Here is a 932,285-nt window from a genome sequence, read left to right on the forward strand (position 1 = left end):
GAGCTTGATCCCAGTCCAACGCCTCGTCATCGTCGTCTTCCTCAAGTGGCCTGATGACATCCTCGTTCCCAGCTCCAAGACCCCATCCACCCCCACGCTGGTGGTACGGCCGCGTTGGCCCCTTATCAATCCCCCCAATTTTCGGAGTCTCTCCACCCTCTTCCTCGTCCTCTTCCTGAAGTTCATCTGTCCGCGTAGGCATCGTTGCCCACCCGCCGACGATCCCAAGCACACTCGCCGCTCCACAAGAGCCAATACGCCCCCGTCGGTCACGGGGGCGCCCGGCAGACAGGAAACTGGGCGTTGCTGCCCGAGGTGCTAGACCATGACCATGTGAAAGCCGCTGGGGGTTCGAGACTAGGCGGAGGAGAGACTCGATTGCTGCTTCGCCTGCTGAGGGCTGGATAATAGGTGAGTGCAATGAGAGCGGTGGAGAGGGAGAGCGGACGCGCCGCTCAGACGTAAGAACTAGCAACCTAGCGAAGGAGTCAGTAGTATTTAGATTTCAAGGTGATAAGGCACACACATCTGCTGCAATCTCGGTTGACGGAAGGGACTCAGCCGAGCGAGCATATCTTTCCCAAAAGGAAGCGACAGCAGATTCTGTAGACGGCCGTAGATAGGAAGTACGACGCGATCGCGGAACGCACATAGGGCAACGCTCCGAACGTCAATCGTCGGAGATAGCGAAGTCAGCGTTGATGAGCCATTCAATTTACTGCCTTGTCGCGTGGGTGAAGAGGTCCGATGTTGTTTTTGCGTACGATGCAACGAGGTCAATAAAGGATCCGTTTGCAATGGTAATAGGACCTAAAAGGTGATGGTCTTAGAATGTAAACATAAGCCATTATTGTACAAGACAACTAACCCCCTCGATATACGGGAGTATTTGGTCCCAGAAAAAGCCCCAGATCTCAATGACACGGCCCAATAATGCTTCGTCTGAAATATTAGAGAGCTTGGCGTTGAGAGTGACCATGCCTGCTGCAATGAGCTCGCGCGCGTCTGTTTCGAGAGTTGCAAGGGTTTTCGAAGGGGACACAGCTAGCACCGTTTGTATGTGCCGCCGGACAAGGGCGTTAAGGTCTTCTCTGTGTATCATTAGACCCTATAGATCAGGACAATTCGTGCAACGAACGTACATAGGTACGCGTAATGGCTCCTCATTGAAGAGGGGGAGGACATGTACATGTAGTGTGCGCCAGGGATTATCCTTGTCTGTTATACCCACGCTTGATGCACTGGTATGAAGTGTGGGAGCACTTGCGATACCGCTGCTGGATGGCGAGGTTGAGGGCGTGAGTACGAGAGGAGGTGCAACAGGACAAGTAGATAAGGAGGGGGCAATGCTGGGATTGAGACCTGCGAGGGTCCCGAGGCGGTGCATTTCTCGTGAAACGAGCTTCGCATCGTAAGTACGGGTGGAGGAGGGCTAAGATGGTGAACGTCAATGCTGTGATTGTGTGATGAACGGGAGGCATACCTTCGAGGGAGATGTGTGTGATTTGAGGGTATTCGAAGATGCGACAGAAGCCATTATCGAGGATTGGGAGGCTGCAGCTTCAGCACGAGAATACAAATGTGACCTGTCGCTGTGGTTGAGGTGTTTCGAAGGAGATGGACTCGTATTCTTGGAGTTGCTGGTACTGCTCGAAGTAAAGAAGCCTAATCTTCTCGAGGATTGTTGCAGTGGCGCGGCAAGGAACGGATCGGAACTAAGGATATTAATGTTCAGATCGTGACGTGCGTGCGGTGCAGAACCATCAAAATCAGAGTGATCTTCAACGTCAAGTGATGCTTCCTGCTGCTGCCGGCGGCGATCATGCTCGTGGTGAAAAGTGGGCAGGGCTAAGAAGGGACCCGAGCGGAAAACGTATGGTTTTGGACGCGGTGTTACATCACTGGAGGATGCAGACCTGCGATGATCACCATGCTTACGCTTGGGATGACTGCTGTCGCTCTGCTCGTCATCACCGTCATCAATGACAAAAGTCGGCGACGGTGGTGTCGGGGGCCCACTGTCATATGACCGCCTGGCGCGGCTGAGCAGCATTTTGGAGGCAGGTAGTACTTGACTCTGGGGTGCAATTGAAGAGAAAACATATTGGTGACGGACCTTATACTTCAAATAGGCACAATAGCAACTGTGGGATCGTTGACGACGATTATAGTTTGCACTAGCGAGCGGAACTTGGTGGCTGTGTAATTGAGTGAACCCTTGGTTATGAGGGAGTCGCTTAGTCAGCGCGGTACCGACAAGGCGGCTGTGTCGCGATTCAGGAGAGCGCCCGCTCGCTGTCAGTGGCGACGAGCGGGTGTTTACTTGCATTTAATAATATTTATATTGACACACACATCACGTGAACATGATATCATACCGACGTCAGCCCATGCAGCCCCTAGTACTCGAAATCAGTATAAAAGACGGGGAATGACATCCGAATTCCCTAATTTCATTAATAATTACAATCATGTCTGGTTCGTCCCGCATCTTCAGCCGTCTCCTCATGACACACTCACGTGCTCGTCATGTCTCAGGAACCAAAGAACACACCAAAGACACAGCGCGTGTTGTTGCTGGCCTGAAAGCGGCTGTCCACAACCCTAATGTGTCGGATGAGGCCAAGGACAATGCCTTGAAACGCCTTGAAGAGATGGGCCAGTCAGCGGACCCCATTACTCCAGCGCAAGCGAAAGCTACCCAAACGGCGGCAGCTGAGGCGCACGAGAAGAATGTTCTACGAGGCTATAAGGCAGCGACATCCAGTACGCCGGTTGCTTGCTAGAGCGCACCGTCTTGTTGATTCGTGCAGATCCCAATGTTTCAGAGGAAGCCAAGCAACACGCCAGAGAAGTGTTGGAGGCTGCTGGCATCCAGCATAAACTTGATACACATTCAGATGAGGAACACCAACACCGAGTCCTTGCTGGATACAAGGCGGCCATCCATAGTAAGATTATCCCCGTACCGCATAGGATCTCTAACCATCGTTTCCGTCTCCAGATCCGAACGTTTCAGCCGCGGCCAAGCAACATGCTAGAGAGTATCTGGCAGACAGTGGGTTTACCGATGTGATTTGATTGAAAAGAAGCTGTATGGGATGCTCGTATTTGAATCGCATGTTTCGTCATTGCATTAAAGGTATCATTATAAATGCCTGCTGTTACTTACTTTGAGAGCTCCTCGAGTCGAATCAAAACTCTATCTACTCTGTCCTCCAGACCCTGAACATTCCCAGCGACTGTCCCCTTGTTAGCTTCTAAGCTGGTCTCCACGTCCCCGACGGCATTTTTGAGAGCTTCCAGAGCCTCCCTTGTCTTGCGTTGCTCTTCCTCGAGCGCCGCCATCGTTCCTTGAAACTCACCAGCAGACGCATGTAGTGCAGAGAGGGTACGCAAACGAGTTAATATATGTGGGATGTGCGGAAGTGAAGGAGCCAGACGTGATAACAGGGGAAGGAGTGCATCCTGGGTCATTGTACTCCCAGGCTGCTGTGAGTGTTGTTTTTGCGACTGCGCGGTAACACGCTCAAGATCGGACAACAGAAGTTTCAATCGACGAGAGATGGAATCGATATGCCGCGGTTGAGTCAAAAGCATCAATTGTGAGTTCAAGCGCGTGAGCATAGGAAGAAGAGGTGGGGTCATTGGCGTGGACTGAAACTTGAGGTTAACACTATGTGTGCATTGGCACAGAGAACCACACACCTCATCCAAAGTCGCGCTTACGGAGCCTACTAGCTTCTCTAGTTCTCCCACTCGCTTGTCCATTTCAGCGACGCCTCGAACTTCCGGTACTCCCTCCCCTTTCGTTTCATTCGCCTTGCCATCGGTACTGTGAGGCCGTTCCGCGTCTTCTTCACTGTCTTCCCTGCCATCATCACCGAGCACTACACCAACCAATCTCCCTCGTCCCTCACGGCCCATGCGGACTTTCTCTAACCGTCTCCGCACATCTACTAACCCTCTTATCATCTCACCAGCATCAACACCCTCAGCTTTAAGTGCAGGATTCGACGGATCCGCAACCTCACCCTCCAAAGCAGCAAGCTCAGCTTGTAGGGCTCGCAGGCGCGCCGGGAGAGGCCGTCTACTCGGTGATGGTGAACGTGACCGTGAGGATGTCGATGATGGGGGGTATGCAAAGCGTGATTCCTGGCCTGATGTACGGTCAGCTGTGAGTTAGAAGATACACTTATAAAGGAATACAACGCACGACGCCGTTCGGCTCTTCGAAAGTGTCTGCTCGCATCTTCGGCACTGATCAAGTTGCTGTTGTCGAGTTCTTCTTTCGAGGTATCTGCACCTCGCTGGGCGCGTATCCGTGGACCTGAGGGTTCATCAGAATCAGAATCCCCTCTCTGAAAGAGATCAGTTGTTTGTGGGCAGCATCTTAGGAACAAGAGAAGTATTTACGTTGATATCAGAAGACGGAAAGACGTCCTCCGTTTCATAGACATCTGGTGCAGTGTCCTATCACCAAGCAATAAGTGAAGCTACCACACAAACAGTAGCAGTATTACGCACGATGTCGGGAAGATTGGCATATTTGTTCGCGCTCATCGTAAGCTCGAGCGTTCAAAGGTTCACAACGTTTAAACTTTACAGTGCACTTTGTCCGATAGACTGGTCGCGTCCATGTTAGACCCCGTGGGAACCCTCAATTGCAAAATGTACCAAAAAAGCGTCACCTGAGCGATTCGAACACTCGCGGGCAAAGCCCAACCGCTTAGCTGTATATAGCAGGCGATCCCGTTAACCACTCCGGCAAAGTGACTTGTTTGATTGGCAGAATAAAGGATATATCACCACATGTCGTGCCCAATATCAATGACAGTTCCGCGAGATCTTGTTCTTACAGATTTTACGAGCTCGCGAACAGGCTCGACGGTCCTGCCGATGTCGTAGATCCCATTTCTCCAAAGAAACATATTCTGCTCAGTGTTAGCGTCAATCTCATTGCGATATCACTTTTCCTGTATTCTTCCATAGTCCCCACGGCAAGGACTCTCATTTCTTCTCCGGGTGTCAGTGCTCGAATTTCTATTTCTGTGCGTATTGCAATTCAAACATATCCACCTAGATTTTATACTCATGATTCATGAAAGGCACAGGGTCGTCTTCGCCCAATTGCCACGGCGCTCTTCAGCTTCATCCTCACTGTGTTCTTGACCAATGACAAGTCCTCGTGCAACTGATTATGATAGCATAGCAGACAGGGTGCAAAAGTGTCGAGCGGACTTGCAGAGCTGTCCCCCCGGTCATCCTTTTCGATCACGGTGTCTCAACAATCTTGCCCAGAGCCTTCAAAACAGATTCGAGCAGCGGAGCGTCCAGTCCGACCTTGATGAGGCCATAGAGCTATATCGGGCTGCACTACTCCTTTGTCCCTCCGGTCATTCTCATCGATCAACGGTTCTCAGCGGTCTTGCCGCCGGCCTTCAAGACAGATTTAAGCAGCGGGGCATCCAGTCTGACCTTGATGAGGCCATAGAGCTCCAACGGGCTGCACTACTCCTTTGTCCCCCCGGTCATTCTCATCGATCAACGTTTCTCAACAATCTTGCCGCCGGCCTTCAAGACAGATTCGAGCAGCGGGGCGTCCCGTCTGACCTTGATGAGGCCATAGAGCTCCAACGGGCTGCACTACTCCTTTGTCCCCCCGGTCATTCTCATCGATCAATGTTCCTCAACAATCTTGCCATCAGCCTTAAAAACAGATTCGAGCAGCGGGGCATCCCGTCTGACCTTGATGAGGCCATAGAGCTCCATCGGGCTGCACTACTCCTTTGTCTCTCCGGTCATTCTGATCGATCAACGTCTCTCAACAATCTTGCCAACAGCCTTCATGACAGATTCGAGCAGCGGGGCATCCAGTCTGACCTTGATGAGTCCATAGAGCTCCATCGGGCTGCACTACTTCTTTGTCCCTCCGGTCATTCTAATCGATCAACGTCTCTCAACAATCTTGCCCAGAGCCTTCGAGACAGATTCGAGCAGCGGGGCGTCCCGTCTGACCTTGATGAGGCCATAGAGCTTCATCGAGCTGCACTACTCCTTTGTCCCCCCGGTCATTTTGATCGATCACGGTCTCTCAGCAATCTTGCCCAGAGCCTTCGAAAGAGATTCGAGCAGCGGGGCGTCTCGTCTGACCTTGATGAGGCCATAGAGCTCCAACGGGCTGCACTACTCCTTTGTCCCTCCGGTCATTCTGATCAATCAACGTCTATCAACAATCTTGCCATCAGCCTTCGAAACAGATTCAAGCATCTGGGCGTCCCGTCTGACCTTGATGAGGCCATAGAGCTCCATCGGGCTGCACTACTCCTTCGTCCCCCCGGTCATTCTAATCGATCAACGTCTCTCAGCAATCTTGCCGCCAGCCTTCGAGACAGATTCGAGCAGCGGGGCGTCCCGTCTGACCTTGATGGGGCCATAGAGCTCCATCGGGCTGCACTACTCCTTTGTCCCCCCGGTCATTCTGATCGATCAACGTCTCTCAACAATCTTGCCATCAGCCTTAAAAACAGATTCAAGCAGCGGGGCATCCAGTCTGACCTTGATGAGGCCATAGAGCTCCAACGGGCTGCACTACTCCTTCGTCCCCCCGGTCATTCCAATCGATCAACGTTTATCAACAATCTTGCCCAGAGCCTTCGAAACAGATTCGAGCAGCGGGGCATCCCATCTGACCTCGATGAGGCCATAGAGCTCAACCGGGCTGCACTACTCCTTTGTCCCCCTGTTCATTCTCATCGATCAACATCTCTCGACAATCTTGCCATCAGCCTTCTGAACAGATTCGAGCAGCGGGGCGTCCCGTCTGACCGTGATGAAGCATTTAGGCTGTATGTGCAACTCTCCTATCTATCTCATGCAGTCTCCCGTAGGGATCTTACTGTTGCCAAGTCATGGGCCACCTCTGCCGAAAAGACGAACCATGACTCTGCATTATTTGCCTATAAAACTGCGTTGAAATTCCTAGATCAGCATGTTGCGATGTTGCCGTCTTCTCCACATCTATTTGATGTCGTCAGGATGGCCACAGCTTCGCTTGCCATGGACGCTTTCTCGTGCAGTGTTCGTCATGGTGCACTGACAACCGCTATGGAACTGGTGGAGCAAGGTCGTGCCGTATTCTGGACCAAGTTGGCACGCTTACGCTCACCGCTCGATGAACTTTCCCTGTCCGGTGACACCGGCGCAGCCTTGGAGAATGAGTTCAAGCAGCTGAGCTTTGGCCTTCGTAGCGCGCTTGATCAGTCTACTGAAGAGCAGTCCCCACAAATCCGACAACTGACCATGCAATGGAATGATGTCGTCTCCCGCATCCGCATGCTGCCTGACTTTTCTCGGTTTCTCCTGCCCCCCCTTTTCTCCAACCTACAGAAGGCTGCTGAAGAAGGCCCTGTCATCATCGTCAATGCAAGCCAATATGGCTGTGACGCCTTGATTGTCTTCAGTGCACAAGATCCTGTCCACGTTCCACTCGATATCCCGCAGACTGAAGTCTCCGAGTTGTCTTCGGAATTTCAGTCCCTCGCAGAGGAATTTGGTGCTTCTGATTGTCAATACAGACTTGTCAGCATCCTCCGCAAGCTTTGGGGTTGTGTTGTTGATCCTGTGGTCCAAGCTCTTAGGGCGTCTAAAATTCACCATGGCTCGCGTATCTGGTGGTGCCCCACTGCTGAGTTCACGCTTCTTCCTCTACATGCAGCAGGACCGTACGAGAAGAACAAAAACAACTTGTCTGATATTTATATCTCCTCTTACACCCCCACTTTGGTGACACTCATTCGGGCGAGACAGCGAGTTTCTCAAGAGGTGTCCACACAACATTTTGTTGCTATCGGTCAAGCGAATCCGGACAGAGGGAAGGAACTCCGTCATGTCGCTCCCGAGTTAGCCATCGTCGCTCGGCATCTCGGGCCCGTCGTCTCCTTCACATCACTCGAGGATAACGACGCAACAATCCAGGGTGCACTTGATGCGCTAAATCATAATCAGTGGCTCCATCTAGCTTGCCATGGAATGCCACATCGGACGCAATCGTTCGACTCTTCCTTCGCAATGCGCGATGGGCCGTTGATGATCAAGGAAATCATCCGGTCCAACTGGCAGAACCTGGAGTTTGCATTCTTATCGGCTTGCCACACTACCGTGGGCCATGAGAAGAGTCCCGACGAGGCGATACATCTCGCTGCGGCGATGCAATTTTCTGGATTTCGCAGTGTGATAGGTTCCATGTGGTCTGTCGACGATGAGGTTGCACGACAGGTTGTGTCCGTTTTTTACCGCAAACTGGTCGATGGCTCAGGGAGATTGGACTGCACGCGGGCTGCGGTAGCGTTGCACAAGGCTGTGAAATCGTTGCGCAAGAAGATTCCACTAGAACAACAGATCGTGTTTGTTCACATAGGTGTCTAGTTTGATTGATTCGTCATGTTATTGCATTTTATGTTATCCTGATTGCTTTCATTATCCTGTTGTCCCACCTAGATCCCAGTTATTCAAATCATGTCTGCACGATACTCTGTTTTTTTTTCCCGTTGTGTACTAGTACTGCAACCACCGATCCATTGAATGATTGTATATTTTGTCAAACATACAATATGCATTGTAGCCTGAGTCAGAGGAGTCGACGCGGATTAGTTCCGCGGGATCAGACGCTTCGTCCTTACATATGGTAGATGATGAGAATTTGACTGATGCGAATTCTAAATTCACTAGCTATGTCTACATTCCGAGTGAAATGATTATCAACCATCTGTTACCAAGTCCCATCAAAACACCGGCCGATCGAGAACAATTTACGCTCAGACGCAGTTGGTTCTAGAGCTCAGTAAGTTGTTCGTCAAAGAAAATAGCCGTGAGCGGCACGCCATCAGGACGAATGACGCCGCGATACATGCCACTGCAGTTCATTGGAAGAGCCACTGAACCCAAAGTTCGAGTCAGTGTACAGTCTCGCATGACGACGGAAACGCACCGTTTCCATCTCTGTCCAGTGCAATGACACCACCCATTCCCCCTTCATTAAACAGGTCATCGATGACGTTCTGAGTCGCCTCGTCCAGGGACTCGCCAAGGTATTGCATCCGCCGAGCAATGTTGGAAGCTGCAGCACGGCGAATGTAGTACTAAAGTGGATGGTTAGCACTTGCAAGCTCAACATCTGCTCAACTGCTTCTCACGTCTCCGTCACCAGTACCAGACACGCCCACACCCTCATATTTTGATTTGCCTCTTAGGTTGTCCCAAGTGCGCTTGACAATTCCACCCTTCCTCTCCCATTCTTCAGCCCAAAAACCACATCCCATTACAGGGGTATCTCCAACCCGACCGACAAGCTTGTTCGTACGTCCCCCAGTGGAGGTTACTGCTGCGATGCAGCCCCGGATATCAAGTGCGACCGCACCAACAGTACCCGTTGGCATCAAATCAAGAGGCTCCCAGGTCTCTTTAGCTTTCTCGTCAGAAAGGCTGGCAACATCCGTAACCTCTGAATCTGTGTCGCCGGGTATTTCAGGTCTGGGGTATTCAACAGGATCTTCGGGTAATCCAAGACCACGTCTGTGTTCCCTCCATCGCGCCTCAGTCCAAAAGTAGGATGGATCAGCCTGAGGTACGCCAAGTGAAGCACCTGTGGATTCTGCTGCTGCACCAGACAGCATTGGGTGAGGGGCAAGCTGGGGTGCGAGGTAGAGCGCGCGCGCGAGGTGAGAAGGATTTCTGGTGTGAGTAACCAACGTAACCGAGGATCCACGTCGGGAGGAGGGCATTGCAGGGTGTGATGCAGGAGGTTTAGAGACCATGAGGGAAGTCTCAAGCTCAATCTAGATAGCATGATATTTATGAAGGCCGAACAAGAAATCACAACGCACCTTGCCTGCAACATTAAAGACGGCACCATGCCCAGAGTTAAACAACGGGCAGTCTATAAATCAGAATCAGTTATCTATTGATTGCCCAGACATCTGTTTGGCCCACCTTCCATGACCGATACAGCGGCGACTGCAGCATCCATAGCTTCTCCATCGCTCTTGAGTACCTCGTAGCCCGCTTTCAATGCCCGTGAGAGTGCAGCCCTGTACATAGCGCGTTGTTCAGGCGTTGAGCCCTCCCGTATCATGGTACCAGCACCGCCGTGGATGACAAGCACATAGTTGGGTTCCGCAGACTTCTTGCCGGGCTTGAGCGCAGGGTTGGCGTTCTTCGAGGCGGGCATTGTAAGCAAGTTTCTATCAAGGAGATCCTGCAGGTAAAACGAAAACAAGAATGGCTTCCTGAATCCCTGGGAAGCGTAGTTGCCCACACAAAGATAAGATAGGTGCGCACTTATGACATTGATAGAACACTGGCAACGATATAATTATCATCCATGCGCAGTACGTACTGTTTGGTATGAGGCTGAACCAGTTCCAGCGGAGTTTAAATCCGTAAACCCTCGCACACGCTCAAATCGCGCTCACACATCGGGGATCCGAATATTTATGTAAGACTGGTTTGAATGTCGTGCGAAATGTCAAGATAATACGCCATATTTAGCCATGTCAGAGTTTTGTTATTTTGGTGATGATGCCGACACCTTGTCTCCGACGCCCATGACAAAGCAATCAAGTACTTCTCACATGTGCTGGTGGTGGTGGGCGCAAAGGAAATTTGCCAAAGAACTTCATCAAAATTCAGTTCACTTCTCGTATTTTGCTACGAATCATCATAACTTCGCACACCAAGGCAATGGTCAAGACCTCAAGGAGGCGATCCCACTTAACGAAGCAGCGTTTAAACAGGCCAGGTCATTGAATTGAACCTGGCGTTTGTGCTCTCCGCCCGCTTTCAGAATCGAGGTAATGACCAAGACCTCCACCAACCCAACACGTTTCATAGGGAGGCGCAGAAACCATCTTAATCCTCTTCGAGCAACAAGGCAATCACCAAGATGTCGATGACGCGATGGCTTCGCAAGAAGTTGATCAACGTGATTGACCTAATGTGTTGAATAATCTTGCGACTGTACTCGCCTGGCACCACCCACTTTGATCACCGATGCGAAGAACAAGACCTATCCGACGCAATCGCGTTTTTCAAGAAAGCGCTGTTCTTCGCCCGGTCGGTCACAGAGATCAGTTCACATCATTGAATAGCCTTGCAACCGCCTCTCTGCCCACCTTCAGTCACCAAGGCAATGTCCGAGACTTCCACGACGCAAGCGTACTAAATCAGGAAGCGCTGGCTTTGTGGCCCAGCCAGAAAAGAATTACATGTTCGTACCTCACGACTGTATATCTTGACTTCTGATTTCTAATTGTATATCCCTATCAGATCTGCTGCCTGAGAGCCCAAGGAACCAGTGATCGCGCCTAACGTAGACATAATTGCGATGAACGTGTTTCTGAATGGCACTTATGGTTAGCCTGTGTGATAAAAGTACAGTGATTATTTGTACATTGCTATACAGTTGGTGATTGAAGCGATGTCCGGCTAATTCATTCGACATGCTCCCAATGAGTACAGCGAACGGTTCAATCTAGCTTCTACGAAGTTTGTTAGTTGCCAGGCTAATGAAACGTACCTCAACCTCAACAACCCTGGCTTTGTTTTTTTAACACACCTTTGATTTACGTCCTACTGACCCATCACCCAGCCCCATCTTGCCATTGCTCTGCTATCTCGTTTCGCAAACGAAGTGTTCACTTCACAAGGTTGCACTGGTATTCTATGTGCAATCTCCTCACCAAATACTCCTCCATCCGAGTGCTACCAAAGCAGCTACGCCCATCAAGCAGCCTAAATTCCACCAGGGACACATCCCTTCCCTGTCCGTCTCCTTTGACAAAGAGGAGAACGCACATTCTCAACGTGCGAAGAGACGCCCCGTACGAGGGAACCTTCGTGATAGCTCCTCGCGTCCCAGATGCTCTTGCACAGCAGCCCCTTTCCCTATTGGCAGCATCGCAAATTACAACCGCAAGTTCCGTGCACAAGGATAATACGAGTCAGGGCTTCTGAATGAAATAAACGTCGTCCCCGTCTCGCTTAATTCTGCCTGGGGACTTGAGTCTGAAAGCGTAGATGCAAAAGATGTGGTAAGGGCTTAGGGTTGATCTAACGCGACTGACGAAAACTGATTACAGAATGCAGCATACTAATTTCATTATGCAGCCCGCAGTTGACGTACGCATCGATGTTTTGAATGGGCGGCGGGGGAGATGTATAGCCTGCGAGGTGCTCGCCTACGTTATCATCGCATGAATGGGTACGATTTTGGAGTCGATGTCTTGATCTATTATGACGTTATTAGCTTTTTGTAGGGTAGGGGCGTGATCTGAATGAGAACGCAAATAACTGAACAAGCCAAATGGCGTGACTCGCCTCTCTCAAATTTGGCTGTCAATTGTGGTCTGCGGAACAAATAACTTGAATACATATTACGACGAAATATTTGCAAAGACCTATGTCTGGATCTCTTTGAAATCCGCTCTGCAACACCAAATAATTAAGTACCACGACGAAACTTGTAAATAAAGAAGGAAAAAGCCAAATTCTCCTGCTCCAGATTACCATTAACTTCATAAATCATCTCCCGAGCTATATCCCACTGCCAGTTGATATTTGCACGCGCTCCTGGAAAGCGATTGAGGTCATACCGGTTGCTGCATCAGAGTCAGCCACGAGCTGAGCGTGATATTCTCGAACGCTTAGGATGAGGCGTGGTCCTAGCACAAAGGATTGTATGACTGTCAAAATCTGACCAATACCAATTAAAATCTGTGTTTCGAGGGAAAACGTGTCCTATAAAAATAATGAACCGCAGTCGCATGCAGAGGTCAGTGAAAGATTCACATACCGATATCAGCGTTGGAGTCAAATCAACAATGAGGTTGAAGCAAGACACGGCAACATAACTAGTACATTCAATCATTCAGCGGAAAAGGGAACCACATTCACAACATGAACTCACCTCGCAAAGTAAAGCACGTGAGATTTTATCAACACCGTGAAACAGTCGCCGATAATCCCTCCTGCCGAATGTTGTCGCAGTTCACGGAAGTGTTTTACAGCAATCCAGACTGCGAGACACAGCGCGAGGACCTCCCAGACAGTGCCAAGTATCCAAGTAATGGAAGCCAGAAGTTGGTAATTGTCCGCATAGCCAATCATGCACGCATAGGTGCCAGAGAGAATGAGTTCCTCTTGTATTCATCAATGAGCGCCATGCAAGGTTCCCATTCACAATTAAGCGTACCCCCTGAAATACGCCTGATTGACACTACGGCGACCACTACGTCGACAATGTTGACAGCCAAGCACACGACGACAAGAAATATCAGGATTCTTCTGGATTGTTGATACATGGCATGTAACCGAGTGATCATGATGACTGCGACGTGTTTCGGTCAAGTCAATATCATAGGTCTTGTAACTGCACAACTCACCGCACAGCATAGTAAATGCCACAACATCCGTCCAATCCCACAAAAAGTACACTATCCGGCCTGAGAAATCCGGTGAGTGATGGGCCTTGGGTGGATCACACACTACAAACAGACTCACATCTGTAGCAGTCATGATAGTAAACGAAGAAGCTGGTCAAGAATGACACTCACCCCTACAGGGTGTCGCGATTAATTGAATGGGAATAGCAGGCATCTGTGCAGAAGACTCACTGCATCTGTCAACAAAATCGTCGGAACACCGCCTGTATGCCACTGGTCAGAAAAACAAACACGGTGAATGCGAGAAGACATACCCAGTATGTCCAGACTGATTGTGAGAGATAGCAGATTAGCACGACACCAATTGTCAAGCCTTCTGAACATACATGACAAAGAAAAATCCAAGATAGCGCACCTAGGATATTGTCAAGTCAGCACAAATTCACAACAGGCAAGCTACGTACACTCAGATAGATAACGGTCATAAGGGACCAGCGTTGTCTCTGTCACAAATCAATATTGTTCTTCTGGCGTGGAACTGTGCTCACCCAGACCAGTTCGACCTATAAACAAATCTTAGCGAGATGGCTGCCCCGGTCATAGTATCAACATACCTCTTGTCCGAATGTAAGGACTGGAATACTTATGAGAAATCAGCCATTCTCTAATGTTATTATGCTCACCCCAATCATACACCACTCCAACACCAGCGGCAACTGGGAAACCGCAGTCAAGGTTAAATTGAGACATCAGTATCATCATCTGACTGCTCTTCACGAACCTGTAAAATAGCTGCTAATACGCCAAGCGTTGATGAGTGGCCAATAACTAGGGTCGTCTGAGATTAGTGTCATACTGTCAGAGGATGGATGTGAGGGAGCGGGAAACTTGGTGGACATACAATGATGATATTTGTACTAGATATACTACATCTGCCTGGATGACCGAAATGAGATCGAGGGATGATCAATCAATCTCCGCTCCTGACATCATGAAGTGATGGCATCGGGCGAATAAAATGCCGGTGATGGGCGCTTGGTTCTAGTACTAATCAAGTTGGTCATGAAACATAGGTGGAACGTTCAGAACACTTGATACTGGTTTACATAAAGATATGGGGCTCAGTGTACATGAGTACATGAATCAAGTTGGGGAAACATTTGCACGGGCGGAACACTTGAACACAGCAAAAGATGAAAGAACGTATTTTAAGACTCGACTGTTCGTAATGCCGACACCTTGTTTCCGACGCCGCATCAGGATAAGTACTTCTCACACGTGCTGGTAGTGGTGGGCGCAAAGGAAATTTGCCAAAGAACTTCATCAGGATTCAGTTTACTTCTCGTATTTTGCTACGAAACATCATAACTTCGCGCACCAAGGCAATGGTCAAGACCTCAAGGAGGCGATCCCACTTAACGAAGAAGCGTTAGCTGTGCACCCCCATATCAGGCTAGGTCATTGAATTGAACCTGGTGTTAGTACTCTCCGCCCGCTTTCAGAACCGAGGCAATAACCAAGATCTCCATCAACCCACCACGCTTCACAAAGAGGCGCAGAAACCATTTTAATCCTCTTCGAGCAACAAGGCAATCACCGAGATGTCGATGAAACGGTGGCTTCGCAAGAAGTTGATCACCGTGATTGACCTGATGTGTTGAATAATCTTGCGACTGTACTCGCCTGGCGCCACCCGCTTTAATCACCGAGGCGATGAACAAGACCTCGCCGATGTAATCGCGTTTTTCAAGAAAGCGCTGTTCTTCGCCCAGTCGGTCACAGGGATCGGTTCACAACCTTGCAACCGCACTCTCTGCCCACCCTCAGTCACCAAGGAAATGACCGAGACTTCCACGACGCAAGCGCACTTCATCAAGAGACGCTGGCTTTGTGGCCCAGCCAGAAAAGAATAACATGTTCGTACCTCACGACTGCATATCTCGACTTATAATTTCTGATTGTATATCCCTATCTACTGCCTGAGAGCCCAAGGAACTAGTGATTGCGCCTAACGTAGACATAATTGCGGTGAACGTGTTTCGAATGAATTGCTTTTGTAGTAAGCCTGTGTGATAAAGGTGCAGTCACGGTGATTCTTTGTACATTGCTATACAGTTAACGTGATTGAAGCGATGTCCTAGTGAACCAGCCAAGTTATTCAACATGCTCCCATGGCCAATGAGTACTACGAACGGTTCAATCTAGCTTCTACGAAGTTTGTTGGTCGCCAGGCTAATGAAATGTACCTATGATCAACCTCAAAAACCCTGGCTTTGTCTTTGTAACACGCCCTTGATTTGCGTCCCACTGACCATGCCGATTGACCCATCACCCAGCCCCATCTTTCCATTGCTCTGCTATCTCGTTTCGCGAACGGAGTGTTCACTTCACAAGGTTGCACTGGGTTTCTGTGTGCAATCTCCCCACCAAATACTCCTCCATCCGAGTGCTACCAAAGCAGCCACGCCCATCAAGCAGCCTAAATTCCACCAGGGACACATCCCTTCCCTGTCCGTCTCCTTTGACAAAGAGGAGAACGCACATTCTCAACGTGCGAAGAGACGCCCCGTACGAGGGAACCTTCGTGGTCGCTCCTCGCGTCCTAGATGCTCATGCCCGACAGCCCCTTTCCCTATTGGCAGCATCGCAAATTACAACTGCAAGTTCTGTGCACAAGGATAATCCGAGTCAGGGCTTCCGAATGGAATGAACAGCATCCCCATCTCGTTAACTCTACCTGGGGACTTGAGTCTGAAAGCGTAGATGCAAAAGATGTGGTAAGGGCTTAGGGTTGATCTAACGCGACTGACGAAAACTGATTACAGAATGCACCACCTAATTTCATCATGGAGCCCGCAGTTGACGCATCGATGTTTTGAATGGGCAGCGGGGGAGATGTATAGCCTGCGAGGTACTCGCCTACGTTATCATCGCCATCGCATGAATGGGTACGATTTTGGAAGCGATGTCTTGATCTAAGTATTATGGTGTTGTTAGCTTTTTGTAGGGTAGGAGCGTGATCTGAATGAGAACGCAAATAACTGAACAAGCCAAAAGGCATAACTCGCCTCTCTCGAGTCCGGACTGTCAATTATGGTCTGCGGAACATATAACTTGAATAAATATTACGACGAAATATTTGCAAAGACCTATGTCTAGATCTCCTTTGAATCCGCTCTGCAACACCAAATAAATAAGTACCACGACGAAACTTGAAAATCAAGAAAAAAAGCCAGATTCCCCTGCTCCCTGCATAGCACCAGACTACCGTTAACTCCATTGAGCATCTCCCATGCTACACGCCACTGCCTGTCGATATTTGCACGCGCTCCTGGAAAGCGATTGAGGTCATGCCGGTTGCTGCATCAGAGTCAGCCACGAGCCGAGCGTGATATTCTCAAACGCTAAGGATGAGGCGTGGTCCTAGCACAAAGGCCGGTATGACTTGCGAAATCTGAAGAAAACCAAAAACAATCAGAGTTTCGAGGGAAAATTGGTCCTATAGAAATGATGAACCGCGGTCGCATGCAGAGGTCAGCGAAAGATGGACATACCGCTAAGATCGTTGGAGATAAATCAACAATGAGGTTGAAGCAAGACATGGCAACAAAACTAGCACGTTCAATCATTCAGCGGAAAAGGGAGCCATATTCACAATATGAACTCACCTCGCAAAGTAAAGCACGTGAGATTTTATCAACACCGTGAAACAGTCGCCGATAATCCCTCCTGCCGAATGTTGTCGCAGTTCATGGAAGTGTTTTACAGCAATCCAGACTGCGAGACACAGCGCGAGGACCTCCCAGACAGTGCCAAGTATCCAAGTAATGCAAGCCAGAAGTGGGAGATTGTCCACAGAGCCAATCGTGCACGCATAGGTGCCAGAGAGAATGAGTTCCACTTGTATTCATCAATGAGCTCCATGCACAGTTTTCATTCACAACTAAGTGTACCTCCTGAAGCATTCCTCGTTTCCATTGAAATGACCACTGCGTCGAATATGTTGATGGCTAAACACACGATGACGAGAGATATCAGGATCCTTCTGGATTGTTGATACATGGCATGTAACCGAGTGATCGTGATGACTGCGACATGTTTCGGTCAATTCAATATCATAGGTCTTGTAACTGTACAACTCACTGCACAGCACTGCAAATGCCACAACAGTCGTCCAATTCTGTACGAGGTACAGAATCCGGCCTGAGAAATACGGTTAGTGATGGGCCTTCGGTGGATCACACACTACAAACAGACTCACATCTGTAGCAGTCATGATAGTAAACGAAGAAGCTGGTCAAGAATGACACTCACCCCTACAGGGTGTCGCGGTTAATTGAATGGGAATAGCAGGTGTCGGTGCGGAAGACTCACTGCATCTGTCAACAAAATCGTCGGAACACTGCCTGTATGCCACTGGTCAGAAAATACAAACACGGTGAATGCGAGAAGACATACCCAGTATGCCCAGACTGATTGTGAGAGATAGCAGATTAGCACGACACCAATTGTCAAGCCTTCTGAACATACATGACAAAGAAAAATCCAAGATAGCGCACCTAGGATATTGTCAAGTCAGCACAAATTCACAACAGGCAAGCTACGTACACTCAGATAGAGAACAGTCATAAGGGACCAGCGTTGTCTCTGTCACAAATCAATATCGTTCTTCTGACGTGGAACTGTGCTCACCCAGATCAGTTCGACCTAGAAATAAATCTTAGCAAGATGGCTGCTCTGGTCATGGCATCAAAATACCTCTTGTCCGAACGTAAGGGCTGGAAATACGTGTAGGAAATCAGCCATTCTCTAATATTATCATGCTCACCCCAATCATATACCACTGCAACAGCAGCGGCAACTGGAAAACCACAATCAAGGTCAGATTGAGACATGAGCACCGCACTCTAACTGCTCTTCACAAACCTATAAAATAGCTGTCAATACGCCAAGAGTTGATGGCTGGCCAATAACTAGGGTCGTCTGAGACTAGTGTCATAGTGTTAGAGGATGGATGTGAGGGAGCGGGGAACTTGGTGGACATACAACAATGATATTCGTGCTAGATATACCACCACCATGCAGTGCTTGGATGACCAAAATGAGATCGAGGGATGGGTTCCTGTCAATGGATATGCTGTTCGAAGTGCTGTAGCGGGCCTTGAATAAAATGCTAGTGATGCGAAAGTGATCGTACAGGTTCTAGTACTAATAGTATGACGGACCGTGGCGGACAAAAATGTAACTCGAAATTCCCAACTCAACTTGAACTCGACAACTCAGTGAGTCAACTAATCCACGTGTCAACTCAACTTGCTCGTAACTCAGTTTGCACGTTACTCAACAAGTCAACTTGCCAATGCCAACCTCTCTTTGCATGCAATCCACATTCGCACAGCGCGCGCTAGTCGGCCGATTCGGCCCGGGAGTGGCACTACCTACCCTCGACACAGGTTCCATTATAACTTCCATATAATAGATCTCCTCATGTCCACCTACCCAGGCTAGCAATACCTCCCTTGAACAAGATAACACACTTACCATACAGCTGCCAACGCACACCCTCAACGTTCAACGCTTAATCAAAAGAAAACTGCAAAACATGCCACCATAAATGCACCATGCAGTCGATGCGAATGCAGGAGTCGAGCTCTACTCGCGTTATTCGTAGGGTAGGGACGTGGATTGGATTGAAACAACGCCTGTGCTTAATCAGATTTACATAAAGATGTGGGGAAGCGTACATGGGCGGAACACTTGAACACCGCAAAAGATGAAAGAACATATTTTTAAGAACTGTTCGTGATTCCTCATGACAAAGCAATCAAGTACTTCCCACCTTCAGTCACCAAGGTAATGACCGAGAGTCCGAGACCCCCAGCGCTGGCTCTGTGTCCAGTCAGAAAGAATTACATGCTCGTACCTCACGTCGACTGTATATCTCGACTTCTAATTTCTAATTGTATATCCCTCCTGAGAACCCAAGGAACTAGTGATCGCGCCTAACGAGTGCAGTGATTCTTAGTACATTGCTATACAGTTGGTGATTGAAGCGATGTCCGAGTGAAACAGCAAATTCCACATGCTCCCAATATTACAGCTGTTTGCAAAAAGGTTGACAGTAGCGCCATTTTGAGAAAGAATAAAACAAATAAATAATAGCCATGTACATACACTCAAGCTCTGGCGCAAAACAGGTCTCCAGATGTTGTTAGGCATACATTTGGCATTCATGGTCGTCCTCGTACCCTTCGTTGTGATCATGTACTCTATCTTGTCCGTCTCGTTCATCATCACCCCGAATTTCGACTTCTCGATACCATTGTTGTGAGTATATGCACACGTCAAGCATTTGCAAGTATATGCGCGTGTTATTTGACCCTATGTACATGGCTATTATTTATTTGTTTTATTCTTTCTCAAAATGGCGCTACTGTCAACCTTTTTGCAAACAGCTGTAATGACTTCCCCATTGCGGATGAACGAACATCGTTCCGATGAAATCGACTGTGCGAAAAGATATATGATCCAAGTCAGTGCAATCAAGGGTCTATCAGACGGGGCACAACGTATCATGCAGCGCTATAATACAATACATAGATGTAGCATAACCTAAGCTAATGAAGAATGATCATCAGTCCTAGTGCTTTAGAAAATCCGCGATGGTACCCATACCAGCATGATTAATTTCGCTTGTCCCTTCCTCCTCGTCTGCTCTCCCCAACTCTATCCCTGTCTCTACGTCGGTCGCGGTCGTCGTAGTCCCGGACCCTGTCACGATGTTTATTGGCATCGCGATCTTGGTCCTGTCTGTTCACATCCCTGTCTCTGTCCCTGTCCCTGTCACTGTCCCTCCTACTATCGTCTCTTTTTCTTCTGTCATCTCTGTCTCTTGCTCCCCGATCGTCACGGTCGTCGTCTCGTCGCCTATCGCGATCATTTGCTCTCCTAGACCCGTCATGATCATTGTCCCTTCTTCTATCATGGTCGTCATCCTTTCTTCTCTCATAATCATCCCTCCTACTGCTCTCCCCTCCGCTCCTTCTCTCAGGTGACCACAAAACCCTCTGCGAAACAGTCGCACTCCCATTCCTACTTTCTTCCCTACTACTCTCCTGCCTCACGAGCGGGATATACCGCTTCTCGTCTCCTCTCCGTTTCTTCTTCTTACTACCATCATCCAACACCTCCTGTTCCTTTGCTCCAATTCCCAAGAGTGCAAACCGTGATTTTGGCAGGTAAGGCTCCACCAGCGCATTCTTTTTGGCTCGTTCTGAGCTTGTGACAGCCCCACCGTCCACCCAGCCCATGCCACCATACAGCACCTGCGGCGTCGCATGCATCGGTGAGAACAGAATACACAATCTGACTAGTGTCAAATCCGAGTAGACTGAGGCTATTGAGAAGGTCGCCTTCCGCGGGCGTGGAGAAAATGATGGGAGCTGGAATGCTGAGCAGTGATGCAAAATCTTGGGGCGGGAGAGGGGCCAGTGGCTTGTCCAGTGTTGGTAAGCCAGAATCAGAAAGGATAGAAGACACAGAGCGACATTTTGTATGTGCAGGTGTACGTGTTGGATACGGGGGGGCCTTAGGAGTCTGATCGAGGTTTGTAGTCGACCCTGCAGAGGATGGTACAACGTCCTCTGATTCAGGCTCCTCTTCGATGACGGTGTCAGGCTGCCGAGTCATACTATCTTTGCTGAGATGCTGAGAACGCCGAGCAGCGGCCGTGATTGTGGTTTGGCTACCGTTTCCCAGAGAATAGAAAGGGTCCTTAGGAGTGTCATCAGAAGTTGTAGGGACCGGTGGAGATAAATGAGATGATGCAGAAACAAAGGATTCAGATGTAGTCGATGTCGCCAGAGAAATAGAAAGTTCGTTCACCTGTGTTTGGGTGTTCACGACAGATTTTACAGGGAGAATAAAGGTACCGCGGGCAGGTGATGGGGATGCAGGAACATTATTGACACCAAGGAGGACTTGGTCAGAGGCGGGGGCGGGAGGGGCGGATGTAAACCACGGAAGAGGCCAGAATTTGTGGGATCGTCAGACGCTTGGCAGGGCCAACCTCGAGAATGCTACGGATCAGATCACGGGCGTCTATGTCCACTGTTGGTAAATCACGTCCGAAGAGCGCGAAACTAATATATACCTGTAGAGAGCCATTCAGGGTCTTCAGATTTGCCTTGAATGACCTTGTCTTTCATGACCGCTTCGTCATCATCATGGACCAAACGTCAACCTCTAAGATGACATTGAAATTTAGCAATTGCAATAAAAGAAAGCAAGGTAAGCGAGCTCACCTGGGCCGAGGTAACGCTTGCCTTGAAGCATCTCAGGGGCCGCATATCCAGTAGTACCGCAAAAAGTCTCCATATAGACGCCACGATCATACTCGGGAGTAAAGCAAAGTCGCCAAGTTTGACGCGACAGCGCTCATCAAGTAAGACATTTTCAAGCTTTAGATCTCGGTGGACGATGCCCTTCTCGTGGAGATATGCAACTGCAAGCGCGAGCTGACCGAAAATGATACTGGATTCGTGTTCGGACAAGCGACCTTTCTCAGCAAGATAATCAAATAGCTCGCCACCACAACAAAGTTCTGTGACGATCCAGATGTGAGATTCGGTGGCAATGACTCCATACATCTGAGTGACACGAGGGTGGCGAAGTCGGCGGTGGTGGTGTATTTCGCGGGTGAGGGAGGCGGACGTTGCCTTTGGTATTTGTTTTATGGCGACTCTGGTAGAGGTGAGACGGTGAGTGCCCAAGCGAACCTTGCCGTACGCCAGTGTGTCAGGGAGAGGAAAACAGGAGTGAGAGCCAGAAGACATACCCTCACCGATGATCTTTCCAAGGGTGTAGTTTCCTACAACTCTGATCTTGCTCGAGGAGAGCTCCTTCCCAAGTTATAGGCATTAGCAAGTTGTGCTTTGTGATTCTGGTTCACGAAACCCGTATGTTTGTGGCCCGTGTGCAGACATGTACAAGTTGAGAATTCATCAGGAAAACCTTCCGCTACAAATTTAGGCTAAGTATGTCAAATTTTCTCTAATTCGTGATAATTTCCATAAGATAGACAACTTATTCATAATATGGCTAATGTATTGTGCATTGCCGTAGAATTATCTAAGTGTTACAAAGGTATGCCTATCAATATAACAATTAACAAAGAACATATCACTAGTGCTGCCGTGGTCCGGTCCCGAACCATGGTTCGAACCGAACTTTGGTTCGGTTCTTGTGTGGTTCGGTCCACGGTCCAGGTGTCAGCCAGAACCGGACCATAGTACGGTTCTCGGTTCTGCATTGGCCGAACGGTTCTATGTTGGTTCGGACACGTCCCGAACCGTCCCGAACCCCGAACCGATTTTATTTTCGAACTTCAGAGATTTACGGTTGACTATGGTTTTTCAGGTTCCGAAAACGGAAATGCATACACATGGGACATTCACGCCATCATCAAAGAAGCTGGCCTTGAAGATCGACTGTCCACTGGTACCAATATTGTGAGTGTCAACATCTCACCCACCCTCTCCGAGTCTCTCACTGACAACGCTCTTTGCTGAGTGTCAAGTCGTTTTTGGAAGTACGTGGAGTGTTTGTGAACCTGCTCAGTGGTTATGAATGTTGCGCTCTCAGTCCTCCCAAATGGGTGGTGCCCACCCTCATTCCTCCGCAAGTAAACTCCTCGCTCACCTACTATGACACTCTCATGTGACGTCATGTGTATTGGGTGTGTGGAGAGTTGTCCCACCTTATCTTGTGATTTTTATATCTGTCTGCAGTGTTCACAGACGACAGGAAACTCAGTGGTCTTCCGCATACTAGGATCGTCATGAGCCAAACAGCACAGATGGAGCGAGAGCCTTTTGCTGACGAGAAGGCACCTTTCCTTGTCCAAAACACAGATTGTAACGATGCGGATTCAGAACTTATATGGCATACGACTCAAAACTACAAGCGCCAGTGCAGTGCTTTGCGCTCAAAGATCCTTGGTTTCACATGTATTTTCGGGCCCCAGTGGACGCATCAACTGGAGTGTGTGTTGAATTCTGGGAGTCGTCTCCGGATAGCGGAAACTCCAAAGAGTTGAGGGCCAATATCACCTCGAGGGGGGCACGGTCAAGGAAAGCATATGGATCAAAAGCGGATGGGTCGGCATCCAAGAGTTCGTCAGAAGGGACTGGGTGGGAATATCCAAACACCTGCGGTAAATTACTAACAGGTGATGTATCAGCGATGGGGGGGAAATCAGCCTGTAAATCAAGTGATGCATGACCCGATGCATCACACATGGCTGGTAATGCATCACCCATGGTGGGTAATGCATCACTGTCGTTCAAAATGTAACCCTGTAAAGCGAGAACTGCGTCCCTAGTTTGCTGTCCATATCCAGAAAGCTCCGCATTATCACCCGGGCTGTTGACGCAGATGGGTGATGCAGCAGTGGAGTCCTGCAGCAGCCAGATCAGTTGTGCCAGCATTGCATTACCAATGCATCACATACCAACATGGCATCAGTGAGAGAACTGTCTGATGCAGGCATCCTATATAAGCCTCTGGAACTTTCATGCACACCACCATCGTCGCCGTCCTCTGAGCCCGATGAAGTCTCTCCATCGTCTTCATCATCCGAATCTGAGTCTATGGCACTATCTGCCTCGTGGGATAATGCTGATTCGAATGCTATGCCAACATGGTGAGCACTGAGTAGCATAAAACACCTCAAACATACCAGTGGCATCCTTGACAAAGCTCAGGAAAGCGCTCTGCATCAAATCAAAGTTACTGTAAGCCTGGTTGAACTGCGCGCCACTCTCGAGTTCCCCAACATGGTAGCTTAATAATATGGGTGAGTGCCGTCATTGTTTACTATCAATTATCACTTACTTGAATACAGACACTTCGCCTGTGCTTGGATCATGCCCCCCCATCAACACGGTGAACTTCCAACCACCCGTAATATGCCTGAGGTACTGAAGAATACGATCCAGCATGGGCCCCAGTTCACGAATTGCCCTGGTTTGTTCCATCAAGAATGATATATATACATGTGGGTGGTACGCACTTTGTTTTAGTACTGTCGTCGACTTTTGGCGCCTTCCCCTTTTTCAGATTTGCACGAGTTTTCGCATACCTTGCCTTTGTTTTAGAATACTTCCTCTCGATCTTGGCTTTGACTTCTTCGCTCCCCTCCACATACATCTGGCGAATGATATCACGACGCTTATTCAACTTCGGGCCCCGCTCGGTAATGTTCTGCTCATGAATGGCCTTGTCTGCTACGTGTTTGATCTTTTTTTCATAGAACTTGTGGGAGTATAGGTCTATTTTCTGGGGAGCACGAGTACCTCTCATCTCGACACCACCAGCTAACACGGTGTCAAACCTCAGCACCCCCCTAATACCGCTTGTACGGCCCAGACGCGATGGATTTGTCTGCCACCTATACCAGGTGATTAACCGCTACAATCCAATTAGTATATCTCTGACGCAATGTGTAGATGACACTTACCTTTTTCCTCTCTGCAACGGCTTGTGCTAGAGCTACAGTTTGTTCTGGTGTAAGAACCTCGTCATCTGGCAGGTCACCGAAGAGAGCCTTCCGCTCAGGCCAACGCTCGAAGAACTTCATGCCAATCTCGGCACTAAAATTTGCGTACTTCCTGGACACGGTACATGCCCGATATTGCATCAAGTAACTCGCAAGGAACTCCTCTTGGTCCTTGGTCCATTTTTTCTGTGGCATCCTTTAGAGCAGGTGAGTTTTCAAGGCGAGTAGGCGCGACAACACGACTATGTGGGATGGCAGACGTGACGACGCGACTATGTGGGACGTGGATAAGTAAGGCAACTAGGAAGAGAATCTGTGTGTTTAGTTCTCAATTTTGATGCGCGAATCAGGTATTCGATCCAATCTTTCTGTCTTGGTCCTTTGGACTCTTTCCCTTCTGACAGCAACACTTCTCAAGATCCACGGTGCACTAGTTACAATCATGGCTACAAGACTAATACAACATAACAAATGGTATGTTCAGTTTTGCACACTCTCCGCGCAATGAACCTCTATGTTCTGATGTACCAAATTTAGTGCCAACATCACAATGCAGTATTACGAGGTCTAACCCACCTTTTATTTTTTTTGACCACAAAATATCCTGTCAGGGTACTTGGTCATTTAGACGACTCTCTGTACAAATGGTTCATGTGGATGAACCATCGTATACACTATGACAAACAATGTTAGAATACTTTTGTCACAAAGGTGAGAACGTACGTGATGCCTGAGTATGATCGCATTATTGACTATTGCCTGCCCCAGGCTACTCAACTCTTCAGTCAGCGGTACCTCTGGATAGTGGACAGCGCGTTCCGGCACTTCAGTCACCCCCAAAAAGATACCTACTGTAGAGATACGACACTAGCTTCGTCACGTGCAGCACGTGACAAAGTCACGCTTAGTGTCACAGCTTCGAATTACCCTGTCACCTGTGACCACATAAAAAATAGCTTTGGAAATTGTGATTTTGTCAAGGCTTCTTGTCTGATTCATATCTTATTATAAAGTTGAGAAGTAACAGGTAGAATCTAGCTGGACATTGTTGTTTTTTATATGTTTTTTGTATGTTTTTTATATGTTTTTCTGTATGTTTTTACCACATGTCACAAATTAGCTTCGGCCCCCAAAAAATTGGTGTGACAGTCACACCAAATAGGTTCGATTCGTTGATGGCTGTGACCTGTGACGAACCTAGTGTCGTATCTCTACAGTATTAGGTTGATAGTCCTCTACACAAGTATCAACCTAAGAGGTGTGATTCCTCTGGTTTTCCCATTATACTGTAGGAGTGGGATAAGTCCTGTGGGATAACACCAATGCTTTCCCAGCCCACCTGGGACATACTTGTGTGACAATTCCCATGGGTTTTCCCGTATTGTGGGTGGTGTCAGGGGTCCTTTGCGCCGATTTTTTTACCATATTAGGGGGTGGTATAGGGATCATTAGGGGGTGGTATAGGGGTCATTAGGGGGTGGTATAGGGACCATCGGAGGGTGGTATAGGGACCATCGGAGGGTGGTATAAGGACCATCGGAGGGTGGTATAGGGATCATTAGGGGGTGGTATAGGGACCATCGGAGGGTGGTATAGGGATCATTAGGGGGTGGTATAGGGATCATTAGGGGGTGGTATAGGGATCATTAAGAGGCGGTACGGGGACCATCAGAGGGTGGTACGGGGATCATTAAGGGGTGGTACGGGGACCATCAGAGGGTGGTACGGGGATCATTAAGGGGTGGTACGGGGACCATCAGAGGGTGGTATAGGGATCATTAGGGGGTGGTATTGGGGTCATGAGGGGGTGGTACGGGGACCATCGGAGGGTGGTATAGGCATCATGAAGGGGTGGTATGAAAACCATGGGAGGGTGGCATAGTGGTCATGAAGGGGTGGTATGGAGACCATGAGTATATGTTCAAGTGATGGTTTCCAAGCCACTTATATGATCATTGTGGGGATTCCCAGACCACATATAATGTCACGATAATGGCATGATGGTATTTCCCCGGCCACATATGATCATGTTTTGAATTCCCTAGCCACATATATGCTCCAGCGGGGACTTCCCATCCACATATAATGATGTATCGGGGTTTCCCAGACCACCCATAGTCTTCGGGTGGGAATATCCAGACCCCCATATTCTCATCTCGGGGATTCCCAGACCACACATATCAAGTGTTCAGGAATATCCAGACCACATATATTCTTCTGCCGGAGATTCCCAGACCACATATATTCTTCAGTTGGGAATATCCTGACCCCAATATTGTCATGTCGGAGATTCTCAGACCACATATATTCTGGAGTCGGAGATTCCCAGACACCCCTAATCTCATGTTGGGGATTCACAGATTACCAATATTCTTTGGTGGGGAATATCCAGACCTCATATTCTCTTGGTGGGGATTCCCAGACCACATATATTCTTGAGCTGGAGATTCCCAGACCACCTATTCTCATGTTGGGGAATATCCCGACCCCCGTATTCTCATGACGGGGATTCCCAGACCACACATATTAATTGGTCGGGAATATCCAGACCACATATATTCCTCAGCTGGAGATTCCCAGACCACATATAATCTACTGTCGGAGATTCCCAGACCACCCATTTTCTTTGGTTGGGAATATCCAGACCACATATCTTCTGCTGTCGGAGATTCCCAGACCACCCATTTTCTTTGGTTGGGAATATCCAGACCACATATCTTCTGCTGTCGGAGATTCCCAGACCACCCATTTTCTTTGGTTGGGAATATCCAGATCACATATCTTCTGCTGTCGGAGATTCCCAGACCACATATAATCTACTGTCGGAGATTCCCAGACCACCCATTTTCTTCGGTTGGGAATATCCAGACCACATATCTTCTGCTGTCGGAGATTCCCAGACCACATATAATCTACTGTCGGAGATTCCCAGACCACCCATATTATTTGGATGGGAATATCCAGACCGCATATATTCTGCTGTCGCAGATTCCCAGACCCCCTTATTCTGCCGTCGGAGATTTCCCAGACCACCCATATTATTTGGTGGGGAATATCCAGACCCCCTTATTCTGCCGTCGGAGATTCACAGACCACCCATATTATTTGGTGGGGAATATCCAGACCCCCTTATTCTGCCGTCGGAGATTCACAGACCACCTACATTATTTGGTTGGGAATATCCAGACCACATATATTCTACTGTCGGAGATTCCCAGACCACCCATATTATTTGGTTGGGAATTCCCAAACCACATATATTCTACTGTCGGAGATTCCCAGACCACCCATATTATTTGGTTGGGAATATCCAGACCCCCTTATTCTGCCGTCGGAGATTCCCAGACCACCCATATTATTTGGTTGGGGATTCCCAAACCACATATATTCTACTGTCGGAGATTCCCAGACCACATATAATCTACTGTCGGAGATTCCCAGACCACCCATATTATTTAGTTGGGAATATCCAGACCCCCTATTCTACTGTCGGAGATTCCCAGACCACCCATATTATTTGGTTGGGGATTCCCAGACCTCCATATTCTCAAGTCGGAGAATCCCAGGCCCCTATATTCTGCAGTTGGGAATATCAACCACATATTCTGAAGTCGGGAATTCCCAGTGTACAATAGTAACTTGCAAAGTCAAGTGCAATAGAATTCCCAATGCTTACATTTGACAAGTTATGCTTAATATTTGTTACTGTCCTCACATCAGAGTGTGTATAATGAAATTTATTCACACCATACTAGATGACAAATTAATACAAGGTCGGAGAAGATGGCACATGTACTTCATCCCAGTCCTCTACTTCGGAATCTGAATCCACAATGTGATATTCATTTGCATAAGCAACTTCCTCCACTGCTGCCATCAACTCATCATCAACTCCTCCCTCATCTATGTCATCGTCATTGTTCTCATCCTCTGACAATTCCCACGAGTCAGCATGCGCAGCCTGCGCAGTTTTCGCGTGGTAAAGTGAATGCCCAGCATGGGCAATATCAGTGGAGGACGGTCCCCAGCTATCAGGCATTTCCCATGCAGTGGGTATGGGACGTACTCTCGATTGCCACTCAAAGCACATGAGGGATAGCTGCGCAGCACGTTTCTCGAGGTGCCATGCCACATCAACATCTAATTCCATATTTTAGGACATAACTGAGATAAAGATTGAGTAGGCAACTCACCTGCGACTTCTCGAGCCTCCTGAAGTGCAGTCCACTCCAAGATCATACACTCTTGCATTACACAGTGTTCGCGTCTTAACCTGTCTTCTTCTTCCAAACAGCGGTCAAGATCAAGTAAGAGACGAATACCCTGGCGAACATTGTCATCGGCAAGCCATCGAGGTGGGTCCGCAGTCTCATCCTCCAGACCTACATCTTGCCATATGTCATCATCGACATCCAGCTGAAAGATCCCATCACGTGAGATAGGTATGGGTGGAACGGCATTAGCAGGGGCCTTGTGTTGATGTATTAGTACGTGTAGTTGGTCACACAAGTTGTTGTATGTTGAGACGATCTTGAGGATTGTTGGTTCTCGGCGCTTGATGGAGGCCTCTGTGTGATTGCGCATGTTCAGTTCTACAACTCAATGTGAATCAATAAGATCAATGAATAAAGATAATTAAATATACCATTGACTGTGTTTCGATAGGACCGTTCCAATTTTTCAAGCTCGAATTTTCGTTGTCGAAGTCGCTCTCAAAGTCGCATTTTCAGAGCGCGGGCATTCATATGAACTTGAAGATAAACATTCTTCTTCAACTTTTGCAGATCGGCATACTCCGAAACACCTAATGCGGCGTGTCTCCGCCCAAGGGTCTCGATGACCTTAGCACATCGGGCACGCGCATCATGAAGCTGAAGATTGAAAGTCGTGATGTCGTCAACATTGTTGCTAATGAGCCGATGTTCGAGTTCATGAACGATGCTCTGGTGGCTTTCAAGGGTCTTTTCTAATGCAAGAACGCCCACAATAGCCTCTGCGCCTTTATGTTTAGATCGGCCTGTCCACAAAAATAAACATGACAGCCGGTCAAATTAAATCCAGAAAATTACTTACGAGCTATCGGCTTAGTCTGATGAGCTACCTGGGCTGCCCACTCCTCTCGGAGGATGTCCTCATCAGACCTAAGATCCCTGAGGCCATCGAGAGCCGCCTGTTTCTTCTTCTGGCAAAGCATCCATTTCCGCGCTAGCCATTGCCCCGATGCATCGAAAGACTTGAGAGCCAAGTAGCGCACTTGCACATCCAGTACGAATAACCGCTGGTGATACTAAAGAGAAGACAGTCAGTACTAGCCAGCATGAAACATAGAGTAGCGTGTAACGTACACCAGAAACTCGAAGCACTGGAATGAGGTGTTTCAAGGCACTCCATAGACGCTCGCAGCCCTCTCCATCAGATATCCCAAACCCAACACGCTTTCGAGGGTGGTAGACGATTTGGCAAGGCCACTGGTGACCGTATGCGTGAAACACGGATATTCCGAAGCTGATACGGGATATAATAGAGTCATCAAGCAAGCCCCACTTCCGACAACTACGCTCAAGTTGACATCCTATGTCGTATAGCAACCCGACCAGCATATTAGGCGGTAGATGCTCGAAGAGCCGCTTCACTAATGCAAGGGAGTAATATTGCTTCTCGCCAGCAGAGGTCATGTTGACGAGCCACAGCACTCGATCATGTCGACAAAGTAATGCCATGAGTCCAGTGTCTGCAAAAAAGCGCGTACTTGCTTTTTCACACTTTTCGTCTGCCGCCACAAAGGACTCGCTGCACCCATCCAAGACAGACACTGGAATCCTCATCCCGTCCTCATACCCGTCGGGGACCTCTTCAACCGGTTGCCTTGGTCGTTTGCGTGTCCCAGTTCCACCCCCACGGCAGTCATTGACGTGGTCTTCCATAACCTTGACATCGCGTTCAGGGATGAAGACAGTTGCTGTTGGGTTAGGTGGATCTTGCATGATACCATTTCGCGGGTTGTTGGAGCGCTTTTGAGTGAAGCAAGTATCAATACAAACGATGCAGTCGACCCTAATAAAATAATGAGCTGAGATATTGAGTCGAATTTAAGTATCTTACGTGGTGTCGGGATCACGATGTTGCTGCCAGTTACTCCCACCGAAGCACAGAGGACAACGCGAAGAAAGGTAAGCACTTGGCTGACTGAGAACTTGTGGTATGCCAGGTGTTTCATGAGAAGCCACACTGTCTGCACCAGTGCGCCGAGAATTCGAGATAAATGTGGTGAAGTAGTCCGATGTAGGAGATGATCTGGCTGCAGCCCCGTACAGCACCATTTCCCCTTACTGGACGAAGTCACGCATACCTTCCACAGGCCGTTGCGGACCATCACACGAGGTTGCGGAATCCATGCACTCATCGCATCGCATCGCAACGCACTATCCATCCATGTCCTGTCTGCATCCGTCCGTCCTCACTGGACCAGTTACATATCAGTTCCCATGCACGAGGTCGCATAGTGCTACTTACATATTATCTCCCTCCGACTTCGCGTACATATGCGCCCGCTTATACGGTTCCGGTTTCTTACGGACTCTGTTATATACTATGTTGCGGACTCGTATCGAGCACTTTTTCTACATTCCCTCTCTCGTGGTGTGTTGCGGAGTCGCTAGCTTAGTCTTACCTTGTCTTTCTTTGCTTGAGCAATTATCTGTTTGCCCTCTCATCCCGTGCGAACGCTCGCATCGTCATCGACAGTTGGCTATTGCTAGACTCAGTTGAGTTCACTCGCAAGACAGTCCCGTTGCGTCCTGCATATACCTGGTACCTTACTCGTTTTACCTGTTTACCTGTCCTGATACCTGGTACCTTCCCTGTCTCGCATACCTGGTATTCCCTAGACTTCGCATCCGCATACTCCGCATCCCCGCGCATCCGCACCCTTCTACGCATCCTCCCGCAAGCAGCTGTTCCGTCTCCAGCGCATCACTTCCCTCCTCACTGTTCCCCTCGCTCATACTTGAGGAACTGCTCTCAGAGCTATCCCCTTGGGTCGACTACTATTCTCGCACCCAGCAGGATCGGTACACTATCACTATAGCGGACTTCTACGATTTCTCCCACACCGATGACATTATTGTCAGAACAGTATACCAATGATACGCATTGCTAAACCGGCGTCTAAGACTGTCCTATCGGCTGGAGTCAACACGACGAGACAATGAAAACAGTGAGTGATAATCTGACCTTGGTATTCAATTTATAACCTCGCTCGTTCAGAAAATTTTCTAGCGCATCGCACCACGCAGTTGAGTTGGGAGTCATCCGTACAAACAGATTTTTCACTAGCTCTAAAACCCGGATGTCTACTGCAAGAGACGGGGTAACGGGAGCGCATGCAAATAACCCACGCGTCATGAGTTGGAGTGGTGCCGGGCAACACTCACAGCAGGAAATGGTGATGACTTGCAAACCTAATATTTATGGCGAATATAAGTGAAGACCCTTGGGCCACAAAACACAGAACGCACGGTCAAAGAGTACACAGGTGACTGCCAGTGATCGCAGGCGACAAAACGCACTGCAACGTAAATTGTCTCCGGTGAGGAGACCAAGGTCAGGGTTGGATTGCAAGGATTCTGATCGCCGGCGGTAGGCAAGGTAAGGTTTGATGAGGGAAGGGACGACTTCTTGAGACCATCTCCGCCATTGATTTTGCTTTTTCTGGAGGCCAGACAGATGTGGGCGTGGAAGGTTGATAGGACCATCGGGCTCATAGAGGAAGTCGCTGAAAAGAGGTTCGTCGGTGACGAAAGGATCAATATCTGGAGGATCAGTGCCGCTAGAAGAATGCGGGTGACTTTGATCCTGAACAAGTGAGCGTCTAGATGAAGATCCAATATGTTGGGTAAAACGCTGCCGGCCAGGTAGAACAAGAAGGGGGGGTGCAAGCGAGTGGTACGACCGAGAAGCTCGGTGTTTGCGAAAATGATAGTCATCGGCTGCGAGTCTGTAGGAGTAAGAGGTGGCGGGTGATCAGAGTGGAAATGCGACGAGGGACCCGCATGACGGGGTCGTTTGGGATGCCGCACAGCCATGAGACACGTAGTCTCGATGTCTAAGTGCTGTAGGACGCGAAGTCACTGAAAGTGTGCGTAGTCGACACGTAGTCAGACTGCAGAGGGTAAAACAGATGTTGATAAATCGGCTAATGAGGACAAAGAGAATGACGACAAGAAAAAGAACAGAAAGCGACGATCAATATATGTATTAAAAGCAGGAAAAAGATTGTGACATGTAAGTAAACGGGCAAGACTGTGTTATATGGCAGGCAAAATTTGGCAAGGTTGTGTAAGTAAGGGCGCATCAGAATAGGGTAGATAAAATTTTAAATAAAATTTCAAAAATCGTATCTATCGGGAAGCCCGGCACAAATAATCGGGCTGGAGTCAATTGGGAATTATATGGGCAATTTAGAAGACTTACCCGTGAGACTGGATTAGAGCGTTTTGTGCCAAGTGTGGCGTATATGACTGAATGATACTCATGTGAACAGTAAACTCGGTCAGACGTAGGAGATAAAATACTCACCGATACGGTCGCTACCCTGGTGTGATTGAACTGATGATTACAGTGAGATCTCGCGGATGCAGTGGAAAAATGACTTACCCATTTTAAAACAAGTCAAGTAAGACTGGTTATCGGAGAAGGCAAGCGGTACTCCCAAGAGAGTCTTCAACCCCACTGGTGCAACAACGAGAGAGCAGCCGGGGCGACTCTCCAGACGCGAAGTCTAGGAGATTGCTTTAAGTGACGCGAAGTCAACTGCAAGCGATGTGAACGGCACGTAGCCAGTTCGATGGGTCCAGGCGCGAATTTTGAGACGGAGAACGTAGCCAAGTAAAATCCACGGCGGGGGAAAGGTGATTGATAGATGTAGGAGGTAGAGGTGAAGGTGAGAGATCGATGATGAGTAAACGAGACGAAGTTTGTGTGCAGTGCAACAACTGCAACAACAAGACCAAACAAATGGATATCAATATGATAAGATAATATCCTCTGATAAGATCTCGATTCGGGCTGGGAACTCCCACTGGGAATTCCCAGGAATTCCCAACATACATCAGTTTCCCCACCTCAAATTCCTCTCACACTCCCTCGAGCTCCTCACCCATCGTATTCGTCGCCCCTTCAAGCCGTCTCCCTCTCAAAATTCACACCTGGACCCATTGAACTGGCTACGTGCCGTTCACATCGCTTGCAGTTGACTTCGTGTCACTTAAAGCAATCTCCTAGACTTCGCGTCTGGAGAGTCGCCCCGGCTGCTCTCTCGTTGTTGCACCAGTGGGGTTGAAGACTCTCTTGGGAGTACCATTTGCCTTCTCCTACGCTAGTTTCTGCACTCGCTGCCTGCCTTACAATTTCCCAACACATTTTCTCAAGGTCTGTTCTCTTTAATTGATTTTAATACTCATGTCTTTGCAGGCTCACAAACTTCATTTGGAATACACTACGCTTACTTTTCTACCGCGCTCCCTGCGTTGCAATCACGCAGGCCTGTTCATAGTTCGTCTTTGTGATGTGCATTCACTTTAACCAATTTCAACACCAAACTTATACAATCTTACAGATACCAACCATAACTATGCCCACTGCGTTAACCAAGTTCACTCCTTACAGCCGTCCAGATGGTGAGATTATCATTTCTATGCCATCTTTCATCTTCTGACAAGATGTTTACAGCGGCTATCAGTGCCCTGGACGCCAGAGCCATTGGCTATCAAGCACCGCTTGTCATCACCACTCCGAATATGGATTGGGTACTGGAACTCCACAATGACAATATAGAAGAACTCACGGCTCGGGCAGATGGACGTTTTGGAGCGGCTGATTGTTTTCAATGGCCACAGATGTATTGTAAGGAGTTCGAATACACTGTCTGCATCCCTCGCAAGGATACCTCATCGATTGACCTGCAATTCGCCTGGTTCACTCCCACTACAGCCGACTTCGCCATTCAACCTGGGACTGCATTTGCCGTCGGTACTCTACACTCACATATCGTCGACGGTATTGACAACTTGCTTACCATTGCTCGCAAGCGAGTTCAACCATGGCAGGCAAATCGTGCAGGCAAGAAGGACATCGTCACCAACATGCTCGCATCCCTCAAGCACGACATCAATGTGCTCCGCCGACATCCCTTGACGTACCGCGATATCATCATCTTTGTTGCTCAAGCGCAGCGCTCATTCCTCGACATCATAGCTTTCATGGATTACATTGAAATAGTCCAACCTCGTCTCACCTCAGGCTGGTCCTCTTGGGGTCCACTTGAAGGGAACTCGAGATGGATGGGTTGCTTTACTACTGATTCAAAGATCTGCGACATATATCTCAATGCCGGCGTGCCCGTGTGGCTTGTTCGCGCAGAGGTGTATATTTCTCCCCAGATGAACATCATCAAACCTGTCGTACTGACATTCCCGGACGATCTGACAAAGAACGTCTATTGTGAAGGCAACATCGCGCGACCATTCCCCCTCCTGTATCGTGGCCCTGGTGGCTTCAACCGTCACTTTCATACCCGTCGGGCCTACACTGGCACTTTCGCTGTGAACCCTGGTGCCCCATTGCCTTCGACACTGCCTCAAAACCCAGCTAGTGGTAAAGCCCCCTCTCGGGGACAAAAAAATAAGAAGGCACAAAAGATTACTTCCTCTCAATTGATGAAGCTGAGTGCGTGTACATCTATTGTAATTGACCCTAGAACCTTACCGACTTTTTTTCTTTAGAAGATTCTAAGATTGCTGACGCTCAACCTAACCATGACAAATGGGAGGACCTCCGCCGCCCAGAAAACCCCGAAGCCATCGGCTTTTGGACTTCCGCCTTCCAGAAAGCGAACAAGGACAAAAATCGTGTGAAAAAGGGTCTCGTTGACCAAGGGTATCGGTTCCCTGAGCCTGCGCTTCTCATCACTCCCAGTTCACCGGAGCGGAAGAAATTGTTTGTTGCAAACTGGCTTGCTGCACGACCGCTGTGGATCAGCCGTGTCGATCACAACCCTCCAGAGCGCTTTCCCTCGCCACAACTTTGGTGAGATTTTCTTAACAGCAGCCCCTCTGGCGAGCCCTCCACAATAGCTTCATCATCGTCTGCAGGTCCTACTGCTGCAGCTACGCAGAAGCAAGCAGCCACACAAATATTTGGCGAAGATCTTCGGGACGCCCAGGGTACCACATGGGCCATTGGCGAGAACGTGCAGTGGCGCAATATGACGATATCAATAATATCTCTTTGCGACCCTCCTTCGCGCTTGATGCGCCTTATCCTGTGGGAGTTGTACGAGCTCAATTTCCGTTATGAGCTTCTAGCTCTAGATCGAGTCATGGCCCGCGCATCGTGGGAGGAGTCACAACATAATCGCCGGGATCTCCTTTATAGTATTTTCCCTGAAGAGGGCGGCTTTGTGATGTGGTCATCCTCTTTACCCGATGACGATAGTGGGTTGTGGGGTCGTCGGATAATTGACGCTTTCCCCTACGTCAACAATTTCCGCAAGTTGTTGTCCTGCTGGGAGGATTCCCCACCACGCCTCAATGCACCATTGGATGCAAGTGCGTTCGATGCTACCACGTACTTCCAGGTCATGCAACAGGCTTGCGATTTTTACGTGCAATGTTTCTTCGACCACTTTGGCAGGCCCCCCGTCATCCCGCACCGCTTTCCTGTGCAATATTTCTGCAAGTTTCATTCCGCGATCTGAGTTACGGTAAGCCTGTTTATACTATACATTCTGTAGCCCTAAACTCAACACAGCCGATTTAGTTCTGCGATTATGCTGTGTCTGTTCAACGTGTCTGTTCAAGACACATGTTTCTTCCATACGTCGTCCAACCGTGGCCGTTAGTGCCGAGAATTTGTATATTTGTTAGCGGATCTAATACATCGACTGTCAACTGTTATTCGGGCAAAGCTATGTTACTGATCATATTTCGCTGACCCGAATACGCTGATCACAATGTGTCTGGTTTTCCATTCCTTAGTATCGACTGGCCCTGATCCCTCAGCCAACCAATCTTACATACTTAGCTCCGATTGTTTGGCCAGTTTTAACCTAATACGGACCCTCGAAACCTAATATGTAAGTCTTGCGGTGGACATAAAAGCGCATTCTTGACTCATTCCATGCAAATTTCCCTTTTTTGAACAATGACCAAGCCATCAACATCTCGCAAAGTCGGCCCTCCTCGCAAGGCCGCCCCTCCTCGCAAGGTCGGCCCTGCCCGCGCAGCAAAGACGAATCACAAATTTGGAAAATCTAAGGCGAGCGGTCTTTTTACTAATGGCGACAAGTCCCTAACCCTTAACTGCTGCAGCTCCCAGATACCTTGCCTGTCGCCGACGGTTCTGTTGGAGATGGAAGCCCTGAACCATCCCCTACCAATAAGGATTCTGGCGCACTTGCAGTAAGCATAACTGTGTTCATCATTCTGCCAACTTACTGACAGAACTTCTTCAGGATGATACCACTGTGGTTGACTTGTGCCTTCCGACCGATGACGAACTTGTTGTACCAGGTATTGTCTTGATTATTTTGTTGCATGTTTTTACTGAGACATTGATCATCCAGATAGTCCTGATGTCCCAGTACTCCTCAAGAAGCGCAAGCTACGTCAGCGCAGGAAAATATCTTCTGCAGCGCGTGAAGTTGATGAACATTCAAGTGGTATGTTACACAAGTGTTACTGTATTATAGTACTCTAATGCCGTGCCGCCAGAGGCCTCTCCTGAGGGCAGCGACTATGAACAGAGCGAGCCGGGCTCCAACGATGACGATGCCGACAAGTCACCTGTGCCTTCTCGTACACAGCCTGATCAAGAAGTAGACGAGGATCGCGTCTCACCTGCACCTCCTGCTCGAAGGGCCAAGGGTAAGGGGAGGGAGCAGCCTCCCCCTGCGGATGATGAAGACCTACACGACGTTCAGCATCAGGTTGACCTTGACGACGGTCAGCAGCAGGTCGACCTTGACGACGGTCAGCAGGAAGTTGACCTTGACGAAAATTCTGGTGATTCCCTTCTGTCTGGCCGACTCCCGCAGGAAGCCATCGATAAGGCTGTCGCCCTGGGTGACAAAACAGTTGCAGAGGCGGAGAATATTGCCAAGGAGTATGGCAAATCAACACGCACGATCTTGATTCAAGCCGGGTTAGCGGTGAAAACTACTCGGGCTGACAATAGTTGGAACATGTACCAAGCGTGGTACAAGATGAAGTACCCCAAGTCTTCTGACAGTGAGTAGTGTCCAGTACCCATCAAATCTCTTTCTTACGCTATTTTTCAAGTGTCTACAAATGACTGGAAGCAGATGCAACGCGACCGTTGGCTCAAAGACTCCGACCAGCGTGAAAACCCCGAATTATGGAAGGAGGTCCGCGAGTTCTGGGACGGGAGCTCCAGGATCGCAGAGGAGTCCTCGAAAGCGTTATACAACCGTGTCATGGCTGTGTGCGATGCCTTTGCCCTCAGTGTAAGTTTGTATCGTCGATATGTTTGTATGTTGTCTTAAGTCATTTGCAGTGCCAAGCTTATTCGCGCCTGGAGGATATTTATGTGGGGGGATTCGTATTATACACAGGTACTGCCGAAGCGGGTCGACGAGCGGCGGGGGTGTTCGCTGGGTCACCACTTATCCTGGACCTTGTCAATAAGAAGCAAGCAGACATCAAAGAACTTTTTGATTACTTGACGACTGTCATCAAGTAATTATCTTTTCCTTCTACATGTTTTGCGATATTAACTTGTGTTCTAGGTACAATCGCATTGACGATACGGCCTCCTTGCCGTCCTTTACTCGTTTTACGGCTCCGAAATTCAATCCTGAGCTCTCTTGCGAGAAAGGGGAGGGAACTCGTGACCGTAATCGTTGTGTAGCTCCCATCATGATGGTAGAAAAATTTGGTAAGTTCTATGGTATTAATATCTATCATTGTATTCATGCTAGCTACAGAAAGTGTTGGTATTCCGCACGAGGCGAAAAATATTCCCTGGAAAACCATGCTCAACTCGCTATACCTTCACCAAGCACAGGTTGTCGACTGGCCTGCAGGTGTCCCTCCTGTGGGCTCCGATTTCGTATTCAAGGACTTGAAGACCGACGAGCTGAAGGCACTAGTTGGTCCCTACCTAAAGCACTGCATGGGCTCTGACTACAATGCGGAACTTGCTCGTGTCGAACACCCGGAGCTGAAGAAGAAAAGGAAAGATCAGTTAAGTGGGGTGAAGGTTCCTGAGCAAGAATTGATGTTCGTACCTTGGTCGGATGGTAAGATTGAACTTTCTTGTATCATGGCGCGACTCACTCAAATCCTGACAGAGTCTAAAGACTTGATGAGCAACGAAGATTCCGACATGTTGAACATCCCCCTCATCACCGACACGGATGGTAAAGTCCAATGCACTCTCATGGATTGCGTTCTGTTTATGAAGAATCTGCTGCCTAATATCGAGGTTCCGGACCCTGCCGCTTCCCCTCGCGATTCTCCAACTCCTCAGCCCTCCTCACCACTTGCCTGGTCCCCTTCTCCACCACGTAGGGATCACCGCAAGGTCTTGCCACTTCCCCGTTCCAAAGTTGCTCCTCGTCAACCTTCGTCGCAGCAAGGTGTTGTCATGCATACTTCGAACCCTCAACTTACGTCTCGAACGACTCGGCCTGCACCTAGCGTACCTGTGAAATCTCGCAAGGCTCCAGAATTCCCACCTGTTCGGAAGCGCCGACGAGATGAGAGTGATGATGAGGATAACAAGGTGCTAAGACGCATCAAGAGCAGCGCTACACAGTATGTCTTCTGCTTTTCACACAGATCCTATACTTATTATCATAACTAGCCATTATAATCCCTGTGACCATCAGCAGCAGCGTCGTTCGCAGCACCATCCCACTCATCTACCTCGTCATTGTAGCCGATCACCACCTATGCGCCATTCTCGTCAATATACCTATGCGCAGTCCAGATCTCCCGTCCGACACCAGTATGCTTATACCCGAGAGTCTGCCCCCATTGCTGGTCCATCGAGGCATGGGACCAAGGCTTGGGTGTCTCCAACGGAAGAGAAGAAGAGCAGGAGGAGGAGGATGGTGGCTACGATCATGATTACTACGAAGATTATTAATGAACTTCGTTAACTATTTAGTCATGTTGTCCATCTCCCTGTGCCGTCTTCTTGGACCTTATATTCATTTGTCTCGTAGTGCAGTTTGAATGAATGTCTTGATTGATACACATCACACTGATATAAGGACAGTGACATATATTTAGCATGACTTGTCAATGTAAGACATTAGGATTTAAGACATTAAGACTTATGACATTAGGATTTCCTGATCATTGAGTGTTGGTGCAAATTCCTAGTGTGATCTTGACTTGGAAGGTTACTGTTGCACACTGGGAATTCCCGACTTCGGAATATGGGGGTCTGGATATTCCCAACCAAATAATATGGGTGGTCTGGGAATCTCCGACAGTAGAATATATGTGGTCTGGATATTCCCAACCAAATAATATGGGTGGTCTGGGAATCTCCGACAGCAGAATAAGGGGGTCTGGATATTCCCCACCAAATAATATGGGTGGTCTGGGAATCTCCGACCAAGGGGGTCTGGGAATCTGCGACAGCAGAATATGTGGTCTGGATATTCCCATCCAAATAATATAGGTGGTCTGGGAATCTCCGACAGCAGAAGATATGTGGTCTGGATATTCCCAACCAAATAATATGGGTGGTCTGGGAATCTCCGACGGCAGAATAAGGGGGTCTGGATATTCCCCACCAAATAATATGGGTGGTCTGGGAATCTCCAACAGTAGAATATATGTGGTCTGGATATTCCCAACCAAATAATATGGGTGGCCTGGGAATCTCCGACAGCAGAATATAGGTGGTCTGGATATTCCCAACCGAAGAAAATGGGTGGTCTGGGAATCTCCAGCTGAGGAATATATGTGGTCTGGATATTCCCAACCAATTAATATGTGTGGTCTGGGAATCCCCGTCATGAGAATACGGGGGTCGGGATATTCCCCAACATGAGAATAGGTGGTCTGGGAATCTCCAGCTCAAGAATATATGTGGTCTGGGAATCCCCACCAAGAGAATATGAGGTCTGGATATTCCCCACCAAAGAATATTGGTAATCTGTGAATCCCCAACATGAGATTAGGGGTGTCTGGGAATCTCCGACATGACAATATTGGGGTCAGGATATTCCCAACTGAAGAATATATGTGGTCTGGGAATCTCCGGCAGAAGAATATATGTGGTCTGGATATTCCTGAACACTTGATATGTGTGGTCTGGGAATCCCCGAGATGAGAATATGGGGGTCTGGATATTCCCACCCGAAGACTATGGGTGGTCTGGGAAACCCCGATACATCATTATATGTGGATGGGAAGTCCCCGCTGGAGCATATATGTGGCTAGGGAATTCAAAACATGATCATATGTGGCCGGGGAAATACCATCATGCCATTATCGTGACATTATATGTGGTCTGGGAATCCCCACAATGATCATATAAGTGGCTTGGAAACCATCACTTGAACATATACTCATGGTCTCCATACCACCCCTTCATGACCACTATGCCACCCTCCCATGGTTTTCATACCACCCCTTCATGATGCCTATACCACCCTCCGATGGTCCCCGTACCACCCCCTCATGACCCCAATACCACCCCCTAATGATCCCTATACCACCCTCTGATGGTCCCCGTACCACCCCTTAATGATCCCCGTACCACCCCTTAATAATCCCCGTACCACCCCTTAATGATCCCCGTACCACCCTCTGATGGTCCCCGTACCACCCCTTAATGATCCCCGTACCACCCCCTAATGATCCCTATACCACCTCTTAATGATCCCTATACCACCCCCTAATGGTCCCTATACCACCCCCTAATGATCCCTATACCACCCTCCGATGGTCCCTATACCACCCTCCGATAGTCCCTATACCACCCCCTAATGACCCCTATACCACCCCCTAATGATCCCTATACCACCCCCTAATATGGTACAAAAATCGGCGCAAAGGACCCCTGACACCACCCACAATACGGGAAAGCCCATGGGAATTGTCACACAAGTATGTCCCAGGTGGGCTGGGACAGCATTGGTGTTATCCCACAGGACTTATCCCACTCCTACAGTATAATGGGAAAACCAGAGGAATCACACCTCTTAGGTTGATACTTGTGTAGAGGACTATCAACCTAATAGGTATCTTTTTGGGGGTGACTGAAGTGGTTCCGGCCATGTTGAAAAAAATTGGGAGTCGACACTATTCCAGAGCGTCTCCAATTCGTCTACTGACCCGTTATTTGCAATCTTAAAGGCAGGTATAAATGACTTGAGCATCTGACACTGCTCGTGCGACAGAATCCTGGTCTGCGACATCGACATGGGGTTGTTCTGGTTGAAGGTGCGTGTCTCCTCTAAATCACACAGTATATATTTTAAGATCTTCCACAAGGGATTTGCATACCACAACCAATTATAGGTACACGAATCAATATATCTATTAACGATGACTACATGATTGCTAGGTGACCAATCCCAAAGCTCAAGACAGAATTCCGGACAGATTTACATGTGCGTGTTGTGGCGCACCTCAGCCCACCGAAAGTATCGAACAATCCACTAAATTTTGAATCAGCGAACGACATTGGATTGAAGTGTGCCCTACTTACCAGCTTAGTCCTCCGCACAGCGCCCATTACTGCAAGTGCTTGGTCTGCTGACAATGTTGAATTGGTGGGTATGCCAGGGAACAAAGCTCGCTCCGGTGGCCAAAGTCTGAACCACCGGTAAAAAATATCATTGAAGAATTCGCTAAAATCTCTTTGACTTGCGCGAGCGTTGAAGAGCTCAAAGTATTCATCCGAGTTGGCTTGGAGAAACTCATCCTGAGCATTCCATACATGACGTCGGTAAGGGGGACACCCTGACATCTGTATCGCTGACATGTCAGTTAAGATGGATATGAAAAAAACGGGGCTCGTACAATGGCTCAAGGTGGACGGTAATGATAAGGATCAATTTTGGTAAGGACGATTTTTATTTATGGGCCACCAAAGAAGCTCACCCATAATCATGTGATCATACTATAGAACTACATAGGCAATTTTACAATAATGTCTGACATAACAGAGCTCGACGGCTGTACTTTGATACCAAGTCCTCGTCTACCTCACTCACAGCTGCATAGCACCATAGTTCTTCAGTAGCCGCAACAATGAGTGTACACCGGCACACGAAGCCATCAATGCGATCGTGATGAACTGAGGTTGTGTAACATAGATACTCTTCAATGTGGCCCAATGTCTCAAGCCGTTCAGACAGGGTATCCAAAACCGCTTGTCGGCCATGTTCAAAGTTATTCACCAATTCATCGGACAGTTTGTCCAGCTGAATGCATGCCCTGAGCTTGGACTCGACATCTTCGACACCAATTCTTTAGCGGGGGCCATAAGTCAGTAAGGTCTAAATATGTTCATCGAAACAAATTCATACATAGCTGCACCATTGGCTAGCTGGACAGGTTCAGACTGGATACTCTGCTTAGCACCAATAATTCGTTCCTTATTCCTGTATGAGGTCTGTTACTACCGTAAATTCAGACCAATTGAATATATACGCACCTGTGATAGTATTGCCGTCTGGATGCGCGTGCAGCTTCAGTACGCTCTTCTTGAGTTTTATGCAATTGAGGACGGCCCATGACTACTCTACAGTAAGACATAAGTCAGTGATCAGTGAGGTCTGAATACATTCATTGAAGAAATTTGTACGGACTCATCTGTGTTGCTCTTCTTGAGTGAATTGCGTAAACTCTGCTTAGCAGCATTACATCGTTCCTTATTCCTGTATGAGGTTTGTTACTACAATTCAGACCAAGTGGATATTTACGCACCTCTGATAGTATTTCCGTCTGGAAATGCGTGCAGCTTCAGTACTCTCTTCTTGAGTTTTGTGCAATCGAGGACGGCCCATGACTACTCTACGAGTTCACTGTGAGTTGGAGATTTAGTACTGGGTTGGAGATTTATGATAGATTTACAATACCCTAGGACATCAACTAGGCCGCGGATTTAGCAAAACCGGCACTTCTCGCTGAGTCTAGTCTATACAGTCTTGTTCTCAATGAGATTCGCACTGAAACTAAACACCCCCTCGAGCACTTCTGGTACCATTCATACATGGTATTGTGTGCCTTCTCTAGTGACTCCCAGTCCGCGTCATATCTAGTGACTCCCAGTCCGCGTATCTCGCCTCCCAAGGCAGCGGGACATGATTCATCGAACGGGCTCTAGTGAAGAACTTGACACTGGTGGCACCCATTATTTCCGCGGAGCGTAGGAAGATGGTCGCAATGGAAGGTAGGTTGAGGCTGGTATGAGTAGCGTCGAACGCGCGGATCTGAGCTTACATAGAACCTCTAAGTGTGTCAAAACGCCGTTCAACGATGCCACTCATTGTCACTCCTTATTTCTCATCAAAATTCACACTGAAATTCATGGCAGCCAAGCGCGATCATATTGCACACAGTAGAAACAACTTGGAAGGCTTCAAGAAACATGTTACATACAATGCATACATTAGGGCAATATCTCCGTTTCACCGCGGTCGATTGCCGCTTCCATCAACTGGATGCCTTCGGCTACTGAGCGCACCTTAGAAAACGAGGCCCTGCTCACACCAATAACATGGGAAGAAGTCTGCTGCCTGTTGGTGAATCACTAGTCAGTAAGTGTTAATTTGAAAATAAAACGATGCAAATTAATTACCAAGTGGAGAAGATGCCAATGCGGCGTCCACGAGTCACCCAATAGAAGGGTCCCATAGCATCGTTTGGAGGTATATCATAGGTCACATTGACCTGAGGCTGGGTGATGCCTGACGTCGCAGGAGAGACGGTGACAGCTGGGGCAGGCACTGGAACTGGAGTTGGTGCTGGTGTGAGTGGAGCTGAGGCTGTAGGTGGTATGGGCGCTGACACAGGTGGCACAGTGACACCTGACGTTGCAGGAGAGATGGTGACAGATGGGGCAGACACCGGAACTGGAGTTGGCGCTGGTGTGAGTGGAACTGAGGCGGTAGTGGTGGAAACAGTGCTGATGGCAGAAACAGCAGCGACCAATGCGTTCTGCACCACGCCGTGGATCGTGGAGGTCACATCGGATGCCTGCTTCCCAGTGATGTTCAATTGCGCCAAGAGCGCAGCAAGACTATCTGTAGAATATATGGTCAGGATTAGAGCGCACTTGAGGACACTTTTGCTTACCAGTACAATTGCCAGTACCATTACCACCAGCAATGGGCGCCACAGGCACAGCATCTATCGTGCTTGTGGAGGTCATCGTTGGGTGTAAATAGTGGGCGGAGAATTAATATGGAAAATTGGGACTCACCTGTATACACAATTATGGCTTTTGTACTGGGAATGCCGTCTATATCGAGTCATGGAAAAGCCACCCAGTGCGTTGCAGTTCATTCGTTGCAGTTCGATCTGAGTTTACCGGCTCTTCCCATGCATGCAGATCACATCACGCAAGCCAGCATGTACATTACACATGCATTTCACATGCATTACACTTTGCATTACATGTGCATTACCTTACACGTGCATTACACGTGCATTACAGGTGCATTACTCTTTGCATTACGCGCTTCACCCCCAGTGAAAACCGGTTATGTTGGGATGAGCCTCGATAGGTTGAGATGTGTCGTTCAGGCGGGACACATATAGGAACACATACGAGTCCACAGCGCCCCGTCCTCGGACAGTGTTAATAAGACGGGGCAATGTCCTATATGTTACCATGTGTGTACTTTCGCATCGAGCACATATAAGCACATCCGCTAGCAGTCCTGCTACCTTTGCACATATGCTCAAATAGTATCACATATGTCTCGAAGTTGTCATGCAGTAACTGGTATTATTTGCAGCCGCTACAGGAATAGGGTATAGAAAAGTGCAAAAACACATTGAAAAGCACCTTTAGTCCATTTATCGGTAGCGACCTAGTAGATGATGGATTAGAAGTCCATCGAGAGAATCAAGGACTTACGAGTGCAGCTGGTTCCTCGTCATATCCATATCAGTCAGTGTCATGGATATATGCGCATGAAAATGACAGCCTCGCACTATCCAAGGACAGTACTAGTATGATTCCCATGATACAGACTCAACATCATGGCGGTCATCCGCTGTTCTAAACTTGTATGGTCAGCATGGTCACACCTTCAGATAAACGACACACAAGAAACTCGCAAGGTGGAACTAGCGGAGGCGAGCGGCGGGACCTTCAACATGGGGGTGGGAAGATGGTGGGGAGGAAGAAAGGTGGGGCAGCAGAAATTCGGCCCCAACAATTTATATATGGCTTTGGGGTGCTACGAGCTCGAGGCAGGTAACATATTGCAATGTTAGCGATACAATGTCGAAGCGAAGTGATACGATGTTTGTGCGTATGATGCGATGTCGATGCGAAGCAATGCAATGTGCGCGCGTGCATGCAATGCAATGTCGATGCGAAGCAATGCAATGTTAGTGCGTGTGATGCGATACAACGTCGTTTTGCAAAATGTAACTAAACTTCTCATGATTCAGCAGATTCTGACATAGTACAAATAAGGTAACTAACTTCTCAGCACCTGTGGTCCCCTCCCGTCACAACCAGTTCTTACTGGGCTTCACCTGTTCCTCCCATTACCTTTGCAAAGTTTGCATCACTCCGCATTCTTGTCTGTATGGGTTGATTTTGTTTGTTGTTCTCCCTAATAAGACTATTCTACAGATTATCAAGCTCACCCTCCTGCGTGTGTTCACTGTTGGCAGCGTCCACATAACATCCTAGATGGCCTCTGCCCAAGGTAAGCACATGTTGGCTGCTCATGAACTATATCTGACGCTATTCACTAGATGACACCTCTCAGTGCCAATCTCCCAGAGCAATCCAGGCAGTTACTTTGCCTTGGACCTTTTCACAAGTCAACAGCCGTAAATGTCCCAGATTAAACGTGTATACACCGACGTCCACCTTGGAGCCCCAGAAGCCTGTGCATGCCTCGGTCACATTTGCTGCACGTCGAGATGGAACGATGCATGTGTCGGGCTGGCATGTCATTGGACAGAGTTCGGCTGCTGCTGTCCTGAGCACCTCACCTGCAGAGCATGAGGATACGTCCTTAAACTTTTTGGAGCCCAATGATTTCTTCACCATGGATGCCATGGATGGAGTCGTCACCAACAATATGGATTATGGAGTCGTCACCAACGATATGGATTTGCTGCAGACGCGGAAGCGCACAGCTGGTGTAAGTCTTATCACCGTCACATTTGTTAACATTTCGCTGATTTCGGCATAGGACCACCCCCTTCTCACTTGGTTAGACGAGCGCGAAAGCTATCTTGCGGAGATGATCCGGCTTGATGGTCGTGGGGATGCTGGCAATATGTGTGCAGGCTGTGGTACTGCTCCTGCATTGGTTCGATGCGAGAGCTGTGATGATTCACAAATGTACTGTCACGGCTGCACTGTCACTAACCTTGCCCACCCATCGCATCGACGAGTGGACTGGTGTGTGTTTCCAGAGGACGTCACTCAAGAAGCTAGGCCTTCGTATTCAACTCGGACATCCTATTGGCCAGCGCTGTATCCTTCCCCATAAAGCCTTCAATGATGACTTCGTTATCATGGATACGGACGGTATACACCAGGTTGGACTCGACTTTTGTGGTTGCGAGACTGCGCAAACACATACGAAGCAACTACTCCGAAATTGATGGTTCCCGTCCACCTCAACTGACCCCAGGACCGCAGCGACCTTTCGAGTACTATGACAGTATCATATCCTTTCATTTGAGTCGAAGGCATCTGCATACGAGTTCTATCATACACTCGTTCGCTTGACAGATAATACGGGCTTGTCAAATCGTAAGGCAGTGGGTGGTCTTTATTATCTCAGATGTTCTACAATGCTGACCTTCAGATTTAGGACCGCTATGAAGCATTTATGAGAACGGTGCGCGAATGGCGCCACCTGAAGATGGTGAAGCGCTTTGGTCGTGGTCACGACCCAGCCGGTGTTAAAGCTACATCGCCCGGAGAGTGTGCTATTCTATGTCCAGCATGCCCACAGCCGGGCAAGAATCTGCCTGACGGTTGGCAAGATGTCGGGAAAGCCAAACGGTATGTGGCGGGAACTCAATGGTTTCAATTAAAGGCTAACGTGTTAAGGTGGCTATATGCAATTTTTGTTGCAATAGACGCGAATTTTCGATTGAAGAGACGCGATGTTTCGAATGAAGATGTAGACCCCAGCCTTTCAAAGGCTGGGCGTATTTCGTGGAAGAAAAAGGATACAAGACCTTCCTGGCCCAACACCTCGGAGATGAGCAGGAGGTATGTGGTTGATGATATTAACCCGAGCCCATGCTTATTCACACCACCCTGCAGAAAAGCTCATGTTCAAATCACAATGCCGTCAACATGGCTGATACGAAGCTGTCACAAGGGCTCGCAGCTACAGGTGTGGGCACAATCAATTGCGCCCGTCATAACATGAAACGACCAAACGGAGTCGGAGATTTACAGAAAGGTGAAAAGTATGTTATTGTCTTTGCTTGTCGGTGTCGTGTCTCATCATGCATTCACACAGATACCTCAACATGGACTATCTGTTTTTTTCGACCTTACGCAGTACACAACTCCAAATGTTGAATGTTTCATACGACATCACGTGCCAATGGCACAAGAACCTCTGGGCGCGGATGAAATCATTTCCTCAATCCCACAGTTTGGACTACCTCACAAAGGTGATTCGATTTTTCGTGCCAAAGTTTCATCTCCCCGCACATATCACAAAGTGTCAAACACTTTTCTCATTCAACTTTACGTGTTTCGTCGGCCGCACAGATGGTGAGGCCCCAGAGAGAGGGTGGTCAAATATTAACCCCGTGGCCTCGAGTACGAAGGCTATGGGCCCTGGCTGCCATCGTGACACTCTGGACGACCATTTTGGGGATTGGAACTGGAAGAAAACAGTTGGGTTGGGCGCCTCTCTCCTCCTCAAGATCAAGGACACCCTTGCTGAGAGGGCTGAACACAAAATGGCATTCGAAGAATTCGACACCACTATCACTCCCGACCACCGTTCTGCGTGGTTGGCAGAAATGGAGGTTTGGGAGGTCAATCCCAATGACACAACTGTTTTTAATCTGCTCGAGGCTAAAGCTACATGTGAGTGCGGTATTTTATTCTACGAGCCTCGTACTAACAATCATTTAGCCATCACGCAAGCAAGTGCATGGCTTAAGCTTGCTGAGTTGGAGGCCGAGGAACTTCAGCGGGGCATCGACACGTCTTTACATCCGGAAATATCACGTAGTGTGCTCATCGCCACTGGCATCGACCTCGAAGAGGAGCAGTATGTAATGTCCCTCGTATTGTCATGAATGTGCTAATGATTTTCAGGCGTTGTTTGACCATTGCTGTGGAATCCTTAGGTATCCATGCTACTGATACACAAAAAAGCAGCATCGTGCGAATGCGGAACTCGCTACGGCGCAAAATCGACACGTGGAGACGCGCCCAAGTCCTCTACCTCCCCGCTGTCCAAAGCATTATCAATCATGCAGCGCGTGAAGTTCAAGAGAATGCCGAATGCATGAAGCTTTGGCTACCTTCCCAGCTGAGAGACAAACCATGTGATCCACGCCTGCAAAATGATGAGTGGGAGTTGCGCTACGCTCAAGCTCACGACACACTCGAAGAGATCCGTCAGTGCTTGCGGATTCATTGCTCTCTGCTGTCATTCAAACCAGAATGGATCCGGGGTCAAGGCGCGAACACGCGAGCTCAGAATGCTCTCGCTCGGGTCCATGGAAGGCGCACTGCGTGCATGAAGCGATACCGGTCGACATGGGTGGCGCTCAAGGCCCTAGCTACAGCAATGGGGAAGAAAGACTGGCAGGGGAGGTTGCAGGAGCTGGCGGATGGATCTGGATGATGGATGGCGTTGATTGCAGTGACAAAGGTGATAATGATGGTCAGTGTTTTTATTTAATCCATATTTGCGCAAGCTGATGTGCTGCAAGGTGTCTGCATCAAGTGGTGTAAAAGCCGTGCGAGGGCACTGCGCTGGTCAGAAGAGGTGGAGTTGTTGAGGGAAGAGATGCGCAGAGTGCTTAAGTTTTTTGCCTGGCAGGCAGCGTGGTGGGAAGATCAAGGAAAGCGGCGTGTTGGAGAGTGTGCCGCGCACGCTGAAGGGGTGTATGCATATGCTGTCCGACAGGCTAACCTCCGTCGCAGGATGGCAGACGATTTTCGCATACTGTGGTCACCTTATCTTTCACCGCATGCCCTCCCACAAGCCCTCCCCATCAACCCGCCATCTCAGCTGTCTGAACTGTCGTTACCTGACCTCACCATACCTGATATTCCCTAGCCCCTAGCTTCTGCGTTGTGCCTGCCAATCTATGGTTTGTGATGGATCGGGTCTTCTGGAGCTTCTGCGTAGTGTACCTTACATACATCATTGTCCCTTACATACATTATTGATCAATGTCACCGGCTTTCATTGAATGTTGAAGCCCTTAAGTGGCTGAAGACTGCACTGGAAATCTAACCGGCTACTATACAATATGCTAGGCTAACTACTGTAGGTCTGCTAGTTAACGTGATCTGATGCATCACTCAACATGCCAACGAGCATAGTTAATGCAATACTCATGTCTTGTGATAAGCAGACTTAATGCATTATACCTACAGGGACTTGTGGTCACTGGGGGGCACTGTAAGGATTCTGCGAGTATTCTGGTCTCAGGGATTGCTTCGCCTTTGTAAATGATAAGTATAGGACTGTGCTATGACAATCTTGGCACTCCGGAGCGACCCGCGGTGGGAGATATTCAATGACTTCCATACTTACATCGAACAGTGTTTCCCAAAGGTGTAAGTGGCATATACCTGTTATACCAAAGCATCACTCATAGCAAAACAAGCCATGCCACTCTACAGAAAACCAAGGTTGCGACCTACGCACTTGTCTATCATTGGCAAGGAACGGACACGTCTTTGAAGCCCCTTCTCTTGGCCGCGCATATGGATGTGGTTCCCATAAATGCTGCGACTGAATCGGACTGGACATCTTGGCTTATGGCATCGACAAGGAGCGCAGCAGGCCTACTGTAAGTGCGCTTTTGATTTGACCAGTCAGCATTGACATCTTATTGTAGGGCGCTGCTGCAATTGGAGAATATCTTGTAAAGACCTATGGAGAAGATTCCATCTCAATGATCGTCGATGAAGGAGGTAAGATAGCTCATTGACTTAGTTGCACGCGAACTCTAAAGTCCACTGCGGTTGCTGAGAAAGGGTACTCGGACATTCGCGTGGACGTTCTCACACCTGGAGGACACTCGAGCAGACCCCCCAAACATACTGTAAGGATACCTTTGTACACACAATGAGATGCCTCATAGTACACAGGGCATTGGTATCCTCGCCAGCGTTGTCACCGAGCTGGAGGCGAGCCCTCTCAGCACCTGACCACAGGCTCTCGCCACGAATAGTCCGTAACCACGCCCGCATTGGAATTTTTTTGGGTTCGGTTTGAGTTTGAACCCCAGAAAAACTGAACCTGACTGTTCCGAACCGTTCGCAAGGGTCTGGTTCTGGGTTCGACGATTTTGCAGAACCGGACCATGGTTCGGTTCTTGGTTCTCGTCCTCGACCCTCTGAACCGGACCGAACCGGACCACGGCAGCACTACGTATCACATTCATCGAGGACATTGTCGCTTGTCCAGTGCCGTGGTGCAACGGCTCCAAACTTTGGGATGAGATGGACGCTGCGGGTGATATTCAAAACAGGGATGATACTTGTGACTCTCTCACCAGACTTGATGAACCGACTAATTTTGTACATGCCGTGCCTCGGATCCGGTGTTGCAGGAAAGGGGGTAAACCACTCGACATATGTGAGGTGCTTGGGAGGTTGGTTTTCTGGAGGGAACAAAGACTGTATTGCCAATGCTGGCATTGAAAACACAACACGAATTTGACCTACACGGAAGCCTGCAATAAGATTATTACCCAGGCCACAACAACATGAATTTAAGGCATCAAACCATACCTTTGACCCCGACAAGACCGCCGGTACCATCATTGATAAGTGCAGTATCAAAACGTGCTGGTACCACATCATTTACTCGGAGGGCGGTGTAATGGGATCTAGAATGTATGCTATCCACTGTGACAAGCGGATTGCCGTGTCCCCGAGCGTCGGTCGACAACCACTTTATCTTGTGATATACAGGGACGGCGTGGAATGGCAGATGGATACCGGCAGCAAGGTTTTCTAGGCACTGACGAGTGATCACCTCGTTTGGATTCTGCTGTCGTGCAATGTAATGAGCGAGGGCCTCTCGGAAATAGGTTGCACCATAGTCGGAGATCAATTTTGGAATAGTCACGGCTTTAATACTTGGATGCTTCATCAATTTTTGGGTGCAGTCAAAGCGCAAGTCAGGCGGATGTGGATGACGAGGAGCATGATCTCCCTCAAGACACCATTTGACAAACTTCTCGTGACGAATGATCTTCTCCTTCCGCTCCAGCCATTGTGTCATCTGCGTGAATTCACCCTTATGATTAGTTGCACGGTAGGCGTCCTTGGCAAGATCAATATGTAGTCGTTCTGTGTACTCCGTGTTGTAATTATCTGTTGTTCCGAACGTTCGGATCATAGATGGATAGTGACGTCCTGCATGGAGCTTTGGGAGGTTGAAGTTGTTTCGGATTCCGAGGTTGACAAAAATCTCCTTGTTGTCGTGAAAGAGAGCACGAGCTTCATCCAGTAAAAGTAGTGTTTCAGAGCTATGACATGGGTACTGCGCGAGGTAAAGGAAGTTGAGAAGACCGCGTACAGCCTTAAGGAGGCGAGACGAAGCAAGATTTCCAGGAAGTCGGATGTCGATAATGATACCAAGAAGGAATCGGCATATTTGACCATGCTCAGTACCGCTGAGACGTGAGAGACTTGTAATACCCTTCATGAATAATTGAATGTGGTGATTGGGAGGTAAGCGACGGCATCGTGCATCAATCTCCGCTGCACCACATGCTTGTGCCAGCCATCCAAGCAAATGTTTGATGAGACCTTGATATAACTGGTGCAATACATCAGGAGTGATCACCTGGAAGATGTTCACATAAGGCAGGTCCTCCCAGAATGGGTGGATGATGGGTTTGATTCCAGCCACACGACATGCCTGTACAAACACCAGGTCACCGTCATCAAGGCTGACAAGAGCATCCAAGACAGCGTGAAGGTCGTGTAGCTCGAACGGTGCCGTGTTACTCTGGAGTTCCGCAGTGGGAATATCACATTTTGGACATTCCATTGCCTTCACTCCAGTCGCAAGTAGTTGTTCAGGATAGTCGCCAGCAAAGCATGCGAATAAAGGATGACAATGACGCTGTGCGCCATCACCACTACTCATCACCAGCCCATCAATACCCACAGTCTTAAGTGGAGCCAGTACACGGCTCACACACGCATGGTAGAGGTTTGCCATGGTACGGCGTCTTGAAGCTTTATTTGTGATGTGCTCAAGGCGGGTAGTGGACAAATATGCCAGGAGGATATGGGCGTGACAGGATGGCTTTCGGCGGATTTCTTTTGGAATGTTACCGATGGTAAGATAAACGGGGTAGGCACTTTTGTTCCTGAACATTGTCACCTGGGTTTTGTCGCTTGATATAATAATGGGGATGACTGTGGCTCCTGGACGTCGCTGATCAAGCAACATCTAAAAAGCATCCTATCAGTAAAACAGGCGGATGCTAAGTTTATGATAGTTTGCTTACCTGTGTATCCCACCACCACTTGCCGGTGTGCATATCATGGAACAGCCATACAGTGTGATCTTCATCGGCATAGTGACGCTCAGGTGCGAATATGAGAAAATCAGCAAAGTCGGGGTCACCGTACAAAGCTTTGATACATTCAATGATGTCTCTATAGAAGACATCAAATGCTTCACCTGCGATGACGATTTGTTCGCACTTGAACTTTGGTTGTCCAGGAAGGTCCTTGTCAATGATCTTATTTAGCTCTTTTGAGTTCTGGTATGAAAGACCGAGGCGATCACTGAGCTACATGGATATCAGCTCGGCAGTCAAGAACATACAATACCTATGCACTGGTACGTACCCCATCAATTGCAAGCAAGTCAGTAAATGCTGTTGATCCTGTCCCATGTAGCTTCGCCCATTTGGCAATGTCCCAGTCCATCTGGGAAGTAAAGGGAGCATAAACATTCACAGTGTTGCCAGCATTGAGACCATATGTGGCATTTGCACTGCGAGTCGGTCGTCCAGTCATTGGTTTGCCTGCATGTGCATCCGGATATGGTACGATAACAATGTCATCTCGCCCTGCGATACGTTGCTCGATCTGCTGACGAGCTTCTTGATTTTCTAACTCTTCTGCACCTAAGTCATTTGTCAGATCACCTTCATCTACAGGAGGCTCCCATTCATTATCCTGTATGGGGGGTTCCCACTCTGCTGCACTGTATGGATCATCTTCATCATCACCAGATTCACTCTTGTCATCACCAGCTTCTATTTCATCTTCCCCATAAGTACCGAAATTGTCAGGCTCAACAGAGGGTTGGTCATCTGTGGAATGTAATGGTGAGGGAGGAGTTGGACTCCTTGACCCAGACTGGGAGTTGGCAGTGCGAGAAGCAGCAAGAACGGCCATGCAAGGTGCTAGTCTGGTTTTGGCTAAATGTTGACTATAGCCCATCACTGAAAAAGATTCTTGACATCCAGGGCAGCTGACCATTTTGTCGTATCATATAGTGCAAGTGAGGTGTGCCAATCTTTTTGCTTCCAATCATGAATGTTCTTTTAGACTCCGCTGATATGAATATTCCAATACATAAGCCATGCTCCTACTTGGTACACTAGTAAGCGATTCCCTCTGCATAACATGGTTACGGTCTCTGAGCGCTCATTCCCTTCAGAACCTTCCTCTCCTCAGGAAAGCAGCCCATCCTCAGACCCTCCTCAATCAAACAGTTCTTCTCTCTCAAATAAGTCGGAAACATTATTTAATTATAGTCTGGTATCCTACCACCTCTTTCCGGGCATTATGAAGTCAGATGTATGTTTACCAACTGTAAGCATATGATCTATCTCAGGGGATGCAAATACTGAGCCTCTTGATTTGAAGGAGGACATAATTTTTATGCCTGGGAAACCACTCCCACCCACAAGTATTGCTCACCCGCGGTTCACAGGCAATCAAATGTCCAGGAAGCACATTCCATACGATTCTGATCCACCTCCACTGGAGGTTCGTTATGCCGCCCGATTCATGGGGTGAGGATATCGACCAGATTTCTCACCTGAAGCAATCAGCAAGGTAAAATACATTGAACCCCTCCCATTCTCCGCTCCTACTAATAAAGGTTTCCAAAGTTTGAAGACCAGCTGGAGAACGGTCTGTCACGAATGAAAACTACAACTTTGTACAAAGGGTACAAAGCGAAACTTGTAACTCGTGAGGTTGCACGGCAACGTATGTTTCTGTCAACTTTGGAAGCCGAAGAAGCCGACCTTGCTGCAACCTTTGCTGATGCCATCTGTGCTGAATATGCAGAACACTTTGGAGACGCGGAAGAAGAGTTACAGTGCTATAGGAAGCATTTTTCTCAGTGTGGTCGCCTGGAAGCCGATGTAGGAGACGCCCAGGCTGCAGCCCCGTACAGCACCATTTCCCCTTACTGGACGAAGTCATGCCTACCTTCCACAGGCCGTTGCGGACCATCACACGAGGTTGCGGAATCCGCGCACTCATCGCATCGCAACGCACTATCTGTCCATGTCCTGTCTGTATCCGTCCGTCCTCACTGGTGCGTTCTCATCCTTAGTTAGTCATTCCTAACCGTTCGCAGGGCCAGTTACATATCAGTTCCCATGCACGAGGTCGCATAGTGCTACTTACATATTATCCCCCTCCGACTTCGCGTACATATGCATTCGCTTATACAGTTCCGGTTTCTTACGGACTCTGTTATATACTACGTGCGGACTGGTATCCATCACTTTCCTACATTCCCTCTCTGGTTGTGTGTTGCGGAGTCACTAGCTTAGTCTTACCTTGTCTTTTCTTGCTTGAGCAATCATCTGTTTGCCCTCTCTTCTCGCGCGAACGCTCGCATCACCATCGACAGTTGGCTATTGCTAGACCTAGTTGAGTTCACTCGCGAGACAGTCCCGTCGCGTCCTGCATATACCTGGTACCTTACCCGTTTTACCTGTTTTCCCGTCCTGATACCTGGTACCTTCCCTGTCTCGCATACCTGGTATTCCCTAGACTTCGCATCCGCATACTCCGTATCCCTGCGCATCCTCGCACCTCTACGCATTCTCCCGCAAGCAGCTGTTCCGTCTCCAGCACATCACTTCCCTATTCACTGTTCCCCTCGCTCATACTTGAGGAACTGCTCTCAGAGCTATCCCCTTGGGTCGACTACTATTCTCGCACCCAGCAGGATCGGTACGCTATCACTATAGCGGACTTCTACGATTTCTCCCACAACTGGAGCCCACCGCGAGGGGATTATAGCCGAGAAAGTCGGAAGATCGCTAAGACAAACACCGGCCCGCATTGCGAAACAGAAGCTAGCATCTATTAGCCTCGACCAAGAAAGCTTCTTCGCACCAATCCCAGAGGAAGAGGATCATCCCGAACCCGGACCATCAAGATCACATCCGCAATCCCAATCCTCAGACGACGAACCCCTGCGTCTCACCCCGGATTCTCCGCTTTCCGAAGAAGAGAGAGATACTGTAGACGAGCTACCTCCGTTTTTCCCCGGATCATTTGACTTCCCCACAGACAAACCATCCCACGCATTAGACACTCCCTCTACCGCTACCTCCCTGACCTCATCTAGTAATCCTACCCGTGCTCATACACCCGAATTTCCGCGCTTAACACTACCCGTTATCTCCTTACCTCTTTCATCTCCTTGTAACCGCTTAGAATCCCTTCCCCATTTCGCACCTTCTCCGCAGAAGCTACCCACGATATCCCTTCTGATTCCGTCTGTTCCGCGTATCCCTATTCCTCCCGTAGTACCTATTACCATCGCCCCAGTACCTTCCGCTCCTACCGCAACCATGTCGACTAACACTTTCAGGATGCCTCTCAGGGGTACGGACAAAGCACCAAAGTTCGAAGGCGCTCCAGACAAGCTTCTGGAATTCATCGAAGATGTCAATGAGATCGCGGATATGGCCCAGGTAGTCGATGCCGCACGCATCAAAGCAGCTATGCGATATGCATCCTCAGAAGAATCGGAGACTTGGGCACTACTCGACGAGGCCGCAGGTAATGATTGGGACAAGTTTGTCAAAGCTGTCAAAGCATTGTATCCGGGTTGCGAAGGCGATAGACGCTTCACCCGCGCTGACCTTACACAGTTATCCGCAGAGCAATCCCGTCTGCCTATCAATTCGCAAGCGGAACTCGGGGTATACTACCGGAAGTTCTTCAAGATATCCAAGTTCCTACTCACGAACAAGAAGCTGTCGGAACTCGAACGCGACCAACTCTTTCAAGACGGATTCCATGCAGACATAGGCGCCCACCTCAGACATCGACTCAGTATACTGCACACCAACCTCCACCCCGGAGAACCATACCCAATTGACAAAGTCTACGAGGCCGCAGTATTTCTGCTACCAGGAACATCCGCAGTATTGATTCCAGCACCAGCGCAACCATCCGCTCGTACTTCATATGCACCTCAACCACAGCAATATGTTCTGTCCCCGCAACCACGCCCGCAACCAAGCCCAGGAGTGGTAGTCAAACAGGAGTATACGATGCAGAGAGCCCAAGGCCCATGCCATTTCTGCGGAGGAGCTGACCACTACCAACGATGGTGTAGGACACGCGACCAGTATATTCGCGATGGCAAGTGTGTAGAAGATGAAGGAGGACGACTTGTGATGTCCGATGGTAGAGGTATCCCAGGACATCGGGATAGCGGCACTTACCAGGAGCGCATCGACCGCTTCCTATCACAGACCCCCGCAACCGGTGCCAATGCGACTGTGATTGCAGGGTTATACTGTCGCGCTCAACCAAGGATACAAGTAGAGACCGACATCGACGCATCAGCATATTCGCTCACTCACGCCACGGAAGATGCGGAGCCTGATGAGGAGCTCAAGAAGTTAGAGGATGCAGCTATCGCAGCCTGTACGGCATATGCTAACACCCGGGCACGCAAATCAGACCTGAAGGGTAAGAATGTTCGCTTTGAAAGAGTAGAGTCATCCACGCGTCCCAAGCCTGGGCCCTCATCCAGAATAGCGCCGACCGAAGAAATCATATCGCCCCAGGTCCAGGAAGCTACCACCAGACCAGCATCTGATCCTGCGACAGTTCCGAAAGCCACTGCCACTACGGGAAACGCTGCTGCTTCATCATCTACGCCCGCAACTAACACTAACCCCTCTGCGAAGTTTAGATATGGATTCCCGTTGGAAGACAAGCATGCAGAAAAGCGAGTCGTGGACCGCATGCTAGACTCAAATGTCAATGTACCCATACGGGAGCTCATGGCAGTCTCACCCGACATCCGCAAGGTATATCGGGAGCTCATCACCCCGAAGCGAGTCATGGAAGGTATGGTATCAGTCAATGAGTTAACCTCGCGTTCCGAGATCGAAGCATTCGTACAAAAGTATGATCACTGTCTCCCGCGAGCAGACGATGGGCGCATCGTATCTGAACACTTCGAAGCATTGAGATGTATCAAAGCAACCTTGAAGGGAGGGCGGGTTCTTTCTTGCATCCTAGACCAGGGCGCTGAATGCATCGTGATGCCAAGGAGAGTATGGAAAAGCCTCGGATCGGAAGTACTGCGTTCGGATCACAAGCTAACCATGGAATCGGTCAATACTTCCACAGATTGCACGCTCGGTGTCATCGAAAACCTTGCGCTAGATTTCGGTACAGGAGAAATGTGGTTCCAAGTACAGGTAATCGAATCCGCACACTTCGACATACTCCTCGGTCGACCATTCTTCACACTTACGAGCTGCCGTACTGAAGACCTTCCCAACAGAGAACAAGACATCACGCTTACGGATCCTAATAGTCGCAAGGAAATCCGCATCGCTACGGAATCTTGGGTCAAGTTCTGCCCCGGATGCAAACAAGATGAGGCCTGCTCAGACCATCCGCGACGCCAATCTGGATGACCTTGCAGACATTCCTTTCACTCGACACTCGTTACGCACACTCGTTTCCACCCCCGCAACCTTCAAATTTCATCACTCAACACACACGCTCGCTTCATCTCAGAATATATCAAGTAATACAGTATGCATTTCTACCCCGGGTTTCGTCCGGCGCTCTTTTTCTTACCCTATAAACCACACCGCAACTAATTCAGAAAACACCGTACTCCATACACGCAGACGTATATACATACAAGGACAGAAAGGACTAGACCCGATGCACAACCAACTGATACTCTTCTCATTCGCACGCGGCTATCGCATCACGCACATTTGACTCGTATAAAGTTCGCATCATATACTCACCACACCCAGGGCACAGGATTGATACAGAGGAAGGCAGTTGCACGATGAAGATAAGACGGACGGTACTCCGCATGCACAAGACACGTCCTCAATTTCTATTTTCTTCTAATAGATAGTACCGCATCCACTTACTCGCATCAATTCTCTGTTTAGGCACTCAGTGGGGACACGGATTGGACATGGATATGGATTGGACCGGGCACCAGGACCACCTCTAGTAGAAGGAACGGAATACAGGAAGAAAGAGATGGATAGGATGGTAATTACTTGCGGGCAGCACGCCTCTTGAGGATGTTCTGCTCCTGCTTGTCAAGCGCAAGGGAGGCCTCAAAGATCATGCTATATGCTTGCATGAGCTTTGCGCGCACCTGGCGCATCTCATGCAACTCCTCCAGATCCTCTGCATCACCAGCGTCATCCTCAACAGCTATCTTCTTCCCCTTCCCAGTCGCAACTGGACGACGCTTAGCAGAACCAACCAGCTCACCATCAGATACCTCAATTGGATCCCACGCTTGATGTTCTGGAGAGGAGACGGTGCGACGAATGGAACCAGGCGCAGATAGGCGAGATCCACCAGCAACTGGAGTTGCGGATGCAATCGAAGGGGCCTTCTTGGTGGATGCCTTCCCGAAGGATGAGTACTCGCATTTGGTCCTCGCAACCTTGCAGGGATCGCATTGCTGACCCCGCGAACCACTGCAAGGCTGGTCACGCCTCTTGCAATTGCCACAAGGAAGAACATGATCAACCTTAGGGCCTGGGACGATCGCACGACCACCAGATTTCTGCGCAACCGCATCCTTAGCCAAACGATTCCTGACACGCAACAAACAGGACATCAACGCACCAACTCGCGTGACTCATCAGCCCCAGCAGATTTCTTCGCCTTACCCGCTGCCTTACGCGGACGTTTGGAGGAAGTCACCGCCCTGGTACTCGCAACCTCAGGCTCCCCATCCGCATCCTCCTCCCCACCACTAGCGCCGCCCAGAATCACGTCCATTTTCTCCGTATCGTCCTGCATCTTCTCGACGAATTGACACTCATGCGTTGCGTAGGTCATATTGCCGCTCTTAACTAAGGCAGTATCAGCTGCGGACAAAGACAGCTGCAACCCTCGCTTCTGCGCAGCAGCAAAAGAGGTGTCGAACGCAGCCTACATACCGGTCAGCACAACATGAGGAAAAGAACAGGAGACACTCACGGATAATGCGTCCCATTCCGCATTCCAGTCCCGCTTCTCCTGCATCAACTCTGGCCTGTCGTCCGGAACGGCCATCATCGTTGCGCCCAGCTTGTCGACAAGGGTCGCAAACTCCTTGCGAAGGCGCACAGACTCGTCCTCTACAGGTGACTTGTTGATGAAGACGAAGGGAGGCATAGTAGTTGAGGAAGAGAATGAGAAAGAAGGAGGAAAGAAAGACGATTATATGGAAGGAAAATTGCGCACGCAACGTGTTAACACGCAACCCTTGTTCCGGGTCCACAGAAGCATCAAAGTCCGCAACTCCGATCACCGGCATCCGCATCCTTTTCATTACTGTTCCGATATGCCCGGTCACATGACTTATCCTTGGACGTCCCTTGCTAAGTCCACATTCCACGCGTGCTGCTGACCAGGGATGGTCAGTGTTTGAGTCCCCCGCAGGTGTAGGAGACGCCCAGGCTGCAGCCCCGTACAGCACCATTTCCCCTTACTGGACGAAGTCATGCCTACCTTCCACAGGCCGTTGCGGACCATCACACGAGGTTGCGGAATCCGCGCACTCATCGCATCGCAACGCACTATCTGTCCATGTCCTGTCTGTATCCGTCCGTCCTCACTGGTGCGTTCTCATCCTTAGTTAGTCATTCCTAACCGTTCGCAGGGCCAGTTACATATCAGTTCCCATGCACGAGGTCGCATAGTGCTACTTACATATTATCCCCCTCCGACTTCGCGTACATATGCATTCGCTTATACAGTTCCGGTTTCTTACGGACTCTGTTATATACTACGTGCGGACTGGTATCCATCACTTTCCTACATTCCCTCTCTGGTTGTGTGTTGCGGAGTCACTAGCTTAGTCTTACCTTGTCTTTTCTTGCTTGAGCAATCATCTGTTTGCCCTCTCTTCTCGCGCGAACGCTCGCATCACCATCGACAGTTGGCTATTGCTAGACCTAGTTGAGTTCACTCGCGAGACAGTCCCGTCGCGTCCTGCATATACCTGGTACCTTACCCGTTTTACCTGTTTTCCCGTCCTGATACCTGGTACCTTCCCTGTCTCGCATACCTGGTATTCCCTAGACTTCGCATCCGCATACTCCGTATCCCTGCGCATCCTCGCACCTCTACGCATTCTCCCGCAAGCAGCTGTTCCGTCTCCAGCACATCACTTCCCTATTCACTGTTCCCCTCGCTCATACTTGAGGAACTGCTCTCAGAGCTATCCCCTTGGGTCGACTACTATTCTCGCACCCAGCAGGATCGGTACGCTATCACTATAGCGGACTTCTACGATTTCTCCCACACCGATGATGACAAAGATTACCTTCAAGCCGTCTATGAAGATGAATGCAAGATCCTCCGCACCATCAGCGCCCAGACTGACCAAGTCGCAAAGATTTTGGATAGACGTATTGCACAATCTCTCTCACAATCTACCGGATGCTTCCCCTTGTGTCGCCGCTTTCTCAGTGGGGTTCAGACTACTGAACCCTTCTCCCTCGAGGACTCAGATGTCACATCTGATGAATCAGATGAAATGAGGGGTGGGAACCTGGGTACGTCGGACTTTGCCTTCAATGAGTCAGGCTCAGAAGGCTTAGATGACTAAGTATTATCAACATATGTGAAACCCTCGTTTTGTGTATGACTTCCACACTGACATGGTTTCTCATCCCACTTTTTGTGTCCACTTTTGGACATTTTTCATTCACCAGCGTAGTTTCTCATCCCCTACTTTTCGTGCCTGCTTTTGGACATGTCTTGTTCGCTATTCTTGGAATCCTTGTGTCAGCTATATTAGTGACTATTACCACACCATCGCTTCTTCCCCCACTTCCAGACTTCTCTGGTCCCAGCTTCTCGAATTGTTGTGTCCATTAGGATCACCGCAGTCATCAGATATTTGTGATTGCCCTGTATGAAGGTATTGTCACTTCGGTGATCTGATACAAATTTTTTCTCCTATTCAACCCAGAACGTCTTATAACTTTGCATGTTTGTATTAGATAACATTTTGCGATGTACTTTTCGATATGATACTCAATGTGACCCCCAAATCTGTGCGTGACAAATCTTCAAATTGAGGTGTTACCCATTGATCGGTCAATTCATTTAGCTACGATTCAGTGGACTCAATTCAATCGTTATTTGTCAATCAACACGCGTTTGTAGGCACCGGTATGCACGAGAGAGAAGTCTTCAGGTTCCTCCCTCCCCTTCCCTCAGTGACTCCCACCATCCCTAGCGCGGTGCGTTGTCCCTCCTCGACATGGAGCCGCATTCTGGTCCAGTTTCATTCAATTTCGACGATATCCCAGATCAAGGCCTATCGAACGTTCCCAATCGACCTTAGGATGAAGCCGCATACTCACAAGATGACTCGTTTGGCCTTGGCCAAGCTAGTCAGTCGCATCCCGATCCATTGTCGGGCAGAATCCCTGCGAATTTTGGTGAAGTCTCAGCAGATGAGGATGGCTTTAATCTGGATAGGAATGCATTTGGCGGTGAGTATCATCTTGCTGCTGGTTTTCAATTCACTGATCTCGCATTTGAAGCTTTCTTTGATTTCACAGCTTATGCCAGCACCAGTGGACCATCAACTAGTCACGCTGGTGCTAGTGTCCCTGCTCTGATCCCGCGTTCAGAAGAGATTGACGCGCTCTATCCATTACCACCTCCCTGTGCACTGCAGGGGACCGTCGAGAGAACGCAGCGCTCACGACACATCTCAGCGCCATATCCTACACCGGAACACAATTCACGGCACAGCAGAGCTCAATCGCTACAATCGACCCGCAAATGCTGCAGCTCCGTGCAAATCCACCCACTGCCCCTGCAACATCCGCCCACGCTGAACAGGTCACCCACACCACTTCTGCCGACTCTGTTGCCCCCGCCATCTCTGTTACCCCCGCCGTCTCCGTTGCCCCCATTGACCCCTTCTCCCCCGTTGTCTCCATTGCCCCCATCATGATCTCCATAGAGCCTGCCCCTCAGCAGCCCGTCGCACCTGTCACCATCCGGGTGTCATCTGACGTGCAGAAGCAGATCACAGTTCGCGCAAAAACCAAGCTCGTCCAATATTGGTTGACATTGCATGCGATGGCAGGCAGCGATGCTCAGAAGCGAGCAGTCGTCAATCTTGCAATCGCAGATGCGATTCCTGGCATCATTGGCATGCATGGTAAGTTTTCCAATATCTAATTCCGAGTTTGGAACTCACACTTTTATTTTTTTAGTCCATGTTTCCAATCCGACAATGGCGAATCAGCGTCAACAGCTGATGGGGGCATGGACCACCATGTTCACCAATCTGGTGAAGCTTGTGTGGGTCTGTGCCCCGTTCAGCTTCGACATATACCCCCCTCAAGGTTCTAATGTCGTCCCTGACGAATTACGGAGGCGTGTCATAGATGCGGTGATCAACGATCAACGTCACCCTCTTGCATTCATGCATCAATTCACTGTGAATAGTGTACGTTGTAATCCTTCCTTCCTCATTTTGTAATTTAATGTTAGTTCAGGCCGGGGATGTAACGATCTTGGACGGCGTGCTCAACAATTCGTTCATATTACGCATGGTCATCTGTTTTGTGTGGTGCAGCAACACCGGCATTTTGGATTGCATCACCGACCCGCTGAAAGATTTCAACTCGATATTTGCTGCTATTGGGGCCGTCACGAAGCTGATATTGTTTGAGCAAATGTTACATCCGCCCGTTACTATCGCACACTCACAGCTCGACACCAGCAACATGTTCCTTGCAATTCTTCAGTACATTCAAGGTCTTCATGGTGTGCAGAAGGTTACATTTGACAATTACAAATCTTACACTTTTAGGATTGGGAGCTATCAGCGATGGTCCACAAACGTATTGGCACCGCTTGACGTATTGTTGACATTGTAGTAGCTTCTAGGATTATCACACTGTACTGGACCTTCAAAGGAATTTCATCTGACAGTATGTGCGCATCCTTCGTGCAGTCCTCATGCGCAGACTATATTTTATGTCATGAGCCTCACGGAATTAATATACAGGATCTGGCTCCCATATTTGACCCGAAGAATGTACGTACCTGACCCAGTCTAAAAGAGACACTCAAAAGTAGGGTTCGGCACTAGCTACTACTATAAATCAGCTCGGCCCACAGATAGCTATGTATCCCCCACACATTCTTTTAAATCTATACACTCATTGGTTTTGTTTTAGCATGACGAGCGAAAGCACATCTGGTCGGGGTAAGTTCTCACTACACTCGCACCACCATTCACGAATCTAGGAAATCAATATTACTATGACAGGCATTCTAGCCGCGAAGCAAAAGGCGATGGACAACGCAGGTAAGTTCTCTCTACATTATTGGACTCAGAATGAACCAGGGCTTATTGTCTGTTGTGCTAGTCTGGAGGATTGGCATAAGCCAAAAGCGACAGCACCCCAGCGTGCCCGAAGAGCCCAAGAAACACCGCAATCCACCTGCACAAAAGAAACCTTGCACGGACACCACCACTGGGGGTATCACTCGTCCAGCAATCCCACAGGCTTCTACTAGAAAGTGTCGAGGTAAGTGTGACTGTTACTGCACACTAACTTAGTATGCAGTGAAGTGACCACCCACAGAGTTCAACATTGATGAAGGCAGCACGAGCATTACCAAGCACAGGCCGCCACCAAAGAAAGGTCAGCGTTTTATACTGTCAAATTGATTCAGCGGTCATCTGTATCTTCAGCATGAAAAGAAACCAAATGGAAGCCAACTTCACGTCACGCCTCCAAAGATGTGCCTTGTAGCATCGACAATGCATTTTTAGGTGATGAACCTGAGGAGATATCTGACTTTCAACCTGGCTGCGACGAGGAAGAAGCTGATGACTCAGATGAGGCCAAATCCATCGTGAAGTTCCTGTCAGCAGAAGTAAGTACAGTTACTGTTTACATTACCGCTAACCACAACTTTAATTGATACCCCTCAGGTACCAAATTTTGTCTCAGAGGCCGAAAAGCTCGATTTCCCACTGACAAAACCAACCTGGCCTCCGAGTCAAGCAGCTACATCAAAATTGACGAGCGCTCCTGTGGCTACCAAGGTCAGTTGAGTCTTCATCCTGGAAGTACAGCGCCATCTATGCTGAACAACTTGCGCCTCATAGGTGAGGCAAACTGCTGAACCATTCCCCTTCTCGTCGGCCCAACCACGGGCTCCTGTGGCTTCCAGGGTAAGTTTATTCCTCAATGCCATCCGTGCTGAAAATGCTTGACTGATTCCTTCAGCAGGCAAAATCCCAGTCCACGCATGATCAAACCAGGGTCAGTTGTTCCCTCAATTGTCATCTATGCTGAAAATCATAAACAATGCTTTACTGATGCCCCTCAACAGGCAAAAACTCAGTTTAATGCACATGGCCATATCAAGGTAATTTGATGTTTGATGCCATCCATGCTGAAAATGATAATCATTGACTGATGCGCTCAACAGGCAAAGACTCATTCCACGCGTGATCATAAATGAGCGAATGAGGTGAGTTCGCTTTTCTCATGCTTCTTGCTGTGATTGAAGTCACACAATGCAGACTCCAACCTGGGTGGATGATTCCAATGATGGAGTCATCACATCAGAGAACTCGGAGGGACTCGAGGCCATGCCAGACGACCACAGTGAACACAAGTCTCCAAAGGACGACTTTATCATAGTAGATGACGACGACGATAGCGGCCATCGTGAAGAGCCCCAACTTGTACGGAGTGCAAATGCAGGAAAGTTAAAGCTGATGGACCAAACTAGCGACACCCATCGTGTCGTCCAATGAGTGATACTCGAGGCAAAGGTTCATATGACCTTTGTCAATGGTTATCCAGAGCTAACCGAAAAAAATCGATTCACACGAGACACGCTCTCCACAGCAGCTCGCACATGTGGTGTTCTACCCATTCACCATCGCCTCAAGACTGATGACTCGTACGCATCTGTGCTTTCAACTCTGGTACGTCATTATTTTTAAAAGAGTACTATTATAACAATGATCACATGCAGGTTGAGGCTCAAGTGCCGCTTTTTCATACCGAATTGAAGGATGACGCTTATGCACATGTGACAGCCTATTACCATCTTGGTCCCGACTGTATTGATACTTCCAAGGCTTTGCTGGCGAGCCATGTATATCATTTTGCGCAGCATTTTGATGTAGGTTTCTATATTTCATATTTCATGTTTTATGTTACTTATTCAGTGTCACACGTGGTTTCCTTCTCCAGGAGAAAAATGTCCCTATTCCGCAGGGAGCAAAACCGTACTCTGCAGATATATTGCCTTACTTAATGAAGGGGCGCTACTTCAATGGGCCGAAGTTGGTTGGCGCGAAATTCACAGACCGTTTCAAGGAGATTGCAGGCAACAAGGCCCAGCGGCCTGAGGTGACGATTCCAATGGTCGCGTTGACCAGTACTTCAGTATATTTTCGGTTCTCAATCTAGTGATGTGCATGGCCCGGCTTCAAGCCGTGGGCCGAGCCAAGCCAGACCAAATTAGGCTGGGCCAAGCCGGGCCAAACTGACGGCCTGACCAGGGCTTTGGCCCGGCCTGGAATTCTGAAAAGCTGAAGCCAACGGCCTGAGCCGCGGCTTTTAGCCACCTCGACCATCGACAATGACAATGAACATTAATTGGTATGTCTTTCTCCACTGTGTCAATTTCTGGTGTTTGATGATCTTCATGCAGGTATTGTTTGTTGCTCTGCGGTCGCCAGCTGATCGTCCACACACTCAGCCTAATACCATGAATGGGTGGCTGTGCTTATTTTTCTTTCTCTTGTTGCGCATTCACTTCACTGTAATTGTAAAGACTGATCTACCACAGCTGATTGTCTTCCAGGTCGCATTCACGCTCTGTATCGTCTGCTGCATTCAGCGAATCCAACTCATACTCTCGCAACCCGTTTCTGGTGTTTCCATCATGTGCTCCATCATCCTTTAGCTTTCCCCCATGGCACTATCAGCTCATACATAATCGTTCAGTTTTCTCTGTGCGCATTATTTTCACTGTTTTGCATTACATTGGGAAATAAATGTGATTCTACGTTTTGCCATGGTGTGCTAAATGAGTCGTACCACTCAGTCCAGGAGAAGCAAACATCACAGGACGCTTAGTCTCGCATAACGTTGGCGTGCCACTTTCGCTGATGTGTTTGACCTACCTTGGCATTACCCACCCACAGGTTCTCCCGCTTTGGTCTCAGCGCTTAGTCTAATCATACCAACGTCTATCGTGCCGAACAGTCCTCAACAACATGGAAATACACGTGCAGTCATCACCTAAACCCTCAATTGCACCATCATGCCCGGAAGCTGGGAAGGCCAATATATCAGACTGGAAGGTAGGTCACTCCGTATCACTTTCGTATCTCTTTGAGATCCTCACACTCTATCTACAGTCAGAAGCGCAAAAAATGTTCAAGTCCCTTCTGAGCGCACTTTCGCAGGGATTTACATATCCATCAATGTCGACTCGAGGACACACCGGAAATCATCTGTCTTCTCATCCGATGAATTTGTATTGTGGGGAGATTCCATGACCCTGTAAAGTCCCTCAAAACTTTCGGATGCGATTCAAGAACTCACCCTCAGTTTATAGAACACAGGCATCACCTTCATTATCAGTGTAGATTAGAGCGTCCTACGAGGTCGACCGAATGCTTGGCAATGGCGAAGTCATCAGAAAACTTCAAACATTGTGGGATGACCTGCTCAATTATGGAGATGAGCCATTTGGTGAGTAACCTACTTCTCATTCATGTGTATCTACTCACATCCCGTAGAACTGTCCTTCCCACCCATCCGTGGTGTCACTCCTTCGCTCATGCTGATGGCAAATGTGAGCTCATCTGATCCAGATGACTGAAAACCTCGTCCATCAGCATTTTGCACCCGAAGTGTCAGTGAATCGTCGCGATTTGCGTTCTGAGGCGCGCACTGGCAGGTGAGTCTTGTCAGAATCATAAATTCCCTATTCGAGCTGCGGCTCAGGCCAGAGCCAGGCCAAAGCCAGCCGTCATTTGCGGCTTTGGCCCGGCTTTGATTTTTTGCAGGCCAGAGCCGTCTGAAGCCAGGCCAAAGCTGTGGCTTTTGGGCCAAGCCGGGCCGGAACATCACTATCTCAATCTACTCACAGTCCGTGTATTAATGAGTGCATAGGTGTATGCCGCGCTCTTGTGGAAGGCCAGCAAGTCTCCCTCAAAGTTCAATTTCACCGGCAACCAGTTCAGCGAGGTCTATTTTTTCCACATGAAATTTCTCAATGGAATGAAGGAGACTGCGCCAGGCAAGTTTCACAGGTTGATGGCTGATATTTTTGAGGCAGTCCAGTAAGTTCTTCGAGGTCCAAGTGTGCCATGGCTAATTCTTAATTCATCGAAAGGAAACTCTGCACCAATGGCGCTGCCACCTTATCCTCACACAATGATGCGATGGCATTCCTCGATCTTGACGGCATGGATGATGACGAGTAGTTCTAGATGTCTGTCGTCTCGCGCCGCAATACCCATCTATCACTATCGCTATAAATACCCTCATTTCTCGTTTATTGGTTTCTATAAATACGTATACCCTCGTTTAATCAAACTCTAATTTGTTTTTGTAAACCGGATGATCCAGTGAAAAACTAAGCACATATTATTGATTGTAAGTTTGCCTGAAGCTTAACAAAATTATCACTAATTTAGCTTGCACGAGCAATTCCTTGTGGGGCAGTATTAACAAATTATCACTAACTTAGCATGCATGAGCAATTCCTTGTGGGGCAGTAAAAAAGTCACTCTAATCCACTAAGTTGTCTATATTATGGAAATTGTCACGAATTAGAGAAAATTTGACATACTTAGCCTAAATTGTAGCGGAAGGTTTTCCTGATGTTAACGTAAAGCTGAAATGAGAAGCGCGGGCACAAAGGCCACAGATCTAGTAGTTCACAGATTGGCTAGCAGTCAGACTAGTCAGTCGTCCTCAACAACAGCTCAGCAACCTCAACAACCCTGGCTTTGTTTTTAACACACCCTTGATTTATGTCACACTGACCCATCACCCAGCCCCATCTTGCCATTGCTCTGCTATCTTGTCCTGCGAACAGAGTGTTCACTTCATAAGGTTGCACTGGCTTTCTATTTGCGATCTCCCCACCAAAGATTTGTCCATCCAAACCTCAAGTGCTTTTTTTTTTTTTTAATCATATTATTGTCTGTTTGGGGTGTAATACCCTATGTAGGACATTTCTAACTAGGAGAGGAGAACACCTGTGTCCTCCACCGTGTCTCTGACTTGTTGCAAATGCCCCAGATGGGGTATGACCCCACAGGTCCGCCATTCCTGCTGGCCGTTTTAGATGCCTAAGTCCATTACTCCACGGGGCTGTGATGATACTGTATGGTTGTGGTTTATGGCTTGTCGTGTGTTGGGGATGATACATGTACTCGGAACGCCTAAGCGCTCGTGTACGAGGGAAATGATGGGTGGCGGGGAGAAGAATTAGATTTGAGGAGTGGCTATTGCGAGGGTCCTATGGCGAAGTTTTTAGGGTGTGTATGTGTTTTGCGTTTTGACATTGTAAACAGTCTTGTTCTCTCATAAGGGCCAAGTGCACCCTCTAGTTTCTCAACTTCAGACTTCCTTCCGACTTATATCCATTTGGTCCAGCTGTTTTCCCTTCGTTGACGGGTTGAATTGAGATGTTGCGCACTGCGCGGGTATAATAAGTGATGATGACAATGTTGATGATGGTGTGTGGGGCGATGAGATAAGGGTGTTATTCTGCAAACTATTATCTTGTTATTCACTTATCTTTGCGAGCAGGAGGAGGAACTTCACTGAATGTTGATTTCAGTCAGCCCGTGCTGTTTACGAAGTGGATAAGTGGAGCGATGGCTTTGGCGTTGGTGAGGAGATATGAAATGGAAGATGCTTGTCATTTGAGTATGGAAGTGAGCGTGTGACGTTCTCACACGTATTGTGGGCAGATGAGAAGGTAGTGTTGGACCATTTCCAGGGTGTTTACACAGTGAGGGCAACTGGGTGTGATGCTCTTTCCGATCCTATATAGGTGCTGGTTGAGGGATATATGTCTTGTACGCAGCCATAGCAAGAGGCTGATGTGTCGCTTTGGTAGGTGTTGGACTAGAGATGTGAATGATTTCCTGGCTGCTGTGAGATGGGGGTCCAATCTGATGGTGCGTGCATAGCGTGGGGACTTCATCCATTGTCTAGCCCAGCGAGCGCATGATTCCTGCCTTTGCGCTTCAGTGCTGATAGGCTGCTGGGCAACACTCCCTTGCATAGGTATTTCGGTAGCCGGTTCCTGGTGCTGTTTTCATTACTGTCCTTGGCAACTTTCTTCGCCTCCTCATCAGCTTTCTCATTTCCCGCTACGCTGTCGTGTCCCGAGATCCAGTGAATGGTGATCTTGAAGTTGTGGTCTTTGCTATCTTTCTTCAATTGCTTGATTGAACTGCGGAAATTATCTATTAAGTAGTGACCGGATTTTGTTGAGAGCATATCACCTGATTTGATGGTTGCTTGGTTGTCAACGTATATGGATATGGGGTATGTGAGGTCGTCTTCTAATGCTAGGAGTCTTGCTGCCAGTGTTAAACCTACTGCTTCTGCCTCGTAGACAGTGTGAGCGTCCGCAGATCCAAGATGATAGTGTAAGATGCATGGTTGTGGGCGTCCTCTCCGATATAAGACTGCTGTGGCTCCTATCATGTCGTCTATACCAGAACCATCGCAATAAACTTTGTACTTGTCTTCATTAAGATCGTGGTTGACGACTGCTTGTTCACGGGAATTTGCGATGTTGATGGAATAGGGGGAAATTGCACTGGGTGGGCGTCTACTGTGTGTTATGGTTTCTACTGATTCCATGTCGAGTTCCGAGGCATGGAAAAGGTGGTGAAGGGATGATTTGTGTCGCATAACGAATCGTTTTGCCGCGCGTTGGACCGGAGCGTGTAGTGGGTGTGAAGTGGGGTGCGAAGCGAGACATAATGCAGCTTGATAGGATAAGTTTTGTATCTGGTGTTCCAATGGCAGTAACTTGGCGTGGATCTCCAGTGTATCTGTCGTGGTGGTACACATGGCTCCCGTTATGCTGAGTGCGGCTAAACGCTGTACCCGTCCTAAGCATCTGGCTACTCCTATAGAGCCCCATTTCTGGGTATCTCCTCCACCAACATATAGAGGTCTAAACCATAAGTCTACGGCATATAGCATTTTTGGCACCGCTACTGCCAGGTAGTGTTGCTGTGGCTCCAGCTTCAAGCCCAGCTGCAGCCAAAATTGAAGTGTGGCTGGCCAGGCCGTTACAAATGCACAGCTTACATACTCGAGGGCTCGGCTCGGCCAATTTAGCCTTGGCTGGCAGGTCAAGCCAGCTCGCAGCCGCTATATTTAGATATTTTATAAGTGAAAACATATACACTTGAACAATGTTGGAGACTCAACCCCAGTGAAAATAAGCAACTAGCGCTGTCCGCCCAGCTCGTGCCCACCATCCGCTACTCGTCTCCATCGGATCCAGTGAACCCCTCCTCCGTGTTGCCTCGAGGCCCACTGCCAGTGGTAGCGACTGACACCAATACGTTCATAGCCAGCTGTAGAAGAAGGTAGTACTATAGTTAGCTCGTGTATACTACTTAGTAGAAAAAGAACGCACCAGTGTTTGAGTTGAGTGCTTTCCTACGATAGGAGGATGGCTCATGGGACGCGCCTTAAAAAATGAACGACTCCAACTTCTTCTAATCCCATTCAGCCTGTCCACACTCGATGCGCTTGGACTTCCCCCTCCCCGTCCCACTCTCCGCTTTCATGACCAGCATCTCTAGCTGCTTCAGCTCCCGCATCAAGAACTCCCCGCGTAGCGACTCGCGCTCGGTTTGCTCTGGTGTAAGAAGAGATGGCCCGATAGGTGTCTCAACCTCCTTGAAGGGCGGTGGTGGCGAACTGGGGTTGCCAGCAAGAAGCAGAGAGGTTGCTGAGAAAAGAGAAACAAAAAGGCGAGGAGCAAAAGAACGCAAGAGTGAGAGAAGAGCAAAGAGAGAAGCAATGGCAGAGTAGCTAGAAAAGAGACAAAGGTGGGTTTGAGCCCTGGTCTTCTGGAGAACAGGACCTGGATGATTCTAACTCTTACTATGTGCCGTTCTTCGCTAGTATAGCTGTAATGCCCTCTTCGGACTACCCGAACTGAATGCAATTCAGTGCCCATCTCGATAGCACAAGAGAACTTCTTGAGGTGGCGTTGCACCAAAAAACACAATGTTCAATGTCTGCTGGAGAAGACGACGTTCTCTGCGTATGAATGGTATCACAGGCGTAAGATCTACATGCAGGGCCATCAATAATTCACTCAGAAGTTTCAATGTCCCTGGCTGGTAGTGACGAACCATAGGCAGAGGTTTCCCCCGATCGATGACTTCAAGAAGTTGAAGAGTTCCAGAGAGCATGGCTAGATCGTGCATTCAGCGAGATCATCGGTGATATGACAAGTGCATGCATGACAAACCATGATTCCAGCACTACGCTGTCCGACACGAGGGTTTGGGTCTTTGTTGATGATGCGAACTGGAATGCCAACAGACCTGCTGGCCCAGTGCCTACCCAGTAAAGGATAGCCACCGCCCCGTGGAATTGATAATTAGATCTGTGATGGAGATTTGACGAGTAGAAGTGCACTCAACCAGTAACACCTTGGCCTCTACATTCAAGGGGTAATCTCCTGGCGTGCGAAATCCACCAGTACGATCCATCAGGACATTCCAGGTCTCCTTAATTGCTCGAGGGTAAAGCAGTTGATAGGCAACTGGCAACTGCCCATAAGACCGCCCGCAGCACTGGGCCAAATGTTGCATGAGGGCAAGTTGGGAGTGTGTTGAGGATGGGAAGGCTCAGGAGCATTATTGCTCCCTCATGCTCTCCTTTATCATGCATGTCTTGCTTCCACCTCGTCCCCCTCATGTACATGGGACCAGCTCCTGTCTGCACCTTTGACTCGTGTCTGATCTTGCTGAGAATGTGTTGAATAACAAATTGCTGCACTCGTCATCGGTCCTGTGTCTACTGGAGTAGGCCGAAATAGAGTTGATCACTGGGATATTGAAGAAGGTGGGGGCGTTGGTGTCGGTGTTGGGGAATATCGACTCATCTGTGAATCGTTAGAGTTGGACCTAGTGGGATGAATTAGGGTGGTAGGACATTGTGTTTTGCGTACGTACCTGTACAGAGGTCCAAAAGAATTTAGCATGGATAAGTAGTTGCAGCAGAGATTGTGCGTGGCTTGGTCTACTGGTGAGGAATCTGTTGCAACGTGGATTTTACTGGATGTATCGAATAGGAAAGCCTTTGCGGATGCTGTATTCTGCGAGCAATTAGAATGACCCGTGGAGACAAGGGGCAGAGAAGGCACATACAGAGCAAAATACATTTAATAGTTCTTCGAGATACGATAGGGAGTAGATCAATTTATGAAGCACGCGAGAGAACGCCTCTCAGAGAGAATGGTCATATATGGAGGTGAGATGGAAATTGAGAGGGAATTGCTCAAATTCAGGGGATTCGTCTACGAGGCGGTCCATGACATGTTCGTGTATCTGGCAGAAGTTTTCTGCATGCTGGTTCAGTCACATGAGCAAAGAATGGATGCGGGATTGGCGTACCAATCTTGTCGTCCTCTTGAAGCCTTTCTGCTTTATGCACAAATACTTCAAAATTTATGTCTGGGTTGACCTGGCATGCTGCGACGATTAATTCTATGAGCTTTGAGACGGGATGTTGGTACAGATCCTGTACATCTAGATGAAAATAGCAATCAACGGCTAAATGCAGCGCACGTACTCAAATGTCTATGATGAAGACTATAGTAGAAAAATCAATGAGAGATGCGCCGAGTGTGTCGACAGTGATGTTTCCTGGACAGTCCCATATCTCAAATGGGATGATGGTACTGAGAAATGGTGGTCAGTGTGCTGGGCGCAAGCAGAAGTGAGGGAATGAGTACACACTCAATGAAATGCTTTGCGACGCGCATGGTGGGCTCGAGGTAAAAAGTTTGTTTGACAGGGAGATCGTCAAAGAGGACTTGGAGTATCAAGGTCTTTCCGCTCCTGGGATAGGTGAGAAGCAGCAAAGGGAGAAAACATAGAAATTCACCTTCTCATGCCCAGAAAGAGTCTTTTTGTCCTATGTATGGTTCCATTGGATTTTGCACTTGAGGAAGAGCTCATTGCTAATGCAGAGGCTGCTGGTGCAAACATAAGTATACTAAATTGGAGCACTGTCAGGAAGGTGTTCATGTGCATCAAAGAGAGAGGAAAAGAAGAGAACAGAAAGCACGGCGGGCAGGGGCGCTCAAGGCATGCTCACTCAGCTTGGGGCGGGGGACGGGCCATACCAAGCATCATTGGTGCTCAAGGTCACAGCGCAGTGGGAGCGCGAGGCGCAAAGAAGAAAAAAAAAGAAGGGGGCTCACTGCTGTGACCTGTGCGCTGCACGTGGGTGTATGAGCGCGGAAGCTCAGGTTTTATGACCTTCGGTTGGGAGTGGAATGCTCTACGGATTGAGTTGGAAAGCATTCATCGCACCGAAGTTCAAAGTCTTTCAAACTCCGAAATGATATTGTGCATGTACACAGGTTATGTGGGACACAGGAATGATGTGCAGGGGCCGTGAAAAATACCCAACAGCTGCGTGCAGGAATTGCAGGAAGGTGCAAAAATGCAGGAATGTGAAGGTTGCATTGCGCTGTGTTAGAAAGACATGTTCAAGAATCATGCAGAGAAATGAGTCAATTCAAGCTAGTCTAGAAAAACAGAACAAGGAGGAGCAAGACAGTAGGACGAGTATGCGTAGTAGTACACGAGAAGCAAACATGAGCAAGAATCGAGTGATAAAGTAAGCATCAACAATCATACAACAGCAGGAACATCCGGAACATCATCACATTCTTGCTCCGCGATGATTCTGAGAAGGGCCTTGTATTCGGGCGTTTCGGGAGTGAATCCACTGATGGCAGAGGTCAAAAGATCACTGGAGCTAGATGTCGGGGAATCACCAGTGCTTAGAGCACACATCAAGTTATACTCCATACCCTTCTGCGAGGCTTGCCAACCTGCGGTAAAGTTAAGTCGCTCTTTCTTCAGTGAAAACTTGACCATCTGTAAGGCCTCCATCAGAGGTGGGCTGATGCGATTTCTTCTCTTCGTGTATGTCTCACTGCTGGATGAAAAAATGTGTTCACAGGGAACAGCAGACGCCTGAATGGGAAGATAGTCCATTGCGATTGAATAGATGGTCGGAAATATGGGCTGTGCGGTCTAGTCGATGCATTGTGATCAGCGAAACGTAATAGAGACATAGGACACTTACCGTCCAAAATGCAAGTAGATTTGTTCCCCGTGGGCTGTGAATAGCCGTGCTGTAAGTGCTAAATTCCTGTTCTATCGTTTGGGTGCCACCCTCGTTATGCGGCAGTAAATCGATGTCAGAAAGTCCATATATCATTGAGCCTAGTGTTGCAGCAGCGTGTGTCTGGTGATCTGACTGTTCCAAGGACAGAGAGAGTGCAGAGTCAGAGGCATCTCTCATTCTCTTCTTCCGCATCTACAGCATATCAGATCAAAGTTGCACTTTTGTGCGGGTAAATAAATGTACCAGTTCGAGAACATAATCCCTGGCCTTGTTGACTTGGACCATGTCCCAATTATCATTCATCCATGACATGCGAATCGCAGGATCAACGACTGTACAAACACACATGAGAATCAGCATTGGTTAAAAGAAACATGTGGGACTGACAGATAGCGACTCCATATGCTCCCGTGTGGCCCATCCGTTCATGGTATTTATCAGTCCAAGTTAAACCGATGGCAACAAAAGGTGCCAAGTGCGCAAAGCGCTGCACCAAGTCCTTCCACTTTTTGATCAACCTTTCAAAAGCCGGGATGGCACAACTAAGCATGGGAGTGCTTTCGCTGGACATGCTTTGCTGGACAGCATGCGGTGCCTAATATAAGATGGTAAGTACATCTCAATTTCAGACAAATTAAGGCTGACCTCTAGGACGACCTCAAGATCTTGCAAAATTTGCCATTCCACTGGCTCTAACTTTAGATGGGATATAGCCCTTTGATCATGATCATCAAGGAAGTCGTCAATGGCCTGGGCTGCTGTTTAGCTGATGCCAAGGATTATGAAATGAGACCTTACCTGCTGAAGTGTTCTTAAGCGATTAAGCATGATGTAGGTCGAGTCCCAACGTGTGGGCTCATCGTACAGCAGTTCAACAACCGGGAGCAATATCTCCTCATTATTGTCGTTTTGGAAAATCTTCGCATCATTGCCCAAGCGAATGACATCTCTGAAGTTATCACGTCGTTTGTTTGACACGCGGATCGCACGCACAACGGCCCTGGCCCAACAGATAACATCACCTTGCAGAGCCGCGATATACACTGCCTTGTCAAAAGAGACATTGCCAACTATGAAAGGACCAGCCACGTTTGAAAGGTCCACAGTAGCATGCTCGTCCATGACATGCTGCACAAATATATTGATTATGTGTGGGAAGCATGGGATCCTGCAATCAACGGCGTCAAATTCAATCCCTTGTCGCAGCAATTGGCGAGAGAGTTCTTCCATTGCAGTCTGGTTATTGGCAGCATTGTCAAGTGTCATGTGTCCCATCTAAACCGAGTCAGAGCACGTCAAACAGCACAAATAAACACTGACATTATGTGTCACACCAGCACACTTGATCAGATTGAAGATCGTTGACCCGAGTGCCTTCCCCGTGTGACTACCCGGCGTGTAATGAAAAGCAATTAGAGCGCCCTTCAAGATGAGTGCCAAATTAACATTTTCCCTTGCAAGCCAATGGGCAGTAAGTGCAAGGAAGGGGCAGAGCTTGGGATCTGACCAGAGGTCAGACGTGAACGAGATTTTTCCTTGGGTGTTCTGCAGGACATAAGATACTGTGTGTTATCAGTAGCTAAACACTTACTGCAAGGTCATGTTTCATGACCTGGAAGTAGTCACGCCACGCATCTATGATCAACGAGCGAAATTTCGTGCAGCAAGGAATATCTGACTCCTTTAGATCTTGACGCAGGAGAAGGAGCAGCTGGCGAAACTCCAGGCACTCGACAACGTTAATGGGCTGGAGATGACTGTTAATAATGTTGCATGGAAAATAGATACTACTCACCTGGTCGTTGGCTATGATGAATCTAACAATTTGTTGGTGCATCTCATTGACTGAAAAGTCCGGCAAAGCAGCTTGTGATTGTGCAGGCAGCGAATTGTTGCATATGGGATTGGGGGGAATACTGAGTGTCTGGATGGTACAATCTGGGTCCTGGCTAAGCCTTTCACGCATCTGCGAGATGGTCCAGCCCTCGTCAAGTCGGAATTGGACCTCATTGATCAAAATTGGCCAGGCCACTGTGCCCCGGTGCTCACATTCTGGTAGGTAAAGGTCCATATGATAGACATGCACGTGGGTGCAAAGAGTGCCTGTGGTTGAACTAGCAGCATATGTCTGGATTTTCCATGAAGAGTCTTTCTTATGCATATCCCTGTTCGAGGTGTGAGATTGACAAAACACTCCCAGACATGATACTTACTCGCAGGGGACACAGGTACGTTTGAGTGACACCTCTGTCCTATAGAAGTGGGGGATGTCGACAACCGCCCCCCCCTTTCGTTTTCTTTTCCTGTCCTGGGTGGCCAAAGGATTGGATGGAGTCGTAGCAAAGGGATTGACTAAGGTCGTGGCCAAGGGATTGGTTGGGGTGGTGGCCAAGGGATTAGCTGGGGCGGTGGCCAATGGATTAGCTGGGGCAGTGGCCAATGGATTAGCTGGGGTGGTGGCCAAGGGATTGATTGGAGTAGAATTGAGGGCACTGTCACCTGTCTGAAGTGGATTAGGTCCAACTATTATGGGAGCACCGTCCTCCTCATCATCGGCGCTGATCTCATTGATGTTGAAGAATTCGGTATCACCATCTTGATATCTTCGAGGACACTGACACTCTCATTGAGGGCGTCGGAGGGCAGTGGAAGTTGCTGCGGTAGTATTGATGGTTGCAGCAGCAGCAGCAGCGGTAGTGGTGGGATTGGGAGTAGCAGCTGGGGCATCAACCTGAGTAGCATTGGCATTTTTTCGATTTTTGCCGCGACAGTTGTTCATGTTAGAATATTGGAGATGGTAGTGCTATAGATACAACAAGAAAATCACCTGTATATATAGGAAAACTTCGACCTGGGGAGACCCAGGAAAATCCCAATGTGCGTGGTGGGGAAAACCCAGTTACATCTGGACACTGGCCAGGCTGGACTTGCAGGATATTTAGGGTTGTGCAGGGTCTGATCACTGAAGCATTAATGGACATACACAAACAGGACAATGGAACGCACACTGGTACATAATATCAGCTGTCCTCGACAGGCTGCATGACATAGTCTTGAATGTAGGGTAGAGGAAATGAGTCCGTGAGTAGATAAGCCTGTTGCTGGGGCTGTTATTGTGAGGCTCGAGCCTGATTGAATCCAATAATGATCAAGATTTGAGATCATTGTGATGATTCGGAGGCTGCAGAAGGGCCTGCAGGCTGCAGCAAGTTGGCAGTGAGTGGAAGATAAGAGACACATGTTATGGAGTCGCTCAGAGGAGTCAGGATGTACAAATTACATGATATGATATACAAACAATCAGGTGCCAGCACGATATTGTTAGACAACCGAAAGCTCATCTACAAATGTACAAGTAATGCCTTGGAATGAAACCTACTATGAATCTTAACCAGTCGCCATACCCCAAATCTTGTCGAACTCTCCATGTTGGCAACCTGATGGTATCCTGCATTTTCTTGATAGTTTCACAAACAAATCAAAATATATACATCCATCATACTAAGCAACAAGTTTCTTTTTCTGACGTGGGGTGGAAGTAGTTGGGGGCGGTAGGGGGCCATTACGAGGACATAAACTAGGTTCATGAATTCATAAGTGTGTGAAGATTAAAAAATCATGTACTCACATACAAGTCGATTTGCTAACAGGTGTTGCCTTTGGCAGGCACAGCAACACCGCCTCAGCCACTGAGTGAATGTTGGAGTTTGGAGAATGTATGACAGGGTCATTGGGCTGGATGAAATCTAGCAAGCTGGTTTCTGTGGTGCGAAGACCGCGAAGCAATGAGCGAAGATAATCGTAGTCGGGATCTTCTGAGAACGAAAGAGACCACGAGTAGACAAGAAGGTTTGCGAATTCAGAAGGAATACCATCACATAAATCTGCAATGGTGGTGTCCACTTTGCGCTCGAGTATGTCAGAGGTGGAGAGCTTGTCGTGGTTGCTAGTGAGCCATGGAAGGGAGCCAAGCAAGAAATAGATTAGCATATATGAAAATGACTTGAGGTCGTCACGACGACCTGGCTCCAAGCCCAAGTGGTTGTTGATTGAAGCGAATGCGGGAGTGCCTGTGAGAGGTTGGCCCCTGCGAAATGGTATATGTGTTTCGGTTGCAGCATTCCAGTACATCTTTGTGATACCAAAATCGACGACAAAGAGAGTTTGCCTTGAATCGCCAAGACCCACTAAAATGTTCTGTGGTTTGATATCACCGTGAATGTAGCCGTATGAGTGGATGTACTTGAGGCGTGAAAGCTGGGAAATAGGTTAGCATCTGAAATGACCCACTCAAAGTGATGTACCAGCTGGTCTCCTAAGTTCACAACAGTGTGAAGGCTGAATTTTTGGTTGCGTGCCTTGAAGATATCATGCAATGATGGCCCAAGGAGTTCGAGCGCCAAAGCGTAATATGTCGACTCCTGACTGAACCAAATGACATGGGGGATCCCAACTCCATTTCCAAGTCGTTTCAGAATGTCGTATTCGCGCTCCACAGAAGATGGGTGAGAGGTGAGAGGCTCAAGTTTGATGGCAACTACATCATCATTGAGGAAGTTCTGTGTGCGGTATACAACAGCTAGGAAGTGAGGCTTAGCGAGTCTATGCGTTGAATATCAATGTCAGGTAACAACATACCATATGACCCAGATCCCAGAATGTTTCCCAGCCGAAATCTTCCATCAACTCGAGCTGGGACTTTATTCATGCTGCAAAGCCTGTGATAGGTAAGGACAAATACAATATATTCAACAACAGATGCGTTGAATGATAGGATATGCACGTGCAGTGTGTAGGGAATGAGACGAAGTGAATCCAAACACCATCAGCAATGAGATTATTGGTAATAAAAACACACACTGGCTTGAGCTGGCTCATGTGGCTAGCCAGCTGAACCGAGCTGGATATAGGTAGCTTAACTCGCCAGGAGAGCCAAACTACTGACAAACTGGCAAAAGCCGAGCCCGAACCGGCCCGAGTCGAGCCATGGCATCACTACTGCCAGGTATAACTGCCGCATCAATGAGAGTGGGATACCGGTTGAAGTGGATGAAAGTCTATGCAGCTGGAAGACATATGCTGTGCCCTTCACGATCGCATAGGCTATATGAGCTTGCCAACGGAGTGCCTGGTCTAGGATGACCCCCAGAAATTTGTGCGTGGCTGATGGAGAGATGGTGGTGCCATGGGTGACAAGTGGCGGTCTTTCCTTCTGTGAGTTCATCGAAAAGTCGACAAGGGCAAATTTGGATGTTTCGAACTTGGAATTATGAGCGAGGGCCCACTTGAATCTGCCTTCTGGGTATTCCAACATATCCTTGAGGGTATCGTGAGTTTCATGGAATGATTTACCTATTGCAATGAATGCAGTATCATCGACGAACACCAATGTTCGTTCGGTCTTCTCGTGTCCTATGGCAATGTCTACAAGGTCAGCGTCATAAATGATATATAAGATCATTGAGAGTGGGTCGCCCTGGCCAATGCCATTAGTAATAGGGATCCACTCCGATAAATTTCCATCAAATTTAAGTTGAGTGCGGCGATCTGATAAGAGGTGTTTGGTGAAACTGATTAGTGACTCTGGTATTCTTCTGGATCACATATTATGAAGCAAACGGTCAGTGACTGCGTTTGGGAAGGCTCCCTCAATGTCTAAAAATAATGCTGAGACTACTTTACCTTGACGCCATGCGTCCTTGATTGTTGCTTCGAGGAGATGAAGGGAATCTGTGGTGGACTGACCTGGACGTCCACCGAAATGAGTCCTGGGTAGTAGTTTGTGATGCTCTAGTAAGTATGTCAATTGGTCCGCTACCACCGCTGTCAGTAGCTTGCATGTCGTGTTCAGCAGTGCAATTGGCCTGTATGCCTTCATTATTGCATAGTCTGGTTTGCCGGGCTTTCGGAGGACGACTGTTGTAAAGTCCTTCCATGGGCGGTAGTATGTCTTGAGGGTAAAGACAGCTCTGTAGAGATGTAAGAGATATGGGAGCAATATTTTAGCACAGCGGATGAATATGACATTACAAATCCCGTCAGGGCCCAGGGCCTTGTACGGGCTTAACTTTGCTATACTGCATTTGAGCTGGTCTGCTGATATTGGTGCTGGGGTGGGTACTGCTTCTGGATAGACGAACTCATCTGGTACTGAAGATGCAGCCGGCGGTGGTGGGAAAAAGGCTTGTGCTAAGGCGGCACTCTTCTCCTCATTAGTTTCCGCTGGATTGCCTGCTGTGCTTTCAGCGTCGGGATTCTCGACAGACCTCCATCCCCAGCTGCTGATGTTAGATAGCTATTGGCCATCCAGATCTCGCTGCCCGATATGTCCTCAAGCCATTCGAGCCAGTGTTCCTTCTTCATTTGCTTGATCTTCTCGGTGTACTGGTTACATTTAATTTGGTGCTCCTCGTGGCTTTGGTGAGCGGCGATGTTGCGGTTACGGTATGAGAGATGACTTAGCTTCGCTACGTCTTGGCGCATATTGGTTAGGTCTTTCGTCCACCACCGTTTGGAATGTGGGTTTGGCTTGGTGCGCAGGATCAGTAATTCCACTGTTCGTTGGATGGTGGTTGTTAGATTGCGTGCAGCTTGCTGAAATTCTTCATCAGTGACGAGCGGTTGGGCAGGAGGAAGCTTAGCCATTTCAAGTTCCAAATGTTCGTTAAACGTTTCCCAATCAACATCTCTGTAATTGTGTTTTGTTTCCGTCGTGGCATGCAGTACTTCGAACTCTAGAATGCTCAATATTGGAACGTGGTCTGTTGCTGGACCACGTAATGCTGGATTCGTTGTACAGCTAATGAACGATGTCCCTGTGTGATCAGTACAAAATACATTGTCCAGTCTCGTCCAGTTCTTTGAACTAGAAGATTGGAGAGTCGGTAGTCCTTTGGGAAGGGTCATAATCATTCCATAGTCAGCTATTAAGTTCAAGAGAGGTTGTGCGGCGTCCAAATATTGGTTGGTGAATAGTTGCGTGTTACGGTTGAAGTCCCCAAGCCAAATCATGTGATCGTCTGCTGAAGGTCGTAAATATGCGATTTCCCATTCAAGAAATGTGGCCATTGCTTCTTGAGTTTTCGTTTGGACGCAATCATTGTAGATGTTAAGAATGGTACAGCGACCAAAGGGTCTGCGTAACTGGATAACAACCATGTCGGGGGATGGAAAAGGTATTTGCTGCCACGAGTTTGTGTCGAAGGATTTGGATACTAAAGTTATAGCACGTGATTTTAAATCCGGGGAGGAGAATCTAGTGGTCGGGTATATAGCGTGATATTGTGGGGATGATATGGTGTTCTTCATTTGGTTGATGTGCGGTTCTTGCAGAGCTAAAATATCCCAGTCTCGGGCTATTGGACTGTTGAGAAGAGAATGTTGCACGATCAGTGAGGCATTGAGGTTTTGCTGCCAAATATGTAAGCATGTCGTTGTTTCATTATTTTGTTCAGACATTAAGGGGGGTAGTGATGCGTTGGTTCGATTGACTTGAGGGGGATGTAACAGTTTTTGGGGTCATGGGAGTTGCTGGAGTTGCGGGAGTTGCGGGGATTGCATGAGGTGTGTCTGCTGGGGTCGGGAATGGTGATGATGGGGGTCTGTTGGGTCCCCAGTTCGACAAGGATGGAATGGAATTAGGGCCTGAGGGTGTAAACGCACGTGGGCTGTTACGTCTGAAGTGCGGGGCATGTGGGGCACCTCAGGGATTATATGTGCCGCGACTGTGTCGGTTGGCCTCGAAGGGGAGATTCGTCTGACGTAGTGTGGGTCTTGGAGGGTTTTTCGATGGTGGTGCCGCTGGTTTACGGTATGGTGCAGGTTTGGGTGGTAGCATGACTTGGGTCCATTCCTTGTGAGTCGGGAAATAGGGCATGGAATTCTCAGGAAGGTTGGCGTTGATTCCTGCGCATCGGCTTTCGAACTCTGGACAATTTCTGTTCCAGCTGGTATGGTTCTGGGAGTCGCAGCTGACGCAATATAGTGTTCTGTATGAGTTGCATTCGTTAGTGCGATGGTTGTTACCACATGTACCAAACACATCTAATGGGCTCCCTCTCATCTTTTCTTGGGTGTAGTTTTTCTTTACCAATATAGATACCATCCCTAAGTGAGAGGTTAGCTGCTGATGGGTTAGCGAAGTGGATGATTGCATGAGCCACTCGTTGATCTGGCACTCTCCGTTGCCTGGGTTTGATCCAGTTTGCAGATTCTATAGCTCCTAACGGCATGTCGTTCTCCTCCTCCACCGTGCGTAGCCAGTTAGTTTCTTCAATGTTCGAGCTGACAGGGAGGAATGGGACAATCACTGAAAAGCGATGTTCCTTGATGGTGGCTGGGATTCCTAGGGCTTCCGTGATCTTTATTCTGTTCTCTGGTATATGCACCCATTTCGCTGCTTCAGTTGATGTTAGTTCAATGATGAGGCCTCCATTACGGAGGCGGGTAGTAGCTTTGATTTGAATGTCTGGGGAATCTTCTGTTTGTGCCGCTAGGAATGCCTGTCTGAATTTGGTTGCTATTTCTATTGGGTTGTCTTCTGGGGCGAATATGACTTGACCTGGTGTCGGATTGAACAGGATCTGTTGGTCCTTGGTTGCCGCCCATATAAGGGCTGCTGATACTGGAGCTGATGTCTGAGTTCGGACATGATGACGGCCCTGTCGTACATGCAGTGTGGCAAGTACATGATAACGGCTCCGTCGTACATGCAGAAAGGCCGATCACTCGAGGGAGGATGGTAAGGGATGACCGCTTGAGGGAGGAGGGTAAGGGATGACCGCTTGAGGGAGGAGGGTAAGGGATGACCGCTTGAGGGAGGAGGGTAAGGCTGACTGCTGGAGGGAAGAGGGTAAGGGATGACCACTTGAGGGAGGATGGTAAGGCTGACCACTGGAGGGAAGAGGGTAAGGCTGACTCAGGCTGCTGGATGGAAGCTTGCGGTAAGTACATGATGACGGCTCCGTTGTACATGCAGTGCAGAAAGTACATGATAACGGCTCCGTCGTACATGCAACGCAGCAAGTACATGATGACGGCCCCGTCGTACATGCAGAAGGTTGACCACTCGAGGGAGGGTAGGGATGACCGCTTGAGGGAGGAGGGTAAGGCTGACTGCAGGAGGGAGGGGGGGGGCTGAGACCGAGGGGGGGCTGAGACTGCTGGGCATTAAATTGAGCACACCCAGAGTGCAAGGTTTCACTTGAGGGAGGAAGGTGAGGGGGACCGCTAGGATTAGCACTGATGGGAGTGGGGAAGGTAGACTCCTTCTGGATGTTGTAGTTGGAATGGGTATGACCAGCCTCGAGCTGCCTGCTGGCGAAGTTAGAATACCGCAGGTCAGGTGGGACGATCAGGCGCACAAGATGAAACATCGGAACATTCCGAATTTTCAAACTCCGCTAAAAGTGCGCTCACATATACCAGCCAGATAGGAGTTTCGATCCCCTTGATCCCCATCATGCCTCGTCAATCCATACGTGCACAGATGCTGAATGAAATCGACCAGGATGCCCTTGTGGTAGCCAGGGCGAGGCACCAGCTCATCACGGAAGACGATGACTCTACAGACTCTATCTCAAGCGTTGACTCCTTCGACCTTACCCGCAGCTCGGATCTTGATATTTTCTTGAATATTATGCTTTCCCCCCCTTCGCCTCTGTCTCCGGTCTTCTCTGGCTTATCTGATTTTTCTGATGGCGACACCTCTTCGGATGATGATGATCGTATTTTTGCCCTCTATAATCGCCTCCAAGACTCCATTGCAGCTCTCCAGGATGAAGTTCTGAGGGCCCGTGTACTCCACAGGCCTGAGGTACCTCTCCCACGAGCCCCACAGCTCCACCTTCTAGTTCATTTCGGTGAACATCGCCCTCTCTTATTTCGTCACAAATTGCGGGTCGACCCAGACATCTTCGACAACACCCTTGATCTAATCTCTGGCCATCACATTTTCCACAACAACTCGAACAACCCCCAGCTTCCTGTCGCCATTCAACTTGCTATTGTTCTCAACCGTGCTGGCCACTATGGGAACACCATCTCTCTAGTGGATGTGTCTCAATGGGCAGGCATTAGTGTCGGCTCTGTTGTTAACTGCACTAATCGTGTAATGGTCGCCCTCCTTGACCAGCATGATGCTTTCATGAGCTTCCCTCCACATGATTCAAAGGATTTCAAGCTCGCTCGGAGGTATAGTGCAAAGGCTAGCACTTGCCCTGAGTGGCAGAATGGAGTCCTAGCTGTTGATGGGACAACAGTTGATTTGTATGCAACACCAGGCTTTTTCCACCAGGTGTTTTATGATAGGAAATCAAAGTATTCCCTTGGCTGTCAAGTGAGTTTGCTTTTTATTTATTTTTTTACCATTGAAAATTAAAATAAATTCAAGGCAGTCATTATGCCCCACAACCTTCTCATAGTCGATTATTCTCTCAGTCACCCCAGAAGCATCCATGATGCATATGCATTCAGATCCACTCGTATCTATCAAGAGCATGACACCCTTCTGCCAGCTGATCACTGAGTCTGGGCGGACAGTGCTTATCCACTGAACACCTGGTGTATTCCCCCTTTCAAGAAGCCCTGTAATGGTCGTCTGACAGCAAATCAGAGGACATTTAATTATCATCTTTCTACAGTTTGTACCTTTTTTCCTGATTGTTTTAAATTTATAATTTCTTTAGGTCCGTGTACATGTCGAACATGTGTTTGCTGCATTGAAAGGGCGGTTTCAATCCCTTCAAGATCTCCGACAGAATATCAATTCAGCCGACGACTTGCGGGCCGCTGTCCATTGGATCCAGTGTTGTCTCATACTCCACAATATGATTATCTGGTTTGAAGAAAATCAAGCTCTTACAGAAGCCAGTGGCTCAGTGACATGGGCTCATCAGGAGGACAGTAACATTCATGGAGCAGAGAATGAAGGACCCGATGGTGATGAGCAAGTGGGTGATAGGTTGTATGAAGGGACTCCGGGTCATGCATGTTGTGAGAGGTTGAAGGATCTCTTACTTGACAGTCCCCACTCAAGAGCATTGCGAAGAGAAGGCTGAGGAATAGTTACAAACTTTATTGGCAAGCTACTAGTACAGAAGAACATCAGTGTATAGTAAGAACAGTACAACAGGACATGAGTAATGTTTGCACGACATGAACAACAGCACAACAGCATGAAAACAGCATGAAACAAGAACAAACGAGACACCGGAAGCATCACACTCAAGACCCAGAATTAGAACTAGTGAGATGAGCAAGCTCGATCTTGAGGCGTAGCATTGCCGCCTCCTCCGCATGCGCATTTGCCAATGTGTCATGCACTTTGATCTCGGCTTCACAAAGTCTTATCTCAGCATCTTTGGCCTCCTGGGAACGTTGATGCGCGACGGCAGCTTCGGCATAACCACCTGTGCATTCAGCTTCGAGGTACTTGTGCTCGTTGAGCTGACGAGCAAGATTGTACTTGACCATATACTGTTCATTCTTCAGCTCGTCTCGAGAAACCCTGTCCGACAGCGCTTTCTCGATCTCGTCATTGTAAGTGTCAACTTGACTCTGAATGTCGAACTGCTGCTTCTTCACCCGCCTCTGTTTTCCCGCGGACGCGGAATTAGCTGGGGACATCATGGATGTTGACGCGAGTCCCGACGACGACACTGATGCAGGCTTGGACTGCGAAGATCCTGAAGAACGGCGAGAGACTGGTTTGGGTGACCCAGCGCTAGTGCGCCTCTTCGGATCAGCCATATTGAAGGAGGCGTGACCATTGCGATGAGACGTTTGCGACGGGCGTGGTAGCACAAATTCGGATTGAGGCAGGGGGGGTGATGGGAGGGGAAGGGGAAGGAGTTGGTCATTTCAATGCAGCACGTGCAGACCTCGGCGGACTGTCGAGGCTGATAGGGTTAGGGTCGTTGTGGTAATCCCGTCGCAGGGGGGAGGAGGCCTTGGTGTATTGTTGAAGGAGAAGTCCATCGGCTCGTCATCATCATAATCAGGCATGTTGATGTCGGCATCGTCGAGAGGTGAACTGAAAGCACTGTGAGAGGGGGCGGGGGGCAGGCCAGAATAAGGTTGATGCGGTTGTTGGCCATACTGCTGATGGCGCTCAGCCCCAGTTGCATAGTCCTGAGGGGCACGGTCAAAATGGTACTGATTGTGGGGATGCTGACCGTCGGAAGAAGAGGAATAAGAAGTACCGCTTGAGGGAGGGTAACCACTTGAGGGAGGGTAAGGATGACCGCTCGAGGGATGGGAGGGCTGACTGCTGGAGGGAGGGTAAGGATGGCTGCTTGAGGGATGGTAAGGGTGGCCGCTTGAGGGAGGAGGGTAAGGCTGACCACCTGCAGGGGGGTAAGGCTGACTGCTGGAGGGATGCGGGGGCTGATTGCTAGGAGGGGGGCTGAGATTGAGGGGGAGGCTGAAACTGTTGAGCGTTAAATTGAGCGCTCCCAGAGCGCAGGGTGTCAGAATAGGAGCTGCCCACCATACGCGAGATAGAAAAAAAGTTTGCCAAATGGTCGACCCCCGGGCATGATGAGATGGTCTTGAGTGATAATGCCGGATTCCCCCCCATGATGCCAGCAAGTTCATCATACCAGGGGAATTCCTTTGAGATTTGCGCTGTGAATTTAATCAATTAGACTATCATAAATAGAAAGAAATACTCACCACGTAAATTCTGGGCGGTGGTTTCATCCTGTGGCATGATACCGGCACCAGTCGCGTTCAACTTGTCATGGCCTTGACGATACCTTTTCACAAGGCTTTAAACAAATATTATTAATGTACATGACAAGAACGGACAGGAAAAAACATACCCAATGATGTGATTGCTCGTTGAGTCTCTGAACTTGTCTGGCCCAGCTGCATAGTAGCCCGCTGTGGGAGAAATCGTAGAAGTCCGCTATAGTGATAGCGTACCGATCCTGCTGGGTGCGAGAATAGTAGTCGACCCAAGGGGATAGCTCTGAGAGCAGTTCCTCAAGTATGAGCGAGGGGAACAGTGAAGAAGGAAGTGATGCGCTGAAGACAGAACAGCTGTGTATGCGAGGAGATGCGAAGATGCGAGAATGCGCGGAGATGCGAGGTATGTGGAGATGCGAGGTATGCAGATGCGGAGATGCGAGGTATGCGGATGCGGAGAAACGAGTGAATGTCTAGAGGGTACCAGGTATGCGAAACGGGTAGGGTACCAGGTATCGGAACAGGTAATCGGGTAGAGCGAACTAGGTACCAGGTATATGTGAAGACGTGCAGAAACCGCCTTGCAAAGGAACTCAACTAGGACTAGCAATAGTCAACTGTCAATGGTGATGTGAGCGTTCGCGCGGGATGAGAAGGCAAACAAGTGATTGCTCAAGCAAGGAAAGACAAGGTAAGACTAAGCTAGTGACTCCACAACACACAACCAGAGAGGGAATGTAGGAAAGTGCTGGATACGAGTCCGCAACATAGTATATAACAGAGTCCGTAAGAAACCGGAACCGTATAAGCGGGCGCATATGTACGCGAAGTCGGAGGGAGATAATATGTAAGTAGCACTATGCGACCTCGTGCATGGGAACTGATATGTAACTGGTCCAGTGAGGACGGACGGATGCAGACAGGACATGGATGGATAGTGCATTGCGATGCGATGCGATGAGTGCATGGATTCCGCAACCTCGTGTGATGGTCCGCAACAGCCTGTGGAAGGTATGCGTGACTTCGTCCAGTAAGGGGAAATGGTGCTGTACGGGGCTGCAGCCAGATCGTCTCCTACACCGCATATTCTTCATCACGCTCAAAGACATGCTTTGCGATAACGGTGCACACAGAAACCTTATCCTTGCCCGAGGGGCGGTCACCATCATCCTGTGATTGCTTCCCATCCGAGTAAAATAGGATCCAGCAGTCAGCTGGGTGTTTGTGGAGGTGGTCGATAATCTTTTGGGTGCGGAAAGGCGCAGACTGCCATTGGATTGTGAATCTGGGCTGATCAGAGCCACTACCGGCAGCAGTACTTCGTGTGCCTCGACTTTTGCCACCTTTTCCGCGAGTGACGGGCCCCTGCATTTGCTCCATGGGCTTTTTGCTCCCTCGAACAGGCTTCTGTAAAGCTTGCAGTCGCACAGAGCGACGACGAGGTGATGGTCGAACAACAGGCATATGTTTCGAAGTCCGCTAGGGTGCCGAAGTCTGCCGCATGTCAGGTGCGTGTTTAGCCCGAGTTTGGTGGGTTTCTAACCGCACTCTACCGGAGCCTTACCGAGCTTTACCGAAAATTACAAAACTACTCTGAGTACCACTAATTAAAGTGAAGTATGTGGTTGAAGATCAGCATTTCATAAATACAGTACATATATACGTTCTTGATATTTGACGGATCGGTGGTAACGGCATCAGTTGTTTGGGCGAGAATGCAAAGAGGTACTGTCTAAAACAGAATGTAATTGAGAGCTAGAGCTGAAGGGAAGACACAAAAGACGCTTAAGCTGAGGTCTCATCAAACAATTGATAGGCTTACCTCGGCCTGGCATCTGATACTTGTTCCTCTCGAATACTAGCGCTATTCTCTGATGATGGCAACTCGCGAGTTATAGCTGCAATCCCCGGTTAGTCAATGTGACGTTATAGGACTAGGAAAACTGACAACTACCGCGTGCATAGGGTGCTCTATAAAGTCGACTTGAAGGCGACTGGAGTTCTAGGGCTTCGAGCAATTGCTCGGCTACCTTCGGCTCCATCTCGCAACGTTGCGTGAGGAGCGTAGATACTTTTTTTCGTGTGAGGGATTGGTCTGCCCCAACGAATTTTTGGACTAGCCGCCGTAGCTGTTGCAGAGTGGACCTAGAATTCGGCCCTGCGTCGCAACATTTCACTAGTAGTTCCTTGATCGCCTTCTGCGATTCGGTGTCCACAGCTGAACTACCAGACCAAGGCGTAGCTACGTCTGCGCAGACGTAGCTGACACAATCGATTTTGTGTGAGCGGAAAATCGCCTTGTAGTCTATGCCGCTCGTGCCACGGTTTGTGACGACGAGAGCAACTGGAACTTCTTCATCACAAAATACTTCATGGAGCAACCTATAATAACCCTTCATCTTCGGGATCTCTTCGTTGCGTACGCAATAGAGGAGTAGATCAATTCCGCCTCTTTTCCTCAAGGCATCGATCGCAAAGTATGTATCAGCGATAGCATTCGTGTACTCCTCTGTACCCAGCGTGGGATCGAGAAAACCAATGGTATCGAATACCTGGAAAGAACGACCATCGACCGGAATTGCATACTCAGCCCAGTGTTTCGTGCAGTTACTGGCGTCGTCTGACGTGGGTGCTCGGCTTTCTCCAGCGAGTATGTTCACGATCGAGCTTTTCCCACATCCAGTGTGGCCAACGACGAGTACGTTAAACACCTACTATACCATGAGCACCCCAAATTACGTGTTGAGCTCAAGACACGCACCGACATATGGGCGGCCCTCTTGCGTTTGGTACTAATTTTGACACTGGGCTCAAGTTGCTGAATTATGCTGTCGACAGTTAGATGATTTCGAAAAAAATCTGTAACGGCAGCCACATACCAAGATTCTTATTCAGCACGACGGGAGGAGAGACAAGTGGAGGTCGGGTTATTTGAAGGTTAAACAAACACTCAACAGTCTGTATCCACACGTTGCTGCCTCATGCAGTGCGCGAGGGCTTCGCATGTTCATAAGATTGAATCCCTAGAGAGCGCATGGCATACCATTTATATCGGCGCAGTTGTATAACGGCTTTGAGACTCATGCCACTGATAGCCACCCTTGTCGAGTGGTGAATGAATTTTCGACCCGGAACAGGACAATGTTTTCTCCACGAGTGGTAATGTGATTCCCGAGGTGTGATTGATATGCGACCCGTCTCTACGAACACGCTGCAGTCTAGTCGCAGCTGCCGTCAGGTGGACCATCCTTCCATCTCTCATCAACCTTTGCGCAATCAAACATTTCTTTGCCCAACTTTTTGTTCACTTCGTTATGTCGCTCACACAACCACCTGCTCAACCTCTCCTGACTGCTCACATCTGGGGGATGCTCCTTCATTTTGTCGCCAAAGTCCGCCGCGCAATGTGTGCATGGATACAGGACTGGTAGCGCGTGGATGAGATTTAGCATATTTGCACGTTGGTGGGGAGTGGGCCGAGCCGGGAAGTATGCTGCGGTCGCATGCAAAAATGACCATGTGGCACGTCCAAGGGCTTCGACATCCGGCGGACAGTGTGGGGGCAGGGTTGCATTTTCTGGCTTGGGAGATTGGAAGCCTGTGCCAGACGCGAAAGCAGCCATCATTGCGGCAGTGGATTTCTTGCTCGAATTGGCAGTGCCTGAAGCGGTAGGCCTCCAGTTACGAAACGCGGTACATATTTTGCAGGGCTTTCCGTCCGGACCAAGGACCATACCGGGTGGTAATGAAGGCTTGGGTGTCGTTGGGCCTGGTAACATCGGACGTTCAGATGATTGAGATCGGTCCCCCATCGGAATGAGACAAAGTGTCTGCAGGTGCATGGTGGTACATGAGGTTGTCAGCACCAACCACGCTGCTCTTGAAATCAAATATTACCTTGAAACGCGCAGGGCAAGGAACTCGTTGGATTTGCGTTGGGTCAATTCATAATGCCATCAGCCGGAACGCGTCGTACAGAAAATCCCACGTTTCACGTGAGCTGATTAATATCTCTCACGTGCTTCTACAACGGTGCGGAACCCAAGCTGACCTAATATAGCCACACGTTAGTTGTGCGCGATGGCGCCAGAATTCCGTGCACTGCACCAGAGTGACAAAAATAAAATGGCCTCAGTATGCTATTTCGGACTTCTCCTTCACGCTCCATCGTGTGCACGAGCATTGAGCGCCCTGGTCTATGAGTCGTTCATTATCTCGCTCTTCATCGCGGGCCAAATCCTCCAAGAGTCTCGGAGACGATTCTGGACGCGAACCGCCTGTCAACATCAATGATGCGGAAGCGCCATTCCCTCAGTCGAGCGGAGGTCTACATCGTGGCCTGTCGGCGCGCCAAGTACAAATGATCGCAATCGCTGGCACTATTGGAACTGGACTCTTCCTAGGAACCGGGAGATCTCTTGCCCAAGGTGGTCCTGCGAGCATGCTGATTTGCTATGGCATAGTGGGATTCATTGTATACGTGACGTTGTTGCTACTAGGGGAGATGGCTACACAGTACCCGGTGGCCGGTAAGTGGCCTCCGTTTTTCATATTTATGCAACGCGCTAACCATTTCCAACTTTCCAAGGGTCATTTAACGCCTATGCGACGCGCTTTTTCTCGCCGTCTTACGGTTTTGCGCTATCGTGGAATTACTGGTTCAATGATGCAGTGTCTGTCGCCTCCGATCTCACTGCTGCCCAGCTGGTGTTACAATTCTGGACGACATCGCATCCTTGGGTGGTCAGCCTGCTCTTTTGGGTGTTCCTTGTATCAATCAATGCCTCTCATGTCAAGGCTTACGGAGAATTGGGTTAGTAACTAAGACGTCCTTTCTCTTTCCAATATGGGACTGACTCTACGCGGTAGAGTACTGGCTTTCATTCCTCAAGGTCGCCACGATTGTGGTCTTCATTATCGTTGGCATCCTCGTCAATATCGGCGTCAACGAGTCACACACCTACATCGGAACCCAAAACTGGCGTATTCCTGGCGCTCCATTTGTTGGCGGCTTTGGCGGTTTCGCCAAGGTTTTCGTAACAGCTAGTTTCGCATGTGAGTTGTGTTCTTAATTGCGAACCTAATTACCTTATCAGTCTGCAGACGGCGGAACAGAAAGTCTAGGTATTACCGCAGGAGAAACGAAGAATCCCTCGAAAAACATGCCAAAGGTTGTTAAATTTGTGTTCTGGAGGCAAGCAAATATGTGTATCTTATATATCATTGACGTGCGAGCGATGTTAATTAGAATTCTGTTGTTCTATGTTCTGAGCATCCTGCTTATCGGCCTGAACGGTGGGTTGCTTTTCGCTGATACTGTTACACACCTGATTGTTTTCCTTAGTGCCATGGGATTACCCAAATCTGTCGAATAAATCGACCACTACATCTCCTTTTACGATTGTATTTACCCAAGCTGGTTCAAGTGAGCATATCTTCCCCGCCCCTCGTCCAAGTGCTAACGCCATTTCAAACAGCTGTGGCTGCATCATCTATGAACACTGTCATCCTGACCTCTGTTTTATCCGCCGGTAACCACGCCCTTTTCGCGGGGACTAGAGTTCTGTATGGTCTATCAGTTGTTCACCCCATCCCCCACGCACCCCGTATATTTTCTCGGACCACTCGAGCAGGTGTTCCCTTGTACGCACTACTTGCAACAAGTAGCATTAGCGTGCTCTGTTTAGCCAGCAGTTATATTGGCAGCGGCCAGCTGTGGGGATGGCTGCAAAACATTGTTGGAGTCTCAAACCAGGTTTGTATCGATGAACGATGCGTCATGACCCAGGACTAAGGAAAATTTCAGATTGCCTGGTTATCAATCGGATTGGCCAGTTGGAGGTTCAGGAAAGCCTGGATCAGACAGGGTCGATCTTTAGATGAAATGAAGTTTCGAGCATCGTGGACCTGGCCATGGGGTCCTTACTTTGTTGTACGTGTGTTAATACTGTCAGTCACTTCTTCCCTAACACATGCGACCTCCCAGATTATCACAGTGATCGCCCTCATTTTGAGTGCGTGCTTTGTTTATTACATTGTTAACTTTGCATACTGACGAGCTGAGCAGTCCAAGGATGGTCCTCCGTATTCCCCACATTCTCACCAGTAGATTTTGTCTCATACTACATCGAGATACCCATAATGATCGTCATGGGCCTCTCCTGGGTCATTGCTAAGAATGCTTTCGTAGACTCCATACCAGTCCCGGGCAACGTCTCCCTGGATCCCCCTAATGAGACGACATCTCTGATATCCCATGACGCTGGGACCCGAGGAACCCATCACAAATGGACGTCCGACATTGTGGACATCCAAACGATTGACCTGTATCGTGACGAATATGCCGACGAACCCTTGGATGAAGTGGAGGATGAAACAAAGGGCAGGAGACTCCAGCTTTTCTGGAGATTGTATGGTATGCTGGCTTAGATCTTGTATATGTATTACTGATATCACTTCGCGTTGTGTATACCATGTACATTCAGCACTGTATTCTATAATTGTATTCAACTAGTAACATCTTATTCTATGGGCCCGATCGCACCGCAGATAGAACACGCGAGAACGCTCAAAACAATTCTGCCGATCTTTGACAGAACTTGCTCCCAGATGCAGTCTGCCCCCTACCGTACCCGTAAGGTAGGGTACAGTGTTACCCGCGGGTACACCAGAATTAGTGAGTGCTGAATGACGTCTAGAAGTTGTATCTGTTGCATCGGGCAGCAACAACGAAACATGCTGCTGCGTCGGGGCAAATTGCTGTCTCGATTCTGGGTGGTAATCGGCACGTCTGCAGTATGTAGGCTCACTCACTCTGACGTGGTTGTCCCTGTAGCTAGCCTATAGGAATATGCAGAATTTTTATTTGCGTTGGACGTGCTTTTGGAATGGGATAGGTTTGGGATTGGTTGAAAGTGGATCTTTGGCTTTGAACCATGCCGATGATCAAATCTAGAGGGTAACACATTTTTTGAAAGTTCCATCATGGAGACTGTGGTAGCAAAATGAAGGATCCACTAGCTTACGCCCACTGCGTACTGCTCAGTGCCGACCAAAGGGGATGACTTGTATGCACTAAACACCCAAATACAAATTCCCTCGCAATTTTGGATTCAAGCAGGGGGGAGAAATACTGCCCATAGCACACAGCTCAACGCACCCCACAGAACACTCCACGTGACCCATGCTTTTCCCCACTTCGGAAGATCGAGCATGAGGCGAGCAGCAGCCCAGTATGTGAGCGGAACAGACGGGAGAAGCCTGAGCGATATCTGAACGTGAGCGTTAAACGTCAAGATCAACGTGAGCGCCAAGGCGTGGAGTACGTGGGGCAGGAGCGACGGAGCGAGGAATGGAGAGTCGAGCCGAGGAGGGGGAGTTACGTCAGTGTTTTTTGACGGGATCTGAGGTACGATGTGGGGAACAATGGCAGGCAAGTTCGAAAGATAAAACCAGCAGAATGCGAAAATATGAACCAAGGCAGGGAGCGCGAGGATGAAGTTTGGTGTATTGGAGACTGTCCAATATCGCAAGAAGCCAACGTTCCAGTATTCAGATTGCACGTGAGAGTATATCAAAGGAATCAGGCTGCTCGTACACCAATTCGGGATGTGTGATGTTGGTGGCATGCAAAATTGAAGATATCCGATGATGTTATGGTGGATAAAGGGAATGAGAGGCAACGCAGTCAATAACACGCATTTAAGTATATGCCTAGGAGTAAGCTGGTATAATCGCATGAATTCGAATACCATAGCCGGGATGCGCATACTCACCAGATCCTTCCGTCCTGCCAGAAAGGGCGTGACCAGCATACCCCAGGGTATGAACCCGGACAGGAATATTCCATTGGACCTGAATATGCTTGCCAAAGCGAAGCATATAGATGCTGCAGCCCACTTGGAGCGAGCACACGCCAGCATACCCCGATACGAGAAATATGTGAAGAACGGTTCGTTGTAGGATGCCAATCTAAGTGCAGTGGGGCTACTCGAGAAGATGGAGAGTGCGGCAGACAAAAATGCCAGGGAAGGTGAGCGGAGATGATGCAATGAGAGGTGATAGAGCACGTGTGTTGAATCACAAAGTACGGCCATACCTGCCCCACCGCGAAGAAGCGTCGTCCAATCGTTTGAACCAAATCCTACTAGAGCCTGCATGTGGGCCGAGACACGCATGAGCAGTGGCAATCCGTTGAAGAATGCCCATTCGTGTTCATACACGTATCCCTCTCTTGCTATGTGCGCAAAGTGGAAAGCGTCCCAACGAAGGAGGATGGACGAAGGGGATGTCCCGCCGATACAAATGCTTGGCGATGCATCGAACAGCGGAAGCACATATGCAGAAATCGAAACTAACGCCCAGGCTGCAAGTCGCGCAGTCACAGAAAGAATCAGTAAGGTTCGGATGTGCCCCGTCGCTGCTGATTGCATTACGCTGATCTAGTCTCGAACCCAGAACGTTCGGCTCGGGGCCATGAGGAGGACGTGATGTTTGTTCCTATTTGTAATGCAATTTATTTACGTGTAAAACTTATGTAATCTGATCCACTTTTAGATGTGAAATTGTACTTTGCACATCAATAAGCATGACCTTGCTGCCACTGGCAGCCGAACGCCGGGCTACGTTTCACTTCCCTCGAGCGTTAGGCTTCAGCGCACCAGTGAGTTCTGTGGTTTACCGTATGTTCCTAATTTTTTGTTCGACACATACGACTGACCAGCATTAACAGGATATTTGTAAACGTGCTTTCTCACTGGGAACACAGTGACCGCAGCTGTCGTGTGAAGTGTATTTCTACCAAATCACCTGCTAATTGATGTCGTTCAAGTCCAAGGATTTCAATCTCAAGCCAAAGATATTGCAGATCCCCCTGACGGCACCTGTGAGCTCAGCGACTACCATGAGCCCTGTCGTGCAGTCACCTCCTCCGACGCTCATTGAATTCGTGACCACCGTTCCGATACCACTTGCTTCAGAGCTAGTCGCCCTCGCGCCATATATTCAGGCCATAAGGCACTTTGCACAGATTATCAGTTGGGAGTCTTCATGGGAGGAAAGCTGGCTTGCTCTAGCTGCATGGTGGGCGTTCTGCTTGCTCTCCGAACCGACCCTGAGGTATGTGTGTTTAACTATCTATGAATTCTCACTGATTCGAACATCTTTGCTCACCAGGTTCTTCTTACCGCTTGCAGTTTCATTCGTTCTCACACTGAGACGGTGGACATCATCCACTCACACACCTTCGGCAACCTCACCGCCGGTGATAACCGACAGCACCCTTCACGCCCTCGTATCCGATTTAACGACCATCCACGCACTGCTTCCCGTATCACCTCTCGTCGAGTCCCCCCTCCCTCCGTCGTTCATTGTTCTCCGAGTACTCGCATTCATCTATCTACCCTACCTCGTCCTCACATCTTTCGTTGGTCTCCGTGTGTGTATTGCGATATGCGGCACCCTATTCATGGTTCATAGAGCGCATTGGGCCAAACATGCTCGAGCATCCATTACACGCAGCGCACATATCCGATGGGCATTTTACAGGTTATGCGCACTTGTTTCAGGGGTGTCGCTCCCACCGCCAGCATCGCCCTCTCCCTTGGAAGCTTCTACCAAGATACGCCCGGCTTCTGTATTATCGGATCATACGCCCAAGCCTTCTCCACCTATTCGCTTCCTCTTTACAGTCTACGAGAATCAGCGTTGGTGGATGGGTCTCGATTGGACAGCTGCCCTACTTCCTAATGAGCGCCCATCATGGTGCAGCTCCTCCCTAGTTCCGTTATCCCCACCCTCAGTATTCCCTCTTCCCGCCTCCACAACAGCGTACGTCGCTGTCGGCAAGAATGGCCGTGCGAAGCGTGTAGCGCGCTGGACATGGGAAGAGCCTGAATGGCGTGTTATCGTGCGTAAAGAGGGTCAGGGGGGTGTCTGGCGTGTGGAGAAAACACCCCCAAGGGATAAAGACGGACCTGACGAATCTACTGGAACTGCAGCACGGATGCTACGCGCCGCACGCGGCCGGGACAACTCTAACGCGAGCTCCAGTGGCCCTGCCGAGTCGCCCGAGCGGACTGGAGAGCAACATTCCAGCGATCCGTTCCTCGATCCCGCATCTGAAGACGAAGCCGTTACAGATCCCGAGGGTTGGTTGTACGGTGACAACAAATGGGAAGGCGCAAGCTCGAAGGGTGGGATGGGAAAGTACACGCGCTTTCGGCGATGGACTCGCATTGCTGTTCTCTCTGAGATCGTCGAACTTGTGGGTCCAGGTGATTTGGGCGTTGTGCGCGATTCTGGGGAGCTCGGCGGATATGCGACTGCCGCGAGCTCTATTTTTGGCAGTACTGGTACCCCGTCCATAAGTGCCAACTCGCCAACATTAAGCTCGTTCTCGGATTTAGAAATGCAGAGTACCGTGACAGCGCCAGAGCCGTCGAAGGATGGAAAAGATGTAAAGGATGGAGGCAGCGCAAGGAACATGCTGAGACAGCGGCTGAAGGCTGTCGTGGAAGGAACGACGCATTGATAATGATCTTGTGTGTAATATTAATTGTTTTCGTAGGAGTGTATACATTTATGAGCGCTGTCCGCTAATGGAATATTTCGTTTCACTATCTGTATCCCGCCTTCGATAGCACAATGATATTGAAAGATAAATCATTGTAACAAAGGAGTCTAGCTCGAGTGTCGCCAAACCTTCACAGTACCATCTGCACTACCCGTAATCATCTCCCCGGGGTCTATTGGGTGATGTTCTGTCCAGGTGATCACCTTATCATGGACTTTTGGTGGGGGATTGGGTTGCAATACTGTAGCCTAGAACGAACGTCAGCACGAGGAGTGATATCTATGAATTCGAATGCTCACATCAACCAAGTCCCAAGCCCAAACAGCACCATCTTCATCTCCACAAACAACCGTCGCTTCCTCATGTCCGAAGCATGCTCGACAGCGATACGATGTGTGGTTGTGGCCGGTGAAGGCATTAAGAAGTTTACCGCTGGTCGTATCGAACAGCCTGACATGCGAATCAAGCGTGGCTACGAGAAGCGTGGTGCCATCAGCTGAGGGGACAGCGGAGGTGACAGGCTCTGAGACGTAATCAACATCCTGTGTGCAATCAATATCCGCAGGACTTACGGCCTATGAAGTCTGACCGCAGTTCACCCTTACGAAGGTCATACGTTCGGACATGTCCGTCTACAGAGCCTGCAATTATGGTTGTCGCATCCACGTGTAAGGTCTGCACGGCGTCGCGAGCTTCTTCGAGTACTTGAATCGGCGCACGCGCTGGTGCCCTGTGCAGAACAAGTTTGATATAATCCCTGTGCCTAAACCATTCTGCTTACCGCAAGTCCCATAATCTAACTGTGGAATCATACGAGCCTATGATAAAGCACTGTAAATCTCTGCTATTCACATTCAGTGAAGGATATCATCTCACCGCTCGCAAGCACAGTCGCATCCGCATTAAGCTCCACAACATGCACCTTGCCCATATGGCCTGCCATCCTGCGCGTCGTCACACCCGCCGTAACATCCCACACAAAGACAGAGCGGTCCCCTCCAGAAGACGCAAACTTCGTATTGTCATGACTCCTACACAATAAGTATACGGTCTTATTCGTCAACTCCAAGAAAGGCCAATGAACTACGAATGCGACTGACACAGATATAGAGAGGACCTCATATCCGTGCGCTTCGAACTTCTTGATCTCGGTACCAAGTTCTGGATTCCACAAGCGTATAGTGCGATCCTGTCCTCCACTTAGGACGTATTTTGCGTTTCCTTTTGCATATCGAACGACATGGACAGGTCCTCGGTGGTTCGAGAGCGTTTGATGGAGCGTTCGAGCTAATGCTTGGGGACCTCGTGAAGGGGCCATTTTGGTTAACGTTCAGTTAAGTCCACTGGGAGCCCGGAGGACAATGAGCCAGCAACGGGAGACAGTTCAAATATGGAAGGTTCTCGGCCTCACCCGATGGATGACTTACCGGCGGGCCGGTGCAATGATTGGTGATATGCCTATCCCACATTTCTCCCTCGTACTGCCATGTCCAAGCACCGGCTGTCGCAAGCGCCATTGCCGCCCGCGAAGAGGCTGCATAATACTCGACTTTCGTCGCAGGAGCATCGGCTAATCACAACATTTGACAATGCACTCTATGACGAGCTCATTCTGTTTATCTTCACGTTCCTGAACTCCCGAGATCTATGTGCCATGCAAGGAACGAACAGAAACTGTGCGAGGCTTGCGAGAGACAACCAGGTATATATTTGATTCAATTGGACAACAAGAGAATGAATGTTGAACACGCTCGGATCGCCTACTTGCTTCGGTCATGCTTGTAGCTCTGGAAAGCCTTGTTTGTCAGAGAGTATGGCAAAACACGGCTGAGGGGAGGCAAGGGGTTTTATGGTAGAACTGATGGAAGATCGGTTAAACCGCTTCCCTCGAGAGCTTCTGTATCTACGTCGTCAGCTGATGACACTCTGGACTGGAAGTGGATGTATCGTATCAGCTCGAACTGGAAGAGCGGTATGTGTTGCAATTAATATCTTCTTGTTTTCACTGTCTCATACCTGTCTAGGACGTTGTGCTGTCGAGAATTTCACTGATGCCGAGAGAGTAACTCTAGTACCACCGCCGACCTTTCCTCGTCAGCACGTTATATTGGCAGGCGGGTTTACCATATCGTCGACCAAACCCCGCGGATCCTCCCTGCTAGTAAGGGACAACAATGGCGTATCGCGGACCCTGCTCTGCAGGTCTACTCTAGCTACTTCTATAGCAGAAATATCTGCTATAGCGCTCGATCAATCACCACCTTCCTTATCTTCCTCTCATATCATACGCCTGGCTGCCTTCCTGACAACAGGAGAATTCAGTATATTCGAACATGATCACTCTTCTGTGTCCTTAGCCACCACTCCAAAGCAAACTTACGTCCCTTCGTTCGCGCACCGTGCTTCCCCAGTAACTTGCGCAGCCTACAATCATCCATTGCTGGTCACATTGTCTCGCTCATTTACGCTCATGATATACGACCTGAGCAATGATTGTATCACCCACACTCAGACACTCACGTCTTTCACCAGTCATCCGCCCACGTCGCTCGTACTCTCTGCCATGCCTTCGGCATCATTGTACAAACTTATCATGGCCTACGCCATTCCTGTTTACCCTGTTCACTGGAGTGTGGGTGCTACAGAACTCGTGATATCTCCGTCGGGCATTTTACCTCGTAAACGAACATTCGCTACTTCCTCTAGCGAGTCATCACCACAAGGGGCCTTTGAAGTGAGCATCACCAGGTCTACCCGTGCTTTTGACGTCCCCCAAGGGTGGATAGACGAGAAAAATCTGCAGGTCATGCGTGATCAATGGGGTCGGAAAGTGAAACAAGTCGCAGATATACAAACGGACGGGAAATGGGTCGTGCTAGCCCCTGGAGACGTGACTGACGCCTCCTCTCCGATATCCCAGGAGTCTTCAGAAGGTACAACGTCCCAGGAGGCACACCCACAATCACTCCCATACATCTCACCTCCGAGCCACTCATCGAGCCACCTTCAATTATATCGTCTTCACGTACCCCCAATCTCGAGTTCATCGGTCCATACACCGAGATTGACGTTTGTGCGGACTCTGCATGGACCTTTGGGTTCTGTCTCTGCGCTTTCTCTCGCAGACGGGCGGTGTGTCAGTTTGAATGCAAACGGGGCGATTTGGGTATGGGACCTCGAGGGTGGAGATGGAACTGAGGTCGCTGGGCCTGTCGAGGGCAGCTTTGCAGGAACAAACGGTGTAAGTAATTATGGTACCGTTGCATTTGACGAGCGAAGGATCGTCAGTGCTGGTGTACGGGGAATCGAGGAACGAAGGTTTGATATCTAATTGTAGTGATAGATTGTTGCATTTTTATTGCTTTATTGCTTAGCGTTTGACTCTTGCAAGAACACCGTTCGGCAGTTTGCGGAGTTGTCACGAGAACTCGTGTACTTGCTCCAACCTACACTGTTAGAGTGATCACTGATGATAACGGCATTCAGTTAATGCAGGCAAGCCAACGGCGAGGGTAAGTGCCCCGTGGTGTCGTACTGCAGCAAAAGCCTGAGGGTGCTGATATTTGTGGTGCAGGGACACTCTGCTACAACTTTTCTGCTACTCGCAGTGCACATGCGCAACACCGCCGACCACACCTATGCACTTATGCCCCAGGCCAACAGGTCATGTTATTGTTTTATAGAACGAACTGATCATGACCTACAGTAAAATCCCTCCTCTGGAGAGTCAGGGATTTAGTATTTATTTTTTGTGAGTTCAATATTAGGTAATGTGCAAACTACGTTTCAGGTCGGGTGTGTTGTGTGGGACCCAACTTTGAGCGTCCCTATCGTCTTTCCATCAGAATTGTTACATACACCCACTGATAGATCAGGCTGTGCCAAGGGCTATTATATACTACTCGGTCTTCAAGTATATGATGTGCTCCCCCATCCATTCTCCACCTCCCGCATGGCAACTGCTCCCAAACCGAGGGAAAGAACCTGGGATCCATCTAGTCTTCTTGCATATGATGCGCTCCCGAATCACCTGGATGACTCTGACTCGGTCACATCTGACCTAAAGTCTGCGACCAATTTCTACGACCGCAGTCTGACAAGTCGTAGGTATGCCCTCGCTGGTGTGGCATGCTCAAGTATTGTCAGCTGCTGTTGCATCATTGCAGGCGCCGTCATTACGGCCGCTCCTGGAGGTGCGACTACTTTGGTATTAGTAGGACGGGGCAGCACTGCACTGCAGAAAGAGATGGTGGTCATATCACTAAACTTGATCGTCACATCATGCACCGAAGCCATAGGTTTTGTACACGACATCTCATTGCGCTCTGCGCTGGCTTCAGAGTCTCGGCTTCGTTTCAACTCTAATCTACGCCTTCTGACTGCAGCTCGTGGATGGAGCAACCCCAATGGTGGCCTGCTCAATGGTATCATGGCTGTCCTCCTCGTCGTGTCCTACAGCTCAGCTTCACTGGTCGCATTATCTTCCTACGACACTTTTTTATACACACCTGCCAGCCGCATCGACGTGTTTGATGTTGATATCATAGGGATACCTCTTCTGATTTTGGGACTCGCACTTCTTCTCCAGGTGGTGATCGCATTGTCAGGGATGCGAGCTATCAAGATATTAACGTGGAGTTCCTCACCTTTCGATTTGACCGCTGCCCTGGTGCACCACGCGCAATTGACCCCAGTTCCTTTCCGGTGCATGCGTGGCGTGTCCGACTTGGATGTGGATGGAGGTCCAGCGAAGCCATCAGAGAAACAGCCTTCTGTATGGCATGCGCACCCTAGCATCCGGAAAGTTATCATTTCCCTTTGGTGTCTTGTCGTAGCATGCGCTGGATGGGGTGTCCTCATTCTGCACATCTACGATACGTATGAAGACTATACCAGTCAGATAACATGGAAATCGTGGACGTTCTTCCCCGACGATCAGAATTTCTTATACGGCTTTGGGTACTCGATGGCAGGGGGTGGCGGGGCAGGCGTTGCATGGTGGATTCTGACTTATGTCAACCTGGCTGTTATCCAGGGACCGTTGACACTTTGTCTGCACTGCTCTGAGCTCATCGCAAACGTCATTCGGGACGAAGGGCATTGGAGATGCGCTACTGGACGAATAGGGATTGCATCGGTGAACCCACTGAAGTCGGTTTTCGCCAATCCGCTCTGTCTTGCACTTTTTGTCGCGAAGCCTATCCTGCGTAAGTCACTCGTACCTAGCTTTAGATGTGTGTTCTTGAACAAATATTATTAACGATATAGACTGGATATTCGGGCTTTGTTTTGTGCTCTTCGCCGCCGTCGACCCTACATATGGAGTGAATATCGTGATATATATGTATTCAATGCAGGTTCGTATTCACTATCTAAATACAGCCACTACAGCATCCTTATATACTCGCGCAGATCTTGAACTTATGCATAGTGCTGTTTGTATTCGCTTGTTTCTTCACTCTCGTGGCATTACGCCAACGGCGCGGGCCCCAGCCAGCTGCATATGGTCACCTTCAGACACTGGCCAACCTCGTGGATGAGTGGTCGCCTGTGATGTGGTGGGGCCACAAGGAAGATGGAATCCCGTATTGTCATGCTGGTAGGTACTTGGAATGGTCACGAGGACGGTGCATTGAAGCTTTTAAACAGGAATGAGTGGTCAGCCGCTACCGGCTGTGAAGATGGACTGTGTTTATGCTGGCACCAGCGTCGGGTCTCATCCTTCCGTCTCGTGAGAAGTCCTTGCTTTGCACAGATATTCCTTAACTTACTCTTTTCAAACACAGGACTTAGGTTCGTGTCAGGCGGGCTGGCGATGCATTGACGGTGCTCATAGTCAGCTATGCCGTGGGACGGGACATATTTGCGATGAGTTTACGATGTTTGCCGCGTTCAAGTTGGAGATGGATCAGGATGTTGTCATATGGACCCACTTCTTCGTGCGCCACGTTCAATAGAATTCTGATTTCAGCGAATGCACAATTGGGACACATTGGTGATAGAGGATATGATTTACACGGCCATGCATGAAGACGCACGATCCATGCAGTAACTTTTTTTTAGGGCAAACCACGCACTGTGTTGTACAAGACACATGTAACTTAACTCTGGTGTCTGATTGTATCAATTGACATGCTTGTTCGTATATACGTCCGTGCGCATTATACACTCGTCTCCCTTCCGCAAAATCCGGACCCGGGATATGCAAACACCGTGATAATGAAGAGATTAATAAAATGTTTCACGGTGGATGACTATTGACTGAACTTCTGAAGCATGTCGCGGGCTTCAGTCCCTAACTCCTTCACATCGTCAATCCACTCTAATCCTCGCCGCTCTCCTACGCTGAAAACACGATCCACATCTTCGATGAGCCGCTAAAGATCATATTTGGAAGCGATCTGCATATACTTCCTTGTGGGTTCCACGAGGACGGGAAGCAACTCATCCGCGTCCTTGCCCTTTACCCCCCTGTAGGAATAGATAGTCATCCATGCACGTCTTATCATGTCCCACCACTGCTCTGTGATAGACTCGAGCGATGTAATGGACACCTCTTCAGGTACGGTTCAGAGGAGGACACCAACTACGCTGTAGTTATCGTGCCCCACAGCGGAGTGTTTGCACATACTGAGAGAGAAGAAGTACGAATCATCTTCCACCACGGTCTCACCCTCGTCGAATCTCCCCAGTTGCACTAGGCACTGAAGGAAATCGGCTTCTTACATCCAAGTTCAGCCATCGAGTGCTGTATGAAGTGTATTTGCACTCGCCTTCGTATAGGGCGACGCTGAGACAAGAAGCATGGAGTACCGGAAATGAGTGGAGCAAGTCCCTCTATCGTGCATGACGAGTGGAGGGCTCAGAAGTTCGGATAGGATAACTGCTCGTTTCTGGTGTCGATGCGCATGCAAGGTCGGATACGCAGCTATCTCGGAATTTTTGTCCAGCGGGACAAATAATGCTGATAAGGTTGATTTGCACATGATGAGATTCGAGCAGCTATGAAACCGTGCAAGACATCGTGATCGTTACGAGGGCTTGATCCAGAAGTTGAATATTTGAACGTTGAATATCGAATCACTGTGCGGGCTGTGACGTCGATCAGGCAAAATCAGATCGTTGAAGTCATCAGTACGTAAGCGTTCTGGCCTTCAATGACTCGGATGCTGTAGAATATAATGTTGCTGTAGCTGACTTGAAAATGATAAATACTCACATTCAAAGGTCAAAGATTGTGGATACGACGTCCGGGTGGTGAAGACTTTGCAATGATTCGGACACAATGTGATGAGCGGGGTGTATGGGTGATACGATCAAGACTGAGATCAACCGACTGTTGACTGCGAAGCTTCAAGCTTCGCTTAGCTCAATGGATGTTAGTATTGTTGCAGCGTCCAGGTGATGGGAATTCTACAGGGAAGACAAGAGGCAACAATTCAGACACAAGATGGCAAACGGGATGTGTGGCCAGGTGTTATACCTGTCAAGACAAACACGAGGCCAGTACGACCTCGTGTCCTGGGCGTCTATGGAAACGAGGTAGCTTAATGTAGTGAAGTATGTAAAAACGCACAATACACGCACCACCTCTGCAGCTGAGACACAGACGCTCACAAACCTTCTAAAGTTCACCTCGACCGTACTCAACAATACCAACCCGCAGTAAAATGTCGAACCTCATTCCAAGCACCACACCCCTTCGAACTTTTAAAAGTCATGAAGGAAACGTAACGGCAGTCGCAGTTTTCCCCGATAGACGAAGAATGATTATGGGCTCAGAAGACAAGACCCTTTGTCTTTGGGACTTGAAGACAGGTGTTGTGTTGAAGAGGATGGAGGGGCATCGCAGTAACGTGTCGGCATTGGCGGTATCACGAGATGGGCAAATAATAGCAAGCGGTGATGGATATGGAGAGGTCATTGCTTGGAACGGAGAAACAGGAGAATCTCTCACCCAACCCATCAAAGCCCACTCCGCTTGGATCAACTCGCTGGACTTTTCCGCAGATGGTACGATGTTGGCCACTGGTTCAGGGGACAACACAGTCAAGCTGTGGTGCACCAAAACATGGCAGCAACAAGGAAATCAAATTGAATTTGAATATCAGGTCCGCCAGGTTCGATATTCGCCGTCTGGTGAACTTCTTGCCATCGCAACAATAGGCAAAATCAATATTTATAATTCAGGCACAAGCTTGGAACAAGTCGCAACCTTGCAAATAACAACTTACACATACACACTCGCGTGGACGCCCGATGGCACACGCTTTCTTTCTGCCGCGGATGACGCCATAGAAGAGTGGGATACATCAGACTGGGAGAAGGTCGGTCATCCCTGGAAGGGCCATACTGAGAGCATCACCGCCATCGCTGTCAATCCTGCTGGCACGCTCGTTGCTTCCGCATCTCGTGACGGCCATGTCCGTCTCTGGCGGCTCTCAGATCGACGAAACATTGCCATCTTCGAACACTCATCCACACCTACATGTATCACGTTCTCCATGGATGGCAAACACATCTTCAGCGGAGGTGATGATAATCAGATCTCAGAGTGGGACGCACGCAAGATTTTTCATTCAAACGTGAGTTTCCATCCTTGACTCGTGTCACGCAACTTGAGCATGCTTCATACAGATCCTCACTGCTATCACGGCAGCCCATGATTCATCTATAACTGGGGACTTGTCGACCGCTGAACAGCTACTCACGCAAGAGATTGACGTCGACGCCAATAACTATGCCTCCTATGCCAATCGCTCTTTCGTTATGGCACGAAAACAAATCTGGGACCACGCCCTTGAAGATGGAATCAAGGTCAGTCATACCGTCCAATTATGGCCCTCTTACGAAAGGCTAACTTTCATCCGCGACATAGTCCATTAGCATTCAGCCCTCATTGATAGGCTACATCTCCAAGGGCATTGCCCTCTGTGGAAAAGGCAATGTCAGGGACGCGAGGGTAGCATTCGACGTCGCATCCATATTCACGAACCAAGACCCAGAAACTATTCATTTTCTTCTCTTGATCAAGGTAGGTCACGTTCCTCTCAAATGCTCTCTTCCTCATTCCGTATTTCAGGCCATTGCCCTCTTCAATGCAGATCAACATGATGAGGCAATGTTGCTCATCAAAGAGCTAGCTGCCGCTCGTCCGAATGCTGATACCCTCGCGTGTCGCGTCGTCGAAGTAAGTATCATGCGGCTATGCTCGGTTATCGCTACTGATCTTTGCAACTCGCACATTAGGCATATCTACGCGTTCAGCTTGGAACCGAGGCCTTGGATGGCGCACATCATGACGAAGCCGCTGACCACTTCGCCGCCGCCATCAACTCCAACACTTTTCCATCAGAAATCATCCCTGAACTATGCGAGGACTTTGTCGTGGTACGTTGACATTATACATCCGAAAATACTATGACTGAGTGCTTTATCCAGCTTTTCGGCTGGGATCTCGAGTCCTTCTGGCTCACTACACACCAGAAACGCTGTCAGGCTTTGCTTTCGGCAGGTAAAGTTGAAGAAGCCCTTGAATCACACCAGCACATGATGGATGCCATTGACGAAACTGAGAAGGCCAACTGCCTCGATTGGTCCAACGGCAAGTTTTCAGTGATGATACTCGACGCTGTCATACTCACCCGCATTTGACTCAGACTTCAAGGAACAATGTACCGCGCTCGCTCCTCATGATGACCGTATTCTTGGCGCATGTACTCCCTTTCTCATCCCTGTTGCTACTGACCTAAGTTATGCAGGCGGAAATTCCGGGGCAAGATGGCTATGATGTAGGACCTGATTTCTTCCGGGGGATGCATGGCGTGGGTGCTTCAGTGTATCCTTAATTTTTCTCTCTCACGTCATTCATTACAGCATTCTCAGATTTCCAGACCACAACATCAGCAGCGCCCGGGGCGCTTCAAGAAACTCTGGTTCGCTATGATGAGGAATCCTCATCTAGTTCCACCACCTGCATCTGCACCTGCATCTGCACCTGCATCTGCACCTGCACCTACATCTGCACCCATACCCACATCTGCACCGCCCACCGCGCTACCACCTGCCGCTACTCCCACGACCTTCATAGCCCACATACGACACCTATTCACCCGGCGACCCGACCATGCAGCACCACCCGTCGTCGAAGTTCCTTTCGCGAAGGGTAAGGAGGTGCGTCCTGTCGATTTTTAGCACTGCGTCTCTAATGTCTCATGCATGAATCTACAGCGTAATGCTGCAGCAGATGACCCTGGCCCGGACAAGGACATGGTACCTGACGAATTTCTTGATGATCTTCCACAGAGCTCCAATACACAACAGCCGAATACACAACAGCCCAATACGCAACAGCAACATGTAGTAGTACAGGTAGACACTGGGGACCATGGAGGCGGCAAGTCATGTTTCTGCTGCTAGCAGTTTTCGCGGATGTCCTCGAGTATTTCAGTTCTATCATTCTTCGTATTGTGATGTCTACATTGACCGGAAGGAGGTCATGACCACATCATTCAGGTTATTTCGCATCATCATCCATATCTACCTTAATTATGAACCTCGCGTCTTCCATATGTAACGTTTGGCTTGCGCATAGCAAATGATACCTTTTGAACGTTGCTCGAGGAGAATTGATCCGCCCCACCCAATTCTAATGCGAATCTTTGCCAATGACAGGCGCTGGGCCACATCGGACAGCGGGTGTCCCAGAATATTGGCTTGTCGTCACACCACTTCTCTGATGCCCCGCGCTCTCATTAATGCATTATTTAGCCACACTTCCCCGAACTCTTCAACTTCTTAGCCGCACTGAAGGTCACAAAAGTGTTGTGCAATCATCAGTCGTTTTCGCGTCTTCATATCCCGCAGATTCTGACATATATATATAGTCATTGGCAGAGGAGAGCGAGAGCTTCAAACGCGTTGTGGGGATCGGGCGAACTGGTATCCGTCGTTGGCAAGCAGTTAGGGGCAAGCAAGATCTCCTTGCTACATGTTTAGTGCTAAACATGTTTCTATTTAGTACAGACTCAGTCGAAGCAAAACAGAGCAACTCAATGAATCATGCGATAGGACAGCGAGGGGATGAAAGCAAGCAGACAGAACTACTGAAGTAAATGCGAGAATACGGCCCATCAAACTAGACACCTATGCGAACGAACACGATCTGCCGTTCTAGTGGATTCTTCTTTCGCAACGACTTGCGAAGTGGGTTACCTATGGATCATGGTGAGCGTGTTTGGTATTCATCCCCTTTGATACCAGCGGTCGCAGATGTTCCCGGATCCTAATGCTGAAAATCATTACCATGCCCACGAGTGCTTGAATGCGACTGTGCAACCGTAGCCTATTTGAATCTCGCCGAACGAGGTGTATGGGATGCGTGTGCTGCTCTCGCAATATTAAGACAAGCTGGTGGGTGCATTCGATCAGCGAGCGTGCATTGAGACTGAATAATACCTGCAAGTCTCCTGATCGACACCGCGCGTTGCGTGTTATTCTGTACGCGCTAGATGGTGTATCTCATCTTGATAAAGCTGAGCTCAAGGATGCCAGGGATCGTGTGGTTACCCTGGAGCTGCCAAAGTCCGCGACCAAAGTTGCTCGTTGTAGGCATGCACAAACAGTGCGGGTCAAGAGTTGGCACCATGCAACTCGTTACCACAAGACGTAGAAGTGCTATGATAACCTTACCGGCACAAATGAGCATCTAGAGTTAGAACTTGAGAGGGTTGCACTTTCCAGTCCCAGAGAACGCCGGGAGGATGATGACAAGGACCTGAAACGATGGATAGTAGAGGCACAAGAGCTCGGCAATAGAATACCTCAGCCGAGGAAATTGACGTTTCTCGGACGGACACCAAGTGTCAGTTGCATTAAGGTAACGTTAGGCCGTTCCGAAGAGTTGATTCGACTCTTGTCAAAATTTAAAGGATGACGAGTTTACTCTGAGCTAAGCGTGGATGGGGTGGACTGCGTCGGATTAATCAGTTCCGAAGACTAGATAGTACTCAAGCTTACTTGCGCATCAATGCCTGTCGTCATGCATCAGCAGCTGACAGTAAGTGGTACGGGACGTACTGTTTGTGTAGGAATCGGTGTTCTCTAATTCCTCGATCGTTTAGCGTAGTCGAAGACGTCTACAGACTCGCACAGCATTTTCATCCAGGACATTATGAGGCCACACACGTCAAGCTATGAATAGGAACAAGAAGAAACCTGAATAACATGGGAATAAAACACTACAAATCAACATAGATAGAGCAGCAAAACAAGAGCAACGATAGAACAGAAATACCACGAAAGCCGCCAGCAGCAGAAACACGACTTACTACCTCCATGTACCCCAGTATCTACCTGCATTGCAACTGGTTGTAGTTGCTGTTGCGTATTGGGTGGTTGTGTATTAGGCTGTGTATTGGGGTCATGTGGATCATTATCGGAATATTCAGCACGTATAATGTCTGAATCGTCATCGGCAGGAGCACCCGCTGCAGCATTACGCTGTAGATATATGCATGAGACACCCAAGACAGTGATGGAAATAGATCGAGCGCACCTTTCGACCCTGCGCAAAAGGAACTTCGACGACGGGTGGTGCTGCATGGTCGAGTCGCCAGGTGAATAGGTGTCGTACGTGGGCTGTGAAGGTCGTCGGAATAGCGGCAGGTGGTAGGGCGGTGGCCGGTGCTGGTGTGGGTGCAGGTGGAGGTGGTGGAACTGGATGAAGATTCCTTGTCATAGTGAGCCTGAGTTTCTTGAACCGCCCCGGGCGCTGCTGAGGTCGTGGTCTGGAAGTTTGAGAATGCTGTAATGAATGACGTGAGAGAGAGAAATGAAGGATACACTGAATCACCCACGCCATACATCCCCCGGAAGAAATCAGACTCTACATCATAGACATCTTGATCTTGCCCCAGAATTTCCGCCTGCAAAACTTAGGTCAGTAGCAACAGGGATGAGAAAGGGAGCACATGCGCCAAGGATACGGTCATCGCGAGCAGCGAGCGCGCTACATTGTTCCTTGAAGTCTGAGTCACATGCGGGTGAATATGATAGCCTCGAGTGGCATAACTGAAAACTTGCCGTTGGACCAATTGAGGCAGCTGGCCTTCTCAGTTTCGTCAATGGCATCCATCATGTGCTGGTGCGATTCGAGGGCTTCTTCAACTTTACCTGCCGAAAGCAAAGCCTGACAGCGTTTCTGGTGTGTAGTGAGCCAGAAGGACTCGAGATCCCAGCCGAAAAGCTGGATAAAGCACTCAGTTATAATATGTTCGGATGCATGATATCAACGTACCACGACAAAGCCCTCGCATAGTTCAAGGATGATGTCTGATGGAAAAGTGTTGGAGTTGATGGCAGCGGCGAAGTGGTCAGCGGCTTCGTCATGATGTGCGCCATCCAAGGCCTTGCTTCCGAGCTGAACGCGTAGATATGCCTAATGTGCGAGTTGCAAAGATCAGTAGCGATAACCGAGCATAGCCGCATGATACTTACTTCTACGACGCGACACAAGAGGGTATCAACATTCGGATGAGCGGCAAATAGCTCTTTGATGAGCAACATTGCCTCGTCATGTTGATCTGCATTGAAGAGGGCAATGGCCTGAAATACGGGATGAAGAAGAGAGCATGTGAGAGGAACTTGACCTACCTTGATCAAGAGAAGAAAATGAATGGTTTCTGAGTCTTGGTTCGTGAATATGGATGCGACGTCGAATGCTACCCTCGCGTCCCGGACATTGCATTTTCCACAGAGGGCAATGCCCTTGGAGATGTAGCCTACCAATGAAGGCTGAATGCTGATGGACTATGTCACGGATAAAAGTTAGGCTTTCGTAAGAGGGCCATAAGTGGTTGGTACGACTGACCTTGATTGCATCATCAAGGGCGTGGTCCCAGTTTTGTTTTCGCGTCATAACGAAAGAGCGGTTGGCATAAGAGATATAGTTATTGGCGTCGGCGTCAATCTCTTGCGTGAGTATCTGTTCAGCGGTAGACAAGTCTCCAGTGATGGATGAACCACGGGCTGCCGTGATAGTAGTGGGGATCTGTATGAAGCATGCTCAAATTGCGTGACACAAGTCAAGGATGGAAACTCACGTTTGAATGAAAACCCTTGCGTACTTGCCACTCTGAGATCTCATCTCCGGCTCCGCTGAGGATGCTATTGCCATCTGCTGAGAATGTGATACATCTCGGCAAGGATGAGTGTTCGAAGATGGCAATGTTTTGTCGATCTGAGAGCCGCCAGAGACGGACATGGCCGTCACGAGCTGCGGAAGCAACGAGCGTGCCAGCAGGATTTGTGGTGATGGCGATGATCCTCTGAGTATGGCCCTTCCAGGGATGACCGACCTTCTGCCAGGTTGATGTATCCCACTCTTGTATGGCGTCTTCCGCGGCAGAAAGAAGGCGTGTGCCATCGGGCGTCCACGCGAGTGGGTATGTGTCAGCTTTCAAGGTTGCGACGTGTTCCCTTGTGCCTGGATTATATATTTCGATATTGTATCTTGTTACAGTGCGTTGCATAAAAACGTTCAGTCCTTGATTTGTCCAGCTTCGTCTAACGCAGAAAACGATGTCGGACAATCAGTGGTTGGGCTGGGACCGAGCGTTAGCTCGGTTCGGACGCTGGCGAGATTGCCGCTGGGTGGGCGGGAAACTCGACATGCGGGCTGATTGAACGACTATATAATATGACGCTTCATTGATATACGAAGCTGATAGTGGGTATTTATGTACGGTAGTTAATTATATATAAGCTAATGCACGATGGCAAATATTATGGCGTGACTGCATTAAACTTGGGAGTGGCGGGCGGGTAAAAATATGTCGGTGAGCGAGGAGAGAGTAAACGAGCGAGCGGGATGTTGGATGTAACGACGAAGAAAAAACGAGAAGGAGACTAGACAGCTTGCCGCTCAGCTGGACGTGTGGTGCCGGTTCCTTCCGTGCGTCAGGAACCGGCACCTTTCACATTCCAGCTTCGTCTAACGCAGAAAACGATGATGTCGGACAATCAGTGGTTGGGCTGGGACCGAGCGTTAGCTCGGTTCGGACGCTGGCGAGATTGCCGCTTACCCGTAGGCTGATGAACCCAAACTGCGGCGATATAAGCCAGCTAACCCAACCAGTGAGGCAGCCCTATGATGCCAGGTCACCCAGGTGCTGGGTGGCCACCTGCTCGAAGGCCCGAATGTATGTTTCGTAGGCCAACGAGCGCCAGCGGCCGGCTAGGCGTACGATCTCTGGATCCACCTTTTTGGCTAGGTAGAAGGATGCCCCTCCTATGCGGAACGAGTGTCCAAAGGCTGTGCCCCAACCCCATGCTGTGGTGATGCAGTTGATGCGTGCAAGCGCACGCTGCTTTACCATGGGACGAACGGTACCTGCGCGATCACGCCAAGAAAATAACGGGTCGTGTGGGAGCGCGGGCACAACAGAAGCCAGGTTCTGGAGTGCAGCTAGTGGGCAGAGTGGGCCTTGAGCCACGAGGAAGACGGACTGGGTGTCACCTGGACGGGCAGTCTTGGCTGAGGGTAGGTCCAGACGGGCATAAGCCTTCCCGACGAGGTCAGTTCCTAAAAAGACATCCTTGCGAGTTAGGTGCTTCGAGGGCTTGAAAGCTGCCCTCGATTCCACTGATACCTCACCGAAGCGCATCATGCCGAAGAAGGCACAACTCGCCATCGCCCAAATGCAAGCGTCGAAGGGCTCCGTGAGGGATAAGGTGGCCTTGAGTGCATGCAGCATGTTAAGGGTAACGGGCGGGCGGAGGGGACGGCGACGAGAGCTGAGTAGGTTGTCTAAACCTCGGAGTGACCAATTGATCCTCGCGTGGTTGTCCTCTGACAACGGGGGGTGCCAGCCATGCACAATGTGCCAGGCACGAACTGCAGCAAGGTACTTTCTCGCGACGCCAACTGAAACAGGTTCGAAAGAGATTGATGTTAGTGTACCGAGGGCAAGATCGTTTGATGAGGGATCAGATACTGCCCACAGCGCGAATGAATGCAGAAGTTCGAAAGAGGCTGGGAGGCGATCATGTTCTGGCACCGAAAATATATCACAAAATAAATGGAACTTGCGGAGGCCAGCACCATAGCTAGCAGTATCACGAAGAGAGGCTCTAGAAGCCAAGCTCGCTATATGCTCGATGATTGGATGGGCAATCGTAGCGAGTGGTGGAGTGTTTGGCCCCCGCCATAGGAACAAGCGTTCCTCTGCACGGCAGTGGGGACGGAAAGGGGAAGGGTTGAGGCTTAGGGTCCGAGACGACACAGGTGGCACTGGAGGAAGGGCACTAGCGATGGGAAAGGAAGGTATGCGAGCAGATGCTACAATGATGTCAGTTTGTCTGCTAGGTGCTCCGGTAAGGGGAAAGAGGCTTTCTGGGCCACAAGAGGGAAACCTGCTAAAAATGTTGTGATGTCGCCACGGGAAAGAGCGTCCGCAATGTTTTCTCGACTGGGTACGTACTCCGTGCGAATGCGGATATCGTGTTGCGTTTGCAGCGCGAAGATGTGCTTGAGGATGATGTTGGTAGCGTTGCTCCGCGATCGACCTTTGTTGGTTACGGCGACGATTCCCGCGTTGTCTGAACGAACCAGGAATACATGTTTGTGGGGGCCCACATGATTCAACAAGTCTGCAGCTAGAGATGAGCGAGGGAATGGGCCAGAAAATACCAGCAACTAACTGAGGTGCAACGCGAGACGCAGTCCTAATTCCACAGCGACGGCCTCCGCCCATCCGATGTCGAAGGCAAGACCTGGGCCTACTCGAAAACCTGGTGCCCAGCGCCAAGCTGCCCAAAACTGGCCGACGACCACGCCGACACCAAACGAAGTGCTGGCATCTCCCCACCAGCCAATATCCAGGGGGGACGAGGAACGAAGGTGGGTCTCGTTCGGCAGAAGCTGTAATAGATCGGCAACCCACCGAAGGTCCTTGACTAGACCTGGCGAGGGAAATAGACGAGCCCGTGGAGAGCGGAAGGATGCTGCGAACACGGATAATGCCCGCAAGAAAGGGCGGATCATGGGGAAGACACAAGAGATGTGGACGAGTTTGCCATGTAGGCTGTTTGCATTCTCCATGGAGAATTTTGCACCGTGCTCGAGCCAAGAGGCTACCAGAGCTTGAGTTTTGGCGAGCTTCTCGGCTGGGATGGCAACCGTTTTCTTGTCGAGGTTCCAATCGAACCCGATGTAACGCTGTATGGCTGCCAGCCGGCGAAGCTTCTCGAGACTCCACGGAATGCCACAGAAGGCAGTGAGGGCCATAAAGTCGGCCTCCGACCAAGTCTGGTTTGGGAGACGGATGACTAGAAAGTCGTCCACCCATTTGCGAATGAGGTCGAAGCCAGCACAGCTGTATATAGCAATTAACATGTCGGCAACGGATCCAAAGACCCCCGCGCTTGATGTCAAACCGAACATGAGGGCTCTGTCCACATACACCACTCCTCGCCAAAACACACACAAGGAGTTCTGCTGGCAAGGTCGAACGGGGGTGATGCGGTATGCTGCCGATATGTCGAACGTCGCTGCTAAGCAGCCAGGTGGTAAGGAAAGAATTAGCTCTGCTGTGCTGTCGAACGAACCCCATATTGTGGGGAAATCGTCGGCTCTGATCCCAGCATTGACGGAAGCCAGCAAAGGATCGTTTCGGGGATACGATAAATCCTGGACCAGGCGAAACTTGTTGGAGTGAGGTTTCGGTACTAGGCCTAGAGGCGAGGATAGAAATGGCCCGATTAGAAGCTCGAGTTCGTCTGGAGAGTATCCACGCGAGTAACGACCAGCGTCTTGCTCGCCAGCTATGTAAGAGTCGATGAAGGAAGGATGTAGTTGGGAAGAGGTATGATTCTCGAAATAAACGAGTCACCAGCGGTTTGTTGCGAATTCCAACATCAAAACCGCATCGGATCCCGGAGAGTATGTGCATCCAGTCATTCAATATTCCATATTTACAAAGAAGATCCTCAACACGATCTGCTAATAGCGGGGTGATTACTGTGCGAGGGTCAGGCTCGCTGGTTGCAGGTACCGGCTCCATGTCCTGGATCACCACAGATACTACACCCATGGAAGTTGGTGCAGTTGGTGCCAAAGGAACAGGCAGCGGACTTGGCCCAGTTGAAGCAGAAGTGTTTTCCATTGGGCGCTGTGAGAGCGTGACGGCTCTTCGCTGATGTTGCGAGCGGCGCAAGTGATTTGCCTGCGGAGGTGGATTCGGCACTGCAGTCTCCAGGCAGGTGACCGGAGTGCCCACATCGAAAGCAATGAAGACGAGCTCTCTTGCGAGGAGTTTGTGACACTGCGGATGAAAATTCCGGCGGCGCTGAGCGCTTGGATGGCGACGAAGGGTGCACAATGGAGGCCTGAGGTGCTGCTAAGGACATGCGGGCTGCAGCTTGCGTCGCGACCAAGGTGAGGGCACTCAGATCTAAACCCGTCAGGTCGTGTGCAGGGTTCTGCGCCGCGAGTTCCCTCTGCGAAATGTCGTATTCCTGTGCTATATCCCAACCATGGGACGATGCGAGATCTGATACGACCCTATGGTGCGAGGTAAATGCAGCACTCCTGCTGGTACCGTGATGAAATGCGACACGCTCCTCCACGATTCTGGAAGCTGTTAACCACTCATGGAATCTGATAGTTCGTTCCCTACTGCGGTCTAAACCTTTGGCCATAAGAATGCCTTGGGGGTTAAACGAAAAGGCTTCTTCGCTGTTGCGAAAGGCATGAAGACGGGCTGCCGGTGTGACCGAAATGTAAGGGACGTATTTGTATTGTCGCACAGCTTCATCTACCTTGGGGGGAATGACTGCGGGCATGACAATGAGCATGAAAGCTTCGACAATGTAAATTTCATTGAAAGACACAAGTATAACGAACTTCGCTGGGATCAACGAGGATCCAACGAATCGAAGTTCACGACGATGAGCTACCTGCGATAGGTGCACGACGGTGTATATACGACGAAGTGAGATACCATATACTCACTGGCATCAAGAGGGTTGACTTTAAAACCAGGAATCAGCTCTGGTAAAGGTACTTTCTTTGCGTCTGACTGCAAGGCTGCTGCTGCCGCACGTGCTCGGTCGACCGTTGCTGGGTCAGCGAACAGGGCTGGCAGTGGATCGAGAGGAGCCTGGGCAGGATGGTGTGCACCATTGGCTTCCTCAGCGTCCAACTCGCGTAGCCTGGCTTGAATAGCCGCCCGTTCAGCCAAGCGGTTAAGTGCATCTGGGTTTGGTTGAGCAGCAATTTGAGCAGCTGGTTGAGCTGCAACAGGTTGGATGTGGCCGGTAGCAGCGAGAGGTTGCTGCTGGCCACCAATCGGCGGTTCAGCAACCGGTTGAGGAGCATTGGGCCGAATAGCGCTTGAGGGGCGTGATCCAGGAGCAACGGCTGGGGCAATTCGGTTTGGTGCGGTGATGGAGGGAGCTCCAGGCGCATTAGAGGTAGGCGTCACGGAAGAAGATGGTTGAGAGCGAGAAGACGAAGCAACTGGCTGCTGGACTGTAGGAGGTTGCGAGCGTTGACGATCAGTTGGAGGCTCTGGCAGCTGGGTTTGAGGAGGGGATGGTAATGGCTGAGAGAGCTGAGGACGAGCAGGATGCCCACCAAGGCTGCTATGTGGAGCTGCGCTGGAGGGCGGTGCTGCTGAACTGCCTGTCCCTGATGGTGGCAGGGCGAGACCCAGATGGCTGTGGGTCATGATTAGTAATAGCAATTTAAAATGAAAAACAAAAATATGTCGGTGAGCGAGGAGAGAGTAAACGAGCGAGCGGGATGTTGGATGTAACGACGAAGAAAAAACGAGAAGGAGACTAGACAGCTTGCCGCTCAGCTGGACGTGTGGTGCCGGTTCCTTCCGTGCGTCAGGAACCGGCACCTTTCACATGATACGACATGTTTGTATGTATTTTTACATACCAAAAATCTCTGAATATTCTCAAATATATGTTTGACGTGTGACCTGTCACTCTGGAATCTGCCAGATCATGTCTGCACACCTCACGGAACAACTACGGGAGAGGATTGTCGTCTGGCGTTTTCAGCAGCGGAAGACAGTCGCCGAAATAGCTCATCTTGCTGGGTGCAGTCAACGAAATATCTACAAAGTTTTGAAGCTCCACCGAGATTTTGGACAGACTAGGAACCCATTTGCCCATCGTCGTGGCAGGCCTCGTATTCTTGACCAGCATGATCTCTCGTTTATCACATCCATTCTCGATGCCAACCCATCCCTATTTCTCGACGAAATTCAAGAGCAACTCCTTGAAGCACGGAATGTGGAAGTCTCGATTGCCACACTCTCGCGCAGCCTTCGTCGGCTTGCAATCATGCACAAACAGACATCGAAGGCAGCAGCAGAGCGAAACGAGTTGCTCCATGCAACCTGGCTGGCGGAATATGGGCACTTGCCAAAGGAGTATTTTGTGTGGATTGATGAGTCTGGGGTCGACAACCGAACAAACCAGAGACCAGACGGCTGGGCACCATCTGGAAGGGCATGCGTGCGACGGATGTCATTCGTATGTGGTCAGAAATTTTCCGTCCTCCCAGCACTTTCTGTAGATAGTGTCATAGCTCTAGACATTTTCGAAGGTGCAGTCAATAAAGAAAAGTTCATAGGATTTCTGCGCGAGCAAGTTGTAAGTCCAATTGTTCTTCCGAGTCTTTATCTCTCGCTCAATAGCTTCACAGGCCCCCAAACTCACACCATTCCCAGGTCCTCGTAGTGCTGTCGTGATTGATAATTGTGCCATTCACCATGACGAAGATGTCCGGCACATAATCGAAGGACTCTGTGGTATGTGTTCTGTAAAATGATCTTCGCTGTGAAAATTAACTGTTGTTCGCAGGAGCCAAACTCATATATTTACCCCCATACTCCCCCGATCTTAATCCAATTGAGCAGACATTTCACTCAATAAAATCTTGGCTGCATCGTCACGAGGCCAAGGCCACTTCCATAGATGCTCGACCTTGGCTTATCCACCAGGCAGCTATGTCTGTTTCATCTGAGGATGCAGCTGCCTGGATACGAAACTGTGGTTACGAGTGATGTGACATTAGACAGATCTTTTCAGTATCATATAGGATAACTATTCTGACACCGAAAGCAAGAAAAGTATTAAAGAGTGTAAATAAATGAATGTTATTGAAGGATGATTGGCCTACTGCAGACGACGCCTCTTAACTTGAAGACGGTCATTCCACTCTCTCGCAAACATCTGGAATTTCAGCACTCGACCCTCAACAACATCCATTACATCAGAGAGATGAGCCACTGGCACTTCGCCAACGATATCAGGAGTTAAGTCAAGGTCGAAAAGAATACTTCCTGAATCGAGGATATCGATCCCTTTAGCCTTGAGGAAATCACCTAGACATGTTTGTATTTCCGTGCCGGCAGCAGGAGTTGGGGAGAATGGAGAAGCATCACGAGGACGAACCGGAGTGGAAGGCACTGGCAGATTAAGAGGTACAGCCTCAGGAACTCTTGGGGGTGCGAGTCGTTCCGTAATGAGTGGGATCATGGCAGCAAGAAGCATTGTCGTGGCATCCTGAGAGCCAGTTGAACTCAGTGAAGAACGTGGACCCGTACGACCACGTGGCTTGACAGCATCAAGCCGACCATCACGTAGAACATCAAAGTCAACCGTGTTTGGTGGCTCATGCTTGGTGGCATCGGCAGCAGCCTGAATGTGACATCAGTAATGAGAAAGTTGTGAGGGGAATCAAATTACAATGGCAGCAGCCCATAGCTTCAATTTACGACTGTTTAATCCCAAATGCTCGCCAGTCGAGGCGATGTAGCAGTGGCCAGGTTCGCCATGCTCGCCGAGATGTTTCTCGCACGACCACTTGTTCTTCAGCTGCATGATAATAGCACCATGGATCTGAGACTCCTCTGAAAATGAGTCAACACGAGGCACCTAGGACGGGTAAGAATGTGTGTCAATGACCATGACTTGGACTACCTTGGTTCCATATAGAAGTTCTTCGTCCTGACGAGTGACTGTATCACCATGAGGAAGAGCCTATACAGCGAAATAGTCAGAGTTATCCCAGCTCGTTCGTTACAACATACCTGTTTTCGGATTCTGAAGCCGTCCATGGTATCCACGTCGAATTCTACATTCACAACACAACTGTCCTTCTTTTTCTTCAAAAGAGCAGTGCGAGCAACATCAAAATCGTGATCATTCTCGATAGTCAAAGCACCTGTCTTTCCGCCGCTGTGAAATTTTTGTTCAATTTACAACACAGCTACTATAGAACAATTTACCTCGATCCTGTCCACCAGAATCGGAATGCTGGGCCAAAATGAACGCCAGGGCTATACTGATCATCGAGATCATGGACACGAAGGAATGCTGTAATAAACTCGACACGAGACATGGTCTCGATGCGGACGTGATCAGACTTGATGGTCTTCGTCTTCTTGGAGGACAACTTTCCACGACCATTGCTCGATGAACTCCTCTCGACGACCAAAACGAGCATAGTGACTGATACCAGGTGACCGGCACTATCTAATGAAGCCAAAATATAGTCAGTGAACCACATGGTGCAAATAAAAAATATTATACCTTGAGATACACTGATCTGCTCGCCTGATACTGCAGACGGAAGGACCTGAGAGGCGGCCAGAGGTGTGCGATTACCATTTTCAATAGCGAAGTCACTGTCATCAGCTTGAAGATAAGTGTTACGACGAACCTCCTCAATTTCCGCATGTGAATGGTAGAAACGAGGAGGGTTAACACCTCCATCTATACAACAATCAGCAATGAAACTAACATTGCAATATACCTTACCAATCCATGCAGGATTCCTAAGCCAACCATCTGACGGACGAGGCTCACGAGGCAATGGGACATTTTCCTTGTCAGACAAGAAAGCCCCATGGCGACGAGGAGTTGGTGACACCTCGGTCCATGATTCTGCTGTCTCAGCACGCTGCATTGTCCGAGACGAGAGCAGGAGTTGATAAATGAGTGTGAGGATTGAGGGTAGTTTATTCACAAAGATTGTACCCACCTTTTATGCAGACGGTGAGACGACAAGATCCGTTCAAGCCAGAACTATTCAAGACAAATTAGTTAGATATGCCTCGTCAGCTGGTCAAACATGAATCAAACTATACCTTGTAGAGAAAGTTCACGTCTGTCAAAAACGGGCATAGTTTGCCTGAATACAACAAAAAAACCTGCAGGGAAGACGGGAAATTCAGGCAGTGAGTTTGTGCACATATTGACCCTGCCAAAGAGGCCGGAGCTACACTCCAATTGGGAGCCTCATGCTCAACATTGACTGCATTTGGATGTCATAAGACCTAAGAATGAAGATCGTTAGCTCGAAGGGGGACAAGCAGAGTACATACAGTATTGCTGTGCGAAGCTTCGCGTCTGCGCAGCGTGACAGTGGTTGCTGTGGTTAGGGTTAGAGGTTTGGCGGAAGTATGTTCAAAATTTACACCCGCCAAATACATACAAACATATCGTATCCAAATCAAGGACTGAACGTTTTTATGCAACGCACTGTACGATGGCAAGAAGTTCACCAGACGGCGAATATCGAACCCAGAGGACAGAACCACTTGTTGCAATTTGATTTCCTTGCTGCTGCCATGTTTTGGTGCACCACAGCTTGACCGTTTTGTCCTGTGAACCAGTGGCCAACACCGTACCATCCGGGGAAAAGTCCAGTGAGTAGATCCAGTTGAAGTGGGTTTTGATGGGTTGGGTGAGAGATTCTCCAGTTTCTCCGTTCCAAGCAATGACCACTCCATTTTCATCACGGCTTGCTATTATTTGCCCATCTCGTGATACCGCCAATGCCCGCATCTCACTGCGATGCCCCTCCATCTTCTTCAACACAAAACCTGTCTTCAAGTCCCAAAGGCAAATCGTCTTGTCGACTGAGGCCGTAATTATTCTTCGTCTATCGGGGAAAACTGCGACTGCCCTTACGTCTCCTTTATGACTTTTAAAAGTTCGAAGGGGTGTGGTGCTTGGAACGAGCTTCGACATTTAACTGGAGGTTGGTAGTGTTGAGCACGGTCGAGGTCGACTTTGGAGGGTTTGTGAGCGTCTTTGTCTCAGCTGCATAGGTGTGTGTATTGTGCGTTTTACCTTACTTCACTACATTAGCCTGCCTCGTTTCCATAGACCCCCAAGACACGAGGTCGTTTACTGCCATACTTCCATCACTGTTGCAACAAGAATACTTCCTATTGTCACACTTGCCTTCCTCGACAGTATACCCTCCCGCCGCCTCGGCACTGTATACATTCGTCTGACGCCTGTCTCCACACCTTTCAGCATGTATGCCCTCGCATCATAGCGCAGTTGCTACTTCCCGGCCCTTGTATCAGGCTGACAACCATCTATCCTAGAGGACTGCATGAATATTGTTGTTTCCGTTGTCGAGAAATTTCTCCAACACATCACCGTGTAACTGCCCGAATACATGCATACATCTTACTGCAATACAACCTCTTCATTTCATTGATTCGCGTGTGCACCAGATGCAGCCAACTTTTTTTCCCTTCGCGCCTCAAACAGAGCCACCAAGTGTGTAGCGGAGTTTCCGTCCCAAATCAAAGCTACTTGATATGTCCATCGCCTCAGAATCTACCAAGGCTGATACCTTGGAGTATGTTATCACCCACATCTTTTGTCCTATCAAACCACCGCAGCACACTGATTATACTCTTGAAAAGGATCACTCCCTCCTTGACGTCGTGCTAGGCTCGGCTCACAAATTTGCGAGTTCTTTCCCTGGTGACGAGGAGGAGCAGTGGAGTCCTTTGTTGAAGATGCTGGAAAGTCTTGCCGTTTCAATTACTTCTTCTTCCATGGCCAAGGACGTCTTTGAGTCACAAATTAGGTCCATGCAAGCACACCAGCAAAACGTACATATAGTAGTGATGACGTCATTTGGAGTTGTGGTTAATTCCACTGTCTGTTGCCGTTTCGCTCACATTGAACTGTTAGAGTGATCACTGATGATAACGGCATTCAGTTAATGCAGGCAAGCCAACAGCGAGGGTAAGTGCCCCGTGGTGTCGTACTGCAGCAAAAGCCTGAGGGTGCTGATATTTGTGGTGCAGGGACACTCTGCTACAACTTTTCTGCTACTCGCAGTGCACATGCGCAACACCGCCGACCACACCTATGCACTTATGCCCCAGGCCAACAGGTCATGTTATTGTTTTATAGAACGAACTGATCATGACCTACAGTAAAATCCCTCCTCTGGAGAGTTCGAATTCTAAGTTAGCCGAGGCACGAGGCTATCATAGAATATAGTCTACGCGTGAGTAAGCAATGTGGCGGAGCAGCTTTCTTCTCGACCACATCAGCTTCCGAACCTCGTAGACGGTCTCTAGTCATAGCTCACTCATTTTCTGCTCACTCTTTTGAAATAAATGGCTCCCCTACTTAACGACCCCAATATCGCTATTTTACCAGACTTCAGAGCAGAAGAGCACGAAGCGGCCAGGAATCAACTCTTAGCCAACGCGAAGCACAAGCAGCAGAGCTTCTAGCTACACTCTGGACTATAAACAACACTGCAGCTCGAGAATGCTGGGCAGACCAACTCGAAGAAGCCGCTAGAGATGCCGAGGAACTGCGGCGTTTAGCGACCGAAGAAGAACGAGATTGACAACAGGCTATAGCGGAAGAACAAGAAGCAGCCCGTAAAGAGGAACAGAAGAAGAACAAGTCCAAATTTGTTCCCGTAGGCAATGCCAAAGTTCCCTCCGTCCCAGTCGTCATCCCTTCCCATTACGCTGTGTGCAAACTGAAAGCAGGAGAGTATTGTGAGCTCTATTATTTCACTAACAAAGGCTTGAAAGAGGCCAAGAAGAACCTACTCTCTACCGAAGCACCAAGGTTAACGCTAATGACGAACGCTGAAGGTCAACAAACGTGGGTCAACGCCGACGAGACCCGCGATCCCAAAGCAGTTTTCACCAAGGATGAAAACCTATCATGGGAACACTTCAACGAAGCCGCCCCGCGCATGATAACCGCCATGAAGCAACACGAATGGCCAGAAGATAGGGTAACACAGGCTATAGTGTTATATAGATGTATCTATACTGGACTATGTTGGAGCTTGGATGCCGACGCGAACGCGGGAGTTGAATGTTTGGAATACGAGATAGTATATAGTATCGTCGGATTCCCAATACCCTCTTTTCCCAGTCCGTTATCTGGGATCTGAGGGTATGTTCATCATCGTCTTCCCACCCGCGCTACAACTAACTTCGTACCTTAGTCTGATACGACGTTTAGGTACACTAATGTTCAGTCCGTTATCTGGGATCTGAGGTCTGATACGACGTTTAGATTTAACAGGTTATGAGCCCTGACTCCATATAAGGAGTCAGAACCTCTAAACGCATCAGGCTACCGGAACTCATCTGATCGCTTTGAAGCCTCTCAGATTATATCCAACGCGTCGTTCCAGCGAGTGCTGAACGCGTGTTCTTATTGGCGGGACACGAGTATTACTGATACCGTACTCTCGATCCATCAACCTTCTTCCCTTATTGGGAGAGCTTCCTCGAGGGATCCTCGAGGCGTACACACGCATATATATACCCTGCCTGTACGAGAAAGCCCCTTCTTTTCTCCCCACCACCATGGCGCCTCACACTCGGTCGAAAACCGAGTTAGACGAAGACTGCCCAAAGCCCATCCCAAGCATCGTACAACCAAGCACCCCCCTAGCCCCACCTACAATAACTCCCATGCCGACCACGCCATACATGTATTATCCCGCGCCGACCTCATCTGCGGTATCCATTTCCGCGTGCCGGATCTCGAAGACCGATCTTGACAAGATCGAGTTACTTGATCGGGTCAAGAACAACTGGACCTCGTGGTCCGAACTCATGATGGAAGTCTTTCATATGAACCTTCTCGAAGGTTATACCACGGGTACCGTTCTTCGCCCGGATGCTACACGGGAACCTTTGGCAGCCAGAAACTGGGACTTGAATAACGCTGGCATCGTTGCCGCGTTGCGCAATCGCGTTTCACCAGACGACAAGAGAGTCCTCGACGGAGTCACCAGCGCACATCGCGCCTGGATCACTCTGCGCTCGCGCCATCAGAAACTCGGGCCGATCGCCCAAATTCTGAAAATCCAGGAGCTACTCAACGTTCGCTACTCCAAGGACACCAACCTCGCCGAAACCAGTCACCATCTTACGGAGGGCGTTCGCTCCATCTTCGATATGGGCATCCCAACCCAACAAGTTTTCCTCTCTATCATCATGCTGAACGCCCTTACGGGAGACTTGTCCCACGTCCGCGACCAGGTAGCTGGCTCACTTGCCGCCAGCACCGCTTCCAACCCTTTTACTCCAGACGACATACACGTCCGCCTGGATATGGAACAACAGCTGGTCAATGCTGACAAGAACCGCAGCTCCTCCGATGTAGTCCTCGTCGCGCAAGGGGGTAGGTCCAAGTCTTGCTCTACGTGCAAGGGCCCTGGTCATAAGGGCACCTGCTGCTCCCATTGCTCGCGTCGCGGTCATGTTGCAGCTGAGTGCTTTGCTGAAGGTGGCGCTGCTCACGGTCGTCGAGATGAAATTCTCGCAGCAAAACGCGCTGCTCGCGAGAAACGCGACACCTCCACCCCCAAACCAGGAGTGTCTGCTAAGGCACCTGCAGGCACCGCACCCCGCCCATATTCCAATCACCGCACTGACTCCTCTGGTCGCGCTTACTTGTTGGATAGTTCCACTGGCGAGGCGTTCTACCTCGCAGCACCCAGCCCACCCGCCCCTCCCTCTGAGGAATTCGCGGGACTTGCTCGTGAGGCCGTCATTCACGAACTCTCTGACACCGACCTCGCCGAATGGGATGCGATGTTCATCGACTGGGAGAATCTCCAGGCTAACGTCGATTGGCAGTCCAACACACGTGAGTTTGCCTTCACTGGCATCGCCGCGGACGCTTTACAACTACCACGTTACACTCCCATTGACCTCGACACCACTCCATTCTTCCTCGATAGTGGTGCGTCCGTGCATATCTCTCACGAGATTGCCGATTTCTTCGAGCTTCGTCGCATGCCTGCTCGCTCTATCCGCGGTATCGGGAACTCTAGTATCAACGCTGTCGGAATCGGCTCTGTCAAACTTCGCGTTGGCAAGGGCTTACATGTCACCCTTCTCCACGTCTTATATGTTCCCTCAGCGGCCGTTCGCCTCGTCTCTGTCTCCAGCCTCTGCCGGGACGCATCATTCGTCGCGCATTTCGATGCTACCTCTTGTTGGGTCACTGCTCCTAACGGCGCACGTGCACTCACTGGCACCCTCACGTCCCGCAGGCTCTATCGCGTGGCTAGTGCCCGTATTCGCGCTACTCATCAACGCGCATCATCCGCACACGAAGCCATCCCCTTTGGCTCAGGTGATGCCCTATACTCCACCCCCATCCCTTCCCTCAGTGTGTGGCACCGCCGCCTTGCCCATGCGAACATCCGCTCAGTGTTCGATATGGCACACGGCAACCATGTCACTGGTATGCACGCTGACCTCTCTGCCTTGCCACCCAAATGTGACCATTGCATTCTTGGGAAACAGACTAGATCGTCCGTCCCCAAGGTTAGAGAGGGATCACGCGCCACCCGGAAGTTGGGCGTTGTACATGTAGACTTAATGGAGCACCCTGACGTTGTGTTTGCCACGGGTAATCGTTACATTATGGACATAATCGATGATTTTTCATCCTACGTTTGGTCGATTCCCCTGGCATCCAAGGACGCAGCCTTCACCGCGCTCCAGCACTGGGAACGTGCTCGCGAAGTTGAAACCGGCCTTCGCGTCGGCATATATTGTTCCGATAATGGTGAGTTGAAGTCGTCCGCGATGAGGGAGTGGCTCCTCTCTCGTGGGACGCAACATCAATTCACCGCCCCCCACACTTCCGCCCAGAACGGGCGTGTCGAGCGCGTGCATCGCACCCTTATGAGTCGTGCACGCACCATGCGGCTTGCCAGTGACCTCCCACCCAACAGATGGGACGAATTCGTGGTTACCTCCTGCTACTTATCGAATCGGGTCTCCGTCAAGTCTCAACAAGGCCTTGCTCCCTTCGAACGCTGGTTCGGCCACCCACCCAACGTATCACACCTCCGTGAAATCGGGTGTCGCGCCTTTGTTCTGATCCAGAACACGCACAACCCCAAAATACACGCACGTTCTATTGAGTGTGTGCTAGTTGGCTATTCTACTGACTCTAAAGCATACCGCTGCCTTCATCGACAATCAGGAAAATTTTTCGTTAGCTTTCATGTCTCATTCATTGAGTCTCACCAAACCGTTCCTCACCCGTTCCGAGCTACCACTCACCCACCACTTCCCTCTGTTACAGATGAGCCACCTCCATCTCCACCTCCGGTACCACCTACCACAATAATAACACCTTCACCCCCTCCACCAGTCCCTCCGCGTCGATCAACTCGCACCTCGCCACCATCCGAACGACTATGTGAAGCCAACAACCTTCCCTACGTCAACGCCGCCGATCGACGATGGGCCATGCAACCCTCTGTGACAGACGAACCTGAAGACACAACCCCCAACACACACACCATCTCCGAGGACGAATTAGCCTCTCTGGTCGATGTATTCGCCGCCACTGTACCTGAGGACTTCGAACGTGAGTGCTCTGATGACCCCGCTACTTACGCCGAAGCCATGGCTTCCCCTCATGCGGCACAATGGCATGCTGCCCTCAAAGACGAATTCGACTCCCTCAGAGAAACCGGAACATACACTCTCGTTCCCCGATCCGCTGTCCCACGAGGTCGTCGCATCATGAAGGGTCGTCCCGTCTTCAAGCTCAAACGCGACGAGAAAGGCACCCCCGTTCGGTTCAAGGCACGATATGTCTGTCGAGGTTTTACCGCCGTCTACGGCCAAGATTACACCAAAACCTCCTCGCCTACAGCACGCCTGGAGTCATTCCGGGTACTCGCACACCTGGGCGCATCTCTGGACTGGGAAGTCGAACAACTCGACGTCAAAACTGCTTTCCTCAACGGTCTTCTCGATCCCGACGAAATTTGCTACATGGAACAACCCGAGGGGTTCACGGAGCCAGGCAAAGAAGACTGGGTTTGGCAATTGGAATGTGGCCTCTATGGGATGAAACAGGGTGGTCGCGTTTGGAACCGCACCCTCCATAACGCTCTCATTTCCTGGGGCTTCAAGCGACTCGAGTGCGAGCACTGCGTGTACTTCCGCCGTGACGAACTGGGCACCATTCTTACAGCAATACACGTCGACGATTTCTTTAACGTCGGAAGCAACAAGGCAGCTCTCGCCCGTTTCAAAGCTCAACTTCGCAGCCGCTGGCAAATCTCTGACCTCGGTGATGCCAGATTCTGCGTCGGGATAGCTATCGAACGTGATCGCACCAAACGCACCATCTCCCTGTCCCAAACCGCCCTCATCGATCAGGTCGTCGACCAATTTGGCCTTAAAGACGCATACCCCGTGTCAACACCAATGGAGCCTGGTTTGCACCTATCGCGTAAAGACCATTCCCCATGCACTGACGACGTACGCGCACAAATGACCAAAACCCCGTATCGATCCCTCGTTGGCAAACTAATGTATGTTGCAATCGGTACACGACCTGACATCACCTTCGCGGTACAGCAACTATGCAAGTTTCTAGACGACTACGGCCCAGTCCAATGGGAAGCAGCCAAGCGCGTCGTTCGATACCTCAAAGGCACCCGAGACCTCAAACTATCACTTGGTGGTCAACATCCCGCACGCCTCTCAGGCCATACCGATAGCGACTTTGCAAACTGTGTCGATACACGATGCTCAGTCGGCGGGTACTGTTTCACACTCGGTAGCAGGGTCATCTCATGGTGCATGTGACAACAAAAAACCGTTTCGTTATCAACTAGCGAGGCCGAGTTTATAGCAGCATGCGAAGCCACACAAGAGGTCGTTTGGTTACGCGCACTCCTGCTCGGCCTGGGCTACCCACAAAACATACCATCCCCACTTCTCTGTGACAACAACGGGAGCATCGTTTTATCCGAGGACCCCTCATTTCACGCACGCGTAAAGCATATCGACATCAAGTATCATTATATTCAAGATCGTGTCCACGACAAACAACTCAAACTTCATTACGTCCAATCAAAAAGCAACATCGCCGATATATTTACAAAAGCTCTACCAAAAAAGGACTTCCATCGCCTACGAGATGCCCTTGGGTTAACATGACTCCAGTCGAGGAGGAGTGATTGAGTTCGCGTCGAGGAGGAGTGTTGGAGCTTGGATGCCGACGCGAACGCGGGAGTTGAATGTTTGGAATACGAGATAGTATATAGTATCGTCGGATTCCCAATACCCTCTTTTCCCAGTCCGTTATCTGGGATCTGAGGGTATGTTCATCATCGTCTTCCCGCCCGCGCTACAACTAACTTCGTACCTTAGTCTGATACGACGTTTAGGTACACTAATGTTCAGTCCGTTATCTGGGATCTGAGGTCTGATACGACGTTTAGATTTAACAGACTATTAGCCAGAAACTCCGATACATCTTTCAGTTTAATCATCCACTATCCAAACAGGATGTATCCCAAGGGCAGCTGCTTTACGGGCTTACTAATCATAAAAATGGAGGTTGAATGCCATATATGGATGTTGACCACCTGTTACCCTTGCCTCCTGTAGGACCCAATATTTGGTCCATTTGACCGTTGCACCACATGATTGATACTTGGTTGTTCTGCATTGAGGGCAGATCTCTCTTGAATCTGAGGTGAGTGCCTTATTTGCCTGTACCTGCTTATGATCTTGTCTTTGTAGTATTTTCATCTCTCTTTTTGACTCCTCTCAGTGCCTATGAAGAACTTCCCGTGCTTGGTATGTTTTTCTTTGTGTATTTTCATCTATCTTTTTGACTTCTCTCAGTGCCTATGAGGAACTTCCCATGCTTGGTATGTTTTTCTTTGCACATCCACTTGTTTTGTTGAATTTCTCCAAGTTGTTAGTTCACATCCTTTTTCTTTCTTTCTCCTAGACGCACCGTCCTCATGTGCTTGCATTTTGCCAGGTTAAGCTTCATCCTATCCGTCATTCTCGCCATTTACCTCACCACTTCAACTTCATCTACAAAATGTTCAACTCAATCCGGCTCGTTAAAACAAAAGTATGTTCTGCTTTATTCCATGTATCATCCTCACTATTGTAACTGACCACGTCAACTTCATCTAGAGCTGCAAATTCGGCCACAACATCGTCAGGCAGGCGGACAAGGTCATCTCAGTACGAGATTCGGTCGAGAGTGGAGGTATGCACATGAAGGATAATTAAGTTCGTTGTTTTATACATCATAGGGACATGTACTATTAGCTACATCAACCAATGACTATTTTCTTTTCCTCCTTCGGTGCTTTCCTTCGAATGAGTCAGTTCCTCGATGGCGGAGCGCAAAATTGAGACGTTTGAGGTGTTGCTAGCATCCTCATCGTTGATATCAGCTTTACGGCGACATGCAAGGATATCATCTGATGAGGCATGGGCTATCGTTGATGTGGCATGAAGTAGTACAGAGACTGAAGACAAGAAAACAATATATTGCGTCTTTTTGGAGGACATGTCTTTATTAAAAGTACTATACTACTATGCTTGCATTACCAAAAATTAAAACGGTGCGGCCAAATGATGATAACAGAATGAGCAAGATATGTTGAACAAGTGACTCAGGACCCATCACACTTTTGCCCTCCTGTTCATTGTATTTAATCTCAAGTTGAGAACAAATATTAGATATAACTCACTTGGATCCGTGGTATGAAGACATCTCAGCCCGGGGACACTTGTTTTCCTTCCGAGAAGCGCCGATCACATTTGCAGCGTCGTTGCGTGTTGATGGCTTGGGGATGCGCTTGGTCCTGCGTGTTTCAAGCGCTGTTCCATCATTGGTCTCTATTTCATCAAGATGGTCGCTTCCTGGGGTAGGTGTTAATGGATCCACGTCAAAGGAAGGAGTTGTCGAAGTGAGAGGAAGTTCGCTAGTGAGTGACTCGGCGCTCAAGCTGGTATCTGGAGGGTGACCGGAAGTAGTGACCGGTTGAGGGATGTGAGAGATGGCGGGCAGTATGTTCAAGCTGGTGTCTGGAGGGGGAGTGGAAGTAGTGTCCAGTTGAGGTGTGTGAGAGACGGCGGGCAGTATGCTTGAGCTGGTGTCTGGATCTGGAGGCAGGGAGATGGCGGGCAGCATGCTTGAGCTGGTGTCTGGAGGCAGGGTGACAGTACCAGCAGTGAACGGTGATGCAGGGGGAAGTCGGACCATGGTAAGAGTAGCGATTTCTGATGCACCAGCTAGCGGCTCCAAACCCATCTGAACATCCAGATTGGAGAGAAATATATCTAAGTCTGGGGTCGTCCAGTCATCGCAGGTGCCGTGCGAAGGGGGCAAAGGCGCCGTTGGAAGGATGGGAGATTGTGTGAGGAGTCCATCAAGGGATGTATCCTGTTGCATTGAAGGCCCGCTACCGCTGGTACCTGACAGTGATACATCAATCATGGATAAGTAATGAACAATGCTGCCGGTACCTGATGATGTATCCCAAAAGGATAGAAGCTCATTGCCCGAGTTATATATATCCAAGTAGGTGTCGCCACCAGTTGCACTACTACCCTCTTGCTGTTGTGGGCTCGATACGCCAGCCTCAGCTATTAAATTTAACGCCCAGTCAGTTCAATGAATCCAACTGCTCAGCAAAACTCACGGTATACTCGATGTAAAAAGTCTCGAAAGGGCTCCATGACACCGGCGTCAAACCCAGGGTATGCAGTGCTAAAGTTGTTACCTAGCTTTGTTTGACCGACATGAAAACTGGACAAGTAAGATATGGTTTTATTTTTCTATTAAAATGCAAGCTTACCTATAGATATCAATTGCCCCAAGTGCTTCTGGAGACGGACCCCCAGCAAGGAGGGAGAATGACATCCCAGTTGCTTCTGCCAGCCCTTTCAAGAATGAGTTGGCGACTGCCGCAAGTTTGTCGAGGTTTCTTTTCGGGGCGGAGGTAAGTTGGTGATATGGTGCCATTGAACGTAATTTACACGAGCTCACCATGAGTAATCACCACACGTTTGCCTCCGTCCGATTTGCTTATCTTGGATTCTCTGCTGCTTCTGGTCTTCGAGATATTGCTTCACTTGGTCCTTGATATCAGGCGACTCCTGGGCATATAACATCGCAGTCTCCTTCTTCACAAGAGCGACACGTTCGCCGTTGGTAAGTGTCCTATGTTCTTGAGCAGCTTTCTCCAGGGATCCTTTTACAGTTGGCTGAACACGAGTTGTGTAGAAAAGTTTTGAGTATGCCTCCTGTTCCTGGAGCATGTGCGTGGGCTTTTCGCACTCAGTAATGCTTCGAACCATGGCATCGATCACACTCGTTGTATTTGCCTTCGCCTTTCTGCCCGATCTTGAACCTCCTAGGCTATTTTTGAATCGCGTAAATAATTTCTTTGTCGTATGTATTTAGTCACATCATTATCCATAGCCTAATGGGTGAATACTCACCGTCTTACGTGCGTCATAAGCCGCACCCATCTCCATTGACGTCAGGGTCCTATCTCTGTGATGTGACCCGGCCTTGGTTCTGGGAACTCCTCGAACCATTGTTCACAAAGGTCGGCAAAGAAATTCTTGTAGTTCTTGCTTTTTTCACCCTGCTTTGCCTTGAATTTTTCATACCAAGGCTGCAACCATGCCTCTTGTTCAACTGACGTCCACCTAGGAGGGGCCATGCTGTTTTTGGATTTAGTAATATTCACATGACAGTGACGTGTTTCACGTACATTTACACTGACTTGATATGTTTTGCCGGGGCAACCGAAATGAAACCGAAATGAAAATTTTTAGTAAGGAGCTCACAGGTGTGTTCCCATCATTATCCCACGCATAAATCTCCCTTGGGCACCACCAACCAGGGCCTCACGTGTAGTATTAGTAAATTTCCCTCGCACAACCAGGCCTCACGTGTAAATCTCTCACTCCAACCAGGTGTAAATATCCTTCACACACCAACCAGGGTGCATACACAGACTCAGGTATTTTCTATTATATTTGAATGGATAGCGGTGTTCATCTATTATATTTGAATAGATAGCGGTGTTCAACCTGGGCATTCAGAACACGCAGTAAATCTCCCTTGCAAATCTCCCTTGCATACCAACCAACGTGTATAACTCCCTGGCGCACTCACTATGGGCCGACCTCAGTTGTACAACTCATCTGAAGAAAAGGCAAGAGCTGCTCGTAAATATAGACAGGCGTATAAAGAAAGGTATTTCATCGGCTAGCTACTGTAACTCCACTCATGAAATTTCTGTCTAGCAATGCGAAATCTATAAACCAACAGCTATTCACAGTGATCAGAAACTCATCCCGCGATTTCGCAGAAACTTTATGCTGCGCACTGATTCAGTGCGAGCAGTCTGAAGTGACGAACGGCCTCATCAATATCCTCGCAGCGCTCGACATAATTGAGGATCTAGAACTTGAGGCACGCAAGGTAGGAAGCGCAGTACTTACACGTGTGCAAGAGGTCAGGGTGTCACTACAGGATATAATTGCATGGGTTAGGATCGATATGGACGCCTTGGATGAGGCGTACGAAAAGGGGGAGATTTATCACCAGTATGCTAACAGTATCTGCATGATTGATGTATGTTCGCAGTCCTACTAGAACAAGTCAATGAAGTCGCTATTGGTGGCTGATGCATGTTCTATTACAGTTGATCCTCCATTCTCTCTCAGCACAGAAACTTCTATCCCTTTCTGGGTCTCGTATCCGGGCCCTCAGGCTGCCATTTAATGGATCCGCGATGGACCATCCACTGGTATACATCCCTCTGCCGGTCTCTCACATATCCTTGCTCACTCGTCTATTTTCCCAGTCTGCACGATCATCATGCTGCGTCCCCCCCTTCATAAAACAGAGCAAGAAAAACTTGAAGCGAGTCAAGAGAGACGCCAACATCGTTACGCAAAGTAAGTTTGAGTTTTATTTATTGTCTTTGACAGACGGCAGTTCAACTGACGTACAAAGACACAGAGACGGTATATTGAGTAGGTGACGAGGGCTTCGCCTCACAAAGCCATCACAGGAGGTGCAGGAGATTCAAAGAGCACTGGCTGTAGCCTTTGGCTATGATGAAGATCTATCTGAGCCGGAGACGAGTGATGACAAGAATGACGCACTGTATGTCATGACTTTTTTTATTTTATAAATAGTGAAACATAATTTAAATATCTACAGGTCACTAGATCTCCCATCGTGCCTGCTCGCTTTCAAAAACATCAAGGACGAGATGTTGGTGCTAATTGGAGAACCCTGTGCATTTACAGAGAGTCTCCTCCTTCAATATATCAAAAGCTTTCCGGATGAAATGCATGGCGAGGGCGACACCTCAATCATTCAAAATGCGAAAACCGAGGTCGAACACTTACTCCGCCGTGCAACTCGAGTGCAGGATCAAATCGTAATTATCTGTGGAGTCTCGACCGAGTCTTGTGCTACTGAATCGGTCTCCTGGTTCTTAAGCACTACACTTGCTTATATAGATGATGTCCAGTATTATTTGGACATTGAAGGAATCACTGAGTTGACGGTTGCTCACTCGATGGGAGATCTTATGTACCAGAAGGGTATCCGTATCTAAGGCTTACATTTACGCATTTCATCGTCGACTTTTCGATACATTCATGTACTGTTTCTACTAGCTCAGTTAGCTTTGAATGAGTAGTGGCATCATCATCGACAATAGCTTCTACCACCTCTGGTACTACAGCGGCCAAGTCCCGCACACAATCACACAACTTCTTGAGAGACTTGTCGAACATCGAGTCGGCCAAAACAGTGCGTGTGCGTTCCTCCGCAAGACCTTTCGACAATGACAGGTTGGTAGCTGTAATAGGGCGCGAATATCACATAATCGGACACGTGCCTGATGCATCGTTTGGTGAGCCCACTTCCTTTGAAGCTCTAGTATGGCAGATTCACCAATGTCATCATACTATCAGCCATGGGGATACATCCCTGCAACTTCCAGCCCCTTGTCACACCAGCATGTCGTTCAACACTATTTTTCTTCAGGCTACAGTCTCTTAGTCATGTCAGCTGGAGGTCGCCCATCCAAGCGCCCAAAATTCATCCACCATATCCATAGCGAAACTGTTGGCCAGGCCAGCACTAGGCACCGCAACTTCAGTTTGCAGGCAAGCGGAAACTTCAATCTCCGGACATCATACTTGTCTGCTTCCAGACCTGCAATAGAAGAGGAGGAGCAAGCGCTATCTCAACAAGCTGTTGGCGTGGACTCAGACCCTTGGAATGAGACTGAGTTCTACCAGGCAGTAGAAGATTCGCAGTCTCATTCAGATGGGCCATCTCAAGCAGGGCATGGGAGAACACCAGGTGTGAGTCCTTATGTAGTTTTATTGTCATACTTTTTTGATTATCTTTTAGGATGATCCCCTCGCCCTTTGGCTGCATGAACGCGAAATATACTTAGACAAACTCATTTGTCTTGAAGGGCGAGGCAAAAGCGCCAGTGAACAATGCTCGTGCGGGGAATTATCACCGTCTTTCAGATGTCAAGACTGTTTCCCCCCTCTGCTAACTCGTCACGCATGCCTCTTACAGTCGCACCTCAGAATGCCGTTCCATAGAATCGAGGTGGAGTAATTCTCATTCGTAATGTATCTGTATTGAATTTTGTCGTACTTTAGGAATGGCAAGATGGGTTTTTCCATGCTGTAACCCTCAAATCTTTAGGGCTACGTATTCAGCTCGGTCATAAGGCAGGAGAAGCTTGTCGTCGTCCGAGCCCCGCGTTCGATGACGACTTCATTGTTATCAACACTCACGGAATTCATGAAGTCAGCCTAGACTTCTGTGGTTGCGAGCACAAAGCTTCTCACTATAAACAATTGCTTTCGGGCACGTCTATTCCCCGCAACAGCGACTGACCCCAGAACCGCCGCAACATTTGTGGTGTTGAAGTTCTTTCACCTGCTTTCCTTCGAATCCAAAGTATCCGCATACGAGTTCTACCACAGTTTGGCGCGCCAGAGCGACAACACCGGAATCACGCCAATACGGGTGCGTCACATTATCTATGTTTTTATGCAGCTAGACTCATACTTTATCTAGGATCGCTACTCAACATTTCTTAGGATCATATGTAAGTGGAGGAACCTCCATTCCTTGAAACGCGCTGGCCGTGGCCATGATCCAGCTGGTGTCAATGCAACTAAGGAAGGAGAACTTGCTCTTCTGTGCCCAGCATGCCCGCACCCTGGAAAGAATTTACCTGATGGGTAGGAAGCTTCAACTCAACAGTGCGTATTTCTATTGTCGGTGGTAGGATTGATGCTAACATATTTCAGGTGGATGTATAGTGTATTTCTTGCAATCGATGCAAACTTCCGTCTCAAGCGCCAAGCCATCTCCTCCGACACCAAAGATCCGGGTCTCAGCGGTGGCTGGGGCTATTTCGTCAATGAGAAGCATTACAAGGCCTACATAGGTAATAATTCTGCTGTCATACAAGAGGTGCGTGCTATTCATCATTTTTCATTCTCACAAATTAAAGTAGTGTCAACAGAGGAGCGCTTGCGTCAACCACAACACAGTGAACATGGCGGATGTGAAAATGTCGGGGGGACTTGCGGCTACAGGTGTCGGCACTGTTGACTGTGCCCGCCATGACATGAAGTTGGCGAATGGTGTCAGGGACTTGCAAAAAGGTGAAAGGTACGTGTACTGTATTCAGTCTGCATCTTTTGCGCACTCATGACATCATGCTTTAGATATGTTAATATGGACTATCTCGTTTTTTCAGCATTGTCGACATTTTCGAGCCTCAAAGTCATCAACTTTTCTTATGATATCGCATGCCAATGGCATAAGAAACTCTGGGGCCGTGTCCCTTCGCTTCCTCTTCGCCTTCAACCAGATCCTGTTGGAAAGACTTTCCGGTATTTTGTACCGAAGTTTCATATTGCAGCGCACGTGGAAGCTTGTCAAATGATGTTCTCACTTAACTGGTCACCTGGCATTGGTCGAACAGATGGAGAAGCCCCCGAGCATGGCTGGGCAAACATTAATCATGTTGCTACGAGCACCAAAGAGATGGGTCCTGGAGCTCGTCAAGACACACTGGACGACCACTTTGGCGAATGGAATTGGAAGAAGATCACATCACTAGGTATTTATCTGGTCTTCGCTGCTGATGTGGTAGACTCACATCTCGTCTTCAGGTCGAGTGTTGTTACGGAAGGTCATCGAAGCCGTCAGAGCGGAGCAAGAGCATCATATTGCACTTTCCGAACTTGAAGACTCTATCCGAGAGTCTGAACTAGGTGCCTCCTCGCTTCAAAAATGGAGAGAAGAGATAGAGAGTTGGGAGGTTGACCATACAAAACCTAATCCTTTTGAGAGACGTGTTGATAGTATGTATTTCTTTCTTACAAGGATTGGCGCACTAACCAATACTCTTCTAGCTATGACACAGGCAGCCGTTCGGCTGGAGCTCGCCAAACAAGATACCAAGGAGTTGGAGGATGGCACTGCTGTGTCTCTTCACTCCGAGGTATCTTGCAGTATCCTCATCAGCACCGGCATTGATCTTGAACATGCCCAGTGAGTGTCCCAAGTGGATGATGCGATGAATATGCACTTATTTTTTTTTCTTCAGACGTCGACTTCGCGCAGATGCAGGATTACTCGGTCAACATCCAACTGACACTCAATGGACGAGCATTCTGACCCGTAGCAACACCCTCCTCCGCCGCATAGACGCTTGGACAACGATCCAGACTTTGTACATGCCGTCAGTCGCGAACCTACGTGCCAATAGGTTGATTGATTTGTCGAGTGACGATGACGACAGTGGCTGTCCCAAGCCAAATCCCAACTCCGGAAAGGCTGAAGACTTGCAACTTCTCCTGCCCTCTGAGATCTGTGATCATGTACCATGTGATCGCAAACTCCTCGAAATCGAATGGTCTCTTCGGCTCGCACAAGCTCACGATGCTCTTAATGAGTGTCGCACACATATTCGCCTTCGTCGGCAGCTAGCACAATTCAAGAAACAGCACATACATGGTCAGAATCCCAACACCCGTGCAAGGAGGACGCTCGACGCCGTGGAAGAACGTCTGGTTATGAGCCACGCAAAATACTCATGTGCACGAAAGGCACTCGTCGCTCTATCCAATCACCTCGACCACATTGGTTGGGAGCGAAAACTACAGCCGCTCACGAGATCTCACCTCCGTCCTATGGGCGACTTCGCAGGGCAAACACAAGGCAGGACCATCATGTCCTGGATCTGGCTGATGCACGGAATATCTAACGATGACGCTGAGAGTTTGCAAGACGGTAAGTTTGCTGTCATTTAAATATGCTCATATCTAATTTGGGACTACAGCGCTTCGTGTTGAGTGGTGCAAGACTAGGGCACGTCAAAACCGTTGGTCCGAGGAAGTTCGACTTTTGTTGGAAGAGATGCGGCGAGTTCTTGCTTTTTTCAACTGGCAGGTGCAATGGTGGGAGGACCGTATCAGTCTGCGAACACTGACTAGGTTGGAGGTGACCGAGGGCTTAATTGCATACGCGAAGCGGCAGGCATTTATTCGACGCAGGCTGTCGGCATCATTCAGAGAGAAGTGGAAGGATGTTCCAGCGTTGGTGGCCTCTGGGATGGGTATTGATTTGATGGGCAACGACGAGGATGAACATCCGTGCCTTGACATCCCTCAAGAAGATTTAGTACACGATGATCATTATTAATTTTGTTGGTAGACTACTAATACAACTTCTTTCGTTGGTACCTGAGTTATCTTGACCTTTGTTTGACGCAGTGCCGAGTACCTTAGATCTACTCGGTGATTTATGGTGATTATTGATGGGGCAGACAAATACTTACCTCGCCCGGTGCTGCCTCCGATAGAGAAATGTTCACCGGGCACAGCCTCCAATGGATAATTGCACAGGAATGATGTATCTATGCATAGATAGCTAAACAGAAAGATGTATGGGGGTTTTTGGGTAATAAGCCAGTTAGATACATCCTGCCCCCACTAACAGGTGGGTAACAATGCACATCCAGTTCTGGACAGCGCTCCAAAATCACCGCTGGAGACATGCCTTCAACACCTTGAAACAATGTGCACTGCTGCTATACCAAAGCCAGCAACGTCGGCTCTGGCATCTCACAGCGGGCGGACCCCACGGCTGGAGTATAGCCGAGTTCAACCAAGATCTCATCTTGGAAGCCAGGGAAGAGCTCTTCAACGAAGAGCGCGATAACGCACTCGCAGCTCTCAGACAGGTAGGTACCCTCGCCAGCCTTCGTTGCAATGCTAACCAATTCTGTTCATTGAAATCAATCAATAACACGAACCACGCGCATCACGCACATTAAATACTCCCATTCCCCCCGTTTTTCGACATCACGCTCGATCAACCAATTACACCCCCCCAACCATCACGCGTCAAATGGCCATCAAACGCCGCCACCAATCTTTGCACACCACACGCTTCCCTTCCCCTACCTCTTTCGTGTCTTGCCGAAACCAACCACCACCCACCCCCACTCGTTCACACGCACATTAGGCCACCACTGCCCCCAGTGTTAGTGTCACACGAAACCAACAGCCCATCAACAACAGACCTCCAACCAACCTAAAGAGGCCCATCTCCCCTAGCGCGGAAAACGGTGACCACAAGAAGAAAGCGCGCCCCTTTCGAGACACCACCAACTCATCCTCCCCTTTCCCATGTTGCGCTGTGTGCCTCGGCCGCAATTCCCACCGCACAGTCGAGTAGCGAGTATCGCACAGAATTTAATACCATCATTCAGAAAGAACTTAGCAAAGGAAGATACATAGGACCATTCACCCCCTCAGACCTAGAACTTGCTATAGGTCCCTTCCAATCCTCCCCTTTATCCATTATACCCAAGCCCGGGAAACCCGGCAAATTCAGACTAGTACAGAATTTTTCGTTCCCTCACTCAATGTCCCCCGCATATCCCAATCCCTCCATCAATTCTTATATCGACGCTAATCACTTCCCCACAACCTGGGGCAAGTTCTTGGTTATTTATCTACTAATCTCAAGGCTACCGCCAGGATCCAAACTCGCGACACGAGACATCGCAGAACCCTACAGAACCCTACCCCTCCACGATTCACAGTGGCCCGCCGCTGTGATCCGCTTATCGGACACCGAAGTATGTGTCAATACTTGCGTAGCCTTCGGAGCCACCCCATCAGCGGGTGCGTACGGTCACGTAGCTGACGCGGGTGCCGAGATTATGAGACACAATGGCATCGGCCCACTTGACAAGTGGGTCGATGATCATTTATTTATTCATATTAGAAAAGAATACTTAGCTAACTACAACAGACAACGCGCACTGTGGCATAGCGACCTTAGCGGACGAGGAATGCATCAATCGGGCAGTAGGATCTGGTTTGGAGGACGTACCTTCGACGATGGTTCAACGGAAGAGTTCAGTGAGGACTGTTCCTGGCCCCTCAAGGACCTATCAAAACAATCACCCAGGTCCGACCACGACAATGTGTTCGCGTATTGCCTCGAGGATGTCGACACGCTATCCGAGAACCTTGGCATCGTGTGGGAGAAGGATAAGGACCAACCGTTCGCGTCCTCAACGGTTTGCATCGGTTTCCTATGGAGCGCGAGCAGCAGGACCGTCTCCCTGAGCCCCAAAAAAGTGGCCAAATACCTTCTGGCCATCGACAAATGGCGAAAGAGGGTGGTCCACATCCTGCAGGACGTACGCGAGCTGTACGGCAAGTTGTTACACGTGTGTCAAGCCGCACGAAGGGGGCGTGCCTACCTCACGTCATTGGAGAGCATGCTGAGCATCTGTGGTAAGAAGCCGCAGCTCCCACACCGCCCCGTCAAAGAGATCGAGGAAGATCTGATCTGGTGGACGGACTTACTTCAAAACAACGGTGTCTCAAGGCCTATATACCCCCCACCCGTCTACGCAAACCCCAAGCTTTCTCGGACGCAAGTTTGAGTATCGGTATCGGCATCGTCATAGGTAATCGCTGGTGAGCGTGGAGACTCGTTCCCGGCTGGCAGACCCTCAATGGCAAACACGACATCAGCTGGGCAGAGGCCGTTGGGTTTGAACTACTCGTCAGAACTCTCCTTGCTATCCCCAGCATGGGCGATGCACTCACCGTATACGGCGACAACACCGGAGTCATCGAAGGCTGGTGGAAAGGACAACATAGAAACCGAGAAGTCAACACTGTTTTCCGGCGCTTGCACAAGCTCATCCTTTGCTCACCTCAGCGTCGCGCAATCCGCACTGTCTACGTCGCCAGTGAGCAGAACCCAGCTGACGGCCCCTCCAGGGGAATCTACCCCCCAAGAGAGTTTCTACTCCCTCCAATCAACATTCCCTCCACTCTTCGACAATTCATTGTCGACGCCACCGAACCCCCAACAGACGCAGAACTTCGTCTCCTGCACAACAGGCGTTACCCCCCTCCAGCTGCCAAAGTCCTCAACCGAGCCTGGATCAGACAGCAGAGCGTTGAGCACTGGAGGAAATCCCGGGAAGAAGAAGACCAGCTCATCATCGAGCAACTTCAAAATCACACGAACTCCCCAAACCACAGTTGAGAGGCAGAAATCTTCGAGCGGCTTCAAAATCACATGAACTCCCCAGACTACAGTAGAACGGCAGCGCTTCGACACCACCCTCCCTACCTTAGACCCCACCATAATCTCTGCCCCGCAGCCGTACAAACCCAGCCTCACACCCTCCCCCTCCCCTCTTTGTCCGCACTGCTTGGCCAGGGACAGACTCACCTCATGGATACCTGCAGGCGAAGACACGCGCAAAACAGCAATCAGCAGTGACCCGAACGAGTTCTCCATATCGGACTCTCAGCTAGACAGAGTACTAGAGGTCATGGGCAGCTTGTGGGCAACCGCCACCAAAGAAACATATGGCGCCGGGCTCTTGGTACTGCGACGCTCAGCAGATTGCGGAAAGCCAAAGGTGTCCCATCTCCAGGCCCTTACTCCTCTCATTTCTACCCAGTTGTGCGGGAGCCTACTCAGGATCAGCACTAGGTAACTATGCAGCAGGCCTCAAGGCCTGGCACATTCTGCATGGTCGCCCATGGCTCATACCGCCTAACGAACTGAAATCAATCCTAGACAGCGCAGCTGTTAAGACCGTGCTCAAAGGGCGGATCCGAAGGGCTTGGCTTCAGCTCGTGCGCTGCGCCCCTTACCCAAGTACGTGCCCTTAATTTCCGAAGGCTAGAAACAAAGTCCGAGGGAGGATGATGAATCCCGGTGGACTTCAAGGGGACAAGTCTGGTAGGCTTTTCGAGGAAGAGTCAGGCCGATGTTCAGGGGGTTAGTCCGGCCGACGTAAGGAGGGTTCGTCCGGCCGACATAAGAGGATTGGTCCGGCCGACATAAGAGGATTGGTCCGGCCGATCATAGGGTTAGTCCGGCTGACATAAGAGGATTAGTCCGGCCGACACAAAGGGGGTTCGTCGGCCGACGTAAGGAGGGTTAGTCCGGCCGACATAAGAGGATTAGTCCGGCCGACATAAGAGGATTAGTCCGGCCGACATAAAGGATTAGTCCGCTGGACAATAGGGGCTTAGTACACCCAGAGAATAGGGGCTTTAGTCCGCCAGACGTGGGGGACAGAAACAGACAGGTGTAAGGACGGAAAGACAGGAAGTCCGAGGGGACAGAAGGACAGGAAGTCCGAGGGGACAGGATGTCCGAAAGGACAGAAGGACAGGATGTCCGAAAGGACAGGAAGTCCGAAAGGACAGGAAGTCCGAGGTAAGACTACACTAGACAATGTCCAGAGTAGAAACTGACAGATGTAGACTACCCGAAGGTAGAGGCGGAGTATAGCCCGAGGAATCAATCCCAGGACACAGAGGTTGGACAGGGAAGTGGACCCGGGCCCATGGAAATGGATCCGGGTCCGAGGAAACAAGAATGAGGATAATCTAAGGTGATATTCGAACTAAGGAAACTACTACGAGTTTACAAGGTATTATATACTATGGACATGTGCGACGGGGACGGAGTCGGCGGAGATCCGGGTCAACAAGGGGGACATACGGAAAGGTTTAACTGACAGGCGCAAGGAAAATAATACAGGAACAGAGACGGAGATGAAGTATCGAATGGATCCGGGCATAGGAGGTATGATCGAGAATGAAGTCGGATATTAACTGTCAAACAGATCCGGGGGGCATATAGGGGTTAGGACAAGGGGACTATACAAATGGGGTAACAGAATAGGAGCAGGACCGGAAATGAACTGTCAAGCGGATCATGGGAAATGGGGACGGAGATGAACTGTGAAGTGGATCCGATGTTTTAGGGGTTAAGTGGACCTGGGTCCGAAGCTCAGGATCTGAGTAGGTCCGATGTTTTTAGGGTCCGATGCTTAGGGGTTAAGTGGACCCGAGCAGGTCCGACGTATAGGATGTCCGACGAATACAGGGGGAGTGGACGAGTGGACGAGCAGACGAGTGGACGAGCAGACGAGTGGACGAGCAGACGAGTGGACGAGCAGACGAGTGGACGAGTGGATGAGCGGACGAGTGGACGAGCAGACGAGTGGATGAGCAGACGAGTGGACGAGCAGACGAGTGGACGAGCAGACGAGTGGACGAGCAGACGAGTGGACGAGCAGACGAGTGGACGAGCAGACAAGCGGATGAGTGGACAAGCGGACGACATGAGTGGGATCCGACGAATAGGACGTCCGACGAAAAGGAGATCCGAGGTATACAGGAGGAGGACCGATGAATAGGACGTCTGATGTATATGGGAAACAGGGCAGATCCTGCTGAGGGGTATGTCCGGTGGAGACTGGGATGCGGAGTTATCCTGCTGAGGGTTAAGGTATAGCTTGGCTACATTTCGGAGGTCCGGACATTGTTTGTCGGGAGAGATGGGATATGATTCAGGGGCTCAGTGTACAGTATATGACAGCAGCCAAACTTGCCCCCCCCCCTCCTCCAAACGTGCTAAGCGTACTCCGTTCACCCCCGACATCATCATCAGCATACACAACAAACTCAACCTCGAGGATCCTAAGGATGCTGCTATATTCGCCTGCATAACGACTTCGTTCTACTCAATAGCTCGGCTAGGAGAGTTCACGGTCTCAGCGGTCAAGGACTTCGATTCACACAGACACGTCACCCGAGGAGATGTATCAGAAGGAACAGACAGGAACGGCTTAGCCATAACCAAATTCCACATCCCATCCACGAAATCTTCCCCAAAGGAAGGAGAAGACGCTTATTGGGCAGAACAGCAGGGACTGTCAGACCCAAAAGCGGCGCTAGAGAACCATTTCCACATCAATCAAGGAGAGAAGTCAGATCACCTTTCGGTTGGAGACCCGCAGGGAAAGGCATACGCGCTTTGTCCAAAACCGAGCTCATCAAGCGCATATCCAGTATTTCAGCCGTATCAAGTCTCCCCAACCTCAAAGGCCATAGCATCCACATTGGCGGTACCTTGGAATACCTCCTTCACGGTGTCCCTTTTGATGTAGTCAAGTCAATGGGACGCTGGTCCAGTGACGCATTCACGCGCTACCTACGAGAACACGCCAGAATCCTTGCGCCATACATCCAAGCGAACCCCTCCCTCGAGACGTTCACCCGCATCACGATGCCCCCAGTGAGTTAGCGCAGTCTCAGGAATTAAGGGTTAGTCCACCTCCTTATACCCTGGGAAACAAGCTTCGCTGCTCGCGTCGTCGAACTCCTAATTCATTGGGATTCACAGCTCACCTTTTTCGTCACAGGTCCGGGCTGGAGTTTCTGACCGCATCAGTAAATTCACACATTTATTGGCGGCTCTTTTTTTGGAACTTGAATTTTATTTATAACTTATTTACGACTTATTTACATTTATTTACTTGTTGAGTTGTGTTGCCAAGATGGAAAAGAAGCGCGCGACAAACAAGCGCGATAAAGTGTGTTACAAGTCATATTCATAGCCGACAAGCAAAAAAGCAAAGTAAGTACTAAAAATACATATCAAGTACTTAATCGATTAACGAGGCGTTAGTACTAGTACAGAATTCATGGCTTCAAAAATGCCGGTGCATTGCGAACGAGGGAGGAAGTGGTGGACTGATATAGAGATGAGGGCCGATCTAGCAATAAGGGCCGCGGTGGATGCAGAGGAGGCGGAGGCGAATGAGGAAGGGACAGAGGCGTCACTGGGGTTCTGGAGAAGGGTGAAGGGGTGGCTCTGGGACAAGGATCGACACGGAACGTGTCGTTCAAGCATAGTGTGACTGCAGACTTTGGTGAGTACTGTGATGTCTTGTAATCAACAAAAACTTACCGATCGTCGTCGTCGTCGTCTTCGTCCCCGATCCGTAAACACAGCAAGGGGATATCAATCAAGAAGCGACGGTTGACTCAGGACGTTTTTTTCACGTTTTCCTTGACGAGCGCTTGACATGGAGATCGGGGATGTTGACTGATTTGCAACCTATACCTGAGACTGTTAGCGTGTTAACGTAGTTCCACGCAGCGTGCAATAACATGATTAACGGCAACACAGGCAGTATACTGAGCTTCGTTGCAGTCGCCGTTTCAGCATCACAGTGCGCTCACCTGGTGTGGGCGCTTCTCCGATCAAGTCGTCCTCCACAGCCTAAAGTCACAATCAGCATCCATACATCGCGACATCATACAAGACGTACCATCGCCCACTGCTCATTGCTAAGACCGTCGTTATAATTGACGACATTACGACGACGCTGACCACAGCCCTCAATAGCATCATCGATCTCCTTCGGCTCGAACGGTTCATCCGTTTGATAGCACTCAGGCAGCTCTTCAAGCTGCATGAGTGGCAACGGCGGTTTCCCCCTGTTGCCGACCGCACGCCATGCATCCAACGCATCCCGTTCCCGCTGAATATCCATTGAACGAAAAATCTCAACCTCCTGGTCATTTCTTGCTAGCATCTCGTTAAGCTCATCGTCGTTCATGTCACCAGCTTCTTCGTTCTCCTCCTCCTCTTGGTCTGCTTCGAGGATGGACCGCTGTATACCACTCATTTAGCTATCCGTTGTTTGGGAGAGAGCTGCTGTAACACCCACCAAAAATTCTTCTTGCTCTTCCTGCGTCGACTTGTTGTCGAAACGACCGGCTTGGATGACCTTGTCGTCGATATCAAGCTTGTACCGCGCATGAGCATACATGGCTTCTTCGACGCTCTTCTCCGTGATGAAACGGAGAATGCGAACAGCCTTGGTCTGGCCGATACGATGAGCACGATCTTGAGCCTGAAGATCAGCGTGGGGATTCCTGCAATATCATCAGCACATCTATCAAAACAATAGCCAGAAGTTTATTCACCAGTCACTATCGAAGCTGCAAACCTACGTGTCAGCATAGAGAACGACACCACCGCAAGAGACAACGCACATGATAACAGTATCTGCAGTCTGCAAGTTGAGACCCAAACCACCAGCTCGTGTCGACAGGATGAAGACTTGAATCTCAGAATGCTTCGCATTGAACTGCAACATGCAAGGCACGCTCCTCCATCTTCGTACCACCGTCAAGGCGAAGATACTTCCAGTTCATCATCTTCAAGAAATGTTCCATGATATCCATGACCTTCGTCATTTGGAAGAAAATAAGGACCTGATAGAAACAATGATCAGCACAGCTCGGGCAATCACAGAAAGCGACGCACCCTGTGACCGGTTGAAAAGAACTTGGGAAGGATACGTGACAAGAGCTCGAGTTTGCCAGCTGACCTGACCAATTTATCGTCGATGAGGCCAGTGGGGTTCGTTCAACAGCTCAATCTCGTCGATGGCTCGCGTTTTCTTTCCGAGCGCGTCTTGAGTTTGCGTCTTTTGATAATTTCATCTGTGTGAGGAAGGAAGGTAGAGACACTTACACAGCTCATCTGCCTGGGACGAGTACTTGTTTGTCGTAGTGAACAGTACTCGCCCCTCTTGTGCGCCAATGCCGTCCAATGCGTTGAGCAGGCCACTGAGCAAAACCTTGCTAGATATGGGAGTGAGCGGGGTGCGGGAGCAGGTTTGATAGGTCCTGAGTTCGCCAGGTTGATCTAATGGACCTACTTGGATACCCCTGGACTGGTGGGCGGCCAACACAGCACGGGGAGACTGTGGATGTTGGTCACGGGCATTGAGAGCGCTCCTTTCATCAGTGGCAGCGTCAAGGAGGAGGTCCTCGATGTCCTGTGAAGTAGCACGGACACTGGATCGGCTGCTGGATCGGGAGTGAGATTTATGAGTAGGCCGAATGGTAAGGTGGTGGTTGTGGTGTTGAATTTGAGGAAGTTGTTGGGGGAGGGGGTCGATATCAGGAATGCGACCACGTGACATGGATGTAGCCTGGAGGATGTGAGGAGATAAAAAGGTAGTATGAGAGGGAACTTACGGAGAGTGGAGGCCTGTGGTCATATTCGCCACGGTCATTGCGAGGTCGTTTGGAAGGTGGCTGGAGGGGTGCAATGAGATAAGATGTGTCATCGAAGCTGCCTGAGCGAGGACGGACACCACAAGTGGATGGGAGAGGAGGGAGGGGGCCTGGGGGGAGAGCAGCAGAACTGAGGGACGATGAAGTGTAGCGATGGTGAGATCGATGGTATGGGCGTGGTGGAGGTTCTACAGTGATACTAGGATTCGCAGAGTAGGGGTTGTGATCGTGCTGGATTTGATTTGGGATGGGTGTCAAGACTTGATGGGAGCGGGCGGGGGTGTGGGGATGAGCTCGATTATGGGAGCGGGGATGAGCTCGGTTATGGGAGCGGGCGGGGGGGGGCGGGGATGAGCTCGGTTTGGCTCTCCAAGAGTTCGAGCGAGGGGCTTGTCCTTGAAGTCGACAGGGGCGGCAAAAGGTGCAGAGATAGTGTGGTGAGCTGCCTTGGACTTGGCAACGAGGCCCTTATCACCCTCAATGAGGATCGTCTCGGGTTCCTCCACCTGAGAGCTAAGCTCCTTGAATGTGATTATATTAGCAACGGACTGAGGATTGGATTGAGGACTCACCTATGGTCAGAACGCTATCTCAAAGGCATGGTGATCGGCATACTTATTGACATAAAATGAGCGGAAAACGTCAAGAGATTGGCAAAACTTGAGGGAGTGAGGAATGTATTCAGAACCGTAGATAGGTATCAGGTGCGCTGCACGGAAGACCGTCTCGACATGAATAACGGCAAGGTCCCTGGAGCCATCCTCGTGAAAACTTGGAGCAACCATCCACATGCCAGTATTTTCATTGGGGCAATCACCGATCTTCTCAAACCATTGTATGAGAGCGCATGGATACACTTCCCAATTGTGGCTGAAAGAAAAGAAACAGACGACTCTCGCAACTTCGAGTCCTCGCATCCCTTCGATATCTGAATCCGAGTCGGTGTTGATGAACACGCAATCATAGCGCGGGTACTCGTTCCGCCAGAGTGGACATGCACGGATGTGTTCGCGTCGCATGCCACCAATACCACTTGGATCACTGGGAGCATAAAACGTTGCGGCAGCAGAATTGAAGACCTGAAGCTTGCCTTCGTGTCGAGGCAAGCTAGCAGCTGGGACATCTTCGGGGTTGCGGGCATCATTCGGGTTGAGCTGAGAGAACAGAAAGTACCTGATGAGGTACCGCAGATCAGGAACAGCGACTTCATGTGCCAATGCTGCTACTGTCCGTGCCCGTTTTCGTTCTGTGTGACACAGCGGTGAGCATCAAGATAAGACATTGCATGAGATTACTTACGAGGAGTTTTGGCGAGCGCTACATAAGCAAGCACCATCGGACCGTCAACTATTTCACTGTCATCGATATCGATTACCAGTTGGGGTTCAGTGGCGAGGGCATCTGGTTGCGGCTCGATGATGGGGGCATCTGGTTGCGGTGCAATAGCAACAACTTGTTCATTTTCATCTCCTATTGTATATTGCCGTTGAGTATGCGAGAAAACGATCAGAGTAAAAAACCTTAAACAGACTTACCAAGAGCAGCTAAAGTACTTGACAAAATAGTGCCGGTGAGCATCCCTCGCGCATCAAAGTCCACACGGGATGCTGCGAGCTTATCAAGGCGCTGATTGGTCACAAGCATCTGACCAAGAGCATTGTGCCTGCTCGACCACCGCCAAGGCTCCTTTACCGCTTTGATATGTTTTGATTCTGTAATTGATGAGCAGAGTCCGTTCGGGGCACCGAAGAGTCGGATCATGTCCGCGTAATGAGTCATTGAGTGCTGACGGGGGAGTGAGAAGGTAGGAATGACGATATCGAATACCTTGCGATATTGATGAAAACGACGAAGGGCAGCTTGAACCTGATTCAAGGTATCTTCGGTAATGATGTTGCACCGGACAAGATAGCAGAATTCTAACAATGCGCGAAACGTGCACACCATGTCTTCAGGTACATGACCCTCGATGGCCGGAAGAAATACCTTCATGAGCGCTTTAGAATCGTCGCCCGTCCACTGTTTAAAGTCGCGGCCTTGAGGAAATCGTCGTAGACCAGAGAATGATGCTACAGCTGCAACTCTGACTTATTATCAGATAATGTCATTGAGCAAACGAGTGAGATGACATACCTGCGATCTATGTCACTCATGATCTCCTCTGACCGTCTGGTTCCGTGCACGGCCTTGAGGTACTTTGGTACCCAGTCGACGAGATGGTCTTTGAAGGCCCCTTTGATAAGCTGGTGGAGGAGATCAAACGACAGCAAACTCATGAATGTCGGCTCGGGGGAAGTCGTTAGTGAATGGCTATACAAAACAGATTAGTCTGGTATTGAAGAGCGGCCCGTTCCACTCACAATGAGATCAGCAATGAGACCATATTCATCCCACAATATATCCCCGTGGAGTTCTTCGATCAAGAAATCAGTATGCTCGCGACAGCGGTTCACGCCACCACCATCAAGGTCTGTGCGAATTGCAATGCATCTACATGGTGTGTTAGCACCAATGGATACTGCAAGTGCTAATACTCACTTCGGGCACCAATGTTTAACAATACAGGATAGTACGAGTTGTTCCTCGTAATCCGCTATGTAGGGTCCTAGACTATATATCACGCGCCGGAAATGATCGTCTCCACAGCGCACGACCTCATACTCGGTCATAACAGGTTTTAGGCTGGAGAGAATCGTAGATAGCGAGCTGTGGAATAGCTGGCGGCGAAATATACGAAATGTGTCGTCTTTAGAATGCTTCCTGTCAGCTGTAACACAGCTCAGATGAGGCGTAAAAATTGAAATGTGAACATACATACTTTTGGGTATGGCAAGGAAACCAATAATGACAAGAGCATTGCGGTGCGCACGTCGCACATTGTTGCGTACGTTACCGATTGAGGCATAGAGGGGATAATATTCGTTGTTCCCAGTGCCCACAGAGACGGTAGTCTTGTCACTACCGAGAATGATTGGGACCAAAGCAGATCCGTGCGTTTCTGGATCTTTCGATATGATGTCCTTGATAGAAATTAGCTATATCCTGTATGATTCCAGAAAGAGATAGAAAATTTACTGCCTGTTGCCATACCCAGTCTCCAGACATGAAGTCTTTCCATCGGCGCGTATCGTCCGATACATCATATTCACGAAATGGTACATAGTCGATCTCGTCCTTGAAGGAAGGGTTAGCAAGTATGTTGCGCGCCATTGCACGGGGGTCCCTATACCAGACCTCGAATTCATCGTCCATCCACGGTGGGACAACCTCGGGCCGTTCTCCCGAGTATTGAACGGAGAAACATTGCCAGGGGACATCACCAAGTTCTGTCGCATCTATGACACTGTGCAGATCTTTGTGATCAGCGAATGGAGGGGTGTCACCGTGTTTCGCAAGAGTCGCGGCCATTAAGTCGCACAAGAAATCCAAATTTCTCGTAGACATGTGACATTTTTTGAATACGAACTCTGCCGTCTCGAATTCTATTCGATTGCGATACGGGCTCCAATCGCCAGGAGGCCTCGGTGGCACAGGAGTTGGGGGGGTGCCATGCAGCAGAAATGTTCCATCAGCTGCGCATGGTCGTCCTAAGCATATATATATGTGAGTCAAAAACAAAGTACTGACGCCTGGAGGGAACTTACCGTTTAACATTGAATGGTACGTATGATAGTAACGCTCGTTCACGTCAGTGAATTCTGCATCAGGGCCGTTTGGATCTTCGTGAATTGGACCAGGGAGTGTGGGAGGTGATAACTGGGGCTGTTGTGAAAAATCTGGAGGGGGCAGTGAGAATTCTCGGGGGCGGGAGGGCGACCGGGATGGCTGGGGTGGTAATGGGAGGTCCTGAGGGGGCGGTCCTGAAGCAGGTAAAGTTGGGTGAAGCGAGCGCCTGTGTTGGGTAAGACCCGACTGGTTTCGAAACCAGCGTGAGCATCCTGGAACTAGGCATGGAAGCTGAAGCAGGTGGTGGGCACGACGGGGAGGCATATGCACTACACCGGGATGACAATCGAAGCGCAACTTGTAAATCACCGGCACCAATGTGACCAAACCAGCACAAACGAATTAAAGTTTAATATTAAATTAGAACAGCGCTGTGCCAAAAGGCTTTGGTGAATATTGATGTAGAGAAAGTATTGTCTCCTCACCGGAAAGGTTTTAGTAAATATTGATGAAGAGAAAGCGTTGTCTCCTCGCCGGAAAGGTTTTAGTAAATATTGATATAGAGAAAGCGTTGTCTCCTCGCCGGAAACGTTTTAGTAAATATTGATAAAGTGTTGTCTCCTCGCCGGAAACGTTTTAGTGAATATTGATGTAGAGAAAGCGTTGTAGTGACTATCAGGCGGAAAAACGTTGGTGAAACTTGTGAAACCTAATATCAACGGCGATATTAGTGGTACGTCAGGGCATAAGTAGGGTCATGAAATGTATTTATTCAGAATCAGCTTAGGCTACAATTTTTGGAGGATTGTGGAAAAACTTGCCGTGTTGACAACCACCACCGGTTCAATTTTCCCTTTCTTCAGCCTTCCCAAACACTCCATCGACACCATGTCTCAGCCTGCCAGCGCAGTTCCGAAGCGCATGACGACTCGACCTAAAAATGCGACTCAGCATCCAGGACATATCCTGACCGGGGGCGAAGGCCGAGTAAAGAGACGCACCAAAGCTCAAAAGGCTGCTGACGACCAGCGTGAAAAAGAGGAAAAGCAGGCAAGTGAGATGGCTTTACAGGAAGGACATAAGCGCGTTGCTGCATTTCAGAAAAAAATGCAGACAGACCAAGCTGCTGCACGCGCTGATGCGCCAAAGCCTACTCGTCCCCGCCCACGCCCCGTAAAAAAGGTCGCAAAAGTCGCGGAGACCTCCAACTTGACGATGACCGACGATAAGGCCGTTAGTGCTAATGGCAAGGGTGGTAGGGCTGGAGGTAAATTAGCAGCCAGGGCTAACGTCGAACATTCTGAGAGTGATGCGGAGGAGGAGGAAGAGGAAAAGGTGCCAGTGCCAGTGGCACGCAAAAAGAAGGGGAAGAGGATAGTTGTACCAGTGAAGACGCCAGTGAGAGATGCAATCGAAGCAATGGATGTTGATATCGTTATCAGCGAATCAACGATGGCACGTGACGACGATAGGAAGTCTGACGATGTGTAAGTTTATTCTTCTAATAGAACTATGATGCACCATCTGACCGAAACGGCTCTTTTCTTTTTCAATTTGATGGTTACTGACGATGATAGCTCTATCACAGGTCCTAAAAAATTTGGTTTTGCTGCCGGGCGTATCCCGGGTTGGAGGTCAGGTATTCCTGCCGGTGGTTCGAAGCCGTCATCCGACGCAAAGAACACACCAAGATCTACGGCGCCTTCCGACTTCTCTAGTACCGCTCCCTCCTCTAAACTCACTAGGGGGAGTACTATTAGTAGCGGCAGTGTCCCACTCACGCCCGTCAACACTATCACCGATGCTGGGGCTAACAACGTGGCAGATCGTTTTACTACCCTGTTTGCAGACGATGGGTTGGCCGAATCAGTCGAGCGCTCTCAAGCCCTTGCCCGTATGTCCAAACCAAAGGCCGCCCAGGTGAGCTCAACTACCTAGTAGTCCCTTTTTTGATGTGTTAACCGCATTATCAGGGCGTCAAGATTTCTTTCCCCAATACTTCAGTACAAATGAACTTAGCCAATCGCAACACCAGTCTGGCTCCCAAACAACTCGACGCAATTCAAGGCGACGTCGTTACTGATGACGATGGTGATAGTGAGATGAATCTCGAGGCGACTGCCCCAGCAGTAGCATCCCTCGTTAACTACGCATCCGACACTGATATGGAATCTGATCTCGAACCTCCACCTTCTACGCAGGTCCCCAAAGGATACTATGATGCTGACATCCGTCAAGCTGCAGCTCGAGCTCAAACTCAAACATCCCCCTCTACCATTACGACGACGAGTGTCAAACGCAAACTCGCAGATATCGAGGATGGCTCGAGTGACGATGACGTGATTGAGGATGCCCTGCTCGAGGACGACCCCATGGTCGATCATGACTTCGAGGACGATCGTGACTTCGAGGACGATCATGACTCTGTGATCGAGGAAGATTCACTCTCGTCCGAGGTTGAATTTGTGGGTCACATCAAGCCCGTGGTCACCGTAGTCAAGACCGAATCCGAACCAGTATCCTTGCGGGTCACTTCAGCGGTAGTATACTTCGGTCATTAATTTGTAAATTATGCTGACTACGAATTATATAGACCAACGTTGGCGTCAAACACAAAGCTCCCGTGGCAAAGCGGACAAAGTCTTCTATCGCCCACACTCGCAGTCTTTCCAGCATCTCGAGCGCTACTTCTGGCGTCATGTCGAACCCTGTAGAGGTGGAGATTCTCCCCCGTTCCGCTTACAGGATCAAAAACCTTCCTGGCGGTTCTCTTGCAGTCACCAGATGGAGCTCCGTGTTCCTCCCTACTCTCATTTCCGCGCTTGGAGATCAAGATGAAGTCTGGAGTCGTCTCGAGGCAACTCTCTGCATTATGCAAGACACCTGGAATGCGGTATACAAGGATATACCGCACACGGTCACCGTTGATGGACCTGTTGTAGCTTTAGTAAGTCATTTTTGACACGATTCGTACTATCTGATCGTCTTTGTTTTTTCTTATGCCACCCAGCAGGTATCGGAGTGGCGCCATGGCATTGGCCAGACTGCCGTCACAGTACTTACGCATTTCATGTCATTACAGGATGATGTAAAGACGGACAGAGACCGCAAGGATTTCGCGAACAACTTGCTGTTCAAGCTAGGATTCTTATATGGGAGCATCACCGAGGATGGGCAATTCAAAAAGCCCTTCCAGTCTGACCTCCTTATTCAGGTCCTCGTACAGCACGGGGTTGCTACTGGGGGCACTCTTGATAGCCACAGGAAGATCACGCACGCGAAGGGAGCTCTTAGTCTCGTGACGGCGGCGGCATGTACATTCACGCTCTCGTCATATCACGACTAATTTATTTCTCGAGTGACAGATGGAACGCGCCCTCAAGCTTTTCGGGCTTGACGACACGCTCGTCAGCGAACTGAAAACCAACAGCAAAGGCAAGGCTGTCAAGATCCCTCGCAGCCTGAACAAAGCCTCGGGCAAGACCAGCACTGCTCGAGGGGCCTTTTCGGACACTAATTATGGTGTGGCGACAAGAAGTTACATGAAGTCTATCAATCGTCTCGACGAATCGGTCCTCCAGGACATCTGGGAACGTGCTAAGGGAATTGCTGCGAAGAGGCGCCGCGCAGCCCCCACTCTGGATTCTGATGATGAGCGCGCGCTTATCTTCGATAGCTGGTACTGTCCTTTTCTGTTGTTAGTGTCTCTCAACTGATGATTTTTGATGCTATTTTCTGTTTTGTAGAGTCAGGCACTACTACTACTACTAGCCTTACTGCTGCTCCCTCTCGTTATGCAAGTTCATACTGTCGTCGCTGCTCCCCACTCATTCGTTCGCTGTTGCCCACTGGCATCTCCGGTTATTGCCGCTGCTGACAAACTACTCGTAATGGTTCTCTTTTTCGCTACTTATCAGTACTTCCATCCTGCTTTCTCGCCCTTTTATCTAGCTTAATATACTTGTCGCTCGAAATGCAATGTGGTTTTGTGGTCATTTATCTTAATAAGCGTGAAATAAGTGTTGAACAAGTATACAATAAGGGGAATAAGTATCCCCGATTTCAGCAATTGCACTCCTTGCAATGTAGGAATAAGTGCCAGAAAAACTAAAATAAGGTTGGAAAAAGTCGTGGTCAATAGCTGGCACCTGCTTTTTCGACTTATATTGCCTTGTGGCAAGCTGACGAAAAGTAGATTTTACCATTCTTGCGAGTGGCTTTTCCGTTCCTTTTCGGGAAATTACCGGCGGCAAGTTGCAAAAAAGGAGCGCCAATAAATGTGAGAATTTACTGATGCGGAAAGCTCTGCGAGCTTTCGCCCAAAAACACTCTACCAGCATATAGTCTTCATTAGCGGCACACTCAGTATTCAAATGATAGTGTAGCTAATCCTCTTCTTTCTTGAGTCGCTCACATAAGTCTTCGATACGCATAGACGGGGATTTAGTATTTATTTTTTGTGAGTTCAATATTAGGTAATGTGCAAACTACGTTTTAGGTCGGGTGTGTTGTGTGGGACCCAACTTTGAGCGTCCCTATCGTCTTTCCATCAGAATTGTTACATACACCCACTGATAGATCAGGCTGTGCCAAGGGCTATTATATACTACTCGGTCTTCAAGTATATGATGTGCTCCCCCATCCATTCTCCACCTCCCGCATGGCAACTGCTCCCAAACCGAGGGAAAGAACCTGGGATCCATCTAGTCTTCTTGCATATGATGCGCTCCCGAATCACCTGGATGACTCTGACTCGGTCACATCTGACCTAAAGTCTGCGACCAATTTCTACGACCGCAGTCTGACAAGTCGTAGGTATGCCCTCGCTGGTGTGGCATGCTCAAGTATTGTCAGCTGCTGTTGCATCATTGCAGGCGCCGTCATTACGGCCGCTCCTGGAGGTGCGACTACTTTGGTATTAGTAGGACGGGGCAGCACTGCACTGCAGAAAGAGATGGTGGTCATATCACTAAACTTGATCGTCACATCATGCACCGAAGCCATAGGTTTTGTACACGGCATCTCATTGCGCTCTGCGCTGGCTTCAGAGTCTCGGCTTCGTTTCAACTCTAATCTACGCCTTCTGACTGCAGCTCGTGGATGGACTTCTTCTCCAGGTGGTGATCGCATTGTCAGGGATGCGAGCTATCAAGATATTGACGTGGAGTTCCTCACCTTTCGATTTGACCGCTGCCCTGGTCCACCACGCGCAATTGACCCCAGTTCTTTTCCGGTGCATGCGTGGTGTGTCCGACTTGGATGTGGATGGAGGTCCAGCAAGGCCATCAGAGACACAGCCTTCTGTATGGCATGCGCACCCTAGCATCCGGAAAGTTATCATCTCCCTTTGGTGCCTTGTCGTAGCATGCGCTGGATGGGGTGTCCTCATTCTGCACATCTACGATACGTATGAAGGCTATACCAGTCAGATAACATGGAAATCGTGGACGTTCTTCCCCGACGATCAGAATTTCTCATACGGCTTTGGGTACTCGATGGAAGGGGCGGGCGGCGGGGGCGTTGAATGGTGGATTCTGACTTATGTCAACCTGGCTGTTATCCAGGGACCGTTGACACTTTGTCTGCACTGCTCTGAGCTCATCGCAAACGTCATTCGAGACGAAGGGCATTGGAGATGCGCTACTGGACGAAAAGGGATTACATCGGTGAACCCACTGAAGTCGATTTTCGCCAATCCGCTCTGTCTTGCGCTTTTTGTCGCGAAACCTATCCTGCGTAAGTCACTCGCACCTAGCTTTAGATGTGTGTTCTTGAACAAATTTTATTAACGATATAGACTGGATATTTGGGCTTTGTTTTGTGCTCATCGCCGGCGTCGACCCTACATATGGAGTGAATATCGTGATATATATGTACTCAATGCAGGTTCGTATTCACATCTAAGTACAGGCACTACAGCATCCTTTTATACTCGCGCAGATCTTGAACTTATGCATAGTGCTGTTTGTATTCGCTTGTTTCTTCACTCTTGTGGCACTACGCCAACGGCGCGGGCCCCAGCCAGCTACATATGGTCACCTTCAAACACTGGCCAACCTCGTGGATGAGTGGTCGCCTGTGATGTGGTGGGGCCACAAGGAAGATGGAATCCCGTATTGTCATGCTGGTAGGGTACTTGAATGGTCACGAGGACGGTGCATTGAAGCTTTTGAACAGGAATGAGTGGTCAGCCGCTGCCGGCTGTGAAGATGGACTGTGTTTATGCTGGCACCAGCGTCGGGTCTCATCCTTCCGTCTCGTGAGAAGTCCTTGCTTTGCACGGACATTCCTTAACTTACCCATTTCAAACATAGGACTTAAATGTATGTCAGGATGGCTGGCGATGCATTGACGGCGCTCATAGTCAGCTATGCCATGGGACGGGTCATATTTGCGATGTTTACAATGGTTGCCGCGTTCAAGTTGGAGATGGATCAGGATGTTGTCATATGGACCCAGTGACTTCTTCGCGCGCCACGTTCAATAGAATTCTGCTTTCAGCGAATGCACAATTGGGACACATTAGTGATAGAGGATATGATTTACAAGGCTATGTATGCTTGGATTGTTCTGTGTCAGTAGTACTAAGTCACAGCGATGCAATATATACCAGCTATTTATTGCCAGTGTCCGCTTGCTGTTCTAATCAAAAGTCATTATGCTTCAATTCTAACTCGTCGCTTGCATCCGATAATTTACAATAGATGGCGGGTGACACTGAACCCACCATTCTTCCTCGGGATACTGAACTGCGCTGTCTAGGATTTACAGATCAATCGTGCAGGAGCAAGACTCGAGCAGATGAACAACATTACACCGTCTTGGTGTCACTTTGATCACACTCGCCGTAGTTTGCGCATGCACATGATGAGAAAATCTGATCGTATAGTGGGGCACCTCCGTGTGCTCACCCAGCCCGGCAAGAGCATCTCTTTCGTTGTGGCTTTGGAAGGCATTCATCTAATATCGCAGAAGAGTTGCGCTTCCATATGTTTGGTTTTCTTCCATAATGAAATCATACGCTGTGCATTGGCGAGTTTCCCCTATTTTTATCAACCAACATACACATACTACTACGTTAAAGAGTTGCCGGACGATGCACACGACAGTCAAAAACTCTGGAGCTGCAATACGCCATTGAACTTGGTGCCCAAAGGTTGGTGCCGGTTCATCCACAGCCACCTACTGTTTCCACAGCGGAGTGTTTGCAAATACGTACTGAGAGAGAAGAATTACGAATCACCTTCCACCACGGTCTCACCCTCGTCGAATCTCCCCAGTTGTACTAGGCACTGAAGGAAATCGGCTTCTTACATCCAAGTTCAGCCATCGAGTGCTGTATGAAGTGTATTTGCACTCGCCTTCGTATAGGGCGACGCTGAGACAAGAAGCATGGAGTACCGGAAATGAGTGGAGCAAGTCCCTCTTTCGTGCGTGAGGAGTGGAGGGTTCAGAAGTTCGGATAGGATAACTGCTCGTTTCTGATGTCGATGCGCATGACAGGTAGGCAACGCAACTATTTCGGAATTTTTGTCCAGCGGGACAAATAATGCTCATAAGGTTGATTTGCACATGATGAGATTCGAGCGGCTATGAAACCGCGCAAGACATCGTGATCGTTACAAGGGCTTGATCCAGAAGTTGAATCACTGTGCAGGCTCTGACGTTGATCAGGCAAAATCAGATCATTGAAGTCATCAGGACGTCGGCGTTCTGGCCTTTGATGCTGTAGAATATGATGTTGCTGTAGCTGACTTGAAAATGATAAACACTCACATTGCAAAGGTCAAAGATTGTGCATGCGAAGTCCGGGTGGTGAAGATTTTGCAATGATTCGGACACAATGTGATACGCGGGGTGTATGGGTGATACGATCAAGACTGAGATCAACCGACTGTTGACTGGGAAGCTTCAAATTTCGCTTAGCTCAAAGGATTTCAGTATTGTTGCAGCGTCCAGATGATGGGAATTCTACAGGGAAGACAAGAGGCAACAATTCAGACACAAGATGGCAAACGGGATATGTGGGTGTTATACCTGTCAAGACAAACACGAGGCCAGTATGACCTCGTGTCCTGGGCGTCTAGGGAAACGAGGTAGCTTAATTTAGTGAAGCAACGTAAAAACGCACAATACACGCACTTCTGCAGCTGATAGACAGACGCTCACAAACCTTTCAAAGTCCACCTCGACCGTGCTCAACAATACCAACCTGCAGTAAAATGTCGAAGCTCGTTCCAAGCACCACACCCCTTCGAACTTTTAAAGGTCATGAAGGAAACGTAACCGCAGTCGCAGTTTTCCCCGATAGACGAAGAATAGTTACGGCCTCCAACGACCAGACCCTTTGTCTTTGGGACTTGAAGACAGGTGTTGTGTTGAAGAAGATGAAGGGGCATCGCAGTTGGGTGTATTCATTGGCGGTATCACGAGATGGGCAAATAATAGCAAGCGGTGATGATTCTGGAGAGGTCATTGCTTGGAACGGAGAAACAGGAGAATCCCTCACCCAACCCATCAAAGCTGACTTCAATTATATCAACTCGCTGGACTTTTCCGCGGATGGTATGTTGTTGGCCACTGCAAGTTCATTGGACAACACGGTCAAGCTGTGGTGCACCAAAACATGGCAGCAACAAGGAAATCAAATTGAATTGGATGATAATACCTACCGGGTTCGATATTCGCCGTCTGGTGAACTTCTTGCCATCACAACAACACTCGATGTCCAAATTTATAATCCAGGCACAAGGGAACACGTCGCAACCTTGGAGACTGACACTGACTCACCACTCGCGTGGACGCCCGATGGCACACGCCTTCTTTTTACTCGCAATGACGCCATAGAAGAGTGGGATACATCAACCTGGGAGAAGGTCGGTCATCCCTGGAAGGGCCATACTAAGGGTATCAACGCCATCGCCGTCAATCCTGCTGGCACGCTCGTTGCTTCCGCATCTAAAGACGACCATGTCCGTCTCTGGCGGCTCTCAGATCGACAAACTATTGCCATCTTCGAACACTTATCCACACCGAATTATATCACGTTCTCCGTAGATGGCAATAGCATCCTCAGCGGAGGTGATGATAATCAGATCTCCGAGTGGCAAGTACGCAAGGGTTTTCATTCAAACGTGAGTTTCCATCCTTGACTTGTATCATGCAATTTGAGCATGCTTCATGCAGATCCTCACTGCTATCACGGCAGCCCATGATTCATCTACAACTGGGGACTTGTCGACCGCTGAACAGATACTCACGCAAGAGATTGACGCCGACGCCAATAACTATACCTCCTATGCCAATCGCTCTTTCGTTATGGCGCGAAAACAAAACTGGGACCACGCCCTTGAGGATGCAATCAAGGTCAGTCATACCAACCACTTATGGCCCTCTTACGAAACGCTAACTTTCATCCGCGACATAGTCCATCAGCATTCAGCCCTCATTGACAGGCTACATCTCCAAGGGCATTGCCCTCTGTGGAAAATGCAATGTCCGGGACGCGAGGGTAGCATTCGACGTCGCATCCATATTCACGAACCAAGACTCAGAAACCATTCATTTTCTTCTCTTGATCAAGGTAGGTCAAGTTCCTCTCACCTGCTCTCTTCTTCATTCCGTATTTCAGGCCATTGCTCTCTTCAATGCGGATCAACATGACGAAGCGATGCTGCTCATCAAAGAGCTAGCTGCCGCTCGTCCGAATGCTGATACCCTCGCGTGTCGCGTCGTAGAAGTAAGTATCATGCGGCTATGTTCGGTTATCGCCACTGATCTTTGCAACTCGCACATTAGGCATATCTACGCGTTCAGCTTGGAACCAAGGCCTTGGATGGTGCGCGCCACGACGAAGCTGCTGACCACTTCGCCGCCGCCATCAACTCCAACACTTTCCCATCAGAAATCATCCTTGAACTATGCGAGGACTTTGTCGTGGTACGTTGACATCATGCATCCGAAAATAATATCACTGAGTGCTTTATCCAGCTTTTCGGCTGGGATCTTGAGTCCTTCTGGCTCACTACACACCAGAAACGCTGTCAGGCTTTCCTTTCGGCAGGTAAAGTTGAAGAAGCCCTCGAATCACACCAGCACATGATGGATGCCATTGACGAAACTGAGAAGGCCCACTGCCTTAATTGGTCCAATGGCAAGTTCTCAGTGATGTCACTCGACGCTGTCATACTCACCCGCATTTGACTCAGACTTCAAGGAACGATGTAGCGCGCTCGCTCCTCATGATGACCGTATTCTTGGCGCATGTACTCCCTTTCTCATCCCTGTTGCTACTGACCTAAGTTATGCAGGCGGAAATTCCGGGGCAAGATCAAGATGGCTATGATGTGGAACCTGATTTCTTCCGGGGGATGCATGGCGTGGGTGCTTCAGCGTGTCCTTCATTTTTCTCTCTCACGTCAGTCATTACAGCATTCTCAGATTTCCAGACCACAACATCAGCAGCGCCCGGGGCGCTTCAAGAAACTCAGGCTCGCTATGACGAGGAATCCTCATCTAGTTCCACCACCTGCATCTGTATCTGCACCTGTACCCATACCCACATCTGCACCGCCCACCACCCTACCACCTGCCGCTACTCCCACGACCTTCACAGCCCACGTACGACACCTATTCACCTGGCGACCCGACCATGCAGCACCACCCGTCGTCGAAGTTCCTTTCGCGAAGGGTAAGGAGGTGCGTCCTGTCGATTTTCAGCACTGCGTCTCTAATGTCTCATGCATGAATCTACAGCGTAATGCTGCAGCAGATGACCCTGGCCCGGACAAGGACATGGTACCTGACGAATATTTTGATGATCTTCCACAGAGCTCCAATACACAACAGCCGAATACGCAACAGCAACAAGTAGTAGTACAGGTAGACACTGGGGACCATGGAGGCGGCAAGTCATGTTTCTGCTGCTAGCAGTTTTCGCGGCTATCCTCCGGTATTTCAGTTCTATCATTCCTCGTATTGTGATGTCTACATTGACTTGAAGGAGGTCATGACTACATCATTCAGGTCATTTCGCGTCATCATCCATATCTATCTTCATTATGAACCTCACGTCTTCCATATGTAACGTTTGGCTTGCGCATAGCAAATGATACCTTTTGAACGTTGCTCGAGGAGAATTGGTCCGTTCTATCCAAATTAATGCAAATCTTTGCCAACGACAGGCACTGGGCCACATCGGACAGCGTGGGTCCCAGAATATCATAGGGCTTGTCGTCACACCACTTCTCTGATGCCCCGCACTCTCATTAATATTAATGCATCATTTAGCCACGCTTCCTCGAACTCTTCAACTTCCTAGCCACACTGAAGGTCACAAAAGTGTTGTGCGATCATCAGTCGTTTTCGCGTATTCATATTCCGAAGATTCTGACATATATATATAGTCATTGGCAGAGGAGAGCGAGAGCTTCAAAAGCGTTGTGGGGATCGGGCGAACTGGTATCCGTCGTTGGCGAGCAGTTAGGGGCAGGCAAGATCTCCTTCCTACATGTTTAGTGCTAAACAAGCTTCTATCTAGTACATACTCAGTCGAAGCAAAACAGAGCAACCCAATAAATCATGCGATAGGACAGCGAGGGGATGAAAGCAAGCAGACAGAACTACTGAAGTAAATGCGAGAATACGGCCCATCAAACTAGACACCTATGTGAACGAACACGATCTGCTGTTCTAGTGGATTCTTCTTGCGCAACGACTTGCGAAGTGGGTTACCTATGGATCATGGTGAGCGTGTTTGGTATTCATCCCCATTGATACCAGCGGTCGCATATGTTCCCGAATCCTAATGCTGAAAATCATTACCATGCCCACGAGTCTTGAATGCGACTGTGCAACCGTAGCCTATTTGAATCTCGCCGAACGAGGTGTATGGAATGCGTGTGCTGCTCTCGCAATATCAAGACAAGCCGGTGGGTGCATTCTATTAGCGAGCATGCGTTGAGACTGAATAATACCTGCAAGTCTCCTGATCGACACCGCGCGTTGCGTGTTATTCTGTACGCGCTGGATGGTGTATCTCATATTGATAAAGCTCAAGGATGCCAAGGATCGTGTGGTTACCCTGGAGCTGCCAAAGTCCGCGACCAAAGTTCTCGGACGGACACCAATTGTCAGTTGCATCAAGTTAACGTTGGGTCGTTCCGAAGAGTTGATTTGACTCTTGTCAAAATTTGAAGGATGACGAGTTTACTCTGAGCTAAGCTTGGATGGGGTGCACTGCGTCGTATTAATCAGTTCAGAAGACTAAATAGTACTCAAGCTTACTTGCGCGTTAATGCCTGTCGTGATGCATCAGCAACTGACAGTGAGTGGTACGGGACGTACCGTCTGTGTAGGAATCGGCGTTGTCTAATTCATCGATCGTTTAGCGTATTCGAAGACGTCGACGGACTCGCACAGCATTTTCATCCAGGACATTATGAGGCCACACACGCCAAGCTATGAATAGGGACGAGGAGAGATCTGAAGGATATGGTAATAAAAGACTGCTTCAAGTCAAACGTAGATATCGCAACAAACAAAGAGCAACGACAGAACAGAAATACCACGAAAGCCGCTAGCAGCAGAAACACGACTTGCTACCTCCATGTACCCCAGTATCTGCCTGCATTGCTACTGGTTGTAGTTGCTGTTGCGTATTGGGTGGTTGTGTATTAGGTTGTGTATTGGGCTGTTGTGTATTGGGTTGTTGTGTATTGGAGCTCTGTGGGAGATCATCAAGAAATTCGTCAGGTACCATGTCCTTGTCCGGGCCAGGGTCATCTGCTGCAGCATTACGCTGTAGATTCATGCACGAGACATTAAAGACGCAGTGCTAAAAATCGACAGGACGCACCTCCTTACCCTTCGCGAAAGGAACTTCGACGACGGGTGGTGCTGCATGGTCGGGTCGCCAAGTGAATAGGTGTCGTACGTGTGCTGTCAAGGTCGTGGGGGCAGTGGCAGGTGGTAGGGCGGTGGGCGGTGCTGGTGTGGGTGCAGGTGGTGGTGGTGGAACTGGATGAGGATTCCTTGTCATAGCGAGCCTGAGTTTCTTGAAGCGCCCTGGGCGCTGCTGATGTTGTGGTCTGGAAATTTGAGAATGCTGTAATGAATGACGTGAGAGAGAGAAATGAAGGATACACTGAAGCACCCACGCCATGCACCCCCCGGAAGAAATCAGGTTCTACATCATAGCCATCTTGATCTTGCCCCGGAATTTCCGCCTGCAAAACTTAGGTCAGTAGCAAAAAGGTCGAGGAAAGGAGTACATGCGCCAAGAATACGGTCATCGCGAGCAACGAGCGCGCTACATTGTTCCTTGAAGTCTGAGTGAAACGTGTGTGAGTATGATAGCCTCGAGTGACACAACTAAAAACTTGCCATTGGACCAAATAAGGCAGTGGGCCTTCTCAGTTTCGTCAATGGCATCCATCATGTGCTGGTGTGATTCGAGGGCTTCTTCAACTTTACCTGCCGAAAGCAAAGCCTGACAGCGTTTCTGGTGTGTAGTGAGCCAGAAGGACTCAAGATCCCAGCCGAAAAACTGGATAAAGCACTCAGTTATAGTATGTTCGGATGCATGATGTCAACGTACTACGACAAAGTCCTCGCATAGTTCAAGGATGATTTCTGATGGGAAAGTGTTGGAATTGATGGCGGCGGCAAAGTGGTCAGCGGCTTCGTCATGGCGCGCACCATCCAAGGCCTTGGTTCCGAGCTGAACGCTTAGATATGCCTAATATGTGAGTTGCAAAGATCAGTAGCGATAACGGAGCATAGCCGCATGATACTTACTTCTACGACGCGACACGCGAGGGTATCAGCATTCGGACGAGCGGCAGCTAGCTCTTTGATGAGCAACATTGCCTCATCATGTTGATCTGCATTGAAGAGAGCAATGGCCTGGAATACGGAATGAAGAAGAGAGCATTTGAGAGGAACTTCACCTACCTTGATCAAGAGAAGAAAATGAATAGTTTCTGAGTCTTGGTTAGTGAATATGGATGCGACGTCAAATGCTACCCTCGCGTCCCTGACATTGCCTTTTCCACAGAGGGCAATGCCCTTGGAGATGTAGCCTATCAATGAGGGCTGAATGCTGATGGACTATGTCGCGGATGAAAGTTAGCGTTTCGTAAGAGGGCCATAAGTGGTTGGTATGACTGACCTTGATTGCATCCTCAAGGGCGTGGTCCCAGTTTTGTTTTCGCGCCATAACGAAAGAGCGATTGGCATATGAGGTATAGTTATTGGCGTGGGCGTCAATCTCTTGCGTGAGTATCTGTTCAGCGGTAGACAAGTCTCCAGTGATGGATGAATCTCGGGCTGCCGTGATGATAGTGGGGATCTGTATGAAGCATACTCAAATTGCGTGACACAAGTCAAGGATTGAAACTCACGTTTGAATGAATACCCTTGCGTACTTGCCACTCTGAGATCTCATGTCGGGCTCCGCTGAGGATGCTATTGCCATCTACGGAGAACGCGATACATGTCGGTGTGGGGATGAGTGTTCGAAGATGGCAATGTTTCGTCGATCTGAGAGCTGCCAGAGACTGACATGGTTCGAGTTTTCAGATGCGAAAGCCACGAGCGTCCCAGTAGGATTGACTGCGATAGCGGTGATCTCCGCAGTATTGCCCTTCCAGGGATGACCGAGCTTCTTCCAGGTTGATGTATCCCACTCGTCTATGGCGTCATCCGCGGCAGAAAGAAGGCGTGTGCCATCGGGCGTCCACGCGAGTGAGAAGGTGGGCGTCCACGCGATTGCGATGGTGTTAGTATGCAAGTTTGCGACGCATTCCCTTGTGCCTGCATTATAAATTTGGATATTGTATGGGTTTGCGATGGCAAGAAGTTCACCAGACGGCGAATATCGAACCCGGTAGACACGCCTACTCGCTTCAATTTGATTTCCTTGTTGCTGCCATGTTTTGGTGCACCAAAACTTGACCGTGCCGTTCGCTGAACCAGTGGCCAACACCGTACCATCCGCGGAAAAGTCCAGCGAGTAGATAGGATAGGAGCCGGCTTTGATGGGTTGGGTGAGGGATTCTCCTGTTTCTCCGTTCCAAGCAATGACCTCTCCATTTTCATCACCGCTTGCTATTATTTGCCCATCTCGTGATACCGCCAATGAATTACTGCGATGCCCCTCCATCTTCTTCAACACACCACCTGTCTTCAAGTCCCAAAGACAAAGGGTCTCATCGCTTGAGGCCGTAACCATTCTTCGTCTATCGGGGAAAACTACGACTGCCCTTACGGTTCCTTCATGACCTTTAAAAGTTCGAAGAGGTATAGTGCTTGGAACGAGCATTTAACTGGAGGTTGGTAGTGTTGAGGACGGTCGACGTAGACTTTAGAGGGTTTGTGAGCGTCTTTGTCTCAGCTGCAGAGGTGCGTGTATTGTGCGTTTTACCTTTCTTCACTACATTAACCTGCCTCGTTTCCATAGACGCCCAAGACACGAGGTCGTTTGCTGCCATACTTCCATCACTGTTGCAACAAGAATACTTCCTATTGTCACACTTGCCTTCCTCGATAGTATACGGTATATACCCTCCCGCTGCCTCGGCACTGTATACATTCGTCTGACGCCTGCCTCCATACCTTCCAGCATGTATGCCCTCGCATCATAGCGCAGTTTCTACTTCCCGGCGCTTGTATCAGGCTGAAAGCCATCTATCCTAGATGACTGCATGAACATTTTCGTTTCCGTTATCGAAAAAATTTCTCCAACACATCACCGTGTAACTGCCCGAATACATGTATACATCTTACTGCAATACAACCTCTTCATTTCGTCGATCCGCGTGTGCACCAGATGCAGCCAACTTTTTTCCCCTCGCGCCTCAAACCAGCCACCAAGTGTGTAGGAGTTTCCGTCACAAATCAAAGCTACTCGATATGTCCGTCGCCTCAGAATCTACCAAGGCTGATACCTTGGAGTATGTTATCACACCGATTATACCCTTGAAAAGGATCACTCCCTCCTTGACGTCGTTCATAGAACGAGCCGATCATGACCTACAGTAAAATCCCTCCTCTGGAGATTCGGGGATTTAGTATTTATTTTTCGTGAGTTCAATATTAGGTAATGTGTAAACTACGTTTTAGGTAGGGTGTGTTGTGTGGGAAGGAGTGTGGGCGTGGACGACCTGAGGCTGTGTGCCCCCAACTTTGAGCGTCTTTCCATCAGAATTGTTTCATACACCCACTGATAGATCAGGCTGTGCCAAGGGCTATTATATACTCGATCTTCAAGTATATGATGTACTCCCCCATCCATTCTCCACCTCCCGCATGGCAACTGCTCCCAAACCGAGGGAAAAAACCTGGGATCCATCTAGTCTTCCTGCATATGATGCGCCCCCGAATCACCTGGATGACTCTGACTCGGTCACATCTGACCTGAAATCTGCAACCAATTTCTACGACCGCAGTCTGACAAGTCGTAGGTATGCCCTCGCTGGTGTGGCATGCTCAATTATTGTCAGCTGCTGTTGCATCGTTGCAGGCGCTGTCATTATGGCCACTCCTGGAGGTGCGGTCACTTTGACATCAAATGTACAGCGCCGCACCGCGTTGCGCAAAGAGGTGGTGGTCATATCACTAAACTTGATCGTTACCTTATGCACCGAAGCCACGGGTTTCGTACACAACATCTCATTGCGCTCTGCGCTGGCTTCAGAGTCTCGGCTTCGTTTCAACTCTAATCTGCGCCTTCTGACCGCAGCTCGTGGATGGAGCAACCCCAATGGTTCCCTTCTCAATGGTATCATGATTGTCCTCCTCGTCATATCCTATAGCTCAGCTTCACTGGCCGCATTACCTTCCTACGGCGATTTTTCTGAATATCCCACCGGCACCATCGCGACTCATGTTATCATGGGGATACCTCTCTTGACTTTGGGAGTCGCACTTCTTCTCCAGGTGGTGATCGCATTGTCAGGGATGCGAGCTATCAAGATACTAACGTGGAGTTCTTCACCTTTCGATTTGACTGCTGCTCTGGTCCACCACGCGCAATTGACCCCAACTCTTTTCCGGTGCATGCGTGGTGTGTCCGACTTGGACGTGGATGGAGGTCCAGCGAGGCCATCAGAGAAACAGCCTTCTGCATGGCATGCGCACCCTAGCATCCGGAAAGTTATCATCTCCCTTTGGTGCCTTGTCGTAGCATGCGCTGGATGGGGTCTCATCCTGTACATCTACCATACGTATCAAGGTCAGATAACCTGGAAATGGTCGTTCTTCCCCGACGATCAGAATTTCTTATACAGCTTCATGTACTCGTTCAGAGGGGGCAGGATTAAATGGTGGATTATGCCTTATGTCAATCTGGCTGCTATCCAGGGACCGTTGACACTTTGTCTGCATTGCTCTGAGCTCATCGCAAACGTCATTCGGGACGAAGGGCATTGGAGATGCGCTACTGGACGAAATGGGATTCCATCGGCGGTAAACCCGCTGAAGTCGGCTTTCGCCAATCCACTCTGTCTTGCACTTTTTGTCGCAAAGCCTGTCCTGCGTAAGTCACTCGCACCTAGCTTTAGATGTGTGTCCTTGAACAAACATTATTAATGATATAGACTGGATATTTGGGCTTTGTTTTGTGCTCTTCGCCAACTTCAACTCTGCACATGGAGACATCGATGTATATATGTACCCAATGCAGGTTCGTATTCACTATCTAAGTCCAGGCGCTACAGCATCCTTATATACTCGCGCAGATCTTGAACTTATGCATAGTGCTGTTTGTATTCGCTTGTTTCTTCACTCTCGTGGCACTACGCCAACGGCGCGGGCCCCAGCCAGCTGCATATGGTCACCTTCAGACACTGGCCAACCTCGTGGATGAGTGGTCGCCTGTGATGTGGTGGGGCCACAAGGAAGATGGAATCCCGTATTGTCATGCTGGTAGGGCACTTGAATGGTCACGAGAACGGTGCATTCAAGCTTTTCACAGGGACGAGTGGTCAGCCGCTGCCGGCTGTGAAGATGGACTGTATTTATGCTGGCACCAGCGTTGGGTCCCACCCTTCCGTCTCGTGAGAAGTCCTTGCTTTGCACAGACATTCCTTAACTTACCCTTTTCAAACACAGGACTTAAATCCATGTCGGGCGGACTGGCGATGCATTGACGGCGCTCATAGTCAGCCATGCCTTGGGACGGGACATATTTGCGATGTTTACGATGTTTGCCGCGTTCAAGTCGGAGATGGATCGGGATGTTGTCATATGGACCCACTTCTTCACGCACCGCATTCAATAGCACAATTGGGACACATTAATGATAGAGGATATGATTTACAAGGCTATGTATGCTTGGATTGTTCTGTGTTAGTAGTACTAAATCACAGCGAATGGTATTGATACCTTGGAACGGGGTTGGGTACTGCACAGAAGTGAGACGATGTCTCATCATAATGACAATCTGTGTACTCTGCAGCTAGGACAGGACTCGGAAGCACTAAATTTCCCTTGCAGCCGCACTCGGTAAGGTCAAACTTTGATTGAGGGGTGGGGTCCCTGGGGGAACACGCGGGGAACTCCTAATTAGGCATTCGTAGTGGTTGGAACTTGCAGAGTTAAATTTTGGTCTTGACCGGTTTTGACCAACTTGCTTCAAGTTCGATGATCATGATCCTTCCTTCTTCCCCTTGGCACTTTCTACATACTTTAACCGAATACCGTGGGCTAGCTGTCTGCATCTCGCTTGGCATAGAGCCGAACTTGGCACGATTTCGTGCCCTAATGGCCACTGCTGCCTGCACCTCTTCGGTGGGTACCCGAGTAGTAGTAAGTATAGGAGTCTCTCGGTTACTTGTAATAGAACACGTTCAGCCAAGCCCAAGCGGTAATTTGTACATGGACTAGCCTCACCTCGAAGTTCAACCTCGTGTTCGTCTTTGAACGTCTGTCTACGAGGCAAAGGTATCCTTTTGTTGAATCATTGCCCCGCAAAAAGAGTGAGCAATCCAGTTTCTTGAACGATAGCCTGACACGAGATCTGACCAGGTTATTACAGGCATGTCGCTTTTAACTGCTTCTTCGGTCCACTACAGAGCTATGGATTCTATCACTGCTGTCAGCGCCAAACAATTGGATGATGTCCTCTGTACGATGAACTCTGCAAGCTCTCCCTTGGAAGTGGAGATCAGCGAAGCTCGGATCGCCTTGCAGAGAGACGGAGAAGAGTTGTTAAACATAGACTTTGTGCTCGACAGCCTACATGCTGAGATCGAGGCGATACATGTGCGCATATCCCTTCAGCGAGAGAAGCGATGCGCTGTGGAATCTCGCATCCTCGAAAACAAAGCTCGGATCAGCCCTGTAAAGTTCCTCCCCACAGAAATACTCCAGCAAATATTCAAATCCTGCCTTCCCAACGATCGATATGTCATTCCCCATATAATGTCCGCCCCACTTTTACTTTGCCAGATTTGTCGCCGCTGGAGGGACATCGCACAGGCAACACCCGAACTCTGGTCATCTATTGATGTCCATGACTGGGGCATCTGGACTGCAGATATCTATACGGCGATGGTGACCCGCTGGCTTGCAGCAGCACGCACTCGTCCGTTGGCTGTCAGTGTGGTGTGCCTACAGAAATGGGACTGGTTTCGCCATTACGATCCAACACAATCAGGGCTTTTCCGCTTGCTTGCATCACACTCGGTGCAATTTCATGATCTGCATATACAGGCCAGCCGCGGCTACATTGATGCATTCATGACCAGCGGTTCCTACGCTATGAAACACCTCTTAATATCCGTCATGCCAACGTCGTTCCTTGTCAACTCCGGACATCCTCTTACCCTTTGCACGTCGAACGTCACGCACGTTGCTCTCTGCGGAAAGGAGGCGCTCATTAACCTTATTCCACGCGCCACGTTCCCTCAAATTACCCACCTTACACTCGACAGACCAGGAGCAGAAGTTGACTTCACGAAAATCCTCTTTGAGTTTCCAGCGCTAATCAAGCTGAAAATCAAGCTCTTTGTTCACGGCGAAAGCTTGGACATGGTTACCCCTCCATCTGATGCAACGCCCCTTATCAAGCATCAGACCTTGGAGATACTGAGTATCTACCTATCGGAGGATGCAGTTCAGTTTGGGGACGTGGCACCCCTAGCTCGCATCTTTGACTCATTATCTCTGCCATCTTTGCGAGAGTTGGCCTTTTTAGCCCTTGGCCCCCGTTGGCAGGCCGTCGTCGACGAATGGCTTCCTGACTCGGTGAAAGTGTTGTTCAGTGGGTCGTCATGCTCGGCCAAACGCCTTCTATACCGCAATTTCAAACACCCTCTGGACCTGGATGGCTGTCGTGAACAGCTCAAGAACCACGCCATTGATCTGAGGGTTGATAACGCGGGTTCCGGCTGTCATTGGTACGACATTGCGTCCTAGGCATTTTACTCATACATTTCACGTGCACATATCACTAGGTATTAGGCTGATAGATTTCTACTGATAGGGACAACGCAACGAATACAACGAGTGGAGTTGAGATATTATCATTGACATCTAGATCTAAGAAAGTCTGTCTGTCCCACACTACACCACAAGAGGATAGCAGAGCACTCCGACAGCATTTACTTGTGTGATCCAATAATGCCGAGCACGAACAAGCGCCTACTTACAGCATCCGCACCCTCGGGTATGACCTCTGTCATGTCTATCCACCACTTGAGCTGGGCTCTCAGCTCATCTGCGGAATTCTTTTCGCTGAATGTAGACCTGTGTGTATCGCGATCAGCAACCAGCCCTCCAATAAAATGGTGTACTCACATTCCACGCTCTTGCAAGGCTTCCTTCAACTCCGGAAGGGTGAGATCACGTCCATACCCCTCTTGTTTGAGCATTGTATCATCGGACGCAACATTCTGGAGGTGACGTTGCAAACGCCACCGAGTTAGTTGAAGTGGCCCCCAAGCCGGGATACCAATGACTCTACAGAGCTCTTGTACAGCATCGAGAATATATACTTCGAAAAAGGACGTACCCGCACAGTGCCCCTGGATTACCCAGACTTAATGTCGGAATGAAGCCAGAGTTTTCGCTTTCTTTCCGCAATAGATCGAATAATTCCCAGTTCCCTGCAAGGGCCAGTTGTTGATTGTCGCGTGCCTTCGAATTGATACGATCACGTTGACCTGGAAGGACGCACGTAGATGGCAACATTCGAGGGACGTAAAGGGCAATAAAAGGAATGAGCTCCTCCATAACTACGACAACAATGACGAACGGGATGAGCCTAGAGGTGGGAGTTGAGAAAAATCAAGATAAGTGGACGGATGGGTACTTCAGTGCATCCTGCTGGAATGTTCTTATAAAACGCGACTCCGCTCTGGAGAGTGCTACGCCGCCTGTAGCTATGCGGGAGCGAATTGCTGCTGCCTGTTTACGGTGTGTGTTTATAGCCTTTAGGCCTCGGAAATAAAATTTCTGAGGGGGGCAAAAGAAATTAGGGAGCGAACGGGCAGATGCGGTTTAACACAAACAAGGAGTTCGAATGCTTGATGAGTGAAGCGCTTGATGGCACCGGCATCAGGTGCAGCTGGTCGAAGGACTCCTCGAGCAGTTGCATCTGCTATGTCTTGCTTTGCTAGCTCGATCGCAGACGGAACAGGATCTGGTGTACTTGGTTTCAGAGAAGGACGAAATGCTGGAAATGAGGGTTGTGTTTGCTTTGGAGATGTTGAGTGGGGCCTTGGCGTCGCGCTTGTTGGCAAAGGTTTTTTCAATGGGCCAGGTTTAAGCTCCACCCGATGCTTGCGAGGTGATACAGGAGAAGGTGGTAGATTCGAGGTATGACTAGATTTGTCATTGGAGGGAGAAGTGGAAGTGGAGGCGTATCGTGCTGAAACTGTCTGTACAGCTCTTGCGTAGTGAGAAGCCAGCTGTAATCTACCAGAAGCAAGACGCTGGCCCGAAAGTACCAAGTGTAGTTGCCGTGCTGGGACAACGCTGTAAACTTCATGTTAATATGCTGCTAAGTGATTTGAAAGGCACGAACCTGTTCACCGCAACATTCTTTCCGGTAAAGCGAAGCATACAATAAGAAGCAACCCTGGCAAGTTTGTGGAGGATGGTTGCACAACTTACAACTTGTACTTTGATGCAAAACTGAGCGTTACTCAGTCAAGTCACGGGGTCACGCCATCCGGTCACACTGGGATAAAGTTGCCCCTATCATTGTCAAGGCAAAGGATGGATAGTAATATCAATGTTAAACGGGGCATTTGAACTATATATGTGGTGGGTCACCGCCCTCCTTTGATATATATCTATCTCTGTGTGGCACGCACCCCACCCCCTCAGTTAGCTGTGAGACCTAGCAGAAGCATATATAGGCCAATCAAAAGTAATTAATGCGAGCTCAATTACTGGCATACTTATATTGCATATTCTTATTGTCGTTAAGCCAACATAGAGTCATTACAGTAAAGGCCCCAGCGTTCACATCGAGTGAACTAGCTCTACCGCGCGCTCGCAAATTTCATCAATTCCCCACCGCTCGCCCAAACCATGTTTCAGGTCCAAAATCCCACCCACCTCATCGCACGCCCGTAGCACCATATCTATATCATCCTTTGTGTGCGATGCACTAGCACAAAACCGCGCACGACCCTTCTCCAACGGAGTGGCGGGGTACCCCACGACAACGACAACAATCGGTATCCTCCGCGAACGCATCATACGTGCGAACATCAAACATTTGCCCGGGTTGAAGATAAGCAGGGGAACAATCGGGCTGAAGGGATGTCCAGAAATGATGAAGCCGAGTTTCTTGAGGCCTGCGTGCAGATAACGACTGTTGAAGGCAAGACGGCGGATACGTGTGCGAGCTTCAGATCCGTCTGCAAGAGACGCATGCAGGTTTATCCACGTCGGAAGCATGGTGGCAGGTGCCATTTCTTGGAGCTCATCTGGACCGTCCTTCAGCATGATGGTTGAGCTAGTAAGGTGAAGGGGATTCGGGGATTTGGACATCGGTGGTGGCGGAGCAACGCCCATGATGCTCGCGATCGACGCGACAATCTGTGCGAGCACGGGGGGCGTCATTGCTTCCGCATAACGACCCGAGTGTCCTCGCAGCCGGAGAGCGTCAATAAGGCTTTTTGGCCCTGCGATATATCCACCAGCAGCACCAAATGACTTGGTGAACGTGCCCATCAAGACATCAATTGAGCCAGGATGGATGTTAAAGTAGTCCGTCACACCGCGTCCATGGGGACCGATTGCACCGACTGAATGTGCCTCATCAACAAAGAGGTAGAACTTGAATAAAATATGAACACCGTGACCCAAAATGGTGACTGCACTACGAACATTGTACTTCTGCTTCAGTTCGACGATCTTAGGCAGGTTCACGAGCGTGCCTTCCATGGAGTACAGACCCTCAACGATGACCAAAATCTTCTTCCAAGGACGATGCGTCCTGGGCTGGCCCTGGCTTATCACTTCACGCAGAATGGACTCGAGGCTTGACATATCATTGTGCTTGAACATCCGGACATCCGCACCACTCTGGCGCGCACCGATACGAATGCTAGTGTGATTCAGTTCGTCGGAAATGATCAAGGACCTCTTTCCCACTAGTGCAGGGATGAAAGTAGAGTTAGTGGCAAAACCCATAGAACTGACCAACGCGTCTTCTGTCCCCAGAAAACGTGCAACGAGGGCCTCAGCAGACACATGGAGCTCATTGCTCCCGTTTTCAAGACGCGTGCCGCAGGTGGAGACACCATAACGACGGATGCTTTCCCCGACTGCACCTGAGCAGCCTCCTCTGGTCTGGGAAAAGCCGAGGTAGTTGTACGAAGAAATGTTCATGGCTCGTGTCTTGCTACCAGTGTAGATTTGAGTAATGTTATAATCAGTGGAATAACGGTCGAGGATAAGAATGGTGCGGCCGGGGACACCTGCGACAGGCTGGGAAATGCAATCATCCACACGACGCTGGAGCCGGCGGGTGTAGAATGAATTAAAATCCGAGTTCAATGGGGCGTAACCCTGCATATGTCACAAAATGAATTAAATGTGACAATCAAGATCATGACACGTACATTATGGGGCATGAGGTGAGTGAAATAAGATTTGTTAAAACGCTTTCCGAAGAAGTCACGTGTATGGCCAAAACAGATGACCATGAGGTAGCTTATGTAGGTGGTGAAGAGAATATAGTACGGAGGCTCCTCCGAGGTGTGCTCCTGGAAAGTTTTCATGTAGTCATGCTTAGAGACGCAACGATAGGCCTCATTGGCACAGTGACCAAACTCCGAGTGAACGGTATGGAAGACCTCATCGGAGGTGGGTGGCGTAAGGGGATGCACAAGACAGTTGTTCTCATCATCCTCGTTGAGGATGATGTCTTCGGACGAAGCTGTAGCGGAAGAGGAGAGGGAAAGTGCAGGAGTTGCCGCAGAGGAGTTGTTGTGACTGCGAGCGCGGGCATCTGCTTGTTGAACAACAGAAAGGTAGGACACTGCCGTCTCTATTGATGACAACTTGCTGAGTGATCCTTTCTTCTTGAAGATGGATGGAGGAGGCGACGGTGGATCCAAAGCGATGGGAGACGGCATTTTCTTGTCCTGTTCAACGAACAATCCGTGGGTCTAGCCTCGACGATGAAGGAACGAAGAGGGCGCGGATGTTATAACAGCCTGCTCAAGTCATAATACATATGGAAAAATACCGTCGTGAACCTGGCAGAGTGATTGGTGACGTGGGGCGCCATACACAATGAGTCGATGATCAGGCACAGGGAGATCTATTGATAAGTGCGCACTGCCTCAATGCCATTTAATGCTTCGAGTTCAGTTGCCACGTAGTCACGGTGTGGTGGCGTTATGACAATAATAATACCACCGTGAACGCCCGCGATGGGCAGAAAACGATATCTATAGCGACAATGACATCCACCTGGCTGCTTTTTCGTGCACGAGACGATAATCATTCTCTAGCGAGCTCTGATCGTTGATGCAGACTCATCTGACAGAAGCATATGTTTCGGGAGCTTCGGGGTGATGGCATATTGGGCCAGGTCCCAGCGGTACCGTGGTCCGTAGATGATGCATTGATGGTCCGAGATATATTGTATATGTGATTGGTGCAACGTTGCAGCTATCTTAGGTCTGCCTGTCTATGAGGCAAACCGTCGATAAACGATTACTGATCCATTGAGTTTTCAGTAGAAGAAGGGGTTGGCGTCTGAGCTCATGACGGCACGTCGAGAAACACTCGTTTTCTCATTGGCCAGACAATATTAAATAATTACGTTATCCGCTTCTACTCTTAAGTCCACACCCCAAAGAATAATTATTGAATACAAGTGATTGGCCTGCGTGGCTCGGTGTATGAGATGAAGTAGGGAAGTGAGAATCGTTGTATGATTTTGGTCTTCCATCATGGTGATGGGATGTAACCTGATGTAGCAGGGATGGACGACATGCAGGTGGACGACAATGTCAGAGCTCAAGGATATGCTCGTACTACAAATATGGATCGGTTTACTCCAGGCATACCTGTACAGCAGCCTCTCGGGAGCCGGCATTCAATATTGTGATATGCGAGAGAGATGAGCGACATGATAAAAATACAAACTGTCAGCTAGTAATGGTATTTGTATCATTCTATTGAGACTCCGAATAAGGATACTACGAAAACAGGGAGAAAACTGAGACACAGACCTCCGGCAACAGTTAACTGTGTGCTCCGATTTGACATTCCTTGATTAGCTTGAGTGATCCTGTAATGTCCAGTGGCTGGGTCCCGTGTAAGGTTCCAGGTCGTAGATTCAGAAAGCGCAGCAAGATTCTGCTCCCAGATCGCAGGGGTGTCAATGGCTCCGTGCAAGATCGCGGTGTCTTGATAATCCGAAGTGATATAGGCGCGCAGCATTGGAGTGAACTGAGCCGTGATGTTACTGCCGTCTCTGCGGTTCGTACTGTGAGTTCTCTGCAGATAAATAAAGGGAAGATCACACACTCAACTTCCTTGAAGTATAGTACCGGCCTAGGCATCAAGTCTCTGGGGCTCATAAAGCCTGCAGTTGGAAATTACACTGAGGCGAAAAAAATAATAATATGGCGGTCACAAACCGAGTGCAATGTCCTGAATGGATCCAGTATCGTTCCGGGCTTCTAGGTAACCAGGAATTCCCTTGACAGGATTCTACGAGGTGTTTGTGAGTTATCGAGACAGAGAAAAACAAGAGTATGATTTACAGAGAACTGGAAAACACGATTCTTCTGAGTCAGGGTGGTTTTTTCGCTATCCTGCACGGTGGCGTTCGCATTGGTATTCGCAGAGCGGATAAGAGTCTCTCACATTGATCTCCACACAGGTTTCAGCGTCAACAACGGACCCATTGTCGACTTGTGGTCTGGAAAAAGCAAGTCTGTATGTTGAATGAGTGCGGTTCATGAGTATGTTTGTCAACATAGACTTACTGGTTTGTGTAAGTCGCGTGCATCCTGTACGGGCCTGGGACGAGGGCTCATAGGTGATTTTGCAATTGGGCAGAACAGTCAACACCTACCTGTCTGTCCGAAGGTGGTGAGCCTGAAATGTTGCAAGGTTCGAAGCCAACGCAAGTTAAAGTGAGGGTACGTACTTACCAACAAACTACGGGAAAGAATGTCTCGTAGATGCCTTTGACGTCGCCATCGAAAGTCAACAAAAGCGTCACTTCCCTCCCGAGATCTTTGCTGCGAGACGGCGGGGTGAAAAAAGTGATCAGGGGCGATAGCGCAAAGAAGCTCACGTCTGGAAAGACAAGTTTCTGACGAAGGCGTGTGACATTCTCGGAGATCGTAAAAAATGCAGTTGTGATTAGATGTGGACGAAAGAGTGTATAGATGCTTAGGGAGGTCTTTTATGCCTCGCTTAACATCATGGGCTGGATCCTGCTTCTTTGGATTGGAATATAACTTCTTCTGGGCAAACCTTGCCTGCAGCTTCGTGCCTTCGTACCTGCCGCTGTGACCTAATGCACTGCACCTATATGGGCGCACTATCACCCTGACTTACTATCATCCTGACTTACTATCATCCTGACTTGGTGGGCCGGACCTGCTTGGTTTGCTATCAATGACTATCATACAGTCGGTGTCTCCTTGGCTTTCCCGTACCTTTAACATTTTCGTGCTTCCGCACCTGCAGCTGCAACTTGAAGATACCCAGGCTTCGAGCGCCTTAATCGGAAATCCGTAACTGCCGTTGACCCTGATTGACAGTCGGAAGCTGTCCAAAAGCTTGTGAAGCGAAGTTCAGATCAAGTTCAGAATGAACTATGTATTCGCTTAGTCATCAATAGCCAGAGTCTTTTCTCAACTTCAAGTTGAAGAATTGACAACTTGGAAGGCTCTAACTTACAGGCGAGAGCATGCCGCAATTGTCCTGCCCAACGATCTCGATATTTGGTTATGAAGCCTATTTCACGCGCTGCAGTCAGTCACGTTTGCTTTTAGTCACTCCAGAAGTATCTTGAGTGTCTAGAGCTCCTATATTGACGATATTGATTCATGAAGCGATAAACAACTGCGGGACGAGCCCAAGGGTACCTACAAAGCAAAGCAGGTTCAGAATCCCAAGCTGGAATTTGTTTCAATGGTAACCAAGAATTTCCAAGGACGGCGCAGTACGGTACGGTAAAGGGATTGAGGAGAAGCTGGTTACATGTCAAGCTAAGGACGCAGGTACGACCTATTCCAAGCGATAGCGCACAAGGATCGATGGGGAGGCATAATTATCAGGCCCCGAACGACAGATCCGGAGGTATCGAACGTGCGTGAAAGGCCAAGATGAAACTCGCGACATAGCAGGGAGGTATAATGCATTTAGTCTCCAGCGGCAGGTACGAAGGCACACCAAGGAAAAGATGGTTCGATCTCAAGTCAAGGAAGTAGTTACGGCCTACGCGATCTGAGACGTATAAAAGACCTTCGTGCTGGACCTGTAACAGCAGAACTCGAAGCTCATCAACCCACACCTCAATCTCTGCTGCACTTTGTATTCAACAATCTCAAACAATGTCTCACGCATTCGTCAGAAACTTGACCTTTCAGTCGTGAGTGTCTTTGCACTACCACCACGCATAAATTTTCACCGTCTTGCAGTAACGATCTCGGCAAGGAGGCGACGCTGATGCTCACTTTTGATACCATGGAAGGCCTCTATGAAGATTTCTTCCCCGTCGTTTGGAAGTGAGTACTTCTACTTTTGCCCGCGATCAATTCAAACCTTGCCATTTTTAGGGTCAGCACATTCGGAAAGACGGGTGGGTGCTAAAACCACATCTTTGTTGACCATTTGCCAACTTACATACGCCCCCTCGTCCCAGGTCCATACAGGGCGCACGCGACCTACACGAGCCAGTGAGACAAATGACGCAATCAGTTCTCATGCACGTCGCTTATACAACGTATAGGCTTGCTTTCTCCATACCACAGGTCTTGGCTGGCAACATCGTCGACGCTGAAACCTCTGTCAAGATTAATGTGAGCGACTCTCATACTCTGTAATTCCCAGCACCAACGCAAGTCATGATGCAGGACAGCGAGAAAACCGTCTTGACCCAAGCCAATAATGTCTACCATTTCTCTGTAAGCCTGGCTTTCGTTCATCTATATATCAACCACTCACGGATGACTCGTGTAGCCCCCTCAGGCGGGAACCTCTGGTGTCCTGCAAGCCGTGAACAACACTGGAGCCCTCCAGAACATTGCAGTCGGTTCGTGACCGCCATCTTCTGCTTTTCTTTGACTTCAATGTATTCCACATTCAGGCTTCGTCGCCCCTGGAGAGTTGATGCCTAAGCCGGCGCTCTTCTTCGAAGGAGTTGGGTTCGTCATCTTCCCTCTATTCTCTGCTCCACAAAGTACTCACACACGAAACACAGAGACGAGAGTCACGTCACGGCCAAGTTCACTCCGGTCCTACGGGCCTACATCACCTCGGACTATCAAGAGACTGCGATCATACGAGGCGCCATCGACACGCCTGCAGTCTGGACGCAGAACCTCGCCGGGCTTGCTGCTTCCACGACCTGGGAACTCAAGCGCGACCTTGCCAGTGGACATTACACAATCACCGCGGTTTAATGAGGGTATGCGAAATTGGTGCGCCCAAAAATCTTTTGCGAGGTCTGTATCTCAATACTCCCTGATTTCGCAGCATTTTCCTTTGGAGGCGCAGCAGCCCGACTCAGCTGTTTTTCTTGTATAACGTCGCTCGTCTCTCGTGTAATAGTCAATAGTTCGCAACAGTTGTACCGTATTTATTGATGCCTTATTTGTTGACCTGAAAAATCACATTCCGTTTAACAAGGTCTCACAAGATTGCTAATGACACCTGAGGCGTTCATCCCCAGCTCCGAAAGTATCGTGACCGACATGAGAATCAAAGGATCCCTCACACCTATGTGCATGAGTCCTCTGATTCTGCATACGTGTTCACCGACGGTATGGTGCAAAACTTCACTATGTATTTCATTGTCTCATTTTCTTGGGAGATTTTTAGGATAATTATTACGCAGTCCTCTTCGTGGATAGGCTCGTCATTTTCTTTGTATGCGGCAATTCTACATGACCATATGTACGTCCAGAACATATCAGAACTGAAAGTCATCTACATTAGCCAACAAGTCTACCCAAGAGTGCATCGTTTAGGTATGGCGACTGATTCAAGTTGAAAGATCACCACTGTGGATAGTGGTTCTAATGAAAATCATTGGAAAATGCACTGATGCTGAATGTTTCAGAGTAACTTCCACTGAAACTGCATGTAGTTAATTTCATTGGAGTGCTGATTCTGAATTTCAGCGCATCAGCCTCGATTCAGCACATCCTTTCAGTACAAAATTGATTGCAGCTCTGTAAATGCCTGTCTTCCTCTCTTTTCTCTTTGGATTACAACTGAGGGTAGTAGTGCTATTATAGTAAGATATAGTTGTGACGGACTTAGGAATTTTCGCATTTTTATCATGTGACCACAGCGTTGGTATATATTGCTATTATTGTAAGGTATATAAATGGTTGTGTGGCTCAGCGGTAACGATGCTGCACGTATGAGTACTTGAGGTCCTGGGTTCAATCCTTGCCAGATGAGAAATATAATATGTCAAATTCATCATGTGATGCGACTTCAGGGCAACATTTTTTTTGGCACGACTGCAGCATAATTTCAGCTGATTTTCAACTGTAATTTCAGAGTAAAATTCGGAACTTTCAGCACTTCGTTTTCAGCTCATTGTGCTATGCTTTTAATTACGTTTGGTGCTGATTTTGGCTAATGATTTTCACTGGAATCACTATCCACGGTGTCACACTGTGCATTACAACAAAAGGCGTTGTTGAAGAGCCAACTGCCGCCAACGCTCCCGCAGTAATATCACGGCGTCAGAATGGGAGCCGCCACAACAGGGACAGGTATCGCTGACGTCGATGGAGTCGACAGACTCGACACTAGGCTGGAAAAACTATCACCACAAGAGTCAACATTTTGAGTTTCAACGGCTTTGTTACGCGCACCTATTCATGTGCAGTACTCAGAGTATATCAAGTTGGCAATAAACCTGGTCTTGAGCTTCGTGCAAGAAATCATGCAACTTCGAAGCGCGTATCTACTACCCAGGGAGGTACGTAAGTGCTACGGGATAGCCCGGGCGGTGTTGAAGCTTTGAAGGCGTGGGACTTCAGATCTTTGGCAGCGCTCCCTATGCACTGCTGCACGACCTTGGCATCAACGATCTCGCATCTCCATACATGGCATGATCGCCCATGTCTTATGCGGCATCCATGAACTAGCGCTCTACTCAACAAATTTCGCTCTGTAAAGGCGCACGACGGACATGCATCATATCTCAATTCTCCGCAAATACAGGCGGACTGCAGTCACTTATTACAATAAGAGTCTGTCACTGCCGTTCTCTCTTCCGACTCTGTTGTCATGATTCATCGTGAAATTTGACTTCCGCCAGTCTCGTTCAGACTCAGTCTGAAGTTCAGTCTTCAGTCTTCACAACAGTTCTACCATACGAAGATTTATGGGAAATCCCATTCTGACTATTCTTGTGGCACTCTAGCCAAACCTAGGAAACCTGATATCCGAGTCTGGACAAGGAATGAAGAACAGGAACTGGCAGCGAGGAATTCAAGAATGCTAAGGATGCAGAGTGGCATACTACTAGATGGGCCTGAAGGAGAGGCACAAAGGAGTACAGCGGCAGCTACAAACTTCCGAGTCAGACAGGGTTACGAAGCGGAGGCAGAATGTACCTCGTCCCTAACGGCAGGTACGAGGTTCCGAAGGCACGAAGGTTGGGGACAATAGATTTTTGACATATCCGAGGTTGTCTATGTCACAGGTCTAGTGAGAAATGCCGGCAAGGTGACAGGTAAGGGGGGACGGGCGTAACATAATATCAAGCCTCGAGCGGCAGGTACGAGGGCACACCAAAGAAATGGTGGCTTCATCTCAAATCAAGAAAGCAGCTACGCCCTATATAGCGACCCGAAGCATATAAAAGGCCTTCTAGCTGAGCCTCTAACAGCAGAATACGAAGTTCATCAACCCACACCTCAATCTCAGCTGCACTTTGTGTTTAACAATCTCAAACAATGTCTCACGCATTCGTCAGAAACTTGACCTTTCAGTCGTGAGTGTCTTTGCACTACTACCTCGCATAAATGTTCACCGTCTTGCAGTAACGATCTCGGCAAGGAGGCGACGCTGATGCTCACTTTTGATACCATGGAAGGCCTCTATGAAGATTTCTTCCCCGTCGTTTGGAAGTGAGTATCCCTACTTTTGCCCGAGATCACTTCAAACCTTGCCATTTTTAGGGTCAGCACATTCGGAAAGACGGGTGGGTGCTAAAACCACATCTTTGTTGACCATTTGCCAACTTACATACGCCCCCTCGTCCCAGGTCCATACAGGGCGCACGCGACCTACACGAGCCAGTGAGACAAATGACGCAATCAGTTCTCATGCACGTCACTTATACAACGTATAGGCTTGCTTTCTCCATACCACAGGTCTTGGCTGGCAACATCGTCGACGCTGAAACCTCTGTCCAGATTAATGTGAGCGACTCTCATACTCTGTAGTTCCCAGCACCAACGCAAGTCATGATGCAGGACAGCGAGAAAACCGTCCTGACCCAAGCCAATAATGTCTACCATTTCTCTGTAAGCCTGGCTTTCGTTCATCTATATATCAACCACTCACGAATGACTCGTGTAGCCCCCTCAGGCGGGAACCTCTGGTGTCCTGCAAGCCGTGAACAACACTGGAGCCCTCCAGAACATTGCAGTCGGTTCGTGACCGCCATCTTCTGCTTTTCTTTGACTTCAATGTATTCCACATTCAGGCTTCGTCGCCCCTGGAGAGTTGATGCCTAAGCCGGCACTCTTCTTTGAAGGAGTTGGGTTCGTCATCTTCCCTCTATTCTCTGCTCCACAAAGTACTCACACGAAACACAGAGACGAGAGTCACGTCACGGCCAAGTTCACTCCGGTCCTACGGGCCTACATCACCTCGGACTATCAAGAGACTGCGATCATACGAGGCGCCATCGACACGCCTGCAGTCTGGACGCAGAACCTCGCCGGGCTTGCTGCTTCCACGACCTGGGAACTCAAGCGCGACCTTGCCAGTGGACATTACACGATCACCGCGGTTTAATGAGGGAACGTGAAATTGGTGCGCCCAACAACTGTTGTCTGATGAGTCTGTATCTCAACGCCGGTTTTTGTAGCAACTTTGTTTGGAATCCCAACAAGCCTGACTCAGTTGTAACACGTCGCTCGTGTCTCATGTAATCTTAACTCGGAATAGTTGTACAATGTTGAAATTACTTATGCATTCCTATGTTACACTGTGTTGAACAAGATCTGACAAGACTTTCTTTGCGGCACGCAAGGCGCTCGTGCTGGCTCTGAAGTCATCATGACTGACATCCAGAACTAAGGGATGATTGACGATTCCCGACATCTAGTTGCACTACGCGCCATATCTGGCCAACTCAAGCCACCTAAGCTGACCTGTTCGTCACGGTGAATCTCGACTTCAAGTTATGTACGTATGTAAACAATGAGCTCAGTGCTCACACCTAATTAAACTGGCAGTCGCAATTGTTCTTTATTCTGGATCCGACTGATCATGATGCACAATTGCTGGCAGGGCCTCGACGCAAACGGATCCTTTATTGACCTCGCTGCATCGTGTGCAAAAACAGCATCGGACCTCTTCGCCCACACGACAAGGCAGTAAACTGAATGGCTCATCAACACTGTCTTCGCTATCTCCGACGATTGACGTTTGGAGCGTTGCCCATTGTGCGTTCCGCGATCGTGTTGTACTTCCTATCTACGGCCGTCTACAGCCTGAAATCTGCTGTCCCTTCCTTTTGGGAAAGATATGCTCGCTCGGCTGAGTCCCTTCCGTCAACCGAGATTGCAGCAGATGTGTGTGCCCTATTACCTTGAAATCTAAATACTACTGGCTCCTTTGCTAGGTTGCTAGTTCTTACGTCTGAGCGCGCGTCCGCTCTCCCTCTCCACCGCTCTCATTACACTCACCTGTTATCCAGCCCTCAGCAGGCGAAGCGGCAATCGAGTCTCTCCTCCGCCTAGTTTCGAACCCCCAGCGGCTTTCACATGGTCATGGTCTAGCACCTCGGGCAGCAATGCCTAGTTTCCTGTCTGCCGGGCGCCCCCGTGACCGACGGGGGCGTATTGTGTAGCAGTGAGTGTGCTTGGGATCGTCGGCGGATGGGCAACGATGCCTACGCGGACAGATGAACTTCAAGAAGAGGATGAGGAAGAGGGTGGAGAGCCCGAGACTCCGAAAATTGGGGGGATTGATAAGGGGCCAACGCGGCCGTAACACCAGCGTGGGGGTGGATGGGATCTTGGAGCTGGGAACGAGGATGTCATCAGGCCACTTGAGGAAGACGATGATGACGAAGCGTTAGACTGGAATCAAGGCTGCTTCTCGTGTTTTGTGTTTCTATTCGCCCCACAGCTGATATTCCGCATAGTGTTGCCGCGTGCTAGTAGACGGTCTAGACCACACAGCTGTTGTCATTCGAAGTCCGCACAATCAGCCAGGCGCCCGCTCGTCCTTCTACTGTATTCCACCACCATCCAACAAGCTTCGGATAGCACTGCGACCATCCATCCATTCTATCGCAAGCATCCTTCAAACCTAACTATCTCTATCATCCGATCGTTTCGTTGCCCAAATATCATTTCACAGCCTGAGGCCTACTCTCGACTCATAAAAAAGACACAAGATCATAGACTTTGATCCTTCCGTCCACGTTGTCGTATGTTGTCCTTCTGTATAGTTGCTGTCAATTCAATTTCTGACCGTTCGAACCCAACCAGTGCTTCCTTGATCGCATTCTACCTCACACTAATCTTTGTCGATGAGTGATTGGGATCAGTGTTAGTATCTTCTTCTTCTTCTTCTTCTTCTTCTTCTTCTTCTTCTTTATCTTCTTCTTTATCTCCTTTCTTGATCTCTGACCTAATTGCCAGTTCCTCAATCGTCCGAAGGACCTTGGGAGAAGTTGGCCCGGGTCGCTGTCCCAGGTGCTGCATTTGACTCTCCCGAACGCCAGCCCCATCCAAAATGTTTGGAAGGGACCCGGAAGGACCTTCTCAAATGCATCTATGGATTATTAGATGACCGAAAGAAGAGTCGACTCATTTGGCTGCATGGAACGGCGGGTGTCGGAAAGTCTGCTGTTGCGTTCACTGTAGCTGAAAGGATGAGAGATCTAAAAGTGACAAAGGAAACGAATGTCGAAACACGGCTCGCGGGAACATTCTTTTTCTCGCGCAAGCATACGAACCGCAGCACGACTGGGCATTTATTTGCGACCCTTGCCTACCAGCTTGCGAGAAATTTTCCCAGCGTCCGCAACGACGTGAACAGAGCTATTCGCGAGAATCCAGCAGTTCTAAACCCCAACCAGTCTCTTCGCGACCAGATGATGGCGTTATTTCGCCAACCTCTCTGGCACCTTGAATGCAGACAGCGCGAAAATCTGCCTCCGGTATTTGTTGTTGATGCCCTCGATGAATGCAAGCCCGAAACCGTCGGTGATCTCATCTTCCTGCTTGGCCAAGTCCTTCGTAATCCTAATCTTCCCGTGATCCACATTCTGCTCACGAGTCGCTCGGAAGACCATATTCGTGCAGCTATTCAAAAAGACGAGATGCGCCCACTGGTGTACGAGATACCGGTGAACACTTCTGGGGAGGGCATTGCTGCCACCATCTCGTTAGACGGCGCAGATGTTGACAACGACATATGTATGTTCTTGCAGCATTCCTTTACGGAGTTGCAGAGTCGCCGTCCCGATTTCCCGCAGCCAACGGCTCATGAACTTGAGCTACTGGCGAGCCGAGCGGGCAGGCGTTTCATCGTGGCATCTACAATGATGAAGTTTATCGATGATGGATACAATGATCCCCGAAATCGGCTTGAGCTCCTACTCAGGCTGACGAGTGAACTGCTGCCAGGAACGGAGGTGTACAAGTTATATGATCGCATCCTTTCCACATGTGCAGACCCCGTGCGGGCACACTTGCACTTGTCCATTGTCGCGGCCCTTGCAGACCCTCTGCCGATCTCACAAATTTCAAAACTTCTTGGGCCTGGCCAGGGAAAGGATGTCGAGGCGACATTGGTACAGCTACGATCTATCGTGGACATTCCTACCAACAGCAATCTCCCCTTGAATATCTATCACTCGTCTGTTCGGGACTATGTTTCGGACCCCTCGAACTGCAAAGTCCCACAAGTGCAGTCGCAGCAATGTATAATGTCACCACACTCCTTACTCGCTGAATCCTCTTTCAGCTTGATGGCGCGAGACATTCCAAAAAGCACAGCCCTCCTTGACGCGCTCTCAGAACTGAAGGGGCACAACCAAGCTACGCAAACCGATGACCCCAAGAGTTTACAACAATCATTAGCCTTCGTCGTCGAGCCACCAGAGCCACTGAAAATTCTTGTGGGTCTGTTATGGCTTCGAGGAGCTCGCAGGTCAGGTTTGCGGTCCTGGCTAGAGACTTTGGACGGACGTGCATGGCTACAGACCCAAGGCGGGAATGACTATCTGCGGACACAGAGGGGGGAAGACTGGCTGGAGACCCAGGGCGGGAGGCGTTGGCTGGAAACCCACACGGGGGATGTTTGGTTGCAGACCGAGAGAGGGCAAGAGTGGCTAAAGAGCAGGCGAGGGTGGCTGTGGACTCGGAGATGGCGAGAAGTCGTCGGAGACCCCGACGAGCAAATGTCACTGGAGACTCGGAGTGGGAAAGACTGGCAAGAGATGATCAGTGGGCAAGGCTGGCTGGAGACTCCGAGCGGACAAGAATGGCTGCTGACCCAGACCGGGGGAGAGTGGCTGCAGACACAAAATGGGGGAGAGTGGTTGCAAAGTCGATGCGGGGAAGCGTGGCTGAAGACCCAGACCGGGGAAGCGTGGCTGCAACAGACCCCGGGTGGCCGAGAGTGGTTACTAACCCGGAGGGGACGAGAGTGGCTGGAGACCAGCAGTGGGCGGGAGTGGTTGGGGACCATCGGTGGGTGGGAGTGGCTGAGGAACAATACTGGGCGAGAGTGGCTGAGGTCCATTACTGGGCGAGAGTGGCTGGGGACCAAGACTGGGCGAGAGTGGCTGGAGACCATTACTGGGCGAGAGTGGCTGGGGACCAGATGTGGGCAAGAGTGGCTGTGGACCAGTACTGCTGGCCTAGAGTGGCTGGGAAGCTATACTGGACGAGAGTGGCTGGGATCCGATACTGGGCGAGAGTGGCTGGAGACCAGCAGTGGGCGAGAGTGGCTGGAGACCAGCAGCGGGCGAGGGTGGCTGGTGGTTCAGACAGGGAAGGAGTTATGTGAAGGCCTTAGCGAGCAAATAGACAGCAGCTGGCTGGAGACTCTACTGATACCGAACGGCAGCTGGCTGAGGACACCGAGCGGACGCGAATGGCTGCTGACCCAGGCTGGGGAAGTGTGGCTGAAGACCGAGAGTGGACACTATTGGTTGCAGACGCAGGCCGGGAAAGATTGGGTGCAGACACAGAGTGGACGAGAGTGGTTGCAGACGCAGACTGGGAACAATTGGTTGCATGCCCGGAATGGACAACAGTGGCTGGAGTCGCAGACTGGAAACAATTGGTTGCAGACCCAGAGTGGACAACAGTGGCTGGAGACGCAGAACGGGAAAGATTGGGTGCAGACCCAGGGTAGACAAGAGTGGTTGCAGACACAGTATGGGAAAGATTGGGTGCAGACCCAGGGTGGACGAGAGTGGTTGCAGACGCAGGATGGGAAAGATTGGGTGCAGACCCAGGGTGGACGAGAGTGGTTGCAGACGCAGGATGGGAAAGATTGGGTGCAGACCCAGGGTGGACGAGAGTGGTTGCAGACGCAGGATGGGAAAGATTGGGTGCAGACCCAGGGTGGACGAAAGTGGTTGCAGACGCAGGATGGGAAAGATTGGGTGCAGACCCAGGGTGGACGAAAGTGGTTGCAGATGCAGGCTGGGAAAGATTGGGTGCAGATGCAGGCTGGGAAAGATTGGATGCAGACCCAGAGCGGACGAGAGTGGTTGCAGACGCAGGATGGGAAAGATTGGCTGCGGACCCAGAGTGGACACGAGTGGTTGCAGACACAGGCTGGGAAAGGTTGGGTGCAGACCCAGGGTGGACGAGAGTGGTTGCAGACGCAGGATGGGAAAAATTGGCTGCGGACTTGGCACGGGCGAGAGTGGCTGTTGACCCAGAGTGGGCGAGGGTGGTTGCAGACGCAGAACGGGAAAGATTGGCTGCAGGCCGGGAAATATTGGCTGCAGAGTTGGCACGGGCGAGAGTGGCTGTTGACCCAGAGTGGGCGAGAGTGGTTGCCGACCCAGAGCGGAGAAGAGTGGCTCCTGACCGCAGAAGGGCGAAAATGGCTTTATTCTCCGGGCGGGAGAGAGTGGCTGCTTACCCCAGATGGGTTGCAGACCAAGAGTGGTCAAGAATGGCTGCAGACGCATGCCGGGAAAGATTGGCTGCTGACCCTGAGCGGGCGAGAGTGGCTCCAGAACAAGGGCGGACGAGAGTGGCTCCAGACCCAGAGCGGGCGAGAGTGGCTCCAGAGCCCCCATGGGCAAGCATGGCAATTGACCCCTGCGGCGTCGGTCTGGGTAACAATGGAAGACTTCTCGAACACATTGGACACGATAAGCGAATGCACAATCATCCCACAATTTCCAGTGCCTTCACCGTCAGCTTTTCGAGTGATCCAGGAGTTCAAGAGCTTACCAGATTTCTTGATGTTTCCGGTGTTCTTGGCTTTACGGCCCCAGGATCACTCCACCTCTGCTTTCCCACCAGATCGTCCAGACATCGAGGTCGTCCATGCTATGACCGCGTTCACAATTTTCGCAACTGAAGCGCAGGAGCGAAGCGGTTTAACTTCCGATGCTCTAAAGTATGCATGTCAAAATTGGGCCGTCCATCTCTCGCGAGTTCAGAAACCATGGAACGGCGCGCTTGATCATACATTCAAGTTTTTCTGGAATCAGCATCTCCTCGCTTGGCTTGAACGGCAGTGGTGTTTGAAGGGTCTACAGTCTTGCCTCGTCATTTTATCCGAAGGGCAGACAATTGTAAAGGTGTGCTGATTTCCGATGATTATTGCGATTAACCACCTGACATGTGCGCATAGGAACATCTCAATGAAGCTGCAGGGTCATCTCAGTCCTGTGTCTGAAACCGTCGATTTTATGTCTGAATGTATAATAATTACGGTCACCCTATGAAAACCTTTCCTAATTTGTCTACCACCGCCGTCACTGGCCATGCTCCTTGCTGCACTGCGAGTACCCTCGTCCTAATCCTCGCGCTGTATATTGTAACAGCAATCTTTCACTACCGTTGATCGTCCAACTCTTACCTCTACTGTAATCGTGCTTTCTCATTCCCAACAATCTCGTATGGACTCTGTTTAGACGGTTGTTCATGTGAAGGTATCCCATTCTGACTATTATCGTGATTACTGAGTATTCCTGGAAAACCAAGGGAGGAACAGTGAGGATATTGAGGAGTGCAAGGATGCAAAATATGCGGAGGTGTATACCACGTGCGGGAGAGGGTCGTGAAGGTCAGGCACGCTTGAAGGATACTGCAGTGGCAGCTACGAGCTTCCAAGTCCGACGGGAGGCGCCTCGCTCAGTCCGGAAAAGGCATCAATAAGTTGGTTGTAGAAGAAGCACGTATAGCCTTCAGGCTGGCAGCATGCTGGCATGAAAGCGGAGTCAGAATGCACTACGTCCCCAACGGCAGGTACGAACTTCTGAAGGCACGAAGGTGCGGGATAGTAGGATCCCTCAGGCTGATGATAACGCCTATGCATCCCAAGTCAGCGACTTATCCGAGTCTGTCTGTGCCCCGAGTCTAGCAGGAATTAATACAAGCGAGGATACAGCCTGGGAAGGGGAGGCGTAATGCCAGTGGCAGCCAGCGCCAGGTACGAAGGCACACAATGGAGTAGCTGGATCTATCTCATATAAAGCAGGCGCAGCCTGTACCTCTGGAGACACCCCCTTGTTCAGCTTTTAACTGCAGAACTCGAATCTCACCTAGTCCCAACTCCGCTTCATATTTTACAGTCTCAAGGCAATGTCACGGTCACACGCCTTCGTCAGAGACTTGACCTTTCAGACGTGAGTGTCTTTGCGCCATCACTCGTCATAGCTTTTCAACTGACCGTCTCACAGCCAAGATCTCGGCAAGGAGACGACGATCATGCTTACTTTCGATGCCAACATAAAAGGCCTCTACGAGGAGTCCTTCCCCGTAGTTTGGAAGTAAGTACCCCTACTTTTGCCCGCGATAACTTCAAACAGTGCAACACTTTAGGGTCAGCACATTCGGAGAGACGGGCGAGTATACCACATCCTTCCTGGCCAATTGTCGACATAACTACTATGATCCCTTGTCCCAGGTCCATATAGTGTGAGCGTGACCTACACGAACCAGTAAGTCTAGGCCTGGCATAGAGCACATGATGCTCACGAAGATCACTCATTCATTGTATAGGCTTGCTTTCTCCAAACCACAAGTCGTTAATGAGTCCATCGTTGGCGCTGAAACCTGTGTCGACATCAACGTGAGACTCTCATTCACTCCGTGATTCTTAGCATGAACGCAAGCTATCATGCAGGTTGGCGAAAAAACCAGCTTGACCAAGACTGATGATGTCTTCCGGTTCTCTGTAAGTCTGGCTTTCATTGATCTTTTAATCGGTAGCTCACGAATACCTCGTGTAGACCCCTGAGAAGGGAGCCACCGGTTTTCTGCAGGCCATGAACAACACTGGAACCACTCAGGACTTCGCAGTCGGTTTGTGATCGCCATCTTCTCCATTTTCACTTCATTATATCCCACTTCCAGGCTTCGAGACCCCTGGAGAGTTGATGCCTAAGCCGGCTCTCTTCTTCGGCGGAGTTGGGTATTTTGTTTTCCTTATATTTCTGCTCCAGAGCGCTCACAGTGCAAACACAGAGACGGCGGTCACGTCACGGCACAGTTCACTCCGATACTGCGGGTCTACGTCACCTCGGACTATCAAGAGACTGCGATCATACGAGGTGCCATCGACACCCCTGCAATATGGAAGCAGAACCTCGCCGGGCTTGCTGATTCCACGACCTGGAACCTTAACCGGGACTTGGTCACTGGACATTACACGATCACTCAGGCTCCATGAAGGGACTTCTATCAACATTGTACGCCCAAATCACTGTTGTCTGATGTCTCTATCTCAATGCCTGTTTTCGTAGCACTTTCACTCGGAGGTCCAACGGCCCGACTCAGTGGCTTGTCTTTTATAAGTCCCTCGTATCTCTTCGGGATAGTTGTATAGTGTTGAATTGATTTACGTCTCTGTATTACATTACGCTGAACTACAAAGGTTTTCCTCACGGCGCGCGAGGCGGTCGTCCCCAGCTTTGAATAAACATCAGAACCAAGGGATTCCTCCCGACTATCGATATCTATTTGCATAAGCCCCAGTGAGCAACACCGCGAGCCACAGCTAGACTCGGCACAATAAGCGAGTTGTTCAACATTCATTTTTGCTTACTTGCGCTGAGCATCTAATCATTTTTATCAAGCCAAGACTGCTCTCACTAGACCAAGCATTTTGAAGTAATATGACGGTTCAGCCTCGCTGACCTTGGGGTGCAACTGCCGTCATCGTCGAAGTTGCTGTACAGACATGCTAGTGTCATAGCAGTATGTCAATGCTCGGGCCTCATCGAGTATTACGCGATTTCATGTGCCAGAGCACAAATCACTTTGTCATTTCAGGTGACCTTACTCCAGTAGTAGCATCATTCTGATGCTGGTGGACGGGTTCTGCCTATTTCCACAAAACTGACTGACCCTAACGTTAAACTATCCCACTCTCCGGGGCACGAACAACACCACAAACCTTACTTGACAGTATCTTTCGAGCTTTTGTTCTGTTTTCGGCAGTGAATGTAGGTGCCTGGGGAGATGTCAACAGGAGACACTCGCACTGAGCATGGCATATGATATCTATCATGGGTTATGGCAGTCTAAGTAGTATGTGTCTGCCCAGACTCGCATTACTTACTTTGTCTCGTCTATGTGCAGCTTTGAGAAAGCAAGGTCTCTTCAAACATGAATGCACAGAAAACGCCTTGCGCGGTCACATCGCGGAACCATATATGAGTCGGGGATCAAAAAAGGTTCGCTTGTAATTGGGGTAAGGATTTTAGTACTCGGAATTGGACTCCAAGAGCTGCCCCGGACCAATCATTGGATCTGAATAAGCACTTTGTACTCGGTGCCGACACATATTATGGCACTAGCATACAGTGATCCTGCACTATCTGCAAAAGTGCACTTGATTTGGTATGCGTGCCATAAACGGCCGTACAGCCTTGGCACACGAACGCATGGTCACCGAAGCTGATGGCGGCGTCCGCTTGTGTGAAGACGATCACATCATTTCCTATGTTAGCTGATACCATCAGGACCTTCCCCGAGTCCCTGATATCAGACCGGACTTCAAGCCAGTGCTTTTTGTCTATGACATCACGCCCGGGTGATTCCGCTACCCAGGTAAACTTTAAACAGCTGATCAAGCCTCCTCAAATCTCGCACTCGTCGGGAGTGATTGGCCGCGGAGGGGATCGTACTCGACGGAAGTCATGAAAGAACTCAAACGTATCTGACAAGAAGCAGCTTGGTTTGACGCGCCACATTATGGTTGGCGGTGCAGCTGGATTTATGTTCGCTTAGAAACTCCTGGAACGGGGTCTGTGGACTAAAGTCCAATGACATTCCGCCGGCTGTTAACAAGGTGGGATGGTCCAAAAAAGAAACAAAGTTTGCTTGGTGATTCTCCTTCAAGAAATAGGCAACAGCGGGTGTTATAAAAGAAAGCTCATTCACTGGACTTCAAATGTCAACGGAAGGCTCGGTATTGCGCGACCACAAAATGCAGCTCCACCGCAGCATGCAAGGTTGTCAGCGTCCTGCGAAGCAAAGCAAAATTGCATCGCAGAGGCAGTACCGAGTCAATGAAGGGGATGGGTTCCAGGAGCTCCGCGACATCATTCGTTTGGTGACAGGGGAAGCTCCCCAGACCAGGCGCGAAACCTTGAAAAAAGGTATGCCAGTTCTAACATGCGCGTCGCATGCATGCTTACTTATCCCCTTCACAGGCGCAGAACTGCTGAGACAGTTTTCCACAGAAAAAGGGTCAATTTCCAGACATGAGCCACTCCCACCCTTGGAAAACCCATTAGCAACGCCTTACTGTGAAGTTGACCAGGAGTCTCACATATCTTATGGTACGCATTTGTTTGGCTCATCTGCAGCGGGACCTCATGGGCATTCAAAGAACCTCTTGTGATCCCCAACAACGAGACGTGGACAGTCGCTATTGCGCCATGGACGAGGAACAGTAACCCAATGCCAGACACATTTGAGACGACCCCAATGCTTTATAATAGCCATCCTCAGGAAGAGATACATCATGTTGTCAGTCGTGAGGGCGATTGGAATTTTGTTCGGCCAACCCCTCCGCAATTTCGACAGTACTCGCTTTCCGCGCAGTGGAACTACCTGTCGCCCATTCACTTGAACGTTGATCAAGTCGCATCAAGCGTAGAAGGGGTGGGAGTTATATAGATTGCTCCTCGGAATTGGGGAATTCCTGAATATTTTCTTGTAGTACAATTCGATTGATCTTGCATATTCACATACCTTGTATTTTAGTCGTACTATTTAACGTATTTATCGGATCAATACCCTCGGCGAATATGCCCAACAAGAAGGTGAGCGAGAGAAGCACGGCCATTTGACGTCCTGGTTGTTCTATGACTGACAAGATATGCCGCTATATTCGCATTCGCTTCGAATACAACGGAGGTAATCCATGCCTACGACAGTACTGCAAGCGAGTGGTGTTGTCCGTTATCATTGGAGTGCATCGAACATTTCCTGAGTAGCTATAGCAGGTCCGCAGGTGTGACGATAGACGCAAACTATTGTGCTAAGATGAAGAGCTAACTTCGAGTCTTTGATCTCCACCCATAATTGAATGCGCTCTGATGTGGGAGAGTTAGCATGCGCGTCCTCACCGGAGGACTACTGGTAAACATGACCTAATGTGAGACTCAGGCTGTAGTTTATTCTGATTCGCCAAGAGTGGGATGAAAACACCGCGGAATTCTTGCTGTACCTTCATAACATACACAGCGCTCGATGAGCACAATCGATTCGTGTCACCTGAAGCGAAATCAGGGTAAAGCAAGAAAAGTCGACAGTGAGCCACTGTGACAGGCTCGATGCCCATTGTCGTAAACCCATCGTAAGGTTCAGTTCCTGAGACGCGTGGCCGAGCCAGATAGCACCCGAATAATGATGGATTGATCATCAATCGATCCCATTAAAGAGTGGGACTGAGGAGCCACAGGGTACGATGGTGTAACACTGGGAACATGTAGCAGACGCTGCACAGCAGGGAACGGCGATTTGTGATCGAAAATAAGAGTGATGTTCACTATGGTATCGAGAGCCGAGACTTACATGCATAGGAAACTGTAGGAAACCATCAACTTGGTTCACGTTCTCTGAGAGGGTGAGCCACCATGGTGGGTTTGGTGACCGTCGTTCTCGGCCCTAACGGCGCTAGGCCGCCGCGTCAGCCCCCGAAACTCAGGTACCTCTCGAAGAGACTACTTTAAGTTTTCATGTGCAAATACCGTCGGATGCGGAATGACGAAAGCAACTGATTGAATCACTTCTGTCAATGAAATATCCTAGTATCATGATATCGCTGACGGGATCCTGCCGAAGGTTCTTGCAGCCTGCATCAGCGATGTCCGACACTAAGTTTTATTACCTTCAGTGTGTTTTGGCTAACTAGAGAATCTTTGCTAACTGCGACACCTTTGAGAAGGGAGAAGACCTGGCTCAGTGAAGGTAATTGCAATCAACACTGAAAGCTCGAACTAGAGGACAGCGCAGACTAGTCGGAAATTACGTGACCTTGCAAGCAAGTTGGTTTGAACAAGATAATCAACCGTCGGCGTGTGTGCGATGATAGTCCCGGACTCCCAGCCGGGCCAGCCCCCCTGTGGGCGGACAAACTAGAGGGAGGATACTTATGTATGCAACGTACGCAAACAGTAGTTCTTCTGACAGGCTAGCGCCAATCAACTTGTCAAGTGAGAAACAGCCTGAGAATTGACCATATCTGATAGGGAATTGAGAGCTCGAACCTGAGCGCTCCGCAACTACATGGAACTAGCATAGACTCACAATGCAGATTCTGGATGCATCTGTTGGTAACAGGTAGGGGGTATGTGAGTACTTGCACCATATACTTCGCTGAGTACTATGACTCGGAGCTTGTTCGACAGAAGTTGCAATTAGAGTGAGCGCACCTTACAGACGAGGGTGAGGCTACACGCACTTTACTAATATCTGTCTGCGATTCCGAGAATATGTCGTCACTTTCTCTGCTCGTGGGTGTACCTGATAGCTATCTGTCCTTTGTTCCACTAATGTACACTTTGGTCACAGGGAATTGTTACTAAGACCCAGAATCATGGCGTCGAAGGAATGACTATCTGTGCAGTTAGGGTGCAGGAACGTAAGGGAGGAGCCCCACATGCACCCAGTCCTTGGCCTCCGGGAAAGATTCCCTGGAACTCGGTGCTTGTGATGTTATTCCATCACTACCAAGAAACTATTGTGCTCGCATTCTAGTCATTTGTGGTCAAGGGTCGCCCACGTCTTCGGGCACCCGTCGCCGTCGTTCCAGGAGGCATTTCTCGATCCGCTTTACAAACCTTGGTGCTTTGATAAGGCCAATCGCTGTCTTGCCCAAGTAGTACAGTATCAAGAACGTTCCAGTCGCCAAAGGGAACAACGAAGACCGCCAGGGGCGTGCAACTTGGCTTGCAATAATTTTGACAGTGTATCCTGCATCAGATCGCACGCTTTATAAAAGTGTTTCTTACTTTGAGCATTTGTCTGATCTTCGAGTGGGACGGAACAGGACGGAACGTGTACCCTGTAACATCGCGATCATCGGGCTGTGTTAGACAGCACCAGACAGCACCATTGCGGTGTGCTCCTTGATCATCAATGATCAGTACAAGAAACGGAGGATGTGCTTTAAAGTTCCAGTATGACAGCAAGCGGGGGCGACCGACTCGGACCTCCCCGAGCAGGAACCGGCGAGTGTGCTGAGTACATAGTACATACCAGTGTTCCAATCACCTTTGAAGTTCGAGAGAAAGTTGTTTGCGAGTAGTCGCACTACTAGCAGGAGCCTGACAGCCTATAGTGGAGAGTTCAAGTTGCCACGGTTAATTGATTATCTGCAGTCGTAGCTCTTTATAGCTAAACATTAGTCTCCCTTGGGCAGACCTTTATAGACAAAGGGATAATCATTTCTTCTAGATAAACATCGTGGCGAATAATCGGGAGTCACTACTCCAGAATTCGAAGTGCACGATGACTGCAAGATAATTGCTTACCCAAACAGGAGGGTCCTCGCGAACATATGATGATAGATGACCGGTCCACTATCACCAGTTAGCGAAGACCCACCTTACGCTCGAAGCGTCGTGCACACTGCAAACAGCGCCGCATTTTCGAGTATTCGAAACTCGGAAAAACTGCCCTGCTCCTGAAAAATTAACCAATAAGTGAGGATCAAGTTGAACTGGTACTACTTACCAGCGTAAGCACCGCATTTATACTTAACTCGCTGGCAGTGCTCTCAAAAATCCTTCCTAGCCACCATGGCCGCTGTCGCAGGGCCAGCGGACTCAGCCAAGAGCAAGGAAACCCAGCTGGTATGATGATGATCCTGAGCTACGAACATGCAAGAACCTGCCAAGTCTACGTGCTGACTAAGCTATGGAAAGGGCCGGTGGAGACCCCGAATGAATAGTCCCTGCCCTTGGGACCCCTACTCCACCACTGATCATGTCGAGGTTGTGTTGGTCTCCCCTAGCCAGACGATATAGAAGGAAGACAGTCGTTCCTTCTTGATTATGGGTTTGTGTCGAGTTAACCTCCCCAAAAAGGTTGCCAAAACGTGTGCCCGGCTCTTGCAATTGCCGCAACCCTGTTGAACTTAGACGACAGTGTCGCGAACGCACCAAGTTTTGTAAACAGCACAGCAGTTTGAATGATGCGAAGAACTAGATGGCTTATCCCATTCATTATCCCATAGGTTTCCGACTATTCTTGGGACTTGCTACAAACTCACATTTCGGCGCGAGTTGCGAATCTGTGGTGTTGTCATGATATCCTCCCAAATTACTCCAGGCGATGATTACAGGCATAGAATTGGATCCGAGCGGTGATTGGAGGGCGAGAATGCGAAGGATGTGCATTGTGAAGGAGTGCACCGGGCTGTACCGGGTTTGGGAGAGGCTTGAAAGGGTGCCAAAGCCATGAAAGATAGGCACAAGGGGTACCAGCGGCAGTTAAGAACGTCCGACGCACAAACTTGAAGGTGCATCGCCGTGCAGTGAAGGCATGACACAAGCCAGACAAGCAGGTACGCCCTTCACGCCGACAATGAGCAGAATTTGAGACTTACTAAGGTCCTCAGCGGCAGGTACGGAGGCACGATTTGACAAGCCAAGAGACTTAAAGCTGGCTATATAGCAAACCAAGGTAAGGGGTGTAATACATTGGGTCCTCGGCGGCAGGTACGAAGATGCAGCCTATTAAGAAGAATCAGGCTGAATGGCAGAGTTGCGAGTGAGAGTGATATATCCAGTACTAGGTCTCCAGCGGCAGGTACGTACTACGAAGGTGCAGGAAGGCCCTACCAAGAAGAAGCTGACAATAACGCAAACCAAGGAAACAGGAACTACGCCCTATGCCACCCGAGACGTATAAAAGCCTGTAGCTGCAAAGCTTGAAGCTACTCAATCTCAAGCAATGCCAGAAATATACGAAAGACACTTGACCTTTACCGGGTAAGTGTAATATCATGCTGCCCTACAACCTTTTACCTGTCTATCTCGCAGCAATAACCTCGGTAGGGAGACAACGATTATGTTCACTTTCGATGCCCCCAGGAAAGGCATGTATAAGAATTTCTACCCTATAGTTTGGAGGTAAGGACTCCCGTTTCCGCCTGCGAATTACCTCAAACCTTGAGCTACTTCAGGGTTTGCACATTCGGAAAGGAGGGTGAATGTTGCCTCACGTTTTCCCTGTTATTGCCAACTTACCTATGACCTCTCGTCCCAGGCTCGTACAGCATGAAAGCATCCTACACGAGCCAGTAAGTCTATATCTCCCAATCATGCTCATAAATCAGACTCATTCAACTTCCAGGCTTGCTTTCCTCAAAACACAGGTCGAAGACGGGAGCATCATTGACGCCGCAACCTGCGTCAATATCAATGTGGGCAACTCTCATTTGCTCTGATTCCTAGCATGAACATCAAGCTATCATGCAGGAAGGCGAAAAAAACGATTTTGACTCAGGATGATGAGGAGGTCTTCCATTTCTCTGTAAGATTTCCTTTCAATCAAGCACTACTTTTATTTCGACAGCTCATGGGATGACTCATGTAGGAACCTGTGCCTTGCGAAGAAGGTTTCATGGAGGCCGAGAACAAGACTGGATCCGTTCAGGACCTGGCCATCGGTCTGTAGCTGCCTTTTTCTTTCTTTCTATATCTTCATCTCAATGTATTGTTCAACTCCAGGCTTTGTGAGCCCAGGAGAATTGTTTCCAACGCCGGCACACTACTACAATGATCTTGGGTATGTTTTCTCCCCTTTATATCTTCTCCTGGGAACTCACAGTACAAACCATAGAGATGGCAGTACCGCCGTGGCTGCTACGTTCACTCCCAAGCTGCGCGCCTACATCACCTCGGACTATCAAGAGAGTGCAATCTTGCGAAGTGCCATCCACACCCCTTGCATCTTTGAGTACGATCTCGCAAGTCTTGCTGAGAACACGACCTGGAACCTCACATTTGACCATCGTAATGGATACAAAGTTAGCAAGGCTGACAGACAACACTAGGTGGGCGTTCAATCCTGTTTATTGTTGTCTGTCTTAATTTTCTCCCTCTTTCATAGTATTCTCACTCCCGACAGCCTGTTTCTGTTACTTGTAATCACACCCAACAGTTGTACCGCAATCTGATTGATGCATCTATGTATTTGGAATACTTGACTGCGTCGAATAAGATCTTACAAGATTTCTCTTCATCCTAAGTAACAAAGCGCTCGTCTCCGGTTCTGAAGGTATTGTGGCATGTCCTGGCTATAGTGTATAACTCCCGACGATAACTCGCGAGCTATGGCCATACCTTGCTGCCATGAAGTAAGACCGCCAGAGTTGAAAGAACTGGTTATGTAGACTATGTATGATTTCGAGCGCCTTGAGAGGCTCCACATTCGACTTTGTCACTGACATTCAAGTTACCGCCTGTATGACTACCATCAAGCTCGATTCACGCATCCTTGAACAAGATGCGGGCACCATCATGGAACAACTGAACATACAATCGCAACAAGCTACTGTGAAGACGCTACAAGTCCTCTTTCTTCGCAGCAGTGCACAATTGGAACCCATCCATTATAATCCCCCTATTTTCTTGCCACAATCACAGTCGATTGCTCCCAGCTTTACGAACCAAGTTGCCCCACGAGACATCACTAATTACCTCGAAAAGCTCATCCGAGCAGCGCAGCAGACTGCTGAATCTCACTGCTACGGAAGCTTTGTTGCGGGACAAATCAGCGAAAGCGATGAATTCGGGGATGTTGGTATATGGCTAGGTGAAGGAAATTATCAAAGGAATCATGAGAGAGAGATCTTGGACAAATTAGGGCTCATTGCATGGGCTGATGCCGAGGTGGGTGTTGATGTACACGCTGTCGACGATCGTTACGAGTCTTACGACATCTAACGTTTTTCATGCAGATAGACCAGATGGAAGATCTCTACGATGAGAAGCTGAAAGTAGACGGCTCAGAAACGAGTGCTATTGGGAAGCTGTTGGATAACCTTGAGGATTGTCATCGGTTCTTTGTGCGACGCCAAGACTCGTACTTTGCGTGCTTCCTCGTGGGCAGATTGAAGGCGCAGGGAAGTTGGTGTGGGCTGGCAAGCATCGGGGTAGCAACTTGAACGAAACTTGATCCCAGCTACATTTTGATGCATGTAATACGATAACTGGACCAGAACGGTACTGAGGGTCTGAGGTGTCTTCTGATCAAGGTGTTTTGGCTACAAAGCATGACAGTCGACACAGCCACCGACATCAGTTCTCTCCATAACACCAGCACAAGTTAACAAAAGTTAGCTCTGGAGGTTTCACTCTTCATTCAGCTATGTCAGAAGACTCGGAAATGGCGGTGGATGCAACGCCTGCTGTAGAAACAGTCCCTCAAACTCAAACGGTCTCGAATCCTGGACCTAGCACCCATGACCGTATCCAAACCCTTACAGACTTCCACATCCGTCTTCAGTCCATCCGACATATACCTTCGTTACTTTTGAGGCATCCGTCTGGATCATCGCTGTCACACACACCCGAATTCACCTCTCCATTCGATCCAGCCGACCACGACTTTGCAGCTCCATTCCACACAACCCCGACCCAAGACTTTCGCACCCTAAAAACCATAGCTGATGCCCTGCGCTCTGAAAAGCTACAAGAAGCGCTAAAGGTTGCCCGCGAGAGCGAAGACGCAGATAAAAGCGACCTCGGATTGTTCCAGAGAGACAGTCGCAAGCGGAAGTAAGTACACGTCCCCTCTATGTAACGGTACGTTATGTGTGTGTACTGATTGTTTCAACCTTCCCGATCTTTAGGCGACCACTGTCGCCAGTCGGCTCGCCTCAGCCTTACATACCGCCGCCGCCACGGACGTCATCATTGTTCCCACCTATTGAGGACGAGCCTTCACGATTGCGTGCCGAGGGACTGGTAGAATATATTCGAGAATTCAACAGAGGTGACATAAAGTTGCCCCCCAGTCCAGGGACCAGTGGATCATTCCAACCAAAATGCAGAATATGCCTATGGTCAAGAACGCGCTCGCCACAATTCCACCAATCGATCAATGGGCCTCGACCAAAGTTGACTAGTCCCGTTATCTTGCGATTTACAATCGAGGACGTACTTACGGCTTATATCTCCCTCGCGTTCACCCGCTTGGAGGATCCGCTCCTTGTAGAGAGCGTAACTGCCTTTGGTCCCAGAGAGATGGTACGGATAAGTTGGCTTTTGTTTCCTCCGGTCTTCTGATCTGTGGCCACAATGTATCGCCTTGAATAGAAGTTGCCCCACATGCAGTCCGATTATCTCGCGTTTCAAGTACTGTCTCAGCATATTGCAAAAATGACACAATCACATCCTCAAGTCCCTCTTCAGACGCTTATTGTCAGTCTTTTGAACTTTATTTATTTTTTCGTCGTGCTAATTTTTGATGAAGCATCTCTTGGTATCTTATCAGGGCCTTTTTGTTGACCGGTGTGCTAGTTGTGAACGGGTGCTGTCGGCTGAGGGCCATGTCCCTCCGGCTGGGCGACTATGGATTCCTAGGGGTGCTCAGCAACCCATCGATCCCAATACGGACAAAACAGATGAACCCGATCCCGGTGTCATCATTAACCTAGACGCCACTCCTGCGAGCAGTCGAACTGCAGACCATCCAGATGGACATTGGGAGTCGCGTCATGTTACTTGTATGTACAGCTGATTCAGTAACATTTTAGGCTTGAGAGACTGCGCGGTGGCTAATCCATTCATTCATTTTCATTCCATTATGTGGACTGATTTTTGACATACGTAAATTCTGCAGTTAACGGGTTTGGGCTTGACCCTGAATTCATTTGGGGGGCAATAGGACGCATTGTGTTGTTGAATTCAATGACGTTCTTGGAATAGCGTCCCGCTTGGCTCGGAACAGCGTTCAAAGAGCATGCTCGCGATCGTGACATCTCTGTGACGGACAATCACTTTTTTTCGAGTGATGTGTTTTACAATTCACCGCTTTATTCGGAGCGGCTTTCAAAGGGTACGGTCATGGTATCTCCGTGACGAATTATCACCTGCGTTTTTTTCCAAGTTCTTCAATCCGCTTCCCTTGCAGTTGTCATCACCATGACGAATTGTTATCTGCGGTTTTTTATTGCGCAGCGCTGATGCGGCCACGATACTAACGTCGAATTATTTTGAGTTCATCGATAGGCCCGGCACTTCACATGCTTCACATTCGTATGTAATGCAGAGTGGTCATTGCAGCTATCTGTGCCCTTACATACCATGTGCCTTGCATTGCGTATATGGACTAGGGTGACATGTCGTCCGCGCAGTCGGCCGTCCCGTCGGTCACCACGCATACTAACCACGAAAGAGAGTCAAGAAGATGGGATCTTTCCCTGAACCTTACACATACCATTACATTGTCCGCAAACGAAACGCCACTGTGAACCATACCATAGACTTGTTTATTTCTACCATAACAAATTAGTCAGCACTCTAGGCACAAAATTTTTGATTGTCGATCATCGACAAGTTTTCGCGGTTCCCCCCCCTTTCAGTCACGGGTCCGTCGCTAAGCTTATTGTCCTGCTGGACCCCACTTTTCTATTTGATTTTTCATATAATATCCGTAGTCTATTGTTCGTTCAGGATTTTCGTGAGGTGACCGGTACTTGGGGAATAGATAACTGTAAGAGGCTGTCAAGAACTCCGCGAGGACAGTTTATGCCATTAAAGTTTTACCACAGTCATTTGAGGTAAATTCTTGTGATGGGATTGATCCGGGGGCGATGCATGCTGTTTGGTGGCCTGGGTTTGCATTCGCCATTGGTAGCATGGACCGCACCAATTGACCAAAAATAAAATTGACTGGTGAAGTGCCAAGTCACTTGTGATTTACTTGGGATCGACGTTGGCCAGACCCAAGGAGGTTGAGGCACATTTTCTATTTGGAATAAATTTGGCAAAAAAGATCGGTCACGCTCTTGTTGGGACCGAAAAAGGCAGGAATGGACATCGTGGATCCCATTGCTTTCTTCCAGTGTGTCCACTGTGCAAACACTGATTGAATTCAAGGTTAGGACGAATGCAACTTGGCCACAGTTCAAACTATTCCAGGTTTATCATAGTTCCATAGAACCAACGCTGTCAGGCTCATTGGGCTGCTGGCCAGACTTTTGGTATTTAACAACGTTCGAACGCCTCCTATATATCTTGACTCTTTTTTGCCCTTTACATCGATCACGTCTGCCCTCAAATATCCTTTTTTGCCCTTGTTTCCCATCACAACTTAACGTTCTCAAGTCAGCCACTCCCCCGTATCCTAAGCCACATCCTTCTTTCTTTCTGACCACTTCGTCAGCCACGCCAATTCGTACTCTTCCAGCTCTCTCCCCCGTGAAGTATTTTAGGGTCTCACTTATCTACAAGGTGAGGTCACATCTCATAAACGCCACAGCTCTTTACTTATCCAACTAGGAATGGCCGCACAATCTATGCCGGCATACGGCATTCAGACTGAGGACTCACAAGGACCTTCCAGTGGCGAAGCCCATGTCCTTAGCAGTCCGACAGCCACATGCCAGACCTTTATAGCTCCTCACGGCTCATACCCTCGCGTTCCATCCTCTTCCATTGGCATCTTACACGTCTTGGGTTATACCCCCGCTGAAGGCGAACAGAACATTCCCGTCGTCGTAAATTTCAATTGCACTACTGACCTCGCTGCCGGCTCACACATTCGTCTCGTTGTCGGTCGTCGTGCAGTAGGCACCAAAGTCCGTGAGCTTGAACCAGCTGGCTACGGGCATTGGCAACTAGAGGCAACCGTTCCCCCGTTCTCCCGGCATCATTCTACATCACCGAACCTACCCTTGACAATTCAGGCCTTGGCCGATGATAAGACGTTGCTAGACTCTGTTACATTCGGTGAATTTACATATTGGGAACAAGGTATGATTGCCATAGTATATTGTGACTGCATTCTCACCATCTTACAGAACGCGAAAAAAATCCGACCCCAATGACACGAAAGCACACACCTAGTCTCTCTTCAAATAGTTCGGGTTTCACACGGACGGCACCCACCGTTGCTGTTTCACGTTCGGGGTCGTCAGATAGATCACGGAAACGGTCCAAGCCATACAGCCGGCCTTCAACCCCAGCGTCGTCTTCAGATTCAGATCCCGGCCAGTCACAAGCGCAAAAATCATCCGCACGTCTTCAAGCCCAGCCCCAAGCGCAGGGTCTTCGGCGCACGAGGCAAGCAGTCGACGCCTCAGAGGATGGCGCCCAGACTGCAAGCCTCGACATTATGGTTGTGCTTGACAGCTTCTGCTATAATTGGGATGAGTTAGAAATGCAAGCCGGCAGGCGCCTTGTGCGCTTTTCCCGCATTCGGGACGGGAACAAACTCCTTGTTTCAGCAGAGCGCATCTCCCCGGGCGACTATGATGCTAAAGACATCGTTATCTCGTGCATCTACCGCGACGAGACTGACTCTTGCTGCGTCACGTCCGTTGACATCATCCATTTGCTCCAGAGGCTCGTCGCCGCAGAGTTCGTCGTGGAGGAGAAGAATCGTATTAGACGAAACCTCGAAGGCCTACGGCCTACCACTGTCTCCAAGTCGCGTCCAGGCTTTGAGAGTTTTTTCCAGCGCATTATGGATTTTCCAGATCCAAAGCCGCGCAAGATCGAGAAAGATCTCAAGGTCTTCGATTGGAAGTTGCTTCCCCAAGCACTGGATAAGATCATATCCAAATACGTAAGTGGTGTCCTTCCATTCTCAGTCCATATATGAGAACTAACTAGAGGACCCACAGTCCCTGAGCAATTTCGGGCCTATCCCAACAAAGGAAAGCAGTCAGGCAGCTTCCTATCAGACGCCTGTGAGAACAAACATGCAGCCAAAACTGGAGTTTTGTCCATCATTTGGTGATGGCGTTCATTTAGAGGGATCGCATGGTTCCCGATCGTCGCACCTCTCACAGTACTCTCAGGGTTTGCGTCAATCGCCCCAGCTAGAGCTAGAGTCACCCATCGAGGATTCCCTATTTTATCACATGCCACCGGACGAGCATCTCCAGCCGGTGTACGTGGGCCCAGAAGTGGTCCAGAGGTATTACCCCCACGAAACACCCTACTTCGTCCCGAGCATGGATTCCTCGCATGTATATCCTGTGGACCCCTCGATGGCGCTTGCAAACGCCCCGGCACCTATGTCACCGCTTAACGCCTACCACCACAACCCGACATGGGATATGCAAGGTCGAGATAATGTGACCATCCCATCAGGTGTACCTGCCGACCATCAGCAGCGTCCCGCCTTTGATTTCGTCCCCTCTCACGAACCTCTCGACATGTACTCCATCCCCAGCGCCCAGTACAGCATGCACACCTACGACTCGTTCGAATTTCAGACGCTACGAGAGCACAGCATGAATGCGTCCTTGGCTAGTCAGGTCGCATGATCATTCTTTCTAAAATCCCATTTGTGCTGTACATTACCCTTGCGCCGTCATTTGTGATTTATCTATCCCTATCTTTATTTCCTTGTCATCTACTGTATCATCACTCTTTTCGTCTATGGAGAGCCACGATTTTTTTTATACTCGTACGGCCCGTTGTAATTAGCGTTATACCTCTCCTAGTTGTTCCTATGTACTGTACTGGCATGTAATCCATCGGGGTATCAATGTAAATGTATTCAATAGCAACAGTGCACGACGGGATATAAATGTCAGTGAAAAAGACAGGCAAGGAACAAACACGAAAAAAAAACCAAAAACCAAATCGTACATGTATACTAAATAATCCAAATATGAAATGCTAAAAAGCAAGCAATCAAAAAGCACGCCATAACCAATATCAACCTCGCCGACTGCGCGTAAAGCTCCCGAATCGCGATGACAAGCGGCCTTTTATGGAATTCACACTGCCTATAGTAGACATCGCCACGGAGGTGCCAGAGTGGGCTGGGCCTGTGTTTCCGACTGTGATTAATGAGTCTCGTGGTGAGCCGGTGTTGGCATCACTTGGAGCATCTCGCCAGCCGGTCAGCACTCCGTTGATGCCGTGGCGAGCGACGTGTGCCGCGTGCATTTGCAGCGGGGTGCGCTTGACACCATCATGATGGTGATGAGAGAGTGGAGGACGTGATGATAGAGGTGAGATAGGTTGAGGGCTCATAGACGAGCCGCCAACTGAAAGAGGAGCGATTCCAAGGGACGGTCGTCCCGACGAGGTCGACAGCGACCGTTGATGAGAGTAGGAACGGGTATCATACAACGAGCCTTGGTCGTGAATCCGGATCGAGGCCGCATACGATTGCGGGACATGTTGAAACCCGTTTTCAGCAGCTATACGTTGAATTTCTTCTGCAAAGTTTTTTCTGAACAGTTCTTCCAGGGTCTGATGGAAGCCCAACATCTCTTGGGGACAGATCTGGCCGTGTAATTTTAGGCAGCTGTCCGTCACCCGTACCTATATCGCTCGTAAACAAAATAGACGATTTTCAACAGTTATTCGACAAACATACCTGATCGTCTATGGCAGCTTTGAGACGGTCGATCATTTCTACTCTATCGGGGTGTTTGGCAGAGTACGCAGGATGAAAGAATATATCACGATAAGCCGGCAGACCATCCGTACTAGAGGGATCCACGGCTCCATTGAGGCTCATAGAAAGAGCATTTGTCGAAAACACTTGAGCAGTTTTGGCAAGAGCCGCATACCGCAGATGGAATGAAGCCAATTCCCTAGTCCTTTGCTCGACCTCATGGAGAGCATTTTCGACAGGCGATATTTCGGCTACTTCCCATTCTGTAACGTCTGATCTCCGAAGGACAGTGGGGAAGGCTTGTTCGGTAGTGAACGACGTCTTCTCTAGCCAGATCTCTTCATTGCCATCGCGGTCGAACTTTGTTGTTTGCTTAGTAGAGCTGAAGACATTGATAGCACTGTCCGAAATCATCATCAGTTACACACAACTCATTGTTATGAAGGAACCTAACCTGTGTTCGTAGTAATTGCGAATGGCCAGTGGGACATCTGGACTGGTGAAAATAGGAAGCGATCGATCCGGCTCGGGAGTGACAGCAGTGCATTGGATGTACTGATCATTTCCAAACCGCTGATCCGCTGTAGGATCGCTCTTTAGCAACTGAGCGCCCGGGTGTTTGTTAAGTAGCCGCTCGCAGAAAGTACCAAACTTCTCCCATTCATATCCGCGGTACTGCATAAAACAAATCAGTAAATGAATCAACGGCAGGTTGTGACGGACATACAATGAACTGTTTGTTCCTCAAGGCATCAGGGAAGTCTCCATAAAATACCACTCGGAAATAGTCAGAGTAGTAACGCTGGTCTGTAATGATGTGCTCGAACAATGCAGCCTGATGACGCAATATTTCTGCCAACCGCGCACTACGAAAATGATGGGAATTAGTCAATAGACAGCGAAGCACTGCAGGGACGTACTAGTTGAACGTAACCTCTGCATGCTGCTTTGCCAGCTCTTGACAAATTTCAATCGCGCTCTCATACGCCTTGCCTTTGCCTACACAGTATTAAGGATATGAAAATCACAGGAAAGTGCGATAAACTCACCCAAGTAATCCAAAATCAATAAGCACAAAGTTTCCTTCCGATGGAAATGAGATTGCTGAGGCAGTCCGAGGTCCTCCATAGGCCCCACGAACGTGTAGAGATCCCAATGGTGCAGATCAGAATGAAGCTTTAGAGTCAACGCAGCTTCCACGTAATTTTGTGATTGCAGGTGCGTCTTTAAACGTATCAGCACAGATTATTCGGTAGTCACACGGTGACTCACATTAACCAACTGGTGCACGTATTTGATGTACATCTCTTCCCTACCAATGTCGCGGATGAAGTTCATCAGGCGCAGCTAGAAGAAGAAGGCGTTTGAGAACTTCGTTCGGGTGTCCTGAATACGGGGGTACTCACCGTGGCAATCACACGGTCATCAGCAAACTCTTCGCCCTCAGGCAGTCTGCGAACGTTAAGCAGAAGCTTGAGGAAAGCATCCACCGAATCAAGGAAAGCAGAGACACGCTCCCTAAGCTGATCGTCAACCTCGGACGATTCGAACAAGTGCCGCAATTGTGCAATGAAGAATACGCGAGAAATGTCGTCGCCCTTGGACTGGGACATGAAGAGGGAATCGAGCTTTCTAACCAGCTCCGTCTCGATCTGGTCAAAGTGGCCGTATTGATGATATTCTGAGATGATCATGCCGAAAAGGATTCCGACTGCATTGTTTCGTAGCTGGTCGTGGTGACTAAGGCACAGGTTCACAATGTACCCGATCAATGAGCTTAGTACCGTTTGATAGCCCTGGATATTGCCAATCAATTAACGTCCAGAAAAGATCCATATATGGGAAAACACGCACCCCTTGAGAGACAGAGCTGGATTCTGTCGGTTCTGGCCATGCAAGGGCCTCCCATAGCCGCAGCAGTATATCTGCACCTTCACCTCGAATATCGCCGCCCAGGCGCCATACAGCACGCCGTTTCTAAATCGCATCATAAGAAACTTTACAATGAGAGGTACGATCACGCGTACCTGTGGACTGAAATCTTCAATGACAAGCTGCTCAGACGATAAAAGCTTCAACAACATAAAGAAAGCGTCCTTCCACAGCTCCGCCTTGAACAAATGCGATGCCGACGGTGGAGGTATAAAAATCCGCTTCAAAAGCGTGGCAACAGGATCCATCATCTTGATCAACACCTTGTGCGTCAAAATGTTCACATTCAGCCAGTTACTCGGGAAAGCGTCATTCTCTAGTATAGAGGTCGCAACTTTGAAAAAATGCGTCAGCAAACTGGCAAAGTTCTCCTTCCCTTCAATGTCGTAGCTGGACTCCAGAAAGTTGTAGATGTGTTTTGTTGGAGCTGAGAGCACGAGGGAAAGGAGGACTATCGCTGTCTCGCCCAAGCCAGGGTTGAAGACCAAGTTGTCTTCGTGCGTCAGCGACGTGCTGGTAGCATTCCGGGGAGCATTGGGCAATAAAGCCATGAGGGAAAACGGATAAGACTCCGGGAAAGTGATAGGCACCGCAGCGGTCGTCGTGGTCGGAGTGCGCGTCCGTTCCACAGCACGATGATTAGCTGGATTCTGGAACTCGCGATAAGAGTCAAGGAGCCTGTCAAAAACATGAGAAACATCGTAAACATGCCGGTCTAGAGAACACGCACCTCGGCATGAGCATAAGTATGTATTCGATATTCTCCTGCTCCTGCCTGAACAAATTACGATCCGCCATAACCGATGACGAAACTAACTGCAACTGCAGCTTGTCCAGCATCACCGCAATAATCGTCACACAAAGCCGTATAGACTCCAGCCAGCTAACCCTCGCTGCATCACGCACGCTATCAGAATCGCCCGTAGTGGTCTGCGTGAACTCATCGTATCGTCCAAAATGAGGCTTGATCCAAATAACGACCGCTTGAACAAGCAACGACCGCGAGTGGGGGTAATCGAACAAGAAACCCTTGACGATCTGCAAGTACATGATCAACCGCCATATGATGATTTTGCCCTTGCCAGTCGAAATGGCGTTGACAAAGTTCGTAGCGATCGTCACTAGCTCAATGGTGGGGATGATCTTGGCAAGTTCTGGAAGAATCGTCGTAAAGTGCTGCAATGCGATGGTCTGCGTGCCGATGATAGACGCTGGCGACGTAGTCGCCATCATCTTGTTGACTTCGGTGAGATGGGAGCGGATTTCTTTCTTGAACATCGTCTCTAGGTGCTCAGCGGTTGCTCCGTCGCCCATGCCCAGCTCAGTGCTCTTCTGCAGCTCTCGCGCACGCGTGATAAATTTGAAGATATAGTGCCAGACTTTAAGTGCTGCGCGTAAAGGCGAGGCTACGTCATTACCAGTCGGATTCCGGAGTAGACGGTCCATCGAGCGGATCATGTGTGAAGAAGCTGCAGCACAGTTGAAATGCTCCTCGATGTAGACATCCAAGACGGGCTGGAAATTGCTGAATCGACGATCTTGCACGATACCGAGGACAGTCACCAGTGCATTGAAGACGAGGTGGTCCATCTCACAGGCCTGGTTGTTCTGCGACTCCAAGATGCCGAAGAGTGAATCGAAGATGTCCCGGAGGAACTTGACAATTTCTCCTTCACCAACAAAGGTAAACTTGCTGAGGACGGTTTGCAGCAGCTCCTTGTCATTGATCTGCTCCCAGTTAAGCAAGCTCATGAGGACAGGGTTCTGCGTAAACTTTGTGGAACAAAGCGATGACCGGATGATGACGGTGTCCTTCATCGGCGAAGCCAGCCTCAGCAGCTCTGGTGATACTGAAACTTGCTCAGGTCGCTGTCCGGGGAGTACCCACGGCGACGACGCCAGGTACATGTCCGGCGTAACTTGTGACAGCTTATCTGCGCGGTACAATACTAAAGTATGGCTCCCATCCTCCAAAAACGCGCCTTGGCCGGGAAAGAGTGGCTGGAACGCAAACGCGAACGGCTTGTCTGCGTTGAGCCCTCGTCCAGAACGATTTCGGAATGTAAAGAATAGGTGCCAGTTGGGAATACCGCGAAGCGGAAGCTGGAGTTTGATGAGCTCGCCGAATGTAGGCTGGTTGTTGCGCATGAAGACCATTGAATGGAACTGGGTCACGCTGGGCTCGCCGCTGCCCAGGGAGATGGCATTCTCGATAGTACGACCTTCTTGATCACGGACTTCGATCGACACTTGCGCATTTTGTGAAACCGGGCCAGGACGCGTGAAGTTAACCATGCTAAGCCGGGCGGAGCCACTGTAGGAAGATGGGAAGTCCCCCGTCCATAATTTAATGTACAGCTCATTGCGCACGTCTCCAGGAAACACCACGTCGGGGAATCCAAGCCGGAGGGTTAACGGGATGTCTTGCAGAAGAGACATATTCTCTCTGATAATGGTAGCTGAATCGCCATGGAATATCTTCACAGAAACAGCGAGCATCTCGGCCCTGGTCGCAACGTCAGGACACGGAACGGATAATTGATCGTCACGCTCACCTTGGCGACTTCTCAAACTCTTTCACATTATTTGCAATGATGTCCTGATGTAACATCGAGAATAGTGCTTCATTGGTAGGCACAAAGATTGGCATGGAATGCTCCCTCATCGGGCTCACATCCGTGCCATCGATCATCATCTTTGTAAGCTGTGATAGCTCGAGCACTGCGCAGCCAAACGGCCGGCGAAAGTTCATCGGGACATCGGACATCATAGTCGTACGGGAAGGTGTCAATGGGACGTCAGAAAGCGACGCCTCGGATGGCCGACGCCCGCCTTCACCGGGGGCGCCTGACCCCATCGTGTTGTTCATCTTAAGTGCGCCGTTCCGCACGATACGACACACCAGGAATAGCGGGTCCTGCGCATCCGATTGCGCGATATCAGTGAAGAGCGAGCGAATACGGGCGTTAGGGTCGCGGGAAAGCACACCATTGTGATTAAGTACGATGTAGCATTCTTCGGTGACGAAGCGCGGGAATTCGGAGTGCTTGTAGACCGAGAAGAAGAGCTCGGCCGTCTCGCCAGGTGCACAAGGAGTTGCCACGAAGGCGCGGACGTCGAGGAAAATGTGGTAGAATTTAGCTGCAGTTGATTTCTCGGACTGGTAGGGACCCAGTGAACCGACCTGGCGTGACATCGTTTTGTTTCGAGATATATCAGGGAATGCAGAGTGTGCAGGAGTGGGTATGGGTATCGTGGAGAACTCGGTAGGTCCGATGGTGAGTTTGGATGAGTTATCTAGAGGGACATTCATATATGCGAGGGAAGTTTGCATGGCATACATCCTGACAGCACTGACCCAGCTGCGAGGATCGATCTCGCCCTCTACATCCACTGTGACTAGTGCACCCCATGTCGGATGGCGAACGATGATATCAAGCTCCTGCACCACATTGCCGCTCACTAAGCGGGCAACACAGTCCCTCCTCAGACTAACTGTCTCCTCTGCGCTCAATGTCTGCGCCAGCAACTGTCTTCGTCCAAGGTGGAGCGCTTCGATATGTTCGCGGACTGTATGAAAGAGTTTGTAATCGCGCCTTGCGAGGTACTGGAACATCATGCTATGCCATTCTCGAAGAGCACTGGCAATCTCGTCGATTATGGGTTGCATCGTGCCCGAGGCTGTATCATCGCCTGATTTTAGGGACGGACGTGGAGGAAGGGGCTTCATGTTCTCGGATTCTTGCACAGAGTGTATGCTCGCGGGATATACGACAAGGGCGGCGCGAGTGGACTTGGCCTGGTCTGGCGGGGGTCCGAGTTTGAATGATTTGCGTTCGTCATCGTATGTCAGTTCTCTGACTTCCCTATCTCTTTCTCTGTGCTCGCGAGGGGGTTCTGGGCCCGAGTTTGCGCGTTCACGCTTCCATTGTGCAAGGTAGTCTGCGCTAGTTACTGAACCGTTGTGGTTCGAGGAGCCGGCTGTAAGGGAGGTGACGAGATCTGGCAGGCGTCCTTCGGCATCTGAGAGCTCATCACGGACAAAGATATGGGATGCGGGGAATATTCCGATGAAAACCTGTTGCGGTTCCTCGGTTTTGACTGGTTTGGCGGATGAGGATGAAGTTGGGTCCGAGGATGTAGACCAGGTGACTGGTGGAAGGCGGGCAGTGCAAACTACGTAGCTGGATATCATGAGAATGGTAAGCACTCGAGATCACACGAGAACTGGTTTATCAGTATAACGCACCCTCTGTACCATATGCCATCTGCTTGGTTTCCTCTTGGGGTATACTTTTCAAATGCGTAGACCTCGTCGCCAACTTCGAGGGAGACAACATCCCTGTGTACACCACTCTCGTCTGCGGAGCCCTCTGTGATAGTGGACATGGGCCTTTTACTTGATAGCCTTGTATCGCGTTTGGATGGAGATAGCGGGTGGACGGCATAGCCATAGACGATGAGGGGTAAGGGCTCCCAAACGCCCTTGCGCTGTGGGTTTGCAGAGCCCATGTTTGTGTTATGAAGGGTGTTAGTCAAGTCGGTGAGTCGTATAGCAAGGACTGCTTTAACGACGACTTCGGACCTGGCTTGAATTTAGCACGTAATAAACCCGTAAAGACCCTTGAGAAATGTGCCTTAGGTCGTGTTCGTGGACGTCGATAGAAAAGCTCAAAGCGCGCTACACGAGCTGGGAATATGTTGCAGCATAACAAGGCTTCAAATCCACGGATGCCGACATCATCATCATCATCCCATCACATCAACGTTGCCAAACATTGCCATTCCAGCACTTGAGCCAATATTTTTCTTCCAGAAGGCTTAGTAGTACAATGTACCAACCAACTTGGAGTATCTTCGGCGTCTGTCTATTTCAGTTTTCTAGCAGGCGCGTGATGCTCCATGAAACACGTTGGAGCTTGTCTTGGCAGGGATCAGAGTGAGCGATACTCCATGATCTGTATTGCTAAATTCCATTGGCACCATCACGCAGCACTGCACAAGTACCGCTATGCGTACGTTTCATTTGATGCCACATACATAATGGGCGAGTCAAATCTTTTTGATCCTCTGGTGATAACCCACAAAATTGCTCAAGAACCTCTGCGACATTTCGTGTAGCTCCTCTTAATAATCGGCGCCGACAAGTAGTCTTTCATGTTCCATATACCGTGGTCATTGTGTTCGCGCCAGTCCCCCACTCCTCCAGCAAGACCCTGAATATTTATGGTGGCTCGACTCAGAATTTGTGCAACTGCGATGGTTTTTCGATTCAAAAAGCGCACAGTCGATCCAGACAAGGAGCAAATTGACCTTGTCTGCAATCTTTCTTGCTACGATGGATCTTTCACCATAGCGATCTTGATGATATCTTGACCTTGATGCTGCGCTGCATGGATCGCGTTTGTCATGTCATTTACGCCACTGGCTGATACGAGTACCCTGTGCCTCGGCGCTCAACAGCGCCACCAGCAGCACGCCGACTTGTCAGGAATTGGCAACATGCTGATCTCTAATCATGTGGTTGCAGGAACTTTCTTCAATATAAACGCTGTGCCCTCATTTGCGATCTCTCCCAAAATAGCCTGCGTTCACTATCATGTCAGCTCAACAAGCTCTATGGCTTCCTGGTGTTGTACAAGATTTCACCATTGGTCCTAGAGAGATCGACGCACCTGGCCCCGGCGAACTTCTCGTCACAATCATTTCGAGCGGTCTGAACCCTTGAGATTGGAAAATCCAGGAAGAGGTATTTATTTTCGTCCAGTCCCACCCGGCAATCATCGGTGACTGTGGAAGCCGTTGGTGAGGGCGTCACCAATGTCAAGGAAGGAGACAGGGTGTAAGTGGTGCCAAAAATATTTAGTAAGTAGGACAGAATTGACATTTATTCAACAGATTTTTTAAAGCGTACATGAGCAACAAGTTTGCCATCTTCTAACAGGACTGTATCACAGTTGCTGACTTGGCTGCTAAGATGTTGTAAGCTCCAACAAAACCAAGTTTCCGCGTGCTAATTCCTATTTAGATTCTGGAGAATATCTCTTTTGACCAAGCGGCGTCTGTCCAGGATGGCATCATACCCGTCGTAGTTGCCTTGTATGCACAACGGCCTGAAGGCTTGGCTCACCTTGCGCCATGGTTAGAGGGCAGCTCAGGTGGATAACAAGGTCAAGTTACTCCACCACATGTACGGCAACTTCTATGCTCCTCCAAATCGTGAGCTGTGCAAGAGCCTCATGCCCGTGTTGACGCAGTGGCTTGCAGATGGGATAATTCATTTTTGTCGTTCGTTTATGCACGTATGCTGGATACTCATGGTTTTGCACATCAGCCGAACACTGTTGAAGTCGTCCCGGGTGGCCTGAATGGTGCCTCTCCTGGTCTACAGAGGCTGAAGAATAACCATGTCGGCGCTAAGAAACTAGTAATTCGCCCTTGGGAGACTGTATGAAGACCAGAGGCTAAGAGAGGAAAGCACGAAGTTTATCTGACGTGTATGTTATGATCATGAAAGACGTGAAGACCTGAGTCATCTATTCGCGCAGCAAAGGAAATGGATATCATACATGCACCCAACCTTGATGTTGTTTGTCTTGAATAGTAACTTTATGTAAGCCGGCCGTGTTTGCGTAGGCGCTTCCGGTAGATCGCGAGCGCGCAGAACACAAAGTTGTCACGTGGGGATCCTCCTCGCGCGCTTCTCTGGCGAAGGACACTAGTACTGCTATAGCAGTGCTACGTCAACTATAAACAGCAAGTCCACCAACATCCGCGAATGTAGTGTGCAATACTGTCATTGTGTGATTCCTTGGCTGATGCTTCATGGACGCGTAAACGGGGGAAACGAAGGATAATCTCCCTGAAAAGTCCTTGAGGGTAGCACTCGCACATGCATGCTCCCTGAGAGGGTTGTATTACATCGAGTGAAGACGGTAGTGAAATCAAACATCAAACTTGACAACTTGCTCCCCGCCTCCCCGCTCAATCTTTATCAGCTTCTTCGCCACACAAGCATACATCGTTCGTGTGCCACCCGCGCCGCCGCCACCTTCCGCTAGCGCTTCCTTAAGTTTATTGAGTGACATCGAGAAGCCGGGCTGCTTTAGTAGAGTGAGCAAAAGTTGGCAGGTTGCGATTTGTTGTGAGGTGGGCTGGCCAGGGATCATGGATGGCGCAAGCGATGAAAATGAGGATGCAGCGGGGGATGTAGGGGAGGGGGTCTGGGAGGAGAGGGATTCGAGATGGGCACTAGGGCGTGTCAATGGATGAAATATGGAGGGCCGAGGTGAACGTACATAGTCTCCTTTGCTCTTGGAGGTTTGCTTCCTCCTGATACTGACCCCGTGGGGTCGAAAGGATGGCCAGGCATGATGATCTCACCCACCGTGCCCCATATTTTCACCTATCAGCACGTGCCTTAGTTACACACACTTTTGGGTTATGTGACCGAGATACTTACCACAATCTTTTCGATCTCCGCATTCATGCGCACTTTTGGTTTTCTGGCGGACCCAGGAGGCACTACGGCTGGAGACTGCAACTCTGAAATTGCAGGCAATGACGTTTCAGGAGGGGTGGCGCTCTTTAGTGGTGTGGGGTTTGGTGGTAACGACAAGGGCAGTTTCTTGAGAACTACAGTTTGTTCTCCGTCTCCATCATTCACCTCCAGCTCGTCGCCATTATCTGGCAGTTCCTCCCCATCTGGTGGATCAGGCATCACAGAATCATCCTGCCCAATATCGTGTTCTTCGTTGTCTAGGGATTCATCGTCCACAGGAAGACCTAGCGATGATAATACGGACCGGGGCCGAGGAACCGGACTAGTGAAGGACATGATGGATACGTCATTGATGTCCACCTCCTCATCCATGAGCTTTTCGGTGAAGCGAAGCGTACGCGCAGATGCAGCAGGCGTGTTCCAGAACATTTCTTCCTGTGTCTTAGGTACGGTCAGAGGTGAAGGAGCCCTAGCTGGTCTTGGAGCAGGCTTTGGCTTGGGGGCGGGCTTGGAGATGCGAAGAATGTCATCTTTCTGTCAAGGTGTGAGTTTGAATAATAGATAGACATGGGAGGCACATACCTGTTTACGCAATTCGGTAAGACGAGCCTGGAGATCCTGTATGCGCCGTTCCTCGTCTGCTGCATTTGACTCCTGCGGGCTGGTGCCTGATGCGGGATTGCTACTTGTTAACTGCGTGGAGAAGATTAAAACATTGGATATCGAAATTTGATTATGCATACCTCCTGTAATGTTTCACTAAGACCTCTAATTTTCCGTCGCGCCTCATCCAGCTGGTTTATGAGCCCCTGGACCTGGGATCGGGCACGGGGCATTGGGCGAATCGAGTGACTGAAATATCGCACAATACGAGTTCAAACGGGGTATATGTCATTGAAAAACGCAATACATACTACCGATCCAAGTACTTTAGCGCAGCCTGTGCATATACTTCTGGCTCATACTCTCTTGGTTTTGTCATCTCCTGCCTTCGAGAAGGTGGTTTCCTTAGAGGCGTAGCACCGGGAAACTCTACACGAGAGATCACACCCCTCGCTTCAGACTCAGTTGGTACATGAGACGGTGGTTGTACTAGTGTGAAGAGCCCGAGTTCGGATGAGTCGATGTCGCGGATCAGATCACCAAGAGCGGTATCAAGGACGGCTGTTGTAAAGAGCCCATCCGAGGTCGGGAACTCATCTGCAGTGGCTTTAATGGATTTCGAGAGGGAAGTCAAATGGTCGATCTGGTCTGAGAGAGAGGGCATTATGCCGCAATTCAGCAGTTGACAACCGTTCAGCAGGACGACGCGTCTTGCCAAGGACGGGGTCACGTGGGTTGCTTGGCAGCAATCGAAGCTTAAAATTGCCTAAACCTAAAATGATAAATCACAGCAGCGCTCGGCTCAATGCGCTTGCAACGATTTCAGTGATTTAGCCGTCGTCGAGGACTCGGACTTCCGAAGTTTTCATTTACCCCAGAGCTGGTTTATCTACCCGTAAAATGTCTTGAACTCCACCGCGTTCGTCTTTCATCTCGCAGGCATTATCTTTTCGACGTGTCCGCGGTGCACACTCTGCAGGGTAGTAATTGTAATATCCGGGATACCTTGTGAATTCTAACAAATTCAAGGTGAATGATAGTAGCCTGGGAACTGGAATGGATCCCCACCAGTACTTTGTGAAGTCAGCAGCGTGAGCGACGCACTCACGAGACAGCGGACAGTGACGTGGCGATCAACCACTCCGATCGTCGCTAACCAATGACACGACAGGGAAAGACTAGGCGAGACTCTACATAACGAAGGCCACCTGCGCAGATAACTCATCAATAATGTCTCTTCCTTCATCCCCAACAGAATTCGATATCATTTTCGCAGGAGGTCAGTAACATCGTTCGTAGCCGCCTAGCTCTTGACATAGCGTTTTGTATGCAGGTGGTACTGCAGCCTGTGTTGTCGCAGGTCGCCTAGCTGAATATGATCCCTCGCTGAGGATATTGATTCTGGAAGCGGGTCAACACACCCTCAATAAAGATGCTCATGTGCAGCCCTACCAATATCCCTTCCATCTAGCTCCGACGAGCACCACGATGTCAGCAATCGTTGGAAATCCCTCTCCTAATCTCAACGGCCGTGCACCGATCGTTTCCTGCGGTCGTTGCGTTGGCGGAGGCTCAAGTGTGAATTGTCCGTAACATTCTTGCAACAATGAACAGGACTCTGACGATTAAACAGTTCTGGTGTACACTCGTGCACCGACTTCGGACTTCGATGACTGGAGAGCCGATGGTTGGGAATCTGAGAATTTAATTCCTCTCATGAAGAAGGTCTCGAACGCATTATCAGTATATTTGTTAAAGCTAATCCGTTCACTTTATAGCTGGAGACATATGAGGTGCAGCCAGATCGTCCAACCCACGGGTACGACGGACCTATAAAGGTGTCCTCTGGTGGGTGTAAAATGGGTCTTTCCGACGAGTTCATCCAGGCCGGCATAACCTATCACAAGAGGCCATATTCAGAGGACACTAATGATTTGGAAACATGCAACACATACAGTGTGCGTTACTGATGTCCCTTCACTGCGTGCTACCACTAACGTGATTCATCTTAGCCATGGCGGAAGTGAGCCTATGGTCGTGGTCTACTACGAATTAGACTGATTCAGATTAGGTTCATTGACTCAAAAACCGGGAAACGTTCGGACGCAGCCCACCACTATGTCTACAACCAAGCTCACAACTTGAATCTGCACGTCTGGGATGGAAAGCGGGTGAAACGAGTCCTCTTCGAGTGAGTGGTCTATCTGTGATCGCAACCACAACAGCACCTTGATGGTATTTCCGAACGACAGGGACAAGCGTGCTGTAGGTGTTGAGTACACCAGCGACCCAATATCTTGCCCAGGCGCGGATCAGTCGACGAGTATTGTCAGAGCATCCAAGCTTGTTGTTATCTCTGCTGGGGCGTTCGGTTCCCCGACCATCCTGGAGAGGTCTGGGATCGGTGCTGAGGCAGTTCTCAAGCGATGTGGTATCGAGCAACTAGTGGATTTGCCCGGAGTTGGTGAAAATTTCAACGGTGCGCTGTCTTCCATTTATACATGACCTTGGCTTAAGGTCATCAGATCACAATGCCGCCTTTGTTCCATACTATGTTGCTGACGAGAACGTTACCATGGATGCCCTCTGGCGTCAGGAAGAGAGCGCTCTACAAGGTAAGCATGTTCTTGTTATGTTCATAGCCTATTTAGATTCACCTAAATGCAGAAAACCTTGCGCAATGGAAAATCGATGGCAAGTCGCTCGTTGCACAAAAGTTCGTACATTTAATCACAGCTGACAACATGCTGACTAGCATTCCAGTGGCGGTGACGCAAAAATCAAGTGGCGTCCTGATACGGAGGAGCTGGAGGCCATGGGTCCGGCTTTTCAACCACGATGGAAGGAGTTCTTCCAGGACCGCCCAGACAAGGCCGTCGCAATATTTGCCATCTTTTCGGGGTGCGTGAAATTTACTTTGCTCCTATGGCATTCAGATGCTCACGATAGCCAGATACGCGGGGCCACTTATAGGAGTCCTCCCTCCTGGGAAGTACACAAATTCCAGCTATTATACGGTATTGCTCTCCATCTACTCCTGGCCCGTTCTCTGAATATTTCAATAGCTTTACCCGGCCTCTGTTGGAAGTGTTCATATTAAATTGGAAGAGGATGGTAAGGAAGGAATCGACTTTACATCAGGCTTCCTAGACGAGTGAGTTGACACATTTCATTTCAGAGCACTCATGTGATTATGACATTCTACACAGTCCATCCGATATCGTACCTCTTAACTTTGCATACAAGAAGATGCGCGAGATCTATCGACGCATGCCTTCTTACCGAGGTGAAATCACCGCTGGTCATCCTAGTTTCCCGGAGGGAAGCGCTGCAGCCTGTGGGAAACAAACTGGGCCAGTGGACTTGAATGCGCCTGACATCATCTACACTGCCGAAGATGACAAAGCGATTGAGAAATTCCACCGTGACAACGGTAAGTCCAGAATTGCTATCTCCATCGTCACGATAAAATACTGAATCGAACCGCAGTGCAAACGACTTGGCACTCGGTGTGTGCAACTGTGACGCTTTGATGATTATACATGAGGTATCTGATCCTTGTGTTTGTAGCTTGGGACTTGCGCCATGAAGCCAGAGGCAGATGGAGGAGTCCTTGATGCTCGGCTAAACGTATACGGTGTGTCGAACCTGAAGGTCGCAGATATGTCTATCGCGCCGTTGAATGTTGGCACGGTGGGTACCGATTAGTGAATTATTGACGTATGGTCTGATGTCTCTTCAGAACACGTATTCGACGGCGCTCCTTATTGGAGAGAAGGCTGCGATGATCATAGCTCAAGACTTGGGCATTGATTGCAGATCATGAACGTCGTGATGGGCGTGTCGTTTGATACTCATCTTTGCGTGAGTGATCGTGAGCATGTTCTGTACAAATGCTTGTTATAATGATGGCATGTAAGAATACACGATCGGATACCACGGCTGGAATAGCGCTTCCCAGTGCCATTCGACAGTCTTAGATATCTGAGCAATAAACGGAGGCAAACAAAACGGCCAAGCAGAGCAGGAATGCTAACGAAGTAAATCATGGCTTCGCGTGACATCATGAGCAGTGCGGGACGTAGTGTCATTCGAGTTCAGTGATGATAACATCTGCGAGTTCGGGCACCGTGTAGGTAGTGCCGCCGCGCAGGTCTTCCCAGGTTTGTTTGCCAAGGTGAACAAGTATTTTGCTTTGTGCGAGGTCGAATACAACGCGGAGGATTAGCCACAGCAAGACCTGAGGAGATTATTATCATAGGTTATCATGTAAATTGGCGATGGCGAAAGTGGGACAACTTACTTGGCTTAGTGCATTGACGTCCTCTTTGCGTTCAATTTCCTCTTTTTCCAAAGCTGCAGTTCCCAGGTCTTGTTTCTCTTAACTTCTGTGATTAAGTATTGTGTTGCTCGTCCAGCATTGCCTGCAAGGTCCGCGATAACTACCGTCACCACCTACTACCAGGGTCATAGTAACCATCTTCGGAAATCGCCGAAGCTTGTAATTATCTTTTTTTGTACGGCATTCCCTTTGTCCCTTCTGTGTCAGGCTTTAGCATCGGTCTTATAGCAAGACGACGTGCATGCTTCTTGCCAGTCCGTGTTTCACCGCTTATACTTCACTGATGCTGTCCCAGGGGTCCAGCCGACCGTCCAGGTCCGATTTATCTGTAGACAGAATGATCTGTTTAGTTTTGCCAGGTCATCACGCAGGTTCAACCGAAGTCATCCCCAATGGAAACCTAGAGGAGATCATGAGCAGCGGTGACGCACACCAGTCCTCACCGGTCACGCGTACGATCTGAGTCGATGTCTTCGTGGGCCGGTTGCGGCCCAGCTGAGTTTGAGTATGCTCAAATGGAGTTGAACGTGATGCTGCGTGATTGGATGATATGATCTGGCGGGCGCAGGACGTTGCCTTATGTTGTGGGTCACAAGATTTTGCGGACCGAGTGCGCGGAGCAAATGAGGTGTTTGCGAGCAACAATGCGTCGACTTACCCGCGCCATTCTGTACGCCACGAATTTAATCACGCAGTATATCACATGCACCCCGTGTTATTCAGGTTCAAATCACTAGACGTGGCCTATCGAGCAACGACTTCGATCCATTATTGTCCATCACGGTCTCAATCGTATGCGTGTGATTCGTGGCGTATTGCAAGCCCCAGATGGGCTGCGCACTACCTACGAGGGTTGGCGCTTCAACTTGGGTGAATATTATAAGATGGAGGCAGTGAGTGGTTGCCTGAAAGTAACCCTCCGTATTGATGTCTCATCCAATCTTGTCAGAATTCGATATCATTTTTGCTGGAGGTGAGCAAATAACATCTTGCTGTGGTTTTCCCTCATCACACAGCACTTTGTACAGGTGGTACTACAGCTTGTGTTGTCGCAGGTCGCCTAGCTGCATATGATCCCTCGCTGAGGATATTGATTCTGGAAGCGGGTCAACACACCCTCAATAAAGATGCTCATGTGCAGCCTTACCAATTTCCCTTCCACCAAGCACCGACGAGCACCACGGTCACATTCAACATCGCAAATCCCTCTTCTCGTCTCAACGGCCGTGGACCGATCGTTTGCTGCGGTCGTTGCGTTGGTGGAGGCTCATGTGTGAATTGTGTGTAGCATGCTTACAACAATGAATAAGACTCTGACAATGAGGCAGTTATGGTATACACCCGTGCAGCTGCTTCTGACTACGATGATTGGGGAGTCGATGGTTGGGAATCTGAGAATTTGATTCCCCTCATGAAGAAGGTCTCGAATACGTTATCAGTATATTTGTCAAAGCTAATCCGTTCACTTTACAGATTGAAACATATGAGGTGCAGCCAGATCGTCCAACCCACGGGTATGATGGACCTATCAAGGTGTCCTCTGGTGGGTGTAAACTAGATATCGCCGACGAGTTCATCCACGTCGGCACGACCTATCACAAGAGGCAATATGCAGACGACACCGATGATTTGGAAACATGCAATACATACAGCGTGCGCTACTGATGTTCCTTCCGTATCTGCGACCACTAACCAAATCCATCTCAGCCATGGATGAAGTAAGCTCTATACTCGTAGTCCATTGCGAATTTTAGCTTACGTATCAAAGGTACATTGACGGGACAACCGGAAGGCGTTCGGATGCAGCCCACCACTATGTCTACAACCAAGCTCATAACCCAAATTTACACGTCTGGGACGGAAAACGGGTCAAGCGTATCATCTTCGAGTAAGTGGGGTACCTGTGATCGCAACCGCAGCAAACGATTGACGGTTTTTCCTGACAAAAGGGACAAGCGTGCTGTAGGTGTCGAGTTCACCAGTGACCCAGTGTCTTGCCCAGGCGCGGATCAATCGACGAGTATTGTCAAAGCATCAAAGCTTGTTGTTGTCTCTGCTGGGGCGTTTGGTTCTCCGCGCATTCTCGAGAGGTCTGGGATCGGTGCCGAGGCAATCCTCAAGCGATGCGGTATCGAGCAACTAGTGAATTTGCCTGGCGTCGGAGAAAATTATCAAGGTGCAGTTTTAGTTTTATCCGTGTATTCCATGAGCTTGACTGAGGACCGTCAGATCACAATTGCGTCTTTGTTCCATACTTGGCTGCCGACGACGTTGTTACCATGGATGCCCTCTGGCGTGGGGAGAGTGTCCTACAGGGTAAGCATATTCTCACCATGATTCCAGTACCTTACAACAGCCCAAATGTAGAAAGCCTTGTGGAGTGGAACAGTAGTGGAAAGTCATTGATTGCACAAAAGTTGGTGCAAGTTATCGCTACTAGCAACGTGCTGATTTGTATCTCAGTGGTCTCAATGCAAAAATCAAGTGGCGTCCTGATGACGAGGAATTGAAAGTCATGGGTTCAGCTTTTCAGCCACGATGGAAGGAGTTTTTTCAGGACCGCCCGGACAAGGCTGTTGCAATATTCGCCGTCTTTGCGGGGTGTGTGCATATTACTTTACTTTAATGATACGCGAATGCTCATGGCACCCAGAAATGTTCCACCCTCGGATATCCTTCCTCCTCGCAATTATATGACTGCCGGCTATTACACAGTATTGCCACCCATCTACCTCGTGATTTGTTTTCTGAAATTATTCAATAGCTTTACCCCGTGTCAGTTGGAAGCGTCCATATCAAAACGACGGACCACGGCAAGGAAGAAATGGACTTTACTACAGGCTTCCTAGATGAGTGAGTCGACGCATTTTATTTTACGAGGCTTTGTGCGACTACGATTATCTGCACAGTCCATCCGATATTGTACCTCTTAGCTTCGGGTATAAGAAGATGCGCGAAATTTTCCGACGCATGTCTTCCTACCGAGGTGAAGTTACTGCTGGCCATCCTGATTTCCCTGAGGGAAGCGCTGCAGCCTGCAAAGAAGTGTCCGGGCCAGTGGACTTGAATGCCCCGGACATCATCTACACTGCCGAAGATGACGAGGTGATTGATAAATTCGTCCGTGACAATGGTAAGTCCCGAATTTCCATCCCCATCGTCATGATCAAACACTTAGTTGAACCTGTAGTGCAAACGACGTGGCACTCGGTGTGTGCAGCTGGACCTTGCATAATTTCACATCTGATCTTTGTATGTGTAGCTTGGGACTTGCGCCATGAAGCCGGAGGCAGATCAAGGAGTCGTCGACGCTCGGCTGAACGTATACGGCGTGTCGAACCTGAAGGTCGCAGATCTGTCTATCTCGCCGTCAAATGTTGGCACGGTGGGTACCGTACAGGGGATTGTTGATGTGCAGTCTAACGCTATCCACAGAATACGTATTCGACGGCGCTTCTCATTGGAGAGCGGGCTGCGATGATCATTGCTGAAGATTTGGGCATCAATTGCATTTGAAATGCTTCGACATGATTATAAGTATGTATTCGGCGGATACATTTTTGTGATAGCAATGATACGAACTGGGGAGCTTGGTCCCCCGGTAGGAAGGCAGTATTAATGAACAATTGGTGACAGTTTTGCAGATTATGTATGCAGTAAATTTTGTATCGCGCTCCAGCAGCTGCTTGTAATTGTAACATCAAATGCCGAGCGGAGTTCGCTTCAGGCAGACATATACACGTGCCACAAATGCTGTTGCTTCGAGTGAAAAGTCACACATTGAACTTCGTTGCCGACAAAACTCGAAACCAAAATTTTAAAACCGATATCAATATGATGGCTACAATTTGCCTACAAAGCTTCGAGCTCGGAGCGTACTAAACCCACTGCACAGTACATGATATGTATAGCGATCAAAGAAGTCCCATTAATTGCCGCAGCAACTCTATGGTCCGTTGGCCTACGCATACGTGAATTTCTTTGCGACCTCCGAAGCCAACTCTGGCTTCATGCCGCATTGACCCTCGAGGCCCTTCTGTAGTCTGTCCTGCAATTTCATATTCTCCGGATCAGGATGCCTGAATGGTCGCATGATCGCGCTGACTAGCCCCTCCCGCTTCCATCCCCCCACCACTGGCGGAATGGCATACTGCCGTATCAGGTCATGCACGGCCTTCCTCGATGCCCTGTACTTTGCTTCTTCCTTCTTCAAAGTTGTTACGCATGCATGCCCCTCCACGACGATATGGGATGTCTCATACACCTTTTGGTTCCGCGTCCACCATGCCTCCATGTCGTCCTCGTCTTCAAGTTTTGTCACGACCATGACTATGGGAACTCTTCCTTGATATAACACTTCGCGGAATAACTGGTAGTTGCTCTCCAATGCGCTATTACCACGGCTTTTTTGAACGCAATACACCAACAGACTGGTGCCGCCGCATGCATCAAGCTCGCGGAGAAGGCGGCTGGCATTCTTGATGGACCGGTCATATTCACGTGACTCGATTTCTGGGTTCTCGATGCCCATCGTGTCGAAGATATTATATTGCACCCCATCATCAAAGAGCCCGGGCAGCACATATTTCTTCCATGTGAGGGTGCAGCGATTGAGGTTGGAGCTAATTTTAGCGATGTCTTTGTCTTGGTTTGCAATGAGGTTTATTAGGGAACTTTTCCCGGCGCCCATTGCGCCGAAGATAACTATATTTTTAGCGTGCACAGCGATTTTCTTCTTCGCCATCGTGTTGTGTACAATGGGTGGATGGCGAGTTTTTGGAAGTGGTTGAGGTGAAGCGGCTTGTTCCTTTGGATGGTCGGAATTGACGAATTTACCTAGCTAGGATCTTGTCAGGGCTGATGCCCTGCGCCCTTATATGATGCAGAAGCTTTCTGCCACGACCTTTCCTCCTGATTCGATACTTTGACACGCAACAGCCGCGCTGCTATGGGTGGAGGCGTAACTACGATACGTGTTGGGTATATTCAGGGTGTGCGTTAAGCATATCGTCTTGCAAACTCGCATGCAGAATTGCAAGCATGAGGCGGAGGAACTACTGTAGGCGAGTGTGCTCCATTTTGAAGCTTCGTGTCTCTGACGATGTGAGCTAGGAAGAATAGCAAGATCGAAAATTCTCGTCCCACCTTCCAATCGTATTACATGTTGATAACCGATCCCAATGATACAACCACGACGTCTAGCTATCGTAATGAGTCAACATAGCGAAAGTTCCATCATCCGGTACTAGTAAATTTTTGAATCACTTCTTTTGCTAGGTTCTCCTCCATCCCGCAACGCTTCGTGAGGACACCGAGAATGTCTGACTTGCTTGGACGCCCCGTCAATATGTCTTTCAACTTTCCTACGAACCTGGCAAGCCACCCATCTCCTCCGTTCCAGTCTACCACCGTATCCTCATGCCGTGTGATCAACTTGCACACTTCTGCGTTGGACGCATCGTACTTCTTCCTATATTTCGGGTCCAGATTTGCCGCTGCAGTGATACAAGCATGATCAACACACTTGACTGCATGGCGGTCGAACGATCCCTTGTTTCGCATGTACCAATCGTCCATGGGATCCTCCCTCTCCAGGTGAGTAACGATGAGCGCAACTGGTATCTTCTCCTCGAAGAAAAATTCATAGAATAGCCTGTAGTTGGTTACGAACGTTGGTGGTATCCTGCCCGCCTTGATGCAGTACAGCAGCAGGTGGACTCCTCCTCTATCTTTAAGCTCCTTCATCAACTTGTCGGCATTCGTGACGGCGTCGAGAAATCCGCTAGGGTCCATGCGGTTGCCGTCGACCCCGGCAGTATCATAGATGCGATACAATGCGCCGTTGATGGGAACATCATACGCTCGATAGGACAATGTACAATGTTTGGCGTCTGGAGAAGTTTTAGCAAGCTGGCGCCCTGCTAGGAGGTTGATGATGGAGCTTTTCCCGACGCCGCTCTCTCCAAAAATGACAATATTCTTGGTAGCCATCGGCAATGGACCTAGCACGGTGGTTCCTCAGCACTGGGTTTTTAGCTAGCAGACGCACAACAGTGAGCTCACGATTATGGCAAGGTTGTTTCTTCTGGCTGGGTGGATGATCTTCAGTTGGGGCGATGGGTCAACGGCTTCTTATGCCACTGTGGGGCACGACGCGGTGCACAACGAAGGTTGCCATCTGCAAAGCGAACATGAGGCTGGATATTGACTACCCTTTTTCGTTGAACCCAGAACCCAACTTTGGCAGGTGGAACGTGCAAGCAACGCTGTACAGCGCTCGTTGTGAAATGGAATCGATCGTCGTTCTAGAAGGGTCGGAATCTATGACCGCCCGCCCTCCCAGAGGCTGATCCAGGTCCATGGTTGGCCAGGATATGTCGACCCATGCCCGAGGATACAAGCCACCGGTTGTGCTGCTCGCTGTTGGCAGGTAGACCGTGATAGCGTTTTCGATGTCGTCAAGCCTCAGGCAACCGTCTAGTCTCGATAGGTCATTAACAGCACGTGCAAATCTTGCGTCCGCATCCTGCTTCGGAAGCTATCTGGGGAGCTGGCCGAACCCTGTGGTAGCACCAAAGCAAACTCGAATGAGTTGTTTAATATGTCCTATCTTGGTCCACCATATTTAGTAACTACCCACTAATGGTCCCAGCTACCTCAGAATTATAATTATTAGATTGTCATCATCGATTTGATCCGAGGTTGGCTTTATAGGCTCATACACGACATAAGTATGCACATCGCCGGTGCGTTGACATTTATTGTTTAGCTCATGGCATACAAGGACGAATCGAAATAATCACTGAAGAACGCCCGAAGGAGGGTTCCTTCGTCATGATACTACATAGTGATCGCACGCCATCCAAACGCCCCGTTGCCTGCATGCATCAATATTACGTACCAGGTCATCAATTTATCAAGTGTCCTTCAGGGCAAAAGCCCACTACACAGGTGGCAATCATGGATCTTTCCAACATGTTCCAGGAAGCATGCTGGAGGGGATAGAAGCGCAATTCTGCTTGGACAATGGTCCGCGCTGTACATTGGAATAGTCTCAGAGAGTGAAGAGAAAACGCCGATAAGCTGAGCCCTGAGGCCTGAGGTACGATCGATATGATCGATGACGGAACATTTGTTAAGTATATACTACTTTATGTGATGATCAGGTGGCTTTGATGTGCGCTGTATAGCACCAACAGATACCAATAAGCTTGTGAAGAAGGTGCAAGATATGAAAGAGCGTCAAGATAGTCTGGATGCGAACACGCGCATGACATAGCTGCTAGGTTTTCTTATGGCATTGGTTTTGAACCCCGGTGAGAGCCGAATTGCACAATTTGAAAAGATCGCACAGCGCAGCTAGTCTGCTTCACTTCCTGGAACCCACCTCCTGTAAAGTAAGCCTAACCATGGCGGAGCTTGCGCCTGCCAGTGGATAGTGAGTCGTTTCACATAATGTGTCTTGACCCTTGATCATATTTTGTAGCAATGTCCCTGACTTCACAACTCAAATTTCTGGAAGGCTCGAATATCCAATTGCATCTGGATCGTTCAGCGAAGTTTATCTGCTCACCATCAAGTCCAACGAAGGCACAATGGAGGTTTGTCTGATCAACTTGCATGAGCTCATCAATCGTCTATCTGATATGAATATCCATCAGGTCGCAGTGAAGGTGTTCAAGATTGACCATCGGAGAGCTATGGATAAAATTCAACATGTCAGTCATCTAGCTAGAGTGCCATATCGACACTTCGATCAATGATTGTAGACAATGCGTCGGGAGCTCAAGGTGTGGCTCAGACTGTCCAAACACCCAACTATCGTGCCGTTACTTGGTATCGCACACGTCGGATCTCTATTGCCGGCTCTTATTTCTCAATGGATGCCATCTGAGACATTAGATAGGTGAAATTACCGCATCCGCTAAAGTTGAATTGGTCAGTCTAGATCTCATTCACAACAATTGAACATGCCAAGGGTTGATGAATTTTAATGCTACTAGGCCAAGGGCGTCGCTGATGGCCTTGAGTATCGTTCGTAGATTTCTATTATATCGTTCTTGTCGTTCTTGATCCCTATTACTATCTAGTTCACTCCGAGAATGTCGTTCATGGAGACCTCCATCCTGTATGTCCTGTCGTCTTTCTGTGGGATGCAGCACTCATTCTTAAGCTTCAGGGGAATGTACTCATAGATGGTTCAGGGCATCCACATCTCACAGATTTTGGTCTCGCAACAGTCGCAGGGGACGCAGAGTTACAGTTGTCCATAACGACCGCATCCCGCGTCTTGGATCCTCGATGGCGTGCGCCTGAAGTCATTGGAATCGAATGTGATCCTGGACGACCGACTATCAAGAGTGATGTATATTCTTTTGGTGGTGTCATGTTCTTTGTGCGATTTCTGTGTTTTTCGGCAGTTCTATTCTAAGGTCTTGCCTCTCAGATCGTCTCAGGGGTTATACCATGGAAATAGCAGAAAAGACCATATCCTATCATCGTTGAGCTATCAAAAAGGGCGACTCCCGCACGTCCCAACAACATTTCTGACGATGACTGGAATTTAATTCAACAATGCTGGTGTTGGGACCCCGTAGGTCGCCCAGAGGCAACGGAAGTCATTAGATGCATTGCACCGAAAACCACCACAATTTTAGAAGAGACCAAAATGGCTGGAAGGTAGGTGCTTTTCAGATACTGTTTGCGCTGTATTCTTCTAACCTCGAACCCTACATAGCACTATCCAGACCATCCTTCCTAAAATGGCTGCAATGTACGTAGTCCTCAAATGCTCTTCGTACTGTAGTTGTCTAATATTGATAAGTAGGATAAAGGACGACACAACTTTCAGTATGTCCGATACCACTGCCAGACTGGAGGGGTTGCAACTTAACCGGTACCATGTCCCTCCTAAAACGCATGTAGTTTCCGGATGCTCTATATTTTTAATATATTAATAAGTGAGGACAGGCATAAAACTATCGTGCTCTTTGGGGAGACAGGGGCGGGCAAAAGCTCACTCATCAATCTCATGGCAGGCAAGGATGTGGCGTACACATGTCCTGACATGGGGCCGCGGTGCTGTACGATGCATTGACAAGAGTATGACATCAACTTCGGCAACACGCATTATAAGGTCTTCGATACCGCGGGACTCGAGGAAGCGCAGCTGGGAATCAGAGAGTACCTCGAGTGCGTCGAAAACGCCTATCGGTTCATCGATGAGCTAGATAAACAAGGTGGAATCGATCTGCTTCTATTCTGTGTTAGCGCCGGCAGAGTCGCTGCTACATTTCAGGCCAATTACCGACTCTTTCACGAATTCCTTTGCGACAAGCAGGTTCCCATTGTTCTTGCGATCACCAACCTCGAAAGAGAGGCGAGGATGGAGGATTGGTGGGACAGACACCAGAGCATCTTCGTACGTTATCAGGTCCTGGTCGATGGCCATGCGTGCATCACTTGCGCCAATAGATTGGACGGCAGGTATAAAGACCTTTATGAAGAATCGCGCGTTACCATCCGCAATGTCGTTGCAAAATTTACCGCCGACGGGCAGAAGCAAGCATGGATTGGAGGGGACAGGCATTCGGTGTCGTTGATGCGTAAGCTAAAGGAGTTGCTTGTAGTGAAGAGTTGGTCTGTGAAAGATATTGTCCCTCATCTCACGAAGCGTTGGGGTCTATCTCGAGACGTCGCAACAACATTAACTAAAATGATCAAGCAAGACGTAGAAGCCACTTGATCGTTTTAACCCCTTTCTATGTCTTGTGCTCATTTGATTGCAATTGTACACTTCGTCCTTGTAGGCTGGTACGTTGCACATGGTTGACATTTCGCGAGGTCAGTACGACGGTCTCACGAGTCACAAGGAGCATTAATGCTGGGTCCAGCCAAGCAAGCTGTTGCGGCAAGCACTTAAGTTATTAGTAATATTGCAACGTTAACGCAAGCGACAAGCATTTATACGGTACCATCAGATCAAAGATGCAAGAACTATGTTTGACTGCCAAAGAAAACATTCGACCGCTCATCCATGCTCTACCTTGCACTTCCACTAGAAGTAGGAGGCGTAGATGCACTCCCACTGCCGCAGCACCACTTGCCATACTCCCGTCTCGCACGCTCGTTTCCCATTTCAACACCCCAGGCGATTTCCACTGATACTTATCTGTCTCGCAAGTTACTAGACATTATGCATCGAGAGGGCTCTCCGAAGCTCAGGTGAGCCCATACGCGGAAGCGTAGTCACGCAGGTATGGCTGAACGCTCGAGATGGCTGTGGATGGAAGGCGAGTCGGAAGTGGATGCCGTTGTTGGGAACATTTGGGGTGGGTCATCGGAGGTGGGGAATGATACAAGTGCGTCTGCTTTGGCTTGTAGGGATTCTGAAATGGCTTTTGGAGAATCGACGGCTACACGGTCTTCAACTGCTGTACTCCGTTTCGGGCGACGTCATATCCTGACTTTAGGATCTATCTGCGGACGCGCTGATATGGCCGGCCCACTTGGATGCGAGGAGGCCTCGAGTTCAAGAAGCTCCCTATGTGAGCCCTGTTCAATGACCCGTCGTCCTTGAGAATCACCGCAACAAATCAGCACACCACGAAGAAAACACACCGGGACCGCTCACAAATTAGTTCTGTCAATCGTACTCAACTGATGCGCAATATTCAAGCAACTCCTCCCATCAACAAGCTTCCCAAGCACACCCTCCAACGCACTAGTAACCTCGTTCAAAAGCAACACTCTCGGGTTCTTCACCATGGTCCTAGCAATCACAATCCGTTGCCTTCGCCCCCACTCAACACCCTCTCTCCAACTTTTGTATCGTACCCCTCAGGGAAAGTCATGATATGGTTGTGCCTTGGGCGCTTGAAATGACGGTGCTGTGGGGTGGTGCTGTGGTGGAAGGTTGGGAAAGTGTCACTGTTCGGATATGTTGTCCGTCGATTAGGATGTGACCTTGTCCTGGTTAGACCAGTAGAGGATGGGAGGGTTGTGCTTTTGCTTGCGCCTGACTCGCTGACTCGGGCTACGCGTCCGAGTCCTCTGCTGTGAAAGAGATGTTGTGGAAGGGTGTTTGGTTGTTGTAGGAGAAGCACACATTTTCTGTGGAGTGGTTGATTAGGATGGAGGGAGCGACATTGCGTACCAAATTCGACCTCACCATTTTCGACCACCAAATTTAAGTGGCCTGCACCACAGCTGCCAGAGCAAGGTGATAAAACCGATGTAGTATGAAGCCAGCCCGTAGTACGTATGTACTACTAGTTGTAGGTCTCAATATTATTACAGAAAGTTCGTGGGGCTACGTCACGTGTACATGATTGTCTTTGCAACTTTTGAAGCAAGCTTTTTCTTCATGCCGCATTGACTCACAAGGTCCTTCTGTAGTTTATCCTCCTTCGGATCTGTACGTAGCCTGAACTGCCGCTTGAACGCTCCGACTAGCCCCTCCTTCTTCCACCCCCCTAACACTGGCGGAACGTCCGCTTGCTCCCGGATCAGCTTACGCACGGCTTCCCTCGATGTTTTGTACTTCACACCTTCCTCCGTCAGGGTCGTTACGCACGCATGCCCTTTCACCGCGATTTTGAAACGCTCTAACTCTTCTTCGTTCCGCGTCCACCATTCCTCCATATCGCGCTCTTCCTCGAGGCGTGTCACGATCATGACTATCGGGACTCGACCCTGATATAACACTTCGCGGAACAACTGGTAGTTGCTCTGCAGCGCGCTACTCACGCGGCCTTGTTGAATGCAATATACCAACAGATTTGTACCGCCGCTTGACTCTAGGGCGCGGAGAAGACGGCTGGCATTCTTGATGGACTCGTGGTACTCGCGTGGCTCGATTTCCGGGTTCTCGATGCCCATCGTGTCGAAGATATTATATTGCTCCCCATCATCAAGGAGGTTGGGTAACTCATATTTGATCCACGTGAGTGTGCAACGCTTGAGATCGGAGCCAGTCTCAGCGATGCGTTTGCCTGCGATGAGGTTTACGAGGGAACTTTTTCCGGCGCCCATTGCTCCAAAGACAACGATGTTTTTAGCGTGGACGACGCTCATCGTGATGCGTATGGTGGGTAGATGCCGAGTTTTAGGGGGTGGTAGGTAGTAGTCAAAGTGAAACGAATTGTTCGCTTGGGTGGTCAGAATTGACGAGAATTTTCTAGCTAGGATATGTCAGGCTCAATGACCTGCAGTTATATAATGCTGGTGCCTTCTGCCACGACTTTCCGTGCCCTTAGATACTTTGGCACGCGACATCCGCGTTGCTAGGGGTGCAGGCGTGACCGGGATCGAGTTGGGTTTGTTGTTCAGGGTATGCATTAAACATACCACCTTACAGATTGGCACGTAGAGCTGCAAGCATGAGGTGGTGTTGTGAGGTATACAAGACCTCAGTACGGGTGCTAGTGGTGCAGCTGGGCAGCAGACATAGAAATTACTTTACGTGGGTGCACTCCACGTTCAATCTTTGCGTCTCTAACGATGTGAGGTAGGATGAACAGCAGGATTGAGTATCCTAGTCCTACCTACCAGTCGTATTACATGGCGAGTACCGATCCTAATGATACAACCCCTGCATCCAGCTATCGTAATGAGTAAACATGGCAAAAGTCCTGTCATCTAGTAAGTTTTTGAATCACGTCTTCTGCTAGGCTCTCCTCTATCCCGTAGCGCTTTGTGGGGACACCGGGAGTGTCTGACTTGCTTGGACGTCCCGTTAAGAGGTTTTTCAACTTTCCGGTGGACCTCGCAAGCCATGTATCCCCTCCATTTCGGCAGTGGCCTAGCACGGCAGTTCCTCAGTACCGTGTTTTTATTTAGCAGGGGCACGACGGTGAGCTCACGATTATAACAAAGTTTTTCTTCTGGCTGTGTGGATGATTCGATGAGAGTGATAAGTCAACAGCTTCTGATACTTACACCACTGCAGGCACAACACGGTGCACAATGATGGCTATGACCTGCAAAGCGAACATGAGGCTAGATATTGACTAACCTTTTTTGTTGAACCCAGAACCCAACTCTGGTACATGCAACGTGCCCGCAACGTTGTGCGGCGCTCGCTGTGAAACGAAATCGATCGCACCCTCCAGTGATCCACTGTGGATATGTTGAACTCTACCTCTTGAGATTCATATACCCCGCACCACTGCATGACCTGCCAGCGATCGTGCTGCTCGCTGTCAGCAAATAGACCACGCTGCGGCGCCCAATCCGAGCACGAAGTGTACAGTTGGATCAGACGCAATGTGGATAAGGTGGAGAACTGGAATAGAGGGGATAGTAGGTAGCCAGGTTCATTGAAAAGTCAAAAAAACCTCATAATGGGGCGCCCAAAGAAGTCAGACGAAGTTCTTGGGGTACTTGCAACTGGATTTGGCACATTGTCACATTGCCTGCAGCCCCCAAACTGGGACCCAGACAACCCCCCTGACCAGAATCCGTGGATAATTGCACCCAGAACTAGCTATCTCTGTAAGCTAGATACTCGTGAATTCTGACCCACTTAGGCTTGTCCAGATAACCAATTAAATGTACATTTCATACTACTTGACAATCGCAGCAAAACGTTGCTCGCACGTTGCGCCTGCGGAAGCTGAGTCTAGATTCAGCGCAAAAGGGTGATCAAGCGTCCACCCTCGTGTTCTTTTTGCAACGAGCACCACTATTTCATGTCTGCAGTGGCATAAGTATGAGCATCCACCCGGCCAGAAGCAATAACTTGCTGTAATCGTGAGTTCACCGTAGTGTCCCTGCATCGTGCTGAAACCAAGTATTGACGAATTGCTGCGCTAGGTCTATTGTTGATGGCTACCAAAAACGTTGTCGTTTTTGGAGAGCGTGGCGTTGGAAAAAGCTCCATCGTCAACCTCCTCGCAGGGCACAAGGTCGCTAAGACCTCCCCAGACACCGATGTTTGTACATTGCATTACGAAGCGTATGATGTTACCATCGAGAACGTGCCGCATCGCATCTATGACACTGCCGCGGCCGACAGCGACCGCGTAGACCCTAGCGGATTTCTCGAGGCCATCACCAATGCTCACAAGTTGATGAAGGAGCTGAGTGGGAAAGGAGGAGTGCATCTGCTGTTGTACTGCATCAAGGCGGGCAGGATGCCAGTGATGTTTGTCTCCAACTACAGGCTATTTTACGAAGTTCTCTTTGAGGAGAAGATACCAGTCGCGGTCGTCATTACTCACCTGGAGGGAGAGATACGCATGGATGAGTGGTACACGCGGAACAAGGGGTGGTTCGAGCGTCATGCGGTCAAGTGCATTGATCATGCCTGTATCACTGCGGCAGACGATCCGGAATACAGGGAGAAGTACGACATGTCCAGAACAGAAGTGGGTGACTTGATCAGACGCCACGCGAATACGGTGGAGAACTGGAATGGAGGGGATGCGTGGCTTGGGAGGTTCACTGGAAAGTTAAAAGGCCTCTTAACGGGACGTCCAAGCAAGTCAGACGTTTTCGGGGTTCTCACAAAGCGCTGCGGGATGGAGGAGAGCCTAGCAAAAGATGTTATTCGAAATCTTGCTCTCGAAGGGTGCGTAGTCTTCAAATGCTCTATATTTTCAAAATAGTAATAAGCGAGAATAGGCATAAAGTTATTGTGCTCTTTGGGGAGATGGGTGCAGGCAAAAGCTCACTCGTCAACCTCATGGCGGGAGAGGAGCTAGCGAGCGTATCTCCTGACATGAAACGATGTACGATGCGCTGGCAAGAGTATAATGTCAGCTTCGGCGACAAGTCTTATAAGGTCTTCGATACCATCGGAATCGAGGAACCGCAGCTGGGAATGAAAGAGTACCTCGAATCTGTCGAGAACGCCTATCGCCTTATCAAGGAATTGGATCACCAAGGCGGCATTGATCTGCTTCTATTCTGCATTCGTGCCGGCAACGTCTCCGCTGCACTTCAGAGCAATTACCGGCTCTTTCACGAATTCCTCTGCGAGAAGAAGGTTCCCATTGTTCTTGCGATCACGAACCTCGAAAGAGAGCAGAGGATGGAGCATTGGTGGGAGAGAAACAAAGGCACCTTCGACAACTATCAGATCCAGGTCGCTGGTCATGCGTGCGTCACCGCCGCTAATAGATTGGATGACAGACACAAAGACCTTTACGAAGAATCGCGGGTCACGATCCGCATCCTTGTTGAAAAATTTACTGCTGACGGGCAGAAGCAAGCATGGAGAGGAGGGGACGACTTGTTCGTGTCATTGACGAGTAAGCTGAAAAAGTTGCTTTCAGGGAGTCTGCATGTGAGAAGGAAGGATCTTGCCCCTCATCTGACGAAGCGTTGCGGTGTTTCTCCAGACGTTGCAAAACAGTTGGCTGATATGATCAAGCAAGACGTAGAAGCTGATTAATGGTGGATCGCTTGAACCCCTTTCTGTACCTTTTGCTCATCTGATCGCAATTGTAGACCTCGTCCTTCCGATGATACATTACACATGGGTTGATTCATCGCGAGGTCTGTATTTCAGTATGAGTCTGACGGTAGGAGGAGTCATAAGGAACATTAAATGCTAGGCCTACGTTGGCCTCTATGATGTGGCCAAGCACTCGAGCAATTGGCGTTGCAACGACAACACAAGTACTTGACAAGCAAACGATGATGATGCATCAGAGGAACACTGTGCAAGAGAATGTTAATAAAACATCACGTGCACAACACGTCGCGTCACGGTATACATCGAAAAAAAACAAAAATTCAAGCCGCATGTCGACATGTCAGTATTAAATAATTGAAAAAGGATGTCGATGTGAGTCGTCGCCTAGCTATGTAGCAGAGGTCGAAAAGCAGCCCTGATCGGAAAGTAAGGGAAATGGAAAGAAATATCAATAAGCGATTTTCATTAACTGACACTGCCGCTACTGATACTTATGATAACTTGGGAGTCACCAGACTCACCACATATGTATCATAGTAAGTATGTACCCCGCACAGAGTCAAATTTGATTGTTTGGAGATAAAAAGTAAGTAGCTGAGTTCAGTGCACGTGGGAGATCACGTAAGTAACTGTAACGCCAGTAAAGAACTTCGATGCTTGCAGCATGTCCGCAACGTTGCCACGGGCCCTGGCACTGAGACATCATACAGTCTCCTTCCTCACTGAACAACTTCTGTAGTTTTCCTCACATCGGAAGACCATATAGACACAAGACAGTCGTTCCTCCATTATACGCCCCCTGTAGCCATTGACATGACGGGTCTTGTGCCTGTCAAAGAGTGAGGGTTTCATGCACATTGCCCTGTCTGAATCCCAAGTTCATCATATTTTGCAGGAATGACCTTACATCTCAGGTTCGCGACAAACTGAAATCTCCAGCAGCACGTGGATCCTTTGGTCAGGTTTATCACTGTACTGACATCGAGACTGGCAAAGGCAAAGGGGAGGTCTGTCTGATAGCTTGAAGTTTATCAATCGTCCATCCAACGCCCATCAGGTTGCAGTGAAAGTCTTCTTGATTGATGATCCGAGAGCAAAGGATCCGAGAGCTATGGAGAAATTTAAAAAAGTCAGTGTGCGTTGATTCAAACGTCACTTTGCTCAACATCGTTTATCTAGAAAATGGATCGGGAACTCAAGGTGTGGCTTAGACTGGAACATCGGACTATCGTGCCGCTACTCGGCATTGCACACGTCGAATCTCCGTTGCCAGCTCTCGTTTCCCAATGGATGTCATCTGGAACATTATGTGTCTACCTCGAAAAAGCAACCCTTACCGTTTCCGCTAAAGGTGGATTGGTGAGTCCGTTATTGACCGATCGCATTCAGCGAGCGTTCATCGATTCTCATGTTACTAGGTGAAGGGCGTCGCTGACGGCCTCGACTATCGTTCGTCGATTTCTACTATGTCTTCCATTTTGTTCTTGACGCCAATTCAGTCCATTCAATGAATGTCATCCATGGGGATCTTCACCCCGTATGTACGATCGTCTCTTTGTGGATGCTGCGCTCATTCACAAGCCTCAGGGAAATGTACTCATAGATGATTCAGGGAATCCATGCCTCACTGATTTCGGTCTCGCAGCAATCGAAGGAGAAGGGGAGTTGCAGTTGAGTTCGACCACCGCCGCACATAGTTTGAATCCTCGATGGCGGGCGCCTGAAGTCATTGGAGTCGAAAATGATCCTGAAAACCCGACTTTCATGAGTGATATCTATTCTTTTGGTGGTGTCATGCTCTTTGTGCGATCTCTCTGTTTTCTTCAGCTCTATCCTGAACTTTCTCCTCCCAGATCGTCTCGGGGGATTTTCCATGGAAAAAGAAGCAATCATATCAGATCTGCATTGCGCTGTCGCATAAAGCCATACATGCGCGACCCGAAAACATACTCAACAATCACTGGGAACTGATTCAAAAGTGCTGGTCTTGGGATCCGAGCCATCGCCCAAGGGCCGCAGGAATTCTTCAACATATTGATCAGTTTAGGACCGATCATTCGCAGGATCGACAACCCAAGTTTCCTAGGCAGGGGCTGGCGGACCTGACGGGTCAGATCATTGTTACAGTAAACGACTTTGTCGCTGCAGGTGACTTTGCAGTGGTTTACAAGGGTGAATGGAAACGACCGACAGGTCCTATCAAGGTCTGGCTCGTGCTAATGTACGTTGATGATATGTTTATTGATTATCGCACTGCAGGTTGCAGTGAAAGTCATCAAGGTTCACGTATCGGAGCTAGATTTGCAGGTGAGAATTTAACAAGGCTTCTGCTATGTACAGGTCACCCATGATTTGATAGAGACTTCGACGCGAGGCTGAGAACTGGGCTGTCCTTGTGCACGAGAATATCATTCGTCTGTTGGGGACGACAGGATTTGGGCCATCTCTAGCTCTTGTTCTTCCGTGGTTCCGGAGCGGCACGCTGCTCCGTCTCATCGCGGAACAGGGTGCGGTATTGGACATTAAATCGAGGCTAAATTTGGTGAGTTGCTATTTAGCTATAACTTCTGTATCTCAACTTAATTTTTCGTGTCATCAGCTTCATGATATTGTGTCTGGCCTTTGCCATCGTTTGTTCTTTCTTCCATTCTTTGCTTGCTTCCACTGATATGGTTGCCGTTAGTTCACGGGTTGGGTGTGGTTCACGGAGACATTACAAGTGTTCGTTCATCTTCTTGACATCAAAATTCCTCTCATGGAGAGTTCCAGTCTAACGTTCTGGTGGACATCAAAGAAGGAGAATACGTAGCGTGCCTCACAGATATCGGGTTGGCGACAGTTCTCGGCGGCTGTTTAGGTGACCGCACAATCAGGGGATCAGATATTCGAACTGGTGCCATCAGGTGGACCGCGCCCGAGTTGCTCAAGGCACACGATTCCCCTGCTGACAGTGCGCCGACCACGCAAAACGACATGTATTCATTTGGTCGCGTCATGTTTCATGTGAGATCTATAGATCCACAAAACTTACTTATCTTTAAAATGATCGCTTGTGCGCAGGTAATAACACTGGTCATTCCGTGGAATGATATCAGCGATATTGCAGTTTTTCAAAAAATTCTTGGAGGAGAAGACATTTCCCGTCCTGTGACATCTGACATGACAACCGCACGCTGGAATGAGATTGCGCAATGTTGGTCATCTGATGCATCTGCTCGTCCATCTGCCATAATGGCCATGGACTTCTTGAAGAGTGAACTAGAGGCTTTGGCAGACGACGTAAGTTCAAGACCAACTTCTTTGTGTGTGACTGAATCCTTACGCACTCTCACACAGGATATGTCTGTTGACGAAGTGGTGGAAAGTTATCGCAGCACATCATTTGATGCAGAGCAAACAACTACATCCAGTAATGTCATGGATCCCACCCGCCCCATATCTAAGGCTGTGCAGCGTGAAATAGGTCTACGGACTCGGGATCACCGTGCCAGCGTTGATACCGTAACACTACATCCCTCCCAAGGAGGATCCTCGAAGAGAACTACAGCAGCGCGCCCCGACACCATCCTTGACGATCACTACAACTCGAATCGACAAGGCGCAGGGAATCTCACGAGGAATACAAAAGTCCTTGTGTCCGACCCACATCAGCCACCACGTTTCAGTAATGTGCATCCAACCCACTCGATATCCAAGGCCGCGCAGAGTCACAGCGCCTCAGCCAATGTCAATACTGTAACACCCCGTACCTCCCAAGAAGAATCCTTGAGGAGGCCAGCAGGCCACCCCGACACTATCCTTCAAGCTGATCACTATAATTCGACTCAACAGGACACAGGGAATCTCATGGGAAATACAAAAGTCCCTAAGTGCACCAATCAGCCTAGGAATGACGACTCGCAGGTTTGACGGCCCAGTACCCAAGTTAATGGCAGATCCTGATGCATATCACTTAGGCCTCCATTCCGAATCCATCATCTCTGTAGGGATGCTCATTGAAACAATTCTTCATTGATTCAGTCATTTTATTTAGTCACGCATTACCACTGGCAGAAGATCTGACAGGTCAGATCGTCTGTGCGATAAGCGACTACTACGCTTGTGGTGCATTTGGGAACGTTTACAGATGTGAATGGAGAAAGCCGTCGGGCCCCGTCAAGGTCTGGCCAATGAGCAGTGCAGGCATAATTTGCTGACCAACTTTCTCATTATTACACTACAGGTTGCAGTAAAATCCTTGAGGTATCACACCTCAAAGCAGGACTTAAGGGTGAGTGTTTATGTCTTCTGCTCTGAGCGCTACTGAGCACTAAACATGTGGATTCGCTAGAGATTGCGACGAGAAGCTGCAATCTGGGCACACTTCGTCCACGACAATATTGTCCCACTTTATGGAACGACCGAAGGGTTTGGGCCAACCACAGCCCTGGTCTCCCCGTGGTTTCCGGACGGCACGCTGCACCGTCTGATCGCGGAACAGGGTGCTACATTAACCATCAGGTCCAAACTGAAGCTGGTAACTCAGAATCGTTCAGCTGCAGTGGACCTGAACTGAATTCGCTGATACTCACTAGCTCCACGGCATAGCTTCTGGGCTCCACTATCGTCTGTATTTCTTTCATTGTTATTCTTGCTTCGACTGATACATTTGCCATTAGTTCACTCTTTTCCCGTTGTTCACGGCGACATTACGAGTGTAAGTTCATCTTCTTCGCATTCAATTACGCTCACTCAAAAATCCAGTCCAACGTTTTGGTAGATATCCAGGGCGGAGAATACAAGGCTTGCCTGACGGACTTCGGTGTTTCGAATGTCCTCGGCGGGCCTTTAAAAGACAGCGTGGTTGAAGGATCAACTGTTAGGCCTGGTGTAATCAGATGGACTGCGCCTGAGTTGCTCAGGCCGCATGGTAACCCTGCCGATCTCAAACCGACCAAGCAGAACGACATGTATTCCTACGGTCGTGTCATGTTTCATGTAAGTGTACGCATTCTAAGCCCCAAAACCTATATTCAATATGTCGTTTAACCTAGCTGTTGACTCTGATCATTCCTTGGTATGATATTGACGAGTACCAAGTCGTTCAAAAAATCCTAAGCGGAGAGGAGATCCCGCGTCCTGAGATTTCCGCTGGGACTCGATATGACATCACGGACGCCCGCTGGAATCAGATCAAGCAGTGCTGGTCAGTTGATCCCTCTGCTCGTCCATCTGCCTTGATGGCTATGGACTACTTAAAGAGCGAATTGGAGGCTGTCACGGACGACGTAAGTTCATGACTAGTTTTGTCACATCAGTCTTCCTCAGATATTCTCGTTGCGCCACAAAACCAGGCCGCTACCTATTATCCAACAATTCATCAGGCCTCTACGGTCTCGACACTGGTGAGCGTCTACTGGCGCATCGTTTCATGTATACTAATCCTTGAATGCGACAGTCCCTTTCGGGTCCTTTGAATGTGTTACTTTTTGGGGAGACTGGAGTTGACAAAAGCTCTATCATGAAGTTGCTTATGAGACAAGAAGTCGCACAGACGTCACCAGATGCAGAAATCTGCACACTCGAGCATACCGCCTACAGCATTAGTTTTGGACTCCGCTGCTTCAAATTTTGGGAAGTTTCGCCGATCGAATCACTGGGTTTTTTCCGGACCCTTTTTTCAAAACGGCGCCTGAAAAAGGCATTCAAGGAGCTGCACAGAGATGACGGAGTCTACCTCCTCTTATATTGCATGAAAGGATCGACGGTCCAGCGAGAAGTGATCAAGAATTATAAAATGTTCACCGATATTATCAGCGCCGGCTTACAAGACGTACCAGTCGCAGCTGTGGTCACCGGCCTGGAAGATTACCCCATTGACATGGATAATTGGTGGACGGAGAACAAGGAAAATATGGAAAGCGTCGGGATGCGGTTTTCCAAACACGCGTGTATCACTTCCCTTCCTGATGATCCACACGCATCGCTCGCAATGCGCGCGCGTCGAAATCGGTCAAAGCAGGTCATGCGCAGCCTCTTCGATGAGTCCTATCAAAATGTAGAATACTCCTCAATTCCTGTCTAGCTCCTGCTCCATGAAATGCGCATTACGGTGTGTGGAAATTACAGACAGTAGTAGAGTTAGAATGATACTAATCATACATGGACTATAGCCCAAAAAATGTGATACATCCCATGGGCTACCCACCCACTATCCAAGATGATGTATTATCCTGCCCAGTTCTTTTTAGAGTGGCAACGACTTTAAACTCTTCCGAAGGAGTGTTAATGTCGGATATTGAAGGATGCCTATGTAAATTACATTACAACTTACTACGGAGGACCGACACATTTCATTTGGGGTATGTATTGGGAAGAGATGGGACCGGCTGCCGGGAGTGAAGTAGGATCGCGAGCGAAGAGTTCGTACTAAGACTCAGCGGGATTGATGGTAACTTCGCGGGGAGTCATGGTAGCATCAGCACTCTACTGGTGTTATTTGGGTCGCGCACGCCTGAAATAATAGGGAACGCACAGCGGGCACCGTGCAAGCACTTTGCCGTATTTGGCTTTGGCAGTGCTGGGACTGTCAGTGTCGGTATCGTGACCTTCTGGTTGCAAGAGTGCGACAAGAAGGGGGAGGAGAGGGAGGACGCGCGTGGTACAGCTTGAAGGGGGGGCCCGGTGCTGAGCGCTGAGCAGATGGGAAAATGGATTAGATTATGAAATAATTTATAACTGAAATGAATTGGAAGCGAGTGAAAATCCGTGTTCACTACCTTAGCAAGACTAGCTAGTCAGAGTCACGTTCTCATGCATGCATTTATATGTACGATGAGCCCGAGTTGTGGAAGGCAATATTCCGACATTATCCAAAGCCAAAGTATTCGTACAGGTTTTTCAATATTTCCTTACAGACCCATCGATATCCATGCCTCGAGGCTTGCTCAATTGAGGCGTATCATGCGATCAACAATAGTCAGTAGCATGCAGCTGCAGCATGCCAGGCAAACTTGTGCCTTCCTGTAGACCTCGATCAGTGCGAAAAGACCGCATCGCGAACCTCACTTCCTGAAACCCGCCTCCTCCAAAGTAGCCCACCCATGACGGAACTTCAAGTTGCACCCAAAGAGTGAGTCGTCTCCCAAATGTGCCTTGACTTTTCGTGACAGTTTGTGGCGATAACACCTAGTAGCAACTTAACATCTCAAATTTATGAGGCCTTGAAAACCGGATATCCATGTACATCTGGATCCTTTGGCGTGGTTTATCGATGTACAATCAAGGCCAGCGACGGCCCAATAGAGGTTTGTCTGGCCAATTTGTTCAAGCTCATAAATTGTCCAGCTCTATTCATCAGGTCGCAGTGAAGGTGTTCAAGGTTGATCCTGGGAGAGGGATAGAGAAGAATGAAAAAGTCAGTTTTCAGCTGGCGTTTATCGACTCAAACCATACTTACTCTATGCAGGCAACACGTCGGGAACTCATGGTGTGGCTTAGGCTGAATGACCCAACTATTGTGCCACTACTTGGCATCGCATACATCGAGCCTCCGTTTCCAGCTCTCGTTTCTCGATGGATGCCATCTGGGACATTATATACCTACATCGAGGAAGCTACCACCCTCTCCACTTCCGGTAGAGTTGCCTTGGTGAGTTCCTTGCTCATACCAATTACGCTCAATAAGTGTTTGTTGATTTTTGTGCAACCAGGCCAAGGGTGTTGCTGATGGCCTCATGTATTGTTCGTCGATGTTCGTCAAGTCGTTATTCTTATTCTTAATGTCTACCCAGTGCACTCAGAGAATGTCATTCACGGAGACCTTCATCCCGTACGTATGGTCGTCTTTGTGGATGTTGCACTCATTCATAAGCCTCAGGGGAATGTGCTCATAGATGGCTCAGGGAATCCACGTCTGACAGATTTCGGTCTCGCAACAGTCGTAGGGGACGCAGAGTTACAGTTGTCCTCAACGACCGCATCCCGCGCTTTGGATCCTCGATGGCGTGCACCTGAAGTCATTGGAATGGATCATGAATATGACCCTGGACGACCGACTTTCAAGAGTGATATCTATTCTTTTGGTGGTCTCATGTTTTTTGTGCGTTCTCGCGGGCTTTCTGTGACTCCATTCTAAGCTCTCTCCTCCCAGGTGATCTCGGGGGATGTACCATGGAAAGAGAAGAAGCCACATCAAATTTACATTGAGCTGTGGAAAAGAGCCAACCCTGCACGTCCCGACAACATCCTTGACGATTACTGGGACTTGATTCAAAGATGCTGGTATTGGGACCCAGGGGATCGCCCGAAAGCTGTAGAAGTCTTTGAATGCATCGCAACGAAAATCACCACCACTTTGGGAAAGACTGAGATGGCTGAAAGGTGTGTTGTCTTCAGATACCATTTCTGCTATAATTTTCCAACGTCAAACACTATATAGCACTATCCGGACCACCCCTCCTGAGATGGCTGACAGGTGCATAGACTTCAGATGCCGTCTGCGTCGTATTTTTCTAATTACAGACGCTGCATAGCACTATTCAAACCACCGCTCCTAAAATCGCTTCAAGGTACGTAGTCTTCAGATGTTCTTCGTTCTGTGGTTTTCTCATTGATAAGTAGGACCAAGCATGACACGACTTTTAGCAATAACCCCGCACCGGAAGGAGTGCAAGTGGTTGAGTGCCATAGCCCTCCTAAAAGGCAAGTGGTCTCCAGATACTCTGTATCTTTAGAATATCAATGAACGAGAACAGGCATAAAAATATTGTGCTCTTTGGAGAGACGGGAGCAGGCAAAAGCTCTCTTATCAACCTCATGGCGGGAGAACAGGTAGTGCACGTATCTCCTGACACGCAATACTGTGTGATGCAGTGGAAAGAGTACACCATCGGTTTCGGCGACGAGTCTTATAAGGTCTTCGAGACCATCGGACTCGAGGAATCGCAACTAGGAATCGATGACTACTTACAAGCTATTGAGGACGTCTATCGGTTCATCAAGGAATTGGATAGCCTTGGCGGCATTGATCTCCTTCTATTCTGCATTCGCGCCGGTAACATCACTGCTACGCATCAAAGCAACTACCAGCTCTTTCACGAATTCCTCTGCGAGAGGAAGGTTCCCATTGTTCTTGCGATCACGAACCTCGAAAGAGAGCGAATGATGGAGAATTGGTGGGAGAGAAACGAGAGGACCTTCGCAAAATATCAGATTCAGGTCGCTGATCATGCGTGCATCACTGCCGTCAATAGATCGGACGCGAGACACAGAGACCTTTATGCAGAATCGCGCATCACGATCCGCAGCCTTGTTGAAAAATTTACTGCCGACGGACAGAAGCAAGCATGGGTAGGAGGGGGCGACTTGTTCGTGTCGTTGATGCGCAAGCTGAAGGGGTTGCTTGTAGTGGGTTCACATGTGACAAGGAAGGATCTTGTCCCTCATCTCACGAAGTGTTGCGGTATATCTCGAGACGTTGCAAGACAAGTGGCTAATATGATCAAGCAAGACGCAGCTACTTGATCATTTCAATTTCTTTTTATGGACTATAACTTATGCTCATCCGATCGCAATTGTAGCCTTCGTTCTTGTTGATGATACGTTACACATACTACTAGTAATGAGTTGATACTAAGTATAGTTCAACCGCCGTCCGTGGAAGTCCGTAGCCCTAGAGTCTATTCGGAATTCGCCTAGCGCACACCTCTTGGTTCAATACTCTGGGGCGATTGTAAAATAGCTCGCCCATCGTGAAAGAATCACCCATCGGTATGGGTAACGCTATATATAGATATGACACTATATCCAAGTACTGACCACGGAAATGCTCCACAGTTTAGAACCATGAACATCATTATCTTTAGATCTATAGAGAAACAGGCGCGGGCAAAAGCTCCATCATGAACCTCATGGCCGGCCGACAAATTGCACACATATCGCCCGATTCCCACTAAGTTCGCCTTTTGAGCGTCTAAACCCGGGCCTCGAAGAAGAAGAAATCGCACCGAGAACACGAGGTTCCATCACATTTCGGATTGATTTCGGATGATGCATGGAGTATGTATACCCCCGGGTACCAACTCAGCCTGGTGACCTCGCTCGAATAGGATCATTCTGAGGCATTCGTCAAAGGGCACATCGCAGAACACCGTTGGGACACTGGTATGAAGCGCTATATCCAAGGGTCGAATATCGCTGACCACATAAACGCCTCCATGTAGTCTAACATGAACATCGTTATCTTTGGAGAAACAGGATCAGGCAAAAGCTCCGTCATAAACCTCATGGCCGGCCAACAGATTGCGCACATATCGCCCGACTCTCACCGCTGCACCCTGCAATGGACGGAGTACCCGATAACCTTCGAAGATGGGACTCAATATCAGGTGTTTGACACTGTTGGCCTTGAGGAGCCCCGTCTACAAACCGGAGAATACCTCTCCACAATTACAAACGCATGTGGCCTCATCAATACCTTAAGAGCGCGTGGAGGTGTCAACCTCTTGCTCTTCTGTATACGTGGAGGTAGAGTCACGGCAACCATGCAGAGAAACTACAGGTTATTCTTCGAATTTCTCTGTGAGGAAAAAGTCCCGCTCGCGCTAGTCGTCACAAACCTCGAGAGGGAGACAAACATGGAAGATTGGTACACGCGGTATGCGGATCACTTGGAGAAGTATAACATTAGGTCCGCAGGACATGCATGCATAACCGCGGCGAATTCTCTCGACGGGAGGCATAAAGACAAGTATGTGGAGTCGCGTGGAATACTCCGTAGAGTGGTTGAGGCTCATTGCAACGCACCCATGGAAGGGTGGACCGGTGGACAAGGACGGCTTGCTTCGTTGGACTTTGTAACTGGCCGTTTCAAGAAGACGGATATCATTGGGATTCTCACAAAACGACGCGGAATGACCAAAGAAGTGGCTCGGCAGGTGGCACAGCAGATCAAAGGCGACAGCCTACTGCAGGAGACGGATATCATTGGGTTTCTCACAAAACGATGCGGAATGACCAAAGAAGTGGCTCGGCAGGTGGCACAGCAGATCAGAGGCGACAGCTTACCGCAGACGATGAATCGGATCCACGGTAACACGCCAGTCTCTTCAGCCATAAGAGTCACAGGTCTACAACAGGTTCGTGAACTGTGAACTCAGTCAATAGATGGTTGATGTCCTATAGGAAAATCAAAGTCGACCGCGTAACGTGGTGATCTTGGGGGAGAGTGGAGTGGGCAAAAGCTCGCTCATAAACCTCATTATGGACCGCGATGTAGCGAGAACATGCCCTGATGCCCTCTCATGCACCGTTGACATTGCTTCATACAATGCGACGATTTGCGGGCAATGTTTCAGGCTGTGGGATACAGTAGGTAGGCATTCGTTCACTCCGAGATTTGTGAACAGAGTGGATTGATAACCATATCGTCAGGGTTAAACGAGGGCTCCGAGGGCAGAGTGCCTGCAGCTATGGCTGCAAACAAGTTGAACCTATTCCTCGGTGGCCTGAACAAGGGAGACGTCCATCTCCTTGTGAATTGCGTGCGCGGAACGCGAGTCACAAAAGCTATGCGAACCAATTACCAAATGTTCTCATCAGCCATCGGTGGCAGCAAGGTGCCCACTGTTATCGTAGCGACGTGCCTGGAAGACTTCCATCCAGTGATGACAGAGTGGTGGAATCAGAACAAGGACCAGCTTGTGAAATATGGAATGCATTTCTCTGGATATGCTTGTGTCACAACTCTGCCGTTTGAACACGCGGTGTCCCAGGAATTACGTCAACGTCGTTCACAATCCTACAAAGACGTTTGCAAACTCATTCTGGACCATTGTTCGCAGACCCCTCACGAGGCATAGAGCACTAAGCACTGCACTTATCAACGTTCAATGATGGTTCCTCACGATTTTGCTACGGGGGTTAGCTTGGTTTGTACATCAGAGGATCAGGATGTCTTATAATTACAGGCACCTTCATATGCCAATACCGTGACTGTACGTAGAGATACGCACATACCTTCGACGTGATCTATCATCTACGTGTCACTAAGCTTCGAAGACAGGTGTGACCTGTGAGATCTTGAGACCTCAGAAACGTTTGCTGGCTATTTTCCACTGGTGCTGGTTGTGAAGTTGTCAACGCGTCAACGAACAAGATGACCTGGACGATGTCGAGTGCGAGTGCGAGAGCTATTGGGAATGCTGCTCATGTATAGCTGCTGCGGTAACGAGACTCAATATTGGACAGGTATTTTTTGCGAACGATTTGTTGTTTACAATGATACAGTGGGTTTGCGATTGGTATACCTTGAATTATCATTACTTGACAGCTGCCAGCGCCGCATCGACAATCTCGGTCATTTTGATGACTGCCTCTTCCTCCAGAGTCCGACCCACGAGCTGTAAGCAAACAGGCGCGTTCTTGAATCTCTCCGGGTCGTCTGAATTAATCATCAGCCCGTCAAAATGCTGATAGAGAGAGAGAGTACTCACACATGTCGTAAATGCTCTTATCAAAGTCGTCATAGAAAACATGAGGAGGCTTCTTCGCATCAAGAATGGGGTCGACAGTGGTCACAGGGAAAGTTGCAGCGGGATAGTCGAGCGCATTCCAAACCGTCGTGTAATTAGTGTACCTGTACATTATTTCTCATTGATAATTCATCACTCCGCGAAAGCACAGACACCGACCTGTTCTTTCCATGGGGCGTCGCTGTATACGATGAGGCTGGACAGATGATAGCGTCGACAGGTCGCCCTGTACCAGTCTCTGATGTAGTTGCTTCCCAATGGTCCAAATATTCTTTCCGGGTATCTTTGCGCAGTTTCTGCGCTTGCCAGAGCTGGTATGCAGTAATACCGATCTTCTTCGGACGGAAGGGTAGCACCGGACCATCCGAGTTATCTAGCTCCATCGTTGAAATTATTGGTTCCCCTGAAACAGAGGTTGTGATCATGTAGTCTTCAGCGGAGGCGGCGTTCCAGATATTCCGCTGCATGGGGCTACTAGGTCAATAGACAGTACACTTAAAGACATAACTCCTTGCCGTAGTATCTGCAAGCAACCTGTGCTTGATTGGCTTCCAGTCGATGACTACCGCTAAATAAGCAAATGCAGCAAAGGAATCAATTGAGAAAAACCTTTGTGGCCTGCCTTCTCGAGAGCCGCTTTGGTGACTTCCAGAGACCTCCTGATAGGCGGGTGGGGCACAACGACACCATCATCCCACATGATCGCAAAGCACAGATCCTTGCCGGATCCGTGGTCCGCGAGATTATATTCGTCTTCCTGCCATTTCTTCCTAACCGCAAGAGGGTCTTTGAGCCATGGCTTAGCATTGACAACAGCTTTCATAAAGGCTTTGACCCCGCCGACACTATTTGTCATGGGACCGAATACGGACTGAACCGAATCTTGGCCCTCGAGTGAGTTGAGGGCGCCACAGTATGGTACACGCCCGTATGACGGTCTCAGGCTGTACAAGCCGCAGAATGAGGCAGGAATGCGAATAGAACTGTCGAGAGGGCGTCAGAACGTTACACCAATGGTACTTCCAAATCCAATCCTACCCCCCGATATCAGAACCCACCCCCAAAGGGCTTCCTTTAAGGGCAACCAAGGCGCCTTCTCCTCCTGAGGACCCACCCGGGGTTAGAGCGCGGTTGTGTGGGTTAGTCGTCCGCCCGAAGATATTATTGAAGGATTCTGGCCACTGAAGAGACTTCTAGCCCCCGAGTAGCAACATCAATGTTGAGGGTGCACTTACCATGACTGTCTGCGGAAGGTTGGTGCGGACGAATGGCACGGCTCCGCACTCGATCAGAATATCGACCAGTACTGCGTTTTTCTCTGCGTACCGCCCAATCCACGAGATGTAACCTGATGCCAGTGACTCATGATTTGTCGGACCCAGGTGATCGTCGATCATTACTTACCCATAGTAGTTTCTAGTCCCTTGATACATAGTTGGTCCTTTAGAGAGATCGGCAGCCCGTGGAGGGGACCAACGACCTTCCCTGTCTGTCTAAAGTGATCATCGAGTTCAGCAGCTCGGGCTAATGCGCGATCAACAAAAATTTCCGTCAAGCAGTTGACCTCATTGGCCGGTGAATACAATCTCGTCAAGTAAATGCCCACGCAAATTGGCTCACGAGCTGGTGGGCGACAATGGCCCTCTTGTAGAACGCAGTGGTCACGTCTACAGCTGTCCATTCGCCACACGCGAGTTTCTCCAGCAAAACTTCCACCGAAGTGTTGGAAATATCAATTTCTCGTGCAGTCAAAAGGCCGCACGTCTCCGGGAAACCAGTCACGTCCAGAGTAGAGTCTGGAGGTGGGGACACAAGCCACTCCTGCGGAATGGACTTTAGTTGCCTCTGCTTCTTCTCTGCAACGAGTTCGGTCCAATGAGGCATGTTGCTGGGGAACGGAGTGGGACGGGGGCGATATCAAGACCTGAAACTTGACAAGAGATAAGACGGATAGGTGGATGAAAGGCTCTCCGCAATTGATATTAATAACGTTAAAGATAAGACTTGTAAAAGAACGCTGATAGTAATACTCGAGGAAGCTTCTCCATTTCCTTCACTGAGGACGTCACGGTTCGGAGCGAGAGACTGCAGCCGATGCTGAGCGATGAGCACCTGCTCAGGCCGGTCACTACACAACATATGCGCCTTAAGGTGCGCTGTTCGCCTGATAAGAGAAACCAAATATGGTGATTGGGCTTGTGGCAAGAAGGCATTACTTGCAACACATTGGGTGAATTTGGCCAACAGTGACGCGAGCTAAGGGACGGGTGCCCGATGGCCAGGTCAAGGCAAGGTTTCGACCATCATCACGTTTTTCCGAGGTTTATTATATGACCAAAAGATATATATTTTCATATAAAATAGATCTACATTTGGCAAATTATGGAGCCGCCAATGCATCCGAGTGTGCGAGTTGTGCGCCTCTTTTACGAAATTTGGGCCGAATGGCGGAATATTGATCTATCATTAATATTCCTTCCTCTGACAAATTTTACACCACTTATACCGATGGCGGTGACATCCTCGAGGTCTGCATACTTATCGCAATTGGCGATGCACCCGGCACTGGCTATCGCAATTGGCGATGCACCGGGCACTGGCACGTTGGTCGGGTACTCCCATCGGATCATGTAGACATTGCGTAATGTAAGTACGAAAGAATTGAGTAAGTGGTAAAAGTTAAAAGCTCAATATCACACTAATAGTACTTTGGAGCCAGTATCCTGTTCACTGATTACTTGGGCCTAGGTTTGTACGAGAACCACCTATAGCAAAGATGATTGTAAGGGCATCCTGGTCACGGGGGGCTCATCCAACAAAACGAGCTAATTTCTGCAGCAAAATCGTGAGGAAGTTTCGTTGGTCTGTGATAATATCCGTGCCCCATGCCTTGTGAGGGGTCTGCGAGCAATGGTCAAGAATACATCTACGAACGTCTTCGTAGGACTGTGTACGACGTTGGTGAATATCCGAGGACTCTGCGGGTTCATCTTTCAAAGTCGTGACACAAGCATATCCAGAGAAATGCATTCCATACGTCGCAAGCTCGTCCTTGTTCTTGTGCCACCACTCTGCCATCACTGGACGGAAGTCTTCCAGACAAGTCACCACAACAATAGTGGGCACTTTGCTATCATGGATGGCTGCCGAGAATATTTTGTAGTGGGTCTGCAGTGCCTTAATTGCTCGCGTTCCGCGCACGCAATATACAAGAAGATGGACACCGTCTTCCTGGTGTAGGCTGCGGAGGAATGTGGTCAAGTTCCTTTTCGCCTTGGCCGCAGGCACGGTGCCTTCTGAGCCCTCGTTTAACCCTGATGGTATGATCATTAAGCCGTTCTAGCCCCAAACCTCGCGTGAAAGAATGCATACCTGCTGTCTCCCACAGCCTAAAGTATTGCCCGCTGATCGTCACATCATATGGAGCATGTGTAGTAGTACATGCGAGGGCATCAGGAGATGTTTTCGCTACATCACGGCCCATAATGAGGTTTATGAGCGAGCTTTTGCCTACACCACTTTCCCCATAGAGTACCACGTTACGCGGTCGACCATGATATCCCTACAAGAGACATCAACCGCATCCATTGACCGATCTCACAGATCACGAACCTGCTGTGATACCGAGTCTGTACTCCTTGTGTCTACTGCGCTTGTCGTGTCTGTGGAGCCGTGGCTGTCAGACATCTTCTCGAATCTCCGGTAGACCCAATTAGTCTTGCAAAAAGCGAGAGGAGTCCACGAGCTTACGAACCAGTAAGCTTATTGAAGAGATGGATAACGCCGGCTGTTGGGCGTTTAATTAATGAATTGCCTCCGTGGCACCCGCGCTTTCTGCCAGGACGAATGTGTTGCGCCCTATAGCACCACGACTATTAGGGCTGCAAGGGGAGCATAAATAGCAAGATCTAGAGAACATCCAAGAACTTCGACATCAAAACGTGGCGTCTCTGCGAGCATTGAAATAACAGCTAGGTTGCTTTTTGGACTCTGGTGATGGGCATGGTGTGTGCATGTCCACTTAGACCCTGCCATTCGCTGCGACTTTAGACATGACTGTGTGTCGCCGAAAGATAGATCAGGGAAACGGTGGCTGCCAGAAGTTGGGTGCCGACAATACTTACCTTTTGAGCGTCTAAACTTCGAAGATGATGTAAAAAATATCGCACCAAGAACACGAGGCTTGACCGTCCATGTTTCATTTCGGATGGGTTTCGGACGGTATATCTATATCCCAGCTACAAATAGGATCATTCTACTAGTAGTGCATTTGCCAAAAGGCACAGCGTAGAATCAACCCAGGACATCGTTGGGACACTGGTATGTAGCGCTATATCCAAGGGTCGAATATCGCTGACCACATAAACGCCCCCATATGTAGTCTAACATGAACATCGTTATCTTTGGAGAAACAGGAGCAGGCAAAAGCTCCGTCATAAACCTCATGGCTGGCCAACAGATTGCGCACATATCGCCCGATTCTCACCGCTGCACCCTGCAATGGACGGAGTACCCCATAACCTTCGAAAATGGGACTCAATACCAGGTGTTTGACACTGTTGGCCTTGAGGAGCCCCGTCTACAAACCGGAGAATACCTCTCCACAATTACAAACGCATGTGGCCTCATCAATACCTTAAGAGCGCGTGGAGGTGTCAACCTCTTGCTCTTCTGTATACGTGGAGGTAGAGTCACGGCAACCATGCAGAGCAACTACAGGTTATTCTTCGAATTTCTCTGCGAGGAAAAAGTCCCGCTCGCGCTAGTCGTCACAAACCTCGAGAGGGAGACAGACATGGAAGATTGGTACACGCGGAATGTGGATCACTTGGAGAAGTATAACATTAGGTCCGCAGGACATGCATGCATAACCGCGGCGAATTCTCTCGACGGGAGGCATAAAGACAAGTATAAGGAGTCGCGCGGAATACTCCGTAGAGTGGTTGAGGCTCATTGCAACGCACCTATGGAAGGGTGGACCGGTGGACAAGGATGGCTTGCTTCGTTCCTTGCCAAGCTTGTGGACTTTGTAACTGGACGTCCCAAGAAGTCGGATGTCATTGGGATCCTCACAAAACGATGTGGAATGACCAAGCAGATAGCTCTGGAGGTGGCGCAGCAGATTAGTAGAAGCGACAATTGACCGTAGTATACTCTCGGACTTACCATTACCAGTCCCTCGCACGAGTACCAAGCGCACATATGGTAAACATTATATCACCCCAGGCTACGACGATCACTTGAGCTAGCGCAATACATTGATTTGAGCAACGACGGGAAGATGAAGAACATTGAATAACAAGATCGCCGAATGAGCAACGACATATTCGTATCTTTCACAACTAGCTGCTTCGAGACAACGTCAGTAAAGAGTCGTGGAGGTAGCTTATTAACATACCTCAATCAGACAAACTCCTCAACACATCTACTAACTCTTCTTGCACCGTCTCAATCCTTGTCGCTTGCTTTTGCGCTTCTCCTGAATTGTGCATTCTCAACGCCGTCCGCGCTTCCCTTACGAATGCGTATGATTGTATCGTGGACTCTTCGACCCCTTCAACCTCTCTCGGGGCCTGTGAGGGCGCCGCATCCTCAGAAATCAGACCGGAGAGGTCTACGGAAGAAGCGCGCAGAAGAGCAAGGTCTCGTAGGGTGTCATGAAGAGGAAGAGGTGTGCTTTTTGATGTCATGATCAGAGTCCAAACAACTAAGCACCTCGAAGTCACAACGCCAGTTTTGACTTTCTGGGCACGTGAGCAAACGCGAGTACAACATACATAGTATTCATTTTCATTTTCAATTACAACATGTCTGAATATTCAATCGTAATACACAAGCGTCACAAAGCAATAAAAACTATGTCCTAAGCGGAGAAGTTGCGCACGCGAACAAGTCCATAGAGTCATCAGAAGCCAACACGACCGCAGGAGGGTAAACAGATAGTTTCCGTGATAACGAAGGCCTGGATTGTTTGGAGCTGGGCAACAAGCTGGTTGTGGGAGATTTGAGATCATGTAGATTAACCCTAGTCTTTTGGGCATCCATCAGAATTGAAGAGAAGTTGGAGTGGCGCGGTTTGAGTACTGGTCGACGTTCCGCCATGGGCGAACTTGGCATAAGATTCTCTTTTTCATTTTCTCCACTCCACCAAGAACAATCATTTGAATCTCCCGCGACGTTTTTGCTTCCACGCGAGGAAGGTGAGGAAAAATCGCAAGCCCTGGATGCGGTAGACCCCATCGCAGACCTCACGGACTTGCGTGGAACAGTGTCACGAGAGGAGCCGTGAGTCGCATATCGATGAGCGCCTCTGCGCAACAAACGTTTAATGAAAACCGGGCTCTCGTGCGAAACAACATGTGCAGTCTTCCGCTTTTTCTTCACGTGAGCAGGCGTCTTGCGGATCCAGCAGCCAACCATTTCCTCCCATTCCCATTCCCCACTCGGTCTACGATGGTGCGCACCGCAGGATTTCTTGCTCTGTCCTGGTAGGCGAACGGCTGGGCTGCTATCGGGTGGACCAGCTCCGAATAACCGGCGCTCAGCCTCGTCCACACCATCAATCAAGAGAAGCTTGATTCTCTGAATGTCTTTTGAGGTGCCTTTCGGGGTGCTCTCGAAGACACGAAGGGCGCAAGCCCACAGGGAAGCATCCAGCTGGAGTAGATTGTGAATCTGCAAAACCGAAGAGGATCGTTGTAGTGACGTCGTAAAATCTTCCGCGGAACCTCGATGCATATGCTCAACGAGCCGAGTGAACGTTGTGGGAATAGGTGAAACCCCACGAAGCAAATGCAAGAGACGTGAATCATAATCCGCCGGTGAATATGCAACGTGGAGGTGTGTGGCGAGTATCGTGATTGCGTCAGGTAGTTCATCTTGAGATGGTTGAGATGAAGCACCCAGCCTCAGGGTGTGCATTTCGTAGCTTCGACATCGGTCGAGTAACATAACGATGGAGTCAATATCGGGATGGAATTCACCTGCAAGTTCTGCAGAGGTACTAGCGGTAACTGCAAACAGCCTGTTCATCCAATCACGCAAGCGGTCGCGAATAGCCACAATGTCTAGGTTTTCCTTCTCCTTCCCCTTTCCGGACCGCACCGAGTGACAATCATGGATGGTTTCAACCAGAGAATCCAGGAGGGTAACAAACGAGTCGATGTCGATCACCTCGACACTGCGAGAGAACCTAGTGACCGCTTTGCATGCCCATAAAGAGACGTCTGATTGAGCTAGAGTGTCTACAACCGCTCGCGAGAACGTTGAGATTGAGAATAGTGGAAGGGTACTGGAAGGCATAGTGTCGCTGTTCCCGGATACCCATTTAGCGAAAAGATCGGCAAGGTAGGAGACATGTCCTGGGTGTGTGATTGGAGGAGGAGAGGTCGTGGACTGGAAGGCAATTTCAAGGATTATGCTGAGCAACCGACGGGACTCGTGAACTAGACCAAAAGACAAGCAGATGTCCAGAAGAGTGCTGACAAGCGTGTGGTGATGCGGACAAATTGCTAGCACAAGGAAAAGCGCATGGGACGCGATTGAATGTCTGCAGGGGGATGAGATGAGACTCCGCATATAAATGGCTAGACCCACTCACCTTCGATAGTAGGTCGGAATAGTGTCATAGATGTCCTCCACAGTTTTCATCAGCTCATCTTCATCTACGGCTTCCTCGTCACGTGTTCCGGTGCCACTGAGCGGAACATTCTCTCCGACTACGAAGCAGCACATAGCTGCCAGGCTGGGGATTGACTCCCCTTGCACTGTTCCGTGCGTGACCTGAAGGAGACATCGAAAAGCACCAGAAACTGCGTATATCAAACGAGAAAGCTCCAGGTCTTCTGCTCTGTCGAAATATAACCTCCCACTAGTGGCAGAGGGCGGTTGGCGAAGGAGGGCAAGGGGTGGAAGGGATTCAAGTGGCCAATCTTGATTATGTGACAAGTACGTGCTGCGAGACGCACTATGTCGAGCGGTGGTCAAAAACTTGCTCAAACTCAAGCATTTGTTGCGCAAAGGTCTCAGCAATCGGTTGATGCGCGATGTGGTGAGGTGGCTACCACTGGCATCAGTCGCTGAACAAATTGGCATGAGCAGCCTGCAGATGCAATCAAGCGCTGCACAACTAATCGAAGAGTTTGGAGGAGAACCAGAAAATTCGGGTGTAAAACGGGTCGCGTGCACAAGCTCCAAGTTACAAGTCCAGTGATGATGAAGTTGGAAATTGAAACCAGCACCATGAATGACACTCCACGTGACCGAAAATCCATAAAATCCACAGTTGACACGCATAAAAAATGTACGAAGCACGCATACAAATGATGGTACAATAATGATGCTAGCAACATAGTTGGGGTGTTTGGGTATGGTAAAGATGATTAAGTTAAAAAAGAAAAGACAGGAAAGAGAGCAGAAGAAAAACAATTAGAAGCCCTAACATATTTTGAATGATTAATGATCGCTGTCACTTGCATTACTATCGGATTCATCGTTGCCCCAGACAGCAAAAGCGCGAGGATGGTGTTGGTCGTAATCCTTCGAATCAACTCGATGGTGGTTTCTGCGTCCCGAGAGCGTATCTGCCATAGTGGGAGTTTGAAGATTGTCGTCAAATTCCCTGTCCCTAGGAATGCGACTACGACCACTTGAATATTGCTCCCGAGAATGTATATCATCCCGAGCACCGCGTTGAGCGACGTCCATGTTGGACAATGAGTCGTCCGAGGAATTTGAGAGCGCGGGGGAGGGCGTTCGTAATTGATGGTCCATGTGGTGGGGATTGATATGAGGTGGTCGATGTGTGGGCCCAGCGAACCGTCCTGGAGTATCAACACCAGAACGCAAACCCGACCTTGACCGCGAACGTGATTTAGCCGAGCGAGAGAATTTGAGGCGACGTCCTTGAGTGAGCGCAAGCGCAGCCAACTCCGGTGTCGAGAGCAAATCATCATCCGTCTGGGAGCCCGCTTCCTCGCGGGCTTTTGCAAAACCGACTGCAGCATCTCTGGCATTTAGCTCGTTCGGAATTTGGGTCCCAGTACGTCCACTAGTCGAAGCCTCGGGCGAAGAGTCGTCAATGTCAAATTTGTCATCTTCCTCGTCAGACGTTGTCTCATCCTCCTCTTCGTCCTCCAGATTTTCATCGAACATATCATCTTGTTTGATTTGTTCAGGCCTCCTCGTTTTCCCTGTGCTAGATTTCCGCGATGGGCCCTCTTCGACTACGACAAACGATTTTTGACGCTCGCGTTCATTCCACTTCAGGGTTCGTGAGATGGCATGGAACCAGTCAGTTGACTGTTTGTCCGCGCAAACAGTCGGGAAAGGGTATTTGGAAGCAGTTATTTTGATATGGTCACCCTCTGCAAACGAAGTAAGCGGCTGAATGAAAGGTAACAACTAACAACAAACGTTGCAGTTCCACTCGGCCTCGGCCGTCGAAAGACACCCAAGCGGTGCTACGAGAATTGTATGGGACACATATGCGCAGCTCCATGCTGTCGGGAAGAAGCATGGGACGGAAGGATAGCGTGTGAGGGCAGATGGGACTGATGAGGATTGCAGGTATCTCAGGGTGAACCAAGGACCCTCCGGCAGATAACTACACCGAGAAAGGAGTTAATATCGGTCTCCGACCAGTGCTGGTGAGAAGCTTACTGAATAAGCAGTGGAACCTGTGGGCGTGGCTACACAAAGCCCATCGGCTTGCACGGTTGTCATATGGTGTTCGTCACCTTCAGAACGATAAACAAATACCCTAAATATTAGAAGATGTAACGCACCAAATAACTCAAGCAAGCTGACATAGGGACTAGGTCCTCGGTCCACCACGAGATCGTTGAGAACCTCAAACGTCTCAACTGGTCTTGTTGTGAAGCACATGATCTCCCTATCCCTCGGGCACTTGCCGCCCTCCGAGGTTGTAAAACCGCCAGACCAGCCTCCTTCAAGTGCCTCCCACCCTCCTTTGTTGACATCCTTCATCATAATTTCACCCGTTTCACCCTTCTTCACAGCCTTGCGGGACTTTCCCTTGTCGAACACAGCACGGTAGACCGTACAAGTAAATCGCATGCGCAAGTTGACACGAATTCCTGAGTCGATGGCTGAGTCCACAACCGCTTGATAGTCAGCGAAGTCGAAATTAGTCAGGAAGCCAAGGGAGCCGAGTGCGAAAGGGAGGACAGGAGGAACAATTCGCTGGAAGAGCCATGACGTAAACAGAACAGTGCCATCTCCTCCAAGCTAAGAACCGAAATCAGTGGACTCAACGAGACGCAAGCGAGGTAAGCCGCTTACCGTAATGACAAAATCGAACAGATGTGGACTATTGCTGCACATATCACTCGTCCAGTATCGTAGTTGGCCCTCCTGGTGTCCGTTTAAGTCATCTTGATGAGTGGACGATGAGGACAGGGAAGAGAGAGAATTGCTGCTGGACGACCGTCTTCGTGGAATAGGCTCAAAAAATTCTGGATGATCTCTCTGTATGCCTTCGGCATCGAACCTCCTCGAGTTTCGCAGTTGATGGTCTACATAGCTATCAAAAGATTTGTAAAACACCAAAAATGATACAACGCTCAAAACTCACACAATAAGGCCTCGACTCCCTTGACGAGGTTTGAGCATAAGATACAATGCAAGCTCGCGCGTCAGCTTAATAAGACGGTTGTCCCTGGCCTTGGTCACGATGAGGACACTTTGGATATTAGATCTTATTCGAGCACGCCCTGAAAGAGAATGGTTGTTAAGTAGTTCGAAGGTCTGAACAGGAACAGCACTCACCGAGCTGCTTGCTCATTTCGCGAACCCCGACTGCTGTCTCTGCCAGCTGTTTCGTCAGGTTGCCGCCATACGTATCGCTGTCGTCATTTTCCGGGAGCGCATGGTTGCCCCCATCAGGGCAAGGCAACTCAACGTGGTGTTGGGCCCGATTATGTTGTTGAAGAGCCTTGGCGACGCCGACATCTGACCCAAGCACCTCGTTATCCTTTGAATGAACTTCAAGCCAATCCTGTAGCGATGCTCCTTTATCTAGGTGTGAATGCACGAAGCAAGGTGATTTTGCGGATAGATTCCTGTGATCGATAGGCATTGATAGTGATGAAATGGGACTGCTTAAGCTCGAGCTTGAAATTGACCTGGGCGATTCGATAGATGCAGGTGATACAGCGAAGTCGCGGCGAATTGCTGATGTTATGGGATTATCGCATCCTGGACTTAGCCGTTGTGCCACTGCCTTTGCCACTGCGGGCGACTGTTCTACCACAACATCATGATGCCAGGTGATATTCGTATGCAACGACGACAACGACGATAATAGCGATGGCCGACTGTTTCTTCTCGATAACGAGGGTCGAATCACGTTTTCTGTAGGCAATTGGGCCATACCGTCCGCTGGTCCCTTTGCTGGCGAAGTTGGTGGGGTGGAATAGGTTTCAACCTCCTCAGACATTTCAGGCTGCTAGAAATACGTAGTCGTCCTTCAAATATCTCCGGGGATTATAGGGAAACGCAGCTGGGAAGTTAGTAATCTCCTTTGATTCCCAAATGTCTTTACACTTTATATTTGGCTTTGCCTGTCTCGACAGAAGAGTCTCCCAGACAACTCAGATGTACGTCGCAGCCACCTTGATGGCTGATACGAGTCTGATACGTCTCTCGACGGCACTGTCTAGAGTCTAGACAAGATTTTCATTTCCAGCACTGTCTAGCATCGCCATAGGACACAAGGCATCATTTACACGACGAACGTGTTGCATATTCTTCTCACAACGGTCCTGACCTCTGGGACCCTTCACACCAAATTCTAAATGTAATCTGGCACTACAGATTACACGAGGCATCTCTTCCCATCTAAACATCCTGCGAGGAACACTTCCACCTGCATTCTGCACAGGTGTCCAGTTGTGACTAGGGACTCTGGGGCTGTTCGTTTGATGATATGTTGTCAATGCTGTTTCCCGTTTGATCATCAATCACTCATTTGGAATTTGCAGTCTCAATGTTTTAACGCATCACGGCCCTGCTTACGGAGGGACTATGCGATCAGCGGCCTGGGTACTCTGTTTGGTATGCAAGTAATTCATAAGGCGGCCTTGCTGAATTTCTACAGCACCCAGTAATGACTTCTCCGAACAACTCTTTCAGCAAAGCTCACCCAGGCTGACCCACGATTGATTCCGGACCACTATATTGCCATGGCAAAGTTACGATTATACCTGTGGATGTTGCAACTTGCGGCCTCTGAGTCTCAAGATTCTGGGTGAAGGATTGCAATTGGCGAACGGACTTATCAGATAATCAGCCACGAACACACAAGTCCCCCTGAACCCCCATTATTAGCGTGCTCTGATTTCGACGCCTATGAAGTGCCATAGTAACCAAGTGGGTCGTCATGCTGCTAAACGCGACTAAAAGAATACTGTACCCCGCAAAACAAATCTCTCCAGCTTTCTGTAATCTAGTCGGTCTTTGGCCACCGCCCACAGCCAGATATCTAGTTCGGGCAATGTAATATCTTTCAGCCATGCTTGCTCTTCACTTAGTTGTACATCGCCCCTCGCAAACTCGACTATTTTCTCGCAAGCGTGTACGGCAGCCGCACGCAAAATATAAGCCTGCTCATTCGTGAGTACAGGACCATCCTTTGGGGGCGTTTTCTTTGTATCTTCCGCAACCACCTGTGAAGCCACAGGAGGTAAAGCCAAGAGAGCGTTAATCTTATCTTCACTCTCGGCACCAGGGAACAACTTGTCAAGTCCGTGAGATGTTGCGCCAGTCAGGTCCAAAACTCCCAAATGGACCAAAAGGGACGGCAAAACATTATCGGTGAACACGGGTGCCTGAGCTGTGCTGGGGATGGGAAACGGTGGCGAAGCCGCAGAACCAAAACGAATCTTCACTGCATGGATCAGAAAAAGTGCCTTTTTGAAGCAGTACACCGCTTCCAAAGATTGATGAGCACAAGGACAATCTTGACTGTGATCAGCCGCCCACTCACGTTTCCCGTTAACAACCGCCATATCGCGGAAAGCTGGAATAGCTCTGATAAGCTGGTTCAAAAGAATTGGTTATTCGGTGGTTGCGAGGGGTAAAAAATCGCGGCCCACCCTATCTAGCACAATTCCGAGACTTGCATTAGGATCGGCCTTTGCCCCCTCCTTCAAACTCTCCAAAACAAAGCTCCCTAATTCTGGATACCCTGAAGCGTCGAGGATCTGACCCGTCTCGGTGAGGGTCGAGCTGATCAGTTTCACCAACTCATATATTGGTCCACCAAGCTCCCCGACCGTGACACCCTCGATCTTTTCATGAGGTCGTTCGACGTGGATCGACACACCCATATGTTGTGCGACTTGCTGCTCACTCATCGTCTTCATGCCTTTCGCAGAAAGCAAATCTCCCTGCCCTGTCGCAGAGGACAGATAAAGAGAGAATGTGAATGCCCGTATATTATCCCATGCACCTCGTCCCGTCTGTTCGTGAAGTGGCACCCGATAGCCGGAAGCGAAATTGAGGAGAGAAAGAACAGACAGAAAGTTTAGCTCTGATAAGACTGAGGGGAACTTGAGGGGGAATGCAAGCCCATGGGAGGCTGAGATACGATGAAACGAGGATAGAAATGACGGAGATTCCAGGAGGCGTCTGACAGCGGCATCTTCGACCTAACATGTCAACCAGTCAAAGGTTGTTCGCAAAACGAAATTTGTGGCAGATCAACGCCAAGTCTGTAGGAGAGATTGCAAAAGGACAACAACAAATGTAGGCAGTAGATTGAGGCGAAGCACAAAGACAGAGCTAAATGTGTGTAGAGTCACATCAAAAAGCTCACCTTGATATGCGCGGCTGTTGTCACGGTCTTGCAAGACTCTTTGATGGATGAGATGACCATCCCAGGCGAGGGGAAATCAGGTTTCACCGGTCCCAAACCGCTGTGCATCTTGTGTATATGCAAGACTGTGAAAGTACAAGACACCTATGACTACCGTATGATGATCAGACCTTGTCCGAGATTGAAAGATTGAATCCGAGTCAGGTCGCAGTTCGATTCGACACTGTTCCGCAGCCTTTTTTTAATACGTCGAGCAAAAAATTGATCTAGTCACTAAAAAGCAACCAAGTGTCAAATATTGGGGGCCTGCTGAGGGAGTGGGCACTGGACAGTCTGGACTTGGTTCAGGTCTGAGGTAGGGAGAGCGAGCGGTGGCAAGGGTCAGATTCATAATAACACAGTGTTTGGGGTCTCGAGCTAGCGTGGCAAACCGAAACAGCCGAACCGTTGAGATGTCCTTGTAGACAGGCTACAAGCTGTTCCTTGTGCATCAGGTAAATTTCGTCCGAAGCACAAGCTAGCACGAGGTCTTCGTGAGCCGGATGGTGATCCCCTGCAAATCAGGACGTCCGAGTCCGAAAATCCCCCCAATTTTGGACAGGAAGGCCACCACAGTTGCCACAGCCTGACGATAGAAGATCTCGCCTGATATAAAGTATTAATTCTCCCCATACTGCGTTCGCGAGATGGAGGGGCATACACACTATCAGGCCCACGAGCGACCAGCACCCTTTTCAATCCTCTATATATGTACTTACATATTTACTTCACTTATGATTGACTATGAAGTGTAAGTACCCCGAAGTTTCAGTGCTTCAGTACGACTGCTTAATACTTGGAAGTTAGCGGACACGTTGGCATATTATTTCAGTTCCTAGGAGTAAACAGCTAGTCATCAATTATCATACGAGGCGAGTGATGTTACAAATTTAATCAATGAGCTGACTTCTACGTCTAGACGTTTTGTTTAGAATTTAACCTCCCCAGATGTTTCACCGGCATATGTGTATGCCATGTGGTCTCGTAACAGGCTGTTTGGACCCTCTGGACCCTGCCCGTGACCTTGACCGGCATATTCGGATGGGCGGTCTACCCACTCAATGTTCGTGCCCCAAAGCTTGAAGAATTTCTCAATAGTGCTTTGAGGATGCTTCTTCGAAGCGAGCAGGTATTCGTACACCGCGCGCCATGCGCTGTCCAACGCCCCGACGACCCACCTGCAGCCATGAATTGTAATCATCGAAATAACATAACTGCTTCTCACTCACGCATGACGGGTACTGATGGCCTCTCCAGCGAAATGTAACCTCTTGTTATGATTTGGTACAGTGAGAGCCGTGTACAAATCCTTGAAATCTCCGGGTCCGAAGAATGCAAAGGCACCTGTAGCGGAGGGAGTGAGCATTGATTGGGCCACATCGGTGTTCACGGACTCACCCATGGTGAGCGGGTTGTGATTCCAGTCCCATGCATGCATGTCCACGTACTGATCTGACATTTTATCATAATGGACACCGTGTACTTCTGCGAGATTGCGCAGCACGAGTTCCTTCAGTTGCTCATTATACTCTGTTTTACCGGTGTTGATGAGCGATCCCAAGCGTTCAGCGTCATTTGTCCAACAGTAGCTTGCGATCAGGACTGTGGACGGCGAGCTAGATTCAACTCCATAAGAGGGGTAGACAATAGTTCGGATGGGAAGGTCGGTGAACGATTGACCTCCTACGATATGGAACCATTCCGTCCACCACGCTGATTTGAAGCGGACCCCAACCTTGATTGAAGGACCGTATTGCAACTTGCGCAGAGAATTTTTCTGCATCACGTTTAAACCAGCACCGGAGAGATCAATGGTCCGCAGGACCGGCAGAGGGATAGTGAATATAACGTGCGAATATGTGCGCGGGCTGTATTCGCCCTGCACAGACACCTTCATGGTGTCCGAGTCGGTGCCTTCACCCTCGGAGACTCTCGTGACCCTTTTGTTGAGCTTGATGATATGGTTGTCGCCATTAGTAGTAATATATTTCCTCATGTAGTCGATGAGCACTTGAGAACCGCCACTATGTACGGGAAATTGTGAGAGCATGAGTTTGCAGACAGGAGGTGCGCTTACTCGAAACACTTCCATTCTACGTCTCCAAAGTTCTGCGACCCAACCTTGGCGAATGCAAGCGCTTCGAGAACATTTTCAGTCAACCCGCGGTCATACCAGCCGGTGCTCTTGTCAAATGTCTCGCACCAATTGATAACGTTGGTGGCAAGATGCATAGGCGGGAGTTCGAGACTGACGCTAGGAATGTACTTGAACGACATGTATGCACGAAGCGAGTATGCATCGTTCTTCATCATGACGTCCCAACCCCTACGGACATGCTGCTCTAAGTCCCCCGTGAGCATGCGGGCGAATGGCTCGATGACGTCTCCAACGATCTTCTCAACTCCCACAGCAACAAATTCAGACTCTACACCCATTTCCTGGGCGCGGAAATCAGGAGGGGATGTTAGATCACGGACGTCAGGATGGGGCGTCTGGTATCTTTCATTGTTGAAGTAGAGGAAAGATCCTCCTTCCTTTGCCGTGAAGTAGTAATCGATAAGTTTATCCTTTAGAGGTACAGCGAGCCTCCTAGAGTCGCTGAACTTTGAGTAGTTGATTAACTCGCCCAAGCGCCTCATGACCCCAGGCTTGTAATTGCCTTCAGAGTCCTTCTGCGGCAGGGGGAACCTCATGGCGCCAACATCCTAGTCAGCGGAAAAGTCAAGAGGTTACATAGTGAATGTCTTTGGCGCAGTAGCATCGAATGAGTGACATACGTAGTAGTCGTAATCATTACCATTCGGGAAGCTGTAGGTGAAGAGGCGGCCGCCGATGCGGTCCGACGCCTCCAAGATCTCGTACTTGATGTCCAGCAAATCTAACATGAGGGCGGTATATAGACCGCCAACTCCTGCGCCTAAAATTCCAACCGGGTGGTTTGTCTCGTGATAGCCATCCTCGGAGAGCGGTAATTGCAAGGCCTGTTGAGGACCAGCCCCGAAGTGTACAGGAAGCTTTTTGAGGAGAACATCATCATAATCTTCGATGACATTTCGACCCCAGTAGCCAAGCACATCTCCTTCGTAGTCCATGGTGAGTGGAAGTGGTATTGAAGATTGGGTGTGTTAGATGAGTCGTCTGGTATGAACAGACCGAAAACCACCTTATATACTGTGCTTTCGTTCGGAGAATGAGAAGGGTTGGGTTCTGTGACCACAAGGAACATTTGGACAGGAAAACTCGAACATAATTTCTCCAGTGAACTCTAGAATCGATTGTCCGAGCGTTAGAATGTAATCTTTGAAAGAGAAAACTTCCATATCTAAGCTTACGACCTAGGCGCTGAAAACCAGTTCCAAGATGGTCAAAAAGCTCAAAAAACTTAATGGGAATGTGGTCAAGATGATTTCTGGCGCTTGAAGAGATCCGACATATCTGAGGTACCTTCAAGCATGGCTGGCGACTATCAAAACACTATCACCAGATAAACCTAAGCCGGCCCAAAATACTGCCCCCAATTCAGCCTATTTTGCAATGTCACGCAGCCAAAGTACTTACCTGCTCGGGTTTGCTCCACCCCCGTCTCCATTTAAGACTGTGCATATGACCGTATTGCTGAATTGAGGTGTTCTCATCTGGAATAGCGGCGGTATCTCCTGAGGAAAGTCCTCAGTGTTACATAGCAGTAGACAAACGTTCAATGTCAGATATCTTGGTTCAATGCAGCTTCCATTGAGAGGATAGAACACTGTGGCGAAAAGTACTGCAAGATTCGAGTCAGCAGTCAATATTCGAAGTTCATGACCAAGAACGTATCACGAAATGTGAATGGCAAGATAGCTACTTCATCAAATTCGCGCATTACCTCAATATCGCCGTGACATGGCGCCATGATACCAAGGTCCAAGTTGTCGTCGTCCTGATCAATTTGAGACGTGGCCGAGATGCATCTCGACTCTGCAGGGACTCTGAATGCAATCAACTGTTTCGAAACTTGTCAGATGACAGTGCGATCAATGACTTGACCGTCTCAATCAAGTATCATGCATCGTGTTTGCCCTTGCGGTTGGAGTGTAAGTATGCCATAGGGACAAATTGGTATCGGCACTGGCAAAATTGAAGTGCTGAATCTGATAATCATGATCAGTCTGAAAAGGTTTTGCCGGCCGCCTTGAACAAATTTTCAACTCTGGAAAATCACAAAAAGTTCTAGAAACGTACGATGTATATATAATGATATATAGACGCTGACTGCTCCGTGAGCGAATCGGGAGTTCGAAGAAGGAACCCTTGAGCGTCATGTCTGGAGTCGGAGTCTTTGAGAATACACGACTCTCGAGCCGTATCAAGGGGCGCCGCAAGGCCCTGCAAGGCCCCGCATGGGACAAGTTTGAAAGTAACTTAGCCAATGTACTTTAAAGTTAGTGATTTAGCGCTCGCGGAGTTTGAAATCTGTCGGACCCGTTATGATTTCAACAACTCCAATGAAAATTACAAAAAATAATTGTTGTTGGTCGACGATCCATCATCATGATCTTAGCTCTTCCTTTACGTTCGTTGAGACAACCCCTTTGCAAAATGCTAATAATGTCCCGTGCTTTATCTGTGGCCACGTTGGGGGTATCAGGTTAGCGCACGTCTAGCCACAAAATTATGTACTAGGCTAACAAAGTTACGCAGATATCCGCCAACAACTAATGTCCGGAGTCAAGACCGCTATGAAGGTGACCATCCCGTTGAACCAATACTATTCACCTGTCAATAAAACCCTTCACGCATTCATCAAATAGGCCAAGGATTCAATGACTTCCATGACTCTACGCGTGAGCTTTTATCCCCAACAATGAAGCCGAAGGTTCTAACTTCTGAGGCGCCTGTTAACGCAGACCATTCTCTCGGAAGTCTATGCCGCTGACAAGTTAGCTGGTTCACCTGTGTCATCCCCCGCTATAATCGCGATCCTACGAAGGGCCACCTTACGACGTGTTGGTCTAGAATTCCATTTTATTGATATTTCCGTCACCTGATTTGTTTTCATGTGCAGCACGACTCCGCCAATCAATTCGTCAAGGCTTCCAGACCTGACTTGGCACAAAAAGAGCAACGCGAAGCGGACATTATTGCGCCTTTCTTACCCCCTTTAATGTCGGAAGCGGATATCGACCGCGTTCTTAACGAGGTGATTGCTGAAACAACACTCGATGGAGATTCCCGCAAAATCCTTGGGCAAGTGTACAAAACCTTCTACTCTAAAGTAGATAAATCGAACGTTGACACCGAAACTGTAAAGCGCAAGGCTGAAGCGCTCTTGTTGAACGTTTGAATAATTACCCATTAGTACACAACTTTCCATAGAGCCGGATCAGAATATTATGAGAGAGAGAGAGCATTTCTATATTTCTATACCCCAGTTAAGACGCGGTGCCCTATCAGGGCCGTGCTGGAGGATATTGTAAGAGGGTAAAGGAGAATAATATTCGACGTTGTAACAACAGTGTAGGTATGTTACATATGCTCGTCAGTAGCAGAGGAGTGTGGCGTATCATGTGGTTCCATGACAGCTGACGGTGTGTTGCTGGAAACTGGCAAGGCACTTCGTACTCGCGTGAGATCCTCCACACAACGACTAACTGCAACTGAAACTCCTTCGAGTATCCTGAGTCTCTCGTCAATGGCTTCTCGAGTAATCTGATCCATGAGCATTAGCTGCTCGTCCGTCAGATTGGGTGGCAGTCCACGTAATGGCGTCTGAACGGTGCCCGCGGGGACGGAAGCGCTGAGACTTGGCAGACGTACTAAATCATCATGTGGTGATGGTGGGACTGGCTGCCACAAGTGAGTGTGGGACGGGTCAGCGCCTAGTGATGTTCCCATTGATGGGGGAATTTCATGGGCGTGTAATGGGATGAAAGAAGGGATTGTCAAGCCTGAATCTGGCATAGCAGAAGAAACATTGGCATCAGAATGTGGCGCGTCTGGCGCCTCACCAGATGAAGGCTTGGCAGCAAGTGTGTCATTGGCTAACGCAGGTGCCTCATCATTGGATCTCCGGGTATTCTTGTTTCCAAATCGCTGTGATGCAGCGGAGGCAGCGGCATCTCGGGGATTCAGACGTGAGTTACCAGCGATGGCCGAGGGTTGATCTGAGGCACCCGAAGGCTCGTCACCAAACCATCGGGCATCCATACCCCACTGACGCCATTGTCCATCGAGGCCAGTGAACCCAGCAAAGCGAGGCACAGGCTGCGGGGTAGTCGGAGCTTGAGATGCGTCCCGTGATGGTGGCGCGCCCTGGTACTGGATGTTATATTGAATAACGACACCTGGGGCTTGCCCGGGCAACCACCCCTGAGCAACTGCATTTGGTGGAGGTTGATTGTTAACGTTGCGCTGTGCCTGCGGTTGGTTTCCTGGGGCCACCGGGTTGCCAAAATTATTTGGTTGTCCAGGTATAACTCCTACCTGAGCACCCGCAGCACGCTGCTGTTCTTGCGCGGGATTCTCAAGCACACTGCGTCGACTGTCAAGAAAAATTACCCTGAGCGATCTCAAGATTCCGCAGTACGAATTAACGCACCAAGTAGGGCAGCTTTGCTGGCGCTCAAGCCATGATCGAAGGCAATAAAAATGGAAAATATGGCCGCATGGTAGCTTCTTTGGGGTGGTGTTAGGGCCATCAGAATTCTGCTGGGCAGGGTTGGAGCCGGAATCGCCTTCCTGATTCCCAGAGACGCCCTGGACAAACATCTCCTCGCGACAGATAATGCAAGTCCGATCTGTCATAGCTGACATTTCTTCCTCGCTCGCGTCCGGGTAGCGCTCATCCATGTTGCGGGTGGCAGCTCTGTATCGGACAAGCGCGCGCAATCGTGTCACAAATGACCGCCCAGTGAGATAAACATCTCGGATGATGTTCAGCGGCAACCCATAGAACGCCACGATAAGGAGGAAGAATAGAAGGTAGGTGGTGAGTTTCAAAAAATCTAAAAAAAATGTTTATGAAGGTTTGGAATCGATATGGATATTGCGTACCGGTGACCAATTCGATATAGAATACCCACATGCTTTTATTTTGCCATGGAGGCGCATTCTCGCCACCCCTTTGTCTTGCACGTCTCAAATCGATAACGCAAACGCAATACTTTGCGGTAGTATTCATAGCGCTCGCCATCAAGATAGCGTACTGAAAAGAATGTTAGATATCACTTAACGGGGAACGGACAACACGTGCCTCGCTGGCAAACATCATCATGCCCCCTATGCCATTTTTCAATGTACTTTCGACCGCGACCGCAAACATGAGTAGGTCTATGCACCAGAGTATGACAAATAGACTGGTCATTCGAACATGAAAAAGTGTGGGAGGGCCAGGATATGGACGTTGGTCCATCTAGATTATGACTAAACGCATTGCAGGACTGGATGAAGTAGGACACATACCCACTCAATTCGGTCCGAAGCAAGCCAGTGGAATGACCTGACAAACAGCAAAAAGCCGAACATCAAGGCAAACGGAATATCAAAGTCATCCCTGAAGATTGTGAATGCCAGCAAAGACTCCGTGACGAAAAACCATAGACGGTCATATAGGCGCTAGTGATAATTAAGCGCAAAGATGAAAGTTAACTCAATAAAAGCTACCTCCACCTCCTGAGGACGAAGGGCGCCAAAGAATATCTGTTGCACGAGCTGTCCGCACAGCAATGCAACAAGAAGGCCGAAATTCGCAAGGATCTGGAATCTGTTTTAGTACACCATGAATTATCACAATTAATAAACCACGCACCAATACACTTCTATTACTCTTTGAAAGATAAATTGCCACAGAATAGAAATTACTGTGACATCGGAGTGCATTTGTGATGGTCGCCGAAACTGCAATTGTAGACACTAGACCATAGAGCAGAACCTTGTGAGAATTGAACGAAGCCACAATGGGGCGAGCTCTCTGCCCTAGAAAATCATTGAGGGGCATTCCCGGAAATGCTGGAAGGGAGAATAGTGAAGCTGAACAGATTGTTGGACGACCTAGTAGGCCTAGTAGTACTGTGGTGAAGCGCTGAATGCGTGTCATAAACCCGAAGTTCTCACGGTCACGTCACTAGCTGGTTTTCAAATTTGCTTCTGGTCTTTTCCGCTCGGACTGAGTTGAATCTGGGACCCGACGATGCCATAGTCCGACATCACCAAGACCACTTTCGTCAAGTGCTAGATGTTTGAAGTTCAAGAGACGCACTTCCTAAATGCGGCGGGAACGAGGATTCTGCAAACAATATGCTGGCATGTCTTTAAATTGGGTAATGACCGTAAGTCGGATCATGTTCCCGACCAAAAATTCAAACGATTCCAGGGTTGTCACAATCGCCTACCACTACTTGCAGGCACAATATCCTGAATTTTTAAAAGCGCCTCTCGGGGTTCGGATTCTAAACACTTGCTGTGCAATGACGCCAGTAGCGTTCTATTCCTTCGGAATACTCGTGAGATTCCATCCTGACGGGTTTATATAAAATGTCAACAAACCTTGGCTTCCATCCCCATCATCCAAAACGTCTTGAATTTGTTTCTCCTTGTACAACTGAAAGGTGGAGTGGTCCTTGAATATTCTGCATATATAATACTGAGGGGTATTGTACCAGCCATGTCTGAACTGCGTAAGCGCCAGGGCCCTGACAAATTTGCTGATACGGGCCCTCAGAATATTCTGCCCGGCAGGAGTACTTCTATACCTGGGGTGCTGTCTGGATTTGGCCCCTGTCGTCTTGTCACCCTGGTATTTCTCGCTGTCTTTGCGGCTTGGTTCCTATCCCCCGAGGGAACTTCGCCACTCTCACGATCATACGCAGTTTGCTCCCCTTCGGGTGCTCGGGTTTATACTGTGGATCAGGCTGCCCCAAACGTTCAGTGCCTTGTTGTGGATGGATCTTTAATCCTGGACACTGGTTCCTTGGGTATGTAAAAACAGACAAAACCAACACAAAAAGCTAAATCAAACGTATCAATAATTTTATGACGCTAGAGGATGTCATGGCACATTGGGTTGCCAGTGGTCGTCTTCGTTCCTCTCTTCAAATTCGTTATTTGGACAAATCTTCAATCGTGGTTCCGGGGCTTAGTGGTAAGCTGCGAGAAAAGAAATAATTTTTCTAGAATGACTTTTCAACACTTTAGATTCACATGCACACATTCTTGAATACGGTGCAAATAGACAACTTCCCCTCGGAGGTGGAAAGACGATCAAAGGTTTGCATAAGATTTACTTCGTCCCGGGAACGATCTGAGTAGTGTATCTGCATTTAGACACAGTTGCACTGGTCCGACGATATATTTTGGACAACAATGACATACTCAATGACCCTTCAAAATTTATTGAAGGTTGGGGATGGGATCATACTTCTTGGCCAGTGGAAGAATGGCCAACCTCAGTGAGCTTTACAAAACCATGTGCTATACAACTCTAAAGTTCGTTGCTTTGCAGGATGCCCTAGAGACGGACCCGATCGTCCGTGGCCGGCCAGTCGTCCTACAAAGCAAGGATGGCCATGCGTTATGGATTTCGAAGAAAGCTCTTACGTTAAGCTCCCCGTGGCCATCGGAAGTAGAAGGTGGTGTCATTGTGAAAGATTCGTTTGGCAATCCGACCGGTTCCATTCTTTCCTTGTGAACACATGGCCTAAAAATAGCTGATACTAATGACCAGGTGTTCTTCTTGACAATGCCCAGGACCTTGTGAAGAGACCGGCTCCAACTGAACAAGACCTGCTGAGACGCTTCAATGCCACAGTAAAGGATGCCTTGTCCTGTGGTTTAACCTCCATCCATGATGCGGGGTTCAATCCTGTTTCACTTGAGTTCTTCAGAAGGTCTACCAAGCATCATTGTGTAAAAACACACTTAACATTATTCACGCAGGCAAGCGGCGGCAGGAAATCTTCCCGTAGGTACACAGGGATACCATCACCGTGTAATTCTAAACAGCCCATAGGTTCGAATTTATGGGATGAGATACTTCGATGAAAGCGTCCCTTATTGGGGAAACCTCTCAAAACCAATCATCAATGCAGGAAATGGCAGGCTAAATGCTCGCAGTGTCAAGATGTTTGCTGATGGTAACACGATGGTGATAGTACTAAGCCATCAGACTGACTTTTTATTCAGGTGCTTTACGCTCTGGTGGAGCAGCGGTGAGGAGCTCCTTGCATGCTTTTCCATTTTTTTCATGATGTCCCTCAGCTGAACGAGCCGTACTGCGATAACCCCCACACGAAAGGATTCATGCGTTTGGACCCCAAAGTCTTGACTGATGTTATACCCAAATATCTGAGAGATGGATGGCAGGTTGTAAGTGCTGATTATCACAAAAACAAAACAAAACACTCATTTGCTTTTTGTCTGGAAGAATGTCCATGCTATCGGGGATTATGCCAATGGTGTGGTTCTGGACACATTCGAAACTGCCTTGAAGGACGTCAATGTCACAGCACTCAGACCTCGCCTGGAACATGCTCAGATTTTGACAAAGACCGACATGGAACGTGTCGGAAAGCTTGGAGGTGAGCGTTCTAGCATCATCGATGTCAATGGAAGTAGAATTGTAGTCATACAGTGATTGCCAGCATTCAACCTACTCATGCGTACGTCAAATTTGCCATCCGAATGTGTTCGCTGATGTGAATGTGTCATATGGACGGAATAGCATCAGTGATATGTGGTTTGCAGAAGACCGTCTTGTGAGTTCATGTGAATCACGGCTACACGCTTTTATAGTTGTTCATCATTTTCTAGGGCTCTGAGCGGGTGAAGGGTTTATATGCCTTCCGCTCCTTACTTGACCACGGTTCTCGACTTGCCTTTGGTTCTGATTTCCCGGTGGAAGACATGAACCCGCTCTCTGGATTCTATGCAGCCATTACCAGACTGTCTCCTGAAGGACAATCACCCAGCGGCCCGTCGGGATGGTATGGGTTTTTTGTCGAAAATTTCTCGTTCAACCCATATATGTTTCGTAGGTTTCCAGAACAACGATTGACTCGCATGGAAGCCTTAAGAGGTACTTTACGAGAATACTCAGATATGAGCGCTGCTGATATGGAAAACAATCAATAGGCATGACGATTGATGCTGCGTATGCTTCATTTACCGAAAGCAACTTGGGTTCCCTTGTTCCGGGAAAACGGGCGGACTATGTGGTGTTGTCGCAGGACATAATGACCATCCCTGTCGATCGAATTTTGAACACCAAAGTTCAAGCTACGGTGATCGATGGGCGTCTTGCCTTTGGGCAGGTCTAGGACGTAGTGGATGGAGGTGTGCTAGGGTGTATCCAAAGCAATCGACTTGGAGTTCTAATATACACGGGATGGACCTCCTTGCTTACCGGGCCCCCTTGCTTACCCCCAAAATACTATATTTTCTTTTCTTTCCTTTTTTACTTTTCTTTTGATGTTCTTGGTTTACTTTTGAATTTGAAGTGCAATCGATTGTGTTAGTTTATTGATTTTTCGTTTGATGTTCTTGGTTTACTTTTGAATTTGTAGTGCAATCGATTGTGTTAGTTTATTGATGAGAATCTTTGTGACGGAAATAACCGAAGTCAGTCGACGCGCCACCAACGCGTCGCGACACGTCTCGATATTTGCGGCATTCCGGAGCAAGCTTCCTCGTCTTCTTCTTTTAAGTCAACTCTAAGACTTTCACTTCATAATTCAATGCCAGCCTACCAGTCGCCACTTACGGGCGATAAACGAAAGCTGCCACTTGATACATCCAGCAGGAAGAAAGTCGCGATCGAGAATGCCATCGGAGGTCCCTCGGCGTGTCGTGCAAGCAACAGTCATGGAGGAGAGGAGTACTGGATGATTCAGTGGTTTGTGGGACTCCCAATTTGAGTACTTCATGCTCACCACAAGTTACCAGGAGATTACCCCAGTACAAGAAACACAAAACCTGGGATGGTGATGCCGTCCTAGTTCTCACAGGCATCAGAGGGTCGATGTTCGATCTAGAAGGAAAGATGTACGTTTCTTTACTGGGCAAGAAAACCGAGGGTCCAGGTTAATTTGCGTTGTCGCGCTAATAGAATGGGAGCCGGGTCCTTAAATGCGCCAAAGGCTGAGGAAAACGGAGAGTATCAATTTGGAGGGAAAGAAATCAGGATCGACCATCCAATTTCTCGTGGAGAATACATGTCTGGAAAGTGCTATGGTCGAGGAAGCATGCCATCTCCTGCAATGACTGGGAATAACTTCGTGAAACCCTCTTTGCGCATCGCTCCCTTGCCGTCAACAAAGATGAATGTACCTTACAAGACACCATTGAAAGCCGTAGACAAGAGGGCTATTGATCTTCATCCTGTCAACCTTCTGTCTGCACGGGATATCCCCTCCGCCGGCTCTTCGAAAGCAAAGACGACAGCTACTTACTGGACTGCTAACTGGTGAGTGACTAGCGAGAATATATTGCACGTATGCTGACTCTCAAAGGCGGAAGCCGCAGAGCAAGAAGCACAAGACTTGGGATGGCGATGCATTCGTTAGCCATGTCGGCGACAAGCTCACTGTGATATCAGAAAAGGGGAAAATGTAAGTTGGATCTGATTGGTTCGTCATACACCTCACTGAACGGTCGTCGCAGACTTGGCCGTAAGGAATGGGATGGACTTGCTCTACACAACGGATACAGCTTCAGCGCCGGTGGCAAACAGATCGAGTTGGACTCGCAAGTACCAGCATCGCGAATGCCTTCCATCACTGGGGTGGAAGATGAAGTTCCGGGGCCAGAGGAAGATGTGCAGTTAGTGCAATCTTCACCATCCAAGCCCTCGTTTCTGCTTCACGCGAAGGGCGCTCTCCTTGGCAAAGAGAATGACATCATAACTGCATCTCCAGGCGCTTCAAAAGCGTTCGTGCCCCCCGCATCGTTCTATGGCCAGAAGCCAAATAAGAAGCCGAATGACCCGTTGTAAGTTCCTTCAGTACCTTGTTACCGAGGATTCTAAACTGGCTAGGCATGATCCCGAAGCAGAGGGAGCAATCGTCATGAAAGCGACAACCCCAGAACACGCTCGCAAGTTCAACAAGAAGTTCGCTTTTGACATTACGCTTCTCTTGAAGCAAAACTGAGGTATATTTGTAGGAATTTGCCCACTGTAGCTGTCGTCCTAGATCCTATCATTGCAAGACATCTTCGTCCACACCAGGTCGAAGGTATGCATGCTATCTCGATATGTTATATCTGTGGTGGCACAATATTTTTGCAGGCCTCAAATTTCTTTATGAATGTGTCATGGGCCTGCGAAGACACGAGGGTCAAGGGTGCATACTCGCCGACGAGATGTACGTGTTCAATTTGGCCATTTGCGCGCTACATCGTTGATGTGCAGGTTTCAGGGGTCTAGGGAAAACCCTTCAGGTCCATTCGTTCATTTGACATTATTACCGCTCGGTGACAATTTTTACAGACAATTGCTCTTGTGTGGACACTCCTCAGTGAGCTCACTGTTTAATATCTGTGTTACAATCCCCGAACTGGCGACAGAGCAGAACCCATACGTTGGCGCTGGGCCAGCAATCGGCAAGGCCTTGATCGTATGCCCCGTATCGCTGGTCAATGTTCGTTTCTATTCCTCAATTCATCTTCACTATTTTCTGACCTGCAAGCAGAATTGGCGCGCCGAATTTCAAAAGTGGTAGGATAGAATCGTGCTAATGCGAGATGTGATTCAACTCGGACTTTAAGGTTAGGGAAAGATCGCGTTGGTGTTTTCACAGGCGACAAAAACAAGTCCACCATTAAACAATTTCTCAACTCGTATGTGTTGGCACCAGCTGATTGGACTCACCGCTCATTCAAATATTAGACAGTTGCATCAGGTTCTAGTCATTGGGTATGAGAAGCTTCGGACCGTCATGTGAGTGTCGCTTTTCACTGTTGTGCATCTGTTTACACTAGTCAGAGACGACTTGGCATACTGCAAGTGAGCATTCTTTCTACTGCTGTAGTGAATAAAAATCTGATACTCCGTGTAGTCCTCCAATTGGCCTGGTTATTTGTGACGAAGGTCAGTTGATGCGGGTAGAATATACCTGCCATTGACTCCTCTGCAGGACACAGACTGAAGTCATCAAATACTAAGACCTCGACAATGTTTAAATCACTACGCACTGTTCGAAGAATCATCCTGTCCGGTACTCCCATTCAGAATGATTTAGGTGAATTCCATGCGATGGTGAGCACGAGGCACCTGTTTTTGTCAACCGTCCAAGTGCTAACCTAATCAAAGGTGGACTTTTGTAACCCAGGGCTGCTTGGTGAGCTGCATTGACTTACTTCACAAGGGAAAATCAAATACAGAGATATTCGTAGATGATCACGCTACATTCCGTAAAGTTTACGAGGTTCCTATCCTCAAAAGTAGAGTACCGGATTGCACGGATAAGGAACTCGAGCTTGGTGAGGCTCGGTCAGCTCAGGTTTGTGGAACTTTTGTGTTCCGTTCAGCTGCTGAAGAGCACCAAAAGTTATCTTTGATCGCGAAAAGCTTCGTATTGCGTCGGGAAGCCAACATTCTCAAGAATTATCTTCCGCCAAAACGTACCTTTTTTTCTACCTGTAGTTCGACTATCTGACGTTCTGAACAGATGAATATGTCGTGTTTGTCACCCCAACGCAACTGCAATTGTCCATATTCTCGGCTATTCTTAACCCCGATAAGCTAGATAGGCTGATTAACGGACCGACCGCAGAATCGCTTGTTTTGATCAACATGCTCACAAAAATCAGCAATAGTCCCGTGTTGCTCAAGGCTCAAGCAGATAAAGCAAAAGCGACAAACACAGATGCAATTCGCCGCCCGGGCATTGATGAAGCCTTGAGTTTGTTACCTAAAGATACCCGTGTCGACGACTTCTCCATGAGCGGTGGGCCCCATGTTCTCCAATGAGGTCTATTGGCTGATCGATCTTCATATCAGGCAAGCTTCTGGCGTTGTCGAACCTTCTCAAAGTCATCAGAGAGGTAAGTCTGCTTGACTAACGGCACAGCATTATTTGACCGCCATTTAGCGCACCCGAGAAAAATGCATCATTGTTTCACATTATACATCAACCCTCAATTTGATCGAAGCCTTCTGCAAGAAGAAATCTTATACTTACTTCCGGCTTGACGGGTACAGATTTTTATTCCCAGTTGTAGTATTTTCGTCTCACATCACACCGCCATAGTCAGACACCAGCAGCAAAAAGGCAGGAGTATGTGAACACCTTCAATAAATCATCACAACACAGCCATTGTAGGTTACTCAATTCGCACTTCTCAGCGCCAATCTGACTATGATGAGGAAAGTTCTATTCCTGCTGAGTTCAAAGGCGGGCGGCGTTGGGCTCAACCTTATCGGCGCGTCAAGATTATGTTTGATAGATTCCGATTGGAATCCGAGGTGTGTGGCGTATATAATGATAGGATGGCCCTAAATGCAATCTCCCATTCAAGTCATGACCTCCAGTCCATGGCACGAATTCATCGGTAAATAAGCAATCATCGAAAATATTTTATCCTTATCAAATATGACAGTGATGGACAGAAACGGCCAGTTTTCATCTATCGCTTTCTAACTGCAGGAACAATCGATGGTGAGAGCCTCTTCTGATAAGGTTTGTAACGCGCTTATATTGCTTCCGGGAAGAGAAAATCTATCAGAGACAGGTGACCAAGATTGGACTTAGCAACTGTGAGTGAATTATCTGTTCTCTCGGGTTCCGGCTCTAAATTGTCGGCGTCAAGCTCTTATGGGCTCAGTAAGCCGATATTTTGTCGTTTACCTGGCGGAGTTTATACTATCAAATTCAAGGGGTCATCTGGCTCAAAGTCAGACTCATTTTCACGGAAAGATGTACTTCTTTTTTACTCATGATATGACCGATGTTTGATGCCCCGATTTGTAGCTTCGGGACATTTTCCGAGTCCATCCTGAGACAGGCTGCAATACCCATGACCTTTTAGATTGCGGATGCGATACCGGTTCAAAGCATATCAACGACGACATGACGGGTGTCTCGGGGAACAATATAGATGTCGGTGAGGATGACGACAACAACGACGATTTAGCAGAAACTGGCTTCGTCAATGCGTCGCAAGTCAAACCTCGCCATATCGAGAAGATGGATGGAGCAGTAAGGATATAAATTCTGTTGTTCACCATGCACATAATTATGCTAAACATGGTTCTGTAGTACATGAAGAAGAAACAGGCGGAGCTTGCATCACTCGGAGAGTGGACACACATCAATTGCCTGCAGAGATTGACGAGCGACAATATCCACGATGACATTCTCCGTCATCTGGTGCCCTCAAGTGTGAGCGAAGAGAAGGAAGACCTCGCGCAGCCGCAATCAAGGATTGATTCACTATTATCGGCCGTTGACCTGGACAACATTACAGCTATGGACGAAGCGACTCAAACTTTATCCGTTCGCGATGTCCCTGGCGGCACAATTTCGTTCCTTTTCGAGAAGACATCCGTCTCTACTATGGAAGAGAATAATGTGGAAGAGGGCTAAATGTTTTGATCATACCTTTGTTCTTGATACTCACGACCTCCAGATTGTCCACCCTACATACGATTTTTTTTCTAACAATCCAAAAGAACTAGACCTTGAAAAATAATCACCTGCGAGAACTCTTGGTTTGGATCTAGATCTGATCGTCAATATCTTTCTAAGTGATGAAAAACACAACAACCACTCTAGCAGTAGTAACCTGTACCTGCAGCTTTGTCAAATCTCGCGAGTCACGAAGCACGTGACCGTGACGTTTCGTGTTTACTATATGAATTTCGGCTTCATGAACATGACCTCCTGCCAATTATCGCAAGTACTCGTAACTCTTCAGCGATGGGTGTCCAAGGCCTTTGGGAGGTAACGTGGTTTCGCTCTTCTCTAACAGATTGTTCTGACTCAACTGCGCAGGTCGTGAACAAAGCGGGACAATCTCGGTCGCTCGCCAATCTAGCAATTATTGAAGGATTTGAAAAGAATCATTCCGGGAAACGCGCCTTTCGTATTGGCATTGATGCCAGTATATGGTATCAACACTGTGTACACAGCAAAGGCGGCGAGAACCCAGAACTCCGCCTGTTGTTCTTTCGTTTATGCTCGTTGGCGCGACTACCCTTTCTACCACTCTTTGTTTTTGATGGCGATGAAAGACCCAAGATAAAGCGAGGCAGCAAGATGGGGAAAACGGGATCTCATAGCCTTACGTCTGGTATGAAGAAACTGTTGGACATATTTGGCATAGAATGGAGAATGGTGGGGTGTTCATGATTCGAACACACTCGACTGCTGATGCTTTCCAGGCTCTCGGTGAAGCAGAAGCCGAGCTAGCTCATCTCAACAGATACGGCGTTATCGACGCAGTTATGACGGATGATGTGGACGCGCTCGTCTTCGGTGCTCTTCGGGTCATCAAGAAGTAAGCCTGGCTGCCTCTGCAATACTAAGTTACGCATAATTTCCTGTCCACAGTTCAAGTCTAACCCTTTCTGGGAACAAGTCCAACCCCGCTTTGGACTCGGAGGGCAAACCCAGCAAACACCATACCATGATATATACAGCGGAAGCTATCAGGAGGCATCCGGAGGTAGGGCTTACGAGAGGGGGGTTTGTTCTCTTTGCCATTCTTGTGAAAGGGGACTACGGTGACGTGCGCAAATTTAACCTGTGTTGAGTCTACCCGTCTAAAATATTTCAGGGTGTAAGGGATATCGGCAAAGGCATCGCGCATGGCTTGGCTCGCTGCGGATTTGGCGATGAACTTCTCGAAATATTTCACCGTCGTTCTATCGAAGACGTCCGTCCAGCACTCGCACGCTGGCGCTCCGGCGTGAACTTGGAATTGCACACCAACTCGCGGAAACAGCTTCGGCACTCGTACCCTGCACTTTCGTTACCACCAGACTTCCCAAATATGCAGATACTCGAGAACTACATCAACCCAATATGCAGCGCCCGCGCGGGAAGGTCAGGTGGTGGCAAAATGCGCGACAATGGAGAGCTGAATCTTGCCCGTGCTGCTGCGTTCTGTGAGGAGAATTTTGGAGAGTGGGGTTACCAGACTGCGATTATAAAGAGGTTTCGGAGTCTGATGTGGGAAGCGGCAGTAATGAGGGTCATCAGGAGAGCTGTGCTTGAAGCTGATGAGAAAGAGAGGACAAAACGTCTCGAGCACGGTGAAAGCACTGTCATCAAAGGGCCACTGACTCCCTCTCCCGCCGAGGCAGTCGGAACACCGGCTTATTTCGTGAAAAAGTATCTCGACATGACAGATGTAGATCGCCGTCGTGCGGCTTTTGCCCCTCAGCCCTCCTTCAGAGGACATAACCCTCGTAACCGGTCATTGATCACGAAGATTCTGGGAACCCGCCAGCATGTATCCACTGATGGCCTTCTGGAGTACGGTGTTGAAATGTGTCCTTCACAGTTGGTGGAAATTGCTCAGTCAGGTATCAAGGGCAAACGACCCGAGTTCGCAGGCAATCCCACTGCTTTGGATGACAACCTAATCGAAAGTAGCTCGCAAGCCACGAAGGGAACTACCAAAAAGTTGCCACCCGATCCACATAGCAATATGCGCGTTTGGATTCCTGTTTCTATGGTCCGGCAGGTCTACCCTGGTCTTGTGGTTGATTATGAAGCCGAACAGGAGAAGAGCATTCGCAAAGCCTCGGGATGCGGTGTGACACGGAGACAAGGAAAGGGTAAAGCAAAGGCTGATCCAGGTACCGAGGACCAGACAAGCCACACCGAACCTTTTACTTCTCCGGTTCGAGTAGCGAGGACGCACTTTCAGTTGGACCGGGAACCCATTCGCGCGCTCGGTCCGGATCGTGAAAGATGTCATACCAGTGGCAGCGACGAACTGCGACCGCAAATTCGTCTCGAGGATTATATACCATCACTCCCTTCTGTCTCAATACGTGCGGATACTCATCCGCCAAGCGTGTTCTTGTTTTCTATGCCTAATCCTGACAATTCTCTGGAGTTGGTATTGGAGGATGTAGAAGACACTGACGGAGCGCCCCAAAACCAGGTCATTGAATTTGATAAAAGGGACTTTCCGAACGATGCGATGGGGTGCAAGGAAACCGCTGGCCCTCAAGCCTTGATGCTAACTCCGAGTGGTACTGACCAAGCGGAAGGTCACATCCACCGGGTCGCAAAGAAGAGGAAAGCAGAGTCGAATTCAGCTCAATCCTACCGTATCAGCTCACCACGTCCTAATGTCTCACACCCTCGCGTTCAGCCAGGTTTCGATCCCAATGTCTTGGAATTATTCAGCGATTCTGAGGAAGAAGAAATTTTTCGGCCGATATCTGTCTCCATCGGGAAATCGCTGAGGCCGCCTTCTACTCTGAAGCATGCCTCAGCCCCTGGTGCGCGCGCACCAAATAGGCAGAACTATCCTCGACCTTCCTACCAGGAGAGCGACTTGACCGTTGACAACGTTGGGATTATAATTGACCTCGCTTGATGCCAAAAGAATAACGTGACGATCCCCCCCTCTTGCATTAAACATTACACCTCAGACCCGCGGGATTGAACGTGGACTTCTATATAATAGTTGTCATTCGTAATAATAATAACTATCTAGCGGCAACTTAACACACATCCCCGCAACCCCTGCCGATCTTTCTGAATATGCACCTGATAGTCCCCAGCCTTTTGTGGCTCATGACAATCGTTTCTGCATCAACCTTTGCAACTCTACGTCGATCGACCAATATTTGTACCATCTGGCTCTTGCTGCGCATGCGCCGCGAATGCAGCAGCTGGCCGAGCACAGTCCGCCAACCAGCTTATTCTCATATGGGCTGATGGCTGACAGCGGAGAATTACCTTGGAGACTACGTCGTACGAGTGCTTCTACCACCCAGTACAGTTGTGCCAGCAAGTTTCGTCGCACGGCGCTATAACATCTCTGTAGCCGTAAGAAAATTCCTCCACTCCAGGCACACAGACGGTGCTGTCGACTCGATAGTCTTCAAGCCCATTACCCCCTATAAACCTGAAACAGTGAGCCTATTCCTCGCAAATTTTTTCAACAACCTGCGTCGTATAGCATCGTACAAATGATCTATGCATTATCTATGTTACAGTAAATTACACTGATGCAGCAATTTTCGTCAAAATCAGCCCGTGCCAGCATCAACAGACCGTCATGACTGCAATACAAAGCTCATGAGTAGTATGTAGTATCAACACATATGTGTAACTATTGAAGAGGAAAAGATAGAGTATACAATCAGATGAGCATAAGTTATCGAAAAGGAAAAGGAAAAGTCAAACTGCGTCTTTCTTGATCATATCAGCCAATTGTTGCGCGACTTCTTGAGACATCCCCAAACGCTTCGTGAGACGAGGAACAAGATCCTTCCTTTTCACAAGCGAACCCCCTGAAAATAAGTCCTTCTTTTTGGCAGCCGCACTCTCCCCTGAAAGTAACTCCTTCAGCCTACGCATCAGCGACACAAACAGGTTGTCCCCTCCCGTCCATGCTGGCTTCCGCCCGTCGGCAGTGTACTCCTGAACAATCTTGCGCATCGTGGTGCGCGATTGTTCATAAAGGTCTTTGTGTCTGCCGTCCAACCTATTAGCCGCGGTGATGCACGCATGACCAGCGACGTCGATGTTGTAGTGTTTGAAAGTTTTCTCGTTTCTCTCCCACCAGTCCTCCATCCTATTCTCTCTTTCGAGGTTTGTTATCGCAAGAATAATGGGAACCTTCTTCTCGCAGAGGAATTCGTGAAAGAGCCGGTAATTGCTCTGAAGCGTAGCAGTGACTCTGCCGGCGCGAACGCAGAATAAAAGCAGGTCGATACCGCCTCGATCGTCCAATTCTTTGACGAGCCGATAGGCATTCTCGACAGTCTCGAGGTACTCCTTGACTCCCAGCTGCGGTTCCTCGAGTCCGACGGTATCGAAAACCGTATACGACTCGCCGCCGAAGCTGATATGATGCTCTTGCCACTTCAACGTACAGCGTTGCATGTCAGCAGATGTTAACGCCACGTCCTTTTCTGCCATGAGGTTGACGAGTGAGCTTTTGCCTGCTCCCGTCTCCCCAAAGAGTACGATAGTTTTCTGCCTGTCATCACTTGTTGATATTTTTTTTAAAAATACGGAGCTTCATTTGGAGATTACATGCCTTTGAGTAGGGTTGTACTTGACCATTTGCTTTCCCCCCGGCCCAGCGATACCTGCCATGCTGCAAGTCGGGTCATGATTGGTGCTACGGTAAGAGTCAGTCTGAAGACGTACCTTTTAGGAATTTAAAGAGGAATCGTTCGGACAGCGCTGTGAAGAATTTGGCCGACAACTGCCAGTATGCAGTCTTATAAAACGAATTCAGACCTTGAAGCTGCAACGTGTATTGCGCGCATCCCTCCCCGTGGTATTGAAAACGACACCATGAGGCATACCTCGAGGATTTAATTGGCAAACACTTGTAAATAACTGTTGTAAGAGATAAGTATTTTTATGACGTACCGTATCGCACATCGGACAGAAGATTGGTAGATCTGAGATGTCAGGGATTAGGGTTCTGGACGTTCAAAGCTGCGTCTTCGGGGCTGTTCGAGGCGTTTTCGACGTTGTTTTCAAACTGTTTTCAAGGTCGGAATCGCCCCAAAACAGGTTTCAACTTTGATCACCCTGTCGGAAAAACAATGAAAACGGATGACAAGATATCAACACTGCGGGATGAAACTGCATGGTAGGAAGGACTCCAAGAGAACAAGAAACCGACAGCATGAGATGAACAGTGCTAAAAATGAGACACCAAGATCACCAATGCAGCAACATTCAATGATGTGGAGGACGCTCAGAAGGAGCTGGAGACGACGAGTAAGGCCATTGCCAGCATATACAGGGTAACGAGAGTCGTCGTTAGAATTTGCTCGCCTTTGCCATTGCTGAGTTCTGAGCAGCAGAGAGGCGCGTCTCCAGTGACTCCCTCGTCGTGGTCACCATTGCCAGTCACGACTCAGCGCACGCGACTAGTTCGGCAATCGAATAACACCGGATTTCAGAGTCCGTGCCGTTGATGCCGAACGAGAAAATGGCTCGATTGAACGTCGTCCCTATTACATAATATTGCAAATAAGTACATTTCACTGGGTTCGCTATCCGGAATGCAGCCATGGTGATGACCGGTTTTGATTAAGCTTGATCAATTACATCTGATGCTAATTAATAATTGTACCCCCCGCCCAGAGTACATGCAGCGTTATGAGGCTATCCAGTATGATCAAGTGTACTGTATAAAGCACCTTGCCGCATGCTCGTGTGTCTGCTAACGCCCACGCCGCATTACATCCTCTCTGTCTTGCCCTGATGGGGGGCCAACACCCGCCTGCCGACTACATCCAACAACAACGCCCCTGCGGTCTCTCGCTGCCCACACTTACAATCCTACATTTTGGTTCAAAAGGCATGTAATCGAGTGTAAGCGTTGGGCGCAGCATAATCACGGAGTCTGTATCACTCTAGAACTGGTTGTGGGTGTTTTTGACGCGTGGATCATTGATTAATTAGTACCTCATGACCGATCTGACTCTCTGCCGCATTGCTAATTGTACCCTAGTCAACCGCACTTCTATCCTGGACCGAATCCTCACCGCTGCACCTGCCAGCTCCAGCTGCTACTAAAGCCTGTACAAAGCCCGACGCATACGCAGGAACGTGCTGTATCCATGCGTCGTGGACCTTGTAGCCGATTTTCACTGATCTGGCAGTGAGCACCTGGACATACCGACATATACTCTAATCCATTCAGGGGATTCTACATGAAGAACACCCCAAAACACCGAACACGCGTGCTTTTCGCTGTTTCTTGTCTTGTCTTGTATTTTCTTGAGTCATTTTCCCAATGTCGCCGTCTGCTGTTTCTACAGTAAGTGATGGCACTGGTTCTTCCTTAGAATAAAGTTGATAAAACATCATTTCCACACCCCAAACCAGACAGACACCAACTGCAATGTTGTCATTTTTGGACAAACAGGCCATGGTAAAAGCTCCTTGGTCAATTTGATCGCTAAGACGCAGATGGCCCAGACATCCCGCGACTCTTTGGGATGCACCGCTGAACCCCGCAAGTACGTCGTTTTGATTGAGAGCGAGACCCTGAAGGTAAAGCTTCACGATACACCCGGTCAGTGCAAGTTTGCCGCTCTTGGTGACTGTCGCTGAACTGACTTGCAGGTCTTGGTGAGGGCTCTGAAGGAGTAGTCCCTGATAAGGAAGCTCGAGAAGCTTTGAAGAAACTCCTTCGGAGTCTTCGAGATGACGTTCATCTCCTCGTGTACTGTGTGCGGGGTGTGAGGGCGACGAGGGCGCTCTACCCCAATTACGACTTCATCCGTTCTGTTGTGAAGGAGACAGTTCCAATCGTTATTGTCGCCACAGGTTTAGAAGACAAAGAACCAGAAATGGAACAATGGTGGACGGATAATGAGCAATCTGTCTCAGACCTCGGGATGACCTTTGCTGGCCATGCATGTGTCACCGCGTTGACTGTCGACCGATATTCGGGGGATAGGTTCATACAACGCCACCACCAGTCATACAGCGCCGTCTGCCGACTCATCGAACAGTGTCGCTTGCCGGGAGAGATTCAACCTCAAAGGTTACGTAGTTTCCAGATGCTCCTCTCACCGTATTGATAAGTGAGCGCAGGCAAAAGACTATCGTAATCTTTGGAGAGACGGGAGCAGGCAAAAGCTCACTCGTCAATCTCATGGCGGAAAAGGACGTAGCTTACACATCTGCTGACATGCAACGCTGTACGTTGAGGTGGCAAGAGCATGTCATCAGCTTCAGTGGCGACTCGTATACGGTTTTCGATACCGTCGGACTCGAGGAACCGCAGCTGGGAATCAAGGAGTACCTCGAGACTGTCGAGAACGCCTATCAGCTCATCAAGCATTTGGATAAACAAGGAGGCATCGACCTGCTTCTATTCTGTGTTCGCGCCGGTAGAGTCACTGCTACGCTTCAGAGCAATTACCGGCTCTTTCACGAATTCCTCTGCGAGAAGAAGGTTCCCATTGTTCTTGCGATCACGAACCTCGAAAGAGAGGAGAGGATGGAGGACTGGTGGGTGAGAAACGGGAGCACCTTCAAACGATATCAGATCGAGGTCGCTGGCCATGCATGCATCACCGCCGCTAATAGGTCGGATGGCAGACACAAAGACCTTTATGAACAATCGCGCACCACGATGCGCAAGATTGTTCAGGAGTTCACTGCTGACGGGCAGAAGAATGCGTGGATAGGAGGAGACAACCTGTTCGTGTCGTTGACGCGTAAGCTGAAGGGGTTAGTTTCAGGGGAAGGTCCGGCTGTGAAAAGGAAGGATCTCGTCGATTATTTCACGAAGCGTTTGGGATTGTCTCGAGAAGTCGCGAAACAGTTGGCTGATATGATCAAGCAAGACGACAGAGCGGCCACTTGACTTTCTGTTTTCGATAACCTATGCTCAATCTACGATATTAAAACTATCCTGTTAGTAGATCCAATGTAATAAGCACCCAAATCCGCGAAGAGGGGTGCTAGGATTGTGCGAGGGAACTAGTACACTGCAAGAAGCCAAGCCTGAGATTAACGTTTTTGCACTCGAGGTAAATAAATTGTGTCTCGCACCATGTTCATTAAGGATAGAGCACTCAGCAGGTATATACGATGCGCCCACGTTCTCACATGCAGCATGTATCTTTGCAGATATTGGTGGTGTAAAGTTGTACGAGCGCGGCCATGGCTAAGGCATATTATGATAAAACTTGGTCACATGATTCAGGTTGGTATTCGCTCGAATATTTGCTAATATAAATGATTATTCATAGGTTTTGTATTTACGCACTCCTATTATGTAATATTAAATATTAATATTCATGAAATTGCCGGCCATGAGCTTGAAGCGCCTTCAAGTTGCCAATGCGAAACCATTGACAATTAAATGCAAAAGTTTAAGCCTGTTCCTAAAGCTTGCCTACATGCTGTAAACTTGCAACACGTTGGTTTCAGGAACAGGCTTATATGCCACCCACTGATGCCTTTCTCACATGAGCAGAACATGCTGAATCCATGCGTCGTGATCGACTCACAAATCTGGCGCCTGGGCACACCCATGTTCTAGTAGTAACGAACTGGGAAATCGATGAAGGCGTAAGTAAGACCCGAACACCCAAGTTAAGTCTGCCTCTCACTGTTTCCACATAGTCTGTTGAGGCATTTTTACAATGTCGTTGTCTGCTGAGAGATCACCATCTACTACTGTGAGTGGTGTTTGGCTCTTCCTCAGCATAAAGTTGACTTGAAAACAGTTCCATACTTCGGATCCGAGTGCTGATGGTTCCAACAATATTCGGCTCGGGGAAGCTTCACATCGCACGGAAACATGCAATATTGTCATTTTTGGAGAAACAGGAGCTGGTAAAAGTTCCTTGGTCAATTTGATCACTGGGACTCAAACGGCGCCAACGTCCTCCGATACCACGGGATGTACCACTAAAACGAACGTGTACGAGCACGACGTTGTGGTTCAGGACAAGACCTTAAAGGTAAACCTTTTTGATACGGCCGGTAAGTGCAGTAAGCTGCTCTTGGCGGGCGTTACTGACCTACACTGCAGGTCTTGATGAGGACTGTCAGGGAACAGTCCCCGATAAGGAAGCTCAGGGAGTTTTGAAGAAGCTCCTTCAAACCCTTATGGAGCAGGATGGCATTCATCTCCTCATGTACTGCGTACAGGGTACGAGAGAGAGCACGGCGCTCCGCCGGAACTACATGTCAATGTACTCCAAAGTTCAGAACAAGGTTCCGATCGTCATTGTCGTTACACGTTTGGAAAACCAAGAACCAGACATGGAACAATGGTGGCGGAAGAACGAGCAATCCATTTCAAAACTCAAGATGACCTTCGCTGGCCACGCATGTGTCACCACGGTGGCCATCCACGAAGATGACTCTGTTGCGCTCAAGGAGCGTGGCAAACAGTCATATCGTGCTATCTGCGAGCTTATCAAGGATTGTCGCCTGCCCAATGAGAAAGGCGTTCGCGACGTCGAATGGGCATGCGATGTCCATGAAAGGGACCACCCGCGAAACGTAATCGTCTGCGACTCTGCTGTCCCAGCGCCCATGAATCTTTGCAACATAGCCGGCGTCATTAATGGTGCATGGGTCAGATCCACAGTTGTTATGCGCGGGCATTATTACATGTTCCAGCGCGTAACTGCGCCCTATCCCCCTGCCAAACGGTCCAAAGGAGGCGTTGGTTTCGAACCCTGCTTGTTGATTTTTTACGTGGACAAGGATGAGTCCGTCGATACGCAGAGGACGGAGGTGCAGAAGTTTCAAAAAGTCTACGCGAAATCTAAAGTTAGCTTGGTTGTCGTGGTCTGTGGCTGCGACAGTGATGAAGATGCGAAAGGATGGTGGGAGGGGTCAAATAACACTGGCACGGACCCATCGTCAGCACCTTCCATTACCTTCACATACTTACCTCGAGATGCGTCGGAGCATTCTGAGAATGCTCAAGAAACACTCCAAAAGTTGATTTGGGAGTTGTCTCGTCCTGGAGAACCTCGCGGTTCCGTGGTCCGAGATCTTCTCAATCGTGTGTGGGGATATCTCGCAAGAGTCAACTAGCACCGACACTGGCAGCTCTAGCGTTGTCGATGTTCGCTGTCAATGTTACTCGAGGATTAGACTTATCCAAAGGTCCGCAGTATGCATTCGAATTCGTCCGGCTTGTACATTCAGGTACATACACATGAAGTATAGTAGAGTACAGTTCAGATTTGGTTTAGATAGCGATATAACTCCACTCTACATCCGCGTTATAAATTATAAATAAGGAGAAATGGACTCTAATCCACCCGGGGACCTGCCAACCTCACGCTTTCTTGTACATCGCTCTCGTACAACTTGAACGCCTTCTGGAACATGCCCGCGAGCTTGCGAACCTCCCGTTCAAAAGCTTCCTTGTCTGCCCAGGCCAAACGAGGGTTGAGCACTTCGCGTGGAACACCCTCTACCGCGGTAGGAATCTGGAGTCCGAAGCCGCCAAAGGTTTCGAACTCGCTGTTCAGAAGCTCCCCGGAGTGTACAGCATCGACGATACGGCGGGTGTACTTAAGTGGGCAGCGCTTGCCAGTGCCGAACTTGCCACCTGTCCAGCCCGTGTTGATTAACCAGCAAGATACGTTATGTTTGGACATGCGCTCGGCCAGCATTTCTGCGTAGCGTCCAGGCTGATCCAGCAATGATTAGCTCAGGGTTTCCTAGGAGAACATGAATACCTACGTGTAACACGATGAAAGGTGCGCTGTAGCAGGTCGAGAATGTTGGAATAGGTTCGAGGACACCATCCTCCGTGCCAGGCGTTTTCCTTCGGGCGTGACTTAGCGAGAGACGCTGACAGAAGCAAGGATAAACTCACGAGGTGTAGCCAGCAAGGAAGTGGTAGCTTGCTTGATCTGCGGTAAGTTTACTTACAGGGGGGAGGACACCGAACGCGTCACACGTCAACATGATAATGTTGCTTGGTTGTCTGTCCACCATGCATGGGATCTTGGCGTTTGGAATGTATTCGATCGGGTATGCGCAGCGCGTATTCTCCGTGATGCCAACATCATCATAATCCGGGATACGCGTTAAAGGGTTGTATACGACGTTCTCCAGAATGGAGCCGAAACGAATGGCGTTGAATATCTCGGGCTCCTTCTCGCTCGAAAGGTTGATGCACTTGGCGTAGCATCCTCCCTCGATGTTGAACACCCCAGTGTCTGACCACACGTGTTCATCATCACCAATGAGAAGGCGGTTCGGATCAGCGGAGAGTGTGGTCTTTCCGGTTCCTGAAAGACCAAAGAATAGGGTAACGTCGCCCTTCTCCATCCCAACGTTGGCAGATGAGTGGAGGGAGAGCTGGCCGAACTTGACAGGTTGAAGATAGTGCATGACGGAAAAGACACCCTTCTTCATCTCGCCGGCGTACTCAGTGCCGAGGATGACCATTTCCATGCGCTTGAAGTTTATTTCCACCGACGTAGTGGAGGACATGCCCTTAGTAAAGCGGTTCGCGGGGAATTGGCCAGCATTGTAAATGATAAAGTCGGGCTCGCCAAAACTTGCAAGCTCTTCCTCGGTCGGGCGGATCAACATGTTATTCTTCCCGATCATCAGTACAGGAAAAACATGTGATTTCGGGTACGTACCATGAACAGAGCATGATATGCACGGGCACAAATGACCCGGACTTTGATACGGTATTTGGGATCCCACTGAAAACAGTGAGTCGTGCAAGCCTATGCAGTTGGAACACAGGACTCACACCAGCAAAACCATCGAAGACGTAGACGTTGTCGCGCGTATTCAAATAGTCAATAGCACGCTCGCGGTTGATCTCGAACGTGTCTAAAAACAACTGCTGAGACAAGGAACCAGTGTGCAACGGAGTAAACTACTCACGTTCATCCATCTTAATGTTCACGGAGCCCCACCATATATCATCCTTACTTGTCTCCTCATAGACGATTCGCTTGTCTTTAGGACTTCTACCGGTCTTCTTACCAGAAAAGTTGATGAGTGCGCCAGAAGAGGAGATAATCGCTCCTTCGTTGCGGATGGCATCTTCGTAAAGCTGAGCTACAGGAGCATTGCGCTTTAGCTGGATCCTGTCCATGTCAAACCCAGCCTGCGAGAAATACTCGAGGTCACGGCCAATGACTGTTTGAAACGTTCAGTAGATAGGAGGTATATAAGTTGAATGCACTGACGGTTACTATGAAATTCATTGTCAAAAGCCTGAGCGTAATTCTTGTGCAAGATGTGGGGTGTAACATAGGGTGTCTGGTGGGGATGAACCATTGTGGTGAACGGATATGAAGTCTGATGATGAAGTTGGTCAACAAGAGCTCAAGCACGGCGAAGAGTAAAAGACAATAGATAAATGATGATCCGTAGAAGATCCGTGGAGGCGAGGCTCGGAGCCCGCCTGTTCGGGTACCCCGCATGCGATGACTCATGCGACTGGCATTAACGGCAACAGTGACGAGCACTTACTCTACGATGTGAATCACAACAATGACCACGAACAATAAGATGGCGGTTGAAACGGTATGCGAAACCTGATTTTTTGGAGGGTTTTATACCAACGACAAGCCATTGCCGGAACATCCCATAATCCTAGGCTCGTGACCAGCCTGGCTTACCAATACCACGGACAAGTCGAGTGGCGAAGCCAGGCTGGTCGATCTCGGAGAAATTTGGCAGGAGGAGCGAGGAGTTTGAAATTTAGTAGGTGCCGGTCGTGCCGGCGGTACTCGATCGTATGTAGCACAACTTATGCGTCTACCATACGCTCGTTCAGACTATATGCTATGTTAAGTTTCAAACATGAGTTCCATACGACCTTTATCGCTCGTTGCTCGAGATGCGATTGAAGATCTCCCGACGGACTTTACGAGTGCGCTTTCAACGACACAACACCAGCAAGTTCTCGAGGCCTTCTCGCGACTCGATTTCATTTCCCAAGGATCACAACATCCGAAGTTGTTTCAACTCAGATGTCTCGTATCGTTACTTTCTGGAAGACACGTCGTACTTCGAGCTGCAACAGGCTCCGGCAAGACCCTCGCAATGATTCTCCCGTTACTTCTTTCTCCGGACAAGACAGCCACTCTGTCAAAAATGTGTCGAGGTTAAACGAGAGGAGTAGTTCGGGGGTGACGTCTTTCGATGACATATGAAAAATATGTCTAGCGGCCTCCATCTCAGTGTCAACCTCATCAATAACCATTGCGATAGCAAGGGGTCGTAAACTGACACGGAGGTGCTCGCTCGATCGCTCGTCGGTGCCCAACACATTAAGAAATTGCACAAGTGCATTGCTCCGAAAAAAACCTTCCCTCCAAGTTGCCATGGAGGGTCTTTGCGAGATTGAGTGCAGCATGAGGTCCATGACCGTCATCCGCAATCCACGAAGTATCTTGAGGACAGCGAGAATTTTTCCTTCCTCGTCCAGGCTGGAAGGATTGACCATCCAAGCCAAATGTTCAGGCTGCATCATGGGTGGGTATAGTGCATGAAAAGGTATCATTTGATTGTCCTATTTAACATTTAGTACTGCTCCTAGATGCGCTATAATCAGTTAGAGGCATACGATGCTTTGTACGATGCGAATGAAGGAACTTTGTGTGGTCAGCGCTGTCCAAATACAATGACTACCCAAAGCGGCACAACCGGCATCTGCCAAATTTCAAACTCCTCGCTTCGCCTGCCAAATCACTCCGAGATCGACCAGTCTGACTACGTCAAACACTTAACAATATCAAAGACGTAGTCCAGACTGGTTACGAGTCTACCATAATCCCCCGATGGCCCCAGTGTCACTCAAATCCCCTTTCTGGTCTCGATTTTCTGCCTCTTTTGTGCCTCGTTTAGTCTGGTTTCTAGTGATAAACATCATTTCCCGCTTGGAAACTTGCTCAGCACCAATCATCTAACCTCCTTGGAGTACGCCCCCAATAGAATGCTCCGGTTCACTCCGGGCGATACGTACGACGGGACACCGCCTGAAATCGCCGGAACAAGCAGGGACCAGGGTCGAAATCACTGATTGAACTGATTGAACTGACTTATCAACCAAGGGGAAGAGGAGGTATGTATGTATGTATTAGCTTGAGGTAAGAAGCGCGAAATTTGCCAGCACACACACTGATCATTAAGATTTTGACCACGAACTCCAGGGAAAATAATCTTCCAAATACTGAAGAGCCCACACACAGTCGACGATTCGACTCTGCAGTCGTGTTCCCGGCTGCCGTCTCGCAAGCTTGTTTAGAGTTGGTCACAACACCCGGCTGAGTGTGCGATCTTCATAAATCTCATGGTCTGTCCGCTTTTCTCAACGTTCACAGACACTGATAATAATAAATATGTTGCTTCCGCGGGATCAAGCGCTCCGTCCTCACAGTAACTTATGTAGGCGCACTGGGCCCTATCCACGTGATACGCATCGTTCATTTCCGTCGCGCGCCCATAGTTCACATACTTCGAGAGCGGGTTGAATATCTTCCGTATAATCAGGTCATGATAAACATAAATACGGAAGTGATCACGATCCTCGGCTCATATTTCACGTTCCACCGGCCTTCGAAGTCGTGCGCACAACGGGCAATTCTACGACGAGACCCTACCATATTTGTCACTCCCACTCGCAGAATCGACGCAGATATTGTGGCTGATTGAGTCCGCGGTCTTACTTCCACCTTCCCGTATTTCGGACAGCGGTTCGTCCCGACGCAAAATTATAATGCGGGTGTCTTATCTTCACGGCTTTAAAGATATCATTGCACACCGTAGAGTGTGCATATACTTCTTTCCTGCGAAGTGGAGGAGTCCACAATATCGTTTTTCGTGTTAATCAAAGAAGCGTGTCCAGCGCTGAGATTGCACAACAGGCAAAAGGATTGAGAAGGTGCAAAAGGAGCTATGAGATGTGTAGGATTGAGGTAAGTAAAAACTGTCCAAACTGACGAAGTCTCTATTGTCTCTTTACTGACCTTGCGCAATTTCCTTGAAGTGCTGGCCATATCCTCTTGAAAGACGTTTTTTTCTTTCGTTATGTCTGGACTGTCTGTGGTCGCAAATTTCATTGTGCGATGACCTCATCAGCTCAAGTAGTCGCTGCGGGCGACGCGACATACTCCGTGCGAGTAAATGGCTTTAATCCAGCATCAGGCTATGTGGCCCTCAGCAGAAAACAAAATTCGCGTGAGCCTATGTCGGCTATGAACCGGGGAGACCATCGAAGCGATGGATAACGATCGCTGGGTGTTTAAGTAACTGGCTCGCACTTTCAGTCAGGAGTCAGGACCAACGTGCTGCAACCCTGTACCACGACTAGGGCAAGGACATTAGATAGCAAGATTCATCAAACACTCATCAGAACGTGGCGAGCGTTGAAACAGCAGCTAATCTTTCGGACTCTTATGACAAGCATGGCTCGTCCAGCCTCGCAGTTCGCCGCGATCTAGATCTCAAGTGTGGTGCAAAGATGGATCATCATGAATCCCACCATCTTTCGCATGATGTATATCAGTCACAAATAGGATCATTCTAGGGCGATTGTAAAATAGCTCGCCCATCGCGCAGCGTGGAATCGACGTAGTACACAGGTATGGATAGCGCTATATCCAAGGGTTGAATACTACTGACCACAGAAACGCTCCCGCAGTCTATTATAATATGGTGAACATCGTGATCTTTGGAGAGATAGGAACGGGAAAAAGCTCCGTCATAAACCTCATGGCTGGGCGACAGATTGCGCATATATCGCCGGACGCTCGCCGCTGCACTCTGCAATGGACGGAGTACCCGATAACCTTCGAAAATGGGACTCGATACCAGGTGTTTGACACGGTCGGCCTCGAGGAGCCCCGTCTACAAACCGGAGAGTATCTCTCCGCAATTTCAAACGCACATAGCCTCATCAACACCTTGAAAGAGCGTGGAGGTGTCAACCTCTTGCTCTTCTGTATACGTGGAGGTAGAGTCACGGCAACCATGCAGAGCAACTACAGGTTGTTCTTTGAATTTCTCTGCGAAGAAAATGTCCCGCTTGCGCTAGTCGTCACAAACCTCGAAAGAGAAACAATCATGGAAGACTGGTACACGCGGAATATGAGCCACTTGGAGAAGTACAACATTAGGTCTACGGGCCACGCATGCATAACTGCGGCGAATCTTCTCGACGGGAAATATAGAGACAAGTATGAGGAGTCGCGTGCAATACTCTGTGGAGTGGTTGAGGCTCATTGCAATGCACCCATGGAAGGGTGGACCGGTGGACAAGGATGGCTTGCCTCGTCCATTAGCAAGCTCGTGGAATTTGTCGTTGGACGTCCCAAGAAGACGGATATCATTGGGATTCTCACAAAACGATGCGGAATGACCAAAGAAATGGCTCAGCAGGTGGCGCAGCAGATCAGAGGCGACAACCTACCGCAAACGATGGGTGAGAATCACGGTCACACGCTAGTCCCTTCAGCCATAAGAGTCACAGGTCTACAACAGGTTCGTGAACTGTGAACTCGTTCAACAGATGGTTGATGTCTCCTATAGAAATATCAAAGTCGACCACAAAACGTAGTGCTCTGGGGGGAGAGTGGAGTAGGCAAAAGCTCTCTCATAAACCTAATTATGGGCCGCGACGTAGCGGAAACATCTCCTGACGCCCTCTCATGCACTGTTAACATTGCTTCATACCAAGTGACGATTGGTGGGCGATCCTTCAGGTTGTGGGATACAGCAGGTGGGCATTCTTTCACTCCGAGGTTTGGGAACAGAGTGGGTTGATAATCATGTCATCAGGGTTAAACGAGGGCTCAGAGGGCAAAGTGCCTGCGGCTGCTGCTGCAAGGAGGTTGACTTTATTCCTCGATGGCCTGAACAAGGGAGACGGTGTCCATCTCTTTGTGTATTGCGTGCGCGGAACGCAAGCCACAAAAGCTCTGCGAAACAATTATCAGACGTTCTCGTCAGCTGTTGGTGACAGCAAAGTGCCCACTGTTATTGTGGCTACGTGTCTGGAAGACTTGCACCCAATGACAAAGTGGTGGAGTCAGAACAAGGACCAGCTTGCGAAATATGGGATGCATTTCTCTGGATGTGCTTGTGTCACAACTCTGCCATCTGAACACGCGGAGTCCCAGGATCTACGCCAACGCCGTGCACAATCCTACGAAGACGTTTGCAAACTCATTTTGGACCATTGTTCGCAGACCCCTCACAATACATAGGGCACTGCACTGCGGCTATCAACGATCAATGATGGTTCCTTATGAGTTTACTACGAGACTTAGCTTATTTTGTACATAGGAGGATCAGGACGTCTTACAGGCACCTAAGGCGATGATATTTGTACGTAGAAATAACTCACGCACCTACTTCAAATTGACGTGATTTGCGAGTGCCAAAGCATGTGACATTCTGTCACTTGTGCGACTAATAGACTCTAACTGTTGAAGGTGAGGCCCACTCTGACAGGAATAGTTTCATTTGGTGACCGTTGTCAGTCCTGTTGAAGTCGCCAATGAAGGAAGAGATTTTTGACGTGGCAAGTGTGGACGCACGATAAATACTCGGTACAAGAACGTCGATTGTGATGGTCGAAGCTATATCTGAGATGTCACAGGTCACACGCGTCTTCGAAGCTTCGAAGTACGCATCAGTGTGACCGTGACAGTCACTCTAAAATTCGAAGCGCCTAGTATTACTATGATACTACTATATACATGTGCTAGTACTCGGCCTCCCTCCAAGTTGTGGCCCAAATTCCTCCGGCACAGCGTGCTCCTCTTTTCTGGTCAGAGAACAACCTTTCTCCTAATATCCCGGAAACAACGTTTCTTCGTGAGGCATGCACGCCTGTTTGAGTGTCTTTATGGGTCCACTACGAAAAGCTCGTTGACTCATTGAGTCATACCTATTATCGACTCAACCTCATGTATGTGGTAACAACTTTATCTCCCGCACGTGTCCGTCTTTCGGTGATTCTGTACACGTACTTTCGCGTGTGTACGAAGCTCTGATATGAAAACCAATTATGCCAGAACAACATGTTTTGCTGAAAAGGTCATCGCAGATCTTTTGTGATTGGTTGTTGCATATTACTTTGCGTAACAATCGCCCTCGATAACACAACAGTGTGTTGCTAATAGCTGTGAGTGCGGGCATCTGAAGGCGCTTTCTCTTGTCATTATGCCGTGGATTACGACTCGGCTGAACTTCGAGTTGCGCCCTCAATGCAATGTACGTTGACACGCGTGTCCAAGAAGCCTTTGAATCGAAAGCTGGCGCATAAAAGCAGAGGTGGTTTTGATGTTGTGTGCAATACGCCTCTGGCATCTAATCTACCATGGATTTACTCCGCAATAGACGCAAACAAGCAGCCTCAACCGAACCATCCATCGAGCCCTCTATTGATGTAACGTCTCTTCCTTCCCTCTCTGGTTCCGCGAGCCCTCCGGAGGCATGGGAGGAAGTGGACATATCATCCACCGACTATGCCCGCAGGCGCAGGGAGCTTATGGAGATGATGTCTGACCTCCGGTCCATGGGGTGGGTGATTGTGAATTTGACTGTAACCTAGGATCGCTCACGCTGCATCATACAGTGCCGACGCGTTGATCGCCTTACCATCAGTAGTTGTAATTGGTGGCCAATCCGGTTTGTGGTCACCTCCCCATGCAACTACAGCTATACTCAACCTAATATTTCAGCGGGAAAAAGCTCGCTCGTCGAGGCCGTCAGTGGGGTACGTCGGCAGATAGTTTGTCATCTTGTCCCTTTGTTCAATTTTTTTTCTTTTACGATAAAGATCAACGTCCCAAGAGATAGCGGAACGTGTACAAGGTGACCCTATCAACTAGCATCAGTTATTGTGGGTTATACTCATCTACTATATGCAGATGCCCTATGGAATGTAATATGTCCAGTGATGCCACATCGTGGTCCTGCACCATCACCCTACGCATTGGTTTCGATAGTAACGGCCTAGACCTGCAAAAGCCTACTAATGTTCGATTTGGCCCAAAGATTATTGATAGAAGTGAATTCGAAGTTTGGCTGCGTCGTGCTCAGGCAGCCCTTTTGAACCCAAACGTTGCTTCTTCGACTTTCCACACAAAAACTGTCGAGGAACTCAGGAACATCAAAAATACACTGAAGTTTTCCCGCAATGTGGTGTGCGTCTCAATTGAAGACCCCGATGCGACTGACCTGTCATTCTATGATCTACCGGGTGAGTACATACTCATTTAAATTTAGACAGCATATCTGATGGGCTGCAAAGGCCTGATACAAAACGAAGAAGCCGAAATCGTCGCCTTGGTGAAAAGTTTGGCGGAACATTATACCGAGAAAAAAAACACTATCATACTGACCACGATTCCTATGAGCGGTACGTGTATGAACTACGAAATCCTTTTCCACTGAATTGATGGGCGCGGTGCTAGATGATATGGAAAATCAACAATCTATGAGTCTTGCTAGGGCCGCAGACCCCAATGGAAGGCGAACAATTGGCAAGTCACCCATACTGCAGTATGATTAACTGACTGAAAGTTCTTCAGGCGTACTTACGAAGCCCGACACGCTCGGTACCGGAGCTATCAACCAGCGCCGCAAATGGGTAGAAATCATTGAAGGTCGTTCGGATGATCACACACTGAGGCACGGTTTTTACTGCGTGCGTCTTCCTGATGATGCCGAACGTGCACTACGCCTGTCTCGTGCGGAATCGCAAAGGCGTGCTGCCGAATATTTTGACACGACGTCGCCCTGGAAGGATGTGACCGACCGTCATCGGTTCGGAATTCCGGGCTTTGTCTCCGATGTAAGCCGACTGCTCATTCGATTGATCGAAGACTCGTGCGTGGACCTTCTTCTAGCTGGCTCTCTATAAAGCACTTACATTGTCTATAGTTTACCGCAACTCAGAGAAGATGTCGACACCCTCCTTGCCAAATGTATCAAGGACTGCAATGAACTGCCCCCGCCACTAGAAAATGACCCACAAATCGAGGTTTTAGGAAGAGTTAATGCGTTCTGCGATGTCTTCAAGAGCTTTGCGAATGGCAGTCACGAAGACAAACGTCTTGCGCAACGTAATCGCGCTCTCTATGCTATTTTCAAGAGGGATATACGTGGCACTGCTCCGGACTTCAGGCCTTTCGATGAACCGGAAGACTATGTTCCATTGGATGATACTGAGGAAAAAATGACTCTAACTGAGCGAGACCCTGGCGTAAAAGTGATGGGGATATATGATATCCGTAGGGTCATCCACGAGTATGTTTTCGCATTTTGTTGCAGTTGTGCGGCCGCTCAACCATTCATCAAGGGCAATTGGATGGGAGCTTCCGAACAACGTGCCATATCAAGCGAAAGCAAACCTCATTGCTGAATTCACCAAACTCTGGGTCGCTCCGTCTGAGCGCTGTCTCGCTGGTATCACCAATGTGCTTGATCAAATCATCGACACACTCATCAGCACCCATTTCGGACGCTTTAAAGTTCTCGAGGAATATTTTGGGTAAGCGTTGACTCCTCACGATCGTTGTCTGGGCTCAAGTTGTCTGTGAAATTAGCAATTTGATTCGAATTCAGGTTGATCTCTGCAAGGCGCGCGCCAAAGACGCTGTCAAAACAGCCTTGGAACTGGAAACTACTGCTCCACATTATACTCAGAATACGCACTATCTTCAGGTACTCCGCGAAAAATGGCTGGCTCATTATAAGACGGTTCGGACTAGACCTCTTCAGTACAAGGCTCCCGTCCATCAATTTGAGGAGGCCGAGGGACCCATACCATTCAAGATCCCAGAAGCCCCATACTGTGATGAGGAGAAAAAGCCTGCTTCTTCTAAGAAGTCCAGCAATGGGATGTTTAATACGCCCAACACCCCTGCCAAGCCAGAGACGCCCGAGGCCAAAGCATTAAGGGCTCTTGCAGAAGCAGGGTATGCAAGTCTTCGGGTTTCAGATCTTGCACGATTGTTACCTCCAGACTCATTTGAGGCAGAGCTGGTTGTGATGGCCGATGTTCGAGCCTATTATCACGTTGCCTACAAGGTGAGTCTCGCTCATCATCTCCGTTTCAACATGTTAATCGCCCCGAGCAGCGCATCGTTGATCATATTCCTTTCACGATCGAGCATGCTCTCCATCATACACTGGCAAATCAACTTTCGCAGAGCCTCCTCACGAGCTTGTTGATTGATGCTGCGTCTGGGTCCAATTTCTCTGAGCGTATGAAAGAGTTGGTCAGCGAAGATGCCTCCATCGCTCAGAGACGAGTAATGCTCTCGACGAGAAAACAACGCCTATTAGACATTCGCCGGAGACTAATGACCTTCAGCAATAGTGTTTGATCATTGTGAAGGGTCACGATGTCTGTTCGTTTTTGGGGCTTTCGTCCCAACATAGATCTTTTGAAAAACCGCGATCGGTTGTTTTTGTAGTTGTTGCTGTATTGTACTGTATTGTCCTCGAACATTGTTGCATTTCATACTCGCGAACGAAGGAATCTGATTCTTTGCTCATATCGGTACATTGCTGCCTAAAACTTGTGATGACAAGGACTCGGGGGTTCTGAGGTGATCGGCTGGATTCATAGTCACTGCGGCCTCCTTCCCGCAGCTAGTAAGCACGTCAAGTTTTGCTGTGTCTGTAGATTTGATGTTCCAAATTTCCAATAAAATATTTTGCTGTTGGATATGATACTTGGAAGGTGCGAGGATTAGGGTAAAGGTAGGCGGAGTCGAGTAAGAAGATACAAATCACATCACACTTACCCTCGCTGCAAAGACCATGGGATAATAATTTGAGCAGGGTATCTTTGAGGTAGTGGATCTTACGAGCAAGATCTTTGATGCAGTACGACAAGTTTTGCTGGAAGAACGGATGCAACTCGTGTCGGTTTGATCCACTCGGTGAAGTACAGAGGTACTGCAGAAGTTAAACTTGGTGTACGGTCTAGAAACATAATTAAGTTGATGGTGATGATGAGAAACTTGAGGTGTCACAATGTGACCGGTCTGGGGCGGACCGGACATCATTACATAACCCGGCAAATAAACTGTGATTATTGCACCCGGTCAGCTTTACTGTGACAGCATCGACGGGTTGGTCGTGGTCAAGTACTAGTTTGATAACTCTCCGCGCAAGGCAACGCATCGTCCAGCGTCCAGCGAGTCATTTCCGCGTTCCATTTCAATCATCTCCGTTATCACATAGCTCACCAACGATATCTACTACTTACGCCCTCTGCTCGTTCCGGGAATCATTGTGCAATTAGCGCTCACGCACATCATCAGAACATTCAACGCACGCTCGTCGTGGCATGCGACTTTAACCGTGTGTTTTACTTTCGTGAGCCTGTTGCACTCCCATCGTTTTCCGCAGACTCTGATGATTCTGATTATTCGCCAGCTGCTCTGTCGCAAATCATACCGTCACCAATTGACATTTGCCATCCATGACTTCGATCCGCTGGAAGCCACAAATAACGTATCGCTCCCCCACCGCAGGAACAACCACCCTTCATCTAGAGGTACCACCAGTCGGCTCTCATGCATCTTCATCAAGCCATTCTCCCTCCCCTCAATCGCTTCCTCATTGGACAATCCACCAGTCCAGCCACTCTAAGAGACATAAGAGATGGATGACCGGCCCCTCATTGCCCCTTTATCATCCTCTTGGTCGTCTTGCCCTATCTCTCCCCGATTTGGATCCAACCGCGTTCGGGCTCCCCGCGCCGGCAGTAATAATGGATGATCCCACGCGCCGATCTTCCAATCGCGCGCGTCGCCCCGCCCCGAAAGTACGCGACGCAAACGAGCCAGCCCCCTCCCCCGCACCCATCATCGATGTCGCTCCTGCTCCCGAACCAGAACTCAAAGAAAAACCTAGTTCCCGCAGGAGGCGCCCTGCTGGTGGAGGAAACAAAAGAAAGCGCAGAGAAGTCGATGATGGCGACGCGACCTATCCTGCCAAGCGCTCCCGCAACCCAAGGGGCTCCGCTGCCAATGCCACGCCACGCACTCCTACCGCCGGAGAGCCTTCCCCTCCATATTCTCTCGATCATTCTGCTCTTTCACCTCCACCTGATGATCCTCCGGAAGAAAAACGGCCCGAACGCCGGGCCACCAAGTCACGTGGTCTCCCTGCTCGTAGGGATTCTACAGGAAGCGAGGCGACTGTCACTTCTGTATCGGCCTCAATTGTTGCAAGTAGTGTTGCACTTCTCAAGGATATCGGTGAAGATGCTCTGGACATCGACGCTTCGCCATCTAGCGGGCCCAGGGACACTGAGCGTATCACCCGCAGTGGAGACCTCAGCAGTAAAGACACCAGTTCAGATGGAGGTGATAAAGCCGCAATTCCAGGGTAGCGTGACACTTCCTTGGTGGCTTCTGTATATACGAGATGTTTTTGGTTTTTAATTAAAACGATATGCATCCCTTGTCTATTGCTATTTGTCCTTGACTATCTTCTTTTCATGTACTCGTTTTCATTCATCGTTAATATTTTCCAAATTCGCATTTTATTCATGTACTTACTCGAGCCCTTGTATTCTCGCGTTGACTTATGATTGGCTTATGAACAGGTTATTTATGAGGTATCTATTCTGTTTCAACACGATTACAGCCATTAATATTTGCAGAATACTAGGCCACCCACCAAAAAAACATGACGGAGTATGTGAATTTGAATGTCTGCAGGATTTGAAGGGTGCGTCGACCCTCGGTGTGCAAGCGTCTTCCGAATGTATCACATCGACTCTCACTGCGTCGGAAAGTTTGTGGTCCAACGTATTATTTCCTTTTGGGGATTGGGTTCACGCGGCAAATCCCCGATGGCAATCATGATGAAGGCGCCAACAGTTGAAAGCACTGGCGCCTGTCCACCGGCTGTGTGACACACCCTGTTCAGCACGTTGAAGATGCAGCAAGCCTGATTCATTGATGGGCTTATTCAAGATGCGGCCCACGCTTGGAGTCAAAAGTTTCATTTAGGTCAGTCTGACTTGAAGTGCCAGGGCCACAGCCCAACATCGCTTTGTTGTCAGCGCTGGCGCTCCGTATGCAGCGCCCGTCTTATCTGTATAATAAATTACCTCCATAATAATCCCCAAATGTGTTGCTGATTATACACCCTATAGCCAGGCTCTAGCACTTACCATGCTACCGATTACCGTACACCCTGGAGTACCGTAAGAGCCAAATCTTTACTATTGCAGATAGGCTAGCTCTAGGGACCAGCTAGCCACGTGTACGAAGCCTAGTAATGCACACGCAGCATGGTTGTTACGCCACACAATGTTGCATGGAACACGTTGAATCCATGCGTTGTGGGGATTTTCATATCTGGTGCCTGCACCGTATCGACATTTGTTCTAACAAACTAGGGGATACTACGCCGAACACCAAGACCCACCTTTCGCTGTCGAATCTTGTCTGTAGTTGAGTCATCTTCAAGTTTGTAATGGCGTCGTCTGCTCAGGCTGGTGGAGGACTATCTATCGTAAGTGGTGTTTGACGGGCCTCCTCAGCATAAAGTTAACCCAAAGTCAGTTCCACATACAAAATCGGAGTGCGGCTTCACATCATACAGAAACATGCAATGTTGTCATCTTTGGAGAAACGGGCGCTGGCAAAAGCTCCTTGATCAATTTGGTCGCTGGGACGCAAACAGCGCTGACATCCCCCGATGCTGCGGGATGCACAACTGAAACCAAAGCGTACAACATTTTGATTCAGAACAAGACCCTGAAGATAAAGCTTTATGATACGGTCGGTTAGTGAAGTTCGCCGCTCTTGGTGATTGTTGCTGAACTAGATTGTAGGCCTTGGTGAAGGCCCTGAAGGAACAGTCCCCGACAGGGAAGCTCGAAGAGTTCTGAAGAAGCTCCTTCGAGATCTAATGAAGCAAATTGACATCCATCTCCTCATGTACTGTGTGCGGGGTGTGAGAGCGACGAAGGCGCTCTGCCGCAACTACGACTTGATCCGCTCTGAAGTGAAGGAGAGAGTTCCAATCGTTCTTGTCGCCACAGCTTTAGAAGACCAAGCACCAGAGATGGAAGAATGGTGGAGGAAAAACGAGAAACTCATCTCAGACTTCGGGATGACCTTTGCTGGCCACGCGTGTGTCACCACAGCGACTATCGACAAATATGCAGAGGATAGCCTCAGGTGGCGCCGCATACAGTCATACCACGCCGTCTGCCAGCTTATCGAACGGTGTCGCCTGTCGAAAGCGGTTCAAACCCCACTGTCAGAAGTCGGCCGATGGCTTAACACTATCCGGCAGGTATCAACGATGACCACAATGTGCGTCATCTCCAGATGCTCCTCGTGCCATATTTTGTTAACATTGATGAGTAGGAAAATGCATAAAGATAATGTACTCACAGACGAGACGACGACATTCATGGCAGAAGAGGAGGTAGTATCCACAGCTCCTGACTTGCGATGCTGGACTCTGGAGTACACAGAGACTATTGACTTGGATGACGAGATTTCCAAGGTGTTCGAAATCATTCGACTCGAGGATCCACATCCGGGGATCAAAGAGCACCCTACCCCTCCCGACATTGGTGCAAGGTGCGTAGTCCTCAGATGCTCCCTTTACCGTATTTACATTGATGAATAGGAACAATACAAACATCAGACTCACTGAGGAGACAGTGGACAACGATGACTTGAGCGTCGAGCTCATGGCGGGAGATAAGGTAGTACCCATCGTTCCTGACATGCAACGCCGTATGCTGCAATGCTCAGATACTGTCGACTTGGACGATGAGACTCCCGAGGCGCCAGAAACCATCGAGGAACTGCACCTGGGAATCAGAGAGTACCCTATCCCTCCCGACACGGGCGCAAGGTGCGTAGTCCTCAGATGCTTCTTGAGCCGTATTTTGCCGACATTGACAAGCAGGAACAATGATAACGATATCTTGTTCACTGGGCAGACGGCGGCGAGTGATGGCTCACCCGTCAAGCTCATGGCGGGAGATGAGGTAACACCCACGACTTCTGACGTGCGACGTCGTATGCTGCAACGTTCGGATGACGAGATTTTCAAGGCGTTCTTACCCCTCATGGACCCGCGTTTGAGAATCAGAGGATGTGCTATCCCTCCCCAAATGGGTGCAAGGTGCGTAGTCTTCAGATGCCCCTTGTGTCGTATTTTGCTAACGTTGACGGGTAGGAACAATGCTAATGATATCGTGCTCACTGGGGGGAGAGTGGCAAGTAATGGCTCACCCGTCAACTTCATGGCGGCAGCTCTTGACATGCAACACCGTATGCTGCAACATTCAGAGACCGTCTACTTGGATGACAAGACTTTCAAGGCGTTCATACGCCTTGTGGACCCGCGTCCGAGAATCAGAGGATACACATCATACACTGTCCCTCCCAAAATGAGTGCAAGGTGTGTTGTCTTCAAATGATCGTCGTAATATAGCGATCTCTAATTTGATTGGTAGGAAAAAATACAAGAGTATCCTGCCATTTTGTCGACTCGAGGACCTGCATCTGGGAATCAAAGAGTTCTCTATCCCTTCCAACATTGGTGCGATGTGCGTAGTCTTCAGACGCTTTTTGTACTATCATGATGATTGTTTAATTTGACCAGTAGGGACAAGCATAAACTTTTCGTGCTCTTTTGGCAAACTGGAGCAGGCAAAAACTCACTCTTCAACATGATGGCAGTAGCATCCACAGCTCCTGACACGCGGCACCGTATGCTGCAGTGTACAGAGGCCATCGACTCCCATGACGAGACTTCCTATGCGTTCGAAACTGCTCGACTCGAGGAACTGCATCTGGGAATCATAGAGTACTTTATTCCTTCCAAAGTGGGTATAAGGTGCGTAATCTTCAGATGTTCTTCGTACCATAGTAATTTGATCAGTAGGAACAAGCATAAAATTTCCGTGCTCTTTTGGCAAACGGGAGCAGGCAAAAGCTCACTCATCAACCTCATGACGAGAGAGAAGGTAGTGCCCACAGCTCCTGACATGCGACGCCGCATGCTGCAATGTTCAGAAAACGTAAACTTGGATGTTAGGAATGTTGAGGCGTTTTTACGCCTTGAGGACCCTCATCTGAGAATCAGAGGATACCCTATCCTTCCTAAAATGTGTATCAAGTGCGTATTCTACAGATTCTCTTCGTACTATAGTTATCTGATTTGATTAGAAGGACCAAGCATGAGATTGTCGCGCTCTTTTGGCAGACGGGAGCAGGCAAAAGCTCACTCGTCAACCTCGTGACGAGATTGGAACTAGCGCCCACAGTTCCTGACATGCGACGTCGTATGCTACAATTTTCGGAAACCACAAACTTCGATGACAAGGCTTCCAAGGCGTTTTTACCCCCTGAGGACCCGCATCTGAGAATCAGAGGATACTTTATCCCTCCCAGAATGGCAAGGTACGTAATCTACAGACGTTCTTCGTACTATAGTCGTCTAATTTGACCAGTACGAACAAGCATGAAAACATTGTACCATTTCCGCAGACGGGAGCAGGAAAGAGCTCACTGATCAAAGTCATACCGGAAGAGGAGGTAGCACCCACAGCACCTGATACGCAACGCCATATACCGCAATGTTCAGAAACCGTCAACACGGATGACAAGACTTCCAAGGTGGTCTTACCCCTTGAGGACCCGCATCTGGGAACCAGAGGATACCCCATCCCCCCAAAAATGGGTACAAGGTACATAGTCCTCCGATACTCTTCGACCATAGTGTCTAATTTGATTAGGAGGAACAAGCATCAAAGTATCGTGCTCTTTGGGGATACGGGAGCAGGCAAAAGCTCGCTCATCAATCTCATGGCAGGAAAGGAGGTGGCGGGCACATCTCCTGACACGGAACGCTGTACGATGCACTGGCAAGAATATAATATCTGCTTCGGCAACATGTCTTACAAGGTCTTCGATACCGTCGGACTCGAGGCACCGGATCTTGGAATCAAAGAGTACCTCGAGTTTGTCGAGAACGCCTATCAGCTCATCAAGCGACTGGACAAACAAGGCGGCATCGATCTCCTTCTATTCTGCGTTCGTGCCGGCAGAGTCACTGCTACGCTGCAGAACAATTACAGGCTCTTTCATGAATTTCTCTGCGAGAAGAAGGTTCCCATTGTTCTTGCTATCACGGGCCTCGAAAGAGAGCTGAGGATGGAGGACTATTGGGAGAGAAACAAGGGCATCTTTTCGCGATATCAGATCCAGGTCGCTGGCCATGCGTGCATCACCGCCGCTGATAGATTGGACGGCAGACACAAAGACCTTTATGAAGAGTCGCGCGTCACGATCCGCAACCTTGTTGAACAATTCACTGCCGACGGGCAGAAGCAAGCATGGATGGGAGGGGACAACCTGTTCGTGTCGTTGATGCGTAAGCTGAAGGAGCTACTTGTAGGGAGTTCACATGTGAGAAGGAGGGATCTTGTCCCTCATCTCACTAAGCGTTGCGGTATGTCTCGAGAAGTCGCAAAACAGTTGGCTGATATGATCAAGCAAGATGAAGCTGCTTGACTTCCGCTTTTCGGCAACTTATGCTCATCCTATTGTAGATTTTGCCCTTGTCCGATAATACGTTACAGTGCACCTGTATTCTAGTACGACGCTTTCATCAACGCTGGCGCAGGCCTGAGGAGTGAGGATTTGCATGTTAAATCGAATTTAATGAAAATTACTAGTAGGATAATGGCATAGACTGCTGTTTCTTTATGCTTGAACGATTCTTTACGGAAGGAAGTCATTTCTTGTCGCAATCGCTTACTCGGTAGACTGTCTTCACTTGCCGACAACAAGGGATGAAGTGACATTTGGAGCGCATTATAGTGCACTTGAGGGCGGGGACTCATGGCGTGAATGTTCGATACCCACCAGGGTCCAGCTCCTGATGGGGCTGTGGGCCTTCGATGGTTCGATTCTGGAGAACCTATACAACGAACGTAGATGCGGTGGTGATCGAGATGCACGTTCTCAAGTACAACAATGAATTGTAAATGGCGGCGATAGTGGAACGATGATACCTAGTTCAGCACTTAGATACGACTTGGATACGAACTTTGCACTTTTAGTATAGGAAGTTCGAAGGACTTGATGCCCATGCTTGTGATAGGTCAGAGGCCGCCGCCGAGTCGACCACTCATGTCCTGCGATAATAATAGCTGTAAATCAGTAGCCATGTGATACGTTCTTCTGGTTGAAGCGCGGGTGAGATCTAGAGCAAAAGCCGCGGCTGTGTGCGTGTTTTCCACCATGAACATGCAAATCGAACACTCGATAATGAACAAGCCAAGCTCATGAAGGGTTGGCATGTTCGGATCGGCAACTACAATCCGCAAACATCGCGCCGAATAATCACCCGAGGGCTTCACTGCTGCAATTGGGAATATAACAATTGTGTGAACGTAACTGGTAAGTGTAGACAACGTCCGTACCCTTTTTTCAAAGATGACGATAAGAAGGCTTCCCATGCTCCTGCAGCGTAGATAACAGAAAGCTGGGCAGGCTCGCCAGGTGAACTCAGAGCAACAAAAGAGGCAGGACTGCATGTGTGGAACTCGATACCAGAAACTTGGAGGGAGCCCCGGATGCGGGCATCGATGAACATTTTGTACGCCTGATCAATGTCATATGACCAGTCCTAGTTACAATATGCAGCCGTCTCATTCCATATGATTGGTTCTTGAATTAGAGAAGAGCTTGGAAACACTGGAACATAATCAGATGTAAAATGTGATCACGAGCTTTGTTGACGAGCGCATCAGGTCATTTAGATTCTGAGAAGTTCCTGCCCAGCAGAGAACATGTTCGGCGCGGAATTGAAAAGTTGCGGATTTGGTCGGTTCAAGATCAAGGAGCACACTACCCGATCGTGTACACTGCATAGACGGGCGAAGTCAATTATATTTGAGTGATTGGACCACGTACTGTTTTCGCAATGAAAATGATGATGAACGATGAAGGCAGGGAGAAATATCACGTATGTAATATTTTAATTGTGGTACGGCGTTATTGTGTTGCCGCGGTGAAGCGCCGGGAATATCGTGCCAAAACGGAACTCACGCCGATGAGTCGGATAATCGCACCCATGTGCATCACATGTGAGACTTACGACACGTCATTTGACCATAACCTTCAAGGTGACTTTTCGTGTTCCAGCACAATCTCAGAAAGCTGATACTGGAATGACCTGCAGGCTGCAGTTGAGACATCCGGTGTACGTGCGTATCACTATTAATCTCATATTCGCTACATTCAAGTTGCGATTGTGCCCAGATCAAAGACCCGTGTCCATCTCGTTAAACGTTTCCTCGCCCGTTCGTGATTCACGTTAAGGTTCAATGTTACTGCTCGATCAGAAGCACTATCAATATACTCCCTACCGGCCACAGCCCTTCTTTTGAGCATGGAAAAAGGACTGGAATCTGCGAGGATACCTCTGGAAACTTGCTGTCCTGTGTGGCCAGCGAGCGCAACAGCAGCCGGCCCTCAGGTGATCTATTTTGAATTGACAGCCCAAGTCTGACCAGTGACAACCGAGCTCAGCGCTCATCAAAGTGACGACATTTGATAGGATTTGATGTGGTCCGGGAATCACAGCCAATCGAATTCATCTTCCTCCGCCGCGTGATGCGCATATGTGTCTCTGTTTGGCAGAGATCAGCTCGTCGCGGAGTGACTTTGTTAGAACACCTTCGCGCCATATGCAACGGCTCCATGTCATGATGTAAACCTTGGACATTAATCTTGGACAAATGCCCTGCGAAATTTCATTCTAGATCCGTAACGTTTCTTCGGTAAGGTAGAAAATGCTGTCGTCGGCTGCTTTTTTCAAGTACTACCTCCGCGCGTGTCCCATATCGCGCGTTGTAGCTCATCGTCCTCTTGAAGAGACCCATTCTTTTCATTTGCGACATCCCCTCTCCAGATGGAGGAATTACCTTCAGCTACCAGAAGCATTTACAAAGAAAACTTTGACAGCAGCACCCACAGTTTTGGTGGTCGGTCAACCACGTCGTTGAGAGGTAACGTAGCTTTCGTCACTCTGTGGCTCGGTTGGACATAATTTCGCATCGATGCAGGTCATGCTGCCCCAATTGCAGGAACTGGCTCTGCCGATGAGGCTCAGCCAGAGTCGGACCCATTCGCTGATCCCTTCGCCAGGACTACTCCGGCCGGAATCGTAATCAACGCCCCTGCACATCATACCGACGCTGACGTACCTCAACCAGAGGGTCAACCAGCAGATACAGATGCAGCAGCAGCGCCCGCTGCTGCCCCTAAACCTCCTCTTTACAAGCGAAGATGGTTTATAATCACTTCAATAGTCGGCGCTTGTTTGGGCATTGCGTTGCTTTTCATCGTTCTGTTCCCTGTGCTCCGCGCAATCGTCCAGTATGTAATAAACCAATCCACGTTAAATATTCAACAGGCGGCAATATTGTCCCCTTCAAATACCTCGTAAGCGTAAATTGTGGTACACCGTGAATACGCTCACTTATTTATTTATTTATTATGCAGCTTCACCTTGGCAATGCTAGGCGTTGTAGGTATTCCCGTTGTATTGTGGCTGTATCCGTTCACCATCACTTTCAGGTATCTCATACTGGTATTTTCTCCGCCACAGTGGCCTTCTCACAGCCAGTAAACGTGAGCTGGATGAATGGCAGTGTTGAAGTACCTCTCGGCTATATGTCGCTTTCGACTCTGTATGCTTCCAACAAACGGGCGACGATTAACGATACCACGACTTTCTACATCACGGATCAAAATGCCTTCGGCCGCTTCACAAGCTCGATGATTACTTCACAGAATTTCACTTGGAAGTTACAGAGTTCCAATCTGAATGTACAGGCGATGAAGTTCCCCACCGCGCATGGTATTTCATTTAATAAGCTAGTGACCATTAATGGTGCAGTATTCTCATATTCACGTAGATTTTGGTCCAACTGACAAGAATTCTTGCTAAGGCACGAACAATTTTGCGGGGAATGTCATTCTCGAGGACATGCAATTGCCCAGTGACAATCCTGGGGGAGGTATCAATTTTGTAGCGGTTACCCAGCTGAACAACACAAGGTATTTTTCAACCCAGAACCTTCATTGCGGTTTGACCTGATCACTTCGTATAGCCCTTTCACACTGGGGCTAGGAACGGTAGTTTTTGACCTCGTGTACGAAAACGTCTATCTTGGTACTGGAACAGGATACAATACCAATATTGTACGTGCCGCATTCTAATTTCTCAATTTCAATGTCTCAACTTACTTCAGGTCCCTGGACCTAACAACATCTCGTTGAGCGGTGTTTTGGTACCCCAGACGACGCCTTCCAACCTTGCAGCAGTCTCGCAGCTTTTCACGAATTACATCAATTTCGAAAGCTCGCCTGTTATTGCAGTGGGCAAGTCAACACTGCAGCCTGATGGTTCAGAGATATCTTGGCTTAGCCAGGGTTTGGAAAGCCTTCAGCTTACGGTGCCCTTCAAGTCAACGACGCCGATCAACCCAATTCAGTCGATCCAGATAGGGAGTATGGCGCTTGGATTCACTCCAGAGACAGCATGGACACCGCGAACGGACAGCAACTCCGTTCACGCGACTATGCGTGAGTACTTTTCCTTGGTGTCGTCATCTTGTCTGACTTGGGCGCAACAGGGTTGCCTTTCGGGTTTGGACTGTCGATCTCCGAGATCCAGAATGAATTCATAATCGTCAAGAATGGTTCGAATGTAGCGGGTTTGAATACGGTATGGCTATCTACTCCATTTACGATTCACCAGTAACCGTCTTGCCGCGCAGCCTCTGGGTGCATCAACGTCTGCAATCACTGTGCTGAGCCCGACGGACACTGAGGGTACCATTAACATCACTATCGCCGACAGCGTTTTAAATGCTACGGATTCGGAGCATGGTAGTTTCGCTGCGTTCAGTAAGTGTGCTGTTTTCGAATGGTGCAATCTGTAATAGCAATTTTTTTGTAGACATGGAACTCACGGATTCTACCACTACTGAATTCCTACTGGTTGGAAATTCTCGCGCGGTCGCGAACATGAGCATCGGTCAGATTACCTTGGACCCTATCAAGGTCAACGTATCTACCAGTCTTAATGGCCTGCAAGGTCTGAAGGGGTACACCACTATTGGGGCTGTTGACGTTATGGGCGGGACCCAGCAGGCCCTCAATCTTAGCATTGATGGCAAGAAGGCTTCTCGATTGTTGTCTTATTGTGGCTGACTTTACCCGTAGTGTCCATCTATAACCCTTCTAGTCTTGATCTCGCTACTGGCGACCTGGGTCAGTCGTGGCAGTCGATTGCAGCGCATGTGTTTAAAATTGACACACTGCTTGTTACAGTACTCCAACTGCAACGCGGCGGTGCAATCCTCGGAACGGCACTGATGCCTAATTTGAGTCTGACCATGGGGAACAACTCTGTTCACTCGACATCTGCTTTCGATGTATGGCTGTCCATCGTCCTGCGTCCACCGCTTTTGAGTTAACCATGTTTACAGCCTAACAACTCACCCGAAGGATTGCAAACGCTCAGCCAGTTTGTTGGTGGCCAAGGTATGTCTCAAATCCTTGCCTACCAGAGAAGGAATAATTAGGTTGTCAGACGTGGAGCTTAATATCGTGGGCTATAGTGGGAGCACGCAAGTCGCTTCTCTCCAGGAAGCCTTTGAAAGTATGAACATCAACGCTACGCTCCCTGGCCTCAACTCCAGTCTCTTGTCGACGGGTTCTTTGGAGAGTAAGTCGAGTTATTTATTTTGGGGACATCTTGTTGAACGATTGCATAGTCCTTCCTACCACTTTTGTAACAAACAACGTCAGCCAGGTCACCGTAGCCCTCGTCAATCCTTTCACTGCAGGCTTCGACATCACCAGTATCTCATCCAATGTCACTTCGCATGGGTTGCACCTTGGTTCCATTAACACTGTGACGAATTTCAACTCTGCAGGGAAATCGACCACGAAGTCTCCCGCCCTCAACATGACCATGAACTACGATCCGCCAACGCTCTTCACACTGACTCGCGTGCTCGCCGTGCAGGCAGGTTTGGATCCCACGCAACTGGATGGCATCGTAGCTCTTGGGGATTATCAATATGTAACTGCCACAACGGCGGACTCTGAGCCAGTCCCTCAGCAACAACGGAGAGCTAACATATACACGTAAATCCTACTTTTTTCCTCCGCTTCTGATACTAAGTCAACTATTCAGGGGATTTAATCTGCCGAATTTTGTTGACCAAGCGTTCAAGCAGTTGAGGAGCGACATTCAGCTTACTTCACAACTTACGATTGGTTAGAATTGTGCAGTACATTTGCTTTCGATTACTCACCACGATACTGTTACAGGGGACTACGCGACGACACTCAGTTATACTCAGACTGGTGTCCCCATTTCTACGGACAGCAGCCTCAACTTAATCCTGCCCATCTTGGCGAAACCTATCGTTCAGAAGATCGTCGGTGGCAGCGTCCTGGGGTAATTGTCATCGATCGCTTTAAAGCTAACTTTGCTGAAATTGTGTTGCAGTGTAGAATCTGTTCTCATCACTAACCCTCAAGAGACAATGTTTGGTGCGTGTCAGAGTTTGATGTCTTGCACATCTTACCGAGGGTTTTATAGGCACACAATTGAACGGAAGCATCACAAACGCCGGGCCTTGTTTGTCGTCCTTTATGGTTTATTGCATCCTTGTTTAACCTCATTTTGACAGTTGACGCGACAATCACATTCAATAATGGACTCACTGTTTCGTGGGGTGGTCAGCCGATTGGTGTGATGAAGCTGGATCCCGTAAATGTTGTTGGTGATGTCGGAGCTACTCTCAACGTGCAAACTACGTTTGAGGTCGCAAATGCAGATTATTTGGCCAATTTCACCAAGGTAGGCGGAACTACCATCCGATGCATTGTCTTTGCCTCAACGTCTCTAGGTTATGCTCAATGATGAAGCGTTTGAATGGGATATTTCTGGCGATAACTTGACTGGTACGTTCGTGCTGAGTATAACTGAGCTGTCGCTTACAAGTATTTGGCGAATACATAGTCAGCGCTCTTGGTATGTTAGTTTCGCGGAAGCTTCGTGCCATATCATTGACAGTCCCCAAGGTATCGAAGTGACTGGCATCTCCCTTCCTTCAAAAGCGGTCACCTTGAAGGGCTTCAATGGTCTTAAGAATGGTGTGATCATCAACTCCTTTGACCTACCGTCCAACGACCCTGCTGGTGGAATCCATCTGACGATCAATTCAGAGGTCATCAACGTATGTTTCTCTTGCTCACTTTCGATCCCTCATTCACGTCTCTTCCGTTGTAGCCTTCTCAAGTTGGCATTGAACTCAGCTCCATTGCATTCAACACCTATGCCAACGGCATCGAGATAGCTCCAGTCTCTTCAACTTCGACTGTCACGCTAGCTCCTAATTCTACCTCATCACTCGGGTTAGCTGGTCGGCTCATTCCGCAGAACTCTCCAGAAGGGCTCGCAACTGTTTCCGCTATTTTCAACAACTACATTCATGGAATGGACAGCCAAGTCACTGTTTATGGCGCTAGTGCTGGCCCGAGCGATGTGAGCTCTCTGTTGTCTCGGAATGGTACCCACTCATCACACCTGCAGGTCACTTGGCTGAATGAAGGTATCCAATCCCTCCAGGTGGCGACGTCGCTGCCGAACACAGGAAAGCTCAACATCATCCAGTCAATCAATCTCGAACAACTGTCTCTCATGTTCACTGAGGCTACGGCATACGATCCAATGTCAGGCAGTAATTTGACCACTGCTGCGTTCACTCTTCCTTTCGCTTTCCCTGTCGATATCACGGCGCTTGCACAGAATATCACCGCTGGATACAACGGCCAATCTTTTGCTGAACTAGTGATCCCACGGGGCCCTAGCACAACTGACGTTCAGAATCGTATCATTTACTTGACGTTTAGCGATGTTCCGTTTGCTGTGTATTCTGACCAGCATGAGACATTCCAGAATTTCGTATCTGCTACGACGCTAGGCTCTTCGCAAACGTTGGCGCTGTCGGGCGCTGCGAATGCTGATGCCTCTACGGCCGTTGGAGTATTGTCTCTAATGGACATCGAGTTCTCCGTGCAATCTACGATCGCGGGATTGCAAGGGCTCAAGGCGAAGCCTGCCTCCGTTGCCAATCTGGACGTCAACCATGGATATTCGGATTACCTGCTGATCACAGTGGACACGTCACTTTTCAACCCAAGGTATGTGAAGTTTGTTATAAAAATATGTCAAATATAAATGTGTCTTTACTCGCTTGCAGCAACCTGACAATTGGTGAGTGGCAGCGTGCTTTCGATAGTTGTCACTGTTGACATATACCCTCAGGCACTGGCGATGTTTCGTTTGCGCTGCAGTTCCAGTAAGCCTCTTCTCAGATTTCTGCGAAAAACGCACTGACCGGCCGTCAATAGAAACCAAGTTATTGGATCTGCCGATCTGGTGGGCATTCATAACTTCACATATCCTCAGTTTCTAAATTTACCTTTCCATTTGCAGAGCAACATGATCATTCTGCCTGGGAACGTGTCATATCCTACTGGTATTTACATTCGCTCTGAGTGTAGACAGTTGCTCATCTTATCCTATAGATGTCCACTACTCACCTCAGGGATCTGCGCAAACAGCAGCTGGACAAGCAATGCTCGAGAACTACCTCCAGGGCGTCGATTCTCAAACAAGCATTACGGGGACCTCCAGTTCCACTCCGATTGGCTCTTTGGAACCGGCTCTTGCGCAAATCAATTTGTCACCAGTGACGATCCCGGCCTTGCACCAGAACCTCATTGGTAGCGCTTCCCTGGAGTTTCCGACTGACATCGTTCAAACTGGTGTGGCGTCGACGACTTTCACTTTGGCAAACCCGTTCACGGCGAGCATCAACCTGCTTGAAGTTACCGCAATAGCGACCTACCACAACCTGACCCTTGGCGCTATCAATCATGTTGACATGTCTTCTAATCCAATCCATGCTAATGGACACTCCAATATTACGTCGCCTGTGCTTCCGTTCAACTTCAACCTCGACCCGTTGACTATCATTCAGTTGATCACCCTTTCTGCTCAAGAGGAAAATGTCAACCTTGGTCCTCTGACGAGTCTATTCCAGCTGGTTGTTAACGACCCGAGTTTCCACCCACCTGTGCGTTGGTTTCTTTCTCAGTCAGCACCTGAATGACCTCTTCTTCAAGATCAATACGTCGGTAGATACAAGTAGTCCAACTTGTGTCAGGTATGGCCGCAGCATCTCTCCAGGCTTACAGTTCTCTGATGTGAAAATACTAGCGGCAACCAGTTCGACATTAATGACGCTATTGTGAACGCGTTGAAAGGGTTACAAGTCACACTTGCCGTGGACTCTGCCGTCCAACTTGATGATTGTAAGAAGCTTGCCTGCAGATTGTTAAGTAAATTCAACGGTACACTAGACGCAACAAATCTTGCCTTCAATCAATATGGAGTTTCTGCCATTGTAAGTCTTCTAAATCTACTTGCTTCGACGCTTACCACTCGATGACAGACGGATAGGACGTCGTTGTATTTGATTGGTGCGGTGGGTGGGCCTATTACCCAAGACCTCGTCAACGGCGCAGCGCTAGCTTTCACCGAAGCAAACATCACGTACGCTTTGACCCAATTGCTCAACTTCTAATTCGGTTATTGATGACTGGGATAGGGGCATCACAAACGAGGGCTTCCAGCTCTCCTTGCAAGGATCCTTGACCAACGTTGGTCCTCTAGATGCTCTGATCGAGTTCGTTGATCCAGTAACGTATGTCTTCGCGCCGTTTGTATCTGCAGATGCTCATGTCAGACAGGGTAACGTGGGAAGGCCATAATATTGCGACCATTGCGCTGCCTCCAGGTAAACCGGTTGACGCAGATCACATGCGGGAAACTCACTATGATTTATAGTATGTGCTGCCGCGAATACCGGGGTGCCGAACTATAACACGCAAGGCCAGCTAGTAATTACCGATCAAGTCCAGTGAGCAGAATTGTGTTTGTGGCATATTTTGCAGACGCTGATAATAATACCAGGTTCACATCATTTGCGACGTATTTGCTGCACAATCCAAGTTTCGATTGGACAATATCTACTTCCTCCCTCAGGCTAACTGCTCTGGGAACAATTTTCAATGGCGTCTCACTGTCAAAGACGATCACCTTGAAAGCATTCAATGGTCTTCCAGGTGTCACGATCAGTAACTTCCAACTCCCCTCCGATGATCCAGCTGGGGGTATTACGATCTCGACAGACTCGATCATTCCTTCCCCTGCTCGTTCGTACTACTTCTGCTGTCTCCTTTCTTTTCTGATTTCTTCTCCCAGAACTTGGCATTGACCTTGGAAATGTTGGATTCCAAGCCTACTTCGAGAACACTCTCATTGGACGTGAGTGGAAATTTTGACATAGTTACAACAAATCTTTAATGCCTTTGTAGCACTTACTGCTAGTGACCTCGTCCTCCCACCTGAGTCCTCAGTGACATCCCACCTCAATGGACAAATGATACCTCAAAGTGGCTCTGGTCTGACTACTATCGGCAAATTATTCTCGGAATACCTGGCTGCGGATAATATTACGCTAAATGTCCAAGGTGACACTGTTCAGCCTCCCGGTGCAAACGGACCAGTAACATGGCTCAGTACCGCCTTCAAGACTCTCACACTTGATGTTATTTTGCCTGGAGAGAAGTTCGACGTAGGTCTATTGACAATTTCACAGGAGACAATCGTGCTAATGACAAATAGGTTATCCAATCGATCACACTCTCGGATTTGAGCTTAACAATGCAGAACCAGGGCCAGGCGTTTGCTCCATTATCAGGTTCTAATAACACCGTGGCGCAATACAAGAACCCCTTCGGTTTCTCGTTGCAAGTGATTCAGTCCACTGTCAACATGGACCTCAGCTTTGGAGGTACAGCTGCCGCTCAGGTAATGTTGGTCATTGATTCATGTTAGAAGTCACTGACCCTTTTGTAGCTGAACCTTCCCCAATCCAACAACGTTGGAGGGGTGTCAACCGGGAATCTCGCTACCTTGCCGATCAGCTTCCAGAACGTGCCATTGACTTCCGTCAACAACGGCGCCTTTGAAGCCATGTTTGCCCAAGTGACGGACAAAAATTCGGCAGACCTAGGATTGAGTGGAACTGCTGATGTGACCGCCAAGACTGCCATCGGCAATGTTCCCATCTCAGCAATTGCTTTCGATGTCACTTCAAGCCTAGCTGGTGTGTTTTTATGCGAACCAGCTTCCATTCATGCTTAAAACTGTGTGATAGGCATAAACTCCTTTGATGGCAAGGCGACGATAACCAACATCTCGATTTCTGGCAGCGGTGGCAGTGGTGGCAATCAATATGTCATCTCGCCCCTCACGTCTTCGATGAACAACCCGTCCAACGTTTCACTTGACACAGTTGACATCGCCCTGCCAGTGTACTACCAAAATGTCATGATTGGTCGAGCAGCATTCAATGTGCGTGAACGATTGAGATGCATGTATCCTCAGCTAAATTTCCTTTTTAGCCTTTCAACTTGGTCCCAGGAGAAAATACGATGCCGGGAGAGTTCCATTACGAGCCTGCAAACCCGAATGATACCGTCGCTGAGGTTGGTGTCATCGACTTTATTCAATCCGGCTACTGATGATTTCTGTGCGTAGGGCTTCCTCACCAGCTTCCTGCAAACTGGCAATAGCCTTCCACTTACCATCCAAGGAGATTCTGCGAGTACGCCATTTGCATCACTCCAGCCGGCACTCGAAGGAGTGACTTTGACATCTAGTGTCACAGGTAAGTGGAATCACGTATGCCCACTCTTCATCGCTCATGGAAGGCGTAGGCTTGAATGTAGCTCCTATCATCTCCCACTTATACCCTGAGATCACCCTAGCAACACTCGTGACCAACGAAATCAATCTCAGCTTCGACGTACGTCCCGTTTCATGCGTGCTCTAGATTTAAGAAACTTATACTGTGCAAGGTTACTAACCCTCTCGATGCTGAGCTCGAGATCTCATTTGTGCAGGCTGATGGCTTGATCAATGGAGAAATTTATGCACATTTGGACCAGGCATTCAGCTCGTTTGTCATCCCTCCAAAGCAGACTGTCAACAGTGGAAAGTTTGGAAACGTTAAGCTAGTCAAGGGTGCCCTTGCGTCCCTACCCATCATCCCATTGGGCTATTTGGACATCCAAAGTGTTGCAACGACGAGGTTAGTATCGGGATCAAACAAGGACGCATGGAGTAGCGCTGATCAACATTGTATAGGGTGGGCAGTGGCGGATACCAGATTCCCTGGCTGCATATCAATCAAAACCATGTCACTGCCTCGTATGATCTCGGCGTCAGTCTCGCGGACCTTTCTTCAGCAGCTCAGTCCACGACGGCGACAATGTCTGGTGGTTCGACCGCATTGATTCCCTCACCGTCGGCCGTGATCACAGGACTTGGATCCTCCCTACCAAGCTCTGGAGTCCCGACGTCTGCGGAACCTGTGCCCTCCGGATCCAACCTAGTAAGCATGCGTTGCAAGTGTCCCGAGTTTTGAAACTGAGACCTCGCTCCAATTCCAGCCTGCTCCCAGTCTTCCTCTGCCCACTCCCTCGGGAAATTCCACGATCGGACCACTGTAATTTATTTCATTTTGGTAACTTGGACTTCGAATACGTTGTCGAGTCATCTCTTGGCTTTACCTATATCCTGCTCCTCACTAAGACTAACTTCACGTGTACCATTAATATTGTTGCAATCCCGATACTACATTGCTGCTTTGGTGATCCATTACTGGTTGATAGAGGCTTGTCCGATGCATGAATGTCGAACTTCGTTATCACCGGTGTCCAGTGGTGCTCACCATAGTACATAGCAAACTACATGCGGTTGTCATATGTGTATCGTATCAACAAGGACAAGGTCTACAAGTGGATCTGAGCCTAAGTTATAGAAAAGGGGACTGAAGTCAAACTGTGTCGTTCTTGATCATATCAGCCAACTGTTGCGCGACTTCTTGAGACATCCCCAAACGCTTCGTGAGACGAGGAGCAAGATCCTTCCTTTTCACAAGCGAACCCCCTGAAAATAAGCCCTTCTTTTTCGCAGCCGCGCTCTCCCCTGAAAGTAACTCCTTCAGCCTACGCATCAGCGACACAAACAGGTTGTCCCCTCCCGTCCATGTTGGCTTCTGCCCGTCGGCAGTGTGCTCCTGAACAATCTTGCGGATCGTGGTGCGCGATTGTTCATAAAGGTCTTTGTGCCTGCCATCCAAATCGTTAGCGGCGGTAATGCACGCATGGCCAGCGACGTTGATATCATAACGATCAAAATGGTGGTGTTCTTTGTCCCACCAATCCTCCATCCTCTTCTCTCTTTCGAGGTTCGTGATCGCAAGAACAATGGGAACCTTCTTCTCGCAAAGGAATTCGTGAAAGAGTCTATAATTGCTCTGAAGCGTAGCAGTGACTCTGCCAGCGCGAATGCAGAATAGAAGCAGGTCAATGCCTCCTCGTGCGTCCAATTCCTTGACGAGTCTGTAGGAGTTTTCGACAGTCTCGAGGTACTCTTTAATTCCAAGCTGTGGTTCCTCGAGTCCAACGGTATCGAAAACGGTATAAGAATCGCCGCCGAAGCTGATGACGTGCTCTGCCCACTTCAACGTACAGCGTTGCATGCCTGCAGAGGTGGCCGCTACGTCCTTTTCCGCCATGAGGTTGACGAGTGAGCTTTTGCCTACCCCTGACTGCCCAAAGAGTACGACAGTTTTATGCCTGTTCTCACTCGTCAATATTTTAAAAATACGGATCCTCATCTGGAGACTACATGCCTTTTATGAGGGTTGTACTTGACTATTTGCTTTCCCCCCGGCCCAGCGATATCTGTCATGCTGCAAGTCGGGTCATGCTTGGTCCCACCTCTCGATATTCAAGACTACGTACTTTGTAGCCGTTTTAGGAGGAATGTTTCGGATAGTACTATGTAGCCTTTGGTCGATACCTAATGATGCAAGCCTTGTAAGAGAGTCAAGGCAAACGAACGCTAACCTTGCGGCAGGCCATCACCACGTTTCTTACGCCTATCCTCGCAACCCTACCGATAGCATGGCATGGCAGAATAAACGCCAGATCGATTCTCGATGATTCGATGGATCGACTTGAGGCAAACTCATGTTAACGGCACGCACTACGAAGGCAGGCAGGCCCCCGGCAGCCCAGACCCAGGGTTAGAGGTTAGACAGATTGCTTATACCACAGGCTGCTGGAAGAGGTTTCTCGAACATGTAAATTTTTATCACGTTCACGAAGGAATGGGCGTTAACGTTAGAGACCTAGTTCAACAAGGTTCAACAAAGTACAAACATGATGACGTGACAATCAACGCGTGACGTCACGCGACTAGTTGAGAGAGAGAATTTCTATATTTCTATACCGCAACAAACAAAGTAAACTGGCAAGACGCGGTGCCCTGCCAGTGACAGGGCTGTACTACGCAGATGCTCCACCCCCAACTGACCCCTAATGGATTCGGCAGTTTCTCCCATTCAACCTACATATCCAGAGGATATCCGAGTCGCACACACGTATTATGCGGTACTGCCGAGACCGGCAGACGCTGCGCGCTCAGCTCGGATAGGCTTGGAATCGATCAAGACTAATGCCGGAGTTTACTTACGTGCCCCAGGGGGATTTTTCATGGTCTTACAATATAAATGCTACTCTGGTGCTGGCAGAGGCAGTTGTAAGCTCGACAAATGACATCAACAAAAAACCCACTTATGGAATCAGACAGACATGTCATTCTGAGCGTAAAACAAGCTTACTATGAAGTCGTATGTCGCTTAATCACGGCGTCTGGACTATAGCGCTAGGCATTGAGCTGCGGTGATCTCCCCGAGTCGGATACTTCAGTGATAATCGATCACGTGGTCAAAACGCGTCCGCGTTTCAGTGTTCACGCCAAGGTGATATTCACGTAATGAATATTAATTGCGTTTACGGCTACACGCTCCAGACCATGAAATAGACGGGCAACATGGCCCATCGGTTATTCGATCTGACAAAAAATTGACAAAGACGGCGGAGCGGCCGGGTCACAGAGCGTCCTCAAATTGTATAAAAGGTGGACTGCAACGCGCTTGATTTTTCAGAATCCATATCTTCTTTAACCAGCTCTCACTCAAGCTTCACGCTTCCACACACTCTTTACACAAAGTTTCCTAGCCTTCCGACAGTCAACACAATGTTCGCTCGTTTCTTCACTGTTGCTTTCCTTGCCGCCCTCGCTGTCGCCACTCCCCTCACTCTCCGTGATGGCCAGTGCAACACCGGTGACATCCAGTGCTGCCAGAGTTCTAGCACCGTGAGTCACGAATTTCTATTTATCTTTTACTTATTCTGATGATTTGTGTAGACTTCCAACTACAACAAGTTTGCAAAGTCTCTTGGCCTTGCGGAAGTAGGTGCTGAGGTCGTCGGCACCCTTGGCCTTAGCTGCAGTCCTATCAGTGTTATCGGCACTGGCAGTGGCGCTACATGCAACCAGCAACCCATGTGCTGCAGCAACAACAAAATGGTGAGTTGCGGATGAACTTCTCTGTTCAATCCATGTCTAATAAGAAAAATACAGAACGGCCTTGTCAACATTGGCTGCACTCCCATCAACCTCAAACTTTAGGTTTTCACTTGGCATTGATCTTACCTGCGTTATTACATGGTACATAAGTCTTTATAAGCTCTATAGCTAGTAATACCGGCGTTAACTGGTTTGAATCCAATTCAAAATTGACTCTGGTACTAGCAGTGGGACTCGACAGGCCGGGGACAACATCTGAATCGATAGTACATGTGGTCTATCACTAAAGGCGCTACTCCATTAATGTGCATTATTGATGAGGTAGTCGCAAAGTTATTTATGCGGTGCGAGGAGTCCCGTCGGTACCAGGGCTGTCATCGGTACCAGGAGAGACGCAGCAGATAAACATGACTACACGAACCCACGGTTTGGGATTCTTGATGCGTTTCGCATTTTCACTAGCTGTTTTCGGTCGGCGAGCAACATACAATGCCTGCACAGAAATCATTGGACTCCATGAATCGACAAACTAAAGACAGACATACCTTCTTGTCTCGTTGTGCAGCGACTTCGACAATATGAGGACTGCAATGAGAGGTGATTTGCCTTGGCCATTGCTGGAGTTCGACTCCTTCATCGGCGTTGGGTGGAGAGCGTGAGGACAAGCTACTAATTAGTGCACCTGGACGTGACCCCGAGGGCGTTGGGCGTTGCTGAGGTTCGATTACTTCGTCGGTGTGAATTCGAGAGCGGGGCAAGAGTGAGGACAGGTGACCGAGGAGTACCTGTGGACGTAATCGCGAAAGCATTGGGGGTTGTGGAAATTCAGATACTTCATCAGTGTTCGGAGGAGTGCGAAGGAATGAGGACAGGCGATTGAGGAGTGCTTGCGAACGTGGTTCCGAAGGCACTGGAGGTTGAGCAGCGATGGTGGGCGGTGGAGGTGGAGGTGGAGGTGGAGGACCTGGATGAGAACTCCTTGTCATAGCGAGCCCAAGTTTCTTGAGGCGTCCCAGGCGCTGCTGAGGTCGTGGTCGGGAAATTTGAGAATGCTGTAATGAACACTGTGTGAGAGAGACACGGAAAATACAATACACTGTTGCACCCACGCCATGTGTTCCCCGGAAGGAATCAGGTTCTGCATCGTAGCCATCTTGATCTTGTCCCGGGATCTCTGCCTGTATAACGGTTAGTAGTGAAAGGGCTAAGAAAGGGAGTACATGCGCCAAGAATACGGTCATCGCGAGCAGCGAGCGCGCTACATTGTTCTTTGAACTCTGAGTGAGATGCGAGTGAGTATGGTAGCCTCGCGTGACATTACTGAAAACTTGCCATTGGACCAATCGAGGCAGCTGGCCTTCTCAGTTTTGCTGATGGCGTCCATCATATGTTGGTGGGATTCGAGGGCTTCTTCGACTTTACCAGCCGAAAGGAAAGCCTGGCAGCGTTTCTGGTGTGTAGAGAGCCAGATGGACTTGAGATCCCACCCGAAGAGCTAAAAAAAATACTTGGTTATGAAAACATGTTAGGATGCATCATGTCAACATACCACTACCAAGTCCTCGTATGTTTCATGAATGGATTTCGATGAGAAAGCGCCGGAATTGACAGCGGCAGTGAAATGGTCAACAGCTTCGTCGTGACGCGCACCATCCAAAGCTTTCCTTCCAAGCTGAACACGTAAATATGCCTAATGTGCGAGTTGAAAGTTCAGTGTCGATGACGAAGCATAGCCGCATGATACTAACATCCACGATATGACACGCACGAGCACCGGAATTGGGACAAGCAGCCAATAGCTCTTTGATGAGCAGCATTACCTCCTCATGTTGATCCGCGTTGAAGAGGGCAATAGCCTGAAATACGGAATGGAGCAGAGAGCATGCAAGACAAACTCAAACCTACCTTGATCAAGAGAAGAAAATGGATGGTGTCTGAATCTCGGTTCGCGAACACGGATGCGACGTCAAACGCTACCCTCGCGTCCCGGACTTGACCTTTTCCGCAGAGGGCAATGCCCTTGGATATATAACCTGTCAAGGAGGGCTGAATGCTGATGGACTATGTGACGGATGAAAGTTAGCCTTTCGTAAGAGGGCCATGGTTGGTCGGTATGACTCACCTTGATTGCATCCTCAAAGGCATGGTCCCAGTCTTGTTTTCGCGCCATGACAAATGAGCGATGGGCATATGAGGTATAGTCGTTGGCATCAGTGTCGATCTCTTGGGTGAGTAGCTGTTCAGCGATAGACAAATCCCCAATGATGCATGAATGGCGGGCTGGCGTGATAGCGAGGATCTGCATAAGGCATGTTCGAATTGCGTTGTACAAGTCATGGACGAAAACTTGCCTTTGAATGAATATCCGTAGGTACTTCCCATTCTGAGATCTTTCTATCAGTACCTCCGCTGAGGACGTGCTTGCCATCCACGGAGAATGTGATACATGTCAATTCCCATGAGTGCCGGAAGATGGCAACAGTTTGTCGATCTGAGAGCCGCCAGAGACGGATATGCTTGTCATCAGATGCGGATGCAACGAGCGTTCCAGCAGGATTGATGGCGATTGCGGCATTGATTTTATTGATACCCCTAGTGTAGCGTTCCCAGGGATCACCGAGCTTCTTCCAGGTCGATGTATCCCACTCTTCTATGGTGTAATAGGCAGAAATAAGGCGTGTGCCATCGGGCGTCCACGCGAGTGTGTAGGGGTTAGTCTTCAAGGTTGCGACGTGTTCCCTTGTGCCTGGATTATAAATTTCGATATTGTATGGGTTTGCGATGGCAATAAGTTCACCAGACGGCGAATACAGAACTTGCGAACCCGATTGAATTGGATTTCCTTGTTGCTGCCATGTTTTGGTGCACCACAGCCAAACCGTGTTGTCCCCTGAACCGGTGGCTAACACCGTACCATCCGCGGAAAAGTCTAGCGAATTGATATAATTGGAGTGGGTTTTGATGGGTTGGGTGAGGGATTCTCCTGTTTCTCCGTGCCAAGCAATGAGCTCTCCATTTTCATCACCGCTTGCTATTATTTGCCCATCTCGTGATACCGCCAATGCCCTCACCCCTTTGCGGTGTCCCTCCATCTTCTTCAACACAACACCTGTCTCCAGGTCCCAGAGATGAACCGTCTTGTCCCATGAGCCCGTAGCCATTCGTCGTCTATCAGGGAAAACTGCGACTGCAGTTACTCTCTCCTCGTGACCTTTAAAAGTTCGAAGGGGTGTGGTGCTTGGAATGGGCTTCGACATTTTACTGCAGGTTGACGGCGTTGAACACGGTCGAGGTGGACTTTGCAGGGTTTGTGAGCGTCTTTCTCTAAGTTGCAGAGGTGCGTGTATTGTGCGTTTTTATGCTTCTGCAGTACTTTATACCAGTTTGTTTGTACAGACGCCCAAGACATGAGGTGGATTGTTGCAGCAATAATGCTCCTTATCGTCATACATGTCTTTCTCGACAGCATACACTCTCGGCGCTTCTGTACTGTTCCCTCGCATCCAATTGTGACGGTACGGTCGCTACTTCCCGGCGCTTGAATATGACTGATAGGTATCTATTCTAGTAGATGACCGCGTAAATATTGTTGTTTCTGTGATCTTCGTGTCGAGCAGTTTCTACAGCACATCAACTTGTCCGGACGCATGCACATACCTTACTGCAATATTCCCGTCAAGTCTCGAGATCTGCACATATCTACAGTCAAATTTCTCTCTTCTCGTATCTCAAACCCACTACTAATTCCTCATCACAGCCGAAGCTATGCGTTCAATTATTGAATGACAGTCACCACGACTGTTCGAGAGTGCTATCTCCCATGGAATACGTACTCCCATGTATATGGCCCACCAAGTGACCAAGTGAACCAGCTCTTTTACCTAATTGCCCTGACTACGTCTTTTCTCGGACGTCACAGGAGCATAAAAGCTACTCTCACAGCATCATATGAGCCTGCCTGTTGCTGCACTGACCCACATATCCGACTGAATCTCAACCTGATTGTTCCAACCTTGACGCATATTAACTACAACTTGAAAACCTTATTAGGGCTTTCACTCCAGGATCACTCTTCATCGCTGGGTTTGCGCAGGTCGGCGAACCCCATACTGGACTCATACTCCCTGTAGACTCCATTCAAGGACAGATCGCCCACATTCATACCAAACAATGAGAGTTGGGCCCACGAGTTCAGGAAGCAGAACCTCTCTCAGTCAATATCCTGACGACCCTCCTGAAGATACACGACGAATACGCAGGTGCTATTTCCCCAGAGCAACTTGACGCAGCTGTAAGCAAGGCTGTAGTGGACTCTGGTTCTCCCACAGGAGAATGTTTCAAGTGGGTAAAGTACTATGTTCGGAGGGCCATGTGAACCTTGGATCCACGGATAATCTTGCTCAAGAGTTTTCGACCTTCGCGGCAGGGAACTGCTCTTACGCGACGAGGATCAAGTTCCCGAATGTCAAGGCGTCCCAGCACTGATTTGAAAGGTGAATAGCGGAAATAGTCCTGTGTGTATTGTCGAGCTGACGTGCGATCGCTGCAGTAATGTTCGCACGTCCTGCGCTGCGCCAATGCATGTTCGCCGAAGTATGTCACAAGTACATTGTACCGCTGGTGCATGTACAATAGATATTTTGGAAATAGTTGCATGATAATTGCATCTCAAATCTCAGGACAAGTCGAAAACACAGTGTAAACGCCAGTGCCTACTATCAAAAGATTTATATCTAAAGGATCGTAACTCTTGACCGACTTCGCCACTGCCAATCAGCATCCAATTCCTCAATGCACTCAGGAAAAATTGTCCGCATCATTTGCAACCACTCTGTATCAGGTTCGCCCTCCAACCACGTCGCCTTCAATGCATCCCAGAAAATTGGCATCCACCCAGCGTACTCCCAATCGATGATGCAAATCTTCTCTCCGCCCGATCGCCAATGATTTAGGCCACCCGGAAAAATCAAATTCTTTGGAAGAAGATCCCCATGACTAAATACGATAGGAACTCCGTCGCGCTCGATGAGAGGTCGTAGTAAGGGTTGCAACGTGTCGCGATTCATCGGCCAATCGAGTCCAGTCCAAACCTCCGCAACGAAGTCTTGAGAGGATGGAAACGTTCGGAGATTCTCCCGAGCCACCCAAGGAATGCGTGGATCGTCAACGGGACCGCCTGAAGCGTTGCAGATGGCACGAAGCTCGTAAGACCGGGTCTGCAGTCTCATCGAACCTAGTTGGGAGCGCAAATCGTGCGCTAACCTTTCCTTATCCGACGCGGTCAGATCATCTCATACGTCGCCCGCGCAATCACCTTCTACCCAAGTAGTGAGGAGATAGCTTTTGTACTGGTTCGAGACGCTGTCGATGTAACGAGGAACGTGGATATCTCGCAAGGTGCTGACGAAACGCAGAGCATCTGCTTCGACGTAACTGGGTTTTTTGATGACCTTCAAAACAAGTCCAAAGGGGAGACGGAAAATGTCATGGTACAGGGGGGTACACATGTGATAATTTCCAATAATAGCATCATATATGGCTGGTTTCCAGCGTGAAGGAGTGAGGGAAAGGAATGTTTTGACTAGGTACAACAAAGGGGACAGGCAGAGGTTGCGATTAGAGGGTGGCGGAATATCAACATCGTCGTCTGTGGAGAGCTGCACGGGCATGACACCCCAACAAGTATGAGGCAGAGTCTGAGTCACTTCAGGGCTTGATGAATCGTCATTAGAAGCACGTAGGCCAATGCTCATGTTTATACAGTGCCATATTACTCACGCAACGCAGGGGGACTGTGGTGTGTGCTAAACGAGGACCGCGGCGGTTACTTGGTTTGCAAAAATGATCGCGTCACACTATGTCACACCACTCTCCAACACTGCCAAGCGTTAAATGAATCTGGGGGCAATCGACGAGTGCTATTCAAGCAAGAATTCCAAAGGCGACATCACCACAAACTAACTTACCAATATGTGGTGCACTAGCACGGTTGCTAACGCGGATCCCCGGCCTATTGGTATATCATATTCACTGTCTCTGCTCAGGACCGGCTGACCTATCGTTCTCATTCGCATTTTGACCAGCACGCTTCAACATCGGTATTGAGATCTGGCACCAATCCTGGCAGACCTAAGAAGCGCACAAGACCAAAGGAACAGTGATATAGCTAAGCTTTCATTTGGTCAGCCTTCTCGTATTACAACAAGAGCAGTGATAGACCTGGAATCCAATTCTTCTAGCAGCAGCAACGCCACCGACCGCCTCCATGTTCCCCAGTGTCTCCCTGCGCTGCTACTAGTTGCTGCTGCTGCTGTGTATTGGGATCTTGTGGAGGATCTTCAACATATTCAGCATGTATAATGTCTGAATCGTCATCGGGAGGAGCACCCGCTGCAGCATTACGCTGCAGATATATCCATTAGACACCCAAGACACAGTGATGAAAATTGACCACGCGCACCTTCCGGCCCTGCGCAAAAGGAACGTCAACGACGGATGGCGCTGCATGATTGGGTCGCCAGGTGAATAAGTGTCGTATGTGGGCTTTTAAGGTGGTGGGAGCAGTAGTGGGCGGTGCAGGCGCAGGTGGAGGACCTGGATGAGAACTCCTTGTCATAGCGAGCCCAAGGTTCTTGAAGCGCCCCACACGCTGCTGAGGCTGTGGCCGGGAAGTTTGCGGACGCTGTAACGAATGGTCTGCGGGTGAGAAGCGAAAGATACATGGTTGCACGTACATCATGCATTCCCCGGAAAAAATCAGGTTCTGCATCGTAGCCATCTTGATCTTGTCCCGGGATCTCCGCCTGTATAACGGTCAGTAGTGAAAGGGCTAAGAAAGGGAGTACATGCGCCAAGAATACGGTCATCGCGAGCAGCGAGCGCGTTACATTGTTCTTTGAACTCTGAGTGAAACACGGGTGAATATGATAGCTTTGGGTGACATTACTGGAAACTTGCCGTTGGACCAATCGAGGCAGCTGGCCTTCTCATATTTGTCGATGGCGTCCATCATGTGTTGGTGGGATTCGAGGGCTTCTTCGACTTTACCAGCCGAAAGGAAAGCCTGGCAGCGTTTTTGGTGTGTAGAGAGCCAGATGGACTTGAGATCCCACCCGAAGAGCTAAACAAAGTACTTATGAAAACATGTTAGGATGCATCATGTCAACATACCACTACCAAGTCCTCGTATGTTTCATGAATGAATTTCGATGAGAAAGCGCCGGAATTGACAGCGGCAGTGAAATGGTCAACAGCTTCGTCGTGACGCGCAGCATCCAAAGCTTTCATTCCTAGCTGAACACGTAAATATGCCTAATGTGCGAGTTGCAAAGTTCAGTGTTGATGACGAAGCATGGCCGCATGATACTTACATCCACGACATGACACGCACGAGCATCGGATTTCGGACAAGCGGCCGCCAGCTTCTTGATGAGCAGCATCGCCTCCTCGTGTTGATCCGCATTGAAAAGGGCAATGGCCTAAAATAAGGAATGGAGCAGAGAATACGAGAGAAGAACTTGAACTACCTTGATCAAGAGAAGAAAATGTGTGGTTTCTGAATTTTGGTTCGTGAACATGGATGCGACGTCAAATGCCGCCCTCGCATCCCGGACTTGACCTTTTCCACAGAGAGCGATGCCCTCGGAGATATAGCCTATCAACGAGGGCTGGATAGTAATGGACTATATCGTGGATGAAAGTTAACCTTTCGTAAGAGGGCCATGGTCGGTCGGTATGGCTCACCTTGATTGCATCCTCAAGGGCATGGTCCCAGTCTTGTTTCCGCGCCATGACAAATGAGCGATGGGCATATGAGGTATAGTCGTTAGCATCAGTGTCGATCTCTTGGGTGAGTAGCTCATTAGCAGTAGACAAGTCCCCAGTGATGCATGAATGGCGGGCTGGCGTGATGGCCAGAATCTGCATAAGGCATATTCTAATTGCGTTGTACAAGTCAAGGACGGAAACTTGCCTTTGAATGAACACCCGTAGGTACTTCCCACTCTGGGATCTGATTATCATCACCTCCACTGAGGACGTGCTTGCCATCCACGGAGAATGTGATACATGTCAATTCGGATGAGTGCTGGAAGATGGCAATGATTCGTCGATCTGAGAGCCGCCAGAGATAGACATGCTTGTCAGAAGATGCGGAAGCAACGAGCGTTCCAGCAGGATTGATGGCGATGGCGTAGATATGTCCAATGTGACCTTCCCAGGGACCACCGACCTTCTCCCAGGTTGATGTATCCCACTCTTCTATGATGCCATTGGGATAATCACCTGAAGAAAGAAGGCGTGTGCCATCGGGCGTCCACGCGAGTGTGTTGGCATAAACATCTCGCAAGGTTGCGACGCGTTCCCTTGTGCCTGAATTATGAATTTGGATAATATCTCTGTGTGCTGCGACTACAAGAAGTTCACCAGACGGTGAATACAGAACTTGGTTGACCCAACGATCCGCTGCAATTGGATCTCCTTGCTGCTGCCATGTTTTGGTGCACCACAGCTTGACTGTATCGTCACCTGAACTTGCAGTGGCCAACACCGTACCATCCGCGGAAAAGTCCAGCGAGGTGATCTCATAGGAGTGGGCTTTGATGGGTTGGGCGAGAGATTCTCCTGTTTCTCCGTGCCAAACGATGACCTCTCCAGAATCATCACCGCTTGCTATCATTTGCCCATCTCGTGATACCGCCAATGCCTCCACTATACTGCGATGCCCCTCCATCTTCTTCAACACAACACCTGTCTTCAAGTCCCAAAGACAAAGCGTCTCGTCCCACGAGCCCGTAACCATTCGTTGTCTATCGGGGGAAACTGCGACTGTGTTTACTCGTTTTTTGTGACCTTTAAAAGTTCGAAGGGGTCCGGTGTAAACAACGACTCTCGACATTTTACTTGAGATGAATTTGGAGGGATTGTGAGCGTCTTCGTTTAAGTTGCAGAGGTGCGTGTAAAGCTTATGATTGTGCCTTTTTTATATTAATGCAGTACATAGACGCCCACTGGCAGTACACGACGTGGTTCGCTTTCACCGTTGCAGCAAGAATGCTCCCTATTGTCATACCCGCCTTCCTCGACAGTATACCCTCCCGCCGTCTCTACAGTGTGTACATGCATTTGACTTTCGTCTTCACGGCTTCCAGAATGTATCCCCTCGTATTCCATTGTGCTAGTGCAGTTAGTACTTCCCGGCGCTCCAATCTGGCTGACAGCTCTTCATCCTTCTTGTTTCAAGCAGTTTCTCCAGCACTGTACCCTGTAACTTGTCCGAACGCGTAATTTACCTTACATGCAATATCTTTCCTACACTTCTAACTGATCTGCGTTTGCACCGGATGCAGCCACATTTCTTTGTTCTCGCGTCTCATACCCGCTACTAACTCTGCGACGGAGGAGTTTTCATCTCCCTGAGCGCGGTTTATCCAACACTTACATGATGATCTTTCCAAAGGTGTTCGCAGCCTTACTTCCAACGCCTTGCTCATGTTTCATCTCAGTTTTCAGCTTCCTCGACTCCCGCCCAACTGGTTTCGGTTTTCTCATTGGCCAAACCCCCATTCTCATTGGAAACCTGGATCACACATGTAGCGATGCAACACGGATGTTAATTCTACCAATCCGCACTCACCTGATAATCACTGCAAATATTCAAGAATACTATCGATCGTGGACTCAATTCTCGGACCTAAGGAGACATCAATTGAGTAGAACTTTCAAGCGATCTTTCAGCTTTCTCTGCCTAATGCACTGCCCTCAATTAGTACCATGCGCCAGGTCCTGCCCGATCGATCCCGCAAATTACTCGATTGTTCGGCAGCCCTTCATCTCCCTACCCCACGCTTTGCGCAGCATCCACGTGCCTTCCTCTGCCTCCCGCACCAAGCGCAGAGACCAACACCATTCATGTTCACAAACGTTGGCGTGTCACATTCCTCGGCGTCGATACCGACGTCACCACAAACTAACTTACCATTGATGTTTGATACACTAGCACGGCTGCTAACACGAATCCCCGGCCTATAGCTATATCATATTCGCCGTCTCCGCCACAATTGTTTTATGCCTCGGGACCGGCTGGCCTGTCCTTTTCATTCGCATTTGATCAGCACGCTTCAACTTTTGGCACCAATCCTGGCAAAATCCTGGATGTTGTTGCATGGGATCTGAGAAGCGTACAAGACCGAAGGAAGAGTAATATAGCTAAGCTTTCGTTTGGTCAGCCTTCTCATAACCATGTCTTGTTACTGTACAGTGCAGTGTAGTATGATAATTTATATTGTATGATTGGTCTAATAAGGTGCGAGAAGGATACTAGAATGCAGCCTTCGAGCGTCAAGTGAGCTTTCGGAGCTTATGATATCTGGACGATAAGGTGCGTGACAATCAACGCGTGACGTCACGCGACTTGTCGCGATCCAATTTGGCAAGGTACACGCTTTACTCGCGTTCTGCAACCCAACGTCCCACTGCGCTTTAAATCTGACGTTTAACTCTTTCCAACGATGTCTCTCTGGGTAGACAAAGTGAGAGGCATGCTTTTTGCCATGTAGCTCACCATGCTCACGTTCGTGCAGTTCAGACCAAAGACTTTGGACGACCTTCACTACCACCAAGGTTTGTCTATTCGATTGAAATCTCTTGTACGTCAATCTTGGATGCTCTGGGGACATTCGTCTAACTTGATGTAACATATCCAGGCTGCATCAGCTGACTTCCCCCACATGCTCTTTTATGGGCCTTCTGGAGCTGGAAAGAAGACACGAATCAGCTGCACATTAAGGCAACTGTTTGGAAGTGGTGTGGAGAAGGTGAGAGGACTTCTTTTATTTGCTTTTGGATAATGCTGATGAACACGGGTCGACAGCTCAAAATTGATCAACGAGTGTTTATTTCACCTTCAAAACGCAAGCTGGAAATCAACGTTGTTCAAAGCAATTTTCACATCGAGATCACTCCTAGGTTTGCTATTTAACATTTGATATCCTTCTGATGCATCTAAAGCACTTTGAAGCGAGGCTGGAAATTATGACAGAGTTGTCGTTCAGGATTTGTTGAAGGAAATTGCGCAGACACAGCAGGTAGACCTGAACGCGAGGCATAGATTCAAAGGTGCTATCCACCGCTGTACAATAACCCGATGTCATGCTGACCCTTTTGTTAGTGGTTGTGATCAACGAGGCGGACTCGCTTTCCCGTGATGCTCAAGCCGCCTTGCGTCGAACGATGGAGAAATACATGTCAAACATGCGAATAATACTATGTGCTAACAGCACCAGCAGACTAATAGCACCAATAAAGAGTCGTTGTCTACTCATGCGAGTGGCTGCACCGAACCCGGAAGAGGTAGGTAGATATCAAGTAACTCGTTTTAGACCAAGCGGTGAACACTCTCTAGATGCAAATGGTCTTAGAACATGTAGCAAAGAAACTGAAGTTCGACTTACCTGAAGAGGCATCACAACAGATCGCCGAAGACTCTGGTGGCAACTTGCGAAAAGCGTTACTCGTCTTTGAAGCCTTGAAGATGCAATCGTAAGTTCAACATGCAGCCGTATCGTTATCGCTGTGCCTCATCATGTTGCAGACCAGATCTTTCAGGCTCATTGAAAATAGCTAAACCAGACTGGGAAACATACTGTCACAAGGTCGCTGATCTTATCGTCCAAGAGCAGTCACCAGCTCGCGTTTTGGAAGTCCGTGGAAAGCTCTATGAGCTTCTTAGTCACTGCATTCCCCCAACGATCATCTTGAAGGTGAACTGTTATGTATGGCATGTTGAACAAGGTCGCTGATGGCTTCCAGACCGTTGCAGAGCGGGTGGTGGAGAGGGTAGATGAGGCTCTGAAAGCAGATGTCATGCATTGGGCTGCATTTTATGTACGTGGGCGTTGCTTTCAGCCTTTCGGTTTCTCATATGCGCACAGGAGGCCCGGATGCGGCTTGGCAACAAAAAGATTTTCCACCTAGAAGCCTGGGTAGTGAAGGTCATGAGTTTATACAAGGTAGAGACATATTTCCACCATCTCAGGCGAATACTGATTCCAGTCACTGCTAGCACTTTATGTACAACTTCGATATGGGGGACTTTGAGTAGATGTTATTACAATATTGTATCGCTAGCTTTCTATATAATAATCAGATGCCATTCCCGCCAGTCCTTGCGGTTGGGTCATGTCAATGGTTTGGGCACAGCCACCACTACTCCAAAACAAGTGAAGCCAATCGACAATGTCATCGGCCATATTCACCACTGCACCAGAATCGAAGTCGTGCTGCTAGTCATGGTCAGTTTGCCTAGCGTCTTGCAGTGAATCCCACTGATCTTTAATTTGGACATCCCAAAGCTTATCTTCTCCGTCTTCAAGACACTAACAGATCAACGAGTAACCGTCGAGCTGAAGAATGATCTCTCGATTACAGGAGTCTTGAAGTCGGTAGACCAGTCAGTATCGTAGTTCTCGTCTCAGCATTATCCAACACTAATTCACTCCCATCCTTCGCCCAGATTTCTTAACATCCGTCTAGACTCGATCAATGTACAGGACGAGGCGAGACACCCACACATGGTGCTTAATGTACGCTCTTCTATCCGGTCTTCACATTCATCTCTGTTTCTAGATGGCTGTGAAAAATTGCTTTATCCGCGGTTCCGTCGTGAGATACGTGCAGCTCCCTGCAGAGCACGTCGACACTCAGCTGCTAGAGGACGCGACGCGACGAGGTATGAAGTTTCCATGCAAACAATCCTTTTAACACTCATTGGTGATGCTACAGAGGTCGCTGCTCAAGGAAAACGGTGACGGATGTACTATGATATGTACTGTCTCCTGGAGGCACGGCAGCTCTAGATGGTGTGGCAGCGGTTGACATTCTACAGGAACTCGTACAACAGGCACATTATGGATGACGGGGTATCGAACCTCTCTTTCTACATACATGTACATCATGATTATCCTACCTGATATCATAGCGCTTCTTGTGCTTGAACATATGCCAAAGTCTGCCAATTTCGCAGTTGACCGGGTTCTAGCATGATGGCTTTTTGTGCACGTCTTTGAGACTGTATTGGTTGTGCGAGGGCTGATAATGCGAGGGTGGTCTTTTCTTCTTCGACGTTTTGATTCGGTGCTACCGATGCCAGGATGGCCGATGCAGCGTCTCTATCTCCCTGTCTGAGCAGCAAAGATGCGACTTCACGCCTGATCTGCACATTCGAAGGCTCTACATGGAGAGCGATTTGGGTGATTTTAGCTGCTCTGGCGGAGTCACCCTGCAGGAAAAATCTCAGGCTCATGTATCCGATGACTCAAAAGTTGGATTCGTACCAGCCCAAGATAATGTTGCACAAGGAGATACGTCACGTCTCTTTGAGGATCGAGCACATGTCGCTGTTCGATGGGGAGTGATAAAATTTCGGAAAGTGCGGCATCAACTAGTCCGTCGTCTTCAGTAAGTATCCCCATTCCAGCTAGCGTGTTGATTGCCATCAAATTTTCTGGATCGGAGGTGATGCTAAAAACAATAGATGAGTTGACTGGCAATCATCAATGCTGTGTTCTGACCACTCAAGTAACAAGCCTTTCGCAGACTCGCGGAACTCGGGTGTCCCAATCGCCCACATTGTCTGTGCCAGCAGAACGGTAACCTGTCCTCGAAGAATGCGATCCTCGGCGGCGCTTTCCAAAGCATCTTGGAATGCCGTCATCGCGATTTCGAGATCACCCATCTTGAAAGACGCCAACCCAGACCCGTATTGAGCTTGGACACGCAGAATCTGTGTTTCCCGCTCTGCATCTTCGGGAAGCAGACCTAAAGCGGTCTCGAAAGATGCCAACGACCCCTCATAGTCCTGTAATCCAAGACGGAGCCGTGCAATGTTGGTGTGTGCAATGATGAACTGCCGTTCGATTACAGGATCCTCTTTCTCCTCGTATGCTGCTTCTAGGAGAGTAATTGCACGATTGATGTATTCAACACCCTGTTCAAGTTTTCCAAGGCGCTCGCAGATCAGGCCGAAGATATGGAGGCCGCATGCATCAACCGGGCAGCGCTGGAAATATCGTCCGAGGACGAAGAAGGCGGGCAAAAGGCGATCTGTAGTGGGTGCACTGACTGTATTCGAATCATTTACGGCTGCGAGAACGCGAGAGGCAAATTGCAGGTCTGCCATAGGCTAAAACCATGTGTCAGGTGCTTCACACAAATGAAGGATAGGTGATTATTTACCACGTCTGCTGTCATGCTCACTGCATGCTCGAGTAATGTACGAGCATCTGCTTCGTGACCATTTGCTGTTGCAATCAACGCTTGGCCTATCCAAGCCAGGGTATGATCCGGATCAAGAGTTTGCGCCTTCGTAAATGCTTGGGTGGCCAAGTCAATGTCGTTATGGTATAAGTATAGGAGCCCAATCTTGGTCCACGCCACCACATTCTAGAGATAGATTAAGTTGAGATTGTAGTAGATATATGTCCTACAAACCTTGTTGTCAACTTCGATCGCCTTGATATATGCATGCTGCGACAGTTTTGGCTTGTTCGCAAAGTGGAGATCACCCAATGCGACCCAGAACCTGACGTTTCCAGGCTCCTTCTGCAGGGCCTGAATCAATAATGAATTTGCTGCTTCCGAGGCTTGCTGTGTCGTATCAGGGGGTTGTTTCAGAATCCACTCGTGCAGGGCGACAGCAAGGTCGTACAACGAGCTTGGGAGAGCGGCTTCATCAGAAGAGCCCACTGTGATGCGATAATCGTAGGCAGCGACAGCAGCTTCGAGTGCATTGAGCCCGGAGATGGGGTCGTCGGAAGAGAAAGATGTGGGCTTGAACAGGCCAGCGAGCCGAGCGCTACTTTGGTCTTGTACGAGTTCGCAAACCACAGTCACGACTGCACGGACGTTGGCTTCATCCGCAAAAACAGTGATTACCGACAACTCAAACAGGGCGTCGGCAGCGATTTTCCAAGCAACTCCCCGATATCCTGGGCTTTCCCGGATGGCTACTAACACAACGTCGACACAGGAGACAAAAGACTGCTCAGCTCGAGCAACGAAGCCGGTAAACCGCTCATGCCGGGCTAGGTCGAGGTGGGTCTGCGCAATAGATAAGAGGGTACCGGCTTCAGTGGGTCGAACATCCAGTATAGACTGGAAAGAGGCAAGAGCTTCTGCAAGCCTCCCCGCTTGCCGTTGGACTTCCCCTATGAAGTATGTACACATCCAATCGTCCGGCTGAAGCTCGTGGGCTCGACCAAGGGCCCTAAGGGCAGCAACATGGCGACCGGCTTTGCTGTAGGCTTCACCGAGTCTCAGCCACGAGAGCTGGTCGTCAACATCCGCTCGGAGTGCCACTTGAAAAGCCTTGATGGATTCCGGATAGTTCCTCCTTGTCTGTGCCCAATAACGTTAGGTTGGAAATAGATGTCATAAGAACGATCAATTACCAGCTCCACGACACCAAGAGCCTTCCATGCCCACGCGTTTGTCGGAAGATACTTTCCCGAAGCTGCGCCATCTCCCTCTTCCATACCCGCACCCATACCGCCTTCACCGTCTATGGTACGCCGAGCCACCACCTCGACCAGATCCCATTCACGCTCATCAGCAAAGCCTTCCGCAAGGCGCCTCGCGGCCTCTGCTTCACGAGCATCAAGTTCGAACGCTTTCTGGAAACACTTTGATGCTCGGGTAGGATCAGGCGGGGACGCGTGTTCTGAGTAATATACACCTAGCGAAGTGTATGCTGGTGCATACTCGCGATTGTGTTTGAGCGATGTGATGAAGTGTTTGAAAGCTTCCTCGCGAGACTCTCCTGCAATAAGGGTCAGTGATACGAGACAAAGGGCAAAGTGAATGGGTTGTTATACCTCCTAGATCCCAGTAGCATCTGCCAATCCGCCACAGGCATCGAGCTTTATCGATGTCACGATCCTCAATATCCTTCAAGATCTCAAAAACCTCTTTCAAAGCATCCGCACCAGCGTCCAGCTGCATCCGACTGAGGCACCACGCACTCTCCTCCTTTGCTTCCAAACCTTTGTCCATATCATCAGGGAGCTGCTTCGCCGCTTGCGAAAACAGCATCTCCGCCTCTTCCCATTTTTCAGCGCGCTGGAAAACATAACCCTTCCCCATCAATCCGTCCACATTAGTGGGATCTTGCGTCAGAACGTCGTTTAAGAAATAAAGAGCGCGAGGGTGGTGCTTTGGAGGAAATAGATGGACGAAGGATGTGGACAGAATAATGTGAAAGGCCTTGCGCACTCTAAATGGACGGTAATTTGTAACTGCACTTTCAAGGACCTAGTGATTTCCACCTACTCTCGGAGTTCACGGGCTGTGTTTGACTCGTATCTGCGTACTAATTCCAGCCCGCTTTCAGCGACCTTGATGGCATCTGTGTATTCGAGTTCTTGTAAATGTACTCGGGCTGTTATCATGTTCGCTAGCAATGAGTCTGGGAGAGCTGAAAAGGCATCCTGAAGAAATATGTCAGAAAACTTCAGGGGCATGATTCGTGAGCTTACAAGAATAGTGTTGTAAGGATCGCCGTCCACCGTCATTTCCTCTATGAATCCTTCGTCACCATGCGCAGCCCTGCTGTATATAAAGTATCCCTTCAACATCAGCGCTAATGTACTTGTAGGGAAGAGTTCTATGAACTCCTTGAGATATGGAAGACCAACACCCTCTAGAGCAGCTAATTCAGTGATCATAGGCAATTTGATGGCTTGCCACATACCAACTGTATCGGAATCTCTTCCTTCAAGCCATATGCACCAAGCAAACTCATCCGGAATGCCAATCGTCACAATTCCATTAACCATCTCATCCAGCTGCGTCCCAACTTGACGTTTCTCTGGGTCAGTGGAGGGGAGTGCCATGAATAACTGCTGCTTATATCGAATGAGTTTCGATTCTGTAGCGCGCCGCAGTTCGTCCGAGGTACTGGGGTGATTAAGGATTTCATTGTATAACGCGGGAAGCTGCAAGGCGAAGATTAATTTGCCACCAAGCATATTCGGAAGGCTGCTTTACTTTTGACGAGTGCCAAACCTCGATGCCAATGTCTTTCCTGAGTTGCTCAGGCTTAGGACCACCAAGGCGGGTGCGTCGCTTGTCAAACTCAGACTTCATGAACATCTCTTCTTCTCGCTCCGTTAGCGAGATAAGCTCCTCATAGACGTCGAGTGAGTTATGGATTGCCGATTGAGTAGGAAAAATAGAAGTCGACGTGGGATTCGTAGCATCGGGTGGAGGAAGTGATGAAAGAACCGGGTACAGTGAGGAGTCTGGCAAGTAAAGGAATAATGCTTGAATGACCTGAAGACGTTAAGCAAGACAACTTCAAGATGGATAAATTCATACCTCTCGGCGTGTCCCATGCTGCCGGCGAATGTCCATAAATTTTTGAAGGGTCTCGGCACATTTCATGGCATCGTCACTGTGCGGTTTTCAAATCTCAGCTTCATCAAGTATGCGGAGAACAAAATCACTTTTTCGCGAAAATCTGCATTATGTGTTCCAGAGTATCTGCCAAATCGTTCCACCTGTGAGTTTGTTCGTAAAGCTTCGCGATCCCCTATGTATTGCATCAGGTTAGAATCGCTTAGTTGATACCAGCAACATACTGTACCTGCCATGCAAGTACTTGGTCATCCTTGAGCTCTATGGCCTTTCGATACAGCTGATCAAAAGTCAGCTTATATGCGCCCTACGACGAGCATCAGGTTTACTTGCTCGCTCTGCTCGTGCTGGCCGAGTTCTAAGAAAGCAAGACCAAGAAACACATGGCTGCCCGGCGCAAGACAATCGATATGAGATATACAACATATTCTTGTGAATTGGAAACGCACGCAGTATAGTTATCAGGCTCATAGTCAAGAACCTGTGCGGCAGCTTCACGCGCTTGTTCATACTTTTTCTTGCCTATAGCATCTCTCGCTGCCTTCAACTTGGACTTCGCGAATGATGACATGATCTGAACTCCTGAAATCACCCCCGCGACGCAAGAACTCGATTGGCGCTCTCAAGGCGCTCTGGATGTGCAATCACCGCCCTGGCTTGTGTGGGGATAGTAATACGTTCAAGCTTGCACAAAAATGAAGTGACGTGCAGAATGTCTTCACAAGGCCCAGCTGATCTATTGAGATGTACGTGCTCGTACAGGGCGGAGAAGTGCAGAGATCAAATGTTGGCTTACTAAGCGAAGGTCTCGAATTCGAAGGCTTTGAAAGTGAAAGTCAACTACAGTACTTACTGTGAGTATCAAACTCTATATATACATGGTAACTAGCAATAGTAGACACATAAGGTGTAGTATATGAACCCACAGCTGGTGATGCAGAACAGTCAACTAAGTGCACCTTCTGTAACAGCAAGTCACCGGGTCCGTAAGTGTAGTTCCCCGCCAAGGGAAAGATTAATTTCCATACACCGTAATACGCATTTCATGGAGCAGGAGCTAGACAGGAATTGAGGGGTGTTCTACCAGTTTGATAGGACTCATCGATGAGGCTGCGGATGACCTGCTCTGATCGATGCCGACGCGCGCGCATTGCGAGCGATGCGTTTGGATCATCAGGAAGGGAAGTGATACACGCGTGCTTGGAAAACCGCATCCCAAGGCTTTCCAGATTGTCCTTGTTCTTCGTCCACCAATTATCCATGTTCACGGGGTAATCTTCTAGGCAGGTGACCACAGCTGCGACAGTTACGTCCTGTGCACCGGCGGCAGAGCTGATAATATCGGTGAATATTTTATAATCCCTGATCATTGCTCGCTGGGCCCTCAATCCACTCATGCAATATATTAGAAGGTAGACTCCATCATCTCTGTGCAGCTTCTTGAATGCCTTTTTCAAGCGCCATTTTGAAAAAAGGGTCTGGAAAAAACCCAGGGATTCGATTGACGAAACTTCCCAAAGTTTGAAGCGGCGGAGTCCAAGGCTAATGTTGTAGGCGGTATGCTTGAGTGTGCAGGTTTCTGCATCTGGTGACGTCTGTGCGACTTCTTGTCTCATAATCAAGTTGATGATGGAGCTTTTTCCAACTCCAGTCTTCCCAAAAAGTAACACATTCGAGGGACCCGAAAGGGACTGTCGCATTCAAGGATTAGTATACATGAAACGATGCGCCAGTACACGCTCACCAGAGTCGAGACCGTAGAGGCCTGATGAATTGTTGGATTATAGGGAGCAGCCTGGTTTTGTGGCGCAACGAGAATTCTTGAGGAAGACTGATGTGGCCACGCGGTTAAAATGTCAGCCTAGTTGATATAAATTTAAGTCAAACACAAGCTATCGAATTCATCTGAGGGCTTACTTCGCGTTTGAGAGCATCAGATGCAATTATCTGTTGCGTGTTTACCACGTCCAAGGATGGGATATTATGATGTTCGTGTACCTCGCCAACAAAGACGTACTGTGAGCATGAGAAACTCGGCAATTGCGTGACAAAACTAGTCGTGAACTTACGTCGTCTGTCACAGCCTCCAGTTCGATCTTTAAAAAGTCCATGGCCATCAAGGCAGATGGACGAGCAGATGGATCAACCGACCAACACTGCTCGATCTGACTCCAGCGAGCGTCCGTGACGTGAGACGTCGCATCGGATGTCTCAGGACGCGGGATCTCCTCTCCGCTAAGGATTTTTTGAACGACTTGGTGCTCGTCAATATCATACCAAGGAATGATCAGAGTCAACAACTAGGTTAAACGACATATTGAATATAGGTTTCGGGGCTTAGAATGCGTACACTTACATGAAACATGACACGACCGTAGGAATACATGTCGTTCTGCGTGGTCGGTTTGAGATCGGCAGGGTTACCATGTGGCCTGAGCAACTCAGGCGCAGTCCATCTGATTACACCAGGCCTAACAGTTGATCCTTCAACCACACGATCTTTTAAAGGCCCGCCGAGGACATTCGAAACACCGAAGTCCGTCAGGCAAGCCTTATATTCTCCACCCTGGATATCTACCAAAATGTTGGACTGGATTTTTGAGTGAGCGTAATTTAATGTGAAGAAGATGAACTTACACTCGTAACGTCGCCGTGAACAACGGGAAAAGAGTGAACTAATGGCAAATGTATCAGTCGAAGCAAGAATATCAATGAAAGAAATACAGACGATAGGAAAGCCCAGAAGCTATGCCGTGGAGCTAGTGAGTATTGGTGAATTCAGTTCAGGTCCACTGCAGCTGAACAGTTCTGAGTTACCAGCTTCAATTTGGACCTAATGGTTAATGTAGCACCCTGTTCCGTGATCAGATGGAGCAGCGTGCCGTCCGGAAACCACGGAGAGACCAGGGCTGTGGTTGACCCGAACCCCTCCGTCGTTCCATAAAGTGGGACGATATTGTCGTGGACGAAGCGTGCCCATAATGCAGCTTCTCGTCGAAATCTCTAGCGAATTCACATCTTTAGTGCTCAGGAGTGCTCAGAGCAGAAGACATAAACACTCACCCTTAGGTCCTGCTGTGAGGTGTGAAACCTGAAGGATTTTACTGCAACCTGTAGTGCGATAATGAACAGGCTGATCAGCAAGTCACGCCTGCGCTGCTCATTAGCCAGACCTTGACAGGGCCCGACGGTCGTCTCCATTCACATTTGTAAACGTTTCCGAATGCACCTCCAGCGACATAGTCGTTTATCGTACCGTGGATCTGACCTGTCAGATCTTCCAGTGGGACAACTATGGGACTAAATAAAATGAGGGAACTGAATCAATGAAGACTTGTTCCAGTATGAGTATCCCTACTGAGATAGTGGGATCGGCATGTCGGATGCCTAAGTGAGTTGCATCAGGATCTGCCACTGATTTGGATAGTGGGCTGTCAAACCTGCTGCGTCGCTGTAGTTCTCCTCCGAGTCAAGGACCTTCCTTGGGAGTGGGGTGTTGCAGTATTGGCATTAGCTGAAGCGCTGTGATCCAGAGTCTGTTGACTCATTACACGCCGCAAGCGGGTTGGATGTATGGCATCACCGAAGTGCGGCTGAGATAGGTCGGACATTTGGAGCGTTGTCCGTTGAGTGGTGAATCTATAAAGTCATCAGAATCGAAACCAAATCAAAACAGCAGCTACTAGACTGTTATAACACAGTACTTGAAGCTTAATTTAAGCTCCTTGCAAGTTGTAGCGTGGTGTCATCGTGCTATTGCCCTGTGCCCAATATTAATGATATCATTGGTATAATATTAAGTCGCTGGCACGAGGATGCACTTGAAGGGCTTCAGAAGGGCTTCAAGCGCTAACTTGAAAGCCTGGACCGTTTTGGCAACTTTTAGCAATTTCCGTAGTCGCGGACAACTATAGGACAGTGCACTAGTGACGCTCGATCGATCGAGTGGACACGGGGAGACCCATGCACTGTTCAAACAAGTGTTACTTCGTACAATTAGCTTCTTGTACATGGACATCATCACGCTGAAGAATCACCGTGCAAGAAATCGATGGTCCTCTCAAAATAAACCGCTCTAACCTCTGAGGATCGTAATACGTTCAATCTTGCTCGGAAATGAAGCAGAATGTCTTCACAAGTCTTATGCCTAGCTGATCTACTTTTTGTGATAGGACTGACCTATCCGATCATGATGGCGCTGGAACTGTTCAACTATTTCTCACACAAAATATGCACACATTAGCGTGACTTCCCGTTTTGGTAACACCGCGTGACGACACAATGCTCGAGTTCGCTGTTGAGGACAGCGAGCTCAAACAGTTGCCCAATGCTTCACCCTTTTCACTAGTTCTTGAGAGGGGAAAATTATGACAGATTTATTACCTATAACTAGTCAACTATGCTATTTTAACCATAAATCTTCCATACTTACAATATTCATCCTTTCCTGTCATACATTTATACTGGGCGCTCTGAAGGACTCATTATGGGCTCAATTTGTATAAATATATAACAACTTCTACAAAGCCAGAAGTATCTAATTAGAGTCTAGAAAATACTAAAAAAGCGGTCAGGGTGGGCGGGGAGGAGGAGAAGGCGAGGAAGGAGGGTTGTGGTGTCCAAGAGTAAGCATAGTTAACTAAGTTAACTAACTACAGGTTATTCCTTTTCTCCCTCAAAAGAACTAGTGAAAAGGGTGAAGCATTGGGTAACTATTTGAGCTCGCTGTCCTCAACAGCGAGCTCGAGCATTTTGTCGTCGTGCGGTGTTACTAAAACGGGAAGTCGCGCTAATCCCACAAGCATCCTGATACGTCTCGGCAACGGTACGCGATAAATCCTCTTTTGTGTATGTGTGCATTTTGTGTGTAAAATAGTTGCAACGCCAATTTTGGTGACCGGGCTTGAAAGCCGAGGACGATGACCGAGTCTACTCAAGTCACGATAGGGAAATTATGTAACGATACACTACTGTAATATCAAACTCTGCATATACATGACATTAGCTACTAGCACAGTGTGTCATAAAGGATACGATGATGGTAGTCAAAAATGAAGAAATGAAGCCTTGTAATTTCCACTTGAATCGATTCCGTGACAGCGTAACGTACGTGCAGTGACCCACCAGGGGACCCTCTCCAATATATAAACCATAATGCGCAACCAAGCTTGAAATTTTATTTTCATGAAGAAAAAGCTAGATTGGAACTGACGGGTGTTCGACCCGCTCGATATGAGTCATGAATGAGTTTGCGGATGGCTTGCTCTGATTGATGTCGACGTGCGCGCATTGCGGATGTCCAATTTGGATCATAAGGGAGCGACGTGATACAAGCGTGTGAGGAAAACTGCATCCCGAGGCGTTCCAGATTGTCCTTGTTCTTCGTCCACCAATTGTCCATGTTCGTAGGATAATCTTCCAAGGAGGTGACCACAGCAGCGACGGGTACGCGGCCCGGCCCGGCGGTGGAGCCGACTATGTCAGTGAAATGTTTATAATCACTTAGCAGTGCTCTATGTGCCCTCGATCCCCTCATGCAATATAACAGAAGGTAGACTCCTTCATCTCTGTGCAGCTTCTTGAGTGCCTTTTTCAGGCGCCATTTCTTGAAAAAGGACCGGAAGAAACCCATCGATCCGATTGACGAAACTTCCCAAAGTTTGAAATTGTGGGTTCCAAGATCGACTTCATAGGAAGTATGCGTAAGTGTGCAGGTCCCTCCATCAGGCGACGTCTGTGCAGTATCTCCTCCCATGATCAAGTTGATGATGGAACTTTTCCCAACTCCAGTCTCCCCAAAAAGCAACACATTCAAAGGACCTGTAAGTGACTTGAAAGCGTGGAAGGATTAGTGTACATGAATCAATGTACCAGTAGACGCTCACCAGCGTTGAGGCCGTAGAGAGGAAATGGCGTGTTAGAGAAGTGAGGGCTCGGCTTGGTGACGGAACAAGGGTTGGTGAGGAAGACCGAAACGTTGGTGATGAAGACCGAGACGTCGGTGCTGACATAGTCTGAGCCTAGTTGATAAGTATCGGGTCACTCCAACCACAGGCTGGCGAACTTACCTGGGATGGTACCCTGTGTCTGGGAGGAACAGACGCAGTGATCTGCTCCGCGACCCAGTACGCATTTTGATCAGTTTCCTGTACCCCCACCAACAAGGACATACTGTCAGAGAAACTCGACTCTGCGTGAAGAGACCAGTCATAAGCTTACATCTTGTTTCACAACCTCTAGTTCATTCTTTACGAACTCCATAGCCATGAAGGCAGATGGACGAGCAGAGGGATCGACTGACCAACACTGCTCGATCTGATTCCAGCGGGCGTCCGTGACGTGAGACGTCCCATCGGATGTCTCAGGACGCGGGATCTCTTCTCTGCTAAGGATTTTCTGAACGACTTTGAAATCGTCGATATCATGCCAAGGAATGACCAGAGTCAACAACTGGGGTAGATAATATATTCAATATAGGGTTTGCGGATTTAGAACGCTTACGCTTACATGAAACATGACACGACCATAGGAATACATGTCATTCTGCGTGGTTGGTTTGACTTCGGAAGGGTGGTCGTGTGACCCGAGCAACTCAGGCGCAGTCCATCTGGTTGCGCCAGGCCTGACAGTTGATCCTTCAACCACACGACCTTTGAAAGGCCCGCCGAGGACAATCGAAAAACCGAAGTCAGTCAAGCAAGCCTTGTATTCTCCGTCCTTGAGTTCTACCAAAACGTTGGACTGGATTATTTAGTGAGAGCAATTGAATGTGAAAAGGAAAGCTCACGCTCGTGATGTCGCCGTGAACAATGGGAAAAGAGTGGACTAACGGCAAATTTGTTAGTTGAAGCAAGGAACCATGAAGGAAAAACGGACGATAGTAGAGCCCGGATGCTATGCCGTGAAGCTAGTGAAGAATTCAATTTAGGTCCCTTGCAACTAAACAAGTTTAAGTTACCAGCTTCAGTTTGGACCTGATGGTCAATGTAGCACCCTGTTCCGTGATCAGACGGAGCAGCGTGCCGTCCGGAAACCACGGAGAGACCAGGGCTGTGGTTGGCCCAAACCCCTCTGTCGTTCCATAAAGTGTGACAATATTGTCGTGGACGAGGTGAGCCCAGATTGCAGCTTCTCGTAGAAATCTCTAGTGAATCCACATGATTAGTGCTCAGTAGTGCTCAGAGCAGAGGAAATATACACTTACCCTTAAGTCCTGCTCTGAGGTGTGATACCTGAAGCATTTTACTGCAACCTGTAGCGCAATAATGAAAGGACTGATCAACAATTTATGCCAGCACTGCGCACATGGCAGACCTTGACAGGACCCGATGACTGTCTCCATTCACATCTGTAAACATTTCCGTATGCACCACAAGCGACATAGTCGTTTATCGTACCAAAGATCTGACCTGTCAGATCCTCTGCCAGGGGTAATGTGGGACTAAAGAAAACGAGGGAACTGAATCAATGAAGGCTTATTCCAGTACGAGTATCCCGTACTTATAGACTTTTGTATTCCCCATGAGATTCCCTGCGCTCTGTTGAGTCGAATGATAGTGATCAGCTTGATGAATAGTGTCGGAATGAGCTGCTGGCCTCCTCGAGGATTCTCCTTGGGAGGTACGGGGTGTTACAGTACTGACATTGGCTGAAGTGCTGTGACTATTCGCGTCCCTAGATATTGAGCGGGGTGAGTGCACATTACCGGAACGTGGTGGCTGATGTGATAGTGGGTCGGACATTTAGTGTGTTGTCCGTTGAGTGTGAGTCATAAGAATCGAAACGGTCGCTACTAGTCTAATATAATACGATACTTGAAGCTTAGTTTAAGCTCCAAGTTGTAGCGTGGTTTGAGCGTGGTGATGCCATGCCCTGTGCCCTGTGCCCATTGCCCATTATTGGCATTGCTTCATACTCAGCATAGCGCTGAGTATAATATTGTAACTCCTCCAGCCTGAAAGGCTAAAGAAGGGCTTTGAGCGCTACAGCACAGGCTGGCAAACGCAATCGCGAACAACCATGACCTCGATCGATCGAATGGACACGGGGAGACCTACGTTCAAAACGTGTGTTAATTTGTACGATTAGCTTCTCATGCATGGTTTGGGGAACTGGCCTTAGTAAATCCTTGGTAGATCCTCATCAACAAAACAACACGAAACATATATGGTCAGGTGATGCCTTGTAACGCCTATACTGTATACTTACACACCGGCAGTTTGCGAGTTTTCCACAGGTCAATTTTATTCAAGACGTTGACATGTTTATACAAAATGTGCACACCACCAACCACAGCTATTGAGTCGGTTACATAGTTATTTACATAAATATTGTAATTTGCGGTCTCACAGAAACAGAAAATTAAAAGTAGATCTCGGAGCGGAGCATCCTAGCGCAAGGGAGTAGCAATAGGACCTGCTGGTCAAGTGCGTGGGAGAGGCAGGAAGAAATGATAATAGACTGCCAAGCGGCTAAGAGCGGGATGCAGGAGCACCCGTTTGTGGTGTTCGAAAGAGACGCAAAAAGCACCTGGTAAGAATCGTCAAGCAGCCAATCTCCGGGACACGTCCAGTATCTAGGGGGGTAGCGGGTCCGCTTGTCACAGCACAAGCATCTGTACTTGTGGTCTGCAAGGTCGCAGGCGTGGCTGCACCGACCGCATTAGATGTCCCGGCACCAGTCTCGGAAGTGTGGGCCCGCCGACGGGGAGGACGCTGTACTAAATGCCTTTTCCCACTGATGGCATTAGCGGTGCGCTGTACGACAACGTTACCATCGAGGGGTGGACGTCAAAAGCTCGGAAAACTTACATATTTACCTCGTGTTGCAGAGACATTCACGATGGGAATCCTGCGGGGGCAGGGAGAACGATCCCGAGGAACGGAAGAGCGAGAGAAGAGATGGTTCACGATGTTCTTAATGCGGAAGCCTTTGGGAAGATGCTGCGAAGTGGTGCGGTTGTTGCGTTGAGGTGGAGAACGCGCATCAGACTGAAGCATAGTTAGACGGGCATATGTGCTGCAACATGGGGACTCGCATAATCAAAGAACCCATGAGGGAATTCAGAGTCTTCTAAGCCTGGAATAGCCTCCTGGGTGAGAGCAGACTGTACGGCATGTCAACATGAAGCACCCCATGATGGGAGAATGCGCTTGCCTGGGACTCCTGCTCTGATTTACTCTGAGGGACTGCCCATGTGCGGATCAGCTTGTCATCGCAGCCAGTGGCGACGAGCTGGCTGTCCTTCGAAAAAGCCACACAGTACACAATGTCAGGGTGCTCAAGTGGCTCGCCGATGGGTTCGAACGTGGTCAAGTCGAAGAACCGCGTTGTCTTGTCGTTTGACGTGGTGGCAAACTTGTTGCCATTGGGGGCAATGGCCAACGATTCGATGGCACTGGTGTGCGCGGCAAACTCTTTGATGATGTGTCCGGTGGTAGCATCTGATATTCGGATGTTGTGGTAGTCTCCACTGACGAGACGGCAACCATCTTGAGTGAATGCAATTTGCCGTGCCCGTTGTTCTATCTTCAATAGCTCTTCTCCATTTAGTGAGTTCCAAACGATGATATGCTCTTCAGCGCCTGCTGCTAGTCGGCTCCCGTCAGGGGAGTACGACACCGAGTATGCTTCACTGTCTACTAGGAGTGGTCCGAGGACAATTTGGCCTGTCTCCCTCTTCCACACGCAAACTGTTTCGTCATCTGATGCACTTGCAAATGTCTCGCTGTCTGGTGCGAATACGACGCTGTGAACACGCTTCTCATGACTCTTGAATGAGACTGGCACGCTTGTGTTTGTTGCAACTTCCCAGGCCAGGATGCTTCCGTTTAACGCCCCACTCACAATCCACCGTCCGTCGGAGGACGTTGCGACCGCCAAGACTCGGTCATGGTGACCAGACAGGGGCTCTCCTACTTGTTCTCCCTTATCTAGATCCCATATGAGAAGACTATTGGCGTAAGAGCAAGTGACTAGCAGACGGGTACCAGGGATGAAGGCTACGCCTCTCGCCCAGCCTGGTGTTCGACCCGCTCGATGAGAGTCATAAATGAGATTGCGGATGGCTTGCTCTGATCGATGTCGACGTGTGCGCACTGCGGATGGCGCATTTGGATCATCGGGGAGCGACATGATACAAGCGTGTGAGGAAAACTGCATCCCGAGGCGTTCCAGATTCTCCCTGTTCTTCGTCCACCAATCGTCCATGTTCGTGGAATAATTTTCCAAGGAGGTGACCACAGCGGCGACAGGTACGCGGCCCGGCCCGGCGGTGGAGCCGACGATGTCAGTGAAATGTTTATAATCGCTTGGCAGTGCTCTCTGTGCCCTCGATCCCCTCATGCAATATAACAAAAGGCAGACTCCTTCATCTCTGTGCAGCTTCTTGAATGCCTTTTTCAGGCGCCGTTTTTCGAAAAAGGACCGGAAGAAACCCATCGATTCGATCGACGAAACTTCCCAAAGTTTGAAATCGTGGGTTCCAAGATCGACTTCGTAGGAGGTATGCGTGAGTGTGCAGGTCGCTCCATCTGGCGATGTCTGTGCAGAATCTCTCCCCGTGATCAAGTTGATGATGGAGCTTTTCCCAACTCCAGTCTCCCCGAAAAGCAACACATTCAAAGGACCTGTAAGTGACTTGAAGCGTGGAAGGATTAGTGTACATGAATCAATGTACCAGTAGACGCTCACCAACGTTGAGACCGTAGAGAAGAGATGGTGGGTTGGGGCAGTGGAGAATGAGGCTTGGCTTGGTGACGACGGAACAAGGGTTCGCGAGGAAGAACCAAATGCCCGTGTTGGCATAATCTGAGTCTAGTTGGTCAGAATTGAATGACTTCAACCACAGGCTAACGAATTTACATGGGATTTTACCCTGGGGCTGGGAGGGACAGACGCAGTTATCTGCTCCGTGACCAGGTATGCGGTTTGATGACTTTCCTGCACACCCCCAACAAAGACATCCTGTCAGAGTCAGAAACTCGACTCCTGCGTGAAGAGATCGGACTTGAGCTTACATCTTGTTTCACAGCCTCCAGTTCTTTCTTTACGAACTCCATAACCATGAAGGCAGATGGACGAGCAGCGGGATCAACTGACCAACACAGCTCGATCTGATTCCAACGAGCGTCCGTGACGTGAGATGTCGCATCGGATATCTCAGGACGCTGGATATCCTCTCCGCTCTGGATTTTCTTAACGACTTGGTAAACGTCGATATCATGCCAAGGAATAACCAGAGTCAACAACTGGAACAAATGATATATTAAATATAGGTTTTGCGGACTTGGAACGCTTACGCTTACATAAAACATGATACGACCATAGGAATACATGTCGTTCTGGGTGGTCGGTTTGAGATCAGAAGGGTGATCATGTGGTCTGAGCAACTCAGGCGCACTCCATCTGACTGCACCAGGCCGAACAGTTGATCCTTCAACCACTTTGTCTTTTAAATGTCCACAGAGGACATTTGAACAACCGAAGTCCGTCAGGCAAGCCTTGTATTCTCCACCCTTGAGATCTACCAAAACGTTGAACTAGATGATTTAGTGTGCAACTGGATGTGAAGAGGACAATCTCACGCTTGTGATGTCGCCGTGAACAATAGGAAACGAGTGAACTAACGGTAAATTGATTAGTTGAATCTAGACAGCCACGAAGGGAAGACAGACGATAGTAGAGCCCGGATGCTATGCAGTGAAGCTAGTGAAGAATTCAGTTTAGGCTCCTTTCAATTAAACAAGTTTGAGTTACCAGCTTCAATTTGGACTTGATGGTCAATGTAGCACCCTGTTCCGTGATCAGATGGTGCAGCGTGCCGTCCGGAAACCACGGGGAGACCAGGGCTGTGGTTGGCCCAAACCCCTCTGTCGTTCCATAAAGTGTGACAATATTGTCGTGGACGAGGTGTGCCCAGATTGCGGCTTCTCGTCGAAATCTCTAGCGAATCCACATGGTTAGTGCTCAGTAGTGCTCAGAGCAGAAGAAGCACTTACCCTTAAGTCCTGCTCTGAGGTGTGATACCTGAAGGATTTTACTGCAACCTGTAGCGCAATAATGAAAAGGCTGGTCAGCAAGTTATGCCAGCACTGCGCACATGGCAGACCTCGACAGGACCCGACGGTCGTCTCCATTCACATTTGTAAACGTTTCCGAATGAACCTCCAGCGACAAAGCCGTTTATCGTACCAAAGATCTGACCTGTCAGATCCTCTGCCAGGGGTAATGTGGGACTAAAGAAAACGAGGGAACTGGATCAATGAAGGCTTCTTCCAGTACGAGTATCCCGTACTTATAAACATTTGTATTCCCCATGAGATTCCCTGCGTCTTGTTGAGTCGAATTATAGTGATCAGCTTGATGGATAGTGTCGGAATGGGCTGCTGGCCTCCTCAAGGATTCTCCTTGGGAGGTACGGGGTGTTGCAGTATTGACATTGGCTGAAGTGCTGTGACTATGCGCGTCCCTAGATATCGAGCTCGAGCGGGGTGGGTGCACATTACCGGAACGTGGTAGCTGATGTGGGTCGGACATTTAGTGTGTTCAAGTTGTCCGTTGAGTGTAAGTCATAAGAATCGAAACAGCCGCTACTAGTCTAAATAATACCATACTTGAAGCTTAGTTCAAGCTCCAAGGCGTGGTTTGAGCGTGGTGTCAACCAGTGCATGCCCTGTGCCCTTTGCCCATTATTAGCATTGCTTCATACTCAGCATAGCGCTGAGCATAATATTGTAACTCCTCCAGAAAGCTGAAGAAGGGCTTTGAGCGCTACAGCACAGAGCTTTGCCAAGTGGCAAACGCAATCGCGAACAACCGTAACCTCGATCGATCGAGTGAACACGGGGAAACCTACGTTCAAAATGTGTGTTGATTAGCTTCTCGTGCATGGGTCAGGGACCTGGCCTTAGTAGATCCTTGGTAAATCCTGTATGACTCTAAGCCGAACAAAGTTCATATGAGATCGTTGTTTGGCAAACAAAGCGAATGGCTATTAGTAGCTAGACCGATTGATACGGTAGTCTCACGTGCTGAGTATTGTTGCTACGCAAGAGCAATACAGGCTTGACTTTCTGCTACTCAGCTGGCTGCTCCGGGCTCACGACTTTCGTTTGTTTCCTAGTCTTTCATTTCTGACCACTCTTTATTATCTCCAGATCCCGAAGCACCGTTCTGCGTGTACAAGTCAGTCTTTTTTTTCCGGAGAGAAAGCTATGGCGGCTAGGTTCGCACCACAGCCTACGTACGCATCTGCAGATGTCCCAGTCCCCACAAACCGTCCACCTCTACCAACGGGTACCACTATACGCCGTGCAAAAACCCTCACTCGCCCGGAGCGAAGTGTTGCACCAGTACCTCTCATTAATCCCCAGTCTTCACTCGCCCCTTCCGCATCAGGTACCATTCAAGCCGGCTCCCAGAGCAGTAGTTTCGACCCATGGCGCTTGTTCGCTCAGGTCATTACTTTCTGGGCTCCATCCTTTTTGCTTCGCTCTGTCGGCGGACTCAAAGACAAGGGCAAAATCCAGGCTTGGAGAGAGAAAATCGCCCTATGTTTTATCATCGCTATCCTATGTCTCATCGTTGGCTTCATCACCGTTGGCACGCAGAAGGTTTTGTGTCCGGTTTCATCTAGCATGAACCCCTCGCGATATTCAACTCTTGGCTCAGTCCCCGGTACACTGAGCATACTCGGTATCTTATACAATGTCACCCAAGCCAAGAGTCCTTCAAGTGTGAACCTTGATCAGCTCACCCTTAAAGAGCCAGGACAGGATATTACTCCCTATTTCTATCGCACCGCCGGCCAATATTCCGCATGCCAAGGTCTCAATTTCCGTGTCGCCTCAGACCAACCGTGTTCCTCTACAACGGAATGCCCTCTTGGTCCAATCAACGCCTCTTCCACCTTTACACAACTCAATATACAGGAGACAACACTTCTGCTTGGTTACGACTGGGACCAAGTCGCTGCCCTCCCAAATTACTTTGTGATCGACGGTGCTGTGCTAAACATGAATCCCTATATGACACAACATCCCAACGCAGTAGCTTCTGACGCTGTAGACCTCGCAATCCGCACCATCCTGAAAACGCAGGCGAGCTCTAGTGGAAAGGATGGTACCCGTCTATTTTACAACCGTGCCGACATCCTTACAGCAGTCCCATGCCTCTATGAGCGATACTACGCAGGAAACATTGCCAAAATCACCCCCGGCTGTTTCGTCAGCTCGCTCTTCCTATATGTAGGACTCATCGTCATCCTTGCCCTCGTCCTCGTCCGCTTTGCAATGGCGTGTGTGTTTAGCTGGTTCCTATCCGCGAAGCTTGCAGGTCCCCCGGATAAGTCGCATCTCAACAGGTCGGCAATCAGTCCGGCGGTGATGCCTGGGGGTGCAAATGTTTCAGTTGACAACCGCACGGGTACGGCACCATGGGCTGGCCCTCATGGGTCGAAGAAACTCGTCAAGGCAATTCCTACCCGCCTCCCTGCATCTTCCAGTACAACCCTATTACCCGAGGCAGCACCTGTCATGTCTCTCACACAAATTGGCACCGAGTTGTTCGCCATCTGCCTCGTAACGTGCTACTCCGAGGGTGAAGACTCTATACGCTCCACGCTGGATTCCATTTCGCGGACGACTTACTCTGACGCACGCAAGCTGCTTTTTATTGTGGCCGATGGCATGATCACTGGTGCAGGAGAGAAGATGAGCACGCCAGATATTTGTGTGGGATTGTTGGATGCAGATCCTCGCTTTGGCAATCCGATGCCTATGAGTTATCTTGCGATTGGTAGTGGAATGAAACGCGAAAACAGGGCAATGGTCTATGCAGGACACTACAGTACGTCTTCATTTCTTCGCTCAAGGGCCTGATGCTAAAGAACATCGACAGCGGTTGCTGGTCGTCGTACACCCACTGTCATTGTTGTCAAATGCGGAACTGAGGCGGAGGCTACCAGTGACAAAAAGCCCGGCAACCGTGGCAAGCGAGACAGCCAGCTTATTCTGATGAACTTTTTCTCTCGCGTCACATATAACGACCGGATGACCCCTCTTGATTTCGACTTGTTCCGGAAAATCCATACCCTGATGGGTGTTACGCCTGACTTCTTTGAGGTCTGCTTGATGGTCTGTGTACATCTACTACTTTGCCTTCGTGTATTGATGTATCTGCAGGTTGATGCCGATACCAAAGTATACCCTGAATCGCTGAAATACCTCGTCAACTGTATGCACCACGACCAAATGATCATGGGCGTCTGCGGGGAGACTCGCATAGCTAACAAACGTGATTCCTGGGTCACCGCCATCCAAGTCTTCGAATACTTCATCTCCCACCACTTAGCCAAAGCCTTCGAATCCGTCTTTGGTGGTGTTTCATGTCTGCCAGGATGTTTCTCCATGTTTCGGTTGAAAGCCCGCAAAACGACGGGCGACGACTGGATCCCTCTCATCGTCAAGCCTGAAATTGTACGCGAATACAGTCAAAGCGAGGTCACCACACTTCACCAACAGAACCTTCTTCTACTCGGAGAAGATCGCTTCCTCACCACCATCCTCCTTCGCACATTCCCCAATCGCAAGATGATGTTCTTACCCCAAGCCAAATGTCGCACTGTTGTACCCGATACTTTCAAAGTTCTCCTCTCCCAGCGTCGTCGGTGGATTAACAGCACGATCCACAATCTGATGGAACTTGTTCTTGTGCGCAACCTATGCGGGACGTTCTGCTTTAGCATGCAATTCGTGGTCTTCATGGATCTGGTTGGGACGGTCGTACTGCCTATTGCCATTGCGCTGACGTATGCGCTCATTGGGGGTATGATCATGCAACCCCCGACGACCTTCGAGGAAGCTATCCCGTTGATGCTGCTTGTATCTGTACTGGGTCTACCCGCCGTGCTGATATTGATAACAACGAGGAAGGTTGTATATGTGTTCTGGATGATTATATACCTCGTGGCGCTTCCGGTGTGGAATTTCATCCTTCCGGTGTATGCATTTTGGCATTTTGATGACTTCTCATGGGGAGAGACGAGGTATGTTTCGTTTCATGTATGTAGTGGCTGCAGTGCTAACGGATACGTTGCAGAAAAGTGGAAGGGGAGGCAAAGGGAGAAGGGCATGGGGCTGGCTCTGGCACCTTCGATGGTTCCTCTGTTCCTCTTCGTCGCTGGGAAGATTGGGAGCGCTCACGTTTGCGCAAACTCAAGCGTGAGGAACGGCGGCGGCGCGACTTTGATCGTATGCACCCATCAGGGTACATCTCTTCCGAAAACGACCTGCTCAGCGCACGCAGTGAAGCCCGCAGTCAATACGGTGACGGATCAGACACGCATTCCGTCGTATCATCCGAGGACGATCATTACGGCCCGCAGATTGGTGGATACAACGAGAACCATGCTCAGTTCCCCGCTCCGCCTGTCGGCCTGTATGTGTCCGGGAATGGGGCGGGTGGGAATAAAGTGGTTGGCGGTGCGGAGTTAGAGGCGATGCTTGAGAGTGGGTTTGATGATGATGAGAGCCCGCAACAGACGCCTACGAGCGCGATGTACGCCACGCGGTATCAGCTCAGTGATAACCCATCACAACAACGTCTCATGTCCTACGCGTCATCCGACTCGGGCTCACGAACGCCTCCCACACAGCATCAGCCGTACGGCTTACGAATAGAGGACCGGAATCGCACCGGTGAGAAGTATGGACCGCTTGGCCCGTTAGATCCAGGAGAGAAATTTTAGACCGGGACGCTTGTTTTGCTCAAGGACGGTATCTCATTCGATGTTTCAATTCATACAAACTGCACATACTTGATTATTGTGTGGGTTTTTATACGTATCTCATATTGTTTACCCACAGGGTGCTTCGCTATAGTTGGTACAACATGGTAGATACCATAATCATTGACACATTGCTGTTTACTATATTCTCTACGAATACGTGAAGCAGATTCATAGGACTCATCGTGTACATATGCATGGCCTTGTGGTTCATTTTTGCTTGTCGCTCAGAATTGATAGTCGCTAAATTCTATACAGTATATCTCGTGAAAATGGAACGAAATACAATATTAAATTGCACAGTTTCGTTATGAGTGAATTCGTAGATCGTATACAACACCGCTAAATGCGACCGTATTCAATGTCCCTAGGGAAATGAAACCCCTTGGCTTCTCCTCCTTGACGGCTGCATCATTTCCTTCTTGTAGATCGCGCTTGCAAAGAGTTATCAGACAGCAGAGCTGCAGCCTCTGCGTTTAGCTTCGAACGCACGACCTGCACCAATTCAAGCAGAGCCCATTGCTTCGCGGAGATCTATGATAGCGAGACCATAGATTAGAAGATCGCATACATCATTGGCAAGCGGGCGGCACCGCGCGACGCCGTCTTCAAGTTGTTCGTCGATTTGACCCAAATTTCTTAGCAGAAATCATCCAAAGCCGTCTAAACCAATGGGCCACTTTCGAATATTGCTAACCAGACTATTGTTGAGTAACCAAATGATGAGGCAAAGATGTCAACACCACATACCTTTCATATGTTTGCCTCGAGAAGACTTTGACTTCAGCGTCGACAATTCGGTGTTCCCTACAAGGAATCTCGCAAACCTTCGCGATGGAAAGTCATTCACTTAGTCCGCCTACAGTCACTGTCGTTATTTTGGAATCACCTGTGATTCTTCTGAGATCTTCGCCATGGCTAGCCAAGATCTGTCCAGTGGTCACCGAGTGCGACATACACTGAGTAATTGAATTTTGAACATATGATTAACCGGAGCCCTTCTGATTCGAACATTTTGGCGCGAGTTCTAGAAGACGTCTGGCAGGATTGTGACAGTCGTTCCTCGCAGGTCGCACTGCGAGTCTGAGACCTCGATGAATAAATTTCATTATCATATACCCCGCATGTCTGCTTACATCAGCAAAGTTGGGGTTGGACCTTAAACGCCTCGCTGGCTTATACTTGGCTTAAACTTGGCTTGCATGCAACTTGCACGAATGTTTTACTGAGTCTGAATTAAACCGAGCCTCGGACGAGTCTGGCCGAACTTTCCCCTGTTCTATTGGCTATACGAACATGTTTGATCAATTTCACAGGTCTGGTCTTGGTAGAAAAGCAATGCCTTGACTCTATTCCTCCTCGCTTCTTTTCTCTGTCTGTCGAAAGCGACGCAGCGTCCGGTTCATAGCATCCCTATTCGCAGAAGGGCCTTCGGCATCTGCAGCTTGCTTATTCGCAGTCTTTGTTGCATTTAATTTTTTTGCCTCATCCCTCGCCTTAATCTATCAAGGACAGATCTGCCTGACGCAGAGCTAATAAACGCGCCTTTCGTTTATTAAAATGGAACGGCGTTTAGTTGTAGACAGCACAACTTCGGAGAAGTATATGCGAGTAGCAGCCATCTCCATCGCATTTTACGAGTAAGCCTTTCCTTTCTGTGTAGCAGCCCCGCAGTCGTCACTGATTATATTCAGTTATGTTATTACACTCCCCGCAGAATGGCGCTTTTACCGAAGCCAATCGTCATTTTTTCATATAAGGCATGTGTACGCGTGCATTCACAAATCACTATTGACAACCTCGATTTCCATCAGCCTTGCCTGCGCCTTATTCATTCTCATACGGTACGTTTAGTCCTCATTCCATCGTGTGTGTGTTTTTGCTCACATTCCATGCAGCTATTTTAGTATCTTGGCTATAGTACTTAGCAATTACGGATACTTCTCCACCGCGTTTACTCTCCGGACGTGTCGACAATACTATCTTGTGGCGCCTGTCTTCAAAGGTCTGTCCTATTGGTGTTTACCCGCCAGGACTCTATTGACCACTGGCACGCTGTAGCCGTACAAACTATGATATCGCAGGTCATTCTAGGTGTCAGGTTTGTCCTGTCAATTTTTTGTGGGTTGCAACTGCACAGACTTAAAACACCGAGTAGGACATTCAATATCGCAAGAAGAGATAGACGGATAGGAATCGCACTATTACTATTATACCTCTTCTCGATTGCGGTAGGCCCTAGCAACAGACATGATATCCTGTCTCTTATTCGTTTTAGGCAGAGTGGTTTTCAGACCTATTTCACCGCATCCGTAAGCACTGGCTTATAACTTAAGAATCGCATTGACCTTTAGAACTAACAGCTGTTATGGTTGATGTACGTCTGTGTTCCTTACAACGAAATCTCATGCAAACGATGTCCTTTTTAGGGAAAGTAAGTAATTTCTCTACTACCAGTCTGGTCTGTTCAGATCTTCATGAACCATAGCTGCACCTCAGCAAATGCTGGAAAAATATTGTCAACCTGGTTCTACTACCTTGCCGTGATGATTTATGACATCGTGATGGTAACAGTATCTACCATGCATCTTCTGCGTTATAATCCTCTCAGTAGCAGGTGTGCCTTTTCTCTCCCGTGTTTAGGGTCGCTAAATCATTGCTATCAGAGTAGAACGGCTGATACGGGTGTAAGTCCCTCACCACTGGCAGAGTCGATGCGTGTCGCTCATCATACTTAGCCTGATCTATGACGGCATTGGATATTTCGTCGTGTTGTCCGGCAAGTACGCTCTGCTTGTGATGAGCGCCCTCCTAACTTTCCCTCAGCGGCGAACGTATTGAACCTCATCCTTTATCATACGACCAACATCGAGACTCAGGTACGTAGGCTTAATTAATTATGGATACATCATTAAAACTCAGCTCGATTGTATCGACTCTCTCCTATGATTAGTCGGCAGGGTAAGCTTCGCATTGTCTGGCGTCAAAGATGTCGCTCAGAATGCATCATTAGGGCATCAATTGGTTATGCTGTAACGTGGATCATGAGTCAACGGATCCTCATCAATATACGAGGTGCGCACCACTCCAGAGCTTGACTGCTATTCCGCTAACGCTCGCAATATTCATTCGCTCCGTTGCTTCCGCTCCACTCACCCGCACTTGCAAAGGAATGTCAGAGCCAAGCACCCAACGCTTGGAAAATGTGATCGTCGCGCGCTCCACACTTTCTGCGCAGAAAAAAGCGATGTCCGGTCTCCGCACACAATTCGAGTCTAAGAGCCACTCCAAAAGCTCTAAAGGCCCCATCGATGCAGAATTCGGGCCCACGTCTCCTCACAGTGGGCATTCCAACGACATGGAACTCGGTGTACGCGTACACGTCGAGCGCTCGGTGGTGGTAGACTACATGGATGAATCTGAGCATTCGAGTTCGTGGGGGCCACCGAGGGCTAAATGATTCTGAGGCACTGATGCCTAACAAGCATAACAAAGGATGGAATGACTATGTGCTACGGGAGACTACCCAACATGCGATATTCACGTATATATACCTACCCGGTGCTACTATCAAAATCTCAGAGCTTCTTACTCCCAGGTTGTCTCCGTTCAAAACAAAGATGCGCATATCCGGTGAGCTGTTCAAGCTTTGCTGCTGCTGGCTGAATTGTGTTTGTAGCCATCGCTGCTTACTTCAAGAAACATTCAGTGAATTAATGGCGGAACATCATTATGCGTGAATTTGTAGACCATTTCCAATGATGCTAATCGCGACGGATTCAACCCTGTCCCCAGGACAGCTAAGCTCAGTTCCTCCTTGGAGGCATTATGAGCCGCGACATTCCCTTGTTGGCGGGCGGGATTCTTGCCGCCATCAAAAATCATTGTCAAGGCATCATCAGGCAGCAGAGCTGCATCTTCTGCTTTTAACTTCGAACGCACACTCCGCACCAGTTCACCCAGAGCCTCCTGTCGCTTCTGGCCACTAGTACTGTGGCTTCCAAGCCGAACATCGCTGATAGCGAGATCGTAGCGGTTGATGAGGATATCACGAGCATCGTCAAGCACCACGCGACGATGAAGAGCATGAAGCATCAGGGATTGCTGGAGTAATAAATCAGTAAGGATTGCAAGTTGCTGAAATTGATCACTCACAGCTTCGAGCCGTTTTATCCTGTCGTCTTGTTCCCTAAGTTTGCTGGCTTGTTCCTTAAGTTCGCTGGCTTGTTCCCTAAGTTTGCTGGCTTGTTCCATAAGCTCACTGGCTTGTTCCCTAAGCTCACTGGACTGTTCGTGCAGATCCCCGGCGCATATTATCCAGAGCCTCCTGAATCGAGGAACGCATCAGTCACTGATACGTGCGCCACTGAACCACCTACATCTACTGCTCAGTAATCAAATGACGAGGCGAATATGTCGACGCCGCCTAAGGCCTTCCTTTTTGTTGTCTCGGCAAGTTTTCAACTCTGCCTTCAGCTCCGATAATTCTTCGTCCCGTACAAGAATGTCGACAACTTGAATTTCACATGCATTGACTTGTTTGGTTGTCGGCTCGTACATGACCCCCAGTTATTTACATTCGATCTGTTGCAGATCTGGGCTAAGTGCAGATGCGCATCGGCGAGCAGACTCGAGCTCGTGACCATGCGAGAAAATCTCTGACCGTTCCATGTATGGTATTTGAGTGATGTAGTAATAGTGTACAGTGTATATGTCTCGTGAAAGACAGCAACATATGAAGATTTTCTAGATCTCCTGTGGGTGCAATTTCGGAACTTCGTTATGCGTAAATTTGTAGACCATTTCCAATGACGCCAATTGCGACGAATTCAACCCTGTCCCTAGGACAGCTAAGCTCAGTTCCTCCTTGGAGGCATTATGAGCCGCGACATTCCCTTGTTGGCGGACGGTATTCTTGCCGCCATCGAAAATCATTTTCAAGGCGTCATCGGGAAGCAGAGCTGCATCTTCTGCGTTTAACTTCGAACGCACACTCCGCACCAATTCACCCAGAGCCCCTCCTCGCTTCCGGCCAGTAGCTCCAAGTCGAAGATCGCTGATAGCGAGACCGTAGCGGTTGATGAGGACATCACGAGCCTCATCGAGTACCACGCGACGATGGAGAGCATGAAGCGTCGTGGATTGCTGGAGAAATAAATCAGTAGGAATTGCAAGTTGCTGAAATTGATCACTCACGCGGTTCAGGGTGGCCGTTGTCTGTGCGTTTGAAGCTTCGAGCCGGTTTATCTTGTCACCTTGTTCCGTAAGTTTGCTGGCTTGTTCTGAAAGTTTGATGGTTTGTTCCGAAAGTTTGCTCGCTTGTTCCGTAAGTTTGCTGGCTTGCTCTGTAATTAAACTAGACTGTTCGCGCAAATCCCGGCGCATATCATCCAGAGCCTTCTGAATCGAGGAACTGTCAGTCGCTGATATGTATGCCACTGAACCACCTATGGCGATTGTTGAGTAATTGAATGACGAAGCGAATATTTCAACGTCACCTACCTTTATTTTTGTTGCCTCGGGAAGTTTTTCTCTCTGCCTTCAGCTCTGACAATTCTTCGTCCCGTACAAGAATGTCTGCGGACATCCGAGAGCTGTTTTCCTTGTTCTCGTTCACCAGTGCGCGAAATGCGTGTGATTTCGGCATTTTAAATAATACAGTAAAGGTCCGGTCCAATGGCGCAGGGATGGATAGACTTGTTATTGGTTCCAAGACACAGTCACTAGTGAGCGGATTGGATGCTGTATGAGATAGGCACAATCGATAAGTAAGGTATGATTAGGTATTATCGGATAAAATGCGAACCTATAAAGAACTCTAGATCTTCCAATACGATGGGGTTTTTTGGGTCGAAGAGGGTGTTGTACTTTGCGGAAAGTCGTTCACTTAGTACTATAATGATTTGTTGAAATGTGGCGTCTCGGTTCACCCAAACCGTGCATGACAAACTTTCGGGGTCCATGAGGACCCCAGTTATTGCTACTTGTCTATCTGAGCGAGACATGAATATTGTGAAAGGGTCGACTCAGACTGGCGAGAAACTGGAAAAGGCTGAAGTTGCAAGGTTCGAGAGAGGGGGATGTCTTTCAACCAAATTTTATACTGCGGCAATACAGCATCCCACGAGGCTTGTTATCAAGAGCCGCTGCCTCAAATATTGTAACTCAAATCCGATAATCACGATGGATATTCATTGATCAACCTCACCTTAACGCACTCTCTCCGAGTCAGTAAGTACAAATTGGCACGAATCCCAAACATCTTGGTCGCATTGTAGAATGAATTGATGCTAAGGGGATGCTACTCATCTCACATGCAACTCGTTGTCACGATCTGATGGAATTGGTTCTGGGGCGCAATCTATGCGGGCCATTTTGTGTTAGCATGCAATGCGTGGTCCCTACGGACCCGGCCACCACCTTCGAGGAAGCGATTCCGGTGATGCTTCTATGTCGGGTCAGACCGTCTAACTGTCATGCTGATATTTATATCAACGAGGAAGATCGTTTGTGTTATGGTGTTCGTGGCACTTCCCCATGCCCAGGCACAAACAGGCGGAACGGGGAACTGAGCCTGGCTCTCGTTACCCGCTAATGTGCGGGTTCCATGATGATCATCCTCGGATGATGCGACGGAATGCGTACGATCCGTCACCATATTGACCGTGCGTGCTAAGCATGTCATTTTTGGAAGAGGTGTACCCCCGGTGCGTGCGTGCGCCCAAAGTTCCGCCGCCGCCACTCCTCACGGCGCTAGAGTTTGCGCAGGCGTGCCGCGTGAACGCTCCCAATTTTCCCAGCAGCGGAGAGGAACCGGGGAGCCATTGCAGGTGCCAGAGCCAGCACCATGCCTCTCTATTTGCCTTCCCTCTACAGTCCTGTGATGCATGCGATAGTACCGTAGCAATCACTTGCACGAAACGGAATGCATCAGAAGTCATCAAAATGACAGAATGCATACACGGATCATACTTCTCACCGGTGCGACTCGGATCTTTAAGTCGTGTGCGGGGTGTGTGTGTTAGCCCGGGTCGGGTTATCACTAAGCTGACTCGGATAGTGTTGCGCACATCGCGCTCGTGGGTGTCCGTTGGGGGCTCATCCAGCTCCGCACCGCCAACCGTGACCTTATCTCATCCGCGGTGTACAATTGATTTCCCGCTGGGCCCATTAGATCCAGGAAAGAAGTTTTTGGGACGCTTGTTCGTTCGATGTTGTATATCATGTCAAGTATGTTTACGCACAGGGTGCTCGCTATAGAGTTGGTGTGAAATGATAGATAGCCTCGGCCCTCTATAATCACTTGAATTGTGCTGTTCACTTACTTGTTAGTTACGAGCGCCATCATATCGTTTCAGGCTATAAGTAGGCCAACGGCTGCGGGCTGATAATTATATCTCATAGCCGGATCACATACTAGTATGTGGTTGATAGATGGGAGCTTGAACGGAGCCAAACTTTAGCATGGTTCACGACCAGGCTGCATTTGATTCAGAACCATGCTCTGTAGCGAATAGTACAGCCGCGGGCCTTCGTCAGGGTTCAATATTTTCGATGATCATCCAAAACCTAGCTACTCATCAGTATTCCATCCTTTCCACTTAAATCCCCGCTGTAATCCCCAGTCATGACGTCCATCCTCGTGGAAAGTATTACTGCCCCACCTCCTGCGCTGTCTCATCCCACTGTCCTTCTGAAGCACCCACAAGCACAGCCGAAATTGCTTATTCAGTCTAAAGGAGCCATACAACCGTGGGTCACACAAGTAAGTTATGTGTATTCTTGAACGGCGACCAGCATATAGCTCATTGTCGCGCACGCCAGCTCGCACACCTTGCCTCGCAGTACCACCTGAGCGAGTACAACCGTATAAAGTATGGCCACCGAGGTACATCATTTGTTGCCATCATTCGAACCATTTTGGCTGACCTCCGTTTCTAGGATGTCCCATACCATATGCGCCACTATCACTGAACGCGCCAGACACCTTTCGCGACCTGCGCGTCCAGCAGGCAACAAATATGAATGGTGTACTGTGGTGGCCATGTCTAGAGGCGCCCTGCGCTACTACACAAGTGATACCCACTTCCGAACAGTGCAATGTACTCGTTAACGGAAGTGTGTGTCCTGGCCTCGACCCCCTTCTCCAGAAAGAGCTGAACGCAGCTCTCGAAGATACCCTTTCGTCGCAAATACCACCCGCATCTATTCACGAAGGCACCCTACATCGTAGCATGCCCGTCAAGACGTCTAAAACACATCCATTAAAGTTCGTTCTAGTTCACCTCTAATGAACCGTGGCTCATGATTGCTTTATTGCAAACGCAGTATATCCACCATTGTACCTCCGGAATTATTGCCTGCAGTTTCATCACATCTCATAACCAACCCGGAACCTTCACCTGTCATCTTCCATGTACCGGATTTTTATACCCTCCATCGCATCACAGACTATACACAGCACGCCACATCAACAACGAGCCCCAACTCTCTAACAGTTTCACGTAAGGCTCACTCGCGTCGGTCAAGTCGAATTCCGTTATCACCACCTATACCCGCACGTTCGTCTTCTTCGCCAGAACCTATTTCTCATACCCCTCCCCTCCCGATACCCCCAGCGTTCATGAACCAGCCACCGCAGTCTATAATCGAGGCCCTTCAGGCTGCCATTGACACACGCTTAACGACGCTTGCTACCAAACCTCGTCCTTCGCTCCCATTCATCGCAAAGCTTTCCCCTCCCCCTGCTTTAAAACAGACTACCAAAGTTCGTGTGTTATCAGATGATTTAGCGAGCAACCGGTCTTCGTCTGCACACAGAGGGACTTTTGCTCTACCAAAGGTTGTCTTCCCTTCCATGCTCGACTTCCTCAATTCTAGCGAACGTGAACAGTGAGTGCCTATCATTGTTGTCTTTAGTATGTAAGCCTGATGATGTAGACTCGCCTTTTCGACCAATGGTTGTACACCGCAGAACGCTAAACTGAGAGCATCCAGCGCATTGCACCGTCCAACATCAAATAATCATGGCATCAAGCGCTCTTTCAAGCTGGGTAACTTGATGCTATCCTCGTGTCCAGGGAAAAAGGGTAAGTTTCACTCAAGGCATGACTGCATTCGCTGACTGATGTCAACAATCGCTAGTGCGCCTCGCAGGCCCGGTCAGAGGGCGCAGCGCCGTTTGTCGAGATCTCGACACCGATCTACGGCGTATAGCGGGAGTTGGAGCACGCTGTATTGTCTGGTCAGTTGAAATGTTCACGTGACCTGTGCCTAGTTGACTGTTCTGCAGCTGTCTAGATGATGAAGAGCTCGAGTTTCTTGGAATACGCTGGTCCGACTATGTGAGCTCTGCGCACCGGGCAGGAATGGACATCCTTCGGCAAGTGCTCACTCCGAATGTTGGGTTTCTCAGCTGCTCACTTTCATTGTACTTGCAGGATACCACTGCCTGAAGGCCTTGCTCCACTCTCACCACAGTCATTAGACGAGTCTCTGACCAAACTCATAGAGGGATACACGACGCGTGGTGCAAGTATCCTCGTGCATTGTCGCGGAGGCTTGGGCAGGGCGGGTCTCATAGCATGCTGCTGGGCACTCAAAATCGGCTTGTGCGGGTGGATCAACGTGGACTTGTCACCGAACCCAGCAGAAGGCGCCGATGGCCTGGAGAGTCACGTGAGGAGAGATACTTTACAACTCGTCGAGCGCGCGATCGCTGTTGTGCGGAGACGGCGAAGCGTCAAGGCCATTGAGACGCTGGAACAGGTCCGGTTTTTGACCGAGTATGTTGATTATCTGAGGGAAGGGGTAGGGCGGGAGAGCCAGCCGTGATTTTGGCTGGTGCGTTCATTGTCTTCGGGGTTTACGCCGTCACAAAGTGTAATTTTGATTTGTTTACAATAACCGTTACTACTGTAGGTTTAGTTGGAGAGCCCGCTTTTCGCCCATACTGTACTACACGATTGTGATGACATTGAGTACATAATCCCTACAAAACTTGGACAGGTCCATTTCGACCACTACAGTACTAGATATTCGTGTGTTGTACATTCTATTCCCGCTCGGACAGAATATGATTTCTTGAGCTCGCCACTTTCGTTTGCGGGCAATACTTTTAGCCCTAGCTTTTCAGTTGGGAACGCTGGGCATGTTAAATGCATATATTTCGCGGTCACCTTCGAGTCCAAGTCCTGAGGCTTGAGGACCCAACTTACGTTCTCGTCGCAGACTCGCAACTGTTAGATGGAGAACCGATGAAGACAAGATGCAATAACACCTACTCATATACCTAAACCTAACACATACACCTATACCTACACCTACATACATTGAAGAATCCAGCGGTAGAACATCAAACGCGAACCTCCATACCGCCCCATTCCAACACCCTGAACAAAGCCGCATCACTGGCTCTTGCAAAATCAACTCCAACTACATCCACCCACCAAGCAACGTCTTTCTCTGCTTGCATCTGTGCGTTCGACCAATTTTCCAAGTGCTCCTTACCGACGCCTTTGAACAGCATGAATACGCGAGTCACGATGTCAGGCTGCGGCGAAATGCTTAAAGAAGCGGCGCGTTCATACACCGATTGAGGGACAAATCGGAGGGCAATGTATTCGTGCTTAAGGAAATATGGTAGCCAGTAGCTACCACAACAATTTTAGTGGTGTGTTTATGAAGTAGCGCGTATGTACGCACGTGATGAACGATGTTCTAGCTTCTGTGTGAAGTCCCAAAACCTTGAGTGCTTTATCGAGGTAAACAGAGACTTTGTCCACTGGAATGACGATTGAATCCGTATCGCTGAGACTGCTGGATGTGGGACTGAATGTATCCAACGGTTGCGGTTTGGATGCCGGTGGGGGTGCATGCAAATTTGGCCTGCGAAGAGTAATGCAAAGTTAGAAGAGTGATTTTCATTTATCATCAAGGGACTTACTCCGCCTCCCAGAACAAGTACGCCACATCTAAACCAGAAATATTTTCCGTCAGATTTCCATCTTCATGGGTACGGGCATTCCATTCTATATGTTGTCCGTGATTTTTTGTGGGAACAACGGGATAAATGACAGAGAGACTCCACACAGGACTGAGAGAAAGTTTGACAGAAACATCGATATCGGAGGGAGAGTATAGATAAATGACCGGTTTTGCAAATCGGGGTAGCTCCCGAAGATTGATGGTGTCACCGTTCTTAATGTTGTACGATTCGATATTCCAGTCTTCGCGCATTATTGCCCCACCCCAAACTGCCTTGACACCAATGGGACTACATCCGATGATATGACTGGCATCAGCAACAAGTTGGTCCACCCGCGTCGCCCTCGAGACTGTGGTAGAACGAATCTCGCCAGATGGAAAAACAACGTTGATTGTGACTTTTTCGTCATCCCTGTTGCATGGCCTAAACTTCAGTACTAAAAACACGGGTAGATCGAGGGTGCGTACGAGCTGTCTTGTCTGTTAGTCTGACTTGGCGCCGATTGATTGCCAGGCGATGAAATAGGCCAGGTATCAAAGCAGGGCGGTGGGACGGGTAATGTCATTTCCGCATGGGTCACTTCGATGCAGTTTAGCAAATCAATAACATTGTCCCATATTTCAGCCGTGATGTCCACATAGTGGCCATCACAGATATCGAGTTGATTGGTCTGCAACGAGACAGCATGTCTCGGAATGCTTGGGAAATGTTTGCATGCGGAGTCAAGCATCAGCTTATAATATCCATGAGCCACTAAAGATTTAAATAGTAGGTCCACCCACATTATACGACCTTTGCCGTTTAACCATGACCCGTTTTTGACCATGCTTTAGAACAAGAAGTTGCGAGATTTGATTCGTTTCGGCCTTCCCCCACAATAGTGTAGAGACAGACATAGTATTCGGAGGTATGGAGTTTGAAGCGTTCAAGTTAAGCATTGAAGTAGATAGTTAACCGTACTACGCTGTCTATGAACCAACAGTCACGTGTCACATTCGAAGTGTATTATGCTCACTCGAGAATTGTCGCCTGCATCGACAGAAACCTTGCTTGACCCAAACATTAGTCAAACTCAAGGAGTTACAAAGTAGACGTTAGTTATATAGAAATAGAAATTGAAAACATACGAATCAAAACATAACATGTTGCCGGGCGCGCGGCGACGCCATATAAGGAGATCCGTTCTGGAACGGGTCACGTGAACGTCCGGAAATTACCGGTTGGTCGAAAGTTGCTACTAATTATGGGGGTCGTAGAAACCTTGTCAAGCAAGGTAATTCAAATTGACACTTGACGCTCGAAGGCTGCATTCCAGTATCCTTCTCGCACCTTATCAGACCAATCATACAATATCATTATCATACTGCACTGTACAGTAACAAGACTTAGTAGGCAGCACAGGAGACACAAACAAGCTGCTGGCAAGATACCACGCGCCATAACAGTTTTGACTCGGAGGGCACATACCCGATTATTCAAAAAGTGACTAGAACTTGTGCCAGTGCAGAGTGCCCAGAGTGCCGGCAGAAGGATCACCGTACACAACTCGGAGGACCGTTGGAATCGTTCCTATGCGCTGTGGCCTGTGGGACTATCTTTGCAATCTTCGTCTAATCACCTCGTGACGCAGCAGTGGCGAAAGTAGATGTTACGGGTAGCAGTGCCAAACTGAACGTCGAATTGGTACCGATGAAGCACTGAAAAATGAGCTGTGAGAAGGTTGATCAAACGAAAGCTTAGCTATATTACTCTTCCTTCGGTCTCGTGCGCTTCCCAGGTCTCATGCAACGACAGCCAGGATTGGTGCCAAAAGTTGAAGCGTGCTGATCAAATGCGAATGAGAAGGATAGGTCAGCCGGTCCCGAGGCATAAAACAATTGTGGCGGGGACAGCAAATATGATATAGCAATAGGCCGGGGATTCGTGTTAGCAGCCGTGCTAGTGCACCAAACATCAATGGTAAGTTAGTTTGTGGTGATGTTGGTATCGACGCCGAGGAATGTGATACACCAATGTTCGTGAACACGAATGGTGTTGGACTCTGCGCTTGGTGCGGGAGGCAGAGGAAGGCACGTGGATGCTGCGCAAGCGTGGGGTAGGGAGATGAAGGGCTGCCGAACAATCGAGTAATTTGCGGAATCGATCAGGCAGGACCTGGCGCATGGTACTAATTGAGGTCAGTGCATTAGGCAGAGAAAGCTGAAAGATCGCTTGAAAGCTGTTCTACTCAATTGATGTCTCCTTAGGTCCGAGAATTGAGTTCACGATCGATAATATTTGCAGTGATAGGTGAGTGCGGATCAGTAGAATTGACATCCGTGTTACACCACTACATGTGTGATCCAGGTTTCCAATGAGGATGGGGGTTTAGGCAATGAGAAACCCGAAACCAGTTGGGCGGGAGTCGACGAAGCTGAAAACTGAGATGAAACATGAGCAAGGCGTCGGCTGCGAACACCTTTGGAAAGATCATCATGTAAGTGTTGGATAAACCGCGCTCAGGGAGATGAAAACTCCTCCGTCGCAGAGTTAGCAGCGGGTGTGAGACGCGAGAACAAAGAAATGCATCCGGTGCAAATAGAAGTGTATGAAAGATATTGCAGATAAGGTAAAATACGCGTTCGGACAAGTTACAGGGTAAAGTGCTGGAGAAACTGCTTGACACGAGAAGGATGAAGCTGTCAGCCAGATTGGAGCGCCGGGAAGTACTAACTGCACTAGCACAATGGAATGCGAGGGGGTACATTCTGGAAGCCGTGAAGACAAAAGTCAAATGCATGTACACACTGTAGAGACGGCGGGAGGGTATACTGTCGAGGAAGGCGGGTATGATAATAGGGAGCATTCTTGCTGCAACTGTGAAAGCGAACCACGTCGTGTGCTGGGCGTCTATGTACTGAATTAATATAAAAAGCACAATCATAAGCTTTACACACGCACCTCTGCAACTTAAACGAAGGCGCTCACAATCCCTCCAAATTCATCTCAAGTGAAATGTCGACGATCATTCCAAGCACCGCACCCCTTCGAACTTTTAAAGGTCACGAAAAACGCGTAAACGCAGTCGCAGTTTTCCCTGATAGACACCGAATGGTTACGAGTTCGTGGGACAAGACACTTCGTCTTTGGGACTTGAAGACAGGTGTTATGTTGAAGACGATGGAAGGGCATCGCAGGGAGGTGATGGCATTGGCAGTATCACGAGATGGGCAAATGATGGCAAGCGGTGATCAGAATGGAGAGCTCATCGTTTGGCACGGAGAAACAGGAGAATCTATCACCCAACCCTTCGAAGTCCACTCCGGTCATATCACCTCGCTGGACTTTTCCGCTGATGGTACGGTGTTGGCCACTGGTTCGAGAGACAAGACGGTCATGCTGTGGTGCACCAAAACATGGGAGCAGCAAGGAAATGACATTGAATTGGATGATCCGGTCAAATGTGTTCAGTATTCGCCGTCTGGTGAACTTCTTGCCATCGCAACAACAATCGATGTCCAAATTTATAATTCAGGCACAAGGGAACGCGTCTGTCACAACCCCTTAAACAACTTAATGCTAGGGCAGAGACTAGGACTCAAACAAAGGATATCACGATAAAAGAGATGAGATTGAGCAGGTACGTTTGGGCTGCTACAAGATGTAGAGACGAAAGGTTTGAACTAAAGAACTACTGACTAGAAATGTCCTAACTATATACAACTATTCAAGAGGAGATACAAACTGAGTTTTAACTATTAGCCAATCATAAAATAGGAAACAGAATCGTACGATGTGATAAGGTGAAAAGAAACTATGATGTCATAAGAAGCGATGCCGCTTCTGTGAAGTTCTGGAAGGTTCTAGGAGAGTCACGTGATGTAAGGGCGTCTAAGTCTGGAGTTGAGATTTCGGTGATAGTAGCGATAGGTTTAGGGTTAAGTGTTGGAACGTATGTCGGGCGTTTATGAGTTAGCGCTGGGAACGGGCGCTTAATGTTGATAGTCGAAAGGAAAGAATAATGATTTGTGTTTGGAACTCGTGACATTACCCCCCCTCTAGGTTGAGCGTCATCGCGAAAGACGGAAGGACGGATATTCTTTTGTCTCCATTCTTTGAACTCCGATGTTTCTAGAATAGACCCTCTAATTCTCTTTGAGGCAGCTGCCGTGGGATTTTCTTTATGGAATTCTGCGACAAGAATCGGGGAGTTTTTTAAGTTCTCTTCTGGCTCCCATGTCGACTCATCTGTCGGATATCCTTCCCATTTTACTAGGTATTGCAGCTTTCCTCGGAACAATCGGCTATCTAATACGGATTCTACAACGAATTCTTCCTGATCGGCAACGATCTCTGGCGGTGGTCGGGTGGGTTGACGATGAGGAACCATTTGAGATGGACGATATGGCGTGAGTAATTCGACATGAAAAACGGGGTGAATCTTATAGTTTTCTGGCAACTTCAATTTATAGTTCACCTCGCCCGTCCTCTCTAGTATTTCGAAGGGACCTAGACGACGATCTGATAGTTTCTGACTCGGACGACGCTGTTTGATATTCTTTGCGTCTAACCAGACCTTGTCTCCTTTCTCATATTTTGGTGCGTCTTTCACTCCTCGGTCATAGAAACGTTTCATCCGTTCATTAACCATCTTTAGAGTGTCCTCTGCATCTTCACACGCTTCTTTCATCTGATTCGCTCTCTCATCTGCGGCGGGAATAAGGGATTTGGAGTTCGGAGATACGGTGAATTCGGGGTTATATCCATATAAAACTTTGAAAGGGCTGTGTCCGGTTGATGTGACTGCGTTGTTGTGTGAAAATTCTGCAATCGGTAGCCAAGATACCCAATCATTCTGTCTATAGGATGTGAACAGGCGCAAATATTGTTCAATTTCTTGGTTTACGCGCTCTGTTTGTCCGTCTGTTCTAGGGTGATAGGAGGTCGAAGGTGACCATTTCATTCCTAGTCTTTTTGATACTTGTCCCATGAACTTCGAGATAAACTGTGTTCCTCGATCCGATATCACCTTCTTTGGTGTTCCATGATTTTTCCAGACGTTTCTCAGGAATAACTCGGCAATGCCTTTCGAGTCTACTTCCTTTACTGTGGGGATGAAATACGACTGCTTCGAAAATCGATCTACGACTACGAAAATGCTGTCCATTCCCTCACTCTTTGGCAAGTCCACAATAAGATCGCATGAGATCGTTTGCCAAGGTGCACTGGGCACTTCATTTGGCTGCAAAGGTCCCGTTGGTTTACTTGGGAATACTTTTGTCTGTTTGCATCGATCGCAACCATCTACGTAATCGTGAACATACTTCGTCATTGAAGGCCACCAATAATTTCTGGAAATCAATTCTAAGGTTTTGGCTCGTCCAGGATGTCCAGCCGGTGGAGAGTCATGAAACAACTCCAATATTTCTCGGCGGATCTCTTTATCGTTTGGAACGTACACCATGCCTCGGAACAACACCAATCCGTCCTCCACATTCCACTCTTCAACTCCTCTGCGTAGCTGTACTGGTGCTGTCTTTAGCGTTTCCAAAGCTTTCATGACCTCAGGTTCTCGTTCCGTGCTCTTTCTTATCTTTTTTAGCAACGAACTTTCTCCTTCGATGAGTATTTGGCCTCTTTTAGCGGCTTTAGCTTGGAAAAACTCAGGTTTTAGCAAAACGCGGTCGGAATTATCGTTTTCTACCCCCCCTCTGTGGTCTGATCTCCGAGAAAGACGGTCTGCCTTATCGTTGACTACACCAGGCTTATGTTGGAGTGTAAATTCATACTCCGCCAGGAATAAACTCCATCTGGCTTGCCTTCTTGTCAATTTTTGGCTCGTCATAAAATACTCGAGATTTTTGTGATCCGTCCAGATCTCCACTGGGTGAGGTGCCCCCTGCACATAGTGCCTCCACTCTTCTAACGCTCGAATGATTGCGAGTAACTCTTTGTCATGGATGTCGTAATTTCGTTCTGCATCGTTCATTGACTTCGAGTAATACGCCACGGGGTGCCATAATCCGTCTTCCATCAGTTGAGAAAGTACTGCACCGGATGCATAGTCGGAAGCATCGGTTTCTATTCTCTTCTTCTTTTCAACGTCTGGCATGACTAATAACGGAGCTTCTGTGAACGCCTCTTTAATTCTTCAAAGGCCTTCTGTTGCTTCTCCGTCCAATCCCATTTGGCATCTTTTCGCAATAAATCATTCATTGGTCTAGCGATATTCGAGAACCCCAAAATGAATCTTCGATAGAAGTTGGCAAAACCCATGAATGCTTGTATGTCTTTACGCATTTGGGAACAGGCCAATTTAATACTCCTTCTACTTTCACAGGGTCCATTGACACACCGCCTTTCTCCACTATCAACCCGAGGAACTCTACTTGAGATTGTTCGAAGCTACATTTCTCTGGCTTCAAGAACAGATCGTTATCTCTCAATCTTTTGAGCACCTCTCGTACAAGCTTTCTATGTTCTCCTTTGTCTGCATTTGTGAACACGAGAATATCATCGATATAGACAACTACTTTTCTGTCTTCGATCAAATCTTTGAATATCTCGTTCATCATGGTCTGAAAAGTTGCAGGAGAGTTCGTCAAGCCGAAGTACATTACGGTCGGTTCATGGTGACCAAAGGGCGTTTTGAATGCCGCCTTCCACTCATCTCCTTCTTTCATGCAAATGTTGTTGTACCCCCATCGTACATCCATTTTAGAGAACGTGGTTGCTCCAGTCAATGCATCTATTAGATCTTGCGACCTCGGTAAAGGGTATGCATTCTTGACCGTTCTATCATTGAGCTTCCTGTAATCCATAACGGGGCGTAACTTGCCATCCTTTTTAGCCACAAAGAAGAAAGGTGCTGCAATCGTTTTCCGGTCTCTGAGGCTGATATTGAGCAGTTCATTACTTCGATTTGTCCACTGACGGTTGATAGCACAGGTGATCAATGGTGGCACAGCCAAAGCCAGGACATGCAAATGGCTGCGCCGCCACTCATAAACCCTCCTCTGGCTGAGGCTGGATTGTCTATCGAGTTGCCCATGCAGAGCCAGAACAACTCGTTGGGGAGCCATTCATCCACCCCACCCCGTATTCGCAGACCACGCTTGAATGCCTTCCCATCACCCTTTCCCATGTCTCCTCGACTCCCTCCTGTCGACGCCCTTCACACAGCTAACACTGACGGACATAGTCTACCAGCCCCGCACATCTCTCAATCGACTCTACCAGCCACGCACATCTCTCAATCGCCTCCAGCAGCGGTTATCAGTAATTTATTGGAACATTCCACTCCAGCCGCCGCCAACTCAGATACTCTTCCATCTGTTTTCGGCATACCTACACCTCTCACAGATACCACTGCTATTCCCGCCGTGCCGGACACCTTGCTTCATACAGGAAGTGTTCCACCCACTTCTAGTGCTCCTGGAAGACGCTCTGCGCGTACGACACGACCATCAACAAGAGCTGAAGATGCCAACAAGATCGGTGATGATGCCAGAACCATCACTTCCAAACGCAAGCGCAAAGGTGTGACGGCAGGTTCCACAGCCCATGCAGTCGCTGCGAAAAAGTACGTATTCCAATTTTTGTCCATTTTATCACGCTAAACATCAATCTGTGCAGGTCTAAAAAATAATCACATTTCTTGCAGTACATACGCCTCAATACTCTAATGTCTTCGTGTCCTATTTACAGTTTAAACCATGTAGTTATTGCGACAACAATTTTTACTTAATGCTCAATGTCAAGTTAATGTTACCCGGTCAAAATATTGTGAACTTCGCCTTGAGCAGTTGAACTAGAGATCACGTGAGTTGGACAGTCTGAAATCAACGAAGTTGAACCAAAGTCCACGTGATTTGGACTTTGTTGCATGAGACTGAAGTGAAAATCAACGAAGTCGAACAGAACATCACGTGATTTGGAAGAAAAATTGAAAGCAAAATATATTTTGGGATGGGCCTACAAAGTGGAGAGTACTAAGAGAATGGGGGACGAAGCACTATCTAATCCTGATCGAAGATCTACCCAAGAGGTGAGTGGCTATGATTCCTCACATGAATCTAGGTAGGGTGATTATGTTGGTCACGTCTACAGGCGCGGCTTGGCAATAATGCGAGGCACACCACGAAACGTGGTAGAGTGATGGTGAACAGGGAGTGGGGAAAGGAAAGAGCTCGACGACAAGACGCATTGAAGTCGAGGAGCGGATACAAGAGACGCCGGCATTTTCCGCTCGTCAATAAAGACCAAACTTCGCTCGTGCCTTACTATGTCATGGAGTGACAATATATAAGTAAAGTGATCGAGTGAGCAGCGCGTGGCTATGCAGAGGCAAGATGGAGATCTAGATTTCCGCAGATTTCCAAAAAACCAAAGCTGCCCAAATCCCAAATCGGACCTGACCAGGGTACAGGCTAAGAATAACCCAGTAGGTAATGAGTCGCACAGGTGATATATCACTGCCCTGTGCTTTAAGCCAAAGGCAGGGATATATCACGGATGCACTCCAAAGCCAGTAAAATGATATATCATATTGACACTATAGCCTGGTGCTGCTTGAAGATTGCCGTGAACGCCATTGTGTCCTCGACGTTGGTCAGACCATCAACCAAAACGAGCGCTTCATCGAGGCAATGTCAGACAGGAACCGACGCATGCAGATCTACAACCAACCACTCGCTCGTCGGCACTTTTGTGCTAAGTGTACCCGGGTCTACAATCATGGTGATATTGGTATGTACACTTCCTGCGGTGTTGTTCTGCGCTCACGTTCTTACAGCTAACAAACTCGTTTCTGTCATTGTGGTGGATGGTGTCGTCGTGAGCCGTCCGTGCTGCTCTGTTCCCAACTGCTGGGTACATCTCCGTACCCCACAAGACCGGTTTTGTCATGCCCACTCCGCCCACCTCAATCAATGTGCGATTAAAGGCTGCGCACAATCTGTCGTGTCAGGTGGCCTTACGTGCGACATCCCCGCACACCAGGAGTCTGAAGCACTGCACACTCTGCGGGGCAAGTCTCGATTCCGTCTGCACGAACGCCTTGAGCGTTCACGCGCTATCCATGGGCGACTTGCAAATGTCCAGGCTGGAGCTGACGACGACGGGGACGGTGACGGTGACGGCACACAAGCCATCGGAGAGGAGGAGTATGACGTGAAATCGGGAAAGAAGAAGAAGCTTCGTGCGCAGTTCACGCGCAACTATACTCATTGCGAGGAGTTGATTGTTGCACCTTGCAGGATGATTCATGCTCGCGAGACCATGCACAATGCCGAGGGAGTAGGAAGTGTCGCAGAATTTATTCGCCGTGTCTTCCGAGACCCAGAGACACGCCCAACTCACGTATTCTTCGATAACAACTGTCGACTCGCCCTGCATGTCCAGAACGACCCGTTCTTCCAAGACATCGGCCTTTCTGTCGACGTCTTCCACTTCGAGTGCAAACATTCAAAGCAAGACACGTTCTGCCAAGAAAACTGTAACCCCGCCGCATTTCCGGAGCTGAAGACGGACGACGGGGAGTGGTACTTCAACTCTTCGGCTTGCGAACAGACCAATTCCTGGTTTGGTAAATTCAATCCTATCACACGAGGCATGAAGCCAGTAACGTCCATTGACATGGTTTATCACATGTCGTGCATGAGACTTCATAACCGGGACGTGGGCCTGTGGGGGGCTGAACTGCGGGGCGTGGCATCACAAGCGTCCAGAGATGGTGACGGTGTTGGGGGAGCGACAAGACGGCAACAACGATGCAGAGTGATGAGAGAGAATTGAAAGGTGGCGGGGCAGTGAATGACAGCGGGCTGGTATTGATGAGTAGGGCCCTTTTATGTTCGCGAGGGCGGGGGCATAGTGTGGGCGGGGGCATACTGCCAGAATGCCTGAGGACGGCACGACAGACGGCTCTAGGTTGCCTGTAAGTTGAGCGGCACCCAAAGGAATCCATGAGCGGCGATGAGCAAGGTATCATGCCCATTGCCCATGGTGCGCCCATATAGAATCTCCGCCAGAAAGATTTCCGAGAAATTCCGAGCCGTTCCGAAACGCCAAATAGGGGGTGGGACGTATGGGACGGTACGGACGGACGGGACGGTACGGACGGGACGGACGGTCATTTCCAATTTTCCGGTATATACGGTTTGTTTGGCAAAACCTTTGGATCCAAACAACGATTGCAAACCGTGACAGAGTCACACAACAACAGTGTTTGTAGCTTTTGCGTCCTCAAGCATCAAGAGTCAAATATATCCAAGTGCAGGCAACGACAGGCCTAGGGCGCAATCATCATTATGGCTACATCTCCATTCACCGGGTATTGCCAAGTGGACTCCTTCGGTCCTGATGAAGAATATCTATCAGATGACGAAGACTTCTATGTCACGCTTGACCTCGGTACCGTTGAGCCAACCCTACTTCCCAGCAGTTCGACCTATAGGCTTGTAGTAAGCACAAGGCCTCCTCATATATAATAGGCATCACTACAAGTCAAACAAAGGGCTTGGACACGCCTACACCATTTCTGCAGCTTTCTGGCTCTTTCTTCAGGGGTCGGCACGATACGCTCCTTGGTTCAGAACTTTTGTTCACAGAGGGTAAAAGTAAGTACATATGTTGTCCGTTAAGGTAAATTGACATATTCGTCTCGATCAAAGATGATTTTGAAAGAAATACGCGAGCGTTAACCCATGTCGGCGTCACCGAGCGGCGTATTCGATTCAAGGAGGTGCAGCTACGGGAGAAGCCCCGTGAACAATTAGACGAAACTCCTGCTAGTGGAGACGCTTCTAACAACGATGCGCCAGTGGAAGATGCTGGCCATTCACTTGGACGCATGATTGGGAGTGTCACCGAGCCCCCATCTAGAAAACGCAAGAAACGACGTAACAAGGGGAAAGAAAAGGAGACGTCCCCTCAAGAGGAGAAGGATGATGCTATGGATACCAGTTAATCTCGCCGTTAAGAGGATCCGCCCCTACTATCGTGTCGTCCTGTCATTGTCGTGACTGTAGGCCACTGCTTCTTCCGACAAACACCTTGATTGTTAACAAACCTTGCGCAACCCACTAGCACCGTTCGTGTCTGTCAGCCTTCCAGCTTCAATCGTGTTTGATGACGCGATGGGTTGCAGTGTGAACAGCGATGAAAATATCCATATTTTAAATTACAATGTACTTCAGATAATTAATTAGGTAAAGCAACTGGTGAATGGTATCACAAGGAGAGCAGAAACACGAGACATGCGTATTATACTCTCACATTTTCACCGCCCTCTCGCATCCTGATCAAATAAATAAAAAACATATCATACAACACCCCAGTGTAATCACAATAGATGTGCAGCTCGCAAATCTGCCTCCGCAAGCTCCTGTTGTGTCGCGACTGTGAATGGTGAGCCGAGAGACGTGCGCTCATTCTCTTCAGGCGGTTGAATATCGAACGCCTGCTCAATATTTCTCCTCGTTGCGATGTCACGAGCAATATCCTCAGGTGATTGGGGTTCGTGTGCATTTGAGGCACGAATGGCAGATTCCCAGTTTTTTACACGCCAGAAACCGACTAAAGAGGAAAGGAGCAAAAACCAACCTACACAGCGGGGTGAGTAAACAGACAAAATGAGGATAGGTCACACCCACCGAGAGTCATTAAAAGGAACGATAGCCACTCTCGTGAAGACAAGCTGAGAGCAACGTTACTGTCCTGAGGCATGGGAGCGGTTGATGAAGTCGGGGCGGATAGCATGAGGACATCAGGAGTGCCATTGCCATCAGGGGCGGGAAGTATGTTATCCGTTACAGAACGAGAGTAAAAGCCATATTGGATCAGTGTTAGTCCAAGGCCAGCTCGTGAGCCAAACTTTGCGGCGTGCGTAGTATGGAGGAGGTATGTGAGGAGGAAGCCGATAAACTGGAAGAAAAATGATACAAAGAGGTTCGAAATGAATGCTAGGATAGAGCCTGAGGGAAGATCGCCGACGATCATCCCAGCATCGGTGTCCATTCCGGCAGGAGCATGCACGATTGTATCCCAATATGGGGGAACAGCATCTGCTTGGGCTGCTGCATAAGACTTCAAAAATAATGAGGTGAGGTAAATTAGAAATTGGGGGTAGACATACGGGTGGAGCAGTGCTCTGTGTCTCCTCAGGGACCATGTAGATGCTGCCATCCTCAGATTGGATTTGTACTGAGGAGGCGGGTTTGGCAACGACATTTGAAAACACTCCATCATTCTGTATCCCTCCACCCGTCACTCCAGCGGGCGGTTCATTGTTCGGTACACGGACGTAGTGAGTGGGTAAGATGGCCCCGACTGCCCTGCGCAGGAATGATGGACGAGGCAATGTGGTCCCCAAGGGGGAGGTTGGCAATTCGCCATTTGAATTGCCTATATCATTAGGCAAGGTAGTAGATAGAGGCTGCGGTGGAGAACCAGGGGGCGGGCGGTCGTAATCGTAATTCCGCTCAAAGTCATAAGCTGTTGTACTACCTGACGTGCTTTTTGGAGGATCTGCGATGGAGGAATGGGTATTAGCACGTTGGCGATTAGACGATGGTGGGCGTTCGAAATGAGTATCATCATCTGAATCACCGTCGGACTCAAAGGCATCGTTAAGTTCACGATCAGCATCTCGTGATGACTGCTGCGTTGGCAGCGGTGCGTAATGTGCAGGCATGGCACGTCGTGTACGTAGGATCTGTCAGGCCAGTGGTATGTAAATGAGCGCTGCAACTGCGGTGCGACTGTCAGTTTGAATCCACGCCAAGTTCTCACGACCTAGTGTCTATTGAGCTCTATTGAGTCTTCAACTGTTATTACATAGTACACTCGCAGTCGTCGTCCCACTGGGGCTACTATTTACATGCATCATTGAGGTTAGTACCGACCAGCACTAGAACGCTGGTGCCGGTTATCCTTCTAGCACATCAAGGACTAGCATGCCGCATGTCTTCCCAGCATTGACATAAATAGAGCAAGTGACCTCATGCAACTTCTACTCAGGCTAGCTATCCGATTTTAGAGCTCTGAACGTTCATCATTCAAGCGTCAACCGGTCACCGGGTATTGACCCACTTCAACTCCGCGGGGAGATAAAGGACTAGGAGCTCGACTCGTGCTTTCATATTGTCACTCCCACCATGTCTTCAACTACTTTCACTTATCAGTTTGACACACCAACCTACAAAGGCACTTCGACAGTCCCCACTGGCCTATTCATCAATGGGAAGTTTGTTGAACCCGTAGAGAAGGGCACAATCGAGTACGTGACCGTCTTCACCAAACTCAGCATCAACCTAATGCGGCCTCATTGACTTAGGGTCTTGAATCCGGGTGGGTCAACTAACCACTTATTCTTAAGATGACCAGTTCTGACAGCGAATGCAGTCAATGGAAAAGTCATAACCTCGATCGCTGCTGGCACCGCTGCAGACATCGACATCGCTGCTCAAGCTGCAAAGAAGGCTTACAAAGAACGCTGGGGCTTGAAGGTCCCGGGTGCGCAAAGGGGCAGGATGCTCAACAAACTTGCAGACCTCCTCCAAGCCAACGCTGATGAATTCGCTGCCTTGGAGGCTTTGGACGTAGGTAGGGTGATATGTCAACCATGTCTGTTGCTTGTGATGCGACCCCATATGCAGGCAAAACCTTCAAGGTGGCCCGGACGTCTGATGTTCCTGGATCCATCGCTGTCTTAAGGTATTATGCGGGATGGGCGGACAAGATTCAAGGGAAAACTATCGAGGTCAGAAAGGCCTTACATGTCTGCTTCGGGGGCAATTTTGATCTCTCTACCCACCTGATAGACGAACGAAAAGAAGCTGGCTTATACGCGTCACGAGCCCATTGGAGTTGTGGTCTGTGTTCCTATTCATTGCGCCGTGAAAACCTGCGAACTTAGCATCTTATAGGGCGCGATCATTCCTTGGAATTTCCCTCGTATGTTCGTTTGACCCATGCTCAGCCAGTCATTAACAAGGTGATGCAGTCACGATGCTCTCATGGAAAATCGGCCCAGCTTTAGCAACGGGAAACGCTGTCATCCTGAAACCGTCTGAGTTGACACCATTGACTGCACTTCGTCTCTGTCCTTTGTTTGTCGAGGCGGGCTTCCCTGATGGTGTCATCAATATCGTGAACGGATACGGTAGTACCGCGGGTCAAGCCCTCAGTGAAAATAGGATTGTCGACAAAATAGCCTTCACGGGGAGCACACTGACTGGGCGCAAGATCATGGAAGCTGCCGCCAAGTCCAACCTGAAAAAGGTGACTCTTGAGCTTGGCGGTAAAAGCCCCAGTGTCATCTTCGACGATGTAGACCTGGAGCAGACTGTGAAGTGGGTGTCGCACGGAATATTGTAAGTCACATGCATCGCAGTCGAACCTTACTCACTCTCCTCATAGCATGAATCACGGACAGGCGTGCACCGCAGGTTCCCGCATATTCGTCCAAGCAGGGATATACGACAAATTTTTGAAGGCGTTCACTGAACATGCCTTGTCACTGAAAGTCGGCGACCCATTTGCACGAGACACTTATCAAGGTCCCCAAGTTTCTCAGACGCAATTTGAGGTGAGCGTCCACCTTAATTAGCAAGTGGTTCTGCCTACTTTCTATTAGCGGATCATGGGATACATCAAATCTGGTAAGGAGGACGGCGCAACCGTTCATGTCGGTGGAGAACGCCATGGGGACGAGGGCTACTTCATTCAACCGACCATTTTCACGGAGTGCAAGCCGACTATGAAGATCGTACAGGAAGAGATATTCGGTCCCGTGGCCGCGATCATCAAGTTCACCACAGAAGAGGGTAAGTACATTCCACCACGGATGTATCCGAGTACTGACAACGTATCACAGAGGCCATAGAGCAAGCGAATGATACTCTGTATGGCCTTGCTTGCTCTGTCTTCACCAGAGATATAGACAGGGCGATTCGAGTCGCACATAGTATCGAAGCTGGTACTGCATGGGTGAGCATGAGCATGCTAGCGTCAGGACTGTTGATGATTTGATGGATATAGATCAATTGTCACAACTCCACCGAATTGAGCGTTCCATTCGGCGGTTTCAAACAGTCAGGCATTGGGCGTGAGCTTGGCGAATATGCCTTGGAAAAGTGAGTCGAGATATTATGGTATGGTGGCTTCCACTGACCTTTTGTTTTCAGCTATACAAATGTGAAGGCTGTTCATGTTAACATTGGACACCGTCTTTGAACACCAGACATTCACCATACTTTGTATCAAGATTCTTTCATTATTCTTCTCATTTTCTGCTCAGAAAGCGGAGTACCGGATGAATTTACAACGACACAATGTATCTATGCTATCATTTCTAATGTAACAACACCATTTCTCTCTTAAATCCGTGGACTATGACAAGCTCAAACATAGTGCCGTTCGACCTTCTACCTTTGCCTTTAGCAACTCTAAGCAGTCAAGGCGCATGAATAAGCAACATGGAACATTCATTCCCTTCTTCGGCGATTTCATGAGGTCCTCGTACGCTGTGTGGAAGCGATCGAGTTCTATTGGGGTATAGCTTTCTTTCTTTCTGTTATCAAGGACATGGAAAGTATCTGTGCCACGTAACCTAAGTTTCGCACTTTGAAATGTCCTCAGGGGGTTCGTTCCACATTGGGAAACATGATCAATGTGACGTATTAACGCGGCGTTACAGCCTAAGTGTCGGGTCGGACCAAGCTCTGAACGAAATTGTGAATTTACACTTAGATTTAACCTTGTCTTCGATTTGTCCCAAGCCCTAGTATTTATCGTTGCTTGCAATGCTTAGGGTAGGCTTCGCAAAGCTGCGCATTCCGCTTCGGAGTTGGCCCCATGGCAGGAAATACCTATCTCAGTCCACGCTGGGGAGGCCATCATCTTTGATAGTATGTCGTATTATCTCTAGGTATCTTGCGGTTCATTCCATGGTTGCGATGATCAGATCTCTAGCATACTTGGATCGCACTGGACACGCAGTTCTCTGACTAGAAGTCGCCCCATCTCCTCCGCGGCGACTCAAGAAGTTGTTTCTTCGGAGCAGTTAGGCGTCACGGAGCCTAGAGTTCACAGTGATATCCCTATTGCTAACGCTGATGAACGCAAAGTATCCATTCTTTGGAGTCCACAGCGTTGGTCTAGATTGTATGGACCTTCTACCTCATAATAATTTCCGAGACCTGAACGTGCAAACTGTCAGTCACCACATCTGGTTGCGCGACCACTGCAGATGCCCAGATTGTTTCCATCCCATAACAAAGCAGCGATTGCTCAATACATTCGAGGTAGTTCAGCAGGATGGTAATGATGTCTTGACTGAGAAGAGACATTTTCGCAGATTCCGGCTGATATCAAACCTATACATGTACAAGGGTCCACGGATGGCCTTGAAGTTGTCTGTATGTTGGCTCAACTCAGTTTCCACCCAAGTTGATTGCTTGCATAGGGCCTGGAACTAGCACTGAATCCCACTCTTCTGTTTACCCATGGGCATGGCTACAAGCCAACACATACGATCCACCTCTTCAAAAAATACCCAACCGGTGTGCACATTTTCTTTCATTATCTGTACCTTGCGCTTATAGCGTGACTAGGAAAGTCCTTTGGGGATCAAAGATAGAGAAGTCTCCACCCTCTGTGACTTATACCGAGGCCATGGACGATGATGATAAGGGACTGTATAAGTGGCTGACGAACGTTGTGCGTAAACCAAGAGTTTTAGGTGCTTCTCTCATGTGCGCACAGGAAACCTTTGGTTTTTGCTTTGTCTCAGGGGTTCCTGCAACACCTGAGGCCACAGAGGAACTCAGTCAACGTATCGGCTTCATCAGAGAAACTCAGTGTGCGTCCTCCACACTTGCACATTCTCTCCCGGTCTGAATGCACTTAGATGGGAAGTTTTGGGAGTTCACTGCTGACCTTTCAAAAGGAGATACTGCGTACACCACAATGGCGCTAGGAGCACACACTGACAACACCTATTTCGTATGGGGTATGCTCATAGTCTCGTCGCGCCGCTGATCAATCATGAGCACAGACTGACCCTTGCGGTCTTCAACTTTTCCATCTCCTATCACATACCGAAGGCTCTGGGGGAGCAACGCTTCTCGTGGATGGTTTATATGTCGCCGCCCTCATGAAGGAGCTACATCCGAAGTTCCACGATCTTCTTTCCCGTGTCCCCATTCCAGCCCATGCAGCAGGAGAACCATCAGCACTGTACACTCCAAGTCCCCTTGCAATGTACCCCCCGTTAAGGTATCACCCAAGCACTGGAGAACTCATGCATGTGCGGTGGAATAACGATGACAGAAGTGTTATGAACCACTTGGCGCCAGAGGAAGTAGAGGAATGGTAAGCTGCATGTGACAGAAAACATTACGTTACTTAATCCTATATACCCAGGTATCAAGCAATTAAGATTTGGAACGAACTCTTGACGAGACCTGATTCAGAGTTTTGGGTCCCGCTTAGTCCCGGCACTGTATTAAGTAAGTCTCCTACCCTCGTCTGCCTGCCATGTCTTTACCACGTCTCTAGCGGTTGACAACCATCGCGTGCTTCATGGCCGATCTGCTTTTGACGGTAAGCGCCGCGTGTGTGGTGCATACATCGGGATAGACGAATATCATTCGAAACTCGCTGTCCTCAAGGAGAAATTCGAAGGTACCGGTGATAACGGCCAGAACAAGGAAAGGAGACCTGAGGATAGCAGAAGCATTTGGAACTCCAATCTATGATTTGAGGGCCACTTATTGGAATTCCGGTCATCCATCAAGGTTCGATATCGATTACGATTAGCTATGACAATACGAGTGATGTATGTATGCAAAGCAATTTATTTTAGAACGCAACATCGGAATAGATTCAAATGCTCTCGGGTCGCCAAATTCTACTCGACCTACTCAGGTCGTATCCCGATTCTGTCAAAATCTATAAGGCCTCATGCATTTCGGCTGTGGTCGCCTCCATTTGTTTCTTTGACTGCCCGCAATTCCCTCGGGCAAAAATCCAAGAATGACCTCTTCTGGGACAGTTGCAGCGTTGGGTGTGATTAAGATTAACGGGGAGCAAGTTTTTAAACTTTATCCATTGGTATCTGACATCTCCATGGATCAACTGTTGCAATAACATCACTGTGGAGTACGGCTAGATATGTTAAATTTAGAAAATGCGAGGGATGGACAGGGAAGACTAAGAACTCACGCATCTCGGCAATTCGACCAGCGTGTTCCATGTTCCATTGTGCTCAAATCAAGCTCAGTGTGTCCTCTCGGGATCACCATTGCAGTGCCAGGAGAATAAAATGCGTATCGGGAAGCTGGAGGTACCCAGAAGAGGAGCCGACGATTGGGTCCCATCATCCATCCATCAGCATGCAGCAAGAAAGGGGTTGAATCAGAATCGTGATGGAAGTTACCCTCAAACAGGTCAGCAGGGTTGCGCAGCGCGTGTCTTAAGGTGGATGAGAAGCAAATGAAGTGATCTTTCTGAGTGCTGGTTGATACAACAGGACTCTCGTGCTTGCGAGGCACTATATCTAGAGAGTGTGCGGAGGAATGTATCTTGGTGTGCTGCTGCATCGCTGCATCCCACAACCGGACAGTATGATCGTTCGAACCAGACACGATACGAGTACCATCCGGTGAGAACGAAACCGAGCAAACAGCAGAAGTGTGCCCTCGGAAGGGCTCACCCAATGGCTGTCCCGTCGCTGCATCCCACAGCCGAACAGTGTTATCCCGAGAACCAGATGCGATGTGAGTACCATCCAGTGAGAACGAGACTGACTGAACCACTTTGGTGTGCCCCCGGAAGGGCTCACCCAATGGCTGTCCCATCGCTGCATCCCACAGCCGGACAGTGTTATCCGAAGAACCAGATGCAACGCGAGTACCATCCGGTGAGAACGAAACTGACCAAACCGAAGAAGTGTGCCCCTGGAAGGGCTCACCCAATGGCTGTCCCGTCGCTGCATCCCACAGCCGGACAGTGTTATCTGAAGAACCAGATGCAATGCGAGTACCATCCGGCGAGAACGATATTGACAAAACCGCGTCAGTGTGCCCCTGGAAGGGCTCACCCAATGGCTGTCCCGTTGCTGCATCCCACAGCCGGACAGTGTTATCGAAAGAACCAGATGCAATGCGAGTACCATCCGGTGAGAACGAGACTGACCAAACCAAAGAAGTGTGCCCCTGGAAGGGCTCACCCAATGGCTGTCCCGTCGCTACATCCCACAGCCGGACAGTGTTATCGAAAGAACCAGATGCAACGCGAGTACCATCCGGTGAGAACGAAACTGACCAAACCGAAGAAGTGTGCCCCTGGAAGGGTTCACCCAATGGCTGTCCCGTCGCTGCATCCCACAGCCGGACGGTGTTATCCCGAGAACCAGATGCGATGCGAGTACCATCCAGTGATAACGAGACTGACTGAACCGCTTTGGTGTGCCCCCTGATCACAGTCTGAACAACTGCCCAGTTCAAATCACGTCCGGATGCCAGACGAAGACTATTTGGAAACCTTGTAATAAATTTGGTAGCCATAGTGGAGTTGATGGGGGAGAATGGTAGCGCTGATAAATACAGATGTGGTGTGCTGTGTGAAATCATGCCGCCAAAGATTTGAATGAATCTTTGCACATCCATTGCAGTGGACCGCACATCTTCGTATTCAGAATGGCCCTATAGTTGTTTGTGAGCTGTTCGTCCGACGCCGCTTTACAGGCATGTGTTCACCTTCAGCCACCGGGTGATGAATGGAAGCATGGTGACTGCGCCGCTGATCGCATTGAGAAGGCCGAGTGCTTCAATCCAGAAGAGCAGTCGCTCGTCGTCGAAGAATGATCTTATCGCCTTGGCGAGCTCCGTGTCGAAGTCCGTTGCTTGTACGTGCGTAGCCCAAAATCGGCAGGAATAGGACAGATGGGGAGGAATAGATGTTTTGACTCGTTGAGGTAGCCCGATGTCTTGTGAATTAGGGATGTATGAAGACTTCAAATCACATATATTGAAACGAAGGCCATGTTCCATCACTCGAAGTGATGCAAAAGCAAGGTCGTATTGTGCGTCGGACACCTCGACGAAAAAGTCCCCGCTGGATGATTTGTCTGTCAGGAAGTCACGGAAAGATGCATGAAGGGGTCGGATGGCAGAACATGAGTTGGTGGTGCCGCTGAGAAGCGATCCCATATGTTTTATAATGTCCGTGCTGTCATGCTTGTTTCTGTCTGGAAAGTGGCTCCGCATGGCATTGATAGAGTCGAAAGGCAGTGGTTCAGCTGTGCCAAGGATCTGTCCCATCACAGAACGAAAACCTGCGAGTGCTTCTTCGTACTCGTCACCGTCATATTGATCCCTGTTCATAATTGCTTTCAAAATGACCTGATAGATATCGTACAACAGATTTTTCTGCTTCCCTGCACTGCGATTCACGACAGCATCAAAGCGAGGCATTTTGCGTACACCAACAGGGATATCGTTGATGTATCTGCAGGCGAGACGCGCCCACTCGAAGAGTCCATCGGCTTTCCGAGCAAGGGCTGCAAGATGTTTGTCCCGAAAATCTGACAGCTCTTTCAACTCCTCAGATACGAAGGCGAGAATGTCGCGCTCCACGACTTCTGGTGGAATATCGTCCATGGACAACCGTAGAATATGATCAGTACCTTCAAACTCCTTTGCGATATCGTGAAGCGGGCGAGAGGTGACGAGAATCCGAAAGTCGGATGGAAGTTCAGTGATTTTGGGAAGTCCTTTGTCCTGAAGTCTACCCGCAAGTATGCGCAGAAGGTTACGCCGCGTCTCCACTCCGCCACTCTCATCCAGTGCCTCAATCACGATCAAGACGGGCCCCACACCTGACGCAGAGAACTTCTTCAGTGGGTCCATGAGAAGCTTGCGCCACTGCTGGATGATGTCCGTCGTATTCTTGAGTGAGTTTGCGTCCTTGACTGCATCCGCCAACGCTCGTCTCATCCCCGGATCACAATCAGCAAGGTCGCGCGCGATGGTGGAGAAAATCTTTTCATGGCGACGGTCTGCTTCTCTATTCTTGTCGAAACAAAAACAAGAACCAAGCCCTCCCATCTCGTTGAACCAGTTGGCAATCGTGTGGGCGATGGCTGATTTGCCCTTGCCTGCAGGGCCAGATAGCCACATTACACGCGGAACAGCATCTCCACTGCTGTTGATCCACTGGGTGATTTGGGAGAGAATGTCCGTGCGAGTGCCTGAAAGACATTGCTTCGCGGTATCAAGCCCAGCGCCCCCTGCATAAGGCATACCGCTGAGATCGAGTGTTTCACCTTTGAGGATATGAGTGGATATGAAGTCGGAGGCACGTATGAACCCTTACCCGCACACTGGACAAAGATAGCTACGTTCCGATCAGCTTGGTCCCGAAATTGTTGCATAAGTCCATCAAAAGCGTCGTTATACCGTGTGATCATATCATCTGTTTCCGCGACGATGTTTTTGCCGGTTCTCGTCCCTATGATCATGGTATAAGATTTATGTATGAAATACAATGGTTCAACGACTCACAAAAGCTCTTTGTCTCTGAGTAATCCCTGATGAAACGGGCACACTCGAGAGTTTGCTGAGCGATCCTTCCAATGACATCGTCCATCGATTCAACCTTGGAAAGACCGTCGTCTTGGATAATGAAGCTGTATACTTCATCTAATTTGTTGAGAAGACGATGTACTGATTTGTCGCGCTCCGCCTGAGCAAGAATAATCTATAGCCATGACTTGTCAGGAGGGTCAGAACTCCGGGCAAACAGAACGTACCTTGGATGCGGCAGAAAGTACGCCCAGCGCCATCTTTGCATATGGATGTACCTATACGTTGATTAATTCGCTTTCAAATAAGAAGGGCGGCCCATACATTCGCGATTTTCTCAATAACGGTGTCAAAAATTTTGAGGGGTTGAAGGTATGTGATCTGGAAGTTGTCTGCGGCAGCAAGTTCTGCTGGGGCATTGATTGCAGCGGACGTCGCCGATATCGCAGGTCCCCCGAGTAAATTCATGCGCCTCGCAGCCTCATGGGCACTCCGAATTTCAACACTCGCCGATTTAGCACTAGAAGTTTCCTCCACACCGGGAGGGGTGACGAGAACCTGTGCGACCACTGGAATTTAGAGACGAAACCTATATAATTTGACACAAGCTACCTTCAAAGCAAGTTCTCCGGATGGGCCTTGGTCGACGCAGCCACTGGGACCACCAGTTGTGGTGGGAGGACTCCCATGTGATTTGTCCTGGGCGCCTCTGAGAAAAACTAAAGGATAACGAGTTCGAACACCTACCTCGATTTTCTGGTTCGGCGCACTTTGAAGGTCGATGTTCTGAGCCGCAGAATTGGGCTTGCGGGAACGCTTGAAGCGTTTCTGCACGGTGTCGGCCGTATTCGGAATCAGGACAACTCAGCAGTCTGCTCACAGATATTTTCTTAGCGATTCGTGTTGTAAATTTCTGCATGGCTTGCCGGACCCGTCTACGGGGTTTATTATGGACTACGAACGTATCGGAGGCAGCTATAGATATTATTAGCGCTCATCCATGGTGAATGAGCTCATGGGAACACCGTGACATACAGAGCTTGCACCAGCGGTTGCTCCGCAAGTTTCTGGAGGAAGATCGGGTATATGGTCTTCGCTTATCACGAATGGTGGATTAGTGTGAGGGAAGTGGGGGTGCAAGAAGTAGTGGGTGGGGAAAGGGAGTAGACCTCTTGTCATGTAGCACGAGCCGAATTAACACCCTTGACTGCAAGCTTCGAAGCATAGCCAACACGTTGACTTGATTCTTAAAGCGCTAATCATGATTACGAGCCATGATATTTGCCGAAGGAATAAGGGCGAGATCTAGACAAACTTAGCACATAAATGATGGGTATTGATCGAAATGCCAAATGCACAGTTGATTCACTATGTAGCATGCTGCACACGCAAGGTAAGTGCATGCAATATTCTGTGTGGGTCCATGATCAGAGAGAGTCGTCGGAACAACATATTGTTGCAGATAATGCGCTCAAGTCATCCCGCCTGCGACCGTGCAGCGTCCCAAACAGAACGACATTTGGCGCTTGCTGGTGAGTCATCTTCCCTGAATGTGGACTCAATATCAATGAACATGTGTACATACCTCCAGGTTGTGCGGACCCTTATATCTGAACTCGCAGGTTGTGATGACTGTATAGTGCAAAGTCCAGAAAAATTAATCTCGCGGCTCGAATTCGTTCGCGGTTTCAATATGTATTCAATTAATGCCGTTCATGATATCCCTTTGTCATTAAATTCTTAGTAATACTAGTCAGATCTCAATCATATCTTATGACAAGCCTTACTCCGTTCGGCCATTCGTTTGCAAGCATAGCGCGTTCTCACTCTTGATAACGCATGGTACAGGCAAACCGCGCATCAACATAGCATGATGTGGTGGACGAAATAGACACCGAACCGCCGGTTATTCGTCCTGATGACATGAAATGTCTCCGATGGTACGAGGCGCACACAAAAACAGACAACATTTTCACCTAAATACTCATGCCTGCGCCTGTATGGACTTGAGAATGAACCCCTCGAGCCCACCGCACACCCACAGCTCCTGCACGCTTGCGCCCACCGTGCGTACTTTGTAGGTTTTTTCTCCATCAGAACTACGCAGAATGACGTTTCCGTCCTTCATCGAAACATGTATCTGGTGCCCTTTGTCCACTGTGAGCTCACCTTCGCGTCCACCTGCACCACGTGCACCGCCTTTGGCATATGCCACAGTGAGGTCAGCGACGAGCTCGGGACATTCGAGGCAAACAAGGCCGTTATTGATGGCATTACGCTTGAATATGTCACCGAATGAGCCTGCAATGACGAGTGGCACTCCAGCTGCTTTGAGCGCGGTAGCAGCTTGTTCGCGAGAGGACCCAGTGCCGAAGTTGTACCCCGATACCAAGACCACCCCGGACTTGGTGCTCTCATCTGATGCGGTGAGTGAAGGGAGTATAGTAGCAACGTGGCCTGCGAATGATGGGTCGTAGTTCTCCATAACGACTTGTGCTTGGCGTTCAAGGGTGATGTCATCTTGGTAGGTGTATTTTCCAGGGTATAGTGCGTCGGTGTTCAGGTTATCCTGTGGTGCAAAGAGCAAGCGGCCAGAAAAGGCTGTGGGGAAGCCAGGGAAAAGGGGTTCTTCTGCCTGCGGTACCTCTACCGTGTCCGAAGAGCCAGAGGCAATAGAGAAGGCGGGTGCACCCACGGGAGGGAGCGAAGTTGCGTCGAGAGAATTGGGGGAGCAGATGAATCCCTTCACAGCGCTCGCAGCAACGACTGCCGGACTGGCAAGGTATGCCTGAGCCTTAGGGTGGCCCATCCGCCCCTTATAGTTCCTGTTCGTAGCGCTGATGCCCGTCTGACCCTCTTCCAACAACCCAGTGCCGAGCCCGATGCATGGCCCACAACCTGCTGGAAGCACTTTGGCTCCTGCAGCAATCAACTTGTCCCAGTGCCCCAGCATCTCCGCCTCGGCTTGCACCAGCGAGCTCGCAGCTGCGACGTAGAACTCGACGCCATCTGCAACCTTCTTGCCCTCAACAACAGACGCGGCTGCAGCAATATCAGAAACACGAGAATTGGTGCACGAAACCAGGTATGCTTTCTGGATCGCAATTTGCTGTGATTCTAGCTTGGGAAGTGGGGTAGAGACTTTGACGCTGTTAGGACCGGAGACGTGGGGGACGAGGGTAGAGAGGTCGAAGATCAGGTGCGAAGAGTACTGGGCACCAAGATCGGACGCAAGGTTGGTTGCACGGAGAGCATCGAGACGACGGCGATTGATACGTGGGTGTTCTGGAGGAGGGGGTATTGACTCAGAGGCAAAAGTCCTTCGCTCTAATTTCACCAATGCACTCTCGTACCAGCTTAAAAGCATATCGTCGACAGGGAAGACGCCTACTAGTGCGCCCCATTCCGTTGTCATGTTCGAAATCGTGAGCCTATCGTCAACCGAAAGCGCGGAGACACCCTCCCCGGTAAATTCAATTGCAGCGTTAAGGACTTCATCGTTGTTGAATGACCCGCAAAGCGCGACAATGACATCTTTTCCGGTGACGCCTGGTGCAAGTTTTCCCCGCAATTCCACCTTGACCATACGAGGGACCTGCCACCAAGTCTTCCCTGTAGCCCACAAGGCTGCCGCATCTGTGCGCACGATGGGTGTACCCACGCAAGCGACGCCTCCGTACATGTTTGAGTGCGAATCAGAGGCAACAGTAAGGGTGTGCGGGAACGCGTAGCCTTCTTCTACGAGGACTTGGTGCCCAATGCCACGGCCAGCAGGATAGAAGTCAATCCCATGTGTGCGTGCAAATGCTTCAATTGTAGCATACTTGGCAAGATTTTTGTCAGATTTGTTCTGGACGTCGTGATCGAGGGTGAACACCGTCTGCCGGGGATCGACAATTTTCGTTGCGCCTATAGACTTGAATCTACATGCACATCATATGAATGATAGATTTAGATGAGAGAAGAAGAGAAGCCACACTTGGATATGACAGGGCCAGTGTTGTCGTGCGTCATGACATGCTCCGGGCGAATCATGACATAGTCACCCGCTTTGACAACTTTGCCATCGGGGAGGCCGACTGAGTACTTTTGTACAACTTTTTCGATGATGGTCTGAGGAATTCGGGGAGTGGGTACAGTGGTAGCGAAGAACCGCGCCGTTTGCAGGCACACCCGACTGGGTATGCGCGGTGGAAAGCGCATCACAAGTGGCGCAGTGAGTGAAAAACCTGCGGCAAGAAAGTCTTGTGTCGAGACTCAAAAACGTTGGAGAGAAACCCAAGAGAAACTGCAGACCACTTATAGTTAGGGAACCGAATAATAACAACAAGCTAACACGATTTCATCCACATGATAGCACGAGTATACATTATCCATACACTACGTAAATTACAAAGGATGTCACGACAGGAAGGACTATGCGCCAACGACTCCGACAGCGACAGCTGTAGCAACTGCAATAGGTGCAGTAGCCGGGGATTTCAGCACTTTCTCCTTGACCGCGTCCTTCGGAGGAGTTGATGACTCGGGTGAGTTGGAAGTATGGTTTGTCTTTGCCTTCTTTTTCTTCTTCATGAGACCTGCAAATTGAAATGTCAGCACAAACATTGTGTAGTGGACGCCGTATACTGACCTGCAGACACTGCAGATTTAACATTGTCGACGATCTCTCTACTTTCCTCGAGGTATTCTGTGTCATCGAATCGATGCTTCTTGCCAGCCACAGCCTCCGTATCTCCTGATGCAGCTGCAATCTTCTTCTCGAGTGTCTCTAACTTGGCTTTTCTGGCCTCAACCTGAGCCTTCTTCCGTTCATCTTCATTTCCCATGTAGTCCGCAAGCCTAAAACAATATTATTAATGTGTCAAAACCTGCAGTAGTAAGAGGACTACCTTTTCGCGGTCTTGATGGTACTAAGCCTACGCCCACTAAGATCTCTGCATGAGTCGTTATTGCTGGTCTTCTGACTACTCATGCGACCACCAGCGGCACGCAACTGCGAACCAAAACCTCCCTTGCCACCTCGGAGTCGAGGAATAAGTTTCAGCGTAATAAGAGTCGCATCTCGTCCGTGAATCTCAGAGATGAGAGTGTCCGGTGTAGGGACCGATCCAGCATGAGATGAAATTCTCAAGTCCTCTGAAGCAGGGAGATCAGAATAGCGCTCGCATAAAAGAGAGTACAGGTCATCAAAGCGTGTTTCTGGAGAAACGGAGAGAGAAAGAGTGGGGAATGGAGCAAACGTTGAGAAAAGAACCGTGGTGGTCATGGTAGACAGCAAATGTGATTATGTAACCCTGCGGGTCAGTTTCAACCAACTCCAATCACCCCTGTGAACAACCGCAGTCATCTTTCACCAACACCAGCAAGCACGACAACTTAATCAATTGCGACCTGATTCTCTCTAATCGACATGGATTTCTGGCGTGTACTCACACATGAGGCGCCTATGTTTGTCTGGCCCGTCAAATTCTGTGTGGCCATGACTGTCGTCACATACGTGCTCTCCATCCTGACTAGCAACGTGTCCCAGGTGGACAGAGTCTGGACGTTTCTTCCAACAATATACACTGTATACTATGCTTTGCTGCCACTTTGGCCATCCGATCCGCTTGCCTATCTCTTTCCCTACACCCCTGATACAATCTCCGCATCTCTGAGGGAGACCTACAGTCCACGAGCCTTGCTAATGGCAAGCCTGGTGGTGAGTAATCCATCTGCTCAAGTGGTTATAGTCAGCTTAACGACAGTTAGGTGACATGGATGTTCAGGTTGGTTACATGTTTCGTCAGATCCATTCATGAATCTCACCCTCCGCAGGTTAAGTTACAACACTTGGCGACGTGGTTTGTTTAGTCTGTAAGTTCCATGTTCATTGTCGAGTAACTTAAAATAAAGACGTGTTCACAGCAAGGATGAGGATTATCGCTGGGAAATTCTGCGACAGAAAATTCCCCCTTTCCTCTTCCAAGTTTTTAACCTCACGTTTATTGGTACGTCTATGACGTATGCATTCGTATCTAGAAATCAACTGACTCAGCATAAGCAATCGCGCAGAACATAATCTTATTCCTCTTGGGCCTTCCAGCCGCCCGTGCAGCGGCTCAACCACATACACCCCTCTCGACTTCGGATTATATCCTCGGAACTCTAGGATTTCTCACCATCCTCACCGAGTTTATCTCAGACAACCAGCAATACTCTTTCCAGACATTTAAACATACCGGAAAGCTGAACCCAAATGAATGGCCTGGTGCAAACATTCAATGGACCAAACAAGATGCTGAACGGGGATTTGCGACACGCGGTTTATGGGCTTGGTCACGGCACCCAAATTTCCTGTGCGAACAGAGTTTCTGGGTATGTGTATCTCCTTTCGCAGTTTCTGTTCAACGTTAGATGTTATCACTGACGACAACCTTTCTTACGCAGATCATAATCACCCTTATCCCCATCCTCTCACCTGATTCACCGAAGCTCGACTTCCCGCCGACTTCACTCGCATCTCTCACACCCTTCCTTCCATGCGTAGTTCTCTGCAGTTTGTTCTTCTCTTCGACGATTTTTACCGAGTCGATATCGAAGGCAAAGTATCCCGTTGCATACTCGGCTTACCAAGAGCGTGTGGCAATGTTTGTGCCTTTGCTCACCCCCGTATGGGGGGCGCTTCTGGGCGTTCAGGGCAGAAAGGGGAGTGTCGATTCGCTGGTCTATGGTACCGGACCGGACTCCAAGGGAAAGGGAAAAGCTGAGTGAAGATCTTTGCACGTGTTCGATATCGAAGTTTTTCTCCATCTCCGTATATAGCTGTTTCCCCTGTCATACATCGAAAATAAATTATTGACTGATCTTGTAAGAACAAGTATGTCTTGGTGATTTTAAAATATGTGGATTGCATATTTGAGAACGGTCGAGCGGAAAAACGAGTCCAGCCGCAGCGGGAACTTGTCACGAGAGTCTCATTGAGTACGCTACGATGATTCAGAAATAGACAAGGTGCGAGAGGATGCGAGACTACCTTCCAAATCTAGCTCGGCTATTTGGGTGGCAGGTGCCATCAATATCGGACCGCTCGGAGCCCAAGTTGTTCTCACTTGACAGGGATATGGACTCCGGAGATCGGCCGTCCGCGCCCCGCTGGAGTATACAATCAGACCAGCAGCCTTCGTCCATAACTTAGACACCAACCACTCCAATGGCATCGTTAAAGGTTGCAGTTATTACGGGGGCATCCTCTGGTGCGTATTGATTGCATTTCACATTTAGTTCTATGCTCACTTCCGAGGCACGCTTTCAGGTATTGGACGCCATACAGCCATCAAACTCTCCTCCGAGGGCTGGAGCTTGGCATTGACTGCTCGAAGGTTAACTGAGCTCGAAGGAACAAGGTCCCTCTGTTCAAATCCCGATGCATGTATCCTCGTTCCTGGTGACATCACAGACGAAGCCTTCGTCAAAAGCCTGTTCGAGGAGACCATAAAGAAATTCGGTAGACTGGACCTGTTGTTCAACGTGAGTGGTGTGCTCCTTTTCCCGTGGTTTGTCGTGCATCTTGGTCGTAGATTGACGATATAATAGAATGCGGGCTTGTCTGACAAGGCGAACCCCATCGAGGACATGCCGCTCGAGATGTTCACATCGGTAATTAATGTCAACCTCATTGCTACGTTCCTTTGCACTCGCGAAGCTTTCAAGAACTTCAAGAAGCAAACACCCACTGGAGGTTTGTGAATCAGTATCATTTTGAAAGCGCGGTGTATTAATCTACAGCGTTCCTATGCAGGAAGAATCATCAACAACGGCTCCTTGGCTGCTCATGTGCCAAGGCCTCATTCTGTTGCGTACGCGGCCTCCAAACACGCCGTGCACGGTTTGACTAAGACCATCGCAATCGAGGGGCGAAAATACAACATCGCCGTGACGCAGATTGACATAGGTGTGTACCTTGACAATACCAGAGGAGGTTGATGCGACTGTGGTTTTACCAGGAAATGCGCACACAACGATGGCTGCAGGACACACTTTAGGAGCATTGCAGCCTGATGGTCGGAGAGTAGTCGAACCGACTTTCGATCCGGTACACGTTGCGGATGCCATTGCACATGTTGCGAGCCTGCCCACGTCTGTCACGGTGCTGGAGATGAATATCATGTGAGTGTGCAACTTTTTTTCTTGGGTTTCGGATACTGACCTGCTACGCAGGGCGACTGGTGCTCCTTACGTCGGAAGAGGATGACCGTCGACATTACAAACGATAAGTGTGGACGAAGACGGCGGGATGCCTCAGCAGAACTTTTACCTGAGCGTGTTGACATCGTTTTAGATTTCATGTGTACTACGACCCACACCGTCTGTCAATGCATGCAAATAAGAATTGTCCGTGCAAGTGCCATGATATCAAGTTGAGACAGTGCGCGGTGGTCACTGGTGGTTAACCTAATTTGTCATCCCGTCATATGCACAATGCATGAACGAGATGCTTGGTACTTCCCGGTGATGAACAAAGACTTGAACGTATGGCAGACGAGGCCAAAACAGTCCCAGGCTGCTCCCAGCGGAGATCATCTCTGCTGGGGACTGTATCAGTTAATGGCGGCCCGCGGGGTGGAAGTAGCGACCCAAGACAGCTGCCGATTGGCATGACACTGCATCGTGATTTAGATATTAGAGTTTGATTAATTGTGGACCCTCCCGGACCGTTACGTTATTTATGTACTCACACAAATTTATGAAAATCATGTCACAAACGGTGGTCCATGGAGAATATCGAATGAACAATGGAGCACCAACCTGCACTACAAACACACGCTTGAAAAAAAGTGACACCAGCAATGGGGATCTATTATGTAGCAGGTCTGCGAGACAATTCATTGTTGGAAAAAAAGCTGAGACAGGCCTAGGAGGGTGGTGCATGACATTCAATCAGAATCCAGTCTGCAGCGCCCAGCAAGACTATAAACCAGATCCAGTGTTCATAACCTGTTGATTACAGGTTATGAGCCTTGATCTTGCCTACGTTCTCGACTGATGGTGCTTGCGAAGTTGAACAAGGCTGTGGCATACATGGGAGGAGACAACGAAAAGGATCACCCTAGATCACCCTATATACGTTGCCGGGACTATCCGACCAAGCTTTACAAAGTACCTAGCCAGACCATAAACGGAAGATAGTCATTCCTTCTTGATTACGAATATACAATGCAAGGGACATGAAGAAAAGTGCCGATGGGCCAAGTCAGAAATATACATCATATATATCAGGCAGCATGCCGGCAGATAATCAGCTTACCACCAAAGTTGCAAATGACCCTGAAAAGCTTCTCAAGTATAAAGTAAACTTCTGTCATGCTGTAGACGCCGCTACTTCCGCCGCCTTCTCGGAATTAGAACACAACTGAACGACGTCCTGCTCTGGCCTGCCTATTCGTTCGTCGTCAGTTCCCGATGTCGTGTCCGATACAGTCCCTGTGAATGCTATATCCGTAGGTATTGCAGTAACTCGCGTCGACCACTCGCATGTAACTGCCCGCCCCCGTGCAACACGAATGATGATCAGCAATTGGGCGATGCCCTGGTTCAACAAAGACAACTAGCATCAGAGACGCAGGTACCTCAGATTTTTATCTGCTTACCTGAATTTTGCTAATAGATAGGAAACATAGAGTGGTGAGGCCAAGTGCATGCGTAGCAAATGCAACTATGAAAACGATAGCGAAGACGGAATATAACGCTGCGGACTCGATGACCATGAGGGCGATAGTATCATATGTGCTGGAATCATATTGGGCCATGATCTGCCTCATGCGTCCTCGCATGACGAACAAGCGATTCGTCACGAGAATGGTATACATCAAGGTGTGCCCTACTTCGAGGCAGAGGTAGGCAAGCTCGATCGTGATGCTGTAAAATGAAGCACCGGTGCTCGCCTGGCCCACGACGAGGATAGACAACACTTCTCCGTATGTCAGTGACTGCTGTCGTTTGGTGAATGGTGAACTGTACCGATCATGGCAATATAGATTGTGATCATCGGTACCATCACCCATCTTGACCAATTCCATATCACAAAACATCGGTGGAGCTAAATATTAATATTTTAAGCATCAGATTTGTAGAGACAATCTGGCGAACTATTTGGCTCACGAGCAGAGCTTGCATAAACCACTCCTGAATGTGACCACTAGACGGGGCGTCAGTCTAGAGTCTGAAACGGGTAAAGAACGGTTACGTGGCAAGTGCCAGGACGTTGATATCATTACTCATGTAGTTCTTGATTAGCGCAAGCGGACCGCCGGGTGCATCACGATTGTCTATCCAAATCATTTCCGTATACTTTGCGTGCATAGCAAAGCTTATCGTGCCCAATACGAATGTGATGAAGACGTAGAACAGAAGCGCGTGACGATGTTCTGCAATTTTCCCCCCATATCGAGGCCTTTGCATGAGAGCAATCCAGGCTTGCACTGTAAGGAAAAAAAATGTGCCTATTGCGGTACATAAGTCCTTCTGCATTATCGTATCCGAACGAAAACACACCGTAGAGTACACACGATAACATCATTCCATCAAGGCGAAATTTTTCAATGGATAGATTCGTCTGTGGGGTTCCGGATGACATGGCCCCAAATTTGATGGCCGAATAAAGGGAAGTTAAAGAAGACACGAAGTACTTGGCCGAGGTGCAAGTGATGGAGACAACAAGTGTTGGTAGATATTTAGTGACGAATGGAGAGCAGCCATTTTATGAAGAACTCGGAATAGGGTTTCAACTATGGAGATAACAAACCAGCTGCCAAATGCACGAGGTTAAGATAACGTGAGGGTCCAGGGATGTCACTCACAGACACAATATTTTGACATGCAGGATCCTGTACATAAGAATCAGATAACAAGCCAAAGCTAAGGGGTCAAGTTACTGTTCTGAAAGGCTGCTTGATCTCGAGCGTCGTAGTCGATTCAAAACATGCTCTGTTCTACACGAGATCGTCAATTCCAAGCTTGCCGCGGCATTATCATGATGGCTCGGTTATTTTACACAGAATTTCGCACACAAACCTGAACGTCGACCTTCATGTACCTCAGTTTCACGTAACCTAGTAAGCCTGCCCAGCCCAGCCATCATCCATGGCAACGGTAGAAAGAGAACACTGATCACAATCGCGTTGAAAAAATTGGATCCCTGGATGCCGCGACGTTCCACTACAGAAATATCTGGCGAGACGGGTTGCGACCCTTGCGACAAAATGAGGGTGCTCCCTGTCAGTCGAGCCCATAAGTAGAAGAATTAATGGACCTGGCTCGTCACCGCAAGGAGAAGACAAGCAGTGCAGCAATATTGGCGTACAAGGATAGACGAGCGCTAGAGCCTAGAGGTGTGTATGTTGTTTCGATACTTGCGTTCCAGCTTCGTCTGGCGTTTGATTAACGTGTGGTGCGACTGTAGTGGTTGGTTTGAGCCCAGAGTGTTAATCTGGGAGGGACACGAGTGCGGAAGCCGCTGGGAGGGCGGGTCCGCACACTGTGGATTTATCGCACCACGAGTAATTACTTGTGTACAAACGTAACATACAGAATAGACAAAGTGAATCGAAACGAGAACTATAAGACAAAAACCAGCACCCAAGACACGAAACGAGAACGATAAGACCAAAGACCATTGGGAGGGTGGGAGGGGGAAATAAAGTACGATTAGGAGGCTATAAGCTAAGGCTCGTTGACCACGGTGAGCGTTGGTCTTGTCGGCGTGTTGGACGTCGAGAGAAGAAAATTGGTGTGGCTGTGCACACGCTCAGCTGGACGTTAGGTGCCGGTCCTTTCCGCAGGCTACAAGAACCGGCACTGAGACAGCCCTGGCACTGTTCTTTCAAAGTCCGCCCGCAACCTATCATGCAAGACTATGAACGAAGAATTTTAGTCGACTCAATCCTTCGCATCAGGACTCTAAGCAACAACCTACGCTCGCGCCTCGCTTCGGGATAGAACGTTCATACAGCAACAGCTTATAGAACCCTTTCGGCTCATTTCCGGTCAAGTAGGGCCGGTTATTCAAGCCATTTATTCCAGATTCATGCAAAGTTCTTCCTGTCATTACCTCATCTTGGAACGAAGCTGCCAAGTCATTGGTGGATATGATTGGGCGGCTGCAGCAGATGCGGCCAAGCCACCACACAGTAATCGATAAAGCTGCCATAACACCAAGACTTCTCCTCTGATTGTTCTCTCTATGCACTCCCAGTTCCTTGCGGCAGCTCTGAGCCTGGGATCAGCCGCTCTAGCATCACATGAGCAGTTCCTGATCAACACCGCTGCTGGCGAAATCGGTGTTCGACCCTTGGATGTCACCACTTTAAATCCTAGCCATGCTTACAGCATCAGCTCCAATAATGAGCAGTGGAGGTTTGACAGATGTCCTTACGAAAATGCGACAAGGAACTTGATCTTTGACACTGTCCATTCATTACTGCAGCACTGGCCAAATACACGATACCGTAATGGTACATTTTTGCGGCCCTGCAGATGTTGGAACAAAGTTTCACCTTTTTATAGGACATAATATAGTACCAGGAGTGATTCCAATTGGTACTTTGCTTTATCACGGCACCAACGGCTCGCAGACGATACCCAGCGAGCCCGAGTGGGCCGCTTTGGATCCGGAGCATTCAATTTTTTTTGCTCGTGGAAATGGGAGTGGCTGGCACCTCACGCTGGCAGCAACGCGACCTCTCAAAGTGTTGTACTTTGACGGAAGCAGTGCTGCCAAGCTTTCCGAAGGTACGATGGACATGCAGGATATCATAGTCTGGGGCGAACCACGGCCTGAGCGATTCTTTGATGAAAGTGACCGAATTCAAGGTCTCTGTAAGTGGGGTAAGGAGTTTGGAATCGACGGTTTCGTGAGGTAAGATGTGATTCAGTTTCCGTGACATATCACTAATTCTCATATCTCTAGGATGGAAATGGACTTGTGTGTATACTTGATTCTGTGTCACGCATCCAACTGACGGACATCCAGTGAAGTTATGTTGTGTGATTTCACGGCCGGCGTCGAGGTAGTATCTTTCCTGCATCTCCCCTTACCAAGGGACGACCGGTCATTCCCTCCCCCTGCTTCATTCGATTCTAAGACTTGTCAGTATTGTGTTCTAATGTTCCGACATAACTGATCTTATATCTTTTTGGGCGCAGGGAATCGTACGTTCGAAGTCTTGCACTCTGGCTCGTGGCACAATCACTACCCAGGAGATTCTCGTATTGTGTTGGACCTGACTGGTCTCATTTCATTGTATGATACGGTTTTGGCACCATCTCTCATCCCGGTTCGCGCGGGTCTTGAGCGCTGCGACCACCGCGTACTCGGAATATCATCAGACGACATATCGCAGGTGATGAGAAAGCTTATCGAAATTATCAGTCGACCAGACCCGGTGGGCAGCGGCATTGACTGGAAGACCCTCGCCCACGTTATAGTCGATCGATACGCGGATCGACTCGAGTTGATGCAGCATCTCCTCAATTTTAGCTCATCAGACTCGCAAGAACTCCTTCATCGAGCGAAGCTCGCGCAGACCCAGCTCCGTGTTATGCTTACACCATATATATCACATTCTACTGTCGTCCCCAGCGAGGTCACTTCAGGCGTAGATGCATCGCAATGGGCATCCCCAATTTTCAGGCTATGCGCCACAACACACACTTCCGGAATGATAAACCGAATACCCTCAATGACGTCTTCGGAACGTCTTCTGCTGACAGCCGTCGAGGACACAACGAAAGAAATCTGCCGTGTCACTACGAGAATGTGGGCTGGTGGTGTCATGAGCGGGCTCGACACCCTTTTTCACGTGGAACATGATGGGGAGCATGAAGTCACTCGATTGATGAATGATTGGAGACACGAGATCCAAAAACTGATGTCTTGGTTAGACTGGAGTGTATGGATCAAATGCCGACCTGCCTGCGGCCCAGAGGTGGGATCTAAAATAACTCCTTGCGAGCCGACTGGACTGAGCATCACATACTTTCAGGAAATGTGCTATCTCCCTACTTGGGATGGCCCCTTACCAACACACTCACCTCCTCAGAACCTCCCGAGTGTCCCGAAAGCAAGGTATTTTGCTGATCGAGTCGGACCTCCACCCGAGCGTCAAGCATTCCATGCCACGCCAGAGGAAGATCTGAAGAATCCTCAGCCAAGGTGCATTAGGCGCCTCCAGCCGTACGACTTCTGATCGTAACGAGCCTTCACATCGTTCTTGCAGTTGTGAGTCATCTGGATATACACTTTTTGATAGTTATGGGTTTGAGGAGGTTCACGAATGTGTATTGCCACTGCTGGAGTTTCAACATTGGAAATACAACGCATAATGACTCTGAGTAATGTAGGCAGCGAGGATCCAGGAGACTCGTCGAAGGACAGGTGGGGCAGAGCAGAAGGCAGCCGGCTGGAGTGTGGCTAGAGGATACATAAAACTATAGTCAGAGCTGAGAGCGCGCGCTGGTACAGAGACAACAGAGGTCACGTGTGGCGGTAGCGGCCGCTGGCACAATTTGCAAAGTCCTTCAGTCCTGAACCTACTACCTCGCACCGGGTATCGATCATAGAAAAATCATTTATGAATATATCTTACTTGGGCTATGAACTCTTTTGCCAAGCTCCTGTCTGGCCCACTGGTTTCTAGCACACTGGCCCCACGAAGGTAAGGATTCGTAATTTGAATATTTGGAAAGCTCATTCAAGCTTCTTGCGCAAGTTTAGACCAATTGGGCCACACTGCATGCAGCAAATGTTGCCACACAGTCACGAACTTGGTACTTTGATAAAGCTGCCGCAGCATCAATATCTCTTTGGCAGACTGCAGCTCTCTTTATGCGATCACAGTCCATTGCGGCAGCTCTGAGCATAGGGTCAGCAGCTCTGGCCTTACATGACCAGTTTCCGGTCAATACTGCTGGAGAAACCGGCGTTCGACCCTTGGATATCACCATCTCGACTCACCCTGGCGCTGCATACAGTGTCAGCTCCAACAGTGAGCAATGGAAGTTTGACGAATATCCTCTCGAGAATGCGACAGGGAATTTGATCTTTGACACTGTCCATTCATTCCTGCAACACTGGCCAAATACACGATATCGTAATGGTGCGTTTTCATAGTGTTGCTGACGCTGGACAAATGTTTCACCTTTTCAAAGGACATAACATAGTACCAGGAGTTATTCCAGTTGGCACTCTGCTTTATCACGGCACCAACGGCTCGCAGACGATACCCAATGGGCCCGAGTGGACCTCTACGGACCCAGAGCATTCAATTTTTTTTGCTCGTGGAAATGGGAGTGGCTGGCACCTTACGCTGGCAGCAACGCGACCTCTCAAAGTATTGTACTTTGATGGAAGCAGTGCTGCTAAACTACCCGAAGGTACGATGGACATCCAGGACATAATCATCTGGGGAGAACCTCGACCTGAGCGATTCTTCGATGAAAGAGACCGGATTGAAGGTCTCTGTACGTGGGGCAAGGAGTTTGGAATCGATGGTTTTGCGAGGTTAGATGCGAATCCACTCTCCGTGACATCACTTAATCTCAGATTCTTAGGATGGAAATGGACTTGCAAGTATACTTTTGATTTTGTGTCGCGCTTCCGACTGATTAACATCTAGTGAAGTTATGTTGTGTGATTTTACGGCCGGCGTCAAGGTAGTGTCTTTCCTGCACCTCATCTTACCAAAGGACGAACGGTCATTCCCTCACCCTACTCCACTTGATTCTGATACCGGTCAGTACTGTCTTATCGTGGCATAACATATCTGATATTATATATACCTGAGCACAGGGGCTCGCACGTTTGAAGTCTTGCACTCCGGCTCATGGCACAATCGCTACCCAGGAGATTCCCGCATTGTGCTGGACCTAACTGGTCTTATCTCACTGTATGATATTGCTCTGGCACCATCCCTCATCCCGGTTCGCGCGGGTCTTGAACGGTGCGACCACCGTGTGCTCGGAATATCATCCGACGACATATCGCGGGTGATGAAAAGGCTCACCGAAGTTATTACTCGACCAGACCTAGTGGATAGTGGCATTGACTGGAAGACCCTCACCCACACTATAGTCGATCGGTATGCAGATCGACTTGAGTTGATGCAGTATCTTCTCAATTTTACCTCGTCAGACTCGCAAGAACTCCTTCAGCGAGCGAAGCTCGCGCAGACCCAGTTCCGTGTTATGCTTACACCATATCTATTACAGTCCACCGTCGTCCCCAGCGAGGTCACTTTAGGCATAGGTGCATTGCGGTGGGCATCCCCAATTTTCAAGCTATGCGCCACAACACACACTTCCGAAATGATCAACCAAACGCCTTCAATGACGTATTCGGAACGTCTGCTGCTGGATGCCGTCAAGGACACAACGAGAGAGATCTGCCGTGTCACTACAAAAATGTGGGCTAATGGTGTCATGAGCGGGCTCGATACCCTCTTTCACGTGGAACGTTATGGGGATGGTGAAGTCACTCGATTGATGAATGATTGGAGACGTGACATCCAGAAGCTGATGTCTTGGTTAGACTGGAGTGTATGGATCAAATGCCGACCTGCTTGCGGCCCAGAGGTAGGATCTAGGAGAAGTCTTTGCGAGTCGACTGGACTGAATACTTCCAGGAAATGTGTTATCTCCCTAGCCCGAGGCCAAAACATCCACCTCCTCAGAACCTCACGGATGCCCCTGAAGCAAAGTATTTTGCTGATCAAATTGGACCTCCTCTACCCGAGGGTCTAGCTATCGCAGATACACCTTTCTTCCATGTGATGCCGGCGGAGGATATGAGGAAGCCTCAACCAATTTGCATTAGGCGCCTCCAGCCATACGGGTGATTCAATAGGCCTCCGATGATGATTTGACATTACGATTGTAAGTTACCTAGACGTAACACTTTGTAATAGTCCTGGGCTTGACGAGGTTTGTGAACGTTCATTGCTGCTGGAGTTTTAATGTTTTCTAATACTACTTCATGTGTCTTTTCTTTCCACCATCGCTCCTTCTCCCGATCCATCATTGTCAACCTTTCATCTTCAATTCTCAAATTTCCGACGGATGTGTCAAGTTCTCGTCAAAATCTCGCAACAACCGAACGCCGTCTCGGCCATAACGGTAATATACTCTTCTCCAGACCTGAACCGCTTTCGTGCGGTTCAGCTTAATAAGAGAACGTATGCTGGTGGATGTCAGTTCCACGATCGCAGCTGGCAGCGAGAACACCGTTTCGCATTCTTCGAGTGCGATTTCATTATTTCGCCTCGAAAACCACTGGCGATGTATAGGTCATTTTCCACGTTGAAAGTCGCCATGACATGCATTCCGATTAATATTGCTGGTTCCATTCTATTCGGGGGTCTAGCCCTTTCATCTCGCTCTCTGCCATGCTTCCTTTTCGGCTTCGTAGCCTGCGACAGTGTTAGAGGTCGGTTTTGGAATGTGTCATATGCTGCAGCTGGGCAGCTACTGGCATGTTGAACGTGCTGCAGCAAGTCTAACCAATCTGGATCGGCGACTCTTACTTGCTCTTTGAGTTGAACCACAACTCTGCACTGTCTCTGTGCTCCGGTCAATCTTCGCACTAGTAATTCTTATCAGCGCCAAATCATAGCGGGTTTTCGGATTTGAATCTTACCCTATCTTACCTCATGTTGGAACCGAACTTCGCGTATGCCGATTCGTTAAGTACAATCCTGGGCGCAGAGCTGCCAGCCTGTGGGCCACATCGTCGAGATCAATTTCTATGCGCTGCCAGTTCCTTGCGGCAGCTCTGAGCTTACTAGGATCAACGGCTCTAGCATTACATGCCCAATTTCCGGTCAAGACTGGGGAAATTGGTGTTCGACCCTTGGATGTGAACCCTGGCAATGCATACAGTGTCTGCTCCAACAGCGAGCAATGGAAGTTTGACGAATATCCTCTCGATAATGCGACAGGGAACTTGATCTTCGACACTGTCCATTCATTCCTGCAGCACTGGCCAAATACGCGATATCGTAATGGTGCGTTTCCGCAGCGTTGCTGGCGCTAGAAAAAATGTTTCACCTTTTCCTAGGACATAACATAATACCAGGAGTTATTCCAGTTGGCACTCTGCTTTATCACGGCACCAACGGCTCGCAGACGATACCCAGTGGACCTGAGTGGACCGCTACAGACCCGGAGCATTCTATTTTTTTCTCTCGTGGAAATGGGAGTAGCTGGCACCTCACGCTGTCAGCAACGCGTCCTCTCAAAGTGTTGTACTTTGATGGAAGTAGTGCTGCCAAGAATTCCGAAGGTCCGATGGACATCCAGGATATAATCGTCTGGGGAGAACCGCGACCTGAGCGATTCTTTGATGAAAGTGACCGGATTGAAGGTCTCTGTACGTGGGGCAAGGAGTTTGGAATCGATGGTTTTGCGAGGTTAGATGCGATTCCACTCTTCGTGATATCACTAAGTCCCAGATTTTTAGGATGGAAATGGACTTGCACGTATACTTTTGATTTTGTGTCGCGCTTCCGACTGATGAACATCCAGTGAAGTTATGTTGTGTGATTTTACGGCCGGTGTCGAGATAGTGTCTTTCCTGCACCTCGTCTTACCAAAGGACGAACGGTCATCCCTTCGCCCTACTCCACTTGATTCTGATACCGGTTAGTGCTGTCTTCTTGCGGCCGAACATGACTGATGTTGTGAGCGCAGGGGCTCGCACGTTTGAAGTCTTGCATTCTGGCTCGTGGCACAATCACTACCCAGGAGATTCCCGTATTGTGCTGGACCTGACTGGTCTCGTCTCATTATATGATACTGCACTGGCACCATCACTCATCCCGGTTCGTGCGGGTCTTGAACGGTGCGACCACCGCGTACTTGGGATATCATCAGACGACATATCGCAAGTGATGATAAAGCTCACCGAAGTTGTCAGTCGACCAGACCCAGCGGGCAGCGGCATTGACTGGAAGACCCTCACCCACACCATAGTCGATCGATACGCAGATCGACTTGACTTGATGCAGCATCTCCTCAATTTTACCTCGTCAGACTCGCAAAAGCTCCTTCAGCGAGCGAAGCTCGCGCAGACCCAGCTCCGTATCATGCTTACGCCGTATCTATTACATTCCACCATCGTCCCCGGCACAAGCGATTCGGGCGTAGATGCATCGCAGTGGGCATCCCCAATTTTCAGGCTGTGTGCCACAGCACACACTTCCAAGATGATAAACCACATACCCTTAATGACAGCTTCGGAACACTTGCTCCTGAAAGCTGTCGAGGACACAACAAAAGAGATTTGTCGTGTCACTACGAAAATGTGGGCTGATGGTGTCATGAGCGGGCTCGATGCCCTCTTTTACGTGGAACATCATGGGGATGGTGAAGTCACTCGATTGATGGATGATTGGAGACGCGACATCCAGAAGCTGATGTCTTGGTTAGACTGGAGTGTATGGATCAAATGCCGACCTGCCTGCGGTCCAGAGGTAGGATCTAAAACAAGTCTTTGCGAGCTGACCGGACTGAACATGATCTACTTACAGGAAATGTGTTATCTCTCTACTTGGCCCATCAATGCCCCCAGGCCAGAGCGTCCATCTCCACGGAACCCAGAGAACTACGCTCCGGAAGAGCAGTATTTTGCTGACCACGTCGAATCTCCACCCGAATACCCCACGGTCCCAACAGAGGACTGGAGGCAGCCTCAACCAAAATGCATCAGGCGCCTCCAGCCGTACGGATTTTGATTACGATGGGCCTTCATGTTGTTCTTGAGTTATCTGGACGTACATAAATTTTCTGACAATCCTGGGCTTGATGAGATTCACGCACATTATTTGCTTCTTGAGTTTCAACTATTTCACATCTCTGAATTCGTCCTTCAATGATTTGGTACCACACACAAAGCTGACGGGTACAGCAACACTTTCCAAATCCATCATGATTCATATAGGACCATGCGCAGCAAGTGCTACTATTACTTGTTAGAACAGTAGTCGAAGGTACAAGCAATCTCACGTTGCACGAAAAAAAATCCATCTCCTAACACTCCCCCGCTCAACTCCTCCAATACTGTGCCAAATCGTGAATCCGATCCAGCACAACCGTGAAATACGACGTCTCATTCAACAACGCCTCGAAATGCTTGATTGCCTCCTCTTCTGTCAAGTCCAACCGGAACTTCTCCTGGATCTGCTCATGCACGTCGCGGTGCTTGATGTCTGGAATGTTTGCATCCACCATCAGCGCTACCAAATTGAGAATCAGGTTGGCGCTTTTGCGGAGGATCGTAAAAGCGGTGAAGCAGAAGTTTTTGAATCGCGCGTAGTGCGTTGATTGTGCACCGCCCATGCCGTCCACCATCTCTTTGCACACTTTGACGGGAGGAGGAAATGGCTTAGGATCCCGACCAAGGATATACCCAAAATCGACTGTAACAAATGTCAGTAGGCTGAGGCGTACAGGCAAAATGACGCTGACCATGGAAAAAGTGACCTGTGGAGCCAATATTAGAACTGAAACCTACTGGTCATGAGTTTCACTTACCATCAGGTGTCAGTAGAAGGTTGTCTAAATGCCGGTCGCCTACACCTAGCAGGTATGTGACAACGCAGTATCCAGCTGCCAACAAGGCTTAGCGCACATAGCATACTGACAAAGTAAGACTCACCACAGCTGCGCACGAATGTATCAATAACGCTCGGCTCAACCCCATACGTTCCAACGCTACCCTCATCCGGATTATTCGCTCTCAGATAATTCAAGAGCGTCCCATTCTCACTGATGATTGCTGCGATAGTCTTGCTGGGTATAAACTGCACCATACCCTGCAACGGCCCAGTCGCCAGTACATCATAGGGAATGAGCTTCAGATCCAGATTCTCCTTCCTAAGCAATTGATCCATGAGCGTGAACAGCTGGAGAACCAGCTGGTCCTGGCGCATATCATCCCCATCTTTGAAAATCACAGGATACTCAGAGCCGTCAGAACACTGGAAATACAACAAGAAAGGGTAGAGATTCGACTTAAAGACGGACGACTTCTCAGCGTTGATGCCCGTGATCTCCATGCGTGCGTTAAGTGGCAGGGGCAGAGGAGCCATGTTGACGAGCCCGTTCTTGGAGTCGTTGATGAAGGAGCGAAGTTTTTCGATTTTCTTCGGTCGTGGATCTTTAGATGTGCGCAGCTCCTTGGCCCGTTTGGCAAGGGTCTCGACGAGGACCCCTTGCCGTCGCATGAGCTCGCGGCGTTCGCTGCCATTCTCGGACTGTGAAATCGTTTCGTCAGCGAGGGTAAGCACGAGTGAGTGTCCGGTTACCTCTAGAATCTTGTTCAGGAACTTGAATACCACACGCCCGTACATCTTCGCCACAACCCTATCCTCCAATTCCACTTCCACGATCAGATACCAGTACAGCCGGTTCCCCAGCGTATGGTTTTGCACTCCGCGTGCGATCAAAAAGTCTGTCAGTCCGCTGTCGTCATAAGATATCGCGCTTGTTGTAGATCGACTCGAGCGCTGTTCGCTAGCGGCACTTTCAAACTTGAGCGCCTGTACGAGTTGCAAGAGATATAACAGAAGCTCCTGCAAAGACTATCAGTGCCGCTATCACGTGGGGAAAAGAATGGCTTGACTTCATCGTCTGCGCGGTTAAGCTGCCGTACTGCGAACGCTCTTACTCTCGAGTCCACGGTCCCTGGTCCGAGCAGCTCCAAAGCATCATCTGTGTCGACCTCTGTCCACATTGGCAGTAGCTCCTCCACTGCCTGCTTCACTTCCGAAGGATCGCGCCAAGTGACAGACTTGAGGAACTTGGTAAGCCCACGCTTGTCCCGTGCGAGGTAAAAGCGAAACTTCCAGATCAGGTCTTTCTCCTCAGAGTTGAGTGGTTGGGAAGGTGCATAATTGAGTATTTCCTACAAACGACGTGTGAGAAAGGCATCAATGTACAACGGTCTGGCTTTGCGCACCCCAAGTTCATCCCTGATCTTGGCATTGGGTTTGAGCTCCCTGTCGTACGGACTACTTCGGTGACTCCGCACGAGCCGGCGATGCTTGTCTTCTACAGGATTCTCGCGTGCAATCTCGGGGTCAAGGATGGCCCAGAGGTGTGGATCTGTGGAAAAATAACTGGGAAGTACAGGTGCAAGAGGTATTTGGGCTGCTGCGGGAGGTGCGAATGGTATTGTGGCCTGATTCTGGGCCTCCTAAAAAGAATTAAACGCCCAGCGAACTAGATTCAAGAAAGCGACACTAACAGCTTCGCTAAATATCACGGGAAAGTCGAAACGTGGAAGATCGACATAGAGATACATGTTCTCTGACTTCTCCGTCTCCGCCTTCAGTCCTCTTTTTAAGCGTTTGCACACATACTTGATTGTGGAAGGCTTACGGCATGTATCTCCTCCATCTTTCTGAAAGCCATATTGTCCAACCAATCTGACTTTGGCAAGTCGCCACGTTCGTATTTCTTCACGAGCTGAAGAGAAGGTAATCAATGAGAGGCCTTGACCGAAATCTATGGTACTACTTACCTTCTCTAAACGACCCATTTCATCCCTGCTGCCAAGTTTACTGGGAGTCTTGGTCTGCATGGAGCCGTCTGCTTCTTGACCCGCCCAGAGCAATAAGCGGTGTTTTCCACGACGCAAAGTCCTGATGCGGTGACCGTATAAGCAGCTTTGCAATGTGAAGTAGATGTACCTGACACACCATTTCTTTCCAAACATCCTAAACGTTGAGCCACCGACGGGAACCGCTGTGCGTGGAGCGCCAATATCCCATACAGTAAATGTAATTTGTGAATTCAATGGGAGGTCGCAGTACCGAACGGGCAACGTTATCCATTCATTCCACCTGTATAGATAGTCAGCTGGAGGAAAATGGCGGTGATATAGGAAGCACGACGCACGTATAATTGTTCTTGAAAGCTTTGAAAGACGTGCGGAAGGGAATTGTTAGCGGCTTGTTATCCGCCAGGAGCTGGCAGGAGACATAGAGGTCTGAAAGAGTCCTGGCGGTTGCATCAACATAGAGAAGTCACAACTCAGAGAAGAACACACGAAGATTGTGCACCGTGAAATCTTAGTTCTGGGTTCTCAAGTAGCTCTGAAACGGACGGTTGTGGTATTGATCCCTCTAACTGAGAACTATGTTGTTGAGTGTTGGCAAGTGGCCCGTGAAACGACTAGTAGTGCGTACATGCGAAAAGTGACAGGAAGCTTGAGATCAGAGAGCTTTGCAAAAGTGAAGTCGTCTCTGTTGTCCTTGTCCATGATGGAGAAACGAAGAGCGTGACTAGTACTTACTGGAACCAAATTGGGCATCTGTCCCCACCTGCCCCTCCCTCTATAGTACTACTACCTAGGGTCCTTTTCGCGGAATCCCTGCATTCTGCAATCACTGAGGTATGTCTCTCACAATATACTACTGGCAAATACACAAGAGAAGCAAGCGCATCAGATTTCAATGTCATTGAGAGGAGAGAGTGGACGTCAGTCGGGACACTGCAGATTCCAGAAGGTATTGAATTTTCTATCCATACACCTTGTATTATATGAGCCTGACCCGTGGTCATAGAGTCATTGAAAAGACTTGGGTTTAGTTTTGGAGTGACGCGGACATCCGTTGGGTGTCTTCCGCACATCCGCACATCCGCACTTACTCCTATCATTATTACTACTATGTAGGAGACCGCTCAATGAACTTCAAGCTCACAACAATGGCCACACCTCTACACATCGATGAGATCCTCCAAGTCATTATCGCCGATCTTGCTTTTGCAGACGATAAAAAATCCATCGCTCGTCTTGCGCGGTCGTGCAAAGCGTTCACAGATCCATGCCTGGACAATCTATGGCATACCATACACTCGTTCTCCCCATTCATCCCTCTGCTTCCCAGAAGTGTGCATTCTGCAGTGACCGGTGAAAGGAGATCAATGTCATATCATTGTGAAACTTTCAAATTTCACTGTTCAGCGCTAACTCAGCGCCTCAAAACACTTGGTCGCATGCCACGTCCTGGAGAATGGGAGTCTTTTGACAAATACGCTCGCCGCGTTCGGGTATACTGTCCTCAGGAACAGAACACCGATTTCACCTACTATCAAGAAGTGTATCAACGGGCCTCTACCATACGCCAGAAACACCTATTTCCCAGACTGCAGCACATCGTCTGGAATACTGTCCACTCTAATTCCATCGAGGCTTGGTCGCTCCCTTCTTCATTGCGGAATCTCACTATTTTCTCCAACCAACGCATTATCGTGGATGAATCCCTTCTACATCAGGTAGCACATGATGCTCCTGAGCTCGAAACACTCAACATCGCAACTGCATCTGTGGGTTTCTTGCCATCCAACCGCTGCAGATCCGCCACCCTTCGGTCGCATGATCCCGCCAACATCAGCAATCGTCCCGTTTTCGCTTCAGTGACAAACCTCAGAATCACATTGGACAGCGACTTGACGAAGATTTGGCAGCAGCTGGATTTTCCTGTCTTTCCTGCTCTGGAAACGTTGCACATCGTTGGTCCCCCCACGTCAGCGGCCTCGTTCGTCACGCATGTTGGCGACACACCTCTACGTCATGTTGAAGCGCGCTTTACACTCGAAAATCAGGATACTATACTCTCAGACTGCCAGGCGTTCTTTGCGGCCCTATTCGGGAAGCATGACAACTCGATACAGTCGCTCGGTATCATCATCGATGGAGAGTGCTGCCTGAAAACTGAAGGCGCCTTTAATCAGTTCCTGGAGGAATTTTCAAGATCATTGCGGCTCTATGTGGGTAGAAGTGGCGTTGAGACAGCCAAGGTTACTGTACATTCCCAATGCTTCGGCATGCGCAATGATCGACTTTGGGCTCGTTCTTTCTGGATGTGTTCACGGCCTTTGACGACAGTGGTTGAATTTATCAATCACACGTGGACTCAGAAGACAACGTTCCAGACTCCGTTCATCGAAGAGGCACCTTGAAGCATGTCGTATACACTAGGTGAGTCGCACAAGTCGCCTGCCTGGCCAGTGATTCTAACCTCCTTCCAGTTTTGTAGTGTTAGACTACGCACTTACATACTTCCCACGAATTGTACTAAAACATCCATATCAAATGCACATTGTTAACTTAACAGCGCTATGCCAATTTATCTAAATCAATTCTAGTTGTTCGCAATATCTGCATCGGTGATTGCATTGGGACTCGTAACGTGTATTCAAGAATCACGTCTGTACATCGTGCTCTCCGACATAACGTGCACCACCTTGGCGCTTTTGGTAACAAAAATACATGTAAGCAAGTCAAATTCAAGCAGCTCCAATCCAACCACAAGCCCATCTACTCAGCCTTGTAGTCGGGACGCAGCGACCGCACAACCTTGCCTGCACGCCAAATCTCCTGGTCGTCGATCTCCTTCAGTTCTTTGGCAAGATCTTGGCGGTATGTCGAGCGGCCGTTGAATTCGAGAGACTTGCGAGTCTCCGTGCCGTTCCGCACGCTCTCGTACAACTGCTCAAAGACAGGCGTGTTGGTCTTCTCGAAGATGGGCGCCCAATCGAGCGCACCACGACGAGCGGTCGTGGAGCAGGCGTTGTACATGTAGTCCATGCTACGAAACGATGAGGGAAAGGATACGCGACGAGAATACACACACTTACCCCTTTTGTCCAATCAAGGGGTACAGGGATTGAGTGGCCTCCTCAACGGTTTCGTTGAAGGCTTCCGAAGGAGAGTGGCCGTTGGCACGGAGCACCTTGTACTGCGCGCAGAAAAGGCCCTCTAATAAATCATCAGCTAAGAATAACTTGCAGTGTGAAAAAAAAACTTACGGATGGCACCCATGAGCACACCACGTTCACCATAGAGATCGGAGTAAACCTCCTTCTCGAAGGTAGTCTCGTACATGTATCCTGAGCCGACAGCGACACCAAGAGCAACAGCCTTTTCCATGGCCTTACCAGTGACGTCCTGGAAGACGGCTACACTGGAGTTGATGCCACGGCCCTCCTTGAAGAGAGTGCGTACGGTACGACCGGATCCTTTGGGTGCGACCAGGATAACATCAACGTCCTTGGGGGGTATAACCTTGGTGTCTTCCTTGTATACAACGGAGAAACCGTGCGAGAAGTAGAGGGTTTTGCCCTTGGTGATCAGAGGTGCAACGGTGGACCACGTTTGTGACTGTGCGGCATCAGAGAGCAGGTTCATAATGATCGTGCCGCGGTTGATGGCTTCCTCGATGGGGAAAAGGGTCTCTCCGGGAACCTAATGATACATCAACGTTGCATTAGATGCTTGGTGCATGACAAGTGGAGGCGAACATACCCAGCCATCCTCCATAGCCTGCTGCCAGCTCTCGCCGTCTTTACGGACACCAACAATAACATTGAGGCCATTGTCACGAGCATTCAAGCCTTGACCGTGGCCTTGAGAACCATACCCAATAAGAGCAAGGGTATCATTCTTGAAGTAGTCCTGGAGCTTCGCCAGCGGCCAGTCGCTTCGCTCATACACAACCTCCTCGGTGCCAGCAAAGTTGAGTGTCTTTACGCCACGAGCAGCCTGTAATACTTGGGCGTCAGCGCCTATCAATTATGAGGTGAAAAAAAAATTCACCTGGGGCGTGGGTTTGCGCGAGCTGCCTGCCAAAGCCTGACGAGCGAGCAAAGAGTAGGACGCGGTCTGTGCAGGCTTGGCTGCAATTTTTGCGGCAGCGCGGGGTGCACGGCGAGAAGCAGCACGGAGGGCTGACGCTGAGCGGGATGCGATGGAGGCCATGTTGACTGGGGAGAAAATGAAAAGGCACTGTAACTGTATGAACCCAATTTTTGTAGTCCAAATAACTTACCGAGTCATTTCGACGCGAGTACGTACAACGCTGACATGGGAGTTGCCTTTGTCATAACTTAGTTTTCGCAACTGTAATTGCACTGAAACCGATCCTCACTTAAAACATCTATTACATGCCATGTGCAAGCATGCGAGGCCATGCATCACCAATACCCTATAGGCTCTATGAACGCCGTACATCTGACACGAGCCTCCACAGCCGCTCCTCCAACGCCTCGATAGTCGCACGCGAGGTATTCAAGCTACTCATGAAATACGCCACGTTCCCCAGCGTCCTATAATGCACCCCAAAGGGTGCACCTCCAGGGGCCGCCGACGAAGACCCATCCTCCAGTGGTAATCGTAAGCTCTGGAGCAGAGTCTGAGCGGAATGTGATGCATAACCTGTACTCCCAAGCCACATAAGTAATCTAATAAGTAAGAAAAAAACTGCATCGACGTTACCTGCATCATCGTCCTTGAACTTGATAGCAAGCACAGTTCCCAGCGTCATCGCTTCATCGACGATATCCAGACAAGAAATCGACGCGATAAATTTCGGATCCCAGAAACTCCACGCTCTCGAAGAAGTCGCTCCTTCAGGCGCCCATTTACGGATCGCCCCCAACCACTGATCGCTCTCTACCAGCCTGCCAACCATATCAAGCGTCGCATTTGCAACCTGACACCCAACAGCATGCGCCGTATAACTATGTCCATGCAACAAGGCATCGACTTTGCTCTCGCTGTTGAACGCCTGGAAAATACGGTCGGAAGCCAACGTTACGGCCAGAGGCAATACGCCACCAGTGAGAATCTTGGCATTCACTGAGATGTCAGGGCTGACACCGAGTAAAGGGCCTGCGCTTTCGAATCCTAGGCGGTATAGCCCCACGAAGACTTCGTCGAAAATGACTGGAAGAGCTGTAGGGAATAGGGTCGGGTCCCGGACGACGTCGACCATGATACGTTGGAACAATGGGTCTACGAAAATCATTCCTCCTGCGCCCATGACAATGGGCTCAATGACCAGAGCGGCGAGCTTTCGGCTGCTGTCCGCTTGAAGGTGACGCATGTGTTTCTCTAGATATCGCCTGTAGTGTCTTGCAAGCGGGGATTCGAGACGCTGCTCGACATCATAGACATGAGAGAGGGTTTCAAATGCTTCGGCTACCTGATGCTGATCACCACTGAGAGACGACAGGGCAGGTGGAAGGGAAACGGCGACTTGGCCTTGCCGAACAGATACAGTCGGCGGCTCGAACCAATAACCCTTCGCTTCATGCCATTCACAAGCATAAACGCCCTCCTCGCAAGCATCCATAGCTCCGATTGTATCTCCATGATAACTCCCTTTCAAGCCAATAACCCCCAAGTTCTTCTTCTCCGCCGAACTCAGCTCAAGTCCAGAACTGACGATGAAGGACCGTAAAGCCATTTTAAGCGCAGCCTCCATCCCAGTAGAGCCGTTATCTGAAAAAAATACACGAGAAGCCCAGCCTTTGCCCGGTCCTTGAAGTAGGCGTTCAGCAAGCTTTAGAGCAGGAAGGTGAGTCGCCTGCGGGAACATAACGTGGCCATAACGTCCTGCTGCGTTGGCAGCAGCAAGTGCTAACGTCGGATGACCATGTCCGACAGCTTGCGTCCACCATGAAGCAGAACCATCCAGCTGGGGTTGCAATAGCGATGCTGGCTGCGAGGTTCTTTCGCGGGAAGCATCATAGATACTAAAGAAATCCGACCACGCGCTATCAATGACCGTAACGTCCTTCTCGGTCTTGACCAACCCGTGTTGCACGAACGGCCACCAGATCGCGTCGGACGTACGACGAGGCATGGAGTCTAGTTCTTGAATGCGTCGGGCGTGACACTCGTTCAGATGCTCGAGCGCAGTGAAAACATCTCCTTGTTGGCTGGGTGGAACGAGATTCGAGTAGTATTTTTCGGTGTTTGCGAAATTCTCCGAGGGGTCGTCAAGTCGTGGAGGAGGAGGATCAAGTGCTGTGACATGAATCCCTCGTTCGGCGAAGTATTGCGTGAGGTATTCGAAGTTCCGATAGTACTCGTCGCGGAATAGCAGGATCGCGTCTATGATGTATCCGCGGAGTAGGAGGGACTCGAATGATGATATGGTTGATGATATGCCGCCGAGTTTTGAGTCTCCAATTAGGATGGTGGGTAGGAAGAGTGGGCGGTAGCTGTCGAGTTGAGTCGTTCCGGAGAGCGTTGGACTGTGAACGCCTGAGCGATTCAGTGAGCGTGTAGTGTTAGCGGCTGGATGAGGTGGGATAGTGCTCACCTCCAGCTGTCTCTACATACATATGAGCTCCCAAACTCGCCGCCCTAGCTCGCTTTCTAATATGTTCCGCAATAGAACCAACAAAAGTTTCGTCCGAAGGCACAGAAACCTTGCCCTAGCATCAGCGAATGATCATCACAACCATACTAGAGATCACTCACTTTTACTCCTTGAGTTTCAGAAGCCATCTTCGCAGCTAGGTGCGGGCTAACAGGGTCTCCATAGCGGAACAAGCAATGAGCATCTACTAGATGCTTTTGCGGGCCCGCATGGCGTTTGATGTGTCTACAGTATAAGAAAATTCAGCGACGCGTGCTACGCGACAAAAGACACGTACCCATCGTCCGCATCCTGCGGTGCACCAGTGCTCACTGGCTTGAGATAAAAAACGCGGTTGTTGTTGAGAGCTGAAGCCCGAACGAGCGCGGTAGTGATGATGGTCTTTCCAACGTCGGTGTTTGCTCCAAATACTTGGTGGATCCGAAGGTGTTTGTAGAGATGGCTCATTTCATCGCAAGAGTAGTGAGACAGAATTCAAAGTCACAGTAGATTAGGAAAACAACGTACAAGTCTACTGCAAGTGGACAAGTGTTGTAACTTTTCCACTTGCAGTAGACTTGTACAATGCTTTATCTAATCTACCGCGACTTCAAATCTTGCCTCACTATTCTTGCCATGAAATGAGCCATATCATGATATTTGGAGGTTGTGTGCATGTATTTCCGTGATGTCTGAGTCCAATCCTAGCTAGTTGTTTTGTTTTCAGATCACACAATTGTCTAAGGTCTTTTATGCCAATTATTACTACCAATATATAGTCATGCACATATGCAACTCATATGATAGAGCACAAAAGTTACACGAGATAGTATCAGATTCGAGTGACATGCAAGGCGAACGCAAATAACGGTGAATGACTGTACTATGCGGAAATACACTATGTACGAAAACCGTCGCGATCTAAATATCGTACTACGTCCGCAATTAAGTGTGAATCGTACGACCTCGGGGATGTGATCTATGGGAACTATGTATGCAGAGACCTAACCGGATGTCTGGTACGCGTGTAATGTATGATGATGCGGAGATGATGCGGAGTAAGTCTATGTCATTCATTCGCTAATCGCGAAGATACTCCTGAGCCCATGGCCCAAGCTCATCATCAGCCATGGGAATAGTCACGCCACAAGCAGCAAAGTGACGCGCGATGGACAACTTGTCGATCTTGTCTGCCATGCCCACAAAAGGCGCATAGCAGACGTGGGGAGAGACGCTGAAAGCACCTCTCCGAAGGATGTTGGAGTATTCTCCTGGCTCAGAGAAGAGCTCTGTGACGACAGTCATGTATTTCTGTCGGGCTTCGCGGGATTCGGGATCACTCGGGTGGACTAGGGGGCGTAGGCGAGCTACGGTTCGACTGGCTTTCATATCGGAAACGACGGGACGACCATCGGGTTCGCGTCGGATGCCCTTTGGACATGAGCTGGGGTTTGCAGTGTAGTATGATACCCAACTCTCGACGGGGTCCTCAAGACGAGGGTTGTTTAAGGGAGCAGGTAACTTTGGAAGTAATGATGGATGCTCCCAATCAGGAGTTCGCCAATTGGATAACAAGTAGCGCTGGACTTCAGTCTTTTGGTCTCTAGGTGTTTTGTGGGCGTCTGAACAGAGCGCTTTGACTTTTGTGAGTGCGCTGTAGTTCCCTGGCTGATGGGCGGCTTTAATGAGTGATTGGACTTGTTTGATGCTCTTGGCGGGCTTGGTCGGTTTATAAGTGGAGGAAGATACGACAGTCCAGCCGACTGATGGAGGGGAGCCATCTGATGTAGGTTGAAAAGTAGCATCATCATCTGGCTGTCCTGTTGCCAATACGGCAGCGAATGAGCGAGCGGCAACGCAGTCGGGCAACTGTGCTTGAGGAGAAGCAGGGGTTGTCATAGGGGGAGACAACTGTTGAGGATAAAGAGGAGCTAAAAAGTCGAGGGAGAGCTGGTGATCGACGGGAGGAGGATCGTTGAGGCGAGGTTCAGATGGAGGATCTGCAGGGGTGATGACAGGGTCGAGCTGGAGAGACTTTACAGAAGAATGGTGGGAGACAGATTCAATAGGACTGGAGAGATCGACTGAAGGGGCAGTCTGCTGTTTGAGCTTGTCCTGTAGACGCTCTGATTCTGCACGTGTTGCGTCTAACTGGGCACGAAGAGTGCTTAGCTCTTCACGAGCTTGGTTTCGCTCACAGCGATAGTGATCAATGTCATCGACGAGGACTCTATTTTCCTCTTTTTGACGGCGGATGCCCTCTGCTATGCCCTTGTTAAAGACATCCTCGCGTGCGCGCTTCCTATCTTGGAAGGCAATTTGGAATGCTGGCTGATGAGAGGAATAGCTTGCATCAGCGACATGCTTCATGTACGAAGAGCAGACGTCGCATCCTGATGGGTGAACTATGCCATAGTCGTCAAGGAACTCCCAGGGGGAGAGAAGAGTTGGAACACCACGATTATCTCTAAGTGAGGCGCGATACGGCTCGTCATGAGATGACAAGGAGAACATGATTGTTGTTGTTGGGATAATAAAATGCGCGCCAGGCGATGGAGAATGGTATCTGAGATGTGGGGAAGGTCCCATGGTGGCGCCAGGCCAGGTTGATATGCTTTGCAACACGTGCCTGCCTCGCGTTCACTGCCAGGCGGGTTATTTGCTAATGTTAGTTTCCGATGCTATAGAGAAACAAAAGTAAACAAACACTACGAAGACGGCGTGTATCTCGTCTCATAGCGGTCATCATGATGGAGGGTCCTAAGTCAGTTCTCGTCAGTAGTGGTCGAAGTCAAGCGCTAAGCCCTGACGATGAAGCAAACTGATCAAAGTGGCTGTGTGTCAGTGTGACGTAAGCAAATAGCACGTGGGTTGGCGATGATCATGGTGAAGAGTCGCAGCAGCGAACTCAGTGCAACTCACACAGCGTCTACAGTGATCACTGCTGCGGTCAACGAACAAGCATTCTTATACCATCGCTATACCATCACTGACTTCCTATACCTGACTTGCTACACTATTCACTGATTTTTCATCTCTGCCCATCACTCTTCTTGGTTTCACTTGTAACCTGAACATACCCGACTGACTACCCAGCTGCACGATGTCATTCATAGATACCCTTCAAAATGGCCTTGACCGCGTGTTACCAAAGAGGACAAAGACCAGCGCAGTACCAGCAGTAGGGATAGGAAATGGGAGTGGTATAGTCAACTACGAGGACGACGTGAGTCTCATAGCCTCCTACCTAGCCTCGTTTACAATATAGCAAGCTTCCTTACTTTTGTTATTTCCGCTCTTCTCCTTTACGCTGCGCTTCATCCGTGCTTCTTCTGAGACTTCAACCATTTACGTAATACACACACTTTCCTCTATGCCTCTTCATGGACCAGTCTGGGACACTGGTCTTCCTCCTCTTCTTGCCCCTCTTATGGATCGTTTGGCTTGCGGTCATTTGCCTTTACTTACAGCGTCATATCAACAAAGCTGACATCTTCTCCGCCTTTTAGATGATTATAAGCAAGCCTGCCATCATATTTCACATATCCCAAACATTCTTCAACTTTCTTGCGATGGCTTGCTTTGCGAGCGTAGCCAGTTTTCAGGCAAAGTGGGGAATAGGGCCTTGTGAGTTCATTACTTGTGTCTGCCCTTCAAACCAACCATCGTTGCTACCCCCTCCCCCTCCCCCCCCAACCCCTCACGCTTACTACCATATCAAGCGATGCCCTTTCTGACTGAACTCAATTCACAGCGGGTCTCTCGGGCTTCGCGATCTTCGTGAGCATCTCAGGAATCTTCCTAGCCCTCTTCCTCCTCTTCGTACCTGTCGTCTACGAAAAATACGACAAACTCACGCGCCTCGCCCGCGCCCTCAAAGAAGTACGCGTCGGATTCATCCTCGTTGGCAGCGGCTGCATCTTCAGCCTCCTCATCGCGTGCGTATTCATCTTAGCACCCCTAAATCCAGTGCTCATCGGGCTGTACAGATTTGTCACCACAATCTCAGCGTGGACAGAGGCTGGGTGCAAAAACGCGGATAATGACCCTCATGCAAGCCTGGGTGATACCTTTAAGAGCGATCTTCCTGGCTGGTGCAGTACGAAGAAGGCTGGCGCTATATTCTTTTGGTTGGCGTTTGGTGCGTTGCCGCGTCACCTTCTACTCCATTGGTCTAACCCACTCTCACGCTGTCAGGCTTCTGGCTCGCCTCCCTTATCTTGCTTATCATCGACTGGCGCTCCGGAAACCTCACAACACCACCACGCGATACCCCATTCACGCGTCCCGACGCAGACATCGAAGAGGGCGAGGAAGTAGAAGACATAGAAGTAGAAGGCGGACACTCATACCAACCCGTCGCCACCAATACCGTACCCACGTACCCCCGCCAATCAGCATACGATAACTCCAACGCCGCAGCCTCCCCATTCGCCGATTCCAACCGGCTTTCAGCAGCCACAGCCAACACCAGCACAACCTACCTCCCCAGCACAAATCGTTACTCAACGGCAGACTCAAGCGCTAATCGCACATCTGCATATTCAACTGCGCCCACCACTACCACCGCTCCTACGACGAGCACCAATACGAGCAGTTACCCTGCTTCGAGACCTAGCATGGACGCGTATGGCGCGTTCTCTGACCCTGCCCCGAGTGGGTTTGGTGGCGTATCGGCGTCATATGCGCCAACTGCATCGGAGCCTGGGGCACCGAAGGTGAGTAGGACGATGCAGTATGCGGATCCGTATGCTGCTGTTCGGGCGTCGCTGGCGACGAGCACGGGTCCTGCGGGTCCGACGAATTATGAGCCTACGTATACTGGGTACCGATAGTGTACACGGTATCGTGGTTTCGGAGGGTGGGATGGAACGAGATTTGTGGACTGAACTGATAATATTTACATGTTGTGGTCGGTGTTTGCGGATACATACCCCGCTTACAGTTTGCTCTCCTCGTTAGCGCTTATAATTTACGCTTAGTGATGTCGTTGGACTGTGTACTATCCATTTGCACTGCATCTCTTTTGAAACTGTACCAGTGAGCTTTGTCCCTTGAGTAGTAGACAATGAGCCATACCATGTGTGCTATATGCGCGCATGGAACTAGTGATTATGCTGTGTACAGCATATACTACGGTACCGATCCTACGTCTAATGGATTCCATATGTATCTTCTACGGTCAGTCTGAGACGGAGACAAGAAATGTACTCCCATTAGCCCCAACGCCCCCATCCGCCTTGCCAGCCAATATCATCTTCCCGCCTTCCTCAAGAGCCGCGAAAGCCCTCTCGTTCTCTTCCATGCGCCTTCTCACCACTGCCCGATATGTCTCCCCTTCCGAGTCCGCGTCTTCAGACGATGAACCAGAGTCGGATGGGTATCGTCCATAGACAGGCTTGTGCCCGTATGCAAGTTCAGCGACGGAGATCTGTGTGCAGGGGTTAGCATTAGATATAACCAATTGAGCGGGGCGTGAGATTGGGGTTAAGTTTGACATGAGAGGAGGGTATGAAGCTAGCGCGACGTACCAGAATATCAGCAGTCAGCCCCTTGATAGGAGACGCGCATGTTCTGAACCGGTGCATCCTATATACGAGTCCGTCAAATGCGTCGAGGCGGACGTCAGACGGGTTCTGCGAGGTGACAAGGATTAGCATTGAATGAGGAGGGAAAGGTGGGGGTAATAGGTAACAAGACCGAGAAACCATTTAGCAAGGCCAGCGTGATTCGTTGCGGACATGTCGCTCAGAATGTACACACAACATCAAAAGCACACAGTAAGAAATCAAAAAACTCACATACACCTCCCCATCGCTATATGGCCAGTCCTCTCCCACATCCACTAGCGTCTCCCCCTTGCTCAACAAGAGACGAGGGTCCAACATTGCTTCCAGTGGATGATCAAATATCCGGTCGACTTCTGTGAGAGAGGGAGTTAGGGATTTGAGGATTGGGTGGGAAGAAGAATTGGGTAGTGTGGTTGCATTCGAGGAGCTATCCGAGACCGAGGATGAGGATGACGAAGGGACAGGTGGGAGCGGCGAAGAATGGGAAGATAAAAGCGCCACTACGGGTGTCACCAACAACTGTGATGCAGAGAGAAAAGGCGGGAGCGTCGTGATAAAGTGTATGTTTGAAGATTTGGGCGGGAGGGGAAGACCGACTTCTTCGTTTGCTTCGCGGAGCTAAGGTTGCATGAATACGCATAGCGTGAACGAATGCGCGAAATCAGAACAGCAGCACTTACAGCAGTCCAGACTAAACTCTCATCTCCCTCATCTGCTTTCCCGCCAGGTAGCGCTGTCTGTCCTGGATGGGCACGCAATGACTTGGACCGAGTTGTCAATAACACCCTTAGCTCTCCAGCTTGCTCGTAGAGCAGAACAAGCACAGCTGCGAGTTTGGAGGTTGGTTGTCGAGAGCTGGATGCATAGTCACGTAGGTGGTGGTCAAGCGTGCGAGGAGACTTACAGGTCAGGTCTATCCAATTGACATGTTCTCAGACGCTCGACGCATGCTCTAGACTTTGGGGTGAGGCGCTTGAGCGTGTGCGTTGGGATGTCCCGTAAGCATTTCTCAGAGTCAGGTTGCGTATGCTTTGAGATGGTAGAGGACAGAGCCATGACGTACGCCGGGGTCACCTTGAAACACAGCACCACTGCTAGCACTGCCGTTAAACCAAGTAACAGTGATAGCGTACTGACTTCAAATAACGAGGAGTACATAGTGGTACATGAATTGGGTGGGACATGAAGCTTGAAGACTTATAAAGAACCTTGCATCCTCCACAACCCGGGAGTCGAAACCCTGCAGGCACTCGGAAGCTGCAAGCCACGATGTTTTCGTCATGTTAGTTCTCCTAACTTATGACTTCCTCCGCGGCGAAGACAACAGAAAGCCAGATATCATAACTGTACAAGGAACAACAAGAATTAACTCCGTGGTAGTATACGCCAGGCTGGTCACGAGCCTATCCAATAAGTACTAGTCACGCTCTTCGTTCTCCATCATGGACAAGGACAACAGAGACGACTTCACTTTTGCGAAGCTGTCTGATCTCAAGCTTCCTGTCACTTTTCGCATGTACGCACAACTAGTCGTTTAAGCTTAAGGGCTACTTGCCAACACTCAACAACATAGTTCTCAGTTAGAGGGATCAATACCACAACCGTCCGTTTCAGAGCTACTCGAGAACCCAGAACTAAGATTTCACGGTGCACAATCTTCGTGTGTTCTTCTCTGATCTGTGACTTCTCTATGTTGATGCAACCGCCAGGACTCTTTCAGACCTCTATGTCTCCTGCCAGCTCCTGGCGGATAACAAGCCGCTAACAATTCCCTTCCGAACGTCTTTCAAAGCTTTCAAGAACAATTATACGTGCGTCGTGCTTCCTATATCACCGCCATTTTCCTCCAGCTGACTATCTATACAGGTGGAATGAATGGATAACGTTGCCCGTTCGGTATTGCGACCTCCCGTTGAATTCACAAATTACTTTTACTGTATGGGACATTGGCGCTCCACGCACAGCGGTTCCCGTCGGTGGCTCAACGTTTAGGATGTTTGGAAAGAAATGGTGTGTCAAGTACATCTACTTCACATTGCAAAGTTGCTTATACGGTCATCGCATCAGGACTTTGCGTCGTGGAAAACACCGCTTATTGCTCTGGGCGGGTCAAGAAGCAGACGGTTCCATGCAGACCAAGACTCCCAGTAAACTTGGCAGCAGGGATGAAATGGGTCGTTTAGAGAAGGTAAGTAGTACCATAGATTTCGGTATGACCTCTCATTGATTACCTTCTCCTCAGCTCGTGAAGAAATACGAACGCGGCGACTTGCCAAAGTCAGATTGGTTAGACAATATGGCTTTCAGAAAGATGGAGGAGATACATGCTGTAAGCCTTCTACAGTCAAGTATGTATGCAAACGCTTAAAAAGAGGACTGAAGGCGGAAACGGAAAAGTCAGAGAACATGTATCTCTATGTTGATCTTCCACGTTTCGACTTTCCCGTGATATTCAGCGAATCTGTTAGTGTCGCATTTTTTTAAATCTAATTCGCTAGACGTTCAACTCTCTGTAGGAGGCCCAGAATCAGGCCGCAATACCATTCGCACCTCCCGCAGCAGCCCAAATACCTCTTACACCTGTACTTCCGAGTTATTTTTCCACAGATCCACACCTATGGGCCATCCTTGACCCCGAGATTGCACGCGAAAACCCTGTAGAAGACAAGCATCGCCGGCTCGTGCGGAGTCACCGAAGTAGTCCGTACGACAGGGAGCTCAAACCCAATGCCAAGATCAGGGATGAACTTGGGGTGCGCAAAGCCAGACCGTTATGCATTGATGCCTTGCTCACATGTCGTTTGTAGGAAATACTCAATTATGCGCCTTCCCAACCACTCAACTCCGAGGAGAAAGACCTCATCTGGAAGTTTCGCTTTTACCTCGCACGGGACAAGCGTGGGCTTACCAAGTTCCTCAAGTCGGTCACTTGGCGCGATCCTTCGGAAGTGAAGCAGGCAGTGGAGGAGCTTCTGCCAATGTGGACAGAGGTCGACACAGATGATGCTTTGGAGCTCCTCGGACCAGGTACCGTGGACTCGAGAGTAAGAGCGTTCGCAGTACGGCAGCTTAACCGCGCAGACGATGAAGTCAAGCATTTATTTTTCCTACGTGATAGTGGCACTGATATTATTTGCAGGAGCTTCTGTTGTATCTCTTGCAACTCGTACAGGCGCTCAAGTTTGAAAGTGCCGCTAGCGAACAGCGCTCGAGCCGATCTACTACAAGTGCGATATCTTATGACGACAGCGGACTGACAGACTTTTTGATCGCACGGGGAGTGCAAAATCATACGCTGGGGAACCGGCTGTACTGGTATCTGATCGTAGAGGTGGAATTGGAGGATAGGGTTGTGGCGAAAATGTACGGGCGGGTGGTATTCAAGTTCCTGAACAAGATTTTAGAGGTAATCGGACTCTCACTCGTGTTTACCACTTGCTGATGAAACGGTCCCACAGTCTGAGAATGGCAGCGAACGCCGCGAGCTCATGCGACGGCAAGGGGTCCTCGTCGAGACCCTTGCCAAACGGGCCAAGGAGCTGCGCACATCTAAAGACCCGCGACCGAAGAAAATCGAGAAACTCCGCTCCTTCATCAACGACTCCAAGAACGGGCTCGTCAACATGGCTCCTCTGCCCCTGCCACTAAACGCACGCATGGAGATCACGGGTATTAACGCTGAGAAGTCGTCCGTCTTCAAGTCGAATCTCTACCCTTTCTTGTTGTATTTCCAGTGTTCTGACGGCTCGGAGTATCCTGTGATTTTCAAAGATGGGGATGACATGCGCCAGGACCAGCTGGTTCTCCAGCTGTTTACGCTCATGGATCAGTTGCTTAGGAAGGAGAATCTGGATCTGAAGCTCATTCCCTATGATGTGCTGGCGACTGGGCCGTTGCAGGGTATGGTGCAGTTTATACCCAGCAAAACTATCGCAGCGATCATCAGTGAGAATGGGACGCTCTTGAATTATCTGAGAGCGAATAATCCGGACGAGGGTAGCGTTGGAACGTATGGGGTCGAGCCGAGCGTTATTGATACATTCGTGCGCAGCTGTGGTGAGTCTTACTTTGTCAGTATGCTATGTGCGCTAAGCCTTGTTGGCAGCTGGATACTGCGTTGTGACATACCTGCTAGGTGTAGGCGACCGGCATTTAGACAACCTTCTACTGACACCGGATGGTAAGTGAAACTCATTATCAGCATGGTTCAGTTTTAACATTGGTTCCACAGGTCACTTTTTCCATGGTCAGCATCATTTTGCCTGTACGCTTCATCCCTACTGACATTTGTTGTAGTTGATTTTGGGTATATCCTTGGCCGGGATCCTAAGCCATTTCCTCCTCCTGTCAAAGTGTGCAAAGAGATGGTGGACGGCATGGGCGGTGCCCAATCAACGCACTACGCGCGATTCAAAAACTTCTGCTTCACCGCTTTTACGATCCTGCGCAAAAGCGCTAACCTGATTCTCAACTTGGTAGCGCTGATGGTGGACGCGAACATTCCAGACATCAAACACCGCGACGTGCATGAGCAGATCCAGGAGAAGTTCCGGTTGGACTTGACGGAGGAGGAGGCGATCAAGCATTTCGAGGCGTTGTTGAATGAGACATCGTATTTCACGGTTGTGCTGGATCGGATTCACGATTTGGCACAGTATTGGAGGAGTTGAGCGGGGGAGTGTTGGGAGATGGATTTTTTTTGTGCAACGTGAGATTGCTTGTACCTTCGACTACTGTTCTAACAAGTAATAGCAGCACTTGCTGCGCGTGTTCCAATGTGAATCATGGGATTTGGAATGTGTTGCTGTACCCGTCAGCTTTGTATGTGGTACCAAATCATTGTGTAGATTGGGAATTGGGTATCATTATCTTGGTGCGACTTAATAACCCCACCCCCCCGGCAGAAGACCAGATCTCAAAGCTATCAAAGCTGTTGGCACAATAAACGGTGTCCTCGACGGTGATATTGTTCAGTTTCTCCATCTCCACGGCAACCTCACGCGCATCCATGACGTACATTAAAGCCTGGTGATCTGTGAGCGGTCGCTTCTACTCCCCCGTGGGCACAAACACGGTTGGTAGTGCTGAATCTTTCAACATACCGTTGCTCGCTGCCTCTTGAGGTTGAGGCCTGAGGCTGGGCGTTTCTCTCAACCCTCCTGCACCAGAATTCGAACCGCCCATTGTAAGCATACCCGCCATCTCAATAACCCTGACCCTCATCGCATGCTGAAACCTCACAAAACGCTCTTTCTGAAGTGAGGCGCTTCCCAAGACTCAAAGCTACTAGCGAGCGCCGGGAATCCAGTTGTGATGGGAGGCGGCGTCGTCCGAAAAGTATGCACGGTACGTTGCAGAGAAGTCGCTGGTGTGATGTAGCTGAATAAAATGGCCGTAAAGATCGTTATTCGTTCAGAGACTCCTACGAGCTGTGTGAGGATGATAGCGATCAAGATATATCAAATTGACACAGCGGGAACTTTTTTCCTTTCCTGAGGTTGCTGTCCCCAACTGTGAACCTTGTACGTTTTAAACTTCATCATGGTCTCGAGACTCTCCGTACGTTTTGCCTTCTATATGGTCTGGCTAGGGGAGACTATCATTCCGCGGAGTTGTCGCTTGAGATAGCCTGATGTAAATAATTCTCGAGGTGTTGTTTCTATCAAGGTTCTATGCTCTGTTCAATCCCGAGTCCTGACGTGTAAGCTGATTGGACACCGTCGAATACTGATCACTATATATACCGCGCTGTGCACATACTTACGGATCATCTCAGCGCTCATTAACATTCCCCCGACGATCATCTCCGAGTCCTTAAGGGCGTTTACTTATGCCTCCCTCGATTATCTAATTGTCTATCAACTATTCAAAGTTTAATCGACAATCGCAGACACGTCTGCGTCATTTACCCCATCATGATCATGATGTACTGGGCGGACACCTCGGTCGAAGCCTGGGTCCCAGGACGATCCCTGATCTCGAAGCGTCCGTCGAGCGACTCAGGGGTCTTGTCTCAACAAACCATCTCAGGAAAAGACTTGTAACAGCGTTGCCGACCTTGACCTCAGCGCACTGCGTGTTGTCCAAAAATTTCAGCGGCTGAGAAGTGGCTGGAATCTTGGGGGGTCAAAAATTTCCGCCATCTTCTCCGCCATCAACTATCCGCCAGCCGTGAAAATGTCGGAAATCTAGGGGTGTTAAAATGTACTCGACCAACCTTCTATTGGTAGTGTCAGAGTACCTGCCATTGTATTTTGCGTCTTCCAGCTTATGTTCGCTGCTATCACGTACGTCATATCCATCATCTCTCATTCAGAGCACTCATTTAACCTAGTTCCAGTCCCATGATCGCCATCGGTGCCATTGCGGAACACAGCCGCTTGGGTCCTCTCCTTGCATTCGTTTTCGCTTGGTCTACACTCGTCTTCCGTATAACAATATCCCCGTCGCATCCACATACAGACTTTCAACGAGGTCGACCGGTACAGGTGTGCCATGTTTTCTCAATGAGTTCTCCTACTTACCCAGACTTAACAGCACTAAACGGACTCCATCTTGGACCGATAGGAGAATATATGCGACTCATACTGATTCCCACGACACACCTGAGAAGTCTAATACCACTAACTTCTCGTACACATCAATACCATCATACGTCGCATCGGACAATGTAAGTTCTCCTATCACTGTTTAAATCCGCATCTAACAGATGAGCAGAAACCTGTTGTCTGCCGTCTACTCCTTCCACCACCTACCGCTACATCGTCCCCCGAAACGTGTACTTCTCTGATGCTCCAATTGCCCTCAGCGTACATACCTACGCCTGATCCGCATGCTACGCTTAAACGGTACACTGGCCGAACGCTTGATCGCATCATTGGCTATATGTGGTGGCTTCTCACAGTGGCAGGAGCCGGGTCGACCATTGTAGGGATTTTCTCCATGGTGGAAGGTACCAGCTTAAGATGCAACACCCTGCGACTCTAGCACTCTGTATGCGCAGCTGCATTGATTAATTGAGGCTGCTTAATATATTGTTGGGTTTTCATGATATGCGTGCACGTAGACGACGAGGCAATTGCAAACGAAGCGATGCGAGCGGTGCAAATTATGATATTTGTGAATTTAGAAATGAATTATAATTAAATATAGCTGGTGAATATTAATTGCGAGCATATATATATATATATAGTAGTTGTCCAGACCCCAGATATCAGCCGGTTGATACTTAGTGTCCAGAAAATTGGCTAAACGCTGGCGGAGAGGCAGAAAAACAGCCACCTCTCCTACGTCGGAACCTTTCGGCGGAAATCTGGCGGAGAACCAAGGCCTAGGTTAGTTTTCCGCTATCTTTCCGCAAGCGGAAATTTTAGACAACACGCAGTGGCGGGTGCATAGCCTTTCTCCTTTGCAGGTTACTAACCCTGTCCGTGTTGGTGATGTATATCTTGCGTAATATCGTGTTCCACCATCGTAACATCTGAATTCCTCTATTATACAATTGGTATAGAATAAAGTGGTATCTACCAATGTATGGACCAGGCGTTTGATCCCGTGGAACCAATTCGTGTCGACTCCATATTATAGTAACATCCAGTACGCGGCATCGCATGTATCATTGATTGGTTCACGTATTGTCCAGCATAGGGCCCCGGGCCCACAAGGATCCAACTAGAAAAGAAAAGAGGTATTGCTGGGAATCAAGGCAGGGTACTGCCCTTCAAAGCGAGCTCGCTATCAACGAAGTGAAGCGCTTCTTCAGCAGAAGGGCGATCGTCAGGACTCTTTGACCAGCAACGGGTCATGAAAGTCCAATGCCGGTCGATGATACGATCGCCGTCTGGACGAGGATGCATTTTCCCCTCAAAGCTCACTTTACGGCAGATTGCGAAATCACCAGTCAAGTGTGGCCAAGGAATATTCCCGGTTAAAACCTGGTGAGGAGTCAGTAAGTTGCATTGACAAGAGGGAACGGCTTACTTGAAGCACGATACAGCCAAACGAATACATGTCACTCTGAGCGGTAACTGCAGAGGCTGATTCTTCGTCGAGAAGTTCAGGAGCTGTCCACCTTAAAGCTCCTGGATGACAGCCCGTTTTTGCGAGGTACGTCATCCCGAGCGATTTCATTAAGGTTCCAGAAAGGCCAAAATCTGCAAGGTATGCAGTTCCATCGCCACCGATGAGGACATTGTTCTTGTGATTGATCATTAGTGTGAGTGGTGAAACAAACGGGGAACCTTACGCCAGTTAGGTCGCCGTGAACGACTGCATTCGAGTACGCGTGTCCGTCTATATTGAAGTTAAATGTATGAACTGAGGGAGACAGTTTAGTATTTATTTTTCGCCATATGCGTGTATTCACTCACGATAGTTGAGGCCATTGGCTATGTCACGGAGCTTGGGCACAAAACAATTAGTTCGATGGGGCAAACTGGGAATGCACTTGAAGTGCTCACCAGAAACAAACGATCGCGCAGCGTAAGGGTCCTGTTGTTCCGGCTGAGGAACGACGTCAGGGTGCCATTGACTATCCATGGAGCAACCAGAGCCACAGAGGGGCCAAAGTGTTGAGTAGTGCCCATGAACTTCAAGATATTCTTATGTTGCAACCTCTTCCAAATGCCGAGCTCTCTCCGGAGCACCTAGAAAAGCTGGCTTAGTGAGATCTGTCTGTTACAGGTCACAGAGCATTACCTTGGTACCGAAGAATATTCGAATTGCTTTGACAGCGACCTGCGTGGCGAGCAAAACATCATTAATATTAAACATACAAGGACTGTAACACTGGTACGAACATCCACATCACCGTCTGGTCCGTGATACACGCATTTGTAAATATCTCCATATGCGCCGCCGGCAACTGGGTATTCGGAGCATCGGGTGATGGAGCTAGTTAGGTCTGGAATAGGGGTTGGGGGGATCAGCTGAGTGGAGGGAGCGACATCTGGAGGCGCAAGTGGAGATATTTGATGTGATTGAGGATGAGTAGACCTTCGAAGGTTTCGGGTGGTCAGTAGTGTAATCCTGCGTCGTAGATAAATTGAGATGTTGTCCATTAAAAGACTGAGAAGATGCAAGGAAGAATAACGCTCGTCTGGTGTATTATCCATCAAGGACCGCCCAGTGTTTCGGCGGTGAGGGACAAGAAATTTGAATCTGGTTGCGGGTCATTGATATCACAGAGGGAACAGATTATATCATGAACGCGTGAGATTAACGGTCCTGTATTTCTTGAACTACTCGAGGCAAACTCGTGTTCGAAAGAAGCAAAGTTCAAGGACTGTGTTCGAAAGATACATAAGTTGAAAGACTGTGTTCGAAAGAAGCATAAGTTGAAAGACTGTGTTCGAAAGAAGCAACTTGACTACGCCGAGATCCACTGCGGCACCAGTATAGCAGAGCCGAGACCGGCATTCGACCGACCCAAGCAGGCATCACGTAACTAAAATACAAACAACGCGTAAACAAAGGAGCTCAGTCACGATTTCATTCTCCATGTCACGTACTCATTCTTCCTCTCTTCTTCACACCTGGGTAGCCCAATTAGGAAGCCTTACTAGGCTGAACGATAACGTGCCTCGTCAACTATAATTAGGCTAGGATGTAGTAATATCCAGACACCAGTATTAAACCGTGCCCCAAATCACCTTGTACCTCTACCACCACCAAAGCCTAGTACTAATGTTTAAGTAAGCTGGCGCCCCGCCCCAGGAACGTATACCGCCGCCGCGCTCAATCCGGCACTTCCCGCAATGCGCCTATTTTCGTCATAGAGGTTGATTTGTCGGGTTCCCACGACCTTTCCCTTATCCCGACCACATAGCAGGCTGCTCACTGCAGGCAATCGCTGCCGCCTCTATAGCCTGGCCACTGCCCTCTACAACATCTGCCCAAGGCCACCACTGCCCTCTACAACATCTGCTTCATCTGCCTCACCCAAAATCCCAGCACCGCAGTCGTCTCTGCGCCCCCAGCACGTTGCTTGCAGCATTCTGCCTCCCATCCCACTCTACAACACCTGTCCCAGCACGCTGCTTGCACCAACCTGCCTCCCACCTTGTTATCCTTGCCCACCACCGCCCTCTACAACCCCTGCCCAAGTGGTCTGTGCACCCACCAACGCTCTAGTCTCGGCTACTCACCTACGCCCACAGAGTCATCACTTAGGGATCGCACTATTCAGATATTCACCCACCAACGCTCTAGTCTCGGCTACTCACCTACGCCCACAGAGTCATCACTTAGGGATCGCACTATTCAGATATTCACCCACCAACGCTCTGCTCTCAGCTACTCACCTATGCCCACAGAGTCATCACTTGGGGATCGCACTATTCAGATATCTGGTCTCGCACCCACCAATGCTCCGCTCTCAGCTACTCGCCTACGCCCACAGAGTCATCGCCTTATCGTCCTCACAGTTCCCAACCATCCCACCGGCTCCCAATCTCGTCTCGCACCCACCAACGCTCTGCTCTCATGGTGGATAGACCAGGGTATGTCTGTAGGGACTTGAGAACTGCGCACTAAAATATATTTTAATGTCGAAAACACACTATATTCATGCTACTACGTCAGCAAACAATGGTTGAATGAAAACGAACATAGGTAAATGAGGCCGAGGCCTCCATCCCTACAACAATGAGCTCAACTGCACAGGGCCATACAATCTATCTAACTCAGACAGCGCTGGCATCATAATCAAATGGGGGAGGGTCAAAACTGTCAGTGAATGAACCAGAAGCACCGTCTGAGGGCTGTGGAATAGTAAGAGACTCGTCTGGAGAAGCCAAAGCAGAAGCAGCAGCAGCAACATCACAAGATGATGTAGCTGGCTCGTCTTCCTCCATACTGCTGTTGTCACTGATCCCCGCGCTCGTGTGCTGCTCACGGGAGGCAGTGGACTTCCTCGTGTCTGTATTATTCCGTTTCTTTCCTCTGTCAGATCTCGGACGGCGACGACGATCAACTATTTCGCCGCTCTCGAGCTTGTCGTCGCGTTCCTTGCGGTATTCCGCAAACTCCTCGTCGGTCAAGGCCTTCCAGTATGTTTTGTTAGTGTCCCACTTGCGCCAAAGCATTTCGAGGTCTGCAAGTGCGCTCGACGCTTGGCTCAGGTTTGCGAAAGGAATGTTCTCGGGCCAGCCTTCCACAATGACCTGGTACCGCTGAACGACGTTGCGGAAATAATGAGTCCATTGCATCTTCGCGCTGGGGTCACCAGTAGCCTCTTCTATATATTGAATTTAGTCAGACCATTGTCGCAAAGTCAGAAGAATCAAATACTCACGAAGTTTTCTGTTGATAATTTCCCGGATTTCTGAACGTTTGTCGGAGACGCGCTTCTTGTGGTTTTTGGCAGAACCTGAATGTAATTAGACAGAGAACACGATACTAGTAGGCAGACACTCACCTTGCATGCCTTGTACTGCAAAACCCTCCATTTTACTGACTAAGTCTTGGTTATCAATGCCCATGACGGTACCCATAAAATTTTCGACACCGTCGGTGGAAAATGCGATACCTCGAAGGGGAAGATCGGTAGAGCCGCGTGTAGTGTAGAGAATAGACTCTGCACCCGTACGACAATGCAGACTGATGAGCTAAAATTTAGGGGGGTCGTGTGAGAGAAATTCAATCAAAATCGACTAAGAACGTACCTCGTTTTCGACCGCCTTTAAGGTCTGTGTGATGTCGTTTATCTTCGACTTCGTTGAGGTACGAATACCGGTAGTCTTCGTCTCCTTCCATTCAGTGAACTCGGCAAGCAGTTCGTCTTGCTCCTCCCTCGAGAGGGCAAGGTACTCAGCCTTGTGATCATGCACGAGTGATTGGAGTGCAGCTTTACCGTGGGCTTCTACAAAAAAAAATTGAGCGGTGCACACGATGAAGTGTGTGATAAATAAATGAACTCACCGTTCTCTCTATCCTGGTTCTTCTTCCAGCAAAACGCATTCCATAGATTCGGCTTTGAGCGTTTCGAGCGGAGAAGCCCCCGACCCACGTACAAATCATTTTGAACACGCCGGATACTTTTATGGTGGGTAGTAGCGATGGTTTTGGTAGCGTCGTCCAGCTGCTTCCAAGCATCATCTAAAGAATCCTTGAATCGAAGGGACTTTGCACGTCGGTCAAGTCTGAGAGCAGCGCGAGCCTCTTTGCTGAGCACGACCTTGGCACGTTGACGTGTGGGTGGCTGAATATGCTTTGCGCCGCTTACACACTTCTTAGCATAAAAGGATTGGGTGACCATCAGGAGAACCAGCAGAGACGAGTCAACAAACAATGGTCAAATATTTTCTCAACTATTTAACGCACCAGGTCCATGTTTGTTTGAAGTCCATGATCGGGACGAAATGACACATTATTGCATACTAACAAACCAACATTTAAGATCTACAGTAATAAAAGACCAAAAAGGTAAAGCGCACACAAAAAAACCAAAATGCCGAGAAGTTTCAGGATCGTGGTAAGCACCGATGATCGGTGCTATGCACAAACATTAATCAGATCAACTTGAAAAAATTCGCAGAATGGAAGATCACTAACCTCCAAATTAGCGACCTCAGGGTTGACGGCCTTCATACCCACTTGTAAGTCTACAAGGAGAGCGTTAGCTAAAATGGAAGCATTTTCGTAGTTGAGGTCCCATGCTGGAGACCTCAGTATAGCCTCCCATCTACTACTGCGAACACTGCTGATCAAAGAACGGAGCCTTGGCAAGTTTTCGTCACCCAATCTCAAATGATCAAGAGCGGCATCCGTGCGTGGCCCAATACTGATCAACGGTGCCTCGAAGACTGAAGGATCACAAGCGAGTCCTTCATATTTTGGTACCTCTGCAAGTGGGCTAGGCTTGGCAAATATATCGGCCGGACGACGTTGACGTATCTCGGAGCGTGGTGTCGATGGCGTGGCTTTGTTCCCTGATCCACGAGCCAATTCTGCTCCATGCCGAAGAGCTGCGGAGTCCGAAGAAGGTAGCGGGGAGAAGGCTTTGGAGGCTTGCGCCGAGCACTGGATGCGAGCGCCTGTGGCCACTGTGGGTGGAGGGAGATGTGGTGGACCACTGGCACTGATATGAGTTGCTGTGACTTGAGAGCTTCATTAGCAATTAAATAATGAAATAAATAGTGAAGTACTTACAGTTCCTTGGGGGTTTCACGTTTTCAACAGCACAACGAGCCGTAAAGCGCTGGAGATGAGGTACCACGAATTCCTGCGCAAATGCTTGCACCAAGACAGCAACATCTCCGCCAATTCTCTGCTGTGATTCTTGCAGCTCGCGGGGCGTGATATAGACATCGATGGGAAATTGTTCGGGCGAGATATTCGGAGTCGCTTCACTGCCAGCGCATCGAATCAGAATTGATATTCCACCATCAAGACGGTCTTGCATAGTGATCTGAGAAATATCGTGAGGTTTAAGAAAAAGAAAGGTAGAAACAACTGACCGCATCAAAGACATCCTGGAGGGCTGCCTCGCCCAGCTCGCTGTGAGTCAGGGTCCGCTCTGCCTCGTTCACGTCAGTTGGCTGATTGAAGCCGAGGTAGGATGGGTGAAGACCCCCCGCTCTCCTCGTCTGGTAGTGGGTACCGTCGATATGAGCATCGTGCCTAAGCAGAGCTCGTGCAGCAGCTTGCCGCTCATTATTGCTGAAACCTGGTGCGAAAGTAGAAGTATACAAAGCCGCAAGACCTGACATAGTGAAGCGGTGGTATCCCACTGTTTTGGCACCTGAACTTGAAGATGGCTTCTTCAAGTTGGTGGAAGACGCCAGAATGAAGGGTGGTGGAGAGGGCGGTGGTTTCATGGATGCGAGTTGTTGGATGTGAGGTGTGGTTGAAGAAGTGAGGTGTAATACATGTAATGCTGTGAGGTGTAATGGCTATAGTATTATGTACACAGATTGATGTTCTCGCATACAGATTGATGTTCTTGCATGCACTATAATTCAAGTTCGGAGGCTCAGCGCTCAGCAATTATATGTATGCTACATTATCGCATTTTCTATCCTACAGTTGTATGTTACATTATATCCTATGTACAGTTGTATGCTACATTATCGCGCGTTATCTATCCTACATGTACAGCTGTATGTTACATTAGTCGCATATCCCACCTTAGTATGCTACATTAACGCATTTCTGCATTTCCGTCTGACGGGGTGTTGGGAAACAGTGTTTATATCACAACTAGACATACAGAACTAATGAACTAAGAGGTAAGTAACTGGTGCTCAAGTCAATGTCGAGTAGGTGGTGCCCAAGTCAGTCAACAATCGATTGTAAATAATCAGCCATCTCTTCCGTCAATGCATCTTGTTCTTCTTGATCAATGGCGTCAAGGTCAGTGTTCTCGAGGGATTCAGAATTGACCTGGAAACTCGCAATATTCCCCAGCGGTTGTCCTGTGAGATAGATTAGTATGAGATCTATGTACTCAAACAACACATACCACGATGGCCAACTTGATCAGCATCACGAGTAGATTCACCAGCGCGCTGAAGGCGGACGCCAACACCTTTGGCTCCCGAAAAACCTGCGAGTTTCTCAATGCGACTCAACCGGTAACAATGCACTGCATTGATAGCCAGGCGCGAACGATATTGGCGCTGTAGCTCGCAGGCCAGGTGAGGGTCTGAAACGAGAAGTTCCTGCATGACGTCAGACACCCCAAGCTCTTCATCATGGATGGCGGTGCGCAGGCGCCGAACTTCAACGTTTAAACGAGTGATTTCTTCGCGAGCTCGATGAAGCTTGAAGTATTTCGTGGTGGCCTCTCGATGACCCGGCTTCGACCAATCACTGCTTCGAATGTCATCGCGAGAATGACGCAGAAGATCAAATTCGCCTAGAAAGCCATAATCAGCAATATCTTTCCAAGAAATATTCGGACGCGGTGGGTTGAGTCCGGCGGCTTGAGTGTTGTAGCGAATAATGGCATTGCGAATAGCTTCTGAACGACGTTGTAGAGCTTTGCCAATCTGCTGCCGTAGCTTGTACCCTACAAAATAAATAAATTCATCAGTGTGCGTATTTTGACATAAACGAGCTTACCGGTTCCTGATAATGACAGTTTCGAGAGCTCGAACAGCCTCATCACAACGAGGCGCTCTAGCTCATCTAAGGCGGTGCGATACTTGCCCATGCTCGCTTCTTCCTTGAAACGTTGGTACTCCAGTCCACCAATCTCCCACCGCTGGTCCACGGCCAACTGAGCCTCTATATGCGCGACAAGTCCCTCGGCGTTCTGTAGCTTAATGTATGAAGAGTCAACTCGAATACGAGCTTGTGCGAGGGCACTGTTGATCTGCGTTAAGCCTCCAGTGGGGATATTAGTAAGGGCGTTGTTGCCAACTTCGCGAGCTACATCCCAATCAGCACTAGAATGATCAGACATATCAGAGATAGGCTCGATTATGGTATGTAAACTTTACTCACCGCCGTTCGGCAAGTTTGTCCAAAACCTCAACGTAGCGTATGCAGAGTTGATCCCGAATTGGTGGCAGCTTCAATCTGTCAAGGTAATTACGTTCTTCATCAAGAAATCGCGGGAAATCTTCATCAGTAAGAAATAACTCGGCCTTGATGGCTGTGAGCTCGGCGGTGAGCGTCTGAATCGATTTTAATCCCTCTCGATAATGATTCCAAAGAAACGTGCCTGATCGTTCATTAGTTGCATAATTGATGGACTTGAAAAAAAAAAATTACGCACTGAGCGCGGCATATTTGTCAGCGTCCCAGAACGAGAAGTGCTCCTCGATTGTCTGGCGCCGGTGGAATGGGGTCGCATGTCTTGTACTGCGAGCAAGCTCATTTGATGACGAGAATACATGTTCACAACCTTCGCCCTCAGTGTGTCCGATTCCCGGAATGTACATGGGATGCCAGTCTAGCTGGCATTTGCGGTTATGGGCGTGTCCGTGAAAGGCGCCTACCATGAGCCGAAAATCTAACTCGCGTGCTTGCGTTCCCAGGGAACTGTTAGTTAAAGTCTTCGAAAAGGCGCATCCGATGTCGTAGGCACAGCCGCCATTCTTCCCATACACTGCGAGGAGCTTCTCAATAATAGCAAGCGGATATTTAGCCCTGTAGAATTATAGCTCAGCAACAATAAAGATGAGGGAAAAATAACCTAACAATTCCCCACTCCGGACCATGTCGCATGCCAGAACAACGAATCGATGACGACACGCTGCGATGAAAATACCTGATTCATCGAATACGGAGAACATTTTTTTGCGAGTGTCTGGTCCGGCATTACGCCACCGGTTGACGCACGTGAATGTCCCAGCACCTTCGTTTGCGGTGGTTTCATCTGTCCAGTTGTCATCGTCCGAATCCCTCTGCATAGCATAATCAGACTACAGTTGTGCACAGAGAGACGTCTTACCTGTCGTGTTCTGACTTCATCTTTGAACCTGTCTACATCACAAGTGTCAAGCCAGTAGTCCGACCGTGCCTTACGAGAATCTGTACGCCTGGTTGAGCCGTAGATCGCGGAGTCCCACCGTTTCAGACTATTGTTGCCATCTATAGACACCAGCCAATCGAATTCTAGAGCAGGCTCGTCCTCCAGCACGTAGAAGCATGCTGGGCATGCGTTAAGCATGCGCCAATGCGGTGTGTCATGTTTCAGCGCCTTGCGAAGGCGCTGATTCACACGGTGGATGATTTCCAGATAAATATCGTAAGCGGCTGAAAATTGCACGCAAAGGTATGGTCGATAGGGAGACTATGACAGCATCATTAGCGAAGTCATAAGATGCGATTTATACGTACGTCATGCAGGAAACAGAGACTCTTGACTTGGGCTTGGACACTGAACCGAGGGCAAGTTCGATGTATTTGACGGTAGGCTGCAAGAGTGCGCAGTGATATGGCAACTGTTGGATAAATTGGTGAGCACCCGATGTAGCCATGATAGATCAATGTCTCATTGGGGTATTTGTGTGAGAGCCGTGATTGAGGTGAACTGTGGCTTCGTGCTGCAAATGAGTTAGGGTATGTAGAAGTAAAAAAAAATTGTACGTACTAAATATATCAACAAGTTCAATGTTAGTCAATGAAACACTAGGAGAATCGCATAAAGGTGGTTCCGGATCTTTGAATGTCGGCATCCCGTCACCAGAGTCGCGAGAACGGTAGTCGAGGTAAGCATCGACAAGCTGGTCTAGCTGAAGGTCCCATTGATCGGTTTGATTTTCTGTGCGGTCCTGTCGAGTGCGGAGGTCAACATAGCGACTAGTATATGGTATGAGTGAGAGAATATAGAGATAAAAACCATACGTGCTAGCCACTGATATCTGCGATCTGCTCAGCAAGTCCTTCGAATGCTTCATACTCTCCACCTGCATGACTGAATTCCATCCCTTCGTCTCCAGGAGGTGCCGTGAGCGGCAGGGTCTCAATATCCATGCCGCAGTCAGCCATCATATCCTCCACCATATGGCGATCCTCATTGGACATCTCTGACATGAGTGGGACGTGGGGGTTAGAGTTGTTGGATGACAACATCGACAACCTCCGCACGTATTAGTCATCGCATCACGGACCCATTAGACACCTTTTATCTCTGTTGTTTCTCATTGTTTGTACCTCAGCGGTTTATCCATAACGCTGAGGTATGTTTGATTTCTGTCGTGCACGCCGCATCATTCTCACTTTATTTCGTCTATAGCATTGTGTCAGGTACTACTTAATAACAAGCGGTTTATCCATAACGCTGAGCATTGTGTCAGTTTCTACAAGAGTTACAGGCGATAAAAACTATAAAGCAAAGAAATACCTTGAATTTGAGCCTGACGGCTTGCATCTGTAACTTCCCTGCGTTGAAGCTGCCGGCCAGCTGTCAGAATACGCGATTGGCGCTGTCTCCCTCGAAATTTGTGTGTGATGACCGAGTTTGAGAGGCCCTTGAGCTTATGATACCCTCCTCCACGAGACATGAGGAGCAAGAGTGATATTTGAATAGTGCAATCCCCAAGTGATGACTCTGTGGGCGTAGGTGAGTAGCTGAGAGCAGAGCGTTGGTGGGTGAATATCTGAATAGTGCGATCCCTAAGTGATGACTCTGTGGGCGTAGGTGAGTAGCCGAGACTAGAGCGTTGGTGGGTGAATATCTGAATAGTGCGATCCCTAAGTGATGACTCTGTGGGCGTAGGTGAGTAGCCGAGACTAGAGCGTTGGTGGGTGCACAGACCACTTGGGCAGGGGTTGTAGAGGGCGGTGGTGGGCAAGGATAACAAGGTGGGAGGCAGGTTGGTGCAAGCAGCGTGCTGGGACAGGTGTTGTAGAGTGGGATGGGAGGCAGAATGCTGCAAGCAACGTGCTGGGGGCGCAGAGACGACTGCGGTGCTGGGATTTTGGGTGAGGCAGATGAGGCAGATGTTGTAGAGGGCAGTGGTGGCCTTGGGCAGATGTTGTAGAGGGCAGTGGCCAGGCTATAGAGGCGGCAGCGATTGCCTGCAGTGAGCAGCCTGCTATGTGGTCGGGATAAGGGAAAGGTCGTGGGAACCCGACAAATCAACCTCTATGACGAAAATAGGCGCATTGCGGGAAGTGCCGGATTGAGCGCGGCGGCGGTATACGTTCCTGGGGCGGGGCGCCAGCTTACTTAAACATTAGTACTAGGCTTTGGTGGTGGTAGAGGTACAAGGTGATTTGGGGCACGGTTTAATACTGGTGTCTGGATATTACTACATCCTAGCCTAATTATAGTTGACGAGGCACGTTATCGTTCAGCCTAGTAAGGCTTCCTAATTGGGCTACCCAGGTGCTTCTTCATCAATCACCCATGGAAAATATTCGCAACGGCTCTCCGCAGCCATCCGCGTACCTGCTAGCTCGCATCGTTAGGCAGTCAACATGCCATTACTGGAATTACCACATTCCATCTCTCTATGCTCCAGAATGTATCGAAAATCGCTTGAATTCACATTTACTATACATGAAAACTGGGACGTGTAAATGGAAAATCACGACGGAAGCAAAAACAGTGCAGATGATGGAACGGTGATGCGAAGCAGTGCGATGGAAAGAGAGACGACGAAACAAGGCAAGGAGATGCGGGAGGGCGCTGAATCTAGTACAAAGCTCCGTCGGCGGCAGCGATTGCCTTGGTCTAACACCTTTTCCTGCCCCAAGTGAACATAAGTTATTGAAACATGGGAGTAAAATCGAACTTACTGCTGGTAGCTCGCACAATCTCGGAATCCAACTAAGCCTGCAGGGAAAACAGTGATGACGACGAACGACGCGTGAAAACACTGAGCGTCGACAAACGCGATTCCAGCCATTTTGGCCATACCAGTAGGTAGAGTTCACTGGGCGTCAGTCGACCAAGCACCGACGCATTAACCTCTTTACATCTATAGGGAGGGACTTACATGAATTTCGCGCGCCTCGTATTCACAACGTGCCCCCGGGCCAAAGAAGCACCTGAAGCACGCGCTTTAAAAGTCCTGTATTCTCGTACCTGGTTAGGGTTATTCATAGACCTCAGTAAGTACCAAATAGGTCTCCAATGGTAAAAACGTTTGTCTATGTACGTACATGATATGCCCACGGATGACTAGGAGAACGGTGCCTTGTAATACTTACCTTGCTTGTGTACAATATTAAATGTTTTCATATGACTCTCCCCCCCGGCAGAAAACCAGATATCAAAGGTGTTGGCACAATAAATGGAATATGATAATGATAAAAATAAATAAAACATGCTAGCCCCTCCGTCGCGGTATCCTCGACATCGGCTGCCTCAGTCCGTCCTCTTCAACATCCCGAACATATCCAACGCCCATAAACACAGGCGCACCACCCGCACCACCCCCAGCTAGGAATCCACGTTGTTTACTCCCAGTGCCCGTCCCAACCAACTCCCCACTCTCAAGTCCCAGCTCCACAAGCCGATCAGACGACCGCGCCCGTGCAAGCTCTTCGTCCAATGTCAGTCGCCGTTTGCCCTTGCTATTCGCTGCGGTCGATTTCTCCGTAGCTCTAGGCTGAGCCTCGCGTCGCCACGTCAACTTCGGAGGTAGCGCCAGCTCATCCGGCTCTTCTTCCCCGTCCTCGTCATCCTCATCATCCTCGTCAAGCAGCATGATACTCTTCGGCTTCGGCGTAGCACCCCTCTTCGTCCTCTCAGGCGTCGGCACGGACTTCCTCTTCTTGGCACGCGCAGGCGCAGGCACCCTCGTCGGCGTCGGTACAGGCAGCGGAGACATCGGTGGGCGTTTCCTGAATATATCTCCTTGCGGGCGTGAGGGCGTGACGTGTTTATGTGCAGGCTCGACATCAATATCTTCCATATCCACGTCGATAATATCTATACCCTCGTCATGCGCGTTCTGGGCTGCAGCTGCAGCTGACCTCGGTCCAGGCGGCGTCGACGGCATCCTACCATCGTCCCCTCCTAACTCATTATCAGAGCATAAAGAGGGCGTGGTGATGTCCGTTTCGTTCGATAGCGAGGAGTGGTTCGGGAGCGATGGTACTGTGAGGGAGAGGTTTGAATGTGTGGAGCCGGAGGAAAACTCGTGTGTTCTAGAGGATGAAGATGAAGAGGCGCTCGTGTCTGATCGGGCTTGATCACGAGTGCCTGATCGCCGTTTGGACGCGGACCCTCCTTCTGACTCGCCTAGGGCATCTGCTTTGCGCTTGTTATTTATGCGTGGGTCGATTACGTTCGACGAGGGGGGTGGGTAAGAGGATTTCGGCGCGGTTGAAGTATATTTTGGTTTGGGAATGCTCGAGGCGGAAGGTAATTTTAACGTGGACGCAGGTTTATTCCCGCTAGAAGTTGACGCTAGTCTCGAGGGACCTGGGTTGGAAGCAGCTGAACCAACAGGCACATTCACACCCATCGACTTGCGCCTCGCCATCTCCTCTCTGCGCCCTTCCACTCCACCAGTACCCGAACTCACACTCCTACTTAACCCACTTGGCCCAGGTCGATCACCCGCCGGTCGATCACTAACACTCCGATTCATCCCCTCAGGTATAGGCCCCACTTTCCTCAACCGTACCGTCCTCATCTCGTTCAAGAACGCAGCCATTTTGTCGCTGGGGACGTTGACAGTCGGTTGTCTCACTTTACCGCTTGCTGACCTTGTCAATTCATTTGTGCCTTTAGTCGTACTGCCCTCGGTTGAGCGTAAGGCAGCGCGCGCACTTGCGAAGAGAGCCCTGCTTTCGCCTAGATGAGGAGGGAGGGGGATGCGGACGCCGGGAGGAGGAGGGAGTGGTGGGGGTGGGGGTGGTATCGGGATTTGGGTTTGAGAGGGAGGGGATGAACGGTGGCGATGGGAGAGCTGTAATGGAACGTGTCAGCATATATCCATACCAAAACGAACGAATAGATAAATAAACGGTGCGGACACAGTAACGCACCTCTTCCTTCAACATCCTTACTTCCTCCTCCAACATCCTAATGCGCTCCTTGTCCCTCTCCCGATCTCCATCACCCGTCGTTTTAGTCTTCGCCCCTGTCTCGCGTCTCACAGCATCCAACTGTTTTTCCTTATCCTGCACGCGGTGGCGGTCAAGTATGAACTCCAAATCATCATCCCCATTATCAACAGCGCGTTCTTTCCCCTTCCGCGAAACACCGCCCAGTGACGAATGCGGCATTTCCAATACGGTACCTGGGCTTTTCAAATCTACAGGACCCGCCGGGCTAGCGATTACTAGCAACGAAAAATCCCTCTCTTCCCCTCCACTCGCTGTGAACCGCTGAACAGCATCGTGGACAGATGCGATGGGGCGAGTGCGCCAGGGGGAAGGGCCGGTTTTGTCTGCGGGGGTTGCATTTTGAGAACTGGAGGGGCCAGGTTCTAAATCCTGTGCGTCGAGAGTTGATTGAGGAGTGCGGGGTATGGGATTAGGATTTCGTTCGTGGGTACGAGTATCTTCGGCGGCAGACAAAAATCGTACTCTCCTGCTCTCCATTTCTGCGTCGTCGGGGCCAGGTTCGAGTGAGTCTGATCGAGGGAAAAGTGAGCCGGGCATTGTGATGGAAGGTTTTTTCCGGAGTTGGGGGTATGCTGCTTCTGCCGAAATTGGATGTGAGAGGTGGAGGGGAGGGGGAGGGTTTGCTTCAGATGAGGATTGATCCTTGGGAGGGTGTTGTATTTCCTCTTGGGGACGAGGACGGGTTTTTTCCGCCTCGCGAATAATTGGTATGTCGTGGAGATGGGGAACGGGAGGTAGCGCTGGGCGTAAGTTCTGTAGAGAAATATATCAGCATCATAGCGAAGGCGGCGCCAGACTAAATTCATGTGAGATGCCATTAAACTCACCGCCATCTGCGTCCTCAGGTCGATCAACGTAGAATTGATTCTTCCGCCCATGACTATCTGCAGACTTTGCCCTCGAGTTGGGTTGCTTCCCATCTGAGGTTCTCGCCTTCGGTTTCTTCGAGCGTGAGGGCTCACGGGACTGAGACTGGGATTGCGAGTAAGACCGTTCAGCAGACCGTGAGGGAGGCGGAGAGCCTGAGGCAGCGCGTCTCTTTCCGTCATTCCTCTCTTTTCCTCTCCTGGTACGGCCACGACCGTCTGTGCTCAATTTTCTCCGATCTTTCGTCTTCCTTGGTTGCTTCTCGCCACCGCCGTCGACGCTACCGCTAGCCTCCCTCCACTGCTCAATCATACCCCCATCGTAGCCTTTTCGTTGCCTACCTCGCTCTTCCAGTTTTGTATCATGACCGCGTTTCAGTTTAGATGGACCAGACTGTGTCAGTGATCGATTTTCAGCTCCGTTCAAGCAATAGGTATTAGAATTAGAGAAACCAGGACGCACCTCAGCTTTACCGGTAGCATTGATGACGAACTCGCCAATCTCTCGGGAGACGAAGCTGAGCACGTTCGAAAGAATGCCTGGTTCGCTGCGTCTTGGTTTTAGATTGTGGCGGTTGGAATGGGACATTGCATGCGTGTGTGGACTCTTTACCAGAATGAAGGCGGGATGGAAAGGGTGTATTGATGTGTTGAGTGTTGGATCAACAAACGTAAATAACACGCCTTGTTTACTTGTCACCGCGTCTGAATCTTATTCCCAGAACAATGATACATTTTTATAAGCGAGCATCGTCCAACTATCTTCTACCTGTTACACCGGACTAATACATCTATGGATGCCCCTACTTCAGGGGCTTTAGTATACCCGTTATCGATTCCAAGACAAGGTTTCGCACTTGTCTTGGAATCGATAATTGCAAACACATATTCCGAATTCGAATGGAGAGCTAGGCTATCAGCGGGTTTGCTGCCAGATGAACCTTCTGTAAGCCCAGGCTTACTACATGGCGTAGGCGTCTCCGTGCTTGTTGGGCTAGCAGCGAGAGTAGGGAAGGTGGAAAGCCGTCACGTCGACGGCAAGCAGTAACGAGGAAGAGGGTAAGAAGCTAAGCTCTACAGGTACAACTCTTATATAGGGATCAGCGATACCCAACCAAATATCAGATAACAAGGTGCGGTGTCCAATCATTGAGGATCATCGATCATCATCGAGAAAGCACGGAGACGCCTACGCCATGTGCAAGTTGCGTCCGGGGTGAATGTCACAATGCGCATGCCTTCCAAGATCTCACCAACTTCTCGCTCTCCGTCTCCGGAATTCCAGTCAGATGGAATGGCCACCTTGATCACTGAGTATTGGGGACAGGCTTGCCTCGCGATTACCTAATGTATTTTCTCTTCATGCCCCTGTGTTTCGACTACCTTCACCCACCATGACACCACTGCCAAGAATGAACAACTTGTTGACGATTTACATTGTTTTTGCTATCATCTTCGAGCCACTTGCTGGGCTGCTAGCCATTTTCGTGCCCGATGGATTCATACTTCCATACGGTCTCGCCATATCTTTCTCATCTTTCCTACTTTCGCTGCTTCACATTCGCCTGGTGCAAACAGTGTTATCAGCACACAAGACCGACCCCCCCCCCCCCCCCCCCCCCGTCTATAATTCCATTTTGCTTCATGCAATAATGGGTTCGGTGTGTCTGATAATGACAGTCGAACGTCACTATGACAGTGAGTAATCAAGCAGTAATACTTGTCTACATGGCCCTAACTCTTTCTGAAGCCCCGTTAAAAGCAATGCAAAACTTGAACATAGTACCAGTCACTCTCTACACGTCCACTCTAATGATCATCGTCTACCATTGGTTGCTATGCCACTGCGCTGACAAGCAAGACCTTGGGTCAATGGGGCACGTTTATGACTTCTTGATCTCATGGCTTCCGTCGTGTAATGCACCCCATACTGACACTCTCGAAACCCTCCCCCAAACTGCAGCTCGCTTACCCTTCGACGCCCCTGTATCACCTGTAAGCCACGCAGGAACCACTTATATTCATTTACAACCTTACTCCTTGGTACGTTGCTGCTTTTCTTACCAATTCAAACCTAAATCCGTCCTCCTAGCTCTCTGACGAAGACCTTATAGAGACGAAAATGGATGAAGAACCCTAGATTACATAGGTAGAACTTGTAAAGTGAGAAAGCCCCAGAAAGGTGTATGTCAGGTGACAATTCAATTTCTGCAACAATATAGACTTGAAGTCGCTGGACCACTCCGAGATAAGATCACGGCAGTCTCCGATTTCATTTAGCCCAAGCTTTTCCATCCAAATCTACGACGACATATACTACGATGGTCTCCACGACGTTGATCTCATCTGTCCCACAATATGTCTCCCCCGAGGAGCACAGAAATATCGTAGGTTCGACTCCTGCATCATTCAACGACATCCCTCCCGTTCTGCGCCACAAAGAAGACAATGTACGCGTCGTGCTTGATCCTCCCCTCCGTACATTCACCGAACAAGATTCCGCGAATGGAACATTATTCGTGATCGAGAGGTACTTATATTGACGAATCGCCAATCACTTATTCAATCTGATGTTTCACAGCGCACTTGTTTTCATGTCATCTACCGGTGTCGGATTTCAGGTCCCGTACCCTGCCATCACCCTGCACGCAATTTCCCGTCCAGAATCTGGACCATCAATATATTGTCAACTAGACGAGCTCGCTGGAGAGCCTGGAGCAGCTGAATCGCCTGAAAACGACGAAGCCGCCGACATGCGAGAGCTCAGCATCATCCCCTCAAACCCTACTTCTCGTAAGTGTTTTTCTCAGAATCAAAACACGCACACATGCTGATAGCAGCGATCCGATCAGTGGAGCCAATATTTGAGGCAATGTCTCTCTGTGCTTCCCTCCACCCAGATCCAAACGTTTCAGATGATGATGACTTGGACGAAGCATTTATGGATGAGGGCGCCTTTGAGACGTTTACGGGTGAAGAGGGCGAGGAGCTCAGTGAGGTTGGCCGGGTGCGCAGTGATTTCACCAACAACAGTCGTTATGCACCGTACTAGACACCTCACGCAGGCGGCTCTCGAGTATCTGGAGTCGATCATCGATGATCCATATCATTCAGACAAGAATGGCGTCAACGGCGCTGGCGAGGATGTCGAAAGCGGAGGCGAAGGCGAAGGGGGACGATGATCAGGTTTCAGATCTGGACGTTGATTTTGGATCTTAAATGGCACGAGCAAAAGTTGAGCAAAAGTATATATTTCACCAACGAAGGATCAGCGCATAATCGAGACATTCAGTACATGACCATTTGAATCAACAAATCATAGCAGTCTTTATCTACGACCTGAAACCCTTGGGCCGGACATCAGCAGACAGTGTCGTTTTTGGTGTGGCAGTTGGCAATGGTCCCCAGTCAAATGCGGTAGTGGGGGCTTTTGGTGCGGGCGTTGGAGTATCCTCGAGACTCTCCATCTTCAACATGGCCGCCGATTTAGCTGAAGACCCATGTCTTGGTGTTCGCTGTGGGCGACGCGAAGAGGACGCTGTGTAAGATGTAGAATCGTCATAATTGATCGACGTTTCTGGCGACCACCCGACCCGCGTGAACGTAGGGGTGTTGAACGCAGGCAAGGCGCTGCTAGGAAGGGAAATGAAACCAGTAGGAGTAGGTGTATCAGGCTCTTGTTTCACTATTGCCCTGGCTGGCGTCAGGAATGATGTGGGCGCGGGCTTGGATGCTGCTTTGTTGTTAAGCAAAGGCTCTTTCCTCGCTGCCAGCAGAGCCCGTTTCAGCTTCTGCGCAGAGCGTTCGGCATTCAATGCAGCAGCCGTGGTAACCGCTACATGGGGAATTACCGCCGATGGTTTCTTAACGCTTGATTCGGAGAGCCGTTTATCTCGAGAACCAAGGACGTTAGAGGACACGTCCAGCTTGCTCATTCGCTGCTGGAGCTTGGTGACATCCCCGCTTTGTTGCATGATTGTGATGTCAATGTTGCGGAAGGTGCGGTTCACGGTGTCCAAAGATGGTGCCCTGTTAGCAAGATGTGAGAAGTAGGCGGGATTACAGGATAGGATCACGAACTTCAGGCTTGGTTTTCCTGAGTTCAGCTCGGCGAGCCTCTTCTTCGAGGATTGCAGATGGTCCTCAAGTTTTTGTACACGGTCCCTCATTGCCTGTCCACGAAATCAGCATATTATCTAGTCGATCACAGAGAGAACCGTACCCTTATATCCCTCCGCAGTTGCGATTGAGTCTCCAAATATTCCGGTCCAAGCGTTCTGATCTTGAGCATCTTCGCAAACTCACTGTCCGTCTGAGCTCGAGTAAATCGAATAATTTCCTCCTTTCTCGTTCCCGCTGTATATCATGCATTAGACTGATGACCGTAATCTCGGTACGAATGACTGACCTTTCAGCATACTGCTCTCAAGCTCCTTGAGGGACTGTTTAAGAAGCTTCCGTTGCTCCTTTATCTCTTTGATGTCGCTCTGGACTTCAGTCATTACATGACCATACTCCTTGATGTCTCCAGGCGCCCATTTCGTTGCATCCACAAGGTCAGCTTTCACGTGAGATTGTCCTGGTGTCTTCTTTGACGTGAGCTTGGCGGCTTGCTGCGTTGCACGCGCTGCCATAGTTTTAAGCTGACGACAGGGTAAGCCCTCAAGTTTGAATTCATGTATTGAAGACTTACATTGTCGAGTTCCCAAGTTAGACGTGAGACCATAAACGAGCACTCCGACTGCATGCCTTGTTCGATAGGCGGAACTGGTGGAGATATAGAAGGAAGGGGCACTACAGGTGGCAGCGGGCCAGGAGACAAAGACATGGGTACAGCGGGTACAGCCACAGGTGGCTTGAAGCTATTGAAAACGCCAGGAGACGGAGGTGTAAGAGCAGGAGGCGCTTCCGGCGTTTTGACTGGCATACCGAACATACTGGGAGATGCAGGACTGGGACTCTCGCTTGGCTTTGGAAAACCAAAGAAACCCGCAGGAGGGGGCGTGAAGACTGGTGGAGTTGGAGTCCGAGACTGAGCTGGAGCTGGAGCGCCGAAGATACTAGATGATGCGGTGGCTGGAGCGCCGAAGATGCTAGACGATGCAGTGGCTGGGGCGCCGAAGATGCTAGGCGGTGGAGTGGCCGGAGCACCGAAGATGCTAGACGATGCAGTGGCCGGAGCGCCGAAGATGCTAGACGGTGCAGCAGCTGAAGCATTGAAAATGCCAGACGGTGTAGGCGGTGTAGCAGTTAGCAGGGGCTTTGGAGGTAATGTAAACGCTGGCGGCATAGGCAGCGCCGTGATTGCTGGCGCGCTCGCACTCTTGCCGAAAAGAACTGGAGGCGTTTTGGGCCGGGAAGAATCTGACTCCACGTCTTGCTTCACTGGTGGTACCCACGAGCCGAATTGCTGCCTCGGTGAGGCAGGATGCGGTACCATGGTCGGAGGTGCTGATTTTGGCGCTTGGGGTAGCAAACTGGGAGCTTCCACGTCTCCAGTGAAGGAGGTACTTGCAAGAGGTGAGCTTTTGGCCGGTCGAGTGCCTGTCCTAGGAGTTATTGCGAATGGGGAGGAGGCAGGAGGCTTTGGAAGAGGCGAAGCCACAGGAGAAGTGGCATGTTGAGGCTCGGGTACGGGAGATCCAGGAGGTGTAGTACTCTGGTCCCGAACTGGGGAAATCTTTCGAGGCGGGGGGGAAGGGGAAGTTGACAATGTGATGGTTGGTAACTCCGCTTTTGGAGTTGTTGATCGTGACCTGGCAGCAGGCGATGGGTTGGAAGGAGGAACCACTGTTGGCTCAGACTCCCCTTTTTGGGTCTGCTCTTCCCGCTCTTCCTTCTGTTTATCACCCTCTTTTGGCTCTTCTCCCTGCTCCTCCTTCTGTTTCACCTGCTCTTCCCGCTCTTCCTCCAGCTCCTCCAGCTCCTCCTGTTCTTCTAGTTCCTCCTCCTCTTCCTCGTCATCCTCGTCTGGCAATTCAGAATCATCCGACTCTTCCGATTCATCGTCCGAAATAAATGACTTCGTGTCGTCCTCAAGCTCTCCGTCCTCATCAGAGTCTTCAACAGTCGATTCCTCAGCACCCTCAACCGCATCTTCAGCAGAAACATCAACGAAGGATGAGGCTGTCGATGATGAGATAGATTCTAAGGAAGGTTCGTGAGGCAAAGCAGCCACCTCCTTGCCTTTCACCTCCTGCACTTTCTCCTGGACCGCCGGAAGCGGCGGAGTGGTCGTTCTCGTTGGAGTTTCCTCTTCCTTTATAACCTCCACCTTTGCGACCGGCGTAGTAGGCGTAAGCGGCTCTTCCACCTTGGCATTCGTAACCTCTTTGGCAGGCGTCTCAGGCTCGGCGATGTGCGCAACAAACACATTGACAGATTCTGTCTTCGGGGTTTCCTTTGCAGGCCCCTTCGGCTCGTCACCAGTGCTCTTCAGCAATTCGCCAAATGACTTCGGTGCACCAGCAAACGCGCTAAAACCTGCACCTGCACCTGATGCGAAGGCACTGAACCCACCCGTCGAAGGTGTCGAGAATGCTGATTGAGGTGGGCTAGATGGGCTCTTGAATGCCCCTCCTAGCATGGAGGAGGCACCGAATGCAGGAGCTGAGGGACTGGGCGTCATGGTCCCAAAGGGACTCTTCGTAACAGCTCCAGGCATTGATGATTGACCGAAAGCAGGAGCCCCGGTAGTAGGTTTTGGCGGTGTCGAAGGGGTACTTGCTGCCAGAGCAAATGCAGAGACAGGTGGCTGCGCCGCCGGCCTGTAAAACGGAGAGTCTTTCGCTGGTTCTCCCAATCCGAACCCAGAGGAGGGTTTCAGCGAGAATGGGGATGGAGATGGCTTTAAACCGCTGAAGGCACCTGTCGTTGGAGCTGGCGCAGAGCTCTTGAATCCGGACTCAACCTCATCACCCCTCTGCGCGACAGGGGAAGGAGACCGACTGTCATCGCGTGGCACAGATGTTTCGCGTGGTACGTTAATTCCCTGGGCAGGCTTTGGTGCATCGGGTTTCGTAGCATTGGTTGCACTCGCCCAGACAGACTTCTGAGCACCTGCATTGGAAGTAGTAATTCCGAATGCACTTGGGGTACCTGTCGCAAATGCGGCGAAGCCTCCGGATGTCGGTGTTGGTGTTGGTGCAGCAGTGGTAGCTGATCCAAAGCCTGATTTGCCAAAAGTCGATGTTCCAAAGCTGGATTGTCCGAACCCAGACTGTCCAAATCCACTCTTCCCAAAGCTAGAGTCAGTTGTAACTCCAAATCCGCTCTTCCCGAATGCAGAAGTAGGTGAAGTAGTAGATCCAAACGCTGTGGTAGTTGCTGGGGCTCCGCCTCCAAATGCCGATGTAGTCGACGCACCACTGAATGCACTGAATGCACTCTTTTGCTGTCCTCCGTTACCAAAAGCTCCAAAGCCAGTTCCGGGCTTGATTACTCCACCTCCAGAAGAATCACTTGTAGAAGAAGGTTGAGTTGTAGCTACGCTCCCAAAAATGGAGGGCCTTGAATCAGCACTCTGAGGGGCAGGGTTACCACCGCCGAGTGAGAGCCCAACAAAGCCGGGTGTTTCATCTGCGGCCATACTATCTTCTACAGGAGCCGATGCTGGTGCACTCTGCGAAGGCGCAGCAGTTTGTGTTCCTCCAAACTCAAATTCTGTCTGTCCGAACTTCGAGGGTCCAGCAGCGCCAAAAGCCCCAAAGCCTCCCGAATTAGGCGCATTGTCGAAAGCAGACTTACCAGCTTGGGCAAACGGTGAGGCTGATGGGGCAGCAGACCCAAATGTAGGTGCAGGTTGTCCGAATGACGACTGGCCAAACGATGACTGACCGAAAGAGGGCTGAGCGAATGCTGAGGTTGGCGACGTCTGTCCGAACGCAGACTGGCCGAAAGCGTTCGTTGTTGGTGTCTGGCCAAAGGGAGACCCCAGCTGTTGACCGAAAGATGTCTGTCCAAATGAAGGCTGTTTCCCGAACACAGACGCCTGACTAAAACCAGGGGCTGTCTGGGCGAAAGGTGACGCGCTGGCAGGGGTAGGTGGAGTGGGTTCTATAGGGGACGCGTGCATATCGTTGGACGGCTCCCGCATTATGGCTGTTGGCACAGCTGACAGTGTCTGAGCGCTCTCCATCATCGCTCCCGAGGACTGCGTTACCATACCCGGGTAAGGTGTTCCCTTGGTGTTGAGGACATGCCAACCTGCTACTGTGCCATCCGATGCATACGCGTACATGACAGGTGAAGGTGGTAGCTGGACACCCTCCCCGGACGCGCTCGTGTGGTGGAACGGCTCAGAGCTAGTTAGATCAAGCTCCAGGCCAACGAGAACGGTGTCGTTCATGTCCTTGTCCAGCGGGAGGCTTGGCGTCGATGTTTCCTCAAGTGACAGATTCGACCAACTTTCTCCTACACATCCAACCACCCCGATGTCTGACGATGTACTGTCTCCCACAAATAACAATATCTTGGCGGGATCCCACCCACGCAAACACACGATGAATGCACCAGGCGGTCGCAGCCCGGGCGAAGGGAAATACGGAGAGGAGAATTTCAAGTCTTGTGCAGAATTCGTTTTGGCATCAAGGGAGACGTGGAAATGTGTTTGTTCGATTTCTGGATTAAGAGGCAGCTGTGCGTAGATCGCGTGGAAAGACGAAGCGGATAGCCAAGTCGTTGATATAACACAGGCATTAGAGGCCGAGGGTGGGCTTGGTATGCTGGATTTGGGAGTGGAGGTAGAGGTGGGCGCGTATGTGACGATGGAACCGTTTCTCATACCCAGCGCAAGCTGTTTGCCCTTGGGGGACCAGGATACTGTACAACGGTCAAAATATCAAGATGACATGACAAGAAGACACATACTTGATGCGGGAATGGTATTTGGTAAGCTCCCTGCTACCCAACCTCCCACAGATGCAAGGTTCTGGAGGTCAAGAAGCTCTACTGCCAATGCGTTTGAGCCACCTTGAGATTCTCGTAAGATAGCCACAAGGTCCGGAAGATCTCCTGGATTCGGAGATATTGAAACAATGAAAGCTGAAGGGGCAGCAGGAAGTGAGTAAATGGGATTGACGGAACCATCTCCAGGGGAGAATAGGTGTTCTGTGGCGTAAACCATAATAGACCCCTCGGCAAGCCCGACGACGAGTCTGGAATCATTGCTTGCAAATACAATAATATTTGGAGTGGTAGCGCCCAGGGAAACCTTCCTTTGAGGTTGATACGGTCGGTCATTTGTCTCGCTGACGGTGGCAAACGCTGAACGGAGATCGCTAAGTGGCGACAGCACGAGGGCTACCAAGACGCGACTCAGCATTGTTTACAGGGCGTATGAGATTAATACATACTTGCCCCAGAATTGGAATCTCGTGACACTGCTGCAAACCATCCTCGAGAGTTTGCGACCGCGAATAAGGAGGCCCTGCCTGGGATGGGTGAAAGGTTTATGGGTTCTTGGGAAAGGCGAACACGAGCGCGCTTGTTCAATTGACGAAGAACGAGAAACTAAATGATGAACAGTTAAAAGATAGAAGAAAACAAGTGAAGATGGACGCACGTCGGCATCCTTCTCCCCCGGCTCAGATGATGTTGTTTGAACAGGAGGAGGGACTGTAGGCTGAATTTGTGAGATATTTGACATGGAAAGTTATCCAGAAATCCTTTTCTCGCTCAGATACGTTCAAAGATTTCCACTTAGCCTGGATAAATGGAAACGCAGAAAAGAGGAGTCCTTCAATGAGTTGGGGCGATTTAAGAAAGACTGAGTCACGTGTCATATTATCCTTCTTGTAACTTTGTAGGTTTGTTGTAGGTTGTACTTTGTGCTTATAAGCAGCCTTAGCTATATGGTCGTCCGACGTGGTAGTAGCCTGATTATCATCAACGCGTTGCTTCGCGCAAATGATCATAAGTGCATCTACGTATACCAAAAGTCTGTCATATAATGTTGAATTATTCTTGAATTGTTCCCCGGTGTTCTTTCTATTCTACCGTGTGCATAGTGCCTGGCACCTGCATCACATGCACAGCCAACAGTCGCCCCTTCTATCAGTATCACCACCATCATCTCTCTCAACAAAACACAATGGCAGTCCCACACGACGCTCAGTCCGCTGCACTGCTCGCTCACGTCGTGACACAATTGCAGCTCAATGTCTCCTTCCTCGAGTCTCAGAACTACATGTCTGCTGAAGACGCTGATAACATGCGTGAAATTGTATCACGGCTGCCCTGCGGCGCCGGCCAGTCATTTGTAACCACGAGCGTTAAGGTTATCAGTCCACCAGTCATGACTAGAACGTTCCCGCCTCCAGCAATCACCCCTAGATCGATCCCGTCTCCACCTGTCCAAGCGCCCGCGATATCACCCGTTTCCTCCCAGCAACCTAGACTCGTGAAAGCGATTTGGGCGTACAACGAGGACGGGCGGGTAAGTTCGCCGTCACCCACTATCTTTGCAGTACTTACTTTTGCAACCAGGAACCAAATGATCTCTCGTTCGCTGCTGGCGAACACATCGAGGTCATCTCGGAGAAGAACCAAGATTGGTGGCTTGGTCGAGCTCACGGTCGTGAGGCTCTATTCCCGTCTAATCATGTCGAGAACATAGACGCTTCCTCACTCCCGCAAGCTGATGCAGTTGTGACAACTGCAAAGAAATCGTATAAGCCGTTTGGCGCCGCTCTGCATGGGACGGATAAGCCTCCCGCCGCGGGTGTAGGCGTAAACTCTGTTGGTCTGCAGGAAGCATCTGGTCAGGCAGAAAAGAAGAGTAAATACGGGAAGTATGGTAACACGGTATGTTCCCTCGCCTTGAAACCAGGGACGTAAGCTGATACAAACTTGGTTATCCAGATGGCCCACTCAGCTGCAGGAGGCGTTGGTTTTGGTGCTGGTAAGGAGCCTATCATGGAGAAATACAAGTCAGATGTCACTAACACGCCCCTACAGGTGCTGCCATTGGCGGTGGTTTGGTCAGAGCGATATTCTGATATGGTCGTGGCATAGCTTCAACACATGGTTTAGAACTCTTGGTATCACATGGACCTAGTATTGACAGTGTGTCTTATATTTATCCTCGCTGTATCCTCAAGTATATTAACAAGCAAGTCAATGTACGGACTACCATAGTTGCACTGTCTCGCGTCCCGCTTGATTAGGATGAATACTGTAGAGGTGACGATGAAGGCTGAGGTCAGAACAGACGTTTGATGCAAAGGAGCTATTCGCATGCCTAGGCTCAGCGCCTTGGTTCAATATCAGATTCCGATGTTGTTTGTCCTCACATTCCCTTCCCTTATTCATCTTCTCCTTATACAGGAACCACTGGATCTCGTGGTCGGGCAGCAGTGCAAACCAGAAACTCGCGCTCTATGATGAACGGACACTCCCGTATCTCCGCGCACCGCGGATGAGATCATGACTTGGGACCCTAAGAGAGGCAATCATTGACATTTCCAAGCTGTTACCAAAGCTGTGATCCCGCGGTCAATCATGATGATATACCCCTGATCTTGAATTAGACATAATCACTCAATTTTTAACAAGCGAGGCAGCAACGTGAAGGAGCGCACACTTGTTTCGACTAGCCAGTTTGGACCGGTGCTGGCACCGCAATCTGGAGAATGATCAGAAGTAAGGGTAGGTGGTGTTGGGAGGCTGGGTTAGCACTGAGCTCCGGTGGAACATTTCCCAAAGAGCATCCCTTTTGGGTTCAGATGCACCGCCGATGCTAACAAGGAACGTTCCAAACGAAGTTGGACGGCACGCGGGAGTGAGTGGTTTACCTATTGTGACCAGCGTGAATGGAGCCGCTGACATACTTTCATCGCATTATGGGTTTGTACGGGTGTGGTATGCTAGGATGGTCTGTATTGCAACGTGTCGTTTGCTCACCAGGTATGGTCTGATCCCATTGATGGGCCCTGTTGCCTTCCATATTGTTCCCAAGGGATACCCGGATGCCCCCGGATCCATTGGCTATTCTCTTCCATTGACGGCTCCATCTGAGTCCATCAACAAGTACGCAGATACTTTCCAACACAAAATACAATAGTTGGTGGTGTCCAAGGCAGTACTTGATTCCGTTTGAGGTCGGTCTTCATCCCAAAATCATGTGCATTGCACTATTGGCGCGGACCGTCGATCATGGTAAGTACAGGTCTATTCCCAAATTGAGCGTTCTCCTTTAACTTATTCATGAAAAGGACAGCAATTAGTCAGGAACGTCCTTATCATTCGAAGTTGGAACTCTGTGCTTGATTGCGACTTGCTGTATGATTATATCATGAGTCACGGCAAGTTCGCCCGTTGGGTGTGACCCCAACCTCGTCCGATCTGCTGAAGTGCCTGCTCCACTTTGTCCACACTTGCATCAGATTCAATCTGCTGCCGCATCTTCCCGACACTGATTGATATTATCTTTAGATCACAGCGGGCTTTCAACAGAGAGCATTTTTCGCCACACTGCCATGGATGGGCCCATTCATGATTCGGCTGACACAAGAGCTATCCCCTGCCAATTGAGGCGCAGAGAATTGTACGAGTCTCATCTTTCTTTCTGCCAGTACGGTGATACTGATGCCGAAGAAAGCACAAGTAGGTCCCATGAACTGGACGTTGGGCCTGATCCGTGTTAGGATGGTTGCGTAATACTATGATATGGGCACGCCAAAACGCTAGACTCAATCGATTGATCGGAGATTATTCTGATTAGCGCTTCAGGCCACCCGACTTGTCTCTTCACGGCCCTCCACACGTATTCGTCTGGTTGCTTGGGCCTTGTATAACGTTAATTGGCTGTCCTTGGTTCACCATGGCCGGTGATATAAATATTTCATTACTTGCCCGAAGCTTCATTTCTGCACTGCTTACCGTCCGTCTCTGTCCCGTCCGGACATATAAAACTGTGAGTCCTAGTATACCTTGCGTTTGCTCTCATTGCTCTTTGACAGTGACACTATGCTAGTTCAACCCGTGCCAGCCAACGAAGAGGTTTTCGACGACGATGTTTGTTGCACCTCCGTCAGCCCATCCAGTAGTCTTCCCCGCATCAATGACATGGTAGGGTTTCTCACACGTCCCTTCTCTGTCAAGTTGATCATTTTCTTCTTCAAAGCTACAGAGCTTAACTACATGTCCTACTAATGGGTTCGTAGTGCCCCATCCGACTATGATATCAAGCCCAAAGTTAGTCAGCTCCCCTCTTTGCATTGTATATGTATAACCCCGTGCTAGCCATCCTGGTCAGCCTGACTCGTATGACCCGCGGATGTCAGACAGTCCATCGAGCGGCACCGGTTACAACCACCACAACTACGCCCAGCAACATTACTCAACATTGTCTGTTTCTGCACCCAAACCTCGGGCCATATCGATACCGCCACAAAGTATCCACTCGGTCTCTTCCCCTACCGCCGCCAATAGGCTTACATATATTTCGAATCGTGGCTCCTGGAATAACCCACCAACGTCCCACAGTACCCAGCACCACGAACCTGTGTTATGGGACACCACCTTTGGATATTTTTGCTCTCCTGCAATGCGAAACAACTACTCGTCTCCTTACACATTCCCAATGTGCGCCCTTCATGCCCTATGATTTATTTTTCTCGTAATGATCCTCATATGCAGGCGGTATCCAGACGTCCACCATTCGTATTCCACATCTTCTTCGCAACACACCGTGGCCGAGCAAGATATACGTTCTGTCTTTCGTGAATCGACCAGCTCTTATCTCCCGCCGTATAATGAGTTGCCACCGCATCAGTGGCAGAATTCTACCATCCCTCAGTCAGGCCCTCTTAGTGGGCCATTCCCACCTATGATACCTCCGCCTTTGGCTGCAGAAACTTCGCAAATTGGATTTTTATCGCGGCCCCATGCAAATCACAGTGAATATATATATTACCCTTCAGATCAACCACCCACCCACCAGCCATATTTTCTCCCACTTCGCAATCATCTCTCATCACCCCTCCTGTCCTGCCGATGGCTAGATGATGGCACAGTCTGCGCATTCACAGGGACACTGAAGGCACTAAAAGCGCATTGCAAGACCAGTCATTTTGGTGGTCCCCCGAATGCGCAAGCCGAATGCCACTGGGAGGCCTGTGATTTGTGATTATCAAAAACGTGATGACCCCACAGTTCATGTGATGCGACGCGACTGCATGTGGCGTCATACCTGTGAAATCCATCTGGGGATGAAGAGGGGCACCTAAGGGAGCCCGCTCCCTCACTTATTTATTTTTGCGTTGCACCACTGTTAGCCATGCCATACTTTGTGCGCTGTGTTAGATCCGCTTCCGTCACTCACTGTTCCTGTCGATCGTTTGTATGGACTCATTGATTCACGCCCCTCATTTCATATCTCCTTATAATTACTGTATTCGGTGTGTCTGCTCCACGGTAACCCAGCGGCCCGCTACTCATCAGCCAACGAGGTTCATGATCCTCGTTGAACAGTGCTGTAGATAAGTGATACGCTCGCACTGCAAATATTTCTCTTAAGTTAACTCCTCCGAAGAATATATGTTGCTTGGAATAGCCCATAGCACCTACGCAGCCTCCAGTTGACGGCAGGATGATCGGATCGCTCGGATTTTCGATAGAGAATCTATGTGGGGGATAACCATGGCAAACGGCGTTTATATTATATATAGAAAACAACCAAGTCCAGTATGATGATTGTTGGCCCTGTATCTTGCTAGCGTGCGGTACATATATACGAGGAATGGAGCAAAGGCATGACCAGGCCCCGCATTGGCAGTAACTTGCATGCGAACAAGACTACAATGCTGTGCTTGCCACAAACTAGAGGAATTACATGAGCACCAAACGTTCTTTTGTGCAGTCACAACAGCGCCAAACAGAATCAACAAGACCGCGTAATGTTAGGATCTTTGCACGAAACATCAATCGTCAATCAATGCGATTAGCCCACTTGCCTCAACTAGCACAAGTATGTATGCAACGTACAACAACCCTGACTTCTTGATGATCCGTCCAATTAACCAGATTTCCAGTAAGCAATATCTCCGTCCACCACTGTCGCCCGCCCGTCAGTGATGGTCATAAGAGAACGACGAGAAGAACTCACTCTCATAAGGCTTGCCTTGCTGTCTCAGTTTACCTCCAGCCTTAACAGCAGCTTCACTTCCGTGCTCCTTGAGGTCCTCGTATGTCATTATTTCACCGCAGACGAACTTGTTCTCAAAGTCCGAGCTATGCAAGTGTGAGAACGGGTAAAATAAAATCATAAAATCAGCATACTGAATCACACCAGCCGCCTGTGGTGCCTTTGTGCCCTTGCGAATCGTCCATGCACGCACTTCATCAGGTCCACATGTGAAATAGCGGATAAGCTGTGATTTCATCGATCAGAGAGCTGTCAACGACCAGCAGATGAGACCCACGTCAAGACTGGAGTATCCCGCTTGTGTTATTTTTCCAAGGGCACTCTGCGTTCCTGGCTCCTTTTGAGCCTCAGCACGCTCATCGTCTGGAAGTTGCGCAAGACGCTCCTCCAAAGATACAGAGAACGGTATGAGGGGATCACCGGGGTTGTTTGTGTCAATCCAGCCCTTAATTTTGGCTAACCTGTATGCGAGTGAGTGGTAGTGACAAAGAGAGTTAGTGAAAAACCATACCACTTGTTCTTTTTGCGGATGTAGTCCTTCTCGCTGAGATTGACGAGGTAAGTGATGGGCTTGGCAGTTAGTAAGGTGAGGCTGTTGACAACCTCGATCTATGGATAACAGTTTGTATTAGCGTGCGCCAAAAAAGTAGCGGGAACGTGAAGGTCAAGGGGTCGAAAAAAGATCATTGAATGATGGAACGTTCCTCCCGCCCCAAATATCTGGGTTAATCCAGCTGATGCTCTTTTTCATCGCTCAAAAGCGTTGACGAGAGTATAATATTTACCTAGAGGATAATGGTCAGTATGGTAGATAAAGACCAGAAGAAAAGGAGGAATCAGAAAAAAATGTTATCTCAAAGGAATATTGGGGCGTTACTCCCTCCTCAACGAGCTGGGTTATCGAGCAAAGCTCTTTTTCATCGCTCAAAAGCGATAACGAAAACATCGTATTTACCTGTAGGATGACAGTCAGCATGGTACACGAAGATCGCGGACAAGGAAAAATCAGAAAAAACAGTTATCTCAAAGGAATATTGGGGCGTTACTCCCTCCTCAACGAGCTGGGTTATCGAGCGAAGCTCTTTTTCATCGCTTGAAAGTGATGATAAGGACGTGATATTTACCTGTAGGACGACGGTCAGCGTGGTAGACAAAGATTACGGGAGACAAGGAAGGAATCAGAAAAAACAGTTATCTCAAAGGAATAGTGGGGCGTTACTCCCTCCTCAACGAGCTGGGTTATCGAGCAAATGCTCTTTTTCATCAGGGTACGAACCAAAGTGCAGGTAAATATTTTTGTCAAGAACAAGACTCGCCTCTTTATTTGTCCACTCGCCCTTCCTGACATCCTTGCCATCAACGGTAAGGGTTTTAAGAACTTTCTCGATTGTTGCCTACAGCGTGAGTCCGCACCAGCTGCACACCAAACAGTGTTTCCGGCGAGACGCACGATTTCTTCCTTCTTAGCTTTATCCGCCAAACTATTGTTGCCAAGCGATCGACCAGTGCGTTTGAGACCATCAAGGTGCTTCTCGACCCACTCAATATCCTTAAGACGAAGCTCGGTCTGGATGATCTCCATATCACGGAGAGGGTCAACATCGCCCTCTACATGGATGACTTCGGCGTCATCAAAAGCACGGACGACCTGGAAGATACCATCGACAGCGCGGACGTGGGACAAGAATGCATTTCCAAGTCCTGCACCTGTTGATGCACCCTGAAAATGTGTCGGCGGAGAGAGAGCAAGGTACATGGGTCATGGACGTACTGCAGTAAGACCGGCAATATCAATGCAGGTGAGGAAAGCAGGTACGCGCGAGGAGGGCTTATAAAGATCGCAAAGCCACTCGAAACGCGCATCCGGCACGGGGATACGCGCTTCTTCTGGGTTGATAGTTGCGTATGGAAAGTTGGCAGCCTTTCCCAAATCTAAGATATTTTAGATTTGGATGCGTGACTGCATAAAGGCTATCCGTACCGGTGTCGGATAGAACATTGAAAAAAGATGACTTTCCAACATTCGGAAGACCTGTATGGGCGGCCTTTGAGTCTGGATTCGACTGCAGGATGATAAGCGCATACCGACGATACCGATCTTCAAGTTATTGCTTGGACGACCAAGCATAACTTTTTTCTCTGCGGCGGCAGCCTTCTTGGGAGGCATTTTCTTCTTCTTAGCTTGGAGTGTGTGCGACGCGGAGAACGGCCGCAGCAAAAAAACACAAGATGCAGGAGATGGACGAGGAAGACGATGCAGGCAGAATTGCCGCCATCGATCTATCATCTCCCAAAAAAAACCAGTCACGAGCTCTGTAAGAAAAGAGAAATTTTCGGGAAAATTATCCCTTTTTGGAGTTCTCACGGCCGTAATACGAGGAGGTTTTCGGCTGGAAATATCCCGATATAGCAGGTTGCCTGCCGGTGGAAGCAAATGGGGTTGTATATTATTAGCGTGGATACCTAAGCACTCAGGCAGTGGTGCTGGCTTTATATACCACGCTCGCAGCTCATTAGCTACCCAGACAACGACAAGTGCATCATCCTCGTCCAAAAACGCGATGAAGAGCGTTTTAATCGCTGCGATCGCCTTGTGCGCGTCGTGGGCATACGCTCAGACAGAAACAATTACCGATATGTGAGTTTATCAGCCCTTGTATAGTTTTTGTTTGATTTAATTACTGGAACAGCAATGGCGCTACAGTCGTGGAAGTCGTTACAGTAAACCCTCTTGGTCTTCCTACGACACAAATTCTGTGAGTGAAGTCACAACCACATTAGCCTTGAAGTATATGCTCATGTCGCTAACAGGTCAACAATTACTGGTGTTACGACCCCTCTTACCTCAAATACCCTCTTAACCACTACCACTACCACAAATCCGATACTCCAAACCATAGCAACTACTTCGACTACAAAGAATCAAGGCCCCGTAGAACAACCCGCATCGACAGTGTTAACACCGGGGGGACCTACCCCATACACCTATACCACCACAAATGCTGCTGGCTCTACCGTTGCCGTGTTAGCCACTTTTACACCTTCAGGGCCCGTCACTGTGTTGCCAACCCCCACAACCACCGGCACAATCGTCAACTACTCGTCGTACCTGGCTTCGGTCGGGACGAGCTCAGCAGCAACGTCTGGCGCGAGCCGCCGCACGTTCTCGCTCTCTAGCGCTTGGTATGGACTCGTAGTAAGCACGGTGCTGGGCATCGGCGGCGGTGCATGGTTCGTAATGTTGTAAGGCACACATCTCATAACGATGTGAGTCTGTTTCAGAGGACAGTCGATAGGACAGTCGAGTAGATGGACTCTTATGTGTGGTGCACACATTAACTATATGGCTGTGTCGTCCACAATGACACTCGGTACATGTTATCTCGAGTTACTTTAGTTACTCTGTTGTCCTTTTCGTATATTGACAACAGTATTTAGCTTGATACCCACATGGACTTGGGAAGCGATGTTTTCAGTCACCCTTTGTCCGAAGCTATGATTAAGCATTGATGCGTAGTGTAATGCAAAGATCCTTAGTTATAGGAATATTAATGCGCTACTGTCGGATCTGCATAGCTAGTGGTAAACCAAGACCACCACGTTCATAATTTTGACTCCGCGACAGTCTGCTTGACGTCGTTGTGGATCCTTCGACAGCCTCAATTCTGAGGTCCTGCAACAGCGATTGTCACTTTCTCTCTCATGTCCGCCCAGTTGCAGTCGCAGCAACAAGCACCGCAAGTCCAAGCTCAGTCCGATGCCGCCCAGGAAGTCCTCGCCGTCGCCTGTGTTATTGATGCCTCTCTATCACTCGCTACAGAATGGACTCGTGTGCTCACAGCGTACATCATGCCGATTCTCAAGCGCCTGAACGAAACATACAGCGGTCACCAAGTGCGTCTCACCTGGATCTTTCTTATGTCAAGTAACATGCTAAACATGGGTGATGCGTTTAGTTCCGGCTAGCTTTAGTGACGTATGGCGCAGCGGATACGCTTCCCAATCCGCTGTTGTCAAAACGTTTCTTTTTTCCCCCGGTTTCTGTGGTGAAGGAATTGCGCGAGGATCCGAGGAAGTTAGGAATTGGCTCCGCGGTTGGTGTAAGGGGGCTATCAGCACTGGAGGGGATGGTTGCTGCTATCGAGGTGCGTCCTACTGTATCTTGACCCACTTCTCACTACAAGCTGTCATGGAAGCTCTTCGACATCTTGCATAACTCGCTCGCCTTGGCTGGTCCGAAGGATGGTCGAGTACCTGTCTCGCATATACTACATATTGCTGGAAGTCCACCCAATTCTGCGCAACGGCCCGCATGGAATACCCTTCCACATCTCGACTCAGTATCGTGGGACACGCTACCGCTGGAACTCAAGAAAGTTAGTACCCTTGGAGGAACTTTTCACATTGATTTGACCAGTGTCATAGAGAAAAATCAATCTGAGCCTTGTCGCACTACAACATATACAACAGTTTCAGGATGTCCAGTCTGCCGTCAGTTCACATTTGTGTCCATCGTGTTGTTATTGAAACTTCTCTGTCAGACCTCAGCACCAGCTGCACAAACCAGTCCCTGGTTCACTGTCTACCCACCACATACACTCATGCTTTCTGGGTTTCCCCCACTGTCGCATGTGCAGACCCCGAAACTCAGTGAGCTCTCGCGCACAACCTCCCTCCCATTCCCGCGCTCACCAATTCCAGACGCTATAAAGCGTCCAAATGAGTCTCCTCAAACCCCAGATACCAAACGACAGAAGGTCAGCGAGAAAAGTTCACCAGCACTTAGCCCGCGTCCTCCGGGAGGAGGTGCTGGTCCAGTAGGCCAGAGACCACCTTCTCGGCAGGTCCCCACACCTTCAGCCCCACCTTCTCAACCACATTCGCAACTGCTCCATCCTTCCCCCATGCCGCCGCACGCAACCATTACGCCTGTATCTAGTCCTGCAAAACCCCCTGCAGCACCTGCCGCACACCCACCTACCAATCCTCCGAACCCCAATGCTCCCCCGACGCAGCACACATTCCCTCCCAACGTCAACATGCTAGTCGACCGTGGAAAAGGTCTTGAAGCTGATATAAAAACCCTCGAAGCCAAAATCCAGGATGCGCACTCTGCCGGGAACGCTGCAGAGGTCGAATCACTTAAGAAGGAGCGCATCATAAAGTATCAGAACGCATTGAAGATCAAGGCTATTTTGTTTCAGATGGCGAACAGGCCTGCGATGGGCGGTTTGAGTTCTGGCGCAGGAGGGTCCGGAGAAACACAACCTCAACCGGCAGCGAGCAACGGCATGTCGGAAGATGCAGTACCGCCAACGGTGTCTGCACCCGTATCTGCCCCTATGGAAGAGCAGAAACCGCCGCTCACAGATCAACAGGCGCTAATGCAATTCATGCAGGCGCGTTCGGGATCAGCAGGATTCCCACATAGTCCCGAGGTCGCCGCACAAATGCTGAAGCTGATCAACAAGACTGGTATCCAGTCATCACCCTTCACCGGTTCACCAAAGCCCCGACCAGCCCCCCCGCCTGCATCCGGATCTACATATCAGCCTCAGCCTCAGCCCCAGCCCCAGCCCCAGGCCTCGACCTCGACCACCTCAGGAGGGCCAAAGCAATGGGAAGGTTCTTTCACCTTCACGGTGTCTCATGCTGGACAGCAAAAGGGGCTCGAAGTCCAGATGGCCGTTGCGATTTCCAAGGGGGAACTGTACGTAATCGAACAGTCTTTATTGGTCTGGTACTAATTCCTTTGGGCAGGCACACGGAGACGTGGCCTGACAAAATGTTCATCAATCTATCGAACGAAGGAGTGAAGGATCAAATGGAATTACAGACGTGGCTTCGGAAACACCACCAATCTGCTGTGATGGTCCAGTTCAAACCCCAAGCACGGAATATTGAACAGAAAATGAATGACATGGTTCACCATGTCATGATGAAGACCATGATGGAAAACCGATCAGTGAGCGTTCCCTCCATTCTCGCTTGCTGTCGTTGTTGCTGATATTTCTTGACATTCAGTTTGGCATAGCGGCGTGGCAACTTCCCTCTGGGGTTATGTCAAACAATATGATCGTGTTCCCAATGAGTAATGGGCTAACAGGTGCAGTATTTCCAGTTACTGGACTTCCAGATTTGCCAGGCTCTGGCAAAGTCGACGCCCCAAAACCGCAACCGCAACCACAACCACAATTACAGCCGCAGCCGCAACCGCAATTACAATCGCAACCGCAACCACAACTGCAATCACAACCACAACATCAATCAGGCGTGTTCGCCCCTGAGATGTTGACGCGACTTCAGGGTCTTGACCCGCAGCAGCAAAGATACTTCATGCAACAACTTGCGCTGCAGCAGCAGATGCGACAACGGCAACGGCAACAACCGCAGCAACCACAACAGACGGGAGCAATGCAGCAGGAGGTACCGGCACCAACGCCTGGACCTGGTGTAGGAATGCAAAATATGAGTCCATTTTTGAATGGAGCGAATCTGCCGATGAATATGTTTGTGAGTTGTTATATGGTACGCGCGCGTGGTGATATGTTAATGATTCGACATGTATAGGGCGGCGGCGGAGTACCACAGAGGCAAATTAGTGGGGGCATGTATCCTGGTGGGGCGGGGACGGTGAATCATGAGATGATGCAATCGTTCATGCAACGGAGTGCGGACGGATCCGGTCGACAAGGATGAACCCCTCGTGATTGATCAAAACCGTCCCACTTTCTGCATCGGCTTTAGGGCCTGGTCCTCAAGGCGTTATCTGTATCTTGAGAACTACATGGATGGATATATTGTGGATGTAGGCAACATCAAGCATGGATTCAGAATTTTACATCGATTGTTATGCTCTACTATACATCACCGCACCTGCATGCATATGCTATCTTGTATACACATTCCAATAACTTCACTTTTTATGGGCACTGTAATTATGGTATAGCGATGACATTTTATTAGGACTGTGTTGTACTGAAGTTGCCGTCAGTTCCCTGAATCTTTTCGTGGTCGGCAAGGTTAGCCTGAGTTTCATAGACAGTGATCACCGGATCGCTCTTGCGCTACGGGAATGAATGTAAGTCTTGAGAATCGAAAAACAGTGGCTCGTGAACAGACATACCTCGGTCCAATGACCAAGGAGACCGACATAGTAAATTCTTGTCGTGTCCGCCCCCTGAGAGGCGGGGAAGAATAACGTCAGGGAAGAAACGTTGTTAAACTTTGCCGTCCTGGAGGGTTGGCGTCAAGACGATTTCCGCGGAGAGGTAGAATAAATGTACTTGACAGCGTACTCCGCAACGTTCCTGTCCTGAGGGATATCGAATTCTTGAACAGGCGCCTTGTCGGAAACGTCGTTGAAATCCATGCTAGGTTGATTGGAAAACTATATGTGGAACTATGTATGAACAACATGACGAAAAATAGGGATTTAGACCAACCAGGGCGACTTTCGTTGGGGTCTGGTCACCCGGGCCCGTCTTTAGCAGTAAAGACCGAAGCCTAACGGATCCGGTGAAAGGGATGCGCAGAATTCTCAATAAAATGTCATTTGAGCTGCATAATGTCGAGATCTCGATGCAGCGAGACCTTACAGCTGATCATCGGCATCCGACTCCAAACACTAGATATCATTCAAAGGTGATCAATTCTTGAACATGAGAATGTGCGCAGACGTACATACAACTTCCTCGTTGCTCCTTTGATCCCAGGGTTTAATGACGACAGAGCCCTCCCTGGTGGCGTTCAGTGCGACGACATTGGCGCGGTCGATGTACGAAAATAGATTATCATTGGGGCCAAGGTCGCTGGTATCGTGATCATGGTCATGTTCGTGGCTCTCGTGGCTGCAGTGCCCGTCGTGATGATTGTGCGGCATGAGGAGCTCTGAGATTGCTTTGAACTTTTCTAGACAGACAGGCGGTCATTGGAGGAGAAGCGACTACGTAAGCCTCTCAAACAACCCCAAACAATACTGGTAGACTTGAGTCAGCGTCGTTCTACTTTCACTATTTTCTTTCTCATCTCCTCCATTCATCGTGGCACCTGGTAAGTTCAAGTTCACCTTTCATTTCTCTATGTGATGCTACTAGTAATTTGCGTTCGATTCACTCGTTTTACACCAAAAGGTTAGCTCGCCCGCCAGCCCTGAGGCGAGTGAGCTGAGACAACTTCTGCAGCCTCTGATTTTTTCATCGTCTTTCATTGAGAAATTCATGGATTCTGACCTTCCTTCCATCCACAGGTTCTTTGTAAGACTTTCCGGCGTATCTGTAGATTGTAAGATACTGCAAAACGTTTGTTTGTTGTACAATGTATCAATACAGTTCTTCCCTTTGATCAGTCATCTTCTACTTTGAACTCGACGTCCAAGAAGAGGCCATGGCTGAGAATTCACAATCATCTACACCTACGCAGAACAGTGCGACGTCTACACCGGGTTCTAGTGCGGGAGAAGCACCCCCGAGTCCTGCCGAGTTCAAGGTGTATAAGCCTCCAACTGCCTCAACGATCAACACTCCCCGTGGGTTTCCACATTCCAAAACACCACATCGTAACTAATGGTAAAGTTCTACAGTAGAAGAACTGTCAGACTCCTATTTCAACCCATCTCCTGCGGACCTGAAGGCTGCTCAAGCAACGCTAAGCGCCCGGACACGATCGTTAGTTGATGCCCCTCTACAAGTTCGAGCTCAGCGAGAGGCAGCAGAGAAATCGAAGAGAGATCGATGGCCGAATGTGCGTCTCTTCAGTCTCAAGTCAGTCGAACATGGACTGAATACACGCAGACAACGATACGTGTGAGATTCTCCGATCGAACACAATTGGAGAAGATATTCCCCTCGACGGACAAAATCCGCTCCGTGTACGCATTTGTGCGGTCGTCTCTCCGAGATGATGTCAAGTCTATCAAGTTCATCCTATGTTCGTGTGTTGGCCGCTTTGGATGGATTAGGCTTTGAACATTTCATTCGTAGATCAATCTCCTCCCAAGCGCGACCTGAAGGTATCAGACCCAAATGTCCGTGATTTAAGCTTGGCAGAACTGCAGCTTGCCCCGTCATCAGTCCTCCTCTTGCGTTTCGAAGACGAATCTCTGAATGGTAGGTCCATTCGCCATGAAGTCATGCGCTACCCCTCACGAGACTCACAGGCACCAATATCCCCGCACCGCTGTTGTCATCCATTGTAGCACGAGCGATTGAGCTACCAAAACCCCCCAGTGTTGACGCCGAACCTCCCAAGTCAGCTAAACATCCCACTACGACTTCGAGCTCAAGTACCGAGAAGAAGATACCCAAGTGGCTGAAGGCAGGTCTTAGTATGTGGATCGCCTCCTGTTGCTCCGCACTTTCTCATATTTATTCTCAGGAAAGTGACAAGGTGGATCAATACATGTATTATCTTAGATCTCAATTCGAGGTCCACCTGTATAGTTGCTAGCTTCTCCTACATCATAGATCGCCACAAGAAAGAGTGGCAAGTGTAATTTACCTCAATACACAGGAAACGTTGGATCTATCTCATTTGACCATGCACGCAAGCCTCCGACAACATCTTTTACAATCAGATTGGGATCAACTGCCCTGATCGCATCCGCAGCGATTTGAGAGTCATTGCCTAACCTGCACAGAACAAACACCTGGCATGATTTGTCTTGGGGAACATGCGGCGCTGGATTAGCCAGGAGAACATTGAGCGGGACACCTGAACACACACTTGTGAGATAGACTGCGCCTCTGGACTTGAAAGCACTTACTCGTAGACCTCGGAAGATGACATATACCAAACTCGGTTCTCGGCCGCACATCGATGATGGCATGATTTTCGTTTGATTCGAAGACGGATTTCAGTTCTTTGACATATATCCGCGATTCAGGCCCGCCAGCTTCGAGACCACGTTCTGACCAATTCGGCCGTGCACCACCACAAAATGCTACATAATCTGTTTCTTCGATGGACCCGATTTTCTGGCCCTCGATTCCGCATGCAGCGCACGTGAGCTTTCTTGATCTCAGCTTCACGGTACGAAACGGAGGAACAGATAGAGCGCTGAAAAGCAACAGGGAAGCTTTGTTATCTTGCTAATCTTTCAGAAACTATATGCCCTGCAACAGCTAGTACAACTCACCATGCAGACCCGTGATGAGCTTTATCGCCTCTAGTGCCTGCAGATTTCCAATAATCCCTGTTACAGCGCCTAGTATGCCTGTCTCCTCGCAGGACCCTGTCATTTCTGGGGCAGGTGGCTTCGGAAATATGCAACGATAGCAGGGGCCATCCTCGCCCAGATTATATACGCAAAGTTGGCCATCGAATTTCTGTGCGGCACCACTGACGAGAGGCTTTTTGAGCCTGACGGCGGTATCAGAGAGAAGGTAGCGTGTGGGAGCATTATCTGTGCAATCGAGGATCACATCATACGGGGCGAGGATAGAGATCGCGTTGGATGAATCAAGAGCAATGGGGCATACGTCGATGTTGACGCGTGGGTTCAGAGCAGCGATAGCTTGGGCTGCAGAGACGGCTTTCGGGCTGCCGATCGTTTTATCATTGTGAAGGATCTGGCGTTGGAGATTAGACAGTTCGACCGTGTCGTGGTCGATTATGCCTAGGCGACCTATCTAGCAAACGTGAGTTCCTCTGCGTTACATGCTTGTTTGAAAAACGGGCCTACGTACCTACGCCCGCTGCAGCGAGATATTGTAATGCGGGGCAACCAAGGCCCCCTGCTCCGATGACCACGACAGACGAGTTCTGTAATTTGAGTTGACCTGTTGGGTGGTTTGCATGAGCGGTTGTGGACAGATCTTTCTGGCGCACCCTCTAAACCAAAGCCATCGAGGATCATCTGTCTGCCATACCTCAGGTAGTTATCTGAATGCGACAGTCGTGGAAGATCGTTGTCAGCCATCACCATTTGGTGCTTTTGGAGACTCAGATTTAATGATCGGCGGCGGTGAAAAGTAAGTCGATTGCAACTTTTGAAAGTTTGAACGTGTTTGTGATGTAAACACCTTCAAGTTTGTCTCAAACCCCACTCAGGCTGGCAACGAACACATATGCATCAGATTGACTTGGCATCTCTTTCAACGTGGCGCCATCAGCCTGCTATGGTCTCCCTAGGTTCCCCTATACGAAGGAACAGCATTCGTTCCTATGCAATGCGAGCCCGCCCCTGCTTGAATCGAAGTTGCATTACACGCGCAGAATGGTACTACTGCCTTGAGATCTGCAGAGGTTAAATGATCTCTCGTCCACCGATGCGATGCCCGAAGACTGGTGCAGTGAAATTTTTACATGAGTGTCTATACACTGATCAACAAAAAAAAAGTGAGTACTAAGTAGAGACCAAGCTCCGACGTAGATCTTGCGCACTGTCCATATCGTAGCGGCGCCTGCGCTGGGGCCATACACGCGGCGTGATCATTAGATCGTGTCTGCAAGTGTCTACACCAGTTTCTCAAGTGCCATACCGATGACGCATTCCGATGGTGCAGGAGTGGTTTATCGATGAGAAATCAAACTGATGCAAGTGACGAGAATTCAGTCTGGTGAGGCATTAATATCACGCTATATTTAAATTTGGGTCGAAAAGGCCCCTTGCGGTGCGGCGCTAATAATTCGGAGTTGGCCGACGTAGCACAGTGGCACTGGTACATCGACGCCACTTTTTATTCATGAGTATTTATAGATTTCATCAGTTCTCAATTCCATAATCCCTTCTTCCTGTTTACCTAGTCTCATGGCAGAAGGGAGCATTCCGGAAATCGTCATCACTGGCCTAGTATCATTGAATCAGACAGTGCACGTCCCAATACTCCCTTCACCCTCTACAAATGCCCCACAACCAGATTTAGCTTTCTTATCCCCTGACTCTAGGTCACGACGTCCCATATCATTAGAATATCGCTCACATTCCCCATCCCCTACTGTTATCTCCTCAAACGGCGGGGCTTCCCTAGTTGTCCCACCCACTTTGTCAACTTCCGTCCATGTAACCACTCTGTCCCTGAGGGATAATAAACCAGACGAGCTTAACCATCATTCTTCCTTGTATCTTCTCAAACCTCCAAGGAACAAAACTCTTTCCAATGTTGCTCCCTCCACTCAGCCAATCCCCCCAATACCTATCCCAGACGACTTAACGAGCTTCATCAATCGATGCTGTGAATACCCAGTTTCCGGCGGCGGATATGGAGATATCTACAAATGCGTATATCACGGACCAGACGGTGATATAGATGTTCGTGACAGTGTTACCGTCCTTGCATGTTTAATGATGTTTTACTTACCACCCAGGTCGCCGTCAAAGCAATTCGATCATTCGTCAGTGCTGAGGTAATGGTCTGTGACCTGTAACAGACAGACCTCACTGAGCCAGCCTTCATAGGTGCCCCGGAGAGAGCTTGGCATCTGGAAGAGGTTGAAACATAAGAACATCTTGAAGCTTATGGGTACTACTCGACACTTTGGCCCCTCTGTGGCTCTGGTGGCTCCATGGATAGACAATGGCTCCCTGACGTCGTTCCTCAGCCAGAACAACGGAACCCTTACGCTGCGCGATCGCTTGCTTCTGGTGAGCACTTCAAGTCCATTCCCAGTTTGCCTCATCGAGCTAATTGTTTCGTGCCAAGCTCCGTGACATAGCCGATGGCCTCAACTATCGTGAGTGAATACACGCACATACCAAAAATGAATAAATAAACTGTCTCCGTCAGTTCATACATTCAGTATAGACGGACACGCTTACTCGAATGCAGTTGTTCACGGCGACCTAACTGGCGTAAGGTTCCTCATTTGTGTCACCACTCATACTAATGATCAACCACAAGAACAATGTTCTCGTCGGTAGCGATGGAACTGCATACATTGCAGATTTTGGCCTTTCTGGAACGTTAGAAAAATCGCTCGGGATGACGTACCTTGTGAAAATGGGCTGTCATCCAGGAGCATTGAGGTGGACGGCTCCTGAACTTCTTGACGAAGAATCAGCCTCTGCAGTTACCGCTAAATGTGACATGTACTCGTTTGGTTGTATTGTGCTTCAAGTAAGTCTTTCCCTCTTGCTAATGCAACTTACTAACTCGCCCCCAGGTTTTGACCGGGGACGTTCCTTGGCCTCACTTGACTAGTGCATTCACAATCTGCCGCAAAGTGAGCTTTCAGGGGGAAATGCATCCTCGTCCAGACGGCGATCATATTATTGACCGGCACTGGAATTTCATGACCCATTGTTGGTCAAAAATTCCCGACGATCGTCCTTCTGCTGAAGAAGCGCTTCAATTCATTGATAGCGAGCTCGCTTTGGAGGGCAGCACCCTGCCTTGATTCCCAGTAATACCTCTTTTCTTTTTCTACTTGGATCCTTGTGGGCCCGGGGTCCTATGCTGGACAATACGTGAATCAATTAATGATGTATGCAATGCCACGCACTGGATGTTACTGTAATATATCACCTTATCCTATGCCTTCAGTTCAGTCGGTTCTTCTCGACGCCAATGGGATGCTGTCAAAACTTGAACAAGATTCACTTTCTGCTAAAGGCGGAGTTGTCACCGTATCTGATCATTGCAGAACATGTGATCCGTGTATTTTCCCGAAAAAAACGTGAACCGCTATTTCTTCACATCCTTTCAGTCACAGTGAACGCGACGCCGCTATGCAGCCAGCCGAGTTCTCCCGGTCGTCCACCCGGATCCCTTCGAAACATTTCAAAGGGGCTGGCGTTCACAGGAGTCATATTGACAGCGATTTGGGACGACTTCTCCCAAGTTCCTTACAGTCACGATCAAGGATAGCCAAGAACTTTTAATGAGGTCAGAAAGCGTGGGGATTAGAGATGAATGTACTGACGTCGATTCCAGGGACATGTTGACAATTGATTGATGCTGAATTGTGGTCTATGTGATGGAACGGGACAACTCTAGTTGGGTTCGACAGCGTGGTTGGAATTTATGAGCGATGGCCATCGAGAGAGACGACATACGAACGTGGCATTAATTGATTCTCGAAGGACTATGGTTGTGACGTTGGCCAAATCAGTTTGAAAGACTCTCGCCTGATAGTGACTCTGATTGCAGCTGCAGGACACGAGCCTGTCTGCAGTGAGTATCGTCACTGGCCAGACAATATCAACTGATAGCGCGGCAGAGGCAAACTAGAAATTGAGTCGTGTTGCATGCTGAACAATTTTGCAAAACCTTCGGTGGACGTGATGATGGTTCTGATCAAGTCATGGCCGCGCGCTAGCGTCAATTTGCAAGTTTTACCTTGGTTGTAACTGTTCAATCTACGCTCTCGAGCCAACGAGATACCTTCATTCGCTGTGCAAGTGACATCTGTGAACTGCACTTTGCAATAGCATTCGATGGCTGAAGCTGAAACGAGTAACATATTCTATGTCCCGACACCCAGTCTCCCGAGCATCACACCTCCCGACTCTTATGATCCCTTTCGGTCCCAGCACGTCCCTCTTATCATAGACAACGGCTCCTCAAACCTGCGTTTTGGCTTCAGCACGTCCGCCTCTCCCCACTCTTCTCCTAACATCATCGCCAAGTACAAGGAGCGCAAGTTCAACCAGTCGCTGTTACTGTTTGGTGACGCGATCGATGCAGAGAGCGGTGCGAAGAGCCAGGGCAAGACACCTTGGGAAGGTGATGTGTTGTTAAATTTCGATGCAATGGTGGGTTTCCTACGTTGCTGGTATGCGTGGGTGGCGCTGAGGATGGGCGAGGTAGGAAAACGCGTTAGACTACGCGTTTGTGAGGCTGGGAATCGATGCAGAGGGCATCGAGCACCCTGTGCTCATGACAGAAAGACTCTGCTCGCCATTGCATTCAAGAGCATGTACGTCCTTGAGCTCATCATGTTGTCTGCTTCACCGAACGAAATGCATAGTAACCTCCGAGCTCATGTTTGAGCAATATTCGGTCCCTTCACTCACTTACTGTGTCGACTCTGTGATGTCCTTTTATCATAATAACAAGCCCACGCCCAGCAGCCCGTTTGGTGCTGACGGTCTTGTCATTTCATTCAACACGGCATCCACATCTGTTATCCCCATTCTCAACGGGAAAGGCATACTCAGTCATGCAAAACGGTCCGTATTACTATTCCTTGAGCTGAGGGAATTGTGTGTTGATCGTACTTGGGCAGAATACCATGGGGTACACAGCAATCAACGGAGTATCTCCTGAAGCTCATCCAGCTGAAATACTCTAGCTTCCCGACTCGTGTGACATCTGCGCAAGCAAGCGTACGTCCATATGCTGGCCTAAATGCTTCTTCAGTTATTAACCTCTCGCAGTGGATGCTTCACAACTTTTGTTCCTTCGCCACTGACTATCCTGATGTCCTCCGTTCCCTCAAAGTCCCTGCAAACATGCGCGCCGCAGAGCGCATCATCCAGTTCCCGTTTGCGATCCCTGTCATTGAAGAAAAGACAGAAGAGGAGCTCACGAGGATAGCAGAGAAACGAAAAGAGCAAGGAAAGAAACTTCAGGAGTTAGCTGCGAAGAGCCGGATGGAGAAGGTTCGTCCCTTCTTCCCGCGACGAAAAATGATGTTTTTGATTAAGTTGATGTGGTTTAGTTGGCGAAGAAGGAGAACGATCTACAGTACCTTACGAATTTGAAGGAAGGCAAGAGCGAGAACAAGCGCGAGTGGACGGTGTGACAAACATAGCATCTTACTGGACATGCTGCTTAATTTCTCTACAGAACACACTTCAAGACGAGGGCTTTGATGATGATGCTGCCCTCGATGAAACTATCAAGAAACTCGAGCTTGACGTGAAACGTGCGCGCAAGAAGGATGCTGATGGGCAAGACGATGTCATTGTAAGCACCGTACATCATCACTGATTACTCCCCTTTGACTTGTGACTGTAGGAGGAACCTTCGTTCCCTCTCATTGATGTTCCGGATGCGGACGTAAGTCTCGTATTGATTCAAAGTGATGCAATTTTGAATTTCCCGTTCCACAGCTCGACGAAGAAGGGATAAAAGAAAAGAAGAAGCAGAAACTTATGAAGGCTGGTTTTGACGCAAGAGCGCGTGCAAGACGCGAGAAGGAGAAAGAACGAGAAGGAAAGGAAGCTGAGGAGAGACGAGAGGAGGAAGAGCGGGAGAATAACTTTGACGAATGGGCAGCTAGACTGCGCCGTGAGCAAGAGGTACGGTGCCCACCGCCTGCTTGGTTAGATGCTCTTGCTGAACATTCGGGAGCAATAGGCCATCATGAACAAGATCAAGGAGCGGGGACGTCGGAAGGCTGCGTTGTCTGATCGGAAGAGTGCAGCCGCGCAAGCTAGGATGAAAAATATTGCTTCCTTGGCAGCCGATGAACGCGTTTCGAAGAAGAAAAGGAAAGCGGGTGCGGGCAAGTTTTACAATTCTTCTAATCATTTTTTTTGTTCTCAATACTTGCGTTAAGAGGACATGTTCGGGGCGGATGACGAGGACTGGCAGATCTATCGTAAACTCGTACGTCGTACTAAAGTTTCCTAAGCGCATCATTCAATCTGACGTCATGCAAAAGAATGCTGCGGCTGTATCTTCAGACGAGGAGGAGGAATTCAACCAACTCCGGATCATTGAGAGCAAGCTCCTCATGCATGACCCGACATTCACGACCCAGCACACACATGCATCTATAACATCTCAACGGTCTGCGCTTATGTCTGCATTCAGACCACAGTATGAAGAGGGAGACATTGAAGGTTGTGTTGACTCTATCTCTTCAACGACTAAATGCTTATAGGAACGAACAACAGGAGGTGCACGGATACATCTGAACACGGAACGATGGCGCGTGTGCGAAACATACTTTTCACCGGGAATGGCTGGCGTCGACTCCGCTGGCCTCGGTGAAGTTCTTCAAAGCATCCTGGCAAGGTTCTCAGAAGCCGAGAAAGCCAGGCTTGTAAAGGTCCGTTTCTTGTTTCTCAAGGGTTCTAGCTTTGCCTCATGCGAATTCAGAATGTGTTCATTACCGGCGGTCCATCGCAGTTTCCTGGTCTTCAAGAAAGACTTTATGGAACACTTCGTCCGATTCTGCCGCCCGAGATGGACTTGGGTGATATAGTGCGCGCAGTAAACCCATCGCTCGATGCTTGGAAGGGTATGGCAGCTTTTGCGAACACAGATGAGTTTCAGCGCGTGAGTGTGACAGCAGAAGAGTATCAGGAGTGGGGAGGGGAGAGGATTAAGGGGTGGTGGGGAGGGAACTGGAACTTTACAGTTTGACATGTTGTCTTCGAGATCCCTCCACTCTGTATTTTGATTTCTGAACCATTCTTATTGTGACATTTGAGCCCTGAGCTGAGAGTTCTGAACAGTATAAGTATAAGCTAGCAAACATGTACGAATATGATCAAAGACGGGATGTTCGGATCCGGAACACACAAAATGCAACTTTTTCATAAATTCTTCGAGGTGTTCCGCTGTGATAACAGCGTGGAACACCTCGTGTCTCTCTTCCTTGGTGCGCTTCTTGAGTTCTGACACTGATACATATACCAGGCGTACGTCTTCATGGATGGTGCGGTACGCGGATTTGGCGGCAAGAGTGGATTTAGAATTGAAGCGGCGGGGGCGCGAATTGAAGTAAACGAGATCGGAAACTGCGGCGGTTAGGAGAATGAGTACAAGTAGTGGGATGCGACATACAGTCAAATATTTCGAGTGTTTCAAGGTTAGCCTTGACTGCATCTGACAGATGGCTCCATGCAAAATCTGCGATAGCTAAATTCAAATTTAATAAGCAAAAGCGGTTAGAAGGTAAGATTAATCACATACCATTGAACGCAACATCTGCGGTCTGCCATGTCATCATCGTGATCTCCTGCGACGTCTCACTATCCTTGAGTTTTTCTATTGCCTTTTCTAGCTTTGATATCTTCTTTTCCAATGCCTCCGTTTTTTCGACCAACTCCTAGACTAGCCTGATCAGCAAATATCACAGCAATAATCAAAGACTTGCCTTGTTGCTCTTCTCAATTGAGGAAATCTGAACCGAGGGACTCGCGGGGATTTTGTTCGTGAGCGCAGTCTGTAACGAAGACTGTAGGTCATCTATGGGCACGTTCTTGTTGAATCGTTGGCTGTCCAGCATGATTGTATGGTTTTTGTGAGGTGTTGTGACAATAGTTGTTTTTTTAAATGAAAAGGGACTTTTGGTGGAATGCGGGGATGATTGTGAGTTGACCATAGTGGTTAGATGTAGAAATGATTCCAAGAGATAGGGGACTTGGTATTTTTGAATGACCAGCAGTTCGTGATTGCGTCACGGTGATCCCGCGCTAAATATGGATTACACCCAAACGGTCACCGGTACCTCGCGCTGAACGTTGAACAATGGCCACTACTAACATTACTACAACTGCAGCGCCGTCTACGGTCATACAAAATGGTCCACAAATACCAAGGGATGGCCTCCCTCTCATGCACCCAGGTTCCCTTTAGTTCCTTCATCGTGCTTAAAACAGCCTTTGCGTTAGTGATGCTCATCCAGCTTCCTGCAGCTCGCACCCCCCCTGTACTACCATGGCCAGATATTGGACACCTTGCAAAGTGGTCAGTTTTTTCATACAATTTGGGTTTGGTGCCGAGTGCCTTAGAGACGGAGATCCCGATACGTTCTGGCAGTGAGTATCATCCCTTTCCGTGACATGCTCAGCGCGAATGAGGCGGTGTCCAGTTCTGATGGCCCCCAGCCTCACTACGGATGAAGTAGACGCAGACCCTGATCCAGGCAAGTATACAATGTTTGTTGGGCTGACCTACGAGTCTGCAGGGGGACCGATGCGTTTGTCAAAGGTTTCATCGCCTCCTGTGGACAAAAATATGAGCTCCATACACATTCAAATTCGAAGTATCCACAATGTAGACATCGCAGAGCTCATATAACCAGAAATTATATGCTGACGTAGTCGCAGCCATGAAATTGCGTTCGAGGAGCTGCGTGTTGATCTGCGTCGCAGCTATGTTGAGCTTGTGTAGGATCCAGCGTTCCACAAGACTTTCGTTCCCGGTTGGCTTCAGATGCAATGTGAGTTCAAGAACCCATCGTACAAGCAGCATACCTTCGCGGATGTCTCTGGCGAAAAACCGTCGTCAAGTTTGAGCATTGCACATTTCTGGCATTGAAGATCTTGTTGCAGAACTTGTGGTATCCCTCCACTCGTAGAATTTCCAAATTGATATCCCTGCCTAAAGGTTGGCATTTTACCCACCATATTGCTTCGAACGTGTTGCGAAGAAGAAAAGGAAAGCGGGTGCGGGCAAGTTTTATAATTCTTCTAGTCATTTTTTGGTTCTCAATAATTGCGTTAAGACTCTGGACATGTTCGGGGCGGATGACGAGGACCTGCAGATCTGAGTCTATCGTAAACTCGTACGTCGTGCTAAAGTTTCCTAGGTGCATCATTCAATCTGACTTGGTCCGATTCTGCCGCCCGAGATGGACTTGGTGTGCGCAGTAGACCCATCGCTCGATGCTTGGGAAGGTATGACAGCTTTTGCGAACACAGATGAGTTTCAGCGCGTGAGTGTGACAGCAGAAGAGTATCAGGAGTGGGGAAGGGAGAGGATTAAGGGGTGGTGGGGAGGGAACTGAAACTTTACAGTTTGACAGGTTGGCTTCGAGATCCCGCCACTCTGTATTTTGATTTCTGAACCATTCTCAGTGTGCTAGTTGAGCTCTGAGCTGAGAGTTCTAGGCAATATAAGGTAGCAAACTTGTGCGAATATGATCAAAGACAGGATGTTCGGATCCGGAACACGCAAAATGCAACTTTTTCATAAATGTTTCGAGGTGTTCCGCTGTGAAAGCAGGGTGAGCCACGTTACTCTCTTCCTTGGTGCGCTTCTTGAGTTCCGACACTGATGTATATACCAGGAGTACGTCTTTATGGATGGTGCAGTACGCGGATTTTGCGGCAAGAGAGGTTTGATCATGGAAGAAGGGGCGCGAATTGAAGTAAACGAGATCGGAAACTGCGACGGTTAGGAGAATGAGTACAAGTAGTGGGATGCGACATACAGTCATATATGCTGAATGTTTCAAGGTTAGCCTTGACTGGATCTGACAGTTGGCTCCATGCAAAATCTGCGATAGCTAAATTCTTATTTAATAAGCAAAGTGGTTAGAGGGCAAGAATCGCATACCATTGTCCGCAACGTCTACGGTCTGCCATGTGGTCTCCTGTGACGGAGTCTTACGATCATTGAGTTCTTCCATTGTCTTTCCTAGCTCTGATACCCTCTTGCTCAACGCCTTCAGTTCTTCTATCAGCTCCTAGACTAGCCTGATCAGCAAATATCACAGCAATGATCAAAGACTTACCTTGTTGCTCTTATCAGACGTTGTCTTTGTGAATATGAAGGGACTTCTGGTGGAAGATTTGACCATAGTGGTAGGACGCAGGAATGATTCCAAGAGATAGGGGACTTGGTGTCACATTTTTGAATCAAGGCCCCGGATCCAACAGTACTAGTACTTATGAAATCTAAGTTGACATCACGATTTAATTTGAATTGCGTGATCCCCCGCTAAATCTGGATTACACCCAGACGGTCACCTCAGTGCTGGACAATGGCCACTACTAACATTACCACACCTGCAACGCCGTCCACAGTCATACAAAATGGTCCACAAATCCCAAGGGATGGCCTCCCTCTCATGCACCCAGGTTCCCTTTAGTTCTTTCATCGTGCTTAGAGCAGTCTTTGCGTTAGTGATGCTCATTCAGCTTCCTGCAGCTCGCACCCCCCCTGTACTACCATGGCCAGATATTGGACACCTTGCAAAGTGGTCAGTCTCTTCATACAAATTTGGGTTTGGTGCCGAGTGCCTTAGAGACGGAGATCCCGATACGTTCTGGCAGTGAGTATCATCCCTTTCCGTGACATGCTCAGCGCGACTGAGGTAGTGTCCAGTTCTGATGGCCCCCAGCCTCACTTTATCACCGTGGAGTTCCCTCGCAAGGTCGCAATTCAGGTAAAGGGTCAATTTCACGTGTCCCACCAGTACTGACTGGATTCAACTCAGAAAATCAGTATCTACCTTAGTTGGCCACAAGACGACTCGTACACCCCATCGACTCTTGCTATCCGTGCCGGAACTGGTCCCAGTGACCTTCAAGATGTACGGGTCGCTACTTTGGAGAAACCGGACGGCTGGATAACGTTTGATGTATCCTCAGAACCTGACGAAGATGGGAATTCATTGTGAATTGTTTTTGCAACGCTGCTTTGTTCCTCATTTAACCCTCCTCTAGTAAACCTGTACATGCGTACGTGCTGCAAGTTATCGTGGTGCAGAACCACATGAGTGGAAAAGATACCCACATACGAGGGCTGCGTGTCCTTGGTCCTCAGGAGTATGCACCTCGGAACTATCTGCTGGGTGTGGCGCTGACGCGAGATACAGAGAAGATGCTACTGATGGCGATCCTTTCCCTTGGAAGTCATCGGACTTCAAGATGTACGAAAGACTGCGGTGAACAGCATCATGACGAGTTTTCAGGCATATTGGACTCGAATTATGTCTTAATGATAGTAATTCTTTACGCTGCATTTGTACCTATATTTCTACCAGCTAACACGCACACAAGAGTGAACAAAGAACCTATTTCAACTTTGCAAACATCTCCCTAGATTGGTCGAGAGTTAGACATTCCGTCTCGTATGTCTTTTTCTGTTGTGGTCAAGAACAGAAAATTAGCAGCGTTCTGAATTTGCAGTCAAAAGAGCAACGCCACCTTCTCGTCATTTGTTAGTTGCACAACAGACGGCACGGTCTCAGCGTAATCTGGCTGTGAAATAATCTTCATAATCTTTTCCAGATTGAGGCGCGCAAGCGTCAGTTTCTTGTCACACTTGGCTATCTCAGCATCAAGGTCAACAAGCCCCTTATAATAAAACGAGTTAGGGTCCATTCGTAACACGAGGCTACACACATACCTTGACTAACACGTGGACTGTTGTGGTGGAGTTTATGACGGCTGACCCGCACCCCGGGGGAAGGGCTTTCCCGTCCTCAATGACGGTCACAGCACTGCATCCCTTGATCAAAGTGATCATAGCTTGCGTCTGCGAGCGGAACAAATCGATCTCCTTTCCCAACTGGGAATGAATGAAGACTAGAAACACGTCAGTACTAACCGTGGTTAAAGTAGATTCACTCACGTTGGATATTGGACTGTAGGTTGTAAGATGCAGCAAGTGACCTAGCTGCGCGCACGGCAGACAGCACTCCATCGAAATCTTTCTCCTCCTCCGAACTGATGAAGTCAGGATCCTGCATCAATTCAGTAAAGCAGGTTTGAATATGGCAGATGATGACTCACGTTTATAGGGTAAGCTGCTATCATGATGGAGGGGGTGGAATCTGTCGGACGTCTTGGCAGTCGCTGCCATAGCTCCTCGGTAACAAAGGGCATAAACGGATGAAGTAGACGCAGACCGTGATCCAGGCAAGTATACAATGTTTGTTGGGCTGACCTACGAGTCTGAAGGGGGACCGATGCGTCTGTCAAAGGTTTCATCGCCTCCTGTGGACAAAAATATGAGCTCCATACACATTCAAATTCGAAGTAGCCCCACAATGTAGACATCGCAGAGCTCGTATAACCAGAAATTGTATGCTGACGTAGTCGCAGCCATGAAATTGCGTTCGAGGAGCTGCGTGTTGATCTGCGTCGCAGCTATGTTGAGCTTGTGTAGAATCCAGCGTTCCACAAGACTTTCATTCCCGGTTGGCTTCAGATGCAATGTAAGCTCAAGAACCCATCGTGCAAGCAGCATACCTTCGCAGATGTCTCTGGGGAAAAACCGTCGTCAAGTTTGAGCATTGCAAATTTCGTGGCATTGAAGATCTTGTTGCAGAACTTGCGGTATCCCTCCACTCGTAGAATTTCCAAGTTGATATCCCTGCCTAAACGCAAACTCAGTCATGTATAGTTTGCACAGTGATGATTACTTTACCGCCGCCTGAGTATGCGCAAAGAGCGAAACGCAACCCATCCGTACCACATTCTGGAATGCCCTTTGGGAAATCCTTCTTCTGTCCAGCGATCGCCTTTAGAATCTCCTTCTCATCCAGATTACCTTCATACAATTTCTGGTGGAGTTCCTCAAGTGACAGGCCATGGATGACATCGATCGGGTCAATGACGTTACCGAGCGACTTGCTCATCTTGCGTCCATGAGCATCGCGAATCATCGCGTGGCAGAGCACTTCAGAAAATGGCATCTGACCGGTAAGATAGATGCCCATGAGAACCATGCGCGCAACCCAGAAGAAAAGGATGTCCCAGCCTGTTTCAAGAATACTGGCAGGGTAATACTGAGAGAAGTCGACAGTCTATTGGTGGACGATTAAAGCCAGTCAGTCTACTAGGTATGAAATGCCGTGCCTTATCTGGCCATCCCAGGATTGAGAAGGGCCACAGTCCGGAGGAGAACCAAGTATCAAGGACATCTTCGTCTTGCTCGAGTGTGAAGTTCTTCCCTTTAGCAAGGATTTTCGCTCGTTCGGTTGCTTCTTCCACAGTCCGACCCACGACCCAGTTCTTTCCATCGTTGCTCTGCATTCAAGATTAGTGCACAAATGTTGGACTGATCGTTGAAATACGAACGTCGCTATTTTCTCCTTCGATTCGAACAAAATAGGCTGGGCATCGATGACCCCACCATAACTGCCGGGAGATACACCAGTCCTGTATGTTTTCAAGCCAGCGATACCAGTCTGCTTCACTCTGCTTGGGGCCGATTGAAAGTTCGCCTGCCCTCGTACGCTGCAATGATCGTTAAAGAAAGCCAAGTGAGATATTATGTGACTGACCTTGACTGCTTCTGCAGCAAGAGGTTGGCAATTTACCCACCACTGGGGCTTCAAAACGGGCTCAATTATGTCGCCTGATTTACTGCAAGAACACCTCAACTTCAGTCACCAATCGACTTGGAATCGACCCGGGCGCGTACCTGCAAATGGGAATCTGCATAGAATTATCCTTGGTCTCGACAAACAGGCCCATCTCTGTGAGCTTCTTTATGACCTCGCGCCGAGCGTGGAAGCGTTTCATCCCCTGAATGATGTATGTCGTTTTGATCAAGAGGTATTGTTTGCACACAGACGCACCTTGAATTGCTCTCCAGCATTTTCATTGAACGTTCCATCATCATTCAAAATGTTGATGAAGTCAAGCCCGTGACGGACACCAACCTCATAATCGTTTGGATCATGAGCTGGCGTGATCTTCACTGCTCCAGTTCCAAACTCCTTATCGACTTTTTCATCGACGATGATGGGAAGACGCCTATTCAAGAAGGGGTGAATGGCAAATTTGCCGTGAAGGTGCTACAAACGTATCTCAGTCTTGATTGCAATTTCTATCTACAATAAATGTTACCTTGTATCGATCATCATCCTGATGTACCGCAATAGCTGTATCACCAAGCATCGTTTCCGGGCGGGTCGTCGCTACGACAATCCGCTCATCTGTTGATGAAAATAAGAAAGACAAGGACATGAAAATCGATTAGAACATACCTGATCCTTCAATGTGATATGCAAATGAGGTGATGACACCGAATTCGAATTTTTCCTTTGCGTCATACCCTGGGACGTTAAGCAAGGTGCGGCCAGAGAGTTGTTTTTGGTCCACCTATGCAACACAGCTCATGTCGGCACCAACGGACGAATTCTTCGACTCACCTCAAGGTTCGAGAGGGTAGTATTTAACTGGACGCACCAGTTAACAAGTCGATTAGCGCGGTAGATGATACCATCCTCGTGGAGCCGACAGAACGTCTCAGTAACAGCTTTTGATAATGACTGATACGATAACCAGTTAGATATGTAAGAGATGTATGAACTTTCACCCACAGGACTCATAGTGAAGGCGACACGGTCCCAGTCACAACTTCCTCCAAGTCTTCTTAATTGATTGGTGATACGTGCTTGGTAGCTAACGCCATGTAAGAACACGTTCCAATCAGAAGGCAACCACGTACTCATTTTTCCACTCCATCACCTTACCCAAAAATACCTCTCGACCGAGATCATGTCGAGTCTTGCCTTCCGCTTTGTATAACCGTTTTTCAACAACGGATTGCGTTGAGATTCCAGCGTGATCAAAACCTGGCACAAAAAGGGTAGTCTTTCCAAGCATCCGATTCCTATCGTCACGGTGAGTATTACGATCATATCAGATACAGATTTATATGTACCAGCGGATTAAGCAATCCTGAATGGCAACAGTCAGCGCGTGGCCGATATGCAGGCTTCCAGTGACGTTCGGGGGAGGCATCGGAATCACAAAGACACCCTCTGGTTTGGTCTCGCCGTTCTCCGTGGTCTGAGGCTTAAAGAAGCCTTGGGCCTCCCACCAATCATACCAAGCAGACTCGACTGCAATAGGGTTGTACCCACTTGCCATCGGTTGGGACATGTCTGTACAGCGTCAAGAAAAAAAGTGAAAGAGGGTGAAGGAATCGAACCTTTCTTCTCGCCCTTGGGAGTGGTGTTTACGAATGCAGGCTCCTGCTCCTTCTTCTCTTTGTCCGCCTTTGCCTTCTTTTCGCCAGCAGGAGTGTTAGCGGCTTGCTTGAGATGTTTAGCAGCCAGCTTCGCCTCTTTCTCTAGCCTCTTGGCCTCCTTTTTCGCTGCATCCGACAGTTGATCAGAATGTTAAAACACTGAAATGACAAGTATCTGCTCACCTGAACTTTTCGAAGGACCGTCGGACTCGGGAGTGACCAGGCCAGGATCGTTCGGAGTTGTTGCCATTGCTACAGGTCGAATAGAATGTAATCGTTGAAGTGGATGAAAAGAAAGACCTCTGACTTTCTGACTGACTAGGTATCGATGCCTTGCTATAAACATCCACCTGCGATCAGATTGACTCGAACAAGCTATTCTTGATTAACAATTTACGTAATAAGACACCGCATGCCTTGAAAATCGTTTATCGTTTACCGGCCTACTTTTCAGGGCGTTATACTGATCGATAGGTACCTCCCCATAACCTTGAAGTGCTTAGATAAATCCAACAACTTGCAATTGTTGTATTAAAGCCCAAACCCATCTACTTGATTTCAATGATTTGACAGTGGTGGATATAACTGTCGTGAAGAAATGGCAAAAGCATCATGATTAAGAGGAATATGAGAGATGTCTATGTGTCCGGAACAAGAAGTCGTCAAGTCTACCACCGATCTCTGGCACCACCATAATCGCCGTGACCACCGCCACCACCACCGCCCCCGTATCTTCCGCCGCCACCGCCGCCACCACGACCACGACCTCCGCCGCCATAACGACCTGGAATGCTAGGTCAACACAACGAGAAACATGGGGACATGGTAGGGACTTACTGCGGCCTCCACCACCTCCACTGTACGTGGCCATTTCCTCTAGCTGTGGTGGAACATTGGCCTTTGCCTCACGCAGGATGGATATCAACTCGCGAGAAGATTTCGAGTTATCGGTGGTGAAGTACGTGTATGAGGTACCTTTCATGCCGGCGCGCTAAGCAGAGTTAGGATTGGGAATGAATGCGTCAAGTGAGAGCAACTTACCCCCGTACGACCAATACGATGGATATAATCTTCGCAATTGTTAGGGAAGTCGTAGTTCTAAAGGGACGTCAGCACCTGACTAGTAATAATGAACCACTGAAACACTCACAATCACATATCCGACATCCTTGACATCTGTGATGCCAGCAATGCAATGCAATCCGCGTCACGTACAGAACAAGAGAACAACATATGGACAGACAACATGTAGCACGTTGCACAATCAATAACATGACAACAACAAAGAGACACAAGCGCGTCCAACATAACAGGGAACAAAGATCGAATGACTTCATACAAACATCATTCATGGAACGTCACAAGATCGGGGGACGTATAACATGAACAAAGGGCATCGCGGTCCAGGAAGACAGGTACCAAGCGCGAAGCAGCGGACATATTGAGAGGAGATATAGCCAGGAAGTCCGTGATGACGGCTCCACATCCGGGACCATAGCGCTTTGAATCCCTTGGATCCTCACTGACGGGAGGACACGGGATGCTTCGGCGGATGGAACCTTGACGACTTGATATCCTCTCGTGATCACGCGGTTCTGCTATAGCACGTCTCGCTCGAGAAGAGATGAATCCCTCAAGCCTGGCTGTGGCACAGAGGAAGAGCAGTGCAAACATGACTCATCCCGTCTTGCTACACGCGTTAGTGAACACCAGAGTCACGAGCAAAAATAACCCAAACAGAGAGGCGGGCCATTGCTACTTTAACCTGAGTGCTCGAGAAGCCCTCCCATTTGTAGGAGTCCCTGATGGAGCGCTTGCAAGAAATAGCACACGTACCTAGACCACGGGAAGCAACATCCGTGGCGATCAATATGGGTGAGCGACCCGCTTTAAACTCCCCGAGAACCCAGTCACGTTCCCGCCTGTGCAAGCGCTAAGTAGAAATAGGCCAAATATTGTATGAAACCTACTGTTCTTTGTCGCCATGGATGGCAAGAGCTGGCCAGCCGTCTTGGCGAAGGTATTTGGTGATGTCGTCCGCGACGCGCTTGGTCCCGACAAATATGAGTACTTTAGCGTTCTCAGAGCTGATCTGATCAAGATGTTTGATCAGTTTGGCACGCTTCTCGAAGTCACTGCAGACTTCGACAATCTGCTGGATATTGTGGTTGGCAGTGAGCTCCATAGACCCAATGTTGACCTGAATCATGTCTTTCAGGAAGTCCTACAAATAGTGAGGTAAATTTTAGAACCATAAAATAAACATGTAATGCTCACATTTGCGAGTTTCTGCACATCCTTCGGCCATGTAGCACTAAACATCAGTGTCTGGCGATCAGGGCGAATCTGAGATACAATCTTGCGTATCTGGGGCTCGAAACCCATGTCCAACATGCGATCAGCCTCATCCATGACTAAATACGTGACACGACGAAGATTGGTCTTTTGCGTTTCAAGCATATCGATAAGTCGTCCGGGAGTCGCGATTACGACCTCAACGCCACGTTGTAGGTCACGAATTTGAGGACCCTTGGGAGCGCCACCGTAAATGGCAGTGTTACGGATGCGAGAGCTCGAACTATAGACATGAGCGAAGGCTAATGCGGTGAGTTAACAAACATACCCAAATTTCGTACATTCCTGCTGTATTTGTACAGCGAGCTCACGGGTGGGCGCAAGGACAAGTGCAATCGGACCGTCGCCTGGCGCGAGCAGAGGTTGACTAGTTCCCAATGAGTAGATGATCAGAAGATGAAATACACACATACGCATTAATGTGAAGCATGGCAGGCAGAGCGAAAGAAATTGTTTTCCCACTCCCTGTTTGGGCGATCGCAACCACATCTCTACCGCTCAAAGCCATGGGCCATGCTTGACACTGAATGGGAGTGGGCGCGGCAAAGCCTTGTGCACGAATCGACGCCAAGATATATTCAGGAAACCCTGCCTCGTCAAAAGATGTGACAGGTCTGGGAACACCTCGTCCTTGAACCTTGAGGGAAATCATCAGCGACTGGTAGCTTTCCACACGGTCTCACGTACCTTAATTTCTTTGGTCTTCCGGAACTCTTCCACCTCTCTTTCAGTCATAGCTGAAACGCGCTTGTCCTCGACGTAGAAATTCTTCTCGAAACGCTCGAGCTTTTGCGATACCCAGTCGATCGTTCTAAGACCGCCGCCTAAGCCTCCCATTTTGTCTTCGTAGCCACCGCCACCGCCCCAACCCCCGCCTCCCCCACCGTAGCCGCCACCACCACCACCGCCATAACCGCCACCATAATTACCGTGACTCTGAACAAGCCCATCAGCAAAATACATGATTTCTGAACAAGAAGTTTTACCATAATGTTGTCTATAGCGGAAACTAGAAAACAAGGCTGTTGCGAGGATCCGAAAGCGTGGTGGTTAAAGAGCAAGGAACAAAGAGCACACCGGAAAAAAATGCGTTGATGACTGGAGTAAATAAACCACAATATGCTTACGTGATGCTCTTCTCAAGTACTTAGCTTATGTACATGCTCAAATTCTAACATAACTACACATGGTCCCAGATATCGGGGCAATACATAATGGAACTGGTCTGTGCGGGGTATATGTAAAATGACGTGCATGAGAGTAATCATGGCCGAAGTTCGGACTTGGATGGGCATAAAGAATCAAGAAATTGTGAGTAGCCTGTCACAGATAATGTGCATCCATCACATCACGATGCAGTGCCTCCGGCGTGACCGGCGTGAAGCCTTCTTTGGAGGGGGTTCATCTGGGTAGTGCATAAGCATCTGCTTGACAAGTTCCTGGAAAACATCGTTAATGTGCCAATCGCGCTTGGCTGACGTTTCGTAGAATGGTATCTTCCAGAGCGCGACCAGGCATTGTATCGTGCTTCTTGCCACCTCTCGTTCGTGGACGAGGTCAAGCTTTGTCCCAACAACAACGATAGGAACATCCTGCGTATAATGGTAATCTCTGTATTCGATAGTAGCCAATAGCACTTACGCTATCCATTCCCTTCACTCGGTGTATCTGCTGCCGAAGATTGTCCAGCTCCCTGAGACTTGCTTCTTGTGTGAGGCTGCAGTGGTATCAGTAGGCCAGCAAATGAATAAAATCATTTCTTGTGATGCTTACCTGAAGACTAATACGAATCCCTGGCCACCCTGTGGGGAACTAGTGTGAGTTCGATAACATAAATCCGTAAATCATCACTATTTACTTTGATGTAAAGCTCTTTCAAAGCAGTAAATTGCTCAGCACCAGCAGTATCTAGTACTTCTAGCTGCAAGGAAACAGATGGTCAGTAAGCGAAAGGGGCTAACGGTAGTAGGAACACACGCGCTCTCACCGAAGTCTGAACACCATCGATATCGAGGATGCGCCGATAGGCTTCTAGAAAGGCGATACAATCAGCCATTCATGTCACATTGGAATGAACTACCACTGAAGATGTACCTTCGATCGTGGGGTCATAGTTCTCCAGGAAGACATCTTGAACGAATCGCACCGTCAACGCAGACTTTCCTACTCCTCCAGCTGCGACATATGAAACAATGCAATAGTCATAACCGAATGAATGACATACCTCCTAGGACGACGACGTTGAAGTGTCTCATATTTTGAGAGGTGGGGATGAGAGAAGGAGCCAAGGGGTGCACGCGCATGGCGCCAGCCTTGATGCAACCTGTGTGTGGGAAGTAATCGAAAGTATGCACAAAGCGTCTAAAATAGTTTCTCAGCTGAAATGCGAGAATCGGGAGAGTAAGAGAAGCGAGAGCGCGGCAGCTGAATGTGGTTAGAAACCATAAATATTAATGAGATCATTAATATTGATGCACTTCGGTAGGCTAATGTGTTCTTGGGAGTAAGGTCCATCAATCGCGTAGAACTCGTGTCCTAACACGTGTGGTTCGTGAAGGGAGGAAGCAGAGCCAGCATCCGGATTCCGCGACAATACAATCTACTTTGGCCTACAGTCCAACAAAAAAAATGCCTCGAGCGTTCCTCAAAGGTTGTTATATTGTATAATACAATACAATGAAAAAGTCGAAACGAAGGAGTGACATATGCGAGGCAAGATTACTTGCGCAAAGAAGAATAAGTGGAGATGGGGCCAAGAGAGTGCGGTTAACGTAGGACGTGGCAAGAAATAGATAGCGCGATAAGAATTAACATGAAATATGGGCTGAAAGGGGGCGTATGAAATTATGTCGGCCAGCCACCTGCAATCCTAGCAGCACCAAAACCAACACGCCCCATAATGTTCCATACCGCAGAAGTACCATCATATCCGAAGCCTTCGCCCGGTCCTTGCATACTGTTGAAGCTCGACCATGCAGCGCGGTCGTAAACCGTTGGGCCACCAACGGGTGAATACTGCGCCCCGATGGCTGGTAGACGCGAGTTCATGCAAAGGAATACGAGCGCCATAGCCCCAGCGCTGATGAGCGCCTGCCGAGCAGCCCCAGTAAGCCAAGCATCGCCCTCTTCGCCCCCTTCGTTTCCGCCCTTGCCGATGACATAGGTATTGTAGATTTTGTAGAAACGGTTCTGGCGACGCGGCTGACGCTTAGTCGTCGAGCAGGCAATCAGCTCATCTATCATCTCGCATTCCACGCCGAGTTCCTCCTTCAGTGCTTTCCACTCGTCGACGGCATCTGCTGAAATTCCTCCGGGAATGCCACGTATTGGGATGGTGATTCCTTTGTGTCGGTCCATCAAGGCATTATTGACTTGTTCGAGCTCAGTCACGAAATTGTAGGAAGGAGGTGCGTCGTTCAGGTGAGGAGGGTCTAGGTGCCCCTTGGGCGTGGGAGGGAGGACGGTCGACGATGAAGACGCGAGTGCCTCGTCGTCTTCCGGGGTGACTTGCGGTGACGCAGACCGAGAGACCTCTAATTCCGGCTCATCTGTTTGGATTTCAATGCTTGATGTGATCCGTGGCGTGGATACGGCTTCTGGATCGGTTTGGATCGCAAAGATGCCACGGGAAACTTCTTCTGTTTGAATAGAGGACGAGGAAGTAAGAATCTTTGGTTCTGGATCTGTCTGCATTTCACATGCTGATGTATGCTCTGCAACGTAGTGTTGCGTGGACGCATCGGTGTATTCTTTGGTTTCTGAAAAAGTGACGGTCTCGGCTTTGTTAATACGGCCAACTTTCTGTTGGGGTGTCAGACCGTGAGGTGCAAATGTGAAAATTTCTTACCCTCTTCTTCCGAGTGATGATGGTTTGAATGACGTCCTCCTCCTCCTCAGTATCTTCATCCACATCCAGTTCCAATTCGCCACTATCACTCTCATCTTCATCTTCATCATCCTCGCCACCCCAGCCTCCGCCCATCTTTCCCATGAGTTCAGCACCCAGACTCTTGCTCATAGTATTCGCCGCACTAGAGTGCCCGCTTCCCGCAGCCGCATTCGTCGCAGCATTGCGCATCTCGTCCATATCATACCGCATGCGGTCGATGGTCTCCTTTAGCAAAAGGTTCTCCTGCTTCTGTTCATCGAGCAGGGCGTGGGCTTGTTGCGCAATGGCTAGCTCCTCTTCAAGATGTGCAAGGCGATCTTCGTAGGATGATGCTTCTTTAGTCCACTTCGCAGCTTCAAGCGATTGGAGCGCGGCAGCATCTTGGTAATCTTTGATTTCTTGGTCTCGACGGCGGAGCTGGTTGCGGTAGCGTTCAGATTCCGCTACAATGACGTGAGCGAGAAATTTTCGAAATCCCGGAGTGAACCTACCACATTGCTCTTGGTACTGCTTCTGCAAGCTTTGATATGACGAACGCGCGTTCTCCAAACTTTTCTGCAACTTTGCGATTTCGGACTCCAGCGCCGTGATTTGGGTTGAGTTGGTTCGCTAAACAGCATCCGTCAGACATTGTCCAAGACATTCACGCATGACGTACCTCCTTCGTCCTGAGCTCCTTCTCCTCCCGCTTTGTAGAGGTAAGTTCGCTCTTGAGTTCTTCCAAGCGCCCCTGCATCTCATCCAAATCTACGTCGTGCTCATTCAGCCTGTTCTCAAGTGTCCTCTCAGCCTCGATCAGCTTCCGCCCCAGCTCTGCGTTGGCCTTCTGTAATGCGTCCAGCCGGTCCATGGGCTCGAGGGACACGGTCGACGACGTTGCTGAACGATCCATAACTAAGCCTAAAGATGACTCATTCTCACCATCAGAGTCCGAGTCAGATGCTGAGTGTGGCATGGGCAACGAGGAGATTTGGCGCGCAAAATTGTCGCCTTTCTGTGGGTATTCAAAGGATGAGTCGAAGTCAGGTGAATGCTCTCCCGAAGAGAGGTGATCTCGGTCTGGAGACGAGTAGTGGATCCCAATGCTAGTGAAGGGCTGCGACTGGGTACGGGAGTGCGGACGCGCGAAAGGTGGCGAACCCATAGAGGAAGAGGAGAAGAGGCCTATGGACATGCCCGAAGGACTCGTTGGATTTGACGGCGCGCGCGTTCGACTGAAGGCACCGGGACTGGAGGAGAAAGATGACTAATTGCAGTTGAGTTCAACAGGTGTATATACGTAGAAGGAATTGCGCACTTCCGAGTCACTAAGAGCGCGTTGAGACCCGCCATCAATACTTTTCCGTCTGTTGGCAGGCGCTGGGCGCTTTGACCAGCTTGAAGGGGGCTGTGCATCCAAAGGGGTTGTTCGCTGTCGTCGCGACGTGTCAAAGGCAGAGCCAACTGTCGTGGTAGGTGTCCTTGGTGGCACAGACGGTGGTCGGCTGGGGACGCGTGAGGTTCCTACAGAGCCTCTGCTAGATGATCGCGAGTGGTTGGTACTGCGAGAAAAAGGATTGCGCCCGCGATCGTCGGGCAGCGTTACATCTTCTTCCAAAGGCGAGCTGTGTGGGCTGTCTCGCGGACTATGCCTCGTCCTCTCTGCGACGAACTGGAGTAAGATCTGAGGTGTCACTTCAATCCCGGGACTGCTTGCGAGGATTTCCTTGAGCTCGCCCATCTCGCGATCGTCGAGCAGGTCGACGCCATCATACGAGGCCGAGAAGGCACTGAGTACATCTGGGAGTGCATCTGCGGGTATCGCTAGTTCTCCTGATTGGATTTCACGCGAATCTGGGTGTTTGTTAAATATGTCGTAGAGTTCTTGTTCGATGTCTGATACTGATTGTCTGTTGCGCCCGAAAGTCGACTAGAAGCAAATTATAAGGTTAGATTTAGACTTCTTCGCGCAAAAGACACGTACCATGATGAGCTGGTAATAAGAAAAGGGAAATATTGGATTGTACGATTCACTTACTATCCACTACTTCAATGAAATTCCTCAAGCATGCTTTGGCTGCCACAGTAACCAAACATGACTTTGATCGTCCACAACGCTTGCCAAATACGGTCGTGAATGCATGAGAACAACGCCACGTGACATTTATAAAGTCCACCAACGCTTGAAGTTGAAGCACCCGTCCCAATTGCAATATATCCAAGGGTTACTACATGGCTTTGGCAGAATGCGAGCATTACATGGTTGGTATATTACATTCAATAAAGGCTGTTTACGCCTGTCCCCTTTCCTTTAACAACACAGTTCTCAAGCGTCTCAGCGCTTCATTCACTTGTTCCTCTGTAGACAAAGAAAACGAGGCTCTCACAAACGCCGTTTTACGTCCGTTGGGAAGGAAGACAGTACCAGGGAGTGCGAGCACACCACCCTCATATGCCTTAGTTCGTATGAGGTCTTCTGAGTCACCCTCATCTACGCCGGGTGTTTGATTTGGTGAAAGAAGGAGCTTGAACCTATTGTGATGACATCTTTGTTAATATATCTCGATCGACATCGAACAGATGCACAAACCAGAAAAACATGCCCGCTTCAGGGGTACACCATTCCGCAAGTCCACCGAGGTGCGCATTCAGAGCAGACTCGAACACATCACGCTTCTCGCGGTAGAAGTTGGCAACAGCCCGCGTATGGGCAAAGAAATTGTCGTAGCCCCATTCCTCAACCAGTGCGAGTGTGATAGCCTGGATGAGTGATGAGGCTTGTAGGTTGGCCATTCCAGTCTAATTAAATGTTAAGATACACAGCAAATGTAGATCTATCTTCTTGTACGTACATACAAGTCAATGGCATCAATGAGAGGCTTCGGGCCCGACGCAAAGCCCATGCGCATGCCTGCGGAGAGAATCTTGGAGAAGCTGTCAAACCGGAGAACTCGGCCGACCTCAGGCTCGTCAAGTTCCAGCTGGAAGTATGAAAGCGGCCGAGCGGCTTTTCCAAAGTACAGGTAAAAGTAGGGATCGTCTGTGTATAAAAGGAGGATTCAATCTACTCCGCAAAAAAAAACAAGAGAAGTGGCCCACCTTCGAGAATCAAGAAATTATGTTCACGTGCAAGCCGTAATACTTCCTTGCGACGCTCAAGGGTCGCTGTCATACCGGTGGGGTTGCAACCGTACTGTAATATGGTTATTCTGGTCCGCAGATTGAACAGATAGAGCTTACGGGTACCGTGTATAAGACCTTCGGCTTCGGCTTTCCGACAGGCCAGTTCTCCAAGATATCGCGTAACAAATGAGAACACACCCCATCCGCGTCTGTTTCCACCTCTAAAATTTATTGAGCACGAGAAATTTAACACCAACACACGACCAACCGATCTGCTCGCAGTGTAGAGTTGAAAACATTGGGATGACACCACTGAATATATGGCAGTCAGCAAAGAACAGACTTAACTCCAGACTAATTTTAACTCACGCATACACTGGAGACTCCACGAGGACAGAATCTCCGGGGTTCACTAAAGCGTTGACCGCCTGCGGAAATATGAGAACCGTCATTCATTTTTAGAGAGCCCTTAGACCTTATAAATCAAGTCCTGTGAACCACTGCCAATGGATATATTCCATCCTTCGCCTGATTTGCGACCATGAGAGAGCGCTTGCAATCCCATGAACCAGTGCAAGAGACGAGGAAGACCGCCAGTAGCGCCGTATTGCAGGCCAACCGAAAGATCCTTTCCAGATAACGAGATTGACTGTTCCTGCGATGGATCCGAAGGGGAGACAATGTTGAAAGATAATGATTTGAACGGAAACATGGCATCGTTGGGTTTTCCCGCTAGGAGCGATATCACGCCTGGCTTGTTTTCCAATGGGAACAACCCACGAACTGAAGTGGTAGTATTAAAAAATCACTATCGATGACTCATAAGAGATCATCGGAGACGCACTGGGACTGGGCTTCAGTTCTTTGGCAGCGTCGGACAAAAACTGCGTGTAGAAGTCTGCTGGAAGGGATTTGACAACCTTCTTGACAGCATGCCCGTTAGCTTCAACGGGAGTGCTGACACCAGAAACTGAGGCAAGGATTCCATCAGAGTGTGTGGCCATTTGAAACTCTCTCGATAATTAATGTTTGTCCTGCAGAGATAATGATAGCTCGGGTCACCGTGCACATGATGCAACGTGCATTATATAGAATGCCCACCTTTTTATAGTCAAGCCAGGAGTGGTTGAACTTTGGCTTGAATATCTGATGATGACGACTTGATTTGCAGTGTAGCAACTGCCACTGCCAGCGTCCAGTGCCAGCAAGACCGCGGCAACCACTCGAGTCACATCCCAGGGCTGCTTATCAGATTCATTATAAGTTACATACACCAGTGTGTCAAGCTTGTCATAAGGGCTGTCAAGGGTTTGCCGCATGGTGTCATGGATGCTCTATACTGATCCCTATCAGAGCTTCAAAACAGAATCCTGAGTCACGGCTCATTGCGTACGAACTCGATCAGATATTTTTAGATGTTGTGGGGCACAGCATTATGTGTAGGAACACGATATAGATTTCGTGTCTTCCTTGCAGCAGTAACGTCTAGCAAGCTACCTAATTCTATGTTGCCTCTTGAAAGGGAAGCAAAAAGAGGATAAAATCACAGATGCAGTGGAAATACATAGGTCTAGGAAAAAAATGGGATGTGAGTTTAAGTCAGGAATGAGTGGAAACTGCAGGCGGCCGACCGCCGGTATGTTGCAGAGGGAGGATGAGGAATCGTCTAGAACAGTCCGAGAGATATCATAATGTGTTGAAAGTGCTGTACAGAAAGTGCCTGCCTCGACCTCATCCAGACTGGGCGTCATCTGAAAAGTCAGAACGAGGGACGGGGGAGGTAGCCGTGACGGAAACAGATGGACGCCTCCGCTTTACTTCAATAGGGACCGTCTCCTCATCACTCTCATCCTCATCTATCTCATCGTACATAAGGCTGGTGCTAGCCTGCAAAGCCTCCGACTCTGCTTGGCGATCCCTGTGAGTGTCGCGGAAGAAACTGGAGTCATCGTCGAGGTCGTCGAGGTCGTCGTAGTCATCATCGCTCGTCGCGCTGGGCTCCGATTCGTATGCGACTTGCTGCAAGGGACTGGGACTTTGGGTAGCAGACCGAACAGGGAGATGTCGGTTGTGCCCAGAATCGTGCAAGGGCGGATCAGGGACGACTGAAGTCGTGGTAGCGACATAGAGGCGTTCAGGTTGTGGATGGCGTAACATGACGGGAGAGTAACCGGTTGGTTGATTGAGGCCTAAGGGCAAGTTTGACGAAATGAGGCTGCTCGGGTCATTGCACACGCCACCAGCTCCCAAGAACATCGCATCCTCTGGAAGGGGAGTGCTTGCATTGTCTCTACCACGGCTGGCGGGGCGGCCTTGAGAGTGTGATGCACAGGATTGACTTTGATCAAGTGGAAGAAGGGTCTTGGATTCTCGGTGTCGTGAATGTGGGCGACTGACATTGGAATCATGGGCCCTGCTCTTGGATGCATTCCGGGCCCACCTCTCAATTGATTCTTCTCTCCTTCCCATGTTTGGCGTTGAGTCGTTACGCACAATGGCAGAGCGTCCAACACCGCGACGCCTCCCGTCCTCGTGGATTTCCGAACCTGACATTCGCGCACTAGCGCTTTTGTGCCGCTCTACCGCAATGGTAGGCGAGGAACACACACCGAAGTCGTCTTCATCGTCACGTGATGATGTGCCGCGCGAAGAACGAACACCTTTGAATAATGAGGATATGCGGCGTGTGAGGCGCTTTGGCCAGCCCCAGCTGAAGCGGACGGTAGTCATCGCAGTGCGGGTGTCAGACTCCGTGACCATGACCATGTCAGTCCTGGAGGGTGAGGTCTGACGAAGCCATTCTTGATGATGTGGAATATCTCGCAGGAACCAAACGTACCGCTACACGTAAAATGGGAGATATGGGGGGCGAATACGCGCAGAATGAAAATGGACGAACCTTTGCTTGATCGATAGTCATGCGCTTATTGGGATCTTTTTCAAGCAGCTTGTCGAGAAGACTCATGACAACAACTCCCTCAGACTTTTTGTCCTTGGGTTTCCGCCCGCCAGTTTGAATGCAATCGTAACCCATAGTGTCTTCTGGCTCCCAGTCATTTTTGCATATGATATTGTAGAGCATGTATTCGCTCGAATCTGGGGCTCTGAACGGAATTTTGCCGAAAAGAAGGCAGTACAGGGTGACACCCAGTGCCCATACATCAATGGCCTTCGTAATCTGCAGCCGCTGGGACGTGTTCGGGCGGACAGTGGAAGTGGAGCTTATATGTGGGGCGGACCTCAAGGAGGGTAGTGTGGTCGAGGTGGCAGAAGCGGATATGGATGCCACAGGATCGCCATTGTACTCAGCGATGACCTCAGGAGCAAGAAACGGCGGGGTTCCGGCACGCTTGGAAAGGTCCGAATCATCCAGCAAAATCGGGTCGTTAGCGTCATCTAGGGCGACCTTTCCACGCCCTGCAGCCGCGAGGCGCTGCGCATATGAGAAATGCGAGACCCCAAAGTCACTGATCTTGACCATTTGGCGATCCGCAGTCCAGAGAAGGTTAGCAGGCTTTATGTCACGGTGAATAATTCCCTGGTAATGGACTGCATGTTGGGAAGGCAAGGGAGTGTCCAAATTAGCTTGTGGTGATGAGCATGCTATTTAGCTTACGATATTCGAGGCCGAGGATAACATCGCGGCATATTCGTCGACATTGGTCCACCTGCAACACAGGCTCATTTTGCTCGTTGCGCCACTTGATCTCTCCACCACTCAGATATTCCATGACTAGAAGTGAGGCTGTGAGTACGTGGCTTCCTGACACATGCGAGCCTTCCTATCATACTGTCTCCTAGACTGCAGCCACAAGGCCATAATTTCTCAGCTGAGACACTCACCCATGACATGTAGTCAGGAGTGGATAGGCGGCACGACTCTCCGATTCCACGGGAAAGAGCGAGACTGGATGCTTACCCATGTATATCCTATCATTCAGCTTGTCGTCGATAACCTCCAGCAGGCGAACGACATGCCCATGACGACACTTTTTCATTATCGCGATTTCTTTCCGTATTTTATGCTCGAGGCTTCCGAGTTTTTCTGTAAGTGGTGTATGAGACGACTCGGGGATGTTTCGCCTGCGGAGCATGTTCATCTTCTCAGCGCGTGGGTTAATGCGTTTGACGGCCTTTATGGCCTGATGGACACCGTGTCAACAAGATCACGTCAGAGAAGTGGGCAAAGAATATTAACTGACCAGCTCGCGACGATTATCCGACAAGTCCCAACACACCCATACTTCGCCATGCTGACCTTTTCCGACTCGGTGACCGCGCAAATACTGGTTTACGATAGGTCTGCGGTCATCATTATACCTGTAACTTAGTTCAGCTGTCATCCGAACGTTGCCTGGCGGATCGAATGGGAGTCCTGAGGGGTCTTCTGCAGCGTGCGCACTGCTTGCTGAGTCTATGTCGGAAGACATCTTGTTTGAGGACTCATGAAGCCCTTTGCAAAGAAATAAATTGCGAATCAATGAAAGGGCAATGTTGGTTGAATAGGCTGGAAGACGAGGAAAGGGAAAGGAGATCAAACAGCGACGCCTTCAAAGAAACTGCAATCTAAAGCAGCGTATAACGACCAATTTGGGATGCAGCTGCCCCCAGACACTCCGTAATGCAACAGCCTTCTGAGATTACAGATTTCACGGACTACGTCTATCACAAATATGGACGGTGAACGTTTGGATCACATTAATGCAGCCCTCCGCAGCCCCAGTGCCATCAAGGTACACCCTCAATGTAGTATCCTTCTGCCGCTTATCGCATCTTTAACGAGGGCAAACGCATTTATCTTCGTCTTTGACGTCTTTCATGACCTGTACAAGACAAATATGTCAGTACAGGGGTGTCACGGGTAGCAGGAGTTTTAAATTGGGCCCTCCCTGCACTCCCAAGGGAACCCTCGAAGTTCAGGCAGGGATGCGAGGAGGCCGTGATGGGGTGTCTTCGAAAGGGGCCACATCAAGCGATAACGTGGAAATGTCCCTCCCTCCTTTACAGATCATATTATCCCTTTGTCATTTCAATATCCAACGCCCGAACTTTACGCCGAGATAGTCTATCGGTTAAGAAAGCTCACCTCTTCAACGTGACGTCCGCAACCCTGTTTGAAGGGACACGTCAGTTATCGATGCAGGAAAGGGTATGTGTAAATAGACAAAGTTCGCGGGTCGGGCCCGCGTTCTCTTAATCCCATGATGCTTCCGCCCTCGCCCGCGGAAGCACTATGAACCCTCTCAGATCTGTCAGCCAATCACCATGCGCATCGGTACATCGTGCGTGGATGCGCCGCCGCCTCCAACCGGGACACACAATGTATTACACAACATCGCCAAGGAGACGATTGCTTACCTTCCAACTAGTTTTGCCGCATTTGTCGCATTTGACTGCGTAACACATATCAACGAGGACCATGGATGCTTCTTCATGAGCCATTATTCTCTTGATCGTTCACTGAAGGTGTAAGTTAAGGTAATAAAGTCACTGCTAGACGTGTGATAGACAAGTGACGTTGGCGTGAGTTACATCATGATGCCGGTCAATCCCTCTTACCTTTGATCTGACAGCAGAAGATGGCACGCCGTGTGGCGAAGCAGTGGCAGAAGTGTGAGAGTGATTCGCTGGAGCGTCTTACGACTCTTATCAGGTCTTCATCTTTATAACTGATTGGAGCTCACAAGACGTATTTGGCCATATACGCTAACATAAGCAAAGGTCACCTTGCTCAGCGAGGCCCAGCGCTCATGCTAGTTCAGCGCTTCAGCCACTAGCCCTAGGTGTCGACTCCCTTCCGCGCCATGTCCTCCACACTGGAATGATCCAAACTGAAGGGAGAACAACATAACGCGGGACGTAAAATTAAACGCGTCGTTTTCGCGGGGATTTGTCGTTGAATTACAATGGCCATTGGAAGGTCTGGATTTCCGCATTACTGCAGATTACTCCCAGGTGCCCCATATACCCCAAGAAGGTCAACATTAATCTCACTGCAGGGTCGTACTTATCGGCTGGGCCTGGAACCCCCGATATGAATTGTACAAGAATGATCTAAGCGGTCTCGTACGTACGCGCCTGCTAGCACTTTACATAGTGTGTGGTAATGATTTCGACATCAACACCCATTCCATGATCTAACAATGCTACGTTGCACACAGGGTTTTTTTTGGTGGGTGCCATAGCACGCACTTCGGTGCTAGTGGTTGTCCGAGTCGGGTTAACCTGCTAGTACTCCACCCTCCTATCAACAGATCAGAATTCTGATCACCACTAGTATTGCCAGGGTCATAGGACTACCTAACCGTTCGATCAGAATTCGAGAGAGTGCACTAGGGAATCAAGGAACAAATGGAGCGGTCCTAATAGGTCCTAATTCGCTGCCATTCAGCAACCCCCTGGCTAGAAAGAACGTTTTCTGCCGCCGATTAGTATATTCCTGGCCAATGCGGGACTCAATCCCAGCGGCATATGTATTTGTTCCCAGTGGTTGACGGCGTTCGTTCGAAAATACTCACGTCGTGGTTTGCAGGTTTCAACTGTGATATCGACCCGTGAGTGCGAGCCCAAGGTAGGCAAGAGTGTTTTTTCTGGATCAATATAATCATATCAAGATCGATGTCCCGAGGTAGCACAAGGCGCTATTCATTGTGCACGGGGGACGCTGAACGTTCTCACAGAAATGATGCGAGAAGTTCTGATACGCACTAATGTCACAACCACAGCTGTACAGGATCATTCAGTGAATTTCAGTCGTGAGCTGAAACTCCTTGTCAGGCTATCAGTTCACGCAAGGAACGTCCGCAACAAGTGCCCAGCTACAGTCAGCTTTGATTGCCCCTCAACGAACCACCTGCACGGATCTAGTTAAAAATCCTTCACAAATACAGACACCGATGCAGGTGACACACCAGACTCATTGTCGTCCCTCATTGTCCTGCAATGCTGAAAAAATTGAATTGGTATCGTAGTAATCATACAATACGAAATGAGTGAGTCGATGGATAGATATACTATTATATTGTCTTCCACGAAATAAACCATGCATACATCACAAGAAAACACGTTCATCGTCTTTCCTTGACGAAGAAATGCAGCATGAGGAAGCTCGCGGTTGTAAACACCACGAAGAAGATACCAAGTAGGGATATGTTCGGCCACCAGAATGACTACGATCAGAACATTAGGGCACAATTCACAACAGCGTAGGAATCTACTACCCACCTGAGCTCTGAGACCGAATATGGAAAGAATGGTAGCCGCAGGAACGTCCAACTCAACGCCATACTGAAGCGAACACGTTAGGTGACAAACAAGAAATGGCCATCGACGTTACCTTGATCTCCTTTAGTTGTAGATATCTCAGTTCATTCACAGCGAGTGCCTCGAAAGCAGCGTGGAAGAAGGAAAGGGTATGCAACCACTGCAAGGCGGGTGTGACGGTGTCCCTGTTGATGAGAAGGCCCGTGAAGAGGAGGCTGTGGTGATCATCAATCAATACTGCCAGCATTCAGGCACGTAGGATGACCTACTTGAACAACATGACTAGGGTGCCAACTAAGCTCGCCACGCTGGTACTGGCAAATGATATCGACAACAGAAGGATTACGCTTGCCGTCGTCAAGTTGAACAGCACGAGCGTCAGTATGAACTTCCAGAAAGCTGGAACTGTGGGCACAAGACCAACTAGGCCGTAAACAATACCACCAAAGACAAGTGGAGGCACCAAGCGAAGTGGCAGGATATCAAACAGAACCTGATCAAGGGTCAAATAAGATAACAATACGAATCAAGTTATGTTACCTTCGAAGAGAAGTAAGTGAAGGTCGAATAGTAGCCGTTTGCTCTGTGGTGTGGGTGGGGGGGAGTGAGTGTGGGAACATGTTTTGACAGAGTCTCCCTACCTTTCGCGCATGAAGAGGACTCTCTCGTTCGCGAATAATCCAAGGCTAGATAAGCACGAGAAGCCGAAGAGCGACAACGTGAAGAAGAAAATGCCTGAAACCCATCAGCCAAAGAAGAAAAAACCATCGTAAGACTGCTCACCAAGCCGGTTCTGGAAGCCTGCGATGTCGTTGCTGACATCATGGAAAAAGAGACCACAAATCACTGAGAAAAGGCATATGAATACGTGAAACCACGAGAAAAAGCGATAACTCACGAGCCAGCACGATGGAGGACAGATAATGAGCTGCCAATAATGCTGGATCACGGTAGAGATTCTTGAACGCCCGACCACTCAAAATCTTGAACTGCGTTCCCCAACTGGCTCTTTTCCGACCACGCAGTAAAGAGTTTTCAACCACGACGTCTCGCAATTCACCATCCGCGTGCGACGCATCAGCTCCACGCTGTGCAGTAGCAACCTCATCCGTCTCGGCCTTGATGGATTTCGCAACTTCACTCGTAGAGTACGCCTCGACAAGTTGCGCAAGTTTGGGAGTAAGCGCGTTGTCACTAGATGGCGAGCTTCGGACAGCTTCTAGAAGCTGCGAGGTCTTGCGTTTAATTGAGGATGTGAAAGAAACGCGACGGGTTCGAAGCTCAGTTTCTTCCTCGACCGCAGTGGAAGAGCGACCATGCGATCGTACAGACGACGCGCCAACGGCACGCTCCTCATCTAAAAGGTTGTCACCAGATGTCGATGATACCGCATCGTTAGAAGGAGAATCCGGGCTTCGTGGTTCAAGTCCAGCATGCACTGTTAGGTCGACTATAGCAGGAGTCAGTCGCGTGGTGCCATAAAATCACAATCCTACTCACTAAGATAATCCGCGATGTTGAAGCCTGGTGGACATGGTTGGTCGATACTAGCGAAGTATTCTTGGCATTTGGCGAATTCTCCAGAGTACACCATTTTTCCCTGAGCGAGAAGCACAAGATGATCAAACAAAGCGATAATATTACTGCGAGGCTGGTGAATGGTGAAGATAACGGTTCGATTGTAGTCGCGTGCAAGGGTCACCAAGCTCTCGACGACATTGAATGCATTGTAAGAATCCAATCCTGTACAATATCAGCTTGTTATCCACATTCGTCAAAGCATCACATTACCGCTTGTAGGCTCATCTAGGAACAATATTGAAGGGCTAGTGACCAACTCGCAAGCTATTGAGACGCGTCTCTTTTCGCCTCCAGATATCGATCGGCGTCCTGTGTAACATTAGCGTGCGCCCTTGATCCAAGGAGACACCAAGCTTACCCGAGTCACCAATTCTCGAGTCCTTGATACCCAGGATACCGAGTTCGTTCATTGTCTCAAGGGTCCTGTACTTCTTTGCCTCTAGGCTCATCTCCCGCGGAAGCCGCAATAGCGCAGAATACAGCACGGTCTCATACACCGTCAGCGTGCTCATCAATGTATCCTCCTGGTCTACGAAGCCTACCACCTTTTTGAACTCCGTGTCCGCGACCTCTCGCCCGTTGACGAGTGTCGTGCCGCTGACTTGGCCCATTTTGCGCTTGCGAGCGAGGATATCAAGGAAAGTAGATTTACCAGCGCCAGATGCACCCATGATCGCCATGACTTGACCTGGCTTGATGGCACCAGAAATTTTGTCAAGGATCGTGCGGTTGCCGAGAGAGTAAGATATATTCGAAAAGTGGAGGGATGCAGGAACATGGTCTGTCATGAGCTTCGAAGCTTCATTTTCTGGCAGCCTTATTTTGCCGAAGTCACCACCACTGCGCGATCGGCCGACGTACCAAAGGATTGCGACAGTCAGGACAACAATCAGACCTGCACCGGCAGAGCTAAGGGCTATCCATTTGGCGTTGTCGGGTTTGGGTGGAGGCTATGAGACAGTAAAGATACGAACGTGTCAACTGAATTGCTCTACGCACATGGAAGCCAGGAACCTGAGAGTAATGCAAGCATTCTCCGCCTTCACACTGGAGGGTGATGTATGCATCGCCGAAAATGTCGTTGATGAGATTATTCATGGCGGGCTCCTCGAACCTGCATCCAGCAGCAGTCTTGCAGCTGAAACTTGCGGGTCCACGGATCTCTTCTGTCAAGAAGTCGCTGATATCTATGACGAAACATTACGAAAATTTCAAAGTGAATCGCGGCGCAACCTTACCAACACTTCCCTCCTCTCCACAAAGGAACTTGCCAGGAATGCATTTACATTGAATGTGTTCACAGGCATAGATCGTAGTGTTCGTGTCGTATCCCGGCTGAGCCTCAGAGGAACACGTGTCCAACGCACAATAAAAAGATTCTTCTTGTGCAGTCCAGAACTGAAAGCTGCACGTCGCGGTGGAGTTATCACAGCTAAATGTGACTTGCGGAGGACGGTCGGGGAGCATGTCCAAGATCTTGCGATCTACCAAGATTAGTCTATGGCATGTCGATGCATTCCGAGGGCGTACTAGTAATGTCACACATTTGATGATTGTTGAAGACAGTCTCGCCACCCTTGTAACAAGTCATGTTTGCAACATTTTCATCTCCCATCTCGGTATGGATACCGCCGGCTAATGGAAAGCCAATGCAAGCATCGTCGGTCTTGCAAACTGGCGGTAGTCGATTAGGTCGAATGGCAGTGACATATTATGATGCAGAATGGTTCGTACCATTACAATTTATACCTCCCCAGCCCTCGTTACATTGGCATGGCTCGTCTTCTCGGAGCGGCCTTTCAACGCCATCCGCTAGGGAACCGCACTCTAGAAAAATGTAAGTGATCGACGTCCAAACGGCGCCGGGCTGGTGACTTACGTGGAAGCAAGCAGTCTATCCCACCCCAGCCTGGAGGGCATTTACACTGTCCATCGTATTCATCGCAGTGACCAAATTGTCCGCAGGTAAAAGCTGGAAGAAGACAATTGAAGCAAGGTGGACACTTGTCTAGGTCAGAGAGCGAGAAACGGTCAACCAGTGGTCCGACTAGACACGGAAGACATACCTCTTGGGGCAGAAGACGCAAGAGACTATGAAAGGAGTAATATCTGAGCACCACAAGATGCGACGCCAGGAGTAACTGGTACGTACAGATATTTCGTAGTTGGACATTCCGCTTCTTGTCCATGACGAGTTGTCTATCCGTCCAGAGACCAAAGGCAATAACGCGAGACCAAGGACAGATAGTGGAAGTTGTGTATGCATGTTCCTTAACATTAACGTGAACCGCATCCCACGTACTCCCTAGTGCGCAGCTTGTGCACGGTACCTGTGCGCTGTTGCCAGCCAACGCACTTGCGGAACACCTGCGCGAAACTCTTTCCATTTCTGGTGGGTTCCGGCCCAGAAGGGACGTAAACTATCTGTAAGCTTCATCGATTTCATCCATCGAGTACATGGGTCTATGGCGCTTACCAAGGGGAGACTAGCCTTGCGCCAGCCACGTATAAACTTCATGTCACGGTGTTCTCCTGGACAGAGCTTGTGATCAAGAAGGGGGCAACGCCCATCATCATCATCATCATCATGATCCTTCGTTGCTCATCCAGATTTTTCAAATTATTATATAGGTAGCAAGTGGGGGGAAGAGTCAGAAGACCTTCAGTCGCTGTACCTCTACGTCTCATGTCTCCGCAACAGAAAGCTCTTATTCTTCTCGAAAAGCAGGGCAACTTTAAGGTTGGCTCACGCAGCATACCCACCCCTGGTACCGGGCAACTCCTGGTTAAAGTTTACTCTGCTGCCCTGAACCCGGTTGACTACAAGATACAGGTCGACGGGATATTCGTGACCCATTACCCTGCCGTTCTTGGCGTGGATATTGCTGGCATTGTCGAGGAACTAGGAGAAGGTGTTGAGAATTTCCGCGAAGGCGATAAAGTGTCAGACATGTTTTTCCCCTTGTACTTATAGTTATAGGCTCAACTTTGGTTTACAGATTGGCGCATGGAAATTTCTATATGATTGACCAGGGTGCGTTTCAGCAGTACACACTAGCCGTTGCGACGTTTACTGCCAAAGTAAGTCTTGAGTGGATCCGTCGACTACGTCATCGGCTATATCCCATCCCAGATTCCTTCAAGTCAATCTTTCGATAGCGCAGCTACCGTTCCTCTGGGGGTGGATACTGCAGTAGCGGGCTTGTACGGAAAACACCTTGGAGCTGGGATAACCCCTCCTTGGGCGAAGATTGTCAACGATCATGAGCCCAAGAAACCCATCGTCATCCTAGGCGGTTCTTCCTCTGTGGGTTCATACAGTGAGCGCGGGACTCGCCTCTTTATCTGTATCCTGACAGTATTTTAGCCATTCAACTTGCTCGTCTTTCAGGGTTTTATCCTATCATCACTACAGCATCCCCTAGCAACGAAGACCTTGTCAAGGATTATGGGGCAACCCACTTTTTTGACCGGCACCTTTCCGCCAGCCAGCTGATGGTGGCCATCAACAAAGTAACCGACAGTCCTATCAGGATTGTTTATGACGCTATCTCGCTGCCAGAAACACAGTCCGTTGGATGGGGATTACTAGCGCAAAACGGGATCCTCGTATTAACCCTTCCTGCATTAGTCAAGGAAGATGAAGGCAAGGGGCGCAAGGCCGTTCACACCATCGGGAGCCCACATCTGCCACATAATAATCAAGAACTGTTCCGCAGCTCTTGGGGTATGATCGAAAAGTGGCTCTTAGAGGGTATTATTCAGGTTTGTTCTGCAATCACTGTTTATTCATGTCTCACAGTTATGTAGCCGAACAACCGTGAAATCCTTCCGAATGGGCTCGAAGGTATTATTGGAGGGCTGGAAAGGATGAGAATGGAACAGGTGTCTGGAACGAAGTTGGTCGCTCACCCTCAGGAAACAAAGTAAATATGCATGTTTCGCGGTCGCTAACTTGTGTGTGTTAGTAGTACTAGTATGTACTCGTAAGTCTATTGGCTATCAGTTGGGCGAGGTTCTGAAATAAAGAAAGTACGATTTGCAGTAAAAGCAGAGCAAACCCATAATATGTTGCCAAGTAAAGGAAGAACGGTGCTAGATTGAGCAATGGAATGATGAAGAGGCTTAGAAGAAAAGGGTTTGTGAGCAAATTGACGGCAACTACCTAAAGGTAATTATTGCAAAAAAAAAAAAGAGAGATAGACACCAATGGTCACAATACCAAGCATGTGCAAAAAATTAGTTCTTCTGTCGTCCACTCAGATGTCGTGCGTTTCCAGCATAACGTATTCCGCTCCCTGGACCACAGATAAGGTGTCGTCATGGCTAAGTTGATGCGTATGCATAACCTACATTTTATTCCAGAAATGTGATGAAAAATAGAAAGAAGTCAACATACAGCTGTTCGCCATGTCATGGTGTTAGCAATATCATCGGGGGTAGCAATCATGGGGTCTAATCCGCAGAGGCTAACTATGGCAACAGCGCTCTGAAAACGAGAAATTTGGGATCCCCGTCCAATGGCCCCAGTAATCCATTTTCAAGAACAGAAGAATCATCCAGCACTGACGGTGCTTCCATGATCAAAAACGCGTGGTGTAGAACATCTGGTTAGGCGAACATTCCTCGTCCACAAAGGAAGAATGAACTGGCCAACCTGAGTCTACGGAAAGTAAAGTCGTGACCGCCCCCACTGATCTTGGATGATGTGGGCAACAGGCACGATGCAAAGAGCCTAAGCTCCGCTTTCGTGCGTAACAAAAGCAAGATTCAGGAAGCTTGACGAGAGCCGAATAAACATAGTATCTCTGAAATGAACCTGCGGAGGAGATTTGATGATAACGTCGAATCTCTTTAACGCAGAGAGTAAGCGCCAGCCCGGCATTGGCTCAACCGAGTCGCGTTGCCAATATTTGTCTTGCAGATATTGCCCATAAGCAGTTTTCAATATATCACAGCACGTTGGATAGACGAAGGTAGCCATGTTGTTTCTCAGCTCAAGAATGTTATTCGTAGGTGCTTCCCGAACGCGAACCCATGCTGCGAAACCAGGTATTAGCAAGGCAAAGAAACTCGATAAGCAACTTACACTTCGGTGTCAGTGGTTTGGCCTCTTTGAAAACAGGATGCTCAACAATTTTCTTGCGAAAACGTTTTACATCGCTGATGAAATCGGAATCCACCCATGACATGATCCTTTTCCGAGGGGTAATGAATGCCGAAATGAAGGTGGAAAGATAGAACTGACTCGTTCACGAGCAAACTTGATATACTCAAGTTCTTCCTCGCGGTCATGTGCAGCTTCCATCTCCTATGTAGTACACGTTTTCGCATGCTTTAAATATCAGCTGGATTACAATCTCATACAGCAATAACTAGATATGAACCTCTTCGATCGCTTGAGTTGATGCTTTACCTCGCTGAATGATGAGCTGTGGGTCCTTTTTGTTCTTGCTGGAAAGATCGCGTTTGAGCACCTCAAACTGCGATCTCAAGCAATCACTTTTATTCTTGCACGGTGACTTGAGTCGTGGATTTCTGATCAAGTAATCGTCCTAGAGTTTAGTTATGTGAGCACGATGAGTGATTGGGAAGGTGTCTCTACGCATACCAGGTTTCCAGACATGTAGACCAGCACCTAACTATAAGTTCCCAAATAAGAGGCCTGGCTCCTTTTCCGCGCACATCAAAAGTCGGTTAGCTTGAGTGTACACTGGAGAGTTATTTACGAAGTACATACATAGAAATGAGGATAAACGCCATATTTAAGTATTGAGGCTCGCTCAAATCAGCTAGGCAATCATGAAAGTTTGCAATCTCCCGACGAGCTTCTCGCTAGAGATGAACCGTTGCAGAGGACCTTCGCACGAGTAAACTTCGAAAGGCCTTGGTGATGCGCGAGAGATTCAGAAGGTCCACAAAATATAGGAAACTCAATATCTAAGCATTATAGTTCTTGTGAGCAACATGCGAGGACGTACAAGAAGTTGACGTATAGGATAACTGCCTCTGACCTGGCACAGTATATCCATGTTCATGGATGAAAACAACCCGAATTCTCCCTTTCGTCTTCTCACAGCGACAGTCTTCGAACTACTCGCAACATTTTTGCTTGAACTCCGAGACCGCGTTTGAGTTGGTACGAGCACGTTTCTTCTTAGGCATTTCAGGTTCGGACTGACACTCGGAGCCGTGCGCTGAAGACGTGTCTGAGCCGGCATCTGAGAAATCACTATCCGAGTCTCGCCGCACTCGAAAAGGTTCTCGGAAACATCGCCCACGTCTAAGAGAGGCCCTGGTCTGTACGATTCTGAAGCTCTTGGACCGTCCGCGTCAACCTAGGGAACAAGTCAAGGTTGGTGCCGAGGCTTATTGCGAAACAAATTTAGATGAACCTTTTTGGGCATGATTGGTAAATGGGGAAACACCCTATGCGCAGATACCGATCTAGAAATACAGGACTATGACTTAGTAGGAGAACGTATAGTAGTGGGCGTGGTCATGCTACACTGTGGAATTGCTTTGGAGCAAGTAAATAATGGCTAGCGTGGGACTGTACATCTCAGAACCTGGTTCCCAGCGGTCCCCGACCATAGGTTTGCCCCGGAATGCGCCGCTGAACAGTGATAGTAAGTTTCCCGTCGGGTGCAAACCGCGCACGGACACTAGGCATATCTGCGTCACCGGGTGCAAAATGTGCTTGCCACTCATAGTGACCTAAGATTCAGAGAATGAATGAGACACCGCCATTCCGCCATTTGATAAATAGTGTATGCTTACAATCATTCTCCATGTGCCATGCATCAGCCACGATGTTCAACCTATCTCCCTTTTTGACAGAAACAGTCACCATTTCAGATTGAATGGAACGGGGAAGTACAACGGAAAGAGAGTGCGTTGAGAGAGTGCTCTGGATGACCATTGTTGGTCGAGATTCAGGAGATGGGGAACGCCGCCACCGCGCTGTCGGCGAGGGCGTCGAGCTCGAGTCGCTGGAGGATGAGCTACTGCTCGAATCGATGGATGGGCACGATGAGATAGATGGGAGGCGTGGCTTTTCAAGAGTTGTTTGGTCAACCCCTTTCGATCCTGCAGGGTTCGCAAGGGGTTTAAAAGAGTGCCTGTTTGTGTTGGTGTTTGTCATGACGAAGGGATAAGAGCGTGAAACTTCGGCTACTGTTCCGTCTTTAGCGTCTTTAGAGAAAGGGGTGAATGGAGCGCCTGCGTCTGAAGCAGCGGTCTTTCCCTTAAGTAGCTTGTCAAGTGCGCTGTGGGACAGGGATGAAGTCGGGCTAGTGATCTCGGGCATGAGAGGCATAGAGGGAATATCGTGTGTGCCCCGAAAAGACGAGCTGCATGTCAGGAGGCGCGGATTGTCCGCATGGTAGGGTAGGGTAGATTCGCTGGGAAAACCCCTTGCTGCGCCACGGGACACGAAGAGGCTGATGCTGCGACCACGGTAGATATCTGAGGCCACGATCGAAGTAAAGGAACCGCAGCCGGAGGCAAAAGCGAAAATGAAACTTTAGCTGATATACAGTCAAGTGGTGCAGGATACTAACCAGGGGTTGCTTGATCCGACAACCCGTGAGCGCGTCGGAGAGGAGAAGCAATCCCGATGTTAGTAAGTGATGCAAATTTTTCTGCCTCGCTGGAGCCACGAGGGACCTGTTTGCGAAGGGGAGTAGGTGATGGTGATTGACATTTCCGTCCAGCGGAAGCAGGCTTGTTGTCTGCCAAAGAGAGACTGATTCTGCGCAGGAAGCTGGTGTTCATATTTGTATTAGCGTACGGTGAGGCGGATTTAGGGTTGATATCAGGATAAGCTGGAGGGTAATAGCAATTTCCCAGTCTATTAGATGGTATTTGAAACCAAGGTGCGACATTCGACGATGTCACCCATGAAACACTAGTTCAATTCTAAATCAATCGTATCCACTTGTTGAGCTGAGTAGGACAACTCGTTTACCTCGTGTTCGTGGAGCTGACGAACCCTATAATTAAAATGACGCACTTCGAAGACACCGTGGGCAAGATCCGATCGTTTACCGATCAATCGAGATCCATTCGAATTCTGTCTGATGTATAACTGGGTATAAGTACATCATTCGCATTGCCAGAAGCCTAACCTACCAACTCACATTCATCGTTCGTCACAATTTAGCTCGCATTGTGCAATTTCATCGTTCGGCCAGCTACTACTCAGGCAAGTTGTTCGCAGTTAACCTGTGATCTTTACCCAAGAATCCACGCCACATATGCATGCAGAAGACCGTTTACATTTGATCTGCTGGCAGGTTGTACTATTTAGATAATTAACGGCCGGCACTTGCGTTTAGCTACAGCTGGAACGAAAACTCACAATTGCAGTGTCATTGCTTGCTATAGTGACGAGAAGCAACTTCGAACTCCACGTAATTGCAATTCAATCGTGCTTGACCACGAAATAATCGTGCCACATACAGACTATGCAGTAGTTGCATCAAAAAACGAAATCAACAAAATGATCAAAAGCCTCTCACCTCATCGCATCTCCGAGGAGACTTCGAATCCCCCTAAAACGGGGACTGATTTCACTGTTCCAGTGATTTCTTCCATCACGAATGCCTCGCTACATGGTGATGAAACGGGAGAGACACCACCTACGTCATTATCCACTGCATCAATGCTGATGCTCAGCTTCACCTCACAAAATGTAAAAGTTTCTGTACTGAGTGCTCCCCAGCCAGATCTTTAATAATGTGGGAACGTGCATGACAAGCCTTAAATGACCGTTGATACCTGCAAGAACAACGCATACATAATCAGAAACGTTGTGCAGAAGGAGTACGGAAAAAACGGCTGAAGAAGCAACCAAGTGATTCGCAGCGATGGTAAACTTACTATGTAGATAGCATCACGTCAATCTCCATCGGTTTGACTCGTGCAACACACGAGCTACGTCAAATCAATGACTTCTACGAATACACCGGGCTTCTGTTCTTGCTTCACCTTCTTATTCTTGCGCTCCGTCTCTTTTGTTCTCTGAGAAGTGTGTTCTCCTCGGACCAGATCATTGGATCTGTTACTCCCTACCCTGACATCATTAACAGTAAGGTCAATGATTTCCTGCGATGCCTTGCGTTTCAAGGGTGCTGGTGTTGGTATAACTCCGTTCGCCTTCAAAAGATCTATCAGAAGATGCTATAAGCACAATAAGGAGGAAAACACAGGACACAAACTTCGGTCTCTGTATTTGAATGTGAATACTGCGAGAGGCTGACCAATGCACTGTGACTTGCGCAACATTGTTTGTGGAACTATAGTTTCCTCACCAAGCCTAAATGAGGTATGTGTCGAGCGGTCAGTGTTAAGTTAGGCAACTGGCTTACCCCACACAGTGTGTCACTGCTTTCTTCGAGCGCTCGTGCACTTTGTGTTCAGTTTGAAGACGATCCTGCGAGGGATTGTAGTAATCCCCAAGCGTTACTTTGCAAACTCTGATTTGAATTTGTCCTAAGTCGGCTGATGATGTATCCACGAATTCATCTTCATCTGGACAACAATGAAGCACTTTGTCAATGTAATCACGAAACAGACATACCTGTTAGCCGAACAGTTGAAAACACGAGCGATTTGGTGATCCTATCAGAAACAAACGCGTTGCTAATGTTGATAGTATGATCCGTGCTCCAACGCTCGAACAAGCCACCGTGGCACCCCTGTCCATCAATATAGACGAATGCACCAATGGTATCGACGCCAGGGGCAGAGGTGTTTTGACAATGCACAGAAAACTCCTGAGCACCAGACATTAGATGAGCTAACAGCGTGAAGGTGAGTCACCTTGCCAGCTTCCGACGCGATCCAGCATGTCACTTCGTTGGTGGCCAAAGATGTCTCCACAGCATAAACTTCCAGCGGCTGTCCATCAACCGAAACCCATGCGGTGTACTCCTGATGTTTCAGCATATTTGAGGGTGTTACTTGTATAAACTGTGCAGGAATGAGATGAAGTTTGGATGAGGCGCCGCACAGTATTTGCCCCTTGGTGCGGTATTGCCACCGATGATTACGTGAGTTGCCTTTTGCACCGAAGTTTTGTGACGTTACTTTAGCCCCATGCCCCACCCCAGGGCCATCTTTCGGGCACCGTCAATCCTTTACAAGACTAGAATGGCTTCGACAACGTCAGATAAAGCGACCCCTGAGCGGCGGGCTGAGCTTTTGCAGAATCTCGCTGAAACCAATACTTGTTTCGCGGAAGCCTCGAAATCTCTATCTCACACTCCGACACTGGTAGCTGTATCAAAGACCAAACCGGCATGGATGACTCGTGCTTGTTACGAGGAAGGCCAAAGGGATTTCGGAGAAAATTCTGATATCGATCTAGTGAACAAGGCGAAAAAGGTTAGTATTTGCTACATGGTGACTGAGAAGGAACCGACTCGCGACTGATAGCTGGCAGACCTTGACAATATTCGATGGCACTTCATAGGTGTGATGAAGAAGACAGACGGAGACGACCTTCGGAGGCAAGCAAGGATGAAAGCACTTACAAGTATGTGCTTTGGAAGTTATTCCGATTCTTTCCGTAACGGTCATTCTGAAAATTAGCGGTGTTGAATCTTCACGCCATCCAGAGTTTGACTAGCATCGAAGATGCTGATATCTATAACAATGCCATACCCGCTGACCGCAAGACATGTCTCAACATGCTCTTGCAAGTCAACACGTCCGGGGAAACCCAAAAGTCGGGACTGCAATATTTGGATACCGAAATTGAAGCTGCCGACTCCCCGCTATTCAAGCTTGCCAGCCACATCATTGAACACTGTCCCAAATTGCACTTCCAAGGACTGATGACTATTGGCTCGCAGACGGAATCTCTAGCGTCGTCGGAGCGGCCAAATCAAGATTTCGAGACGCTGAAGAAGACCAGAGATGTATTAGAAGGGATGCTTCGAAGCAATCCATCATTCAATGGGAAATGGGGGGACAACGGGGAACTGCTGCTCAGCATGGGCATGACGGCCGATTTTGAGGCGGGCTTGCGAGCTGGCAGCCACATCGTCAGAGTAGGGACTGGTATATTCGGAGCAAGACGTATGAAGTAAAATTTATAACTAGTTCGTTTTGTTGTATTCCTGACGTGACAATCAATTGACCTTGGACGCGCTCAGTCACGCTCCGTTTGTTGATCAAATGTTTCACGTGGGAATTATTCATTCAAACTCCGCCTACCTAGGTTCCCTCCTCCGTTGATCATCGTCGCCGACGCCGACGCCGGGATCAACGGCAACGACGAACAAATATACGTCTACGACCTTGAGCTCTTGTATATTGACCGAAATTCATGAACAGGACCATTACACACGCTGTTGGAGGACTCGAAAACCCAATGACACCCGCAGACCCCAAACCACCAGGAAAGCGGAAAGCAGTCGATGATGCTAATCCACTCGCACAGGCAGCAAAGAGGGCAAAGAGCCAGGTATGTTATTTGCTCCTTGTGCACACTTTGCTTACTGAATGATGCGTCACAGCCGAACGGCGCGTCCAAACGAAAGTGTAAGTGAGAGTTTCAAGGCAAGTCGCGTGAAATACTTATACATCGCGTCTAGACATTGGTGAGGAACAGCCAGGTGGGCTTGTCATTGTACGCGCGCCGATATCGCGTCCTTCAACTCCGCAGAACAATTATTCGTCCTCCCAGCCATCGACCACAACTACGCGAGCACCATCTCGTCTTCCCTCGTCTCTTTCGCAACATATTCCCTCGAGCTCCATAGCTGGGCCGTCCAAACCACCAGCTAAGAGGTTCAAAGCTGACTCGTCACGCGCACCTACCAGTGCCAAACCACGCGATGTACCATCTTCGACGCGTGAGGAACCAGAATTGGATGAGGATATCAGGCAGATGGAATCTGAGACTGTTCATCTTCGTCAACGATCACGCGCCAAAGATGCGATTGACCCCTCATTCAAATTCCCCCCCTCTACACCTAAACACTCCTCCCGGCGATACCCCTCTGATGCTCTCCACACACTACCCGACAGCGAAACCCCACAAATAGAGCGCAACAAATTACTCCGCGAAGGGGTGCCCCTTCCCCCGCGTACCCCACAACAAACAAGGACACCCCAACACTCTCGACGAACATCAATGAGCGCGCGCGGCAAGCGTATAAGCACAAGTTTTGAAAATACTGGTGTCATCGGTGTGTCTTTCCTTCTAATAAACTACCTTTGTTTCCTTCTACATTTCCTCGCGCCTCATTGGGTTCTGATTATTTTTATTAGCTCAACCACATGCTACCGTATCTGATTCGAGCTTCTATAAACACATCGACTGCGACCTTCCTGATCCGCAACGCGCACGTCAGCTACTCGTTTGGTCGGCTGCTCGAGCTATGACGAGAATATCTGAGGCATTAACTTCTTCAAGTCCAAAGTCTCAGTCAAAATCCAAAGCATCAAGTAGCGGAAGTGGCAAAGATCCACCTCCGCTTGATGAGCGCAGAAAGCAAATTATGAAGACCGTGCAGGACGACTTCATTCGCATGCTTGCAGAGAAGAAGATCGATACGCCTGTTTATGGCCATGGTCCGGACGGGCTGGCTGGTGACGAGCGAAATTTGAAGCCAAATGAACAGAATGTGAAAAATAAAGAGCGGGAGATCAAGTTTCGCGAGCATATCGAGCGGTTCGTTGTTAGTCTTCATCCACAGCCGTGAGCAACTGACGATTTACCCACTACACAGCGCAGAAGCAGAAGCCGATGCGTGGACTCAAGCAGACCACTTTTACAACTCTTATATCGCCAACTCCAAGGCGGATCTGGAGAGACGACGTCAAGCTCTGCAGCCCCCTTCGTCTGCTAAAGCGAAAGGCAAACAACGAGCCGCTTCACAAGAGCCGCTGGATGATTGGGGGTGGCTGCTTCCTCGTGAGGACGAACTATCGGACGCTTTCCGAGAGAAGATTGATCCCGATCTCATCAAACGCATAATGTCTGATGTGAGATCAGATTCGGGGAATATCCTCGACGAACGAATAGCGGGTGTCCACTTTAAGGTGGACAGTCTGTTCTCATTCGTCAACTCCGCAGTTCAGACGACCAACGTAGCCGAGTCAGAACTGGACTATCGTTTCTCTTTGCTGTCACTGGCGCTCTCGACTCGATCGCGTTCCCTTCCTCCCTCATCACATAGTTCTTCCCTTTCGTCACATCTACCTCTGATACAGGGAGGCTTGAATCAACATCTACCTGAAGACCAACAAGATCTTTTCCGTGCGCTATCACGAGTAGATATGGACCGCCCGCCAGCCAAAGTTGGGGACGCTGCGTGGCGCGCTGTCCGAGAAGTGCAACGGGTAAAAGAAGGTGGCGGATTCGTGGGCGAGCGGCGGCTGACAGGGTTGCCATCTGGAGTTGGTGCAACACCACGCAAGATTCCAGGAACGCCTCGGCGGAAGGAGCGATGACGATAGTGTTTTACTCTCCCCTGCGGCACTTGCGCATGTTGGTGTTTGTATTAGCTATTCCTTGTGTCCGCAGGATGCGGACTGTGATTCTAAGGAAGGTGTACCAGATGCAACACCACGTGTATCTTATTCTAAGTAATATTGTGGTTTTTGCATGAAACACTGAGGTGTAGTTTCAGTCCTTTGTACTTGCTACTCAGTTTGTACCAGCAGCTAACTGGCCGTGCCACGCTATCATTATCGAAATGCTCTATGTATTCTTAGTCTTCCTGCTCTGAGTCCTACATAAATGGTACGCGCATGTGTTGTCACATCACTGGAAATTGATTCGGCTTCGGATCTGGTCCTAGATTCTCGCACTCTTTTTCTTGGACTCTCATAAGTAGAACTTCAACCAGAAGGCCATCGTAGACCCGCTTGGCCAGGGCTTCCCATTTCATTACTCTTCATGATCTGTGCTCGTCACGTTTTTCGGTGCTTCAAATGGCTTGAGCGGGCTGGAGACCGCATCACAGGCGCAGCAGGCCCATATTTCGTTGGACTTGCAGTAATACTCCAAGCAATTGGAACAGCCAGCTTTTGTGTGTGATTTGCAGTTTAATCGTATACACTCACCTAACTTTCAACGTTTCAACTCCAGTCACGGTGATTCAACCCAGCCTTCCCCTTCCTTGGCTTACCACGCCCCCTTGCATACTCATTGCACTCAACCTCTTCACGCATTACTACTATGTATGTACGGTGCCACCTGGATTCGTCCAAGATGAGGTCTCGCAGCCAGGGAGAGGTCGACTCTGGGCCTCGCCTTCTCAACCGACGAGCTCTGGAGTTCGGTGGTCCAACCGTAGTATCACGCTATTGCAAGCGAGCACCACTGCGTGTAGGAAGTGTAGATTGATGCGCCCAGAAGTGAGTGCGCCTACTCTGACGTGGGCCAGGACGCTGACCTATACTTCCCGGAGAGGGCCCACCATTGTCGGATATGTGGCCGGTGTGTGATAAAATATGATCATCATTGTCCTGTAAATGCTGGCACAATTTCTTCGTGGGGTATTGCTCACCCATGGCTTGATTATTCTACAGTGTGAGACCCTTTTACTTTGGCTTGATCGTCCCTCTTATCTCCTGCAGGGATAAACCAATGTGTTGGGCTAAATAACGAGAGGCATTTCGTCCTTTTCATGTATGTTCCACTCTCTTTGCCCAATTCGCAGCTCATGCACTTCCATTAGGGCCTACCTAGTATTATCGACCTTCTTCTTGAGCATTCTTGGCTACTCTCAAGCGCTAGAGGCAGTCGGCCTCACATATTCTGTGCGTCCTCCCGTCAATACCATACAGCCAATTCTCATTACATATAATAGAATCACTGGCCGTATATGGTGCCACAGCTAGCCTATATCCTCACCTACATGCTCTCTGTTGTTCTTTGCATTGCGGTGTTTATCATGCTCTGCTGGCATCTATGGGGTGTCACTCGTGGAGAGACTACCGTCGAAGCACAGGATCATGAGGTCTACAAGCGCATTGCAAAGAACAGAGGCGATGTATGTGGTTTTATCTGGCACAATCATTCGCATACTGATTCGCTGTGCAGAATTTTGTAAATTCTTACGACCTTGGGTAGGTGGATGTTAGACTGTCGTGCATAGGCGTAACACCTTTTATTTATATAGAAAGAGCACTAACCTGCGCCTTTTCTTCAATATTGGTCCGGACGGATAGTAAATTGTGACCTTCTCTTATTTTACTCGTCTAATCTCCTCTCAACAGCCCGTGGTATACCCTCATTTTACCCCTACGAATAATGCCCTACACCGATGGCCGTTCGTGGGCACGACGCGAAGGATTCCAGAGACACCAGGGGATTCAAGAGGGAGAGGAATTGACGGATGACGATGAAGACGATAACGAATAGGCTGGTGGTTTATTTGTTGTGATATATTCACCGGTGAGTTTACAGCCTATCTTTCATAATTGATGATGAGGTTCGCCGGGGCCATATGACTCTTTGGAAGTGTGTTTATCACCTTTCGAAAGTTGTTTGATTTACGTCCGGCTGGGTTTGCCTTTCAGGCTTATCCTTTTATCTGATCTGACATGGTTGCTGCCGTCATTGTGTATCTCATCACTGACGAGTGGACATTGCAGGAATAGATTTGAAGATTCGATCAATGTGATTCCTTCGTGTTGCGCGAATATACCTGATAGCCTGACGTGTCTTGATCTCTTTACAGACACTAGTAGTTATGCTAGGACACTCCCTGACAGTCTTATGAACACCGATGATCTATACCCCTCGTGACCCTTGCGATTTCAAGTCCCAACAGGTCTCGTTTTCTCATACACCACATACAGTGTTTGTCACATTTTTCAGGCAAGGGTATCAGGCGAGGGTGATCCCTAAGCTTCAGCTCTCGGACACATGCGACAATATCACTCAATGATCAACCCTCGGTAACAGTTTGAATTATCAAGTATATTGCATTATCCTAGTGATCGATGATACCCACTTCTTCCGCCCCAAATACTAATGCAATGCCGTCCTTTACTCCTAGCCATGGCTCACAAGATGAAACATCTCTTCTCCACCATTTGCTGCTTCTCGGTTCATCCATCCCAATTAATGTGTCCCGGGGCAGATAGAATAAGGCCGGGCCAGTGACATGACAGAAAGCAGTAGGTAAGCATTTGTCTAAGTTGAGAAGCCAACACTTACATCGCCAACGAGATATTTCATCCTCGGCAAGATCGCGTCGTTAGCCTTGAGCTTTCTGTAAAGCACGCTACCAGCTCAGGCGCGCGCCTTGTGTTTGGCTTCTGGCCTCGCAATCAGCGCCGGAGTGGGTCTATCTGTGAGCGCCATCTGGGGCAAATGGACCCTTGAAGATATTCTCGTCCGCAAATTCCATTATCGAAGTTCGTCGCCTCGATCGATGCGGATGACTCGAAGAGCGCCTCTGTCTTGGGCTCTGTGCGCTGCAGAACCTGCGTGCCCTGCGCTGTGTACTTCTTTTGAGGTACCACAAGACTCCTAGAGGATGAAGTCGGCATCGTCCTAACCAGCTCACTCCGAGTCCTGGTCTATTTTGTGAGAGTTTGGCAAAAATCGTACCACAGTGCACCTGGCCGAATGCCTACACCCTCGTGTGTGCTTCGTACTTGTGCACGTCCACCATGTGTAGTTCATAGCATTAATGTTCTTCTCCCCGCAGACAAGTGCCCCATACCCATGCCATGCTTTCCCCACATTAATATCTCGGCGAGATGACTGGGGGTACGTGGTCGAATCGCTAATTTCGTTGCCAACACATTGCCCGTTACTGATGTACTCCCTGTCATCATGCATGGTTGGCGGATATACCACCTTGATCGGCGAATGATAATTTCAGGCATCACTATAATTATTCGAGCCAGGGTCCGTGTACGCAATAAACCGATGGGGAAAATGTGGGGCTCAAAGGCAATGTTGATGCCATTGGGTTGAACGCTGCGTTGAGATATGTGGAGTGATGCCTCGTGTTGATGGCGATGGCGATCAATGGACGAATGTCTGTCGTGTGTCCTCGATTTACGAAGCTCAGAGGCTAAATGAGCAGGCGGCCGATATGATCGTGCTGATGTGGAGATGAACAGCACAAGGTTTGAATGCATGTGGAATAAATACAGAATATTGGCATTAGTAAAGTAAGTTCATGATCATCTTCCATCCTGGTACTAATTCTAGACATCATCCAAAACCTTATGGGCGTGGCCCTAACACATCGAACACTTCCTTCTCTCTGTCTCTAAATGCCTTGATCCTACTGATCGACAGTCCGAGGGCGTTCACCCTGTTTGCAAACGCCACAGCCCGTCCCTCCAAGCTCCTTTTACGCGCCCTGCTCCCATTATCCGCACAATCCCCGCAAACACGTACACCATCGATGATGATGACCTTCACGCGCTCAAATCTAGGTTCTGGTATATCCGCATCACCTCTCTCGATGACCTTGATCGTCGCCTCGTTGTCTTCATCCTGCATCACCTGCGCGTCCCGGCCAACGGCAATGAGCTCCATCATGAACGGCCGCAGTGGCTCTGGACAGGCATTCGGCGTGAGCTTGTGCCCTCCAGGTTCTCGTGCACTGACACACATGATCGCGTTTTGATCGGGGATGATGATGCCCTGCGTCGTGGCTACCTCGAGAATGGCAAGGCTGACAGCGGCAAAATGGGCACGCGGGGGATCATGTCTGAATAGCCGTGCGAGCGGATGCGGGTTATGACTCGGAGAGGCTGTGATTTGCTCCAACACGGCTGCGAGTGCGGAGTAGAGTGTTTCACGGATGAAGTCGATTTCAGGGGTATCTTGGGTGAGGATCGTAGGGGAAGGAGTGCGCGAGGGAAATGCAGACAGAACAGATGATGGAGACGAAGGAGACGGGGACTTCTTGTACCCATATCCGGATGACTCGGGGGAAAGCAAGTCTGAATAAACAGGCGGTGGTACGAAGCTCGTCTTGACCTTCAAACCACTGCTTGATGAGCCTGCATCTAACGCAGCCTGCAGATCGCTTGCATATCTATCCTGAAAAGTGCGCCTCTGACTGATTTCAATTGCCACAGCACGTAGATCAGCAGCGATGCCGGCGCACTCGGTGTTTGCAGGGATAGAGATAGGTGGAAGGTTACAAATGATGCGTGCAAGATCATGCTGATCATGGGGTACAAGGCCCTGGATGCGCGGCACCGTAGCACCCCAGACGGCTAGAAAACCGAGAAATGCAGGAGGGCAATTATCTGCCGAAAGTTCGAGCGGCGGTGCGGACTTTGTAGCACGAGGAAGTGGTACAGACGGTGGGTTTGTTGTGCATCGGAGTGCAGCAAAATACAAGCATAATGCTGGGCCTGTCACATTGACGTCAGAGTGATCATGGACGATGACTTAGTATTGCTGCGCACCAGATATCATGAGATCTGCTTCTGCAGACGCTAAAACTTGGTCCTCTATCAGTCTCTCTGCTTTTGCTTGTGTGAGGGAGGACTTGAGATAAGTGTGAAAGCTGTTTTGAACATATTCTTCGTCGAGCTTGGATGGAGGCATAAGTGAACAAGGTTAATCTTGCTGTGCTAATAAGATTAATTTATGTAAAAATTATATAAATACTAACAAAAATATCTACTTAACCGCGGAACAACAAAAAGCTTGCAGCCAAGACTCCACGGAAATTCTTGTCATGGAGCTCTTGTTATATACTCAAAAGTACGTCATGGTCCATCATCCCCTTCTTCTTCTCCCCCATCATGACCTCCTACCTTCAAACAGCAGGTACAAAGCTCTTTAAAAAAAACCTCGAGCAATACCAACCCGAAGACCCGCTTTACGAGGTTTATACTGATAATCGCGGCAAACAGCGCCGCAGAAAGGTCTGCCCTAACCCTCCCCTTACGTTGCACTTTAATCTTATTATTTTCAAGCGCGCGATACCTCCCGGCCTTTCAGCGCGTGATGCAAAGATTCTCAAGTCGGTCCAGCGCCGCGCTCATTACCTAGACAAAGGCTTCTCGATTTGTGGCCTTCGATTTGGCTGGACCTTCATCATTGGCATCATCCCTGGCGCTGGCGATGTTGCGGATGTCACGCTCAATTATTTCCTGGTCGTCCGCAAAGCACGACAGGCTGAGCTACCAGGTTGGCTCGTGCGCCGCATGCTCCTCAACAATGTGGTATCAGCTTTGAGCGGCCTGGTGCCCGTAGCGGGCGACGTTGTCATGGCCGTGTTCAAGGCGAATTCAAGGAATGCCGCTCTTCTAGAGGAATTCCTCAGGATAAGAGGGGAAGAATTTTTGAAGTTGCAGGCGGACCAGGAGCAGGGAAGGAGTCAGAGTGTGCCCGAGAATGATTCGCGTCAGGTCAAGCCTGGCGCAGGCATGTCAGACGATGCGGCAGCGACTGCGCCGCAGCAGAAGACTAGGTTCGTGTCTTGGAGCCGCAAAGACAAGCAGCGCGCCTCTTCCCCCGGTGAAAAGGGAAGGTTCGTTGAGGATGTGGAGCTAGGTGCCGTAGCGCACGGCGGAGGGGCGGGGACCAGTGCTGTTACGGTGCAGAGCAGGTGATGTTATCGTGTCACTCGGTTGGAGGTTTACGATCTACGTTCTGATGTGATATACACGAACTTTTGGGACTCATTTTCTACCCGGATTGCTCTCTATAATAACATTATATACCTGTACAAGTTTGCCTGTACTGTAGCTATGCGTAGTTAGATTTGTCTGTTGGTTAAGGGGATCAATCATCGTGAGGACCTAATGTAAATCTGGACCAGTCTTGGATGTTAGAATGAGTTACTGCGCAAGCTATACTTCTCGCGGACTACCTCTCCGAGGATCCATCGCTAATATAATTATAAAGTACCTCCGGTATCGCCATCGAGTATATATGTCACTCGATCAATCAAACTGAAAAAAGGTTGGACTTGCTCAAAGTTCCAAAGTAGATTAGTGAGGACAAGATGATGCACAGATACCAGGAGCGTTGTCAGCTTCCTCACAGCAACATCGCGCGTCATGACGACTCTAGCCTTCTGCACGCAGTTTCCAAGCTACCCATAAAAGCCTAGTCTCGAAGAGGCTGGGCGCACAGTGCGTATATAGAGGGCAGCACAGATCACCACAACGATAGTCATTGAATTCCTCCACCCTGCAATTACAATCACAATGGTTCTCAAGATACACGGCCATGCTGTCGCTCCCCTCGTCAGACTCGTTGCAGAAGTCTGCCGAGAGAAGGAAGTGCCGTACGAGCTTGTGAACGTGGAAGTCTACAAAGGGGAACACAAAACGCCTGCCTTCAGAGAGTTCCAACCATTCGGACAAGTCCCCTACATAGTCAGTGAATCATTTGAACCCAGTACTGACGGCGACAGATGCTGATACAACAGTGACCAGGATGACGATGGATTCGTTCTCTACGAATCCAGAGCCATTTGCAGATACATTGCAAAGAAGTACGCATCACAAGGCACTCCAGATCTTGTGCCCCATGACCCAAAAGCGGAGGCAATCTTTGAACAAGCGGTGTCAATCGAAACGTCGAACTTTTACCCGTTTGCATTGGGTATTACCACGGAGAAAATTATCAAGAAGTAGGTGACCCTAACAATCCGCGGAGTTCGTGGCTGAAGCGTTTTCAATAGACATCGTGGCCTAGAACCAAATGAAGCCAGGATATCCGAACTGCTGAACAACTTGAAGGCAAAACTTGATGTGTACGAGGTTATACTCGGAAAACAGGCATATCTTGCAGGAGGTGTAAGTAACGAAGATTGTTGCGACCGTATGGCTTGCTCACGAGAGGAATTTTTATCAGAACGTTACCTTGGCCGACCTATTCCATCTTCCGTATGGGACAGTCGTATTCGAAGAATTGGGGTACGACTTGTTGGAAAATAGACCGAACGTAGCAAGGTGAGGGCCCGTTTCTAAAACAGAGATTATTGAGGGCAGATGACTCACCAACTCATGGCAGGTGGTGGAAGGAGATTACTTCGAGACCTTCGTGGCTCGCGGTCAAAGCCAAAGCTTAACCAACATTAGCGTTATTAGAAGTCGTTTATGTAAGATTTATGTAGGAGAAGCAAAGAATCTGATTGAACTTCACGTCAAAAACGTTGTCCGTTCTATGTACCTAAGTAGGTGCGGGGAACATGGAGGAAAGGCGGGGCATGTCAGTAGCACACCCGGCATCTGCCGCACATTCTTACGACTTACGTACTCGCAAGTTAGGGTGGACTCTGGTCAAACTCTGGTGGACTTCAAGTGCCTTTGCGGCCGCAGGTCTCTGTCCTCGGCCATCGGTCTTGGTCCTTGGTTCGCTCAGAACGTCAGTTGGTAGTCGTCGACTGATAGACGGCTTGTTAGTAAGTTATTAACAGTTTATTTGGCAACAACCTCTGTTCTCAACGACTCTCGTTTACTCTTCAGTACTCCTACTACTATCAAGTTGTTAAAATAGGTTCACGCCTCACTTTACCCAATAACGATGCACGAGTGATGATCCCGATTGAAGGAAATAGGTGTTCTGGACACCGCCTTACAAAGGAGGCTATAGATGATTAGTATACGCTCACAGTGAGGACCCTTTCTTGGTGATCTTTTGCCCTGAATTTGTCTACCGTTGCAGTCATCCATTTTTTCACACATGTCACGCCCTAATTTCTGTCTCGTGTGCTACAGATCACGTCTCGTGATAAAGGAAAATGCATGTTATCAGTTGTTGTGCGGAGGTGCGAAATTTTCATCGATGTGCTGCAGATCACGTCTTCGTGATAGGGATAAAGGGAGGTGCATGTTCTCAGTCGTTGTATAGAGGTGCGAAAATTTCATTGATTTCCGTGTACTGCATGTCACGTCTTCGCGATAAAGGGAGATGCATGTTCTCAGTCGTCCTGTGGAGGTGCGAAATTTTCATTGGTTTCTATTCTCAACACTACAATCTCTCCTGTCTTTGACGATATCTATCTACGTCAAGTCCTCTTGTAGAGGTGCGAAATTCTCGATGATTTCATTCTCACCCCGTCTGCAGCCCTCGGACGTCTCAACACCTCTCGGGTTTGACAACATCTCTACATCAAGTATCTCTCACGCGATTTGGATAAGTAGAGAATGAAGTTCTTGTTCATCATAAGGCATAAGAAACTTTCGTTCCCTCGCACAATACACAACTTCATCTCTCAATCTATTCAAAATGGTTTTGAAGCTCTACGGATTCACCACCTCGACATGCACGCTCCGTGTGGCAGTGGTGTTGAAGGAAAAGAATGTACCCTTCGAGTTCATTCCCGTTGATTTGCTCAACGGTGCACACAAGGCCCCCGACTTTACTGCCCACCAGCCTTTTGGTCAAGTCCCTTACATTGTACAGTCATTGCTTTCTTATCTAGAATAAATGTTGATATGTTTTATTTAAAGGATGACAATGGTTTGATTCTCTATGAATCGAGGGCGATCGGTCGGTATATCGCTGCGAAGTACGCTTCGCAGGGAACCCCTCTCCTTCCCACCGACCCCGTCGCCAACGCGTTCTTTGAGCAAGCTGCGTCAATTGAAACATCCAACTATGACCCTTTTGTCTCCGGATTGGCATGGGAGTTGAAATTCACCACGTAAGCACCAGCCACCTGCAACGCGCTGTTTATTCTACAACTTTCAACACAGGTGGTTCGGAGGGAAGACCGACGAAGCCCGTGCTAAATTACTGCGAACTCAGCTTTCTGCTAAGCTTGATGCTTACAATGTCATCCTTGGCAAGCAGAAATACCTGGCTGGAAACGTAAGTGCCTGCGTTAATGGACGCTGAATTGCTACTGACTCAGAGATAGGATATTACACTGGCCGATCTGTTCCACCTGCCCTACGGCGCCGTCGTTCTAGATATTGGTGTGGACGAGTTTAGCAGCCGCCCCAATGTTGCCAGGTTGGTTATTATTATTCGTTCGACGGATCATATACTAACGAATCTTGGGATAGGTGGTGGAAAGATGTCTCGTCCAGGGCATCCTGGGAAGCAGTGAAGGGAGGTATCTGATCGATGGAGAAAACGACCAGTTGATCTAAAATAATTGCACGACATGATGTAGTATCAGATCTTGTGATTATCGATCTAAGCTTACCCCCCCCCCCCCATGTCACGGTGTGTAACAGTAAGTACTTTGCATGGATCAAAGGCCTGGGAGTTGCCTGCCAGGGAGTAGCTCAGCGGTTACCGGTCCATTAGATTGCCTCAGCAAGCTTAGGAGTACGGTCCATTCTGAGCGATTACATCAGCAATTAAACGCGACTCTGATTCCAAGTCATTGTCATTGTGAATCTTCGGTGACACCGACTCCCATGGATGATTTGACTGTCGAAGACGAAAAGAAGCCTTTCGAGGCCGAACACAACGATGAAGACACCCAGCCAGACCCTGATGAGGAGCTAATGCTGGACAAGGGAAACGGGAGAGTATGGCTTGTTAAGGTGAGCGCCCCCCGCCCCATGGCTATTGAAAGAAGGGTAGAGAATGCTACTTCTACCCTCTCGGAGCCTCTTGCTTTCCGGGCTTTCTAATGCTCGTTTGCGACCGAAGATACCTAAACACCTCATGGCCCGTTGGGCGGCCATTGACGCGGAGGATATTCATCTTGCCACAATCCGGGTGTACAAAGATGCTGTCAGCCCATCTGGTCGATCCCCTCGCATCTTCTTGTTCCTACCGCCTAACCCGAATGACTCAACCCCACGGGATCTCAAACTGCCGGTCTTTTCCCCGGACGCAGCTTTCATACCTTCTGGTGATGGTGACATGCAAGTAGACAGATATGAACTTGAAATGGTCAATGAGGACGTTGAGAATCAGCTGGTAGTTGCTGAACGCCCCAAAGACCCTGGACCTTCTGGACAAAACTCGGCCTCGTATAATCCTCGAGCTAGAACGACCATTCTAACGGGTCGCATTAAGCACGAATGTAATTTGCGTCCACTTTTCAACGAGTCATACAGGCAACAAATGCGCGAGCGAACTCGGAAATACAATACCCCACGAAGGCAGATCCGCATGATAGAAGAGGCTGGCGTTAGCCGTGGAGGTATCAACAGGTTGAGCAGTGGAGTCAACTCGGGATCGTTCGCGGATATGATTGTCCGTTGTTTGCTTATTCAGATCGTCAACGACGGCTAACCCGATCTTATAGAAATCCAGACAAAAGCCTGCCAAGGGCACATTTGAGCGTATGGCGCGTATGCCACGCAACCAACTTCTAGATCTTCTCTTCACACTCTTTCGCGAGCAACCTCGGTGGAGCATTAAGCCACTGCGCGAGCGCACCCAGCAGCCCGAGGCATATCTCAAGGAGGTCCTTACTGCTATTGCTACCTTGAATAGGAGCGGAGAGTACAATGGAATGTGGGAGCTGAATGACGTGTTCGCCAAAGAAGGGGTACGTGGTTTTAGTTATAGTCGTTTTTTCAAAACTGAAGTCTCGAGAATAGATGAAATCTGAAAACGTCCCTGGACCAAGTTCTATTCCAGAAGGTGATATCGGGATGGATGAATATGATGACGACGAGGACGAGGATGACGACATGGAGGAGGTTTCATAGGTTTGGCTCATCACGGACAGATTTCGATGCTCCTTTCCGCTCATTACATACAGCTGTTGTGAAAGACTGATTTGGAAACTTTCCGTTAACAAACACAGTTGTTGAACCAGTTCGCCTGTGTGAACTTCACAGCTCGGCTCCGAACATGGAATTTGATGGGAGACTAGGATATCATAACCTTGACCACTACTATGAATATCCCGTCGTTACTTGGTGACGGTCAGGGTCATTATAGAGTTCATGTTGTGGGCAATAGTGGTGCGCCCCCGTCGTTTGCTCATGGCCTCATTGCTTGTTGACTCATGAGTGTTTGTTAGGCACTGGCAAGGTGAGCTCAGACAAATTATTCTTCAAGATCCTAGAATTAATTCTTTGAAGTCGACCGTAAGTGCGTATATTGCCACTAAACTCGATGTGCCACATATCTCTTTGGATGCACTTTTCTGGGGACCCGGGTGGGTAATGCCTTCGAATGATGAGTTCAAGGAGAGAGTTTCCACTGCGATGACACGCCACTCCAAGGGATGGGTCATCGACGGCAACGGCAGTGAGAGCGCCACGCTGATATCGGATCATGCAACAGATGTCATTTGTACGTCTTTTTGGCTTATCTACTCTTATATTGGCGTATCATATCTGCGCCCTCTCGTTTTAGGGCTTGATCCCCCTCTATGGTTCTACTTGCCACGAGTCTTTTGGCGTACGCTTCTTCGCCTGTTGAACATAATCCCAACCTGTGCGGAAGGGTGCGACGAAACTTGGGGAGAGGTGCTATCTACGAAAGGTATCATCTGGTACTGCATTTCCCGCCATAAGTATTCCAAGCGCAAGTTCGGCGAAATGCTCGCTCATACCTCGATTGAAAAAGGAGGGAAGATGAGGCGCCTGAATGAGTGGGACGGCGATTTGACGCTGTGGAAGGCTGGCCTCGAGGAGATGCTGCGCACACACTAAGTAGTCTACTCGTAATTGATCTTCCCCGTGCCGAAATCCGAGTCATAATGTCAAACCTGGTCTCACTGTTCTACGTACCGAATATGCATTATTTTTTTCGGGTAAAAAACATTTAGAATATAGCTTGTGATAAAAGAGTATCATAACATTTACATAGAGGCCGCTAGGGCTTAAAGCATGCGCTGAATGAGTTTCCTATTGAAATCCCGCAACCGAACAAGTCTCATAATTCAAAATAGGGTCGCTTGTTGAGCTCCACCAAATTTCTAATTTCTGAATCGTTGGGCGGCAAGTTCCGAAATTTGGGAGGCCTGGTATGACTGGCTGACTGCCCCGACCTTTTTAAGAATATTCCTCTGGAGTCTGGTCCAAGTCTAGGTCAACCCAAGGCCAACCCGTGTAAATATGCTCGGGGTCTAATATCATATCACATTCCAGAACAGAACAAAAAAATATCGTAATTCATGCAGATTCTTGGCAGAATATTAGCATCACCCTGACTTGAACCCTGAAAACGTACTCGTCCTAATCGGACGAGAATAAAATGCGGATGGGCTCCCAGCATCTACTACTAATATGAGAGCGTTGCGGCATCTTCCCAGTCTATCGGCCCCCTCATCGCTTGAAGGATCTCAGCAGCACACATTGATTGTGTCCAGCAAGATGGCCCTTACCGTCGCTGGCATCTCGTAGGTTTTGGAGTTCGTCATACCCGCTGGTCTTACCAGCGTACTCACTCAGGTTTGGCCCCTTGCTCGCAGGCTTTGCCCTTAACACAATTTTGTACGGCGCGCTGGTCACATCAGTACTCTTATACTTTTCTTCCTTCAAAAGGTGAGTAAATGTGATCAGATTCTAGTATGAATGTTCACTTTATGATCAATTCTCTGCCAGTGACGGTGGATGGATACGACTTCTTGTATGAGGCATCTTTTAACTGGGTAGACAGTTGGTTGATTTTACTCTCAGGTGTCAACCCTTTTGCTGTTATGCACAGCCAATGTGATCCTGGAGTATGTCTTCTTGAATAACACCCTTATTATTCACTTTGGTGTGTCCATTCCTATTTATACTAGATCCAGAGTCCAAACGGGTTGTTGCTACAGGGGATCAATATACTCTGTCCAGAGCCAACTGGGGTGTGTTATTTCTTGATTATTCGTCCAATGTGGTTATCTCATTTGTCATTTTCAGTCTTCTCCTTACGTGCGTACTTCTCTTCGATGGTCACCTGTTAGCATGTCAGTAATCGCCTATACCATTCCTAGTACCTGGCATCACGGTATCTTTGCTTCGATTTTAAGCTTCTTTCGCTGGCTGACGATGCACAAGGGTGTTATATCCACCCTCGTTCAGCTTTTCTTCGCCTGGAGAATCCGCGTTTTGACGTCTAGTGTCTGGCTAGTCGGGATCATCGTCTTTCTCGCGAGTGCTGCATTCCGTGGGTGGTCTGATTGCTCGAACCCACCGTTATTGTCTCATGGCTGCTAGTTTGTGGCATTGGAACCACAATTGCAATAAACATGGTGCCTGTGTTCACCCAGTTTCATAGATTCGAAGTCGTATTTGTCATCGGCCTTGCCTCTTCTGCTCTGGATAACCTCCTGATTACCGGGTTGCTTGTCCGTTCCCTGGTCCGTTGTTGCTGGTTTCGATAAGGCTATACATGCGTTAACATGCTACAGAGAGAACATAAAACTGGTTTCATGGACACTGATCATATCATCAAAAAGATAATACGAGGTACGAGACTTCTAGTCGGTTCCTGTGCTACTGAGCAGGAAATTGGTATTTTAGTCACTCTACAGACCGGTCTGTTAACAGCAATATGGACCCTTGTTGATCTAGCCGTATATATAGCACTTGTGAGTCCGTTCCCTCGGCATTGAAGAACAACTTACAGGTTTGGTTTCACCAGACCGATGGCATGTAAGTGCATCTTTCTTCTGTGCTCCTTGCAAAAAAACCATATTCCACAGGCATCTCGTCTTTAACCAATCTCTCGCACACTTTTACACGATTTCCCTCATGTCGACATTGATAACTCGTCCACGAGACAATGCTTACACCGACTTCACTGTTGTGAATGGAGAGCAACCTGATAGAAGGGTCCGTCAATATTCTCTTGCTTGGTTCACCAAGCCGAGGCCGAGTCTTGCTTAAACTTAATGTAGATTGATCGGAGAAGAAATTCCGAGATGGTTTTCGACGCCGTCAGCCTAAAGAAATTCGACACAGCCCACGGCCCCACGGACACTGTGCAGTGACATGTATGGTGCATGTGTCGCATTGTATTATTATGAATACTGCAAGCATGTAGATAGAAAACTGCATCTGTTCCATATTCACAACTCTGCATTGACGTTTGGTCGTGCGCACAGACCAACATTAATATTGTTACATACACGTAGTTGGCGATAAGTAATTGCTTTACCTCATACATTGTGGAGACTTTACGTCTGGAAGATGATTGCCTTCTCTTGATAGACTATCACCATGAAGCTTAGCATCTGATGGCATCGACAACTGAGGGCCAAGCTTCTGTGGACTTCTTGCCTCTCTTGTCCAAGAATTTTAAATTTGATATTACTGATATCGGCAAGACGTAAGACGGGGTGGTGTACAGTACTTGCAAAGCAAAACTCGAGTTCGAAGTACATCATTGTTCTCAGTGCGTAGTATTGCTATAATCTTCTTCATAATGCCTATGACATGTTTTATCCGTTAGATCCTGCCAGAAAGAAGGCTTGCTTGTTCACAAAAAGGCTTGTGGCAAGAAGAAAACCTTGAAAGGGGAACCGAGGGCGACCGCCTTTGCAATTTCGGCGCTCCAATCACTAACATGTTTCGTCACCTTCCCAAGGCAGGATGGGAACGTGATCCATGTAAGGGGCCAACGTTCCCCTGCTGTGGAGCGCCAAGCCAAAATTCTTGAAACCATCATTACAAACAATGTAAATGACAAGTACGACTCAGCTTGAGACAGAGTGTTTCGAAACAAGTCTTCCACAGCTGAAGACAAGATAATCGCCATCGTGAGTATAGGTGGTGCAACGTTCATCCTATAGCGTGTTACCACCTCCAAATAGAATATCTTCTCGTAGAAAGCTTCGATAGTGTGTTTTGCGTCAGCGCACTGACCACCCAGTGTGTCAATGACACTCCTGAACCCAAAAACTGGAGTCCAGCTGCGATGTGGATGAGGGCGCCTCCCCATCGCCGGCGGCAGTATGACATGCCGATCAGAACGCGAACTTGGCGTGCGTAATGTCGTTCTCCCATTATTATGTCAAGTAGCGTGAGAGGCATGTCTCTCATAAAGAAATGGGAGCTGTAAGGCTGCTTATGGTCCTTCGAATGCGCAAGTGGGCACAACGTCAGTGCCTCACAATGAAGGCTGATAGCTCCGTCAATGTCAATAATATCACCAGATTTGCCTTGGTGATTGAAACGGAACTAGTAGTGCTTTTGGACAGTGTTGATGGCCCAGAGGGCAGTACTTGAGCACAACTCGTCGATGGTGTATGCCCTCATCGGATGCGTCGGTTGGAAGATTGCTACATTCGCAAATCAGCCATCTACCCCTGCCGCGATGCTACGAATGTAGGTGTCCTCTGGACAGAGGCAGTAGCTTGTAGAACAGCTGTGCTGTTTCGGGTATAGACGGCGGTACGCTCCTTGCTGTAGCGCTGGATCGATGATTTGATGAGATGATAAAGAGGTAAAGGACAATCGAGGTGGCCCATGGACGCAATGCAAGGGCTTCGCGGAAGGGAGAAGTAGTTGAGTCGATGCCTTGAAGAGTCTTGCGAATAAAGCCTGGTGCGTGGTCAGGATGGTCGACAGGACATCGGTCCAGAACCAACTGAAAATGCTCCACGGCATGGTTGGCAAGTCGTGCGTGTGCCCGCACCGTGTCTCCGAGTCGAGCAATCTCGCATTCAACGATGGAACACACTGGCAGTAGATGTTCTGTCCGCAAAAGCCGACAGCACAGAGGCTGATGTTGCTCACGTCAAGCAGTGTGCCGTGCTGATTGTCGCAAGAACGTGCAACAGCGGCCTTCAGCATGAGGGAAGGGTGGACACCATGAATGGGTGGGAAGGATAGAACTACTACGAGATGTTAGTATATGTGGATCAATGAGAAGTAGGTTACTCACCGAAAGGCTCGTTTCCATGATCAAGAGCAGCCCGCTTATATTTCGCGTTTTCCGATGACTTCACCATTGCTTAGCATTCGATCACCGATCCTCGAGTCACTTGCGAAAATCTCCATGGATTTGGCGGGGTTAGAGTACCCAAGCTATAGCTGATTCGTCGACTCAGACTGCGGTATCAAATATTGTGGCATAGGAAAGTGCCGTCCGCATGATGTCAGCTGATCCTGGTTGGAAGTGTGTATTTTCTCTCGCTCATCACTGAAAATCGGCCAGGTTATGTACTTCGTGCTGTTCTCGTTGGCATCGATTTTACATGTCATTACATTTACTACGATGTTGACTATGCCTCGACGGCAAGAGCCCTCAACGCCAGTATAACGGGGTACTTCCATGGGCCTTCACGATCCTGCAAGCCTCGTCAAGGGCATCAACAACATCCTGTGGGAGGGGTCCCTTCTCCGAGTCAACACAATTTTGCTCTAATTGCGCTGCACTGCTAGCGCCTAGGATAATTCCGTCTTCCGGCGTCAGTAAAGAATGATGCTGGCACCAACGAAGGGCAATCTCTGTGAGACGAAGACCGTGTTCGTCCTGTCCAAGTCATCATTAGTTATATAGACTATGGGTAGCAGGAGGACATACGGCAGCGGCTTTAACAACCTCGAGAGCCTTGAGGTACCCATCCGTAAGGTACCGTGCTCGGTACATCTGGCCCATCTTCGACTTCGGGTCAAAGCGACCACCCTGGGGAGCTACCTCCTCGGTGGAAAGCACCTTACCGGCAAAAAGACCGCCACTGCATCCCGTGATGAGATTTCCTTCCGAATAATATCCTCGAACCCCACTCACGCTAATGGGTTGTAACTGACGAGCCGCATACCATATTTCCGGCAGCAAGCAAGGAGCTCAGGCTCCATCTCCCGGGTGATCGCGTTGTACATCCTACATGCATCGTGAGCACCTTCTCTCACAGCTGGACGGTTATACGAACACCTGATAGATCTTTGGCAACACATAACCGTTCGCTTTGCAAATCCCGACAACTTCTGCAACCTCCCAAGCTGCAAAGTTACTATTTTATGACTGAGTCCTTGAAATTAGCAAGAGCATTACACGAACGCTCACCTCAGACCAAATATCTCGCTGATGAGCCAGTCAGATTCCATTCCTTACAGGATTGGGATATGTACACTCACAAACGGCCCTCCATGTAGAGCTTGTTGATCTCGCGTGCAGTGTCCTCAAAGGGAACACTACGATCGGGAGCGTGCAAATACAAGACCCGGACTTTGTCGCGCTTCAGAGATTTAAGGGACGTGAGGAAAATGGACCGCAGTGTCTGCGGGCTGTGATCTCCAGGAGTGACAGGGTACACTCTACGCCAGCAGATTAGCGCATATCTCACAATATGAAATCATTCGACGCACTTCGTGTCGATCGTCGCGTTCTTCAAATCGAGTTTGGCCAGGATCTGGTGTGGAAAGTATTCAGTTAGCGCCAGGGCTCAATGCGTCAGCATGTCCGCACCGACCTGTTCAGTGGTGCCCTCGGCATATATGCGTGCCGTGTCCACTTCAGTATGACCATGGCTGAAGAAGATGTCTAGAATTTCCTGACAGTCCTTCTCGCTGGTCGTCCTCACTCCGTTCGTGCCCTCGAACCCCATAGTCATTGTGCCCTTTCCTGGTATCAGTGCGACAATTCAAAGGAAACATCCAAATTCCTTACAAAAAGAAGAGGAATGCGAGTCGACATTTTGGAAATGTAAACGTTAGAATTAACTCAGAAATGTGCGCTGATGATGACGGTTCAACAAAGTATTAGTATTCAAAGCCTTGTGTCGTTTGTTCTTGGGAGACGACGTACGTGTCGTAGGCGTAGGAATATGGACTCCCGCTTTCCCGATGGCTTGTCATGTGTACCGGTCTGCGGATGGGCTACAAAAATGAGGCGAGTTGGTCTCATGATAGCATATATACACAGAGATAGGATAATAAGCTGATGCTGCCTCGTGTTGCTCAAAAACTAGAAAATCTATGCACATCTAAGCGCCAGCGTGTACTTCTCACTATATTATGGGCATTACTGTCGCACGTGTGTAAACAAAAAAAATCGAGAAAAGGACACGAGGTTAAAGCTTAGTGCCCTTGCCTCGAGTGTGAGGCCGAACCATCGGGATTTACCATCCCAGATACATTAGTGATGTACGTTCCCCAGTCATTAAGCCTGTACATTCATCAGCAGGGGCAATCAGCCCAAACAAGCGCGACTCACTCAAAACCAGTCGGAGCATTGGACCACATGGCAATCGTGTCCGTGTCCATAACGTTCGCGTTAGGATGCGGAAGCACATTTTGCTGGTGTGTGCCACTCATCAGACTATGTAACCCCTGAGTGTCGTCGTCATAGGGCGAAGAAGCAGAGGTCCCTTGTGATTGGTATTGCGCCGAGTACTGACTCATCTGCTCATAGAACATGTCATCCATGTTGTACACGGCAGGAACAGAGGTCTGTGAATAGTCCTGAGGCGGGGGCACGTTTTGTATAGAAGTCTGCGGTTGCACCGGATTCCCACTCCCGTGAGAGTACCACATATTGCTAGTTGACGAGCCAAGTTGTGGGGACGTGTTCGGGAAGTTCACTTGCCCATGGAGCGGCAGGCGCCCAAGATCATCGCTGTAGAGCGGAAGATCAAATGAGCTCACAAAATTTGAGCGAGTGTGGGCAGCTGCTTCGCGACCGATGCGGCGCGATCCTGCGATGGTGCGGGGTACATCCGACTGTGGTGAGGTCGTAGGCGGAGCAGATATTGGACTGTCTGAATCACGTTCGCGTTTCGTTCCGCCAGAGGGACTAGGCTGGGGTAACGGAAGGTCACCGACAGATGCCAGCTCATACAGGATATCCCTTCCATATAGTTTAAGTCTTCCTACCGAATGAAATAAAGATAAAAACATGCATACCACAGACGACCAGCAGTGTGCCAGCTATGAGGATTAATGAGAAACATTCTTCCGCAGTAAAAGGTCGACAGACCGTTTTTCGCACGACTTCAAGATGGACATGCACTTGTGCACGTCTGCCATCTCCTTCGTAGGATCAGTATACAGTCCAGAGCGTTTTCCACCCCAGATATTCAGAAGCAAGACAATACCTGCAGTGAATGCAGGCATCTAAAATATGTTCTGAACACAAGAGACCTGCTCGAATTTCCTCGACGCACCTGCGAATAAGGCACCGGCTTACCAGATCGGCATCGATATACATCCATGACGTGGCTGCAAGATCGAGCAGCATTTGTACAGATCGCCAAGGAAGGGAAAGACAGAGGGGACGGTTTTCGGGGTGACGGAATGAATGGGCGGTGGATGAGGATCTGGACATGATAGTAACTCGAATAGAGGCAATACGACTGCAGGAAAAAGTCATTTATGTCCCTGTTTGGATCCCATCTCACTTTAGGTTGTAGAATTTAGCGGCGGTGATAATAATGAAGTCCAAACTAAGATACATACGATGATCAGGAAGGGCGTCGATCCATTTGTTAAGCGCAGAATCAAGCTCTGCAACTATTTGCTGCTCCCATTGCTGCCCAACAAAACCAAGCAGGACTTTTAGCTTGTTGATCGAATACTGCAACACATCGTTAGTCGAGGACTCTTGAATGAGAAGAGGTACATACGATAGTACGAAGGGCAAATGCGAGTATGTGGTTAAGCTTCAGGAAATTGACAAAGTACGATACCAGAGAAGGTTTGTCAGAAGGTTGCTTGAACATTTGGTCCGGGTCCGGGTGCTCCCAGTATTCGTCATCACATTCGACAGGCAGATCGAGGTCGAAGCTATAATTGAGTCAGCTTCATGACATCACGGAGTAGCGCAGATAAACCCACTCTTCATCCTGTATCGCACAAGGTCGTCCCAGCGATGAGCTCATCAAACGGTCTAGGCTGACGAGAACCCTGAGGGAAACATTGAGACGTCATTGCGACAGTGAATTATTCGAACCACACCAGAATGCACGTTTCCAAAGCTCCTCTTCGACGGTAGGCTTATGGCTGTAAGCCTTGCGACGATGTGCACCAACATCCTGCGCAAGACGTATGCCAATTCCAACGATGGTCCAACATGCCTGCGGGGCCGAAGTACCCTGCAAGTAGATCACAGATAACTAGATGCAAGTTAGTAATCCAGTGAAAGAGCGCTAGCTTGACACCTACACAATGCACTTGGAGATCCTCCAGACACGGTGGCCCAAGCAGGGTCTTCCTGACCATCTGTACCTGTTCGAAAAACCTCCATCCCGCCGAATGTTCATTCTGATTTTCCAAAAAGACGCGGCAGTCATCAGAGAAGCGCGAGCCTACGGCAAGAACTAGCAAGTACACCGCCCCAAATGATGAGTTTCGGCGGTGGAGCCCCTGCGCCGCCTTGCGCTCAAATGTTGGCCGGTGTAACAGCGGAGTTAGAACATTATAGTGCGTGAAATAGAGATCGACAAGGGAGGTAGCAAGATCTTCGTGAGGAAAGTTATAGACCGGCTCGACAATATCCTTGGCGGCCAGCTCCCACTTGAAGAGATGTCAGCTCTAGAAACAACAACTATGACTAAACACACAGGGAAGCATCCATGAAACTCGGGGCGTTTGGGCTGGAGAATGTCATGTCGGTGTATCTCGTCATCGCCAGTGTACTCCTTTTTGAGGTCGATAGCTTTTTGGACCAGCATGATACCACTGGATTTTCCAAAGAAGCGGGACAACATTGGATTGATAGACATGTTCTGCATGTGATCAGCGAGGCGGACAGATACCATTTCGTCATCGTCACTGGATACGAGATCTTCGAGAGGGGTAGTAGCATAAGGGGCCATAACATGGCTGGTTGAGCCATTCATGTTGCCTTTTTGCCAGGTCTCCCTGTCCAAGGGGCCGCCACCGAGCTCCTGAGAGAAGTCAGCATCAGGACAGACCTAAATATGGGGTGAGTGACGATCATGAAGAGTATGTACTTAACAGACCGACCTTTTGTAGAAGCTTCTCCATCTTCTCCAAACGATTCTCCAGGCTCTCGACATATCTGAGATCATCGTCAACGGTAAGTGCCTCAAGCAGATACAGGAAACCCATTGCTTCACACGTACCCCTTTGGCGGACCTCGTTTCTAGTGCAGGGAGCGTCAAGCGCCACTCAAGGAGACCGAGGAGGAGAGCACACCTTTGCAGCCTCTATGTACGTACATTCGAAATTATACGCAATACAGTTAGAGCATCGGTTCCCTGGCATCTGGCTTCCATCGCCTTAAAGCGAGCATCCCAAGCCAAAACAGCAAGAGAGGACATGGGTCAGTTTCACTGCGCATCGGGGCCCGGGGGTGAGCAGTAACGAAGCTTACTCACATCGAACTACATCAAACACCCAAAATTAATCGCGGACTTGTACAATCCAAGACAAGTATGACTCACTCTTCTTGCGCCTACATATGTCACACGCCCTCTGCACTCGTCGTTTCTTGGAGCCGGGCAGGGATTGGGCATTATCGTGCTCGCCGTACTCGTCTTCTGCGGATGACATGGTGGATTGGGTATGAGCCCTTGCGAGCGAGTATTACAGTGTGCAGGCTGTATCAGGGTTCACGTGGTATTGAGTACGCTGACCTGAGAGAATATAATACTTAAACCGTCGGACAAGGTATTCGTAACCCTACGGCATGGGAGCACCCGCGAGGTTTCAAAATCGTTTTACTTACACACAATTGCAAGTGACTGTTCTACTTATCGTCGCACTGCGCAGTCACAATAGATAGAATCATTGTCAGATCAAAAGTCGGGGCTGATCATTAACTTACCTCCAATTGAAGTTGAAGCTTAAGCTTTTCGGAGCCCATGCGGCACTGGATTACCGCTTGTGGGGAACAAATACAACCAAAGTTCCCCAAAAAGTTTATATATTAAATTAAATTATATTACGCAATAGGCTCCTGCACAGGTGGGGTTAAGTAGGTAGATATTAAGCTTTCAGCTGTACAATTACTATAAGTAGTAACTTATGTCCGCGGTGCGGCATGAAGGCAGCTCCGCAAGGTTTGCCACTCCGCTGCCAAATGGGGAAGCATAATCCCAGCTGTTGCAAGGCCAAGTACTGCACAGTCATGGACCGGCCATCTATGACAGTTCTATGACTCTGCATGACCATGAACAGGGGTTGCCAACGTGCCTGGTCACTGACACGGTTGCCAAACATGAACTATGCTGTAAACGGAACCACTTGATATACAACTTGGCGGGTACGCCCTACACACTATTAGTACATATTGGCAAGGGTTCGAAAGCAAATTGAACACAACACCCTAATCCATAGGAATAACTACCTGGTAATTACGGTGACTACTATTACAACGTAAATGGACAGCGAGGATGACGGAGTATGACATGCAAGTGCAATTATGTGTGGGAATGCAATGATACGAGGAAGGTTTGGGGGAAGCGCAGCATGAGGATGAGGGTGTAATAAAACGCGCGGCAGGAGGGAGGGAAACCTTGTCCTGCAGTATCAGTAGCATGTTCGCGAAGTGGAGCATGCGCGTGCTAAAGTACGATAGAAAAAGAGAGGGAGAAACGCAACCGTGCCGCGTGATTAGAGGACAAGACAATGAGAAAGAACAGACCCCATAACATATGCGAGAGATACCAAATTATAGAAGATCCACATGTTGGCAGAGAGTCCAGCAAGAAAATCACCACCCTGAATAGTGGTAGTCGTCTGCCCAACTTCGATTTCGGGCCATCGCGCGCCGCTTACGCTCATCCTTATCCTGAGCCTCTGCACTCTTGGTGGCGCCAGGATTCCCGCCCATGGACGTTGTCGAGGCAAGTGGTCGCAACCCACCGAGCACGCCATTGTTCGCTCGTCTGGCGTTCGCAGCTGGGTTGGTGGTACTGCTCACCTGTCGCTCCCACAATAATTGCCTCCGCATGCTCTCTGACAGCTCTTGCCGAAGCATTATTCGTCGGGTCGTGCGGGGCGTCATAGGTAGCGCGGGAGCAGGAAGATTATACGGATGTCCGAGGGGTATAGGTGCCGTGGATTGTGCAACAGGAGCGACGCGATCCTCCACCACACGTGTATGCGTATGCTGAGCCAGTTGAGATGCAATGCCATTTTCCGGAGCGCGGCGTGATATCAAGGCCTGAAGCCTCTGCTGCGCCACACTGCGCGATACCTGGATCTTGTCGTCGTCATCCTCCCCACTCTCGTCTTCCATCTCTGCTTCCTTCGGGCGTCCCTTTGGCCTATAACCCCCTTTCTCGCTCTCTTTCCCCTTCATTCCAGACGACGGGGGCTTCGAGCTCGACATGGCAGTGATTTGCGCAGCCATGGGTAACGCCGCTGAACTTTTACTCGTCTGCAGCCTCACAGGCCCTGCAAACCCACTACTACTCCTTTGTGGAGCCTGCACCTCCTCAGCCTGACGCTGCGCCTGCCGCTGCATCCGCACAAGATCCGCGGTTGATTGACTCAAGCGACACGGATGATTCGGCGGGAATATCGCAGGGTTGGGGTTCATGAGCTGGGAAAGTAGTCCCGACTGCGTGCGATTGAGATTAGAGTACGACCGTTTGGGAACCTTTGCGAAGAGGTCCCGTTGGCGCTGGGCTTCCAGTGCAGCACCGCGTAGCCCGGCCTCCTTGGCTTCGCGGGCTTTGTCCTCAGTGTCCATGTCCTCAGAGGCCCATCCAGAGTCGTCTGCATCAGTGGTCTCGTAGTCTTCCTCGGAGGTGCTGGCGACAACGATGGTTTTTCGCTGCTGGGGACCCGTGCCGTTACTTGCATGAGCAGCAGCAGCAGCATTGCTATTGCCAACGCCGTTGGCGTTTCCGTTGGCCACGGCATTGCCATTAGCAACAGGAGGGAGAGCAACAGTCGACTGTACAGGCTTGAGATTTATCGCCGTCATCCCGTTAAGCATACCGCCCAATCCGCTGGCCACAGGGGCAGGCGGAGGTGGAGGCGGAGTGAGTTTCGCCGAGCTCCCATTAGCAGACTTGGACCCGTTCGACGAGTTGGAGCCAATATTAAACATCGCGCGCGGTTTACTGTCCTGATTTGAGTGCTTGCGCTGTATCGAAGGGCCGATGTGCCTCGCGGAGTGGGTCCGTTTCGCCAAAGGCGGCCGGGCAGACGATCTCCCCAATTCCTTTCCCTTCTTTGGTTTGGCACATGATTTCTCCTTCAGCTCCTTCGTTACTGCTTTCTCATTATCAGTGCTATGCATCTGACTGGAGGCTGCGCTCGATGCATCGAACAAATCAGTGCGGCTCTTTCCGCTCTCCGTCGAGCCATCGCGTTCCGGGGACGCATCCTCAGGGCTCTGCTGTAGGAAAAACCTGCCAGACCCCTTCGAGGTCTCGATGCCTCGGGCCGAGACAAGCGAAGTTAACAGTTCATCTGGTGGAGGTGACTGCGGAAGCGGCTGTTGCACTTGTGATTGACGCTTCATAGCTAGTACAGGCGGGGGAAGCGGGGGTAGAAGGAACGTTGATGGTGGCTGTGAAGCACCTGGTGGATCTTCGCTGAGGGAGGGTGTCATCGGTGGAGTGGGTTGGGGCGTGGGGTTTACGACGACAACGCGAGGAAAGTAAGCTTCAGCAGAGGTAGGCGTCGAGGGAAGCTGAACGGAGGGCACGGTGGGTTGTTTAGGCGAACGCGGCGATGGGGCCTTCTGCTTGTCGGGTATAAGGACATTATGTGGCAACATGTCTATTATTATTCGGCCAACAAACGGGGACGATTTGGGGCGGAAGGAAGTGGACAGAGGCGGTGCTACGGGGGTACCTGAGGCTGATGAGAATTGGGGTATGCGCGGGCGGTCAGGAACAACGGGGCTCGTTGTAGATGCAGGGGATGAAGTATGCTGATACATGGATGCCGAATGCGAGCAAGGGGGTGTGCCTACATGTGCGGAACACAAGGAGAACGCAAGATGAGCAATGACGAAAAAGGAAATGATCCTCGGACATACCTAAAGGCTGGGCTACCTCGACAGGGTCGGTAAGGGGGAAGAACGAGGTGCGGGTATCGGACGATACTTTGGGATGAGAGATGGAGTCTGGAGTAGGTGGCAGGTACGACTGCTGAGCGAGAACCAGCTCACGGTGCCATAGCCTCCAAGAGATATTCTCAAGCCTGCGGCCATCTTGAAGCGACTCTTTGCATTTGGTGAAAACTAGAAAGAGATAGTATATTAAGAATTGAATTGATAAGGTAGGTAGTACTTACGGGTCCAGAGAGCGGAGAGAGCGTCTTGTCCTTGAAGATCTTTCACTGCATCGGGTGTGACAGAGAGGACAGGTAGAGGAAAGGTTGTGAGCATGGAGATGGGGCGAAGTCAAGGACGTGAAAGGATACAAGCGCCGTTGGAGATTATAATCAACGTTTGAAATCGCAAGAAGACCGTGCTAAAAATCGCAGAAGTTCTGGAAGGAGGAATTCACGGAATTCTGGTATTAGATTATCGGACTGTCAGCTGTTTGATATCGGACTTGACAGATATCAGACGCTGGTCTCAACACGCCCTTACAAGGCCTTGTATGGTCTTGAATGTAGGGAGGAGAAGGATGTGAGAGAGAGCTACTTGAAGTGAGGTTTCATTGAAACCCACTTGTCCCGATTTGCACCTTTTGGCCCTGTGGGTCCCCGGTCCGACCGCCAGCGCAACGACACCGGCCTCATGCCTTGACACCCCCGATTATCTAGGATTATCCAGGATTATCCTCTTTTTCTTTTTTTTTTATTTCCATGTGGTATCCCTAGGATCCTATGATTCAAAGGACTCAGATCTGAATCATGTGCATGGTCACCAGCTCTCCTTTCCACGTAAATCAACATCCAGTTCGCGGCAGTGCCAGATCGTTCGTGACGAAACCAAGGCATTACATTCACCCGCGCGCCAGGTAATAAACTTTTTTATGTGTTTAACAAATTCTTTGTGGGTAAAATCACGGTATCACTCAAATTTTTATTTTATGGTCTGAGCTAGAATTTCTGACGCCATGAAACAGGAGCAACGAAACAAGTCGCAATTATGAGGACATCAATCAGATAAGCTTGACAAGGCAAATACAGCAGCTACATCACTTGATACGGGCCAATATCAACGAATACGAAATGAAAGCGAAAGAAACGGACGCGATAGCAGGCGTAACACGCTGCGAAGTCAACGTACACAATGCGAAATGTGGCTGATGGCCAGTCTAATGGATATATCTGGCTTGTGAACGAATATGCAGAATTAGTATATGTACACTACGCTAACACAGCCCCTTCTGATCAACTTGGTCGGTAGCACCGGCGTTTGTAGCACTAGATTTGACCCTGAATTCCCGCGGATTTCAAGTGTGGGGTACTACGCGGTCTGCTTAGTCTGTTCGGTGCGGAGGAACTCCTGACATACACGTAGATGCGGGGGCAATCAACGATCAGGTGGACTTTGGCTCACCTCGGACTAGCGGTAGAACTCCGGCAACGGCATCTCATTTTTACAAGTCCCTTTTTCCAGGTGATATTTCAACCCGTTTGCGTTCAAGTACGTCTGTGGCCATTAGGTTTCACTTCTCCACTCCAATACGCCGAGCCTAGACTTACTTTAGTACATTCAGGCCGCTAATCAGCGGAAATTAATGGGGCGAACATGTGGGCGTAATGAGGGGGATGCTTACAGGACAGTTATAAGCCTTGTCTTTTTTTCGTTGATGAGGTCGATGTACCCGTTTCCCAATACGAACTGGCTTGCTCTTCACTTTGGTGAAAGAGTTTTGTGGTATACATTCCTCTGAACTCGTCTCAACAGGACTGATCGGCTCTGAAGTAGCCGAAGGCGAAGACCAGTCTGACACAGATCCGAAGGCAGATTCCGGTTCAAGAAACGCCACAGGAGGCCTTGGTGCAGGATAACCCAACACAAAACTCATGTAAGGCCCCTCATTCTCGTGATCGAGGACGCGAAGGATCGGGCTAGGGTTCGGGTACACAGCATTTCCTGCGCTGTCGAACACTACAACATGTGCTTCCTCAAAGTGATCAACTAATGAGTGAAGGTCTCTTAGAGACAGCCCGCAACATGTGAAATCGGAGCACTGAAATACACGCGCCACATGAGGTCGCGCGATCAAATGATAGAGATTGAGAACCCACAATAGTTTGTTCACGCTCAACGAATGGCGTGTCTTCGGACCATGGCGACGAGGAACGTGGCAATGATCCGGCATGTGCGGATATGGGCGGGGCATACGGAGACCATGGGTATCTGATGCATAATAAAAAAAACCAAGTTGTGATCTGTTAGTATCTCGGATCCAAACCAAGGGAACGAGTTATAGGCACTGGATGTTCTAAACTTACTGGATCTCTAAGTGTTCGTAACCGTTCATGCCGGCAGGTTTGGCGTACGGGGGTGACAGCGAAGCCTGAGATGAGAGCAGTTGCGAAGGGCGAGGAGGCGAGATTGACACGAGCGGGTGTCGATCTGGGCCAGTATATAATCACTTCAGTGAGGAACCGCGAATCAAGTGTAATAGCAGCCCGCGGGATCCAAGTAATTTGTCTGCACGACGTCGAGTGGTCCACAAGAGAACTGATGAGCGAATAGCTCTGGTCGACTCCGAAGGCCTGATCGATGGTGATAACAAGGAAGACTGTAAGTCGGCGCAAAAGAGGCCGTACAGGACACGAGAAGCTGATAAATTGAGGTTACAGGGGCACGGTAGCTAAGAAGGGTTGGGAGCATGCAATTAATTATAATGAACACGAAATAGTAGAAAGTCACCGACGAGGATGAAATCAGGAGGAATGAATGGATGCATCGATGATTCTTGACTTCGTTCTCCATACAGCCTTCGTTTCAATGCAAAAATTAACTTCTTTCTTGATGTCGCATGCTCGTGCACTTGATCGATCATCATCAGTGGTGCAGGCACGCATTAAGAATCACGGATACGAGGGTGGTTGCTGCGATGGGATTTGCCAGTCCTTAGGACTCGGATGAGTCTAAGATCAATCGGGCCGGAGAAAGAGCCCAGACATGGATTGGTGCCCTGCATCACCTCTGTGATTCCCCCAATGTGTGATTCTGGCCTAGCGGTCCCTTGCAGATCAGTGACTTGAGCCAGTGATAATGATTTGCCAAGTATCAGGGGAGAAAGAGTCATGGCGACAGCATATTATTCACAAAGACAAGGGAAAAGTGATATCGCAAAGTAGGTGAGTAATCGTGTTGCGACTGAGGCGGACCACCTCAGGCCATTAAACATCACACGTAGCGTTTACGGAGTGTTCGTGCGAACGAGCGACCGTTGCTGTACATGATGAATATGTTCATACACGACTCTGCGTCAAAAATGGGCTGTGGCGGAACACCAGTGAGTGACATCGTTCGCAATATGCTCTCCGTGCACTACTGATGCACACAAAATTGTTTTTTGACATAACGTAGACTGTGCAAAATAAGAGCAAACAAACATGTGCGTTATCCGGTCCTATCCGGTCCGGGATCCGGTCCGCCCTTGCTCCGCCCCCGAGGCTGGGCAGGGCTGGAGGTGGCCCTCAGCTCATTTCATACTTACGAGGATGACAGTTCTTCCAGCAGCTGATGCACCGATCCCTATCTTCACCACCCTGAAAGACCTATATGGCAGTCTCGCGACAGCAGTCAAACACGCGTTAGTCTGGATTCTAGGGCCTTATGTTCTAATTTTTGATCAAGTTCGCTTTTCGCTTTAATTCTGGGTAGAGAACGCTGGGATGAGCTGGTCAGAGAGTTCCATACCAAGTTCGGGCGTAAACCTACCTATGTCGCCCGAGCCCCAGGCCGAGTCAAGTACGTTCACACTCCCTCCTTTTCCCACTCGTGTTGATCCTCTCCGTGAAACACAGCCTCATTGGTACGATGATCTCATTATTATTCATGGTATATCGTGGTGCTCACTCACACGACACAGGTGAACACATTGACTACGCGCATTTCGGCGTTTTTCCAGCCGCTATCGAGCATGATATTCTCATTGCTTGTGCTCCGCGGCCAGCGTCTACCGCTACTGCGCATCCTGACCGTCATGCACCAGGCTCTGTCGTAGCTGAGAATCTCCACACTCGTTACACCCGTCAGGTCTTCATGCCGACCCGCCGTCATACGCTTGGCGACGATGTTCCTCTTGACGCTGTGCGCGTCGCCCCCTGGCATTTAGATATCGATAAAAGCGAATTGCGATGGGAAAGTTATGTCAAGGCAGGATATTATGTACGCATCTTTGCCCCTTTCACATCCCTTCTTCCAGCTTTTGAAGCTTCTCCGTTCATTCTAGACCTATCCTCCATGCCCTCTCTCGTCCCCCGACTCACCTTTGCCTTAATTCCTCATGAATTTCCAGATGCTAACTGCCGGGTATAGGGCGTTCTGAATCACTTCTTCTCCTCATCGTGCACATCCCCCGTTCCTGTACCTGTTGACATCCTCATTACTGGAACCGTACCTCCAGGATCTGGCCTCTCAAGCAGCGCGGCTATGGTCGTCTCGAGCACGCTGGCGTTTCTGGCTGCCAACGGTATTTTTGACGGGGAAAAGGCCCCAACAAAGGGTGAGCTGATAAATATTGCGGTAGAGAATGAGAGGCGGGTTGGGGTGAATAGCGGGGGGTGAGCGTCGCTGTCTTTACCTGTTTGTTTTTCGCAGATTTATCTTTTGGATTCACCCCTCAATATCTAGTAATTAACCGCTCACTTTCTTTGTAGCATGGACCAATCAGCTTCCGTCATCGCTCTCCCTGGCAGTGCACTATACGTTTCTTTCGTGCCCTCCCTCCATGCGGAGCCAATTGTACTTCCGCGCGATGCCGTGTTTGTCTGTGCTAACAGGTGCGTTTTGTCGGCTCTTCGTCGTGCCAAACTTCCTGACAGAATTATTCCCGGGAACAGCCTAGTTGTCTCCAACAAAGCCGAAAGCGCCAAACACCAATACAACCTGCGCGTCGTCGAGACGCTCGGAGCCGCCCGCGTCCTCGCACATCATCTCAATTTACAAGTAGACTCCAGAGATGGCGAAAACACGAAACGACGCCTCGTGACACTGCGTGAAGTCCTCGCTCGGAAGAGCGGTTTCTATCGAGATGAGCAAGACGTGCAGCAAGAAGATCTTGTGCAGTTGCGGAAAGGACTAGAGGACTTGCTAGAGGGGAATGTTCTGGATTGTTTGTTGCCAAAGATTGAAGGGAGAACGGGTGTTACTCTGGAAGAGATGATTGGGATGGGAGGGATGGATGAAGCAGAATTTAGGGAGGTGTATCTTTCGTGGGTGGATGGTGAGCTTTTTTTATGACGCTATTTTTTGTCACTACTAATTGGGAATTCATCAGTGGAAACAACTTACTTTGAGCTGTATCTCCGTGCTAAACACGTATTCGAAGAGGCGCTCAGAGTGCTCCAGTTTAGGGAGGTCTGCTTGGATGGAGGAGGTGCGTTATTTCCTTGGTGTCCGTTTTGTGACCATGCACTAACAATCTGCATGTGCACGGTGCTGATCGTCGTATCTCCCACTAACACTTCATCACCAGACAATGAAGAATCCAAGCTCCAAACCCTCGGAAAATATATGAATGCCTCGCACGCGAGTTGCAACGATCAATTCGACTGCTCCCATCCGAAAGTGAACGACCTCGTTCAAGTCGCGCGGAGCTTTGGGGAGGTAGAGGTGGGACAGAGGAAGGGGAGAGTATATGGAAGTCGTGTGACTGGTGCTTTGTTCTTCTTCATGCTCACCCTTTCCTCTGATTTTGATGTGCTTGTAGGTGCTGGGTGGGGCGGTTGCACTGTCTCCCTCGTACATCGAGAAGACGTGGAAGCGTTTATCGCGCATGTGAAGAAGAAATATCCGTCGTATGAGGGTATGAGCGAGGAGGACCTCGCGGGTTGGGTGTTTGCGACGGAGCCGGGGATGGGCGCGTGTGGTAATTTTTTTTTTCGTTTTGAGAATTGTTTGGCGTGCTGATATTCCTTGGACAGTGTTTAAGTTCACGGATTGAGCGCCAGACTGGATAGCTGGTCGTGGCTCAATCGGTATGGACTTGGCGTATGCTGGTGTTTTTTTGGATGTTGATTTGACTAGTGCGCACTAGCACACTACTCGATACAGGGACAGTTTTTACTAATGTCGGAACCACGCAAGCTTTGTATTTTGCTAGCCTCCCCTTCGCATAGTGAAATCAGATGTTTTCGCTCATGCGTTCAGATAACAAACCAGATGTGCTCCCTGTGGGTTGCCGTATGGATACTTACTTAGGATCAGGATGAAAAACATGAAACTCCTAGCCACCATCAGGTTATAACACGACGGGATGTGTCGTAGACTCGTATGTAGTAGTATCGTGGCGGGCTATGCTTTGTAGAGATGCTGCGTAACATAACCACCACAATACTACTACTCTGTGCACGATTCGTACAGGTTTTGGGCGCGGCCAAACACCCACCGGATCGAATCGGGGGGCTCAACGACTCCTGTAGAATCATATAAGCCTGTCTAACTTGTTGCGAGAGAAACTTGGATGCTCAATGAATATAGCTCGTAGATCTCTCCTGTGGGGATGGGACACGAGTGGACGCTCAGAGGTACGAAGGAATTTGTGACTGAGGACGAATGAAAATGAAAGAAACAGTGATCATTCGGAGGATTTGAAATTGAATAGCGGAGGTCCAACCGTGACACGTGACGTGAGCGCTAGCGTGTTGTCAATGTTAACTTGACAGCTTTATTCATTACTACTGGTAGAAGGTGAAAACTCACGGAACGAATGTCTATGGGGGTGAGTACACTCCATCCCAGCTTCATGAAACTCTGATGTCGACTCACATGAACGTCAGATCATGATGGTAATGCGATTCATGCGATCCAGTAACACTGCCTAGACATTGTAGAGGCGGTCACAGCATTGACGCCGCATAATAAAGAGTTGACTCGGAACTCTGCTAGCCCGACCCAATCATCCGAAAAAAGGTGGAAATGCGCGAGCAGTAAGCTATACATAGAGCAAGATGCTGTTGGAGTTGGACGTGTGAGTATCCCAGCATGTGAGCACATCCTCTATGATGGCTTGGGCATCTCATGAGATGCTGTGGAGTGATAGGATAAAAACGAAGTCCTTCTGGTGTCTGCACCTCAGAGCAAGACGCTACGGTCACTAGTACAGCAAGGCCACGACCCTACTCAAGCTGCCCCAGAATGTCGCAAGTCATCGTTCCAAGTACCATGCCCACCCAAGCGTTTGGAGATCATGAAAGCACTGTATTGGCAGTCGCTGTCTTCCCCGACAGACGACGCATGGTCACCGGGTCGGCAGACAAGATGCTTCGTCTGTGGGATTTAAAAGACGGTGTCCTGTTGAAGAAAATGAAGGGACATCGCGACTGGGTGCGAGCAGTGGCAGTATCACGAGATGGACAATTTATAGCAAGCGGTGGTATGAACGGAGAGCTGATCATCTGGCATGGAGAAAGCTGCGAGTCTCTCACAAAACCTATCAAAGCCCACAGTGGACGAATAATGTCTCTGGAGTTTTCTCCAGACGGTGAACTGCTAGCTAGTGGCTCATCGGACAACACGACGAAGATATGGAGTACAGGGACATGGCAAATAGAAGGAAATCGAATCAATTGTGGTAAAGCGGTTTACTGTGTTCGACATTCACCCTCTGGCGAGCATCTTGCCATCGCGACAGACAATGATATCCAAATCTGGAATTTAGGCAGGAGGGACTGCATCACAACTTTCAGGGCTCACGCTGCGATCAGTCCAGCAAGGAACTACTCACTCGCCTGGACACCCGACGGCACGCGGCTTCTCTCAGGAGGCTCTAGTTACGATCCCACCATACGGGAGTGGGATCTATCCACCATGCGGCAGGTCGGTGATCCCTGGGCTGGCCATACTGATTATGTCCATGCCATCACCATGAATACTGCTGGCACTCTCATCGCCTCCGCATCTGAGGACAAGTATGTCCGTCTTTCGCGGCTCTGGGATCGACGGACTATCGCCATATTCAAGCACACTGACCCAGTGTACTGTGCCACCTTCTCCGCGGATGGAAAGTACATTCTCAGCGGAGGCAAAGATAAAAAGATTTTAAAGTGGGCGGTACCTGAGGATGCTTTGCCCGATTCCAAGGCATGTTTCTACCATTTGACTCCTATAACGAAATGTGAGCATTTGTCATGCAGGTAATCGCTTTAGACACGACGGCCAGAAATGCATGCATAAACGGGGACTTGCTTGCCGCTGAAGAGCTTCTAACACAAGATATTGACGCCGATATCAACAACTACATATCCTATGCCAACCGCTCATTCGTTATGGCGCGAAAACTCAACTGGGACCTCGCGCTTCGTGATGCATTTAAGGTGAGATCCACTCGTCGCTGATCCATTATAGTCCCTTTAACGTAAACTAACTTGCATGATGATGCAGTCCGTTTGCATTCAGCCCTCGTTGATAGGCTATATCTCCAAGGGCATTGCCCTCTGCGGACAAGATCAGGTCCAGAACGCGATGAGAGCATTCGATCTTGCTTCCATGTTCACCAACGGAGATTTAAAGACCACTCATTCTCTTCTCTTGATCAAGGCAAGTCAAAATTTTCTCACATACTCTGTGCTTCATTCCCGTTTTCAGGCTATTGCGCTTTTCAATGCAGATCAGCACGAGGATGCTATACTACGTGTCCAAGAGCTCGCTGCTGCTTGTCCCAATGCCGACACTCTTGCATGCCGCATCGTAGAAGTGAGTTTTCAACAGGTTCATGCGTTTGCGCTGATTATTCTGATCTTCGCATGTCAGGCATATTTACGTATCCAACTTGGAATCATCTCCTTTGATGCCGCACGTCACGACGAAGCTGCTGACCACTTTACTGCTGCTGTCATGACCATCGCTTCTTCATGTAACTTGTCCATTCATTCTATGTATGAGGACTTTGTTGTGGTATGTCATGTTGAGATGTAGCTAAAATTGTTTTCCACGCTGATCGCGTGCTTTGTACAGCTCTTCGGGTGGGACTTGAAGTTATTGTGGCAAACTGCAAACCAGAAACGGTGTCATGCACTCCTCCGGGCGGATAGACTTAGAGAAGCTGTCGAATCGTACCGATATCTAATGGATATGAGCGACGAAAATACGAAGGCCAGCTGCCTTGATTGGGTCACTGGCAAGTCTTCAATGATGTCACCGAGACTACACACCTGACCGGCATTTCACTCAGCTTTCCAGAAAGAATGCAGCGCGCTCTACGCTGCCAAAGGAGACGCTGCCCTCGTTGCGAGTGATTACGATCAGGCTATTGACCTATACTCGGCGGCGATCGACCTGGATGCTTCGAGTGATGCCATCTTTGCCAACCGCAGTAAGGCGGAGTCGGAAAAAATGCTATTGGAGGATGCGCTTCTTGATGCACAACAGGTGTGATGGTATATTTCGTTTTGTGCTGACGCTAATCAGGGTGTTAAATAGGTGATCGAACTGAACCGTTCGTCTTATATTGGATACCAGTTGGAGGCTGCAGCACTCCACGGCGCTCAACGCTATGACGAAGCGATCGAAGCATTCCAAACCATGCTGTCCAAATTGGAAAATGCTCCCGAGATGCATATACAAAGTAGGTCTTGGATAGCACATGCGTGACGATCATTTAATCTTTCTCAGAGCTGCGCCAGAACTATCTCAGTGTTCCCGAAGCAGAAGGTGCTATTCAAAAGGTCATTCACGCTCAAATGGAGAACGCTCCGCTTCGTCTACTCGACACCACCACTGGGCTCTTATGTGATCGAGAGGCGCAGATAAATGCCTTCAAAACGACTACAGCGTACAAGGACCTTTTGTTATCAACAATGAAGCATGCACACCTCCGAGTGGAGCGCATCACAAAAGTAGTGGTGATATACTTCCGTTATGTCATGCTATCACATAGATGGGAAGGGAGGGAGCCGCTGCTGCACGACATCCAAGGCAAGGTCGTGTACAGGTTGAATCCAGTTGACGGTATCATCAAGTTACAGTCATTCTGCAAGATTGTCCGTGATGCAGGATATCGCTGGTCGTGGTGCGATACATGCTGCATCGACAAGAATAACAATGTCGAGCTCCAAGAATCACTCAATTCCATGTTCGTCTGGTATCGCCAGTCAGCGCTTACCATTGTCTACCTGTCGGATGTCGCACCTTCGTCAAAATCTGGCGCACTGGCAGAGAGCGCTTGGATCAGGCGAGGGTGGACAGTCCAAGAATTCCTGGCTCCCAAAGTCGTGATCTTTTATCAGAAGGATTGGACCTTATATCTCGACGATCGCTCCCCCAACCACAAGGAGTCTATTGCAATCATGCGGGAGTTGGGAGATGTGACGGGCATAGATCCACAGGCCCTCGTTACGTTCCGTCCTGGGATGAGAGGTGCCCGAGAGAAACTCCAATGGGCGTCGACGCGTGTCACCACATTGCAGGAGGACATCGCATACTCGTTGTTCGGCATCTTTGGTGTCCACCTACGTGTCAATTATGGCGAGAAGAAACAAAACGCACTCGGGCGGCTTTTGGAAGAGATCGTGGGTCAGTCGGGTGACATAAGTGCCCTGGACTGGGTGGGGAAATCATCGGAGTTCAATAGCTGTTTGCCAGCTGAAATTACCTCGTACGAAGCTCCACCAAGCACGCCGCCATCTGTATCTGAAGCTGAGATGCAGACACTGGTCTCCATGCTGCGAGATGCTGGGGCTGCAGAGTTGGCTTCGAGATTGTACACCATGCTTGATGATTTGAGTGCTCCTCGTTTCTTGCACCGTCGGTTGCATCTGCCTTGTATCACATTTCCACTCACAGAAGTCAAGCGGAGTCTTCATCAAGACCGAGAGACACATTTCACGCATGAAGTCAAGGCAGACGGGCTTCATGACTTAGTGATTACCACAGAAGACAAGCTCATTCAGTTCTCGCCGGCAAGGCCCACACGGCAGACATTCTTGCTTGTCCTTCCGTGGACCCGTAATCTCCTCGAACCCCTCGACTTTGCTGATGATACCCGGAGCATGATCGATTGGTCTGTGCCTGGGTCTCCATCGCATGATTCGCTAGTCATGTCTCCTGGAGACAATGGGCCGGTTGATTCGGAATCTCGATTACGAGCGTTGCGATTGATCGTTCGCCTTGGACAGTCTTTCAGCGCGTTTTTGCTAGCACGGCAGCACGGTGGAGAATACAAGAGAATCGCATCGGATTATGATATCATTGCTCAAGTCAAAGATATGACTTCTGTTCGCAGCCTGATGGATGTCAGGACACTGGAGATATTGTAGTTGTATTCTTGATCAATTGAATATTAGAGTATTACATTGGCCCGGATCTGTCTGTTGGCTGTCACGGTATTCGATGTATTCACGTTCCTCTCCCTCAATTAAACATCACCGGCTGCGGCACGTACCACTGCATGGGCTTGCAATCATTCCGTTGAAGTCCAATGCCTTCTGCATACGCGTACCGTAATAGCCTTACGTACCGCCAGCGCTAGTTGAGCGTGGCTCTGGCACATTCCGTAAACTAGTGAACATTGAACAACTCAGTCAATTTCTTCACGGACCTCAGGCCTCAAATTGCGGCATGACCACCACGATGGTTGTTAGTACAAACTTGCCTAACACACATAGTTCTCGATCTATGTCCTATCCTTTCGTACATGGATGATTATATGTGACGGTGGTGTCAAGATCTCCGAGTCAGGCTCAGGTGCCCAGTCGGCACTCAGGCTGGAGACGCAGCAGACGCTATGTTTCAAGTTAACATCGACTTCAAGTACTTGTTGTATCACTCAAGGAAGGTTTTGTTACTGATTCGTGTAGGCACATGCGGGTGGGCTATCCACGGGTACGATTTGAGCCGACCCAAAACTTCTGCCGTACCGGCCTCGGTGCGCCGCTCCAGATAAGCGGGCTCCCGCTGGTGTCATGGGCTTGCATATTAACATCGTGGTTTGCACGACTACTCCCTTCGGGCCGTGATAAGATAAAATATTGGAGTTCTTCATCTTTGTTCTGACGAAGAGGACAGCAAGCAACACGAAACATGATGGAAAAACGATATCTGGGCGAGTGGTTGACTCTCCCGTCAGCATTAACCCCGCCGCTTGCTGTTGAAGTGAGTGTTCTGGCTGTTGGAATTCACTATCGTCTGGGCTGGGTATATGACTCGGTGATGGGTGGGCCCCGGTGTATGGTACCGTGGCTTCGCTGTGTATTGGCACGAGTGTATATGAAGTTTGTGGAGTTTGTGGCGGAATCAATATCGAGTAAAGACTGATTATCCTGGCTTATGAACCCACAGGTCCTCCCGCATGGCGTGACCATCCATAGGATCATCATACAGGTGGAGGGAAAGGTTCGTCTGCAACTCTCCCGTAACTCTACTTGCTGACTTAATGATTTTCATGTATAATTCCACTTCGGCGTAACATATTTCATCGAAACAAATGGTCTGCCACCTTTATCAACACTTTCTTGCCTCGCTTATTCATTTGTCGAAATGAACGCCATCCGAATTAGACCCACGACATCCTCATCGGTCCTGAAAATCCCAAAGACTATGAGACGTTCAAATACACCAACACCATCATCGGGCGGTATGCTAACCGCGTGTGGGTTGGGGAGCACACGGTGAAGAAGGATGGATTCGAGAGGTTGACAAGGCCTGTCAAGAATGGTGGGTTCTATGCTTCTAAGGCTGTCGATTTCTTTCTGCTCTATCTTAGTCTTAATTCTTGACTTTCTGGCTGCCGGTCAAATGAACCTCTGTCTAACCCCCATCTCACCAGAATCTCCTGAAGTTTCTTTGCACGGCGGTCTTCTGGGGTTTGATTTTGCAGTTTGGCAGCGCCTGCCCCTCGAAAATGCCAAGCTCTTCACACCTGCTGAAATTCGCACTATCCAGAACTCCTCTACGTCCGAGTCATCTGATAACACAGCTATCTATGCACACACATCGGAGGACGGAGATCAAGGTTACCCAGGGGAGCTGTATCTCGAGACACTCGTTGCGCTGCTCCCTCCTGCAAAGGGTGAGAAAGGAAAGGTGGGAAGCATAGTCATCTTGTACAGGGCGAGGTTGGTGAATGAGGGTGTTACTCCCATTAATTTGACGCACGTATGTCTCTGAATAATCTCAAGGAAAATAAGTACTGATCCAATTTAGCACTGGGGATTCAACCTCGATGCAAGCCTGCAGGGGGATGAAAGCGGGAAGGATAAGCTTTCAGTGAAGAATCACAGGTTGAGTATTAAGGTGCGTTGGGCATCGTACCCGTCACTCTACTTTTTGAAGCTAATGAATGGCCCACACACACATCATAGGCAAGCCACACTGCTGAGCTTCTCCCAAATAGTCTCCCCTCGGGAAAATACTGCCCAGTCGGTGGCACAGTGCACGAGCATAACGACAAACTTATCAAAGACGGATTTCCGAACCATGGGTATGACCACTACTATCTCCTCGCTCCTCGCCCAGGGGTGAAACTCGCGCAACACCGTTTATCCGCGAAAGAGTTTGATGCTGCGAAAGCAGGGCAGGGGGAGGAACTAGATATTGTGAAAGAGATATTTGAGAGCACAAATGAGATGGTGGTCGAGTTGAAAAGCGAGAAATCCGGGTTGAAGGTCGATTTTGATTCGAATCGTGTGTTTGCACTTGATTTCTCCAATTGCGCCCACTCATGTTACATTGAATATACGACACGCAGAGGCCGGCCTTATGTTCTACACGAACAACCACCCGAACAAACAATTTCGAAAGAAGATTCACGGCGGTTCGGGAACTAAGGACGATGGGTATATCAATGGCTGTGCGTCCCATTACCTCCCTTGTGATTTTTACCGAGTCTCCCTTCAGCCGCAGCATTCCTCGAATTTCACGAGGTACGTCAATCATTTGCCCTTTTCTGAGCACCTTCAGTTTTTCCCCCATTCCATCTCTATTCCGACCTGGATACTGCACTGCTGACTATGTTTAGCCGCTCTCGGCTTTCCTCAACCATGAAGCGACACCGAACACTACAGACACGCTTCTGACGTCCAACGAGATCTACAATAATTTTGTCCGTGTAGATATATTTGTGGATAGTGAGGGTGTTTGTGGGAGCTGATGGGGTATTGCGAGGAGGAGTGGAGGAGGGTTTTGTTGGTTAGGAACGTACCCATCTCCAACCGGTCTTTGTCAGAAATTTTGCCCACGGGTTTGTTCTCCTTTTCTGATATACGACTTGTATGTTTCAAAATCTTTTAAGATTATCAAGCACTTTTATTGTCTCAATATTCTGATACTTTGTAAGGTATTGCGACTCTAGAGCTTGGAAGGGTTATACAGAGTCCAGACATAAATATATACGATAGGTTACAAACAATCCTCTACACCTAGTCCTACGAGTACATTCACGAGGTATACGGTATGTATGGATTGTAATCTACTGGCCACGAGTTAACATCTGCCTAAGAGAAGCAAACACGCTGATGGTGCGAATGCGCATGAAATATGTGAACCAGAAAACAGCAACGATCTGCAGATGTTATGTGAGCACGAAATCCAAGCAGCATCCAGTAATGACTCACGTTAAACGCGACGAATCCAAAGACGATGCCCAGGTCGCGCCAGTGATCACTGTATGCAATGTTGAACCTCGAGTACATGAACTGGTCTGTAGTGGTATAGGGGCAGTACTGACAACCCTCCGCTACTTCGGGGTTCGTGAGGTAGCCCCCGGCGAATTGCATGAAGGGACCCATGTACTTGCCGCACGTCAAACCTTTCGGTGGGTTGACGGAGACTAGTTCCGTGTAAGAACACCTAATTGCTTCCCCGCCAATGGCTACAAATGAAGATCAAAATGAATATGATTATCAAGCAAGAAATCATTCACGAACCTTGACCAAGGAGACCCTCGATGATGTATGTGAAAGGAGAGACCCTGTACATCCATTTCCACCAATTAAGCTCCATGAATGGCTGGATTACGCCATCACTGATGAACCATTAGTATGACGTAGCGTGGTTCAAAGCGTGCATCTCACAAGATCAAGACAAAGATAATGAGAGTTGTGAAGTACAGGGATGCAACTGAAGCGTTTGGCGCCATGGACGCGATGCCATGTCCAAGAGTGGTATAGTACAACGGGACGGCAACAGAGAGCATGAGGAACGAGTAGCCTGCCCGGCCCGTGGGGTATCCGACAGTCCAGTAACAGCAGAAAAAGAACATTGCCGAACTTATCATGTTCCAAGGAAGCTCAGCAGCAAGTTGTGACATGACGAGGGCGGTCCAGTGATACATTCTGCTAGGACGCTCACGAATTTCGTACACTGTGCGAATGTCAATGTAGACGACCATGAGCTGATGGATGAGGGAAATGCTGAGCACGAGGATGAGGAAGATTGACTAGAGAGTGTGAAAATAAGATTAAACGAAGAATCCAAGTGGATGTACATACAAACAGCTTGTTTTGGGTGCCCTGCAAAGAGTCATTTGCCTGGAAAAAGGTAAAACCCACAAGGAGACCACCAGCGATGTTAAGCACAAATTTGGCGTGGACATACGCAGGAGCGCGCCAGTATGCTCGGAAGTTCCGCTGGGTGAGGGCGACGAACTGGTGCGACCATGAGGTGGCAAAGACAGAACACTGGTTGCTAAGCTGTTGTGGCTGAGTACGACCAGATTCGTGCATCCCTCCGATCTGAACTTGAAGCTCCCTCGCCTCTGATGAACGCCTCCAGACATCGTACCAATCAGTGGGGGAGACTGCAGCTGCTCTAGCACCAATTACGTCAAGCATGTATTCCGCCCTTGAACGCACTGGTAAGCGCAAGATCTGGTACGACTGCACCTTACTTACGGGTTGGCGTCGGAGCCACAGCGTGGAGCGCCATTACGCTCAAAGTAGTTCAGTACAGTTGACGAGTCCTCGCCAATGTCGCCAAAGTAGACAGTTTGTCCACCCTTGCAAAGGAGCAGTAGTCTGTCAAAGACCTGGAAGAGCTCCGCTGAAGGCTGATGGATCCTGATACAGCTCATGAGCGGTGGGAAACCCGCAAGTACAAATAACACTCACGTGCAGAGGATGGCCTGACCATGGTCAGCAAGTTCGCGAAGGAACTGCACGATGGCCCAGGCAGATTGTGAGTCGAGGCCAGATGTGGGCTCATCCAGGAAGAGTAGAAGTTTGGGCTGTTAGACGCTTAGCGTAACCTCAACCTGAAAAGTTTGCGTTCTACCTTGGCAGCAAGTTCTACTGCGATGGTGGTGCGTTTACGGTACTCAACCCCGAGAGAGCCAACAATAGCATCAGCGTACCCCTCTAGACCACACATTTGAAGGCACTTGTCAACACTCCACTGGAAAGTTAAGTTGGGATCGATCATGAGCACAAATGGTACGCACTATGCTTCCTTTTCAGTGAGAGGAACTGACTGGGGTTGGCGAAGATTCGCAGAGAAGAGGAGCGCTTCGCGAACGGTTGCCTCGGGAAGGTGAGTGTCGAGTTGTTGGCAGTAACCGCTAAACACAACAGTCAGGTAAGTCGACACAAATCAAGACAATGCTTGCATCTGAGCCCGGAAGTCTGTGGGGAGCGGCTGTCCGTTAACGAACCGGTCACCACCCACCACACCAGCAGCGATGCGTTGTGCAAGAACGTTCAAAAGTGTGGTCTACAAGCAATCGAATAAACGGCATGCGAGACTGGTATCACAAGAAGTTATACCTTTCCAGCGCCAGATTCGCCCATCAACGCAGTGAGCTTCCCAGGGGCAACAAAGCCCGTGACATCATCAAGAAGGCGTTTCATACCTCCCTCAAATGGAACTTCATACTGCAGGTGCTGCCACGTGAAGATATCCGTGACCATGACGTTCTTCTCCTCGAGATTGTGGAAAGCTGACGCATCAGCCGCCTTGGAGTGGCATCCAGAGCGAAATTCCGTATCTGCCTCCTCCTCGTCAAGTGCCTTGGCATTCCTATCGATAACATTTGAGCTCGGCTTGAAGAGAACGATGGCGCCGTCGAAAGCAGACGACGTGTTACATTCTGTGGCAATTAGGAGAGCGGCCAAGAACCCGAGATGGAAAGCACAAATGACACCAAAGTTCTGGGGTGGTTTCATGAGTCATTCACAGAGCAAAGCGGACCGACATACTCTCCAAAGATGACCATACCAAAAGTCGAACGTCAGTCCAACATAAATGTTGCCATCTACTAGAAGCTGCCCGGGCTGCGATCCGGCTGTTGTACAAACCTGGTTTACAAGCGAAACATTCTCATAGCCAGGACCTTGAGGGACGAGAGTGGAGCAAATTCCGTCGAGCGTATGAAACTCGTTCACAACAAGTGCACTGAACCCCCACCACAAAGGCTAAGACAGCAATATCGATAATAAACGAAAGAAGCATCTTGCAAGGAATAGAATGACGCACGTTCATCCACATGATCCACCGCAAGCCCGTCGGAGCAGTCGGCCAAGGAATTGCGTATCCACCATAGAACGATATCAAGAGGATGAAGATACCACTAACAGCTATTGCGCTATGACAAGTTTTGAAGCTTGCAGCAATAGCTCTGAAGAATGACTTCATGGTTTGCGACATCAAAAAGATAAAAAGGTAAAATATACTGTTGTGCAACAGGGTGAGCATCAATGCCAAGAGAAAACAGCACGAAGAACTCACAAAAATTGTGCGGCAGAACGTTGCAACCCAACAAGGAAGTAGAGGATCACAGCGAAAACCAGTTGAACAACTAAAGTGATCGGAATATCGACGACAGTATGCGCGAGGCTCTGGATGAATGGGTAATGTAACGCGGCTTTCTGGTGGCGAAGCACGATTGGGCGCTGGAAGAAAAGCGCCGGGACTTCTGCAATGGATGTAATAGCGCTGAAGAATAGGGAGCTGAAAAAGCCGTGAAGCACAACTTGAATCACGACAAGGGAAGAAACTTACAAAAACAGGACACCTGCGCGAGAAAAATAGGCTGAGGTATCATTTGGCACGTTCAGAAAAACAGTGCCCAAAATTATCGCTTGGAAGACCTGGGAACTATCACCTAGTGTCACTGAGGGTTGGACAAAAAAAGAATGTCGCCTACGCCAGTTGTACAAAGAGCTCGAATTTATCACCGACAATAACTTGCAGGCGGCGCTTCATGACCGCTTTCACTTGCTGGGGGATAGAAGCCACATATGTAGTAGATGTGGAGGCACGTTCAGCGGCTGCGCTAGACAGATACGCCTGCTTGTGTTCGTGATTGCCGATACATTGCTCGCAGCGTTGTTCAATCGCTTTCCGGTTCTGATGACCGAGGTCGGACGCAATGAAACGGCTAGCAAGGTCCTCCGACGTCCGCGGGACAAAGCTCTCATATCCAGGGCGGATTTTCCTTCCGTTCGCGTCCGTAACTGATAATATAGATTAAGAGACAATCCTACAAAACCATAGTGCCCTACCTGAAACCAGGAAATCGGGAGTAGTCTGCCTGTTTTGTGGTTCGAAGCCCATATCGATAAAATAGCCTTTGGCCGACTTTGCTGAACCAAAATAGGCCATTTTGCCTTCCGCAATAATACAGACCTTGTCAAACAAATCATATAATCGCTCGCCTGCCTGGTAGAGAGAAACGATCGTCGTTGTGCGTTTGACATCTGTGATGGAACGTAATGTGCGAACAAACTCAAGGGCAGTCGAGGAGTCTAGTCCACGAGTGGAACTGGATGAGAGACAAGTCAGAATAACACCACTTTGAATGACCACAACACACTTATCCCACACACAAAGTGAGCCTGCAGAGCCTAAAGTTTCTGCGATAGAAACTCGCTTTCTCTCGCCTCCCGAAACACCTTGCACCTGAGCATTACCGACCAAGGCATTTTTCGAACGGTAGAGGCCAATGACTTTCATTAGCATCGTGGTGGTATCCTCAACATAGTCCTCGCGCGTCTGGCCGAGAAAACGTGTTGCGGGAGTACGGTTTCTGATAGCAAAAGAGAGCGTCTGGTTGACAGTCAGGGTCGGGAAGTGGACATCATCCTCCGGACAGTAAGTGACATCGCCACGGAAGGAGTCATGAATCTCCTTCGGGGTGAATGAATCATAGAAAACTTGACCCTCGACTGCATGGTACTCTCCACGTTGATTAGCGAGAGTCTTGAGGAAGGTTGAACACCCAGAACCAGGACGACCAAGGACCACTATACGGAAGGTCGATATTGGGTGTAGTGGAACAATGTGCACTTACAAAGCATTTCGCCAGGAGTGACCAAGCCCTCGAATCCGGACAAGATGTCTCTAATTGGGGGGTGGCGGATTTCCCTTATCTTGTACAGAAACGTTGAGGGATGAAAAGGTGAGCCTACAGTGGGTTGGAGCGAGGTACGGGAACCTGCGCCGACGACACGCAAGTCCTTAAACATGACACCAAGTTGACGGTCCTTGATTCCTTCATCTTGACGGCTGAGGGAGAGATGATAAAATGCCAAATTAGTGAGTTTATGCAAGACACCCACGTAATACTTACCGTTTCACAAGATCTCTGAGTATCTGCTCGAAATCAAATGCTTGCTCGTTTTCTACGGAAGTGGATATGTCTGACGATTTCTTAAGGAGTGAGGGAGCGGATGCGTCCGAATCTAGGTCTGAAGGTAGGTCATGAACCGGAGTAGCAACCTGACTAGCTGAGGAGTGAAACAGTCTATTACTAAAGACATGCTGTCTTCTTTGATGGGGAGGCATAACAACTTGAAGAACAGGATTGCAATGAACCGCAGGAACAACTCAGATGAGTGCAAAGGCTACACACGGGACATATGGGTGGTGAGTGAAAACCTAAGAACTTTATAGTACACTATTTACCGACCTATATGTGCTAGTCCACGACCAACCCACTATGAGAAGTATGCATCTCGGGTGGCGGAGCCTTGACGTACCACGCTAGCGCTCTGCCCCCAACATCGAAGATGGAGGCCACAATGCGCTATAATAAGCTCAGTTACATTGTAAGTGTCAAAACCAAGATTGCTTTGGCTGGAAGCTTACTAACTTCTTTCAGTGAACATTATGTATTCGAACGCGTCAAAAATACTTCCATCATTGCGAACTAATGTCGAAGTATACCAAACCCAGTTTGAGGCCTCAAACAGGACTATTTCGCAGAGCGTGGAATAAACGCCACACCCAGAAATCAACTATCAGGCCTGATTTGATGGCAATAACAAGGCAACCGTTGGAGTACAGGATCGGCTAAAACGAGGAGGCACAGATGCAACTCGTTTGGACATTGGTGGTAAAGGAAATGTTCATTCCTCAAGATTGTTTCTAAACCCAATCCGTCCCCGATTTCGTCGGAGCTAGACATAGGTGTTGTCAATGTGAGATGGACTTTACCGCAAGTCGAACACGCAGAAACTTGACTAGGCTCCTGAGGGCCGCCTCCAGGCCTTTGGTGGGTTTCTTCGTGGTAAATCACTCGCCTGAGACACAAGCAGGAGTCGACCATGCTGCCAGAGTGTCGAACCCGGGATGACTCCACCATTTCTCGATAGAGAAGAGGTCAGTGGGCAGTCGGTCCTACAACTCATCAACATGCTTAGTCTCCCCTATAATCGTCGACGAATGAAGATTACAAACATGTTATACCTGGACGATTGGTCGCACCGTTTCCTTATCATCTTCAGCCCCGGAAGCCCTTAATGCAGAATCTAAATAAAGAAATATGAACGTTCTCGAATCACAGAATTTCAGCTGTAGGCTAAAAAGAACGTGAATCTTACATCAGGTTGCAAACTCGGGACGACGGGAAGGAACAGCCACCACACTACGCCGCATGTAGGCCATGTCGTTCTGTGCCGTAGGGTTGGTTGTATTCGAACTAAGAAGCGAACACGCTCAGTGTTTGAAGAAACGACTGAGGTATATATCATGAAGGTCATACATAGTACAATGAAAAGGGAAATATGTCGAGAACATCCGTTTTCAGAAGTTCATTTTCAGCATTGATTTTCAGTCATGTGATGTCGTCGCGTCAAATTGAAAACAGTTGAACATTTTGTTACTGTACCTCCCTCTCCCATTTTATCATTGCCTTTATTCGTTACTCCATTTAATCTTTCAATCATTTCTGCTACGCGACACCTAAAACAAACCTCTATCGGCGCCCAAAATGATCCCTCCAGAGCTCAAAGCCGCTGCTTGGGCATTTCTGCTGGACACGCTGCTTCGCTTTTTCAGCGTGCGTGTCACGCAGACTTTGTACGCCCTACCATATCTCCCACCCCATCTGCTTCTCGGACCTAGTTTGGCTTATCCTCACTCGAGAAATGACGTCGTTCCAGAGGGTTTGGCTCACTTTCAGCCATCATTTTCAACATCAACAGCTACATCGTCTCCTATTACCTCCTCACACGATACACCTACCACAACATTAACACCACTATCTCCAACCCTGATGCCTTGGGTTCTCGATCCACCGGCGGAACCTGAGCACGCTTTCTGGTTTCACAATCCACCCACAGGCGCACCACGCCCATCACAGAAGCGCACGCGCAACATAATTTTCCCTTCCTGGGTGCGCCAGCAGGCGCCCGCGCCCGGCGAAAAGCAGCACAAAGCACTCGCCCCTTTCTTCCCGCGCATAATCACCTTCTGCCCTGTGCTGCTCTTCGTCCATTACACACTCGCTTTGAGTACAGCATACCTCATACTATCTGTAAGCCCTACACCACTGAAGCTGCTTGACTCGCGCTGACATACCTGGGTGATATTTTCTGCATAGGTCCTCGCGATGCTCGTCGCTGCACCATTCGAACGGTCTTCGGAGGCTGTGCTTTGTGATGCACCGCTCGTCAACCCTGGTATGGCAAGCCTTATGGTATGGATCTATAAGATGATAGAGCCAGGTACTGCAGTCGCTCGGTGTGTCGCGGCGTTTCCCATGGCTGCCCTCCATTGGTCGTGGCCTATCATCAAAGAAGCAACCTCTATGCTCGGCTACTGTCTCTGCACTGGTACAGCACGCCTCGTTCATATCCTAGTAGCGTGCCTCAGCAACGTTGCTCATATGTCGTCTAGCGCTACTCATTGTACCGCCGCGTTCATGGTGGCTGCACGTAGATGGCCGTTCTTCGTCCTTCACCAGATATACGCCTTTCTGGCTGGCTGCCTCTGTCGGATCTCGATCGGTATCAAAGCAATCCACCATTTTGTGCACAAGAAACCAGCCAAGAAAGCACAAATTCCGATCATTACCATAACACCTGCTGAAAACGATGAGCCGAGCGTACGAGAGAGTGTCGATATTGCCGTGCTGCTGGAGGAGATCAGCGAAGGAACCACCGGACTCGAGCCTCTTCTAGGGTATGCAAGCCTAAGTTCCGATAATTGTCCCGAAGATGGCGTCGTCGCCGAGCCGCGGATAGATAAACCCCTGACCCATATATCTTGCGACCAGGTCGGCGGTGAAGAGGAGCCCTTAGTTGCCGAACAGCACGCCCTATTTTGCGGACAGGAGCAGCATCCTAAGTGTCCAGACCACGAAAGCAGGCTAGACGCTCCTGATGAGGCACTGCCTGGCGCGATTATCGGGAAACCTGAGAATCACGCCATCTATTCACGGGATTCTGGAGAAGGAGTGGTAGTTGGACTCGAGGGTCCAGTCGCCTATTCGTCGCTAGTGCCTTCTGCGGAAAATGAAACAACGGCGATAGCCTCAAATCATCACAGAGCAGGGTGTCCCATTCACCGGTTGGCGCCAAAGGAAAGTACTCCTGGCGAGCCGACGTTCTCGGAAGGAGGCGCCTACCAAGAAACTATTCCTGGCAGCGCCGAGCTAGCTCTGAAACAGGAGGGTACCTATAATAATCAGGACGTTCTCAGCCCGTGGGTCGTAATTGATGTCTCTGAACCGAAAGGCCCTAGCCAATGTCCAGGGAATACGGCATCAGCGGATGAATCCCCCGGCGATCCAGTTGTGGAAAGCATAAAGTCTCACAGGGCCGTCCAGTTCCCACTACCGGATAGCGTACAAGCCACGGAGAAGATTCAGTCTTCATTGGTGCCTAGCTACAGCGCAGTCGCTGAGCCATCATTGATCGTCCGGGACGAGGATGGCAGACAGCCTAACAATACAACCGCTCTGCCTGAAGAGACCAGCGATCAACACGAAAACAGCAGCACCAACAAAATATACTTCACACCGGGCAATGAAACGTTCATGCCCGAGGCGGTTATGGAAACGAAAGAGTCAGCCTTCTCCTCCTTTGTTCCCCCCTCTTCGGCTCCATGGAAGACGAACATCAAGGAGAATAGTTTGCTTACGACGATGACGGAGGCATTGATACCGGGCGAAATCCCCTCGGCGGAGGTGACTGCACAAAACGCCCAACCGTCGACATCTCCGAACACCAAGGGATGTCCCCTAGGTACAAAGGAAGGCCCTACTAACATGGCATCATATGACAAACTTTATTCTATATCCAACCCTAATCTCGATGACGGTCAAGAATCAACCAGCGAGATATGGGATTGTCCAAAATCGGGAACGAACGCACCATCCCACCGGCTCTTGTCAGCATCTATCCACGCTCCTTCGGGACAGTCATCAGAACCGACCCATTGTATTGGACTAAGGGGAGCCAACGAGTCTAGCCCCACAATGTCCCAGTCAAGAAGACCGCCACACGTGATTCTCAACAATAACTCTTTGAACCATCGGGCGGCGTCTTTCACACCACAAGGCTTAGTTCTGAAGAGTACGTTGACGAGATATGACCCGCCACTGCGACTCGCTGGACCGGGCCTGGAACAAGGCGACCACGCTCTGAATGTGAACCTCTCAAATCCCACACATTCAAGGAAGTACATGGCTGATCTACCTGATCACATTACAAGGGCCTACGGACCGCAGCCCTTGCACTCTGCTGGAGCCTACGCGACTCGTGGAAACGTTCCCCTTCGAACGGCCGTTTCGGGTACCGATTATAAAACGATTCACAGAGTGCCGTCAACACGCGGGCTCCACGTCCCGGATTGGGCTGCTGAGGCTGCTGCGGAGCGAAGGTCTGTAGGAATGCACATCTCCGCGCCGAAAGTGTCTTTGGGAACCTCAGCAACCCGTGCGTCTTCGTTGCACCAGCCTGAGGATACGATAACACTACGCACGCCCATTCCGAGAGATATTTTCACTCCAGCTCTCCAACGTGACGCATCCAGAGTGGCCAGATGGGCTGCCGAAGTATCCCGTGTGCGAGAGCCTGCAAGGAGTCAAATTCTCGAGGGTTCTAGTCTCGATGTGAAGGTCAAGGGTTGTCGTCAGGGTGCTCAACAGAGGCCGCTCCTTCTGATCCATGATGCAAACACAACGTTATCGCGGGACGATACGCCAGCTATTTTCCCAAACACGTCTCGAGCTGCTTATCATAGTCAAAGACCAAAGCCTTCCGAATTTGCAAAACGGGCCGCTGAAACGCGCGATGAAGAGCAAACAAAGTAAGGGTGTCCTATATTAAAACCGTTCGACGAATTATTAATGAGCATTTTAGGACTGTCCAGGGCTCTTACTACGAATCCCTTTGCGCAAGGAAGATGGAGGATATCATACAAGAGGGGAGACGCATAAACGCGAACATGGGGAGGTTGCCTTCGAATGGACAATCTCCTACATTGAGCGACTTGAGCCTGAGCGAGTGGTTTGATCGAGGAAGGGACCCAATCTCCGGAGAAGACATCGAGAGGATGATCCGTATGATCACACGGGGATACTGATATGTAAGCTTCCAATGGACCATGGTCTCATATCTCGTCATCCAGCCATCGTGATTTTTGGGAGAGTCTTATGCATCGAGTCTGTGAACAGTCTAGTGTCGGATCGATTCTGGATAATTTGTACCGCATTTCGTTTTGTATCAATGTAACACTTTATGTGATTTCCGTGCCTTGGAGACGAGTTGTATCAGTGTCCAAAGCGATTCGCCAGACCCCAGACAGATCTAAGGAAGTCGTTACTTCACAATGATGAAGACGGTTCGCCAAGTTGAATGATAAGTACAACTTGCAGAAAATTCCTTTTTGGGAAGTTTTCATACTCCGCAGTTGCTCGTCCAAACCTACTCCGAGAGGCACGCGTACGCTGTCCAGCTCGACGTCAAGACTCATTTCAAGGCCCTTCCTGCCCGTCAAATCCTTGTGAGTATTGTTCGCGTTGCCTGGGGTGGATTAGGATGCAAAGAAGCGTGTCAGAAACTCCCCATGGCTGGATGAGTTACCTCCCAGTTGGATGACATGACTGACTCCAGCCTTCCTCAGCCGGACAAGTGCGATATCAGCATCGCAGTACGTTTGATTCCTATGAGCGCTGTCCAACTCATTTTAAACTCTCCTTCAGCTGCCGCATTTCATTCAATTAGCCCAGCATGATTATTACCAAACAAAACAGGCGTGCCATCTACGAGAACCTCTTCAAGGGTGGGTCATTGGCATACAAGCCTGCGATAGCTTTCAAGAGCTCATTATCAATTGATCTCAGAGGGTGTCCTGGTCGCCAAGAAAGATTACAACGCGCCGAAGCATGAAGAGCTTGATGTCCCTAACCTCGAGGTTATCAAGGCCATGCAGAGCCTGACCTCCAGGGGCTTCGTTAAGACCCAATTCTCGTGGCAGTGGTATTACTACGTTTTGACCCCTGAAGGCGTTGAATATCTCAGGGAGTGGTGGGTAGCCTAGTTGTGCAGTATCCACCCGGACTCACGTATCATCAGGCTACACCTCCCCAACGAGATCGTTCCTTCGACTCACAAGCGCGCCGCTCGCCCACCACGCCCAGCAACTGTGCGCCCTGGCGGTGGCGATGGTGCCTACCGCGCACCTCGCGGTGACCGCGACGATTACCGGAAGAAGGAGGGTGGTGCGCCCGGCGATTACAGGCCATCATTTGCAGGTGTTGGTCGGGGCGCACCTAGAGAGTAGGCGGTTGGTTGGTGTGAGGCGCTATAAGTTCGGTCAGAGTGCTAATACTTGCATCCCTGGGTGATCGCAAAATTTTGTATGAGCATGTTCTATGCATGACTATACTATGCTTTCCTTCGTGTTCCTTCTCATTTGTCCACCTCAACTTCAGGAACTGTTATCGCTACCATTCACCAAATAACTCCACGACATTGCGAATGTCCAGAGCGATTTCCTTATCCCTCATTACGCTCTCTCGGAAGTCGACTATTTGCTTCGAAGAGGAACTGTTGGTCTGCCGTTGATCAACTAATACCACGGTTGTCTTGAAGACGCACCTCGTCTTGCTGCAAGCCCTGGACCCACTCACAAACACCTGAGACTGCATCGACACCAACTTGTCTAGAATCCCTGAAACTCCTGAGTCTTCCAGGACCTCATCTTCAAACTGAACATTCCCCTCGAGCATTCTCAATCTTTTTATCTGCGATAGTAGGTCAATCATTCCATATCCCTCTAGATCACCGCCTATCTGGAACGCGTCCTGAATGATGTCCATGGCCTCCTTGTGCTCGGGCGTAACAGTCCGGAAAGTCCCAGGCCTCGCGCTTTTAGTTTTCGCACCGCTTGGCTGTTCTGAGCCTTCTAAAAGGTGGTGATAGTCTGTCGCGAACCAAACCAGTTGAGGCCCTGAGGCATCGTCGCCGAGCACTGAACGAAGAGTAGAGACGAGTGACGCCGCACACCACGCAAGGTTTTCCACCGGGACGTGTTCTAGTCTCCAATGCACTGCGATAAAAGGTCCCGTGAAGCTTGCTAATCTCTCTGCGAGCTCAACCAGTGCATGAGAGTACTGCAGGTCTATGTTGGGCTCAGGGAAGATTGGGTGGCGCAGGTCCCACTCGATGGCTATCACGTCAGAATTTCGGAGCGCGGCAAGCTCGTCTGAGAAATATTCCACGGAGTCTGCAGCCTCTGAGAGAATCTGTATGATACGCTGGCTTGTCGATGGCCTATTTGGGTGGCTGCGATAGAAGGTGAAGGAAATTATAGACGGGCTTTGGTGGAGTCTAGGAAACTTGGAGTGTATGCAGGAAGCGACCTTGTGGTCTGCGAGATCATAATTGACGCTGAAATCATCGTCAGCGAGTGGATCAGGTAGCGAATCTCGTTCGCCACTCTTGCTAGCGCTGAAAGAGATGACTTTGCTTGTAGGTAAGATGGGTCGCGTTTCGCTCCAATTGTCAAATACAGTGAAAGGCAAGGTGCTGATAGCGGGGAGGGAGCTTCTAAGCAGGTCCACGTCGTAATATGAATCGAGCGGCCATTTTGAGCAAGCCCCTATGCGATTATTTGCTACATTCGGAAGAACGAGAGTGCGTTTCAAGTTACTTGCGAGAATAGCTAGTTGCTGAAGATGCAGATGGGCTTTCGGTTCTTGTTCAGCAATACGAAGGGGAAGAAGAAAGCGACAGGGGTAGGAACCGCAAACTGATTCATCGAATTGGATTGCGTCGGCAGCTGGAGCTGTCAGTGAATGGGCATGGACGCCTGCACGTTCCGACACATCTTTGGACTCGGGAATTCTGGTGACAATTGGCGGCCATTTAAGATGGGGTCGTGAGACCGTCGAGGGATATACATCGTGATGATCGGGTTCGTGGAGATCGTGAAGCACGCGAAGGACGGTTCGGTCAATTAGTTTTGGTGATGGTGAACGCACATGAGTCGAGCCTATTCCGAAATCTGTCATGTTCGGCAAAGAGTTTGGAGTAGGATCGTTAGGTGACGTCCCCAGTGTGCGCCGCGACGCTGATTTCGACAGCGAGATGTAGAGAATACCAGTTATGAGGACTGCAGTAATGAAACCAATAAAATGTGGAAAGTTGGATGAAGGCAGATGATTTGGACCACGATAGCGTTGTTCTGGCCTTGTAGAAGGTGAACGCGCTCGACACGACAAGACTTCCACTTCTCGTGGGCGTTTGGACCTTTTGAGGGGATGATGCATAGTGGAAGCACTAAGTCTAAGTTAAAGTTCAAGTTGTATGAATTGCAGACTCCGGGAGCAACATACTTCAAATATGTCCAACCAATAATCCGAATGTATGTGGTAGGCTCAAGGCTTCATCAACTCCTGCCAGAAGGTATGCGAATAAACGTATTATATATTCTACAAAACTATCGGTAGAGTACCAAGGATATCATTAGCAGCGGGTAACCTAGACATGCTCATCGTCAGAATACGCTTCGTACTTGACGGATTCAATTCAACCTACGTACCTAATTCCTTCTACTCTTGGGAGCGCGCTCATACGCGTTACCACTCGAGCCCGCTTCTTCTGGTTCATGAACATTAGGTGCGTCGCGGGTAGCAAGTCCCTCACTATGCCCGTCTCCTTCGGGATGATGCATCCGTCTCTGACGTGGACAATTACTGTGCTGACAGCTTGAATCAGAGTCTGACTCAGATGATTCTTCCTCGGACGATTCATCAAACCGTCGAGGCTTGTGGTATATACAGCAGACTATGGGGTAGTACAGTCAGCTCCATCACAGGAATTCAAGACTGGAGATACTCGCTCTTTGACTTTTTCTTTCCGCATCCCTCGTTGTCAATCACATCTTCATCCCATGCAACTCGCTGACGAGTCTTGCGTGGTTCCCCCCGTAATCTAAGAGCTCCCACGACCGTCGAGTCACCAGACCGACCAGCGTCATCTTCTGATCGTGGCTGCGAATCGCGCAGCGTAATCGTCCGGGATCCATCAGTAGGCGCAGATGTGTATGCCCTTGCCTGTGTGGTCATCGTTGATCAGGGACTATGTTACTTTCGGTAAGTTGGAAGAGATGGAAAGGTCCACGATTCATCTATGAATTTTACATAAGCAGGTGGTGCAGTTCCATAAACTTTCAGTGATCGCGGCGATAGCTGTTATTCAACTGTATTGAATGATAACCATTAAATCGACATGCAGTACAATTACAACATAGCATGAAAACGTGGGGTATGATGAGTTGTAATGGATGCGACGCAAATAGTACAAATTGTCCGAACACGATGCAGCGGAACGAAAAAAAAATGCTGGTCATGCAACGATCCACGTTGCCAAAAGATAGTCATAAGTAGAAAGGCGATGATGTCAGATTAGCCATAAACGACCCTAAGATACGATCCGGTCAGTTCCACGACCCGATCCATCAAACTTTGAGTGCTCACCCCCTGGCAGTCGTGGATATAGGTTTGAAATCTGTTCGTCCAGATTCAACAAAATGACGGAGGACTTCCGCCCAATCGTCTCGCGAATCCCACGATATTTTACTGGGTGGGTCGACTTCCACGGGCATAACTTGGCTTATGCCACCACATTGTACGAGTATAACAAGGGTTCCGATTCCCCCGCTGCGGCGACAGCGTTCCTCTCGCCGGCTGATATCAGCGGCAACAAGGGGATCATGGCTGGTCACATATGTCCGTGAGACTATATGCGTATTTGCTACCGAGAAACTGCGTGTCAGGCGGAGTCAGTATTTATCCCTTTTAAGTCCGGTGACTAGAACTTACCGGTATAATGATTCGGCGTGAGCATTGTAGCTCAGCTCGATAAGCAGCGCACTTTGCCGGATATTGGCAGGCAGGCGCTTTAATTGAAGGGCTTGGAAGCCGGCCCATCCGAGAAGTGAAGAATGTGTCGAAGTAAACTTGCGAAGATATTTCGCCAAATTTTCGTCAGGATATGCGGGTCCAATGGCCTGCTGTTTTGCTCCTGACATCTGAGCAGCGGTGTGCTGACAGATGGTCTTATGAGAAGGCCAATGCGACTTTTGGCACTCAGGGGACTGTGATTTGCGTCAGAATGATGACATGCTAATAGAGACTGATAGACTTACACAGTATTGGGTGGTCATCTATTGAAAGATAATGACCTGGTCAGGGGGGGTGGTGATGGAAGGGAAGGGAAGGGACTTACACAACCACCGCAGAGTCGGAACTTCTGGGCTTGTGGGTTTTCAACTGCACCGCAAGTATCGCAGATACGATAACCACGTTGCTTCTGGTGTGCATGAGGAGGAGCGGAATAATAGTTGGCTGCTGCTGGTGCCATTGTACTGGTAGTAAAGAAGTAATGTGAATAGCTCGGATGCTTGTTGGTTAACCTCCGACATTGTCTGGAGTGTTTTATAGCTGGAAGAGCTGATGTGTATGTCCATGTTGGGCGAGCGTGTCAAGAAGTTGTTGCGATCTTGGTGGAGAACAAAAAAGTAGGTCTGGTGCTTTTTGTCTTGAATGTAACTGAAAGTAAAACCCGGCAAGGTCTTTTGTGTCTGTAGTCAAGGAATAGATGCGGATATGCGAAAACAGTGCTTCTTAAATGCCCAATACAATAAAGCAATGAGAAACTGAAATCAGTGGCCGATAATCTAGTGAGCAAGACAAAAAGCTCAAAAAGGAAAAGAAGCTAGACGGTAATTGTTTATATTTATTTGTTCCGGTCCAAATTTGGATGTGCCGTTAGTGCTAATTGTTGCAGGTCAAAAGACTCAAAATATTGCATGTAACGTCTTCTCACAACTTTGACAGCAGATCTCAGTCCAGATTCATCCTCCACTCAAAATATCATATCGAACTCTTGTTGCGCCCACGAATCTAGCAACTTCAAAGGAGAGCCTTTACCCGCAATCTCGGACACGAGGCACGGATGGATCCTGTTCAGTGTTTCAACCGGTTAGCTCTTGCCAAAAACTCTTCGGGATTTCACAGCGCTCCGTTCTCATATCGCAATTAGCCTTCGGCTACCCTTTGAACCTTGTTCCTTTGTCCTGTGCCATACTCTGCGCCACCTACTGGTTTTCTCCAACCCCCTTCGTAATCTAGATGTTATTTCGGCAAATCGAAATGAAACCCTCTTCGAGGTACTCGCTCTATCTCGGACCATACTCTCTGTCCTATCGTCTTTGTTGAAGACGACATCGACTCCAGCTCACTTAAGAATGACATCAATCGACGTCGGCATGGCACCTTTTGTATCCTCCGAGTGGGTTCTGTGATGTGGATCAGAGTCTACCTCTATCAAAAGCTTGACAGACTTCGATGCAGTGCAAGCAGCTTACCAGAGCCATTCCTTTGTGTCGATGTTCTATATCAATTTGGTTTCCCGTTAGCTACCCGTCCCACGATCCCTGCAATGGTGTCTGCCATATGGGTGGCTATGCTTATGAGGAGCGGAACCGACTGAGTTGCCCTACTAGGTATGTCCACCAACCGATGCCTCCAAAGGTACCAGTTCAACGTCAATTTCCTGACTTGGAAATATTCAAGACAACAATCGACGCTCCATCCATATCCAATCCCTTTAACGGCAAGATCCTGTCGCAGTCAGCGGCTTTAGAAGGGGCCTATGATGGCATACGATAGGCTTGTGACTAGCCTGGCTTCTACTCCACGGACAAGTCGAGTGGGTGACCCTGTCACACCCTTCGCTCCAGTCAAACTGGCCCACGAGTCTAGGTCTATGATGTTGCTGTTAACTTGTCGTGCCAGCAGTTTCCTACAATATTTGCCAGGGATGCTCTACAAATTGTTCTTCGAGATCTGTAACCATGTTCGGCTTGTCGGTATGGCACATCGCTCGACTTCAGTGATAAGTATTACTGGAAGACACTCAATCGCAAACCCGACGCCTGAACCCCAATAATAAAGAAGGACGACTATCTCCCATTGTATCGTCTATCTAGTGGAGACCCATCGGACACATGTACATATTCACAACCAAGTTTCTATGAATGCAATTTATACGAAGCAATTGAGGTCACCGGGTATGTCGCCATACAAGAGAAAAGATTGGTGAGTAAGAATAATTACAAATAAGTTGCAAACGCACGAATGTCAGATCACAGATCCAACACAGAATTGTGGTCTACTGCAGGGTAGGCTCTATGACAGCCTCGGCAGTTTTGTCCCTCACGCCTTTAAGGAACCGTACTAAATCCGTCCCGCCTGTGCCTTTCAGCACTCCCCTGCCAACCTCTTGAGCTTCTGGACCTGCGTTCTGGAGCTCCATCCTTTCACGGGCAGCAGGCCCGATAATATAGATTGCCACGATCTTGATGTGCGCGTCCCTAAACGCCTTCACCGACTGCACTGCAGAATTGTACGCGTCCAGAAGCTCTGCATCAGGCTTCGCTTGCGTCACGAACGTCCGCACAGTACGTGGGTTCGTACTGAGGTGTCGCAAGAAATTGCGATGGTGACGCGGCATGTAGGTCTGCATCCTTCTCAACAGCGTCCGCTGGTCCGGCGTAACACCACCTTCGACCACATTACAATTGTCCAAGCCAAGAAATACGTCTAGAGCATGGATCAGGGCGCTCTGCCCTGCGCTTGGCCCTGAGAGGTCGGTCGGCTGCTCCTCAACACCTTCGAACACCCATTTCCTGTGAGCAGGATCCGAGTCTGCGCCGCGGAACCATGGGCGGATGGAGTGATAAAACGTGCTAGGGTCGCAGCCCTTACGCACGTCAAGCAGGATAACCTCGAGGTCATTCACGATTGAAGCAAGCTTGTGGAGATATGCAGTGATGCGCCTGATGGTTATCTCGTCGCCGACGAACAATTCGTCCAAAGTCGCACGCATCAGTTCGAGAGCCTCGACGCCGCGGAGCTCTATACGGGCAGAAGCAAGGTAAAATTCTTGCTCGTCTATGGTACCGGAGAACATGTCCAGGCTGTGAAGATTGTCCAGAGCGGGGGGCTCGAATCCAAGCTCATCTTGGGCCCTGGGGCGGATGATGTCCCAATTATAGAGGACATTGTCAGAGTAAGTAACAACTGGGGGTAACTGCAAGTGATTGGATATGGCGACGAGGGGAACAGCGATTGGCTCTGGAATGAACACGGGCGAAGAAAGGGGGAGAGTATGAATATAGAAATGCATAATGAAGGTGAGAACGTGGTGTGCGCGTCGAAGGAGCAGTTCGGAGTGTGTGAGCTCGAACGCGGGGAGGACAGGCAGCTGACGATGCGTGTGAGTGAGAAGCGCGTAAACGGAGACCCGCACTGACCTGTCGAACATGTCCACGCCACGACTCTGATGATTGTTTCTCGTCGCTTGTCAGGCCTGATTTGATAGCGAGTTGTAGCTTTGCCTGCATTGCAGCATCTAGTGCTGTCTCCCAAAGTTCCCATTGTATGGGGAGTCTACTTAAAGGGGGATCTGGGGGCATGAAACCCGTGCGAGTGTCGACATCGAAATCGTGTGCAGCAAGAGTGGAGGTATCGACATGTCCCTCGTTTGCGCCGAGGAGGAAGTCCTGACGGGGCTGGAGCAGGAAGTGATCAGGGGGTAGCAAGTCGGTTGAATCGTTAGACATCTTGTGAGGGGGGAATCTGGTTCGCTGTGAAGTGAGTCAACGAATATGGATGATGATGAGAGGGTCGCATAAGAGGGGTAGATCTTTTTTAAATTGTTTTCCCGGTTGAAACCGGCGGAACTTCATATCGTGCTGCAGCCCTGCCAGAACAGCCTGAAACCAGTCGCTGAGTCAACTACGGTATGGGATTTTGCCAAAAGCCGTTGTCAACAACACGTATGACTTATAAGGTTTCAAAATTTCATCCATGGCTCCTAAATTTCTCTATGATCCGTGGTAACGTAAAAAATGCAGTAATGATATGCAGCGAGGGATCTGCCGGCATGACCCTTCCGGGTGACTCGACGCGTCTGTCACGCGTTTGTGACAACACTTTCTCTCCTGCAAAATGGAATCGACACCAGTGACGCCTTCTCGACGTTCAAAGCGCTTTCAACCGCTTGTAACTCCCGTGAAGACTGACGCCTTTGTAGACAAATCTGTAATTTGGACAGACCCTCCGTGTTACATCCGTCCCACTGTATACGAAGATTACCAGGTTCTTCAAGAGGATGAGGGATGGCAACCAGAGCCAGGAATGCAGACTGCTTTTCGCAAGTCGTTTAAGCGCACAAAGAATACCGCGCCAGCTTCACGGAAGGGACTGAGTGCACGCAGGTCAGCTGTCCAGACTGAGACATTTGAAGTCGGAGACACCGTGCTCGTCAAAACTCAGTCTACAAAACACCCGAGCGTTGGAGTCATCGCCTCCATGTGGGAGTTTCAAGGCGGGGATGACTGGGAGGACGACAACTCACAGATGATGGTTAGAGTTCACTGGTTCCAACATCCATCGGAACTGCCTCGCATAAGGGCAAAGAGGGAACACTTCGAGGTCAGTGGCACATCTGTTGATTGTCGTCCGCTCATTCCTACCACCAGAACGAAGTGTATTTCACTCTCGCTTCACAAGCTATTCTTCCGCCTTCATGTATACTATCGCACTGTACCATCTCCGAAGTTCCAAATACCGCACCCACAGCGCGCAAACGAAGCAACTGGATCACCGCTACTCCAGAAGAGAAAACGAATTTCTATTGTCGTCTTGCAATTGAGTCCCGTAGCAACATTTACTATGATTTCCACTGGGCAATTCACAAGCAACAAGCTCTGGCAAGCTCTAATGAAGACCTTGCCAATGGCACTTGCTGGCACGTTGCTGTAGAGACCACGCCGTCAAGACAGCGTACGAAGAAGCGAACAAAACTTCAAGACATTGCCGAAGAAAGCGGCGACGATTCCGTTCGCGATCGTGACTATGAGAACGATGAACCTCCCTCAGAGCCCGATGACCACCTCATCCCCTCTGTTATTGATGATGCCTCCGACAGCGAGACGCCTCTCAGCGCACCTATCGATGAAGTCCCCAAGACACCGTCTCGCAAGCGCAAACGCACCATAACCACACCCAAGTCAACACCCAGCAAGAAACGTGGACCGAAACTCGCAGCGCCCACTCCGCATTCCAAAGCGGCATTACGAAAGCGAAGTCGAAAAGCACCAGCTGTCCGTGTTCCCCCTCCGAATCTCACGCAGGAGCACTATAATCAACTGCAAAACCTTCCTCCAGATTCGTGGCTTCGCGCCATGCACGTCCTCCATGTCGCCGCGCGTCCCGATGTTCTCCCGTGCCGTGAGGAGGAATACAGCCGCGTTCTGAGAACTGTAGAAGAACTTCTGGAGGAAGGAAGCGGAGGTTGCGTTTGTGCGTAAATTCTCTTCCATTCTTTTTCACTCATTTAACTGCGATTTTCAGATATTTCTGGAGTACCAGGAACAGGCAAGACTGCAACAGTTCATGCCATTATTCGTGAGCTCAAACGAATGGCTGAGAATAATGTTTGTTCTCTCTCACTCGATTAATCTCCCTTATGGATCTTATTGGGTAGGAAACGAATCCTTTCACATACGTTGAAATCAACGGACTCAGGATCCCCGAGCCATCTGCCGCATATAACCTACTTTGGGAGACCGTATCGGGGCACGATGTAGCGAGCGATGGCCACCTCAAGGCCAGCGCCAAGGAATCGCTCAAGCAGCTTACCAAACACTTCTCCGCAGGCGCACGGGCGGGTCCCGCAGGGCACGCGTGGTAAGCAGTAGTCTCCTCAACCAGTCGGTCATACGTAGCTGAGTTGCGTGCCTAGTGTTGTTCTTATGGACGAGCTTGATCAGCTTGTTACGGCTAAGCAGGACGTGGTGTACAACTTCTTCAACTGGCCCACGATCGCAGGCTCAAAGCTTGTCGTGATTGCTGTCGCAAATACCATGGACCTTCCAGAGCGGGTGATGACCGGACGCGTACGCAGTCGGCTTGGTACGTGCCATTAAACTGAGCATCTCGCCCGTCTCGTGCTCATTTGTGCGCTGCAAAGGCATGATCCGAATCAACTTCCAGCCATACACGACACAGCAGCTCGAGAAGATTGTACATGCACGTCTCAAAGACGCCAAAGAGGGCCTCGAAGAGCCGCCGGACGTGATGAACGCCGACGGCGTCAAGTTTGCTGCAATGAAGGTTTCATCGATCAGCGGAGATGCACGCCGGGTGCTTGATATTTGCCGGTATGTGTAGGGCTTGTTCCGCGGCGATAATACAATTGATCTCAGATATAGACGAGCGGTAGAACTCGTGCATCCCAAGCGGCGCGCTGCTCGCACGGAGGACGTAAAGGAGGTCATCAAAGTCCTACAGAACAGCCCAACCGCAGCATACCTCCGGGACTGCAGCTTACATGAGCGAATCATGCTCGCATCCCTGCTGAGATGTATAAAGCGGGAGGGTGTTGAGGAGATCAAATGGGGCGAGGTATGTTTTATTATTATTATTTCTGTGGAATACTCGATTGATAGTACGTAAGATTGAAAACCAGCATATCGTATATGTTGAGGTCCTGACTTCGGAAGGAGATCCGTCTCGGAAGCCCACGCCCGAGGAACTGGGACTTGTTCTAGATTCCCTGGTTGCCTCCCGCGCTATGATCGTCGAGGATGGTGTGAATGCCGTCCGCAAGCCCCCCCGGGACCGCAAGGTCATTCTCAACTTAGAACAGACTGAGGTAGAGAGGGTGCTGAGTGAGGTAGGTGGACGGTCATGGGCAACAGCGCTTGGTGTTGGCGCATGATCAATACCAAAGATTCCTCTGGACCTGATAGGTTGATATCAACGGGCTGCATCTGTCATTGGCTGGGAAGGTTCTTCAGGCCGCCTTGTCCCACCTGTCTCATAGTGCTGATACCATCACATAGATGACATGTATTTCATATTTCATACCCTACGCTAAGTACTTGTGTATTTCTATCTAGAGTTCGATTTGGTCAACGGCAACAAGACAGCTCCAATATTAGGAAATTACGCGGCGCCAGGATCTCGGGTGCGAGTACCTACTGTCATTGGGTTTAGGAGGCATATCAACCAACTATCATAAAAGAATGACGGCACATCTACGTCAGGAGTCAGCATGTCACCAAACAACGCTTAACGTTGTTGTCGTTGACACAAACATCGCTTTCATGATCTTTTTATCAACGCCATCATCAGCGCCGGCAATGGGGTCTCGTACCCCTGTCAATCATGGATGTGCATCACAGGCTATCACAGGCTGCATGCAGACGAAGGCTATGCTGTCCTGCAGGTTGGCGCGGTAACATTTCTCGAATGACTTGTGAAATGCACACTGCATTCCTAGGTCCCTAGATGTTGTATGTGTGGTGCCGCTATCAAAATACACCCAGAAGTATTTTATTTCTAATTTTTCCTGTTCTTTCAGTCTGTCCCCGGGGGTCCCTGATCTACGAATTATGCTTCGGCGGGCCGGAAAATCCTTGTCCGTTCACGTCTGGTCCTCATTTCATGTCAGCAAGTCCTTGATATGTACTTCATTATGAGGCTTGCACTGGCGCGATGACACCAGTCGTGGCACACTAGTTCAGCTCGTAAATTTATTTTCCTTCCATCGCCCCTCCTTTACTCGTTGTCACGCAATGATGGTCTTATTTCAATTTAATGTACGCCGATATAAACGCCTCCACGTTCCAAGATAATTCGAGCACATCCAGAACAGGAGCCCTCTTCATTGGCTGGTACTTTATGTCTGTCTCGCTGCCTGTTGCGCATGGTAAACGAAAGTAAGTCCGCAAGATTCATTAATAGCGAGCTTCAGGCAAGTGTCAATATGGGGAAGGATGCATCCTTAATCGATACATGAAATCTCATCAATCGTCTCGTTCTCCATCATGGCGTCACTCGTCCTCACGACGATAATAAATATTTCCTTCCATATCATATGCTAACGTATCTTTATAGCTACGGTGCAATTTGGTATACAATCAAGGCGAAACGAAAGCTCCAATAGTACAGTTAGATCTCAAGATGACAACAGACAAATTCCGGAGGCATATTATACTATACAACAGAACGGCAGCAGATCAACCGCAGCACGATCACAAGGAATTCCCAGAATAATAGACGCTCGAGGCACCATCGTTGACACAAGCGTCTAATCCGTGCTCTTTAAACGCCATCCTGAGCGCCGTGGATGGGCTAAAGAGCAAATTCGGCTTATCCGTTATCTCAAATCCCTCGTGAATACGCATCACAGGCGGCAGGCAAAGGCTATACAGTCCTGTAGATTGGCGCCACCTGCCAGCCACTTGCCATGGACGTTCCGATGCGTCCGGGAAGATATGAAGATAGTTTGATACCGGCTTGAATTTGAATTTATCTGAGGGTCCCTCTGCGACGGGATCGATCTCGAGAACAAGGAGATCCTGGAATTCCGGGTGCTCTGCCTGAGCGGTCACCGACAATTGAGATATGAACTCTTGGTGGGACTGAATTTCAGCATCTTCGATCTTGGCCAAAAGGAACAGGCTTCTCCTGATATATCGTGAAGCATTCGGGCCTGTGAATGCGGGTCAATATGCAGAATGTGTCAGAGCACGTAGGGAGACGCGCCGATGGCAGCTTTGAGGTACTTGCACGCCAAACGATGGCCCTGATCCCAATCCATGCTCTGGCATTGTCTAGAACAATATCTCGCAACGGTGCACCTGGCACACTGGAATAGATCCCACTGCGGATGCCATTCATCACTGTTCTGCAGAATCAGGGCTTGATTAGCAACAGTCTCCAGAGGGAGAAATAATGTGGTTCACTTACATGCACAGCAGCACACTGACGATCGAAGAATATCGATGCCGCGGGTATCTGGCTCCTAAGGTCCAAGAAGCCTCGGACGTCTTTTTTGAACAGATTCCAAGCCTGGAGTAGGTCTGTATCGCGCTGAGCAATCGCATCTAGCGACTTCTCATCAGCGTCTAGCTCGCTCCCTGCGATCCGCAAGACCTTGTCGAACGTGAGGTATGAACGAAGGGCAGTAATCAACAATGCATTAAGGCATTCCGCCGTATTCGCGCCGGGAATACAGGTATGAGCTTGAAGGACGGTAGGGAGAAATCGCGCCCGAAGGGCCTGACATATAACGGCCACAAGGTCATCCACAGGGCCTCCCATGAGTAGTGCAATGTAACCTAAAGCATCCTCAAATGCCTTCTTGATATGTTTGGCAAAGTCATCGTGCTTCAGGGTTAAAGAGAGTTGACATAGATCACGAAGGGTGTAGATAATGACGGCCACGAGGTTGCGATCGATGTAGGCCTCTCGCAAGGCGCTATGCTGTTGACTGGTAACGAATAGTAGGTTTGCACAATTCCCAAAGCAATTAATGAGCATTATTTGCCAACGAGGCACCCCGAAAACAGAATCGCATGAAGTGGTATCGTCGATGCTTTGTCCAGAAACGACCTTCTTCCTATACAGACAGCGGATATTTCTGATATACTTGAAGACAATAGAAGCCATGGCTCTAATGCCTCCTGCGACATGAATAAGGGTGGTCGTAAAAGAAGGATGGTCAACATCCAGGCATGTCTGCACCACGTATGACATGTGTTCCTGGAATGCTCCTTGCTCCTTGCTGCCCATTACCTTATCAGCCTCGGTGAGAAAGTCATTGTCCTTTGAGGTGACGGCCATGCGCCACAGCTGCGAGATGATGGGGTGTAGAGATGGTGTATTGATCAGTGACTGTGGTGTTTGTGAGTCGCCGATTAAGCCCATCCGCATCAGCATGTTAACAACGAGCTTCAGCGCTTCTGATCTAGTTATGAGAAGACCCGGAAGGCGGGCGGGGTTGCTGGAGGCGAAGAAGTGACGATAAAAGAAATTGACCCAGAGATGACAGCGATGCCAATTGGATATAAGGTTGTCAGCGATGGTCTGTAGCGCCTGCGTCAATTCCTTTGGGTAATTGACACGATTCAGCGTGACCAGCACTCCTTTAAGGGAGTACCTTGCAAGCATAATACTCCTCACATCCCTCGAAGTGACCACATCGGGGATGCGAGCAGGATCAAGGTGGTGATAGAAGACTGGGAGTAGTATGAGAAGTTGCTCTGGTTTCCAATGTTGTGCAATGTTGCATAGTCCGTCGAGCTCCTTGATTGACCCGCTGGCAGCCTTATTGATCATGAACTGTCAAGACAGGAGACAACTAACCTGAGCCGATGCAGAATGGTAGTTATATTATCACACGCACCTGTATCACTCGGGCGAACGTATGGCCATCTTCAGGTTGCCTTTGAGGAGGGGCGGATGACATGAGGGATGTTCACACTAGTATTGGTACAAGCCCTGAAGCGCTCGTCGGTGCAGACGTTTGTCACGCGACTGTCACGTAACATAGCCACAAACCGCATGTTAAACCTTGCGTTATAGTGGCAATTCAAAAGGTTACCGGCGGTTAGATAACAACTATTCTCCACACGGCGGGGAAACTAATATTTTATGACCTTTTGTCGCCAGTGAATTCGAATTACATTCGAGAGATAATGCGGAGTTCTAGATGTGCTTTTGATTTGCAAGAGGCAAAATGTTGAAACCGATGTGCCAGTATCAATTCCTCTCTCAACTTTTCCATTGCCAACGACTTTCGAGCGTAAAGATACAGAATTCATGTTGCAGACTGACCGAGGTTGCGCTTCGAGTGTAGATGAAGGTAGTAGATGTGAAGGTATAGTGTGTAACGGTAACAGGATGCGTGATAGTGAAACATCAATCACGCCCAGTTGTCGATAAGAGAATCCCGCATCTCGCCAATGACAGCTGAAGAACTTTGGCCTTGAAGTTCTGTGATGGCAGAATACTTTTAAAGGGTAAAAAATAAGGCAAGAACGGTGGACCCACTGAATGCAGCTTCGATAACACTGATCTCCGTGGCGGTAGTGTCAAGCCCAGTGAACGCGCACCAGTCATTCACGACGAGACCTCCGCCAATAACGTCTGAGCCTCGGTTTACAGTACCAGCCTAAGAAATTACCAGAGGAAACTCAGTTACGAGTTACAATATACCTGCACCGGGCCTCCTAGGAATACGCACCACGAGGGGAATTTGTAGAAGACTGCTCAGTTCATCTTGGTCCTGAACACTCGTCTTTGGGTGAACTAGTCCACCCTGGTTTGATAGCGCACAATAGCTCCCCACAAGGACATTGTCTGCGACGGTCTGCCTGAAGACCTCAACCTTGAGGACATCAGCAATGATTTCCTCGGTCTCGCGATCAACGTCAGGGTGGACAAGGGCAACGTAGTCATTGCAAGCGATTACGTTGCCGAGTGCAGATAGACGTTCTTCGACTCGTTGGATGGCCACAGCATCAGGAAGGGAGTTGCGCAGATGTTGCAGTTCTTGATCAGTCGTTGTTGAAGGGACGAGGAGACCATGTCTATTTCCTAGAAATGATGAAAATGAGGATTTTGCATAAATTATGAGCAAATGATATGACAGACCTGCGGTCAATCTCCCAACGATACGGGTACCGCCGATCGTGGAATGCACGATGGGAATGACTTCGCCAAGCTCAGCCTCAAAGGCCGAGTAGAAATTTGCGCTGCCTTGTATTGCAGCCAGGCAGTAGCTGTTTGTTAATTTTGAGAACACGCCGATTTCGCTGCTGTTTTCGAATTGGATGCCTGTGATGTATGTTTATGGGACGCATAAGATTGCGCATCAGTAAAGACACCCACGAGTAGCCATGATTGATTGTTGAAGGTTTGAAGGGTGATCGATGATCTACAGCTAGTCCTTGAGAGATTGAAGTAGTACAGAAAAGAGTGGGAAGGAGTATGGAGGATCGTGGAGGATCGTTGAGATAGATAGTGTGTATTTATGTAAGTACTTGTGACGATGTCAAGATATGTGCTTCGAAAATTTCGTAATGCGACAAAGTACGAGTCAATAATCGTAATCAATCTCCGAGTCCGGTTCCGCTTGGACCTCGCGCTTTCGATTCCCTCGGATCCAAGCGGCTTGATGGACTTCTGACTCAAGAATATTTGCAGGAATAAATCACTGGGGCACTCGTGGTCTACAAGCTTAAGATGATCTGCTCAACCGTACCGGCCCGCGGTTGATTCAAATCAATCTGGTATGGTCTGGCATGACTTGCAGTATTAGGTTCCGCTTTTGGAACCCTAATTTGCTACAGTAAGTAGCTCGCGAACTTCAAGACCTAAACATAGATGCTCAAATTTGCTGCAAGGTATGGTTCAAATGGACTCTCTTCGTGGCTCAGGCAGCCAAATTGTCGTCATGCACTCCATGCAAGAACTATTCTGCGTGCTCGCATGATGTCTGGAGACTCCTTCGGTTCTCTGACCGACGTCGAGAAACTAATGCTGGATAGTGTCAAGGTAAGGTCCCCGACCATGCAGCTTCTCAAGTTTGGGTCTCATAAAGAGAAGGCAACAGGTCCTATATCATTCTCGACGTTCATGCAACTCAGTCTTGGGCACCCCACATATGGGTACTACATGAAGCCAGAACATGCTGTCTTTGGCACCCAAGGTGATTTTATCACCAGTCCTGAGATTAGCCAAATGTTTGGCGAGGTGAGATTCGCGTCTTCATGTGTTTCACATCTTGAAAACGCGAAATTCGCTACGAATAGCTTGTTGCGCTATGGGTGTTAAGGCAGTGGATGGATACGAATGTTAAAGGACCCTTCCGAGTGGTAGAACTTGGACCTGGCAGGGGGACATTGATGGACGACATACTTCGGGTGGGTGATAGTGTACGGGCGGTTGTTTGTTTCTCACCGCGTTTATTCCAGGTTTTGAAACAGCTTCCTGCAGCACTCGGACAATTAAAGAGCATTCACTTGGTCGAGAGCAGTGCGACTATGCGTGCATTGCAGGAAAGCAAGCTTCGCAAGGCTTCTCAGGAGGGTAAATTCGAGATAATGTGGCATGATGCAATCGAAGAAATTGAGCACGAGGAAGACGTCTTCACCATGCTAGTAGCTCATGAGTTTTTCGACGCCCTTCCCGTGAACGTCATCGAGGTGAGTTCTGTCCGAAGAAACGAACATTTGCTTTACTAACGGAATTTATAGAGAACTCAACAAGGTTGGAACGACGTGCTAATTGCCCCCTCAAGTGATCCAAGCATCAAATACGCCATGCCCTCTTCGGAGTCAGACTCTCCCCCACAATTGCATCCTACATCTTCGCGTTGGACGCGTGTTCTCTCTCCAAATCCAACAGCATCATCGACCCTCCTCGGACTTGCTTCTCCTCGGTTCTATTCGCTCCCCGTTGGGACGCGTATAGAGGTATCCAGAGCGTCCATGAACCAAGCACGGGGTATAGGGAAACTCATCGACACCAAAGGCAAAGGATGTGCGCTTGTCGTCGACTATGGTGCAGACAAAGCCTTTAGCGATTCCTTGCGGGTATGAATTCAGACTCAGGTACAGAATTCTGACCAATAACCATTCACAGGCCTTCAAACAGCATGAAATCGTTGATATCTTCTGCCGTCCCGGAGAATGTGACGTCACGGCGAATGTCGATTTTGCATTGCTGAAAGAGTCTATGGCTGACCTTGGTGCGTTTCATGATGGTGCTTTGCTACATGATTATTGAAGATGTGTAGTCTCGACACATGGTCCCATCTCCCAGCGTGACTTCCTCACGCGCATGGGCATAGAAATCCGGGCCGACGCTCTTGTGCGTTCGGCTTCCTCTCCAGAGAGGAAAAAGGCGATCGAAGATGGCGCGAACAGGCTCATTGATCCCCTTGGGATGGGTGAGCAGTACAAGGTGCTCGGAGTTGTTGCGAAAAGTAGCGGAGAAGGCCAAGATGCTGGTGAGGTTTGGCCATTCACTGTAGTCCAAGAGAGTGCACAACAATCCCTTTAATCGTCAGACCGGTATAAGATACAAGTTCACAGTATGTACAATACATAGTAAGGGGCCTGAAAACCAGCGGCATGCCCACATAAACAATTGCCAGCTCACCATCACAAAAACGCACTACTATATACAAACGAGGAACCTACGATTTATGCGTATTGAGCCTTGATAATATCCGCCAACTTCTCAGCTGTCGCAATAACTGCACCAGCCTGTATCTTTGTCAGCTTTCGCGATTAACTTTCAGTGTTCCGACCACCTACCGGGTGTCCTGAGACCAGCTTGGGGAAAACACTTGCATCACACACACGGAGACCCAGAGTGCCTTTAACGCGCAAGTCCGAGTCCACGACGCCGCCAGGACCCATGGAACACGTCCCTATCGGATGATATACCGTCTCTACGCGGTCTCGAACAACATCAGCCAGCTCTGCGTCACTGAGACGAGAGAAGTGGTGATCAAGTTCAGGGTCCGAGGCGTGCACATCAGTGACAAAGGTCATGGGCGCTGTGTATGCGATTTTGAGGGCAGCGCGGAGGCCTCGAACGAGTACATCAACATCATGTTTTGTCCCGAGGTAGCTAGGCCATAATAAGCCAAGGGCGAGTTTGAAGCAAACGGGTTGCCCTACCTAGGGTCCATGATTGGGTCCTCCCAAGGATCGGCAGAGTTGAGAAGGAGTGATCCTTTGCTTGTGGGACTGGCAGTACAAAGACGTCTCGGTCGGGTTCGAAGTAGGAACATTGATTGCTCACCGTAACAAGACAATGATCATTTGATATGCCTGGAGTTTGTGGCTGAGGGGTATACTGTGTGAGTGCACTGCGCCAGCACACATGATGATCTCCAGGTCAGGTGCGTCTGGACCTGAACTGGCATCCTCGATGTCATTGTTGTACTCCGCGGGCGGGAAGAGCACCTGATCATCTGATCGGAAGAATGCTACAGACTCGCCGACCTATAGTACTATTTAGTACCGGTGATGTGAGCGCAAGGAAGACTTGACCAACGTTAGAAGCGAATGGGCCAGTGCCCCACAGTTGGTATCGCAGAAGGTCGCGCATGAACAAGCCCAGGCTGCCCAAACTATGAGGCGTAAAATGGTGGAACGTGGTTCCAGTTTTGTCCCTAAACCGGAGATTGACTGATGGGTGATCCACGAGGTTGGCACCGACGCTGGGGGCGTCGAGCACGATCGGGATATTGTGACGCAAAAGCTGATCAGCTGGACCAATGCCAGAAAGCATCAAGATCTGCGGAGAGTATATGGTGCCACCGCTAAGAAAAGGTAAATAATCGATTAAGATAACTCAAAAAGTCACGCACGAAACGATGACTTCCTTGCTCGCCCGTGCACGGAACTTGGGTCCGACTTTACCCACATGAGATTTGCTGGCAAACTCGACACCAGTTGCACGTGGAGTGCCACTGGAGGTGTCAAAGAGAACCTTGGAGACACGGGCGTGGGTGACGACTTTCAAATTCGGACGAGCAAGGACCTCATCAGTGAGGTATGCAGACTCGGTAGTTACGCGAGTGCTCTTGCTGTCGATATACGTCACTGTGTATCAATTGTTCACCAAATGTTGATCCTGACAGCCACCAATGGACTCACTGATCTGTGCCATATTAACGAGCGGCGTTAGCGACTTTGAAACTTCAGGTTTGCAGAACTTGCAAAGAAGGACTCGCCTTATTTGTCCCCTTTGTTCCTTTAGTCGTGCAGAAATCTGGCGAGAAAGGGATGCCGGCGTTCATGCACGCCTCGATAAAAAGTTTGCTGCCTGTCCAGATGTGGGCGCTATATCCAATCTCGACAGGCCCATTGGCACCGCGGAGGAGTGGATCAACATGTGGGAAGCGAGGGTCTGGGATGTATCTCTCGAATTTTCGAATATACCTGAACAACAGAGTTATCGGAAGGGGAGTAACGATGAATAAATGACATGCTTGCTGAAGTTGTTCCATGACCAGGACTCGTCGCCAGCAATTTCCGCCCATTCGTCAAAATCGGACGGTGAGCCGTATTGTGCACTGAGACAGTAGGGGTAAGACAGTGCACCGGAAGATGCATTATGACTCACATCATGGCATTCATAGCAGAACCTGAGGGACATCAAAATATTGCTTCACCGGGAGAACGACTACTCACATCCTCCGAGGAATTTAGCTGAATGCACGGTGATCAGCATAACAACTGGGAGTCAATGAAAACGACGTACCGCGAGGCCAATACTTTTTCTTGTTGCCTGCATGCTGCTGGGGCGCGGTATAAAGATTGTAGTCCCATGGACTGCGCATTAGTTTCGAGAACGCAGCAGGTGTCTTGCTTGGAATGATATCTTTAGAGCTATAAATAACTTCAGCATCTCCGAAGCAAACAAAACCCTCCAAGACGCTAACCTTCCACCAGCCTCAATGAGTAGAACTCGGAGATTTGGGTTTTCGGAGAGTCGTGATGCCAGAACACAACCCGCTGTGCCTAGATAGGTTCGGGGCATTAGAAATGGTGCTATGGAACATTGAATGTATCATACCTCCTCCAACAATGATGAAGTCCCACTCATCAAACTCGACTCCGTCGTCATGTACTTTCCTTGCTACTTTCGCGTAGTCTGTTATGAGCTTCGATTTTTTTGCTGTGAGGTACCTCAGGACGATGGTTAGCGCCACGACGCTTGCTGCTGCACCAAGAGAAAGTCTAATTGGGGTGGCAGTACGAGCCTGAAGGGCATCCAAAAGACCGAGCAGCTTTGCGAACGTGTCTGTATGGATCATGATTTATGCGGGGTAGAAAGTATCGAAGATGAGGGGAAGCCGGAATCATATTTGAAGGCGGGCCCTGGTAGCTCACGCCTCCGGATTCGGATACAAATTGAATCGCACTGCATGTGAATTCGAGTTATTACCGAGTGGTTTCATGGTAGCCGAAGCCCGGAGTCATGACCGAGGAAGGGCACTTATAATTAAAGCTCCTGCAGACGATCTTGTTTCATGCTGGCGGAAGGTGAACCTGCCACAACTTGTGAATGTGTATAAGGGCATGGGTCCCGCCGGAGTGGACAAATTACAAATTGCTCCACATAGTAAGATTCGGTCGGCAGTTGCCGCCAGGACCGGATATCGGATTCTTGACTTCTACGTCTCTTCTTCGAAAGCTATGTACCTACACGTACTAGTACTTGCCTACATAGGCTCACAGTCCTAGTAAGCGCTCAGTGAGGAGGAGTGACAGGCGCATATGAAGAATCGATTGAGTCGTTCTGTCCAGCTTGATCAAGATCATCTATTGCCCCCGCTTCAACTACTCTAGACTTGTCGAAGGATTTTACGGTGTCAGAGTAGCTGCATCTAGTGCACCGAATCACGGTGAACGATCCAGACCAGGGAATTCTTATCTGGGCTTGCTCCGGACCAGAGTTCAAGTTCCGAGAAAGCATTGCATAGTTAATAATTGCTGCGGTGTAAATCGACTTCTTTTTCTCCATAGTCTCGTCATACTAGCTAGTAGTCCACTTCAGTGGTGCGATCTTTCAATATGATAATCTGGCCAAGGCTCCGAGCTCTTGAACCTATCAGGCGTAGGCCGTGCGCTTGCATTTTAGTGCTGTGTGTGGCTGTGCGCCGAAGAAGCATTGCGGGTCACGATCCTTGTCCACTACTAATATTCCACTGCCCTCCAAAGTACTGCTAGCTTTAATAAAGCACCCTACTCGTCTTGGTCCGTGCTGGCCACCTTTCGGCGCATCTTCCCCCTCGGTTTCCTCTCAAGAACCCAACAATCCCGCAGGAGCAATACCCTCCCTATCCCTGAGCCTAGGCACAACACTCCTCAAGCTTCCACCATGCCTTCAGACAGCCCCCCGCCAACGAAAGCCGGCCTCCTCAAGTGGTGGACCCAATTTACACATGCCCAGAATCGTAAAAAGGATTCCGACCCCAGTAAAGGTCTGTCCTATGCCGCTGACATCCGACCCATGACGTTTAATTTCCAATCTATCGTCCAGCTGTAGATCAGGAGGAACACCCAGTTTTTCAGAAACCACTCAAAGAGAGCTTGAGATATGCAAGCGTGCAGATTTCGACTGCCAATGCAAACGGCGAGTTGTACGTCTGGGGGTATATCCCCGTCGTAGTGGCGAAATGGTGAGTGGAGCTGCCCTACGCCGTCTTGACCCGCTGACTGTTTACCTTGACCCCTCATAGTGGCCTGTATCTCAAAGAAAATGGTAAGTCATTGCAAAATGATGCGAACATTAAACTGAACCTTTTGCGTCTACCAGCTACAGAGATAGAGGGGACGTTTCGCGTCAACGGTTCTACTAAGCGCATGCGAGATCTACAAGCCGCTTTCGAGACACCGCCACGAGTGCGTACAGATCGCTCCTATGTAGAACTACGAAGTCCAATTGATACACTATTTTCTTCATCAGTACGGGAAATCTTTGGACTGGAAGAATGAACACTTTACAACACATGATGTCGCAAGTGTCTTTCGTAGATATTTAACTCAGATGCCTGTCAGTGGCGCATCATGCTTCATGCTGTGCATACTTATCTCCACTTAGGAACCCGTAATACCACACGATATGTATCACGATGTGAGTGTATGCTATTTTCTTTGTTGATGGAGGCTGATTTCTGCTCAATTAGTTCCGGGACGTTTTGGGTAAGGGGTTCCGAAAGCTTGAAGCTCAAGCTGAACTCAAGCCCGTGCAGGAAAAAAGCCATTCAACCATGATGAAGTGATTGCAACGTACAAGCGTCTAATCCAACGTATGCCCCGCGCAAATCAATACCTTCTTCTCTACGTATTGGATCTATTATCAGTATTTGCACGAAAATCAGATAAGAATCTTATGACAGCTACAAGTACGCCACGCCCACTCCGATTTTGACTTTATCCTCATCCTTATCCCGCCCAGATCTTGCGGTGATTTTTCGGCCCGGCCTTATATCCCATCCTAACCATGAAATGTCCCCCGGAGAGCACGCGCTGAGCCAACGTGTTCTAGAATTCCTCATTGCGCAACAGGATTGGTTCTTACTCGACATACCACCGCCACCACAATCAGAGCCGAGCTCCTCGTGGAAGCCCCATCCACGGCCCCATCACGCGCACACACAGGTGCCGAGTGAGGAAGACTCGGATCTTGTCATGGTGCCTAGTTCAGATGACGAACACGCGTCTGTTGGTGGAGGCTGGAAGCTTGTCGGCCGTGATAGACGGCGCATTCAACGGCGTCGCACAACGCTGGAACACACTGGTGGGTCATTCCTGGGGGCCGCACATCAAATGGACCATCGCTGAAGTCCGAGGGCACCCCTTGTGATCGTGCCACATATTTTCCCTTCAGATTCGCTTGACAGAACAGAAAATGTTGATGGTGGACAATTGTCGCCTGTCTTGGAGACGCCCACATCACGCCCCGTAAGCCAAGTTTCAGGTCCTACAGCAGCAGGAGTGAGCCGAAGTCGGACGCTGCCCTCCAGTCGAGGATCAAGCACGGACGACGAGAGACACCGTGCTAGGGTACTCAGAAAACAGAAACGAACGTCAGCTCAGCCGCGACAACTAACCACCCCTGCTCTGGGTCACGCAGGTGGGTAGGATGGGTGAAGTTTGAAGTGGAGTCATCTGGAAGTTTGTGATATTGATATACCTGGTGGCGGGCTATCTTATTGCGCTGAGTTCCTGATTTGTTTCCAATAGCTCATTTTGTGTTTCCTTTTCGCCGGTCTGGACAATGACATTCGGGTTTTATATGTACCTATCAGGACTGTTGTAGTATTTACTCGGAAGATAACAACCAGGACAAGTGTTTCGTGTTACAGTCAAGGCTCGGCCAGGGCTTGACGTCAATTCCGCAGCATCTAATTTTGGTTAAATATGACTAAGGAAAGATTTACACCAGAATTAGCACTGGTCACGCCCAGGCTTGATTGCGACGGGGGGTGAACTAGAATAGTCAACACGCAGTGCTGGTGGTCCTCACGAGGCACAAAGCCAGGGAAAGATTTAGTTGTCACGAACTGTTCAAGTTCCGGCTCAAACGTTCCTCTCTTCTGTTCGAATCTGCTCTGACTTGCAAAAATGGCGCAACGAGGCGGGTACTCGAGCTCGATGCAACAGATATCACCCTACAGGGACAACCCGGCGAGCTATAGTCAAGACCCATCATCAGGTGCACCCGTAGTAAGAACCCGTTACCACTCCAAATATTGTTGTGTTGGAATTATATATATATAATGTGTAGCCAGTCTGAAACCGAGTTCGCTTGGAGTTTCTGCTGGTTCAATTATCTCCGCTCCACCCAAATTCTCAGTACCAGTCTTTTCTCCCTTGCGCCTACCATTCACTTTTCTTTGAACTAAATTTCTGCTGCGCAGGCCACACACGCTCATTCGCCCTTCGACTCGTCGCACGATCTATCAGAGCCAACGCTCAGCAATCCAACACATCCCCTTCCAGGCCAGCCCATCTCAGCCGTGCCCTACATGCCCGTCCCACAAACAAACTACCAGAACATTGAGGCAACCCGCAACAGTGACTGGCTGGAGCCATCGCAGCGATCTAGCAAACGCTCAAGATGGATCGTGAGTTTCACTTTTGATCTATATGACGCCAGCCCACTCAACAACGTCCCGCTGAAAAGGTCATTGGCTCGGTAATCACCCTCGTCGTACTGGTTGCTGCTGGTATCGCACTTGGCGTCACGCTGTCGAAAAAGAGCTCGAACAACAGTTCCAGCTCCAGCTCCAGTTCGAGTGCCGCCCCAGCGGGAACGAACCCCAACGATCCTAGCAACTTCCCGAAAAACACTGCTTTGCAGCAGTCGTTCTATGGAATCGCGTATACACCACTGGGCTCGCAGCTGCCCGACTGTGGTAACAATCTAAGTGTGTTAAACCGCGTCTTTTTGGTTGAAATATGTCTAACGTACCGCAGCGGAGGTCATCGAGGATATCCAGGTTTGTCTTTTGAAAGGTTTCTGGGCGTATCCTCTCTTACACCATCTATAGCTATTGTCTCAGCTCACAACGGTAGGTGGTTTGACGGTGTTTTATATGCCTCGCACTCATTCTCTAACCGCCAGAGAATCCGTCTCTATGGCGCTGATTGCAATCAATCCTCTCTCGTCGTAAGTTATTATGCGTACTATATTTGATGTGCCTATCTACACTTCTTTCCAGCTTGCCGCCATTCAGGCTACCAAGGTTAACATGAAGGTCTACCTCGGCAACTACCCCGCTGTCGACGACAACGGGGCCGCGTACGAACGTCAGAGAGGCGAGATTCAGACCGCTCTTCAGCAATACGGTGGAGCCAATGTTCTCGGTGTTACAGTCGGCAATGAATTCATTCTTGAGTTAGCTCTCTTCCATTTCTGAGGCAAAAACTGTTGACTAAACTACTCTCAGTTACATCACACAGCAAGGGCAGACAGATCCTAATGGCTCTGCAGGACAGGCAGGCGAGTTCTTGGTTTTATTGACTGCTGAAACGAATTTCCAATCATTTTTGTCACAGCCGCGGCGATGCTGATACCCTGGATCACTGATACTCGTTCAATGCTGGCTTCGTTGGGTCTTAGCAATATCACCGTCGGTAATGCAGATGCTGGGAGTTATTTCAACAACGAAGTTCTCTCTTCCGTCGACTATGGGGTTGGTATCCCTCTGTGTGTTTTTGGCACCTACTTATGTTTTGCAGATGTCGAACGTCCACCCATGGTTCGCCAATCAAACAATTGATTACGCTGCCAACTGGACGGCCGACTTCTTCCAGACCTACAATGTCGATCTGGCTCAAAATCTTACGAACAAACCGACGATGTTCATTGCCGAGACTGGCTGGCCAACTGTCTGTTCGCTTTATTTTTCATCCCCGACTCATCTAACCATTCTATAGGGCACTTCTGAATTGAACTATAGCCCGAATGATGGGCCTTCGCTCGCTTCGGTAGCTAACTTGCAGGTGCGATTTATTTTTGATCCCGCCGCTTTTATCACCCTCCGTTATAGAATGATTACTTACATCACACTTGCAGATATTCATAGATACTTTCGCATGTCAAGGTATGCGCTTCTTCTCACATGGAGCAGGGATAATGATAGCTCAACATTGCGTTAATAGCTACCAAAAACGGAACTGGATACTTCTTCTTCGAGGTGCGTCTTCGATCTCCCAGTGTGCTTTAAATTTTACTCACTGCGATGTGCGACGATAGTTTTGTGACGAGCCATGGAAGGTAAGCCTGCATTTGCAATGTCCAGGAGCGGGGACTGACTTTTCCCTTGAAGGCCACAACATTTGGTGGTGTAGAGGTAACGTTCAGATTTGATTGGTTTCGTCATCATTGTGATCTCACCCTCGCTCGATAGGGATTTTGGGGCTTGTTCGACTCCAAGTAAATTTACTCACTCCACGTTCCACTGCTGAGGTGCTAATATATATTGATAGCAAAAACCTGAAAAACATCACGATCCCCACATGCTAAATGGCCTTCTCGTTCGGACTCATACCCTTTGCGGACTACAAAGACATTATAGATCCCAGCCGAGACATTCTGTTCCCAGCTAGCCCTCTGTTCATCCCGTGTTTTTGTTTCTGCATGCGGCGGCGGATTACCGGGTGACTTAGTTTATTGAACGTTCACTTCGAAAGGACCATGTGATGTTGCATCTTTATTGGCGATTTTGTTATATAGCTTTAGTCGACTTGCGTTTTTGACGATGTATTTGATACCCGTAGCAACGTTTGACGGCTGAGTAGTTCGTGATCGTTGTCAGTTCGCGCCTTATGATATGAATCTCCATGCCAGCCTTCTGTGGTTGTAATTCTGAAACGTTGACTCTTGTGCAGTCTATTTTTTGATAAGCAGTAGTCTCCTGTGAGCTCAACATTGTGCAGCGTTGGACATAAAACGTTTGGTTGTTTGGGATCTTTAACAAAAGCGGCCTTCGGCCATTCCCGCACGGCCCGCAACCCTTATTCATGGGCATTTAGCGCAGTGGTAGCGCGTATGCTTTGCATTCCTGCATGTATAAGGTCCAGAGTTCAATCCTCTGAATGTCCATTTTTTATTATTTCGGACAGTTGTTTCCAGATGATCCGCTGCATCTGGAACTGACTTTGTTCTCGTGTTTTAAACTCTTGTGCGTATGATCAAGCTAGGAGATATAAAGATCGGAGGGATCGTTGACAGCCAAGTGACACCTTGGACATTCTCCACAGACAGATGAAACTCGACCAATACAAGTCTAGTGGCGCTTGCGGGGATCAAGAAGACCAAAAAAACTTCCTCGTAAACCATGAAATAAGCTTTACAATGAAACTCGAGTCTGGTATTTCAAAGGGGCTCACCGGTGAACGAGAAGAACCCCTTAAAAATGAAATAACTTACTCTAGGAAGGCCGAAATACTAATATCACAACGGACAGTGCCGCCGGTGATCGTGCCACGGGTATGGGCAGAGGGAAATGAAGAGGGAAGACATCGCGCTGTTGGAATAAGAAAATATGATACTAACGCTATATTCAAGCCTTGATCCAGTATGTCATACCGAAAGTTGGTTCAGATCCAGGCTACCTAGGAGGAGACAGACCAGGACCGAGTATCGAGACGGGCCATCAGAACACACCAGTGGGAGCTAATCTGAGTTAATCGATTGACAATGAGGAGATATGCGCTGATGGGGACATCATTTCGTGTAAAACAACACATGTAGTTGAATAAAACAAACGCGTGTGTTTCAAAATTGCCTCGATGCATGTCTCATGTTCCGTTATGTGGGTGCAGGGGTACTGACAAGAGACAGGGGCTGTTATGTACGCGTGTCTTCTGCGAAGATCTCGCGGGAACTAGACCCAGACTCCGCGATGAATAGATTTGTAGGTCTATCAGTACTGATCACTGCCAGCTCTGCATGGGAAAGCCGATGAGCTGGTAGTGAGGAGGGAGAGTCAGTACTAGTCTAACCGTACTTGCTGATTATCGCCGTGACACGCTGCAGTAGATAGAATTCCTTTTAAAATTAATAAATGTTGCCTCGATGATCGCGCGAAGACGCGTTCTGATTGGCTGGCAAACAGCTAAATTATTACGTAATCACGTGACTTGCATGCAGTTTTTGGGGGAGTCGACGCCTGAAACCAAAAAAATTGGGATCCAAACACACTGGGGGAGCAGGCATATAAAGTAAACTCTGAACCCTATCCTCCTTCTTTCACTCTCCTCCCGACCGTCGTCCCTGACGTCCATCATCTTCCTCCCAAAATGTCTGACCAGAACGGCGACGCCGTTCACGAAAACCAATTTGCTACCCGTCCACTAGTAATATCCATCGCAAATGCTAGAGTACGCGTCATATCTTTTCTACCTCTTTTGTCCCTTGTTTAAACTGGTTTTTTCAGGTCTCCATTCCTGTCTCGACTGAAATAGACGAGTGGATCGCTGCTGAAGTCCTTAGAGATGACTTCATCTTGTCACAGAATCACGTCGATGTCGCAGACAACGTCGCTGACCCAGAACGGCCATTACAGGCCTACGTAGATCTCTTTGCACGTTTCCTCGCTTTCATTGCACACAGGACTTCCGATGCATCCGACTGCACAAAGGCACGCACATCCCTTCTCACTAGCGTGTTCAAGCATTTCGTCTCCTCATATTTGACCGACACCGACCTTTTCTCTTTCGTAAACCCATTCGACACCGAGGTCCGCACCGGAATACTTGCAGCTTACTTTGCAGCACGTGCTACCCTAGAGAACCATAATGTTACCGATATTCCCGGTCCCCCTGCTTCCGCCCTTCTCACAGCTGCTGAGGACACCGAGGCATCCATATATGCGCTTTTTGGCGGTCAAGGGACCAACGAGGTCTACTTTGACGAGCTCCAGTCGCTTCACGACACTTACAAGCCTTATGTTTCCCCCATAATCACGTCCATCACCAATGGCATTCTCCTCCCCCTCGTTACTGCCCGTGAGGCTTGTAGCTTTTACAATTATGGCATGAACGTCGCGGCATGGCTCGCAGGCACATCCCCTCGTCCTCCTGTTGAATACCTTGCCTCTATCCCAGTCTCGCTTCCTTTGATCGGTCTCACCCAGCTGGTGCAGTACCTTGTGATATGTCGCGTCTCCGGATTGACTCCCGGCGAGCTTCGCGATCATTTCGCTGGTGCAACTGGCCATTCTCAGGGCGTTGTCTCTGCCATTGCCATTTCGGCATCTACATCATTTGAATCCTTTGATATCAACGCCAAGAAAGCCCTCCGCTGGCTGTTCTTTTGTGGTATGCGCGGGCAGGAAGCCTTCCCCGTGCTTGCCCTAGAACCTAGCATAGTTCAGGACTGCATCGACGGAGGCGAGGGTGATCCCACACCTATGTTGTCCATCACAAACCTATCTCTTGCTGCTCTGCAGCCTCATTTGGCTGCCACGAATGATCATCTGCCACCCAATGCGCAGATCGCTGTCTCTTTGTTCAATGGTCCTAGAAACTTTGTCGTGACTGGCCCTCCACGCTCCCTGTGCGGGCTTGTCACGAACCTGAGGAAGGTACGAGCATCCTCTGGACTTGACCAGAGCAAGGTTCCGTTTTCGCAGCGCAAGCCCGCGTTCGGTGTGCGGTTTTTGGTGGTGAACGCCCCTTACCACAGTGCACATTTGAAGGGCGCTGCTGAGAAGTTGTGTGATGAAGATCTTGAAGGCGAGGAGCTTTGGACCAAGGAGGAATTGGGCATTCCAGTGTTTAACACTGAAGATGGTGCGCATATAGTCGCTTTGAAACGCGTTTCTGGCTAATTTGGTGGTTGTAGGCTCTGATATGCGCACTTCGGCGACATCTATTACGCGTTCATTATGCGACCAGATTTTCACTTCTCCAATTCATTGGACACTCGCAACTGGTTTCCCTGAGACCGCAACCCACGTTGTTGACTTTGGTCCCGGTGGCCTGAATGGCATTGGGCCTCTCACAGCTCGTAATCTTGAAGGTCGTGGCGTTCGAGTCATCACGCTAGGTGATAAGGGTCGCGGTGAAGCGGAGCTCTTTGATATAGAAGATGTCAAGTATGAGGAGTGGTGGAGCAAGAAGTATGCGCCGAAACTTGTGAAGACAAGGTACGTCAATCAAGGACGGCGACTTTGTATTCTAGATTTTAACATGACCTGGACAGCGATGGTACCGTCCACCTGGACACGCCTTTCTCCCGTCTGCTCGGCAAGCCTCCAATCATGGTTGCTGGTATGACCCCCACAACCGTCAAAGCGGGCTTCGTTTCTGCGGTCCTATCTGCTGGCTACCACGTCGAGCTCGCAGGTGGAGGCCACTACAACCCTGCGGCGCTGCGCGCGAAAGTTGCCGAGATTCAAGCACAAATTCCTACAGGCGTCGGTCTCACGCTCAATGCCCTCTACATCAACCCACGCCAATTCGGTTTCCAGTTCCCCTTGTGGCAGGAAATGCGCCGCGAAGGCTTGCCTGTCGAAGGTTTCTGTGTTGCTGCTGGAATACCCAGCACTGAGAAAGCAGCGGAGATCATTGATGGCTTGAGGAAGGCTGGTATCCGGCACGTGTCGTTCAAGCCTGGCTCGGTGGATGGCATCAGGCAGGTCGTCAGTATTGCGAAGGCCAACCCTGATTTCCCTATCATACTTCAATGGACGGGTGGTCGGGCCGGTGGCCACCACTCATACGAAGACTTCCACATGCCTGTGCTGAAGACATACAGTGCCATGCGTTCGCAGGAGAACTTGATTCTTGTCGGCGGTTCTGGGTTTGGAGGTGCTGATGATGTCTGGCCATACCTCACTGGTGAATGGTCAAAGGATCTCTACGGTCAACAGCTCATGCCATTCGACGGTTTCCTGTTCGCATCGCGCGTGATGGTGGCCAAGGAGGCCCACACGAGCTCGAGTGTCAAGGACCTCATCGTGGCAGCGCCCGGCGTGGACGACAAGCAATGGGAGCACACCTACACGAAGCCTACTGGCGGGATCTTGACGGTGCGCTCAGAGCTAGGCGAGCCCATCCACAAGGTCGCCACGCGCGCTGTGAAGCTCTGGAAGGAGTTTGATGACACTGTGTTCAAGCTCCCGAAGGAGAAGCGCAGCCCTTGGCTTGCTGAGCGAAAGGCGGAGATCATTGGCAAGTTGAATGCGGACTTTGCGAAGCCATGGTTTGGTTGGAAGAAGGATGGTAGCGTTGCCCTCGATCTCGGCGACATGACATACGAGGAGGTTGCTTTACGCATGGTCCGCTTGATGTACGTTTCGCATCAGAGTCGGTGGATCGATTTGAGCTTGAGGAACTTGACGGGCGATTGGCTGAGGCGTGTGGAGGAGAGGTTTGCAGGCGTCAATGGAGGGTTGAAGCCTAGTGTGTTGCAGAGCTTCACGGAGCTGGACGATCCCAGCAAGTTTGTGGAGTCGTTCTTTGAGAAGTATCCCGCTTCGAGGACTCAGTTGCTCGCTGCTGAAGACCGAGCGTATTTCCTCACGATATCTCAGCGCGCAGGCCAGAAGCCAGCACCCTTCATTCCGATTTTGGACAGTACCTTCGAGGTGTGGTTTAAGAAGGTTTGTCTTGGTCACCCATGTGTTATGAAGATCAGTCACTGGACTAATTGATTGCAGGATTCGCTTTGGGCTGCAGAGGACATCGAGGCTGTGTTTGACCAGGACCCGCAGCGTGTGTGCATTCTTCAAGGCCCCGTTGCCGTTAAGTATGCCACCGTGAAAGACGAGCCAATCAAGGACCTTCTGGGCAACATCACTTCCAGCCTCGTTGAGAAGCTCCTCGAGCGCTCCTACGGCGGCGATGTTTCAAAGGTGCCAACTGTTGACTACCTTGCTCCTGTCGCGGAAGAGGCCGAGACTCCCGACGGTGTTGCGTATGAAGAGACTGCGAAGAGTGTGACGTATACTGTCGGTGACATTATCCCGGACACCAAGGAGTGGTTGCAGGCGTTGTCGGGCTCAGAGTTGAGCTGGATCAAGGCATTGTTGACATCTGACACCATCGTTCAAGGCACTGCATACATTGACAACCCGCTCCAACGTGCGCTTGCGCCGAGACGTGGGCAGAAGGTGGTCATTGGCATGGAGAAAGGTTCGCCAACATCTTTGACCTTCTATGGTGGTGGTCGCTCGCATGGCACACACAAGCCCGATTTCAAGGCTGTTGAGATCCAATACACTGCATCTTCCAAGCTTATCGATGTCACTTTCTACGAGGACAGGCGCGACGTATCCGTGCCCCTTGCGCTGCAATTCAAATATGTACCATCCACAGGCGCAGTGCCGATCCACGAGGTCGCGGTCGGTCGCAACCGCCGCATCAAAGAGTTCTACTGGAAGTTGTGGTTTGGGGATGACGAGGAATTGCCCGACATTGATATCCATGAGACGTTTATAGGCCCTGAGGTCACGATTTCTGCTGAGGATGTGGGGATGTTCTGTGGTGTTGTTGGCAACCAGAACGAAGCTTTCAAGGCCGCGCGCACGGAGATTGTCAAGGCTCCGATGGACTTTGCGATTGTGACTGGGTGGCAGGTATGTGATTTGAGGCCCTATGGCTTCGCGTCTTGCACTGACTGGGACCTTCATTTAGGCGATTATGAAAGCCATCTTCCCAGTTTCCATTGATGGGGATCTTCTGAAGTTGGTTCATCTCTCGAATGGCTTCCGCCTCATTCCTGGCACAAAGCCCTTAGTTGCTGGCGATGTCTGCATTGCTGACGCACGCATTTCGTCGGTCAAGAACACGGATGCTGGCAAGGTCGTTAAGGTGAAGGGACATGTCTTCCGTGATGGAAAGCCCGTCATCGAGGTAGTCTCGTCCTTCCTCTACCGTGGCCGCTTCACCGACTTCGAGGATACCTTTGAAACTATCAACGAGCCTGATTATGTTGTAGAGATAGCCAACGACGCCGATGTTGGTGTCATGCAGTCAAAGGAGTGGTTGAGCTGGGAAGACGAGTCGACTCCTCTCAAGGCTGGGATGACACTCGTTTTCCGAGTGCAATCGCAGGTCACGTTCAAGGACAAGGCAACTTACCGGGATGTTACAGTCTCTGGTGACATATTCATGCGCGATCAGCTTAAACGCTTGAAGAAAGTCGCGTCAGTGGAGTTCGAGCAAGAAGGATGCCACGGCAACCCTGTCGTTGCACACCTTGAGCGTCATGGCACTCAGGAAGGCCGTCTCACCCACCTCACCAATGAGGGGTACACAATGTCCAGCAACATCTCCACTACGTTTAATTCTCCTCTCGCAAACGAACCATACTCGAAGGTCTCTGGTGACTTCAATCCCATCCATATCAACCCATATTTTGCAGATTACGCATCGCTCCCTGGCACCATTACCCATGGCATGTGGTCAAGTGCTGCTACTCGCCGTTACGTGGAGAATATTGTTGCTGAAGGCAATCCTGATCGTGTCGTTGCGTAAGTGAGGACTCCGGGATACGTGATCAATAAACTGACATTTTCTAGATATGATGTCTCCTTCATCGGCATGATCTTGCCTGGTGATGAACTCAAGGTCAGCATACGCCACGTTGGCATGCGCGACGGCAACATGGTCGTCAAGGTCGAAACATCGAACCAACGCGAAGAGAAGGTCCTCGAGGGAACTGCAGAGGTAGCGCAGGCTACCACCGTCTACGTCTTCACCGGCCAGGGCTCCCAAGAGCCTGGCATGGGAATGGATCTTTACAACAGCTCCTCCGCTGCTCGCGCGGTCTGGGAAGGAGCTGATGCTCACTTACTCGCCGTGTATGGCTTCTCCATCGTTGAGATCGTCAAGGACAACCCGAAGGAGAAGACCATCCACTTTGGTGGTATCAAGGGTCAGGCAATCCGTCAGCGGTACATGGACATGACCTACGACACGATGGACAAGGACGGCGTTGTCAAGACTCATCCCCTCTTTTCAGATATCGATATTCGCACACCCAAGTACACATTCAGCCACCCCAACGGTCTCCTTTTCGCTACTCAATTTGCACAGATTGCACTCGTCGTGACCGAGAAAGCCGCATTCGAAGATATGCGTGCTAAGGGCTTCGTGCAGAAGGACTGCGCGTTTGCCGGACACTCGCTTGGTGAATACTCTGCTCTCGCCTCAATGGCTGATGTCCTCCATATATCTGCTCTTGTCGATGTCGTTTTCTACCGTGGTATCACGATGCAGCGTGCCGTCGAGCGTGATGCTCACAACCGCTCCAATTATGCTATGTGTGCTGTCAATCCAAGCCGGATCTCCAAGACCTTCACCGATGCTGCACTTCGTGAGGTCGTCGACACTATTTCTACGCGTACAGCTACGCTGCTTGAAATCGTCAACTACAACGTCGAGGTCTGCACATTTTCTCTAAACCTCTCTTCGTGGTTAACGTGTATTTTCAACAGGGTCAGCAATATGTTTGCGCTGGAGAGCTCCTTGCGCTGCAGACGATGACCAATGTCTTGAACTACCTGAAGGTCCAAAAGATCGATATTCATAAGGTTTGTCCTTCATCTGTCAGAACGATCGCCGCTTACTGTTGGTCTTTAGCTGACCGAACAATTCACCGTCGAGAAGGTCAAGGAAATGCTTGGAGACATCGTGATGGAGTGCTTCGAGCGCGCTAAGGCGCAGCAGCAAGCAGAGGGCTACATCAAGCTTGAGCGTGGCTTCGCAACCATTCCTCTGCCTGGTATCGATGTGCCCTTCCATTCTCGTTACCTCTGGGCTGGTGTCATGCCTTTCCGTGCATGTAAGTCATACATTTATATTACATCGATCCCGCTGATCGCTTTTTCCAGACCTCTCGAAGAAGATCAACCCGTCGCTTCTCAATCCTGACATGCTTATCGGCAAATACATCCCGAACTTGGTCGCCAAGCCATTCGACATAACGCGCGAGTATGTGCAGCTTATCTATGATCAGACGTCTTCGCCTCGTCTCGATAAGGTTCTCAAGAAATGGGACCAAGACAGCTGGACATCCCCTGAGCAGCGTCAGAAGCTTGCATACACTATACTCGTTGAACTCCTCTCTTATCAGTTCGCGTCCCCTGTCCGATGGATTGAAACCCAGGACTTGTTGTTTACTCAGTATCATTCCGAACGCTTCATTGAAATTGGCCCTTCACCAACGCTTACTGGCATGGCCACGCGCACTCTTAAAGCCAAGTACGAGGCGCAAGATGACGCCGTGAGCCGCAAGCGAATCATCCTTTGCCACGCCAAGAACGTCCGCGAGATCTACTACCAGTTTGAAGACGAAGTTGTCGCAGCGGCTGAAACTCCTGTGGAGTCAACACCCACCGCCCCCGCAATTTCTGTCGCTGCTCCCACGCCTGTCGCAGCTGCACCTTCGGCTGGCCCCGCCGCCTCTATTGAGGATGCCCCCATTAAGGCCAACGATATCCTCTTGTCCATCATTGCGCAGAAGCTGAAGAAGAAGATTGAGGAGGTTCCTGCGAGCAAAACTATCAAAGACCTCGTTGGAGGCAAGTCGACTCTTCAGAACGAGATTCTCGGCGACTTGCAACTTGAATTTTCGTCTGCGCCTGAGAAGGGTGAAGAGCTGCCTCTGGAAGAGCTCGGCTCTGCGCTCAGCGTCGGTCACTCCGGTGCTCTCGGCAAATATACTTCGGGCTTGGTGTCCCGCATGATCGGAGGCAAGATGCCTGGTGGCTTCAATTCGTCTGCCATTAAGACACATTTAGCGAAGACTTGGGGACTGGGATCGGCACGCGCCGACGGCGTCCTTCTACTTGGGACCACGATGGAGCCTGCCAAGCGTCTCTCTTCGGAAGCTGAGGGCAAGGCATGGCTCGATACTGTTGTTGCCATTTATGCTCAGCGTTCTGGTATCTCGCTCTCTAGCGGAGGTGCTGGAGGTGCCGGTGGTGGTTCCGGTGGTGGTGCGACCATCAACAGCGAGGAGTTCCTGAAGTTCCGTGCTGAGCAGGAGCAGTTCGCCGCTCAGCACGTTGAGCTCTACATGCGTTATTTGAATAAGGACTCACGTGCCGGGGAGATTGCGTTCGACAAGGAGAAAGCCAACTCTGTGCAACTGCAAGCTCGCTTGGATGCCATTACGAAGGAGCATGGTGACGCATACATCGACGGAATTCAACCTGCTTTCGACCCGCTCAAGGCTCGCCACTTCGACTCATCATGGAACTGGGTGCGACAAGATGCTCTCCTCATGTACTATGATATCATCCACGGCCGCCTCACCACCGTCGACCGCGAACTTACTGCCCGCTGCATCGCTCTACTCAACCGCGCTGACCCTGAACTTCTCACTTACATGCAATACAACATCGATCATTGCGACGCTAGCAAGGGTGATACATATGTTCTTGCCAAGCAGTTTGGCCAACAGCTCATCGACAACACGAAGGAAGTCATTGATCACCCCCCGGTATACAAGGATGGTAAGCACACAGACTGATTTTATTTATTGCCGTTAATCACGTTCAAATCAGTAACATTCCCCACCGCTCCTCATACTGAAGTCACGGAGAAAGGTGACATCGTCTACTCCGAAGTCGTCCGGGAGAATGTTCGCAAGTTGGAAGCATATGTCGAGGAGATGGCCAGTGGAGATACTATCTCCACTGTGAACATCCAGAAGGTGCAAGACGACGTTTTGAAACTGTGGACTGTAGTTAGATCCCAACCTGGCATCAGTCAAGACCAGAAGAACCGCATCAAAGCGTTGTACGAGGGAGTCGTTCGTTCCCTCAGAAAGGGCCCCGAACAAGCCCGCGCTCGCACTCGCAGTCGTCGCTCTTCTTCCCAATTCCTCCGTCCGCAGATAACCTCCTCCACCACCGTGTCCGCAGACAAGGTCCCCCTTCTCCATCTCAAACGCAAGGTGGGCAGCAACTGGGAGTACTCCAGCAACTTGACTGGCGTGTATCTCGACATTCTTCATGAGATTGCAACCTCGGGCACAACCTTCAAGGACAAGAACGCCCTTCTAACCGGCGTTGGCAAGGGCTCTATCGGTGTGGAGATCCTGAAGGGTCTTCTGTCGGGCGGTGCACATGTCGTTATCACTACCTCCCGCTACAACCGAGCGACCGTGGAATACTACCAATCTATCTACCAGAGCTTTGGCGCTAGAGGATCGGCCCTCACTGTTGTTCCCTTCAACCAAGGTTCGAAGCAGGACGTTGAAGCACTCGTTGACTACATTTATGCCACGCTCGGTCTCGATCTCGACTACATACTTCCCTTCGCCGCAGTACCTGAGAATGGCCGCGAGATTGACGGCCTGGATGACAGGTCTGAGCTTGCCCATCGCATCATGTTGGTAAACTTGCTGCGCATCCTCGGTGCAGTGAAGAACAAGAAGGCATCTCGTCACTTCGTCACCAGACCAACCCAGGTCATCCTTCCCCTGTCTCCTAATCATGGTCTTTTCGGCAACGACGGTCTCTATTCGGAATCCAAGATATCTCTGGAGACCTTGTTCAACCGCTGGAACTCAGAGAGCTGGGGCGAGTATTTGTGTTTGGCTGGTGCTGTTATCGGGTGAGTATCGTCGCATTTTTCCCGCTACATTAGCTTACAATAGATAGATGGACCCGTGGTACAGGACTCATGGATGCTACGAACATTGTCGCAGATGAGGTCGAGAGTCACGGTGTCCGTACCTTCTCTGCGAAGGAGATGGCTTTCAATATCCTCGGCTTGATGCACCCGTTGCTCTTCAGCATCACCCAGGTTGAGCCTATCTGGGCTGACCTCAATGGTGGTATGGATCGTCTCCCTGACCTCGCTGATATCACTAGCCGCATTCGCATGAATTTGAACAAGAAGAGTGAGCTTCGTCGTGCTATCGCGCGCGACAATGCTCTTGATTTCAAGGTCATCAATGGAGCGGAAGGCGAGCGGGTCCTGCAAACCGTCAATGTGGTCCCGCGAGCAAACTTCACATTTGAATTCCCTGCCCTGGAGCCCGCTTCATCCCTGCATGATCTCGAGAAACTCCGTGGCATCATCGATCTGGAGAAGGTTGTCGTCATCACTGGATTCGCCGAAGTCGGTCCTTGGGGTAGTTCGCGCACTCGTTGGGAAATGGAGGCACGAGGAGAGTTCACGATTGAGGGCTGCATTGAGATGGCTTGGCTCATGGGTTACATCAAGCACTTCGATGGGCGTCTCAAGGACGGTTCGCTTTACGTGGGCTGGGTTGATTCTAAGTCTGGCGAGCCTGTCGACGACAAGGATGTCAGAAGTCGCTACGAGAAGGAGATTTTGAGTCACGCTGGTGTGCGGATGATTGGTAAGTCACGTCCCATCCTTGATCAGACGGTTTTTGATTTCCCCGCAGAGCCCGAGCTGTTCCGCGGCTATGATCCCAAGAAGAAAGTCTTCAACCAAGAGATCGAGCTTATTCATGACTTGGAAGCAATCGAGGTTGCACAATCTGAGGCCGAGAAGTTCAAGTACGAGCATGGCGACAAATGCGATATCTGGACCGGAGAAGGTGACCAGTGGTTCGTCAAGTTCAAGAAGGGTGCACGCGTATTTGTCCCCAAGGCGTTCAAATTCAGTCGCCTCGTTGCTGGCCAAATTCCTACTGGATGGGATGCTGGCCGCTACGGTATTCCACCAGATATCGTCGCTCAAACAGATCGCGCCACTCTCTGGGCCCTTGTTTGCACTGCTGAGGCTTTGAACATGTCTGGAATAACCGATCCCTACGAACTATACAAGTACTTCCACCCCTCCGAAGTTGGCACTTGCGTCGGCAGCGGCATGGGTGGCACGGAAAGTCTCGCGCAAATGTTCAAAGACCGCCGCGAAGAGAAAGACGTCCAGAACGATATCTTGCAGGAGACGTCAGTCCACCTTACTTTTTCTGACGAATATTCATAATTAACAATCTTTACAGTTTCATCAACACTACTGCTGGATGGATTAACCTTCTTCTCATGTCTTCCAGCGGTCCAGTGAAGATTCCTGTTGGCGCTTGGTGAGTCTTCATAACGATTCATGATTTGTTGTTTCTTACGTCATTTCAAACCTCAGTGCGACTGCACTCCAATCTCTCGAGATCGCCTCTGATACGCTGTTATCTGGGAAGGCGAAAGTTATGATCGCTGGTGGCTTTGATGACATCAGCGAGGAGGGCTCTTATGAGTTCGCCAACATGAAGGCCACGAGCAACGCCGAGACTGAGCTCGCCATGGGACGAGAGCCCACTGAGATGTCCCGTCCCGCTACAACCACTCGCTCAGGCGTAAGTCCTCTGATCTATACACTCGATGTTTTTAACTCATCAACTTTGCTTATTAGTTCATGGAGTCTCAAGGGACTGGTATACACATCATTATGACTGCAAAGACAGCCTTGGAGATTGGTGCTCCTATCCGTGGTATTCTGGCATTCACGTCGACATCCACGTAAGTCCACGTCAAACCTGAACGATGTACACTTCCTCACTGTTCTACAGTGACAAGGCTGGACGATCTATCCCAGCTCCTGGTCGTGGTGCCCTTTCTGTCGCAAGAGAACTCCCATCGAAGTACCCCCTTCCTAGTCTCAGTCTCGATTACCGCTCTCGCCAGATCGCCTTCCGACGCAAGCAGATCTCCGAGTGGCTCGATCACGAGCTCTCTCAGTTGCGGGAGGAGATGGACGCTCTCGAGGCCGATGGCGGAGATGTTGACAAAGAATACTTTTCATCCCGTGTTGCAGATATTGAGAAGGAAGCTCACGGCCAAGAGAAGGAGGCTTTGGCTACGTACGGGATGCTTGAGGGTGCTGATCCTCGTGTGGCTCCTATGCGCCGTGCACTCGCGGTGTGGGGCTTGACGGCAGATGACGTTGGTGTCCTCTCGATTCACGGAACGAGTACCGGCGCGAATGAGAAGAACGAGACGCAGATCTGGCACAACATCTTCGAGTCCATGTCGCGTACCCACGGCAATGCTGTTCCTGTGATTGCTCAAAAGAGCTTGCTTGGACACTCGAAGGGTGGTTCAGCGGCGTGGCAGATGGCTGGTTTGTTGCAGACTGTCATCACTGGTATTATCCCAGGTAACCGCAACAGCGAGTAAGTACTAAGTCTTCAAAATTGGTTTTGCCTGCTCATGGCAATCCTTAAGCAACATCGATGCCCGATTCGAAGCTCATCATTTCCTCATGTTCCCGTCGAGACCTATTCATACCGATGGTATCCGCGCTGGTGTCATGGTGGGTTCAACTGTTCGTTGTTTGTCACGGGCTAATACCGTGGCCATTAGTCGTCCTTCGGTTTCGGTCAAGTCGGTGGCACCGCAGTTGTTGTTCATCCCCGTTATCTCTTCGGTGCTCTTGAAACCTCCGAGTATGAGTCATACAAGATACGCAACCAGTCCCGTGCGCAAGAGGCATACAAGGTTATGACAGAGATGATGACCTCCAACAGCCTTGTCAAGATCAAGGAAGGCCCACCGTACACTCCCGAGTTGGAGCAGGCGGTTCTCATGAACCCCATGGCTCGTGCTACCTTCGATCCGAAGACTCGCAGCTACTCATATACCGCCAAACTTGATAAAAGCATTCCGTTCGATACTGCCAATGCCAAGGTCGTTGCAGATGCTCTTGCATCAAATGGATCTGTAGCAGGAGTCGGTGTCGATCAAGAGTTGATATCCTCTGTGCCGTCCTCTAACCCTTCTTTCGTCAAACGCAACTTCACCGAGGCTGAGATTGCCTACTGCCGCAGCCAACCGTCGCCTCCGTCCTCCTTCGCAGCTCGCTGGGTAGGCAAGGAAGCAGTGTTCAAGTCGCTCGGCGTGCCGTCCAAAGGTGCTGGCGCTGCAATGAAGGACATTGAGATCCTGCCGAACGACTCTGGCGTTCCGACTGTAACTCTTCATGGCAACGCAAAAGCTGCTGCGCAGGGTAAAGGCATCACCAATGTGTTGGTGTCCTTGAGTCATTCTGAGGTATGTGTCGTGAACCCACATCATCAAATCATGATCTGACATGCTCCAATTAGACCGTTGCTATCGCTTTCGCTCAAGCTTCATCATAGAAAATCGTTTACTTTGGACCCTCATGACTGGCATGTTTTCGATAATCCAATACTTTACGCAAGAATGAAATTGATATCCGCTGTTGTAACATAGAGTAGACTGGAACATAATAGATCTCTTCACTTTCCAGGGTGTGCGAATGCGAGGCTAGTGACAGAATCAAGAAACGTACAAGCCGTTCTGAATGATATAATTGGCGACGGATGAAGTAACGAGGCTCCTCCATGTCTCGTCCTGCAGTGCAACCTTGGTTCTCACTTGGCTTGAGCTGGTTTGCTCGTCAACTCCGTCAGCACCTATACTGATCAACGTAACTCGCTCGCTCTCCACGAACTCCTTTGCCGCGGAAAAAGTCTTTGCTTCTACTTCCTCTTGTACCAAATGTTCCACTTCTGCCAATTTCCGCCGCGCACATACCACATAGCAATCATCTCCCACAGGCGAGAAAAACAAACGAAGAGCATCCATCATCGCAGCTTCAGATGCATAATATCTCGGAGACAGAAGGCGGACGAGAGTATCAAAGCCAATCAGGAACATTAGGCGTGGATCGGGCATTGATATTTCACTAGAAGTAGGTGATGTTGCCATTTTGTCCAGAGCAATTGCAGGAGGATACAAGCCCGAAATCCGCGCACGCAGGAACCGCCGAAGAACTATGGCTTTTCCGACGAAAGTTGGTTCATCGACGATGGCTATTGCGACGTTGGCGTGCGCAGACTCGGGCTTATCCTCAGGGAGCTGCGAGACCGATGCTGATATGTCCTTTGATAAGAGGTACATCATCTCCAGACGCTGCTCATATGTTGCATCGCCAGGTTTCAGTGCTTTATCGGCGTTCCGCACGGATAGCAGCAGCAGCCTTGCATCATAATCGAGCTCAGCTGCTGATGCCAAAGCCGAGGCTGTGAGGCCCGATTTCATAGTGTACCGTGGAGGTCGAGAGTTTGCCAGAGCAAGATGGGCACATGTCGGTGGATTGAAGGAAGAATCTAAGACAGATATACGAATGGTGTCAGGTTTACGTTGTGGGTGAATGGGCAGTCGAGGGCAAGGCCAACGCTCATGGGACGTGTAAACGAGTTCCAGAGCAGACTCATGCCTTTGTATTTTCTGGAGGAGTTTGAGTGCATGACCAGGAGGCCATAACGGTTGTCCGTTCATGTTTTAATTCTACCGGCAGCCCTCAGCATCGAACCAAGGTAGATCTAGCCTGAGCCGATAGACCCACCGAAAAGAGTGACTCGCAGTCTGGCAGAGATAAGATTCTGACTCAGGTCTGACTTGCCCTTTAAGATCAACAATTGAATGACCTTAGGACCTTCCATAATCGGATGACCTGTCATCAAGCAAACCTTTCGCTCTAACCATCACTCATGGAGAAGGACGCAGACGGTTTTTATACTCCAAAACTCGAAGGTTTGCGACGTATCACTACCAGGTAGTACAAACATGACATTTTGTAGGTTCCGCACCACTTGCACAGGATGAAAGCAAAGACGCGAAGGAAGCGGAACAGCAGCCTGAGCCTGCTCCATCTTGTGCGTGCAGGTCGCATCGCTGTCTCGTAACGACACTGATGTCGTGCTCTTAGCTACCAGAACCGACTTGATTGCGTCCACGTTCGAAGTCACGGTACGTTTAGGAGTTGCGATAGTAAATTGTTAAATGACTGACTATATTTTCAGGTCACACTTGCAGACCAGCAGGCCGACCCGAATTCTCCTTTATTTAGTGCCAAGACATTCGAGGAGCTTGGACTGTGCGTTGTTGTATCCCGATATTCTATGCAGCTTTAACGATTGATCGTAGCCATCAAGATTTATTGAAGGGTCTCTATGATCTTGGTTTCTCGAAGCCGTCGAAGATCCAAGAGCGTGCTCTGCCCCTACTGCTCTCAAACCCGTGGGTGCACTGGCTTGTGTAACATGGGACTATGTTACTGATTTCTACCTCAAGTCCTCAGAACATGATTGGACAATCGCAATCTGGCACAGGCAAGACAGCCGCATTCGTGCTTACCATGTTGAGTCGTATAGATTTTTCCAAGAACAAGACACAGGTCAGTTCTATGCACATTTGTGCGGCTCCTCGTTAAGACTAGCTGCATGCAGGCACTATGTCTAGCTCCTTCACGAGAACTTGCACGTCAGATTATGTCTGTTGTCGTTGCGATGGGCAAATTTACTCCAGTTCAGACGGAGTACGCAATAAAGGATAACCTTCCTAAGGGCGCATCACGGATAACTGCACATATTGTCGTCGGGACCCCGGGAACGATGACGGATCTCCTAAGAAGAAAGGTTATCGATACATCTGAAGTTAAGGTGTTTGTTCTCGATGAAGCGGATAACATGCTTGACCAGGACGGACTTGGTGACCAGACCCTGCGGGTGAAGAAGTGAGTGCGTTTCTCTCTTATTTGGGCCACAATTCACACTCTTCTTTCGCTATAAGCCTCATTCCCCGATCAGGCGTTCAAATTATCCTATTTTCTGCAACATTCCCCGATCACGTTCGCAATTTCGCTAGTAAATTCGCTCCCAGTGCGAACAAGATCGAACTTCAGAGGGAGGAGCTTTCTGTGGAGGGCATCCGGCAATTTTATATGGATTGCAGAAATGAGGATCATAAATACGATATCCTCGTGTCCCTATATCAACTTTTGACGATCGGTCAAAGTATCATCTTCTGCCAGGTTAGCAAGATTTCGCCTGCCTGTTCGTACTACTAACTATTCTTCTGCTCTTCCTAGCACCGCCATACGGCAGACAGAATATCACAACGCATGTCAGCTGAAGGTCACAAGGTGGCATCACTTCATGGTGCCAAGGACGCCGCAGAACGTGACGCTATTATTGACAACTTCCGTGAAGGACGCGAAAAAGTCCTTATCACGACGAACGTCATCGCGCGTGGCATTGACATCATGCAGGTCAACATGGTAGTGAATTACGACCTGCCATTGATGAATGAGCGGGGAAATCAACACTCCAATGACGCAAAACCCGACGTTGAGACGTACATTCACCGTATTGGTAGGAAGATTTGAGGATTCGTCCCGTGCTTTCCTTACTAACAACCCCTGTTTCTCAAGGCCGCACAGGTCGTTTCGGACGCAAGGGGATTTCAGTCAACTTCGTCCACGACAGCCGGACTTGGGCACAGATGGAGGAGATTGAAAAGACACTAAACAAGAAGATCATCCGAATAGAGACTAACGATCTCGAGGAGATGGAAGAGGTGCGTGTATAATCTTTGATTCGCCTATCACTGGGAAATCTGATTTCTTTGCTCTGTAGAAAATGAAGAAGGCGTTAAAGTAATTTGCGCTTTTGTATCTGGATGTGGATTCTCTGTTGTATCACGTTATATCGCCTTGCGACCTCGCATCAATCGGACATGTCCTCGTGGCCGGTATCGTCACGTTCGATTGGAAGTTTCAATTGTGTGCAGTCTTGTATCGTAATTTCTGGATTTGAGCGTGGACCAGGTGTCGTGTATCTATGGTCGAGGAAATAGTAGATAAACGATTGCATGTAGCATTCGGCGGAAACGGCGATCTCTCTACGCGGAGCCTAGTAGCTTTATGTAACATTGGCAAAGCATTGGAATGACCGGAAGCGCATAATGTTTCTTCTTTTGAGTACCAGCAAGTCAATCTCGATATATGGGATGGAGTGGGCAGGCAAGAAATATGTTCATGCGATGTATGTTTATCTGAGCAACAGCCAGAAGAGACAGAAATGTTATTGGCACATTGAAGCTACGAATCTCTGCCAGACATAGCGAGCGCATTGGCATTGTAGAATAGATATTCTAGACCAGGAATAGGGACCTCTTTCGATTGTCTGCAAAATTTTGTTAGAGGCAACTCAGGAGTATTGGAACAGACTTACAGCTCGCGCACTATGATAAGAGAAGCCGTTAAAAACAATAAACGTGTGATTGGTCTATGCTCACCTCGAATTACGAAATTGGCCGAAACTGCAAAGAACAGAAGTGCACTGATAAGGACAGGTCCAACGATGTGGTCTAGGAAATGACAGTGAGCTGTGATCAACTATGAATTCATCATATTAACCATAATGCCCAGGATCGCGTTTGCGAATCATTGTGATCCTATTCTGGTAGATCACAAAACCATAGACCTAAATCTCGCATGAGCATCGGTTTATAGTAAATAGCAGACTTGTGGGTGTTCACCAAAACAGCAATGCTAATCAAGGCATAAGTATATGCGAATCTCCGGGCCACCACGTCTTTGGACGCATTGAAGAGGGCAAGTGCCAAAGTTCCCAATAACACAGCAAGGTTCAGCCAAGATATCCATGCTTTGATTGGCGTTAACAAATGACGAGAGAGAGAAAGAGGATAAACGCTAACTCCTTTCATTGGCAAACCATACCTTTCCCTCAATTTTCAGGGACGTCGCTACTTTCTTCGGTACCCGTATCTGGGGCGGTACAGAATTGATGGCATTGTAATCTCTGATTGTAGGTCTTTGACCATCAACGTCGTGGTCCACGTCTGGAATATCATCTTCTCTCGTGTAGCGCACGGGCCTTTGGGTGTTTTCGGGGAGAGCCGCCAACGCGGATGAAGAGAACGGAAAAATTGCTGTCCATGACCGCCTGAGAAGGCCGCCGTTCGTGTTATTGTCTTCGCCTTCAGGCTGTTTATTAGTGGCCATGGTTTACACAAAACTGTGAATTGGGAGAAAGAGCGGCGGTGCTGAGTCGATTACTAATCATAACTTAGTAATTCTCTTAGCGCTTCCGATCCTGGCTGCATGCAAGTTGCAGGCTACACTCTTCGAGTCGGGATTTTCTTTCAGACTGGCTGCACTCTATTCACAGTGGGATAAATTCAGGAGTTCTTTTTTGATTTACAAGAAAAGCTTTGGAATTTCTCCGCCTTGAAGAGTCCATACTTATCTTCGTCACGGTCACTGGTGTGAGCACCAAAGGCGAACTTCACACTCTCTCCTAAAATTATAGGCTAGGGCCTTGATGTCACTTCGGACTCTACTATTCTTAGCATGCAATTGAACGAAAAGAAATATTTCTCATCCCAGGCAATGCGAACTCTGAAGGAAGGACAAGGTCTTCCATGGGTTCTGCGACCATGTACTCAGAAGAGAGTCTCCAGCTCCAGCTAGAGGAACTGCATGTCGCCGACGACTTAGATGTGTACGACCGATTCAACAAAGCCCAGAAAAACTTCATTGTCTTCGCAGTGTCGTTTGCAGGGCTACTTCCTAGTGCGTATAAGTCAAAGAAGACAAACCATCCGACTGAGTGATCTTGTCGCTCCAGTGTTCGTGACTGGGACCTTTGTTCCTTCGATCCCCCAGATAGCACATGACCTCGATTCCACAGGTGTTGTTGTGAGGTATGTTTTTGAATTTTGCGGTATGCACAAGCTGGTGATCCTGAATCGGCTGCCCTCAGCTTTGCTGTAAGTCTATCAGTCTTTGCGAATGCGATCGGTGGTTTGGTATGGGCAGCGTACTCTTCATTTTGTAAGTTTGTTCAATGGCTGTTGCGTACTTTCAGTCAACCTCATCCTCCCAAAGATGGGCGCCGGCCAATGTTCTTATGGGGTATGCCTATTTTGTGCATAGGAAGCCTCGGCGTTGGAGCATCCGTGTCTCTCACAAGCTTGTTGTTCTGGCGGTTTGTTCAAGCTTTCGGTTGCGCTGGCGGAGTGTCGGTAGGTGCGGCCGTTATTGGCGACATCTACAGGGTCGAGCAGCGAGGTACTGCCATGGGTATTTTCTTTGGGGTACATGTGCTTTCATTTGATAATGTTTCGACGTCTTATCACTTCTTTTGTAGGCTTGTCTTCTGGGCGTCGCACTGTCACCTATTACAGGAGGCACAGCAGCACACTACTGGTCATGGCGCAGTCTGCACTTCTCACTTGGAGTATGGGGCATTATCGAGATGATTCTAATATATTTCTTCTTCCCGGAGACAAGTCATCCGCATTTGGGAGGGACCCGTGAGCCGACATCAGGATTCAACTTTGTGTGGATCAATCCTTTTAGCAGTGTCTGGCTGCTTCGTAGTCCAAACATCATGGCTGTCGTTTGTCCTTGCTTTCTTCTTACTTCACACTGCCTGAAGTCTTTGTCTTCAGACATTGGCAAATACATCAGCGATGGTATCGGAGTATGGTATGTTGAGATTGTCGACGTCATCTCCGAGACTAACTTGACCACCAGTTCTAATGGTCCCAATTGCCTACACGATTGTGGGTCCTGCCATCCCATACAGATCATCTGGTCCATTAACATCTGATTCCAGGGTGCTCGATACCACATCTCTAACGAGGCACTGATCGGCGCGTGCTTCCTCCCCAGTGGACTCGGAAACTTCGGTATGTACACATTCGCCTATTGGAGTGCATTGTGACGTAATGGGCACCTAAGTTGCTTCAGCAATCGCTGGGCGATTGTCCGACGCTATGATTGAAAAATGGAAGGCAAAGCGCAAAGGCATCTGGGTTCCCGAAGATCGGCTACGCCCAGTTTTGGTCGGCGGACTCTTCGTCCCTTTATCTGTTTGTCTTTCGGGATTGGTTACGACGTACATCGCTGGACCGTTGGGTTTAGGATTAAATTTGGTTTGTTTGTTTATGAATGGTGTTGGAGTGAGTCGTAAACTTGTATATTTTGTTCGCATCACAACTTACATTCTGTACGGGTAGACTTTGTTCTCACTCCTATCGGTTCGTATAATGTCGACGTGCTACAATCGCGCAGCGCAGAGGTAATTGCCGCGGTTACGTGAGTAGCAATCAAAGCCAGCAGTGGGCTTCATACCAACCGATAGTGCAGTGCTTTCCGTGCGATAATTCTTGCACCAGTGACTGCAGCCGTACTTCCGTCGATTGAAACGCTAGGCGTGGCAGCAACAAATGGCATAGCTACAGTGATCGCGCTTCTTGGATATGGGTGAGCGTGCTGCTTCTGTAGAAACAACTTGCACTTATGCTGGAGCATAGGCTTGTCGCCCTCACGATTCGTTATGGTGATCGCATGAGAGCTTGGGTGGACGTTGGATACACCTTGGTAGATAACTAACTATGAATGTCATTTTCTTGTCCTCACGTTCAATCTCAAAACCGAGGTGGTGGGCAAGCATATGGTAATGAAGACCCTCTTGTCAATGCTGTGCTTAACAGGTTTGCAGCTGAGGGGAACCAAAATTACGACAGTTACGTGCTGTCAGTGCATGAACTTCATTCTTGAAATCCTTGAAATGCTCTAAGGTCTGCCTCAGCCTTGACAAACTCCTCGCACTCCATCTGGCTCTTCTTGACATCTACCAGATACAAGAATATGGTACTGACAGTTCCACTGTATTGTTTACCGTCAGCCATTGGAAGGTGTGAATATAGCCTAGACGACGCACAGTCCGAATAAAAACGCGAATGGCATGTTATTGTTGTTGCCGGATGCGGTAATGATAGCAGATGACACGAGCGGACCGATGAAGGAAGAGGTCTTACCAACCTTTAAATATGCATGAGTTTGCAGCTGATACAGAATGCCCTTTGATTCCTTACCATGGAGAAAAGTGCGAAAAACAAGAACCTGACGGACAGTTAGTAGGCAGTGCTCGGGGCAGGTGGTTACGTGCATTTGAGGAATAGGAGACACTTCGCTAATCATTGTTTGGCTATATGCGTACCAAGGGCAGACCATGAGCCCGTAGAAAACCTGATACAGCCTGGGTAAATTCTGCGTGTCAGGCTGGAGAATGCGCAAAATACCAAAGACATACCAGATTTCCCATACATGCTTAAATCCGAATTTATCGGTGTGCACGCCGACGAGGCCCCAAAAAGTCAAGACCTGCAAACCCATTATTCGAAGGGCGCCAAGAGCAATAAAAAAACTTATACCAAAATCCAAATAACATTGAAACTTAACATCTAGCAACGTTCGGAAGAGTAAGATGGTGACAAAAATTTGGAACATGAGTCGCACCGCCTTTGTGGATATCCTAAATTTCTTCTGCACCAACCAGAAGGAGCTATAAGCAATGATATCAATAGGCATTGGGTAGAGGCGATGTAAAACTTACTAGATTCCAATTGCTTGCGTGACGATACCAACAATCAACAGGAGTGTTAGCTGCAACGTTGAATACGCCATTATGCTGAGAACAATGCTCTATTCAATATACCGAATGCTGATCCACCAAACCAACCTATTTTGCAGCGTTGCAATGACGGTGCTAATATATAATCAGCTCATGAAAGGACCGGGCATTGTGGAAATGCTCACACTGTAGTGTTCAAGACGTCTCCCCTGATGGTGCCGTCAGAATGATCTCTGGTCGCAGGATAAGACACGTACATGAGGAAATAGAATATGAGGTACAGGAACGTCTGCTTTAGCCTCATACATTCCCGCAGGGCAATATACGTTTGTCTAAACCCGATCGTGAGCAACAAACTGTTTGGAGGAAGAGCTAGTCCAGGGCGTCGTTTCTCGAGGAAGAACCATGGCAGGGCACAAAGTACTGTCATATATCTACATCAGCTTCGCACATGTGCCCATGAAATAGACTCACACCACGCTGCACCGGAGAATGCAATCAAGACACTGAATGCTTTCGTGTTGTTTGCAGTGCTATCACCTGCCTTCAGTCCTTCGAGGATTCCCACCATAACGATGAGAATCAGGATTTCACCAAGGGAAGATATGGTTAAGGAGATGTTCGAGACTCGATTACGAGACAGAGACACAAGTGCTGCGTGTTCGTCCCAGCTAGGTCCGTATATGAACCCGACATTCCAAAGAGATGACGCGGAGCATCTACCTTTTCTCTCCATCTGCAACAAGCTGAGCAGACATTTCAACTTCCGGAAGGTGACGCGCAAGCCCAGGAAATGCAGCTGTCCAGAATGTGAGGGCACCCTGCGTTGTCATTAAGTCTAAAGTGCCTCGCATACATGTGATAGCATGGGCCTACCTGATAGGTTATCACTAGCAAAAAGACAAGTAAGCTCACTGCGCCCCTCTGACTCTGTGAGACTTACAACCCAGGATATAAAGAACTATGCCCGCCTGCCATTTGGACGGATCTTCCACTCCAAGCCAGGCAAATGACACTGTGACCGCAGCAAACGTGAATATGATGGTTATGTTTGGTCTACAGACTCTTCAACCTCGATCCACGCGTTATTCAATAGCATGAATCCCCACCTCCAAGTGCCATAGTCCGCCCAGGCCCCAATCAGAAGCAGAAGTACCGCCTGGATGGCAAAGCTAATGCCGTTGGTCAAGAGCACAATTGAATTGACTGTGTGGATGGGTCAATATGAAGGGTCTTAATACACTTTTAGTTGAGGTTACTAACTGTCCCTGATCTTTCCGAGATAAGGCAGTACACAACCCGTGTTGCTACTGCAAGGAGCGGAAAATGGGGGCTGGCTTGGATCGTAGCCTGCCAGGAAGAGCAAGTTCTGAAATTGAGACGGTCCAAAGTTAAACCCCGAAAGACCATTGTTCCCCTAATGAGAAGTGAGCTAGCCCCCAGTGGTGTCTGTTCGGTCTTCGCAAAACTCGCGACGTTACTTACAACATAGTAGAAATAAAACGACCAGAGCTCGACACGCGAGGTGGTTGTTGGAGACGCAGGTTCGTCGAGCTTGCTGACGAGCCTCTGGGCTGACATCTTGTCGATAACGACAGCTGGACACTAACAGGTGCGCGCCACAGAGTTTGTACCGCTTACCGACGTGGCATACCGTATGGACAAGAACGCTTCATCAATTTTAGGACACCAGTATACTTATTTAGTTAGCAACTCGAGTGCTAATGCAAACCGCGTTCTTTGAAAGAAAGTGAAGGCCAGCACGAGCAGATTATTACCACACATGATGCCGAAATCGGTGTGCACATATGCATGGTTTAAATTTCCGCAAGAAAGTTTGAGAGAGAGATGTGACTTGAAGCTGAAGCTGTGCAGTGCCATCACGGTGGCTGTAAATTTTGAATTAGGGGCCAGCTTGACTCTCTTCTTCCATTATCTGCCATGCACCCGGCCTTGGGAAACCTCGAAATTATATACACGATCTGCTCATACACCCAACACGGGTCGCTCACTGCGCTTGCGTCCACATGCCGCACGTTTGAGCGCCCAGCACTTAACATCCTTTGGAGGCATTTGCAGTCCCTGAAGCCTTTTATCAAATGTTTACCAAGTGACCTGTTTGGCAGTGATCAAGGACGTATGGTTGGTGTCCATATTTATTCTGGTTTGTGGACTTCAGACTGAATTCACTTCATAGGTATTACAAAAACCTCTCAACGGCGAGATGTGGGATACTCTTTTCAAATACACGTCTCGTGTGCACTCAATCGCTGTAACCCAATCGCGCCGCCTAACGGTCATCATCGAGCCTCTCAGTTTGTTAATGCTGTCTTGCCCTTTGGCACCTGCATTCTTTTTTCCGAATCTTCGGAAATTGACATGGTTTGCCGATGGAACCCACGACGCTGCAGAGTTCTTACGCGCGGCTTTGGTACCCTCCCTATTGGCCTTGGACCTCCAAATTTCTTCAGCTTCTTCTGCCTTTCTCTTTGTTATTTCGTCTCTTGGGACCTTATGTCCTCATCTCCAGGACATGGCTGTAAGAATTCAAAACCGAACTGATGATTCGTTTCGTAGAATTTCACCCTTTATCACACAACCTATTTCCCAGCTCCACCATCTTCACGCATTGTCGGTATGGGACCTAGGAAACCAAGGCGTCGAGCACGTTATGCATCTACAAGCCCTGAAGTCACTGTGCTTGGACTTGGGGACATTGTCAGCTTGCGAGAGAAAGTCGCATTTACAATTCCCTGGCTTTCATGATTTGGATTTTTTGTGCCTTTCTACCGACACTTTCAAGCGCGTCTCGAACTTCTTAAATTCACTTCGAGTCGTCGAAAGCAAAGAGATCCAGGTCAACTTCAACTTTCAAGCTGCGCATTCCTCTGCAAGTGGACCTACGATGCTATCCCAGTTCTTCATCATCCTCCAAGAGAGATGCGACAATGACAGACTTGAAGGTTTCACACTCGTTGGAATTTCTGGAAAGGTACAAGCAAAAACGGGCGTCCTCACGCCATTGCAAGCATGTCGCAATTTAACTCGGCTGTCCGTCGAGCAGGGTTGTGACATTTCTATATCTGACGAGGAGCTCTGCCAGCTGGTGAGAGAGTGGCCCAAGCTCGAGGTGCTCAAAGTTAGCAGCTATGTTGCCGACAATAGCACCACAATGCCCACATTACATGGGTTAATCGCATTACTTCGGCTATGCCCCTCTCTGACTTCGCTCGCTCTTGTCGTTGATGCTACCAAGCTGGACGGCATAAATCTCAAATGTCCCGGCGGTGGAAGATGCAACAAGCATCTCAAACATCTCGCCCTCGGAAATTCACCCGTCGGGTCCTCACTACATGTGGCTCTCATCTTGAGCGGCCTCTTTCCCCACCTGGAGCAGGTCAATTTTGATTATGGGGATAGAATGCAGACAATGAAGAAGTCAGCGATAGAGCGACGGGAATCAGTACAAAGCTTTCTTAGTGGTTTTAGCATTGTAAGGGAGCGGTACACTGAATGATGATGATGTCGTCTGACTCGGACTTCTGGGTTGTGCTTGAATGATCACCTACACTTTTGATTGTGCCCCGGCGCTTTCTTATGGTGTTTTTGGGTCACATCGTATGAGTAGTCCTCGACTCCTCGTCCTGAGCTACAGTCGTCGACGACCAAGGGAGTAGGACTCATCTGTTTCCGCCGTGTTTGGTCATTTGGACATATTGTCGGGTCCATGGACTTATTTTCTCACGTGTGTTATAATACTCTTGACGTCAGTGACTCCGGATCCAGACAGTTCTGGGATGTTCTGGGGAAATCGAGACAGAGAGGTTGAATGTCCTGAACTTTCCTGAACAACATTCGCCACCGCAGCATAGTGCTATATAGTACTGACTTCAACCTACATCTCCTAAATACATCACCTTATGGGCGCCGACTACTACAAGCTTTTGGGCATTTCTCGGGACGCCACCGACGATGAAATCAAGAAGGCATACAAGAAAATGGTGTGTAATAGTCCCTGTTCGCAACGAATACCAAGCTGACATGTTGTCCGCAGGCTCTGAAGTGGCATCCAGACCGCAACGGAGGGTCTGAAGAAGCTTCAAAGAAGTTTAAGGAGGTAAGTGTAACACCGTGCTGTACGTTTCTGGCTGACGGTTTAATAGATTTCAGAAGCATTTGAAGTCCTCAGTGACAAGGACAAGCGAACCATATACGACCAAGTCGGTGAAGAAGGCCTCAAAGGCGGCGGTGGAGGGCCTGCATCTGGCGCTGGTTTTCCTGGTTTCGCCAGTTCCTCAGGCTTCCCAGGGGGGGCCACTTTTTCATTCACGTCTGGTCCTGGGGGCAGTCCATTCGCATCAAGTACTGGTGGCGCACGGCCAGGTGGCTTTGCGCCAACTGACCCGCAAAAAATATTCGAGTAAGTGGTAACATGCATGGTGTGTCAGTCAAGTAACTAAACATTCTTGTAGGCAAATATTCAGCCAATTTGGCGGCATGGGTGGAGGCTTCGGAGGCGGTTCTGGAGGTTTCGGGGGCATGGGCGGTTCTCCAAGCATGGGCGGAATGGGCGGCATGGGCGGCAGGAGTGGAATGAGTGGCAGGAGTGGTACGAGTGGCATGGGCAGAAGTCCGAACATTTTTGATGACGACGACATAGGTGGTGGATCTTTCTACGGAATGCCAGGGGGCATGCCATCAGGGCGACAATCTCCCGGACGTCAATCATCTACGTCAACTTCAACCTCAGCATCAGCCCCATCAGAGACTACTCGCCCACTGAAGCTCTCTCTTGAAGAGCTATATTCGGGTGCGACTAAACACCTGAAGGTCAGCAGACGACTATTGGACGGCACCACGGAGGAGAAGGTCCTTGAAATTCAAGTTCTCCCTGGCTGGAAGAGCGGCACCAAGATACGTTTCCCTCGAGCCGGCAATGAGCAGCCGAACGGCGAGGCACAAGATCTGGTCTTCGTCGTGGAGGAGAAGCCACACGAGGTTTTCACACGAGAAGGCGATGATCTGATTTGCCGCCTAAGGATACCCTTAATCGACGCACTCACAGGCGCAGACGGAAAGAGGACTATCGAGACTTTGGACGGCCGAAAACTGCAGATCCCGTTGCCTCCTGGCGTTATAAAACCCAACCAGGAGACAAGAATTCCCAACGAAGGGATGCCGATTAGAAAGCAGGGCAGCCTGAAGAAAAAAGGAGACCTCATAGTGCGGTGGGATGTGGTATTCCCAGACCGACTTACGCCCGCACAGAAAGAGGGCCTGAAGAAGGTGTTGGTCTAATCATGTATTAGGGCATTATCTACCGCCAGTGGACGTCGCTCGTTAGATTAGCATATCAACTGTACTTTTTAATTTATTTGACGATGAGTCTCACGAGATATGCTTGTGGTCGCACTCAACGCGGGCATACGATAAGCGCGTCTAGATAGTGACATTCAAGAGTACTCAGGAGCAAAGACCACAAATTGGGAGACTAGATAACTTGCGCTGATCGAGGTACCTGGCATGCGAGGACAAAAACACATGGCACGACGATCATGTCGAATTGCAGTGTCGGAGGCCGATGACCATTCAGTGTCACCTCCGCGGGATGGGATGAAGTGCATTGCCCGGATCATAAAGATCAGAGTACAGACATAGCACAGACATTATCAACGAGCAAAAAATAGCATCGAGATCAAACTTCCCGGGAATGTCGAGGGTGATTCTCCCGCGAATGAGTGTATAGGCTTGCACCATGACTGTGCACGGAAGGCCCATAAAGCCCGGGCACAGTATAAATCTAAACACCGATGAGAATGCATGTTTGATAGGCTGCCCGAAAATATGGGCGAGACCAGTAGTAAGCAACCTGGGGCGCGAGTCTAGAGGAAATGAAAGGAACGCTGGATCCATGTGAAGCCTACAAGTGTGCCGGTTCCTGTGATTCACAGGCAAATCTCTGGGAAGGTACATTGTCAAGGGTTAAGACCTTTTTCAAGAGATACGCTCCACAAGAGTGTGTAGATGATAAGTAGTGGGATATCCCTGCAGCGAGTCGGAACGCCAATTGAAATCTATCCGTTCCAATAAATGTCCAGGATTAGGTGAGACGCGGGGTTCCGAGAACGCTGGGGTAAGCTATGAATATGAGACATGAGGCGGCGCTTTTGATTAGACTACGAGAAATTCGGAGCTTTCATGGATGGCCGTCGACGGTGAATAATTCATAAAAGTCTTTGGTTTACGGCCTTGGTGTGGGGTAAAATTACCGAGGCCAGCAATCTGAAGCTAGAGATACGCTGAAAGGCGAAAGGTCCTCGGAGGAGAGAAAGAGGAGAAGCAGCAGCGTTACTAAGAGAACCTGGCCAGTCTAAGGACGTTAGAGCTTATGAAAGCACGGATAACCGAACCAGACCTTGTCACAGCTCAAGGACACGAGGTATGGGAATTGGAGCCAGGCCCTTTGGGAAAACATGGAGTCAGCTGACGGATTGTTGATTGATGGAATCGATATGAAGAGACAAGACGCACTCATGGATGGAGTAATGATGGCACTGATGATGGTTCTGGTCGCCACTTGCCAATTATTTTTCCAGCGATCGATTGTCTATGGTCGAGATCCTGAGGCACGATGTCGGATGGAGTACGGTACTAACACCGTGATGAACAACTTTCACGCACCGAAAAAGGAACAAGTTCAGGTAAGTAGCAGACTACCATTAGTTAGCCGTTAGTGTCTCCGCATCTTCTGACTACTATTTAGTCCCGCTAGCTGCGCCGCTAATGAAGGAACATGATAAGCTGGCAGGCTGGCGCAAAATGCAAGCTGTAGTGCTGCCCAATTATCTTGCTGCACAGCAGGCGGCAGCGTCCAACATAATTTGATCATGTTTCGGGCGGGTAATTACTCATAATAACATGCGGAACGTGCTGAACATGAGGCAGAGTTGTTTTCAGGATGTGACCTGCAGGCAATCCCACATTTCATGATCGCTTTAGAAGCTATCTATTGGAAAGTGTCTACCGGAATGTACGTTTGATCGGTTTTTAACGAGCCTTTTCTCTCATATAAACGCTACCTGCCTTACAAGATAAATGACATTCCTCCTCCCACTCCTAGAGCCCTTCCTATTTACCTCCCTGTGCGACTTGTAACCTTGTGAACCCACCCTCATTACTCTCCGACAATGCCCGCAGCTTCCCGCAGACCAGAACACTATAATGTGCTTGGTCTCGTCGTCGACGCTACAGACGAAGACATCAGAGCTGCGTACAAAAAGCTGGTGTGTTTTCACTTTCCATGGCGGATAAACAGTACTCATCGTCTTATGACAGGCCCTTCAGTGGCATCCCGACCGCCATCAGATCGGGAAAGAACACGCAGCGCAGATGTTTGTTGAAGTAAGCGGTGTCGTCATCGCGTGCTCCAGTCTAGCATTCAACATCATTGCCAGGTCAACGCTGCTTACCATTCCTTGATGGATGGCACAGAAAGCGTGGATCCTTCCTGTGGAGACAGTGTCTCACCATTCTCTACACCCACCGAGAGTGACACGGCCAGAACCTATTCCGCGGAGCCACGACCCCAGGCCAACGCGCAGCCATCCCATCGTACAACGTCGTCAGGCTCACAGAAGAATGAACAGACACCCAATCTGTTCTCCACTTCTGTTCCTGGCTCTGATGCCGAGAAACTTTCTCAGTCTCGTTCGTCAGACGACAACACCGCTCATTATGCCTCGCACGACCACCACTCCAATCCTAAGAACTACTCTTGTAGCACAGGCAGTAACGGCTCTCGTTCTCGCTCCCGAACAAAATCATACGATAACTTACGTGATTTACCACGACCATCTGCGCATGATCAAGCGCCGTCCTCCGCCAGCCGCTCTCACAGTAGTCGCACGAGCAACGTTCCCCACTCAAAGTCACATGACAATTTGCGTGATTCTTCACGCTCGCGCGAGCCGCAATCAGGACAAACGCCTCCTTCGGTCCCACGTGACCCGAAGTCGGAGACTTCGAACCGGTCTAAAAACAACCAGGGGGCTGGACCTACCTCTACATATTCCAAAGGCCGCCCACGCGATGCGAAGCCATTGCGAAGTCAAACAGGACATTTCTCGCAGCCCGTGATTCCACCGACGTCATCCAAGCTACATAAATTTTCTCGGCGTGGACTGGGAGAGTAAGTGATACTAATCTCCAACACCATCCGTAATTAATTTACTGTTCCATAGGGAGCTGCTTCATAAGCTTTCCAAGGGGTCTTCAAAGTTTAAAAAAGAAGGGGGCTCAACATACTCAGACAACGCTCCCACGTATGGCTCCCCATTGCGACCCCTTGGTGCGCCTCGAGGCACATCCAAAGAGTGGCTGTTTCCTCTTCCGCTGACACTCGACGAGATGTATTATGGGACCACTTACCAGTTTCTCATCACACGGGAGCTATTATCCCGCAAAACGGAGCAAGTCGAGATCTATATCGATGTGCCTCCAGGTATTCGAAGCGGAACTAGGATCATCTGTCCCCGCACAGGTCATCAGCGCAAGGACGGGACTCTTCAGGACGTAATTTTCTTGATCGAACAGGTACCTCATGGTGGTATCACTAGGATGAAAGACGACCTGTTCATGGACATTTGTGTGCCATGGGTGGAGACTCTCGCCGAGCGAGGTGCCAATATTTGTGTAGACGGCATGGATGGGGAAGAGATTATCTTCGCACTGCCCTATCCAATCTATGACAAGTCAACCGAAGGACAATTGCTAGTCAAAGGAGCAGGCATGCCGATTCGGGAAGGTCGAAAGACAGTGGGACGCGGTGATTTGATTGTCAGGTAAGATCCCAGCTACGGATATCGTGCCGTTGTGACTAACAGTTCTCAGATGGCAGGTGGTATTCTCGCACCCTAGCAAATGGGAGAACTTTAAGAAAGCTCTGCGTATGAAGGCGTAATCAATTGGGAAGGACATTATGATTGCGATGAACATCTTATGAGAATATGTATATTGTGTTGAACGCACGACGGCGTTATATGTCGATCATTGGGAGGCAAGGCATCAGGATACCCAACTAACCATGTACAGTACAGTATTCACTAAGTATGCCATGGACATTATCATTGCGGAATATATCACTCACTACATTACTTCAGCTCGCGCACACTGGCAGGAAGCGCAGTACTACCAGCCACTGACTACATTCTGGCAGGATACCTTACACGTAAGTAAGATCACTGATGATAATCAAAAGCTGCAACGTGTTCTGCTCTACCTCGAGGTCTTACCATTTCAGATATTATGTACGCCTTTAGTCTTGACATCATCCATCTGAACGATGGGGCGAAGTGCCTTCGAAATGTCAGCTCCATGGCACTGTGACGTACCCTTCTGCGGTGCAGGTGGAGTGTTCGCTATCGAGATCGAAATCGCTGTCTCCACCACGGCAAAAAAAAGTATAACGAATCTTGGTGATGGCTCAAACTTTGTGTCAAAGGTCATATCGCGACTGATTTCTTCTTGCGAAGGACTCTTGCGGTATCGATGTCTTCTTTTGGCCACCATCCATCATGAAGATCGTCAAGATCCAATTGATCCCGCAATCAAGGCTGCTTTGAGACCGAGATTGGCAGGTGGGGAGAATTTTAAGAGACTCGCTCGAGAGTTCGGGTGAGGGTAGAACACATGAATGGGGGAATTCATAGATCTCGGAAAACGATACCATTCGTACGCATAGTCGCCGTTTTCTCAAGTAGCCATGCTAATAACCCGCTTGATTTGCACGTTCACAAGGTGATGAGTCAACAGCTCCTATATGGAATGAGTCTGCTAGGGAAATTCTCGTCCTCTGTCGAGATGGGCACCGAATTGTGTTCGTTCGAGCAGTCCCCGATGAGGGTGTCACAGCTGTCATAGCAAAGAACGGCATATTGGAGACTTTTGGTACCAAGTGGATGATCGGCGCTGATGGTGCTAAAGGTGAAGATGTGTGATCAAATTCAAATGCGGGTCTGACCTACTTAGTTGTAGGAAGACTGAATAGAATGGCATTGACATTCGTACTAGTTCCCGCAGTGCTGGTTCCTAATGTGCATGTATGCCTCATGCATATGGTTCGTTGGATGTCCGAGTCGTTATTTTGCAATGTGCAGCCTGGATCAAACATTGTTTCGATATATATACATAGTATGTGTATGAAATTAACGTTGAGACTGCTGAGACTTCGGAGGCGAGTTGTGTACGCCTCATAGCACGCACAACCCATTGCCCACTAGAGCTAGATTTGACAAGCTTAAGAGCGCTCACAGAACTCACACACCGATAGCGGTCACCAAAAGTCTACTACTCTCAGCGCTGAACATTTCTCACCGCTCAAGTCCTATTACTACCATTTACCTTTCCTCATGGATTCTTCAAAGATAAAAATGATGATCGATCGCTTTCGAATTCTCATCATAGGAAGAGCGAATGCAGGGAAAACTACCATCCTCCAGAGGGTGTGCAATACCAAAGAGAACCCAGAAATATATAATAGCGCTGGGGAAAAGGTGCGCATTGATCACGATGCTAGCCTGAGTACGAGGCTAATAGCGATGGCTGTCTCATCAATGGCATCAGATCGATGCCGCTGTTTTGACAGCATCTAGAGAGGTAACGTGTACCATTAGTCGGCAACATAAACTGACATTTTCTCAGCGTGGAGAGCACGACATCGAGAATGAAATGGTGTTTCAAACCAACCCAGGTTTCATTTTTCACGATTCGCGCGGCTTTGAAGCAGGCGGCGAATCCGAGTATGACAAGATGAACAAATTTATCGCAGACCGTTCGAAGGAAGCAAACATGAAGGATCGAATTCACGCTATATGGTAATTGGTCGAGTTGGCGACATTCACTAGCTCACCGCTTTGACTTAGGTATTGCATACCTATGGATCAGGCAAGCAGGTGTTTTACTGAAGCCGAAACCAAGTTCTTCTCCCGCTGTGACACTGGAAGCAGTAAGCTTTGGACCTGTCCGTTAATCATCGACTGATTCGCGACTTGGATCCTCAGTTCCAGTCATCGTACTATTCACCAAATTCGATGCCCTCTACGCCAATGAATTCACACGACTGACAGAAAGCGGAATGTCGAGGAAAGATGCCAAACAACTGGCCCCAAAGGGCGCCGAGGAGTCATTTGCGAACGGGCCACAAGTGAAGCTTCTATACGACCCAAAGACTATCCGACGGCCTCCAAAATGCCATGTCTTCCTCCCAAGTAAGCTGTAGATCATCGAAGTCTGATACATGATGACTGTTGATCCATTAGACATGAACAAGGATGATGCTGATTGCGGGCCACTCATCGAACGGACCGCTGGAACTTTGGACGATGGAGTCCTTCAACAAATATTCGTCTCGACTCAGCAGACCAACTTGGAACTCTGCATGAAATATGCAGTTGAGAAGTATCTACCCATCATTTGCCTGCCGCGAGCATTATTGACTATCGTCCAGGACACTTGCAGAGCTTGTTGCCCCAGATGAGAAAACCTCATCTAAGGATGCAATATCTCAATTGGGTGACTGGTTTCCACATATTTGGGTAAGATGATGGGAATGCCCGAAAGTTGCTCTCATTTATGTTGGGTGTTTTTTTACAGGTAGTACGTCTGTTGATCCTCGTTCGCGCTCGAGCCATGCTGATCCAAGTCGTTGCCCACTCTCCGCAGTTCGTGAGTGTCTTGATCCTCCTTCGAGCCCGAGCCATGCTGATCCAAGTCGTTGCCCACTCTTCGCAGGCTGTGAGTGTCTTGATCCTCCTTCGAGCTCGAGCCATGCTGATCCGAGTCGTTGCCCATCCTTCGCAGTATGTGAGTGTCTTGATCCTCCTTCGAGCTCGGGCCATGCTGATCCAAGTCGTTGCCCACTCTTCGCAGGCTGTGAGTGTCTTGATCCTCCTTCGAGCTCGAGTCATGCTGATCCAAGTCGTTGCCCACTCTTCGCAGGACGTGAGTGTCTTGATCCTCCTTCGAGCTCAAGTCATGCTGATCCAAGTCGTTGCCCACTCTTCACAGCCTGTGAGTGTCTTGATCCTCCTTCGAGCTCGAGCCATGCTGATTCAAGTCGTTTCCTACTCTTCGCAGTATGTGAGTGTCTTGATCCTCCTTCGAGCTTGAGCCATGCTGATTCAAGTCGTTTCCTACTCTTCGCAGTATGTGAGTGTCTTGATCCTCCTTCGAGCTCGAGCTATGCTGATCCAAGTCGTTGCCTACTCTTCGCAGCGTGTGAGTGTCTTGATCCTCCTTCGAGCTCGAGCCATGCTGATCCAAGTCGTTGCCCACTCTTCGCAGGCTGTGAGTGTTGATCCTTCCTCGAACTCGAGTCTTGCTGAGTGAAGGAATTGCTGATCCATCGGCAGAATGTGAGTATATTCATCCCTCACCGGCCTTGAGTTATACTCACCGAAAGAATGCCTGATTCGTTGATAGCTTGTAAGCGTGATCATCCTCAGTCGACCTCCTGTCCTGCTCACTGATGCAACTGTTGATCTATTGTCAGGGTGTGAGTTTCTTCATCCGCTGTCGACTTTGAGCCCTGCTGACCAAATACGTTGGGTGATTCGTTGACAGATTGTGAGCTGGTCCATCCGCTGTCAAGCTCGAGCCATGTTTACTGAAGACATCACCCACCCGTTCACAGAGTGTGAGTTGGTCGATCCGCCGTCAAGCTCGAGCCATGCTGACGGAAGACATCGCCCACCCGTTCACAGAGTGTGAGTTGGTCGATCCGCCGTCAAGCTCGAGCCATGCTTACTGAAGATATTGTCTACCCGTTAACAGATTGTGAGTGTGTTCTTTTGCCGTCGAGCTCGAGCCTTGCTCACTTGTGACATTGCTTACTCACAGGAAGTCAGTGTTTTTATCCTCCGTGGAGCTCGAGCTTTGCTTATTACTCAAATTGCGCATCCCTTAACAGACTGTGAGTGTGATCTCTCAAGCCTTTCTCACAAACGACATCGCTGATCCATTGATAGGAGGTGAGTTTGTTCATCCTCCTTTGGCCTTGAGCCATGCTCACCGAAGATTTTATTCTTTGACAGAATGTGAGTGTATTGGTCCTCAGCAGAGGGTGACGATTTCAATTTTCCATCATCACTTCAGCTTTACGGTAATCAACGTGCAGAGATGCGGTCTAGGATACTCTCTGTGGTGCGTTCAATTGGTCACAGGCTGTACACACATGTTGAAATGTATTAGACTTCTGCCAGTGCATCACCATTCGAGCAAATTTTACAGCTTGGTTCTGGTGAATCTTTAGGCCGCATTGCAGTGAACTTGCTCATTTTCAATCATTTAGCTGCTGTCATTATTTTCGAACACTCTTTCTACGTTTTCGACAAGCGACGCCATTCTAAGGACCAGCAGGAATCAGTTCCTTCTTTTCATGTCGCTCTCGAGCGGTATATGGCGTCTCCGCATGCAATTGCTGTCAGGGACGCAGTGAACGCTGCCGTCCACGCAAATCAAGGAAACTCGTCTAATTGGAAAGCAAAGCTACGTTTCTGGAGGAAGCAACCTAAGGATTACTCGGGTTTACTCGAAACAATTCTTAAAATCGCTTTAGAACATCGTCTGCGTATGTTCTAACTCTCATTATTGTGGCAATCCCGCTGATTTATTTTTCTTCAGCACGACCTTGATGCCAATCAATGAATCACGACGTAGGCGATGCTTGGAGTCATATTCTGGAGGCAAATGAGGGTTTCTACAATGGTCTGTCGAGGGCGGTTCAAGTTTTGAGGGGTGTGGGACTATCAAATTTGTACAATCATGCAATTACGGGACTTTCTCTCTGGTATGGCGTATATATGCATGAAGTATGCTGGTCATTTAGCTGAGACAGCGGTTAGGCATACTATGTCTCTAACAGCAGCTTAATGTATCTCCCAACTATTTCTGGTCCGATTGTCGGGTCAGAATTGCGTATTATTCTGCTCCACAGTGTTTCTCAACTTGCGTGAATTTTTCATAAAGACATCTCGTTTATTGTCATTTCATAATTATACTCTACAGATTGTCATTTCCACTTAATCTGTTTTCTAGCACGTTCACAAGGTGATGAGTCAACAGCTCCTATATGGAATTCTGCCTAGATAAATTCTCGTCCTTCGTCGAGATGGACACCGAATTGTGTTCGTTCGGGCAGTCCCCGATGAGGGTGTCACAGCTGTCATAACAAAGAACGGCATATTGGAGACTTTTGGTACCAAGTGGATGATCGGCGCTGATGGTGCTAAAGGTGAAGATGTGCGATCAAATTCAAATGCGGCAGGATGAGTCTGAACTTTGGTTTGCAGGTATCGTGCACAAGGAGTTCGGGCTTACATTCTTGGGCGAAACTAGAAACGATACCCGAACTATCGCCGGAGATATTCGTTTGAAGGGCGGTGATCTTGATGGAGTGGTGCGTCCTATTTCTATTTACTCGATGGAAGAGCCCTCCTGATCCTGTCTTGAACGTATTGGCACCAATTTGGAATTTTCCATGAACGAACATATGTACCATTTAATATCGAGACATCGAGGCTTGGAGTTGTATTGACGTAGTATCAACTGACTGTTCAGCAGCATTGTCCTCGATGAATTTGTGATTCCAGTTAAGGTAAGACTACCAACGTCTACACAGTGCTTGACGAGGGGCATCTGGAGGCCGGAGACCAGACATGTCTTGGCGGGCGTAGTCGAAGATGGAGAGGGCGAGTTGAGGATCAATGGAAAGAACGCACGAGGTGTGTGACGAGGTAGGGGTATGTCAGGAGTTGAAGTTCCGGGCGCATATACGCAGGTCGTGGAGGTTGTGGTTGTGGGATTGCGCTTGCGTTTGTGGCCGCTGGAGCATACTATTCCTCAGCTATAGCTGTAGCATTCCGCGCACGTTCCTCGTATTTCTGAGACTGCCCAAACAATAGCTACATGGCATACATGTCGTCGGCCATTGCAGGCCTGAGTCTATGTCGTGAATCAACCCTTTGCGCAATTCTGAGATTCATTTTAACCTATTGAATTGGCAAATAACTCTGCCACGTCAACCTTCCATATTTGCGCGACTTTGACGCTGTTCGGATGTTATAAGTATAACGCTCACGAGGTAAACTAGACTTAGGTGACGGCCGCTTCAGCTAATCAAAGACCACCTAACCAGGGGGAAGCAAACTAGCATCCACAGCACCAACCTCGTCCACCGCATCGTCAGCATCATCCGAGGAACGCGCAATAGGTGTCCGCGGCATTGCCATAAGACCTACATAACTTTAACTTGACTTCACTCGCATGGACATATGACAAGACTCACCAGTCCGAGCTGACTCCAAAATTCCAAATGGTTTGAGTAGACTCAAAAACGCAACAACACGGTTTGTTTTTGCCGTGAGCTCGACGATGACGCTGTTCTCGCTCACGTCAACAATCTTTGCTCCGAATTGGTCTGCTAAGACGGAGACGGATTGAAGGTGTTGGTGTTTAAGACGGAGGGCCTCGGAAGGAGTCAATGGGGGTGGAGTAGTATGCGGCTCTGCGTGAGAGCTAGTGTGGGCACCACGCTCGAAATTATGGGCGAGCGTGGTCTCTTTTTCAAGTTTAGTCTCGCGGTGAGGTGGGTGGGGACCCCGCCTCGGTTCATGCGATGGTCCACCCACAAATTGATCCTCCAAATACTCAGGACCGAGAATGGATACTTTTACCAGGAGCAATTCACGTGTGATGACGCGGGTATCTGTGTAGTCGAGAACAGCCCATACAGGCACCTATTTCGTGATGAGAAAGGTAAAGCTTTGGGAGTGTTGGTGCAAGACAACTTACGAGGTCCTCTAGCTGTCTCCTTGCCTGCTCTACAACTCCATCCTGTCCACTAATGACGATAGACATCCGACTTAGGTCCCGAATTTCAGTGCGGCACACCACCAGAGAATCAATGTTAAATCCGCGTCCAGCAAGGATGCCGGACACGCGGGATAAAACACCAGGTTCGTTTTGCACCAGACAGTTTAAGATGTGTCTATGTTAGACACCGTTAACAAAATCGCAAAACATTGGTTTGCGAAACAAAATGTACTTTTTGAAAGGTTGCAGACTCGGAGGAGGGGTGTTGTAGAGGATGTTCGTCACAGCCTCTTCCGCACTTCTAGATCTTGGAAGGTCCGTAACGGGAAGCGGTGGTGGACGTATCCGTTGTGCCGTTTTGTAGTCCAGCGCAGAGGTCGAGTCATCGACGGATCGTGGAGGTTTTGGAGCATCTTCAGGAACGCAGAGGCGCGTCGAAGTCGAGAAAAACCGCGAATTTGCCGCACGAGACACACAACGCGACCGAAGTGCAAACATTGTTCTTGGTGACGAACAGCTTATTGGCAACTGACAGTGAGTCAGTGACTCGCTTCAAAGTCATCAAAATCTTGCTTAGTCATCTAGAAGCGCTCGCAAATATTGCCGATGCGGCCCGTTCGAGTGGGCCCGCCTTGCTTGTGCATTCATCAACACACCACCCAATGGCTTTGGTCATCTACGTTGGTGAAAAGTTGACCAGGGATTAGTTTGGCAATGCAAATTGTAGCTTTATGTGCGATGGTGGTCACAAAGAAAAACACAAACACAGCATGCAAGAACCGTGAGTAGGGATTATTAGACGCCTATCAATGATACACATCACATCAGTCGAATCGACGATACCAATCTAAAACGACCTACGACCACCACCATCTACCCAGCAACAGCCCTAACCCTCTGCTTAACCTCCTCTGTCCGCCCGCTCCCCCTCCCCTTCGCCCTCCCAAACACTACCACCTTCCCCGCCTCACCCGCCCTTCCAGCCCTCCCAGCCCGATGCAAAAAATCGATCATATTCCTCGGCTCATCAACGATGAACACATGCTTGATCATGGGCGAAAAATCCAGCCCCCGCGAAAGCAACGACGTCGTAACAAGCACATGAGGTGTTTGAGCAGGATCCGACAACCCCGGTCCCGTCGCTTCAGGCCCACCCGTCTTCAAGAACCCATCAAGGTGGTGATTCGACCCCCGTTTGCGCGCGTCAGCACTACCAGTGAGCGCTACGCATTTGATGCCGCGGCCGTCGAGGAAGGCAGCGAGTTGCTCGACTTTGTGCCGTTTGTTGCAGAAGACAAGAAGTTTGGATAGCTTGATGGGGCCGGGGCCTGTGGCAGTCTTAGAGTGCACGAGGGCGTCTTCAGACCATACGCGACGGATGCGGCGTTCGATGTCTGCGCTCTTGTTGCCGCCTGTCCAAGAGGTGTGTTCTGTGCGGAGAGTCGAGGGGAGGTGATGCAGCCGCGGGGATGCAAGGCGAGTGAGGGATGGATGGTTGTTTGAAAGATAGTTAGAAAGGGATGTGGGGATTGTTGCGCTGGTGAGAAGGAAGTTGAATGGGTAGGAGATTGGTTGCGCGGATGTTTCTGAATCCGGAGTCGAGGATAGGGCTGAGGAAGGGATCACTGGGACAGGCGATCCACGCGCAGCTGCAATATCTGAAAGAAGCATGCGAGTGGATTCTTGGAAGTCCGGATCTGCATAGTGTCAGTAAACGCATGGTATCTCGAGTTAAATGCGCACCAAACAAGACGTCTGCCTCGTCCACAACTACCCACTGCACGTTCTCCAAGCCCATCTCAGGTTCGTCAATCCAGAACTCTCGCGGTGGTTCTTTGTCACCCCCGTCTTCTTCCTTTACATCCTCGTGCTCTTCAGCTTTCTTCCCTATCTTCATTGCTCGCTCTCGTGCCCGCTCCTCCCAGTTCCAGCCTCTCCCACGCTCCATCTCAAGAAGCTTCATTGGAGTGCCAACTAGTAGATCTACCGGTCTTGACCCGCGAGAAGTTTTCGAGATGACGAACTCAGCGCCGCTCGAAGCGCCAGCTCCCTCGAACTTTCCTTTCATTTTCGAAGCCGTTCCACTAGACTTGGCCGTACTTGGTGTGTTGGCCTTGCTAGCGCACATGACGCGCAATTTGATGACATGGGACAAGCTCTTCGCAAAACTCGCAAGTTGGCGAGTAAGTTCGTGCGTAGGTGCAAGTATGAGCGCACGTGGATTAAGAGGCTTGCGAGATGAATGGTGGGCAATAGTGTTGGACTGTTCGTGCTCCGTGCGTTTGAGATCCTGAAGTACGGGGAGGAGGTATGCTATCGACTTTCCGGATCCTGTCTCGCTGGCAAGAAGGAACTCCTTGTACTTTTCGCCTTCGACGTGTTCTTTGAGTAGATGCTTCATTGAGGATGCTTGAATTGCAGTCGGCCTTGCTTCCGTTCCTAGTGTCTCGCGTAAACTCTGCAACAAGCCTGGCATCAAGGGCGGAGAAGAGAATCGAGTGGGAAGGTCTTTGCTTGAGGAAGCAGCTGATCCAGACAGATCAAATTCCTCCTCCAAGAGATTAACCTGAGATGTGGGGGGTTGACGTGCTACCGCCTTGCGTCTGTCTACGCGCTCTGAATGAGCTTTGATAGCCCAATTCTTAACCTGAGTCTCAGCATCGGCATCATCAGTTGGTTCCCGGCGCCTTGGGATGGTTCTCGGTTCAAAAGTCGTCCTCCGCCTAGGTGGGCTCTCTCGTTGTTGCGGCGCGAGACCTTCATGTGGGACAGCATCACGCTTGAATTCTGGACGTGTTGGTGCTATCTCAAGTTTTCCCAACCTCTTGGCCTTTCCTGTGGGCTCAAGCGATTTTGCTAGGCGGGTGCGTGGTGGTGAGGCTAGTGAAAGAAAGCAAGTTTAATGTCATTGAATCTCGGAGAAAACGAACAGGCTAGCCACAGACGTAAAAGACTTACATGGCTTGCCATTGAACTTTTTTGATTTCCTACGCAATTGAGCCAACACCACAGACGAAGTGTGGAACCGTGAAGAGGTTATCTCTGAGGTCCCAGGCCCAAGAATTCGCCGAAGGGCCAACGACACCATGTGGTTGAAAAACAAGAGTTGCGAGAGTTTTTGACAAGTAAACACGACCGTCACGAACTGTCCAATAGCGGATTATTAAGCCCCTAACACGCGATTTTATCATTTACTATCATCTTCCCCCAGGCCCATCCACACGCTCCACTTCGCCCCACTGCATGATCTAGCCATGCTCCCTCAAACTCTTCAACTTCTTGGGTGCACTGAAGGTATACGGCTAAAGTGTTGTGCAATTAGCAGTTGTTTTGCCTGCATTAGCACCGGTGACACCCGTTGCATCCCCCGCTGACCGTTGATCAGCCCTGACGGTCCTGTAAAGTCTCAACGCGGCTGTGGAAATCCTGTCGTTGTCTGAGCGGCGAGCTGCTTCTGACAATTGTCACGGGCCAGCAACGTCATCACCACCAGCCATTGATAAATCACAGTCGAGCACAACTTGAACGCCCGTGCTGATTTGTCTGCATGGCGTGGTCGATGTACGATGGTCTAGATAGTGTGAATGAATACTCTGATTTTCCACTTTTTCGAATTTTCGAATCTGCGGACCCGATCGGACAACAAATTCCGAACCAGCTGTACGTACATAAGTACCACATGGTTGCCTGCAAACACACTGATAGCACTACTTACTAGAAATTTAAAATCATCAAACCTCTTTGAAGCCAGTGGCACCAGCCACAAAAGTCACGATCAATCGATGACCTGTGTTAGTCGAATATCCAGAAGTATGTCCTTCGCTGCTCGCAGCAAGCGTGAAGGCAGTTCCACTGCTTCAAGAGACCCCCATCGGCGTGCTAAACGTCCCGCAAAGTGGGAAAATACCATCACTAGCGTAATACATGACAGTGCATGGGGGAATCAGGTGAGTCACTGCCTAGTACTGGCTAGTGGTGCTTCCATTCCTCAGTGACGTGCAGAAGCAAGATCTTGCCATGTGACAAACCACGCCCATCCAGCGCGTTTCTGACGCGTGTTTGCACACATTACTGGTAGACCTACATAAACTCAACAGCATTGACGCCTCGTTGTAAGCCCTTTTCTTTCAGTTCTTCTCACTCACTAACAAAGAGCCTAGAAATTCAATCATGTCGTTCTTCCGTCGTGCTCCCCACAATACGTGGTCTGACCACTTACTCCTGAAAGTAAAGCAAACATATTAATAAAATATGACTATTGTTGACGTTATGCGTTCACTTCTAGCTGGCCAATATTGCCGGAGCGCTCTTTGTTATGGGAGCAAATGGGTACACGGTCATTTCTCCCCTGGATGTCTACTACACCGGGAAAGAGACGTACTTTACTCCTGCCCCATGGGCTTACTTCCTATGGTAAGAAATATGTACACTTCATGTGTCAGACGCTTACAGCCAACAGGCCCGTTATTCACTTATTGGTTCTCGGAACATGCACCTACCAGTTCTCCGGACGGGGTAAGGAGATCATTGTCGAAATGATCGGCTGGAATCTCCCACTTCTCGACTTCCTGAATGTCATGTACATATATTCCTGGACCAACCGGGAGTACAAATATGGTCGGCATCTCTAATTTATCAGTCGTGCAGTTTACTGACGTGCATAACAGCTTTGGTTTTCATGATCTTTACTGGCTCAGTTGTATCGGTAGGTCGCCATCCGTTACCTCCTAGTCAAACAGCTTGATAGACACGACCATCTATTTAGAAAATTTACCGGCTTGTGAAAGCGAGCACTGTACGCAACATCTGCGACGAACTCTTCCTGCATCTTCCGTTCTCCCTCTATCACGGCTGGACGACATGTTTGATCTTCAGCACCGCCTTTGCGGCTTTTGGTGTCAATGCAGACATTGAGCCGGTGAAGATCTGGACCAAGGTTTTCGTCTTCCTCAGCCTGTAAGACATAGCTCGCTTAATCAGGGTTATAATCTGATCTCATATTCCCAGGTTCACCCTCCAGACCATTGCATCCGCCTATGCGTACCACTCTGCAGAGGGCGACCTTCCTGCTTGCCTTGCAGTCTCCTGGTTCATATGGGCAATCTTTGTGCACCAAACGCCGGAAAAGTCGCCATTCGTGCACTGGTGTGCCCTTGGAGCTGCCATCCTGTCGTTGTGCTGGCTCATGCGGAGCGCAATTGGCTTGGAGCTTAAGATCAGGAACAGAAGCACTAATAATGTTAGGTTTGGGTTCAGTGGTAATGACCACGAGGGCTCTCGACTTTTGGGCGGTGGTGGACACTAAGTGGAGGCAACAGCACCACAAGTGGATCGAGGTGTTGTGCGTTGCGCGAGTTGGCGCGCTGTAGCGCGGGGGTGCGTAGTTCTTTCTCTTTCAACCTTGTCTTACAATATGTAGATATGTACTTGGGACTCAAATATATGTTCGTGTTTTGTAATAGCAGATAGTCCTGGTCCATTTCATTGATGTTAATTTATCATGTTTCGTGCACTTCTTGCAAGATAAGCAAAAAAAGCATGGCTAAAGCGTACAACAGAAAAATAAAAGCCTTAAGATGTAGATCATAACAAACCCCTGCCAGGAAGCCAGCTTGCCCTGCGCAGTGCTTGCGTTTATTCGAATTTGATAGGTTCAACCTTTTTAGGAGATGGCAGTCCGATAAAGCCTGGAGGGGGTCTCTTGGTTGGTGTACTTTGTGGGCTTTGACCTTGTCGCGTTGGTCGCTGTTGTGGTCTGGGAGTCGCCTTGACTAATGCCGATGGGGGAGGACCTATCAGCCGCGATACAGTCCACGGCAACTCAAATCTTGCTGCTCCCGCCCAGGCAATATATCGGGAAAGCTCGAGATGCAATGTCGGATAATATGTCACAGACGTCTTGCGCGATATCTATTGATACAAACATGATGAATATTCGTTCCGCTATCAGGGTACGTGAACCTCACCAAAATGATCCGCTCAAATCCCGACGCAAATAGGTCGGCGTGGAAACGATGTGCAGACATGTCGTGTTCCTTGGACAGATTCAACTCATGAGCAGACCTAGCAATTGCGTTGAGGAGTTTGAGGTGCATCGTCTGCTCGGATAGGAATCGCGAGTCAGCTTCAGTCTTCGCATACTCTTCATCCACTTACAAAGTACCCCATAGCTTCAAATTCGACACCTCCAGTCATGCCCCCAGGTGCTTTGGGCTTCTCCACCTTGCCCTCATCTACCTCGTCCAAGTTCCAGACTGTGTTATTCGGGTGACAGAATACCCAGAAGTAATCTCTGCAAACGTCCGAAAGCTCCTGGAGGTAAGTTTTGTAGATCCTCGGGCGATGTAGCGATTCAATAAAAGCATGAGGTGACACAGGTGAAGCAGGTGATTCAGTTGGAGGAGGCGCGGGTGTCAGGAGGATAGCACGGATCAACGAGTAGAAATTCTTGTGTGGTGCTGGGAGGGTGATGAGAGTGGAGGATGTGCGGCCCTCAGGTTCCCAAGCTTCGCGACGTGGACGGTTACCAGTGGACGGGAGCGACGAGGAAGGGTATAACTCGAACAAGATGAGCAACAATTCGACGATGAGCTGTCGCGTTGCTACGTCTCCGGGTTTCTTGTCAGAGTAAAGCAATGAGACGAGTTGCACGAATGGGGTCGGGCACGAGCTACGCAAAGCAAAACAACCTATTGCAGAGGTCGACAGGGCCTTGAAGCATCGAAGTATTTCATACAAAATCTGGTCATCGTGCTGCTCTTCTCTGAATACAGGAATGAGAATATGATTTGAGGGTTGGAAGTATCGACTCACCGCCACTCAACTTCGAGTATTTCGTTCAACCGCGTAAGCAGAGCATTGTAGCCACCCAATTTTAAAAAGTCTTCCGACCAACTGGTCAAAGCTCGATCAGCTAACATGGCACAAGCGCTTCAGATCGCACAACACTCACGTCGCCGACTCATTTCGTAGAAGCAGTCGTAGCTTCTTGACAATTTCCACGTCCAGCTGAGTGCTAGAAGTCGATGCCAAGATACTACAGAATTTGACAGGAGTTATGCTCTTCACGAAATTCTTCTCTTTGGATTTGCTCGTAATGAGGTCGCCAGGGATAAGCGGAGAATTTTGACCACGAGATAATGTCCGTGTAGCATCAAAAGATAAGCCACGCTCATGACCTTTGTCATCGAGTGCGTGCAGATCCGTTGTGCTCTTTCCAGAGAGACCAGATATCCAGCTGGCTTTCGTAGGCATTTGGTCGTAGCTCAGGGAAGGCGGAAGAGGCGAGCCCATCGATTCGCTACTGCGGGCTTTTCTCAACGTCATGGGGGTGCTGGGTGATCCAGACGTTGGGTTTGATGTTAGAACATGAGATGATTTGAGCATGGCGGCTTTGACGGTCGAGTCCATGCCAGCTAGCTTGACACGAACAGTGGAGGGAATTTGCAGCTCGTCCTGTGCATGTGCTGTTGAGTACTGTCGATTGATGTCATGATTGCATAGTCTTACCAGTAGTTTGTCAAAAGCTTGGTTCATTACCACCGGCTCGATCACAAGATCCTGCGAGACCTTTATGGTCTTCGACTTTTCTTGCTTCGAATTCTTGTGGACAGTTCCCTTGCTAGGTTTTGTGGGCACAGGAGACGCAGCATTATTGTCAGGGACGTTCTCCTTTCCACTGGGTGGATCTCCAGGGTTCGTGACCATAGTGAATTCCGAGGAAGATATTCTTTTCGATGAAGGTAAAATCGCCTTGAACATGACTATTTGTGTATCGTAATTGGCAGTGAGTGGGAGCCGTCGTCAAGGATGTGTTTGTAAGTGAGCGTCGAGGTTTAGATGTTGGCCAAGCACACGCGGTTCGTCTTTTTCGACGCGACTGTCACGTGCATTTATTTTTTGCTATTTGGGTTGTGGCCACCGTCAAACGTCTTCCGAGGACCGACGGGTTACTTCCAGGCTTTTACTCCTCAGCGCCGACGCCGACGCCCATAGCTCATTCAGGTTATCCATCAGACTTTCAGTAGGACCCTTCATCTCCGCCGGCGCTCGAGCCTCTTCATATGGCTCTCACAAGTGTCATGCCCCATCAATGCATGAGGTTTTCGTTCTTGTTGTTCAGGTTCTCACAATATGATTGGTCCATGTGGGAGCGCCCATGCCTCACATAGGAAATGCCAATTTCCGGTCGTTCGGTATATAGCTTTCTCTTGTTTGCCCTTCGCGAGAATTAACTTTCCCTCTCTGCACAGAATTCTTTATCCTTTGCACGCACACAGTTCATCGTAATGACCCCACAAACACTCGTCGTCGTCGTCTTTCCAAGTTATCCTCCTAGTCAACAGCACGTCGTTCTCCTTAGAGACGGGGCAGTGAAAATGTGAGTTGAATTAATATCTATACAAATTCAAAAACTCTACATTTTGTTAATCAAAGTACTGTAGGATGTTATTGTAGGAACGATGCAATGGCGTTAAATAACTAGGTGCGTATGGTATCAATCTTTGTTCATCGTGCAGTAGCAGAGTGAACAACTATCAGGGCTCAAACTAGCAGGAGCAAATAGCGCCCTTGGATATGGAGCAAGTCTTGCCATCCAACTGCCCCTCCTTGACTATCCCGTCTTTGCCACGCTGTTTCCATGACTCGCAGAGCCTGACTGGTACTGCCAAAGCTATCGTGTTGATTCTGGAACCGTGCTTTCAGAAACTCGCGCTTCATGGGGTCGTCCGTGAGACACCCGGCCAGAAATATGGGAAACACCAGGCAGCGGTCGATATTCGACACAGGCAGCCGGTTCAACAGTTGTACTATGACATCTATCGAATTCACGATTTCGGGCACTCCTGTGACAAAGCCATCAGCATTGCAACCTCGCGTATCAATTTCGACTCACCTGGATTAGGGTCGCTGAGCACTGTATGTAGGTAGAGGATGGCTGCTTCTCGGAAGATATCAGCTACTATCCTCCGAGTGTCGTCCGCAGGAAGGGGTGTGCCCGCGTGTCCAGTAGGTGATTTTCGTACACTGCCATCCTCAGCAGCCATTGATGACAATTCAGGATGTAATGGTGTCAGGTCCGATTCTACCGATAGCATCGTCTCTGTTTGGGTACGAAGGTGCCGCTCAATAACGTCCCCTCGCCGGATGAGCTCTCTCATGCTCAAAGAGCCTTTACGAAGTTCTTGCATCTTCCAGCATGATAGCGTTGATATCTCCGCGATACCAAAGAGCACTTCGTCTGGACAACCGGTTAAGCTATCCATACGAAGGGTCGACTCGTCACCGACGCCCTGCTGCGTCAAACCCCAGTAACCCGACCCTCCGCGGAACAGTCGCCGGTAAAAGGATAGATGCTTTGGCGTCGTTTGAAGGGTCAAGGTTGACATGATATCGCACCACTGCTGCAGGTGAGCTTCAGTATTTCCATAGTTGCTGTAAAACTCACCATTGTGGTTTTCAGTGCCAGTCGTGATGCCTCATCCATTTTTATCATCATCAGCTTGGGGTTGTCGCTCGTTGTTATCCCCGTCCTCACAAGCCACTCGCTCGCAATATCCAACATCGGGCGCCAATCTGTCACTCCTCCTGACATGAGCGAAAAGCTCAGCATGTGGATAGCTGCATTTGCGTCGGATTCGGTCAGCATTGTCTGTTTGTTTCTATAGATCTGTTGGTGGGCGCTATCATACAATCGGATTGCTGGTGAGTGCTCCAGGGTGGGGTTTGGCGCTTCGTACCCGTGGGCGACGCGGATCAAACTGAAATGCAATGATGCCAATGCCGAAATCGCGTTTGCCACAGGGCCCTGTGGGTGTTGCAAGACAAGCTAAATAACGGTTAGTGACAAAGTATCATATTTTCTGAGAGGAAACTTACTGAATATGTTGCGTTTGCTACAGAATTGCCAGCAAACGCATACTGCAACTTTCGAACGTGTTCGAAATAGTAAAATACGAGCTCCATCTGCAAGCCATCATCTGATATCGATAGCATCGGAGGGTTATAGAGGTTTTGGGTGGCGGTGTCGAAGTCAGGATTAAAGTGCATTTCCACCATGGGCGATGGGTGGGAGGTAAGGGAGCCGGCAGGGCTGAACGGGGAATTGTGATAGCTCGCATCGCTTGGGTACAGAGGGACAGATATGCTCTGAGGTGAGTTCAATGTTGAACCTGAAGATGCGGCTCTGTCAGTCGCTGTTGACTCATTTCTCATGACATAAAACGCACCAAACATGGGCATCACTGTTGGCAACGGATCGACAAACGCTGGTATCCCCAAATCGTTGATTCGAGAGGACCCAGAAGCACTTCCAGACCCTTGATATTGTCGCGAAACGAATACGGACGACGATGACGAAGATGCTGCTGCTGCATTGGCTTGGAGTATGGACGACTTTGGCTGACCGCGGATAAGGCCAGCACGTGTTAGCTGAGCTTTGATGCCAGCCTTGTAATCTTCCACGGCTTTCTTGTCCTATAGGATGATGAGGGACGGTGGTAAGGAAGGCACGGGCTGTACTCACGCGCATCCATTCTGGGCGTTTTGTTCCCCACCCCAGACAATCTATTCTCAACCGTTTGCAAGTATGACAGGAGTTGCTCTCTCGCTGCTCGTCACATTTCTGTTATTCACGGTCAAGACGGAAGGACAGAATTATTTCAGTGAAAACGGACCTTTCTTCGCAGGCGACATGTCCTATAGGCACGTGTTAGGACAACCGAACGATCTAGGATGAAGTGATACGCACCAGCATCCCCCCCTCCCTGTGCCCACTCCGCGAGGTAAATCTACTGGCATTCTGTTTGGTGTTTCTCGTGAATGTGTGCTTTGTGAGTCAGTTTCATCCGAAGCTTTGGATGGCCAGAGGGGTGTAGAGATGATGGCAGGGGAAGTATTGTTGGAGGGGGTTTCAGACGAGGGCGAGGGACTGCCGCTGGCTGACGAACTGCAGTATGCGTATGACATTCACGCCACAATTGGGGGGGTGGTTGTAATAATGAGGCTTGATAATTTTCTTATTATCAGGATTTGTCTTAAGAGGAGATTAGAGTGAGATGGGAAGTCGGGTGCAAGGTAGAGAAATTACCGACGGGTGACAAGGTCGGAGGTTCAGTTTGGGCTTTCTGCCGCAAAAGAAAAGACGGCGTGATGATTATGGCCTAAAGAAGCATATAGAAGTTCATCCCCAGCTAATTTGGATTCATTCATCGTCTCCAAGGACACTTGTCGTATATTAACTCCGCAAGGGCTATGGGATCCAGTGTCGGTGCTGAACATCATGCGTGGGGGGTCAGTCCCCCTTCCCTAGTACACTAAAAAACATTTTTGTTGGGTTTCTTCTATCTCGAAAGTAAAATGTGGCATGTTGGATGCAGGGTTGTATACAGGCTTGAACATTTGCTTATATAATCTCCGAGTTCGACGCTTGAACTCAAAAAGTGTACATGTGTTTAGTTTCAAATTTACCGAGTACCGAAGTACCTGGGAAACAAGAATGTGCCTAGCGTTGGCCTAGCGTTTCTCGAGGGCTTCATCATTCTATGGGGGTCGGGCTCAGCCTGAATCCATCATTCTATGGGGGTCACCATCATTCTATAGCCCAGTCATCATTCAACGATAGGTCGGGATATGTATAAGTAGTGCTTGTTCAGCATTGCACAGTATATGCACTGTCCCTGCATGGCTTCTTCCATGTCAGAGCAAAAAGGGGACATGGAATTGCGGCCATCTGATAGCCTTACTCTCGACATTTAAATGCATGGTCCCTAATACTTTCGTTATCACTTGGCATGATCCGATCATGTCGCAAACTGCAGGCAATTATCATACGCGATGACCCAGGAGATTCTGGGGTATATACATGATCAGCTGCAGGAGGGAAATTAAACAAAACACGATCACCAGCCTTGCACAACGTTCATAATTGAAAGGACCTAGGTCAGGCACGCACGGGTGGAAAGGCAACTTACGCTAAATCTCCGATTTTGAACCTCGCATCGGCAGCAAATAGTCACCGGGACGTGCCCGAAGCTAATCCAAGGATGTTTCCGCACGCTGCGAAGGGTCATGGTGACGGCCCCATCACGGAGCCTCGCAGTGCCCGTCGTTGCGTTTGGGGCCACCTCAGGAGCTGCAACCGCTAGTGACAGGTAACCAGCTTCGAGTGTTTAGTACTTGTACCAGTTCCCCGTGACAGGCTGTGATTCATACCACGGTCTCGAGTGGGGTTCTGTGGCGCTGCCAGCATGACCCGTCGAGCCTGTGGAATTTCGATAACAATTTTTAAACATATATATCTTCCATGCAGTGAACAAAGAGTGTGGGACCAACTTTACGCAACATGCCCGAATTCGAGAGGGAACCCATTTTGAAACGAGCAGGTTGCTGTAAAAATGATTACATTATGCTTACTATTCGGCCAAGAACACTAGCGGCAGTGTTGACTTAGACTATCAGAATGATTAGATTAGAACCCATCCCAATAGACTATTCGATAGGAGACATCCATCTTCGAGATTGCAGTGCTCGAGGCCGTGCCACGAATGTCTAAGACATACACAGCAAAATCTATAGGTCGTGAGTATTATACATGCAAAAGCACAAGACAGCGTAAATTAAAAACAAGATTACAGCTTGTAGGGTATCTGAGAATAGAGAGCCTGATGAGATAATTAGCCGCCCTGCCCATCTAAGGGTGCGTGCCGAATACATTTAGCAAATAATGAAAGAGAACCACATAAAAGAAGAAACCATGTGTCGTAAAGACGGCATTTTAGACAAGAAGAATCTCTCGCATGACCACTCGCCAGTCCACAGGCGTCCCCCCTTCTCGGCTCGTCCAAACTCGTCGCATGAGATCACACACCAATGCACAGTTCCCCACTGTCTCCATCTGCAGCTCCTGCAACAGCTGCAAAAAGTATCCGCGGAAAGCAGGGTCATCCGTCAAGCAGCCACAAACACATATGCTGAACACGACGCTGCGCACAACATGCCGCGCCGTGCCGACGTCTTCAGTACGCCCCAGACACTTGATTGTCTCCGTGACGTTGTACAAGATCTCGGGACATAGTGGGTGATCCCCAGATAAGACGGAATGGAGATAGACAAGCGCGGACGAGCGGAATACGTCAGAGGTGAGGCGCCGTCGGCGGGATTTTTCTGTTTCAGCGCCGTGAGAGTGATTATTGACATTGGTGTTATTTAGGATGGCTTCGATACGTTGCCCGCGTCTGACGAGTTCAGGAACGCTGAGGCTACCAGTACGGCTGCGGGCTTCCTTCCAGTATGCGAGACCAGCAATTTCAGCAAGCGCGATGACGATGTTGGTGTCGCATCCCATGACATCCATCATAGAAAGCTCCGGTCTGCCGTCAACGAGGGCAATGCCCGAGGGATCATAGAGCGAATGGAGTACTTCAAACATGGGACGACGGATCTGGGTCGCAGACGCGAGCACATCAAACCACATGGACGTCTTGATTATAAAACGCATGCTCTCAGTGCACGACATCAATGCACTAGCTGGCGACGTGTGCTTCCCCTCTAGGAGGGCAAGGGAAAATCGGCAAGCACCGTCAAGAAATGCTTGCCACCGCCATTGACCGCCGGAGAAGCGGAGGTAGGAGACCATGCAAAGGCTTGCAAAAGCGTCTCCCTCCGTGACTGGTTTCATGGCCCTTTGGGCGTGTCTGTACACATCACGGTCTTCTGGTGTGTTATATCCGATTGAACCACTTTGGGTGGTACTCCTGAGGTGCAGATCCGCGAGTAAACATGCAGCCTCGCGGGCTGTATTGCTGGAATGTATGAGGGTCCAGACGATGATGTCAATGGACCCCTCGGCGTGCGAGAACTGAATAGGAAGAACGTGTTTCATATAATGTTGCAGTAACGAGTTTTGGTGGTTGTTCGGGTCCATCCAGTTGTGATGGATGGTGTTGAGGGGAGTGGGCAAGCGATATCCGGAGGGTATGACGGTATAGGTGTCGTCGTCATCTGACCAGTGTGCATTGTACATGGGGGAGAGTTCGCTGGTGTGGGGTCGAGACAGCATCGTGCGCTTGATTGAATTCCAACCCCAAAGAGGGCTTGAGTACTATATATACCAGGTATTAATGTGGGCTTACTAGGACGTCGCTCGGTTCAGCCAAAGTAGGCCCGGTCAAGCTCGGCTCATAGACTGAGGCCGGGCTTTGCACAGCATTTTACGAGTATGATACGAAAACGCCAATCGAATGATCCAAGGCTAAGCTGTGACCTATGTTTTGACGTCGGTGCGCGTGATGAAAAGGCTGTAGCTTTCTGGATAGATTTCAGGACGAGTGGGCTATTGTCTGGTTGCGACCCGAAGGAAACAAGGCCGTGTTGACATCAGGGCACATTCCAAAGACGAAAAACGTTGACGAGAAAGAGGTTAACTAGAGTCGTGTCGCAGGCTGAACAAAATATAAAGAAACTTCAGTTTAATTGCAAGGCCTACTGAATACACATGGATAGTTCTGGTGCAAGGTGCCAGATGGGCCAACTCGTGCGACAACTTTCAATGTTCAATTTTACGGCTGCGACTGGCCAAAGAGCCACCCTGCGGTGTAAAATAATATATCAATATAGTCAATTTAAAACGCACCGACGGCGAAGCGTTCGCTACTTAACGTGGTCGGCTGATGTTCGAAATCAGAACATACAAGGAAAAAAAAAAAGGGCGCTTCACCTTGAAGCGAACTATGTCGCATCAAGCACCTGTCGTGCTCCCACCCTAAACCCTACACACAATCTTCGTGATCTGTCAAGGAAGCCCAAGTTTGATATGGGTGTGTGTTATCTGGTAAACAATAACAACAAGTAAGCATGATTGCTCCCAGGGCGAAATCCTATTTGCAGCCACCGTGTGGAAGAGGGGCGATCAAGGACGAATCTCCGACAATTATAATGACGCACCCTGCCCATTTATGACTGGCTCATGCGCGTCGGTTGCAGATAGCCCCACCTCCTTGACCGGAAACTTGAATAGATGTTTCCGCACAAGTGCCAAGGTCTTGGGTACTTTTGTTACGGAGGGTCGCAAGCGCCAGCGCCCGGTTGCTGCGACATTTTGGTCCTCGGAGGTCGCAGCTGCACCCACTAGCAGTAGTTATGTAAAACCATCCTTGTTCACGCAAAAAGTCCTGGATTGATTAATACCACTTCTTCATAGATAAATTGTGATTTTTCTTACGAGTCAAAGCTGTAATTCACGAGAACCCCTTCGACATGCTTGAGAAAATGTCGCGAGCCTTGTTCCGGTTGATTAAGTTGTTTCCAATTTTGATCTGAATGCCGCAGCAGCCAGGGCTTGTAATAGCGCAGCAACGCGGCATTTTGAGATTGGGGGATCTCTACAGTAATGATTCGGATGTTTTTGTTTCTGGCATCCTTCCGAGCAGCTCGCAGAAGACCTGGATCATGAGACCCCCGCTCGAGAACGTTATGACCGGTTGAAGGGACCCAATTTCAAACTGCATGGCACACATACATATATGCAGATGAGGAAGGAGGTAATTGCAAAATGATAAGCAAATTAATTCGGCTCACCCGGGGACCTGCGGCTGTGCAGCTGAGATGGACCCACATCGCATCACATCATGCGGTGGCATCATGACAACCTTGGAGATCTCTCGAGGCCGTGTTAGTCTAGAAAAACAGTACATAGCATTTGTAGGTTGTGTGTAGTATGAAGCACATATGCAAGTGGTTCGTGAGTGCATGTATGGATTACAGCTTGTGTGATATGGGGAATGAAGAGCTTGAAGAAATAAATTGGCCGCGCTGCACACCAGGGGAGCGTCGAATACTTTTAGCAAATCATGAAGAGATCAGGGTAGCAATGAGGGGGGAAAAATGTCCATGTGTCGTAAATTAGCTTCTAGACAAGAAGCATCTGGGACTGTCGCATGACTACACGCCAGTCCACGGGCTCCCCTCGTTCTCGGCTCTTCCAAACACCTTGCATGAGCTCAGCGACCCGAGCACAGTTCCCCACTGTCTCATTCTGCTGCTCGTGCAGGCGCTGCAGAAAGTAACTGCGGTAAACAGGGTTATCCGTCAGGCAGCCACATATACATATGCTGAACACGACGCTGCGCACAACATGCCGCGCTGTGTCCATGTCTTCAGCCCGCTTGAGGCATTTGACTGTTTCTGCGATGTTTTCCACGATCTCTGGACATTGTGGGTGATCCCCAGAGATGACGGAGTGGAGATAAACGAGGGCAGATGCGCGGAATACGTCGGAGGTGAGGCGCCGTCGGCGAGACTTTTCTGTATCATTGTCACGGGATTGATAACTGTCACTGGCGGGGGGCTTCAGGAGAGCTTCGATACGTTGTCCGTGTCTGACGAGTTCAGGAACGCTGAGCTTGCCCGCGCGCCTGTGCTCGTCCTTCCAGCATGCGAGATTAGCAATTTCGGCAAGGCCGAGGACGATGCGGTTTTCGCATCCCATGACACGCATCATAGAAAGCTCGGGTCTGTCAGAATTGAAGGCAGTGTCTGGATCATAGAACGAACGGAGTACATCAAGGAATTTGGGAGGACGGATTAGCGTTGCAGAGGCGAGGACATCGAACCATATAGACGTCTTGATGATAAACCGCATGCTGTCATTGCACGATATGAGTGCCCAATCTGGCGAACGATGCACCCCATTGAGGAACTTGATGGAAAACTCGCAAGCGCTGTCGAGGAACGCTTGCCACTGCCCTTGACCCCCAGAGAAGAGAAAATAGGAGACCATGCAAAGGCTTGCAAGAGCGTCTCCTTCGGTCACCGGTGCCCTTTGGATACGTGCGTACATATCATGATTTGCTGGTGCACTGTAACCAATCGCACCACCTTGGATGCTCTTGCGGTGCAAATCCGCAAGTAAACACGTAGCCTCTCGGGCTGTATCACTGGAATGTATGAGATTCCAGATGAGTTTATCAATGGACCCGTCGGCATGCAAGTACTGGATACGGAGAACATGCTCCATATAGTGGTGCAATTGAGCGTTCTGGTAGGAGTTCACGTCCAACCAGTTGTAATGGATGGTGTTAACGAGAGGGGGCACAAGAAATCCAGAGGGTATGACGGTTTTATCGTCTTCGTCCGGGAAGTATGCATTATAAGTTGCAGAGAAGTCGCTGGTGTGAGGTCGAGGCAGGCTCAATGCGGTTGATTGCCCTGCCAAAAGGAGGGCTTGAGTACTATGATACATACATACACTTAGTAGCGATACGGGGTCTTACATGATGGTTCTAAGCTAGTCGTATAAGAAGTATTGGAAGACGGATACGCAGGCAGCATAACCCCTGGATAATTGTCCCGAGCGTCCAAAGGTGAATCAATGTCCTGCATCACCGGAAGTCCTACGACAATATGAGAAAACAAGCAAGGATAGTCCACGATATGATTCTTACGAGCATCAGTATCCCCCCGAAGATAATCATTACGGGCTATACCCGGGTGTCGCTCGTCACTTGAAATGGACAGGGTGGGGGTCTGGGGACTTGTGCTTGGGGAAGCATAGTCGGCGGAAAGTGATAGTATAGAAGGTTCCTGGTCTGAGGGACGAGGCCCAGTACCAGAATGCCCCTTAATCATGCCTTGAGCGGCAAGAAAATTTTTAATTTTTTCTCGTAGGTCGACGACCTTGTCGCTTGCCTTGAGGGGGATAGAATAAGATAAACGATAAGGGGAGAATATAAATAAATAAACATACACGGAGCCATTCTGGACGCTTTGCACCAAAACCAAGACATTGAAGACGAAGACGAACGCATGTTTGACAGCTACCGTCTGCGTTGGGCTGCTCGTCGCATTTCTAGGAAGGGGTATGATGAGCGTCTGATGACAAAGATGGGATCGAAGATCGAAGGAGTAACAAGCAAGGACATACCTTCCGGCGGATTCTGCACGTGTAACAACCCGACTTGGCGCGGACAGCGCCTTTAGCCTTGGGCGCTCCGGCTCTTCGAGCCTGAGTAGGAGACTTTGGTGCGGCGGGCATGATGATTAACAAGATGAAGGTATAAGGGGTGGGGAGTGTGGGGTAAAAAAGATACAGAGAGAGAAATGGTATACAAGGAGACAGAAGGAGACAAGAGGAAGCGACACAGGACGCATTCTATGTAAGAGAGTATAAGTACATAACGTTCGACGAGAACGGGGAAGACAACACCTGTTCAACGAAGAAAATAACTAAAAAAGGAAAATAGTAAATCTATCGAGAACAGAAGGTAGTATCGGGGTCTCGCTTACCAAACATCCACCCCCATACCATGAGAACCTGGCAAGGGGCGTCTTTTGCTTCCGCGCGTTAAACGGCACTCTTGCATCGCGGCCTTCCAAACAAGGCGCTAGCTGATCATCATTTAATGATCATTTAATGATGTTTACGACAATGTACGCTTGTGGTGGTACAGCCATTCCTTATTTGTAAGCAGACAGTGCAACCTACATGTGTTGATCTCCAACCGCTACGCTCGGACTTGGTATCCATCAGACACAACCCTCTCCGGTTCCCATTTTGAATACCGTCGGAAGACCCCATGGACCAACAATAACGCTCATTTTGGTTCTGCTTGTCAAATCATCCGCGCTTGTCGCTTTGGCCCTGCCAATGATTATCAAACTACTATAGTATTCTATCACATCAGAAACTGTCCAACAATCAAACAAACGTAGTCTCCGAATAGAGCTTGTCTACAGACTCAGGCATATTGAATAGAGAGCTCTCCAGAGTTCTGGAGACTAGATATCGCTAGAAGTGGAATAGAACCAGTGAGGCGATGACAGTCAACTTCAAATACATCCGCCGAAGCATCATTGGAAGAATACTGACGTGAGAGTGTTACATTCAAGGTCAACTGAGGTCACTTGAAAGAATGCCGTTATCTTGCTTTGTACTTTGTCTAGTCCTCCGAAATGGGCGCTGCGGGAATGCTACTCGGTCCGCTTATACTCAAGTTCCTGACCTTGTGTCTCAACCCGCTACTCGACGCCGATCCTCCCCCAGAGCCCTGATTGGCGTCTCCACCAGAAGCCGCCGGCTTCGGCGCGCTACCGACGGCTCCACTTGCGTCTCCTGGCACAACACCAGCGCCTGATCGTCGAGCTATAAGAGCACGAATGGCACTAAGCCATTTAATTTCTTCTTCCTCGCTTGGAGCACATAACAGCAACGTCCTTTTCGTCGTAACTATCTTGAACGTAAAGTGACCGTGCGACTCATCGGGTGCTGTTGACGATGATAATGGCGAACTGGAAGGGGGAGGAAGAGGTGCGCTATGCTTGTGACTCCGCATATCAAACTCCAGGGCATCCAGAATCTCCGAAAATGAAAACTGCCGGTGGGGTTTTGTGTCCTGATAGTCATATTCAATTGGTGCCGTGTTAGCAAGGATCCGACGTGGCAAATACAAGAATACCCATTACCATGTGACTTCCCGAGTAGACCAATTTTTCGCCATTCAACACGAACCACCGTTTGCGCCAATTATGTCGCTTCGAGCCGCACTTCATCAAGTACCCGGATAGGACTATCTTCGCGGCTTCCTTTGGTATAGTCTGCATTCGCGTGGGTGAGGAAGGAACTGCAGGGCGATTCTGTGAGGAGGTCGAGTATGTCCGCTGCGCACTCGGCGAGGCATCTTCTGAGTCCGAGGAGGTTACATTTTGAGCGTGGGAGGGTTGCGGAGGCGAGTGCGTTACCATAATGCGACAAGGTGTTGATTGAGCTCCGGGGATCGGTATAGGGGGTGTTATCAGTGATGTTTGAGTTGAAGCGGTCATGAGAGCCTCCTGCGCGTCCTGGATTGCTTGGACCCACCGCTGGACCTCCACTGGACTTTCAGCCTGGAGATAGAACGTCCTAACAGTAGAGACAACGCCAAAGGTATTGGTGTGTTTCTTGAGCGTGACTGGGGTGCAGGAATGTACGTCGGAGAGATCGAGAAGGCGTAACAGTTGATATTCCGCGTTCGTCTTGTAGTACGCAATATGTGCGGGCCGAAGCACGAACCATCTTTTCTTCCATGTCTGTGATAATTGCTATCCACACCGAATGCGAAGAAGACGGTCTCCGATGTACGAACCTTGCGTCGCTCGCCTTTCTTCCATAGATAGCCCGACTTGATCATTTTCTCGTCGAAAGAACTGTGTGGTTTCTCGGCCTTGGTCGCGGTCCTCCAACCACCCACCTCTTCTTCTTCGTCTTCGTCAGATTCCTCGCCACTTCCTGATCTTCCCTCTGCAATGGAGGATAGCGGGTGCTGAGTCGTACTGGCGGAGACCGTGTTAGAACCATAAGACTGAGATGTTGGGGAGACAAGATCAGGAGACAGAACTGAGTCTGAATCAGACTCGGTTCCAGAAACGTGTGGTTGTGACACTGGAAGAGCCTGCAGGGTTCAGATCGATCCGGATTATGTGACAAAATCAGGTGAAATGAGGTGACTGGGTTGGATGCGTACGAACCTTCTTGGGTCGAGCTGTTGAATGAACGGACAGTTTTCTTTGGACTTCTTGTAGTGACGGCGGAGGAGCTGCCCGCGAACTACCACTAGTCGTCATGGGTGGGAGTGAGATGCGTGTGGGTTTTCGTGACCAACTGTCACAGCAATCCTTCGTGACAAATGTAGTCACACCAGAGACGTGGCTCAGTGCGCTCAGCGCTCGTACTCGACTAGTAAAGGAAAAACTATTAACAAGTGAATCCAGTGAGTACTTTGAGTGCAGTCTATAGCCTAGACATGATGAGGACTATCCACATTCTGCTGCAACGACAATTGGTGCATTGACTTTGTTGGACCACATGGTGTCTTGTTCACTCTGAAACACCAAGTGTGACAACTGATAAGATGAAGGAATAAATGCAGCCGGTTCCAGATCCGGCAATCGCAGCCAGGAAGCTGCATCCTAGATCTGTTTCAACATCTTCATCCTTCGCCTTCGACGATGTCCTCCAAATTCGAAAAAGCTGTCGCGTACGTCCAAGGTCTGGACAAGCAGGGGTCAGGCCCGGATTCTAGCACCAAGTTAGAGGCGAGTTATCATTAAAGACCGTAGGCGAGCCATGCTGATCGATACGGGCCCATCAACAGTTTTATAAATTCTACAAGCAAGGTTGCTATATCACTTCTCTGAAAGAATAGAAACTGATTTTTCGGCGATCAAAGCTACTGTGGGAGATGCAGACCCGGCGAAGGAACCTTCTAAATTCCATTTCGTCGAGCGTGCTAAATGGTGGGTGTGGAAACAACCCTAGATGAGTTATACTGATCTGTCTCGCAGGTCTGCTTGGAACGGTATCAAGGGAACGACGAAGCAGGTGGCGGAGGAAAGCTATGTGAAACAGCTTATCAAAGTTCGTGATACGTTTTGTCTGTTGATCTTGCCATCTGAATATGATTCCAGTACCTTGAGGAGAAGCACCCCGAAGAACCCATCCTCAAGGAGCTCGAGGGCTAAGCTCTGTACTCGCTGTGCGACCCTGTGGATGGTAGCATACCCGTGTTTTGTAATTCAGCCAAGAATCGATGAAGCTGGCAGTTCACCCGAACATATAGGAGTTTCTCTCCAAACAAGCAACCCCAAAAGAGATTGGAAGACCCATCAGAAAAGCGCTGAGAACGTGTTGGTATGTAGGTGCCTTGAGTTTGCAAGCTCCGATCCAAGATTGTGATGAAAGGGTGTTCGAGGACCTGACAGATGACGCCGGCAACTGCGGGTGGTTTGCTGTGGAAAGTTTCGGCGCCCGTTTTTCATACCTGCCACAGAAGCCAGTGAGGTTTATGCAAAGAACCTTGCAATTTCTTCGAGATGATCGGGCGGATATGACGAACTGCCGAATACCTATCGCATTCTATTCATTTACAGTTGCAGATACGACCAAAGTTGTGAAGCTTCTTGCAGTCTAGATGTGGAGCCAAGTCGTGTATGACATAGGTGGTGGTCCTTCAGTGACCCCAGTTGACGGCAGCCCCATGTTGGCTGCGGAGATAATCAATATCCTGTAAGGTAAAGTTCATACAGCATCGGATTGAATAGATACCCGTGTTACACAAGAAATATTCGCGTAGGATCATCCACTGCAGGGCCCTGCCGATCACAGCTGAACTCAGACAAGGTTGCTGAGCATTTTTGAGCTCAGCGAAACGCTCAACAACAAATTACTACAGCGGTATTGACCTAGGGTTACAGCGAGCGACATTGCTGAACTCGAGAGTGACATCGGTTATACACTAGCCTAGTTCTAAATGCTGTTCGAGGCGCTTCCTAACTACCCAGTTCAGCTCGCCACCATTGATGCACGTGTTGTGCATCAGCGCTAGTAGCATGGATGAACTCAGTCTGTAGTCGTGTTCTCGAACCTCATAATCTGATTGCACATCCACAAGTCACTGCCACTGATCATCAGATACACAGCAGATTTACGTGCCCCTTCTCTCTATTCGCTTCCCCCATTCAAATACAATCCAAAGAGGTCTCATTGAAAAAAATTCAAGGTAAGCGTTTGGTTAAACGGTTCAATTCAATTGCTTTTCGTACTTGACTAGAAGAGCCCGATCAACGAATTCGACTCGGTGTCATCTCAATGCCTCCAAGCCTGAACAGACCCTGTGAAGATCCGAAGAATTAAGTGAGGTCACTCTCCGCAGGCCCGACGGCGCTTTTGACCCTAGATCTAACTTCGCACTTCAGTCACCATGAGCCCACTTATGCCCACACAACCGTAACTTCATAATCAAGCTCAAACCAACAAATCACATTCGCCGCATTTCATGTCACATGTACGTATGATCCAGATAAAATAACGGCAAATCGCTATTTGGGAGGGGAACGTAGTAGCAATGCATTATGCAACATGCTCCTGAACAATGCGGTCCCATACGTCCCCATCCCGGTTTCTCTGGCTACGAATGTCCTCATCCGGCGCTGTCGAACCCTATGTAGGCGAGTAAGGTTGTGACTTGGCTTATCGAGCTTCGTCGGAACTTAAGCGCCCCTTTTAGGATGTGCAGCCTTTCTCCTTATCTTTGACCAAATTTCAACTATAGGCACTAAAACTAGGACCAACCCTGAACCTTCTACCTCGGTCACCGGGTTTTATGAACCCCATGAGTGACAGCAAGCACTGACGAATAGCAATTCAAATCGAGCCTCGTGTTAAGTGCACTTACCATAATGGCTATAGCACTTTGTCTTGTGTTGTCAAAGCTCATGGCTAGGTGCACTAAGCTTGACAGGGACAGGGGTACCCACAACCACCCTAGGATAGTAGGTTCGTCCTCTCACTCTGTCAGGGCGATGCCTTCGCAGTCAATGTGATCCGTCATTCTCAGTGGCAGGAGCGATCAATATTACTTATATTTTGTGGCAGACGGCGGACGGGCGCCACCTGATTGTATGTCAACAACCGAGTTATTGCCTGTCATAATGGCGATGAGCACGGTGTTGTCGAGCATGATTGATTCAAAGCACAGGAACATGGGGTTCACTGTCTTACAAATGACAGACGTGGGCAGATCCCCTCTATTAATTCTCTCATAGCCGCCAAGAAGTACCCGGATTCAGTAAATCATTCTGGAACGGTCCCTTCTGTGTTTTATTATAATCACGGTGACCGCGTGCTAGGTGGAGACAGGCTCATCGTTCGACCACCGAGGGTGGCTGTTCCGAGTACTCGCGTACTCGTCGCCATCGGCTTCTAATACATGCACCGATCACGAACACCGGTCCGTAACCAACCTTCTGACGTCCCCCCCTGTGGCCACCATCTTGATCGTTGGACGCATTACGGGCGCGAATGATTTGCCTGCCAAGGAGACAACACGTGCATTATTGTACACTGTTCTGATAGCTGAGGTCATAGTTATATTTTCATGCCACCACAACCCACGCTCCCAAAAATGTCCACGGCGCAAAGCATAGATCGAGGCTTGTAGTCGCCGAATGATTTTTTTGAAATACATATATCTATGGTCCGAAGGTATCGCGGTAGTTGAAGACGTTAGGTCTGGAGTAGTAATAGTACACAGACCAGAAAAAGGAAGCTGGTACGGAATAATCGTCAGTCATATGGTATCTAGTGTACAGCTACTAAAACAACGGCAGTAAAGACAGGAGGTAAACAATACAAATATCGCTTCCAGAATGAGTTCAGATTAACAAAGGGGTAGAAGTCACAAATCATCACAATGTAGGCACACCACTGTCAGGGTTGGCAACATACAACGATGCTCGCGGAGCTAGACCATACTGAATGCTTGGACGGGTACGCGAAGGCACTTCTTCTCGCTTGCGGGTATTCCGCGGAGGTGGATAACGTTCCGCCTCCAGATTGTTTGTCATCTGCCGTTCGATTTCCTGAACCCTAGATGTCACAGCATGAGCTGCGGCCCTTGTGAACGGAGAACCATGTGTGGTGGGTCCAGTCCTCGAAGGCTCATTTGAGAAAGAAGAGGGATTTGATGACGGAGATATGGGTAGGAAAGAGGTAAGTTTGGTTTGATCGGATGATAGGCCACTCAATATTCCGTGTTCATTCGCACTAATCGAACCAATCGAAGCTGTTCGGCGTGACGTGGACCCATCCGATGCGATTCTCTGTACGACATCGTAGCTTCCACATAGCCGCTCTGCGACCTCAGTATTCGCTGTCCAGCCACTATGGACAGACGGAGAGCTCAAGCGAATATTTTGGACCGCGAGCTCATGTCTGGACTCAAGAGAGTCCGGGGAAGCATTCGATTCGTTGATGGACATGAGACGCGGAGCTGGGTTAGGGTCCCGTAAATCCAGTGGTTTCTGACCGGTAGAATTGCGTCGATCAAGAAGAGATGTCTTCATAAATCGCGCCCACCAGCTGTCTGATCGACGGATGGGGTTGAAAGAAGGCGGATGCGAGTCGAGAATGGACGAGTGACGATGCGAGAGTGCAATGATTGGAGTAGAGGAGTACAATGTGGGAGGGGTCACAGGACTATAAGCCGACTGCGAGATAAAGCTTGGTTGGGAAGGATAAGTGTTGCCGGAAGAGTCACCCTTGGAAGACGAATTATTTTGCGATGAACCAGTACGTGATGCTAGGGTGTCGGCTGAATCTGACGCGACCTCACGCAAAGGACTGAGGGTGGGAATGGGTGTGGAGAGAGGCAGAGGGGTCCTCGGTGGGCAAAGGGGTGATGGGTCTAGGCTTCTAGCATCAACATCAATGTTGTCGTGCTCGCCATCAAGTTTGAGAGCACCATGGTTTGACCGATACAAGTTGTACTCCTCATCGTGTGGCAAAGGATCTGAGAAAGGATCTACGTATGACCGTAAGCTGCCATCTCGTTCGTGGGGGTGTCCGCTATTGGGCATCACGTTGCGTGAGTTGTTGCCTTCGTGTATCACGCTCTCGTGATCACCCTCAATTTTCTCCCATTCGTCCCAATCTCGACCACTATTGCGTGCACTGGGCTCCCTGGAAATCATACCGCGCACCATTGCGCTCATCGAGCGCATGGACCATAAACTAGTCCCGCCACTGCCTTCCCTGCGTAACATATCCGGAGGACCGCCCCACCCGAATTGTCGTGTGTCTTCGTCGGCGAACATGTCACGGCGCGGGCGAGGTGGCAAGGGGGAACCATGTTTGCTTAACCCAAGATGAGCAAGAGCTGCAGCCAGCGGGAGGGCGCGTGCGCCTAGAAATCCGCGACATCTATGAGATTCTATCTCGGAATCCATGTCCAAGAAATTGGCGGGACCACCATCAGTACTGTCGTACTCATGGTCATGGTCACCACCAAGAAGGAGGAACCTCCCATTTCTCGAAGACTCACGTCCCCGCGAACGTTTAATATACCAGACAACTGCAAGTCCACCAGCAATGAGCCCAATGATGCCGAAGGTGGTGCCTACGGCGATAGCGGTTGTGTTGTTGTTACTAGAGCTAGAACCAGCACCGGCAGTACTCGTGGGGTACACCACTGAGGGTGCACCTGCACTCCCCCCACTCGACCCAGAGTCGCCAGTTTGAGAAGGTGCAGGAAGAGAAATGATGGCCGGGGTCGAACCCGCAGGTGGCGGGTTATATGAGGATACCATGGATGAACTAGAAGGGTTATATATTTGCATGGTGGCCGACGCAGGGGCGGTGGATCCGTAGCCTGGGATCGATCAGACAGGAGCAAAGAACTAACAAGGGGGACTCACCAAAGGCAAAGAGCACCTGACCGTTACACTGAATTGCCAGATGGTCCTTGCGAGGGCCAAGTTGCTGAAGAGCCTGAGCTTCTTGCCAGACCATTGGATTTTGGTCGGTATTTAGTATCCAACCATCGCTATATGTTGTTTGTAATTCGCTGTCCCCTCCCCCATGAATTAGTATTTCTCCCGTAGCGAGGACAACAGCTGCGAAGTCGAGGCGTGAACTTGGCAGGGTGGAATTCGAGACAGATATCACATCCCATGCGAGAGTTGCCTGTGTCGTGTCAAGAGACCAGATGGTATTCAGAGGTATAAGCTTCCCACATGATGCGCAATATCCACCAAAAACAAGGAGTCGTCCGTCAGGAAGGATGAGCGATGTGTGCCCATAAAGGTCAGGCGGAGTATTACCGCCAGATGGAAGCACTACGAACTCTTGTAACACGGGGTTGAAGAGGCGGTGATCAGAGAACGCATTGCCGGATCCATCAGCCTTCTCGCCACCGACAATCCAGACCTTACCGCCAGTTGACGATGCTGAATGACGAATCCTCCTCATTGGTTCGCCAGCCCAGTTCTGAGGCTCAATGGAAAATGACGGGTTCGTGCGATCGTAAGCGGAAACAAGTGTGGCAGAATCATTGAGTGAAGTGAGGACTATTTGGGAATTCGGTCCTGGTTGACCCCCGAAAAGCAGAAATGAAGATGAGTTGAATGCAGAGAGGGTGTGCCATCCTAGAGCAGGAGAATTGCTCGTAGTGGTTGTATTTGAGAGTAGTTGCCACGGGGTGGATGTGGCACTGAACGATACGGAAAGGTCAAGGAGCAATAGTTCTGATGTGGGCGGTGCAGATGTGTATGAGTATTGATCGTATTGATCTGTCAGACCTCCGTGAACATATAGAAGATTTTCCAGTAAAGCCACCGCTTGTCCCCATCTATCGCGCCGTCACTGATAACTGTCCGTCAACAAACACCATACACGTACCTAGGTAGTGGAGTATATTGACCTATGGCAAGTGGTATCAAGTAGTGCAGCACGGCCGCTGCGCGCCAACCACTAGCCATGACATATATAGAACCTATCCTGTTCAGTGACCTCTGCAAAGAATTGACAAAAATTTGCGAGAAATGTATAAGTTAGTTGTAAGAGCAGGATATAAGTCGTTTTTCGTGAAATGTCGTCACGGAGGAGCTTTGGAGGTGCACAAGCTGGTGGAGAGCAACGTTCGGTCACACACATATATATATATGTACAACCCGCTGCAGCGCTGAACGTTGAACCGCAGTGGGCCTGGCCCTTAAAGCACGCGTCACGTCACCCACGTGACACTGAAAACAACAACTTGACTGCTTGCAGCCAACTATCATTCCAATTTCCATCATGCATCAAGGACTACTAGCTTGCAGCTGCCGAAGCTTGCGCCAAGTGCATCGCCTGATCAATGATCATGACTGCCACAAGCTGCCACAGCCATCGGTGGCAATGGATCCACTGAAAGTTATACAGTGGTTCGCAACATCGAAGCTTCTTAAATCACTGTGCTAGTACTCCCCGCATTTGAACATGGCTGTGTCTAGTGCTATCTATTACGGTAGTGTCAATCTACAGAAAAACTTATGTAACAAGAACTTACTTCAAGCCTTATGACTGCTTCAGCGGACACGCCATTCAGGCGCTTTCAAGAAAGGGAAGAAATGTCAGTGCCAAAGACGAATGCTTAACTACGACCGTAAACGTGAGTACCCACCCTCATAAAGATTGACGCTGCTCTATTTACAGAACAGTTATAAATCGCCAGTTCTTTTAGTCTATGCCCTCCGCCCGTTACCTCTAACGACCTGCCGGTATGACTGCACCCGTTATCTCCAAACCTAAGTCTGTCTTTCTGCGATGATCTAAATCTTGATTTCGAGCTCAAAATGAATACAGTCAACCCAGCCTGGATGATCTGACGACATTCATCACGGATTCAAGATATGCGGTGGCAAGTGGGGGATTTGGCTCCGTTTACAAGTGTACCTATAATCCTGGGAAGCAATCAGTGGATGTATGTTCCTGGATTTAGTATTAGCCACGCTATGTAACCTGACATACTCTCAGGTGGCGGTCAAGATGCTTCACAAACAATCCGACAAAACCGAAAACAACAAAGTGAGAGTGTACTTATTCATTTTTAAATCCCAAGTCCCTCAACATCTTTGAATTGAAGGAGCTAAGGAGAGAGATAGGTGTTTGGAAGAGATTGCGCCACAAATATATTGTTCCACTTTTAGGGTATACCAGTTACTATTCACCTGTTTCCCTCGTGTCGCCTTGGATGCCTAAGGGGACGCTCCATCTGTATCTCAGTCAACAAATATCACTGGCAGAGAAGTACTTCCTGGTAAGTTGTTCAAGTATCCCTTGACCTTATCTCCTCATTGGCTTGATGTAGCTGTGTAACGTGGCGAGTGGCCTACACTACTGTCAGTACTTCATGATTGACACTATTTAGCGGATGCTGATTTTCTGTGATTCTAGTACATTCGGAATCTGTGGTGCACGGAGACCTCACAAGCGTAAGTTAGTTATACCGTGAACTCCGGGGATGCCAACAGATCCAACATTGTATTTGACAGTTTAATGTGTTGATCGACAAGGAAGGTCAAGCGTGCCTAACTGATTTTGGGCTGTCATCCATGATCGGGATAGGTGAAAAGCTCAAGTACCTTTGTCCCGATGAGAAGAAGCCTGGGGCTGCACATTGGTCAGCACCTGAATTAATCGATGGAGACCGAGTCCAAGATTCAAAGAGTTCTCCCAATGATGGAGGGGTTGAGGAGAGATATATGCCATCTCCTTCAAGTGACATGTATTCATATGGCTGTATCATGTTTGAGGTGAGCTTGTTGGTATTCCCGCCAGCAGATTACAGTAATGACGATGATAGGTTCTTTCCGGTGGCATTCCCTGGGGGGATTACAAGATACCTATAACTGTCATCATGGAAGGAAGGACACCTGAGCGTCCACAAGACGTGAAAGATGAGGATTGGATATTTATATTACAATGTTGGCTGTGGCTCCCATCCCTTCGACCTATCGCATCGCAAGCACTAAAATTCGCTAAAGCTCAAGCTCGCCCGTTCATACCTGCAGGTCAGGCATACGATAGTGTTGCATACGGACCGCCGAAACTGATACTTCCTCCTATCATGTAGAACTTCTCGAGACCTCCAGTCGAGCCTCCACGCACACAACATATACAACACATCTTGATGACGCAAACGTCTACAACTTATCTTCATTGGTACCTTCGCATACGCAGCTCGCATTTTCGAACCCTGTAACTTGCTGGAAGTCAATTATCAAGCTAGCGAAAGCACTCATTGACCTATTCACTACCCGAAGGGACCAGCGCCTCCTTAATGATGCAATCCAACTGTATCATGTTTCCCTCGGCATACTCCCGCGCAAATCCATAACTCCTTCACTCCACGAAGATATTGCGGCCATCGCTAAGATCTGCACTGAACAAGGAGATGATGAGAATTCGGATGCGATCGAACGCCTTCGCTTTTGCATGGAATCTGATGTCAATTATCCCTTTCATTTCACGGGTTCCAGTTACCTTAGCCTCGTCAACATAGCCAGGCACATGACAGAAAAATGTCCGGATTCCATTTCCAGCGCAAAAAAATGGTACAGGAAATCATTCAGCGATTCCATCAGTGGTGTATTATGCCGCTTGCAGATGGCGTTGGCGTGCGCTCGGATCGCCGAAAAGGTTGCAGGGGAAGCTGAGTTCAGGCTTGAGGCATACGAGGAGTCTCTCCATCTACTGCACTCGCACATGTCTACAACGCACACCCTAACATGGGCAGTGGAGCATCTCTCGACTTCTCTTGCAGTCGATGCGGCAGCGACGGCACTAGGTCTAGAAGATGTGAACAAATCTGTGGAGTTATTGGAGTGGGGGAGAGAGCTACTGTGGGAAAATATTGTGCGATCTCGCACCAGCGAAGAAGAAAAAGAGGAAGAGAGTGAGGGTGAGAGTGAGGGAGAGGGAGAGGGTGAGGGTGAGGGTGAGGGTGAGGGAGAGGGTGCGGAAAAGGGTGAGGGTGAGGGAAAGGCCCGAGAAGAGGAGAGGGAAAAGGTCTTAGAAGTGGAGCAGCTGCACTTGCTTGTGAGCGGTGTACTAGACACCTCGCAAGAAACTTCCAGCCTCAAAACTGCTGCTGTACCAAATGCAAAAGTACACGAAATAGGCGAGGCGGAGGGCACGCCATGCTTACATCCTCAAATATCTGATCTACTGAAAGCCACGCAGGATGGCCCGGTGGTCATGCTCATCGGAAGCAGACGATCATGCGATGCCATTATCGTATCCAATGCGTACCCCAAGCCGCTTCACGTAGAGCTGAAGATATCCTTCAGCGTTCTCGCGGCGTTGTCGACTAGGTTTCAAGCTTGCACCTCTTCAGTATCAGAAGACCCTGAGTGGGTAGAAGACCAGCTGAAAGAGATACTGCTCTGCTTGTGGGATGATGTTGTGAATCCGGTGATCGATCGGTTGAAAGAAACGATGCCACCGCGGTGTGGCTCTCGAATATGGTGGTGCCCTACTTCGTTTTTCTCCACCTTGCCGGTGCATGCGGCAGGGGACTACACTGTGGAAGGGGTACAGCTACCACAGCTGTACGTTTCGTCCTACACTTCTTCTATCTCGTCACTGGTTCGCGCTCGCACGTGTGCGGACGATCCTGGGCCATCTCCGAAATTTGCTACAATACATCAAGAAAAACCACTTAAAAATGACGAAGGGGAGGAAGTCGAATACCCTGCGATCGAGCTCGCAGAAATGGAGCCCGAAATAGTGAAACGCAACTTACCCCAGTCGCTCTTCTTCCAAAGATTCGCCGACGCAACAAAGGAGGATGCCGTTGAGGCCTTCAAAGATCATGGATGGTTCCATCTGGTAGCTTATGCCACACCGAATGCTTGCCAACCATCCAACTCCTCCTTTCTGATGCGCGACGGCTCACTGTCACTTTCCGACATCCCCTTGGCTGGCTCTGAGCCAAAGGAGTTTGCCTTCCTCTCTGCGAGACCCGTCGGATCACGGTTCAGATGGATGCAGAACGAAACCGCCCAGTTTGCTGCCGGATTGCAGTTTTCTGGATTCAAGAGTGTTGTCGGAACGATGGGAAACATAGATGACTCCAAGGCGTATGAAATCATCACTAAGTTCTATAAGGCTTTCTTTTCTACTGAGACCCCAGATTGTACCCGAGCTGCGCAAGCGTTGCACGATACCCTTGAAGAAATGGCTGAGGGTGAGTTGTCTCTCGGACAACGAATCGCCTTTGCACATTATGGACTATAGCTAATATTTGGAGAAAGACGAATACGAACTTGATATGAAACTTACTCTTTGGTGCTGGCTTTTGCATGACAATTTACGTATTTGCGTCAATTCTCAAGATCTCAAGTTTGAACGAAATTCGAGACGGCCAAGTGGTAGAGAAGAAAGTAGTACATGATTACAGCACAGAGTCAGAGTCTGTCACGAAATAAGTAACTCGGGGAACCTTTTGGGAACAATTATCGATGCGCATATTGAGTGCTTATCAGAATTGCGACAACTAGCAGATGGAGTCGCCTTGCTATGATGAAAGAACAGGTGCGGTGAAGGGTATCATCGATGATGGTGGTGGAACATCAACAGTCTTCGAACCTATTCGTGCAAATAAGTTACAATAGGAGCATCAATTTTGAATTCAAACTTACAGCAGCCCACAGTCTGACCCAAGATAAACGTTCACGAGGCGCGGTTGCCAACGATGGCTCTAGGCCAGGCTCAGATTCTGTAGTGTTCGCCCGCAACTTCGCACGAAAACAGTGAGGGAAGGAGACACCGAGGAAAGTAGGAGATACAAACCTCTGAGCGCCGCCCAGCGGAAGTTCGTTTGGTTCTAACGGCGGTCAGTCTCGCGAATGACACGTCTACCACTGCTGGTCGTGGTATACGCAATGGGGCAACCAATCGTTGCCAAGTGACACCTCTCTTGACTGGCCCCCTGATCCCATTCTGGGCCCGCGAGGAAGTCCCTTGGAACGCATTTGAGCGCGTGTTCTAATAAACAAGTTAGTGATGCTGTTGTATTAGATATTAAAATGAACATACACTAAAAAAACCATCAGGCAGATCCGAGTCGTAATAAGGTGATCCAGTGACGTCGACCTGCACACTATCAAGTCAATTCTGCGCAGATTTTTGTGGGATAGATCCTGACATCACCAATATCGCTGAACTCGCTCTAGTAAGAATGTAAGTGCAACATAAATCATAAAAATATTCTAGCACTTACATCCTCTGCACCCTCCTTTTGAATCGCCGAGGTGATTTTTCCGATGTTCCAGGTGTACACTTTACCCCTTTCAGTACAAGCAGCGATAGTGTTTTCATCGTCAGAGAGCGCAACACAATTGGCTTCATCACATCTTGAGAGCTCGAATGGGCCAGAAAGGCGCCGACGAGTCTTGAGAGACCATAAATATGCGTGGTTGATAGATGCAGTTACAAACACGTGTGCCGATACGGCAATATAGTTGATCGCATGAGAATGTGCTTGTATCTCAGGGCATACTTCCTTTCCTTCGGCAATGCCCCATATTCGAACAGTGTGATCGACAGATCCGGAGATGACTTGACTCCCATCCTTGGTCCAAGCAACCGAAGAGACTGCCATCGTATGGCCGCGCAGTGTTGCTTGTAGACGTCCAGTGCGAGCATCCCAGATTTTGATCGTAAAGTCTTGCCCGCCAGTAGCGACGTTCTTCCCATCTGGCGAGTAAGCGACGGCATGAACAGCATCCTGTTCGGTCGGGAGAGGCCCGAGGATAAGTTCTCCTGAGCCAGCATTGCAGATTATGAGAGTGCTGTCTGCTGAACAGGACGCAATGTGGTTCCCATCCGGAGACCATGATACAGACCAGACTCTCTCTTTGTGCAGCTTCCAAGGTCCAGCGAGATGCTCGCCGGACTCTGCACTCCAGAGCTGAAGAGCACAATCACGACCCCCGCTGACAACCTTTTTGCCATCACGAGAGACGGCGACAGTGGTGGCACCCTTGTGAGTCCAACAGCGTTCTTTTTGCTGTGTTCTGAAGTTCCAAACGACGACAGTGTCGTCATCGGAGGCGCTCACCACATGCTCGTTGTCGGGGAAAGGGGCAACACACCATGCCCGTAGCTCATGGCTGCCAACAGTATTTCGTTTTATTTTAGGTGGATCGGGAGATGCGTTGTCGCGAGAGGTCGCTGCGGACATGATGGATTACTGTAACAAAATGATGCAAAGAAAAGGGTGAGTGATACAGTATATGCAAATCCAGGGCACTACCTACCAATAGGAAGGATATGGAAGCCATCGAGCACCAGATGTCGACGTGCGGCTTTTCTAGGGTGCCATGGATGGTTGTTGTCTTCTGTGGGTCCATGTCTGTTGTCCACAGCATGCAGAACGTCGCACCGCATCTCAATCTGGACAACATCTGCGCACGAGGGGGGCTAACGCTTTTCGCCAAGGAGTATAAGAGATGCGCTCGGACTCCTCGATCGAAACATCTGTTAAAATGAGCTTCTGACAATGCCAGGGCCCAGTGGCTTCAGCATCTTATCCGGTCAAAATCACAATCTCGAAGTTGATGCCTGCCAACTTTTTTTAGCCGAGTAAACCAATACGATACAGCAAGGTGCACTCACAGCGTGGATAACAAACATTCCACGCATTGCCACTGAACCTTGTAATACAAGGTAACTTATCCAATAGTGTATGACATCCATGTCAATCAATATTCATATTCATGAGAAAATACTTCGAAGATGAAATACCAAGGAAAATCCCTGACATAAATCCAAGGGAACTGGCAAGATTGTGGATTCAAAAGGTGACAGTGAAGGCTGAATTATTGTCAGAAAACCCAGTAGAGCATGACCGACGAGGAGCTCGAGCGAGTTCCATTCGGTAACAGATGCCAGACAAGTTTCATCATGATGAAGACCTCGATTCGAGATAGGTCCTAATATTTACGGACTCATCAGAACCTTGCTACAAAAATGATCGTCATAGTACTACTGCTAGTGGCACTAGCAGCTCGAAACGAGGTTGATCATATTATGTAAGCAGTCATTGGAACCGGCCGTTCCATTATGATCTGCATTTCCTGTTATGATTGTCCGTCGATGCATCGATGAGCTCCGAGTTCGATAGCTGATCCGTACAGCCAGAGGTGGCAACATTCCGGATTACCGAACTCTACGTGTATGTTCTCTGGGACATACATTCGGAAGTCGAGGACGGTTCACCAGTATGCTTCTAATCCCGGAGGCCCTCGTCTCGCCACCCACAGTTGACCGCTACCACGCAAAATGCAGTAGTCACCACGTATAATATAGCCCGACTGCAAACAAGCTGCGAAAAGCAAAGAACTATCGGTAGGCAACGAACCACTAGATAACAAACTTAGTATGCTGCACTGTTACAAACAGTATCATAAATTACATAGAAATGTCATCAAACCCGCTTTACAAATGTCAGTGGAACATCCCTGACGCCCATCGTCAGAGTCATTTTGGCCTGCATGACTCTTTCGCGCCATTCTTCTTTGGTTTCCTTCTCTCCGGTAGAGACGTTGACAGACAGAAGGGGCTCGACGCGCCAATCACGTAGAAGCAGTACTAGGAAACAAACGGCCTCAGTCGTCGCGAACCTTTTACCAAGGCAGGAGCGTGGCCCTGGGACCAGCGTTAAATGATACGAACGAAACCAGCAGCGTGATACATACCGACGCTAAAGCCAGTGTGGTCTTCACTGTCTGCAATATCTTTCTTGCCCGATCTGTCCGCATACCATCGTGCAGGTTTGAACTCCTCTGGGTCAGAGAAATATTGCGGGTTGTAATCTAGTCATCCTGTAGGTGAAAGAGAATCCAAGAACAAAATAACTACACGTACGGACGCCAACCATGTCAACCACGACCTATTTATCCACATCGTGAGACGGGTAAACATCCTCTAGGGCATGATTTGCAGCTTACATGTGTACCTTTCGCGACGGGCAACAGCTTCGGTTCCTCGCCGATACCTGAAAGATTGAGTACTGTGTCTTGCTTTGCCTCCCTTATGAGATATACACCGGAAGCTGGGAAGAGCTCAGTTGGGAAACTGGTTAGAAGAAAAGTCACATACGGAACATTCGGATTGCTTCATAGAATGCTGCAAGAGCCTTGTCTAGTTTGCTGTAGTCTTCGAATGTCTAAAATCGATCAGGTATATGTCGGAAACATCTAATTTCGAACAGGCTCACAATCTCGCCATTTTCGCGCCCTTTAGTGACTTCGTAAAATTGCTCGACTATCTCTTCCTGGATAGATGGATTTAATGACAAGAAACCAAGAGTAGCTGCTAGAGTGTGCGATGTGGTCTCTGTGAAGAATTGCTTGAAACCCCAGTACGATCAACGTGGCAAAACGCACCATGGCCAGCAAACAGCAATGCAAAGATATTTCCGATCTACGACGATTGTTCAGAAAAATGATCTCTGAAAACTTGCAAACGTTTACCAATTCCTCGTTGTCTAAACCCAATTTGCCCCCTTCTTCGCTCGCTCGAACAAACAACGAAAGGATGTCCTTCGGTGTGTCATCGCCTGCAGAATTAATGGCCTCCCGCCTCGCCTGGACGTGGGAATTCATGAATGCCCTCATGGTATCGAACGCTTGACGGGTCTGGCGAACCCTGTGGATAGGAAGGTCAATGATACTCAACTCGAAGGAGCGGAGTGGGAAGAGCTACCATGGCAGTGGCAGTTTCCAAGCCCATTTTGGAGCTATAATTGCAAAGGAATTTCTAATCGTTATTATTTCCAAGCACTGCTGAATCGACATTTGTCCATCATGAGAGGGGGGCTCCCCCCAGGAAAACGGGAGACCAAAGCCGCAAGTGGCAATGATGAGGAGAGTGAACTACAGATAGTTAGCCTCAAGGACGAGCGCTGTATCAGGATACTTACCTTGGTTGTCAGTGTTTGGATACGTGGAACGTCTATCGTGGCTTTCTCTGCCCACCCCTCACAGTCAATCATGTCAGCATATACTTTGCGTGAAGCGTTCCAGACAAGCTGATAGCTGTTAGAAATGGTTATAGAAGGCTTCTCCCGCAACCAAGCACAACACGCACGTGTCGTTATTAAACGCAGGTCCAGCAATCCTCCTGTGCTTTCTCCATTGATCCTGTGCCCCCGCCATAACAAGACTCGGACCCCAAAACCTGACATTCATTTGGATAATGCGATGGTTTGACAGAGGGGAGTCAACTCACAGAAACGCGCGACCCATATCATCAGTCTTCGAAAATGCACCCGACTTATGACCAGCGGTCACGACCTGCCTGGTGACATCCATCGATCGTGTATATATTGACGGTGCGCCAGAGAAAAAAGGAACTATCGAGACTGTGTCGCTTCCAAAGCGACGATAAACTAGTGGCGGACGGGGAGAACGGTGAATACGCTAAACGTACAGTGAGCATGTCTGCGCTTACTGTTTCTAGTATGCCTCCACGTCCACACAAAGATTACGCCTGGCGAATCGCATTAGGCAACAGTATCGGACGTTTGCAGAGAAAAAAAACCATCATACCCGGGTTCCATGACTTTTCTGGTGCGAGCACACCTAGCAAACTGAGGGGCTGAAATGGCACCCATAAGCCCGGGAGGTAATCCACTGCCTAAAGGGAAAGATTGATATCAATCATGGTAATATAGAACAATGAGGCCATAAGCATCACACCTTCAGACCCGACACGAACTTGAAAACCTTTGAGATCGTGACTGCTGTGACCAGCGCGGCAGTCGCAGCCGTCCAAGATAAATCTACACATAATATTAATTCAACTCGTATAATCAAGGAAAGCACTAACCCATATTCCTAATTTTATGAATTGAAAACAATGAGTACGTCCGTTCGACAAGGAAGCTTCGAGATGAGCTGGAAATTCGAATCGTACTTGTGTTGAGGGGCCCGGATGGCTGCGCGTGTGCCGTCGGCTCATTCCAGCACCGTGGCACCACATTTCCCAAGCTGAGCACTGCAGCACTGATATATCAACGAGCATGAGAGCACGGAATCGTTCAGGTTGAATGTACGCTAGTCTCCTCATCATTGATCAACGGGCGCCGGTGCGAACGAACTTATATAGCATATTTGGCGGATGTTGAGTGGATATGCAATAAAACTCTAAAAGTTGAATTGAAAGTCAAATAAGGACTTGGGCGGATATCAGTTGGATTCCGACTCTTCAGCTGGTAGTACTTACCACGTTGCCTCGACGTTGATAAACAACAAGTCCTGCTAGCAGCTGCTTGCTAGCCGCCATCATCATGTCAGAAACTCCATGGCACACAGTGTAAGCATGTCGTTCCCATCTTGACTCAAGTCTCATCACATGCTGTCCATCATGATAGTACCATACGAGTCCCCTTTGCAAATCCAAAACACGCAACGATAGCAATGCAAGTGATTAATGTGGATCCAGAACTTCAGCGAGAAGCCGTCAAACGCACTTTGACCGTGGACGGTAGTGATCTCGTCGCGTATGTGTTCACAAGAGGTCCAAAGCCCATCACACATGATATTGAACGAAACGCAGGTCATTCGCAACTTCGACTGTTCGACTGGCGAGGCTGACGACGAATGGCTTTCTGGAGAATGTAGATCTAGTCGCCCGAACTATCGGCGAGTTTGGAGAGGACTCGGAACGAAAATGAGTGATATCTACGTGATGATCAGGAAAACAACGGTTTGTGAGGGAGGCAGAGCTCCCATGTCATGTCATGGTACAGAAGAAAAGTTCACCGATAGCCGAACTGCGATCGTTTACTATACACGTAATTTTATTCAGCTTCCTAAGCGTCGTTGCCCTCGGCTTCCTTTGCCTTCTTCTTACTCTTTTTGCTCTCACGAAGGGACTTGGACAGCACGCCTTTGAGCTCATCATCTTCCAACTCCTTCTCAGTCTTCACCAGCTCCGGCTTGTACCACACCGGTGGGTGAGTCAACAGCAGTGGGCCAGCAGGGACTAATGCGATTGTAAAGTGGAATGCTGCCACAAACGTGTTTGCAGGAGTGTACCTACGGCGATGTCATTGAGGGCGTTAGGAAACAGGGACGTGATCCACGTACACCACTTCATACGGCTTAATCAGGCCATGTTGCACGGCCTCTTGAAGACCAAGTCTTGCTCTCTTCTCATCCTCCAGCGCACGAACATTGAATGGGAAGGCACCAGCCTTTTTCTGCACTTCAGAGAATACAGCACGGGAGTTCTTCATCTTCAATTGATAAGTTACTGAGCTATCTTTTTGGTAGATGGTCGTCCGAGAATCCTCGATACGTGCCTGTGGAATGTTCAGCGATCGATGTTCATTTCTGCTTACAATCAGTATCAGACCTTGCCATCATCTCCTGAAGAAATAAGGATATCAATTCCATAGACCTCGTCTTCCGCGAACGTGATCGACTCGGTATCGCGTCTCTGTGTTTCGTTCGGGTTGAGAATGATGCGCTTCTTGCCATCGATAACATTTTGCGTCTGCTGACAAGAGAGCATGCCTGAATCCGTAGCATCAGATTCGAACTCCTCGCACTTGAGTTCATCACAAAACGCACCTTCGACAGGCTTGCAATCCCAAGCTGTTGCAGTTTTCGCAACGGCATCGGTAACTGCAAAGTTTTTATTTCCGACCTTTACGAGCCTCATGGCGATCTCAGCTGCGTGCCAAGCTGCTTTGAGCACATCTGCTTTTCTGCCAGTCACGGGTTCCTGCTCAGATGCGCCGACGACAATGGTCTCCGCACTGATAACGGCGAAACCGTCGATATGTGCACCGATGTGGAGCTTTACAACATCGCCTTTAGCAAGGGCCTGGGATGATAGGGGATCTGATCTATAACAAAGTGAAGTTATAAAAGGGTGCACACGATGAAATATAAAAAATCCACGCACGCCAGGGGGGAGAAATGGGCGACGGTGTTATTTACAGAAATGGAAGTGGGGAATGCAAGACCTTTGTTAAAAAGTCATAAACATCATTTCAAACACATGAAAGTTATCTGACGCACCCTTGCTCATTTTAACGCCCTTCGCGGCTTTGTTGTAAACTCCACCAGTCCCCTCCTCGATGAACTTGTCGCCCTCAATGCAAAGATCGATGATCTTTGCGCCCTCGACACAGAGTGGGATCAACTTCTTCATAACATCGTTCACGATGTCACCAGCAGTCTATATGACATCGCATCCGTTTGATCAGACTTGACGAACACAGACGGTGATTATGCCCTTCATACCTTGTACTTTGTTACATCGGCTTCACTGATCAACCGGGTTTTTTCAGCAGGCTTTGGTGCGTCTGTTGTAACCTCAGCCATAGTGTTGGATCAATGCAGGAATAGGAATAATCAAAAGAAGAGAGCACGCGAGGATTGGAGAGATTGACTTGTTCGAACTTGGTAATCCCGATATGGTAAATCTCTTTGACCTGTACGGTCAAACAGAGCGAGCTCTGGATGCCTACAAATTTGGGCCCCGGACGCTATAAAGCATGTAAGACCCTAATTTCTTCATATAATCCTAATACTATCGTTATCTTCCGAAGAAACCAGCTAGCATGGGCCTTTTTAGACAAGTTCGTTCGTTCTATTTTCAAGGTCGCTCTTGAAATGCATGGAAGTCTCCGGACATCTCCCAGGTATCATGATGTTCGTTGCATCTGGGATACCGTAAAACAATTTTTGTCAGCTCATGAAGGAACCCATGCAGCGCCAGCGCATTTCTATGACCCCGTACCCGCTGTGCCCAATTCATTTATTCCTTCAGGCTGGCTCAAATGGAATCTCATGCAGCAGTTTCCTAACATCTCTCCAGGTGTGTTCCTTAATATTCCAACCAATACTACATACGTCACAGTGCCAGCGCGACTATCTGGACCTCTGCGGCCACTATACCCGGTGTGTTGATTGTACCCGCTCGGGTAGTACCTGGGCAGCCCTACGAGTCTGCAGTGTAATATTTTGACGCATGCGGGCGTCCTGAGGCCCCGCGTATCCATGCAGCGTAATTGCTAATGCCCATGCAGAGTCTTCCGTCGGGTGGCGAAGACACAAAACTCTGGCTACCGTGAATTTCAGCCGTATGCGCTAATGTCTTGTTCTTAATCTCTGGTCGGGCAAAAGGTATTTAACAAGAACGAGTTCGTTGGTGCCGAAGTGCAAGCCAATGTTGATAGATCTGGCTGGCAAAGGAGTTGAATCGGATGAAGTGATACAAGATAGTAAGTCGAGCACGCAATATACTGACTTAGGTTTCCGATCGTTATGATCGAATGGTGTAATGTTCGCGCCAGGCTCTTACAACGAGCACCGTTCCTGAAAGGAGGAGACGCATAGGGTTTGGGGCTTTCTCTAGTAGCATCTGGTGGCACGTATGCTCTCCGGTGCTAACAATGAGGCTATAATCGTCCACGCGTTCCGCCATGCTCAATGATTCTGCTGTCTTTTGAGAAGATGGGACACCTCCCGCCCACCTCAACATCGCCTCCTCTGATATTTCGTAATCTGGTACGAATAATGTAATATCTACGCGGAGCGTCAATTCTTGATGTATTGGCTCCTTTTGACCCATGGAGATCTTGGTTCTTGATCGCGCTGTCAGTGACACAGTTTTAAGAGTGTTATAAGCCCCAACGCTCTTACGGGGAGACTATATTGGTAAGTGCTTCTGCCGGCGTCGACTCGGGAACTCACAAAGCCGAAAGAATACAAACAGGGGGAACAACCTCCCAATTGCAAGCAACCCTCTCGTAGTAGTTAAGTGTTCTATTCTATTTAACTTATAGTTACACTTGATAATACACCGCTCCCAAAATGAGATGTAACAGCCTCATGACGAAGATATACCATAAGTGTCTCGATAGTCCCTCATCGCCTGCAAACTCCTCTTCTCTTCCTCAGTCGTCTCCCCATGTTCTTCCTTCTCTTCTAACCACTGTACTAGGTCCCGCATCTTCAATACGCTTCGTACCTTGCCCTTGCCTCCCAGCAAACTCTCCAGCTTCATCACCGAGCTGACCTTGCATCCCTGCTCGTCTATCTCGGAAAACTCCTCGCGATCGAGCAGCTGTACAACCCCCACCACCTCTCCGCCCTGCCGAGCCACAAGTTTTATCGCGGCACTTGCCGCGAGACCCGTGGTCATTACGTCGTCCACAATCACTACACGCCATTTCTCATTGCGACCTGACGGCCATCCGACGACATTTCCACCTTCGCCATGATCCTTTGCTTCCTTCCGATCGTATGCGAACTTGACATCGCGACCATGCATGGATGAAAGCACGAGCGCGGTGCAAGCTGCGAGGGAAATGCCTTTGTAGGCAGGTCCAAAAAGAATATCGAAGTCGGCAAAGGGGTCTACCGTGGGAACATCAGGGGAGGCCGCAGCGCAGAGGGTGGCAGCATAAGCTTGTGCGACTGTGTGTAGTATGGTGCCATCTGACATAAGACCAGCATTGAAGAAGTAAGGGGATTTGCTGCGACCAGGATGAGTCGATGGAAACAATCATGTATCTCACTCACCGGCCAGATTTGAGCGTGAAGTTGCCGAATTTGAGAGCGCCGACTTGCGCAGCTTGTTCGAGGAGCTGTGTCTTGTATGAGTCTAGTGAAGACATCGTAGCACCTAACAGAGAGAATATGGGGATCGTAATGTGCAAGATAAGATAGTCCACAAATTTTGGCCTGCCTCAATCTGCGTGTTATTTTTATAAATGTGTCACGTGATGGATTCATTCCCAGCTCATGTGAAATCACGCACGCTGACCTAGAACGCTGGTCCAAACCATTGAATGTTTCAAGAACGTTCGTTGATCCTCGAAAACCCACAGAAATAACAAAAAAACGGGAACGGTTGCCCGAGTATACCGAAATAGTGGAAGATACACTTTCATCGTAACGATATCAGCATTTATTCGTCGAATCATTCACAAGTACCTTGATGAAGGACTCGGCGGACGCCTCCAATTTCATCGGGCAGCACGTCTTCCTTCGCGCGAAAGACTGTCATCCACCCCGACGAGGAAGTCGCTTCCCATTCATTCGGGGGACTGCTACCGACGTCTATCTGGCAACAATCTAAGTCAGGACTCCCACAGCACATGGATCACGCACCTTCCCCGAGGCCGGGGTCGAGTCCCACCTTGCCATTCACCTTTGGAAGCTGCGCGGCACGTAATTTCGCCGAAACAGCTGCAAGAACAGGGTCGAACACCAACCCCATTACTGGGCTGCACTCCGCTGCGGGAAGGGAGATCATGATCATGATCATTGTCATATGAAGGGGGGCGGTATGGATTCTGCAAGGTTATGCTTCATAAGAAGAAGAAGAGTTTGACTGACACTGACACGGCTGCTGTATCCGCCACGTCAGTATCGGTCACGATCCCTACATCTGCTGCACCAGCGACGCTGTGCCCATCACTGGTATCTTTTGCAGACTCCACCTTCTTCACATCCTAGACTGTAGCACCACGCTCACGCATAAGATACCGTGAATTATTTTGGTCGTACTCCACCGCTGATCTTGTCATCGTACTCACTACCAATAACGGTTATCTGGCCATCTCTGGACATGGCGATTGCCTAGCCTGGCTCACTATCAACGGGGATCGACTGTCTGCATGCTCCTAGGGCGATGGTCAGTATTCTTTCGGTCGGGTGGATGGTTACTAATAGCTGGGAATGTAATTGAAAAACAACCTCGATGTGAGCTCGTGCATCGTGGTCCACACCCCCTGGGGATATTCATATGTCCTGAGGAACGCTTCTTAGTTGATCTCGCTCTCATTTATTCTAAGCCCGAGACTCCCTCGCTCTCTCCACAGCTCGACGTCTTTGCCTTTGCGAATGTTGCTCAAAAACTCGATCTGTCGCACACCTTCTCAAAATGCGAGTTTTGGATCATGCGATTCATGCCCACCTGACGGATGAGGTCTCATCTATTTCGCAACTCGGCACGGTAAGCATTATTTCATATTCCTCGATGGCTCACACGAACGCCCTCAGCCGTCTTGAGCTTCTTGCCAGCCACGATCGGAAGCGTGGCATATGAATGAGGGCATATGACTTCGTTGTCTGAAAAGAGAAATTGCAATTTTCATTTCTCGGATATTTTTATAGCCCTCGCACGAGTCGATTCTTATACCTAAACTGTTTCTCCACGACACTGTATCGATCTCGTCGCATTTGTTAATCATTTGCTTACCATAAATTCATATCTGTACAGGTGTTTCTTGAAGACCCTGACGATGGTGCAACTCCACAGTTTTGGGGTAGTGGGCGCAGGGATGTATCCAATGACATTGCACCGGGATTCAGATACTCGAACAGAGGCCGGGCCGGGTCAATCATATCAATACTGGCTAAGGCGTAGAAGGCCGTGTATCACTCTAATATACGGGAGCGATAGGTGTGCTAAAAATGCATGATATCATCATCTATTGAAACATGTGCAGATGTGTATAATAAAGGGGTATATGAAGTCGTGCGTCAATGACTCATGATTTAAGACATACAAAGCCACGAAGGCTCCGGCAATATTCCGCCGATTCATCTCGAGAAGATAATGCAACTTCTTCTGGCAGAGAATTACGCCAGAGACGCCAATCTGGAGGTTTACCGATAGGCTCGCTCCACGTCAATTCCGCTCGCATGCGTCCCCGTACGCTGGTACGATCCGCCATGTCGCTATACGAACGCAAACAAAAAATCAGCTACGCAGGTTCGTTCATTCAGAAAGCGAAAGAATCACTTTTCCCAATTGATCCAGTCGCGTTCAAAGTAATCTCGAAGCGGATGATTTGTGGGCGATGGCCGCTCGGACCGAAATGAGGTGGGCTTCCGTTGTGTGGTTCGGACGACTGGAGGCGTAGGGTCTTCACCGTACAGTCGTTCATAGGCACTCCAGATCGACTCTTTACAACCTACGATTGTGCGCACGGTCCGGGCTAGGTGCATGCATGCCCATGACGACATGCTCCGCTGACAACCCTCTGCCGTCATCACAGAAGCACGCGCGCTGTAATCGGCTTCAGACGAGGGTTGGGCTGATAAGGCTCGAAGCTCGAAAAGAGTCGCGGGATCAAGCTGTACTGACGATGTCGAATGTTGAGTCGTGAGCTTTTGTCTGTCCGAAGAGTTGCGTGGCAAGGGGATTTGCAGGGGGGGATGCGACCGGATACTGGAGAATGACAACGAGAGATACAACGGCAAGACGGAAAGCGGTTGGGGTGACAAGAAATAGGTGTCTAGCATTTCCTCCCACGCACGCTGAAGCCGCGAGTGATCTTGCGGATCTGGGGGTTTTGGATGCTTAAGTTTGGCATCCAGCACGGAGGGTAGCGAGGTTGATGAAGATCCAGAAAGTGTATCCAGGCTGGCATTTGTGTTATTTTTGACTTTCAAAGATGAAACAGATTCAGATTTGTGACAGGAGGTTGCAGCTGCAACCGTATTCGAGCTCTGGATGGAATTACCAGAAGACTTTCCACTGCTGGGGGTCACATCGTGTGATCGTATAGATTGGCAGGGAAATAATAAGTCTTCTTCAATAACCTGAAAGTCCGTCAGGGTGGCCGCATACGTAATACGACCGAAGAACAGCTCCGCACCTCGAGCACGCCGTGAGGTTTGAGGATGCGGGCGATCTCCTGAGGTGAGTCGGGTAAAAGCAATTCAAAAGGTTTTACGACATGCGACGGACAACTCGCTTACCGCCAGAACTGATGGCCACTGTGAAAGGGCCATTAGCAAGTCAACAAGGTGACGCCAGGAACACTAACCTCATCTTCGGGGATGTGCAAGCCCATTCGAACCATCCTCACGAAGTCAAATTGGGCCGTTAAAAATGGTAGTGGTTCTAGTCTGAAGAAGCACATCAGATATGACAGGAATTATGCAATGCGCGGGGAATGTGTTACAAATTGCCTTGAACCCATTTTAGCCGACGAGAAACAGACTTTGCGAGGACATTAAGGCGTGGTTGCGTGCGCTCGATGTCGAATCCAACAACTGTGCTGCCCTACACTCTCCCGTAAAAAATACGGCTGCTTTGTGTGTATTCTCACCAACCTGCCATTGCTTGGCGGCCTCGATGGCCCAAAGACCGCGTCCGCACCCGAGATCAAGAATTGTAGGCGGAGGACCGTCAAAATCATAAAGAGTCAAGCTCCTGCAACAGTTTGTTATGAACATATGATCCCAGTGATCACTGGAACACCGTCGGTAAGAATGACGAAAGTTGAAGCTTGTTTTCAAAAAGAACTCACAAGTTCACGATGTCATTTGTATATTTCAAGGGCGAAATGACCTCGTTGGGAAGCCGTCTACATTTTGGCAATGACAGCAGCTCGACGTCGATGTGTGTATGTGGACTATCTTGAGTCATGGCGAAGGAAGAAGATGCATGCCACTGCATGGGCATATATGATGCCGATGGGGCTATGTTTAGGATTGTAGGCGCTACAGATGGGCCGGTTTATATGTAGGTAGGAGTACCTGTGACGCAAATGCGAATAGGACTGAAAGTTAGCAGTGAAACCTAAAGCAACATGATAAATGGATCTACCTTAAAAAAATTGAAGAGGGTGATGTGATGGCCGAGGAAGGCCGCATCTTCTCCAAGCATGTCATGAAGGTTGTACCATTCATGGACTTGCAGGGCCGCGAAGATAGGAAAGATGCCGTCGCTTGCAAGTTCGCTTGAGAATAAGCTTGTACTAATGACTTCCCGTCGGGTGTCTCATAATTAATTCAATGGGTCCGCAAAGGTGTACGGGGTCCTAAATGTTGATTCTGGGGGACTTGACAGTGTATTGGGTGATCACTTAACACCGTGACTGAACTTCACCTGGACTTCGATGAGCTCGCTACGTCTCATCCGCAACGTTGCATCCAAGCGACATTTCAAACTGTCGCCCCTATCATGGCGTGCATACGCAACGCCTGCAACTTACAAACCCCAAGAAAAAGACCCTCAGCTTGGCGATTACCCTGAACTTCCATGGGTATCAGACCAGGAACTTCCTGCTAGAGGCTGGTGGGATCAACAAATGCGACGGAACTTCGGTGACCCGGTCAGCACATTACCCACTTCCCGGCGCGTAATCATGTTTCAGACTTTACCTTTTTGCAGATTCAAGAATACGACGAAGTCTTGTCCATGTGGGGCCCTGATGCTCCTCCGATTCCTCCGCAAAAGGCCTTGTTTCAGCTTTCTCTCGCCATATCCGCATTCGTTGGCTTTGGTTTCCTGTGCAAGTACGCGCTCCTTCCAGAGAGACCAACCGTACCCCGGGAATACCCGTACTCCGGTCTTGTACGTGAACTTGGCGGACTTGAAGAAAACAAGGTGGGCTCCACGTGTGCACTCGATGGGTTAATTTTACCATTGTTCTAGGCTAGAGAAGAGACTGAAGAGATCGACGAGTAATATTGCGGTGTACCTAGACCTCACGTTTCTTATCTGAGAGAATTTCACTCTCACGCATTCTGCTATCTTTGCATTATGAGTGACTCTGCCAATTCGCCACCGTTCACTGGACTCCGCCAAATGCCTTGTTTTTCCTGGAAATAACGCACGTTCAGGGCCTCGGATCTAAGGAAATACATGTGCTATGATGATGGCAATGTACGTGTTGCTTAAGCTAAGAACCCTCGGACTCTGCCGCAAGCATGGTGTATCTGTCAGGTATTCGGGACCCTTTTGCCACTGGTCTCGCCCGTGGGCGGAGACGGGGTTTTGAGGTTTCTGTGGCGGATGGACCGTCATCATCCACGTTGCCGACATACTCATCCCCACTTTCAGATTCGGATTCCTGAAGTGCCCCAGATCTGGACGAGTCCTGCGCTCTAGCGGCGCGGCCCTTACCTCTGCGGCTAGTCACTGCCCCCTGTCTTTTCTGTTGTGCCACCGCGGGACTACTTTTCGTTCGGCTCTTCTGCTTAGCGCCTGTTTTCCTCTTTTTGGTTGCAGGCTCCTTCCCGTCTTCGGGTGCGAGGTCGTCTGCCTCATCAGATACTGGTGTGCTTGTATTCCGTTTTGCCTGCTGTTTTCGAAAATCCGTAACCACTTGCTGAAGTCGCTTGCTTCCATATGCTTGCCGTTTCCTTGGTGCATATGATCCGCTACTGGGCGCAACATCAAAAAAGCTGTTCAAGTTGCCTTGCCGATTCATAGCTGCTGCCTAGCAAATATGAGTTAATCATACATACACCCGAAGATTGATTGGACGCCACGCCATATGGCTTGGTCTGTACCTGGTTCCGCTTATTCATGTTCTGAATGATCGGTAAAAGTGTCTCATCAACTTTGGCTTGGTTCCAGCGTAGTTCTTCGTGGAAAAAGCTACGGAACCTTGTGAGCAATTTTTTTTCTTTCGAGCACGGGACGTGGTCATTACGCACTTCCGGAGGGCGTCAAGATCTGGCATACCCCATTTGAACGGCTCATCTGATGAATCCACCGTCGGATGATAATAAGCATCTCTCTACGGCGCAGAGATTACCCTTCATTGGAACCCGACAAAGCAGTAGCCACTTACCACTAAAGCATTAGGCCACTCCGGGGGCAGGTATAAGTTTTTGAACTTCTTTTTCTAGACGAAGAGATAAGCACATGAAACAGCATCAAAAATTTTCAGCAAGGCACATACGAAACGATTCCGGAATTTGGTAGTATTGTCCTCTTCTCGGTCCCGCCCGCTTTGGACTTTAGTCCACCAGTCCTTGAACTTATGAAGGCCGTCCTCGCCCGGAAACTCTTTCAGCAGTTCCATGGCCATTACAGGGCCAACTCCTGGAAGCCCCTCTACGTAGTCGCTTCCGAGCAAGTACGCCAGGCGGATAAGCGTATCGCGTTCGAGCCCAAGCTCCCGCGACAGGTCGGACAAAAGAAAACATTCCACCGTCTTGGATTGATTAAACATGTTCTTGAATACGCGCATGCCTCCGAAAAGGAAGACGTCCGAGTCGTCCGTTATGATGCCCTCGACTAAACCCAGCGATACTAATTCTGCGCACTGTGCTTCGGCTTCCATCGGTGCGGTGATGTATGGTATGCCGAAAAGACGCAACAACAGCTTGGACCCGATGAGCTCAAATGAATAATAATACATGTAGCACGGCGCGCATACCATAATTTGAGAGATCATCTGTTGAGTAATGTCTTCTGAATCACGCATCGCTGCCTTCTTCTGCTGATTCAACGTCCGGATCTCTTCGTCGATCTCATGTCTGACGGCATCCAAATCCTTGCCCTTGACTTGCGAGATAAACCGGGCAAATTCGCCTTCTTCAGCGTGTGGATCCATTTCCTGAGCAGCGTCCCATGTTTCAGCGGTAGCAGATGTCGCTCCCTGATCAGTACTCTCCGGAGCAGCACCATGAACAGGAGACGGAGACCGCGACCATTCGATATCAGATTCATCACCGCTCTCGGGTACCGGGGCGGCCCCGGACGTGACCGCATTAGACGACGAAGCCTGTGAGGGATCTAATGTCTTCGGTAGCTGAAAAGACGCAGGGAAGGTTGACTGTCGTTCTTTCGCCGCATCGAGCACTTCCGATGCTGAGATTGTAACAGGCACAGAACTCTCGGGTATCTCCTCAACGTGACCTTGATCAATGACGGCGACTTCTTCCATGTCGTCATCCGAATCTTGTGCGACATCCCGCAAAACTTTGGGAGATGGTGGTGGCTCGAAACGGGCGCTGATATCAACGGGTGACGGGGTTCTGTGTGGTACCTCGATGGATTGTACAGGCAAAACATCATCCATGCTCTCATCTGATTCTGACGGGGATAATTGGACAGATGGCACTGGACTTGAGGCTATCTTCGGTGAAACCAACAAAGCCGCCTTCCCGAACAAAGATTGCGATGGAAGATCATGCAGAGTTCCAGATAACCTTCGCACCGGACCGGCCCCCGCAATCGAAAGCGCGGTCTCCAGCCGAGAAGGGGACGTGTATAGGTCCTCATCAGAGTCATGGGGTCGAAGATCAGGTTTTGGCTGAGGAGTCGCAGGAGGGCTGAGTTTGGAAGGAGAAGGTTCTGAAAAGGCTAAATGAAGGTCAAATTCTGCCACGTCCCTGCCCCCTCTAGAAAGACGTACTAAGCTTATAATGTGCAGTGTGATCTTCTAGTGAGGCCTGAATGGCAAGGGCAAGCTCAGCGTCCTCAATGTCGTCAAATTCGTCTTGAATCAAAGGTCTGGATATGTCGTCGTCATCCAAATCAAATAAAGGCTTCGATTTGATTCGCCGCTGGACAGGTTTTGGCACGGATGGCTGCGAGCGTTTACCTATCGCGTGCAATGCCATACTTGCCTGAAACTCCCGAAGATCGGGATCAGGGGCTACATCACCTGGTCTGACAACATAATGAACCAATGATCAACGGTAATGAAGGATGCCGGCAGCGTACATACTGACTTCCTCCATCTCCATATCATCATCACTGTCGCTTTGATGCGCGGGCTTGTCTTGATCGATTTCAATTGGTTTTGACCGTGTGCCTTCGTCTCGGATGCCTAAGACCCAACCGCCGTCTGCACCCTCGTTCTTGACAAGAACATACTCTCGATTGCGTTCACTGGCAATTCGAACAGGAATAGTAATGTGCGCTTTACCGATGCTGTCGGTGGTCGTCAGGAGTTGTTGAGTTAGAGCATTTCGTTGCTTGAGATTCTTGATCTGTTCTCGAGAAAAGTCCAGAGGAGTCTCTGCCTTCCGTAGCATATTCTGCAGGCGCTTGTACGATGTCTGACGCGACTTCAACCTGAGGTCACCAACAATTTCATACTGAACTTCTGTAGGCAGCTCTCGGAATGCTGTAGAAGTGACATCAAAGTCCTCTGGACGCATCTCCTCTATGAATGTTCGCAGCTCTTCCTCTGTGGCAAGTCGTGGGTCTGGGGCCTTCGAACTAGTAACCTTCGCCACGCGTTCTTCGAGGTCCACTTCTGGAAGCCTGTACGGATCATGATCATAAAAGCGAGCCTTCTTTTTTGACGAAGGAGGTGTTTGTGCTGCCTTGTTCTTTGCCGGTGTCTTCGGTGCAGAATTATCGATGTCCTCAAGATAAACAGCGTTCTCATCCAGGACCACGGGTCCTGAGGGCGCTTTCTGTTTGCCCTTTGACGATGGAGGGCTGGCTCACGTATATAAGCATTTGCACACTTGTTCAGGATACAATAGGTCGCATACTGTGACGCTTGAGCATGTACCAAAGCCTCCCGTCTCATGTGGGCCGCCAGCAGCCTCTCCGCAATCTTGCCGTGAGTTGCAGCAGCACCACTCTTCTTCTTCTTACGCTCGATCTATAACATACCGTCAACATTGCGGTGAGCAAAAGGTAAGAGTATCTTACAATCGTGTTTCTCTTGAGCGCAGGAGCTCCTCCATCAAACACAAAGACTGGGCGAATACCGTAGAACAATAGCTTGCAGATACGTCGGAAGAAACCAAGCACATGTGCGTTCACCAATCCACGTCCATCCTTGTCGCGCATAGTAGCTTGAAACTGGTAGATCCAGATACTAGAATCAATGGCGAGCGCTTTCCCCTCAATGGTCTCGAGCCTAAGACGAATACGACGTGTAAGCATGTCGAAACCCCAGAAATTATGATTATAGAGTACATACGGCACTGGGCGGCCCACTGGAGACAAGAGATCCCATAGTGACTTTACACCCATCTGTCAGTCTTCTAAGAAAGTGATTGTGAGCGCATGGACTTAGAAACTTCGATGGACGTCAATGAGCCGTTGGGTCTCGGTGACCACTGACAACACTCAATGACTCCTGATCCGAGCACGTGGGCCGAACATTAATTGCACCCGCTCTCGACTGCAGTAATTCTCGCACAACTAGTTTCACCAGCGAAAAACGATCTAGTGTTGACAGATACACCTGATACTACCGTAACCATTTCGTCAAGGACCCAGATATAACTATGCAGAAGATAATTTGAGATGACCAAGTCCATGAAGAGCGGAGCTATGAAGGTTGATAAACTAGGCAAAAGGCATTTTATGGTCGTAAACTTCATAAAAAGCGTGGATGAATTAACTGTCCTTGCACGCCTGACCGAGAAGAAGAAATGCCTAAACGAGGATTATGAAAATGAGGAAGTGCAAATCAGCTTTTGGGGCTGTCGCGCGCATCGACAGGGCGTGGTCCGGCGGGCGATCCTTGACCAGCCGAACTATTCCGGGACGAACTGTGGCCAGTGCGTTGACCCTGCGCGAGCGAGCCGGGAGGACGAAGATCTTCCATATTAGCTGGAGAATATCGTGCGTCGAACGCCGAACCACCTGTCATCTGCATGCCCATACCTGCCATGCCTCCCATACCACCACCTCCCATGCCGCCACCTCCCATGCCCATGCCCATACCACCACCCATACCACCACCCATATGATTCATGCCCATGGGGTTGCCCATCATCGGCACGCCCATCATCGACATCCGAGGATCGTAGCCCATCCCACCGCCGGTCATCATGGGATTCATGGGCGTGGGGTGCATGCCATCGCCGACATGTGACCCAGCGGAGGAATATGCCATCATCGCTTGTTGGTAAGCAGCTTGCGCCGCCTGCTGCGCAAAGAACTGCGGATTCCCAAATCCCGGCATCATACCCGGATAGCCCATATATCCACCTGTCATCATGGGGTTGGCACCGTTCATCATTGGGTTCGCGCCGTTCATCATCGGGTTGGGACCAGCCATCATTGGGTTCCCACCAGTCATCATCGGGTTGATGCCCATCATCATAGGATTGCCCATCATCGGGTTACCCATCATGTTGGGGTACTGCTGTCCACCTCCGTACATGCCCTGCATCTCCAGTTGATTGCGTTGGAAGTCATCAATCTTGCGCTGTCGATCTTCAGCCATCCTCTTGTCGCGCTCGCGTTCCGTTAGAGCAGCACCGACGCCACCCTCACGTTTACGCTCGCGCTCATGAGCAGTGATCGCGCCCAAGAGACCCGTCTGAGGTGGTGGTGGTTTGTTCGGAACGTTGATGAGCGAAGCACCAGTTTCCCGCGCAAGCTCTTCTTGTCGCTTGGCAGAACGGTCCTGCTTGTCCTGCATCCCAGCAGATAGAAGACCATGTGGAGTGAACGCTTTCGTCATGGAATGAGAGGCAGGTTCCAACTGGATGAAAGGGTCGCGTTGGTGCGAGGGAGTTTCAGGCTGGGGATGAGAACCAGGCGTGCGACCAGAATCGAGAACCTGTGTCCAAATGCTCTGGCGAGCGGCAGCGTGTTGGTTAAAGTCTGCTTGTGGACGAAGAACTTGGGAAGTATATTCAGACTGTGGGCGCAGGTGAGGAGCATCATCTAGTGTTCGCATGTGCTGATCGGATGCGAGTCGCCGAGGCGGTGGCATGGCGTTCATGTAGTCATCTGACACACCACCTGTAAATCGTCAGCTCAGAAAATACAACGAAGACGGGTGTACTCTAACCTTGAGTCATCGGCCTTGGAACAGGCGGCAGGTTACGAGGATGTCGTAATTGTGCGTAAGGATTCGCGTCGGTTGCTTGTTCTCCAGGTGTCACAGCACGCCCTGCACTTCCGGGACGCAGAGGTCGGACAGCCGGAACCGGTACAGGCGCAACAGGACCCGTCTTCTTGCTCTCCAACGTCGAAGGGGGTTCCTCGTCAGAGTCAGCATCCTCGTCATCTTCTTCCTCTTCCTCTTCCTCTTCTTCATCACTACTCTCATTCCACCCAGAAAGCCTGTTCCCAGGTGTGGCACGCTTCCCGTTTGCTCTCCCAGGCTTGTGAAGCACTGCCTGATGCTGCGCTTGTGCACGCGCCTTCCGTTGTGCTGCCTGCTTGGAAGGTGCAAACGATGACCTATACTGAGTCACACCCTCCGAGCTTTCAGATGCAGCGCTGCCCTCCACAGTAGGCTCTGACGACACGTCTTGTTCCGGCGGCGGCGGCTGGTGTGCAGGAGCGGGCGACGGTGCGACATCCGATGCACTGTCGAGAAAAGACAATGCAGCAAGTGCATCTACATTAACGTCGTCGCCGCTGTTCTGCTTTTGGATCATCTTCTGCTGCGAATCCGCCATGGCCTGGACGTGAACGTGCTCTAAAGAAGGTGAGGAAACTAAGGTGGCTTCCACATTTGGGCCTCGGCTAGAGGTAGGTTGGACACGTGCACCGGACGGCTTACGGCCGAGAGAAGGGCGCGAGCCGATCATGCTGGGTTCGCTATTATTAGCTTCCGCCCTTCCCAGCTCTGAGAATGACATCGGCGTTCCCCTACGCGCTGGTGATGGGCGCAGAGCTTTGTCAGACGCTGAACTCTCGTCGGAGTTTGAAGCTTCAGAAATGGTGGTTGGTACACGCCGCGGCGGGTTCTTGGGTTTCTCGTCGAATTGTTGCATGTAGAAGAGAGCGTCTGAAAAGATCTCAGTGTCTTGTGCTAGGGGCTGTGTGGGGGCGACAGGAACTGTTGCTACAGCAACAGGCACTCGTGGTGTTGGGGTCGGTGACTGCGCTTTGGGAGGCAAGGGCGGTGAGTCTGCGTTATGCAGGGGTGTTATAAACGGGTGGGGTGGAGACATTGCTCGAGGTGGCAGCTGCAAAGCATCTTGTACATCTTGAATGGACGGTAACTCTTTATCCTTCCCTTTGGGGGAGTAAGGCGATGTGAGAATTGAAATGGGCCTCGAGATAGGAGGGGGAGATCTCGAAACCGGTGACCTGATGGGCACAGGCGCGACAAGGGCCGACAAAGACATTCCTGGCGAAGTAGGCCTACCAATTCCCGAGCTGGGACTTGTCGAGCTTGTAGAAAATGTAGGTGACCCAGGAGACTCGGGCGTGAGGGGAAGTCTGAACCCGCCAACATCCACACTCGCACTTGTTGACGGCTCTGTGCTCCTCGTTTGCATAGTCTCCAAGCTCGGTGTAGGCCTTGACTCGGGACGCAAGGTAGGAGGAGGGCTCCCAGTCAGTGGGAGAGCTGTGATCGACCCAGATACACTCTCTAGAACCGGGTTCAACGAGTTAAGCGGTGAAAGCATCTGAGACTGGCTGTGCTCAGACATGGAACGCGACATAAAGTCCTGATGTCCACTGCTCATCGACTGCCCCAACGAATCTGGCTGCTCACTCGACATAGATCTGCTGATCATCATTGACTCGGGCCCGTGATGCTCATTCGACATCGAGCGGCTTTGCGTATGAGGGAAATCCGGAAATGTTTCGCGCGTTACGCTCCGTTCTGTAATGGGAGAGAGAGCGTGACCGACAGTGAGATCTGGGGGCGAGCGCAAGTCGAAATTGATCGTGGGGAGCTGAGGGACATAGCCAGGTTGACCGTTCTGTGTTTGTGATCGGGGCTGAGCAACATTTTGTGATGGTTGTTGCTGTGGTGGTCGATTTGGATCAGCACCCAAAGCCATGGGTGGCAGGGGGGGCGGTGCAGACGTGGCACGCAATTCAGGCATGCGCGAGAAAAGGATGTTGAGGAGACGGTTACGAATGGCGGACGTACGATCATCACGTGGATCCATAGACTCTGCAACTTCACGATCAAGGAACAGGAGCTGACATCCGATAAATCAGCGGACTGAAACAGACAAGCAAATTGTACTCACGTCTCTCCCTGGATTGACGGGGTAAGCAAACATAAGTGAAACGGGATCACGAGGGTCCCAGGTGTATACTTTCGGACGTCCATATAGTTCAAAGGCGTCGTGAAGCGCTAATAAAATGGTGAGCCATTATGTTCTGTGTGACTGAAATATTCTACTCACCAACGAGCCACTTGAGCATCTCAGATGCTTGCGTGTTCCCTGCCTCGAGCTCAGGCATAATGAGCAACCATCCCTCCCTGCGTTTCATCGTGCCCGCCATTTCCTCATCGCCAATCAGGCCCTCGAGTTTCATGAGCGTGCTGCGGTTGATCAACTCCGGACGCTCTGGGTACACTGCAAACGCCTGCGAAACCTCCCTAAGCGTAAGAAGGGGGTGCTTCTTGTCTTTTGGTCTTGGGGTTGCGTAAAGTGCAAGCAGAGGCTTCACGGGGAGAGGTTCAGGGGAGTGATCCCGCGAGAACAGATTTGACATGCGCTTCTTGGGAGTAGGTGCAGTGCCAGTTGTTGTGGACAGGGCTCCAGGATCGACGCCTGAAGATTGCGACCCGGAGATGACCATCCACAAGCGTTTCCAATCTGTTTGTCCAGCAACGCGTATGAGCACCCACCCTTCCATGCGGCCACGGACGAGGGTTGTGCGTGTATCTTTGCCTGAGAAACAGGGCGTCAGGGATGGACATGAACTCCAGTAAGGGAACTGACCTTCAAGCAATGTTATGCGTATCAAATGAGCAGTATACATTTCTTCGAGACGAGACTTTTCCCAAGCAGATAATCGTAGAGCTGTTGCCCATGATTCCAATGCCGGTATTGACGGACAGCTGAATAAAAGCAAATTGGAGCCTGCTGTGTTGAGAGTGAGGACGTTGGAGTATGTCTTTCGCGGGGAATCTGGAGTCTCGGCAGGGCCAGTCACTGAACCTAGTACGTGAACGAACTACAACCAGCGTCATCACCACCAGCATAGAAAGAGGACGAAGTAAACTCACGGCATCTGTAATATTTACATATGTAGGAGGGACCTCGAGGCCCTTCTTGTTTGCTGCTTCAATCTCCTTCATGTCCCAAATGCTCAATGTTGTGCCGCTAAGTTGGGCCCATACGTCAACCCATCCATCATCTTTGGGACGTTGGCCATCCGGTTGGCGCTGTACGCGTTTGACAAGGGGGCCGCTGAAGTAGACCTTGCGGGCATGGGCGACAGTGAGCTGAACAATGGAGCGTATTTCAGGGTGAAGAGGGGGGACGGAGGTAGATTCCCTGCGGGCTGCCAAAGCCGTGTCGGACTCTTGGTCATCCTGCTTCTCTAGGGAGAACTTCTCCGGCGAGGAGCGCAGTGGGCCCATTGTTTGAGCGCGCTGTTGGTTGTTTTGGGGTGCGAAGTCGCGGTCGCTCGCGCCTGTGCTTGGGCGTCGGCTAGATTGCTGCTGGTGATCATTCGCGTCACTTGAATGCAACTGCTTTCGAAAGGAAAAGAAGGAGGAAGTGCGAGTGTGGGACATTGTATTAGTAGTGGGTCTCGAGACCGACTGGTCCTCCTGTTGACTTGTTAACGTTACTGCTCCAGCGCTAGGGTTTTGGTCGGCTGGTGTGCTTGTTGCAGGTTGTCGTGCGTGAAACTCGTGTAGATCGGTTCCTCTACCTGGACTAGCTTGTCTGAGCTGTTGTAGTTCGGCGGGAGAAATAAAGCCACGATGACGGTTATCCCACTGAGGACTACTTGAGCCAGAGCTCATGGATAGTGCCATTCACCCGTCAAAGTGCTAGGTCGATCCCAAAAAGTTACAATAGACGCCAACCCACGAATATTTAAAACTAGACCTTCTCTGATTCGAACAAATAGTAATACATGGGGAAACTTGCTTGCTTTGGTTGGGAGGGGTATAGCTTCTGCACGTGCCACTAGCATAGCCTTGAACGCAGAACATCATACTATCATCACCTGGCGTATTCGTGACGAGGCTGATAATCGTCCGTGCGAGGCACATGAACTCGATCAAATCGTCAAGATCAAGTAAGTTGGAAAGGCATCTATGAAAAGAAGGTCCTATGCTTTCCAGAAGGACAGATAGGCTCTCGTAACCATGTCTCCGCCATTCATGGACCCATGTAATTGCATGTAACCGAACACTGTACTTTGTAACCTCCAAGAGCTTGCTTCTCGACCGTCAAGTACTAAAGTATACTTAGATGAAAGTCACGATGACGAGAGGAGACGCACGTTCAGACGATGATAACCGATATGACCTCCGATATAGCGCTCTGACGGTGATAAGCAATGTGCTATCAGTGACGCATGGAATCGTCAAACGGCTTAGTTCCGTTTCGATTACCCATCGTTCAGCTCTGTGATTCAGTGTGAATGTATCCAGGACGATAAAACTTGTCTGGGGGTCAATATAGGGGTGTGGTCAATAATGGAGATACAGTAGTATCAGTCACCGATATCTTCGATGTTCCATGTTATCATGCATAGGCATGGTAGATGGTTGTAGAGGTTCCCTTGTGCGCTCCTACCCGCGTATGCCAAGCGGAAAGCGCATACCATGCATGCGAGCTGCGGCTCATGAGCTGCCTGCGTCGATCTTGGTCCGTGCAACATCCTGCCGCCGTACCGCACTCTTTTGTGGGCGACTAGTGACAACGGTAATGAAATGTTGAGCTTGTGAAAGTACTAGTACTAGTAGTTGTAGTACTGAGTATTGACTCGGAGTACTGAGTCTTGACGGTTGTTGAAACGTTGATCGGTTAGTCTAAAAAGCCGCATTACAGGCTGTGCAGTACACACACTCGCTACTAACCGATAACTAACATTGGACAGACGGAGTCTGCACATGCCAGGCGAGTTGAAGGAGGGCCATGGCTGACGCTCATCGAGAAATTCAACCAGCGCATTACATTCTTCAATCGAAACAATGGCTTCCAGGTCCAACTGAAGCTGAGATAGAGCGCACCCCCAGCTTTATCCGTGTCGTATCATGGAACATTGATTGCATGAGACCAGAAGCAGACCATCGCCTAGATGCTGCTCTCTCTTATATACAACACCAAGTCTTCAAGTGCAGGACGAATCGTAGACGTCCTGAACCATGCTCCATTCTCCTCCAAGGCGTTCTAGCCACTGCATTCGCTACCATTCTCAACAACAAGTGGGTCCAGAATTTCTTCGTCGTCATTCCCTCAACTACAGACGCCTGGCCTAAGCTTGCAAAGTATGGCACCGTCACCCTCCTCTCTCGTTCCATCCACATCGCAAAGTCTTTTTCCATTCATTTCAACTGCTCTGAGTCGCAGCACCATGCTATTTTCATAGATGTCAAGCTAAGCGGTCTCCTGGACACCGCGCAAGCTCCCCCATCGTCTGCATCTACCGTCACCTTGCGAATTGCTAACACCCACCTTGACCCATTACCCGATGGCGCCCCAATCAGGGAGAAACAACTCAAACTCGTCGCTGATACTTTAATGCAGGATGGGCTGTTCGGCGGAGTCGTTGGAGGGGACTTTAACGCTGTCACGCCCAATGACTCCACACTGGTAGAATCTGTTGGCTTGTGGGATGCATGGAGCGGTGATGATACCGATGAAAGAGGATTCACTTGGGGGTATCAACCCCGTTCCCCACTCGCCCCGGGAAGACTGGACAAATTGGTCTATACGCCTCGTCCAGGCTTCTTTATGGACACACCAAAGAAGCTCGCCGTTGGGAAGAAATACGGGAAACTAACACGGAGGAGATGGATCAGCGACCACTGTGCTCTGTTGACCAAGGTGCAATGCGTATATTTCGCATCCGATGCTTCAGATGTGAGTCCAGTATTATTGATTCTGGCATATTCTAGTTCTCATGAGACATTCAGTATGATCCATCAGACCATGGGCACGTTCAGCAAGGTCTGAGAGAGCAAAGGAATATCGAAACATGCTCACTTGACGTGAGTACACTTCTCTTCTAGCCTGATGCACTTCTGACTGTTTTGTGATTAGCACCCACTCGCGTCTCATTCACCTTCCCGCAGCAAATACATTATTCCACTCCAACCTGGTCCCAATTCTCGGTCAAGACGGAAACCCTGGAAACGCTTGCTACGCATGAAGTCATCAAGGTAAAGCATACACTCGCATTGCGGATGTCGTGATTATTTATGGATGTACCCCAAGTACAGAACAACATTCTGACGAAACTAGGACCCATTGAAAGGAAGTATCAGACGCCCATTTTACTAGTTCGTGCTCACCTCCTTCATGCATGGCACCTGTCCTAACAAATCTCCAGACCCGCCACGCTCACATCTTGCATATGCATCGCATTCTAGCTGGACCTCACACAACTACCAACTCAACATGTTCTGCTGTAGTATATCGTGTATGACTAGCACATTGTCTTGACTATTACCTGTTTCTTGTGTGTGTGGATTCAAAGTCCGATGATCATCTCACACCGGCAGCACTGATGTGGGACAGCTGACTGCAAGCGTGAGCAGGGAGCAAAGTCTTCAGTATCTATACGTACTGCTTCCCCACCTTCAGCACATCTGTGACATCTCCATGTCGGGCACCACCACTTCCCAAAACCCCGCAGAACGACAAGACATCCACAAGTCATGCCGAACACTTGAGACACTCGTGAATATGCTTAATGACTATTGCGAAGCTGCAGGGGCTATCGTTGCACTACAGAGGAAGTTCTCAAAGGCTCTCAAGGAAGCTGCTGTGCTCAAAACCACTAGTGAAATCGCAGGTGGGTTTGCCTTCCAATCCAATTATCAGGCATTCTCACGAAACGTGCGCAGGCAACGCTTTGAACGCTAGCGCGAGCATATTCGACGTCCTCTCCGACGTCGACGCCAAATTCGCGAAGATAGCTGATAAGGAATGCGACAGCATCAGTTCAGAGATGAAAAAATGGTTGAAAAAGCTCGCAGTACGTCACGTCCCTCCCGCTTTCCACCCCGCTCTCACTCATCGATGACTGAAGAAAGAAGAGAAAAATCACGACGAACGTATGAACGATTCAAACGCTCGCATCAAATATGCTGGTACGTCATTTTGTCGTTCGCTCTGGCTAGCGTTGTCTCAATGATTCCTGCAAGGTCAGGCATACGAGAAGAAGGCTAAGAAGAGCGCACGCGATGCTGGGGAGGAACACGCTCGTTATGTCAATCTTCTCAGCGTGCTTGGTCCTGAGATGTCTCAGGAGAAATAGTGAGTCGCGCTTATGACTACTGGAGTGGCCTTGGTTGTGACCGTGTATTCGACAGCAATCATGCGGTGCTAGTGACACAACAGCACACGTCAACTACGTATAGCGTAGCAGCCTGCCTCTCGAGGGTTGCGGATGCAGAATGGATGCGAACATGTGAAAGCATCCGCCGATTCTCCCCATCTATTGGACCGCTCGGCGAATGGAGAGCTCTCTGTGAAGGCGCATGGATGGGTCCCCTTCCTGACGACCTACCGGACGTATCACCCGCACCTGCTCAAATTCCTTTTCCGAATCGGGTTGTTACAGAATGGGGTCAAAACATCCCCCCTGCCAAACAACAATACCAAGGTTCGCTCCCCTTTCCCTCACAAAGCAACTCCGTCAACCTCGAACGCCCCCACCCACCATTCAGCTCCAACGAGCAGAACCAGGGTTCTATAAACTCAATAACGACTCTCTCCGCGTTCCCCTTCCCCCCGACGCATTTCCCCGTACCTCTAGCTGCCAACGAAGCAGAGCTGCATCGCCAGAGAACGCAGATGCAGAGTTTGCAAATTCCCCAACCAAATCAAACGGCTCAATCGACCTATACCCTATTATCGGAGTCTCCACAACCGATCGAGAGTGCACTTTCTGATACGCCTACGCTCGTTGATAGCTTCAAGTCGCCTCCTGCGTCTCAGGGACAGATTACGCCTTCGTCTTCGCAGTATACGTACTCTGACAACCACATCGAAGAGAGAGTTCTGCAGGAACAAGTTGGATCGATGATATCGACGGGTAGCGAGAATAAGATTTCAGAGCAGTCCCGCGAGGAAGCAAGACCTTGTCGACCGTCCCTGATCGCACGAGCGACTTCAAGCGAGAAAACACTGAGCAGCAAGCAACCTGAGCATGCCCCTCCTTCAGAGCGCGAGTTCGGTGCTTCAGTGGAGAGCCGCAGCGCATTCAAGAGTCGAAGTATCGATGCTGCCAAGAAGACGCTTGAGCGCACTGACAGTTCTGTTAGCAATGGGAGTATTGTTGCAGCTATGCGCAATCGATACAGTCGTACGGTTAGTAGTTGGTTTTTGATTCTTGACGTGCTGAGGCTCATTTTTTTTTTCCAAGATTGAGCCTTCTTCTCTGGTGCCGAAAGATGTACCACGATTGCCTATGAGCGTTTCAGACCTGGCTACAAGGTATCAGCCCATCGATGAGCCCATGACTCCTCGACGTTCGCCGACCGTCGATAGACATGTGGTCAATCAGGACCCTCCTGCTTCCCAAGCCACGCGTGACATTCCTATCGGCGAAGAAGATATTCGAAGGCGGAGGCAACGCATCGAAGAACTCGCAGAACTAGAGCTCAAAGAGAAAGAATACGAGCTCCGACAGCGCGAGCGAGAACTGAATCAGAAAACGCGCGATTTCGAGCGCGATCGAATGCATTTCCTCGACACACGAGGCGAACTTATCAGTACAAGTACGAGTGACGTGCCAAAAGGCCCTCGTGCGACACCATTCCAACACACACGCGGCTCGCAAAGTACTTCACACCTCGTACCACTACCGAGCTCGACTCCACCACAACGTGGTTCTCAGTCTCCATCGCGCTCCCAACCGTCTACTCCTCTACCCACAAAGGACCACGCACCATTCTGCGGCTGCGTTACTTGTTCTGTTACCAAATACAAGACACCAGAGGCTTCGCCCTCCCCTCGCGATCTGCGTCCTCCAGAGCCTCCCATTCTCTTGCGCCCCGAGAAGCCTAGGGGTTGGATACGGCGGCTGAGCATGCCTGCTGTCGGCGCTGCATTCTCGTTGGATGTGAGGAAGAATGCGAGCGCTACGACTCTCAAGTCTGGTTTGCCGTCTCATGTTGATAATGGGAGACGGAGGAAGCGTAGTTTTGATCAGGGCATCAGTAATCGGAGCGTTGGGATGGTCCGTAGGTAGCACGGCGTGTGCTTGGATTGTTTCATTTTCCTTTTTGGATACTGGACTTGTGCCTCATTTGCTTGCTCTGCAGTTGAATCCCTTCTCGTGGGTTACTTACGACCGTGCACACTATGAATCATGATCGTTTTGGTGCCTCCTCTTGCTGTGAACAATCGCGCTTGCCTGGACTGACTGGGTAAGCAAGCATCGATAGACTTGAATCACGAGGTCCCAGACCAAAGCTCTCGGGATGACCGTACTACTGAACGTAGAACTAATGTCAGACCGGAACGCAACTCCGGCCGCTCGTTGTTGTACACCATCTCCACAACTTTGGTACGCAGGGAGCTCGGAGGCTTGAGCAAGGCTGAACAGGTGTACGTACTTTCTCCTTGACAGCCTCCGTTTTCGAATCTCTTCCTCGCTGATAGGGATGTCACGGCCGACATGGAAAACAGGAGGGTCTCGATTGACCGCATGTCTATCAATGGTGGGCATCGATAGGCAGATACCAGTAAGAGGCTTGGACATCGCCATTGTGATTGCACCACTGCTAATCATCATGGCCTCCCAGACTCAGGCTGGACAGCCGGACGAAGACGGCTCATCTCAATGCTTGGTGAGTTACACTGATTCCTTGTGCTGTTAAGATGACTTCTAGGCTCTATGGCTTTTGGTAATCTTGGATCTGCCCATGCTGGATGACCCTGAGCTTGAACTCACTTGTCAACTCGAAGTTACTGCATACCCTGGCTGTGCAAACCGTCAGCCCAACATACCACCAGTTGGTGGGTATCACTGATCAATTGCGCTTCCGTGCACCTAATATGCGGTAAGCATATAGGTTTCATGGCTATCGAGTTAGCCAAAATCTTGGGGCTGCCCATGGTCGATTCAAACAACCCTGAGCTTGAAGACAGTTGTCGCTTCGATGTTGCTGTCCCTTGACTGCGCACGCCAGGCTCGGATTCTCATTACAATACTTTTGTATTATTTTGGCAGAATATATCAATCCACTTTTTTGTATTTAATCATGCAAGATTTAGAGCCGGGGTCTCTTAGAGAGGGAGTTCGTCAAGTGCTGGTGCAGGCTGGTGACCGCTGTTCACGCTTTCCCCGGATATTGACTCAAAAGCTACAGGTATCAAAGTTATTAGCTCCAAGAATAGCAGTATCACAAGTTCGTCAGAAGTAAAGTAGATGATGAACAATATCGCGAAGTAGGGGATCTGCGTAGCACACCCGAGCGCCTGCATCTTACTTCTTCCCTTTCTTCTTTTTCCCTCCCCCTTTGCTGGTGGATTTTGCCATCGGCGTGGCAGATACCTTCGGTTTCTCCTCCTCTTTCTCTTTCTCTTCCTCGACATCATTACCCTCCCCATCACCTATCGTAACTGGCTCTCCAGGAGCAGCAGCGTTGGTGTCTACGGGAGGGGATTCTTCTACCGCTTTCTCTGTAGTTGCTGCTGCATCGGTAGAAGGTGGTGCCGCGTCCGCCGCATTGGTCGGCGCCTCAGCTGGCGTAGGAGGCTCTTTTGTCATCTGTACGGGGGGAGCCAGTGTGTCACCTGGTATTGTGTCGCCTACATTGGCAAGAGCGTGATGAAGTGGAAGAGGGGATGCGTCAGGTCTCGGCGAGGGCATGGGACTCTTCTTGTCATCAGCGACGAGGAGGTTACTGAATGATCCTGCAAGAGAGCCGAGGCCTCCAAGAGAAGAAGTGTGTTCAGCTGGAAGTGAAGATAAGTCAGGCTTCGGCGAAGGCCTGGAACTTTTCCTGCCATCAGCGCCGAGGAAGTTACCAAACGATCCTGCGAGAGTAGAGCCGAGGCCTCCAAAAGAGGGTGCAGCTCCCATAGCTCCCATAGACCAGCTACTCTTCGATTTAGGCGCCCCCCATTTGGTGTTGGCCACACTGGAGCCCCATCCGGTGCTACCGCCTCCACCAGAAGAACCCCAAGTGGGGGAGCTAACAGGCTCTTGCTCTTTCACTTCAGTGGCACCCCACGTGTCATCGGGGTCCCAACCACCATCGCCAGTGGTATCATCTGCTGATGCAGATGGTGCCTCCGAATTGAAATTGAGCTCGAGTGCGGGTACAGAAACATCGATACCCAGAACATTGGATTGCGTCTCTGTGACAGTAAGAGTTGTCTCCGTGTGCTGCTCGGCAGCCACCTCTGAAACCTCCACAATCGCGGCGAGGTCCCTGGGAGCATCCGAGATGAGCTCAGTAGGAACGGTGTCTGCGGGCGTGGTAGACGATGGAGGGCCTTCCACCCTTGTCTCTTGCGTAATCTCAACCGAGAGCTCTCTCGTTGTCTCCTGAAGTACTTCAGAGACGACACTGGTGGAGAATGAGTGGTGGGCTTCTTGGAGTGCAGGTGTGGGTGGCTCTGAAAGCTTGACCTCCGTAGTCTTTGGCGTAGCTTTGTGAGACAGCGGAGGGGGAGCTTCAGTCTTCGGCGTTGTTGGCTCGAGAGATCTGGATGTTTGAACGAGCGGCGAGGCTCCAGGCGTATTCGCCTTGGAGGTAGAGCCCCAGACGGACGTAAGGGCTTCTGCTAGCTGGCCTGGACTCTTGCCCACGGTGGTGTCAGCTGGGTCAATCGGGGAAGGAGGTACGGTGGTCTTGGGGGTCTTGTTTTTCCCCTTGCCTTTGCCTTTAGCAGCAGGTTCAGCTTCCCGTCCACGGGTTTCGACAGTAACAGGAGGTGCAGGCTGGGAGGCAGTTGCAGGGGGAGGCTGGGAAGCAGCTGGGGGTGTATGTTGGGAAGCAGCTGTATTGACGTGTTGAGAAGTAGCCGAGACAGAGACCTTTGAAGCAGTCGAGATCTTGCGGTCTCGCTCAACATTGCTCGCAATTACTGTGGAGACCTTGGATGCGCTAGAAATAGTCCGTTCTCGCTCGACCTCCCGGATGCTTCGATCAGCCGTGGATGTTGGTGGCGAAGGATGAGAAATGGACGTTGTATTGCTCCTCACGCCACGCTCAGTGGCCGTTGGGGTCGGAGGCGAGGGGGTGGCTGCCTTGGAAGTAGATGACTGGGTTGTGACTATGCTCGTCCGGCTACGCTCTTGGACTTCTACGAATGTGGCTTCCACTCGTGAGGCGCCTAGAGGAGTCCTGGTGCCTGATGCCAGTGACTCGCGAGAAGCAGCGACGGAATGAGAGCGTGATGGCGCAACAGAATGAGAGCGTGACGGGGCAACGGATCCAGAACGCGACGGGGCATAGTCATCCTCAGAGATGTCCGGTTCATCTTCGTCGGCACGATGGCCACTCTCGCTATACACGATAGACGCGGGTCCACTGCAAACATAGTTAGTAATGTACCGGTCCTATGCGGATTTTCACATACTACTTGGTCGTTCCCTAATCACAATCTACTTAGCATGCGTAAAACAAATTACACAAAAATCACCCACGTTGTCATTCCACTTTATCCGCGCTTTGAATTCGGTGAGACCAAAGTGAATCTCGACGCTGAACACGATCGTCCAGTACGTCTTGCCATTCTTGCCATGTTTAGGCTCCGCACTTCCGCTGAGGAGCGACAGGTCAGCCCGGACTACACACAAAGTCGAATAATCCTCTGGGAATGAAAGAACGGAAGGTCATGGATCAGCACGGCATTCGGGCTCGTGTTCACGGATACCCACCTGCGTGGCGTAAAATCCACTGCGGAATCGTGTCACCACCTCTATAGCACCATATTTCCACCTCGAACACAGAAAGGGTGGACAAATTTGTGAGTTCCGTGCAATACTTCCGCGAAAACACCGTGGATTCTTTAACCTTCACACACTACAAATGCGCACGTTCGTTAAGTCAGCCCACGTGCCAGTGAAATCACTAAACACATACTCGAGCAAGGATACAATCAAATGCATCGGGCAGTAGCCGAGGACCAGAAGGGAGCTCGCAAAGTCGATCTCTTCGAGACAAGTGCTCCGGATCATTGGGATCGTACTCACGCAAGTACTCCACCCCGTACATAAATTTCGACATCCGGGCCGAAACATGGTGATCGCAGTAGAAGCCAAGTGCGCCATCGGCCACAGCTTTTGAGCTAAATCGTACGATATCAGAGAGATGAAGCACTGGAATAATCATATAGCCTCTTACGTCTGGCTGTCAGGTCTGCTCACAGTAATCTTCAGTGGAGCGAGGCGTTCCTGTAACTGAGTGAAGAGCCACGGGCTGGCCGCGAAACCTCCCACCAACCAGACGGACTACGAAAAGGCGATCATTAAGGCCTCATGGTGGTTAGTGATGAGTAACCCACTTTGATCATCCCTTGTGACGCGTCAACCTGTGCTTTGATTGACGTGATTGCCGCCTGTATAGAAGGCTCGAAGAACTCTGCCACCTCCGCGCTATCGAGCATTAATATTGTTATCACAGTGGATGTTTGTTCGCCTACTTACCCATCGAGTTTCAGCTGGCCTCCACGGATGCCGGCTGAGAGATCTTTGTCAAGCGGAGAGCCGAATGGAACGAATTGTAACTCCTTCTTGTCTCGGAATAGTCGTTTTGTGGTCTCATCAAAGCGTTTCGTGATGTGGTCCATCGAATCGGGAGTGCCATACTTCGAACTTTTGAGCTTCTCTGCATGCAGGATGAGATGATGCCTTGTGTATGATGCAGACAAAGATAGATCACCTTCGAGGAACTCCCTTGCCCTTCGGCTGACGAAGACTGATCCGGCAAATATACCTTCCGAAGCAAACGATCAGACGCGAAAATAGATAAGAGGACGCGTCACCGCATTCTCACAATCAGGAGGAGCTACCTCCTCGATAACCAGGGGATTTGTTCCTCGGACCGCGTACGAACTGATATCAAGCGTGCCGCCACCCGCATCAGCTACAAGGAATCCGTGCCTAGACGGATTCTAGGGATACGTCAGACAAGAAGTGCGTGTGTGGGATATGTTTGTAATACACACGGAAAGAACATCGGCGGCAAGACCGCTCTGGACGCACGCGTGGAGACTGGCTTCTCCTTCCGTGACAAAACGGATTCGCGCTCGACCTTGGTCCGTATCAGGAATTAAACCTCCATACACGGCGGCGCGTCGCATCTTCGTCTGCTGAGCGCCTTCCCAGCCGTTGGGATGACTCAACACGAACTCGATGCTGGTTTCGACATGGTGCCACAAGGTCTGACCGTTAGCATGCGTGTCTATGATAAAACTCTTCGTGCAGCGGAAGAGATAAGCAAGGAAGTCTCCAAAAACATCGACGGAAGTTTTATGTCGTGGCAACGGACTCAGGCGCATCCCATTCATTTTCAATTTCATCGTCTTCGGCCGGAGGCGAAGCTTGAAACTGGCAAGTAACCATATCAAAATGTGATGCCACAGGAAGGAATGCACACATACAGTTCCGTTTTGATCCATTCCTCGTCTTCAGCCTGGCTTATTATGGAGGCATTGTCGGCTTCCGCGCCAGCGGCCATAACTCTGCCATGTTTGTCATAATACATGACAGAGGGAATCTTAGAATTGCCAGCTACATGTTCTTGACCAGGAAAACTGCCCAAGGCAAGAGCGAACGCATTTTCTGTCAGACGGTACGTGACACTTGAACGAGATGCTCACCGAGTGACACCGTGAATTTTTGGTACCTCGCCTGGTTCAAGTAGGGCATATGATACACCACTGAAAGTGGTTCCGACGTCAACAGCGATAATTAGTGCACGCGATGAGCCGGCGTATGGCTTTCGAGTGTCAGAAGTTGGCTTCATGCGAGGCGGAGATAAAAAGTCGGATTGTTGAGAGATATGAGCTTACGAGGCCATATATGTATGTACTAAGTCGGGGGCGGGTGACTCGAACAAAGGCAGTCCACACGAGGCTACGATGAGGATGATCGCAGCGTGTTAGCAGTGCATGCAGCACCGACAAGGGCTAGAATTGAGAACCAAATGAAGTGAATCAGAGTTGAATCAGCAAAACCATGATTGGAGTTTGCCACGAGGATGATCACGTACTTGACTTTCCACGAACAAAAACGCAACTGCCTCGAGGCTTAAGAAGAACCTCGTGCTGCGCTGGAAATAGGGCTTGGGACTTGCGTGTACAGCAGAGCTTGCCCAAGGAGGGAATCCTTGCCAGGCATTTGGAACCATCTGGCAGAGTCTGGCACTTGTCAGTCATTATATCTACCTCATATGATCTCCCATAAATTTCGCTAACGCATAGATCAAAATCGAGCCAGTGATTATCGAGCACGGGCTGAAACAACGCGCTGCAACGGTGTTTGGTTGTCCGTTCAGCCGCCATGCTCCCTATCGCTAACTTGAATCTCAAAGACCTCTACCAATCAACCTTCGAATTCTTTGCCTCGCGTAGTCCTTCCTTCTCTTTCAGTGCCTTCAGCGCTGAAGACTCTGTCTCTGAGATATCCTTTCCCTTGACGCCGAGAGACCCGACACCAAGAAACTTTTCCTCAGACGAGGAGTCTGCTTCATTACGTGACAGGTTGGATGCTGCCGAACACACCGACTATTGTCACACTACGTCCACTTGCAATCCCTCTTTCGGTGCATCTGCTGCAGCTTCCACTCTTTATTCAATGCGCCGCGAACACGATGCTACAAAAAACGAACTCTCCAGAACCCAAGCAGAAGTTGCTCGCTGGGAGGAGAGGTATAAAACCCTCGAGAAGACCCTCAAAGAAACGAGGGATCTCTTGAAGGTCAGAGACCAGGAGATCCAGGTGCTTAAGAAGGAGCGTGAAAGGCACTCTCCTGAGCGTCATCGCCCCTCCTCGCACATCGATCGTCGACGAAGCCGTGATCTTGCGCATCACCGATCAGATTCATCTCAGTCACAGCAGATTCGACTGAGCGCTGACTGGTCAGAGATCCGTGACGATACCTTATCGCAGGCCAACGGCAACCATCGCCGCAATGGCAGCGACCCTCACCCAGATAACATGTCCACTGTGTCCGAGGAAGAGCGAGCCCAGTCTCGCAGCTTAGAGACTTTCCTGAACAAGATTGATTTGTGGTCTGGAGCGCAGGTCATACAAGCCGTGCAAGACCTCAACTCTGAAATCCTCCAATTCGCCGCATCTGCCACAGAGCTCTGCACGTTCTCGAAGCAGCGCCCTAACTCAGCCAAGGTTACTCAAGCTTCCTCCGAAGTTGCCACGAGGTTGGGTGCTGCCCTGAGTCGCTTATTGGCAACTCGGGATCACTCCCAAGACCCCATGCTGGTTCAGCTAGCTCTCCAGGGTTGCATCTCGTACTGCATATCCAGGGCACTATCGTCGTTTTGCATCGGTTACCAGTCCAAGGCCAACATCACTTTGACCCAGATTTATACCCACATGTTCCACTCAGGTGGGTTCTTCAAACATTTTATCGCTCGCAATTTACTCATATTGCTTCAGAACCTCAGCCGACCTCATCGCGATGGAGAGCACTGACTCACAAACACATCCATGAGCTCCACCCCGAACTTAATGAATACGCAATCAATGAGATGACGGAAACGATCTTCCGCTGGTCGCTAGACATATTCCTCATCTCTGGCAGCACTAATCCGCAGCCCAATCCGGCTTCGCGCGAGAACTTCCGTGCGCGCTTCGGGGCCCAAGTCAAACGTATCTCGAAGGCCGCTTGCAGGCTAGCGCAGGTGACGAAGGAGGAGATCATGTCGGCGAACTTCGAGGTTATTGCTGCGGATAGTGGCCAGCCGTTTGACGGGCAGGAGATGTTGGATGCGTTTGAAGACTACAAATCGTCGGACGGCGTCGTTCTGTGCACGACGGAACTAGGCCTCCGGTGCTCGACGAGAAAGGCTACGAGTGATGCGCCAGCTTCAGACGAAAGCATAGATCGGCGTATTCTGTTACGACCCAAGGTGGTTCTCGAGTCTATTGTAGAAGTTATTGACCCGCGGTGATGTCTCTTGTCTTGATAACAATCTTCTGCTACATCTATGTACCCTGCATAATCCCCTCATTCATCCATACCACGCACTGTTTTTGTATTGTCTTTGTACTTATACTTCATGGACGGTTACTGCTACTACTAGATCACCTGGATATTGTTTATCCGTATTTGATCCTAAAGCTGCTGTCCAACAAGAGCAAACAACCGTCCGATCACCTGCCTATTCTGTACACTTCAAAAATTCCTTCAAATCTAATGCGGCCAGGGGGTGATCAGAGGCGCCAGCATGGCATCAGCCTGCCCAAGTCTTTACTCGAGCAGATTAGCGTTTCAGGTAAGCGTGTACAACATTCGTCTCCGAGCCTGCTGTGACCCCATATGTAGAGCAGAACTCTCATCGACACAAAGGTGGTCGTTCCCATGCATCACGCAAAGATGCGCGAAAGCAAGAGCGAATGGATCGTAAAAAGAAAAAGGCAGATCACTTCATACATACTGCTCACTCAGCCAAACGGAAGACGGAGGAAGAACACGTCGATTCACCGCAGAGAAAGCGCATGAAGATATCACAAGAGTCAGTTTCCAAACCACCTGCCTCAAAGTCACATAATGCGACCACCACCAAAGTGTCATCTCGCCATAGACCTGGGGAGCCGCACACTACCACCGAACCCGTGCAAAAGCACAAACTCAAAACCACTGCTCTAGAAAGACTGGCGAATAAATCGGCCACTAAACCGCGTAAAGTTGCATCTACGGGCCCTCGAAATCGCGAAGAAGAGGAAGAGGATGCGTATATCGCGTACCTTGAATCAAAGCTGGGGTATGCTGGAGGTAGTTCACGCCGTAAGGATGATGATATGGATGGACTAGGAGGTATGCTACATTACATCTTTTACTAGAGAATACATCTCACAGTCCTTGTGCAGATCTATTTGACTTTACCGAAAACATCATGACGGAGATGCCGGTAAGTTTTCTTTGCAGCTAAGCGTTGTGTCGTATCTGAGAGTCCACACAGGACTCGGATTTCGATGACGAAGTGGAGGATGAGGATCAATCAACATCTGCAGAAGATGAAGGTAACGGATCTTGGGAAGATGAGGAGTGGGGTGGCCTTGATGAGAGTAGGATTGGCGGGAGCGAGGCTGGCGAGGATGATTCAGTGGACGATGATGACCATGGGATAACAGAGACAAAGGAAGGCGAACCTTCCGACGCTCAACCTAAAGCTGCTGGTTAGTTTTCCTACATGCATTCTTTTGGGTTGGAATTCACCTTTTTTCACAGGGCGCTATATACCACCGGGATTAAGGAAACAAGCCAACGGCGATACAAACGAAACAGAAGAGCAACTCAAACTTACTCGCCAGCTGAAAGGTCTGATAAACAGGTAATATATTCTTGCATTGTTCTGGTCTTCACTAATTCTATCTCGCCTTAGAATGTCAGAACAAAACATTGCAACCATTCTAGATAGCATTGAAGATGTGTATCGCAACCACCGCCGACATGGTCCGTGCTTGTTTCTATCTGCACTGAGCGTGACGCATATTTTCTCCCTCAGACGTCACCTCAACCCTCACTAACCTCATCATTGATGGCATATCATCCCATTCAACCCTTTTGGACTCGTACGTTGTCCTCCATGCCGCTTTTATATCTAGCCTCCATAAATTGATCGGCACTGCATTTGGTACGTGTCTTGTGAAAAGTCCCTCTACCACCTGAGCTGATGCGCCCCATACACTCAGCGGCGTATTTCGTTCAGAACGTAGTGTCCTCGTACGAACAACATCTCACTTCGGTCGAAGAAAAGTCTGCCAATTCAACTGAAGTCCCAGAAGACCTAGGAAAAGAGTGTTCCAACCTCATCGTGCTTTTGTCAGAGCTGTACAACTTTCAAGTCATTTCGTGCATTCTCGTTTATGATATCATCCGCGGCCTTTTAGATAAAGACCTATCTGAGTTCCGGGTAGAGCTTTTGCTGAAACTTCTTCGAAGTGAGTTCTATGGTGCCTATTTTGGGCTCATCTTAACGTTGTGTTAGGTTCCGGTCAACAGCTGAGACAAGATGATCCCATGGCACTGAAAGACATCGTTACTCTAGCACAGTCTCGGGTCATCGGACAGGCCGATAATTTGAGGTAGCTCCGCATCTCACCGCCTTCACTACCCTCTTCTTATGAAACACAGTTCACGCACGCGTTTCATGACCGAGACCCTGAACAACCTGAAGAATAACAAAATCAAAAAGACGGCCGCAACACAGCATCAGGGGGGCGATGCTGTCGAGCGAATGAAGAAGTTCCTCTCAGGGCTGGGGAAAAAGAAGCACGGTAGGTCGTTGTTCCGTCAAGTTATTTATGAAGGCGCTGAGGTGACGCAGTTCTCGCCCATGAGCCGTTGCGCGTAACGTTGGAGGATCTCCATTCGGCGGAAAGTAAAGGCAAGTGGTGGCTTATTGGCGCTGCGTGGGGTGGAGACCCCCTGGCCGATCACCCGCGCGAAATTCCCCAGCAGGGTGGGGAAGCCGAGAGTGACGTCAGCACTGCCGCGCTTCTAAAGCTTGCGAGGAAGCAGGGCATGAATACAGATATTCGTCGAAGTATTTTTGTGGTGCTCATGAGCAGCGACGTAGGTGTCACGTCAAATCCCCGCTATCACATCTCATTTTCTATTGCAGGATTATCTAGACGCTTGCGAACGACTTGCGCAACTCGGCCTCACGGAAGTGCAACAGCGTGAGATCATCAGAGTAAACCTGCATTGTTGTGGAAATGTACGTGATTTTGTAGGAATTTACACTGCCATCATTGGCTGAACCAATTTCACAGGAAAAATCATATAATCCGTATTACACACTTGTCTGCCAACATTTGTCTCAGCGTTCACATTCGTACAAGATCACGTTGCAGTTCTGTCTATGGGACTTCCTCCGGGACTTGGGCGAAACCAGCGTCGGTGGAGTGGAAGTAATTAAGAGCCTGAAAGATAGCGATACAGGGTTTGATGTTAAAACTATGTCGCCTTCGCGAATGAAGAACGTCGCCAAAGCATATGCATGGTGGATAGCGAAGGATTGTTGTACGCTGACGATCTTCAAGGTGAGCCTGGGCGCAGTTCATGCAGAGCGTTGCTGAGAGGAGGAATTTATAGCCTGTGGACTTTACTGTGCTCAAGCCACAGACACGTACTTTCTTGAAAGAGTTGTTCATCCAGCTCTTTATTGCTAGCCAGGTTTCATCACCGATGCTCAGCAATGACTCCGGCGAGTATCCCTCTATGAGGAACCGTGGATCACTTGAAGAGATCTTCTTGAAGGCATCAAGGATCGAGAACCTGGGCCTTGGATTGGTGTTCTTCATGTCTAATACGTTCAAAGGAGAAGATGGGTTCTTGACTTGGGCTAGCTCATTGGCAAAAGAGACGTTACAGACAGGAATGGATCATATCCCCAGAATATAGCAATGCTTATCTACGTTTCTATTTCGTGAATGCCACACTAGAACATGCACTGCCAGTGCTCCCGCCGAATGAAATGGTCGGGTGCTGTATACGAGAACTTTTGGGAGAGTATCAGCATCTACGTAGTTTCGATATGAAGTGTGCGCCACATACTGGTACTGCAGGCCAGTTTCTTCGGTGATGAACTTCGATCGTAACTCAACCTCGGTAAAGTTACAAGCTGGGGTACACCAAGGGTCCTTATTCAGTTCCACCAGCCGAGTAGCACGATGCATACGCACATGTAATTAAAAAATGCCCGCCTGGATTCAAGAGCTTCGCGATACGCATCGGATAAGCTTCGACTGGAATCCTTCCATTATCATCCTTCTCCATCAGCGCGATGGCATCGTAAGTGCCTTTATCAAGAATCAGATCCCAAGCTCCATTCTGGTCAGCTTTCTGATCGTCGGCGAGTAATGATGGGTCCTCCTGCAGGAAATCGCACACACTAAACGTAATGGCCGTAAGATTCCTAGCATGCGCCACCGATTGTGCGAGCTGAACAGCTCCTTCACTATAATCGATTCCCAAAAGTCTCTGTGCCGGATATCGCGCATCTCCACGTCCCTCCGCAAGCGCGAATAACAGTGCACCATTTCCACTTCCAACCTCAAGGACTGACATATCAGGGCGCGGAGGGGCGTGTTCCTTAACCCACTTCACCATTTCATTCATTGCCCTTTTGCCGAACCTAGGCGCCAGAAGCATGAATGCAATAGAAGCCATGTGAATACACACCATATTTCACCCTCATCACCATTTTCACTGAAGTTCTCCAATTCTTCTTCGTAAACGTTATCCCAACTGATTATCCATAAGTGATGGACCTACAAGTTTGCAAGGGTGAACACGCCTACTGTTCTTTCGTGCCGAGCTTCGAGGGCTCGAGCTCTGAGGTATCCATGACGCTTTGGGGACTGCCCCTTGGTGATCACTGAAAGGATTTGGAGCAAGTCGTTGACAGAAATGAAAGGTGCTGCTTAGTAAGCCAATTCAGCTCCATTGACATGCAGGTAACATGCAGGACATGGTAGTTGTCTCGACCGGCTTCTCATATATATGCGAAGGAACTCTAAGAAGTAGGATCAGACAGCAGATAGTTATAGCGAGCCTCGACCAAAGGAGCGAGTGGTGATATGTATTATGATGGATATATTAATGCGATAGAAATACAGAGTAGACTTGAAGTAACTGAGTAACTCTTCCGGTTCAAGAGCTTGGAAATGACTTACCAGTACGACGAGTTACCAACGTATGCAAAAGTTGAATGTTATCTCGACTTTCCATCTGTCTTGTCTAACAAGTCTTTGGCCTCGTTGATTTTGCTCGCAATGTAGGGGGAGCCCCCACGGTCAGGGTGATTTGCGAGCATGATGTGACGGTGGGCATCTTTTAGCTTGTTGCGTAGTGTTACGCCGTCTCTGCAAAAAGTACTGCCGTCAGCCTCTAGGTGATAGAGTGTGCTGAAAGTGCAAACTTTAACCCAAGGATTGCAATAGCCTCCTTGCGATCCATTTTCGCTTTAAAACCACCCTTTACCCACTGGTCTGCTGCCCGCTTGCCAATGATACCATTGCGCACAAGGTGTCGTCCGACAAGAGCAGCTGTGATAGCTCCTACGCCGACAATTACAGGAGTTGCCATGAGGAGGAAAAGAAGAGAGCAGGCGTGGCTGTGCTGAGTTTGGTCAGAGGTGACGCGATACCGCGTTTCTTGAAATGTGACTTATCACACTGCCTTCAATTTGCTTTTACAATTCAGCTCACTGATTTTATTACTGCATACTACGTGGCCCACAAGCTTGAAGCTGGATGGATTGCGCTGAATAACGCTGAATGACGCTGAATTTAGTTACTCTGGGATACTGGACACACAAAGTACCCTTTTGTGCTTTGTTCTTCCAAGCACAGCCTATGCGTGGTTCCTCGTCCCCTTTTCACTGCTAACTTGCTGTAAAACGCCGTTACCAGTCATTGGCAGTAGACGCTCGTCCAGTAATAAATAGCTCTGGCCTTGGATCACGTTCCTACGTCCTCACTTTAGGCGCATTGACATCGTGCGCTTTCTCTTTCCATCTCTTACACCCATGACCCACACGTTCTTCACTCTGCAACAGAATGTTTATAAAGCCGATCATGAGCCCATAACCGTTGAAGATGTTGACGAGAACACTGTCTCTTCTCCAGCCTTGCGGCGTCTTATCAACTCAGCTCAAGGCGCCACCGTTGGAGTGGCAGCCAGGTATCGCCCCGACTGTACTGTTTCGTCTTTAGCATTTGCAACGCTCACAAGAGCGCTCGTCATCCACTTCTTCACTACGAACAAACCGAATCCGCAGCAGCAGCAGAAGAAGAAGAAGAAAAAGAGCCAAGAACAACAGCCTACCGTTTCCCGAGGACGCATCCTCATACAAGACCAAATTCTGTGTGATACTGGCATCCAACTTTATGGGTACAGGATAGACAGAATCGCACTCGGTGTCTTCCTTGACCTCTCACTTCGGATCAATGCTGCAGTTGACATCCTGTCTGGGTCTCGCAGTGATCGGCGCTCCCTCGAGGCAATTATGAACGCCTTGGGCGGCGAGGTCTTACTCCAGAAGCAGAACGTGAAAACTCTCTTCGCTCGTAGAGAAGGGGATGCAACAACCAATGATGTGGCGCTCCAGGCTTGGGCAGCATGTCGCGCCGTTGCACTTCCTCACATGGCGTCCAGATTTGCTCCCTTATCTCGAATCGCCACAGACACGATGCCAGACATTGTATGTAATCGTCATCACATCATCAACTTATCCTCTCCCTCTGATTCACAATGTAGCATCTGAGTGCCCTGGCAAAGATTTCTCGTGATGCTGAAATTTTGGAGTCTTTGAAGCCTACGAAAGTCGTCAATAACGTCAAAGATGGCTTCATCTCCAAAAACGGTAATATCAACCTCGAGTGCACTCGCTTTAGAACGCGTATCATGAAAAATAGAGACCAAGTATGTTCATCTGTGTGACGTTATGCCACCAACTCTGAATCTTTGTACTTGCAGGTCATTCACATTGAAACGCTGGATGGAGATCAGCGATCAATGATCACTGGTCGTGCACAGGCAATAAATGGAAGACAAGCTCAAATCAACATCAAAGGCGCTGCACAGGGTTCGGGAAAGGTCTTCCGTGTGACGACCGTTGGGAAAGAAGACTTGACAGCCGCTGAATCATGCAGAGAAGATATAGTGCTAAAGGCCCTTCAAGGCACCATCACGTTGACCGAATATCCATTCTTCTGTAGTATCTGGGCACCGTCAGTAAACATCCAATGGCCGCCACCAACCAAGAATGCTTCCAGCGCACCGTTCGTTTACGATCCGAGCGGTACATTGAACCATTCGCAGTATGAAGCAGTGGAGCGAATTATTTCGCAAGCAGACAGGGATCGTGTGTTGCTTATTCAGGGTCCTCCTGGCACTGGAAAAACAACAGTCATAGCGGCCAGTGTCGACAGTATCGTCAAGACTGGGCCCAGGGAGCGCACAGTTTGGCTTGTGGCACAGTCGAACGTTGCTGTTAAGAATATTGCAGAGAAGCTTGACAAGGTTGGCTTCCGTGAATTCAAGCTTCTGGTATCCAAAGACTTCCATTATGACTGGTATGTCGCACCTTCTTCACTTCTCGTCATACTGAATTTTTCGTGTTGCAGGCATGAACACCTCTATGAGAGATTGGAACATTGTTTTATACGATCCGACATGTTTAGTGGCGCGTCCGTTACTGTCAGCCGGCTTCTACTCGACACAAGAGTCATACTCTGCACATTGAGTATGCTGTCCAATCCTCGTATCAGTGAATTTACTCGTCAAGTCCCACTTGAAACCGTGATATTCGACGAGGCAAGTCAGATTGAAGTGGGAGACTATCTGCCGCTGCTTCAGCGTTTCCAGCCAACGTTGAAAAAGATGGTGTTCATCGGTGATGACAAGCAACGTGAGACTCTCATAGATACTCCACCATCGACCTGCACTGACTTGGATCTTAGTGGCGCCATTCGGCCAAGATGACATTGGGAAGCTACGAAGCGTGTTTGAGTTCCCCCACCTCCGAAAGCGGGCACACTTCTTGGATACCCAGTGTAAGCTCGTTTTTCGCCCTCATCGCCTCGTTTTCTAACTCCGTCCAGACCGCATGCCAGTCGTCATTGGCAACTTCATTTCCCGTCATGTGTACAATAACAAGTTGATGACCATGCACGACATCACCGGCAAGGCAGCATGTCGTTTCCTGGATGTTAAAAGGGGCCAGGAGCAGAAATCTGGAAAGAGCTGGATAGTACGCTTGTCCTCCTCACCCTCGTGATATGCCAGCCTTACGTCATTTGCATCAGAACCTTCAAGAGATATCCGTGGTTATCCACCTCGCCCGTATATACAACGAGCAGGGCAAACACTACAGGATCATCACTCCGTATGATGGTCAGAGGTCTACGATTGAACATCAACTTGAATTAGCGAAGCTTCCATGGGAAGACAAGTGCTTCAATGTGGACTCCTTCCAAGGCAAGTAGTTCCTTGATATGCTGGAGGGATCTCGCTGACGTTCGCCTTAGGGAACGAGGAAGACCACATAATCGTCTCTCTAGTCCGTTCTCAGGGTGTAGGGTTCTTGAAGAACGCGCGCAGGACGAATGTCATGCTAACACGATGCAAGATAAGCATGATCATTTGCACAAGTCGTGATTTCGTGACGAAGGGTAAAGCAACGGGCACGCTGGTCGGGCAGCTTGCTGCTACCATGGGCCCAGGGGCCTGGCTGGACGGTCGTGATATCGTCAATGGCATCTTAAAGTGATTTTGACTACTTACATTGCACTTCTTGGATGAGCTTTCAAAGGGACTTTCTTCAAGTGAGGCATCTTGCACCGCATTTTGTATTATATGGCAATTGATGTATGTACATGCTGTAAGTCAGGGTCTATGTAGTGGAGACTCGTTATGAACCACATGCATATGGGAACTTATGCCCGCGCTGATGTCGTAAAGCACACAGGACAGTCAACCTCTGAGAGGCCACCTTGAGTACTGACTAGTACTGACTGCCGAATCTGTCACTGCGGCCCTATCCACTGTGTGACGGCGGGAGTCACGTAGTATCCTAGTAAAAGGTGGACAGAGCTAGCCGTGCCGCTGGTCTGGGCGCCATCGACGAGTGCTGGGCATAGCATGTAGTCGAGGTAGAGTTGGGCGCTATTATACGTATCGGCGTTGAGCTCAGCGGCCGTAGGTATGTTCTTCATGTTGTGTGGTGATGCTGCAGTCACAACGAGCACATGACAGAGAGCGCATGTAGTCAAATAGACTATAGTCTAGCATAATGCGTCGACACAAAGGAATCAACCTACCATAACGAATAAACGGTTATGTTGAACGGCTCTTCCTTCCATCGGTCTTTGTTGGGGGACAAATCAATACCGATCAGCATTCTCATCGATGGGGACCCAAATAGCGCGCCCAACAGAGTAAATTTGGATTTGGCGAGTCGAGGTCAGCAGTCTCTGAAAAGAGTCACACATGCATTTAGATCCTCCCATGGAGTTCTGGAGCCAGAAAAAAGAGCTTGAGATACGAACAAGAGTCTACGCGACACTTGGGGCAAAGAAAAGGCTGCGGAGAGATTGTGATGGGCCTATAGACAATGGGAAGACTCGGAAGGCCGCTCAAAGGGCTCAGAACAATAACCACGAGGACTCCAGCTCGAGTCAGGACTCAGCAAGCGCCCACCTAGTCATGAGGCTTGGATCCGAGTCGGCTCCTGCCTCATTGCAGACTTGAAATAGAGTTGCACTCCACTCGTTGCACATTGCCACTCACCACCATCATCTAAAGCAACAATGCCCATAGTAACAAGGCTGCTCTACCAGACTCTCGTGCAAGTCGACAGTGGACAACTGTCGGCTCACATTGTTTCCGAATCAAACTTGATCGATGAGCAAGATCTGTTGCGCAGTCTGCTAGAAAGGAACGAGGGACGTGCCCTTGGCCTTGCTGGCGGATATGCGCCAACTGGAGAGCTAGCAATGCTAGCCATCGCTGATGCGTCCACCATCATAATCATCGATTTCGAGTCGAATAAGAGCAAGGGCAACGAACACGATGAACGGCCTGTCACACCAGCCAGTAAGGCGAACAACGCCGCCGCTCGGCAGTTTTTGACCGATAACCTCCTCCGCCGCACCACCGGGTTCTTATACGCATTCGATATCGCGCCCATTGCTCTTGCTCTCGCCCAAACGCTCGATCTTCGAATCGCAAATGCGATCGATATGCAGAGCGTATCATCACGAACACGCGCCCCACTCGCCATCATCAAACAGGCCGTTGGTGATCTTCATAACATATACGACCCAAACATCAATGATGCATTTAAAAACGACACCATCGTCAGTCATCTGACAGCTTTCAAGAATGGCATCACTCCACTTGCACAACGTGCATGGATCGCACACTATCTCTCGCAGCTCGCGTCCATGGAGGACCGGCTGGCGCAAGTGCCTCCAGTGGACACCTTCCGGCTCTCTGACGAGGTGAGTCGCTGCTTGCTTGGCGAATGAAGTCGCTGATCGCCGTAATCACAGGCATTGGAGTTCCTTGCTAAGAGCTCGAAGGATTCATTCCAGCTCGAGCAGAAGAAGCCGACCGAGGTCACGCGCCAGTTCGCCACTACCGTCGATCACACAAACAACCATATCAATGCTCAGGCAGATCGATATCAAAACAAAATTCGAAGGGGCCAGAATCAGGTATGTTGATCGCGTATCCACGCCGTGCCTTACCTGATGACTAATTTTCTCAGCGTGCCTTCATTGATATTGGTGAGCGCGGCGGGCGGGGCTTCACTGTAGACGGTCAGGTCGCCGGTTCTCATGGCCGTGACGCCAAACTCGCTACCACCAATACTCTCAATTTTGTCGGCAAGATCATCGGCTCGATCAAGATCGTCGGCCGTGATGACCTTACGCAGGCTGAGACCCAGCGTGCTCACAAGGTTCTACAGATCCTTCAAGGCCTCATCAATCTCGAGCACAACAACCCATGGGTGCAGCTTATTTTCTTTTCCTCGCCCAGGGATAATTTTGAATGGCCCTCCGCCTGGACGGAGGAGGCGAAAGACGCGGTTCCGGTCAAATATCACGCCGACCGTGTCAGTCGCCCCCTCAATCCATCCCAGACGAAAGCTGTGAAGCAAATGCTCCAGCAGTCGAATGATGGGCGTCTTACTGTCATCCAGGGACCTCCTGGGACCGGTAAGACCACTGTCATCGCCTCATTTGTTCAGACTGCCGTTGCCGGCGGACTCTCTGGCATCTGGCTTGTTGCCCAGTCTAACGTTGCCGTCAAGAACATTGCCGAGAAACTCGCCGACTTTGGTCTGACCAAATGGAAGCTTCTCGTCTCCAAGGAGTTTTTCGAATACTGGCGAGTTCTTTTACTCTCGGACTTTCAAAGGTGGGTAGACTAACATACTCTAGGCATGAGCACCTATATGCCAGCATTCGGGCCAATATTATTATATCCGAGGACTTCTCTACCCCAGGTTTGCTTTTCAAGCAGCTCCAGAACTGTCCCGTCATTCTCTGTACCCTGTCTATGCTCTCATCTTTCGCTCTTCGAAAGAATGGAGGTTTTAATGCCGCGCCCCTCAGGACCCTTGTCATCGATGAAGCATCGCAGATCGAGATTGGTGGCTACATTCCGTTATTTACATCTCACAGCTCCATCAGGAAGGTTTGTTTCATTGGTGATGACAAACAATGTAAGTCTTTCTTCCGGATCTCATTGCATGTTCTGACATATTCAGTGCCACCATATGGTCAGGATGACATCCAGGACCTGAAGAGCATCTTCGAAGTCAAGCATCTCAAGGATCATGCAATATTCCTCAACACCCAATGTAAGGCCTTTCCCTCATGTCCCGCTACCCTGATCTTTAAAATTTTATTGTAGACAGGATGCCCCCTCAAATTGGAGGGTTCATATCCGAAGCTGTGTATGATGGCCTACTCGAGTCAAATCCGCTACACCCGGTCACGAACGAGAGGATGGCTTGTCATTTTATCAACATTCCCAGCCAGGAACAACTTCACGGTACTAGCTGGAAGGTAGGTCACTTCAATTCAGTCACTCGCAGTTGATCAATCTCGTGCACAGAACCTTGGAGAGTGCCAAACCATCCTCCACATCGCTGCCATGTTGCAAGCGAATAATAAGCAGTTTCGTATCATCACCCCTTACGACGCTCAGCGGAGTTTAATCGAGGAGGCTTTAAAGTCCAAAGAGCTCGATTGGGAGGATAAGTGTTTCAATGTCGACTCTTTTCAAGGTTCGTTCTTGCAACATATATCTGACCATCACATTGATAGTTCGTCCACGACAGGTAACGAAGAGGACTACATAGTAATCTCCCTCGTACGGTCCACGTCGCTTGGATTCCTCACTGATCTGCGCCGGACCAACGTCATGCTTACTCGATGCAAGAAAGGCATGATCATCTGCACCAGCCAGAAGTTTATGAAGCGGGCAGGGCATAAGTCGCTTGTCGGCAACCTATTAGAGTATTACGAGCACGAGTGGGTGGAGAAGGATGACTTGGAGAGGATTGCGATGTAGGCGGGCTTCCAAGGGTGCCATTCGAAAGGTTATTAACGGATTTGAACTGCTCTCATTGCTTTCGCGGGGAAGGTTAGTTGTACGATACTTTATGATTGGTTTGTACGACAGCTCGCGCGGTCGTTTGTACGATACCCCTGGGTGAAGGGGTGGTTTTTCTTGGAATGCGATTTATGAATTTGATTGCATCTGAGTGGTGATATGCGATAAGTAGGTATAGTGTAGTCTTGCGCGAACAAAAGTAGGAAGATCTAGTGGAGTTTGCGATAACTAACACAAGTGAGGCAGGTATTGCGCGGCGAGGACGGTTGTTGATGACCGTTTCATGAATGGTGTAGGATTCTTAAGCGTTCAACGTTCAACAAGCATCTATTGAACCGGCATGTGATCCAATCGCTTGGGATCTGCAGTCAAAATCAATTGATCTCCATCAGTGACGAGTCCTCAAGTTCACGAGGGCACAGACCTCGATTCACGCCACCAGGCGCTTATAACCGCGCCTGCACCCGCGTTTCTACACCATCCACTGATTTCTTCTTTCCGTCTTTCAACTCGAGCTCTCCAGCCTCGCAGATCGCCTGCATATCCCGGAGCGCATCCGCAATATACTGCTTGAACTTGTTCGTGGAGGTGAGCGTGGATGAGAATTTGGACTCGATGCAGAATTTGATGCGATGGGGTGCTATGAGGTCTGTGAGAGGACATAGTGTAAGCTTGGTTTAGTGGAGAGGGAGAGCGTGAACGGAATTAAACTCAAAAATGAACCACCTTCGGTCGACTTGGTCAGTCGATAGTGATGCGGCGGTAATGACAAACACAGACGGGAAGCCATGTGCAGACGAAGAACCTCCCACTGAGGTTCGACGATTCCGCAAAACGATTCTAAAGCGAGGGATCAAACTCACAATTAATCCCATAACCATCCTCCCAACCAGCTCCAAAGCCAGTTCCCCGGAAATGGTACCCAGCGCTTAGGCCACTGGTGCTCAGTTTCCACTCCTGAGAACGAGAGAAAAGAGGGTCGGTGAAGAGAGGATGCGTGCGTTTTTGTGAGGGGTCGGTAGGGCTCGAACTCGAAGGAGAGTCCAAGGAAGATAAAGTAGACGTGGACGCATCCACAGGGAGTTCTTCTAGCATCAGCTTCAGGCCTAATAAGTGTCTATCGATTCCCCGACCCGTAGCAGCTTCCCTCGTGCGCCTCGCGTGCGTCTGGATGGCGTGTTGGAGGAGAGGAAGAAGTGCGCGGGGCTGATAACATTAGTAGATGAAATGCAATGTAATGTATAACGTGGGGTGAATCCGCAAGAAAGGCAGAAGAAAATCATGAGTTTCCGTTGCTGTAAGGGTATGGAATGAATTTACCTCCACATCATATTGGTCCCCTTCTGCCACACAACCAGCTCCACGTCCCCATTCCTTAGCAGCTTGTACAAAATCCAACCCCTCCACACTCGCGCTCCTCACGCACTCTGTCCGGCCAGCATTAAACATTCGCGTTAGGGCTGTCTCGTAGGTCGCTGTGAGGACCCCGCGGGAGCGATACCAGGCGAGTTGGAGTGCAAGTTGGGTGTAGGCGTCTGGTGGGAGGCGGGCTGAATAGCGAGATTATTAGTGACCTCTGCGACAGAAGGGGGGTTAAGTGGATCTTGAGCTTCGCGGATGCGAGATCCCGCCATTCACCACCTTAGAAGACCAGAGGCAAAACGCCAGAAAACGACAGGCAGTCGCAAACTCACCAACTTTACCGATCCAATCCGATCCATATTCCCCGAATTCCAAAATCCCTACCTCCGAGTTATCAATCGAGGCCTGAGCTCGCCCTTCCGCTTCTCTTATCTGAGCTTCGATCCGCTCGTCGGCCACCCAATCCAAACGGGACCATCCTTTTTCACCATCGTTCACATGAGCCTCCTCTAAAGTAAGTGGGCGCGGAACAGGCTCTGAGAATGCTGAAGGGTCAATACCAGCGACGACACCATAATCAAAGACGATGCTGGGCACTAATGCATCAACAGGTGCGTGTTCACCCATTGCGCCAGCACGCGTATTGCGCTCCAGTGACAAGGTCAGGCTTTTGTCGAACCATCTGTTGCGAGCTCGAGGAGGGGAGCGGGTGTTGTGGAGGTGTGCTTGGACTTCTGCATCGGAGTCTAATGCCGGGACGCTTGTGTGAGAGGATCGGGAAGAACTTGGGGAGGTAGGGGTTGGGTAATGAGACGGCATGGCAGTGTAGTGATCGAGAGAAAGAGCCATGATAGACTCGTTGATTGCGCGGAAGGTCGAGGCGTTTGCGGGCGAAAGGGAGAGCAAGTGTTGATAGTTCTGTGGGAAGGATGTTGGTTAATGACTCGCTAGAAAGAAACCAAGAGTCGAAAGCTTTTGACAGTAAGATGACAAAATACGGCTGCGCCAAAAAATAAGCAGAGCATACTGACCTCTGCCCAACGGTCTCTGTCATCCGAGGTCAAGACACCAACTGGCACTGCGCTTTCCCCGGCCTCTATTCTCTTGACCACGTCCAGTACTACCGCACGTATTCGGTCCTCAATGATCTGTACGGGCAACGGTGTCCGATCGTCCTCACAGACCCGTACGGTATACACAAAATCATGCAACATGAGCATGACATCCTGGGCGTGCTCCGATGCCGGATTCCTGCTCGCAAGAGCGTCCGCTCCAGCTTCTGGCAACCGACAGGTATTGAACATCTTCTCCGTGTTAGTGAGGAGCCAGACACCGGTACGGGTCGTATCGGGGTCTGGATGCTGGTTGACCATGCGTGCGCGCCAGTCGAGGACGCGGTGCAATATGCACGCAGCTCGGCGGACCTGCCAGGGCTCTATACCTGATGCAGTATCGCCGCGCAAAATAGACTCGGGTACGGAGGGATCATTAATGAATGTAAGCCACCAGTTGGAATTAATGAGGAGCGGGGCACGCCATGAGAGGTAGGCAAAGTTCGTCCAAATATTATCATCTAGCCAGTTATGTGGCGAGCGAGCGTCCAATTCTGTGGGAATGATCGGGTCAAATGTTTTTGGATCAATGGAAGGACATACCATGGAGTTTATGCTGGCAAAGGCGGCCGACGCCTTTCTCGAAGTCATCTACCCACTGAACGCGTTTTGCGTAGCTGACTTCAAAGAGAGAGCGACCACGTGCCTCGTCTTCGCGCAAAAAAGGCTGAATAGACTGCAAGTAGCGGTCCAACGTCTTGCGAAGGTCTGGCACAGGCAAACGCGGCAACTTTGCCATTGTGCTCAACCCAGTGTACCTCGATGAGAGGACGAACGGGGAACTCTGAGGTAGCCTCGGAGAGTATCGGGGACGTATACGGCCGCCTAAAGTTGGCCTTGAGATCATGCCACTGGTCGCGGTGAGCAAAAGGACACACGTGACCTAAATCATAGAATGGTGTGACAACTTGAAGCGCGACGTAACGCGCCTTTGTACTTAGAGCTTCGATGACTGAACCAGCTGCACCTGCAAACATCGTGAAATGGGTCAACGAACAATATCCACGTCCAGCTTTAGATCCAGTAAAATTTATATAATTAATGGTTTGTATTCATTATATTTATTCATCCGCAGGTTTGGCTTCGTGACTGTTGCTCATGGATCGCGTCCTCCTACTCCCTTTCTCCAACTGACTTTCCACAGTTCAGTTCCCATGTAACTTCTCAGTTTTTTCAGTCCAGCCTCGCAGACTCCACCCTCCAGAACACTGGCCTCCCACAAAACATCCGTACCATCAGAAGAGCTCGCCTTACAGGCCCTCCATGTCTCGTAGAGATTCGTGCCATCAGCGATATTGCCAATAGCGCATTTAGCTTGATGAACGTGAGGCAAAATCGCATGGATCGAGCCGACTTGGCTGGCCTTGTCAGGGAGGACGTAGAGGATGTAGAAGAGGACGAGGGCCCAGTCCCAAAGTATCCGAGAGGCATGCTGCGTCTGGAGCTCAGCGATGGTCTTACAACTGTCAAGGCTGTGGAATATAAATCTATACCACAACTTGAACTCGGCGTCACTCCGTTGGGGTACAAGGTACGTGTTGGTTAGTCGATATGTGTCATTTTGAATAGAGTCCGGCGGTCAGATCCTTTTGAAAGACGTACAGATTCGCAGAGGCATTCTCTTCCTTGAACCCGAGACGATTGAGCTGAAAGGACATCAAACAGAGGACCATGAGGCAATGCAAGATGAAATATTTCTGCGCAGCCTGAGACGGAGGCTTGGGTGAGTTACATTCATCTAAATAATCATCAAACTAATACCCCTTAGAAAACCAGACCCAGAACCAAATCCACAACCAGCTGGTGAAGCCGAGGCTCCGCAGCAGGCGCCCTCGCCTCCGAGAATTCCATCTCCTCCTGTTGCTATCAGACGGCCTGCTGGTATTCCACTTGCCAATGCCGCACCTACAGCAGTTCGATCGAAGCCCTTATCCACCGCAGCGCCGAAACCAAACTTAGCACCGCAAGCTTCGAGCTCCATCCCCGCTTCCACCTCGTCTACCCTTGTCTCATCCTCTAAACCAACCTCTTCACTCAAACCTCCCTCTGCTCGAAATATTTCTGCAACGACCACCTCGCCATACTTTTCTACGTCTTCTACACTGCCATCTTCAGTCCCTTCTACATCAACCTCGGGCAGGTCTAATCCACAAGATAACCCGTCTGCCCCCTTGGCACGGGCTCGGATCCTCTTCCCCGCGCCACGGGATGCCACGTGGAGCTTGGATGACGAGGAATTCGAGGCTTTTGTAACTGAGTCCGGATCAGCTCCTATCTCACCTCCAAAGTCCATCTCAAAACTGCCCTCAAAGCGAAATGCTCCATCTACAAAAGCAGCTGCGTCACCACCCCGTCCCCCATCACCACCTTCAGATTATGATTTGATGGACCTAGACATGGATGACGAGCTCCTTGCACAAGCGGAGAAAATGGAGGCAGAAGCATTAGCAGCTATTTCTAAGCTATCGGGCGCAAAAGGTTCAGGTTCTGATACGCGGGATATGGGTCAAATGAATGCTTCGCGGTCGACAGGTCCACGCTATCAAGGTATTCAAGGAATTACCAGTACTCTGCAGATGACGTCTGGCTCATCTCGACCGCCCACGGTCCCAACCGCTGTCACAAGGACATCACGTCCTCGAGTCGGTCCTGCATCAGCCCAACGCCAGCCCGCAATCTCTACTCAGCGTAGGGCCCAGGACCCTGCTTCCACTCGACGTCAACATGTTCCGTACACCTTGCGGGAAGATGTTATCAACGTAGAATCGGATGATGACATGTATGTGGACGACTCGGACGATGGAAAAGAGAATGTTCCAATAAGGAGGCGGGCGGTGGTCGATGAGGATATAATTGAGATTTCTGATTGAAATTTTCATACGAAACGGTGCAAATTCTAAGTTGGATGCATGTGCCATCCCTTGGTCAATTATATCATATGCGCAGTGTCACTCGATTTCAAATGTCAGGACTCGGGAGAGCTTTAGGACATCCGATCTCGGCTTCTTATACAATCAGGTTAGGTAGCAGACGAGGGCCTACAGCGTCTACCGCACTTTATATTCGTCCCGTTGTTATACTTATCTACAGTCTCGTCACCGACCAACTCATTATCAAGTATTCCCTATCGTAAATCGGAATTTTCACCAGCTCCGTTTCTACCCTAACAGTGCCCTTCTCGAACACCTCTCCATCCCACAAAGATGTCCATGTCTGGGGAGAATGACAAAACAACCGATGCACGGAGCCCCCTATATTGGCAGTTACAACGCCTTTTTCGAGAGCTCCGGTCTGACCACCGCAAATAACGGAGCCTGGTTGCGCAGATAAAAGTCCTGCGAGAGCCCTGGCAAGGTGCAATTGGTTCTCCTCGTTGAAGAGGTGGAAGAACGCAGCAGCATTTATCGCGCTAATGCGGCCATGAAGCGTGTTGAGGGATTTGAGCGAGGACAGATCAATGTCTGGCACTGGAGAGATGTCGTCTGACGGCGCCACAATGGAGAGAAATTCTGGATCGAATACATCTCCGGGAAGGAGACATCCGGGGTAGGAAGCTGGTGTCGTTTTGAAAAGTTCGTGGCTTAGCTCGAGGAAATCTGCACATATGCGCACATTGTTAACAAGAATGATTCACAAACGAAATGAATTACGGTTGTTGATATCCGACGCAATGATGTTTTTCGCAGGAAAACCGTCCGCCGCAGCCTTTCTGGCGTCAACGCCGACTAAAAAAGAGTCAAGATTATCCAAGAGAGTAGAAAGACTGATTGGACGCACAGCAACAACCAATGTCAAGTAACACAGCATTGTTGCGCTCGCGACCAAGCTTGAGGATGTGTTCATACCCAGGCAAACTTGACATGTTTAACCTCAGGAACGTTCAATTCCTGTTCGATGCGCATATTTACTGTTAACGTACCGCAGGAAGGTAAATGCATGAATACAAGGATATGGCGCAATCTGTCATCGGCAGAGGGTCATGAAAATTATTACGAAGTCCTCTGTGAATAACTCACCTTGTGTGCTTTCGCCTGAACTTCCAGGATATGCTTTCTCAAATCTTCATCATTATCGATACCGACTTGGCTCTTGAAGAATGCAGCTTGTTCGGGAGACAGGCTGTAGAGGCTGGTGTCTACTGTTGGGATTGACGAGGTATGAACTGTTATGTCACCCATCAACGTTGAAGAGTCCTCGTGCATAGAAACGCCCTCCATCTTCACGGGATGCAATCTGTCCTAAGGCAACATTCTACATCCTTACGGCCGTTATTATATTTTCTCCTGGCGAGGCTATGTGGGGCTATGTGATCGAGCAGATGTGACTTACAGCATCATTGACCAGTCGGACTTGAACTGAAAAGATGTGCCGGTGCAGGATTAATAGATAAGCCACGCTAGGCAATATTGTGATACGCCGCTGCTGCGGGCGGCAGAAGGGGAGTCCGATGTCAGTCAAGTACTGCCCGTGATGGTAATCATGCGCCAGAACCTTCACGGTGGGGGTTGCCCTGGTTAAAACATGTAAGCATTGTACTAGTGCTATTTCCGGGCTTGCTCACGTGGTTGATCCACGAGGATAGTACTGTTGGTCGTCTGGTTCAAGACTTCAAGACACCAGTGGTGCCTCTGCTACAGTCCTCGACCATCGCAGCACCTGCTGAAGACATTAATATTGCCACAGTACCTCACTGAAAGCAGAGGTGATACTATTTTGCAGCTTTGTTCGTCAAGTGGATCCACTATGCGCAACGAATCAATCCTTTTGGATACACGCCTGCGGTACTGGAAGCATTCACACCGTGATTTGTCTTAGACTCTATGAGTTGCGATTGCAAGCTTGGTACCCGAACGCACGCGTCTTGGATGCAGGTACGGAGACCCAGATCCTTGGACGATGACCTGCATCTGATTTGTTCAGAACTCCATTCAAGGATTTAGGTTTCTTCATTATTATTGATTAACGGTCGCGAATCAATGGGTTCCACGAGCCTGAGATGCTACGGACAGGTACCATGTCGAATCATAAATCATGAAGGCGCTTGTGACTGAAAATATATATACAAACGCACCGTCCGAGAGAGCATCTTGAGTAACGGACGGGAAATGCACTCGGTAAGAAGTTTTCGATCGTCGAACAACATCACGTCCTCGAACTGTTCCCGCACCAGCAGCTCCGAAACTTCTAGCTTCACTCCTCAGCGTATGGTTCCAGGCCCGGCTTCCAGTCGACGTCAATAAACTCCATTTACTCTGCTTGAAATCTGAGGTGCCGTTGACGTCAAATCAAACAATGACATGTACGTGAACCACAGGAATGAGAACGATCCACTTTCAGCGCAGTGGTTAGGGAGCATGTGGATGTCCGATGGGCGCAAGCGAGAAAGGTCTGCAGACCAACGCTGCCGATGCTTACGCAATCGGTTACGGGGCATTCTAAACTTTGAAGTGTATCTTCTCGGATATCATGGTCTGAAAGCCCAGCCGGGGCCAGGCCTACAGCCTGTCCTGCATCTGACGCGTCTAGCACTGGTAAGTCATAACATTTGTGTTCTCAATTGGGTTTTCAGAGATTTTTTTCACAAGAACAGATGCGGTCGAGACGATGGCTCTTGGTGTTATTATTTGTGGTCTCGAATGTCGTGAATCCCTCCAACGAAGAACAGTATGTTGGCAGGTCGCAGGCAGTCTATGTTTGGCACCTGGCAGATTAATCAGACTGCAGCTGGTTTCGAGTATCGTTGATATTACCAAGGTCCCCAAACTGGAGCCGGATCAGTGGATGATAGGGTTAATTTCATCTTCGATGCACGCGAAATATCACTACACGGAAACCGAAGGTGGTGGCGGGAGGTTGTGGGTTACATTGAGGGCCGAGCTCCTAAGTTGTGCTGATTCCCCTTGTCCTTGGCAGTTGGACGAACATTACTGAGCTATGACTAGATTATCGACGATCTTCTCTAGCATCGAGTTGTACATGCGCTCCCTCAAATTGACTGGTATGTTTGTATCTACAATCTCATCACTGACCACCTCATCATGAGTAATTGCACCTCTTGTACCGCAACCTCCACCAGCTCCGTTTCCACCTTTACAGTGCCCTTCTCGAACACCTCTCCATCCCACAAAGATGTCCATGTCTGGGGAGAATGTAAAAACTGCCGATACTCGGAGCCCGATATAAGGGTGGTTACAACGCCTTTTTCGAGACTTCCGACATGATTACCGCAGATGACAGAGCCTGGCTGCGCAGATAACAGACCTGCGAGAGCTTTGGCAAGATGCAATTGTTTTTCCTCAGTGAAGAGATGGAAGAATCTAGTAGCATTTATTGCGCTAATGCGGCCATGAAGGGGATTGAGGGATTTCAGCGAGGATAGATCAATGGCTGGCGCTGGAGAGACGTCGTCTGACAGCGCAGCAATGGAGAGAAATTCTGGATCGAAGACATCTCCGGGAAGGTGACATCCGGGGTAGGAAGCTGGTGTCGTTCTGAAGAGTTCGTGGCTTAGCTCGAGAAATTCTGCATACACACACACACATCGTTAACAAGAATGATTCACAGGCGAAACAGATTATTTACCGTTGATGATATCCGACGCAATGGTGTTTTTTGCAGGAAAACCGTCCGCCGCAGCCCTTCTGGCGTTAACACCAACTACAATGGAGTCGAGTTTATCCAAGAAAGCAAACAATCATTTAACATACAACAACATCCAATGTCGAGCAGCACGGCATCGGGGCGCTCGCGACCAAGCTTGAGGATGTGTTCATACTCAGGGTAAGTCGATATCATCACGCTGTTGTCCCCTTGTTATGTGTCGACGCATAACTTTACTGTGCTCGTACCTAAGAAATGCAAATCCATGGATACAAGGATACGGTGCAATCTTTCAGTGAAAGAGGGTTAAACAACTTATGGTGAGATCCTCTGCAAGTGACTCGCCTCGTATGCTTTCGCCTGAATCTCCAGGATATGCTTCTTCAAGTCTTCATCATCATCAATACCGATTTGCGCCTTGAAGAATACATATTCTTCGGGAGACAGTTTGTAAAGGCTGGTGTCCACTTTTGGGATCGATGAGAATGTTACGTCGGCCAACGACATTGTAGAGCTATCCTGCATAGCAGGGCCCTCCATCATGACGGGATACAATTAGTGCTCAGGCTGCGCAGTGTTCGACATCCTTTTAAAGCTGACTGACTTTGAGCGTCTCCCGGCCCATCAAGAGAACGGTTACCACAACTTCGGACAACCACTGGTTCGGACACTTCGCAATACACACACAATTCTGCCTCAATGATTTTTTTGCCTCACTACATATGATTGTACGCTTATCCCCGACTCGTAGATCTGGCTCCGGAGGGCTTTGTTTTGATGATGATCCGGTCAAGAGGAGCGTACGTGTGCGAATATCGGAATCGGAATGTCTCTGTATGAATTTCAAATTTTAGATCTTAGAAGATCTGATCATCATCAAATTTGGCATTCAATTATGTAGTTCTCAGCAAAGTATCACAACTGGTTCGGACACTTTGCAATATCTCACTCAACTCTGCTTCAAATCATATTCTGTTCAACCACATATCATTGTCCACTTATAATACACTAGGGGCCGGCGCTGCCGACTTTTAACCTTGCTCCGGTTGTCAACGCAGCCCAACGGCTTCTCCTGCATCAATTTGTTAATCTCATTGTTTAGATCTCAGTCAAACCGGCTAGTGGTAAAGGTTCATGTCAGCTCGTCCAAATTCCAAGTCTCCTGTGGAGGGACACATTGTCACCCGAAAAAGCTGCGCTGATACAGAAGGTCCCACTCCAAATACCTTCCAGGTTTTACGATCCGTACTTCGTACTACAGACAATCGGCAGCAGCGTCACGGACATTCCCTACGCGTTCCTGAACAAAGCACCGGTATGTCCTTATAGATGTATTGGCTCCTCCCAATATAACATTATGACAGGATCGACGAACGGACAAACCTTCAGCGTGGATGCGCTGAGCGGTCGCGAGGATTCAAAGAGGTCTGACCTCACCTTGAAGAACTAAGCTAATGGACCGTGTGATACTAGCGTCGTCGCGGGCGACGTGTCCTTTGTTTGAGCCTGACTCAAATAAACTCCACTCTCAGTTACTCAGTCACTCAGTGGGCGTGTTCGGTGCAGGCCTGTTGGCAACTGCGCACCTTTCACGTGTTCATTGGGATTTGTAAATCCCTTTTTTCATGCTCCGTCCTCCTATGGTGGAGTAAGGCTTACTTAGCGGGCGACTTCAGGCAAAATTGAGGCTGCCCTCTTTCTAACGTGTACCGTCGCCTCGCTAGGTAAGCTAAAGTTCAGTTGGTTCATGCAGGCCTCTTTCTAACGGTTGCTCGCCTCGCTAGCTAGTTTTGATTCACCCACCACTCCCTCCTGCTTGGTACTAGATAGTGTTCGTTTTGTGTTCGGTTTCCCTCAGATTCTCAGTCGTTTGAGCTACTGGGTTGTATTGCTAGTCATCAATAACAGCCGGACTCCTCAAAGTGTCGAGAAGCCGTTCTTGGCTTATAGATACCTTTGGTGATTGCGCACCTTCCAAATCGTGCGAGGTCCATTAGTCACTTCGAAATGAGACTCACGCACGTCGTCCACTAGCTGCAACGGGGAACGACACTGCTTACTATAATGCATGGGGAAAGACGGCACGATGCAAATTGCGAAATATGTTCCTAGCGGTACAGTGATCGATACTAAGGTTATTACACCATGAAAATTAAATCGCGTGAAAAAAATCCTCATTGCTGTGAAAAGGATTAGATCTGGTCTGATTGGGTATCTACAATCTCATCACCGACCACCTCATCACGAGGAATTGCACTTCTTGTATCGCAACCTCCACCAGCTCCGTTTCCACCTTTACAGTGCCCTTCTCGAACACCTCTCCATCCCACAAAGATGTCCATGTCTGGGGAGAATGAGAAAACAGCCGATGCTCGGAGCCCAATATATGGGCGATTACAACGCCTTTTTCGAGATTTCCGACATGATTGCCGCAAATGACAGAGCCTGGCTGCGCAGATAACAGACCCGCGAGAGCTTTGGCAAGATGCAATTGTTTGTCCTCCGTGAAGAGATGGAAGAATCTAGTAGCATTTATTGCGCTAATGCGGCCATGAAGGGGATTGAGGGATTTCAGCGAGGATAGATCAATGGCTGGCGCTGGGGGTATGTCATTTGACAGCGCAGCAATGGAGAGAAATCCTGGATCGAAGACATCTCCGGGAAGGTGATATCCGGGGTAGGAAGCTGGTGTCGTTTTGAAAAGTTCGTGGCTTAGCTCGAGGAAATCTGCACATATGCGCACATTGTTAACAAGAATGATTCACAGGCGAAACGGATTATTTACCGTTGAGGATATCCGACGCAATGATGTTTTTTGCAGGAAAACCGTCCGCCGCAGCCCTCCTGGCGTCAACACCAACTACAATGGAGTCAAGTTTATCCAAGAAAGTAGATAATCATTTAACATACAACAACAGCCAATGTCGAGCAGCACAGCATCGGGGCGCTCGCGACCAAGCTTGAGGATGTGTTCATACTCAGGGTAAGTCGATATGGTCACGCTGTTGTCCCCTTGTTATGTGTCGACGCATAACTTTACTGTGCTCGTACCTAAGAAATGCAAATCCATGGATACAAGGATACGGTGCAATCTTTCAGTGAAAGAGGGTTAAACAACTTATGGTGAGATCCTCTGCAAGTGACTCGCCTCGTATGCTTTCGCCTGAATCTCCAGGATATGCTTCTTCAAGTCTTCATCATCATCAATACCGGTTTGCGCCTTGAAGAATACAGCTTCTTCGGAAGACAGATTGTAAAGGCTGGTATCTACTTTTGGGATCGACGAGAATGTTACGTCGGCCAACGACATTGTAGAGTTATCGTGCGTAGCAGGGCCCTCCATCATGACGGGATACAATTGGTGCTCAGGTTGCGCAGTGTCCCACATCCTTTTAAAGCTGGCTGACTCTGAGCGTCTCCCGGCATTAAGAGAATGTCCGTTGAGGTAATTCGGCTACCCTCATTCTATCAAGGTCTGACTACGGGAGACTAGAAATTCGCCACTTCTGATATGAAGTGAGGCTGTGCAATCAAGCAGATAATCAATCACTTGCAGTACACGTCTGAAATCCATCAATTCCTATCAGTTCCTGAACTGCGAAGGCGGGTCCTGGCGTGCTGACGACAAATCAAGAGGCGAGGCGTACTCATAAAAGTCACACCAGGCATGCTGCACGTCCGGGCGTCTGAAGCTAAAGCTCAGGATGATGATATCCAGCCAACCACCGAACGCTCCCATGGTGACTAGTGCGTGCCAGAACAAGAGATTAGCTTGTTAGTGGTACACAGAGGCCGCCGTGGCTAAAATCTTTTCAGTACTAGTGCTATCTGCGGAATAGTTGACTCGCTCACCGTGATCCTTGATCGGCGGTAATGTAAGCCGTTATGAGTCATCTGCTTCGGCTCAGTCTTTGCCTCTGCTACACTCGTCCTCAACATCGTGGTATGCACTAAAAGCATTATCATAGTGCCTCCCTAAAAAGCAGAGGACATATATGTGGCCTTTTTCGTGAAGTTAATATGCAGAAGTTTAGTGTGCGCAGCAGATCAACTTGAACGCTTTTGGATACACGCCTGCCAGCATCGGGGTACTGGAGGCATCTATTTATATTGTCGGTGAATCAATTTTTACAGAACCTATGAGTCACAAGAGAGAACGGCAGTAATCTCTGTGCTCGATCACATACGGGTGAACGAGGTTCGACGGCAGGACATTGCGGTTTCTCTATTACCTGGTCCATGAGCCAGGGACCCAGATCCTTGGCCAATTGATGTCTTGCAACTAGCAGTTACTTGGTTCAGAACTTCAGTCGAGGATCTGGGTTTTCTTCTTCACGTTATTATCGAATGGTGTTTATGAACTATAATGAGGGTTCCACGGGACTCTACAGGCGGGTATTGGATGGCGCATCATGAAGGCATTCGTGTTCAAAAAATAATAATATAAAACGCACCTTCCAAAGCTTGGCGTCACTGGAGACTGTGGAACAAATGAGAAATCGGTCTCGAGCTGCAATTGGCGACCTCTGCATCAATAATGTCGAAAAGTTTGGTGTTATGCATGTGAGCCGCGGCGTCCTGGGTTTGGCGATGTTCTTAAAGCGAATATATGATAGCGAAGGTTCGCGCGGACCTTGCTAAGTATCTCGAACGAGTGCTAGTTCCGCCTTGCCACCATCACCAAAAGTCCAAAAACCTGACACTGCCTGATTAGGATTCTGGTCATGTGATTTCGTAGCTCTTAGATGACAAGCGTAGTTCATCAAAAATGATGTTCATATTTATGATGAGGCCGAATCATGCAATGGCTGGAGTGATCAGGCTGACATTCAGTGGTAAAAGCAACATTCAAATGATATTCTATGATACCCCACCGGCAGTGGGGCCAGTACCTGATACAGTACCATGAGCTAGCTAGTGTAAGCTCAGCACTGATTCAGCAGTGACTCAGTGCCAGCAATAGTAGTAGACCGTCATACTAGTGAGACCCTCCAAAATCACTCTGATCTGAGGAGCCCTGTGCCCACTTTCTTCCAGTGGTAGAGAAGTGGTGTAGTACTACTATGTGGCACTTGGGGGAGTGCTGGGGGGTCACGGTGGACTCATTCAAAGTTGGGCATCATGGTCAACCACTGGCAGCCCTCTGTGGCTTCTCTTGTCTATTCGTTTGATCGGTATGCTGCATGGTATGACTCGGAGGCGATGATGTCGGTCCAGCACCCACGTCAAGAAAAAATTGACAAGTTGCGCTCGTTGGTTTACATGAGTTCGTTCCATCTTCTACGTGTGCATGCAATTTTAACTAGTACTAGTACTAGCTAGTCTGTGCATGTGGCGCGTTCCACTTCAATCCTGCCATGGATTTTGACATCACCATTTGTATTACATCATGATATAGTGTGATGGCGCAGTACATTGTTTTGATTCTGGAAAACCAATGAACTTTTCTCGCTACTCTCCTCCCCTGCTTCAAGTTCCCGGGCCTGAACTCGACTGTTGGACAGGTCTGCTGGGTAGTTTGTGTCAAGGATAGTACATCTACAATGAGAAAACAAAAGTATAGACAACCATCACTCAATTATAGGGCACCGTACCCCTCTTGCGCAAGAAATTCATCATCCTCCCCATCAGCCCCAACTTGAACAGGATTCCCCTCATCACCCAGATCTTCAGAAGCACTCCCCTCGCTGTCATTGTCATCCACAACTTCATCCGCAACCTCTCTGAGCTCAATGACTTCTTCATCCTGCGACACTGCAGCACCGTCATTCCTCAAAAATTCATCCCACTCCCGCGTTACTTTGTGGCCAACACCACCACCTCGAAAGCGCATGAACATATCACGATCTACAAAACTAGTACATAGATAGATTAGAATAGCAATACCAATGGATAGTAAACACGTACTGATTCACATAGAAACATGAGAAATCTTTATTGTCATCTTCTGCAGGACGCACAAACGAAGGCCCAAGTCGAGTGTCAGTGCGTCCATGTTGATATCCAGGAATTAAATGTACACCGCGAATGACATGGTCAGGATCTATGAAACCAAAACCTCCAGGGTCATCTTGCTTGAAAAAACCGATGCGGTGGAGTCGCTTTGCTGACCACCCAGCTTTGAAATCAATGTTGCGCCCAAACCAGCGTACAAAAAGCACATGCATGCAGGTTGGTGCCTGCATAGCACCCTGGCCATCATACCAAACGTCAAGGTGGAAAATCTTGATTACACGGGCATACCAATAAGGATGTCGGTTGTCATCGTCCTCGTGTGAGAGCATCATGACGTCAGTGTGTGTTAGGGGGTTGATTGAGTCCTGTTCTCTTCGCAAATCATACATTGTGTAGTTGACACATAGTACACTGTGCTCGTGGAGTTGGTTATTGGCGAAGGTGACCTGATTCCTGTCATCATCAGAGAAACTGTGCTCATCACCAGAGTAATCCAAGCTGCGGAGCCGTGCCAGCAAGTGATCTTTAAGGCCCGGAATGAAGTTCTGTGACGACACATCAATGGATACAAAGTAAGGGTGTAATAGGTGAAATACTCACTGCAATTGCCGCATCATTGTCAAGCTTGCCAAGCCATGCAAATATATCATGTGAGCACTTGGCATATTTTGATATGTGGTAGTGCGCTGAGGGTGATGTACGCTGCTCATGCCCCTCATCCTGTATCAAGGACCCATGGCTCTTTTTACATCGTTCAAGTACCTTTGCGATGAGTCGCTCACGGGCTTCAATGTGGGTCATCGTTGCAACCATTGTCTTCTTATTTTTTGACGTCCTTGGATACCATCGTTTGACATGCCGATGTTCAAGTTCTCCCTAAGGAGAGATATAATTGTAGGTGAGCAATAGCGCTATCAATATCAAAATGAAATGTACCGGCTGTGTAGAATAATTATCTGTTGTGCCCATCCACTTGATTGTGTCAGCATAGTCGCCAAGCGCATGGAATTTGTAAGTTGAGAGGTTAAGGGACTTGCGCTTGGGTCCAGCTGAACTCTTCTGACTCGGAGTTGTAGATGTTCCTTGTTGTTTTGCAGCTAAAGCAACCTCTCGACGTCCTCGTGCGGCATGCTCATGAGGGAGCTCTGTTGTGTGATAGTGATCGCACGTTGTCTTGTAGAATTTGCGAACTGATTGACCAAGGACGGCAGTGGCAGTGTTAAACAGAGCTAGCGTGTCAGTGGTATGCATTCGAAGCTTTGCGTACCCATGCCATGATGCTAAGTCGAAAAGGAGGTCCAGAATGATGGCGTTGTGAGGCTCCGGCAATAAGTTCTCAAATGCTGGAATAGCGCACTGACACAAAAATTTAAATAATATGTGATACAGATCGTATAGCCTAGTGCTTACCTGTAAGAGATCCTCAAAATCACGGGCAGCCAATTTTTTCATGGATGAAGTGTTATAGTGAAAACGGCGAATTGTGCCTCTACCAAAGGTAGGGACCATTCTGTATCTGATTAGGTTGTTAGCATATGAATAATGGACGCAGGGAAACAGATGCAGCATATCAAAAATATGTGACTTACCGCTCATTCAGCCTCTGTACTGCAGTTCCCCCAGCTGCATGCAAGATTTGCATCAGATGCGTGAAAATAGCTTTCCAAGCACCAATTTCAAACTCGTGTAGTTGATCAACCACAAATAGCGCAAACATGTTGATACCGTAGTTGAGTAATCATTGAGAAAATGTGTTCTAATGTTCAAGGTCAGTGCGAGTGTAAAATAGATGGCTGCAGAACAATGCTTACACGAATTGGCACGTATGATTCCTCATTGATAATTGCCTTGACACGACTGCCATCTACTGGAACTCCAAGTTGGAAGATCAATTTGCGAGCATCTTCCACTCGCTGTTGACGTCGCAGGTTATCGGTGCGCTCCCGTGTGACCCGCCGCCTCATGTCTAGCGTCATTCCCATCATGTGAATGTCTGACTTCTTAACAAGACAGCGGGGGCATGGACACTGCCCCAAGAATTTGATGCTGGCTAGCAGTATCCTGAGTAATTCATCAATTTCAGTTGACCAGCGTGTTGGGATTGACTAACTTTTTGGGGTAATCCGCAGAATATGAGAAAAACCGGGGGAATACTCTTCACGTAATCCCATCACCGCAGCAAATTACAATGCCATGCTTGTACACTTCCATGAACTTTCCATCAAGAATTAACTCCCAGATGGTGTGAATCAATTCACGTTTGAGGTGTGTATAGGTGCTGCTCGAGGTTGGTTCACCGAATATATCAATATAGATCTCCTGTAAATCATCCGGAAGCTGCAAATAATTAGTAAAGTGAGTTTATAAAGTAATGTATACATACATTGGGAATGTACGCCAAGTGATGGCATGCGCGAGCAGTAGGCTTTCCTCGTGTGTATTTGGATTGATTGCCGAAGAATAGATAGAAGGGCCAAAGGGATGCGTCACCAAAGCTTGCCAAGTGAGTGGCATCAGACCAGACCATTAGCGAGGCAACAACGTGCTCGAGGTCATCACCAGGATCTCGTGGGATGGCATTCACTTCTTCGTAAGCTTTTATCATTTCAGGAGAGGCGTAGGATTCAGAGAAGACTTCCAGAGTTTGATTATCTGGCGCATTCCAGTACTGGCGGAATGGAGTCATATTGAAGCTAGTGGATACGTCATCCTCAAATGTTTGAGTGATGATATCTGTGAGAGAGCGATGGTAAACACCAGGGATCTCAAGTTGGGGGGTGTCATTCTCTGAGGGAAACTTGGCCCTCTCATTGGATAAGCGAATTTTGACAGTTGACTGCTGCCACTCGTACTCTTCGCAGAAGGGATTTGATTTACGCTCGAGGTAGTCATCAAGTTGTTTGATCTCTCGTGCATGACTGAACCCAACTAAGTCAGCTGAGTTGAAACGAGGGTCGCAAAGAAACTCAGCCAGACGATTGAGTCCAGCTGCCGAACTAGCATTACTGCCAGAATAGTGCCAAGTCATCAGTAGGGCTGACGATGGGTTTGTGAATGCTCCAAACAGATCATCATCGCTGATTTCTGCAGAGACTCCCAGGCGCACTTCACGAAGGGTAGCACATAACCCCTCTAGTGTGGGGGCATCTGTTACACCCTCCAGTGTGTGATCAGCCTCTGGGGCTAGAGTGGGACGAGTTGGGTATATGCTATACAGACCGAATGTATCCGGTTGTGTTTCAAAGGGGGTGAGCAGGGGTGGAGGATCAGGTAGATTAGGGGGCAGTGGTGAGGGTTGGGATGATGGCGCCATAGCACTGTGACCTGAGGCTGTATTCCTGTCGCTCAAAATGCCTGCACGTTGCTGTTGGATGGTTGGAGGCATGTGTGCAAGGTGTGTAGATGTGCCTGGAAGATAGTCGATGAATCGATGCGGCATACGGATAGTGCGTCCAGAACGTTTTGAAGTGACAATAGGAGCTGGAGGCAGAGGGGAATGTGGCTGTGAAATGTTTGGCAGACCTGCAACATCCTCAAACTGGTTGAAATGTAAATGTACTGTAAGTTGCTGCTCAGGCAGTTCAGACAAAACATACCTGGTTAATGTCTATATCACCGTCTCCCTCCATCCCACCATGATCTGTTGCCCACGCTTCATCATCACTCTCTACCTCCTCATCAACCCGAGCCCGTTTTGATTCCTTAGCTGCATTTTCAGATGTGTGCCGTTTTCTGGTGCGATGTAAAATGTCAGAGAGCTTGAGAGCTTGATTAGGCTGCAAGCAGTGGGCAATATGCCCAGAGAGCGATCTCTGCGTGGGGAAGGTCCTTCTACATGCAAGGCAAAGGTGCTCCATCTCGATTGGAGAAGCACAGGAGCAATACAATTGGAGAGGTGGGACAACAACTCAGGGAGAAGAGTCGTGATTCCGACTCGGAGTCAAGCATCTATTTCGGGCCAGATAAAAACAGATGACATCAATAAATGTGTCCTTCAAATGTATTTTATGCTTCTAATTGATCTCACTTTGACCTCGCGAGAGCGCAGGCCGTGAGGATTAGCCAGTAAGAGGGTTCTTCGCACGAGAGCAGCGAAGGACCCATGAAAATTGAGCGCTATAAATATATACAAAGCAATCGACGACAAGGCGAAAAGACTCAAAAAAACGAGACTAAACTGAAGAGTCGGAGAGAATTTGTGCGTGGTGAGTGCTATAAAGTGTTACAATTTGGAGGGAGTGTGATTAAGAAAATGGGATGCGAGATACTAAGGAGTGTGTGAGATGGGATCATAAGTAAAAGAATAAAGAATGACTCAGGGGTATGTAGAGGGTGCTAAGTATAGGCGCTAGCGTGAAAAACACGCAGTCTGTGTGCAATGGTGGCAAGAGGTACTGAGTGCTGGTGGGACATGGGAGAGTGCAGAGCGAGTAGGTGCAGTGGGCGGGACAATTTGGTCGTCCCTGTTCATCGCCACAGTACACATACAGAGCGAAGAATGGTTTCGCATGATAGTCTGGCTTTGATGGAGTACTTTTCAATGGAGGGAACTGCAACACGAGCTTGAAATCGATAGAGTTCTCGGAAGGAGGTTTCCACTTCAGTCTTAGAATTGAAATCAGCGTTGTCATCCAACCATGGCTAACAAAACTCACATATTTGGATCAGTACCTGTCGCATACGGCGTCTCCACGCAAGTATAGATGAGGCCATCGTTGCCATGGTGTAGTGCGGGAATGATTAACAGAGGCGTCTAACGGTATTGCAAATTTTGCTCACTTTTTTGGTGCGAGGGTCTACATCAATAACAAGCTCTCCATCGACGATAGTATCTCTCAATGGTTCCTTCCGCCGTTCGTGATGAGGAAACCAGAGTCGGAACCTCGTAATAATCATTGTGTCTGTCAATCTAGGTGACGTCAAGGGGTGTATGGAGGCAGTCTACTACTCACTCACGCTGTTGCAATTGTTGCAAACGTTCTGATGCAAAACTGATTGGCTAACTGCCAGGAAATCTAAGGATGAAGCAATGTGATGAGCTTCTCGACCCCGTATGTCAGCTTGTGTTAGGCACTATACCTCTCATGATCCAGGCGGCAAAGTTTTGCTACATGACTCTTCAGCCACCGTTCTTGGCCAGAGCGTGGCGGAATGACAACTCCTGGTAATGTTGGGATCTGTGGCATAAACGAGACAGAAATGAGGACAAATTTTGACTAGAAGTACGTTTAACTCTGAACCTTGCTTGAGGCCTAAGTTCAAGTGAGAACTTGAACGTTGAAAGGTCATGTGATGGTTGGCGTTCCCACTCTTTTGTCTTTGAACTTGAACCATAAACTACAATGGTCTGCAACCTGCAACCGTCTTCATCACTTCAAGTCCTTGAGGACGAGCGCTTGAGCTGTAGTGGCTGCCAGATCTGTGTGAGATCTGGTGTGCCCACAGCTCATCGCCCTTCAAGGTGTGTTCCATCATACCCGACTTTCCTTCCTATCTGACTCCATGTACTTCGAGTTCCATCCATCATACGCTGTTTCTAACACTGTGCAATTCCGGCCTCCCCATGCACACCACTTTCAGTAGCGTTCCACAGCCCCTTCAGCTGTATATGCAAAGAGGTATGTCTATTTTTTCCTGGCTTTCTTTTTTAGCCGTCTGCTTCGTTTACCACCATCATTTCTCCCAGCGATGATTCTACCACTCCCGCTTCTAATTATCCACCACAACTTCCTCAAGCACAACAACAACCCTCCTACTATACACCACCTGCCACATCCGCAAACCCCAGCACACCAACCTGCAGACTCGACACTCCAACAGACGAAGCCTACTCCATGAGCCCCGTGCTCGTGGTTGGCCATGTCCCATGGGGTCTCCAGATGATCCTTGCCATCTTGTCGCAGTCTCTCTCTTCCCTCTTCCTACCATGCTCAACCTTGGCCTCCTGCTGTGCATGCTGATCTCCTGTACCTTCCCGGCACTTCCCCATGCACTCTCGCGCTACTTAGCGGTTGTTACCTTGGCCGTTACCCATCACCGCAGGACCTACAGCTCCTCGACTCCGACTTACGGTACCTATCACAGCCCTTGATGACGTGTAGCGGTAATCTTATTCCTGTACTTTTCCGTTGATGATTGTATAATAATATTTCCAATACATCTTCATTTTTTTGACTAGTTGCAAATTGCAGCACAATGTGATGACTGATGAGCAGCGTGTGTCTGATATGTAACAGTGCGTAGCGCTGTAGCCAAGTTATTGGCACTGGTGTTTTCATTTGCTGCCTTGCGGATCAAGTACCTGCCATTTCACTCTGTAAGTTTATATTACAGCGTGAAGACCATTCATGTTGCTGATCACTTTCCGGTATCATTGTTCTCCCTTTGTATACATTTCATTCGCATCTCCTTGTCTCGGCATATGTACTATCTGAAAGGGCTGGCACCTATTGTCACTACTATTACACTGTTGTATCAAGCACAATACAATGTTCACATCCCATGGTTCTCAACAGCATTGCAGACCTCCAAAAGAATTCTGCTTTGCCTATCAACAGCCTCTCGAATCACATTCACAGCTTCAAGCATGACTGCTACATCGCCTGCAACCTTGGCCAATGCCAGTGATTCCTGACGGTCAACCTTGGATTCCCGTCCTAGCTTCCTGCGCTTCCACAGCACTTCCATAGCTGGCATTGATACTGCCCGTACATTGGTCAGGTCCTTGCCAAAGTTGCGTAGTGTCTACATGAAGTGTGAGCACGAAATTCAAAAGACTGACATTGACAAAACTAAACTGGGCTCACGCACATCATTTGAGTCAGATCTCTTTCGCTTTGGATGAGACAGTAACTTATCAGCATTTTCCGAGCCTTTGTCCTGACCCCGACTGGCTTCCGATTCCTATAGTTTGGACCGTCAGAATAACTAGGTATAATGAGCAGCAGATGACTTACCTGCTCCGGTAGTTTGTCTGAAGTCTCTAGGTCTGACTGTGAAGGTTGGGAGTGTTTCAACCCTTCACTTCTGCCATACTTATAATGTCCACAGGAATATGAGGGGGCCCCTTGCCCGTGTGATTGATATCCAACGCACTCATCTTTGTGGCTTTCTGGAGTGGCGCTCCTCGAGTCATCATCCTTTTGGCTTGTGCTGACATTGCTGAGAGCCTCAAACTCGAACTGAGCAGAGGGATGGTCGAACGACATGTTTCTTGGGTCCTCCAAAGTTCAACTGTACTAGCAGCGGTGGATTATGGGTATTTATCTTCTTGATATTGAATTGTATAACGTTGAACTCTGAACAGATCTCGTAAATCTGAAGTCTCCTGATCAAACAAGCTCTGCGGTGTCCGTATGGGCCTGTTGACTAAACTTTGGGACCAGACTTATCACTAGCGACTGGTTACTCCACACTTTTGTACGTCAAGATGATGATCCAGATTATTTTATTACTCTAGTTCTAACCTAGCTTCAGGAACACCGTTGGGGGTACTGGCCTGGGCCAAGTTGCTCCCAAAGTATTACTATTTACAGGGACTTTGAGTCAGGCTATACTTCCGCAGTAGTCGGTCATATGTCTTGGATGCTCTATAATCCAAGCTATCCCTTTCCTGAGCTATATGACACCATTGAAGGAATGGCAATCTTGCATTGGGCAACGAGTGAGCCACACACTTGAGTTTGAGTTTCTTCCCCTTCCATTCATGCCACATCACAAAGTTTCTGGCCTGCCAGCCAAATCACCAGCAATGTTATCGGATTCAGAGAGCGATTCCACATCCCAGTCAGCCTCTAGTATATCAGATGGAACTGCCTTATCATCTCCAATTCCAAACTCTAAGGCTATGTTCAAAAAGGGCACCAAGAAGTGCATCAAGTAAGCATACTATGACGCTTAGGCTTTACAATCACACAAGGAAACTGACCTGATCCATTGAACTGATAGGGTGGCGGTAAATAAGAAAAGGTACACCAACTTCATACTCAATAGTACAATGCCGCATTATAGCTCACCTTATACAATAGAAAAGGCAATGTTGCTCCATGGGAACAGTGCTTGCAATTTGCACGTTGGATTCCTCGGGCTGTTGACATGTTCTGCATCCTGAACGATACATTCCGCATTGCCATGTTGATGGAAGAGGACCAGGCTGCCCAGGCGTCAGATAAACCAGAGGATGAATCGGTCAAGGCGCAGAGGAAGGAAGTCTTGTCTCTGATGTAAGCGCTTCATTTTGTTTCATTGTCTTCAGCTGCTAGATAACGTTGCCTTTACAGATGCGAAGATTCCCAAGAACGGCATATGAGGAACTTTACAAAGATCTTAGCAGGAGCACCATACCTGCGCAAACTTGCATACGGAAGCGTCAAACAACATTCCAAGCTACTGGATGTCCTGACTGAGGTTAGCCTTTACATAAATGCACTTCACCTAACGTTTGAGCTCCAAGAACTTGAAGATGCAGGGCATTATGAGTCAGGTACGGTCAGATGATACCAGTCACCTGAAAACTTGCATTGGACAGTATGCCGCCCCAAGGCCTACAGATGAGGGGCTGAGCCCTACAATTTTTACTGACAACAAATCTCGTGCTAAACTTGGCGTTAATCACCCCCAACTTGCAGCACTACTGTGTCCTATCAAGCATGTCAAAGCATTTCATGAAGATCCAAAAAAGTACATGTGCATTCTTCAAAATACCCAACCATCTCATCGGTGACTTTTAGAGTACAAGCCCAACTACAGAATGCAGTGATCAAGATGCAGACGGCTGCATGGCCTGCATTTGCATATGCAGGTGATCCACCCGGCACAGATTTTGACCCAGACAATGTTCAAGAAGGATTTTTACAAGGTTATTATTTGAAGCGCATGAGTATCTCCTCTTCTCTTGTCAGTAAAGTCTCATGTATCTAGGTTTTCTGTCACATATTCACTTCCCCATCATCTGCGCTCCTCCCTGATGGAGATGCGAACACGATCCACTCAGGTAATGCCAAATTACATGGCATGGAGAAGGTCGAGGCTGAGCATATCGCATATGCATTCATCCAGGTGCGTGCTGCAATAGAATTTATTTATACCACTATCTAACAGATGTTGTAGAGTCGCTTCAGTATTGCCACGCGTGATAAATGGGTAGAGACTGACGGCATGTATTGCTATCCTGAGGCATATACCCGACTCATCAAAGCAATCCGAGATGCACCAGATCAAATGTGGGCAGCGTCGCTGCTTGAATGGTGGAACAAGTTGAGTATCCTTGCTCCATCTTACATTGATCTGGTGTGCTAATTCTATCAAGGGTGGTTTTTGGTCACAAGAGGGGCCTGGTCGCTGTTGATTTGAGTGATGATGATGTTGACGACGACGACGACCTTGCCTTGATGCAGAAACAGCATGACATGCGTATGGCAACTGCACGTCATATGGTGTGTTGAATACATTACTCTACAACATTCTTAACTAACTAGCTTCAATGCCCAGACAATATCGCCTGCCAGTGAGGCTGCTGCTGCTGCTGAGCTAACTGACCCCACTACACAGCAACCCCAGGCTGCCAGCGCACCAGCCCCACCAGCTGGGTCTCTGCCATCACCTGTTCCTAGTATGACACCCAACTTCCCATCTACAGCCTCAGAAATGGGGTCCGGCAAGCGAAGGCTGGACAGAATTGGAGATGACAGTCCTCTCACTGAAGATGAGACAGACTCGGAGGTGCCTGCTCTGAGTCCACCCAAACGTGCCAGGAATGTCGGTAAGACTACTACTGCCTCCAAGAAGACTCGCAGCTTGAAGAGCAGAAAGTAATTCTCATTCATGGGTGCGTTCTCTGAGTCTTATTAAACAACATTTCTGCTTTAGACTGATGCGCTCCTTAGTAGGGTTCATGTGCACCATTTTTTCCTAGGCAGTGCCGTATATGCCTTTGATCTCCTCATTTGAAGTTTTTGTATCATTCATACGTTCAGCCCCCATCTTGATTCTGTATTTCATACTTTCGGCTGCCATGTATCCACGCTCAGAAACTGTACTATCAGAATGATATGTGTTTATATTTTATGATTGGTCTGATCACGCGTCAGCAGAATATCAGAGCATAAACAGCATATGATCACACATTCAGCGGTCTGACTGTAGTAGTTGCAACATTGAGCACTGAGCGGCAAACTACTTGTATGATGTCACAATATCTGAATGAAAGCAGTATGGCAGGAGTCCGGGACTTAGATGCAGCCAGCATATGACAGGATGTCTGGCAGATAACTGGTATTGAGCATTAAAACCAGTCTCACGATCTTACAATGTCTAGATGACAACAGCTTGGCAGGACTTAGATAGTACAACCAGCATATGATAAGATACTTGGCAGTATGACAGCGCAATGAACGTCAAGTGAGCTTTCGGAGATGTCAATATCTTGATGATTTTGAGCTGTTGGTACCTGACCAACCGGATGCACCTGTTCCTTGGTGCTGCAACTAGCGCTTGCCTGCGCTTTACATATCTAAGTAGATCTATATTTGGGACTTTTGGTGATGCTAACTCAGCATACTCTGAAAGATCAAATGATGCCTGCAGGAAGGAAACGCTGGTTCTCCCTCAGGGGATGATAGTACCGCAGCCAGCCAAAACCGATTTACTTGGTCACCAATTAGTACAAGATCTATGCGACAAAATATCTCTTGTCGACTGATGTGGCCGAGATGTTGTATCAACCACGACAACTTGAAGCAGAGTGAGCGCCTACTAATACAGAAAATGGCAGAAAGAAGCGCTGAACGCGCAACCTGTATGCGGGACACCACGTGTCTACAGCATTGCTAACATGTGGATTCAGCGATAGTAAGTATCCTGTAGAAGATGCAATTTAGCGACTACTCACCATAGCACATGTAAGTGACTGCTCCCTCCTCAATCTTCTCGCTGACCGAGTTGCTGAACAAGATTCAATGGCGGCAACCACTCATGGAACATCGTCAACTCGAAAGGAACCACCTCATGTCGAAATGACGCTCAAGGGCCATGAAGAATGCGTGAACGGTGTAGCTTTCATCCCTTGTACAGGTCTCCTCGTCACTTGCTCTGACGACAAAAGTCTTCGGGTGTGGGATTTGGACACCGGGAAACAGGTGGGGGAGCCCTTGTTTGGTCACGGTCATGGAGTCGAGACGGTTGCAGCATCCTCCGATGGGTGTTGGATTGTGAGTGGAGCAGTGGACGGAAGCATCCTGGTCTGGGAAGTTGAGACAAACAAGCTCAAGAGAGTGCCAGTCTCGTTCAAGGGGCATGCGAGTTATATTTGGGGCGTCGTATTTGCACCGGACAACGAGACGTTTGCAAGTGCGTCATGGGATGAAACAGTATGCGTGTGGGAGAGGAAGACGGGCAAAATTGTCCTTGGACCACTCCAAGTGGGCAGCTGGGCAAACTCGGTGGCATACTCCCCCGATGCTAGCAAACTGGCAGCAGGCACGCAAAAACACATCATCGTTTGGAATTTAGCAAATGGGGAAGAACTACTCAAAATAGAACAGCGGGCTTGGCGAGTCGCATTCACTCCAGATGGTCTCCGCCTTGTCAGTGGAAATTACAAAGACATCCGAATCTCAGATGCTGCCACTGGAGACATCATCAAACAGTTTGACCCGCACACCAATGAGTTTCTCTCACTAGCCATTGCTCCCAATGGCACCAAATTCGCCACTACATCGTACGACAAAACGACGCGGTTCTTTGACCTGACCACATTCAAACCCATCGGCGAGCCACTCGAGCACCCTGATGCCGTCTCGAGTGTAGCCTTTTCCGAGGACAGCCAGCTTATCGCGACTGGCTGTAACGACAACCTCGTTCGCACATGGACAGTTCCTCAGAGTGAATCAGAGCAGGCGAGCAAATTATCTCATGTCCTGCTTCATGCTGACCTGGCATACAATCTGCACAGAAAATTCTTAAAGTACACTCCCCCGCTCCTCGTTATGTACTATCTCTAACTTCAGTCTTGCAGAAGACCATCCCAGGCTCAAAGCATCGTCCACAACACACTAGAATCCCGCCTAGGTTCTTCAATGATGTAAGTCCATACGGTACGGTAGTCTCAATGCACATCTCACCATCCGTTTGTAGTTTGATTCGCATTCCCCACCTGGACGCAACAACGGCACTACTACAACCTCGCGCCATGCCGAAGGCTCACGGATGACAAACACTATGAACCGTCTCTTTTCTCGCTCCTCCGCTTCTCAGGGTGAAACTCCCCTCCCCAGCAGGATCCCCACTGTGGATGTCTTCGCAACTCGAGGCAAATACGTAAGTTTGCCGAGCTGTGTCAATCCATGATCCCGTTTTCATGACATCCCCGCAGCGTACCGCTAATGCCATCAGCGGGAAACGGCATGTGGTGCAACGGCCACGTCCCCCTCCTCAACCAGTCCATACTCCTAACACTGGTGTAGCGAATGCTGGTGCTTCAAGCAGCAGCGCGCCCCCATTGAGCACATCCAATGTGACCGACGGAACTACCCCAGCAACCTTGCAGACTGGAAGTACCAGTGCTTCTGCTGCAACCAACAGACCCCCTTCTCCGATGGACGTTGAATATCTTCCAGACGTTAGCTGCTTTTCAGTTCTCATAAGGTGCTTCCCGTGTCTTTCACGCTCTTAGCAAACAAGTACTGTTTTCTCCACCCGCTAAGCGGTCACCCCCTTCAGAACCTTTTCACTGGAATAGAGATTACCACTGCGTGTATTTGAAGATATTTTGCTCCTGATAGACGCTGCCATCATACATAGCATTCATTGAAATTCAGATACCAGTCATGACTTTCTCAACGGCTTTGTGAAATGATGAGCCTGTACCTTACTTTGTCCCAATGGTGTCACATCGCTCGGATGGTCAACCTAGTATATTGACAAGCCATCTATAGACTGGTACATTGCATATCCTGATTTCATATCCACAGCGCAAGCATAAAGTACTCAAAAGTCAAACACCGCGTACGCGGAGAGCAGCACGCAGACCACAATGCAGACAGATGGGTGTGCCGTAGCATTCCACGCACCCACAGAGCCACGGGTAACCCAGGACCAAATCCACCGGCCGCAGCAAACATGGGAAGTCAAGAAGAATAAGCGGCTTGCGGCGCAGAGACTGCACGTCAGACGGGATGTACCCGAGAGCATCATGTGTACGGTAGAAACTAGAATCGAAGCGGCTTGGCGTCCTTGTACCTCCGGTGTAGATGCTTCCGTCCTGGAAACAGTGATAAGCAGGCACAACTGAGAGCTAAGGACATGGAAAGCACCTGTTAAGGAACGAAGTTCCACTGGATGATATCTCCTCCTGACCAAGGTTCTGGTAGAAGAACATCGGGTTGTCTGGGGCGGGCCATGGGAAATCGACATTCTTGCGAAGACGCTCGGGAGCAGTGACGCCGTTCTGCAGTGTGCCCTCATAGAACATATTCGAGGGGAATTCAAACAGGCAAGGGTGCATACGGTACTGGACTTGCAGACGAATGGGTCTGTTGCCAAGTACAACCAGACGTTCGAAAAGTGATTGTGTCAGTCCAGCGCGTGCCGCTTTCTTGTTCATGATTACCGGACTAAGCTGCTGGTGATCGCTGACAAGAGGGATCATACACTCTGCATCAGGGTCAGTCGAGGCACAACCTATCAAGGAATAAAAGCGCACCCGGGTCAGCAGCTTGCGTAGTTTCGTCGATCAAAACTGTCCTGAACTTGAGCTTGTTGAGCCGAGGATTACCAGCACCAACACATGGCAGCACCCAAAATCTCCTTCTCGCACTGCCTGACGACGTTTTGTACTTCCTTTCATCATTGGAGCTCAATTCTCCCGGTTCGTTCTTCATCATGATCAACTTCTGCAACTCCACGTGAGTTGTATTCAAGGGTTTGTTGCAATTAAGTATTGCGCGGATGAAGGATCTCGCTAGAAAATTACATGCCTATCAGTCTATATTCAGCTAGGGGGGTGAAAGTAACGCGTCCTCCGAACGCAGAAGCATAAGCAACCTTTGCAGATATGTCGAGCCGTAGGTCGATGCCCATTGCAGCATCGGGCGTTGAAGGATTTGCGAAGGTTATATAGGTGATCATCAATTGGAATTTGAGTAGAAGATAGGGCTGGCGGAACGTTGGCGAGATGACGGGAACAGCAACGCGATAAAATCTAAAACGAATCTTGGCTCTGCACCACTGGCACGAGCGAAACAAGCTGTCATGCAACGTTGAGGGATATGGAGCTGATGGCAGTGATGGCATCAGTGTATCAAATAGCATGCAAGCGGCTGTTACCGATTCAAAGCTTGGAAACGCTCTTTTGGAAAGTTGTGCAGGGCTAAACTAATCTCATAGACGATTAAAGCAAGAGTTCCGCACAAGGTCTGCAACACTTAAGCCAGCAACCTTTAGATTTCGCGTGGGCTGAAGAACGACCAAGGGAACAGAAAAAGGCTCGAAATGTCTGATGTGGTTGACTTAGTTGATATTCGAGGGAGAAACACGGGAGGAAAGTGTCACCTTGGGTTAGTTCCCCGTAGGCAGACCTAATAGAAGGAAGACAGGAGTCGTTCCTTCTGTATTCGGCCTTGCGTTATGGCGGGAATTGAAATGGTGCTGGTGCGTCGGCCAGATTTGAACCGACGGCTGGCAAAGATTGTGCTTGGATATCAGTATTCGGTTTGATTCTAGACAGTCAAGGGATTGAGTTCATACATTTCACAAGGATTCAATAGTTTTTCTCAACAACCGCGGTGGTCGCATGGGCGGTCATGCCATCAGGACTTGGTGAGCTCGGTGATATCCTGGGATACAAGTTATACACAGGCGCACGTAGCTCATCGATCGACCGTCGATAGGGCACATATGATGACCTGGAGCCTCGTCCAGGAACGATCTCATGTCTTGCGTGTTTGAGGCCACCAACAAAAAATTGGAGTTTCTGGTTGCCACTTTGTCAGCTTTGAGACTTTCTCTGACAGCTGACAGCTGTGAACGTGTAGGCTACGCACAAGCAAATGGAAGTTCTCTATCAATGTTCGGTTCAGCTCTTGTTGATAGATCTGCACTCAGACTCCACGGAGAGTACTTTTCACCGCTCCAGAATATCCAATTGCAGGTCTCTCAGCTCCTGCATCAAGGGGTCGGCGCAACACTTCTGCGGAGGATCTGTCGAACTCCAAGACCCGTTGCCTGACTGTAAACGTTAACTATCGCAGATCATGATCACAGCCTCCCAAAAGACCTTGTGTCCGTCAGACCTACGCTCAAACCCCACAGGAACTACTTACAATTCATTTTCGAAACTCGACAGAGACGTCCACGTTCATAGTACTCCTGGCACTCAGGAGCCTGGGCCCATTCGGAGAGTTAGTCATGTATATCCAGATAACATTTTCATCGTAATCCGTGAGCTTGCGAGGTGCGAACTGGGTGACAGGCGGAATAAATTAACGTGTGCTATAGTCAGGAAAAGCCATGTACTAGTAATCGAGCGCACTGAGGGTAGTTGTTAGACTCTTACAGTGACACGATGCCAGCTGGGACAAAAAACTGGTTCTTCCTGAGGCTGAGGTTATGATATTTATACCGCCACCAACCAATATGAACCCATTGATTCATTGCATCCATGTAGTCACCTATCAGTACAATGCGAGAAGTTCAAGAGATTGATGGGCCGAGAAATTGTATCAGCCACGACTTACACTTACAGTAAAAACGGTCGCGGCGCCTACTACAAGCGCTGAAAATATCGTTAACACGCGGACACCACGTGCGTACAGTACTGTCAGTGTACAGCAAGGTTGACATTTGGATTCAGCAATAATAGTATCCTGTAGGAGATGCAACTTAGCGACCACTCACCATAGCGCATGTAAGTGACTGCTCCCTCCTCAATGCTTTTGCTGACCGAGTTGCTGAAAAAGATCCAATGGCGGCAACTCGAAAGGAACTACCTCATGTCGAAATGACGCTCAAGGGTCATGAAGCCTGGGTGAACGGCGTAGCTTTCATCCCTGGTGCAGGTCTCCTCGTCACTTGCTCTGACGACAAAAGTCTTCGGGTGTGGGATTTGGACACGGGGAAACAGGTGGGGGAGCCCTTGTTGGGTCACGATGATGAAGTTTGGACAGTTGCAGCATCCTCCGACGGGTGTTGGATTGTGAGTGGAGCAATACACGGAAGCATCCTGGTCTGGGAAGTTGAGACAAACAAGAGAGTGCCAGTCTCGTTCAAGGGGCATATGAGTTATATTGAGGGCGTCGTATTTGCACCGGACAACGAGACATTTGCAAGTGCGTCATGGGACAAAACAGTATGCGCGTGGAATAGGAAGACGGGCAAAATTGTCTTCGGACCACTCCAAGTGAGCAGTGGGGCATACTCGGTGGCATTCTCCCCCAATGGAAGCAAACTAGCAGCAGGCACGGACGAACACATCATCGTTTGGAATTCAGCAAATGGAGAAGAACTACTCAAAATATATCAGCGAGCTTGGCGAGTCGCATTCACTCCAGATGGTCTCCATCTCGTAAGTGGAAATTACAAAGATATCCGAATCTCAGATACTGCCACTGGAGACATCATCAAACAGTTTGACGCGCACACCGATACCTTTTGGTCACTAGCCATTGCTCCTAATAGTTCCAATTTCGCCACCACATCCCTCGACAAAACCACACGGTTCTTCGACCTGACCACATTCGAACCCATCGGGGAGCCACTCGAGCACCCTCATGCCGTCCGTTGTGTAGCCTTTTCCGAGGACAGCCAGCTCATCGCTACTGGCTGTGACGACAACCTCGTTCGCACATGGACAGTTCCTCAGAGTCAATCAGAGCAGGCGAGCAAATTATCTCCTTATGTTATGCTTCATGCTGACCTGTCATACAATCCGCACAGGAAATTCTTAAAGTACGCTCCCTTTCTCCTCGTTATGTACTATCCCTAACTTCAGTCTTGCAGAAGACCATCCCAGGCTCAAAGCCTCGCCCACAACGCACTGGGATTCCGCCTAGGTTCTTCAATGATGTAAGTCTATATCGTACGGTAGTCTCAATGCACATCCCACCATCCGTTTGTAGTTTGATACGCATTCCCCACCTGGACGCAACAACGGCACTACTACAACCACGCGCCATGCCGAAGGCTCACGAATGAAAAACATTATGAACCGTCTCTTTTCTCGCTCCTCCGCTCCTCAGGGTGATACTCCCCTCCCCAGCAAAATCCCCGCTGTGGATGTCTTCGCAACTCGAGGCAAATACGTGAGTTTCCCGAGCTGTGGCAATCTATGATACCCTTTTGACGCCATCCCCGCAGCGCACCGCTAATGCCATCAGCGGGAAAAGGCATGTGGTGCAGCGACCACATCCCCCTCCCCAACCAGCCCACACTTCCAACATTTGTGTAGCGAATGCTGGTGCTTCAAGCAGCAGCGCGCCCCCAGTGGGCACATCCAATGTGATCGATGGAACTACCTTAGCAACCTTGCAGACTGGAAGTACGAGTGCTTCTGCTGCAACCAACAGACCCCCTTCCCCGATGGACGTTGAATATATTCCAGACGTTAGTTGCTTTTCAGTTCTCATGAGGTGCTTCCCGCGTCTTTCCCGCACTCCATAGACATGTCCTGCTGCTTCCCGCACCTGCTAAGCGGTCACTCCCTTCAGACCCTTTTCGTTGTAATAGAGAGAAGTTTCTACTGCATGTATTCGAAGATCCATATGTTGCTCTTGATAAACGCCTGCCATCATACGTAGCAACGTTCATTGAAGTTTAGATACCAGTCATGACCTTCTCAACGGCCTTGTGAAATGATGAGTATATGTGTTGCTTCGCCGTGATATCACATAGCTCGAATGATCACTCTAGTGTATTAACAAAACATTTACAGACTGGCACATAGTACAAGAAACATGGTACATTGCATATCCTGACCTCACGTCCCCAGCATAAGCAAGTCAAACACTGTGTCCACGGAAAGCATCATGCATGCCACAATGCAGGCATTCCATGTTGAATCCCAGTCGTTCGATGCAATATACAAGAAGTTGAGCGAGACCTGCATCTTCGAATGACTTGGCGGGAGGGTATCTTTTCCAAAGTAAGCCGTGCCGACTTGTAGATTCGCGGTTGGATCCCGAACTTCTGCAGAGATGTAGTTGAATGTAAGGGAAATGATATTAGCGGTTGTATCAACTTGTATCAACTGCGTTTACCGGAAGGGAGAAATTGGTTGGGAATCGAGAGAATTTAGTGGGAATCGACAAACCAAGTGCTCGAGGGATGGTGATTGCGAGTATAGTGCCGACGCTACAGAAGCTTTCAATATATTTTTGCTCGGGAGGACGAGTGTGATTTACATGGCGCACAACCCGAATAGGAAGAAGGCCAGGTACTTTTTGGTGAACCACTTTCCGCACAAACCCGTCTACCCGCGATGCTAGGTTTCCACTTCTCCTGCCGCTTCTCACTCTTAATCTCTTGTCGACCCGACTTAGTCAGAGTTTTCATCCCAGATAACTGCCATTCTGGACCAAGTGCAGGCGCCGTAATTAGTTCCACTAGTGCGTGAGCACTGTCGGCATTGGCCATTGTGTTGGCACGAGGCGGAGGGATAGGTGAGCGAAGCTGATGACGACCACATATCGGTTAGCACGGTAGGATATGTCAGCTCTTCCATATACATACACGGCTTCCTGATTCATGCCTCCTGTAACGCTTCCTTAACAGCCTGCAAGACATCAGTCATATCCAAAAGCTTCACAACAGACTTACGTGAATATGTAACTATGTCTGGGATAATAACGCAAGGTCGAAAGCCATGTTCGACGGCGTGCAGACGAACTCTTCACCGAGATTCATGTTGGCGAGATGATAGACGATAGAAGTTGAAGTTACTGTTTTTCCGGTACCAGGAGGGCCCTGGATCAGATTAGTGGGCTTCTCCAAAACACTCTCGATGGCATACATTTGAGAGCGTTTGAGTTCGAGAAGGCCTGGCGCAGAGAAACACTTGAGCATCTGCGTGCGCAGAAAAAATTCACTTGGTCACCTATTAGTAACACTGTCAATGCAATAAGATATCTCTGTCGAGTGAGGTGGGCGAGAGATTGTATCAGCCACGACATGTCGAAGCACAATAAGCGACCACGGCCCACGGCGCCTACTACAGAAAACTGTTGAAAGAAGCGCTGAACGAGGAACCACATTTAGATCCAGCAATAGTATCATGTAGAAGATGTAACTTGTCGACCACTCACCATAGCACATGTAAGTGACTGCTCCCTCCTCGATGCTCTTGCTGACTGAGTCGCTGAACAAGATTCAATGGCGACTACCACTCACGGAGCACCGTCGACTCAAAAGGAACCACCTCACGTCGAAATGACACTGAAGGGTCATGAAGGTGGGATGGAGGGCGTAGCTTTCATCCCTGGTACATGTCTCCTCGTCACTTGCTCTTGGGACAAAAGTCTTCGGGTGTGGGATTTGGACACGGGGAAACCAGTGGGGGAGCCCTTGTTGGGTCACGATGTTAGTGTCCGGACGGTTGCAGCATCCTCTGACGGATGTTGGATTGTGAGTGGAGCAGTGGACGGAAGCATCCTGGTCTGGGAAGTTGAGACAAACAAGAGAGTGCCAGTCTCGTTCAAGGGGCATAAGAGTTATATTTTGGGCGTCGTATTTGCACCGGACACCGAAAAATTTGCAAGTGCGTCAGGGGACAAAACAGTATGCGTGTGGAAGAGGAAGACGGGCCAAATTGTCCTAGGACCACTCCGAGTGGGCAGCCAGGCAAACTCGGTGGCATACTCCCCCGATGGGAGCAAACTAGCAGCAGGCACCCACAAACACATCATCGTTTGGAATTCAGAAAATGGAGAAGAACTACTCAAAATAGAACAGCCGGCTTGGCGAGTCGCCTTCACTCCAGATGGTCTCCGTCTCGTCAGTGGAAATATCAACGACATCCGAATCTCAGATGCTGCCACTGGAGACATCATCAAACAATTTGACGCGCACACCGAATCCTTTCTCTCACTAGCCATTGCTCCCAATGGCACCAAATTCGCCACCACATCCCCAGACAAAACAACGCGGTTCTTTGACCTGACCACATTCGAACCCATCGGCGAGCCACTCGAGCACCTTGATGCCGTCCGTTGTGTAGCCTTTTCCGAGGACAGCCAGCTCATCGCCACTGGCTGTGATGACGATCTCATTCGCACATGGACAGTTCCTCAGAGCGAATCAGAGCAGGCGAGCAAATTATCTCATGTCCTGCTTCATGCTGACTTGTCATATAGTCTGAACAGAAAATTCTCAAAGTACGCTCCCTTTCTCCTCGTTATGTACTATCCTTAACTTCAGTCTTGCAGAAGACCATCCCAGGCCAAAAGCCTCACCCACAACGCACTAGAATCCCGCCTAGGTTCTTCAATGATGTAAGTCCTCATGGCATGGGGTAGTCTCAATGCACATCTCATCATCCTTCTGCAGTTTGATACACATTCCCCACCTGGACGCAACAACGGCACTACTATAACCACGCGCCATGCCGAAGGCTCACGAATGAAAAACATGATGAATCGTCTCTTTTCTCGCTCCTCCGCTCTTCAGGGTGATACTCCCCTTCCCAGCGGGATTCCCACTGTGGATGTCTTCGCAACTCGGGGCAAATACGTAAGTTTCCCGAGCTGCGGCAATCCATGATCCCGTTTTCATGATATTCCCGCAGCGCACCGCAAATGCCATCAGCGGGAAACGGCATGTGGTGCAGCGACCACGTCCCCCTCCCCAACCAGCCCACACTTCCAACGCTGGCGTAGCGAATGCTGGTGCTTCAAGCAGCAGCGCACCCCCATTGGGTACATCCAATGTGACAGATGGAACTACCCCAGCAATCTTGCAGACTGGAAGTACGAGTGCTTCTGCTGCAACGAACAGACCCCCTTCCCCGCTGGATGTTGAATATGTTCCAGACATTAGCTGCTGTGCGCTTCTAGCAAGGTTCTTCCCGTGTGTTTCACGCACTCAACAAGCAAGTACTGCTACTTCCCGCACCTGCTAAGCGGGCACCCCCTTCAGAACCTTTTCGCTGGCAATAGAGATTACTACTGCACGTATTTGAAGATACTTTGCTCCTGATAGATACCTATCATCACATGTAGCATTCATTGAAGTTCCGATACCAGTCATGACTTTCTCAACGGCTTTGTGAAATGATGAGCCTATACTTTACTTCGTCCCCACGGTGTCACGTCGCTCGGATGGTCAACCTAGCATATTGACAAGCCATCTATAGACTGGTACATTGCATGTCCTGATTTCATATCCCCAGCATAAGCATAAAGTACTCAAAAGTCAAACACCGCGTACGCGGAGAGCAGCACGCAGACCACAATGCAGACAGACGGGTGTGCCGTAGCATTCGCGCACGCGACGACGAGACTGTCGCACGACAACCGCCGGTTCTCGCTGTGAAGAAAAGGAATAACCTGAAGATACCGACAGGCTGCCAAGATGCGACAAGAAGTGCAAGGGAGCTGGCTTGGCTGGCCGCGGCGTCACCAGCCACGAACCAATCCCACACATACCAGCTCACACAGCCGTACAGAGTGCGCGCATAGAATCCGCGGCAGCGGAATAGCTCGCGTCATCTAGAACACCGTCAAGCCTGATTGCGTCCCCGCATACTGGCTCTTCACGTCGTCGGTGTCTGTCGTGCCATCCTGGCTCTTGTAGTCGTACCCGCTCATGCTGGCCATGTCAGAAGCACCGGCAGCAGAGGAGAAGGAACCACGCCTCTGTAAGCGGTCTGACTGCGAGAACGCCATGGCAGAACCGCCGATGCTTGCGGTGCTTGGCGGTCCAGCATCCTGGGAGATGATGGAGCTGGCGTAGCTACCGTACGCGCTGCGCTTCCCCACACCCCCAGAGCCACGGGGTAGCCCAGGACCAAATCCACCAGCCGCGGCAAACATGGGAAGTCCAGAAGAATAGGTGGCTTGCGAGCGCAGAGACTGCACGTCAGACGGGATGTACCCGAGAGCATCATGTGTGCGGTAGAAACTAGAATCAAAGCGACTTGGCGTGCCTGATCTGCCTGCACCTCCGGTATTGGGGATGAAGTCCCGTGCGTTTGTCTCGTGGCGGCGGAATTGATCCATGGACTTGACGAGGGAGCGGCGAGGTTTGCTGAATTGAATCATGCTCGGCTGTAAGTTGTTCAGCGGACCCTCGACAAGGGTGTTATTCTCCTTGTAGTGCGTAAGAAGATAATGCCACAGCGGGTGCTGTATGAATCGGTCAGCGAACAGTAAGATCGTCCACCAAAGGGACTCGCCTTGCTGAGAACCTTTGGATTTCCAAGGATGACGACTCCATACTTTGCACGAGTCAAAGCCACGTTAAGACGACGAGGGTCATTCAAGAAACCGATGCCCTGGTGTTCGTTACTTCTGACGCAGCTCAGAATGATGTAGTCCTTCTCTCGTCCCTGGAAGGCGTCGACGCTAGCCACTTCAATATCTTTATACAAGTCTTTCTTGAGAGACCCGTTGAACTGCATATAGTTGACGATATAGGAGCGTTGACCCTCGTAGGGTGTGACAACACCAATTTGGCTGGGCATCACGCCCGCCTTGAAGAACTTTGTCACAATTTTCTCGACGTTAGATGCTTCGGTCCTGGAAACAGTGATAAGTAGGTGCAACTGAAAGGTAAGGACACGGAAAGTACCTGTTAAGGAACGAAGTTCCACTGGATGATATCTCTTCCTGACCAAGGTTCTGGTAAAAGAACATCGGGGTGTCTGGGGCGGGCCATGGGAAATCGACATTCTTGCGAAGACGCTCGGGAGCAGTGACACCGTTCTGCAGTGTGCCCTCATAGAACATATTCGAGGGGAATTCAGATAGGCAAGGGTGCATACGGTACTGGACTTGCAGACGAATGGGTCTGTTGCCAAGTACAACCAGACGTTCGAAAAGTGATTGTGTCAGACCAGCGCGTGCCGCTTTCTTGTTCATGATTACCGGACCAAGCTGCTGGTGATCGCCGACAAGAACAACCTGCTTACAGCCAAGCACCAGAGGGATCATACACTCTGCTTCAGGGTCAGTCGAGGAACAACCTATCAAGGAATAAAAGCGCACCCGGCTCAGCAGCTTGCGTAGCTTCGTCGATCAAAACCGTCCTGAACTTGAGCTTGTTGAGGCGAGGATCACCAGCACCCACGCATGTGCAGCAGATAACATCCGCAGCACCCAAAATCTCCTTCTCGCACTGCCTGATCAACGTCTTGTACTTCCTCTCATCGTTGGAACTCAATTCTCCCTGTTCGTTCTTCAGCATGATCAGCTTCTGCAACTCCACGTGAGTTGTACTATTTGCGACTTGTTGGTGCAGAGTCAAGAAGGCGACGCTAGAGTCTAGGGCTTCGCGGGATTTGGCAGTCAGACGCACGACCTTCAAACCAGTGGCATGTATCTTCTCAGTGAGCTGATCGACGGCCACGTTCGATGGCGCGCAGACGAGAACTTGACCGGGATTCATCTTGGCGAGATGATAAACGATCGAAGCAGAAGTTACGGTCTTTCCAGTACCAGGAGGGCCCTGGATCAAACTAATGGGCTTCTGCAGAACACTCTTGACTGCGTACATTTGAGAGTGATTGAGCTCGGGAAGACCTGGCGCAGAGAAACGCTTGGGCATCTGCGTGCGTAGAACCTGGGGCGCTAGATCATGTCCGAGAAGCTTGTGATACTGACGAGGGGTTTAATTACTTCAAGAAGATATAGAGGAATAGACGTACGATGTAACCATTAACACTCTTCTCATCGACTGCGAAGGTCTTCATCGCCAACTGCATCCTATCAAAGCTGGTGGACTTCCACACAAAATCCGCCGCAAAGTTATGCGTGCAATCGGTAGGCACGCCTTCAGTGCGTCGCAATTCAAGCCCAATTTCGTCAGAAATGTCTAAGAAATGATGATGAGCGCGACAACTTCTATCGAGAGACAAAGCTTACTGTTCGGAATTTTAATGACATGCCCCACCCCATCCCAAGCTTTGTGCAACTCCCCCTGATATCTCAACCGCAATTCATCACCGACCGCAAGTCTGACTTCACCACTCTCAAGCTTGGGCAAGCCAAACCACGCCACTCTCTTCTGGTTGAGACCAACGTCCCATCGGACAGTGATATCAGTTTGAGTCTGACTCTCTTTCAAGCGCTTGTCATAATCAGCCTCGATCTTGACCAGAGGACCGAAAATATTCTGGTACTGATATGCGTCCTCGTAGTGCAGAAGGATAGGCTGTGGTTCGTCATCGACACCAGGTTTCTCGAGGTCCTCCAGAGTGGCGTTGGCGTTTTCGCGCCAGAGATCTTCCAAGCGGTTGATCTGGTTGAAGGATATCTGACGAGATCGAAGTTGTTCGGTTTCGGTGGGAGGCTTCACGAGCCATGAAAGGAAAGACCTGTCATCGATCAACGGTGCCCATAGGGCGGCATTCCAAGACATGTCCTTGCTGACCGTCGCACAAGGCTGGCTGCATATATGTCATGAATATAAGTTTCGGTACTAACCCACCACAGACTTACCGACACAAAAGGATTACGACAGTGTCACTCTTTGCGGGGATGAATCCCAGCATAAACACATTCTTGCTACCACAATTATAACATTCAGGAGTTGTTTCCCCAAGGGGGCTCTCGGCATGCAAAATAACCTCCTTATGCTTTGCGCGCACTAGATGGTTCACGATATGTGAAGCGGAAGTGTTGCCGCGCGAGTTGCAGAACCATTTAGCGCACACAAGGCACTTCACAACGGAGGCTGGCGAGTGGATTCCGCAATAGCTAGGCGGAACCGATGCGGAGTGAGTCATGTCCCATGAAGAATACGTATAAAACTTACCTGCAAGCATGGGGAGGGAGATCCATAGTACCCTCGTCTTTTAGGTCATCAAGAACAGCATAAAAGTCTTCATCTACGCCGGTTCTCTGCGTGTGATGGTGGCGCCCTTCGTGTCCATTGGATGTTTGAGAACGATCGTCTACGATGGAGAGGCTTTCCAGGTCAACTGGCGTTCCAGTGTTTGTCGTTGCAGTATAGACAGAGGAGTTATCATCTACAACGCTGATAGCGCCGCCGTACGATGAAGCGGAATCTGCATATTGAAAGTTGTCGAAGCTGTCCATCATGGTTTGCAGCAAAACGTTCTTGTGCCTTGCCACAGCACCTTCACCATAAATATTTTCCCACACTCAAAGCATGGAGAAATTGGTTCCGCGGAACAGAAAGAGTCCTCGAGCCCGAAAACATACAACAAAGGATGAATTTTAATTCTACTGCGACTCATACAAATGCTTGAATACTGCAAATGACAATGATAGAAGTCCCCATCCACATGGACGTCAAGATGCCACACAAATATGTACCGCTAACCATAATCGAAACCACCAGATAAAATTTAAAAAAAGAATGAGCGACTTTGATTTAGGATGCATTACATACAATTAACGCCTTTGCTTCGGGCGTATTCTGGGACGCGTGGGCGTCTCGTTGGTGGGTGGCAAGCGTAATGGAATACCATCCGCTGGGTGGATCGCTCTACTAGAAGATTCGCCAAGAACTGCGCGAGTGCGCTGATGGCCGGAGGGTTTGGAAGAGGGCGCCCACTTTGACGCCCTAACGCCTTCCACTCGTTCCATTGGCACATCTTCGACTTCGACAGCTAGCGGCTGGCTGCCGTCACGTGCACACTCCTGAGGTTCCTCTGGCTCTGCAGACTCCTCAGAAGGTTCGACTTCGAGGTCTTGGTCCATGGCGTCTACATCCGCTTGTTCTATCTCCTCCCCCTCATCTTCCTCCTCAGTGTCGTCATCATAGAAACCACTGGGAGGCTCTCCAACCCATTCATCCTCATCAGTGCCGAAGTCCCATACATCAAGCACTGTAGCAGGATTTCGATTGCTGGCAGCGACACACCAGCGACCCTCGAAGACCACCTGCCAAACACCCTGGATGCCTGTCAAGAGATCACGGACGACGGAGCCATCGCGCACGTTCCACATCTTGAGCGTACCATCTGACCCGCTGAGCACCTTGAATTCATCGTGTTGGAAGCACGTGATGGCGCCCGTATGGGCCGCAAGGGTGTGGCGCAGTTCTCCAGATTCAGGATCCCATATGCGCAGGGTAGAGTCGGCGGCGGCGGAGACAAGGTGGGAAGGGGAGAGGCCAAGTAGGCCGACCAGTGACGTGTGCCCAGTCAAGGTATGTTGGCACTGTCCTGTTCGTAAGTTCCACACGCGAACAGTGCCATCCATAGACCCCGAACAGGCGATCTGGCGGTGGATATCAAGTACAACGCTATATACTACGGCGAGGCTTCAGTTACAGAGTTTCAAGATAAACTGCGATACGAACCTTTCTGTGTGTGACCTACAAGAACCCATTTACATTCGCCAGTGATGATGTCCCATATTCTTACAGTGCAATCATAGCTGCCAGATACAAGGGTGCGTCCACGGGCGGCGAGAGCACGAACTGCGTGATCATGACCCTCTAGATGCATCTTATGATACGGATTATCGTCCGCATCCTCCTGTTAAAAATAACAATCAGAACAAAAGTGTGATATGCTTAATATGAAACATACATCGGCTGGGTCAGCCTCAGAGTCATCTGCACCATAGCATCTGTACTCCGGATCACCGGGACGTGGCAAAGTCCACACACGAAGGGAGTGGTCACGACTGCCGGTCACGATCACTGATCGCTTTGGCCACTTTTCCTTCGTAATGACACCGCCTTCGCCTTCAATTTCGATCCACTCTGGCTTGACAATAGCTAGACATCGAACAGTGCTCGTATGGCCACCAAATATATGCGTACATCGACCAGTTGCTAGATTCCAGATTCTGACCGTACGGTCAGTCGATCCGCTGACGAGCGTGTCTTTGCAGGCGGCGAGCGCCCACACACCACCTTCGTGGCCATCCAGCATTTGCAGGAGTTCACCTGTCAGAGGCGAGTACACGTGAATTGAGTGATCATCGGATGCGGAAATGATGCGCCCGTGAGAAAGAAGAAGACAAGTGACGACAGAGGAGCCGTGTGCGGGGAAGGATCGATGTTTCGGGTTCTCGTTGTCCACCCATCGAGTTCGAGTGAGTTGTCGGGATTTGAAGAGCATCTTATATGGATGAGGGAGGGGAAGGGTTTTTGGAGTAGGGGGTATATCAAGGCGGCGCCTAGCGTAGATCGAGTGCGCAAAAGCTCGTTCTGTGACGCCTCCGAACCAGATCTTGGTGCTTTTGAGTAGATCGGACCAAAGTACTGGATCAGAGTCGATAATTGCGCGCCAGGCTTTGGATACTCTGGAGGCACGAACTACAGTAGAATAAGGAAGGAAACTCAGAACATGGGATGCAAGTTCTGGGGGTAGTAAGGTCAAGAAATCACGCGCTAGAGTCGGAGTTAGAATAGAATGCAGCGTCCGCAAAACGGGTAGGGGAGAATGCCGTAACAGAGTAAGGAGGAAATGAGATTGTAAGGGTTGCGGAAGGCTCGTAAAATGTGATAAAAGAGATGGAAGGGTAAGAAGGGTCGTGAGGGCAAGGTCCGGTTGTAGTGGTGCTTGGGGTTGGGGGGAAGATGCACCGCTAGGAGGTGCAGAAGGCCATATAGGCTGTGGTGGTGGTGACCCATGAGGAGATGGTAACGGTGATGGAGGTGCGGCCACATTCAAAGTAGTAATTGGTGGAAGATGCGTTGCCCTTGCCTTCTTTCGAGGAGGCGTATGCGTTTCGCGCTCCGTTGTGGGCTCTACGCCCTCCATCATATTATCAGCGCCGTGCGACCTTTTCCTGCCATAGCGCTCAACGGCCTCCGCCAGCCCTACGACCTTGCCTGAACTGCCGGACGAGTCAGGTCTTATCATCGTCCAGCCCTTGCCACTTGGAATTGGCTCCTCCTCATCCAAATCTCCCTCACCGTCTGCCCCGTCGCGGAACGTCGCACGGGAGCCATTAGGAAATACAAGGGGGAATCTCTTGATGGATGAAGGAAAATTAGCGTGCAGCAAAGGGTACTCTCTAGGGTCCTTTGGCTCAGCCGGAGGTGGGAGCGGTGGTAGCTGTATCGGCGCGTAAGCGGTCGTGGTCGTCGTGGTCGTGACTACCCTGGTTAGCAAGCATACGCGTCAATATTGGTACAGATAAGGTAAAACAACGAGTACAACATACGTCGTAGTGTTGACAGACGGAGCGAGAACCAGCGACGGGCGCTGCTGGTGGGTCATGACGATGAGCAAGATTGAAGTTTGTTATCCTTAAACGTTTCGCGCTGTCGCCGAGCCACCCTCCCCCACACAACCAAGCCTGGTCATATTGAAGCGGAGTTTTATTCTAACCATACCGGCATCTTCTGCCGAGTACCAAAAGCCAAAGTCGCCTCGTCTGCTATAAAAACATGCTCCAGGTTTTATATCAAGACAGGTCAAGCCGTCCAAAATCCGCAGTGACGCTGTTACCTTGTTGCTTTCCAGCTCTTTGGCTCTTTTGACTTCAATTCATGGCACACGCCAGTCAGGATCTGTCAAATGATCATTGGTTTGTAAGTACCTTGCGCAGGGCGCCGAGTTGAGAGGCACCGAACCATGTCTGTTTCCCTCACTGTGATCTGATTACTACTTCCCTGCGATTTTTATTCCAATTCCATCTCCGTACAAGACGGATCCAGTGAAGGACAACCAAGACGCTCTAAAGCGCAGTCACAATTCATGTTCATACCTCCAACAGTGATTCAATGAACATCTTTGCTTCCCCGGATTCAGTGGCACGTCAATCGGACTCTGAACAAGACATTGCAGCATCACCCAAAGCATCACCTCGTGGGCCTATGTGTTCCCATTGGTATCAAGTACTCTCCATAACATAAACATGGCGGCCCTCTTGGGGATCATTACCATGGTTGTCACCAAGCACCGCACTCACCCAAGCACTGCACTTAATCTAATCTCAGCTCCACTCGGTGTACATGATTATTCATGCCACGCGCTTTCTGATCTTTGTGACATAGGTCAATATCGACATGCATGTGTTACATCGCGTCATATGACGGGCCCCGTCCCCTAGAAGCCCACAAGTTGCCAAGGCTGTGTCGACGATTTACAGGCCTGCCTCCGAACAACTGAGAAGTCAACGAATACCACTTCTCTTCGTTTCCGAACGCTTCTCTCACCCCGCGCCACATGCTCGCGACCAACCCTCCAAAGTCTCAAGCTCTGACGAATGTGCTTATTTGCAAATCTCATGTGCAGAAATCTCAATATTTTGTCAATTGGGCTTGCGAACATCGAGACTCATTGTCACCGTACCACTAATTCTCAACCATGTTGCTCCCGTCTTGGAGGTTTCTTCCCCATCCAAAGGAGACTATTGCAGTGATGTTGATTTCCATTATCGCTGGGACAACCAACAACGGAGGCATCCATCCACTTACCGCGGATCATTTTTTGGCCTCGGAATTCCCCGTAGTTTTCATGAAACAAATCTCCGTTAATTGGGCCTTCGTCATTTCTGCGGTTTTTGGTCGCCTAGCGCGATCGTTTATGATTGGCTGGCGTCGGTCCCGAACGTTCATGGGTATTCTATACTATATGCCGTTGAATACGGACATTAGATGCCACAACACGTTCCCAAAATCTGTGGGATTCTACTCGACTCCTACAGACTTGGAGGGTGTTCGCGACAGCTTACGACAATTCAGATAGAGACTAATCAGATTTTTTCTATTTGGATGCAGACATCAGATGCGAAGGAACGCCTTCCAAAACCAAAGCTCTGGGAGTTGAACTCGGCTCCTGCACACTTGGAAGATGTTCACGACAGCCTATTCCAATAGACCACTTCTATTTTGCAATCTGATATTTGTTTGCCCAAAGAAGCGGCAGCCGGTGGGGTGGAGCGCTGGAACCAGAAGCCTTCGGGGCGCTGTCACCTGTGCTCCGAATGAGTGGGAACCGATAGTGGAAGCCTTCGAACACATGTCCTGTCAATGCTGTCATCTCAACACTTTTGTAATCCCTTCATCACCGCAAAGCTGAAAAAAAATCTTATCCTGCTCCAAGTTTTGTCATCGTCGATGAGCGAACAATGAGCTCATCTGTCTGTTGTGTGAAATTCACCTCTTGACGTAGCAGTCTAAATTGGTAGGACGAGCACTATGCTTCTTCAAGTACGGGGGGAAGGGGGGTGCCCTGCTCGGTTGATATTCGAGTTTATTGTAGCGGGGGCAAAGCCGGGGGACACCTATTTGGATTTTAAAATGCATAAAAGACCGGCATCGCGGCAGACCTTCCAGAAGTGATAAGTATGCCTGCGGGAAGTCATCCTCATTAACCCAAGGACGAGGCGGCCGCGCTCCGTGAAGCTAACTTTGATCTGGTGCAGTATGTGTACGCTCGCTCGTTAATCGGCGTAATCCCCCTCAGACTATGGGCAAGTCTATTCTTTCTTTAGTTCTGACGTTTCGTGGCGTCTGCCCTTCGCAACGAGTATTTTGACAGAGAACTCTGGCTGGATCATCGTGGACTCCGTGCTTGAGTTGAACGCAGCTTCATGAGAGATTTTGATGCTATTTGGTAGATCCGTATTGAAAGCTGGATAAGAACAGAGTTATGATACTAGGTCCCCGTGAAGGCTTTATCAGCATCACCGTGTCGCGAATATACAAAAAAAGTCTGCAATAAAACGGGGGACGAGACGTGAGTTGAATGACTACATGGATATCTCGACCACCACAGCTGGCCGTACCAACGGGGTGCGGGACACAGAAACATACCAAACTAGTAGCCACCAATCACATCCAATGTTTTTCAACAGGACAAAATGGTGGCGTACGCCCGCAACGATGGCATATTGTCCAATAAGTGCTTCTCACGATCGAACATCGTTTGCTCCCGCCCAAGCCGATCGCGGCTGCTGGAGTTGAGTTAAGTCGTGGAGAAAGGCAGGCTGGATTAAGTGCAGTACCTAGTGGAATTAATAACGACAGGGGCGCCATGTTCGCAAAGAGTAGACAAGGCCAATGGGAGTACAGGCGCCCACGATATGAGATGGCTGGAGATCTTGCTTAGTGTAGACGCCGTTGCCAATCCGAAAATAGGAGCATGAATAATATCCACATGTCGCCAATTGATGAGTACATGGCCGTAAGAGAATTGACATCTAAGTGAGTGAGTGCCTTGCAAATGGGAGGGAGAATAGATCGACGAATGATAGTTGGTGCATAACGATGCGATCGAGTGTTGATGCAGCATGCCTGTGCAGTCGTTCGAGTTTAGATCGACGACCGAATCACCGAGAGACCGTAGACGATTGACGTATTGCTTGTCTACTGGTGAACTGTCGAGGATTGACATGCAATTCCAAAGAGGGTGATATTGAGAGGGTCAGTCTTACATGCACCGACGTCGATTGGACTCGGAGCGGAACAAAGCATGTAAAAGAAGTGTGACAAGTGATGGGAGCCCTTGGGATCCAATCATTGGTCTTCCTTTGGCGAGCCATCATTAGTGTCCCAAAAAGGGGCCCCGGAAGCGGGGTGTGGCGTACCAATCACCAGAGAGAAAAAACATACCTCTGACAAAAAAAGAGTTTCTCGATTTCGATTGTTCATGGTGAGAACGGTGAAGTTGAAGAGCAAGGAAATTCTTTCTGAACTAGTAAACGTAGTAAACGTGGAGACGGATTCTGACGGAACCCCGTTGAAAGAAACGATGAATAGCAAGGCTAGGCTTATTGCGATACGGAGGACGTGGATGCCACTGGGAAACGCACATTCAATTGACTTGGTTGGCAACGTTCGAGAGCAGGATGGCATCAGCGCTTGGCATGTGTCCATGTCCAAGCTTGGGGCAAAAAAACAATCTGAACTCGCTATCGTTCAGGGCTGCGTTGCAAGCGACATGCGTTCACTGATGCATTCAGCTCATAGAGAATTGACAGATGACGGTGCACGTGCCTTTGTACATAGCGTCTAACTCACGATACATATATTTAACCGTGTCTCGAAAAATAGAGAGTCTGAAGTTATGACTAAAGAGGACGTTGCTCCCGTGTACGTTGCACGATAAGACGGTTGTTGTCAGGGGTGCGCAAAGTGTAGGATCCAAAGATATTTTGACAAGGATGAGCTCCAACGTACGGACATTGAGCTGCTTGATTTCCGAGCGAGCCGTTACGGTCTAAGTTTGTAACTTAGATAATGGAGTCTAGACCAGACCAAGGTCTTGGGGGACGACCGTATTTGTGCATATAGTGTCTCTGGAGGTGTAACACAGCTATTCGAAGCCCCTTGAGATCGTTCGCGGTCCTGACCCTGGGATAGCAGTGCAGGCACGAAACAGAAGGAAGAAAGGAGCACGCGGATGCACGCGGCAGCCTGAATGATAATTTAAACTCCGCAGATGCGTTGAGGCGAAGAGGTCGCAGAGGGGTGAAGAGTACTGAAGCGCTGAAATCTCTCATCGGATTCTGTGTTATTCGCGAATTGTCCTGGGCATTTTAATTCTGGTTTGGACAAAAGTTTCAAGGTTGGTAAGATCTCGGTCTTCTCCACTTTGCGTGGGTTCACTGTTGCTGCAGTCTTTTTTTTGTTTGTTTTTTGACTATAGTGACTGAACTTACTAAACTGAACTTTTCCCTAGTTTGGTTGGTTATCTGGAACCGTACCACTCCGCTTGGGAGAGTGTGAGCGCATCACCCAGTGAACTTTGCGCGTGGGCCAGTCTTCTACCTCTAGTAGTATTGTCAGTTTCGGTTTCTCGTTTTAAAGTCTTACAAGGTATGCTCCCATCATATGTTATCTCCCCTTCAAGGCATCATGCTTATGCCATTGTCGCCTATTCCCTGCTATCCGCAGTATTACCTCGACCCTTCCGCAAGGTTTGACTACATCATATCCATGCACCATCAGGATCACGCTATCCCTCAATCCAACATGCCTCCTGCTCGTTCCCCCCAAATCGACCCAGCTTTATCGCTCTATCCCCCCTACTACTCATATCAGCAACCTCAGCAGCACATCAACCACCACCTCACTGTCCCTCAGAACTTATCTTCTCCCTCATCACAAGGATCGGACACAATGGGTACACCCCCAACAGACAACATGTCTTACTCGCCTGGCAATTCTAACGGGAAGAGACCTTCCTCTTCCCTAGTCGGTGCGATGGGCGAGGGCAGCAGAAAAAAAGCACGCTCAGAGGACAGCTTGGATGGTCATAGTCCTGCTGCTGACAAGGATGAGCCGAAGCCAAAAACCACCAGGGGTTCACGGTAAGCCCATTCACTCTCTTAGCTTCCATGAGCCGTAACGATGCCGTCTAGCGCGTGTACTGTCTGTCGGCGTCTAAAAATGAAATGTGTTGGGGCTGAGCAGGGCCCTCCTTGCAAACGCTGCATTGCTGGAAATCACGAGTGCATATTTGAAGAGTCCAATCGAGGCAAACGGTCCACCAAGTATGTTTCAGTTTCATATATCTTGCACAAGTGGTCAACGCTCAAAATAAAGTCCAAGAAAACATGAACTTCTCACTCGCTCACTGAAGAAGATGGAGAAAACTCTAGACACTGTTTTAAAGTCCATCGGTAACCCAAGCATGGTCTCCGGCATGGTGTCAAGATCACCTTCGCCAACAAGCCAAGCTGCACAAACTCAGGCCCTTCTGGCAACTCCATCGCCTCCTCCCCAGTCTGCTTATCCACCATCATCGAGCGCCAATGCCTCTGCTTCCCCAAAGCTCCATTCCCTTCCCGATAACTCACTTAATCCTCTCGGGCTGCTCGCCGAGGCAAGCTTGGCAAACCGACGCGCCCAGGGCATCTCGTCCTCGTTCTCAGCGCGCCCAGCGGATCCCGATCCCGATCAAAAGTTGGGCGTGGCTAGTGATAATTATTTTAGGCCAGGTTCGTAGTTGCTTTTTCGCACGTTGTCTATTTGGCAAACTGGCAACGTTCTAGGCCCAATGACAATACTCCCCCTGCGACGTTTGTATATTGAACGGCAGATTCAGCCCGAGATGCTGAGCTTTGTTAGCACCGAACAAGTGGTCGCGCTATTTGATATGTGAGTATTGTATGTCATACATCTCAATGCCGATCTGATCGGCTGCTAGCTTCTTTGACCATATGAACGTTAGTGCTAAGTGCTATCAAGCCATATGGTGCTGTATCTAAATAATATCTATAGTCGCACTGCGAGCTCTTTGATAGAGAGTTCCACACGCCCTCACTTGTCTGTTCCCGCTCGCCATTTTTACTCACAACAAGTAAGTTTACGTCCCTACCATTTACGTGCAGCGACTTATCTTTTGCAGTTTGTGCGATATCATCAAAGTATTACACCCAGCGACCGGAACTTCACCAGCAGCTTGCAGAGCTTGCACAAAAGCTCGCTTTTAGTGTGCCTGCCAAAGGTTACAAGTCCCTTGAAATCGTGCAGGCGTATCTCCTCCTCACTCTTTGGGGATGCGGTGCCGTGGAACGCTATGAGTATGACAAGACGTGGTTGTTGCTCGGAATGGCCATCAGGTTTGTATTTCTTCATTTCTACGACAGTTCGTACTTAGTGGCGATATTTAGGATGGCGACGGACCTAAACTTGCATAGGAAGACAACGATGACCAGCCAAGACACACCAGAAGGTCGGGCTCGGGATAAGGAGGTCCACAACCGCGAGCGAACGTGGCTTTTATGCTTTGCTCTTGACAGGAGCGTGAGCTCCCAAATGGGGAAGCCTCATTCTATCAAAGAGGAGTAAGTTGGCTTCAAATCTAATTTTCATCTCTAATCATTATATCTACTAGCTTCGTAATCCGTAATGCACTGCAGTGGTTGAAGTCCCCCGTCGGACAGCCAGGTGACACTGCTTTAGCGGCATACGTTGTGCGTATTCATTTTTTGCTAGTTCAGTACATGGTTTAATCTCCTCCACTACCAGGAATTGCAGCGGATTGTATCCAGGAGCCTAGACTTCCTGTATTCGGGCACTAATACCCCGTCTGGTTTACAAACCGACTGCGATTACTTAATCATCATTAAAACCATCGAGACCCAGATACTTGCATGGCAACATGAATGGACGACTGCTCGACCTTTGCCAACTAGTAAGATATATTTATTCGAGGCAATCATCTATATCGTTCTTACCATTTATTTAGCCGATCAAGTTGTGGTGTCCCAATCCCAAACGGCGATGAAGTTTTACTTCCACTATTATATGCTGGTCGTGAACTCTTTTGGGCTGCAGAACGCCTTGGAGCGTTCGGCAGTGGATATCGGCCACTTCTTTTCGCGGTGTTATACCTCGGCTAAGGCAGTGGCTATTATCGCGAAAGAAGAGCTTGGGCCCATGGGTATGCTGAAGTATTCGCCGGATTCACATTTCGTATACATCTCTTACGCGGTACTCAGTTTGCTCAAGGTACTTTGATATCATGTCTGTCAACATTCATGTTACTAATTTCGGTTGACAGCTGATTCGCTCTGAGTTCCAACAGTTCATCGAGAACGAGCAACATATCATCGACCTTGTTAAGGACGTTGCGAACGTCCTCGCAGAGGTCGCCGTGAACTCCCATCATGCCCCAGCTCTTTACAGCACATTCCTGCGGGCCCTGATCACCGCTCGCACAGATACACCACAAGAACCTGAAGACGTGTCATCCGGGGACCAATCTGATAACATGAGCCATGCCTCCATGGCCAACAACAACATGAACAATTCCGCACTCTTCGGTGGTAACCCAGCGATGGGAATAAATGGCACTAACGGCATGAGCGATTTCTCGTTCGCGAGTGAGATGGGTCCTGTTGCGGATATCTCGACTTTCCCTCCCACTATGGCTGATATGCCATCTTCCGACGAACATATGGGTATGCTTTCTATGGAGAACATACTCAGCAACGGATTCTGGGACAGTGTGTTGGTGCCTGGTAAGCGAATGAATCGGTACTACTTCTGACTGGCCATTCTGACGTATCTTCCAGGTTATTCAGATACTATGGAAGGCCTGAGCGGCGGCTTCGTGTTCGGAGCTGGAGGTAGTGGACTCATCACCCCCGGCTGGCTCCCCTCCCCCATCCCATCCGGCCAGAACACCCCGATGCGACAGTCGACCATGGACTTCACCCAACAAAATCTAGTCTCTGTATTCCAACAACGAAAGTAATTAAATGCCGCGCATCGTGTTTCATGTTCATGTTTCACCTTTTTTTGTCTTATATGTTGTTTTTGTTGTCGTGCTTGAAATTCTATTTGTCGTGTGATCTACGTACATATCGTTTGTTATCGAGGTGGGGTAACCTGTGGATTCCCTTCATTGCGCTTTGCTTCATCACATTTTATTCTATCGACACGATGTATTATATATTTTTTGGCAAATAGTACTTGTTTCTTGCTTCGGCTTGAAATATGCCCTTTTGAGACTGGCATGGGTTTGTTTCAGACGGTCATGTGAGAAATGGTATCAGAATTTCACGACTACCATGTCCAGAAAGTATATGCTTTACCAGGTTGTGCGTTGTGTACAGTGATATGACCATCTTGACACTGGACAGTATCATGGTATACAGTGCACAGCATGGTTCCTTCATCAATATTCAAGTTATTGTTCAATGAAGCTAATGTACTCGTAAGTCGCTGCTACGGTCCCAATCGAATTCCTTTTTTCACTCCCTTCATCTTCTACTACTAGTACCATCTTGCCGTTTGGTCGAAGTGAATTTCTGTGGGACAAGGTTGTGCTCAAGGTCATCGTCGGGTACAAAGTAACTCGATAAATCGCCTCAGATTATGGCCGCGATCTGATGGCCCCGTCCCATCAGGCATTTTTAGTGCCTTCTTGCCCACCTCTAAGTCGTCGCGATCGATGGTGCACGCCATTTCTGCGAGTAGAGAACCAGTCTTGATAAACCAGCGTTTCTTTCCCCGGCTCGGCGACTCTCCTCACAGTCCTCACGCAGGCCCACGGGCCCGGACATTCGATCGGCGAACCTTTGAACATCGCCCAGCTATCCATGTTACCGTGGGCCGCCACAGAGGCCATTCCAATCGCTGGCGCTCCACCGAAAGCTGTCATTGGTGGATTGTGGGTATCTTTAATCCGTCAAGCTATATATGTGAGCTTTTTGATTGCGAGGACCAAATTTCTTGATTTCAAAGATCCAGACAGGTATCCAGAATAAGACGGAACTACATAAATCCCCTGGCATTACGAATTTATCGACTAATCTGCCATGCATCAACGCGCCAATCGCGTGATCCTCTGGGAAATCACGGAGAGACGCCTTGGTCAAGCGCGCGCCTTGTTGATGAGTCTCCTTGAATTTACCTGACATGGAGTCGCGTCTCAGCGTACGTGTCAGTTTGTCTGAAGTTTCTCGCACGTTTGCCAGTGCACGACACCTCACACCAACTGACAACGTTGCATAAATGGCGTCTTGGATACATGCATCCGTCACACAAGCTATCAGATGCTCCAGTGAAATCGACCGCTGTCTGGTGGAGGGTTTGGTTGCGTCCCACCTTTCATAAATCAATTCATTTACTCACTACTTCACTCGCTTAGTGGTTATTCAAAATGCAAAGTCAACGTGCTATACAGGAAATATTGGCAATCTTATAGCGCCGGGATACGCAGCCTGGAACAATTATCCTTGCCTGTGTGACACTGGTGGACGTGACAGCATCCAATACTGGTGGACCACTGCCTCATTTCAGGTCCGGCTCATCAGGTCCAAATGATGTCTTAACTTATGCATCGATTCTTTTCAGCAACTCGACAAAATGCTCGAAGTTCTGTTTGAACGCAGTTCAATCGAAGCTCAAGTTCAGAGATGTTATATGGATGAAGGATGGTACTATTTATACATTGACGAGGGCCCGCAAGTAACCTAATTGGCGATCTATGAATGGCCAAGAATTGAAGCGGGTACGAAGATTATCATGAGGGTTATTATTGAACAGCTGACGACATCAATGTCTGTACGACACCAAAGTCATCTTTGCGCAACTTGGAACCACCTCGACGTTGGGGTCTCTTGATCGTTCTCTCGCTTCGACAGCAGGCTGATTTCTCGATTGATTTGTGAGTAATGTTTTCCAGATCCTAACGGTACCTAACTACCAAAAGTCGAGGATGCAAACAGCGATTTCAGATCTCGGTCTCCCAGGAACCGCGCAAGGCGAAGGAGGGCACTATTGAACGTGATGAACTTAGGAATGCATCTTATTCACAAATTTCATGTCCAGCAAAATTGTACGTGCATTATGAAAATTCTCGAACAATATTAACTGAGAAATCCACCTTCGGTACCTGCCGCTCTCAGTTTATGCGTGATTCTGGGTTGACCAATAACATGGATGATTCTGCGTTCTTCGCTGGTGGCCCTTCGGTGGGAATGAATGGCACTGATGGCATCAGCCATTATTCATTCACAAGTGAGATGGATCTTGCTGTGGATATCTCGACCTTCCCTGCCGCTATGGCCATTGGCTGGGTATTCCATCTTTCGATGAACATTTGGGTAAGCTTTCTATGGAGAACGCCCTGAGCAATGGATCCTGGGACAGTGTGTTGGTGCCTGGTAAGCAAATATCAAGTAGGCGTATTTAGACTAGCCTTTCTGACGTATCTTGCAGGTTGCTCAGACACTGGAAGGCCTAAGTGGCAGCTTCGTGTTCGGGGCAGTGAGCTTATCACTCCCATTTGGCTCCCTCTTCTATACCTCCGAGCCAATGTGATAAACATTAACCATGGACTTCACCAAAATCTAGACACCGCTTTCCAACAGCGGAAGAGCTGAGTAATGGACATGCTTCAAATTTCACCTGTTGTCCCATATGTTGTTTTTGTTATTTTTCTATTGGAATTTCTTTGCCATGTGCTCTACGTCAGCGTTATGACGGAAGTTATAGTGCAGTATGTCCTTCCCCTTCATTGTGCTTTGTTTCACCACATTCTATCGAGACACGATGTGCTGACACAAACCTCTATCAGAACCTCTATCCCCACCCTGACCCCGAGATTCCCGAGGTCTATGCGTGTTTGACCTCAAAAGCAGGCAATATATTGGCCAGGATATGAAAGACCCTGCAGCGAGCATCACCGGCGAGAGTTTCTCCGCTGCACGCTAGACAAGGTACGTATCTGCACACGAGAATCTGAGAGCCTAGCACCAAGGTTTGGTAGGCTGCAGTCTATGTTTGGCACACCTTATGGCATACCCTTCGAAGACTTCAAGTGAGTACCTTGTCCCTACTTGGATATACCATGGCCCTGAGATAGAACAGTGAATGAGAAGGAAGCACATTAATATCCAAGCGTGTGTAATCCTGTCACAGTCAGTACCGGAAACAGCCAGAACATGCTACTCCCTGATCTCGACCTGATCTTTGCACAAGTATCCCGGTCACATCAATGTATGTCCCTGCGGCTGGGATTATTGCGGATGACTGATTACATTTTTGCAGTTTTTTTGACTTGATACAGACATATTATTATCCTCAAACGTGCGTAGACTCCACGCGTCTCGGCCTGCTTAATAACCTGGTACTTTAGAATTGGTTTGGCACGACACAATTAGGCTCTGGATTTAAGCTCTGTTAATTTCTGGACAACTGTGCGCACGAAACAACAAACAGAGTTGAGCAATATTGGCGACCAGGAGAACGTGGGTGAGTCTATCACAAACAGTTTCCAAGAATAACGAAATTTGTTATTTGTGGAAGCGCCCGACATATACATCCAAATGCGGGGTATTATACTGTACAGAAGAGCATGATGTGGGCGAAAGTGTCTTTCCTCGTACATGATACTGGCCCCATGCTTGCCAATCAGACGTCTGATTACTGATGAGTGTTATAATTTGCACGGGTGAAGTAATAATATTACTGATGCGGCATGCCGTGTTTCCACCTTGAAGCAGATTTCCGTCGATACCTCTGATTCAAGTCCCCAGGGGGGGCTGTCATGACAACACGCATATTCAGTACAGGTGAGTATGCGAAATTGCTACCCATTTGATGAATGTGGGTGGCCTAGTATACTCTGCAAATGTTGCCTCCCGACCACTCGGATAGACACTACCATGACGGCGCGGGACCCTGCTAGGGTATTGTAGGGTACCTTTAACGGCCCGACTTGCATTCTGAAGTCCTTGCGAACAATTCTTTTGAGGATAGAACTGATAGGCCCATCAGGTTACAGTCTTACGCCTCAGCAAGTTGCCTTTGTTGAACATGCACGGCGGCTGCTACGCCAGCTGACTATCAAACTACGGATTTCCTAATTGGATTTGTGCTTCGGGCTCCGAACAAACAAGATCCTTATTAACTGCCAGTTGTTTCCAGAAAGTACTTTGAAGTGTCATAATAATGATTGTTTGGCGATAACGATACAGTATTTAGATGTGCGCATGTAAGTAATAACTGGGAACAGAGTTGAGATGCGACTCACCAGAACGTGGGTACTGGCCTCTCTTAATTCTGCCACCGTTTAGCAATTTCGCGGAGTTGTAAATTCAAGTTCTTCTTCAACTCATCAAAAGTGCGAGGCAAGGCTGTAAATACCTTCTGGTGAGTTCACAGAATACGAGTTTACGAGTCGTAGGAGGTATCTCACAAGGAACGATAGCATTCGAGCTCCATCTTTTCCTTGCTCAGTACCACGAAGGCCAGGAGGCCCCGTCGAATCATTCACACATCCCGGATCATTTCCATGCAGCTGACATGGGAGATTCAAAGGAAATCATCATACCACCATGTCCTCCTAGAAAATAAACTTCAGTAAACCTTCGTATAAATCCTGAACCTCGAGGTAGACAAGGTCACTTCTTCTATCCGCGCGTACTCGTCGCCCAATATTTCCGCACCGTCATCGCGTCTCATTTCGCGTACGCTGGTGAATTCACTGCAGTGAGAAATCACCAACGTGGCGACACGTCTCATGACTTCTTGGGCGGTTATAACTATAATGTGCGTTTTGATACGAGCCCTATTTTTGCAGAAGTGTGCTCATCCAAAAATGAACACCGGCTGTGGCTGTAGTCTGCAGGGCTGCACTTCCCTTTACATTTTTTGCTTTTAACCGGCAACCCGTCAGTGTAAACGTTGTCGGCGAAGGGGCAGACGATCAAACTGCGTACGAGTGGTTCCGGACACCCATCGTGGAGCTCCGTCAACGAGGAGCCTGACAATTTCTTCGGCACAGGTATTTTGATGTACCCCTTTCTTTCAAGATGGACTTCTGATTGTTATGGACTCGTGATATCGACCTTTTCGCTATCGTATAACAGTGTACCACGCTGGTGCAGTTCCTCCGCTGGGCGCATCCGCTGATCGGGACGATCGTCGAGATGTGTACTATTTCAAATGCCATTGGGCTAATCTTGGTACATAGACCGTCCATGAGGAAAAAACCGTGTTTCCATCCAGGTACGGGGGGGGGACAGGGGGCCGGATTTATTGCACCTGCTGTCATGCCTACAGACGCTTCGGGTCCATCCGCGATGAAGGCCTGCAAGTAGTGTTTACACTACGTCTTGTATTTGTGTCCCCAGTCGGTTCCCCGCCCGAGTCTCCAACTGGAGTTGCCCCTTCGCAGGTCTCGGCCAAGTTTTGGTGTGAAAACTCTTCTTCCTCTATTCTGGTCGCCATGCTGGGAGTTATCGGAACGGTCATGGGTGCAAGCATGTGAGTGCAAGGGAAAGAGAAGTGCTCTTTGGGTCTGTGTTTCATATGGGTGCTGATGATTGCAAAGCTATGTGTATCGTAACAGCTGGTGGGCTCTGCTGACGGTGTTTTTGGTGATAAAACTGAATTATTAATGAAAGTTGGGAGATGCCTTGATAGTGATCCTAGTGATCGCAATCAGATTGGGAAGGTCATTGTTCGATGCTTACGGCGGTCATCATTCTAATTCCTGGTGATATGTCACAGCCTGTGCGGATATGATTCTGCTCTCACAGACTAAGGTGGACAGTTTGGGAAACTCAGCGTCAGGAAAGGGTCAGATGCGTGTGTCAACTGAAGCCGTGCCGCAGCAACTCACAGAAGGATTAAAAGAAAGTTGGATCTTGTGTATCGTTCCTCCAGTGCTATGCACTGGAACACTACAGGATTGCTGAGATTTTGCACCTACCAGGAACTGTGATAGTCTCCCTTTATTCAATAAGCTGTGTACTGGATGAGGCAATTTGGCTTGGCTTGGATCTGCCTCGCTGTAAACACGTTTCCTGATGCCAAACCCGACAAGAGCGTGATAATATCCCGATAATCTCCAAATTTCTTACTGGACGGAACGGAAATAAGTCGCTGCAGAAGTCTAATCATGGCGAGCAAATCTCTCGCAACCCAGCTGGGATAGCGAGATCCCAGCCCCTACTGGTCCTCATCGCTTCCCGTAACTGGCACGGGATCTGATCCAGTCAGCTTCGCAGCCTCATTATATAAAACCTACGGCACTCATAGCTTTTTCTTTCTTTTGCCCCAGTGCTCATTGACTCGCCCTCCTCCTCTCCGTAGAGTTATCTGGTTGGTGTATTCGCCACTTCCTCATGACAGAGTACACATCTTCACCAGAGGCCATCCAGGTCTTCAGAAACTCTCGGGAACGTACTGAGCACTGGGTGCGTTCGCATTCACCTTACCACTCCCAGTTCTATTCCCCCGAGAGTCCCCCATCCGTCGCAAGTGACATAGATCTCGAAGACCGTGGCTCAGAGACTGGCAGCTCGCACTCTCTACCTCCGAAGATGATGTTGAAGTATGGGGACGGACGAGACGTTCCTATTTCGCACTGGCACTATGAAAATGGTGGCTCTCACAAAGGGAGCAGCCATAGTTCCAGTTCTCGTCCCCATCTTCAACATAGCCATCACCACCACCCCCATGACCGCTCGAGGTCTGCGGCTGATGCATACCCTACGCGAGCTCCTCGCCACCCAGAGCACACTGGGTACCATCACTCCTCAGCACGAAATGCATATCATGGAGTCCCTGAAGATTTGGAACCTGAAGAAATTCAAATCCTTCCTTCTGACCCGCACGCCACTCCTTATGACTCAAGAAACGAAAAGTATCGGCCACGTAGAGCTTCAGAGCCTTACCGACCCGAACCCTTGCAATCTCCACCGCACAAAAACGCAATAGAAGTCCTGGCAACACCTTTGCCACGCTATCTTCCAAGCCATCACGGTGCTACTGCTCCACCAGTCACCTACTCTCATTCGCAACCCATTCCTCGACAATACGAGCAGCATCACCCCGCGCACTCGCATTCGCGAAATCGGCCTCCACCTTCGATCGTATATGCACCCGGCTCTCACCACGCTACCGATCATTATGCTCCACCAACAATTGTATATGCCCCAACTAAGGCACCTGGCATGACGTACACAGTGTCTGCGCCCACGGGTTCAGGGTTTCCGCAGTACCCCCGTATCACTCCTGCCCCATACCCCACCGTCCACAGTCATCTCGCCTCTATCCATGAAGAGGCACGGTACGGGATGAGAGCCCCCCTTTCAAGGGAAGAGCGCACAAGAGCGCCTTCCCCGATAAGTGAGGCTGGCAGTTGCGACTCGGGCAGCACCTACTACGTCATACCCACTCCTGGCCAGAAGGTGAAGGTCCTGGTAAGTCACCAGCAAAGTGCTTATCTCTCCTTGTCATAGTTTCATTTTGCTGACCTGTGTTTGTGTGGTTGTTTCAGCCCGGACCCGCACCTTCCCTCTACACGGCCACATCGACCACTAAAACGCCATCGTCTCCTAAATCTGGCAGCACGGGATTCAAGAAACCGTTTTTCAGCAGGCTTATGAGCTTTGCGTCTGATCTATCAAAAGTATCCAAAGCTCCGAAATTCTCCTCAAAGACCAAGTTACAACGACGGCATTCTCTAGACATGTCTACGGGCGGTCATACACGACAGCGGTCGTGACATTTATGTATGTACTGGATAATGATTTTGATGAAAGGTTTTTGCATTGAACACTGCCCTGTTTTACATTCGTCTTGGTTCGATAGACTATGGATAAATTCTATGGATACATATGTACTCGTATGCGTTGCCCTCGCATTGTACGACACTAACAGCACTGTAGCTTTAATTTTACACTCATTCTTCTTTTCCTTTTTTTTTTTTTGCTCTGGGCGTTTATGATCGTACCATAACCTCATTTCTCATCATCCGATGCTCATGTACCTCCTACAATCCTTCTAGCAGGGTCGCAATAACGATACGTCGTAACATCGAACATGACCATGATACCGCAGATGCGTGAAACACACATGCCATTCATTAATAAGTCCACTTCCGCCTCACCGAAGCACGAAGAATCCGTCAAATGAATTGCGGACTCGCAAACTCTCTTTGACATATCACTGGGCCATAACTAATGACCATTCATCACGCCCAAATCACGCTCTTTTTTCACACTGAACGTGGATAGACTCTATCTCGTGCTCATTTTAAATGATTTGTCTGATCAAGAGCAGGGAATCCGATCGTGATCATGCGCGAGGGACATGAGGGGACATGCTGTTTAAATTTCATTATTTCATAAAGGTCTAGAGGCCGCTGACGAGGCTATCGAGAAGTACTATTACAAGCGTCGATGGCGTTCGCCCTGAGGTTTCATAGATACCAGAGATGAATCAATGACAGGTGGTGCGGATAAGGGATGTTTCCTCGGATGTTCGGGATGTCCGCCGCGAAATTCAAGTCATCCAGGGCCGGATAGATCCTTCCGGGTACGAGTTCGATGCGCGATTTGCTAGGCTCAAGTGTGGGGCAGATAGAACCGTTCTGTGAAACAAGCGAGCCTCGGGGTGTTCGAGATAAGACGGCGCAAGTTGAGGAAATGGTTCTGAATGTACTGAGCGAGAAGTATGGGGGACGCCGTTGATGTCCGTAGTGGGCGCATCTCACTTGAAAGGTTTAGCACCGGGGTATATGATCGAAAAACTTTGGATGATTGAGTCCTTCAAACGGGACCCAGAATTCAGTGCTTGGCACTCGTGTTGATCACGGTGTTATAAGCTAAACGACTCAAAGTCGTCGAGGACAATTGTAATGCATCTCATCTGATTGGTTAAACGGTTCTTCGAATCTGAAATAGTTGGGCAGTCCGGATAACGTAGCAACGTGCGGAACGTATGCAAAAACAATCGGCAGTGCGAGACGTAGAACACTTCGGCGTACCGCTTCGATCGAACTGTGGACTACCTTCACGATGGCTTGAGTTCCTTGGTAGATCGAGAGAGTCGCGCTTTCCTAGGCCTAGACGATCAAACGAAACGTTGAGGACTATGTATAACGCAGTGCACGACGCATAGGGGCTCGAGAACCGATGCGAGAACCAATGGCTTTCTTCTGAGCTATGATGTAATTTTTGTTTACCCTGAAAAACCGTGCTTGCTGGGACATATATATCATGAGGGCCTGGAGATATTAAGGAATTTTATTTTGACTCACTAGCGTTGCCATGTCATGAGTGTTTGAGTTTTCGACTGCCTAATGATAGATCCAGGATCCTGCTGGTTTCGGGTCTCGGACACGCTTTATGCCATGCTTTCACGCCACATTTTCTTTGTGGCACTTTTGCGGTCCTAAGAGTCAATCTCTGTCACTTTCCACTGAGTCAAAACTGCCCTTGTGAACACGAAATCCAGGTATCATGTAGGACAGAAGTCAACCGGTTGAATGTCGAACTTTCCTGGTCCCTGGAAGTGGACAGTGAAGGATTGCCTTTTCGAGCAGGGAAACCTAAAAAAAAGTTATTTGGATGCGTCCTTCTGTTCTGCAGTGCACTGGCAGTGACCTGGACCGGTTCTAGTAGATTGCTCTTGTACCCTCTATGCACACATTATCGTGTCTTAGCATGGTCCGTGTGCCATGACCCTCTGAGACAGCCTGGAGTGAGCAGAGATGTGACCGCGACTGGTAACGGTCTGCCACAAAGCTGCCCGCGGTGATATCTGAGGCTCAATTTCTTCGGTCCGATGGTGAGGTGAATGACATGGTTGCTCTCCCACGCTGATACGTCCCTATGAGCCGTAGGATTTAGCGCATCACATGATGATGTGACATGTCAGTGCAGGTCATGCATATGGCTCATCTGATGCAGTGTAATTATCAGTCTCCAGTTCTCTTCGTCAAACCAGAATATATCGACCATGACGATCTCCGAGTCGGAGGACCTCAATTTCTGTTTCCCGGTGCGGGAATTATCGAATGAACGCATCAAGATGACTCCCTTCAAGGTAACCCAATTATCATCAGAATCTGATAAGGGCCAGTCATCCAACGGTAGCTAACTGATTCGCCACAGGCATCAATTCATTCGTCCTCATTTGTGTCCAACTCATCAGCTCACCCGGAGCTATGGGCACACATGCCTACTGGCCCGTTCCAAACCGTGCAGGATTTCGATACCAAATTTCTCGAGGCCGTAGTCCACCGTGACCCAGGAATGGTGTTGTTCGCCATCATAGATAAAACGAAACCACCCTCCGCAGCAGACGAGGAAGGCGAACTGGCTGGGATCATGTCCTACACGAGCTCTTCGGCCGCGAATCTAAGCACAGAAATAGGGTTTATTGTTATTCTTCCCCCATATCAAAGGACGCACGTCAATTCCAATGCTGTTGGGCTTCTTTTGCAGTATGCGCTGGATTTACCATCGCAGGGCGGTCTGGGGTTGCGCAGAGTTCAGTGGCTATGCAGCTCCGTGAACGCACCTTCCATTCGTGCCGCTGAGAGACTGGGCTTCAAGAAGGAGGGAGTTATGAAATGGCATCGTGTATTTCATGATGGCAAGGGCAGAAGCAAAGTACATAATGGTCGTGAGTTGCCTCGCGGTGGTCGTGTCGAACAAGACTACGGAAGGGACAGCGTTGTTTTCGGTCAATGTTGGGATGATTGGGAGCAAGGAGGAAGAGAGAAGATACAAGCGATAATGGTCAGACAGCATGTGAGTAGATTTTCTCAGCGCCCTTTTGATAGCGACACACTTATGAATTTATCAAGTGATACCTTCATAATATACCTAGCGCCTCGGATGACTTGGCCCGGGCATACTGTAATGGATAAATATCATGGGCTGGAATCAACACGAGTTGGAAAATCACAGCAAAGTTTTTTGGGTTCCAATTAATTCGTGTCTATTGTGAATCATGATGCACTAAGTACCCTTTCCAAAAAATTATATCCAGTCCATGGCAAAAATGTAGGCGTTGATATATTAGTGTTGTGGTTGTTATGGCTTCTGATAACGGTCGGAGTCTCTGATGAGGAAGAGTAGCGACGCAGCTGCGATCACGATCACCTGCGATAAACACGTTAAGCGGATATACATTGTGTATAATGATCTGCAATGAAAGCTTACCGCATGGATATGGAACACCAACATCGGCTGAGTCGAGATCGTGCTGAATTAAAGAAATTAAGGAGACAGGGTGGGATGAAAACGCAATCGACTCACGCAGTAAATATGCTGCCCATGACAAGAGGAGAGAGGAAGGCTCCGATGCTTGATATCATTTCGATAGCAGCTAGTACCTCTCCTATCCAACGTGGCTCGTGAGTTGTCAATCGGATGTTGGCACTTTCAAAATACGTACCTTGTTTTAAGGGGTCGACCGATGACGCCACGAGACTTCGAATGATGGGAGTATGTCCTGCACTGAACCCAGCGACGGTCACCGCTTCACATAACATCAATACAGGCATCGCCGCTTTTAACATCGCCTCGTACCTATGAGATGTAAAGTACGAGTCGACGTTGCAGCCGCCATCGAATAGGCAACGGCACAGATGACCCAGGAGACGAAAGCGATATGGATATCAAGACGGTCAGTCGGCATCGCTACGACAGTGTCATCGCCAGGGCCCTGTTGGTCTTCGAGGAGAACAACCTTTCTGGCGTAAATGGGCCGCAATATGCGAATCAGCGAGGGCACCATGTACGTAAGAGTGAACGCAGCGCTGAAGCTCAGTGTCGTTAACACAGTTCCGGTCTACATTATGGATGAGTATGGGGTTCTAGTGATTGAGGTCCAACCTACCTGAGCAGGGTTGTAGCCGTACTTTGTTGTGTACAACAATATCAGGGCTGGCGCCGTATATGAGTTCGCAATCATCGTGATGATGATATGAATTGCGCAATACACAACTCGCCAGTTCTGTCTGCCATCCGCGTTGCGGGTAGGTGCCAGCTGTTTCAAAGGTTCGAACGCAATGGCTATCGCAGATGTGAAGCGGTTCAATAAATTTCGACGAACGCTTGGTTCTACATTCTGCTGAGCGAGGCGCTGGCGACGCAGTTCATCGCGTTTCTCTTCTGGAAATGATTCGGGGAGGAAAGCCAAGATATACACAAATACTGCCCCGAGGGTGGAGATAGAGATGTAAAACACGATCAGCGGGTCATTGGTCTTGGTGGTGAGAAGTCCACCAAGAGCAAAGGAGGCCGTTTGGCCTGGACATGTAGATTAATGGGGATTGTGTCAATACAGAAGATGGCGCTTACCTAGCGTAGCCCAACCATTAATGGCGCTCAAAATGGGTGTTCTTGAGTATTCGGTCAGTCCAAAGAGAAGTGAATACCACGGTAGCACATTACCTGTCCTCAGGACTGGAGATATCAACGGCGTAGACGTTCACAATGAACGTCGTAGTCATTATACCACTGAACGTTTGCACGAAGAGGGAGGCGATCATAAGGCTTGCTTCTAGCCATCCAGGCAGGTACTGGGAGCAGACCATAAGAGAATACCCCAGAAAGCTAATGGCAACTGTGCCAAGGATAACCGGTTTTCTCCCGATTCTGGAGCTAATATAGCTAATCGCACTGCATGCGATCATGGCTGTTGGACGTTAGATTAGGCAGAAAAATCAGTAGTATCCGTACCTCCAAGCCCATCGAAAATCATAACAGCTGAAATGACTGCAGCGTATGTTTTCTCCACCTCTGGAACTGCGCATAGTTCTTTAGATATCTCCCCATCTGACGGTAAGTTGCCATTTGACGCAAGCCACAGCCGACAAATGACCGATTGGATAACCCCCAATAATGTCGTCGTAGGAAGCGTCGAAGTAAGTCGTGTCGCGACAGCCAGCGGAATTAGAAGCGTCAATGGGGAAAATTGGCGTCTACTGTATGGTTCTATTGCATCCTGCCGTTCTGGAAGGAGCGGGGCACGCTCAGAGGACAGCTTGGTCGGCGGTACGTCCTGAATTTCTGCCATGGAAGTTCAGATCAATCAGCCTGGGGTTATCTTCGGAGTGGGACAGGGTCACAGGGATAAGTGACTGAGCCAGACAACCTTATCATTAGTTACGCTAAACAACGTAACACGCAAGAAACGCACCCAGTTCCGCAGCCCAGACTCCAACCGGAACCAGCACATTGGGGGACTAATAATAAATATGGCTTTGCTTCGTGTGAGATTAGACGGCAAGGAAGAGTTATTCCCACCTATGTAGTCAAAACCGCAAATCTGATCGAGACGCATGGTCACGCTTGGGCGACTTCTCTGCCTCGCTGTCATATATCGACCTATCACGTCGAAACACTTGTCGTGTTTTAAAGCCAGTTCGGCAGTCTAGGTATCCTAGTTGCGCTTTCATGTCCGACCCGGAGCTTCATGCTACTCTGGACGCCATTATGGGCCAGGAAGTTGGGCTCACCAGGTCATTTCGGACTGGATTTCTGGGAATTGGGAAAGGTCAAGGAACAATTGACTTTTTTGCTAGTTGATAGAAGATCAGTGTGTCATTTATCGATGTAACTCACTTCTGAGGCACAAAGAATTTCATGTGAGCTCGATACTATATGCATTTGGTTGTTGAGACTGAAAATGTGTTGAACGAGACCAAGAGTCATTGGTATATGGAGTTACGAGTATAATGATCCCCAGGTACCACGGTGCCTGCGTGGCCTCGCTGAATCCTAGTACGTACTAGTTACGTACAGTACTGACCTGGACGCATGGAATCCGGATTTCCCTCTGAACAGGTCATGGGGAATTGGTAAAACTCAAAAATTAGAGTTCCGCGACAGTAAGTTGCAAGAAAGCCTAGTTAGTACATCGTTTTCAAGCACTAAAGTACGAAAAGTATAAGTTATGCTACCAACATCACAGCAAGCAATGAGATACCCCCGGTCCTGTCGACAACGATAATGCCCAGTGGTCCAATTCTGAGCCCGTTCAACCAACGTTCATTCGTCAGGTAGTAACTGTAATACACTGTTTGCACGAGAAAGAGTCTGCCTTGGAAATAGTGTCAAGTTCATATGCGACGAGTTTCGCGAACGTGGATTGATGGAAGAAATCGAAGATCGGCTGCTCGTCATTATCGTGTCGTCAGGAGCGGTGGCAGCTATGGGTGACGAAGCGCGAGAGTGAGAATGTGATGTAGATGTAGTGAACCCGTCTGAAGCGTTGTGATAAGGAGGAGGTGAGAGTGTTACGGCTTGAGTATGTCGAAGTAATGGAGGATGAAGTGAGGTGGAGATGGGAGTCAAACGCGGACGTGATGGTGGTGTTGAGGAGGACACAATACGGCGCAGGGGTCGTAACAGAGACGGGGGGAGAAAAGAGGAATTCGAAGGCGACGGAGGATGTGAGGTCGCAATTCCTTCCTCCATCGCGTAGGTTCCATGCAATTCACGTTTAAATGAGCCACGTAAGATGCGCCTCCGGGCAACGCGTAATGGATGTCGTAGACGGAAGATGATGTAGCTCACCACAATTAGGACGATGCCGTAGAAGAGCACGGTGATGAACGAAAATCCCAAAGACTCGCGGGTCAAAGATGCTGGCAGGTGTGGGGAGACGTGGTCTTCTAATAACAGGTCGATATCCCAGAACGGTCGAATGGGTTTGATAGGAGGGTTGGGTGTGCTAGCAGGAATATCGTCTATGGGATCAGCAAGCGGCCTGCTACTGCTTGAAGATGGTTTGATTTCCTTGCTAGCTTCTAACACCATTTTACCCAGTGTCCAGCTAATGGCGATGTCTCCCACAGAGTCGACAGATTGAAACACAGGTCTTCCCAAACCCTTCGCTTCAGCTTGGTGTGCCACTGCTTCACCAATCGTGGTGGAGTTTCCTTCTGGGTCTACTATCCGTGGAATCCCAATCCCTTCATGTAGCACGTTGGCTATCCAAGCGGCCTTGAAGCACTGCATCTGCAATCTCGAAAGCTCCACATTCTTGCCCCACTTCCCGACCTCCATAACCTCTCCATTTTCCATAACTTCCCCATCACCGCCTCGCATACCCTGCGCCCTCAACAGATCGTGTTGGCGAACTATACCACTCCATTCCCTCCCGCAAAACTTTGTCGCAGCGCGCTCGTACTGCACGTAATCATACGGGCCGCCGAGCCCGAAGACATGTTCGGATGAATACCAGTATTCGGAAACACCAATAAAGTGGGAGGAAGCAAAGTTGATCGCAGGAACATGGACTCCATCAAAAAGGCATGGAGCAGTATTGCAAGGCGCGTTTTTGTTGAGGAGGGAAGCAGTACGATCCAGACATTGAGTGAAAGAACCTGTCCCAGCGAGCCGATGTGTTGAATGTGACCCATCAATTTGAGGAAGGATCTCGGAAAGTGTCAGATCTTTTGGGAGGCACGGGTCAGGTATGGATGGCGATTCCAAGGTCTCGAGCGAAGTCTCTTTGAAATCCTCGACGGCCTTGGCAACATATCGCTCTCGTGCCTGATTGGTACCGTAGCCCAACCACGTAGTGACAAATACCGAGTGGTTGACTTCGTCTCCGCCAAGTAGTCGTAAGCGGACATCAACCAAGTTCTCCTTATCTCCCGATAGCGTATCAGATGGCTCAAAGGCTATCTGGGTCGAAGCGCCTCCCATGTCCAGAAAGCCATAGGTCGTCTTCTTATCCTTTCCGTAAAACCCATCCATGAGATAGTTCACTGCTATCCATCCATACAAGCCTTCCTCCTCGCCAGTGATAATTCGTACACTAGACCCACACGGACCGTCCTTCGATTCGTCGTCTATCCGGAAGCTCGAGGCGCTTTTGAGATACTTACATGTGGCAGTGAGCACGCGCGCTTGCTGCACCGGTGTCAAAAGGCGCATACCAGCGGTAGCGAGGAGGAAAAGGGGAGTTTCGGATTCGAGGGAAGGAGGTATCTGAGAACGTGCATGTTTAAGTAGAGGTGCAAGGTATTCAGATACGCCCTCCGGGTTATCTGCGAATGTAGAAAGACCTATATGACAGAATTAGACATGAGCAGAATCTCAGACATGTACATACCCGGTTCAACCTTCATTATCCAACCATCTCCTTCCTGGACACCCTTCTCTACCTTGGGCAATTTATCCCGTACATCATCTCCCTGCTCGCTAAGCACGACATCGGGGTCCTCCCAGCTGTATATCTGAAGCCTTGAACCCGACGAGCCAGCGTCAATAACTATCCCGAAGCGGCGCGCAGCAAGCCAAGAACTAGAGGATGTCGGAGGTGGCATAGACCAGGGCCCAGCGGTAAAGAAATTAATGCTCCAACTTCACAAGAACGTACAGGACCGTAGTACAACAGCAAGGATTAGAATATGTGGAAGTGTATGCAAATGACGAGGTACGGATTTGACCTCGGCGGCCAGCCACCGAGGAACCCAGGCCCTTCCCGAAATAACGTTCGAAACATGTACACGTATGATCAATCTGACCAACTTCGCGAACTGATAACGGAATTCGAGTCGGGCAGAAATCTTTCATGCGGATCGCACGCGTGAGTGACCCGCAGTTTCTGGTAGTTCTTCCATCGGTTGCGCTTTATGCCAGTTTGTATGAGGCGTACGTAGTACTAGTATAGCCTGAAGTTACTTGCATATGTATACGGAAAAAGTTTCAATGTCAACACCGATTACTGTACCTTTCCAGTTCCTGCCTTGACTAATATGCACATGCTGACCTCAGGAAAGCCAAGGTGTCCTTCAATCAAAAAAATAGCTCCTGTATCAACACCGAATACTATGTCGAAACTAGATCCATACGTTCCAAATGAGCCCAACCAAGATGTTCCTTGAAGTTCCTCATCGCAGTGTAGTAGCTTTGCGAGGCCGCGATCGTGTCCCACCCCTTACCTCACCGCCTTTATCCTTCTCTTTACCCTTGGACTTCAGATCCACGCTCCACAGCCGTGCCTGTGCCTCCCTCAGGCGGAGCAAATCAAATACCCAATCTGTCTCCTGCGCCTTTGCTGCACCGTGCTCATGCAGCCTTTCTTCCTCTGCGTGAGAGAGGAGAGCAGCTGAAGTGCGCGCACCCGATCGCCATAGGAGTAGCTGCTGGATTGCCTCAGGGAGAAGAATGTTCACGCAATACTGTGGGCGAAGGGTAGTTATAATCGGTGAAAATAGTTATCACAGCATAATACGCACATCAAGTTTATCAAGGGTCGATAATGATTCGTATTCCTGTGAGCCTACTGGCCGCTGTCGATCCTGTGCAGGCATAGGGCCCTCAACCTGTGAAATGATGAATCACCACGGGCGGCGGGGGCGATATACCTAGCCTACCTCACCAGCGTGCGGCAAGTCAGAGTTACCACTAGAATCCAGCTGCAATCAAAAGTAAACATCTGGTTTTCGAAACTTAGGAGACTGAGATAGATCCTACCTTCTCTGGAATGTCCTCCTCGGGCGTATAAGGTTGATCATGCAATGGTGCAGAAGGCGGGTCATCCCCCTTCGGCTCTGAAGAATCATCAACCTGTGAAAAAGACGTCATCAACAACAACGAAAATACGCAAAAGGTAAATATAAAGAGCCAACCTGGTGAGGCTTGTCGGCTGTTGTTGCATCGTCATCAATCCGAATGCCAGTGTCGCTGGGAGGTACGGGCTGAGGCAGCACATCGTGGCTCGCGCTATCGGAACTTGCAGATATAGTGTCTGTCAGCTTTTCAAGTGACATTACGCCGGGGCCATCGGCCTGGTTGCCAATGTCACTGGGAGGGATGGGCTGAGATACGTCATGGTGGCCCGCGATGTCGGGAGTTACAGGTGTCTCGTCTACTATTCCGGCATCGGGCTTGTCAACTAGCATTGTATCGGTGTCATCGACCTGATTGACAATGTCACTGGGGGGTGGAGGTATGGGCTGAGATATGTCGTGGGCCGTGCTGCCGGAAGTTGCAGTAATATCGCTTCCGACGCCAGCGTCTGCCAACCCATCACCATTGCCTGCCAAAGCAGTCGGGCAGGGCGCGCTATCTTTCTCCGGGGGTGGCGCCGCCTCTACTTCAGACTCAATTGCTACATTGGCTCTACGGGCATACCCTTCTCCAAGTGCCCACCGTGCAATCAGCCTTTGTGACTGCTTTACCTCGTTCGCGTCCAAACCTCCTCTAATCGCCGCCCGCTTCATTAAAGCGGATCTAGCCGCACCCCCCCGCATGAAAGCCTCGTGGCTCTTGATTGCCGGGGTGTACTTCCCTTGTATGATAGCATTCAGCACAGGCTTCACGTATGCCAGTTGTGCATGTATCGACAAGTCAGCGAAAGCATCTGCACCAGGAGGTGGATCAGTCAACTGTGGGCTGGGGCTCAGCTTCCTGTCTTCCGGTTCATCTTCCGAGTCCGGTGCCTCATTGTCCTGGACGGCGCTTTCGAACTCGCCCATGTCACACATAACAAAGCCTTCTTCCTCAGAGGTCCAGAATTTATCTCGGGTGAGGTTGTACTCCTCTTCGTCCAGAAACTTGGCCCGATAGCGCTCCTTCCCGCCTGGCTTGGTTGGCGGAACATATGCCATAAGCTGCGCGGGCCAGTACTTGTTACTTCTTGATCGTAGTGCCTGTGCCAGAACAAGTTCGCCTGGTATTTGGAGCATGGGGTCCGGAGGTGGAGGAGACCAGGCGCGCTCTGTGGGGGCCTCGAGCTCAACATGAGGTGTGGCCTTAGCCTTCTTGATTGAACGCAGGCCGTCTACCTCCTCTTCTTCTGAGGAAAACGTTTCGCCAGTGTATGCAGAAATCATCTCGGGCATGCCATCACGCTTGAGTTCATCCGCGTCCTCCATAGCTTTCACTGCTGCCTCCCATCTTTCGCCAATGTCCGTCTTGGTTTTCTTACGAGGGGAGGGATTCGAGGATTCAGATGTGGTGAGAGATGAGACTTGAAAGGTTGCTCGTGAGAAACGCTTTTCGCCAGATCCATTATGAATAGGCTGGATGTTATATGCGGAGGGAGACGAAATTGTCGAAGGTTCTCGAGATAATGCCAAGTCGCCAAAGAGAGTTATGCGAAGCGGTTGCTTTTGTACGACCTAACCATTTGCCTGTGTGAATTGAGATATTTTCGGCATGTAAGGTAGTGCTCACCCTGGCAGGCCACCACATGCGTTCTTCTAGAACCTCGACGTCATCGTCATGATGCGGGACTGAGGTGGTAATGACTCCCAAATCGTTCACCAGCACCCAGACTAAAGTATCAACGTCACCGAAGCCATGCCCAGTACCCGGGGTACCCCGGTCAGATAATTTTGCCTTGCCTGCCTTCCTTTTCTTTGGGGAAGTTTGACTCCGGGGCTGTGAGAAGCTGGAACTTGATACTCCAAGAGAACGCAAAGAGCCACCCCTAGCCCTACTGAGCTTCTGCGGTGGCGGGGTGGAAAAACTTATTGTGGAAGGTGGGGGAAGATCCCTGGTCGAGATAAACGGACTTGTCGGGACGCTCGAAAATGGTGAGGGAGACAGGGTTGTGAGAGTGCTTACAGTGCCTTCCATATCCGAAAGAGAAGCTGAGGCCTTGCGTTTCTTCGAACGCGCGAATGGCTGGGAATGTGAGGGTGTTACAGGCTTGGGTTTAGGCTTGGGTTTTGGTTTGGGCTGGCGCTTGGAGGATGGTGACGGGCTGTCTGTCTGCTTTAGTGGTGAAGCGCGGAATTTGCCCTTGGCGTTATAGCGGTATTTCACATTAGGCTGCCTGCGCGACGCAGGCTCCCCAAATGAGTCTGAGGGCTCGGGCTCGTCGTCGGAGCGGCCTGGCGAATCTAGCTGGTCTGCAAATACAGCGGAAGCCCTCCTTGCAGCTCTTCGAGTAGGAAGGACGCGCCCAGATAGCAGCGGGGAAGTACTAGTAGTTGCCATATGGTCAGGGAGACCAGTGGAGTCAAAAGGACTGCGGACTGTCGGGATTCAGTCGAACAACTGAACAATAAAATGCACCTACAGCTGATATTCGCCCTTCTGATTCTATGGCAGGTGCAGTACCCTTGAAATGACTATTAGGGCCTCAGCCAACTCTGTCAGCCTTTCTTGCACTTTTGATGGACCCATAGCTGGGCGCGTTCTGTCACGTAGGTTCTACCCATGTCACATCACGCAATGCTTCCTCCTATCGTTCGCGCACGTCATGAATAATATATCGTATCAGCCGAATTCAATACAATTGACTAGGTAGTGACTAACTCTGCCTCTTTCCACCGTCTTCTCCTTATCGATCTCAGTTTATCGATGTGACTCAATTGTATTGACCTTCGATAAAGGCTCCCCACTCAGGATCCAACACGCGTGTGCCCTCACGCGCATTGAAACTGGACGGCGTTATCACTTTTAATATGATGACACTTCTGTGTCATTCTGGTGTTTACTAGACAGAAGAACATGGCGTGGCAATGGCAGAACCCTGGTCGGTTCAAGTTGACAGCGGTGATGTTATATATTTGACACGAGGATATCAGTTGAATGCTCACTTCCAGCTTAAATTCCGAACTTTGAACATTCTACGTAAGAAGTTCTATAGAACCTGCAAGAAGACATCCTCAGTGTCCAACACAAGACACCTACGTCGTACAAAATGCGCAGACTTCCAGCATGCCGCTCGAAGGCAAACGTTAGAATACATGGTAAATCACATCGTCCGAGCCTTGTGTATCTTCACATCTTCTCTTGGCCTGACAAGCAGTTAAGCATCTTTGAAAATTTTGCAACACGACGACTTACCGATCCTGAGCATCAATTGCAACAGCACCTAATCTTTGCACAACGCGCATGCCTGAGCTCACCCGGCCGAAGATGGTGTGTTTGCCGTCCAGGTAAGGTGTAGGCGCCAACGAAATGAAGAATTGAGATCCTAGAAGCGAGCCGTTATATCACAATCGGAGTATAACATCAAAAGCGGCAATCTAACCATTCGTATTGGGCCCCGAGTTCGCCATGGCGAGAATTCCTGCGCCCGTAAAGCGTAGCTCTGGGTGTATCTCATCCTCGCTGTACACATGTCATAAGTTCACGTTTGGAAGGAAGCCTTACGATGGACGCACAATTTCTGACCGTAAATGCTCGTTCCACCTCTACCAGTTCCGGTTGGGTCACCACCTTGAATCATGAAATCCTGCAAGTACAATCGATCATGAATGTAAACGCTTCCCACAAAAAAAGCTCAACTGACAGCGATAATTCGATGAAACACGACGCCGTTGTAGTAGCCGCGTTTCGCAAGCTCAGCAAAGTTCTGACATGTCTAAAATGAAACGTCTTGATCAGTTCAGTCAGAGTAGAGGCGCAAAACAACAGAAGAAACTCACCCGAGGGGCATGGTTCCAGTACAATTCGAGCTGAATGTCCCCAAGACTGGTTTCGAGAACAACTGAATCCATGATGGTACTTGTGAAAAATAAGGATAGTAGTAGCAAACAAAGGCAATCAAATGACACTATCAGTGTATCACCTTACACCTTGGGCCTATACTTCGATTCGGATAATAAAATTGCATTGCTAGAGCAGCATGATGCACCAGAGACTTCAAGAACTAAAATCTTAGGAAAAAGAGCAATAAATATTGAGACCCGTAGGTCTACCACTCCGGGAAAGCGTGTCATCCTTGTGCAGGGGCCATGCTAATCTTCTCTGTATCGTTCCAATTTTTCGTATGTCACCCCGAAGGGGACAGCACGAAGTAGATGTGCAAAGTAAAGCTCAGGACACTTTTGTTTTGGATTTGGATGACGGGTTTTGCACCATATCGGGTAAACAAGAAACTGTTTTCCAAATGAGGATTCACCCCTCTAGGCTGCCGCATTAGCACAAATCACCCTTTGAAAGCGACATGACACCATAGGGACGAAGTAAGGTATAGGCTCATCATTTCACAAGGCCGTAGAGATAGTGGTATCTGAACTTCAATGAATGCTACATACGATGACAGGTGTCTATCGGAAGCAACATGAGTATCATCAAATACATGCAGTAGTTAGTACTCTATTCCGACGAAAACGTTGTGAAGGGAATGGCCACTTGGCGGGTACGGGGAGCAGTACCTGTTTGTCAACTGTGTGAAAGACACGGGAAGCACCGTATGAGAACTGCAAAGCAGCTAACGTCTGGAACATATTCAACGTCCAGTGGGGAAGGGGGTTTGTTCGTTGCAGCAGAAGCACCGGTACTTCCAGTCTGCAAGGTTGCTGGGGTAGTTCCGTCGGTCACATTGGATGTGCCCAATGGGGGTGCGCTCCTGCTTGAAGCACCAGCATTCGCTACACCAGTGTTGGAAGTGTGGGGTGGTTGGGGAGGGGGACGTGGTCGCTGTACCACATGCCGTTTCCCGCTGATGGCATTAGCGGTGCGCTGCGGGGATGTCATGAAAACGGGATCATGGATTGCCACAGTTCGGGAAACTTACGTATTTCCCTCGAGTTGCGAAGACATCCGCAGTGGGGATCCTGCTGGGGAGGGGAGTATCACCCTGAGGAGCGGAGGAGCGAGAAAAGAGACGGTTCATGATGTTTTTCATTCGTGAGCCTTCGGCATGGCGCGTGGTTGTAGTAGTGCAGTTGTTGCGTCCAAGTGGGGAATGCGTATCAAGCTGGAGACGGATTTTGAGACGTACATTGAGACTACCGTACCATATGGACTTACATCATCGAAGAACCTAGGGGGGATCCTAGTGCGTTGTGGGCGAGGCTTTTGGCCTGGGATGGTCTTCTGCAAGACTGAAGTTAGGCATAGTACATAACGAGGAGAAAGGGAGCGTACTTGAAGAATTTTCTGTGCAGATTGTATAACAGGTCAGCATGAAACAAGACATATTGAGGAGATTATTTGCTCGCCTGCTCTGATTCACTCTGAGGAACTGTCCATGTGCGAATGAGATCGTCGTCACAGCCGGTCGCGATGAGCTGGCCATCCTCGGAAAAGGCTACACACGAGACGACCGCAGGGTGCTCGAGTGGTTCGCCGATGGGGTCGAATGTGGTCAGGTCAAAGAACCGCGTTGTTTTGTCATCGGATGTGGTGGCGAATTTGGTGCCATTGGGAGCAATGGCTAGTGAGAGAAAGTTTTCGGTGTGCGCCTCAAACTGTTTGATGATGTCTCCAGTGGCAGCATCTGATATTCGGATGTCTTTGTGATTTCCACTGACGAGACGGAGACCATCTGGAGTGAATGCAACTTCGATTGCCCGCTGTTCTATTTTCAGTAGTTCTTCTCCATTTTCTGAATTCCAAACGATGATGTGTTCTTCCGTGCCCGCTGCTAGTTTGCTTCCATCGGGGGAGTATGCCACCGAGTATGCTACATTGCCCACTCGGAGTGGCCCGAGGACCATTTTGCCCGTCTTCCTATTCCACGCGCATACTGTTTTGTCCCATGACGCACTTGCAAATGTTTCGTTGTCCGGTGCAAATACGACGCCCCGAACAGAATCCTCATGCCCCTTGAACGAGACTGGCACTCTCTTAAGCTTGTTTGTCTCAACTTCCCAGACCAGGATGCTTCCGTCCCACGCTCCACTCACAATCCAACACCCGTCGGAGGATGCTGCAACCGTCCAAACTTCATCATCGTGACCCAACAAGGGCTCCCCCACCTGTTTCCTCGTGTCCAAATCCCACACCCGAAGACTTTTGTCCCAAGAGCAAGTGACGAGGAGACGTGTACCAGGGATGAAAGCTACGCCGCTCACAACTTCTTCATGACCCTTGAGCGTCATTTCGACACGAGGTAGTTCCTTTCGAGTCGAAGATGCTCCATGAGTGGTTGCCGCCATTTGATCTTGTTCAATGAATCAGTCAGCAAGAGCATCGGGGAGGGAGTCACCTACATGCGCTATGGTGAGTGGTTGCTAAGTTGCATCTTCGACAGCATACTATTGCTGAATCCAAATGCCGGCCTTGCTGTAGACACGTGGTGTCCTGTTTACAGGTTCCACGTTCAGCGCTTCTTTCAACAGTTCTCTGTAGTAGGCGCCGTGGGCCGTGGCCACTTACTGTGCTTCGACATGTCGTGGCTGATACAATCTCTCGGCCACATCACTCGATAGAGATATCTTATCCCATTGACATTTTTACCAATAGGTGACCAAGTGATTTTTTTCTGCGCACGCAGATGCTTCAGTGTTTCTCTGCGCCAGGCCTTCTCGAACTCAAACGCTCTCAAATGTATGCCATCGAGAGTGTTTTGGAGAAGCCCATTAATCCGATCTAGGGCCCTCCTGGTACTGGAAAGACAGTAACTTCCACTTCTATCGTCTATCATCTCGCCAACATGAATCTCGGTCGAGAGTTCGTCTGCGCGCCGTCGAACATGGCTGTCGACCTTGCGTTGTTATCCCCGACAGTTACATATTCACCTAAGTCTGTTGTGAAGCTTTTGGATATGACTGATGTCTTGCAGGCTCTTAAGGAAACTTTGCGGGAGGCATTAATCAGGAAGCCGTGTGTATACATAGAAGAGCTAACGTGTCCTATCATGCTAACCGATATGTGATCATCATCAGCTTCGCTCACCTATCCCTCCGCCTGGTGCCAACACAATGGTCAATGCCGACAGTGCTCACACACCAGTGGAACTAATTACGGTGCCTGCACTTGGTCCGGAATGGTAATTATCTGAGATGACAGCCCTGACTAAGTCGGGTCGACAAGACATCAAGAGTGAGAAGCGGCAGGAGAAGTGGAAACCTAGCATCGCGGGCAGATGGGTTTGTGCGGAAAGTGGTTCACGAAAAAGTTCCTGGCCTTCTTCCTGTTTGAGTAGTGCGCCATGTAAGTCACACTCGTCCTCCCGAGCAAAAATATATTGAAAGCTTCTGTAGCATTGGCACTATACTCGCAATCACTATCCCTCGAGCACTTGGTCTGTCATTCAACAGCTTCACGTCTCTGTTTGCCGCCGCTGGGAACTACAACGCCTCAATTGCCACTGAATTCACTCGGTACTCAGCCAATGTCTCCTTTCTAGCATACAGAGTTATCTAATATTATTCCACTTACGTTCAACTACATCTCTGCAGAAGTTCGGGATTCAATCGCGAATCTACAAGTCGGCACGATTTACTTTGGAAAAGATACCCTCCCCGCCAAGTCATTGGAAGATCCAGGTCCCGCTCAACTTGTATATTGCATTGAACATCTCGGATCCAACGTGGAATATCGGCATTGTGGTCTGCGTGATGCTTTCCGTATACGCAGTGTTTGACTTGCTCATGCTGGGGATGTGAGGTCAGGATATATGTATCACCTTACACCTTAGGCCTATACTTCGATTCAGATAATAAAATTGCATTGCTAGAGCAGCATAATGCACCAGAGACTTCAAGAACCAAGATCTTGGGAAAAAGTGCAATAAATATTGAGACCCGTAGGTCTACCACTCCGGGAAAGCGTGTCATCCTTGTGCAGGGGCCATGCTAATCTTCTCTGTATCGTTCCAATTTTTCGTATGTCACCCCGAAGGGGACAATATGCAGTGGATGCGCAAAGTAGAGCTCAGGACAATTTTGTTTTAGATTTGGATGACGGGTTTTGCACCATATCGGGTAAACAAGAAACTGTTTTCCAAACAGGGATTCACCCCTCTAGGCTGCCATCAGCACAATATTTGACAGAGATATGTCACGCTGGCGTGGTTTCATCTTTTGCGCGTCTCATCGAAGTACGTGAAGGTCGTGCCGATCAAACACTCAAGCCTCAACCTTCGTGCTTAAACATTGAGCATGCAGCATGACTTTTTGACCAATCAGGCTACATATTCATCTGTTTCCCATGTCGCCAGGAAACAAGACAGCATATTCTATGTTCCATGTTTGTTATTACTCTCATATGCTCGTGACAACGCTGTAGCAGAAATAGTACATTTGCAGTCCTAGTATAGGTTGAGCTCAAGAAGTATTCAAATTGAGAAAGTGTTACGGGGTATGTGTCAATTTTGTAGTTCGTCTCTTTCAGGCAACCCAATCCCGGGGTGGGTTTTGGCCCATTCGAGACGTTCATCCAGCCAGATATCTTGGTCGTTAGAAGCCCAAACGTTTACCTGGAAGTACAACATGTCTGTAAGCCGACGGAAAGGACGACCCATGTCACACGCCTCTCTCCACTCCGGGTATCGGGCGGACCCTTCCATTGCTGAAAGAAAAGCAGCACGCAAAACTTTTCTTTCTCCACTGGTTCCACCTTCGAAACTGGACTCTGGGTCATCCGCATCTTGTAGCCATCGTGGGATCACTGCGCACTCCCATAGAGGTGCGATGGTGGCTGCTTCAAAGTCGATAAAGCCAGTGACTCGACCTGTATCGGTATCGATCTATCACACGTACGTTTATATTGGGCACAAAAAGGGCATGGGCGTTCATAGACATACCATGACATTTGATAAACGGAAGTCATCAAACTTTAAGGAGAATGGTCTTCGTGGAGTAGTGATATTGGCAGGTACCAGCGCATCACCAGGGTATACAGAGCACAGCTCAATAGCCTTTCTCATAACACGCTCCCCAAGTTCAAGTCGGCTCTCTGCTACCTGAGTAGGGTCGTATTCGTGAAGTTCAGAGAGAACAACAGAACGGTTATTGGAGATAAAATCAAGTTCTGCCCGTAGATTGCTCGAAAGATATTCAGTTACGGTGGAGAAAGGACCTCTGTTTGAATCGACATCTTGTGAGACGGGCGCATTGGGAATCCGGACAACGCCGTCGAGAGCACGGTAGAACGGTGTGCTGACTATCGGTCCAACAACGAAGTGAGGTGAAAGAGGGCTCAAGTAAAGAGACCCCGCGCTTTCAAACCGAAGAGAACATATCTCCAATAAATAGTGTGCAATTTGCGTCACTACGGTCTTCTTGATCGCCTCGGAGAGATCCCCCCAGTTCTGGCTAGCAGGGGTCCCTTTAACCTTGGGTGCGCCGCGGTGTATGAGTAAAGTATCCTAGACTGAACATGTTATTTTTTGGTAACCCACCTTGTCCAAGATCATGTATTCCGCTCCAACAGGATTCGACGCGTCAGAGTTCCACGCATAGATTCGCGGAACAGGTACATTTGTGAACGCAGCGATCATCTTGCACGTCGCGACCTTTCCGAAAAACGTAGAGTCTTCAATACCAACACAGGTAATACATAATGTATATTTGTAGCTACCTCCGACTCAAGTTTGTCCTTTGGAAACGCAGGAGAGGCTACCCGAACCACAGCATCAAGTGGGGCACCATCTAATCGCAATATATCATATACCTATACAGATAATCAAACAATAATCTGTGGCATGTAATGCCAGACGAACCTTGTGATAACCTCCTTCAGCCAGCTTCTCCAGCTTGCAGCTTGTCAAGAAATAACGATCAACAACTGATCGCAGTTGAGTAAGGCTAAAGGAATCCGGTTCACCCTCCCCGTTGTACGAGAACGTGGACATCCGATCATATGCATCATCGCTCATGCTGTAAGAGAGTAGGAGGAGGAGTCGTGATCAGTGGCGTACTAGTCTATGATGTCAGAAGGTGTGGGAAATTAAGTTAGTGCGGAGAACTATGTACATAACGTGCTGCATTGAATTCTCAAGAATACACAACAGCAGTATTTGACTCGGACAACATGAGGAGCGCCTCAGGCTAGCTACCTCCTTGTGAATCCTTCGGTACGCAAGGTGGAGCATTCAAAACCATGCACAACTTTGTTGCGAGTGCTTCCGAGCCTTTACTGGGAGAGTTGACATGGCACGAGGTGCAATGCAATGTTCGTGTGATGCGATGTTTGTGTGTTTGCGATATATATTATTTCACTTGCGTTGTGCGCTGTGATGCGCAGTGCAATTGTACGTCGTTCGCACAGTTAAGTGGTGTTACACTGGATGATTATCGATTTCAACCGAAAGAAAGATTCAGCATAGTACTATGGTAACTCACATGTACTCACATTTCAACATATCTCACTGGGGCTGAGCGCTGAGCGTCGGTCACAGATATCTTTTGACGTGGACCCAGTGCCATAAGGCACTCAGTGAGCATCTTCACAATTCAGTATCCTCAGGTAGCAACATAACCTGTGCTGGCAGTGGTAAGTAGAGCGGGATTAAGCCGTAATGATTTGTCTGTAGAGATCTTTATTGACGATCTCCTAATGAGCAAGTTTCGTTACAGTTCTTGCTCGCTGTCCAAGTCACTTGCCCACATCCCCGTTCACGGCGCAAACAGATTGACTGTAAAATCATTGGTATAGCTGCCTTGTTTCGCGTCAGAACATGGTAACGAGCCCGTCTGCGGGGACAATGAGCTGTCCGGGAGTAACCAATAATCGGTTTTTTTTCGGGGGGTTGCCACTTTACGAGGGACGGGTTCACTGAACAGTCCACCCCTTCTGACTCGAAATTATGATCTGTACGCAAGTTTTGTCACCCACAAGTAAGTAGTTTGATCGATTTTGAAAGGGCGATCAGCACCGTGACGTCAATCGCGATGCATTCAACGGTCTCTGCTGGTTGTATGAGACGATGAAATATTGCTAGTTGTATATATGGCTCAAAAGATTCACTTCACCAGCATAAAAGGTGCAAAGAACCGGTGTCGTACCAATCACCAATGCACTATTGTAGGTGTTCGCCTATGGCTCGGTCCACGGTTGTTTCAACGATCCGGTTCGTGATCCAGCATTTTCCGAATGGACCTTGCGAACAGCTGCAAGCAGACAATGTTTGTTTCGTTATGTCACGGTGGCAAACCCAAACAAGAAACGCTGTTTACTCACTCCACACCCTGATGCGGAACAACGCAGCTACAGCACGTCCAAAAAGGTTTACAGTCAACAACGCACGTGGCGTCAACGGGGATATGACTAGTGACTTGGACAGCAAGGGCGCATCAGAGAACCAGTGTCTTATAATGGCATTATATCGTCAAATACAGGAAATGATTGAAGAACAAAACAGAACTTATCTGTAGATCGTCGGAAAAAGTGGTGGTCTCTGTGAAATTTCGACGCGAGCTTGACACCAGAAAATTCTCATGAAGCCTCCAGAGACATCGTTTTGCCACGGCGCATCAGGAACGTACAGCAGATGCATATTTCTGGGCTGACACCCTATACTGTCTGTGTATAAAAGCGAAGTGATAACTTTCAGTTCAATAACAAAAAACATCATCCAAAGTCCCATCCTAAAGCAAAACAATGAAGTTCACCTCTTTCACCACTATGTTTATGTCTGCTGCAGCACTGGCGGGCATGGTCATGGCGCAGAACCCTAACGGCGGGCCATGCGCCCATAAGGGTAATTACCTTCAGCATACCGTGTTTTGACGTCAGACTGTGTGCTTACGGGTGCTTGCAGAGAACTATGAGTGCGGACGGCTCGCGGGTTATAACCACGGCTACGCGTTTTTGTTTTACTGTTCGGAAGACATCACTGTCGAGGTCATCCAGTTATGTACCTGTGTGGACTGCTGTACCGTCGTCAATGGAGGTGTAGGCATAGATGGGTTCTTCAGCTGCACATAAGAGGAAAAAGTGAGCCCGCTTCTTGCTTGCTGTGTCCATAACGTCATAGTGATGCATTACAGCTGTCTCCTCAATTGGTGGTACTGGCACTGGGGGAATTGCTTTGGCATCTACCACTGCCCACTTGTACCTGTAGTGTTGAAACTTAACAGTATCAGATTAGACAAATACTTTGTTGCGAAAATGACTCCAAACCCTCGAAAGTGAAGCATCAAGGTCAGACAATGACAGGTCGATCTCAGCTCCCTCGTTGATGTTTCTGCCTCGTTGGCGCTACATATGTGAAGACAATTCCTTACAATCAAAGATGCGAATGCCTACCTTTTGATAAAACAGCCTCGCCATCTTCTCCCATCACAGCCACCCTACTTCTAGATCCACGAAAGCGTGCGGTTGCCTTCTAATCGGCCAAATAAATCCCTTAGACATCCCGCGAACATCGGCCACCAGCAGTTCAGCCGCCGAGTTCAGTTTGTCCAGGACCGCTGACAGTGTCTTGACTGCTGCCCAGGTCCTGCGATACCGAGCAGCAGCTGTCCCAACGGCCTGATCAAATTTTTCGAGCACGGCGGATGCCATAGTATTATCCCTTTGCCCGCAAATGTAGGCGTCCTTGAATTTGTAGATGTGTGTGAAGATGAAGTTGCCGGTGAAGGTCATCGAGAGCTTCATGTGCCTATGCACACCGCAAATCCCACTCGTATCCACAAAGACGCTCGTCACACGAGATCTCAGTTGCCTCCTTCAGCTTTGACGGTAGTTTAACTTTGTATGCCTTCTCCTCGCGAGCTGATTGTGCACCCACCATTTCAGATACAGCCAGGCGGTCAACGGTAGGCATGTAGAGCAATTGGACATTGGACCACTGCTCTATCTTGCACATCAGTGCATTGGCACGCTGTTGCAGCTTCGTCAGCTGCACATCTGTCGGATGACCACTCAGAACGTTATGATCTGCTGCAGGCACGATCTGTAGGTTTTTCCATTAGAAAGCATCAATATTAATTATGTAGCGTTGATCCAGTAGATTCGGGAGTATATATAGGAAATGGCCGCGTTGTTGCCTTGAGATCTAGGTGAGAGCAGGATGACGATGACTGGACAGGCTGAGCATGATATACCCTCTTCTGGGAGAGCCGCGGCGACAGCCATGGGTAAAATTTCTCCGTCTGCACGATCATACCGGCCCGCCCAAGGTCCGCCGACCTCATTTGGACAAGTACTATGAAGGTTTGTCAGCATCAATCGAGCCTTCCAGAGGAGTCGAAGAGGCCCCCGGAAGCTCTGCCAAATGTCTGTCCGCAAAATAGCAGATTTCAGAGCAAAATTTGACCAAATGTCTGTCCTAAGATAGCAGATTTGAGGCTGAGTTTACCTGAGGTCTGTCCTTAGATAGCAGATTTTTGACGGCCGGCCGGCACCTGTCAGGCGCCGTCAATCACAAAATATAGGAAAATGACAGTCAACTGTCAGACAGCAATTGAGACCAACACAGACCAGCGAGGACCAGCGCCTGCCGTATTTTCATTTCCGTGCTTCTCGCAGCCTTCCCGAGCTATCCATGGATGTACCAATACCCCGCAATGCTCAATATCAAGTCCGAAGGATTCGCAACATTGAGCTAGTGTACAGTGATCTACGCAGCCTGATTTCCGGAGGCACAAAAATACCTCGCACGACGATGAATGCTTTTGGTGCAGCCCTTAGCCCCAAGGTGTGTCATATTATAAATGTTGCCCCTCGTTGACTGTTCAACACCAACACTATTTAGAATTGCCGAACCTTGCTACAAAAAATATATCTAGCCTCTTTCCGCTCAAACACGGCTCCTATGTGATTATGCACACTGCTGTACGGTTCTACATTGGCGAAGTGCTTGACTTGTACAGGAAAGGTGCCAACAGTCGTTATGGTTCCATTCAATCCACGACGAGTGTCTCCACATTGTCCTTTCTCTCACTTTGAGTTTACCTTCCACTGGAGACTGCAGTGAGTAAATTCTGCGCCATAATATTTGTTCTAACATGTTCGCTGTTTCAGGCTGCTGCTTCTAATGCCGACGACATGCTCTATGAAGACGAAGATGTGTCGCCCGATGCTGTCCCATCATTTTCCTGTCTTCCCAGCTGCTAGTAGCTACCAGTACGAGACCCATACACATGCTCCTGCAAGCAGCATTCTCTATCACATTGGCAAAGGGGCTCTCAAAGGAACAAACTCACGGGCATTGGAACTGTCCAATGCCAATGCTCGCCACTGGATAACCCTGACCGCACCACAGGTTAAGCAAAAATTGCCTAGACTCAAGATTTCTGGGGGTAGGATCACGAAAGCTTAATTCTACTTAATGCTATATCACAGATACGTATTCAATGGGTGTGCTTGGGATGCATCCGTCGTTACATACCACTCTTGTTCACTGAGATACTATGTGTTCTTCGTCGTGTCACATCTTGCTGCGGTGTCACATATGTCAGACCGTGTGACACGTGACATGTCTGTCCGGAATAGCAGATTTTACACCCGAAAAATAGCAGATTTGAGAGCCAAAATGAGGTCGATGGGCGGACAGACATATGGGGGAGCTTCCGGGGGCCTAGTCGAAGCTGCTGTGTCTCTCACTGAAAAAAAAAATGAATCATTTCGCTCACCTCTCCAATGCGCTTCGGGATTAGAGGACAGACGACACAACAGACAAAGGGTACAGGTATGCCCGGAGGGCCATTGCGAATGACGTAAGAGGAGGCTTTGAGACTTTCAGGCACTTTCCGAACAACAGACTTTGGACAGGCCGGCTATTATCTGTTCGAATTATTGCTGGTACCGGATTTCATCTTTTACGCGGCTCATCGAAGTACACGAAGGTCGTGCCAATCAAACATTCAAGCCTCAAGCCTACTATCCAAATTATATGTCATTCAAACGATGCTGGAAAATAGCAAGAATACACAGCGAAAGCAAACAGCAATGACAACATGAGGAGCGAGGCTAGCTAACTCCATATTAATCCTTCGGTACGCAAGATGGAGCATTTCAAACCATGGACAACCTTTGTTGCGAGTGCTTCCGTGCCTTTACAGGGAGAGTTGACAAGCGACGGACTGCTGCTCCCGAAAGGTCTGGAGACAAGTGAAGTGGGCCCGGGGGAAGTGTCTGTGGGACAGAGGGAAATTCATCAAATATTTCCTTTTCAAGAATACTGGGGGCAGGAGAAGATGATGAGTCCCGTGAGACCATCCAGTGCGATGGACGTGAGCCGGGTAATTCACTGGCATGGCGACCTGGAGAGCTTTTGGTTGGGGATGGGGTGGGAGGCTGCGATAATGTAAACGACCTCTTTGGCGAGTTCTTTGACGAGCTATATATCGAGCCTTGGTCTTGATGGGCAGCATACAATAATTTAGTCCATGTGAAGGTCTTCTTCTGAGCAGCTCACACACCTGACTCCATCGTGCTGACGTTCGACTTGGTTCTGTTGCGGTTGAACAGCTTATCCGCGAACGAGCTAGACCTGCCCATACCGCCCTTCTTCGGAGATACACTTGGCCATGCGATACCAAAGCCTGACCCATCTCCATGGTCAGATGGTGTTGCGATTTGAGCAGAGTCCTCAGAGCATGTTGAAATGCTGTCCCGAGGGTATGCTCCGGGCATGTGGTTCGACGAACGACGACCAGTCAGTCGCCGAATGCTCGAGAGATATCCTTTATGTGAAGAAGGAGACCGTTGTGACGCAGACGTTGAAGCCAGACTCCTCCCGTCACCCTCATCCTCCTCGGGGATGTCCCCATCAAAGTAAGGTTCTCGAATAGACGGGATAGAGATAGAACGCTCTGAAAGGGATGCGGTCTCCGTGGATGGAGCTTTGACGTGTTCTGTAAGCGTCGACGAAGATACGGACCGAATATCGGTTGCGAAAGTGTCGGTGGTTGGGGTTTTGGGAAATGCGGCTTCAATCGACTCTGAACTATCCCCCTCAGTGAGTTTCATCTCAAGCAATGCTGCATCTTCTAGCAGGATGGCAAGTTCTCCATAGCCCGGGCTCGAAAGTGGCTCGGCAGCGATAGTGATTCCCATCCGCCGCACTCGCGCAATTTGTGGTGTCATAGGTGCAGAAAGGGATGAAGCCGGTAATGTGGCGGCGGGCATTTCTGTGACCTTGCGATGCACTACGGCTGTGAAAGAGCGCTTTACTTCAGGCTTGGCGGCTTCTATGTCTAAATCAGGTGATGGAGGGCTGGGTTGAACCTGAATCCTTGGATGAGGCGCGCTGATAGAGATGGTCCCACGTTCCTCGGTAGGCGGGGATTCAGACGCCAACAATGATGGGGCTGCGTCATTATCCACGTTGTCATTGACATAATAAGATTCTGGGGCAGTGGTAGACGTCTGGGGATGGGTCAAGGCTTCGGTAGCCGCATTGGGGGCGACGAACGAATGCGAAATAAGTGAAGGCGAGTCAGGAAGCGCAGCGTCTGAGGGCTGAGCGTCGGTCACGGACGCATCTACCGACAGTGGGGGATAATATGATGTTTGGGGTTGCTCGTCCGAAGGAGGATCAATAGTCTGATCAGGCTCAACAGCGGGAGTCACCTCCACTAGAGTAGAGTCAGCCTGCGAGGCAAGCCCTGGTACCGCTGACTCCTGTTCTGCCTCCGATGGTGTATCCATATCTTGGGGAAGTGCATCATTTGATGAGGTGACAGGTTCAAGGGCCAGGGACGGGGCTATAATTCGAGAAGTGTCTCCTACCCCCAACAAAGGCGAAGGAGACGGAGAAGGTGAAGGAGATTCAGAGTCTTCATCCACACTCCGAGACACCTCTCCGGAGCTGATGACGCGTTCCGTAGGACCAAAGTCGACTGCTAGGGAGTTGCGACGCGCAAAAGGAAGAGTCGGCGTGGGCGGAAGCGGCGGGATAGGTTCATTCGTTGCAAATCTCGGGGGAGTGCCTTTCATGAGCGTACCCCCGGTAGAGACACAACGTTTTCTTGGCAAAGGTGAGTCGTCCGCTTGGGGGAGGGGTGAGCCAGACCGACTCGACGGCGTGCCGCCCGATTTCCCAACATTCTGCACTCGATTACCATACAATTCTCCACGCTTCTTCGCTGGCGCGTTCTCTGCCAACTGAGGCGCGCCCATAGCGAAGCTGCCTCGTGGAACAGGGATTCCTCCCTTCTCCTCAAATTTGGCGATTCTGTCGCGTAAACATCCAGTTCCACTACTTGGGAGGTTCTTCGAAGCGAATTGAGATGTTTGCTGTTGACTTGGAGATGCATTCCGCTGCTGAAGAGCAGCGATACGGTCCTTTAGATTGACTGGAGGGGGTACGTGCGTGAGGCCGCCCTACAGTCTGATGGTCAGCCGTGCCCATATATGCAAGAAGTCGTCCACAAACATTGACCGGGTAAACTATATTGAGATTTGAAACGAGAGGCGGACAATTGGTAGTTTCAGTGATGGCGGGTTGCAATGTTGTGGTCAAATGGACGAAGAACCCAATAACAGGCGGGAGTTCGCAAATCTGCAATTGCCAATGGAATTACCACTAACAAAGTGCAAAGTGACTGAGAAAAACAGCTGGCTAACAACGGCTAGCAACGGTCGTGCATGAAGCTAAGATGATCATCTGATGATCAAGATGTCGACGTGTGACCCCCTCATCTCCATCCTCCAAATACATGGTTAACTTTGACTACTTCAAGCTTATTCGGCTCCGAGCCGTAACCTTCAAATAGCACACAATCAGTTGCGGTCATCATCGCTGTCGTCCCCAATCCCCTTCGACAGCCAATATGCTCTGCGTCTGCTCATCCTACTTCGCGTTTCATCACCAGAGGCCTCATCATCTAAACCCATCTCATAGGTCCCTTCTTCCTCGTCTAGTTCCTCGTCAACTGAGTCGTCTTCGTCGGCGGTGAATTCAGGTTGTTGGCCTGACTGACTAGCTTCATGCCGCTGTACAGTGCGCCGCTTCTCGATATGATATTTACCAAGCTCGTCATTATCTTGACGCGAACCGCTAGGTTCTTGTGATAGTGACTCCTCGTCGGTTTCGATCATCATATCCACGCTACGCTCCCGGGTCCATGTGGTCCTGGCTGCAGTTGTTGACGATCTTTCCTGAGCAGTGGAAGCGTCGAGGACGCCAGCGACAACTACACGGGCTTTGGGCGAAGTTCCGAGCAGCTTATGGAGCAACCGCTGGTCATAAACCTCTTGGAGTAATAATCGGTTATTCAACGTCTGTTGTGATGTTTAACATACGTTAATTAATAGTATAAAGAGAACTATACCTCTTGGTTAACGCCAAGTATACTGGACAAAATACTCATATCCTCTGGCTCCCCTTGTCGACGTAAAGGGTATGTCCGTCCTTCCCTGCGTGCACCCAAGATCCCAGCCCGCATAAAGGCCATTGATGTCATGATTCCATGGGCTCCTGCAAGAGTCTGCCGAACTTTCGCAATTCCGTAAGAGCCTTTGGAAATATCATTCGCTAGTAGTGAAGGTATCAATGGTGAAATGACTGCGGAAATTGAAAAAAAAAAAATTGGCTCACAAGGATCGGTAGGGTCCTCAATCGACAAAAGGTTCTTCTTGGTGAAATCATACCATCCCCTTTGTCTTTTGCTAAAATATGACCCGCCGTTACGCACAGATATTCCAACTTCTGCATAGTTGAAATAGCAACCATAGAGCTCGAAGAACTCCATAACCAAAACTCCAAGATTCTTCTCTGCATCTATCTCCCCCCTCTGGATCTTGGGATGCATCTGGAGAAAGCTGACTGCCAAACAGACGATGCTGTAGCTCCCCAGACCGCCGGTATACACTTCATTCATCCCCCGCTGATTTAGAAACGCTTTCGCGATGATGACGAGACTTCGAAGCGCAAACCCACACCCGCGCATGTTGCTGAGGAAGCCGTTCACGATCTTGCCAGCGACGATGCCATTACCCTGATTTATGCTGATATCAACGTTTAACCTGCCATAAATCGTGACGAATTTGATGATGGGCACTTTGGCTTTGGCAATGATGGTAACTTTGGAAGCGATCTTCGCGCGTTTGATAACGTTGGCGAGAGTGCGTAGAACATTCACTTTATCGCTGTAGGCCATCGATTCCGAGTCGATCACGAGATCTATGTCCCTGTGCAGACTTTTAGCATTGACACCAATGTGACATATATAATGCTTACCCATTAGGGAGGTATAGTTTGGTTTCATAACTTCCAAAGGGTAGTATCCGGGCATCTGGGAATGCATTCGTGATCGCCCTTGAAACGAGAGATATCACCAGTTCACGGATTTCCTCTTCAACTTCAGTTGGTGACATGTAACGGACAAATGCCTCAACCTCGCGATGCAACCTTCAGAAATTCAGCATACAACGTCAAGGAAGGTTACGAGGCGTACATCTCTGCAACATTGCGACAGCTGTCCCAGTCGACTTTTGCAATCCAAGGAGCCTTTCTCGAAGCAGGGCGGTGGTCCTGTCTGTGTTTGCTGAAGTCCCGCAAATCTTCACCAAAAACCATTTCGTACGTTCGTTTTGTTCCACGACCGCTTCTGTCGCGCGGTCCATCCCTATCCCTTTCACTTGGTTTCCCTTTGTCCCATTCTCGTTCCGGCACCTTCTCTTTTGTTGTTTCCACCTTACTGTGATGGGAGACGTGCGTTTTGGGTGCTTCAGCTTCATCATCACTGGTCGTAAATGGTATGAATTCGTCGCCGATTTCGAACGGTCTATTTGAGTCATTGGGCAGTTCACCTAGCTCAAGTTCAGAATCCTTTTCTTTGCCTCTGCCATTGGTTCTCGCCCGTTTTGAAGGTGGTTCCTTTGGGGTCCTATCGTAATCGTGCTCAACGGCTGTTTCTTTTGCTTGCTCCCTCTCGTCCTCTCGTTCTTTTACTCGCTTACGTCGCTGATTCCGTGCTGCTCGATATTTTTGCCGTGATTGGGAAACAGTGTCCGACATCGTGGGCTGTCCAACACGCCACTGTCAGAACAAAGGGTGTTTGTTTGGATCAGAAGCTTTTGCCAAACAAACGCTTCACGGTGTATGTCCCTTTAAACGGACATTCACAACAACTTTATCAATTTTACATTCGTCGCCATAGAATGTACAGATAATAACTCGGAGGAGGATGAGAAATTTGTATTAAGTGAACTCCACCCTCTTCAAACGCGTCTTCACATCCTCATTTCTACCAACGTCCTCCAAGTGGGCATCTCTTTCCGCGAAATAATAAACCCCAGTGCTAACCTCTTGCACATCCTTCCCGTATCCAGTCCAACCACACTGCATGGACGCCACGCTATTTGATTTGGCCTCCTCTGAGGCACCCTTCGCGCCTCCAGCGGACCTCACGCAAACCAGTGACTCTGCTCCCACCGGGAATGCATTGAAATCCAGGTCCAAATGAACCATTCCAATGATGTTGAGAAACCCCTCCGCAGTTTGAAGAAGCTCCTGATTTCTGGAACTTGCTATCCATCTTTCATGTGCGCGCACGTCGTCCCATCCAGTGATGAGGTGGATCTCAGCAGGCTCCTCCGGATTTGTGAAGAAGCATAACGGGTAACCCGAAGAGGATGCTTGCCAGGAAGAAACTTTGGAGAAAAGATCTACTACATGCGGGTCGGAGAGTTTATTGGGGGGGATCAATGAGAGGGATGCGAATTCTGTGATTGGCATGATGAACTGTCCCGATGACGAACTTCTGCTGGGATACAATTGAGCTCGGTGAGTGTTAGAAGGTGCTAGAGCGACGAATCAAGACTATTTGATAAACGTTGGATGTCCTTTTTAAATGCAGATGGCACACTGAACGCGTCAGCGCCTTCATCACGTTTGATCTTGATGAGCTTGCGTCATGTACAGATTCCGATTGCTTTACGTTTTAAATGCAATTGTACACTCAACGCGTCTGCGCCTACATCTCATTTGATTTAAATGAGCTTGCATCATTTACAAATTGCGCTAACTTCTGAATGTAAAGATGGACGAGATCGCACGCCCCGCAGCTCAGCTGACCTGTGCATTGGATCAAAAACCATGAAAGTGGTAACGATGCTGTGAGGCTAAGTGGGGATTTGCGTGGCAGGGTAACCACTGAGAGCGGTGGAGACCGCCTTTGCCAGCATACTAGATAGAAATAGTATTATCAAGGACATTCAGGCACTGAGTCAACGTCAGGATCTCACCTGTGAACAGTGAACAGCGGGTGCAGAGTATTAAGCCAGCTACAAAACGATCCATTAGAATCGTTTGGGACCTTTAAACTGACTCACAAGTAGCTCGACACAGGCGCACAACCCTCGACCTGGTATGTAGGAGTGGGAGTGCCATTCTCGTAAGCTGTGCAATAGCCAGTGACATTCACAAAACCGAAAGTCTGCCAACTGTCAAGCAGGAGGTTGAATATAGGCTGAGTATCCACAACGGTGACGGTGCCAAGGTCTGGGTACTTGGATTTGAAGGTGCGCACAGATTGCGTAAGTTGCGCGTTGTACTCAGAAATATCAGAGCTCATTTTTGCTGCAGCCTTGGGACCCTGTTCGATGAATAGGGGCGCACGGTTGGTAGGTGGGACAGTGAGGAACAAGAACGATCGAGCGCCCTTTGAGTACAAATCCTCGACCTGATGTAGTACTGTCAACAGCATATCAAACGAGCCGAGTACAACCTCCCTCACCTGGGAAAACAGACGGTCCATGAGAGTCCCATAGAATTCAACCTGAGTTATGTTGGTCTGGGTGCAAACCGATCAGCGGCGGACACTCCCAAGCATAATGAGAATCACCCACCCAGCCGAAAGAGTTCCCCTAGATATGTACTTTGAAGTAAGTATTCGAAAAACGCTGAATTGAGTAGAACCTGCGTACGACGTCGTTTATGCCAATCCAAATGGCAAACAGACTGTTTGTGCTATTCCATGTAGCGCCAGCAGGCTTGGAGGCCAGGTACTCGTTGAATTGAGTGACCTGTTCAACCACAGAGCTGCACATAACTGAATCGAATGAAACCGAATAGAAGGATTCTGTACATACAGTACAGTGGGTAGGTAAGGTGGGACAAGGGCTCCATCGATGGTCGCACCACCATACGCTAGGTCAAAGGTCTGAACTCATCTAGATCAGCACATAACATAAGCAAGTGGATTTTACAGTCACCTTCACGGCCGTTTGGTTGTATGTACCGGCTGCTGCGTGTCAGACACAGAGAAGTGACCTCTTCTCTTTTCACTTACTCAAAAATTGAACCCAGTTTGGGCCATTCGATGAGGTCTATCATTATGAAATCAGTCCGGGGATGGTCAAAATGTAGTGCTAATGCTTACGTATCCTGGGACTGGCGAGTCGATACCAGCAGAGACGTTGTATCCATCGGTGGTGTACGAGTCTCCGAATACAAACATATACTCAGTTGCGTTCCAGGAAAGGGCTGACGCAACAGAGGTTGACCAGAGTAAACCAATGCTGGCGGCTACCAGTCTGCGCCCCACGACCATCTCTAGAGAAATTTGAGTGGATGAAGTGCACAGTAGAAATATTCAACATACGTTCACTGCCATCTCTTATAACCACGTTACAGAAGCCATGAGTAAGGACTATAGTCCGCAACCCGACAATAACCGCACTTCGGACTAAGTATATAACCCATGAACGTCACACAGGACCCTGTTCGTGAGTTTTGGACCAAGGAATGACCTCTGCCGGGGAAATATTGGATTAATTAGTGTTTCCACGGGCGAAGCCATACTGCCTAGGGAATAAGGAATTCAATAATATGATTCAACTGAGGACAGTACTAGCTCATGATCAGGTGCCAGGTCACGAGATTGTAGTACGTGGATCACGCGCGATGGCTACCGCGCTTGCGGGACAGTTTGTCTTATTGATACCAGATTGAAGTCACTTCAGCGAGTGTGTTTCTCATGCTGCCATGATAACTCCTTTGCGGTTTGGCTGTACACAAAAACATTAAGCACAGACGGATTGGTATCTGGCTATCAAGCAAAATAAGCACGCACCGGTAACATGGCCGCTGCTCGAGACACGCATGCGCAATATGTGACATCTCATCGGTGCCAGAAGTATGAAGAGATTAGCGTTTAGCGATCGTTCCAAGCCCTGTTTATCTTGGAGCAAAGTAGGGCGCGTTAGATGAGACGCATGTTCTTTCGAGTTGGTTCACTGCACATAATAGAATTAAGGAATCATTGGTATATGATGGGCGTTTATGGATGGGGGCAGTGATATGGAAGAGGATAAATCCATGCCGTTACCCGTAGCAGGGTGATTACGGGGCCAATAGGAACGCCTGGTAAGTTGACTATATGAGGTGGGTTATTGGCAAAAAACTCAATGTACCTCACCATAGTAAGTATCCGCACTGTAACCACCTATCCCACGAGTACGACGTTCTTCATCAAGCCCATTGGCGTACCTGGCTCCCGTATTCAGCATAAATACTGTTTGCGATTATGAAGCGTGAGCTTTCAAGATCACTGCCTTTTGGCGTAACAGTTAAGGGACGGCAGTCTTGACCTACTTACCCAACATCAACTTTTAAATGCTACTGACCATCTCTCTGCCTAGATCAACGCGACATGTCACGGGCGCTTGATATTGCAAGAAATGTGGATCTTACTGTGAAAGGGCAACCAGAGCCAACGCGAACGATGCGAGGGCACACGGGGAAGGTTGAGGCAGTCGCATTCTTCAAAGACAGTCGACGGGTCGTTACTGGTTCGCATGATAAAACCCTGCGAATTTGGGACTTGCAAAATGGAGCATTAATAGGAGGGCCATTTGAGGGACACCGGGGTGGGGTGTTATCAATCGCTGTGTCTCCAGATGACAGCCAAATTGCAAGTGGTGGAAAAGATAATACCATTATCATCTGGGACGTCGAGGGCAAGCAGAAGGTATTCAGTCAGCTGATGAAGCATGCAGGCTGGGTGAACTCAGTGTGTTTCTCCCCCGATGGAAAGAGACTTGCCAGTGGTGCTGGCGATGACATGATTGTCCTATGGGATGCAAAGGGCGGGGCCGTCCTTGCGACATGTCCTCACTGTCTTGTGTTCAGCGTCGCATTTAGTCCGGATGGACTAAAATTAGCTTCCGGGTCAACGGGCACTATCCGGATTTGGCGCACCGATAACGCCGAGCTTCTTCTCGAAATCAACGCTCATGAAAGTTACGTTCGAAGCGTTGTCTGGTCGCCTGACGGCCAGCAACTTGTCTCGGCATCATTGGACACAACAATCAAATTCTGGGACTCATCTAACGGAGACCATGTTCATTGCACCGCCAGTGAGTCATGGGACTGGGTCCGCTCGCTCGCCATCTCTTTTGATGGCTCCTTCATCGCCACTATCTCGGACGATAAGACTGTGCGACTGTGGAGCACGAAAACATACCACCAAATTGGACACGCACTTGAACACACCAAAGGAGTTTACTGTGCCGCAATTTCTCCCAATGGAGAGCTGGTCGTCAGTGGAGATCGCGAAGGGAAGGTACTGCTCTGGTCCATCGAGGACACACTTTCGGCAGCGATCCAGCTGTATTCCTCACGCGACTCCTTCTTTGCGCACCGCAGTAAGGTGAATTTAAGACGAAACCTATATCAAGAGGCCCTCCATGACGCGGAGAAGGTGCGGATGATGTTCGAAATTGTTCCAGCAATTGCGCTGATCATTACCGCCGATGTATAGGTCGTTGAGCTCGACTCTTCATCTCATATTGGGTACGAGCTTAAGTATGCGGCTCTCCACGGAGCGCAGCGCTATGATGACGCTATCGAGGCCTTCAAACTCTTGCTCTCCATATTGGACCATGCTGCCGACGTAGGGATACAAAGTAAGCCTCAAATAGCTTGTGTGACAACCTGAAGATAAATCAACTCATTTTCCAGAACTGCGTCGGAATTATGTCAGTCTATCTGAAGTAGAAGATGCTATTCGACAAGCCATTCATACTCAATTGGACAACGCCCCACTTCGTCTATTTAACACTTTTACTGGGCGTTTATCCAATCGAGATGCACAGATCAATACCTTTATGGAGAGCACAGAGTACAAGGAGATCTTGTCATCATCTGTGGCGCAGGCGCCACTCCAGATGCAGCCCATCAATGAAGCGGTCGAAAAATACTTCAGCTGGGTCATGTTATCACATAGATGGGAAAGCAAGGAGCCGCTGCTGCATGACATCCGTGACAAAGTCGTGTATGATTTGGATCCAGTTGGAACCATCGTCAAGTTGCAGACATTCTGCAAAATTTCCCGTGATGCGGGGTATCGCTGGGCGTGGAGTGATACCTGCTGTATCGACCAGAATAACAATGTCGAGCTCCAACGATCGGTTAACTCCATGTTTGTCTGGTATCGCCATTCAGCTCTTACGATCGTCTACCTGTCGGATGTTCCGCCTTCAGCGAAGTCGGGTGCACTCGCAAACAGCGCGTGGAACACGCGGGGATGGACTGTTCAGGAATTCCTGGCTCCTAACGTTGTTCTCTTCTACCAAGAAGATTGGACACCATATCTCCAAGACAGCTCTCGCAACCACAAGGAGTCTGCCACTATCATGCATGAGTTGGAGAAATCAACAGGCATAAATGCACAGGCCCTCGTCGCCTTCCGTCCGGATATGGCAGGTGCGCGAGAGAAACTGCAATGGGCGTCGAAGCGTGTCACTACGTGGCAGGAGGACGTCGCATACTCGTTGTTTGGCATCTTCGGCGTCCACTTACCTGTTATCTACGGCGAAAAGAAGCACAATGCCCTCGGGCGGCTCTTGCAGGAGATCATTGCTCAGTCGGGCGATATAACTGCCCTGGACTGGGTCGGAAAATCATCCGAATTCAATAGTTGTTTGCCAGCCGATATTACCTCGTATGCAGCTCCGCCATGCACACTGCCATCTCTTCCCGAAGATGAGATACAGATGTCAGTCTCCTCACTGCGAAACACCGCAGTCATAGAACTGGCTTTGAAACTGTATATCCTACTCGACAACATCAGTGCTCCTCGTTTCGACCACCGCAGACTGCATCTTCCTTGCATCGCATTTGTTGTCGCAGAAGTCAGACGGCGGCGTGGCATAGGTCGGGAGCCATGTTCTACTTATGAAGTCAAGGCAGAGGGGCTTCAAGACTTGCACATCGCCACTGCAGACGAACTTCCACAATTCTCGCAGGCAAGGGCCACTCAACGGGTATTTTTGCTTGTCCGTCCGTGGAATCGTTGTGACCTTGGGCTGCCCGACTTCGTAGACGACACGGAGAGCCTGGAATATTGGTCGGACCAAGAGTTCCCATCGGATAATTCGCCTAGCAGGTCTCCTGGAGAGCATGAGCTAGTTGATTCGGAGTCTCACCTGCGAGCTCTGAGGTTGATCGTTCGCCTTGGACAGCCTTTTGGTGCACTTCTGCTGGCGCAGCAGCGTGGTGGGGAGTACAAGAGAATCGCTTCAGATCAACATATCATCGCACGGGTAAAAGACATGACTGCTGTTCGTGATATGATGGGCGTCAGGACACTAGACATATTGTAACTGCATGCATCTTCATAAACGGACATCTCTGACACGTTTTCATTCGTACCTTGACAGTACTTGCATGGCACAATATCCGTAGGCATTTGTATTATATATTAAGCTAACTCATGACAAGAAACCGAACAAATACGATTGGGCGATCGCATCGTCATCGAGAGCACCAGCTCGTTGTTTGTCTCTACTGCGCTGATCGCTTATCATTATCAATCACAGTGCGTCCTTGTCAATTGTGTCATTAATTTGCTTCCCCTTTGTTTCCGCGGTATGTTCACCTCGCGAAGAGGTAATGTACTTTTTCATGGTAAGCCTCATGTTTCATTTGATTATAACGTGTTGTTCAAAGTGGACATTGCAGATGTACTTAGCAATACCAACTTTCGATGTTGACGCAAAAATCGTATTCTGAATCGCGATGATAGGTGCATCAAGGCATATATATATACCTTCAGAACCTGCCTGAGAGAACGACATGTGCAAACCGTGTGCGATATGTGGGACACTGCAACAATCATCTTATCATAAACTCATCTCGCACGTACATACATCCCCCTGCCTACCCAAGACCGCCTGAACTTCTATTTGGACTGCCTCTCCAAGCCCGCTGAGAAGATACATGCCACTGGTTTGAACATCGTGTGACTCTCAGGTACATCCTGTCTGATATGCAGTCTGTACGTTCGCAAGCCACTTAGTCTGCTGGACTGTCAGGCACTGCAAGCATAAGTGGTTCTAGCGTTCTCGCAGTCAGATCGCTTACAGAAGTCTAGGTTGACCACCCGAAGCGACATGACACCATGAGGATGAAGTAAGGTATAGGCTCATTATTTCACAAGGCCGTGGAGATAATCATGACTGGTGTCTGAAATTCAATGAATGCTACATGTTGATGACAGGCGTCTATCGGAAGCAACAATCTTCAAATACATGCAATAGTAATCTCTATTCCAACGAAAAGGTTCTGAAGGAAGTGACCACTTAGCGGGTGCGGGAAGCAGCAGTACTTGCTGGTTGAGTGCGTGTAACACACGGGAAGAACCTTATGAGAACTGAGAGGCAGCTAATGTCTGGAACATAATCAACGTCCAGCGGGGAAGGGGGTCTGTTCGTTGCAGCAGAAGCACTGGTACTTCCAGTCTGCAAGGTTGCTGGGGTAGTTCCGTCGGTCACATTGGATGTGCCCAATGGGGGTGCGCTGCTGCTTGAAGCACCAGCATTCGCTACACCAGTGTTGGAAGTGTGGGCTGATTGGGGAGGGGGACGTGGTCGCTGCACCACATGCCTTTTCCCGCTGATGGCATTAGCGGTGCGCTGCGGGAATGTCAGGAAAACGGGATGATGGATTGCCACAGCTCCGAAAACTTACGTATTTGCCTCGAGTTGCGAAGACATCCGCAGTGGGGATCCTGCTGGGAAGGGGAGTATCACTCTGAGGGGAGGAGCGAGAGAAGAGACTGTTTATAATGTTTTTCATTCGTGAGCCTTCGGCATGGTGTGTGGTTGTAGTAGTGCCGTTGTTGCGTCCAGGCGGGGAATGCGGATCAAACTGCAGGCGGATGGTGAGACGTGCATTGAGACTACCGTACCGTATGGACTTACATCATTGAAGAACCTAGGCGGGATTCTAGTGCGTTGTGGGTGAGGCTTTTGGCCTGGAATGGTCTTCTGCAAGACTGAAGTTAGGGATAATACAAAACGAAGAGCAGGAGAGCGTACTTTAAGATTTTTTTGTTCGGACTGTATGACAGGTCAGGATGAAGCATGACATGAGGAGAAAATTCGCTCGCCTGCTCTGATTCACTCTGAGGAACTGTCCATGTACGAACGAGCTTGTCCTCACAGCCAGTAGCGATGAGCTGGCTGTCCTCGGAAAAGGCCACACACCCAACGGCATCAGGGTGCTCGAGTGGCTCGCCGATGGGTTCGAATGTGGTCAGGTCAAAGAACCGCGTTGTTTTGTTATTGGATGTGGTGGCGAATTTGGTGCCATTGGGAGCAATGGCTAGTGAGAAAAAGGTTTTCGAGTGCGCGTCAAACTGTTTGATGATGTTTCCTGTGGCAGCATCTGAGATTCGGATGTTGTTGTTATATCCACTAGTACTGACGAGACGGAGACCATCTGGAGTGAATGCGACTCGCCAAGCCCGCTGTTCTATTTTGAGTAGTTCTTCTCCATTTGCTGAATTCCAAACGACGATGTGTTTGTCCGTCCCTGCTGCTAGTTTGCTCCCATCGGGGGAGTATGCCACCGAGAATGCCCCACTGCCCACTCGGAGTGGCCCGAGGACTATTTTGCCCGTCTTCCTCTTCCACACGCATACTGTTTCGTCCCATGACGCACTTGCAAATGTCTCGTTGTCCAGTGCAAATACGATGCCCAAAACATTACTGTCATGCCCCTTGAACGAGACTGGCACTCTCTTGTTTGTCTCAACTTCCCAGACCAGGACGCTTCCGTCCACTGCTCCACTCACAATCCAACACCCATCGGAGGATACTGCAACCGTCCAAATTTCATGATCGTGACCCAACAAGGGCTCCCCCACCTGTTTCCCCGTGTCCAAATCCCACACCCGAAGACTTTTGTCGTCAGCGCAAGTGACGAGGAGACCTGCACCAGGGATGAAAGCTACGCCGTTCACCCGGGCTTCATGACCCTTGTGCGTCATTTCGACATGAGGTGGTTCCTTTCGAGTTGACGATGTTCCATGAATGGTAGCCGCCATTGGATCTTGTTCAATGAATCAGTCAGCAAGAGCATCGAGGAGGGAGTAGTCACTTACATCCGCTATGGTGAGTGGTTGCTAAGTTGCATCTTCGACAGCATACTATTGCTGAATCCAAATGCCGGCCTTGCTGTAGACACGTGGTGTCCTGTTTACAGGTTCCACGTTCAGCGCTTCGTTCAACAGTTTTCTGTAGTAGGCGCCGTGGGCCGTGGCCGCTTACTGTGCTTTGACATGTCGTGGCTGATACAATCTCTCGGCCACATCACTCGACAGAGATATCTTATCGCATTGACATTTTTACTAATAGGTGACCAAGTGAATTTTTTCTGCACAAGAGTATTTCTCTGCGCCAGGCCCTCTCGAACTCAAACGCTCTCAAATGTATGCCATCGAGAGTGTTGTGGAGAAGCCCATTAATCTGATCCAAGGCCCTCCTGCTACCGGAAAGACAGTAACTTCCACTTCTATCGTCTATCATCTCGCCAACATGAATATCGGTCAAGAGTTCGTCTGCGTGCCATCGAACATGGCTTTCGACCTTGCGTTATTATCCCCGACAGTTACATATTCACGCAAGTCTGCTGTGAAGCTTTTGGATACGAGTGATGTCTTGCAGGCTCTTAAGGAAGCGTTGCTGGAGGCATTAATCAGGAAGCCGTGTATGCACATGGAAGAGCTAGCGTGTCCTACCATGCTAACCAATATGCGGTCATCATCAGCTTCGCTCACCTATCCCTCCGCCTGGTGCCAAAACAATGGCCAATGCCGACAGTGCTCACATACCAGTGAAACTAGTTACGGTGCCTGCACTTGGTCCGGAATGGCATTTATCTGAAATGAAAACCCTGATTAAGTCGGGTCGACAAGAGATCAAGAGTGAGAAGTGGCTGGAGAAGTGGAAACTTAGCATCGCGGGGAGACGTGTTTGTGTGGAAAGTGGTTCACCAAAAGTTCCTGACCTTCTTCCTATTTGGGTCGTCCGCCATGTAAGTCACACTCGTCCTCCCGAGCAAAAATATATTGAAAGGCTCTGTAGCATTGGCGCTATACTCGCAATCACCATCCCTCGAGCACTTGGTCTGTCGATTCCCACTAAATTCTCTTGATTTCCAACCAATTTCTCCCTTCCGGTAAACGTAGTTTATCCAAGTTGATACAACCACCAATAACATTCCCCTTACATTCAACTACATCTCTGCGGAAGTTCGGGATCCAACCACGAATCTACAAGTCGGCACGGCTTACTTTGGATAAGATACGCTCCCGCCAAGTCATTCGAAGATCTAGGTCTCGCTCAACTTCTTGTATATTGCATCGAACGACTGGGATTCAACGTGGAATGCCTGCATTGTGGTATGCGTGATGCTTTCCGTGGACACAGTGCTTGACTTGCTTATGCTGGGGACGTGAGGTCAGGATATGCAGTGTACTATGTTTCTTGTGCTATGTGCCAGTCTGTAAATGTTTTGTTGATACACTAGAGTGATCATTCGAGCGATGTGATATCACGGCGAAGCAACACATATACTCGTATTTCACAAGGCCGTTGAGAAAGTCATGACTGGTATCTAAACTTCAATGAATGTTGCTACGTATGATGGCAGGCGTTTATCAAGAGCAACATATGGATCTTCGAATACACGCTGTAGGAACTTATCTCTATTACAACGAAAAGGGTCTGAAGGGTGTGCCCGCTTAGCCCGTGCGGGAAGCAGCAGGATATGTCTATGGAGTGCGTGAAAGACACGGGAAGCACCGTATGAGAACTGAAAAGCAGCTAACGTCTGGAACATATTCAACGTCCATCGGAGAAGGGGGTCTGTTCGTTGCAGCAAAAGCACTGGTACTTCCAGTCTGCAAGGTTGCCGGGGTAGTTCCGTCGGTCACATTGGATGTGCCCAATGGGGGTGCGCTGCTGCTTGAAGCACCAGCATTCGCTAAACCAGTGTTGGAAGTGTGGGCTGGTTGGGGAGGGGGACGTGGTCGCTGCACCACATGCCTTTTCCCGCTGATGGCATTAGCGGTGCGCTGCGGGGATGTCATCAAAACGGAATCATGAATTGCCATAACTCAGAAAACTTACGTATTTGCCTCGAGTTGCGAAGACATCCGCAGTGGGGATCCTGCTGGGGAGGGGAGTATCACCCTGAGGAGTGGAGAAGCGAGAAAAGAGACGGTTCATAATGTTTGTCATTCGTGAGCCTTCGGCATGGCGCGTGGTTGTAGAAGTGCCGTTGTTGCGTCCAGGTGGGGAATGTGTATCAAACTGCAGACGGATGGTGAGACGCGCATTGACACTACTGTACCATATGGGACCTACATCATTGAAGAACCTAGGTGGGATACTTTGAGGAACTGTCCATGTGCGAACGAGGCTGTCGTCACAGCCAGTCGCGATGAGCTGGCTGTCCTCGGAAAAGGCCACACAGCGGACGGCATCATGGTGCTCGAGTGGCTCGCCGATGGGTTCGAATGCGGTCAGGTCAAAGAACCGCGTCGTTTTGTCGTACGATGTGGTGGCGAACTTGGTGCCATTGGGAGCAATGGCTAGTGAGGAAAAGGATTCGACATGCATGTCAAACTGTTTGATGATGTCTCCAGTGGCGGCATCTGAGATGCGGATGTCTTTTTCATTTCCACTGACGAGACGGAGACCATCTGGAGTGAATGCGACTCGCCAAGCCCGCTGTTCTATTTTCAGTAGTTCTTCTCCATTTTCTGAATTCCAAACGATGATGTGTTCTTCCGTGCCCGCTGCTAGTTTGCTTCCATCGGGGGAGTATGCCACCGAGTATGCTACATTGCCCACTCGGAGTGGCCCGAGGACCATTTTGCCCGTCTTCCTATTCCACGCGCATACTGTTTTGTCCCATGACGCACTTGCAAATGTTTCGTTGTCCGGTGCAAATACGACGCCCCGAACAGAATCCTCATGCCCCTTGAACGAGACTGGCACTCTCTTAAGCTTGTTTGTCTCAACTTCCCAGACCAGGATGCTTCCGTCCCACGCTCCACTCACAATCCAACACCCGTCGGAGGATGCTGCAACCGTCCAAACTTCATCATCGTGACCCAACAAGGGCTCCCCCACCTGTTTCCTCGTGTCCAAATCCCACACCCGAAGACTTTTGTCCCAAGAGCAAGTGACGAGGAGACGTGTACCAGGGATGAAAGCTACGCCGCTCACAACTTCTTCATGACCCTTGAGCGTCATTTCGACACGAGGTAGTTCCTTTCGAGTCGAAGATGCTCCATGAGTGGTTGCCGCCATTTGAACTTGTTCAATGAATCAGTCAGCAAGAGCATTGGGGAGGGAGTAGTCACCTACATGTGCTATGGTGAGTGGTTGCTAAGTTGCATCTTCGACACATACTATTGCTGAATCCAAATGCCGGCCTTGCTGTAGACACGTGGTGTCCTGTTTACAGGTTCCACGTTCAGCGCTTCGTTCAACAGTTTTCTGTAGTAGGCGCCGTGGGCCGTGGCCGCTTACTGTGCTTTGACATGTCGTGGCTGATACAATCTCTCGGTCACATCACTCGACAGAGATATCTTATCGCATTGACATGGCCCGACGTCCCAGGTCGTAGTTTGCGTGTCTTCTCGTTCACCCAATCCTACTATTCGCGTGAAAATATGCAATCGCCGCTAGCCGAGCATCATTTGGCTTAAGAAGTGGCTAAAAGGCAATATTCCCCGCCGTGGAATGGGTGACTTTGGAGGACAGATATGGATTCACTGCTATGGGCAACCACTGACAACCCCGGAGATTATATACATTAGCTGAATACCTTGCCATCCCAGATTTGCCCGATAACGAGACAATTCGTTTTATGAGATCAATACATCTTAAGAAGGAGGCAGAACGCCAGCGGGAGTCCGAGTCTACATAGGAAGAAACTTCATTTTGTCAAGAGTCACTCCTGCAGGTCACTTTAGACGTAAGTACTTTGCTGTACTTCACGGCACAGTCATATTCAACTTGATACAACTTTCTGGAAAACACCATGCTCGTCCAGCTACTGTTTATGAAACGGCTGCTACCCGTTCACTGCTGATGTCAGTGGGAAGAGTCCTGTTAACATTATTTAGCACAGATGCTAACTTGAAACGAAATCGAGGCATCCCATGCCTAGTTCCCCCAGTAGGGTCTAGCGGAGCATTAGGCACCCTTCTCCGAGGGTACACTAACATGGTTATGGCTGTGGCCACCCCGTCGGATGTAAATCACGTCGTGCCTTGTTCATATGACTGTACAAACTGGCAATTGTGCTCAACCACACATGTCATGGATTGTACGAAGACTGCACACTCAACTCGGAGGCTACTTACGCAGTTAAGAAGGAATTACTATGCCGCTTGAGCGGAGAATCGGTTTAAATTCTATAGTTCAAAGACGCATTGCCTTCATCTGCTAGACTCTCAGAAATTGTTATCCTTGGAGCTTGAATTCCCTCATCGGAATTTATCCCGAAAGAGGGGGTTTCCTTTTTTGTCACACGGACGGCGTGAGATTCCTCAAATATTGTCATTACTACTAGTACTATTCCGCAAACCACTCAGCAGAACCGACCTGCCCGAACATTCATGATTTCGGTTGGTCTTTTTCAACATTGCCATCGACAGTGCTAAGTGTTATGTCTAGGCATTCTTCATATTCAATCAGAAGGGAGAGGTGTGCTTGGTTGTCTTATCATTATCTTCTCTTTATAAATGCATTCGTGGCGTCAGGTCCTCATATCCAGACTGTATCGGACAGACTTCAAGTAGGCTCGTTTTCTATTCACGCCCTTACTCGTCTTATGCATCATAGGCGATCCATCGCAGACGTGTTCCGGATACAAGTCGTGTCTAACAGTGATGTGCGATCTCCCATAATAACATTGGGCTCGACCAGTTTCTTCCATGTGCGGGTGAACAACCTCTACATTGTCTGCGTGACAAAGTTTGTCCCATACCTCTAGCTTGCTTCGTTGCGTTAATCATTAGCTCAGGACAAACGCAAATGCTGCCCTCGTCTTCGAATTTTGTTATCGTTTCATTAGTATTGCAAAGTCATATTTTGGAAAGGTGGATGAGGAATCTGTCAAGAACAACTTCGTGTTGATATACGAATTAATTGATGGTCAGATGGTTTTATTTGTCTGCACAGTGCTTCACCAATTATACTCTACAGAAATCAGTGATTACGGGTACCCTCAGAACAGCGAGATCGACACCCTCAAATCATATATCACCACAGAAAGCGTAATATCTTCGGCTATAGCAGCTGTTTGCATTTTCTCTTGCTGGTATATCAACATTCAGCTGATTGCGCTTTAGGAGGAATCCTCAAAAATCACTACCCAAGCTACAGGAGCGACAAGTTGGCGTCGTGGGGATGTAAAATACAAGAAGAATGAAGCGTTTGTAGACGTGGTGGAGACTGTCAATCTAAGCATGAGTGCGAAAGGTAATAACAACTTGTATGCCCTCATTTGCATCGTCTGCAGTGCTGACGATTGTTTTCTAGGGACTGTCCTCCGTGCCGATGTGGATGGGCATATTCAAATGCGCGCGTATCTGTCTGGGACGCCAGAGTGTAAATTTGGTCTCAACGACAAGCTCGTCATTGATAAGAACAGCCAAGGAGCCGGGGCAAGCGATGCAGTAGAACTGGACGACTGTCGGTTTCACCAGTGTGTCCGGCTCAATGAATTCGACACAAGCCGCACGATCAGCTTCATTCCTCCTGATGGTGAATTTGAACTGATGAGGTTAGCCACTCTTATTCTTCTCAGTTTCGCAAAAAACCACTAAAAACGGTATTCAGGTACCGCTCGACGTCAAATGTCAAGTTACCTTTGCGAGTGATCCCTACGGTGAATGAGATTGGAACGACGCAAGTGTCGTATAACATCACCGTTAAAGCCAATTTTGGGACCAAATTGTCAGCCACAAACGTGGTTTTACGGATACCGACACCATTGAACACGACCGGCGTGGACTGCAAAGTTGCAAATGGCAAGGCTAAATATGTACCGGCAGAAAACGTGGTCGTATGGAAGTATGTCGCCTGGTTCACGTGAGATGACTCCTGCTGATATTGCGTCCAGGATTCCACGGATTCAGGGTGGACAGGAGTGCACCTTCAGCGGGACTGCTGGTCTTACCAGCACTACCACTCGGCAAGTTTGGGCTCGGCCGCCTATTGACGTTGACTTTGAAGTTCTGATGCTCACTGCATCTGGTCTGATTGTCCGGTTTCTCAAAGTCTTTGAGAAAAGCAATTATCACAGTATCAAGTGGGTACGCTACCTCACGAAAGCGAGCGGGAGTTATCAGATCCGGGTATGTGGTTAAACCATCCGACTCGTGACAGATCGCGTGCTGACAACTGGCAAAGTTTTGATGCGATCAGTATCCCTTGCATTTGTTGACTTATATACTACATCCTTGGACAATCGTGTTAATCACATACCGACTGATGGACTTTGGATCCTTCTGAAATTTTAACTACGTGATGTCGGGACTTGTGTTTTGAGTACTGTACCAATCTTAGTAACAACTATACACAGGCCCCGACAGCCTACGCTCAGCTCAGCTCTGTTCCTCAGTTTCCACAACATCGCTCCGCTTCCATGTTCTGGAGGTAATTTCTTTCCCTTTCCACATATTGTGGTTTTTAAACACATTATGAATTCTTTTATTGAGTAGATTCGGATTTCACAACACATCCTCGATCGACAGTCTACTGGACAAGGACGACGTTTCATTAGAGGCAATTCTAGACGAAGATGATCTACTACAGGAATGCAAGTCGCAGAATACACGACTCATTGACTACTTTCAGCGTGTAGACGTCCTGAAAAGACTTCTGGGGTATGTGACTGGTCAGATTGAAGGCGAAGAGGAACGAGGACGGTTCAAGTAAGCCTTATCTCCGGTACGCTGCCTCATGGGCATCTCCACTGATCAAATTCTAGGTATCCATATGTCGCTACAGAGGTTCTCTGCAGTGAAATATGGTCGATAGTGGAAACATGCGTCAATTCGTCGGATCAGCTGCTCACACCGTTCTGGGAAACAGTTCTCGACAAATCTCCTGAAGAGATGAAGACGGAGATGGTCATGGCTTCTCACTTTGCCAAGATTAATGCTGTCTTCCTCACCAAGAAGCCGGCGGAGGTGAATGACTATCTTTTCGCCCCCGTCCTCTGACGAACTCAGAGCTCTGTGCTCAGATGCTTGTCTTCATTCAATCCCAACCATCTGTCGTGGAGCGCCTCTTGCGACACGTCGAGACGCCATCTATAGTTGACCTTCTTGTCCGCATTATTCAGCTGGACGAAGTCCCAGGTGGTGCAGGCGTTCTTGAAGTATGCTCTTATATGCAGCATTCTGCGTGGCAGCTTACCCAGTATCGCAATTCAGTGGCTTTCGTCGGAAAACCTCATGGGCAGATTGGTTGAGCTGCTTTCCCCTACGCACACCAGCGACATGCATACAGTGGTTTCAGAACTGATCAAGGGGATACTTTCCATGGCTACTGCGTCACCTGCACCAGGACTCACGGATGGTCTGCAGAATGGAGTTGCTTCAAATCTCTTTTCCAGGGAGCTGGCACGGCCCGAGAGTGTTTCGACATTAACCGATTACATATTAGGCGACTTCAGTCCATTAGCCGAAGCCGAGTCCCAGAAAGCGCTTCATGGTGATGATTCTACTGATCATTGTAGTTCCTCTACCCCAGAGCTCCCAAATCTTGACTCCTCTGTCTCTTCTGTTGTCCACTCGATATCTGTGGTCATTGAACTTATCCGGAAAAACAACTCGGACTATTTCGAACCATACCTCTTCCATACCCTGCGGAATCGGCTGATTCATATCCAACAACAGCTGGCAGGGGCCGAGAATGGGCGCGCGAAGCTTGAGGAGTCCATGAAGGAGATGTCGGACAGAATGGGTGTGGTTTACCTAGGCCCCTTGCTGGAGATTATGGGCGAACGACTCGTGACCTTCGAGCAATACCTTCGTCGACCACGATCTTTGGTGAGTCTGTTAGTTGTCGCTCGAACTCTCGACATAACCTTCCTCCTTCAGCAAGGCCCCATACCCACAACTGTAGGTGTGATTACGCCTCTCACCTTCGAACGATTTCGGATATGCGAGCTGTATGCTGAACTCCTGCATTGCTCCAACATGGCTATCTTAAACCGTCCTGGGGAGTTTAGCGAACTGTATGACAGCCAAGGTCGATTACAAGGCGGGCTATCATCTCTAGAGCATCTTGCTCGTGTGATTGCCATTGGTTCTGGAGACGAAAGAGACCAAGACGCAATGGATGACAACCACGACGACGTTGAGCCCGCACTGGAGTTGCCTGTCACCAAATCACGAGGCTCTTCGCTATTGGATTCGGATGAAGACATGAGCGACGACGAACCTGGCAGCTCAGATGACGATGCCCTGGAGGAGATCATGATGGATGACCCTCCGAAAGTGGACCATTCACCAACAGAAGATCTTCCGCCACGGGAACCTCCAGCAATCGTTCCTTCCTCGCCTAGTGCAGCGTTATTACCTCCACCTTCTGAGATTGCGGCTCAAGGTGCTGCGAAACGGACTTCCAGCACGTCTAGTAGTAGTGATAGCTCGACCGCAAAATCTCCCTCCATACATTCGCGCAGAAGCTCCAAGCGGATGGCTAGCAATGATACAGTGCCATGTCTCTCGATAGGGGAGAAAACGAAAATGCGCTTCTTGGAGGCCAATGTCTTGAGCACTTTATTGGTGAGCTGCCGATTTTCCGTACTGCTGCTGTACTAATACGTCTGACCAGGACCTCTTCTTCGAATTCCCTTGGAATAACTTTTTGCACAATACCGTCTATGATTTCATTCATCAAATTCTCACTGGCAGAACTGATGGAGGATTGAACAAAGAATTGTCGATCTCTCTCTTCCGGGATGCACACATTATGCAACGCATCATCGACGGTCAAAAGCGAAATGATGCAGAAAGGTACCGCTCTCACATTTGCTGTTGCATGGTCTCAATTAGACACCTTTAGCTCAAAAGCAAAGGGTGTTCGGCTTGGTTACATGGGTCATCTCACGCAGGTGGCAGAGGACGTTATTGGAGCTCTTGAGCACTATCCACCTAACCTTCGGTTAATCATCGAGCAGTATGCACCTCAACCTGCTTGGCAGGAGTACGTGACGGGCCGCTTCAATGAGACCAAGAAACGGGATACCAGCCTCCTTGGTGGAGGGAGGCCTGCCGTTACCTCAACTTCACGTGCCGGTGGTAGATGGACGGTTGACGAGGAAGACAGTGGCTCATCGCTGAGCGCAGGCGCGACCACAGGTCCTGGAACGACTGGGGAATTCAGGAGATCGGTTAGCACAAGACCATCAAGAGCAACGACTGCTGATTTCGGACCGGCGCCGATGGAAGACGACGAAGACGACCATGGCGCTGGACCTCCACAGGTACGTCCTGTTTCGCTCTGAATCAGAGAATTTGCTGATTTTTGTCCAGTTTGCTCGCTACTTGGCTCAAGAAATGCACTCAGGGGAGCAGTTCAACTCATCATCTGATACTTCGGATGAAGATGAAGATGAAGACGGCGGGTGGTTGGCTCAATCGTCATTTGATTTAGGAAGACCACCCCTTCGGAGAACTGCCGGAAATCGGCAAGAGATTTCTTCAACTGGTTTTGACGTAGGTACATCCCAATATATCTTTTCCCTGGAGTAATTCGGCCCCCTAGGATGCATTCAATCCTGGCCCCAGTGGTGCTTTGAGGGAGGCGCTGGCTGATGATCCTTTCGGGGTAAAATATGACGACGTGAATAATTTCACATGTCTCTCGTCGAGCTCTATTGACAGACTCTTTCCAGGACGATGGTTTTGGTCCATTTTCCGATGCAGCGGCAACCTCCCCAGATCGTTTCAATTTTTCTTCTTCGATTTCATCGTCTTTCTCGTCTGATGACTCCTTTGACTTTGGAGATTTCCAGGGCTCAGATGACAGCATTCATGACGGTGAGCTCACCCCAACTGCTGGGAGCTGGACTTTGGCCAGTGGTTCAGAATCAGAAGGGGACGAGTTCGGAAACCCTGGGAAGGGCTCGAATGGGATGCATCCAATATCGCTGGATGATTTGAACGGACGACTGGAGTCCGATAAAAGTAAGGACTGGAGTTAAAAGCGGTGTGTTGATAGCGTGGTGTGCGCATTATCTTAGACGATGCTCTACTGTTCATGTGTACATATCACAGCACATATTTCCTCTATTCATTGTATCGTTTGGTGTATGTTAAAGGATAGTTATGGCGCGAACTGATACCCTCCACCCCTTGACTCTGCTGTGAATTGCAGCTCGGCAAGTACTTTGCCAGCCGCGTCAGCAAGGGTGCATTCGACACTGTCACCTGGATTGACAGGACCAACACCGGAAGGAGTTCCGGTCAGAATGAGATCGCCCTCCTGTGCATCTATGTGAGCAAATCAAGACATGGATACGATTATGCTGACGCACCTCCAAGGTCATGATTGAAGAGATGTGTTCAATAAGTCGCGGAATACGAAAAATCATGTCCCCGGTCGTACCATTCTGCTTGATCGCACCATTAATCTAGTACGTAAAAGTAACGTCAAGACATATTTCTGCTCGACAATGAAGTGAGACGAACCTTGAGGGAGAGCATGAGGTCATGAGCATCAGAGATGGTCGACTTGGGGATAAAAGACCTGATCACAGGTTCAAAACACAACGACATAACATGTTCTCAAGACATACCCAATGGGAGTGAATGTATCGAAGCCCTTCACAGCAGACCAAGGCAGACCCTTCTTCTTCACCTCGTCCTGCATGTTTCGTGCGGTCATGTCAACGGCCAAAGCTATGCATCCCAATGAGCATTCAAAACAATTTGCTAAACCTTTTGCTCACCATAACCCGCAATGTGCGACTCAGCTGCATCCTGGGAGATGTCTCGACCACCTTTCCCGATTATGAGGCCGAGCTCAACTGCGCTAGAATTTATACGAATATTACAAGAGCATGATATTGAAGCAGACCTTCATGGTGTGCTACTACGCCGCGTGGAATTTCAACCTTTCCCCCGGTAGGGAGGTAGCTCGTCGTGGGCTTGAGAAAGAAGAAAGGCTCTTTCGTCCTGGCGTTGTTGAGCTCCTTGATGTGTTCGGAGTAGTTTCTGCCAATGGCAACTATCTTGGTTCAAAGTAAGCATATCTTAGCCGTCTCACGACGATTTGGATTCACCTTTTTCCCCTGCCTGACGAACTGAGCTGCTGCAGACATAAGTATGGATGAGCGCAACACGGACCACTGACCGGACGGAACACCGAGGACGTGAACGGTCACGTGAGATACTTATATTTGAATTGCACAGCTTTACGCTTTACTTAGTACGCTGGACTTGGCCAGTTGTTGGAAAGTATTTGCATGTTCTGGCCATGACAACCTGAGCTGTCCATAACCTAAAATTACGGAGTTCCGTCGTAGCTCCTAAGGCTCTGTAGGGCTGTATATATACCTTCAAAAAGGACTTGAGCCTGGAGCTCCCCAGGAGGATCATCATACCATCATGATTCATGATCAGATCTACTAATATGTCGTGCTCCAAATAACTACTGATAAGCTTGATAGCTTTCCTTGGGTCAATTAATTCATACTGGCTGATCTTCATGCATGCTTCATGCGTACAAGTTTGCATTACACGGTTTCGTCGTATTGACAGGTCATGCCATGGCGCCAAGGTGGTCATCTGTTGATCGGATGTGGTCGGACTTTCCCGATTGAAGTCGGCCGACGGCGAGTCGAGTCACTAGCACTCATTAACTTGAAAGTACTTGTGCTCCATAGACAAATTTGTTGTTTCAGAACAATTTCAAAACAACGCTTTTCTCAAAACCACTTTTTCTATCTTGCCCCCGTCGTTGCACTCAACGACGATCATGTCGCTCCCTGTTACATTTCGTGTATGCAACGCACCAAAATCTACTCCAAAAGTCTCATTCACCCGTTCTCGCTCGACTGTCGCATCGACTTCGATTGTCGACGCGAAGGCTAGGATAAGAGACCATGCTAGGAAAATCAGTAGATCATCAGCTCTAGGTGCTACTGCGGTTCCTGCTGCGTGCGTGTTTTTCATGTATCTTTTCATATCTCAAGTCGTCTGATAGTATGCACTTGTAGTCGACCCTCTCCAGCTCTTGGATTCCAGCAGCTGCCGCAGAAAAATAATCTTCCATTTGACTTGGAGTCGCATACCAACACACCCTTGGATCATTCCTTTGTTGGCATGTCAGGTGGTCAGGTTTTTCACGAGATGATGCTTCGACACGGGGTGAAGCATGTTTTTGGTTACCCCGGCGGGGCTATTCTTCCCGTGTTCGATGCCATTTACAACTCCAAGCACTTCGACTTCGTTCTTCCTCGTCATGAGCAGGGTGCCGGACACATGGCAGAAGGTTATGCTCGCATATCAGGAAAGCCTGGCGTTGTCCTTGTGACTTCTGGTCCAGGCGCAACCAATGTCGTTACGGCAATGCAAGACGCGCTTTCTGATGGCGTCCCTCTTGTTGTTTTCTGCGGCCAGGTAGCAACTTCAGCTATCGGCTCCGACGCGTTCCAAGAAGCCGACATGATCGGTATATCACGCAGCTGCACCAAATGGAACGTGATGGTCAAGGACATAGCAGAACTGCCAAGACGCATCAACGAAGCATTCAAAATCGCAACTTCTGGGCGTCCAGGACCTGTGTTGGTCGATTTGCCCAAGGATGTCACTGCTGGCATTCTTCGCACACCTTTGCCATTCAAAGCGACCACTCCAGGCTCGCACACCCTGCCTGCGAATCCTATGCTCTCTTCTTTAATCGACATGTCGTTGATCCAGCAAGCTGCCAACCTCATCAACCAAGCGCAACGACCTATCATTTACGCCGGCAATGGTGTTCTCTCATCACCTTTGGGCCCTAAGTTGCTTGCGCAGTTGGCTAAGGAAGGCAACATTCCCGTAACAACCACTCTGCAAGGTCTCGGTGCCTTCGACGAGACAGATGAGAGAAGTCTGCACATGCTTGGCATGCACGGATCTGCATACGCAAATTTGGCAATGCAACAGGCGGACGTTATCATTGCTTTGGGTGCACGATTTGATGACCGTGTGACGGGCAAGGTTGATACTTTCGCACCTGCTGCCCGAGCTGCTGCTTTGCAAGGCCGCGGAGGTATCATCCACTTTGAGATTCAGCCGAAGAATATCAACAAAGTTGTCAATGCTTCCATCCCTGTCCTCGGTGACGTCGTTTCCAATATGGCTGCGCTCGTCCCCTTGATCCGATCGTCACCACGCACACGGTGGTTCGGCGATATCCAAGAGTGGAAACAAAAGTACCCATTCACATACATCCCCTCGAAATCTGGTGCACGAAGCAAGCCGCAGGAGGTTATTGAGGAGTTGGACCGGCAGACGGCCCATATGAAAGAGGATGTCATTATCACTACTGGTGTTGGTCAACATCAGATGTGGGCGGCCCAGCACTTCCGGTGGAAGACGCCTCTGTCAATGGTTACTTCTGGTGGTCTTGGAGTAAGTTATTGCCCTTTTTTAACACGGGAAGCCGAACGTTGACATTTTCGCAGACCATGGGTTTTGGCCTTCCTGCTGCCGTCGGCGCTAAGGTGGCCGCGCCCAACAAAATGGTCGTTGACATCGACGGCGATGCGTCATTTAGCATGACTGCTATGGAGCTCGCAACTGCCTCGCAGTACAACATCGGCGTCAAAGTCCTCATCCTAAACAACGAATTCCAGGGTATGGTCTTGCAATGGCAAGGTTGGTCGATCCCACCTCTAGTATTTGAATAGTTCTCATGACAAATGCAGATCTATTCTATGATTCCAGGTATTCGCACACTCGGATGACGAACCCCGACTTTGTTATGCTTGCTAAAGCCATGCACGTGCACGCGATTCGATGCGAATCTACGGCAGACCTTCCTGCAAAAATGAAGGAGTTCCTAGAATACGACGGCTCGAAACCCGTTTTGATGGAGTGCCAGGTCGAAACTGATGAGCACGTGTACCCGATGGTGCGTTAGAGAGGCTAGTCTATCTTTGAGTCGGGTAAACTAACCGTTGTTGCGACCAGGTCCCCGCCGGGAAGGCGTTGCATGAACAGGTCCTCCACCCACTCCTGAGGCCAAAAGCAAAATCCGACGCATGATCTGATTTTCATTATTTTCGATCTATATGCATTTTATTCTCAGTACTTATCTCCTTCTCGCGAACTTATCAGATTCACAACATACCGTCTTGAATTCATGTGTACTAACATTCATTGGCTCGACCATCTTTTATTGACACGAACCACATTTATCTACGGCGTCCCCGAGATCGCAAAAGGGATGTTAAATCCCATGGGCATATTTGGTTTTTCTGTATGGCTACTTTCAAATAACAGAACAGAACAGAAATAGGATTGCTGATACACGAGTGGTGTCCAAGAATAGCGTTACGCTAAGATTATATATGCAGCTTCCCCCGACAAGATCGAAGGGACCACGATATGGACCATCTATTAGCCAGGTTGATCAAACACCGTGCAACGGTTAGATACAAAACGAGCGCATCTGTTCCTAAGCTGTGCATGCAGGTGTGTCCGGTAATCCAGTTATGTGCGCGATCAGTGTGGACATGGGCGTAGTGGGGCTCGGGGCGTCGAAGATACGACTCCTTGGCAGCCGTAGTCTACTGTGGTTAGATATGGCCAGGGCAGACCAAGTGGGGAGAATCAAGGTTCGAAATAGCAGTGCGTTCTTCCCCTAAGAGAGCAGTGCCAGTTGTGTACTCAGTGACGTGATGCGGCCAGAACCAGCCAAGAAAGTGCACAGATATCAGATGACGGACCTATCACGGGCTAGCCAAAGCCGAGCCAGTGCTGTACTTGGGAAGATGTTATTCGCTGTCCCCATACGAGGTCTGAGCTCAGATCCATCATAGCGTAATCTGTTCAAACCTGATGGCGAGCCTCGCCTATGTAGTAGAGTTTACCCAAACTACGGATCGTAATGATGCTGTGAGACGATGAAGGCACAAGTATTCAGTCGAAGAAGGGTTTACGCACCCCTAAGTGTGACATGATGGAGAGGGTTGATGGCAAGTCCCGTCCACTGTAGTGTATAGGTACAAATCCGTCGCGTCGTGAGCTCAGACGATGGACAGGCAGAAACCTCATGCAGCAGATGAGATGAGCAAATGATGCGAGCGAACGCATTGCGTCGCTGGGAATGCTTTCAGGGAGCTGGAGCTGGATCGAATATGGGCACAGCTCATTAGTTCGACCGATGATATCCGACTGAGTCGAATGCTTACCTATTGGAAAAGTTTTGTCACTGATGAGAGTCCATTGGGCGCGACCTATGGAGCTGTGGGAAATGAATGGTGAACCATGTTACCCCTCAGACCAAGTTCGGATTGACATTTGGTCCTCAGCTCAGGACCTATGGGAGATAGACCGCAGCGAGCACGGCTCCTAGGCTTGAGAGATTGGGTGGGCTAGAGATGGATTCATTAGTCTCTCTTGGCTAGTGCCAACCTTGCAGCACAGCAAGTAATCTCCACTTACTGCTGGATCCCCTGATCCGATGGGGATACGATGCTTGAGGATGCCCTTCAGGGAACCGTCGCGCATGTAAACCATGATGCTAACTTGTCCCGAGGCACGAACCCTCTTTTTGCGAAGCAATGTAATAGTATAGTATGCACGCCACCCAAGAGCTCTCAGCCGCCGGGGCAACGTTCCGAATCAAAGCGCAAGCGCAGGCGCCAAAATACTAATTTGTGGCACGTCAATCAAAATGGATAAACGTTGCCAGTACTCACCCAAACTCTAGCCAGCTGATGCTGAACCTACATGACACGCAGGTGAATGTCTGGTCTTTTACGTTTACCCGTGACAGATTGCCTCACCCTTGAATGATCCCCGGGAATACGCTTGTCTGGAAGCGGAAGACCACAGGTTGGCCATGGATTGATCGACTCCCGCGAGTAGCTTGGCTCCATGATATTCTTAGTGCCTCGAGTTGAGAAATTGCGGCATGACAATGCGAGCGGGATTAGAAGCGGACCCTCTTAAGCTTGACGTAAGTAAACATACGCGCGCGGACCGGTGTTATTGAAGATCATAGACCGAACTTGTTCAACGGAAGGAGCGCGACTCGTCAACAGACCTCTGTAACGTTCCCAGCGTTCTCGAACTCCAAGACAGAAAAAAGCGGCGTTACGCCACCAATTCGCGATTGGTGGCGATATGAGTGAGCGCCATCCAAGAACGCAACCCAGCATACCACGGGTTCAAAACTTCACAAATGCGAAAAAACTCAGGCCATCGGGTAAAATCTGTGCGAGTTTTGATCAGTTTCACATATCATTGCTAAATGGGAAGTTAATGCGTACGGACTCTCAATGCATGCACAGTGCAGGAAACGAGCTGAATCAATCATAAACGTCTCAATACACAACCCATCAGCACACACTCGGTACACCAACTGGAGCTGCTTACATGCCACTACTGAATTCTCAATTCCCGTCTCTTATCCCCGTCGGTGATTCAAGAAGGACGCCCGAATAACTCGGGCTGAGCATTAATAACCCATTGAGAACGATTTGATCTGCATGCCGGAACGCTAGAGCGCGCAAGGTGAGCATGCATACCAATGAATGAACGTGAATATCAAATAAGAATGCCGGCTTTGGATGATACGCTGGAGGATCCTTGGATTCAAGGGTATCCCCGGGGCAATCGACCTGGTGGATCACTGGCTGGATTGCAGGGGCATTCACACGGCCTCGGATAGGAGTACCACGCATGGCCGTCCTACTACTACTAGTCCGATGGAGAGCAGCGTTTTGCACCGTGATCGCCTGGGCCCCATGATCACGCAAACCCATGAAAAGGTGAGTGAAATTGACAATGAAACTCCCAGATACACACGAAGGAGGGGAATACCCCGATCTTCAGGAGCACTCCGCTCCACAATTCACTTTCGCCGACCGCGAATAATGCACAGCGAGCGAGCGGAACCGTCCCACTCGAAGATTACGAGAAGACGAATATGAGAAGGTGGATCACAAGTCGACGCGCAAAGCTTATGACCAATATCTCACGTTTTGTCTTTCATTGTGAGTGGTTGAAAATGACTCTGAAATGAGATTATCACAAGGAGATCGCCGGACGATATGAATAAAACGTGCATCGATGGTCTTCTAACACACGACGAGCGTTCAGTATGGAGCTTCATTATACATCGATGGTTTATTATTGGTAATCCATCTAGGACCGCGAGGATCCATCGTGTCGAGAACAAAGATAATGCGCGGAGGTTCGAAGATGAGATTATCGGTGTGAGATCAGGTCTCAGGAATTGCACATCCGTGAGGAATGTGCGTGTTGAGTTGACAAAGGCGATCTGATTACCAACGTAGGTAATTGTGATTGTAAATTGTCAGGACATCGATTACTATTAAGATAATCGCCGTCATCTAATGATAACTGCGCACAATGGGGGCTTACAAGACTTTAGCGAGACTGGATAACCTCGGGGGTTGAAAAGCAATCGATCAACCCGACGGTCATGCATTGGTTCAACTGCCGGCAGCTTGAGGCACAGATCGATAGCAGTCTGGATATCGACGCGTTTCATCACTGATCAAGGAGGACCTCGATGTAATCACACTGGCCAAGTGAATCCGAGAAGGACGCTGAATTCCATAAGAGATGGGCCATCGATTTCGCATGTTCCCGCGAGCCACGAGACGAAGACGGCGACTAGATGTGGTAATTGATGACCGGGAGACTTTGTTTTGAATTGTACTTCAGGGGCTTCGTACTCCATTCGGAGAGAGGGGGAGTTAGCCACGCCCATCTAGAAATCGGGAAAGAGGTAAGCGGTTAAGATGGGGAAAACAAAGAAGGGGGTGTGGAGCATATTAACGCAGAGGTTCGAGATGAGCCGAGAGGGAAAAGGGGTGTTCTGGAACGTCCCTTTGGGTCTCCGTCGGCCTTCAAGAACCACTCGGAGCGAAGGTCCCAGGTCAATCCAATGAGTGTGGGTGTAGCCATTGGCAGCTGATCAGCCTTCCTGCCGAAGGCCAGGGAGATAAGATAACGACAAAATCGATTGCCCAATGGATGCTAATTATACGTGCTCCGACGCGATGACCAAGCCCACGATGCATGATGACTGGTTCCTGACGAAGGAAAGTGGGATGAGAAAGCCAAATGGGTGATATCAGTCAGCATCGTACGAGATTGTGCCATCGTGAATACAGGACCTTGCTGATCTTGTGACGATATCGATGGCAGGACAAAGGCCATCCTGTGTTAGGTTGGCAAGCAGGGCTGTGCAGCCATCCTGTTTGACACGATCGAATAACCGCCATCCAATGATAAGCGCTCAAACAAGGCACATGTTTAATGCGACACGGCACGGTGTGATCAAAACGAGAGAAATTCGTGACTGCAACGAGGGAATGGTGTGGCACTACGAGGGATACACGTAGTGGATGACAGGCTAATCTTTTCCATTCCCTACTGAATTATCTAGATTGGGACCATGATCCGTGAGGGCCCTCTGCCCTCCACGCACACCTTTGGGAACTTTTGATACGGCTCGCTGATAGTGGATATACATGTGTGCCACGCGAGGGGGCCTACGAAAAGCGCCGTGAGGGGAGAAAGGGGATATTTGTGGAGAAAGGATTGTCTATGCAAGGCCGATGCGGTGTATGCGGCCTTTGACGCCCATTTTAGACCGTTCTATGATATGAAAATAAAGCTCCGGTCAACCAAGAACCAGAAGAGCTACCAAATGCAGGCAATTTCGGGAAGTGGTTGGATGAATTGTCACAGGAATATGGCAGCTGGCTGACACGAGGGCGGCGGTATGGTGTGGCAGCTCGCCAATATGGCTCAGAACAATCTGTAGAACACGGGGGCCTACTGCGACGGGGGTTTGGCGTTGGGGGGAATCACTGTTATATGAACCGTTAGTAGGATACGCCGGTATGCACCTGCACCTAGGCTACCCCTTTGTGAGGATGGTCTCAGATTACCGGGAGTGTGTTATGACTTGAATTCTACCGAGAAGATCGAAACGGTGAAGCTGCTAGATTACCGATACTCGGTGATTGATTGTATACGAGAGTGAAACCAAATATATAATAGGCACAATTGATTAGGATTTGGTATCGTATCATGGGATGGGCTTGCGATGCCGTTGGAGCATGCTGGTATGGGGTTGATGCAGTCTCGTTGATGATCAGTTCTCTATGTCATTGGATCATGGCTGGTTCACGTGGAGTATGTAGACCGAGGCACCGAGAAAGTAGGATCATCGTATCGGAAAGAGCCGGATGTGAGTCAGCGTCAAGTCAGCTGCGATGCCTGCGGACCATTCGAGTCATGACGTGTGCTCCCGGGTTTGTCGGCACAGCAAGTCGTGCCAACCTCGCGTATTGCGATAATCTAATGAGTAACGGAAGACGAGGAACTCGAGGCAAGGAACGTGGAATGAGAGTATTCAGAGGGCATTGCCTGATCAAGGAGAGGCGATAAAGGACAGTAGGCCCAATCGCCGCATATCTCAGATTGTCCTAATTAGGAAGGCCTGCCAATGGCGTCTCTTGTTCACCCCATAACCGGATATGATTTCCTAATCGGGATAGGGTGGTGCACGATTACAGAGGATTACGCGGATTGGCTTGGGTTGCCGGCCTTTCCAGCTCACCTTTGTCACTTGTATATAAACATCCTCCTCTCCCTCCCATCATGTCCATATATTCTTCCCCCCTCGACTCAAAACCTATCCGATATCATCTCCCATCTGCTTAAATTCGGGTTCACACTACCGTCAACATCGCTTTTCGACCCTTGAATTTTTTAGCTCGGTGACGGCCCGCCGTGCTTCTTTTTTCAACTAACCCGCCTTCCCTGCCCGCGAACTCAATCTGGTTATTATCCGACCCGAATAATAGTCATACATATAGCACCCTCCCAATCACCGTTTTTCATTGTGTGGACATGCCCCGCACAATAACCAGTACAACTCAATTCGATCCAACATCCACAATGGCATCCTATGACTCTGCGTCCACATCACTCAGCGTAGCTTCTCCTCCAATTGAACGACACCGTCTCAGGCGTAAACGCTCTCCTTCCCCATCATCTCAACACTTCACCGTAAATCCATTTGCTGCACATCGCCCATATTCCCCCTCAACCCGCGCGTCTGACATCGCTCGCCTCCTTGACCCAACATATGCATCACCTTCTCATCAATCAGCTTTCAAGCCACTAGGGTCCAGAACTGCTATTAGAGAGGTTTATGTTGATCATCACGGTGACCTCCACGACCCAGATTTCCGTGACTTTCCCACTTTTGGTCATGCGCACTCTAAACCGAGCTGGGAGCGGGCATATGCAGATGAGAGTGATGCAGAGGAAGATGAGCAGATCTTTCAGAGAAACGTATCAATTGAGAAGCAACGGAGACGGCCATCCACTACCACCTACTACGCCGCTCCTGCATACTACCCTTACGACGAGCCTTCGTCGTATGAGTCGAGAAACATAGCTGAAGTCGATGATGAAGACGAACAGCTAGATCACCATGAACGCGCACCTCTCAAGGAGAAGTGCTTTGCTACCCGATCAAAGTCTCCTCAGACTGAGAAGGAGACATATCCTGAGAACCCTCATATCGAGGGACCTTTGCCTCTTGCAGCTGACAGCGACTTCACGTGAGTTATATTCCACCCCGAGTCGTTTTTCGATAACTAACAGTGTCCTTACAGACCTACGTGTGGACATGCTGTTCGCCGTCAGTGGCACGCATTCACACTGAGCCTGCGCTTCAGTCTATTCCGGACTAAGCGTAGAATTCAGCGCAGGATGTCTGGCTAAACGCAACATCCCATCCCATGTCATCACAACTTCGCGCGTGCAAATGTATATGCTTACTTCCTTTTGAGCGCATGTCGCCGAGGGTCGCAGCTTTGCATACCCAAATACCCAGCGGGACACGTTGTGCAATGCACCTGTTCATGCGCACATATTATTCTCCAACTCGACGCCGCCTTCAACTTCGCTTTTAGCGGCGCCTTCTTGACAGCGCAACTCGATTCGCGCAAATCTTCAACTTCGCATTTTCCCTCAGCATTTTTCTTATTTTCGCATCGTTTTCAATCTTGCTTTCGCACGCGCAATGGACATACTATGCAACACTCATGCATTCACATTTCTATATTTTTACGGACCGGGTATCTATTCATCTATCTACGTCCCCCGGTGGGACATGCCGCAAAAGCGGCTGGGGCATATGGGGATCCGAAGAAGGACAGAATCAGAACTACGATGGAACGAGATCGAAGAAGTTGCAATTAGTGCAACGAAGAAGGAGCAGTACCATACTATACGTAGCTTGGAACGCGGTGGAGACACCAATTGAATGACAACGAAATGACCACATCTTCTTTGGAGTGACTTCAGATTGAGAAGTGGAGGGGCAGCCTAGCCCGGCATTTACCGACTTCTGACAGCACATCACCGCCTCATGCCGCCTCGTGTCTGCTCTTTCAGCGGTCCTCTGGTGTCACGCCGCACATACTGATGATGATCTTGGGAAGACTAGACCACCGCCTGAGCTCCAGCGAACTTGCGTAATGTCCTTATCTCTCTCGATTACATTGGACAGCTCTTCAAAACTGCCGTTCTCCCATGGAAAAGTATTGATGCTGCTCGTGGGACGTAAGGGAAAGCGCACACATTCCTTCCAAATTGCCGGATATGTACGCGTTTGAGGCGGTGATCCTTTTCCTACACCAAATTTGTCGATATTCGAACACCATACCGTGTCATCCGTCCTGCATACCACGGGGAATGTGAGACCCGATCCGATGTGGCGCAATGATTTCAAGATTGTGTGGCATAAGATCCTAGTCTTATCGCTCCGTCAAGTACACGCCGCTTCATGAAGCGAAGCTCTTTTTTTTTTTTTTTATGCGCTAACCCAGACACGACTTGAATGGAAGCTCTTGGAACGGTATGGTCGCCGCCGTGGCGTGGGCAATCGGTCCTTGACCCGGGTCGAACTGTACGAAAACGAACGTAAAGCAAAGAGTCTCAAGGCGCGTGGTCCTTTCGTTCCTATCACGACGCGGTCGTTCCGGCGGGATATACGTTGGTTTCGTCTCGACTACCCCACACGCGTCGTGCCTGTGGGATAATGCACCCTCGAACGTTGCGCACTCTCTCGATCCCGGCCGATGAGGCCGAATTTCCGTGATTTACATTTGGACACATTACAACTCTCATGTTATCCGAGTATCCTCCGCTCATGATGCAAGGTGCATTGTGTCATCGAACTCTGACGCCTAAAACAAACTTCTGACGGCCTCTTGAACACCCGTCAGTGCTCGACGTAACATCACCGCAGCAGCTTTGGCTACTCCGAATCATGCTGGCGTTATGCCTGACGCCATAATCCTGTACTACCTGGTGGGATATCCAATCTTCAGACGTATTTGGATGGGTAAATCCAGGGTCGAGCCCGCACGCCCTCTGCAACGCGTTCGGTCTTTTGCCCAGATCAGTTATCTGCAGCTCAAACAAACTGCTGCGCATCCTATTTTATGTGGTAAGTGATACCTCTTTTCTGTCTCCGGGTCATTCGCCAGATGGCCTGATCGGCGTCCATCAGTCCTCACTCGAAAGGCGAGTTCAGCAGCGCCTCTTGACTTCCCCGCGAGCTGTACGCACCGCATTTTTTTTTCCTTCTAGTGAGCTCAGCTTGGTTTTCTCTGTAGCGAGCGATTTCCGACTCGGAGCCCGATTAGATAAGACAGGATCCCGAGATAACTGCGTTTTTCGCTATCTATCCGAAAGACGCTGCTTCGTTCGTGCTTCATCGTCCGACCGGATTCATATGGGCATCCGCTCATCTGCTTAACCGAGCCGCGCCGCGGGGGCAATACGAGTTCTCCATCGCCTTGGTACTCGAAGCGGTAGTTCATCTAACGAGGAAGCGAAGAAGGGCCTTCTTCTTGCTATGAGCACCACACGGTTTCAGTGAGGTGTGGAGCTTCCCTGCTGAGCATCGGAATGCTGTGTTCCTGCATTGAATGTAGAGACTGGATGCGACCTAATGAACCTGCTAGAGCGGAGTGCTGATACTGAAGGGCCCCACTTTACTTCCACGACGGATTAGGCATCTATCGCATCATAGGCAATATAATTGGTTTCACGCAAGGCTTGCCCTTGCAGGTTCAACCACACGGTGTGCACCAACTCCGCCGCCATACATACGGGTTGGCTCTCCTTGTCGTAGAATGGCATTAAATGGGCGGTGTTGACATTCTTTGTTTTACTCTTCACTATATCACATCTGACATCCTATGTCTTTTCCCCTCCTTTGTTCTAGATCGTCCATGCGACCTCGGTGAGTCTATTATCCCGCGCTTCTGTCCGCAATCTCATCGATTTCCCTTTGCCCAGCGATTATCTCTTATGTGTCTTGAAGACGCTTGACAGGACTGGTCTCCTATCTGTTTTCATTTCGCTAGATCCCGAATCAGTGTGTACCTTTTGTATACGCCTACAAGCTCTTGATTTAGGCGGATCATCCTTTCCTTACGGGTCTATCAAATTCGATCACAACAAACGTTTGCATCTCCTCCTGAGATACGACTGGGGGAGAGTAGCTTCATTCAAGACAGACCAACAACGCGTGTATCTCATCGAAGACTTCATTCAGTCCCACTCATCTCATTTCGACGAATAGCCAATCTTGTGCGATCGCGGGGGCGACATCTCGAGCAAGTATTGTTGATGTTCATTTATCATGCGTGGGCAGAATGAAAACGAACCCGCGGACATCGCGATAACTTCATGGCCAAGACGCTGAACGAAGATAGACTTATGGAGCCTATCTCGTTAATTGTTTATGCATACATATGCATATGGGGGTTCCATTCTCTTGTCACGTTTCTTCCCGCGTTGCTTTCGCAATATGTGAGACTTAGATGCTTGCTAGATTGGGAATTGCCGCAGAGACGCTCGCCCTCATGCGGTTGTTTTTTGGGGAGAAGATCAGAATCGACTTCTGATTATATCAGGGTCCTTTTTATAAAAAACGTTATTGTTGGTACATTGTTTTTGGTTTCGATCTCTTGACTTTCGGACGTTCTGTGTACATATGCCATGCCATTGTCATGTCATGTCAGCCTATGGTGCACACACATCATCTTCTTGTAGTGTCCCTGCTGGCTTCAAGCCAATCATTGCAAGTTCTCATACACGCCCTTCTTTGCACCGCCATACAATGGAAGAGCCATGGATCAAGACCTGAAGGCTTCAAAGAGTCACACTTGCATGCAACCCTGGAATTATTTTACATCAGCAAACAGTTGGCCTCGCTGGAGGATTGCCATGCGCATCAAAAGGGTGCCAAGCCACAACACACCCCCAATATTGAGCGCTTGCCAGCGTTCGTTTTTTTTTCTCTTGGCCTTTCTCGACAAAGGCGTACTGATGCGCGCACACAGTAGTTCCGTAATCCCAAAACGTGGGGTTCTGCGAGCCCGAAGAAGGCCTCGCGCTGTAATCACGCTGGATGGGCATTCGACGCCTCTCGAGACCCTTTTTTATTATGGTATTATCCAAGAATCAATATCAATATTGGTTTGATCCGTTTGTGGTAAATAGACTCCGTAGGTGACGGGGCTTGGTTAGATGTACTTATGATCACTTCCTTGTGGTCGGTGCTAGCACCGCGGTGTTCAGCATCTAGGGATGACGCACCGCGGACAGGAAGACGTCACCTTCTTTTCCCTTTCACCCAAAGCATCGTATGCGTTGCTGCTTCCTGGCGAACGAAGAACAAAGGACAAAGGTCAGTAGGAACAGGGTGACAGGGCTATGCATGGATTGCGGTTTTTATGCCACGATGCCACGAATTCAATTCAATCGCGGGGTGTGGCAATGCCAGCTTGCTTCAATGCTTGTTCGTCAAGTCAGACTTCGATTCACGTGAGTGGACGATGTCTCCGGACTAACTGCGTCGATATGCTTCAGCCGAGATGACCGGTAAACGTTGTGTCTGTTACACCTCTTACATGGACGCAAATTTAAAAGCTGACTGGCACAGCGATGATATGAGGAAAACGTGATTCTGAATCCCGATGCGCTACGTGGCGTAGGGTTCAGACTAAGCAGCCCTGACCAGTGCCATAGAAGCACAGCACGACCAGCGGGTGGCGTTATCCACTAGCGTTTTTTCGGCAGTTTCCAAACGCTTCGCATTCGTTGAGGTGTGCACTGTGCACTGGAGATGCGAGACTGCCTTATGCGTACAGAGATCGGAAAACATATTGACGTAGTAACAAGCGCGATGTTTGTGTTGGATAGCTATTGTTTACCAAGGACGCTCTAAAGCGCACATGGATGTCATCTAATCGAACCTGATCGAGGACCTGTGGTGTGCAAGAAGGAATCGTGAAACGAGCGACAAAGTAAAAACACCCAGTGATGTTTTGCGAAACCACTGTTGAGGGGAAGGAGGAACACAGCAGGCCGCTTCCATGTTCTCCATGACGCTGCCAAGCTGTGGATTGACATTGTGAGTCCTGATTCGGTAAAGGAGTATTTAAAGTAACCACTAGGCACCCAGCTATCGTCATTACTTGGAACTCGCGCGAGAGGAGAATCGACGAGTGTATGACCCGTACGAACCGAGGTTGATAGACGGTATACACAGGTTGAGAAGTAATGGAAGCGATGACAGAGGATGCGATGTGGATGGTCCCGGTGTGGGTCGAGACTGATAAAATCTAAATATGAGTTGAAAATGGTGAATATAAATTTGACACTCACATTCTCGAATGGGACCATATCCAAAAAAGTGGTGATTTGCGTCGAAGAAGAACGGCTTGGCAGTAGGAAAACGTAGCAGGGAGCTATACCGCGATCGTCAAGTCGACCGCAGGAGGAAATAAGAGACAAAATGACTCCAGGGTCCTGCGAGGCTCGTCGTTGCAAAACAGGAGAAATTGCGTTTGTGCATTAAAATATGCAGCTAGAAGGCAGCGAAGGAAAGCGGGTTGTCGTGGGTCTATTGTAGGGAAAGGTCAGGGGCAAAAAATATCATGGGTATCGTGTTAGACTGAAAAATGGCGAGGGAAGGATAGTATGAAGGAGAAAGATAAAATACATTGGGTAAATTCGGAGCGAGGCATGGACTTCCAGATGCACTGGTCCACAAGAGAATGTTAGCGCACAAAAGACAGATCTATGGATGCGCACACCGGGCTACGGTTCTTGTACAGGCCAGATGTTAGTAGAATGTCGGGCGCAATGCTGCACATGTGGGCCTTCAGATCGTATCCAGTCGAAAAGCCACTGCTGGTGTGAATCAGGTCAGAGTATACCAGGATTGGGATTCTGAACGTCAGATGAAGGGATGAGCTGAAGCGGCTCGAATCAAAGCTTGGTAGTCTTGTCGTGGGCTCTAGCAATGAGAGCACAGTCACATGAAAGTTCCTGACCAATGTCATTGTCGGTGTGCCCTTCGACAGAGCTCCAACAGTGGACGCGTGGAACTCATAAGTCGTCCTGCCGCCACTGTGTGTGAAGCTGAATTGTTCAGCCAGAATAGTTTGGTCTTTGGTTATCCAGAGCACTATCATTGCATACGTCCCGAGTCCACCACGAGGTACCCCATGACCCATACTAACCACTAGGGACTTTGAATGGACCACGATGTATCCGGTGTCAAGATTCTATATCGTAGCATGCGACCTGCCAGTAGCGTGTTGTCCAAATCCGCAGCGATGTCAATCATCGGGGACCACCCAAGAGATGTTTTCATCATCCCCGCTTCAACCTCACAGATTTTGAGCTCACCGGAACTGAACTCTCCACTAGCAGTGACAACCTATCGACCACCCCTCAACACCATATACCCCTGCTCACGTGCTTTTTCGTTCTCCTGCAGGTCCCATCGTCAAGCGGTCTTAGCCCCGATATGCGCTGATCATTAGCTCGATTTCCCGAAAGTAGGAGATGAACTGAATGAATTCATCATGACCCTGGAGGGTCGCTATCGGTGTTGTAATCGATTTGGCTGTAAGAAAAGTCGGCAAGCCAGTTCTGTATCGAAAGTATTCGAATGACCGGCGGTGACTCTTGATATGCTATGGACCAGACATCGACGGAACGGGTGATTTTGAAGAGGTCCTGCATCACCTTGTCTGCTGAAGCCAATCGTCAGCCCATCGCCGCTCGAGTTGTGATGGACCAGGCCTTAGGCGGCCGTCGAGCAAGAGCGAAAAATTCAGTTTTGTAATTGCAGAGCTCATCTTCTCGCCGGGCGTCTGATGAATTCGACTTTCGACTGTCCGAATTCCCAACCACCTACTGCTCTGAGACCCCTTCAAGTCAGCCTTGTGACTGGAATATCGAAAGTCCTTGGTGCACACTGCACAAGTCTATCGCATCTCGGACTGGCAGTTGCAAGAATAGCAGGCGGTAAACTGCGGTAGATCGAAAGTATGCTCTGCTCAGTTGCTGCACAGGGCAGACCCGAGCAACGCTAATGTCCGATCATCCGGGCGGAGTGACGTCATCCGGGCCGCGGGAACTATAATTAAATCGATACCTACAAAGTGCTTCAATCGACTTCACATAGCACAGGACCAGCCACGAATAGAACTTGAGCTTTCCAGAAGGAGGACATAACTGAAATGGACGGTCTGGGACACGGCCGGCTATCAAGTAACTCTGGTCACACGACTGGTATTTATCGTAAAATTTGAAAGGTGCATCTCAAGGCTCAAAGAAGCCAAATCATCCACCGTGCAAGGACGACGTTTCAGAGTACATAGCTTAGACATAAACTTTTGAGATGTTTAAGCTCCTTAATGCCTGTCGTAGTTAATACAATAAGAAATATAGCTATTCTCTCTCCAAATCCACATGAATAAGTTATATAAATATCAATCATCATAGCGCAAATTGGAACGATTCTCCCCTCCCTGCAAAGCACCCGACAAGCATTTCCTGTGTTACACACTACTGCTAGTGGACACATGTACGCGCTCCTGGAAGGCAATTGAAGTCATGCCCGTGTCCGCATCGGAGTTGACCGCGACTCGGAGCTTAGCGTTATATTCTCGAACGCTAAGGATGAGACGTGGTCCCAGCACAAATAACTGCACGGCCGAGAAAACTTTAAGAAGATTATAATATATCTCAGCTCCTACGGAACCTGAGTCCTATTGAAAGAATGAACATTGCCACATGCGGAGGTCAGTGACAGGTCGACGTACCGCGATTGCTGGAGAGATGCTACCGAGGCTGAAGCAAGAAACAGCAAGAAAGCTAGTACGTGCAGCAATTCAGCGGAAAAGATAACTATATCCAAATAACGACATCACCTCGTAAAGTATACCACGTGAGATTTTATTAACATCGTGAAACATTCCCCGATGTTCAATCGTGTCGGTGGTGCGCGTCGTCGCGAGTCACGGATGTGCTTTACAGCAATCCAGAGTGAAAGACACAGTGTGAGGACTTCCCACACAGTGTTTAGCATCCACACCATTGAAATTAGAAGGGGGACGTCTCCGTCGTAGGTAGTAAGGCACAGATAGGTGCCGGAGAGTATGAATTCCTCTGATATTCACCCGATGAGCCTGGTTTTTTCAATCGGATCCGAACTATAAGCTTACCCGCTACGATATACTTGCCACCTATGGCGGTGATCACTCCACAACTGATGTTGATAGCCAGGAAGATTACAATGAGAGAGATGAGCATCTTTCGGGATCCGTGATACATGACATATAACCGAGCAATCACGATGACTTGGGTGATGGTTAGTCAATTCAGTATCAGCGAGGAATTGCGGCTGGTTAGCTCACCACCCAGCACGGCAGCTATGATCACATTTGTCCAATTTATTGTGTAGTCCAAGATACCGCCTGAAAACCCCAGTAAGTGATCACCCTCGTAGGTTCAACGCTCGTATCAAACTCACAGCTGTCGCAATATGATAAGCCAGCAATATGATCAAGAATACCACTCACCCCTATTACATAGGCAGGTAATTGAATGGGAATGGAGGGTATCAGAGCAGAATACTTACTGCATCTGTGTGCGAGATTGATGGCGAGCTCCCTATAAGTGGCCGGTCAGAAGAACTGCTGCATATATGTAAAGGGACATACACAATGCGTTGATGCTGATTGTGAGAGAAGGCTTATTAGTACAGTGCCACCTCGCCAGCCTCAGACATACATAACAACTGCTATTCCAGTGTAGCGTATCTAAAAAAAATTAAGGTCAGCACAACTTGCCAACCGCACTTATGAAGTCAATTGCGTACAATGAGGTACAAAACAGTCATCAGGGACCAGCGTTGCCTCTGCGCCGAATCAATTGAGTTAAGCAGTTGTCTTCCCATACGGGACTCTGCTCACCCAGACCAGTTCCACCTATAACACCATTCTTAGCAAGATGACTGCTCTGTTAATGACACTACCTACCTCTTGTCCGAATGTCAATACTGGAAACATTATCAGAACATCTGCGATTCTTCAAACTATTTCGCTCACCCCAATCATATACCACAGCAACGAGTGTGGAAACTGCAAAATCGCAGTCAACGTTACATGAAGACGCCAGTGACACCATCCGACTGAACCTCTACGAACCTATAACATAGCTGCCAGAGCGATACTGAAATATTAGAGGCCACAAGCTGGGATCGTTTGAAACTATCGTCATATTGACGCGACGTGTGAGAGCGAGTAGCGAACTTGTTGGGTGCATGACGATTGTGTTCGTGCTAGATATACCACCATATAGATTCTAGCGCTCACACGCCAAAATTGGCACGATGCGGATGAATATACATTTCTGCCTCACAGGCGCTTGATTGGATCTGCAGCTCACTGTGATACATGTGGAATGTTCGAACGCCAAGAAAGATCAAGACGTTATTCGTAATGAACTTTTTTTACAAGATCACTAATGAGATGAAGTTCTGGAAGCGCCACACTTGCGTCGGTTCAGGAGTTGCATGATTGAAATCGCGTGGTCGTCTCCTAGAGATGTGATCGTCTCCTAGGGATGTGGTCGTCTCCCAGAAGTGTGGCCGTCTCCCGCCTCGATAATCCTCTTGCAATGAGCCCACCTGCTCCGAGTCTCTTGGTTCAAAACATTGGTGTTTTTTTTTTTTCGTTCTGAAAACATAGAAGAAAGCGTATATAAAATAAGCACACCTTCAATCGTGGAACTAGGCGGCACGAAGCATCAAAATCAAAATAAATGTTCCAGTTGCTGCAGGTTGCTGCTCGCCCAACCTATTCTGAGTCGTGGATGTGGTCGTTGCACGTCGGTAACGAAGCGCACAGACTTGCTAATCAATTCGGCTTCGAAGGTAAGTTCTAGTGATTTTGAAGCCGGCATTTCAGCTGACGTCGCGTCCACATTTTGGCTTTGAAGCACGTACCAGAGTCAATAAAAAAATACAGAGCGTAGCCTGCATCCCACAACTTTAACGTTCCAATCCAAATTTGCGCCAGTCTATAGAATTAGATGTCATGGATATAATATTGTTGGTCGTGAGACGTGATGTAGATGTTTGTGGTGATTCCCGCAACCGAGCTTAAGGTGATCACTGATGTGAGTCGGAGTCATGTGACCTTATGTAACGGGCGTGCAGTTTGAGCTACACGTGAACCTGAGAACATTTAGCTCAAACTAGTGCTTACTAATCGAGTGATCGCGTAACTAAGACGCGTCCCGATACACGCGTCTTTCATCTCGCTTTCTTTACGCGCTCACTCTCTCGTTTTTCTTAAGTGAGAACTCGACACCTTATTGTTATTCCGTACAGATCTAGCCGCTACTAGACATGACCAATATCGTGTCTCGTTCTGGTTTGCCAGGGGGCGTTGGCGGAAAAAGTACCGCAGCACTCGTCCCAAACACTGACGCGGATGTCGTAGACGTCGACAGAATCGCAGAAAGCCTCGGTAGGCCAAGGTCCCGACGGGAATTATCCCCGAGGGATCTGATCCAGAGAGAAAATGACGCGCGTACAGCTCGTAACAGCGAACGTGCTGATCGGAGAGACACGACTTCGGGTACTGTATCCGATGACGAGCTTATGCTCGACGTCCCGAGCCTCGACCCGCGTTCCTTGCCTGATCCGGGGCCTATTGACACCAATACCCCATTAATCAACGCATATAGGGCGGTTAACGCGCTTACACCGCATTCTCGATCAGCCTTCGACTCTCTCATGGTGGAATGTCATCAGGACGTACAAGCTCCCACTTCTGCACCCCCAGCGGTGTCCAGCACCACATCTACGGTTAAACAACTCGCATACAACGACGATGAGATCAAGATGGTTTCATCCATAGACGACATTTTTGAAATCCCACGCGTGATCATTAATCTTGCAGACTCAAAAATGCACGTGCCTCTCACGCTCTTAACGGCAGAAGCCATGGAGAAGATTCATAATGATCCCTCGTGCATCATTATGAAAAAGGGTCTCGTTCTAGACGATCCCAAGAAGTCGGTAATGGACGCCTCGGGCTTCCCTCCGGAATCATCCTTGTCTCCTGCGCAGTTCTACGAAGCTTACGAAAACTTCATGGAGCTACTTAACCACATCGCAGGCGCAGCCATCAAGGAGAAGTTCAGAAAGCACCGACTGTTCTGTCTCTCCCGCAAGAGGTTTGAAGAGAACTTCACGGCTGTGCTCACGTTCGACATCGAGACTCGCCGCATATTTTTCAACACCAAGTCCTTCTTGACTGAAGCAGCTTACGAACATCGTTGGAACGACACGCTGACGAAGATCTCGAGGGATAAGTCCAACGAGGCAGCTGCTAACGCCAACAGAGAGCTCAATAGGCTCACCGCTTTAGCATCCCGCCTCGAAGGCTCTAGCGGCGGCAATGGGAACCGTTACCATCCGTACCAGAGCGCAGTCAAACCAAGATCAGACGCCCCAGCTCCATCGTCATCTGATGGAAAGCCCTTTCGAAGGGGCAAAGGAGCCTCCTCCGACGGACCCCTTTGCCTCCTCTGCGGTCGGAACGGCCACAAAGCCAGTGACTGTACCTATACACACTCAGCCAAGAACGCTCCGCTCGTCTGCATATGGCAGGACAAGATCATTCTCAAGTCATCCGCCGCCATCGTCTGCATCTCACACAACATCGGGCGTTGCATCCCGGGCAAGCACGGAGCAGACATCATTCACGTCTGCTCCGTCTGCAGCAGCAAAACACACGCCGCTTCAGCCAAACTGTGCTGATGACATCCTGCACCGCGTCGTCACACCGTACAGTGCCGACGCCTTCGAGAGACTCTTACTCAAGTTCAACCTTACATCTCAATACCCTGACCTCACGCATAATATCAGACACGGTTTTCCCATTGGCAACATGCCAGTTCTCACCCGCTCGTACACACCACCTAACCACAAATCAGCTTTAGATAACCCGGACGTCATCCGTTCATACCTAGAAGAAGAAGTCACACTCAATCGCATGTCAGGACCGTTTTCAGCAGCTCAAGTAGAAGCCAAATTGGGGGGCTTCTTTGTCTCCTCCCCGCTTGGCCTAGTGGAGAAAGCCGGCTTGCCCGGAAAATTTCGCATCATTAGGGACCTCTCATACATCAACAAGGAAGATGGATATTCAGTCAACAAGCACCTCGACGCTGACGACTTCCCAACCGCCTGGGGCACAGCAGCACAAGTAGCAGAGATTGTAAGTGTCTTCGTTTGCCTCGTGCGGTGTCGCCCGCCCCTTCTCCCCCTTTCTTGCGAAGCTGGGCGCATATATGCGCCCAGCTAAGCCCTTTACTTGTGCGGTGTCGTCCGCCTCTTTACGTTGCGCGGTGTCGTCCGCCTCTTCTGTTGTGCGGTGTCGCCCGCCTCTTTCTTTGCCAGCGAGGCACTCGTTTGAGCCTCGCTGAGCTCTTTATCTCGTGTGAGGCCCCGTAGCGCGCCATCACCTCTTTTTCGCGTCGAAGGACGCATGGTATTATGTCATAGCACATACTTACCAGCCAACAGGTGGCTACCGCTCCGCTCGGGTCGCAAGCTGCAACGCTTGACATAGAAGCTGCCTATCGCACCGTGCCTGTATGGCCGCCGCACAAGAGGTTTCTAGTTGTCGGTTTTGACGGTTCGTTTTGGGTTGATCATAATTTTCCTTTCGGCCTCACGACCGCCGGTGGCGTTCAAGGCCACATAGCAGACGCTACTGTAGACATTCTCCACTGTATGGACATCACTCCCATAAAAAAATGGGTCGACGACCACTCCATCTTTCGTTTCCCCGTAGCGGGCGGCGTCATCGACGCAAATGGCCTCTTCACACCGTACGAGTACCTATTCGACCTCTTAGACGTGTTCACAGCAACGAGCCCTCTGGGCGTACCATGGCACCCAGAGAAGTGCGCCGACTTCGACACCATCTTCACATACCTTGGCTTCCTCTGGGACCTCATCGAGCGGTCGGTGTCTCTGCCCGAGCCCAAACGTCTCAAATACCTCGCTAAGCTGGAGAGCGTTCTGCTAGCTCTGTCCACGTCACCATTCATGTCGTACAAGGACGCCATGAGCATTAACGGAACACTATCACATGTCGCCTTCGTCATTCCTCACGGTAGGGCATACCTGTCCAACCTCTGCCGCTTCATTTCCCAGTTCCCACCAGACTCTCGTTTCGCGCGCAGAAAGCCACCGCCATCAGTGCTCTCAGACCTGAAGTGGTGGAGATCCACGCTATCTCGACCACCTCCTGCACGTCACCTCACGCCCAGAGGTCCACCTCAAGACATAGACCTTTGGGTCGACGCCTCAACGGACTGGGGTATTGGCCTCGTCCTGGGCGAGAAGTGGAGCGCATGGCGTATCACAGCGGGCTGGAAGGGAGAAGGACGTGACATCGGATGGCTCGAGGCCATCGCCGTCGAGCTGGCGGTGATCACACTACTCACCTTCGGCTGGAAGGATCGGGCTGTACTGATCCACTCAGACAACCAAGGAATCATCGGGGCCTTCAAGCACGGTCGGAGCAGGAACTTCCAGGTTAACTCTTGCATCCGTCGCGTGGAGGCCATTGCAATGGACTCTAACATGCTTTATCATTTGACTTACGTCGAGTCGCTCACGAACAAGGCAGACCCCGTTTCTCGTGGCAAGACGGGTCCAGCGAGCACTCGTCTACCCATAATCCAGCTGCCCCCAGAGCTGGAACCCTTCATCCTTCCTCATGTCTGACGCCCCTTCGTCAGAGTCAGCTGATGCTGACATGGTGACAGCCTTGGTCCGTCTTCGGAACGCTTTGAAGAAGCCACCCGAAATCGGAGTGCCGCCCACCGCTGCTCACAAGATCCCTAAGCCCCGTAAACCTAAACCAGCTAATATCATCGCACCGTCTACCTTCCGTCCTCATGTTCTTGCACGCGACAGGGTTCGCCTCTGGTCTGCGCCTCATTCAACTTCATTCCATTCGAATCTTCTGAACGATCTTCCACTCGCGACAGCATCACGCCTCCTCGACGTCCTCTTAATTTCAGTAGAGCCAAAGACTAGGGAGAATTATGGAGCAGGCCTCCTAAGGTTTCACCAATTCTGCGACTCCATCTCTATTCCTGAGGACCGTCGCCTTCCAGCATCAGAATACATTATAGCAGCATTCATATCTTCTTGGGCGGGTCGCGTAGCAGAAACGACCGCAGACAACTGGCTCGCGGGACTTCACTTCTGGCATCAACTCAACGGCGCGCAGTGGCATGGTCACGCTATAGTTCGCAGGGCTAAACAAGGTCTGGCTAAAGTGGTCCCAGACACTTCTAAGCGTCCCCGCAGACCTCCAGTCTCTCTGGACCACATGCACATGCTCTTCCGTCATCTTGACCTCTCCAACTCTTTCGACGCCGCTGTTTATGGCGTAGCCAGTATCGCTTTTTGGTCTTGCTGCAGGTGCGACACTCGCATGGTCCTTGTTGACTGTTCACTGACTCGTTTCACAGACTCGGTGAACTTATCATTCCTTCCCTTCACGGCTTCGACGCCTCTCGCCACGTATCACGCTCCACACCAATCACTCATCGCGCAACCGACGGTGGTGTCAAGTTCGCCTCCCTGCGCATCCCATGGTCTAAAACCACACAAGGAGAAGGTGACGCAGTGTCTATAACGAGGATCGACGATCCCACAAATCCCTACGACGCTCTCATGCACCACTTGTCAGCCAACTCTTCAGTACCATCCTTCGCCCCGCTCTTCGCATTTGAAACAGACTCGGGTTGGGCACCACTCACCAGGCCTTGGTTCATAACGAGATGTAATGACGTATGGAGAGCGTCTGGGTTGGACACACTTACAGGTCATTGCTTCCGCATCGGGGGGGCTACTGAACTGCTACTCCGCAGAAACCCACCGGATATTGTAGCTGCCCAGGGTCGCTGGAAATCGAGATCGTTTATGGACTACTGGCGACGCATTGACTCCATCATCCCCACTTTTACTTCCAGTTCACTGCAGGACTCACGTTTCTCTCTTGTTAGAGCTTCAATGGACTCATACGAACGTAGATATCGTTAGATAATGAATATTTTCTCACTCGCACTCATGCGCTCGCGTTATTTCGCAAGTCTTCGCCAGTTGGGGTGTCGGTGTTTTCTGCACGACTTTGTGTAAGCACTTGCTCATTGTGGGTTGTGTCGTGCTTTAGAAAACTCCTCAAAAACTCATGCCTCACACTCGAGGTTTCATGCTGGCTCTCATCCGCTGGTCGATGTTTTCGCGCTCTCCATCCCGCGTGCATTCGACCTCTTTTCGCTTCGCCCGACAATGATCTCAATTGCCGCCGAACTCAGCGGATATTCTTGTCAGCGTGACCCGGCAAAAGCCGAAGCAGGCCACGACCGGAAAACCCCACCCCAACTGACGAAACTCGTGTCGATGTTGTTCGCACCTAGTCTCCAACTATCTAAGTCAGATACTCAGTCTCATCGGACTCAGATCAGCGCGCAAAATAGACTTATTCACTCGCCTGTCGTACAACGGCACAAGTCTATTTTGCAGAACCTTAGTTAGTTACACTAACGACACTTAGTAAGCGCTGCTAAGGCGCCCGTACCGTATACCGTCCGAATGTGAGACTCACTTACTTGTTGACTGTTACATGCGTCCCAACCGTCGTCGTTGCCTTGGCGTCTCATTTATACTTCACAGTCTTATCTGCCCCGAGTTTATATCATTCTCCCTATCCGACATTACTTATTCCTAGTTCACCCAAAGGGCTCTACTAGTACCGCCTAGACATACGATAGATACTGACTACGTCTATCTAGTTAGAGTAGTGTTTTCTGGACTCCCGAATTGCAGATTTTACCCTGTTGAGTCATTCTACCGATCGAAGCACTCTTCATTTCTGTGTCGTCGAGCCGTTAACGCTAACTCGCCAACGCCACATTGCCAGATGACCAAATATAGCATCCATCCATCCATCTATTCTTGGAACTTTATTCTTAGACCAAGTATCACAAAATGTATAATGGTATTTCTCGGGAAATGTTACGGGTATCACCTCTTCAACTCTTAGCCTACTAGAGTACGAACTGACTCGGGGTTCATGCTTCTCAACAAACAGTGCCCGAGAGAACACTGTGGCGTGTATAGTCAAAAAAAAGGCTATGGGCTCGGATGCTTCCTGATGCTCATGTACTGCAGGTGTCGACTCGACGATAATGGGCGAGAGACTCGGAGGTGACCCGTGATCTGCAAATATGTCGTGAGCTACAATTGAAGGGGCGTCAAAGAAAATTCTCTTACCCGAGGTATGAAACTTGGTCTTGTTTTGGGGGAGAGTAGTCGATGGACTTATGTGATTGTATTCATGACAAGTGTAGCCAAACGCTACGTTTAATGGCCTGGAGCAAGTCAGTACTTGGGTATCTGCGAGAGACCATAACGTTGAAGAAAAGCTCACATGGCAGATATGAGCAGGAGGCTCAGATGGTTTACTAGTGGGTAATGAAGATGTGGATACTCTTCGCTGGCTTTTTATGCATCTGAAGAAAGGTCAGGGCTGTTTACATTGTACTTGGCAGTAGCATAGGGCACAGCAACCTATGCTCGCATATCTCACCACCGTGAGTGCACATCAGCTGAAGTGGCTGTCCCGATAAGGCTTATCACCATGTATAGCCTCGTTTCTACAAGTTAACATTTGCACAGGTCAGTAGGATTTGGTGGGAAGTTCGAGGTAACAAGGCTAGCAGTTCATCCGCTACGCCGGAGTTCTCTCGCCCTGAACCACCGCCCGCAGCTTCGTCGAACATATATCTGATGGAAGGTTTCGAGATTTCGTTGCAGTGTCGATTTATGCCTTATATGCATAAAGCTATCTACACAAAATGCTGCATTCTATTCACACACGCAAGATGATCTGATGTCCCTGAGCATGCGCAGCTGATGAACACGTCAATCGAATTCATAACCCCACAGCACTCACTTTCAAATTGGCAGTTGTCCCCGACCAGAGCTACCCGTTTAGCCGCCACACATTTATCTTCCTGCAGGCTAGTTTGGTGAACTAGTGGCATTTACCTTTTTAGTCTGGCATACGCCGTGCGGCTGAAAATCTACGCGGACAAATGCATCACCTGCCCTTTGAAAGACAAAGTCCTTTACCACAGACGCATGCACGTCGCTGGGGGGTTCGGCTTTCCTGTTCAAATGCGTCACTTGCACACTGGGAGTGGAGGCATACTTCTCTGACCCCTCCTGTAATTGGCCAAATTCATTGCCAGTGGGTTGTTTCCTAAATCTCGTTATCAGCATATAGTGGTGTTTCGCTGGGACTTCATGTTGAAGATGCAACTATGAACGCTGTCTCGTTTCGTCAACAAAGGTGGAATGCTGCTCTGCGAAGTTTGGACTGGTTTTGCATGCCTTGTAATTCGCTCAAAAGCCAGAGTGTGCGGAGCAATAATGGTAAGGCTGCTGGTGATGTGGGTGATACTCCAATCGAAAAGAAGACGACAATATTGTTGGTTGAGTGCTTTTTGTGATCGCTGCAAAAGCTGTGGAACGTGCCAGTAAGCCTCACGTGCGTGGATTCATGCTGGGCTGTCACATCTGCCAGGTGAATACGGTACTGTCGGGTTTGACGCATTCCTGTGGCATACAAGAATGAAATACACAGACATAGTGGCGCAGTGGCTCTGAGCCAGGAGCCATTGGTTGCCCACGATTGAGAGGCGGTCTGCATCTAGCAGAAGTTGAAGAGGAGACCAGCACCAAATTATGCACAAGGCACTGGCGGCAATCGCCGCATATAGCAAAAGGTTCCTACGGATACGCAAGTCACTTTGGACCAGGTTTTTTAACGCAGGGCAAGAGCTGCCACATAGCTCCCGGGGATACTCGCTCACCAACTCTGCATACGACTAGGAAGGAGACGTGGTTTGGCGATGGCAAAGTCATTCGCTCAGTACGCCTCCCAATTTTTGACCCAGCAGCATAATCCAGCATCGAGTCTGTCCTCTTCGCAGCCTCTATTCTTTTCATTCACAACCGACGAAGGGTCTCGTGCAGGTGATGATCATGACACAGACGTTGACGACGTTGACGATCCTCATCTGCGTGCAAGTAGACTGTCAAGTCGCGGAAATCTTAGGAGTCGAGTACATGATATAGACGACGAAGACCCATATCTACGCCTTGACGAAGGGGATGACCCTCCAGGGGCCTCTCATCATGCTTCTCAGTCAATTCCTTTGATGGCATCTGACTATGGCCAAGCTGAGTCTCAAGACTATCCAAAGGGTTGGCTTGCCCACCAAGCGTCCCCTCCTCGAAGAGTTCGCTCGCCTTCACCGTCCCTTTCATCGTCATCACTTGGTTCACCCGGCCCAACTGTCGAGTCACCGAGATTCATGCCTAATCGCTCTGCTAGAGCACAGCCTCCTCCGCCTCCACCTCCACGAGCTCACGAGCCAGTCTCCTTATCTCTAACCGAGTCGCTACTGCCGAGGGATGGCACCGCACGCCCGATCGACGTATTCTCTTTACCAGATCCACGGCATATCACTCGAAGTCGACGGAAGTTTAATGACTCGCACTGGACCATATTTTGGTGTACGGGTGTTTCTATATGCGTCTTCTTTTCCGTTCTACTACTATTCTTCTCTGGCAAGACTCGCAAGGACGGCGAACGAAAGGTGTCACTCCCATACACAACTCTGCTGCATACAGTACCCCTCCTTACCATATTGACATTTCTGAGCGCTCTCGTGGCATATGCCCACGTTTTCCTCCTCCGCATATTTGTTCGTCCAGTCATGATCGCAACATCAGTATTCATACCAGCTACACTTTTTATCTCTGCTATCTGGGCATTCGTTGGTAGTTTCATGTGGGGTGGAGACCAAGAACCAACTTGGGGTGAGACTGTTGGGTGAGCACTTTTCTCGTTATTTTGACTGCGTAAGCTCATCAGTGTGTTCAGTCTTCGACTATTCTCACTTGTACCTCTCGTTCTCTCCGTCATCACTGCCAGACGCCTAGTGAATTTACCCCGAGAAATCCATTCAACTTCATCTATCCTTGACCTTACCACACGGCTTCTCATTGCAAATCCTTTCCTTCTCGCTCTCTCTCCCGTGATGCTTCTCGCCATGCTAGTCGCATCTATACCATTCATTACCCTGATCTTCCGGCTCCTTTTGATTGGTTATGTCTTTGAACCCAATGGGACACTAGAAGGGCATGTTCGAGGATGGGCGAACTGGGCGATCGTTGGTGCGGTCGGTGTGTGGCTTTGGAGCTGGTGTGTCGCGAAGGGTATGCTGCGTACGACTTGTGCGGGTGTTATTGGCGCTTGGTACTTTGCCGAGTAAGCGTTTGTTCTTCCTCGGTTCTTATCTCGTTTACTCATGACTCCTAGTCCCGATGTTCCAATTCCACTGCCAGGCGATACTCACATCATTCATGCTGCTCTCATGCGGGCAGCATACCCATCCCTCGGATCGATTGCCCTCAGCGCACTCATCCTCACGGGTATCCGGTTGCTAGGACTCCTTACCCTGGCCCTGCGCTGGCTTCCGCTCTATCTCCCGCTTGCTCTGCGTCCATGGTGTCAGCCTATAATCTTTGGTTCAGGCATGGCAGTCTCATATCTAGAGACCGTTACAACATCCTTGAGCAAATATGCGCTCGTATATACCGGGTTGACTGGAGACCCCTTCTTTGCGAGCGCAAGGAGAGCCCGGGCTCTCACTGCCGCTGTCGAGACTGCCAGTGCAGGTCGTTACCGCAAGAAATTCAGGACTGAACGTGTGTATTATTTTTACGGTCCGCGATATCATAGCTGACGTCCCATTCAGCACCATTACGGATGCTTACATATGCACCTCTAACGCTGACGTTCCCCTTCGCACTTATGACATATCTTTTTGTCGCACATACATTGGAGGCACCAGATTATGCTTTGGGAGCCTCGTTACTTGCTGGTGGTGTCACCGCGCTTGTGGGCTTGTTTTGCGTAGGACTAGTCAAAGATGTGTATGTTTTGGTCATCATTACAACATTCTCGTGCTAATTATTGTCCTAGTGCTGATACGCTGTATTTGTGTTACTGCATCGACAAGGATGTGGGCGAGAGACACAGGGAGGAAGTATTTGTTGCTGTAGGTGTATTTTGGATCTGCTTTTGATACACTACTTACATTCATGCTCAGCTCGAATACGAGATACAACCTCGGACTGCAGCTCGATCACAACCTCAGACTACGGCTCCACCACAACCGCAGGCTCAGCCGCGCTCGCCGCTATCAGGCCGGCCTGAACAGGCATCTCCTACTCGGGCACAGCGTCCAGCAGCCATGTCTCCACCACGGTCCAACCCACCGCGCGTACCTCAACAATATACTCCTCCCCCTCCGAAGCCTATTCAACGCCCTATTCAAGCTGTCCAGCCGATACAGCCAACCATCTCAGATGCAGACATCGATCCTTTCGAACACGAACCTATAGGGTTTGATGCACCCGTAGGACAAGTCCATGGGTACGACTTGTCCCCCGAGCCTCTTCGCGCGTCAGTGGACGACGAGAGCCTTGATGAAGATGACGAGCACGGTGAAGAGTCGCAGCTTTTCCCAGGGTCAGGTCTTTTCTGATACGAGTCGAATGAACACTCGAACTTGTTTATAATCACACTAATCTGCGATGATGTGACGTCTTACCTAGGATAGAATAATCGTCCGGATGATCATGATGTATATTTGCACGTCTTGTTTTTGTATTTAATGTATATTCATCTACATACTCGTGTTCTTGATCCGAAATCAATGCAACAGTCAGAGCGCTACCCTCATTTCAGACTTCTCTGGCCGGGGAGTCCTCTGGTCCAAATTATGTTGCTCACAAATGAGAAACAGCAACCCACCCTATGAGCGTACTAGGCTGTATTTTCAAGTTCTCCCGGATTAATGTTCCGATCTCTCCGACACGCGCAGCTTATGAGCTTATGCCAGTGAGGCTGAGTGAGCACAGCTGATTTCTTCAAAGCAACATCAACAAATTCAAGGTTTCAATAGTTCTGAACGGTTCCATCAGCGCCAGACTCACGGTTTACTGCGCCGACCAAGAAATGTCAGTTAACCAGTTCAAGGGTCCCTATGATCCTTCTATTATGGCAGATTCCTATGCCCAGTGGGAACAATCACTCGAAATCGAAATTCAGCGGACTTTTGACACAATCAACCGCGAAGTCTTAGATGGCTATATGGCTAGAGATCTTGCCAGGCTTAGAGACCCCCAGGTAGACCCTGATTTCCTTTGTACATGGACGGTACGTGGCGTTTGTGTAATCATCATTTGAAGACAACTAGAACTACTCGTTATTTCAGGGCATCCTATGGGACAGGACCACATTATCAAGGACTACAATTGAGGGACATCGAGCACCTCCCGGTTTCAACTACCTGATCAACACCTGCTTGAAGTACGACCTGGTGGAAGTCATGATATTGATCACGTCGAGATATGGCACGTTCAAGCTCGGCATGAAGAACGGACATGCACTGGCCAGTTATTGTGGACTCGCGGTGCTGGTCGACCTCTTGCACGTAGGGACAGATGCAGAAAGAAAATCAGTTGCTGAGGAAATGATGAATCACAACATTGTGGATCTCTGCTTCAAGGTGAGGGCGCATACGATTTCGTTTGGGCGAAATCTGAAGGATGTTATATAGAACATAGATAGCTGGCTCTGCGCACACCGCAAACTTGCTGCTAGCACCATTCGCTCTCTGGCTGGTCTAATTGGGAACAGAATTTCTGCGGATATGGTAGCGGATATTATTGCGAAGCTCTGTGTCTTTGTGCTCCAAGGACCTCGGATTTTTGTCGAACAGTTCTATGCTCCGGAGACAAAATGGCAGGGTGGAATAATCGCTTTAAGAGGACAAAATGTGAGTTTTTGGCTGCAGACGTCCATGGAATTCTTGTTAACTCCATTCCCTCGTTTCCTATTTCAAAGGCTTCCGAAGCAGAGGTCGCTAAGTGTGCTCTGCGATACTCCGGGATGGCTCATGACGATGCTCTGTGGGCTGCCCAAGGTCTTGTTTGTACCTATCCCGTGCTCCCTGCGAAGTTTCGCCTTGAAATTCTCAAGAAAAGACCAGGAATTATCGATTTGTTGTTAGATTGTGCGATTACCCCTCGACCGGCATGGTACCCTGAGCGGCAGAGTGACGCGGTTGCATGCGAAATCCTTGCACTTCTATTCCAATGGCCCCCTTACGTAGTACCCGGTGTGCCTTCGCCGTTGGATGGCTCGTCGAGAACCCAGGAGTGGAAAGCTTTGTCTCAAGCCTTAAAGATGTTGACTGCAAGACAAGAATGGAGCGAGAAACTAATCGAAGTGTGGATGGGCGTCGAAGAAGAGGATTGGCGCCATGTTGAGTCGTCAGTTTCTACTGTTGATTGCGCCTTCATTTCTGACCCATTTGTTCACAGGTTGTTCAACAACGTTAAAAATTATGGAGCAAAAACTCTGCTTGGGAAAAGGACGTTTCAACTTGCATTCGAACTACGAGGTATGGTGGCTCAGAAGATGTTTTTCATTGCTGAGTTGGTATCTGTTTCGTTCAGGCATTAAACGGATAGCAATATTGCGGTTGATTGCTACCCTGACCCATGCAGCAGACTCGTGTGGCATTACCAACGCAGAGTTGGAGTCTCTTCTTCGTGTGGCTTACGTTGCATCACATAAAGTACAACAAGCAAATTCAGAAAACGAAGAAGACCATCTAATGTATGCGGAGCGAACACAGGATATGTTCGCACTGCAGGTTGGCGACTCACGTGCAACTCCCCAGGTAGATTCCCCCTTGCAGATTGCAGAGGAACTTGTCATGGGCCCTACAGCACTCGCGCGATTGTTGGCCGTGCTCGCTCAACGTGGCATTCTCGATTCAATCCAAACTCTGAAGAAGGCACCGAGTGGTCTGTCAACTGCAACTTCCTTGGATCAAGTACAAATGATTACACATCCCGAAATTATACGGAAATTCCTGTCAATCGCTTTTCGGCGTGTGGAGTCTCGTACAGAGTCTGGGCGGAAGGTTACTCAATCAAACCCGTCTTACTCTCGGATGCACTTCATGTCTTCTGCAGAGCTTGCAGCCTCCTTGGTCTCGTTTGACAGATATACGCATGGAAAATATGCTGAGGAAGTTAAGGGCGTTCGAAAGCAGCTTGTCGTGGCACTTGGGAATGCATCAGAGATGGCCATACGGACTGGACAAACTCAGATCGCCTTGAGCCTTGCACTTGGTGCGATAACAAGCGCGGAAAACATTCCCGAGACAGAAGGTCTGGATGAAGCCATAACTGCCAAGAACGTACGACGAGCCGATCAAGCGAGAGCCACACTTCGCCAAGGGTAGTTCGCAGCGTATCAAGGCTCTTCAATTCCGCTCCACTATACACGCCGAGCGAAGCGTGATATTTGTCCTGTGCTTTGTTCTCCGATGAAGCAGAGGAATCCAATGGTCCCGAAGGGATCCAGAGTGCAGACGTGTGTCAGTCCAGATCGGCGCTGGAAGGGTTTGTGGAGTCATTAGTATGTACTATGTCACGGTAGACCTGTACGTTGTGACAGTCACGATTTACATCGTACTGTGACAAATCTGTCACGCTCTTTGCAATGTCCTTTCTTGCAGTCCTCTCTCGGTCGTCTGTCCGGCAAACGTTCTCTCCATTTCTTGCACGCGGCTATGCCGCCAAGAGCTCGAATACAGAACAGAAATCGATCATAGGTGCAAAAGACGCGTCGGCCGCTGAAGGTGAACGTGCAGATATAGAAACTGCAGGACTTCACGTTAACGATGAATTCAGAAAAGACACTTTCGTCGTGTCCGCCAGGCACAGTCCTGGAAGGATTGAACTATCTGAAAGGACAACCTCCAGTGATAGCTCTACCTGATGACGAGTATCCTTCGTGGCTATGGGACCTTCTGAAGCCAAAAGTATACGAAGACGACGGGCCTGGAGGCAAGGCAGAGAAGAAACGGCTCAGAAAGGAGAATCAACAGCGTATCAAGGACCAGAACTTCATGAAGACGCAGTAGTCTAGTGGTGAGTAATTTGGCTATTCATGCTTGCCGATCTCAGACAAATGTTCCCAAAGATGACCGACTGCTGACACTGCGATCTGAACTCCTGCTACACTCCGCATCCTAGACAGCTCTGCGAAAAGTAAGAGGTGGTGTTGTGTACTTGATACCTTATATTTGCAATGAGTTTCTAATGTGCCATTCGCATTTTTCATCCACTGAAATCACAATGTTTTTGGATGTGTCAATCCTCCCCGCTATCCTCGTCCATAACGTCGTCGACCTCTGTCCTCGTGTGTGGAACGTTCACATATGGCACCTTGTCCCGGATCCAAAGTCCTAGTAACCAATCCACCCCAAATCAGAACGAAAAGGTTCATAAGTACTAGTTGCTGGTTTGATGTCGGTTCGAGATTGCCATTGTATTGAATTTGTAGTACATATAGGGGCCTACAACGACACCATAACTTGAACGGAGAGCCTCGAAATTATACTAAAGCTCGAGGCTGATGCCCAGCCAGTGGCCACTGGTGGTGAAGGGAAACTACTAGTAAGTGCAGTGAATATTGACGGGCACTGAGATAGTTTAGGCGTTGGCCGCTGGCTGGTGCCGCTTGGAACGGCGGGGGGCAGGTGGTGGTGGTAATGGCGCTCCGAGCCGGACACCGGCTTGACCTGATGTCGATGATGACGCCACCGGAGGCAGTGGAACGAGGGGGAGTTCTTCGACTTCGGGAATTTCTGAGACCCATTTAGTGAGGATACTCTCGACCTCCTTGTGACTAATGCCGCCGAAGTTATGAGTGGTCGTGTTGGCGTTTCCTGCTGCCCTGATAATTGTACGGCGCCACTCCTGAATGACCGGCTTGAAGATCTCGAAGAACGGTGTCACTTTGTCTATCAACATCTGGTTGTTATTCGCAGTCGAGAGCACCAGCCCCGCCTTCACTTCAATGGACCTGTTGCCCGCTACCTCATAGGCCTCAACCCAAACAGGTGTCTTCGGTTTATTCATGTAGCCTCTTGTCCCGTCGAACGTGGTAGCAAACTCAACGAAAATATAGAAGAGGGACTCGAGGTCGTCGCTGGCCGTGTGTGTGACCGCCAGTTCTTCTCTTTCTGCCGCCGTGAGAAGGTGCATGGACATGTACTATGAATCGTAGGATCAAAACCGAGGGTTTCGAGGTTCGCAAATGTCATAGTGTTCAAGGTATCCACGAGGCGCTCAGGTTCGTTTGTGATGTGGACAGGATGTGAGATGATTAACCCTGAATGGTCGAAATAATGAGCGCGAAGCAGTCCCTTTGCGATACTGAACACCACGGCGAAGCGTCGCCAAGGTTGTCCCCGCATCATCAGGTAGCCTTTGGTGATGAACCCCTTGAAGATTGGAACATTTCTGGTCGGGGTGATCTCAGACTCGGTGAGCTCGATGCACGCGAGGAAGTGAGTCCATGTCAATTTGAAGGTGTCACGGTACTTCGGGTGTTTGGAATGGATGAGCAAATCATAATCCACAAGGACTGTGTCAGGCTTTTGGGCAGTGACATCATTCGGAACGGGAGAATTTGCGAATTGAGCAGACCATTCTCGCTTCGGAAGGCCATCATCACGAAGCTCGGTGGGGTCGAAAGAGGATGCAGGCGAGGGGGTAAGTGTGTGCCTCTTTGTACGTCTTATACATATAGTCCTGGATGATGTTGAAGAGTCGCGCCCACTTTGCTTCCGGTATCAACCCTGGCCGAGCCCGTTTGTTGTTTGTAATATTTTTCTCCTGGTATTCTTGATCGTTATAGCTGCTCTCACTATCAGACTCGAACACCCCTATTCCAGAAGGGAAGTATACAGCGTCTACATCCTCGCCATCAGAATACTCCCCTTCAGAGTTCGTTATTATCGTCTATAAACTCGACGCACACTGCTTACCCGTTTTTCTCGAAGATCTCAGAGTCCTGTCAACAGCCCCACCAATCGTATGCGCCACTTTCTTCGGCTTGGTTATCCTGTTTTCTAGTTGCCACTGCGCAGTAGTGTGAGGGCTAGCAAGCGTAAATATACTCCCTCCCGCGATCAGCTTCCCTTGTGGTCCAGGATTGAGGTAGGTTATGCTGCTGATCCGTTCTGCAGTAAAGTTGGAAGGCAGGATAAGGTGATCCATGATGGACTCATCAGCGCTGACATTTGTCTCTTCCCAGAAGACCTTGTTTTTGATTTCATCGCTTGGTGCGAGATTTAACGAGGGCATTCGCCATGCTGATTGACGATACAGTGAGTAGTGAGCACGACGACAAAACTGCCGCAAAGCCTCCTTTCATCTTAGGGGTCTGTTTTCCCGATTAGGAAATTCGATGCCGCCACGTTCACCGTGGACAAAACAATACAAGGTATTACGAGTGTCTTGCCTAGACTCGTTACCAGTCTGGACTACGGGCCTGGAGGCAAGGCAGAGAAGAAACGGCTCAGAAAGGAGAATCAATAGCGTATCAAGGACCAGAACTTCATGAAGACACACTGAAATCACAATGTTTTTGTATGCGTCAATCCTCCCCGCTATCCTCGTCCATAACGTCGTCGACCTCTTTCCTCATGTGTGGCACATTCACATATGGCACCTTGTTCCGGATCCAACGTCCTAGTAACCAATCCACCCTACAAAGTCCTGAACCTGTGGTAGATGCGAGCAGCGGCGCTCCGCCCAGACCATTGCCCATGTTCCAAGTAACACGATGGACGCCTACTTCGGGTGGCCATACACCAGTACTGATACTTGTCTCAGATTCATCTTTTTTGGCTTGTTTCCCTTTCGAATTCGTGGACCTTTCTTGAGTTTCCTGGAGTGGGTGTCAGTGACAATGGGGCTATACCTGGAATGTCACTCACTTGCGGAAGGAAATGATCTAACATACGAAACTCTCCTGTTTTTCGGCTGTAGTCAAGCTGAAAGATTTTGTGGACGAAAAATGGCTTCAAGACTTTGAGAGAAGAATGCTTATAATCGTCACGGGATACGTACAACCGATCCGCCTCTCCTTGTTGACTTCAGAGTGTTGGTCGTGACGCAGGAGCCATCTGCGGATCCGACCGCTAGCTGAGCGTGGTAGTCCGATGCACTGACGCTCTGCAATTTTTATTCAAGACGCGCAGGGACAGTCACTGTTGTGGCACATACCCACACCGGCCCATCGGGTTCCAAAAGGACATGCCCTCTGCCTAGCGTACTGGGAGATACTGAATATGCTTTGACAGTGTTGTCGTGATCGATCATGATCGGTCCACCTGCGAATGCGGAGTATGTCGTGCTATTGATCACGTCTTTAGGGAACGTATATCAGAGAAAGGTATTTGCTTGTCAAATGCACTAACCCCGCGTCCTATTTACAATATTTCCATGCGGTTCTCGGATGTCAGTCAGACATTCCAAGCCGTCGTATCCGCCAGTAGCGAGAACCGTTGGGTCTTCGGAGGTCGATGGCACGCCAGAGCCATTCGTCGGCGGGACACGAATCCACGAAAGGGCTCGTACAGCGGACTGATGTATCGAAATGTAATGAGTTGGGAGGATGTCTTGGGAAACTTCATCACGATGAAATATGTGAGGGCAGCCAGAACTCACTTTGACTCTGACCTGTTCTAACTGCATGACCGCCGATGTCATATACAGCGACGTAACCTACAAGATGACAGTGATGAGGGGCAGTTCGACTAAAGGACAATGTCCAGACCATTTGTGCAACCAACAGCAATAGTCTCGCTGTTAGCCCAGTCAAGAGACCAGCAGGAAGTTTCCTCTAGCTCGATCCGGAGAAGTGGCTCGGGTAAATGCACTATTTTGTGAAGTCTCGGCGGTATGTTCATAAACCATTGCTAACCACCCACCAAATGTCGGACGCATTGGATCACCGTTTTTGCTCCTAACATCCTCCGGGTCCGGAACGACATATACAGACAATGAACCGTCTTCATATGTCCCCGCTAGTAGCCCTAGCTTTCGCGGGTGTTCTCCCATATGAACTTCATTCCACTGTACCATTATCGTCAGAAAAGAGTGAAGGTGTGGAGAGATCGTAAACAAACCTGATCATGCGAGGGAAGAGGACACCACTTAATTTCGAATGCAGGCCCTGACTCCAAGCAAAGGACCATCTCGCACTTCAATTCACCGACCGATGATTGATCCGCTTGCGAGTCGTTCGCTTGCTTGGACTGCAAACCCCATATTTGTACGCAGGCGGGAACGGGACGCTGGGCTTTTGCACCAATCATCGGTGAGTGAGACCGCGAAGAGAAAGGAGCGATCGCAAGGTAATGCTTATAACCCCGACCTATATATTATCTTAAGCCGCGCCCACTGACGAGGGAGTGCTGTCTTACGGGGTCGGTCATCTGGATATGTTGGGCACCAATCTGCGCCCCACGCAGGAGCTCCGACATTAAACACGAAAGATTTGTCTCCGGGCATATATTCTGCTGTGAATGACGGAGTTGTAATCGTGACCGATGTCCGCGAAAGCAGTATGAAGCATACATGTAGCATGACTGTCGAACATGGCCATCTCAACACGAGTCTGGCGACCATGGGGTCCAATGAAGCAATGTACAGGAGCAGGAGGTCGCAGCTGACCATCGTCTGTCAACACGGTGTCAGTGGGAAGATACCTCGCAGCATCACTGAGCAAGTTTTAACATTGAGCGAGTCGAACGAGCACGTGGATAAAGGGCTTACTGCTCGTTCAGTCTCGTCCATCCAGATTTCACCTCGACACCTTGATGAACTCTGGGACGCCTGCACGACTCATTTTCTGAATTCTCTTCCCCTTCCAGAGCCTCCTTGAAGCATGACCGGTCTTCCATGATATTCCATACAGGACCCGGGCCGACATTGTAACCCCAAGCCTTGCTGATCCGATCAGTTAGAATTTGTTCTGATGTCATACTGTTGGTTGGCACGATGTCTGGTGTGGTGAAGAGCGTAGGAGGAGCATCAAGTCGTTCGACGTTTTCCTTGCGAAGAAAAACTGGCATGGCTCTGTGTCGATGATGGACGCTAGGATTTGGTAGTACATACATCTTCGCGACTCTTGGAGCAGACATCTTGGAAGTAGATGCCTTTGCAGGCTGAGATTTTGGTGGGGGCTTATGGGACGGTCTTGCTCCCGTTATCGAGGGAAGATGTGATATCGGCCTGGATCCTGCCGTAGTAGGAGTCTTCTTGCCTCGTTTCGGCGCTTCTTCCGCTTCTTCCTCGTCTACTTCAAGAAGATCTTCAGGGTCATTCTGGAAATCCTCGGGGGCGTCTTCGGAAAGCTTGTCCGGTGCAAAGTCACTACCGCTATCCCCGTCCTCGGCAAAGGATAACTTGGGTGGATTGGTTTTTAGGTCTTCCTCATTGCCTATAGCTGCAAGCGAAGCATAATTTGGTCGGGATGTGCGAGCGCGCAGCTGTCGAGGCATTTTGGATAGGGTTTAGAAGTTACAATGCGGCATGATCGTGGTTGGGGTTTACAGATCGCGGCTAACTTCAACAGCCTTCGATTTGCAATGCCAACGCAAAAAAGAGGCGCCACAAGCAGACGCCCGGTGCCACCCAAAACATCTCTCGATAATAAAGTCATATCATTGAACGGAGTGGCCAGGAAACACGGTATGTACACAGATGAACTTGTAATAGATAAACCGAACCTGGTGAGTCACTTGAGCTAAGTCTAGGGCGAAGCAATTGATAAATCTCACGTAGAAAACAAAACTAATTTGACACTGGACTTAAGTGAGGTCAGTGACGACTATTTAAAAGAATTTATCGTGTAGCCCAGTACTCACACAACAACGACCAGCCACGCACTCACCGGTCAATCTCAGCTGGTACTCCAGCGAGGTGTATTACAGCCTTCTGAGAAACCTTTTCATCCAGTATTTCCTGGTCGTCTGGAAGAGCTTGAACATCGTGTGGCTCTCGGGTACATCCCGTCTGTACGTTTGCAAGCCACTTAGTTTGGACTCTGCTGGACTGTCAAGCACTGCAAGCATTGGTGGTTCTAGCGTTCAGACCGCTGACAGAAGTCTAGGTTGATAACCCGAAGCGACGTAACACCATGAGGACGAAGTAAGGTATAGGCTCATCATTTCACAAAGCCGTTGAGAAAGTCATGTATCTGAATTCCAATGAATGCTGTGTATGATGGCAGACGTCTATCAGGAGCAAAGTATCTTCGAATACATGCAGTAGTAATCTCTATTCCAACGAAAAGGTTCTGAAGGGAGTGACCGCTTAGCAGGTGCGGGAAGCAGCAGGATATGTCTATGGAGTGCGTGAAAGACACGGGAAGCACCTTATGAGAACTGAAAAGCAGCTAATGTCTGGAACATATTCAACGTCCATCAGAGAAGGGGGTCTGTTGGTTGCAGCAGAAGCACTTCCAGTCTGCAAGGTTGCTGAGGTAGTTCCATCAGTCACATTGGATGTGCCCACTGGGGGTGCGCTGCTGCTTGAAGCACCAGCATTCGCTACACTAGTGTTGGAAGTGTGGGGTGGTTGAGGAGGGGGACGTGGTCGCTGCACTACATGCCGTTTCCCGCTGATGGCGTTAGCGGTGCGCTGCGGGGATGTCATGAAAACGGGATCATAGATTGCCACAGCTCGGCAAACTTACGTATTTGCCTCGAGTTTCGAAGACATCCACAGTGGGGATCCTGCTGGGGAGGGGAGTATCACCCTGAGGAGTGGAGGAGCGAGAAAAGAGACGATTCATCATGTTTTTGATTCGTGAGCCTTCGGCATGGCGCGTGGTTGTAGTAGTGCGGTTGTTGCGTCCAGGCGGGGAATGCGGATCAAACTACAAACGGATGGTGAGATGTTCATTGAGACTACCGTACCATATAGACTTACATCATTGAAGAACCTAGGCGGGATTCTAGTGCGTTGTGGGCGAGGATTTTGGCCTGGGATGGTCTTCTGCAAGACTGAAGTTAGGGATAATACATAAAGAGGAGCAGGGGAGCGTACTTTAAGATTTTTTTGTTCGGACTGTATGACAAGTCAGCTTGAAGCAAGACACGACGAAAGAATTTTCTCGCCTGCTCAGAGTCACTCTGAGGGACTGTCCATGTGCGAACGAGCTTGTCCCAACAACCGGTGGCGATGAGCTGGCTGTCCTCGGAAAAGGCAACACAATGCACGGTATGGGGGTGCTTGAGTGGCTCGCCGATGGGTTCGAATGTGGTCAGGTCAAAGAACCGCGTCGTCTTGTCATTGGATGTGGTGGCGAATTTAGTGCCATTGGGAGCAATGGCTAGTGAGGTAAAGTATTCGGTGTGCGCGTCAAACTGTTTGATGATGTCTCCTGTGACAGCATCTGAGATTCGGATGTCTTTTTGATTTCCACTGACGAGACGGAGACCATCTGGAGTGAATGCGACTCGCCAAGCCCGCTGTTCTATTTTTAGTAGTTCTTCTCCATTTGCTAAATTCCAAACGATGATGTGTTCTTCTGTGCCTGCTGCTAGTTTGCTAGCATCGGGGGAGTATGCCACCGAGAGTGCCACACTACCGACTCGGAGTGGTCCGAGGACAATTTTGCCCGTTTTCCTCTTCCACACGCATACCGTTTCGTCTGATGACGCACTTGCAAATGTCTCGTTGTCCGGTGCAAATACGACGCCCCAAATCAAACTCTCATGCCCCTTGAACGAGACTGGCACTCTCTTGTTTGTCTCAACTTCCCAGACCAGGATGCTTCCGTTTTCTCCTCCACTCACAATCCAACACCCATCGGAGGATGCTGCAACCGTCCGGACTCTACCATCGTGACCCAACAAGGGCTCCCCCACCTGTTTCCCCGTGTCCAAATCCCATACCCGAAGACTTTTGTCGTGAGAGCAAGTGACGAGGAGACGTGTACCTGGGATAAAAGCGACGCCAGTCACCCAATCTTCATGACCCTTGAGCGTCATTTCAACGTGAGGTAGTTCCTTTCGAGTTGACGATGCTCCGTGAGTGGTAACCGCCATTGGATCTTGTTCAGCAACTCAGTCAACAAGAGTATCGAGGAGGGAGCAGTCACTTACATGCGCTACGGTGAGTGGTCGCTAAATTGCTTCTTCTACAGGATGCTTACTACCGCTGAATCCACATGTCAGTAATGCTGTAGACACGTGGTGTCCCGCATACAGATTCCACGTTCAGCGCTTCTTTCTGCCGTTGTCTGCTAGTAGGCGCTCACCGTGCTTCAAGTTGTCGTGGTTGATACAACCTCTCAGTCACATCAGTCCACAAGAGATATCTTGTCGCATAGATCTTGTACTAATAGGTGACCAATTAAATCGGTTTCGGTTGGCTGCGGTACTATCATCACCTGAGGGAGAACCAGCGTTTCGTTCCTGCAGGCACCATTTGATCTTTCAGAGGCTGGAAACTACCTTCTCAGTATGCTGAGTTACGTTGCTTCTCCTCACTACTACAAGTTGATTCCGCCTATAGATTTTCATGCACAAGTTCGACTACCATGCGCACGCGCAACTCCACATGTTGGTTGGCCCATATACATGCGAGATTCTGCACATACTTTATCGATATGGTACGGCATACAATCAAGCGATGATGGGCAAGAAGTGGCAGGAGAAGTGAAAGCCTAGCATTGCGGGGAGACGGGTTTGTACGGAAAGTGTTCACCAAAAAGTTCCTGGCCTTCCTCCTATTTGGGTTGTGCGCCATGTAAGTCATACTCGACCTCCCGAGCAAAAATATACAATATATTGAAAGCTTCTGTAGCAGTGGCACTATACTCGCAATCACCATCCCTTGAGTACCTGGTGTGTCATTCAACAGCTCCATGCCTCTGGTTGCTGCCACTGGGAACTACACTCCGTTCCGGCACACGCAGCTTATCCAAGTTGATACCGCTGCCAATATTATTCCCCTTACATTCAACTACATGTCTGCAGAAGTTCGGGATCCAACCACGAATCTACAAGTCGGTACGGCTTACTTTGGAAAAGACACCCTCCCCGCCAAGCCATTCGAAGATCCAGGTCCCGCTCAACTTCTTGTATATTGCATCGAACGACTCAGATCCAACGTGTAATGTCTGCATTGTGGTATGCTTGATGCTTTCCGTGTACGCAGTGTTTGACTTGCTTATGCTGGGGACATGAAATCAGTATATGCAATGCACCATGTTTCTTGTACTATGTGACAGTCTGTAAATGCCTTGTTAATCCACTAGGTTGACCATCTCAGCGACCACGCCGGGGACGAAGTAATGTGTAGGCTCATCATTTCACAAAGCCGTTGAGAAAGTCATGTGTCTGAATTTCAATGAATGCTATGTATGATGGCAGACGTCTATCAGGAGCAAAGTATCTTCAAATACATGCAATGGTACACGGCCAATCGTCAAATTCGCACGTTGCATATTTGACGAAAAACAATTTAAATGTGTACAATAGATATAGAACCTATACATATTCAGGGTCTGGTACATACTGGAAAAATTTATAATGTTTATATAGCTGCCGGATAACGGTGCGGTAACAGGATATAATTACATTACAATCACCGGTCCTGCATAGAATCGATGCCGCCAAAGCATAGGATCTATATATTGAGTTATCCCACAGCTTCCAAGGTCTTCATACCATGCATACAGCTTCACCAGCGGTAATCTTCACTAAGACAGACATATTTAATATATGCAACAATGTAGCAAGCTTTAGAATAACAACATTACTACCTAGTAGCTGTTGTGTTGTGAGCAGACGGCCCTATATATAATAGCTGCTGCCAGTAATTCAACGAAATTTCTTCCAAGTCCGTGGTAGCTTGTTAAATATTATTACTTATGGTACATTCTAACAGCCTGATAGCCTAACGGTATGTACGCTGTTGCACGAATGATGTGTGAGAAAGTCAATGGTGAGCTCGAGAGTTCGAATCCCCTTGATTTATTATGTATTTTCTTGCATATACCTTTTTCATGCTTTTTACCGTGCTTCGCGCCACAGTTTCAGACATAGCTCATATACCGAGAAAATGTATAGTGTACGTATAGGACGAAAATTATAGTACCGGCATTGTGTACGTATAGTTGCTATGCTCCCAAAAAAAAACATAGATTCTATGCTTATTTCGATTGGCCGTGTAGTCTCTATTAATATTACAGCGATAAACGCACTTGATGAACGGAAAGATGAAATTTCAATTGACAAGTCTGAACGCGGTCACGTGCAGCGCGTCTCATTGATCTTAGTTTAAGTTAAAATTCACTTAATTCACTTCCTCTATACGTGCTCAGATCTTTACCCTCGTCTCAAATGCTCACCCGTCGTCTGCGCTCTATACTACCCGCACTCGTAAGTCTCTCTTTTTCTCCTCCGTTGAATTTACTCTCTCAAAGTAGGTTCCCGTCGCTGGCAGACGACATTGGACGTCACTGCCGTCGACCCATCACCTATCCTCTGTCCCACCCTCTCAACTCTCAACTCCTCCGCATAACACGAGAATCTCTTCAGAACTCCAGGAATGGCATGGCAAACTGAGGAACCGGACCGTATCACCTTTCACTGTGCGAGGAGGATGCTTGTACATCAACACTTGCAGAGTGCATCATGAACTTGGGTATGTACGTATAAACTCTGGTATTTCTATTAATCACACAGTTTTTTACCATCTAGGCGTGTGACTGGCGACAGCACCAGCAAGGACAGTCACTGCAAGCACATAGTAAGGCCGATTTCACCTCACTTCACATTCATTTCCACTCATTTTACACATATTCTCGCGTTTCTATCTCCCTGTCAATCCTCAAGCTCGGCCCGTGGTACCAACAGTCAGTACCGTACTTGAACATTGTATTCTCCCACTCCTACAGAACGATTCTCGCCTCCGAGCGGCACCCAAGGTCATTAACCAGAGCGTTCGAGACTCGTGTCACGCGCCATCGGCAAGGTTGCTGCCCTCTGAAGAGTTCTGACCACCCAAAAGTGCTGTGCGCTTGGCTTAGAGGACTGCTCCATTTGCTACACGAGCATGCATGGCGCTCGCAGAAACGCTGGTCTGATGCAAAACTCTTTCCAACTCAGTGCACCAGGCGTGCCTCACAGTGTATGCGTCGTTTCCTTGCTGTTATTGATGAATGTGGCTGATGCCTTGTCTCATCAACCTTCGAATCGCGTCTTTCGCGGGGTTACATCCGCCGTTTTCGTCCACCGCGATTGCCTTCCCTTCCTATTGGCTTCCCCACGTACACTCCACACCCACGTAGTCCATCGTCCCGCTCTCTATCTTCATTCCCTCTCTTCACCGCATTCGACCATCTCCAGATATCGCCGAAGATCAGCCCCCATCATCTTCACGTCTCTAGCCCGTCCTCCATTCCCTTCGTTCGGCCGCTAACAAATACTTCGATACGTCCCCCCAGTTCCTTGCTGACGATCACGGTGCAGATCAAGAGGAGGAGACCATGCAAGAAGATTGATGTCAGGGAGGAGCGCACCGGCCATCACAGCTGAGATAACACTGATAGCTTATATGATGGAGATTGGGCTGGCGAACACATGGATCATGGTGAGCCGGCGCCCATTATTCTCCTTATTACTCTATATACTTCAGATGTAGCTCTCTCTTCCGGGCCTGCACCTTGCCACCGCCTGTCCATCACTAACATCTTTTATTTCTCATGTCGCCTGTTGAACTTAGTCATTCGCGGAAGAAAATCTCGATCACTCTTTCCTCCGTCGATCATCTTGAACTCTCGATGTGGCACCTCGTATCCCTTGTTGATGCATCACGCACTGAAATCGCGCATGGAACTCGCCACCAGAACGATCGTGATTGGATACAGGAGGTTTTCGAGGACACAGCTGAACCTCGGTAAGTGTTGACTTCACAACTCCGAGCGAAATAACCAATGTTCTGGATTCAAACCAAAGTTCGGGAGCAATGCACCCTCCTCCGCTCTAACCTCTTCTCCAACTCTCCTTTTTAGATACACTGCCTTTCGCAAACAAATCCTACCCCAGTTCTCGTCCCCACCATTCATTGTCGACTTCCGCAACGGGCTCGCAAAGTGGAACAGCTACAAGCACCCTCGATCACTCGCTTCCCATATCCCTCGCCCAGGAACAAAAAAATCAGCAGGCAGCAAGCGTGGGCCAAGGCACTCTAGCGTGTGCTGACCCGAGAAATCGGTGTGCGTGGAAGGTGATCGATTAAGGTATTTGTTGTGTCGCAGACGCACCGATTCCCTGTACCTGTCCCAATCCTCCCAATGCTGAGCAGCGTAAGTCTGACGTAGGTCATTACATTAGTCGCCACGCCACAACGCCTGTAAAAAAAAGCTCGAGTCCTATACATATAGCCAGAGCTTTAATTCAGATCTCGCCAAGAGAATTTTGCTGCACAATGAACACGAATCCACCCACCGCTAGAGGTCTTCAAGTTTTACATCCCTGAGCATAAACGATGACAATGTTCCTTTCGGGGGTGTCCCTGTAGATACCTTCTCTGACAGTCTAGCTGGCGCAAGGAACGAAGACAAGGATCTGGACGAGGGAATATAGTTTCCTGATTCTTCGTCCGATGTGGTGTTCACAAAGGGCCGGCATGGTGAGTTTGCCCTACGGTATTCAATGTAACTCACAGAATGCGTTTGGTCACTCTGCCCAGAGATCCACCGAAAGCACAGTAGTTTCAGGTAAGAAGGTTCGGGTGTTCAAAGCGAGGACAAAGCATTGCGTTGAGCAGAACTACGTGTGTACATTGCAGGGCTGGATGCCATACTGTCATATTTATCACTTGATTGCGTGTGCCAGCAAGAAACGAGATGTGGGTAGTGGCCGTACGTCACGCGACGCACAGTACCAAAAACATCTAGATTGCAGTGATAGATCGTAGCATGTACTAGATGAAAATTTAGTCATATGACGCAGGTCACCTAGTGCATGACAGCCGTGGCTTGTCACCGAAACCGCTCCCTCGTTGATGTCTGCCCCCCGTTTGGTGTTTGAGTTGAACGACATCTAAGTATAGCCCAGGATAATAATAGAATCATATCTGTCGATGACAAATTTCATTCTAGTCATCTTCAGCTGTCCCCGTCTTTCGCATTCGCATTTAGTTCAATGATTCATTTATACGTACAAGTACTGAGCAGACAACAGTGATGACTTGGTCTCCAACCGCCCCAGCACGAGGTATCATATCGTCAATATGCACAACTGCCGCCGTCAAAACATCTCACTCACCACGAGCACAACAGTACATTGCAATTGGGCGTGCGCCTCTATCATTCTACTTATGACCCAGTCTCCTCACAGCGCTGTGTTAACCGCGGTTATTTAGATCTTGAATCTTTCTCTGCTACGCCATCTTCGACATGTGCCGTTTCAATATTTCCCATTTTTCTCCATTCGCAAGTCTTCAACGCACTGTCAAAATGTGCTTGCATCCGTTGTTTTCAAACGTGTCTTGGCGATTCATCGTGAAGCGAATGCCTTCTCTCTTACTCATTCGCAAGCGAAAACCGCCCGTTTACATGCACGAAGCGCATTTTTCTTCCTATCGATGTCAATCGTCATCATCCCTGCCATCTTCCGGGAATGTTCAAGCAGTATTTCCTGATCGTCTGGAAGAGCTTGAACATTGTGTGCCTCTCGGGTACATCCCGTCTGATATGTAGTCTCTACGTTCGCAAGCCACTTATTCTGGACTCTACTGGACTGTCAAGCACTGCAAGCATTGGTGGTTCTAGCGTTCTCGCGGTCAGACCGCTTACAGAAGTCTAGGTTGATAACCCGAAGCGACGTAACACCATGAGGACGAAGTAAGGTATAGGCTCATCGTTTTACAAGGCCGTGGAGATAAGCATGCCTGGTGTCTGAAATTCAATGAATGCTACATGGGATAACAGGCGTCTATCGGAAGTAACAATGTTCAAATACATGCAGTAGTAATCTCTATTCCAACGAGAAGGTTCTGAAGGGAGTGACCGCTTAGCAGCTGGAGAAAGCAGTACTTGTTTGCTAAGTGCGTGAAAGACACGGGAAGCGCCTTGCTAGACGTGCAAAGCAGCTAATGTCTGGAACATATTCAATGTCTAGCGGGGAAGGGGGTCTGTTCGTTGCAGCAGAAGCACTGGTACTTCCAGTCTGCAAGGTTTCTGGGGTAGTTCCTTCTGTCAAATTGGATGTGCCCACCGGGGGTGCGCTGCCGCTTGAAGCACCAGCGTTCGCTACACCAGTGTTGGGAGTGTGAACTTGTTGGGGAGGGGGACGTGGTCGCTGCACCACATGCCGTTTCCCGCTGATGGCATTAGCGGTGCGCTGCGGGAATGTAATGAAAACGGGATCATGGATTGCCACAGCTCGGCAAACTTACGTATTTGCCTCGAGTTGCGAAGACATCCACAGTGGGGATCCTGCTGGGGAGGGGAGTATTACCCTGAGGAGCGGAGGAGCGAGAAAAGAGACGATTCATCATGTTTTTCATTCGTGAGCCTTCGGCATGGTGTGTGGTCGTAGTAGCGCGGTTGTTGCGTCTAGGCGGGGAATGCGGATCAAACTGCAGGCGGATGGTGAGATGTGCATTGAGACTATCGTACCGTATGAACTTACATCATTGAAGAACCTAGGTGGGATTCTAGTGCGTTGTGGGCGAGGCTTTTGGCCTGGGATGGTCTTCTGCAAGATTGAAGTTAGGGATAGTGCATAACGAGGAGAAAGGGAGCGTACTTTAAGAATTTTCTGTTCAGACTATATGACAAGTCAGGATGAAGCATGACATATGGAGATGATTTGCTCGCCTGCTCTGATTCACTCTGAGGAACTGTCCATGTGCGAACGAGCTTGTCCTCACAGCCAGTGGCGATGAGCTGGCTGTCCTCGGAAAAGGCTACACAACGGACGGTATCAGGGTGCTCGAGCGGCTCGCCGATGGGTTCGAATGTGGTCAGGTCAAAGAACCGCGTCGTTTTGTCGTACGATGTGGTGGCGAATTTGGTGCCATTGGGAGCAATGGCTAGTGAGAGAAAGGATTCGGTGTGCGCGTCAAATTGTTTGATGATGTCTCCAGTGGCAGCATCTGAGATTCGGATGTCTTTGTAATTTCCACTGACGAGACGGAGACCATCTGGAGTGAATGCGACTCGCCAAGCCCGCTGTTCTATTTTTAGTAGTTCTTCTCCCTTTGCTGAATTCCAAACGATGATGTGTTTTTGTGTGCCTGCTGCTAGTTTGCTTCCATCGGGGGAGTATGCCACCGAGCGTGCCACACTGCCGACTCGGAGTGGTCCGAGGACGATTTTGCCCGTCTTCCTGTTCCACACGCATACTGTTTTGTCCAATGACGCACTTGCAAATGTCTCGTTGTCCGGTGCAAATACGACGCCCCAAACTTCACTGTTATGCCCCTTGAACGAGACTGGCACTCTCTTTTTTGTCTCAACTTCCCAGACCAGGATGCTCCCGTTATCTCCTCCACTCACAATCCAACACCCATCGGAGGATGCTGCAACCGTCTGGACTCCATCATCGTGACCCAACCAGGGCTCCCCCACCTGTTTCCCCGTGTCCAAATCCCACACCCGAAGACTTTCGTCATCAGAGCAAGTGACGAGGAGACGTGTACCAGGGATGAAAGCTACGCCGCCCACACGTTCTTCATGACCCTTGAGTGTCATTTCGACATGAGGTGGTTCCTTTCGAGTTGACGATGTTCCATGAGTGGTAGCCGCCATTGGATCTTGTTCAGCGACTCGGTCAGCAAGAGCATCGAGGAGGGAGCAGTCACTTACATCTGCTATGGTGAGTGATTGCTATGTTGTATCTTCTACAGGATACTACTGCTGAATCTAAATGTCGGCCTCGCTGTAGACACGTGGTGTCCGCGTGTTCACTGTTAACAATATTTTGGGCGCTTGTAGTAGGCGCCGCGACCGTTTTGACTGTACTTCGGCATGTCGTGGCTGATACAATTTATCGGCCCATCAATCTCTTGAACTTCTCGCATTGCACTAATAGATGACCGAATGGATGCAACAAATCAATGGGTCCATATTGGTTGGCTGTGAAACAAGTATCATAACCTCAGTCCCAGGAAGGACCAGTTTTTCGTTCCAGCAGGCATCGTGTTGTGAGAGTCTGGCAACTACCCTCAGTACGCTCGATTACTGGTACGTGGCTTTTCCTGATTGTAGTACACGTTAATTGATTCCGCCTGTAGGTTTTCATGTGCAAGTTGACCATCACTTGGACACGCAACTCCACATTAACTGATTCATATACTTATAAGCGAGAGTCTGCACAGAAACCGCTTTTGTTATAGGATCAGCGCGCTGACGGGACACTACTATTACACGCATTCTCATCGATTCCTCCCATTTAAATCTGGATTTGCTCCGCATCTCACATACTCAATATTGTCTCCCATGAAGCCTTCCGGGAGATAGAGCTAACGATATAGGTTCCACGTTAACACCCAGTTCTCACATCACAAGCTCACGGATCACGACGATGTTATCCGGATATCCATGACTGATTCTCCGAATGGGCCCAGGCTCATGAGCGACAGGAGTAATCTGAACGTTGAACGTCTTGGCCGAGTGTCGAAAATGAATTGTAAGTAGTTCACGTGGTGAATGAGCGCGGGTCTGACGGACACAAGCTCTTTTGAGGGGCCGTGATTGAATCGGTAACTCCCGCTTGCATGCTATTTGATACACTGATAGGCCATCACTGCCATCAGCTCCATATCCCTCAACGTTGCATGACAGCTTATTTCGCTCGTGGTGCAGAGCCAAGCTTCGTTTTGGATTTTATCGCGTTATCGCGTCATCTCGCCAACGTTCCGCCAGCCCTATCTCCTACTCAAATTCCAATTGATGCTCACATATGTAACCTTCGCAAATCCTTCATTGACATATCAACGCCCGATGCTGCAATGGGCATCGACCTACAGCCCAACATATCTCCGGAGGTCGCTTGTGCACCATCTTCTGCGTTCGGAGAACGCGTTGCTTTCACCCCCTTGGCTGAATTTGGTGTTACTGATAGGCATGTAATTCTCTAGCGAGATCCTTCATCCGTACAATACATAATTGCAACAAATTGAATACAGCTCACGTGGAGTTGCAGAAGTTGACCATGCTGAAAAACGAACAGGGAGAATTGAGCTCCGATGATGAGAAGAAGTACAAAGTGTTGATCAGGCAGTGCGAGAAGGAGATTTTGGGTGCTGCGGATGTTATCTGCTGCACATGCGTGGGTGCTGGTGATCCTCGCCTCAACAAGCTCAAGTTCAGGATGGTTTTGATCGACAAAGCCACGCAAGCTACTGAAGCGGGTGCGCTTGTATTCCTTGATAGGTTGTTCCTCGACTGACCCTGAAGCAGGATGTATGGTCCCTCTGGTGCTTGGTTGTAAGCAGGTTGTTCTTGTCGGCGATCGCCAGCAGCTTGGTCCAGTCTATAGATGGCTTGTCAATATACTAGGTTGACCATCCAAGCGACGTGACACCATGGGGACGAAGTAAGGTATAGGCTCATCATTTCACAAAGCTGTTGAGAAAGTCAGGTATCTGAATTTCAGTGAATGCTATGTATGATGGTAGGCGTCTATCAGGAGCAAAAAATCGTCAAACACATGCAATGGTAATTTCTATTCCAACGAAAGGTTCTCAAGGGAGTGACCGCTTAGCAGGTGGAGAATGCAGTACTTGTTTGCTAAGTGCGTGAAAGACACGAGAAACACCTTGCTAGACGTGCAAAGCAGCCAACGTCTGGAACATATTCAATGTCTAGCGGGGAAGGGGGTCCGTTGGTTGCAGCAGAAGCACTGGTACTTCCAGTCTGCAAGGTTTCTGGGGCAGTTCCATCGGTCGCATTGGATGTGCCCACTGGGGGTGCGCTGCTGCTTGAAGCACCAGCATTCGCTACACCAGTGTTGGAAGTATGGGCTGGTTTGGGAGGGGGACGTGGTCGCTGCACCACATGCCGTTTCCCGCTGATGGCATTAGCGGTGCGCTGCGGGAATGTCATGAAAACGGGATCATGGATTGCCACAGCTCGGCAAACTTACGTATTTGCCTCGAGTTGCGAAGACATCCACAGTGGGGATCCTGCTGGGGAGGGGAGTATCACCCTGAGGAGTGGAGGAACGAGAAAAGAGACGGGTCATAATGTTTTTCATTCGTGAGCCTTCGACATGGTGCGTGGTTGTAGTAGTGCGGTTGTTGCGTCCAGGTGGGGAACGCGTATCAAACTACAAACGGATGGTGAGATGTGCATTGAGACTACTGTGCCATATAGACTTACATCATTGAAGAACCTAGGCGGGATTCTGGTGCATTGCGGGTGAGGCTTTTGGCCTGGGATGGTCTTCTGCAAGGCTGAAGTTAGGGGTAGTACGCAATGAGGAGAAAGGGAGCGTACTTTAAGAATTTTCTGTTCAGACTATATGATAAGTCAGCGTGAAGCATGACATGAGATTATTTGCTCGCCTGCTCTGATTCACTCTGAGGAACTGTCCATGTGCGAACGAGCTTGTCCCAACAACCGGTGGCGATGAGCTGGCTGTCCTCGGAAAAGGCTACACAACGGACGGTATCAGGGTGCTCGAGCGGCTCGCCGATGGGTTCGAATGTGGTCAGGTCAAAGAACCGCGTCGTTTTATCATTGGATGTGGTGGCGAATTTGGTGCCATTGGGAGCAATGGCTAGTGAGATAAAATTTTCGACGTGCGCGTCAAACTGTTTGATAATGTCTCCAGTGGTAGCATCTGAGATTCGGATGTCTTTCCTGTTTCCACTGACGAGACGGAGACCATCTGGAGTGAATGCGACTCGCCAAGCCCGCTGTTCTATTTTTAGTAGTTCTTCTCCATTTTCTGGATTCCAAACGATGATGTGTTCGTGCGTGCCTGCTGCTAGTTTGCTTCCATCGGGGGAGTATGCCACCGAGTTTGCCTCACTGCCCACTCGGAGTGGCCCGAGGACAATTTTGCCCGTCTTCCTATTCCACACGCATACTGTTTCGTCCTCTGACGCACTTGCAAATGTCTCGGTGTCCGGTGCAAATACGACGCCCTGAACATAACTGTTATGCCCCTTGAACGAGACTGGCACTCTCTTAAGCTTGTTTGTCTCAACTTCCCAGACCAGGATGCTTCCGTTTTCTCCTCCACTCACAATCCAACACCCATCGGGGGATGCGGCAACCGTTTCGACTCCATGATCGTGACCCAACAAGGGCTCCCCCACCTGTTTCCCCGTGTCCAAATCCCACACCCGAAGACTTTTGTCCCAAGAGCAAGTGACGAGGAGACGTGTACCAGGGATGAAAGCTACGCCTCTCACCCAATCTTCATGACCCTTGAGCGTCATTTCAACGTGAGGTAGTTCCTTTCGAGTTGACGATGCTCCGTGAGTGGTAACCGCCATTGGATCTTGTTCAGCAACTCAGTCAACAAGAGTATCGAGGAGGGAGCAGTCACTTACATGCGCTACGGTGAGTGGTCGCTAAATTGCATCTTCTACAGGATGCTTACTACCGCTGAATCCACATGTCAGTAATGTTGTAGACACGTGGTGTCCCGCATACAGATTCCACGTTCAGCGCTTCTTTCTGCCGTTGTCTGCTAGTAGGCGCTCACTGTGCTTCAAGTTGTCGTGGTTGATACAACCTCTCAGCCACATCAGTCCACAAGAGATATCTTGTCGCATAGATCTTGTACTAATAGGTGACCAAGTAAATTGGTTTTCGTTGGCTGCGGTACTATCATCACCTGAGGGAGAACCAGCGTTTCGTTCCTGCAGGCATCATTTGATCTTTCAGAGGCTGGAAACTACCTTCTCAGTATGCTGAGTTACGTTGCTTCTCCTCACTACTACAAGTTGATTCCGCCTACAGATTTTCATGCACAAGTTCGACTACCATGCGCACGCGCAACTCCACATGTTGGTTGGCCCATATACATGCAAGATTCTGCACATACTTTATCGATATGGTACGACACCTAATCAAGTGAATGGCACTACTCTTTGACGCATTCTCATCGAGCCCACTGATATCAGATGCTTCCCACATAACACGATACTTGCAGCTGTGCTGGGCTCCACGGATTGTGACGAAGATATGATTCCTTCGAATGGGCTGAGGTTCTTTGAGCACCAGGGATGGAAGGCATTCTTAGAATGTCGAATGTCGAGGTGCAGGTCCATGCAGCAAGGACGGCATCTGTTGACGAATTGCAGAAGGAGCGTTAATGACTGCATCGTATGTTCATTCCTCCTATTCCTATATCTTATTGAAGTCATTAAACACCTCGCAAGTATCACGTACATTCTCGGACATGATCTTGCGCTCCAGGTTTCGCGCATGCAGATCTTCATCAGGGCTTCTAGAACTCAACAACTCTCAAACGTATGCCAAATAGCGTTCTAGAGAAGCCCATTAACCTGATCCAGGGTCCTCCTGGTATTGGAACGACTGGAACTTCCACTTCTGTCGTCTATCGTCTCGCCAAGGTGGATCTCGGTCAAGAGCTCGTCTGCGTGCCGTCGCACATGGCTATTGACCTTGCGTTATTATCTCCGACAGTCATATTCACGTAAGTCCCTTAAAAAGCTTACCTTGAACTACATCTCTGCACGAGTATGGGATCCAACCACGAATCTGCAAGTCGCCACGGCTTACTTTGGAAAAGATAACGATATCCTCCCCGCTAAGTCATCCGAAGATCCAGGTCCCGCTCAACTTCTCGTATGTTGTATCAAACGCTCGGATCCGACATCGAACGAGTAATATAATGCCTGCAAGAACGCTGGTATTTATACCACTGGGTCAAGGCCAAGTTAGTGGGTATGTCATGGTTGCTTCTATTTGCTCATAAGAACGACAGGCGTAAACTTCAGGCTCATACTTACTATGGATATTGCTGGATTGCCGTCGACCCAATCCACATCCACACAGGTGGATGCAGCCCCTTGCCCTATCGAGCAGCTTCGAGCTGCACATCAATTCAGTATAATGGCGATCCGCGATCTGCGCGTCGCCTCTCGTCTATCTCTGATTCTACTGTGTTCTGGCACGTTGCACTAGCTCCGCTATTGCGTAGTCATGGATATCAGTCAAATATGACCATCCGTCATTATTTCATGGCCTGCGCATTCGCCTTGCTACAGTCTGTCTCTATTTCATATTTTCATTCCAGTATTTACGGCGTTGCTCGCACCACCATGACGTGCAGACAAACTGTTGGATTATAATTAATGCTGACATCGGTCAATGACTCGGTTTTTGTCTGCTGGGATGGCTTCAAGTTGATCTGATTAACTTTGATAGATATCGAGCTTCCACTGAGCAGCCGGGTCCGGATGTTCACCTCGCGAAGAGGTAACGTACTTTTTCATGGTAAGCCTCGTGTTTCATTTGATTATAACGTGTTGTACAAAGTGGACATTGAAAATGTACTTAGCAATACCTACCTTCGACGTTGACGCAAAAAATCGTATTCTGAATCGCGATGATAGGTGCATCAAAGCATACCCTCAGAACCTGCCCGAGAGAACGACATGTGCAAACCGTGTGCGATATGTGGGACAATGAGTTTGCAACAATCATCTTATCATAAACCCACCTCACGCGTACACATCCCCCTGCCGACCCAAGACTGCCTGAACTTCCATTTGGACTGCCCATCCAAGCCCGCTGAGAAGATACCTGCCACTGGTTGCACTCATTTTCCATCCATCGTGTGCTCGGGAAAACTTTTATGCTTGAGGACTTCTCAATACACAGAGGTGTTTGCAAAAGCTGAGGCCTGAGGGCCAGAGGTCATTGCAAATTTCCGTTCGACCACTCGATGTGTTATTGTAGGAAGCGCCAGCGATGTTGATTTCAACTCTACCATCCTAGCTCGAGACTAATAGCTGTATCAGGACCATGACAATAAAGAACTGAACACGACGATGAGTGATGACAAGTTGACAACGGGCGGTTGGCGGTATTGAAAATGCAAATACAAGCACCGAAAAAAGATACTTGCGCTTGCTGGCCTTCTCGGCATAACCCGTCTCAGCGCTTAGTGACGCAACCATCACCGTGACCAAGTACTTGAAGTCGTGGGCGTTTATCTATGGAACCAAGAGTAACAGGGTCTCTAAAAAGGTGAAACTGCCAATTGCAACACGATACGAGACTAATAAGAACCTAGCCTTGAAATCGTGTTGGCAGTTTCTTCAAATACTCGGTATTTACTTATTAATTTTCCGAGTTTAGCTAAATGTGTACTCATTTTCATCATGAAGAAGGAACGACTCGGACTGTTGCTGTCCAGTGTCTTCAACCTTCTATTTGATCCGCCTAGGGGAGACTAACTCATTTTCGATCACGAGGTGGGGCGGTGGGTGTTGGGCATTGGGCTTGGGTGTTGGGCGTTTAAACACTAAGCTCCCCTATTGGCAAAGCACTGAATACCCACTGGATACCTATTGGCACGAGCTTGCCTGTGATCTAGCTCGATCCCTCACATTGACCGGCGAACGCCAGCAAGTCCAAATTATTTTCGGACCTTGTATTCGTGTCGTCATTAAATGACCGTTTACGGACGGAATAGCGCACTTTCCGACCTTCAGGATCTTGCAAATGGCTATAGGAAGGTGCCATGTGTCCCGGAGAATACTACACATACATAACGCCGGCAGCATGATTTGCTTATACCAGTACAGTTTATTTCCCCACCACTCTCCGTCGATTCTGACCTCTTCTCTCTGTATTGGCAGGAGAAGATATGTCCGAGAAGTCACTGAGTGTAGAGGCCTTGCAGGGCGATGACTCTGCGTCTAAAAGCAAACCTAGTTTGTCTTACTATGGGGAGAAGACAACAGGAGTCGTCGACAAGGAAATACCAAATGAACAGGCTGCTCAGAAGCTTGTACTACACCTCGGCGAAGCACCGGACGGAGGAATAAGGGCGTGGCTTGTGGCTTTTGCGCAAGTACACGTTCAATTCGTTAAACCAATGACTGACGTCTTCGGATTACAATAGTGTCACATTAGTCTCATTTTCTACGTGAGTCAATCTCAATTTCTTTTCGCCCGCTGGGCTCAATGCATACAAGATTTGGCTTTATAAATTCATGGGGCGTAAGTAGGTTTTGTCACCATACACTTGCCGTTCCTACAATTTTCCGCCTTTCAGGTCTTCCAAGCGTATTACGAGGAAAATTTACTACGTCACGATTCTCCTTCAACTATGTGAGCTGCTAAGTTTATTTGATGCAACCTTGTAACTGATTTGTTGCACTCTCCAGAGCATGGATTGGTTCTACGCAGGTGTGTTTAATTCTTGTTCTAGGAAACCTGCGTAGCTCACTTGTCCTCGTAGTATGCACTCGCGTACCTTCCAGCGCTTGCAACGGGGCGACTGTTTGACCTGGGGTACTTTAAATTACCGTTCTTCGCCGCTAGCTGCGTCATCGTTGCGTGCACTTTCCTAATCGCGGAATGCACTCAATTCTGGCAATTCTTCCTAACACAAGGTGTCGGCGTGGGAGTAGGCTGCGGTATCATATTTAGTCCCGCAATCGTCATCGTGTCACACTGGTTCTCCAAGAAACGTGGTATCGCTTTATCCATCACCGCCGTTGGGGCTCCACTCGGCAGCATTGTGTTTCCTGTAGCGGCACAAAATCTGATTCCATTAATTGGGTTTGTTCGACTAGTCGTAGGGCAGTCCATAAACGCTCATATGATATGATTTCAGGTTTAGATGGACAATCCGCGTATTTGGATTCATTTTGATGGCTACTCTTGGGATGGCCAACATAGTATGTTGTCGGCGTTTGTGGATGCCTCTTTCTCTGACGCAGTTCCCTCAAGTTACTGAAACGACGGCTTCCACCCGTCGATGTTCGTGGGGGACTCTTTAATCTCAAAGCATTCCGCAACAAAGCGTATACCATCTATTGCATTTCAGGAATCATGATACTTTTAGGCATTTATACAGGTACGATCGTTGCGCTCATTATCATCGCTGCTGATATATTAGTTTGATTAGAGCTCACATATATGTCTGTGAGCGCAGTAGCAATTGGCGTCTCCAAAGACTCTTCATTCTATATAATCGCCATCACCAATGCAGCATCTACCTTTGGACGTTTGTTGTCTGGTCTACTGGCGGATAAATTCGGTATGTCTCTGCTCTCCACAGCTTTGAATTACGGGAATACGAACCAATATTTTGACCAGGCGCACTCAACACTATGTTGCCCTTCATTGCTCTATCGGGAGTCATGACAGTCGCCTGGCCGTTTGCTAAAAATGAATCGCAGCTCATTGCAATAGCCACCCTTTACGGGTACGCGTTTCACTTGTTCATAGCTAGCTGTTCGACTCACCCATTCAGATTCTCCGCCGGAGCATATGTATCTCTGTACTCTGCACCTGCCGTGGCAATGGGAAAAATGGAAGACGCGGGGCGCCGAGTGGGAATGTTCATGTCCCTCATTGCTTTTGGAGGCGTTGCTGGTCCTCCTATATCAGGCGCCATCAGTACTGCGACAGGAGGGTTCGTTGCTGCAGGTTATTATGCAGGCAAGTTCACGAAACATGCAATATTTGAGTGAACATTAACCTTCCCTCAGGTGGCATGATTCTATCTGCTGTTGTATTGCTAGTTGTGGCACGGTACCTCCATCTCGGACGTCTATGGGGCAAGTTTTGAATGATCGTTCAGTGAGGTGAATCTGGCACTATGCACAGAAGGAGTAGAATGCGGCATGATTTATGTGTGGTGCCGAGCACCATCAATACTCATATTCATAATAGACCCGTGTATGATTTGGGCATCGACAATAGGTAATTATGATTGAGGAAGAAATGCATTGAGGTCTACGATACACTCATTCGCAGATAATCAGATATGGGCTTAAGTCACCCAGCTGGTTGCGTCCCTCGAGTTTGTAAGTACTACTGTACAGTAACACCTTTAAGTGGTGGTATCGAATTTCCTCATCGGGCAATGATGCGGAGATAAAAGGGAGGTCAGCGACTTCGAGTCACTCTTTCTTTTCTTGTGCACTGTGCAAACTGGTCAACGTTTGCCTTTCAGCGCTCAGCGCTCAGCAAGGATCTCTCGTATCCGCCCGTCGCAATTATTTCGAAATTGCGCCGAGCGTGGCACGAGGATGTCTCGTCGCCCTCGACACCACATACTCTTGTTATCCCCTCCTCGCATCGAGTCACTCATCATCGTAATCGTCCCTACAAATCCGTCTGGACTCCACCCTTTCTTGGATGCCTTATCCATTATTTGACGACCTTGCCTGTTTAGACGTCATACAATCCCTCCATCGCAACACTCGTTTGCTACATTTTTGCTGTCTGATGAAAGCCATCGCGTACAGTGCTCCACTTTCTTTATCCTTTCAGTTCTGATTTGCATGCCGCACTCCGAGTTCAGACTTGAAGCGGGCCATCGTATTCACATGGGACGATCCACCGGCAGGGCAAGGTCCCTTTGACGATACTGCAGCGTCCTTTGATTCTCTGATAAGACGTTTTCGCTGACACATCATGTTTCGCAGGGACAGTGGACGATGATGCTTCTTCAGGGACTCACCTGATATATGCGGGACGATATCGGCTCTTAGCCATCAAAAGTATGACATTCCTCACTCAGAAGAACTTGACCGTACAACAGAAAATAAAATTCTGCACGATGAAAGCTACGATGGAGTGGGTTTGAATCATCTGCAGTGCGTTTCCACGTGGGATGTCTAACTCTACCCATCGTCATGGCCCCTTGGGTGTAGATCTTTTTTTTTAGGCTTGTTGTGCCTCGTACATCTCACCAATCTATTCTGAAACTTTACCTTCGTGATAATTCTGCTGTGAGCAGGTGAACAAAGTCATAAACTACTGTAACTGGAACATATGAGCCGAGGACCGAGGATATAACATGCTTAAATATACACATATTGGTTCGAATTGTGATACAAACGATGTAGTCAATCTGCAAAGGTTGTACACGCGCGTGCATTGTGCGTAAAAAGAGAGCCAAGTTCATAATGAGACATCTAAGAGATCTGGACGTTATCTTTTGTGCTGTATATCCTTATCGTTGACATTACTAACAAGAAGAAATCAGTGAACAACCCAGAAGTATATCACGGGCCTCACCATTATCGTGTAATAACTTCCCGTTGTGACAGTACTTAGTGGTCCTCCCTGTGGCAAAAACATTTGCGCCAGCGAGCCCCACATCGATAGCAGAAGTGGGTGGAACAGCGGCACGTGATGTGGTTACACCCATCTGTACGTTCGATGATCGCCCGGCAGCCAGGACACGACTGCCAGCTTTTATCGTCTGCGAGTCTCTTCAAGTCTCTCTGCATTCCTGCCTCTACACATCCTTCTCCCGGATGTCTTCTGTTCTTGCATGCGAGACACATCGTAGTGCCACATATACGGCAAGTCATGTTCGCCTTGCGAGTGTCTGAGGAGCACAAGAACGCAGAACATTTCTGATTCGCGCAGTACACTCGTGTAGCCGGCGAAACGGCATATTCCACAGACTTGGCAAGAAATCGCGTCTGCAGTGGTTTAGGTAATTGTCGAGCGACCTTCTTTACTGGCATTCGAATCTGGCAACATTGCAAGGGATACAGAGATTCGTCTTTCATGGACGCCTTCGCGAAATTCGATATGCATTCCCGGCAATAGTGATGAGCACATGGCGCACGGATACTTTGCTTTGGTAGGACCTTATCTCCACAGGCAATACATTCTACTCTATTACAGCGGTAAGGCTAGTAATGGACCAAGGAAGTTAGAGTTTGGTGGGGATGCTCACGGAGTTTGGTCTCGTTTCAGAAACTTCATGAAAATTTGTGACAAACAAAAAGTCGCTTTTCTATCTTGTGGAGCTTTGCGCCACTCGTCATTCGTGACAATCTGTGCACTGCTGTGAATACAATGTTATAAGCCGCCAGGGTGCTTAGGGGTCTTTCTTGTCAAGAGAGAATCGCTCACGTCGCACACCAGTTCAACTCTGGAGAACAGGAGGGTGGAGTGCACCATGCTTCTAGCTGGGGACTTGGCGAGATGTCCGAAAGGGGTGTTCCACCAAAAAGAGAAGATGCGTCAATTTGGTTTTCGCTTGTCATGGGTTGAGCGAGCCACTCTGTGGTATGCGAGGCGGCCTCCAGGTCGCTGCTGGTTATAGCAGCCATATTGGTGGTACGTTAAGAAGGGCCACTCTAAGGGGTGCCTTATGCCATGGAGCTGTGCATCATTTCACATTGATAAACAAGGCAAGAGCCTTGCGCCGGGACCGAACGCTAACTATAGACGTCTAGACCTACGACCAGCTGACCGAGATATACAAAGGTCATGTGTACATCAACCCCATAACTAATGTTGCTTCTCAAAGCCGATTCACTGAACAACGCCTACAGGTCAAGGCTTGGCAATGTATGCAACGCTTGAGTTGAGAAGCATTGTAAGCACACAGCCCATACATTCCAAAGATGACAATCTTACCATCAAATACCTCCATAAATCATCGTGACACTCCTCACAACGACCGCCGCCACTCCTGTACTCCCATTCGTGCACAAGGCACTCGTGATCTTCCTCTAACTCCGCCATCCTCTGGTAAACGCGGTCCACGAAGATTGCAGGGTGCGCGGCTGCCTCACGAGCACCGAATTGATTGTATACACGTCTTTCGGCGTCATCTAACAAGCGTTGGTCGTCCCATTGCCGGCAGTCACAATTTTTCCACAGTGCTGCGCACAAGTAACAAAACTGCGTTGAGCATCTACAGGTCATGTGATAACATCCCTGCCAAAGTTCCACGATAGCGTGGCAACCCGGGCAGGTCTGCCAACCCATTTGAGATGCAAGGGATTGAATCATCAAGGACTGCGCGTTTTCAGCACAGTCTTCAGTTGAATGGGCTCGGTTCTTGCAGGCGGAGCATACACGTGTCGTACAAGTTGTACAGGTGATCTCAAACCTGCCGCCAGAAGATGAGCCTAAGAACGTGGAGCAAGTTTGATTTGGACAATAGACCCGTGAAGTTGGTGGAGTTGCGAATTCCGCAGATTTGTCCTGAAACTGGGATCTTAAGTCCAATGGAAGCAACGGGAGGACGTTCGCGACAGGGAGAGGCTGCCGGCAGCACCGCAAGGGGTAAAGCGTCTCGTCCCTCGTAGATGCTTCGGCAAGGTTTACAAGGCAGTCTCGACAGTAAAAATGCGAGCATGGAGCATCGAATCTTTGCGAACGTCTGATAGGATCGCCACATATGATACACTCCACCCTGTAGCAAAGCAGTATAAGGTCGAGGTCGTGAAATAAAAACTGTGCCTAACCGAGATAGCGTCTCACCGCGAGCTGAAAGTTTTCCCACATTGTAGGGGAGATGAGAAGATTCACCGAGATCATCCATTTCATCTGGGTCTGGCTCAACTATGTCTGTAATATCATTATTACCGAACATAGTGGAGCCACACACACTACAAGGTCGTCAGTAACATATAAAATCAAGAATAAGATTTACAAACGGCGGAATTCTGGTCCATTCAAGTGCTTCTTGTGAATGAGTAGGGGTTGGTGAATTGTCTCCTCTTTCAAGGGCAAGGGCAGCAAGATGATCGTCTCGTTCACCTTGGTTGATTAGGGACAACGCCCTGAGAGCCGCAGTATCGGTTTGAAGTGCTTCATCAAGGCTAAGTGCAAATCTGCGGTCTTGAAGTTCGGCCAAGGAGATCTTCAAGTTTTCTGCCTGAATGTTAAATGCAATTTCTTCGTCCGTCAAGCAGGCATCCTCCCGTAACTTTCCTTTGCGTGATCCTTCGACTTCTTCAATATCTAACAAAGATAACGCCAGAACTAGGGCCTCTGCCTCGATGACTGGCACGCTGCAACGAGTGTTCATGATGGCTGAAAAGAAAAGGGGAACGTAATCTCATTTTCGGCTCCTAACTCTGTCAATGGAAAAAGTACAATCGATTACATCACCAGCTGGCAGCAATATTCTCACCGCCCATGATTTCAGGTGACCGGTAAACGGTTATGTAGCAAATATGTTCATAATCTCATACCAGCAATTGTGACAGTCTTCAAGTGGTCTGCATTCCACTCTCCCTTCACTATTATGATGGCTGGCAGGATTCCCGAGTCGACACGAGCATTGGTCGTTAAGAAGTGCCCCGCGGAGGCAAAGCCTATCTATCATGATGCAGTCCTGGAGACACGCTCATTGCAGCGACTCAAACAAGGAGAAATCCTTGTGAAAATGGGAGCTGTATCGTTCAACCATCGAGATGTGAGTGACGCGACCAGTGGTAGCGAGTATTGGCTGTAGCGAGGATCTGTTGCTCATCCAAACATCTCGTCTTGATAGCTTTGGATACGCCTTGGTCAATACCCAGGAATCAACTTTGGGAGCACCTTTGGTGCTGATGGAGCAGGTCTTGTTGCGGTAATAAGCTGAATTCATGAAACTGAGAATATCAACACAGGCACGGTGGTTGCATCGGCAGATTCAAACGATGCACTCCTGAACAAACGCGTCTTTCTGACTCCCATGCGAGGTTGGGAAAGCAAACCAGACGCACCAGAAACAGAGTAGGTCACATGTTTATTGATTGGCACTGGCTCACGCCTCGCAGAAACGGTTTCGGAATCCTTGGAGGTGGACGGAACCCTCCGTTAGGAACGTTCGCCGAATACGTTATAGTGGAGAGAAATCAGGTTATTCGTTCTCCAGATCATCTTGATGATGTCCAAGTCTCCGCTTGGCCCCTTGGTGGCCTGACTGCTTGGAGGTACATCCTTGTCGTGGTACCATGTCCATCCTATCGCTGATCACATTATACTAGAGCAGCAATTGTCAATGCTGGAGCATCGAAAGGTCAAAACATTCTTATTACCGGAATTGGTGGAGGAGTGGCACTTCTTGCCATGCAACTGTGTCTAGCCAAAGGCGCTAATGTCTATGTTACGAGTGGTAGCGAGGAAAAAATCCGGAAAGCAGCTGCCCTTGGAGCCAAGGGCGGAGTGAACTACAAATCGAGTGAGAATTTACGATCTCGAATCACTGGTCTTAAAGTTGATCAAACTATCTCGCAGAGGATTGGCCATCACAACTTGCTGCCATTCTAGCGAACAACAGCGGAAAATTGGCGAAGATTGATGCAGTTATTGACTCTGGCGGTGGAGACATCGTGACACGAGTGAATAGTATCTTGAAACAGGGCGGCAAAGTCGTGGTCTATGGGATGTAAGCGAAGGAAGTTCGTTTCTTGCAATCGTTGCTCAGTACCGCCACAGGACTGCAAATCCCCAAATAAAGTTCACCATGCGAGAAGTGCTCAAGAATCAGCGGGTTATCGGTAAATTTTCCTGCCCTACTCGAACACCAATATTGAATGTGTGTAAGGTTCGACGATGGGCTCCCACAAGGATCTCACCGATGCGACCAAATTTGTGTCCGAACACCGCATTGTCCCAGTAGTGTCACATGTCCTCGAGGGACTTGAAGCTGCAGAAGAAGGCTTCGAGCTGATGAAGCATGGAGGTCAATTTGGAAAAATTGTCATTCGGATTAATGACAAGGTCAATGCGAAGTTGTGATGATGGTTATTGGACCTCGTTTCTGTAATATAGTCCAACATGTTGAACTGGCCTCTTCGTGTTCTTACCCTCTGTACTTGTCTCCCTGGCTTCATTCCTTTCCTGTTGTGCGCGCTCCTGCGTCCCGATAGTACATGATGCCACTTTGGCCTAATGTAGTTGTGGATCGACAATCTCGGATGCTATATTTTCTCACGGCTCGACTTCCATTCATTAATGACAACATCCCTATTACTTCGGGTCTCCTCAACAAGGTCTAGACAACCTGCAGTCATTCTTGCTCGCCCATCTCGCGAAATGCCTAGCACACTAATTCTTGTAGACACAACGTCGAGCTCTTCATCGCTCTCTCGGTCCAACCATGAGAAGAAAACTGAACGTAAGTTGTCTGAGTCATTTACATACTTCACACCAACAAATGGACTAATCGGTGTATAGTAGACATGCTTTCAGCACGCCACGTAGTTGAGGATGACGACCTCACAATACGTCCTAGTCGACGCAAACCACCTCCGAAGATTCCCAAACAGCACGTCATTACAAATACAATCACGTCCTACCTGTCCAAATCCGACAGTCCTGAAGAGGTGGTCTCGGTCACTATAAACAGCTCGCCGGAGATGTCTTTCATGTTGCACAAACCCCTCCGTAATCGATCATCATTCGAAGAAAATGCACCCGAAGCTTCACAAGACATCATGGACGCACACGAATTCTTCAAGATCATTAAGAACCCACAGACGAAGAATTACAAAGACGTGCTTCCATTCCTCATCACGAGACGAAAGAAGTTCTTCAAGAAACGTCTGTGGGTCGTACGAACTACGCTAAAAGCTATGAACGGGGAATGGAACACCCTGGACATCCCCCTCTCGATACACGAGGAGTTTTCGAGTTTTAGCAGTATCGCGTGCGCGCGTTTTGGTGCGGTGCCGCCTGTGGACGTCCTCATCATGTTGTCCGCAGAGATTCAGACATGCGCGCGCGTCAACATTGATGCAGTACCGATGGGGCGGCTGGTACAGATTTTTGACCGCATGTTTGAGGATTGCCATTTGCTTTTGCGGTCACGCACTCTTGCGAAGGTGCCGCCGAGGTCAGGGGTTGCTGCTGCGAAGTCCGCCATGGAGAGGTTTCTGCCGCTTTCAGGCGGGGTGGACTATTTGATAAAGTTTTGTCGGAACACTTTTTCTGGGCGAGAGGTCCGTTACCAGTGGGCCGATAGGGGTTGTTTCGAGGATTGGGTTGGATGGGATTAATAGGAGGGATAATACACCAGTTTCTGGTTTGTAGGAATGGCACGGAACGCAATTAGAGTCATCGTAGACGCAATAATTCTTGTAGGATACTTTGTAGAAGTTTGGCAATGCAACTTGATCATTAATTGTGAGCTGTTCATTTGGCCAGGATTGGACTTGTGATATCGGTAGAAAACGCTACGTGTCAGTTACTTAGTAAGCCCGTCCGGTCCGAGTTATCCTGCTGTTGCTGCAGACTAGCGCCGGCTAAAGCCGGTTCCTATTCTTAAGCGGAAACTGCAAAGTATAGTACATTAATATTGGAATGCTATGGACTGTGTATGCTTGCAACTTGGGCTCAAGCCGGCGCTGCATTGGTAATCTATCTGAGGAGCTCTGGCTCCAATGTTCAACGTACAGCCTAAGTTCATTCATTATGAATGTGGTATGGAACGTTGATTGGCACCACGCATGAATCATGTCGCATCACAACGCAAGATTCCCCTGGCTGAACTACCATTCAAAACTTGCCCCACAGGCGCCCGAGGTGGAGGTACCGTGCCACGAGTAGCAATAGAACACCAAATATAATGCTGCCACCTGGGCAAGGTCAATGCCCAATCAAAGATCGTGCGTGTCAAAAACTTACCTGCATAATAACCCGCAGCAGCGAACCCTCCTGTCGCGGTACTGATGGCACCTGATATTGGAGGACCTGCAATGCCTCCTAAACCAATGAGGGACAAGAACATTCCAACTCGACGCCCGGCGTCGTCCATTTTCCCCATCGCAACGGCAGGTATTGAGGACAGAGTTACATAGGCTCCGGTGGAGAATCTGGACGGGCGAGTCAAGCAGCTAGCAGTGAACAAGTGCAACACGTACCCGTAAAAGGCGGTTATGGCAATAAGCTGGGATTCATTTTTAGCAAATGGCCAAGCTATTGTCATGATTCCCGCTAAAGCAGTAAGGACTGCCATGGTGTTGAGTGCGCCTATCAAATATCAACTGATGTCATAGTCTACAGCTGTCGAGACCTACCAATTTTATCTGCTATCAGTCCCAATGACACACGCAACGTAGATGCCGCATTAGCGATCGCGAGTATATAGAACGAAAAATCTTTGGAGACGCCAATTGCTACGGCGCTCACAGAGATATAGGTTAACTCTGATCAAACCAAAATATCAGGAGCCACAACGACGAGCACAACGGTCGTACCTGTGTAAAGGCCTAAGACTATCATAATTCCTGACATGCAATACATGGTATATGCTCTGTTGCGGAATGCTTTGAGATTAAAGAGTCCCCCACGAACGTTGACGGGCGGAAGCCGTCGTTTCATTAACTTGAGGGAAATGCGTCAGAGAAAGAGACATCTACAGGGGCTGACGACATGCTATATTGGCCGTTCCCAGGGTTGCTATTATAATGAACCCAAATACACGGACTGTCCATTTAAACCTGTAATGGTATGAGTGTATGTGAATTGCCCTATAAGTGGTCGAACAAACCCAATTGACGGAATCAAATTTTGTGCTGCTACAGGAAACACGATGCTGCCGAGGGGAGTACCAACGGCACTGATGGCCATAGCAAGGCCACGTCTCTTGGAGAACCATTGCGACACGATGACGATTGCGGGAGCGAACATGGTACCGGAGCACAGTCCTATACCGATACCCTGCGTTAGGAAGAACTGCCAGAATTGAGTGCATTCCGCGGTTATGAAAGTGCACGCAACGAGGGTGCAGCTAGCGATGTAGAACGGTATTTTAAAGTATCCCAAGTCAAACATTCGCCCAGATGCAAGCGATGTAAGGTACGAGAGCGCGGACTATGAGGACAATTGAGCTTCGCAGGTTTGCTAGAACGAGAATTGAACATGCCTGCGTAGAACCAATCCATGCTCTGAGAGTGTAGGACATCAGTTTTACAAGGTTGCATCAAACAAATTTATCACCTCACATATTTGAAGGAGAAGTGTGACGTAGAACATCAGGAAAAAACCACCTGACTACAGCTGACTACATAGTACTATGTAGTCCGTGTAGTCAATGTAGCTCGGTTGCTACATGCCTTCTACATAGCAACTGAAGTAACTATGTAGTGCTACATAGTGCTACATAGCGCTATGTAGCACCACATGGTGCAACTGTAGTAAATCAGTAGTAGATTGTAGTTCATAGGAGTGGGACTCCAAGCAACTATATAGCGCACCATAGTAGTGACTCAGATTATAGCACATGAAATAGCAACAAATCAATAAATTCAGATCAGTCGATACTAACGGCGGTACTGCTACGACCCTCGGCTCCCGCTCTCACTAGCCTCGCCGCCCACTCTCCTCCTGAAGCTGGTGTTCTCGAACGGCATCTTCGATTGCCTCGTCACTGATTCTGGATTCTGAGAACGAGTTTAGAATCAGCTCTGAATCAGACAATGGCTAGTAGCTCCAAACGCACTCGAGGATGGGATGGGCGAAGGTGATGCATGTGTAGCACTGCAACGCATAGACACTCGAGCGCACGAATAACTGAGGTGAACGAGTTCTGCATACTGCAAAATGGTAATTAGAATGTAGTATGCGATAGCGGACGAGGATGGAAACCGATTAAAAAGCTTCTAAGTAGTCGTCACAAATTATCTCGTGTCAGCGAGCAGCAATTCCAGTAGTGTCTCACGCGAAGCCGTAAATATTTTGAAGATTAGGCAGCGGAGGTCCTTGCAGCAGATTAACCTATCAAAAAGCAAAAGCACACCTAAGCAACTCGAACAGAAAGATGAGCATACATGAACCTACAGGATAGACAACTTCATCTCGCGAAAGTCGAATTTGGTGTTGGGATAGGTAACCAGCGAGCATGGTTCAGGTATAAGGCAGGGAGCTGACGACCTCCTGTGCAAGCAGGCGCCCCGGTCGTAGAACACTCGCTTCTGTCACCAAAGCACCATGTATTCCACGACGTGCCTCAACCTCCCCTCGAGCCCATCGGACACTCGCAGGACCGAAGTCTAGAACGAAAGCTGCAGGACGTGAATGCTCCTCGGAAATTCCAATGCAGGCGCCCGTCGCACGAAGGGCTTCATTGATCAAGAAAAAACGCGACACCTTGGGACGGTCGGACCCCACTCGCTACAGAGCAACGCGCAGTCAGCGGCATTGTGCTGACGTGGCTATCCACCAATAAAGTGGGGTGCTCGACAGGCTTCAAAGGTTTTAATACGCACGGACTTGGTGAGTCCGTAGAAATGAACATCATAAGTACTGAAACACAGATTAAAAAATGTGTGAAACCTACCCAAAAATTCTGAGGTTCGAACCCGTTCAAACCTATTCACCGTCAGCCGAACCCCGAACCTCTCGAGAGGTTCGGTTCTGAGTCTTGGCCGAACCTAGGACCGGACCATGAGTCCGGTTCGGAAAGGGATTGTCTGTGGAAGGGAGCCTGAGAGCCTGTAGGTGTTCGGCAGCGACGACAGATGCTAAAACAGAACAATGAGTAGCAGGTATGTATGGTATACCTTCAGCAGCACAACAACGTTCAGACGGCACAGGTGTACAACTGGAACGACGAGCGAGAGGTACCTCGAGAGGATTGGGAAGGGTCGTCGCAGCCGGAGGACCTGGAGGTAATGGCTGAGTAACCTGCGGAGAAGTGTCGACATGTCAGGGAGGGGAGGTGCATCTGGGTGCAGAGAGGCTGGTGGGTTGTTGCTGGAAGGGAAACATGGATGGTTTGAAAAGTCGAACTAAAATCATGTGAGCGCGCATGAGAATAACCAAACATGTGCAAATATTAGACTTCAAACAATTTTTTGGTTAAGAAGACGGCAACCAAGCATGAGTCTAAAACTCTTGATGAAAATGTGCGAGCTCTCGATTGGTAAAACCGCGCAAGCTGGAGAATGCGCAGATAATAAATGTGGAGTTAGGACATTCCTGATGTACAACGATGTGATTGCGGATATTGGCTACTACAGTGAATACAACTACTCCCAGCGCCTCCCGTAGCTCTACATAGCCCCGTATTTAACTACATATCACTACAGTGACTATGTAGCAATATGTAGTTGTCACTGGAACTACACCAATATTTGTTTTTTCCTGATGAAGATCTTCCTCGTAATACTCTTGGAAGACCTAAGAGGTAGAATTTTGTAGAAAATGCAGGTGTGTAGTGAAAAACCTTACTTACACCCCATGAATTTACAAAACCAATGCTGGTGGAACCTTCTTGAGTCAAGCCAGGGGAATAAATTAGGAACACCTTACGTAGAGAACATAAGCAATGTGGCACTAAAAATTGCCAATCCGAAGACGTCAGTGACTATTTCAATGTACGAAGATGTACTCGCCCCAAAACGATAAGCCATGCCATTGATCCTCCATCTGGTGCTTCACCCGGATGTGTTGCAAGCTTCTGAGAACCTCGTTCATTCGGTATTTCCTGTTCAACGGTCACTCTTGTTTTCTGCCCATTGTAAGACGCAGTGTCAATTTGAGTGCCCTGAAAGGTCTCTATACTCAGTGACTTCTCGGACATAGCTTCCTTCTCCTGCCAATGCAGAGAGGAGAGATCAGAACCAACGAAGAGCCAAGGGAAGAGAGCAACTGTACTGGTATGTGAAAATCATGCTGCCGACGTTACTGCGTACATATAGTACTCAGCGGAGCATATGGTTCCTTCCCGTAGCTATTTGCAAAAACGTGAGGGCTGGAAAATACTGTGTTCCATTTGTAAACCGCCGCCACTGGATAACGCCACGCATATAAGGACCAGAAATATGACATTGCACTCGCTGGCCTTCGCTGGCCAGGGTGAGGAATTGAACCAGATCACAGACAGGCCCGGGAACGCTGCTTTTTGCTCCTGGGTAGATCAAGAAAGTCAGAGCAGAAAGACTAGATCAGCTTTGACTGATTAGTCTCGTAGTGAAAAATGTGCCAGCAAGCTCACCTTTTCAGAAACCCCACAGACAAACGCCCACGACCTTGAAGTGCACACTAGTCAGATAGCCAGTAACTGATGTTGCGTCACGGGTGTCGAAAAGTTGAAGCTTAAGCCAGCAAATTCTATTACTTAGTAAGCGTTCTGTTACTTATTCGATAGACACTATTACCGTCGATGTTAGTATAGCACGGGTATACCGTGGGCCGCGGGTCCGTCATCCCTCACACTGGCAGTTCGTAGCCTCGAGCCAGGATAGTAGATGAACCTTGATGCAGATGTCGCTGGCGCTTCCCGGAGTAACTCGGCAGCCTTATTGAATGGAATCCTAGCGGCCCTCTGTTTTGCAAATAGCTTGGAAACAAGAAGTGGGATATTAGTCTGATGGTCTGTAACGTATATATAAAGTCGGCAGAATGGTTCGAGCATGCCAGTACAATCGCGGTGTGACTGACGACACACCTGTCGAATACTATTTCAAAGGAGCTGGTCGGATGCGTTGGCAAGTTAATGATCAGCACGTCGACCATTGGGTTACCCTTGGCCTTCCTTGTGTACAAATTCCTTCGATTGAGTATTACCTGCATGATGTTCTGAAGGCATCGCATCGCTCATGTTCGAGTGCTCGGTGAGCAACTGTTGTCCCTCGATGATGATCTCATGACAACAAAGCCGTTGACAAGCTAGCTGTCGTAGCCTCTAGGTGCTTGCCACGTCCGAAGTCTGCATGGACAACCCAGCCAAGTCGGTTGTCCCTGTCAAGAAGGTCGTATCGAAAGGAACGCGAAGTGCCGGGCAATTCACAACTCTCGTCTCCCTTTCGTCCAACGAAGACGGGCAAAATGTCAAGTTAAACAAGGGCTGTCTTTCACAAGAAAGACCAAGGTTCTAGCCCCACCTTCAATGTACCAAACAAATTACGAGTTCGTTGTGAACGTGGCAGAGTATTGATGGTACTCGGCACCATGCATGAATCATGCCGCATCCACTCCTTCTGTGCCGTTCTAGAGCCCTCACTGAACGGCTATTCAAAACTTGCCCCACAGGCGTCCGAGATGGAGGTACCGCGCCACGAGTAGCAATAGAACACCAAATATAATGATGCCACCTAGGCAAGGTCAGTGTCCACTCAAAGATCGTGCGTGCCATTAACCTACCTGCATAGTAACCGGCAGAAACAAACCCTCCTGTCGCGGTACTGATGGCGCCTGATATTGGAGGACCTGCAATGCCTCCAAAACCAATGAGTGACATGAACATTCCCACTCGACGCCCGGCATCTTCCATTTTCCCCATCGCAACGGCAGGTACAGAGTACAGAGATACATACGCTCCGATTGAGAATCTGGATGTGAGTCGATCACCTAGTTTGTATAACTGAATAGCTGCAACGCGTACCCGTAAATGGTGGCTATTACAATGAGCTGGGATTCATTTTGAGCAAATGGCCAAGCTATTGTTGCAATTCCCGTCACAGCAGTAAAAGCTGCCATGGTGCTGAGTGCGCCTGTCAAATATCAACCGGTATTACCGTGGTCCACAACTGTCGAGACCTACCAATTCTATCTGCCATCAATCCGGATAACACACGTCCAAACGCAGATGCTGCATTGGCGATTGCAATTATATAGAACGCAAAGTTTTTTGGGACGCCAATTTCTACGGCGCTCACAGAGATATAGCTCAGCTCTGATCAAACCAAAATATCAGGAGCCACAATCATGAGCACAATTGTCGTACCTGTATAGAAACCTAAAAGGATCGTGACTCCTGAGATGCAATACATGGTATATGCTCTGTTGCGGAATGCTTTGAGATTAAAGAGTCCCCCACGAACGTTGACGGGCGGAAGCCGTCGCTTCAGTAACTGGAGGGAAATACATCGGTCATAGAGTTCTCCGCAGGTGTTGACGACATACTATGTTGGCCGTCCCCAGAGTTGACATCAGAATGAATCCAAATACACGGACTGTCCATCTAAACCTGAGATCGCATGAGCCTATATGAATTGCCCCACGATTGGTCGAGCGAACCCAATCAATGGAATCAGATTTTGTGCCGCTACAGGAAACACGATGCTGCCGAGCGCAGCCCCGACGGCGGTGAGCGATAAAGCAAGGCCACGTCTCTTGGAGAACCACTGTGACACGATGACGATTGCCGGGCTAAACATCATACCACAGCCTATTCCCACCCCGACACCCTGTGTCAGGAAGAATTGCCAGAATTGAGTGCATTCAGCGGTTAGGAAAGTGCCCGTAACGAGGACGCAGCTAGCGGCGAAGAACGGTATTTTGAAATAACCCAGGTCAAACAGTCGCCCTGTCGCAAGCGATGGAAGGTACGAGAGCGCGTACTATTTGGACAAGTGAGCTTCGCAGGTTTGCTACAACGAGAATTGAACATGCCTGCGTAGAACCGATCCATGCTCTAAAAAGTGCAAGACATCAGTTATACAAGGTTGCATCGAACAAACTTATCACCTCACATAGTTGAAGGGGAAGTGTGACGTAGAAGATCTTCCTCGTAATAGGCTTGGAAGACCTGAAAGGTGGAAATTTGTAGAAAATGCAAGTATGTGTTGACAAACCTCACTTACACCCCATGAATTTACATAACCAAACCTGGTGGAACCTGCTTGAGTCAAATTAGGGGTATAATTTGAGAACACCTTACGTGGAGAATACAACCAATGCAACACTGTGATCCGACGTCAGTGACTATTTGCACGAATTTAACGTGTACTCGCGCAAAAACCATAAGCCACGCCCTTAGTCCTCCATCTGGCGCCCCACCAGGATGTGTTACAAATTTTTGAGAACCTCGTTCATTCGGTATTTCCTGGTCAACAGCCGCCCTTGTCTTCCATCCATCGCATGACAAGCGATGTCTGCTTTCAGACGCAGAGTCGACTTGAATGCCGTGCAAGGCCTCTACACTTAGTAGTGACTTCTCGGACATGGCTCCTCCTGCCAATGCGGAGAGAAGAGGTCAGAGTCGACAGAGAGAAGGGAGAAGAGCAACTGTACTGGACTGTTCAAATCATGCTGTCGACGTTGTGTAGATATAGCATCGAAGACTCCGGGGCATATGGCTCCTTGCATAGCCATTTGCAAAACATTGAGGGCCGCACAAGAAGGTCTTTGCTCCGTTCGTAAAGGTCAGTTGACGATGCCACGAATGCAAGAACGAAAACATGGTTGAACTTGCTGGGTGAGGAATCGAACCGGATCACAGGCAGACGGCCCACTTTAAGCATTGTATTAATGATTTGCCAATGAAACTGCGAAGCAAACCTATTAATAGTGCAGAAATTCAACTGATCAGTCTCGTAGTGAAAAATCAAGTCGACAGTTAAACAAGTTTCACCTTTTCAGATGTAAGCGCCCGTGCGCATGTTGTTTGGAGTCGGACCGTTGGTCAACTGAGAAGCTTGCTATTTTTATGTAATGCTTGTGTTTGCATCTTACCGTCGTCACACCGGTACTACTAGTACTCCATCATTCCATCATGATACTGATGCAGTTTGGAATCTAGGGATGGTGAATCATCAACATCGGTATCGCTGGCACTTCCCATGACTTTCGGTGGTCGGGCGCTGTGCCAATGGCCCTCAATTTTGCAAATAGTTCGCGGACGAGAAATGGAATCCCGAACAATAATGTCCTTAGATTCGTACTACATAATGTTCCAAGAATGGTTTGAACATACCAGTACAGTCTTTCCTTTCCCCCCACTCTTTGTTCAATTTTGACTTCTGTGTCTTAAGAACTACTATGTTCGAGAATCCCCCAAGCCTCAAGGCTTTCCCGAGCACCGAATTTGCGTCTCCAGCCCTGCCTTTTGAGGAGTGGACACCGAGAGCAACTCTTCCAGATGATCAGGAATCACTGGATGAAAAGGCTTCTCAGGAGCCTGTCACTGTAACACACCTTGCTGGAGCACCAGATGGGGGATTAACTGCGTGGCTGGTCGTTGTTGCGTGAGTACTGGGCTACACGATTAATTCTGTAAAATTGTCACTGACGTTTTCAGATTACAGTGTTAACTTGGTTTTATTTTCTTCGTGAGCTTTCTCCGTTTCTTCGTTCCCAGATCAGTAGCTCAAATTATCACCAGGTTCGGTATGGCTAATGCATGGGGGGTAAGTAAGATTTGCCGCTAATATTCGCAGTTCCTGCAAATTTCCTCCTTTCAGGTTTTCCAAGCGTATTACGAGGAAAACTTGCTACGGGACACTTCTCCTTCCTATATGTAAGGTGCTAGGTCTGTTTTATGCGATCTTGTAACTGATCCATCGCACCATTTTCACTCTCCAGAGCATGGATCGGTTCTGCGCAGGTATGTCTTTGTCTCGGTCCAGTATACATGTGTAGCTCACTTTGCCTCTCAGTACGCGCTCGTGTACCTTCCAGCGCTTGTGACGGGACGGATGTTTGACCTAGGATACTTCAAGATACCGTGCTTCTCCGCTAGCTGTGTTATCGTTGCATGCACCTTCATAACAGCGGAATGCACTCAATATTGGCATTTCTTTCTTGTACAAGGGCTCGGTATGGGACTGTGCTGTGGTATCATGGTTGGTCCAGCACTTGTTGTCGTCTCGCATTGGTTCAACAGGAAACGTGGCCTCGCCATGTCGCTTGCCGCCATTGGGGCTTCGATCGGCAGTACCGTGTTTCCTGCAGCAGCACAGAAATTGATTCCATTGATCGGGTTCGGTCGACCAATCATCGATAATTCATGCTCCCTAATATAGTTTCAGATTTAAATGGACGATGCGTGTATTTGGATTTATTCTGCTTACTACACTGGGGTTGGCTAACCTAGTATGTCATGAGCACCTGTAGATGCCTCTTTCTCTGATGGCATGTCCCCCAAGTTACTTAAACGACGGCTTCCACCCGTCAATGTTCGTGGGGGACTGTTTAACCTCAACGTATTCCGCAACACAGCGTACACCATCTTTTGCTTTGCAGGAATACTGTCATTTTTAGGACTTTACACAGGTATTATCGTGGCGGTTATTACTGTGGCTTCCTGATATCCTAAATTGATTCACCAGAGTTAACATATATCTCTGTGAGCGCCGTAACAATTGGCGTCTCCAAAGGCTTTGCATTCTATATAATCGCGATCGCGAATGCAGCATCTACATTTGGACGTGTGTCATCTGGACTTCTGGCAGATAAAATTGGTAGGTCTCGATAGCTGTGGATTATGGGAACATCAGTTGATATTTGAAAGGCGCGCTCAACACCATGGCAGCTTTTACTGCTATCGCAGGAATTATGACTTTCGCCTGGCCATTTGCTAAAAATGAATCCCAGCTTATCGGAATAGCCGCCGTGTATGGGTATGTGTAGCACTTGTTCGTAAGTATCTGCCAACTCACCCAATCCAGATTCTCCACAGGAGGATTTGTAGCTCTCTTCTCTGTTGCTGTCGTAGCAATGGGAAATATAGAAGATGCGGGGCGCCGAGTGGGGATGTTCATGTCCATCGCTGCCCTTGGAGCCATTGCAGGTCCTCCGATATCAGGTGCCATCAGTACTGCGTCAGGAGGGTTCGTTGACGCGGGTTACTATGCAGGCACGTTTATACGATGCGCAATCTTTGGGTGAACGTTGATCTTGTACAGGTGGCGTAATTATGTGTGCTGCTGGATTGCTACTTCTGGCGCGATGCATCCATCTCGGACACCTATGGGGCAAGTGTTGAATTACCACATTCAATGGAACGAATCGTTGCCTCGCTGTTTTTCTAGAACGACACTCCCGTTGCAGAAAGAAAGTTTCGATGTGATTTATGCAGCGTTGTGTCACACTTGGAGTAATAGAATCCGTTTGAGGCTGGGAGTAGAGCTATTCAGTTTATCCTGCGTGTAACTACATAGTATCTGGCAGCACAGCCCCCTTGTGAGTCACAGTTGCAAAGACATTACAAACTACTATATGACGCAGGATAGGGCATGGCCCATAACACTGGACTCCGAGACCTACCGAGACAAGAAAAGCATACGAGCAAGAGATGAGATGTGGGATGGCATGGAAATTTCAATGACTATGGTTTTTCAAATACCCATAAGGTCCGGTATCGATCAACCTGTATTCAAGGATACTAACAACTTCGGAGTCCTCGGATTCGCCTGCAGATTATCAGATGAGGGTCCAGTCATGTATACTTTAAACCGTATTGCTAACGTCTGGCAATTCAAATCGTAGGCAATTGAAGGTACCAGATTTTCGTACGTTCCGCCGTCATCGCGGGAAGCCCAAATTCTATGACAGCAGTCGACGAATCAGTCGCTGTGACGATATCGCTGGGGAACAGACTTTTTACCTTTTGGTCATTCTCTCGCATTTGGCCGAAACCTACCGGCCTGTCTTTATGCCGTTTTGCAATACTTAAACGATGACGAGTTTGACAAACTCTGAAGAAGTGATGGTAGTTGGATTCGCTAGACTAATCATAATTCAGTGAAGCACGGAGTTTTTGAGGCTATGACGCACCAGTGCGGCATAACTCGAAGCCAATTGGTCCCACTTCCCATTCTTTAGGAGAAATGGACAGTTATAATTACAGACTGGCATGGTCACATGAAATACAGGTTGCTGGCACATAGTCCAGGCGACGAATAGTATGTCAGCACCGGCCATGTAGAAGAATTCTGGCTTCATTGCTCCCGCGAGTGCGAGTACAAACAAGATTTGAGATTGCAACCAAGTTTTCAATATTTCAATATTAGCAAACTGCAAATAGATGTATGTCTATATTGTACTCTCTCAGCTAGAATGAATGCGATAGGGAGGTACAACGACACCTCTGCTTATGTCGGGAAAGAACCAAGAGTGAACAAGGTCTGCTTCTGCTTTCCCTTGCCCTTCTTCCCCTTTCCACCAGCCGTCTCTTCAGCAATACTCTGTTCATCCGGTGTCGGGGTACCGCCCCCGCTTCCCGTGCCACTACTTTTCCAAGCAGCAACAGTCGGAGCGGTCTCACCAAGAATATTTCGTAGGGACTGATTCCCACTGACAGGAGGAGGTTTCATCCGAGAGTTACCAGACGAAGGCAACACTGGGAAAGCAGAAGATGTGAGCGACGGCGGTGGCGGACCTTTCTTCGTAGCAACGCGTTTCTGTACTACAGGTGTCGGTATCGATGTCGGTGCTCGGGAGCCTGTGCCAGAAGATCCAGATCCGGATGCCCACGGGGTGTTCCGTTGTTGTTGGCGGAATGCAGGCTGAGGCTGAGGAGGAACTGCCAGAGCCGGGAAACTATCTGGTGGTCGTGGTGTTGGAGTAGGAGCAGAACCAACGCGGGATGACGAAGATCCAGCCGCCTGTGCAACGCGATCCCACACCTGTCTCGAAGATTGCGAAGAAGACCGTGTGGCAGTAGCATGCTTCGCGTTCAGGACACGGCCGGATGTGATACCGGCATAGCCCGATCCCACTTCCTGAGGTACGAGATCAGGAAACTGCTGACGTTGCTGGGATCTTGCTATCAGTTTCATCGCGGCATAAATATAAGGGTCAGCAAAATACCTCAATTTTGAATCCATTCCAAGAGGAGAGCAGATTGGACTTCTTCTCTTCCTCGTCAAATAAGTCGACGATAGCATTGACGATACCCGCGGTATCATCTAAATTTCTGTCAAGAACGTTCCATATCGTTGAGATAAGATCACGAGCGGTAGATTCGTTGAGTCGGAATCCTCGGACAGCAGCTTTAGCAGCGAGCACTGCGGTGCTGGGGTTTGGCGCGACAGATTGCAACCGTGAAATGAACGCCGCATGGCGCCTAAAACAGAGTGAGATTGAATTTCAAAGTTCCCAACAATATTCTTACTGAGCAACAACAGGGTCGACGTCCTCCCCGTTTCGCTGTGGGGATGGCGATGGTCGCCGGCTAGGTCCAGACGACTGCGGTGTTTGTGCTCCATTAGGAGCAGGAGAGCTGGTAGTCAGATGGGCACCAAACCCTTCCCTGCGCCTTGCCCCCGCCCTAGGCTGCACCGCAGGCACTGGCTCATGTTCTCGTTCTCGTTCTCGGTCCCTGTCACGTCTCCCCCTACGCCCACCACCAGCATCCCCAAACTCAAACTCCGCCTCAACCCGCTGAGTATTCTTCTTATCCCGCGATGTCATTTCCGCACCATGTACTTCAACCTGATGCGCCTTGAGGTCTATTGCAGATCCAAACACCACGAATTTTTGAGCCTGACAAACAGGTTTTGAACACGCAAAATGTGCGTGATTGAAATGTTGCTCCTGACGAGGGAATCACTACGACCATCAATGTCAATGCAATCAAAAAGATCGTACGAGAGCCTCATAGTTTTGAAAGCTAGACAAAACAAACGACAGCGCATCAGCACAAATCATTAACGAACGAACGACATATAAAGACTCACTATTGATCTCGTACTTCATTCCGTTTGCAAATGAAGCACTCCTCATGTCGTTCGCGCATATGAACATACAACTCATCATCACTGAAAAAACATTCCTTGCAGAACCCGCATAATGGATGTACGCCGCCTTCTATCGGCTCTTTCGTCACTTGTTTATGAGACCGATGCAACATAGAGGGCAAGTGTAAAGGCAGGACGTTGGGGAAGTACAACGCGTGCTCATGACTGAAAACCTTCTTGAAACGAATACAAAGATCACTTGCAGGTACACACTCAGTTTCAGTGTATTAAATAGTATTATTTGATGTTATGCACGTACCACATCATCTTCTCGTGCGTACCCCGAACGTGCAATTTAAGATCGCCCCATCCAGTCGCAGTATAATCGCACTGCGAATCAGGGCAATTAAAGCGTAGAAGAATAAGAGTCTCTTCCATCATATCGGTTGTCTCGAAGTAAATCATTGACTTAGAGTCTTTATGCGGGATCATGTCGGGGGTGTATGAAGAAAAAAGCGCATCGGGGGAAGTCGTGAATATTACCGTCGTTTGAGGATCCTAGAAAACGCCCCAGCGTTAAAATTCGTAGGTGGGACTAGTGGAAGTACAGCGCACCTTGCAGAATGTACAATCCAGCTTCTTATAAAGCGCTCTCAAGCGTAGAGCACAGACATGACACGTCCGGTGGTTGCACGCTGATACTGCGTAGTATTTAACGGGCTCTGCGCAGATCCAGCATACCACTGCTTCGTCTGTGGCTTCAGAAGCAGGCGCAGTAGGAACGGGATTGATTGGTGCAGTTGCACTTGAATTCTTGCGGCCTCGGGATTTACCACCACCTCCGCGATGGCCGCCTTGTCCTCTGTGTCCACCTCGTTTGCCGCCGCGTCTGGCTGATGGAGAAGTTTGAGGCTGGGTAGCGTTTGCTGTAGACATTACTGTATCAGTGTATGGGAAGGATGCAAAGATTACGCTGACTCTGACTTGCTCCATGCAACGTTTTGATTTCACGTGATCGAGTCAAGTCCGTGTGCGGCTCCGATGTTGAAAACGCTCGCGATCGACGTATCCATTTTCCAATTCATAGTAAGTAGGAGGTATGCAATAATAGTCCCGACATAGCCATGCATCATACAAAGCACTAAACCAAGCATAGCACCAAACCACGCCCACAAGTGACAATACCCATCACTCGACATCACTTTCATCACGATCACCGTGAGTCTGACCAGCGAGCGGGGTCGTAACAAACCTACCCCTACTTCCCCCACTCTTTACAGGTGACATCCCAGGCATCACCAACGACGACACCGAAGTGGAAGCCCTAGACCCAATTCCCAGTGAATACATCATCGACATCGTCCGTTGACGTCCCAATCCCGGCGTAACTCCTGCCCCAAGGCCAAGGCCCCCATACCCAGGTTGAGGCGGAGACACAGATGCAGGCAACGGCATAGGAATCTTCAACTCCAGCTCCCCAAGCGAAAATAGTTGCTTCTCCGAGGGGGCACGGTTTAATCGCGGAGAAGTCATCACCGAACCGAATGTAGGTGTTTGGGTGGGTGTAGGGGTGGATGAACGAGGGAGCAGGCTTGATGTCCATGCAGACCAGCTTTTGTGCTCTGTATCCTTATCTCCTTCCTTCTTCTCCTCCACCTCCTCGTCAACCTGAACCTGAAGCTCATGTACAGCCCGCTTGACAACAGCCACATCATGCTGTACATCCCCCAATTTCCCCTCGAGCCTCTCTTTAGCCCTCCTCACACCCTCATCCGTCCCCTCAACAAACGCCCGCATTTCTTCAAGGTTTGAATCCAAATCGGACGAAAGACAGAGCGCACCAGGGACGGTGAGTAGGGTTTCGAAGCCGCGAATAGCGAGTGCTTCGTCTGTGATGCGGATTTCGAGCTCGACGCGGGCGTCTTCGGTGTAGTCGGATATGCGGTCTAGGGCGGTGCGCAGGAGGGATTGGGGGGATGGTGTTGGTATTGGTGGGGACGATGAAGTGATGGTGACGGGAGGGAGCACGCGTTTGAGGTCTTTGAGCGCGAGAGAGCAGTCGCGAAATGCGTATTGGAGGGCGTCGTAGCGGCAGTTGACTTTGTTGAGGGAGGAAAGTAAGGACGAGAGTTCGTTTGGGATGGAGGGGGGTTGTGATAACGGAATGGTAGTGGCGATTAAATTGTTCGGTTCATTAGCTTTAATTTCTGGAGTTGCAGCAGCTGGTGAAAAGAAGATACCGGAATCCTCGTTTCTTTCCAGGAATTGGTTAGTGGGATTTTCTTTCTGTTTTGCAGGAGTTGTTAGGGGAAGGGGTGATGTAGTGTCCTTGGTATCCGAAATTTCATCGGCGTCGTGCTCTATAGTCAGCTGATTCGCAGAAGCCAAAGGCGTCCGCAGCTCAGCAGACGACGGCAAAGTGCAGACCGCCTCCCCAGTCGGCCCAATGGGTAAATCGAAAAGCATCTGCGAAGTACCAGACATGATGTTGGGTATGACGGTTGAAGGTGCACCTTCAGTGTCCCTTTGGACCTCTGCTGGAAGACTTGGAGGAGGCGTAGGTGTTTGAACGAGTGATCGAGTCTCTTGAGTATCCGAAATTCCTTCGGTGTCATGCTCCATAGTCAGTTCATTCGCGGAAGCCAAAGGTGTACATGGCTCGGCAGACGGAGGCAAAATACACGCCGCTTCCCCAGCCGGGGTCTGCGTCAGATCGAGGATTGAGACAGCGGGTGACTGACTTAGTTCAATAGGTAATTCGCGAAGCAGCTGGGAAGTACCAGGCGTGATGTCCCGTATGATGGGTGAGGGCGTACCCTCGGTGTCTTTGTTTCCCCCTGCCGGGAGACTTGGAGGAGATGTAGGCACTTGTGAACAAGCTGGTATTTCATCCTGTGTATGCGGGATATCAGTATTCGCGTCCTTTGTATGGGTCGGACGTTCTGTAACATCAACGGGAGTTCCTTCGACTGAAACGGTCTGTTCGTGGGCAGTTTCGTCAAGAGATCCCATGCCTAGAGAAAGCCTCCGCTCAGCAGCGACCCTTCTCCCTACCTCCACCCCAATCTCTTCGCTCATCCTCATCACAGCGTCCTTAGCAAGAACCAGCCTCCCCAGTACACCAGGGACCTTACTTCCATCTTCCAAAACCACTTCCGCATCCAGCGCCATCAAAAGACTCTCTGCATCTTTCACTACCCGCTCTAAAGTCGCATACATCTGACTATCTGCATCTGTGCAGCGGTGAATTCCTTCCTGGGCCCTTCGAACCCATCTTCGTAATGCTTCGCCAAGCGCTTCTTCCCGTGCGAGGAGTGCAAGACGCAGTGCGACCTCCCTCCGCCGCCCATATGCCTCCCTGGTGACTTCTTCGCCGAGCTCTTCCAAAGCGTCGCGAAGACGTGCGTTCTCAGTCATGTGAGCGTGCATCCGTGCTTCGGTATCGTTGATTGTGGATTGGAGAGTATGCTGGGTGGATGTATGTCGTGTTTGTAGAGTCGTAAGAGTGGATTGAAGGGCATTAGTCTGTGATTGCGAGAATTTCCTGTATATTGCTCGAGATTGACAAAAAATCACGTGTGTATGAGGCACGTACATGTATCGCGAGACCATCTTGGCTGCAGTGGTATCATCTAGCTTTAGTATTTCTAGATCTAACTGTGCTTTCGCGAGTTGAGCACGGTCCTGAGCGGCGGTTTTGCGCTCTGCATCGAGGATGCTTTCCAAAGTCGCAATATCATTGCGTAGCTGGGTAATGGTCGTTTCGCTTTTCTCGTTCTCGAAAGCAAATTCGGTCATGAGACGATGCAAGTTTGTTTTGCCCTCGTGGAGCCCTTCGACAAGGGTGAGAGAAGACGCAGACGCAGATGCGTTTTGCAGTACTGCACTCCCATTACCAAGCGAGCTCTTCCTGCCATCCAAACTGCGCACGAGATCAGCATACTCGTGCACCACGAGCTCTATAAGTCTGCGCTCTTCCTCTGCAGCTTGGAGACGCGTTGCCAATCCACGCTCGCGGACTTTACCTTCCTCTTCGCGTGCACGTGCACTTGCGGCGAGTTTGTACGCGCCTTCTGCGTCGTGTCGTGCTCTGTGAGCTTCGTTGAGGATGTTTACGAGTTCAGCCGCCCTCTCTGCCAATGCATGTTCTGTGAGATCGAGTTTCTCGGAAGAGCGTCTTAGTGCGAGAGTGAGCTCTTGGACGACGTGAATATCTGATTGAGAGTTGGGCGGGGGGAGAGAGTGAGCACGGAGGGTAGCTAGCTCAGAAGCGAGCAAGGAATGTTGTGATTCGAGGAGATGTAAGCGGGCGTTTGTTTGTGCTGCTGCTAGAGTGTAACGCTGGAGTTTGAGTGCAGCTTGGTGTGCTTCATGCTAATGAATATGAATGGTCAGTGCAGAGGTGTATAAAACGAAAAGTACCTGAAAGCGAGCAGCTGTTTGTCTGAGACTGGAGAGTTCGAGGACGAGCGGGTGCTCGTCGTTGAGCTCGTTCTGCTCGATGTTCATCGTCTCGGAGTCGATATCCAGTCTCGGCGGGTCCACGGACGATTTGCAAATGTCTTCTATTTCAGGATAGATCCAAACAAAGAACAACACGAATGAGATTTTGAGACCCTTGACCGCGAATGGTCTGGACTAGGTAACAGGTTTCACGAGCACAGGTCATCTCATCGCTGTCAGGTGCGTTGAGCTCAGTTAATTTTATATTGAAAAGCACTCATCTCGGAAGGACAGTAGCAGACGCACCAAGTACTTGCTAAAATTTCATTGCTCGCATGAGTGATCGTATGACAGCCCACACTGGTCCTCCTGGTCCTTCGAACTATTATCATCATGCTCCTCCTGGCCATGCTTACCCATTCGCTCATAGTCCTGCACCTTTTCCTGGTCAATACCAGCAATATCCTCATCCAATGAATGGACACGCTCATCAAGTTCACCGACCTTTTCATCCTCACTACAATTACCCTCAACCTGTTCCTACTCCTTATGTTCCACGCTCTGCTCCGTATTCTCCTAGTTACGGAATGCACTCAAGCCCATCTTGGCAACAACACGGCCAGCAACCGCTTTCTCCCCTACCAAAACAATTGTCAACTCTTCCATCTCTCTCACTCGTCCAATCCAGCGGCGATCAGATCGGAAATCAAAATATAGAACCCATTGCATCCGAGGAGACGCCCAATCCTACCACTCCTCCAACTTCCCCTCCTCCATCACCCATGCCCAGCACAGATCCCAAACTAGGTGGTTGGGTTATTTGGTCAAAACGTCCCTCAGATCCTTCTACTGCTCCCGGTATCATCATCTCTCCTCATGCTCGTCCTCCTCCCGATGTCATCCAATATGCCCTCGACATCCCAACGCCCCCTCCATCTCCCACACCAGTATCCGTCGTTTTACCCTCAGATGTCTCAGTGCCCACCCCTTCAGAGCTCCTAGATGGCACAGAATCAAATACTACTCCTGCCCTTTCTACAGCATTTGACACACCTGTTCCCGGCTCACCGGTTTCCACTAATACATCATTTTCCCTCGCAAAGGCCCCCGAACAACCTGAAGAGAAGCCTTCGGTGGAGGCCTCGCCATCGGCTGCCGAACTATTTACTCAACACGAGCCGACTGCAGAGCCTGAATTATCATTCGATGAGGCTGTAGAAGCGCCCAAGCCATCCGAATCTGATGCAGAACCTTCTACGTCCACCTTATGTGATACAGAACCTTCTGCGGCCCAGCCATCCGATGCAGAACCTTCTACGCCCACCGCTGCGCCCTCCCCATCTGATGCAGAACCTACTGCTGCACCCAAGCCATCCAATGCAGAAGCATCCACGTCTTCCCCCACACCTGCACCCGTCCCAAGGCCTGCAGTGTCATGGGCCTCTCTCCTCCGCAAACCTGGCCCATCCAACCTCCCCGCATCCTCCGTGGTAGGCTTCTCCATCCCCGCCTCCCCTCCACCCATCGCCACCACCCCAAAAACCTCATCCCACCCTAAAAAGTCTGAGCTTCTGACCCTGCTCAACTCCGGCGGATCATCCGCAGCAGCCATGCGCATCAGGCCACGCGGCCTCGTCAACTCTGGCAACTTGTGCTTCGCCAATGCGGTGCTCCAGGTGCTCGTGTACTGTCCTCCATTCTGGCGGTTCTTTACGGATCTCGGGCGGTTCCTTGAGCCTGCGGAGGAGTCCAAGACACCGCTTGTTGATGCTACCATTCGGTTTGTGAAGGAGTTTGCGCCAAAGGAGAGGGCACCTGTTGAGGGCAAGGGAAAGGGAAAGGGCGTAGAGCGTTATGGAGCCAATGGTCTTGTGCATGAAGAAGTGGATGATGATATTATGGATTCGTTTATGCCGACATATGTACATGATGCTTTGAAGGAGAAGAAGAGGTTTGATCATATGCGCGTGAGTGGACTTTCCTGTTTCTTTTAGCGATTTCAATACTGACTTGTATTGACAGGGTGGGCATCAAGAAGACGCAGAAGAATTCCTTGGATTCTACCTCGACACGCTCGAAGAAGAGCTCCTAACGCTCTCCTCATCACTCACCAACCCCAACCAGGCTTCAGCTCACCAGACCAACAACGCCCCAGCAAACAACGTGCAAGAAGAGGGGTGGCTTGAGGTAGGCAAGCGTAACCGTACTGTCCTGACACGCTCCGTAAGTTATCCCCTTCCTCAAACCGATTCTATACTCACCAATCCTCAGACCAAGACAGTCGACTCCCCCATGACGCGTATCTTCGGTGGCAAATTCCGCTCCACTCTCCGTGTACCGCATCAAAAAGACTCTGTCATCTTCGAAGACTGGCGTAGTCTGCGGTTAGACATCCAAGTTCGTCTTTTCCCAAAATACCAAGCCCGCCACTAACCACATTATTGTTGACACAGCGCGACACAATCCACACAATCAAAGACGCCCTCACCCACATCTCCACACCCCAATCTGTGCAAGTCACCTCCGTAACACGCCCAGGCGCAACCCTGGACGCAACCCAACAAGTCCACATCGATTCCCTCCCTCCGATTCTCATCCTCCACCTCAAGCGGTTCTTATACGACGCTAATAAAGGCGGGGTTGCAAAGGTTGGTAAACAGGTTGCGTTTGCGCCTGAGCTTGAGGTGGGCGCGGATGTGATGGTGCAGGGGAAAAAGGTGAATGGGACGAGGTATCGGTTGTTTGGAGGTGCGTCCGTTTCCATATTTGTATATATCCACATCCTCCTCGTCCTCGTTTCCTTGTAAAAAGTAACCTCACACACTTTTACACAGCGCTCTACCACCACGGTCAATCAGCCTCGGGCGGACACTACACCCTCGACGTCCTGCACCCCAATATCGACATGACAAATCCACCTATAAAGCCGCGTGAGGGGTGGATACGGATCGATGATGAGTTGGTTTCGGATTTGAGGGCTGAGGATGTATTTGGGGGTGTGGAAAGGGATGAGAGGTGTGCGTATTTGTTGTTTTATAGGAGGGTTGGTGCGGGGAGGGGGGGGTTAGGTTTTTGCTTTGGTAGTGATGATTTTTTTGGGGGCGGTGGTGTTTGGGGTCAATAGTTTGTGCGATGCTTTGAATGCGATATTGTTTGGATTGTTTTTGGCGTTGGCGGGGAGTACCGGTGCTTTTGAATCATTACAGCTACTATCATTCCGGGTAATCTGCAACTACCATGTAATATGCAAAATGTTCAAAACACCTCAACGCGCTGCTCGACTCACTTCAAAAAAAATTCAGGCATATGTATACTACTTATATACGATGTACTGTCCAAGTAGAATGAAAATTTCTTGAGTGTTGCAGCTGCGACACTGGGGAAAAAAGACATTACACGAAATAAGAATCTGGTGCGAACCTCAAGATTCGAACCAAATGCTTGTGATATTCTAAGGAGGTTATGAAGAAATGAAAATGTAAATAAAACGATCACATTATCATCATATTTTTATCATATTCTGGTCATGTTCTGAAGGACATTCTCATTCATTGTAATTTTCGAGGGCCCGTTTTATAGGTACCACACACGCACCCCAAAACTTGTTGCAGGTAGATGATACTGTAGGAATCAACTCAATTCGACACCCCCATGTGACCGTGACATGCCGAAAATTTTCGACAATGTTACTGGCGCCATCATGATGACAAGAGCTAAATTTTGTAAGTAGCCAAAACATTTGGTGCGGCGCACAGATACAGCACGAATCCGGAGTCGTGTACTACGCGCAAATCTGGGGTCGCCACGGAAGCAAAATTTGATTTTTTTGTGATGTCAAATGGTTTCGACACAAGCCGATGTTACGTGTGACAACTACCTAATTTCGACACCGACACCACCGACTGTGACGCGTGACCATTGAATTGAGTTGATTGCTACAGTATATGCCCCAACGAGAACACATAGCAAAGAGAATCCATTGATATTGCATTTCTATGTATACATACAACCAGAACTTGAGCACCATCAGAGGGCTAATATCATACATCAATATAGAATTCCCCATGGCTGCGCTATCTAGTGGCTACTAACTACGTAGCTAAAACACCCATTTATGCATCATGCATTGACATTGTGGTGCGAAGGCAAGAAAGGACCGTTTGTTGGGGCGGAGGGTTTAAATTTAAATTTATGTAAGCAATTGATGCATTCAAGTATGGTACTATATGTTAAAATGCAGTGGAAATGATATGAGGATATCAGAACATGTACCATGTTGTCATTTCGCGGTTGTGTGGTCAAAATACAGTGATAATCTGTTTGGAATATAAGGTTCGTGCGACATTCTCACCGGTCCATAATCTCTTTTTTCCCCAGTGTGAGAGATGAAATCGTGGTAATTTGTAACCATGCAAGAACATAAATCATCCAGATCCCATAGATCCTACAAATATATTCATAAACTTATACCTGGAGCATAACAATCACCTCGTCAGGATTCCAGAACACAATTTCGATAAAGGTCATCCTGTTGTTTAAAGATGCTATTGAGGAAGAATTGACGACATGTATAAAAATGTGAGGCATGACAGCGAATACTATTAGTTACCACAAGTTTGTGCACACCGCATCTTGTGCAGTCACACAAATGTAACAGAGTCACAGTATCGTCACACAGGCCATTTTCAAAAGTCCAGCACTCGTGCGTGACATTGAGAGTGACACAAACTGTTGTCATTACCAAAAATTTATCTCTTTTGTTTCTTATTAGATCACATCCGTTAAAGCTCATAGGGTGTTCTAAGAATTTATCATTCCATATGCATGTATTAGTTTGAAGATTTGTAGTAGAAAAGTGTTGTTTTGAGCGATGCACGAGATCTGGGGATGCACAAACTTGTGGTAACTAATAGTAGGGGAGACTCTGAGAAGAGTGTAAGGAATTCAATCTCCTCTACGGCACACACCGCACAGCCAACAGATCGAGAGCTGCGGAGAGTCAAAGTTGACCATGCTGGTGCTGTGCCGAGGTGTGATACGATGTGACCATATTTTGCAGATTAGCAGTCAGACCCTGAATTTTCTCAGCTTTCATCCGACACCACACCACAACATTTTAAAAATGAGCAAAAATAAGAGCCACATAGAGGTAGTATGAATCTATAACACTCTAAATTCGTGGAGGATAACATGAAGTGGTTGAGGAGCTACAAAAGATTTGCTGAAAATGTTGCAGATTACCCGGAATGATAGTATGTGCAGATATAATGAGACTGGCGCAAATTGAAACTGTATAGTGTGCAAATTTGCAATATTTAATTATTAATATTAAAGATGTTCAAAGCTGTAAACAAACTGATTTCGACAAACCTGCTGGTTTCGTTCGGCATCAACGGCACGGACTTTGAAATCCGGTGTCATCCGATTGCCGAACAACTTGTGTGCACTGGGTGCACTTGTTGTAAATTTCCTACAGCCCTGTGCATAAATTCGTGAAAATGGGAATTTTTTTGAGCATGTGTGGCACGTGAACTTGAGACATTTGTCACGTCTTCCTACTCCATCATGCAGTGGGTTGCGCCATCAGTGAAGACCTCAAACATAGGATTGTGCTCATGTATGAAACTGATGGCTTGACTATGGAAGTGATTGCGGAGACACTGCATGTCTCAATTGGCCTTGTATCGAAAGTCATTCACCTTCACCAACTTTATGGTCAAGTGACCAACCCTTTCGGTCATCATACAGGACATCCATCACTTCTCAATAATGACGACCTCCAGTTCATCTCAGCTATCATTGATGCTTATCCTGGCCTGTATCTCAACAAAATTCAGAACAAATTGGCAAATGTGCAGGACATTCAGGTGTCAATCTACAGCTGAGCGAATGTATGGCCAGTCATTAATTGGCACTCACTGTGTCTGCCATGCAAGTTTTATCCAGGGTATCCGGCACTCCATCTTACCTGCTTTGTCCATTGATGGCATCATTGTAATGGATATTTTTGTCAGGTCTGTAAACACAGACAGGTTCTTGGATTTTCTTCGTGAGCAAGTGGTGAGTACCAGTCTCTTCCATAGTTGTTACCCTTACCCAATTGTCAGGCCCCCCAACTGAATCCATACTCTGGAAGAAGAAGTGTGGTGGTGCTTGACAATTGCTTCATCAATCATGATGAAGAAATTCATCAGCTAATTGTTGAAAAATGTGGTAAGATTTCACCCACTCACTGGCAATCAGCCTTTACTAATCTCCGAGTCTTTACTTTGCTCTCCAGGTGCTCGCCTAGTGTACCTGCCACCCTATTCACCAGACTTCAATCCTATTGAGGAAGCCTTTTTGGCTATGAAACTGTAGTGATGGAAAAGTCTGGTTCAGTCTGGTTCACCAGCAAAATCGGTGAACACTGAACTGGATGTCACATTTGGTTCAGTGATTTTACTGAACATTGGACTAGATTTGTTTAAACATGTTCGGGGCATTCAGTTCACGTTCGGTTTTGCATTCAAACACTGAACGTCTCAATGAACATAGGGCTGACTACTAGTATCAATATGAATTGTAATCTATGAGTCACTAAAATAAAGGTCACCATTCTTGACACTAACATCAGCCTCAACATGCACTTCTGCATCAGTTTCAGCCTGTATGCACTTATTACAGTAAGTGCTCTTCAACAATTGCAATGCCTCGAAGACCTGGGGTGTAAGCTGGTTGCGTCAACTGTCGTCTGTCATGCTGCCGCTTGAGAAGGCCCATTCTGATGGTGTCAAAGAGCCTTGAATTGCAAGGTAATCTCTTGCCATGCGGGAAAGGGTGGGGTACATAGTAGAATGGTGCTAGAAAATACATCAACAACTTGGCAGATTAGTGAATGGACAGTAAAATGCTTACCCACAACCAGCAGACAACATCTCCTCCCTCCTCCAACGGGCTAGTCATGTATAGGGTGAGCTCATGATGTGGATTGATGTTCTGTTCGGATGATTGGCGAGCTAGAATTGTGGAGCACATCCATGAATGCCCATATTGTGCGCTTGTTTACTGGACTCTGGAATGAGAGATGGTGACGGCTGAGGGGCAACTGCAACAGGTGCATGATACTGATCAAACTGTCAAAGAGTTAGCAACAAATTTTGACCATCACTTGGTGTGACTTACTGGAGCTTTGAGTTTTTTCTTGCCTTCGTCAAAGGCATCAGTGTCCCATTGCAATCGTGCATACTCAAGTTTATAGTTGGGATCAAGAGCTGTTCAACATAAGTGTTAGTTAATAAAAGTATCATGGATGGAGACAGACCTAAGCAAATGAAGTAGACATCTGTCTCATCTGTTTTCCAGCTCCACTTGCCCAAATTCTTGAGACCAGCGTGCAATGCATCAGCCACGCTTGAAAATTTGTCATTGGCCACCATGTTTTGCCAGCTTTGCTGCAAGAATTCCAACACCAGAATTGCTTGCCAGACTATTGGGTCTTTTGAGCTGGAAAAACTCTGGGTGGCATTATGGAAATCTATTCTGGAATGGTATGGGTACAACAAATCTGCTGGATAGCAGAAAGTGTTGGGTCTTGCTGCCTAGCTGCTATGTCAAGGTAGACAGTGTCAGACCCTAAAAGGTTTCTGAACTAGGCTCAAGGCTCAGAGAGAGAGAGAGAGAATAAGGAAACTGCATTCAAAGTCACTCCAGGTGATAGTAAAGGATAAATGATTTTCATTGGCTGACTACGCTACTGATGTAACTCAGGCACAAATAAGTACCTCATCAGCTCATTAATGATAAAACGAAATATTAGAAGTAAGATCATTCGCGAGGATGGAGATGTTTTAGGTGTGTAGGTAAATCAAAAGTGCGCTGAGCTTTTCCAACCGATGGATTGACGACATGCCTATAAGTTCCCCATATTTGCCCTGCTAGACGAATGCTCGCAATATGCCACGTCTGTGCAACCTTTGTTGCCAATACATGTGAAATTTGGTACGACGCATTGATTGCAGGTACGGTTCCAAGGTAATACCGAGATGCATGCAAGGGCCACACAGTGTCATCGACGAACAGGCGTCGTGCGGTGTGCAAATACAATTCCGTTGTTGTCATAGCTGTTTTTGCTTCACGAAGAAGCATGGAAGTTGCATCAATCACATCCTGCGACGACCTATTGCGCGTTTCCGCAAAACAAAGACACTCAACGAATAAATGGTGCGGTGTTTCCAAGCGCTCGCATCCAAAACGACACCACGGAGAGGTATTTCGCAGACGAGTGAAACACACACTCGCGGTGTCCAGTTGTCGTGACCTTGTGTAGAGTTGTACCAGCGTCAAGTATGCATATGGCATGCGCACATATGGGTGGTCTGGTGGAGCATGCGAATCATAAAGATGAAGCATGAGGGTACTTCGAGGCTTAAGGTCGGATCAGCTGCAGCGCTGTGTGAGAGCAAGTAAGTAAGTAAAGAGGAGATATGAGACTCAACAAATTTCACAGTGGAAGAATATAAGGAGAAAGTATCGAGCGTAAAAGTGGCAGGTGGCACGGGATATGGACGAATCAGCAGTTTATGAGAGTCACGAGCATATGAATTGACTAGCGCATTAGCTTGGGCAGGAAGAGAGGATGAGTTGGTATGAGCCTTTATGTGTGATAGAGTGGGAAGATTTGGCGAGGATGATACAATGGAAAATAACCAGCGATAGAGTGAACGCACAGGCAATGTTGACCAGGAGTGTGGTAAAAGGGGGGATACGAGACTGGAGTTGATAACATGTAGAGCATTTAAATGATCACTGTGAATTGTAGAGTCTGACGTTCCGAGACGAGTGAGCAAGGCAGACACGATAAGACCGTATAGTTTACCGTGGAGAATGGTGGCACCATTAGCGTAGTGATCCAGAGATCCAACGAGCGAGCCTGACGAAGTGGTCACCGCAAACGTTACTGAATGCATGCAGTCAAACTTCACATGTGCCGGGACCATGGATCCATCACACACAATCAGGGAATCTGGCAGATGCTGATGTGGCAATTTTGGGGAAATATGCACTGCGCCAAGTAGCGCTAATTCGGCATAATGCTGTCGAACAGCACACGGAATAATCAACGATGCTCGGTCTGGCAAAGGTATGGCATTGGGCTCAATGCCAAGATAGATGTTGGACAGGGTACATGGGTTGAGAGATTGCAACCATCCGCCGAGTAAACCAATTATCGCAGGAGAAAGTTGAAGGCTAAGACAAGGAAGGTCTGCAACCTGAGTAACAAGAAGGTCACCAAGCCGCGAATAACCTTCTGTCTCAAGAATTGAAATCAGGTAAGGGGAGAGTGGGAAGGAAGATGGACAGGCACACGACAAGTGACGAAGGGCGACGTTGCTGAGGAGGAAGGACTGATCCGTCATTGGGATAGTGAGCTCAGAGTGTCGCAATGTGTTGTGCGCGATAATCCAAGTTGTCGGCAGAGCATGTTTTTGTCACACAAAACTTCTGTGTACAGAAGGCCCATCGAGAGGGTACACACAATGGTTTAGGCTACACATCCAGTCGGACAATGTGATTACTACCATGGTACGAAAAGCGGGGATGTGGTGATTAAGGTTGCGTAGCATGCCTTGGAGTGCGAGAGTGTCATTTAGACGAGAGATTGATGGAAAACCCATGCCAAATAGGTCAATGGGCAAGGAGAGGAGTGTCAAATGAAATTGGAAGGGGAAGCGGTAGTAGTCATGCACAAGACGTGCAATCATATGATCAAGTTGTTGTGCGTGACTTCTTGTGATTGGCTGAAAGGCGAGAAGGGGGCGAATTTGAGACACGAGACACTGCGAGATAATGCGACGTGAAGCGGTGAGTGGCAGCCGACAATGAAGATGAGGAAAGGTGAATGAGAGAATGATATCACATATTTTTGCAAACTGTGCTTGTGGATCGTTAACAGAAACACGCAAAAATTCCACATGAGAAGGAATCACGCGAACTGAGCGCATGCATACTATTTGTGAAGTTGGGTTAGCAGGCAAGACAGAGGGCAGCACAAGAGACACAGGAGGATCAGGGACATTGAGAATGAATACTGTGGACTTATCCCAATTAGTGCTCCATCACCAAACATGATCGTTCAAGGGATTGCATGCTTCCCGCAACAAGCAGGGAATCATCTGTTGCCTCGCACATTGCAAGTGCGAGTGATAAGCGATCTGCTGGGACGTGTTCCCGATTAGCCATATGTTGGATGGAGGATATGATGACACCGTCTTGGTGCGCCTGGAAGAGGTCATGAAGCCAGTGATTGCCGAGACTGGTTGTTAATGTTGACTTGAGGGGGGAAATCGGGCCACCTTGCTTCGTAACACCAGTAATGGTCAAAGGTTCTGTCAGCCCGTATGCAGTATGCACTCGGTAAGGGACTTCTGACTGTGCAGAGGAGTCGAAGTCGACGATGGTGTGCGGAAGACCATAGGCGGTAATGGTGTCATAGAATCCCTGAGGTTCCAATTTGTCAAATCCTTTTTGCTGATCTCTGCGAAGGAGGTATAATGGAGTGTCATGACGATTCGACCAACTCTCCAACTGGGAAAGAAACAATGTTAAGTCCCATCCTTGCACACCCGGTTGTGTGGCAACCTGCCCCTCAGGAAGGACACAAAGTCGTGCAAGGTAGGGTACGAGAAGTGAGTTCAGCCAGGTGAAAGGGATGTTGAGCAAGAAGTTACTGCAACAGATCCCGCGGTAGTTGGCCAGTGATGTCTTTGGGCCACACTTGTAGATAGTGGTCATGTTGGTTGGCTTCACCGAAGCTGGAAAATGTGAGTTACAGATTTCATAATTAATTAGCTGAAGCACGAGACGGAGTGCAAAGTCACTGAGTGACTTCACAAACCACTTTTCCAAGTTGTCGGGCCCAGGGCTAGGATGAGGATTCCCTTTGCACAAAGTTGCTCGCAGGGACTCGATTGTCATTGGGACAGGCCAGGTGAAGGTGTCTTGAGAAGTCCGGGATTTAATGGATATCACCGACGGTGTTTCCATCCACGGTTTATGCACCGCGGGATGTTCCTGACGTGTAAAAAGATCAGTGAAATATGCTCGCGTCTCCCGCTGGATGTCCTCGGAAGATGTGAAAAATTTCAAGTGATCCCCAGGATCAACAAGAGCGAGAGGGGGGCCACCCTGATAAATCTGTGGATACAGCCTTTTCGCTGATGAACCCATGAGTACTGCACGGATATGTCCCTGTGCTGCTTGTTGGGCTCAATATCGCAATTCTTTACGTTCTTCAATATAGCGAATGCGAGTGAGCGTGCGGCGTAGGGTCAAGAGGTAAGGCAAAAAGTGAGGAGCATGGTCCCCTTGAGCAGTGAGAAGATTTCCGTGGGTGTTAAGATAATCAACAACCCAGGGTGCCTTCGCAGCGAGGTCAGAGATGCGGTGACCACGTGTTGCAGCAATTAGTCGTCCCAACCAGTGCGCCTCACGGACAAGGACACGGATGGTGGGGTTAAGGATCTTGTGTGTTTTGCCCTCTTTGCGGGTCATCCACCAAGGCTGTTCAAAATGAAGGCTAGCTGCATTGCAAATAATCTCAGTTAAAGCATGATACAGTGCATCAAAGGAAGAGTCATCAGCCACTGTTGCATCAGAGAGTCCATGCAGAAGCAGTTGATGATCTACTTCATTGGAGAAAGCAATGAAGCGTGGATGCTCGTGACATTTTGGGTACAGCGGCCGAACACGTTGATTGACTGAATTTGTGAGGCTGGAGGGGAAAACAGTCGGTTGTCCATCAGGGGCAGACAGACACCAAATTGCACAAATAGGCCGATGGTCCGTACTACCTATGAAAAAGTCAAGAATCTCGATCTCCAAGGACATGACGCCGACTGTGGAATGCACAGCACGGTCAATGACAGATTGACCAAGGTGGTTATGAAAGGTGTATGAGAGTGCTGCATCCGCATCGCTTTGAGCGTCCCAAACATCGACTGCATGACAGTCACACAGGAAAGTTCGATATTGGAGCTGTGCTGGAGAAAGCGAAGTGGACCGAGAAGAGGTTTCGCTGGTGTTGAGTGTAACATTGCAGTCTCCAATGAGAGACCAAGAGTAGGGAGATTGTTGACAAAGCTGTGTGATTGACGGCCAAAATGCAGATGAGGAATCAGGATGAGGACCGACACCAGGGTCCCACGGGGCGTATACACCAATGAGACGGTGAGGAAAACCACCATTTGCTGTGGGAATGACAATATCAACAGCAAGAACTCTGCCAGTCAGCGATGAATCAAAGGAGGTGTCAACAGGTTGAGCATGAATCATGTTAGAGACGCCAAGAATAACTCCCCATTTGCCATGAGCAGGAGAGCCCGCAATACGCACACCTGAGTTTTCGTACGTGTGATATCCGGGAGCATGAACACGGGAAACCGCAGGTGTGGGTGATTTGGTCTCGTTAATCACCCAGATGTGCGGCCAATACTGTTGGATCATAGACGAAACTGCGTTACATTTCATGAGATCTCCCAGACCATTGGCATTAAGGGATACAATGTGAAGCGGGTGGGATGCGTGAACAATCATTACACAAAGAAGCAAGGCAAAAAGAATAACAAAAGCAGTAGACGAAAGAAGGGAGGTGAAAGCAAGCAGCCATTGAGTGAAAGCGAAAAGAAGGCAAAGCAGAGAACGTGAAATCGTGGTCAAGGATCGAAAGACAAAAGACATGGGAGGTTGGCATAACGGCAAGTGCCGTTTTGCTCATTCGTGGACCATACTCTGACCTCTCCCACTGTCTACCCACTCACTGTGGAACAGACGGCCGGTGACAGTCAGAAGGTATGTGAAAAGGACTGCGGAGGGCCAGCATACCTCCTGTTCCATATGGTCCGCATCATTAGAGCCAGCAGATGCTGAAACAGCATCGTGAGACATGCACTGACGAGGTTCAAAACGACGGTTATCATCCTCCTCAGGAGGTGGCCTCTCATGAGACATCACAACATCATTTCCATGCTCTCGAGGTTGAGAGGGTTCCGCGTCAGGGTGATGAGGTACAGATTGACCGAGGAACTGTGTGCCCTGTACAGATTGCAAAGCGGATAGCTGCTGGGCAACCGTGTCTCTCTCCTTGTCGACACGGTGATACTCACACTCTGTTTCTGCTAAGAGAATGTCGACCCTTGTGCACTGAGCGGCCGAAGGCTTTGCCTCGAGGGTCTCTCGGTAACGGACCATGCGCTCTTCAAGGCGGCCACACATAGATTCGAGAGATGCATATCTGGAGGACAATGCTGCAGAGGTCGAGACAGCACAAATAGAGGCCATCATTTGCTGGGCAACCTTGTTCTGCTTTTCAACAGCCCGCCAGGTTTGTGCGAGAACCTGATTGACTGTGCCTACTGTCTCAGCTCCTTGTCTGCGCAGTTCATCAACCTGAACCTGGAGGTGCGAGACCTGAGGTGAGGAGGAGGCTGCACCGGGTAAAGACCAATATCATTATGTAAGCAATCCAAATGCCAACATAAGTAAGGTAGATAGGGGTAAAGTAAGCTTATACAGGAACTGGTCACTACAACGGTTTTCTATATGTGGAATAACCTAACCAGGTACAAGAATATATGTATGAAATATATGAAAAAATCCCATTGTCTTCTGCATGATTGTTATAGTGACACTGAGATCAGCCTAGCTCTCAACTGATGAAACCACACAGTGTGCAAGCTGCAGAACATGCAAATAATAAAAGTGCAGTTATAACACCATATTTGGAAGAATGTTTGCCCTATATTGTCTTTGGAATGTAAAATGTGTTTGAGTGTATTATGAGTTTTCAGTTACAGTTGTTTGCATGTTGCAAAACCATGCAACACATGTTTGTATATATTTGTTCACAGTATGGGTTGAAGATGTGGCACAGAAACCTTAACCTTACAGCTGAATTATATTGTCAAACCACTGACACGCTGTGACGCTGAAGATTGATAGATGAGGATTTTTTTGCGCAGCTCCTACATCAAACTGACTGCACCACCCTGGCCCATCAGTGTTACAGCGGCCCCATCATTTTCTCATCATCATGCTTCTCCGATCTATTCCTGTTATCTCTGACTGCTTATCAACATGCACTGCATGAACATTCTAGATACTTCCGTCTATTCTTGTTATCTTTGGCTGCTTATCAACATGCACTGCATGAACATTCCAGATAGTTCTATGATGATCTTCTTGACTCCTTTCACTTCCATAGTCGGCCTGGTCCGTGCCTCCTTTGCCCATTATAAATACCGCAGTAGTCACGCTTGTATTCTCTAACTTGAATCTACTTGGTTCTCTCTGATACTTGATTATCTTCTGAGGAAGATACTTGATTCCGATCTAGCTCTTATAGAGACTAGCCTATACTCGAACTTCACTTAGAGGGAGAGCCCCTCAAGTGTCTGAACTGAACGTCGTAACACGAAGAACTCCTTTATTGGATTAGTTACGCAAGAACTATCCAAGTCGTAACAAAAGATTCAAGTTACTCTGAACCCCTCTATCACCGAGGGACCCACTCACCCTGAAACCCTGAACCCAGAATAGAAAGACAAGACGTCTTCCCAGAAGCTAAACTCGGCTAAGGCAAGACACGCCGCCGGAAGAATTCTAGGAGGAGACCCGTACCCCAGAACAGAAAGAACTCCCACTCAGACTCCCCAGAAACCGTTCTCATCCTTATTAGCAGGACCATCCGCTATAACCAGAGGGGTCATTGCATCACCAATAGGATATAGTTCGCTTGAGGAAGGATTATCCCAGAACCAAGAACCGTCGCAGCAGGAACACCCCCAAAACCCACCCGTTGATAAAGACGAAGAAATCCCCGACGCTCCACCGCTTAACCTTGACGACGAGGAAGAAGAAGACTACGACGAAGAACCCGAAGAACCAGAAGAACCCGAACCTCAAGTATCCACTATGGCAGGAAGAGGAGACAAACCCATTGAACGGAAAATTGGATACCCACCTGACTTTTCCGGAGACAGAGAGAAATTTTCCCAATGGCTCTGCCTAGTTGACTCATACATCGAGATCAATGATGAAATCTACGACACCGACAAGCGAAAAATCATCTTCGCTCTTTCATTCATGAAAGAAGGAGCAGCAGCTCTCTGGATGGAAGATTTCATCACCTTTACCAGAGAAGAAAACCCAACCTCGTTAACCGGAGCAAAGAACGGTTTCGGAACATGGGCGAATTTCACTACCAAGATGAAAGAAAGCTTTTCCCCGATTGACTCTGTAGGAACAGCCCTCCACAAACTCCGCAACCTAAAGCAGAAAGACGACTTAAGCGAATACATCGCCAGCTTCAAGCAGCTCGCCTCAAAGGCTGGAATCAATAACTTCGCCGCCGTAAAAGACTATTTCTTCGCCGGTCTAAACCACCAAATCGTAACGAAGTTATGTAACTCCGGAGAAGTTCCTGAAGATGCAGAAAAACTTTTTAGGAAAGTTATCAACATCGAAAACGCCTACCAACTCCTCCGTTCACACAACTCTCATCACTCGAATCACCACAAGCAAGAAGGAGAACGACAATCCGAAGACCCACTCGCTTCTCAGGCACCCCTAGGGACGAGAACGCGATGGACGTAGACCGCTTAACCGAAGATGAAAAACGAGAATACATGAGGCAAGGAAAATGCTTCAAATGCGGAAAGGTCGGACATCGTGCGAACGACCGCACATTCCATCCCTAGAGATTCTGGAGATGACCGAAAGAAGGGAAAAGGAAAGCAACCGGTAAGACGCGAAGCGTCTGATGATGAAGAATCTTCCAGCAAAGATCGAGGAAGAAGAAGACGATGAATCCGTCAAAGAGATGGAACTTGGATTTTTAACTTCGGAGCCTGCCGCAATGTCAGATACTCCATATATCGATGTACGTATAGCCAAGAATGTAGGAAAGACTAAAGAATTCAGGGTCCCGGCGACCATCTTCTCCTCCGTACACCCCGATAAAGCATTGCACACAACCGCCGTAGTAGACTGTGGCGCAGGGGCAACATTCATCAACTGGATGTTTGTCCGGAAACATGGAATCAAGATTCATAAGTTCAAAAAACCCTTCTCTATCCGAAACGCCGATGGACAACTCTCGAAGAAGCAATGTACCCATTATTGTCACCTAGCCATGAAAATCGACAAACGCCTCATGATCGGAAAGTTCAACGTAATGACCATGGGAGAAAGAGATATGATTCTTCTTGGTAAACCCTGGTTATCGGCCATGAATCCCGACATCGATTGGGTAAAAGACACCCTCGAACTCCCAGCAACTCCACACTCTCGAAAGCTAGAACAAGAATACCGAGAAATGTGGAAGGTTCCCACTCCCCTTCCTCAATACGACACCAAGGATGATGTATGGGACGATGTTCCTACTGAAACCTTGTTTGCCCGAAAAATGGATGATATCTCCACTTATCCGATCAACGACGATGAAGTGCTTGTCGAATACTCTCCTGATGGGTCAACGGTCAGAATCATCGAAAACCTTTCCCTCGATACTGCCCCTCTCACCCGAGATGGAAGTCTGCAATGAGCTTAGACGAGCAATCTAACACAACCGCTAAGGGAATCAATGGGGGGGAATTTCTTTCGAGGAAAACTACCCGATGAAGAATACCTGAAGACTAGCACTAACGCTCAGGAATTTGCCGCTGAAGGACGCGCAAGCAAAGAAAAGAAAACCTTTGAAGAACTCGTTCCCTACTACCTCCATGATTTCGCCGACATCTTCGCCAAAGACGGTTTGGAAACAAACTCCCTCCCTCCAGACCCGAGTAGCCACCGAATAGAAACGAAACATGGTCTATTGTCCCGAAGTCAGCGAAAACTGACCCCTTATCCTTGAAAGGAAACCAGAGGCTGTGAAAGCCTTTCTAGATGGAACATATTTCGAAAGACTTCATCCAACCATCGAAATCTCCTCAAGCCCAGCGGGCTTCTTCTTCAGTTGTAAAGAAAGACGGTTCCCCTCCGCCCCCCTGTCAAAGACTATCGTTACATTAATGAATGGACAATAAAGAACGCCTATCCTCTCCCCTTGATTCCTCCATTGATTGCGAAACTCCAAGGTGCCAACTACTTCACGAAGATGGATGTCAGATCGGGATACAACAATATCTTGATTCATCCCGACGACCGTTGGAAGGCCGCCTTCACAACTTCGTTTGGGCTCTTTGAGCCGAAGGTCATGTTCTTCGGCCTTTGCAATTCACCAGCCACGTTTCAGGCATACATGAATCAGACATTCAGAAAAGAGATAGACGAAGGATGGATGATAGTCTATATGGACGACATCTTGATCTTTTCAAAAACTCTTGAAGAACACCAAGACAGAACCCGCCGTATTCTCGAAATCATTCGAAGAGAAACTCTTTTCCTGAAACCAGAAAAATGCACTTTTGACGCTCAAGAAGTGGACTATTTAGGGATGATTATCAGACCAGGACAAATTGCGATGGACCCTGCCAAACTCTCGGGTATCAACGATTGGCAAATCCCATCCTCAGTAAAAGAAGTCCGATCATTCCTCGGATTCTGTAACTTCTATCGTCATTTCATATCCCATTATTCCGACCTCGCACGACCCTTGATCGATCTAACAAAGAAAGATGCGATTTTCATATGGTCAGAAGCCTGTGAAGATTCCTTCCAGAAACTGAAGAAATGTTTCCTTTCTGAACCTGTTCTCCGAAACCCCGACCCTTCGCGACAATTCGCTCTTGCCACCGATGCCTCCCTTGTTGCTACAGGAGCCGTTCTTTTGCAAACAGACGAGAATGGTGCTTATCATCCTTGCGGATATCTATCCCAATCCTTTAACCCAGCAGAACGAAACTATCAGATCTATGATCGGGAACTCCTCGCAATCATCCGAGCCCTGAAAGCTTGGCGCCACTATCTTGAAGGGAACCCACACCCTGTAGTAGTTTTCACCGATCACAAGAATCTTCTCTATTTTCGATCAGCACAGAACCTGACGCGTCGGCAGGCACGATGGCAGCTGACCCTCAACGAGTTCGATCTAGAACTACATCATGTTGCAGGAAGCAAACTCGCCGCCCCTGATGCTCTCTCACGACGACCGGATCATTCTGCAGGACAAACTGATAACACCAATATCACTCTCCTTCCTGATGAATTATTTGGACGACTCATTGATATCGACCTTGCCGCAGCACTGAAACTCCAGAACCCCCTCTCGGATCCCATTATTTTAGCAGCACAACAAGCCCTAGACGGGCTCAATGCCCCTCCCATGAAATCAGCACTCTCTGACTGGCGTATCGAAGACAACACGCTCTTTTATAAGAACCGAGCCTACGTCCCCGCAGATCTCCGTCATCGCATCTTAAATCTTCACCATGACCATCCCACTGCCGGGCACCCCGGACGCTTTAAAACTGAAGAACTAGTTAAGCGGGATTATTGGTGGCCTGGGATGGGAACATACATCCGGAAATACGTCGAAGGATGCACCATGTGTCAACAAATGAAGTCCGATACGCACCCCACAACTCCCCCTCTGAACCCTATTTCCTCCTCCGCTTTACGCCCCTTCGCCCAAGTCTCGGTAGACTTGATCACCGATCTCCCACCATCGGAAGGTTTTGACTCTGTCATGGTTGTGGTAGACCATGGGCTTACGAAGGGGGTAATTCTCTCACCTTGCAAGAAAACCATCACTTCGGAAGGAGTAGCCAAACTCTTTTTCAAGAAAGTGTTCCTCAGATTTGGTCTATATGACAAGATCATCTCCGACAGAGGTCCCCAATTCGCATCAAAATTCGCAAAAGAGCTTGGAAGACTCCTTGAATATGAAGTTGCCCTTTCGACCCCGCCTACCACCCGCAGACTGATGGACAAACTGAACGATTAAACCAAGAACTCGAAACCTATCTCCGCATTTATTGCCGGTCAAACCCCCAAGATTGGGTAAAACATCTTCCTATGGCAGAATTCGTCCATAATCACCGAAAACACGACTCCCGAAACACCTCTCCATTCTTCCTCATGATGGGCTATGAGCCTCGAGGAATTCCTTACGCTTTCCCCGATTCCGCTATCCCTGCCGCAGAAGACCGAGTAAAACACCTCCAGAAGATTCGAGAAGAAGCCCTTGCCTGTCATAAACTAGCAATGCAACGTATGGCCGAACGATCATTTGGAAGAAAGTTTGAACCCTGGAAACCTAAAGACAAAGTTTGGTTATCTGCTGCGCATCTTATCACCCATCTCCCATCAAAGAAGCTCGCGCCGAAGCGATATGGCCCCTTCGAAATTGAAAAAGTCCTCTCCCCTATCACATTCAAACTCCGTCTCCCAGAATCTTGGAAATCTCACCCCGTGTTTCATGCTTCTGAACTATCGTCCTATCGGGAAACTGAAATTCACGGCCCGAAACCATCCTGAACCACCACCTGATCTTATCACGGACAAGAGGAACGAGATAGAAGCGATCCTCGCCCACAAGGGAAACGTAAAAGGAAGACGCCGTTTCCTCGTGTCATGGAAGGGTTACCCTAGTTCAGAAAACTCATGGCTGCCCGAAAAGGAACTTCAGAACGCCCTAGAAGATCCTGAAACCTATAAAAAACCGCCTCAAATTAGCCCGACTTCTCCATTGAACCTCGTCTCCAGAACCGA

General features: G+C 49.2%; 317 protein-coding genes and 2 non-coding genes across 319 annotated transcripts; 157 read left to right on the plus strand and 162 right to left on the minus strand.

The window, feature by feature from the left end:
* Positions 1-498: 498 nt before the first annotated feature.
* On the minus strand, positions 499-2,053 carry DEU56DRAFT_726123 (HbrB-like-domain-containing protein; the record flags this gene model as incomplete). Its single annotated transcript, XM_041347907.1, has 4 exons — positions 499-810; positions 869-1,091; positions 1,143-1,432; positions 1,484-2,053. 4 exons carry the CDS (start codon positions 2,051-2,053, stop codon positions 499-501), a joined length of 1,395 nt encoding a protein of 464 aa, XP_041213899.1.
* Positions 2,054-2,419: 366 nt separating this feature from the next.
* Positions 2,420-3,125, plus strand: DEU56DRAFT_424238 (Conidiation protein 6-domain-containing protein). The gene is made up of 4 exons (XM_041346169.1): positions 2,420-2,478; positions 2,539-2,766; positions 2,814-2,951; positions 3,005-3,125. Exons 1-4 carry the CDS (start codon positions 2,472-2,474, stop codon positions 3,079-3,081), a joined length of 450 nt encoding a protein of 149 aa, XP_041213900.1. The 5' UTR covers positions 2,420-2,471; the 3' UTR covers positions 3,082-3,125.
* On the minus strand, positions 3,000-4,643 carry DEU56DRAFT_424232 (Dynamitin-domain-containing protein). Its single transcript, XM_041346168.1, has 5 exons — positions 4,528-4,643; positions 4,417-4,473; positions 4,217-4,361; positions 3,709-4,160; positions 3,000-3,657 (listed from the first exon to the last, which is right to left on the minus strand). Exons 1-5 carry the CDS (start codon positions 4,561-4,563, stop codon positions 3,169-3,171), a joined length of 1,179 nt encoding a protein of 392 aa, XP_041213901.1. The 5' UTR covers positions 4,564-4,643; the 3' UTR covers positions 3,000-3,168.
* Positions 4,644-4,685: 42 nt separating this feature from the next.
* Positions 4,686-4,777, minus strand: DEU56DRAFT_t32. The gene has a single exon. It is a non-coding gene; the product is annotated as a tRNA-Ser (tRNA).
* Positions 4,778-5,153: 376 nt separating this feature from the next.
* Positions 5,154-8,615, plus strand: DEU56DRAFT_976625 (TPR-like protein). The gene has a single exon (XM_041359617.1). The coding sequence runs from the start codon at positions 5,176-5,178 to the stop codon at positions 8,425-8,427; it is 3,252 nt and encodes a 1,083-aa protein (XP_041213902.1). The 5' UTR covers positions 5,154-5,175; the 3' UTR covers positions 8,428-8,615.
* Positions 8,616-8,624: 9 nt separating this feature from the next.
* DEU56DRAFT_771147 (asparaginase) lies at positions 8,625-10,450 on the minus strand. The gene is made up of 5 exons (XM_041351459.1): positions 9,991-10,450; positions 9,885-9,937; positions 9,195-9,836; positions 8,990-9,140; positions 8,625-8,936 (listed from the first exon to the last, which is right to left on the minus strand). Exons 1-5 carry the CDS (start codon positions 10,226-10,228, stop codon positions 8,833-8,835), a joined length of 1,188 nt encoding a protein of 395 aa, XP_041213903.1. The 5' UTR covers positions 10,229-10,450; the 3' UTR covers positions 8,625-8,832.
* A 596-nt stretch (positions 10,451-11,046) lies between these two features.
* DEU56DRAFT_771158 (uncharacterized protein) lies at positions 11,047-11,503 on the plus strand (the record flags this gene model as incomplete). The annotated part of the gene is made up of 2 exons (XM_041351460.1): positions 11,047-11,266; positions 11,326-11,503. The coding sequence occupies 2 exons, from the start codon at positions 11,050-11,052 to the stop codon at positions 11,355-11,357; spliced, it is 249 nt and encodes an 82-aa protein (XP_041213904.1). The 3' UTR covers positions 11,358-11,503.
* Positions 11,504-20,205: 8,702 nt separating this feature from the next.
* DEU56DRAFT_771203 (uncharacterized protein) lies at positions 20,206-20,814 on the plus strand. Its single transcript, XM_041351461.1, is given in 2 exon segments — positions 20,206-20,258; positions 20,271-20,814. The coding sequence occupies 2 exon segments, from the start codon at positions 20,219-20,221 to the stop codon at positions 20,492-20,494; spliced, it is 264 nt and encodes an 87-aa protein (XP_041213905.1). The 5' UTR covers positions 20,206-20,218; the 3' UTR covers positions 20,495-20,814.
* Positions 20,616-22,339, minus strand: DEU56DRAFT_771206 (kinase-like domain-containing protein; the record flags this gene model as incomplete). Its single annotated transcript, XM_041351462.1, has 6 exons — positions 20,616-21,212; positions 21,273-21,418; positions 21,492-21,539; positions 21,592-21,651; positions 21,743-21,833; positions 21,866-22,339. Coding segments are annotated over 6 exons (1,416 nt in total), but the record flags the coding sequence as incomplete, so codon positions are not given.
* Positions 22,340-23,224: 885 nt separating this feature from the next.
* On the minus strand, positions 23,225-25,191 carry DEU56DRAFT_951204 (uncharacterized protein; the record flags this gene model as incomplete). Its single annotated transcript, XM_041359145.1, has 6 exons — positions 23,225-23,896; positions 23,950-24,128; positions 24,178-24,281; positions 24,333-24,461; positions 24,511-24,908; positions 24,958-25,191. 6 exons carry the CDS (start codon positions 25,189-25,191, stop codon positions 23,441-23,443), a joined length of 1,500 nt encoding a protein of 499 aa, XP_041213907.1. The 3' UTR covers positions 23,225-23,440.
* A 3,568-nt stretch (positions 25,192-28,759) lies between these two features.
* DEU56DRAFT_868441 (uncharacterized protein) lies at positions 28,760-33,080 on the minus strand (the record flags this gene model as incomplete). The annotated part of the gene is made up of 12 exons (XM_041355485.1): positions 28,760-29,136; positions 29,190-29,588; positions 29,642-29,705; positions 29,748-29,867; positions 29,898-30,013; positions 30,070-30,283; positions 30,342-31,050; positions 31,099-31,224; positions 32,116-32,174; positions 32,230-32,456; positions 32,565-32,824; positions 32,857-33,080. The coding sequence occupies 12 exons, from the start codon at positions 33,078-33,080 to the stop codon at positions 28,760-28,762; spliced, it is 2,895 nt and encodes a 964-aa protein (XP_041213908.1).
* Positions 33,081-34,627: 1,547 nt separating this feature from the next.
* DEU56DRAFT_907292 (uncharacterized protein) lies at positions 34,628-36,751 on the plus strand (the record flags this gene model as incomplete). Its single annotated transcript, XM_041356882.1, has 4 exons — positions 34,628-34,673; positions 34,726-35,721; positions 35,778-36,081; positions 36,103-36,751. The coding sequence occupies 4 exons, from the start codon at positions 34,628-34,630 to the stop codon at positions 36,749-36,751; spliced, it is 1,995 nt and encodes a 664-aa protein (XP_041213909.1).
* A 446-nt stretch (positions 36,752-37,197) lies between these two features.
* On the plus strand, positions 37,198-40,177 carry DEU56DRAFT_907293 (uncharacterized protein; the record flags this gene model as incomplete). The annotated part of the gene is made up of 11 exons (XM_041356883.1): positions 37,198-37,318; positions 37,372-37,454; positions 37,508-37,565; positions 37,619-37,714; positions 37,767-38,282; positions 38,334-38,518; positions 38,569-38,750; positions 38,801-38,949; positions 38,999-39,313; positions 39,365-39,830; positions 39,880-40,177. 11 exons carry the CDS (start codon positions 37,198-37,200, stop codon positions 40,175-40,177), a joined length of 2,469 nt encoding a protein of 822 aa, XP_041213910.1.
* Positions 40,178-43,148: 2,971 nt separating this feature from the next.
* DEU56DRAFT_751526 (uncharacterized protein) lies at positions 43,149-44,050 on the minus strand (the record flags this gene model as incomplete). Its single annotated transcript, XM_041349575.1, has 6 exons — positions 43,149-43,169; positions 43,256-43,511; positions 43,571-43,645; positions 43,699-43,785; positions 43,853-43,921; positions 43,971-44,050. 6 exons carry the CDS (start codon positions 44,048-44,050, stop codon positions 43,149-43,151), a joined length of 588 nt encoding a protein of 195 aa, XP_041213911.1.
* Positions 44,051-44,655: 605 nt separating this feature from the next.
* Positions 44,656-45,417, minus strand: DEU56DRAFT_907295 (uncharacterized protein; the record flags this gene model as incomplete). The annotated part of the gene is made up of 3 exons (XM_041356884.1): positions 44,656-44,782; positions 44,845-45,289; positions 45,342-45,417. 3 exons carry the CDS (start codon positions 45,415-45,417, stop codon positions 44,656-44,658), a joined length of 648 nt encoding a protein of 215 aa, XP_041213912.1.
* Positions 45,418-47,515: 2,098 nt separating this feature from the next.
* On the plus strand, positions 47,516-50,622 carry DEU56DRAFT_868442 (uncharacterized protein; the record flags this gene model as incomplete). The annotated part of the gene is made up of 14 exons (XM_041355486.1): positions 47,516-47,632; positions 47,655-47,780; positions 47,907-48,005; positions 48,059-48,252; positions 48,301-48,401; positions 48,422-48,465; positions 48,520-48,668; positions 48,722-48,878; positions 48,903-49,302; positions 49,351-49,489; positions 49,537-50,040; positions 50,091-50,110; positions 50,160-50,400; positions 50,517-50,622. 14 exons carry the CDS (start codon positions 47,516-47,518, stop codon positions 50,620-50,622), a joined length of 2,397 nt encoding a protein of 798 aa, XP_041213913.1.
* Positions 50,623-50,929: 307 nt separating this feature from the next.
* On the plus strand, positions 50,930-51,612 carry DEU56DRAFT_907297 (uncharacterized protein; the record flags this gene model as incomplete). Its single annotated transcript, XM_041356885.1, has 5 exons — positions 50,930-51,015; positions 51,066-51,251; positions 51,300-51,326; positions 51,398-51,506; positions 51,553-51,612. 5 exons carry the CDS (start codon positions 50,930-50,932, stop codon positions 51,610-51,612), a joined length of 468 nt encoding a protein of 155 aa, XP_041213914.1.
* Positions 51,613-51,831: 219 nt separating this feature from the next.
* DEU56DRAFT_725961 (uncharacterized protein) lies at positions 51,832-54,450 on the minus strand (the record flags this gene model as incomplete). Its single annotated transcript, XM_041347896.1, has 4 exons — positions 51,832-52,139; positions 52,198-53,875; positions 53,934-54,221; positions 54,280-54,450. 4 exons carry the CDS (start codon positions 54,448-54,450, stop codon positions 51,832-51,834), a joined length of 2,445 nt encoding a protein of 814 aa, XP_041213915.1.
* Positions 54,451-59,965: 5,515 nt separating this feature from the next.
* Positions 59,966-61,086, minus strand: DEU56DRAFT_907300 (uncharacterized protein; the record flags this gene model as incomplete). Its single annotated transcript, XM_041356886.1, has 3 exons — positions 59,966-60,490; positions 60,553-60,861; positions 60,910-61,086. The coding sequence occupies 3 exons, from the start codon at positions 61,084-61,086 to the stop codon at positions 59,966-59,968; spliced, it is 1,011 nt and encodes a 336-aa protein (XP_041213916.1).
* Positions 61,087-61,255: 169 nt separating this feature from the next.
* Positions 61,256-69,418, plus strand: DEU56DRAFT_907301 (uncharacterized protein; the record flags this gene model as incomplete). Its single annotated transcript, XM_041356887.1, has 25 exons — positions 61,256-61,262; positions 61,336-61,531; positions 61,894-62,471; positions 63,088-63,164; positions 63,269-63,419; positions 63,489-63,554; positions 63,608-64,099; positions 64,155-64,390; positions 64,440-64,721; positions 65,197-65,257; positions 65,319-65,480; positions 65,538-65,597; positions 65,657-65,832; positions 65,891-66,004; positions 66,068-66,133; positions 66,189-66,224; positions 66,295-66,330; positions 66,488-66,710; positions 66,774-66,898; positions 66,949-67,098; positions 67,170-67,328; positions 68,576-68,681; positions 68,729-68,784; positions 69,105-69,274; positions 69,328-69,418. The coding sequence occupies 25 exons, from the start codon at positions 61,256-61,258 to the stop codon at positions 69,416-69,418; spliced, it is 3,876 nt and encodes a 1,291-aa protein (XP_041213917.1).
* Positions 69,419-70,899: 1,481 nt separating this feature from the next.
* DEU56DRAFT_726253 (uncharacterized protein) lies at positions 70,900-72,035 on the minus strand (the record flags this gene model as incomplete). Its single annotated transcript, XM_041347918.1, has 2 exons — positions 70,900-71,256; positions 71,328-72,035. The coding sequence occupies 2 exons, from the start codon at positions 72,033-72,035 to the stop codon at positions 70,900-70,902; spliced, it is 1,065 nt and encodes a 354-aa protein (XP_041213918.1).
* Positions 72,036-72,694: 659 nt separating this feature from the next.
* Positions 72,695-73,399, minus strand: DEU56DRAFT_951211 (uncharacterized protein; the record flags this gene model as incomplete). The annotated part of the gene is made up of 3 exons (XM_041359146.1): positions 72,695-73,013; positions 73,087-73,130; positions 73,181-73,399. The coding sequence occupies 3 exons, from the start codon at positions 73,397-73,399 to the stop codon at positions 72,695-72,697; spliced, it is 582 nt and encodes a 193-aa protein (XP_041213919.1).
* Positions 73,400-74,440: 1,041 nt separating this feature from the next.
* Positions 74,441-75,175, minus strand: DEU56DRAFT_907304 (Gtr1/RagA G protein; the record flags this gene model as incomplete). Its single annotated transcript, XM_041356888.1, has 5 exons — positions 74,441-74,556; positions 74,609-74,735; positions 74,808-74,895; positions 74,954-75,055; positions 75,102-75,175. The coding sequence occupies 5 exons, from the start codon at positions 75,173-75,175 to the stop codon at positions 74,441-74,443; spliced, it is 507 nt and encodes a 168-aa protein (XP_041213920.1).
* A 9,291-nt stretch (positions 75,176-84,466) lies between these two features.
* On the minus strand, positions 84,467-84,820 carry DEU56DRAFT_718519 (uncharacterized protein; the record flags this gene model as incomplete). The annotated part of the gene is made up of 1 exon (XM_041347639.1): positions 84,467-84,820. A coding segment is annotated over one exon (354 nt), but the record flags the coding sequence as incomplete, so codon positions are not given.
* Positions 84,821-87,581: 2,761 nt separating this feature from the next.
* DEU56DRAFT_907307 (uncharacterized protein) lies at positions 87,582-88,106 on the minus strand (the record flags this gene model as incomplete). The annotated part of the gene is made up of 1 exon (XM_041356889.1): positions 87,582-88,106. The coding sequence occupies one exon, from the start codon at positions 88,104-88,106 to the stop codon at positions 87,582-87,584; it is 525 nt and encodes a 174-aa protein (XP_041213922.1).
* A 111-nt stretch (positions 88,107-88,217) lies between these two features.
* DEU56DRAFT_907308 (uncharacterized protein) lies at positions 88,218-90,509 on the minus strand (the record flags this gene model as incomplete). Its single annotated transcript, XM_041356890.1, has 7 exons — positions 88,218-88,487; positions 88,532-88,785; positions 88,851-88,982; positions 89,031-89,125; positions 89,180-89,240; positions 89,283-89,648; positions 90,143-90,509. The coding sequence occupies 7 exons, from the start codon at positions 90,507-90,509 to the stop codon at positions 88,218-88,220; spliced, it is 1,545 nt and encodes a 514-aa protein (XP_041213923.1).
* A 99-nt stretch (positions 90,510-90,608) lies between these two features.
* DEU56DRAFT_424671 (P-loop containing nucleoside triphosphate hydrolase protein) lies at positions 90,609-92,063 on the minus strand. The gene is made up of 5 exons (XM_041346171.1): positions 91,925-92,063; positions 91,807-91,873; positions 90,997-91,756; positions 90,868-90,943; positions 90,609-90,806 (listed from the first exon to the last, which is right to left on the minus strand). Exons 2-5 carry the CDS (start codon positions 91,810-91,812, stop codon positions 90,743-90,745), a joined length of 906 nt encoding a protein of 301 aa, XP_041213924.1. The 5' UTR covers positions 91,813-91,873; positions 91,925-92,063; the 3' UTR covers positions 90,609-90,742.
* Positions 91,856-93,059, minus strand: DEU56DRAFT_424667 (ERV/ALR sulfhydryl oxidase domain-containing protein). The gene is made up of 3 exons (XM_041346170.1): positions 92,943-93,059; positions 91,925-92,875; positions 91,856-91,873 (listed from the first exon to the last, which is right to left on the minus strand). The coding sequence occupies exon 2, from the start codon at positions 92,855-92,857 to the stop codon at positions 92,264-92,266; it is 594 nt and encodes a 197-aa protein (XP_041213925.1). The 5' UTR covers positions 92,858-92,875; positions 92,943-93,059; the 3' UTR covers positions 91,856-91,873; positions 91,925-92,263.
* A 65-nt stretch (positions 93,060-93,124) lies between these two features.
* Positions 93,125-95,646, plus strand: DEU56DRAFT_771220 (amino acid permease-domain-containing protein). Its single transcript, XM_041351463.1, has 10 exons — positions 93,125-93,574; positions 93,634-93,858; positions 93,915-94,100; positions 94,149-94,239; positions 94,294-94,340; positions 94,390-94,470; positions 94,523-94,800; positions 94,852-94,977; positions 95,032-95,059; positions 95,113-95,646. The coding sequence occupies exons 1-10, from the start codon at positions 93,244-93,246 to the stop codon at positions 95,472-95,474; spliced, it is 1,755 nt and encodes a 584-aa protein (XP_041213926.1). The 5' UTR covers positions 93,125-93,243; the 3' UTR covers positions 95,475-95,646.
* Positions 95,647-96,157: 511 nt separating this feature from the next.
* On the minus strand, positions 96,158-97,477 carry DEU56DRAFT_868446 (glycosyltransferase family 76 protein; the record flags this gene model as incomplete). Its single annotated transcript, XM_041355487.1, has 2 exons — positions 96,158-96,769; positions 96,821-97,477. The coding sequence occupies 2 exons, from the start codon at positions 97,475-97,477 to the stop codon at positions 96,158-96,160; spliced, it is 1,269 nt and encodes a 422-aa protein (XP_041213927.1).
* A 133-nt stretch (positions 97,478-97,610) lies between these two features.
* DEU56DRAFT_771226 (integral peroxisomal membrane peroxin-domain-containing protein) lies at positions 97,611-99,666 on the plus strand. Its single transcript, XM_041351464.1, has 3 exons — positions 97,611-97,726; positions 97,777-98,162; positions 98,220-99,666. Exons 2-3 carry the CDS (start codon positions 97,864-97,866, stop codon positions 99,574-99,576), a joined length of 1,656 nt encoding a protein of 551 aa, XP_041213928.1. The 5' UTR covers positions 97,611-97,726; positions 97,777-97,863; the 3' UTR covers positions 99,577-99,666.
* On the minus strand, positions 99,667-100,986 carry DEU56DRAFT_771227 (WD40-repeat-containing domain protein). Its single transcript, XM_041351465.1, has 6 exons — positions 100,719-100,986; positions 100,495-100,649; positions 100,400-100,436; positions 100,191-100,348; positions 99,918-100,141; positions 99,667-99,866 (listed from the first exon to the last, which is right to left on the minus strand). The coding sequence occupies exons 1-6, from the start codon at positions 100,934-100,936 to the stop codon at positions 99,726-99,728; spliced, it is 933 nt and encodes a 310-aa protein (XP_041213929.1). The 5' UTR covers positions 100,937-100,986; the 3' UTR covers positions 99,667-99,725.
* A 96-nt stretch (positions 100,987-101,082) lies between these two features.
* On the plus strand, positions 101,083-103,403 carry DEU56DRAFT_771230 (uncharacterized protein). The gene is made up of 4 exons (XM_041351466.1): positions 101,083-101,320; positions 101,404-101,590; positions 101,643-103,130; positions 103,193-103,403. Exons 1-3 carry the CDS (start codon positions 101,105-101,107, stop codon positions 102,947-102,949), a joined length of 1,710 nt encoding a protein of 569 aa, XP_041213930.1. The 5' UTR covers positions 101,083-101,104; the 3' UTR covers positions 102,950-103,130; positions 103,193-103,403.
* A 41-nt stretch (positions 103,404-103,444) lies between these two features.
* On the plus strand, positions 103,445-105,648 carry DEU56DRAFT_771235 (uncharacterized protein; the record flags this gene model as incomplete). The annotated part of the gene is made up of 7 exons (XM_041351467.1): positions 103,445-104,825; positions 104,887-104,975; positions 105,031-105,245; positions 105,268-105,349; positions 105,405-105,465; positions 105,492-105,566; positions 105,590-105,648. Exons 1-7 carry the CDS (start codon positions 103,571-103,573, stop codon positions 105,646-105,648), a joined length of 1,836 nt encoding a protein of 611 aa, XP_041213931.1. The 5' UTR covers positions 103,445-103,570.
* A 4,096-nt stretch (positions 105,649-109,744) lies between these two features.
* On the plus strand, positions 109,745-111,353 carry DEU56DRAFT_897906 (uncharacterized protein; the record flags this gene model as incomplete). Its single annotated transcript, XM_041356450.1, has 8 exons — positions 109,745-109,783; positions 109,849-109,989; positions 110,389-110,430; positions 110,505-110,610; positions 110,644-110,728; positions 110,795-110,844; positions 110,962-111,030; positions 111,129-111,353. The coding sequence occupies 8 exons, from the start codon at positions 109,745-109,747 to the stop codon at positions 111,287-111,289; spliced, it is 693 nt and encodes a 230-aa protein (XP_041213932.1). The 3' UTR covers positions 111,290-111,353.
* Positions 111,354-114,764: 3,411 nt separating this feature from the next.
* Positions 114,765-116,372, minus strand: DEU56DRAFT_726100 (uncharacterized protein; the record flags this gene model as incomplete). The annotated part of the gene is made up of 1 exon (XM_041347905.1): positions 114,765-116,372. One exon carries the CDS (start codon positions 116,370-116,372, stop codon positions 114,765-114,767), a length of 1,608 nt encoding a protein of 535 aa, XP_041213933.1.
* A 692-nt stretch (positions 116,373-117,064) lies between these two features.
* On the minus strand, positions 117,065-118,461 carry DEU56DRAFT_726141 (uncharacterized protein; the record flags this gene model as incomplete). The annotated part of the gene is made up of 3 exons (XM_041347910.1): positions 117,065-117,207; positions 117,741-117,921; positions 118,234-118,461. Coding segments are annotated over 3 exons (552 nt in total), but the record flags the coding sequence as incomplete, so codon positions are not given.
* Positions 118,462-119,826: 1,365 nt separating this feature from the next.
* Positions 119,827-120,126, plus strand: DEU56DRAFT_717545 (uncharacterized protein; the record flags this gene model as incomplete). Its single annotated transcript, XM_041347621.1, has 1 exon — positions 119,827-120,126. A coding segment is annotated over one exon (300 nt), but the record flags the coding sequence as incomplete, so codon positions are not given.
* A 33-nt stretch (positions 120,127-120,159) lies between these two features.
* On the plus strand, positions 120,160-120,466 carry DEU56DRAFT_726321 (uncharacterized protein; the record flags this gene model as incomplete). The annotated part of the gene is made up of 2 exons (XM_041347919.1): positions 120,160-120,288; positions 120,341-120,466. The coding sequence occupies 2 exons, from the start codon at positions 120,160-120,162 to the stop codon at positions 120,464-120,466; spliced, it is 255 nt and encodes an 84-aa protein (XP_041213936.1).
* A 347-nt stretch (positions 120,467-120,813) lies between these two features.
* Positions 120,814-122,608, minus strand: DEU56DRAFT_725986 (uncharacterized protein; the record flags this gene model as incomplete). Its single annotated transcript, XM_041347899.1, has 6 exons — positions 120,814-121,338; positions 121,387-121,575; positions 121,618-121,680; positions 121,731-121,878; positions 121,929-122,415; positions 122,461-122,608. The coding sequence occupies 6 exons, from the start codon at positions 122,606-122,608 to the stop codon at positions 120,814-120,816; spliced, it is 1,560 nt and encodes a 519-aa protein (XP_041213937.1).
* Positions 122,609-124,259: 1,651 nt separating this feature from the next.
* Positions 124,260-125,878, plus strand: DEU56DRAFT_951233 (uncharacterized protein; the record flags this gene model as incomplete). The annotated part of the gene is made up of 5 exons (XM_041359147.1): positions 124,260-124,559; positions 124,670-124,695; positions 124,890-124,922; positions 125,119-125,285; positions 125,328-125,878. 5 exons carry the CDS (start codon positions 124,260-124,262, stop codon positions 125,876-125,878), a joined length of 1,077 nt encoding a protein of 358 aa, XP_041213938.1.
* A 5,532-nt stretch (positions 125,879-131,410) lies between these two features.
* On the plus strand, positions 131,411-132,246 carry DEU56DRAFT_897907 (uncharacterized protein; the record flags this gene model as incomplete). Its single annotated transcript, XM_041356451.1, has 6 exons — positions 131,411-131,463; positions 131,542-131,567; positions 131,616-131,641; positions 131,758-131,853; positions 131,919-131,994; positions 132,185-132,246. The coding sequence occupies 6 exons, from the start codon at positions 131,411-131,413 to the stop codon at positions 132,244-132,246; spliced, it is 339 nt and encodes a 112-aa protein (XP_041213939.1).
* Positions 132,247-132,480: 234 nt separating this feature from the next.
* DEU56DRAFT_951235 (uncharacterized protein) lies at positions 132,481-134,339 on the minus strand (the record flags this gene model as incomplete). The annotated part of the gene is made up of 6 exons (XM_041359148.1): positions 132,481-133,211; positions 133,263-133,382; positions 133,439-133,545; positions 133,595-133,723; positions 133,804-134,183; positions 134,241-134,339. The coding sequence occupies 6 exons, from the start codon at positions 134,337-134,339 to the stop codon at positions 132,481-132,483; spliced, it is 1,566 nt and encodes a 521-aa protein (XP_041213940.1).
* Positions 134,340-134,926: 587 nt separating this feature from the next.
* DEU56DRAFT_907324 (uncharacterized protein) lies at positions 134,927-136,384 on the plus strand (the record flags this gene model as incomplete). Its single annotated transcript, XM_041356891.1, has 8 exons — positions 134,927-135,006; positions 135,057-135,234; positions 135,286-135,387; positions 135,458-135,562; positions 135,620-135,713; positions 135,754-135,782; positions 135,830-135,924; positions 135,982-136,384. The coding sequence occupies 8 exons, from the start codon at positions 134,927-134,929 to the stop codon at positions 136,382-136,384; spliced, it is 1,086 nt and encodes a 361-aa protein (XP_041213941.1).
* A 343-nt stretch (positions 136,385-136,727) lies between these two features.
* On the plus strand, positions 136,728-140,629 carry DEU56DRAFT_868450 (uncharacterized protein; the record flags this gene model as incomplete). Its single annotated transcript, XM_041355489.1, has 13 exons — positions 136,728-137,141; positions 137,191-137,400; positions 137,454-137,668; positions 137,700-137,826; positions 137,878-138,044; positions 138,114-138,279; positions 138,332-138,480; positions 138,537-138,934; positions 138,987-139,178; positions 139,230-139,368; positions 139,424-140,109; positions 140,159-140,434; positions 140,592-140,629. The coding sequence occupies 13 exons, from the start codon at positions 136,728-136,730 to the stop codon at positions 140,627-140,629; spliced, it is 3,177 nt and encodes a 1,058-aa protein (XP_041213942.1).
* Positions 140,630-140,827: 198 nt separating this feature from the next.
* DEU56DRAFT_907326 (uncharacterized protein) lies at positions 140,828-141,558 on the plus strand (the record flags this gene model as incomplete). Its single annotated transcript, XM_041356892.1, has 2 exons — positions 140,828-141,061; positions 141,346-141,558. The coding sequence occupies 2 exons, from the start codon at positions 140,828-140,830 to the stop codon at positions 141,556-141,558; spliced, it is 447 nt and encodes a 148-aa protein (XP_041213943.1).
* A 3,688-nt stretch (positions 141,559-145,246) lies between these two features.
* DEU56DRAFT_907328 (uncharacterized protein) lies at positions 145,247-146,461 on the plus strand (the record flags this gene model as incomplete). The annotated part of the gene is made up of 3 exons (XM_041356893.1): positions 145,247-145,549; positions 145,799-146,287; positions 146,330-146,461. The coding sequence occupies 3 exons, from the start codon at positions 145,247-145,249 to the stop codon at positions 146,459-146,461; spliced, it is 924 nt and encodes a 307-aa protein (XP_041213944.1).
* Positions 146,462-147,940: 1,479 nt separating this feature from the next.
* Positions 147,941-148,294, minus strand: DEU56DRAFT_715953 (P-loop containing nucleoside triphosphate hydrolase protein; the record flags this gene model as incomplete). Its single annotated transcript, XM_041347590.1, has 3 exons — positions 147,941-148,106; positions 148,158-148,172; positions 148,227-148,294. Coding segments are annotated over 3 exons (249 nt in total), but the record flags the coding sequence as incomplete, so codon positions are not given.
* A 1,542-nt stretch (positions 148,295-149,836) lies between these two features.
* DEU56DRAFT_868451 (uncharacterized protein) lies at positions 149,837-152,666 on the minus strand (the record flags this gene model as incomplete). Its single annotated transcript, XM_041355490.1, has 8 exons — positions 149,837-150,483; positions 150,812-151,341; positions 151,392-151,501; positions 151,524-151,568; positions 151,619-151,748; positions 151,797-152,025; positions 152,077-152,278; positions 152,334-152,666. The coding sequence occupies 8 exons, from the start codon at positions 152,664-152,666 to the stop codon at positions 149,837-149,839; spliced, it is 2,226 nt and encodes a 741-aa protein (XP_041213946.1).
* Positions 152,667-152,711: 45 nt separating this feature from the next.
* On the minus strand, positions 152,712-153,128 carry DEU56DRAFT_711161 (uncharacterized protein; the record flags this gene model as incomplete). The annotated part of the gene is made up of 2 exons (XM_041347499.1): positions 152,712-152,845; positions 152,903-153,128. Coding segments are annotated over 2 exons (360 nt in total), but the record flags the coding sequence as incomplete, so codon positions are not given.
* A 684-nt stretch (positions 153,129-153,812) lies between these two features.
* On the plus strand, positions 153,813-156,695 carry DEU56DRAFT_751551 (uncharacterized protein; the record flags this gene model as incomplete). Its single annotated transcript, XM_041349576.1, has 7 exons — positions 153,813-154,411; positions 154,502-154,844; positions 154,898-155,464; positions 155,518-155,871; positions 155,938-156,222; positions 156,290-156,621; positions 156,671-156,695. 7 exons carry the CDS (start codon positions 153,813-153,815, stop codon positions 156,693-156,695), a joined length of 2,505 nt encoding a protein of 834 aa, XP_041213948.1.
* Positions 156,696-157,878: 1,183 nt separating this feature from the next.
* On the plus strand, positions 157,879-159,480 carry DEU56DRAFT_771314 (uncharacterized protein; the record flags this gene model as incomplete). The annotated part of the gene is made up of 6 exons (XM_041351468.1): positions 157,879-157,935; positions 158,018-158,687; positions 158,722-158,810; positions 158,865-159,051; positions 159,102-159,187; positions 159,313-159,480. 5 exons carry the CDS (start codon positions 157,879-157,881, stop codon positions 159,185-159,187), a joined length of 1,089 nt encoding a protein of 362 aa, XP_041213949.1. The 3' UTR covers positions 159,313-159,480.
* A 9,617-nt stretch (positions 159,481-169,097) lies between these two features.
* On the plus strand, positions 169,098-171,320 carry DEU56DRAFT_878312 (uncharacterized protein). The gene is made up of 5 exons (XM_041356043.1): positions 169,098-170,460; positions 170,522-170,607; positions 170,633-170,849; positions 170,899-170,980; positions 171,036-171,320. The coding sequence occupies exons 1-5, from the start codon at positions 169,233-169,235 to the stop codon at positions 171,040-171,042; spliced, it is 1,620 nt and encodes a 539-aa protein (XP_041213950.1). The 5' UTR covers positions 169,098-169,232; the 3' UTR covers positions 171,043-171,320.
* Positions 171,321-171,830: 510 nt separating this feature from the next.
* Positions 171,831-173,384, plus strand: DEU56DRAFT_771399 (uncharacterized protein). Its single transcript, XM_041351469.1, has 2 exons — positions 171,831-171,901; positions 171,961-173,384. Exon 2 carries the CDS (start codon positions 171,963-171,965, stop codon positions 173,340-173,342), a length of 1,380 nt encoding a protein of 459 aa, XP_041213951.1. The 5' UTR covers positions 171,831-171,901; positions 171,961-171,962; the 3' UTR covers positions 173,343-173,384.
* On the minus strand, positions 173,385-175,081 carry DEU56DRAFT_771404 (uncharacterized protein). The gene is made up of 6 exons (XM_041351470.1): positions 174,952-175,081; positions 174,437-174,902; positions 174,238-174,380; positions 173,938-174,189; positions 173,724-173,885; positions 173,385-173,672 (listed from the first exon to the last, which is right to left on the minus strand). Exons 1-6 carry the CDS (start codon positions 174,987-174,989, stop codon positions 173,528-173,530), a joined length of 1,206 nt encoding a protein of 401 aa, XP_041213952.1. The 5' UTR covers positions 174,990-175,081; the 3' UTR covers positions 173,385-173,527.
* Positions 175,082-175,394: 313 nt separating this feature from the next.
* DEU56DRAFT_907337 (pyridoxal phosphate-dependent transferase) lies at positions 175,395-177,520 on the minus strand (the record flags this gene model as incomplete). The annotated part of the gene is made up of 2 exons (XM_041356894.1): positions 175,395-176,951; positions 177,005-177,520. The coding sequence occupies 2 exons, from the start codon at positions 177,518-177,520 to the stop codon at positions 175,395-175,397; spliced, it is 2,073 nt and encodes a 690-aa protein (XP_041213953.1).
* A 648-nt stretch (positions 177,521-178,168) lies between these two features.
* Positions 178,169-179,908, minus strand: DEU56DRAFT_425470 (uncharacterized protein). The gene is made up of 9 exons (XM_041346172.1): positions 179,704-179,908; positions 179,558-179,647; positions 179,479-179,501; positions 179,390-179,423; positions 179,268-179,337; positions 179,039-179,111; positions 178,926-178,983; positions 178,628-178,872; positions 178,169-178,570 (listed from the first exon to the last, which is right to left on the minus strand). Exons 1-9 carry the CDS (start codon positions 179,739-179,741, stop codon positions 178,566-178,568), a joined length of 636 nt encoding a protein of 211 aa, XP_041213954.1. The 5' UTR covers positions 179,742-179,908; the 3' UTR covers positions 178,169-178,565.
* Positions 179,909-180,615: 707 nt separating this feature from the next.
* DEU56DRAFT_771423 (uncharacterized protein) lies at positions 180,616-182,270 on the plus strand. The gene is made up of 12 exons (XM_041351471.1): positions 180,616-180,637; positions 180,695-180,795; positions 180,848-181,008; positions 181,058-181,144; positions 181,196-181,218; positions 181,282-181,315; positions 181,369-181,438; positions 181,493-181,543; positions 181,599-181,671; positions 181,726-181,783; positions 181,840-182,059; positions 182,115-182,270. The coding sequence occupies exons 3-11, from the start codon at positions 180,971-180,973 to the stop codon at positions 182,039-182,041; spliced, it is 636 nt and encodes a 211-aa protein (XP_041213955.1). The 5' UTR covers positions 180,616-180,637; positions 180,695-180,795; positions 180,848-180,970; the 3' UTR covers positions 182,042-182,059; positions 182,115-182,270.
* Positions 182,271-184,415: 2,145 nt separating this feature from the next.
* On the plus strand, positions 184,416-185,858 carry DEU56DRAFT_425862 (uncharacterized protein). Its single transcript, XM_041346173.1, has 9 exons — positions 184,416-184,596; positions 184,646-184,732; positions 184,784-184,806; positions 184,870-184,903; positions 184,957-185,026; positions 185,081-185,131; positions 185,187-185,259; positions 185,314-185,371; positions 185,426-185,858. The coding sequence occupies exons 1-9, from the start codon at positions 184,559-184,561 to the stop codon at positions 185,625-185,627; spliced, it is 636 nt and encodes a 211-aa protein (XP_041213956.1). The 5' UTR covers positions 184,416-184,558; the 3' UTR covers positions 185,628-185,858.
* A 1,516-nt stretch (positions 185,859-187,374) lies between these two features.
* On the plus strand, positions 187,375-189,187 carry DEU56DRAFT_751558 (uncharacterized protein; the record flags this gene model as incomplete). Its single annotated transcript, XM_041349577.1, has 3 exons — positions 187,375-187,393; positions 187,487-189,002; positions 189,055-189,187. The coding sequence occupies 3 exons, from the start codon at positions 187,375-187,377 to the stop codon at positions 189,185-189,187; spliced, it is 1,668 nt and encodes a 555-aa protein (XP_041213957.1).
* A 3,444-nt stretch (positions 189,188-192,631) lies between these two features.
* On the plus strand, positions 192,632-193,721 carry DEU56DRAFT_751559 (uncharacterized protein; the record flags this gene model as incomplete). The annotated part of the gene is made up of 9 exons (XM_041349578.1): positions 192,632-192,675; positions 192,730-192,819; positions 192,872-192,924; positions 192,957-192,990; positions 193,052-193,121; positions 193,176-193,226; positions 193,282-193,354; positions 193,406-193,463; positions 193,517-193,721. The coding sequence occupies 9 exons, from the start codon at positions 192,632-192,634 to the stop codon at positions 193,719-193,721; spliced, it is 678 nt and encodes a 225-aa protein (XP_041213958.1).
* A 1,725-nt stretch (positions 193,722-195,446) lies between these two features.
* DEU56DRAFT_751560 (uncharacterized protein) lies at positions 195,447-196,177 on the plus strand (the record flags this gene model as incomplete). The annotated part of the gene is made up of 3 exons (XM_041349579.1): positions 195,447-195,654; positions 195,709-195,837; positions 195,888-196,177. 3 exons carry the CDS (start codon positions 195,447-195,449, stop codon positions 196,175-196,177), a joined length of 627 nt encoding a protein of 208 aa, XP_041213959.1.
* A 1,342-nt stretch (positions 196,178-197,519) lies between these two features.
* DEU56DRAFT_751561 (uncharacterized protein) lies at positions 197,520-199,905 on the minus strand (the record flags this gene model as incomplete). The annotated part of the gene is made up of 13 exons (XM_041349580.1): positions 197,520-197,625; positions 197,673-197,787; positions 197,813-197,832; positions 197,938-197,981; positions 198,346-198,453; positions 198,517-198,632; positions 198,764-198,839; positions 199,039-199,086; positions 199,112-199,135; positions 199,241-199,378; positions 199,582-199,634; positions 199,669-199,710; positions 199,779-199,905. 13 exons carry the CDS (start codon positions 199,903-199,905, stop codon positions 197,520-197,522), a joined length of 1,017 nt encoding a protein of 338 aa, XP_041213960.1.
* Positions 199,906-200,461: 556 nt separating this feature from the next.
* On the plus strand, positions 200,462-201,566 carry DEU56DRAFT_907344 (uncharacterized protein; the record flags this gene model as incomplete). The annotated part of the gene is made up of 9 exons (XM_041356895.1): positions 200,462-200,499; positions 200,551-200,640; positions 200,694-200,716; positions 200,777-200,810; positions 200,864-200,933; positions 200,978-201,043; positions 201,107-201,179; positions 201,241-201,298; positions 201,353-201,566. The coding sequence occupies 9 exons, from the start codon at positions 200,462-200,464 to the stop codon at positions 201,564-201,566; spliced, it is 666 nt and encodes a 221-aa protein (XP_041213961.1).
* A 368-nt stretch (positions 201,567-201,934) lies between these two features.
* DEU56DRAFT_771497 (uncharacterized protein) lies at positions 201,935-202,788 on the plus strand. Its single transcript, XM_041351472.1, has 2 exons — positions 201,935-202,404; positions 202,473-202,788. The coding sequence occupies exons 1-2, from the start codon at positions 201,979-201,981 to the stop codon at positions 202,677-202,679; spliced, it is 633 nt and encodes a 210-aa protein (XP_041213962.1). The 5' UTR covers positions 201,935-201,978; the 3' UTR covers positions 202,680-202,788.
* A 22-nt stretch (positions 202,789-202,810) lies between these two features.
* Positions 202,811-204,721, plus strand: DEU56DRAFT_771500 (uncharacterized protein). The gene is made up of 4 exons (XM_041351473.1): positions 202,811-203,292; positions 203,367-203,763; positions 203,833-203,937; positions 203,990-204,721. Exons 1-4 carry the CDS (start codon positions 202,883-202,885, stop codon positions 204,254-204,256), a joined length of 1,179 nt encoding a protein of 392 aa, XP_041213963.1. The 5' UTR covers positions 202,811-202,882; the 3' UTR covers positions 204,257-204,721.
* An 858-nt stretch (positions 204,722-205,579) lies between these two features.
* DEU56DRAFT_771501 (uncharacterized protein) lies at positions 205,580-208,255 on the plus strand. The gene is made up of 4 exons (XM_041351474.1): positions 205,580-205,971; positions 206,020-206,493; positions 206,541-207,307; positions 207,366-208,255. The coding sequence occupies exons 2-4, from the start codon at positions 206,022-206,024 to the stop codon at positions 208,011-208,013; spliced, it is 1,887 nt and encodes a 628-aa protein (XP_041213964.1). The 5' UTR covers positions 205,580-205,971; positions 206,020-206,021; the 3' UTR covers positions 208,014-208,255.
* Positions 208,256-208,410: 155 nt separating this feature from the next.
* On the minus strand, positions 208,411-215,545 carry DEU56DRAFT_725991 (uncharacterized protein; the record flags this gene model as incomplete). Its single annotated transcript, XM_041347900.1, has 13 exons — positions 208,411-209,025; positions 209,081-209,501; positions 209,556-209,776; positions 209,829-209,967; positions 210,022-210,100; positions 210,151-210,325; positions 210,374-210,448; positions 210,508-210,897; positions 210,956-211,078; positions 211,129-211,711; positions 211,764-213,539; positions 213,589-215,217; positions 215,283-215,545. 13 exons carry the CDS (start codon positions 215,543-215,545, stop codon positions 208,411-208,413), a joined length of 6,489 nt encoding a protein of 2,162 aa, XP_041213965.1.
* A 1,661-nt stretch (positions 215,546-217,206) lies between these two features.
* Positions 217,207-217,487, plus strand: DEU56DRAFT_726022 (uncharacterized protein; the record flags this gene model as incomplete). Its single annotated transcript, XM_041347902.1, has 2 exons — positions 217,207-217,335; positions 217,368-217,487. Coding segments are annotated over 2 exons (249 nt in total), but the record flags the coding sequence as incomplete, so codon positions are not given.
* Positions 217,488-217,618: 131 nt separating this feature from the next.
* DEU56DRAFT_426235 (uncharacterized protein) lies at positions 217,619-219,854 on the minus strand. The gene is made up of 6 exons (XM_041346174.1): positions 219,449-219,854; positions 219,278-219,386; positions 219,117-219,227; positions 218,496-219,068; positions 218,332-218,438; positions 217,619-218,284 (listed from the first exon to the last, which is right to left on the minus strand). The coding sequence occupies exons 1-6, from the start codon at positions 219,799-219,801 to the stop codon at positions 217,978-217,980; spliced, it is 1,560 nt and encodes a 519-aa protein (XP_041213967.1). The 5' UTR covers positions 219,802-219,854; the 3' UTR covers positions 217,619-217,977.
* Positions 219,855-220,367: 513 nt separating this feature from the next.
* Positions 220,368-222,963, plus strand: DEU56DRAFT_907348 (GMC oxidoreductase-domain-containing protein; the record flags this gene model as incomplete). Its single annotated transcript, XM_041356896.1, has 16 exons — positions 220,368-220,416; positions 220,471-220,722; positions 220,771-220,862; positions 220,916-221,095; positions 221,150-221,160; positions 221,209-221,328; positions 221,390-221,616; positions 221,663-221,752; positions 221,805-221,853; positions 221,901-222,038; positions 222,091-222,154; positions 222,203-222,291; positions 222,347-222,570; positions 222,627-222,646; positions 222,708-222,830; positions 222,880-222,963. The coding sequence occupies 16 exons, from the start codon at positions 220,368-220,370 to the stop codon at positions 222,961-222,963; spliced, it is 1,812 nt and encodes a 603-aa protein (XP_041213968.1).
* DEU56DRAFT_771527 (uncharacterized protein) lies at positions 222,906-223,567 on the minus strand. The gene has a single exon (XM_041351475.1). It carries the CDS (start codon positions 223,226-223,228, stop codon positions 222,992-222,994), a length of 237 nt encoding a protein of 78 aa, XP_041213969.1. The 5' UTR covers positions 223,229-223,567; the 3' UTR covers positions 222,906-222,991.
* Positions 223,568-224,396: 829 nt separating this feature from the next.
* DEU56DRAFT_951326 (GMC oxidoreductase-domain-containing protein) lies at positions 224,397-226,995 on the plus strand (the record flags this gene model as incomplete). The annotated part of the gene is made up of 16 exons (XM_041359149.1): positions 224,397-224,452; positions 224,508-224,759; positions 224,808-224,899; positions 224,953-225,132; positions 225,187-225,197; positions 225,248-225,367; positions 225,429-225,655; positions 225,709-225,795; positions 225,823-225,895; positions 225,943-226,080; positions 226,133-226,193; positions 226,244-226,332; positions 226,389-226,612; positions 226,670-226,689; positions 226,742-226,864; positions 226,915-226,995. The coding sequence occupies exons 1-16, from the start codon at positions 224,407-224,409 to the stop codon at positions 226,993-226,995; spliced, it is 1,824 nt and encodes a 607-aa protein (XP_041213970.1). The 5' UTR covers positions 224,397-224,406.
* Positions 226,996-227,440: 445 nt separating this feature from the next.
* DEU56DRAFT_726528 (uncharacterized protein) lies at positions 227,441-229,470 on the minus strand (the record flags this gene model as incomplete). Its single annotated transcript, XM_041347929.1, has 2 exons — positions 227,441-228,211; positions 228,745-229,470. The coding sequence occupies 2 exons, from the start codon at positions 229,468-229,470 to the stop codon at positions 227,441-227,443; spliced, it is 1,497 nt and encodes a 498-aa protein (XP_041213971.1).
* A 1,216-nt stretch (positions 229,471-230,686) lies between these two features.
* Positions 230,687-231,493, plus strand: DEU56DRAFT_426715 (uncharacterized protein). The gene is made up of 5 exons (XM_041346175.1): positions 230,687-230,917; positions 230,966-231,080; positions 231,141-231,197; positions 231,249-231,417; positions 231,483-231,493. The coding sequence occupies exons 1-4, from the start codon at positions 230,889-230,891 to the stop codon at positions 231,387-231,389; spliced, it is 342 nt and encodes a 113-aa protein (XP_041213972.1). The 5' UTR covers positions 230,687-230,888; the 3' UTR covers positions 231,390-231,417; positions 231,483-231,493.
* Positions 231,494-231,568: 75 nt separating this feature from the next.
* Positions 231,569-231,910, plus strand: DEU56DRAFT_726455 (kinase-like domain-containing protein; the record flags this gene model as incomplete). Its single annotated transcript, XM_041347927.1, has 2 exons — positions 231,569-231,607; positions 231,659-231,910. Coding segments are annotated over 2 exons (291 nt in total), but the record flags the coding sequence as incomplete, so codon positions are not given.
* Positions 231,911-234,439: 2,529 nt separating this feature from the next.
* DEU56DRAFT_426774 (uncharacterized protein) lies at positions 234,440-235,972 on the minus strand. The gene is made up of 2 exons (XM_041346176.1): positions 234,650-235,972; positions 234,440-234,591 (listed from the first exon to the last, which is right to left on the minus strand). Exon 1 carries the CDS (start codon positions 235,552-235,554, stop codon positions 234,796-234,798), a length of 759 nt encoding a protein of 252 aa, XP_041213974.1. The 5' UTR covers positions 235,555-235,972; the 3' UTR covers positions 234,440-234,591; positions 234,650-234,795.
* A 1,333-nt stretch (positions 235,973-237,305) lies between these two features.
* DEU56DRAFT_726231 (uncharacterized protein) lies at positions 237,306-238,876 on the plus strand (the record flags this gene model as incomplete). Its single annotated transcript, XM_041347914.1, has 2 exons — positions 237,306-237,964; positions 238,024-238,876. 2 exons carry the CDS (start codon positions 237,306-237,308, stop codon positions 238,874-238,876), a joined length of 1,512 nt encoding a protein of 503 aa, XP_041213975.1.
* A 659-nt stretch (positions 238,877-239,535) lies between these two features.
* Positions 239,536-243,388, plus strand: DEU56DRAFT_771587 (kinase-like domain-containing protein). The gene is made up of 18 exons (XM_041351476.1): positions 239,536-239,739; positions 239,796-239,907; positions 239,958-240,029; positions 240,080-240,259; positions 240,319-240,349; positions 240,400-240,437; positions 240,488-240,703; positions 240,754-241,104; positions 241,160-241,207; positions 241,260-241,442; positions 241,500-241,530; positions 241,584-241,621; positions 241,670-241,903; positions 241,961-242,179; positions 242,237-242,803; positions 242,857-242,882; positions 242,934-243,170; positions 243,231-243,388. Exons 1-17 carry the CDS (start codon positions 239,714-239,716, stop codon positions 243,094-243,096), a joined length of 2,535 nt encoding a protein of 844 aa, XP_041213976.1. The 5' UTR covers positions 239,536-239,713; the 3' UTR covers positions 243,097-243,170; positions 243,231-243,388.
* DEU56DRAFT_726478 (kinase-like domain-containing protein) lies at positions 243,243-244,179 on the plus strand (the record flags this gene model as incomplete). Its single annotated transcript, XM_041347928.1, has 3 exons — positions 243,243-243,416; positions 243,602-243,877; positions 243,934-244,179. Coding segments are annotated over 3 exons (696 nt in total), but the record flags the coding sequence as incomplete, so codon positions are not given.
* A 1,528-nt stretch (positions 244,180-245,707) lies between these two features.
* Positions 245,708-247,554, plus strand: DEU56DRAFT_427107 (kinase-like domain-containing protein). The gene is made up of 10 exons (XM_041346177.1): positions 245,708-246,011; positions 246,075-246,186; positions 246,240-246,296; positions 246,348-246,530; positions 246,592-246,622; positions 246,673-246,710; positions 246,759-246,980; positions 247,032-247,261; positions 247,320-247,449; positions 247,502-247,554. The coding sequence occupies exons 1-9, from the start codon at positions 245,983-245,985 to the stop codon at positions 247,411-247,413; spliced, it is 996 nt and encodes a 331-aa protein (XP_041213978.1). The 5' UTR covers positions 245,708-245,982; the 3' UTR covers positions 247,414-247,449; positions 247,502-247,554.
* A 67-nt stretch (positions 247,555-247,621) lies between these two features.
* On the plus strand, positions 247,622-250,032 carry DEU56DRAFT_726039 (uncharacterized protein; the record flags this gene model as incomplete). Its single annotated transcript, XM_041347904.1, has 3 exons — positions 247,622-248,277; positions 248,500-248,557; positions 249,103-250,032. The coding sequence occupies 3 exons, from the start codon at positions 247,622-247,624 to the stop codon at positions 250,030-250,032; spliced, it is 1,644 nt and encodes a 547-aa protein (XP_041213979.1).
* Positions 250,033-251,199: 1,167 nt separating this feature from the next.
* Positions 251,200-253,705, minus strand: DEU56DRAFT_951386 (general amidase; the record flags this gene model as incomplete). The annotated part of the gene is made up of 9 exons (XM_041359150.1): positions 253,033-253,705; positions 252,817-252,976; positions 252,648-252,760; positions 252,451-252,593; positions 252,022-252,395; positions 251,928-251,974; positions 251,572-251,873; positions 251,374-251,516; positions 251,200-251,321 (listed from the first exon to the last, which is right to left on the minus strand). Exons 1-9 carry the CDS (start codon positions 253,294-253,296, stop codon positions 251,200-251,202), a joined length of 1,668 nt encoding a protein of 555 aa, XP_041213980.1. The 5' UTR covers positions 253,297-253,705.
* Positions 253,706-253,883: 178 nt separating this feature from the next.
* DEU56DRAFT_771622 (P-loop containing nucleoside triphosphate hydrolase protein) lies at positions 253,884-255,469 on the minus strand. Its single transcript, XM_041351477.1, has 4 exons — positions 255,025-255,469; positions 254,785-254,974; positions 254,128-254,726; positions 253,884-254,077 (listed from the first exon to the last, which is right to left on the minus strand). Exons 1-3 carry the CDS (start codon positions 255,097-255,099, stop codon positions 254,221-254,223), a joined length of 771 nt encoding a protein of 256 aa, XP_041213981.1. The 5' UTR covers positions 255,100-255,469; the 3' UTR covers positions 253,884-254,077; positions 254,128-254,220.
* Positions 255,470-255,653: 184 nt separating this feature from the next.
* DEU56DRAFT_771630 (uncharacterized protein) lies at positions 255,654-257,131 on the plus strand. Its single transcript, XM_041351478.1, has 4 exons — positions 255,654-255,731; positions 255,793-256,516; positions 256,579-256,758; positions 256,811-257,131. Exons 2-3 carry the CDS (start codon positions 255,800-255,802, stop codon positions 256,654-256,656), a joined length of 795 nt encoding a protein of 264 aa, XP_041213982.1. The 5' UTR covers positions 255,654-255,731; positions 255,793-255,799; the 3' UTR covers positions 256,657-256,758; positions 256,811-257,131.
* Positions 256,710-257,165, minus strand: DEU56DRAFT_427214 (uncharacterized protein). Its single transcript, XM_041346179.1, has 2 exons — positions 256,811-257,165; positions 256,710-256,761 (listed from the first exon to the last, which is right to left on the minus strand). Exon 1 carries the CDS (start codon positions 257,100-257,102, stop codon positions 256,812-256,814), a length of 291 nt encoding a protein of 96 aa, XP_041213983.1. The 5' UTR covers positions 257,103-257,165; the 3' UTR covers positions 256,710-256,761; position 256,811.
* Positions 257,166-257,218: 53 nt separating this feature from the next.
* On the minus strand, positions 257,219-259,786 carry DEU56DRAFT_427280 (uncharacterized protein). The gene is made up of 2 exons (XM_041346180.1): positions 259,013-259,786; positions 257,219-258,961 (listed from the first exon to the last, which is right to left on the minus strand). The coding sequence occupies exons 1-2, from the start codon at positions 259,705-259,707 to the stop codon at positions 257,269-257,271; spliced, it is 2,388 nt and encodes a 795-aa protein (XP_041213984.1). The 5' UTR covers positions 259,708-259,786; the 3' UTR covers positions 257,219-257,268.
* Positions 259,787-259,866: 80 nt separating this feature from the next.
* On the minus strand, positions 259,867-262,804 carry DEU56DRAFT_726109 (uncharacterized protein; the record flags this gene model as incomplete). The annotated part of the gene is made up of 7 exons (XM_041347906.1): positions 259,867-260,777; positions 260,827-261,016; positions 261,073-261,149; positions 261,198-261,660; positions 261,715-261,955; positions 262,007-262,145; positions 262,201-262,804. 7 exons carry the CDS (start codon positions 262,802-262,804, stop codon positions 259,867-259,869), a joined length of 2,625 nt encoding a protein of 874 aa, XP_041213985.1.
* Positions 262,805-263,609: 805 nt separating this feature from the next.
* DEU56DRAFT_427196 (uncharacterized protein) lies at positions 263,610-265,606 on the minus strand. Its single transcript, XM_041346178.1, has 4 exons — positions 265,250-265,606; positions 264,528-265,082; positions 264,419-264,470; positions 263,610-264,361 (listed from the first exon to the last, which is right to left on the minus strand). The coding sequence occupies exons 1-4, from the start codon at positions 265,355-265,357 to the stop codon at positions 263,829-263,831; spliced, it is 1,248 nt and encodes a 415-aa protein (XP_041213986.1). The 5' UTR covers positions 265,358-265,606; the 3' UTR covers positions 263,610-263,828.
* A 610-nt stretch (positions 265,607-266,216) lies between these two features.
* On the minus strand, positions 266,217-268,381 carry DEU56DRAFT_868461 (uncharacterized protein; the record flags this gene model as incomplete). Its single annotated transcript, XM_041355491.1, has 5 exons — positions 266,217-266,466; positions 266,518-266,632; positions 266,687-267,312; positions 267,366-267,994; positions 268,067-268,381. The coding sequence occupies 5 exons, from the start codon at positions 268,379-268,381 to the stop codon at positions 266,217-266,219; spliced, it is 1,935 nt and encodes a 644-aa protein (XP_041213987.1).
* A 1,382-nt stretch (positions 268,382-269,763) lies between these two features.
* On the plus strand, positions 269,764-270,686 carry DEU56DRAFT_771652 (GatB YqeY domain-containing protein). The gene is made up of 5 exons (XM_041351479.1): positions 269,764-269,916; positions 269,970-270,013; positions 270,080-270,112; positions 270,176-270,274; positions 270,334-270,686. The coding sequence occupies exons 1-5, from the start codon at positions 269,820-269,822 to the stop codon at positions 270,610-270,612; spliced, it is 552 nt and encodes a 183-aa protein (XP_041213988.1). The 5' UTR covers positions 269,764-269,819; the 3' UTR covers positions 270,613-270,686.
* Positions 270,668-273,443, minus strand: DEU56DRAFT_771657 (uncharacterized protein). Its single transcript, XM_041351480.1, has 8 exons — positions 273,381-273,443; positions 273,076-273,326; positions 272,931-273,023; positions 272,730-272,882; positions 272,521-272,679; positions 272,322-272,472; positions 271,867-272,272; positions 270,668-271,809 (listed from the first exon to the last, which is right to left on the minus strand). Exons 2-8 carry the CDS (start codon positions 273,262-273,264, stop codon positions 270,795-270,797), a joined length of 2,166 nt encoding a protein of 721 aa, XP_041213989.1. The 5' UTR covers positions 273,265-273,326; positions 273,381-273,443; the 3' UTR covers positions 270,668-270,794.
* On the plus strand, positions 273,433-276,853 carry DEU56DRAFT_771678 (amidohydrolase family-domain-containing protein). The gene is made up of 18 exons (XM_041351481.1): positions 273,433-273,586; positions 273,640-273,874; positions 273,929-274,240; positions 274,309-274,407; positions 274,461-274,532; positions 274,590-274,714; positions 274,768-274,933; positions 274,990-275,152; positions 275,202-275,226; positions 275,275-275,398; positions 275,448-275,473; positions 275,523-275,630; positions 275,689-275,842; positions 275,896-275,923; positions 275,986-276,019; positions 276,075-276,247; positions 276,299-276,339; positions 276,396-276,853. The coding sequence occupies exons 3-18, from the start codon at positions 273,931-273,933 to the stop codon at positions 276,578-276,580; spliced, it is 1,833 nt and encodes a 610-aa protein (XP_041213990.1). The 5' UTR covers positions 273,433-273,586; positions 273,640-273,874; positions 273,929-273,930; the 3' UTR covers positions 276,581-276,853.
* Positions 276,854-276,997: 144 nt separating this feature from the next.
* DEU56DRAFT_951421 (P-loop containing nucleoside triphosphate hydrolase protein) lies at positions 276,998-282,020 on the plus strand (the record flags this gene model as incomplete). The annotated part of the gene is made up of 31 exons (XM_041359151.1): positions 276,998-277,155; positions 277,206-277,304; positions 277,369-277,725; positions 277,772-277,870; positions 277,923-278,249; positions 278,296-278,370; positions 278,424-278,494; positions 278,548-278,623; positions 278,678-278,699; positions 278,749-278,776; positions 278,826-278,899; positions 278,951-278,976; positions 279,027-279,102; positions 279,152-279,198; positions 279,244-279,264; positions 279,317-279,348; positions 279,395-279,516; positions 279,571-279,598; positions 279,654-279,760; positions 279,809-279,881; positions 279,929-280,207; positions 280,261-280,304; positions 280,352-280,455; positions 280,511-280,578; positions 280,632-280,725; positions 280,779-280,811; positions 280,860-280,918; positions 280,972-281,016; positions 281,117-281,178; positions 281,231-281,458; positions 281,519-282,020. The coding sequence occupies 31 exons, from the start codon at positions 276,998-277,000 to the stop codon at positions 281,843-281,845; spliced, it is 3,261 nt and encodes a 1,086-aa protein (XP_041213991.1). The 3' UTR covers positions 281,846-282,020.
* Positions 282,021-282,158: 138 nt separating this feature from the next.
* DEU56DRAFT_771728 (uncharacterized protein) lies at positions 282,159-285,042 on the plus strand. The gene is made up of 5 exons (XM_041351482.1): positions 282,159-282,202; positions 282,254-282,595; positions 282,643-282,758; positions 282,812-282,989; positions 283,038-285,042. Exons 1-5 carry the CDS (start codon positions 282,179-282,181, stop codon positions 284,814-284,816), a joined length of 2,439 nt encoding a protein of 812 aa, XP_041213992.1. The 5' UTR covers positions 282,159-282,178; the 3' UTR covers positions 284,817-285,042.
* A 534-nt stretch (positions 285,043-285,576) lies between these two features.
* DEU56DRAFT_427949 (P-loop containing nucleoside triphosphate hydrolase protein) lies at positions 285,577-286,811 on the minus strand. The gene is made up of 3 exons (XM_041346181.1): positions 286,604-286,811; positions 286,491-286,550; positions 285,577-286,439 (listed from the first exon to the last, which is right to left on the minus strand). The coding sequence occupies exons 2-3, from the start codon at positions 286,547-286,549 to the stop codon at positions 285,626-285,628; spliced, it is 873 nt and encodes a 290-aa protein (XP_041213993.1). The 5' UTR covers position 286,550; positions 286,604-286,811; the 3' UTR covers positions 285,577-285,625.
* Positions 286,812-287,951: 1,140 nt separating this feature from the next.
* On the plus strand, positions 287,952-289,822 carry DEU56DRAFT_427979 (P-loop containing nucleoside triphosphate hydrolase protein). The gene is made up of 4 exons (XM_041346182.1): positions 287,952-288,236; positions 288,305-288,494; positions 288,545-288,968; positions 289,019-289,822. Exons 1-4 carry the CDS (start codon positions 288,213-288,215, stop codon positions 289,794-289,796), a joined length of 1,416 nt encoding a protein of 471 aa, XP_041213994.1. The 5' UTR covers positions 287,952-288,212; the 3' UTR covers positions 289,797-289,822.
* Positions 289,823-290,229: 407 nt separating this feature from the next.
* DEU56DRAFT_771743 (P-loop containing nucleoside triphosphate hydrolase protein) lies at positions 290,230-292,061 on the plus strand. The gene is made up of 4 exons (XM_041351483.1): positions 290,230-290,506; positions 290,561-290,616; positions 290,665-290,923; positions 290,973-292,061. Exons 2-4 carry the CDS (start codon positions 290,581-290,583, stop codon positions 291,989-291,991), a joined length of 1,314 nt encoding a protein of 437 aa, XP_041213995.1. The 5' UTR covers positions 290,230-290,506; positions 290,561-290,580; the 3' UTR covers positions 291,992-292,061.
* On the minus strand, positions 292,062-294,644 carry DEU56DRAFT_771746 (ATP-utilizing phosphoenolpyruvate carboxykinase). Its single transcript, XM_041351484.1, has 7 exons — positions 294,124-294,644; positions 293,816-294,073; positions 293,679-293,761; positions 293,563-293,628; positions 292,785-293,515; positions 292,649-292,733; positions 292,062-292,596 (listed from the first exon to the last, which is right to left on the minus strand). Exons 1-7 carry the CDS (start codon positions 294,212-294,214, stop codon positions 292,213-292,215), a joined length of 1,698 nt encoding a protein of 565 aa, XP_041213996.1. The 5' UTR covers positions 294,215-294,644; the 3' UTR covers positions 292,062-292,212.
* A 253-nt stretch (positions 294,645-294,897) lies between these two features.
* DEU56DRAFT_771752 (uncharacterized protein) lies at positions 294,898-295,585 on the minus strand. Its single transcript, XM_041351485.1, has 2 exons — positions 295,509-295,585; positions 294,898-295,454 (listed from the first exon to the last, which is right to left on the minus strand). Exon 2 carries the CDS (start codon positions 295,443-295,445, stop codon positions 294,909-294,911), a length of 537 nt encoding a protein of 178 aa, XP_041213997.1. The 5' UTR covers positions 295,446-295,454; positions 295,509-295,585; the 3' UTR covers positions 294,898-294,908.
* Positions 295,586-297,595: 2,010 nt separating this feature from the next.
* DEU56DRAFT_726447 (P-loop containing nucleoside triphosphate hydrolase protein) lies at positions 297,596-299,148 on the plus strand (the record flags this gene model as incomplete). The annotated part of the gene is made up of 3 exons (XM_041347926.1): positions 297,596-298,321; positions 298,472-298,661; positions 298,721-299,148. 3 exons carry the CDS (start codon positions 297,596-297,598, stop codon positions 299,146-299,148), a joined length of 1,344 nt encoding a protein of 447 aa, XP_041213998.1.
* A 1,271-nt stretch (positions 299,149-300,419) lies between these two features.
* Positions 300,420-303,289, plus strand: DEU56DRAFT_951441 (P-loop containing nucleoside triphosphate hydrolase protein). The gene is made up of 12 exons (XM_041359152.1): positions 300,420-300,469; positions 300,525-300,577; positions 300,631-300,665; positions 300,729-300,763; positions 300,820-301,151; positions 301,203-301,310; positions 301,366-301,438; positions 301,475-301,780; positions 301,835-302,200; positions 302,253-302,444; positions 302,500-302,983; positions 303,034-303,289. Exons 1-12 carry the CDS (start codon positions 300,438-300,440, stop codon positions 303,280-303,282), a joined length of 2,265 nt encoding a protein of 754 aa, XP_041213999.1. The 5' UTR covers positions 300,420-300,437; the 3' UTR covers positions 303,283-303,289.
* A 722-nt stretch (positions 303,290-304,011) lies between these two features.
* Positions 304,012-305,603, plus strand: DEU56DRAFT_771775 (uncharacterized protein). Its single transcript, XM_041351486.1, has 2 exons — positions 304,012-304,282; positions 304,343-305,603. Exon 2 carries the CDS (start codon positions 304,389-304,391, stop codon positions 305,301-305,303), a length of 915 nt encoding a protein of 304 aa, XP_041214000.1. The 5' UTR covers positions 304,012-304,282; positions 304,343-304,388; the 3' UTR covers positions 305,304-305,603.
* A 982-nt stretch (positions 305,604-306,585) lies between these two features.
* DEU56DRAFT_726421 (P-loop containing nucleoside triphosphate hydrolase protein) lies at positions 306,586-310,467 on the plus strand (the record flags this gene model as incomplete). The annotated part of the gene is made up of 4 exons (XM_041347925.1): positions 306,586-306,705; positions 306,752-307,225; positions 307,917-308,002; positions 309,708-310,467. Coding segments are annotated over 4 exons (1,440 nt in total), but the record flags the coding sequence as incomplete, so codon positions are not given.
* A 2,331-nt stretch (positions 310,468-312,798) lies between these two features.
* Positions 312,799-322,822, plus strand: DEU56DRAFT_428390 (uncharacterized protein). The gene is made up of 48 exons (XM_041346183.1): positions 312,799-312,971; positions 313,029-313,407; positions 313,468-313,492; positions 313,543-313,858; positions 313,917-314,025; positions 314,079-314,169; positions 314,220-314,553; positions 314,604-314,695; positions 314,748-314,877; positions 314,930-315,145; positions 315,196-315,243; positions 315,304-315,407; positions 315,462-315,516; positions 315,566-315,700; positions 315,750-316,125; positions 316,175-316,257; positions 316,312-316,441; positions 316,493-316,536; positions 316,586-316,624; positions 316,677-316,846; positions 316,896-316,950; positions 317,009-317,020; positions 317,071-317,225; positions 317,279-317,533; positions 317,582-318,192; positions 318,252-318,265; positions 318,317-318,350; positions 318,403-318,430; positions 318,488-318,530; positions 318,580-319,130; positions 319,180-319,220; positions 319,274-319,368; positions 319,417-319,460; positions 319,509-319,609; positions 319,665-319,760; positions 319,807-319,853; positions 319,904-319,976; positions 320,030-320,271; positions 320,321-320,383; positions 320,434-320,693; positions 320,744-320,929; positions 320,978-321,227; positions 321,279-321,475; positions 321,526-321,609; positions 321,662-321,791; positions 321,841-321,929; positions 321,982-322,214; positions 322,271-322,822. The coding sequence occupies exons 1-48, from the start codon at positions 312,875-312,877 to the stop codon at positions 322,548-322,550; spliced, it is 7,242 nt and encodes a 2,413-aa protein (XP_041214002.1). The 5' UTR covers positions 312,799-312,874; the 3' UTR covers positions 322,551-322,822.
* Positions 322,823-322,961: 139 nt separating this feature from the next.
* On the minus strand, positions 322,962-324,319 carry DEU56DRAFT_878432 (P-loop containing nucleoside triphosphate hydrolase protein; the record flags this gene model as incomplete). Its single annotated transcript, XM_041356044.1, has 3 exons — positions 323,935-324,319; positions 323,819-323,882; positions 322,962-323,762 (listed from the first exon to the last, which is right to left on the minus strand). Exons 2-3 carry the CDS (start codon positions 323,879-323,881, stop codon positions 322,962-322,964), a joined length of 864 nt encoding a protein of 287 aa, XP_041214003.1. The 5' UTR covers position 323,882; positions 323,935-324,319.
* A 915-nt stretch (positions 324,320-325,234) lies between these two features.
* DEU56DRAFT_726343 (hydrophobin-3 precursor) lies at positions 325,235-325,669 on the plus strand (the record flags this gene model as incomplete). Its single annotated transcript, XM_041347921.1, has 3 exons — positions 325,235-325,354; positions 325,406-325,567; positions 325,622-325,669. The coding sequence occupies 3 exons, from the start codon at positions 325,235-325,237 to the stop codon at positions 325,667-325,669; spliced, it is 330 nt and encodes a 109-aa protein (XP_041214004.1).
* DEU56DRAFT_771796 (uncharacterized protein) lies at positions 325,645-326,591 on the minus strand. Its single transcript, XM_041351487.1, has 2 exons — positions 326,113-326,591; positions 325,645-326,060 (listed from the first exon to the last, which is right to left on the minus strand). Exons 1-2 carry the CDS (start codon positions 326,551-326,553, stop codon positions 325,905-325,907), a joined length of 597 nt encoding a protein of 198 aa, XP_041214005.1. The 5' UTR covers positions 326,554-326,591; the 3' UTR covers positions 325,645-325,904.
* Positions 326,592-330,300: 3,709 nt separating this feature from the next.
* DEU56DRAFT_868486 (protein kinase subdomain-containing protein PKL) lies at positions 330,301-331,074 on the minus strand (the record flags this gene model as incomplete). The annotated part of the gene is made up of 2 exons (XM_041355492.1): positions 330,301-330,834; positions 330,865-331,074. The coding sequence occupies 2 exons, from the start codon at positions 331,072-331,074 to the stop codon at positions 330,301-330,303; spliced, it is 744 nt and encodes a 247-aa protein (XP_041214006.1).
* A 4,898-nt stretch (positions 331,075-335,972) lies between these two features.
* On the plus strand, positions 335,973-337,805 carry DEU56DRAFT_771823 (P-loop containing nucleoside triphosphate hydrolase protein). The gene is made up of 11 exons (XM_041351488.1): positions 335,973-336,096; positions 336,148-336,213; positions 336,271-336,381; positions 336,438-336,532; positions 336,585-336,682; positions 336,735-336,916; positions 336,969-337,105; positions 337,158-337,326; positions 337,376-337,450; positions 337,498-337,575; positions 337,629-337,805. The coding sequence occupies exons 1-11, from the start codon at positions 336,076-336,078 to the stop codon at positions 337,665-337,667; spliced, it is 1,071 nt and encodes a 356-aa protein (XP_041214007.1). The 5' UTR covers positions 335,973-336,075; the 3' UTR covers positions 337,668-337,805.
* Positions 337,751-338,455, plus strand: DEU56DRAFT_428603 (U6 snRNA-associated Sm-like protein LSm2). Its single transcript, XM_041346184.1, has 5 exons — positions 337,751-337,857; positions 337,918-338,015; positions 338,079-338,139; positions 338,192-338,294; positions 338,348-338,455. The coding sequence occupies exons 1-5, from the start codon at positions 337,855-337,857 to the stop codon at positions 338,371-338,373; spliced, it is 291 nt and encodes a 96-aa protein (XP_041214008.1). The 5' UTR covers positions 337,751-337,854; the 3' UTR covers positions 338,374-338,455.
* On the minus strand, positions 338,456-343,753 carry DEU56DRAFT_428673 (superkiller protein 3). Its single transcript, XM_041346185.1, has 16 exons — positions 343,426-343,753; positions 343,306-343,363; positions 343,206-343,256; positions 343,066-343,151; positions 342,938-343,013; positions 342,608-342,892; positions 342,312-342,555; positions 342,097-342,260; positions 341,891-342,048; positions 341,437-341,834; positions 341,014-341,381; positions 340,055-340,960; positions 339,800-340,006; positions 339,136-339,746; positions 338,899-339,085; positions 338,456-338,843 (listed from the first exon to the last, which is right to left on the minus strand). Exons 1-16 carry the CDS (start codon positions 343,545-343,547, stop codon positions 338,538-338,540), a joined length of 4,227 nt encoding a protein of 1,408 aa, XP_041214009.1. The 5' UTR covers positions 343,548-343,753; the 3' UTR covers positions 338,456-338,537.
* A 30-nt stretch (positions 343,754-343,783) lies between these two features.
* DEU56DRAFT_428930 (uncharacterized protein) lies at positions 343,784-344,991 on the minus strand. Its single transcript, XM_041346187.1, has 2 exons — positions 344,894-344,991; positions 343,784-344,837 (listed from the first exon to the last, which is right to left on the minus strand). The coding sequence occupies exon 2, from the start codon at positions 344,674-344,676 to the stop codon at positions 344,020-344,022; it is 657 nt and encodes a 218-aa protein (XP_041214010.1). The 5' UTR covers positions 344,677-344,837; positions 344,894-344,991; the 3' UTR covers positions 343,784-344,019.
* Positions 344,935-345,976, minus strand: DEU56DRAFT_726367 (kinase-like domain-containing protein; the record flags this gene model as incomplete). Its single annotated transcript, XM_041347923.1, has 3 exons — positions 344,935-345,276; positions 345,333-345,608; positions 345,794-345,976. Coding segments are annotated over 3 exons (801 nt in total), but the record flags the coding sequence as incomplete, so codon positions are not given.
* Positions 345,977-347,915: 1,939 nt separating this feature from the next.
* On the minus strand, positions 347,916-349,376 carry DEU56DRAFT_428907 (uncharacterized protein). Its single transcript, XM_041346186.1, has 3 exons — positions 349,045-349,376; positions 348,862-348,990; positions 347,916-348,806 (listed from the first exon to the last, which is right to left on the minus strand). The coding sequence occupies exons 1-3, from the start codon at positions 349,144-349,146 to the stop codon at positions 348,159-348,161; spliced, it is 879 nt and encodes a 292-aa protein (XP_041214012.1). The 5' UTR covers positions 349,147-349,376; the 3' UTR covers positions 347,916-348,158.
* DEU56DRAFT_725934 (kinase-like domain-containing protein) lies at positions 349,184-350,117 on the minus strand (the record flags this gene model as incomplete). Its single annotated transcript, XM_041347893.1, has 4 exons — positions 349,184-349,426; positions 349,484-349,717; positions 349,764-349,870; positions 349,988-350,117. Coding segments are annotated over 4 exons (714 nt in total), but the record flags the coding sequence as incomplete, so codon positions are not given.
* A 2,891-nt stretch (positions 350,118-353,008) lies between these two features.
* Positions 353,009-354,757, minus strand: DEU56DRAFT_878455 (uncharacterized protein; the record flags this gene model as incomplete). The annotated part of the gene is made up of 5 exons (XM_041356045.1): positions 354,283-354,757; positions 353,995-354,225; positions 353,840-353,941; positions 353,669-353,785; positions 353,009-353,614 (listed from the first exon to the last, which is right to left on the minus strand). Coding segments are annotated over exons 1-5 (1,086 nt in total), but the record flags the coding sequence as incomplete, so codon positions are not given.
* Positions 354,562-355,900, minus strand: DEU56DRAFT_771864 (uncharacterized protein; the record flags this gene model as incomplete). Its single annotated transcript, XM_041351489.1, has 7 exons — positions 355,883-355,900; positions 355,272-355,828; positions 355,118-355,212; positions 354,976-355,023; positions 354,734-354,919; positions 354,649-354,682; positions 354,562-354,597 (listed from the first exon to the last, which is right to left on the minus strand). Coding segments are annotated over exons 2-7 (641 nt in total), but the record flags the coding sequence as incomplete, so codon positions are not given.
* Positions 355,901-356,009: 109 nt separating this feature from the next.
* Positions 356,010-359,983, plus strand: DEU56DRAFT_976692 (glycosyltransferase family 2 protein). The gene is made up of 4 exons (XM_041359618.1): positions 356,010-357,823; positions 357,875-358,110; positions 358,159-359,021; positions 359,075-359,983. The coding sequence occupies exons 1-4, from the start codon at positions 356,191-356,193 to the stop codon at positions 359,721-359,723; spliced, it is 3,381 nt and encodes a 1,126-aa protein (XP_041214016.1). The 5' UTR covers positions 356,010-356,190; the 3' UTR covers positions 359,724-359,983.
* Positions 359,984-360,839, plus strand: DEU56DRAFT_771866 (uncharacterized protein). Its single transcript, XM_041351490.1, has 2 exons — positions 359,984-360,454; positions 360,513-360,839. The coding sequence occupies exons 1-2, from the start codon at positions 360,434-360,436 to the stop codon at positions 360,723-360,725; spliced, it is 234 nt and encodes a 77-aa protein (XP_041214017.1). The 5' UTR covers positions 359,984-360,433; the 3' UTR covers positions 360,726-360,839.
* A 323-nt stretch (positions 360,840-361,162) lies between these two features.
* On the plus strand, positions 361,163-363,345 carry DEU56DRAFT_429060 (uncharacterized protein). The gene is made up of 16 exons (XM_041346188.1): positions 361,163-361,402; positions 361,457-361,522; positions 361,577-361,606; positions 361,661-361,767; positions 361,824-361,863; positions 361,921-361,993; positions 362,041-362,074; positions 362,126-362,139; positions 362,192-362,196; positions 362,251-362,379; positions 362,429-362,449; positions 362,501-362,541; positions 362,589-362,641; positions 362,716-362,723; positions 362,776-362,837; positions 362,942-363,345. The coding sequence occupies exons 1-16, from the start codon at positions 361,323-361,325 to the stop codon at positions 363,220-363,222; spliced, it is 1,044 nt and encodes a 347-aa protein (XP_041214018.1). The 5' UTR covers positions 361,163-361,322; the 3' UTR covers positions 363,223-363,345.
* A 122-nt stretch (positions 363,346-363,467) lies between these two features.
* On the minus strand, positions 363,468-364,353 carry DEU56DRAFT_976693 (uncharacterized protein; the record flags this gene model as incomplete). The annotated part of the gene is made up of 3 exons (XM_041359619.1): positions 364,142-364,353; positions 363,918-364,089; positions 363,468-363,866 (listed from the first exon to the last, which is right to left on the minus strand). Coding segments are annotated over exons 1-3 (573 nt in total). The 5' UTR covers positions 364,144-364,353.
* A 60-nt stretch (positions 364,354-364,413) lies between these two features.
* On the minus strand, positions 364,414-365,915 carry DEU56DRAFT_771882 (uncharacterized protein). Its single transcript, XM_041351491.1, has 4 exons — positions 365,569-365,915; positions 365,265-365,504; positions 364,959-365,209; positions 364,414-364,907 (listed from the first exon to the last, which is right to left on the minus strand). The coding sequence occupies exons 1-4, from the start codon at positions 365,765-365,767 to the stop codon at positions 364,509-364,511; spliced, it is 1,089 nt and encodes a 362-aa protein (XP_041214020.1). The 5' UTR covers positions 365,768-365,915; the 3' UTR covers positions 364,414-364,508.
* A 29-nt stretch (positions 365,916-365,944) lies between these two features.
* DEU56DRAFT_771883 (uncharacterized protein) lies at positions 365,945-366,773 on the plus strand. The gene has a single exon (XM_041351492.1). The coding sequence runs from the start codon at positions 366,061-366,063 to the stop codon at positions 366,355-366,357; it is 297 nt and encodes a 98-aa protein (XP_041214021.1). The 5' UTR covers positions 365,945-366,060; the 3' UTR covers positions 366,358-366,773.
* Positions 366,774-367,171: 398 nt separating this feature from the next.
* On the plus strand, positions 367,172-369,832 carry DEU56DRAFT_771888 (uncharacterized protein). The gene is made up of 9 exons (XM_041351493.1): positions 367,172-367,527; positions 367,587-367,650; positions 367,704-368,031; positions 368,091-368,654; positions 368,703-368,851; positions 368,907-369,006; positions 369,055-369,144; positions 369,203-369,605; positions 369,684-369,832. The coding sequence occupies exons 1-8, from the start codon at positions 367,390-367,392 to the stop codon at positions 369,594-369,596; spliced, it is 1,827 nt and encodes a 608-aa protein (XP_041214022.1). The 5' UTR covers positions 367,172-367,389; the 3' UTR covers positions 369,597-369,605; positions 369,684-369,832.
* A 180-nt stretch (positions 369,833-370,012) lies between these two features.
* DEU56DRAFT_897960 (uncharacterized protein) lies at positions 370,013-371,867 on the minus strand. Its single transcript, XM_041356452.1, has 5 exons — positions 371,532-371,867; positions 371,217-371,482; positions 370,708-371,160; positions 370,467-370,649; positions 370,013-370,414 (listed from the first exon to the last, which is right to left on the minus strand). The coding sequence occupies exons 1-5, from the start codon at positions 371,685-371,687 to the stop codon at positions 370,117-370,119; spliced, it is 1,356 nt and encodes a 451-aa protein (XP_041214023.1). The 5' UTR covers positions 371,688-371,867; the 3' UTR covers positions 370,013-370,116.
* A 5,847-nt stretch (positions 371,868-377,714) lies between these two features.
* DEU56DRAFT_907395 (uncharacterized protein) lies at positions 377,715-380,523 on the plus strand (the record flags this gene model as incomplete). Its single annotated transcript, XM_041356897.1, has 3 exons — positions 377,715-378,310; positions 379,289-379,476; positions 379,523-380,523. The coding sequence occupies 3 exons, from the start codon at positions 377,715-377,717 to the stop codon at positions 380,521-380,523; spliced, it is 1,785 nt and encodes a 594-aa protein (XP_041214024.1).
* A 405-nt stretch (positions 380,524-380,928) lies between these two features.
* Positions 380,929-381,913, plus strand: DEU56DRAFT_429188 (uncharacterized protein). The gene is made up of 4 exons (XM_041346190.1): positions 380,929-381,191; positions 381,245-381,347; positions 381,402-381,820; positions 381,878-381,913. The coding sequence occupies exons 1-3, from the start codon at positions 381,039-381,041 to the stop codon at positions 381,695-381,697; spliced, it is 552 nt and encodes a 183-aa protein (XP_041214025.1). The 5' UTR covers positions 380,929-381,038; the 3' UTR covers positions 381,698-381,820; positions 381,878-381,913.
* A 419-nt stretch (positions 381,914-382,332) lies between these two features.
* Positions 382,333-383,422, minus strand: DEU56DRAFT_725985 (uncharacterized protein; the record flags this gene model as incomplete). Its single annotated transcript, XM_041347898.1, has 2 exons — positions 382,333-382,796; positions 382,861-383,422. The coding sequence occupies 2 exons, from the start codon at positions 383,420-383,422 to the stop codon at positions 382,333-382,335; spliced, it is 1,026 nt and encodes a 341-aa protein (XP_041214026.1).
* Positions 383,423-383,552: 130 nt separating this feature from the next.
* DEU56DRAFT_771908 (putative 1-pyrroline-5-carboxylate dehydrogenase) lies at positions 383,553-386,167 on the plus strand. The gene is made up of 11 exons (XM_041351494.1): positions 383,553-384,022; positions 384,125-384,333; positions 384,387-384,490; positions 384,552-384,602; positions 384,657-384,684; positions 384,734-385,103; positions 385,150-385,318; positions 385,367-385,556; positions 385,607-385,719; positions 385,771-385,865; positions 385,917-386,167. The coding sequence occupies exons 1-11, from the start codon at positions 383,886-383,888 to the stop codon at positions 385,963-385,965; spliced, it is 1,515 nt and encodes a 504-aa protein (XP_041214027.1). The 5' UTR covers positions 383,553-383,885; the 3' UTR covers positions 385,966-386,167.
* Positions 386,168-386,457: 290 nt separating this feature from the next.
* On the plus strand, positions 386,458-388,899 carry DEU56DRAFT_771913 (Trimethyllysine dioxygenase). Its single transcript, XM_041351495.1, has 11 exons — positions 386,458-386,639; positions 386,696-386,895; positions 386,951-387,035; positions 387,089-387,149; positions 387,197-387,293; positions 387,345-387,450; positions 387,496-387,592; positions 387,641-387,735; positions 387,788-388,104; positions 388,156-388,241; positions 388,291-388,899. Exons 1-11 carry the CDS (start codon positions 386,535-386,537, stop codon positions 388,488-388,490), a joined length of 1,449 nt encoding a protein of 482 aa, XP_041214028.1. The 5' UTR covers positions 386,458-386,534; the 3' UTR covers positions 388,491-388,899.
* A 53-nt stretch (positions 388,900-388,952) lies between these two features.
* DEU56DRAFT_878480 (WD40-repeat-containing domain protein) lies at positions 388,953-389,621 on the minus strand (the record flags this gene model as incomplete). The annotated part of the gene is made up of 1 exon (XM_041356046.1): positions 388,953-389,621. Exon 1 carries the CDS (start codon positions 389,589-389,591, stop codon positions 388,953-388,955), a length of 639 nt encoding a protein of 212 aa, XP_041214029.1. The 5' UTR covers positions 389,592-389,621.
* Positions 389,622-394,026: 4,405 nt separating this feature from the next.
* DEU56DRAFT_878481 (uncharacterized protein) lies at positions 394,027-396,650 on the minus strand. The gene is made up of 2 exons (XM_041356047.1): positions 396,298-396,650; positions 394,027-396,241 (listed from the first exon to the last, which is right to left on the minus strand). Exons 1-2 carry the CDS (start codon positions 396,519-396,521, stop codon positions 394,303-394,305), a joined length of 2,163 nt encoding a protein of 720 aa, XP_041214030.1. The 5' UTR covers positions 396,522-396,650; the 3' UTR covers positions 394,027-394,302.
* Positions 396,637-397,598, minus strand: DEU56DRAFT_771933 (telomere stability and silencing-domain-containing protein). Its single transcript, XM_041351496.1, has 3 exons — positions 397,211-397,598; positions 396,952-397,160; positions 396,637-396,898 (listed from the first exon to the last, which is right to left on the minus strand). Exons 1-3 carry the CDS (start codon positions 397,585-397,587, stop codon positions 396,735-396,737), a joined length of 750 nt encoding a protein of 249 aa, XP_041214031.1. The 5' UTR covers positions 397,588-397,598; the 3' UTR covers positions 396,637-396,734.
* Positions 397,599-397,625: 27 nt separating this feature from the next.
* DEU56DRAFT_771935 (uncharacterized protein) lies at positions 397,626-399,202 on the plus strand. The gene is made up of 6 exons (XM_041351497.1): positions 397,626-398,022; positions 398,073-398,089; positions 398,139-398,177; positions 398,229-398,311; positions 398,365-398,678; positions 398,751-399,202. The coding sequence occupies exons 1-6, from the start codon at positions 397,732-397,734 to the stop codon at positions 399,072-399,074; spliced, it is 1,068 nt and encodes a 355-aa protein (XP_041214032.1). The 5' UTR covers positions 397,626-397,731; the 3' UTR covers positions 399,075-399,202.
* Positions 399,203-399,401: 199 nt separating this feature from the next.
* On the plus strand, positions 399,402-400,766 carry DEU56DRAFT_771939 (uncharacterized protein). Its single transcript, XM_041351498.1, has 6 exons — positions 399,402-399,556; positions 399,616-399,830; positions 399,897-400,041; positions 400,102-400,254; positions 400,307-400,469; positions 400,521-400,766. Exons 1-6 carry the CDS (start codon positions 399,514-399,516, stop codon positions 400,552-400,554), a joined length of 753 nt encoding a protein of 250 aa, XP_041214033.1. The 5' UTR covers positions 399,402-399,513; the 3' UTR covers positions 400,555-400,766.
* An 895-nt stretch (positions 400,767-401,661) lies between these two features.
* DEU56DRAFT_878495 (uncharacterized protein) lies at positions 401,662-402,830 on the minus strand (the record flags this gene model as incomplete). The annotated part of the gene is made up of 5 exons (XM_041356048.1): positions 401,662-401,889; positions 401,951-402,270; positions 402,321-402,399; positions 402,462-402,498; positions 402,547-402,830. 5 exons carry the CDS (start codon positions 402,828-402,830, stop codon positions 401,662-401,664), a joined length of 948 nt encoding a protein of 315 aa, XP_041214034.1.
* Positions 402,831-404,151: 1,321 nt separating this feature from the next.
* Positions 404,152-406,877, plus strand: DEU56DRAFT_429701 (uncharacterized protein). Its single transcript, XM_041346191.1, has 7 exons — positions 404,152-404,488; positions 404,554-404,812; positions 404,865-405,216; positions 405,268-405,282; positions 405,331-405,446; positions 405,504-406,285; positions 406,343-406,877. The coding sequence occupies exons 1-7, from the start codon at positions 404,447-404,449 to the stop codon at positions 406,544-406,546; spliced, it is 1,770 nt and encodes a 589-aa protein (XP_041214035.1). The 5' UTR covers positions 404,152-404,446; the 3' UTR covers positions 406,547-406,877.
* Positions 406,878-407,184: 307 nt separating this feature from the next.
* Positions 407,185-409,192, plus strand: DEU56DRAFT_907406 (uncharacterized protein; the record flags this gene model as incomplete). The annotated part of the gene is made up of 5 exons (XM_041356898.1): positions 407,185-407,455; positions 407,508-407,928; positions 407,975-408,090; positions 408,148-408,929; positions 408,980-409,192. 5 exons carry the CDS (start codon positions 407,185-407,187, stop codon positions 409,190-409,192), a joined length of 1,803 nt encoding a protein of 600 aa, XP_041214036.1.
* A 724-nt stretch (positions 409,193-409,916) lies between these two features.
* Positions 409,917-412,084, plus strand: DEU56DRAFT_951549 (uncharacterized protein; the record flags this gene model as incomplete). Its single annotated transcript, XM_041359153.1, has 5 exons — positions 409,917-410,356; positions 410,410-410,830; positions 410,877-410,992; positions 411,042-411,823; positions 411,881-412,084. Exons 1-5 carry the CDS (start codon positions 410,098-410,100, stop codon positions 412,082-412,084), a joined length of 1,782 nt encoding a protein of 593 aa, XP_041214037.1. The 5' UTR covers positions 409,917-410,097.
* A 310-nt stretch (positions 412,085-412,394) lies between these two features.
* On the minus strand, positions 412,395-415,614 carry DEU56DRAFT_907408 (kinase-like domain-containing protein; the record flags this gene model as incomplete). The annotated part of the gene is made up of 14 exons (XM_041356899.1): positions 412,395-412,768; positions 412,818-412,832; positions 412,884-412,958; positions 413,008-413,605; positions 413,657-413,923; positions 413,974-414,255; positions 414,310-414,546; positions 414,598-414,678; positions 414,732-414,818; positions 414,874-414,994; positions 415,052-415,195; positions 415,251-415,352; positions 415,402-415,488; positions 415,541-415,614. 14 exons carry the CDS (start codon positions 415,612-415,614, stop codon positions 412,395-412,397), a joined length of 2,544 nt encoding a protein of 847 aa, XP_041214038.1.
* Positions 415,615-415,672: 58 nt separating this feature from the next.
* Positions 415,673-417,479, plus strand: DEU56DRAFT_771970 (uncharacterized protein). The gene is made up of 4 exons (XM_041351499.1): positions 415,673-415,746; positions 415,794-415,861; positions 415,919-417,336; positions 417,387-417,479. Exon 3 carries the CDS (start codon positions 416,040-416,042, stop codon positions 417,315-417,317), a length of 1,278 nt encoding a protein of 425 aa, XP_041214039.1. The 5' UTR covers positions 415,673-415,746; positions 415,794-415,861; positions 415,919-416,039; the 3' UTR covers positions 417,318-417,336; positions 417,387-417,479.
* On the minus strand, positions 417,480-419,115 carry DEU56DRAFT_848698 (6-phosphogluconate dehydrogenase; the record flags this gene model as incomplete). Its single annotated transcript, XM_041355158.1, has 5 exons — positions 417,480-417,946; positions 417,996-418,116; positions 418,167-418,602; positions 418,663-418,899; positions 418,954-419,115. 5 exons carry the CDS (start codon positions 419,113-419,115, stop codon positions 417,676-417,678), a joined length of 1,227 nt encoding a protein of 408 aa, XP_041214040.1. The 3' UTR covers positions 417,480-417,675.
* Positions 419,116-419,240: 125 nt separating this feature from the next.
* Positions 419,241-422,147, minus strand: DEU56DRAFT_848701 (pyridoxal phosphate-dependent transferase). The gene is made up of 5 exons (XM_041355159.1): positions 421,803-422,147; positions 421,627-421,750; positions 421,466-421,574; positions 419,632-421,407; positions 419,241-419,571 (listed from the first exon to the last, which is right to left on the minus strand). The coding sequence occupies exons 1-5, from the start codon at positions 421,970-421,972 to the stop codon at positions 419,351-419,353; spliced, it is 2,400 nt and encodes a 799-aa protein (XP_041214041.1). The 5' UTR covers positions 421,973-422,147; the 3' UTR covers positions 419,241-419,350.
* A 135-nt stretch (positions 422,148-422,282) lies between these two features.
* Positions 422,283-424,303, minus strand: DEU56DRAFT_771974 (uncharacterized protein). Its single transcript, XM_041351500.1, has 2 exons — positions 424,212-424,303; positions 422,283-424,147 (listed from the first exon to the last, which is right to left on the minus strand). The coding sequence occupies exon 2, from the start codon at positions 424,091-424,093 to the stop codon at positions 422,585-422,587; it is 1,509 nt and encodes a 502-aa protein (XP_041214042.1). The 5' UTR covers positions 424,094-424,147; positions 424,212-424,303; the 3' UTR covers positions 422,283-422,584.
* A 584-nt stretch (positions 424,304-424,887) lies between these two features.
* On the plus strand, positions 424,888-426,339 carry DEU56DRAFT_907413 (uncharacterized protein; the record flags this gene model as incomplete). Its single annotated transcript, XM_041356900.1, has 5 exons — positions 424,888-424,953; positions 425,014-425,131; positions 425,259-425,442; positions 425,494-425,645; positions 425,702-426,339. 5 exons carry the CDS (start codon positions 424,888-424,890, stop codon positions 426,337-426,339), a joined length of 1,158 nt encoding a protein of 385 aa, XP_041214043.1.
* Positions 426,340-426,686: 347 nt separating this feature from the next.
* On the minus strand, positions 426,687-428,130 carry DEU56DRAFT_726138 (uncharacterized protein; the record flags this gene model as incomplete). The annotated part of the gene is made up of 5 exons (XM_041347909.1): positions 426,687-426,935; positions 427,036-427,140; positions 427,306-427,692; positions 427,755-427,929; positions 427,979-428,130. The coding sequence occupies 5 exons, from the start codon at positions 428,128-428,130 to the stop codon at positions 426,687-426,689; spliced, it is 1,068 nt and encodes a 355-aa protein (XP_041214044.1).
* Positions 428,131-428,516: 386 nt separating this feature from the next.
* On the plus strand, positions 428,517-431,744 carry DEU56DRAFT_726346 (kinase-like domain-containing protein; the record flags this gene model as incomplete). The annotated part of the gene is made up of 14 exons (XM_041347922.1): positions 428,517-428,590; positions 428,648-428,734; positions 428,784-428,885; positions 428,941-429,084; positions 429,142-429,262; positions 429,317-429,417; positions 429,447-429,537; positions 429,591-429,827; positions 429,882-430,163; positions 430,214-430,480; positions 430,533-431,130; positions 431,180-431,254; positions 431,306-431,320; positions 431,371-431,744. 14 exons carry the CDS (start codon positions 428,517-428,519, stop codon positions 431,742-431,744), a joined length of 2,568 nt encoding a protein of 855 aa, XP_041214045.1.
* A 2,076-nt stretch (positions 431,745-433,820) lies between these two features.
* On the plus strand, positions 433,821-434,123 carry DEU56DRAFT_771993 (uncharacterized protein). Its single transcript, XM_041351501.1, has one exon. It carries the CDS (start codon positions 433,864-433,866, stop codon positions 434,059-434,061), a length of 198 nt encoding a protein of 65 aa, XP_041214046.1. The 5' UTR covers positions 433,821-433,863; the 3' UTR covers positions 434,062-434,123.
* Positions 434,124-434,546: 423 nt separating this feature from the next.
* DEU56DRAFT_771996 (kinase-like domain-containing protein) lies at positions 434,547-436,420 on the minus strand. The gene is made up of 7 exons (XM_041351502.1): positions 435,873-436,420; positions 435,772-435,810; positions 435,534-435,719; positions 435,444-435,474; positions 435,320-435,390; positions 435,055-435,270; positions 434,547-435,008 (listed from the first exon to the last, which is right to left on the minus strand). The coding sequence occupies exons 1-7, from the start codon at positions 436,185-436,187 to the stop codon at positions 434,775-434,777; spliced, it is 1,092 nt and encodes a 363-aa protein (XP_041214047.1). The 5' UTR covers positions 436,188-436,420; the 3' UTR covers positions 434,547-434,774.
* Positions 436,421-436,572: 152 nt separating this feature from the next.
* Positions 436,573-437,593, plus strand: DEU56DRAFT_976719 (uncharacterized protein; the record flags this gene model as incomplete). The annotated part of the gene is made up of 2 exons (XM_041359620.1): positions 436,573-436,611; positions 436,940-437,593. The coding sequence occupies 2 exons, from the start codon at positions 436,573-436,575 to the stop codon at positions 437,591-437,593; spliced, it is 693 nt and encodes a 230-aa protein (XP_041214048.1).
* A 325-nt stretch (positions 437,594-437,918) lies between these two features.
* On the minus strand, positions 437,919-439,258 carry DEU56DRAFT_692337 (uncharacterized protein; the record flags this gene model as incomplete). The annotated part of the gene is made up of 5 exons (XM_041347157.1): positions 437,919-438,310; positions 438,368-438,442; positions 438,491-438,680; positions 438,738-438,934; positions 438,994-439,258. Coding segments are annotated over 5 exons (1,119 nt in total), but the record flags the coding sequence as incomplete, so codon positions are not given.
* Positions 439,259-440,314: 1,056 nt separating this feature from the next.
* On the minus strand, positions 440,315-440,798 carry DEU56DRAFT_699947 (uncharacterized protein; the record flags this gene model as incomplete). Its single annotated transcript, XM_041347299.1, has 2 exons — positions 440,315-440,482; positions 440,532-440,798. Coding segments are annotated over 2 exons (435 nt in total), but the record flags the coding sequence as incomplete, so codon positions are not given.
* A 768-nt stretch (positions 440,799-441,566) lies between these two features.
* Positions 441,567-441,881, minus strand: DEU56DRAFT_693057 (uncharacterized protein; the record flags this gene model as incomplete). The annotated part of the gene is made up of 1 exon (XM_041347171.1): positions 441,567-441,881. A coding segment is annotated over one exon (315 nt), but the record flags the coding sequence as incomplete, so codon positions are not given.
* A 906-nt stretch (positions 441,882-442,787) lies between these two features.
* Positions 442,788-444,200, minus strand: DEU56DRAFT_726160 (uncharacterized protein; the record flags this gene model as incomplete). The annotated part of the gene is made up of 5 exons (XM_041347911.1): positions 442,788-443,169; positions 443,221-443,444; positions 443,474-443,815; positions 443,863-444,068; positions 444,116-444,200. 5 exons carry the CDS (start codon positions 444,198-444,200, stop codon positions 442,788-442,790), a joined length of 1,239 nt encoding a protein of 412 aa, XP_041214052.1.
* Positions 444,201-446,734: 2,534 nt separating this feature from the next.
* On the minus strand, positions 446,735-450,156 carry DEU56DRAFT_772001 (uncharacterized protein). The gene is made up of 5 exons (XM_041351504.1): positions 450,140-450,156; positions 449,881-450,088; positions 449,379-449,811; positions 448,471-449,216; positions 446,735-448,391 (listed from the first exon to the last, which is right to left on the minus strand). Exons 2-5 carry the CDS (start codon positions 450,004-450,006, stop codon positions 446,802-446,804), a joined length of 2,895 nt encoding a protein of 964 aa, XP_041214053.1. The 5' UTR covers positions 450,007-450,088; positions 450,140-450,156; the 3' UTR covers positions 446,735-446,801.
* Positions 450,157-451,080: 924 nt separating this feature from the next.
* DEU56DRAFT_772003 (uncharacterized protein) lies at positions 451,081-451,599 on the plus strand. The gene is made up of 2 exons (XM_041351505.1): positions 451,081-451,401; positions 451,450-451,599. The coding sequence occupies exons 1-2, from the start codon at positions 451,110-451,112 to the stop codon at positions 451,515-451,517; spliced, it is 360 nt and encodes a 119-aa protein (XP_041214054.1). The 5' UTR covers positions 451,081-451,109; the 3' UTR covers positions 451,518-451,599.
* A 51-nt stretch (positions 451,600-451,650) lies between these two features.
* On the plus strand, positions 451,651-452,752 carry DEU56DRAFT_772004 (regulator of volume decrease after cellular swelling-domain-containing protein). The gene is made up of 3 exons (XM_041351506.1): positions 451,651-451,947; positions 451,999-452,210; positions 452,270-452,752. The coding sequence occupies exons 1-3, from the start codon at positions 451,739-451,741 to the stop codon at positions 452,467-452,469; spliced, it is 621 nt and encodes a 206-aa protein (XP_041214055.1). The 5' UTR covers positions 451,651-451,738; the 3' UTR covers positions 452,470-452,752.
* Positions 452,753-453,211: 459 nt separating this feature from the next.
* DEU56DRAFT_698558 (uncharacterized protein) lies at positions 453,212-454,164 on the minus strand (the record flags this gene model as incomplete). The annotated part of the gene is made up of 5 exons (XM_041347279.1): positions 453,212-453,446; positions 453,498-453,589; positions 453,640-453,773; positions 453,826-454,060; positions 454,111-454,164. Coding segments are annotated over 5 exons (750 nt in total), but the record flags the coding sequence as incomplete, so codon positions are not given.
* Positions 453,941-459,175, minus strand: DEU56DRAFT_430221 (uncharacterized protein). Its single transcript, XM_041346193.1, has 6 exons — positions 458,980-459,175; positions 458,771-458,927; positions 458,286-458,717; positions 454,347-458,237; positions 454,111-454,279; positions 453,941-454,060 (listed from the first exon to the last, which is right to left on the minus strand). Exons 1-5 carry the CDS (start codon positions 459,061-459,063, stop codon positions 454,212-454,214), a joined length of 4,632 nt encoding a protein of 1,543 aa, XP_041214057.1. The 5' UTR covers positions 459,064-459,175; the 3' UTR covers positions 453,941-454,060; positions 454,111-454,211.
* Positions 459,176-459,328: 153 nt separating this feature from the next.
* DEU56DRAFT_772008 (SH3-domain-containing protein) lies at positions 459,329-460,730 on the plus strand. Its single transcript, XM_041351507.1, has 4 exons — positions 459,329-459,852; positions 459,903-460,220; positions 460,278-460,317; positions 460,374-460,730. Exons 1-4 carry the CDS (start codon positions 459,508-459,510, stop codon positions 460,412-460,414), a joined length of 744 nt encoding a protein of 247 aa, XP_041214058.1. The 5' UTR covers positions 459,329-459,507; the 3' UTR covers positions 460,415-460,730.
* Positions 460,731-462,395: 1,665 nt separating this feature from the next.
* DEU56DRAFT_430281 (uncharacterized protein) lies at positions 462,396-463,798 on the plus strand. Its single transcript, XM_041346194.1, has 4 exons — positions 462,396-462,485; positions 462,541-462,611; positions 462,660-463,001; positions 463,056-463,798. Exons 1-4 carry the CDS (start codon positions 462,483-462,485, stop codon positions 463,543-463,545), a joined length of 906 nt encoding a protein of 301 aa, XP_041214059.1. The 5' UTR covers positions 462,396-462,482; the 3' UTR covers positions 463,546-463,798.
* Positions 463,799-464,433: 635 nt separating this feature from the next.
* Positions 464,434-466,729, minus strand: DEU56DRAFT_868502 (P-loop containing nucleoside triphosphate hydrolase protein; the record flags this gene model as incomplete). The annotated part of the gene is made up of 10 exons (XM_041355493.1): positions 464,434-464,471; positions 464,524-464,648; positions 464,697-464,788; positions 464,840-465,023; positions 465,074-465,171; positions 465,879-465,956; positions 466,013-466,282; positions 466,334-466,494; positions 466,544-466,594; positions 466,648-466,729. 10 exons carry the CDS (start codon positions 466,727-466,729, stop codon positions 464,434-464,436), a joined length of 1,179 nt encoding a protein of 392 aa, XP_041214060.1.
* Positions 466,730-467,049: 320 nt separating this feature from the next.
* DEU56DRAFT_772041 (uncharacterized protein) lies at positions 467,050-468,119 on the plus strand. Its single transcript, XM_041351508.1, has 3 exons — positions 467,050-467,200; positions 467,253-467,318; positions 467,374-468,119. The coding sequence occupies exons 1-3, from the start codon at positions 467,124-467,126 to the stop codon at positions 467,807-467,809; spliced, it is 579 nt and encodes a 192-aa protein (XP_041214061.1). The 5' UTR covers positions 467,050-467,123; the 3' UTR covers positions 467,810-468,119.
* Positions 468,097-471,513, plus strand: DEU56DRAFT_430386 (uncharacterized protein). Its single transcript, XM_041346195.1, has 8 exons — positions 468,097-468,456; positions 468,519-468,707; positions 468,759-468,938; positions 468,988-469,053; positions 469,104-470,272; positions 470,323-470,527; positions 470,587-471,075; positions 471,133-471,513. The coding sequence occupies exons 1-8, from the start codon at positions 468,265-468,267 to the stop codon at positions 471,259-471,261; spliced, it is 2,619 nt and encodes an 872-aa protein (XP_041214062.1). The 5' UTR covers positions 468,097-468,264; the 3' UTR covers positions 471,262-471,513.
* An 11-nt stretch (positions 471,514-471,524) lies between these two features.
* DEU56DRAFT_868503 (galactose-binding domain-like protein) lies at positions 471,525-472,444 on the minus strand (the record flags this gene model as incomplete). The annotated part of the gene is made up of 6 exons (XM_041355494.1): positions 471,525-471,629; positions 471,689-471,797; positions 471,849-471,952; positions 472,008-472,101; positions 472,161-472,189; positions 472,250-472,444. The coding sequence occupies 6 exons, from the start codon at positions 472,442-472,444 to the stop codon at positions 471,525-471,527; spliced, it is 636 nt and encodes a 211-aa protein (XP_041214063.1).
* Positions 472,445-472,854: 410 nt separating this feature from the next.
* Positions 472,855-474,003, plus strand: DEU56DRAFT_430539 (uncharacterized protein). Its single transcript, XM_041346196.1, has 6 exons — positions 472,855-473,089; positions 473,144-473,304; positions 473,355-473,490; positions 473,544-473,669; positions 473,720-473,887; positions 473,938-474,003. The coding sequence occupies exons 1-6, from the start codon at positions 472,948-472,950 to the stop codon at positions 473,943-473,945; spliced, it is 741 nt and encodes a 246-aa protein (XP_041214064.1). The 5' UTR covers positions 472,855-472,947; the 3' UTR covers positions 473,946-474,003.
* Positions 474,004-474,061: 58 nt separating this feature from the next.
* DEU56DRAFT_725938 (uncharacterized protein) lies at positions 474,062-475,480 on the minus strand (the record flags this gene model as incomplete). The annotated part of the gene is made up of 5 exons (XM_041347894.1): positions 474,062-474,273; positions 474,326-474,646; positions 474,698-475,190; positions 475,252-475,340; positions 475,390-475,480. The coding sequence occupies 5 exons, from the start codon at positions 475,478-475,480 to the stop codon at positions 474,062-474,064; spliced, it is 1,206 nt and encodes a 401-aa protein (XP_041214065.1).
* An 831-nt stretch (positions 475,481-476,311) lies between these two features.
* Positions 476,312-477,897, plus strand: DEU56DRAFT_907432 (kinase-like domain-containing protein; the record flags this gene model as incomplete). The annotated part of the gene is made up of 7 exons (XM_041356901.1): positions 476,312-476,812; positions 476,869-476,907; positions 476,960-477,145; positions 477,204-477,234; positions 477,288-477,352; positions 477,402-477,617; positions 477,664-477,897. 7 exons carry the CDS (start codon positions 476,312-476,314, stop codon positions 477,895-477,897), a joined length of 1,272 nt encoding a protein of 423 aa, XP_041214066.1.
* Positions 477,898-478,806: 909 nt separating this feature from the next.
* On the plus strand, positions 478,807-481,817 carry DEU56DRAFT_878546 (uncharacterized protein; the record flags this gene model as incomplete). The annotated part of the gene is made up of 14 exons (XM_041356049.1): positions 478,807-479,254; positions 479,310-479,418; positions 479,470-479,671; positions 479,728-479,827; positions 479,879-480,103; positions 480,163-480,240; positions 480,291-480,410; positions 480,462-480,503; positions 480,557-480,745; positions 480,804-480,951; positions 481,006-481,055; positions 481,111-481,291; positions 481,346-481,500; positions 481,551-481,817. The coding sequence occupies exons 1-14, from the start codon at positions 478,937-478,939 to the stop codon at positions 481,815-481,817; spliced, it is 2,184 nt and encodes a 727-aa protein (XP_041214067.1). The 5' UTR covers positions 478,807-478,936.
* A 51-nt stretch (positions 481,818-481,868) lies between these two features.
* DEU56DRAFT_907434 (uncharacterized protein) lies at positions 481,869-483,700 on the minus strand (the record flags this gene model as incomplete). Its single annotated transcript, XM_041356902.1, has 5 exons — positions 481,869-482,194; positions 482,241-482,315; positions 482,370-482,505; positions 483,432-483,608; positions 483,656-483,700. 5 exons carry the CDS (start codon positions 483,698-483,700, stop codon positions 481,869-481,871), a joined length of 759 nt encoding a protein of 252 aa, XP_041214068.1.
* A 1,411-nt stretch (positions 483,701-485,111) lies between these two features.
* Positions 485,112-486,318, plus strand: DEU56DRAFT_430612 (anaphase-promoting complex, subunit 10-domain-containing protein). The gene is made up of 6 exons (XM_041346197.1): positions 485,112-485,263; positions 485,334-485,457; positions 485,511-485,571; positions 485,623-485,801; positions 485,852-485,953; positions 486,004-486,318. The coding sequence occupies exons 1-6, from the start codon at positions 485,167-485,169 to the stop codon at positions 486,074-486,076; spliced, it is 636 nt and encodes a 211-aa protein (XP_041214069.1). The 5' UTR covers positions 485,112-485,166; the 3' UTR covers positions 486,077-486,318.
* Positions 486,202-490,365, minus strand: DEU56DRAFT_868508 (tRNA synthetases class I-domain-containing protein; the record flags this gene model as incomplete). Its single annotated transcript, XM_041355495.1, has 21 exons — positions 486,202-486,270; positions 486,335-486,484; positions 486,537-486,715; positions 486,762-486,873; positions 486,923-487,126; positions 487,179-487,334; positions 487,382-487,509; positions 487,560-487,938; positions 487,991-488,161; positions 488,213-488,371; positions 488,419-488,500; positions 488,559-488,662; positions 488,716-488,934; positions 488,987-489,075; positions 489,127-489,241; positions 489,292-489,411; positions 489,463-489,544; positions 489,591-489,755; positions 489,807-490,029; positions 490,077-490,241; positions 490,299-490,365. The coding sequence occupies 21 exons, from the start codon at positions 490,363-490,365 to the stop codon at positions 486,202-486,204; spliced, it is 3,138 nt and encodes a 1,045-aa protein (XP_041214070.1).
* Positions 490,366-490,632: 267 nt separating this feature from the next.
* DEU56DRAFT_878548 (P-loop containing nucleoside triphosphate hydrolase protein) lies at positions 490,633-493,543 on the minus strand. The gene is made up of 11 exons (XM_041356050.1): positions 493,457-493,543; positions 493,158-493,406; positions 492,884-493,107; positions 492,739-492,837; positions 492,393-492,693; positions 492,086-492,339; positions 491,952-492,037; positions 491,266-491,291; positions 491,157-491,213; positions 490,953-491,106; positions 490,633-490,899 (listed from the first exon to the last, which is right to left on the minus strand). The coding sequence occupies exons 1-11, from the start codon at positions 493,457-493,459 to the stop codon at positions 490,784-490,786; spliced, it is 1,569 nt and encodes a 522-aa protein (XP_041214071.1). The 5' UTR covers positions 493,460-493,543; the 3' UTR covers positions 490,633-490,783.
* A 270-nt stretch (positions 493,544-493,813) lies between these two features.
* Positions 493,814-494,725, minus strand: DEU56DRAFT_868511 (P-loop containing nucleoside triphosphate hydrolase protein; the record flags this gene model as incomplete). Its single annotated transcript, XM_041355496.1, has 7 exons — positions 493,814-494,062; positions 494,112-494,187; positions 494,244-494,272; positions 494,329-494,391; positions 494,458-494,501; positions 494,565-494,645; positions 494,695-494,725. The coding sequence occupies 7 exons, from the start codon at positions 494,723-494,725 to the stop codon at positions 493,814-493,816; spliced, it is 573 nt and encodes a 190-aa protein (XP_041214072.1).
* A 589-nt stretch (positions 494,726-495,314) lies between these two features.
* Positions 495,315-500,465, minus strand: DEU56DRAFT_907439 (pyridoxal phosphate-dependent transferase; the record flags this gene model as incomplete). Its single annotated transcript, XM_041356903.1, has 15 exons — positions 495,315-496,271; positions 496,318-496,802; positions 496,851-496,968; positions 497,018-497,605; positions 497,657-498,268; positions 498,323-498,331; positions 498,726-498,870; positions 498,929-499,137; positions 499,191-499,378; positions 499,438-499,531; positions 499,579-499,682; positions 499,730-499,773; positions 499,831-499,889; positions 499,937-500,244; positions 500,306-500,465. 15 exons carry the CDS (start codon positions 500,463-500,465, stop codon positions 495,315-495,317), a joined length of 4,080 nt encoding a protein of 1,359 aa, XP_041214073.1.
* Positions 500,466-500,848: 383 nt separating this feature from the next.
* Positions 500,849-502,383, minus strand: DEU56DRAFT_772113 (uncharacterized protein). Its single transcript, XM_041351509.1, has one exon. The coding sequence runs from the start codon at positions 502,225-502,227 to the stop codon at positions 501,193-501,195; it is 1,035 nt and encodes a 344-aa protein (XP_041214074.1). The 5' UTR covers positions 502,228-502,383; the 3' UTR covers positions 500,849-501,192.
* On the minus strand, positions 501,908-504,015 carry DEU56DRAFT_431688 (kinase-like domain-containing protein). Its single transcript, XM_041346198.1, has 4 exons — positions 503,664-504,015; positions 503,381-503,603; positions 503,078-503,194; positions 501,908-503,010 (listed from the first exon to the last, which is right to left on the minus strand). Exons 1-4 carry the CDS (start codon positions 503,889-503,891, stop codon positions 502,229-502,231), a joined length of 1,350 nt encoding a protein of 449 aa, XP_041214075.1. The 5' UTR covers positions 503,892-504,015; the 3' UTR covers positions 501,908-502,228.
* Positions 504,016-506,528: 2,513 nt separating this feature from the next.
* Positions 506,529-510,494, minus strand: DEU56DRAFT_726007 (uncharacterized protein; the record flags this gene model as incomplete). Its single annotated transcript, XM_041347901.1, has 16 exons — positions 506,529-506,630; positions 506,686-506,748; positions 506,798-506,939; positions 506,994-507,217; positions 507,265-507,307; positions 507,366-507,459; positions 507,508-507,570; positions 507,623-508,174; positions 508,225-508,467; positions 508,516-508,614; positions 508,664-509,255; positions 509,305-509,492; positions 509,544-509,789; positions 509,836-509,979; positions 510,040-510,132; positions 510,185-510,494. The coding sequence occupies 16 exons, from the start codon at positions 510,492-510,494 to the stop codon at positions 506,529-506,531; spliced, it is 3,198 nt and encodes a 1,065-aa protein (XP_041214076.1).
* A 497-nt stretch (positions 510,495-510,991) lies between these two features.
* On the plus strand, positions 510,992-512,235 carry DEU56DRAFT_726213 (chaperonin 10-like protein; the record flags this gene model as incomplete). The annotated part of the gene is made up of 5 exons (XM_041347913.1): positions 510,992-511,248; positions 511,305-511,386; positions 511,439-511,625; positions 511,673-512,070; positions 512,116-512,235. The coding sequence occupies 5 exons, from the start codon at positions 510,992-510,994 to the stop codon at positions 512,233-512,235; spliced, it is 1,044 nt and encodes a 347-aa protein (XP_041214077.1).
* Positions 512,236-514,059: 1,824 nt separating this feature from the next.
* Positions 514,060-514,245, minus strand: DEU56DRAFT_698092 (uncharacterized protein; the record flags this gene model as incomplete). The annotated part of the gene is given in 2 exon segments (XM_041347270.1): positions 514,060-514,140; positions 514,153-514,245. Coding segments are annotated over 2 exon segments (174 nt in total), but the record flags the coding sequence as incomplete, so codon positions are not given.
* Positions 514,246-514,867: 622 nt separating this feature from the next.
* Positions 514,868-515,227, minus strand: DEU56DRAFT_725974 (uncharacterized protein; the record flags this gene model as incomplete). The annotated part of the gene is made up of 2 exons (XM_041347897.1): positions 514,868-515,022; positions 515,086-515,227. The coding sequence occupies 2 exons, from the start codon at positions 515,225-515,227 to the stop codon at positions 514,868-514,870; spliced, it is 297 nt and encodes a 98-aa protein (XP_041214079.1).
* Positions 515,228-517,242: 2,015 nt separating this feature from the next.
* DEU56DRAFT_907445 (uncharacterized protein) lies at positions 517,243-518,256 on the minus strand (the record flags this gene model as incomplete). The annotated part of the gene is made up of 5 exons (XM_041356904.1): positions 517,243-517,475; positions 517,527-517,624; positions 517,677-517,839; positions 517,889-518,084; positions 518,131-518,256. The coding sequence occupies 5 exons, from the start codon at positions 518,254-518,256 to the stop codon at positions 517,243-517,245; spliced, it is 816 nt and encodes a 271-aa protein (XP_041214080.1).
* Positions 518,257-518,460: 204 nt separating this feature from the next.
* Positions 518,461-519,401, plus strand: DEU56DRAFT_868517 (uncharacterized protein; the record flags this gene model as incomplete). Its single annotated transcript, XM_041355497.1, has 3 exons — positions 518,461-518,694; positions 518,746-518,845; positions 518,902-519,401. The coding sequence occupies 3 exons, from the start codon at positions 518,461-518,463 to the stop codon at positions 519,399-519,401; spliced, it is 834 nt and encodes a 277-aa protein (XP_041214081.1).
* Positions 519,402-519,685: 284 nt separating this feature from the next.
* Positions 519,686-521,772, plus strand: DEU56DRAFT_726328 (Mis12-Mtw1 protein family-domain-containing protein; the record flags this gene model as incomplete). Its single annotated transcript, XM_041347920.1, has 5 exons — positions 519,686-519,778; positions 519,831-519,855; positions 519,909-520,505; positions 520,588-520,990; positions 521,049-521,772. The coding sequence occupies 5 exons, from the start codon at positions 519,686-519,688 to the stop codon at positions 521,770-521,772; spliced, it is 1,842 nt and encodes a 613-aa protein (XP_041214082.1).
* A 220-nt stretch (positions 521,773-521,992) lies between these two features.
* DEU56DRAFT_951856 (DHHC palmitoyltransferase-domain-containing protein) lies at positions 521,993-523,690 on the plus strand (the record flags this gene model as incomplete). Its single annotated transcript, XM_041359154.1, has 9 exons — positions 521,993-522,353; positions 522,413-522,681; positions 522,735-522,822; positions 522,904-522,955; positions 523,005-523,086; positions 523,137-523,319; positions 523,370-523,395; positions 523,449-523,496; positions 523,546-523,690. The coding sequence occupies exons 1-9, from the start codon at positions 522,221-522,223 to the stop codon at positions 523,688-523,690; spliced, it is 1,026 nt and encodes a 341-aa protein (XP_041214083.1). The 5' UTR covers positions 521,993-522,220.
* Positions 523,691-525,394: 1,704 nt separating this feature from the next.
* DEU56DRAFT_976747 (uncharacterized protein) lies at positions 525,395-526,878 on the minus strand. The gene is made up of 2 exons (XM_041359621.1): positions 526,717-526,878; positions 525,395-526,662 (listed from the first exon to the last, which is right to left on the minus strand). Exons 1-2 carry the CDS (start codon positions 526,856-526,858, stop codon positions 525,515-525,517), a joined length of 1,290 nt encoding a protein of 429 aa, XP_041214084.1. The 5' UTR covers positions 526,859-526,878; the 3' UTR covers positions 525,395-525,514.
* Positions 526,879-526,949: 71 nt separating this feature from the next.
* On the plus strand, positions 526,950-528,129 carry DEU56DRAFT_772204 (uncharacterized protein). The gene is made up of 2 exons (XM_041351510.1): positions 526,950-527,181; positions 527,233-528,129. Exons 1-2 carry the CDS (start codon positions 527,059-527,061, stop codon positions 527,869-527,871), a joined length of 762 nt encoding a protein of 253 aa, XP_041214085.1. The 5' UTR covers positions 526,950-527,058; the 3' UTR covers positions 527,872-528,129.
* Positions 528,130-528,255: 126 nt separating this feature from the next.
* Positions 528,256-529,340, plus strand: DEU56DRAFT_976749 (glutathione S-transferase; the record flags this gene model as incomplete). The annotated part of the gene is made up of 5 exons (XM_041359622.1): positions 528,256-528,642; positions 528,703-528,899; positions 528,951-529,065; positions 529,124-529,221; positions 529,283-529,340. The coding sequence occupies exons 1-5, from the start codon at positions 528,472-528,474 to the stop codon at positions 529,338-529,340; spliced, it is 639 nt and encodes a 212-aa protein (XP_041214086.1). The 5' UTR covers positions 528,256-528,471.
* An 872-nt stretch (positions 529,341-530,212) lies between these two features.
* On the plus strand, positions 530,213-531,435 carry DEU56DRAFT_432329 (glutathione S-transferase). Its single transcript, XM_041346199.1, has 5 exons — positions 530,213-530,671; positions 530,725-530,918; positions 530,971-531,085; positions 531,135-531,229; positions 531,283-531,435. Exons 1-5 carry the CDS (start codon positions 530,501-530,503, stop codon positions 531,338-531,340), a joined length of 633 nt encoding a protein of 210 aa, XP_041214087.1. The 5' UTR covers positions 530,213-530,500; the 3' UTR covers positions 531,341-531,435.
* A 207-nt stretch (positions 531,436-531,642) lies between these two features.
* Positions 531,643-532,893, plus strand: DEU56DRAFT_907452 (transcription initiation factor IIF, beta subunit-domain-containing protein; the record flags this gene model as incomplete). The annotated part of the gene is made up of 4 exons (XM_041356905.1): positions 531,643-531,771; positions 531,812-532,432; positions 532,485-532,730; positions 532,783-532,893. 4 exons carry the CDS (start codon positions 531,643-531,645, stop codon positions 532,891-532,893), a joined length of 1,107 nt encoding a protein of 368 aa, XP_041214088.1.
* Positions 532,894-533,084: 191 nt separating this feature from the next.
* On the plus strand, positions 533,085-533,847 carry DEU56DRAFT_907453 (uncharacterized protein; the record flags this gene model as incomplete). Its single annotated transcript, XM_041356906.1, has 4 exons — positions 533,085-533,151; positions 533,211-533,221; positions 533,272-533,485; positions 533,549-533,847. 4 exons carry the CDS (start codon positions 533,085-533,087, stop codon positions 533,845-533,847), a joined length of 591 nt encoding a protein of 196 aa, XP_041214089.1.
* A 346-nt stretch (positions 533,848-534,193) lies between these two features.
* On the plus strand, positions 534,194-536,378 carry DEU56DRAFT_772227 (uncharacterized protein). Its single transcript, XM_041351511.1, has 14 exons — positions 534,194-534,536; positions 534,589-534,681; positions 534,742-534,766; positions 534,817-534,898; positions 534,954-534,986; positions 535,042-535,053; positions 535,116-535,129; positions 535,180-535,288; positions 535,339-535,481; positions 535,533-535,590; positions 535,645-535,712; positions 535,766-535,776; positions 535,827-535,956; positions 536,022-536,378. The coding sequence occupies exons 1-14, from the start codon at positions 534,424-534,426 to the stop codon at positions 536,112-536,114; spliced, it is 984 nt and encodes a 327-aa protein (XP_041214090.1). The 5' UTR covers positions 534,194-534,423; the 3' UTR covers positions 536,115-536,378.
* An 862-nt stretch (positions 536,379-537,240) lies between these two features.
* On the minus strand, positions 537,241-538,234 carry DEU56DRAFT_432465 (uncharacterized protein). The gene is made up of 2 exons (XM_041346200.1): positions 538,010-538,234; positions 537,241-537,962 (listed from the first exon to the last, which is right to left on the minus strand). Exons 1-2 carry the CDS (start codon positions 538,074-538,076, stop codon positions 537,418-537,420), a joined length of 612 nt encoding a protein of 203 aa, XP_041214091.1. The 5' UTR covers positions 538,077-538,234; the 3' UTR covers positions 537,241-537,417.
* A 15-nt stretch (positions 538,235-538,249) lies between these two features.
* On the minus strand, positions 538,250-539,898 carry DEU56DRAFT_772234 (NADP-dependent oxidoreductase domain-containing protein). The gene is made up of 9 exons (XM_041351512.1): positions 539,738-539,898; positions 539,541-539,687; positions 539,437-539,480; positions 539,206-539,385; positions 539,135-539,152; positions 539,001-539,081; positions 538,859-538,951; positions 538,652-538,805; positions 538,250-538,600 (listed from the first exon to the last, which is right to left on the minus strand). The coding sequence occupies exons 1-9, from the start codon at positions 539,762-539,764 to the stop codon at positions 538,373-538,375; spliced, it is 972 nt and encodes a 323-aa protein (XP_041214092.1). The 5' UTR covers positions 539,765-539,898; the 3' UTR covers positions 538,250-538,372.
* A 96-nt stretch (positions 539,899-539,994) lies between these two features.
* DEU56DRAFT_772237 (fungal-specific transcription factor domain-containing protein) lies at positions 539,995-543,496 on the minus strand. Its single transcript, XM_041351513.1, has 13 exons — positions 543,153-543,496; positions 543,034-543,088; positions 542,628-542,981; positions 542,230-542,580; positions 542,023-542,180; positions 541,903-541,971; positions 541,692-541,851; positions 541,525-541,642; positions 541,233-541,465; positions 541,046-541,182; positions 540,973-540,996; positions 540,284-540,916; positions 539,995-540,235 (listed from the first exon to the last, which is right to left on the minus strand). The coding sequence occupies exons 2-13, from the start codon at positions 543,052-543,054 to the stop codon at positions 540,148-540,150; spliced, it is 2,346 nt and encodes a 781-aa protein (XP_041214093.1). The 5' UTR covers positions 543,055-543,088; positions 543,153-543,496; the 3' UTR covers positions 539,995-540,147.
* A 1,248-nt stretch (positions 543,497-544,744) lies between these two features.
* On the minus strand, positions 544,745-547,381 carry DEU56DRAFT_907457 (uncharacterized protein; the record flags this gene model as incomplete). The annotated part of the gene is made up of 3 exons (XM_041356907.1): positions 544,745-546,960; positions 547,031-547,234; positions 547,288-547,381. The coding sequence occupies 3 exons, from the start codon at positions 547,379-547,381 to the stop codon at positions 544,745-544,747; spliced, it is 2,514 nt and encodes an 837-aa protein (XP_041214094.1).
* A 1,190-nt stretch (positions 547,382-548,571) lies between these two features.
* On the minus strand, positions 548,572-549,678 carry DEU56DRAFT_772264 (uncharacterized protein). Its single transcript, XM_041351514.1, has 4 exons — positions 549,409-549,678; positions 549,202-549,313; positions 548,668-549,143; positions 548,572-548,594 (listed from the first exon to the last, which is right to left on the minus strand). Exons 1-3 carry the CDS (start codon positions 549,435-549,437, stop codon positions 548,685-548,687), a joined length of 600 nt encoding a protein of 199 aa, XP_041214095.1. The 5' UTR covers positions 549,438-549,678; the 3' UTR covers positions 548,572-548,594; positions 548,668-548,684.
* A 902-nt stretch (positions 549,679-550,580) lies between these two features.
* Positions 550,581-553,317, plus strand: DEU56DRAFT_772277 (ribosomal protein S5 domain 2-type protein). Its single transcript, XM_041351515.1, has 11 exons — positions 550,581-550,724; positions 550,796-550,882; positions 550,939-550,946; positions 551,004-551,302; positions 551,453-551,697; positions 551,794-551,916; positions 551,977-552,359; positions 552,414-552,512; positions 552,612-552,791; positions 552,846-553,004; positions 553,060-553,317. The coding sequence occupies exons 1-11, from the start codon at positions 550,633-550,635 to the stop codon at positions 553,077-553,079; spliced, it is 1,695 nt and encodes a 564-aa protein (XP_041214096.1). The 5' UTR covers positions 550,581-550,632; the 3' UTR covers positions 553,080-553,317.
* A 5,839-nt stretch (positions 553,318-559,156) lies between these two features.
* Positions 559,157-561,221, plus strand: DEU56DRAFT_726237 (galactose mutarotase-like domain-containing protein; the record flags this gene model as incomplete). Its single annotated transcript, XM_041347915.1, has 9 exons — positions 559,157-559,225; positions 559,412-559,465; positions 559,630-559,786; positions 559,899-560,227; positions 560,276-560,365; positions 560,434-560,757; positions 560,822-560,921; positions 560,969-560,994; positions 561,090-561,221. The coding sequence occupies 9 exons, from the start codon at positions 559,157-559,159 to the stop codon at positions 561,219-561,221; spliced, it is 1,281 nt and encodes a 426-aa protein (XP_041214097.1).
* A 177-nt stretch (positions 561,222-561,398) lies between these two features.
* On the minus strand, positions 561,399-566,860 carry DEU56DRAFT_878610 (ABC-2 type transporter-domain-containing protein). Its single transcript, XM_041356051.1, has 20 exons — positions 566,634-566,860; positions 566,355-566,569; positions 565,878-566,307; positions 565,567-565,826; positions 565,209-565,518; positions 565,064-565,159; positions 564,791-565,012; positions 564,539-564,734; positions 564,262-564,477; positions 563,830-564,213; positions 563,664-563,776; positions 563,508-563,624; positions 563,342-563,456; positions 563,179-563,294; positions 562,963-563,127; positions 562,561-562,912; positions 562,144-562,508; positions 561,997-562,094; positions 561,685-561,941; positions 561,399-561,632 (listed from the first exon to the last, which is right to left on the minus strand). Exons 1-20 carry the CDS (start codon positions 566,846-566,848, stop codon positions 561,540-561,542), a joined length of 4,335 nt encoding a protein of 1,444 aa, XP_041214098.1. The 5' UTR covers positions 566,849-566,860; the 3' UTR covers positions 561,399-561,539.
* Positions 566,861-569,863: 3,003 nt separating this feature from the next.
* Positions 569,864-572,091, plus strand: DEU56DRAFT_772321 (uncharacterized protein). The gene has a single exon (XM_041351516.1). The coding sequence runs from the start codon at positions 570,324-570,326 to the stop codon at positions 571,599-571,601; it is 1,278 nt and encodes a 425-aa protein (XP_041214099.1). The 5' UTR covers positions 569,864-570,323; the 3' UTR covers positions 571,602-572,091.
* Positions 572,092-572,366: 275 nt separating this feature from the next.
* Positions 572,367-573,155, plus strand: DEU56DRAFT_433062 (Plectin/S10 domain-containing protein). The gene is made up of 4 exons (XM_041346201.1): positions 572,367-572,440; positions 572,493-572,572; positions 572,634-572,817; positions 572,866-573,155. The coding sequence occupies exons 2-4, from the start codon at positions 572,521-572,523 to the stop codon at positions 573,071-573,073; spliced, it is 444 nt and encodes a 147-aa protein (XP_041214100.1). The 5' UTR covers positions 572,367-572,440; positions 572,493-572,520; the 3' UTR covers positions 573,074-573,155.
* A 312-nt stretch (positions 573,156-573,467) lies between these two features.
* DEU56DRAFT_693924 (uncharacterized protein) lies at positions 573,468-574,760 on the minus strand (the record flags this gene model as incomplete). Its single annotated transcript, XM_041347189.1, has 1 exon — positions 573,468-574,760. A coding segment is annotated over one exon (1,293 nt), but the record flags the coding sequence as incomplete, so codon positions are not given.
* A 325-nt stretch (positions 574,761-575,085) lies between these two features.
* Positions 575,086-575,978, minus strand: DEU56DRAFT_772329 (phosphatase inhibitor-domain-containing protein). Its single transcript, XM_041351517.1, has 3 exons — positions 575,636-575,978; positions 575,336-575,580; positions 575,086-575,274 (listed from the first exon to the last, which is right to left on the minus strand). The coding sequence occupies exons 1-2, from the start codon at positions 575,859-575,861 to the stop codon at positions 575,336-575,338; spliced, it is 471 nt and encodes a 156-aa protein (XP_041214102.1). The 5' UTR covers positions 575,862-575,978; the 3' UTR covers positions 575,086-575,274.
* Positions 575,979-575,981: 3 nt separating this feature from the next.
* DEU56DRAFT_772330 (uncharacterized protein) lies at positions 575,982-577,477 on the minus strand. Its single transcript, XM_041351518.1, has 4 exons — positions 577,024-577,477; positions 576,944-576,961; positions 576,618-576,892; positions 575,982-576,560 (listed from the first exon to the last, which is right to left on the minus strand). Exons 1-4 carry the CDS (start codon positions 577,156-577,158, stop codon positions 576,269-576,271), a joined length of 720 nt encoding a protein of 239 aa, XP_041214103.1. The 5' UTR covers positions 577,159-577,477; the 3' UTR covers positions 575,982-576,268.
* A 1,493-nt stretch (positions 577,478-578,970) lies between these two features.
* On the minus strand, positions 578,971-580,423 carry DEU56DRAFT_907467 (Indoleamine 2,3-dioxygenase; the record flags this gene model as incomplete). Its single annotated transcript, XM_041356908.1, has 2 exons — positions 578,971-580,065; positions 580,115-580,423. The coding sequence occupies 2 exons, from the start codon at positions 580,421-580,423 to the stop codon at positions 578,971-578,973; spliced, it is 1,404 nt and encodes a 467-aa protein (XP_041214104.1).
* A 365-nt stretch (positions 580,424-580,788) lies between these two features.
* DEU56DRAFT_772341 (P-loop containing nucleoside triphosphate hydrolase protein) lies at positions 580,789-583,814 on the plus strand. Its single transcript, XM_041351519.1, has 9 exons — positions 580,789-581,297; positions 581,345-582,167; positions 582,219-582,301; positions 582,352-582,554; positions 582,610-582,779; positions 582,838-583,027; positions 583,079-583,271; positions 583,324-583,657; positions 583,712-583,814. The coding sequence occupies exons 1-8, from the start codon at positions 580,812-580,814 to the stop codon at positions 583,585-583,587; spliced, it is 2,412 nt and encodes an 803-aa protein (XP_041214105.1). The 5' UTR covers positions 580,789-580,811; the 3' UTR covers positions 583,588-583,657; positions 583,712-583,814.
* An 886-nt stretch (positions 583,815-584,700) lies between these two features.
* On the minus strand, positions 584,701-587,184 carry DEU56DRAFT_772344 (uncharacterized protein). The gene is made up of 4 exons (XM_041351520.1): positions 587,062-587,184; positions 585,624-586,997; positions 585,420-585,561; positions 584,701-585,366 (listed from the first exon to the last, which is right to left on the minus strand). The coding sequence occupies exons 1-4, from the start codon at positions 587,122-587,124 to the stop codon at positions 584,906-584,908; spliced, it is 2,040 nt and encodes a 679-aa protein (XP_041214106.1). The 5' UTR covers positions 587,125-587,184; the 3' UTR covers positions 584,701-584,905.
* Positions 587,185-587,241: 57 nt separating this feature from the next.
* On the minus strand, positions 587,242-589,013 carry DEU56DRAFT_433282 (eukaryotic translation initiation factor 6). The gene is made up of 5 exons (XM_041346202.1): positions 588,549-589,013; positions 588,312-588,494; positions 587,902-588,254; positions 587,709-587,829; positions 587,242-587,651 (listed from the first exon to the last, which is right to left on the minus strand). Exons 1-5 carry the CDS (start codon positions 588,556-588,558, stop codon positions 587,581-587,583), a joined length of 738 nt encoding a protein of 245 aa, XP_041214107.1. The 5' UTR covers positions 588,559-589,013; the 3' UTR covers positions 587,242-587,580.
* DEU56DRAFT_433295 (S-adenosyl-L-methionine-dependent methyltransferase) lies at positions 588,721-590,838 on the plus strand. The gene is made up of 8 exons (XM_041346203.1): positions 588,721-589,008; positions 589,064-589,214; positions 589,266-589,412; positions 589,472-589,582; positions 589,634-589,864; positions 589,916-590,254; positions 590,304-590,409; positions 590,458-590,838. Exons 1-8 carry the CDS (start codon positions 588,962-588,964, stop codon positions 590,721-590,723), a joined length of 1,398 nt encoding a protein of 465 aa, XP_041214108.1. The 5' UTR covers positions 588,721-588,961; the 3' UTR covers positions 590,724-590,838.
* Positions 590,839-590,866: 28 nt separating this feature from the next.
* DEU56DRAFT_868537 (uncharacterized protein) lies at positions 590,867-593,496 on the minus strand (the record flags this gene model as incomplete). The annotated part of the gene is made up of 14 exons (XM_041355498.1): positions 590,867-590,929; positions 590,981-591,299; positions 591,350-591,418; positions 591,474-591,676; positions 591,729-591,996; positions 592,045-592,279; positions 592,407-592,618; positions 592,651-592,752; positions 592,803-592,824; positions 592,871-592,888; positions 592,941-593,068; positions 593,122-593,200; positions 593,256-593,357; positions 593,439-593,496. The coding sequence occupies 14 exons, from the start codon at positions 593,494-593,496 to the stop codon at positions 590,867-590,869; spliced, it is 1,878 nt and encodes a 625-aa protein (XP_041214109.1).
* A 719-nt stretch (positions 593,497-594,215) lies between these two features.
* DEU56DRAFT_772368 (Rho GTPase activation protein) lies at positions 594,216-596,558 on the plus strand. The gene is made up of 10 exons (XM_041351521.1): positions 594,216-594,666; positions 594,726-594,864; positions 594,925-594,947; positions 595,002-595,087; positions 595,152-595,238; positions 595,287-595,319; positions 595,372-595,387; positions 595,438-595,590; positions 595,644-595,985; positions 596,076-596,558. Exons 1-10 carry the CDS (start codon positions 594,564-594,566, stop codon positions 596,327-596,329), a joined length of 1,236 nt encoding a protein of 411 aa, XP_041214110.1. The 5' UTR covers positions 594,216-594,563; the 3' UTR covers positions 596,330-596,558.
* A 437-nt stretch (positions 596,559-596,995) lies between these two features.
* DEU56DRAFT_772376 (glycoside hydrolase) lies at positions 596,996-599,573 on the plus strand. The gene is made up of 16 exons (XM_041351522.1): positions 596,996-597,315; positions 597,375-597,618; positions 597,668-597,690; positions 597,742-597,762; positions 597,816-597,860; positions 597,913-598,088; positions 598,141-598,193; positions 598,250-598,386; positions 598,433-598,582; positions 598,631-598,696; positions 598,770-598,797; positions 598,856-598,890; positions 598,950-598,970; positions 599,023-599,046; positions 599,104-599,129; positions 599,183-599,573. Exons 1-16 carry the CDS (start codon positions 597,217-597,219, stop codon positions 599,217-599,219), a joined length of 1,185 nt encoding a protein of 394 aa, XP_041214111.1. The 5' UTR covers positions 596,996-597,216; the 3' UTR covers positions 599,220-599,573.
* Positions 599,574-599,718: 145 nt separating this feature from the next.
* Positions 599,719-599,798, plus strand: DEU56DRAFT_t31. Its single transcript has one exon. It is a non-coding gene; the product is annotated as a tRNA-Ala (tRNA).
* Positions 599,799-600,876: 1,078 nt separating this feature from the next.
* DEU56DRAFT_898021 (uncharacterized protein) lies at positions 600,877-613,897 on the plus strand. Its single transcript, XM_041356453.1, has 19 exons — positions 600,877-601,078; positions 601,135-602,491; positions 602,544-602,847; positions 602,904-604,305; positions 604,363-605,280; positions 605,339-606,177; positions 606,226-607,090; positions 607,144-607,239; positions 607,289-607,490; positions 607,540-609,165; positions 609,217-610,270; positions 610,318-611,024; positions 611,073-611,583; positions 611,637-611,717; positions 611,774-611,984; positions 612,041-612,147; positions 612,198-612,800; positions 612,853-612,940; positions 612,991-613,897. Exons 1-19 carry the CDS (start codon positions 600,998-601,000, stop codon positions 613,714-613,716), a joined length of 11,778 nt encoding a protein of 3,925 aa, XP_041214112.1. The 5' UTR covers positions 600,877-600,997; the 3' UTR covers positions 613,717-613,897.
* On the minus strand, positions 613,898-615,063 carry DEU56DRAFT_772387 (Nucleotidylyl transferase). Its single transcript, XM_041351523.1, has one exon. The coding sequence runs from the start codon at positions 614,929-614,931 to the stop codon at positions 613,927-613,929; it is 1,005 nt and encodes a 334-aa protein (XP_041214113.1). The 5' UTR covers positions 614,932-615,063; the 3' UTR covers positions 613,898-613,926.
* Positions 615,064-615,065: 2 nt separating this feature from the next.
* Positions 615,066-617,245, plus strand: DEU56DRAFT_433638 (P-loop containing nucleoside triphosphate hydrolase protein). Its single transcript, XM_041346204.1, has 11 exons — positions 615,066-615,186; positions 615,234-615,308; positions 615,362-615,402; positions 615,456-615,529; positions 615,580-615,672; positions 615,727-615,829; positions 615,882-616,168; positions 616,225-616,465; positions 616,523-616,805; positions 616,865-617,010; positions 617,070-617,245. Exons 1-11 carry the CDS (start codon positions 615,144-615,146, stop codon positions 617,091-617,093), a joined length of 1,410 nt encoding a protein of 469 aa, XP_041214114.1. The 5' UTR covers positions 615,066-615,143; the 3' UTR covers positions 617,094-617,245.
* A 288-nt stretch (positions 617,246-617,533) lies between these two features.
* DEU56DRAFT_907479 (uncharacterized protein) lies at positions 617,534-618,460 on the minus strand (the record flags this gene model as incomplete). The annotated part of the gene is made up of 6 exons (XM_041356909.1): positions 617,534-617,618; positions 617,667-617,676; positions 617,731-617,802; positions 617,852-617,918; positions 617,974-618,101; positions 618,154-618,460. 6 exons carry the CDS (start codon positions 618,458-618,460, stop codon positions 617,534-617,536), a joined length of 669 nt encoding a protein of 222 aa, XP_041214115.1.
* A 434-nt stretch (positions 618,461-618,894) lies between these two features.
* DEU56DRAFT_726534 (major facilitator superfamily domain-containing protein) lies at positions 618,895-620,857 on the plus strand (the record flags this gene model as incomplete). The annotated part of the gene is made up of 12 exons (XM_041347932.1): positions 618,895-619,030; positions 619,086-619,161; positions 619,221-619,291; positions 619,346-619,554; positions 619,608-619,859; positions 619,912-619,948; positions 619,997-620,025; positions 620,079-620,151; positions 620,204-620,428; positions 620,482-620,555; positions 620,607-620,728; positions 620,779-620,857. 12 exons carry the CDS (start codon positions 618,895-618,897, stop codon positions 620,855-620,857), a joined length of 1,383 nt encoding a protein of 460 aa, XP_041214116.1.
* DEU56DRAFT_878650 (MFS general substrate transporter) lies at positions 620,573-623,731 on the minus strand. Its single transcript, XM_041356052.1, has 18 exons — positions 623,367-623,731; positions 623,145-623,298; positions 622,991-623,087; positions 622,825-622,937; positions 622,758-622,771; positions 622,605-622,702; positions 622,356-622,552; positions 622,139-622,304; positions 622,067-622,090; positions 621,990-622,016; positions 621,864-621,938; positions 621,561-621,812; positions 621,417-621,506; positions 621,343-621,370; positions 621,189-621,289; positions 620,904-621,133; positions 620,779-620,845; positions 620,573-620,728 (listed from the first exon to the last, which is right to left on the minus strand). Exons 1-16 carry the CDS (start codon positions 623,460-623,462, stop codon positions 621,016-621,018), a joined length of 1,650 nt encoding a protein of 549 aa, XP_041214117.1. The 5' UTR covers positions 623,463-623,731; the 3' UTR covers positions 620,573-620,728; positions 620,779-620,845; positions 620,904-621,015.
* A 63-nt stretch (positions 623,732-623,794) lies between these two features.
* On the plus strand, positions 623,795-625,420 carry DEU56DRAFT_433788 (uncharacterized protein). Its single transcript, XM_041346206.1, has 2 exons — positions 623,795-624,023; positions 624,079-625,420. Exons 1-2 carry the CDS (start codon positions 623,823-623,825, stop codon positions 625,396-625,398), a joined length of 1,521 nt encoding a protein of 506 aa, XP_041214118.1. The 5' UTR covers positions 623,795-623,822; the 3' UTR covers positions 625,399-625,420.
* On the plus strand, positions 625,421-627,179 carry DEU56DRAFT_951996 (uncharacterized protein; the record flags this gene model as incomplete). The annotated part of the gene is made up of 4 exons (XM_041359155.1): positions 625,421-625,882; positions 625,936-625,998; positions 626,045-626,301; positions 626,354-627,179. The coding sequence occupies exons 1-4, from the start codon at positions 625,802-625,804 to the stop codon at positions 627,177-627,179; spliced, it is 1,227 nt and encodes a 408-aa protein (XP_041214119.1). The 5' UTR covers positions 625,421-625,801.
* Positions 627,180-628,354: 1,175 nt separating this feature from the next.
* DEU56DRAFT_751684 (uncharacterized protein) lies at positions 628,355-628,766 on the plus strand (the record flags this gene model as incomplete). The annotated part of the gene is made up of 2 exons (XM_041349581.1): positions 628,355-628,582; positions 628,671-628,766. The coding sequence occupies 2 exons, from the start codon at positions 628,355-628,357 to the stop codon at positions 628,764-628,766; spliced, it is 324 nt and encodes a 107-aa protein (XP_041214120.1).
* A 117-nt stretch (positions 628,767-628,883) lies between these two features.
* Positions 628,884-631,033, plus strand: DEU56DRAFT_434356 (DnaJ domain-containing protein). The gene is made up of 5 exons (XM_041346208.1): positions 628,884-629,164; positions 629,217-629,282; positions 629,336-630,069; positions 630,122-630,721; positions 630,771-631,033. The coding sequence occupies exons 1-5, from the start codon at positions 629,069-629,071 to the stop codon at positions 630,838-630,840; spliced, it is 1,566 nt and encodes a 521-aa protein (XP_041214121.1). The 5' UTR covers positions 628,884-629,068; the 3' UTR covers positions 630,841-631,033.
* Positions 631,034-632,287: 1,254 nt separating this feature from the next.
* DEU56DRAFT_907485 (uncharacterized protein) lies at positions 632,288-633,481 on the plus strand (the record flags this gene model as incomplete). The annotated part of the gene is made up of 7 exons (XM_041356910.1): positions 632,288-632,431; positions 632,502-632,534; positions 632,580-632,752; positions 632,801-632,883; positions 632,939-633,145; positions 633,197-633,335; positions 633,385-633,481. 7 exons carry the CDS (start codon positions 632,288-632,290, stop codon positions 633,479-633,481), a joined length of 876 nt encoding a protein of 291 aa, XP_041214122.1.
* Positions 633,361-634,147, plus strand: DEU56DRAFT_434167 (uncharacterized protein). The gene is made up of 4 exons (XM_041346207.1): positions 633,361-633,602; positions 633,669-633,671; positions 633,738-633,947; positions 634,014-634,147. The coding sequence occupies exons 1-4, from the start codon at positions 633,510-633,512 to the stop codon at positions 634,044-634,046; spliced, it is 339 nt and encodes a 112-aa protein (XP_041214123.1). The 5' UTR covers positions 633,361-633,509; the 3' UTR covers positions 634,047-634,147.
* A 528-nt stretch (positions 634,148-634,675) lies between these two features.
* On the plus strand, positions 634,676-636,375 carry DEU56DRAFT_907487 (uncharacterized protein; the record flags this gene model as incomplete). Its single annotated transcript, XM_041356911.1, has 8 exons — positions 634,676-634,716; positions 634,776-634,782; positions 634,846-634,906; positions 634,978-635,078; positions 635,127-635,175; positions 635,227-635,505; positions 636,076-636,168; positions 636,227-636,375. 8 exons carry the CDS (start codon positions 634,676-634,678, stop codon positions 636,373-636,375), a joined length of 780 nt encoding a protein of 259 aa, XP_041214124.1.
* Positions 636,376-636,950: 575 nt separating this feature from the next.
* DEU56DRAFT_434479 (small subunit of acetolactate synthase-domain-containing protein) lies at positions 636,951-638,495 on the minus strand. Its single transcript, XM_041346209.1, has 4 exons — positions 637,981-638,495; positions 637,728-637,923; positions 637,222-637,672; positions 636,951-637,170 (listed from the first exon to the last, which is right to left on the minus strand). Exons 1-4 carry the CDS (start codon positions 638,244-638,246, stop codon positions 637,064-637,066), a joined length of 1,020 nt encoding a protein of 339 aa, XP_041214125.1. The 5' UTR covers positions 638,247-638,495; the 3' UTR covers positions 636,951-637,063.
* Positions 638,496-638,621: 126 nt separating this feature from the next.
* On the minus strand, positions 638,622-640,224 carry DEU56DRAFT_868550 (P-loop containing nucleoside triphosphate hydrolase protein; the record flags this gene model as incomplete). Its single annotated transcript, XM_041355499.1, has 2 exons — positions 638,622-639,445; positions 639,492-640,224. 2 exons carry the CDS (start codon positions 640,222-640,224, stop codon positions 638,622-638,624), a joined length of 1,557 nt encoding a protein of 518 aa, XP_041214126.1.
* A 1,451-nt stretch (positions 640,225-641,675) lies between these two features.
* Positions 641,676-643,288, plus strand: DEU56DRAFT_434492 (uncharacterized protein). Its single transcript, XM_041346210.1, has 7 exons — positions 641,676-641,860; positions 641,909-641,975; positions 642,034-642,161; positions 642,208-642,365; positions 642,416-642,453; positions 642,514-642,704; positions 642,756-643,288. The coding sequence occupies exons 2-7, from the start codon at positions 641,919-641,921 to the stop codon at positions 643,051-643,053; spliced, it is 870 nt and encodes a 289-aa protein (XP_041214127.1). The 5' UTR covers positions 641,676-641,860; positions 641,909-641,918; the 3' UTR covers positions 643,054-643,288.
* On the minus strand, positions 643,194-645,589 carry DEU56DRAFT_772502 (armadillo-type protein). The gene is made up of 6 exons (XM_041351524.1): positions 645,258-645,589; positions 644,701-645,203; positions 644,562-644,642; positions 643,905-644,511; positions 643,715-643,846; positions 643,194-643,658 (listed from the first exon to the last, which is right to left on the minus strand). Exons 1-6 carry the CDS (start codon positions 645,507-645,509, stop codon positions 643,383-643,385), a joined length of 1,851 nt encoding a protein of 616 aa, XP_041214128.1. The 5' UTR covers positions 645,510-645,589; the 3' UTR covers positions 643,194-643,382.
* A 543-nt stretch (positions 645,590-646,132) lies between these two features.
* Positions 646,133-648,479, minus strand: DEU56DRAFT_434598 (fungal-specific transcription factor domain-containing protein). The gene is made up of 7 exons (XM_041346211.1): positions 648,425-648,479; positions 648,274-648,372; positions 647,978-648,224; positions 647,628-647,920; positions 647,197-647,577; positions 646,645-647,149; positions 646,133-646,594 (listed from the first exon to the last, which is right to left on the minus strand). The coding sequence occupies exons 2-7, from the start codon at positions 648,277-648,279 to the stop codon at positions 646,293-646,295; spliced, it is 1,734 nt and encodes a 577-aa protein (XP_041214129.1). The 5' UTR covers positions 648,280-648,372; positions 648,425-648,479; the 3' UTR covers positions 646,133-646,292.
* Positions 648,480-650,523: 2,044 nt separating this feature from the next.
* DEU56DRAFT_907493 (fungal-specific transcription factor domain-containing protein) lies at positions 650,524-651,807 on the minus strand (the record flags this gene model as incomplete). Its single annotated transcript, XM_041356912.1, has 1 exon — positions 650,524-651,807. The coding sequence occupies one exon, from the start codon at positions 651,805-651,807 to the stop codon at positions 650,524-650,526; it is 1,284 nt and encodes a 427-aa protein (XP_041214130.1).
* Positions 651,808-653,381: 1,574 nt separating this feature from the next.
* On the minus strand, positions 653,382-656,107 carry DEU56DRAFT_772522 (fungal-specific transcription factor domain-containing protein). The gene is made up of 6 exons (XM_041351525.1): positions 656,031-656,107; positions 655,669-655,970; positions 655,492-655,593; positions 655,190-655,433; positions 655,019-655,138; positions 653,382-654,953 (listed from the first exon to the last, which is right to left on the minus strand). Exons 2-6 carry the CDS (start codon positions 655,777-655,779, stop codon positions 653,656-653,658), a joined length of 1,875 nt encoding a protein of 624 aa, XP_041214131.1. The 5' UTR covers positions 655,780-655,970; positions 656,031-656,107; the 3' UTR covers positions 653,382-653,655.
* A 462-nt stretch (positions 656,108-656,569) lies between these two features.
* On the minus strand, positions 656,570-658,392 carry DEU56DRAFT_434781 (uncharacterized protein). The gene is made up of 4 exons (XM_041346212.1): positions 658,248-658,392; positions 657,866-658,171; positions 657,207-657,809; positions 656,570-657,136 (listed from the first exon to the last, which is right to left on the minus strand). Exons 1-4 carry the CDS (start codon positions 658,341-658,343, stop codon positions 656,684-656,686), a joined length of 1,458 nt encoding a protein of 485 aa, XP_041214132.1. The 5' UTR covers positions 658,344-658,392; the 3' UTR covers positions 656,570-656,683.
* Positions 658,393-658,669: 277 nt separating this feature from the next.
* On the plus strand, positions 658,670-659,422 carry DEU56DRAFT_772539 (acyl-CoA-binding protein). The gene is made up of 5 exons (XM_041351526.1): positions 658,670-658,814; positions 658,874-658,895; positions 658,949-659,015; positions 659,064-659,136; positions 659,187-659,422. Exons 1-5 carry the CDS (start codon positions 658,728-658,730, stop codon positions 659,238-659,240), a joined length of 303 nt encoding a protein of 100 aa, XP_041214133.1. The 5' UTR covers positions 658,670-658,727; the 3' UTR covers positions 659,241-659,422.
* A 2,296-nt stretch (positions 659,423-661,718) lies between these two features.
* On the minus strand, positions 661,719-665,227 carry DEU56DRAFT_976795 (uncharacterized protein). Its single transcript, XM_041359623.1, has 3 exons — positions 664,954-665,227; positions 663,972-664,903; positions 661,719-663,925 (listed from the first exon to the last, which is right to left on the minus strand). Exons 1-3 carry the CDS (start codon positions 665,031-665,033, stop codon positions 661,965-661,967), a joined length of 2,973 nt encoding a protein of 990 aa, XP_041214134.1. The 5' UTR covers positions 665,034-665,227; the 3' UTR covers positions 661,719-661,964.
* Positions 665,228-665,815: 588 nt separating this feature from the next.
* DEU56DRAFT_952066 (uncharacterized protein) lies at positions 665,816-669,333 on the plus strand (the record flags this gene model as incomplete). The annotated part of the gene is made up of 9 exons (XM_041359156.1): positions 665,816-665,844; positions 665,899-666,016; positions 666,070-666,120; positions 666,179-666,352; positions 666,404-666,434; positions 666,490-666,527; positions 666,588-666,848; positions 666,899-667,106; positions 667,169-669,333. 9 exons carry the CDS (start codon positions 665,816-665,818, stop codon positions 669,331-669,333), a joined length of 3,075 nt encoding a protein of 1,024 aa, XP_041214135.1.
* Positions 669,334-669,431: 98 nt separating this feature from the next.
* DEU56DRAFT_435157 (WD40-repeat-containing domain protein) lies at positions 669,432-671,555 on the minus strand. The gene is made up of 6 exons (XM_041346214.1): positions 671,358-671,555; positions 670,319-671,290; positions 670,244-670,267; positions 670,135-670,191; positions 669,738-670,083; positions 669,432-669,684 (listed from the first exon to the last, which is right to left on the minus strand). The coding sequence occupies exons 2-5, from the start codon at positions 671,279-671,281 to the stop codon at positions 669,808-669,810; spliced, it is 1,320 nt and encodes a 439-aa protein (XP_041214136.1). The 5' UTR covers positions 671,282-671,290; positions 671,358-671,555; the 3' UTR covers positions 669,432-669,684; positions 669,738-669,807.
* A 493-nt stretch (positions 671,556-672,048) lies between these two features.
* On the minus strand, positions 672,049-675,171 carry DEU56DRAFT_898038 (cytochrome P450; the record flags this gene model as incomplete). The annotated part of the gene is made up of 16 exons (XM_041356454.1): positions 672,049-672,747; positions 672,798-672,914; positions 672,967-672,991; positions 673,050-673,153; positions 673,201-673,267; positions 673,319-673,437; positions 673,488-673,524; positions 673,575-673,749; positions 673,807-673,976; positions 674,024-674,138; positions 674,191-674,280; positions 674,332-674,491; positions 674,554-674,592; positions 674,652-674,739; positions 674,802-674,884; positions 674,970-675,171. The coding sequence occupies 16 exons, from the start codon at positions 675,169-675,171 to the stop codon at positions 672,527-672,529; spliced, it is 1,812 nt and encodes a 603-aa protein (XP_041214137.1). The 3' UTR covers positions 672,049-672,526.
* Positions 675,172-675,391: 220 nt separating this feature from the next.
* DEU56DRAFT_726165 (CTAG/Pcc1 family) lies at positions 675,392-675,778 on the plus strand (the record flags this gene model as incomplete). The annotated part of the gene is made up of 3 exons (XM_041347912.1): positions 675,392-675,417; positions 675,476-675,604; positions 675,661-675,778. The coding sequence occupies 3 exons, from the start codon at positions 675,392-675,394 to the stop codon at positions 675,776-675,778; spliced, it is 273 nt and encodes a 90-aa protein (XP_041214138.1).
* On the minus strand, positions 675,612-677,580 carry DEU56DRAFT_434987 (peptidase M24, structural domain-containing protein). The gene is made up of 7 exons (XM_041346213.1): positions 677,358-677,580; positions 677,133-677,292; positions 677,017-677,077; positions 676,680-676,957; positions 676,462-676,622; positions 676,194-676,408; positions 675,612-676,142 (listed from the first exon to the last, which is right to left on the minus strand). The coding sequence occupies exons 1-7, from the start codon at positions 677,436-677,438 to the stop codon at positions 675,917-675,919; spliced, it is 1,182 nt and encodes a 393-aa protein (XP_041214139.1). The 5' UTR covers positions 677,439-677,580; the 3' UTR covers positions 675,612-675,916.
* Positions 677,581-678,769: 1,189 nt separating this feature from the next.
* On the minus strand, positions 678,770-679,793 carry DEU56DRAFT_772564 (phosphoribosyltransferase-like protein). The gene is made up of 2 exons (XM_041351527.1): positions 679,644-679,793; positions 678,770-679,597 (listed from the first exon to the last, which is right to left on the minus strand). The coding sequence occupies exons 1-2, from the start codon at positions 679,736-679,738 to the stop codon at positions 678,949-678,951; spliced, it is 744 nt and encodes a 247-aa protein (XP_041214140.1). The 5' UTR covers positions 679,739-679,793; the 3' UTR covers positions 678,770-678,948.
* Positions 679,794-681,451: 1,658 nt separating this feature from the next.
* DEU56DRAFT_772570 (uncharacterized protein) lies at positions 681,452-683,711 on the minus strand. The gene is made up of 9 exons (XM_041351528.1): positions 683,689-683,711; positions 683,390-683,641; positions 683,193-683,331; positions 683,042-683,142; positions 682,904-682,985; positions 682,836-682,853; positions 682,733-682,771; positions 681,874-682,676; positions 681,452-681,809 (listed from the first exon to the last, which is right to left on the minus strand). The coding sequence occupies exons 2-9, from the start codon at positions 683,542-683,544 to the stop codon at positions 681,620-681,622; spliced, it is 1,527 nt and encodes a 508-aa protein (XP_041214141.1). The 5' UTR covers positions 683,545-683,641; positions 683,689-683,711; the 3' UTR covers positions 681,452-681,619.
* A 165-nt stretch (positions 683,712-683,876) lies between these two features.
* On the plus strand, positions 683,877-684,659 carry DEU56DRAFT_435310 (Ndufb8, NADH dehydrogenase 19kDa subunit). Its single transcript, XM_041346216.1, has 3 exons — positions 683,877-684,196; positions 684,256-684,471; positions 684,520-684,659. Exons 1-3 carry the CDS (start codon positions 683,981-683,983, stop codon positions 684,550-684,552), a joined length of 465 nt encoding a protein of 154 aa, XP_041214142.1. The 5' UTR covers positions 683,877-683,980; the 3' UTR covers positions 684,553-684,659.
* A 62-nt stretch (positions 684,660-684,721) lies between these two features.
* On the minus strand, positions 684,722-688,898 carry DEU56DRAFT_435301 (uncharacterized protein). Its single transcript, XM_041346215.1, has 12 exons — positions 688,766-688,898; positions 688,492-688,702; positions 688,329-688,441; positions 687,547-688,272; positions 687,236-687,492; positions 686,255-687,183; positions 685,775-686,200; positions 685,664-685,717; positions 685,527-685,609; positions 685,380-685,476; positions 684,991-685,306; positions 684,722-684,937 (listed from the first exon to the last, which is right to left on the minus strand). The coding sequence occupies exons 1-12, from the start codon at positions 688,816-688,818 to the stop codon at positions 684,924-684,926; spliced, it is 3,279 nt and encodes a 1,092-aa protein (XP_041214143.1). The 5' UTR covers positions 688,819-688,898; the 3' UTR covers positions 684,722-684,923.
* A 240-nt stretch (positions 688,899-689,138) lies between these two features.
* Positions 689,139-694,483, minus strand: DEU56DRAFT_952095 (uncharacterized protein; the record flags this gene model as incomplete). The annotated part of the gene is made up of 6 exons (XM_041359157.1): positions 689,139-690,546; positions 690,596-692,696; positions 692,748-692,854; positions 692,907-693,398; positions 693,450-693,684; positions 693,737-694,483. 6 exons carry the CDS (start codon positions 694,481-694,483, stop codon positions 689,261-689,263), a joined length of 4,968 nt encoding a protein of 1,655 aa, XP_041214144.1. The 3' UTR covers positions 689,139-689,260.
* Positions 694,484-695,502: 1,019 nt separating this feature from the next.
* On the plus strand, positions 695,503-697,155 carry DEU56DRAFT_772602 (uncharacterized protein). The gene is made up of 5 exons (XM_041351529.1): positions 695,503-696,554; positions 696,608-696,682; positions 696,735-696,853; positions 696,914-696,973; positions 697,024-697,155. Exons 1-4 carry the CDS (start codon positions 695,607-695,609, stop codon positions 696,924-696,926), a joined length of 1,155 nt encoding a protein of 384 aa, XP_041214145.1. The 5' UTR covers positions 695,503-695,606; the 3' UTR covers positions 696,927-696,973; positions 697,024-697,155.
* Positions 697,156-697,176: 21 nt separating this feature from the next.
* On the plus strand, positions 697,177-700,072 carry DEU56DRAFT_848908 (uncharacterized protein). Its single transcript, XM_041355160.1, has 6 exons — positions 697,177-697,488; positions 697,541-697,671; positions 697,726-697,786; positions 697,841-697,952; positions 698,009-699,008; positions 699,064-700,072. Exons 1-6 carry the CDS (start codon positions 697,296-697,298, stop codon positions 699,889-699,891), a joined length of 2,325 nt encoding a protein of 774 aa, XP_041214146.1. The 5' UTR covers positions 697,177-697,295; the 3' UTR covers positions 699,892-700,072.
* Positions 700,073-700,885: 813 nt separating this feature from the next.
* DEU56DRAFT_772604 (uncharacterized protein) lies at positions 700,886-702,183 on the minus strand. Its single transcript, XM_041351530.1, has one exon. It carries the CDS (start codon positions 701,737-701,739, stop codon positions 701,131-701,133), a length of 609 nt encoding a protein of 202 aa, XP_041214147.1. The 5' UTR covers positions 701,740-702,183; the 3' UTR covers positions 700,886-701,130.
* A 1,077-nt stretch (positions 702,184-703,260) lies between these two features.
* Positions 703,261-705,625, minus strand: DEU56DRAFT_868568 (uncharacterized protein; the record flags this gene model as incomplete). The annotated part of the gene is made up of 11 exons (XM_041355500.1): positions 703,261-703,469; positions 703,537-703,681; positions 703,742-703,946; positions 704,003-704,109; positions 704,163-704,253; positions 704,305-704,485; positions 704,540-704,593; positions 704,654-704,771; positions 704,835-705,207; positions 705,261-705,413; positions 705,480-705,625. The coding sequence occupies 11 exons, from the start codon at positions 705,623-705,625 to the stop codon at positions 703,261-703,263; spliced, it is 1,782 nt and encodes a 593-aa protein (XP_041214148.1).
* Positions 705,626-705,874: 249 nt separating this feature from the next.
* DEU56DRAFT_772607 (uncharacterized protein) lies at positions 705,875-708,000 on the plus strand. Its single transcript, XM_041351531.1, has 3 exons — positions 705,875-706,028; positions 706,083-707,227; positions 707,278-708,000. The coding sequence occupies exons 2-3, from the start codon at positions 706,162-706,164 to the stop codon at positions 707,790-707,792; spliced, it is 1,581 nt and encodes a 526-aa protein (XP_041214149.1). The 5' UTR covers positions 705,875-706,028; positions 706,083-706,161; the 3' UTR covers positions 707,793-708,000.
* A 61-nt stretch (positions 708,001-708,061) lies between these two features.
* Positions 708,062-711,358, plus strand: DEU56DRAFT_952103 (uncharacterized protein; the record flags this gene model as incomplete). Its single annotated transcript, XM_041359158.1, has 14 exons — positions 708,062-708,116; positions 708,167-708,658; positions 708,712-708,752; positions 708,795-709,020; positions 709,073-709,175; positions 709,227-709,297; positions 709,350-709,478; positions 709,537-709,785; positions 709,833-709,929; positions 709,979-710,121; positions 710,172-710,419; positions 710,469-710,564; positions 710,620-710,889; positions 710,942-711,358. Coding segments are annotated over 14 exons (2,529 nt in total), but the record flags the coding sequence as incomplete, so codon positions are not given.
* DEU56DRAFT_435679 (S-adenosyl-L-methionine-dependent methyltransferase) lies at positions 711,097-712,301 on the minus strand. The gene is made up of 5 exons (XM_041346217.1): positions 712,150-712,301; positions 712,031-712,096; positions 711,532-711,983; positions 711,404-711,470; positions 711,097-711,347 (listed from the first exon to the last, which is right to left on the minus strand). Exons 1-5 carry the CDS (start codon positions 712,194-712,196, stop codon positions 711,269-711,271), a joined length of 711 nt encoding a protein of 236 aa, XP_041214151.1. The 5' UTR covers positions 712,197-712,301; the 3' UTR covers positions 711,097-711,268.
* On the minus strand, positions 712,268-712,962 carry DEU56DRAFT_772638 (uncharacterized protein). Its single transcript, XM_041351532.1, has 3 exons — positions 712,770-712,962; positions 712,525-712,713; positions 712,268-712,473 (listed from the first exon to the last, which is right to left on the minus strand). The coding sequence occupies exons 1-2, from the start codon at positions 712,934-712,936 to the stop codon at positions 712,563-712,565; spliced, it is 318 nt and encodes a 105-aa protein (XP_041214152.1). The 5' UTR covers positions 712,937-712,962; the 3' UTR covers positions 712,268-712,473; positions 712,525-712,562.
* Positions 712,963-713,378: 416 nt separating this feature from the next.
* DEU56DRAFT_726252 (uncharacterized protein) lies at positions 713,379-715,631 on the plus strand (the record flags this gene model as incomplete). The annotated part of the gene is made up of 5 exons (XM_041347917.1): positions 713,379-714,053; positions 714,110-714,274; positions 714,329-714,927; positions 714,979-715,262; positions 715,456-715,631. The coding sequence occupies 5 exons, from the start codon at positions 713,379-713,381 to the stop codon at positions 715,629-715,631; spliced, it is 1,899 nt and encodes a 632-aa protein (XP_041214153.1).
* A 3,887-nt stretch (positions 715,632-719,518) lies between these two features.
* DEU56DRAFT_726414 (AAA domain-containing protein) lies at positions 719,519-719,938 on the plus strand (the record flags this gene model as incomplete). Its single annotated transcript, XM_041347924.1, has 2 exons — positions 719,519-719,651; positions 719,706-719,938. 2 exons carry the CDS (start codon positions 719,519-719,521, stop codon positions 719,936-719,938), a joined length of 366 nt encoding a protein of 121 aa, XP_041214154.1.
* Positions 719,939-720,114: 176 nt separating this feature from the next.
* DEU56DRAFT_772657 (acyltransferase ChoActase/COT/CPT) lies at positions 720,115-723,335 on the minus strand. Its single transcript, XM_041351533.1, has 6 exons — positions 722,998-723,335; positions 722,374-722,948; positions 721,675-722,260; positions 721,301-721,530; positions 720,844-721,186; positions 720,115-720,629 (listed from the first exon to the last, which is right to left on the minus strand). The coding sequence occupies exons 1-6, from the start codon at positions 723,299-723,301 to the stop codon at positions 720,427-720,429; spliced, it is 2,241 nt and encodes a 746-aa protein (XP_041214155.1). The 5' UTR covers positions 723,302-723,335; the 3' UTR covers positions 720,115-720,426.
* A 55-nt stretch (positions 723,336-723,390) lies between these two features.
* Positions 723,391-724,000, plus strand: DEU56DRAFT_878737 (uncharacterized protein; the record flags this gene model as incomplete). The annotated part of the gene is made up of 2 exons (XM_041356054.1): positions 723,391-723,477; positions 723,530-724,000. The coding sequence occupies exons 1-2, from the start codon at positions 723,403-723,405 to the stop codon at positions 723,998-724,000; spliced, it is 546 nt and encodes a 181-aa protein (XP_041214156.1). The 5' UTR covers positions 723,391-723,402.
* A 1,538-nt stretch (positions 724,001-725,538) lies between these two features.
* Positions 725,539-726,632, minus strand: DEU56DRAFT_726242 (uncharacterized protein; the record flags this gene model as incomplete). Its single annotated transcript, XM_041347916.1, has 5 exons — positions 725,539-726,050; positions 726,105-726,179; positions 726,232-726,323; positions 726,374-726,414; positions 726,471-726,632. 5 exons carry the CDS (start codon positions 726,630-726,632, stop codon positions 725,539-725,541), a joined length of 882 nt encoding a protein of 293 aa, XP_041214157.1.
* Positions 726,633-728,281: 1,649 nt separating this feature from the next.
* Positions 728,282-729,769, minus strand: DEU56DRAFT_436109 (uncharacterized protein). The gene is made up of 5 exons (XM_041346218.1): positions 729,400-729,769; positions 729,303-729,343; positions 729,162-729,253; positions 729,037-729,111; positions 728,282-728,976 (listed from the first exon to the last, which is right to left on the minus strand). The coding sequence occupies exons 1-5, from the start codon at positions 729,595-729,597 to the stop codon at positions 728,465-728,467; spliced, it is 918 nt and encodes a 305-aa protein (XP_041214158.1). The 5' UTR covers positions 729,598-729,769; the 3' UTR covers positions 728,282-728,464.
* Positions 729,770-731,269: 1,500 nt separating this feature from the next.
* Positions 731,270-732,400, minus strand: DEU56DRAFT_751711 (uncharacterized protein; the record flags this gene model as incomplete). Its single annotated transcript, XM_041349582.1, has 4 exons — positions 731,270-731,781; positions 731,840-731,914; positions 731,965-732,066; positions 732,199-732,400. The coding sequence occupies 4 exons, from the start codon at positions 732,398-732,400 to the stop codon at positions 731,270-731,272; spliced, it is 891 nt and encodes a 296-aa protein (XP_041214159.1).
* Positions 732,401-734,441: 2,041 nt separating this feature from the next.
* On the minus strand, positions 734,442-735,049 carry DEU56DRAFT_952119 (uncharacterized protein; the record flags this gene model as incomplete). Its single annotated transcript, XM_041359159.1, has 3 exons — positions 734,442-734,592; positions 734,649-734,909; positions 735,015-735,049. The coding sequence occupies 3 exons, from the start codon at positions 735,047-735,049 to the stop codon at positions 734,442-734,444; spliced, it is 447 nt and encodes a 148-aa protein (XP_041214160.1).
* A 2,307-nt stretch (positions 735,050-737,356) lies between these two features.
* On the minus strand, positions 737,357-738,037 carry DEU56DRAFT_726530 (uncharacterized protein; the record flags this gene model as incomplete). The annotated part of the gene is made up of 1 exon (XM_041347930.1): positions 737,357-738,037. One exon carries the CDS (start codon positions 738,035-738,037, stop codon positions 737,357-737,359), a length of 681 nt encoding a protein of 226 aa, XP_041214161.1.
* Positions 738,038-739,298: 1,261 nt separating this feature from the next.
* On the minus strand, positions 739,299-739,640 carry DEU56DRAFT_725956 (uncharacterized protein; the record flags this gene model as incomplete). Its single annotated transcript, XM_041347895.1, has 1 exon — positions 739,299-739,640. The coding sequence occupies one exon, from the start codon at positions 739,638-739,640 to the stop codon at positions 739,299-739,301; it is 342 nt and encodes a 113-aa protein (XP_041214162.1).
* Positions 739,641-741,501: 1,861 nt separating this feature from the next.
* DEU56DRAFT_751714 (uncharacterized protein) lies at positions 741,502-742,217 on the minus strand (the record flags this gene model as incomplete). Its single annotated transcript, XM_041349583.1, has 3 exons — positions 741,502-741,753; positions 741,820-741,912; positions 741,966-742,217. The coding sequence occupies 3 exons, from the start codon at positions 742,215-742,217 to the stop codon at positions 741,502-741,504; spliced, it is 597 nt and encodes a 198-aa protein (XP_041214163.1).
* An 859-nt stretch (positions 742,218-743,076) lies between these two features.
* Positions 743,077-743,928, plus strand: DEU56DRAFT_726536 (uncharacterized protein; the record flags this gene model as incomplete). The annotated part of the gene is made up of 4 exons (XM_041347933.1): positions 743,077-743,231; positions 743,289-743,415; positions 743,471-743,688; positions 743,739-743,928. Coding segments are annotated over 4 exons (690 nt in total), but the record flags the coding sequence as incomplete, so codon positions are not given.
* Positions 743,929-747,993: 4,065 nt separating this feature from the next.
* DEU56DRAFT_907525 (AAA domain-containing protein) lies at positions 747,994-748,886 on the minus strand (the record flags this gene model as incomplete). Its single annotated transcript, XM_041356913.1, has 3 exons — positions 747,994-748,267; positions 748,320-748,659; positions 748,709-748,886. The coding sequence occupies 3 exons, from the start codon at positions 748,884-748,886 to the stop codon at positions 747,994-747,996; spliced, it is 792 nt and encodes a 263-aa protein (XP_041214165.1).
* Positions 748,887-752,902: 4,016 nt separating this feature from the next.
* DEU56DRAFT_898055 (uncharacterized protein) lies at positions 752,903-753,633 on the minus strand (the record flags this gene model as incomplete). The annotated part of the gene is made up of 3 exons (XM_041356455.1): positions 752,903-753,247; positions 753,311-753,351; positions 753,411-753,633. The coding sequence occupies 3 exons, from the start codon at positions 753,631-753,633 to the stop codon at positions 752,978-752,980; spliced, it is 534 nt and encodes a 177-aa protein (XP_041214166.1). The 3' UTR covers positions 752,903-752,977.
* A 182-nt stretch (positions 753,634-753,815) lies between these two features.
* DEU56DRAFT_772733 (uncharacterized protein) lies at positions 753,816-754,352 on the minus strand. Its single transcript, XM_041351534.1, has 3 exons — positions 754,302-754,352; positions 754,094-754,232; positions 753,816-754,037 (listed from the first exon to the last, which is right to left on the minus strand). Exons 1-3 carry the CDS (start codon positions 754,302-754,304, stop codon positions 753,829-753,831), a joined length of 351 nt encoding a protein of 116 aa, XP_041214167.1. The 5' UTR covers positions 754,305-754,352; the 3' UTR covers positions 753,816-753,828.
* A 2,349-nt stretch (positions 754,353-756,701) lies between these two features.
* DEU56DRAFT_726031 (P-loop containing nucleoside triphosphate hydrolase protein) lies at positions 756,702-760,250 on the minus strand (the record flags this gene model as incomplete). Its single annotated transcript, XM_041347903.1, has 8 exons — positions 756,702-757,337; positions 757,400-757,730; positions 757,783-758,152; positions 758,199-758,808; positions 758,858-759,024; positions 759,075-759,598; positions 759,651-759,908; positions 759,967-760,250. 8 exons carry the CDS (start codon positions 760,248-760,250, stop codon positions 756,702-756,704), a joined length of 3,180 nt encoding a protein of 1,059 aa, XP_041214168.1.
* A 118-nt stretch (positions 760,251-760,368) lies between these two features.
* DEU56DRAFT_772752 (WD40 repeat-like protein) lies at positions 760,369-763,401 on the minus strand. The gene is made up of 4 exons (XM_041351535.1): positions 763,302-763,401; positions 761,714-763,238; positions 761,482-761,659; positions 760,369-761,431 (listed from the first exon to the last, which is right to left on the minus strand). The coding sequence occupies exons 1-4, from the start codon at positions 763,355-763,357 to the stop codon at positions 760,569-760,571; spliced, it is 2,622 nt and encodes an 873-aa protein (XP_041214169.1). The 5' UTR covers positions 763,358-763,401; the 3' UTR covers positions 760,369-760,568.
* A 1,048-nt stretch (positions 763,402-764,449) lies between these two features.
* Positions 764,450-764,961, plus strand: DEU56DRAFT_907531 (uncharacterized protein; the record flags this gene model as incomplete). The annotated part of the gene is made up of 2 exons (XM_041356914.1): positions 764,450-764,800; positions 764,863-764,961. 2 exons carry the CDS (start codon positions 764,450-764,452, stop codon positions 764,959-764,961), a joined length of 450 nt encoding a protein of 149 aa, XP_041214170.1.
* Positions 764,962-767,824: 2,863 nt separating this feature from the next.
* Positions 767,825-771,350, plus strand: DEU56DRAFT_436617 (fungal-specific transcription factor domain-containing protein). Its single transcript, XM_041346220.1, has 14 exons — positions 767,825-767,904; positions 767,983-768,398; positions 768,450-768,581; positions 768,640-769,028; positions 769,083-769,188; positions 769,238-769,256; positions 769,312-769,390; positions 769,439-769,652; positions 769,704-769,877; positions 769,928-770,006; positions 770,062-770,227; positions 770,282-770,544; positions 770,597-771,056; positions 771,111-771,350. Exons 2-14 carry the CDS (start codon positions 768,025-768,027, stop codon positions 771,290-771,292), a joined length of 2,637 nt encoding a protein of 878 aa, XP_041214171.1. The 5' UTR covers positions 767,825-767,904; positions 767,983-768,024; the 3' UTR covers positions 771,293-771,350.
* A 2,015-nt stretch (positions 771,351-773,365) lies between these two features.
* DEU56DRAFT_907533 (uncharacterized protein) lies at positions 773,366-773,865 on the plus strand (the record flags this gene model as incomplete). The annotated part of the gene is made up of 3 exons (XM_041356915.1): positions 773,366-773,380; positions 773,451-773,648; positions 773,764-773,865. The coding sequence occupies 3 exons, from the start codon at positions 773,366-773,368 to the stop codon at positions 773,863-773,865; spliced, it is 315 nt and encodes a 104-aa protein (XP_041214172.1).
* Positions 773,866-777,556: 3,691 nt separating this feature from the next.
* On the plus strand, positions 777,557-779,367 carry DEU56DRAFT_772799 (uncharacterized protein). The gene is made up of 4 exons (XM_041351536.1): positions 777,557-777,654; positions 777,703-778,757; positions 778,835-779,069; positions 779,149-779,367. The coding sequence occupies exons 2-3, from the start codon at positions 777,876-777,878 to the stop codon at positions 779,060-779,062; spliced, it is 1,110 nt and encodes a 369-aa protein (XP_041214173.1). The 5' UTR covers positions 777,557-777,654; positions 777,703-777,875; the 3' UTR covers positions 779,063-779,069; positions 779,149-779,367.
* A 1,932-nt stretch (positions 779,368-781,299) lies between these two features.
* Positions 781,300-782,155, plus strand: DEU56DRAFT_907535 (acetyltransferase; the record flags this gene model as incomplete). Its single annotated transcript, XM_041356916.1, has 3 exons — positions 781,300-781,386; positions 781,455-782,096; positions 782,129-782,155. The coding sequence occupies 3 exons, from the start codon at positions 781,300-781,302 to the stop codon at positions 782,153-782,155; spliced, it is 756 nt and encodes a 251-aa protein (XP_041214174.1).
* Positions 782,156-782,381: 226 nt separating this feature from the next.
* Positions 782,382-784,371, minus strand: DEU56DRAFT_907536 (MFS general substrate transporter; the record flags this gene model as incomplete). Its single annotated transcript, XM_041356917.1, has 9 exons — positions 782,382-782,450; positions 782,511-782,553; positions 782,607-782,688; positions 782,746-782,829; positions 782,880-783,141; positions 783,190-783,602; positions 783,654-783,694; positions 783,747-783,990; positions 784,035-784,371. The coding sequence occupies 9 exons, from the start codon at positions 784,369-784,371 to the stop codon at positions 782,382-782,384; spliced, it is 1,575 nt and encodes a 524-aa protein (XP_041214175.1).
* A 785-nt stretch (positions 784,372-785,156) lies between these two features.
* On the minus strand, positions 785,157-788,045 carry DEU56DRAFT_436853 (nucleoside phosphatase family-domain-containing protein). The gene is made up of 2 exons (XM_041346221.1): positions 787,420-788,045; positions 785,157-787,372 (listed from the first exon to the last, which is right to left on the minus strand). The coding sequence occupies exons 1-2, from the start codon at positions 787,631-787,633 to the stop codon at positions 785,346-785,348; spliced, it is 2,241 nt and encodes a 746-aa protein (XP_041214176.1). The 5' UTR covers positions 787,634-788,045; the 3' UTR covers positions 785,157-785,345.
* Position 788,046: 1 nt separating this feature from the next.
* DEU56DRAFT_952149 (uncharacterized protein) lies at positions 788,047-790,505 on the minus strand (the record flags this gene model as incomplete). Its single annotated transcript, XM_041359160.1, has 4 exons — positions 788,047-788,491; positions 788,549-788,629; positions 789,170-790,435; positions 790,491-790,505. Coding segments are annotated over 4 exons (1,653 nt in total), but the record flags the coding sequence as incomplete, so codon positions are not given.
* A 1,516-nt stretch (positions 790,506-792,021) lies between these two features.
* Positions 792,022-792,769, minus strand: DEU56DRAFT_907539 (cyclophilin-like domain-containing protein; the record flags this gene model as incomplete). The annotated part of the gene is made up of 6 exons (XM_041356918.1): positions 792,022-792,064; positions 792,114-792,243; positions 792,301-792,380; positions 792,434-792,504; positions 792,562-792,633; positions 792,698-792,769. The coding sequence occupies 6 exons, from the start codon at positions 792,767-792,769 to the stop codon at positions 792,022-792,024; spliced, it is 468 nt and encodes a 155-aa protein (XP_041214178.1).
* Positions 792,770-795,332: 2,563 nt separating this feature from the next.
* Positions 795,333-796,055, plus strand: DEU56DRAFT_772845 (uncharacterized protein). The gene is made up of 3 exons (XM_041351537.1): positions 795,333-795,564; positions 795,595-795,850; positions 795,887-796,055. Exons 1-3 carry the CDS (start codon positions 795,547-795,549, stop codon positions 796,000-796,002), a joined length of 390 nt encoding a protein of 129 aa, XP_041214179.1. The 5' UTR covers positions 795,333-795,546; the 3' UTR covers positions 796,003-796,055.
* Positions 795,974-796,839, plus strand: DEU56DRAFT_772848 (uncharacterized protein). Its single transcript, XM_041351538.1, has 3 exons — positions 795,974-796,154; positions 796,205-796,324; positions 796,403-796,839. The coding sequence occupies exons 1-3, from the start codon at positions 796,004-796,006 to the stop codon at positions 796,585-796,587; spliced, it is 456 nt and encodes a 151-aa protein (XP_041214180.1). The 5' UTR covers positions 795,974-796,003; the 3' UTR covers positions 796,588-796,839.
* A 297-nt stretch (positions 796,840-797,136) lies between these two features.
* DEU56DRAFT_772851 (uncharacterized protein) lies at positions 797,137-798,876 on the minus strand. The gene is made up of 5 exons (XM_041351539.1): positions 798,667-798,876; positions 798,525-798,617; positions 798,346-798,459; positions 797,749-798,279; positions 797,137-797,691 (listed from the first exon to the last, which is right to left on the minus strand). The coding sequence occupies exons 1-5, from the start codon at positions 798,820-798,822 to the stop codon at positions 797,311-797,313; spliced, it is 1,275 nt and encodes a 424-aa protein (XP_041214181.1). The 5' UTR covers positions 798,823-798,876; the 3' UTR covers positions 797,137-797,310.
* A 1,106-nt stretch (positions 798,877-799,982) lies between these two features.
* Positions 799,983-802,008, minus strand: DEU56DRAFT_952157 (uncharacterized protein; the record flags this gene model as incomplete). The annotated part of the gene is made up of 8 exons (XM_041359161.1): positions 801,599-802,008; positions 801,238-801,549; positions 800,807-801,003; positions 800,695-800,764; positions 800,432-800,533; positions 800,193-800,254; positions 800,127-800,153; positions 799,983-800,056 (listed from the first exon to the last, which is right to left on the minus strand). Exons 1-8 carry the CDS (start codon positions 801,754-801,756, stop codon positions 799,983-799,985), a joined length of 1,002 nt encoding a protein of 333 aa, XP_041214182.1. The 5' UTR covers positions 801,757-802,008.
* Positions 802,009-802,715: 707 nt separating this feature from the next.
* Positions 802,716-803,541, plus strand: DEU56DRAFT_772875 (uncharacterized protein). Its single transcript, XM_041351540.1, has one exon. It carries the CDS (start codon positions 802,927-802,929, stop codon positions 803,209-803,211), a length of 285 nt encoding a protein of 94 aa, XP_041214183.1. The 5' UTR covers positions 802,716-802,926; the 3' UTR covers positions 803,212-803,541.
* Positions 803,542-803,756: 215 nt separating this feature from the next.
* On the minus strand, positions 803,757-806,342 carry DEU56DRAFT_437176 (uncharacterized protein). The gene is made up of 3 exons (XM_041346223.1): positions 806,272-806,342; positions 804,314-806,219; positions 803,757-804,250 (listed from the first exon to the last, which is right to left on the minus strand). The coding sequence occupies exons 2-3, from the start codon at positions 806,013-806,015 to the stop codon at positions 803,907-803,909; spliced, it is 2,046 nt and encodes a 681-aa protein (XP_041214184.1). The 5' UTR covers positions 806,016-806,219; positions 806,272-806,342; the 3' UTR covers positions 803,757-803,906.
* Positions 806,343-808,917, minus strand: DEU56DRAFT_437181 (uncharacterized protein). Its single transcript, XM_041346224.1, has 5 exons — positions 808,295-808,917; positions 808,078-808,248; positions 807,436-808,028; positions 807,170-807,372; positions 806,343-807,119 (listed from the first exon to the last, which is right to left on the minus strand). Exons 1-5 carry the CDS (start codon positions 808,855-808,857, stop codon positions 806,619-806,621), a joined length of 2,031 nt encoding a protein of 676 aa, XP_041214185.1. The 5' UTR covers positions 808,858-808,917; the 3' UTR covers positions 806,343-806,618.
* Positions 808,918-808,943: 26 nt separating this feature from the next.
* DEU56DRAFT_772888 (uncharacterized protein) lies at positions 808,944-809,775 on the minus strand. The gene is made up of 2 exons (XM_041351541.1): positions 809,172-809,775; positions 808,944-809,103 (listed from the first exon to the last, which is right to left on the minus strand). The coding sequence occupies exons 1-2, from the start codon at positions 809,575-809,577 to the stop codon at positions 809,087-809,089; spliced, it is 423 nt and encodes a 140-aa protein (XP_041214186.1). The 5' UTR covers positions 809,578-809,775; the 3' UTR covers positions 808,944-809,086.
* Positions 809,697-811,393, minus strand: DEU56DRAFT_952163 (carbohydrate esterase family 16 protein; the record flags this gene model as incomplete). Its single annotated transcript, XM_041359162.1, has 10 exons — positions 809,697-810,027; positions 810,087-810,125; positions 810,174-810,523; positions 810,578-810,634; positions 810,690-810,707; positions 810,768-810,882; positions 810,933-811,003; positions 811,056-811,084; positions 811,133-811,169; positions 811,223-811,393. The coding sequence occupies 10 exons, from the start codon at positions 811,391-811,393 to the stop codon at positions 809,964-809,966; spliced, it is 951 nt and encodes a 316-aa protein (XP_041214187.1). The 3' UTR covers positions 809,697-809,963.
* Positions 811,394-818,351: 6,958 nt separating this feature from the next.
* DEU56DRAFT_772935 (uncharacterized protein) lies at positions 818,352-819,066 on the plus strand. Its single transcript, XM_041351542.1, has one exon. The coding sequence runs from the start codon at positions 818,556-818,558 to the stop codon at positions 819,009-819,011; it is 456 nt and encodes a 151-aa protein (XP_041214188.1). The 5' UTR covers positions 818,352-818,555; the 3' UTR covers positions 819,012-819,066.
* Positions 819,067-822,600: 3,534 nt separating this feature from the next.
* DEU56DRAFT_772953 (AP-2 complex subunit mu-domain containing protein) lies at positions 822,601-824,740 on the plus strand. The gene is made up of 11 exons (XM_041351543.1): positions 822,601-822,772; positions 822,822-822,851; positions 822,908-822,942; positions 822,990-823,121; positions 823,171-823,301; positions 823,353-823,447; positions 823,499-823,628; positions 823,689-823,932; positions 823,989-824,222; positions 824,272-824,506; positions 824,562-824,740. The coding sequence occupies exons 1-11, from the start codon at positions 822,764-822,766 to the stop codon at positions 824,565-824,567; spliced, it is 1,281 nt and encodes a 426-aa protein (XP_041214189.1). The 5' UTR covers positions 822,601-822,763; the 3' UTR covers positions 824,568-824,740.
* On the plus strand, positions 824,741-828,435 carry DEU56DRAFT_772963 (SIT4 phosphatase-associated protein-domain-containing protein). Its single transcript, XM_041351544.1, has 11 exons — positions 824,741-824,807; positions 824,873-825,085; positions 825,142-825,343; positions 825,400-825,534; positions 825,590-826,207; positions 826,259-826,948; positions 826,998-827,179; positions 827,229-827,649; positions 827,699-827,881; positions 827,931-828,008; positions 828,061-828,435. The coding sequence occupies exons 1-11, from the start codon at positions 824,797-824,799 to the stop codon at positions 828,367-828,369; spliced, it is 3,042 nt and encodes a 1,013-aa protein (XP_041214190.1). The 5' UTR covers positions 824,741-824,796; the 3' UTR covers positions 828,370-828,435.
* On the minus strand, positions 828,436-829,566 carry DEU56DRAFT_772967 (uncharacterized protein). The gene is made up of 7 exons (XM_041351545.1): positions 829,450-829,566; positions 829,245-829,398; positions 829,117-829,194; positions 828,964-829,066; positions 828,857-828,914; positions 828,703-828,798; positions 828,436-828,650 (listed from the first exon to the last, which is right to left on the minus strand). The coding sequence occupies exons 1-7, from the start codon at positions 829,486-829,488 to the stop codon at positions 828,492-828,494; spliced, it is 687 nt and encodes a 228-aa protein (XP_041214191.1). The 5' UTR covers positions 829,489-829,566; the 3' UTR covers positions 828,436-828,491.
* A 578-nt stretch (positions 829,567-830,144) lies between these two features.
* Positions 830,145-832,420, plus strand: DEU56DRAFT_907553 (thiamine diphosphate-binding protein; the record flags this gene model as incomplete). Its single annotated transcript, XM_041356919.1, has 5 exons — positions 830,145-830,326; positions 830,386-831,784; positions 831,838-832,030; positions 832,081-832,286; positions 832,346-832,420. 5 exons carry the CDS (start codon positions 830,145-830,147, stop codon positions 832,418-832,420), a joined length of 2,055 nt encoding a protein of 684 aa, XP_041214192.1.
* A 5,904-nt stretch (positions 832,421-838,324) lies between these two features.
* Positions 838,325-839,158, plus strand: DEU56DRAFT_907554 (uncharacterized protein; the record flags this gene model as incomplete). The annotated part of the gene is made up of 2 exons (XM_041356920.1): positions 838,325-838,995; positions 839,050-839,158. The coding sequence occupies 2 exons, from the start codon at positions 838,325-838,327 to the stop codon at positions 839,156-839,158; spliced, it is 780 nt and encodes a 259-aa protein (XP_041214193.1).
* A 17,521-nt stretch (positions 839,159-856,679) lies between these two features.
* On the plus strand, positions 856,680-859,739 carry DEU56DRAFT_437956 (plasma-membrane choline transporter-domain-containing protein). Its single transcript, XM_041346227.1, has 6 exons — positions 856,680-857,754; positions 857,806-858,192; positions 858,244-858,632; positions 858,683-858,860; positions 858,910-858,985; positions 859,037-859,739. Exons 1-6 carry the CDS (start codon positions 856,769-856,771, stop codon positions 859,472-859,474), a joined length of 2,454 nt encoding a protein of 817 aa, XP_041214194.1. The 5' UTR covers positions 856,680-856,768; the 3' UTR covers positions 859,475-859,739.
* Positions 859,740-859,788: 49 nt separating this feature from the next.
* Positions 859,789-862,500, plus strand: DEU56DRAFT_773027 (uncharacterized protein). Its single transcript, XM_041351546.1, has 6 exons — positions 859,789-860,148; positions 860,207-860,500; positions 860,552-860,770; positions 860,839-861,266; positions 861,318-861,397; positions 861,453-862,500. Exons 1-6 carry the CDS (start codon positions 859,948-859,950, stop codon positions 862,247-862,249), a joined length of 2,019 nt encoding a protein of 672 aa, XP_041214195.1. The 5' UTR covers positions 859,789-859,947; the 3' UTR covers positions 862,250-862,500.
* Positions 862,501-863,184, plus strand: DEU56DRAFT_773029 (mitochondrial ribosomal protein L37-domain-containing protein). Its single transcript, XM_041351547.1, has 3 exons — positions 862,501-862,648; positions 862,701-862,940; positions 862,993-863,184. Exons 1-2 carry the CDS (start codon positions 862,510-862,512, stop codon positions 862,931-862,933), a joined length of 372 nt encoding a protein of 123 aa, XP_041214196.1. The 5' UTR covers positions 862,501-862,509; the 3' UTR covers positions 862,934-862,940; positions 862,993-863,184.
* Positions 863,185-865,281: 2,097 nt separating this feature from the next.
* On the minus strand, positions 865,282-868,770 carry DEU56DRAFT_773050 (uncharacterized protein). The gene is made up of 13 exons (XM_041351548.1): positions 867,642-868,770; positions 867,444-867,586; positions 867,290-867,385; positions 866,993-867,240; positions 866,795-866,939; positions 866,641-866,742; positions 866,532-866,588; positions 866,282-866,482; positions 866,088-866,230; positions 865,932-866,036; positions 865,799-865,882; positions 865,431-865,749; positions 865,282-865,376 (listed from the first exon to the last, which is right to left on the minus strand). Exons 1-12 carry the CDS (start codon positions 868,367-868,369, stop codon positions 865,456-865,458), a joined length of 2,346 nt encoding a protein of 781 aa, XP_041214197.1. The 5' UTR covers positions 868,370-868,770; the 3' UTR covers positions 865,282-865,376; positions 865,431-865,455.
* A 2,915-nt stretch (positions 868,771-871,685) lies between these two features.
* On the plus strand, positions 871,686-872,200 carry DEU56DRAFT_773107 (uncharacterized protein). The gene has a single exon (XM_041351549.1). It carries the CDS (start codon positions 871,744-871,746, stop codon positions 871,993-871,995), a length of 252 nt encoding a protein of 83 aa, XP_041214198.1. The 5' UTR covers positions 871,686-871,743; the 3' UTR covers positions 871,996-872,200.
* A 7,791-nt stretch (positions 872,201-879,991) lies between these two features.
* On the plus strand, positions 879,992-880,249 carry DEU56DRAFT_952284 (uncharacterized protein; the record flags this gene model as incomplete). Its single annotated transcript, XM_041359163.1, has 1 exon — positions 879,992-880,249. A coding segment is annotated over one exon (258 nt), but the record flags the coding sequence as incomplete, so codon positions are not given.
* A 2,845-nt stretch (positions 880,250-883,094) lies between these two features.
* On the plus strand, positions 883,095-884,264 carry DEU56DRAFT_976850 (uncharacterized protein; the record flags this gene model as incomplete). The annotated part of the gene is made up of 6 exons (XM_041359624.1): positions 883,095-883,161; positions 883,214-883,323; positions 883,368-883,448; positions 883,501-883,662; positions 883,720-883,753; positions 883,802-884,264. 6 exons carry the CDS (start codon positions 883,095-883,097, stop codon positions 883,999-884,001), a joined length of 654 nt encoding a protein of 217 aa, XP_041214200.1. The 3' UTR covers positions 884,002-884,264.
* A 1,191-nt stretch (positions 884,265-885,455) lies between these two features.
* Positions 885,456-887,667, plus strand: DEU56DRAFT_438435 (MFS general substrate transporter). Its single transcript, XM_041346229.1, has 13 exons — positions 885,456-885,623; positions 885,684-885,894; positions 885,950-885,973; positions 886,023-886,047; positions 886,103-886,158; positions 886,215-886,236; positions 886,289-886,611; positions 886,667-886,730; positions 886,783-886,909; positions 886,961-887,092; positions 887,152-887,260; positions 887,309-887,496; positions 887,547-887,667. Exons 2-13 carry the CDS (start codon positions 885,692-885,694, stop codon positions 887,624-887,626), a joined length of 1,353 nt encoding a protein of 450 aa, XP_041214201.1. The 5' UTR covers positions 885,456-885,623; positions 885,684-885,691; the 3' UTR covers positions 887,627-887,667.
* A 984-nt stretch (positions 887,668-888,651) lies between these two features.
* DEU56DRAFT_438682 (uncharacterized protein) lies at positions 888,652-889,971 on the minus strand. Its single transcript, XM_041346230.1, has 4 exons — positions 889,932-889,971; positions 889,757-889,867; positions 889,084-889,695; positions 888,652-889,033 (listed from the first exon to the last, which is right to left on the minus strand). The coding sequence occupies exons 2-3, from the start codon at positions 889,783-889,785 to the stop codon at positions 889,119-889,121; spliced, it is 606 nt and encodes a 201-aa protein (XP_041214202.1). The 5' UTR covers positions 889,786-889,867; positions 889,932-889,971; the 3' UTR covers positions 888,652-889,033; positions 889,084-889,118.
* Positions 889,972-890,171: 200 nt separating this feature from the next.
* DEU56DRAFT_438705 (uncharacterized protein) lies at positions 890,172-891,883 on the minus strand. The gene is made up of 4 exons (XM_041346231.1): positions 891,474-891,883; positions 891,282-891,425; positions 890,446-891,229; positions 890,172-890,386 (listed from the first exon to the last, which is right to left on the minus strand). Exons 1-4 carry the CDS (start codon positions 891,845-891,847, stop codon positions 890,330-890,332), a joined length of 1,359 nt encoding a protein of 452 aa, XP_041214203.1. The 5' UTR covers positions 891,848-891,883; the 3' UTR covers positions 890,172-890,329.
* Positions 891,884-891,940: 57 nt separating this feature from the next.
* DEU56DRAFT_773167 (uncharacterized protein) lies at positions 891,941-893,742 on the plus strand. Its single transcript, XM_041351550.1, has 8 exons — positions 891,941-892,237; positions 892,316-892,382; positions 892,434-892,539; positions 892,584-892,739; positions 892,794-892,987; positions 893,044-893,194; positions 893,245-893,306; positions 893,354-893,742. The coding sequence occupies exons 1-8, from the start codon at positions 892,067-892,069 to the stop codon at positions 893,545-893,547; spliced, it is 1,101 nt and encodes a 366-aa protein (XP_041214204.1). The 5' UTR covers positions 891,941-892,066; the 3' UTR covers positions 893,548-893,742.
* An 8-nt stretch (positions 893,743-893,750) lies between these two features.
* Positions 893,751-894,926, plus strand: DEU56DRAFT_976854 (uncharacterized protein). Its single transcript, XM_041359625.1, has 2 exons — positions 893,751-893,926; positions 893,986-894,926. The coding sequence occupies exons 1-2, from the start codon at positions 893,764-893,766 to the stop codon at positions 894,804-894,806; spliced, it is 984 nt and encodes a 327-aa protein (XP_041214205.1). The 5' UTR covers positions 893,751-893,763; the 3' UTR covers positions 894,807-894,926.
* Positions 894,927-895,064: 138 nt separating this feature from the next.
* DEU56DRAFT_438821 (major facilitator superfamily domain-containing protein) lies at positions 895,065-896,754 on the minus strand. Its single transcript, XM_041346232.1, has 8 exons — positions 896,675-896,754; positions 896,300-896,622; positions 896,186-896,249; positions 896,007-896,133; positions 895,827-895,955; positions 895,671-895,779; positions 895,435-895,622; positions 895,065-895,385 (listed from the first exon to the last, which is right to left on the minus strand). Exons 1-8 carry the CDS (start codon positions 896,711-896,713, stop codon positions 895,306-895,308), a joined length of 1,059 nt encoding a protein of 352 aa, XP_041214206.1. The 5' UTR covers positions 896,714-896,754; the 3' UTR covers positions 895,065-895,305.
* A 3,817-nt stretch (positions 896,755-900,571) lies between these two features.
* On the minus strand, positions 900,572-903,165 carry DEU56DRAFT_773191 (MFS general substrate transporter). Its single transcript, XM_041351551.1, has 14 exons — positions 903,107-903,165; positions 902,767-903,033; positions 902,487-902,706; positions 902,414-902,437; positions 902,337-902,361; positions 902,226-902,281; positions 902,146-902,167; positions 901,771-902,093; positions 901,657-901,720; positions 901,478-901,604; positions 901,295-901,426; positions 901,136-901,244; positions 900,895-901,082; positions 900,572-900,845 (listed from the first exon to the last, which is right to left on the minus strand). Exons 3-14 carry the CDS (start codon positions 902,696-902,698, stop codon positions 900,766-900,768), a joined length of 1,362 nt encoding a protein of 453 aa, XP_041214207.1. The 5' UTR covers positions 902,699-902,706; positions 902,767-903,033; positions 903,107-903,165; the 3' UTR covers positions 900,572-900,765.
* DEU56DRAFT_970156 (MFS general substrate transporter) lies at positions 903,166-905,681 on the plus strand. The gene is made up of 13 exons (XM_041359422.1): positions 903,166-903,220; positions 903,275-903,719; positions 903,780-903,803; positions 903,857-903,881; positions 903,936-903,991; positions 904,057-904,078; positions 904,131-904,453; positions 904,503-904,566; positions 904,620-904,746; positions 904,803-904,934; positions 904,985-905,093; positions 905,142-905,329; positions 905,379-905,681. Exons 2-13 carry the CDS (start codon positions 903,514-903,516, stop codon positions 905,456-905,458), a joined length of 1,356 nt encoding a protein of 451 aa, XP_041214208.1. The 5' UTR covers positions 903,166-903,220; positions 903,275-903,513; the 3' UTR covers positions 905,459-905,681.
* Positions 905,682-906,453: 772 nt separating this feature from the next.
* On the minus strand, positions 906,454-909,112 carry DEU56DRAFT_773217 (uncharacterized protein). Its single transcript, XM_041351552.1, has 7 exons — positions 908,769-909,112; positions 908,473-908,711; positions 908,154-908,411; positions 908,065-908,086; positions 907,589-908,010; positions 907,285-907,540; positions 906,454-907,229 (listed from the first exon to the last, which is right to left on the minus strand). Exons 1-7 carry the CDS (start codon positions 909,087-909,089, stop codon positions 906,567-906,569), a joined length of 2,181 nt encoding a protein of 726 aa, XP_041214209.1. The 5' UTR covers positions 909,090-909,112; the 3' UTR covers positions 906,454-906,566.
* A 79-nt stretch (positions 909,113-909,191) lies between these two features.
* DEU56DRAFT_773219 (uncharacterized protein) lies at positions 909,192-912,684 on the minus strand. The gene is made up of 3 exons (XM_041351553.1): positions 912,576-912,684; positions 911,749-912,527; positions 909,192-911,697 (listed from the first exon to the last, which is right to left on the minus strand). The coding sequence occupies exons 1-3, from the start codon at positions 912,660-912,662 to the stop codon at positions 909,342-909,344; spliced, it is 3,222 nt and encodes a 1,073-aa protein (XP_041214210.1). The 5' UTR covers positions 912,663-912,684; the 3' UTR covers positions 909,192-909,341.
* Positions 912,685-913,333: 649 nt separating this feature from the next.
* Positions 913,334-915,932, plus strand: DEU56DRAFT_952327 (uncharacterized protein). The gene is made up of 6 exons (XM_041359164.1): positions 913,334-913,810; positions 913,967-914,563; positions 914,619-914,819; positions 914,868-914,993; positions 915,050-915,344; positions 915,431-915,932. The coding sequence occupies exons 1-6, from the start codon at positions 913,379-913,381 to the stop codon at positions 915,718-915,720; spliced, it is 1,941 nt and encodes a 646-aa protein (XP_041214211.1). The 5' UTR covers positions 913,334-913,378; the 3' UTR covers positions 915,721-915,932.
* A 2,243-nt stretch (positions 915,933-918,175) lies between these two features.
* Positions 918,176-918,481, plus strand: DEU56DRAFT_726124 (uncharacterized protein; the record flags this gene model as incomplete). Its single annotated transcript, XM_041347908.1, has 1 exon — positions 918,176-918,481. A coding segment is annotated over one exon (306 nt), but the record flags the coding sequence as incomplete, so codon positions are not given.
* A 67-nt stretch (positions 918,482-918,548) lies between these two features.
* DEU56DRAFT_706678 (uncharacterized protein) lies at positions 918,549-918,811 on the plus strand (the record flags this gene model as incomplete). Its single annotated transcript, XM_041347423.1, has 2 exons — positions 918,549-918,656; positions 918,704-918,811. Coding segments are annotated over 2 exons (216 nt in total), but the record flags the coding sequence as incomplete, so codon positions are not given.
* A 1,591-nt stretch (positions 918,812-920,402) lies between these two features.
* On the minus strand, positions 920,403-920,987 carry DEU56DRAFT_726531 (uncharacterized protein; the record flags this gene model as incomplete). Its single annotated transcript, XM_041347931.1, has 1 exon — positions 920,403-920,987. The coding sequence occupies one exon, from the start codon at positions 920,985-920,987 to the stop codon at positions 920,403-920,405; it is 585 nt and encodes a 194-aa protein (XP_041214214.1).
* Positions 920,988-922,066: 1,079 nt separating this feature from the next.
* Positions 922,067-922,591, minus strand: DEU56DRAFT_725922 (uncharacterized protein; the record flags this gene model as incomplete). The annotated part of the gene is made up of 1 exon (XM_041347892.1): positions 922,067-922,591. A coding segment is annotated over one exon (525 nt), but the record flags the coding sequence as incomplete, so codon positions are not given.
* Positions 922,592-932,285: the final 9,694 nt, after the last annotated feature.

This window comes from Suillus clintonianus (genome assembly GCF_016758775.1).
Source record: "Suillus clintonianus strain FC179 chromosome Unknown DEU56scaffold_5, whole genome shotgun sequence".
In the NCBI taxonomy this organism is placed as follows: Eukaryota; Fungi; Basidiomycota; class Agaricomycetes; order Boletales; family Suillaceae; genus Suillus; species Suillus clintonianus.

Excerpts from the sequence above, each read along its gene's own strand:
- DEU56DRAFT_424238 (XM_041346169.1), top strand. Across the intron at positions 2,767-2,813 it reads CTATAAGGCAGCGACATCCA|ATCCCAATGTTTCAGAGGAA; the intron begins GTACGCCGGTTG and ends TGATTCGTGCAG. Across the intron at positions 2,952-3,004 it reads ATACAAGGCGGCCATCCATA|ATCCGAACGTTTCAGCCGCG; the intron begins GTAAGATTATCC and ends TTCCGTCTCCAG.
- DEU56DRAFT_424232 (XM_041346168.1), bottom strand. The coding sequence starts at position 4,563 with ATGAGCGCGAACAAATATGCCAATCTTCCCGACATC. Across the intron at positions 4,474-4,527 it reads ATGCCAATCTTCCCGACATC|GACACTGCACCAGATGTCTA; the intron begins GTGCGTAATACT and ends GCTTGGTGATAG. Across the intron at positions 4,362-4,416 it reads TTCCGTCTTCTGATATCAAC|AGAGGGGATTCTGATTCTGA; the intron begins GTAAATACTTCT and ends GATCTCTTTCAG.
- DEU56DRAFT_976625 (XM_041359617.1), top strand. The coding sequence starts at position 5,176 with ATGACAAGTCCTCGTGCAACTGATTATGATAGCATAGCAGACAGGGTG.
- DEU56DRAFT_771147 (XM_041351459.1), bottom strand. The coding sequence starts at position 10,228 with ATGCCCGCCTCGAAGAACGCCAACCCTGCGCTCAAGCCCGGCAAGAAG. Across the intron at positions 9,938-9,990 it reads CGCTGTATCGGTCATGGAAG|ACTGCCCGTTGTTTAACTCT; the intron begins GTGGGCCAAACA and ends TCTGATTTATAG. Across the intron at positions 9,837-9,884 it reads TCTTTAATGTTGCAGGCAAG|ATTGAGCTTGAGACTTCCCT; the intron begins GTGCGTTGTGAT and ends CATGCTATCTAG.
- DEU56DRAFT_771203 (XM_041351461.1), top strand. The coding sequence starts at position 20,219 with ATGTTTATTGGCATCGCGATCTTGGTCCTGTCTGTTCACA.
- DEU56DRAFT_424671 (XM_041346171.1), bottom strand. Across the intron at positions 90,944-90,996 it reads AGCACCCTATGCACGCGGTA|CTATAACTCGCGAGTTGCCA; the intron begins GTTGTCAGTTTT and ends CGGGGATTGCAG. Across the intron at positions 90,807-90,867 it reads GTATCAGATGCCAGGCCGAG|CTCTAGCTCTCAATTACATT; the intron begins GTAAGCCTATCA and ends TCTTCCCTTCAG.
- DEU56DRAFT_424667 (XM_041346170.1), bottom strand. The coding sequence starts at position 92,857 with ATGGGGGACCGATCTCAATCATCTGAACGTCCGATGTTACCAGGCCCA.
- DEU56DRAFT_771220 (XM_041351463.1), top strand. The coding sequence starts at position 93,244 with ATGAGTCGTTCATTATCTCGCTCTTCATCGCGGGCCAAATCCTCCAAG. Across the intron at positions 94,341-94,389 it reads CCTGCTTATCGGCCTGAACG|TGCCATGGGATTACCCAAAT; the intron begins GTGGGTTGCTTT and ends TGTTTTCCTTAG. Across the intron at positions 94,471-94,522 it reads ATTTACCCAAGCTGGTTCAA|CTGTGGCTGCATCATCTATG; the intron begins GTGAGCATATCT and ends CATTTCAAACAG.
- DEU56DRAFT_771226 (XM_041351464.1), top strand. The coding sequence starts at position 97,864 with ATGTCGTTCAAGTCCAAGGATTTCAATCTCAAGCCAAAGATATTGCAG. Across the intron at positions 98,163-98,219 it reads CTCTCCGAACCGACCCTGAG|GTTCTTCTTACCGCTTGCAG; the intron begins GTATGTGTGTTT and ends TTTGCTCACCAG.
- DEU56DRAFT_771227 (XM_041351465.1), bottom strand. The coding sequence starts at position 100,936 with ATGGCCCCTTCACGAGGTCCCCAAGCATTAGCTCGAACGCTCCATCAA. Across the intron at positions 100,650-100,718 it reads GAGGTCCTCTCTATATCTGT|GAGTCATGACAATACGAAGT; the intron begins GTCAGTCGCATT and ends CTTATTGTGTAG. Across the intron at positions 99,867-99,917 it reads GGGCTTGGGACTTGGTTGAT|GCTACAGTATTGCAACCCAA; the intron begins GTGAGCATTCGA and ends CGTTCGTTCTAG.
- DEU56DRAFT_771230 (XM_041351466.1), top strand. The coding sequence starts at position 101,105 with ATGTCCAAGCACCGGCTGTCGCAAGCGCCATTGCCGCCCGCGAAGAGG. Across the intron at positions 101,321-101,403 it reads GGCTTGCGAGAGACAACCAG|CTCTGGAAAGCCTTGTTTGT; the intron begins GTATATATTTGA and ends TCATGCTTGTAG. Across the intron at positions 101,591-101,642 it reads CAGCTCGAACTGGAAGAGCG|GACGTTGTGCTGTCGAGAAT; the intron begins GTATGTGTTGCA and ends ATACCTGTCTAG.
- DEU56DRAFT_878312 (XM_041356043.1), top strand. The coding sequence starts at position 169,233 with ATGGCAACTGCTCCCAAACCGAGGGAAAAAACCTGGGATCCATCTAGT. Across the intron at positions 170,461-170,521 it reads TGTCGCAAAGCCTGTCCTGC|ACTGGATATTTGGGCTTTGT; the intron begins GTAAGTCACTCG and ends TTAATGATATAG. Across the intron at positions 170,850-170,898 it reads AATCCCGTATTGTCATGCTG|GGACGAGTGGTCAGCCGCTG; the intron begins GTAGGGCACTTG and ends AGCTTTTCACAG.
- DEU56DRAFT_771399 (XM_041351469.1), top strand. The coding sequence starts at position 171,963 with ATGTCGCTTTTAACTGCTTCTTCGGTCCACTACAGAGCTATGGATTCT.
- DEU56DRAFT_771404 (XM_041351470.1), bottom strand. The coding sequence starts at position 174,989 with ATGCTTCGCTTTACCGGAAAGAATGTTGCGGTGAACAG. Across the intron at positions 174,381-174,436 it reads ATCAAGCATTCGAACTCCTT|AAATTTTATTTCCGAGGCCT; the intron begins GTTTGTGTTAAA and ends TGCCCCCCTCAG. Across the intron at positions 173,886-173,937 it reads AATCCAGGGGCACTGTGCGG|AGTCATTGGTATCCCGGCTT; the intron begins GTACGTCCTTTT and ends AGAGCTCTGTAG.
- DEU56DRAFT_425470 (XM_041346172.1), bottom strand. The coding sequence starts at position 179,741 with ATGTCACACGCCTTCGTCAGAAACTTGTCTTTCCAGAC. Across the intron at positions 179,502-179,557 it reads TTCTTTCCCGTAGTTTGTTG|GCTCACCACCTTCGGACAGA; the intron begins GTAAGTACGTAC and ends GCAACATTTCAG. Across the intron at positions 178,984-179,038 it reads CATTCAGGACATTGCACTCG|GCTTTATGAGCCCCAGAGAC; the intron begins GTTTGTGACCGC and ends TTCCAACTGCAG.
- DEU56DRAFT_771423 (XM_041351471.1), top strand. The coding sequence starts at position 180,971 with ATGTCTCACGCATTCGTCAGAAACTTGACCTTTCAGTC. Across the intron at positions 181,316-181,368 it reads CACGCGACCTACACGAGCCA|GCTTGCTTTCTCCATACCAC; the intron begins GTGAGACAAATG and ends TACAACGTATAG. Across the intron at positions 181,544-181,598 it reads ATAATGTCTACCATTTCTCT|CCCCCTCAGGCGGGAACCTC; the intron begins GTAAGCCTGGCT and ends TGACTCGTGTAG.
- DEU56DRAFT_425862 (XM_041346173.1), top strand. The coding sequence starts at position 184,559 with ATGTCTCACGCATTCGTCAGAAACTTGACCTTTCAGTC. Across the intron at positions 184,807-184,869 it reads CAGCACATTCGGAAAGACGG|GTCCATACAGGGCGCACGCG; the intron begins GTGGGTGCTAAA and ends CCCTCGTCCCAG. Across the intron at positions 185,132-185,186 it reads ATAATGTCTACCATTTCTCT|CCCCCTCAGGCGGGAACCTC; the intron begins GTAAGCCTGGCT and ends TGACTCGTGTAG.
- DEU56DRAFT_771497 (XM_041351472.1), top strand. The coding sequence starts at position 201,979 with ATGACTACCATCAAGCTCGATTCACGCATCCTTGAACAAGATGCGGGC. Across the intron at positions 202,405-202,472 it reads TTGCATGGGCTGATGCCGAG|ATAGACCAGATGGAAGATCT; the intron begins GTGGGTGTTGAT and ends TTTTTCATGCAG.
- DEU56DRAFT_771500 (XM_041351473.1), top strand. The coding sequence starts at position 202,883 with ATGTCAGAAGACTCGGAAATGGCGGTGGATGCAACGCCTGCTGTAGAA. Across the intron at positions 203,293-203,366 it reads AGAGACAGTCGCAAGCGGAA|GCGACCACTGTCGCCAGTCG; the intron begins GTAAGTACACGT and ends CCCGATCTTTAG. Across the intron at positions 203,764-203,832 it reads CCTTTGGTCCCAGAGAGATG|AAGTTGCCCCACATGCAGTC; the intron begins GTACGGATAAGT and ends CGCCTTGAATAG.
- DEU56DRAFT_771501 (XM_041351474.1), top strand. The coding sequence starts at position 206,022 with ATGGCCGCACAATCTATGCCGGCATACGGCATTCAGACTGAGGACTCA. Across the intron at positions 206,494-206,540 it reads ATTTACATATTGGGAACAAG|AACGCGAAAAAAATCCGACC; the intron begins GTATGATTGCCA and ends ACCATCTTACAG. Across the intron at positions 207,308-207,365 it reads ATAAGATCATATCCAAATAC|TCCCTGAGCAATTTCGGGCC; the intron begins GTAAGTGGTGTC and ends GAGGACCCACAG.
- DEU56DRAFT_426235 (XM_041346174.1), bottom strand. The coding sequence starts at position 219,801 with ATGCCCTCTCTCTCAGACCAGATCGACCATTTGACTTCCCTCTCGAAA. Across the intron at positions 219,387-219,448 it reads CTAAAGTACTTGGATCGGTA|TCACTCGATTCGCCCAATGC; the intron begins GTATGTATTGCG and ends GCGATATTTCAG. Across the intron at positions 219,069-219,116 it reads TTACCGAATTGCGTAAACAG|AAAGATGACATTCTTCGCAT; the intron begins GTATGTGCCTCC and ends ACACCTTGACAG.
- DEU56DRAFT_771527 (XM_041351475.1), bottom strand. The coding sequence starts at position 223,228 with ATGACACTACGTCCCGCACTGCTCATGATGTCACGCGAAGCCATGATT.
- DEU56DRAFT_426715 (XM_041346175.1), top strand. The coding sequence starts at position 230,889 with ATGGCGGAGCTTGCGCCTGCCAGTGGATA. Across the intron at positions 230,918-230,965 it reads CTTGCGCCTGCCAGTGGATA|CAATGTCCCTGACTTCACAA; the intron begins GTGAGTCGTTTC and ends CATATTTTGTAG. Across the intron at positions 231,081-231,140 it reads CCAACGAAGGCACAATGGAG|GTCGCAGTGAAGGTGTTCAA; the intron begins GTTTGTCTGATC and ends AATATCCATCAG.
- DEU56DRAFT_426774 (XM_041346176.1), bottom strand. The coding sequence starts at position 235,554 with ATGAGCGTCGTCCACGCTAAAAACATCGTTGTCTTTGGAGCAATGGGC.
- DEU56DRAFT_771587 (XM_041351476.1), top strand. The coding sequence starts at position 239,714 with ATGACGGGTCTTGTGCCTGTCAAAGA. Across the intron at positions 240,704-240,753 it reads TTGGTGGTGTCATGCTCTTT|ATCGTCTCGGGGGATTTTCC; the intron begins GTGCGATCTCTC and ends TTCTCCTCCCAG. Across the intron at positions 242,804-242,856 it reads CTAGGAATGACGACTCGCAG|GCCTCCATTCCGAATCCATC; the intron begins GTTTGACGGCCC and ends CATATCACTTAG.
- DEU56DRAFT_427107 (XM_041346177.1), top strand. The coding sequence starts at position 245,983 with ATGACGGAACTTCAAGTTGCACCCAAAGA. Across the intron at positions 246,297-246,347 it reads GGATAGAGAAGAATGAAAAA|GCAACACGTCGGGAACTCAT; the intron begins GTCAGTTTTCAG and ends TACTCTATGCAG. Across the intron at positions 246,711-246,758 it reads TTCACGGAGACCTTCATCCC|GGGAATGTGCTCATAGATGG; the intron begins GTACGTATGGTC and ends CATAAGCCTCAG.
- DEU56DRAFT_771622 (XM_041351477.1), bottom strand. The coding sequence starts at position 255,099 with ATGTCTGACAGCCACGGCTCCACAGACACGACAAGCGCAGTAGACACA. Across the intron at positions 254,975-255,024 it reads CAGACTCGGTATCACAGCAG|GGATATCATGGTCGACCGCG; the intron begins GTTCGTGATCTG and ends TGTCTCTTGTAG. Across the intron at positions 254,727-254,784 it reads TAGGCTGTGGGAGACAGCAG|GGTTAAACGAGGGCTCAGAA; the intron begins GTATGCATTCTT and ends TCATACCATCAG.
- DEU56DRAFT_771630 (XM_041351478.1), top strand. The coding sequence starts at position 255,800 with ATGAACATCGTTATCTTTGGAGAAACAGGAGCAGGCAAAAGCTCCGTC. Across the intron at positions 256,517-256,578 it reads GAATGACCAAGCAGATAGCT|CATTACCAGTCCCTCGCACG; the intron begins CTGGAGGTGGCG and ends TCTCGGACTTAC.
- DEU56DRAFT_427214 (XM_041346179.1), bottom strand. The coding sequence starts at position 257,102 with ATGACATCAAAAAGCACACCTCTTCCTCTTCATGACACCCTACGAGAC.
- DEU56DRAFT_427280 (XM_041346180.1), bottom strand. The coding sequence starts at position 259,707 with ATGCGTGTCAACTGTGGATTTTATGGATTTTCGGTCACGTGGAGTGTC. Across the intron at positions 258,962-259,012 it reads ATTCCGACCTACTATCGAAG|ACATTCAATCGCGTCCCATG; the intron begins GTGAGTGGGTCT and ends ATCCCCCTGCAG.
- DEU56DRAFT_427196 (XM_041346178.1), bottom strand. The coding sequence starts at position 265,357 with ATGCACAGCGGTTTGGGACCGGTGAAACCTGATTTCCCCTCGCCTGGG. Across the intron at positions 264,471-264,527 it reads TCGGAATTGTGCTAGATAGG|CTTATCAGAGCTATTCCAGC; the intron begins GTGGGCCGCGAT and ends CTTTTGAACCAG. Across the intron at positions 264,362-264,418 it reads GGCGGTTGTTAACGGGAAAC|CGGTGTACTGCTTCAAAAAG; the intron begins GTGAGTGGGCGG and ends AATCTTTGGAAG.
- DEU56DRAFT_771652 (XM_041351479.1), top strand. The coding sequence starts at position 269,820 with ATGATCTTAGCTCTTCCTTTACGTTCGTTGAGACAACCCCTTTGCAAA. Across the intron at positions 269,917-269,969 it reads GGCCACGTTGGGGGTATCAG|ATATCCGCCAACAACTAATG; the intron begins GTTAGCGCACGT and ends AAAGTTACGCAG. Across the intron at positions 270,275-270,333 it reads GAAGGGCCACCTTACGACGT|CACGACTCCGCCAATCAATT; the intron begins GTTGGTCTAGAA and ends TTTCATGTGCAG.
- DEU56DRAFT_771657 (XM_041351480.1), bottom strand. The coding sequence starts at position 273,264 with ATGCCCCTCAATGATTTTCTAGGGCAGAGAGCTCGCCCCATTGTGGCT. Across the intron at positions 273,024-273,075 it reads AGAGTAATAGAAGTGTATTG|ATCCTTGCGAATTTCGGCCT; the intron begins GTGCGTGGTTTA and ends AACAGATTCCAG. Across the intron at positions 272,273-272,321 it reads CTATATCGAATTGGTCACCG|ATTTTTTGAAACTCACCACC; the intron begins GTACGCAATATC and ends CATTTTTTTTAG.
- DEU56DRAFT_771678 (XM_041351481.1), top strand. The coding sequence starts at position 273,931 with ATGTCTGAACTGCGTAAGCGCCAGGGCCCTGACAAATTTGCTGATACG. Across the intron at positions 275,474-275,522 it reads TACGCTCTGGTGGAGCAGCG|CTGAACGAGCCGTACTGCGA; the intron begins GTGAGGAGCTCC and ends GATGTCCCTCAG. Across the intron at positions 276,020-276,074 it reads GGTTTGCAGAAGACCGTCTT|GGCTCTGAGCGGGTGAAGGG; the intron begins GTGAGTTCATGT and ends ATCATTTTCTAG.
- DEU56DRAFT_771728 (XM_041351482.1), top strand. The coding sequence starts at position 282,179 with ATGGGTGTCCAAGGCCTTTGGGAG. Across the intron at positions 282,596-282,642 it reads TTGGCATAGAATGGAGAATG|GCTCTCGGTGAAGCAGAAGC; the intron begins GTGGGGTGTTCA and ends GATGCTTTCCAG. Across the intron at positions 282,990-283,037 it reads TGAAAGGGGACTACGGTGAC|GGTGTAAGGGATATCGGCAA; the intron begins GTGCGCAAATTT and ends AAAATATTTCAG.
- DEU56DRAFT_427949 (XM_041346181.1), bottom strand. The coding sequence starts at position 286,549 with ATGGCAGGTATCGCTGGGCCGGGGGGAAAGCAAATGGTCAAGTACAAC. Across the intron at positions 286,440-286,490 it reads AAGTACAACCCTACTCAAAG|TGATGACAGGCAGAAAACTA; the intron begins GCATGTAATCTC and ends AATATCAACAAG.
- DEU56DRAFT_427979 (XM_041346182.1), top strand. The coding sequence starts at position 288,213 with ATGTCGCCGTCTGCTGTTTCTACA. Across the intron at positions 288,237-288,304 it reads CGCCGTCTGCTGTTTCTACA|ACAGACACCAACTGCAATGT; the intron begins GTAAGTGATGGC and ends ACCCCAAACCAG. Across the intron at positions 288,495-288,544 it reads AAAGCTTCACGATACACCCG|GTCTTGGTGAGGGCTCTGAA; the intron begins GTCAGTGCAAGT and ends ACTGACTTGCAG.
- DEU56DRAFT_771743 (XM_041351483.1), top strand. The coding sequence starts at position 290,581 with ATGTCGTTGTCTGCTGAGAGATCACCATCTACTACT. Across the intron at positions 290,617-290,664 it reads AGAGATCACCATCTACTACT|TTCCATACTTCGGATCCGAG; the intron begins GTGAGTGGTGTT and ends ACTTGAAAACAG. Across the intron at positions 290,924-290,972 it reads AAACCTTTTTGATACGGCCG|GTCTTGATGAGGACTGTCAG; the intron begins GTAAGTGCAGTA and ends CCTACACTGCAG.
- DEU56DRAFT_771746 (XM_041351484.1), bottom strand. The coding sequence starts at position 294,214 with ATGGTTCATCCCCACCAGACACCCTATGTTACACCCCACATCTTGCAC. Across the intron at positions 293,762-293,815 it reads GAACATTAAGATGGATGAAC|ACACGTTCGAGATCAACCGC; the intron begins GTGAGTAGTTTA and ends AGTTGTTTTTAG. Across the intron at positions 293,629-293,678 it reads TCTTCGATGGTTTTGCTGGT|TGGGATCCCAAATACCGTAT; the intron begins GTGAGTCCTGTG and ends CACTGTTTTCAG.
- DEU56DRAFT_771752 (XM_041351485.1), bottom strand. The coding sequence starts at position 295,445 with ATGATACCTTTTCATGCACTATACCCACCCATGATGCAGCCTGAACAT.
- DEU56DRAFT_951441 (XM_041359152.1), top strand. The coding sequence starts at position 300,438 with ATGGAGATGATGTCTGACCTCCGGTCCATGGG. Across the intron at positions 300,470-300,524 it reads TCTGACCTCCGGTCCATGGG|TGCCGACGCGTTGATCGCCT; the intron begins GTGGGTGATTGT and ends TGCATCATACAG. Across the intron at positions 302,201-302,252 it reads ATCCGTAGGGTCATCCACGA|GGCAATTGGATGGGAGCTTC; the intron begins GTATGTTTTCGC and ends CCATTCATCAAG.
- DEU56DRAFT_771775 (XM_041351486.1), top strand. The coding sequence starts at position 304,389 with ATGACTTCGATCCGCTGGAAGCCACAAATAACGTATCGCTCCCCCACC.
- DEU56DRAFT_428390 (XM_041346183.1), top strand. The coding sequence starts at position 312,875 with ATGGAGGAATTACCTTCAGCTACCAGAAGCATTTACAAAGAAAACTTT. Across the intron at positions 313,408-313,467 it reads TTGTCCCCTTCAAATACCTC|CTTCACCTTGGCAATGCTAG; the intron begins GTAAGCGTAAAT and ends TTTATTATGCAG. Across the intron at positions 314,170-314,219 it reads CAGGATACAATACCAATATT|GTCCCTGGACCTAACAACAT; the intron begins GTACGTGCCGCA and ends AACTTACTTCAG.
- DEU56DRAFT_771796 (XM_041351487.1), bottom strand. The coding sequence starts at position 326,553 with ATGACAAGGAGTTCTCATCCAGGTCCTCCACCTCCACCTCCACCTCCA. Across the intron at positions 326,061-326,112 it reads CTGCACAACGAGACAAGAAG|GCATTGTATGTTGCTCGCCG; the intron begins GTATGTCTGTCT and ends ATTTCTGTGCAG.
- DEU56DRAFT_771823 (XM_041351488.1), top strand. The coding sequence starts at position 336,076 with ATGTCTCTCTGGGTAGACAAA. Across the intron at positions 336,382-336,437 it reads TTGGAAGTGGTGTGGAGAAG|CTCAAAATTGATCAACGAGT; the intron begins GTGAGAGGACTT and ends ACGGGTCGACAG. Across the intron at positions 336,533-336,584 it reads CACATCGAGATCACTCCTAG|CGAGGCTGGAAATTATGACA; the intron begins GTTTGCTATTTA and ends AGCACTTTGAAG.
- DEU56DRAFT_428603 (XM_041346184.1), top strand. Across the intron at positions 338,140-338,191 it reads AGGCGAGACACCCACACATG|ATGGCTGTGAAAAATTGCTT; the intron begins GTGCTTAATGTA and ends CTCTGTTTCTAG. Across the intron at positions 338,295-338,347 it reads AGAGGACGCGACGCGACGAG|AGGTCGCTGCTCAAGGAAAA; the intron begins GTATGAAGTTTC and ends GTGATGCTACAG.
- DEU56DRAFT_428673 (XM_041346185.1), bottom strand. The coding sequence starts at position 343,547 with ATGTCATCATTCGCGAAGTCCAAGTTGAAGGCAGCGAGAGATGCTATA. Across the intron at positions 343,364-343,425 it reads GAGCCTGATAACTATACTGC|CCATGTGTTTCTTGGTCTTG; the intron begins GTGCGTTTCCAA and ends TGCGCCGGGCAG. Across the intron at positions 342,261-342,311 it reads AAGAGATTCCGATACAGTTG|AGGGTGTTGGTCTTCCATAT; the intron begins GTATGTGGCAAG and ends TAGCTGCTCTAG.
- DEU56DRAFT_428930 (XM_041346187.1), bottom strand. The coding sequence starts at position 344,676 with ATGCGACAGTCCCTTTCGGGTCCCTCGAATGTGTTACTTTTTGGGAAG.
- DEU56DRAFT_428907 (XM_041346186.1), bottom strand. The coding sequence starts at position 349,146 with ATGTCCTTGTTGGTGGGGGTACAGGAAACTGATCAAAATGCGTACTGG. Across the intron at positions 348,991-349,044 it reads GACACAGGGTACCATCCCAG|ACTATGTCAGCACCGACGTC; the intron begins GTAAGTTCGCCA and ends AACTAGGCTCAG. Across the intron at positions 348,807-348,861 it reads TCTCTACGGCCTCAACGCTG|TCACTTACAGGTCCTTTGAA; the intron begins GTGAGCGTCTAC and ends CACGCTTTCAAG.
- DEU56DRAFT_976692 (XM_041359618.1), top strand. The coding sequence starts at position 356,191 with ATGGCGGCTAGGTTCGCACCACAGCCTACGTACGCATCTGCAGATGTC. Across the intron at positions 357,824-357,874 it reads GGTCTATGCAGGACACTACA|CGGTTGCTGGTCGTCGTACA; the intron begins GTACGTCTTCAT and ends GAACATCGACAG. Across the intron at positions 359,022-359,074 it reads TTCTCATGGGGAGAGACGAG|AAAAGTGGAAGGGGAGGCAA; the intron begins GTATGTTTCGTT and ends GATACGTTGCAG.
- DEU56DRAFT_771866 (XM_041351490.1), top strand. The coding sequence starts at position 360,434 with ATGGGCCACTTTCGAATATTG. Across the intron at positions 360,455-360,512 it reads TGGGCCACTTTCGAATATTG|CTTTCATATGTTTGCCTCGA; the intron begins CTAACCAGACTA and ends AACACCACATAC.
- DEU56DRAFT_429060 (XM_041346188.1), top strand. The coding sequence starts at position 361,323 with ATGGAACGGCGTTTAGTTGTAGACAGCACAACTTCGGAGAAGTATATG. Across the intron at positions 361,864-361,920 it reads CAGGTCATTCTAGGTGTCAG|GACATTCAATATCGCAAGAA; the intron begins GTTTGTCCTGTC and ends AACACCGAGTAG. Across the intron at positions 362,450-362,500 it reads GTAGAACGGCTGATACGGGT|CCTGATCTATGACGGCATTG; the intron begins GTAAGTCCCTCA and ends CATCATACTTAG.
- DEU56DRAFT_771882 (XM_041351491.1), bottom strand. The coding sequence starts at position 365,767 with ATGTCTCGCTCAGATAGACAAGTAGCAATAACTGGGGTCCTCATGGAC. Across the intron at positions 365,505-365,568 it reads AGATCTAGAGTTCTTTATAG|CATCCAATCCGCTCACTAGT; the intron begins GTTCGCATTTTA and ends TATCTCATACAG. Across the intron at positions 365,210-365,264 it reads CCGAGGCAACAAAAATAAAG|GTGGTTCAGTGGCATACATA; the intron begins GTAGGTGACGTT and ends CAATCGCCATAG.
- DEU56DRAFT_771883 (XM_041351492.1), top strand. The coding sequence starts at position 366,061 with ATGCTACTCATCTCACATGCAACTCGTTGTCACGATCTGATGGAATTG.
- DEU56DRAFT_771888 (XM_041351493.1), top strand. The coding sequence starts at position 367,390 with ATGACGTCCATCCTCGTGGAAAGTATTACTGCCCCACCTCCTGCGCTG. Across the intron at positions 369,007-369,054 it reads GGAGCACGCTGTATTGTCTG|CTGTCTAGATGATGAAGAGC; the intron begins GTCAGTTGAAAT and ends ACTGTTCTGCAG. Across the intron at positions 369,145-369,202 it reads GCAGGAATGGACATCCTTCG|GATACCACTGCCTGAAGGCC; the intron begins GCAAGTGCTCAC and ends TTGTACTTGCAG.
- DEU56DRAFT_897960 (XM_041356452.1), bottom strand. The coding sequence starts at position 371,687 with ATGCTTAACTTGAACGCTTCAAACTCCATACCTCCGAATACTATGTCT. Across the intron at positions 371,483-371,531 it reads AACGGCAAAGGTCGTATAAT|CTGATGCTTGACTCCGCATG; the intron begins GTGGGTGGACCT and ends GGATATTATAAG. Across the intron at positions 370,650-370,707 it reads TACTTGTTCTGGGAGGCGGA|GCCAAATTTGCATGCACCCC; the intron begins GTAAGTCCCTTG and ends TACTCTTCGCAG.
- DEU56DRAFT_429188 (XM_041346190.1), top strand. The coding sequence starts at position 381,039 with ATGGCTACATCTCCATTCACCGGGTATTGCCAAGTGGACTCCTTCGGT. Across the intron at positions 381,192-381,244 it reads GTTCGACCTATAGGCTTGTA|GGCTTGGACACGCCTACACC; the intron begins GTAAGCACAAGG and ends AGTCAAACAAAG. Across the intron at positions 381,348-381,401 it reads TTTGTTCACAGAGGGTAAAA|ATGATTTTGAAAGAAATACG; the intron begins GTAAGTACATAT and ends TCTCGATCAAAG.
- DEU56DRAFT_771908 (XM_041351494.1), top strand. The coding sequence starts at position 383,886 with ATGTCTTCAACTACTTTCACTTATCAGTTTGACACACCAACCTACAAA. Across the intron at positions 384,685-384,733 it reads CATTCCTTGGAATTTCCCTC|TCACGATGCTCTCATGGAAA; the intron begins GTATGTTCGTTT and ends AAGGTGATGCAG. Across the intron at positions 385,104-385,149 it reads TGGGTGTCGCACGGAATATT|CATGAATCACGGACAGGCGT; the intron begins GTAAGTCACATG and ends CTCTCCTCATAG.
- DEU56DRAFT_771913 (XM_041351495.1), top strand. The coding sequence starts at position 386,535 with ATGCTTAGGGTAGGCTTCGCAAAGCTGCGCATTCCGCTTCGGAGTTGG. Across the intron at positions 386,640-386,695 it reads GGAGGCCATCATCTTTGATA|ATCTCTAGCATACTTGGATC; the intron begins GTATGTCGTATT and ends TGCGATGATCAG. Across the intron at positions 387,593-387,640 it reads CTTCATCAGAGAAACTCAGT|ATGGGAAGTTTTGGGAGTTC; the intron begins GTGCGTCCTCCA and ends GAATGCACTTAG.
- DEU56DRAFT_878481 (XM_041356047.1), bottom strand. The coding sequence starts at position 396,521 with ATGCGCTTTCCACCGCGCATACCCAGTCGGGTGTGCCTGCAAACGGCG. Across the intron at positions 396,242-396,297 it reads ACTGGCCCTGTCATATCCAA|ATTCAAGTCTATAGGCGCAA; the intron begins GTGTGGCTTCTC and ends ATGTGCATGTAG.
- DEU56DRAFT_771933 (XM_041351496.1), bottom strand. The coding sequence starts at position 397,587 with ATGACCACCACGGTTCTTTTCTCAACGTTTGCTCCATTCCCCACTCTT. Across the intron at positions 397,161-397,210 it reads ACCATCAAGACCGCGAAAAG|GCTTGCGGACTACATGGGAA; the intron begins GTAGTCCTCTTA and ends ATATTGTTTTAG. Across the intron at positions 396,899-396,951 it reads TAAATCTGCAGTGTCTGCAG|GTCTCATGAAGAAGAAAAAG; the intron begins GTCAGTATACGG and ends TTCAATTTGCAG.
- DEU56DRAFT_771935 (XM_041351497.1), top strand. The coding sequence starts at position 397,732 with ATGGATTTCTGGCGTGTACTCACACATGAGGCGCCTATGTTTGTCTGG. Across the intron at positions 398,178-398,228 it reads CGACGTGGTTTGTTTAGTCT|CAAGGATGAGGATTATCGCT; the intron begins GTAAGTTCCATG and ends ACGTGTTCACAG. Across the intron at positions 398,679-398,750 it reads TGTGCGAACAGAGTTTCTGG|ATCATAATCACCCTTATCCC; the intron begins GTATGTGTATCT and ends TTTCTTACGCAG.
- DEU56DRAFT_771939 (XM_041351498.1), top strand. The coding sequence starts at position 399,514 with ATGGCATCGTTAAAGGTTGCAGTTATTACGGGGGCATCCTCTG. Across the intron at positions 400,042-400,101 it reads GAAGCAAACACCCACTGGAG|GAAGAATCATCAACAACGGC; the intron begins GTTTGTGAATCA and ends GTTCCTATGCAG. Across the intron at positions 400,470-400,520 it reads GTGCTGGAGATGAATATCAT|GGCGACTGGTGCTCCTTACG; the intron begins GTGAGTGTGCAA and ends CCTGCTACGCAG.
- DEU56DRAFT_429701 (XM_041346191.1), top strand. The coding sequence starts at position 404,447 with ATGATTGGGCGGCTGCAGCAGATGCGGCCAAGCCACCACACA. Across the intron at positions 404,489-404,553 it reads TGCGGCCAAGCCACCACACA|TTCCTTGCGGCAGCTCTGAG; the intron begins GTAATCGATAAA and ends ATGCACTCCCAG. Across the intron at positions 404,813-404,864 it reads AAATACACGATACCGTAATG|GACATAATATAGTACCAGGA; the intron begins GTACATTTTTGC and ends ACCTTTTTATAG.
- DEU56DRAFT_771970 (XM_041351499.1), top strand. The coding sequence starts at position 416,040 with ATGAACTTCAAGCTCACAACAATGGCCACACCTCTACACATCGATGAG.
- DEU56DRAFT_848701 (XM_041355159.1), bottom strand. The coding sequence starts at position 421,972 with ATGAGCCATCTCTACAAACACCTTCGGATCCACCAAGTATTTGGAGCA. Across the intron at positions 421,408-421,465 it reads GTATGTAGAGACAGCTGGAG|GCGTTCACAGTCCAACGCTC; the intron begins GTGAGCACTATC and ends TGAATCGCTCAG. Across the intron at positions 419,572-419,631 it reads GTTCAAGGACGATGATGCAG|GTTATGCATCACATTCCGCT; the intron begins GTAACGTCGATG and ends TTGGGAGTACAG.
- DEU56DRAFT_771974 (XM_041351500.1), bottom strand. The coding sequence starts at position 424,093 with ATGGGACCTTCCCCACATCTCAGATACCATTCTCCATCGCCTGGCGCG.
- DEU56DRAFT_771993 (XM_041351501.1), top strand. The coding sequence starts at position 433,864 with ATGCTCCAATTGCCCTCAGCGTACATACCTACGCCTGATCCGCATGCT.
- DEU56DRAFT_771996 (XM_041351502.1), bottom strand. The coding sequence starts at position 436,187 with ATGGATAATACACCAGACGAGCGTTATTCTTCCTTGCATCTTCTCAGT. Across the intron at positions 435,811-435,872 it reads GACCAGACGGTGATGTGGAT|GTCGCTGTCAAAGCAATTCG; the intron begins GTTCGTACCAGT and ends CTCGCCACGCAG. Across the intron at positions 435,009-435,054 it reads TTGGCTGTATCGTGCTTCAA|GTTTTAACCGGGAATATTCC; the intron begins GTAAGCCGTTCC and ends ACTCCTCACCAG.
- DEU56DRAFT_772001 (XM_041351504.1), bottom strand. The coding sequence starts at position 450,006 with ATGTCCCATTCCAACCGCCACAATCTAAAACCAAGACGCAGCGAACCA. Across the intron at positions 449,217-449,378 it reads ACCTGAGGACGCAGATGGCG|AGGAAATACAACACCCTCCC; the intron begins GTGAGTTTAATG and ends CTCGTCCCCAAG. Across the intron at positions 448,392-448,470 it reads TAAGGATGTTGAAGGAAGAG|CTCTCCCATCGCCACCGTTC; the intron begins GTGCGTTACTGT and ends GTTCCATTACAG.
- DEU56DRAFT_772003 (XM_041351505.1), top strand. The coding sequence starts at position 451,110 with ATGACAGTGAGTAATCAAGCAGTAATACTTGTCTACATGGCCCTAACT. Across the intron at positions 451,402-451,449 it reads TCGCTTACCCTTCGACGCCC|CTTACTCCTTGGTACGTTGC; the intron begins CTGTATCACCTG and ends TTCATTTACAAC.
- DEU56DRAFT_772004 (XM_041351506.1), top strand. The coding sequence starts at position 451,739 with ATGGTCTCCACGACGTTGATCTCATCTGTCCCACAATATGTCTCCCCC. Across the intron at positions 451,948-451,998 it reads ACATTATTCGTGATCGAGAG|CGCACTTGTTTTCATGTCAT; the intron begins GTACTTATATTG and ends GATGTTTCACAG. Across the intron at positions 452,211-452,269 it reads CCCCTCAAACCCTACTTCTC|TGGAGCCAATATTTGAGGCA; the intron begins GTAAGTGTTTTT and ends CGATCCGATCAG.
- DEU56DRAFT_430221 (XM_041346193.1), bottom strand. The coding sequence starts at position 459,063 with ATGTCAAATATCTCACAAATTCAGCCTACAGTCCCTCCTCCTGTTCAA. Across the intron at positions 458,928-458,979 it reads CGGGGGAGAAGGATGCCGAC|TTTCTCGTTCTTCGTCAATT; the intron begins GTGCGTCCATCT and ends TTCATCATTTAG. Across the intron at positions 458,238-458,285 it reads AAATACCATTCCCGCATCAA|TATCCTGGTCCCCCAAGGGC; the intron begins GTATGTGTCTTC and ends ACCGTTGTACAG.
- DEU56DRAFT_772008 (XM_041351507.1), top strand. The coding sequence starts at position 459,508 with ATGGCAGTCCCACACGACGCTCAGTCCGCTGCACTGCTCGCTCACGTC. Across the intron at positions 459,853-459,902 it reads CGTACAACGAGGACGGGCGG|GAACCAAATGATCTCTCGTT; the intron begins GTAAGTTCGCCG and ends TTTTGCAACCAG. Across the intron at positions 460,318-460,373 it reads AGGCGTTGGTTTTGGTGCTG|GTGCTGCCATTGGCGGTGGT; the intron begins GTAAGGAGCCTA and ends ACGCCCCTACAG.
- DEU56DRAFT_430281 (XM_041346194.1), top strand. Across the intron at positions 462,612-462,659 it reads ACTATGATATCAAGCCCAAA|CCATCCTGGTCAGCCTGACT; the intron begins GTTAGTCAGCTC and ends ACCCCGTGCTAG. Across the intron at positions 463,002-463,055 it reads TCTCCTTACACATTCCCAAT|GCGGTATCCAGACGTCCACC; the intron begins GTGCGCCCTTCA and ends CCTCATATGCAG.
- DEU56DRAFT_772041 (XM_041351508.1), top strand. The coding sequence starts at position 467,124 with ATGAAGAGCGTTTTAATCGCTGCGATCGCCTTGTGCGCGTCGTGGGCA. Across the intron at positions 467,201-467,252 it reads ACAGAAACAATTACCGATAT|CAATGGCGCTACAGTCGTGG; the intron begins GTGAGTTTATCA and ends TTACTGGAACAG. Across the intron at positions 467,319-467,373 it reads CTTCCTACGACACAAATTCT|GTCAACAATTACTGGTGTTA; the intron begins GTGAGTGAAGTC and ends TGTCGCTAACAG.
- DEU56DRAFT_430386 (XM_041346195.1), top strand. The coding sequence starts at position 468,265 with ATGTCCGCCCAGTTGCAGTCGCAGCAACAAGCACCGCAAGTCCAAGCT. Across the intron at positions 468,457-468,518 it reads AAACATACAGCGGTCACCAA|TTCCGGCTAGCTTTAGTGAC; the intron begins GTGCGTCTCACC and ends TGATGCGTTTAG. Across the intron at positions 468,939-468,987 it reads TACCGCTGGAACTCAAGAAA|AGAAAAATCAATCTGAGCCT; the intron begins GTTAGTACCCTT and ends CCAGTGTCATAG.
- DEU56DRAFT_430539 (XM_041346196.1), top strand. The coding sequence starts at position 472,948 with ATGGCTGAGAATTCACAATCATCTACACCTACGCAGAACAGTGCGACG. Across the intron at positions 473,090-473,143 it reads CTCAACGATCAACACTCCCC|TAGAAGAACTGTCAGACTCC; the intron begins GTGGGTTTCCAC and ends AAAGTTCTACAG. Across the intron at positions 473,305-473,354 it reads AGAGAGATCGATGGCCGAAT|ACAACGATACGTGTGAGATT; the intron begins GTGCGTCTCTTC and ends GAATACACGCAG.
- DEU56DRAFT_430612 (XM_041346197.1), top strand. The coding sequence starts at position 485,167 with ATGGCCACTACTAACATTACCACACCTGCAACGCCGTCCACAGTCATA. Across the intron at positions 485,264-485,333 it reads CCTCCCTCTCATGCACCCAG|CTCGCACCCCCCCTGTACTA; the intron begins GTTCCCTTTAGT and ends AGCTTCCTGCAG. Across the intron at positions 485,954-486,003 it reads CGTGTCCTTGGTCCTCAGGA|AGAAGATGCTACTGATGGCG; the intron begins GTATGCACCTCG and ends CGCGAGATACAG.
- DEU56DRAFT_878548 (XM_041356050.1), bottom strand. Across the intron at positions 492,340-492,392 it reads ATGTGCAGAAACTCGCAAAT|GACTTCCTGAAAGACATGAT; the intron begins GTGAGCATTACA and ends CACTATTTGTAG. Across the intron at positions 491,214-491,265 it reads AGGATGTCGGATATGTGATT|AACTACGACTTCCCTAACAA; the intron begins GTGAGTGTTTCA and ends ACGTCCCTTTAG.
- DEU56DRAFT_772113 (XM_041351509.1), bottom strand. The coding sequence starts at position 502,227 with ATGGTCATGGTCACGGAGTCTGACACCCGCACTGCGATGACTACCGTC.
- DEU56DRAFT_431688 (XM_041346198.1), bottom strand. The coding sequence starts at position 503,891 with ATGTCTTCCGACATAGACTCAGCAAGCAGTGCGCACGCTGCAGAAGAC. Across the intron at positions 503,604-503,663 it reads CGGATAATCGTCGCGAGCTG|GCCATAAAGGCCGTCAAACG; the intron begins GTCAGTTAATAT and ends GGTGTCCATCAG. Across the intron at positions 503,011-503,077 it reads TATCCTCGGCCTCGAATATC|TCCATTACCAGGGAATTATT; the intron begins GTAAGCTAAATA and ends CCCAACATGCAG.
- DEU56DRAFT_976747 (XM_041359621.1), bottom strand. The coding sequence starts at position 526,858 with ATGCCTCCATCCAAGCTCGACGAAGAATATGTTCAAAACAGCTTTCAC. Across the intron at positions 526,663-526,716 it reads AGCAGATCTCATGATATCTG|GCCCAGCATTATGCTTGTAT; the intron begins GTGCGCAGCAAT and ends TCAATGTGACAG.
- DEU56DRAFT_772204 (XM_041351510.1), top strand. The coding sequence starts at position 527,059 with ATGACCTCCTACCTTCAAACAGCAGGTACAAAGCTCTTTAAAAAAAAC. Across the intron at positions 527,182-527,232 it reads GCAAACAGCGCCGCAGAAAG|CGCGCGATACCTCCCGGCCT; the intron begins GTCTGCCCTAAC and ends ATTATTTTCAAG.
- DEU56DRAFT_432329 (XM_041346199.1), top strand. The coding sequence starts at position 530,501 with ATGGTTTTGAAGCTCTACGGATTCACCACCTCGACATGCACGCTCCGT. Across the intron at positions 530,672-530,724 it reads TTGGTCAAGTCCCTTACATT|GATGACAATGGTTTGATTCT; the intron begins GTACAGTCATTG and ends TTTTATTTAAAG. Across the intron at positions 531,230-531,282 it reads AGCCGCCCCAATGTTGCCAG|GTGGTGGAAAGATGTCTCGT; the intron begins GTTGGTTATTAT and ends ATCTTGGGATAG.
- DEU56DRAFT_772227 (XM_041351511.1), top strand. The coding sequence starts at position 534,424 with ATGAGAGCGTTGCGGCATCTTCCCAGTCTATCGGCCCCCTCATCGCTT. Across the intron at positions 534,767-534,816 it reads GTGGATGGATACGACTTCTT|GTGTCAACCCTTTTGCTGTT; the intron begins GTATGAGGCATC and ends TTTTACTCTCAG. Across the intron at positions 535,289-535,338 it reads TCTCGCGAGTGCTGCATTCC|TTTGTGGCATTGGAACCACA; the intron begins GTGGGTGGTCTG and ends CATGGCTGCTAG.
- DEU56DRAFT_432465 (XM_041346200.1), bottom strand. The coding sequence starts at position 538,076 with ATGGTGAAGTCATCGGAAAACGCGAAATATAAGCGGGCTGCTCTTGAT. Across the intron at positions 537,963-538,009 it reads TCATGGAAACGAGCCTTTCG|TAGTTCTATCCTTCCCACCC; the intron begins GTGAGTAACCTA and ends AACATCTCGTAG.
- DEU56DRAFT_772234 (XM_041351512.1), bottom strand. The coding sequence starts at position 539,764 with ATGTCGACTCGCATTCCTCTTCTTTTT. Across the intron at positions 538,952-539,000 it reads TTGCCAAAGATCTATCAGGT|GATGTACAACGCGATCACCC; the intron begins GTTCGTATAACC and ends CGATGCATGTAG. Across the intron at positions 538,601-538,651 it reads AGGTTGTTAAAGCCGCTGCC|GACGAACACGGTCTTCGTCT; the intron begins GTATGTCCTCCT and ends TGACTTGGACAG.
- DEU56DRAFT_772237 (XM_041351513.1), bottom strand. The coding sequence starts at position 543,054 with ATGGAGAAGCTTCTACAAAAG. Across the intron at positions 541,972-542,022 it reads CTTTGGAAACGTGCATTCTG|GGTTCTCGTCAGCCTAGACC; the intron begins GTGTGGTTCGAA and ends TGTTTCCCTCAG. Across the intron at positions 541,852-541,902 it reads TGTGCGATACAGGATGAAGA|CTTCGACCTCGATCTGCCTG; the intron begins GTGGGTTTATCT and ends ACTCAATTATAG.
- DEU56DRAFT_772264 (XM_041351514.1), bottom strand. The coding sequence starts at position 549,437 with ATGAACGGTTACGAACACTTAGAGATCCA. Across the intron at positions 549,314-549,408 it reads TACGAACACTTAGAGATCCA|ATACCCATGGTCTCCGTATG; the intron begins GTAAGTTTAGAA and ends ATTATGCATCAG. Across the intron at positions 549,144-549,201 it reads TTGAGCGTGAACAAACTATT|TGCTCCGATTTCACATGTTG; the intron begins GTGGGTTCTCAA and ends CGTGTATTTCAG.
- DEU56DRAFT_772277 (XM_041351515.1), top strand. The coding sequence starts at position 550,633 with ATGACAGTTCTTCCAGCAGCTGATGCACCGATCCCTATCTTCACCACC. Across the intron at positions 550,725-550,795 it reads GCGACAGCAGTCAAACACGC|AGAACGCTGGGATGAGCTGG; the intron begins GTTAGTCTGGAT and ends AATTCTGGGTAG. Across the intron at positions 553,005-553,059 it reads GCCGGGGATGGGCGCGTGTG|TGTTTAAGTTCACGGATTGA; the intron begins GTAATTTTTTTT and ends TTCCTTGGACAG.
- DEU56DRAFT_878610 (XM_041356051.1), bottom strand. The coding sequence starts at position 566,848 with ATGCCTCCCCATCAAAGAAGACAGCATGTCTTTAGTAATAGACTGTTT. Across the intron at positions 565,827-565,877 it reads TCACTTTGTGTGTGGGATAA|TTCCACTCGTGGACTAGACT; the intron begins GTGTGTTGTGGT and ends TCTCTCATCCAG. Across the intron at positions 564,214-564,261 it reads GGTATGGTCATCTTTGGAGA|AACTTTGGTGTCATTTGTGC; the intron begins GTATGTCGGTCC and ends AAACCACCCCAG.
- DEU56DRAFT_772321 (XM_041351516.1), top strand. The coding sequence starts at position 570,324 with ATGCCCGAGGCGGTTATGGAAACGAAAGAGTCAGCCTTCTCCTCCTTT.
- DEU56DRAFT_433062 (XM_041346201.1), top strand. The coding sequence starts at position 572,521 with ATGATTATTACCAAACAAAACAGGCGTGCCATCTACGAGAACCTCTTC. Across the intron at positions 572,573-572,633 it reads CTACGAGAACCTCTTCAAGG|AGGGTGTCCTGGTCGCCAAG; the intron begins GTGGGTCATTGG and ends AATTGATCTCAG. Across the intron at positions 572,818-572,865 it reads GTTGAATATCTCAGGGAGTG|GCTACACCTCCCCAACGAGA; the intron begins GTGGGTAGCCTA and ends ACGTATCATCAG.
- DEU56DRAFT_772329 (XM_041351517.1), bottom strand. The coding sequence starts at position 575,861 with ATGACCACACAGGCAAGGGCATACACATCTGCGCCTACTGATGGATCC. Across the intron at positions 575,581-575,635 it reads CGGAAAGAAAAAGTCAAAGA|TCTGCTGTATATACCACAAG; the intron begins GCGAGTATCTCC and ends ACTACCCCATAG.
- DEU56DRAFT_772330 (XM_041351518.1), bottom strand. The coding sequence starts at position 577,158 with ATGGCACCAGCAGCAGCCAACTATTATTCCGCTCCTCCTCATGCACAC. Across the intron at positions 576,561-576,617 it reads CACGCCGAATCATTATACCG|TTTCTCGGTAGCAAATACGC; the intron begins GTAAGTTCTAGT and ends CCTGACACGCAG.
- DEU56DRAFT_772341 (XM_041351519.1), top strand. The coding sequence starts at position 580,812 with ATGGAATCGACACCAGTGACGCCTTCTCGACGTTCAAAGCGCTTTCAA. Across the intron at positions 581,298-581,344 it reads CAAAGAGGGAACACTTCGAG|AACGAAGTGTATTTCACTCT; the intron begins GTCAGTGGCACA and ends TCCTACCACCAG. Across the intron at positions 582,780-582,837 it reads ACGCGTACGCAGTCGGCTTG|GCATGATCCGAATCAACTTC; the intron begins GTACGTGCCATT and ends TGCGCTGCAAAG.
- DEU56DRAFT_772344 (XM_041351520.1), bottom strand. The coding sequence starts at position 587,124 with ATGTCATCCGCCCCTCCTCAAAGGCAACCTGAAGATGGCCATACGTTC. Across the intron at positions 585,562-585,623 it reads GTCAGTGTGCTGCTGTGCAT|AACAGTGATGAATGGCATCC; the intron begins GTAAGTGAACCA and ends CTGATTCTGCAG. Across the intron at positions 585,367-585,419 it reads GTACCTCAAAGCTGCCATCG|GCCCGAATGCTTCACGATAT; the intron begins GCGCGTCTCCCT and ends CCGCATTCACAG.
- DEU56DRAFT_433282 (XM_041346202.1), bottom strand. Across the intron at positions 587,830-587,901 it reads TTCTACAAATTCCCCTCGTG|GCTGGTACTGTAAACCGAGG; the intron begins GTGCGTATTCCT and ends GTAATTTCTTAG. Across the intron at positions 587,652-587,708 it reads TGTTATCGAAGCTGCATTCA|AACTTCAAGGCCAAAGTTCT; the intron begins GTGGGTCCACCG and ends CTGCCATCACAG.
- DEU56DRAFT_433295 (XM_041346203.1), top strand. The coding sequence starts at position 588,962 with ATGACTTGCAGTATTAGGTTCCGCTTTTGGAACCCTAATTTGCTACA. Across the intron at positions 589,009-589,063 it reads TGGAACCCTAATTTGCTACA|GTATGGTTCAAATGGACTCT; the intron begins GTAAGTAGCTCG and ends ATTTGCTGCAAG. Across the intron at positions 590,410-590,457 it reads AGAGTCTATGGCTGACCTTG|TCTCGACACATGGTCCCATC; the intron begins GTGCGTTTCATG and ends GAAGATGTGTAG.
- DEU56DRAFT_772368 (XM_041351521.1), top strand. The coding sequence starts at position 594,564 with ATGCCTTCAGACAGCCCCCCGCCAACGAAAGCCGGCCTCCTCAAGTGG. Across the intron at positions 594,865-594,924 it reads CCCGTCGTAGTGGCGAAATG|TGGCCTGTATCTCAAAGAAA; the intron begins GTGAGTGGAGCT and ends GACCCCTCATAG. Across the intron at positions 595,088-595,151 it reads CTTTCGAGACACCGCCACGA|TACGGGAAATCTTTGGACTG; the intron begins GTGCGTACAGAT and ends TTTCTTCATCAG.
- DEU56DRAFT_772376 (XM_041351522.1), top strand. The coding sequence starts at position 597,217 with ATGCCCGTCCCACAAACAAACTACCAGAACATTGAGGCAACCCGCAAC. Across the intron at positions 597,316-597,374 it reads GCAAACGCTCAAGATGGATC|GTCATTGGCTCGGTAATCAC; the intron begins GTGAGTTTCACT and ends CCCGCTGAAAAG. Across the intron at positions 598,194-598,249 it reads TGGCTCTGCAGGACAGGCAG|CCGCGGCGATGCTGATACCC; the intron begins GCGAGTTCTTGG and ends TTTTTGTCACAG.
- DEU56DRAFT_898021 (XM_041356453.1), top strand. The coding sequence starts at position 600,998 with ATGTCTGACCAGAACGGCGACGCCGTTCACGAAAACCAATTTGCTACC. Across the intron at positions 607,240-607,288 it reads AAAAGATCGATATTCATAAG|CTGACCGAACAATTCACCGT; the intron begins GTTTGTCCTTCA and ends GTTGGTCTTTAG. Across the intron at positions 607,491-607,539 it reads TGTCATGCCTTTCCGTGCAT|ACCTCTCGAAGAAGATCAAC; the intron begins GTAAGTCATACA and ends CGCTTTTTCCAG.
- DEU56DRAFT_772387 (XM_041351523.1), bottom strand. The coding sequence starts at position 614,931 with ATGAACGGACAACCGTTATGGCCTCCTGGTCATGCACTCAAACTCCTC.
- DEU56DRAFT_433638 (XM_041346204.1), top strand. The coding sequence starts at position 615,144 with ATGGAGAAGGACGCAGACGGTTTTTATACTCCAAAACTCGAAG. Across the intron at positions 615,830-615,881 it reads TTTCCAAGAACAAGACACAG|GCACTATGTCTAGCTCCTTC; the intron begins GTCAGTTCTATG and ends AGCTGCATGCAG. Across the intron at positions 616,806-616,864 it reads GACGTACATTCACCGTATTG|GCCGCACAGGTCGTTTCGGA; the intron begins GTAGGAAGATTT and ends CTGTTTCTCAAG.
- DEU56DRAFT_878650 (XM_041356052.1), bottom strand. The coding sequence starts at position 623,462 with ATGTCAGCCCAGAGGCTCGTCAGCAAGCTCGACGAACCTGCGTCTCCA. Across the intron at positions 622,305-622,355 it reads ATTCTCCGGTGCAGCGTGGT|TACTTTGTGCCCTGCCATGG; the intron begins GTGAGTCTATTT and ends GATATATGACAG. Across the intron at positions 621,290-621,342 it reads TTTTCGCACTTTTCTCCATG|GTTGGTAAGACCTCTTCCTT; the intron begins GTAAGGAATCAA and ends GCATATTTAAAG.
- DEU56DRAFT_433788 (XM_041346206.1), top strand. The coding sequence starts at position 623,823 with ATGCACCCGGCCTTGGGAAACCTCGAAATTATATACACGATCTGCTCA. Across the intron at positions 624,024-624,078 it reads GCAGTGATCAAGGACGTATG|GTATTACAAAAACCTCTCAA; the intron begins GTTGGTGTCCAT and ends TTCACTTCATAG.
- DEU56DRAFT_434356 (XM_041346208.1), top strand. The coding sequence starts at position 629,069 with ATGCCCGCAGCTTCCCGCAGACCAGAACACTATAATGTGCTTGGTCTC. Across the intron at positions 629,165-629,216 it reads GAGCTGCGTACAAAAAGCTG|GCCCTTCAGTGGCATCCCGA; the intron begins GTGTGTTTTCAC and ends GTCTTATGACAG. Across the intron at positions 629,283-629,335 it reads CAGCGCAGATGTTTGTTGAA|GTCAACGCTGCTTACCATTC; the intron begins GTAAGCGGTGTC and ends CATCATTGCCAG.
- DEU56DRAFT_434167 (XM_041346207.1), top strand. The coding sequence starts at position 633,510 with ATGTTGGGTGTTTTTTTACAGGTAGTACGTCTGTTGATCCTCGTTCGC. Across the intron at positions 633,948-634,013 it reads TTGCCCACTCTTCACAGCCT|TATGTGAGTGTCTTGATCCT; the intron begins GTGAGTGTCTTG and ends TACTCTTCGCAG.
- DEU56DRAFT_434479 (XM_041346209.1), bottom strand. The coding sequence starts at position 638,246 with ATGTTTGCACTTCGGTCGCGTTGTGTGTCTCGTGCGGCAAATTCGCGG. Across the intron at positions 637,924-637,980 it reads AGTCTGCAACCTTTCAAAAA|ACACATCTTAAACTGTCTGG; the intron begins GTACATTTTGTT and ends TGTCTAACATAG. Across the intron at positions 637,673-637,727 it reads GGAGACAGCTAGAGGACCTC|GTGCCTGTATGGGCTGTTCT; the intron begins GTAAGTTGTCTT and ends ATCACGAAATAG.
- DEU56DRAFT_434492 (XM_041346210.1), top strand. The coding sequence starts at position 641,919 with ATGTCGTTCTTCCGTCGTGCTCCCCACAATACGTGGTCTGACCACTTA. Across the intron at positions 641,976-642,033 it reads CTGACCACTTACTCCTGAAA|CTGGCCAATATTGCCGGAGC; the intron begins GTAAAGCAAACA and ends GTTCACTTCTAG. Across the intron at positions 642,162-642,207 it reads CCATGGGCTTACTTCCTATG|GCCCGTTATTCACTTATTGG; the intron begins GTAAGAAATATG and ends TACAGCCAACAG.
- DEU56DRAFT_772502 (XM_041351524.1), bottom strand. The coding sequence starts at position 645,509 with ATGTTCAAGGCGATTTTACCTTCATCGAAAAGAATATCTTCCTCGGAA. Across the intron at positions 645,204-645,257 it reads AAGCTTTTGACAAACTACTG|GACGAGCTGCAAATTCCCTC; the intron begins GTAAGACTATGC and ends GCACATGCACAG. Across the intron at positions 643,847-643,904 it reads TTGAAGCTATGGGGTACTTT|ACGATGCACCTCAAACTCCT; the intron begins GTAAGTGGATGA and ends CTATCCGAGCAG.
- DEU56DRAFT_434598 (XM_041346211.1), bottom strand. Across the intron at positions 647,921-647,977 it reads AACAGTGATGCCCATGTTTG|GTTCAACATTGAACTCACCT; the intron begins GTGCGTTTTATG and ends CCGCATCTTCAG. Across the intron at positions 647,578-647,627 it reads TAGCAAACGCAACATATTCA|CTTGTCTTGCAACACCCACA; the intron begins GTAAGTTTCCTC and ends ACCGTTATTTAG.
- DEU56DRAFT_772522 (XM_041351525.1), bottom strand. The coding sequence starts at position 655,779 with ATGCCCGCCGCACCAAAGTCTCCTACTCAGGCTCGAAGAGCCGGAGCG. Across the intron at positions 655,594-655,668 it reads CGTGCAGAATCCGCCGGAAG|AAATGCGACGAGCAGCCCAA; the intron begins GTATGTCCTTGC and ends ACCCCTTCCTAG. Across the intron at positions 655,434-655,491 it reads AGCGTCCAGAATGGCTCCGT|GCAAGCGACAAGGTCGTCGA; the intron begins GTATGTTTATTT and ends ATCCCCCTCAAG.
- DEU56DRAFT_434781 (XM_041346212.1), bottom strand. The coding sequence starts at position 658,343 with ATGACGACTAGTGGTAGTTCGCGGGCAGCTCCTCCGCCGTCACTACAA. Across the intron at positions 658,172-658,247 it reads CAACAGCTCGACCCAAGAAG|GCTCTTCCAGTGTCACAACC; the intron begins GTTCGTACGCAT and ends TGAACCCTGCAG. Across the intron at positions 657,137-657,206 it reads TCTACTCGGGAAGTCACATG|GACACAAAACCCCACCGGCA; the intron begins GTAATGGGTATT and ends TATGACTATCAG.
- DEU56DRAFT_772539 (XM_041351526.1), top strand. The coding sequence starts at position 658,728 with ATGTCCTCCAAATTCGAAAAAGCTGTCGCGTACGTCCAAGGTCTGGAC. Across the intron at positions 658,815-658,873 it reads ATTCTAGCACCAAGTTAGAG|TTTTATAAATTCTACAAGCA; the intron begins GCGAGTTATCAT and ends GCCCATCAACAG. Across the intron at positions 659,137-659,186 it reads ATGTGAAACAGCTTATCAAA|TACCTTGAGGAGAAGCACCC; the intron begins GTTCGTGATACG and ends ATATGATTCCAG.
- DEU56DRAFT_976795 (XM_041359623.1), bottom strand. The coding sequence starts at position 665,033 with ATGGCTAGTGGTTGGCGCGCAGCGGCCGTGCTGCACTACTTGATACCA. Across the intron at positions 664,904-664,953 it reads CAATATACTCCACTACCTAG|ATGGGGACAAGCGGTGGCTT; the intron begins GTACGTGTATGG and ends ACGGCGCGATAG. Across the intron at positions 663,926-663,971 it reads TCAGGTGCTCTTTGCCTTTG|GCTACGGATCCACCGCCCCT; the intron begins GTGAGTCCCCCT and ends GATCGATCCCAG.
- DEU56DRAFT_435157 (XM_041346214.1), bottom strand. The coding sequence starts at position 671,281 with ATGTCCGCAGCGACCTCTCGCGACAACGCATCTCCCGATCCACCTAAA. Across the intron at positions 670,192-670,243 it reads AGTTCAGCGATATTGGTGAT|GTCGACGTCACTGGATCACC; the intron begins GTCAGGATCTAT and ends GATAGTGTGCAG. Across the intron at positions 670,084-670,134 it reads TGCCTGATGGTTTTTTTAGT|AACACGCGCTCAAATGCGTT; the intron begins GTATGTTCATTT and ends CTTGTTTATTAG.
- DEU56DRAFT_434987 (XM_041346213.1), bottom strand. The coding sequence starts at position 677,438 with ATGGCTGAGGTTACAACAGACGCACCAAAGCCTGCTGAAAAAACCCGG. Across the intron at positions 676,958-677,016 it reads GCCCATTTCTCCCCCCTGGC|ATCAGATCCCCTATCATCCC; the intron begins GTGCGTGGATTT and ends ACTTTGTTATAG. Across the intron at positions 676,143-676,193 it reads ATTAAGCCGTATGAAGTGGT|GTACACTCCTGCAAACACGT; the intron begins GTACGTGGATCA and ends ACATCGCCGTAG.
- DEU56DRAFT_772564 (XM_041351527.1), bottom strand. The coding sequence starts at position 679,738 with ATGTCTTCACTAGACTCATACAAGACACAGCTCCTCGAACAAGCTGCG. Across the intron at positions 679,598-679,643 it reads TTCACGCTCAAATCTGGCCG|CAAATCCCCTTACTTCTTCA; the intron begins GTGAGTGAGATA and ends TCCTGGTCGCAG.
- DEU56DRAFT_772570 (XM_041351528.1), bottom strand. The coding sequence starts at position 683,544 with ATGCCCATGCAGTGGCATGCATCTTCTTCCTTCGCCATGACTCAAGAT. Across the intron at positions 683,143-683,192 it reads AGGCCGCCAAGCAATGGCAG|GGCAGCACAGTTGTTGGATT; the intron begins GTTGGTGAGAAT and ends GGGAGAGTGTAG. Across the intron at positions 681,810-681,873 it reads GACTGGATCAATTGGGAAAA|CGACATGGCGGATCGTACCA; the intron begins GTGATTCTTTCG and ends GCGTTCGTATAG.
- DEU56DRAFT_435310 (XM_041346216.1), top strand. The coding sequence starts at position 683,981 with ATGAGCTCGCTACGTCTCATCCGCAACGTTGCATCCAAGCGACATTTC. Across the intron at positions 684,197-684,255 it reads GACGGAACTTCGGTGACCCG|ATTCAAGAATACGACGAAGT; the intron begins GTCAGCACATTA and ends ACCTTTTTGCAG. Across the intron at positions 684,472-684,519 it reads GCGGACTTGAAGAAAACAAG|GCTAGAGAAGAGACTGAAGA; the intron begins GTGGGCTCCACG and ends CCATTGTTCTAG.
- DEU56DRAFT_435301 (XM_041346215.1), bottom strand. The coding sequence starts at position 688,818 with ATGGGTGTAAAGTCACTATGGGATCTCTTGTCTCCAGTGGGCCGCCCA. Across the intron at positions 687,493-687,546 it reads GAGATGGAGGAAGTCAGTAT|ACCAGGTGATGTAGCCCCTG; the intron begins GTACGCTGCCGG and ends TTATGTTGTCAG. Across the intron at positions 686,201-686,254 it reads AGATGATCTCTCAAATTATG|CTGTTGTTGCGTCTTTTCGG; the intron begins GTATGCGCGCCG and ends ATCGGGTCCAAG.
- DEU56DRAFT_772602 (XM_041351529.1), top strand. The coding sequence starts at position 695,607 with ATGGCTGACGCTCATCGAGAAATTCAACCAGCGCATTACATTCTTCAA. Across the intron at positions 696,555-696,607 it reads TCGCATCCGATGCTTCAGAT|TATGATCCATCAGACCATGG; the intron begins GTGAGTCCAGTA and ends TGAGACATTCAG. Across the intron at positions 696,683-696,734 it reads TCGAAACATGCTCACTTGAC|CACCCACTCGCGTCTCATTC; the intron begins GTGAGTACACTT and ends TTTTGTGATTAG.
- DEU56DRAFT_848908 (XM_041355160.1), top strand. The coding sequence starts at position 697,296 with ATGTCGGGCACCACCACTTCCCAAAACCCCGCAGAACGACAAGACATC. Across the intron at positions 697,489-697,540 it reads AACCACTAGTGAAATCGCAG|GCAACGCTTTGAACGCTAGC; the intron begins GTGGGTTTGCCT and ends AAACGTGCGCAG. Across the intron at positions 697,787-697,840 it reads CGCTCGCATCAAATATGCTG|GTCAGGCATACGAGAAGAAG; the intron begins GTACGTCATTTT and ends GATTCCTGCAAG.
- DEU56DRAFT_772604 (XM_041351530.1), bottom strand. The coding sequence starts at position 701,739 with ATGGGAGCTATGGGAGCTGCACCCTCTTTTGGAGGCCTCGGCTCTACT.
- DEU56DRAFT_772607 (XM_041351531.1), top strand. The coding sequence starts at position 706,162 with ATGCTCCCTATCGCTAACTTGAATCTCAAAGACCTCTACCAATCAACC. Across the intron at positions 707,228-707,277 it reads TACCCACATGTTCCACTCAG|AACCTCAGCCGACCTCATCG; the intron begins GTGGGTTCTTCA and ends ATATTGCTTCAG.
- DEU56DRAFT_435679 (XM_041346217.1), bottom strand. The coding sequence starts at position 712,196 with ATGGATACCTCAGAGCTCGAGCCCTCGAAGCTCGGCACGAAAGAACA. Across the intron at positions 712,097-712,149 it reads AAGCTCGGCACGAAAGAACA|TTGGGATAACGTTTACGAAG; the intron begins GTAGGCGTGTTC and ends ATGGATAATCAG. Across the intron at positions 711,471-711,531 it reads CGGGCATTTTTTAATTACAT|CTTGTAACTTTACCGAGGTT; the intron begins GTGCGTATGCAT and ends GGTGTACCCCAG.
- DEU56DRAFT_772638 (XM_041351532.1), bottom strand. The coding sequence starts at position 712,936 with ATGGCAACTCCTGTAATTGTCGGCGTAGGAGCTATCACAGCTGCTCTT. Across the intron at positions 712,714-712,769 it reads ATTGCAATCCTTGGGTTAAA|AGACGGCGTAACACTACGCA; the intron begins GTTTGCACTTTC and ends TACTTTTTGCAG.
- DEU56DRAFT_772657 (XM_041351533.1), bottom strand. The coding sequence starts at position 723,301 with ATGATCTCAAGGCCAACTTTAGGCGGCCGTATACGTCCCCGATACTCT. Across the intron at positions 721,531-721,674 it reads GGATTGGATCGGTAAAGTTG|CCCGCCTCCCACCAGACGCC; the intron begins GTGAGTTTGCGA and ends CTCGCTATTCAG. Across the intron at positions 721,187-721,300 it reads GGGACCAATATGATGTGGAG|CCCCGCGCACTTCTTCCTCT; the intron begins GTAAATTCATTC and ends TAATGTTATCAG.
- DEU56DRAFT_436109 (XM_041346218.1), bottom strand. The coding sequence starts at position 729,597 with ATGATGGAGGGCCCTGCTATGCAGGATAGCTCTACAATGTCGTTGGCC. Across the intron at positions 729,112-729,161 it reads GCTCGACATTGGATGTTGTT|TTGGTGTTAACGCCAGAAGG; the intron begins GTATGTTAAATG and ends ACTCCATTGTAG. Across the intron at positions 728,977-729,036 it reads TGCGTCGGATATCATCAACG|AATTTCTCGAGCTAAGCCAC; the intron begins GTAAATAATCTG and ends GTGTGTATGCAG.
- DEU56DRAFT_772733 (XM_041351534.1), bottom strand. Across the intron at positions 754,038-754,093 it reads ATTGACAGTGTTACTAATAG|GCCTTCTCGAACTCAAACGC; the intron begins GTGACCAAGTGA and ends TCTCTGCGCCAG.
- DEU56DRAFT_772752 (XM_041351535.1), bottom strand. The coding sequence starts at position 763,357 with ATGACCCACCAGCAGCGCCCGTCGCTGGTTCTCGCTCCGTCTGTCAAC. Across the intron at positions 763,239-763,301 it reads CCGTCTGTCAACACTACGAC|GGTAGTCACGACCACGACGA; the intron begins GTATGTTGTACT and ends CTTGCTAACCAG. Across the intron at positions 761,660-761,713 it reads CTGAGGCTGACCCAGCCGAT|GAGGATGCGGACGATAATCC; the intron begins GTATGTTTCATA and ends TATTTTTAACAG.
- DEU56DRAFT_436617 (XM_041346220.1), top strand. The coding sequence starts at position 768,025 with ATGCACCATCAGGATCACGCTATCCCTCAATCCAACATGCCTCCTGCT. Across the intron at positions 768,582-768,639 it reads CGAGGCAAACGGTCCACCAA|AAAACATGAACTTCTCACTC; the intron begins GTATGTTTCAGT and ends ATAAAGTCCAAG. Across the intron at positions 769,653-769,703 it reads TTGCTCGGAATGGCCATCAG|GATGGCGACGGACCTAAACT; the intron begins GTTTGTATTTCT and ends GGCGATATTTAG.
- DEU56DRAFT_772799 (XM_041351536.1), top strand. The coding sequence starts at position 777,876 with ATGATGTTGAAGTATGGGGACGGACGAGACGTTCCTATTTCGCACTGG. Across the intron at positions 778,758-778,834 it reads GCCAGAAGGTGAAGGTCCTG|CCCGGACCCGCACCTTCCCT; the intron begins GTAAGTCACCAG and ends TGGTTGTTTCAG.
- DEU56DRAFT_436853 (XM_041346221.1), bottom strand. The coding sequence starts at position 787,633 with ATGCCACCTCCGACATCCTCTAGTTCTTGGCTTGCTGCGCGCCGCTTC. Across the intron at positions 787,373-787,419 it reads GATAATGAAGGTTGAACCGG|GTCTTTCTACATTCGCAGAT; the intron begins GTATGTACATGT and ends TCTGTCATATAG.
- DEU56DRAFT_772845 (XM_041351537.1), top strand. Across the intron at positions 795,851-795,886 it reads ATACATAGAAGAGCTAACGT|CTTCGCTCACCTATCCCTCC; the intron begins GTCCTATCATGC and ends GATCATCATCAG.
- DEU56DRAFT_772848 (XM_041351538.1), top strand. The coding sequence starts at position 796,004 with ATGACAGCCCTGACTAAGTCGGGTCGACAAGACATCAAGAGTGAGAAG. Across the intron at positions 796,155-796,204 it reads CTGTTTGAGTAGTGCGCCAT|CATTGGCACTATACTCGCAA; the intron begins GTAAGTCACACT and ends AAGCTTCTGTAG. Across the intron at positions 796,325-796,402 it reads ATTGCCACTGAATTCACTCG|AAGTTCGGGATTCAATCGCG; the intron begins GTACTCAGCCAA and ends ACATCTCTGCAG.
- DEU56DRAFT_772851 (XM_041351539.1), bottom strand. The coding sequence starts at position 798,822 with ATGAGCGATGATGCATATGATCGGATGTCCACGTTCTCGTACAACGGG. Across the intron at positions 798,618-798,666 it reads CTGAAGGAGGTTATCACAAG|GTATATGATATATTGCGATT; the intron begins GTTCGTCTGGCA and ends TTATCTGTATAG. Across the intron at positions 798,460-798,524 it reads AGGACAAACTTGAGTCGGAG|GTCGCGACGTGCAAGATGAT; the intron begins GTAGCTACAAAT and ends TTTTTCGGAAAG.
- DEU56DRAFT_772875 (XM_041351540.1), top strand. The coding sequence starts at position 802,927 with ATGCCGACGACATGCTCTATGAAGACGAAGATGTGTCGCCCGATGCTG.
- DEU56DRAFT_437176 (XM_041346223.1), bottom strand. The coding sequence starts at position 806,015 with ATGGGCGCGCCTCAGTTGGCAGAGAACGCGCCAGCGAAGAAGCGTGGA. Across the intron at positions 804,251-804,313 it reads CGTCAGCACGATGGAGTCAG|ACCAAGGCTCGATATATAGC; the intron begins GTGTGTGAGCTG and ends CTGCCCATCAAG.
- DEU56DRAFT_437181 (XM_041346224.1), bottom strand. The coding sequence starts at position 808,857 with ATGTCGGACACTGTTTCCCAATCACGGCAAAAATATCGAGCAGCACGG. Across the intron at positions 808,249-808,294 it reads TGTCGCAATGTTGCAGAGAT|GTTGCATCGCGAGGTTGAGG; the intron begins GTACGCCTCGTA and ends GAATTTCTGAAG. Across the intron at positions 807,120-807,169 it reads TACTTGGCGTTAACCAAGAG|ACGTTGAATAACCGATTATT; the intron begins GTATAGTTCTCT and ends ACATCACAACAG.
- DEU56DRAFT_772888 (XM_041351541.1), bottom strand. The coding sequence starts at position 809,577 with ATGCCAATCACAGAATTCGCATCCCTCTCATTGATCCCCCCCAATAAA.
- DEU56DRAFT_772935 (XM_041351542.1), top strand. The coding sequence starts at position 818,556 with ATGTATGCCATCGAGAGTGTTGTGGAGAAGCCCATTAATCTGATCCAA.
- DEU56DRAFT_772953 (XM_041351543.1), top strand. Across the intron at positions 823,122-823,170 it reads TACATTGTCTGCGTGACAAA|GACAAACGCAAATGCTGCCC; the intron begins GTTTGTCCCATA and ends TCATTAGCTCAG. Across the intron at positions 823,302-823,352 it reads GATATACGAATTAATTGATG|AAATCAGTGATTACGGGTAC; the intron begins GTCAGATGGTTT and ends TATACTCTACAG.
- DEU56DRAFT_772963 (XM_041351544.1), top strand. Across the intron at positions 825,535-825,589 it reads GTGGTGCAGGCGTTCTTGAA|TGGCTTTCGTCGGAAAACCT; the intron begins GTATGCTCTTAT and ends ATCGCAATTCAG. Across the intron at positions 827,180-827,228 it reads AAGCGAAATGATGCAGAAAG|CTCAAAAGCAAAGGGTGTTC; the intron begins GTACCGCTCTCA and ends AGACACCTTTAG.
- DEU56DRAFT_772967 (XM_041351545.1), bottom strand. The coding sequence starts at position 829,488 with ATGTCTGCAGCAGCTCAGTTCGTCAGGCAGGGGAAAAAG. Across the intron at positions 829,195-829,244 it reads CGTAGTAGCACACCATGAAG|TTGAGCTCGGCCTCATAATC; the intron begins GTCTGCTTCAAT and ends ATTCTAGCGCAG. Across the intron at positions 828,799-828,856 it reads ACCTCATGCTCTCCCTCAAG|ATTAATGGTGCGATCAAGCA; the intron begins GTTCGTCTCACT and ends TTTACGTACTAG.
- DEU56DRAFT_437956 (XM_041346227.1), top strand. The coding sequence starts at position 856,769 with ATGGCAAAGTCATTCGCTCAGTACGCCTCCCAATTTTTGACCCAGCAG. Across the intron at positions 857,755-857,805 it reads ACTTGGGGTGAGACTGTTGG|TCTTCGACTATTCTCACTTG; the intron begins GTGAGCACTTTT and ends CAGTGTGTTCAG. Across the intron at positions 858,193-858,243 it reads GGCGCTTGGTACTTTGCCGA|TCCCGATGTTCCAATTCCAC; the intron begins GTAAGCGTTTGT and ends CATGACTCCTAG.
- DEU56DRAFT_773027 (XM_041351546.1), top strand. The coding sequence starts at position 859,948 with ATGTCAGTTAACCAGTTCAAGGGTCCCTATGATCCTTCTATTATGGCA. Across the intron at positions 860,771-860,838 it reads TCGCTTTAAGAGGACAAAAT|GCTTCCGAAGCAGAGGTCGC; the intron begins GTGAGTTTTTGG and ends CCTATTTCAAAG. Across the intron at positions 861,267-861,317 it reads GATTGGCGCCATGTTGAGTC|GTTGTTCAACAACGTTAAAA; the intron begins GTCAGTTTCTAC and ends ATTTGTTCACAG.
- DEU56DRAFT_773029 (XM_041351547.1), top strand. The coding sequence starts at position 862,510 with ATGTCCTTTCTTGCAGTCCTCTCTCGGTCGTCTGTCCGGCAAACGTTC. Across the intron at positions 862,649-862,700 it reads AGACGCGTCGGCCGCTGAAG|AAAAGACACTTTCGTCGTGT; the intron begins GTGAACGTGCAG and ends CGATGAATTCAG.
- DEU56DRAFT_773050 (XM_041351548.1), bottom strand. The coding sequence starts at position 868,369 with ATGCCTCGACAGCTGCGCGCTCGCACATCCCGACCAAATTATGCTTCG. Across the intron at positions 867,241-867,289 it reads ATATCCAGATGACCGACCCC|GTCGGGGTTATAAGCATTAC; the intron begins GTAAGACAGCAC and ends GATAATATATAG. Across the intron at positions 866,589-866,640 it reads TGCTGTTGGTTGCACAAATG|GTTACGTCGCTGTATATGAC; the intron begins GTCTGGACATTG and ends GTCATCTTGTAG.
- DEU56DRAFT_773107 (XM_041351549.1), top strand. The coding sequence starts at position 871,744 with ATGCCTCTGGTTGCTGCCACTGGGAACTACACTCCGTTCCGGCACACG.
- DEU56DRAFT_438435 (XM_041346229.1), top strand. The coding sequence starts at position 885,692 with ATGTCCGAGAAGTCACTGAGTGTAGAGGCCTTGCAGGGCGATGACTCT. Across the intron at positions 886,159-886,214 it reads CACGATTCTCCTTCAACTAT|AGCATGGATTGGTTCTACGC; the intron begins GTGAGCTGCTAA and ends TGCACTCTCCAG. Across the intron at positions 886,612-886,666 it reads AATCTGATTCCATTAATTGG|GTTTAGATGGACAATCCGCG; the intron begins GTTTGTTCGACT and ends ATATGATTTCAG.
- DEU56DRAFT_438682 (XM_041346230.1), bottom strand. The coding sequence starts at position 889,785 with ATGAAGTTTCTGAAACGAGACCAAACTCC. Across the intron at positions 889,696-889,756 it reads CTGAAACGAGACCAAACTCC|AGTAGAATGTATTGCCTGTG; the intron begins GTGAGCATCCCC and ends CCGCTGTAATAG.
- DEU56DRAFT_438705 (XM_041346231.1), bottom strand. The coding sequence starts at position 891,847 with ATGAACACTCGTTGCAGCGTGCCAGTCATCGAGGCAGAGGCCCTAGTT. Across the intron at positions 891,426-891,473 it reads GAATGGACCAGAATTCCGCC|TGTGTGTGGCTCCACTATGT; the intron begins GTTTGTAAATCT and ends ACGACCTTGTAG. Across the intron at positions 891,230-891,281 it reads CGCGGTGAGACGCTATCTCG|GGTGGAGTGTATCATATGTG; the intron begins GTTAGGCACAGT and ends GCTTTGCTACAG.
- DEU56DRAFT_773167 (XM_041351550.1), top strand. The coding sequence starts at position 892,067 with ATGATGGCTGGCAGGATTCCCGAGTCGACACGAGCATTGGTCGTTAAG. Across the intron at positions 892,988-893,043 it reads CGGAGTGAACTACAAATCGA|AGGATTGGCCATCACAACTT; the intron begins GTGAGAATTTAC and ends ACTATCTCGCAG. Across the intron at positions 893,307-893,353 it reads CAAGAATCAGCGGGTTATCG|GTTCGACGATGGGCTCCCAC; the intron begins GTAAATTTTCCT and ends AATGTGTGTAAG.
- DEU56DRAFT_976854 (XM_041359625.1), top strand. The coding sequence starts at position 893,764 with ATGACAACATCCCTATTACTTCGGGTCTCCTCAACAAGGTCTAGACAA. Across the intron at positions 893,927-893,985 it reads CCATGAGAAGAAAACTGAAC|TAGACATGCTTTCAGCACGC; the intron begins GTAAGTTGTCTG and ends ATCGGTGTATAG.
- DEU56DRAFT_438821 (XM_041346232.1), bottom strand. The coding sequence starts at position 896,713 with ATGTCCTACACTCTCAGAGCATGGATTGGTTCTACGCAG. Across the intron at positions 895,956-896,006 it reads AGTCTTAGGCCTTTACACAG|AGTTAACCTATATCTCTGTG; the intron begins GTACGACCGTTG and ends TGGTTTGATCAG. Across the intron at positions 895,780-895,826 it reads ACTGATAGCAGATAAAATTG|GCGCACTCAACACCATGGCA; the intron begins GTAGGTCTCGAC and ends GATATTTGATAG.
- DEU56DRAFT_773191 (XM_041351551.1), bottom strand. The coding sequence starts at position 902,698 with ATGTCCGAGAAGTCACTACTAAGTGTAGAGGCCTTGCACGGCATTCAA. Across the intron at positions 902,438-902,486 it reads GCGTGGCTTATGGTTTTTGC|TGTTGCATTGGTTGTATTCT; the intron begins GCGAGTACACGT and ends GTCGGATCACAG. Across the intron at positions 901,605-901,656 it reads CTCTGGGGACGGCCAACATA|TTACTGAAGCGACGGCTTCC; the intron begins GTATGTCGTCAA and ends ATTTCCCTCCAG.
- DEU56DRAFT_970156 (XM_041359422.1), top strand. The coding sequence starts at position 903,514 with ATGTTCGAGAATCCCCCAAGCCTCAAGGCTTTCCCGAGCACCGAATTT. Across the intron at positions 903,882-903,935 it reads GTATGGCTAATGCATGGGGG|GTTTTCCAAGCGTATTACGA; the intron begins GTAAGTAAGATT and ends TCCTCCTTTCAG. Across the intron at positions 905,094-905,141 it reads GGAATAGCCGCCGTGTATGG|ATTCTCCACAGGAGGATTTG; the intron begins GTATGTGTAGCA and ends CACCCAATCCAG.
- DEU56DRAFT_773217 (XM_041351552.1), bottom strand. The coding sequence starts at position 909,089 with ATGTCTACAGCAAACGCTACCCAGCCTCAAACTTCTCCATCAGCCAGA. Across the intron at positions 908,712-908,768 it reads TGGATTGTACATTCTGCAAG|GATCCTCAAACGACGGTAAT; the intron begins GTGCGCTGTACT and ends GGCGTTTTCTAG. Across the intron at positions 908,087-908,153 it reads AATGAAGTACGAGATCAATA|CTTTCAAAACTATGAGGCTC; the intron begins GTGAGTCTTTAT and ends TGTTTTGTCTAG.
- DEU56DRAFT_773219 (XM_041351553.1), bottom strand. The coding sequence starts at position 912,662 with ATGAACATCGAGCAGAACGAGCTCAACGACGAGCACCCGCTCGTCCTC. Across the intron at positions 912,528-912,575 it reads AAACAGCTGCTCGCTTTCAG|CATGAAGCACACCAAGCTGC; the intron begins GTACTTTTCGTT and ends CATATTCATTAG. Across the intron at positions 911,698-911,748 it reads AAGATGGTCTCGCGATACAT|GAAATTCTCGCAATCACAGA; the intron begins GTACGTGCCTCA and ends AGCAATATACAG.
- DEU56DRAFT_952327 (XM_041359164.1), top strand. The coding sequence starts at position 913,379 with ATGCCCAGCACAGATCCCAAACTAGGTGGTTGGGTTATTTGGTCAAAA. Across the intron at positions 914,994-915,049 it reads GTCTGCGGTTAGACATCCAA|CGCGACACAATCCACACAAT; the intron begins GTTCGTCTTTTC and ends TTGTTGACACAG. Across the intron at positions 915,345-915,430 it reads GAGGTATCGGTTGTTTGGAG|CGCTCTACCACCACGGTCAA; the intron begins GTGCGTCCGTTT and ends ACTTTTACACAG.